This window comes from Canis aureus, chromosome 7 (assembly GCF_053574225.1).
Source record: "Canis aureus isolate CA01 chromosome 7, VMU_Caureus_v.1.0, whole genome shotgun sequence".
Lineage (NCBI taxonomy): Eukaryota > Metazoa > Chordata > Mammalia > Carnivora > Canidae > Canis > Canis aureus.
Genome location: NC_135617.1, coordinates 37,011,329 through 37,868,628, shown reverse-complemented (window position 1 = coordinate 37,868,628; position 857,300 = coordinate 37,011,329). Strand labels below are relative to the sequence as shown.

Here is an 857,300-nt window from a genome sequence, read left to right as displayed (position 1 = left end):
AGTGGCCTTTCTAGGTAGCTTGGGCTTCCCTCACAGCATGGCAGCTTGGTCGCAGGGCAAATATCTCAACATAGATGTAGAGGCTGTACTGCCCTATGTGGCCTAGCTTCTGAAGTTACATAGCATCATTTCACCAGTCACAAAGGAACACCCAGGTGTAAGTAGAGCAAGGGGTGGGGGGTAGAGGGTGAGGAGTAGATCACATGGGGAATTCAATCCACCTCTGCATGAGGAGAGTGGCAATAACAAGTGGAATGAGAAATATTGTTAACTAAAAGATACAGTCTTCCATAAATAGTTATGTAATCAAATGCTGATTCTTTACAAATGGATAGAGAATTAAAGATTTCAGTTTAGATGCCAGTTTTAGCCTCTTTACATGTCAAGCCATTCATAAGTGCCACTAATAGATCTAGAAATATGCACAGTTCTTCACTTTCTTTATTTTCTCAGTGTTTCCATATCACTCCCTTTACGTGGGATGAAATCAGTGGAAAAGAAGAAGAGAAAAAGGGCTTCGCAATTCATAGTATGCATACCCTATTTCTGAACTACTGGCTCTAATCACATCTTCATTGAGTCCAGCTATTTCTCTACTCGATGTGTAACCTTGAGTGCCAGTTGACTTCCCTGGGCTTCACTGTGGTTAAATTGTCCCAAAGTTCTCTTTTAACTCTAATGCTCTGGAATTCTCTTATATCTGCAGGTCTGAAACTATTTTCATTTGCTAAATAAACATTATTACCAGTATCCCCAGATGATTGTCCTAATGAATGTGCATATGTTTATTTTTGATCCCCATGGAAAACCATGAAATTTCTCTCACACGCTCCTTCTTCACAAATAAAAGGATTAGATTTCTACTTGCAGTACAGTTTATCTACATTACACATATTATTTTTTCCTTTCCCCTTTATCCTAGAATAGTCCATCAAAACTCAAAAACTTTCCCATGAAAACAATAATCCTCTTCAGGCAATGTGTCCGTGCTAGGCTTGTTGATAACCTCTTTCCCTATCAAACACTAATCTGGTAACATGATGAAATGAAAAATCTGGTTCTGTCAAAAGCATGAAACTCACTTATTTGTGATACTGGTTATTAGTGTGTTGGACTTTCACAACACAGCAATAACCCTTTGGATTTACAAATAAACATGAAATCTGAATCTCCAAAAGAGCCACCCACGTTGTCCAAGGTGATGTCCAACAGAGGTGGCAAAGCAATGGTTAATATTGATCCCTAATGTCACTCGTAAGTAATCTTTTATTACTTAGTAGTGTCACTCTGGATAAAACATTTGGTGAGGTATAAAGAAGATCTTCTCTTTCCCTGTGAATTACAACTTTCAGAGTTTAATTCACACTTTATTGCATCTCCTAGGAGTGTTTCTGTATCCTTCCCACCAAATACTTACCCTATCTTGTTGTTAACAAGATGATTTTTCTCCTACAATTTTCTCTCTCCCATTTTGACCTTGAAGTCCTCATGTTCTTTTTCCATCTTTTATACATAAACTGTCCCCTCTACCAACATTTTTTCTGTTTATTCTTCTGTCTAAATTCAAATTACAATCATAGATCAAATCCTCTGTGAAAGCCTCTACTTGCATGCATGGCTCTACTTAACAAGCACATGCACTGACATATAACTAGACATTGGGGAAATCTTATTTATCTTGTCTGTCTTTATTTATTGTGTTTTATTAGTTCTAACATCAATCTTGATTGTGCCTTCAAATTGATTTGTGGGAGCCAAGCTCAGAATGGTGAAAAGCTCCTCAGTCCTGGGCCTTTGGAAGCTGTTGGCCCACAGCAAGAGCACAGGAAGAGTGCAACAAGAAGACAATGAGAATACAGGCTATGAAGTCTCTCCTTTGAACCACTGTGACTCATGCTCCTGCGGGAGAAAGTCAAAGGATTTGCTGGCATTTCTCTCCATCCCTCATGTGTCAGCACTCCATGTGAGCACATTTCTAAAGTCAGCTTGAGACTTAGGGTACAAAAGTGACCCACACTGAAAATGCCACTGTGCTCATCATAGCCTGTCATCTAAATTAGCATTTGGAACGTGGTCAAACCCAACACTCAATCAGTGAATCCTGCTTACTTAATGATCTCATCCAGAAATATCTGGTGAAGGAAGCAATAAGGAAGAAGGAACATGGCTGCTCTAACACTAGCAATGTGCCACATCTTGGTAGGGAGGCAACCCCCACCCAGAGCAGCAAACGCTGCAGGGTCCTCCTAAGGAAGATAATTTAGACACCTTGATCCACCATTGCGGTTCTAAAGCCGCTTTTTCCTATGCTGGAAAGAAGTACTTATTAAGCAAGCATCCCATTAGGAAAAATACAGAGTTTCCTTTCTTCTTACTTACCCCTTAAAGCAAAAATGCTATTTGGGGCGTATAGGGAAAAAAAAAAAAACAGACTGAAAAGTCATAAAACTCAACATTGTCCATATGCTTCTTTTCTGCCTTCCCCCCAAACCAGTCTTTTTTTAATGGACAGTGAGAATACGTAAATGTAACTGGATTAAAAATGTGTTTTAATACGTGAAGAGAATACTTGTAGTTAGAGAATATTCCTGCAAAAAGAAAAGAAATTTTCCCTAAGAAGCATGATTAAAATAAAATCAAGGAAAGAAAATTAAAGGAAAGACATATAGATAGCCTATGCTGACTCTGATTAAAATTAAAATCAAAATCATATTGGAATACACTGGTATGTCTGATTGATAGATCTCTTTTTGTTTTTATTAAATGCATAGTAGCAGGGAAATGGAAGTGAAAGGCTTTGGAAGCCTTGGAAATTAGCTGTATTTCTTAAATGTCTTTTTTCATATAAGACAAAATTCTATACTGTCAACATATTTTTCTCAGAAGTGTGTTGTGTGCATCTGCATGTTTGTGTGCATGCATGTATGTGTGTATGTGTATGCCTATATATTTATATATTTATGTATGGGATATATAACTGGAATTAAAATTCTAATTTATCTAATGTGACCAAAATTTCAAAAAACAGAAACGGTGTTGAAAGTGGAAAACTAGGCTTTTGCATCCTCTCATTAGCAACTCTGGAGTATTTCTGTGGTGGAATGGTAAAGCGTATTGCCACCCAGTCTAACCTATACTATGAGCTACATGAATGCTTTATTCCTCAGAACTACAGGTCTGATTTGAGGTAGCAGATGAGAGGTAGCTGCACTCCATGCCAGGCACATTTACTCACAGATTTAAGTAGGTATACAAAACAGTTGTGCTCATGGGCAGTTATGGGGGAAGAGTATAAATTCACATACTGTGAGTAGTCATGATAGCGCTTTTCCTCTTATTTATTCCTAAGAACAGTTTGTGCAAACTTGAAGATTAAGTGATTAGGCAAATGTTTACTTTAAAATATCAAAATTATCAAAGTTCACAGACTCAACTAGGCCTGTATATATCTGTTTGGCTTAAAAATAGTGGACTATCAGGGCACCTGGGTGGTTCAGTAGTTGAGCGTCTGTGTACCACTCAGGTCATGATCCCAGGGTCCTGGGATTGAGTCCCACCTCAGGATCCCTGCAGGGAGCCTGCCTTTCCCTCTGCTTATGTCTCTGCCTCTCTTTCTGTGTCTCATGAATAAATAAATAAAATCTTAAAAAAAAGGATAGTGGACTATGGATGTCTATAGCCTGTGTTAGGAGGATGGGTGAAGAGTTTCTTAATGAGGCAATTATACTCAAATGACAATTCTGGTCATCCAGAATTCAAATCAAAATTGGCATAATTTTATTAAATAAAACTTCTTAAGTAGCAGTATATTCTGGCCTGTGTCTACAAAATGATGTCACATCAGTTTTTAAGATCCAAATGTCTCTCTCATGATGGCATACTGTCATCCTCTTCAGAGGGTTCAACAGTTAATTGTTAGAGTCTCCAAAAGGAGGCTGGACACAAAATAGCAACTGGTCTGTCAGCTGCAGCCCCTGTTCAGTGTCTTTCATCTTTTTCTTTAGCTCCAGCTCCCACTTGTCCATTATCACTGGCCATGAATCTCCACAGAGATCCACAGACGTTGTTGACTGTGCCCATTGTGAGAACACATAAACATCAAAGTCCTGTCTCTCAAAGTTTCCAAAGCTGCCAGTCTTTGGATTGTCAGAATAATCTGGATTCTGTGAGGAGAATAATGTACTCTCCTCCTGCTGTCTCTTTCCCATCAGCTCAGACTTAGCTTATATAGCTCCCTCAAAATCGGTTTCTCTCTGATGTCATTCTTTTCCCAAAGGGAAAAGAGCCACAAAGTCCCTTCAACCTCCATGTTAGCTATGGGCTTTCCTCTACTTATGCCTAAACAAAACAAACAATACAACCCCTCCCACACCAAATACATATATTTTAATTGCAATCTTTTACTTAAAATAAAGCATCTGAAACAAAAGAGATTTCCAGTCTCTAGTTCTTGTAGATATAAAATAACTGGGAGTTTTGAAATTATAAGGTTTTATTTTTGTTCTGTTTTGTATAATTTTTTTCATTTTCTACCACCCACCCTACCCCCAAGAAACTTTTTGGCTTAATTAAAGCTACTTACAAAGGCATTGTATATTTCTTGCCTCAGTAGGCTCTGCCAACACATGGTCTTAAATGAAAACATAAATGTTGTAATGATGACAATGGATTCTCAAATGAGCATCCTTGCAAAGCCCTACTCTAGAAATCATGGCCCTTTGCTCTTATCTATGTAAAGCATCATGTAACATGATGTAGCATGTAACATGTAACATGTAAAGATACCTGTTCTCCATGGCTTATAGCCTAGAAGAAAAGGAATCTATCTATGTGTAAAACTTATTTCCAGACAGTCTGTGAATAGCTATGATTATCTAAGTGAAGAAGAGTGTATCTTTGGCTTGAGTTTTTACAAATTCTTAGAAGAGTTGAGATTTGACTTAGATGTTGAAAGAGGAATGGTACGTTGACAGGCAGTTGTGAAGGAGAAGGGTGTTGCAGGCAGTTCTGAGCTAATCACCTGGACAAAGGCATGGCTGCAGTGAGTTGTGAGAGGATGGTGAGGAAGGAATATTGTGGTAATTGAAGGTGGTTAACCGAAATAATAAAATTATTGAGACACTTGGGCAGCTGGCTAAATGTTTGACCTTAATTCTCCTTTAAGTGAATAGGCATTGAATTTTTGGAGTAGAGGAAAAGTATGATCAGATTCAGGTTTTAAGGAAAATATAAAGCACGTCCGCTTAAAAAGTAATAGATAACCTTAAAGTAGAGAAAATGGGAGAGGAGAAATGTATAACAGTTTATTTCAATGTTAAAAGCAAGTGATACGTACCAAAGACACACAACTTATTAGGATTGCCAAATGACACCCAATAATAATGACACTAATAGGAAATGTGTACTTGTCCCTGCTTAGCTCAAGATCAAATATCAACTTCTTTGCTTCTTGGGAAGAAAACAAAGATGAATATTGTATTGAATTATCTAAGGTTAAATGAACCCCATCCAGAAATAAATTGCCTTGATTTAAGGAGTCTGTTTTCTCCAAATGGTCTCATTGTTTATATAATAGTAACAATCATGAATTGTGCTTGTAGGATTCAGTATGAATTTGTCTTTACATACTATTATATTGAACCATATTGCAGCAGTCTGGAAATGTTTTCAAAATTGTTGCCCCTTGGAATCCAGAAATATGCCTGTTGACCATGAACTGTGAAACTAGCTGAAAAAATTGAAAATGAAATGCACTTTATTATTCATAGGAAAAATTAGGCTAGTCATGCTATAATCAAGCTATCAATCCTACATTGAGTTGCTTGCTGTCCCTTATGGCTTCATTATATAGTTAAGTCAGAAAGAGGATACTGCCAGTAAAATGAAGAATCCCTTCCACCAAAACCAAAAGCCTGAAAGTGGGGATGCAGTAAGGTAGAAGTAACTGATTTATTCATAGGGAAAGTTTTACCTTCTTACTGAATTATTAGGGCTATGCATAACTTCAGAAAGTTTAATTACAAAATTTCTTCACCATAATAGATCTTCACTGGTTAAAATCCATAAATGTTCCATAATGATTTATCCAAGCAATGTATACTAGGCATTCATATAGTTCAAGAGGTTGAAAGAATTAAATGGTTTCTTGATATTTTGCTCTTATCTATAGGGTTTTATTGCTATTCTTATAGCTTTTTCATAGGAAATAAGTACTTTCTCCATATAGCTACGATGCTGTATTAGTGTAATGCTTGTGTGGAGTACAGGCTTTCTCTAATTAAAAAAAAAACAAAAAACAAAAAACAAATACAAAACCCCCCACATGTATAGCAGAGGTCAGTACACTACAACCCATGGACCAAATTTAGCAAGCCACCTGTTTATGAAAGGCCTATCAACTAAGAATGATTTTTCCATTTTAATTATGGCTGATTAAAATCAAAAGAAGAATAGTATTTCATGATATGTAAAAATAATATGAAATTCAAATTTCATGTCCATAAAAAAGTATTATTGGAAAATAATCTTGCCCATTCATTTATGTGGCTGCTTTTAAGCTACAATGGCAGAGTCAAGAAGTTGGAATACAGAGCCTCTGACCCACAAAGGCAAAAAAATATTTACTATCTGTCCTTTATAGAGAAAAAGTTACCCAAAATCTGGTTTACAGCATTCATGTAACAAGGAATCATATAAGAAACTAAGAGTTACTTTTTGTTTTTTAAGCCAAGGTGTTTTTAAAATATATATATATATATAGCTATCTAGTAAAAAAGGAAAAGTTTCCTTTACAAGGTTTCAGTTTGTGTGACAGTAATGCCAGAATTCTCACTCGGGTACCTAAAAGTCTATGATTTTGAACCATGTGGGAAAATATGGGTGAGCCATTAAAATAATACATGAAAAGACATACTGTAGACCTGAACTGCCTGCAAGGCCTGAGAAAATATAGTGAATTACAGAACGTGTGCCTGTTTGCATTTCTTTCTGGCAGGCATGTAAAACTGAACTATTTATAGTGAGTCAGGCAATGGCTAAATGCACTTAAGCTAAAGAACTACCTTAGAAAATAACAGGAACAGTTCTTTGGGTGAGGGGGAGAAAAAAGGCCAACTTTTCTTAAAAAAAAAAAAAAAGCCAGTGAAGAGAAAAAAAATGTGATACATGCTTGAAAACATGAGAGAGCATGGCTAGCACTTTGCCTTGAAAATTCTGCTTTTTTAACCAACTCTGAGGACTTCACTGTCCCTCTACAGTACAACTGGCACAGCCACAGAATTTGTGCAGGTTCTGTCCTCTAAGCTGTTAGCTTAAACCCATCCCAACACACATAGCTCCTGGTTTCAGGGGCCCCCATGCAAAACAGAAGAGGAGAAATAAACAATCTATTGAGGTGTCTGTATTTATTCTCTATTCCCTATAGATCAAGAAAATAGAACCAGTCTAAATGTTTCAGGCTTCTGTGACAGCCTGTGGCATTTAGTGGCATCACAGTATAAATCAAATGAACAGATCAAACTGCTGCTGCTATGAAAGAGACTCAGAGCTCAGAGGGAGCCATCTACAGCCCTCTAACATGATCCAGAGCCTTGCTTGGGCTTCTAGAATTCTGAGGATGTACCGATTTGAGCATATTTGAATATACATCACTAAGATTAATCTGTTCCTTTTAAATCAAAGGACCAGCTCTGGGCATCAGGACTCAAACCCCAGATGTCTGAACAATGCCTCCGCGGAATGCAACTGGCATTACAGAATCAGAACATGCCACTTTCAGGGACAACTGTTGCTTCAGGGCCAGCGTCATATTGCTTTATTGGCATAGCTGTTGGCTGTTTCACTACCTTAGCTTTGTGGCTTTATCTGGTTTTGATTTGATTGTCCTAATTTATTCCTCAGTTCATTGAATCTGAGCAGCTGCTCCAAGATTCACTCAACCTTTTCTTGCTCTCATCCATCCTTGCATACAGCTCCTTATTTCTAAGTATAGAAAAAAGAAGTATTTTCCTTTTGCTAAAACAAGTAAATTGTTCCTAACGGTGGGTTTAAGCTAGTAGATCTGATTCTTACATCTGCACTCTCTGGGATGATTCTACAATTACTCTAAGGTCTTTCTGTAGTTTTGCTGCAGTTTCCAGTAATTGAACAAGCAACATACTATAATTTAGCAATTTGACTTCAGCTGTTTAACTTTTCTCCAACTGTAATCCCTCAAAGTCTTCATTTTTCACTGCTATGAAAAGTGAAAATTGAAAAAGTGAAATTTTAACTATGAAGATTTAACTATGGCAAAAATAATCACTTGGAACTTTTTTTAAAAAAGAATTCTCCTGAACAGTTATGGAATGGTGAAAAAATTAAAATGACAGAGTTTTTAGTTTTTATGAAAAGTGAAGTTAAGGACTTCACTTAAAGTCAGAATTTCATTGTGTGAACCAGTAATATTTTTAACAATATTAGAAAATTGACAGCCATCACTTGAAATGTAATGAAGATGAGAAAGAAAGCATTTAATAATGGAATATGAAACAAGTGCTAGAGGTTGATAATCAATGAAAAATAATGAGAACATCAGTGATCTAACTGTATCCTGCAGTTTATATGTAACACTTGCAAAAGTAAAGTCTGAAGGCCAAAGAATAGAGAGGAAGGTTCTATTCTATTAGGAGCATTGTATGTATGGAATGTAAAAGTACAGAGTATTAGAAGATGTATCAATTTTATTTTTAGAAACATTATACAAAAAAGTAGAGATTTAAAAAAAGAGCTGCCTTTCTTATTGCATCCTAAACTCTAAAACCACACTTAATCTAGACTCCTCCATTTTAGCAAAATGTACAATACTATGTTGATGGCTAAGAATTCAATCACTTCTTTTTGGAAAGAGGAAATGCAAGATATTCAAAAAGAGTCATTACAAAATCACTTCAACTAATCATTTGAAAGTGCTAGTGGTAAATGTTCCAACAAATGTAAAAGCAATTATAATGCATGCTATGCAGGACTTTAACTTGTTATAAGCAAGGACACACAGGATTTAGAATAAAAAGTACTGCGTGATTTAGGACAAGTCACTTAAATTTCCCAAATCTTAATTTTCTTGCCTTTAAAAGGGGGATGGGGTGGGGGTGGAAATATTGGCCCCTACAGAGTTTGAAGAAATGAGATAAATATGTTCAGGGTCCTTAAAATCAATTTGTAGATTGAAAAACAACTATATGAAAGTGATTTTGATTCAACAGACTTTCTATCCAATGTCAGTACTAATGATATTGATGATAATTGTTTCTGGAGCACCTGGTATATTGTAGGTCCTTGACAAAGGTCTTGTAGCATAGTTTCTCTAACCTTTATGACAATCCTGAAAAGTTAGGTATTATTATTACAACTCTATATAATGACACACTCCTGGGAATTTAGTTCCTATTTGTTATATGTGCACAACTTCTTTACCAGCTGTTTTGTAAATAAAGACCTGCATACTGGACTATCTCTTACTTATCCTTTAGAAACTGGTTTCAGGGGATGCTTGGGGGCCTCAGCCATTGGGCGTCTGCCTTAGGCTCAGAGCATGATCCTGGGGGCCAGGATGGAATCCTGCATCAGGCTCCTTGTGGGGAGCCTGCTTCTCCCTCTGCCTGTGTCTCTGCCTCTCTCTCTCTCTTGCTCTCTCTCTCTCTCTCTCTCTCTCTCTCACACACACACACACACACACACACACACACACACATGAATAAATAAATAAAATCTTTTAAAAAAATTGGCTTCAGCTTCACCCATACCCCCCTACACTGGGCCTAGGACCCATCTTCTTTGCTTCTTTAGTGGCAGTTCTTACCTTCTGGTGAGAGTTTAGACAGTATCACAAATAAATGTTGTAAAATAAGATATGTAAGGAATTCGGGGGAAGAGGGAGAAAGGAATTCTTCTGATTTAACATATATGACCAAAAAAAGCAGTGTTTTGGGCAAAGATTTCAAAGATAAAATTAGAATTGTGGGTCATGGGCTAAAAGATGTTAATGATAGTATTTTTTATGGGGGAAAAAAGTTCCTTTAAAAATTTACTCCTTCCACTGTATTTTCTATTGTTTTTAGAGTTGTGAGAGAAACTGTTTCCTTCCATGTGTTGCAGATTTAATTCTATAATTTTCTAGGTGAAAGAGACATCTTGATGAAGGACAGTGAAGGTATTTAGTGAAAAGAACAGGAGGCAGTAAAATATCTCCTGTTGTGGTGCCCAGGTAGAGTTGAGGACACAACTTCCAGGCCTGGTTTTGGCTCACAGTCTTTGATTTGGTACTGGCTCCAGGGTGTGCTCACCTTAGTCTCCACCTCATGCAGGCTTTGTTATGGAATGATGTCAAAGCATATTGTGCTTCAGATTATAAAACCCCTGCGTCTTGTGGTATTCTTACGAAAAATAATAAATTTCAAATAATAAATGTCAGTTTTCAAAGAGACACAATGACATGTGTGGGAAAAAGTAAATTTGGGAATGAGAAAATGAATCCCAAATAGGGGCTCTTATTTCCACACTGATAAATTACAGAGAAATTTCTCTGGCACAGTTATGCTAAGCCTAAATATTTCTCTGAATGGTTGTCAAGCCATCATTAAGCAAGTGGGGCTCATTATGACATTCGTGGCTCTTATCTACTTTTGGCTTTGTGGGCCCCTTCCTCCATAAAAAAAAATAAAAATTTTAAAAATATGTATTGAAAATTATATTTTAAGTGTTCATATAAAGATGAATATATTTATATTATATATTGAAACATCTTATTTGACCTAAAAGTTAATTTTTCTTCTGATTTTAAAATAAATGAAGACTTTTTGAGAGCACTTAAATGCCTGGGTGGGCCCTAGACATTGTGCCTGCTATGCATAGTAGGTAAGCCAGCCTTTATATACTTTACTTTTTAGATGATGAGTTTCTATAACTATGTTCATAAATGAGAGAGATCTTTCTTTGTATTTTTAAAATTAAGATGTTACGGGTTTTTTTTTTTAAGATTTTATTTATTTATTCATGAAAGACATAGAGAGAGGCAGAGATGTAAGCAGAGGGAGAAGGATGTTCCCTTTGGGGAGCTGGATGTGGGACTCAATCCCAGGACCCCAGGATCATGACCTGAGCCAAAGGCAGACACTTAACCACTGAGCCACCCACGTGCCCCTGTGTTACTATGCTTTGACATTGGCATTATAATACTTTGATACAAAGAATAGGGAATTTTCCTTCTATTTCAGGTTTGGGAACTAATTAAATGTTGTGGAGTCATCTCTTCTTCCATTTAAAACCTATCTGGGATGCTTGGTGGTATAGTCTGTTAAGTGTTTGACTCCTGGTTTTGGCTCAGGTTGTGATCTCAGGGTGGTGGGACTGAGCCCCGCAGAGGGCTCCAGGCTCAACATAGAGTCTGCTTGAGGCTCTCTCCTTCTCTCTATGCCCCTCTCCCCTGCACACCTGTTTTTTCTCTCCCAAATAAATAAATCGTTTTTAAAAAACTATTTATATCATTTGAACCCAAATGTTTGAGGAAGAGAGCATTCTTGAGCAACTTTTTTTACTTCTTTCTGGTGTACTAGTCTGTCATGTTTCTTCTTTGATGTAAGCCAATTTTCCTAGAAAAGTTGTCCATTTTACCAATTTCTTTACATTTATCAGCCAAGACTTATATATCATATATTCCTAAAACTTTTATCTGCTTTAATCTGTGGTTGTTTAATACTTTTCATTCTTAATGTTCATATGGTCTTCATTCTCTTCTGGATATGCTATGCTAGAGAGTTGATTATTTTAATCATCCTTTCCAGTGAGATCTTTAGGTTTATTAATCAAATCTACCTAATTTTTAACTAATTTTTATTCCTTTTTTCTATATTATCATTTTCTCCCAGTTTCCTTTGCTTTTATAAAGACAGTTTCTTGGATTGAATATTTAGTTCGTTTATTTTTATTCTTTATACCTTAATAATGAAATAATTTAAATGATATATTTTCTTCTGATTTTTGCTTCAGCTGCATGTTTTTGTATATGGTATTTTCTTTGGTGATTTCTAAAAACTCTGTCATTTTAATTTTTTCACCATTCTATAACTGTTCAGGAGAATTCTTTTTAAAAAAAAATTCCAAGTGATTATTTTTGCCATAGTTAAATCTTTAAAAAAATTTCACTTTCATTTCATCATGCTAAAAATTTGGAATGTACATTTTCTGCTTTGGAATTTACTAAGATTTTTTCTGGACTAAGGATTTTTAAATGTTCTGAAGACACTGGAAAATAAAATGCATTCTCAATGGTAAAAGTTCAGAATAGATATCTTAAATATACTTTACTAATTGTACTATTCAGATTATATATCTCTTAAGTGCTTATTTTTTGCCATATTAGTCAAAGATTACAATAAATATGTTAAAAATCTCTCCAGTTATATATTTGTATAAATGTATCCTTTTATTGATTAGTGTTTTTTCTTCCTTTATGTATCTTAATGGGACATACTCAATTTATTAATGTTCGTTAAAATTATATCTACATAATGATTTGAACTCTGTTGAGATAATACAGTCACTTGTCCCACAGTTAACACTTTTTATCCTGAATTAGCTGTTGTTTTCTTTCTCTTCCTTTACCTACTATCCTTACATTTTATTTCTTGTTATCACTTTTTGGCATATTTCAGGCTTAGTCTACCAGTGGATGTTGTTTTTGACTCAGTATGAACAGTTTATTTTTGTTTCTTTGTGTCTTTATTAGCAATATTTAAGCTAGTTATATTTTTAAGAAACAAATATTTTAAAAAATACAAATATTAAAGCTTCTTTCTATCATTTGGTTTCTAAGCTATCTTGGTTGAGTTTTCTGTGTTTTTTTTCTTCTAGAGAGTTATTTATTTTTGCTCTTTTGATACATGGATTATTCTCTTTTGCTCCTTTGTTTCGGGCTTTCCTACAATTTTGAAAGCTATATACTTTATTTTTCATTTTGCTGATATTTAACACTGCATTTTTTAAAAGTAACTTTAACCTTTTTTCTCTGATTGCTTAAAGACAAAAATGAAATATCTTTTGAAAACTTGAAACAAATATGTTTAAAATATTTTTTATTTCTTCTCCCTATATTTTGAAATTTCAGTCTTTATTAATGCCATTATTTTGAATATAGAATATTACCATTTTTTATTACTACTATTTTACATTTATAAATTCTCTTTAACATTTACATTTACTTTTAAACAGATTTTCCATCCTTCCTTTTCTGTATTTTTACAAGTTTTGGTAGGGGAAGGGAAATGTTCTTAGCTTATTTGTATGGTCCATGAATTTCTCAATTTGAGCTTAGATGGTGTCTAGTTGATTGGAGTACATATTTAAGTTTTTTGGGGCTAAGGAGAGATCATCAGTGCTCTTTCTGGTCTGTAGTATATCTGAATATGCTCTTCAGATCCATACACATATCAGTGACAATTGACTGTATAAATTCTTGGGGCATAGTCTTTTTCAGCCTGCATTCATCATACCATTCTTCAGCCACTTACTGTGTATGACAGCAAATTCATTGGATGCCCACCTAAATTTCTTCTCATTTAATGTCATTACCCTCATACTGCTAACCATCTCTTTAGCAAACACTTGATTGTCATGTTTGGCAGGTCGTTCTTCAGAGCTCTCTTCCATAAGCATGTACACATTCTACTGGTAATCAGTTTTTAACTATTCTTTCATTCATTATTCACTTATTCAACAAATATTTATTGAATGAATACAAAATGTCCTACCATAGGACTAAGGAATATAGAGACATGGTGCCTTCTTCAAGGTGATAAAAAATACTGAAGTAAACAAACAAGCAGGCAATGACAGCAGGTCCTCAGGCAGGGCAAGAAATGGAGGACAGAGATTAGCCTCAGAGTATCTGAGCCAGGTCTGTCTACCTCTGTCTCTTAGTAGGACATTGTCATAGCCTGCTAAGGTGACTCTGCCTTAGTCTTTTCCCTCTAAATCCACTGCCTGTTATAACCAAATGTTATCTTTCCAAAGCCTTACTATGGCTAGTCGCATCTCTGCCAAAGGCTTTGATTCCTCATTGCCAATGATCCTGTCTTCATTTAAAATGCCAATTATTGTTTACCATAGATGTTTGCATTATTTTAATTTTTAAAAATGTATGAAAATGGGGGTACCTAGGTGGCTTAGTCTTTTATGAACCCAACTCTTTGTTTCGGCTCAGTTTGTGATTTCAGGGTCCTGGCGTCATGCTCTGCATCAGGCTCTGCACTCAGTGGGAAGTCTGCTCAGGATTCTCTTCCTCTCCCTCTGCCCCTGCCCCATGTGCTCTCTCCTTAAAATAAATACATAAATCTTTTTTAAAAATGTAAAAAAATTGCATGAAAATATTATTTATCTTGACTAAGGAATTTTTGGTACCCCCTAAATTTTATACCACTTTAATCCTGGCCCTAGCCAAAGGGGTAAAATCCAGACTCCCTGCCATAAGTTGCTAGGCTTTTAAAAGTTGGCTCAAATTTATCTTTTTTGTACACCCTTTCTTGACTCTTTCTTAATCTTTCAAAATCCCACTGAAACTGAACAGTTATCCTTTTTATAAATTTACTTCTACTTATAAATAATTAATATATCATAAAATTCATTCTTAAAAGTGTAAATCAGATTTTAATATATTCACAAAGTTGACCATCAGGAGCTATATAATTCCAGAATATTTTTAGCACCCCAGAAAAAAACCCTGTGCCCATTAGCAGTCACTTTTCTTAGCAATCATTAATCTTTTTTCTTTCTCTTTTGATTTTCCTATTAAGCAGCTCATTATTGATAAGTTCATCATTACTTTTTGCCTTCACCTGGAGTATTCTCCTCTTCTATCTTTTTTGAGGGGGACAAAAAGATACTCATCTCTTAAGACCAATATTAGATCTTACTAAAATTTCCTCTACTCCTGGCAAAATTAGTGGCCCTGTTTATCCTTGCAAGCATTACACATTTTATGCTAGCTACAATGACAGTTATATCATTGTATTGCCATTATCCATTTGTCCTTACTCAATACCAAAGTATTCAGTTCTTTGAATATAGACTTAAAATGTAGGGATAATTTGCTCAACTTTGTGTTTTTACATTCCCATCACCCTCTCTTACATTAAAATATATTCTTCTTTGACCCCGTTGGAAAACTACTTCTCCCTCTCAAATTATTTGCCTCTAACAGGGCTAGTCTTTTCTGTATTTTCTGCGCATTCATGTTGGGTATGCATAAATCATAATATGCTGTTCTCTTGGGCTCTCTTATTGGTTCACACTTTGGGTATATGATTGATCAGAGCCAATCAGAACATTTTGCTAGGACTTTTATATATGAATCTGATGAGAAAGAAGTGCTTTCTTTCCTCAAGTCAGATAGTATAAGAATGTGACTTGGATGGTCCCTGTGTATGGGAAAGCTTGAGATAATGAGGCAGGCTTACCAAGGAAGGCTGGGATAAGAGATGATGGGAAATAGCGAATGTCCTGAAAGTACCGTCTAAGTTTCTAGAGAAAGAGATTAATGCCTAAAGCCAGCTCCTAGTCTATCTGTGCATCACATGAGTTGTTAAATTCCTTTAGTTAAATACAACATTATGCTATGATAGGTACACTATTTTCTTATTCATCTTTCTATTATACGTACATGGTATACCACCTGGCTTGCACATAACAGATACTCAATAGGTGTTTGTTAATGTGATAGGTATTGTTCATTTTACAGTTTCCTCATAGTTACATATGTCTTTCCTATCTCAAAACTTTAGCACTCAACAATAAATCCATTTCATTCATTTTCTCCTATTTTCCCAAACCACAAATGCTTGAATCTTCATTGGAAACACGGTCCAAGATGGTAGTTCTCCCACCAAGTTCACTATGATACTAGTTTACTGAGATTAGATTAGGAAGGAAAGATTATGTATCCAGGGCCAGTTCAAGATTTGCCACTTATTTGATGTTTGTTATCTATCTTACTTTTTTTCACCCAATCCTTATTGCACTTGTACCTTAAAAAGATAGAAATGGCCTATTATTGAGAGCAACCTCTGTAAAGATCTTCCATGGCATAATCCCCTCCTTGGGCCTCAGAGGCTATTGGAAGCCACAGGAACAGAACGTCAGGTTTCAACTTATTGTGCAACTTGCATAAGTAATTTTGTTTTGGGGTTTTCAACTGCCTCACTTGAAAAATCAGAATTTTAGTCAGATATTTTCTAAGATTTCTTCCATCACTGCCATGCTATTATTTCATGTATCTTTGCAATCAAAGAAGTTTCATCAAAATGAATTTGGCTGTGTGTCAGTAATAGCACAATAGTATTTGTAGATAGGTTATGGTATTGATTTTTGATCTTAAAACATATAGTTTAAGACTATAGTCTGATAGCATGTATCTCTGATTGTAATTTGTGTATCTTAAATATTAGAACTAAGACAAGTTTCCAGATATAACGGTATAGATCTAAATGTAGGCCAAGCACTCTGTTGTGGTGTCTAACTTTCTTTCATTTTTTTGTGTGAAATCAAAAACACTGCTTGAATAGATAAACATAGTTATCATGTACATTATAGTAAAACAATTTTGACTGGAAAAGAAATCTTTTCCTATGGACTGCCATTTTAATATAAAGATTTTGACCTATGGGGCACCTGGGTGGCTCAGTTAGTTAAATGTCTGCCTTCAGCTCAGGTCATGATCCCAGGGTCCTGGGATTGAGCCCCACATCAGACTGCCCGCTCAGTGGGGAGTCTGCTTCTTCTTCTGCCCCTCACTCTGCTCATGCTCACATCAGAAATCACTGTAATGTGAATATTTCTATTGTGCTCCATAGATTTCAAGTTGTTTCTTCTATTACTAATAATACAACTGTGCCATGAAAATTTTATCTCAGGAATCAGTTTAATTTCTCTCCTTTTTTTGACTATCATTGAAGAGTGATTTATGAAGAAATATATAAAAAAATAAAATATTTATTCATGTGTAATGACCCAGGCATTCCCTTATCAATCACCTCATGTAATTTTCATATAGTCTTCCCATGTGTATTATTGTATTGTGAAAGAATCCGAAACTCAGAAAAGATTACAGGCCAATAAATGGGAGAGCAAGAATTGAACTCCAGGTGTGTCTGACTTATTGTCTACAATATGTAAGATTCTAGAAGGAAATGTTAAACAGGCCTTTCCTTATAATTGGGAAAGTATGAACAGTTTGTTATATGTTTCATTAAAACATTTAATAACTGGGGCACCTAGGTGGCTCAGTCAGTTAAGTGTCTGCCTTTGGCTCAAGTCATGATCCAGGCCCAGAGATGAAGTGCCACTTCTGGCTCCCTGCTCTGTGGGGAGCCTGCTTCTCCCTCTCCTTCTGATGCTCCTCCTGCTTGTGCTCTCTAGTTCTCTCTGTGTCAAATAAGTAAGTAAAATCTTTTGAAAAAACCATTTAAGAACTAATACCAGCTTCAACATTGATCACAAATACACTTATTTTTTTTTACCCATAGTAATAAATAGTTGCCAAGCACTCACTGAGAGCCAAAATACTATACAAAATACTATATGTGTATTACCTTATTTAATCTTTATACAAACCGTGCTTGATAAGAACTATAATTATCACTATTTCATAGATTTACATTTTACAATTCTGGTAGGTTAGGTAATTTAATTTGGCCAAATGCATGGTAAGTAAATGAAAGAAATGGAATCTGAACCCAGGTCTTCCTGATTCCAAGGCCCATGCCTAATCATTGTACCCTAATACCAGGCACTAGATTAAAATAAAATGAGAGCTGAGTTCTGTGCTGGTTTTTTGTTAGCTTTTGGAGTAACTTGTATAACTAATTTTACCTCTTTTGGTTTGGTTTTCACCTCTTTAAAATTAGGAGGTAGAATGAAAACATTGTAAGGATTTCTTTCTCTTTTTAGGATACTATGAGTTTCCATGGCCTGAGGCAATTCTTAAATCTACACAGATCAAGCTCTCCAGACTTCTTCCAACTGACTTTATTCTTACATAAAACAAAACAAAACAAAACAAAACAAAAAAACGACTTCTCCTGAAATCTCTGAACTTGAGCCCCATGTCAAGTTTTGATCTGGAAAGTGCCATTATTTTTACATTGCCTATGAAATAAATACTGGTAAAATTCCTAACTGGGCTCATTTAAATCGGTATGAGAGTGTAATGGTTTTTAGAAAAAGGATCTTTTATGGGCAGCCCAGGTGACTCAGGAGTTTAGCACTGCCTTCAGCCCAGGGCATGATCCTGGAGACCTGGGATTGAGTCCCATGTTGGGCTCCCTGCATGGAGCCTGCTTCTCCCTCTGCCTGTTTCTCTGCCTCTCTCTCTCTCTCTGTATCTCTCATTAATAAATAAATAAAGTCTTTTTTAAAAAAGAAAAAGGATCTTTTAAAATTATTACTTCTTAAAAAGCAGGGTAAAATGGAAGAATCTATATCAAACCCATAGGATTTTTTCCCCACATAAAAAAATTTGGATAGGAAGGAAAAGTCTCTATCTATTGTAATCACCAATGTTGTTGGTTGGTAGTAAAATTCACAAACTGTACTTTTGCCTGTTTTCTCTTGTGCATTCTTCTTAAAAAATGTGAAATATATACATGGGAACATTGTCCTTAATGTGCAATGTGTACATATCAGCCATCTTAAGAAATAAATTAGCACCTTAGAATTCCCGTGTGCCTCTCTCAGATTACATCCCCCAACCATCCTCCTGAGTTAACTTCTAACCTGTGTTTTGTGTTAATCATTGCTTTGCTTTTCGTTATAATTTTACCATTTGTGTGTATACCAATGATGTTATGTTTAGTTTTGCCTAGTTTTGAACTTTATATAAATGAAATAATCATACTATATGCATTCTTCTATGAATTGTTGTTTTCATTCTCTATTATTCCTTTTAGAGTCATCTATGTAAGGTGTAGCTGCTGGTTTTGTTTATTAGTGATAATAGTATTCCATGTTATTGACTATAACATAGGTCATCCATTCTATTATTAATGGATCTGTAGTCTATTTCAGTTTTTGTTTTGTTTTTGTTTTTGCTATTACAAACTATAAAGATCCATTTTTCTGTTTCCTGGTACATATATGGAAGTTCCTCTAGGATTTATACATGAGAGAAAGATTGTTGGATCTTAGGGTATGCATTTCCCAGCTCCACTAAGGCAGTTTGGTTTAACTGATAGTTTTTAGAAAATTAATTAATCTATGGGGGCGCCTGGGTGGCTCAGTGGTTGAGCGTCTGCCTTCAGCTCAGGGTGGGATCCCAGAGTTCCAGGATCGAGTCCCACGTCAGGCTCCCCTCGGGGAGCCTGCTTCTCCCTCTGCCTATGTCTCTGCCTCTCTCCCTGTGTCTCTCATGAATAAATAAATAAAATCTTAAAAAATTAATTAATGTTTTATAAACATTTAATATTCTGGACCATGAAAAAAGTCACTTGTTGAGTTGTAAAATCTGGCTAACCAAGATGTTAGAAAGGCCTAGTAGTAGAGCAGAGCATTACCCTGTGTTGGGCTACTGAAATAAGGAAATATTGTCAATTTCATAGGAAACACAAGCAAAACAACATAGGCATGTGCATTGACTTCGATGGAGCCAGAGAGTATAGTGCTAAGCATTATGTCAGAGAAAGACAAATACCGTATGATTTCACTCATACGTGGAATTTAAGAAACAAAACATGAACATAGGGAGAAAAAAAAAGAAAGAGGCAAACCATAAAACAGGCTCTTAACTACAGAGAAAAAACTGAGGGTTGCTGGAGGGAGGTGGGTGAGGAATGGGCTAGATGGGAGATGAGTGTTAAGAAGGGCACTTTGATGAGCACTAGGTATTGTATGTAAGTGATAAATTACTAAATCCTATACCTGAGACTAATATTACACTCCATTAACTAACTGGACTTCAAATAAAAACATGAACTAAATGAACAAACTAAAAATAATTTTAATTTAAAAATAAAAAACAAAATAAATAAAATGAAAATGAAAATTTGAGACAATTATAATTTCTATTCTCAAATTTTGACATAAGTAACCAAGTGATTTCCCTTTTTATAAAATAAACACCATAATTATAAATTAAAAAAAGGAAAAAGCATAAGAGCAGATAAATGAAGAATACAGGAGACCACTCCATTTCTAGAAAAATAATTTAGAAAGATAGATAAATCTTGTTTCTTTTCTCTATTAATTATTTATGTTACTTCAACCTCCTAAAGATGACCAACGTCTTGTACATTCTACAATGAATGTAAGTTTATAAATTGGGAGCCCCAAATAAAGAATCTATATTGAGTTTGCCTCACCAGTTCTCACCCACACCTCATTGTCCCTTCTACCCACTCCATCCCCACCACTTTGATCTCTTCCAGCTCAGTACTTACCAGTTCCAGGAATAACTCTGTTCATCTCTTAATGAAACTCCAAGGGAGTCACAGTGCAGAAGGGAAAATAGCTCAGAATTTTCTAGGTAAAATTTCTTGATATCCTAAGGAATATATTCTTAGAAATATAAAAGACAATACAGAGTTCATATTTGTTTTATGAGTTTATGCTTTTTTTCATTATGAAATCTCTTAGAAATCATTCCACATGGTCTTCAAAAAGAACTGCACGAATGTCCCTCTTCAGGAGTTGTTCCCAGCCTATATGTCACAGACTTCATTAAGTACTGAGAGCTATTCCAAGTAGACATTAGTTCCATGTGTGCAAATAACATTGTCAATGGGCTAAATAAATGGTACAGTGCATTTCCTGCACTAGGGAAGAGCAGCTATTCAAGTGTATGTACATAATGCTGTGATGAGTAATGAAAAAATTTATTTAACACCATAGGTTAATCCTATATAGTTTTTAAATCCTCTTACTCAATAGAGATATAGATTTCAGCTATTATCATGGAGGTGAGAAGAAATTTTTGATAGTAACTATTTCTGAGATCTAGAAGTTTGAGAATAGCTGTGTACATATCTTTACCTCTAACATTGTGTGTTATGTGTGTACATGCAAACATGCACATACATTATTTCTAGATACATTTTATGAAAATCGGTATGACCAGAAAGATAGTAAGATGTTAAGGAAAAAAAATTCTGTAGAGATATACTTTCTAATTCTCTCTGAGACAATATTTTAAATTATTAAAGAGTACTTAACATTTGTACTTGAACATCTTATTTGTAAACAGATAAATTAGAGAACACCATTATTCAACAAGATTTCTCACATTGCAGAAGGAACATAGGGTCCCTCTTAGTTGCATCTTTGTAAACATTATTTATAAACCACTGAATACTTAATAGGGAGAGGATAAAAAAACTGAATTTATTAAAGATGAATCAGAAAATATGATGAAGCAAAATTAAATTGTAGTATCTTCTCTTATTTATTGTCCAGGTTTTGAAAAATTAAGGTTCATTTTTTTCTTGCCAATTCAGTTTTCTTACCTAAAAACACACAATTTCTTCCAAACCAGAAAGTAATTTTTAGCAGCCTTGAATATACATGTGGCTGCATTTATTTTCTCTTTTGAGCAAAATTTCCTTGAGTGGAAAAGACTGATCTTTTAAAAATAGTTTAAAAATAACACCTCCTTATTATAATTCATTTTATAATTGAACTCTTCAAAGAAAATAAAAATAACAAGAATGATTCCTCATATTGCTAAGACTCAGATAAAGGTTTTTCTTGCTAACACCCCTCAGAGAACTGTTAGGGAAAAATCACTAAACTGGCTTCTGACAGTGTTTTCATATATAGAACAAAATATAAATGACAGTATTTTCATTACTGCTAATAATGAAAATATTGATGTCTAAATGTTTATACTTAGGAAAAATATGAGATGAGAGCTTAACTGAATAAAATGTGTTAATCATCGAAATAGATTTTCTTTTAAATTTATAAAACAATTGGTATCTAATGTCCCATATGGGGTTATATCTTCTCCTCTAGTGATGCTTAGGGGAGAGAGTTAAAATGAAAAACGAAGTGAAGCAAACATACCAAGAAAACAGTAAACTTAAGAAAAATTCTTAATTAGATGATCCATGAAGCCCCTACCCTTGTTTATGTTCCCCCTCCCACCCCACCCAAGGGTCATTCAATAAATAATATGCTTGAAGGAGTTTGTGTAAACAGTGTCTTGGCACCAGGATAAGGTAAGATTAGAAGTAACTCCTGGAATCAGTCCTGGTAGCCTGGCTGAAGGGTTCTGTGGTGTGAGTTGATGCACAGAGATTATGTGCAGGATAGTTTGTCCTTCGTATTTGCTATGTGCACAGATGTAAAAATACAGATACTGTAGTATTCATACAGATGAACAGCCATATAAGAACATTTAAATTTGTAACTCTTTTAACACCATTATTCCTTGCTTCTGTTCTCCAGTAGAAACTTTTCTCTTCCCATTGGAAAAGAAAATTTCCTGTGCACTTAACAAATGAGAGATAGTGTTTGCTGCTGCATTTCGAGAATGAGGGTGGCCTTTGTGGAAATGTTTGGAGTCCTTGGCAAACCCTATCTAGTAATAAGCAGGGGACATTTACAAAGTCAGACTCCTCGCAAAAGCCTGGACCTGCATCTTAAAAGTAACTACTGCAAAGTTCATTTATTTAGAAAGACACAATTTCCTTTAAAGCAGACAGTTCCAAAAGAATAATTATGTCTCATGAGAGGACAATGGAAATCTTCTTTCCCTCCCAACACTTCTACATTGATTCCACACTGCAACAAGACCCCCTCAGCTACTTGATACCTACCTAGAGTTAATTTTATGGTCTTTCATCTACTAGATTAAATTTATCTTTCCCCCAAAGGGAGAGGGTCTATCTTTTTACATATTCAAATTTTGCTTATATTTTAAGAATATATCATCAACTTGTTCATCATAGATTTGATTAAGCATCAAACATAGCAAGAATGGCAATGCTTTACTTCTGTTTTCTTTTTTTTTTTTATTTTTTTTTTATTTTTTTTTTATTTTTTTTTTTATTTTTTTTTTTTTTAGGCTTTACTTCTGTTTTCTAAAGGAACATAAGCAAGCATAGATCACTCTCAAATAAATTCAAATCCTTCTTAGCATTTGAGGAATTTAAGGCCTTTAAAACAACCATGCAGATTCATGGCATTGTAATTTAGAATTTGTCTAAACACAATATTGAACTGTGCTATTTTATTTTATTATTTTTTTAAAAGATTTTATTTATTCATGAGAGACACCGAGAGAGAGAGAGAGTGGCAGAGACACAGGCAGAGGAAGAAGCAGGCTCCATGCAGGGAGCCCAACGTAGGACTCAATCCCAGGTCTCCAGGATCAAGCCTTGGGCCAAAGGCAGGCACTCAACCGCTGAGCCACCCAGGGATCCCCGAACTGTTCCATTTTAAAGGCTAATATATAGGAACAATTCATTTGGTCAAGTTGAATGACCTGGGGTGAAGAATGCTGTAATTAAAATTGACTCATGTTATACAGTACAGTATCTCTCATGAAGTGATAAAAAAAAAAAAAAGTCACTTCTTGGAAAAATAATTTTCCAAAGAAGCTACGCCTAAAGTTACAGAGATCCTCCAAAGTGAAGATGTGAACAATTTGAGAAACACCTTACAAATCAAGGGTCTACTGAATCAGTGAATATTCCCTGTTTTCATGGCATAAATTCAGCACCTTCTAGGAACTCTTGAAGGCACCAGTATTAGCATTCTGGGTTACATACGACAAAAAAAAAAAAAAAAAAAAAAAAAAAAACTCAAAAAATATTAAAAAGATAAAAAGGGATAGTTTACATAACTGTAAAGGTCAGAGCAACAGGGATGGTTTCAGCAGTGTCATGATATAGAGTATGGTAGTCCATAAGACTCTTCCTCTGGATCTGTGCCTCATGTAGTTTCTTTCATGAAAGCAAAATGCTTGCAGCATCTGCATCCTCGCATCCTTCCAACTTCAAGTCTACTGGAGAGAGGACCTGCCTCTCAATATTCCCAATTGAAAGTGTTATTATATCTCTTTGGCTTTGATTTCATTGCCTGCCCATCCCTCAACCAATTACTGTGATCAGGAGAATGCAACAATACAATGTGTTGTTAGACTTGCATTTTAGGCACATATTCCACTCCTAGAGTTGAGGATGGAGGCTGGCATGGAAAGGAAGCCATAATGGAGAATAATGGACCTTAAACTAAAATTGCGGCCTTTTGCCCAAAGGGGATGGCTGCTGGGTTCACAAACCATGAAATTTGCTGTTTTGTCATTCTGAAACCCTTTCCTGTCAGCTCATCAGACACAGCCTCATCAGATACCTTATGTGTCAAGGATATTTAAAAATTCATAAACAGAGGTATAATTCTATAGGCTTAATAACTTATACTCTCTAATATAATATTTAAAATTTTAATACAATTATTAATTATATTCAACTCAATACTAGTAATTCCTTCATGTGTTCTTTATATTAACATCCACAAATACTTGGTATTTTAATGTAGGATGTACAATTTAAATTCTGTTTTAGTCAATTTGAGGCAAAGGTTAACATTAGGATAATTTATAATTGCACAGAGGTAAACAAAGTCATTAAACTCTTTCCTCCCTGCCAGGAAGGCATTAAATGATACTACCTCTAATTTACATTATTAAAGACCCTCAAAAATAGGAAAACCAAAGATTGGTTAAAAGTAATATGACCCACAAATAGGAAGGAATAAAGAAAAAAACATATCACTATGTACAGACACTCCAAGTAAAGTATAAAGATACTGTCATATTTAATATCATATTAAGTACTAAATTTTTATGGCTGGAAGGGACCATAGAGATAATTCAATCCTAAAACTTCATAATAAAGATATTTTCTTTGTAAGCTATTTGTCATTATTTTCTCCATAAGATAGGATGGCCAGAAAAACACATTTACATTAATATATCACTATGAAATAGATTAATTTGGGCTGATTCCATAAAGAACTTGCTGCTCTTCCAAGAGGACACAACTGCACCCCAATTCAGCTGATTCCTTTCCAGGGCTTCAATCATTCCAAGTGTCATCGAGCCTCTCTATGTTCCTGGCACTGTGCTAAGTGATGAATAAGATAAATGTGGCCCCTGATCACATGATGCTTCTAGTTCAGTGAAGGCAACAGACTTAATCATGTTACAATTGGCTCTTGAACAATGTAAGGGTTGGGAGTACCAAACTCCCCACACAGTCAAAAATCTGTGTATAACTTTTGACTCCCCCAAAACTTGACTAGTAGCCTATTGTTGACCAAAGCCTTACCTGTAATATAAAGTCTATAAACATATATATTGTATATTATATGTATTATGTACTGTGTTCTTACAGTAAAGTAAGCTAGAGAAAAGAAAATGTTAAGAAAATCACAAGGAGGGGGTGCCTAGGTGGCTCAGTTGGTTAAGTGGGAGCCTTCCCCTCAGGTCATAATCCTGGGGTCCTGAGATTGAGCCCTGCCTGGGGCTTCCTGCTCATTGGGCAGCCTTCTTCTCCCTCTCGACCACTTGTGCTCTTTCATGAGCTCTCTCACCCTCAAATAAATAAAATCTTTTTAAAAAAGAAAATCATAAGGAGAGAAAATATATTTAGCAGTATCATACTGTAAAAAAATCTGCATATATGTGGACCTGACAGTTCAAACCCATATTGTTCAAGGATCAGCTATATTTACCAAATACATTCCTCAGTGCAAGTTATAATTTGTTTTATGAAGAAAAATGTCAGTGTTCTCTTATATGGTCTCCACCCATCTGGCCCAGTCTAGAGGCTTAGGTTTGGGATCAATTCCCACGTTAGGCTCCTTGCAGGGAGCCTGCTTCTCCCTCTGCCTGTGTCTCTGCCTCTCTCTTTCTCTCTCTCTCTCATGAATAAATAAATAAAATATTTAAAATAAGAAAAAAAGAAAAATCACTGTGACTAAGCTGTAGAGAATACATGCAGAAGTTGTTATAAGTATATTAGGAAGCTAGTAGAGTAGTCCAGGTGAAAGAAGACATTATGGTGGTATGTCTTAGAGTGGCACTGTTGGAAAGATTTGAGAAATTTGAGAAAGATTTTAAATATAAAATAAAAAGACACATTGGTTCTTACAAATTTTAAGAGTAATTGAATGTCAGCAATTTTTTTTCAGTACTTTCTCAGGGTTTCAATAACCAATCTCAGTTTTCCTATCATTCTATGATAGTCATATTCCTTTAGTTTATCATGATATAGCAATACCTGTAGGAATAGTGATACCCATGTCCTATAGCTTTCCAATTAATGAAAATGCCTTTTAACCATAGTCTCCATTTCTCACCTTAAGTCTTTTTGAACTAACTCATGGACCCCTACATGAAATGAAAAAGCATACAACAATCTAAGGCATCTATATTTCTGAAAATATTTTGAGTCATATTATAGTTTATAGATATCAATTCCTTAAATCCTTACAGTAACATGATCTGGAGAACTGTACAAGTCAGTAAAGATAGCAGACCTGATATAGCGCACTATATGGATATACTTCCTTAGACAAAAGCTATATTCTGAAGTTAAAATTTCACATTCAGACCAAAATGTTTGTATGATTATATGCTCTGCAAACCTTACCTTTTGCTTCTACTTTCCCCTTTCCCTTCCTGCTTCCTAGAGTATTAGTGTTCCCCAGAATCTCATTGTAGGCCACTGGTTTTTATTCCAAATCAGATATAACCAAATCACCAATGCTGCTCCTGAGCCATCCACCTTCATGTCCAACTGCTTGTATATTCATTCATTCAGTTAACAAATATTTTTGAGAGCCTATTCTATCCCACCTCTTATTAACTGCCTTCATGAGAGAGTCCTCCAATAACTCTAATCACATACCTGAAACTAAATAAACGTCAAACCCCCCAAATCTATCCATTACTCTCGTGTTCATCATTTCAGTGAAGGTCAACATAACCCACTTGCTTTTTTACTCAACACCCGCCGCTATCTCTCCCTTCCTTCCACTCCAGTCACAAGTCCTATGGCTCTTCCTTTTAGACCTCATTCAGATTCGACTTTTTTCTCTGCCTTTTTTCAATTTTAGGGCCTTAATTTGTACCTCTTGTCACCTCCAATATTATAAGCTTACACATTGTTTCCCTTCCTCCAGTTGGGTTCCCCTTACCAATCATTCTTTCCAATCCAAGCCATCTATTATAAAAACTGATCTAATCATGTCACTTCTGTGCATGGAAAGCTCTATGGTGATATTTCCTCATCACCTTTGGGATAAAATACTAGCATCTCAGCACAGCAAATAGAACCCTTAGGAATGTGCTCTTTAACACTTTAGCTATATTTTAACACCATCATCCCACACCCGGAGACTGTAGTTGCAAATGATTTCTTGTTCTGCTGATATATACTATGCTAATGGCTATGCCTTTGCTCTTCTTTCTGTCTCCCTCTACTATTACTCTTTATCTTCAAGATTCATTTCAAATATTACTTCTCTGCACAGTATTTTCAACATCAGGCCCATATGTGCCCCTGCCGTTCTACTTTGTCCACCTATTTATTGACACTCAGATCACAGCCCACTCTAATCTTTTGCTCAAATCTCACTCAAACCAACTTTCTGGAGCGCAGATCTCTTATTCCCTAGCATCTCCCCATAGGAAATGAAATGAAATTAAGTGGCCAACAAACATTTGCTGAACTAGTACTAAAAACTATAATACTTAAAAATTATTAAATGCTTTGTATGTGCTAAATGTTTTAGCAAATCTGGGAGAAATACACACACAGACACATTATGGAAATTGGATTAAAATTTCAGTGAGTGAATAAGTAAATGTAAAAAAAAAAAAACTCAGTATGGGATTCCTGGAACAGGATGACTTCCAAGTTTTTTGTTTTTGTTTTTTGTTTGTTTTTTACAACCAACACTAAAAGTATGTCACAAATCCTCCATTTCAAAAACATATAATAATGGAAATGAAACATTTTACAAATATGATGCCCTTACTATACTATGATGCCTTTTGATATTTTTTCTGTAACCATTTTATTTTTTAATTGTTGGCTGTAAAGTACTAAATTTATGTTATGACTTGTTTTAGAAAATACTGCTTTGGTATTTTTACTATATTTGACTTATAAAGGTTTTCACTCATACAATTTCTATAGATAATTAAGGCTATATATAAAAAGTAAATAAGCAATATCTCTAATTGTTAGAGCTACTCTAAAACTCCTTGTTTTTTTTTTTAAATATGTAATCCTCACTACCCATACCACCACTACTATTTAATGACAACAAATAGCTTGTTATGAGAATTTTTTGGACCTATTTCATGCACATTTAAATCATTGGAAACAAGCTAAGTTATCTGAAGCAGGATTTGCCATCCCTGGATTGGAAGGTCCCCATTTTCAATCTTCTCTGTTGAGTCTAAACGTTGAATCCATATTTCCTATTGTGAAAGAGTTAAAGTACTCCAATGGTGCCCCATTCCTATTAGGTGTGCTTTCCTTATTTGTTTTTTTAATAAAATGCTTTAATATAAAATACAATTATGAAGTAGTTTTGTTGAAATAAAGCTAGCAATAAGGAATCAATTTGACATATATATGAAGAAATCATTTTAGAATATTCTTTTTTTCTGATTTCTAGACAATTCCATTACTGTGTATAAATCACATATAGTTCTATCACCACGGTGTCTGGCAAGGAAAATTGTTGTGTTTTTTCTTTAATCTTAAGCACATATCTGCCAACTTTTATGTTTCTCGTGAAAAGTAATAAATATTACACTTCATATGCCAGAAAACCAGTGCCTGGTAAAAGAAAGAGTGTTTATTGTTTTTCTAAATGAAAGAGTAAGAAATTAAGAAAGATAAAGAGATTTTTGCCAGTGTTTTCTGTAGAAACATTTTTCTTAAAAAAAATCTTCTATAAAAACTGTCCTAGAAATGGGGATATTTATCATGTTATATATGCTTCCATGACTAGAGTGGTGAATATTTTAAATTGAGACTTTGAAAAGCACACTTGTGTAAAAAAAGTGTTTTGTTTTAAAATAATTTATATTTCAAGACAAGATTTAAGCTGTGTTGATAAATCTGTCAAAATTACATTTCTATATCTACACTCTTGCTAAGTATAGTAGCATAGCTTCCATGAATCCTAAATATGAATACACAACTTTTATAAGTGGGATAAGATGCTATTTCTCAAATACAATATGGGGTCCTCTTGATATGTCTCAAGACTGTGAGTTTCCTTACTACATCTGGTCATGATACTGACAGAGAAGACTGGAAGGTGGTATTGTAGAGGAGGGAAGCTATGTGATATCCATATTAATTTTGGTGTTTTTCTGAATGTATTTTATGAATTGGAGAATTATTTATACCAGAAAGTGTCAAAATTTTATTGGAAATATCCCATATTGCACGGTGGACTAACATAAAACAAAAAAACCAGGTGAGGATTTTTATTTTTCTCATAAAAGGGCAACACTACACGAGTTGTGGGAGAACAAGTAGAGTGATTAGGGCATCCACATGGGGGCAGGGTGGGAAGGATCTGCAGAGGTAGCCCAGTAGAGGTGTCAGTCCTTGAGTAGAGTGTGGAGCATATCTGAAGTGAGGGTAACATGAAGTATTGCAGCTACAGGGGTAAATATAACAGACTGCTTAGGGGATAGTTGTTATAGTAGCCTAGCCAGTGGTGTCGAAACCTGAGCAGTTAAGGGAATGCCAGTGAAGTGAGACAAGGAGTAGCAACAGAGGCTGATTATTGGTTATAGATAGGAGGTCTGATCAAATATGAAAATGTATTAAGGATAATAGTAGCCAAGTTTCCTGTGGTTGAGAAGGGTGGTACAAGTATGGAAAGGTAGAAAACTAGGATATATCCTGCAGTATTGTATCAAATTGGAGATATTAGTATGAACTCATGTTTTACCACTTACTTAGACGACATAGAATAGATGCAGAATTAAATAAGTGTTCATTCTCCATAGGATTCTCCATAGAAATAGAACCAATAATATACCACTGTGTGTATGAGTGTGTATGTATATGATTTATTATAGGGATTTGGCTTGCCTGATTATGAAGGCTGAAAAATCTTAAGATCTTCAGTTAGCAAGCTAGAGATCTAGGAAAGCCAGGCCAGCAGGCTCAAGACCCAGGAAGAGCCAATGTTTACATTTGAGTCTAAAAGCAGGAAAAAAAATTGACATCCTAGTTCAAAGGCAGGCAGAAGGAGCTTTCCCTTACTTGAGGGAAGGTCAGTCTTGTTCTGTTCAGGCCTTCAGTGGGTTGGATGCAGTCCTCTACACTGAGGAAGCAATCTGCTTTACTCAGTTTATTGTTTCAAATGTTAATATTATCCCAAAACACCCAACACCCTCACAGACACACCCAGAGTAATATTTGACCAAATGTCTGATCACCCTGTGACCCAAATTTACACATAAAATTAAGCATCACAATGTGTGTGCTTATATGTCTCTGTTTCAAATAGCTAGCTTCCAGATCTTGGTTACTAAATGCTATTCTCCCTTAGTAGGATTCCTTAGAGAAATGGCTAAATCCAAGGCGTGGCAGGGAAAGTATAACATTTTCCTAGAACATCGTGTTGTACCATTAAAGAGTGCTCAAAGAATGATGATGATGTGTTAAAGGACATAAGAACCACCTTGAAAAGGCTTCTGCTGGCCAAAGTCAGGACAACTGGAGCATCAAAATAAATAATAATAACAATAGATTGTAACATCGAATAAAATAAGAACCCATGACCCCATAATATTTGATGAAACCGTCTCTCATATTTATATAATCTTGGACACACTAAATATGTATTACAAAGGAAAATAATAATAATAGTTTTTCAGTGGAGTATCCTGGTAGATGCTACTTTAAACAAATGGTCAACATTAACATAAACAGTAATAGTACATCTGTATGTCTTCTTTGGAAAAATGTCTATTCATGTTTTCTGCCCATTTCTTAACTAGATTATTCATGTTTTGGGTGTTAAGTTTTATAAGTTCTTTACATATTTTGGATACTAACCCTTTATCAGATATACCATTTGCAATTATCTTATGCCTTTTGTTTTTTGTTTCCTTTGCTGTGTAGAAGCTTTTTATTTTGACGAAGTCCTGATGGCTTATTTTTGCTTTTGTTTCTTTTGCCTCAGGAGATCTAAGAAGTAAGAAGTTGCTATGACTGATGTCAAAGAGATTAGTGGCTGTATTCTCTAGAATTTTAATGGTTTCCTGTCTCACATTTAGCTCTTTAATACATTTTGAATTTATTTTTTACGTATGGGGTATGAAAGTGGTCCAGTTTCATTTTTTTTTGCATAGTGTTGTCCACTTTTCCCAACACCATTTGTTAAAGACACTGTCTTTTTTTTCATTGCATATTCTTGCCTCTTTTGTTGAAGATTAGTTGGTCATATAATTGTGGATTTGTTTCTGGGATTTTTATTCTGTTCTATTGATCTATGTGTCTATTTTTGTGCCAATACAATACACCATACTGTTTTGATTACTATAGCTTTGTAATATAACTTAAAATACAAAACCTGTAATGCCTCTAGCTTTGATTTTTTTTTTCAAGGTTGCTTTGGCTATTCAGTGTCTTTTGTGATTCCATACAAATTTTAGAATTTTCTTCTAGCTCTGTGAAAAATGCTGTTGGTATTTTGATAGGGATTGCATTAAATATTTAGATTGCTTTGGATAATATAGACATTTTAACAATATTTGTTCTTCCAGTCCTTGAGCATGGAATGTTTTTCCACTTCTTTGTGTCCTCTTCAATTTCTTTCATCAGTGTTTTATAGTTTTCAGAGTACAAATCTTTTACCTCTTTGGTTAGGTTTATTCTTAGATATCTTATGGGTTTTGGTGCAAGTGTATATGGTATTAATTCCTTGATTTCTCTTTCTGCAGCTTCATTATTGATGTATAAAAATGCCACATATTTCTGTACATTGATTTCATATCCTGCAACTTGACTAAATTCATATGTCAATTCTAAAAATCTTTCGGTTGAGTCTTTGGGGTTTTCTATATAGAATATCATGTCGTCTGCAAATAGTTATGCAAACTGGTATAGCCACTCTGGAAATCAGTATGGATATTTCTCAAAAGTTAAAAATAGAAAAAAAGTGACACCTGGGTGGCTGAACGGTTTAGCACCTGCCTTCAGCCCAGGGCATGATTCTAGAGTCCCAGGATCGAGTCCCACATCAGGCTCTCTGCATGGAGCCTGCTTCTCCATCTGCCTATGTCTCTGCCTCTCTCTCTCTCTTTCTCTCTCTCTAATGAATAAATAAAATCTTAAAAATAAATAGAAAAAAGTTAAAAATAGAAATACCCTATTATCCAGCACTGGCACTACTAGATTTTACCCAAAAAATACAAAAATACTAATGAAAAGGAATGCATGCACCCTGATGTTTATAGCAGTGTTATCAACAATAGCCATTTATGGAAAGAGTGCAAATGTCCATCCAGTGATGTGTGGTTAAATATATGGTATATACACACAAACACAGACACACACACACACACACACACACACACACACAGAGGAATATACTCAGCCATAAAAAAGAATGAATCTTGCCATTTCCAATGATGTGGGTGCAGCAAGATAATATTATGCTAAGTGAAATAAGTCAGAGAAACAAATACTATGTGATTCACTTACATGTGAAATTTAAGAAACAAAACAAATGATCATAAAGGAAAAAAAGATAGGAAAACTAAGAAACAGACTCTTAACTAGGGAGAACAAACTGATGGGGTTACCATTAGGGAGGCAGAGAGATGGATAAAATCAGTGATGGGGATTACAGAGTACCCTTATGATGAGCACTGAGTGTTGCTGTATGTAAGTACTGAATCACTAAATTGTATACTGTAAATTAATATTATACTGTATGAAACTAGAATTTAATGAAAACTAAAAAATGAAAAAGCAAAACAACAATAACAACAAAAATAGTAATAAGACAAGTCAAATTGTGTATTGATTTATAGGATGCAGTGAGACAAATGTAATATCACTTCAGTGGTATTCCAGTAGGAAATAAACTGCATATTCTGAATCTATGAGAAAACAAAAGACAAACTCAAATTGAGGAACATTATACAATATAGCTGACCTTTATCTTCAAAAATGTTAAGTCCTAAGTCAAGGAAAGACTAAAGGTCCTTTACAAATTAGAGGGGGAAAGATATATGTGACAACTAATTGCAACATGTGATTCTGAGCTGTATCCTTCTGTTGTAACAGGCATTATTTTAATAATTCATAAATGTAAATGGATACCAGATTATATAGGAGTGATGTTAATTTCCTGATGTTGATGGCTTGTAGTAATCTAAAATAATGTCTTCATTTAGTAAGAGATAGTCACTGAAGTTTTCGAGGTGAGCAGCATCCAATTATCAATTTACTCTCAAATTCAAGGGGAGAAAAGTTCTTTGTTTTGTTCTTGCAACTTTTCTCCATGTTTGAAATTGTTTCAAAATAATAAATAAATAAATAAATAAATAAATAAATAAATAAATAAATAAATAAATATTATGGAACATTTTATTTCATTAGCAGTCTGAGATATCACTTGTTTCCTTGAGAATACAACTCTTTTGCTATATTCCCTTAACTATTATATCTGTTTACCCTGGTGTGAAAAGACAATAATTACTATACCCCTAATCTTATAAATTACTATGTAGGACTTTTTACATCTTAAAAAATTACTGACATTTGGATTTTCCTTATGCAAAAACCATGTCAAATAGTGGTAGACTATTTTTAGTCACAGGAAGACTACATTTAGTCACAGGAAGTACATTCTCACATTTCCTCCATGGATACACATCTCTCTTGCCCTCTCTCTCTCTTTTAGGAACTTTCCTAGAATGGTGATGCTCCCTGCCATTTCAATGAAATTGCTTTGGACAAATACCCACCATTTGCTTCAACGTGGATGGAACTGGAGGGTATTATGCTGAGTGAAGTAAGTCAGTCGGAGAAGGACAAACATTATATGTTCTCATTCATTTGGGGAATATAAATAATAGTGAAAGGGAATATAAGGGAAGGGAGAAGAAATGTGTGGGAAATATCAGAAAGGGAGACAGAACGTAAAGACTGCTAACTCTGGGAAACGAACTAGGGGTGGTAGAAGGGAAGAAGGGCGGGGGGTGGGAGTGAATGGGTGACGGGCACTGGGGGTTATTCTGTATGTTAGTAAATTGAACACCAATAAAAAATAAATTAAAAAAAACAATTGTTATCCCCTCTTTCTTAATTTTTAAATTCCGAGGACAGTTATCAGTCTTGATGTCTCTGAAACATTTCATATTCTTGGCCTTGAAACTCTCAAGGAGTAAGAAATTACACTCCTCTTGCTTCTCCAGGAATTCCTTCTTAGTGGCATTCGAAGATTCTTTTCCCTCTGATAGTCCCTAAGATATTGGTGCTTCTCTAAGTTCTGTTCTGTCTCATCTTGTACACTCCTCCTGAGTCATCTCTTCAAAGGCTTAATGGCCACCTATTTGCTGATGGCCTCAAATTTCTCTTGTAGCCAGACATTACTTTGAAACATGGACCTGAATAACCCACTGCCTACAAACACATCCATATTTCTATCCCTTGAGTAAGTACATAACCAAATTCATTGCTATCGCCTATTCTCCTATTCTTCCTTAAATCCACACCAGCAGGCTTGGTGCTCTTTTCTATTCCTCTTAGTGAATCACTTTGTCATCTACCTAATGGCCAACAAGGTGGTTTTAAATTTCCTCTTTATTTATCGAATCCATACATTTCTTTCTCTCCCCTCCACTGTCTTATTCAGATCCCCATTTTCTTTTCTTTGGATTACAGCCTCATAGTTGGTGTCCCAGACAGAAGCTTTGCCCATTTCCAATTTGTCTTCATGGTGATAGGGCATTCATGCCTACACATAAATCTGACTATGAAAATTCTCTGATCAAAATTTTGTGTTGTCCCCCTATTGCCTTTGGGCACAAAGCAAACTTGTTAGCAAGATGTAAATGATCTTTCCCAATTTGGTCACCACTCACCTCCTTAGTTTCATCTCTTCTCATTCTTTCTTATCAATACTGTGCTCCTTGCAGTTCTGTGACAAAGTAATATTTTATCCAGCTTCCAGACTGGAACACACTTTATGCCTCATTTCCTTTCTCTTTCTTCACCTTGTTCACTGTTGGGCATAAATAAGAGATACCATGTCTTACAGGGAGTCTTCCTTAATAGCCCCTCAGCACCGGTTGCTTCTTCAGAATCCTGTGTGGTCATTGCTGCTAGCAGCAATGGCCACTATAGCCAAACTGTGGAAGGAGCCTCGGTGTCCAACGAAAGATGAATGGATAAAGAAGATGTGGTTTATGTATACAATGGAATATTACTCAGCTATTAGAAATGACAAATACCCACCATTTGCTTCAACGTGGATGGAACTGGAGGGTATTATGCTGAGTGAAGTAAGTCAGTCGGAGAAGGACAAACATTATATGTTCTCATTCATTTGGGGAATATAAATAATAGTGAAAGGGAAAATAAGGGAAGGGAGAAGAAATGTGTGGGAAATATCAGAAAGGGAGACAGAACGTAAAGACTGCTAACTCTGGGAAACGAACTAGGGGTGGTAGAAGGGGAGGAGGGCGGGGGATGGGAGTGAATGGGTGACGGGCACTGGGTGTTATTCTGTATGTTAGTAAATTGAACACCAATAAAAAAAATAATAATAAAAAAAAAGAATCCTGTGTGGTCTTATTTGTATCAGAGCACTTATCATACTGTATTACTATTTTTTGTCTCTATCCTCATAACCATCATCAAAGCCCTTCAAAAGCTTTTCATAACTCTCAGAATAAGACCTAATTTTTCACTCTGCTTCACATAACTTTATGTTATCTGACTCCTTACTAAGTCTCCCACCTCATCTAACACTACTTTTTATCTTCCCCAGTGTTCTCCAATGTTGCTGTACTTCTGTTTGGTCATCAGACTCACCATGCTCATATGGAGGCTTGCTTGCAACTCCTGGTCTTTTCATAGCTGGCTCCTTCTTGTCATTCATACCTTACCTTAAATATCATCTCAACAGAAAGACTTCCCTGACCACTCAATCTACTGCAGCCCCTCTTTACAATCTGTCACTGTACACCATTTCAGTTCTCTGGATAATGCACATCCTGACTGAATATTTTTCTTAATTATTAATTTGTTTATTTCTCATCTATGTGTCCCCGGCCAGAAGGTAAAACTCCATGAGAACACAGACCTTGTCTACTATTTTCTTTATATATCCCAAATGCCAATAAAAATGCCTCAATAAATAATTAATTAGTTGAATGAACAACTCCCTCATAAGACTACAGGCTTCTGGAGGACAAACTGTATTTGAATAATCTCTATTTACATGGCATCATTCTTGCCATATCAAAGGCAGTAATCTCTGCCTTTTATTTTTATGTCATATCTCTGCCTAGTATTTTTATGTCATAGGCACTGTGTGGTAGATCACAATGTTATTTTCTACCACAATGTTTCTACCACAATAGAGTGGTAGAAACACAATATAGTGACAAAAACATATAGTCCACCTTATATGCAAATATAGTTCAATTTTTCCAAAGTTGGAAACTTGGAAGTTGTCCAGCCTTCCAGAATCAGCCTTTAATTTGATCACACAATATAAAAAAATTCAAAACCCCATGCCAAGTAAAATCTAGCACCCTTACTGATATTACTAAGAATTCATCAGGGGATGGGATTAATTAGTTTCAGAAGCTGTTTGTCACCTCTTGCTCCACATCCTTGCCCTAAACTTTATTCTTGATGTCTTCATCTTATTTCCTTCAGCTATTGTCCACTATCCCCCCACAAAAGAATTTCCTTCTTCTATTCCACCAAACACAAACTTGTTGTATATAATTGACATGTAATGAAAATTTGGGGACTTAGGGGTAAATTATAAATTAGAATAGAGAAGAGTCCACTATTAACAGTTCCAAAGGCTCTTTTCTCCAACAAAAAAGCCCTTACTAACAGTATTTTCCTTAGTCCTCTGCCTGCCACTATATTGCTAGATACTACCTCCACCTACAGAGATCATTCTCTCAGAAAATTCCCATTATTCTAATACCTAGAAAATTTAGCTTCCCTCATAGCCACTCTTTCTCTCCTGAATAAGTCCACATATCTCATCACAAGGAGGTCACTAATAGGTTTTCCTAAGCAAATGGTCTATCTACTTCCCTTAATGGGAGAGTCATTCTATTTGAACAGAGCAGAATTATCATCTCCCTCACATTAGATAATTGTCTAAACTTCTGTCAACAATGCCTAAAATTACATTTAGCTTTAGATTAAACATACTGCATAATTGAGTGATTGAAACTGTTTAGACTGAAATCTTTAAGTCTTTCATAAGAGTTGTCTTTCAACTGCATCTCTGTCATTTGGCACTTGTTTATTTGGAATTTTAACAAAAGTACAGACATTCATCCCTGATAAGTTTCATCTTATTATGTTTGGCCCGTCATCTCAGCATGTCAAGATCTTTCAGAATTTTGATCCTGAAGTGCAATATATACACTATCCCTGCCAACTTCATGTCAATGCACTTGCTTAAGTGTGTTCTCTATTCTCTCATAAGCCACCAAAAATGACTAATAGGCATGTGCTATTTTGTGACAGGATTCTAATAGCTGCAATAAGGTAATCAAACAAGACAGATAAAAATTTCAAGATATGAGAAAAGATAAAAATCAGATGAGAAGATTAAAGTTTGCCAAATGAGATATCCACGAACAAATAATTTTAGATTGGGAGTAAGATCTCATGTTCAGTCATGTATCTACCATTTCTCTTGATAATCTCTTCACTACTTATTTTGAGGTATAGGTTGTTCTGAAGCTGGAATGATGTATGGAATGGGTGGTTGCCATAAAACATATTTTAATGTGGCAGGGCTAAAACTAGTCTAAGGCAAATAAGTGGCCAAAGATGAAAATTTGAGGAGGCACTCAGGATCTTGTAAGGACAGCCTTGCACAAATTTGGGAGTAAGTTCCCCCTTAAATTTTGCATGCTAGCCTTCCATTTGTCATCCAATTCAGAGTCTCATAATGAGAAGCAACATTTAACTTATAGAAGGTGTCCTTGCCAAAGTTTATTCCTCCAGCCTAAGCTTGAGCTGTCCTATTTCTATCTTCCCCATTGAAACCCCACAGTTAATCCTAGGAATCTTCAAACCATTCTTGAATTTGTCCTCTGCTCATTTCTCTAGTGATCTAAAACCAAGATTACTAAGAGGGAACTCTAAGCATCAGAAATAATAAGAAATAGGCTTAACCTACCTTTTAAATTAATAACATAGACCAAAAAGGCCAGTTTTTAAATTCAATACATTCTGCAACCTTCTGTGTGAGCCATTGTATTATTTTCTTTGTTCTGCTTTCCCCATTTCTTTGCAGTTTGGTCCACCGGTACCATCACTTCCAGGAAAGGCAGGATCACAACCAATTCTGGCTTGGTCAAGTATATTGGGATCCTCTTGGCAACCCTGTATGGTGCATACAGTTAACTTGCTCTCTCCAGACCTGCTTGGCCATGTATTCTGGGGGCCTGAAGCTCCTCTGTGTCCAAATCTCTGTTCTCCAGGACTGATGCCCAAGTGATTATATAGCTGAAAACCACGTTTCTCCCTTTCCTTTTTCTTGATGGCTGTCATTATACCATAGCTGCTAAGTACCTGTAGAGGTTATATTCTCTGTTACAAAAGTGTGTATTACTTCACCTATGCTGTTTTTATATAGCTGTTTACCTGGTTAAATATACACAAATCCTAACTCTTTTGCTTTTTAAAAAGTAGATTATTTCATGAATGGACGAGTGGACTGATGAGAATGAGCAGTAGGTACTAGATTTTTCAACACTCAGAAAGTCATGATTAAATTAACTGAGCTTCTAATGTGTCTTATAGTATGTAAACACTTGGAGGCCAGGCATTTGGCTGCTATGATATCTTAACGTCTTTGATATAGTTATTTCTCAGCAATAATAAGCATTGCTTACTTAAGCACTTTAGTTGAAAAATTATAATTGACAAATTTAATGCCTAGTGAATAAAGGGACTTTATTTATATGCATCATATGTGTGCATGTGCATACACACACACATTCACGCACATGGATACATGAATAGATATAAATTATAAGTGCCAGACAGTGCCAGAAAAAGCCAAATTCTTTGTCATTCTTGCTTGCTCCAGTATCACCTTTCATTATTCAAAAGCGAGTAGTTAAGGTGAGCTCTTAGTGAATATATGATAAATTATTATGTTAGCTTTATGTAAAGCAGTTGATATTCTCCTTAATGTTTTAAAACTTGATCCAACTAGGTTAAAATTTAATGTTTTTTTATTTGCATATTCCCTCATGATATTTTCAAAAGTCCTATTTGCTCTTTCAGCAAGAATATTTTAAAACATTATTAGGCATTACAAGGGGGACTAGGAATACAGCAGTGAGAGCATCTGTAGTCTCTACCTTCACAGAGTTTATGAACTAAGAGGACAGAGAATTAAAGCTGTACTTAAGGGAACATTTGGTTAAAGATGCATTATATCTCATCTCCAACCAAACACTCCCATTAAAATTTTATGAAGCCACTATTTAGAAAAAGAAGAGGAGTTGGGTCATAAACAGATGACTGATTTTAGCAAATTTATGTAATACATAAAAGAAGTGGAGAAGTGGTAACTAGTAAATTAGATCAGAGGAAATCTCTAGCCTAGACTACACAGAGAGGTTTGTAGTCTAAACTCATCTGTAATGCAAAATCTAGGCGATACTTCGGACTAAAAAATGCTACACTCAGTTGAAGGCAAAGTTAGATATGAGGCTAAAAATGGGAGTATAAATAAAATATCTGTCTATGGAATGTTTTGCTATCCCACACACATACATCTTCCCAACCTCCAAGTGAAGTTCATTTGAAAGCAAGCTTCTATCCACCAGGCAGTAGGGTACTTCTTAAAGAAATTGAATAGTCCTGGAGAAAATAACTTAAAGCTCTCCCAGCATTAGAAATTTAAATGTAGGGTTCCTGGGCCCCTGCCCCAACCCCCACCATTATTCTAAAAAAAATGCTTGCCAGTGAATTAGCAATAGAGGTACCAATATAGTATAGGTACCAATCAGCTTTTTTGCCATCTTGTTTGTAAAAAATAAACAACTAAGATGTACTAGAAGTCTGAAGAAAGCCTTCAATATGAAAGAATGGCCAAAATAAACTAACATAAAAACCAAGTTAGAAAAAAAAAAAGGTAAACAACAAAATACTTCTAATTGTCATCATTAGAGTCTCATGGGGAACTTGCATCCACAAAACAAGAATAGGAAGCTACAAAAGTAATAACCAGAGAATTAAAATGAGCTCTTGTCTACCAAATATATTACTGCCAAAAATGTTATAGGTGAACTGAAAAATAAAGATAAAGAATTCTTCCAGAATATACAGGGAAAAAACAACAGACAACTCCCCCCAAACAAAACAACAACAACAAAAGGCTGAAGAGGCAAGAGAAAACAGAAGTATGGGAGAATCAACATATAACACTACAGCTAGGGATCCTTGGGTGGCGCAGCGGTTTGGCGCCTGCCTTTGGCCCAGGGCGCGATCCTGGAGACCCGGGATCGAATCCCACATCGGGCTCCCGGTGCATGGAGCCTGCTTCTCCCTCTGCCTGTGTCTCTGCGCCTCTCTCTCTCTCTGTGACTATCATAAATAAATAAAAATTAAAAAAAAAAAAAAACACTACAGCTAGAGTGATCTCCCTAAAATGCAAACCAACCCTTCTATTCTCCTGTTCATAATCATTAATTTTTACCAATTGCTCTAAATAAAAATCTTTTCACATAAGAGGCTTTGTGGTTTGATCCTTTCCTTCCAGTCAAGACTCATAATTTTTCCCATTGTCTCCTAGACTCTGGACTCTGAATACTTCTCTTCCAGGAAAGACCTTCTTTCCCATGTGTCTTCTTCACCTGGCATCTCTTACTTCTAGAATTAGGTTCAACAATTCCTCATGGAAGTTTTCCAGAATTCCCCAACACGTAATTTTGTTAATTCATAAGTTTCTTCTATTAAATTGTGAAGTATTAATGGTAGGAACTGCATTTTTTTCATTTCTATTAGATTAAACAGTTTAAAATTGCTGACTTTAGATCTTATATTCCCTAGGTTATTTATAAAGAATTTCATGTAGGGATCCCTGGGTGGCGCAGCGGTTTGGCGCCTGCCTTTGGCCCAGGGCGCGATTCCGGAGACCCGGGATCGAATCCCACATCGGGCTCCCGGTGCATGGAGCCTGCTTCTCCCTCTGCCTGTGTCTCTGCCTCTCTCTCTCTCTGTGACTAGCGTAAATAAATAAAAAAAAAAATAAAAAAAAAAAAGAATTTCATGTAATTTTACTTGATATACTCCAGCACTTAATGTAATACCTGAATCTTAATGAATGTTAAGCTTAATGTTTTATTGAAAGAAGAATAAAATTATTACCAATATTGGTGGAGAAGAATTACTTTTGTAATCTGGGTCCTTACAGTTTTAGAATAAAAAATAAAAGTTTCATTGTTGCAGTATAAGATCAAATATGATCAGAAAACTAAACCATCATCATTTAAATCAGCAAAGTATGTTGTTAAATTAATGATTTCAGCTATGCTACTGTTTCTGAAACTCAATCACAAAATGTCTCTAACTCAAGAAAGAAATCATCAATTGAAATATGGGACACAATGAAAATCAAACAAAAATACACATAAGCTCTCAATATATGTACTACAGAATATGGTTTGTTTTCGTTTTTACACAATCTGTATGAGCATATTTTTTCACATGGAAGAGAGAAGTAGATTTGCTGTTGAATATTCTGTGTTCTATCTCCCTATGGTTAATTTTCCGTTAATAGTATGTGGTAAAATCAAACACTTTTTCAGTCATTCTTGGCTTATGTGGATGTTTAAAAGAAGATTGGTTACCCGCTGAATTGGAAATGAAAAAAATATTGATTGAACATAGTGAAATCAATTGGACCTTTTAGTGTTTTACATATGTTTGTGTGTTTCCCACTAACTTTCAAATCAGTTGACTGATTTTGATCAAATCTGCTGCACTTGAAATTTAAGTATCAAGATCAAGGCCATTCTTAAAAGGAAGATTACATGCAAGCAATATGCAAAATTTGCTTCAGGAAATTCTTAACCTCAGATGATACTAGAATATTTCTTGAACAAAATCACAAAGTGGATACAGTATATCTCAGATACTTTGTGTCATCTCCATTTCATATGGTATCTATTTTCTTTATATTTTGAATCAGATACATTTCTAATCAGAAATTGAAAGGTCCTATGCCTGACATAGGAAGTGTAGGCTTTAATGACAAGAGCAAGAGATATTAACACACGCAGACAGGTTATCCTACTATCCTGAAGGCGTTTGAGGCTCTATCTTGCTCTGTGGAATGTGTTACTGTATTAACTGTGAAAACATGAGAAACTATACTCTGAGCTTCTATTTTGTCATCTCAAAAATGGAGTAAAATACTACCTATCTCATAAATTTAAGTATTATATAAGGAACAAATGTATAGCTAATAATGCAGTGCCTCACATGTACTGTGTGTTTGATGATTATTAGCTATGGATATTATCTATTCCTCTAAATAGATTATGTCTAGCTTCTCACTTAAGTAGAAAGTTCATATCCTAACTTTAATCTGCTCACCAATCTCTGTCTTTGGTGCACTAATGTCATTTACCTTTAATGTAACTCTTGATACTTTAGGACCTAATTCTGGCATTTTTTTCTCTCAGTTTTTAATTTCTGTGTTTTCTTTTTGCTGCCTTCCTTGAATATTATTTATTATAATATTATAATTTGAATATTTGGTTATTTTGAATATTCTTTAGAATTTCATTATGATTTATCTGTACCATATTTGAGTGTATTTATTTTATAGTATTTGTAGTGATTTCTATAAGCATTATATTATGCCTAGATGACCTACCAATTAGTGTTATGATTTTACCAGTTCTAAAAAAGTATAGAAAACTTACTTTTTATGTCTCTTTATCTTCTCTCATTTATAATATATTTGTCTTAAATATTTTCCCTACATAAACTATATGCATACAACATTAAAATTTTTGTTTCAACCATAAAATAAAATTTAGAAAACTTTGGAGAGCAAAAGAAGTCTATACTCATTCTGGATTCATACTCAGTTTTTCTTTTTTCCTTTATACAAGATTCCTTCTTTTATCATTTATTTTCTGTTTAGAAAAATTAACATTTGGGCATTCTTTTAGTTAAGGTCTGCTGGCAACAAATTCTCTTAGATTTTATTCATCTGAGAATATCTTGATTTACCTTCATTCCTGACGGTTATTTTCACTGGATATAAGATTCTCTTTTGATAGTTCTTTCTCTTTTTTAAATATTTTATTTATTTATTCATGAAAGACACAGAGAGGCAGAGACATAAGCAGAGGAAGAAGCCTCCCTGTGGGGACTCTATCCCAGAACTCCAGGATCACACCCTGAGCCCAAGGGAAAGGCTCAACCACTGAGTCACCCAGGTATCCCAACAGTTCTTTCTTTTAGCAGTTGAAAAAATTTATCTCACTTCCTTCAGGCCTCATGGTTTCTGATGAGAAATTCACTGTCCTTTGAATTGTTTTTTGCCTATAGGGAGAATAATTGTTTCTCTCTCCATGTTTTCCAGATTTTCAAAAATAATAATTCTTAAGAGCATTTTTGTGCTTGTGAATTTATGTACTACTGTATTCCAGAATCATAGTATATTTAACACATTTTTCAATGAAATATACTACACAACTTCAAATATACGACTAGCAATCTCAGAAACATCTTTTATACATGTACTTTTACTGAGTGTTTTTAATACGGCACAGTGCAGTGAGCACATAGATTCACTAAAATACACTGTATCTATTCACATATACAATGACAATTCTTAGAATTTTTTCATTGAGGTATAGTTGACATACGTTACATTAGTTTCAGGTGTACAACATAGTGATTTGACTATTCTATATGCTATGTTATGCTCACTACATGCTCACTACTTCTTTATTCATTCATCTGTCCATGGGCATCTAGGCTCTTTCCATAGTTTGGTTATTGTGGACATTTCTGCTATAAACATTGGGGTGCAGGTGCCCCTTTGGATCACTAAATTTGTAACTTTGTATCTACATTGTTGAAAATGGCAAGATTTTGTTATTTTTGATGGCTCAGTAATATTCCAATATAATAAGCATATCTTCTTTATCCATTCATCCATTGATGGACATATGGTTGGAGCCTAGGAGCTATCACCATCATTGTCTTTCTTCTTTGAGCCAATGCCACTGTGCCAGAACCAATTCAAAAAAGGAGAAATCTTTGAAGACAAAAAAAGACTGAAAGTTTAATGGCTAACTTTGTGTATCAACTTGACTTGGCCACAGGGTACCCAGATATCTGGTTAGTTATTATTTCTTTTTTTTAAAGCTCTTATTTTATTTATTCATGAGAGACACACACACACACAGAGAGAGAGAGGCAGAGACACAGGCAGAGAGAGAAGAAGCAGGCTCCATGCAGGCAGCCTGATGTGGGACTCCATCCCGGGACTCCGGGACCACACCCTGGGCCAAGGGCAGGCACTTAACCTCTGAGCCATCCAGGGATCCCCCTAGTTATTATTTCTGTGTGTGTTTATAAGGGTGTTCCCAGATAAGATTAGCATTTGAATTGATAGATTAATAAAACAGATTGCCCTCTGCAGTGAGGGTGGGCATCTTCCTCTCTGTTGAAGACCTGAATAGAACAAAAAAGTAAAAGAAGAGAGAATTCTCTCTCTGCCTAACTGCTGGAGCCAAGGCATCACTCTTCTGTCCTTGAACTGGAACTTAGACCATTGGGTCTCTCAGTAATCACACCTTCAGACTTGGACTAGAACTTATGCCATTGGTTCTCCTGGTTCTTTTAGGCCTTCAGATTCAGAATGGGACAAAGAACCAGATTTCCTGGGTCTGTAGATCGCAGACAACAGTTATGCTGTTGGGACTTCTCAGCCTCCATAAGCTATAAGCCAATTTGTTATAGTGAATCAACAAAGCTCTCTCTTTCTCAGTATAGCTCTAGATATAGATTTCTATAGATTTCTATTTCCTCTTGATTCTCTGGAAAACACTGACTAATACAAAAAATAGAGTTTACAAAGAATTAATAATGATTATTAATGATAGCTATTAATATGGAACATTTATCTTTAAGGTTATTTGATAACATCATTATACCTAAAGGATAATTTGATTCATAAAAATGTTTTGAATCTATCTTTTTTGAACATGGGACATTCAGGACAAACCAGAATGGTTGTTTATCCTAGAAGAACAAGAGAAATTCTATCTCCAATGAAAGTAAGAAACAACTCTAACCCTTACTCCCACTGTGCAACAGGAGAAAGGGAGGTAAAAATAAGAGTGGCTTAAGAGAGGCGCCTGGGTGGTTCAGTCTGTTGAGCCTCTGACTCTTGATTTTGGTTCAGTTCATGATCTTGGGGTCATGGGACCAAGCCCCATGACCCCATGTGTTGGGCTCTACACAAAGCATGGGTGGCTCGCTTCTGCAGCACATATACACTAAGCATGGAGTCTGCTTATGCCTCTCTCTCTGCCCCTCCCTTCCCCGCCCCACACATTCATTCTCTCTCTCTCTCTTTCTCTCTCAAATAAATGAATAAATAAATACGTACATACATACATACTCTTTAAAAAAAAAAAGAATGGCTTAAGAATGAGGAGTTTGGTCAAACCCAGATTGCTGTAGTGGGGGCCATGTGAGAAGCAAGCCAAGTTTCTTAGCAGAATTCTAGAAAGTGTCAGGAATCAGGAAAGCTTGTGTCTTCAGAAAGCAGGTGTGGGAAGAGGGTTGACAAGGATGAAAGTGCTAAATAACTGCCATGTGGCCCCTATTCTCTTCCACCATTATCAGATACCTTTTGCTATCTTTCATTTTCTCTGAGCTTCACTGTCTTCTTGTTCCAGCCACTGAATAATAACCAAGTCTTTGTGAGCTCTGACCAACTTCAGCTGAGTATAATCATCTTATGCCAAAGCATGTTTCTCAGATACTCCTCTAGGGCTTCTCTCTTGACACAGTGATGTATGGTGCTATGAGACATTGCTTGTTGCCCATACACACACAACCCAAACAGCAGGAATGTTAAGTTGGGGGAGCTAGGTCTGGAGAAAGCTATGTCAGGGGAGCAATTCTTTAATCAACAGGAGACAAGAAAGGGGGGATAAATTCTTCTGCCTATCTCTACCCTGCCCAGATGGATAGTGCTGAATCACTATTTATACATGCCCTAAACCAGAGGACGGTTCCAAAAGAGGGAGCAATCAATCACTTGTACCTGTGGTCAGATCAATAGTGTATTTTCATATTGGTCCTTTTTTCCTAGCTTTGTTCCTCTTGTCCCTCCCTCCAGTTCCTTAGGATTACACTCTCTAGGGCTTGAATAGTAGCCTTCAGCCCTTGCCCTGAGGCTCTGCTTTCTGAGCAACCCAAGCTTGCATGCCACCTCAGAAGGAAAGAATTCTGGAGGTGAACTGAGAGGGCTCTGGAACCTAGAGCCTTGAAGAACTGGGACAGAATCCTATCTCCAACTCATTAAATTGAATATAGATCACAAAGAATATGGAACTGGGTCTGTTTTCTCAATGGAAACATCTCTAGTCTAAATACATAAATGTTTTTAGTCAGCTGACAGAGTTGCAGGTGACAGCTACCCTGTTGCTATGGACTTCTCCCCATAGAAGATGGGGCATATTGGGGGCAATAACTTTTTCTAACCCAAACATTAAGGTTATTTTCTTCACTCTAATTTCTGGAAAAAGTTCTCTCAAAATTCTGTGAGTTGAAATCATCTCTGTAGAAATTTGGGAAGAAATTTGACAAATTTGAAGGAAGTGATTAAAGCTTTTCCATCTCACTGGTGGTCAGAGAACCTTGACCTATCTTCTTATATTGAGGGAATATCATGTATTTTTAATAAGGTGACTTTCCAGAAAGTGAAATTCGTTATGTTCTGTCTTTCAAATGGTGATGTATAAATAAATTTCAGGGATCCCTGGGTGGCGCAGCGATTTAGCGCCTGCCTTTGGCCCAGGGCGCGATCCTGGCGACCCGGGATCGAATCCCACGTCGGGCTCCCAGTGCACGGAGCCTGCTTCTCCCTCTGCCTGTGTCTCTGCCTCTCTCTCTCTCTCTCTCTCTCTCTCTCTGTGACTATCATAAATAAATGAAAATTAAAAAAATAAATAAAAATTAAAAAAAAATAAAATAAATTTCATATGCTTGAAAACAAAATAAACAGCAACAGCAAGAACAATGCCTACAAGCAGGCCCACCTGGAACAAGTGGAGAGAAAACAGGACCCTGAGGAGAGGAGAGGAGGTGTGCCCAGTCTGGGCCACCATGTCCCCTGTGGGATCAGCTGTCCCACCAAAGGCTTGACCCACCACATGAAGAACAGAATATTCATCCATTCGTTCAGCAAGAGACAGCCTGCCATCTGCACACAGCGCTATGTGGTGTAGCATGTAGCCACATCATTTCTGCACATCTTGAAGCCCATAGTTTGGGTGAGGGCCATGCTACTATGCTGCTATGGAGGGAATGGGGACTCTCCTGCTGCAAAACAGTGATCACAAGTGCATGGGCAGCCTTCTGCTTGCCTGAATGCTGCAACTCTTCCTGGGACCAGCCACGTGCCTCACTGTGCTCAGCCACTAGGGAGCCATGAGCAACTTCAGGGAGACTAGAAATCAGGAGTTTGATGTATATAAAGAGGAGTTATCCCACCTGAACACCCCAGCAAATATTTCTGTAACCTCTGAACCTAGTGTCCAGTGCTGCCAGAGAGAATGAAATCTATACTAGCCAGGACTATCTGTCTTCCAGATATATAAGAAGGCATAGAAGGACCTAGAGGACCAGGAGAAACCTTTGAGATGCTTCAACACCTATTGAACTCAGTGGGTATCCCATAAAGACATGGAGTGGGGTGGAGGGTATAGAATTAGTGAAGAATTAATAAATAAAATTAAGGCCTTTTGAAAAAAACAACAATAACCTTTTCCCTCCATATCCCATCTGGTGGAAATTAGTAAAACCATCTGTTATCATCAGTTTATATTTTTTCTTCAATTCTCCATCCTGCACAAAAAAATATATGTAGGATTTAGAAGCTACAGAGCATCTGGGGAGCCAGTACCATCACACCTTTTTGATAGCTTCCAAGTAGATGTACACCAGAACAACTGTCCCCTTCCTAAATTTGACTGTAAGTCCAATATCGGTCTAGTCTGAGCCAATGGCTCCTACTCCCTGAACTATCCCCAAATCTAAGGGCTTATGCAGATCCAGAGGGAAGTCTGTCCAATACCCTTTTCTAACTCTTACTCAAGAGGATAATTTTAAAAATAGCAAAAGGGACTAGAGGGGAAAGGAGAGAAAATGAGTGGGGAAAATTAGAGAGGGTGACAAAACATGAGAGACTCCTAACTTTGGGAAACGAACAAGGGATAGTGAAAGGGGAGGTGGGCGAGGGGGATGGAGTGACTCAGTGACAGGCACTGAGGGGGGCACTTGACAGGATGAGCACTGGGTGTTATACTACATGTTGGCAAATCGAATTATATGCCCTTTGGGCTTTAGTTGGCTACTGTTCACCTGCTCTTGCTGCCACATAAGGCATCAACTTCTTAAAACCCCAAAGATTTGGGGTTTCTCTCCCCACCTCCAGCTTTTTTGCATTTCTCTCCCCACCTCCAGCTTTTTCTAACCACTGAGCTTGACTGTCTGTGGGGAGACAGTTCTAAAGGAGTCACTAGTCCTAAGGAGCTTCTTAGCTCAATGTTGAACAGAGCTCACTCAACACAAAGTTACTTTTATTTTTGGGTGGACTGCCTGCTACACACATTCTTCCCACTGAGTTTAATCAAAGACTTTATTTTGAGGCAAAACACTAAATGTGAACCATTTGTCCCGGCAATAGGCTTTTATCTTCCTAGGAATTGGTCAACAAAAGCATTGCATAAGTGTTCATATATGCTGAGAACTGAAGAAAGTGCTAGGCAAGGAGAAGGATGTGACTATGATTAATAGCAGTTAGAAAATATTTATGAAAAAGAATCTAGAGATCCCACATACCTTTCCTTGCATTTTCTTTAGCCTCTTGAAAAAGTTATAAAGGCAATTATGAAGAGGAAGCTATGAGTAACCAGGATATTTGAGAGAAAACATTCTGAAATATTACTTCTTGGAGGAATTGGCTACTAATAGCCTTTAAGTCCAATACATTTCAGATAAGATTCCTAAAACCAAAGTTTCTCTTCCACTTTATATATATGAGATCTAATGATCACTTTGTTCACCTAAGCAGTCATACTTCTTAAGAACCAGATAAGCTTTGCCTCAAAATATATCCATCTCTTGGAAGGGAGCCTTGAAAGGCTATGCCAAGAAAGCTCTATCTCCTGGCTTAAGTGCTTTTCAGCTCCTGGAATGATTTTCTATTATTTCACTTTGCACCACTGAGTATTTCTCACTTATTCAGCTTTCTTAATTCCCTAAAAGCATTTTGTTTTTTTTCTCCCTTCTTTTTTTTTTCCCCCTGGTCAGAAAGAAATGTCACTTCCACAGTTGTTGTCTTCTTTTCTGTGAGAGTAGATTGTTCTAAAATTATTTTATTATGCCAGGTGGTGAGGTCTTTTCAACCTCTAATGAAATGCTCTTCCCTGAACTAAAGACATCTTCACAAAAGGTATTCTTTACAGACTTTCCTCATTTGTAAAGTTAACTTATTCCTATCATACCTTTTAAGACTGTTCCACGTTGAGCAGAGCTAGCAAGAGTCAAATAATATTTGGATAATGGAGAGAATCTCAGCACTCTGGCACAGAAAACTGCAGTTTTTCAAATGCTAACATATCTACATGTATTCAGAGAAATATAATTGTGCATTGCAAATGTCAAAGGCGTTCATTTACACAGAAGAATTATAATAAATAATTAGATCAAAATTAGAACAATCATGAAAAAAATATATGAAAAGGACATTTACTCTTTTTAAACAGACTTTAGCGATTACCTTTTTTCAGACTCTCCCTTTGAAAAATCTCACAGAAATTTAGGATGGGAGAGCTTAAATGGCCCCCAGAAGTAACTACATCCCTCCAAAATGATCTTTCAGCCTATTCCTAATCATCTCTAGTAATGGAAAATACCATTTCCAAAGATGTCTTTTACCCTGAATCTCTGGCTTTCCTGGAATAACATAGTGCCTTTAAGTATAAACACTTCAAGTAACCACTGCCCCCACCCGGGAAGCTGCTTCCTTGTCATCTATAATCATTCCTCATGAGCCAATATTTTTGTTTCTAAAACTTGGACCCATTGGTTCTAGCTTTGCCCTCTTATACCACACAGAAGAAATCTAATCCATCTTCTGTGTAAAAATACTGTACTCAAAGACCACCCATCATGTGCCCTCCCTCAAGTCATCATTCCCATAAATTAAACATCCCATTCTCCTACAACCATGTGATATAGTTTCTAGACCACTAGCTATTCCAAACACCTCCCTCTGGATGCCCTTCAGGAACCTCTTTAACTATCCTTGAATAGATGATTCCTAGTGAGGTCTAATCAACGTAAAACCCAGCAAGACCACTTAGACACTTTCTATAAACCTAGCCTAAACCTCAGGAGCTTTCTGAGCCACCACATCTGCTCTTTATTCATTGAACTCACAGTTAGCTAAACCCAATTATCCTCCATCCTAGAATTGTACGATTTGATTTCTGAACATATAACTTTGCTTTTAGAGATCTTACATTTCTTTATATAATATTTACTTTATGATCCTAGCTTTCAAAGTTATTTTTGATTCCTATTTCTTTATCCAACATACTAATTTTCTTTCTAAATTTTTTATCTTTGGATTTGAGTACTATATGTCAATACATTTTTCTAAGTCTCTTTGTTTACACTCTTGAATAGAACAGGATGAAATATAGAGTCTTCTTTCTTGTTCCTACAGAAATACACCTAGACTGACATCAATTCAATAACCCTTTCCATTTTCTTTTTGGCATAGCTACTGTGGCCCAACACTCTAGTCTGACCTTCAGAAATGGCCATCCCTCTCTTCTATTTCCTGTACATGTGGGAATAAATAACAAAGTCTGTCAATACTATCAAGTTTTTATAGACATTCCATCACTTTTTCCAGGGTACTCAAAGCCATGCTGACCTCTCAATTGAATGCAATTAAGATTATTATTAATCATGAGTAGTATAAGAATGCATATCGGGGATTCTTTTTTATTCCAGGGTTTGCATAGCAGATCTTGTATGTATATCATCCCAGCTACCCTATATTCTGCACAAAAATACACATGCACCACATATTTGACTCTAAGTTAAATTCTGTATGTTCACCAAATGTTGTGTGATATAAGAGTACAAAGTTAAAATCAATGAACCCAAGTTTTAGGAAGATAAATAGTGGCTATCTATGAGGAATGATTGTGGATAAAGTGGAGGCAATTTCCTGGATGGAGTGGTTATTTGATGTGTTCATATATAAAATACTTTAATTAGCCCAGGAAAAGGAGACACAATTTAGTCTCATTGCATTTCCCATCTGTATTGTATCACTCCATCTACCCCATGTCTAAGAAAATGAGCAGGTGTCTTCATCCCAACCACCATCCTTCTGCCATGGTATCCAACCTGAATCCTTCAACACTAGGAACTTCCTCATACTTCACATTTTTCTCTGTCTTATAGGCATCCAAACTGAGAGCATAGAGCCCATGTTGGATGTTTTTTTAAAAGGTGTGTATGTTCCTAAATTACCCTTTTTATGCATTTGAGTTAAGGTGTTAATGTTGACAATAATTAAATATTATTATTAATATTTGCATTATAATGAAAGCTGTCATTGTCTGGAACCAAAGTAGTATAGATTGCATATATTGTGGATTCTTGACATCTATTTCCAAAAAGCAGCTATATTCCTCCACTGACCTACAAACAAGCCCTTAAACCATTACCATCCAGGTAGGCCTGGAAAAAGCTGACCTATGTATAGATACTTTTCTGAAGTAGAATTGGTTACTATCTTTCTTTTTATTTTATGTATTAATGATCAACTCTGTTAACCTTCCCTTGTTCAGAATTAGATGATTTTATTTTACAACATGCCTTATTAATAAGGAGATTTTACTGCAAAGTTCAGTTGTTTTATATATTTAAAACATACCAATCAAGGGGGAAAAAGTTAGATTTCAAAAGCAATACCTAAAAAGCAATTATCCACAAAAGCAATAGTAATAACACCGATTATCACCAAAGCATTGTTGCAGCCAGTCTGGTATGTCAGCTTCATTATAAAAGATATTAAACACCATTGCTGAAGCTTCATCTCTCTTCACATTAAAATGTAACCAAGCTTTAAAAACTATCATAACAACATCTGTTCCCAAAAAAACAATTTACCAGATCTCCAGTATTTTATGATAAATTTTACCCAATTTAATTGAAATTAAACTACCTCATATGCATGTAAACACGAATGTATACTGTTTGAGTGCTTATAGAAATTTTAGCCAAAACTTTATTAGTCTCTAAAAATTTTATGGCAGTCCCAGCAAGCCTACCAATAAAAAGGCTTGTTTTCAAGGGTTTGCATCAATTTTGTTAGAAATTATCATGAAAAATGTATAGCGTCACAGTTTAGGATTTAGAAGGGATTTTGAAAAGTCAACTTAAACTACTAGTTCTGTAGGTTTAAGTCAAAGCTAAACTCAGAGAGATGAGTAGCAATTCTTTTTTGTGGACACTTACAGAAAAGATTTCATAACTAAGAACTTCCATAGTATGTTGCCATCCTGGTTATTTATAAAAAAAATTCCTAGTTACTGACCAAGATCATAACAACCCTTACTTTATGAAACTCCATTTTTTGGTTGTTCTGTGTTGGTGGAGTGGGAAACAACAGCCCCCTCTCTCCTAAATGCGTAATGTACTTGAATCCCTTCTCAGGTTATCATGAACTGTTTTTTTTTTTTTTTTTTCTCAAGCTCAAAATCAATGGGGATCCCAGAGAAAGATAGAGAAGAAATTTTTTATCACCCAAAAAGTTTGCTATCAAGTCTCAGATTAAGCATTGAATATACTGTATAGTAATGTGGCCAGTTTTCACTTTCACAGCCACTCCAAGTAGGTCACTATCCCCTTTGGATGGGAGGGCAGCAGAAAATAGCAAGGATTATAGAATCAGAATTTTTTCTTAAAGATTTTATTTACTTAGAGAGAGAGAGCATGAGCAGGGGGAGGAGCAGAGGGAGAAGCAGAGCAGGGACCAAGCAGGGAGCCCGGTGCAGGCTCAATCCAGGACCCTGGGATCATTACCTGAGCCCAAGGCAAGTGCTTAACTGACTAAGCCACCCAGGTGCCCCTAGAATCAGATTTCGTGGGTTCAAATTATTTTTTACAATACTGGTTAATTTGGGAAGTCATATAAACCTTTTTTTAAAGAAGTTTATAATAAACTTTTTAAGTTTGATTTCCTCATTCATAAAATAAGGATGATAATAAGGTTGATGTGAGGAATTAATAACAAGATGTTGTATGAGACTTAGTCCTGAGCAAGTGTAAGCTATCCTTCTCCTCCTCCTTTTATTCTTCCTCCTCTTCCATCACCATCATCATCATCATCATCTTTATAGTTTATTTTTTTAATTTATTTTTTATTGGTGTTCAATTTACTAACATACAGAATAACCCCCAGTGCCCGTCACCCATTCACTCCCACCCCCCGCCCTCCTCCCCTTCTACCACCCCTAGTTCGTTTCCCAGAGTTAGCAGTCTTTACGTTCTGTCTCCCTTTCTGATATTTCCCACACATTTCTTCTCCCTTCCCTTATATTCCCTTTCACTACTATTTATATTCCCCAAATGAATGAGAACATATAATGTTTGTCCTTCTCCGACTGACTTACTTCACTCAGCATAATACCCTCCAGTTCCATCCACGTTGAAGCAAATGGTGGGTATTTGTCATTTCTAATAGCTGAGTAATATTCCATTGTATACATAAACCACATCTTCTTTATCCATTCATCTTTCGTTGGACACCGAGACTCCTTCCACAGTTTGGCTATCGTGGCCATTGCTGCTATAAACATCGGGGTGCAGGTGTCCCGGCGTTTCATTGCATCTGTATCTTTGGGATAAATCCCCAACAGTGCAATTGCTGGGTCGTAGGGCAGGTCTATTTTTAACTCTTTGAGGAACCTCCACACAGTTTTCCAGAGTGGCTGCACCAGTTCACATTCCCACCAACAGTGTATGAGGGTTCCCTTTTCTCCGCAGCCTCTCCAACATTTGTTGTTTCCTGCCTTGTTAATTTTCCCCATTCTCACTGGTGTGAGGTGGTATCTCATTGTGGTTTTGATTTGTATTTCCCTGATGGCAAGTGATGCAGAGCATTTTCTCATATGCATGTTGGCCATGTCTATGTCTTCCTCTGTGAGATTTCTGTTCATGTCTTTTGCCCATTTCATGATTGGATTGTTTGTTTCTTTGGTGTTGAGTTTAATAAGTTCTTTATAGATCTTGGAAACTAGCCCTTTATCTGATACGTCATTTGTAAATATCTTCTCCCATTCTGTAGGTTGTCTTTGAGTTTTGTTGACTGTATCCTTTGCTGTGCAAAAGCTTCTTATCTTGATGAAGTCCCAATAGTTCATTTCTGCTTTTGTTTCTTTTGCCTTCGTGGATGTATCTTGCAAGAAGTTACTATGGCCGAGTTCAAAAAGGGTGTTGCCTGTGTTCTTCTCTAGGATTTTGATGGAATCTTGTCTCACATTTAGATCTTTCATCCATTTTGAGTTTATCTTTGTGCATGGTGAAAGAGAGTGGTCTAGTTTCATTCTTCTGCATGTGGATGTCCAATTTTCCCAGCACCATTTATTGAAGAGACTGTCTTTCTTCCAATGGATAGTCTTTCCTCCTTTATCGAATATTAGTTGCCCATAAAGTTCAGGGTCCACTTCTGGATTCTCTATTCTGTTCCACTGATCTATGTGTCTGTTTTTGTGCCAGTACCACACTTTCTTGATGACCACAGCTTGGTAGTACAACCTGAAATCTGGCATTGTGATGCCCCCAGCTATGGTTTTCTTTTTTAAAATTCCCCTGGCTATTCGGGGTCTTTTCTGATTCCACACAAATCTTAAAATAATTTGTTCTAACTCTCTGAAGAAAGTCCATGGTATTTTGATAGGGATTGCATTAAACGTGTATATTGCCCTGAGTAACATTGACATTTTCACAATATTAATTCTGCCAATCCATGAGCATGGAATATTTTTCCATCTCTTTGTGTCTTCCTCAATTTCTTTCAGAAGTGTTCTATAGTTTTGAGGGTATAGATCCTTTACTTCTTTGGTGAGGTTTATTCCTAGGTATCTTATGCTTTTGGGTGCAATTGTAAATGGGATTGACTCCTTAATTTCTCTTTCTTCAGTCTCATTGTTAGTGTATAGAAATGCCACTGACTTCTGGGCATTGATTTTGTATCCTGCCATGCTACCGAATTGCTGTATGAATTCTAGCAATCTTGGGGTGGAGACTTTTGGGTTTTCTATGTAGAGTATCATGTCATCGGCGAAGAGGGAGAGTTTGACTTCTTCTTTGCCAATTTGAATGCCTTTAATGTCTTTTTGTTGTCTGATTGCTGAGGCTAGGACTTCCAGTACTATGTTGAACAGCAGTGGTGAGAGTGGACATCCCTGTCTTGTTCCTGATCTTAGGGGAAAGGCTCCCAGTGCTTCCCCATTGATAATGATATTTGCTGTGGGCTTTTCATAGATGGCTTTTAAGATGTCGAGGAATGTTCCCTCTATCCCTACACTCTGAAGAGTTTTGATCAGGAATGGATGCTGTATTTTGTCAAATGCTTTCTCTGCATCCAATGAGAGGATCATATGGTTCTTGGTTTTTCTCTTGCTGATATGATGAATCACATTGATTGTTTTACGGGTGTTGAACCAGCCTTGTGTCCCAGGGATAAATCCTACTTGGTCATGGTGAATAATTTTCTTAATGTACTGTTGGATCCTATTGGCCAGTATCTTGTTGAGAATTTTTGCATCCATGTTCATCAGGGATATTGGTCTGTAATTCTCCTTTTTGGTGGGGTCTTTGTCTGGTTTTGGAATTAAGGTGATGCTGGCCTCATAGAACGAATTTGGAAGTACTCCATCTCTTTCTATCTTTCCAAACAGCTTTAGGAGAATAGGTATGGTTTCTTCTTTAAACGTTTGATAAAATTCCCCTGGGAAGCCATCTGGCCCTGGACTATTGTGTCTTGGGAGGTTTTTGATGACTGCTTCAATTTCCTCCCTGGTTATTGACCTGTTCAGGTTTTCTATTTCTTCCTGTTCCAGTTTTGGTAGTTTGTGGCTTTCCAGGAATGCGTCCATTTCTTCTAGATTGCCTAATTTATTGGCGTATAGCTGTTCATAATATGTTTTTAAAATCGTTTGTATTTCCTTGGTGTTGGTAGTGATCTCTCCTTTCTCATTCATGATTTTATTAATTTGAGTCTTCTCTCTCTTCTTTTTAATAAGGCTGGCTAATGGTTTATCTATCTTATTAATTCTTTCAAAGAACCAACTCCTGGTTCTGTTGATCTGTTCCACAGTTCTTCTGGTCTCGATTTCGTTGAGTTCTGCTCGAATCTTTATTAACTCCCTTCTTCTCTTGGGTGTAGGATCTATTTGCTGTTTTTTCTCTAGCTCCTTTATGTGTAAGGTTAGCTATTGTATTTGAGTTCTTTCCAGTTTTTGAATGGATGCTTGTATTGCGATGTATTTCCCCCTTAGGACTGCTTTTGCTGCATCCCAAAGATTTTGAACGGTTGTATCTTCATTCTGATTAGTTTCCATGAATCTTTTTAATTCTTCCTTAATTTCCTGGTTGACCCTTTTATCTTTTAGCAGGATGGTCCTTAACCTCCACGTGTTTGAGGTCCTTCCAAACTTCTTGTTGTGATTTAGTTCTAATTTCAAGGCATTATGGTCTGAGAATATGCAGGGGACAATCCCAATCTTTTGGTATCGGTTCAGACCCGATTTGTGACCCAATATGTGGTCTATTCTGGAGAAAGTTCCATGTGCGCTTGAGAAGAATGTGTATTCAGTTGAGTTTGGATGTAAAGTTCTGTAGATATCTGTGAAATCCATCTGGTCCAGTGTATCATTTAAAGCTCTTGTTTCTTTGGAGATGTTGTGCTTAGAAGACCTATTGAGTATAGAAAGAGCTAGATTGAAGTCACCAAGTGTATTATTATCTAAGTATTTCTTCACTTTGGTTAATAATTGATTTATATATTTGGCAGCTCCCACATTCGGGGCATATATATTGAGGATTGTTAAGTCCTCTTGTTGAATAGATCCTTTAAGTATGATATAGTGTCCCTCTTCATCTCTCACTACAGTCTTTGGGGTAAATTTTAGTTTACCTGATATAAGGATGGCTACCCCTGCTTTCTTTTGAGGACCATTCGAATGGTAAATGGTTCTCCAACCTTTTATTTTCAGGCTGTAGGTGTCCTTCTGTCTAAAATGAGTCTCTTGTAGACAGCAAATAGATGGGTCCTGCTTTTTTATCCAGTCTGAAACCCTGCGCCTTTTGATGGGGTCATTAAGCCCGTTCACATTCAGAGTTACTATTAAGAGATATGAGTTTAGTGTCATCATGATATCTATTCAGTCCTTGTTTTTGTGGACTGTTCCACTGAACTTCTTCTTAAAGGGGAATTTTAAGAGTCCCCCTTAAAATTTCTTGCAGAGCTGGTTTGGAGGTCACATATTCTTTTAGTTGCTGCCTGTCTTGGAAGCTCTTTATCTCTCCTTCCATTCTGAATGAGAGCCTTGCTGGATAAAGTATTCTTGGTTGCATGTTCTTCTCATTTAGGACCCTGAATATATCCTGTCAGCCCTTTCTGGCCTGCCAGGTCTCTGTGGAGAGGTCTGCTGTTACCCTAATACTCCTCCCCATAAAAGTCAGGGATTTCTTTCTCTTGCTGCTTTAAGGATCTTCTCTTTATCTTTGGAATTTGCAAGCTTCACTATTAAATGTCGAGGTTGAACGGTTTTTATTGATTTTAGGGGGGGATCTCTCTATTTCCTGGATCTGAATGCCTGTTTCCCTTCCCAGATTAGGAAAGTTTTCAGCTAGAATTTGTTCAAATACATATTCTGGCCCTCTGTCCCTTTCGGCGCCCTCGGGAACCCCAATTAAACGTAGGTTTTTCTTTCTCAGGCTGTCGTTTATTTCCCTTAATCTATCTTCGTGGTCTTTTAATTGTTTGTCTCTTTTTTCCTCAGTTTCCCTCTTTGCTATCAACTTGTCTTCTATGTCACTCACTCGTTCTTCCACCTCGTTAACCCTCGTCGTTAGGACTTCTAGTTTGGATTGCATCTCATTCAATTGATTTTTAATTTCTGCCTGATTAGCTCTAAATTCTGCAGTCATGAAGTCTCTTGAGTCCTTTATACTTTTTTCTAGAGCCACCAGTAGCTGTATAATAGTGCTTCTGAATTGGCTTTCTGACATTGAATTGTAATCCAGATTTTGTAACTCTGTGGGAGAGAGGACTGTTTCTGATTCTTTCTTTTGAGGTGAGGTTTTCCTTCTAGTCATTTTGCTCAGTGCAGAGTGGCCAAAAGCAAGTTGTATTGGGAAAAAGAGAAAAAGAGAGGAGAGAAAGAAGGAAAGAAAAGAGAAAGAGAAAAAAAAGGGAAGAAAAAAAATGAAAAAAAAAAGAAGAAAAAGAGAAAGAAAAAGAAAGGAGAAAAAAAGGGGGGTGGGGGAAGGAAACAAATCAAAAAGCAAAAAAAAAAAAAAAAAAAAGGAACCACGGGGGAGTGTCTTCTGATTCTGTGTACTTTAAGTCCCTTGGCTTCTCCTGGAAGTTGTCAGTCTAGCTGGTCTTCTGGGGGAGGAGCCTGTTGTGCTAATTTTCAGGTGTTAGCAGTTGGGGGAGCTGCTCTGCCCCTGCCTGGTGCAGGGCTCAGTGGGGGTTGTTTACCCCGTGAGGCCGCAGGAGGAACAGCCCCAGTGGCGGGGCCAGCTCTGGAAACCTGGATTCAGCTCCTGCAGGAACTCCGGAGCTCTCTGTCTGCAGGGCCTGGAGGCTCCGGGGCGGGGCCGCTGATCTGCTCAGCTGGGGCAGGAGCGTCCTTGCTGTCCTGGGCCCTCCCGGCCTCTGCCTGTCCCGGGGGAGGCCGGATCCTGGGCTGTGTCCCGGCGCCCTGTGCTCCGGAGCCTGCGCTGGTGGATTCGCGCTCCCGGTCCGCGCAACCCCCTCCGCGGAGCTGCCGCCCGATCCCCTCCGAGCTGCTCCTGGAACCGCGCAGCCCCCTCTGCACGGAGCCTCTTCCTCTGCCCGAGCCCCCCGAGCTGCTCCCGGGGCCGCGCAGCCCCCTCCGCGGAGCCGCCCCCGAGCCCCCCCGAGCTGCTCCGGGTCCCGCCGTGCGCGCTGCAGCCCTTAGGGAGCTCGGCGCACTCTCCTGGGCGCGCAGTTGCTCTGTTACTGTCTCAGGGAACCCGAAGGCATCCCCGCCCTCCTGGGTCCTGCTCCACCTCCCTGGAGCCCCTTTCCCCCGGGAAGGTCGGTGCAGCTCCTGCTCCTCCGGGACGGGGCTCTCCTGTCCTGGGGACACTCGCCCCGGCCTCAGCCCGGCTCCTCGCGGGCCCCTCCCCCTTGGAGGCCTTTGTTTATTTCTTTTTCCCCGTCTTCCTACCTTGATAGATGCGCGAACTCTTCTCACTGTTGCATTCCAGCTGGTCTCTCTTTAAATCGCAGGCCGAATTGATAGATTTTCAGGATAATTTGAAGGTTTTCTAGGTAATTTGGTGGAGACAGGTGATTTGGAGACCCTACTCTTCCGCCATCTTGCTCCTCCTCTCCATCTTTATAGTTTAATTAAGTAGCTTACCCTGTATTATAGAATAAGGATTTAAGCTAGATCCTCTGACTCTAATCTCCAGGCTTTTTTCTATATTATGGTGTCTCCATTATTATATAACCTTGCACTACATTGAGAAAGAACAGAAGATAAAATAAATCAGGTATCACTTAAGAACCCTTAAACAAGTAAGTGAGAAGAACCACTCATCAAAAACCAACATGGTCTAGTTAAGTCATTATAGTATTAAGTTGACAAGTTATCATCTCATCAGCCACATGGGAGGAAAACCTAAAATCTCCAGGAATGGGACTTCTAATCTGACCTTCACAATAACCTATACATCAGACATGGCTGGTAATACCATCTCTGAACACAAATTCTGAGAAGATAAATGTTTGCCTACGTCACTGAGCTGCTAAATATGCTCAGTAAAATGGGTTTATTATGTTTCTCAGAGAAAACCAGCATACACGTAGAACATTACTGGTCAGAAATTACTTCCCCATTCAAAATTAACAAAAGGCTTTAGATTATTACATTACCCAAGAGTTTTTTTAGCAGGTCCTAAATTAACTCTATTAACATTGGCCTTAACTGTTGATCACAATGGATTTTCACCGGATATGTAGCCCCGGCATAATTTCATCAGCACCCCATATTACTGCAGTCTTGGTCCTGATTATGAATTTTCTAAGTAGTAACTGTTTGGCTATCTGCCTTTCATTGTGGTTTGTTGAGTCTAAACCATGCTAATCAATCTTCTTGCTTCTCTGCCTTTAGCAATCTGTGTTTACAGTACTATGCCACCCTCAGAATTTTTTATTACAAAAGATTTGCCTATATAAAGATTTTATAAACCTAGTAAAGACGAATTTTCATACAAAATAAGATCATCATAGAGACATATGTAAGAATGTTCACAAGCAGATTTATTAATATTTGATGCACTTAACAAAACAGAGTGAGGGGGAAAGCATCTGTGGTGAGATGAACATATGCAGCAAGTTTTTTCATTGCTTGTTTGAGACTGTTGTTCTGTCAATATATATACTGGGTAATTACTCAACTTATAAGTGTTGCATCTGAGGGATCAGCTAAGAGAAGTCCAGTAAAACTGAATATGCTAGTATCTAATAATAGAAACTATTAAAATGTATGGAGAAAGATGTTCTTCTAACTCAGTGTTTAGTTTTCTTGTTCAGTCATGGAAAAAAAAACACGGATATAAATTGTTTTAGTCAACAAGGTATAAGGGAGAGGTGATGTTCTTATTTCTTATGAGAAATGCTTCCTGATGAATTTTGATGCTAATTTCCAAATATTCTGTGCACTGTGAACAGTTTTACAAAGAAATGGAAAAAGCAATGAGTGCATTAGAAACAATAAATAACATATAGAAGGAAATGTTAAGAGTCATTTGGAACTTTTGGGAGAGAGGAAAAGTTGACATATGTTTACTTAATATTACCTTTATTTAACAGAGAGATGGTATTGTAACTGACGTAAGGAATGTGCTTCCTTTGAAAGTCTGCATTTGGACTGTAAGCTACCCAAGAGTTTGGTTTTCAAATGCAAATATAAGCACACACTAGCAACCACCCCATCTAGTCAAAGCATTATTATATAAAGTTTCACTATATGCCTAGATACTTTTAGAAAAAGAAATCCTTTGCCAATACTTATGGAGTGATTATTTAGTTGCTTTTAAGCTCTATGTATTCACCCAAAATGTTGGTCTTGTGAAATTGTATTGTAATCATTCTAATAGAATGTGTGGCCACTTTTCAAGATGCTCTATTAAACCAATTACTCATTAAAGCCTTTATTGACTCTTTCCTCTTTACAAGTGAAGTATATCACTACCAGATGGAGTGGGAAATGCCCAGCCTGGGTAATGCTACTCTGACATCAAGGGATAGAAGAGTTTCCAGAAGACTCTCTTAAAGTAGAGAAAAATGTTTACTCTGCTTACTCTGTTTTTATAAAACACAGAACAAACCAAGCAGAGTAAAGACTGTTTTTTTGTTGTTCTATGTATGTATGTATGTATTTAACACTTATTAAGTACCTACAATGAACCAGGAATTATATTTTATTGTTTAAAAAATTCAAAGCTGTAAACTATGGCTCCAGGTGAGAGGTTACCAAAAGCAGCCAGAAAGGATCAAAATCACTCATTCCCAAAATTCTGCTTTGCAGCTTGGCTAAGGATCAAAATCCTCAGAACCAAGGGAAACCTCAACATGGAGATGCCCCTGCCAAAGACCAAGAGAAGGAGCTCGGGGGAGCCAGCCCAGGAGTGGAGCCAGATGATGGGTAGGAAGCTCTGACACCAACCTCACCTAGTGCAGGCTATATATATCTTGTAGAGGACACCATATGTAAGCCATATTTTCCAGATTACTACCCCTAAGCAAAGGGTGGCAGTCATGCCACACCAACAGCACAAATTAGTGTCATGCTATCCCTCCCTCACTTATATTATCCCATAGTAGCTCACAAGGGGTAGGCACCCTACCTTGTTGACCCTGCTAACCTCTGCTACTAAAATCAAAATCTAGGAAAGATCTCCATCTCTGCTCCTTGCCTTCTTTCAGCTCTTTTCAGTCCATTTCTGACTCACAGTGGCCAATATAAGTGGCACAGTGGAGCCATCTTATGCCCAAAGTGCAGAGCTCTGCCTCTCCCCTGTGCTTCCCTCTCTCCATGTCACACTGCTGATCCCTGGTTGCATTGGATGTCAAGCTTTTTCAGGTAACTGTCAGCTCTTCTGTGTCCCACTGTCTGATCCATTGCTCTGGGCTAGAGCGTGGGCTTTGCCCTGTAGCTGCCTCACTGAAAGACTGCTTCTCTTGCTATTGTTCTAAAGTGAATTTGTACCCTTTTAGATTCATATACTATTCCTTCCCTCACATTTTGGGAGGTATTCCTCTTCTGTTCATAGGCAGAAGTCCCTTTCACCATTACCCTCAAAATACAAAGTGGCTAGTTGTCATACTTCTACCTGGAAAATATTTTCCATTACTTATGATTTCTTCCTGCAGCTCATCAGTATCATGATCCCAATAGGTCTTTGTGTTTTTCTTACAGTTTCTTTCATTGGAAACTTAGAGACAAAGTGAAGTTGATTCAGCTCTCTAGGAATATAATATTAGCAAATAAGTGGAAAGGTGTGAGAAATAGGAAAAGAGGTGGTACAGTGATGCTTTCTTTACAGTTGACAACTAAGACTCACAGCCAGGCATAGTAGTCCTGGCTCATAATCTGTTTGGGTCCCAAAATCTATCTTTCTTCCCTCTACTCCAGTGATTTGCTGTATGACTCAGGTGTCCTCCAGAAACTGTATTACAGATTATCCCCCTTTGTTTTTTGTTTTTGTTTTTGTTTCATCTTTGTTTTTGTTTTGCCTGATGGTGCTGCCGTCACACTGGCCAGCAAATATTTATTGTATACCTTCTGCATGCCAGGCACATATACACTGCTTTTCCTTTCCTTGCCTATGAAAGAACACTCAGCGCTTCTTCCAAGTAAACTTTCTTCAGGCTCCCTCTTGACCTGGCTTCTTCCATTCTTTGATGTGTGGATCAGCAGTCAGCAGTCCAGCTACTCTCATCCACTTGACCTCTTCCTCTGTGACGAAATTGCACAAGGCTCTCACCACTGCCAAGTGTATGGCTCCAGCCTGCAATGACTGCTCGCCCCGGAGACAGTACAGGTTGTGTCATGTTTTCCAAGCCGGTCGAGGAAGTGGAAGGGGAATATCAACTGTTCTTTGTCTTGTGTCACTGGGAAGTAAAGAAAATAGTCAATTCCATTTACTTTTATTCTTCCACTTCCATGCCCATAAATGATTGCTTCTGTTTTTACACTCTTTCTTTTACCTTCGCTGGTGCTGAAGGCCATTCCTTACTCATCATATTGCACAGGTTCGATCAGTTGTTTTTTTGATTGATAGTTACACTCCTACGAAATCTCTGCACAAATTCTTCTTCGGAACCACAGTGCAGTGTCAATAACCCTTCTAGCAGCCGAATGAACTGTGCATAATCTTGATCTGACAGTTTTTCCACTAACATTTCTTCTAGCTCTTCCTAAATCAGCCATCTGCTGCCAATCAGGTCTTTGGTTTTAGTTTTTTTCTGAAAATAGACCTTTGGCTTGCAACTGATTCTGACGTTTTTCTACTTCTAGTAGCTTTCCATATGCTTCATGCATTAATAAATAATAATACGCCTGTTTGCCAGTATAAAAGAAAATGAAATGGATGGCCATCTTCTCCCCACTGGATCGCTCTTTATTTTGGATAAATCTGTTCAGGATGCTTCATTATTGGCCTGGCTTGCTTCTCAAACAAACCACTTGGAAAAAGGCAAGCAATAGCTTTGTCAATATCCTCTTGCATAAAAGTTTCTGGATCTTTTCCCATCATGTTGGCTAAATGTCTCTTTCCTATGTTGAACTCTTCCATCTGCTTTTTAATAAAATCCAGTTTCACGTCTTAAGGCTGCAACATTTTTCTTTGGTGTTACACCTGTGGAGTGCTTTAGCCTTAATATCTGGGATCCAGTACCTGTCTACAACTCAGCTGCTGCAGCTTTCCAGGCGCTTTGTGCCTTGTTTCAGGGAAAGGCTAACCCTACATTCGAGAAAGAGGTAGGAAAGTGCAGCGCGGCAGGATACATAGGGAGCCAACCTGTTGGCCACCAGAGAGTCAGGTAGGAGGGTTAGGGGGTCAGATCATTCCCCTTTGTATTTTAGTATGAAGCAACTACTTCTCTTGATCTAGCAGAAGTCTCTAATTGGCATCCTGTGAGTAACTCAGTGTTGCTTCATAATCTGAATTTTAATTCCAATAGACAGAGAAGTTTTTGTCAGGTTTAATAAGTCTTTGCCATTTTCTATTACAGTATATTTTGCTGGCTTCGCTTATTTGCATAATCTGAGTTTTGAGCCCCTATAGACTATGCCCCATGAAAATCTCAATGGTCTTTTTTACTACAGAATCACTAGAATGTTAGGATAATGCCTAGCACATAAGAAGTACTCAGTAAGTAAGGAATGATAAATGATTGAATTAAATCTTTTATATGAAAAAATGTGTGTGCAGATAAAGAAAGGGATGGAAAAATAATATAAAATATAATAAATACAAAAATATATAAAACATACTTCAATAATAAACTATGCTAAGATCCAACTATGCAGTAACAACAGATAAATTTTCATGCTTCCCCAACGCTGATACATTCCTGAGTCGTATTTTGCTCTTGAAAGTTAGTCCATCCCTGAACACCATTGTGTTCCCCTATCATGGCTCAGTTAGACACCCTTATGCTCATTCAGCCTGTTCTTAAGGCTTTTAGTAAATGGTACATATGATATTCACCTATTTGTTTACTGTGAATCCTTAACTAGTATGTATCCTATTTGAGTGCAGGATATCCTCTTGTAGCTCTATCTGTAGCACCCAACAAATGCCTAATGGCCTAACATCTAGTAGGTTCTCAATTAATACTTGTTGAATGACCAAATGAGTGCTTGATTAACTGATAGTCTTTCAGGGTTTTAGCCCCCATTTTATTTTCTTGACCTTTTTACTTTAAACTGAAAGAGATCAGCCAAAATCACATTCAGGGGATCCCTGGGTGGCTTAGCGGGGATCCCTGGGTGGCTCAGCAGTTTAGCGCCTGCCTTTGGTTCAGGGCATGATCCTGGAGTCCCAGGATTGAGTCCGGTGTCGGGCTCCAGGCATGGAGCCTGCTTCTCCCTCTGCCTGTGTCTCTGCCTCTCTTTCTCTCTCTCTCTCTCTCTCTTTATCATGAATAAATAAATAAAATCTTTAAAAAAATCACATTCAAACAAAAATATTCTAGGAAAAATATCTACTTTCTAGTAGTTTGAAATTCTTTATATCATCTCTAAAACAGTGAGAAATGAAGTTGAGCATATCTGTTTTTATGTGGCGAGAGAAGAGGGAACAGGAAAGAGAACTGCCTTGAGCAGACGAATTGAATTTGTATTTCCCAGACTATTGGGGTTGTATCTCAGGGGTAACTTCCCAGCTTCAATCTGTGAGATATAAGGTTCTGTCAAGAGAGATATAGAACAAAGAAACCTCTTCAATGACAGCCTTCACCATCCCTCAGAAAGCTTTTCTCCAGTACGAAACCTGAATAGGATGTCTCCCTTACTCTGAGTAGTCCTTCCCAATATATGTTCTGGTAGAAGCAACTTTGTATTCCTTAATGAAGTTCTCAAAGCAAAGTTTCAATAGGAATAGGTTTGTTTTGTTTGTTTGTTTGTTGTTAACTCTAACAAGTAGGTTAACTCTAACAGATTTCCTTTCTAATACGCTATCAACTTTTTATTTTGCCTATTTGGTCAGAATTCCAGATATCCCTTTGAACTTAAAGGGCATCTTTGGGAAAAGACTGGTAGTCCCATGCCTGAATGCTTACAAACCCTGCTGCCTGCTACTCAGCCAAATTATAGTCCACAGTTTCTCCCAATAGAGATATTAAGGAAGACACAAAGATAGCTCAGGAGACCTGCTGGAAAGAGTGTTGTTAGATCTTTAGGTTTGTTGAGATGCTAAGTAAATCTTTAGGTCTGTTGAGATGCTAAGTAAAAAAAAGCTGGACATTTCACTGCAGTCTCTGGTAAGATTATATTATGGAAAAAGAAAGAGGATGGATTGATAAGAATATAGAATAAAGGAGGATTTTGCCATGTTTGAAGTGAAGCAAGATGTAAATGAAGACTGAGGCTATGGAAATGGAGAGACATTGAAGAGACATCTGGATATGGGCCTAAATTGCTTTCACGATGCTAACATTCAGGTCTTTGTTATCTGTCTTCATAACCGGCTTAAGAAGCTGGAGATCCATGTGGTTAAATCTCAGAGCAATGTTTAAATCAAAGAAAGATCAAGAACAGCTAGCAAAAATTTCTTTAATTGACGTTTACTTAATCTTTACTCACCTTTTTCTAAAACATGAAGATCTAGATAGAGTCAAAGTAGCATTTTCTAAAATCCCATGTCTCCTGCCCTCTTCCCTAATACCTTGTTGCACTGCTCTAGTATTTCTTCCAATTCACCCAAATCCCTTTCCTGTACCTCTCTTTTCACAGCCCTGGTCTACTCCTTGATCTTTATAACTCTATTTCTTATTTCTCTGGTTCTGTCTTCTTCTCCTTGTTATCTTTGCTTTTTATCACATGATTTCAAAATGCTAGTTGGTCATCTTCAGATAATTTCTCAGAAATTGAACTAAATGGATGAAGCCAAACCTTCCTTTTGCAGGTAGACTGAAAAAGCAAGACTGGTTTCAGAATTTTTCTCCTAACAAGACAACCAGTTTCTTCAAAGTTAGGTAATGCAGAATGGGAAAAGATGGTGAGAGAGAGGCACAAGCAAAATTACTCAGAAGACTAGTGTAACCAAGTGGATTATGCTAATAAATGAAGTATGGCTAATAGTTCTCCATCTTACACCTGGGATTGTAAACAAGAAAGATCTTGAATTTTTTGGCTCTAGGTCCTTGAATTAAGAACTATTGGAACCCATCACAGTTCCTTTATCTTTGAAAGTATGAGTTGCATAATTTCTTTAGTAACCATTACATTTCTCTCACTGTGGCTAGATAAACTTTCTTAGCATAGTTTTCAACATGATTATGTAAGCTATTTGTGGATAATCTAAATCCAGCATTCGATTTTCACTGCCTGGATTTTTGGTAAAAGTGTAGACTAGGGCAAAATCTGATCTTTCTCCCTATCTTGCCCTAACTTGAATTTGAAAGTGGCACAATTTTCTGTACCTTTGATTGTATGCTCTGAATGTGCACGTGTACATGTGTTTCAAGAGCTTAACATAAAAGACTTGTAAATGTTTGCTTCAAGAATTTTTGATGATCACAGAACACTTTGGAGTTGAAAATCTTTCCTTTGAGACCAATACATTTGAACTTCAATAACTGTAACTAGGCTTGCTTTGCTCTTCAGTGTGGCAGATTTTAAATCCTTTGATATCTCTTTATAATTTCTAATGTCAAATAAAAGTCTATGAAGATACCTAGAAATCACATTCTCTTTACTCCTGAAAATTTTATTAAGTTTTCCAAAGGTTATGGAAAGTTTCTTCATAACCACCAGATTAGGCCTGACATGTTTGTTAACAGGACATCAATTGTTTTGCTGATTTTTATATTTTTAAAACTACCTTCTCTTATGATGAAAAAAATCTTCTTTTTTTGTGATGGTGTCTAAAATTTATGCTGTCCCCAACTTGCCAATTTCAGGCCTAGATGTCAGAGTTGGGTTTAGGATAATGATCACTTCACATTTTGCAACCTACTATTTTCATATAGGTCTCTTTTATTAATTAGTCTCTAATCTCTATCTTGGCTTATGTATAGCTTATTTGTGATTAAATTAAACTTAAAATTTTGAACACTCATCAGTTTCATGAAGGCAATTGCTTCTAAAATGGCATGTTTCTGTAATTTTGGGGAACACATACTCAATTGTGGAATGTAGGAAACTCCAAACAATCACATTAGAAATAAAGTCATCCTTAATAGCAAGTAAGTACTTAAATAAAGCTTATTATGTGCAGGGGTATTCTAGGCACTGAACATTTATCAATTTACTTAACTTTCACAAAAATACTAGGAAATAGACATAGGCATTCATATAGTCCTAGAGAAACCAACGAAACTCATACTTTCCAAAATTACATACTAAAACTCACAGAGTTTATTGGAAAAACAGAATTAGGACTGTTAAAACTTATGTATCATAGCACAATGTATCATAACCCTGAGAGAAACATTAATTGATACTTTCAGATACAACTTTGACAGCTGGAAAGGCACTTCAGAGAGGCAGAAGGCTGTGGAGTGGGGAATGCTGGCTTCCAGACACTGGCAATGCAGATGAGCATGAAGATCTGAGATAGTATGGTGGTATTTAAAGTAGGCATGGGAGGAAGTGTAATCTAACAAGAGCCAAAAATCATGCAAGACTGGAGGTCTGCTAATGCAATCAGCTGGGCTTGGAGTTTTCTTTGTGGGAAGTTTTTTGATAATTAATTCAATCTCTTTACTTTTTATAGATTTATTCAGTTTTTCTATTTTTTTTCAGTCAGTGATAGTTTGTGTCTTCCTAGGGATTTGTCCATTTCATCTAAGATATCTAATTTTCTGGCATAGGGCTTTTCATAGAAAAATATTCCCTTGTCATACTTTTATGTTTGGAAGATTGGTAGTAAAGTCCCCTATTTCTGATTTTTAGTAATTTAATTTCTATTTTTTCTTTGTTATCCTAACAAAAGGAGAGATTTTTTTCCCTATATTTTTTTTTAATTATTTATTTATTTATGATAGTCATACAGAGAGAAAGAGAGAGAGGCAGAGACACAGGCAGAGGGAGAAGCAGGCTCCATGCACTGGGAGCCTGACGTGGGATTCGATCCCGGGTCTCCAGGATCACGCCCTGGGCCAAAGGCAGGCGCCAAACCACTGCGCCACCCAGGGATCCCCTCCCTATATTTTTAAAATACCAATTTTCATAGATATATTTTATTCTCTGTCTCATTTATATCCACTTTTATCTTTATTACTTCCTTTCTTCTGTTTGCCTGGGTTTAATTTGCTCTTCTTTTTCTAGGTTCTTTGAAGACAGAGTTCTATTAATTTGAGTTTTATCTTCCTTTTAATATGGGGATTTATAGCCAAAAATTACCTCTGAACACTTTTTTTCCTGCATCTCTTAAGTTTTGATATATTGTGGTTTCATTTTCATTCATCTCAAACTATTTTATTTTATTTTTTTAATAATAAATTTATTTTTTATTGGTGTTCAACTTGCCAACATACAGAATAACACCCAGTGCTCATCCAGTCAAGTGCCCCCCTCAGTGCCCGCGACCCAGTCACCCCCACCCCCGGCCCTCCTCCCCTTCCACCACCCCTAGTTCGTTTCCCAGAGTTAGCAGTCTTTATGTTCTGTCTCCCTTACTGATATTTCCCACACATTTCTTCTCCCTTCCCTTATATTCCCTTTCACTATTATTTATATTCCCCAAATGAATGAGAACATATAATGTTTGTCCTTCTCCGATTGACTCATTTCACTCAGCATAATACCCTCCAGTTCCATCCACGTTGAAGCAAATGGTGGGTATTTGTCGTTTCTAATGGCTGAGTAATATTCCATTGTATACATAAACCACATCTTGTTTATCCATTCATCTTTCAATGAACACCGAGACTCCTTCCACAGTTTGGCTATCGTGGTCATTGCTGCTATAAACATCGGGGTGCAGGTGTCCCGGTGTTTCATTGCATCTGAATCTTTGGGGTAAATCCCCAACAGTGCAATTGCTGGGTCGTAGGGCAAGTCCATTTTTACCTCTTTGAGGAACCTCCACACAGTTTTCCAGAGTGGCTGCACCAGTTCACATTCCCACCAACAGTGTATGAGGGTTCCCTTTTCTCCGCATCCTCCCCAACATTTGTGGTTTCCTGCCTTGTTAATTTTCCCCATTCTCACTGGTGTGAGGTGGTATCTCATTGCGGTTTTGATTTGTATTTCCCTGATGGCAAGTGATGCAGAGCATTTTCTCATGTGCGTGTTGGCCATGTCTATGTCTTCCTCTGTGAGATTTCTGTTCATGTCTTTTGCCCATTTCATGATTAGATTGTTTGTTTCTTTGGTGTTGAGTTTAAGTTCTTTATAGATCTTGGAAACTAGCCCTTTATCTCATACGTCATCTCAAACTATTTTAAACTTATGTCCAACCAAAACCTGGATGCAAGTATCTATAACAGCTTTATTAATAATTACCAAAAACCTGGAAGCAACCAAGATGTCCTTCAATAGGTGAATAGATAAATAAACTGGTATATCCATAAAATGGAATACTATTCAGAGAGTTTTTTAAATTACTAAAAAGTCAAGTCACAAAAAAAGACATGGATTAATATTGAATGCATATTGCTAAAAAGAAGCCAGTCTGAAAAGGCTTTACACTATATGGTTCTAACTATATGACATTCTGAAAAAGGCAAAGTTATGAGGGCAGAAGATCAGTGGTTACCAGGAGTTCAGAGGAGGGCAGGAAGGTTAAACAGATAAAGCACAGGCAATTTTTTTAGGGAAGCAAAACTATTCTGTAGGAAACTCTAATAGCGTATATATGACACTATGCATTTGTCAAAATACAAAATTTATGCAAATTAAAAAAACATTTTTGAGTCCAGAGAACCTAAAATGGAATTCAAAAGTGACAAAACAATCTCATTGTATTACAAATATATGAAACAACTTTAAGGAAAGAGAAGGGAGGGAGAGGAAGATGTTTTACTTGAGTTGCTAAAGTTGTTTTCCTTGAGGGTATGGGTTAACAATTCTGATACTTTATAGATGTACTCTGGAATTAAATAATTAAGTAAATGAATGGTGGAAGGTTGGAGTCACTGTTAGAACGGGATGTTACATATAAACAAGAGAAGAAGACTAGAATGATCCATTTGGTAATGAATCAGAATTGGAAGCAGTATTAATTCATTTTAAGCTTAATATACTTGTAAATTGTTATGTATAGAAATATTAATAGATGTACACACACTGGTTAATATACCCACACATATTTCCTTGTCCTGCCAGCTAGAAATAACATCACCCCAGTAACAACAATGACACCTAGCATCCATATCTTGATTTCTAGTACATTCTCCAATGAAGTTTAGAAGACTCCATGGAGAAATAAATGATTCTTGGACTGGGGAATATGGAATATACAACATGATCCTGAGGTATCATGTAATATCAGAATGTTAGGAAATCCTCAAAGAAAATCTCACAATGATGATGGGGTAATGAGTGTCCTTCCAAAATTCATATTCATACAGAACCTAAGAATGTGGCCTTATTTGGAAATAGTGTTTGCAGATCTGATTCTGATTCTGAGAAACAGTCACAGTCAATAGGAGCATAAGAAGCCATAACGACTAAGTGTAATGTAATATCAAAACCTACTAATAAAAGCTCTTTTATCTGAAAAATATATTTATTTTTACTTCACTTTTAAAAGATATTTTTGCTGGATATAGAAATATATGTTGACCAGTTTTTCTTCCAGACATTAAAGAAGTCTCATTTTCTTCCAGATTGCATTATTTTTAAGAGATTAGTTGTCGGTTGAACCACTGTTTCACTGTATGTTATTATTTCTGGTCCCTTGGTTTTTTAATTGAAATATAACTAGCACAACATTGTTAGTCTCTGGTATACAATATGATTTAATGTTTGTATATTTTGCAAAATGATTGCCATATAAAACTAGTTAACATTCATTGCCATACATAGTTAATAAATTTTTTTGGTGTGAGAACTTTTAAGATCTACTCTCTTAGCAACTTTCAAATATGTAATGCAGTATTATTAACTATAGTCACCATACTGAACACTACATCCTTATGACTTCTTTTATAATCAGAAGTTTGTAACTTTTTTCTTTTTCCTTTTTTAGAAGTTTGTAACTTTGGTCCCCTCCACACATTTCATCCCTCCTCCCCACCTGGCAACCACCAATCTGGTAAGTCTGTTCTCTGTATCTAAAGCTCATTTTTGTTTGTTTTCAAATTCTGCATATAAATAAATTCATACAATATTTGGGGTTTTTTCATTTTGTCATACAATATTTGTTTGGGGTTTGGTTTTTTTTTTTTTTTTTTTACTTATTTCACTTAATATAATACCCTCAAGACTTATCCATGTTGTGGTATATGACAAAATTGCTTTTTTATGGCCAAAAAGAATTCCATTGTATATACATACCACAGCTTCTTTATCTATTCACACCCTTCAATGGGCATTTAGGTTGCTTCCATATCTTGGATATTAAAATAATGCTGCAATGAACATAAAGGTGCATACATGTTTTTGAGTCTATGTTTTTGTTTTACTTTTTATTAAGTTTTAATTTTAATTCCAGTATAGTTAACATATGGTATTATATTAGCTTTAGGTATATAATATAGTGATTAAACCATTCCATACATCACCCAGTGCTCATCACAGCAAGTGTGCTCCTTAATCCCCATCCTCTATTTCACCCATCCCCCCACCCATCTCACTTCTGGTAACCATCAGTTTCTTCTGTGTAGTTGAGTCTGTTTCTTGGTTTGTCTCTCTCTTTTATTTTTTTTTTCTTTGCTCATTTGTTTTGTTTCCTAAATTCCACACGAATGAAATTCTCTTTCTCTAGCTGACTTATTTTGCTTAGCATTATACTCCCTGGCTCTATCCATGTCATTACAAATGGTGTGATTTCATTCTCTTTAATGGCTAATATTCCATTGTGTATATATACCACATCTTCTTTATCCATTCACATAAACTTGGATACTTGGGCTGCTTCCATAATTTGACTATTATAAATAATGCTGCCAGAAACATACAGTGAGTGTATCCTTTGGAATTAGTGCTTCTGTATTTTGGGGGTAGATACCCAGTAATATGATTACTGGATTATAGGGTAGTCATATTTTTAACATTTTGAGGAGTCTCTATATTGTTTTTCCAGTGGATGTACCAGTTTGCTTTCCTACCAATAGTACAAGAGGGTTCCTTTTTTTTCCACATTCTCACCAACGCTAGTTTCATGTGTTTTTGATTTTAGCCATTCTGACTGGTGTTAGGTAATATCTCTTTATAGTTATGATGTATACTTCCTTTGATCATTAGAGATGTTGAGCATCTTTTCATGTGTCTGTTGGCCATTTGTATGTTTTCTTTGGAACAATGCCTGTTCGTGTCTTCTGCTCATTTTTAATCATATTATTTGATTTCAGGGTGTTGTATTGTATAAGCTGTTGATATATTTTGATACTAACCCTTATGATCATTTCAATAGAAATAGCACCTGATAAAGTACAGCATCGTTCATGATTGAAACTCTCAACAAAGTAGGTTTAGAGGGAACATACCTCAACATAATAAAGGTCATATATAAAAAACGCACAGCAAAAAAGACAAGGATGTCCACTCTCACCAATTTTATTCTACTTAGTACTAGAAGTCTTAGCCACAGCAATTGGACAACAAAAAGAAATAAAAGGCATCCAAATAGCGGGGAAGCAGTAAAACTTTCACTGTTTGCAGATGAAATGATACTATATATAAAGACACCTTAAAGACTCCACCAAAAAACTACTAGAACTGATAAATGAATTCACTAAAGTCACAGAATACAAAATCAATGTACAGAAATTGATTGTATTTATATATATCAATAATGAAGCAGCAAAAAGAGAAATTAAGAAAACAATTCCACTTACAATTATACTAAAAATAATAAGACATCTAGGAATAAACTTAACCAAAGAGGTGAAAGACCTATATTCTGGAAACTATAAAACATTGATGAAAGAAATTGAAGAAGACACACAGAAATGGAAAGACATTCCATGCTCATGGATTGAAAGAACAAATATTGCTAAAATGTTTATATTATCCAGAGCAATATACAGACTTAATGCAGTCCCTATCAAAATGCCAGTAGCATTTTTCACAGAACCAGAAGAAACAATCCTAAAATTTTTATGGTACCACAAAAACTCAGAATAACCAAAGAAATCTTGAAAAAGAAAAACAAAATTGGAGGGATCACAATTTCAGGCTTCAAGGTAAACTACAAAGCTATAGTAACCGAACAGTATGCTACTGGCACAAAAATAGACACATAGATCTTTAGAACAGACTAGAAAACCCAGAAGTAAACCCACAAGTATATGATCAATTAATCTTTGACAAAGAAGGCAAGAATATGCAATGGGAAGAAGGCATTCAACAAATGGAGAAAACTGGACAGCTACATGCAGAAGAATGAAATTGGACCACTTTCATGCACCATACACAAAAATATATTCAAAATGGATTAAAGATCAAAATGGATTATGAGACCTGAAACCTTAAAAATCCTAGAAGAGAGAGCACAGGTAGTAATTTCTCTGACATCAGCCATAGCAACATTTTTCTAGGTATGTCTCCTTGAGACAAAGGAAAACAAAAGCAAAAATAAACTATTGAGACTACATCAAAATGAAAAGCTTCTGCACAGCAAAGGAAACAATTAATAAGACCTAAAGACAATCTACTGAATGGGAGAAGATATTTGCAAATGACATATTTAATGAAGAGTTAGTATCTGATTGCTTTTAAGATTTTCTTTTTAATCTTTGATTTTCAGTAATGTTGCAATGATATGTGTAGGTGTCATTTTCTTTACTTAGAATTCACTGAACTTTTAAATCTAAAAATTTATATTTTTGGAAAATACAGAACATTTTACTCATTATTTTTTCAAAAAAAATTTTTCCTCTTTTATCTCCCTGTTTTTGGGGACCCCACCTACATTAAAAGACCATGATACTGTTCTACGGATCATTTTCCCCCCATAATTTTCTATTTTTAAGATTATCATTTTTATTGCTCTAACTTCAAGTTTACTCACCCTACTGCTGCCTTTTCCAGTTTGTTGTTAAGCCCATTGGTGAAATTTTTTTTTTTTCGGATATTGAACTTTTCAGTTAATGAGTTTCCGTTTGGTTGTTTCTCCTTTGTTGGTTAGTTTCCAAGTCTCTGTGGAAATTGTCTGTTCATGCATTATGACTATTTTTTTCTTTTAGTTCTTGAATGTTTATTATAACTTCATTGAAGTGCACATCTACTAATTTTCACATCTGCATCATATTAGAGTCTGTTTCTATTGACCCATCTCTCCCTTAATTATAAGCACATTTCTCTGTATGTTTACATATCTAGTAATTTTTAAATTTATACTTTGTGGACAACCCATTGTAGAGATTGAACTTAATATTGGTTCTGACTACCATTCATTTTTGTTTTAGGTGGGAGCTCATTTGGCTGGACCTAAAACTTGCACTTGGCAGCAGTTCAATTTGCAGCTCAGTTCTCTTCATCTTTTAGCTCTTGTAGCTTCTCTCACACATGCATAATTCAGGGTTCCAAGATTTGAATATGTTTTTTTATAGATTATTATTAGATACTATTATCCACTCTGTAGATCCCTCTTTTTCAACATCCCCATAAAGTTTCAGTCATAAATGCCTTTCTAAGTAGTATTTTGTACTTATAATTGTGATTTATAATAGTATTGGCCCAAATCAAGATAATCCACTATTACCAGAAGTCATTTTTGATAATATCTTTTCTCTTTCGCTTCCTTAAGCATATTAAGCTCACTTTATATTTTGCATCTGACATTCTGATTATTGAATATCTTACAGGTTCATTATTTCCTCTTTATCATGTATTGGCATTTTTTCTTTATTTATTTTTGAATTTCTTTCCTAATCATGGGTTCATATTTGTTGATACTTTTTTTTTATATACTTTTTTATACTTGGAGGTCTGCATTTAATGCTCTTTCCTGGAAAATGTCAGTTTACTTTTGCTTTTCTTTCAGTTTTTGGTCTGTTTCTTTTTGTTAGACATGGAAAAGGATCCTCCAATTCAGGATCACTTTGAACCAAATTCTTATTTTTTTGGAAGAACTATATAGTGAAAATTCTGGCTTCAAACCCACATGAGGAATTTCCCCCCTCTCTTCCTAGAGCCAGATCTGTGGGAGGCAAGTTTCTTTATGTAGTTCACCCTTTAAGCACGAGTATTGTCCTTCAGGGTATCTGGCTTTGTAATAAGATGTCTAATCCAAATTTTTTATGTATGGGAACTGAGCATTTTCTCCTGAATTCAGCTCCCTCCTACCACCAGCACCATATCTGAGGTTCATTCCTAAGTTATTGAATATTAAAAGATGCTCAGAGCAGCCACGGCTTCAGTGATTGCTTACTTCATTAGACTTCTGCTTTACCACAGTTGTTGACTTTTGACTTTTCCCTTACTTTCTTAGTAGCTCAGTTGAGCATTTAGAAAGATTTTTTTTAATCCAGCATTTTACATGTTCGGTAGCTGAAGGGTTTCTCAGAATATCTAATATATGATGTTGTCAAAAAAGAAAATTTTTATTCTAGTTTTAACTAAATGTTACTTTTGAATTTTTATTATGTTTAATTTATTTACTTTTATATTTAATCCAAGTGTTGACAATGTTATGGGAGAACAATTTATTCTGCTCAGCAGGAATGTTCTTTGGGGACTTTCTTCAGTCTAGTGTTTTATACACTGCATATAGCAGAAATTTTGCACTATTGATAATATTTCTATAGTTTCCCAGGAAGATGCTAGATTTTATGTTGCTATATGAAGTGATAAAATGTATTTGTCATCTATAATCATATACTGACATTCTTGGGAACTATTCCAGTGATACTACCTGTCTACAAAAATGGATAAAATTAAATAAGACTGTTAAGTGATTAAATTGTGTCTCAGTGAAATTGCTTTTAATAATTTATGAATTTATAGAGTTATGATCAGAAAAATATGATTCTACTTCACTTAAATGAAATTTGAGTGGTCATCTAATCATTTCATTCCTCTCAAGCAAAATGGTAATGACATAGTTTTTTATAGATTAGAGTGGAGTCTATTTAAGAATTTCCAAAGAAAACCACATTTTTAAAAATCTAGTTTTCATATTTATTATCTGACTCTAGAAGAACTTCTTTATTTATTTTTTTTTAAGATTTTATTTATTTACTCATAGAGACACAGGCAGAGACACAGGCAGAGGGAGAAGCAGGCTCCATGCTGAGAGCCCGACGTGGGACTTGATCCCGGGTGTCCAGGATCACAACCGGGGCTGCAGGCAGCGCTAGACCGCTGTGCCACCAGGGCTGCCCAAAACTTTTTTTTACAAACACGGCCTCAATCCTATCTGTCCACCCTTGGGTATTACCTCTTAGTTGTCAAAGTTTTCTGACCTATTGGAAGATAAATGCCAAAGGTATTTGTAAATATTTAGGAAAAAGAATAATTTCCTCTCTCTTTGACCATTAAACAATCAAAATCACTGTAACTTTATGAGGTAAAGATGGCACATATCTTTTGATATCTCCCATTCTTAGAGAGCTTACTATAACCACCACACCTGCCCCAACTGGCCTTCCATATTTTTGAAGTAGCTAACTAAAATATCTCTAGGAATGAAAACAAGATAATCATAACAATACATAATTTTCTCTAGCCTTTAAAAAACACAGCATTATTTTATCCCCCCAGTAGTTATGTTTAATACAGTACTTGGATCTAGCTATTCAACCAATCTTTAGTTTATTCTCCATTGTCAAGTTGATCCTTAATTCTTTTCATCTCTCCTCAAAAATTCAATTTTCTTGTCTTTTAATAATATCAGCAGTTTTCCCCTGAAATCTCTTCAAGTCTGTCTATGATCCTTGTGCTCATCAAGATCAGTCATCATCATTGTCCCTTTCCATCTCAAGAAATTACACACAGAGACATACATATATGCACACATACACACACACATACACACACACACACACACACACACACACACACATAGCCCTGCATGGAAACATTTCAGTTCATGTGGACTGGCATTGCTAGGCCTTTTAATTCTAGGTTCACTTGCATATTTATGAATGTTCCTTAGTGTTGAGCAATTAACATAGACTTTCTGACTTTTTGACACTGACATTCATGCTTAAGACAATACTAACATGTCTTTTTTCTTTTTAACTCATACTTTTGGTGGTTAATGCACACAGCATAAAATTTAGCAGTTTAACTGTTTTAAGAGTACAGATCAGTGGCATTTAGTACATTAAAAGTGTTGTTCAACCATTACCACTATATAGTTCCAGACATTTTTATCACCCCAAAAGGAAATCTGGTACACATTTATTCCCTATTTCCCTTTGTCTCAGCCCCTGGCTACTATTAATGTGCTTTCTGTCTCTATGAATTGAATTTGCCACTTCTGGATATCTGATCTAAGTGAAATCACATGTACATAATCTGAATCTATAGTCTTTTGTATCTGGTTTCTTTCACTCAGCATAATGTTTTCAAGCTTTATCTAGGTTGTAGAATGTATCAGAATTTCATTTTTCTTATGACTGAATAATATTCCACTGTATAAATATAAGATATTTTTCATCATTTCATTAGTTGATGGAGATTTGGGGTTTTTTCCCATTTTTTGGTTATTGTGAATAGTGTTACTATGAACATTGTTGTACAAGTGCTTGCTTGACCACATGTTCACAAATTATAGTTCTTTTGGGAATTGCCAGGTTATATGACAATTCTATGTTTAAGTTATTGAGGAACTGCCAAACCATTTTCCATAGCAGCTGTCCCACTTTATAGTTCCTACCAGCAATGTATTAGGGTTCCAATTTGTCCACATTTGCATCAATGCTTCTTATTTTCCATTTCTAAATTATAGCTATCTTAGTAGACATAAAATATTCTCCCATTATGGTTTGGGTTTGCATTTTCCTAATGACAAATGATGCTGATCATCTTTTCCTGTACTTATTGGCCATTTGTATATCATCTTTGGAGGAATGTCTATTTAAGTCCTTGGTCCACTTTTTAAATATTTTTAAATTTTATTTAAATTCAATTAATTAAGGTAGAGTTCAGTTATTCATCAGTTGCATATAAATTACATCACGTTCCCTCCTTAATGCCCATTACCCAGTGACTCCACCCTGCCCACCCCTTTGCCTCTTCAGCAACCCGTAGTTTGTTTCCTATAGTTGGGAGTCTCTTATGGTTTGCCTTCCTCTCTGATTTCATCTTATTTCATTTTTCCTTCTTTCCTCTATGATCCTCTATTTTGTTTCTTGATTTCTACCTATGATTGAAATCATATGATAATTATCTTTCTCTGATTGACTTACTTCACTCAGCATAATACCCTCTAGTTCCATCCACATTGTTGCAAATGGTAGGATTTCGTTTTTTGATGGCTGAGTAATACTCCATTGTGTGTGTGTGTGTGTATATAATAGCGTATATATACAAATTAACTCAAATTGTGTGTGTGTGTGTGTGTGTATATATATATATATGCAATTGTGTATATGTATATACAATACTCCATTGTATGTATATATACATATATGTACCATCTTTTTTTATCCATTCATCTGTCAATGGACATCTAGTCTCTTTCCATAAATTGGCTATTGTGGACATTGCTGCTATGAATATTGGGGTGCAGTTCCCCCTTCAGATCACTACGTTTGTATTCTTTGGGCAAATACCCAGTGGTGCAGTTGCTGGGTTATAGGGTAGCTCTATTTTTTAACTTTTTGAGGAACCTCCATACCGTTTTCCAGAGTGGCTGTACCAGCTTGCATTTCCACCAATAGTATAAGAGAGTTCCCATTTCTCTACAACTTTACCCACATTTGTTGTTTCCTGTCTTGTTAATTTTAGCCTTTCTGACTGGTGTAAGGTGGTATCGCATTGTAGTTTTTGTTTGTATTTCCCTGATGCCTTGTCCTATTTTAAAATTGTGTTGTTTTCCTTTTGTTGTTAAGTCGTAAGAGTTCTTTACACATACCAGACACTAGACCCTTATCAGATATATTATTTGCAAGTATTTTCTCCTATACTGTGAGTTGTCTTATCATTCTCTTGATAGTGTCCTTTGATGCACAAAAAATTTTAATTTTGGTGAAGTCCAATGTATCCATTTTGTTGTTATTATTACTCATGCTTTTGTTGTCATATTTCAGCATTCATTGCCAAATCCATCATCCTGATTTACTCCTATTTTTTATTCTAAGAATGTTATAGTCTTGGATCTTATATTTATATTTTTGATCCATTTTGAGTTAATTTTTATATTATGTGAGTTAGGCATTCACCTCTTTTTTTATAAGAGGGAGTGAGGGAGGGATAGAGAGAGTGCAAGAGAGAATCTTATGCAGACTCCACACTCAGTGCAGAGCCCAACCCAGGGCTTGATCTCATAACCTCGAGATCATGACCTGAGCTGAAATCAAGAGTTGGATGCTTAACAGACTGAGCCACCCTGGCACCCATGCCTTTATTCTTTTGCATGTGTATATCCAGTTTCTACAGAATAATTTGTTGAAGAACCTATTCTCCCCACCACCAAAAGATCTTGGGACTCTTGTCAAAAATCAATTGTCCAAAAATGTAAGGGCTGATTTCTGAACTCTCATTTCTATTCCATTGAGCCATATGTTTATCTTTATGCTAGCACCAAACTGTTTTGATCACTGTAGTTTGTAGTAAATTTTGACATTGGTAGGTGTGAATCTTCTACTTTCTTCTTTTTCATTTTCAAGATTGTTTTGACTACTAGGGGTAATTTGCAATTTCATATGAATTTTAGTATTTTTCCCATTTCTGCGAAAAACAAATCCATTGAGATTTTGATAGGGAATGCCTTGAATTTGTAGGTCACCTTGGAGAGTATTGCCATTTTAACAATATTACATTTTTCAATCTATGAACAAATGATGTCTCCTTTTGGCTATTTCTTTACATTTTTCAGCATTGTTTTAATAGTTTTCACTGAAAAAAAATAGTTTTCACTGTATAAACTTTGTACTTCTTTGGCTAAGTTTATTCTGATGCTTTTGTAAGAGGTATTTTTTTTCTTAATTTCCTTTTTGGGTTGTTCATTTTTAGTGTTAAAATATAACTGATTTTTGTTGGCGATACTGTATCCTGCAACTTTGGGAAATTTATAAGTCCTAATAGTGTTGTTGTTAATTCTTTAGCATCGCAAGGTCTGTGTAAGACTATGTCACCTATGAAAAGAGTTTTACTTCTATTCCAACCTGGATAACTCTTACTTCTTTTTATTGCCTAATTGTTTTGGCTAAAACTTACAGTAAAATGTTGAATAGACATTCTTGTCTTGTTCCTTATCTTATAGAAAATGTCTTTAATTTTTCATCAGTTTCTTTTTGTTCCTAGTTTGTGGAGTGTTTTACCCACGAAAGATTATTGGATTTTGTCAAGTGCTTTTCTATAATAATTGGTGTGATCATGTGGGATTTTTTTCCTTCATTCTATTTATGTGGTCTATCATATTGATTGGTGTCCATACCTTGCATTCCTGGGATAAATCTTACAAGGCCATCATGTATAATCTTTTTAGTAGGTTGCTGAATTTGGGTTACTAGAATTCAACTGAGAATTTTTGCATCTATATTTATTAGAGATACTGATCTATAGTTTCCTCTTCTTATAATGTCTTTATCTGGCTTTGACTTGTAATGCTGATCTCACAGAGTGATTTAGGAAGTTTTCCCTCTTGTATTTTTTGATGGAGTTTTCATTATTCTTTTTTCTTTCTGTTCATCAGACTGGATCATTTCAATCGTCCTATTTTCAAGTTCACTTATTCTTCTTCCTGCTCAAATATGATGTTGATATCTTTCAGTGAATTTTTCATTTTAACTATTATACTTTTCAGTGCCTAAATTTATTTTTGGTTTCTTTTTATAATTTCTCTATTGATATTCTCCATTTGATGATACATTCCTCTCCTGGTATCCTTTAGGGTTTTTTGTTGTTGTTGTTGTTGTTGTTGCTGTTCATTGTTACATTTAGATCTTTGAGCACATTTAAGAAAGTTGATTTAGGGATCCCTGGGTGGCACAGCGGTTTGGCACCTGCCTTTGGCCCAGGGTGTGATCCTGGAGACCTGGGATCGAATCCCACGTTGGGCTCCCGGTGCATTGAGCCTGCTTCTCCCTCTGCCTGTGTCTCTGCCTCTCTCTCTCTCTGTGTGTGACTATCATAAATAATAAATAAAAATTTAAAAAAAAAGAAAGTTGATTTAAAATCTTTTTCTCAGGATATCTGGGTTGCTCAGTGATTAAGCATCTGCCCTGGACTCCTGTCGTGATCCTGGAATCCTGGGATCAAGTTCCGCATTAGGCTCCCAGTGAGGAGCCTGCTTCTCCCTCTGCCTGTGTCTCTGCCTCTCTCTCTCTGTGTCTCTCATGAATAAATAAAATCTTTAAAGAATAAAATAAAATCTTTTTTTCATTAATCCAAAGGGCTTCCCTGAGGACCAGTTTCTATTCATATCTTTGTGTGTGTGTGTGTGTGTATAAAGAGATCATACACTCTTTGCATTCCTCATAATTTTTGTTGACAACTTGATATTTTAAATATCATAATAAAATAACTCTAGAATTCAAATTCTCCACCTTCCTCAAAGCTTGTTGTTGCTGCTTGTTGTGGTTTTTACTTGTTTTTTTAGTGACTTTTATAAACCACATTGGGGAGACTAAAGACTTTGTGGCCACTCTCTAGATTCTGGAACCCGGAAAAAAATCCCAAGTCTTTGTAGCAGGTCTCTGTGTGTTTGTTGGGACATGTCTTCAGTGTTCAAGTTCTCAGCAATTCTAGCTTGGCCTTATTTTTCGATTTTCATGGTCTTAAATGCCTGTGACAAATAAGAGCTTAGGATCTTCTCAAGTTTTTTTTCGGAGCATGCCTCTAACACTGGTCATGAGTATGGCCTTGTAGATTCCCTGGTATACATGAAAACTTTTCAAATCCCTTATTCCTCAAAAGCATATCCTTTCCAACCTTTCTTCTCATGTTTTTGATGTGTCTGTTGTATGTCACAACTGATATTATCTGCCTATGTGGCAGCAAGTTGTTCATTTTCCTTTGAATATTTCAACCACTGCCTTCTGCATCCATGTCATTGCTTCTCTTTTCTGAAAGAGTTCTGAGTTAGAAAAATAAAAGCAAGCTCTTTGCATTAGGCTTTAGGGAGCTCCAAGATAGGTCAAAAGAGGCAGCCACAATTCTTTGCAAACAAAGTTTGCTCTGTTCCTTCCAGCCCTACGAGCCCACACCAGGGATGTGGACTTTTATCTTCAAGACTGCTGCCAAGTTGGGGTAGTGAAATCATGGGTGATTTAAATTGCTGGAAAGTTCTTCTGCCAGTGTTCAGTTGCCTTTCTATTGATTAAAAGGTCAGTTGATTGCTGTAAACTTTTGACTATTTTCCAGAGTTCTGACAAAGTTGATTCTGACAGTTTTTGCCAAGTTTTCTATGTTTCTGTAGTGAGGCATGCTCTTTGAGTTACCTACTCCACCATTTTTGCTGATGTCACTCCTGTTATATATGTCTATTTTTATTACACATATAAAATATATTTGATTGAAAACAGAACATAAATTGTTTTTTTTAACAATTTAAAGTACAAGTTTAATCGACATGTACTGGGAGATACTATATGCTCAAACCTATCCTAAAAAGGCAGATATAACCATAAACAAGACAGCCTGGAATCTTGTCTCAGAGGTTTATATGTTTCTGAGCCCATATAAGATACCAAAACTACCAGGTCAACTACTAGGACCCATGGGCTAGCACCTACTTTTGTAAATATTTGTTGGAGTGCAACCACACCCATTCCTTTTTTTTTTTAATTTATTTATTTATGATAGTCACACACAGAGAGAGAGAGAGAGAGAGGCAGAGACACAGGCAGAGGGAGAAGCAGGCTCCATGCACCGGGAGCCTGACGTGGGATTCGATCCTGGGTCTCCAGGATCGCGCCCTGGGCCAAAGGCAGGCGCCAAACCGCTGCGCCACCCAGGGATCCCCACCCATTCCTTTATATATTGACTGTGATTGTTTTTGTGGTGTAATAGCAGACTTGACTGGTTCCAACAAAGCTGAAAATATTTACTATTTGACCTTTTACAGAAAACATCTACAGACTCCTGAACTAAGGCATTAATACTGAATACTGAGTTTTGAGAAGGAAAAAAAAGGACAGGGCCCCTATGCCATGCAAGGATGTGTACATGTAATGATTACATTATATTTCAAATATACTAGAAAAGCACAATTAATTACTAAAAGATACTTATTTGATTTCAGTGTGGCAAAGAAATGTCTTTTTTAAAAAAGATTTATTTATTTGAGAGAGAGAAAAAGCTTACCCCGAGAAGAGGCAAAGGGAGAGGGAGATTAGCAGACTCCCTGCTGAGCAGGGAGCCCAATATGGGGCTCAATCACAGAACCATGAGGTCATGACTTGAATCAGATGCTTAACTGACTGAGCCACCTAGATGCCCCAGAAATTTCTCAATATAAAAGAAGAAAAGAAAAGAAAAAAAAAAAAAAGAAATTTCTCAATATAAAAGGAAAATGCCACAAAGAAAATATTGGTAAATCTATTTTTCAGTTAGCTAATTAACTAATTCCATTTAACCAATAAACTGCAACAGTTTATTTTTTGTGCATGAGTCTAAGATTTTTATTTTAATATTTTATTTATTTATTTAGAGAAAGAGAGAGCATGTGAGTAGGGGGAGGAACAGAAGGAGAGTGGGGAGAGAGAGAATCTCAAGCAGACTCCATGCTGAGTGCAGAGCCAAATGCTGGGGCTCCATCTCTCAACCTTGAGATCATGACCTGAGCCATAATCAAGAGATGGATGCTTAACCAACTGAGCCACCTAGGCACTCCAAGTCTAAGATCTTCAATGTAATTTTTGCATCACTCTATTATTAAACTTTCTATACAAGTGAAAAATTATGGCTGCACTGAAAATTATGGCCTGATTTTAGACAGTAGCATGACTCTAAAATTATGCAGCACAAGAGAAGATTTATGGCTCCAAATTTACAGTATTAGGCTTAGCCTTAAATGAAGAGGATGTGTATGTATTAAGCCAAAGAATGATATATGCAATTTCATGATGATTATTTTAGAAGTATAGCCACTTGGCACCAGACTAGACATTGACTGATGTAGTAAATCTTTTTTTTTTTAAGATTTTATTTATTTATTCATGAGAGACACACACACACACACACAGAGGGCGGGGGGCAGAGACACAGGCAGAGGGAGAAGCAGGTTCCATGCAAGGAGCCCGACATGGGACTTGATCCCGGGACCCCAGAATCACACCCCGGGCTGAAGGTAGGCACTAAACCACTGAGCCACCTAGGGATCCCTGATGCACTAAATCTTAAAAGCAAGTAAGTTCACCCAGAGACACAAGGAAACTGATGAGAATTATCTTGCTGACCTCAAGAAAGAAAAGAATTTCAGACTTATTTTTCACTTAACACAGTGTACTAGAGGGAGGAATAGTTTTGTGTATCAGTAAGAAGATGTGGGTATTATAATAGTCCTGGTGCAAAAGTAGGACCTAAAAATCTAAGAAAATTAGTGCCATAAAAATGTCTGAATTGCAACTCTCTTTAGCATACCCCTAATCACAGGGTTTTGTTTGTTTGTTTTGCCTTTGGCACAAAGATTAAAAATAAATATCATTTCTTTGTGCCCTAGAGAACTAAGACCAGTAGTGAACAATTCTCTAGAAAATGTTTGAACTTGCTTCCTTAAAATCTGAAAGTAATTACCATAAAAATATCGGAACTATATATTATCACCAACTTCTAGGAGCATTGCTGGCTCATAAAAAGGCATAAACTCATATGCTTTTTATTGTCTTTCTTAATCTTGAATGAATTGTTGATTTAATTAAAACAAAACTTCTTTAGCACAAGACTCAAATCATCTATAAAAAGCAATGTATTTCATGACTCCTAAGAATACCACATTAACTTTGTCTTTTAACATACCATAAGAATGTCAATTATGTCAAATTAAATCCAAGATGGATACATTAAATTCCCATGGCTTGAAATATTTTATTGGATGTTTGTGAATATGTTCCCTCAGGAGATTTTTCTAGTAATTATTAAGGAATGCTCGTGTCACAGAAGTTGAATCATTTCCTCACATGTCTATACTGTTTTCCAATCATCTAAGTGTGATAAAGTTTTAACTGGAAATCACAGGTGATGAGACTGACAAAGAAGCTGACTGAAGCAAGCCAGATCTAACACCTGTAAAATTAGAAACAAGATAACTTAGCCAAGTGGCAATTTGTCAGTGGTTACATATGAATGTTATTTTTATGGTGGAATGTTATTTAGGCCTGTTTTGAAAACCTCATACTAACTGGCAATTCAACTGCTCAGGACTGTTAGTAATGAAGACACAATTGTAAATGTATATGTTTTTATGAACTTTATTGTTTGTCTTGCATTTTTCTTGCAACAAAGAACTTTTTAATGCATTGTTTGTTCCCTGTGTTCAGCTCTCTACAGCAATCTTTTGCTTCATTTGATGTGAAGAGTCGTAGCAAATCTGGCTGAGGAAGGAAACCTAAAGAATGTTAGAAAAACAGCAAAAAATTGTAATGCCATACATGCCAGGCCAGAATGCAGAGCTTATAAATGAATACCAGTATGCAGATAATATAGCCATCTATTTTATAGAGAAGGAAAATCAGCTTATTAAGATTTTTTTAAGATTCTATTTATTTATTCATGACAGAGAGAGAGAGGCAGAGACACAGGCAGAGGGAGAAGCAGGCTCCACACAGGGACCCTGACTTGGGACTCAATCTCGGGTCTCCAGGATCACACCCCATACTGAAGGCGATGCTAAACCGCTGAGCCACTGGGGCTGCCCAGCTTATTAAGATTTACTTTTACATAAGTATAGAGATAACAAACTTAAAGGAGGTTAAAAAAACACCTACCTTTTTGGTGCTTTAGTATGGGTAGCAGTGATTTGGAGAAGGAAAACATGAGACATCAGAGAAAAGGATAAAGAAGGTAAGCTTAATGTGAGGCTCTGAAGTGAGAGATTACAGAATATTATATATGAGGTATCAGCATTTCTCACCAATTTTGATGTGATTGAGGGGTCCCATGGTACCCAGAACAATTATGAGAGGGCAAATTTAGTGGGATTAACTCCAAGTAAGTTGAACAAAACTCATGAGGAATAACCATAAAATGAGATGAAAGGATAACTAACATTACTGCATCTTCCCTCCTGGTCTGTGGGAACCAGGTTTGAGTTGAATCCATTTTTAGCAAAGAAGTATACATCCAGCTTTTGCAAACAATATTAGGTTGCATAACAGAAACTAAAACTAAATATCATGGGAGAAAAGCAGAAGTCCTATCACATAGTCATTTTTTTCAGCTATATTAGCATTAGAAATAATACACCAAAAGAAAGTAAGAGTTGAACAAAACCTTTGCTTTGGATCATCTCATTATGGATTGCAGCTATGGAAACTGAGATACAGAGTACCTTGGGAACCAAATTTGTGTATGTGTGTGTATTATACACATTTGTGTGTATACACATGCACACACATACACACACACACTGCTCCTAATATGACTTACTCTCTACCAATGTAATTTTCTTCACTTTGGTAATCAAGCCCAGTTCTAAAGCTCTTTTATAAGCAGCACTATTTTCTCATTCAACATTAACAGACAGAGATATCTAGGCTTGCTGACACAAATGTAATACAGCAAAGAATCAAATATCAGTGAGAAAATGCATAGAAAAATTATCTGAAAGAGTATACACAAAACCAACAATAGCACTTACCTCCAAAAAGAGAGTACATGGGAAAAAACTAGGATGGTGATCAAAGGTAATTTTAGCCTTATCTATAATGTTCTAATTTTGGACAGAGAGAATGGCTTCATATATCCTTTGTGTAAATAAAAAATCAATTTAAAAAATAGTGTTTTAGAAGATACACAAGTTAATCTTAGCATTTTCATACATATTTACATATTTGCTTTTTCAGATTTATATTTTTAAAATTGTTTAAAACAGAAAACACATACTATCATCTTCCCAATTCTAGTTGTATTATCGCAACCATTTCTGAATAAGCATATCAAGGGTCAGTTCTTTCTTTTCCAGTTTTTACCATAACCTTGTGTATTTGTTCTAATTGATAAGTCACTCTATCACAAACTCCACAAAAGACAGATTTTCTTTCTATGGCACCTACTACCAAACCTGGTATCGTACAATAGAAGTTACTATCAATTAAAATTTTCTCTTAAAAATTTACAAGATCCCAGGAAACCAAAATATTTATAAAGACTGGAATAGAATTTCAGACATTGAAATATTTCATGAAAATATGTTAGAAATATACATACCTAAGATAGTAACCCAGAACTCCATCTATGTTTACAGGTTGGTTGTACCTTGATGGGAATCAGTCTCATTTATAGAAGCTAACTTCTGAAGCTATAATGTTTACTAAACTTGGGGCCAGTGTTCACATTTACATTTTGATAATTTTGATATTTTGGACATACTATAGATATCACATTCTAATATAATGTGCATAGGCATAAGTAGAAGTAGAGTTTTATATCTGGTAAGAACCTTCAAAATCTTCTAATTCAGTTTCTTCAAACAAGAAATTGAGAACAAAAAGGTAAAATTATTGACTTAAAATCATTCAGCAAGTTAGTAATGACTTAAATTACTAAACAGGTACTGATCAACATATATAAACGTGTTTTCTTACATGCAACCAAGTTAGAAGAGTAAAATGGGTATAAGAAAGAAAGCATCACATGAGTTCATTAAATATTGTAAGGTATACCTAAGCAAAAGCTTGCCTCTAATATGGAATTTTTTAATATACTGTTTTTCTGTTTAACAAACCATGCTTTCTCTCAGTTAATTCCTGCATTGTCCCGTACTTCCCAATTGTAATTAAATTCCTAACACTGTTCCTTTCAGATAGAGCAGTATGAGAACAAATGGAGTCTTGCCAATTTCCTAGTCACTCGTTTTGTAAACTTTCTATTTTTTGCTCTCCTCCTGGGACTAAATCAAACCTATGAAGTCCTATTGCGTAATTCCCCTTCATCTTGTATTGAAAAGTGTTCTTCCTCCTGCAATCTGATGTACAATCGAAAATTTCAAACTGCTAATAAACAGCATGGATTCCTCGGTCAGAAAGCTGACCATCTGTGTGCCAAACACCTGGGTATAAAGAATGAAGCCTCTCATTATTGATTCAGAACATGAATATAAATTGGAGAACTCTGGAACGTTACCAGACAATACATCAGAAGGTGCTAATAAACTCAACTTCACAGTGTCCTGTAGATGTCGCTTCAAATTCTTTTCAGTTTTTCTTCTTTTCATCCCTCTATATAGAGGCTTGCCAGATTGAGCAAATGAAAGCACAAGATGGCAGTTAAATTTTAAATTCAGATAAACAGCAAATAAATTTTCTGGTATAAGTATGTTCCATGCAATATTTGGAACACACTCACACCAAAAATTATTTGTAGTTCATCTGAAATTAAGATTTAACTGTGAGTCCTGTATATTTTATCAGACAGTCCTGTTTGTGTGCAAATACCTAAGCTACCTCTGAAGATAATCTGGCTTTTCCTTTGAGTTAATATGTGATATTCACAAATTTGGGAGAAAGGGATACTCAACAAGCGAATATTTTATGAACTTTGCTTCTAGACCTACCTAGAGAAATTTGGCAGACTTGGTTTACTGGGTAGCCCATAAATAGGCAGACATTTCCTTAAAGGCTCAGATAGCAAATATTTTAGGCTTTGCAGGTCACACAGTCTCTGTCATAACTCTTCTCTCATAGTACAAAAGCAGCCATAGACAATACATAAATAAATGAGTATGGCTGCACTCCAATAAAACTTTATTTAGGAAAACAGGTGTCCAGCAAGATTTGGTCTGCAGGCTGTACTTATCCAATTCATGTCATGTAGCCAGTATTCCAATATTAAATTTAACTTGTTGGAAAACCAGTCCAGTCAATTGGATAAAGCTGGACTTCTAAAAATCATAGAAAATAGCATGATCAGTAAGATGGAAATCAAGCCTTTGCACATATACTGAAATTGTACTATATCCCTCTGCTATTGAAGGGAGAAGAGAATGATCATACAATCAATTAGGTTTGCAGCACTAATTAGAATTAATGAAATTTAGCACATTACACTATTACCTAGTTCATAATTTGAAAAGACACTGTCATTTAGCCAAATTACTACTTTTAAAAAAAGAAATTAATGGATATACTTAAAATTAAAAATGAAGGTGGAGGCTAACATTTCAAAGAACATAGAAATTTTAAACAAGAGAAGTAACACTGCACAAGCAAATGAAAAAGGATCTTTATACACAAGGGCAGCTGAAAGGCAGAAAAATAACAGGATATGGCTGTGAGGATAAATTGAGAGAGACAAGTCTTGAGCAGTTTCCATGACTCATTGCTGAGCCACAGTAACCAGAGAAGTGCAGACTGATTCAAAATGGATAGGGAAAGTGAATATGGCATGCAAGAAGAGGGATGAAAAGAGTCAAGGACCAAGAAAGGATGAAATGGAGTGATATCTTAGAGATATCTTTCCTGGCGAGACATGTGGAAAATAGAGATGCAGAGATTGGTTTTGTTTATGATATCTTGCCAGCAACTACTTGTTTACACTACAAGGGTTAGGTCAAAGATGATGGGTGTACCTGATGATGACAGGAAGGCCTTTTTTTACAGTGTGTTTTTCTGTCCTAAGAGTTTAGTCTGGTAGAAAGGATTCAGGCATACTTTTAAAATCAATCATGCATGTGACAGCCAACAGTGTATTTCAGATAAATCCAATGGAACAAATGTTGCACTTGCTAAATTTGAGGCACAGATAAAGAGATGCAAAAGCAAATTGAGTGGAAAAAGAATCACTTTATTAAATGTTTCTTTTTCCTTTTTCATCAGCATCAAAGCCAGAATCAACCTGACACAACAGTAATTGTATATATGACTGAAATGAAGTAAAGAGGTTATTGTCATTGAATAGCTATCTCCATGGCAATAGGAATAGATTGTGTACAATACAGAGTGAAAAGAAATAAATGAATAAATACAATACATATTCTGAAAGAACTCAAAATCAAGCTGATGGTTGAGAGGGTGCCAGAAAAGTTACCCAGGAGTCATGATACCAGAAATGACCAATGTTCTAACTTTGCTAATTTGTGAGATAAAAGTCTCCAAATTAGAATGTGAATTTATAAGAAATGTCCCAAGATAGTTTAGCCAGGCATAGTTATTATCACAAAGGCAGTAACTGAATTAATCTTAACAGGAGATTTTTATATACTCTGATTAAATTAACTCTTAAAAAAAACTCCAACTCCTGTATATTTTCCATTTGTTACATTAAAATATATAAGGAAATTTTTGTTTCTGATGATGTCATTAGATATCATCAAAGGCAAAATTTATCTTGCTGGAAGCATAGTGTCTAATCTTTATTGAGTGCTTTTTTAAATGTCAGGCATGCTGGTAAGTGCTTTTGTATGTTCCACAACAACCCTAGAAAGGTGATATTCTTAATATTCCTATTTATATATGAAAAAATGAGGCCCAGAAAGGTTAACTAACTGTCTAAGGGACACAGCTGAGAAGTGACAGTGCAGGTCCTCTATTGCAGCTGCCCCCCCTTGAGAGCCTGGGTCTTGATCACTACTATATATTAAAGGGTTTTATGTATGCCCAGCCAGTTGGTCACTCACTATCTCAGTCAAGAGCTAATGTAGCCTTCATTAATGGATGTTGTTTGCATTTGGCTTCTGTAGACAAGCCTTCCTGTCCCGGGTCACAACAACCATGGCTCATCTCATCACTCATGATACTGGTCCCTAAGTGGGAAGGTGGTGTCATCTACTGCCACTAGTTGATTCTGTGATCTTATTGACTAGAAAGGTGTGCTCTTCCTCTCCCTTCAGTCTGTGGGCAGCCCTCCAAAGGCCCACTCTTTGGTTGTGGATATTTAAAGAAGCCATTCTCTTTTCTAATGGAATTAGTGAAGCAAATGCTGAGGGCAGCTCAATTCAGAGTATGGTCTTCAAAATAGCAGAGCAGCAACACCCGGGAGCTTGCTCAGAAGGCAGCTTCTTGGGTCCTACCACCCAGATTTACCATATCAGTACCTTTGGGATTTGTATTTTACCAAAATGTCCAGGTGATTTGCATGTACATTAAAGTTGGAGAAATATCAACTTAGGGGACTTCCTGAAGCCATCACTTTTCCTCACATTTAGAAGATCCATTATTATATATCAGGGAAGTCTTCCAGGACCCCAGGACCTAGAGCAGCCACTCTCAGTCTCAGCTGACCAGAGATTTCCCTAGCTGGAGATAGTAGGTGATAGTTGTAGCCACACTTGAAAATGGCTCTTCTTCATAGAATTATAAATTGTAAAATGTTTTCCTCGGAGCCTTAGTTCTTCTCAGATGCCCAATGAGATTAGTGACACAAAAGCTTCCCCTTTAGATCAGACCCATCATAGCTTTCCTTATCTCTGTGATGTGCTTCACTGCGTAAAAGAAATCCAAGCTGAAACTGGAAAACTACATAGAATTCAGATCAATGTAAGATGGTGGAAATAATGGCAGCTGACAGTGAAAGCTTAGTGACAGACTTGTGATACAGAAACATCACTCCTGCCTCCCATTCCTTCCCTTTATTCCTGGCTGCTCAGCAATCACCTTTCCCTAAATGTTAATTTAATATTTAAGAAATTAATTTTGATTAAGTGCCTAGTGCCAGAGTCTTATCCTGCCAAACAAAGGTATATAGTCTACTTGAAGGGATGCCATGGGTGCATAAATTTTAGAAAGATAACATAGACAAAACAAGAAGTTGAAAACAAAATCACCAATTATATTACAAGCTGGGTGGAAGCTCTGTTGAAACAGAATGTGGTCTCTCTATTTATGATCAAGCCCCAGCAAACAATCCATGATGAAATAAGAAAACTAAACTTGAGTTTCAATTGTCTTATTGAACCATGGATCTTCAGTACAGATTGCAGACAAATCAAGCAGTTAAACATCTCAGTTTTCCACAAATGGTTAATATAGATTCCCTTCAACTTTAAAATTAATTTCCTTCCTATATTTCATCTTGTACTAAAAATTTACCCCCACCTGTCTCCACATCTCACTTCCCCCTTGTCTATCTCTGTATCTGCCACCCTATCTTTGAAGTTTTTGCATCTCTCTCCTTGTGATCACACAACTTATTTTAGAACTGGCCAGGGTTTCTTTAGAAGGTTTCAATCTGGACTCCTAACAGCAGAATTTAAATTCATTCTGCATCCCGGACAAAGCAGGAATAAAAGACTTGTAGAGATAGACATAACATGAAGACAGATGCCAAACACAATAGAGGATTAAGGAAAAACAGAGGTCGGGCGGGGGGGCAAAATTCAAATAGAAGAGAAATGAGTCAATAAATGCATAAGCACCTAGATAGCCAATAAAGGAGAATAAAGACCCTTTAAAAAGGACCACAGGATTTTACAAGATCCAGACAAAAGACTCTCAACTAATCATGGTCGAGGTATGTGAAATTTAGCATGTATACTTATAGCCAACTTAACCATTTTATACATTAAATAGCAAAATTACTCTTAGTTGTGAATGTAGTTGACTATACCTGCAGGTAGAATGGCCAAAATCATTGTTATATCAAAATTTTAATTTGGTATGAGTTCATTTTCTAATCTATTAACATCAGCAAAATTAGTACTAAATTGGGAAATGAATGTTAATGTTATTATTAACCATCATGTCTTATATATTACATGTCTTTAAATCCATAAAATATTATATAATAATCATTTTTAAAAATCTTCCATTTTATTATTCTACCAATCCATAAATGCTAATTCAGAAAAAAATGGAGTTATGAAAATTCACAAGTTTGAACACCAGTTATGTGTGAGGATTAAAGAAGGTTTATGCCTTGAAATATTTTTCTCATTTGAGTTTAAAACAGAGAACACATCACCATCACTCTGCCAGAGAAGTCAAGGGAAGGACACCTGGCCCTTCTGTTTCTTGGTTGTTCTTGAATGTAAGAATGACAATTTTACTTTTTTTCCAAGAATAACTCCAACCAATTTTTCTCAGAACAACTAGCTACAAGTTTTACTGATAAGCTGTGATGATTTTTAAGATGCAATGTTTTCCTTAAATACTAGAGTACTATGTATTTTAGTTTGGATAAATGTCACAAGAGTGTTGAAGGATCTACTATACTCCTTTAAAAAAACTTTTGATTTTTAAAAGCTAGGTACATGAAAAAAAGTAGAAAATTATAAAGACTTGTTGAAGATGTGCTTTACCAACATATGTAAGTATCTGAGGATATGGAGATAAATGAGATAAATAAATGGAGATTGGGCAACAGTGAGGTAAATTTAGAACTTGTTAAATGACCATGCACTAAGAGTACTGACTCATTGGTAAGTGGTGGACAACAGGGCTTTTAACCTCAGTGATGAAGTAGAAGTAATCTTTATCAGGTGTAGCAGAATGCACAAAAGTGGGAAAATAAGCTAACAAAATGTAAGCAATAAGCAATATCCCAGTGTTTTTCACAAGCTACAATGATTAACCAAATCCAACAAAATACATTTAATCTGAGTATATGTAAAGTGCAATACTTAGTTTTAAATATATATAGTAAGACAATTTTTGTGGGAAAAAAAAAAGCTACTAAAAGTGAATTTGATTTCTGTCTGCATAAATAGAAGTAGAGTGCCCAGAAAACTGAGGCAATCATTCTCTACTCTGAACTGTTCAATCTCCACTCAGGAAAATTTCCATTCATTTTTAAGTGCTACATCTTAAAGGAGATGTTGAAGAAAACGACCATGATAATAAGCTTCCTTGAATCAACATCACATATGGAATAGTGGACATCTAAACTAAAGAAGGGAAGACATGGCTAAAGAAAGGAAAAATTATCTAAATTATCCTGGAGATAATTTTAATTATTAGAATGTCAAAAAGGAGACTCAAATATTTGACTCAGGATTATATTAGATTAATTTTAAGACTACTTCCAAATGTAAAGTGTGTGTATGTGTGTGAAATTTCAAATTTATGTACTTTTTCCCAATGAAAATTTTTTAAGATTTTATTTATTTTTTAAAGATTTTATTTATTTATTCATGAAAGAGAGAGAGAGAAAGGCAGAGACATGGGCAGAAGGAGAAGCAGGCTCCATGCAGGGAGCCCAAAATGGGACTCCATCCCGGGTCCCCAGAATCAGCCCCTGGGTTGAAGGTGGCACTAAGCCGCTGAGCCACCCGGGCTGCCCATTTTTTAAGATTTTTAAAAATGTATTAGCTCAATAAAATTTTGATTTCAACAAAAGTGTAAAGGCAGAGCAAAAACCAGAATCAATAGCATCTAGAAGTGCTAATATTAAGATTGAAACAAAGAAATTCAAATATGGTGACTAGGACAGCTTTAACTTTCCCCTCAGTTTGACTAAATTTTAGACAGTATTTCCTTTATGTCCTGAATTCCCTTTTCTTAGAGCATTTACTTTATAAAACATAATTGTTTCCTGAAATGATTTCTTTGCCCCTTTGAGATGTGAATCTTCTCCTAGCCTCTTGTGTGATCTTGCCTGAGTAAAGGATGTCTTTCTCAAGTACCTAGGAATCATTCCTTTAAAGTGAAATCATCAAAGAAGATAGCGTCCCCCATTTCTCAGTCTCCGTGGAAAGGTAGGAGCCTACCTTGATGGGCGCCAATTAGCAAACACAGATAGTCTAATACAGACAAAAACATTTGCTAACTCAAGAATAACACCATGTTACAACACACCTCACTGTTCAACCTCTCCCCTCAAGTGCTTCAGTACCTTCTACTAGCTCACCCCAGCACTTTTAAAAGCCCTCCCTCTTTTGTGTCAGGAGAATTTAGTTCAGACTGAGGTCTCTCATATTTTAATAGCCTTGAATAAAATTTGTTTATTTCCTTACTTGTTTAAATTTCCCCAGTGCAGTTTTAGTTTTGACAATGGCAGCCAAGGTAAGACCCCAGGGTAGAAAGCCATGCAAGAAACCAGAGGCTATGCAAGTGCTGCCATCCAATGAACATTTTCAAATGCCTATCAGCTCTATATAATAGCAAGAAATATAGTATTTATAGATACTGGCATAATAAGACAAGGCCACAAATGACTTTAATGCAGAATAGAAAATGATCCAAGTGACTTGAGATATCCTATAAAGTTCATTGAGAGAATCATAAATTTCTGTGGTTGTGTTAGAGATGAAAGGCACAAGATTCATGTGTAAAACTCCAGAAACAACAAAAATAAAGCAAGAAATTTTTGACACAGCTAATACTAAGGTCAGGAGCAGGTACCAGGCAAAGGTAAGAGCAGAGTTGTTGAATAGGTGATATGAAGTATAAGTTGGTGGAAAGGATAGCAGAGTCCACCTCCTCTCATCTCTTGATTAGTATATGGTCACCAAGTGAGGACTTATATTCTTTCTCTCTTTCCCTCTCACCTTCCCTCCTTCCATTTCTCTCTCTCTTTCTCTCTGTCTCTCTGTCTCTGTCTCTCTGTCTCTCTCTCTCTCTCTCTCTCTATATATATATATATATATATATATATATATACACCTCCACACACACACATACACCCACACATATGTATCACATAAGGTATGTAAAACATCGGTTGTTTTTGTTACTGTTTATATCATTAAATTTATATCGTATGTTTTAATGATATAAACAGTAATGACAGCCAATAATACATAGTACTATGCCAAGTATTTTACATACCTTATGTCATTTAATTCTTCTTCAATCCAATGAGGAAGATACTAGTATTATTCCTACATCTTTGAAAAAGAAGCTGAGAGAGAAGTCATGCAGCCAGCAAAGGATGAGGTTGACACTTAAACTAAAGCTGATTCTAGAACCCGTATTCTTAGCTCATCAACCCAGTGATCTTTAATTCCAGCCAAACATTAGAATCACCTAGAGTGCTATTTAAAAATATCTGTATCTGGGCCCCATAATCAAAGATTTAGGTTTAATTGGTTTGGGGTGAGGCCCTGACATTAATATTTTTAAAAACTAAAATTAAGTAAACCCTTCTCAAGGTGACTGTAATGTTGTGTACTATGGCACTAAGCTATTCTGTTTCTCTTCTTATCCCTTCTGTGGTAGAAATAATAGCATAAATCAATACCAGCAGAGACAAAGCTGGTTTTTCATCATGTCCTCACCTCTAATTCACCTAAGAATGTAGCAACTGGCCTCCACCTTCACCATACTCTTAGACTGCATGTGGTAAAGCTACCAACTAACTTCTATCTGACAAATCCACAGTCCTTATTATACTTGATCTTTCTGCATCATTTGACACAATGACTAAAACACCATTCTTGAAACTATACTTCTTCCCCATTTTGTAAAATATGCTATCTAACTGTCCTGCTATTCCAAACGAATTTTCTTTCATGTCTCATCTTTATAATTTTTTGGGATTCCAGCTTCACTCTCCACCTTTCTCACTCAACACATTTGCATTTCCTGCAGAGTATCTCACCAACTCCCACATTATCAAGTACCCTCTAAGAAAAACAAATTCTCCTTTACTATCTCCAACCCAGTCTCCCTCCTGGGCCTCAGTTCCACACATCTAGCTGCATATTCCAAATGTATGTACCTACTTCTTTGCAAACCAAGGGTGCTGAACCTGGGGGGAGTTACAGCCAGAGCCCAGAATCTCTCATTTTATGCAATATTTATTGTTTTATGCATTGTGTGTGGCAGGGTGGCCACTTACTCCTCTGCTTCTAAGGGAAAAGTAAACCCACCAATGCCTTCCACACCCACCTGTTTAGCCTTAGTGAACTTTTGTACTGCTGATGGCAATAAAAAGATTATCAAGGATATTGTTTTAATAGAATTTTAAGGAAACAGAAATAAGGATAAATATAGTCTGTTATGTCTTTACATATTTCCAGTTTCTATACAGATTTTCTATCAGGACACAAACCAAAGGAGAAATTAATTGCTCATTATCATGGCTGATTTGCTATTTCTCAAATTTCTTTATTCTAACTCTTTGTGCTGCTAACTAGAACTAGTTTATTTGTATTTTTATCTTTTATTTCCACTTCAAATATATATGTAAAGAAATATAATTTATTTCCCAATCACTTTTATACAGTTGATATATTTTTCTGCTTTTTTCTCATTTTTGAAATCACATTTGTTAAAACATGTTACCTTCAAAAAAGACAAATTATTATTTATATGCCTATTTTTGATAAATTAATGTTCATTAAGTTTACTCTGTAAGGTAATGAAAGAAATAACTTTATTACTGCTTTCAAATTGTATAGTATTATTCTTAATGGTCACGGTTCTGGTGACATAGTGATAATAACAAGTAAGCTGTTTTATGTGGTGAAACTTGTTTATAGTTTATAATGCCTATTACTAGAGTGTTCATCTTAAATTTTTATTTCTAATGTATCAGAAGAATATTGTAATATCCTTTTGTTTGTTTTACTAGAGTTATGAATGAGTAATAGTTTAAAGATATATAAATTAAGCACCTGGCTCAGTAATTGAAGTACAGATCCATATGAGTTATAAGCCCAGAGGTGTTTGCTCATTATCAAGTGATAATTATCTGGGTGGATGCGCCATTTCATTTATCAAAAGCACCTTTGCTTTGCAATTTATATAAAGACAAAAATCCAATTAGAAGGTTTGCAAATGTAATCATTCTATGACTGAATATATTAACTTTGTCATATTAAAATAATCTTTCCAGTGTTAAATCTTTAAAGTATCTGTCATAATTTCCTTTTGCTTATAAGTTAATATACATACAGTGCATACAGGATACAAAACCTTCAGTGGGTTCTCCTTTTAGCTTCATGAGTTATAATATAAAAATAAATCATTTTCACTGTACTCCACATAGGACTTGCTGAAACTTGCCTATGAATAGAGATTCTCCAATCTATTTTAAATTTTTATTTACTACTTCAAGCATGTTTCTAAACTGAAAAATTGAGATAAGATGGTTTATAGTCTAATTTATAATAGAAAATTTTGAATTGAGTTGGAATCTACTATGCAAAAGCAATACAGATCTTTTTATAGATAATTAATAGGGAGAAAAACTCAGTTTTCATAAATAATTCATCATTAAGAATTATGATATCTTTATGATACTCAGTTAAGTATGAAATAGGTGAATTAATGATGGATTTCACTTGTTCTTCCAACATGGAAGCACTGTCTACTCTATAAAATAAAAAGCTTCATGAGAAATGTGACTGACATGTATTTCTGAGTAATAGTTTTAGGAAGGAATAAGAATTGCCTCTTATAGACTAATTTTGGCCAGTACGAAAAAGTCAGGCATTTGGCCACTGCCCACCTGGCCCTGTATGACCCACAGACATCTGCATTGACTATCAGGGAGTCTGACAGACATCTTTTCCTGCAGCCTGTGGGCCACAGAAATGCAAATTGAGACAGAAATTCCCTTCACTGCCAGCCCAGCACAACTTCTCTTTTTGGTTATCTGACAGGAATACTTAGCCAAAATTAACAATCTCCCATCTTCAACCTCCTTCTTACATTCTCCCAACAGTGCAATCCAGAGTTATTAACAGTAGAGAATTCTTAGTTTGAAATAGAGCCCACACATTAAAAAGAGAAGAAAATAACAAATCAATGGGATCATAAAGATAGAGACAAGGAATATTGGTTTCGGTGTGTGTAGAATAGGATTTTGTAGTCATGTGCCAAGGAATTGAAATGTCAGAAGACTACCCTATAGCTCTAAGAAAAGATGTGAGGAGTAACATACTACTGCATTATGAAACCGAATACTGTGATTGCAAAAGTGGTAGTTTTCTCTGACAGAAAAGAGGTATTTGGTGGTCTCTGTGAATTTAAAAATACTGACAGAGTGAGCACTCTGAACTCAGTCACTGCAGATTCTGTCCAGGCCTTGCATCCTCTGGAAGTTAGGGATCAGGTATGTCTAGGTTTCTTGATGTTCTTTTCAGCACGTCTCTTGTACAGTGGAGATAGTGTGATGTAGTGGCTAACAGTATGAATGAACTTTGAAATCAGAAAGCATGGATTTGAATCCCTCTTATACTACTACTAGCCAAGTGACCTTAGGAAGTTTATTTAACCTTTCCTAATCTTATGGGTTTTTTTCAAGCTTGAAGATGGAAATAATAACACCTAACTGTAAGAGTTGTTGACAGAATCAACTGAAGTATCATGTACAAAGACATTAGCACTATGCCTTCCATGTAATAAATACACAGATAATACCTAGAGTCCAAGCATTTTAATACTCTTTCATGATTTTCTTACACATCAGAAAGTAATAGAGTTAGGAGAGAAGAAATGAGTGTTTCTACCTTAATGTCCTAAGTTGTAGCTTCTTTTCTTCTAGTGCTAAGCATCTTTCTTCATTTTCTGATAACTAAATATATGATCTTGTAAATTCAAAGATTTATGTGAGTTACTTCTTTAACTTCTCCCCATTTCCCTCTGATATATTTTCTGTGGAATAAATTCAACAGTCAAGGAAAAACTCTAATCTCACTTCATCTATAAAAATTTTTCATCCTTTCAGCATTACTAGCTTTCTCCCTAGTGTTCCACCAAAAAGCATAATATTTACTTGACTATCTTTGGTTAGTTGTCTGCTGATCTCTGTCGCTTGATAACATGTAAGCTCCTTGAGGGCAGAGATCATGGCTTACTTGTCTGTTTTGGACTTAATAGTGTGAAAAACCGCTTCAAAATACATGCTTTGGGAAAACAAATACTGAGAATCGTTCTGGCCAGCAATGTCATTTGGCCTTTGGAAAGCCACCAGGGATGGAAAAGTACAATCAGACATTCTGTTTGATTTTCTATGGCAAATGCCACAGTGAAAAGTAACTGAGCATTTAAGAAGCCCCCTGGAGTGTCACATTTTGAAGCAGCAGGTTTTGAATGTTGTTTTAGGACACATATCTGCCCTTGATATTTTGTTGTTTGAAGACTGAACAGCAGAATATAAAATATCAGTAAATGGTCTTTTAGTCCTTCGTATTGTCCCTTTTTTTCTCCTAAAAAATAAGAGAAAGATTGCCTTCAGTCTTTAAAGATCATTAAATATTCAAGACTTCAACAATAATGATAATGTGGTTTTGTTTCACTTTTTAAATTCTTAAGATACAGATATAAGTTAAATCAAAATTCAGCTTATATATCTAAAATGTAAGAAAGATGAAAACTGAATAATTCATGATAATTATAGTCATATGAAGTCAATGCCATTAGTGATAGTAATTTGAGTATTAATTCACACTTGCTGGGCATGAGAAATATAACAAACTTTAATTATCTTTTCTTGTTTTTTTTTAAACTGTTGGTGATCTTGCCATTTAATCTAATAAGTACTTTGTTCAAAAAAATGAGATTTTTTAGAAAAAATGTTGAGAAAATAAAACCCAATGAAGCAAATCAAATATCACAAGAAAGGCATATCTCATCTGTTCAGATTTAAAAAGAAAAGTTAACTCTATTCTAAAATTCAGATTCTTATCAATACAAAACAATACAGACTAATAAAACAAGTAAATGGTTGAAAAAATAGAAAAAGTTAGGAGAGCCACTAATTCCTCCATCTTCTCCAATTACAACCTTTATACTAAATGGACCTACAAAGCACATTCCAAATTAAAATAAAAGCTAGTTTTGAATTTTAACCAAAATATACATGACAGAGGTAGAGCAAAATGTATTATCCATCATTCTGAAGACTAATGACCTCCAAGTAGATAATGATTTTTGGTGAATTTTAGTGGAAATAAAATTTCTAAAGTTTAATTATCATGCATTTTATTGTATTTAGAAAGACCTAACCAAGCCTCATGGTAAAAAGAGATGGAGCTGCTAAAAGATGGAGCCTTTAAAAGGTAACTTCATTTTGCTGTGTAAAATATTTTATCTGTTGGAATATCTAGAGAGGAAATTGATACCCATTTCAGAGAAAATATTCTTACCTGCAATTCTTGGACCTGTGATATTTTTCAAACTTATTATGGTAAACTACATATTTATCAGTCTGCTTTTTCTTCTTTTTTTTTTTTTTTTTTTTTTTTTTTTTATTGGTGTTCAATTTACTAACATACAGAATAACACCCAGTGCCCGTCACCCATTCACTCCCACCCCCCGCCCTCCTCCCCTTCTACCACCCCTAGTTCGTTTCCCAGAGTTAGCAGTCTTTATGTTCTGTCTCCGTTTCTGATATTTCCCACACATTTCTTCTCCCTTCCCTTATTTTCCCTTTCACTATTATTTATATTCCCCAAATGAATGAGAACATATAATGTTTGTCCTTCTCCGACTGACTTACTTCACTCAGCATAATACCCTCCAGTTCCATCCACGTTGAAGCAAATGGTGGGTATTTGTCATTTCTAATAGCTGAGTAATATTCCATTGTATACATAAACCACATCTTCTTTATCCATTCATCTTTCGTTGGACACCGAGGCTCCTTCCACAGTTTGGCTATCGTGGCCATTGCTGCTAGAAACATCGGGGTGCAGGTGTCCCAGCGTTTCATTGCATTTGTATCTTTGGGGTAAATCCCCAACAGTGCAATTGCTGGGTCGTAGGGCAGGTATATTTTTAACTGTTTGAGGAACCTCCACACAGTTTTCCACAGTGGCTGCACCAGTTCACATTCCCACCAACAGTGTAAGAGGGTTCCCTTTTCTCCACATCCTCTCCAACATTTGTTGTTTCCTGCCTTGTTAATTTTTCCCATTCTCACTGGTGTGAGGTGGTATCTCATTGTGGTTTTGATTTGTATTTCCCTGATGGCAAGTGATGCAGAGCATTTTCTCATGTGCATGTTGGCCATGTCTATGTCTTCTTCTGTGAGATTTCTGTTCATGTCTTTTGCCCATTTCATGATTGGATTGTTTGTTTCTTTGGTGTTGAGTTTAATAAGTTCTTTATAGATCTTGGAAACTAGCCCTTTATCTGATATGTCATTTGCAAATATCTTCTCCCATTCTGTAGGTTGTCTTTGAGTTTTGTTGACTGTATCCTTTGCTGTGCAAAAGCTTCTTATCTTGATGAAGTCCCAATAGTTCATTTTTGCTTTTGTTTCTTTTGCCTTCGTGGATGTATCTTGCAAGAAGTTACTATGGCCGAGTTCAAAAAGGGTGTTGCCTGTGTTCTTCTCTAGGATTTTGATGGAATCTTGTCTCACATTTAGATCTTTCATCCATTTTGAGTTTATCTTTGTGTATGGTGAAAGAGAGTGGTCTAGTTTCATTCTTCTGCATGTGGATGTCCAATTTTCCCAGCACCATTTATTGAAGAGACTGTCTTTCTTCCAATGGATAGTCTTTCCTCCTTTATCGAATATTAGTTGCCCATAAAGTTCAGGGTCCACTTCTGGATTCTCTATTCTGTTCCACTGATCTATGTGTCTGTTTTTGTGCCAGTACCACACTGTCTTGATGACCACAGCTTTGTAGTACAACCTGAAATCTGGCATTGTGATGCCCCCAGATATGGTTTTCTTTTTTAAAATTCCCCTGGCTATTCGGGGTCTTTTCTGATTCCACACAAATCTTAAAATAATTTGTTCTAACTCTCTGAAGAAAGTCCATGGTATTTTGATAGGGATTGCATTAAACGTGTATATTGCCCTGGGTAACATTGACATTTTCACAATATTAATTCTGCCAATCCATGAGCATGTAATATTTTTCCATCTCTTTGTGTCTTCCTCAATTTCTTTCAGAAGTGTTCTATAGTTTTGAGGGTATAGATCCTTTACATCTTTGGTGAGGTTTATTCCTAGGTATCTTATGCTTTTGGGTGCAATTGTAAATGGGATTGACTCCTTAATTTCTCTTTCTTCAGTCTCATTGTTAGTGTATAGAAATGCCACTGACTTCTGGGCATTGATTTTGTATCCTGCCACGCTACCGAATTGCTGTATGAGTTCTAGCAATCTTGGGGTGGAGACTTTTGGGTTTTCTATGTAGAGTATCATGTCATCGGCGAAGAGGGAGAGTTTGACTTCTTCTTTGCCAATTTGAATGCCTTTAATGTCTTTTTGTTGTCTGATTGCTGAGGCTAGGACTTCCAGTACTATGTTGAATAGCAGTGGTGAGAGTGGACATCCCTGTCTTGTTCCTGATCTTAGGGGAAAGGCTCCCAGTGCTTCCCCATTGAGAATGATATTTGCTGTGGGCTTTTCATAGATGGCTTTTAAGATGTCGAGGAATGTTCCCTCTATCCCTACACTCTGAAGAGTTTTGATCAGGAATGGATGCTGTATTTTGTCAAATGCTTTCTCTGCATCCAATGAGAGGATCATATGGTTCTTGGTTTTTCTCTTGCTGATATGATGAATCACATTGATTGTTTTACGGGTGTTGAACCAGCCTTGTGTCCCAGGGATAAATCCTACTTGGTCATGGTGAATAATTTTCTTAATGTACTGTTGGATCCTATTGGCCAGTATCTTGTTGAGAATTTTTGCATCCATGTTCATCAGGGATATTGGTCTGTAATTCTCCTTTTTGGCGGGGTCTTTGTCTGGCTTTGGAATTAAGGTGATGCTGGCTTCATAGAACGAATTTGGAAGTACTCCATCTCTTTCTATCTTTCCAAACAGCTTTAGGAGAATAGGTATGATTTCTTCTTTAAACGTTTGATAAAATTCTCCTGGGAAGCCATCTGGCCCTGGACTCTTGTGTCTTGGGAGGTTTTTGATGACTGCTTCAATTTCCTCCCTGGTTATTGGCCTGTTCAGGTTTTCTATTTCTTCCTGTTCCAGTTTTGGTAGTTTGTGGCTTTCCAGGAATGCGTCCATTTCTTCTAGATTGCCTAATTTATTGGCGTATAGCTGTTCATAATATGTTTTTAAAATCGTTTGTATTTCCTTGGTGTTGGTAGTGATCTCTCCTTTCTCATTCATGATTTTATTAATTTGAGTCTTCTCTCTCTTCTTTTTAATAAGGCTGGCTAATGGTTTATCTATCTTATTAATTCTTTCAAAGAACCAACTCCTGGTTCTGTTGATCTGTTCCACAGTTCTTCTGGTCTCGATTTCGTTGAGTTCTGCTCGAATCTTTATTAGCTCCCTTCTTCTCTTGGGTGTAGGATCTATTTGCTGTTTTTTCTCTAGCTCCTTTATGTGTAAGGTTAGCTTTTGTATTTGAGTTCTTTCCAGTTTTTGAATGGATGCTTGTATTGCGATGTATTTCCCCCTTAGGACTGCTTTTGCTGCATCCCAAAGATTTTGAACGGTTGTATCTTCATTCTCATTAGTTTCCATGAATCTTTTTAATTCTTCCTTAATTTCCTGGTTGACCCTTTTATCTTTTAGCAGGATGGTCCTTAACCTCCATGTGTTTGAGGTCCTTCCAAACTTCTTGTTGTGATTTAGTTCTAATTTCAAGGCATTATGGTCCGAGAATATGCAGGGGACAATCCCAATCTTTTGGTATCGGTTCAGACCCGATTTGTGACCCAATATGTGGTCTATTCTGGAGAAAGTTCCATGTGCGCTTGAGAAGAATGTGTATTCAGTTGAGTTTGGATGTAAAGTTCTGTAGATATCTGTGAAATCCATCTGGTCCAGTGTATCATTTAAAGCTCTCGTTTCTTTGGAGATGTTTTGCTTAGAAGACCTATCGAGTATAGAAAGAGCTAGATTGAAGTCACCAAGTATAAGTGTATTATTATCTAAGTATTTCTTCACTTTGGTTAATAATTGATTTATATATTTGGCAGCTCCCACATTCGGAGCATATATATTGAGGATTGTTAAGTCCTCTTGTTGAATAGATCCTTTAAGTATGATATAGTGTCCCTCTTCATCTCTCACTACAGTCTTTGGGGTAAATTTTAGTTTATCTGATATAAGGATGGCTACCCCTGCTTTCTTTTGAGGACCATTCGAATGGTAAATGGTTCTCCAACCTTTTATTTTCAGGCTGTAGGTGTCCTTCTGTCTAAAATGAGTCTCTTGTAGACAGCAAATAGATGGGTCCTGCTTTTTTATCCAGTCTGAAACCCTGCGCCTTTTGATGGGGTCATTAAGCCCGTTCACATTCAGAGTTACTACTGAGAGATATGAGTTTAGTGTCATCATGATATCTATTCAGTCTTTGTTTTTGTGGACTGTTCCACTGAACTTCTTCTTAAAGGGGAATTTTAAGAGGCCCCCTTAAAATTTCTTGCAGAGCTGGTTTGGAGGTCACATATTCTTTTAGTTGCTGCCTGTCTTGGAAGCTCTTTATCTCTCCTTCCATTTTGAATGAGAGCCTTGCTGGATAAAGTATTCTTGGTTGCATGTTCTTTTCATTTAGGACCCTGAATATATCCTGCCAGCCCTTTCTGGCCTGCCAGGTCTCTGTGGAGAGGTCTGCTGTTACCCTAATACTCCTCCCCATAAAAGTCAGGGATTTCTTGTCTCTTGCTGCTTTAAGGATCTTCTCCTTATCTTTGGAATTTGCAAGCTTCACAATTAAATGTCGAGGTGTTGAACGGTTTTTATTGATTTTAGGGGGGGATCTCTCTATTTCCTGGATCTGAATGCCTGTTTCCCTTCCCAGATTAGGAAAGTTTTCAGCTAGAATTTGTTCAAATACATATTCTGGCCCTCTGTCCCTTTCGGCGCCCTCGGGAACCCCAATTAAACGTAGGTTTTTCTTCCTCAGGCTGTCGTTTATTTCCCTTAATCTATCTTCATGGTCTTTTAATTGTTTGTCTCTTTTTTCCTCAGTTTCCCTCTTTGCTGTCAACTTGTCTTCTAGGTCACTCACTCGTTCTTCCACCTCGTTAACCCTCGTCGTTAGGACTTCTAGTTTGGATTGCATCTCATTCAATTGGTTTTTAATTTCTGCCTGATTAGCTCTAAATTCTGCAGTCATGAAGTCTCTTGAGTCCTTTATACTTTTTTCTAGAGCCACCAGTAGCTGTATAATAGTGCTTCTGAATTGGCTTTCTGACATTGAATTGTAATCCAGATTTTGTAACTCTGTGGGAGAGAGGACTGTTTCTGATTCTTTCTTTTGAGGTGAGGTTTTCCTTCTAGTCATTTTGCTCAGTGCAGAGTGGCCAAAAGCAAGTTGTATTGGGAAAAAGAGAAAAAGAGAGGAGAGAAAGAAGGAAAGAAAAGAGAAAGAGAAAAAAAAAGGGAAGAAAAAGAAAAAAAAAACGAAAAAAAAAAAAAGAAGAAAAAGAGAAAGAAAAAGAAAGGAGAAAAAAAGGGGGTGGGGGAAGGAAACAAATCAAAAAGCAAAACAAAACAAAAACAAAAACAAAAACAAAAACAAACAAACAAAAAAAGAACCACCGGGGAGTATCTTCTGATTCTGTGTTCTTTAAGTCCCTTGGCTTCTCCTGGAAGTTGTCGGTCTAGCTGGTGTTCTGGGGGAGGGGCCTGTTGTGCTGATTTTCAGGTGTTAGCAGTTGGGGGAGCTGCTGTGCCCCTGCCTGGTGCAGGGCTCAGTGGGGGTCGTTTACCCCGTGAGGCCGCAGGAGGAACAGCCCCAGTGGCGGGGCAGCTCTGGAAACCTGGATTCAGCTCCGGCAGGAACTCCGTCTGCAGGGCCTGGAGGCTCCGGGGCGGGGCCGCTGATCTGCTCAGCTGGGGCAGGAGCGTCCTTGCTGTCCTGGGCCCTCCCGGCCTCTGCCTGTCCCGGGGGAGGCCGGATCCTGGGCTGTGTCCCGGCGCCCTGTGCTCCGGAGCCTGCGCTGGTGGATTCGCGCTCCCGGGCCGCGCAGCCCCCTCCGCGGAGCCGCCGCCCGAGCCCCTCCGAGCTGCTCCTGGAACCGCGCAGCCCCCTCCGCACGGAGCCTCTTCCTCTGCCCGAGCCCCTCCGAGGTGCTCCCGGGGCCGCGCAGCCCCCTCCGCGGAGCCGCCCCCGAGCCCCTTCAGCTGCTCCGGGTCCCGCCGGGTCCCGCCGTGCGCGCTGCAGCCCTTAGGGAGCTCGGCGCACTCTCCTGGGCGCGCAGTTGCTGTTACTGTCCCGGGGAGCCCGAGGGCATCCCCGCCCTCCTGGTCCTGCTCCACCTCCCCACGAGCCCCTTTCCGCCCGGGAAGGTCGGTGCAGCTCCTGCGTCTCCGGGACGGGGCTCTCCTGTCCTGGGGACACTCGCCCCGGCCTCAGCCCGGCTCCTCGCGGGGCCCCTCCCCCTTGGAGGCCTTTGTTCCTTTACTTCTTTTTCCCCGTCTTCCTACCTTGATAGAAGCGCGAACTCTTCTCACTGTAGCATTCCAGCTGGTCTCTCTTTGAATCTCAGGCCGAATTCATAGATTTTCAGGATAATTTGAAGGTTTTCTAGGTAGTTTGGTGGAGACAGGTGATTTGGAGACCCTACTCCTCCGCCATCTTGCTCCTCCCCCCCTGCTTTTTCTTCTTGAAAACAAAAACTGACTTTGGAAAAATAAAATAGCACAATTAAGTATTGCCATGGCATTTAAAATTTAACCATGAAGAAATATTCCAAAAAAGTTTATATTATAATGCTTTCAACAACATTTCAGAAGCATACCATTATAGAAAAAGTGCTTTGGTGGGATGCTTGGGTGGCTCAGTGGTTGAATGTCTGCCTTTGGCTCAAGGCGTGATCCCAGAGTTCCGGAATCAAGTTCCACATCGGGCTTCCTACATGGAGCCTGCTTCTCCCTCTGCCTGGGTCTCTGCCTCTCTCTCTCTCTGTGCTTTCATGAATAAACAAATAAAATCTAAAAAAAAAAAAAAAAGAAGAAGAAAGAAGAAGAAGAAGAAGATAGAAGAAAGAAGAAAGAAAGAAAAGAAAGAGAGAAAGAAAGAAAGAAAGAAAGAAAGAAAAAGAAAGAAGAAAGAAAAAAAGAAAAAGTGCCTTGGTAATTGAAAAAGTCTTTAAGAGAAGCAAAGACCAAGGGCAATGAATAGATAGTGGCAAATATGGGAGACATTAAACCAACTTTATCAATAATCACTTTAAAGTCAGTGATTTAAATATACTAATTAAAAGGCAGAAATTCTCAGAGTAAATCAAAAAGTAAGACTCAGCTAGGGACTCCTGGGTGGCTCAGTTGGTTGAGCATCTGATCTCGGTTTCAGCTCAGGTCATGATCTCATGATCATGGGATCAGGCCCTATATCAGGCTCTTTGCTTGATGCAGTCTGTTTGTCCCTCTCCCTCTGTTCCTCACCCTACTTGTGCTCTCTCTTTCTCAAAAGAAATAAATTAATAAAAAAAGACCCAATTAACAATGTCTAAAAGAAATTCACTTTAAGTACAATGATACATATAAGATTAAAAGGAAAGAGATGGAGAAAGATATACCATGCTAATATTCATCAAAAGAAAGCAAAAGTAAACTATATTAATTTCAGACAAAGCAGACTTCAGAGCAAGGAATGTTATTAGAAATAAAAAGGACATTGTATAATGATAAGTGTTATTGGTTAAAGGAAACATAATAATCCTTAATGTATATGTGCCTAACAACAAAGCATCAAAATACATAAGGCAAAAATTGATAGGAGTGCAAGGAGAAATAGATGAATCCACTATTATAGTTGGAGAATTTTACATCCCTCTCTCAGAAATCAAGAGATTGACCATGGGGCAGCCTGGGTGGCTCAGCGGTTTAGCACCATCTTCAGGTGTGATCCTAGAGACCCGGGATCGAGTTCCACATCGGGTTCCTTGCATGGAGCCTACTTCTCCCTCTGCCTGTGTCTCTGCCTCTCTCTCTCTCTCTCTCTCTCTCTCTCTCTCTTTCTCTCTCTCTCTCTCTCTGTCTCTCATGAATAATTTTTTTTTTTTAAAGAAAGAATCATGAGGGTACTCACTGGGTGTGAGAGAAGAATAGAAGACATCAGTGAGACCCTTACCACAGAGATAAAAGGTTAAAAATGAATCAATCACAGATGAGGAATGCAATAAACAAGATTAGAAACAGGCTTGATGCAATGAACAGCATGCTAGAAGAAGCAGAGGAATGAATTAGTGATCTAGAAGACAAAATAATAGAATAATTAAGCTGAACAAAAGAAAGAGAGAAGAATTTTACATCATAAGAATAGAGTTAGGGAATTCAGTGACTCCATCAAACATAATAATATTTGTATTACAGGAGTCCTAGAAGTAGAAGAGAGAAAAAAAGGGGCAGAAAATTTATTTAAAGAAATAATGATAGACTACTTCCCAAATCTGGGAAAGAAAACTAACATGCAGGTCCACAAGTCACAGAGAACTCCCATCAAAATGAACAAAAATAGGCCAACACTGAGACATATTGTAATTAAATCTGCAAAATATAGTGATAAAAAAATCTTAAAAACAGCAGGGAAAAGTAGTCTTTAACTTACAAGGGAAGACCCATAAGGCTGGCTGAAGTTTCCTCAGCAATAACTTGACAAGCAAGAAGGGAATGGCATGATGCATTCAAAATGTTGAATGGGAAAAATATGCAGCCAAGAATACTCTATCCAGCAAAACTGTCATTCAGAATAGAAAGAGAGATAAACCTTTCCCAAACAAACAAACAAACAAACAAACACTAAAGGAATTTGTGACACTAAACCAGATCTGCAAGAAATATTAAAGGGGATTCTTTGAGTGCAAAAGAGAGACCCAAAGTGACAAAGACAAGAGAGGATCAGAGAAAATCTCAAGAAACAATGAGAAAACAAATAATAAAATGACACTAAATGCATATCTATCAATAATTACTTCGGATGTAAATGGACTAAATGCCCCAATCAAAAGACATAGGATGTCAGAATGAATTAAAAAACAAGACCCAACTATATGCTGCCTATAAGAGACTCATTTTAGACTGAAGACACCTGCAGATTGAAAGTAAGGGGATGGATGGAATGCCTGAGTGGCACAGTCAATTAAGCATCTGCCTTCAGCTCAGGTCATGATCCCAGGGTCCTAAATAAGATTGAGCCCCCACTGGACTCCCTGCTCAGCAGGAAGCCTGTTTCTCCCTCGCCTGCTCCCCCTGCTTGTTCTCTCTCTCTCTCTCTCTGTCTCTCTCTATATATTAAATTAAGAAATGCAATAGTAAAGAGAAAAAAAAGAAAGTGAGGAGATGGAGACAAAATTTATTATGCAACTGGATAACAAAAGAAAGTCCAAGTAGCAATATTTATATCAGACAAACTAGACTTTAAAACAAAGACCAGGGGAGTCTGGGTTTAGCAGCAGTTTAGCACCACCTTTGGCCCAGGGCCTGATCCTGGAGACCCAGGATTGAGTCCCACGTCAGGCTCTCTGCATGGAGCCTGCTTCTCCCTCTGCCTGTATCTCTGCCTCTCTCTCTCTCATTCTCTGTCTCTCTTGAATAAATAAATAAAATCTTTTAAAAAATAAAATAAATAAAACAAAGACCATAACAAGAGACAAAGAAGTGCACTAAATCATAATAAAGAGGCAATCCAACAAGAAGTATAAAAATTGTAAATACTTATGCCCCCTAAATGGGAGCACCTAAATATATAAAACAATAACAAACATAAATGAACTAATTAATAATAATACAATAATAGTAGGGGACCCTAACACGCCACTTACATGAACAGATCATCCAAACAGAAAACAAACAAGGAAACAATGACTTTGAATGACACACTGAGCCAGATGGACTTAACATATTCAGAACATTCCATCCTAAAACAGCAGAATGCACATTCTTTTCGAGTGCCATTGGGATATTCTCTAGAATAAATCACTTATTAGGTCACAAATCAGGCCTCAATAAATACAAAAAGACTGAAATCTTACCATGCACCCTTTCTGATTTCAACATTATGAAACTAGAAGTCAACCACAAGGAAAAATTTGGAAAGACTACAGGTACATGAAGGTAAAACAACATGCTACTGGACAATAAATAGGTAAACCAGGAAGTCAAAGAAGAAATTTTAAAAATATATGGAAGCAAGTGAAAATGAAAACACAGTGGTCCAAAATCTTTGGGATGCAGCAAACTGGTGCTATGAAAGTAGTATACAGCAATACAGGCTTACATTAAGAAACAAGAAAAATCTCAAACAACCTAACCTGACACCTAAAGGAGCTAGAAAAAGAACAAATAAAGCCTAAAGCCAGAAGGAGGAAGGAAATAATAAAGATTAGAGTGGAAATAAAGGATATAGAAACTAAATAAGTAATAGAACAGATCAATAAAAACCAGGAGCTGGTACTGTGAAAAAATTTATGAAATTGAGAGACTCCTACCCAGACTTTCCAAAAAGCAAAAAGACTCAAATAAATAAAATTAAAAACAAACAAGACAAGAGAAATAACAACTAACACCACAGAATACAATTATAAGATAATATTATGAAAAACTGTATGCCAACAGATTGGACAACCTAGAAGAAATGGATGAATTCCTAGAAAAGTAAAACTGCCAATATTGAAATAGGAAGAAACAGAAGACTTGAACAGACCAATAACCAGCAAAGAAATTGAATCAGTAATCAAAAATTTCCCAAAAAGGGGATCCCTGGGTGGCTCAGCAGTTTAGCGCTTGCCTTTGGCCCAGGGCGTGATCCTGGAGTCCCGGGATCGAGTCCCGCATCGGCCTCCCAGCATGGAGCCTGCTCCTCCCTCCTCCTGTGTCTCTGCCTCTCTCTCTCTCTCTCTCTCTCTGTCTATAAATAAATAAATAAATAAATAAATAAATAAATAAATAAATCTTAAAAAAAAAATTCCCAAAAAAATGAAAGTCCAAGGCCAGATGTCTTCACAGGTGAATTCTACCAAACATTTAAAGAAGAGTTCATACCTATTCTTCTAAAACTATTCCAGAAAACAGAAAATAAAGGAAAACTTTCAAGTTCATTCTGTGAGGGCACCATTACCCTGATACAAAACCAGATAAAGACTCCCCTTAGGAACTATAGTCCAATATCCCTAATGAACAAGGATGCAAAAACTCTTAATAAAATACTAGCAAACCAAACCCAAAAATACATTAAAAGAATTATTCACCACAACCAAGTGGGATTTATTCCTGGGTTGCAAGGGTGGTTTGATATTTGCAAATCAATCAACATGATACACCTCATTAATAAGAGAAAGGATAAAAATTATATGATCATTTCAACAGATACAGAAAAAACATTTGACAAAGTATAACATCCATTCATGATAAAACCCCTCAACAAAGTAGGGTTAGAAGAAACATACCTCAACACAATAAAGGCCATCTATGAAAAACCCACAGCTAGTATTATCCTCAATGGGGGAAAACTGGGAGGTTTTCCTTTACAGTAGGAACAAGACAGGGATTTCAATTCTCACCACTATTATTTATCATATTCTGAAAGTCTTGGCCACAGCAATCAGACAGCAAAAAGAAATAAAAGGCATCTAAATCAGCAAGGAAGAAGTAAAACTCTCACTATTTGCAGATGACATAATATTTTATACAGGAAACCCTAAAGACTCCACCAAAAAAACTTCTAGAACTAATACAAAGTCATAAAATCAAAGTAAAGAAATCTGAAAAAAAAAAGAAATCTGTTGCATTCTATACACCAATAATGAAGCAGCAGAAAGAGAAATCAAGTAATTAATACCATTTATAATTGCACCAAAACCAGTAAGATACCTAGGAGTAAACTTAACCAAAGAGGTAAAAGACCTGTACTCTGAGGATCATAAAATAGTGATTAAAGAAATTGAAGATGACACAAAGAAATGGAAAGACATTCCATACTTATAGATTGGAAGAAATTGTTAAAATGTCTTTACTACCAAAGTAACCTACACATTTAATGCAATCCCTATCAAAATATCAACAGCATTTTTCAAAGACCCAGAACAAACAATCCTAAAATTTGTATGGAACCACAAAGGATCACACATAGCCCAAGTAATGTTGAAAAAGAAAAGCAAAGTTGGAGGCATCCACTTCTGGACTTCAAGTTATATTACAAAGCTGTAGTGATCAAAATAGTATGATACTGACCCAAAAATAGACACACAGATCAATGGAACAGAATAGGAAATCCAGAAAGGAACCCACAACTATGTGGTCAACTGATCTTCAACAAAGCAGAAAAGAATATCCAATGGGAAGAAGTCTCTTCAACAAATAGTATTAGGAAAACTGGACAGCAACATGCAAAAGAATGAAACTTGACCACTTTCTTACCCCATACACAAAAATATATTCAAAATGGATTAAAGACCTAAATATGAGACCTGAAACCATAAATATCCTAGAGGAGAACACAGGCAGTAACCTCTTTGACTTCAGCCATAGCAACTTCTTTCTAGATATATCTCTTGAGGCAAGGGAAACAAAAGCAAAAATAAAGTATTGGGACTTGATCAAAATAAAGGCCAAAGAAACAATCAACAGACTAAAAGGCAACCTAGTGAATGGGAGAAGATATCTGCAAATGTCATATCTTATAAAGGGTCCAAAATCTATTTAAAAAAACCTTATAAAACTTAACACCCAAAAAACAAATAATCCAATTTTTAAATGGGCAGAAGTCATGAATAGATATTTTTCCAAAGAGCACATACAGACAGCCAACAGACACATGAAAAGATACTCAACATCACTGATCATCAGGGAAATGCAAATCAAAACTATAATTAGATATTATCTCACACCAGTCAGAATGGCTAAATAAAACAAACAAACAAAAAACAAGTGTTGGTGAGGATGTGGAGGATATGCACTGTTGCTAGGAATGCAAAGTGGTGCAGCCACTCTGGAAAACAGTGTGGAAATTACTCAAAAAAGTTAAAAATAGAACTACCCTATGATCCAGTAATCGCCCTACTATTTACCCCCAAAATACAAAAGCACTAATTCAAAGAGATAAATGCACCCGTATATTTATAAAAGCATTATTTATAATAGCCAGATTATGGAAGCAGTTCAAGTGTCCATGGATAGATGAATGAATAAAGAAGATGTGGTACATACACATGATAGAATATTAGGTAGCCGTAAAAAAAATTGAAATCTTGCCATTTGTAATGTCATGGATGGAGCTAGAGAGTATAATGCTAAGCAAAATAATCCAGTCAGAGAAAGACAAATATCATATTATATCACACATATTTAGAATTTAAGAAACAAATGAACAAAGGAAAAAATAAAAAGAGAGAGAGATGAATCAAGAAGAAGACTCTTAAATATAGAGAACAAACTGATGGTTACCAGAGGATGAGGGGATGTGTAAAATAGGTGATGGGAATTAAGGAGGGCACTTGTGATGAGCACTGAGTGTTCTATGGAAGTGTTGGGTCACTATAGTGTAATGAAACTAACAATACACGTGAAACTAATAATACGCTATATGTTAACTAATTGAATTTTTTTTGTTTAAAGATTTTATTTATTTATTCATTCATGTTAAACACAGAGAGAGAGAGAGAGAGAAAGGCAGAGACACAGGCAGAGGGAGAAGCAGGCTCCATGCCGGGAGCCGGGTGCGGGACTCCAGGATCGCGCCCTGAGCCAAAGGCAGGCGCCAAACCACTGAGCCACCCAGGGACCCCCACTAATTGGAATTTAAATAAAAAGTTTAAAATTTTTAATTGAAAATAAGAAGAAGAAATGAAATAAGAGAAATTAGAGCAGAAGTCAATAAAATTAGAGCAGAAATCAATAAAATAAGAAATCAGTATTGAAAATCACCAAAACAAAAGTTAGTTCTTCAAAAAGATCAATAAAATTAATATGCCTCTAGCCACACTATCTAAGAAAAGAAGAAAAAAAGCATAAATTACTGATACCACAAGTGAAAGAGGACATCAGTACAGATCCCATGGACTTTAAAAGGATAATAAAGAAACATGTGAACAGCTCTATGCCTACAAATTTGATAGCCTAGGTGAATTGTGTCAGTTCCTTAAATGACATATTCTCTTAAAACATACAAGAAGAAATAGAAAATCTGAATATGCCTATATATATTAAAGAAATAGAATTACTAATTAATAACCTTTCAAAACAGAAAGGAGCAGTCCCAGATGAGCTCATTGGTGAATTCTACCAAACATTTCAGGAAAAAATTGTACCAGTTTTCTACAGTCTCTTCCAGAAGATGGAAACAGAAAGGATACTTCCTAATTCATTCCATAAGGCCTACATAACCCTAATACCAAGACTAAAGACTTTACAAGAAAAGGAAACTAGAGATAAATCTCTTTCATCATCATATATGTAAAAATCTTCAGCAACTATTAGAAAATCCAATTTAAGAATATTTAAAAAGGATTATGCACCATAATCAAGTGGGATTTATATCAGGTATGCAAGGTTAGTTCATTTTTTTAATTTATTTATGATAGTCACACACAGAGAGAGAGAGAGAGAGAGAGAGAGGCAGAGACATAGGCAGAGGAAGAAGCAGGCTCCATGCACCGGGAGCCCGACGTGGGATTCGATCCCGTATCTCCAGGATCGCGCCCTGGGCCAAAGGCAGGCGCTAAACCGCTGCGCCATGCAGGGATCCCTGCAAGGTTAGTTCAATCAAAAATCAGTTGATGTAATTCATTACATGAATAGGCTAAATAAGAAAAATTACATGATTATCTTAATGGATGCAGAAAAACATTTAACAAAATTCAACACTGACTCCTGAGAAAAACTCTCAGCAAATTAGGGATTAGAAAAGAACTTCTACAACTTGATAAAGCATACTACAAAAACATAAACAAAAACAAAACAAAAAAAAAAAAAACCACACAGCTAACATCATACTTTAATGGTGAGAAACTCAAAGCTTTCCCACTAAGATCAGGAATAAGGCAAGGATGTTCCCTCTTATCGTTGCTTTTCAACATTGTACTAGAAATCAAAGTAATGTAGACATACAAGAAAATGAAACAAAAGTAATATAGATAGGGAAGAAGGAAATAAAGCTATTCACAGGTGACAGGATCATCTACATAGAAAATCTGAAAGAATCAACAAGAAAAAAATCCTGGAACTAATGAAATTATGGCAAGGTTGTAGGATATGAAGTTAATATGCAAAAGTCAGTCACTTTCCTGTATACCAGCAATGAACAAGTAGATTTGAAATTAAAAATACATTACCATTTACATTAGCACTAAAAAAACCCCAAGTATATTTCTAACAAAATATATACAAAATATTTATGAGGAAAACTACAAAGCTCAGAAGAAAGCTATTAAGGAAGAACTAAATAAATGGATAAATGATGCTCTTGGAAAGAAAGATAATATTGTCAAGATGTCAAGTTCTTCTCAGCTTGATCTGTAGATTCATCATAATTCCAATCAAAATCCCAACAAGTTATTTTGTGGATATTGATAGACTGTTTCTATAGTTCACATGGAGAGAAAAAAGACACACAGTAGCCAACTCAGTATTGAAGTAGAAGAACAAAATTGAAGGGCTAACACTAATCAATTTGCAGACTTACTATAAAGCTACAATAATGAAGACAATGTGGTATTGGCAAAAGAAGAGACAAATAGATTAATGGAACAGGTTAGAGAGCCCAGAAATACATCCCCATAAATATAGCCAACTGATCCTTGACAAAGGAGCAAAGACAGTTCAATAGAGCAAAGATAGTCTTTTCCTTTTCCACAAATGGTGCTGGAACAGCTAGACATTCACATGCAAAAAAAAAAAAAAAAAAAAAGAATCTAGACAGACCTAAAACCTCTCACAAAAATAAACTCAGAATTGGGTTGTAGACTGAAATATAAATGCAAAACAATAAAAATTTCTAGAAAATAACGTAGGAGAAAATGTAGGTGATCTGAGTGTGGTTTTTAGAGCAACAGGGTAGTAATTCATGCAATAAAGAACTGATAAGTTCTACCTCATTAAAATTTAAACCAAATAAAAACCAAGACATCCTTCAATAGGTTACTAAATAAATTGTGGTATATCCAAACAATGCAATATTATTTAGCTCTAAAAAGAAATGAGTTATCAAGTCATGAAAATACACGAAGGAAACTTACTAAGTTAAAGAAGCCAGTCTGAAAAGGTTACTTATGATTCCAGCTATATGACATTCTGGAAAAGGCAAAATTATGGAGATAGCATCATTTTCAGAGGTTATGTCAGAGTAATTCTCAGGGGTTATGAGGGAGAGAGAAATGGATAGGTATAGCACAGAGGGTTTTCAGGGCAGTTAAACAACTCTGTATGATACGACAGTGTTGATACATGTCATTATACATTTGTCAAAACCCATGGAATGCACAACACCAAGAGTGAACCTAATATATACTATGGACTTTAGGTGATAATAAGGTGTCAGTGTATTCATCAGTTGTAACAAGTGTACCACTGTGGTTGAGGGTGTCAGTTGTGGAGGAGCTTCTGCATGTATGGGGGCAGAGGGCTCAAGGGAGCTCTCTGTACTTCCTCTGTATTTTTTTAGGACTCTAAAACTTATCTAAAAATAATGTCTGTTATTTAAAAAAAGGTTTAAGTAACAATGACATTTATTCTCTATAGACCAGTACTTAAGAATTGGAGATGGTATCAAATCAACTGCAGCAGAATTGAAAATAATGAATTTAGTACATGTATACACAACTACTACTTGTATAAGATGTGAAAAAAATTATTAATCTTCTTATTCTAATTAATTTAAAGACTTTGTTATTCATGGGCCATTGCCAACTTTAAAATTGCTCTCTGGAGGTGCATTGTCTTAAACTTATTTGATCCCAAAAGTTTTTAAATTATGATATTGGCAGAACTCAAACAGGAACTCATTAATCTACAAGTGTTTTTTACACCTTAAACATTGAAAATATCACTATTGTGTGCTAAAAGATGGTGCAAATGGGCAGATGGGCAACTTCAGTCTTCCAGCACCAGGTATTGGCAAATGCTGCTGCAGCTGCTTTAGCATACTGATCAAATGACATATATCATATGCTCCTTTTTTTCACTTCCTAATATTCTTGGAAATTTTTCTTAGATCCTAACATAATAATAAAAACATATGCATATCTTAAACTTTTTCTTACATTAAAAAGGTACATCTAGAAGGAAAGGAATTGTTAGTATTTTTTTAACAGAACACTTACTGACATCTTGAGAAATACATTCTGGAACAGGATTTGGAAAATTCTGCACTAGGAGATGAAATCCCTTCAGAATAAAAGAGGAATGTTCTGTTAGAGGACCCCAGGTAAACAAACAGTATTTTCTTTCATCATGTCAAACACTGACAAGAATCTTAACAGCGAATTTGCTGAGCTATAGTGTCATTTTTTTTCTCTTAAGAGACACTTTATTCCTTCAAAAGCTTGTAGTCTCTTGATATACATATGTATGCTGAGTATGTTAGGTCTGGCAGAAATGATTAAAAACCTTGAAAACCAGATAAACTCTTCAAGAAATGATAAATATGAAATTCACAAGAAGTATTCCATTTGTGGTTTAGTTTGATATATGGAGTTCTCAGGATCTCTAACGTGATCTATCAGTGATTTCCTTTCTCCCTCTATTCAACCATCCTGGAGAGAATATTTTCCACATAAAGAAATGAGATAAGACCTACTTCATACCTCTACTTTCAGCAGGTATCATATGTATTGTATGTAGGATTAATTTGATTAAAATTTTCAATTAATAACAGCAAAAAGCACAAAACATTCTTGTAATTGTAGTGTTAGATAACAGAGTCCAAGTGGAACAAAAAGAGTATTGTGACCACAGATCATTCATGGAGACAGAATGTCATTGAGTGATGCACATTCACCACAATCTAGACTTTGTATATCCATGTCTTCTAGTGCATTGATTTTCTTTTAGTGGATGTTCAGTTACTGAGAGAAGGACTAAAAAGCAGTTTTTCCATTGTGTATTTCAACGTTCATTACACCTTATGGTTTTGCTATATAAACATGGTGCTAATGATACAATAAAAAATTTGTGTAAAAATTACCTGTGTACAGGGGTGCCTGGGTAGCTCAGTTGGTTAAGCACTCTGACTTCAGCTCAGGTCATGATTTCAGGGTCCTGGTATCAAACCCCATGTCTTCCATGTCCAGCTCCGCCAGGAGCCTGCTTTTCCCTCTCCCTTGCCCCTCTCCCACTTGTGGACTCTTTCTCTCTCTCAAATGAGTAAATAAAATCTTTTTAAAAAATTACCTGTGGGGAAAAAAAAATTACCTGTGGACAAAGAAAAAAAGGTTGTAAATTTGCATACAAAAGAAAATAATCTAATAGAGGTTATTTTTTAAAGTAGAACACTAACTGAAATTTCCTTGATTTTTACTTTCCATTGCAGACATTAGTTTAGTTCAGTTTCTTCCTGTGGTTTAATCATATATTATTGGATATCTAAAAATATCATAACTTTACAATCCTGCAACAAATACCAGTGTACCAAAGAAAAGCACAAGATAGAGAATAAGAGCATAACTGTGACAAAAAAATTCTACAGCACCACAGTCAGTGGAAATATAAAGAAGTAATAAAGTGAAAGCAGAAACAACATACTGTGGAAACAGATATTTTCTGTGCTATCTATTGTATGAATCATCCTCTTTTTTTGAAATATAAAAACTACACATATTGTATTAAAAAACTACACATTTCTAAAATTAAAACAAGGGATGCCTAGGTGGCTTACAGGTTGAGTCTCTGCCCTTGGCTCAGGGCATGATCCTGGAGTTCTGGGATCGAGTCCCTCATTGGGCTCCCTACCTGGGGAGCCTGCTTCTCCCTCTGCCCATGTCTCTGTGTCTTTCATGAATAAATAAATAAAATATTAAAAAAAAAACAAAATTAAAACAAATGAATGTGTTTAATCTGAGAATGAAAAGGTAGTGGCTGTGATAGCTTACATTTCAGAAAGTATCAGATAATTCCAATTCTTGGAGAGGCTCAACATGGTATTATCTCTTTATATTTTGAATATTGTAAATTCTTCCTCTCAATGGAAAGGACAATGTATGGCAACTTGAAGTTTCTGCTGCGTAACTTATCTTGAGAAGGCTGTATCCAGTTAGTTACTACATCTCATTTTTCAAGCAATTTTCTGACCCTGAGGAGCAATTAAGAAAGACCTCTTCCTGGCTGCTTTGCTAAATGTTCTTAGTGCCATCTGCTGCATGCTTCCGGCTACTGTAAGGGAAACTACTCCAGTTAATAGGAGTTTATGAATCTTAGGATGAGCTGGCATCATATTTATCAATTTGCAATCCATGAGTGAGAAGAAAACACACTAGAGTAATATTCTTATATAGAAAACTTTTGAAACTACCTTAGAAATAGTTAACAATAATAATTTGCTTTGTGATTCTTACATTGAATATTTATTTAATGCACCCTATTTCCCCTATTTGAAAGTCTATGTGTAATAATTTCATCTGTTACCTATCAATAGCATCAAATTCAACTCTTCTAAAGTGAGGATATTAATATATTTCAGCTTGCTCCCTAGTAAAGAAATGAATCTATTATATTTGCAAGCAGCAAAAGCAATTTGCTGGCACTAATAACGTTTATTGGATATATTCTTTTTTTTATTATTAAGGGCTTATTTTCGAGCTAAAAATAGAGATATAGAAAGACATTTTAAAAAATGATCCCATTATTCTGAAGAGCACTTCAAAGATACATGTTGATAGCTATTACTATCTAAGTGTAGAGAAAAATTTGCCTGTGATTATGTTATTTTGCAGAATCGATAAATATCCAAATATGCAACTCTATGACATTTGGAAACATAGTCTGTAACTATTCTGAAGACTGGTACATATCATATAACTATATCCTGTTAATATTTTTATTTCCTGACTTACATTTTTTTCTAAAACAAAATTCATTAATATGTCAGACCTGGTGTATGTTAGAGTGGCTACCAGTGAAGACCAAGCTCTTGAGTCTATTCTGGTTCTGATTTGTCCCTTTGTCCTAATTCTGAGGGTCTTGAATGTCCTTAAGGTTCAAGGAAGTATGCTGCCTGAAGTGACTCCATTATTTATTATTATTTCACACTTGCTGTAACAACCATCCTCATCTAGCAGATAATTAATTCAAGAATCCTATCCCCTATAATGTTTTAAGATGTTAGCCTCCTAAAAAAATACACAAGCCACTTTCTCAATATTAGAAATGAAGCAGAATCTGTAGTAATGCAAGAGGTGTTTAATTACGTATAAAACAAATCACAGTTGCAAAATGATGACGAATTTAGAAGTATTAGAATGAAAGACTGCATGGACAAATATGATCAGAGGCCCTGCAAGCTAATAACAAATATATTACAAAAATACTAAGATTGTCAGGACTCTTGAAAGAAAGTGTCAGTTATTATTTCTAAAAGCCAATTAACTGGAATTGATCAAAAGCTTTCTTAATCACAATGAAAATAATTTTAGATTTTCTTCTGTAATCACTAAAATAAATGTTATTTTGTGTACAAAGAGGCAGAAGTTTATAGTGTCTAATGTAAGCTTAAATGTACTCCTTAGGAATTTTTGTCACATACGCTCTGAGGTGATTAGAAAAAGAGTACTTGTTTGCCCTGAATGCCTAGAATATCTGTTTTATTTCTAAGACACCCTATTTGGGGTTAGATAAAAACTATGAAATAACTACTGTATCTATCTGTAACTATCTGTCCTTAGTCTCCTTTTTCATGTTCTATCTAGTACCCAAGTTTTTATGCTTTCTTGATCCCCCTTCTCCTAGATTCAAGTAATCTGATAAAACCCGTTTTCTGCACACTATAATGACATGGGAGATTATACATCCATAAGAAACAACCCTGTGAGCAGAATAATGCCTTCAAAACACCCGCATGTCCGAGCAAACCTTACCATAGCTATATCATGGGCCAGTTGTGCTTACCTGTTATGGTTGGAAAGTGTGTACTGCACCCTATTTATTCAAATCTTTTCACTTGACATTCCATCATTTCTCAAGAGAAAGTAGTAGTGAAACTGGCATTTGAGCCTATGTTCATTTTTTTTTTCAGAGAACTACACCAACATATATCAAAAGGGCCATATAAAAAGCAAGATTATACACAGGACATCTCATGGATTTTTGCCAGTAATCTAGCCTATGCTGTTCAGAGACTTGGCCAAGAATGAAAATCCAACACTTAGTCTTATTTTTCCTCCTGTAGTTTGATTTAGTTCTTTAAAGATATACCTTACCTCAATCACCTGCCCCTATCCTGGCATATTTAACATTTAGTCTAACTCATAGAATCTATTATCCAAAAACATTTTTTGTCATCTCTCTCTAGGCCCAGTTCTCATACTAAGTTCAGTCTTTCTTGCCTGCTCCTTCCCCATTTGACTTCCCTTTTGCAGTGACCACATTCTCCACTACACCAACTCCTTTCTTTCCTGCCTCTTGGGAGGGGGATTTCTCAAAATATTCCAGAGAAAACGGAAAAAAATAAAAATAAAAAAATAAAAAAAAGGTCTGGAAATGAATTTAGCAAAACAAATGGGGCGAATATAAGGAAATTTGCAGGAATAGGTTGGAATAATAAAACAGAAAAAAATTGGGGATTTACTGTGATGGAAGAATGGCATAGGCCTTTTCTAGTTAATAGTGGCTCAACAAAACAAAAAGCCTCTTGAAAACCAACACTTGTGTACAGAATCAGTTTGCTTCTGAGACAGCATTTTTTAGGGTTTTATCAAGCACAAAATGTTTAATATCTTTCAGGAGAAATGTGAAAAGTCACTCCTAAGGCCCTCTCAGAGTCATGCTTTGTTTAAAGCCTAAACATTAAACTTCAGTTCTATCCCTCATCTATACACTCAGCTCTCCCCTGGGGATTTTTAGGAATGAGGCTAGCCCTCAGGAGACAAGTGGGTAATCTCAAATTTCTCTGTGAGTCTGCAGTGGGGTAAACATTCTCTGCCCACCGAAAGACGTTTAAATAGTCATGTGCCTTGGGTGAGACCGCCTGCATATTTTTAAAATCTATTTATTATAGTGAATATTAGTTTAGTATGCTATAACTGCTTTGATTTTCTTTACCATTCATTTTTCTGATTGTAATAGTCACTTTCTGTTTTACTGAATAAATTGGACCAGATTAATTTTCATGGTATAAGAAGTGGTATAGTGTAGGAAAATATTCTTTTTGATTTGTTACCTGATAACATAGTTGACCCTTCAGCAATGCTGGGATTAGGGGCAATCAAAAATCCAACTATAACATGACTGCCCCAAAACTGAACTACTAATATAGCCTGTTGTTGACCAGAAGCCTTACCAAGCTTGTATATGTAAGCAGTATATTAAAACATATATTTGTTATATGAATTACATACTGTAAGATAAAGTAAGATAAAGAAAATAAAACATTATCAAGAAAATCATAAGAGAAATGCATTTATGGTACTTCACTATAAAAAATCCACATAGAAGTGGACCTGCGCAGTTCAGACCTATATCGTTCAAGGGTCAACTATACAAAACAATATAACTATCGAAGGCTTAGTATTAAAAAGGAGCCTGTAATCAGCTTTTTAAAATTACTAATTGATAATGCCTAAAAATTATGAGGAATGCTTTCAGATGAACGTGGCTATGAAAGTCAGCATTCCGCCCCTTCTCCTATCTGGGAAACATAGAAAAGCAACAAAAACCTAAAATCTATATTTTTAGTAAAACTGGGAGACAGATATTTTCCTGACTCAAAATCCATTAAGCCTACAAAAGAAAAAATCTTTTTATTTTTTACATTATCACCAGCAGTGTATGGGAGTTCTACTTCATCCACTTTTTCACTAACACATGGTATGGTCAGTCTTTTTAATGTTAGCCATTTTGATTAGGTACATGGTTGTGTTTTGTTGTGACCTTAATTTGTATTTACCTAATGATCAGTGATCAGTAAACACCTTTGCATGCTTATTGGCTGTCAAAATATCTTTAGTGAAGTATCTGTCAAAAGATTCTACTGATATTAAAATTGAGTTGTTTCTTATTATTGTGTTTTGAGAATTCAAATGTTGCCTGTCTGGTGGTAAGCAATGGGGGTGGGGGGCGGGTAGTAATGTTATCTCATAATGATTTTAACTGGCATTTCCTTGATTATAAATGAAGTCAAGCCCTTTTACAAAGGTTTATTGGTCTTTTGGGCTCCTTTTTGGGGGAAATGCCTATTTACCTATTTTGTCTACTCTTTTCTATTGGATTTTCCTGCTTTTTATTGATTTATATGAGCTCATTGTATACTTATGGATATGAGTCCTTTATCTGTTAGCAAATATCTTCTCTCACTCTGGCTTATCTTTTAATCATTATTTATAGTACCTTTTGATGAACAAAATTTATAATTTGAATGTAGTCATATTTACTGATCTTTTCCTTTATGATTTATGCTTTTTGTGTCTTATCTGAGAAATATTTCCCTTCCCAATATTATGAATATATTATGCAAATTTATCTCCAAAAGCTTTATCATTGTGCCTATTCCATTTTGGTGCCTCATCCACATGTGAACAGTGTAAGATAGAGATCCACATTAATTTTTTTCACATATATACTTAACTATTACTGTACTGTTTAAAGGCATACTTTTCTACTGCTCTCCACTGCTTAATCCAATGTCTGTACATGTATGACTCTACTTGTAGGGTCTCTCTTCTGCCCCACTGAACTGTCTTATTTATTCCACACTGTCTTAATATTACTAGGTCTTAATATCTGGTTGAGATATCTGATAACTTGTCATATTTCACACACTAACATATTTACCACTCTGTTTGCTGTTTATTCCCTTATGCATCTTAAATCTTTTTATGCATCTTAAATCTTTCATCTGAAGTCATTTTTATTCTTATTAAACCTATCCTTTAGAATTTATTTTTAATACAGTTTTTTTAATACAGTTTTATAGATGTTGAACACTCTCATTTTTTTTCAAACTGAAGATATCTTTATTTTACCTTAATTTTAGAGGATAAATCCACTAGCTGTCTATCTTTAAACACTGATATTATTCTACTGACTCCTAGCATTTTGCTGTTATGGGGCAAGCTGTCCGGCTGCTGTACCTTTTGAGGTAATTTACCATTTCTTTCTCCTGTTGTGTTTCAAATTTTCTCTTTGCCTTAGGTATCCTACATTTTCATTATTATGTGTCAAGATCTGGGCTTTTTTAATTCAAATTTTGTTGAAATAATTGTAGATTCACGTGAAATTGTAAGAAAAAAATGCAGAAATCTCATATATACTTTTTCTAGTTCTTTTTTTTTTTTTTTTTTTTTTTTTACTTTTTCTAGTTCTGCCCGATGTTAAAATTTTGTGAAGCTGTAATATGTATCAGAACCAGGAGATTGACTCTTAGACAATTCTCAGATCTTATTCAGATCTCTCCAGTTTTACTTGTACTTATTTGTGTGTGTGTTCAGTTTTGTACGATTTTATATCATATGCTGGTTTGTGTGTCCCTTACCCCAATTGAGATAAAGTACTTCCAATACCACAAGGATCCTTCATGTTGACTTTTTATAACCACGTTCATCTTGCTCTGCAGCCCCTTGGGTCTAGATGAACAAACTCTAGCAAAATCAATTCCTACCTGTGTTATTTTAGGTCTTTTCAATCTAACCTCTGTGTCTCTTAGCACATCACTTGCATTTGCCATCTTTTTGTCTCTTCATGCTGGATTGTGGAAAATTTATTCTAACGTATTCTCTAGCTCATTAATTTTCTTTTCAGCTATTTCTAGTAAATCATTAAATCTTTCCACTGAGTTCTTAGTTTTAGTTATAGTTTTAGGATAAGAAGATTGATTTTTTTAAAATCGGTATCATTTTAAAAATAATTTTCTGTATCTTAAGCAGTTATTTTTAAATTTTTTTGGCTTTTAAATATAATTTGTCTTGTAATACATGTCTTTGAATTTAAATATTTGAATGCTTTATGATCTCTTTCTACCATCTAGTTTTTTCTGCTGGTTCTAATTTATTGTATTTTCTTTTCTGATCATTGTATTTGAAAAAATTAATTGCAAGAATAATTTGAGGCCTCAAAAGACAATTTTCATTTCTTTTGCTGGAGTTGGAGGACACTATAAAAGTATCATCAGCTGAGGCTATAGGCTTAAGAAAGGGCCTCTTTGCTTCTGGCTCACCCTTTCTCTCAGGGTATAGCGCTTTTTCAGACTCTGCAGTGGGTAGGAAATGATTTTTGAAGTCTGTCCTTTTGCCCCAGGAGGTTGCCAAAACCACAGCTCAGTTCCACAGCTATTTCTTTGAATAGACAAATACCCTCTAGGCAAAAAGAGCTTTTAGTGTTGGGCTTGGTCTGAATTTCCCATTTATCCTAGATTTTGGCCAGGTAACTCTTCACTATATTTTATTATCTCATATATGCTTTTGGAAATTTTTGAAAACTTTTTTAGTTATCAAAAAACTAAACTTTTTCTGGCTTTTTTAGTTATTTCAGGATGCTAAAGACCAACTAAATATCATTCTACACTTTTTGAAAGTTTGAATCAAATAAATTTAGTATCAATTTAAAAATTACACACACAGGGGGATCCCTGGGTGGCTCAACGGTTTAGCGCCTGCCTTCGGCCCTGGGCGTGATCCTGGAGACCAGGGATCGAGTCCCGCATCGGGCTCCTTGCAGGGAGCCTTGCAGGGAGCCTGCTTCTCCCTCTGCCTCTGTCTCTGCCTCTCTCTCCTCTTTCTCTTTCATGAATAAATAAATAAAATCTTAAAAAAAAATTACACATACACACACATCACACACTCGCACACACACACACAAAACACATGTTATGGAAGGATTCCAAAGATGCACTTGTGGGAGTAGAAAAATTTGGGAGAATTTTATCACAGCTATCCATGCCATAATACTTCGTAAAATCAACCATACAACCATGGGGTCTGTGTTTTGTTATTTACTTTTGAGGTTTTAAAAAAAAATGTACAGATTGCCAAAACTCCTTGGCACAAATACAACTAAAACACAGAATGAAGTGTGGGGGTGAAGGAAAGCAGACTTATTTTCCATATTAATCACATAAATTCGTTTACTACTGAAAATTTTTAAGGCAGCTGAATTTAAAATAATGTATCAGTTGGGATTTAGTTTGTTTTGTTTTCATCTTTTAGTTTTAAAAACTACATTAGCTAGAAAGAAAGATGATAATTGACTGTTACATTCAGTTTGTCTTCAGTAGCCGAAGAAGTTCTGGGAAAGTCACTAAACCAGTCTATGAAGATAAGAGAGTAAGAGGGGAATCCTGCACAAGAAAGTTCATGGCTCAATCTACAATTGATTGAGGGCACATCTTGTAACACAACAGCAACTACAGAAAAGGAATAACTAAGTGCTTCCACACGTGGCTTCTTGGTCAGTAATCATGCCTTAAGCAAAGAGTTACAGATTATAAACTCTTTCAAGTGGGGAACTATTCAGATAACACTAATGAGGAAAGATATAAAGACCCACATATAATTGAGGGAAAAAACTTTCAAGAGTATATACTTGGAATAGATGTTCCTATTTAAAATCCTGTAAAATAAAGCAGCAATAGTTGGTACTTCATAGTGTTGACTAAAACAGTTAAGATATTTTCACATAAAAGAACTATAATTTAAAGTAAGACAAAAGATCATGTGGAATGTCTGTAGATAAATCCTACTTAGCATTGTCTTTAAGTACACCCTACTTAACCTTAAAGTACCCTCAGACAACAAATTCACTCAAAGATCATGTTGTCCTGTATCTCAAGATATTTCATCCCTCTACCTAGAGCAATCTTAAGAAGGTCAAGAATAGTAAAGATTTGTGAGCTATCATTATCCTGCTCTTCATCTGTTTTTCCTACCAAAAGTGAACTATTAGAAGTTTCTCAGGTTGGGGCACCTGGGTGGCACCCGTTGGTTAAGCATCTGACTCTTGGTTTGGGCTCAGGTCGTGATCTCTGGGTTCTAGGAGCAGGCCCTGCAAGGGCTCCGTGGTCTAAGGCATATCTGCCTCAGATTCTCTGTCCCTCTCCCTTGCCCCTCCTGCTTGTGTTCTCTCTCTCTCTCAAATAAATAAATAATTCTCTAAAAAAAAAGTTTCTCGGGTGATCACATTATGAATATGTGTTTTCCCCACAGCACTTATTGAAAATAGGTTTTAAAGATTATATTCATTAAAAATTGTGTAGACACATAAAAAAGGCACAAATAAAATATGTATAAAATACAAAAATAGCAGTGCAACACTTCAACAAACACACACTTACCTACACCCTGGTTTCAGAAACCCATAATTACTATCATTTTATATATCTCCTAAATGTATTCCCCAATCTCCGATTTCCCAGCCTTCTCCCTCTCTATCCCCTTCTCTATCTATCTGTATCATTCCTTTGTTTTTAAAAATTGTTACCAAGTATATTTATATATGCAATCAATATATTGTTCTTTTCTGTGTAGTTTAGTACTTTATATAAATGGAATTATCAAGTGTCTCCTTGAATTTGCCTTTTTTGCTCCTGAGATCCATCCATGTTGTATGTGGTAATAATGCACTTATTTTCCAATTGTTTACTCTTCTCTTGTATGAATATTCCATGATTTATTTTCCAGCCTGCTAGTGGGTTGCTTCCAGTTTTTTGCTATTAACAAACAATGCTTCTAATAATATTCTTATACATATTTCCTGGTGTCCTTGTGCATGAGGTTTCAGGAAGGTAGACAAGGGTGGAATTTGTAGGTTGTAGGGTTGGTATATCTTCAATTCAATTGGGAAATGTCAAATATTTTTGAAAAGTACTCTAATTTGCACTTCCACCAAAAGTATATACTGGTCTGTGACTTCATACATTAGGCAAAGATACCATGTTCTCATATTTAAATTTGTTTCCCAATGTAGTCGGTATGAATTAACTTCTCATAATGGTCTTAACCATTCCTCTGATATTTAATGAGATTGAACATCCTACATATTTTCTGACTTTCTGTTTTTCTCAAGTGAAATGACTCTATGCTATTTTTTTTCCTTTTAGCCCATTTTATTGGATTGTCTTTTTCCTGTTGATTTCTGTGATTTGTTTATATATCCTAAATTCTAGTTGTTTGTTAGTGATATACATTGCAAATATCTTCCAAATTGGTTTGTCTTTTTTTTTAACTTGTGGATATTCTGAACAGAAGTTTTCTATTTCAATGCCCCATTAGTAAATTCTTTGGGTCTTATTTTAGGAAGCTATCTCTATGCTGTGGGCATAAAGACATTCTCCATCATTACATCATTTGGAAATTATTTTTATGTTTGTGTTTAGGCCCAATTTCATTTTTCCCCATAATTATCCCAATGCCTTTTATTTAGAATTCCCTTTATCACCATTAATATGAAATGCTAATTCATCATCAGTCAATGATTTATATGTTGCAATTCTGTTTCTGGGCTCTCTTCTTGAATCTCTTGATTATAGTTTTACAATTATTCTTTACAATTTATTTCAGCAAGGTAAGTTTATTCTTTTCAGAAGTGCCTTGGCTGTTTTTGGACTCTTTGCTCTTCAGTACAAATTTTAAAATAAGTTGGTTTATTAAGTTCCATAACAGAATAAAAAGCACACAAACAAAAAACAAGTTCCATCAGAATTTTTATTAGAATTGTATTGAATATAGAGATCAACTAAAGGGAAAGTTAATGCTTTTTAAATTATATTTTCCCACCCATAAGAGTGGCATTTATCTCCATTCATTTAGGTCTTATTTCCATTTGTTTAAGTTTTATAATTTTCCACATGAATGTCTTGCATACTTTTTGTTAATTTTTTTTAAGTTTTTATTTGAATTCCAGTTAACATACAGTGCACTATCCGTTTCAAGTGCACAATATAGCGATTCTACACTTCCATACAACACCCTGTCTTGCAAATTTTGATAATTTATTCTTAGGTCTTAATTTTTAAAATTTCATGTAAGGATTTCTGTTCAATTCCATTTTCTAACTCTTTTTGCTAATGTATAGAAATACGATTGAAGGTTTTCATTGATTGTGTCTAGCAGCCTTACTAAATTTTCCAAGTGATTCTTTAAAGGTTTTTTCATTTAAAAAATTGTGCCATCTGTAAAAAATAAGAAACTCATTTTTCCTTTTTAAACGTCATACCTTTCCTTCCCTTGCTGCGTAAGTAAAATGCAACTACGGTGATAGCAGGAACCCTTGTCTCTATCTTATCTTGAAAGGAATGTTTTCAAAATTTTATTATTAGGTATGCTCTCAGGCTTTTGACAATACTTTAAGAAAATGTTTTGCTTTCACTTCTTAGTTTGATAAGCACAAAGAGAAATTTAATTTTATCAAATCCTTTATCTGTATCCATTCAGATGATAGTATATTTCTCCTTAATTTTTAAATATGGTATATTATTGCAATTCATTTTCTGTTAAGTCACCTTATATTCCTGAATAAACATAAATTTGTCAGATGTTAACATTTTAACATCTTTGTTCACAAGTTAGGTTGGCCCATAATTTCCTTATACTGTCCTTTTAGATTTTGAAATCAAGGTAAAGAGAGCTGCATAAAATGAACTGGGATTATTTCCTTTATTTCTATACTTAAGAATAGTTTGTGTAGGATTGGAATTAATTAATCTATTAGATGTTTGCTGGAAAATAGGAGTAAGGTAGGGGATCCCTCGATGGCTCAGCGGATTAGCACTGCCTTCGGCCCAGGGCGTAATCTTGGAGTCCCAGGATCAACTCCTGCATCGGGCTCCTTGGATGGAGCCTGCTTGTGTCTCTGCCTCTCTCTCTTCTCTGTGTCTCTCATGAATAAATAAATAAAATATTTTTTTAAAAAGAAAATAAAAATAAATAAAGAAAAGAAAAGAAAAGAAAAAAAGAAAATAGGAATAAGGTATTGAGCCTTTCGGGGAACATAATGAGAAAGATTTTAAACTACTGGTTACATTTCTTAATAGTGAAAATTTTATTATTTTCCCCATTTCTCCTTTAGTTAGATTTGTATTTTTCTAAGAATTAGATCATTTTATCCAATATTTTTAATTTGCTGGCATAATATTTGAACATTATCTTTTTATCGTTTAAACTATACCTAATGCTGGGGCACCTGGGTGGCTCAGGCTATTAAGCATCCTACTCTTGGATTTAACTCAGGTCATAATCTCATGGGTTTTGAGATTGAACCCTGCATTGAATCACGCTCAGCACAGAATCTGCTTGAGATTCTCTACCTCTCTCTCTCATTCTTTAAAATAAATAAAGAAAATCTTTAAACAATAAACTACACATAATGTCTAGTTTTGCCCACCTTTCATTGCTCATATTATTTTTTCTTTTTTTCTTGCTTTTACCAGAATTTGTTGGGTTTGCTATTCATTTCAAATGATACATTTTTAACCTTGTTGATTATCTCTCCTGTATGTCTGCTTTCTTTCCATTGCTTCTCTATTATTTCCTGCCCTCTGCTCTGGGGGAGTGAATTTAGATTTTTGTTTGTCTAATTTCTTAAACTCATTCACTTTGAGACGTTTTATTTTCTAACATATTGACGTAAAGCTCTCTCTATTTTTTTTTTAAGAACCATATTACCTTTGTCACCTCAGTTTGATATGGAGCATTTTCATTGTCATTCAGTTCTCAGCACTTTCTAATTTTATTATGATTTCTTCTTTGACCTATGTGTCCTTTTAGCAATGTTTATTTCCAGAAGCATGAGTTTTGTCTTATCTTTGTATTAATTATTTCTAACTTAATTTCATTGTGGTCAGAACACGTTATGTGTGACACTAGTTATTCTAAGTTTGGTAAGCCTTGCTTTATGACAACAATATGTGGTTAATTTTGTAAAAGTTCTAAGTACCTTTGAACAGAATGAGCATTTTGCAACCAATCATTGAGTTAGGCTTGTTACTTGTGTTATTCAGATCTATGCTATCACAGATTTGATTCTCATGATCTCTTTGTCATGAGACAAATATGTTAAAATGTTTAAACTCTGATGTGTGTTTTCATCCATTTCATTTCATACATCTATCTACAGACTATATTATTAAATAGATGTATACAAATTAAAATTCTTAAATATGCTTGTAAATGGAAACTTTTCTCTACTTTGTAATTATCCTTTTTATCTCTCTCTCCTTTTTTTTTTTTTTTTTGTTTTGTTTTGTTTTTGTTTTTGTTTTTTGAGTAAAAGAAGAGTCTTACTTTAATCAAGTTCCAGCAAGAGGGCACACTGCTTTGGAAAGCATCTGTCTCAGCAGAAAACGCAAGGGTGTGTGTAAAAGAATGTTTCTAGAAAATACCAAAGGCACCAAACAGAACATTAACTTTGCCTTCCAATTCCCCTCGATGCCACTGCATACCCTGGGTGGGGAGGCTACTTCTCCCGCTGACTTTGGGAATGTCACAGTGCTCCGTAAGGGTGTCCAAGTGTCTGTTGAAGTCCTCCACTCTCTGCTTGTGGATGCTTTCTTTAGGATCCTTTCCATTTGCTGCTTCTCCTGCATCTTGTCGAAGGCTGCCTGGGCCGGGGTTCGCTTGTTCAGGCCGCACCGCTTCTCCTCCTCCTTCTTTTTTGCTCGTTCCCATCGCTTCCAGGAGTTTTGCCTTGTCCTTGTCCTTCTTTTTCTTCTTCCGCTTGGTCACACCGAGCTCTCCAACACCTTTTAGTTTCAGGGGCCCCTTCTGGAATCTGCTCGTAGGCCGCCATAATGCCGCTTGCTTTTTATCTCTATTATTTATCTTAATGTTGTTGTCCTGAAATATATTTTGTTTGATGTTTACATAATTATCACATTTTTCTCTTAATTGCCACTTTCCAATGTATCTTTGTTCCAAACTTCCATTTTCAAGCTGTATCCTGAGGTGTTTTTAGATGAGACTTTTATTTTTTAATAAATACTAAAAATCCTTCTTATAAATGGATCTTTCTTTGTATTTTTAATCTTTTATATCCCTGCAAATAAAATTTTGCAAACAATAATAAAAAGTTGAAATCAGTTGCCTCAGACAACACTAAAACACTAAAATTCATGTGACAAAGCACAAAGATTTCTGCATTATATAGCATATTTCAAGCCCAACTTACGAAATTATTTAGTGCTTAATGGATGTTTTTGGGTATATTGTGTGTAGTATGTATTTATTCTGTGCAGTATTGAGTGCAACTTGTCTTGTATGTTTGATATCAAATATGTACTGTTATATAACTAAAGAAATCATTTGTTAAATGGCATAGAGACTATCTAAATTGGATCTAGTTGTTAGAGCCCCTAAGTACCTGGCAGAGGCAAACATAGTAACTAAACTCTCAGAAAAATAGCATTAGCAAGAGGTAAGACATTGTCAGGGAAACAGCTGAGACACTTCTGCAAGAACTGTAAAATCTCTTTCCTGAACACGCACAGAACTTAACATTGTTGCTGGTCCATCATGTGGATATATCATAACTGATTTTCATTTCAGACAATAATTTTTTATAAAACATATGCAAGCCATTATTGCAAATATCTAAATATTGAGAGCTCAGAAGTGAAGGATATCTCTATGTGGAATAATTTCTACTATCCTGTCTCTGTGTGCTTTCTATTTGTCCCACCTTATCTGTTTCTTGTTTGTTTACCTTTTTAAAATATTGATTGGATGCTTTTTCCTCACTCATTTTCTTTATAGATTTGAAAGTTAAATATTCTATATCTTTTCTTTCACTGGTTACCTTAACGTTTCCAGATGCCTGCTTATCAAAATATTAAATTACAATTTCACTCCTTTTAAACAATGATCTTATTAAATCTTTAAATCTGATCATGAATTGCCTGACTTATATGTAATTTTTATTGGAAGTCAATGTTCTACCATGTTTTAAATCAACAAAAGAAGCATTGTTTCGTGCATTCAAAGTTGTTTTTATTTACCTACATATTTACCACTTTCTTTTTTCTTTAATCCCTTTTGCATCCTCCATGTGGAACTGGTTTCCTTTTGCCTGGAGTACATCTGATGAATGTTTTTAGAAGAGTATCTTTTGATATAAACTCTCTCACTTTTCCTCATCTGATAATATTGTTTTTATTTTTTCATTCTTCAAAGTTATTTTTGATAAGTATATAATATCTAGATTGGTAGGTATATTCTCTCACCCCACTGAAATATCCTGCTATTTTCTGGCTTCCATTGTTGTTCCTGAGAAGTCAATTGTCTGCCTTCCTTTCCTTCTGGTAGTTTTTAAGATTTTTTCTGGTAGTTTGTGGCATTCTGTACTTTAAGGGAAGTAATGTAGGGGGTAATTTATTTTATATTTATTCTACCTTGGATTCATGAATCTGTAATTGATATTTTTCATCAGATCAGAGAATTTCTCCTTCTTTTCTCTTCAAATATTGCCTCTACCTCATTTTTTCTTCTCTATCCCTAGAACTCCAATTATTTGAATTGTATTATATTTTTTTCAGTCTGTTCTTCTTGTCTCTTTTCTGTTATATTTTCTCTTCCTCTCACTGTGCTGCATTCTGGATAAATTCTTCAGATCCATCATCTAGTTCACTATCTTCTCATGAAGTATCTATCCATTAAACATAATCACTGTTTTTATTTCAATATTTTTTCATTTCTGAAAGTTCTATTTTATTTTTTAAGTCCATTTGTTTAATTTCTTTGCACTTTATATTTTAACCTTTTCTTTTTTTAAGATTTATTGATTTATTAAAGAAGAGAGAGAGAGCACTAGCAGGAGGGGCAGAGAGAAAGAGAATCTCAAACAGACTCCACTCTGAGCACAGAGCCTGACTCAGGGTTCAATCTCATGGCCCTGAGATCACAACCTGAGCTGAAACCAATAGTTGGACACTCAACAACTGCACCACCCGGGTGCCCCTTAACCTGTTCTTTTTTTAAGGTATTTTTTAAAAGCTAAATTGCCATTTATTATGTTTGATAAATCCAATATCTAAAAGTTTTGCTAGTTGTTTCACTTGTTTTTTGATTTTGGTTTTTTTTTTTTTTTTTTTACTCTATGGTGCTCATTCATATTGTACTGTTTCCTCCTGTATTTGTGATTTTGGCAGTAAGCTCCCATTCTTTGGAATGTCATCTGCAGTATTCATTGAAACCTCACTTGATAGTGGATAGCATTTTTTTAAATATTTTATTTATTTATTCATGAGAGACACACACACACACAGAGAGAGAGAGAGAAAGAGAGAGAGAGAGAGGCAGAGACACAGGCAGAGAGAGAAGCAGGCTCCCAGCAGGGAGCCTGATGTGGGACTAGATCCCGGGACTCCAGGATTACACCCCGTGCTGAAGGCAGGCGCTAAACCATTGAGCCACCCAGGGATCCCCGTGGATAGCATTTTTATATTTGTTTCTTGTAAGTTCCTGAAGAAACTAACAACCGAGGACATCTTTAAATGAAAGTAATAGCCTTTTAAAATTACCCAGATATGACTTAGTTTGCAAATGCTTCTGAACTCATTTGTCAAAATCATTGGGAAAGCTTCCTTTATAAACCCATTGCCAAGTTTTTTTTTAATAAATTTATTTTTTATTGGTGTTCAATTTACCAACATACAGAATAACACCCAGCGCTCATCCCGTCAAGTGCCCCCCTCAGTGCCCGTCACCCATTCACCCCCACCCCCCGCCCTCCTCCCCTTCCACCACCCCTAGTTTGTTTCCCAGAGTTAGGAGTCTTTATGTTCTGTTTCCCTTTCTGATATTTCCCACACATTTCTTCTCCCTTCCCTTATATTCCTTTTAAAGACAGGTAATTTTTATTTTTGTCTTCTTCCTGTTAGTCTTTTAATTGGAGATTTAGTCCATTGAGATTCTATGCTGGAAGAATCATCTATTAAATCTCCTACCTTGAGTAGTTTTGCCTCCTGCCATTGTCTATCCTCAACACCAACACTCTATGAAAATTGAATCTCAAGTTTGCTTGAATTTGGCAATTATTTTTAGGGTGATAGCTCCACTTACCTGTCAGAATTCTCATTTTCATTAGTTTTTGGCTTGTAAGGGATGCTGGACCCACAATGACAGAAACAGAATACCAATACTGTGTTCCTTTATTACTTCAGGTTGTTTGTGGTGTGTGTGTGTGTGTATGAAAAATATCTACTTTCTACTGAAATTGAAAAGTCAATTACTATCTGAATTACATATAATGCCTATGACTGAGGATAACATTAAAATTTTTGTGTTTCTTTAACTAACATTTTTGAACACCTACATTGTTGATTTGTGTTGTTTCAGTTTAACTTGCATTTGAATCCATGGGAACCCCTCGAGAATTTGTTCTACCTAGAGTCCGTGACCCCTGACAGCACCATGCAGTGAGTTTTCCTTTTCCCGAAAATGAGATGAAATAAAATTCAGTTTCTTGTAACCTCTCTCAGAAGGCAAAGAACATATGATGTTATCAAACAAACCCCCTGTTAAGTCTTTCTTTCTTTTTGTTTTTGTGTTTATTTTTGAAATTACACTTGCTTGCAGTTTATGTTTCTATGAAATAATGGATACAAGCATTTCAGTGTCCCAAATGAAGTAAGAAATTTGGAGTTCTTGTATAAACTTATTTGGAATTAGATAAAGCTTGAATGAATCTACATTGTTATTTAAAGGATCTATATTCTAATACAGTCAAGAGAAAATGTCACAAAGAGCCCTGTATCAACTGGGGATTCATTTATTCTCTCTTTTACTACCTCTTTCATGTGGGTCCTGTGGTAGAAGCAGGAAAATATGTTAATTTTTAGGTATAAATAAATTCTAATGCTGCTTTAACCTTTTAGAATATTGCTGAAATTGCCAAACTTACTTGTTGACATTCCTTGGTATTACATACATTTAAAGATTTTACTTTAAAATGGGAAAATAGGGATCCCTGGGTGGCACAAAGGTTTAGCGCCTGCCTTTGGGCTAGGGCGCGATCCTGGAGATCCGGGATCGAATCCCACGTCGGGCTCTCAGTGCATGAAGCCTGCTTCTCCCTCTGCCTGTGTCTCTGCCTCTCTCTCTCTCTCTGTGACTATCATAAATAAATAAAAATTTAAAAAAATAGATCTTTAAAAAAAAATAAAAAAAATAAAATGGGAAAATATTTTTCTTAGGAATAACTAGCATCATTTCTCCAGGCATATACAAAAACCTAAAATTCTAAATATAGAAGCAAATGGTATATATACCAGTGTATATTACCAAAAAATAGCAAAACACCCCAGCTCAATATCTTCAAAGACTGGCTTTAAAAGTATGTCAAAAGCAGGTTTTCTCAACCTTGGGATTTGGGGTAGGTTAACTCTGTTGGAACTATCTGTGCATTGTAGGATAGTTAACAGCATCTCTGGTTAGGCAGTGATCCAGAATATCAGTTTTGCCAATTCAATGGCTTTATGGTGACCATAGGTCTTCCTGTCTCGATAAATGTCATCAGGGTATTCATAACTTCAGCTTGAGAAACAGCATGGGCTATTCCAGGGAGATCAAGGAAGTTTCTGCTTCTCCAAATATTCCCATATGTCCAGTACATTCCAGAGAATCCTTGTAAAATTCATTCCTTTAAGAATACAGTCCAAGAATCCACATTCTGGGATCCATAAACTTCAGATTTTATAAATTGTTTCAGAGTTTCTATGAACCCTAGAGGTTTTATGCAAATTATAGATATGCTTTTCAGACTTATTCTAAGGCTTTAACAAATTCTGAAACTTCTGTCATCCAGACAAACTTCAGAATGATAAATTCATAGGTATTCTAGGATGATGAATTCAACACCTATCATCAAACATCTAAAATATCACATATATTTTAGAGTCAAAGAATTAAAAACCCATTAGCACTTGAATATTGCTGTTAGAAGTACAATAGTATCTAGCAATATATATGTTAAGGTTTCTTTAATTTAATTATATCTATAACCTTTAATAAAGTATTATTAAATAACAAATGAATGCATAGCCTGGTATAGTATCAGATATGGTTGCTTTCAATTGTTCCACAAATAGTTCCCCTGAAAGCTATCATCTACAAAATTTCTTGAAGTGTTATTTCTGGGTTTTCTTAAGGTCTACCTATTAAAACCATATATATTTTTTTACAAGTTCCTATTTCTTTTTAAAAATTTTTTTAAAAATTGACCTTGGATAATAGAACAAATATATGTATATATTTTTAAATCGGGAAGATGGCTTTGTTTTTTTTTCTTTTCTCTCCTTTTTTTAACCTTTTGACTCCTTTCATCCATTTCTCCTACTCCCAACCCCTGTGCTTCTGGAAGCCACCAATCTGTTCTCTGCAGCTATAAATTTGTTTTCTTCTTTTAGATTCCACATGTAAGAGCGATCATGTGGTTCTTGTCTTTCTCTAACATATTTCAATTAGCATAACGCTTATCAAGTTTATCCATGTTGTCACACGTGACAAAATTTATTTTTTATGGCTGAATCACTGACCTCTACCTCTGAAACTAATAATACATTACATGTCAATTAATCAAATTTAAATTTAAACATTTTTTTAAAAGATTGTTTTGGCTGTTCAGGATTTTCTATGGTTCCATACAAATTTTAGGATTATTTATTCTATTTCTTTGAAAAGTGGCATTGGAATTTTGATGGGGACTCCAAAGGACCTATAGATTGTTTAGGGTAGTATGGGCATTTTAATATTGATTCTTTAATCCATGAATGTAGAATATTTTTCCACTTATTTGTGTCTTCTTCAATTTCTTTCATTAATATCTGTTTTCAATATACAGGTCTTTTACCTCCTTGGTTAAATTTATTTTTAGCTATTTTATTATTTGTAATTGTAAATGGGATTGTAAATAATAATTGTTTATTATTCTTTCTTATAATTTATTGGTATATAGAAGCAACATATTTTTGTGTATTGATTCTGTATCCTGCAACTTAACTGAATTTGTTTATTGATCAGTTCTAACAGTTTTTGATGGAGTATTTAGGGTTTTCTAAGATCATGACATCTGCAAATAGCATTTTACTTATCCCCTTTTCAATTTGGATGCTTATTTGTTTTTCTTTCCAAATTAATACTATGTCGAATAAAAACGGTTAGAATAGACATCCTTGTCTTGTTCCTGATCTTATAAGAAAGGCTTTCAGCTTTTCACAATTGAGTATGATGTAAGCTGTGGGCTTGTCAGATATGGCCTTTATTATGTTGAGTAACATTTCCTCTGTACCCACTTTTTTTGAGAGTTTTTTATTTTAAATGGATATTGAATTTTGTCAAATGAGTTTTCTGCTTCTGTTTAGTCCTTTTGTCCTTCGTTTTGTTAATGTGGTTTTTCACATTGATTGATTTGCAGATGTTGAGCCATCCTTGCATCTGTGGATCAAACACCACTTGATCTTGGTATTTGATATTTTTAACGTATTGTTGAATTTGACTTGTTAATATTTTGTTGAGAATCTTTTTTTCATCTATGTTCATCAGGGATATTGGCCTGTAATTTTCTTGTGTCATCTTTGTGTAGTTTTGGTATCAGAGTAATGCTGGCCTTATAAAATGAAGAGTTCCCTTCTTTTATATTTTTTGGAAGAGTTTGAGAAGGATTGGTATTAATTCTTTGAAATTTTACTAGAATTCACCAGTGAAGAAATCCTGTCCTGGACATTTGTGTATCAGGGAAGTTTTTGATTACTGATTTATTCTCCCTTTTAGATCACTTGATCAGTCTGTTCAGATTTTCTAGTTTATCATGATTCAGGCTTAATAGATTGTATGTTTCTAGGAATTTATTCATTTTTTCTAGGTTGTTCAGTTTGTTGGCATGTAATTATTCATAGTAGTCTATTATGATCCTTTGTATTTCTGTGGTGTTCATTGTAACATCTCCTCTTTCATTTCTCATTTTATTTATTTGAGTCTTCTTTCTTTTTTTCCTGGTGAATCTAGCTTAAAAGCTTGTCAACTTTATCTTTTCAAAGAACCAGCTTTTAGTTTCACTGATCTTCTCTGTTGTCTTTTTAGTCTCTATTTCATTTATTTCTGCCTTGCTCTTTGTTATTTCCTTTCTTCTAGTAACTTGGGCTTTGTTCTTTTTTCTAGATCCTTGAGGAGTGAAGTTAGGTTGTTTATTTGAGACTTTTCTTGTTTTCGAAGTAGGTTTTTATCATTATGAACTTCCCTCTTATAACCGCTTTTGCTGCATCCCACAAATTTTGGTGTGTTATAGTTCCATTTTAATTTTTCTCAAGATATTTTTGTATTTCTTTTATTTCTTCTTTGATTGTTTATTCAGTAGCATGTTGTTTAATCTCCATATATTTGTGAATTTTCCAGTTTTCTTCACATTATTAATCTCTAGTTTGATACCATTGTGGTTGGAAAAGATGCTTGATATGATTTCAATTCTCTTAAATTTATTAAGACTTGTTTTGTGGCCTAACATATGATATATCCTAGAAAATGTTGCATGTGAACTTGAGAAGAATATTTGTTCTGTTGCTTTTTTTTTTTTTAAAGATTTTATTTATTTATTCATGAGAGACACAGAGAGAGAGAGAAGCAGAGACACAGGCAGAAGAAGCAGGCTCCATGCAGGGACCCCGATGTGGGACTCGATCCCGGGACTCCAGGAGCTCGCCCTAGGCTGAAGGCAGGAGCTAAACCACTGAGGCCCTTAGGGATCCCTATTCTGTTGCTTTTGAATGGAATGTTCTGTATATATTTTTAAGTCCATCTGCTGTTTAAGGCCAATGTTTTCTTATTGATTTTCTGCCTGGATAATCTATCCATTGATATAAATGAGGTATTATTGTATTGCTGTATATTTCTCCCTTTAGTTCTGTTAATGTTTTCTTATATATTTAAGTATTCTTATGTTGGGTGCATAAATATTTATAAAATTATGTCCTCTTGTTGGAATGACCCTTTTATCATTTTGTAATACCCATCTTTGTCCCTCTTTGCTGCTTTTGTTTTAAAGTCTATTTTGTCTGATATAATTATAGCTACTCCAACTTTCTTTGGTTTCCTTTTGCATGGAATGTCTTTTTCCATCCTTTCACTTTCAGTCTATATGTGCCCTCACATCTAAAGTAAGTCTGTTGTAGACAGCATTCAGCTATTCTGTGTCTGAATTGGAGAATTTAGTCCATTTACACTTAAATATACTTACTGCCATTTTGTTCATTGTTTACTCGCTGTTTTTGTAATTCCTCCCTATTCTTTTTTTTAAGATTTTATTTATTTGTTTATTTATTTATTTATGAGAGACACAGAGAGAGAGGCAGAGACATAGGTAGAGGGAGAAGCAGGCTCCATGCAGGGAACCCAATGTGGGATTCGATCCTGGCACTCTGGAATGATGCCCTGAGCCGAAGGCAGACGCTCAACTGCTGAGTCAACCAGGCATCCCAGTAATTCCTCTCTATTCTTTTTTTTATTATATATTATGCTCTTTCCTTCTGGTTTGATGACTTTATTTAGTGGTGTACTTATATTCTTTTCTGCTTATCTTTAGTGGTTTTACTATAAGTTTTTTCTTTGTGGTTACCATAAGGTCTACATATAAAATCTTATATTCATAATAACCTAATTTATGTTGATAACCACTTAAGTTTGATCTCATTCTAAAGCTCAACATTTTTACTTTCCACCTCTTAAATTTTACGTTTTTGATATCGTATTTTACATCTCTTTATCTTGTGGATGCCTTAACTACTTATTGTAATCATAGTTACTTCTAAGACTTTTGTCTTTTAATCTTCATAGTAGCTGTATAATTGATTAATCCAGTACCTTTACTACATATTTATCTTTCCACTGAGATTTATTATTTCATATGTTTTCTTGTTACTAATTAGCACCCTTTCTTTTCAGCTTAAAGGAGTCCCTTTAACATTTCTTGTAAGGCTGATGGTGATGAACTCTAGCTTTTGCTTGTCAGGAAAACTCTTTATCTCTTCTCCAATTCTGAATGATAATTTTCCCTGGTAGAATACTCTTGGTTGGAATTTTTTTCTTTCAGCACTTTGAATATATCATGCCACTCCCTTCTATTCTGCATAGCTTCTCCTGAAAAATCAGCTTGAAGTCTTACAGGGATTGCCTTGAACATCCCAAGTTCATATATCTAGAATTTTTAAGTGCCTGCTGAATTTCAGTTAAATGTTAAAAATTACAGAAGCTAATATTTCAGAAAATTAATCAGCTATTATTTTCAAATTGCAGTCTAAATAAAAAATCGAACCTAAAGTAAATCTTGATGTGCATGAACGTTAGTAGTAACAGTAGTTAGTATTTATTGAATACTATGCTAAGGCCTTTACGTAAACTATTCCATTACGTAAACTATTCCATTTAATCATCACCAAAGCCTTGTGAAATAGTTATTATCCCTACTTTAAAGGTGAAAGAAATGAAGACAGAGAAATTCAGGAACTCAGCCGGAGCCAGGATCCAACACCTCAGAAATTTTTCCTGGGGGTACCTGGGTGGTTCAGTTAGTTAAGCATCTGACTCTTGATTTCAGCTCAAGTCAGGGTCTCAGGGTCATGAGATGGACCGCATGTTGGGCTCTATGCTCAGCATGGAGCCTGCCTAGTATTCTCTCTTTCCATCTCCCTCTGCCTTCCTTGTGCTCTCTCACTCCCTTAAAAAAAAAAAAAAAAGAAAAGAAAAAAAAAGTTTTTTTCTGACTGTAAGCCCTGAGAAGTTTAAAAAGTAGTTTATTAGTGGGCACCTGGGTGGCTCAGATGGTTAAGCATCTGCCTTCAGCTCAGGTCATGATCCCATGTCCTGGGATCAAGTCCCACATCAGGCTCCCTGCTAAACCAAGAGTCTGCTTCTCTGTCTCTCCTTCTGCTTCTGCTCTCTCTCTCTCTCTCTCTTTCACTCTCTTTCAAATAAACAAATAAAATCTTTAAAAAATAAAAGCCGGGATGCCTGGGTGGTCTAGCAGTTGAGCGTCTGCCTTCTGCTCAGGGTCTGATCGCAGGGTTCCCCATTGGGCTCCCCACAGGGAGCCTGCTTCTCCCTCTCCCTGTGTCTCTGCCTCTCTCTGTGTGTCTCTCATAAGTAAATTTTAAAAATCTTTTTTAAAAAGCAACTTATTAGCAATTTATCAGCACACTTATTAGCAATTATTTTTCCATGTTTGATTCTCACCACCCAAAACAATATCAGGTCTTGTTGCTCCCTTTTTCTTCCTTGTTTTTAATCTTCCTATTCATATCATGAACTATCTTCTTTCTTAAAACAGTTTTCAATTCTGTTCCTCTTTTTCTCAATATGCTTCAGTCTTACATACAAAATAACACACACAAAAAAGCAAAAACTTTGAAAACAAGCAACATTCCCTCTATTGTATTGACCTTATATCATATCTCAACAAAATTTTATACCATAGCAGCAAAAAATGAAAAAAGGAAGCAATTTAGTTGCAATCCCACTTTCCCCGTTTTTCAGGACACCTATCTTTCATGAGAACTAAGACTTTACTTTCAAGATTTCTACACAAGCTCTAATTTTTTGTTGTTGTTTTTTAGGTCCAATGTTTCTTTGTACTATTTTGATCTCAACCTTCTATGATCCAGAGCATCCCAGCCACAGAGCTGGAGACCTCAGGATGACTATACCCTCAGGCCTGTGAACTCTGGCTTTCATTGGCCTCCTTTTTCTCCAAGTGAGCCACAAGTCTTATGATTTTGTAGCCATGACTCAAAAAGCATAAAGTATTGTTACTCTTAAGAGCTCAGAAAACAGGACTAATCTTCAAGTTATTAGTTTTCAAACATAATTTTAACAGCCTTTTTAATATAATTATATTCAGAAGTCTCATAATAATAGAGAGAAACAAAACCCTAGTTAAAATGCTAGGAACTTGGATGCTCCACTCCTGCCAATTCCTGACCTATCTGAAGGACTCCAGTTGTTCCCCTATAGTTCTGACTGGCACTGTTTGAAAACTGTGTTGAATATTTAAAAGATATCAGCCTTTAAACATATATAATTATGTAACTAGATGGATGGATAAAGGAATAGATAGATTTTCTTAAATGATCTGGTTAGTTCCTCAGCCTTTCCTTATAGATAAAATCAAACAAAAATATATTATTATTATTATTTTTTAAATATTTTATTTATTTATTCATAGACACTGAGAGAGAGAGGCAGAGACACAGGCAGAGGGAGAAGCAGGCTCCATGCAGGGAACCCGATGTGGGACTCGATCCCAGGTCTCCAGGATCACACCCCAGGCTGCAGGCGGCGCCAAACCGCTGCGCCACTGGGGCTGCCCCAAAAATATTTTATCCAACATGCATCTTCCTTCCAAGTAAAACTAAACATGAAAAATGCTTATTTATTAAATTGGACCTCTTTGGTAAATGTTAGAAATAAAAAATGATAGTTTTTATTTAAAATGCTATAAAAGTAGGAAGAGTCAATAGAAATTGTCCAAGTTGCCTCAGACCTCACAATTGGCAGTGAAATATTGCCAGTCAAAATTGCAGCTCAGTCATCCCATCAAAGTTCAGACTCAGCCATTTGGACCCGTGGGAGTGGCATGATGGCCATTCAAGTCTTACATGAGTTGACATTGTGTTTTGTTTAGAAGCTCCCTCAAACCCAAATCCTCTGTTTGCTGCTGCCTCTTTCTTACCCCTCAGAACCATTATCTCCACTCCCTCATCTCCGAATTCTTTCTTTGCCCACTCTGACCCAATTCCTATTTCTACAGTTCTGCAAGGAAACAAAAAACAGAAACAAGTACTTCTTCAAATGAGTTCCTTATTGCCAAATCCAAAATCCTTGTCCCATTTGATCTCTTTCCAACATTTCTCTGTTAAAGCTTCCTTTTTGGCTAAGGTGGCACGGATTATCTGCGGTCACTCTGTTTTTTTCTGTTTCTATCTTCTTCGTCTTCTTCCTTTATCCATACCCAAACTGCCCTAAATGCTCATGTTCACAGCATTGGGCCTTCAGGCCTCTTCCATTTAAGCCAATCTTTGTTTTTCCAGGTAATCGATCCCAACCTATAACTTTCAACCATTACACACACACACACACACACACACACACACACACACACATATATATGTAATGTATACATGTATGTTTATATATAGTGCCTTATTGCCTTACTTTTGTGCTTTCATGTCTCACCAAGGTGCAGGTACTCCTTAAGACTTTGATCAGCTATTGCGTTCTTCAGGAAACCTTCTGTAGTTTCACATAACATCCTTTGTAATGGATGTTCCTCTGTGAACTCATCACCACGTTATAGTTACTTGCCCATTTATCCATCTCCCTGACTAGATGATGAATGTCATAAGATTCAGGACTGTTTTTCATCTCTGTACCCACTTCAGCTAGCACAGCACCTGAAATTAATGATTGCTTGTTGAAAAAACGAGTAAGTTTTGGGAGCTTAATAAAGGTTACCTTCTTAATTTCTCTTTGAAAAAAAGTTTTGGTAAAACGTGAGTACCACTAGGGGGCACAGAATTATAACAGAATTTTCCAGTACACTAGCTCAAAGGTGTTTTCCTTCTGCATCAGTCTCTTAACAGTTTCTAAATATATATATCCATATATTTAAAAAATCAAATAGCTATATTCAATTTACTTTCAAAAAGAAGAGCCTAAGTCGGTGGCTGAAAGAAAAAGAGTATTGCTGCCATACTAATGTGTCAGAAAAAAATGAAATCAGGCACTTGTATCACTCAGACATATACAGCAGAGTTTTATGAATAAAAGTGAAAGATCACAATGTAAATACAATTTCAAGAAGCTGATACTACAAGATGTGGAACTGTTTTAAAATTTTCAGTAGAAAAAAAGTATCTATGAAAGTATTCTTCCTTCTGCAGGTATAGTAAAGAAGAATACTGAGGCTATTTGTATGTTTAGAATAAAACCCCGAATCCTGTTTCAAAATAAGTAATAGATACTTCCCAATACTTTTCTTTTGGAAAGAGAAACCATCAAAATTATCACACACATTAATAGGCTAAGCTTTGTATTAAAGCTAGCATAAGATCTAGCTTTTTGTTTTTGTTTCAGTGGGTTTTATTTTATTTTTGTATTAAATACTCATAAATTTGAGTCCTGGCTCAACTATTATTAGTTATAAAAATTATTAAGTTATCGACACCTCAGTTTCTTCCCCTATAAATTGGCGATGATTGTAGTGCCTACTTGTGAGGCTATTGTCAGAATCAAATAAAATAATTCTTACAAATCACAGTGCCCAGTAATACATGCTAAATATTATTTTCTTTGACAATGGTTTTTAGCACATTAATTTAGTAATTCCAAGGAAAATAAATTTTGATTAGTTGCTATAATGAAAACGGATGGACCTTTTGAGCCTTTCCTCTACTCTTTGTCTATTCCCCTACCAGCCTCTCTTCACACCCACATACACTCCACCTATACCCTTTCTGCATCCCTGGGGCAGAGGCTTTCTGAAAGGGCCATGTCTCCATTCATTGTGCGGGGCAGAGCTGGGATCCCTCCCTACTGTGTTAGAATCTTCATGTATTCTGGCCGGCTCCAGATGATCTCTGATTCTTTGATTAATTTCTGCTTTTTCGAGAAACGTTTTGAGAAGCTTAATGTCATACCTCTTACAGATAAGAATTCTTGATTGACTAAAAATGGTGCTGTGGTACATAATACTAATGCGTTAAAAATAATAAGAGGAGGTAACCAGTGGTTATAAGATACCTAACAAATGTAATTATAGTAGCTACGCTTATTGGTTTGGTTATGATCTGATAGAAGGGAAATAAAAGTTAAAGAAAATGTTGGTAGAGCTGAAAGGGCATTCTATTCAAGAGTTATATTTCACTTGTACCTCTAGGCCTCTAAGACAAATAGCTAAGCCTTGAGCAAGTCACTGAACAGCTGCCAAAAAAATGGATTTCCATTTCTTCATCAGTAAATTGCCTTTTGCTCTAAGGTTTGAGGATTCTTCTTATCATTACTACTCTGGTTGACCCAGGAATCTCACACTCGATCAAAGTATATCCACATCACTAAAAAGTGGCATTTGTATCACTCACTAGCTAATATGAACCATGAACATAACTTGATGGGAAGGTATGTAGAGGGGAGTAAGGCTGAAGCTAATGGGAAAATGGAAAGTCATAAAGAAAAATGAAAGGGGGAAAAGTAATGGAATCACTGATATTTTGTGAAACCAGCTCATATCTAGTTGTTCTGACTGAAAAGTCTTTCCTAGGCATCTATCTCCTAACTCTTGTATGGAATTTTCAATACTATTATTTTAGAGTACCCTTCAGAAGAAAAATATAATGGGATAGAAAACACACTGAAATAAAATATTTCTGGTAACTATTTTTAGTTGAAACAATCTCCATGTAGACTTCAGAGAACATGAGTTTCCAAGGTCACAAATTTCAGGCAGGAATCTTACAACATGTAGAGAATGAATGGTTAAAAGCAAACTCATCTACAAAGGATAGGAAAGGCTAATCAACTCACACTTTACACTAGCAATAAACATTTGCCTTAGGAAAAAGTAGTTGTCTTTTGCCTTTTATATCTCTTTATAGTGCTCTAATGTAATTCTTATACACAGAATATACCCTATATTGTTTTACTCTGCACAACATCCCATCCTCTCTTCTGATCTCTGGATTTTAATATTTCACCAAAATAAAAGGCAGTTTCCTAGCAACATCTGTATTCAAAGGTACAACAACAGAAAAAGCTTGATGACAATACTTTGTTTTCCTCACAGTTAATTCCTGCCTTCTGGAGAAGTTAGCAGGTAGTAAAGAAAGCAAGGTACATGCAGAGAGACTCTGGTAGAAGAGGCCATGCAGCCTCACTTGGCTTTTCCTTCCAGGTATGCTAAGGCAGAATGATTAGGGCTTGCACCTAAATGCCTCTTTCTGAATGGTAGTTTCAGACACATTGAAATAAAACCATGTGCTCTTATGTACAAACTCAGTTGGAGATAAAAACCGACCACTTGACTAGATACTGAACTGGGAGGTGAGATTTCTGAGTTCCCAGCAACCCTCATACTAACCTGCTATGAATCATGGGGCAGGTCTTTTTCCTGGACTAGCTCTCTAAATGGAGGTGACCCCAGAAGATCCCAAAGCTGTAAACCACTAAGACACCAGCTCTAAACAGCTATTGATCATCAGATCTGATTTTTTAAAAGATTTTATTTATTTATTTATTTATTTATTTATTTATTTATTTATTTATTATTTATTTATGAGAGACAGAGAAAGAGAGGCAGAGTCACAGGCAGAGAGAGAAGCAGTCTCCATGCAGGGAGCCGGATGTGGGATGCCATACTGAGACTCCAGGATCACGCCCTGGGCTAAGGCAGACACTTAACCACTGAGCTACCCAGGAGTCCCCAGATATGATTCTTTTTTTTTTTTTTTTTTTTTAAGTTTCATGGCATTTGCTTAATCAACATCACTGTTTCTCTGATGATATTATTGCTGTACTTCCAGGAAAATGTCACTGGGAAATTAAGTAGCAGGTTCTCTTTCGGAGAACCATGTCTGCGTTGGCCTTCCTAAAATGTCCTGCCTGCACTCTGGGACCAGCCGCACCAGTAAGATGCAAGTGACCCTGACCTACTCAGTGGTGGTGGTCAAAGTCTGCAAGAAGGAAAACCAATCGGTTAAGAGGAAATGGTTTTCATTTTGTTGCCTGCAGAACAGCCAAGATATTTAAGTTTAGAGCCTGCACACAAGTCATTTTAAGTCTCTAGATCTTTCACCCTGAAAGTCCCTGCACAGAAACTCCGCGGGGAGTCTAAATATAGCAACAGCAAACTCCCCCCCACCCCCCTACCCCCCTCACACACACACCCTCAGCTGGGGTATCGTGCTGTTCTAGGATTGGAGAGCTTGCTCCAAGGCGCTCTCTGCATCTGCCTCGAAGAGCAGGGCACGGAGCAATCTCTCGCACCTCCACAGTGCGGGGGTGTGAAGTGTATTAGGAGAAAGAGAGAGTGACTCTGGGTATTGGCGCTTGGCGCACAGTCACGTGGCCCCGCTGCCAGCTGCACCGAGGGGCTCCGAGCTAGTGCCCGAAGAGGAGAGGCTTGGGGAAAAGGAAGGGAGGGAAGCAGGGTACTACGGGTGACCCAGCGCCGAGAGAGAGGGCTTCACGCAAATGAGAGCTTAACAATACAAAGCAAAAGAAAGTAAAAGTAAAGCATTTAAGTGGAGCTACTGCCAGAGGCAGAAAGGAGCTGCCGCAGGCGTGGGTGTGTGTACTTACTGGAGGGAGTTGAAAGAGAATCTCTGAGGGGCGGAGACGGCTGAAATCAGACTTTTGCTTTAGTATTGCCTCGGTTTCAGGCTTCTAGAAGGAAAAGGCAAACGGAATCACTCACTACCTGGAGCTCATCTGCTCGGGCTCTGCGGTGGAACCTTAGTTCTTTCCTCAGTTTAATTTGGTGGTGGTTTTCTTTCGTATTTTGGTGGAGTGGGGGGAGGGGGGAATCCACTCTATTGGAAGAGGTTCCCAAGCCCGGCTTCGGTTCAGTGTCCCCACATGGGCTGTGAGGTTTAACGGCTTACGCTTCACAATGCAGTGCTGCTGAAGGCCAGAGGCCGAAGCCCGAGGCACCGTGGCCTCCGTCGTCGCCAAGGGCGCGCACGCTTTGGGTCGCCAGAGTGTCAGAGGTGGCGGGAGACTCAGCCAGTCCTAGCTCGCCACACGTCTCTCACCGCGTAAGGTACAGCCTACAGGGGTGGGGTGACGACCCTGAGAAGCTGCTGTCCCGGGCTCCCTGCCTGACGCCCGGGCTTTTTCTCTCAGACGCCGGGGCCGCCGCTGCCATTGCCGACGCTTAACAGTTTTATGACTTTTTCGGACTTAAATGGAAATTTATTGACTAAGGGAACCCAGTTCGCTCTCCCAGGCTTCGCGCCGCTGTCAGGCGGAGCCCCGAGGCAACTCGTTAACCGCCGAGGAGGCGACACTTTGTAGTTTTTATGCCCTCCCCACCCCCCACCCCCCACCCCCACCCCCACCCCTCCCCCGCCGCAGGGCTAGGAAGGATGTCAAGTTACTCCAGAGCTTGCTACCTGATGCGGGGACGGAAAGTCGCTGCCCGAACGCTGGAGTGAGCCCTGGGGACATGCCTGTCCCCCGCCTCTCCGGCCTGGGAGTCGTGTCCTGCGAGTCCGCACACTGACTAGGCAGGGATCCCGCAGCCGTGCGGGAAGCCGCCCGCCGCTGCGGGGGGGGAGGGGGGGTCGCCCCACGCGCCCGGGGGGACCAGCTGGTACCTGAGGGGCAGGTCGGGGCCGTTCCCGCTCACACTCCTCGCGCAAAGGCTGGCAGGACCCGGCGCGGCATCGTAGCGGCGGGAGAGAGCAGAGACCGGCGTCTCCAGTTTCTCCTCAGGGCACGAGGCCGACGTACCTCACGGACAGCTCCTCAGCCCCTGAGGGAACTAAACCCAAGTCGCGCCTCGGAGAGGGGCTTCCGAGCCCCGGCCCCTCCGGGGGAGGAGACGAACGCAGCCTGGGCGTGGGGAAGCGAGTGCGAGAAGAAAGGGGGGAGCCTGGGGGCTGGGTGTGCGCGCGTGGGAGCGCGCCTCGGAGCGCCCCGCACGCCGCCCGTCCAGCCCTGGGGGCATTTGCGAGGGAGGGAGGAGGGAGGGAGGGAGAGCTCCCGGAATTAGAGAGAGCCGAGGAACCCTCTCAAAGTGACGCCCCCAAACAGGTCCTGATTTCGAATTTGAAGCTAAGACTGCTAGAAATCGGGCCTCCTCCGCACACCCCTCTCCGCCCCCACCCCGAAGCCCGGGCGGTTCGCTGGCTGCTTGCTTCCCCGCCCCTGGCTCGGAGGTCGCCGGCCGGCGGGCGCTCCGTCGGCCGCGGCTTCCTCCTCGAAACCCGCCCGCGCGCATGAGGCCGCTGCCCCCGCCACAGGCGCTGGCGCCCCCCTCGCGGTGCCCGTGGTGATGCCATGCCCCGCCACCACGCGGGAGGAGAGGAGGGCGGCGCCGCCGGGCTGTGGGTGAAGAGCGGCGCGGCGGCGGCGGCGGCGGCGGCGGGCGGGGGGCGCCTGGGCAGCGGCATGAAGGATGTGGAGTCGGGCCGGGGCAGGGTGCTGCTGAACTCAGCCGCCGCCAGGGGCGACGGCCTGCTGCTGCTGGGCACCCGCGCGGCCGCGCTCGGCGGCGGCGGCGGCGGCGGCGGCGGCGGCGGCCTGAGGGAGAGCCGCCGGGGCAAGCAGGGGGCCCGGATGAGCCTACTGGGGAAGCCGCTCTCGTACACCAGTAGCCAGAGCTGCCGGCGCAACGTCAAGTACCGGCGGGTGCAGAACTATCTGTACAACGTGCTGGAGAGACCCCGCGGCTGGGCGTTCATCTACCACGCTTTCGTGTGAGTACCCGCGTCCCCCGCGCGCCCCCCGCCACGCCCGCTCTGGGGGGTCTGTATGCCTGGCCCCCTGGGACGCGCTCCGCGTCCACGCCCTGGGCCGGCGCGCGCGTGCACACACACACACACACACACTCACACACACTCGCGCGCACACGTGGTGGCTTTTATTTCTTTGCACGTGTTTATGGTCTTCCTCCTAGAGCCTTCCACCTCCCTCAGCCCCACCTCCTCCACCCCTACAGACTCCAGCGTCTCCCGGAACACACCCAATGAGCTGCCCCCGCGGTTTTAGGCACCGAAGGCGAGAGGCCGGCTGACCTGGGACTTAGGCTGCGCGGATAATTGGGAGCTATTAGGTCCCCCGACACGTCTGTTTCAACCGCGAGGGGCGCCCGGGAGCTGGGAAAGGCGTGGGGAAGACGTGCGCCGGTGTGAGGCTTGTGAGAGTGTATTGGAGAGGTTAGCAGGGGACGGCAGGGTCGGACTGGGTGGTGAGAGGAGAAACGGAGGGCTAGGTCCTCAGCCCCGGGGCGGAGCTGGGGAAGCTGTTACTTGGTGGGGAGAACAGCTAGGTTTTAAGTGCGCCCGGAAACACGCCTCGCCACCACCTCCACCACTAACGGAAAATCTGTCAGTGCGTGTAGCCCTTCCTGCCAGAGGTGGCCAGGGTCTCGAAAAGGCGAGCTGGGCGGGGCGAGGTGATGCTCCTGCGCGGGGGCAGAAGCCAGTGCTGAGCCCGGGGGGCTCAGGAACCCCGACCAGAGTGCAATAGCAAACGCGCAAACGGGCCACCTGGGACGGGGATCAGGCAGTGGGTTAAGTAGGCATTTGTGCTGCTGAGTCAAAGTGTGTGTGTGTGTGTGTGTGTGTGTGTGTAAGCCTTCACCATCTAGCAGAGAATGCTTAATGAGAAAATGATTGGAAGCAAATGTTTATTTTTCCCTTAGGCATTTAAAACCTTTCAGTGGCTTTAAAGTTTACTACTGTTTTTCCCACAAGGTCCATTCATTCAGTCTCCTGTTAGACTTAGGTTTATCTGCACGTTTTAAGGTAATTTTTATGGCATTAGACTCTTATTTTTTTTCTTATTTTTGCAAATCTTTTCTTAGTTTTCTTTTTCATGCTTCTTTATATTACAGTTCAATATAAAGACATCAGCCTGAGGGAGACCTGTAGAGAAAGTTGCAGGCACTCACTGTTCCATTTCTTGTTTCCTAGTAAATTAATAGGTTTTGAACACACGAACTGGGTTTCTTTTAGAAATGAGGCATGTCATCCAAACATAGCTCTCACCTGGGATGGAGGATTGGCGACAACACTAGAAGCAATTTTTGAAATAACATCGAAGAAGGGGCTGGTTTTGTAAATAGGTAAACCTGGAATCTGACCATGTAGGAGTCAGGAAATTGGTGGAGTCTACAATCCGTGGGCTCTGGTGTCTGGAAAATTTTACAGTCTCAGATTGATGTGAATATGTAGCATTAGGTAGAATATTCCAGCCAACTTTCCATCCTACAGTGCATATAAGGAGAACGTTGTGTAGCATCATTATTACATCAAAAGGTATAACTTAACTTTTACTATTCACTTAATGTAAGATTCACATCGATTTAGATGTGATTACTGTAATAAATGATAGACATAGAGAAATACTACAGATGCTTTTCATGTTTGTCCTTTCTGAGTTGATATGTAATTAATCCTGTTACCTATTGAGTCTGATCAATTATTTTAACTTGTCAGGATCTACTAAAACATTTAGCAATAATGATCTATGCTGAATTTGGCAGCAAAATATATACTGTAAGGAAAATGACTATTTCTTACAAGAATATGCTCAGAATATTTGTAGATTTGAATTTATAATATGATGCCATTTGTGAGTTTTAATTTTTGGTAAATTATGCACTCTATATTTAGAGAGAGAGAGAGACAACTTTGGCTAATGCTCATGCTTTGCATCTCCCAAGTTTTGCCCTTGAACATGAATGAGGACTTATTGAAATGTAATACAACATTTCTTTTCAGTATGATAGTGTTTAACAGATTTCTATGGCCTTACAGAATTTAAAATTTGTAACAAATTATTTTTCAAGGGACTCAAGTTTGGATAATTCTCTGCTCACCAGAATCTGTCAGCCTATCAATGTGATATGTACTTATCAATACCATGTGCTGATACAAAGTTTTGCTTTATACATTTCTGGAGCCTGAAATTGCAATGTTTGAGCAATTAGATAGGGGTGCTAGATCCACATTAGCAGGAAGAGGGATTGGACAGCATCATCTTTTGGGAGGATTCTGCACAACTATAGCCCACCCTGAGGGACAAGCCATCTTTGCAATTGCTGCTTATAGTTTATTTAGAAAGCTAGTCTTTACACATTAAGTCAATAAAGGAAAGTTACTTTGAGCTGTAAGTCTAACAAGACCATTGATAATAAAAGAAATTCTATGAAAACAATTTCTAAAGCAGTGTAACTAACTAATTCCCTGCCAGCCTGGGAATCCCTAAATCTTACTTTAATAACAATTTTTGTAGCACATTAGGGTTCTTGCCAAGAGCAAGTGCACTGTGATTAATGAGGTATTTCAGGGATGGATTTACATGGTTGTCCAGTGTTTCCACTGCCAAGAAGCAAGAAAAGTATGTTTAAAGTTATGTTTCAGGTAAAGAAAAGTTTCTACTAAATATGTAAAAATCATTAATATAATGGTATATTAATAGTGTAAAATGTATTTTCAAGTGTATATATTCTAATCTACTGATGAGATGTCTGTCAAGAATAACAGATGACCTACTTCAAATACTTTCTTCCAATCTTTGTAAATTAGAGGGGATTAGGAGAGTCTGTTCCCTTACTATTCCTTAGGATTTACCAGACAGCTGTGATTCCTACTTTTCTGTCTTTAGCTGTTCTTCAGTTTAATAGATGAGCTATTCAAATGTGAGGTGATATATTCCTTTGAATGTCATTCATCCCTTTTAAATTCATCTTCTTTTTAAGAAAAGTTTAGAAGAATAATGGTGGTAGTAGAACACATGATGGGGCTTCATATATAAATTTGCATTGATGTAACAAATGTGGCTCTGGCAGAGGAAACAGGGTGGCAGATATATGTAGCTCCTCACTTTGTCCAGTATATCTTTGCCTGGTGTAATGCCATGAATCATAATTTATAGATATTTTAAACTAGAAGAAATAGTCCAGTCACCCAAGCTAAGAACTTGCAAGTCATTCTCAATGCCTTTATTTTTATCATCTTGCTCCTGCTGGCTTTCCAAAGGATCATTAAATTCTGTGTATACACTTTATAAATATTTTTCATATCTATCCCTTTCTCTCCTTTGCTGTTGCTACTATCCTTCTCTGTTTCTCAGTATCGCTCCATTGGATTATTTGTAATATTCTCCTGCTTAATCACCCAGCTTCTGTTCTCAGCCTTCCAGCTTTCCACCCTGGCACCATAGTGTTTTTCCTAAAATGTAAATCTTAATGAATCATCCCCTTGCCTATAATCTTTGTGGTGAGGGTCATAAATGTGAATTAAATAGATTGAGGATAGTCAAGAGTTGGGAAAGTGGAGACAAGAGTGTAAGTTAACCAAATTTCTTGGAACAGTACACAAGACACTTTATGACATAGCTTCTGTCCATATTTCTTTCTTCACCTTTCAGGTACATGCTGAGCTCCAGTTACTCCATCCTGTGTCTCACTGCTGTGCTTTCACTCATGCCATTTCCTTTAGTTCTTGCCACTCCGTGCACTCTGGTCCATTCCCACTGTTCCTTCAAAACACAATTTAAGGATCGCTTCCTCTTAGATCACTGTCAGAATAATTTAGATGCCTCCTGTCTTAGGTTCCATGGCGTGTCAGGATGTCATTATAATGGTGCTTGCCCCACTGTTTTCACTGTGAGCTACTTGGCCTGGCTCTCCCACAGGAGGGCAAACTTCCCACACAGAAAACCTCCTACTTATCCCCGAATCCCAATCACCTAGCACGATGCCTTGTGTCTAGTAGACCCTCAATAAATGCTTGCTTAATAAGTAAATAAATTTTCTTAGAAGCCTTTCAGAGAGGAGTTTCCGAGTGAACTAAGGCTGATGGAACCACTAAATATTTTTTATTTTTTTAGAAGATACTGATGATACATTTTGAGGCAAAAGGCATGGGAGCTAGAAGTAGGAGACCATTACTTCACTTCCAGCTTTCCCACTAGTTATCTTTGGACTTGGAATAAGCCATTTCACTCTTTTGGGTCTCAAAATATTTTTTTAAGATTTTATTTATTTATTTATGAGAGAGAGAGGCAGAGACACAGGCAGAGACACAGGCAGAAGAGAAGCAGGCTCCATGAAGGGAGCCCGACGTGGGACTCGATCCCGGGACTCCACGATCATGCCCTAGGCGGAAAGCAGCGCTAAACCGCTGAGCCACCCGGGCTGCCCCGGGTCTCCAAACCTTTATCTGTGAAATGGGCACATCAGTGTCCAATGTCTGTGATCCAGCCAAGATGGTGGAGGATACTACAGATAGTCTAACATTCTACCATAAAGAGAGGGTGTATTTGTAAGGAGAATGGATCTGATCTTTTTATCATTTCCCTTCATTTTTGAGCTGAAGGATCACCTCCTAAATGGTCACTTTAACTTTACTTCTAACTCCTGGTGGGGCCTGTGTGTCATGTGGTACCCAAAGTGATCTTTCCAGAGAATTAACAGAACACATCCCTCTTAAGCTTGGAGGTGGAATAGTTTGTTGCCTGTCTACCCAATTCCTTAAATGCAGAGACTCTTTCCATCTTGTTCTCTGCCATAACACCAGTACCCGGAACAGTGTCTGCCACATTGAAGATGCTCATACATACAGATTGATTCTGTTACTGTTACCCATAATCTCCAAAATATACCACTGGTTTCCTGAGGAAAAGGAGATTTTACACTATTGGTAACTCCTTGCATCAGGACTCAATTAAACCCAATGAATGACTTTATATATATATACACATTATATATATATATATATATATATATATATATATATATATATATATATATTCTATTTGGAATTAAGGTTATGTCCATAGAAATTGATGCTATTTTTACTCCTGCATTCCTTAAAAATCACTTCCCTTAAATGTAGAGAGGTCTTATACCAGTTATACTGCGAATATGGTAATACAAAATGCTACAGATATTCCTCAAATCAGTCTGTTTTCAGAAACTTAAACAGTGCTGCAGTATTTGAGGACCATATTACAATTAGAAATGTTGAAAGTGTTAAAATATTAGTATTGGGAATATTATGGCCTAAAAGAAATAAAATCTAAGAAAAGAATATTTCAATATGGAATGAAGTCTTGATATAAGAAACACTATAAACAAGGAAGATTGCCAGCAGCCTTTTGATAATTGCTTGCAAAGAAATGGTGCCAGTTTTAATTTTTAATTGCAAATGGCTATTTTGGCAGATGAAAATGCCAGCAGAGCATGTTTTATCTTAGCCCAGTGGTGTGAAACTACTTAAAGTCCAATTGTTTGAATAGCCGCAGTTCATAGTTAAGTTTAATGATCTGTAGATGTTTCCATTTTAATTTTGTTTTCTTCAACTATATACAAGTATGCTATTTGAAGTTTTATTTTGTTGCAATCTGGGAGACAGAAATGGACACAACAACATCATTTTTTCATAATTTCTGAAATTCTTTGAGGAGTCTCAGAGTTTCACCTGATCCTTTTGATCTTTTGTTACCAGTTTGTCTAAAGAATGAATTTACTAAATGTTATTGAAGTCATATAACTCTAAATTTGAAAATAGTTTGAATGTTTATATGTGTATGTATATGCACACAAATATTCCACACATACAAATACACACACAATATATGTACACACACAAGATCATTTAGCAGAGAACTTGTTAATGCAAACATTTACATTTTTTTGCTTCTCTAAAAATAAATAATACATTTGAGTAAAATGAAGTTTAAAGATAAAAATCTTAAAGTTATTTTTGGTAATATAGAGATTGTATGATAATTTGGAATGTATTTCAATACATACAAACACTTTTTACAAACTCAGTCATAGTGTTTGTTACTTCCATTTACCAGTGAGATAATTCTAGAATATCTACTCCTTTAGTCAGTAGCAGGATGATCTTTTATAATCATGTTATTATTTCTCTTTTCTTTTTTTAATTGTCAATTTAGTATAATATTTAATTAATAGCCATTACATGAATCAGCTAATGGGCTGTGTGCTGGTGGTTCAAAAAAGGGAATGATGTGGCCCTTGACCTCAAGGAAATTCCATTAGGGAATAGGATTACATTTGGATTCAATTATCAGTAGTGTTACTGATTTGATGACTATGAACAAGTTATTTCCAACACTATCTACTAAACCTCTAAAACAGACATAATAACATTCCATCAAGGTATTACAACGTCTTATATATATGTGTGTATTATCATACTTAGTATGGTAGCTTGTTTTTGAAACTAAAGAGAAAAATAGAAATAGTGTAGTGAGGGGCTGTACTGCTATGTTAGAGGCCCAGAATTTTATCCTGTAAGTAATAGGCAGTCTTTAGAGTAGATGGGATTTGGGCAGGTAATAATATTACTGAATTTCCATTTTTAGATCCATCACTCTATGAGCTTTATTAATGCCATCTTAAAGGAAACAAATTGGAGGTAGGAGATCTTTTGAAACTGTTATTTCAACTTAGGCAAGAGATAATTTGGACTTGGATTGGGGCAATGGTAGTAAAGATGGAGAAAAAACATAATGATGGACTTGAAATATATTAATCATGTAGTGAATTATGGAAAATGAAGAAGAGAGACAGATTTATTTTTTCTGGATTCCTGGTTTGGGTGGTTGGCTAGATGGTGGGGCCATTAACTGAGATCGCAAAAACAGATGGAGCATCAGGGTGAGTGGAATGTTAGGGGGTGATAAAATGAACTTAGCTTTGGAGATGTTGAGCTTTTTGTGACTAGCGCTTCCAACTATATATTTCCAGCAGCTGTTAATAAAGATTTAAAACACATAAAATCATAGACAAGAGTTAAAAATACAAGGAATGCATGTAAAGAGAGAAGGCAGTAGCTAAAGGATGGAAACCTGAAGAATACCAATATGTAAAGGGTAAGCAGAGGAAGAAGGGAGCATTAAATGGCATAGACAGTGAGGTATAAGGAAACGCTAGACAAAAAGATGGTCAAGTGATCATGGAAACCAAGGATATATTCCAAAAAAAGAGTCAACTATGAAATGTAGACAGTGATTTAGTAAGATAAGGACCATGGAGTTACCATTAGATGTGGCCGTGTGGAAGTCCTCAGTGATTTTGTAAACTCATCAATTGTTCACTTTCAGTGAAGTGATTAGGGCAGAAGTCACAATGCTCTTAATTCAGAAATGAGTCAGAAATGAAGAGAGGAAGCAGCAAATGTAAGCCGTATATTCAGTTAGTTTAGCAATAATATAAGAAAAGAGATGGGAGCACTAGCTAGAAGAAAATATAAGACTAAGGGAGAAAGCAAGAGAGAATAAGTTAGAGGAAATATTGTTTACCACTACCAATATTCATTTTAATTATTGATTATGTGCTGGATATTGTTCTACATGCTTTATGCGCATCAACTCTTTTAATCCTCAAAACAGCCCCAAAAGTTAGTATTATCACCTTCCTCTAACAAATAAAAGTACTGGGATGCCTGGGTGGCTCAGCAGTTGAGCATCTGCCTTGACTCAGGGCATGATCCTGGATCAAGTCCCATATCAGGCTCCCTGCATGGAGCCTGCTTCTCCCTCTGCCTATGTCTCTGCCTCTCTTTCTATGTGTCTCTCATGAATAAATAAATAAAATCTTTTTAAAGAAAATCAGAATACTGAGGTAGGGAGAGGCTCAGCAATCTGAGGCCAGCCACTGAATTAGCGGCAGGATAGGGCTTTATGCCAAGGCAGATGGGCTGAGAGCCAATGTTCTTGGCCACTGTATCTTGATTGTGATTGGTACCTGTGGAACCCAGGGCTCCTCCTGTCAGATAACATAATTACAAAAACTGCTTTTGAGTCTCATATAGATCACTCCTAGTGATACAGTATATGCACAATAAATATTTTTTTGAAAAAAATGAACAAAAGTTAAAATCCCTTATGACCTAGTATCAGAGAATTACATAATTTAATAGTACTAGGAATGTTTGTTTCTCTGTCTTCAAATTCTAATCAGATCAAGTTGTAATTTTTCCATAAAGTTTTTCCTGATAGCTCTGGCTTAATTCCTTATCTTTATTAACCTCCTGTAGCTTTTATTATTTGGACCATATACTTTAAGCCCTTAATTACATTTTTGCATTGTATTCAAATTGGATCATTTATCAAATTCTTCACAAATAATTTCTGTCTAAAGAAACAAAAATACCTTCTTTTGTATCTCCCAGATTTTCATCCTTTACTTTCTTTTTAAAGATGTATTTATTTATTCATGAGAGACACAAAGAGAGAGAGAGAGGCAGAGACATAGGCTAAGGGGTGCAGGTCTCCATCCTGAATTCTGGGATTATGATCTGAGGCGAAGGCAGGAGCCCAACCGCTGAGACACCCAGGAGTCCCTCATCCTTTATTTTTAATTGAAATTCACCCTGCCCATGCTACCAATAGGACTGTTTGAATCTTATAATCTATTTTTTTCCAAACACAATTTTTTTTAGTTCTCCTAGTTTAAATTGTACAGCAACTTGTATTGAAGACCAGATTGTTGTAATAACTTCTTAATACCATTTCCTATGAATATTAAATATCTAATTTGTACCTTCACTGCAGAATACCTAAGGTTCACTTTAAAATAACAGAAATTGCTTCTTTTAAGTTTTGTAATGGCTGAACATAGAAACCATTTCCTCCAAACTGATTTTATAGAATTATCTTTCTTTAATAAATAAAATATGCTTATATTCTTCACACTGAAATAAATACATTTCATTTCTCCTCCATGCTTCCCTCTCTCTTGTTTTATATATACATTTTTTTTCTGGATATTTCTTCCCTTCTCTCTCCCATTTGTCCCATTGTTTTCCCTATTGCCCCCCTCCCCCACACCCCCAGTTAAACTACTCCTAGTATTTAGTTTGTTTTTTCCTTCCTCTCAATGGATCTATCTTTCTGGAATAGTGTTTTGCATTTCTTTTTATGCTATGTTGCAAAATTTAATTCTCTTCTTCTTAAAGCTGTGGGCTCTTAATCAGGAGATGCATTGACCCTGTAATTGCTTACAAGCTCCAAGAGTGCACTACATAAGTGGACTGGTCTACGTAATTTACACATTGTACTTTAGTAATTAACAGAGGCCTCCATAAAGATGGGAAGGTTAGAGAACTCTACTTTTCTTGGAGTTTTAGTTAAGCTCAAGTTTCTTAAAAAATAAGGGAGTGAAGTCTTAAAATTGCCCTGAGGTTTTCTAATATCTATTTATAATTTCTGAAATCTGGATATATTCAGATAGATATGCAATAAATAGTTTTTTAAAAATCATATTTTCTGGGCAGCCTGGGTGGCTCAGTGGTTTAGTGCGCCTTCAGCCCAGGGTGTGATCCTGGAGCCTCAGGATTAAGTCCCATGTCCGGCTCCTTGTGTGGAGCCTGCTTCTCCCTCTGCCTGTGTTTCTGCCCCTCTCTCTCTCTCTGTCTCTCTCTCTGTGTCTCTCATGAATAAATAAAATTTTTTAAAAATCATACTTTCCATTTTGGAAACTGACCACTGTATATAGTTGAGAAATAAATAACTTGTTAACATAAAATTATTTCATACATAGACTGTTACAGTCATTAGGGGTTTCCTTACTCATTGAGCCAAGAAATAGATTTATAATTTGGCAACAGAGAGCTATAGTTTTCCTCTTTAATTGGGAGACTAAAGCATGGACTCAAAATGCAAGTGTCATAGGAATATATATAGTGTGTACATATTTGTTTTATATATATATATAAATACAGGTGGTTTTCTATCATATATATATATGATAGAAATACATATACATATATATATATATATATATATATATATATATATATATATATATGTATATGTATGTATTTTTTCCGACTTGGAAATTTTCCTGAAGTATAGACCATGTGAAAGCTATTTCCACAACTTTTTGTAGAATGGGAACCTTTTAGGGGTCCCATTTCTCTAAACCTGTTTTTTTCTCACACCTGAATGAATCTAGGACTGGATGGAATTGAGAATTTGGATTCTTCTCCTCATGTGTTGAGTTGGTGGATATATTTGTCAGCTTTCTGGTTTGTAAAGTTAGGACATAATTCTTCAATATTTGTTCAATAACCTGACTTCATGCCATGTGTATGAGCCTGAATAAGAACTATGAGGGCTAAATGGAAATAAAACACAACCTGTTCTCTCAAGGAATTTTTGCTCCAGAAGGATATTAGTTTACTATTTACTGAGGTACAAAAACCATTTCTCTGGATTGACTTAGGATAAAAGCAAAGGTTGGCCCTTTTCCATCGGCTTTTAGCTAGCTGCTATTGAAGGGATTTACAAGGTAAACTCCAGGATCACCATATAAAGAACTGCTGATTGCCAGTTCTCTTGACCTCTTGGGAAACTTCAGAGCTGGGTGTTCAATTGCCTGTGCAGGTGGGCGTTCTGCTCAGGGCATTCCCACACAAAGACCAAACATAGGAGTTCCCACTGATCATAGTAATTTCCAAAGAGTAGTAATTAAACTAGTTAAACTGAATGTTCTAGTTAATAAAACATTCTGAGTATGTTTAATTTGCTCCAAAGTATTTTTAAAAATAGAAAAGAAATCAACGCTGCTTCATAACACTCTGTTTAGGAAAGTTATTTTTTTTCTCCCCAAAATGGCTGAAGAACAATAATGTAAATTAAAAGTTTGTTTAAAAAAAAAATGAAATGCCTATCTTCAGTGTATACTCTGAAGTTTCTAATATTGTTAACTTCTTTATCCTGGTACATGGAAGGAAAATATTATACCAGTCTTCCATGGAGCCTAGAATTCATTCATTCATTCATTCATTCTTTCATTCTTGTATTCATTCATTCAGAATTTGAGAGTTCATGGCATATCATGTCCCTGGAACACTTTGGAAATACTGCTTCCCATTTTACTGACTTTCTCCAGGCATGTGGGAAATGGCTCTTTTCTTCAACTTAGAGAGTAGCACTTCAGAGTGAAAGTAAGATCATTAAGTGGAAGAATGTGTATTCATTGTGAACTCTAAGGTAGGTACTCTTCACTCATCTCCTTAAGACCAATACTCAATCTTCAAATGTTTTCTTAATTAGATAGGCAATCAGGTTAAGGAATTACATGGCAAGAGTAAATTAGTTTTAAATTTGCCATTCCAGATGACAAAATCCTATAGTTCTGTTTTGCTTCATCAAGTGGAGAAGGCAAAGAGACTGAGTGGCAATACATAAGATTTTGAGGAAGCCCATTTATAAACTTTAAGATAAGATCTCAAATCAAGGAGCATTTACTCTTACAGAGTGTCCTTGACACGTAGAAGAAACACCTTGACAGTCACTTTGTTTAGGGCAACATTTTACCAAGCTTACTTACACAAATTGGCATCATGTTTTTGTTTTTGTTTTTTCCTTTAGAAGAAAGCCAGATAAATTCCTTTAGATCAATCAAGGGATAAACACAATGTGATGTTTCAGAATCAACCCAAAGAAATAAGCTACCCTAATTATGCTGTCTTGCTTTAATCTTAAACTGAGATGGTCCTGCAGACCTTCCAAAGGTAGGCCATGAGAGACAAATGGAAAGAAAAAAGTATCCAGTCATCATATTTGTGCCAATCATGTTGAGTTCTAGACAGTCATTCAGCCCACCAGTTTGGTTTGACTATCATGCTTCAGTGGCCCATTATTCTCTTCTCTAAGTAGAAAGAATAGTGTCATCACAGAAAGTGGAACTTCCCTTTAGCAGGAAAGATTCCCTTACATGGTTCCAGAGCTTTCGCTTCCAGTGTTGAACTAGATGAGAATTACTCTACAAATTACTGTTCCCAAACTAGTTGGATCATGCTGCCGAGAGCTAGTTTCCAGAGCTCATGGATAGGGAGTTTTTATTCCAGGCTTTGGGGCAAAAGTAGATAATAATAAGTTTATAGATGGCCCTTAGTGAGGTAGCCTAGACAACCTTAAACAAGAATAGTCAAGAAACTATCACATTGTGCTGGAGAAAACATAGTATTTCTCTCATTCAAAGGTAGGTATCATAATTCACAAGTGTTGTCAGTGAGAGATAATATGTTTTTCCTCCAAAAGAAGTTAAAGGCAATTACCTGAATTTTTTTTTTTTTTTGTTAGTTGCTGGTCCAAATTTCCTTTTCACATTGAGATCTTAATATAAATTTGCAAATCACATGATAATCCATTTAAAAGACCTATTCACAGTAAATCTGTTATGTGTTTTGTTTTTGTTTTTGTTTTTGTTTTGCCTCAAGAGCCACTTGTAAGGCCAGTGGTTACTCCAGAATAAGTGTGTGGAAGTGGTACAGCAATGTAGGTCCAGCATGACAAGGACCTGGCCTGGAGTGTTTGCTCTGAGAGTGTGAAGAAGGGGAGAATAGGATAATTCAAAAGGAGAGCTGGAGTTCTTGGTCTTTGATTAGTTTTTTTGTAGGCAAAAGAGATGAAAGAATCAAAGATTTCAAGCAACTGTGATTATGACCAAGCAGAAGTTGCTTAATTCTGTTTTAGAGACAGACAAAATGCATGAGCAGACACATAACTTGCTTGGGCTTTCAGAGAGAAAGACTGAGGATAATTAGTTACCAATGTGGAGGTGATGGATGTAGAAATAATAAAGGTGTTGGGAGAAGAATGTAGAGAGAGAGAGGAGAAAGAGGGGTTTGTGAAAGGAATAGAGAAGAAGAAGACTAGTGCAGTATACCATCCATAGGAGACCCAAGGTTCAAAGAAGGACTGTGGTGGAGTGAAAGGATTATCAAAAAGAGAAATGAAAATGTGAATATAAAAAAAGCGGTGATGTGGAAAACCAGGATAAAGGAGGAGGGGCCAGAACCTAGAAGAAAACTCAGTGATCTAGGATTGATCAGCATTTTCAGCACTATGTGCTAGGAGGACATCCAGTATCACAGGGAGGAAAAAAATCATATCCTGGAAAAAGGGCCAAAGAACCAGTTATGGTTCAGGCACAGCAATCAGCATCTCAAAAGGCATTCACAAAGTGAGGGGTGTTCTTGAAGGTATGAAATGGGGACTCCAGAAGAGAGGGTGGTACTCAGAGAGCCTCCTGTGAAAGCAGGGAAATCTGGTTTGAAAGCAATCTTGCAGTCCCTGAGAGAGATGCTGATAAGTGCAAAGCAGTTCTAAAGAGTTTGAGATAAGGCACCAAACCGTGCTTGGAAGGAAAAAGGAGGAGACAGATTAGGCTGCATAATTGACAATTAAATGAGTAAAGAGAGAGGGAGAATGGTAGATTAGGGAGCAACAGGGCAAAACTAAACCTTTTTATATTTCCCCAAGCAGTGGGAGGTCTGCACAAATATAAAAACCTAGGGAAAGTCCCCCCCCCCCCCCCCCCCCCGACCAAGAGGAAAGATTAGCATAATTAAGAAGAGTAGATCCTGGAAGAAGAAAGATACGGATTTATGGTAAGTAAAAGTTTGAGATGGCTAGTTTGGGTTGTGATAAGGCAGCAACCAGAGGTGAATAACATGATTTCTTAACAACAGCAGGGCTCTGATGGAGTTTGGCATGACCAAGTGGAAGACTCAGTGTGTATGATTCTGAGAATCTCTCTAACAGTGGTGTGCAGAGGAAATTTGAAAAGCAGATGGAGCCATAACCCAGAGCTGGCAACTGTGTTCAGGGAATGAGAAATGCTCTAGGAGTCACACACTGAATGAGTGTGACCTTGGGCCAATCACTAACCTCTCTAAGCATCAACCATCTGAAAAAAGTGGAAATGAGCAAGTTATGGAAAGTTCATTATATAATTACTGGCATGTGTACACGCAGACACACATACACTCACACACACACACACACACACACACACACAATAGTAGTTTTTATACTTCCTAACCAAAGATAGTCTTTTAGCCTCTTCAGAGGAGGAGATACTGCAATAATAAGTACATGTAAAAACATGTGTTTAATGAATAAATGAGTGAATAAATGAATTACCATAATATATTACTTATTTTACAACAGCATTGTATTTAGTGCCAAGATTAGACAGCCAGAAATTTCCCTTTGTCTGTATAAGCTCTCTTAGCTTTAACAAAAGGATTTATCTCAGAAATCAAGAAATATTTTATAATCTCTTTATTTTTGAATACATGGATAAAAGCATGTTCTTTTTGTTTTAAGATTTTATTTATTTATTTGACAGAGAGCCTACAAGAAGGCAGAGCAGCAGGCAGAGGGAGAGGGAGAAGCAGGCTCCCTGCTGAGCAGATAGTCACATACAGGGATCCATCCTAGAACTCTGGGATCATGACCTGAGCCAAATGCAGATGTTTAACTGACTGAGCCACCCAGATACCCCTAAAAGCATGTTCTTAAAATATAAATTTGAAAACACTGTCAGGAACTACTGATTTGACACATTTAAGTAATAAGAATATAGAGCTGGAGGGACTGTGGGCAGGACTACTCTAGCACTGTCCTTTTTTTTAGGATGGGAAAACTGAGACTGCAGAAATGTTAAATAACTTGCACAAGATAAAACACAGAAGCAGTACGGATGGTCAGGCCTTCCTGTTGCCTCTACAGAAATGACTTCAATTTCAGGTCTTATAATTTGCCCTAACCTTTCCACAGTGAAGAGTAGCTCTGATTTTTAAAAAATGAATGGACGTTCATTACAAATACTATTGTTTGTTCAACTATCATATGAAGAATAATCTTTTAAAAAGTTTTTTCAGGGGCTCCTGGCTGGTTCAGTCAGTGGAGTGTGCAATGCTTGATCTTGGGGTTGTGAGTTCAAGCCTCACATTGGGAATACAGATTACATTTTAAAAAAATTTTAAAGTAAAGTATTTCTTTATTTTTAAATTAATTAATTTGTTTATTTTTAGAGAAAGAACAAGCAAGCAAGAACAGAAGAATGGGGGAGGGGCAATGCAGGGGGAGGGGAGAAGCAGACACCTAGCTGAGCAGGGAGCCCAACTTGGGACTCGATCCCAGGACACAGGAATCATGACCTGAGCCAAAAGCAGATGCCTAACTGAGCCACCCAGGTTCCCCCTAAAAATAAAATCTTTAAAAAGCATTTTCACTCTTTCACTATTATTTAACAGAGAAAATATTTATCTCTTTTATACATTGCTAAATGCCGAAAAAGGTATTAATTTTTATAACCTCCTAAAGAGGTTCTCCTGAAGGAATCTCCCAGAAATAGGACTGCTGGATTATATGGTGGTTCTACTTTTAAGTGTTTTAAGGAATCTCCATACTGTTTTCCATAGCAGCTGTACCATTTTTGCATTAAACAATTCCCTTTTTATATCTGAATATTAAGTGTAGTTTTATCTTCATGACTTCAGTCTAGAAGTTTATCTGGCTCTTACTTCACTGACCCCTGTGAGGAGCCTGCTTTCCCTCTGCCTATGTCTCTGCCTCTTCTCTCTCTCTGTGTATCTCTCATGAATAAATGAAGAGGAAATGTGCATACCCAGGAAAGACACCAGGCACACACACATACCTTATATGTGTGAGACAGATCCCAAGCAACTAAGGATGGCTGGAAGCCAGGAAGTTAAATTATAAGAAGAGGTCTCTTTGGTGATTAAAACATATATTGTCTTATTCTTTAAAGGTTCTAATAAATAAATAGATCAAGTAAGACACTAATACTTAGTACTTTCAGTTGCAGCACTGTGGTTTCTTTCAGATATCAAAATTGGGGGAGAAATATCTCCAGAATTTGAGCAAGAGGGAGTGGAAAAGAGCACATACAAACATTATATGAGGATTCCAAAAGCCTCCCTCACTCTCTCTCTTGCTCTCTCTCACTCTCTCGCTCTCTCTCTCTCTCTCTCTCTCTCTCACACACACACACACACACACACACACACACAATCTCACTAGACAAATTCATTAGGGGAAAGCAAATATATTCATCCATAAATTCAAATGAGTTCAAACACCTGTATTTAAATGTGCCATGACAAACAGGCCTAGTACTCTGCTTATATACCCAAGAGAGCCTGGGCCTGACAGTCAGGCATAGATGGGAACCAGCAAGATGAGATGACCCTAACTTCTGAAAACTCCTTGCCCTACTTCATGAGAGATGAGGTACCTCTCCATCTTTGCCAGTACAATATTTTTTTTAATTTGTAGGTATTTTAATTTTATTTATTTATTTCTAAAGATTTTATTTATTTATCTGAGAGAGAGAGCACGGAGGGAGAGGGAGAAGCAGACTCCTGCAAAGCAGAGAGCCCAATGTAGGGCTTGATCCCAGGATTCTGGGTAATGACCTGAGGCCAAAGGAAGATGCTTGACCTACTGAGCCACCCAGGCGTCCCTTTTAAGTGTGAATGCCTAAAATTAACTTAAATTTAATTTCCACTCTCCTGGTATTTTTTTTTGTTTATATCTAATATACTTTTTGTGGTTAATATTATCATTAGAAAATTAATGGTTTCATTAATGAACTATGAGAACAAAGGAATTTTAGTGGTTGTTTAAAATTGTTGGTCTATAAATGGCCTTTTTTTGCATGAATCTTGTATATGTACCTTGAGAGGTTGATGTGTACCATATATGCTCTTCTTTGTAGGTAGGAAAATTTTGAGGCAGAGAAGTGACTTAGAGAAAATGAATGTCTCTGATTTATTTTTATCAACAATTCTTTGTGTTCTAAGTTATCCCCGTGGTTTTTAAGACCGAGAGTACTCTTCTCAGTCATCATAGTCCCCTCACCATGGTCCTGATTTAGAGCTACTTCATTCACTACTCAGAGCTTCGTTCATTACCCAAACACAGGGGTGAGAGTGGGGGGCAGATAAAGAAGGAGAGGCTTGATTTTCTTTTACACGTGGCTCTTGCATTTTTTCTTGAGAAGAGGATTGGTTTGGTGCCACAAGATAAAGAGCACTTTACAGAGGCCTCACGATCAGGGAGCAGATTTGTACACAAACGCAGAGCACTTAAATTGGCACTTAAATAAAGGAATCCTATAGGTATTAAACCTATAGGTATCCTCACCTATGGAAGAAGGTTTGATTATGTGACATTTGTTAAACATCATCAATGTGATAGCTGTTGCTCAGCTACATAAAACTCACAAGCCAAATCCACACTCCATGTAATAATACCAATCTATTAAAAGTTTTTGATGGCTTCTAATACAGCTGCAGCTGTTATGTATTTGTTACAGAAGCCAGAATTTTCTTTCATTCAGAGATATGTGGTTTGCAAAGATGTAAGTATACAAATGTTTCCTGAAGCATTGTTTTATCATTAAAAAAATACAGAAACAACATAAAACTCTATCATTATCAACTCGTTAAATCAACAATGGCAAAATTGTCCAAGGGAAGACTGTGCATTCTTTGAAGAGTAGGAAGTAGGGACACCTGGGTGGCTCAGTGGTTGAGCATCTGCCTTATGCTTAGGCATGACCACAGGTCCTGGGATGGAGTCCAGCATCAGGCTCCCTGCAGGGAGCCTGCTTTTCCCTCTGCCTATGTCTCTGCCTCTCTGTGTGTCTCTCATGAATAAAGAAATAAAATCTTAAAAAGTAAAAAGAAAAGTAGGAAATAAATATGTATGACATGGTATGTCACAGTTTCTAACATGAATTAGTAGTGAAAAAATCAAGGTATGATATAGTGTATATAGTGTACACAAGTATCCACTTTTGTAAATTAAAAAATGCACACACATAGTAGATTCTTATTATCCCTGGTGGTTATGGTCTATAAAGTCACCATAAACACTGAGTTAGTATACACTGAATCATTGCTCCTAGCAGAATAAAAGGTTAGGTTCCTTGAAGCCTTAGTCACATTTTCATTAACTGATCAGTACCCGACTTTATGTGTGTGTTTCTGTTTAAATAGTTTTATTTAAAAAAATAGTTTTATTTATTATTATATGTATATATTATGTAAATATTATTTAATATATAATTGATTAATTAATATTGAACTCATAGTATATCTGAATGAAGCTTATCTTACATATATTTTCTCTGGAAGGCACACCATCACTTTCTTGTACTTAAGAACACTAGAGAGTGCTTCAGCACTATAATAGGGGCCTTTTTAAACAGGAAATCAGCCCCCCCCCCAAAAAAAAAAAACACATGAAAACGTGAAAAACATGACATTAAATAGACCTTGAAAAGGACACTTGTTTACAATGAGAGATGATACAAGAAGGGAAAGAATTGCCTTCTTAAGTGTCAGTTGTGAATGCGACATCAGGAGACAGATTTGGGGCCACATTTTCATGTCCACAAATGACCGTTAGTGCCCAGGGAGTACTGATTTGGAGTTACAAATAAATTTTGGGAGTAGGAAAATTTGCAAATATGGAATCTGCAAGTAATGAGGATCACAATATATGTATGCTCACACATACACACACCTACTCATATATACAAATGGAAAGTTTCTGGAAGGACTAGAGGAAACTGCGTGATGGAAGTGATAGAGAATAGGACTGTAAGGCAGAAGTGAGACAAGGTGCATCTTTTATTGTAAGTCTCTCTGTCCTGTGTGACCTTTTTTCTTTTTCTTTTTCTTTTGTTTTACTGTGTACATAATATATACCTTCTTCTCTGTCCTCTCTCATTGTCCCCTACCATCACCACCATCTTTATTCTTCAATAAGCCATGTGCATTTTCTGAGGAGCTCTAGGGATGAGATTTTATTTGAGCTAAACTTATCAGAGTGAATATCCACTGAATCAGACTCTTGGTAAAGTTGGCCAATATAATTTTGCAAATGAAGAGTGTTTTACAGTGTGAAGTATGACACTCAGAACATGAGTTCTCGGGTAATTTGTGTTACAGAATATTACCCTATCTCCCAGCACTCTGAGAAGGCCTAGACTTCAGAGTACTTTAAGTCTGCCAAATACTCTTGCACAAAATTCTTAGCACAGTATGTCAGAATGAGGCTTAATAAGTAGAAAACTACTTAAATAATATTAATGATATAATGACAACTGTCAAGTGGGTATCTGATATATGTGTGTGTGGAAGTTTTCTTCAGATAGAATTCCAGGTTTCTGGCCTCCCTTAACTCCCTTGTGGATCAGAGGAGGTGATGAATTCCCAGGTTTGGTCCCCCTGGCTTCATGTTGGGCTCAGAGTTCCCAAGTACCCCTTTCTGTTGGACATCTAGAACTCAAGAGCATCCATTTCTGGTTTGTCCCCAGCTTGACGCTTGTTTCTTGGGTTACTTTGAAGTCTTGTCATCCATAACTTGTAACTTTAGAAAAGAGGGGAAGTTTTAATTTTGTCTGTTTCCTTACTTGCATATGTCATACTTTTGCCACCTATGAAAAGCCTAAATAAAAAGTAACCTTCCTCAAAGTCTTCCTTCTTAATTAATCTAGAGATTTCCCTTCTGACAGGCACTTCCTGTGATGTAGTATAGTCTTGGTTAAAAGCAAGCTGAAGCTAAGCTGGCAGTGGGTTAAAAAAAAAGAAAAAGGATGTATAAGGCATGCTCATATCTAATTATAGCTGGAATTCATTGGTATTAATGGCTTCCCATGGACTGTCACCCTGTGCCCATTGTTAGTTTGTAATCTAAAATAATTCAAACTTCTGTATAATTGGATTTCTGCCAGAAGTATTCCATCCATCACTGTATCTCGTCTCAAACATTGAGAATATTGTCTTTTAAATATGTTTGTATGCATATACACATATATAATCAAAATGTGTGAAAACACTTCTTCACTTGAAAAAAATAACAGGCTTGTAAAGAATAACTTTAGCAACAAATGATGAGTTTATTTTAAGAATAAACTTCATAAATGTATGGACCTCTAAAAATAAAAATAGTAAGATTTCTCAAACGTTTATTTTCCTTACCAAATATGATAGTTATCCACAGTGGAACAGATTGTAGTTATTGCCAATCCTACAAAACCACAAGGGTTTTAGGAAGAAGCATATGGATATCTATTGGTCTTCATGGTTTACAGTTGCATCTGTATACAGCAGCCTTCAGTGAAACCGAAAGGGACCTTTTTGGATCAGAAGTGGTGTATAGTGAGTTTGCTTGACTGGTCAAGGCTTTCTTGAATTATTGAGGATGACTTCTGGCTAGTAACTAGTTGGCATCAAGTTCTCTGTGATTACTTTAGTGTCATTTGTTCCATGACTACGTTGGAAAGTAGTTCTGCCACCCATGGGCAAGTGCACAATCTAAGTGCATTGTCCTAATTATAAATCACCATCCAGCCATGTCTGTGAACCCTGAGATATGAGTCACCATTACATTGTGCACAATAATCACATTTGAGGGAGTTCTTTTTGCATACTAGCCTTTGTAAAACTCTTTAATGAGTTAGAATTCCCAAATGCATGTAACTGTCCAATTATCTTCCTCTAGACAAAGCCAGATGCAAAACAAAATCATCAGAAGGTGCCTTGATAAATATAAGCACAGAAAAAATCAGATTCTGGTCAAGTATTGTAGATCGGAGTCCATTGCACATTTCCATTTTTATTCTATATAAGGAATGTCAATAGGTTGCCTCTCATTAACTCTCCTTTCTGAGGTCACCATTGTCTAGGCCAGGGGCTACCATGCTGTGGCCCAGACGCCATATTTATCCTGCTACCTGGTTTCATAAATAAAGTTTTATTGAAACACCATCATGCACATTCATTTATGTATTGTCCATCACTGGTTTCATACTACATTGTTAGATTTAATCATATGGCCCACAAAATTGGGAATGTTTACTATCTAGCATAGGCTAGAAAACACTATTTTCTGCACTGTGTCCTTGCCATACTGGCAGATGACTTAGGGAGACATGGGGTGAAAACATAAACATGGTGAGTCAATTGTCAGTAGAGTTAAAATTGAAAGGATGCAATTAGTTGGAGTTCAGGTCATGGCCAGTGAGAGAGAGTGTAAGGTGAAGTTCAGTGGGAGCAGATGCCATGTGTTAAGTGAGGAACCTAGTCAGGAGATCAGAGGGATCAGAACAGAGAGAAAAGCATAAATGCCCTAAAATGAGAGAGAGAAAAACCATATAGTCCTCAGACAGAGATTAGCTTGTTCTTCAAGCCCCCAGGGTTCCTGACAGTTGTCCAATCCACAGGTCTATGCACATAAACCTCCCATTGTTCATATAAGGCAAGGAGCTCTTCTTGCAATTAAAAGAAAGGGACTAAAAGGAACTATTATGTGTTTGGCCATGATGGGGCAAATTTAATTCTTTATGGGAATTTCTAAGTCCCTCTGGATATAATTCTCTTTTTAGATCTCAGTATTGACGATAAGCACTAATAAACTAACTTGGGTAGAAAAGTCACTTGATACAGTGGACAAGGGCCATGTTGATAGAAAACTTAAATGCAATGTCGACCTCAGTTTGAAAATATCCCTCTTTTATTTCATTTGTTCAGTCATTCAGTAAATATTGAAGACCTACTAAATACAAAGAACTTTTACAAGAGCACATGATAGGTAAGAACATGTACAAAAGCCAGACCTACTCCTGGGGAACATAAGCAATCTTGTAAAAAGTTGAGCCAAATACACCAACAATTACCAGACAAAGAAACCAGCAGTAATTAAATTTAGTAAATATTTATAACAGACTAATTGTATACTAAGCATAGTGCCAGGAACTGTGGATACCAATATGGATAAAGCTGAGACTTTGACCTTGGAACAACAGTAGTGCTATTCACAAGGAAAAAGGAGAATTGCTTCCTGCTGCAGAAACCAGGGAAGGCATCATGAGGTCTTGTGCAGTTGGGCACATGAGATATGACTAGAATTATTGGTAGTAGAAATACATATTAATATACTCATAAGGAGAATTATAGGTAAATAACTGGCAGTGTCATAATATAATAAAATACCATCCAATAGTTGAAAGAAGTGAACTGGAGCTACAATGAATCAATATTGATAAATCTGAAACCTAACACTGAGCCAAAAAGAAGGTGCAAAAACATTCTTAATTCTTACACTATGAAACCAACTATATAATATTTTAAAACATGGAAACCAATGCTTCTGTATTGCTCAGACTAGTATACATATGTGGTATAAATATTTTTTAATTGCTTAGAAAAGATAGATAAAAGGATTGCTTTTATTTATTTATTTTAAAAGATTTTATTTATTTATTTGAGAGAGAGACAAAAATAGCGACAGAGAGAGTACAAATGGAGAGGAAAGGGAGAAACGGGTTCCCTGTTGAGCAGGGAGCCCGATACAGGGCTCTCTCCTATGACCCTAAGATCATGACCTGAGCTGAAGGCAGCCGTTTAATCAACTGAGCCACCCAGGCACCTCAAAGGATTGCTTTTAAATCTAAGGAAGGAAGGAGATAACTGAGATTGAGGAGGATATGCTGGGTTTCAAATGTATCTGAATATTTTAATTCTTTTTTTTAAGGCCTACCTCTGAAAGTAATACTGAAAAATGGGTGATGGGTACATGGACATTCATTATATCATTCTCAGAGCTTTTCTGTTTGAAATAGAACAGAAAAAAAGAAAAAAGAAAAGAAAGAAAAGAAAGAAAAGAAAGAAAAGAAAAGAAAAGAAAAGAAAAGAAAAGAAAAGCCTAAGTGTGTTTATATGGAGACACATACCAAAGACTGGAAATGTGGATGGTCACACTCAATTTCCCAGGCCAGATGATATGGATTAGGGCCCAGTTTTAGCTCTCAGCTTCTCAGTTTTATTGTGTGCTTAATCCGATTAGTCAACCAAGTGAAATTCACTTTGTGGTAGAGTCAAGGCACTACTTCATGTGGTCAAACTAATAAATGGAGCCTGGAAAAGGTTGTGTTTCAGCAGAGGCTTTGTCTGGGCCACAGGTGTGCAGCTGTGCCTATGTGGATGGCAGCAGAGGGGTTCTGAAAACTGGCAAATAATGTCAGGAATTCGTGGCCGGCACTTCTGTTACAAAAGCTATGGTTCCAAACGTTTTGGGGCCACAGCTCTTTTCAGAATATGAAAAAATTATAAACCATCTCTTTAAACAAACATGCACATGTGTGTGGCCATACATGATTACATACATTTCTAGAAATTCATAGACCATGAGATCTGAAAACCTTAAGGACCTAATGTATAGACTTACCGCCTTAAATAAATATGGTCAAATCCTACAGTGAAGACAACTAATGATGCAGTTTCTCTATTTACAGGACCCTGGAGACAGAACTATAGACTCAGTAAAGAGTTTGTGCCACTCAATGAGACTTCTAGGTGCATTGACTTAGATACCCAGTTAACTGCCATCAACCTCTAGAGCACAAATGACCAAAATATATAGAATCTGCCCTTGCTTTAAATGTTTTTTAATGGTTCTTTAAAGAAGGAAGCTCCTGGACATAAAAATTCTTTAGCTAGTTCTCTCACTTCAAGTGCAATCACTAGGATGGTGTAGTCCAGTTTAAGGATTACATGTGAAAGGAAATTCAGATGACAAGCATATTCTTGGCATCAAAGTCCGACCACCAATGCAGAATATGACTAAGGAATGAAACTTTTAGTAAAAGGTCAGAGACAACATGAACTTAACACATTTTTATTCACCAGGTGGCAAATAGAAATGAAATCCCAGAAGCTTGGTTCACTGAATAAATATTGCAGTGACTGACATATCCAAATATACTTAATCAGACACTTTCTCATTGCAAGTGTTGTTTTTTTTTCTGACTGTTCTGCATTATTATTCATTATTTAAATACTTAGTGGCCGTTTTATAATATGAAACTCCATTTTCCATTCTTCTGTAATGACATTTACATCATTATTGATTTGATCAGACATTTAAAATGCTCTTATGTGAGATATAAACTGTTTCTTTTTCTTGTCTTCTTTCTTATAATTTAATCTTATTAGATCATTCATCTAGTAATTGTTAGTAATTGTTGTTCTGATAATTTATCCCAACCATTTTTTCCCTCAGAATTGGCTGACTAGCTAAAGTATATAAAAACAGTGACTCATGCACATCTATTTTGAAATAACCAATATAAATAGGTGCAGTCTGGTTATACCACATTTTAAACAACTGTCCAGCCAAATAAAATGCAAAAGGAAAAAAAAAGTACTGCAAATACCTTAAAATGTGTGTTTCAAGCTGACTTTCAGAACAGGTCTACATTTATATAGCTGTATAAAAAGCAAGGAAAAGAAACCAGAAATTCCAGAATATTTTCAAACTGGCTTAGACATTTTGACACTTTACTATTTTTCTTTGCCAGGGGAGTAAATGAATGGTTTGCCCTCTGGGAGAAAAATGCATTTAAAAGAGAAAATATTTTAAATTCTTAACCGTGATGGAAGGAAAAAAAAAAAGCTAGTAGTTTTGGGTGGGGGGATATATGTGTATGGGAGGGCACAGTAAGATGTATTTAGATAGTCTTGTAATTATTCATTTTTCATTCATCACACACTGACAAGATAAGCACTGTTGATATGAAGATGAAAGAAAAGGTCCCTGCCTTTAAGTAGTTCCGGTTTTAAGGGAGAAACCTGAAGAAACAACACAGTATGCTATGAGAATGAAATAAGCAATGACTAACCCTGTGGGGCTCAAGGGAGAGGACAGTCAGGGGAGGTGATGCTTGTTTGGTGGATGAAGGATGTGAAGGGTCAGCCTGTCTGAGGGGACACATAGAAGGAGCAGGAACAGAGGCCAAATGCAGAAGAGAATATTTTGTGAACTGCTTTTGTGAGCGGTAGATTCTACCTGTGTGGAGGTGAGCTAAGAGGTATGATTTCTGTGTTCTTATAGACTTGTTCTCCTACCATTTGTCCAGATAGTTAATGTAACTGCCCCTTCATTATATTGTAATTGCCTGATTACCCTTTAAAGATTATATTTATTTATGAGAGAGACAGAGATTGAGAGAAAGAGAGAGAGCAGGGGAGGAGCACAGGAAGGAGCAGAGGGAGAGAGGCAAGCAGACTCCATGCTGAGTGCAGAACCCACCATGGGGCTCAATCTCAAAACCCTTGAGATTACGACCTGAGCCGAAACCAAGAGTCGGACACACAATCAACTGAACCACCCAGGCACCCCACTCAATTAACCTTTAAAAACAGTACTTTATTCATTACTGTTCCCTAGTGCCTAGCATAGGGCCAGACACCTGGTAGGTGTGAAATGAATGCTCTTTTATTTGGACAGAATGAAAGAAAGGATGGATGGATAGATGGATGGATGGATGGATGCTCTGTATTTAGAAAGAAATGTACTTGGTTGGTCTATGATTGCTTCAGTGGAAAAAACAACATAGAAGAAAAAAATGCAATACATTGGGTGTGGTAGTATGTAAAAATATTTTTACTAGAAATGCCCTTGGACTTTATTACAAATTAGAAATTATTTCTTCCTATGCCTGGCTCTTCCAAAATTTCACACTCATGCATACACTAGTATACTTGTTAAATTGTTGGAATAAATTGCCCTTTGATTTAGAAGTATATTTTCTCATTGAGATGACAGTTTTTAACTTGAAGAGAAAGCCTTCCAATTAAAATACGCTAATTTTTCAGTATGTACCTGAATTATGTGAAAATAAACTTAGTATACAGGAAAAAACATTAATTCTGTTAAACTCTTTAAAATGGTATTGCATATCAAAGAGTACACCTTTAAACTACCAATGGAGGAAAAATAAAATAGCTCTGGAGACACAAGGAGAGCAAGCAGACAGCTGGAATTTTTGGGAAATGTCTGTGGTATTTGGGTTTATTTTTAAGGGAAAGAAAAATTTTCCATTAAATTTTATAACATAATAACACTTAAAAAACTTATGCTCAATAATAATCTTCATAATGCTGATATAAAACTCATATATGTTTTTCATGAATTATAGTTTTTGGGGTTTTGTTTTTGTTTTTGTTTTTGCTGTTGGAGTGGAAAGGGTAAGAAACAGGTTTTTATAAGCTTCTTCCGTCTACTTTAATTACCTCCTCCTCCTGTCTTAGTGCACACACTTACATACCTTTTTTTTTTTTCCATGGGACCTATGTGTAAACCACGGCACACCATATATAAATTAAGAAACACTCCAAATATCACTAGGACATTAAAATTCCTTTTAAAATTCCTTTTAATTCAAACATAAATATTCTGTAATGTGTAGGCAACTTTAAAAGGACTTGAGATAGGGACGCCTGGGTGGCTCAGGGATTTAGCACCTGCCTTCCACCCAATGCTTGATCCTGGGGTCCTGGGATCGAATCCCAAATCAGGCTTCCTCAATGGAGCCTGCTTCTCTGCCTGTGTCTCTGCCTCTCTCTCTGTGTTTCTCATGAATAAATAAGTAAAATCTTTGAAAAAATAAAAGTGCTTGAGACAAAAGCAAAAAAAGAGGAAAAGGCTTTACAGTCTCGTGTCTTTTTTAGTTAGATGTTTCAGAAGACGAAGAAGTTTTAATTATGTGCTTCCCTAGCAGAGTGGGATATTAACTCCTCTGAATCATTCTCTCCAACTTGGGAGTCCCACTCGCATTTTTCACTCTCTTCTTTTTTTCCCTAGCTTACGCCTTTTCCTGTCTCTCATCTCTCTCCTCCCACAAAAAACCCAAAGAGCTTGGTGGTGATTCTGTGAAATTGATCAGAATGCAATTGGGAGTAAATCTCACTTCCTCCTGTTCCCTAACTTGTCCCAAGTGCATTGAGGGAAAGGAAGACCTACATATCCTTGGATCCTTTAGGTGTTTTCTGATCACAGTCCACCTCTCCCCTCACCCCAATCACAGGAATTTCTCAGAGACCTTTGGAAAGGAGGAAGGAACATTTATTAATTTTAGAATTGCTGTATTCTGTTTTAACCCTAAAAAAGAGACTCTATACTAGCCAGAAAGAGCACTCAACTGTAGTCAGAAGACAAAATTCAGTTAGCTTCACAAATTACTCGAGTGTGATCTTAATTAAATAAAGAAACCTCCAGATTCCAGTTTCCCCCATCTCTAAAATGAGAATGGTTAGAACTACCTCACTAAGGGTGCCTGGGTGGCTCAGTGATTAAGCATCTGCCTTCAGCTCAGATCATGATCCCAGGGTCCTGGAATTGAATCCCAGTCAGGCTCTCTGCTCAGCGGGAAGTCTGTTCCTCCTCTATCCCTCCCTCCACTTATTCTCTCTCTTTTTCAAATAAATAAAATCCTTAAAAAAAAAAAAAACTACCTCACTGAAGTATCATGAAAATTATATGAAATAAGTAAAAAGCCATGCACCCAACTGGGGCTGAGCACATCTTTCCTTCCTCTGTGCTGTTGTTCACAGCATCCTGGACTTACTCCCCATTCAGTCAGCACCATTTGCTCACAGATAATTGCAGGTATTTGCAGATTATAAGAATCATAGTAACAATTACTTACTGTAGTTTATTCCACAGGAGTAGTTTTAATGTATTTTAAAGGAGAGCCATCTCCCTTGGGTTTTTATTACAACAGTTTTCAACTGCCACATTTTCTGACTTTTCCATATCTTGAAGGCTTTGTACTGATGTTTAGTAACCAGCCTGCAGGTTTTTGGAATCAACAGAGCATGCCGTTTCCTGCATATCTTAGATACACTCAATGAGTCTCCCCCTCATGCTTCAATTTTTGCTTTAAGGATCCCCTTTGGTTTGAATACATTTTTTTTATTAGTGTCTAGTAATTTTATCTCCAACTTTAATTGTGAAATTTGTTTCATGGATGTTATTTTCCTTCAATACTAGAGGAGAATATAATGGTTGGTACAAAAAAGCTAAAAACATCTTTTTTGTGTGTATTTTTACTGTACTTTGATGGTTTTTATCAGCTACATTATTTTTTAATTGTGGTCATTATACATAGTTATTGGAATTAGTGCATTAATGTCAATCTCTGAATAACATATTTGCAAATGTGGCATTTTATTTTGCCAGTGCAAATATGTACCAAATAACAATTCCCGTTGGGGTGCCTCGATGGCTCAGTTGTTTAAGCATCCTATTTTTGATTTCAGCTCAGTCATAATCTCAGGGTCATGGGATTGAGCTTGGTGTCAGGCTCCATGCTCAGTGCAAAGTAGGCTTATTCCTCTCTGTCTGCTCCTCCCCTCGCTCTCAAATAAATAAATAAATAAATAAATAAATAAATAAATAAATAAAATCTTAACACAATTCCTGTTGTTAAATGTGGATATAAAAAATTAAATCTCTTGCTAAATATAATTATTTATACAAGTAAAATGATTTTATCTTAATTTTTTTAAAGATTTTATTGTTTATTCCTGGGTGGCTCTCACAGAGACACAGAGAGAGAGGCAGAGACATAGACAGAGGGAGAAGCAGGCTCCTCGCAGGGATCCTGATGTGGGACTCGATCCCAGGACTCCAGGATCATGCCCTGAGCCAAAGGCAAATGCTCAACCGCTGAGCCACCCAGGCATCCCTATCTTAATATTTTTAAGAGAAAACTATTTCTGAATGTTTACTAGAGAAAATGTTCTAGAAAAATTTAAATTATAGATATTACATAATTGACTATGTGTTGGAAACTTATACACATCTGGATATCAGATAATTTCACATAAAATTACATACCCTGGCTCAATAAATATTTTAAAGACTCTCATCTGTAAAATAAGAATAATAGCATCTTCTCATTGAGTTACTTTGAAAATTAATAAAAATAGTACATACAGAATTGAGTGTCTAGCAAGGACTTAGTAAATGCTAGATATTATGATTAAGTTCATGCTATAAATACAGCCCAGGATAAAAGATAGGAACATAATAATAAGAATAATCAGGGACATAACAATAGGAACAATTAACCTTTAGATAGGGAAAAACAAAAAGGAAATACACAAATGACTTCCATGTAATGTAAGAATAGGAATAGAAGGAATTTGGGACTCTGAGGGAGGGAATTGGGAGTGTTTGGGGGCTGGGGAGAAGGGGAAATACTGAGTTGTTTGGGATACACTGAATTTAGAGTGATAGAAGGTCAGGTAGTGCAGATGCACTGTTGCCATCTCATGGATTGCACTAGAAATTTTAGGTTGTTGTTTACATATTTTTTTCAAGAGATATTTATTGTAGGCCAGCTGTGTACTAAATGCTGTGCTTCGTTGAAAAACCTAAAATTTCCAGAAGTATGTACATTTGAGTCTGTTTTCTGAGGGAAATATGGGAATGAATAATGATGTGATAGGCATGAAGAGTTGATCAATGATTACAAATAGGAGAGGAGAGAAAAGCAGGAAATCTCTAAGGAACCAGCACAAGAGGCTGATGGCATATCAAGAGAGTACTGAACTAGGGGAGAAGAGAGCTTCAAAAAAAATTATGGATTTTGAGAAGAATCACTTTTAAAAGCATTGAATGGGGACCCTGGGTGGCTCAGTGGTTGAGCGTCTTCCTTTCGTTCGGGGAGTGAGCCCCGAGTCCTGGGATCTGGTCCCGCCATCGGGTCCCGCGTGGGACCCCTGCATGGAGCCTACTTTCCCTCTGCCTATGTTTCTGCCTCTTTCTCTGTGTCTCTCATGAATAAATAAATAAAATCTTTTTAAACAAAAGGCATTTAATGTGTTTTTTCAAGTTTAGGATTTTATCATAAGTTACAGTGATAGAAAATGAAGATAAAGGTAGATTATTTTTGGCTTATATCTACTACATTTATATATGAAAATGATCATCTGTATCTACTTATCCTAATATGAAATCAATGTTTTCATAGAAATAAAGGTATTGGAATAGATATTCATTGAAAAATGTGCTTTTGCCTAATCCTGAATATGCATTGCTCAAATGTTTGAAAATGCTTAGTACTAAAATTTTCTGCATAATTGTAGTAAACCAGACATATTTATCATAAATAATGTTAACCTTCTTTTGTTATGTTTAGTAAGAATTTTATTTTTTAAGAAGAAAACCATGGATGTTTTATCTCAGTAGCTGTGTGCAAACAAAAGGGAAGAAATGGGGAAAAGGCCTTCAGAATCAACAGTGATGGACCTATAATGTTTATAATCCAACCCCCTGACACTAAAGGAGACATCAAAAACGGCTAGCTTCAGATCAACAAATATGTACTTATTGCCCATTTTTTAGCAATGTGTTAGGCCCTGCAAACCACAGGCTCACAATCTTCAAGTGTAAGGAGACAATTATATAAGTCTCCATGACACAAAGGAGGGTATGTTGATCACTGTGAGACATTTCTAAAGGACTCTGAAGATTCTAAGGTCAAGGAAGTCATCTGGTTGTGAGAGGTTTGTGGAAAAGGTAGAATTAGAGAGAAATGAGGAGTAGGAATAGAAAGTGATGCCATGTTCCCAACAGCAAGAACAACATGAACAGAGACATTCAGATAGGTTTGGTGCATGATGTTCCTGAGGAATGATAGTCCTGTTGACTAAGAGGAAAAGTAACATGGAAGTGGGGGAGTTATAGATTTGAGTAGAGAGGAAGTCTGAGGGCATACTGTGGGCGTTAATGTGAGGAAATGCTGAGCCATTAGTGCGTTTTGAGTTGGGGAATGATATTACTAGAGCAGCAATTTGAAACACTGGTATGACAGCAGTTCATAGTATGGTCTGCAGCGGAGACAAATGGGAGTTGGAGAAATTGGCTGGGAAGCTATTGTCATAGCCCAGCTGTTCATGAAAGTGTCAACCAGGATGAAACAAAAAGGAAAAACTCCATATGTGGGTTTTCCAAAATGCAAATATTCGGGAACATTTCATGTGGAATTCCATAGAGCACATGTCTGGATAGTTGTTTTAATTTTCCACTGTGCCCTCAGATGTTTGGCACATACTGAACTAACTGTGCTCTGATTTTATACAGGTGAATCTCAGCTATAGAGGACCACTTTTATTGTGGGATAATGGGACCTTCTCATCTTCTCAGGACCACAAAAGCAGATATATAAGTAAAGTCAGTTGCTACTTCTAGTCTGCTCATCCTAGCCAGTCACACAGGCAGATCTCACTGGGGATTCAGGACCATGTAAAACAGTATGATGTAACAAACTTTTGCCCCAGAAATTTTAGAGACACTTCTTAATTACTTTACAAAGACAGCTAACCACTCTTCTTACCCACTCTCACTTGGGCATTGCATGTTTGCCCTGTGGGTTCAGTTCTAGAATGCATCTCCCCCTCGTATTCCTTCTGAAGTAATTGGTAGATTGAAAATTTATTGCTTTATTTCTTTTTCATGAATATCCGTCAAGAGAATTATCTCAGAGCAAAGAGCATTTACGATAGTGATATCATATTATCTATTCATCTATTACATCTTTGCAATAATAAAATGCATTTAATTATAATAAAACTTCTAACACAAATAACTATAAAAGAAAAATCAAAGATCAATTAATTATTCTTGGCCTTGCATTCATCTCCCTTTCACCTAATGAAAGGTAAATTTAGTTTACTTCATTTGTGAATCAAATAAAAATTATAGACTCAAACTCCTGATATTTATGCTCCATTGCAGGTTTTTTTCACCGCATACCTGTATGTCCACTGTAAACCCCTTATCTCTGACTCTTGACACTTTTGGCCTGGACCTAATCACTTCCATTGATCATTGCATCCAGAATGCATTTGGCTCTGTCATTGGGTGCTTTAGGACATAATTACACCACACCATAAAACCAATTTATTTTTAACCAAAATAAATAAATTTATTTTGGCTAATAAAGTGATGGATTAAAAAAATACTTTGCTTTTAAAAATTCACTCACAATTTTTTTTTAGCCTCTGCTAAAGTATAGCAAGTAATCAAGTCATATTTTTGAATTGAAAGAAGTCTTAGAAGTGTGGTATGATTTTCCGTGTTTAAAAGAGTCACTTGTGATTTTTTTTTCTCATCCTCTTTCAAAATCTCTCTCTTCATTAACTCAGCCTCAGTTGATAACTGGGGCTTTTTCAATGAAATAGATTTAAGTATTATACTTTCTCAGAGCAAAAGAGATTATTTATTTTACTTTTAAGGGTTTTGGGAGTTTACCTCATGGACTGTTAGAGCCATAGGAAACAAACAAGGTCTTGTTCACCCACAGTTCCTAGGAGGTGCTTAATAAGTTTATTCAGAGTTGCAGAATATGCCAAGGCTATGAAATTCTTATTTGCAAATGATGTTGTGACATAGTCACAACTTTTGTATTTGGGAACCTTTTATAATTGTTATGATTTTATAAGAGAATTTATTTTTTTTAATTAATTAATTTATTTATTTATGATAGTCACACAGAGAGAGAGAGGCAGAGACACAGGCAGAGGGAGAAGCAGGCTCCATGCACCGGGAGCCTGACGTGGGATTCGATCCCGGGTCTCCAGGATCGCGCCCTGGGCCAAAGGCAGGCGCCAAACCGCTGCGCCCCCCAGGGATCCCTATAAGAGAATTTAATGCAGCCTATAAGCAACATTAGTTTATCTCTGATATTCTCAAATCCATCCATTCCAAGTCATTACTCTTACCTTGCAATTTTTCCAACATCACTTTTTTGGGGGAAGGTCTTCAGAATCTGATATTTGAGTGACATTAAGATGTAAATATCAAATTTGTCATAATGTTTACATTTTAATCCACGACTTAGATTTGAATGATTCATAGCCATTTATGGTAGTTAGAGCATCTATAGGCCAGGATACGATGGGCAGTCCAAGAAGTTTTCTTGGAATTTCTGAAATCCTTACCTTCTATGCATAGATCATCAATGAAAATTCAGTCTACATTCCATATGTCTATATTGAAAGAATAGATGCTCAAGTGCCCTTTGAAAATAAAGAGGATTTTGTCTGTGAATCAGTTACTTTTATTTTTGTCAACTTATAAAGTTGGTTACTTAATTTTTAGTGATGTAAATAAAGACAGTTCAATTTAAAAAATAAGAATAGAACAGCTATCCAGAGCAAAGTCAGGCCCTTGAAGAAGTGTATTTCATTTTGCACTCCTTCTAGCATGCTTCTTCCATTCCATAATCTCAGTCTCTGCAAGTTCTTAGCTTCCTCAGATCCTTTAAAAAGCCAGCTCCTCATAGAAGTCTGTCCTGAGACTCCATGGCTCCAGTGAGTGGCTCCATACCTGTGTGTTCTCAGCACCTTTAGAGCCTTTAGTAGAACATGTGGGAAGTTTTCCTCAACAATTGTGTATCCCTTACTGGGCTTCTCTAGGCTCTGGCTTTGACTTTTTATCTTCGTCCTACTGACTGGAGGAATAAATGCTAAGTTATTAGAGACTATAGCCCACTGCCAAGTTGAATTATAGACAGTTTATTGTTTGAATCTTGAAACTAAGCAATGATTAGTGTTTCTTGGATTGACAGTTGAGATCTGTTGACTAAACTTCTCTCCTTCCTGAGTATTGGCCACTTCCTGTGTTCTTACTCAGATATGCACATTTCATGATAGACATTTCTTAGAATTGTGAATTTTTTCATAGTGATCTGTGACTTTAAAGAGTGTGAGATTCCAAACATATTTAATAATATCCGGGTAATGCCAAAATGTGCTAGGCATACAGCTCAGCAATTATTCAGATATTTTAAGGGTTTTAAAATAATCCTTATTGAGAGAAAAATTAGTTTACCTGAAAGTTAACTGTCCACTTAAGATTGCCTTCTTTCGGGGATCCCTGGGTGGCGCAGCGGTTTAGCGCCTGCCTTTGGCCCAGGGCGCGATCCTGGAGACCCGGGATCGAATCCCACGTCGGGCTCCCGGTGCATGGAGCCTGCTTCTCCCTCTGCCTGTGTCTCTGCCTCTCTCTCTCTCTCTCTGTGACTATCATAAATAAATAAAAAAATTAAAAAAAAAAAGATTGCCTTCTTTCAACTTGTTATATCACATTTAAGTATCATTCCTTACAATAAAATTTAACCAATGGTGAATCCACCTTTAAATCTTCAACCCGGACCTCTCCTCTTGTTTATCTGAATGCCTTCTCGACATTTCTACATGGGTGTCTCATAGACATCTCTTTCTGAATGTACAGAACCAAATTCCTGGTTGTCCTCATCTTCTTATCCCAAACCTACACCTGTTTTATCATCCCAATCTAGGAATCTTGCCACTTCAAATTCGTCTTCTAGTAATTCAGTTACACACTACCCCCCCACACATAAACAAGCAAATAAACAGCCCCTTCCACAGACATACACAAATTAATTATCTTGACTCTTTCTCTCAAGCCCCATGTCCAGTCGATAAAGTAATAATCCTTCATGATATCCCTGTAATCTTCTCACTCTGCACTACTTTCTCCCCTCTCAAATTGGTAGCTATTGCTGTTTATGTACTTTCCCTGCTTCTGTTCTTGTCCCCTCTAGTCTGTTCTCCATACTAAAGCTTGAGCGGACCTTTGAAAGCCTAAGTTTAGGTCATATCTTTTCTCTGTTGAAAACTCTCTAGGGGGACGCCTGGGTGGCTCAGCGGTTGAGCATCTTCCTTTGCCTAAGGGCTTGATCCCAGAGTCCCGGGATCGAGTCCATGCATCAGGCTTCCTGCATGGAATCTGCTTCTCCCTCTGCATATGTCTCTGCCTCTCTGTGTCTCTCATGAATAAATAAAATCTTTTTCAAAAATAGAAAAATAAAATAAAATAAATTAATTAAATAAATTTTTTTTAAAAAAGAAAAGAAAACTCTCTAGGGATACCCCTGAAATGTTATGAACATTATGAATGATAAGCTAATTTGTGTTGATTGCTTACTATGTAGCAGAGCCTATGTTGAAAGCATACAGGAGGCCCATTCTCATTTCATCTTCACTGCATCTCTTTTTATCATTGCTATCTGGCATTTGTGAAAAATTGAGCTTAAAACAAGATTAAACAACCCTCTGAAGATCATTCAGATAGTAAGATGGTAGAACTATGCTTTGAACTTAAGCAGAGTCCAGAGCAAGGACACCAAAGAGCTATGTTCAGTTTTCTCTCCTTTCTTGGTAACTGTTTAACCTCTTCAGGTAGCATATTGTTATAAAGATCTATCTGATAAATCCATTTTTATCAATGAAAAAAGGCAGGAATAACAAGTAATACATTTTGAAAGGTAACTTTATGAAAAAGTTTATTAGCATTTTGTTTGTGTAAGAAGTAGTTAGCAGTATACTGAGTAATCACCAAATACTGGCCCCAGTAGTGTTTTTAGTCCTGCTGGAACTACCATTGCTAAGTTTTACTGCTTATCTGCATTGTAGTCCTCATTGAAATCCTGCTGTTGTGTCTTATTTTTCACCATCACTGTATTTTTAAAATCATTGTTCATTAAGGTGATAAGTGAGTATAAGTGAGAAGTGCTGTTCCCAGAAAAATGCGTTAAGTTCTATTCTTCTTTAGAATGAGTATGAATTAAAAGGAATGTAACTGTAGATAAAGAAGAATTTTAGGGCAGCCCTGGTGGCTTAGCGGTTTAGCGCCGCCTTCAGCCCAGGGTGTGATCCTGGAGACCCGGGAACGAGTCCTATGTCAGGCTCCCAGCATGGAGCCTGCTTCTCTCTCTCTCTCTCTCTCTCTCTGCATCAGAAAGAAAGAAAGAAAAGAAAGAAAGAAAAGAAAGAAAGAAAGAAAGAAAGAAAGAAAGAAAGAAAGAAAGAAAGAAAAAGAAAGAAAGAAAGAAGAAAGAAAAGAAAGAAAGAAAGAAAAAAGGAGAAAGAAAGGAGAAAGAAAGAAAGAAAGAAGAAAGAAAGAAAGAAAGAAAGAAAGAAAGAAAGAAAGAAAGAAAGAAAGAGAGAGAGAGAAAAGAATTTTAGTTCAGTTGGGAAGTATTCATGTAACTGTATTTTATCAAACCAATCATGGTGATTGGAACCAAGATCATTAGAACCTAAATATCACCATATGAGTAAAAAAAAGTGCTGAAAATGTATGGAAGACTTCTTTTTGTAAGCAGCAAAATTTTTAAAATCATGTGAATTTTTCAATGAAGTTTAAACAAGTATAAATTTACATATTTTATATAATAAAACCCAGTGCTCACATGTTTCTTCTTCCTGATGTTTAAGATACTCAAATCTAAATAACTGTCCAAAGGAAACTCAGTGTACAAAGTAAGATGTAATCCTCTTTCCAAGAATTAAATCACTAATATATTCTATGTAGTTTTTGTTGTTTTAGAAATGTAAAATTCTACATAATTGATTATTACTTCTATTTAAATTATAGTAGTCACACTATGTGAATGTACCAAATGAAGTGCAACATAAAATTGACATGATTTTCATCTTAAAGTATTTTTAAAACTTGATTAATTTCTTTTTAGTCTTACCTTGCAAGTTTATCAGCTTATTTAATGTGATCACTATTGCATAATTACATAATAAAAATAACAAAAAGTGAATGCCTGTTTCTGGGTATTTTCCTTAAATTCAGAGTTACTCTTAGGAAAATACAAGTTAACCCATCATCCATAATATTTTCAAATTACTCTAATATAGTTAAAGCACATAAGCATATAGATTATTTCTTTTCTTGCATATGTTTTCCATTTATTTAGCTTTACTTTTTTTGTATTGTTTTAGACTCAGAAATGTTTTTAATACCATCCTGTATTTCCAGTGACACATGCACCATTGTGGATCACTGGAGTGTAGTGATTAAATGTTTTAGTCACAATTGCTATTTAACATTTTTAATGATTAAAAGTACTACACATGACAAGTAGATTTCTATATTCTAGGAAAATAAATAAATAAATAAAATTTTTCCTTTTCCTGTATAGTCAAGTATCTGTAGTTTCTATTTTATTCTTTTTAATCACCCAAAAAGTGTGATGGTGATGTGGTGACATAAATAACTTTTGTCTGGAATATTTTTATTTGTTAAAAAGCAGGTGTGGAGCAGCTATAGGTAGATAACATTACACTATGCCCATGAAAGACAAAAAAGAAATTAAAAATTAAATAATGTTCACAAATAATCAAACTGAAACAAGTGATCAATAACTCCGGTTATTTCCTGGGAAAGAACATTTTTTTTTTATATACTTAAAGAGATATGTATATTTTTTACCCCTAGAAAAGGTTCATTATGTTATTTAGCAAATACAGTGTTTTGGGCAACTTAAGAATGGAGTCACTCTAGGGATGCCTGGGTGGCTCAGCAGTTGAACATCTGCCTTTGGCTCAGGGTGTGATCCTGGAGTCCTGGGGTCGAGTCCCACATTGGGCTTCCTGCATGGAGCCTGCTTCTCCCTCCGCCTATGATTCTGCCTCTCTCTGTGTCTCTTTTAAGAATAAATAAATAAAATCTTTAAAAAAATAAATAATGGAGTCACTCATCGTTCTTTTAGGAGATTGCTTTTTTGTTTTCATTGCTTTGTTTTGTTTAAACCACCGTAATTATTGATAAGAGAAAAATTAAAAAGGCTACTTTTGACAGCTAAAACCTATAAATATGATGACCTAGAATAATTGCCAAACTTTCTCTATACTTATAAAGACAGAGAGTAATAATGGTGAGATTTGTGTTGCTCTTTTAAAAACCAGCCAAGATGAAATGTTTTAAAGGTCTTCCAGAAAACTCATGCATGGTACAATAGTAGTTACCTGATCATTAAAAGAGTGATGTTTCTGAGGCCTAAAGTTTCATTTCATTAAGATTTGTTAAGGATGAGAAGCATAACATACTGCAATTATAATCTTCCTTGGTATTTAACATAATTCACTTCTTCAGGTATATCCTTTTTGGTCAGTGGTTTCAAAATATTTTATCTTCTGCATATAAATGAGGACACTGTGCTGTGCTGAGGTCTGGCTCCCTGAGGCACCTTCCCATTTCTCTATTCTTGTTCCTCATTCCATGGTTTCTGATCTACCTCCTGTGGCTGTCCCCTCATCAACAGTGGCTGCTCCAGGCATGGAGGTGACTTTGACTACCACACAGAAAGTAAAGTGTAGAGAAGTAAAGACAGTCTTAGGATAGCAAGCCCATGGCACTTTTAGGACTAGACAGCATTTCTAGCTTTAGTTCAAGCTTCACTTATCCCACCCACTTCTCTTCAGGATTGCCCTGGCTTCCTCAAGGAGTATTTACAGTCAGGTCATTGGAGGACCTCTCAACGCTGACAAAACATGGTGTAGTTTCATTAAGGAATCTCACAACAGATCTAGAATTCAGTCTTTGGATACTCCCGGTTTTGTAAAACTCAGAGCAACTTCATCAGAGGTCTGCCTTAAATTATTTCCATCACACCCCAAAACTGGAATAAGAAGAAGTCTTCAGAGTTATCAGCATCCCTAACATAGAGTAAGAATGGCAAGTAAGGGACTGATATATGGAATATATCATTGTGGTTGTAGAGGGCAGTGAGACCTGCTATTCAGGTAACACTGTTCCTTAGAGGTGTAATGTGAAATCTAGAAGAGGAAGCCTTAAGAGCACAATACAATTAATTTTAAACTTGACTTAAATTATCCCATATGTAGCTGGCATAAGAAAACCCAACATATTTTAGTCTGGTACTTGACACTCCAGGATTCATAGCAGACCATTTCTGAGGTGGGAGAAAAAAAGTGACAAAATGTCTACATTTTCCAGGGGTGTGTAGAGGCAAATTTTCCACAAAGTGAATGAACCTTAAGTTTTGTTATCCCTTCACTGGCATGGCTCCTTCCAAAGCTCTGATTTTAATTTCCCAATTTTATATTTGGAATTTTGCATTTTTTTTCTTAGAGAGATCAACCCTGTGGTTCTGTGAGAAATTTTGCCTAGCATTAATGTGACCCTAGTCTAATGTGAAGGAACTTTAAGAAATAATCCCTATGATTTGCTGAATAGTATAATTTTATCTACAACATTCATAATTATTGTACTGAAATGTGAGGAGGACTGGGGTTATCTAAATCCATGTTGCTTTGAAGATATTTCCTAGGAAATCGAACCCTCTGACCCTCTATTCCAGTATCTTTGGCCACCTACAATGTTGACTAAGACTAACTAGGGTGCCTAGGAATGAGTACTCTGAAAATACACCCCTTTTTCCTTAGATGCTGCCCAATGTTAAGTTCTTAGGATGTCACACTGCTCTAAAATTAAATGAAATTTTCTTACAGTAATGTTCCGATTTTAGTTGTGAGGATGTAAGCCAGGAATAAATCTGAAATTGGCATAGCATGTCAAAATGATAAATATAAATTCCCAAATGAAGAAATTAAGGTTTTGAGAAGTAACCTAAGTCTAGGACTTTCTCACAAAAGAGCCCTGCTTTTAAAATGCATACTTCAGTTCTAAAATAAGATTTTCTTTCAAAGGCACATCTTTTACAAATTTTGGGGGGTAAAGGACAAGATGTGTCCTATAAAAATACAATTTTAGTAAATATCTGGAAAGCTATATGAGAGGCAAGGAGATTAAACTGAACTCATGAAATGACTTATTGAGAAAATTGTCTGATCAAATGCTTGATTTAAGGCCCTGACTTAAGAACTTTATTTCAGTAATGTGAATTAAATAAATAAAAAAGAAATAAAGCTTTATTCAAAAGCTTGATTAAGACTAGTTATTGTCACTATTACTATTAAATCTGTTTGTCATTAATCTGCCCTGAATTGCTAAAAACAGGAAGTGATTAGTGACATGCATTTTAGCACATAGGTAGACAGACTGTGGCTTACTATGTGCAAACATATTTTAGAATAAAAGCATTGTTTTTGAAAGTAGAACATAGCCTTATATATATACAACTAACTCTTGCTTCTAAATAAAAATGTTCCACTTTTCACTAATATTCATAGATTACCTGTTAACATTTAAAATTTTCAATTCTTAAAAAAATTCAATTCTAAGACTATAATTTGGGGACAGAATCCACTTGTGTAGTTTAATATTTAAAATTTTCCAGAGTTCAAAGCTTATTGTCATCATTTAGATCTACCCAAGAATTGCCATGAATTTCTGGCAAAAGAATCAGCAGCATCCTTATGAAGCCCTAATTAACTCAGTGTAGATTATTCACATTGTAGATTGGCCATTACATAAGAAACCACTTTCAGAATCAAGACTTGTATGAGTCCATTAGAAACATGGTAACTCTGCCCAAAGCAATCAAGCTATTTCCTTTACATGTAACTGTATTTTTCATGGATATTCCACCTTTTCAAATTTCTACTTGTTTACACTTATTGGTATAAATCATCAAGAGCTGCCTGTGTGAAAGTGGTTACAGTGTGCCAGAGATCATGTAGCCCACACCCATTTGTCCCTGAGGTTAACATTCCCAAAAGGCCATACCACTGGTGTACATTACAGAAGGACCTATTTCTCAATCTGGTTAGAATTGTCTTCAATCACTTAATGAACCACATTAGAGTTTCAGTTATTATTTACCTTCTAGTCATGACTAAAACCCCAAAATCAAAGTAAAAGGAAATAATTCCAAACTAGTAGTTCCATAAATGGATTCAGCTATGGAGAATGACAGGAATAATTTTCCATATGATTGCACCTTATCTATAGAGTAGAAAACTTGTATATTCAAAGATTTGGTGAGGTTATTTCCACACTTTAAAAATTAAAATGAAATATTATTTATAGAGCCATGTAACATGATATTATAAAGACCTTTAATGTCATTATAAAAAACTCTAACTGTAAACTTGTATGCACTTTAGCCACCTATAAATATATAACAAATGAAATGATAAAAAATGAAATAAGTTTACATATTAATTTGTGAGGAAGCTGAGCCTTATCTCAAATTCTTGTTATTATCAAATCAGTATCAATCTCATAAAACAGAATCACTTAACACTGAAGGAAGACTGTTATTTTTTACCAAATTTAATACACAGATAAATGATTTACTCCTATTTTTATCAATTTAGATCTATAAGTTTGAATCTTAATTATACTTTTTAAAAAATTTTTTAATTTTTTAATAACTTGAAGTACTGAAATTGTACATGTGCATATGAAAAGAATATAAACACAAAATATACTAGAAGGTGGTCTGAAATATAGATTTATTAAATGTTAACAGGAAAACATGAGAAATATTTTATTTATAATAACTTTCTCATAATTATTTTTATGAACATGTATACTTAAAAACTTTTAAAGTACATTATTATATAATTACAATTAAATATAGCAGAAAGTACAATATGAAAATTGCTAAGTGTAGTTATAATGGTTAACTAACTTATGGTTCCAACTAAATGTACAATTTGTAGGTTATTGTTTTCATCTTCCACAATTATACATTCCATTGTTTATAGATATATTATAATTAACATTCTGAAAATATTGGTCAAGATCAATCACCAAATAAAAGAATTAGTAAACTTTTTAAAAGATACTTCTGTACTACTATAACATTAGCAAATATACATTACACAATTTTTTTCAAAGAAGATATGAGAAATAGCTTCTGATAGGAAGTATATCTAATGCCTATTGCTCTCCTTCCCCTCCTCCGCCCCACATGTATTTTCAGTTGTCTTTCCAACAAGCCTTAAGCTGAAAAACTGGATCCCACCATAAAAGGAAGAGAAAAGGAGTATGATGGGACATCAAATGAACAGCCATCAGAGCTACTTATGCCTGAAATGTGTCCCTGCTCTAGATATGGGTGCCTATGAGCTTTCTATCGTATTGACCCTTTGGGATCTTATTCAGAGCCCACCTTTCACCTCAATATGCAAGGAAGTCCAGAACTTTGCCTTTTATTCTTACACAGAAAACTGCAGTGGATCAGTTTGTTTTGAAAATTGGCAGTTCAAAAGAATAATTAACTTTGGAGTCACCATTAGGTAAACACCACAAAAAAATTTATTTCTAACAAGATCTACCAAGGGATGCTAGAACAAATAGATGGAAGTTGGAGGAAAAATAGGATATTTGCATAATCTCAAAATGCCCCCAACCCAAGATATTTACTAATTACAAGGAAGAAACTAGTCACTTTATAGTGGAGAAATTTGGAAGACAACACTTTAACCAAATGATCAAGGTTAACATCTCTAGTAATAAGATATAAATATATATATATATATATATATGTATGATGTACATATATATGATGTATCTCAATATGATAGACATATTAAAATACATATATCTGTATGCTGGTATTCATGTTAATAATACATAATCTCAATCTAATAATAACTACCATAATAATAATAAACTACCATAAGGGTAGTAATAATAAACTACCATAAGGACGTGTGGGTGGTTTAATCAGTTAAGCATCCAGCTCTTGATTTCATCTGGGGTTATGATCTCAGGATCATGAGATCAAGCCCCACATCAGGCTCCCTGCTCAGTGGGGAGTCTACTTGAGATTCTCATTCTCCCTCTCCCTCTGCCAATCCCCCACTGCACTCATGCAAGTACTCTCTCTCTCTTTCTCTAAAATATATAAACAAATCTTTAGAGAGAAAGAAACTATCATAAAAAACCAACTTGAGGAATATTCCACTAAATAATTGACTAGTAATCTCCAAAAGTTTCAAGGTCATGAAAGGGAAGGAAAAATTGTCACAGATTGGAGGAGATTAAGGACATATGACAAGTAAATGCAATGTGGGATCTTAGTCTGGATCCTGAAAAAAAATAAAGACATTATTGGAAAAACTGGTGAAACTAAAGAAAACCCCTACAGTTTAGTTTATAGTAATGTAATGTTAATTTCTGGGTTTTGATAGATGTGTAAGATGTTGCCACTGGGGAAACTGGTGAAGAGTAGTAGGCATTCTGTACTATTTTTTCCTCTTTTTATAAGCCTAGAATGAAATTCAAAATTTAAAAAGTTATTTTTTAAAAAGGGAACTTGACAGTTCAAATAAATATATCAATTGTATTGACTAAACATAATTATGGAGTACCCACTATGTGCTAAACACTGCATAATTATGGAGTACCCACTATGTGCTAAACACTGCAGGTACTATGATGAGCAAACACAGTTTTTTTTTCCTCAAAGAATTTGTAGTTTAGTAAGAACAATAAAATAAATTAAGTCAGTGACATGAAAGGTAACACAAATGAGGCAGTGGTGACATCCGGTTGGGGCTGTGTGTCTGTGTGTCTCTGTGTGTGTCTGTTGGGCATAGCAGGTTTAGAAAGGCTTTTTGTGAGTATGACATGATATAACTTGAAGATTGAATTTTGACAGAAGACAGAAAAGAAAGATTCCAGGCAGAGATCAGCATAAGGCAAAAAAGTTAGGATATTTGGAACTAGTAGGTGGTGTGGTTTGCCAAAGCATAGACTGTTACTTGTGTGTTACACCAGGTGATTAATGATGCCTTAACTCAGGCTTACTATAACAAAATACCATAGACTGGGCGGCCTAAACAATGGAAATGTATTTTCTTACAATTTTGGGAGCTAGAAATCCCAGAGCAAGGTGCTGGCTGATTTGATTCCTGGTGAGAGCTCTCGTCCTGGGTTAGAGATGGTGCTTCTCACTATGACCTCATATTTTCAGGGAGAAAGCAGGGGCTTTTTCAGGTCATGTCTTATCAGACATTAATCTATCAGATCATGACCCTACCCTTATGACCTCATTTAACTTTATTTCCATAAAAGCTCTATCTACAATTACAATCATATTTGGTGTTGGAATTTCAACATATGAGTTTGGAAGGGACACAGCCATTCAGTCCATAACATTCCACCCTTGGTCCCCCAAAATTCATGCCCTTCTCTTATATGAAATACATTTGTTCCATCCCACCAGCCTCAGAAGTTCTTAACTCAGTCCAATACCAATTCTAAAGAAGCCCAAAATCTCATCAATACATCATCTAAGTCACGTATAGGTAAGATTCAAAGTATGATTTATCCTGAGGCAAAATTCGTCTTCAGTCACAAATCTGTGAATCCAGACAAGTTATGTGCTTCTGAAATATGACGGTGGAATAGACATAGAATAGATATTCTTTTTCCAAAAGGAGAAATTGGAAAGAAGGAAGAGATGACAGATGCTAAGACAGTCCAAAACCTAGTAAGGCAAATTCCCTAAAATTTTAAGTCTAGAAAATAATCTTGTTTGGTTGGATGTCACACCCGCCAGGGGTCATTAGTATTAGCCTTATCACTAGGTAGAGTGGTCCCACCCCTTCAGCTGAGGATAATGACTTTTTCCCCTTGGTTCTATGCAAGTGCCCAGCCCTCTGAAACCTCTAAGGAGGTTTGCTCTAAGGAGCCTTGTTCCTGAGATTGTAGTGGTAGCCTTAATGATCTCTGAATTGCCTAAGGGATCATTCTTCCCTTTCCTTGAAGAATAGCCTATGTTCACTGCCCAGTAGCTCTTTTTCTGGTCCTGTAAAATCCATGAAGTCTGACAACCTTCATTCTGTCCTGCTTTCTCTGTCCTTTCAAGTTCAAACTGGCGTGTCTCTGCTGATATAATCCATCTCTATTCCTGTCGCCTGCTGAGATGACTGATTAAATCTGTTAGTCCAACCCATGATTTTTTATCGAATTATTGTTGTTCAGCCACACTTCTAGTGTTCTCTTCAGGGCAAGCTTTCTCATTTTATTTTATTTTTTTATATATTACCTTCCAAACATTAGCACACTATTTATTTTATTCTAATAAAACATTATCTCATACACTAACTTTTGAGATTTGAAGATTGAAATTATGCAATGAATAATAAGTGTTACTCCAAGTCTTTTTTGGAAACAGAGGGAGGAAAATATTTCTATCTCTGTCATCTCCAGTGTTTTTGTTTTGTTTTGTTTTGTTTTGTTTTGTTAGAAGAAATTATTTTTCACCTCCTAAAGCCTTGGTAATTACTAGAGTTAAATTTCTTAGCCTGATGGTTTGGAGGACAGAATCAAAAGATGATAAATTAAGATTTAAGATGGGATCCAGAAGTGGGGTGCTACTGTAACAAATACCTAAAAACTGTGGAAGTGGCTTTGGAACTGTGTAATGGGTAGAGGCTAGGAGAGTTCTGAGGTACATGTCAGAGTCAAGACTGAGTCATGTCAAGTTTACTATCAACGGACTGTTGATACAATTCTGCCTATTTAAGGCAATTCTGGTAAGATCTCAGAGAAAAAAAGAGAATACTGGAAAGAAAGCTTCCGTCATCTGAGAGAATACATAATAATCACGAACAGAATGTTGGTAGAAACATGGTGAGGTTTCGGACAAAAATGAGGAATATGTTATTGGAAACTGGAGAAAAGGCAATTTTTGTTATAAAGTGGCAAATAACATGGCTGACTTGTGGTCCAGAGTTTGTGGAAGGTAGAACTTATTATCAATGAAAGCAGATATTTAGCAGAAGAGATTTCTAAGCAAAGTGTTGAAGGTGTGACTTATTGCTTATATGAGAGGAGAGAAATGAAGAAAGAATTGTTAAGCAAAAAGGAGCTGAAAATTGGCGATTTGAAAAATTCTCAGCCTATCCCTACTGCAAAAAAAAAATAATAATAATAAAATAAAAATAAAAATAAAAAATAAATAAAAAATAAAATAAAATGAGAAAGCTTGCCCTGAAGAGAACACTAGAAGTATGGCTGAACAACAATAATTCGATAAAAAATCATGGGTTGGACTAACAGATTTAATCAGTCATCTCAGCAGGCGACAGGAATAGAGATGGATTATATCAGCAGAGACACGCCAGTTTGAACTTGAAAGGACAGAGAAAGCAGGACAGAATGAAGGTTGTCAGACTTCATGGATTTTACAGGACCAGAAAAAGAGCTACTGGGCAGTGAACATAGGCTATTCTTCAAGGAAAGGGAAGAATAATCCCTTAGGCAATTCAGAGATCATTAAGGCTACTACTACAATTGTAGATGATAAATAGAGGTCCTTAAAAAAAAGTTTGGAATAGATGTGGCAAATTGTCTTTCAATAATCTAAGGAAGGCTTTGCTATCAACTAGTTTTGATATTCTGTTTCACAGAATAACTATATTTTATTGTTTGATTAGTAAATATAGTAAATATGTGTGTGAGCATAACTGCACGGATACTACTAGATCTCTTATTTTAAGTAATATAATTATTAAACAAAGACTTTTGTAGAAAGCTTTTTGCTGAGTTGCACATAACATTTTCGTTACATAAGGCATTATAGTTCAGTCTTTTAAAAATCTAGTAGTATTTCTTTGCTTTGCTCAGGTCTTTGTGAGACAAAAACAAAAAGAAAAAACCCAAAGAAATCTTCTCTGTTTATATTTCCTTAAAGACATTATATTTTGGTATCAGGGGACCACTTGATCTTTTAAATTGAATATCCAGAACTGTTTTAAGGACATATAAGGCTTAATCATGAACTTATTTGTTAAATTATCAAGTTAATTTAACTTTCTATCCAACGGCTTTCCAAGAAATTATAAAATTGTCATCTGTTGCAAATAAAAGTTTAAAAGTTCAACTCCCAGGGAGAATTAGAGAAAGAGATCTAAAGTATATTAGTTTATCTTGGAATTGAAGTGGTATTTAAGTTACAAAATTTTTTTGTTTTAATTCTCTTGTGGAAAGCCAGTCTATCTCTGGGCTATTGATTTCAATTTTCAATGCTGGCCCTAGTGTCTGCTCCAACTTTGTCTTACAGTCTTGCTTCTTACACAAACAACAGCCATCTGAGATTAACTGTCAGTGGTTAAGATTGAATGACTGGATTATAGTGAGAACTGCCAGTGAGATAATCACTGCGAACTTTCCTGGCATGTTTCTTGAAGGTATGTGTCACAGTTTTCCAGAATAACCCCTAGTGAAATTCTGCCTTTTGGGGATTCATCTCCCTTATTTCACTATAGATTCTTTTAAACTAAACCTTAGGGTGTTACATACCTGGAGCCTTACACTATTAATTTGTAGAGTGATAGTTTATGAGACCAGAGCGATGGCTAGAAGAATCGATCCATTTTAGAATTGAGGGAATAAATTGCTGGACCTTTTAACCTAGTTTACTAGGACAATCTTTCCTTTGTTTTTAAAATATATCCAATCTGAGCCTCTTATTGATTTTAATACTGTGTATCACTCCCTATGTAACTGTTTAAATAAATTCAGAACATTGTGTCTTTGGAGCTGCTATTATAGGATCTAATTTTATTAACTCTTAGGAAGACCTTCTAACTTTTGAGATTACTAACAGGAGCTGACTAATTTGTTTTGAACTACTGTACATCCCATTTAACACTCCATGAAAAGGACTGGTTACTCTCTACTCTTCTCTTGAACACAAAGACACCTCCTAGCATGTGAGCTACAAATAGGAGGAGTATGTGAGAATGCAATACATCCAAAAGAATGGAAAATTTTCTCTTTTTTTCTTAGATTGTTTAAATATTGTTTTTCTTATGAATAGAATAAAAGTCCCATTATAAGGTATTTCACTTTATTATAAATTCAATTATACTGAGTTAGAACATACTCAGAGATGATATAGGAGGGATAGAATATTTCTGTTAAAAAGAGGCAGGTTACTTTTCATGCCCCTGGTTTTCAAAGTGAATTCTAGGAGTAAACATCTCAGACTTCCCTAGATTAAAAAAAGAACATAAAGATTTCTGTATGGAAATGACAGAAAATAAGACTTTGGTAATTTTTAAAAATTACCATTAATTTCTTTATGTTGCAGTTGTAGCATTGATTAACAAACATGCTAGCAATTTTTAAAATACTATCATTTATCTTTTTGTTAGTATCTTATTTTTGCTTCTTCCTGTAAATTTGACATTTAAAAAAAAATGGGTGAAATCTTTGTTAGAATAATTTTATCCTGGGATGCCTGGGTGGCTCAGTAGTTGAGCGTCTGCCTTCGGCTCAGGGTGTTATCCTAGGGTCCTGGGATCGAGTCCCGCATAGGGCCCCTCTTGAGGAGTCTGCCTCTCCCTCTGACTGTGTCTCTGCCTCTCTCTCTGTGTCTCTCATGAATAAATAAATAAAATCTTTTTAAAAAAAGAATCATTTTATTCTGATCCCTTATAAAATGCTAATTTTTAAAATCTCTTTCTGTGGAGATGAAATTGATGTGTCTAGATCTTTCACTTTATTTTTCTTCAAAAGCCTGATGTAGAATAATATAGAACCAAATTTTAGGAGGTATTTGCTGGCCTAAATCCAAAGCATTGTTTTTTGGATAACAGTGAGCATTTAGGTTTGGTAGTATTTGTATCTCCAGCTTCTTTTGGTTTTTGGTTTTTGGGGGTTTTTTGTTGTTGTTTTTTTTACTTGATATTTGTATGTGTATATGTGTCTGTGTTTCTTTTTTGTTTGTTTTAAATTTTATTTAAATTCTAGTGAGCTATCACATAGTACAATATTGGTTTCAATATTGTACTGATTCATCATTTCCATATAACATCCAGTGTTCTATATAACAAGCTTTGAAATGTTTAAGGCTTACCTCCTTGAGCTACCAAATCAAATTAGTTCAGTAATGTGATCTCAATTCATTTTGTATCCCCAACGACTGGTCAGCTAAAACCTGGTTAATAAGATCAAAAGCACACCATGCCACACTAGTCTCTGAAGCCCTGTTCCACTGCTGTGACAAGCCAGCTGGAGGTTAAAATCAGATCCATAATAACTGATGAGCACTCGGGCCTGTTAGGTTATGACCTCTGGAAACACCAGTACCAGACTTTATATTTAAGATCACCTGATGAGATTGTCTCCAGGAATGGAGATGCAGATGGGATAGTTCCCAGACAATTTGGGAACCTTAGGAATGGGAATGTTTATATCTGGATGACATAAAATAATTTTTTTGGAAGGAAGGAATCTTGTAAAGATTATTGCCACTGTTTACCATTCCATGAACTTTTCTAAACTACTTAAATTTATCTTGAAATGTAATCTGTGTGTAATGTCACAGAGAATAAATATATCCAGCATGGACATTTTACCAATGCTTATCTTGCCTTTAACTAAACCAGATCTTGTAATTGACAAACTTGCTTGTTTTTTGTTTCAAATACAACATGTTTCAGAATAAGGCTTTAAAGTTTAGGTAACAGTATGTTTTAGCTTTAGAGTGTGTCTGTTACACCTAGCATTATACTAGGGAGTTCAATTGAATGAGAAATTTATTCTGGGTACCGACTATGTTCAAAACATAGCTGAGGACCTAGGAATTACTTATAGACTACAGGTAATGCTACTGAACTGTAAATCAAATATCAACATACAAGGTTGAACAAGCAGCATTGTTTCCTTCTTTTCATTGTTCATTGCGTTGATGGATACCACATGTCTCTCTTAGGTAATTTTTTTTCCAGGTGGTTAGTAATTATAGCCATTATTGTCTGTGATATGGCAGTGCTCAGATAGCAGCTATTCTGCTTATAATCAGATGAACAAGATATTATGTTTGGCTTTCTTTATGGAAAAAAAGGCATTTTATGAAATTGTGGTTAGAAGCCTGTTAGCAAAAAGGATGTGTGGTTTCTTGGAATGATAATTTGAACTTTTTAGAGAAATGGGAAAGTGTCTCGCCACTGAATTGGTTTGCGTCATTGCTTCTCTAGCTGAAATCTGCGGATTCTATCAGAAGTGTCCCTGGAATAAGACATAACCCTATAAAAGGGCACTAAGCAATGCTAAAGAGATGATGATGATAGCAGTAGTATCAGCTGATCACATGCCCAGCATCATACTAAGCACTTTAAATATTTCATCATTGAATTCTCACAATGATGTTATTATCATTTCATCAGACCTAGAGAAATTGAGACCTACAGATTAAGAAACTTTCTCAAGGGCGTTAATAGGAGAATCAGGATTCATATGAATCTGACTCCCAGGTTTATGCTCCTAATGCCACATTGTTGCATATTATAAATAAAACTTTGCATTAGTGGCACTCCCAAATGCATTACATTAAAAAATATAAAGGGGCTCCTGGGTGGCTCAGTCTGTTGAGAGTCCAACTCTTGATTTCAGCTTAGGTCATGATCTCAGAATCATGGGGTTGAACCCCACTTTGAGCTCCATGCTGAGTGAGATGTACAATAGTTCAAAGAAAATTAGTCAGTTCCCATTAGTAATCTCAAAAGTCAGAAGGTCTTTCTAAGAGTTAATAAAATTGGATCCTATAATAGCAGCTCCAAAGACACAATGTCTCCCTCTCCCTCTGCCCGTCCCCTGCTTGCATGTATGGTCTCTCTCTCTCTCAAAACAAAATTAAAAATAAAAAAAGATAATAAAGAAAAAAATAACATGTTATGTGTATATTTTTAATAAAAACTACGTTAATATTTTCATTTCTCTGGAAATTTTTATTGCATTAAATTGCTAGAAAACCAAAATCTAAAGCTTGGCATTTTTTTAATAAATGTGTATGATGCTCCAGTAAACGCTTAAAATGCCTCACACATTTCATTTGTGAGATCTTTTTTATTAATGTGATCAAATAAGTAAATTATTTTTCCCACTTTGGGTATGTTCCATATTGATCTTCTGTGGCTTTCAAGAAGCCATACAATATAATTTTTACCTAAGTCCATTTTGACTCCACTTCATCCCCAAAACAAAAAGAAACAAAAAAAGAAATGTGAAACACTTATTTTATCCTATGAGAAAAGCCAATAAAAGGAAAGAATCACCCAAGGCATTTTTTTTATTATTCAAAATTGGCAGGAAATTTTGTTTATAAAACTATGGAAACCAACTTGAAATTTACATACAAGGATTTCAAAACTTGTTTTGCTAATGCAGTGTCACTCAAGAATTCACTGAACCTCACAAGGTAAGCTTGCAGTGAATGTTTGTTTTGGAATATAATGACAGGCAAGAATTTCCTACTCTGAATACTGAGATATAATTCACATACCATCCAATTCACCCTTTTAAGTATAAGATTCAGTGGTTTTTAGTGTATTCACAGAGTTGTACAACCATTATCACTATGTAATTCCAAAACATTTTTATCATTCCAAAAAGAAACTTCATCTGTATTGCAGACACTCCCCACTCCTGCTACCACCACTTCAGCTCCAGGCAGCCTCCAATCCACTCTCTGTTCCCTATGGATTTGCCTATTTTGGATATTTACATTAAGTGGAATTATACATCATGTGATCTTTGGTGCCTGGCTTATTTTACTTAACATAATGTTTTCAATCTTCCGTGGTGTAGCAAGTTTCAGTATTTCATTCCTTTATGTTGCTGAATAATATTCCACTGTGTGGATAGGCCACATTTTTATTTATTAATCAGTTGGTGGATATCTGGGTCATGTATTTCTTTTTTTTTTTTCATGTATTTCTTTTATACTAAAATCTGGAGTAGGAGCGTGAATATAGCCCCATGCTAGTTTCTATCTAGAGAACAATAAATAACACTTGCCTTTTCTCTCGTATTAACAACATCAGCTTATGAAAAGAAGATACCACTAGAAAGAAAGCCTAAACTTCCATTATTCAGATAATTAGAGAACCATGAGAATGTTTTTTCTCACTTAAATGCCTCAGCAAGTTAATTTTGTTTTTCCTTACCTTGCCTGACATTTGGCAGTATAAATTCATTGGCTGGCACCCAGAAAAAATCCACGTTAACAAAAATAGAAGAAAAAATATCTCTTTTCATGATTGTACACCAAATTAAGTATGAAAATAATCAATGTAATGTTATGAAATGAAGAGTAGAAATTAGGGTTGTGTTTTCCTCATCGTCTTTGTTATATTATTCCCAGATAATCCAAAGAGAAACATATATTTCAATTTATAGTGAATTTTGTGATCTGATACTTTATGTGGGTGTTTAGCAAGTAGCAATAGAAGAAAGAGCACTAGTCTGCAATTACTTACTGCAAATCACAAGCTGCTAGAAATACTGCTTACTAATTGTGTACCAAAGAGCGTGAGTAAAAAAGAACGGACAGGTCATGAAGTTTTTGTTTATCCTGTTACTTGCTTCTATAAACCATGATGCACGTTGCAGGACCTATGCAGTCATCAAAGGCCTCCTAGATAGCACACAGGCCCTGCATGTTTGGGAAATCCCATGAGGGGCTGAGAAACAGGTGTGCGGGCTTACTGTGTGATGCTCTTGTCTGTTCCTACTATGATGATAACAACAAAGATTACAAGAGATAATAGCTACCTGTTATTCATCAAATACTTACTAAATCTGCAGGACGCATTGCATCTATATTTTACCTTTTAACTTCATCACCTCTCAAGATCAGTTGCATCGTCACTATTTTATAGATGAGAAAGTATGGCACTGAAGAGTGAAGTGATTTTCCCTGCATTGCACAACTAAAAAGTAATGGAGCTGGAATTCAAACACAGGCTTGAATACATGTAAGAGTCCCTCTCTTTGAACTACTCGAAGATGGGCAGTTAATATTTGATATCAAAACTATATATGTCACACACCCTTAATATTGAGGATAATATGGTTTATATGGCCCAAAAGATGAGATGTGGTATGCTTGCCTCAAGTAAATCTATTTTGCCTGCTTTTATTCTGGATCTTGCAACTTCATAGTTGCCTCTTTAAGCTTATTCCTGTGGCTTCCTCTTCCCTCATGCTGTATCTTAAGTTATTCAGAAGGTATAATAGAGTTTTAATGGAATTAACGAGTGAATATCCCTTTTAATAATTTCAGTACCCAGGGATCCCTGGGTGGCGCAGCGGTTTGGCGCCTGCCTTTGGCCCAGGGCGCGATCCTGGAGACCCGGGATCGAATCCCACGTCGGGCTCCCGGTGCATGGAGCCTGCTTCTCCCTCTGCCTGTGTCTCTGCCCCTCTCTCTCTCTCTCTGTGACTATCATAAATAAATAAAAAAAATTTAAAAAAAAATAAATAAATAATTTCAGTACCCATTGCTGACTCCTGGGTTACCTTGGAGGATGAAAGGAGTCCTTCTTACCTGAGAGGGAACTGGGAATCTCCTGGAGTTCTCCAGGATTTGAGGATTTCTTGGAATGTCAGGAGCTAATCCATTTCTTGTGAGATCTTCAAATCTGACCCAACTTTCCAGTCCTTGGAGAAAAGAGCTTGCCTGAGCTATTTCTGTATAAGGTCACGTCATAAAATATTGTTAAGTATTTTAATGCTTAGGAATCCCATTTATAACATTGAAAAGACCGAACAAATTCCTCCCACAGTCAAGTTCTTTTGGCCAGCACAGCACAGACAATTACATTGTCTTTGGGAAAGACCTACTTGCTTAAGTTCTCCACAGCCCCTTTCTGCTTATCTGTTATATCACATCTATCCTGCTTCCCTAATGAATATTCTCTGCCTGACCATGGAGCCTTTTGTTTCTGAAGCCTCCAAAAGGGATGGTCTTCTAAACTTCCAGCTCTACTCTTCTCCAATTCTCTGATTATTTCCAGTTTTTAAGAAAATAGGACTTGGGTTCTTTTCTTTGTCCTGCACTCGGATCTTCCTTGCTTTCCTTCCCCCTACTTCCCTTCCCCTCAGTGCCCAGACATCCAGTTCTTCCTCCCACTCTTGGCTGCACCATTCTTGCTGCAAGTGCCTCACTTGTACCTTGCCCCCCTCAATGCCCCAATGCCCAAAACACTGCTTATATACTCCTGCTTTATTCTTTTGATTGAATTCTCTATTACCATAGGGACCATGAGAATAAGCTGTTGAAACTGATTCACACTAAGAATGAATAATGCCCACTATTTCTTACTTTACTGTTAGGAAGGGGGTGGGGTGGAATGAGGAAGTACTTATGAACTTCAGTGATTCTTTAGTTGGTGGATTGCCAGGGTGGTGAGGGTGAAGGGATTGTGGAAGAATTCCCCTTATTTTTAACACTTCCCAAGGAATGCAGGGGAAGGGAGAGGCTATGGCCCCCAGCTTCCAGGACACTCTTCTTTCAGTGTTATAAAAAGGACTAGTTGCTACCCCACATATAGATATCCCACTTCCTTCTTCCCTGCATATGCACCCCCTCTAAGGACTGCTCTGGTCTTTTTTTTTTTTTTTTTTTTTTGGACTGCTCTGGTTTTAACCAGATCTGACTTGGGACCTCAGTGTCTGTCTTAGCCTCCATGCAGTGGATAGAAAAATGCCATGCTTGATTCTTCACATGCTTGATTTGATTTGCTTTTAATTCTACAGCCAGTTCTGCAGGGTGTCTTTATCACAGCTTTGTAAGTGGAGAAATTAAGGATAATTAATTCAAGGACACACAGATAGTAAGTGCTGAAACTGGTCCTGGAACTAAAGTGTACCTGAACCCCAAAGCCATGGCTTTGCCTCTAGACTTTCTTAAGTTCTTGGGATCCCCCATCTCCAGGTACTTGTGGTCAGAGGAGGAAGAAATCCACACAACATTCTCACCCACTGCTGGACTCTGGTCTTCAGAGGGATATCAAAGCAAGTTCTTGTGAGGCACACATACCTTTTCTCTTGCACAGATAATCTTAGCCATACTTCGTGTAACTGTCACTTAACTGTCTCCAACTCAGCTGTTTGTGTAACTCCTTACCAGTTAACTTACCTAATTATGATGAGCAGAGTGATTATGTCAAAACATTCAGATTTACATTGCCTGGAGCTTAGTTTTATAATTGTCAACAACTAGTTTTCCTTTTGCACATCCACATGAATCATCGTTGCCTATCCTCACAGAAAAATCTTACCTGTGAGATAGCTTTTAGTGCCTTCATTTTACCAGTAATGAAACTAAGACTGGGAGTTTATACTGAGCTGCACAGTCAGTGTCAACACACAAGTCTTCTGATTTCAACTCCTTTAAGTAAACCCTTCTTACATATGTATGGCACCATCACCTGTTATGTACATGGTATGATTACCTGGTTTCTAAAGCAAAAACTAAATAAATACATTGAATAGGCCCACGGTGGTTCTCCCAGCCTCCCCTTCCCCCTCATTCTGGACGAGAGTAATCCCACTCCTGTCATTCAAGGTCATTCCTCAGTCAGATCCAGATGCTCTTGTTTTGCACTAGTGAAGACCACATCCCACACTCCCCTGACCACCTGAGGTCACTGACAGACAAGACCCTACCCACTTGCCCATTTTAGAGCACATCCACATAGTAGGTGAGAGCTATATGGACAAACTATTTGAATTTCTTCCCAAGGTGTTACTTAATTATTTTGTCTGTCTACTCTGACAGGCAGTAAAAGCTTTAAAAAGATTTGTATCACTGCCTCTTTGGGCAGACCTGCCCCTGCCACCAGGCATTACTGTCAGGACCCAGGCATTGCTCTGTTTTCCTCCTCTACATAATGCTTTAAAAACATTTCTTTATGGGCTGTATTCTTGGCATAAAACATTGTCCCTCTTTTGTTCTGTTTGTTTATACATCAAATCAAAAACAAATAAGCACAAATAAAGCCATAGAATGAAAAAGGGGGACAAGGGGGCAATAAAAAAGGGTTTCAGAAATACTATCAAGTATAGCTTTTGTACAGCACACACCTTTCAAGGGCTATTCAGGACCTCCTAGGTGACAAGGTTCTTAAAGTTCACTCCTTTAAGAATTTTTCTCTCTCCTTCTTTGTCTAAATCTAGACTGGGATCCAAGTGTTCACTCTGAGAATTTCTTTATCTCTACCTCTTTTCATTTGCCACATCTTATGTCTGGTTTGAGAAGCAAATGAAGAGACTAGTCAGAATTATACCTAAAAAAATTTCCAGGATCCCTGTGATAGTTTGAGGCTCCTACTAATAAATAAACATATGCACTGTATAGTACTAGAAGTTGTGCAATCTCTCTGACTGCCATCACATCTTTTAAAATTATTGTTAATTTTTTTCAACAATATTCAATACAGTTGAGGGGTTATCTGGGGATAGGTGAGATTTGGTCATACATAAAAAATAAAATATAAAAATTTTCCAGAAAATATTTAATGTCATTCTTGATACCCTTTATTAAAATCATGCCCTGTTTATCTGTAGAATATATTGACCTTTTATTATATTTTTCCATTTAACTTGTTTTAATGGAAATAAATTTAATAATGTAAAATATCTGCATTGTAAAGATTTAATAATTTTACATTTAATAATTTACAAAAATTTAATAATTTTACATTTTATAATGTAAACCCTCTACAATGGCTAAAAGGATTTTTGAAAATTTTAGTCTTAGTGTGTTCTTTTCTCACTGTACCAAGTTACCAAAAACTCAAATCTCAGTAAATAGCTATCACCTTCAGAAATATTTCATGTCAAACTAAAGCACATGCAAAGTAAAAACAATTCTTTAGAGTGAGAAAAATATTATAGCCATAAAAATAATTAGAGTTTTTCTTATGTTGTTAATTTTAGCCATTCTGACAGGTATGAAGTGGTATCTCATCATGGTTTTTAATTGTATTTCTCTGATGATGAGTGATGTTGAGCATCTTTACATGTGTCTGTTAGCCATCTAGATGTTTTCTTTGGAAAAGTGCCTATTCATGTCTTCTGCCTATTTCTTAACTGGGTTGTTTGTTTTTTGGGTGTTGAGTTTAGTAAGTTCTTTGTAGATTTGGATACTAACCCTTTATCAGGTCCGTCTTTTGCAAATATCTTCTCCCATTTCCATGCCTTTTAGTTTTGTTGTTTCCTTCACTGTGCAGAAGCTTTTTAGCTTGATGAAGTCCCAATAGTTCATGTCTGCTTTTGTTTTCCCGTGCCTGCAGTGACATGTCTAGTAAGAAGTTGCTGTAGCCAAGGTCAAAGAGACTTCTGCCTGTGTTCTCCTCTAGGATTTTGATAGTTTTTGTCTCACATTAAGGTCTTTGATCCATTTTGAATTATTTTTGTGTATGGTGTAAGAAAATGATCAAGTTTTCCCAATACCATTTGTTGAAAAAACTGTCTTTTCTCCATTGGATATTCTTTCCTGCTTTGTCAAACATTGACCATATAGTTGTGGGTCCATTTCTGAGTTCTCTATTGTGTTCCAATGATCTGTGTGTCTGTTTTTGTGCCAGTGCCATACTGTCTTGATGATCACAGCTTTGTAATACAGCATGAAATATGTAATCATGATGCCTCCAGTTTTGTTTTTCTTTTTCAGGATCACTTTCGCTGTTTGAGGTCTTTTGTGGTTCCATGCAAATTTTAGGATTGTTTGTTCCAGCTCTGTGAAAAATGCTGGTAGTATTTTAATAGGGATTGCATTATATGTGTAGATTGCTTTGGGTAGTATAGACATTTTAACAATGTTCTTCCAATCCATGAGCATGGAATGCTTTTCCATTTCTTCGTGTCCACTTCAGTTTCTCTCATTAGTGTTCTATAGTTTTCAAAGTACAGATCTTTTACTTCTTTAGTTAGATTTATTCCATGGTATCATATTGTCTTTGGTGCAATTGCAAATGGAATCAATTCCTTGATGTCTTTTACTGCTGCTTCATTATTAGTGTACAGAAATGCAACAGATTTCTGTGCATTGATTTGATATCCTGCGATTTTGCTGAATTCATATATGAGTTCTAGCAATGTTTTGGTAGAGTCTTTTGGATTTTCTACATAGACTATCATGTTGTCTGCAAATAGTAGAAGTTTGACTTCCTCCTTGCCAATTTGGATGCCTAGTATTTCTTTTTGTTCTCTGATTGCTAAGGCTAAAACTTCTAGTACTGTGTTAAATAGTAACGTTCAAAGTGGGCATCCTTGTCTTGTTCCTGACTGTAGGGGAAAGGCTCTCAGTTTTTCCCCATTGAGGATGATATTAGCTGTGGGTCTTTCATATATGGCTATTATGATGTTGAGATATGTTCCCTCTATTCCTACATTGTTGAGGGTTTTTATCAGGAAAGGATGCTGTAATATTTTGTCAAGTGCTTTTTTCTGCATCTATTGATAGAATAATATGGTTCCTGTCCTTTCTTTTATTAATCTCATATGTCATGTTGATTGATTTGTGAATATTGAACCACCCCTGCAGAATTTTGACTATTAAAAATGTCACATGAAGCCATTAAACACTTTTGTTCATTCAAAGTTCTCGCATTTTGGAACTTAATTTACTGATGGTCCACCTACAGTTAATTTTAAAGTTTAAAATAAACTTCACAGAGACAACCCTCCGGAGTCCTCTAGTTAGAATACAAATAGAGTGCAGCTGTTCTTCAATGTGTGGAGATCTCTCCCATCACAAGTCAGAAAAGCATGAGTGAGAGCTGTGACAGAGACACAGTACTAATGGCCAGAAAGTCAGGAGTCTAATTCCTCTGTGAATGGAGTTAGCCTCCACACAGGAAAAGCAAAACAAAATCTCCAGCAAAAAGATATTCTGCAGTCTCAGGTAGCATCCTCAAGCTCATCCAGACCCCGTCCCAAACATAATCATTTGTTACAAGGACACTAGAGAAGAGAGCCCTGAGCCTTGCCTCCAAAAACTAGGTGCATCTGGGGTAGGAAGTGTCTGGAGCAGCATCTTTATGCACAGAGTAAAACACAGTTGTGATTGATAGACACCAGATTTTGGTCCCTTTGGAAAGATAAATTTCAGAGGTGGCAGATTTTGTAGTACCTGAAAAGTTCAAATAAAAATTCAAAGACCATATATACTCATGCTTACAAAGTATTAAGCAAACTATAGTTTATCTGTGCTCATTAGAGTAAATTTTTTGTTACTGTTATTGTTGCAGTAAAATTTACATATATAAAATGAAGTGCAATTTGATAACATTACATGAAGTTTTAAAGTAGCATAATTATAGTTTTTTTAGTTGAAAACAACAATTTTTGATACAACCCCAGTGCTGAAGGAAAAATGAAAAATAAAGCAAAATCCCATAGGAAGCTGACAGTGTCTGATTCAGTAACTGACTTATCTTCTATGCGGTATCAAACACTGCTGCTGCCAGTGCTGTTGTCAACATATCTGTCCTCCCAGACATGCTTAGAAGGCTAATATAGGGTAACACCTCCTTGACTTCTACAATCTGAGTCCAGAAAAGCCTAAGGGCCAAATAGTTTAGATTTCTTAAGCCACAATAGTGGAAATGTTTTTTCCAGTTTTTTCCCATTCTTTGACTCATAAGAAGGATGCTAATGTATTGTATATACTAAATATCATGTAGAGTACTATGCATGAGTTATATATAAGCAGGCTTCAGAGAGCATAAAAAAGAATAAAAACTACATGCATCCCTTATTTTTTATTTAATAATAGATTAGCAATTATTATGTATCAGATAATGATTCAGAAACATCCAGAATCATTAACTGTTTAATCATTGAATTTATTAGTTTAAATTGGCTTTTCTTCTTTGTATAGGTTCTTGAAAGCTTGAACTGCAGTGGAGGGTATTATGCTGAGTGAAGTAAGTCAATCGGAGAAGGACAAACATTATATGTTCTCATTCATTTGGGGAATATAAATAATAGTGAAAGGGAATATAAGGGAAGGGAGAAGAAATGTGTGGGAAATATCAGAAAGGGAGACAGAACATAAAGACTCCTAACTCTGGGAAACAAACTAGGGGTGGTGGAAGGGGAGGAGGGCGGGGGGTAGGGGTGAATGGGTGACGGGCACTGAGGAGGGCACTTGACAGGATGAGCACTAGGTGTTGTTCTGTATGTTGGCAAATTGAACACCAATAAAAAATAAATTTATTATTAAAAAAATAAAGAAGAAAGAAAGAAAGAAAGAAAGAAAGAAGAAAGAAAAAGAAAGAAAGAAAGAAAGAAAGAAAGAAGAAAGAAAGAAAGAAAGAAAGAAAGAGAGAAAATCAGTAAATTCAACAGGTTTCAGAGTACTTGACCTAATATGTTTGAAATGAATATTTATTCCTTTTATCTCTGTGTTTGCATTAGACTTGTGTCAATTATATGGTTCCTCTCTACAGCCTCGATAATATAGACATTTCAAGTTGGAATGTATAGTTCTATTTTTACAAATATTGTTTAGAAACTAACTTATAAACTCTGTGATTTATGAAATATTTGTGAACAAAACTCCCAATGTCTTTGGAAGGCCGTAGATGAAAGAGGGTCTTGTATTGAGCAATTTGCCAGTTTGAGACCTGCCTTTTACAATTGCTCTGCGTTTGACCCCTTAGTCCTATTTTGAGTTACCAGATGAAAATAAGGTTTCCCTTCAAGTGGTGGTTGCTAAGGGTAACTACTACTGACGCCAAGAGATGAATACTCTACCTCCTTAGTATAATGCCTACTTTGTGAGCTAAATAAAGAGCCAAATTGCAGAGAAAGAAGTAGTATAAATGTGAAATATCAGGAAAGGAATAGAAACAGAAATATTAGAGATGTGAAAATCAAAAAGAGAATTGCTACCAGCAGTTTTTGGTAATGCCTGATATTTTGGATAGCTATCCTAATCTGGAGATTCTGCATTTCCACCCATCATAGCAAGAAAATTAGCAATATTTGCTGGCTCAAGACTTTCTTTTGTAGCACAAATATTTCATTAGTTCTTAGTGGGTTTTTAAAAAATGCAAGTGAGATTCTGATGGAATTGCATAGGAAAGGTTTTTGTCAACTTTTTGTCTTGAATCTTCAAAGTACAGATAGCTTTTGCCATGACAATTACTTAATGCTGTTCGGAAAATTTGTAGCAGATAGGGTCAGTTATCTCTAACTGCAGTTGAGATAATAGATTGTTTTTTGAACATGCTGGTTTTCCTAGTCAACAGAAAGTGTTTATAGCAGCATTCATAATTGCTTTGACCAAATTATGCTATTTTTTTTTTTTTTATAAAGACACTCCCATTTTTTTTTTTTTTAAGATTTTATTTATTCATGAGAGGCAGAGAGAGAGAGAGAGGCAGAGACACAGGCAGAGGGAGAAGCAGGCTCCATGCAGGGAGCCCGACATGGGATTCGATCCCGGGTCTCCAGGATCACGCCCTGGGCCAAAGGCAGGCGCCAAACCACTGCGCCACCCAGGGATCCCCAAATTATGCTATTTTAATATAGCCTTTGCTATGATTGCAAAAATCTTAAATTGTATCCTAGGCATTGCTGTTCTTGAATGGTGAATTCATTACTCTTTTATTGGCATCTGCTCTGTGCCAGGAATTGCACACTGATTGGGAAAATGGACATAAAATTAAGTAATTCAGATTAATATACTGTGCGCTACAGTCAAGGCATCAACTAGATGTTATAGGAGCATAGAGGAAGAACTATGTTCACTGGCTGTCAGATTTAGCTGTGGATGGATGTGTATGAGAAACATCTGCCTGCAGCAAGGTCACTTCCTTGATTATCAAGGTTCATCCAACTAGTCTCTTAGTTTCTTTGCATGTCTCTTTCCTTCCCCCCAACTTCTGAAATTAACTTGTTGATTAAAGAAGATAACTCAGCTAAGGAAGATTCTTCTTCCCAGAGTAGAGAGGGTGGAATATGGGTTCCTCTACCCAAGATTCTGCAAATATATCCTATATGAGAATGAATGTTTTTGATATTTTCTTTCTTTCTAATTTATTTTTAATTTTTAATTTAAGTTCAATGTACTTAAGATTTAGTGTATTATTAGTTCCAGAGGTGGAATTTAGTGATTCATCAGTTGCAGATAACACCCAATGCTCATTACTTCAAGTGTCCTCCTTGATGCCCATTACCCAGTCACCCTATCCCCCCCACCAGCACCCCTCAGTTTGTTTCCTAGAGTTAAGAGTGTCTTATGATTTGCCTCCCTCTCTGTTTTCATTTTTATTTTTCCTTGATATTTTCTAAGATGAGAAGGAGGAAAAAGAACTCTAGATGCACAGCTTGGAACAGCTTCTGTTTCTTCTTGTTTCCCAAGACAGTCCTAACTTCAAATGAGTCCTCCTGCCCTGGTAAGATCCTGTTTATCAGATTTTATGTCCTGATGCACTTGATTTGGGAAATATGGTAAATGTAGCAAAAATGCACAAAATGAAGAGGACCTATGATGCACTGCTGCGCTGTGGTGCAAGGTTTATGATAAGGAGCAATAAGAAATAACATTATAAGCTAGGCCTGTAAGGACTTACTATAGAAGGTTTTATATGCAATAGTAAGAAGTTTGGACTTTGTGCTCCAGGCAGAGAAGACATCAAATTTTTCAAAAAAAAGATTTATGATCATTTTTTATAATAAATTTATTTTTTATTGGTGTTCAATTTACCAACATACAGAATAACACCCAGTGCTCATCCCGTCAAGTGCCCCCCTCAGTGCCCGTCACTCATTCACCCCCACCCCCCCACCCTCCTCCCCTTCCACCACCCCTAGTTTGTTTCCCAGAGTTAGGAGTCTTTATGTTCTGTCTCCCTTTCTGATATTTCCCACACATTTCTTCTCCCTTCCTTTATATTCCCTTTCACTATCATTTATATTCCCCAAATGAATGAGAACATATAATGTTTGTCCTTCTCCGATTGACTTATTTCACTCAGCATAATACCCTCCAGTTCCATCCACGTTGAAGCAAATGGTGGGTATTTGTCATTTCTAATGGCTGAGTAATATTCCATTGTATACATAAACCACATCTTCTTTATCCATTCATCTTTCGATGGACACCGAGGCTCCTTCCACAGTTTGGCTATTGTGGACATTGCTGCTAGAAACATCGGGGTGCAGGTGTCTCAGCGTTTCATTGCATCTGAATCTTTGGAGTAAATCCCCAACAGTGCAATTGCTGGGTCATAGGGCAGGTCTATTTTTAACTCTTTGAGGAACCTCCACACAGTTTTCCAGAGTGGCTGCACCAGTTCACATTCCCACCAACAGTGTAAGAGGGTTCCCTTTTCTCCGCATCCTCTCCAACATTTGTGGCTTCCTGCCTTGTTAATTTTCCCCATTCTCACTGGTGTGAAGTAGTATCTCATTGTGGTTTTGATTTGTATTTCCCTGATGGCAAGTGATGCAGAGCATTTTCTCATGTGCATGTTGGCCATGTCTATGTCTTCGTCTGTGAGATTTCTGTTCATGTCTATTGCCCATTTCATGATTGGATTGTTTGTTTCTTTGGTGTTGAGTTTAATAAGTTCTTTATAGATCTTGGAAACTAGTCCTTTATCTGATACATCATTTGCATATATCTTCTCCCATTCTGTAGGTTGTCTTTTAGTATTGTTGACTGTATCCTTTGCTGTGCAAAAGCTTCTTATCTTGATGAAGTCCCAATAGTGATCATTTTTTAAAAAATAATAATTCTAGTGCCAAGATGGAAAATATAGTATAAATTTATGAGTTATTAACTTATACATAATAATTAAAGCCATGGATGGAAGGAACCAAGGAAAGAAGGAAGGAGTCTTTAGCAGTGTATGTGATTGGAGATAAATGAAGGTAGAACAAGTAAATAGGATTGCAAAGGAGTGGTTAGAAAGAAGAGAACCAAGAAAGTGTGTTTAGGAGCCAATTAAGGAGCACATTTTAAGACAGAGGAGTTGGGAGGGGTGCCAGGGGTCCCAGGAGTCAAGTAGGAAGAAAACTTAAAAAGTACTAGTGGATTTGGTGATCAGAAGGTCATTTGAACTTTAGTGCTATTTGGGTTTACTTCATAAGGTCTTGTTTGTTAAGGGAAAAGTCTGTTCGTATTGGGGTAAGAAACTTTTCGGGAGGCAAAAGAGGAAATCTAATGGAGTAAACATTTTTCTTTGGAGGGAAAAAGGATCACAGGAAAATTAAACTATTCTTAAGATACTAAAGGAAACCCTAATCATAGAATTACAAGACTATTACTGGTCATTTAAATTGTGCCATCATAGACCAAGACTCCACCTAAAGTGTTTCAGAGAGGTGAATATTTTAATTGCTTATATTGAATCCAAATTTTGAGCTAATAAGCAGACATATTAAAACTAGCACCCCACTGATTTAATTTGGAGAGAGACATTTATATTAGCTGTTTCTAAGACTATTCTTTCAACCTTTCTCAAAACCATGGTTATTTCACAATTGGTTCTCAATTTTGAGAGTAGAACTGCTATAATAATTATATATATAAATATATTATATATATATAATATATTTATATATATATATATAGCTTCAGATGTTTTAATTCCTGAAAGTGTCAGAACTCCATGAATAGCCTACCTTTTCAGATTTAATTTCTTCCTTTGGGCCCTTATATGTGAATGCCAGCTGCCTTCTGCCCATTAAATTCTAGGGCAGTCTCATTCTAGCCCACCCTGTTGTAAGCAACAAACTCACGGAGGGTAGGGGGAAATTGTACATTTTTGACTGTGTAAACATGAACCATTTTTTCAGTAATTACCCTCTTTGATATTTCACAAGATATCATTTTCATGAGAAATAGTACACAGGAAATATGCGACGTCTCTGGCCCTCTGAGAGGCCTTGCATGGGGTGTTCCCCTGTGGCTGGGAGGAGGACTTGGTTTGCAGATAAACTAGCTGCATGACTGAGGGTTTCTGCCGTTTTGGTCTGAATGCTTGGCATGGTAGCAGACACATCCTTTCTTTGTGTCTGTCCTTTATTCTTAAGGATTGAGAGATGCAGAAGTGTCATGTGGCACAGTTAGGAGAATAGGCACTGGCCCAGAAAGATGGAGTACTGGGGTTTAGTTCTGACTTGGGCCCATATTAGCTCTGTAACTCTCTATGGACAAGTCACTGAAGCTCGCTGAATTTCCTCGTCTCTGAAATAAAAGAAATAATGTACCCTGATCACCTCACAGAATGGTGATAAGGATCCAGGGAGAGAATACCTGGAGAAATGACCTGAAGATGTGGGCTGTTGTCAATACATTGGAAGTACACCATTCTCTATTAGAGGACAAGTATCATCTAGGTATTTGTAAAAATCAATGATCATTGTTATAAAACAAAGCACCTTGTCTCTGTATTTCATGACTGAGATCCATTTCAAAAGGACAGTAATTTCAACCTGAGCTAAATAATGTTTTCATTTCTCATTTTTAATTATGAACTTTTAAGCTTACAGTAATGTACAGAAAATCATAGCTATTTTTGTACCTTCCTCATAGCTAAAATGGTCATGCCATTTTGCATCATTTCCTTCAGATTTTCTTGCAAACAAATGAAGTTTACAGATATTGCTGAAGCCCCCATCTTCCCATCCCAGTTTCTTCCCTTCTTTGAATGTTGCTACTATCTTTAAGTTGACATCTATCAACCCCATACATGCATGTCTTTGTCCTTTTACTATACTTCAATTTTTCCAAAATATATATTATAATGTATATTCTATATAGATGTATATATATGATATATACACACATATATATATACTATTGTTTTGGAGGATTTAAACTTGTACATAAATTCATTCAAAAATGATATTTTAGGAGATTCATCCATATTACACATGTAGTTCTATTTCATTTTAGCTTGAAAAGAGAATGTAGATTATTACAGGTAAGAGGGTAAATCTGGACAATATTTAGTAGATAGAGCAATTTGGAAATACTGAGTAAATTTCAGAAAATGTATATTCTATGACCCAGAAATTCACTTTCATACAAAATCTTTAGAAACTGTCACACGTGTGCAAAGAATGTGAATAACTTTTCAATAGCAGTAATAATGAAAACGTGGGAGTAATCTAGCTAGTGAAATGGACAAATAGTAGAATACTATATAACAGCTAAAATAGCATTTTAATAAAGCAGTTTATGATAATCTTAGAAAAATGATCAAACTATTAAAATGTATAACTATACAAATAATACTTGAGAAAAATCTATCTGTGAAAAATTATTTAATTTGAAACCTTATAAAGCAAAATATATTCTCTTGTACCTCACTCATTATAATTTTTATATAATCTATTTTTGTTCCAAACCAATGTATTGGGATTGAATGAGCTAACTACAGGAAAAAAATAAGACACCTCCAAAAGAGATTCAGGTTAGGAAATAGTCATGATCTACTTTGCAATTTTATTTCAAAGTTGTTATGCAATGCTTCATAGCAACTCCTTATACTATCTCAGTAAATCACAATCAAAGAAATCCTTGAAATTAGTGGTTTTTAGGGTTTCTCCACTTTAAGAAAATCTGGCATATTAAAACATGGGCTTAAACATAAACAGTAAATTGAGCATTTCCTAAAAGGGAAGGTTACACTTTTGGATAAGGACATCCAAAATATCTTAAATATGACTCAATATACCAAATTTATTTTTTCAATGCTTTAGGAATGTATCTATTGCATAGGGAGAAAAAGTACATCCATGATTTGAAAGGTAGTAATTTTAGCACTAAACAATTATTGACACTTAAGTATCATATATTAATAACTGTAGTGATAAACCCTATTAAGGTCATCATTGAGGATAACCAGATTATTACTATTCACCCTTCCAAAGTCTCATAGTTGCAGTCAATCACAGTATCATTCTTTATTTGCATATATTGCCATGTTCATCACTGTGAAGTTGACATGATATTCTTATTACTCATTCTGTAAAATTAATGTTATAAATCAGGTGATCATTAAAATTAAGCAGGGTTTAGTTTTGTGACCTCATTCTACTCAAGAATCATTGAGTGACCTTCTCACTGTGAAACAATTTTTCAAAGAATATTGATTCTGTTAGGATGGTTTTCACCAGTCATTCAGACTATTCATGTATATCCTAGATCCTGCCAATTATGCATTTCTGGGCACCATCTGAAATGAGGAGGGAGCAAGTGGGATGCAGGAGGAGGAAGGAAGGACCATGTAGAATAGTTATAGAATCAAGTAACTCATGATGGGTCACAGCTGTGTTTATTTCAGCGGCTTCTTCTGCTAAAATTTGGAATACCAGTTCTAGGTTTATTCCTGGAAGAACATTTCTCTCTCAACTATATGCAAAGAAACAGGTGAGGGCAGCAAAACAAACTATAATCCAAGATTAATTTCAGAATTGGAAAATTTAGAAGATATGAGGAACTGAGAAAGTTTTGCTGTAGTCTTTCTGGTATGAAATAGTATTTATCAGATGACAGGGTCAGTTAGTTCAAACTAACAGTGACTGAAGATGAGATCAATGGCTAAAAGCTGACAAACTGCCACTTAGAGATTTGCAAATTATTCCACCGGCTAAAAAAGGATTTAAATAATTTTTTTATTCATGCCAGCTAAGACCTTGCTTAGCTCCTCTCTTGACCTCTAAAATTAATGATTTAGATCTATTCTTTTCTTTACTATAAGAGTTAAATTATATCACTTGACTGATTATATCATCAAGTTCATTAGAAGAATGCCAAACCCCCAACTTCACTGTGAGCTACATAAATATTATGTTTGAAGAACAATGTCTCTTACTCTCAAGAATTTATATTTTGAGGATATGAAGTTTTATTTAATATAAGAATCCTTTAACCACATAATTTTCATTCTTAGTCACTTAGTTTAGTTTATGTTGTGATGAAATGACTAATTTGAACTTTGCTTAATTTGAAAGTTTAATGTAATATAGATTAGGTTTAAATACTATCCTATTGAAAGTGCCTCTTATTACTTATACGGTTTAATTAAGCTTCTCTGGGAGTGCCTGGCCTGGGTGGCTCAGTCAGTTAAGGGTCTTGATTTGATTTCAGCTGAAGTCATGATCTTGGGGTCTTGAGATCAAGCCCCACATCAGGCTCTGTGCTCAATGGAGAATCTGATCTAGTTCTCTTTCCCTCTGCCCCATCCCTCCCATTCACTCTTGCTCTCTCTCTCTCTAAAATAAATACATCTTTAAAAATTTAATTGAACTTCTGTAAGCAAAATAGTTAACTTTTTTTGAATGTCAAGTGTTTAAGACATCATCCTTTCCATGCATCACACCTCACTTTTCGTACATACTTATTCCTTATTTCTACTTCTTCATCTGTAAAATTAAGATAATTAGACCCATCTCAAAGCCTTGCTTGAGAATTAAATGAGATCATTTGTAAAGCATTTTGAACAGTATAAACACTCAATAAATACAAGATATTAAAATCAGCTATTTTGATAATCAAAAGAGTCATATGAGGTAGACATTATTATTATTCCCATTTTTAATGTACAGGTAGCTCACACAGCTGGGAACTGGCAACACTGAGATGCAAAAAATCCCAGTTATGTTTGGTTTTAGAGTTCAGTCCACTACCTCATTCAAAAAGCTAAATAGCAATTAATTTTTTTCTTTTACTTTAACGTATTACAAATTCCTCAAACAAACCCTGACATAAACAACCCCATCTCTATCATGACTATCCTAGCTCTATCCAAGCCCATTAATTCTCTCTTATTCAGGTTGGGTTTTTTTGTTTTGGGGGGTTTGTTGCTTTAAAAATTTATTAGGGTTAGTGTGAGTTTCTCTTTAGAATACAATATCTAATTCTGAGCTTCTCAACCACAGTGCCAGTTGGTAGGTGTGTCACAGGTAATTTAATTCAAAACAGTACAATAAAGAATTAATGTTGACAAAGGACTCTTTAAACATAAATTGGGCCGCCCGGGTGTCTCAGCGGTTTAGTGCCGCCTTCAGCCTAGGGCCTGATCCTGGAGACCCGGGATCAAGTCCCACATCGAGCTCCCTGCATGGAGCCTGCTTCTCCCTCTGCCTATGTCTCTACCTCTGTGTGTGTGTCTTTCATGAATAAATAAATAAATCTTTAAAAAAAACACATAAATTATAGCAGATACAAGATTATCCCTAGAACAACATCCTGTTCACTCCATTAGAAACTTCCGTGCTTTCTTGAGAAGGAAAATAGCCTCCCAGGAATCTTATACAAACTGCAGACCTATAATCAGCACACATCTGGGGAAGGTCTTCCTTGCCATCCAACATGATTGCTGGGTTAAAAGATGGAGAATGGCTGAGAAGACCACCCTTCTAAACTTCCATAGAGGTTCTCTTCTTAACTGACCAGTTGAGGAAAAAGTATGACTATACCGAGAATCATCAGATCCTGTATGTTTGGGATCAAATGACATTTTAACTCTTCTATCATCTGACTGCATTGCTATTTACCAGGCTCATTCATGGTGTCAGCTCATTTTAGAAGTACAACATCAACAGAAAATTTCAGGTGGGATTTTAATACCAAGACCTTTATAGGGGAAAATTTCAGTAGCTGAGTTAACTAAAATGACTGTCTGAGAAGATTGATAAATTGTATTTTAGTGCGCTTTGTAGAAGGCTCAAGGTAAGAAGATGTTTAGTGAAAGCTTTAAATTCATGAAAAGTTAACAACAATCCAAAAAATCAGCCCAATTTTTTACATTCTTATACAAAACTCACATAATATTTGAGGTTTTTTTATCCCAACTTCAGTCCCTCTGAAAAAAATTTCACTTGGTTTAACCTAAAAAGAAAAAAAATGCTATTTTAGGTCTTTTTTAAAAAAAAACTTCTAAAAAGCAAGTACCAAATATTGTGATACCAGTTTTTCAAATAAAATACTCTCCAAGAATTAATAACAAATTTCAAAGTTTTACCAGTAGGCAGTATTATAAATTCTATAGCTAAGAATTATTTTGTGTTTCATGCATATGGAGGGAAAGTATTGTGGACTGTTTTCTGATGTAGTCAATAAGCTCTGTATTACATCATAGTACATCACTATTAGGGGAATGTTCAACTAAGTTGTTAAATTCTTTCCATATTAGAAATTATAGAATAATTTAAAACATTAAAATTATAGAATAATTCATAATAAATGTGATATTATTTTCTTGGGTGCTCTTCTTAATTTGTATGCATTGTCCTAGATTGTTCTTTCAGAGGAAAGCCAGTATTCACAAACTAATGCCTTTTTGATGACATGCATTATGAAGGTGAGAGTGAGGCAGATCAAGGAGAAAATACTAAAATCTGTGTAGCAATGCGACATGTTTCTCAGATAAAATGTAGGAGCCAACTGCAGTCACCAGTTTCATGCAGCTCAAGGGAAATAGGGGTGGGCATTCCTGAATTATTGGTCAAGCTCAAGGAAATATGGATTTCTTTTTTTAATGAGTATATAAAAAGGTTTAAGAAACAATTTTTTGCAAGTGATAAAAAAATATTAAGTTCTTGGAATGTTGCAATAAATAGCTAAGGTTCACGTAGAGAAAGATGTGTTTTTGAATTTCAAGGAACAAAAACTCTTTGTTTTATTTCACTCTCTGTGGAAATACTTTAAGACTCAGCCCCAGGTCTGTGTGTAGCAATCAGATAAGTTTGGCTGTTGTTCTTCCATGTCCTCAGCACGTGACTGTAAAACATTGTAAAATGTAGAACATTGACAAACAGATTCTCATTGTCAAGAAGTATACATTATCCTAGACTTTGTTGCAATTAAAAAAAATGATGACTTTACAATGAGTCTCCATTTCATAAAGCTATACTTTTGTCAGATCCAAGTGAAAAATATTATTTATATTTATTATTATTAATAAATAATAATAATAGCCTTATTATCTCTTTAGAATCAGTCTTGATTATTTTAAAAAATATTTTACTAATCTTTCTCCTCCTCTCCATTCCTGTCATTCCTGAACTGTCCCAAGCCTGTTAACTCTCCTATTTAAACAGTCTCCTAACTGGAGTATTCTCCTCCACACCATTGTCTGCACAGTCACAAGAGTAGTCTGTTAGAGTGCAGATCTGTTTCTGTCACCCCTTTGGTAGAGCACCGCAATGGCTCCGCAGCCCAGTGGTCAGAGAACAAGCTCCAATCAGGGCAGATCACACTCCCTCTGCACAGAAGCAGCCATTTCTCCATTTACTCTCCCCTAAAACTTTGGACTCTACTCCAGCAAACCTGAACTACTTCCAGTGTCTTGCCCTTTGCATCCTCTGCCTTTGCCCACTCTGCCCCTTAAAGCCCGTCCTCTTACCTTTACTCTGATTTCTCCTTTAGACTCCACTGCTAAGTCACTTCCTCTAGATGTGGGTTGGGTGGCCTTTGTAAGCCCATGGCCTGGGCCTGTCCCCTTTACTTCACTTCCATGTTGCTTTGTAATTATTTGTTAAGTGTCTGCCTTCCCCAGTAAATTAACTTGTTGGGGGTAAGAACAATGTCATAACAATCCAACAAAACCAAAGGGCTGAAAATGTCTAGTTAAACTATTTCTTAAAAAATATTTTATTTGGCGAGAACCAAGGTACACAGACTTAGATTCTTGCAAAGAAGCATTTGCAAAGAAGCCAGTTCAGTCTATAAACTAGCAAGTTCAGGCAGTTTAGATATATGTCAGCATTTTTAAATATTCTTTCATTTGGTCTGATTTTTTAAAGCATTTCTGTATTTATCCATTTCTGCTTGTAATATGTGTTTTTTCAGCTAAATTGCAAGAATGTACATGGCCTTGCAAAGGAAGTAATTACCCAGGATGAGGACATTTGATATATTTGCTGTTCTTGTGAAACTTATAAAACTACTCATTCAAAGAGATTTTCTCTTAAAATAAAGTTTTACAATAGGGCAAATTCAATAAATAGTTTACTTGTGGCTGCTTTTAAATACCAATATTTTGTACTTCATTTTTGTGTGCCTTAGAAAATATGGTTAAGCCATACTTTTCTATAAAAATAAAGCTAAATCTTACCTTACTTCTCTCTGAATGTTGATAGCTGCACATAAGGTGTTGTGTTTTTAAATTTTATTAATAGCTTCTATTCTAGCCTTGAGCTTCACATTTTTAGATATGTCTTCATTATCATAATTAGGTTTGGGGGAAGATCATTTCCTATTTTCTTCCTTTTTTTAAATGTATGCAACACAAATCTAGAAAAAATATTTCTCTTTATATTTAGGAATGATAGTGAAATCCTGTTAAATTTATCAAAAAGACTGTTTTTTAATATCCATAAAGACCAAACTGAAATATTTGCAAGTCCTATTTAAGCCTTTAAATGCATTAACAACATGCATGTTCTTTTTATGTCTTTGTAAATTGCCCTGTTTCTCATTTGTCAGAGATTATCCAGTGAGAACCCTGTAGGGATGTCTGCAAGAGGTGCTTAATAAATTCCTTTAGGCAACTACAATAACGACTTTCTTTGCTTCATATGATATATTAGTATTTTTCCAAAACATAAAAATCACATATAGAATGATATATGCCAATATCAACTTTATGATATAAGGGACTCTTTCCTAGTAAGATGGGTGCATAAATATGTGTTTAAGTTTTCCATGCATTTTATGCTTGCTTTTTTAAAAGGTCGTCTTGGTTTTTCTGGAAAATAATTGTTGCATGTGGTGGAAAATTTATTTCCATTCATTTAAAACAAATTATTTGCTTAGGATTACAATTTCTGTAATTAGGAGTTTTTTCAAACATGGAATGCTCTTATTTGATCTTTTTCTATCTCTAACTTCTGGCTCTATTCCGTTACGTATCTCTTGATTTGTGAAATGTGCTATTTACTTCTCTTTTTTTCCCCTCTACCCCATTAGGTTCATTAAATATAAACATTACTTACAGGGAAGGTATTACAGTTTAAGATTTTATTATGTCTCCTCAGTTCAGAAACAGAGAGACCAGTGCCTACATAGTAGCCTAGCCCAGCCTTGAAGTTATTTCTGACTTAAGTCTTTCTTGATGTGTTTGCTTCAAATAAACAGAATTAGTCAGCATTTATCCAGTAACTTCTGTTGTTTTCTGCCTCTCTGCCTTTGCTCAATCTATTTCTCCCACCTGATACGATTTCCTGTTTTTGAGCCCAAATCCCATTCACACCAGTTCCCTTCACCACATACATGGTGACTTTCTTAATACTTGCATCCTGCGTGTGTCCTAAATAAACTACTTACTACCTTTAATTTAGATGACTAAGTTGTGAAGACAGATGTCCTGGATCAGTAGAATTCACTGCATGCCTATCATCAGTAAGGTTAAACAGCAGAAGCTAAAGCTAGAGTATGTCTTCATATTGAATCCATTTACTACTTTTGTCAGTGTTTAGTAAGTATGAAAAGACATCCTTTGCCAAGATATAGATGGTAGAATAGCCTCCATAGATTAAAGGAAATACTAGCTGCTTCTCTGTAGAGACTTTGTATTTTATGAGTTAAGAAAATTTAAGTAGAAATAGGTTGAAATGTTGAAGTGCCTTTAATTGTGCAACTATTCTTAAAAATATGCCTAATTTTTTTTTACTGTCAAAGTATTTTAAAAATAAAGCATAGCCAATAAGATAAATGAAAATTTGTAAAGCTTAATATCTCCTCCTGTAGAAGTTTGTGTCCCTTTAAAAAATTAAGTGGAGGGAGGGGGAGATTTTCAAAGCAATTCTCAGTCCTAATTATTGGCACAAAAAGAGCTGTCAGATTTTTTACTTTAGTTACTTCCCTTTGAGAGCTCATTTGTTACATTGTTACAATGGTTTTTTTGTATTTTTTTTGTTGGAGTTCAGTTTGCCAACATATAGTATAATGCCCAGTGCTCATCCCATCAAGTGCCCCTCTCAATGCCCATCACCCAGTTACCCCATCCCCAGCCCACCTCCCCTTCCACTACCCCTTGTTCATTTCCCAGAGTTAGGAGTCTCTCATGTTTTGTCACCCTCTCTGATTTTTTCCAATCATTTTCTCTCCTTTCCCCTATGATCCCTTTCACTATTTTTTATATACCCCGTATTTATGAAACCATATGATGATTGTCCTTTTCCGATTGACTTACTTCACTCAGCATAATACCCTCCAGTTCCATCAATGTCAAAGCAGATGGTGGGTATTCGTCATTTCTAATGTATTGTTATAGCGTTGACAGCCTCAAATTCCCTGAAATAAATGATCAGAGGAAGAAGCTTAGTATAAGATAAAAAATGTTGTTCTTCTTGATACTGTTGTCTTAAAAAAGAGGATTTTTGTGTGTGAAAAGTTAAAGAAAAAATAACAAACTATTAAAATGAGGTATTACATTAGCATATATTCTTTTGAAAAGGTATTTGATAAGTACTGTTTAAAGAGCTTGGTTAATTTACTTTGAAACTTTCATTTACTGAGGCAGCAGAAATCAGAAATTAAACATTATAAAATTAAACTTGGTTAAAGTGCCACTGATAGTATAGTTGTATTTTCTCTTTTTAGAATGAATTACTGAGCGGTTCAGAAAAGAAGCACCTTATTGGCCACTGTAAATCTGCCTATTATTATCTTTCCTTTTATTAAAGCAGGAGCATTAAGATATTCTGAGTATAAAATATGAAATGGAAAAGGTGTTTTCCATTTAAGTTTGAGAGATTCTGATAAAGTTAATATTCTATAAAATATCTTGTTTATGACTCAAATTTAAAAGATGTCTGTTCAAAGAATCAAAAAAAAGATTTATTTACTCATCCATTAGACATGTACTGGTTCTTCTCTTTGCCAGACTCTGTAATAGACACTCAGGATGGAGACATGAATTATAACTATCATTCCTTAGAGATTTGCAATACAAGGAGTATAAATAAATCTGTAACCAAATAAATATAGCAGAAATAATATGATGTAGATATGTGTATGGGGTATAGTGAAAGCACGAAGATAGTGATTGTACTTGCCCATGGCCTTGTGATGGGTTCTAAAGTATACATTATATATGCTATAATATAGTCATATACTTGCATGTCTTTATAATTGCAAAAACTTGAGAACAAGTGTTAATGTGTATATATGTACATATTCATATTTTCAATTATGAATATCAGACTAAAATGGTTTCTTTCATATTTTTCCCATGCCCAAATCACTTCTAGATGTTATACTAAGCAAATAATAAAGCACATCAACTCCCATTAAGCAGTAAATTCTTTATTCTAGCAAATTCCTACTGTGACACACTAAATTGGTTCATGATGGCCTTGAAAGTATCATAGTACTTTCCAAAAATATCTAAATTAAAACTAAGGCATAATTTAATCAAAAAGGTGAATGTAACTATTGCAAATGTTCATAAAAAGTACAGAATAGTTATTCTATAGTAACCCACACTATTAGTGATGATAAAGTATCATCTTTATCTGTTCCTTTCTTGTCAAAAGAACCACATGTATTAATTTTCTATGTACATTCATATTCATAAACACGAAGACACTCACACCAACATAATCATTCTGCCTGTATAATACTTAAAATATTTTAGGAGAAATATATTAATTGTTTCTTGGCGTCCATATCAGGGACAGAGATGTCTATGTAATGGTCATGTAAACTATGAGTGTGTGTGCATATGTGTATACCCACTTAGACATGTATACCACCTAGGGAATGGCAATTCAATTTCATAAGTGGTTTTTAAATTTTTGTGTATATTCACAAAGCCTTATCTTCAATTATGGTCACATTGGGGGTTAAGGCTTCAACATATGAATTTGGGGGATGCAGTTCAGTCCCCAACAGAAGCCTCCTCTAATTCCCCATGTTAGGTTAGGCTCTCAGATATCTGTTCTTTTAATACGTGTATTTGTTACAAAGCACTTTGCATAGTTTGTAATAACCAAAGCTGTTTGCCATGTAAAAGATCTGGCCCCTTCCTATTTCTCTGATCTCATCTTCTACCACTCTTTCTCATACTGTATTTCCCTTGCTGATTCTCTAATATGTCAGACAATTCCTGACTGGAATTCTCTTCTCATGACTCATTCCCTCTCTTCATTCAGGTTTCTGTTAAAATATTTTCTGACCACTATGCCTATAAATTTATTACCCTAGCCTCAAAATCTTCTATGCCCTTATAGAACTTAAAACTTAATTTTTCTCCTAGTGCCACCTGCCATGATATCTACTGTCATCTATCTATCTATCTATCTATCTATCTATCTATCTATCATCTACTTTTATTTGCTTGTTGTCTTTTTGCCTCCCAGAATGTGAGCTTCCTAGGGTTTGGCACTGTTATCTTCCAAGTCTAGAATAGGTTCAGAACGCAGAAGCACTCAATACATGTTTTTTGAATGAATGAAAAAAAGTTTATTTGTATGATTATTTGATTTTAGTCTACTTGCCCTATGAGACTGTAATCCCCACCAAACAGGAAGAATGTGTGCTATGCTTACCAGTGATTGGTCACATAAGACTAGTGACTGGTACATGGTATGTTCTTAGTAAATATTTGCTGAATGAACGGGTAAAAAAATAAAAGCAAAAGTGTGCAAGTTTATAAAAAACATCTTGAAACAATTTGCGGAATATGAAGAGAAGCTGTGGCATTTCTAGCTATTTCACAATTCATTTTGATTTAGCAGGGGTGCACCCTCAGTTTAAACATGCTTTTCTGGGCCAAATCTCTGTTAGTGGCCATAAAACTGCCATCAGAGTACTATGAAAATTACGGGAAAAAGAGAAGAACAGTATTTTTATTTCTAGAAATATTTCCTTTCCAAGGACCAAGAGTAATCCCAGATTATTATTTATTTGGATGGTCTTTTAGTTTGCCAATGAATGGAATTCCAGGACTAAATTATTTGAACGTTTTGTATGGTTTGAAATAAAGGTCCTAAAAACAAGGCAGTAAAAGCATACATTTAGAATGACTCCTACTCTAAACCAAGTAATTTTCTCTATGCTTGTTTTATTTTTAGAGAATTTTAAAAGGCAGGAAAACTGATCAATACTATATTTAGATAATGTATTATTTTGGAATGTGCCAAAAATAGATGCAATAATAAAAACTATATATGCAGTATTTTCAATACCTTAGAGAATTGCATCCTTTCTCTTCCAAAATATCCTGGTAGGAACTCGATTACTTATGGGAAAGTACATGAGCCAAAAGAGAAACTATACTTTTGCTATTTTGATTTGTCCCTCCATCTAACAGAAAGTTTGAAAAAAGGGTATTTGTTTAATAAAAATTCAAATCTAATTTTTTTCTGCCTTTGCAATAGGGTAAAATTCCAAATAATTTCATGTATTTTAAGAAGTAATTAGGTGGTAAATGAAGTGGAGGAGTGAGAACCTAATCCAGTAGGAATAGGAAGACGTATGAAAATAGAAAGAGATACCAGGGTTCCATGCACACAGACAAAAGGCCATGTTAGGATTTAGTGAGAAGGTGACTGGCCATTTTCAGGCCACAGAGACATGCTTCAGGAAAAACAAAACCTGCCAACACCTTGATTTGGACATCCAGCCTCCAGAACTGTGAGAAAATAAATTTATATTATTTAAAGCACTCAGTTTGTATTGTTTTGTTATGGAAGCAATAGCAGACTGATAGAACTTCCCCAAGTAGGTGACTTTTGGGCTGAAAACTGAAGGATGTGTAGGAGTTAACTACTTGAAGCAGCATAAGGCAGCAGTATGTGCAAGGGCCCTACATTTGAAAAGTATATAGTGTGTTCGAGATTCTGAAAGCCTGTTGGCCAAAGCTCTGAGAGCAAAGAAGAATCGTACACAGAGAGATGAGAGAGGTTGAGAGAAGACAAATCACACAAAGTCTGATAGGCTCTGTGAAGGATTTTGGCCTTTATCATAAAGGGACTGATATGATCAAAAAACATTTGGCATTTTAAACATCATCTGGCTATGAAAAATTGATTGGAGTAGGGAAAGAGTGAGTGTGGAGAGAAGCACTCTAAAGGTCTCAGAGATGAAGTAGACTGGACTCGAAAGTAGGCAAAAAAGATGGAGAAAAGTGAATTGATACTTGTGGGTAAAGTTGACAGGACAAGGATTACTCCCACATCTCTGGGTCTTGCAGATAGAAGGAAGATGATGCCACTCTTGAGATGGGGAACACTGAATTCATAATTTTATTTCCAAACCTAATCAGTTCCATTTTGAACATGTTGAATTTGAGATGCTTCTAAAATATCTAAGTGGAGAATGAGTAAGTGGATAAATCTGGAGCTCAGAGAACAGATGGAAGCTGGAGATATAAGCTTGGGGTTCACCAGCATATATATAGTAATTGAAACCTGCTATAGTTTTAATTCTCTAGAGACAGAGATTTTATTTGTTTCGTTCACTGATGTATCTCAGGTGCATGAAAAAATGCTGACGGATAATGGAGGCATTCAGTACATATTTTTTGAATGAATGAATGAATGAATGAATGGTCTAAGGAGAACATTTCAGGAAAAGAGAAATGGGTCTAGAAGGAAACCTTGAAGAATGGCAACATTCATAGGTTGAGTAGAACATACAGAGAAACAGCAAAGGAACACTCAGAGACAGGAAGAAAATCAGTCAAGTCTGAGGTACATGATGCCAGGGGGAAATAGTGTTTCAAGAAGAAAGGTGAGTTTATCCTCCGGAGTGAGGTGGCATGCAGCAGCAAGTCTACCTATAAAATAAACACTTCTGAATACTAGCAGCTAAAAAGGCTTTAAAATACTTGAATTTATTTATCACTGTTGTCAATCTTTGAATCAAAAATTTGATTGCTTATGTGCAAGATTTACCGCAGATAATAACAGTCTCTTAGAACCACATCTCTGACACATTCTCAGCATGGGCGTGTATATAATTACATCACCATTCTTTGCATTAAATTATGATCTTAACGACAGTTGCACATAATATATTCAAGTAATAGAATACCAATAGCTTTTCTTGACAAGTTCACTTGAAGTCTTCTCTCTGGATGAAAGCTCAACCACTTATTGCCTTATTGTCTCCTTCCCTCTCTCTTTTTATTTCACTCTGTGCTTCCCTATACTGCATAACAAAGACTTTACCAGCTTCATGCATAACTACATGATGAATCATAATTAAGATTTGAATAAATGATAAAAATAATTTTATTTCGCCACCTATGTACTATCCACAAAAAGATAGACTAATTAATTAAATTTTGTATAATTTGTCTAATCCTAATTATTCTCATATAGATTCTCTGCCTTGCAGAAGAGCTATATGGAACTCTCTGGGGACATTTCTCATCTCATGAACATAGTTTTCTTATAGCTAAATTGGAGTCACAGACCTCAATTTAGAGATCAAGAATATTCAGCAGAAAATCCTACCTCTCCATTTCATCTGCATGGCATCTTCCTTGAGGTAGATAACCCACTTGACTATTAGATGTTATTATCTGTAACAGAATATATAATAAGGAGAAAAGTCATTAATTAGTCCTTGGTTTAGATCTCAACTGTAGATTGTAAATATTTAGTAAAGAATATTTCTTTCTCCCTGCTTTATTTTTCTTCAGTACACTTAACCTACTTGAAATTTTATTATATGTATATTACTTTATTTGGCTTCCAAAGGAAGATAATCCACACGAGAACAAAAACATTGTCTCTCTCGTGTTTGTTGCATCCTCACACTCAAAACTATGCCTAACATATTGTAGGAGCTCGGTAGTATTTACAGAATGAATAAATAAGTAGATGCCTAAAGCCTGTTGGTGGGAGATAGATCTAAAATGCTGATTGAGTTTGCAATTTAGTATGAAATGCAATTCCTGATATCAAGTCACCCTTTTGAAATCCAGGCAACATTTTGGCTTGTTAACATCTTTAACTGACTTCTCCTGTCAGCCCTGCATCTGATGGTTCCACATGAAGATCCAAAAGGTGCTTTGAACTCAAGGTATCCAAAACACCCTTCTTTTTTGTTTTCTACTCCCACTACAACTCCTTTTTTGTTTTCTACAACCCTCTTTTTTGTTTTCTACTCCTACTACTCACACCTACTTCTCCTCAAGGCCTTTCTTATCACCTTTTACATGTTCCTTTGAGTCAAAAACACCTCTCTCTCCTTCAGATATCCAACCAATCACCAAATTCTATGAATTCTGCCTTTACAATGTTTTTTATATCCACCTCCCAAACCATTTGGCCCTGTCCTGGTTCATCGGATAACTAACTCCTGTTTCCTGACAATTGCAATGCCTTCTAAGGACTTCTGGTGCCTCTAGTCTCTTTTTTGTCCAGACAATATTCCATATTCCATACAATCCACACCTAAGTCATGTGAACATTAATTAATCAATAAACAAAATTAATTAAGTTTTTTTTTTAGTGTTCTTTCTAGGCTCAAGAAATAGTCTAAGGCCAAATGGGGCTCTTTATCTCATAGAAAGTCGTAAAGACTAGATATACTCATGTCACTGTCCTTCTCAAAAATGTTCAAAGACTTACCATTTATAGTGTGTAAAACTTAATCCCTTAAGATGATATTCCCAAACCCTCTTCTTGCCTTTCTAGTTTTATCTCACATCCTTCCAAAACACAAACACTTCATCTACTTCCTCTGTTGTTTCCAGAAGAGGTATGCACTTCCATCCTGAGTTGTCTTTCATCATCTCATCCCTCTAACTGGAATGATTTCCTCTTTCCCCTTACACATGTGATAAAATCCCATTCATTCTTAGATGCCTAACTCAAATGTCTGTTCACCTGTGAACCATTGTCCACTACCACAGGAAGAATTAAGTCTTTTTGATCAGAGACTTCATTTATTCCTCTGTAAGTGCACTTACTTCTGCTGTGGAGTAGGTTCTGAGCACCTTAAAGACACATGCTCTTGGTGAGTCCATCTTTTTACTTAAAGCTTCTTATTACTAAGCCTTAATTTCTCTACTTATTTGATATTTCAAGTTTATATGAAATTATATTCCTAAGGAGTTCCTAGGTTCCCTCCAATATGTTCTATAAAATGCGAGCCACAATTGTACAGTGCTAGAGTAAGTGCTGTGCTCTGTTTCTCTAAAGTTCTCAGTCTTTGAGCTGTAGCACAAGGAGCTTTGTACAGCCCATTTGGTAGGAAGGCTTACACCAACTTCAAAGTTCAAAATGGAAATGGATCCTCTACTAAACTGAACAGGACCCTCATATAACGTCCTATGCAATATAGTTGAATACTTTCCTTTTTTTCTCTGACATAGCTCAGAAGCAGTTGCCTTTGTACTTTATGCCTGATATTGTGTGATTACATAAAAATCATTTTTTTCATAAATATGAGTAGTGTTAACCTTGGGTATTATTTGGTAGCTACTGTGATTTCACTAATGACCATCAATTCAGAGCTTAATTGTCAATTAATATATGCCAGAGTGCCATATACTGGCTAATTTCCGTCAGTTTCTACATGATAACTGCTAATGTCAAGGCAGTTCAAAAATAGCAAAAACTTGATTTCCCCTTAATATCCTGAGAATCATATTCATGGGCACCAGGGAGTCTGGACAATAAATCTGATGGATTCTTGCCATAATATTTAGAATAAACAAATTAATGCTACAAACAGTTTTCTTACAGAAGATAATAAAGGAAATGGGCAAACAAAAAGAAATGTTTTTGAGGAAAAATAGAGCTTCTGTGAGCAGATGAATTGCTTTTGTAAATTAGATGGAACTTTTTAAATGTAGGCAAGATTTTTTTTAATTATACAGTTTAGCTAAATAATGTAGTATCTGTTCCTATCATTAAATAGTTGTCTTTCTATTGGGGCCAAAATTGATGTTTAAGTATATTTTATGACAGAGAAGTGTTTGCCAAATTATTTACTAGTAAATATTTCTTTAATTGGACTGAAGTGAGTGAGAGTGCGATTCATCCCTAAAGTGGCCAATTTCAAGCAGGTCATTGCAGGGTGAGTGTGAAGATTAACTCCCATCTCTGTACCTACCAGTGAGATCATTAAAGAACACGTGTGATGCTTGTAGCACACAAACTAGCCAGTATAAGAGTATATTCACAGTACAATAAGGTTCTCCCAACCTGTCTCCACATTAGATTCCTTGAGGCTCTGGCTTTCTTTCACCTTTCAGATTTCAGGTGTTGATCACAGTTCTGGTCTTATACACTGCAGGCTTTCAATGAATGTTTGCCTTTTGATTATTACAAAGGCTTTCTTGATACAGAGGTTCAGATAATAACCTGAAGCATGGGATGAAATGGGTGATGAGTGGAAGAAGCCAATTCTAAATTTTGCTGAGATCAACTCCTGCCCTCACATAGTAGTGAGCCTCTTTGGTACCTCACTAAAATGTAAAGAGGTACCTCACTAAAATGTAAAGAGGATAGAGCCTCCTCCTGACTGAAGCCATGTACTGGCTTAATAGACTATGTAATTTATTTTTTGTGTTTTTGGTTTTTTTTAATAAAAATCGTATGTTTTTGTGCTCATTTCAGCAGCATACATACTAAAATTAGAATGATACAGAAAAGTTAGCATGCACAAGGTTGACATGCAAATTTGTGAAGCAATCTTTAGTTTTATAAGAAATATCGTTGATATGTAACAACTTTGTATGATGACAGAAGGTAACTAGATTTATCTTGGTGATCATTTTGTAATGTATACAAATTTGAATCACTATGCTGTACACCTGAAACTAGTATTATATATCATGTCAACTACACTTCAGTTTAAAAAAGAGATCTCATGAACAACAGGTGTTCAAGAGTTCCTTTCCTTAAGATATTGTGAATCAGATTTTGTGAAGTTGAGCCAAATAATTTCAGAGTACAGTACCTAACTTACTCCTCTCAGATAATCTACATAAAATACAATATTGCTAAACAAATTCTGGTTTTAGACTAAAAAGTGTATATTTAAGATGTATAATATGATGTTTTGATATACATATATCATAGTGAAATGAATACTATAATCAAGATAATTAATATATCCATCTCCTCACATAGTTACCTTTTCTTTTTTTTTTTTTTCATAGTTACCTTTTCTGTGTGTGTAGTGAGAACACCTACAAATTTCCAGTATACAATGCTGTGTTGTTAATTTTAGGCACCATACTGTACATTAGATCTCTAGTACTTATTCATCCTGTGGAACTGCTTACTTTGAAATATAGACACACCCAAATTAAAAAAAAGGGAAATCAATTATAAGATGACATTTATGAAATATTTTTAAAATAATATTTGGTTTTATGCAATCATATTTTAATGACAATTAGATAATCCAATAGTATGAAATTCTAGTGATATCTCATACTGAGTTCTTAAAAAGAATAATTCTTTCACAGTATCTGAATACCCTCATAGAATGGAAATTTTTCAAGTCTTGAGAAATCTTGTATCTAAAAATAATTTTCCTCTGTAGCATATATTGATTGTAGCCAATCAATTGATTAGCTATATAAGATATGGTATGTGTGTGCAGTCATATGTTTTTATTCATTTATTACTTATGAATGAACTATCATAACTGTAGCATATATCAAATTCAGAAGTTCACAATTGGTATTTGTGGTATAATTACTTTTATATTGTTACATGTAAAATCATGAAAACATATTTGAGATTGTAATTGAGCACCTATTTTAAGTTAATAAGAACTCTTGTATAAAAAAAAAAAGAACTCTTGTACAGTTTAAGGATGAAATACAGTGAGAACATTTGTCTTGTAACATTAGAGTCCGCATCCAGAAACATTATGTGTATCATAGTGTTGCTATCTTAAACTTTACATATCTTTCCTGTTCTTTTACTTAATGCAGACATTTTTATAACATAATACACATATTTAAAGAAAGTACATTAGCATATTTTAATAACTTAAAACAATAATTTTATGAATGTCACCTAATAAATGAAACCTCTATTCTAAAAAATTCTTAAATTATATTTAAATATCAAGAAGTCTTATTATCAGGGGTTTGACATAAACAAACAAATAGCAAACTACATATGTCTATTTGTAAGAAAGACCTAAAAATTAAAGGAAGTGATGTAAAGAATTGGTTGTGAGGGAGGCAGAATTCCAAGTTGAATTTAAAGAACTAGATCAGATCGAACACGGGTCAATTCTGTTTTCTATAGACCCTCTAGGGGACATAGTTCCTAAATATTTTAAATTTTAATACATTTACTACAGGGGATCCCTGGGTGGCTCAGCGGTTTAGCACCTGCCTTCAGCCCAGGGTCTGATCCTGGAGACCTGGGATCGAGTCCCATGTCGGGCTCCCTGCATGGAGCCTGCTTCTCCCTCTGCCTATGTCTCTGCCTCTCTCTCTCTCTGTGTGTTTTTCATGAATAAATAAATAAAATCTAAAAAAATAATACATTTAATACATTGTATTAGTTTATAGATTATTTTATCTCTATTATTAAAATTATGTTTCACTTCTAAATATGTAATTTTGAAAGGTTTGCAGCCATGCCTTATGTCTGATTTCTTTAGTGCAAAAAAGAATATAATATTCTTTTAAGAATGCATCTTTAAACGATAAGATATTGAGATTTAAAAATACATACATTTCAATATCATAATAGAGTTGATCTTAACAATAGTTACCATAATAAATTTTCTAATTACTCAAATGATATTACTATTATTCAGAATTATTTCAGAGCTTTTCTTTGGATTTGCCTTTATAACCAAGTTATGAAACACATAAAAAAATTTCTAATATGTTACAGTTGTATCTTGTTCTTAACCCAAATGTCATTGCCCACCTTGATTATTTGTATTGTTATCATAAGGGACTCCAAATGTCCTTTTACAGTCTCCTAAAATAAAATTCATTCTTTGAGTATATTTAAAAGAATGGGACACAGTTCCAAAGGAAATTAAAAAGTACTTTTGAAATATTTAAAAGACTGCTCATGAAAATAATTGTGTAATCTCACAAAGTAACTGTTTTATAAAGGAAATTGATTGGCTGTATAAGATATGGTATGTGTGTGCAGTCCTATGTTTTTATTCATTTATTACTTATGAATGAACTATCATAATAGCATAAAAACTATTCTTAGCATCAAAAAGACATTTAAAATGTTTCTCTTTTTGTTACAAAGTTTGTTTTTTTTTCTTAATTGAATATTCATTTGGCTTTTTTGCAATAGCAAAAGCAGCAGGTGAAACCCTGCTTTAGAGGCTTCTCCATGGTCTTTAGTTAATTAATTAATATTAATTAATTGTTAATCTCATTAGAAGCTTTAATTGTTAATTAACATTAATTTAATTGTTAATTTCATTAGAAGCTTTACTTTTTGCAAATCAATTCTGGGCACCACATTTGGTAAAGGCTGGGTCTATAGCCACAAGATTAAATTTATTTTCACATTTTTATGACATAAATACGACCACATCTGTTTGATTTGCTGATATATTGCTGTCATAAATATCCATTATATAGAAGGTGTTCAATTACTGTCTGCTGAGTGGATGTCAGACACACACCTTGTCATTTTTAAGTCTCCTAAAAATGTTATTTTAGAGACATGTTCAACTTTGGTGAGGTGAGAGAAAACTGTATCTTAATCAAAGCAACCTTTAGAGAAGAGTTTGCAGGGATGCTTATATATAAAACATAAACCTCTTATTCTACTTTAGCCACTGTTCCCCAGTGCCATCTCAAAGCAGCAATTTAAATTCATTTATGCATTTCATCAACACAGTGTTTATTAAACAGCTACTATAAGCCTAAGAGTATTCTAGGGACTGGGAAAATAGCTATAAACAAAATAGACCTCCCATGGAGTTTGCATTTTAATGGGGGCAAATGATGATTCTTGAAGATATTGTATTTGTGAGCATTTTTCTGATTATTGACAAAACATGAATAATGATCCCAATGTTGTGGGGTCTCACTGGCATAACTTGGTGAGCTTCATAAACTGTATCACAAAAAAGAGTGCTGCTTACCCAGTTTAAGCAATCTAGACAATTTGGATGCCTAACACCTAGTGTTCTTTCACCAGTGCTGTAATGATTTGCTTAAGAGGAATGGTTGACCACTTTGAACTCACCAGGAGTTACCAAATAATGTCTTCACTGGGATATCATTCTTGGATGACATATACTTTTAGAAAACAGCACATGTGAAATGTTAGTATAGGAACAGTTATTTTTGGCACAATCTTTAAGGCTTTGGGCTTTTTCTTAGCGTTGGCCACATACTTAAAGAGTGATGACAGCATCACCTGAGTCCTTAACTTAGAATCCATCTCCATGAGGCTGCCGCTAGATATTTTAATGTGCATTTAAACCACAGAAATAAAAACTGAGTGAATACTTTTGTTTATGCATTTACAAATGAGTTTCTCTAAAAACATGAAAAAATCCTCCTAGCACTAAGGAGGTGTTTGAGAAATTGTTTTTTGAAGACCATTTGTTTAGTAGATATTCACTTAGCTTTTATAGTTCAGTATTAAAAACAGTAGCTAGAGTCCTGCCTTGGAATGTTCCCTAGCATAACCTCTCGTGACTCTCTTTCTTGCAAATATCACACTACCAATCACTTCCCATAAATCTCTATGTTCCACATGTGCACCCCTTCCAAACCTTACAGCCACCCCCAAGCACACAAAATGTATAAAGTACCTGTATGTTCTTACTGATTTGCTTTGGCTAACAGCAATGAAGAGCCCTCTCTTCCTTGCTTTACAATGCTAAAAATTTCCCTTGAGTAGCTTTCCTGAGAAACTGAGGTTGCCCTGGCAGCCAGCATTTTTTTTTTCTAGATTCCTTTTGATAACCATGATCTTATAAAAGAGCTCCTCTGAACTGATCTCTAAGAGAGCTTGAATAGTTATGTTGTGAACGTGGGCCTCATCCTTTGCTGGTCTGCCTACTCTGCTTGCCACTTTTCCATCAGCAGTTGGTGGCATTCAGCAGCAGCTGCCTTATCTTTATCTTGCTTTTCACTTGAAGATTTGGGAGCTAAGCCAGGTCTTGAGATTGTTCCCTTCTGCTTCTTCTTACGGTCTTATTTGAAATCCTTTCATATATTTGTGGGGGCACCCAGACAAGAAAGGACAAAAACATGACAGTTTTTCCCACTCCCCAATATAAGTCCCATTTTTAGGCCTGCTTTTATAATTGGTAGTGTTTCTCATCAGTTGCTCTTTTTGTATTGAGATGTAAAAATATTCTAGTTTTGTTTTCTAAAAATAGCTTCTAAGAAATAATTCAAACATGGATGTAAAATGCAGTTAGTTGAAAAAAAAAGAGATACTACTGGAATCAGGGGAAAATGTATTCATTCATTTATTCATTCATTCATTCAAAAACTATTGAGCATCTACTATTTGGTTGGGTCTGTGGGGCATGCAAAGATGAACAAGACATAATTGTACTCCCTTAAAACATGCAATCTACGTGGAAAAATTGCAATCTTGCCCTGTACCAGCAGGTATCTGAATTCCACGCAGATTTTTAGACCCCTACTATGCTAGGTTTTCTAATGGAAAGTGTTATTCTTTCTTCCCTTGGAGAAGGCTAATACTCTCTTCTCTCCCCAAAGATGAAGGACATTGAGGTAGAAGACAGAGGTAGAGACCTCTCTAGACATTAGGCATCCCTTGCTGTTCTAGTCCACCTTATTTTGCTTCCAAAAATAACCCTGCTCCAAAGCCCCTCCTCTTGTAGGTTCTTCTGTGTACATACTAAAACTTAAGTAAGAAAAAAAAAAAGAATGAAAAATTTTAAGTAACTGAATTCCAGCTATATACCAGCAATATTTCATTCAATTCTCACACCAGTGAGATGAGGCAGATATTTTCCTGATAAAAAATCTGGGTACTGAATGCCCAAACCAAGTCAGGATTCAAAGCCAGGTCTATGTGACTCCAAACCCATACTCACTTTTTTTAGTGTTATAACTTTGTGGCATCCTGCTTAGAGGTCCTTCTCTGAAGGTGGCATTTTTTCTTGGCAGTGGTGTCCCCGTGGGCCCTTTAAGGGTAGTTCTCATAGGTTCCTCTCTAGTGTCGCTGATGACTTCTTTGCTTCCTTGAGCAATTCCTCAGAGATTGGACAGCACAGTGTTACTCTGCCATTATCATGTCCGGAATCCTCTAGTGCTGGCAGCAGTTCCCTAGGCCTCTCCCAAGGTACTTCCTCAAGGATAGACACCCTTGACTTAGGCCTTCCTGGCTTTATGGCATACAGCCAGGATCTATCATTCATTGTCTCAGACCACTGAAGGATGTGGCAAGAATCTCAAAGTCCTCTTAATTCCCATCCTTCCTATGCCTGATACATAACTAAAATCTGGTGGTGACTCAGTAAATGTTGAGTCAATGTTAGAGACATGATCCAAAGCCATCTATTTGTCTGGTACCCGAGGCAGTGCTCACTATCATTCCTCCATTTGGCCTCTAAAGTGTCCTTTGTCCCATACTAAGAAGCTTCAGAACCTGTACATTTTAGTCACTGTATCAGCTTTTTATAGTTTCAGTATCCTATCAATTGCTTTTTACTGCTATAAAAGTGAGTGCACAGCTCACTTAACCTTCTGGTAGGTTTGCTGCTTTTAATCTGCCGTGGAATGGATGCTTTTTCACATTTTATCTAAAATGAGAGATGACAAAGGCTCCTAAGGAAGGACTTCTGTGCATTCACCTAAGTTTCTGAATCTATCAAATTCTTGCCTGTTCTGAGAAATTTTTTTTGCTTCCTCCTTGACTCAGTTACATCATGTTAGTTGTGTTGCTGTACCCTTGGAATAAGTGGTAAAGGATTTTTTTCTTTTCCCTTTATTCCCACAGATTCTAGGTAAGGTATAAGCATGTAATTTCCTTCCATTTCTTTCTTATTTAGCCATTTTTAAGCCAAAGAACTTTCTGATGATATAAAGAAGTCCTTTTTCAGGAAAGCATGATCAAATCAATGTGGAGTGATTTGTGATGTTTGATGTGCTTCATTAATTGCTATAACATAAAACTCCTGGAAGTATAAAACAATGAGGATCTTAGAGATTATTTTGTCTGGCCCTTTTATTTTCCAATCAGAAAAATGTAGTAGACCATGAAGATGAAGGGCTGTGTTCAAGGTTCCAGAGATAGTGGGCCTAGAGCCAGGATAAAATCCCAACCACCGATTCTTAGTTCATTGTTCTCCCTCTCTCCATTCTTATTTCTTCTTCTTAGAATCAGGTATATCTATTAAATGATTATAGATTTTTTAAAAGATTTTATTTATTCATCACACACACACACACACAGAGAGAGAGAGGTAGAGACACAGGCAGAGGGAGAAGCAGGCTCCATGCAGGGACCCTGATGTGGGACTCGATCCCGGGACTCCAGGATCACGCCCTGGGCCGAAGGCAGGCACTAAACCGCTGAGCCACCCAGAGATCCCCCGATTATAGACTTTATATTTAAATTTATGAGTATAGTGGTTTCTATCCTGTTGGTTAGTGTCCTGCAGAGGATAAAGCAGCGAAGTAGGAAGTGTATAAATTTAGAACCCAGATATACAGGGACCAAATATCAGTTCAGTCATTTTCTGCTGTGAATTTGGACAAGCTGTTTAATCCTCTAAACTTTAGTTTTCTCATCTGCAAAACAGAGCTTATAATAATAACAACCATGGAGTGAGAGTTAAATGAATTGATTACTATATAGTGCTGAGAACTGTGCCTGGCCCATAGTAGATATTCAATAAGAGAGATGCACAAGAATTATCAGGTGTCAAAAAAAAAAAAAAAGAATTATCAGGTGTCTTCTCTTTTATCTAAAACAGCTACCTGTTTTCCCTATAAACTTAAAATAATGACTTTTTGTTATATGGCTATTACTTTAGGTTTTTGATAAGTCCCACAAACAAGTTTATAAATAGGTTTAAAGTGTGCATTTGATTTTCATAGTCTTTTTGTTTTTTAATCTGGATCTGATTCTCTGAATGAAGCTTCAGAGAAGTGAGTGTGTGTTTACAAAGGCATTTAAGTGTCATAGACTAGCATTTCTTAAAGCATGGTCTTAGATCACTCGCATAAGAATCATTTGGGAGAGAAAAAAAAAAAGAATCATTTGGGAGGCTGGGTTTCAAAAAAAGGAAGATTTCTGGACTTCACTATAGACCTGATGAATGAGAACTCTAATTATGAAAGGGCCCAGGAATCTCTATTTTATGACAAACTCAAAATTTGATTTTCATACACTCTAATTACTGAGAACCACCACTATGGATGAATCGGGTTTTGTTTTTTTTTTTTTTAGATTTATTTTTTGAGAGAGAAAGAGAGAGTGCACGAGCAGGAAGAATGGCAGAGAGAAAGGGAGATATTCCCAAGCAGATTCCATGCTGGCACAGAACCCAACTTGGGGCTCGATCCCACTACCCTGAGATCATTACCTGAGCTGAAACCAAGAGTCAGATGTCCAACCAACTAAACCACCCAGGCACCCCCATATGAATCATCTTAAATGTCAGATTACTTAACCTAAAATATTACTTCATTATGCTATTTCCTTGTTTTTGCTAATCTCCAGTTTGGCAAGGAGGGATGTCCACTATCAGGTTGTGTGTACTTGTCTATGTTGTCTTGTGATGAGGTGAAAATGTCTGCCAAAAGATGTCCATGTCCTAATAGCCAGAATTTGGAAATAAGGTACCTTAGAATATGGCAAAAGAACTTTGCAGAAGTACTTAAATTAAGGATCATGTGATGGACATTATCCTGGCTATCAAGGTGAGTCCATGTAATCAGAATGGTATTCGTAAGAGAGACAAGATGATCAGATAGAATGTGAAGATAGAAGCAAGAGATTGGAATGATGACAGGAAGGAGTCCTGAGCCAATGCATGCAACATCTAGTAGCTGAGAAAGGAAAGGAAACAAATTCTCCCCTCACGGCCTCCAGAAGGAACCAACCCTGCTGACACCTTGACTTTAGCCCAGCAAGAGTAATTTTGGACTTCCAATTTCTAGAACCATGAATTACTAGATCTGTGCTCCTTTAATGTAACATATTTTGTTGCAGCAGCAATAGAAAACTAATACCTTGGTTTTCTACAACTGCTCATCTTTTCTGATCCTTGGCTCCTCTTTCACTGGTTCTTGCACTCTCCCTCAACCTGGTCTTGTGCTATCTCATCTCTGAACTGTGCTCACTTTTCACCCACCAAGGATACACTTTTTGTTGTTGTTCTCCTTCTGTCAGTTCAACTACTTTTTCAAAGATCCTTTCTCCTATTTGCATAAGAACCTTCCTTGACACTCCCAGGCAGGAGTTATTTTCCCTTTTCTGAAGTTGAGAGGCAATCAAGACCTGCAATTTATTGTGCATCCAGTTATGAAAATCCCCATCTGGGAATGGGTAAGCACAAAATCTTTCAAATCAGAATTCCTAGGTTTGGATCCTGATTCTACCACAACTACCTCAGAAAAGTTCCTTAAGCCCTCAAAGTCTCTGTCTTCATTTCTGCCAACCTCAGAAGATTGTGAAGTCTAGAGATGCTTCACATAAAAATGAGTTGGCATGATGACTAAATCAGAGTAAGGACTCTATATGTGTCGGTGATTATATGAATTGTTGTTCAGCATATCTCGGATTATTATCTTGAAGAGCTATTATTCAACCATATTGTTTACATTTTAATGTGTTTGTATTTTTGTTCCCCTATCGGATAACTCCATGAAAGTGAGCATGATAATAATTTTAACAACAAATAACAATAATAATAGCAAAGTGATATAATGAAAGGAGCACTTTTTATGATTTTTTAATTGAAGTTCGATTTGCCAACATATAGTTTAACACCCAGTGCTCATCCCATTGAGTGCGCTCCTTAGTGCCCATCACCCAGTTACCCCATCCCCCTGCCCGCCTCCCTTTTCACTACCCTTTGTTCATTTTCCAGGGTTAGGTCATGTTTTGTCACCCTCTCTAATTATTCCCACTCATTTTCCCTCCTTTCCCTTATAATCCCTTTCACTATTTCTTATACTCTGTATATATCTTATATTCCCCATATGAGTGAATCCATATGATGATTGTCCTACTCTGATTGACTTACTTCACTCAGCATAATACTCTCCAGTTGGTTTTAGAAGACATTGTTTCAGTTTTACTAGCTCTGCAGTTTACTGGCTGGCTGTCTTACAAGGAAAGAAACTGAATTTCTTCATCTGTAGAATGGGAATAATAATGGTATTTAACTCTTAAAATTGATTTCAGGTTTAGGTAAAATGATCAGTTTAAATCTTAGCACCTAGAATATAGTGAGAGTTGAGTACCTGTTAACCATTACTAATGGTAATCAGTATTTAATTTTCTTGTTAATTGTCTTTACTCTGTAATTAATCTTGATAGTCCTGTTACTTTATATATAGCAATAATATGAGAATGACGGGAAGAAAATTGGCATATGTCTAATATATTGTGCTTTGCCCTCAGATGTGTTGTAGACCATGAGTCCCACAGGCTTTTAGGGCTTGCTGTTGAAGCAGTGCTCAAACTGCAAAAGTGTGTAGGAAACATGTAAAACTTGGCTGCTTTCCTCCCTCCCTCCCTCCTTTCCTCTCTCCCTTTCCTCCTTCCTTCCTCTCCTTCATCTCAGGTGATTGTATGAATAGTTTGGTATTTTAAGTACTTGAATACATTAGATTTTGGAACCACGTTTGCAAAAAAAAAATCTGTGATTCAATACATTGCCATTCATCATTACCTTCCCTTTACAACCCTTCATGCTATTTTAGTGCAGATGAGAGCTCTCCTATCCCAGCTAATTTGAATTCATTTTTCAAAGGAGAGTTCATAAGTGACTATGCTAAAATTAAGGTCTATTACATCTTCTGCACTTCCTTTGTCTGCTAATGTTATAATATGATTTTTAAGTAATTGGGTTTCTTTTGACATGATTTCTTATTTAGAAACTCTGGCTTATTTGCAAGCCTTTTTATCTATACATGTTTATATATTTTATATAGATATTTTCTCCCTGGTTGCCATTTAATTATTTTAGAGAGACTTGGAATTACTGATTTTTATTTAAGCATATAAAATAGCTGCATATCACTAAGCAAATATGATACAAGAAAGCTAGGAAAATTTGTTAGTAAATGTTTTTGTCATTAAAAGCAAGAAGGGAAAATGAAACTAATTCCTATAAAGAAAATATAAGTATATTTACACGTGCTAAATAGATGCCTCAGAACTCATGCTTTGTCACTTATTATTTTTAAAGTGAGGAAAGATTACCTCTTCTTCTTAATCCTTTGGCCACTTTTATTCAAAGATTTACTTTTGTAATTTAGGGGATCAAATTGAAAGGTAACTGGGAATTTCCCCCATGACCTGTGGGATAGTCTATTCTTTGTATAGTCTTCCTAGAATACAAAATGGCATCACAGTGTTTACAGGCCTTCCCTGGCAACCCTTTTTTAATTATCCAGTGCCTTGGAAAATTGTTCATTTTGCCTTAAGGAGATATTCTGACTCTAGAATTACACAAACACACACACACACACACGCACACACACGCACATGGGTGCACCAAGTGAATTTAAAGTGAGAAATGGAGACTTCATCTGACAAAATAGAAAATGTTTGCCCTGTTGAGAGATTTATGGCCCCATTTTCTCCCTGGCCACAATGCATGAGCGCCATGACTAAGAAATGAGAGGCAGTGCTGAACGAAAACCACACTACTTACAGACTTGGTGAGAGTAATTTTACTCATGAATAAGCAACAGCTCGTGCTTGTGCAAAATGTCCATCTGTGTCCTCTCATTGTGGCTCTCTCTCTCATTAAAAAGAAGCATCTGAAGCCAAATAGAAAATATTTTGTTTAATTTACCATTGATTTCAGAGCAGAAATACTAGTTTTGTTTTACCTTATAACATGGTTATATTTAACAAATTTAAACAACTCAATATAATCCTAATGTATCAGTTCATCCATTATGAAATTAACAATTAACTTTAAAAAATATGTTAAATTTGATTTCTTAAATACTAAAATAAGGATGAATTTTTACTTAAAAATTTATCTGGTTTTCCCCTAAGCATAATTTGTTTTAAAAAAATCATCTAACAGAGGATCACCTGATGGGCACAGACTATTAAGTGTCAGACTCTTGGTTTCAGCTCAGGCTGATATCTCAGGGTTGGGGATTAAGCCCTGCCTCTGGCTCTGTGCTCAGTGCACAGTTTGCTTGGGATTCTCTCTCTCCTCCTCTGCTCCTCTGCCCTCCACCCCCCACATGCATGTGCTCTCTCTCACTCTCTCTCTTTCTCATAAATAAATAAATAAATAAATAAATAAATAAATAAATAAATAAATCTTTGAAAAATCATCCAGTATGGCAAATTGAACACCAATAAAAAATAAATTTATAAAAAAAAAAATCATTCAGTAGAGGAACAACAGTGTCTTCTCAAATAGTCTTTTTGATGTAATATCAAATTATATTGTAATCTAGTTGGTGACAACACAACACTGAATTATAATCAACTCTTTATATATAAATATATATTCCAAAAGGTAAAACTTTTAATATATTTAATGAAGTTGAAGTAGCAATCATTTTTCCTATATTTCCTAGAAATGAATTGATCATATTGATTGCTGGTGTGGGGGGATTTCACTGATTAATTTAAAAGTAGTATATATGGTGGGCTTGACTTTTCTTTAATAAGTATAGTAAGAAAAAATAATCTCTGTAAGAATTATTTTTAATTACCAAAGAAGATAGAATAACGTAGTTATTTTTATTCTTAGCAAGAATCCCATTTTAGATTAGAATATTTGAATTTTACAATAAAATAATTTATAAAATCCAATTTAATTTATTAGACAGTTTACTATATAATAAAAGTGAATATGTCACTGTCATCACTTAGTAGTTTCCAAAAATGCCCTATTTCCAAAGTAATTTGTATGCAGAATGCATGGATCTATTGTATATAAAAGTTTTCATGTCACATAATCTAAAAAAATATGAAATTTGGTAAAAAACTTTTTACTTAATAACATGATCCCTTAAATTTATCAGAGGAAAGGTATTTACAAACTATGGATGAAAATCTGTTTTTTAATATTGTCATCTTGTCACAAAGATGACTTCTTTTCATAAATTTCATTGTTAAAAATAAACAGCACCTTTTAAAGTTCTTTTTTTTTTTTTAAAGATTTTATTCATTCAAGAGAGACACAGACAGAGAGACAGAGAGAGAGAGGCAGAGACACAGGCAGAGGGAGAAGCAGGCTCCCTGCAGGGAGCCTGATGTGGGACTCAATCCTGGGATTCCAGGATCACACCCCGGGCTGAAGGCAGGTGCTAAACTGCTGAGCCACCCAGGGATCCCTACCTTTTAAAATTCTTGTCAAAGGTGACTGGCCAATGCAGGGGCTGCAAATAAGGGGAGATAAAAGGGTGATTAAAAAGTAATGGAGAAATATTATGAAATGTTATTAAATATATACGTATATACATATATAAGATACTCTCTTTAATTCTATTTTGTGATTAAAGGAAAGACAAACTAAGGAGGAATAGAATTAAGAGAATGTTATAGACTGACTGTGTTCTCCCAAAATATGTATGGGAGATATTAGAAGGTGGTGATATTAGAAGGTGGGGCCTTTGGGAGGTAATCAGCTATCCAGATGGAACACTCTTGAATGGAATCAGTGTACTTAAGATAAAAACAATGAGAGTTCACTCTGGCTCTCTGCTCTCCACCGTATGAGGATACAATGAGAAGATGGCCATCTATGAACAGGCCCTCCAGATGTGCCAGGAGCTTGATCTTGGACTTCTTAGCCTCCGAAACTGTGAAAAATAAATGTCTGTTATGTAAACTACTGACACTATGATAATTTGTCAGGATGCTATAGCAGCCCTGGCTAAGATAGAGATAGGACATGAAAAGAGAGGTCATAATCTCATGGTCCTAGGACCAAGTCCTGCATCCAGCTCCCTGCTCAGTGGGAAGTCTGCTTCTCCCTCTCCCTCTGCTCCTCCTCTTCTGCTCATGCTCTCTCTCTCTTTCTCCCTCAAATAAATAAATAATTTTTTTTTCAAAGAGTAAAGACAGAATAAAAGCCTTAAGTTCTGTGGCATGTTGATTAAAGGTAAGCTATTCAGATCATACTAACTCATGGCATGCAGGAAAAGTAGTTTCTTTTTAAAATATTAACCAGCAGGTTAGCTACTACAACAATTCAGTCCTTATACAGGGAAAAGCTTTCTTGAAATGGGACTGATTTAACCATCAGTATTTAACTGTGACGGATCACGTTCTGTATGTTGCGCAGCAGGGTCTCAGTATGACCTGCCATGGGGGCAGGAGGGATGAGCCATGAGCTGTTCTGAGCAGTAACATGTCACATAGAGTCACTTTTAGCTCATGGGTTGGAGATTTCTACTTTTTCTCTTGATCAAGATTTATGGGGAAATAATAAGTGCAGGAAATGTCAAGCCTATTTCTGAAGTAGTCATTTCCAATTTTTGTTTAAGATTTTCATTTCATTGTATCCAAACTTTGTTCTTAATATTAAATGAAAATATTTTTACATGTAAAGTTAATGATAGCATTTATGTACTCAGTGCCCCCTCCCTCTCAGAGAATATCCCTATCACTTTCTGTGAAGCAGTCAGCTGGTTTCACAATTTTTCTGGATCTTTTTGGACATTTGTAGACATGTACTGAATAGCAATGACTTCCCAACAATTGCCCCTGAAATAAGTTGGAATCAATATCTAGCAACTATTATCCCCTCAATAACTCTTCAGATTCCTGGATTGATATTGATTAGCTGTTAGCTGTTACCACAGTAATACTGGATAATAGATTACCTGATGTGCAGGAGCATTCAGGAAGCATTTATTTCTTCTTCATATATCATTTGGAGCCACTTGAAATTTTGATTATCTAGACTGCCCTCAGCTAAGTTGTGTGTTTTATCTAAGTCAGCTGTACCTTTCTTTCATCTTCCTTGGACCAGAAGCTATGTCTTCTCATGGTAAAAGGCAGAGTAAATGTGCCAAAACCTAACCAGGCAAGAGCCTTTTAACTCTCTGCTTATGTACTTCTGCTGTCATTCTACTGGCCAAAGCAAATCACTTGGCCAAGCCTGACATCAATGAAGAAAAAAAAATATGCCTTTGATTCTAGTGGTGGGTTCTGCAGTCACTTGGCATATGGCATAGCTATGGGAAAAGGTGGGGAATTGGGAACAATAATGCAATCTGCCATGCTTCACTTTCTAGATAACAATTAATGCCTTCCACACAAAAAATACTTTAATTCTAATAATCTCCTTTCCCCCAGACATCCCAGAATTATCATTAATTTATGGAATCAGTTTCAAAGTTCAGGATTTTTTTTATGTCAGTTCTAGATGCAGCCTCTCCTATCTGAAGACTTGTGAATTTAAGAGACAAGTTGTCTCATCTTTTCCCATTACAAACAATCTCTCAATACATAATTATGAAATAGGGACAGAGTAGCCACAGTGAACACTCCATTAAAAAAAGAAAAGGTGACAATGAGAGGCACATCACAGTCACTGGTCCATAATAATTCTGAAATCCCACTGGATAAATATTGCCAGGTCTCTCTACCCTGGAGGAAGGGGATATCCTTTGATTAGGTACTGATTCTGCTCCCTGGGAATTAGCTAAATAGGGAATGAGGCTGTATCAACTCTTGCCTTGGCAAATATATTCGGAAGCATCAAGATTTTTAAGACAAGGAAATAAACTTTCCTTTTTAATTTATTTTTGAGATTTTTTATACTTCTTTAATATGATATATTATTATATTAATAATAATAATATTAATAATATTAATAATAATATTAATATATTATTATATTATATGATGATATATTCTAAGACATAATTACACAGGTGTCTAGATTTGTAAAGGTCCCAGTGATATGTATACATATTCTTTCCTTTACTTTATGAAAAAAATTATTTAATTTTTTGACTAGATAATATATTTTAATGACTCAAACATCAAAAAATATGTAAGGTATAAAGTAAACCATATACCTCCCAGTATATTCCCATTTTTCCTCTTTTTTTCACACAAAATTGTAATATACTATAAGTATTGTACAATGTTCTTTTTTTCACTTAACATACCTTACAGATTTTTCCATGTCAGTACACTAAGAACTCCCTCATGATTTTTTAGAGATGTATATTATTTAATTTAATGGATATACCGGTTTTTAATAAGTTTTCCATCAAAGTACAGTTACAGCATGTCAAATGTTTTCCTATTGCAGATAACGTTGCAGTAAATAATCTTGTATGCCTGTCTTTATGCACATCGGTTAGTATATTTGTAGGAAAAAAAACCCAAAAGTGGAAATGTAGAGTCCAAGCGTTCATGAGTATTTAAATTTGAAAGAAACTACCAAATTGTCTTTGATGAAATTTCTAACATTATTACTCCCAGTAACAATATGGAGAGGATCTCTTTCTCTATAGCTCTGTCAATAGTGTGTTAGCACACTCTTGGAGTTTGGTCAATTTCCTAAGTGAAAAATGAAGTTGCGTTTCTTTTATTATGAATCAGGAAGAACCTATTTAATGTATTTTGGAGCTATTTATATATTTTTTAAATTTATATTAACTGTTCTTAGACTGTGACCAAGTTTCACTGGGTTGCTGGATTTTTGCTTTATTGCCTTAAGTAGATACTGGATAAATGAGTATTTTGTAGGAGCTGCATGCATACCAAGAAGATTAGTCCTTTTGGGGTTACTTGAATTGTAAATATTTTTCATATTTATTGACTTTATAGTTTTTAAAAATTATTTAGGATTTTATTTGTTTTTCTTTAACAAATGTCCTAATTTATCTATTTTTCTTTTGTGGCTTCTAGATTTTATATAACAGAAAAGCCTTTCTCTACTTTAAGGTTATAAAAAAGAATTCTCATACACTTTTTTTCTAGTACTTTTACTATTTTGTTTCATTACATTTAGTCTGATCTTTAAAAAAATTTTTTGGTGTATAGGTGAGATAGAGATCCAACTTTTTATCTTTATGGCCATCCAGTTTTCTCATTACCAATTACAGTATAGTCCATCTTTTCTCCATCTTTTCTCCATGAATATGAAATGCCACTTTTATCATATACCACAATTCTGGTAAAGAGTCTATTACTGAAGCTTATTTTTTCCTTAAGCTCACATCTCTGTTCATGTAGTTCCATATTGGTTTCATTACTGAGGCCTATGGTATTTTATATTCATCATTCTTTTTTCCAGAATTTTCCTGGATGTTTTTGTTTATTTTTCTATATAAACCTTATAAGAATTGTATTTCATTCTGGAAAATAAATATTGATTTCTTTTGGAGTACCACTACATTTACAAATTAGCTTTGAGAAGATGAATTTCTTTATGGTAAGGTTCCTATCCAAGAATATGGTATGTGTTTCTATTTGTTCAGGTTGCCTTTTATGTCCTTTAGAAACATTTTTAAAACCTCCCTGTGGAAAAAACAAAAAACAAAAAACGTCCCTGTGGTCCCAGTATATTTCTGATTAAGTACTTTTCTTTCTCATCCTATGTATGGCTTAGCATATGTGATGCTGAGAAGGAAGGACTTGCTGGCTGTTTTAATCCTATTTCTATATTCATATTCCTACAGGACTACAAGAAACAGATAATGAAGTAAAAAGGCATATGAAAATTTCAAGTCCAAATGAGGGGACAGGTGGGAAAATGTAGCCTACCTGGTGCTAACTAGCTCTGTCATCCTATTCTATGAAAGCCACCAGATTTGTCTGGCACACAAAGCATGAGAAAATCACAATGTACCTCGAAGGGCCACAGAAGGTAGAACAGTTGTCATTTAGAAGTGGATCTAAGAATTTTTATTAAATAGACTTGGCTGCATATAATAGCTATTCCAAATAACAGTGACTTTAAACTTAAATAGAGATTTATTTTTCTCTCTTATACATGAGTTTTGAGTGTTGGCGCTCAAACTTCAGTGTGGTAATTTCATAAACATCAGTGATACAAACTGTTTATTTTTTTTGTTCTGCTACTATCTTTAGTGTGTGGTTTCTATCTTCCACATTTGCCTCACAGTTCAAGATGGCTGAAGAAGCTCTCACCAAAATGCACATTTCAGGCATGAGGACAAAGAAGGAGGAACAGGACAAATAGTGCCCCACCAAGCTAAGCCAGCCCTCTTTTAAAGCTTTACTCTGTTTACTTCCCTCTCCTTATCTGTACAAGGGGCTACTCCCAAGAATATAGAGACTCTACCGCTAAGGAAGAGGAGGTAATGGATTTCAGGAAAGCAGCTTCCAGTCCCTGCCACAATGAGAGCATTTTTTCATTTTCTCCTCAAAGTGCAGTGAGAAAGGAGAAGGAAAATCCCAGGAGGAAAATAGTGGGGAGGAAAATGAAAAAAAGTGAGCATAGTTTGATTATTTTTTATATTTTAAGATCATTTAAAAACAACCTAGTGTTCAGCAAAGTCTGAACTGGAAATCACTGTTTTGGTCTTTTAGTTTTTCACCTCTAAAATGTTTTCAAGAGAATTGGATCACATGTTGTCTTTTTCTTTTTTAGACTTGAGGAACCTTAGTAAGGAGTTAAAATATAATCCCCAAAGGGCACAGTTTGTACAGGGCTCACAAAGATGATTAAGACATAGTCTCTCCCTTTGGATTCAGAGGGCTTCCAGAAAATAATAGATGACATTTTTTTTTCTTTTTGGAAGCTACTAGACTGATCAAAGTTAGAAGCAGCTTTCTGAGGGGGCCTGAGAGAAAGTGTAGGTAGGCTTTGGAGGGTATTTTTTTATTCCATGGGTCTTGTAGTAGGGCTATAAGAGAGATGAGATGCAAGAAAGGAAGGAGGTAGATGGAGAACATAAAATGTATTATTTACAATCTGGGGGGAAAAGTTTGAAATATTACCTTAGAGGGAAAATATAATCCATCAATGCAAGAGGACTGAGGACACTGACCCTCCAAGCCCTTCAAATTCAAACCAGCCTCTGGCACCTGAAGCCTCACTCACCTGGAGGAGGAATTCTGGGGCTGCTTTCAATTCTCGGAAGCTTTTCTATTATAGAATTCAGAAATTCTTGCGTGTAATATAATTTTATTCTTTAATTGACTATAAATATACCAAAATGTTACATTAAATGTTAGGTTCTCAACTGTAGCCATTTAAGATTTTTCAATATATCCCAAACAGTATGCAAACAAAGTGGTAAGACTTTCGATTCACATATTTCGTAGACTATCTTATTTTCCTTCACTTTTTTTCTTCTTGCCCTTTTATTAGATTTATTATGTTACTTTCCATGGTAAACTTTAAGAACTTGCATGGTAGGGTGGAAGAAATATATTTTTTAAAGATTTTATTTATTTATTCATGAGAGGCACACAGAGAGAGAGGCAGAGACACAGGCAGTGAGAGAAGCAGGTTCCATGCAGGGAGCCCGATGTGGGACTCGATCCTGGGTCTCCAGGATCATGCCCTGGGCCGAAGGCAGGCACTAAACCACTGAGCCACCCAGGGATCCCAGGGAAAAAAAGTCTTTAAAGGAATTAAGGCAACCAAGATGTCGAGTAGGTAGCCAAAATATCCCTCAGATAAATGTAGTGTACATTGCAGACACCAGAATATTATTCACTATTAAAAAGAAATGAGCTATTGAGCCATAAAAAGGCATGGAGGAAAGTTAAGTGCATATTACTAGGTGAAAGAAGCCAATCTGAAAAGGCTACATACTGTATGATTCAAATCATATGACATTTTGGAAAAGGGAAAGCAAAAAGAGACACTAAAGAAATCAGTGGTTACTAGGGGTTGCAGGCAGGGAAGGACAAATAGGTAGAGCAGAAATTTTTAGGACAGTGAAACTTCTATATGTTATTGTAAGAGTGGATACATGGCATTATACATTTATCAAAACCTATTGAATGTACAACACCAAGAGTGAACTTTAATGTAAACTATGGACTTCTGGTGATAATGATTTGTCAGTATAGCTTCATCGATTGCAACCAATGTACCACTGTGGTGGGTGATGTTAATAGTGGGGAGGTTGTACATATGTGGAACAAAGCCTATATAGGAAATCTCTACTTTCTGCTCAGTATTGCTGTAGACCTACAAGTGTTCTAAAAAAATAATAAAGTCTATTTAAACATTTTAAAGAGAAATTAGAGATTAATACAAGAACTGCAAAAGTGTATAATTGCCGAGAATTATAGAAAGCAGTTCTCCATTAGATAATTCCATGGAGTAACTGTTAAAAAAGCCTGACACTAGTTACTCCATCTGAAGGACTGAAGCCACCATTTGTGAGGTGTTATATGGGACTAATAAATAAGACACAAGAGAAAAAAATGTCAACTTTACCACATCCTGTTCTATGAGTGGCCTTGCCACTGCTCATTTTGGTTGGTTTTACTCTGCTTAGTCTGTGCTGCTTCAGAACTTCTTTGATTTCATAACGGAAACTCTGAGTCTTTGCTGCTTTACTAAATTTCATTTTTAAACTTATTCATTCTTAGGAATAATAATATAGACACCAGTCTTACAAACACAACATTTAAAGAAAATCATAGTCCCCTAAATAATTTGTTTCTCTCTCAGAGAAAGCAACAGAGCTACAGATGGTATGTTCAGTGAGCCGAGAACTTAAGGCTGAGAAGCCATTAATTCTCACAGCAGCTCTTCTACTAACGATTTTATGATCCCCGGAATAGATGTCATTCAGAGTCTGCTTCATACACAATAAATCTTTAAAATGAGAAAAATAAAATTAACTCTTGTATTTTAAGAATATTTACAGCACTATAAACCTAAACGATTGTGTTAGTAATCTATTGTATTAGTAATCTATTACAGTGTAACAAATTACCACAAATGTAGTGGCTCAAAACCACCTAAATATATTATCTCATAGTTTGTGTAGGTCAGGTGGTAAGCACAGCTTATCTGGTTGAAATCAAGGTGTGGGCCACCGAAATACTGCAGTACTTACCAGAGAAATAGTCTTTCTAAAGTTTTATTACATATATCCCATAGCCTTCCCATAGCCATCTCAGTAAGTTTCAATGTCTTCCCTGGATAGAGTAGCATCTATAGAGAGCCAACCTAGTTTTTTTATTCCAGTTATCTTCAGTTAAGAAGTATTTTTTGAGTACATTTTATTTGCCAGTTCAAGGCACTAGAAATACTAGATAAAGAAAAGGACCTTATCTTAGGAAATGAATGATCTAGTAGATGGGAGTAGGATGTTAAGGGAGACCCAGCCTGAATCATTTTGAGAAGAGCAAAGAAATTCAGAGTAACTGCCAAGATCAATTGTTTTGATCCTACAACTAGTGAGTAACTGGAAATTCTCTGCAAATGATAGATTTGTCATGGGCAGCTGTTGTCGTCTAAGAAGTAGAATCTATGAATCAGTCTGCAGAGGTCATCTGAGTTGATGAAGACTATTACAGACATAAAGGCTAAAATGAGATTCTGAGTGAAAGACCAAGTATAAGCAGCAGTTTTATGGCAGTGTTTGTAGTTGGGAGATACAGCCATGTTCACCCAGCCCATAAGGGAGATGAAATTCTAAGAGAGGATCAAAGGGCAGATGAAGACTTTCCCAAACACAATTATCCAAATGGAAAGAGTCTAGGAGGTAGAAAAGTATGCTGAAACCTTCAACAAGCTCCTGGTGCCATCTTATACTTTGAACTGTAGGTAGAACCCCAGAGATTTTAGCTGCTAACTCCTGTCAGTTCTTGTGTCCTTGTCTAATCCTTTCTCCTTTCTTCTAATTGTGACTTGATTGATGCTGGAACTGAGCATCTTCAGAAGGGAAACCTAGGAATAGTTTCAGGATTTTTGGTGACGATGGAGGTCATGTTTCAGGGCTTGCGATATAATGAAACTTGTAGCTGAAGTTACACAAAGGGCTTTCTCTTTGGAAGGACTTAAAAATGTGAGGGTAACATTGGTCACCTGTAAGTTTGGGAAGAGAATCTGATGGGAGTTTGAGTGAAGTCATTGATGTACTTGTCTTCTCCCTGAGGGTGGGAGATGGGAGTCTGGATGTACAGGCAAGTTGAGTTGGCAATGAGTTGAACCTTGCCTGGCTTGAACTTGGATGTAAGATTGTCCAGTAAATGGGTTCTCAAAGGGAGCTCGTGGTTAAAGTCTCAAAAATTACATGAGAGCACACAATAATTCCTTTACTGTGGCCTTTCTAATAATAACAGATAACCAAGAATACTGATTTAATTGAAAGGATGGTGCTTCTTGACCTTTTTACCTCCCTCAGGAGGCAGCTTGCTAGAAAGAGAGTCCCAAGGGTACATGACACTAAGTCTCTCAGCTGCAGAAGCAAGAGTCCAAGTGTCTCTTAGGGTATTGTTTCCCATACATATGTGATCATATGAATCACCTGGGAATCTTAAAATGTAGGTCTCTTATAGTAGGTTAAAGGATGAGTTGGTGAGAATTTGGATTTCTAACAAGTTCCCAAGTGATACTAATGCTTCTGACCCACAAACCTCACATTAAGTAGCAAAACTTTGGAACATTAGAATAAGGAAGACATACCTTTGAAGATGTCATTATGTTCTTCATACATTATAAAGCCACAAAATTAAAGTAAACTTTGTTTATCCCATGCAGCTGAAGTAGGAATTAAAGAACTCTTCAGGAAGACTTACAGATGCAAGGAGAAAGAAAAACAAAACAAAACCCAAACAGATATGTTTGCTGAAGCAAATCTTTAAAGAGTGTACCAGAAAAGAATGGGAAAAATGGCAGTTGCTAGAGAAGCAGACAAACCCCTTTATTCTCTAACTCTGAAGGATATGATCTTCTGTTTTAGTTTTAAGGTCAACTTAATACCATCTGATTAAAGAGCTGTGCCATGCCCTCACACCCCATCCTTCTCCCACCCCACCTGCTAATGCACTGCCATTTAGCCCATAGCAGCCACTGACTCTCAGCTACTTTTATTTATTTATTTTTGATTTTTTAAATTTATTTATTCATGACAGACACACATACAGAGAGAGAGGCAGAGACACAGGCAAAGGGAGAAGCAGGCTCCATGCAGGGAGCCTGATGTGGGACTCAATCCCGGGTCTCCAGGATCACACCCTGGGCTGAAGGCAGTGCTAAACCGCTGGGCCACCCAGGCTGCCCCTCAGCTACTTTTATACAGTAGGGAAGAACTAGAGGTTCCTGGCCTGTGAGTGAATTTTAGACTTGGTTGTCAAATAATCCAGAGTGATCTGGTTGGGGGTGGGAGGTGAGTAATGAAATCTCCCCAGGCGTGGAGTAATGGTGCAAGGCTGATTAGCAGACAGCTTCAGTGTCCTTCATTGTAATGGGTTATTTGAATATTTAATGCAACACAATTCAAGGATCACCAGAGAATTTGTATTTCTCTTAAAACTCACTGCAGTAAAACTTCCCTGGTAAAATAGATGCTGTTGTAATGCAATCTTGGAAGTAGTTTTCAAGTTCGTAAGGGTTGCAAAAGTTCTACTTGATCTGTTCACATATACAAATGTGACTTTCCCTGCTCCTCTTTCTACTGCTATTTATATCAGCTGTCCTACAGATCAGCTTTCTTTGCAGTATCTGATATAAATAACCACAGTTCTCTGAGTATGATCTGCTCAAGATTTCCAGGTAGTTCAGGGACTGATATCTGGTTATTTGTATTTATGATTTAGTGGTGATATGCTTTTGTTACTAATATAAATTAAAACTTTTCCTTTAAATTCAGTAGCTTTTATACCTAAATTCAATGATTTTATTTAAAAACTACTCTTCCTAATGAGCAGGTAAGCTGAGTTTGGACACTTCAGGGACATTTAGAAACAAGTAGCAGTGGTGGTCTTTTGAGGCCATGGCCTTGAGATGGAATTTTCATGAGAGACTTCAAGTGAAATCCAAATGCAGAAATGAACATATCGAACTCAGTGAATTGCAGCTGTCCAATTTGCCCCAAGTCTGCAGATATCTTTCAGACCTAAGGAGTGTGGGCATCTGCTTATTTCCATGCCCCTTAAACTGTAACTAAAAGAAACCTGAAATATTCCTGCTTCTTGAGAAAAATACCAGTCAACAAAAGCTGGAATATAAAACTCTTTTTAGGGTGAAACCAACCAATGATATTTTTATCTTGAAATTGTTCATGTTAAAGGCTGGCTTCTGCACAGAATTCTTCAAAAAATTTGTTCATTATAACAATTTTAGTTATATTTTGATCTGAAATGCGTTCTTGACTTTTAGGTAATGTTGCAGCAGTCATTAGAAGATTTAAAGACCAGGGGCGCCTGGGTTGCTTAGTCAGTTAAGCGTCTGCCTTTGGTTCAGGTTATGATCCTAGGGTCAAGAGATTGAGCCCTGAGTGTGGTTCCCTGCTCAGCTTCTCCCTTTCCCTCTGCGCATCCCCCCACCCCCACTTGTGTGCGCGTTCTCTCTCTCTGTTAAGTAAATAAATAAAATCTTAAAAAAAAAAAAGATTTAAAGACCAAAGTATGGAAAGAAGTGTAACTGTATACATAAAAACATTAATAAGTAAGCTATAGTTTTCCCCTACTGGTAATAAGTCCAAATATTATTAAATCCAATTATGAAATCTTTAATAATATAAATAATGCATTTTATTAAACATTTTTCATGATTTTAGCTGTTCGAATGTAATTTAATCATGTTGATAGAATTTTAATGGAATTTAATCTAACACTACCATGCAGATTCATAATTTGAATTTTTAAAAAATGTGTAGTAAATACAAACCCATTTATTTTTAATTTTTCATTATACAATGTAATGGATAAAAACAGAACATAATGGCAGTTTCATAAATTCAGTATTTGTGACCATATCAATATTATGCTGCAATAAACATATGCCCTTTTAAAATCTAGATCCTGTCTTGCTATTAGGACCACACACAACTTATAAAGGGAAGAATGCTGGACTGGATTCAACTCTCTAGTTTGTATTCCTACCCAGATCTCTATAACACTAAGCCTTAGCTTTCTATTTGGTGAGCTGGTAATTCTAATTTAAACCTTGCCTATTTTATGGGAAAGTATTAGCTGAGATGGAAATACAGTTATCAGATACAGTGTGAATTTTTATTATTGTATCTCTCATGATACAATAGGTTTTGCTGCAATAACAAAAGAAAAACAAAGCTCCAAATCTCAGTGGCTTGAAACATGGAAGCTTATTTTCCTCTCATGCTTCACATCTACAGGGATTGGGCTCATTGTAATCCCTGTGAGATCAGGCTAAGGCATGCTCTATGCTAATACGTGCTTCCACTATCACTAGGTGAGGAGAAAGATGCAGGCAGATTATGCACTGGCGCTTAAAACTTTCTCCCAGAAATGACATGCCAATTCTACTCACATTTCATTGGCCAGAGCAAATCATATGTCCACATCAAACTTCAGAGTCAGGCGAGAGAGGAAACGCAAATATATCTACATCTATATCTATATCTGTATCTATATCTATATCTGTATAATACGAAGTAAGAAGAAAGACAGAGAGACACCACCCCTGCTGAGGAATCCTACAGCTACACTGGTGAAGATTTTTTGGGAAACATGAGTTAAAAACACGATATTGAAAAATGGGAAGGACGTGGATTTATGGAGAGAAAGTGATGAATTATAAAAAACAGAGAAGACAATTTCATCACAGAAATTCTGATTTGGGGGCTGTTCTTATTGAGTACATTTATATTGCTTTTGTGAAAATATCAGGACCTTTTAATCTAATGACTCAGCTTTTCTCTGTTTCTCTTGCACTTTGTCTTATTGCTTTGCCATTTTAAAGTCCAACAATGAGAGAAATTTTGAAAACTATGTGCATTTCCATGCGCTCAATCACTCCTTAAAACTGAAAAAATCAGTTAGGAAATCATTGGATACTCCATATTTCTTTTGTTACCTCTAATCACTTAATTACTTGAATTGTGCTCTCTAGACTTAGCAATTCATTGTAGTATCAGATCAATAAAAGGTTACATGCTTAAATCAAGTAAAAGTATGCAACTTTCAAATTCCTTGCAATTTGTAGGAGCCACCACCAAGGTTCAGTATTGTCATTCAATCATGGCACAACCACGGCTAGGGTACTTGTAACTTTTCATTTTCCTAAATTTTAGCCATATATTAATGAGAATATTGCAAGCCAAGCTTTACTTTGGAATTAAAGCAACTTTTTTGAGACAGAAATTAGGTGTCATCCTGATGCCAATCATAGTGAATTTCCAACTCTTTTTTAAGATTTTATTTATTTATTCATGAGAGACACAGAGAGAGGCAGAGATAGGCGAACCAGGCTTCCATGCAGGAGCCGGATGAGGAGCTTGATCCTGGAATTCCAGAGGCAAAGGCAGACACTCAACTGCTGAGCCACCCAGGTGTCCCAAATTTCCAACTCTTTTTAAAGAAAGTGATTATGTTCATTTCCTAGGGCTGCCATAACTACCACAAACTGGGTGGTTTAAAACAACAGAAGTTTATTCTTTCATAGTTCTGGAGGCCAGAAGTCTGAACTCAAAATGTCAGAAGGTCACATTTCCCCTGATGACTACAAGGAAGAATCCTTTCTTGCCTCTACCTAGCTTCCTGTGATTCCCAGCAACCTTTGGCATTCCTTGGTTTACAGGTGCACCACTACCATCTGCCTCTCATCACATGGCTGTTTCCCCTATGTCTCCCCTGTGTAACTCTGTGTTCCTGTCTCCAGTTTTTCTCTCCTTATAAGGACACCAGTCATTGGATTCAGAGCCCAACTGTAATCCATTGTGATCTCATCTTAACTATATTACATCTCCAAATAATATTTCTAAATAAAGCCACACTCACAGGTACAGTAGGTTAGGATTTCAATATATCTTTGGGAGTGGGGGGATATAATTCAACCTACAACAATGGCATTAATAAGCTTTTCTGTAAATCTGTGGCAAAATTCTGTGGCATACTTCCCCTCCCCACCCCAAAATACGTGACATATACTAATTTCACCAAGATCATTCCCTTTGCTTCTGATTGCCACTTTATTTAAAATTCTGCATTATTGTTTACTTGCCCTAAGTCCTGGTTCCTTGATATCAGCTCTTCTCTTCCTCTTGATTTTCTCAGTGGGACTTGTCAAACATCTACCTTGTTTCTAAAAGCATTGAGAGGCAGTTCAGATGAACCAGAGTAGACATGCCAGTGATCAAGGGTGAGTCACTGTTTCCCCCCTCTGTCAGGGATCTGCTGACAGATACTAATGGTAGCTGTCATTGAACTAAATATGAAGCAATGGTAAAAGAAAACAAAGGTTTTTTTTTTTTTTAAGATTTTATTTATTCATGAGAGACACACAGAGAGAAAGGCAGAGACATAGGCAGAGGGAAAAGCAGGCTGCATGTGGGGAGCCCGATGTAGGATTTGATACCGGGACTTCAGGACCATGCCCTGGGCTGAAGGCAGGTGCTCAACCCCTGAGCTACCCAGGCGTCCCTGCACTGCTTTTAATAGAGACACTTAGAATTGTTTCTCCTTGATCTTCAGCAACTACATTGGACACATTTAGCTAAAGGCTTTTTGAAAATCTTAACAGAATCTTAGAGCACCATCTTTTCTTTCAAAGTAATATTAATATAATTTTGAATGTAAGAATAAGGAAAAAGTTAGAAATTTCCATTTAGAATAATAAATTGAGATCCAATGCATCATCCTTTATTTTACATTTTATCAAACTAGTAGATACCATATGTTACATATACTTGTAGTAGTAGTCCAAAGTAATAAAACGGATTGATTCTACCTGACAGAAATACTAATCTTCTTAGTTATAGTAACAAAAGATGATATGCTGTATTGTAAACCTTGCCTAGAAGACAAGGATATGGATTTTGAGGTCTCTTAAGGATATGACTTTGTAATTCTAATATTTACCTATCCCTAGTTCAAGAGTTTATAAGCTAAGGTCCAGAATTTGGATAGAAAAAGACACATCTTTATTTTCGCCAACTCTGATGTTTAATACCTTCTTGATTGTGAATATAAGCAATAAACCATTGTATTATTGACTACAAATAAAAATCATAGATTTTTTTATTTCATTTTATTTATTTTTTAAAATGGTCTGTACACCTACCAGGGCTTGAACTCATGACCTTGAGATCAAGACCTGAGCTGAGATCAAGAATCAGATGCTTAACCAACTGAGACATCCAGGCACTCCCATAGAATATTTTTAAATCATATCACAGTTATTTAAAATATCTCATATAATTTGTACTCATTGCTACTTCAAAATTATGTTAGCTACTAGACATAATGCTAGACCTTGTTATTTACGCATTAATAATTATTTTAATATCTTGTTAACTATTTTTATAATATTTTTATTATTATGGCTTTATTTTATGCATTTTTAAAAATGGCTTTTAAGGCTTCATGGACTGCCAAAATGGCCCATGACACAAAAACAGAACCTCTATGCTGGTTTTAGTACCTTCTATTTCACAAGGGCTGTTAAACAGGAGGCTCAAATGTGAACATTAAATACTACAACTTCATTTCTTTTTTAGTCAACCAATTTATTCATCATCTGAATTTTTTTTAGAATATCATGATACCTAACACTGGACTACATGACTTAAGATACAAAGTTATAAAAATGGAAGTATAACGTAAATCCTATTCTCAGTGACATTATAAATCCAGTTAGCTACATAGCACATGAACTGCCATTTTTGTATATCTTAAAATAATAACATATAAAGCTTTTAAAAATATTTTCCAAATGCTGCCTTACATAATAAGAACTCATTGGACACCATCAATGAGGGTTATTAAATTGGTGGAGTAAGATCATACCAGTTTATAAGGAAAGAAGTGACATTCCCTTAAGCAGAGAGAGATGGAATAAGAAAAGGGTCAGCTCTTCCAATTCAGTGGGACTACCATTTCATGTTTCCTTGGAAAAATCCTACATTAGAAAATCCTCAGTCTTTTCCAGTGTCTAGTCTACACATTTCTTTAAAGTATAAAATAGCTTATTAGGAATAAAATGGGCTTGAGGACCTCAGAAAAAGCAAAGAGGAAGAAGGGGAATGATGTTGGACTTAGGAAAGTAGTTGCCTCTATGAACTTTGATATGGTTGATGTGGAGTTGTTTTCATTTCAACATTTTTCTAAGTGCAAATTCTCACAAAAACCAGGAAAAAAGATAGAGGTGAGCTGAGATAAACCCAGCCTGGCTTCCACATCATCCCATTGATTAAAACCTTCCTGTATAGAAACTGTCCTAGAATTCTCTTTACTCAAGAGTTGTTTTATAGACTAACAGCTTGTTAGAGCATTACTTGGCAACCTGTTATAAATGAGAATCTTGAGCCCTCACCCCAGACCTATTGAATCAGAATCTTCATTTTAATGAGATCCTTGAGTGGTTTGAATGTACATTAAATTTTGAGAAGCACTGATGACTTTAACTTCAACTATAACAGAGAGTATTAAATTCCTACACTTTACTCTTTCATGGTTTGAGTTTTTAGCTGTTGTTTGTGTCTTCTTCAAGAGATACGAGACCCGGGATCCCTGGGTGGCGCAGCGGTTTAGCGCCTGCCTTTGGCCCAGGGCGCGATCCTGGAGACCCGGGATCGAATCCCACGTCAGGCTCCCGGTGCATGGAGCCTGCTTCTCCCTCTGCCTATGTCTCTGCCTCTCTCTCTCTCTCTCTGTGTGACTATCATAAATAAATGAAAAAAAATTAAAAAAAAAAAGAGATACGAGACCCATATTAATAAAGAATGCATTTAATAATTACTTTGGGTGAAAATCTCATTAAATCAGGCAAATGTTCCTGAAGAGCTTGTAAACAGATTTTCATAATGGAGAGTACAGTGTATTAGAAAGACCAGCACTGCTGAGACCACAAACTTGCCAGGAAAGCTCAGTGAATGTAAGTGGTAAATGTTTAGAGGGAGCAAGAAGGCCCAAGTATTTATTGCATTTAGGCAAGTCATAAGTGCATGGTGTGCCAGGGAAAATTAATGTTTTTCCCGCACCAGGTCTGACATGTTCACACATGAATGTATTTCATTCAGAAAAAGTAAAGTCTCTAGAATGGCACAGTCTAGTTTTATGAGAAACAGATGTGTCATGGTTCACCCACTCCCTGACCACCTGTGGTTTCCCCATGACTCAACTTTCTTGAATAAAGGGAGTTAACTCTTGGATCTTGAACAAATTCTAAATTACATATTTATTTTCGTTCTCCTCATATTTCTCCTCACTGCTCATTGCCATGACAGAACCTTACAATTCAGAGAAGTTTGAATAAACTACTAAAAGAATTCTCAACACTCTAAAGCATGCTCATTTAAAGGCAAGTTCTTGTTTCTGATATTTAGATTGAGGTTCTGTCAAAAGCTCAAACAGAATACTGAGTTATTCAGCCAATTAGAAAGAGTGATTTTTGTTTATAATTTAAAACCACCTGGTTTTGAGTTGTTTTTACTACTAGTTTTTTAGTTGAGGGTAGGAATTATTCTCATTCAGAAATACACTTTACATTGGTCAGTCACTTAATCCTCAGCTACCCTTATTCATGGAATAACGTGGTCAAATTAAAATCATCAATATTCTGTAAACTTTAATACCTGCTATTAATACTTATTCTAAATCACTCTCTCCAATTGCTCACAAGTAGCCAGAAGGAAGGATTTGAACTTCGTTACATTTTATTTCTCCTGCCATGCTCTGCTTTCCATGGAAAATGGGCAGGGAAATGGTCCAAACATAGGTAGGTGAATGGAAAAATACAAAATGCAAAAAAACCCACATAGGGAATGGTCACTGACAATATTTTTTTAATATTTTTATTTCCATTTCCATAATCAATTTAGGATTGTTTTTGACACACTATCGAGGCATTTGGTTTTCCTTTTCACAGAATATTTTTTATTTATTTCAGAAAGGGTTATCTAATTAAAAGCATACATGTAAATTAATGTAGCCTATCAAGGAAGTACTCACCATTCAAGGTCAATTATAATTACAATTGACAACACTTCCAAAAAAAGCAAAACTTTTTTTGAAACCTCTAAGTACCTCATTGTTTATCACTTCAAAACTGAAATGCAAAGAACATGGATTTAAATACTGTAAAATTTTGGTCTGTATATCTTTGCTACCCAAAATAGTAAATGGCAAATTTTATGTACTTTTTATAAATGGAGAAACATAAGTGACAAAAAAGCAAATAACCTGAATACAGTGTGAGTCATTCACAAACTTTGAAAAAGACTTTCAAATGCATTTCATTACAGAGTTTTTGGAGTTCAAACGCACAAAACCTCTATATATGTAGAGTGAAAGAATGCCCTGGAAATAAATAATCTATGAAGTCTGGTATGATTAAATATTAATTAGTTAGTAATAAAGATTTACTGGAAATCAAGTTCAGTGCTATTTTGTATTTTCAGAAAATAACCTATTTAAATACAGTAGATCTGGAAACACAGCACTACTTAGAGTTTACTCAGGTCTGATAACCCTCAATGAATTATCAATGTATTTTGTGATTTATTAATTTTATAAGAAATAAAATCAGATGATGGTAGATTTTGGTCATAGACTGAGCTGTAGAAAAGGGATAACATGACCTTTTTTTGAAGTTGAAGTGATTTTTCATGTTGCCATAGTATGATGCATTTTAAGTCCATTTGATTAAAATAAAACACATTTCAGAATGCAAAGTTGTGCTATATGATCAAATATCCTTCAATCTAATACATTAAAATCACTGAATTTGAGGTTAAAATGCTTTGAATTAAATAGATATATAATAAAAATACCTGATCCAAAGGTCACACTTATACTGGTTTTGTATTTTTTACTTATTTAAGTGAGAAAGAGAGCATGTGTGGGGAAGAGGGGCAAAGGGAGAGGGGCTGAGGGAGAGTACCAAGCAGTTCCCTGCACAGGGAGCCAGACATGGGACATGGGGCTCCATCCCAGAACCCTGGGATCATGACCTGAGCCAAAGTCAGATGCTTAACTGAATGAGCCACCCAGGTGCCCCTGATTTTGTATCTTAAAGCAAGACTACAATGATGCCAAAAGGTTGTATCTTGCCCAGGACAAATCCTTTTACCTGATTATAACATCCTAAAAAATAACTTTTTACTGTTCAGTTCTTCCACTTCTAACCTTTCAACATATAATTAGTGGGTTTCATCAGCTTGTGTTACAAAAAAGTATATATCTTCACAGTATTCCATTTGACCAAGATATTATTTTAGATGTTTGCTTGGATACAGCTTAGTAGTGAGATAAAAAAAAGAAAGAAAAAAAAAGAAAAGAAAAGAAAAGAAAAAAGAAAGAAAAGAAAAGCTAACATATGGTTTTTAACATTAAGAAGCATACAACTAGCTCAATAGAAAAGCCTGTCTAAAATTAGCTTTAATACAAGAAGGGTTATCCAAAGTCCTGGGCAGGGGGAGGCATAGAGGCAGAGTAAGAAAAAAATATTTGAACTAGGTCTTAAGAGAAAGACAATGCTTTTAATAGAAATGTTGGAAGGTAGTTCCAAAGGGCAGGGTACAGTGTGAGCCAAGGCATGGCCTCATGAAAGAACAGGGTGCATTTAGGTAATGAATCATCTGATATGACTTGGGCTCAGAGTGGAAAAAGAGATTAGGATATATAAATGAAAATACTGGTTGAAGCTAGATGTGAAGGTTTAAATGACATGCTATATAGAATTAAGACTATTCTTACAAGTCATAAAGGACCAAGAAAGAATGTTCGCTGAGTTTGGTGAGTTTTTCTGTCATCCAGTCACATTCACATTGATTATTAAAAAGAGAAATGTAAAGATAATATACATATTTAGGATACAAAATCATCAAAGAGTTTGAATCACTAAAAATTGCCATTTTTGAAGGCCAGTAACTGTCAAAGGTCACCAGTGTCATATAGTTCACCTTGGTAAATTCATCCTTGACTTGTTTTATGAAAAAAGATTATTAACATGTAACATAATTAAGATTGAGAGAAGCATCACTATGATTTAGTGCCAAAAACAATGGATTGATTCTACAATTTTTCTGACCACCTAAGTACATTGTGAGGCACATTGTATATCTCTAGTCATTAATTGTTACTAGACTCATTTTGAGGATAAATTATGGCCAGAACATTTATATAAATTTCCCCCAAATCATTAACAAGTAAAGAATTCTGTAATTCAAAGGTACATCTTTTTTGCTTTTAGTTTGTTTGGATTTTGATTTGAACTTATATTTGAGTTGGGAGATAGTTTTTAAAAACAAAACAAAATACTAATTACAAACTAATTGCTTCTCTAAAATCAAGCTTTGTGCTACAAGACAGTTCTGCGTAAGTAGGAAGTACATAAGAGGAAGAATCTGATCCCAGGGCAGGATTAATGGCCTCAGGCATTTAAGCTAAAACATAAAGATGAAAAGGAGCTAACAGGTAAAAGAGCTAAGAGGATTTTGGGCAAAAAAAAGCAGCTTTCTTTATTTTTTCCCCTTTTTTATTAGCTATATCTCAAGGCAAATTAGCTTGGAAGTAAAAACCAAGGTGTTAAAAAAACATACTAGTTTCTCTGTGGCTCTGCCCCACCCATTGGTATGGGCACTCATCTTCAAAATCAACCCCACTTTATTTCTGAATCTCCAGATTGTATCTTGCACATTCACAACCACAGTCCATTACAGGTAAAGGATGTCCACACCTTCCTGAATTGATACATCCTAAGGTGCACTGGTTTAAACTGACAAACAGGGACAGCCAGTACATGTAAAATAGAAAGTTAACCTAGGCTATTTCAAAGCTATTTCTGACTCAATAATCTCTAATATTATGTTTCTAGTTTTTATACTGCTCTTATTTGAAAATGTGGTTTTATTAGAAACATGATATAGCAAACACATGCAGTGGCAAAGGGCAAGAACAAAGAATCAACTGATCTAGATTCTTCTAGATTCTAGAATACTTTCTGAAAAGACAGAAAAACTGTATACCTATTGTGAATGCTTGAATGTTATTTATAAATTAATAATTAGAATTTAGTTCAATTTCTTACTTTCTAAGAAGACAGAAAAATTGCTTTCATTTAAGAAAGATTCTATTTTTTTGTTATTATAACAAACAATGTCAAACATTAATTTAAAATATGTAGGATAATAGGAGAAAACGTTGAGATTTGGAGGAAGAAATAGTGATAGAAACCTAATTTTGGGTTGCTTTTTGATCTTTCTTTTTTCTGGGATGGAATTCATGAATAGAGCAGAGCTTATATTTTACCATCTCTATATGCAGTTAGCTTCATTTAGGGGTCTTTTCCCTCTTAATGTCCTACAAAACACTGTGTCAGGTACTAATGTACTTCAAGGTTTTGGTGATATAAATAAAACTGTATCAAGCATTCTCATATAGGTCTTTGTGGGGTATTTTACTTAGATAAAAGAGGTAAGAGAGGAACTCTGGGTTCTATGGTAAGTATGTTTAACTTTATAAGAAAATGCCAACTACTTTTCTAAAATGACTATATCATTTTGTATTCTAATTAGCAATGTATGAGAGTTATAGTTGCTCAAAATCTAAACCAGCACCTGATAGCAAAGGTTAAAGTTTTTTAGCCTTTCTAACTGTTATATAATGGTATCTTATTGTAGTTTTAATTTGCATTTACCTAATGATGCATTAACCTAATGATGGTAAACATTTTTGCATGTTATCACCTATTTTAAAAAGTTAGTTCTTTGTTTTCACTACTGAATGTAATAGTTCTTATAAATTTAGAATGAAAGACTTTTTTATTAGGTGTGTGTTTTGCAAATATTTTCTCCAAATCTGTCTTTTCATTTTCTTAGCAAAGTATTTTATAATTGTGTTGATTCTTTGAGCTTTCCTACATAGGCAATCATATCTGAAGATAAAAAAATTGTTTTATTTATTCCTTTCTAATCTGTATACCTTTTATTTTCTTTTTATACTTTATTGCACTGGCTAGGACAACTACCACAATGTTCCCACTACTCCTATTGGCATCGTAATAGTGAGAGCCAACAATCTTGCTGAGATTCTTGACTTTAAGTGAAAACATTTATTCTTTCACCATAAAGTGAAGTGTGTTAATTGTAGGCTTGCTGTTGAGTGTCCTTTACCAAGTTGAAGAAGTTTCTTTCTATTCTTGGTTCACTGAGGATTTTTATTATGAATGGATCCTGAATTTTGTCAAATGTTTCCATATCTATTGAGATGATTATATTTTTATTAGTATTATTGTTAGCTTGCTGAATCAGTTTTACATTTCTTCAAGACTCACTTTGACCTAAGGTATTATATTTTTTCTATACTACTGAACTTGATTTGCTAAAATTTTGTGTAATGTGAGAACATATTTTATACCAGTGATTCTTAGCTGGGGATAGTTTTGTTACCCAGGAGAGATTTGGCAATGTCTAAAGACGTGTTGTTAGAGCTAGGAGGGCAGGGAGGATTTGCTACTGGCATCTACTTGGTAGAGACTAACAAGGCTGCTAAATTGCATAGGAAATATTCCCCACAACAAAAGAAATTATTTGGCTCCAAATGTCAATAGTGGCAAGATTAAGAAATTCTGCTTTATAGGAATTCAGATCTTTTAAATTTGCTCACATTTGTTTTATGGCCTAGAATATGATTATCTTGGTAATGTTCAATGTACAAATAAAAAAAGTACATTCTCTTGATTAAGGAGGACTGTTGTATACATGTCAGTAAAGTAACTTTGGTGTTGTTCCATCTTATATATCCCTATTGAATTTTTATCTACTTTTTCTATAGATTGCTGAGAGAAGAGTGTAGCCATCAGTTAACTGTGAAGTTTTTGCTTCTCCTTTCAGTTCTATCAGTTTTTACTTCATGTATTATGAAACTATATAGTTACGTACATTCAGGTTTTTATAAATTCTTAAACAATGGACCTCTTTATCATACTAATGTTGCTCTTATTCCTTGCAATATTTCTTGTTCTAAAGTTTATTCTTTTTTATATTAATATAGTTATTACAGCTTTCTGTCGATTGATGTTTGTGTGGTGTATTTTTTCATCCTTGAATTTTTAACCTATCTGTGTTTCTGCATTTAAAGTGTACATATTATATAGCTGGAACTTTATTTTTTTAATCCTATTTAAATTCAATTAATTAACATATACTGTATTATTGGTTTCAGAGGTAGAGTTCAGGTGATTCATCAGTCTTATATAATATTGGTAGCTTATTACATCACATGCCCTCCTTAATGTCTGTCACCCAATTACCCCATTCCCCCACTCTCCTCCCCTCCAGCAACCCTTAGTTTGTTTCCTATGATTAAGAGTCTCTTATGGTTTGTCTTTCTCTATGATTTTATCTTGTTTTATTATTTCCTCTCTTCCTCTATGATCCTGTTTTGTTTCTTAAATTCCACATATGAATGAGATCATATGATAATTGTCATTCTCTTATTGACTTATTTCACTTAGCATACTATCCTCTAGTTCCATCCACATTGTTGCAAATGGCAAGATTTCATTTTTTGATGGTTGAGTAGAATTCCATTGTGTACATATATATACCACATCTTCTTTATCCATTCATCTGTTGATGGACATCGGGGCACTTTACATAGCTTTGCTATTGTAGACATTGCTGCTATAAACATTGGGGTGCAGGTGCTGCTTTGGATCACAACATTTGTATCTTTGTAGTAAATACCCAGTAGTGCAATTGCTGAGTCATAGGGTAGCTCTATTTTCAACTTTTTGGGGAACCTCCATACTGTTTTCAGAGTGGCTGCACCAGCTTTCATTCCCACCAACAGTGTGTGAAGCTTAGTTGGGACTTTCTTTAATTCACGTTGACAATTTCTGTTTCTTAATCAATATGTTTAGGGCATTTAATATATTGTTATGATAGATTTAAGCCTACTGTATTAATAATTGTTTTCTGCTGATTGCATGTGTTCTTCATTTCTTTTTCTTCTTTTCCTATCTTTGGATTAATTTTTAAAAATTATGATTCTATTTTATCTCTATTATTGGTCTGTTATTATTGTTCTTTTAAATTGTTTTTAGTAGTTGTTCTGGGATTTGAAGTTTAGATCTTTAACTTAACATTATATACCTTCAGGTGTTTTTATACCATTTCTCCTATAGTGTAAGAACCTTACACACATATTGTATTTACTCCTTCCCATTTATTATGATATTGTTATCATCCATTTTACTTCTATAGATAGCCTCACAATACATTATTTCTATTTTTGCTTTAGGAAGCTATATAATATATATAAATAATTAAAAGTAAGGAAAAAATATTTTATATTTACCTTTTTTTTCCATTTCCAGTGCTGTTTATTTATTTGTATAACTCGAAACTCTATTTCATATCTTAAGCATTCCGTCTAAAGAACTTCCTTTCACTTTTCTTCTGCAACAAGTTTGTTGGCTTCCTGGCTGTCCCCCAGAACCTGGTCACCTCCTGCATGCTCCTGCCACAGCAGAGACCTTTCTCCAGTTTCTACTCCCAGTCTTTCTCATGAGCACCTGATGGAGGCCCATGGACAAAAGTTTATGAGCAAATGTGGACTCCTCTGTGTCTGCAGTTCTATTAGTCCATGCTTGTCTTCTAAAAATTCATTAGAACTTTAGCTAATTTCTTCTTACTTTGTACCAGGACCCCTTCTTTCTGCCATGCTTTGCCCAAGATAAAACACTTGTATGTCCCTCTTAGAAGAACCTGTTACTCTTTGGAATTCAGTTTACTTTGCTCCCTTGCATCAAGGAAAGTTGCAATTTTGTACATCATCTGGCATTTATTTCTTAATAGAGGAGAGCAACACTCTTGAGGTTTTCTACATCCACTACTTCCTCTGTTGACGTGGACCTCCTCTTTTCACCTCTTAAATAAAGGTGGTAACTAGTTTTGGATTTGAAATGGCTCAAAGCATTTTGGAACTCCACTTTATGTATGTTTTAGGACAGATCCAATATTGCTCTTTAGTGTCTTATATTATCTTAGTTGCTTATTATTCAGAAAGAAATGTGTCACTGTCAGTACCTTGGAGTTTTTTATTTTAGAGATTATTTAGTATGACTTCAAAGGGTCTATTTCTACATAAGATTTTATTTCTAGAATCATTTCCCAAAAGCAGTGATTGTGAAAGTGCTATAAATTCCATGGCTAGAGATTAGGAGATGTTTGGAGGTGATAGCATGGGATGAGATTAACCTTGTGATTTGCCTAAATTCCTATCTATTACATTGTACTTTAATACAGAACTAAGTACTAAAATGTAGCATATTTTAATTTGTATAAATTTTATACATCTTATTAATAGCCAAATGATCTGTAGAACAAATTTATCATTCCCTGTCATATGTACTCAAATAATTTAAATACACATGCTTGATGGAAGTAATTTAAATTCATTAAGAAAAAGCAATAATTATTTTTAATTCCTTCAAACCCAGACTATAAACACAAACCAAAATTTCAAGATTCTTTTAAAATATGTATATGTTATTTATCAGAATTAAAGTCAGCTTCTGTATAATGAAAGCTGCCTTCCAGATATATGGAATGTAATATAGCAATTCAAATACAAAGAATGTTAATGCTGACAAAATAATGTCATCTTCATTTGTGCTAGGATGAAGGTTTTAAAGAAATTCAATACTGTATATGGATTAATACAAAAAGAAACTGGGACATGATAGAGCATTCAAACTGAGTTTTTCATGTAGTGTGCTCATATGCTAGCCCTTAAAAAAATGTGAATCATATTGAATCCTATCAACTGTGAGTGATGAAGTGTGGTTTACCAAGTAATCCACTCCATGGAAATGCTATTCACATAACACTACCTAATCAGTATGCATTCAAGCAACTTTTAAGGAAAATATATGCTTTCTTTATGGACAGATCTTTATTATTTTACTTTTTAAATTTTTCCACCATTAGTTACATTAGTGTCAGGTATATTACCTTTCTATTTTGTTGCTCATATAAATAAGCTTTTAAATTATGGCATTAGAACTATTATTATTTTATTTTGCTGTGTATTTGTTTTATATTATTTTTAAGACATTTTTCCTAGAAGATTTTAGTAATTTTGTGAAAAAAGCATAACTTTATCAAATCTGTAGCCACAGATAACCAAGGGGAGGGTTCAAGGCAACAAGTGTAAACTTTCTCTTTGTGTCCTCAACAGTTAACCTAACTATAAACAGCGTGGGTCACAACAGAATTCAAGCCACAGTAAAAAGCTGAAGCCTGAGCTGAGAGCCAGGATATAGCAGGAAACCTTTGACATTATCAGCTGCCAGTTAGGAAGAGTATAAGAAGTACAAAAACAATAAAGGAATAAAAATATGATTCAAGGCAATTGCAACATATTGATTTAATGCCTGTAGTCATTTTTTAATGTACTCACTTAATTAGATTGTGCACTTTATTTATATTTTATTACTCCATTGGTTTACCATTATAAAAAAATTAGTAAATTATGCATCTATAAGGAGGCATGTCAGAGCTAGGCCCTGTCCAGTGTTCTTACTAATAGGTTGACTAAAGATATAACCAAAGGAATGAAAGTATGTTGGGAAGAAGAGTTTACTAAAGTATGTCACCCAATTATAATAGCATTGTATGGTGACACATGGTAGTTATACTTATGGTGAACAGAGCATAATGTAGAGAAGTTGAATCACTACATTGTATACCTGACACTAATGTAACATTGCATGTCAACTAAACTCAAATAAAAATTTTTAAAAATAATACCTCATCCAGAATGTCCAGAAATTTCAACATTAATAATTAGAAGAGAGAATCCATTGAAACTAGAGGTTTAATAAATGAGGAAGGGGTATCTTTGGCTTTCAAGAACTTTCTAAGAAGTCAAGGGCTCTACATGATGCTTCTCATCTCAAATAAGCCTGGCTGTCCAGCACACAATCACTACCAACAACAATCAGAACTGCATAAAATCCTTTGGAGATAAATGATCTCTTCATTGAGATTCCTCTCTAGGAATGTGAAAAGATGGGGTCTAAACCCAAAACCAATCCATAAATTTTGGACCTGTAAGTCTGAAGTCAAAAGACATAAATCTTAGCAAACAAATTTCCTTTACTCCAATACTATCTGTGTCTCTCATCCCAGTTATAAGCAAAACATAATTATAGAAGAAGACAGAATCATCAGTTCAAGCTGACTATGGCTGAGGTTAAAGGAGGAGCATATCTAAGTTCAGCTTTATATAATAATAGTTGGCCTTTTTACATTTTTATTTAGTTCCTCAATAGAATGATGATTATGCAGGTGAATATTTTGAAATAATTATTTCTAGTAGAAGCATTGTCCAAGTTTTACCTACACATAAGTGGAAGACTGCTTCCTTATGCCTTCCCAGTTTACCTGGTACAGTGCCAATTTATAGCTCTTCCATTCTCAAAATATAGTGTGGATGAAAATATAAAGCCACAGTCACCCTGCTAATGAGCCACTCCTCAAGAGATAGGGGAAACTACTAGCTAAATATACCACAGATAGTATTAAATACTGCTGAAAATTAAGCTTCATACGTTTTTAAATCACATTAAAAAAAACTAATGCAAAAGAAGCGTGATATAAGTAAAGAGATAAAGCTTCACATGTATATACTCCAATCTAATTTCAAATCGAAGTGCCTATAGGACTTAAAAATACAGTGAGATGAAAAGGGAAGGAAGTAGATAAGATGTGCAAATAAGACAACCATTACAAAAAGAGTGAAAGAGCAAGGAGAAGCCTAACGGTTACTGAACAGAGCCGACTGGAATACTCAGCATTCCTGTCCCAGAATGACACAGAACTCTCAGCAAATAATTTCATGAGAAAGGCAAAGGAGTCTTTTTCCAGATGACAGACTCTCTTCACAATGAGGGTATGCTCCTGTTGGACTTTGTCTATACTTGGCAATTTTTATTGATAAACCATGTCCAGTAATTTACGCTGTACCAAGAAAGCTCTTGTTAGAAGAGCATTAGCCTCCAGATTTGGGTCTAATACACAATGTAGCAAGGTCTCTTGGGTAAAGTTTTAAGAGCAATTAGAGCTAATTAAAAAGACAGGCTTGTTACCACCTGAACAATGGTGAAAAAAGAGCCAGTGACTTGGCTTTTGATTTTGAGCTTCACCCAAGTTAAAGCTGAATACAATTGTTTTTTTAGGAGTGGGGGGGTGGGCGGGGGAGGTGGTTATGTGAATGGGGTGAGAGGGTTCATAATCATAGACACCAGATCAACTTTGGAATAAAAGTGAAAGGCATTCTTAGTTGCTTTCAAAACCTCTAAAAATAGCCTGATGTCTCCGCCAAAGCTAATATAGACAGGATTCCCATGGAAACCCTCTGGGCTAGAAGGGGAGGAGTATTATTTTTTCACCAGTTATTGGTTGAATACATCTGTCCATTAATGCATCACTCTTCCTCATAATGTAGGACTGTATCTGTTGTCCAAACTGATTGACCAAATCCTAAAGGTACCTACTTTTTCTGATCTTCTTAACTAATGAAGAAAAAAAGTACAGCAGTGACTATGCTTGATAGAAAATTTTCACAAGGAAAGCTAAACAGAAAAAAAAAACAAAAACCACGTGCTACCTTGTTCACATTCTCTTTATGCTCTAGTTTTAACAACTAGCTTCTAATTCCTAGTTTGAGTCCATGGTCATGGCTGGATTTTTTTATATTACTCACCCCTCCTTTACATTTTCTCATTTTGGGGGGGAAGGGTCTCATTTCTGGATGTATTTGTCAATTCTGAGAAACTAAGAAGAAGAAAAGGATATAAAATAAGCCTGAATTTGATTGTGAAGTTTGTCCTTGGGCAGACTTATTTTCTTCACTTGCAGATAGAAGGTAAAAATTTAAGAAATTAAGCCAGGAATGATCAATTTATCTGTTTCTTTTCTCTTAGAATTATATAGCACCTTTGGGAAAAGAAATTTAACAAAATAACCAGCTATAATCACTATCATTTATAGATACTAAGATCAAAAGAACTTAAATATTTTTAAAGGTTACAAAAAACAAGAGTATAGTAAAATTATAAAGGTATTTTCCACATAGGTTTAATAAATAAAAATTATGACGAATTTAATGACTAATTGACAGTCATTTAAAAAATTCTACAACTTCATACTTTCATCTTTTCCTCTTTAGCCTACTAGGATATATTTTCTAAGCCACATTACAAAAAATAATTAATGTAGGTACATAGTTCTTACTATCCAAAATATATCCATATAAATCAGATTTAATCATCACAAATATAAACATAAAAGGTTATAAAGTCATAATTTTTCGTACTTCTTCCAGAATTATTAAATAATATACATATTCATCATATGTCATTTCATTTCTTTATGTGGTTAATTTGACCTGTAGTTCTAAAAGACATCTTTTCAGTAAGCAATACACATATTTTTTTGCTTAGTATTTATATCTTTAAATAAGGGTGGGGAAAAGGATGTAATAATCTAAAGTATTACAGTTCATTATCCCTAAATATTCAGTAAAGTTTCATTTTAGAATATTAGCTCCAATAATAGTAGTGGCAGTTGGAAGCAAACCTTTAATAAGCAGAAGTCACTGAGATTTCTAGATAGTATCTGGAAGTGACTAAGGCCAGGTGCTAAAAAGGCCTGGTTTTTCCTCCCCTTATCACAGTGGTCCAGATGCTGGTGCAGAGGAATCTGTGGGTTCTACACATACCCTTTTTCATCACTAGAGTGGGTGTGGGGCAGAAAATATTTTCATTATTCCCAGCCCCACCTCCCAGAGATATTCACTATTAGCCAGAGAGAACCCCATTAGAGGGGCCTAATCAATTAAAAATATCTGCTGGCTTTCTATTTAGAGAGAATTCATAAAATCACATTAAATGTTTGGGGGGGGAATATAGAATAGGATATCACAGTCAGGAAAGAATGCTGGTGTGTGTGTGTGTGTGTGTGTGTGTGTGTGTGTGTGTGTGTGTATAACTTTACAGATTTAAATTTTTTAGTGCATGGTTTGTATTTTATGAGAACACATTAGGAGGTGAGGAGAGCACAGTGTAAAAACCATAAGCCCACATCTTTACCATTAAATTGCTGGGTGATCTTAGAATGTTATTTTTTAAAATATGTTTTTGATTTGGACCTTCCACATCTGAAAAGATGACACATTTAATGATGTGATATCAAATCATTTATCATTTTAATCAGACATTAGCTTTCACTGTGGCCAAATAGCCCTTGACACTGAAGGATTTTGAAAATATCAAGAAGAAAAGGCAGTGTAGTTTGGCCAAAAATGTGATACTATTGGAATCTATAAGAAAGTTTATTTAGATTAATATCCACAGTTGTACAGCTTTTCCTAGGCACTAGAATAGACACAAAGTATTGTCTAAATAATAAAAAGCTGGCTTATGATTAAATGAGTAAGTAATACTACACATTATTTGCCACTGTTTGAACAAGTTACATTTACTGCTGTGTCTCAAGAATTAAGTAAATACTACATTCATCCATTTCAGTTAGATTTTCTTTTTTAAGCTTTCTGCTAAATTGGCCTATCATTGTCATTTGAATCTGATTTAAACATTTAATCTTATCTTCCCAAGATATAAACCATTTTAGTAGTGCTTGTAGTAAACACACACACAAAAAAAACCCTACACAATTATATTAAGCTAATATCTAGAATCAGATTCATTTTTATATAACAATAATAAATGGTAGGTTTTAGTTATCTGTGAACTATAAATAACATAATGCATACACCACTTATTTATTACAAACATAGATATCTTTCATATAAAGATATATCTTATTTATTTTTCTGAAAAAGTGCTAGTGCCCAGGGCCCTAGGTATGTCACTTCACAGCACATTGAACTATATTAACAAACATTACATTTATTATTTTTTAAACAGACGTAATAGCCCCAGAGGCAGGATGTATTGGTCTTAAAGGGATGAGTTATCATAAACACTATCTGTGTAGACATTTGAAAGAAACAGCGTGGGAGTTAAAATTACAGGTTCAAGAACCTATTTTTCATATTTCTCCCACACATATACTCATCTTCTGTCATATTCTTTCCTAAAAGTTTGCAAATTTCCAGTGTTTCTTAGTAAACCTTTCCTTCAAATAAGTGCATAAAATGTCAACTATAAGTCATGTTTGGTGCCCTTTATTGTCTTACGTAAGAATTCTTTATATCTGTATGCTTATCTTATAAATTCTTACAGTTCTAATGGTTTAGTAAAGAACAAATTATGTTATCAGAGGAAAGGTGTTCATTTCAGGTCTGAGACCTCTGTTGTAATTTCTGTCACAAAAAGAATGCTCTCGCTAGTGTTTTCTCTGAATTCCATGATATTCCACTTAAGGTTTGGGAAGTAAAGAGAGAGAAAGCCTAAAGAGGAGGGAGATGCATGGGGGAACATTTTTAGTGATCCATGTTTCTAAGTAGTCCCTTAAGGGGTAATCATGTGCTATTGTGGCAAGAACAGGACATTTGGAGAAGAAAAAAGAAACCTGACCTGAGTTCTGGCTCCAGCATTTTCTTGTCCTGTGTCTTTGGGAAAATCATGTCTCTTTACACTTTAATCTCCATCTCAATATACAACACTAATGAATATAGGATCTGGGGGCAGATCAAAATTTTTTTGTTTTTGTAAAATGACTGTGTAAACTCTAAGTTACTATAGAAATATAAGGTCTAATGGTCATTATTTTGATGATAGCTAACTAGAAGAACGAAAGAAAATCTAAGTAAGCCAAGTCACTAGAAAGGCTGTGTTTGCCAAGGTCATACTCAGAGCACTAAGCAAATGTTGTAAATATGTGACATCTAATCATGAGGAAACACATTGCTAGTTTAGTTGGAAATTTTCTATGAATTAAAAATTGCACTCATTTGGAATGGCAAAACAAAAATAAAAATGAACAAAAAATGTATGACACTTTATTAAGATATATTCTTCTAGCTAGAAATCAGTGTTTGGTATCAGGTGAGATGAAAAAAATATAAACCACTTGATGTGATAAATACATATGAAGCATCTAGCATATGCCAACTATTCTAGTTGTTAAAGATACTATGGTAAGCAAGACAAACACAATTTCTCATTTCTTCGAGTTCATATTCTAGTTGGAGGGGTGGAGAGGAACACAATCATCAGAATATCAAGTCAAGATAAGGACTATGGAGAGAACTAAAAACAGAGCAATAAGTGAGAATGACTGGTGTCTGCTTTCCACTAGGTGGTCAAGAAAGTCCCTTCTTGATGAGTGATATTTAAGCTGAAATCTCAATGACCAAAAATAAGCCAGTCCTATGAAGACTTCAGAATGAGTGTTCCATGAAGAAGGACCAGTTAGTATAAAAAAAGGTCTTAAAATTGGAGTAAGATAGTTGTGCTTCAGGGTCAGTGTAGCTGGAATGTACTGGTCAAGGTGGAAGTGTGGACTAAGATACTGATAAGTAGGAGATAGCTCATATCTACCTTCCCATACCACTTGTAAGGAGTTTAGGTTGTATTATATGATTTTATTGTATGCATTGTGTTGTACTTGGATTCTATTATATGACTTACCCTGGAAAGTTTCAAGCAGGATAATGGCTTGATATGATTAGTATATAAAAAACATATACTTTACAGATAGTAGACTATAAGAGGAAAAAAATAGAAGCCTGAAAACCCATTAGGAGATTACTGAATTGTCAGTAAGAAATCAGAGTGGCTTGGGGTGCCTGGGAGGCTTAGTTGGCTGAGCGTCCAACTCTTGATTTCAGCTCAGGTCATAATCTTGGCATCGTGAGATGAAGCCTCACAGCAGGCTCCATTCTCAGCATGGAGTCTTCTTGAGATTCTCTCTCTCTCTCTCTCTCTCTCTCCCCCTTCTTGTGCTTACTATAAATAAATAAATAAATAAATAAATAAATAAATAAATAAATAATTTTAAAATGATTGATCATAATGACTTAAACTAGTATATTAACTAGTAATAAAATCATTTTTTATTCATTTGTTCATTCAACAATATTTATTGATGGTCTATATGTGCCCAATCCTGTTCTAGACATTGGGCTTGCAGCAAAGGCAAAGAATCTGCCCTCCCTTATGTAGTTTATATTCAATGATGAATATAGACAGTCAAGGGGAATGATGGGTAGTGAGACTATTTTAGACAGGTCAGTCAATGAAGACTTCTGATCAGACATAAATGAAGAGAGGGAGCGAGCATTGCAATTGTCTGGAGAAAGGAGGACTCAGGCAAAGCAGAAGGTAGGCCCTAGAATGGGAATGTGCTTGGAGACTTGGCACAATTGGGTAGGAGGCACGTGGCAACAGTTTTGGTCTGGAGGCTACCTAGGGCAAGATCATGCAGCATTAGCTAGACACGGTAAGGACTTTGGATTTTGTTCTAAATTTTATGAAAATTCAATTGTACTACTAAGTATTTACCCAAAGGATACAAAAATACTGATTTGAGGAGGCACATGTACCCTCATGTTTATAGCAGCATTATCAACAATAGCCAAATTATGGAAGGAGCCCAAATGTCCATTGACTGATGAATGGATAAAGATGCAATGTGTATGTACAATGGGATATTATTCAGCCATCAAAAAGAATGAAATCTTGACATTTGCAATGTCATGGATGGAGCATAATGTATTATGCTAAGCAAAATAAGTCAGTCAGAGAAAGACATCTGAGTTGAATGCTGCAAAGAAATTGAATACAAAGAGACCAGGGAATTGACTGTTGAATTTGCCACACAGCAGCAGTTGGGGAAGAGCCTTCTTGAAGGAATTTAGTAGGGAAGGCCAACTGGAACGGATAGAAAAGGGAAGATAACCACTGATAGCTCCTTTGAGAAATTTTGCTTTGGAGGTGAGATGGGACAAGAGCTGGGTTCAAGTAGTGTGATTTTTGTTGTTCTTTATTTGTTGTTTAGTTTTGTTTGGTTGTAGAGCAACTTTGTTTTCTGATGTGATGGTTTTGGTACAGAGGGAAAAATTGATGTACAAAAGAGAGAGGATAATTACTAGAGAAAAGTCTCTTAGAGAAGATGAGATATGTGGCCCATGTGGAAAAGGAGTGAACGTTGAAAAGGAGCTGGAACTCTTCATCTAAAATAATTAGAAGACAAGATAAAGTGGGTACAAATGAGTGGCCCCAGTCATCATATCACAATCTAGTTCATGAAATTTGTGGGCTTCTTTGTAGCTGCCTTATTTTTTAAAAAAAGCTGTGTGTGTATGTGTGTGTGCATGTGCGTGTAATTTCTTTCAGTTGTAAAAGCCAACTTTTGGTTTCTTTTCATCATGTCCCAATATGGGACCATCCTGTATGATTTACACTTACAAATATTTCACTGTCTGCTTCACTGCTGGAGCAATGTGTTGGGCTTCAGCCAAAAATCCTTGCAGTGGAGGAGAGGAAAGCATTTCATCATGGAAGGGATGATGAAAAGAGTCACTCCCCAAATAGCCCACCTCCCTATCTTTGGCCCCAGTCAGGAACTCCCAAGATACTCCTTTTTGCCCAAATGCTTTTATCTTCCTATTTCTACTTATGCAGTGACCAGAAAAGAATAAGCTACCAGTAGAAGAGCAGAAGAGAATAAAATAATTTTAAAGTAGGACAGAGATACTATGGCATGCCAACTTATGGATAGAGATCAAAGGCACGTATTGTCAATTTTGTTCATCTTTTCAAAAGTGATTTTGAAGTTTTGAAAATAAGATGGGAAAATACGTATCAATGACATAATGTTTAATACTATGTACATAATAAAAACACAGCCTTAGGGTAACAGTGTGGTTTGTTTGATAGAATTATAAAGTATCAAAATAAATCTAACCATGATCAAATGCAAAATCATACATGCAATCACAAAATATACAAACTTCTCTGTATTTTTCAGTTCTTGGAATCATGTGGGGAGCTTTTAAATAAAGTGTGTAAGCTTCACTTCAGATCATTAAATAAGAATCTCTGGAAAGATATCTAGGCACTAATTTTTAAAACTTTCTAGATGATTCCATGTGCAATCAAGTTTAGAACCATTAGGCTGATCATTGGGAATGTCTTGTAAAAATGCACTGAACTGTATCATAAACTCCTGTTCTGGTCATTGTGAACTGCCTGATACTGTCATGTAGAAAGAAAAAATTCCACTAAAATGCAATGCTACACCTTTAGAAAATTTTTAGTTCATAACATGGACTGAAAATAGTTTATATAAAGGACCAGAAGTGAAAATGATGACTTTTTCTTGATTTGTCTCAAGATGGTGATATAGAATAAAAAGTTCAACAGACTAGAAGATGCAAAGGACTCAACAGCTGTTAATTCAATTGAAGTGGGAATTCAGCAGGACTATTGAAAAACTATTTTTAGGCACTATGCTGATAGGTGATACCTTCTATCACACCCCCCTGTAGAGAGCTTGCCTAGAGTAGACACAAGTTTTAAAAACCATGTTCAATAAAAGAAACTGAATCCTGTAATTCTATAAACAGAGCCAATAGCATGGAAATCCTTTCAATACCATCTCAAAGAAGAGCTTGAGAAAGATTAAACGGGAGGTATGGTTTAAAAATGGATTGTAATGGCCCATTTGACTTAAATTTCTTTTCAAGAGAAACAAATTCTAGGAAACACTGGTAGCTATATTGGGTGAAATCATTCTATTATCAATAGTCCAAAAATAGAAGCAATGGGAACAGAGAAAGAGGCAGAAGGATGAGTAGTTCTATTCTCCAGATGCCTGAAAGGTATTACCACAGAAGACACCCAGAGACTTCTCACCTACTCTTCTGCTTTTGTATTAAGCATTAAAACATCAGTAGATGATTGTGAGAAGTTTCTATGATGCCTGAGGAAGAAAAATGACAAATAGATTTACTTCAGGGATTTGAAAGGAATGAAATATGAGACTAAGTATTATACTCTGTGAAAGGAATAAAATATAACACTCCATATAATCTGCAGAACGGTTGGTTTTGTTTTTAAAAACCAAGATGACCTGAATTATTTTTAAATCAAGAAGTTTTAGTACGAGGTCAATAATTATTTCAAGTAGAGAGGAACCATTATTCATATGTGTGGATCAGTTCTCTTGTCTTATACTTCTAGGGCACTCTTATTGCATATGAACTTAGATATTACAACTCCTTGTCCATTATTGAGATTCATTTAGTACTTCCATGTGAATATCATAGAATAGACTTTGAAAAACTAAAAATAGATACCTTAGAAGTACCTTGTACATGCAATCATAAATAAGTATTATTAGCCCCTAAAGGATCTTTGCACTTATAGTTAACAATACTGTATTGTGGTGGAAGAATTTATTGAGAGAGTAGATGTCATGTTAAATGTTCTTACCACACTACAAATCTTTTTAGGTAAATGTGGAACTACAGAAAATATTCCTTTACTCATTTATTCATCCACAAACTTTTATTGCTTACTAATGTGCCAAATATTGTATTGGACATTCAGACATATAAATAAATATGAAATCCTCATAGCTTTCAAAGGATCCTAAGTGTAGATGTAGGATATGGGAGGGAGATGATATCAAATCAGATGCACTGAAAGAGGTTCTCGCACTTCTAGAATAGAAGCAGATAAAGGAGTGGGCAACCTTTCTGTAATGGTGAGTGGGGATTGAAAGAGTACAAAAAAAAGTGGAAGAAAGCTTTCCTGAGTGAATGCAGGTTTATGTGTAGCCACGACGGAGGGATTATTGGGGGGACCATGACAGGAGCAGATCTCAAAAGGTGAGTAGGATTCAAGACTCAGGCAAGATGGACATGTATTCATTTATTCTAACTCAAAAAATAATAATAATTAATATACTTTCACTTGAATTAAACTTACTTTTTTACATAAAGGCCTTGAAAAATGGAATATCTAACCCATTAGGAAACCTAAGTAATATTTAGTTTCAATAATGACTGCTTATGGCAATACAATTTATACATAAGGATTTTTTTGTCAGACTTCATTAAAACTGGGTTCTATGACTTTGATAACAGATTTATTTAATAGTTCCTGTGATCTGAGAAGCTGGGGAGGCAGGTATAAGGGAGCAGAGGATAAGATCTATGGAAGGGAATTTATGGATATGGAACAAAGACTTTGAGAATTCCTGAATTATTTGTATGTAAAACCTGTGTGTGTGTGTGTGTGTGTGTGTGTGTGTTTCCTGAATAACCTGTAGTTTTCAACAAATTCTAAAATGATTCATAAAAAATAAAAATAAATAAATAAAGATAAATAAATAAATAAAATGATTCATAGCTCTAAAAAATTTAAGATCTTTTGTTTTAACATAAGAAAATTTTTATATATCTGCTGATACAGACTTTTTGTCAATTCAGTATTCTTATTCTGAGTTTATGAAAAATTGCTCTATGAAATTTGGCCCTAAATTAATGAATTGTATATCTTGAGATAGTTTATCTTTGATAAACACATTTCTTTCAAAATGGTGTATATATTTTAGAATACTTACTGCAAAAAATACATTGATGTAAAGATTATACACAAAATTACAATGTAGACCTTAATTTATGGTTGGCCATTGCAGTGGCCTACTGTATTACAGAGTGCAATGAGGAAAGTCTTAAGGCTAATTGTTGAAAAAGATAATAATTTACAAATTTTGGAAAGTAGACACCGGTCTGTAACATTTGTGCATTGTTCATTGTAAATTGTTAAGTGATTCTACATACTAAGTAGTGAAATTCCTTGTTCATCTTAGTAAAATAAATGGGCTTTGTAGAAGTGAAAACTCCTAACATATTAATTGTTGTTTATGGGGTGAGAAGATAGTATTACTATTTTTTTCTTTTTTTTAGAGAGAGAGAGAGGGCGAGCATGAGCAAGGTGAGGGGCAAAGGGAAGGGGAGAGAGAAAATCCCAAGCAGACTCCCCACTGAGCAAGAAACTTACCCCAAGACTCCATCTCATGACCCTGAGATCGCAACCTGAGCTGAAATCAAGAGTTGGACACTTAACTGACTAAGCCACCCAGGCACCCTAAAGACAGTAGTACTTTTAAAACATACTTTACTGAGCTACAGAATTCGGAAAAAACAACAACGATGTGCTCTCTGCCCCACCCCTGGAGAAACACCACTGAGAAATGTTCAGATTGAGCTATCCTAGGAACTCTGAAGCTATATTTACTGAAAATATAACATCTGTACACACCTGAATTGTGGTGGGTTACTTTACAGATATCAAACAAAATTTTAAAATAGAACTGTAATTGTCAAGGGTATCTTTTATTTAGTGTCACAGATAATTTAATTTAGTAAATCAGTGTTGTACTTTATAAAACACAGTATTGAATATATCAATAAACAAAAGTAGCAATGTATAAAAGCCATTAGCAAATCTCAGTACTTTGAAATTTCAAATTAAGATTCTGTTTGAAGCTTTCTTTTAGAGGTGAGAGTTATATATATTTTAAAGGGAAAACAATCAAAATATTTGGCAAAATCAACATCAAACTTTCTACAAGAAGCATATGGAAATGCAAAGGACCAAGAATAGCTAACATCATCTGGTAGGTTTGCATTACAAAAACATAAGACCTATTATAAAATCATAACATTTAAGATAGTACAGTATTGATTGTGAAGACGACCAGCAATAAATCAATGGAATAGAGTAGTGTCCAGAAACAGACCCACACATACAGGTGCCCTAATTTATGACAAAGATAACACTGTGGTGCACAGAAAAAGGATTTTTTTTCCAATGACATCTGCAAGGTCAATTGGATAATCTTATGGTAAAAACAAATCTTGACCTTCCCTTATCAAAACATACACAAAAATCAATTCTAGATGAATTGCAATTCTAAGAGTAAAGGTTTAAAAAAAAAAAAAACCTTCTAGAATAAGGTTTGGCAAACTTTTCTTAAAGAGCCAGATAGTAAATATTTTAGGCCTTGCAGATCAAATAGTCTTTTTTTGCAACTACTCAATTCTGCCTTTGTCATATGAAAGCAGTCATAGACAACAAGTAAGTGAATAAGCTTCTATTTGTTCCAATAAATGTTTATTTGCAAAAACAGATAGCAGTCTGGATTTAGCTTGCAGGATATATAGTTTTCCAACCCCTATTCTAGAATCTCTCTGACCTTGCAGTAAGCAAGGATTTCTTAAACTGAACACAAAAAAAAAATATATATATATATAGAAAGAAAGAAAGAAAGAAAGAAAGAAAGAAAGAAAGAAAGAAAGAAAGAAAAAGAAAGAAAGAAAGAAAGAAAGAAAGAACACAAAAAGTGGTATCAAAAAATAAAAATTTGATAAATTAGACTACATTAAAATTTTTTAATTTGTTCAACAGATGACAGATGATTTTGAAAATAATAACACAGAGTAGTAGAAAATATTCAAAATACATATATTCAACAAAGGATTTATATCCAAAACATATAAAAACACACATACACACACACACCCTAGAAATAGATCTTTTTAAAAACAGTCAAGCCAATAGAACAAAGGGTAAGAAATTCTTGAATGAAAATTTTACAAAAGAAACTCCACAAGAGATAAAATCTAAATGGCCAATAAACATATGAACAGTTCTCAGGCACATTAGTTATCAGGGAAGTTTTTAAAATAAGGTTTTAATGACTTCCTAATATGTAAACACAAATGAAAAAGATGGGCAATTCTACGTACTGTCAAGGATGTAGAACAAATGGAATTTTCATATGCTGGTAGCAAGAGTATATATAAATGGGTATAACACCTTTGGAAAACTGAATTGTCTACTTGAGGTAATCATAAGTATATCCTATGATCCAACAATAATATTTTTTGTTATAAAGTCAACATGAATGTGTCCATATGTTCACTAAAAGACCTGAATGTCCCTAGTGGCACTATCCATAATTATCACAAACTAGAAACGACCCAGTCCACCTCAACAGAAAAACAAATACAGGTGATATAGTCAGACCGTGAATAGCATTAAGAAAGATTAACAATTACACATGAGGAAGTACATTGTATATTCACACAATATATTTTCACATTATATAACAATAAGAATAATCTACAGCTACATGCAATAACATGGATGAATCTCTCCCCAATTCCACCCTCCAAAAAATATTAAGTGAAAGAAGCCAGACACAAATAGAATACAGATATGATTCCATTTGTATGAAGTTCAAAAACAGGCAAAACTTATCTGTTAGAATTAAAGATCATGGTTACCAGAATTGAGAGGGAAGGTTCCTGGAGGGCCAGTATTGATTCTTGAACTAGTTACAGGTTTTATAGGTTCATTCAGTTTGTGAAAATAAAAACCTTACATTTAAGTACACTGTTCTATATACATTTTATACCACTGTTGTTTACAGTACAGGGGCTGAAATCATTTGAAGCAAATTAGATTAGCATCAGGATAAACATAATGCTATTTGGTTCCCTGTTCCCTTCTCTGTTTCATGTTTATTTTGTTCTCCTTTAACTTCTACTTAATAATTGATGTTGCAAAAATAAGTCATATTCCATAGGTCCATACTGGTAAAAATAAGTGATTGAATAAATTAATAAATGGGAGAAAGAAGGCAAATCTCCCATGCAGAAGAATTCAAATAATTTATGTAAATACTTGACCCTTAAGGAAGTGGACTATGCCCCCTGCCCCTTAAGGGTAAGGCTAAGCACGGTGGCTTCCTTCCAAAGAGTACAGTATGGAAAGGAAAGAAAAGAGTAACTTTACAGTATAGAAATATGACAAACAATACCTTAGCCAAGTGTTCAAAGTCAACATCATCACTGATAGGTTATACTGATAGTATGTACCATCAATATGATATGCAAAGAATGATACTTTACCTCTATGGTTTTCCTCCAAAAACCTAGAACCTTACTTTAATCATAAAAAAAAAAAAAAAAAATCAGACAAGCTCAAATTGAGGGACATTCCACAGAATACCTGACAGTACTCCTTAAACCTATCAAGGCCATCAAAAACCAGGCAAGTCAGAATAGTCAGAGCCAGGAAGAGCTTAAAGAGATACAGCATCTAAATGTAATGTTGTGTCCTGAGTGGGATAATGGAAAAGAAAAAATGATATTAAGTAAAAATTAAAGAATTTTGCATGTAATATGGACTTTAATAATAATATGTCCATATTAGTTCATTAATTACGACAAATTTCCTCTAGTAATGTAAGTTGTTAACAGCAGGAGAAACAGTCCAGATTTACTGGAACTCTGTGTATTACCTATGCAACTTTTCTTTAAATCTAAAATTATTTCAAGGTAAACATTTCATTTTAAAAAATAACCCACATAATAAACACTAGGTTAAACTTAAACTGCAGAATCAAGTTATTAACAGTAAGAAAATACAAGAGTAGGAAACGATGACTGGTTTCATAATTTCACTATAGCTAATTTCAACAGCCAGTTATAATGCAGTAATTATTCTATGCCTTCTCTACACATTTGAATGTATATCTAGTGATTAAACTATAGGAATGTGAATTACTTTTGTTTACTTCAATTCATTAAGGTGGGAGCTTTATGCACTATAACTTGGATATTTTAAGTTAAACTCTTTATATTAAATTTCAAGCAGAGTAGCCGAGTGATGAAATAGAGAATGTTTTTGTTAGTAATTATAGACTATTAAAAATAAATTTTCACTCCATTACACTCTTTCAACAAACATAATAGAAGCATCATAGAATGTTGGAACTGAAAGGGACATTTAAGAGATTAGTTCAGCTCCTTAACTTTATATGAAATAACTGAGTGCTAGAGAGTCTGGGACTTTCCCAAGGTCAATAATAAATTAGTGGAAGAGTTAGAATTTACTTATTCAGTTGAACAAGCACTTACTGATTATTTATTATGTTTCAAACACTGTAATAGGTGCTAGAAATATAAAAATGAATAATACTTTATCTTTCTGGAGGAGGAGGTAAGGGTGAGGAAAGGCAAGGAAATGAATGGATGAAAACAGTACAATGTGGAAGCGAGCCACTAGACATAGGATAGGGTGCCATGAAAATGAAGGAGCAGGGGTGCCTGGGTGGGTTCAGTTGGTTAAACATCTGCCCTCGGCTAAAGTCATGAATGATCCCAGGGTCCTCGGATTGAGCTCCATGTCAGGCTCCCTGCTCAGCAGAGACCCTGCTTCTCCTTCTCTTCCCTCCTTCTGCTCTCTCTGGCTATCTCTGTTGCTATCTCTGTCTCTCTCTCACTTTCAAATAAATAAATAAAATCTTTTTTTAATTAAAAAATAAAAACTAAAAAAAAAAAAAAAGAACATGAAGGAGCAGATCACCTGACACAGCTAGGAATAACTTGGGCCTTTCAGAGATAGGCCAAGTTTATACAGATGAGGAGGCTGAGAACAGATATTCCAAGCAAAGCTGATCTCCTAAGCCAAAGGCAGAAAAGGTAAAATAATGTGTTGTGTAGGAAATTATGCTGTCTGCTGTTACAGAATAGTGCAAGCAAGGAGCAGCAATAGTTAAACTGAAAATACTGGATCATAGAGAAGGTTTTGTGCCATTTAATGAACTAAGTCTTGATCTTGTAAGAAAGAAAAAGTTACTGAAAGACTCTAAATATTAGTTAGGTAACTCAGATGGTTTTGTGAAAGACAGATCTGAAGACAAGACTAATTACTGGGAACTCTGCCAGAGAGGTTACTGCACTACTTGAAAGATGACAGAGGGTAAAGGTCTGGTTTAGGAAGGTGGTGGCTAATATGAAAAGGAGGTGTATTTAAGAAATACTTTAAAAATGTTGGATGATTAATTGGATGGGTTGAGGTGAGGGGAGTGGGTGGATGAAGGTGCTGACCGACCCTAGTCTACAGCACAGGTTTTGGGGATTTCAGATCTCATGGAGTACACATAAGCCCTGGGCTGCATTTATCCATTTTTCCTCCACTCTAGGAAATAGCTCTGAATACCCAAAGTGAAGCAGTTTTTGATAAACATTCAAAAGAAAGTAAATAACAATAAAAATCATCTAGGACAAAAGGTACCTTCTTGCCTTTTATCCACATAATCAAGAGAGACTACTGAGGTGATTCTTTGCAGAGCAAAGAGGATTTGCTTCCAGGGTTTTTGTCTTCCCTCCTAGGCCACAGAGAGCTCACCCTAAAGTTTAAGTGTATCCCCAAAAGGGCACGCCTTGAATTCCTGTCCTCATACATCCCATATTAGGCTTGGTGACTTTGGATAATTGAGCTGCCTATAAAGAGAGAGATTATGGGAAGAGAATCAGGACAAAAAAGAACAAGTTCAGCTTTAAACAAGCTAAATTTAAAAATGCCTGTGGAATATTCAGTTAGAAAAATTTAAAAGGCAGTAGGATAATCTATTCTGAAATCTGGGGAAGACATAACAATTTGAGAGTCAAAGGTTATAATACAAAAAAAATCCTGAAAGTTGATGCCATTTCTCAAGGGTAAGAACAGTGTAAAGGATAGCAGACCAAAGATATAAGGTCACCATTTGGAATAGAAGTGAAGTCTTCAATAAAAGGTTCAACAAAATAGTCAAAACCTACCAGGAAAACTAGAGTGTTGTATCATGAAATTTGGCGATGCAAAGATGCCTGGGTGATTGAGCAGTTGAGCATCTGCCTTCGGGTCAGGGCAAGATCCCAGGGTTCTAGGGATCGAGTCCCACATCGGATTCCCCTTGGGGAGCCTGCTTCTCCCTCTGCCTCTTTCTCTCTGTCTCTTTATAAATAAATTAAATAAATAAATAAATAAATAAATAAATAAATAAATAAATAAATATTTTTTTAAAAATTGGCAATTCAGAGGACATAGGTGACTTCAGTGAGAGTTCTTTCAGTTGAGTAGTTATTAATTGCGGTTAGGTGGGTTAATGAGTACGTGGGTGATGAAAGTGTGGAGATTGCTTTTCTAGACTATTCTTTGGAGGTTTGGATGAAAGTGGAAGAAGAAAGGCAAGAAAACATCTAAAGGCAGAGCCAGTGGAGACTCTTTTGTTGTTTTATTTGGGATGAGATGTGTGGCATATTTGTAAACTGCAAGGAAGATGTGCACTAGCAAGGCAGGTGTTACTGAGGGAGGGTGTAGTGAGGCAGGGTCCTGGAGAAGGCAGAGGAGACTAAGATAAATGACATACAGTGAGAAGAACTGCCATCCAACAGTTGAAGGAGTATTCTCTTCTCTGGAAGGAAGGAAGCCAGCATAAATTAACATATAGTTACATTTGTAGGAGTGTGTGTGTGTGTGTGTGTCCCAGAAGGGATAGTGGGGCAGAAGGGAGATGAAGAGAACGCTTGAAAACTTTGACTATTATTTACTTATTTATTCATATTTATTTTTTGCTAGTAGGAGGTAGAGTCATCTGCTGAGAATGAAGAAGTTTGGTCCTATGAGAACAGTGAGGGTTTGGATGAATTTTAAGGAGTGTAGGCAAGGGAATTACTAAGGATAAAAATAAAAAGATTAAACTGAGCCTAAGAGTGGGAGACTTAATATTTGACAGCAACAAGCTGCAAGCTTGTGTGATTTTTTTCAGTTATGTTCAACTAACAATTTTTAAAGGCATTTATTAAATATCCCTTAATATATTCTTAGCATTGTGCATTGCTAGCATTACCTCAACCCCAGTAGGTGAGTATGTTTATTACCCCAATTTACAAGTTAAATAACATCCCCAAGGTTGCACAGCTAGTAAAAAGGCAGAACGCAAGTGTGTCCAACTCCAAACCACGTGTTATTGGCTAATATGCTGTATTTTCTCCCAAGGAGTTAGCTCTTTAATAATTGATAGAACATTTTGCTTACCTTCAGGGAACTCCTAATCCACAAAAGAAGATATGACAATAAATAATCACAAGCAAATATGAAGGTTCAATATGCTTAGACAGCAAATAAGAGGAGCCCATTGCCCTGAGCTTTTAAGAAGCCTTCTCAGGGAGCTGACACTTGAGCACTGAGCAGATTTGGGTCAGTATTCACCAGGTGAACAAGGAGTCAGGGGTATTCAAGATACAGAGATTATGTGTGCAAAAGCAAGGAGGCATGAGAAGCCATCACATTTTTGCTCAGTGCACCTATTGGTTGAGAGGTGGGGGAAATGGACAAGATAATGAGCAAATATTAAGGGCATCGTAACTACTGAGAGTTCACTGGGTCCGATAATCAGCTCGCTGACATGGAACATGTTTAAAAAAAAAGAATGACATCAGATTTTTTTTATTATTGAAATATAATTGACACACAATGTTATATTGGTTTTGGGTTATATTGGTTAGATAATTCTATGTGTTACCCAGTGTTCATACAGTAAGTGTAGTCATCATCTGTCATCATACGATGTTTTACATGAATATTGACTGTATTACCTATGCTGTAGTTATCTCTGTGACTTATATATTTTATAACTGGGATTTTGTACCTCTGAATCCCCTTCATCTATTTCACTCATATTACCACGTACCTCCTCTCTGGCAACCACCAACTTGATCTCTGTATTGTTTTTTGTTTGTTTTGTCTTGTTTTTTATATTCCACATGTATATGAGTGAAATCATATGGTATTTATCTTTCTCTGTCTGACTTACTTCACTTAGCAGCATACCCTGTAGGTTCATCCATGTTGTTGCCAATGGCAAGATTTCATTCTTTTTTATGACTCAGTAATATTCCAATATATATACATCACACCTTCTTTACCCATTCATCTCTCAGTGGTTATTTGTGTTGCTTCCATATCTTGGTGATTGTAAATAATGCAACGATAAACACAGGGACACATATGTCTTTTTAAGTTAATGTTTTCATTTTGGTGGATAAATACCCAGTAGCGGAATTACTGGATCATGTGGTATTTCTATTCTTAAATTTTTTAGGAACTTCAACACAATTTTCTACAGTGGCTGCACCACTTTACATTTCTTGTTCCTTTTTCTCTACATTCTCTTCAGCATTTATTATTTGTCTTTTTGATATATGATGTGGTATCTCATTGTGGTCTTGATTTGATGAGTGATGTTGAACATCTTTTTCATGTGTCTATTAGCCGTCTTTATGTCTTCTTTGGAAAAAATGTCTATTTATGTCCTCTGCTGATTTTTCAGTGGGATTTTTTGCTTTTTGGTATTAAGTCATATAAGTTCTTTATATATTTTGAGTATTAACTCCTTGTAGGGTAAATCATTTGCAAATATCTAGAAGAGAATGACATCAGATTTTAGGTTTACAAACATAACCCTGCCTATGACAGGCAGAATGGATTATACTAAAGGGATACTAATAATTATGAAAACTATACACTATTATGTACTCTGGATTACAGACTATATAAGTTATTCACACAGATTCAGTGATTTAATCATCATAGAAACCCCATGAAGAAAGTGTAGTTATTCCCATTTCACAGGTGAAGAAACCAAGAACTGATGGGCTAAATTACTTGTCCAAGATCTCAAAGCTAAAAAGTGGCAAAGGCAGAATCTGAACAGAGGCAGACTGGCTAAGGCAAGGATCTTGGTTGGCAGCCTATTGCAATGACTATGGATAAAAGATGCTGAGGATCAGGCCTAAGGCAATAGCAGTGGAAAGAAAGAACCAACCACAGATTCCTAGGTCTGAGATCAGTGTTCTTGCCATTGTTTTCTTATCTTTTCCTTTCTTTCTTTTTTTTTTTTTTGGTAGTTTTTCTGTTTATATCTAAACATAAATCAGATGACACCTGTAGTGGGTTTGGTGTGTCCTCCCCACCCCCCTGCCCCAAATTCACATCTGTCCGGAACCTTAGAATGTGATCTTATTTGGAAATAGGCCTTTGTAGACATAACTAGTTACTAAGTTGAGATCATACTAGATTAGATAGGGCCTTAAATCCAATGACTGGTGTCCTTGTGAGAAAAGGAAAGACACATAGTAAAGACAAAGACAAATTGAAATGATGCAGCAATAAACCAGAGAAAGCCATGGATTGCCAGGACCTGCCAGAAGCTAGGAAGAATACATTCTTATAACCTTCAGTGTAAGCATAGTCCTGCTGACACATTGATTTCAGACTTCTGACCTCCAGACTGTGGGACACTACACTGCTATTGTTTTAAGCCCAAAAGTTAATGCTAACTTACTACAGAAGCCCTAGGAAACTAATACAACACCATTCTTTACTCAAGTTAAATCTCCACGTAAAGTTATATTCTCATACATTTATAATTGCTTATGAATAAGTATAGTTTTTGAAGGAAATATCATTCACAGTTGATGAGCTCATGAGCCTACCATTTTTATTGCGTTTCGCTGCTATTTGCCCAATAGACTAACCTTATTTGGATTCCCTGAGGTTATTAGTCTTGCTTTCACCTTCATATTATTATCCATACTTTAAATATATTGAGTTGCAAAATAAGAATTCTCTTTGTACCCTAGTCTGGAAGTACCATGAAGGTAAGACTTATTTTACAATCAAAGCACCAACCTCTATGTTTGAAAAAAGATTATAAAAGTGCACAAACCTGCTTTAGGGTTGGCTTTGCACTGACCCAGGAGTTGAAAGCCCCTCATTTAAGACGGGAAATATCAGGAACTGTTTGCAAAGTGTATGATAAGCAACAAAAGCAATCCAACACAAAGGGAGTCTTTTCACATTTTATTGGAAACTCAGAGTTGCCACAAGATATAATTGTAGAATTTTAGAGCTATTCAGATAAAATAGACATGTAACTCCTTTGTACCAAAAAGGAATTAAAAACATTTTAATTTCTACCGACATAGTGGCATTGACTTAACTTTAACCCTACATCATTCATTCTTTTCTCTGCAAACCATTTTCTTATTGACATACCACTTATATTTGTTACCCATTTTACAAATGCTCCATTTACCATTTATTTTTCAGAGAAAAACTGGACACAAATATAATTGAGGTTTTCTGGGGTTGCTTGCTCAGTCTCATCAGTCACAGAGACACCTACACACACACACCTACACACACACTCCCCCAAGAGCTCGAAGTGCAACCTGATGGAAAGAGGGAGCCTTGGCGACTAGAGCAGTTCTGCTCAGAGCATTTTCTCCATACCTGCTACCCTTATCCTAGGTAATGCAAATCATTTCATACTTTCCAACGAGCAAGAGTATTTTAGTGGTAAGTGCACAAGTAAATGACTACTTTACTCCCCAGAAACACAAACACACCATAACAAAGCAGCTGCCACTTTATTTTTAAAATTCACTCCTGCAAGATTTTTTGGTGGTTGTTTTGATGAATTAATAATGTTAGGAGGCAGGATGCAGGCTTTAGGGTCAGTGATGAGATTCTTGGCATTTATTTCCTATTCAGAGATCTCCCGTTTCTTTAATCATAACACTTACCTGAGTTTTCTTGTTTATTAGTTTGGTGGTTGACCTATTATCTGTCCCTCCAGACTAGCAGACACTTGTCTTCTTTACTCATTCCCTACAGAGCCTAGAACTGCACCAGTTGCTAATCAAATGTGTATTCAATGAATTAAGCAATACATGCAGAGTAAATATCCCAGGAATCATAAGGAGTGAGGATTGAGAGAAAAAAGCCATCACAGAAGTGATAGGTCACTGAAGACACAGGTTCTTTAGCAGAATAGAAGCAGAATAGTTTCTAGTGGAAACCTGAGGCAAAATCTTGGGTAATGTTAGAAAAAGGTTGATGTCACAATCTGCAGAGATAAAGGAGGGAAGCATCCCAAGGATGAGCGCAAAGCAGCTATAGTGCAGAGACAAAAGTGCAATTAATTCCTAAAGTTATGTCCTTTGGACAGGTGTAGAGAGAGGTTATATGGTATATGAAGCTGAATATTTTTGAAGCTTGCCTATAAAATGTGACAGGTAAACCAGACTCTCTGAAAAGAAAATTGATTAATTCCCAAGTGTCATTTCCAGGGCTTTACAACAAAAATATGCATTGTGAAATCCTGTGTTTATGTGTATACTCCATAGTAATGGCATTCTAACATAGCAGTAGTGTGCTGTGAAATAATATGCTGGAAAAACAGTTTAGACTTTGAAATGAAATAATAAATTAAAGTATGCAAAATAGACTCAAGCAAATATTGAAGTAACGTTACCTAGCTCTAGGATGTGCCTTTGCCTGCTTTTTCTATATCTGATCTCACATGGCTTTATATAGGAAACAAGAGAAGCGAATGTCACCCAAAATATCGTAGGTATGTATTGCCAAATGAAGAAAATACAGAAAGCAAGCAGGAGATATCCCTGTGTTGAAAGAAAAGAGAAAACTGTAGGTATATCCACATTACCCCCTTGTCACCTAGTTACATTAAAAAGTTCTGAATAAACAGCTCAAGGGGAAAAAGACATTTTCCTTTTCTGAGTTAATATGTCTCTGTGCTGTTGTCTGGGCATCTTTTCAATTTTCCTTTGTTGACTTGGCTGTTTTTGGACTGGAGGCTTCTTTTTCTTATCTGTGGGGAAGAATGCTTTTCTAACTAGAGCCTGGTGACTTCGCTGGGATGGCTTGTGTGGGTTTACCACAGAACACTAAAGAGACTGTAACCTGTAAGGGACTGAAATATGCCCTTTAGTGCCTGAGAGTTCATCAAATGGGAAGTAAGATGAACACACCAACATGAGGAGTTGCCACCACCACTCTCCTGCCTCTGTACCTCTGGTGGCAATTTCCCACTCCCTCGAATGCCAAGTCTCTGTGGCCAAGGTTCTGGGTACACATTTGGCAATGTGCTCTGATGGATAACTCTTTGCTTGGGAAGAACAAGACCAAGATGTCAGGGAGGGCTGAGGTCAAGGGCACTGGGGCTGTATTTATTCCTGACCGTAGTTCTAAACCACCATTGCTGTTCAGGCGCTGTGCTTCTCCTTTATGTAACCTTCTTGGGAATTCTAAATCTGATGAGGCAAGCCCTGATAGGGAGGAAAGAAAGGAGGAAGCAGGGGGTGAGACAACTAGAAGGAAAGTGTAGGAGAGGCACAGTCATTGAGAGATTTCCAGGAAGAGGGAAAAGACTTTCATTATGATATTGTTATATATAATAGTTAGTTACCTTATTAATTAAGATTATATTCACTACAGGTAATAGAAAACAGACTAACAGTAGCTTAACAGATTCAGGATTTATTTTTCTCACACAACAAGAAATCTGAAGGGAGTCAAGCCTCCGCAATGTCAGTATGAACTGGGGCTCTCTCTGCCTGCTCTTCTCAGTTTGTCATTGCTGTGTTTGTCCTGTTATGGTCTCAAGGTGGCTTCTCTGCCTCCACCTCACAATTGCATTCCAGTCAAGAGGCAAAGAGACCAGCCCCTGGCAAGGTTTTGCCTTTTCATGACAAAAGATCCTTTTCCAGAGATTTCTGCCCATGTCCCTTTGGCCAGAAATGAGTCTCCTGGCAACCCTTGCCTGTAAGAGAGACTGAGAGTTTAGAGATTTACTTTTCCAGCCTCTGTGGGGGAAGACAGCACCAAGAGAGAAAGTGGTGGCTGTAAGGATTTTGAGTGAACCACAAGAGATCAAGGCCAAATTATCAAATAATAAAGGTGCCAAAATATGCAAAGCTGAGCAAGAGTTACCATGACCAAAGATCACGCAGGTAGGAGCCACGCAACAGCCCATAAAGATGACAATCAAAGGTCATTGACCAATACTACAATGTTTTCGACTTTCTTTGCTTTACTCTTCTATCTCACAAAATGTTTCTCTTCTCCTATTTGTTCTCTATTGAAGAAAAAGCAGGACAACAATGTGTTATAATGTATGTAGGCAGTTTTCTCTGCTAGGAATGTGGAGGGGCACAAGACCGCTTGGAGTTTCCCTGCACCCAGTGCTCCTTTGCTCTGGGTCAAAGATCACAGCAGCAAAGGTTAAAGATGCCAGGGAGCTGAGATAGTGACTAGAAAACATGACAGGCTAGGGAGTTAGTAAAGAAACAGGAGCAGGGCAGAATGTTTGTATTTTTCTTATCCCTCTTCCTCTTTGACTCCTGATTAATTTAACCTTCCAAGCTTAACCAACCTCTTCCTTGGAGTCCACTTGCATCTCATACCTCTCCAGTGGTCTAACAGAATTTCTCCTCTTGTGTGCACACACCACAGCTGGTGTAGGCCTTTATCAGAGTAACATTATTCCCTTCAGCAAAAAATTACTTAGAGCCCACCGTGTTCCGCACTCTACCCAGAACTCTGAGTTTAGAGAGCAGTTCAGCCCCTACCGTATAGAGCAGCACTGCCCAATAGAAATATAATGCAAACAGCATAGGTAATTTAAAGCTTTCTGTTATCCACATTAAAAAGGATAAAAAGAAACAAGTGACATTAATTTTAATAATACATTTTATTTATTTAAACTAATATACCCAAAATATGGTTTAAATAAATTTTATTATTATAGTATCAATATTATATCAAAATAATACCACAATAACATTATCTGGTATGATTGTTATTATTACATATAAAAATTAATAGTAAGATATTTTACTTTTTTCTATGAAATCCTCAAAATCCAGTGTGTACTTGATATTTATAGTACATCTTAATTTATAGTACTAGCCACATTTCGGGTGATCAGTAGCCAGACATGGCAAGTGGTTACCACATTAGACTGCACTATTCTAGAGCTTACAGACCTTAAATAATGATATACTACAAAACTTGTTAATTATGCCTAATAAATATCTAATATACGCAGAGTTCATGGCATGTGGCAAGTAAGGGAAGCAGTTTCATGTGAAGAAAGCCAACTGCCCTTTTTGTCAGCTCCCCAAAAGTGGGCATTTATCCTAGCGACTTTAGTATGGCCCAGAATCTAGATCTCAACCTCATAGATTTAGAAAGATTTGATTTATTTGAAGTCCTAAAGTTGATTTACTTCAGAATCCTGGCTCCTAAGTGACAAGATTGTGAGACTACTGTATAAAAATGAGAATCCAAGTCCATTTGTAATGAAATGTGTCAGGAGATGCGTACATTTGTGTCATGTCCATACATCAGGATTTGGCAATCCTGGCAGGTGCCCAATCTAGCCCCCTACCTGTTTTTGTATAGTCATTAGCTAAGAATTGTTTTTATCCTTTAAAGTTCATAGGAAATCAAAAGAATAAAATTTACTGATACATGAAAACTGCATGAAATTCAACTATCAGTGTCTCTACATGTTTTATTGGAACACAACCACACATTCATTTATTATCTATGACTGCTTTCATGCTACAATAGCAGAGTTTGTAGTTGCAACAGAGACCATATGGCCCAAAAAGCCTAAAATATTTACTATCTGGATTATTACAGAAAATGTTGACCAACTTCTGCCATAGATCAGTGGCTCTCACCCTGTGTTGTGTATGTGAACTACTTGAGGAGCTTTTAACAAAGTATAAATATCTTGCACCCTGCCCCAAGTAATTCTGATTTAATTAACCTCTGATGAGGACTAAGCATTGGCATTAAAAAAAGTTATCCTAATACTATAGCCAATCTATATAGGAAGCCAAATAACCAGGAAGTTTTGTGTGAAGAACATAGACTCAAGTCAGGAAAGCAACGTGAGTATCCATCTCCAGTCAATCTAGACCTGTCAGCATACAGATCACTTGAGTCAGCGTGCCGAGGCACATTCTTCCAAATCACTGCTCATCCAGCCCCGCCAGTATTCACTTCTGGTGACTATGATGTTCCTCCACTTCCAAACTTAACCAGCCCCTGCTGATTGACACATTCTTCCTGTGCATTCACCAGTTAATCCAGCCTTATCAGCCTGGGGCCATTCTGTCTCTCCAACATGATTTTGTTTGTTCTGATTCGCTATGCATACGCTGCTTTACTAGTTTTCTGAGGACCGATCTTATTTTCCTTCTTTTCTCCCCCCAGGTTATTTCTTGGTTGCCTCAACGCCAATGCCTTTGGCAATGTACATTCCAGTTGTTGCTTTTCTTGGGTATCTTTGCATTTCTAGCCTGATACGTCATTTAAGTGTTTAGTGGATAGGTTCATTGGTAGTCGAATGAATGAATGAAAAGTTAGAATGAAAGAAAGGTTAGGAAAAATACACAGGAATTTTGCAAGCTATGTGTTGTAGTATAAATGTGAGTTTAAAATCAAAGTGTCCACATTCGAATCCTGGTTCTGCTACTTTCCCTGGAGAGCCCCATGGGAGGATCACTTCAAATGTCTAAGAATAAGTCTGTGGATACTGTAAGAAGGGAAGATAATACCTACTTCACAGTGTTGTGTGAGGATGACTTACCAAATATGGTAGCTCTTAGTATAATCCCTGATGCATAATAGCTTCTTAATAGAAAGCTCCCTCATCCTTCCTCTGTATGGCTAATGCATCCTCTTGCATGAAAAGGTCCTGAGGGGTTTGCAGTCTTATTTATTAAATTATGCAACTGATAACACTTATTAAAGGCAACTTGGTAACAGTTCTTTTATTACTTGAATAAATATTTTATAATACAATTTTCCAAATAATTCTAGATAACAAAATTCTATGATTGACCTTATAGTTAGTTCCATACCATGGATCTAATGTTAGATTTTTTTCCATGATATAAGCATCACATAGCATCACATAAACCACTTGTAGGACCTGTTCGTTTTTATATAACAATTTTTTCTTCTTAAGCTTTGTGATGGAAAATTACCTCATAGTTTATATACTTCGGGAAAACATGACTGTCCTTTAAATATAGTCCTTTTCTATTTATTAGTTCCAAAATAGTCATAAGATAATGAAGAATCAAAAGTTCATGACCCCTGGCTTCATGCAATAATCACCTGAGGAGATACTTTTAAAATTCCAATGCTCAGCTCCACTCTAGACCAGAGTTTCTAAGGGTGGAACAAGGACATCATCCGTTTTCAGTCTTAAAGATTGGAATCCACTAATCTCTCCCACCCTCTCTTTAATGTATGAGGGGAAATGAAACCCAGAGATTAAATGACTGACCCCTCCACTTTCAGCTGAGCTGGAATTAAAACCCAGTTTTTCTACCTCCAGACCAATGTTTCAAGCTAACCTTATACCTAGAATTTTAGAATGCACAATTTTCTTGATGCATACAAAAGCCTCACTGTAGAGACTATTGCTTAATTTAAATGTATGGATATAAAGGGAGTATCAGTGGTAGAAGAATTAAAGTGTGTATGTTTAATTCATTCTTTAAAATTCAATTAAGCACATCTTATATATTAGGTATGGTGACTTTCATCATTAAGTTTGTTTTATGGGGTAAATATTACAGTTCTCATTTTTACAAAGGGGAAATTGAGGGGTGCCTGAGTGGCTCAATTGGTTAAGTGTCTGATTTTTGTTTTCCACTCAAGTTGTGATCTCAGGGTCATAAGATCAAGCCCCATGTCAGGCTCTGCACTCAGTGGGGAATCTGCTTGGGATTCTCTCTCTCTTCCTCTGCCACTTTCTCTCTCTCTGTCTCTCTCTTTCTAAAAATAAATAAATACTTAAAATAAAATAAAATGAGGAACTTGATACACAAAGAGATCAATAGATTTGCATTTGGTCACATGGCTAGTGAGTGGCAAAGTCATGAAATGAACCCAAATCATAAGACACAATCCTGACTTTCTTTTCTCTCTCTAAAAACAAAATCTTACATTTGTACAATTCTTAATCTTTTGTGATTTTTTTTCCTGTAGACGTTATCTCAATTGATTTGGCCAATAATTTAATTAACTCTGGCAAAATTCTCTTTAGTTAGAAAACCAGAGAAAGATACATGAAAGGGTGAACTTGTAAGTTTTACAGGTTATACCCAATAATTAAAAATCATCTAAGACATCTCAGTAAGATTTTACATGGCTATTTCTCATAAATTTAGTATGGGGGATATCATTTTGTTTGGTTTTGTTTTTTGGGCGAGGTGGAAAAGACCTATCGGGAGTGGTGAGCAGAATGTACTTATGTTTCACAAAGGGCCATTTTATAATGAACTTGGATGGGTCCCAGTTCAAAAGAATAGAAGAACAGTATTGAGATGAGGGGATCCTGCAGTGGCCAAATAGACTCAAAACTAGACTCAGCTTGTCAAGATAAATGGCTGACATAACTTGTCTCTACAGAATTCACTAAAATGTTGATTTAAATATTAACAATTTCTTAAAGCAGTACCTTTAGTAACTAAAAATGTATATACTACCAAGTTTTTTTTTTAATTTTTCCTTAAAGTCTAGATTCTTTTAATCACAAGAGAGGTTCCAAAAATAGTGAGAGTTCCTCTGTGTAAATGAAAGGGTTAGTGAAGATGAGGGAAGCCACAGCCAGTATCTCATAAACTGGAAAGCAGTAAAGGTAGATTTAGTAGCTAATGCAATTTAACATCAATTTGAAGTACAAGAAAAGAACTTGTATACTTGTTTCTTTCTGTGGGAGTTAAAAGCTATTTGGGAATACCAAAGAAGTTTTGAAAGGAAATTAAGAGAATAAAGCACAAAATATTAAATATGTAGATAAAGAACAGAATTTTTAGGTCCTAAGAATTATATATTCTTTGCTTATTCAACAAAGATTGCTTTTTCTATGTGTTTATCTTCTATGTGCCAGAAATTGTTCTGGGTCTGGAAGTAAGAATGATAAGCAAGACAGAAAAGGACCTTGCCCTCCAACAACTTGCATTTTATTTTTTTTTAATTTTTTTATTTATTTATGATAGTCACACAGAGAGAGAGAGAGGCAGAGACATAGGCAGAGGGAGAAGCAGGCTCCATGCACCGGGAGCCCGACGTGGGACTCGATCCCGGGTCTCCAGGATCGCGCCCTGAGCCAAAGGCAGGCGCCAAACCGCTGCGCCACCCAGGGATCCCCCCAGCTTGCATTTTAGTGGAGGGAAGTCATCAGTAAACATTAAGTAAACAAACAAGATCATTTAAGCTTATTAAATGCTCTAAAGGAAAATGAATAGAGCATGGTCTTGGAAACTGACTGGGAGTGAGAACAGTACCTTCCATAGAGACTCAGAAAGGGCTTGTATGAAGAGATAACTTTTGAGATGAGATCTGAAAACTGAGAAAGAGCCACCCACAGGACAAGTTAGGGGCAGGGCTTGTTAGGCAAAGAGAGTGGTTTATGTAAATGTTCATGATAGCTGTTTTGCATATGACAGATAAAAAGGAGGCCACACACACTATGTCTGTGCACTTATGCACAAACACATGCACACACAGACACACACACAGAGAATGATAACAAAGCTCAACATCAGCTAAGAAATCATCATCCAGATATCAGAATGGAAAAATTCCCTTGATTCATATTTTAAAATGTTCAACTCCCTTCTATCCTCCCCCATGTTTTTCCCCCATCTCAAACACACACATATATAGGAAAAGATTTAAAATACTGACTTCCAGAAATGTGCATCTAATCTCTAGTTCAGAGTGCCATAGCCAATGACTCCTGCTTATGCTTGATTGTTGGGTGGTTTTTGAAAATTCAACTATTAGGAAACTGTTAGTTTCCAAATACTAGTGTGCAGAAAAAGAAGGCTCCTATGTTTTCATGGAAAGAAAACTGTTACAATACTGTCTAAATTGAGACTCCCAGAGAATAAACTTCTTTGGATACCATGAGTATAAAACTTTGTTTTGACCTTCATTTCCTATTCATGGTGGAAGTCAAGTTGTTGAACACATTGGTGACTCTGGATAAAGCTAGTATATTATAATTCTAAAAATCTTAAAATATTTCTTTCGTTCTTTTTTTAATGTCTCATTTTGTAGTTTTTTTCATTTACTGCATCCATTTATTTCTCAAAATTACTGTCCACACAACTTTTGCAAAACCTCATTTTAAACTCAAGCTTCCTTTTGCTGTTGTCTCTGCTTCGGTTGGTGTAAGGGAAGATCTTGCCATGTTGTTCTTTTGAAGCACTATGAAACAGACATTAGAGATATCCTCTCGTACCCATATTTTGGAATCAATGTTTTTCTAGGTGTTTTACAAGTACATCAGGTCTTGGATGAAATCGATTTTTTTTTATAAATTTATTTTTTATTGGTGTTCAATTTGCCAACATATAGAATAACACCCAGTGCTCATCCCATCAAGTGCCCCCCTCAGTGCCCATCACCCAGTCACCCCCACCCCCCGCCCACCTCCCTTTCTACCCCTAGTTTCCCAGAGTTAGGAGTCTTTCATGTTCTGTCTCCCTTTTTTATATTTCCCACTCATTTTTTCTCCTTTCCCCTTTATTCCCTTTCACTATTTTTTATATTCCCCAAATGAATGAGACAATATAATGTTTGTCCTTCTCCGATTGACTTAATGAAATCGATTTTTAAGTAAAAATGGCTCTTAAGATGGTTATATTCTGGTAAGCACAAACTCATAAATCAGATCATTTCAATGACAGATCATGGCTTTTTTTCCCCCCTAATTTAGAATTTTCTCAATTGACTCTGAGATGCTATTACAATTCAACCTGCTTTTACTGTTTTATGTGCCTTAAAACATGTTGCTACTGTATAATAACTGGGGAAGCATAACTGCAGGGTTCCAATTACTCTGGCAAAAGAACCTTATTACATTGTCTCCAACTAAGCATGTAATTAATGTCTCTATTTCAAGGCCATTTCAGCAAATTCAAAATCCAGAGACTATCCATACATATTTAGAGATGCATAGAAACACTGGTGATGTCTTCATTGCAGAGGACATCAATGCCAGAAGAATTTGGGAAAGAATTTGAAATACTTTACCATATATTGCAAATATTTTATTGTAACGAATGATGCAGTTTGAAATAAAATGTATCACTCTAAAAAGTCTCTTTTGAGATAGAATCACCTCCTTCAGAGAGAGTTTTTTTAAATGAGGGAGATGTTTTCAGGTTGTCACAATATCTGTGTGGAGGTCAGAAATGCTAAACATCTTGCATTTTGAAATCTTGCTGGACATTTATGTTCATAAAAAGCTTATTTATAGTCATTGAACTTAAACCTACCTCCAATTTGCAAATAAACATAAAGTAACTTTGCACAATTTTAATATTCACTGAATTTTGCAGGAATGCAACTACTACGTAAATCAATAGATGACTGTAGTTAGTTTCATTTGGAACTTTACAAAGATTTGGTTATCGTTTCAAAAAAAATTATGCCATTGGTGGCAGCACAGCTTGTGGTATTCTAGTTGCCAATAAACTGTGCCTGTATTATACATTGGCAGCAGTTACCATCATGGGGATTCTGTGTTTAGATGACACCCTCCAACAAATTAATTACATCTTCTCATCAAGTGTATCATGCCCAAACATTTACCTATTAAAATATATTTTTATTATGTATTACTTTTTGTATGTGTTTCCTTTATATTACAGATTTTTGGGGAATTATGTGTTTAGACAATTATTTTATTTAAAAATTTCATTTCAAGGTATTAGAGGGCCATTATAAAATAATTATGTTTTTAAAGGAGAGCTAGGTGAGATAAGTTTAAGAATGATTCTTCTAAAATGTATCTTTCCTCCAAGGAGAAAGGGGGATACTGCACAGGTGCATACATGTGCACTTTAGTAAAAAGAAAGGAAAGACAGGAAAAGGGGGATGAGAGAATTGGCCTTGATTTCAGCTCCTACTGTGTCAGGCCCTGTGCCCAGCCCTTCAAATGCATGATCTCATTTTTTGTGCATGGTACTGAGAAATGCCATGTGTGCTTTGGATCTCCTGGCCCCAGAGTGCCACATTCGGAGCTGTCTGCTTGACATTTGGAAAGCAAAGGGTGAGAGGAAATGAGTAGATGAATATTCTTGACATTGCTGGAATGTTAAAATTATTTAAAAGTTGTATTAAATAAGTGACAGTCTCAGAGCCTGATTTATGGTAGCTAATGAAATTTTCACAAAGAAGTATTATAATGAAGTTTGAAAAAAATCATAATAGATACACACACGAATTCATATGCATATGAATGTCACTGCACGTTGCTGCGCTCGTGCTTCCTATTTATAGCTTTCGGGACACATCCGCAAGTGATAAATGAACATTGAAATGCTACACATATGTTTATATCCACTTTTAGCTATGGAAGAGTTTCAAAAGTGTATCTCCACTGAGCCAAATCTCAGGCATTTAAAAAGTACAAAAAATTATAAATTTCTAAAATGAACTAAAAAGTAAAATTAAGGAAAAACAGACTGAGAGAAATGGCCATCATAAATCTGACACAAAATTATTTTTTAAAAGTACTGTATGAAAATTAAATCTTATCAGAATTCAGTATTAATCCTTTTTTGGTTGATATTGGTTTTTAAAGAGTGACAAAAGAAGAACTTTCTGATACATAGATACTGTCTACACATTTCAAAGCATGGAAGATAATTTCTACATATGTGTAACATTGTAGAGTTGTTAATTTACACATGTTATAATTTTGAGTGAGGGACAAATTTCTTTCCCTTTAAAGTGCTCAGGTGAGGGGGATCCCTGGGTGGCTCAGCGGTTTAACACCTGCCTTCGGCTCTGGGCGTAATTCTGGAGTCCCCGGATCGAGTCCCCATCGGGCTCCCTGCATGGAGCCTGATCTCCCTCTGCCTGTGTCTCTGCTTCTCTCTCCCTCTCTCTGTGTATGTCATGAGTAAATAAATAAAAATCTTTTAAAAGAATAAATAAATAATAAAATGCCCAGTTAAGGCAAAGGTTAGTGTTTAACAAGAGTATTTGTATATCTCGTTTTTTTTTATTGACCTGAGTATTGCCTTAAGAAGGAATAAAATAATGTTGGAGGAGCCAGTTTGGGAGAAAGGGTACCTATCCTGAAAAGGTGACATATTCCAACCACTGCAATAAAATTGAGGATGACTAGAATCAACCTTTATAAACTTCTTTTCTTAAGTTTCCTTTGGTTGCAAGTTGTAGATAAATAAAATTGATAATAAAATTGGTTTAAATAAAAAGAGAGAATGTACTAGCTCACTTAACTGGAAAGTCCAAAAGATACTTGCTTCAGGCATGGGTAGAGACAAGGATCCAAATGATGTTATTAGATTAGTGTCTGCCTTGCTTTTTTCCCATTTCTTATATTTCACATATGAATGTGAATTAGACTCTCTAGTTTCATTCATATTGTTTCAAATGGCAAGATTGCATCCTTTCTTAGGCCTGAGTAATATTCGTGTGTGTTTGTGTGTGTGTGTGTACATTTTCTTTTCTATTTATCTGTCAATAGACACTTGGGTTCCTTCCATAACTTGGCTGCTGTAAATAATGTTGCAATAAATATAGGGGTACATTTATCTTTTTGAATTAGTATTTTCATTTTTTTAAGATTTTATTTTATTTACTCATGAGAGATACAGAGCGAGAGCGAGAGCGAGAGCGAGAGAGAGAGAGAGAGGCGGAGACAGGGAGCCCAACGTGGGACGTGGGACTAGATCCCGGATCTCAGGATCACGCCCTGGGCTGCAGGCGGCGCTAAACCGCTGCGCCCCCGGGGCTGCCCAGTATTTTCATTTTCTTTAGATAAATACCAAGTAGTGGAATTACTGGTTCATATGCTATTTCTCTTTTTAAGTTTTTGGGGAACCTCCATACGGTTTTCCACAGTGGCTGCACCAGTTTGCATCCCCACCAACAGTGTATAAGGTTCCTTTTTCTCCACATCCTCACCAACACTTGTTATTTCTCGCATTTTTTATTTTAGCCATTCTGACAGGTGTGAGGTGAAATTTCATTGCGATTCTGATTTGCATTTCCCTGATGATCAGTGATGTTGAGCATCTTTTCATGTATCTGTTGCCCATTTATATTTCTTCTTTTGGGAAATGTTTTATTAAACCAACTTGGGTCACATGCCCCTGAAACGAATAATGTGGGCTAGGGAACAGTTAGAAGATGCCGATTGGTCAGGCCAAGATCATGTGCCTTACAGGGGGAGGCATGTCTGTTCCACCAGAACCTGAGCCAAGTGCACTAAAATTGTAGGAAATGAGATTGTATATCCTCCAACTGCTTGTGGCCCAACCCAGAGGGAATAGCCAGGTATTGACAAAATCTACTTATATTATAGTTACATAAATCCTAATTTTGTTCATCTTCCTCTTGAGATGTAAGAAAGCATAGTTAGGGAATGACAGAATTTTAGAACTGGAAGAGATTTTGTAAATTATGTCATTGAAAGCCACCAATTTAAGTAACTTTCAAGAATTCACTAATCTTTAAATTGAGTCTCACTAATTGCAGGAGCTGGTTATCTTACAGCGGTACAAAATACTTAAGAAGAGTATTATAAAACATGAATTAGAATTTTATTAAAGACATTCATTGTATATCCCAAAGATATTTTAGAAATGACTCTTAAAGTGGACTTAACAGAGGTTATTACCAAAAGTTTACATAAAAGATTTCCAAATCCCATCTTTTTTTCCCTTTCCAGCTATGCTGTCATTTTAAAGTTTTTATTATTAGAGTAACTTGTTACTCAGTCTAAGATGTTTATTGAAAAGAAATTCTGATTCCTAATTATGGTAGGTAAGCACAATTGATACACTGTCATTTGCTAGCAGAATATAATCCTTCCATAAATGTATATGTATTCATTTCAGAAAACATACACTTGTAAAAGGAATGCAAAATGAACCCCAAATGGACAAATTCTGAAGCCCTGACAGTGACGTGAAGGAGGTGTCATATTTCAAAGCAAGTCAAGACCACAAGGAGCCAAAGAAACTCATTTATGTCTGCATCTGGCTACCTCAGTTCATTAGAGCTGGTGATAAGTAGGCCAGGGTCAGGGATCCGATATCTGGGAGTGCCTCAAGTGCCCGGATATGAGGCTTCAGACCATAGCACTGCTATTGTCATTTGAGGGAATAAGACCTGAAAGATATGGATAGAGTAATGCGGAACATTCCCCTACCCTATAAGCACATCTGCGTAGCATGTTGTCCTGCACTAGTAGCCAGATTCTTCGGAGGCATTTACGTCATAAATGGGAATTATAAGATGATAAAGAAGGTATTAAACTGATTTTTTGTTGACCCTTGAAAGTTTAAAGTTTCAGTATAATTAGATGTCTTTGTCATATTAAAGATAGTGATATTAAATTTTGTAGGAAATACTGATTTTAAAATTTCCAAAGGTCAAAATTGAAATACAAATAGATACTATAATAGGATTAAAAGACAAGAAGAGCTATTGGTGATTCTGTTCATTGACTGTAATGAGATTATTCTGAAGCAGATGACTCCTTAGCTTAAAGAAGAAAATGAGCTGTACAGAGCAGACATGTAATATTGCAACTTCTATAAACTCACTACATTTTTGTGCTTTGTTAATATACCCTAGTCCTGATTTCTTTTTGGAAAACAGAAACATTTATTTTAGTATCTCAGCAAGGCTTCATGGAAGTAACTAAGTTTGTATTTAATCTTAAATTTACCTATATTAACTATGTATTAACTATTCATGTCAGAACAGCATATAACATAAAAACTCATAATGACTCAAACTATGTCAGTTTCTTTCTCTATTAAAATTTTAAGCATAAGTCCTGTTTGTCATAGTTACATTGGCAATTACATTCCCAATAAGCTACAAGAGCTCAGCCAAGTAAGTTAATGATATATTTAATAGGTTATTGTAGTGATATTACTTAGTTTAATTGACATTTTAATTGTGTGAATATGATACATTACATATTAAGAAATAGTATTAGGCTTTTATAGTATAGTGACTTATTAGCTACAACATAGATTATGGTGTGAATAAATAATAAAGTAGAAATCAAATTTTGGCTAGTATTTTTGGCAGGAAAAGATCAATATCAAGTTATAAGGATTCTATTTACAATTTTGAAACTCTCATTAATTCTTTATTGGAATGATACCTTCTTTCCTCATTATTAGTTACTGTTAATCAATTATTGAGTGCTTAAAATAAGAATGTCACCATAGGTAAAACATTAAGCCAGCCCCTGTGGGGAAATAAATAAATACAAATTTTTTTTATCTTCTCTAGGAGTTTATAGCATACATGGGATGCAAAACATAAAATACTAAAATAACAGTTAACAATATATAAGGCATTTTGTGATACCCAGTGAGTGATTTGGAGAGTGAATGCTCTAATAATTCAAAAACAGAGCAAAACTATTATGGGAATTGAGCCAGGTCTTGAGAGATGACTGTGGTTCATATTAATGTAATGTGATTGAAAGTTCACAAGTATGTCCAGATACCTTCTTTATCCCAATATTTCTTTAGATGTGTCAGTCTACATTTTTTAAAATATCTTTTAAGCTGATATTTTTGTTTCAAGCATGAGGTTTCATAAGACAAATTATAATACTTAATATAATTTATAACTATGAATATTCTCAGGTAGGGGCACAGGATGGAATTGAGCAAGCCCACAGATTGAGGCACACAGACATTATTAATCCAAAGATTGCCTTTCTTTTTATATAATATTTAATGTTTAAAATTGTCATCCACTTCATTTCCTATTTTCAGTCCCATTTTCCCACTTAGGTACCTATTCATGTATATTTAATATAAGACCCTCCTCTCTCTCCTATATATATATATATATGTATATGTATATATATATATATAATACACATATCTATGTTTGTATATATAATATGTACACACACATCCACACAGCATGTAATAGTGTGTGAGATATGTTTTTAAATTTGCAGACAATTATTTACATAAATGGAAAAGCATGATGTATTAGTCAGGAATCTCCAAAAAAACAGAACCAAGAGGATATCAAGAGAGAAACTAGTTTCAATGAATTGACTTATGCAATTGTGGGGACTGGCAAATCTAAAATCTGAAGGGCAGGCTGGTAGCCTGGAGATTATTGTGCAAGAGCTGGTACTGTAGTCTTGAGTTGAGGCAGAATTTCTTTTCTCTCTGGGAAACCTGTTTTTCTTTTGAGGCCTTCAACTGATTGAATGAGGCCCACCCACATTTTATCAAGGTAATTTGTGTCACTTAACTGATTGTAGATGTTACACATCAACAGAATACCCTCATGGCAGCATCTGTTTTGTGTTTGATAACTGATTACTATTGCTTAACCAAGTTGACACATAAAGGTAGCCATCATGCATGGGTTCTGGTGTCCTGCTGAAGAACATCTCCCTCACTCCCATCAAGTAACTTTATTAGCCTAAAATTATACGCATAGCTTCAACAAAGGGAACATACTTGTAAATTTAACTGAGCTACGCACCTCATTTCAACTCATGACGAAAACAATCTGTATTCTCCACAGCCCAGTCTAGTAACATATTCCTTGAGATCAAACATGCAGAATCCAGAACCAGAATGTGAAATGGATATGAGGAAGACATGGAAACTAGCTATTGGCATAATAGCTCTTAACTTTGGGAGTGGCCCAGTGTCTTGTTCTTGAATGAGAATGATAACTAGGCTAGCCTTCATTGAGCACATTCCAGGTGCCAGACCCTGAGCCCAGAACTTTTCATGGCCTTAATACGCTCCTCCCAACAACTTCTAGAACTCTTCCAAACAGCGTAACACGTGTTTCTCTAGGCGAGGCTGAATAATATCAATTCTACTTTGAAAAAAAAATACATTTCTAATTTTATTTAATTATCGTATCAAAATTTCCTAATTACCACATTTTAGGGCTATTCAGAATAATTCAGATTAAAGCAGTGAGGGGAAAAACAGTTTACTTTGATTATTAGCCATTAAAATTCAGTGCTTTAGATCACATAATCTTAATAACCAGACTAATAAATAATTACAGGTTTCCCCTGTTATCTGAAAGTAGAGTGTTCCTGTGAAACCTTTTATAAGCCTGAGTGGCATAAAGTGAAGAAACAATCACCGTTAATTTATATGGAAATTTTTTGAGTGTTCCCAGATCCAAAAAGTAAAATCTCTTAGGCTTTTCTGATACCTTAGGACACATCTTGCTAATGGATGCACAAAATAAATCAAGATAAAACACAGATGTTCACAGACACTGTTCAAAGCTGTGGCAGGGTTGAGGCTGAACTGCTGAGTGTAGTTCCCCGGGAAGGAGCTTGGGAGGGCGGCCATGCTCACTGCTGAGGGTTCACACTGCCTCTATAAAGGCTCTCCGCAAAACAAAAGCTGAACGCTATTTTCACTTTTCACCTTTTTCTTTATAAAAATGAAAATTCTCTTCATATTTCCTTTGGTTAGTAAAAGCAGGTACTAATATAGGTCTTTCACAAAAGCAAAGTGATGTAACATGAACTTTCTGATACATGTATGAAAGCTAGCTGACCTTCATTCCCACCACCATGCCACACTCCCCAAGTTACAGTTTGGGTCACAAGGAGTAAAGCCACACACTTTTTAAGTCTTATTTAACTTATAAGACCTTATGCACCAAAACAGTGATAGAAACTTTACCCAAACATTTTCTCCCCAACAAAATCTTCTTTTTCATATCCTGCTAATAAAATTAACCACTGACTCAGTTCTATTCCTTCATGTAGAAAAGCAAAACTCAACTCCATATCATTGTTTTAACTTACAAAAAATCCCATTTCTGTTAGTTTATAGTCTCATTTCAGGAACAAAGATCAAGATATTTTTTAAATGGGCTTTTTGTGCATTTCTGAATCAAAGCATTTGGTTTCAAAAGAGCCTCAGAGTCCGTATATAAAGTAATCATCTTAAGGTCCAATAGCTCATGTCTATAGCTAGTTAAAAATAAAGCAGAGGCCAGACCCTTCACCACTATCCCAAATGCAACCCAGTCAATTACACTACATTCTGGTCTTATTAGAGCTCACTCTCATCTAACTGCTTTCTCCTTATAAATTACTTCCTCATATAAACCTTCATCTCTGTGTTGAACTTAAGGAATTATAACATGATCATTATATTATAGTGAATGATCCCATTTTCTTGTGATTCTTCCACAGCTCTATCCATCCCTACCTAGGCTGCACCAGTGTTGTTTCCAGAGATAATTAGGGAACTGTTTTAAGAAACTGCAACAGGACAATTGTTCTGGTCTCTAAGAGCAGTACCTGACCTTATTCTCAAGGCAACTGCAGGTCACATCTCAGGCCAACCACACTCAATATTTGTCTTGGACATAATCTTTATTCCTATCATTATACTCCCATTGATCTTCCCTTTTCTTTTTATGTTTTAAGATAGTGGTTTTAAATATGTTTATTTACTTATTTATTTATTTATTTATTTATTTATTTATTTAGGAGAATGAGAGAGAGAGAGCATGAGCCAGGGAAGGGGCAGAGGGAGAGGGAGAAACAGACTCTTCACTGAGCAGGGAGCCTGATGTGGGGCTCGAGCCCAGGACCCCCGGACCATGACCTGAGTTGAAGGCAGACTCTTAACCGACTGAGCCACCCAGGTGCTCCGATCTCACCTCTTTCAAAGAAATTTAATTTTAGGAGCGGAGGGGGTGTGGAATATCATCATGTATAGGTTCATTCTCAACATTTTAGTTTTTGCACATACAAATCTGTGTAATGACTCAATATAAACTCTGGGCCAGGAACAGACACTTGCTGGAGAAAAAGTTACCACACTGTCTCCTTGCTTAGTCTTAAAAGCCATGCCCCTCTATGTCTCGTATGGAACCTGTCAAGCGTATACATTTCTCCACGGATCTTAATTCTCATAGGCTTTTCCAAGAGTTTATGCTTAATGGTTTCAGTTTCCAAAAGTAGAGTTTGCTATCTGTACCAGCTAGGTCTGCCCAATGTGTCCACAACAGAATATCCCTATAAACGTTAGATCTTTCCTATATATTAATCACGTATTATATTTCCCCCCCAGAATTCTGGAGCTTTGACTGCATTGTGCTAATGCTTTAAATGTTTTATATTCTTGCTAAAAAGAGAAAATATATTCCTAGTATGTTCACACACAGTAGTCACTGGGAAGTATGGGTCCTACTTGTCATCAGATACTTTCTACTTGATTCTTTGACTAAATGCTTAATTCTAGAGTCTTTCTCATCCCTTTTATTTTCCTGAAGTCTTTTTTCAAAGAACCCTCATGAAAGAATCTTCTTTATTCTTAGAAATAATAGTTTTGTTTGTGAGAAATATAAGCCCACTAATCTTCCCTTTCGTATCTACAAATAGATGCATTTTAGGGGAGGAGTAAAGCATAACATAGTATAAAACTTAGAGTCTTAAATACAAGCAAAAGCATTTGTAACCCACATTTATACGACCTTACATTTTACTGTTCTGGATTTGTGAGAGGTGTTTCATAGTCTATGTTATTTCATCCTCATGGCTAACCTGTACTGAAAGGCAGGTGGTGATAGAGACCTTAAGAAAGAGGCAAGGTAGAAGTGGAGCCCAAAAATATCTTAATATCTTGTACTTGGACATATCTTTTTTTTTTTTTTTGATGATCTACCACAGTTGTCTTTTATTTATTTTTTTAAAAGATTTTATTTATTCATGAGAGACACAGAGAGAGAGAGGCAGAGACAGAGGCAGAGGGAGAAGCAGGCTCCATGCAGGGAGCCTGACATGGGACTCGATCCTGGGTCTCCAGGATCATGCCCTGGGCTGAAGGCGGCACTAAACCACTGAGCCACCAGGGCTGCCCCCATGGTCGTCTTTTATTGACTCCCATGATGCTAAACTAGTTTCATGTACCTAGACAGAAACTATAGCTTCCAAGAGTGTTTTCTCTCTTACTTAACACAGATTGAGATCCTTGCCAAGTAGTGCTAATTTCCTAAGTATGTTTAGAACCACAAGAGGGGATGGAGGCATCATTCCATTCCCAACAACATTGGTAGAGTCCATTGGTACAAGAAATAAGACAGGCAAAAATGCAAAAGATGACAAAACTTGCACACCGTAAGAAAAGGGTTAGTCACCATCTAGAAATGCTCTTAAAAATGTTTGCCGCTTTATTTTATCTTACCAGTTGAAGTAATATACATTTACTAAAATTAGAAAACTAAGAAAAATGAAAAGAACAAACTCTACAAATAATCCCACTACTTAAGCACCAGTACTTTTAATATGTTGCTGTTTTTCCTTCTGATCCTTTTAGAATATATGTGTTTTGACCATTTTTATCATAATATATATTCCATTTATGTTCACTGACCTTTGCAACATCATTTAATCTGTGCTCTTGGGAATTCTTTACGAAACTTACTGTAATGACTTAGTAATAATCCATCATGTGGAATTTCCCAATTGATTAACATCTTGTTTATTTCCAATTTTTCACTATTACAAATAGGGAACACCTTTGTACTAAAACTGTGTGTGTGTGTGTGTGTGTGTGTGTGTGTGTGTCTCAGATTATTTCTGTGGGAAAGATTTTGAGAGTTGGAATTACTGGTTGAGAAGTCTATCTATATACATATAAAATTGATTTGTCAAAGTGTTGTAGCAACTTATAGTTTACACTTTCACTACCCCTTTTATGGAAGTCTTTATTATAAAACCTATCTATGCAGCAAGGTAGGGGTAGATTTTGAAGTAACATAAATATGAATTTTGAAAACGAGACAGTTTTATATAAGAGCTCTTTGGTGATGTGAAACTTACCTGGCATGCCATTTCAGAGTGACATAACATTAAATATGGAAATGTTAATATTAAAAGAAGCACTTAATTGCCAAGTACCACTGATTATCATTAATGAATTACATCATTATATTCATGGATATAAGCACTCAGAATCTAAAGGAATTTAGTACAGGCTACTGAAAAACAATCCTCTTTTATCCTGTTGGTTGCTTTATGGTTATATGGCTTTTTCTAACGGTCTTAAAGAAAAGAACCAGAGTATGTGTCTTTTTTCTCTTTTTATGTTCATCCATGCTTTTAATTGTTTTTCACATGCTGCTTTTGCCTCTTAAAAGCTTCAAATGGACCAGGTGAAAGATTGTGAACTCCGGTGCAGTGGTTTATAATGCAAGAGCGGAAGTGGGACTGGCTTGAGGAAGTAGGAGTGGGAGCCCATTAATAAACTTATAGGCCAAATAGAATGGGGAATATAGAATGGACATTTAATTCCCTAGTTATAGCTACACTGGCCAAACAACTTGGAGTCTTAAATTTTTCAAAGTTCTATTCCTCATACAAGCCATTCTAAAATGACCTCTTGCGGTTGTCTGAGTATTTTTAGTTTCTTCTTTCCGCCTTACTTTATCTGCTGCTATTTTTTTTTTTCTTTCCAGTTTTGGTCCTTAGGGCTTTTGCTGAGTATTCTAATGCCTTACCTTATCTTTTTAAGGATTAATCATTTTTTTCCTTTTTTTTTTCTGTATGGGAATAAGATATATAGGTGGCTTTACAATTTGAAAATCTCTTTTTTTAAAAGATTGATTTATTTGGGGCATCTGAGTGGCTCAGTGGTTGAGCATCTGACTTTGGCTCTGGTCATGATCCCGGGGTCCTGGGATCCCACGGGGGGCCTGCTTCTTCTCTCCTATGTCTATGTCTCTGACTCTCTCATGAATAACCCTTTTCTTAAAAGATTTTATTTATTATTACAGAGAGAAAGAGAGGGAGAGGGAGAGCATGAGCAAGCATGAGTCGGGGGAGGGGCAAAGGGAGAGGGAGAAGCAGACTTCCCGCTGAGCAGGAAGCCAGAGCAAGGCTTGATCCCAGGAGCCTGGGATCATGACCTGAACAGAAGACAGATGCTTAACCAACTGAGACATCTAGGCATCCCAAAAATCTCTTTTCTATACATAACAAACATCCAGTAGTATAAGCAGACTTTGTCTCTCATTTATTATATGTATCATTTCTCTTGGAGATTTATCAATGAGAATTCCTTCAATCTGTGTAGTTAAGTGCTTTATTCCAATTATTTATTTATTTTTGTATTTGTTCATTTTTGATGTCCGAAAATCCTATAGTTGGATTATTTAAATCTAACAACAGAGCAGCACTGAAACAGTGCAGGTTTCGATATCAGAATATCTGGGTTCAAGTACCAGCCACCTCTTGTTAATACATACAATATTCATACCATAGGAGGCTTATAGTAAGTACTCAATAAATTTTTATTTTTAACTCAGCATGTTTATTTAGTATTTATTATGTGTATAGCAAGGCATAGATGTTTCAAAGGTATAACTGATTTATACAATAGTCATCTTTTCTCTCAGTAGGAGATTGAATCTATTAAATTATAAATTATCATTGAAGATCAATATCTTTTGTACTTGGAAATTATTTCTCTACTGATCTTCTATCCTGATTAATTTTGAACTGAATCACTGGTTCTCAAAATTTTGGGGGAGCTTGACAAATAAATAGATGTCCAGGATGCACCCAAATCTATTGAAATGCCTGGGGCTCAGACAATTGTGAGGCTCACTGGAGCTTACAAACCATGGAGGTAAATCATTATTGTTTAACACTCCTACAAGGGTTAGTGAGAGATGTGTCCAATATACCTCTTCTTTGGCCCCCACCAAAACCAGCCTCCTAGAAGAAGTGACATCTGAGGTAGAATTTGAATAGGAAGGATTTGTTCTATGAAAGAAGAAGCTGGGACAGAATGCAGGCAGAGAGAGCTGAAAGTTGAAAGGCCTGCAGAATAAGAGAACACATTTTTTTTTTTTTAGAGTAACTAGCAGAAGTTTGTTAAGGCTGTTGTGTAGAAGGGGAAGTAGAAAGGAAATAGTGGGGCAGCCCCAGTGGCGCAGTGGTTTAGCACCGCCTTCAGCCCAGGGCCTGATCCTGGAGACCTGGGATCAAGTCCCACGTTGGGGTCCCTGCATGGAACCTGCTTCTCCCTCTGCCTGTGTCTCTGCCCCTCTGTGTGTGTGTGTGTCTCTCATGAATAAATAAATAAAATATTTTTTTTAAAAAAGGAAGTAGTGTTAATAATTTGGACTTTATCCTAAAGGCAGTAAGTACCACAGAAGAATTAGCAGGAGACAGGTTTGATCAAATGGTCGTTTTACAAACAAAATCTTCTGGCAGCAGTGTGGAGAGTTGATTGGGAACAGAAATCGAAAGAGTCAGTGGTGACTTATCCAGGGTAATGGCAAAGAAAATAGAGAGAAATGGGCTGATTTGAACGATGATTAGGAATTTTTATGGAAGAAGCTATAGAATTTGAGTTCTCAACTTCAAATGACCAAATGCCCAGTTTAGACAGGAAACTGAAAGAGCATCCACCATGGAGTTGGAAAAGCAATGGGATGCAGTATAAAGAAACATCAACTGAGTTATTTCTTTTTGTTTGTTCTGGAATATTTAGTTAAGTCTCCATTTCTCTGGGTGAGGTGTAACCTTAGCAAAGTTGTGTTACCTTTAGATCAACCATAACTTCACTTCTACTCCTTGTTTAACCATCCTAATGATCCACTGTATCTTTTTAAAACAAATTGATTTATAGCTTTAAAAAAATGAAAGGCTCATTTTATTTGTTATTTTTATGTCTTGTGTCTTGGAACTGACAAAGGAGCCTTTCCCAAGCCAGGTGGTGAATGAAAATGACTGAGAAAGTGACACCACAATTTTGAGTCATATCCATGTTGACAAGGCAAAACCTTGCACACAGAAGAACACATGTAAAAGTAATAATCCATGTGGGCTAGATGCTGACCACATGCAGTAGAAATTTGGACATAGAGCACTTCCCTACAATTTGATTCTCATAATGTCAAGACAAAGGAGTGCTTAGTGACAGCCAATCTGCTCTGATAACAGATATATGCTGCTCTCTACTTTCACTTTTTTTCTAAAGTTCACAGATGTGCTCTTGATGTGGTCTGAGTATTTTTGTGAACTGCTGGAAAATTTCACTCACACACTAATGGTTCCAATGAACACAAAATACCTCTTCCAGAGAGCAGTTGCCAATAAGCAGTATTTTTAGAGACACATGTCACAGTTTCTGTTTGCCTCTGTTGTGACTGTTAATGGGCCCTGAATGATTAAGAAACAGCCTCTGATAAAAGGCATTACCCCACCACTTCATTATATACTATGGGCAGTAAATGTTTACTACACTTGGAGCTCAAACTAACATGTCATTAAACCGTGTTCCTATTAAATAAGCTCCCAGTACATAGCTGCTACTCCCTTGAACATGTTTGTCATTTCCCTGTGTCTGAAATAGCAAATAATTCCTTTTGGGTTCTTACAGCTAAATGCTTCTTAACGATGATGTCATATCATTTATGCATGCTTCCTCGGGGAAATATTTTAGCTTTCTGAATTCTTTGGCTGACTTTGCCACTCACTATCCCTGTTTCCAATAATATTCTCTGACCTGTTGAGTAAAGGAATCCTTTTCAAAGAACTGGGAGTGAAAAGTGCAGCCCAAAGATATAAATACTAGAGTTGGCATGACATTTACAGCATAAAATGCATATCCTATGATATTCTCATATGCTGGGGGTAGCTTCCCTTTGGGAATTGGAAAACCAGGATTTCTGGTCTGACCAGAGTAGAAATCTATTTTCCTTTCCCATCATAGAAGTAGTGAGAGTATCTAACTTTCTCGCCTTCCAGCTCTGCAGGAAACCTATTTCTTTTGCTGTGTGTGAAAATGAAAAAGGAACTGCTTGCTATTGAAAACAGTCCCAGATACTATAATGTGAGTGTTAGAAATTATGACTGTAAGCAATTAAAGGGGAAAAGTCATTCAGGTGCCATTTTGGCTTTCTGTAAGTATGGCTATAAAAATAAAGTGCCTCTTTGGGCATGCTTAGTCATTACTTTGGGGTTAAGATTGAAGACAGAGAAAAAAGTCTGAAACAAACATGTGTTTTTCATTCTGACATATAGAGTTAACATTATTTTCCACAGCAACAACTATGAAGGGTAAGTATCTTTTCGTCTATTTTCTAAAACAACATGGTAATATTTTTATGCTGGCTAACCTGGAGGTGCTAAGAATATCGTGTGTCTGGATATCCTTGGTACAGAGTATTTATTCACTTCTTTAAAATGGTGAAGTTCATTTCCATGTGTTTACACAAGGGCAAGAAAATGTCTTCTTGCCTAAAGCGTAGGCATGGCATCACTGCACGAGGCATTGCTCAAGCACAGACCTTGCCAGGTGGCTTCAAAATCCAGGAGGAGCAGGGAGTTGCCAGGGTCAAAGCCTCTGTGCAAAATAGGCTGCCACGGTTGGCATCGAACTGCCACAATGATTCCCTGTGCTAAGTTTGAAGCAGAGGAAAATTCTGTTGACGGTCAGTTCTGAAAAGTATACTTTTGGTAGAAAGGAAGAAAGGTGGGAGGAGATTTTTTTTTCTTTACTCCTCTTCCCAGAAGAATCCTTTACTTATGCTTCCTGAATCCAAAGAAGTCTAATAAACTCTGAATTCTAGAGAAGATCATGAAGGCACATTTGAATATCATCAGTTAGTCGAGTTCTATGCAACTTCTCTTCGTAAAAGATCAGAATTTATTATTCTTATATTTGTGGATAGAGGATAAATGATACAAGTAAGCATCTCTTTCTTACTAAAAAAGAACACTCTATTCCACCAGCACTTTTCTTAAGACAGGTTCCTCTCAGAATTAATCTTCTGTACTCCCACAGCTCTGCAGCAGTAACAGCACATCTCATGGTCGGCATGTATTACAGTTATTTCTGCCTCACTGGATTGTGAGCCTGTGGGTGTGAAGTTCCAAGGCCCACTCTTCATACAATGCAGAGGCAATACTTTGTCCAAAGTGGGTGCTAAAATTTTGTTTACTGAGTGAAATCATATAGAAAAGGAGCCCACAGGGAATGCCATTGTTTATACAATGCTGAAAAGCATTTGGTGTCAGAATTCATTTAATGGCAAAACCTCTATGTACTTCTTCATGGACTTAGTGCTAAAATTGTGTACACAGAGCCACTTGGAACTGATAAAAATCAAGAAGAAAGAGCCAAAGAGCCGCTTTGTATGAGGAATATTACTGGACAGAATGGAGGCAGGGCGACTTATTAACTCTTCCTAGGATGGAGCTAAGATGATTAGACTGACCTCAAAGGTGAGATCTGATGAGAAGCCAGTCAGTGAGTAGCACATTATATGCACCCAAGCTACCTTATTCTTGATTATGACCTGAGCTGAAATCAAGAGTCAGATACTTAACTGACTGAGCCACTCAAGCACCCTCTGAAAAATGTAATTCTATGTCATTAGGGGATGGGATTGTTCCTGGTGTGTGCATGGAGGGAGAACGAGTAGCACAGTGTTTAGAAAATAAAAATATTATCATGGACCCATAATTTATACCACAGAAGATCCGAAATCTTTTTCCTCTACTCTTCATTTCCAGAACTAACAAATACTGAAGGCTGATGCTATGCAGTAACCATTAGTATTGTTCACCGCAAATTTCTGATTCTCTTCTCAAGCCCATAGTAAAGCAATAGTTCTCAGTCTCCTTAAAGTTAAAAGCACCTATGTGACTCACTTTGTTCAATAAACTGTAAAAAAAAAAAAAAAAACAGAACATGTCATATATGAGAAGAGGTTTTATGAACCAATGGCTTAACCAACTGAGCCACCCAGGCGCACCCCCCCACCTCCACCAAGTTTCATCTCTATCTATAAAGAAACATTGCAAAGTTTTAGGAACAACTGAGAACAAATTTAAAAATAAACAGCAAGCTGGGGTTTACCTCAGTACCTACGGTCATGAGAATTACTGAATTAAAGGAGGGGCATTTTTAATTAGAAACTTTTTTTTAATGGACTGAAATACAAATTTCCCTGGATGATTTATAATCTATTGAGAATTTATTTATAAGATAGTATGGATATCTTACTTATGGATAATGTTCACTATTTGGGAAATATAAATGTTATTGCTTTCCTGGTGAAATCAAGCATTCTTTTTCTTTTTTATCCCTTATCTAGAGATGCTATTTATTCATTGTAAGGAGCTATGGTGTTTCATCTGCTTGATATTTGCAATTCACTGCATTTGTTTTTATCAGCTACCTATTAACATGAACAGTCTGAGAAATATATATTTAAGCCTAACAAAACTTTTAAAATACCCTTCTCTTCAAAAGCTTGTTTCTAGGATTCTCCCAGCATGAAGGTCTCACCCTGAGAATATGTTAGGCCAGCTGGGGAAACAGTTAATTTTTAAGCCTACTTAGGTATAGCCTATTGCTGGGTAACAGTAATAGGAATTTACCAGGTTTTTTGGTGGTTTATTAGCATGTGACACATACTTACGAATAAAGGAATACCTTTTTATCCAAATGAGCCTCTTCCTCTACTTCCCATAATTAATATTACTTTAACTCACACCCACTTCATTGTACCACCTTTTCAAGTGAAAGTTTTCATTTAAATCCCCGTATTGTATTCCTTACACCAGATAATCAGTAGCAGTTGCTGGGTTATCCATGGGTAATCCTGGGCTTAGTAACTGTATTGAGTCCTGCTTCATTCCATGTCACCCCATGCTTTTGGGCCAGGCTGGATAAGAGCAAGAAAGAGAACAGGCAGGGTTGCTACCAGAACAAGAACATGGCCCAGGGATCCCTGGGTGGCGCAGCGGTTTGGCGCCTGCCTTTGGCCCAGGGCGCGATCCTGGAGACCCAGGATCAAATCCCACGTCGGGCTCCCGGTGCGTGGAGCCTGCTTCTCCCTCTGCCTATGTCTCTGCCTCTCTCTCTCTCTCTGTGACTATCATAAAAAAAAAATTAATTAATTAAAATAAATAAATAAATAAAAAAGAACATGGCCCAGCACAATGCCAGCCCCAAGGTCATTAATGCACAGCACTTAGCGGTGAGGAACAGAGTGGAAGGAAATTTCAGGGAACAGAGTCCAAGAATGGTACAGCAAAATGAACAGAGACAGGTTGAATTAATGGAGAGTGGCAGAGCCAGCATGTCCCCTAGAAAGAATGTACCTGTGGGGAACGTGAACCCTCTGAGTCTAGGATGAATTATCTACCTTCCATTGTACTCCTTCGCTGCAGTGTGACATAGCAGTTCACTCCTCAGACTGCATTCAGGCTGCCTGGCTTCAAATCCTTCCTCTGCTACTTACTAATTGTGCCACCTTAGGGAGATGACTCAAGCTCTCCTTGCCCCTGTTTCTTCATCTGTAAAATAGTCTATAAAACCATTACCAACCTTATAGATTCCTGGGATGATTACTTAGATAATATAAAATACTCCGACTCATTTCTATAAAGAGCAACATGAGGAATTAAGTATTTTTGCATTTTATAGTGGGTCACAACTCCAAAGGCATACTTTTGAACTCTTTAATTTCTGGATGGCTTTCTTTCACCAGTAGTACTTGCAAGAGTATTTGTTTCCTTATCAAATCCTTTGCAATACATTGAGTTTCACATTAAATCCACATTGAGGTTTATTCATGTGAAACACCTACATGTGGAAGCATAGTTCCAGTTTCTCCTTTTTCATCTTGTTAATTGACAAAGATACTAGGGATGCTATTGATCCAGATCACAGTGACAGTAAGAAGAGTAACTTTTCCTTGGCTGCTTTTGTACACATTTCTTTTTCAGCAGAATAGAGCCCTTGTTTAGCATTTTAAGTAGGAAACAATTTAACAGAAAAGAACCCTTGTTTAGAGAGTTAAGTAGGAAACAATTTGGTATAATATTCATAATTTCCATGAATTTTCACATGGAATCTTGTCAACTGAATTCAAAAACAGAGGTAAATATCAAGCAGAGGAGAGCATGAGAAGGAAGTGGACTTCATGTGGAGGAATGGACCACAGTCTGGAAGTGTGGGATGCAGATCTTCCATTTTAAATTATGTATGTATGGGTGGAGTTCCCGTGCTTGCTGTTTTAGAAGATGTAACGGAGCCAGACATGTCTTTTTATTCTCAAGGAGCTTATAAAGTCAGGTAAATGACATACAGCATGTACACAGGAACTTTACATTCCCCATGACCTAACACATACCTGATACATAGGAACTATGAATTGCTCACTCTTTGTCCTCAGAAAACAGCAAAATGAGAAAATACAGTAAAAGGTTAAAAGCAGGTTTTTATAAATGCACTGTGAGGAATATAAAATTCCATGAAGAGACAGGGAAAGATGTAAATTTGTAGGCACTTGAGCCGGGTCTATTGATATGCAAGATATGTGGCTTTGTGGGTAGAGAGGACAAAAGCAAAGGTAGTGAAGTTAGAAAATTCGGGAGATGTGGGAGTGATTGTGAGTAGTTTAGTTCAACTAAAGGAAGTAGTGAGAAGTGAGCTTGAAAAGTTGATTGGATCCAGACCAATTCCAATAGGCTTGGTATTTGAACTTGATTCCATAGGCAGTGAGGACCCATGGAAGACTTTAGAGCAAGATAGTAGCATGATCAGAGTTGAGCTTAGGAGGACGAATCATTTCAATGGATCAGTAAATTTCCAATGATGAATACAATGGGAATGAGTACTGAACCATCTGACAAGTATAGAAAGTGTGAGACCAGTGCAAGAGGCACTTAGACGTTGAAATTGATTTAAAAAAAAAAAAGTTGAAATTGATATGACTCATTTTGAGCCTCCTAGTGACAGATGATGGTGTCATTAGCAGAGCTAGGCAGCCCAAAAGGAAGAGCTAGCTTGACAGGGAGATGATGAGTTTAACTAGGGACGCATTAAGTTGAAGCTGCTGGCAGGACATTCAACACCGGAACTCATGAGAGAGATTTTCAGTGGAAAGATCATTCACATACAGAAGATAATTGAAGTCTTCGAATTAATTACAAAGTGAGAAAGCCCTGAGGACAGAAGACTAAGGACAGATCCTTAAGGAATACTCCCATTTACAGAGTAGTAACACACCCAAGAGGGAATGGCAAAAAAATGAAGTGAACACCTTGGACTGTCCAGGAAGTCACAGAGGGAGAAAGTTTCAGAAAGGAAAGGACAAACAAGAATTTTAGTGTTGCGAATAAATATGGAACCTGAGAAGAGATGCTGAATTTGGTGACTAAGAGGAATCTCGTGACCTTTCATGAGAGCAAAAGAGTAGTTGAAGGCCATGGTGTCAAAGATTAAGGAAAGAATGTGTGGTGAAAAAGTGGAAGCAATAGGTAGAGATGATTTTTTTCAAGATGTTTGGTAGTAAAAGGAAAGAGATCTTGTAATTATCTTAATTCTAGAACTCTCTTAAAAGTCACCAACTTCACTTGGCAATTTGAGGTAACCAGTTATAAACTGAGAGGAAGCCCGCCCTCACCCTACATACACCGTAAGGGAAACTTATGGTGAAAACTAATAGTAGATGTGAAAGATCTCAAAGAAAGTGGTAACATATGGGACCAAGAACATAGTTAATATGTTCCAATTTTGTGAAACCCATTATGCATGTGAGTTACCATAACATTAAGAATATAGGTTATTGTAAAAACTAATGTGGTATCTCAGATAGCTCAGAACTGGCCATGAGGAGAATCCCAGTGATAGATGAGCCATTTCATGATCCAGCTATGTAGTTGCCTATAGATGTAGCCTGTCTTCCCATAGGAGAGAAACAAACCATTACCACTGTCATATCCCATAGTAATATCTGTGAAATAGATTGAGTAAACTCTTCACAAAAGAGTTCCTCAAGATGGAAAAGGAAACCAAACTCTCAATAATGCATTCAGGAGGAGTAGAGAGAAATAATCCTCCTAAAACCTGCCTTGGATATGAAAGACAGGATCAGGACAAGTATTTTACGGCCTAAAATATGGAAAGATATTTGGGGTATTGTCTAGGAACTACTGAGATGCACTTACTGTCAATGCTGAGTAGAAATTGCTTCAGATTAAATTAAGTTTAAATACTAAAATGTGATTACTATTATTAATATTATTATCAGCACTAATAGAAATGGTGAAAATATATCTCCCCACTTACTACTATATATCTAGTTGAGAAATGGCAAGAATAAGGTGCAATTTATCCTGTTCAACAATGATTCTGTTTATATGAGAAAAATGATTATAGCAAGTTCATTGTAAATACCCAAAACCCCCAAATTCAAATACTGATTTCAGATACATTACTCAAAATTAGATTCAAAATTAGATTCAAAATATGAAACAAATATGTTACTACAGCACAAGTGCAAAGGCCACTAATAATACAGCATAGAAATAGGGATTATATTCTAGGGAAAATAGCATTAAGATTGAGCACAAAGTTAAGGAAGTATGACTCAGCACAGTGGTAAAACCAGAATTAAAGCTGGGCAGGACCTGAGAGGTTCCTCTGGAAGCCTCCTGGTTTTAGAACTGAGGAAATTGAGGCCTTTGGTATCCAAGAGATTCATTAAATGAATACTAAGATAAATCAAACAAAACCCCTTCAATAAATCAGTAGGGCACATTAAACTATGACAGATTTTTTATTTGTATATTCATCAGTTGGTTTTTAAAAATATCTAGGCTCAGTTTGGAGTTTTTGTTTCTTTTAGTATTTTTTTTTAAAGATTTTATTTATATGAGAGAGATCACTAGCAGAAGGGAGGGGGGAGAGGGAGAGAAGGAGGGGGAAGGAAGAAGCAGACTCCCCGCTGAGCAAGGAGCCCAACATGGAGTTTGATCCCAGGACTTGAGCAGAAGGCAGATGCTTAACCTACTTAGCCACCCAGGCACCCCTTGAAGCTCAGTTTGAATGAAGCTAAACCTACAAGAATTAGCCCTTTTATATCAGGAGTTAGAAAAATTTGTAAATAAGCATTCACACACATACTTATTTAAACTATTATTGAGTGCAAAAAAATGATGATTAGTAAAAAAGTTCCATCGAGAATTCATGTTACTTTCAGCATAGTTTTAAAAAATTAACCTGTTTTCTCTTTATTAAAACCACAGATCTCCAAATTTAATAATTTTATGGACACTAATTAATACAGACTGCATTGTTGTGAATACCATTAAGAGATTTTTATAATTTTAAGAATCGGCATTTGTGTATTACACGAAGCATATTGCAGGAGAAAACAGCTAGGAAGGATATTTTTCTGAGTACTGTACGTTTTAGTTATATTCATAGTGCCTATGTGACTATTTTAATTACTGGTTTAATGAAAGCTAAGTTCAGCTAATTTGAAATTCACATAAACATTGCCATTAATATTTAACTAAAATCTATACTTACTTAAAATGAATGTGTTGTATTTGACTTATACTTTAAAAAAGTATAATTACATCATATGTGTGATTCTCTTGACCCCTATGTGTTAAGAAGTATTTTAGAGAGGGGGACCTGGGTGGCTTAGGGATAGAGTGTCTGCCTTCAGCTCAGGGCATGATCCCAAGGTCCTGGGATCAGGTTCCCCATCGGGCTCCTTACGGGGAGCCTGTTTCTCCCTCTGCCTGTGTCTCTGCCTCTCTCTCTGTGTCTCTCATGAATAAATAAATAAAATATTAAAAAATAATTTTAGAAATATTTTAGAATTTTTAATAACAGATTTAGTTGACTTACATAGTTTCCAGTTTCACAGTACCATTTCAGATACATGTATATGGTTTGTTAGACATGATACACACTCTGAAGGAGGTGTTAATGTCTGTTCATTAATTCATTATGGAATAGAAAGCTCTTACTGCTATTATTGTCCTTTATTTCATGATTTGAAAACTTGAGAAGTTAGTAACATGTATAATAGATACAGGGAATCAATATTTACCCAGGAATAAAGCTATGAAATAAAAAGTAAATCTGTGAATAAGAATACCAAGAATTTTAAAAAATGATATCACATAACTTGATTCACATTTCTTCATAATTTGAAGTTCTTTTTTACAAAATCACCACTAAAATCAAAGCTGTTTGGGGTTTCTTCCCAAAGTATTCTAAAATAAGAATTACCTAATATTCCAAAAGCAACCTAAGTTGAATACTCAGGATTAATACTCAGTAAAACTTCTAAGGCCTTGTAGGTGGGTAGTTTTGTTCCAGGAAAGACACCTCTCTTCATTGCCCACCTTCTAGTCCGGTGCCTGGGGGATTCTGTGGTTACTCAGCTGAGATGAGCCATCATGCAGGTTGGCATGGCTCACTCAGTGGAGTAAATTCTCACCTATCATGTTTTGCCAGCTCAGCTTTGGCCTAGTCCTCTTGAGCTTCTCTGAAGGTGCTCTAAGCCTCCTGTTTGTCTGCTTGTTGGAATAGCACCTGATTGCCACTTCCTGGGCAGCTTGACTTGAGAAGATAGCCTCACACTTGGTTTCTGTCTTGGATCCTTTCTGTATTTCCTTTCTGATCTTTGCTCCCTTCCTTCCTCTGCCTGGTGCTTTACAGATCCCTTTAACAGATTCTCCTCCAGCCAGGCATTGTACTACCTATCCACCTTCCTTACTCTCCCTGTCTAGGGTATCAGAGCCCATCTTCCTTCTACCAATATGAGCCCATTAGGCTCAGGTACTTCCACTCTCTGCCGAAATAGTTGTGCTTTGGTCTGTATTTTTCTTAAAGGACGCCTATCAGCTCCTCTTATCATAGTGTGTGGAAGTTCAGGTCGACCAAATAGAGGACCTTGTGGTTCTCATTTGACGGCTAAAATACTATTATTGCAAACTGTGTAGATGGGAGAACCAACACACAGAGAGGTTAAGTCACTTGGACAGACCACCCAGGTGGTGAGAATTATAGCTGGGATGCCCACCCAGAGACTTGGAGTGCCTGAGTTTGTGTTCTTAAACACTTACCTAGGAAATATGAGGGTCAGCGGGAGGGGTCAAATAGAGTAGAGGAGACTACTCTACTAACAAGTCTGCTAACCCATTACAAGTCACCAGCAAGCCCTTAATCTTCCTTTTTTTTTGTAAGTAGGTTTAAAAGGTTGTGAATTTATGTATAAGTTCCAAAAAGTAGGTGTGTTCTTTAATAAGGAATATATATAAATATCTCACTTTCCTGTAGTAGGGAGAATAAAATGCATTAAAAACAGAACAATGGAGTAGGCCTGGGGAGAAACTTCAGAAAAATGGCAGTTTTTTGCTCTCCCTGGCGTCAAGTCAAAGACAGACTTAGAAAAAACACATAGGCAACCCTAGATGTATCAATGAAATGTGTCATTGCCTTCCGCTATGACGATCTGCCTCTGAGCACTAGAGGAGCCTTGGAGCTATGCACATATGAATGTAGATTTGCACGCATTCATCTTGTGATTGCTGGGCTATTTTATTACTACATTTATAATAAATGTGGAGAAGCTTCATTAAATGATCCCACTGGACTTTTAGCTGCACTTCTAGGATAGAGAAGCTGCTCTATTGACAATAAATATGCATGCTGTGACAGCAATGGAAAGAGAAAGAAAAGTGACAGGTATCACAGTGTGAAGACTGATGGAACAGTGAAGATAATAATGTGGGGATGTTGAAATAAAAAGACTGATAAGGCCTCTAATAACTGTGTGGGACCGATGTTACAGATGTGACAAGAGTTGTAACTGTATTCTGTAAAAAGTGGTGGAATATTCCACACTGTTACCTAATAACATCAGTGTTCTAAGTAATTCAAATCTGTTCAGGAAAAGTGCACTCTACTAAAATTCTTGTTCCACACACCCTCCCAGCCACCCCACCCCCAGTAAAGAGTCACTCAAAAAAAAAAAAAAAGAAAAAAAGAAAGAAAGAAAGAAAGAAAGAAAGAAAGAAAGAAAGAAAGAAAGAAAGAAAAGAAAGAAAAGAAAGAGCCACTCCAAGGAAGGAATACCAAAGATTAGTTCTGGATTCTAATTCTCTTCTCTCTAACATTTGGACATGTATAGACATATCCTTTTCCTTGAACTCAACTGTAACATGTATATAAATGAGAGACAAATTTACTGGTCTTCCTCCCAAATTGCCTTTCATTGAGTTTCATATATTATGTCCTGTCAATGTAGAAGACATTTGGAACTAAATATTCCATCACAACTGAAATGCCACAGCCATTTATCTCTCCTTCCAAATAATGTTTGTTATACAGAGTGGCCACTCGTGAAGTTTCAAGGGATTTTTTAAAAAATATATTACAATTTTCTCCACATCTCTAGTCAGTTTGTAATTTCTGACATTTCTCTTAAATCACCTCCCCATCTCCTTTTCTTCCACTTTTATTAAAAATCAGTTATTTCCTATCTAGACTATTATGCTTCTCTTTTATTCTGTTTTTTGGGGGTCCAGGAACCTAGTGCCCTCTCACCAAAGCGCCTTAGAGTTGCTGCCAAAACTGCTCTCACAGAACAATCAGTCTTATCCCCAAGAACCTAGGCTCATAGCATGCTTCACGCCACCCTCCTTTTTCCTTCAGGGAATCTTGGAAAATCTATCCTTTGTATGTACCCTTTCCTGACCAACTTCAAGAGACTATCACATTCCTGAACTGAGTAAAGGTGAAGTCTGCTCTACAAGGTCAATTTGAACTGTCCTCTTAGGAAACATTGTCATTGCCTAGTATCTTAGTCAGCTCAGGCTGCTGTAACAAAATGCCATAGACTGAGGGACTTAAGCAACAGCTATTTATTTTTCACAGTTCTGCAAGCTGGGAAGTCCAAGATCAAGGTGCCAGCAGGCTCAGTTCCTGATGAGAGCTCTCTTCCTGGCTTGCAGACTGCTGCATTTTCATTGTATCTTCTGTTGGCAGAGAGAGAGCTCTGGTTTCTTCTTCTTATAAGGACACTAATCCCATCATGGGGGTCTCATTCTCATCATCTCATCTAAACCCACTTACCATCCACAGACTCCATCTCCAAATAACATACCATTTGAAGTCAGAGCTTCAACATATGAATTTGAGGGAACACAAACATTCAGTCCATAATACCCATCAGCTTCTGCTTGTATGCAGGGTGATTTGGGTGATGACATTTTCACAAACTCTCCACTAGCCACATAGGATATTTGTAAGAACCACTTAGGGATTTACTGCTTGATAGAGTCATAGAATTACATACCATGTTTTCCTCAGAACTTTCTCCATTCACCTTTCCCTGTGTATGTGCTGAGCTTTGTTCATAACAATAGTCTGCACCATGATGACCAGGAGTTAAATTGCAAAGTGTGACAATTGGAGAGAGTGCACAGATGCTCCTCCATAAAGTGTGCTTCTTAAACTACACATTTTGGTAATTACTTCTATTTCTTTGGGGTTTTTTTTCTTAAATAAGTTTTATTTTCTGTTTTTACTGAGCTTCTAGCATCTATTGGAGAATGGGAGGACAAATCAATTTATAAACCCTATGCATTAATTTCCTAATGCTGCTGCAATAAATTCCCACAAATTTAGTGGCTTGAAACACCACAAATGTATTACTTGACAATTCTGAAGGTCAGAAGTCCAAAATGGATTAGGACTAAAATCAAGATACAGGCAGAACAGCATTCCTTCAGGGGCTCCAGGAAAGAATCCATTTCCTTCCCTTTTCCAAATTCCAGGGCCACTTGCATTCCTTGGCTCATGACACCAAATCACTCAGATCTCTACTTCCATTGCCACTTCTCTGACTCTGACCCACCTGCCTCCCTTCTATAAGGAACTTCATGATCACATTGGGTGTACTCTGATAATTCAGGATAATCTACCCATCTCTAGGTCCTTAACTTAATCGTATCTCCAAAGTCCTTTTGCCATGAAAGGTAACATATCCATAAGTTCTAGAGATTAACATATGAACATCTTTAAGAGGGCATTATTCTGCCTCCCCCACTCTATTTAGTTATCAGTTTGAACTTGTATATAATTCTTTTCACATACTAAACTGAAAATAAACATATTAATATTCAAATGAAGACAGCAAAGTTGTTTTTAAGATTATAGTGAGCACATGCATTATATTGTGCTTTTTTAATGGAAGAATATTTGTCACATATTCTTGGTATACCATTGGTGGTTATATATCAAAGTATCATTATATATTTATGCAGCATACACATATTCATAGTATGTAGCATTGAAAATGAACAGAACCATGGGGCGCCTGGATGGCACAGTAGGTTAGGTGTCCAACTCTTGATTTCAGTTCAGGTTGTGATCTCAAGGTTGTGAGATCAAGCACAGCATCAGGCTCTGTGCTGGGCCTGGAACCAGCTTAAGATTCTCTCTCCCTCTCCGTCGGCCCCTCTCCATGTTTGCATTCTCTCTAGCTCTCTCTCTCTCTCTCTCAAAAAACAAACAAGAAAAAAGGAAGGAAGGAAGGAAGGAAGGAAGGAAGGAAGGAAGGAAGGAAGGAAGGAAGGAAGGAAGGAAGGGAGGGAGGGAGGGAGGGAGGGAGGGAGGGAGGGAGGAAGGAAGGAAGGAAGGAAGGGAAAAGAAAGTGAATAAGGCCTAAAAAAATTCCAGACTTCCATTCAATACAAGTACATGTATTATAGGAATCTTCTAGAATTCTCAAATGTAAGAACATGTCACATTTCTGAAAAATTCTCCCACTGACACTTTTTCTTACCCTGACTGAGGTTTTTTTCCAGCATTTGTTTTGGACACAAACACTTTCCCCTGTAACAACCTTTGAGCCAATGACAGCTGCAGAAGGAAACCCTGCATGTTGTTGGCAGGCACTAGGGCTCACTTCGGTCCCTGACCCCAGTCTGTTCCGAGCTTGCCAGATGCTTCACAGTTTCCTCACGTCCTCTTCTGCCACACCACTAAGGTTGCTCTTTGTGGGCCAAACCATATGCTAGCTCAAGGATTCAAAAATGAACATTGAAGTGAAAAAAAAAAAAAAAAACATCTAATTAACTTTGTAAAACATACATGGGTAGATTGTGGATTGTGAAGACAACACTTATTCAAATATATTTCATATAGTGAAGTCTGGCCAACTTCAATCATTATTTTGATCTATTTCATCCACTATATTTGTCTTTGATTACTTCTCATAGTACACAGTATATAGAATAGTTTCATGTGTTTTTGTTAGATTCATTTTAATTTTTCCCAATCATTTCTATCAATAAGTACCATTTTGAATGTTCTTCCCTCTAATTTTTGTTTAAAACAGGATCACTGTATTCCAGTGAGACAAAAATTAAACACGAGAGATTAGGCTCCTATGTTTCAGAAAATTAGTTTCCTTTTTTAAATAATTACTAATATTTGAAAATTATAAATCATAAACTATAAGTAAGCTCCCTACCTACTATTTTAGAAGTAATTAAGCCATAGAAATGGTCTTCAAATAGTCTTCATTTCTTGATCGCCAGTAAATTTAGGAGTGAGGGTAGGTTCTGTGATATAATGAAGAAAAAAAATAAATTTTTTAAAACAGAACAAATGTGATAACTAAATTAGGAAATTGTTCATTTTCTTTCCTGTATCAAGATATTCATTAATTTTGACATTTCTTGTGTGTTCTTAAAGGATTTATTTCTCTCATCTTTGTTCCTCCTTTTCTACTTGGCAACTATTGTTATTTGCTATTACCAGAGTAATTTAAGACACTGCAAAATTAGCCTGCCTTTTAATTTACCCATTTACTTATTAGGGTAAAGCCAATATTTTTTTACCCCAGAATTGAGCTTGTGCTTTTTTTGTGAGTCTAATGGTAAGGAGAACAATCTCAGTGGTGTGGCAGAATCAGGCATAAAGCTGTGCCAGCCAACAGCAGTGACTTGTAGGTGAGGAAAGAAAGATGTCACCTCACCTGGATTAAACAGTCAGCTAATAGCTTGATGTATATGTTTACAAACTAAGCCCATATTAAATCTTTTCTTCTTTCTCCCTCTCTCTCAGTATCTCCCCTCATTCTCTCTCTCATCTTTATGTTACAATTAATAATATTTAGATACAAGAACAGTTGCCCCACTATTTCTAACACAATTTCACAATAATAATGTCTTGCCAGTGTGGGGAGCTTTCACTGTTTTCAAAGCACTTTTATAGCCATTCTCTCCTTTGATCCTCACAACTCTGAGATGTGGGCAAGAGAGATAGTAATATTCCCATTTTGACACACGAAGAGACGTCTTCAAACCTCAGCATGTTTGAGGACCCCTGGGCAATGTTGTCATCTATAACTCCCAGGTGAACTTGGCTGTAAGAGCAGCCTGGGGAGAAACAAAAAGCAAAACAACAACAACAACAAACCCATCGGCCTGGTGTGCCTCCCGTGTTCCCTGACACTTTTTGTCCCTATTTCCCCTAGTATAAAGTTCACCTCCACCTTGAAGTGTTCCATGCTGTTACACAGTCTTTTTCCTTATCATCCCTCCAAATGTACTCTGCAAACAGAATATGACATCTGCCACAGTCCCACTTCTGTTTTTCCTACTTCCTGTTTTTCCCATCACACTTACTACTTTTGGACTTACTATATATTTAACTTGTTTACCTAATGTATTTGTTGTCTGGCTCCCCACTGGAATGTAAGATTCTTGAGGGTAAGGACTTTTGTCTATTTTGCACATATCTCCCCAGCACCTGAAATAATGCTGGCAAAGGCCATGACCAGATGGCAACATGAGGCACTGGGTGCAGACTGGAACTGAGGGCCAGAATGTTCAGCTGTTGCTCCACTGGGGGAGTTCTCTCTTTTCAGAGACAAAGATGAGAACAGTCCTATAAGCAAGACAAATACAGCTTTACATTAGAGTAACAAACAATCTGGCCTTAGGGATTAGCCCTTTATGGAAGCTTATGGGGCCTCCAGTTTCTAACATGTGGAACCTTGAGTGCCCATGATAAGCTCCCCTCTCTTGCTTAGAGGAGATGAATCCCTCAGTCCAGGTACCTCAATTCCTAGGACACCTGGAAGTAGTTGTTAGGGTCATTCCTGTTTATCTACCCACACTGGCACATAGTAAGCACTGCATTTATTGAATGAATTAATGAATGAATGATAAATGAAACCCATCATTTTATATTAAAGTAAATTAATGTTATGGAATGCTTTATTCTTGGTTGTATAGAGAAAGCCTCAATTGGACAAAGGTCAAAAAATAAAGGAGGAATATTTGGGGTCTGAGGCCAACTCAGTTGTCCATTTACATCTGCCTTTATGGGGTCAAACTTAGATACTTCAGTCAACTAGTCATTCTTCCTCTGAGATTAGTCATTAAACCCTCTGATTAGCCTCATTAATGCCTTGGGAAAAACAAGATAATTATAATGAGCTAAATTTAGAAACAACAGTCATTTTTTTTGTGGATTAGAAATAGTGAAAGTCAGTTTCTCTCTATCAATCCTTTCACTTCCCAAACTATAAGAACATTGTAGGAAATAGTGAATTAAAAGAGGTATGTTGTGCTTCTAATTGAAAAAAAAGGCTATTATTTCATCAATCTTGCATATCTGTCCACTTAAATATAAGCATATTTGTATATACTATCATATACACTATCTCCTAAGTGTATCTCCTATGTGTTCCTACTATGATCCTAAATTTTTTAAAAAGTATTTCTGTTTTTAATACAACCCACAAAATAAACTTACATATGTGTATACACACATATCACCCTACTTAATGCCAATTTAGCTGATGAAAATTTTCATTAGGAAAACTCTGCTTTTGAATAGCTAGGGAAACCTGTAAATGAATTATGGATTATTGGATATAGTAAAGGTATAAAAATATAGATGGAAAGATACATACCTAATTGCTATAGCAATTGTATCTGGTGAGGGAAAAATGAAGAATAGGCTAAGAAGAAAAGAGAAACTGAACGAAAAGTTTTACAGTTCTTATATAAAACCTCCTAACTTTGGGAAACAAACAAGGGGTAGTGGTAGGGGAGGCGGATGGGGTGATTGGGTGACAGGCACTGAGAGGGGCACTTGACAGGATGAGCACTGGGTGTTATACTATATGTTGGCAACTCGAACTCCAATAAAAAAATATACAAAAAAAAAAATAGAAAAAGAAGGAAATCCCTCCATGTCTCAGCAACAGCTCACTAAGCACTGCTTGTGGCCAATGAGAAACCACCGCAATCTGAAACACTTGTCTTGTTCTGGTGAACTTTTGTTCAAAATAACCCTTCCTTATTTCCCCCTAAAACCTAATGAAAGCTGACCTTCTTTTTGTCTTTTCGGACTTTCCTATGGTTCACCATATTGTGCATGTCCCGAGTTGTGATTCCTCTGCTATCCCAAATAAACTTACTTTGCTAGGAAAAAAAAAAAAAAAAAAAAAACAAGTGAATATATAAGAAGCAAAATGACAAAATATGAACATTTGTAAATTTGGGGGTTAGATACATGGATGTTTGTTGCATTATTCTCTATACTTTCCTGCATTTTTTAAGCTTTAAAAAAAGAAAGAAAAAATATTTCATTAAATGGAGATTAAGCATAGAAAAAATTATTAAACTGACTGCAAAGTAACTACCCCTAAATTAGGACAATTTACAAAGGACCATACTGTTCAAAAGAAGTAATACCTATTTCCATTCTTGTAAGAGGTTCAGTATTGAATATTATGGGTATTCATCTGACCTGAAGTATGAAGCTAAGTAGAATAAATATTTTGTTCTTTGAGTAAAGACTCTGAGGATAATACCCTAGAAGAGGCTTGAAAAATATAGAAATTGATTTTTATAATTTAAGAAACCTGATTCTAGATAGTATAATACATTTCAAGGATTTTACACAAAATCATCCCACAGAACATAAGCTCCTCTTGATAAAAAGGCCAAGATAATTAAATCGAATGCTGTTCACTTAAGGAAACTTTAGAACTGGCCTTTTCCTGCAGGGCCTGTAATCTTTTCTTAAAATGCACGTGTAACTTCCATTAGCACATATCCTAAATAATATTCTAACCTCGCTATTTTTGTTGTATGGCTCTCAAATGGACTATGGAAGAATAGCCAGGAATGTTGATTGGTCTTTTGATTCCAAGTCCCATTTACTTTACATCATTTTCCAACTATCCTTCCCCCCCAAAAAAGTACTGAACTGAACCACTTTTATTTTCTTGCTCTAACTCTGACCATAAATTATGTAAAATTTTTATAGGGTCATCGCAATATTTTAGTCCACCTCCATTTCAAATGTGCAGTACTCTCCAAACTCAGGAACATGTTGAGTAGTATTTCTTTTTCTTTTCAGGCAAGCTACAACATAAATTATCTACAAACATTGTAGGCATAGACCTAGATCAAGGATGTTAGACGCATATCATGGTTTCTTTCCTCCTCATTATTAACCATAATGACTATTGCTTACATATTAAAGTGCTTTTTACCACCAAGCCTAGAAGCAGCTTCAGAATCCTTTTTAGCATTCAACTTCTGTCTGATGCTCAATCACAATTAATATCTAAGGTGAAAACTCTTACTGCAGATATAATCCAGAATGTATAGAATCATTTTCTGCTACAATCCAGCTAATAAAAAACATTGCTTCAAGTCATATTGCTTAAGACTCTTTTTCCCCTTTGAGTTCCTGGTAGTAGATTACTATTTGTTGTGTAGGTAGCAAGATTGAATTCCTCTTGGTAGATCACAAAACATGTATTTTTCATCAATAAAATTTCACTCATTTTTTTTCAGCAGAGAGTAATTTTATCAACAATATATTATGGTGGTAACAATTTATAATAATACATTGAGTAAATTATTGTTTCAGACACTGTGCTGAGTATCATACAAATATTTCTTCATTTTGTTTTTGCCACAACTCTATTAGGTAGGTACTGTAATTTTATAGATGAGAACACTGAGGTATAGGGAAAGTAGATTATTTGACAAGTAATAGCTAAAAGTGGCTACAATCAGTTTTGAATCCATGTGCCATGCCCTTTAACCATTATACTACACTTTGTGTGCTGGAGCCTGCTTGTGCTGGCTCCCAACAGCCAACCAAAAAACAAAGGTTAAAAAAAGGTAGTAAATAATATTCAGTCCATCACTTCCTAATTATTTACTACACTTTACTATTTTAACTCTTGAGGCTATTGGCATCCATTGTGTCTTTAGGGTGGGAGGACTATTAACTAGGATATGACTGCACTTGTCTTCCCACCTCTACATTTAGTGGCCTCACACTGGTAGCTTGAAATCAGCCATGAATGGAGAATGTATGCCACAGTAATTGGCAAATGCTACACATCGGGGTTTTGTTTTGTTTGAGAGACAGTTATTAAATACGTATCAGCACAGCACTGACTGTATTGGTGGTGGCGTTCTTGTTTTTGTTTATTGTTATTTTCATAGTTGTTTTGGCCTTCATTGGATTCTTCACTACTAACATGATTTGGGGTGAGTTGAGATTTTGGTGAATGTGTCTAATCAAAGAGTGAAAAGAATGATGAGCCTCATTAGATTGTCTAGCCAAGCTCTAGGTTACTAACAACACAGGCCTGAATTTTAAGAACAGGAATATTTATTAGATGATAAATAAGAAAGTAAAAAATTGTGCTTCTAGGCATAAACTAATGACTATGTGACCTCAGTTAAGTATCTGAAATTTAGATTGTACTTGTTAGAGGAAAACTAAAAATTTTCAAATTTGTAATTTATACTTACCCATTTCTATATAAGCAAGATGATTGATTTTATAATCTCCAGTTACCTGCACTGTCTATAACCACTGTCCATACTAGGTAATCTATTGTTTCAATTTCTAAACAAAAGTTATGAGTTTTTGAAAACGGTGTTATGTCTTTTTATCTTTGTATTTCCATTCTTCATTCTACCCTTTGTCTTTGGATAATATGTTATACGGTTTGTAGGTACTGATAAATAATTGTAGAATTCATCTGGTCATAAGATTCATAGCCAGTATTCTTTTTACAAGTGTTATTATATATTGTATTCCCTGGAAGCCTGTTAGAATTTGGAACTGAGTGGAAAATTTGCATATTTCTGTTCTCACCTAGGATTGCCAAATAGTGTTTTAGTTAACTTTTATATGAACCTTCAATGAGCATTTAGCACCTCTTTGGAGAACAGCAGTATGAGGTAAAAATTTCATTACTCACTCATTTGTTCATTCAATGAATTTTTTTTACCGAGTGCAATAATAATATAAGCACAATATGCACTTTTTTAGTACATTATGTGTTCAAGGTTCTAATATATGCACTTTATGCTCTAACTTACACAAAACATGCAATAACTCATTGAGGTAGCTGTTATTATTATTACCATTTAAAAGGTGAGGAAATTATTGTTTGGAGAGTTCAAGTTACTTGTCCCAATGTAATCCTAGATAAGTGTCTCCTACTTCTGAGTTTCTAAATTTAACACCTGTGCTAACGCTATGCAAAATGTCAGGGAATGTAACATATTTATGAATATTGAAGAACTCTAAACCTCATTGGAGAAAAGATACATGGGAATAGTTGCATAAAAAGGATCAGTGTATTTCCATTGAGCCACATACACACACATGCAAAATACCAAATATAAAAGGCAGAAATAAACAGCTTGCCTCTCAGTTTGTAATACTGTATTTCCGCACTCTGCAGTCTCTTTTTGCCAGTCTAAAACCTTCATATCATCAATCCTGATAAAGTTAATTTGAGAAATCATTATAAATGTGTGTTGCTACCCATAATATTTGGAGAATACACTACAGGTTGAATTAATGGGCTGAAGAGAAACTTGGTAATATATCTCATGGACACCAACTTTTTTGATAGCTCTTGCAGTTTCTTCAAACAACTCTCCAAATAAGGTATCACTATCCAATACCTCAGTAACTCTCCTCTGCAAACACTAATCGATTAATTCCTTTGCTTTTTATGCTTCTTATGTGGTATCCTAGAAAATTCTAATCAAAGTAGTTTACAAAATAGACCTCTATATTCCTTGAAGAAATAAACAAAATATTACTTTGTAAAAGGAAATCAGTAAATGAAATTCAGTGATCATTCACACATATTCTCTGTCATCTTTGCTGTGATTAATATATGCACGCCATTATTTACTTATAACATTGTTCAAAAATATCACTTTCATTTTTCATGAATTATGTTTTTTATATATTTTGTATCATACCTGAAAGAAACACCAGCATTTTAAAAGTAATTCCAAAAAAAAGACAAGAAAGAAAAATTTACAGACCAAATATTTGTGAGGACTTAACTTTGTATTGTGATTCATATATAATATATATGAATCATATGCATATATGTATATATGTGTGTGTATGTATATATATATATATATATGAATGGTATTCTCTTTGTAAATATTCTTATATATTATATTTCCTGGAAGCCTGTTAACATATAGAATTTAAGGGAAATTTGCATATTTTACTTCTCACATAGCATTGCTAAATTTGTTTTAGCTCACTTTTTATATAGGCTTGATTCCAAGTATTTAAAAGTAATTTTTCCTGGGTTAATTTTAATTATTTTCTAGCCTTCCAAATGCAGTAGGATTTAGGTATTTTCCAGGATAGCGTATTTGACTGATAGTCCATACAGTGCCTTTGTGCAAATCAGAAAATGACACTCTTTTCTCCAGATACTTTTTTCCCATTTCTTTAGAAATTGTTGTAATATATTAGTTTATTTTTAAATTTTCTTTACTGAGATTCTATATAATTTTCTTCTCTACATGTACATTTTGTTTTGTCAATTTAAGCTTATTATATAATAGCCTCTTTAAAATCATTGTCTTATAATTCCAACATTTAAGGGTCATCTTGGGGTTGCCATCTGTTGGTTGTTTTTCCCTTGAAAATGGGCCATGGTTTCCTTACTTTCTGTCAAATAATTTGGAATTATATCCTGAACATTGTGAATGTTATGTTGTAGAGACTCTAGATTCTATTATATTACTCAAAAAGGCACTGATGTGTTTGTTTTAACAGGCAGTTGTCTTAGACTCAAACTGTCAACCATCTCACCTGCAGTAGTTGGCAGCTTAGATCACCATTCAGATTGCTTTGAAGGTGTCCTGCACAGGAGTGTGCTTCAGGGACTTGGGTAGAATTTTCAGGGACTTTGGATCTCCGCTTCCTAGACCCTCTCCTTTCTGAAATTTACCCCTCACCTCCTTGTGGCTCCTTTCTTTGGTAGCCCCAGCTAAAGTCAGGGAAAACTGGAAAAATCTGAAACTCAACTTCTGTTAGTTGATTCCTGCAAATGTTTACTCCCCTTCCGAGTTTTCCTACTTTTGTTCACTCTCCAGAGTCTTCTTGTATTTTGACTGAAATTTGTAGTACTTTGCAAGAGGTTTGGTTAGGAGCTTGTTTTCCACACCAGAAATGGAAACTCCTGTATTGATTTTATAGAACAAAACATTTTACTATCATTTGCCAAAACCACACTGTAATACATATAAATTTATGAAGCCTGTGATTTTAATGGCTCCCTTGAGGGTTAGGCAATTTACAATTCTCTGTGTGTATGCAGCAGCCCTGGTAGTGTATACATATTATGCAGATTTTGTTGCAAACACACAGTTACTTTGATACAGTCATCATTAAACCTGTAGGTGATAATTTTTCTTAAAATGTAAAGCCATGTTTTACTTTTGCCCCTTGTCCTCACCTTCACTGAAACAGTCACCTAAAACATCCAGATTGTTGAGATTTAATCCTCTCAAGTATCTAGAGAGAATTTTTCCATTACTTTTTGGGTAATCTATTGTTAATACAGGATTGCCAAGAAAAATCTTACTAAAATCTAGCCAACCACCTGTCACTGCCATAACTTGCAAGTTAGATTCCATACCTCTTCGTGTTCCCTCTTTCCAGTCATACTGGATATTGTTCACTGGTTGCTTTTTATAAAACTATCATAATTCAGGATCCCTGGGTGGCGCAGCGGTTTGGCGCCTGCCTTTGGCCCAGGGCGCAATCCTGGAGACCCGGGATCGAATCCCACGTCGGGCTCCCGGTGCATGGAGCCTGCTTCTCCCTCTATGTCTCTGCCTCTCTCTCTCTCTCTGTGACTATCATAAATAAATAAAATTTTTTTAAAAAAGCCTGTTTAAAAATAAACTATCATAATTCTCTCTAGTTTTGTAAAAATGCTGTTTTTTATTGTAAACCAGGCCAGTATTTATTACTTAAATTGAGTAAGAACTTCTTTCTACCTTGAAAAGAAGTTCTTAAACTGAAGTTATATATTATTTTTTTAAAAGATTTTATTTATTTATTCATGAAAGAGAGAGAGAGAGAGAGGCAGAGACATAGAGGGAGAAGCAAGCTCCATACAGGGAGCCTGATGTGGAACTCGATCCCAGGTCTCCAGGATCACACCCTGAGCTGAAGGCAGTCACTAAACTGCTGAGCATCCCTGAACTCATCTATTCTTTCAACTTTCTCTTCTACTAGGTTATGAATATATACCGCCATCCATATTCTGTCATGGATAGGCTAAGTCAGGCACTCCTTATCCAGACCTTTGTTACAAAATGTTTAGGATATTGGAAGAAATACTTCTAGACTTCTACGTTCTTTCTTCTTTTTATTCCTCCCAGAACTGTAATTGTTAGAGACTGTAGTCCCATATTTCTTACATGCTGTGTTTATTCACCATAAACCCTTAGCTCTTTCCCTGCCAATATTACACCTGATTATTCCTTAGGAACCATATGCTGCTTCTTTCATTTAAAAACATAATGGCTATTAAACATTGAATCCCAGTACTTATTTCTTAAAAGATGTAGAACTCATATGTCTACTGGTATCAATAACAGATTCACTCTATAAATTACCGCAATTATTTTGAAACCTTTAAGGAATATTGAATTCAAGTTAAATATAGTATCAAACAACTGTAGAAAAAAATGATGAAGTGAAATAACTTTTAGAAAGTTGGTTTGGGACCTCAAGGGGTCTCTAATTGCTATATTCATATTGGCTTTTGAATAATGTACATAAAATACAAAAATAATTTCAATCAAAACTACCTAAAGAACAGAATAAGTAAGAACTTATAAGATCCCATTAAGTAGAGATTCCCACAAATCATAAAACATTAGAGATCAGACCAAAAAATCTCCTTGTGAGAGAGGGTCAACTCCAAGAAATAACTTTTGGAAAATAACAGGATAAGGAAATAAGCATACCAATACATTGACATCATTTGTTAAAATGATTTCTGGAAAGAATGAAACACCTTTCTCTCTCATTAAGTCCAGTGTCAAGCCTCCAATGTCTGTTCCACTTTGGCTCTGTCTTTAAGGAATAACTGGAAAGTATTTACCTGTATGGCTAGATAGCAGTAGCAATGATAACAAGAAGAATTGATGACTGTGATTCATTGAGTGAGTACCATGTGCATACAACCAATTATGTAGACAATCTGTAAAGCAGTGACCATAATCCCCATTTTTCGAGGAGGAACCTGACAGTCAAAGACATTATGTAGTTTATTCAGGTCACACTGAGGGAAACGGCAAAAAGGGGACTATAACCTACATCTATCTAACTCTGAAGCCTGAACTTGTGACCACTACATGACACGGGGAAAGAGCTAATAAGAACACACCTTGTAAGCTCTCTCTGGAAAGGTTGCAATCATAGATGTGAAAATGCTTTGAAAGCCAAAGAGTGCTATAGAGATGCAAGGCATTGTTCCTTCTTGTTTGCTCATTTTTCTTTGTTTTTACCCTTTTCTCTCATCACTTTTGGTAAATAGATGAGTCATCTTGAAAATGTGTGCTTCTCTTCAGTTTATTCATCTCTAAATCTATTCCATAATAAAACATACTCTTCAAAAACTGAAGACAGTGTAAAAATAATGGAATTCAGATAGAATAAACTGCCATAACTCAAACTATACATTACTGTATATTTTCTATTAATCTAATTTTTGTAACAACTAGCTATAATACAAGAAATACAGGAATCAAACAAATAAACTTTACTCAAACCTTCCCTTTAAAGTATTGTATAAAAGCAAAATTATAATGGCATAACTGAAAGTCCTACATCAAAATCCTGCAAAGTACACAACTTAAAAAGAAAATAAAACACATTGTAAAGCAATCGGTTCTATAGCAATAACATCCCTAACCTTTCCCTAAATTACATGAAGGTTGTGACATTTCATGGCCACTGGCACAGCTAAATATAAACAGATTATTCTGTGCCTGCTCCCTGTGCTTTTGCTGACTGACACAACAATTAAGGAAACAAGTTTCCTTTGTAAATTACAGCTCCTTGCAGCTTTGAGTAAGCAGAGTGTACATTAGAAATATTTTTAGCTTGACATGAAACTTTTCAAAGGATCCTAATTAAGCATTTAAGCCCAAGAAACTATAATTGCAACTGCCAAAATAACTGGGAAATCATACCTTTGGTGGGATCAATCTTAAACTAAAACTATTGTTTGGAAAACCTCATGAAAAGGCTTTATTATTCCTCAACATTGTCTACTTCTAATACTGCCCACTTTATGAGACATTCAGGTGCATTTTTTATATGCAGAGGATACATACAGTAAATGTGTAAGCATGTACAAGTGAAAAAAATACTATAAAAATCAGCCTTTTGTGACTAAAATAGAAGGTTCCCAAGTCTTGTCCTACTGAACTCTAAAGCAGAGTATCACATGCCCATGGGTCAACTGTGGATTCTGGCTATTGAAGTTCACCCATCAGAATCACCAGAAGAAGTCTTATTAGAACATCATCTCACTTATAATTTGATCCAAAAGTGATTTAATCTTTGTAAATGTGCAGCATTTACCAAAGAATAGGTGTGGAGTTTTATGAGAAGTATTTCTATACAGCTCATATTTCAACTATTGTTATATGAAGGTAATATGCTTTTTTTATTGTTTAAATGCTAAGAACTTTCAGATTAAAATATCAGTTGCTTTTAATGAGGATTTTTCAGGGATATTAGCATATATATGAATTTAAAATAATTTCATCTATCTCCTATTGTCATAATAGGCCATGTTTTGGTCACATGCATTTACCTAGATAAATCTTCTGTGGATATTTTTAGAAGATTTTAATCCTTGCAATTTGAAATAAATAATCTATGAAAATGATGTTATTTATTTAATTATTGCCTTTATATGCATCTATTTAAATTATTAATTATTATGATGATTCATTTTAGTCCCAAACCAAGAATTTTGGCAGCACAGTGAGTGGCACAAAATGGGCTGTCAGTAAAACTTTAGTAACAGCTGACATTTGTGAAAAACTTACTGTGAGCATCAAACAATTCATGCATTTACTCACTGAATCTCCCAACAACACTAATGTGATACCCATTTACTCAGATGTGGAGACTAAGAAAGAAGTTAGGTAACCACATTCAAGGTGATGCAATACAAAGCATCATAGCTGGATTTGAACACAGCAGTATGACTCAGAGTCCTTCTCTTAATATGAATATTATGTTGATAGGCAAATCCTTATTAAATTGACCATATGAATAAATGAATGATACTCCAACTTAGAGGAAGACATCAAGCTATAATAGAATATGATAGTAAAGTAATGAAGATTGTTTTCAAACAAATACATCACATTGGTTTCATGTGTAGATAGTTTCAGAGTATGCCTCTTGAGACATTCTCACATTATTATACTAATGGTACCACCATTTCTCAAAACACTTCTGGAGCTATCCTTCAGAATTGACTTTAAAGCCAATTTATAATAAGCAAATGTACACAACTTAACCTAATGGCTTTGTAGTCACCCCATTTTTTTAACCAAAGAGGATTATCCTGCATGATTATGCACATTCCTCTCTAGAGTTGGCTCTGAATGACACTTGGCTGTTAAAAGACTCAAATCCACCGTCAGAGGGTGAAAATGTGCCAAGTGTTAAAGTGTTCAAAGAGATCTGTCACAGTTTTTTTAATCAGTTCCAAAATTGTTTTGAGTTATAAAGCCATTGCTATAAAGTCTACTAAGTTGGAAGCTCAGGTGGGGATCCTATTCGTTTAGATTAAATGAATTATTCAAAAGACCCAAAACTAGCTCAGTTCCTTTAAAATCCAAGTGTGAAAACCTCAGCCTTGCTCTCTGTTCCATTCTAGAAAATAAGGGATGGAGTAGAGAATAGAGAGGATTATCTACTGATAAGGTAGTAAGATTGAGGTCCCTGGGAAAAATTCCTTGCCATCCACCTGAGTCTTTTAATTATGATGGTGATAATAGATGGTGATGGTAGTCAACAATGACTTACTAACAGTAGAAGAGGAAAGGATTTTTAGTAACAGTTTTAGAGACTCTGTTTTTTGAACCCCTATTCATGTCCTTCCCCTAGCCTCTATTTCCTCTCCTAATGCGATTTCACTCTCTAATCTTTTCTTCCTCCTCCTCCCCCCCGGCTTTTCAATTCCTGTCTTATGCTGGATGTCAGGAAAGCACTAGCTAGTGGTAGTTTGCTCTGTGACCAGTAGCTAATAATTGCATTATGCAAAGAAACTTTTAAAGAAAGAAAAAGCAGTCTAACTCTACCACAAAAGAGTGCCTCTATTCTCTGCACCCATTTCTCCTCACTAGAGGGTGAGGAGACATGCAAACCATCTCAACCTCAAAAAGAATGTCAGCCCCTTCTGTAAAGAGAAAAAGCCAAATAGCTTAGAAATTTGAATTAACTTGTTTGTATAACCAGAATAAAATAACACAAGCGGTAAATCCCTAAAGAGAAACTTGAGTTTCTGGTGGTGTATTTCTATCTCATAAAGCTAGGACTGACAACCCCCAATGAAAACCATCTAGTTTCAGAGGAAATATCTGAAACTAGTCTAGCCCATGTCCCAGAAGAGGCAAGGATAACTAGAGCTGTGATATTTGCTGGGCAGTTGAAGGGCCAGTAGTGGCCTCCTCGTGTGATATCTTTATGAAAACTTTACAGATAGCCTTTAGTATTGCTAAGGCTTACTGTTCACAAGAGTATAATATTAATATCACAAGATATTAATAGTGGTCAAGGCTGATTCACTAATAACAACTGTACTCAGCAAAATTAAAATTAAAGTTTTCTTGTTGGATTTGGAATGAAGATAGGGGTATTCTGACCTGGTTTTATAACTCAATAACTCTTTACTCATCCCCAAAATTCTGTCTAACACAAAAGGAAAGTGGCTAGGAAGCAACTTTTGAAAACATCATTCCAGCCTTCTGATAGCTGATAGATGAGGTTAAACATATTTATCTAAATATGCTTCACTGTAAGACAGTCAACTCTGTATTGGTTGAAAGAAAAAAGAAGCATAAGGCAATTTAACTAGTCAGATCCAACAGAATTTGACATTTGAATTATTAAATCTAAGTGTTCCCAAGCAATCATTAAATATTCAAGTAAATGGAGGAGAACCAAAGCAATGTACCAGTATCAGTGCTGTTAAAATACATAAGAAGATGAAGCAGATACTTCTGAATTCTCCAGAGGCACTGGTTTTAAGCAGGTCTATGAGAATTATAGGTAAGTCATGAGCTGCTACTATAAGGCTCCATATTGGCATGTGAAAAATCAATAGTGTGGCAGGGACTATCCCTAAATGCCCAACCAAACATATTCTGAGGGAAGGGGATAAGAGAGGACTGAAAGATTCCAACAATTTAAAACAAAAATAGTGTGGTCATGTTTCTTTTTACTTGACCCTTCATGATTATAGAGAGAGGAGTCTTCTTCAAGAGTGTTGCATCAAGAGTGGGAGAGTCCATGAACCATTGACCCTATCCTTTCTTCACGCCCTAGTCCTGAATGCTCTCCATCCCCACTCCATGGTAGAATAATTTCCAGTAATCCACAAATAGCCTTAGAATTTAGAATAAGCACTCAGAAGTAAATCTTAAATACTTGAATGTTTAAAAACATTTTTCTGCAAACATATTCCTTACCTAATATATGGGTCTACTGAGTATGTATCTTGAAGATACACATTTTTGCTGGTTTTCCTTGTAAACATAATCAATCTATGATATTTTTAAAGGCAAGAGATTTTGTGACATCAGGTTTTTGTTTTTTCAAGGAAGAAAGTACTTATTAAGAACAGTTCTGATTTCTAGTGAGGTTTATTATCATGTAAGAGATATAAAGCTCATTCAGTCTTGTTTCAACCATTCATAGAACAGAATTACTGTCCAGTCCAATGGAAGATTATTCAGTGTTGGCCTTTACTTTGGATCTAAAAGTTAACTTATTTGAGTTGATCAGCACAGCTGGCATGATCCACAATGATATTTATTTCAGAAGTGCTCCATATCTGCTTTCCATTGCAAAGAAGTTATCAATGAGAAAGCTGAAGGATGATAAGGTTGTTTAACTCAAGAAAAGTGCAGTTGCACTATGGGACATCCAGAAGGACCTAAAAAATCTGTGACTTCTGAGTTCTAGGCTGTGGACATTTAAAAACTACAATGTGATTAACCATGAGCCTTTAGTTTTCATCCATGTACACATATCACAGTACTTTTATCTTTCTCAATATGTGAATCTGGAATCAGAATCAAAGCCCAGTTTTGGTTTAATTCTTTCAATATGAGCCATTGAACAAATAAAATTAGGCTCTGGTGGTATGAAATAAGAAGGAAAGAACAGAGAGGGAGGAAGGGATAGAGAAAGGAAGGACAAAGAAGCAGAGCTGTGGCAACTTAACTCAGGCTGATGCAGCTCCATTCGATAGTATTTTTTGAGAGCCTACTATACACACAGCAGAAGCACTCTATCAATTTCATTATGACTCCTGGAAAACACGCCTCCTGTATGACTCTTACCCAACTCCCCTGTGAGAATAATAATCTTTCACACTATCTGGTTCCTGGAGATGCTGTGAAAATTGACAAGTGAATGTTTGTGAAGTACATGAAATCCTCAGATGGACGTGTTATATAAACATGGAAGAATGCTGTCTTTCCAGGCCACAGCCTGTGTCTAGAGCTTCTTTAACAAACTAGCTTTTCCTGATTGGATGCTATTTGCTTGGGGCTATGGTATTCTGAAATAACTGATGTACCTTATATTAATGTGTGGCCATGATTCATGGCACAGTTGAGGATAAGGTTATAAAGATCAAATTCTATTTTACATGGACTGAATGTCACCTAATCTCTCATTTCTTTTGAGTAGATTGCTTCAAGTCTTCCTGGTTCATTATACATACAAAGGAGAAAAAGAGAGGGAAAAAAAGAAAGGCAAAAAAAATCTTGCTTCTTAACTAACAAATATTCCTTGTGTTCAGGAAGATTCTTCAAAGATGTTTAAAATCCAGAACTAAGAAGTCAGTTCATATATAATCAAAACTAATTTCTTGTTGTTGTTCTTTAAGATAGTAGTTGGATTCTCTTTTTTTGAGGTATAATTATCATTTAATGTAATATTAGGTTCAGGTGTACAATGATTCAATAATCTATTACAATACTCAGTACTCACCACAATAAATGATCACCAACTGTCACCGAATGTTATTACCATCTTATTGACTGTATTCTTGATATGTGCTTTTTATCACTGTGGCTTACTTACTTTGTAACTGGAAGTATGTACCTCTTAGTCCGTTTATCTCTTTCATCCATCTCCCCATCCACCTCCCCTCTGATAACCACCAGTTTCTTCTCTGTATTTAAGAGTCCAATTTTTTGTTTTTCTCTTTTCTTTGTTCATTTGTTTCTTAAATTCCACAGATGAGTGAAATCACATGGTATTTGTCTTTCTCAGACTGATTTATTTCACTTAGCACCAATATCCTCTAGGCTCATCCATATTGTGGCAAATGGCAAGATTTCATTCTTTTTTACGTGTGACTAAGTAATATTCATATATATGTATATATATATAATTTGTGTGTTTATGTACACAAATCTTTATCCATTCATTTATTGGTGGATCCTTGAGTTACTTCCGTAATATTGTAAACAATGCTGCAATAAACTTAGAGGCACATGTGTCTTTTTGAATTGGTGCTTTTTTTCCTTTGGATAAATACCCAGTAGTAGAATAACTGGATCATATTTCCATTCTTAATGTTTTTGAGGACCTCCATATGGTTTTCCACCACGGCTGCACAAGTTTGCATTCTCATCAAACAGTGCACAAGGCTTCCCTTTCTGCCACATCCTTATGAACACGTGTTATTTGTCTTTTTTATTTTAGCCATTCTCACTTGTGTAAGGTGATATCTCATTATGTTTTAATTTACATTTCCTGATGATGAGTGATGTTGAGTAGATTTTCATGTGTCTGTTGGCCTTCTGTATGTCTTCTTTGGAAAAATATCTATTCAGGTCTTCTGACCATTTTTAATTGGATTATTGAGAGTTATTTGGTGTTAAGTTGTATGAAGTCTTTGTGTATTTTGGATACTAACCCTTTATTGGGTACATCATTTGCAAATATTTTCTCCCATTCAGTGGGTTGCCTTTGCTGATTTGTTGATGGGTTCCTTTGCCATGCAAAAACTTTTTATTTTAGTGTGGCTCCAATAGTTTAATTTTGCTTTCATTGTGCTTGCCTGAGGAGACATATCTAGGAAAGTGTTTCTACAGCAATGTCGAAGAAATTACTACCTATATTTCTTTCTAGGACTTCTATGATTTCAGGTATCATATTTAGGTCTTTAATCCATTTTGAGTTTATTTTCACATATGGTGTAAGAAAGTGGTCCAGTTTCATTCTTTTGCATGTAATAGTCCAGTTTTCCCAGCCATTTGTTGAAGAGACTGTCTTTTCCTCATTGGATATTCTCGTCTTCTCAAAGTGAATATTTTTAAAGTCCTATTGAATTCCAAAACAATTTAAATTATCGCATTAAAATGATGTATTATCACACTAAGGATCATATTGCTACCACCTTTTCAAGTAGTTCAAACATTAGAAAGCAATTCATATGCAAGGTTTTTTTGTAGACTTGCTGAACATTTTGCAATTTATTTTCTAAGTTGCCGAAAATCTCTACTACATAAAGTTGTCAACATACATCTGAAATTATTAGTTCAATGACACTTTTTGAAAAATACAATTTTGTGCCTCTTGTAATGTGTGTCGACAGTTAGCAGCATTAATTAGCACTCAGCAGTCAGGAACTGAGCTCATTTCCAGCTGTTAATCTGGGACCAACTCAACAAAGACTCCTGTGATCTAAACAAGTCTGGCTACTGGTCCTTCAGTTCATAATATGTCATGCTTTGGGGGAAAGCTTTATTCCCATTTAGTTTTTTATTACCTATACCTTTATTGTCACTGCTTGCAATTTATTGAAAAAGTTATTTTTTGAAGAAATTAACACATATATGGCAAAATACAAAATCAGGTTGTTTAGATTTTTGTTAAATATTCAATCAAATTGAAGCTAACTTTTCTCTACCCACTACAGTTGTTTGCATAAAATCTAAATTATTCTGGGGAATCCCTGGGTGGCTCAGCTGTTTAGTGCCTGCCTTTGGCCCAGGGTGTAATCCTGGAGTCCTGGGATCAAGTCCCACATCAGGCTCCCTGCATAGAGCCTGCTTCTCCCTCTGCCTGTGTCTTTGCCTCTCTCTCTCTCTGTGTGTGTGTGTGTGTGTGTGTGTGTGTGTCTCATGAATAAATAAATAAAATCTTTTTAAAAATCTAAATTATTCTGAAAACACTGTAAGGGAAAATTAATACTTTAAAAAATGATCTATATACAAGTTGATAAAGTTAAGAATAGTTATGATTAGATTTGTGAGATTATATTTTGAAGAGCTAATTTTCCTGGAAATAATTGAGATGCCTTTTCCAAAATATGGTTTATATCACATGTAGATCAATATAGATAGATTTTACCATATTAATCTAGATAGATAGATAGATAGATAGATAGATAGATAGATAGATAGATGACCAACTATAAATATAGATAGAGATGGGGATATTTCACTATCTATATAAATACGCATGTACATAGCCTTAGTGTATAATAAACTATCTTTTTCATTTCTCATTTTTCTTCCAGAAAAAAATAATTATTAAACAAGTTCCTCTATGGCATATCTAATAATATATAGAATGAACTCTGTAACAATATTAAAGAAAACACAAACAGTAATTTAAGCTTAGGTAGAACATATTCTTGTATTTATAGGAACATTAATCTACCTAGCTCAGCAGTGTGTTGGAAGTGGTTTACACCAGCTTATGAAGGCTGAATTTTACATTTTCAGGAATTTTGTGAGCCAGTTGCTAAATATACATTATTAGAATTTTTTAAAGATTCATTTGAGAGAGACAGTGTACGTGTGAGCGAGCAGGGGGAAGGACAGAGGGAAAGAATCTCAAGCAGACTCCCCACTGAGTGTAGAGCCCACTGAGGGGCTCAGTCTCAAGACCCTGTGATCATGACCTGAGCTGAAATCAAGAGCTAGTTACTTAACTGAGTGAGCCACCCAGGCACCCCACCTCATTAAATTTTTGATTATATAAATTTATAAATAATAAAAGTACACTTAAAGCAAAATAAACACTCAAAACTCATCAATCCCTCATTTTTTAATCTATGCTTTTGAAGTCATTTACTGTATCTGAATGAAGAAATATTGTATAATAATGAGCTACTGGACATCTCTTCCCAACTTCACATTCAGTGTTATCACATCGGTAGCTTGATATTGGCCATGTTGGGAGAATTTACACCTCAGGAATCAGCAAATCCTATAGATGAGAGGGGTTTTTTCACTATAGAGTTGGCTGTTAAAACATTTATTGACATACTACTGACCTATCCTAATTAAATTATTGCATCTAAATATCTAAATCTACTGATTCTTTATGCCAATGTATCCTTCTTCACATGGGCTTTTATGAAAATGAGGAAAGGATAATATTATATATTACAGTCTGTAAAAAGTGCTTTGATATTTTATGATTCTAAGCCCTTTTTCTAAATTTGAAAATTATGGGTGATCTTAGACAACGTTGAAAAATTTACTTCAAGTGTAGATTGGCAAATGATCTTTGCACATGTCTGTAGCACAGCCCTGGCTTAACGCGCAGCCAAGTTTTACAGCTTGACCTTGCATCCAGTAGCAGGAATGAAGTTCAGTTAACATTCTCTGAAAAGAGCAACGTTAGGCAAAGGTAAGGGTTCTCAGTCTAAATGTGGCTTATGAAAATAATTCATAGTAGTACCCTTCCCAACAATGGCCCAAGAGCTGACAATTCAGCTTCCATTCATTTTTATTTTATAGTATATTATCATTATCATATTTCTTATAAATGTTTATAGGAATGGGTAATTGCAATATTAATATATATATTGAAACCTTAAAGTGAAATTTTATTACTTACTGTACAGTTTCTGGATGGAGTCGATTTGTCTGTTTGTGTAAACCATTTCTAAGAGGAATTGTAGCAGATAAGATCATTCCAGTGCCCACTTTGTAGTGAAGTGTCTGTGCAGCGAGGTTACAATGACCTAATAAATGCAAATACAATGAAAATACTTTTAAAAAATCTGCATGCAGCATTACATTCAGAGTTGAAATTTGATTCTTAAGTGAGTCCTCCTCCTAAAATATAATATAGATCTTTACAACTTGTTGGGAAAACATGCTTGTCCCAATTAGTAAAGTTAGAAGAAGTAGGGGCAAAAGGTATATGAATGTCAATAAGTCATCTCTATACAATCTGTCTGCATTTAAATTTCAAATTAACTAATGTTACATACACAACACTTATAATCACACTTTACTGAGACAATACTAAATATGGGAGGATCAGAGTGTTATCCATGGTGGCAAAATTGTTAGGAGATTATATAGCTTTAATTGATGAAAATTCTTTTTCACTTTATTTATTTATCTTAAAAAATCCAATATTATTCTAAAACTTTGTCATAGTTTTTTAAGAAATCCCCCCCCCCCAAAAAAAAAGGGATACCTGGGTGGCTCAGTGGTTGAGTGTCTGCCTTTGGCTCAGGTCATGATCCCGGGGTCCTGGGATCGAGTACAGCAGCAGGCTTACTGTGCGGAGCTGCCTATATCTCTGCCTCTCTCTGTGTCTTTCATGAATAAATAAATAAAATAAAACAAAAAAGAAATCCAAAAAAAGTTTATCAATCCAAACAGATATCAAGATCTATAGATACACACACACTTGCATACACATACAATACCATGTTACATGGGTGATCAGGGAAAGTATATTAATTTTATCATGCCAGATGAGAAGTGTCATTTATGGATTCACAATTTCCCTATTGTAATTACATGGCCTTGTCGAAGAAAAGACATAATTATCATTTTCAGTGTCCCTGGCCTCTCTGAGCAAATGGCTCTTGATATTGACATTTTGTACCATGGATAATGATACTCTTCCTTCATTCAGAGGAACAAGAAGTGCTATATAAGCACTCACTCATCAATGGCCATTGTTTTATCATCAATTATCACACATTAGAAATGAAACAGCACCAAGCCTCACCCAGTGCAAATTATTATGTTCTCACTAAGCTTCACCAATGTTAAACATTCAAATTAAGTGCGTGCTTTCGATAGGAAGATAAGAAACTATACTGTGATAGACCAAAATATTTTTTATCAGGTCTAGCATTTTAAATAAGATAAATTAAAACTATTTGAAATTTAAAAGTTTATCCTTAAGTAACATGAACATGCTGATAAAAATTAACTAGAAACTAGAAAAATGCTCATCAAATCTTAAAGTAAATTCATTTTTTTTTTTTTTTTACTTAAATGGAGAGTTTGGGGGGGGTTAGAGCAAAACGATTTAATTATTATTTTTTTTAATTGAAGTTCAATTTGCCAACATATAGTATAACACCCAGTGCTCATCCCATCAAGTGCCCTCCTCAGTGCCTGTCACCCAGTTACCCCATCCCTCCGCCCATCTTTTTAAAAAGCAATTATTAGGGATGCCTGGGTGGCTCAGCAGTTTTGCATCTGCCTTTTGGCTCAGGGCATGATCCCAGAGTCCTGGAGTCCCAGGGATTGAGTCTCACATAGGGCTTCCTGCAGGGAGCCTGCTTCTCCCTCTGCCTGTATCTCTGCCTCTTTCTCTCTCTGTTTCTCATGAATAAATAAATAATTTTTTTAAAAAAAGCAATTGTTAAAACAACTAGCCATTCAAATGAAGAAAGGCAAACTTTATTTCTGATTATGTGAGTATGCACACATATACATACAAAACAATAATTTCAGCAAAAGGTCTTAATTTTGTATACCACTGCCCATTATATTGGTAGACAGGCTAGAATACAAATATTTCATTCAGTTTGGTTAAGTATTTTCAGTTATTCTGACAAGACACCAAGGAATGATACTCATATGACTTAATGCAGTTTGGAAGACACTCTGGTAAAATTTTAGCTGTTACACTGGGGGAAAAAAGTACTGTTACGGAAACCAAAGTCTTGGAAGTAAGTGGTTTATGAGTCAGGAATATATTAGGCCATAGAATTAATGAGTGCTGTCAACTGAGATATAAAATTCACCAGGAAAATTTCACCCTCTGCTATGGGTGAGATTTTATTTTTTTTTTGGGGGGGGTGAGATTTTAAATTAAATATAGCTAAAGGTCTGTCTCCTGATAATCTTAAACTAAAACTGTTGGTTTGAATTTGTCAGTATATCTGAGTTTATCTGGAGATTTAATTAACCAAGAAGTTGAATATGGGATCCTGTATAAAATCATTGTAAATCATATTCATATCTCTCTTAAAAATACATTAAATGAGAGGTTTTATTCCATTTGAATTGAGGAAAGCATACACTCTTACTATTTAAATTTTGAATGAACATTTATAAATATGTTTATTAGACACAGCTACATACAAATAGTGTTTCTATTTTGGCTACGTTCTGTTAGAAATTAAATCATTTCTGTCATTGACCGTTTTCCTCAACTTCTTCAAGCATTCTAAAAAGAAGTCTTCTGAGATGTCAATACACATGAAACTGGTTTAAATCAGCCTGACTGACATGTATTTACTTGCTGAATATTTTTATTACAATAATACTTGTAGTTGATAGTGACATCATTTGGAGCAAGTTTCTTCTCTTAAAAGGTTCAAAGATTCCCTATGTGAATTTTAATCTCTTAGATAACAGTTTTTACATAGTTGGAAAATGTATGATTTAATAAGAATTTGATAATAGAAGTAGGCCAATTGTAATCTTACCAAATCCTAGATAACAATATATATAATGTATATGTTTGTATGTATAATATATACACACACAAAAGTGAACAATGAGGGATACCTGGGTGGCTCAGTGGTTGGGCGCCTGCCTTTGGCCCAGGGCGTGATCCTGGAGACCCGGATTGAGTCCGACGTCAGGCTCTCTGCATGGAGCCTGCTTCTCCTTCTGCCTGTGTCTCTGCCCCTCTCTCTCTGTGACTCTCATGAATAAATAAATAAAATCTTTTTTTAAAAAAAAGTGAACAATGAAAATAAAATGCCAACAAAAGTGAAACTGCAACAAAGAAAAAGTAATAATGTTGGAAGTGAAATTCAAATCAAATGTAAATAGAGTTATGGAAATAATAGCTGACTAAGAATGCTGGCACTGCCCCTATTCAACAGACAGTAGATAATCTGCCAAAGGAATTTCGTGAAGGCAAACCTATTGGTATACCTGAGGAACGTGGTGACAATAACAAGGTTGAAGATGTCCCAGATAAGGTGACGCCAGGAAAAAAAAAATCACATTAAGGAAATTCTCAGATATATAAAAGTGCAAAGGACAAAATATTGGAAGCTAATCCAAACCTAGAAAGGAGTATGACAATTTTCCAAGCCATAGAAAAGATGTTTTCCTATATCGTAAGTGTTGCACTCTTCACTGGGTAGCCAGGCTGTGCGGCTACAGTTAAAAGGCAGGTAAGTGCCACCCAGCAGAAAGACCAGTGCATGATTCAAGGTCGCTGAGAACAAACAACAGACACACAGGCGAAAGTGATGTGACATTTCTTGCAGCAACAGAAGAGAGAAAGTGCCCAAGATCCAGCCCCTTCCAACACAGCAGTCCTCCGTAGACAGCAGAACCACTCCACAGCCAACTGGGGCAATGTAGCTGCACACTTCGTGCTGGAGTAGAAGGACCATGACCCCTCCCCGTGGGTCTGAAATACAGAAAGCTGGGTGTGTGCTTGAGGGTCATTGATACACATGCTTAGAAAAGAACTAAAGAGTCTACATCGAGCCCAGAACAAAGATACTCCCTCTAAAGATGAGCCAGTACAAACTTATCTCCGCATAAAAAAAATGTTTAGGGCCCAAAGCCACCCTTTTTTAAAATGACTTTTTTAGCTTTGTTGAGTAGATCTTAAGCATTCTCACCACATACATGCATAAAAAGCTACCCATGTTAACTATATGAGGTGAAAGGTCACTCCTGAGACCATGCGTGGGGGAAGAAGCTATACATGGCTGCCTTACCCAATGGTAAATTGCGTGACAAGAAGAAAGAAAATGCTATTCGAACTATAAATGTTTTTTTTTTTTTTAACAAAGAAGTAAAGCACTTTAATCCACAGCGTTTCTAAGGTTTCAGTTACAGTATAGTAACAAAAAAAGTATTTGACCCTCTTCATTTTCCTATAACTTTATAACTGACAGGAGACTTTAATATTTTGACAAAGAATTTTAAAGTAAATTTTAAGTTTTGCATTGATTATTAAGATCACTTTACATGGTTTCTGTTTGCAGTCATTTTCATAGTCCCACACTACTATGAAAAGCAAAGACTGCCTGTATACTTCTAATGTTGACACATTCCACAGGAAAAACAGATTTAAGTACCAAGCAGATTTGCTAGATGAACCCTTTGCAGTTGTCTCCATATTGACCTTCATATTCTGCCTTTTGGATAAGCATAAAACTAAATGACTTGATGGGGCCTAGCACACTCACACTGTGTGACTCTGCTCTAAATGACTTAGAGTATAAATGAGCATTTGCCCAGTGAAATAATTTTGGTTATTGAATATTTACAAGTCAAAGGAGAAACAACTAGTGAACTTATTGACTCAAGACACTTGTGACCTGAAATAATGGAATTCTCTCAGTATGCATTATATTCTCCAATCTGTTTAATTATTTACTAGTAGCCCACTATGTATATAGGAGAGGATACAGAATTACATGGCATAGATCCCACTCTCAAAGAGTTCATAATTTAATTAGAGAATAAAAATATATTTATTAATTTTTCAATAAACATTTTAATGGCTACCACATGCCAGGCATCAGGCAGTCTCTTGGAATTAAATAAGAGCACAAAATGCACAAAGAACTCTGCCTCAGAGAACTTGCATTCTTATTCCACAGCAGTAAATAAGGAAAGTATAATTTAGTGAAAAATTATTTGGATCAAAAAGGAGAACAAATAGTAAGGGGTGGGAACATTGGAATAGTAGAATTTTAGCTGTATCACAACCACTAGAATTGTATATGGATTATACATCAGAATAAAATTTTTCAAAAACTTTCTCATGGCATTTAGCTTTAAAATCTTTTTTTTTTTTTTTGCTCTGAAAAATTTGTAAATATAGAGAAAAAGTTTTCAGATACTGATCTATGCTTTAAAATTGTTTCTGGGTTTCTACTAAAATATGCACATGGCAGCATTGCAAGGGAAACAGCCATCATGAAGTTCTTTGTGCTTATTAAATGCATGAAAGCCATTGAACAAAGTAATTTCTATTCATTAAGTTCTTTCCCTTCATATTATGCTGAGTGAAATAAGTCAATCGGAGAAAGACAATCATCACATGGTTTCACTAGTATGTGGAATATAAGAAATAGTGAAAGGGACTGTAAGAGAAAGGAAGGAAACTGATTGGGGGAAAAAATAAAGAGGAAGACAAACCACAAGAGACTCCTAACTCTGGGAAACAAATAAAGGGTTCCAGAAGGGGAGGAGGATGGGGAGATGGGGTGACTAGGTGACAGGCACTAGGTAGAGCACTTCATGGGATGAACACTGGATGTTATACTATATGTTGGCAAATTGAATTTAATTTTTTTTAAAAAGTTCTTCCCCTTCAAAGGCCATAATCTAAACTTAATGGCCTTAAGCCACCCTTTCTCAATTTGAACACTCAACTTCTTTCTCCAGATAAGTCCAAACTTTTGGTAAAACTAAGGGAATAGTATTCCTAGAGAGAACAAACATCGTTCATCCAAACTTAGTTATTTTCTTGTATTTACAGAATTTCTTGTCCTCTTTTTCTCCTTTCAGGGGAGGGAAAACATTGCAGACCCACATAATATGTATGTATGTGTATAGATATATATGCGGCATGCAGACTGAATCATTCATAATCATAAAGCCAAAAAATAGTCTTTTTTTGCCAAAAAAGAGCTAATCTCTAAGATTTCCCAGGTTCTAGAGATACAAAATATATTTAGTTATTGAATATACTTACAAAGGAGTAGTCCTAAAATGCACATTTACATTTTTCTTCTTTATTACTTTATTTTTTTTCTTCTTTATTACTTTAGTTCTCTTTTTATATCTGCCTTCAACAAAAACACCCCCCAAAATCCTAAATTCCTTGATGTGAAAGAAAAAAATGCTTATGGATTCTTTTCCATCTGCAAAATAAAACTCATTCTTTGGCTTATTCTTGGCTTGTTGGTCATTTCTATTATATATATCATAGATAATTCATTGGAAGAGATAGGTAAAGGGCCTAGTGTCATGCCTGGCACCTGGTAGGTACTTAGTAAGTGACTACTTCAGTAGCACATGATTTTTATTTGAATCAATCACTTGTTTTGGCCTCAAGTAACAGAGTCTGGACATACTTGACTGAATAATAGGATCTTATTTGATCACATAACAAGAAGTCTAGGGCACAAGATATATCCAAAATTAGTTCAATGGATGGAACTATGGTTCAGCTTCTTTGTGACTCTTGTCTTCACCTCCCGGTTACAAGATGGCTCTGCAAATCCAAGCAGCTTGTCCTCACAGAGCATCAATAGCAGGAAAGGAGACAAGGAATATGTCTCTTTTTTCCCTTTCTTAATCTCTTTCTCACTTTCTTCCTTTAATCCATGAAGAAAATTCTTTCCTGGAATGGTTTCTAGCATGCTTTCCTCCAACTTCTATCAGCCAGAGTTGGATAGTATATCCATGTCCCTATTGCAAAGGAGGTTAAGAAATCAAGTTCAACCTCTGTGGCAGGAGGTAGGTAGGTAGTTGAAAAGAAAGAAATGTGGGAAAATGGATATTGTTTGCAGCATTGGCATAAGCATTTTCCTCAACTATGAAAATGTATAATTCCATAAGGTTTTTGTATCACCCATTTGTTTTGATTTGAGTAATGCCCTTATTTATAACATTTTTCTTAATATCTATAGCTCTATGTCCATAGAAATTTATTTCAAAAATTCTTTTACATTTTTACAGTGAGACCAGATATTTCTGTTTCTATCACTTCATACCCATTTTTTTAGGAAAAAAGGGCTGTTTTGCTGACACATGTAAATTTTTACTGGGTTTGGACATTCTCTCATTGTACAACATGTCACATATAAATTTATATTTCTCAAGTCTTCTTAAGGTTGTAACCTTCAAAATGTGCTTTTTACATCATTGCTCTTCAACCTTCGTGTAAATATTTTCAGTTTATTACATTTCTTTCCTTTATATTTAATTTTTTTAAGATTTTATTTATTTATTCATGAAAGACCCAGAGAGAGAAAGAGAGAGAGAGAGAGAGAGAGAGGAAGAGACACAGGAAGAGGGAGAAGCAGGCTCCATGCAGGGAGCCCGACATGGGACTCGATCCCAGATCTCCAGGATCATGCCCTGGGCCAAAGGCAACGCTAAACCGCTGAGCCACCCAGGCTGCCCTATATTTAATTTTTCTAAATTTTTCTTTTAAACCTTCTGGCCTTGTGCCACATTTACTTGTCTTTCTTAAAATAGCTTTCTTATATATGACATCTCTCTATTATTGGGATCCCTCATTTAAAAAATATTTTTTAAGATTTTATTTATTTATTTGAGAGAGAAAGTGAGAGAGAGCACACACAAGCAGGGGCAGGGGGAGAGGGAGAAGCAGACTCCCCTGCTAAGCTGGGAGACTATGCAGAGCTGGATCCCAGGGCCCTGGGGATCATGACTTGAGCCAAAGGCAGAGACTCAACCAACTGAGCCACCCAGGCACCCCTAGTATCCCTCATTTTAAAGGGTACCGTATCTTGATTGTGTTGGTGGTAGCACAAATCTCTAAATGCAGTAAAATATCATAAAATTGTACATACACATTCAAACAAGCATAAAAACATGAGTAACGTCTGTAGTTTAATTGTATTGTACCAACTTCAGTTTCTTGACTTTGATAAAGTATTACAGTTATTTAAGATGATACCATTGGGAGAAGCTTGGTAAAGTGTATATAGGACCTCTCAATACTGTTTTTGCAATTTCTGTCAGTCTATACTTATTTCAAAAAAAACCTTCTAAGGTGTTCTCTAATTCCCATCTTTCTTTAAATTGTGCATGTTTATGCCACACAAACTTAATAGGTTTATATACTAAAAGAGTGTATAAACTCTCTCATTAAAAAATTCCAAGGCTCTTTCCTATGATAATAAAGTTTTATTATAATAGAGTCTATAATAATAATAAAGTTTTCCTTTTAACTGCATATGCCCTCCTATTACATAGTGCTGTAAGAAAAAATTCTCATCAATGGCATTTTAAAAATCTACGGATAGTGGGGGAGGAGCAAGATGGCGGAGGAGTAGGGTCTCCAAATCACCTGTCTCCACCAAACTACCTAGAAAACCTTCAAATTATCCTGAAAATCTATGAATTCGGCCTGAGATTCAAAGAGAGACCAGCTGGAATGCTACAGTGAGAAGAGTTCGCGCATCTATCAAGGTAGGAAGACGGGGAAAAAGAAATAAAGGAACAAAGGCCTCCAAGGGGGAGGGGCCCCGCGAGGAGCCGGGCTGAGGCCGGGGCGAGTGTCCCCAGGACAGGAGAGCCCCGTCCCGGAGACGCAGGAGCTGCACCGACCTTCCCGGGGGAAAGGGGCTCGCGGGGAGGTGGAGCAGGACCAGGAGGGCGAGGAGGCCCTCCGGCTCCCGGGGACAGTAACAGCAACTGCGCGCCCAGGAGAGTGCGCCGAGCTCCCTAAGGGCTGCAGCGCGCACGGCGGGACCCGGCGGGACCCGGAGCAGCTGAAGGGGCTCGGGCGGCGGCTCCGCGGAGGGGGCTGCGCGGCCCCAGGAGCAGCTCGGAGGGGCTCGGGCAGAGGAAGAGGCTCCGTGCGGAGGGGGCTGCGCGGTTCCAGGAGCAGCTCGGAGGGGCTCGGGCGGCAGCTCCGCGGAGGGGGTTGCGCGGCCTGGGAGCGCGAATCCACCAGCGCAGGCTCCGGAGCACAGGGCGCCGGGACACAGCCCAGGATCCCCCCTCCCCCCGGGACAGGCAGAGGCCGGGAGGGCCCAGGACAGCGAGGACGCTCCTGCCCCAGCTGAGCAGATCAGCGGCCCCGCCCCGGAGACTCCAGGCCCTGCAGACGGAGAGCTCTGGAGTTCCTGCCGGAGCTGAATCCAGGTTTCCAGAGCTGCCCCGCCACTGGGGCTGTTCCTCCTGCGGCCTCACGGGGTAAACAACCCCCACCGAGCCCTGCACCAGGCAGGGACACAGCAGCTCCAACTGCTAACACCTGAAAATCAGCACAACAGGCCCCTCCCCCAGAACACCAGCTAGACGGACAACTTCCAGGAGAAGCCAAGGGACTTAAAGAACACAGAATCAGAAGATACTCCCCGGTGGTTCTTTTTTTGTTTGTTTGTTTTTGTTTTTGTTTTTGTTTTGTTTTGCTTTTTGATTTGTTTCCTTCCCCCACCCCCTTTTTTTCTCCTTTCTTTTTCTTTCTCTTTTTCTTCCCTTTTTTCTTTTTTTTTTCTTTTTCTTCCCTTTTTTTTTTTTTCTCTTTCTCTTTTCTTTCCTTCTTTCTCTCCTCTCTTTTTCTCTTTCTCCCAATACAACTTGCTTTTGGCCACTCTGCACTGAGCAAAATGACTAGAAGGAAAACCTCACCTCAAAAGAAAGAATCAGAAACAGTCCTCTCTCCCACAGAGTTACAAAATCTGGATTACAATTCAATGTCAGAAAGCCAATTCAGAAGCACTATTATACAGCTACTGGTGGCTCTAGAAAAAAGTATAAAGGACTCAAGGGACTTCATGACTGCAGAATTTAGAGCTAATCAGGCAGAAATTAAAAACCAATTGAATGAGATGCAATCCAAACTAGAAGTCCTAACGACGAGGGTTAACGAGGTGGAAGAACGAGTGAGTGACCTAGAAGACAAGTTGACAGCAAAGAGGGAAACTGAGGAAAAAAGAGACAAACAATTAAAAGATCATGAAGATAGATTAAGGGAAATAAACGACAGCCTGAGGAAGAAAAACCTACGTTTAATTGGGGTTCCTGAGGGCGCCGAAAGGGACAGAGGGCCAGAATATGTATTTGAACAAATTCTAGCTGAAAACTTTCCTAATCTGGGAAGGGAAACAGGCATTCAGATCCAGGAAATAGAGAGATCCCCCCCTAAAATCAATAAAAACCGTTCAACACCTCGACATTTAATTGTGAAGCTTGCAAATTCCAAAGATAAGGAGAAGATCCTTAAAGCAGCAAGAGACAAGAAATCCCTGACTTTTATGGGGAGGAGTATTAGGGTAACAGCAGACCTCTCCACAGAGACCTGGCAGGCCAGAAAGGGCTGGCAGGATATATTCAAGGTCCTAAATGAAAAGAACATGCAACCAAGAATACTTTATCCAGCAAGGCTCTCATTCAAAATGGAAGGAGAGATAAAGAGCTTCCAAGACAGGCAGCAACTAAAAGAATATGTGACCTCCAAACCAGCTCTGCAAGAAATTTTAAGGGGGCCTCTTAAAATTCCCCTTTAAGAAGAAGTTCAGTGGAACAGTCCACAAAAACAAAGACTGAATAGATATCATGATGACACTAAACTCATATCTCTCAATAGTAACTCTGAATGTGAACGGGCTTAATGACCCCATCAAAAGGCGCAGGGTTTCAGACTGGATAAAAAAGCAGGACCCATCTATTTGCTGTCTACAAGAGACTCATTTTAGACAGAAGGACACCTACAGCCTGAAAATAAAAGGTTGGAGAACCATTTACCATTCGAATGGTCCTCAAAAGAAAGCAGGGGTAGCCATCCTTATATCAGATAAACTAAAATTTACCCCAAAGACTGTAGTGAGAGATGAAGAGGGACACTATATCATACTTAAAGGATCTATTCAACAAGAGGACTTAACAATCCTCAATATATATGCTCCAAATGTGGGAGCTGCCAAATATATAAATCAATTATTAACCAAAGTGAAGAAATACTTAGATAATAATACACTTATACTTGGTGACTTCAATCTAGCTCTTTCTATACTCGATAGGTCTTCTAAGCACAACATCTCCAAAGAAACGAGAGCTTTAAATGATACACTGGACCAGATGGATTTCACAGATATCTACAGAACTTTACGTCCAAACTCAACTGAATACACATTCTTCTCAAGCGCACATGGAACTTTCTCCAGAATAGACCACATATTGGGTCACAAATCGGGTCTGAACCGATACCAAAAGATTGGGATTGTCCCCTGCATATTCTCGGACCATAATGCCTTGAAATTAGAACTAAATCACAACAAGAAGTTTGGAAGGACCTCAAACACATGGAGGTTAAGGACCATCCTGCTAAAAGATAAAAGGGTCAACCAGGAAATTAAGGAAGAATTAAAAAGATTCATGGAAACTAATGAGAATGAAGATACAACCGTTCAAAATCTTTGGGATGCAGCAAAAGCAGTCCTAAGGGGGAAATACATCGCAATACAAGCATCCGTTCAAAAACTGGAAAGAACTCAAATACAAAAGCTAACCTTACACATAAAGGAGCTAGAGAAAAAACAGCAAATAGATCCTACACCCAAGAGAAGAAGGGAGCTAATAAAGATTCGAGCAGAACTCAACGAAATCGAGACCAGAAGAACTGTGGAACAGATCAACAGAACCAGGAGTTGGTTCTTTGAAAGAATTAATAAGATAGATAAACCATTAGCCAGCCTTATTAAAAAGAAGAGAGAGAAGACTCAAATTAATAAAATCATGAATGAGAAAGGAGAGATCACTACCAACACCAAGGAAATACAAACGATTTTAAAAACATATTATGAACAGCTATACGCCAATAAATTAGGCAATCTAGAAGAAATGGACGCATTCCTGGAAAGCCACAAACTACCAAAACTGGAACAGGAAGAAATAGAAAACCTGAACAGGCCAATAACCAGGGAGGAAATTGAAGCAGTCATCAAAAACCTCCCAAAACACAAGAGTCCAGGGCCAGATGGCTTCCCAGGAGAATTTTATCAAACGTTTAAAGAAGAAATCATACCTATTCTCCTAAAGCTGTTTGGAAAGATAGAAAGAGATGGAGTACTTCCAAATTCGTTCTATGAGGCCAGCATCACCTTAATTCCAAAGCCAGACAAAGACCCCGCCAAAAAGGAGAATTACAGACCAATATCCCTGATGAACATGGATGCAAAAATTCTCAACAAGATACTGGCCAATAGGATCCAACAATACATTAAGAAAATTATTCACCATGACCAAGTAGGATTTATCCCTGGGACACAAGGCTGGTTCAACACCCGTAAAACAATCAATGTGATTCATCATATCAGCAAGAGAAAAACCAAGAACCATATGATCCTCTCATTGGATGCAGAGAAAGCATTTGACAAAATACAGCATCCATTCCTGATCAAAACTCTTCAGAGTGTAGGGATAGAGGGAACATTCCTCGACATCTTAAAAGCCATCTATGAAAAGCCCACAGCAAATATCATTCTCAATGGGGAAGCACTGGGAGCCTTTCCCCTAAGATCAGGAACAAGACAGGGATGTCCACTCTCACCACTGCTGTTCAACATAGTACTGGAAGTCCTAGCCTCAGCAATCAGACAACAAAAAGACATTAAAGGCATTCAAATTGGCAAAGAAGAAGTCAAACTCTCCCTCTTCGCCGATGACATGATACTCTACATAGAAAACCCAAAAGTCTCCACCCCAAGATTGCTAGAACTCATACAGCAATTCGGTAGCGTGGCAGGATACAAAATCAATGCCCAGAAGTCAGTGGCATTTCTATACACTAACAATGAGACTGAAGAAAGAGAAATTAAGGAGTCGATCCCATTTACAATTGCACCCAAAAGCATAAGATACCTAGGAATAAACCTCACCAAAGATGTAAAGGATCTATACCCTCAAAACTATAGAACACTTCTGAAAGAAATTGAGGAAGACACAAAGAGATGGAAAAATATTCCATGCTCATGGATTGGCAGAATTAATATTGTGAAAATGTCAATGTTACCCAGGGCAATATACACGTTTAATGCAATCCCTATCAAAATACCATGGACTTTCTTCAGAGAGTTAGAACAAATTATTTTAAGATTTGTGTGGAATCAGAAAAGACCCCGAATAGCCAGGGGAATTTTAAAAAAGAAAACCATATCTGGGGGCATCACAATGCCAGATTTCAGGTTGTACTACAAAGCTGTGGTCATCAAGACAGTGTGGTACTGGCACAAAAACAGACACATAGATCAGTGGAACAGAATAGAGAATCCAGAAGTGGACCCTGAACTTTATGGGCAACTAATATTCGATAAAGGAGGAAAGACTATCCATTGGAAGAAAGACAGTCTCTTCAATAAATGGTGCTGGGAAAATTGGACATCCACATGCAGAAGAATGAAACTAGACCACTCTCTTTCACCATACACAAAGATAAACTCAAAATGGATGAAAGATCTAAATGTGAGACAAGATTCCATCAAAATCCTAGAGAAGAACACAGGCAACACCCTTTTTGAACTCGGCCATAGTAACTTCTTGCAAGATACATCCACGAAGGCAAAAGAAACAAAAGCAAAAATGAACTATTGGGACTTCATCAAGATAAGAAGCTTTTGCACAGCAAAGGATACAGTCAACAAAACTCAAAGACAACCTACAGAATGGGAGAAGATATTTGCAAATGACATATCAGATAAAGGGCTAGTTTCCAAGATCTATAAAGAACTTATTAAACTCAACACCAAAGAAACAAACAATCCAATCATGAAATGGGCAAAAGACATGAACAGAAACCTCACAGAGGAAGACATAGACATGGCCAACATGCACATGAGAAAATGCTCTGCATCACTTGCCATCAGGGAAATACAAATCAAAACTACAATGAGATACCACCTCACACCAGTGAGAATGGGGAAAATTAACAAGGCAGGAAACAACAAATGTTGGAGAGGATGCGGAGAAAAGGGAACCCTCTTACACTGTTGGTGGGAATGTGAACTGGTGCAGCCACTCTGGAAAACTGTGTGGAGGTTCCTCAAACAGTTAAAAATATACCTGCCCTACGACCCAGCAATTGCACTGTTGGGGATTTTCCCCAAAGAGACAAATGCAATGAAACGCCGGGACACCTGCACCCCGATGTTTCTAGCAGCAATGGCCACGATAGCCAAACTGTGGAAGGAGCCTCGGTGTCCAACGAAAGATGAATGGATAAAGAAGATGTGGTTTATGTATACAATGGAATATTACTCAGCTATTAGAAATGACAAATACCCACCATTTGCTTCAACGTGGATGGAACTGGAGGGTATTATGCTGAGTGAAGTAAGTCAGTCGGAGAAGGACAAACATTATATGTTCTCATTCATTTGGGGAATATAAATAATAGTGAAAGGGAAAATAAGGGAAGGGAGAAGAAATGTGTGGGAAATATCAGAAAGGGAGACAGAACGTAAAGACTGCTAACTCTGGGAAACGAACTAGGGGTGGTAGAAGGGGAGGAGGGCGGGGGGTGGGAGTGAATGGGTGACGGGCACTGGGTGTTATTCTGTATGTTAGTAAATTGAACACCAATAAAAAAAAAAAAAAAAGTAAAAAAAATAAAAAAATAAAAAAATAAATAAAATAAAAATTTATTAGTCCAAAAAAAAAAAAAAAAAAAAAAAAAAAAAAAAAAAAAAATCTACGGATAGTAATAATACATTTTTTAAAAACATGGTAACATTTGTTTGATTAACTCTACAGCAGTGTATAGAAATGGCTGACAAATAATTTGTAATTGTTCCCCCCACATTTTTTCAGTTTTTCTTTCAGATTGACCACATTGTATATCACGTCTTCCAATAATATTTTATCTTTGTTTCTCCAAAAATATTTAAGCTCTGTACTAGTTTGGTTTTTATTTTTTCTTTTGTTTTTTTGTTTTGTTTTGTTTTGTTCTGTATCTTTCGGCCTGCCTCCCTCACTTACTCATGATTTTTAAATGCTTATTTGTCCTACTCTTCTGTTATTTCTTTGTAATTTTGTAGTCTTATTGATCAGAAAATCTCATTTTCCTTTTGCTGTCTCTGCACTCAACTGTTAATCTTTTCTGTGTAAGATACTGGACAAGACCCCAAAGGGAAGACAGTGCCCTTTTCTGAAAGTTGAGGCCCAGTGGAGAGATAAGAAAGACAAGTACTCAAATATAAATGAAATGAGGTTCATAATGGTAAGTGTCACATGTGTGGTGACACTTCCCCAGCTCTACCACATGTTTACTCTAACAGATATGGTCTTCCTCTGGAATTTCACCTGCAAGGTAGCAGAACATAACAAACACCTGCACCCTAATCCTGTTTAAACTATAGTCTAATCTGATCATCTCAGCAGGAACTTTACAAAGTACTCAGTCTTCATTGGGGGGAAATGTTTTTTAAAAGCCCTGACATGAGCCCTGGCTTTACCTTTATGAAGAGTGTGAGTTTGGCTTACTCACTTAACCTTCTTTAAGCTTCAATTTCCTCATCTGTCAAATAATGGAGACAATAATACAGAGCTGTTCTGAGGATTATGTGGAACAATTCATGGAAAGCACTTAATACCAAAAAGTTAACACATCCCTGTGTGTATTACTTTTTGTTTTTATTTTTAATTTTCAGGATCAATGGAATTTAGAGAATCAGTTTATTCATTTTCTACTGTCACAATGTTAATGAAGCAATACCCACTTTCCCTGGAAAAAATCCATTCATTTCAAGTATAATTTTTCCTTCAAAAAGGAAGAATTTGTGCTCGCTTCGGCAGCACATATACAAAAAGGAAGAATTGTATTTCATACATTGGGATATGAATGTAATTCCTGTGATCTTTTTGGAGGGGCCTTAGTGTTTTGTTCTGTTTTTTTTTAAGATTTTATTTATTTATTCATGAGAGACACACAGAGAGAGGCAGAGACATAGGCAGAAGGATCAGCAGACTCCCTGCAGGAAACCCGATGCTGGGGTCTTAGTGTTAATGTATTTCTGGTTCACTGTACTTTATGGCTCTCCAATCTCTGTGTGTGTCTGTGTCTGTGTGCGTTTCGGGGAATAGAGTAGGGGAAAAGAGGTTACCCTCCACTCTAAGTATTTCCCTTTGGTTGTATTTTTTGCCCATTTCATGGATGTTAGTACTGACATAGGCAGGAAAAGAAGTTTAGCAGAAATGTCCTATGTAGATTGAGGTTAATAGCTCACATTTTTAGATAGCAACATGAGTATTGTTACTCAGTCTCCCAAAGTATTCTCAGGCTTGTAGAATTACAAGAGTGGCCATGAATCCATTTGAAATCCTTCTAGGATGTGACTAGAATGAAGTCCAGCCAAACAGGGAAACAGCATGTGCCTCATGAATTTTCTTTTTATTAATAATGACTCAAGAAGAAAGCAGATGGTTTTAACTATGCAGACCAACCAGCAAAATTCCAAATACAGAAAATAAGCATCACAGATCCCTTTAAAGGATAATTTAAAACACAAGTAAATTCCCAGAGGGTCAACGGCAAAACTGAAATAGTAGAAGGACCAGTGAGATGTGTGGGGAGTTAGAGGATGAATTAGTGGTTGTTGCCCTCAGAATCCCAGGAGCATATATGCTTTCTAAGATGGAATGGCCAGAAGAAAGGATTCACAGAATTAGGGGTTCCTAATTAGGGACCTCTAGAAAGATTCCCTTAAAAATCAGTCCTGATTACTTCTGACCTTCTGCAGAAAATCCCCCTTAATGTGATTTTGGATATCTTCCTTAGAAATCACCTGATTGTGAGCAGAGATGAAGGTAAAGTAATTGAGCTTAAGTTTCAGCGCCTCTCACTTAAGCTTCCTGGGCCTCTATACTAAATTCTCACCTGTAATTGTGACATCTTCTGAAAGAAGACTCCCCAAAATGGCATATGTTTCAGGCCCCATAAAATGTGGCTTCACCCCCGGCTGTCAGGTATAAAACTCATATAAACTAACAACTCCAGGAATTCCTCTTTCATGGAGACTTTATATCTTGTTTCTGCTCCTCTCGTTCTGTCTACTGCACACTCCTCCCCTCTGCAAAACAGTTTTGCTGCCCTGCTGGTGACTTCCCAGCCCTATGAGGTCTCTGGATTGGGTGGAGTTTTGGCTTGCAGTGGTGCTAAGTTTGGCTCCGACCCTACATGAACTTCAAAACCAAACCCCTGCAAGCAAGGAACTGACTCTTGACCTTATGCTCCAATTCTAAATTTCTCAGAGAGTGTCCCCACTTCCTCAGCTCAGGTCAACTATCTCCTCCATCCAATCAGCTATTACTAGGCTAGTTGGAGAAAGTCCTGTCCTGAGCTAGAACTGTTTTGAGGGGAGTAGGAAGTCAAATTCTCTAAGGAGGAGCGAGGGGGTTAGCATGAATGTCATGTCTACTGTATTTAAAAAGGAAGTTGACTCAGTGTTTTTAATCTGCTTAAGATATACTAATAACTGAACAAGGAAGGGCGATAGCAAATGGCTTGCTTTCTCACTGTGATTCACATAGTACTTGGAAACTCTCTTTTCCTGCAGTCTTTCTTATATTTTTTTATGATTTTCAAATCTCTAAGCAAATAGCTTTCAGAAAAGATTTTTACTAATTTCCAGAATACCTTATAAGTTCAGTCTAGTGTTCTTCCTTAGAAGAACCCATCCAGTGACTCTGTTAGGCTAGGGAGAAAACCTAACCAGTATCTTTTTTATATCTAAAGATAGTAATACTTATTTTTTTTCTCCAAGCTAAATACTTTTGCATTGGTATTCATAGGAACAGAGCCAAAGAAGAGAAATGGTGTTATCTTCTGGCCAACACAGGCTAAAAACCTGGAAGTGGCTTATGGCAGACTAATTTGACTCCATTGATTTTGTGTGTGTAAACATACTCTGTGATGTGTAGAGGATATATTTCTTAGCAAGCAAATATTTCTTAAATGGGTTAGATGGGAATCCAGGAAGGCCTGATCCTAGACTCCTAGGAAAATCAGCCTTTTTCTGATCTTGTTTGTATGCCCATACTGTATGGCCACAAAAAGACTACCATTTTTTCCAGCCCCTCCCTTACATGTTAATTCTTATGAGCAAGTACCATTTACCTCAACACAAACAAGGCCAAACAAGTCTGTTTTCAGAGGCAAGATATATCATTCTAACAGATAGATCAATTGTACCCACTGTAGAAATAAATATTGTTTTGATCCAACTGTCTTTTCTCTTAATGCATTCCTAAAATTTACATTTTTAGATTCCTGTTTTGCATATGATTGCACAAAATTTTTCTCATTTAAACCCAATGTATTTTATTGAAGAGTCTAGAGGGCTTAAGGAAAGGCAAATTTAGCTGCTAATAAGCTGCTAAACTATTTTTTAAATAACTCAATGGAATAGGTGGACCCAAAGAAGACTGGCCAATTTCTACCTGGACAACAAAGTAGGTCATTAGTTCCCTCCAGATATAGGTATTTTTGCAACAAATACTTCTTTAGAATATCGTTTTAAAAAAATTTAGGGTGTTTTGCTTATTCAAAAAAATAAATTTCTATAAAACTACAGTTGGATATGGGTAACAAGAAAACTTAGCTGAAAATACAAAATATTTCACTTTATATTGCACAAATGACTGTAAGTGTTGTGTGTTATAAGTAAACAATAGAAGCAAGAACTTTCTTTTGACCTCCACTGTCTCTTCCCAGGGAGTTTCAGGCCTCTTCATGCCCTTCTGATAGCCTTGCAGGGGCCCAGTGTTTTTACTGTAAGTATCTTTGCCTTAGGCATCTTTGCCACAAGCATTTTCACCATATAACTATTTTGCTGTAAGGCAACTTTGCTGTAAAAGATTAAAAAACAAATAGTTGACAGTTTGGTTTGGAAGTTTGTTGGTTTCATCAGCTGGTTGACAGTGTGGTGTCATTTCTCCACTGATGAGATACTCCCATTTTTAATGTTATATAAATCTTAGCTCTCATTATGGTCTATTCAGTGGCTTGGAGTTTGGAACCCATATTTCCCAGAGAACTTTGGAATGTCTGTCACCATTCCAATGTGACAATATGCCAAGAACAAACAACAGTAGAAGGCTTTCACAACACAATACAAAGCTTAATTACAAATATACATCCTAGAATATGAAAAACTAATAACTTTCTTAATAAGGAAAAAATGTTAGTGAAAAAAGAACAAGTGTGATGCCAAACAACTTGATGAATTAACAAACAAAAAAAATGTTTAAAAATGTGCAATATGAGAACAAAAGACTTTGAAGACAAGCGCTTAGTAGGTACAATTCACAAAATAGAATCAGATATTTATGAAGTACTACCATGAATCCACACACATTTATAAGGTATTCAAATATTTTGTGTTTTGCAATAAGCCTTTTTAATTTTATTATTCATTTTTCATGTTTCATTATGTCTTTCTAAATGCATGTCCCTCTTTTTTTGTGATTTTATCTTTTACGGCAAAATTGCCTTGCCCCCAATTAGTTATGAGGCAAAAATTTTGGCGACAAAAGTACTGGCAGCAAAGATGCTTATGGCCAAACTACCTAGAATCAGCATTGCAGAGGGATTGCAGTCCCCCATAAGCTCAGTACCCCAAAATTGTGTCTACACCTTACTGTCCATGTCATAAATTTTTGTATCTCAATGTATCATTCTCCTATATGCTTTTCTTTTACTTACACTTTCCTTATTCCTATTTCCTTTCCCTGAACTCTAGTCATGTCTCAGAAATGCAACATACGTGCTGACCTTGTCTATGTCCCATGAATGCTACTTTCAATGCTACCTGACTCTCTGCTGCTGCTTTTCTTTTTATAATCAATAAAGTATTAATGGATGATCAGTACTATTCAGAACACAAAGCTACTTAGTATGCATATGTTATATATTACTAAATACTATCTTAGTAGACTTAATAACTTAATGCCAATCCTAGGATACCAAACTCTTTCCTTAAAAGCAATTATTTGCTTACTGAAAAAATCTGGGTCAGTACCTGACCTTAGTTAAGCTGCTTGTCTCTTTATATCAAGTTTTTTTCCTGCAATACTAGCTTGGTTTAATTTGCAAAATAACCTGATATTCTCATAAGGTAATATTTATTAAGCATTATAATGTTAACAGTAGCCAAAGCCTGAATGAATTTGACATATGGGCCATGTGGAATTATTTGAAAATGCTAGTTTCTATCATTACTACCATGAATATATAACATAATTTCCCCCTCCCTCTCTCTCTCTCTTTGTAACACACACACACACACACACACACACACACACACACACCAAGTTCCAAAAGTCTTAGCGAGGTTTTAGGCTTAAATAACTTAGAAATATAAATGCTACAATCCAACGAACTTATAGAAAACATCTTTTGAAAGTTTAGATTTCTTTTTTATTTACCTATTTTTGTAATTTTTTAATAATAAAGGTTTAGTTTTGATTTTTTTTTTTTAGATATTTGATACCTTCATTCAGAGGGACTAATATGTACTTCATGGAAATGGAAAAGCTAGAGTCCTAAGAATTACACAGAGCTTTTCACATCTGAGTCGACATTTTAACATGGTTTTAATTAGCAGCTGATAAAGTTTCTGCTATTTGGAGAACCACTCCACAAGCAATATTTCATGTCTTTGATTCAGGAAACACTTGTTGAGAACCTTCTACCTTTAGAGTCTATATTATATTACTTATATACTTATATTCTTTCACTTAATCATAGAGTATCTTTGGAGGTAGACATCTTCATCCTTATCTTGTTGATGAGGACCTGAAGTCTGAGATAGTGACTTTACCGTGATACTTAAATGTTGTAATGTGAAAATTGAGACCTGAATCCCAAATCTTCTAGAACTGAATCTCAACTTCTCTTCATGACATAGTGTTGCCATTCTTCTTTTGATGTTATTCATACAGACTGTTGTCATTCAAGTGTGGATGTGTCTAAAAGTTATTATGAAAATGTATGCTCAAAGACAGTCTTGGTCAAAATACAAAAATTAATAAACTATCTGATAGATATAATCTCCTTCATCCACCATAATTAGAGGAACTGAGTGGAATTAGTGAATTTACTACATAGTACTCTGACTCAGGGTCATGTCACAGTCCTATTCTCTGTAAGATTCCGTGCATTATTTCTTTGACAGGATAATCTCATGCTGAGTTCTTTTGATCATAAGAGATCCTGAACAGGATGTTTTGCCATCCAGAAAACCAGCACTACTGGGATGCCAGCTGGAGAAATGTCAGGAAAATTTGGCCTCAATTCCAAAGCCAATAGTGTGTTGAAATTGGGATATATCATTTACTTAGTTCCTGGCTACATACTTAACAACTGACGACTGGAGATTATTAATAATGTCTTCTATGCATATGTGCCCTCATCCAGAAGGTCTCTAAGTTATCATATCAATGTGTTGCAGTCCTTTAACTTTCTGACTATGGGGAGCTTTTAAGTCCCCAGACTCCTTAATATGGGACAATGAGAAGAGAAATATTGTTTTTCTGCTGATGAGGGCTGGTGTACACAGCTACTCTGTGTCAATGGAGACTGCAAAGAACACCCATTTAAAATGAAAGAATGCAGGTTGATGTTTCTAACCAGCATTGGAATCAAATAAAATTACAAATTAAAGATCTAAACCCAGCTATCCACTCCTTTAATCACTCTTAGTACCATATTGCCCTTACTGATAAACAGATAATAACAAATATTTTATTGAACACATACTATATCTACCCAGAGAGCTTTACATAATATAATCTTAATTCTTCCAAAAATACTTCAAAATAGCTATCATTAACCCCATTTCACATGTAGGAATACTGAGACTCAGATAAATTGGATAATTTGACCAGATGTCACATAGCATAAAATGACAGAGTCAAGACTGAAACCATGTCTGTCTAGAGTCTCTGTGCTTATCATTTTATTATGCTACTTCAATCATCGTGCTGATTCTTATTCCCTCCCTTTTAATTTCAGCCATCTCCCTCTTTGTTCTCCTTTATGAGGATCTTAGTCTGATCTACCAAAAAACAAAAACAAAAACAAAAAAGGTGATACTGATATATTAGTTCTGCCTCCAAACCACATTTTAGTCAGGCCCTTTAGTTCAATTCAGTACTTGCCATGCATCTAAATCATCAAACAATTGATTAATTTAAAAGCACAGAAACAGTTTTCGGAATTCAGTCTGGCCATAATTTAACCATCTCGCCTAAGGACCTTGAAGTTCATGACCTCTATCATCAATATTTTCAATACCACTCAAAGCATAATTAGAAGATTCTTCCTTGATATGGAAAACTGTATAAACTTCTTCATTTTTACCATCCCCCCTTGTCTGCCTGAGCTCAAATTATCTGTGCCCAAAATATATATGAATGTTTTTCTGTCTAGCCTTTATGAGATTATTCTAACCCATTAAGCTCTGACACTGCTACAACTGATACAAGGCACAGATTGCATATTATCTTAATAATTTAATGATAAATATATGTGAGTACGTAGACTTGAAGGAAGATATTTTGAAAATATGCATGTAAATCATCATCTGCTTTATGGAAGCAAATAAGTTACTGAACCTTAATCTAATTAGATATATTACACAAAATCCGCTCAGCTTTTGCCTCCTCAGAGTAACTCACAACTTTCTCTATAGTCCTTTTTAAAAAATGATCTTAAGAAAATAAAGCTTTGGTTTTGTTCTGATAGTTATTTAATTTAGAATACTTGCTATTTAAAGCTCAGAGTCTCTCCTAACAGCCTGTTCCAACTCTCTGCAGTCTTAGATTAACTTAAAAGAAGAACAGAATGTTGTAGAACAAGAGGAATTAGAACCCTACTCCACCTTGGTAAAACCAACCTGGAGTTTTGCTGGGTTTGGTTTAGAGTGTGCTGAAAGAAAAACATATAAATGGGAGCATGTTCCAGAAAGCCACCAAAGAGATGAAGGGATTTGAAAACATTTGTGATGAGGAATAATAGAAGGAAACTGGATGTTTAACCCAAAGAAAAGAAACTACAGAGGGAATACTGTAGCTGTTACCAAATAATTGGAGAAATCTTTTGTGAAAGAGCCATTTTGACCTATTTTTGAGACTCAGTAGAGCAGAACCAGGCTCAAAAGCACTGTGTGTTATGTAGGCACCGATGTCAAATTCACATAATAAAGATATTTCTATTAGCTATTAGTTTTCATTGATAAAATAGACTTCCTCAAAAACTAGTGGGTCCTTGGACTTCTACATCTCAAGCAATGAAGTGGATGACCACTTAATAGAAATTACATCCTAATCATGACAGAGAGGCAAATTAATCAGAGATAGTCTGGGAAGGACAGGACTTGAGCCTCTATTCGAACACTGGCAGAGGCTTTTGGAGAGAGTGGGCCTAACTGGAATGAAAGAAAACAGACTCAGGCAGGTGCCACATTCAGTGAGTATTGAAAGAAGCAGCAGTTGCAGCTAGTATTAAGAAGGATCAGCAAAAAGTAACAAGACAGTTGGAGTATGGTCATGAGGAAGACTGGAACAAGGAAAGCCTAGAGATAAAGCCAAATGGATGGTAGTCTACATCAGAAAGATAACATCTGGAGGTAACAGGGTTCCCATTAAAAGGGGATATTCTCATGCTGGCAAAGATGTGGAGAAAAGGGAACCCTTATGTACTGTTGGCAGTAATGCAATAGAGTTTCCTCAAGAAATTAAAAATAGAACTACCATATGATCCAGGAATCTCACTTCTGGGCATATATCCAAAGGAAATGAAATCAAGATCTTGAAGCAACATCTACATTCCCATGTTCATTGCAGCATTATTTGCAATCATCAAGATATGGAAACAAGCTAAGTGTCCATCTATAGATGAATGTATAAAGAAAGTATGATATATATGATATATCACAGTCCTATGATATATATATCATATATATGTGATAAAAAGGAAATCCATAAAAAAGTAAATCCTGCCATTTGCAACGTGGATAAAACTTGAGGACATTATACTATGTGAAATAAGTCAGAAAGAGAAAGACAAATATTGTATAATATCACTTACACATGCATCTGAAAAAAGCTGGAAGCAGAGTAGAACAGTGGTTGCCAGGGGCTAGGGTTTGAGGGAATTGGGACAATATTGGTCAAATGGTACAAACTTCCAGTTATGAGAAGAATAAGTTGGGATGTACAGCACTGTGACTATAGTTAATGATACCATATTGTATACTTGGAAGTTGTAAGAGAGTAAATCACTATAACAACAACGAAATGGTAATTATGTTAGGCAAAGAATGTGCTAACTAAATAAATAAAATATAAAAATTAATGTAAAATAAAAATGTTTTGGGACACCTGGGTGGGTCAGCAGTTGAGCATCTGCCTTCAGCTCAGGGTGTGATCCCAGGGTCATGGGTTGAAGTCCCGCATAGGGCTTCCTGCAGGGAGCCTGCTTTTCCCTCTGCCTATGTCTCTGCCTCTTTCTGTGTGTCTTTCATGAATAAATAAATAAAATCTTTAAAAATAATAAATTTTTTTTTGAAAAAGGTGGTGTTCTGAGGGAACTGAGGAGAGTGAGGTAGCCCCCATTCCTAAGAAAGATGTTAAAAATAGAGATGCATCCTCAAGAAGCAGTTTTAAGAACTAAGATCAGGTCAAGACTAGTCTCAGATAAAAGAAAAATACCCAGTTCAAAGTAGTGCCCACCTATAGAGCAGGATTGGTGATGAGGCCAAGTCTTCTTGAGTGTTGAACCAGTGTTGAAGCCTTTATCCTCACCATCTGGGAAGCTCAGCTCAGGGCAGGCTGACATCACAGGGGAAGGTCAAGTATCTTGCCTAGAGAGTGGCCTAGTGAGAGCAGGGAGAGGAATGTCTGGGAGAGGAAACGTGCAGATAATTCAAGTATCTGCTCAGTGTTTAGACTACACGCTCTTTTAGGTATTCTCCAGTCCTTAAAATCTCTGGTACTATAATAAAATATGGACTTTTTTGCAGTTAGTTTTTCCATTTTTACATGTACTTGAGGTAAATGCCTTTTCTTCTGTAGGTTTCCTTACTCATCTTTTACAAGCATAATACTTGTAAAGAGCAGAACATTTTGACACAGCCTTGTTGAAATTCAGTCACTTCAAGATGTAAAATGTTTTTTAAGTATATTGATGGAGATAGTGTTTTCAAGTAATGAGCTTAAGAGTTGTTCCCCATTCTGTGCCATCCTTCATGATATCCTCCACAAAGTGAGACCCAGCATCAGGTCAAGGCCAGGCATGTGTTCCAGTGCCACTTCAGGACCATTGCACACACAGGGTGTGATGAATGTCTGGGAGAGGATGTGGATGGCTTTGTGCAAAGAACTTGACATTTTTTAAGAAGTTAACAATGTAATGGTTTGTTTGCTCTTTAGATCATATCAAAATGTTCCTTTGCCAAAATTTCTGCATTGAAAAGTCCACAGCATCAAAATGGCCATATCAAAATTTCACCTGCTTGTGCTCATACTTTAAGGTACAACTATTGCTGAGTTACTGGCATTCTGGTTATAATATTATTTGATTACTTTTTAAATATTAAAGAGTGGAATCATGGTATAATTATTACATTATGTAATCAGATAACTGGATTTTTTTTTTTGCTGTGATTACAGTGACATCAGGATACCCATGCTACTCCAGTAACATATTTTATGACTCTTAATATTCCATGCTGATACACCCTATAAACTTGGCAAAAAATACAATAAATTCCTCATCTTTATTATAATGCATCCAAATACTTAAAGACATCACTCATTTAACTCATGTTAAAGTTATCCAACATGTAACCAGATAGAAATTTTACATCCAAAGAAAAAAAAGTAACAATGTACAAATAAGCCAGTAATGCAGGGGCGCCTGGGTGGCTCAGCCAGTTGAGCATTGGACTCTTGATTTTGGCTGGGGTCATAATCTCGTGAGGTCATGGAATTGAGCCCCACATCAGGCTCCACACTCAGAGGGGAGTCTGCCAGGGATTCTTTCCCTTTCCCTCTCTCTCTCTCTGCCTCTCCTCCTGCTGGTTCCCTCTCTCTTTCTCTCTCTCAAATAAATCTTTAAAAAAATAATACAGTGATGTAGATTTCATATGTATAGCATCACAATGACTATAATTTATTCTATGTATAATATGTAGATTTTTAAGTCAAATACTCAAAAGCTGGTTGCTATTTCTCTGCTGCAGTTTTCTCTTGTTAATTTTTCCTTCAATGTTTTAACTATTTGAGAGCAATACTTTTGAAAAGAACAGGTTTTGCAGCTTCCAGTAAATGCCCGAAGGCTTCATATACAATGGCCCAAGTTTGGTCTGACTAATGCTTTACATACAATAGTAAGCACTGTTGGTGAGTGTCCCCTGGACTAATTAGGACTAAGTGCAGAGACCTAATTAGTCTACTAACTATATCCTTAATTATCACCATACATTTTTGAGAAAAGAACTAGCATCCTCATTTAGAAGAAAACTGCAACACCAAGAAGAGGATTTCTTAATTATTATTTTTTTAATTTGGAACAAGAAGTAATTAAATATACATTCTATAATTTGGCTTCTAATTTTTTATTTGAGCATGTAACATACTGTTACTGATTATATAAAACCTAGTAGGAAATTCTGGGAAACAAATAGAAGTATGCTGCTAGCATTTCCATTTTCTGTTATATCTCATTCTATGTAATGGTACATATTTATATTATTAAATACTGTGATAAATCATCATTTAATCAACTAAATAAACAAATCTGTGCTAGAATCATTAAAGAAGTAGCTATCCACTAAATTTATAGGTTTGTTTTACTTTGAGTATAATGACTCCCCTGTAGCAGGAATAAGCAAAATTAAACAAAAATATTCTAAATTATACTTACCATATTAACCCCAAAAGAACAATATTTAACCAAAATTTAATCTAAAAGCCACCTTGCTGGTTCACTAAATACACAATAATAAAAGCCAGAGAAAAATCAGAGAAACTGCCATGAAACATACTCTGATTCTGTACTTAAAGATATGTCTCCCTCTTTGGATAATGGTCCAAGGATACCATCATCTAGAAGAATCTGGGATTGGACAGGTATTCATCTGCAACCTCAGATTTTTCTCAAACAGAGCATTGAAGAGATGAATGCTCATTCTGAGAGTAGTAAGAGAAATTTTACTTCCTCCTCTCTTCTGCTAGGATGAGAAGTTTCCCTAAAGAGCAAAAACCAAAGCCAAAGAATAGATAAAGAACAACGCCAAAACAAACAAACTTGGGGTGCCAGGGAAGTATTTCAGTATTATACCAACCATAAATAGACTTTCTATAAATATTTGATGAATAGAAGGATGGTTGGATAGATAGGTGAATGAGCTGTTGAACAGATGGATGGATGATGAATGGAAAAGGAACTGATTTTATTTTAATTTAATAACCTTATCCAAAACTCTCACCTCTGTTTTACCATGTATCTCTCTCCCTTCCCTTTACTTTCTAAAAGAACTCTTCTCAGCTCGACTGTGTCATAATAAACTGTGACATGTGTTGTTATTAACCTGCTACTAAAATTAAGTACTGAGGCTTTTAATTATTTCTTATTTTAAGTTAGAACAGATTCAGAGTTATCTTTATAATAATGTCACTGTTGCTAATTTGCATTCCAGTATCTTTTTCATGAAAGATTATGGAAGGCTGTTCTGTAGGAACTGGACCAACAGGATATTGCATCTGTGTACATCTGTCTTGTGAGTCTTGAGTCTTAGCAAAAACAAAATGTTGGGGATTATTGCTCTGAAATCGCAATAATCGCTAATATTTATTGAATAATTTCTATTTGCCAGCCATTTTTCCAAGAGCTTCACATATATTCTTTCACTTAATACTCTCAAGAATGCTTTTAGGCAGTTATCGTTATCCCTATTTTACAGCCTAGTGTGGTTACATTACTAAACCAAGGGCACACAATTAGTAAATGATAGGCTCAGGATTTGAACCCAGGATGTCTATCACCAAAGCCTTTGCTTTGCTACTCTACAGAGGAACACTTATTCTTATTCCAATTTGTAGAAACATGGAGGGGGGTGTCTATATTCAAAACTGCCCTTATGAAATATTCTTCATTACTGCCATCGGTGGACAGTATTCAACATGTTTATCTTATGACGAAGCTTAGAAAAAAAAATCTTGAGAGAATTTAAATAGTGCTGAAGCCTTCAGAGGTGTTATGTGTGAAAAAATATAATAGCCATAGCTTACAAGATAGTTCTTTGGATCAAATTTATTGGAAATTTGACTACTTAATCTGTTATAGTATTTTTAAAGATTTATTTATTTATTCATGAGACACAGAGAGAGAGAGACAGAGACACAGGCACAGGGAGAAGCAGGCCCCTGCAGGGAGCCCAATGCAGAACTCGATCCTAGAACCGGGGATCACGCCCTGAGCTGAAGGCAGATGTTCAACTGCTGAGCCACCCAGGCATCCCTGTTATAGTATTTTTTAAAGCAATTGTATGGCTGGAGGATAAAAATTTATGTGAATTTTCACTCTATTTTATTGTTTTCTCCCCCCAAAATCTTGAAATTGGTGTTTATATTTTACAATTATTTGTATATAGAATCATTCGTTTATACAGGTATTCAAAAACCTGTATAATCCTTGTAGACTTAACAAATAGCTTTTCTGCTAGAACCATTCTGAAAGATATGCATAATTTTTCTGCTCTAAAATTCTCCGGAAATGAGAGTACTCCCATTTTTCTTAGAGATCCTTATATGCTTCCAGAAAGAATCTCCTTTCCTTTTAACCTAAACTCTTCTAGAATTAATATAGCTTTCAATTTATTTTCAATGAGACCAGATTTTCATTCTCTGTAGATTGTTCATATTTAGATTTTCCTATGCATCTTTTCATCTTTTCTCTCTGGCATTAATATTACTAAAGCTAAAATAAAATGTACCAATTGAAGGTAACATGCATATTTATGGGGGGGTGGTTTGTAAAGAATGGAATTTGTAATATATGCTCAGTTTGAGTAATTTAAAAACAATCATTGAAGTTTACAGTTCTGTATTATATCCACTGCAAACATGATAATGCTCTTCTTGAAGTACACCATTGATTTGGCAAAACAACCTCAAACCCCACTAAAAAAAGCAGTTCAGCAGGTACTTAGAGCCTGAGAGAGACTTCATTTGACCCTATCAGAAATCCTATTCTAATCCAATCTTCCAAACTTTTATGGACGGGAAAAGAAAAAAAAAAATATGCTTACATGGTATTTCTGCTTCCAGATATCAGATGTGATTTATTACTGAGTGAGGCAGCTGGCACAATAGCTTCAACTGGCTTAGAAAAGCCTAGCTGTACTTTCTCCCTAATGGTATTAGTAGCCATCTCAGTATTTAATTATATTTCCAAGGCATCTCAATAGAAGTAGTGAGTACTACGTTAAAAATTATTCAGGAAAAACTCCAGTTTTACTTCGAAGCTTGAGATGAGCTAAGGTTCATCAACCAGAAACATTCTAAGGTAGTTGTTTTATTAAGTACACATGTATATTTTGAAGTGCTTTCCCAGTGTATCTATGTATATACCCTTTACAAAACTTTAATGGCAGTCAGCAAGTATATTGATAGCATGAGTTGAGAAAGGACTGTATAAACCATGACACTCCATAATATATAGACTGAAAATGTATCTTTGGATTAATGCTTCTCATTTTACATGTGAGTAAACCTAAATCTAGCTGGTATTCTATTTAATGTCTTCATTATGATAATCATTTAAGCATTAAAAATCAGTTATTTAACCCACATGAGAAAACTTGTCTCAACCTAAAAGGACAAATATTTTAATAATATAAAACATAATTCATCCTTGGCTATATTCAAAGTGGAAAAATAAGCAAATATCATAGTTTTAGTTTTCTGGAAAACACTCTATCAATAATTTTATCAAATTTGTCAGATAAGTACAGGCTTGGTGGTGGTTATTTTTAGGAAAAATGTTGTGAAGTGGACACATTCATTCACCTGCAAGAAATAAATATAATCATCACACTGAACATCTTAGAACAAGTAAGGCAGAAAAGTTGTAGAAGTGGTGGGAAATACAGCTCTGAGACTTAACTGGTCTGTCAGCATAATCATTTATTGCAAATAGCTCAACAGCTGTACAATGAGATTTTTCGTGGAAATTTATTTTCACTTTAATCACTGAAATAACTAAAACAAAAACACTTATTATTTCTCAAGTCCAATGGGAGTAATTTAATGAGAAGAAAAAAGTTCACATGCCTTTTGTCAAATGCATAATATATCATAAAATATAACAATCATAATCACAGTAGCTACGTATTATTGAGTATCTGCCATGAACACTATGACAGGTACTTCACATCATGTTATGCCTCAGCCCACTGAAGCCCTCTCAGCCCCATTTTACAGATAAAGAAATTCGAGTCTAATGTACTACTTATAGGAAAGACATGAATTCAAGCCCTGGCTGAATTCATAATTCATGTATTTCATTAAGTTATATACCCCCCTGAAATACTTGTTTTTGAAAGTAACGAAAGAAACATAAAATCAATTTATACAAAATAAACTCCTGCAAATTTGGAATTGCCTGCAAATCCCATAGCACATTCCCTTTAACTGTCTTTGCCGATGAAAATTTTTGCCCATTAGAGATGATCTTGTTTTTAGAAGTAGCCTGAAAATATTTAGAACCTTGTTTTATGCATTAAATGGGTGATTAAGGCAATTAATATGATACCTGCTCAAAAACTCTTTTATGAATTCACTGACATCATCATCCTAATGAAGTCCAGCCATGGCTCCTCAATCCCTTGGCTCTGTTTATGTGGAATCTCTCAAATGCATCATGACTTCTTCACGATAAATTTGAGTATTTCACCCAATAATATGAATTTTCTGTGAATAGTGTCATTGTAATATCACAGAACTAAATCATCTTTTATTTCACTTAGATTTTAGCAAATAAATTTTCTCCATTTTGGAGTTTCCACTGCAGACTTTTACTTCCATGTTTCTTTTTTTTTTTTTTTTTTTAATTTATTTATTCAGAGAGAGAGACTGAGAAGCAGAGACACAGGCAGAGGGAGAAGCGGGCTCCATGCAGGGAGCCTGACGCAGGACTCGATCCTGGCAGGATCAGACCCTGGGCTGCAGGCAGCGCTAAACCGCTGCGCCACCGGGGGTGCCCTACTTCCATGTTTCATTGGAAAAGAACATATTTCATCACCAGTTACTATTTTTCCTCAAATACACATCATTTTGTCCACTTGAGAGAACACAGCAAATCTCAGATTGTCACTGTGTTGGTTCATCAGTCATAATGTGTTACATCTTGACATTTCTTTCATTCTTTTTTCTTCCAGTTTTACTTCTTTCATTCTTAAGTTACTTTGTTTTAAATGAAAATGTTTTGTTATTTAATTTTAATTACTTAGTCATTATCCTCACAATTTATTCATTTAAATAGCCCAAGTTTATGTCCAGTTCACCATTTTTACTGGTCCCTTGGGTTCTTCCTGTATTATTATTTGAGTCTTCACAATACAGATATGTTAATTGAGAAAAATTGAAAACACAATGGATAATATAATAATCGACAATGTACCTGCCATCAATAAACAAATATTTTGTTGTGATTATTTCACATTTATTGATGAATTAAATATTTCATACAAAATTTGATATCTGCTATATTGCCCTCCTCAGTTCACATTTTTATATTATTATTGCTATCTTTATGATACTCCATCTACAATATATGGAGTTGTGTTGTTTTTGAAAGAGATTTAATTTTAAACCTCAGCTTTCATAAAATTTCAAAGTAAATTTATTAATCTTATTTTTTTAAGAGAGAGTGTGAGCCTGAGAGAGAGGGTGGGGGAGGGGCAGAGGGAGAGAGAGAAGCTTAAGCAGGGCCCCATGCAGGTCTCAATCTCAGGACCCTGAGATCATGACCTGAGCCAAAATCAAGAGCCAGACACTTAACCAACTGAGCCACCCAGCCACCCCAAATCTTATTTTTTAAAACAACAATTTTGTGAATACATTAAAATACTAATTTTTATTTGTCCTTGAATTAATATTCATTTATTTGTGCATTTAGTAGATGAAAGTCCTCCAAATGCTTAAAAAGATTTAAAGAAAAGTTAAGCAGACTGTCCTAAGCATTTTTAAATAAAACAAATTTGATAGATCTGATTCTTTCAAGCACTTCAAACAGCCAGAAGGCAGACTTTCAAATACAAGGAAAACAAAAAAAAATCTTACTAAGCACTCAAACATTGCTTATACATTTGATAAATCTAAATGTATGGTTCTAAGAAATTAGATTGCCTTGAGCATCTAAACATTGACCACAAAGTTAAGTTAAATCTTTCTAAGTATTTCAATTAGAATCTCAAATCCTTTATGTCAGATTTCTTTAAACACTTTGTAAAAAGCAGATAGCACAAATACAGATTAGCAAAGTTATTACAAATCATTACTATACTTGCTCTTAACACAAAAATATTAATACTAAGAATGTGGTATCAGTTCCATCATTTGTCAGACCATCTCATGTCAAAATTATTTGTCATGGAAATAAAATAACCATCTCAAGATGGCTGTTTTTAATTAGAGATCAAGTTTACATATGTTAGCATTAGGACTTTGATATGTTTATAGATTTAGATTATTAGCCAGAGTTTTGAGACCAAAACATAGGACCTGAGTGTGCTTTCCTAAGTGATACCACAGAGCCAGTGATTATTGGGATCAGGTTCTTGTAATACACCTGCAACTAGATGTCAATTGGTCTATTGCTAAGAAATGGTTTCCCATTTTCCTTTTAGCATCTCATACATAACTTTTTAGCATAGCTTCCTCCTTAAATTTTTGCCTTCTGAATTTTTCCTAATAGAACTGATGAAAATAAAATACAACATACTTACATAGTTCCATTGATATATGTATTTTCTATAGACTGTACTGGAAATGGGTAGATGCTATTGTTTTTTTATAATCATATGATTTACCTGTTTTAAGTAATATTATAAACTCATGGCCTTTGACAGGATTGTTATTTTCTCTTATGGTGCTCTGATTGTCACAACCCCTGGAGACATATTTTTTCCAAATAGAAATTGTCTTCAGACATCTTTAAAAGCATTCTCACTTTCAATGCTTTGAAAGCATTTCTCACTACACGTTTCAAGTACAACTTTATTTTCTCTACTTTGTAAGAGGGAATCAACTACTTTTTAGGGAGTCTTGTCTCCTTTTATGGAACAAAGAGACCAAAATCTAGGTACCATGGGTGCATGTCCCATTATGGTTCTTGAAAATTGAAGATAGACATGGTGGCATTTTTTGAGACTACTTCATAACAGAGCAAGGAGAGATATATTTTGAAATTTATGTGAACTTCATGAAGTTTATTACATCTTTAAATTCAATTTTATCAAGTTCTGATTTTAAAATCTTGATCTGATAAAAATGTTTTTATGTCACTTTTTTCTTTCAGATGGTCATCTTTTCACCAGTCTAACTGTGTCATGGAATAAGATATATCAAATTATGTGTTAAATTATGAAAATGTCTAACCTTTATGTAATTAGATGTGATTCACTTAGACCCTGTATTCACTTCAGATACAACTGAGTATTCACCTCATATAAATCACCATTTTGCATTTATTTTTTAGATATATATTATGTTTTCAAGATCTTTCCATGTTTATGTGTATACAGTAGTCCTTCATATAACTATATCATTATTGATCCATGAGATTTAGAGTATAACTTCTTGACTATTAAAAATGTGCTATAAGCAAATATCCTTAAATATATCTCTGTCACCAAGTATGGGAGTATCTTTAGGATATATATCTAGAAGTATAATTATTAGGATATAGGTTTTGCTCATTTTTAACTTTACTAAATATTGATAAATTGTACTTCAGACTGGGTTGACAATTTTCACTCAAGAGCATATAAGACTTCCAATTTGTCCTAATCTTACCGATACTTGACGTTGTCAGATATGTACTTAATTTTAAAATTAAAATTAAGATTAATTTTTGCTACTTCTAATAACATGGTATGACATCTCTTCATTGTTTTACTTTTCACTGCTTATTACAAATGAGATTTGAGGATCTTTTCATACATTTATCTGCCATTTGGGATTCCTATTTAGTAAATTTCATAGCCTCTTCCTTGCCCATTTCTTTTTCATGTCTTTTTCTAAATGATATTATATATTCTAAATACCAGTTGTTTTATATGTTAGCATATATATCTTTCAAGCACTTTACTTCTAAGCATTATGTCTTTCACTGTAGAGAAGTTTTGTATTTTGATATATTGAATTAATCCATTTTTTAATCATCTTGTGTGTTATATAATAATTTTTTTTGCTCTGTTGTAATAAGGGCATTCTACAGTGTCAAGATTTTTTTAGGTTCTTTTTTCAAAAAGAAAAGTTCTTCACTTTTAGGTCTTTAAACCATTTGGAGTTTATTTTTAAGTATGCTATAAAAAAGCAAATCTAAGATTTTTATTTTCATTTCCAAAGGCAATTGTTCCAATATTACCATTAGTCCATTTTCCTGTTTTCTCTGATTTGTAATGTCTCCTCATGACATACCAAAATCTATGTATACTGGGCAGCCCGGGTGGCTCAGTTGTTTAGCGCCATCTTTAGCCCAGGGTATGATCCTGGAGACCTGGGATCAAGTCCCATGTCGGGCTCCCTGCATGGAGCTTGCTTCTCCCTCTGCCTATGTCTGCCTCTCTGTGTTTGTGTGTGTGTGTGTGTGTCTCGTGGATAAATAAATAAAATCTTAAAAAAAAAAAAATCCATGTATACTTAAATAGGCTATGGGCTCTCAAGTTTTTTGCACAGATCTACTTTTTGTCTGTACCTGTGCCCATTAATATTCTTAATTATGATATATTTAAAACATTTTGTAGAGTGTCTTTTCCTCCTTATTTTCTTTTTTCTAGTTGTTCTGTCCAATGTTGGACCTTTACTCTTACATATGGTAATAAAATTACTGCTAGTTTGTCCTCTCCCAAAAACATCCTAGTTTGCTTGATAGAATTTACCAAAAAAATTTGAAAGAAGTGATACCTGAATAATATAATATCTTTCTATGTATTCATTCATCCTAGCTTGCAGTTCATTCTGGTCTTCTGTAAATAACGATAAATATCACAGAAACATGTACATCTTTGTTATTTTTATGCCAAGGAACCTTAAAGATGTTGTCATCATTATGAATAATATCTTTTTTTCTATTTCATTTTCTGTTTTGCTCTTGCTGTTGTATAGAGATACTACTGGTATTTCTATGTTTCTACCTTGCTGAATTGCCTAACTAGTTTTAATAGATAGTTTTTTATTATCTCAGATTTTGTTATGTGGATTATCCAGTCCATCAATTATGCCAGCTATTCTTTCTACCTTCCAAACTCAGTTTTTGTCTTATTGCTTTGGCTACGATCTCTAGTGTAATATTAGAGAGTAGTACTGAGAGGATCTGGGTGGTTCAGTTGACTAAGCGTCTGACTTTTGGTTTAGGATCAGGTCATGATCTTGCAGTTGTGAGATCAAGCCCCACATTGGATTCTGCACTCAGCATGGAGTCTGCATTAGATTCTCTCTCCTTCTTCTTCCCATTTATTCTCTCTCATTAAATAAATATTGAAATCTTTTTAAAAATCAAATAACCAATAACATTCAAAAAGTAAATGGAAAAAGCAAAAAAAAATGGACAGTTGGATTTTTTCAAAGTTTATGGAATAGATAGCAATGAAGGAATTAAAGATTACATTTTAAACTATTAACTATGGTAATCCAGCAGGATGATGGTGATAATGATAATGATGATAGCTAACATTTAATGAATTAGTGTCACTACATCTCAGAAATTATACTAAATATTTTATGTTTGTATTATATTTAATCCTTAGGAAAACCATCTGAGGAAGGTAACTGTTATAACTATCTTAGGAATGAGAAAATGAGTTCTAGAGAAGTTTAGTGACTTGCTCATGGTCATACAACTAAGGATTTATGAATCCTTAGTTCATACAGGACACAAATCCAGTCTATCTCCCTTAAAAGCCTCAACATTAGACCATTAGCTAATTTCTTTAGTTCTGTGAAGGACAGAAATAGAAGTAATGACCTTAACTCCAGCTTAAATCATTTTAAGCTCATGTTAACTTTTTTCTGAAATATATCTCTGATTATTTTCTCTGAAGGTTTAAAAAAAAAAAGAATAAAAATTCATGTTTCTTAGGTTCCACTTAAATAATTATTGAACACTTATTATGTGATAAGCATGATGATGCATTGAAAGGTAGCTAAGATGTCTTTAAAGAGATTTCAGTGTACTAAATCAAACAAATGGGGATATGATCAACCATAATTTCAGACAGAATAAAAGAAATGTTATAAGTAAAAGTATAAACAAAATGCTACTTGGGATAAAAGCCAAAGAATAGATTAAATTACCTTTTGAGACTCTTCCCAACTGGTAATCCTGCAATTCAGTCTTTATTTTTCAACTTTTTGAAAGTTTACTCACCAATAAAAGAAATAAAAGGATAAGAGATAGATGGACTTCTGTGGAGCCTTGCTCATGCATATGAGTATTTTAATGAATAGAAGAGGAGGTAAAAAGCAATATACCATTCCAGTAGGTAATAATTTTGTAAAATATATGATTGCCACTCCAAAAGCCAAAATATCCCAATTTAAATTTTTAAAGTTCAGCACAATTATGGATATATTTAATCTCTGAATTTTAGTCCTACTGTACAGAGGGAGCTTCATGTTACAAGTGGACGTGGGTGGTTCTAAGATTCATTTGCATAATTGTTAGTAATGCAGAACAGGGTACAGGCATCAACTGGGAAATACTCTTTTTTAAAAAGCCTGAATTTGCACAAGCAAATCTTGGTAAACTTCTTCAAAATACATAATATGTCATAAAAATAAAGAAAAATGCCACCAAATGTGTGGAATAAAATGAGAGAATCCATCAATAATGTCTTTAAGGAAAGCAAAGGCATTGACATTGCATAAAGTTGTTATGAGAACCAGAGAACATCAAAAATGTTAATACTTTTAGTTGGCTTGTCTTTAACTTTCAGAAACGTATTTTTCTAAATATTACTTTTTAAATTTACTATTGAGAATTTTTTGTTATGAATATCAGATATATTACTATTATTCTTCACTCCTTATTAGTACACTTCACAAACATTCAAGGGATAGTCTAACTAATTTATCTGCATTCTGTTGGGTTTGTGTTGATTGTGAGATGTTTCCCTGAAGAACTGAGGGAAGTTTGACAACAGTGTATGCATAATTGTAAGGGCGTTATGGTCTTTAAGGTTGGGAGCCACTTTTCTTTTTTTATGTAGGAAAAAATAGATCTATATTTTATTTTCAACTTGTTTTAGGTAGAGAGTTTTAATGTGACTAACAAGTTATGACTCAAGCAGTTGTTGGTCTGTAATTAATTACAGGCCTAAGATCCATTAAAAACCCACTCTTCTGTGAGATTTCTAGCACTTGAGTCTTAGACTCACCAATCTTCTTTCTCTACCCTTAAGGTGTACCAAGTATAATCATTGTCTAATTAGAGCTGGTGAAAATGAGAATAGCATCTATACTGTCTGCACTTTTTGAAATGTTAAACAGTTGATTTTTCCTCTGACAATATTTTCATCGATTACTTATACCACCGTTACTTCTAAAACAGTTGATGCTTCCCATACTCAAATGAACAATGTGATTTTTTTCTGGATGTACCGCATTCATAAAACAAAGTTGAAACTATAATGTGAAAAATTCTGATAAGATTTTTTTTTTCTGCTGAGCTCATGCTCTATTAAAAATCCCTGAAGCACCCACTGTTGAATTTTATAGACTCCTTTTGAAGATTCAGAGCCAAAACCTTTTAAATGATTTAGAAAAAGAAAAAAGAAGGAGGAATCCAATATGAAACAAACACACTTTGAATGGAGCTGACTCAGAAGAAAAAAGAAGCCATCAGAATAGAGTATTTGCAAACAAGGGGGAGAGATAACATCAAAAAGAGAGCATTGTATTTGCCTGGAGGCCAGGGGTACAGGAAAACTGACAGGAAAAGTTCCCATTGCTACCTGCAGGAAAATCTCATGCTACAACTAATCACACAGCAGGCGATGAGTGAGAATAAGAGATCAGGCAGCTGCCTGGGCTGCCACAGAAGATAGGGAAGTGGAGAGAACAAAGAATGCCGGAGACTAGAACCTACAATAAGGCAGATTAAAATGACCAGGGGCTGGGGCGGGGGCGGCTTCCAATGTCAAGTACAAGTGAGGCTGAATACAGTACAAGTTTCCACAGAAAGGATGTCATTAATAAAACAATATTCAACTATATATTACATAGCAGATGACTATTGTCATTGCTTGATATATTTTAGGAATCAGTAACTTTAAGGGCATATACAATATGTCTTCTTCATTTTCTTAGAACCTAAATGATAAATTAAATCTCTGCCACATCAAGTAGGTGTTCAAAGATATGACTTAGTTAAAAATTCTGATACATGTAAAATAACCAAGGTTTGAATTCCTTTAGCAAAAGGTTCCATGCTATGATTACAATGGTGTTCTTGCCTGAAGATACTCTTGATGCTGGATGTAACCTAGAGTTTATGACTGGGTCCATTCTTAGGGATATTTTCCTACATTCGTTTACGTATGTTCAAGTGAATCTTTGAAACTGTGTGTAATGTTGAGTCTATAGCAATAGGCAACATTAGGAGAATTCAATAGGAAGAGATTATTTACATGTTTTAAAACTAAGCCATGGCTAGCTTACAATAATTATCACACTCTTCTCTTGCCACATATAAGTCACCTCTCTCAGCTTCAATCTCATCATCTTTAAGTGAAATAATAACAATGGCAAACTCATAGGGTAATTGTGAAAATTTATATAAGACAAAAAATATAAAGCATTTATCGGAATAGCTGACCACTTAATAACTAGAAATGAATCAACAAATGTAAGTTTTTATTATTTTTAATTGTCAGTATGTTAAGTATAGAGGCCATTTCAATTTAGACCACCTCTGTATAAACAGCTAACTCAGCATATTGGTGCATAGCAAGTAACAGAAACTGAATATTAACTGAATAAATATTTTTAATATTTCTTAAATTAATACATATTAAGAAATAGTTCCTGCCCCCAGAATGAACACAATCAACTGGAACAAATAGAAAACTTAACTGACAATTATAAAAGAATATATTAAATGCTATCAAATGGTTAACTGAGAATACTGAAAGAAGGACTTACCTTTCTAACTGTATGATAGGGCAGACATCCTGAAAATTCCTTTTAAAACATCACCTAAAAAATGCATAGCTGAATTGGCAGGAAAGTAAGAAAGGTCCTCAAAGGCCAAAATTAAGAAGAAATCATGAATCCAAATAGAAGGCAGTTGGCATCTACCATGTGCTTCTCCCAGTGTCTAGTGGCCTCATGCTTGATCACACATAAACAGGGGAAAGGAGAAAAAGCCTAGGAGGGCTGCAGAAGTGTCTCAAGGAAAGCAAAATCTGTTTAAGGGTAACTATCACAGAGAAATAGTAAAAAAGGGTAGGAAAACTACTTTGCAAAGCAAGAGACTAATGAAATTAATTTGTCTCAACAGTAGCTCTTGCTAGAGGGAGGAAAAAAGTTTCCACTGAGAACTACAAACCAACTCTTACATGAAGTCTGTACTTTAGTTTATACAACTTGTGTGTTCTCCCAAAATCTAAGTTTACACCAGACACAAATAAAAGAAAATATTCTCTGGAGGAATACACTTTAACTCAGGACTTCAAGAATTCTCACTTTATATACCCATGAGCTAATATGAGTGAAGGTCAGCAAAAGAAACAAATGCCAGGATCAGACCCTCAAAGATTGAACATGCTGTATTTTTGCCACTTCAGAATATAAAATAGACATGTTAAAATTGTGTAAGGAAATAAAAAGGATTCCACAAGTGTGACTAAGGAACAAAGGAACATTAGAAATAACTAGGCACCATAGTTGAAAAAAGGAATGAGCAAAACTTCTAGATATATATATAGGATGTATGTGTATGTGTGTAATAAATGTTAGCTAGCATTGTAGATACAGCTGAAAAGAGAATTAGTGAAGTAGAAATTAAATGTGAAGAAATTACCTAGAATGCAATATAAAGAAGAAAAATATAAAAATTTTTGAAAGAGGAACATTTAATTAGAATTCAGAGAGAATAAAGAATATGGGGAAGAGAAACATTCCAGAACATGATTGTAAGAAATTTCTAGAATTGAAGAAAGATGCCAACTATCAGTCAAGCAACCAAATTTATCTTAAGTGGATTAATGCAAAGAAATCCATACACATCATATACAAACCATAGAACACAGAAGATTCTTACAAAAAGCCAGAGGGAAAAGCAAATAACCTAAGAAAGAGTGACAATTAGACTACCACTGATTTCTCAGCAGCAACAATGTAATAAAGAAGATAGTAGGATAATTTTAAAGTTCCAAAAGATAAATAAATTACTGGCAAGTAAAATTGTATGTCTTTCAAGAACAAAGACAAAATTATTTTTAGTTATTTAAAAAATAAATATAAAAACCTAAACTAAAGAATTTATTATGAAGAAACTCTCACATTTTTTTTTTGAAAGATTTATTTTTTTTAAGATATTTATGATAGAGAGAGAGAAGCAGAGACACAGACAGAGGGAGAAGCAGGCTCCATGCAGGGAGCCTGATATGGGACTCGATCCTGGAACTCCATCACACCCCAGGCCAAAGGCAGGCGCTGAACCGCTGAGCCACTCGGATCCCTGAAAGATTTATTTAAATTTAAAAAATCAAATTATCCCAGAAAGGATATCTCTTCTGAAAGATAATAAATAATGGTGAGCAAAATTATATAAATATAAACAAATGAATCTTAAAAACTAATTGTCATCGTGTTTAAAAAAAAAAAAAAAACACTGAAAAACAATAGCAAATAGATTTGGAAGAGATTATCAGAATGGAAGTATTCCAAGAAAGGAAAATTTTCCTCAAAGGAAGATCTGAGATGCAAGAAAGAATGGTGGGGGGGGGGGGAAGAATGGTGGGCAAATAAAAAAAGTAAACACATAGATAAATCTAAGTAAACACTGACAATAAGTAATTAAAAAATAGTATTTCATTTTCACAATAAACAAAACAACTAAAACCTAGGCAACAGCATGTAGTTGGTGGGGTAGTAATCAGGGTTAAAATGTTCAAAGGCTCTTGTATTATTCCAGTAAAGGGTAAATATATTGATTAAATATAAACTTTAAGCTAAATATGCATATTAGAAATTAGAGTGAGCACTAAATTAATAGAATTCAAGAGTATAATTCCAAAACTAGTAAACAGGAAAACTTATAAAAATAAGCCAATTAATCCAAAAAGGCTAAAAGGAAAAAAATTAGAAAAAGCTTAAATATACTGCTAACCTAATAAGTAAAAATAAACTAAATGCTTGAATTAAAGGACAAAGATTGACAGATTTTTTTTTTAAAAACTAACTATATTGTGATTATTAGAAGCACACTTAAAAATACAACACAAAAATATTAAAAATAAAATCATGAGAAAATATGTACCAAGAAAAGTAACCAAAAAGAAGTTGGCATTGCTATATTAAAAGCAGAAAAATAGGGGTGCCTGGGTGGCTCAGTTAAGTGTCTGCCTTCAGCTCAGGTCATGATCTCAGGGTCCTGGGATCAGCCTTGCATCAGACTCCTTGTTCAATGGGGAGTCTACTTCTCCCTCTCCCGCTGCCCCTCCCCCTGCTTGTGCTCTTCTCTCTCTCTCAAATAAATAAATAAAATCTTTTTAAAAATAAGCATAAAAGCAGAAAAATAAAACTTTAAAACAAAAAAATTATGAGAGATAAGGAGGGCTAATACATAAAATAAAACATTAAAAATTGGCAGAGCTTTAAGAAGAAACAGACAGACCCAGTATGCTAAGTATAGGGCAACAATGCATTCTCAGCAATCCAGGGTAGGCGCTGGGGAAGGAAGATGATACTAGGGCTAAGATTCAAAAGATCCCAGGTGTCAGCCAGATAAACAGGATAGAACTGCTAAAGGAAAACAAGTGCACAGACCCAGAGAACATAGCACTTCTGGAAAACTGAAAGTACTTTGATATGACTCTGTACATAGAGGGCAGGCAATGAAGAGGAAAAAATGAACTACAAGTAGGAGTTTTATACATTTTGTTAGACTTCATCTTGAAGACGTGGAGAGTCAGTGAAGACTGTTAAGCAGATGAACGTCATGATCAAATTTTGACTTGAGACCAATAATTCTGGTGGTGTTGGGCTTAGTGACTTAGATGGAGTCCAGACTGGGTCTGTGAGGAACCTTCTGGTCTCAGAATGAGGGGATGATGCAGTAGTGACAGCAACTCCAAACCAACTATGTCAATCCACATTTTGCGAGTCTTAACTTCTCTCTAGAGTGCCAAGATAATGAGTTTCCTGCTTCATCTAGCCTTGGTGAATATCCATCCTTTGGTCATATGTAGGGATATCCTATTTTCCCACCACATTGCATTACAGGATAGTTCTTCATTCACCCATCAATTTATTCATTTATTCATTCAATATTTTTTGAGCAAATTACTATTACAAAGTACCCTTTCATAGGATTAAGGGTACAGCAGCAAGCAAAAGGGGAAAAATATCCCCTGCCTTCCTTGAGTCCACATTCTGAGTATCTGTATGTATGTGTAGAAAGATAGAGACAATAAACATAATATATAAGTAAATTATAAGTGGTTAAGGAGTGTTAGAAAGTGACAAGTATTACAGAAAAATAAAAGAGGGTAGAGAGATAGTGCTTGAGCAAACAAGGAATTAAATTTTAAGTAAGTGCTCACAGGGAGAACTTGCTAGAAGGAAATATCTGAACTAAGACTTGAAGGTGGTGAGGAAGTAAGCTGTGGAAACATCTGAAGGAAGTGTTCCAGGCAGAAGCAGGGTCCCTTTAACATTTATCACATCTATTGACTCAAATTACTTAAAGCAATTATTCTGACAATTGAAATTTTACTTTTGATGCTTCCTAGGAAACATATCTTATATACAGCCCTACTTCTCCCATGGGATTGGAATATTACATTTAAAGAGGAAGTGATTTAGAAAACAGCCATGAATACACAGAATTACCCAGTGCCTTGAAGTTTTTCTTTTTCTTTTCTGGTATTCAACCCAGCAGCTCTCACTGTTACCTCTGCAGAGATTTGGCTTTTGTATAGCAATTTGAGTGGCATTGAGCTTTGATAGATGGTCATAACATCTTTGTTAGACATGATATACAAATTGTTCCAGAAGATTATGCTGCAAATTTTTATTCTGAAAGCAAGAAAGGCTAAAAAAAAACCCCACAAATTTCTTTGTAAATCAAATATTAAGAGATGGTGAAAATGAATTTCCCTCCAGCTTTGTCTCAGTTGACAATTCTTTGGGATAAGGTTGATTATTTTCGTGATTCCTCATGGAACTGTCAGAGCTGCGTGATTAAGTGAAAACTAGCAGAAGGAGATTGTATAAAGAATATTATTCACACAAAACTGTTTCTTTTGGAGGCTAAAGAAGAACATTTGTCTTACATAGAGGGAAATTTAGGCACTTTACTTTGGTTGTCTTATTTTAATGATCAAAAATAGCGTTTTTAATTTGGTATGATAAGAGGAGAAATTAATCTCAGAGAGAGTAAATAATATGGTCACACAAGTATCATGTAGTGAGACAAGGATTTTAATTAGATCCTTCCCTGGAAACTAAAGTCCTGGACGTAGACTCTTAGCCATCAGTGGTTTCCTTCTTAATGAAAAAGATTCTCACTTGAAGATGCTCATGAGAACACATACATAGGCCTCAGGTCCATACACTCTTATACAGGTTCAATGTGGGGTCTGGGAGTTTGTAATTTTTAAAAAGCTCTACAAGGATATAGATGCTCATCCCCAGTTGAAAACCACCACACCATGCTACTTTAATTTCAGCTGAGGTGCAAAATGACAAAATTGCTGGCCATAGATATGAAGAACAATTCAGAAGCATACCATTAAGAGTGCGATTATTTTTTTAATAAGATCTTTGAAGAGAAAAAAAAAAGCATGCAGTTTTAAAGGATTATTTAAGAGATATAGCACCAAAGAAAATTAGGGTTAAGAAGAACATTAACTAAAGAAAAGAAAAAAAAAGAACACTAACTGATACTTTAAATTATTCATTACCATTTACAATATAATATAGTCAGTTTACATGTTATTCAACCACTGGTGATATATTCATAACTTACCTGTAATAGTTCTAAACATTTACTTAATATTTACCTAGATATATATTGAAACTTTTTAAAAAATGGAAAAATGACCTTTTCCCAAGACGTATTTTTCTTTCATTGATAATATCTGATATTAATTATCAAAGATTTATAAAGAAGTACAGCTCAGAAGATTTTTATATCCATTCCAGAGAATAAATCTACTAGAAAATCAAGTGAGATCCTTACTAGGTGAACTAGGCATATTCTAAACTCCAGAAGTTGGACATTACAGAAAATTTTCTTTCATTTTAAAACAGTATGCTTGAGTCACAAAACTTAATACTATCAATATAAACATGACTTGAGTTCCAAAAGTTTCTTAGGAAGTCTATTAAATTATAATGAGATTATTTGTAAATTACAATAAAATGCCCAATAAGAGTTTGCACCATTGTAATTGAAATGTTATATAATTGCCCTGAAAAATAGTAGAAAACAATGCATCTACAATTATAGTATTTTAATCAAGTCTTTAAGTTGATTTCTATAGTGAATATAAATGCATCATTGGAAATGTCATACAGAAAGCAAATTTTAACTTTGTATGTGTACTGTGCCCTAAAGGCACCCTCTGTAATTGTTTACTCAGTAAAATGTATTGATGATGATCTCCATTATATGTTAGAGGAAGATTATGGAGGAAAATCACATATACCTGGATGTTTAAAAGATATTTTAGAGTAGTAGTTCTCAAACTTCAATTACTAAGCAACCAAGGAGCCTATTTAAAGTGCAGATTTAGGCTTGAATTACAGAAATTCATATTCAGAAGATCAGAAATCTAGGAGTCTATATTTTTAACAAATACAAAGTAAGAGGCTGTAAAAGTTTGTCCATAAAAGTTTTGCTTTTCACTCTTTGTCCTGGTATAATTCTTAATAACAACTTCTATTCTCAGTGTACTCATTTGAATGATAAATTATGGTCAGCTGAAGTTTCGAGTCCCTGGTACTTCCCAAAGTCTCTGAAGTGGTAGAAAGTAATGCTCCTAGAATTCCTAGACACCCACACATACAAACACCATAGTCACTGATGCCTTCAGCTGTGTGATGGTCACTGAGCTATCTCTCAAAAATTCACAGAAAACTCTAGTACTATAGAAACTACTCCAAAGGAAGTCTCCTTTGTTATTCTCTTCCTGGGGAATCCTCAGAAATCTTTCTTTTTCTAGTAAGTTCTTAACTTCCACATGCTAGTATTATAGTCATTCTGAGGAAAATGAATAACAAGAATTAAAAAATAAACACAAATATGTAGAAAGCAAAGCATATTTTGGTAATGGTGAGAACAGAATACTCCAGGAACAGAAGAGGATGAAACTGTAGATTGGCCCACTTGGGGCTCAAAATAATGGAGAGTTTTACTGTCTCTGATGACAATTATTGAAGATTTTTTTATAAGAAAATGAGGGCCAAGGGACACCTGTGTGGCACAAGTGGTTAAATGACCAACTCTTGGTTTCAGCTCAGGTCATGGTCTCAGAGTCATGAGATCCAGCCCTCTATGGGCTCCATGCTCAGCATCAAGTCTACTTAGGATTCTCTCTCCCTCTCTCTGCCCCTCCTGCTTCTGCATTCATCATTCATTCTCTCTCTCTCTCTCTCTCTAATAAATAAATCTTTAAAAAAAAACAAAAAACAAAAAGAAAAAGATAACGAGGGCCAGTCAGCTGAAATTGTTTCTTTTTTTTCTTTTTTTTTTTTTTTTTTTTTTTTTTGGTATATATGAAAATACCTGGTAAACAATAAAGGCTACGAACCATTATCAGGGTCATTGGGGGTTCAAAAATATAGAACCAAGAGAATAGACAGAGAAAGAAAAGTGGGAAAAAAAGAAAGAAAGTACCAAATGGTTGAGAGCAAGCCATGGCTACATCAGGACATCCTGGAAGTGTGAGGAGGTTAAGGACCACAGACTAAAATTCATGGCTCTGTTGGTGTAGTGGAGGGGAATGGAGTAGAAACTTTTCTAAGACTAATTTCAAGATTAAAGAACTTTCAAAAAATATTTTTACCTGACAATTCCCAATGCCTTTATAAAAAACAAAGCTGTGTCTTTCCTGTCTACCAAAAACCTGTCTCTCCTGTTCATACTACCAATATAGACCAAGGAATTTTTTCCTTGAATATTTTGTTTATCTTCAGCAATAAATTTAAAAGTACTAACAATCTGCTATTTAGCATCATATGTGTGCAAAGTATTTTTTATTAATGAGTAATGAATGACACATGAGGGAAAATGTCTGTCTACTTATGTATATATTATCAAGAAAATAATTTCATGTTCTAATTTTTCAGTTAAACATTTTAACAAAAACATTTTTCCTGATATTACATATTCTTCTCAAAAGTCATTTTTAATAACCATATGCTATTCCAACTTGCCCAAGTACCAAAATTTCTCAGCAAACATCATTCTTCTTTGATACACTTAAGATTCTTTTTCTTAGGGCACCTGGGTGGTTCAATTCGTTAAACGTCTACCCTCAGCTTGGGTCATGATCTCAGAGTCCTGGGATTGAGCCCCATATCAGCCCCCTGCTCAGCTGAGAGTCTCCTTTCCTCATCCCTGCTTGTGCTCTTTCTCAAATAAATAAATAAAATCTTTTTTAAAAGAAGATTCATTTCTTGTACATATATTATTGAAATGAATCTCTCTATACATAATGTTTTTCCTTATCTCCTATTGTTTTCTGGGGATTCATTCATAATAGTAAAATTATTGGGTCAAGCAGTATGAGTATTTTTGAGATAAATGATACATATTTCCAAATTACTTTGAAAATAGAGTTGTACTCTGCAGTATGTTAAATTTATCATTTTATTATTTTGATAATAAATTATGTTTATTTTTCTTAATTTGAATCACTTTGATTACTGGTTGAGTCTATCTATTTACTCATAAATTTTACTTTGTTGTAAGTTTTCTATTTGTATTACTTATTATTTGTGGTCATAATGTTCTTCTTAAAGATTTCGAAGAATTTTATAGCCCATGGTTATCATCATATTATTGACAATACTATATTTTTTCCAACAAGATTGTTATCTACCTGTTGAAGATTTCTGTATATTCTTTTTGATCACATAGACATTTAAATTTTTATTACTTTTACTCTGTTATTTTGTACATTCTTTTAAAAGTATACCCTTATATTGATTTTTTAATTAAGCATTTATATTTAAATAAGTTTAAGAATAAGTTTATTTGGGATTTTATTATTTACAGCTATCCCCAGTATATATCACCTTTCTTCTTGTTGGTAAATGGTATAAAAGAAAGACTCCAGATCTTTTCTTATCAATAGCCAGATACTTGTCTTACAACAATTTATTAGTCCTTTCCTTCTCCACTAACTGTGGCATTTCTTTCAGTATAAGTAGAATGAACTTTGTGTATACTTCATTCTAGGCTCTTTTACTTCTTTGATATATCTATTCTTATGAAATTGCATACCATTTTAACTATTATACTTTATATTTTGATTAAAAAGAAACTATCAAAACAGTTTATAGCAAGTCAGGATAATTTTACTTCATCTGGACTAGAAATTCTGAGTTCCAACCATCATGTGTAAGATAGATTAGTTCAGAATGCTAAGTAATCGAGTAAAAACTTTTCATAAAAATTGAGTTTTAGGTACTTTTCTTTCTTTCAAGAGCAGGAGGTCACTTAAGAGATGGAAAGTTCCAAACCCACATCATTAAGAGAATAAAGGATTAGTAGTGTCTTTTTCTGTTAATTATTTCCAACCACCTTTCAAGCTGTGACACCAAAGGAGATGTAAGCTTTTTCTTTTCCTAAATGATTAGTACACATAATGAACCATGACAAGTAATTATCATGACCCTTGAAATTCTAATATGTAGGAACATTGCCACAGTGTTATTTTTAAACAGATCCCCTAAATTGTTTTCTGCTTAATCTTTTAAATAACATAGCCTGAAAATGCTTAGCTTTCAAATTAGTTCTAAACCTGCCCAAATGCCAGCTTTTTATCTTACCACTGTAGGATGAAGTCCTCTGCTGCACCATTTCCATCTTCACTGAGAAGAATCCCAATGAGAAATGGTGTCAAATGTACAAAGCCAATACTGACTAAGCTAGAGTTTGAGTCCACACCCTCCTGAACACCATTTTATTACTCTTTCAACCTTGCCCTCACAACTTCCGTATCTTTCCATGCCATTGTTTCATTGCCTCATTGAGACATAGTAGATCATTCCCATCCAGGAGAGGTATGCATATTTTCTTGCATTATAAAACAATGTACAATATAGCTGAGTCTGAACCAGTAATATTAATAGAAAAGTGTTGACAGGAAAAGGCATTTTCTTCCTCAAGTGCCTTTACCTACTTATATACATTTGTTCAACATTTCTATCATCAAGAATTCAGATGTCTTATCTTTATTTTCCTCTAGACATTTAAAAATATGTGAAAGAATATACTTTACCCACAAGCAGATTTTCTATATCCATTTAATTATGGCTCCAGAGAGCATTTATCAACAGAAGCTAAACATATGGACTTTCTAAAATTAAGAAAACCTTTTTGGAACTTTAAGAGACTTTTGAATAGTGTTGGATGCAACAAGCTGTAGTGAATTATTCAGAAACAGGAGATCAAACGAATAGAGAAAACTATTTTGTGCTATAGAACCAAAACTCTGTAAACTAATATGTAATGATATTCAGGATTGTTTAATTTGGTGGCATGGAAGAAAATCAAATGAATTGAAGGAATTTTTATAAATCTTTCTTTTTTTAATTAAAGATATCTGCTAAATTGAATATGCCATCTCTGCTTTACTCCATGTTCAACAGTTTCTTCATATAAATTGAGAAAATGCATTTCATTTCATAAATGTTCCTCATTCTCTGCAATGAAAAAATAACACATAGTTTAATATTCTTATGAAATTAAACAATAAGAAAGAAAAATCCTCAACAGACCTTTCTATTTTAGCATCCTGGTGATATTTTAAATCTTCAAATATTTCAAAAATGGAATAATAACATTTCAATGGGAAAGCTTTCAAACAAAAGGTAAAGCTATAGAGGCATAGTTAGATCTTAAATCACTTGAAAGAAAAGTGTAAGTGTAAGGGAAAAAGTTACAGGTAATAAGATTTAATAGTTGTGAGAAATATCAGACAAAAACAGATAGTGTTCTCTAGAGAAAATAGCTTTGGGGCGTGATACAGAGTGAGGTTTTAGAAATAAAACAGAAACAGTAATAGCAGAAAAAGAACAAGAATTAGAAGATTAAATCAGAAGATAGTACATAAGAAATCCCAGCACTTACTCCTTGGTCAATCTGATAGAACTTTAAAGCACTAAGAATAAATTTTCCCAAAGTAAGAATGATAACCTTTGTCAACATCAGACTGTTTCTATGAATGGGAGCTAAGGAAAGGTGATGATTGTGGCCCCTTAACTGGGAAAACAATCAATGTACACCATGGCTTGAGTCCAGAACTCATGCCATAGCAATGAAAATAGGGCCATGATGAGGGCCAGTGCTCCTATTTGGAGATCACCATTTTTCTTTTTGCAGTTTACTTAGCTTCCTTAATATAAAATATAGGCAATTTCAAGCAAAGATACCTAAAAAAAAAAAAAAAAACCTAGAAATTTCTAAATAGACTGCGACTAATACAGAAAAGAAAAAGTTCCAAACGGATAATCAGTCATGGACAATTTTACATGAAGTAAAATCAAAGATTTAGGACATCCCATCAGGACTTCAGACATCAAACTCGTGTTCAGTGGATAAAGTAAAAGTTGATTATCAGTGAAAACAATTGCAGAATTTTCCTTACTGTTAAATGTTCCTCAATGTCTTTAATGCAGTTATATCTTCCATAATAAAATGTAAGAAGATAGATGTAATCCTTTATCAAATACAACTCAGTTTTTTACTGGAATCACATGATACACGCACATTACTACCACCTAATGGTGATACATTCAAATTGCAGAAATAGTATTTTACTATACTGCTAATCTGATCATTATTTCTTACATTAAGCTGTGGGATTCATTATGTTTTTATTGATAACACGTTTCTTTCCTTTTTAAAATATTTTATTTATTTATTCATGAGAGACACAGAGAGAGAGGCAGAGACATGGGCAGAGGGAGCCTGATACAGAACTTGATCCCAGGACCCTGGGATCATGACCTGAGCCAAAGGCAGATGCTCAACCACTGAGCCACCCAGGCATCCCTGATAACACGTTTCTAATAAAATGCCAATAAAGCTATTGAATCTAGAGCTAGATATGAACTTAAAGTCCATTTCTTTTAAAACTATAAAGGTTAAGTCTGTTGTTACACACATTTAGTGATAGAAATAAGTCATCTACCAGTCTATATAAATGCTTATATTGAATAATATGAGAATTACATTTTTATTACTATCACCTGTGAAGCATTCTCTTCGCTATCATTCTTCACCTGATTAGTTGACTACCATGTAGACACCGATAAATTTTAAACCTTTTCATTTATAATCATTCTTAGAGAATGGCAAGGACTTTTTGTGTGTTGAGGCCACTAAATTATTGCCCTCTGTGTACCATTCTCCTGCACATACTTCTTTAACCCATGCCAGAATCTCCTACTCTTCTTACTCAAATACCCTTGGACTCTAAATTTGGTTGATTGGAGTCTCTGAACTACTTTGTAAATGAGAAGCTGAACGGGAATAAAAATGAACATGAATTCATTGTAACAGTGTTGTATAGTGACAGAAGGCAGCTATACTTGTGGTGAGCACAGCATAATGTAATCAGTTGTCAAATCACTATGTTCTACACCTGAAACTAATACAATATTGTGTGCCAACTACAATTTTAAAAATGTAAAAGTTTAAAAGGACATGAGGTGGCTGGGTGGCTCAGTTGGTTAAGCATCTGACTCTTAATTTTGGCTCAGGTCATGACCCCAGGTTTATGAGATCAAGCCCCAAGTGGAGAGAAAGATTCTTTACCTCTACTTCTCTCTCTCTCTCTCTCTCTCTCTCCCCCTCCCTCCCTCCCTCTCTAAAAAAAGAAAATAGGACAGTTCAGCCCCAATTTATGTCTTCCTGGATTATTTATTTTTTTAAAAATTAACTTATTCGAGAGAGAGAGAGCATGCATATAAGTGGGGGGTGGGGAGGGCAGAGGGAGAGAATCTTCAAGTGGACTCCTTAATGAGCATAGAACCCGACAGGGGCTCAGTCACAGGACCCATGAGATCACAACCAGAGCGGAAACCAAGAGTTGGATGCTTAACCATCTGAGCCACCCGGCAGCCCCAGGATTATTTAAATAAATTACAATTTCTTATTTAAAATAATGAACATGAATAAGAATATATAAAAAGTGGCAAACACAAATGTGACTTAGTACTCTGTTATGAATTGCACTGAGCAAGTATAGAGATTCATCAACTTTACATCAGCTGATCACCTCAGGCAGCAAATTGGAAATGTGTGATGGAAAACACAGATTTCCTTAGATATCTGCAAGGGAGGATGGGTGAGAAGGACCTAGAAAGCTCACACACAAAGGCTCCATGACTCCAGCTGGGGCCAATATTGGATTGTGAACAGCTTTGTTAACTGCACTAAAAAGCTTCAGACTTTATCCCAAGAGCAATGGGAAGTCCATAAGGAGCTTATACCAGGAAGATAACATAATGAGATTTGTTTTAGAAATCTCCTGTGGTTTTAATGTGAAGAATGGAGAAAGAGCACTCAGAGGGGTGAATGCCGAGACACGTAGATCCCTAGAATGGTGCCTGGCAAATAAGAGGGACTGATAAACAATAGGTGAGTGTGTGTGATAGCAGAGAGACCAATTGTGATGCTGTTGCAGAAATCCAGGCAGGAGAGAGGTTTACTGGGCCAGCATGGTAGCTTGTCATCAAATGTGCATTAGGATTAAGTGTTCAATACAAGTCTGCAAAGCTAAGGACATCTTATGTATTTATATTGTGTGCCTTGATCCAAAGAAAAAGTTCTCAATTTTGTTAGACGAGATAGTATTTGCTTTTTAGCAGTTTCCTTTCTTTAAAGATGTTGTCTTTTACCACTAAGTTGCAGTTCTTCTGAGCTGGCAGTTTTGCTGATGACCTCCATGCTTTGGAAGGCTTGCCCATACATTTTTTTCTTTCTCGTTTGGCCGTGTACATAATTCTCTCTTCTTCACAGCAAAGTTCAAACACATACGCTTTCTAATCATTAACATAGAGGGTAGGAAGAGATTGAAGAACATTCGGGAGTAAGCAGATGCACATCTGGTGCGTTATTGTAGAGAATCTCTATCAATTGATGGCATTATCATTCTGAATGTTGACAGATCAATCTTAGGTAGAATTCAGAATACTCACCAAAAATAGTTCATTACTCATGGAGGATCATCATATGTTGCTGGCAACACAGGGATGTGCACATAGAAGGGAAATGGAAGAGATTTGCTGGGTTTATTAATCTGTAAGTTTTCCATAATGAACATTAATGGATTAATTAGATATGTTTCTTAAACTTATGGGTGCTTTCCCTAGACAATAAAGCTTCCCACCTCCTTTTAATCTAGGATCCTTGCTTAGTTTCAGACCTGTTTGTGATTTCTCAGGACTGGCAACAACCGTTTTCCTTTTTGCTGAAGTAATCAAAGTTTGTAGCCTTATATAATGCAAAATGCTCAGTCTTCGTCATCAGATTGATTTAGGTCTTGGGACACTTCACTTGGCAACCATGTGGGAATTGTCAAACTTTTCTGAGCCTTTTCTCTGTCTTATAAGCAATAATAATCACAGTCTCAGATACTCAAATAAGTGCTTGAGGAGTTTAGATTATGTTAAAAAGTCTACCACGCTGCCAGGCACATAAAAGGAGGTTAATAAAAGTTATATAATATATGCCTTTATGACCATTCTACCTATAAAAAAGTTCTGCAAAGATATCTTTGTCATATTTAAAACACTAGATGGGCTAAAAATATTTTTAAATAGAAGAAGAAATATTTTTAATAAATTTATTTATTTTAAATAAATGGTGTTATTTGAATTATATATTTCTATTCAGAAGATTTCATTAAATTCTTTAAAAATGGCATGCACTCTGCATTCTTCTTTCATTATATAAGCATTAATCTTAATTTAATTTAGATAAAAATACTAACTTGAAGTGTTTGGAGTGTTAACTGCAATCAGATGTGTTTTCCACTATCTCTTTTCTTAGCACCAGTAGATGTCAGTCAGATTTTAACCAGTGGTATTGGTGATACTAAACAAGCTTGGGAAACTCTCAAGTTAGCCTTTACAGTAAGATTATACAAATTTGAATAAATTTGATCATCAAGGCTACCAGATAATCATGAGAGTTTAGAATAATAAGTGGGACTGTGTCACCCTATATCCTCTTGAACAGTGATTCCCATTTTGTATCCTGAGGACCACTGAGAGAGTTGTGGCTAGAGGTGTGCGAGTCCATGGGTTCTGTTAAGCATTGTCTGCAGAAAATCAGCATTACATATCCCATGTATGTGCACAGCTGTTTTACAAAGGTATACAGATTCTAATTGGATTAGAAAAATTCATTCGAAGGCTTCACTGAGTTTGAGTAGTGTTTCATTATGTGCTTTCTCAACTAATAGTTGCATAAAGTACAACTGCTCTCATGCGGAACCTTTGAACATTTTAAACAGAGTCCTTGTGCTTGAATTGAAGGTCAAGGACTTGGAGTATAGCAACTTGGGAACAGAAAAATTATGGCATGTCCAGATGGCATTTGGAGAGGTTACTAACAGTCCAAGCTGAGGAATAATGTCATGGGGAACTTCATAAAATAGAATACTAAAGATACCACAGAAAAGCTAGGAAGGATGCCATGGGCTTGTTTATTGATGAGGGAAAGGGAAGCAAGATAATTTTTAGTCTGCAAATTTATAAATTTGTTTTAATACCAGATGTAGGTCCCTCAAGGGTGGGATTATCAAGTCAGCAGAGAGGCTGTCTTTCAGGAACAGGCTGCCCTGTGAGTTCAACCTTCTTCAGCGCTGATTAGAGGGGGAATGTGAGAGCTGGTCACACATTTTGAGACCCAGCTTCCCACTGACACATCTGCCATTCCACAGGGCTCTCTCTTCCCCCATTTTAAGTGTGAAAACATGAATATAAAGCCCAGTAAAAGCAGGTTTTAAAAAAGTAAAATAAAACAGGAAAACTTATGTTGCTATGATAAAAGAACCACCGAGATCCTAAAGAGCTGAGGGAGTGAATCTCGGTTTCTTTACCATAAAGGGCATTCTATGAAAATAAGAAGTTGTGGGGAGTGGGGGGGGCAAGGAGGATGAGGTAGCTTTGCAGCCAGTGGTGGCCATAGGAGAGTCATTGGTTGAATCCCTACACTCAAGCCTCAAGCCAGGGACTTAGGCAGTTGTGTATTTATATACCTGGGTTGGAGGTGGTAGCAGAGAGCCTTTGGAAGAATGCAAGCTCAGCATGTCTCCTGGTCAAAGGAAACATGCAAAACGTAAACCAACTAAACACTCAGCTGTCTCTGGCTTGTTCTCCCCACTCAGTAGAGAAACGTTGCTTTTTCTATGGCTCTGCATTTTCAAAAAAGATGTGGAGAGAAAAGTTAGATCAGTGGTATTTTGATACTAAACAAGCATGAGAAACTCTCAAGCTAGACCCTGTGGTAAGATTATAGAAATTAGAAAGAATAATACAAGCACCAGAAAATAGAAACCATTAATTTAAAAAAAGGTCAAGGAGTTGGGGCTATTTAGTTAAACATAAGAAATGCCAGAGGAAAGACTTAATAATGGCTTTTAGCAAAAACAAATATGTTGCAGTGAAAATGTAAATTATTTTTTTTAACCACTGAGGTAAAAAAAGAAGTAGCCAGAGATGGCAACAAGGTATATTTAGGCTAGCCATGTTGAAGACTTCTAGGTTATAAGGGATGTCTATTATAAATAAGGAGAGTATGGTTTTGCTGCTTATGATGTAGTTTGGCTTCAAAGATATTTTGCATTTTCTTTCTAAAAGATTAAATAGGGATGCCTGGGTGGCTCAGCGGTTGAGAGTCTGCCTTTGGCTCAGGGTGTGATCCTGGGATCTGGAATCGAGTCCCACATCAGACTCCTTGCAGGGAGCCTGCTTCTCCCTCTGCCTATGTCTCTGCCTCTCTCTGTGTCTCTCATGAATAAATAAAATAAAATCTTTAAAATTAAATAACTATGGGTTCTTTGCTTCCAAATAAAAAGTTCACATTTTTTGCTTTTGCTTGTCTGAAAAAATGACCCCAAAGAATGAGAAAAAAATTAATCAAATGGCTTCCATATTAAGTAATTTGTTTTAATTCATCCCAAATATTCATTCCTTAAATCGCCCTGAAAATAGAAAATTCTATCTTAAGTATTTAAAGTTTTGGAAAACATTATCTCTTTAAAATAAGACATGTATGTGTCTATACTAAGAACTTGAAAATTTTGTAGGACAACAGACTTTTTCCTGTGTAATGAGATTCACTTGTGTATACACACACACACACACACACACACACACAGGCACAGTGACTAAATTTTAAGTGATGTCAAAAATTTTCAACCATTAGAAAAATGACAAATTTATTCACTGTACTTCTGTTTACACATCTAACTTTGTGTAATTATTTACATAAGATCCTGCTTGAATATTAACACACAAAAACAAATCAGGCTGGAAACAGAATATTTGAAATTCATAGACACTACTAAAAATCATGATTAATACCAAGATGATCACCTAAACCAGAATTTGCACAGAAATTCAAGTGCAAACAGAGCCTCACACATTGAATTTGCTTGTTGAATTCTTCCCTAGACTATGGATATTAAGTGGCTTTGGCTTTATCCCTGGTAGATAATCTTGGAGAATTGAGACATACCTCTAGAATCAATCTTTTGAAAAAAATATTAAATTATTAAAATTGAGCTCTTTTACATAACCCCAAAAACTACAGTGGCAGAGCAAAATCATCAGCAGTTTCTATGGCAGCAATTTCTCATTTTATGTCTTCTTCCCAGTCACTTTATTCTACAGGATTAGTAGTGGGTATTAATTCCTAAACAAAATAAAAACATCATGTTTAACCTCGGCATTACATGGCCATAACCCAATAATTTCCAGATATTGTGCTTGTCTGGAAATATTTAATATGAAACTGATATTAGCATGCTCTCTTAGATCTTTCAAGGGAAATAGGTAGGGGAGAAAATCTAAGTGAGCCAAAGGGGAATAAAATATAGGAATTGTACTGATAACAAGGAGGAAGAAGATTACTATAACAAGAGCCAGTGCACACAGTCAAGGTACTCCTCCTTAGGAATAGTTGTGCAGAGACCACTGCTTCCTGAGCAATGGAGGACAGGAGACTGCTTTGTTTAGCTTGATTTTTCCAGCTATAGTTCTTAATAGTAAACTTTCTCAGATCTGAAAGGGAAAACATTTTCCCCGTTGTCAATTCCTTTGAGGTGGAAGTGAATTCTTCCCTTCTGTACCTAACTCTTAAGTAAATCTGTGATTTTCTGACACAACTGCAGTCTTCTGCAATGTTTGATTTAGTGATTTTGCCTTTATTTATAAACAAAAAAGTGATTAATCTTGATTTATCAACAGTGACATATTAAGGAGCAGACTGAAAGAATATTCTAGCTTTATTTCATTTAAGCTTGAAAAAAATGGGAGGAAAAAAGTCTAACCTTTCAATACTTAATATATCTAACTTCTCAGTACCTCTCGATAGTTGTCTGGTCTGTGGGGACACAGTTTTTCTATAGACAATTGGCCCGTTCTAGTGACCAATCAGTGGCTCTCAGAGGCTGGGAGAGACAGGCAGCAGTGTTACATTGGGCAGGGGCCTGCTGCACCCCGGTAAGGGTTCCTTTCCCAAGAGTGTTACCATTCCATGACAAACCAGGGAACCTCCCTGGAGGTTGAGAGGACTGGTGATCTAGAGGAGGGGGCAATAAGGAGTGTCTGAATATGCCTCCCTGGGAACAAGGAGAAAATCCACATCCCTGTGCTTTCTGGGCCATTTCTACCTTTGGCAGTGATGTTTCCTATGAGATGGATAATGCCTCTGAGGTGTACCCTCAGTCAGAAGTTGCAACTTACACAGTCACCTGCAGGCTGTCCTTTAAGAGGTGCTAGGCAGACCCTGCATTGAAATACACATATGCCTAATACTTTTTTGAGAATTTTCACTTCCTTGTTCTCTTCTCACACCATGAACTTATACTCTGGCCCTGAAGGAGTGAGGCATTAATGTTCTTGTACACTCACAGGAGTGAGTTGTCTGTCCAAGAAGAGGGTCAGGGCAACTCCAGAGGAGTTGCTCAGGGCACTGAAGGAAGAGCTGATGCAGAAAGAAGGTAGAGAAGCAACAGTCTTCAAAATTGCCTTGCTGTCATAACCACGGACACCTCTGCTGCTGCTTATCTCCCACGGCATGTGGTAGAAATAAATTAGCCTGAGTAAATCTTGAGAAAGCAGGAGGCTAGAAAAAAAAATACCAATACTTATTTCACCCTTACTTTCCCTTTTATGTTGTAAATTTGAAATATTCTTAAAAGAATGAATATAATAGGGCTGAGAAATGTGAAAAAGCTTTTGTTGAACTAGGAACATCAGGGACCTGCAGAGAACTTACTCTGGGACAGATTCTAGATTTCAGAGATTTTCACAAGGTGTTTTTGCCCTGAAAAGTAAGGCTGAGCTCAGGAAGACTGCCGCCCACCCCTTCTCACCCTATATCTCAAGTTTCTGTTAATATTACTGAATCAAGCTGCTACGATCTACATCAGGATTTCTCAATCTCAGAACTGAGGATATTTGGGGCCAGATAATGGTCTGTGTAGGCAGCTATCCCATGTATTATAGGATGTTGGCCTCTGCCCACTAGATCCAGTAGCAGCTCCCCACTCCCTCAAGTTGTGACAACCAAAAATGTCTCCCAGCATTGCCAGGCATTCCCATGGAAGGTTGGGGAAGGAGAATAGACAAAACCATCTCTGATTGAGAACCATCCATCTAGAGTAAATATACCAAACTGGGTTCTCTATTTCACTATGTTCCGTAACAAAGTGGTGTCTCCAGGACTGGTATGTGCTGTCTCTTCTTAATGTCCTCCTGCACATTAGCATTTTAAAATCTCTCAGAAGTCTGGACTAATTTCGTTTAAACCAAGACCAAATATATGTAAGTACAATATCCCTGTTTTCCACTAGCATCCATCAGTATTTTGCAACTCTTTGTCCTTGAAATACACTTTGGTTGGGTTTTGGCTGATAGAGCCTCATGTAGTGAATAATTTATCTTATTATTTTAATACTTCATGTGATCAAACATCTCTGAACATAGACATAACCATTTTTGTGAACATGCTTCAAGGTTATGAAAGAGGGGTCTTTTTATAAGGAGAGACACATTTTGTTTTTTCCTTGAACATTTGTGGAAAAGTCAGAGCAACAGAGGAGACACAAGGATGGAACTGAGAGCAAAGGTCCTAATCAGAACTTCAAAGAAAATTGCATGCCTCCTTTCCCCTCTAGAATATCAGACAAAACCAAACCGAATAACACAATGAGAGAAAGATTAACAACAGTAGCTGGTCTAAATAGCTACCCAGGGAAAGTTACATACATCTATGATATTGTAATATATTATAATGAAAGAACAAAAATTCATGTAAGTAAGCTCAAGTGAACAAATGACAAGTTGAAAAGCTGCATGAAGTCCAGAAAGGATTCATAGAAACCACAGCTAGAAACTGGAAACATTTGAGGGGCCAAATAGCTCTCTCTCATCCTGTTCTACTTGCTTTGCCTTGCCTTCCTTTCTCTTTCTTATTTTGTTCTCTTCATAGCTTTTCTTCTCTCCCAATCCAGCCTCCCTTTCTCGGTCAGGCTTCTGCTTTCCCAATGTCCCAGCCTTTGCAACCTCACTTGGCACATGACTTTATACTGTCCTGGGACTGACTTTGGCTCTGGTTCTATATGACCTTTTCAAAAATGACTTGAGAGTCCATGGCCATCCAATGGGCTGGTTAGTTCTTAATCAGCTAGCTGTTTGCCTCTGGTCTGGTAATCTGCAGCCAAAGAAAGAGGGTTCAGGCACAAATTATTTATAGGGTCGTCCTGACCTGCCCATTCAGCAGACCATAAGGGCCAAGGCAGTTCTTAAATAGGTTACAAATGACACAAAAACCCCTACCTAACACAGCTGTTATGATACACTATTCTGTTTAGTTTACAACAATGTACTTACAGAAACCATAATAATAATAATACAACTAGCATTTGTCGTGCAGTTAAGTGCTAACTGTATGTATGGCAGGTGCTTTTCTAAATGTTTTTTGGTAGTTCACTCGTGTTTTCTCATAACAAACCTATAAGATAGAAACAATTATTTTTCCTATTTTATAGATGAGGAAACACAGAACCAGAGAAGTTAAGTTCCCTAAATCAGGCAGCTGATAAATAATGGAACCAAGATTGAAACCTAGGCATCTGGTTCAGTCTATGCTTTGTTACCCTGGTGAACTCCTTCTCTCAGAAAAAAAACAATACAAAATGGAAAGAGGGGCTCCTTGGTAGTTAAGCATCTGACTCTTGGGTTCGGCTCAGGTCCTGATCTCAGAGTCATGAGATCAAGCCTTGGATCTGGCTCCCCACTCAGCATAGAGTCTGCTTGAGATTCTCTCTCTCACTGCCGCTCTCCTGCTCTCTCTCTAATAAATAACTAATTTTTTAAAAATCAGAAAGAAAAATTATAACTTTAGGCTATTGGATGCCTGGATTTCAGCAAACTGTCTGGGGTGGACAGGTATTTCAGAAAAAGCATCAGCCGATATTAAAGGAAACCTGCCTGTGTTATAGATCAGTCATGTAGTTTGTGTCAGAATTTCCATGCCCAAATAGATGTGTTCTATGTGAGCTCGCTAGTAATTTCCAGCGTTAGAGTGTGCCTACTGCTTGGAGCCCAAAAGCCTCCAGCCCAGGGACTGTTCGCCACAATCCCGGCTGAGTCCCAGCTGCTCACTGAAGCTGTCTTGCAGCAGCATTACCTCCACCTCCACCTCCACCTCCACCTCACTGAGAGAGGGAATCCTGGCTCTCCCCTCTCCTTCCAGCCTGCCTGTCTGCCTGTATCATGATCTGTGTCTTTCTTCTTCCTTGGTTAACCAGAATAATAATGTGATCCCTTTAAATATAATGAAGCATTCTGAACCCGGGTGTGGGAACCCACACCTAAGAAAATCTGTGACCTTATGCAGATCATTTATACTCCCCCTAACTTCTATTATTAATAGGGTAGCCATTAGAGTTACTTCCTGAAGACTTCTGCCACTCAGATGTTATTTCAGAATCAGGAAACTCTAACCTTTAACATTTTCCTGACATTAATTTCAGTGAAGAAAAAGCTCATTGCCCTTTTCTTTTTCAATGTTCTACATTTTCTAGCAGAATAATGTTAATAGTTCCGGTCCTTTGCCCAATTCCAGTCTGTGTTTCAGAAATACTTGCCTAACTAAATCTTAGCCAGTCCTTTTTATGTTTATATTTAGTCTGATTTTTTACAAATATAGTAGTTTTGCTACACACTAGGATTTGGATCAATTAGCCATCTTCCTTAGCCAGTGGTCAAATATATGAACAAAGACATGGGAATAAGAATGCACATGGCAAGGTCAGAGAATGGTGTGCAGGTGCATTGGGCTCAATAGAACATTAAGTGTGGGAGAAGAGTAGGAAATGAGCCAAAAATAATTGACCAAGGGTACTTTTGGAAAACCTGGATATGTCATGAGTGGCAAAGAGCAAGATAGTGGAGCCAGGAATATTGGAGTTTGTGTCCTGGCTCTGCTATTTACTGATTATTGTACGACCTCACTTGCACATAAGAAACTCTCTGAGCTTCAATTTCTTCCTCTGTAAAACGGGGAAAATAAAATGATCCATTTCAGTAGGTTATAGTAATAATTACAAGATCTAAATCTTATGTTAAGATGTTAAATTCTTAATAAGTATTCAGTAAATACTTATTAGTAAGAACTCTAAGACTTGAAATTTGTTAGCTAATCTTTTATCCTAGAGAGACTTGAACATTTTGACAGTAAATTTTCCAATGGACCAAATCAAAACTGAGTATCAATAATTCATTATTGATTGAATCACTGAACCCAAATCTAAGTTGGCTTTGTGACCCTAACATAGTAACTTTGTCGGTTAAGGACGTAAAGAAAAATTTAGGACATGGCTCCCTCAGCTTGAAAATCTTGATATTGTCAAAGGCTGTCACTCCAAAAGTGGGGGAAGAGAGATTTGCCAGGAAACAATACAGAAAAATCCATCTACTTATAGCCTACTGAACAATGACAATAGTGCATAACTAGCAGCTCACTCAAAAGATATCAGAGGTACCAGCCCCAGATCTGTATTAAGACTGACTTCATACATAAAAAAAAAAAAAAGACTGACTTCATGTTTGTGGTTGTGTTTTATGTATAAGCTTCCTAACAACTCTAAGCATATAGCAAATGTTCAGTCAATACTAGTGGATTATTTAATAGAAGAACATACAAAAATTCTTCTACCTGTGCTTTGGTTACTCTACTTCTTTCTATGATCTTTAAATTAAAAAAAAAAAAACTATAAACACAGCTTTTGTCTTCAGGGACGATTTTAAACATAGTGGTTTCCTTTGACAGTCAAGATGAGTTTGGAAAAAGGTATTAAAATAATTCAGTCATGCTTTACTAAATGAGAACATTCCTTGATATTTCATGGATAACATCAATAACATTCAACTTGGGAGATATTTATACTATTTTCCATTTTAATTCCTTTTTCCAAAGAACCTTTAATGTGAAAAGAAGTTTTCTTGCTGTTCATCTTCTAATGATTACATGCCATAACATGCTCATCTGCAATTTGCCATTTTCAAAATAACTTCCAGTGTAGCTGAAAGGTGAACTCATGACATTTTCCTGAAACTATACAGCAGAAATAGCAATTCTTTTCTGAACATAAATTAATTAATTAATTAATTAATATCAGAACTACCAAGTTATAGAATTACTGTTCTATAAAAAGTTAAGGAATGCCTAGGTGGCTCAGTCAGTTAAGCATCTGACTTTTGGTTTCAGCTCAGGTCATGATCTCAGGGTTGTGAAATGGAGCCCCATGTTGGGGCTAAACAAAACAAAAACATAATAATTTATTTTTTTAGAGTTTTATTTATGTTTTTATTTGAGAGAGAGAGTGCACGGGCTGAGGCAAAAGGTGGGATAAGTAGGCTCCCCTGCTGAGTGAGAAGCCCAATGCAGGACTTGACCCCAGGACCCCGGGATCATGACCTGAGCCAAAGGCAGATGCTCAATCATCTAAACCACCCAGGTGCCCACTAATTTATTTAATGTAAGTTTTATGTGACATGAGATCCTTCATTAGGAATGAATTCTCAAAGAAACAGTTCAACCTGTATATTTTTATGGGTAATTGTAGTAAGCTGAAAGAAACTTAGCAAGTCCTGTTAGGATTCAGAAGAATCCTAGGTCCCTTTGTCTTTGAACATAAAGATACTCCTTTCTTCCAGGTATAAGGAGGGCACCTCTTACATGAGGGTTTTATGACGAAGGGGTAGGATGAGCAGAGTGACCTTCCTGCTTCTGTCTTCTTCTTAGACTCTTTCAGCTTAAAATATTCAATATGCCACAGTGCCATATTTGCATTTTTGTGTCTATACCCCCGTTAATCCCATTCCCATTTTGGCTATGGATACCATCCTGTCCTTCCAGACCCCCTAGTCTGATTAACATCCACAGCACATTTCCCATTTTGGCTATGGATACCATCTTGTCCTTCCAGACCCCCTAGTCTGATTATCATCCACAGCACATTTACCAGCTCTGTGTTGAGCTCACTGTGTTATTTTGAAATCAAGCTCAAAGCTTTCCCTCAAGTAGCAAATCCCTCCCTTCCCATCCCAGAGCTGTGAAGAATTCTTCTCTCATTCTCCCTTCTCCCTTCAGGACAGCTGGTACCATAGGTGAAGAATGATAAAAAAAATAAAAAAAAAAAAAAAGTAGTAAAAGGTCTCTGGAAGTCCCTCATCTTTCTTCTTCTTCCAAATCTCACACACCTGTGCTCATGATCAGAGCCAAGTTTTAATTATTTTTGTTCCTCAGAGTATTTGAAAAAGAAAGGGTACTTTCATTCAATTATTTCTTCTCATAATTTATCATTTTAGAGCATAATCCTCTTGATCCATTTTATAAACATGAATGAATGAAATGAAAATGTTTGCTTTTATTTGATAATATGTGACAGAACCTGCCATTGAAAATTGTTTTTCAGTAAAATGTTAACAACCCTTAATAAAGAGAAGAATACTTTTAATGATTTTCTTTCAGAAAGGTTTATAAATAAGTATGTCCAACATTCTGGATAAGGATGTTCTCATGCAGCTTCCTATGGATAAGGGATAATGGGAAAGTGGCAAAATATCAGTGTACATAAAGCTTTGGAAATCTAGATGAGTTCCCAAGTAGAGATCTTAAATCCAAAATCTGTCAACTCAGTAAAGATATTTATAAAAATCAGTCAAAACAACTATCTAGCATCTAAATCAATCAATTAAATGCTTTATTAACACAGCTAGTTCTTTTGTATCTTATAATTATATCCCTAAGAGACCCACATCATCAGAATAGATCTGCAAATAATCATTCATTTATGCATCTAGACATTTTCAAATTGAGCATCTACTATGTGCCAGGTGCTCTTCTAGGCATGGTCCAGGCAAATCTCAGTACTTGGCCTCATGGAGCTTATATAATACATGGAGAGTATAGAACCAAAAAAAAAAAAAAAAAGATTCCAACAGGTATATAATTAAAACTCATGATATGGGCTTTGGAAGAAAAATAAATGGTTACAACAGAAGGAAGAAAAAACAAGGTGACCTTTTTGAAATCTGAAGGTTGCCATCATCCAGCAGGGGTAAAAGAGAATTCTGGGGAGCAGAACAGTTTGTGTGAGAGAGGAGCTCACTTAGTAGTTCAAGGAACCTGAGGGAGACACCCCAACTGCAGCCTTGCAGGCAAAGGAGAGATACTGCCAAAGGATAATCACTGATTGCCTGATAACCTTGTCAGCTAAGGCAAAGGATTTGCATTTTATATGATATGTAATGAGATGCCATCTAAGGGTTTTACACTTAGATGCGTGGTCCAGTTAATGTTGTAACAAGATTACTCTATTACCCCTGGTGAAAACAGATATGGAAAGGCAAGAGAAATAGCAGAGAGCCCAAAAAGGCTGCTTCTTGGCAACATGATGGACCTGGGAACGGTCCTTTGCAGGCAGGAGATGAAGATTGAAAGCAGAGATTGAGTGTTTGCTTGCTTGCTCTTTTGCCTTCAGGGATCCACCTTCATTCATTCCATTCACTGCCAGGGAAGATGATAAACAGCTCTGCCTCACGGAATTTTATTGGTTTGGGACACAAAACTGGGTAGAGAAAGATTAATTAATATTACTGCTGCAAGAAATTATCAGCTCATGAAAAGCTGCACTGTGTTAAAAACTAACATGCTTACTTTGTTTATGGGAAACATCTGGTCCTAGTGTCTGCTGAGGCATCATTTCTTTCCACTTTGCTCTATTTTCTCTGGCATTATATTCTGGTTTCTAAAAGTCCGTATATTTTTAACTATAATTATTACTACTGATCACATAGTCAGTTAGTTATGTAAGCAATGGTACCTAATGACTCTCTAAGCCTCAAATTATATTAAAAGATAATAAGCAATATCTAAGAGGTGCCAACAACCCTAACGTTCCTTAGAATTTTCAATTTAATTATTTGGGAAGAGGGGAGGAATGCCTCTAATTGTAAAAATTCAAAATCCTCTTCATATTACATTTTTAAGGGAAATATAAGCCTTGTGTTTTTATTAAAAACACGTAGGGACAAATGATATGCTCCAACAAGTTTCTCATTATCATAACAACTTCTTATCTTTTAAGTTCAACAAATCATTTTTACTACTTGGTAAATGTTTAGATAGAGTCGAGACTCAGAGGCTTCATTTAAAAAATAAAAATCGAAGCCTCACAAAACATTGACACAAGGAATTAAATTTGACAAAACTGGCTAACTTTGGTCTCACAGCAGGAAATTTTATAGTAGTTTCAGTAGTACTTAGTGGTTCTTTATTAGCCATGTGGAAATGCTAAAACTTTTACAACCTAGAATTCTGTAGTTTTAATATGTGGCAAATGTCCCTGGCCTAAGTCCTACCAAGCTTCTCAAATATTTCAGCTATGACAAGCTTAATTTTTTTTCAGAAAATATGACTTGTTCAAATCTCATTTTGGAAAATTGTTTGTTTATAGTACAAGTCAGAAGCAAGTCATCTCATATTTTATAACTTATGTTTTCATGTGTCTCCTATGACTCAAACTCCTAGAGATTTCTACGATGGTTTTAAGCCCAATGTAGGTGACAATGAAACTAACACAGTAAGAATTTCAAATAAATTCAGTGTCATTTCAATATTCAGAAGTGAGAAAATAGGAAGAGAGGGAGGATAATCTGGGTAATTTCTATCAGGAAAGAAAATATTTAAAGATCATGTGTTAAAAGAAAGAATGCCAACTCAGTCATATTCTGTACTTTTCTTTAACATTGCATATTTTATTGCTACCATTAACTGAATTTTCTATGTAGGATTGCATTGCATTTATCAATTTGTATTGTTATAATTAAGTATATCAACATTTATTTATAGGTGATCAATGCAAGTGAGGTTTTTTTTTCTATTTATTTTTGCAAATGGTAGTTCTGGGTTTACAACTCTCTAGAGACTGTTCCTGGCCCCAACAGGTATTCAACAAACATTTGTTCCCATTCCTGTATCTGAGAACTTCAAGGTTGGAAGAAGAAAAAATACGACCTTTGAAAAATATAGTCCAGAGAATAAATATATGAATAGAAGGAAGGATAGAAAAATTACATGTTAAAAAAATGTATATCATTTAGAACTCTTTAAAAAACAAATTTTTTGTTTCTATTAAATACAAACAGGTAAGGTTACCTGAGAAGAAAACAAATCCTTAGGAAATATCAGAAAGGGAGACAGAACATGAGGACTCCTAACTCTGGGAAACGAACTAGGGGTGGTGGAAAGGGAGGAGGGCAGGGGGTGGGGGTGAATGGGTGACGGGCACTGAGGGGGACACTTGACAGGATGAGCACTGGGTGTTATTCTGTATGTTGGCAAATTGAACACCAATTAAAAAATAAATTTATTATTAAAAAAAAACAAATCCTTCATGTTAATCTCTTAAACGTGTCAAATCCTTAGGTATACAACAGATTGCAAAGTTCTTAGTTTGTGATTTTTTTTTTATTTTATTATTTATTCATGAGAGACAGAGAGAAAGAGAGAGGGGCCGAGACACAGGCAGAGGGAGAAGCAGGCTCCATGCAGGGAGCCAGATGTTGGACTCAATCCCGGGACTCCAGGATCATGCCCTGGGCCATGGCAGGCGCTAAACCGCTGAGCCACCTAGGGTCCCCCAGTTTGTGATATTTTAATTTAACTGGATAAATAAGAAATATAACTGCCCTTTTAGAATGTTATATAGGCAAATATTTTATTGGATGCTTCCTAGAATTTAGGAAAGAGGATGTTCCAAAATAGGCCTGAACACCTATTGGTGTGAGAACTATATGCAACTGAAAGAACCTATTCCAAAAAACTGTGAGAAATCTTGGAGATTTCACATAGTGTGCTTCATAATTGTTCTGTGGGCTATATTTATATCAATATCCTTTCTACAAAAGAAGAATCTTAGTATTAATTTTCTATTAGCTTTTAACTATTTCATTCCATAAATTTAGGAAAAAACTTCCCTTAATTTTATAAGAGAAAGTAAACTAAAGGCCCCATATATTTCAGATCTGTGGTAGCATAAAAAATTTTCATTTTATTTTCAAATAAGCCTTAATTTAGAAAAAAGAAATTCATAGATAGATAATACAGATATAGATAGAGATATAGAATATTCTCCAGTATATGTCTACATATGTGTCTATGAAGAAAAATAATTCTAACTGTATGGAAATTAGACATTAAAATAAACTGCTAATTCCCCCAACACAGTTCTCTACTCTTCAAATGTTAATATTTAATATGCTTTTGATTTCTCATCCATTAATTTCTTCATTCTATCAACCAATGCTTTGTATGTGTTGGAAACATAAACATAAATGAGACTTGGTCATTGTATTCTAAGACTCACAAAACATCCTAAGGCTACCTCCCAATCCTGAATCATGTTTATGTGAGTGTAGGAAGATCATGTGTATGAGTTTAGGAGGATCATTATGATTATATAATTAATCAGTTATGCAAGTGATATTTTAAAACTCTCACCTCATAAGTGCTGACTCATAACTGAGGCTAATTAACTAGTTGTAAAGCCACAAACAAGTTCTTTAACCTCCCAATGAATTGATGTATTTGAATTGTAAAACACTGTGCTGAACCTAAGATTTCTTCTGTATTTATAAAATTGAGATGAGAGTGATCATTAATCAAATGCCTCATTGATGCGGATGAGGTGCAGAGGGCTGAAAGTTGTGTCAGTTGACTAAAGGAAAGAGAAAATAAAGTGGAGTAAAACCAAATGGGCAGTGTGAACTACCCACTTCTCCTAAGCAGGTAAATAAAGGGACTGCCAGAAAATGCACTTTCACTTATCTGGTACAAGGAAATATGTGGCATAGTCTCTTATTTATTGTTTTCTGAAACCTATTAATTAAGAATCTTATCTTTTGGAATTACAAAATCAACTCCATATGTTTTACAAGATTTTAAACTGCAAAGTTGCCCATTTACAAACCTTTGTTTGTACTGAATGGAATGTATAGAATACAGTAGATTGAAAAAAATACAATATATTGTAACAGATATTTAATAGAGTAGAAGAAAATGGCCCAAGACCAGAATATGCACCACCCAGAACATTAAAAACATTCATTTATCCAGGATAATTTGAAATCTGTGCAATTTGTCAAATATAAATGTTAATAAAATTAAAATAGAACATCAAGAAAATCATTTGGTAGATGTTAATATTAGACACAGCCCTGTGAGAGGAAATACCAAGAGCAGGGACTACATTTTACTTATTTTTATTTAGATGAAGTCTGTATAATTTAACTTGTTTTGGGGGTTTTTTCCCCCACAAATGTTAGAAAATTTGGTATAGATTTGATGCACATTTATAGTAATCTGTAACTACTTGGGCTTTCCTCCGGGTCTTACATTTGATTTTGTTATTCTATGCTAACCTCCTTAGATGAACATTCTTATAAGCAAGCTATCTTAAGTTATCTTTGCAAAGAGGTGATATGTAATAAGAAAAAAAATTTCCTTGTTATCATAGAGTTGAATAGAAGTAGCAGCTAAACACACATTTGCTACATTGAGCATAAATTTATTGAGTCTTTCATAAACAAAGTAAATAAAGAGAAAAAGACATCAGTTTGCTCAAGGCAACTCAAGTTCCGAGAGGAGTAGCTATGGTATGTTTTATAACCTTAAAATTTTCAAAGGGAAGGTTTTTTTTAAAATATAGAATATGTAAGTTATTTACAGAAAAACTGATATTTGATTTGACTTTAGTGTATCTTAGCCTGTCTTGACTTTCTACATCATTTTGAAAACAAACAGGGCATTTAAGCCATGTTTACTATTAACTAAGTAATAAATCACAAGGCTTCCACTAATTTTTTTAGGTCATTAATATAATGCTGTTAATCACCTTAGTTAAGGCATATGGACATTTTGCAAAAAAAAACCTTTGTCAATGATCCTTGAAATAAGGTTAAATAGATCTAATTTACGTTAAACTTTAATTAACCATATGCACTACTACGTAATAGTAGTGTTCATACATATGTTGCTTACATTAATTGCTTTTATAAGTTAATTATTGCAACACACTTTGGCTTCTGTTCATTGGAAACTTAACAAATGTTCACACCAGCTGTGGAAGTGATTGAAGGCAATAAATGAATAGACCATTGGTTTACTTGTTTAAATCAAATTTGCTATCTCAAGCTGTCCTGTGTCTTAATACATTAGAAAAGGAACTTGAGAAGTGATGCTCGTGTAATTCCATTTTAATCACTCTTGAGTCATCCTCATTTAAGTAATAGAGTCGTGAACCTTTATGTTTGTTTCCATCTTCTACCGTGTGTAGTTAATTGAGTCATCATTGACTGTGCTTTATTTTTACTGTGACAGAATCTATACTTTCATATGATCAGACATGTACCTGGTCCTTATACAGAAACATACAGACTGTGTCATGCTTGATGTCCTTTATGACCACTTTTAATTGAATACTTATGTTTGTGCTTAGAGAGATGAATCTTATTGATAAATAACACTTTTTAAATAATTTAACTCAAAATAACTTTTTTTAAGACAGAAGTTTACTTTTTGAATTTTAGCACGTTTCCCAAATCTATACCATGTTGGCGAATATAATGTGAGAATGAGCTACTACTACACTATCTCCCTTTAAAAAACACTATTTTTCTTAAATGCCATTTAAATCACTTTTGTTAAGAGTCAAATTTCAGAATCTCTGAATAAAGATGGTGAATTGTAGCACAGATTAGCAACAGATTCCTTTCTGAAATCCCAATAAAATGACTTTAAAGAGTTTTGTGGGGTTTTTTGGGTTTTTTGTTTGTTTGTTTGTTTTTTGTTTTTTGGATCCTACCTCACTAGGACACAGGAAATAAAATCAAGAACACAAACAGTAACCCTGGACAGCATATGGACAAGTGGTAATTGATTTAGCAGAACCTAGAAAGTTAAATTCTAAGTTAGCAGCTAGGAAAGCCAAGAAGGCACCTGATTTATACTACAATAGGCTCAGGACTCTCAGCACTAGGTACATCTGGAAGTAGAAGTGAAATCAGGACTAAAACAAGGCTTCTTTTTCTTGTAAGTTTGTCAAAGAGGCAGTTAGAACCCAGAACTCCTCCCCAATTCCTCACAACCAGGGAATTAACCCTCCCAAACCCGGGTAAAAACAGGAGGTGTATTCTTTAGAGACACTGCAACAGAGAGCCTCAAGACTGTTGTCCCCAGGCACAGTTGAGGGTGGAATACTGTACTGAGAACAGGCAGGTAAAATGAAAATTAACATATTATGAGTAGCTGTCTCCCACCTGACATGTAAAACATTGACAAAAGGATTACACTCCTCAGGCACTGGAAGAGCTATTCTCTGAGGAATTTCTATAGCCAAGAACAAAGGAATTTCTATATCCAAGAACCCCTTAGAAATGAGGGGGACAAAGATGGGGGCAGTTCCTCCTGAAAAGCCTCAGCTGGATCACCAGCTAAAACCTACCCAGCTCAACAGAACTCCATCAGTTTTTACTTTCCTCACTGAGATCAGCTGAGGATAGGGATTATATGGTCTTAATAATAGAAACACTGAACATGGATCCTACCAAAAATATATACCAACTCACTTGGGAGAGTGAAAACTTGGGCACAGAAAAAAGTGTGTGTGTGTGTGTGTGTGTGTGTGTGTGTGTGTGTGTGTGTGGCGAGGATGGCAGAGAGATGAAGAGAAAGAAAGCCATGTCTTTATCTTCCTAAGTGGAAGTCAATAGATAATGCCTAAATGACCAAGAAGCGGCAAATAGACATCTTATTTAGATATTTTTTTAAATCAGTTAAATTTGAAAGCAGTTGGCTTGGGAGGAAGAAACTGACTCAATTATATGCACATATCACTTTGATAAAAATAAAAACTACATTTAAAACTATAATAGATGCTTACATAGTTCTCATTTAAAGACAAATTTTAAAGAGAGTAAGAGAAAGCTGGTATTCTTTCTTTACCAATTTCCCAGTTTGACTTTTATAACTTATTTTCATGTATGCCTCATGATTGTCATCTTAAGACCTATATAGACATAGGAATTATACCCTGTTTGGATGCCCCCATCCTACATCATATCAAATAGCTTAGAACACATCTGTCTATATCCTGCATAAAATATAAATTACAGGTGGTAAAAAATTTAATAGGATTTTTTGTTTTTTATATTATTATTGCTTTAAGGAATCCATTTCCTTTGTGATTTATTTGTTAGCAATACCAGCCTTTCTGTACTTTATTTTACACTACAACTGTTCTTAAAATGTCTGGAAGACGTTTCTTGAAAATTCTCAAGAACTAATGTATAAGGTTTTTTGTAACGAAGAATATATGTCTGTCAATTCACTAAGCTGTATATGAAACACAAATTAATTATATTGCTCTAAAACAGGTTTAAGCATGAAAAAACAAAAGCAGTCCTCACTCCTGAGTGTCATTAATTCTCAATAAAGCAGCAGGAAGGGGAAAAAAAAATCTAAATTTTTAAAGGCCAATATATTTTGGAGCATGTTAAATGAAAATCACCTTTAGACACTCAGATTGGAGAGAATTCTGAACAAAAGGTATTATGTTAAAATTTTTTTAATTTTAAATTAAGAGTCTTCATTAAATTAAGATTTACCTTAAAGGTATTATGAAAGCAGTAAATGAGAGGCAGATTAAGCTATTAAATTATTCTTTCCTGGACAGATGTTTCACCTTTCCATATCAGGCTAGTTTCTGTCACTTGCGGAAGGATGATGGCTTTGCTTCTAGTCAGATCCCATCCATAATTCTTACAGGATGAGCATCCCACCCGGTCTCTGTGTGTTGAGAATATGGGTGTGGGCGTGGCAGGTAGCATACTTATTTATCCCCATGTCTTTCTGGAATTTGCACCTTGCCTCTGACCACATCATATTAGCTCAGTCTCTGCCATGAGTACCAACTCATGATCTTCTGTCATCTGTCACAAGTAATTAATTCTACCTAATTATTTCAAATCAGCTTTAGTGAACTGACCAGTGCTTGTCTTCCATTCCAATAAGGCTGTCTAGAGAGTTTTTAAAAATAAATAACAATCATGCTTGAAAAATACAACATACAAATTAAGTATATTCTCTTCAAATTACAAACTGCTGCATTCTCTATTTAGAATGATTGTAATCTCCTAATAACAACAGTAACCATAAAGGATTTTACAGTTTACCTTTTCATGCATCATTACTATGAGCTAGTCCTTGTCCTAATCTTTAGACAAGGTCCCTGATCTCATAGAATTCTTTCTTGAAAGAGGCAATACAAACAATAAAGTATGCAAATAAGTATAAGTAAGCATGTAAATAAATGTATAACATTTCCCATTAAAAAGATAATTCCAGGGCAGCCCAGGTGGCTCAGTGGTTTAGCGCTGCCTTGGGCTAAGGGCGTGATCCCAGAGTTCCAGGATCAAGTTCCACGTCGGGCTCCCTGCATGGAGCCTGCTTCTCCCTCTGCCTGTGTCTCTGTCTCTCTCTCTCCCTCTCTCTCTCTCTCTCTCTCTCTCTGTCTCTAATAAATAAATAAAATCTTTAAAAAAAAAAAAAAAAAGATAATTCCAGATAGTCATACGTGCAATAAGGAATAAAACAGGGTGTTTTAGGAATAGAGACTGTCAGAAGCAGGGGAGGGCCTTCCTTTAGTTTGAGTGATTGGGCTTCCCGGAGGAGGTGATGTTTGTTTGTTTGTTTGTTTGTTTTTTATCAAGGTAAATTTGACATCTCATATATTATTCATATATTATATTGTATTATATATTATAATATACCTCATAATTATATTACTAGTTATCATCTGTCACCAGTCACCATACAATGTTATTTCTATATTATTGACTATATTCCCCATATGGTATTTTTCATCCTGTGACTTTTTTATTTTATTTTTTTTTTTTTTTTTTTTTTTTTTTTCTGAAAGAGAGAGTGCACACAAGCAGGAAAGGGGCAGAGAGAGAGAATCCTAAGCAGACTTCACAACCAGCACAGAGCCTGATTCAGGGCTCAATCTCACAACTCTGAGATCATGACCTGAGCTGAAATCAAGAGTCAGCCCCTTAACTGACTGAGCCACACAAGCACCCTATGACTTAATTATTTTATAATTGGAAATTTATATCTCTTAATCCCTTTCACCTATTTTGTGCATCCCCTCAATTCTCTCCCCCTCTGGCAACCACCAGTTTGCTTTCCATATTTATGATTCTGTTTCTTTGCTTCTTTGCTTATTTGTTCACTTATTCTTTTTTCTTTCTTTTTTTTTTTTTTTTAGATTCCACATATAAATGAAAGCATGTGGTATTTGTCTTTCTCTGTTTGACTTACTTCACTTAGCATAATACCCTATAGTCTATCCATGTTACTGCAAATGGCAAGATTGCATTTTTGTGACTAATCAATCCATTGTGTATATATGCCATATCTTCTTTATTCATTCATCTGTCATTGCACACTTGGGTTGCTTCCATATCTTAGCTATTGTAAATAATGCTGCAATAAGTATAGGGGTGCATATATCTTTTTAAAGTAGTATTTTCATTTTCTTTGGGTGACCTGAACTTTGGCCTTTTAGCTGTTATATCAGAGGTGATCTTAGAGAACTGGCTTATCCAATCCAGTGATCCTAACACTTTGCACTACCCATCACCACCCTTATGTGCCTGCTTCCTGCTTTTCCCTAGTATAGATCTCCTATATCTTCACTATGATTCTCCCTTGCAATCCCCTCTCTCAATAAAACTCCAACCTTGACTAAACTCAAGTTTCAGTCTCTTTCTCTCCTTATCTGAGAAAATTACACACCATACTCACAGATCTCCCTCAAATTCTTGACCATTTATCTTAAATGAGTCCTCACACCACTGCTAAGTATACATCTCAACATTCAGGGATAGCTGCATCAAACCTTCTCTCCTTTGCATTAGTTTTTTCCTTTCAATTCCATCATTTTTAGCAGCTGTTAAACATGATTTAGTATCTCTCATTTAAAACCAGAAAAAGTAGAACAAAGCAAACATCTCAGATCTCAGATTCCCATCCAGTTTTTGCCTGTACTGTTCCTCTTCACGGCCATTTCCTTAACTTCCTGGTCACTCTAATTCATTCCCATTGAGCTTCCATCTTTGCTTTTGCCAAATTCAAAATCATCACGATGCCAAATTCAGTGGCATCACCTTTGTCCTCTCACTCTACCTCCTAGCAGCATTCCTGCAGATGATCAGCTTCCTTCTAGAGACTTCTCTCTTTTGCATTCTGTGACTCTATGCTCTTCTGGTTTTCTCCTCTCTCCCGGAAGAACCCGTTTCTACCTCTTTAATGGCTTCTCTTCTCTAACCTACCTCTATACTTGGGATTGTCCCAGGACTCAGCACTGAGCCTCCTTTATTTTGAATTTTTTCTTTGATGTTGTGTCTTCAAATCTCATCTCTAGGTTGATAATGCCCTTCTTTTCTTTGCTGTCTTAATCTCTCTTCTGAACTCCAGGCTCACACAACTAGCAGTCTCCTTGACATTTCCACTTATTTGTCTGAGAGTCATCTTAAACTTAGCACAGCCAAAAAAAGAACTCTTAATGTCACATACACACAAAATATTATTCCTTTTCTAATGATGCACATCTCAGTAACTGGCACCTTCCACTTGGTTGTTTATACTGACTACAAATATTCTTGATTCTTTCCTTCTCCTTGCTGTACAGCCAGTCCATCAACAAATCCTATCAATTCTGTGTCTAAAATATTTTGAAACTGTCCATATCTCTCTCTTTGCCTGGGTTATCGTAATAGCATACTAACTATCCCCTTGCTTCTACATTGCCCCCGTATCCAAACAGCGCCAAGATAACCTGTAAAAGTGTAAATCAGATTATGACTCTGTTTTACTTGAAATCCTCTTGACTTTCTTTTACTCTTAAAATAAAACACCAACTCCTTATCATGGATTGCAAAAAAATGTATGATCTGGTCCCTATTTCTTCATGTGCTTCTACACTTTCCCCCTCCTTCACTCATTTCCAGACCCTTTCATTCCTCAAACTCATTAAGCTTGTTTCTGCTTCAAGGTCTTTGTACTTGAAGATAATTCCACATAGAAGGCCTTTCACACCTTGCACTTTTTTTCTCACTTCTATAATATTCTTTTTTTACTATTAAGATATAATTGACCTATAACATTATATTAATTTCAGGTATACAATATAATGATTTGATATGCTGCAAGATGATCACCACAATAAGTCTAGTTAACATCATTACTATACATCATTACAATTTTTTCTTGCCATGAGTACTTTTAAGATCTACTCTCTTTGCAACTTTCAAATGTACAGTATTATATTACTAACAATAACAACCATACTGACATTAAATCTCTCAGATTTATTTATTTTAAGCTGGAAATTTGTACCTTTTGACCCCTTCACCCAGTTTACCCACCTCCCATGCCTTGCTTTTCTTAGAACAGTCTTCTACATTCAGTTCTCAACTCAGATGTACCCTCCACACAAAAGACTTCCCTGGCCACCTTTATCTAAAATAGCTTCTCCAGTCACTCACTATCCCACTGCCCTTTTTTTTTTCTTTTCATTGTACATGTCACTCTCAGAAATTCTTACTCATAGTTATAAGATGAATAAGATCAGGAGAGGTAATGTATAACATGTTGACTGTAGTTGATAACGCTGTAATGTATAATTGAAAATTACTAAAAGAATAGAACTGAAATGTCTTCACAAAAAAAAAAAGTAGATACATGAGGTGATGGATGTGTTAATAACTTGATGGGGGAAATTTTTTCACAGTGTTTACAATCATCATGTTGTACTTAAATATCTACAACCTTATTTGTCAATTACAGTTCAAAAAAGCAAATAAATAAATAAATAAATAAATAAATAAATAAATAAATAAATGCTCTACCGAAAGAAAGAGATAGAGAAAGAGAGGAAGGGAGGGAGAGAAAGGAAGGAAAGAAGGAATGAAGGAAGGAAGGAAAGAAATTGTTACTCATTTATTGATTTTCTTGTGTATGATACGCCTGCCTACTAGAATATGAACTCCATGAGGGCAGGGAGGTCATCTGACTTACTCTGGCTTTAGTCCAGAAGCACAGAACAATATTTGGTTCATAGCAGACATTCAGTAGATATTTAGGGTAGAATGAATGAATGAATGAATGAATGAATGAAAACTTAAACACTTCAACTTTAATCTTAAATTTAACTCAATCTACATGAAGGGTTTTCCTACAATGAGGGAAAGTAGCATAGAATTAGATGTTGTCTTAAAAGGAGTAACATCCAAAGCTCTGAACTAATAAATTTATCATTTTTTCAACCTCCTACAACTGAAATTTCAACCATAGCAAATATTTTCATAAAATATAAAATATATTTTTATACTTCAGTCCAAATTTTACATGTAAATTAAAATTAATCTATTTTTATAAATTAATGCATTTACTTATTAAAATCTGAATTCTACAGTAAATTCTTGGCATTTGCCAAAACCTTCTTCTTGCCTCTCTCTTCCTCAGCTTAAATTCCTAGACATTGTTTAATCTCTCTAGACCTTAGTTTTCTCATCCTTGGACTTGGTGACTTCCAGTTTTCAAATTCCCTGACCCCACCTTAACATTACATCTTACAAATGTGTTCATGTGTTTTTATGTCTCTGTAATTACCCCACAATTTTGATTGTGCATTTTGCATAATTAGGACAGAACCATAGCTGTAACAGTAAGTGGAGCTATAAGAGTCCCCAGGGAGTTGAGAGCATAAACAAAACAAACTACTCATAAAAACTATTCATGCTGATAAACTATACATGTAAGTTGGAATTGTAAAGAAGTAAAGGAAAATTTTATTGTAGTAATTTATAATAATGCTCTATAAAAAGGAATTACAGCATTAGTTGCCCAGAGAAGCTTATATCCCTCACTCTTTGGATACTCAAGGGCAACAGAACCTGAAGGTTCTTTGTGATATTCTGTAAGCCAAGGACTAATTCAGCTGCAGACTGAAGCCCAAGTCACTTCAGGCAAGGACCTGTGTCATCTTTTGCTTGAACCATCAAGAATCTGCACAAAGGAATGGGATAACAAATTTCCTAGGGCATGTACCAGTCACTACCACTTTTAAAGGAAATTTATTCTTCTACCACAGAATCATATATCTGTAAAATATAGCACAAGGAAAATTAAGATAATTGTGATCAAAAAAGGATCACTGTGATCAAGTTGAAATATATTTAAGTTTAAAAAGTAGTTTCTTTTTCTTTTGTACACCTTTTAATAATTCTTTCCCTTACCACTTTGGTTATATTAAAGTAGGTAAATCATACTTCCTTACCCAAAACCAAGGGCAAGATTGAGGAACCAGCCACACAAAGGGGTTCTCAGAGGTTTGCATGCTCTTGAATTAGCCAAATAACAGGATTAATGTGTGTTTTTAGAAATAGTATAATTTATTCAGTTCTCATTTATTTTGCATTTGTAAAATATTTGTAACACTGTGGTTTTTGTCATACTCAAATGAATTCAGGATTAAATATAGTGGGAGATATTAGGTTATATGTAAAGTTCCAGATATATTTATGTAGACCACAAGTTTTCTCAATTTTCTGTCATCTCTATTTAACCACAATGAAGGGAATTCTGGCTATGTAGTCAAAAAGCATAGCTCTGCCACTGGCTGTTGGGTGACTTGAGCATATCATTTGTCTTCTCTAGAACTATTTTATCATTTTCAAAAAGCATCATCTTGCCCTGACTACCTCACAATTTGCTCTGATGAACAGAGATTTCACATTAAAGTATGTGCTATACAAACGAAAGGTTAGATTTTGTTAGCAGAAAATGTTGTGTCTCTAGTACTCAATTAATTAATTAATTAAGACATTAAGAACAAATTTTTTTGGGCTACTAGGTGCCCAGCATGTCCTGAGGGAATAAGGCTTCATAAATGAATAGAGCAGAAAGAACTAGTAGTTGCCCAGAACAGTGGTGGAGGAGGGATGAAGGTAAATGAGTATGAGATTTCTATTTGGAGTAATAAAGATGATCTAAAATAAGATGTGATAATGGTTGTACAATTCTATAAATTTGGATATCAAGGGCAATAGGACTTGAAGGTCCTGTGTGATATTCTGTAAGCCCAGGACAAATTCAACTGCCAGCTGAAGCCCAAGTCACTTCAGGAAAGGACCTGTGTCATCCTTTGCTTGAACCAGCAAGAATCTGCCCAAAGGGATGGGATAGCAAATCATCATAGAATGATACAGTTTAAAAGGGTCAGTTTTATGGTATGTGTATTATACCTCAGGAAAGCTTTTAAAAAATAAATAAGACATAGTCTCTACCCTCAAGAAGCTTATAGTCTAATGAGAAAACCTTACATATAAACAAAAAAGTACTGTAATATGCTGAAGAATCATGGATGCTGTTGGCCTACAGTTGTATAGAATTGAAACTTTAAATGATTTAGTATTTAAAAATAAGTTTTATCATAATCCTAGGATTAGAAATGCCAGTTCAAACCCAGAACAGATTTTATGCTTTATTGAGAGACATACAATATCTAAAATTTGGAAAAACTCATTAACCCTTGTACTGAACTTGGTATGTATGAGATTTTAGTTTAAGAAACAAGGCCTTGACATGTCTGGAACTGTTGCCAATGTTGTCAATTTGACGTTCATTGAGCATAACAGAACCCTTAGTGTGGTTTGGAGAGCTGGTGGAAGCCAGGCTGAGGAGAAACAGCCGAGCCCTGACCCACCGTTTGCTTGAACCCAGCCCCTCAGGGATGCTGCCTGGCAAGGCTCCCAGATCATCACTGAACTAGCAGAATGGAAGGGGGTGGGTAGAGTGGTGACCTTAGACCCTCCACAGCTGGGAGCTCTGTTTCCATTTGGAAGGAATGAGTCTGTGATTCCAGTCCATGCTTTCTATTTCCAGAGACACTTTTCTGGTTTAGGAAAGTATAAAGGACTCCCTTTCTCTGGGTTTGAAATTGGATCTCAACTCTTCTAAGTTTTCTTGTATTTCCAGCAACTGTCCTAGTTTAAATCCTACACCCCAAACCACTTTTTAACTTACAGACAAGTCCTCCTTAGAGAGATGTCTCTCCACAAAGTGTCTGCCTCCCTGAATGGGTTCTGAATATTATTTTATTCCAGCTTTATCTGTACACCTCAAATAAGAGGAGACCCACATAAGCTTACTGATTAATTCATATATTCTTTCATTCACTTGACTTATTATCTATTTAAAAGTTATCCAAGCCTATAAAATCAGGTAATGTCTCTGGTACCAAACCCTATAACTGACGTGGACATTTCCTAACTGAGACCCGTATCTGGCCCCTGACAACCTCATAGGCCTTATTCTCTTAGCAGAGAGAGGTCAGCCTTGCTTATATTCTCTTCTGTGAAAGATGAATAAATTATGAAAATGAGTAAAAAGGTCACTAGCAACAATGATAATTTACTGGTTTTCTCAGTTTTGTAACTAAATGTAAGGGCAGCATATGAAAAATGTTTATTCTCTATGGTGTCTTTCTCTCTAAGCCATTTTAAAGTTTGAAAGAAATATTCATTCTTCTTAAATTGTCTCTCTGAATCTTAATTTTTTCTATTATAAAATATGGGGGTTGGATTCCTGACCCCCACAGACTCTTTAAGCTTAAACATTCTTCAATACCCAAATCCAGCCCATAGCTTCAGAGCAAGTGAAGGTTTACAAAGAACCAAATGGGACTGACTATTCCCCAAAACAAGACTTAATAACTTGAGCATGTCTACCAGGGGAAACATAATATATTGTTATAATTTATCAAGCTGAATTATTTATACATTATTAATGAAATGGCTATCATTTCAGTCAAGTTATTAAAGTTTCAGCAGGAAAAACCTTTTTGCTCTGGTCTGTTTCTTCACATGCATACAATGGCTATCACCTAATCTGGTCTGAGTCTTGTCTGATTAGAGTGTGTCTTCATACCTCTTCACACTGCTAGAACTGCAGTATTCATGTCTAATGACTGGTAGCTTCCTTAGGCCAGTGAGAAGACAAGCCACGTGTGACCAGACTCTGTGCTGCTTCCTGTTGTTAGTCAACACTGCTGGATAGGGGCACAGATGGCATTAGTGTGTATGTCTGGTAAACCATTCTGGCCAGAAAAATCTCTTATGTATTCCACAATCTGTTCATTCTACACAAAGAGACAGTACAAAATAGTGATCAAACACATGGGCTCTGAATCTGGAATACCTGGGTTCTGATCATGACTTTGGCACATGTCTACTCTGTGACTTGTAGCTTTGGTGTTCCCTATTGGTAAAATGGGAATAATGATAGGGCTATTTTATGGATTATATGATAGTATATGTAAGGTATTTAGAAAAGTACTTGGCACATAATAAACACTCTGTATTAGTTTTTGGTATGTTATACCTCCAGGTGGAAAAAAAATAAAATTCAGCCACAAGGAAAGAAAACATTTAGATGGGCAAGGTAAATGTGGTATAACATGAAGGGCATTGTTGTTGGGTAGGGTCTTCTGGAATATGGATTCACAAATTTCTGTTCTATGGGGATCCCTGGGTGGCTCAGTGGTTTAGCGCCTGCCTTCGTCCCAGGGTGTGATCCTGGAAACCCAGGATCAAGTCCCACATCAGGTTCCCTGCATGGACCCTGCTTCTCCCTCTGTCTGTGTCTCTGCTTTTGTATGTGTGTGTGTGTCTCATGAATAAATAAATAAAATCTTTTTAAAAAAAACTATTCTATAAGATTGTCATGAGGCCAAAATGAGAGGATTATAAAGTACCTAGAGTAAGATGTAAGTCTCAATAGCTACTCCCTTCCCCTTCCCAGTGTTCTTTTACTTTCCTTTTACTTTCCTTTCTGTATTTATTTTCCTTTTTTTATGTCTCCTCTTCTATCTCTTCCTTCTTTCCTTCTTTCTCCTCCCCTTTCCTCCTTCTTCTCTCCTCCTCCTCCTCTTTCTCCTCCTCCTTCTCCTCCTACTCCTTCCTCTTCCTCCTTCTATTTCGTCCTTTCTCTTTCAACTAATGATCACTGGTTTTCTCCTCCATGCCAGGCAGTCTGGGGACTCTGGGGATGAAATTGGGGAATGAATCAACATGGTTCTGGTTCTCTTATAGTCTCTTATAGTCTGGTTCTCTAAGAGACTCTTATAGTCTCTTAGAGTCTCTTATAGTCTCTTAGAGTCTGGTTCTCTTATAGGAGAAAGGTTTTCATCAGATTACCTCACTAATGAAGGCCTAATTTCAAACTTCAGCTAAGTGTCCTGAGCAACAGAACATTGTTTTGTAAGAGCATATGTCAGAAGCACTTGACCTGTAAGAGAATGATGGGAGTATTACCTAGATCTGAAGGCTGTGAAGGACTTCACCAGACCCACAGGAAAGGATAGCATTCTCTGTGGAAGCAGTAGCTCACACAGAGACCAGGTGGCCATTTTTAGAACAAGACCGGGGCTCCAGGAGAGAGGCAACTGTGGTAACAAGGCAGAAGAGAGATGCACTGGAGAGATTGGGGGTAGTATGGCATTATCTAACAAAAAGTTGCTCTGCCCTACAGATAACCAAACAGTAGCTTGTGATTTATTCCTAAAAAAGAGTTTCTTTTTCATTTACACTATCATGCATTTTTAAAATATATAATTATTCATTGACCTGGAGTATTAAAATTAAACCTATTTCTCTTGTTCTACATAAATTTGTGTTAACATAATTATCAATAATTGCCCCACATGTAACCAAATATTCATCAAAGATTTTATGATTACTCCATACAAATCAAGAAGTAGAATCATTCTTGACACCTCAACTGTGTAACTCTCAGGTAGGCATCCAGAATAGGCTCGAAAATATATTTTACAGATAAAAAATTAAAGAGATTGACAGATAAAAGAATTAAATCATAATTTCAGTTGCAGAAAAGTTCTGCTTTCAATACATTATTTGCCCTGTAACTTTTCAGATTATTTGGGGAAATTTTTAATATTATTGGGGGAAGTTTGAAGCTTTAAAAGTGTAACTGAATTTTCCAAAATAGCAATATAGGTTTCTTTGAATTACTCTTTTTCAAATGTTCACTGTGGTGCTATAGTGATTCTAAGGTGACATGGAATTGCTACAGTAGAGACCGTGTCTAGTGCTAAAATGACAAATTAAATTAGTCGAGAAGTCAATAACTTCAGCCTTGGCCAGGATCTATGTGTATAAACCTATTTGACTGATTTCAGGAAAGAAAATGGTTGTAATTTTTAATGGAAAATAACCTTTCTGAAGTTTCAGTCTTTTACTTTATAAATAGTGTATTTGACACACTTGGCCAAGTTTCATAGGCTATTTAAATTTTTTAAGTTAAAATAATTTGAGGGGATATTTGGAAGTTAGGTTTCTTTTTTATCCTCCATGATCCTACCATTGAAGCCCCTAAAGAGTCTATTTGACATTTAAACCAACATAATTTCTTCTCATTTACTATTTAAATATAGTCTGCACTGTTGGTAATACGTGTCATTGTACCACATTATTTTTTTTAATTAAATATATGGTTCAACTGCTCTTCAAATGCACCAGCCTCTTAGACAGTCACTGAAAAATAATCTTGCCCTTCCTTACATGGCACAGAATCTGCATGGAGGGATCCTAGGGGGCAGCTATCACTGAGGATCCGTTCCCTCCAATGGGAATTGAACAGTAGGAATTTGTTAGTGTCAAATGAATGCAAAGCTGGTTTCTCTGCGATTAGGTTTATTTTTAGTTACTAACAGTTTTTGAAGACTAAATTACAGAAAATAGCAATCATTTTCTAGTGTGTTGATTCTTAAAATTAATCAGGCAACTTGGTTAATAATAGCATATTTTTATTAATAACAGAAGTACAGAAACACCTGGACTTATTCATCCAATGTCTTCAAAATGATATGCTAGTCAAAGAATGTCAAATTATCATTTGAAAAATATTTAATAAATTCTGGGAGTAGTTTATTACTGAGTGAATTAACTACATTTTCAGTACATTCATTTGGGGAGAGAGGGTGGCACGGAGGTTAAGAGCACAAGCTCTAGAGTTAAACTACCTGGATTCCAACTTTTGTTTCAATACCTACTGGTTGTATGATCCTAAGCAAATTACTTCGGTGTGCCTCAGTTTCCTGATCTGGGGATGATAATAATAATACACAATGGTTACTAACATTTACTCCTGCTTTTCTTCCAGTGCTGGTTTAAGCAGGTGAGAGACAGACAGACAGAGACAGAGATATAGAGACATAATAGATATTGTATGCCTGAATCAATTATATCTTTAATCTTCACAACAACCATATGGGGTAGGCACTGTTATTTTCTCTTCTCACAGGTAAGGACACCAAAAAAACAAAACAATTTTCCCAGAGGCAGCTAAGTATGAGAGTCTGAATTGAAAACCAGGCTGTCTGGCCCCAAAGTCTATCCTCAACCTACCCTACAATGCCTGATGCACCCATTAATGAGATTATATACATAAACCACTTAGGCCATTGCAAGTTTCTAGTAAATATTCAACGAGCATTAATTACTATTACTGGTTTATAAAAGTTATAAATCATATTTTATTATATGTTATCTCTTTATTTGCATTAAATATTTAACATTCCACTAAAATTTTCTCTTTTTATACCATCTTTAGCTGTTTTGCAGGATTTGGCAAGGATATTTTGGGGTCGACATATACTAAAAGACATCACACATTTTATTTCTATTACTTCATACAGCAGAGTATAGAAACAATCAAGGTCAATTTTTTTTAAATCGTTCATTCATTTTTTTTCTACAAATACTTATTTGCAGAGTAAAGTACCTACTACATGCCTGGCATTATTCCAGAACATATTCTAGGGCATTCACCAAAGAACAAGACAGACAAAGTCCTGGCTGTCACAGAGCTTACCTCCTAGTAAATCATTTTTCATTGACTCAATTCCAACTTGAGCCTTTAATCCTGGGAAACAGTGCCACAACTAAAATTGAAATCTTCCATCATTAAACACTTGGGACATTAGGAGGGTGATGCATTGCACAGGCCACAGTACTCTATGTCACTGGCTTTTCACCCATGCACTTAAGAGAAAGCATTCCAGGATCTCTGAGAACTGCAATCATAAACGAAGCCCATTGGGAAAGAATGCACTGGCCATGTTTTTCTCTACTGGCACATGACTGGATGTCTCAAAAGTTAACCCACTCCCTCATAACAGCATGGAGAAAAACCATCAGAGTTCCAAAATAGAAGCTGAGGATTTCAGACTCCTGAATACAGAATCTGACGGTTTATCTTATTTTCTTATTCTGTTGTCTCTTGCACTTACTCCTTTTTAAAAATTTTTTCCCATACCCTGCCACTATCAATATCGTCTGAAATAATTAATTATATTAGTGAAGGCTTTTTGTACCAGATTATGTCCTTTGACTACACAAAGAAAAACAACTCATTATTATAACACTATTTATTCAAGATACTTTTTTCAGTCATTTTATTATTTGAAAGGAAATTATTGAGTTTCTAGAAAAGTTAATCTCTTAGAAATTTAAGGGGAGAGAACATTTATTTCTTTTTTCTGCAATTCTGGCGATCTATTCTTAAGATATGAAGGAGAAAGGAAACTTACATATTTGGGCCACTCATAAATTTAATATACACTATCTCATTTAATTCTCACACTCTCAAAACAAGTACATTTAACTCTCATTTAACCACATGAAAATAGAGATTCTGAAAAGCCCAAGTTCCTGAAGGCAGAGTCCAGGCAGAGCCAGGACTAGACCAGTTGTGTCCATAGTTCATGGACATGTCTTTGTTTTCTTTGAAAACATAGCATTTGACTTGAACAGAGATCATGCAGGTGATTATAAGATCACTGCTGTTTAAAAAAGAAAAAGTCTTTTATGGACTCTGTTGCTACATATATCACATTAACATAAGCATGAAGAACCCTCTCAAAATGCTTTTATGTAATTTATCCCAAAACCATTGAATTAATAGCCATCTGCAATAAGTGTAAATCAATTATACTTCACAGATGAAGTGCTACATTTTTAACAAATTACTTGATCCATTGAAAGGAATAAAAATAAGGTAATTGGAGTAGATGAGATTAGCACCTTTTCCATTTATTTTATGATATACCTTTTAAACTCATCATTATCATCAAATAATACTACACACTATAATACCTAGAAGACCAGGGTTTGGACTGTATAACTAAGATACAGGCAAAGCAAGATTTATTTAACAGTTCATGAGACATTTTAACTACAATAGAAATGTATATACTAATTTGAAGTATTTTTTTATCCATTTGTATAAAGAGTGGAAACAAATCAAAACCCACCTATATTTTGTATGCCTTTCAATTACACTATTCCTTCCAGGAAACCAAACACATTTATTTCTTCCTTATCTAAGTATCTATTAAATCTAATTGGGAAAGCAAAGAAAAAAAGAAATAAATATGGACTTTGATTGGTAAAGTGATTGATCTTGCTGCTAGTTATATTTTGACTAGAGAAAAACTTGGATACAGAAATTTTAAAGTATTTAAAATATTTATCTCACATGCAACATATGAGGAAGAAAATTCTCTTATTTTCTCCATGTGAAAATGAACAGGACATGGTGATGTGCAGTGTTGCCGTGCCCAGTCCCTAGACTTTGAGTCTGATGGCCTTCCAGTCAGGCAGAGTTTCACAATTCTTCCTATTCCTAGGTTATGCAGCCAGTCTTCCACCAGTGATTATTTTACCCACATCCCTCGATGACTAACACCCACAAGGCCTTTAAATCTCGATACTAACTTTCAACTGTATTAGTGAGCTATCAGGGCCTTGTACGTAGGTTGTCATGGATCATAATTAATAAAAGCAAGGTTCAAAGAAAAAGGGTAAAATTTTGTTCTAACATTGAAATTAATGAATACACTCCTTGACCTGTTATTTCTCCTGAGTTCTGAACATGAAATAAGCATTGTTTTGTACTGCAAATCTGCCAGGCAGTTTTTATTTACTCTTTGACTCTAAGTCAGGAAGGAAAGTTTAGAGCATCTAAATCATCATCATCATCATCATCAAATAATATTTATTACGCTGAAGAAGGGCAAGGTTTGGACCATTAAATGTAGCTGAGATATAAGACTTTCTGTGTACTTAATAGGTCATGAGCCACTTGTGTACTGACTTGGGATATCTCAAGGCCAGTGGAGTATCTCTAACAAAACACCACTAGAAGTGTTAAAGGTGTCTCACTTTAGTATAAAATCCTAATAGGTATAATTGTGCCACTTCCAGAAACATGGTCTGTTTACCCTTCTGTACTTCAAAAAGCAAAAAATGTGATTTATCTTATCTTATAAAGGGGCCCCATGACATATGTCACCTAAGTCTATCTTTAATGACCACATGTATTCTGCCAAATATTAAATAATGAAACATTAGTACAGCCACAGAGGACAGATCTACTTGGAAAGTTATACAGATAAGTTATATATGAAGATTCTTTTAGTTAATTTTGTTTTATAAGATAATACTTTAACTAGGACTTTGGCTCCTGTACAACTTAGATACAGTAAAACTATAAACAACCACTTAACAAAGAGCTTCATATAAGACCTAGGGGTCCAATTATATAATGTTATGAAGAGATACCAAATGCTGGGGTTTTCCCAGAACACAGGGGGAAAAAAATCAATTGATGTAGCACCACATCAGTTTAAAAGAAATCAGCTTTTGCCATTATCTCAGGGTCAAAATTTTTAGTGGTCAGATTATTAATTTAAAATAATTGCTGGACTGAACTTTGATTTACAATACCACAAACTTGAAGGAAACATGTAAGAGGTTCCTTGAGGTCATTCTTATGAAATTAAAAAAAAAAAAATGGTTGGACTTCACAAACAGCCGAGACCTTTCTAAAACCAGCTGGCTTACAAATTCAACTGACCTGTTGTTACCATACTATAGTTAAGAATCATGAGAACAACTTGTTCTGAATCTTCTGGCCAAGTCCCCATGCACAGTGAGCGTCGAGCATCTTCTATGATTAACATATAAACAGTGTTTTATTAGGTTTGGCTTCCTTTCTCACACGGAATGAATAATTCTTTTTCATAGATTTATAGTCAGTACCAATTTTTCCCCTCAAAGTATGTATCAGGAGAAAAAAAAAAGTGGGTATTGATTCTATGCTATCTTTACCCTTGCCAGTTACTAAAGTTGCCATTTATCTTGAGGTTGAACCTACCCTAAGTAATGTATGTTTCTATGTTTAGGAAAAATATTCCCTTAAGTTATTGTCTGTATTTCAGTTTTTAGGTTACTTGTCATATTAATAGATTAACACAGACCAACAGTTCATTTTAGTTTTCCTTAAATAGATTCAGAAAGGAAGTCCTGAACAGCTTGACTTTTATAAAGAGAAGATGAAGATTCTGTATATGATTACTCTAATAATCAATGTTAACATTATCTTTTTGAAATTCCATAGGAGAGGGTGATAGCAAATATGTGGACCAATGGAAGTTTTACAAGTGCAAGTATATAATCTTGCTACCTCCCCTCAATACTTTTTTTTTTACAATTTTTTTCACTCTCTTCTGCCTAGTGTTGTTATTAGATCAAAATTGCCTTTTAATTGGTGGTGTTCATATTTACTTATGTTGACTCAGGAAAAAGCATTTCAATTCATTAAAATTAAAACAGTGACACAAAATCTTGGCCCTCTCAAATGGACACTCCAGGTTGGAAAGTTAAGCCCTGGCTTGCATTGAATATTTATTCTCTACTACATTATACAAATCATCTGCCTGTGCTGTCCCATAGGAAATAGGAATAGTAGAAGTATTGTTTCCTCTCTTGGAGATATTGTGGCACTTGTTTTTCATGGACTGGAGTCCAAGGGCACAGAATAGAATTACATGTGGCAAATAGCATTTCCAACCATGTAAAGTGGAGCAGGACACTTGGATCCTCTGTTCACTGTTGGAACAGAGCCTCCTGGTATAGTGATGGGCAAAGACAGCTGTGAATACCCTTGTACTTTTATGTCTCACCCATTGCTTTAAAATTGATTATGAAACATCAACATTAGTCAGTGTGAGACTTTTCTGAGTTTATATGCTACATGCTTATTATAATATCAACTTTACAAACTGTACTGAAATTTTTTAACTACATTGGTATAGCTTTAAAAGTGTTTTTTTTTAAGATTTTATTTATTTATTATTTATTTATTCATGAGAGACACAGAGAGAAAGAGAGAGGCGGAGACATAGGCAGAGGGAGAAGCAGGCTCCATGCAGGGAGCCTGATGTGGGACTCCAACCCCAGACTCAAGGATCACGCCTGGGCCGAAGGCAGACGCTAAACCACTGAGCCACCCAGGGATCCCCCAAAAGTGTTCTTATTGCACTAATTTTCACATGTACTTCAGTAAATATTTTATCACATTTAATTTCATCAGTTTTGCTCGATAGACTATGACCAGTCTTTTCTGCAATGCTTAATAAACCATTCTTACTATTGTATTTCATAAATCATAATAGGAATAAGTCTAGCTGCCAGTCTCACCAAAGTTAAATTGGGAAGCAAAAATAATGTTTGCCTTTCCCTTTCCCCTCCCCTAGTAAACTAAATTTATTTAGAAAAATGGTTATCAACTTAATGCTATATTTAATCATGAAGAAAAAAACAAGACTTTTTTTTCAAAATGCTCTACTTTTTCAAATTAATTTTTACTCAAAATTGTCTTGCATTTTTACAAAACTGTCTTGCATAATCTTTTTATTCAAAACTTTCTATCTTTTTAATATTCCCAAAGGAGATGCAAGAAATTTGCTTTTGTTCTTTCAGGAACAGAAGTAGTATAAGAATATCACAGAAAGAAAAAAAAAGAATATCACAGAAATGTCTCATGAATATTTTTTTCAGCAACTCTCCTGTTAAGACAGATCACTAAAACTCAAATAGCTAAGAAAACAAAATTGTGCTCTCAAGGACCAATAAAAATTTGGTCCTTTATTACTTTTTTTTTTTTTTTAAAGATCTTGATAGTCATTTGTATTTTAAAAAAACTAGTAGGGTATCCAATGTCACTTTTGTCTGTCTGATAGTCATTTGTATTTTAAAAAAAGTAGTAGGGTATCCAATGTCACTTTTTCACAACAGCCCCTACCAGCCAGTTTTGGTAAACAAACTGATTAGAAGATTATCTGTCACCCAGAATTTCCTCTTCCTCTACACTAATTCATGTGTTCAGGGTCAAGGTACAGTCTAGTGTCACTGAAGGGAGGCGATGAGGCTATTGCTTCACAAAAAGGAAAACTAAAATTGTCCAAAAATCAGGCAGAAAATCCTCACTGATTATTCCCAATTTGTATGATGCAGGGAAGAAAAGCTCACCTGCTTAGTAAGACTAACTATATGCATGGTCTGCATTCATGGTCACAGAAACCACAGACTGCTCACTCTCAGCTGTCTTGCTGCCTCGTGCCCTGTATTCATCTAGTGGCAATGATTATTAAGATGCTCATGGCTGCTGCAGCAGTGGCCACACCAGTGAGGGCAGTTGGTTCACAGCTGTGTATGTGTTAGGAGGAGGGGTAAATTCCAAGGGCTGGGGCAATAGAACAATCTTGTCTGCATGGCCAATCTTGAATTCTAAGGATATGTTTTCATAACTTGGAAGAAGGCCATATCATGAAAGGGGGAAACCCAAATATTGACTCTTTGCGTATGATGATATCACAAGGATTAATCAGCTAAGTTTAAGTTTCTGTGCCTCTACAAAAGATCATGTGAAATCAGGTTTCTACTAATGATTAGATTAAATGTCCGATCTGAACACATTAAAATAATCTTCAACCTTTTCTGCTGCAGCTTTTTAAATCTGAGAATGTAAACTGTTCTCTGAAAACTATGAGCCTGATTTCTGGTTCCCTCTGCTGCTCCCCAAATCCTGAAAAACCAATGTTGAGAATTTGAATATTTTCATATGCAGAAGAAGCATTTGAACATGGAGCAAGAGTGGAGATACTCTCCCCATGATCAGAATTTTCTTGGGTTGTGTGTGTGTGTGTGTGTGTGTGTGTGTGTGTGTGTGTGTGTTTTGTTTGTTTGTTTAGAATTTTCAACCATCTTCTTCCCAGATTCTGTTTTCCCAAAATTATTCTTCCTTAATTTTCTCCTTAGTTGTACTTCTAGCATAGAAACCTATATCCTTCTCTAAGATATGTAACTTGTCAGTAATCATGAAAATATATATATCTGTGTTCACTGTTTATTTGATGATGGTGTTTTTATTTTATCCTAATTCACAGCCATTTCCCATAGAACATCCTAGAGAACAAATACATTTTAGGGATGAGAATAATGTACCTAGAACAAAGGATAAAGTTTAGTTCTTAATACATGACAAAGCTGATCTTATTTCTGAAGAGTGTAGAGAAATATACTTTTAGAACTTCATATTCTATCCAAATACATTAAATTAAAAGAGAGATTGAAGGAACTGGGTATAAAAGTAGTTAACATTTCACCAAATAAAATGGGGGTGGTGTCTCTGAAATTAAATAGTTTGGCTTATAACTGTGGTTAGATATGAAAAGATAATGTTTGTGCCTGACAACTTAAGTCATTACTTAAGAACGATTTGTCCATGTGGGGGGAAAAATGGCCATTGTAAGTTTGCCAAGTTGAAATAAGTTAGAAGGATGAAATGGAAGCAAAAGGAAAAGGTTCAGTGACATTATTAAGGCATTTTTGAATGAGAACACTGTTGTATCACATAAATTAACTTCAAATTGCAACTTCAAAGAAAACTTTGCAGGAAAAAAACACAGATGTACACATGCATATACACACAAAGCAAACACAAAGTCCAGTACTCTCTTCCACTTATGCCAACAACTTTACTCTTCATTTGGCCTAGGACTTTCTTTTTTAATTGAGCTGCCTCATCATTTGCACCATTGAAAAGAAATTTTATTGATGTCAGTTTCAGTTTAGGACCTTGTATTGAACATTTCTTAACATACATAGCTCAGAACTTCTCCTTGTAGACCACAGTACTCTAAAATCTGTGTCTTGAAACTGTTTCAAAAAGCACTACAAAATGTTAGAGAGAAAATAGTCTTATAGTAGTGTGAAAAAACTTTAGTGAAATTGGAAACTTGACAAAAATATTTTTGCCTTGTAAGGGAGGAAAATAATTTTCCCTCTACCCATCTTAGTTCTTGGCTAAGATACTCCCTGTAATAAAAGACAGATTAAGAAGAGAAAAATAAATGGAAGTTTAATAGCATGTATACCTCCCATATACATAACAGATACCCAGGAAAACTAACTCCTTGAAATGCTCAAGCCACCACTCTAAATACCATTTCCAGCTAAAGACAAAAGAAATGTTCTAGAAGAGGAGGAGGCCAGTTAAAGAAGGTCACCAGGAAAATAGTTTCTAGAGATTTAGAGGCATCCTTTTCTTCCTGATACAGAGAGGGAGACACCCTTACAAATAGAGAGTTCCTTTATAAATGTACATTTCCTTTACAAAAGGTAACTTCCACTTGGTTTTGGAACTTTTCCTGTGTCTGCTGTTTCTTAAAAATAATCAGCCGAGAATAATTCTTATGCCAAAGAGGCATATTTTGGGGGTGACAATTCTGCTCCTTGAAGCCTCCTACACCTATGCTGAATTCTAAACCTATTTTATAAATTATTTTCCAGCTTGAACTGAGTTTAGACATTGTGAAACTCAAAGTCAAAATATCAGATTCTACTGCCTTTGAAATTACTTTTTCTACTTTGATAATACCTCCTTCCTTCCTTAGTAATTTTCTGATTAGTAAAGCTCTTGAAGACCTTCATCAGGAATCTTCTCTGCCATTCATTCCCTCTTTTATCATCTTGCCAAAATCATTCCTTAGCTGAAGCTTTGTTTTTCTTTAAATAGCCCAATTTTATTTGTTTAAGTCAAAGGTCATGAATTTGTATGCTACAGCTAGATTGTAAAGTCCAGAAACAGTCATCTGTTCTATTTCTTGCTTTTTCTTTTTCTTCTGAGGACTCAGTAATGTGCTCCTGAATGTTAAATACTTGCTAACAACTTTCCAATAGGCTGGTTCCATACAATTCTATGATTCATTCATTCATTGATTTTTTTTTTTTTTTGAGTACCTAGTGTGCTCCAGGCATAGTATTAGGATCTAGATATACTAGATAAGTGAAACAGACTTGGTCCCCAGTTCACAGATCTTACAGTCTGGTGATGAAGCATATAAAATAAAAACTTCTCCTGACACGCATCTTATTCAAACACATTTATTTATATAAAAAGTTTGATTAATTAACATTTTCCCAAGTGGACTTCAGCCTAAGTTGCAGTCAGCTAGTTTTAAACCAAGATTTCTTCTATAACAATTCCCATTGGCAAATTGTGAATCACAAGACTCTGCCAGCCCTCAAAATAAGAGCTGGTAATTTATTCTTTGGTTCTAATAGGGGGGATTATTAACTCAATGTTACCAAGACATTTGGTATTGGACTCATGTGTTTTGGTTGCAGAATATCTTTCTCATACTGTAGGAAATGACATCAACAAATTGTAAAATATCTAATAACACTGAAACAACCATTACACTTAAATCCACATTCAAATCCAGTAAATCATACTAACCTGTCGTCTGTCTCCTCTTCCTCCCCACCAAGCAAGAGTCCTCTTAAGACAGCTCTATCCCTGCTGCCCCTGATAAGGAAGGAGAAAATCCTTTTCCTTGTGCCCTTCTATTTCTTTTTAAGATTTTATTTATTTATTAGAGACAGAGAGAGAGAGAGAGGCAGAGACACAGGCAGAGGGAGAAGCAGGCTCCACACAGGGAGCCTGATGTGGGACTCAATCCTGGGTCTCCAGAATCACGCCCTGGGCTGATGGCGGCGCTAAACCGCTAAGCTACCGGAGCTGCCCTCCATGTGCCCTTCTAAATTCTCATCTGGGGCCCCTATATGGGGACAGATTAACAAGAAAAACGGTTTGTTTGGGTTTTTTTAAGATTTTATTTATTTACCCATGAAAGACACAGAGAGAGAGGCAGAGACATAGGCAGAGGGAGAAGCAGGCTCCCTGCAGGAAGCTTAATGCGGGACTCAATCCCAGAACCAACCCCCCCTCACACCAAGTCGAAGGCAGACGCTCAAACACTGGGCCACCCAGGTGCCGCCAGTTTATTAATATGTATATTCATATATGGGAGAAATTCAAAAATGAATAAACTCAAATATGTGGCTTAGATTTGGGGTTTAAATATCTTCTTTAGCTAAAACAAAGAAAGAAGGATGTGGAGAAGACAAGTTACAGGAAGGTAACCAGGAAAAAGACTTAACAAGAGTAATGTTTATCTTACGGATTTAAGTGGATGCCTTCTCCATTGATGAGTCTCTTGTGATTTAGAGTCATCTTTCTTTCCTGGTATAGAGAAGGAGACACCCTCGCAAATGGAGATTCCTTACCAAAAAAACAATTTCTACTCTGTTTTCCAAGCTTCTCCCGTGTCTGCTGCTTTTCAAAATAATCAGCTCAAAATAGTCCTTATGCCAAAGTGCATATTTTGAGGTAACATATTTTGTCTCCTCTACCTTCTTAAAATCTTTCTGTGTCTATCCCTTCTTTGTCACTAAGACATCTTGGTCTGTTTTGTACCTGCTTCAAGAAAGAACTGTCATTTTTGTAGTTATCTGTGGAGGTGGGAGCAGGGTAGACAAAGTCATGAGTGGCATGAGACTTCCTCAATTTACAAGAGTAACAGAGTTTTGATTTTTAAGACATGAGATAATAGAATATTATCTATTCAAAACAAAAGCAAACAAAAATTTAAAACAACAAAATATTAGGAAAATAGAGGCAGCATGGTGAGAAAAAGCAAATGGCTGGAGGACGCAACACAGCCAATATTTTGTCCATAATCATTATTCTTTATATCATCTTTCTAACCTTACATGTTTCCCTGGGGTGATTTATGAGACTCCCATCATAATGACCATCTACCAACAAAGAACAGTAGCAAAACTGAATCGAAAAAAGGCCTTAGCCACTGAAGTTCAAATTCCTTGGCAATCTTTCAAAGTTCTTCTTTGGCAGACCTCAGCACAACTAAGTAAGAATGTCTCTGGGTTCATCTCCAGGTACTTTATTCAGCTTTCTTATCTGTGGCACAGAACAAGATTCACAAAGAGCATGCCAAGCTTCTGGTTCCAACTATGAGGCTTACCTGAAAAATCAAGTGTGTAATGTTCAGATCTGCCTGACTTCCCTGCTGTGTTAAAGCAGAAAGTGGAAGGAGGGGAGGGGGAATGGGGGGTAAATAGGATGCCTGGTAGGGATGGAGACAATAAAGAATGAGTAAAAAATAAGTACAAAATAATGCTGCAGTAAAACAAATTGAGGTAACTAAGATAGCATTTTAGTGTATCTATTCAAGAAAGGGCTATTAATGCAATTATACTTCCATGGAGAAGGAATTAACTTAGGGTATAATTGTGTTTCCAAAAGATGAACTTTTAAGATGAATTCTTCTGGGGAGGGTGCTACTAATAAAACTTTCACGTCTAGTAAACTTAGAATAAGCTATTTCTTGTTAATCTATCTCATAGGTTATAGAAAATGTCACTGTATATAGTAAAGGGTAACAGAAATTTAAGTTGAAAGGGTGATATGGTGACAAAACACGCTTTTCTAGATAGGTGCGCTTTCCCCAAATAGACCTAGAACAGTAAGTTGGTTTAAATGGTTGGTTTCATATGTGTGGCAAAGTTGTTTTTGACATCTGTTTAATGAGCACGTGATGCTTGAAAAGAAGGGCAGACCTTGGTATTGAATGTGAAGGAGTCTGGGAGCCATAGCACTGCGTGTGTGTGTATGTGTGTGTGTGTGTGTGAGAGAGAGAGAGAGAGAGAGAGAGCACTAGCTCCTAAGCTCACACACTCTCCCAGTCTTGTCAGCTGTTACTACCTTTTTATCTGGATTCTGTTAACTTGAGATTTGTTCTTAACTCATGGAAAAGGTCTCCTTTGTTTTCTTCCTACAGATAGGAGAAGTCTCTTGGCAGAGTTCTTCAAAGGCAGTTAAGTCAGTAGCATCATGGAAATTTGGCATTGAGTTTAGGACTAGGACAGATCTAAACATTAGTTTAGCGTATATTCACAGACAATTGTTCCATGATTTTTCATCTCTTTATTGTAGCAGTTAGCATAATCACTCACAACCATCACTCCCAAAGTGAACCCACTTGTCCATTCCTATCACTATGTAGTCTGAGTGATAGTAAAATTTAAATTTAAATTGGACACATAAATACTATGGCAGAACATGAATAAATCATCCATAGGCCATCTTTAATTGTTCGGTTTACACTTCTTTATAGTTAATGCAGAAAGTCAAATTGAGGCCTTTAATTAAATAAGAAATTGAACTACACTACTTTAATGTATTTCATCTCTGGTAATTTTGTCCTTTTGCCTTTTAAATCATTTTTAATCGCTTTGAGTTTTGCCAAAATGCATGCTAAGTCCAATCTATTATAACTACCAGTAGGAATTTTGTGCCTCTAATAAAAGAAGATGTATATTGTAGGTGATTTAATCCACCATATATCAGTTGGATTACTTGGGGAATGGTGCAGGTTGATATAGAAGGAATTAAGATCTGGTTCTTGAACTGTGTTTTAGATATTAACATTCTTAAAACTGAATTATTTTGCATTTTGTACTTTGGAAGCACTGTGATTCACCAGAGTACCATTAAAATGGGTCTTCCAAAGTTATATTTCCTAAGGGTACTATGCAAAAACAATAATTCCCAAAATAAGGCCAACTGTGAAATATTTTAAGTGCTAAATTGTTTAACCTATAATACTGTCATCATTTAATAGAAATTTTTCCATTTCTGTCAACTAAAGGAAAAGAGGGAATGAAACTAATAAACTTAGAACACATGCTTTCTTGTTGGATGCTATACTCCAGTGCTTTACATTTTCTTTTTTTGTGTGCTAAATCCTTTACTGCATTAATCATTTCGTGTAATACTTGGCAATCACACAGTGATGATATCTTTATTTTACATATGAAAAAAACTGAAACTCAGGTTGTTCAAAGTCAGTTATCAGGGAAAAGATCCAAACCAGGACCAAATCGTGTGGCAGTCTCATAATTACCTTGCCTTTGGTGTCTAAACTTCCTTCATGCTTGTATGCTCTTTTAAGGATAGGAGATATAAAGTAAACAGTACCTAAATAAGAACTCAAGTCATTTTCCTTGAGGGTGAGGAGAAGACTTTAACTAGTATATTTTAAAGCTTCTTTTTAGCTTTTTTCTTGACTTGAAATCTTAAGGAAAAACCTGCATACTAAACAGATAAAAACTGAGATACTCTGTGTATCTGAGGAGGGGAGGAGCCAAGCAGGCTAAACTCCTAAAATTCTATCTTTCCCCCTCTCTCTTTCCCCCTCTCTCACCAAAATGAGCTTTCGACATCTCAAAGCTTTAGTGATGTCAGACATTCTGAATGTTTAATAGAGTTACTGTTGGTAGATGATCAAAAGATTCCTCAAAAGTCGACACAGATAATAGCTGATATTTGGAACAGTTGCTGTTCAGACCCATTTCATTACAAGGTCAGAAACTAGCGAGCAGACTCAGTTCTGCTCCTGCTTTACAGTATGATCTTGAGTGCATAACTTAGCCTTGTAGGTCTGGGTTTTTTAAGCTTTGAAATAAATGAGGGTTGACCTAGAACAGTAGAGCTCAACCGTGGCTCTACATATGTAGGAAGCTTTTTTAAATTTCCAATACCTGGGTGCCACCACCCAAGGAATCTAATTTACGTACATCTTTGGATGAAGCCCGAACAGAAATACTTCTCAAGTGCTGCTCAGATGATTCTAATGTGCAGCCAGAATGCAGAACCACTGGTCTAGATGATCTCCTTGTGTCCTTCCATTTCTAAACTGATTGCTATCATTGAAATGCTAATAAGGACATTCTTAAATATCTCAGCTATTCTGCTGCATAACATCAGAAGTTTTAGGTTCATTTTTATACATTTCTCTCTCCGAGTGTCCATATTACTCATGGGCTAGAGTAAATCACATGATTGGCATTTCCCCAGAAAACCTGAGAAAAAGGCTGGTAGCTTAAAGGGTTCCCCAGGAAGAGATTTGATTCATGTTCTCATCTTCCTTTTCCAAGTCACTTCCATGTTTTCATGGATCAAACATTCATGAATTCTCAGTCTCAAAAATTGTGAAAAAGAAAAATTCCGAAACTTCTTCAAGAATGGCTACAATATTTTACAAGATTCCTTAGAGCTTTATGTGCCTTATGAAGAGATGTGTACCCAATGCCTAATACAGTAAGTACCTAGTACATAATAGGTGCTCCATTTTTTTATCCTAACAAATGAAGGGCATCCAGCTTAGTGAATAGAATCACAAAAGCTGAATAATGTCCTGTGGATACGGTTCCCTTGTGAAGCTTGTAACTACTTACTGGAAGAAAACAATTTGATAATACTATGAAAGAGGCAGTTGAGATACTCAATGTTATAGCCTCCTCACTCATATCCCAAGTTTACCAGTTGTTGATTTGTTGGAATCATAGTATTGCTGGTAGAGATTGTCTCAAATAACCTATTCATAACAAAGTCAGTAGGAGCACAAAATTGTCGTTATGTTCAGTTTATGAACACTGTTTCAGTTATAAGTTGCTGGAATCCAGGTATAATATTCTACCCATCTGCCCCCAGAAATTGTTCTCCGCTCCCTCCCAACATATCCATAGGCACAAACAAAGCATTCTCCTCTATCAAAAACATGCTCTCCTCTATCAAAAACATGCTCACTTTCTAGATTCTCACTTTAAATTAACTGTCTGTAGGCTATTAAAGTCAGACATTGCCTCTGTATTGAATAGTGTGGTAGAGGAATTTAGATATTTTATGTTGATATAGTAAGGTATACCAAAATATGAAAACCATGTGAGTCCTCACACATGAGATACATAATAAATATATGTCCAATTGACATTGAACAGACCTTACACTAAGGTCAAGAATCAGGTAACAATTCTACTGACATTAATGGAAGAATTGTTCTAACTGGCACTATAGGAACATGGTTTCTTATATTTTCCAAGTACAATACATTATCTGAGAACAGGAAAACATGTGGTGGCCATCTATTAGTACACAGTAGGTAGCTAGTAATGCTCCTATATCACAGCTAGAATCCATATTTACAGCAACAAATACAAAATTCCAAGGAAGCCTGTTTTATGTGCTCCCTGTTTACTGCAGTAAAAGTGAACAGGAGAGTTTGAAAAGTATTTATCCTTTTCTTTTCTCCTATACTTCTGAGTTATATTTTAATACCTATGATGGTACCAGCCAGCCAGTACTCTTTGCTTTCCCTTTTGAAAATGTTAACTGTAAATCAGATTTTTTTGCAGGAGAAAATGAGTTTAGTAATCTGTGGTCTTGTTATGAGGCAGAGCCTGCATCGATAAGCACAATAAAACACATTTAGCTTTCAGAGTAGGTCTGGCCAGTAATGATCCTGCAAATCAGAGCTAGGATGCTAGATGCTCTCTGCCTGGGAATCTTGCCCAGAGCCTTCTGGGCTGTCATTTTTGCTGTTTCATATTTGCTACTTCATTTATATGCATCAAATTAACACTAACTCATATTTGGGCAAGAAAAGAAAGATGCTTACAAGTTGCTGGAGTTCAGGAACTCCAAGAAACTCTCCAAGGAACATAGCTTCTAAACAAGGTTCAAGTTTTTATATTTTTAGAATACATGCATATATATGGATTATCTATAAAGATATTCAACACACATCCTTAATTCTAGAATTATGCTATCATTTAAGGATGCCATGAAAATTTTAGGAGACATTTAGTACAATTTGTACAGTATGTCCAAATCTAAAAAGCAGCAACCAATATTATTTTGGATATATAATGTATTGAGTATCCCTGAGATTCAACAATGTTAAGGAAAACAGGAACTTCCCTCCAAAAATGGGGGGAATAAATAAATCATGTTTTCTCATTTCTTATTTGAATTTATAATTCAAAATGATAGTTTCATCTTTTTATTTATTTTTTTTTTGAAAATCCAAAGAGTCTTTATTTTTTTATTTATTTATTTTTTATTGGTGTTCAATTTACTAACATACAGAATAACACCCAGTGCCCGTCACCCATTCACTCCCACCCCCCGCCCTCCTCCCCTTCTACCACCCCTAGTTCGTTTCCCAGAGTTAGCAGTCTTTACGTTCTGTCTCCCTTTCTGATATTTCCCACACATTTCTTCTCCCTTCCCTTATTTTCCCTTTCACTATTATTTATATTCCCCAAATGAATGAGAACATATACCCACCATTTGCTTCAACGTGGATGGAACTGGAGGGTATTATGCTGAGTTTCATCTTTTTAAAAAAGATTTGCTTCGGGGAAAACTCAGACTGAAATTGCTGGTGAATAAAAGTTTATTTATAAACTTGAGGATCTAGGAGAATCACAATACAATTCAAATCTAATTACAGAAATGACATCCCAGAACACAAAAGTATGGGAAGTGTCTTGAGTGTGTTTAATTTTTAACTAAACTTTCAGCACTAGCTCTTTTCATCTAACACTCTAAAACAAACAAACATAATATAGAGTGATTTTGCACTGCTAAGAATTTTTGAAAACCTGCCAGCCATGGACCAGAGTGAAAAGGAATGCTTTGATGCATGTTATTTTGTGTGTGCTGAGTTTCATCTGCAGTAGACTGGGATCACAATGAAGGATGCTTGACAACACAATGTTTCCACAGACATTGTGACATCTGAGCTGTCACATAATTCGAATTACCAACATAGGACTCAGAACTAGGAGAGATGTGGATGGAGTACCCAAATGAACCTACAGGCGTTCAGCTGAAGTATCACTGGCAAAAATGACCAAGATTGAATAGTAGCCCATTAAGAAAACATTTAAACTACCCAATGTCATTTGATTAAAATATTTATTTAAAAGATTTCTAAAAAAAATAAAAAGATTTCTCTATTCTTTTATTTTCATACTTTTTAATGAATATTTAAATGTTTCCCTCAGTACCCAGTTTCAGTGCCCCCAGATGTGTTATTTTGACACAGAAATATTATCATTGAACATAAAAATGATTGTCTTCATTAATTAAATTAATGGTTTCATCCACCCACTCACTTCTAAAGCTGATACAATTCTGTAAAGTGAAAAAGGGTAAAATATGATGCTGATCTTCATCATCTACTGTGGATAAGAATAATACAAATGAGTTAGATAACAACACACGATTGCATATAATCATATGTCAAACTGTGCAAGACAATAGGCATTATATAAGAGATGGTATCAGGAGAAAGTGGAGGGCAGAACACCAGACAAGGTGGGGTTGGTGGAATTTTGGATGGGTTGAGATGATGAGATAAAGTAATTCTGGTATGAACTGGAGGCAAGATGCCAAATGAGCATGAAAATGAAGAGACCCACCCAGAGATTTGTGCATATGCAGGACAGCAGTTGACAGAAAACAGAAAGACCAGGTCTGGTCATGATGTTCTTGGAAGGCAGGCAGAGCCTTGCTCAGGTCAAGAGATGGTAGCAAACCACTGAAGGTTGTTGGAAGGGGAAAGCAAACTGATAAAAGGAGAATTAAGAGCAGTTTGTAGACTATATGGCAGCAGAGAAAAAGCAAAGCCAGAGAGACTAATAAGAAGCTAATGGCATAAGTAAATAAATAAATACATATTAAAAAGTGCAGAAGAAGAGGAGAAGGAGGAGCAAGTAGAAGCTAATGGCAGCATCTAGTTGTGAGGCTTTCACAGCCTGGACTAGGCCAATGTTATTTCTTCTTGGGGCCACACAAATCCCTCTGCAAAGGCCTTTAAGCTTGTAATTTTGATATGCCAAACTGCAATCAACAACTATCTTGCATTTACAAATGTTTTTACCTGAGGATTTAGATTCATTTTACATATCATTCTTTTTTTCCTCTAATTGGTGATAAGATTTATATCTTAACATTTTTCTGAGAAAAACACAGAATCCCACCCAAATTTTAATATTTACAAGCTATAACATTATACCTGTTATTCAAAACAAACAAACAAACAAACAAAATGGTTTGACTTACTTAGAACAGGAAAAACATTCTGTAGCTGGTTGAGTTTAAGTGACTGGGTTGTTTTCAGACATTTTGGAGTCAATTTCTTTTGGAAACAGTGATATTGGTTTAAACTGCAGATCTAATCCTTATATTTGTTTATGACAAAGCAGAAAGTTATCCGGTGAAGATGGGGGAGAAAAAAACCCTCTTCACTATGAGGCAAAATGTAGAATGCATATGTGGAATTCATATTTGTGAATAGTCTCCTTAAAGCTTGCATGAAAATATGATTTAACTTATGTATTTTAACTTCTGTTTTTCATGGAACAAACCTTAGTCTTACTCTAATTTAATCTGTTATTTAGTTTAATATATGACCCTTCCTACTAAATACCATAAAAAAGAGCTGACATCTGCATTTTAACAGCATAAAATGCCTAAAATCTAAAAGTATTGTTTAGCAGATATGCATTACTAAAATGAGAGTAGAAAACACTGATGTTAAAGACTGAGTTTGAAACCTTCAATTAGATTGCTAAGGCTTTTAATCACAGCTCTTAATTGTTAAAGATGGCAAGCTTATATTTCTTGTCAAGTTGATCATAAAGAGTCTCAATGCCTTGTTTGAGTTCCCACAATTATCCATTGTTGGAGAAAATGAAAAAGAATGGATATCTACTTAAACAGATTACAATGATGCTGTCTTGGCCACTTATACATCAGTTCTCAAGTCACAGAGTGAACGGCTTGGCAGCTTTGTACTCAGTCAATGGACTCCGTAATTGTAATTGTGCCCTGATAGACTTTTAAGTGTAAGCTGTGAAACATTAAGAAGGATAGCATTGTCTAGGTTGCTCACTTTACTTTTCTCTATGGCCCTTACAATTATATGTGGATTATTATAAAGACATGGCAAAATGATTCATATTAATCAATAGAAGAAGTAACCTTAGTTACCCTCCAGTTCCTGAAAGGTTTACAGCCGCCATGGTTTTTTCTGTTGTAACTCCTGTTTATTTGTTGCTTCTAAAACCACAGTGAAAATATGCATTACAGTACAGAACTATCTTATTTTTATGTGAACTATAAATATTTTATTGATTTCATATACTCTATATTTATAAGAAAGTATTCTTTTAAACCCATATTTTATATGAATCGGTATTAGTAATAGCACTCTTATTAAATAAAGTTAAAGGTAGGTGTTTGCATAGTTTGAATTTCTTTTTTTTTTTAAGATTTTATTTATTTATTCATGAGAGACATACAGAGAGAGAGACAGAGAGGCAGAGATACAGGCAGAGGGAGAAGTAGGCTCCATGCAGGGAGCCTGATGTGGGACTCGATCCCGGGTCTCCAGGATCACACCCTGGGCGGAAGGTAGGCACCGAACCACTGAGCCATCCAGGGATCCCCATAGTTTAAATTTCTATGCAATTTATACATATAGCCAATCCTCATTATTTATGGATTCCATATTTCCAAATTTGCTAATTCACTAAAACTTTTTTGTGACATGAAAACCAATACTCAGGCCACTTTTCTGGCCATTGGTAGAGCAGTGAAAAATTTCAGTCTCCTGACATGCATGTTTCCAACTGGGGTGGGACAAGGTCATCCCTGCCTTCTTGTTTTAGCTCCCATACTGTGAACAAGTGTCCTTTTCACTGTCTACTTAATACCACATTTTTTTAAGTTTTGTGCTTTCTGTTGATTATTTGTTCCTTTAAGAAAACAAACAGGGATCCCTGGGTGGCGCAGCGGTTTGGCGCCTGCCTTTGGCCCAGGGCGCGATCCTGGGGACCCGGGATCGAATCCCACATCGGGCTCCCGGTGCATGGAGCCTGCTTCTCCCTCGGCCTGTTCTCTGCCTCTCTCTCTCTCTCTCTCTCTCTGTGACTATCATAAATAAATAAAAATTGAAAAAAAAATATTTAGAAAACAAACAAACTGTGACATGCCTTACAGAGAAAATATATGTGTTAGATAAGCTTCTTTCAGGCTACTGGCCAGGATTTCACTGCTAATGAATCAACAATATATATTAAATGGGATGCCTTTAAACAGAAATACATGTAAAACAATGACGCTATGTATTGAACAATTGAAAAAACTGTTGTGACCAGATGCTCACAGGAACCTACTTCTGTATTTTCCCTAGGAGCAGTGTTTCAGTAGTGGATAATTCATTGTTCAAGCAACTTTACAGAACATGTAACTACCACAAATAACGAGAATCAACTATGTCATCTATTTTTTTTCTTTCCTAGAAGCCATTTTCCCAGTATTTCATCATGAGCCTTTATGGCCTCATTATGAATGTGAAATGTGTCATCTGAGCAGTCGATTTTATGACCACTTTCATTGCACTATCCATTGACCCACAGCATCAAACAATTTGCAGGAGAAAAGTGGCTCAGTAGTCTTCAGAATTGTTAACCATTGGATGCTCAAATGTTTTTAAATCCAAACTTCTACAATCAGGCTGCCATTAAAGTTTTACTTATTAGGTTTAGGCATTATCATTTAAATCTTTAGGAAAGTCTCATAACTGGGATAAGAACAATAGAACCATGTTGCTTTAAAGCTAGCAACACCTAACAAAGTGTCTTGTATAAATAGTAACTTACTTTGTGTCTAAGAGAGAATCTAGATCATGCTTTTACATGAAATAATAGTGTCATCGATTTGGGTTTAGCTGGAAATGATGTTTGAGTTTATGCAGATCAACCTCTCAGTTTTGCAGAAGGGAAATGCCAGGCCCAGAGAGGTTAAGGTGCCTGCCAAGGCCACTTGCTAGGACATCACTGGAGAGGTGCTGCCTTCCAGTCCTAGGAGTGCATCCTTCCATCACATTATCCTGAGAAGTCCTAATGCCAACTCCAGAGGACAGAATAGTTTTTGCTACTTTGAGATGTCATCCCAAGCCCAACAGGAATTTCTTGTTGCTACCTCGTAAAGATAAAACTTTTCTTCCTTGTTAGTAAGCATATTTATAAATAGAAGACAAATATTCCCAATTAACTTAAAATCTGAATTTTTATCTTTTCATTTTAAAAAGGAAAGCAGTATTTTGGAAGGTATCCTTCTATTAATTTGTGATGACACTCAAATATTTTATTAAAGCTCAACTTCTATTAGGAAAAGAGAAACTTGATTGTGTTCAGTTTGAAACTCACAACTGGATCTTGAACAGGTCAAGGTGGGAGGCACTGTGAACAGGGGAACATTGCAAAGGAGATGCTTTGAGAAGAATTTACTCCATACAGACTATTTTGGGGAGCCCAGCACTTCCCCTATGACTCAATAATTGGCACAGGTGATTGGCAGATTCTACCAATAGCTGAGTTCAATAAAACTCTTTCAATTATGCCTTGAAGACTTGTTTTTGGAAGGAGTTGGAGAAATTAAGGAATGAGAAATTATTTGTCTTATATCTTGTAATGGTTAGAGAATGACATACAAGGACAGAGATACATTTAAGATACTATATTTGTCTTCTCCTGTACATTTTATTGTATGGAGCAAAATTTCAACACTGGTTCCTTTGGCAGTGACAAAGGAGAAGATTGAGTTAGGAAGTTTTCCATTAGACTCTATTCACACATAAGAAATGAAATGCCATAAACCTAATGGTATTAATTTCAGGGTTTTATATCCTCCTTTTTATAACCCTCTTTAGGATAGAAACACATTTCTTGCCCTGTGAAAATTTTAGTCAATACATTTTTCAAGTTCTCTCAGTGATTTAATAATCAGTGCCTGCAGCCTTCCTCTGTGATTACTTTTCGTCAGCATAGTGAAAGATAAGGACATGATATCATTTTAACATACATCTAAAACAAAAGGCATCCCTTTTATTTATTTATTTAGTGTAATAATTATTTTATCATTTTTATTAGTTTTTACTGAAATAAAGTTAATATACAGTGCTATATTAGTTTCAAGCATACAATATAATGATCCAACAATTCTATACATTACTCAGTGCTCATTACTATAAGTATACTCTTAAACTCCTGTATGGATTTCAACCATCCTCCCACCCACCTCCCTTCTGGCAACCACCAGTTTGTTCTCTGTACTTAAGTGTCTGGTTTTTTGTTTGTCTCTTTTTTTCTGTTTGTTCATTTGTTTTGTTTCTTAAATTCCACATATGAATGAAATTATATGGCATTTGTCTTTGCCAATTTCAATTAGCATTATACCTTCTAGGTCCATCCATGTCATCGCAAATGGCAAATCTCTCTTTTTTTTTTTTTTTTTTTTGTGGCTGGGTAATATTCCATTATATTTTTATTTACACATGTGCTTTATCTATCTATGGATAGATACTTGGGTTGCTTCCATATTTTGGCCACTGTAAATAATGCTGCAGTAATCATAAAGATGCATATATCTTTTCAAATTAAGTGTTTTTATTTAATTTGGACAAATATCCAGTAGTGGAATTACTGGGTCATATGGTAGTTCTATTTTTAATTTTTTAAAAACCTCTATACTGTTTTTCACAGTGGCTGCACCAGTTTGCATTCCCACCAACAAATAGTATATGAGGGTTCCTTTTCTTTGGCATCATCACCAACACTTGTTATTTCTTATGTTTTTGATTATAGCCTTTCTGACAAATGTAAGGTACTATATCTCATTGTGGTTTTGATTTACATCTTACTGTTGATTAGTGATGTGGAGAAGCTTCTCATGTGTCTGAGTTTATCTAGTTAAAGATAATGAACAAACGTATGGTAAAAGCCTTTGGCATATCTTCCAGTATATTTTCCATTCCTTTCTTCTTATTTTCTTCAACCATATGAAGCAATCAACAAATAATTATTGAATACTTTGATGTTTTCAGAATGATGCTATGCACTGAAAGGGTCTCAAAAGAATTAAGAACATATTCCCTGCTTTCAACAATGTAATATTTACCACACGAGGTTCTAAGAAATACAAGTGCAACTTAAGATTCCATAAGAGATTTCTGGAATAAAAAAAAATAAAAAAATAAAAGATTCCATAAGAGAATGATTAAGAATGGTGTTCCTTGATCCAAGTTTCAGAAACATCATATACTACAAACTTCCCCTACAACTTCACATTCACATTAGATGTTAAAAAGTGTCTCAGAAGTCTTGTGATAAGGAAACCTGATTACTGCCATTGAACTCAGCATTCCCTAGGATGTATTTGACAGAGAAACGTTTTTTTAATCAGAACTATCAAAATCCCTTGGGATACTGGTGTTCTATGGAAAAAGTTTAACTAATGGATTGAAGAGCCTCGCAGGACATTTTATTATCAATGTTTGAGTGTAGACATAAAGCCCTGAAAATATTGAGAAGAGATAGATCATTATGATACAGTTTGGTGAAGAAAAGAGTCTCAGAGGACATTGGACTTTAAAAGAAATAAAAGTGTGATTGAATAAAAAAGCAGAACACTGAAGTGAGGAAAGGGAAACTCACGTTGTAATTCCCAAAATGGTGAGGTTGAGGGGGTGGGCAAAGTTACAGGCAATGAACACTAGGAACTTTGGTTTTCTAATTTATATATTTCTGTATTATTTATGTGCTTTTTTTACAATGCTTATTCTTTTTTTAATATTGTATTTTCTTTTTTTAAGATTTTATTTATCTATTTGACAGAGAGAAAGCACATGCACAAACGGGGAGCAGAGGCAGGCAGGCAAAGGGAGAGGGAAAAGCAGGCTCCCTGCTGAGCAGGGAACCTGATGCCTGGGTTGACCCTAGGACTCTGGGATCATGACCTGAGCCAAAGGCAGACACTTAACCAACTGAACCACCCAGGCTCCCCAACAATACTTATTCTATGACATGTTGGCTTGTTCATATAATCAGATGATATTTCCCTAAAACTCACTAAGGTTTACCTATCAGATTAACAAAGAATATGTATAGATCTTTTCTCATACTTTGTGTGCATATGTGTGTTTTATATGTGCATGCATGCATGCAATATAATATTTACAAACAGGTGGGCAAATATAATATCTTGGTCAAAAACAAGTTGAGACACCAAGGTCAACCTGTGTTGCAAATGTGGGCAGCACCTGTTGTTTATTTATTTCCCAAGTGGGGCTGACTTCAGGGATAAGAATGAACAATGTGGTCTCTTACTAAATTTCCCTTTTGCTTAGTCATCCAACCACTATGTGATGAATTTATACCCGAAACTAATGAGCTGGGGGCTAACCTGAAAATAGTCAACTTGTGTTTCCTAACTATAGTTTAGCTTCTGTAGAAACTTCTTGATAGTGTTCAATTTCACTGTATTCATTTTTTAAGTATATTTTACTTTTAAAATGGCAATTTCAGTTATTACTTAATATTTAATAAGCCCCTTATGCCTAAGGCACAGGATATGTTTTTGATTTGGAGGTATAACCAAGTTTGAAGGTAACTAAACTCAAAACCCTCTAGACAGAGGAAATATTTTATAAATATTGTCGTCAGCTTGAAAAGCCATTTTTCCCTCCTCTCCCTAACAAAATTGCTAAGGGAATTTTCTGAATCTAGGAAAAAATACATATGAACTTTCATGTTGAGTGTATAAATATATGAATATACATATATGTGCAGCAAAGTATAAGCATAATACAGGGATAACATGTAAGGCTGGACCATGTAAAATTGCTGAAATTTGACTGTTCCTGACATCTAATAATGGTAGTAGCTCTCTCATTAGTGGTCTCTCCTCACTTGTATAGACAGTTTGCCAATTGTGTGGGAAGATATTTTGGTTCCAGTCACCTTCCCAATTTGGGTTAGAATTCTTCTCTTCTGGCCTCCTCTAGTTGTGTCATTTTATTCTGTCTCTTGTTGTCTCCTAAACATTATCAGACAGGGCAATTACTTATAGCAATCCTGATATGCTAATCCATTTCTTGGTTGGCAAATTCTCAGACCTCAGACCTCAAAGGTCAAAAGAAGTCTGTATGTGGAGATCAGTACATAGATACAGAATCTGTCAACTACTAATTGCTCTTTCTCTGTAGCTAATCCTATTTCTATTATTCTTAATGTTGTCTAAGGGCATCCAGAAGGTCCCCAGAAACTCGGGTGCCTGAGAGGACTCTATCCAAATGTCAACCTCTGATTGTTGGATGTCACTTCTGAATTGGTTGGCAAAGTTCTAAAGGCCTGTATTGAAGACTGCCTCTGGGACCAACACTGTTGAGAAAATATTCCCCCCAAATTCAAGCATGCTTATTTATTAGCCCTATATTTCATTCTCCTTTGCCCCCACCCCCATGATTACAGATCAAAATAACTATCAGCTTCTGTGGATTAAGTATTTAAATTTTGATGTGACTGTTCAATAGTTTGATTATCTCCATGCATGTATTAGGTATGCACATGTATACAAGATCAAAACAATGATCTGAAAATAGAAAATTGTAGTGGTTTTTCTCTGCATGCCATTTCAGTAATGCTGAATCAAATTACCCAGTTGAGAATTAGACTTTATAGAAGGTATTAAAAATGATCTAATGGGTTTTGTAACAGACTTTTTTAGTAGAAACAAATACAGTTGTTCATTATGGCTTTTGCGTAGTATCAAAGGCTGCACTGCCTTCTTAGCTATTGGTAAAGAAATTCTGTAACCGTAACAGCATTTGTCACAGCCTCTACCTCCAAAAGCTACTATGAATCTGAATGCAAGCTACCATGTCAAAAAGCTAGTTTTCAGATTCTTCCTTTCTGAAATCTGATGGAGAAGCAGACAGATTTTAAAGGACCTGTATTTTCTATTTACTAGTGAATAAATGAATATCTATTTGCTATTAAACATAGCATTTCACTAGTACAAATCAATGAGTAATTTTTAAGCTGCTTCTTTGTGTAAGGCCCTGATGGGTAATATTGGGGCCTACTAAGTGTTCAATGAATTTTTCTTAAATTGTAGTCAAAAAAGTAAGACAAAGGCCTGCTCTCAAGGACTTTATAATCTTCTCACAGGGGTACCATGTGTCTGTAAAATGTTTTCATTTCATCACATACGTAATCAAATCCTCCCTACACAGGTATTAGACTTCTCATTTTACAAAAGTAGAAACCAAAACTCAGAAGAGATAAGAGATTTAGCCAAGAGTTCTGTTATTAGTCAGGTCCTCCAGAGAACCAGAGTCAACAGGAAGAGAAATACAAAGGATATTTATTGTGAGGAATCAACTCATGCAATTATGGAGGATGAAAAGTCCCATGATCTGCCATCTGCAAGTGGAGGCCGGTAGTGTCATTCAGTCCCAAGGCCTGAGAACCAGGGGTGCTGATGGTGTAAAACTCAGTCCAGGGGCAGGAGAAGATGAGATGAGATGTCCCAGCTCAAGCAGAGAGGTAGGAAGAAAGGGATGAATTCATCCTTCCTCTGTTTTTTAATCTATTCAGGCCCTCAATAGATTGGATAGAGTCCCCTCCCCCTGCATTGGGAGGGCAATCTACTTTAGAGTCCACCAGCACAAATACTAATCTCATCTGGAGATAACTTCACAGACACACTCAGATATAATAATGTTTAATCTAGGCACATCATGGCCAGGCAAGTTGACACAAAATTAACCATCACAGGTGCCAAGTTAGTGTAATGAAGCGAAACTAAAATCAAGGCCTTCTAATGCCTGATCTAACACTAGTTCAACCAAACTACCCTGTCTCTCTAAATCAAACTGAAAAAGAAGCATATTGGCAAACAGAAGAAAACAATATCCTTTCATTCATTCACTGATTCCCTAAATGAGTCAAACAGTGTAACACTTTCAATAACACATGGCCCTCAGTTAATAGTTTATTGTGATAGATTATTGGTTATCATAGTCATATAATATTGGTAGGATTATGAATTTTTTAGTGAGTAAAAAGAAAATCCATTTCTAAAAAAAAATTTATTTTACTCAGTGGAAAGAAAATGTTAAAACCTTGGGGTCCGCTGTAATTTTGAGATGCCATAGATGTTTTTTCAAACATTTAATGTAGGGAAGTTTTTCTCAGATCCATTATGTATGTATGTGTGTATGTATGTGTGTATGTATGCACATTACGGCACTTGCTTTTTTTTTACTGAGGTAAAGGTTTTGTAGAAATCCTTGGAAAGACGATTATTACGGAAAACCATTCTGAAATTTGAGAACATTGAAGTCTTTCTGTTTCCCAAAGCTTCATGGCAAAGAGAGATGCTCTAGAAACTTTTCAGGCTCTTAAAATTTTACAGTGATGGAGAAGTTGCCTGACATCCATTACAGATAATAGTACCTGGTTACTCTCCTATTGCTTTTCTTTCAGTTATGATTTTCCACCAAGCAATATTAAACACAGAAGAGAAAGACCAAATACTCTTCTGATAAGCTGATACCCATTTTATCTAATACAAATGAAAAAACAGGAATAATGAAGAAAGGAAACTCCTTTTCTCCTGGTTCTGTCAATTGCAAAATAGTATTGAATTTAATTCTACCCCCTAGAATTTCAAAGTATGTGGCATTGCTTTGTCTGCATCTATTTGTCCTCCGGCTATCTCTGTACTTAGAGATACAAAAGACATTCAGTATACCATACATAAAATTTTTCCTATGTTTTAAATTTATTTTGAATGATAACCTTTAAATCTGAAACAAATTCTGAAGTAAAAGTACACTTGTGATGGGCCGTTTATCATAGGGAGTTGAGTAGGAAAAGACACACAGAAAACCTTTCGGAGGATTAACTATAAAGCAGGAGGATTACAATTGTCTTGCCAGCTGAGAGTGGAAGTCATATTATTGCCCCTCAACTCTAAATCAAGGGCAAATCTGGCCCGCTGTCTGTTTTTCTAAATAAAGTTTTATTTGAACACAGCCACATTCATTTCTTTATGTAATGTCCGTTGTTAACTTTTGTGCTGCAACTACAGAGCTGAGTACCTGCAAGAGAGACCATCTGGCTCCCAGAGTCTAAAATATTTACTCTCAGGTCCTTTACAGAAAAAGTTTGCCAACCCCTGCTGTAAATCTTTCTCCTTTCCTCTCCTGCAGATGGTAATAACTAGTGGGAAAAGATATAGCCTAAAATCTCTTATGGCATGAAGCAGAACATAATACGTTTTTTTCCTGAACTATGCAAGTGATATTACTGGGTCCCTACCAGCCTCATGTATTTTGAAGGGCCCAGGAATCAGAAGTCATTTCTGGCTCTTAAGTAGTATGGCCTTCCTGCCACTGTCCTCTGAACAGAAGTAGAATATTGGACTATCCAAAACTACAATTTGAGCTGATGGGAATGTGAGGGTTCGTTTAGTGCATTCCTGTCACCTTACTGATGAGAAAGCTAAGGTATGTTTCTGTTTTAAGACAGAGGATGGGTGCCTGTGAAAACTGAGGATTCAGGACAAAGCATCCATACTTCTAACCACTTTTGACTTCTACATCCTTCATCACCACTTACTTTGTTTTAGTTTCAACTATGCACCTAAAACAATAACAACACAATTTAAGTTAACATCTCTAGAATTTTCAGCGAAGGGTATTATATTACATTAGAGACAGCCACATTTTGTCTCCCTTTTTTTTCCACATTGTGTTTATATCCACATGGAATCATCAACTTCAATGTTTTGGTCACAAAACAAGCAAACAAACAAAAAATTTTGATGGCTATCTATACAGCAGTGGTGACAGAATGCAGACCTTTTACTTACTTAGCAGGCCCCAGAGGAGTGTCTACAGCCTCTAAAGCTGACTGCAAATATATTTTTGGAGGCAGGAAGTACGTGCTGTCTAGGGTCTATTCGCCACTTGCCAACTTTACTAGTCCATAAAATACTTCAGTGACTCCACATAGTGTGGTGCTGGCTTCAGCTTCCTTTCAAATCAGGAACAAAAGTGCCATGGTAGGCCCATCCCAAGGGAAACGTGTATCTTCCATATCCCTTGGGCAGGTACTTACATGTAGTTTTGGAGTTTATGGTTATTACTCTCTGGAGACATCTGTCTGCTGGGTTTATTTTTTCCTGATGTTATACCACATCATAAAGTCTACTGCCAAGAGTCCTTTAACTACTCAGGAAGATTTTGTTTTCTGTTGTTTTAGGCACTTTACTACTTTATTTCTGTAGGCCAAATGGAGTAGAGAAAATCGGTAGCAATTCCCCACCCCATAGCCCCATAGCTTAATCTGGCTCCATTTGGTTGCAAGCTTTTATTTTGTCAGAGCTTTAAAACTCACTGCATAAGAGGTGATGGGTCCCTTTGTGCGTATATATAACAAAGAGTTACACTGAGATGTCCCATGAAATGTGAATGCTTATAGAAAACCTTTCAAGGAAATTTGCTTTTAAAGCAAGTGAATCACATGGGTCTAATCAGTTGAAAGGAACTAAATTCATAATTGATTTTTTTTATTATCAAATACAGTACTGTAAAATAGCTTTTGTTTGCAGGGAAAATAACCTTAAGCCAATTTTTATCCCCTCTTTTGTTCTCAATAATAATATTTAAATAAATGTACTTCAGAATTTCTACTTCTCATTTTCAATAATTTAATGGTTTTTGTCATATATTCATACAAAATTACAGTGATTAAGTCATTATTTGCCTGATAAATTTATAATCTTTTTTTGTGGAAAAAAATGATTCAGGTCAGACAACTATTGTCAAACATCTTTTAACATATGTTTTCAACCTTTGCCATAGCTTCTTGCATAAACAGACTTTTTGAAACAAAGCATGGAAAATTTAATCCACATGGGCTCATATTATCAAAACTATTAGACTGAATTATTTTCCGTGGTGTCAGCACCAAAATTATCTCTTGAAAATACGACTTTAAAAGGAACATTCACATAGATTTTACAAATGTTTTCTCTCTCTCACCCTTTATGGGTAACTTTTATTTCATTCATGACTATCAGCACATTCTGACGCAGCCCCTTTCCCAGTGGGCACACACAGATTGCCTGTTCTTTAGCACAGTGGCCTTGGTCAGCAGTAATTAGTGACCTTTTTTTTAATTTTTTTTCTTTTAGAGATTTTACTTATCTGAGAGAGAGAGAGAGAGAGAGAGAGTGCACACACAAGTGGGGGGTTAGGAACAGAGAGAAAGGGAGAAGCAGACTCCCCACTGAACAAGGAGCCTGAAGTGTGGCTCCATCCCAGGACCCTGGGATCATGACCTGAGCTGAATACAGACACTTAACCGACTGAACCTCCCAGGTGCCCCATTAGTGATCATTTTTATGATTAATCTCTGGTCAATTCAGCCAAGGCTCATTTCATGTACAACTGCAGCCCAGCAGCTTCACAATGCTATTACCCATTTATTTAGGGCAGGCTCATGTGCTTTCCCAGAAACTAAAGTAATGAGGAGCAAGACACAGAGGTTCAACTCACCCAAGCTGCTGTATGTCAAGAAAATACCATGACTAGTCAGCTTGAGAATATCATCACAAGGGGTCAGATCCAACTATTACATCACCGTTCACGTGGGTGTTCCCAGACACACACATTTGAGCACCTCGACCTTCTTGTGCAGTGTTATATTTTCCATTTTCAAATATCTCGCTTTTTAAGCAGAGATTTTAAATATGCCCCTCTAATTATTTGAAATAGTTGCTATTGTGTTTAATAAAAACTTGTACAAATTACACAGCAGTTACATGTCAATGAGATGCTAAATTGACATTTTTAACTCGATTTGGCATTTATAGACATATTTTTTTCTGTTAGAACACAAATTCTGAGTTCAACACTATCTCATGTAATCTCTAAAACAGCCCAAGGGGAAAGGCAATGAAGTATCTGGAAAGCAGGCTGAACAGGACAGAAGCTCGAGCTCGGGGCCCAGTTGACATGTGGCTGAAGGCAAGTGAAGCTGCACACAGAGGCTGAAGTTCCCTATCCCATCACAGTATTATATTACTGCATGATATTGTGCAGAAAATAAGAAGGAGGCAGGTGGGCCTGCTCACAGGGTCTCTCTGGAAGAATGGGGGAATTCATGTTCTGGTGGGGATTTTAAAATCCAGATAAATGAGTTTGGGTATGACAGCAAGAGAACAGAACCATAAGTTTTAAAACAAAGAATTGGCAATGATAAAAGCAGTCTTTTAGGGAACAGGGACGGAATGCCTAGGCAATCTGAATTCCAAATGCACTATTGCTGTGGCTTTGTGGGTCATGGGATTTACTGTTGAAATTCAATAAATGTCACCTTTTTAGCAAGACCTGCCCTGGCACTCTATTCAAACTTTCAAATCCCACACGTGTGCTGTGTGTGAAGTTTTTTCCTCTTTAGCAGTTATCACTCTCTGGCACCGTGTTTTATTTATTTGCATTGTTCATGACCCAGCTCTCCAACTCAAATGTAAGTTCTGTAAGAGCAAGGAATTTTGTCTGTTTTCACTGACTATACCTTCACCACCTAGAACACTGCCTGATGCATGGACAGGCCCTGAGGAATACATGCCGCATGAATAAATGAATTAATTAGTACAAGTATCCCCACTTTCTGAAAGGTGGCATTTACACTACTTTGCTTTTACAAAAGCCCTCTATTAGTGCCTATGTCTGCTAACTAAAAGAAATCTGAAGAAGACTATCACTTTTACAAAAAATGCCATTACCATACTAATGTTGGTCTTTCCTAAAAACAAAGTGATGCAATGCGCCCTTTCAGAAAGCAGGGAACACTCCGCTTTATGCCATTTTGGCTTATGAAAGGTATCATAGTAACACTGGACTTTCATATAGCAGGAAACCTGTACCTGTACCAGGCCTGATTCCTGGTTACTGGTCATTAAGTGGCAAATAAGAGAGAGAGGTTCTTGCTCTCGTGGAGCTTATATTGTAGGAGAGAAGACAAAATAAATAAGAATTCCAGATGGTACTCTGCTCATAGGAAAATATCACAGCATAACAAGAATACAAAATGTTAAGGGGCACCTGGATGGCTCAGTCCGCTGAGCTTAAGCATCAGATTCTTGCTTTCAGCTCAAGTCATGAGCTCAGGGTCATGGGATCAAGCCCCAGGTCTGTTCCATGCTTAACACAGTTCACTTGAGATTCTATCTCCCCCTCCTGTGACCCCTCCCCTCACTTATGTGCTCATGCACTCTCTCTAGATAAATAAAAATTTTTTAAAAGAATACAAATTGTTAAATAGAATTCTCCTTATTGTATGCAGTGACTATGTGACAGTAGGAAAGATTGCTTTTGGTTTTTATTTTTTACTTTAAATTGTTTCTGAACAATATCCGGTGGTTTCTAGTCTCAGCTATGTTTCCTGGAGCAGACAAAGAAACAGAGCTTGCAGTGACAAGAACCAGACTAATGGGTTTCTGAATTGCAAACCTCAAGCCCTTTAAGAAATAGTGTTCTATTGCCTTGTTCTTTCTATTCAACACTACCATTCCCAGTCATTCCATTCATCCATCAGCTGCCTACATGGTCTGTTAGAATGAAAAATGTGCTTTTTTTACTGCTATCGAAAATAGAGATTTTTGATTTAATTTTGATAGGCCACGATCCATTCATTTCATTCCAGATCGAGTAAGTGTCTACACAGAACGCAAACTTGTGATGGGTACCCAAAGATGAGGCACCAATTGAGAAGACTCTCAACTTGCCCATCTCAAGGCCACTTCTTAAGAAACAGACTACAGCAGACAGAATATAGATAAGGATACATGGTTAGAAGTTAGGAAACCACTACTTACTAACAGTAAAAACAAGAAATTTTTAAAACCCTGGACACAGACCAATGAGGAGCTAAAAGAAGGAGCATCTAAAGCAACCAATCTTGTCTGCCCAGAAAGTCTTCAAAGAACTCAGGTACTTAGTCTGTTTTTTTAAAGATAAAGAAAATGGAAGGCATGTAACTAAGAACACATTTTTTTTTTTAATAATCACAGTCTTTAAGAATAATTTCAGATGGGCTGAAAGACAGATAAACAAGAACATGCCAGAAAATAAATAAATAAAAAGTCTTTTTCTTAAAAACAAAACAAAACAAAAAAACAGGAATAGAAGATATATTCCTGCTGTTGAGGACCAATAGTGTTATAACACAGAAAAAGCAGAGCTATTTGAATCCTAACTTATTCCTTCTTTGCCATAAAAAAATTATTTTTAAACTAAAAAGAATTTTGTAAACATTATTCAGAGACAATGAAAATATGTAATGAGCAAATTATTGGCCACTTTTAATGAGTTTCTGGTGCTGGGTCTCGATTTATTATGTTAGAAGCCATCAAAAGATTTGTAGATGAAATTGAAGAATTTTTACTAATAAACTTGAATAAATCTTGAAAAATGCTATAGTAACCAAATTACCAGACAGGACATCACATTCCAAGGGTCAAAAAAAAAAAAAAAAAAAAAAAAAGAGTAAAGTAGGGACTTTGGATTTTGTATATTAATAAGCTCAATTATAATTCCTAGAAATACTCCAGGTAGAATATTAAGCAAATGATTTCTAATAAAGCCAAATGAATTACTATGATAACTGAAAAGAAACATCAGTTCACCAAGAGCAAGAAATTCTAAACTATGCTTATTTCCTATTTTGATAGGTTTGCCAGCTTGCTCTATCAGGGGAATAGAGTAGAGGAACTGTCTCGATTTCAGCAAAGCACTGGGAAGTGTTTTATAAAAGCCTTAAGGAAAAGAAAAAGAAATTCAGGCAGGATAATCCACAGTTTTTTTTGTAAGAAAACTCTGAAATCCCATAATCCATCGAGTCAATGCATCATCTGTTGCTTCTGGAAAAAAATGATGGGATTTTACCCTATGGAGACAGTGATCTTTGAACATATTTGTCTCCTTGTATTGGCTTCTAGGAAGCTCAGAGATAAATTTGTGACCCATGGTAAAAATGACACAGATCTTTCTGGTATACCTATCTATGGATTAGCTTCATTTCTGATCTCTTTGTATTACCTTCACTGTATTATTTCAATCACAAATATTTATAGGCACTAGGAACTCAGGAATGGTCTGTGCTTAACAATGGTCTGTGTCCAGGCTTTCAGTTTAGTGGGAAGACAGTACATTACTTTTGTTTATCCATTTATACTGTATATATTTTCGTTAGCAGTCTCAAGTTTTTTCTAAATGATACAGGATATTTGAGACATACTTGGCTAACTACAAAAATAATAAAGATGTGGTTTTTGTCTATCACTACTTTTTCCTTGAAATGGGAGCATTATTAATGCAACCTAAAGTTACAGTATTTTTAATGAAGCAAATGACAACATTGGCTCAAATTTAACTGAATGTAAACAAAGATTTTTCTCACTTAATTCATACTGAAAAGTTTTTTACATTTGTCATTTTTACATTTTATTATGTTAATCTTGATTGATTTATTCCTAACATGAACTACCAACTCCCTACTCCAAGAAATCTCCAAGTGTCCTACACTTGTCTTCAGGGTTTTCTTACAAAAAAACTGTGGCTCATCTCTGGAGACTTCTTACACCAGGTACAAATCCTCCCAAGAGTCATATCAACCCTCTTGAATTTCTCCTTTTTCTTAAGATTTTATAAAACACTTCCCAGTGCTTTGCTGAAATCGAGACAATTCCTCTACTCTATTCCCCTGATAGAGCAAGCTGGCAAACCTATCAAAATAGGAAATAAGCATAGTTTAGAATTTCTTGCTCTTGGTGAACTGGTGTTTCTTTTCAGTTATCATAGTAATTCATTTGGCTTTATTAGAAATCATTTGCTTAATATTCTACCTGGAGTATTTCTAGGAATTATAATTGAGCTTATCAATATACAAAATCCAAAGTCCCTACTTTACTCTTTTTTTTTTTTTTTTTTTTTTTGACCCTTGGAATATGATGTCCTGTCTGGTAATTTGGTTACTATAGCATTTTTCAAGATTTATTCAAGTTTATTAGTAATAGTTCTTCAATTTCATCCACAAATCTTTTGATGGCTTCTAACAATAAATCGAGGCCCAGCAACAGAGACTCATTAAAAGTAGCCAAGTTTACTCACCACATTGCAAGAAAAATCTCCTGAAGAAAAATTTTCACATGATACCCAATTGAGGAAATACAATGTAAACCAAAAAGAAACTAGTACAATATAGTAAATTGTTTGAGTGCCTTTTGCTCTTCAAGAAAATAGAAAAAAAAATCAAACACAGTTTAGTGAAAGTAGTTCCATGACTATTGAAGGTATATTAGGTCCAAATATACAGGTTGACAATGGTCACATTTACTCCAGCCCCTATGTTGCAGTAGGAAAGAAACAGGAAAATAAGTGCGTATCTTCAGAACAGTCCTTTTAGAAACCAAACTTTCGCTAATGAATGGGCATGAAAAGTTTTAATTTAGATACCCTGGAAAGAAGCAATAGTGCAGATACTTGATGTTGACAACTAAATGTTAAATCTTTTGCTTAGATTTGGGGGATAACCTGCATTGAACTTGAGGGAAGATAGGATGAAACTGGGTGTGTTTAAAGAACAGTGACAGGGAGAGTGACCGATGTGGATGTTGTTTCATATACTAAGTAGACAAAGAATGGGGCTGAGTATAATTTGAAGACTGACAGGAGAGTCATGATGATAAAACCGACCTCAAATATCTGAAAACCCAACACATTGGGGAGGGAGCACAGGGCCTTGTGGTCAGAGCCTGAACGAGAACTCGTAAGGAAAGGGTGTGAAAATAAAAACACTTGACCAGAAGGGAAAGTAGTCTTCCCACAGGACAGTGGTCTATAACAGGAACTGTGCTTAGGACTGGGAGAGTTCTGGATGCAGGAGAGGTTCAGAGAGGTGCACGATCATCTAGCAGTGATATAAAAATAATCCCTGTCATGAGAGGGTGCTCAGTCAGAAATCCTTGGATTCCTGTTCCTGTGGTGAGAATCAGGCTGAGCAGGCCCTCTGTCTGTGTTAATTCCAGGGGCTGCTTTGAGGGCTGCTGATGGGTTATCTTGCCTTGTTTTAGTTCATTTTCATTAGCCATATTCCTCTACAGAAACACACTATGCCAGTAGAAACAGCTATTTCCCATACCAGCTGGTTTCTTCTTAACAACACGTGTAAAATGCAACAATTCGTTTTTAGAACTGTTAGCCGATGACCCTATTTTTGCAACTTCACAGAGATTACAGTGATAGTATTAATTAATTAGGGTCTTTATTAATATTTAGGCTTCATTGCACTTGAAAAGCAGAATCATGCAGTGTTGAGTTTTTTTTCCAGTTTCAAGTTTTTACATGCAGTGTTTTTAATCAAATATTCCAAATCACCTTTAAAGACACCAAAAATGTTGTATTTAGTTTTTATTGCTTTGCAATGGACGCTGGGTGTGCAAAATGCCCTTCTTTTATAGAAAAATTATGCAGAAAGGACATTTTGCAAAATGCCAAGTTTAGAAAAGAAGGGGTAAATTTAGGAAGCTGGAAGAGAAAAGTGAGCTCCAGTCATTCCTCTGATAACGAGACTTTGATTTCATCAGACAGCATGTCCTCCAGGCAAGTGCCATGTCAGCCAGTGGGTCATCTTTGGTCACTAATATCATCATGTATACTCCAGTCATCCTAATTCATGATGCACTCATAAAGCCTTCCATCAAATGTACTGAAATATATTGGTAAGCAATACTTTTTTTTTAAGATTTTAATTATTCATGAGAGACACACACAGAGAGAGAGAGAGAGGGAGGCAGAGACACAGAGGGAGAAGCAGGCTCCATACAGGGAATCCGAAGTGGGACTCCATCCCTGGTCCCCAGGATCAGGCCCTGGGCTGAAGGTGGCACTAAACCACTGAGCCACCCGGGCTGCCCAATCGCTGGGCCACCAGGGCTGCCCTGGTAAGCAATACTTAAAAATTTATGAAAAGTCAGAGGCAGGGCTGAATTTCCTTCAGAAGATATTTCCAAAGAGTTGTTTCCTTAAAAATCTCTATGTCTACTTCCTGTTAGCATTCTTTACTTTCATTCCATGATTCCATTCCATTTCAAATATTTAAGATCTACCTCCCCCAATGTCTTCTTTGTAGTTGACTTGCATGGAAGTTATACTATGGAAAGCTTATAGTCCACCAAAATACTTGCAGACAGCACTTTCTAGGTAGAAATGTGGTTGTTTCAATCTGTTAATTTGCATCCTCAATGAACTAAGTTCATTGAGATGTCTACTTTAAACATCAGTTCTGTTTCTCCTGTCTTCGTTGCATTATTCATAATTGCTTGTGAGTGACTGGGGGTTCTGTGTTTGTGTGAATGACATGGTGTAACTTGCCATGGTTCATTTGGCAAAGCATCAGCAGAGCTCTTCTGAATGCTTTATTTTCACATCACTTTAATTCTTGCTAAACAAACCCATGCTTGAAGCACAAGCTTTGAAAGCTGGACATCATCTGTTCCACAAGCACCCGTGATATTTCCAAGTAAGACTTCCTTTTTTTTTTTACCAAATTAATTCTGACAAATTGATTCTTAATTAACCCATAAGAAAAGCTGATGGTAATTTCCTTGAATAAACATAGAGGCCTTTGAACCGGTAATTTTTTTGTATTATAAGTGTTCTTCTCCTCATACAATAATTTTTGCCTTCTAGAGGAGTTTTAGACAAAGGTCTGAATTGAAGATAATTGCCTTAGAAACAAGATATAAGTGACTTCTTTAGGCAAAATAAAGGCCAATGACTCTTGCAGAATAATTTTAAAGAATATGGATATTTGGGGATTAATATATAAAAGAAAAAATGGCCATATTTTTTCAAACTGATCTTAAAACTTACTTAAGTAAGGTGGTGACTCATGCCAAAACAGGCCATTTCCAGGTCCCCACCCCTGCCTTCCTAATCTACCATCCTCACCCCTGCACAGGAACCTAATTTTTCATGTGTGCCTTAGACTCTGCAGCAGTCTGGTGAACCATCCCTCAGAATAACATTTTTAAATGTATAAAATACATGTGATTACAAAAGAAAAAAGTTATATTGAAATGCTGTCGTTACAATTTTGAACAAGTTTCTGATATAGTAATACCTGTGCTTCTTGATTAATACATTTTTTTAAAAACCCAGAAGCGGGTCTAATAACTACCATAAATAATCTTGAAATGATGAGCAAAATAAGTATGCAAGATGAAACAATTACGGTTTTATCTACTACTATAAAATGGCATATGACAATATCTGTGATTTCTATAAGTAACAAAGTCACAAATACTGTTAATGTCATCATGGTTTGTTGCCATGATTAGTGACAAAGCAGTAATTTTTTTTTTCCCATCCATGCTCACTACCCCCCTAAATTCTATGCACAGACCCCTTGGAAGTCTGTGGACCCTAGATTAAGACACTCTGCATCCAATGACTCTTGCCACTGCTCCCACTTTTATTCGATCAATAGAGAGGTGGAGTGGGGTAGTGGTCAGTTGCCAGCATACATCTGTGTGGGACCCTCAAAAGCAATGATGTCAGCAGAACCACATTCAAAGCCCAGTGGTGTACCATGTCACTGCCAATGAGCCCAAGGCCTAAACACTGTCACCTCAAAGGGATCATTCTGTCAGTTCAGTGCTTTCTCAAGCCAGTGAGCCTTTCTCTGGCAATGATACTAAAAGCCAATTCATAGCAGAATGTATTCATTGTTCCCCATGATGTCATTCTACAAGATCAGGAAATGTTCCTCAAATAGCTTTTATGCTTATTTACCTAAACGTTATATGCTTGGTCGGCACTTTCTTAAGGATAACATGTTCTGTATATTCACTCTCTCTAGGGAAAAAGCACTTCCATCACTTTAAACAGATTTTGTGCCCAAGATTTAGACCCACAATTCCATGTAGATGTCTAAAACTGGATTTATCCTCTTCTCAAAATCAATTTTTTCTCCTGATTTTCCTGACTTTTCTCCTCCTGACTTCTTAGGGGTGTTGTAGTAACTATGAATGGAAACCTCAGACCTTCAGTCACTACACCCCTTCCTAATGTCCACTGCCCAATTTAATAACTATCCAAGTCAGGGAGCTCCTGTGTTTACAAGTTTCCCTGTGGTCTTCCTCTCTATTTCACTCTAATTTCTACCACTTAGTTTACAACCTAACCTAGATCACCATTACTCTTGCCCCTACTTCTTAACTACTCAGGTAAGTCCTAACACACATTGCTGACAATTCAATTTTCCCAGAGTGCAATTCTGATGATAGTTCCCTGTTCAAAAATCATCAATGGCTCCCCATTATCTACTGAACTAAAGATAGACCCTGCCATACCAGCCTCTCCACATCATGACCCAGACTCCCAATTCAACAACTGTCTTACCCTGTGCTGCAAACTTAATTACTTTTTGTTCATGAAACAGGGAACAGATATTTTACCTCATTTATTTTCTACCTTATCACCATTCTCACATTGGACTCTCCTTCTGGGATGTGTCTCTCCAGAAAGTTCTCTTGTTGAAACTCTACTCTTCCTTCAAAGACAATCTCAAGCATCACCCATAAGACTTTCTTGATGTGCTTCCAGCATTCCCAACTGAATAGGAGAACCCCTCCCTGCTTTCAACCTCTAACGTATTTTTCTTAGCATTTGTCAGCCTCTGCCCTTCGTTATGATCCAGTACAGTAATCTTCCTTTAACTGCAGGAGACACACTCCAAGAAACCGTGGATAATATCAAGCCTATATACACTGTTTGTTCCTGTATATGCCCATGATAAAGTTTAAGGTATAAATTAGGCACAGTAGGAGATTAACAACAATAAATAATAATAAAATAGAACAATCATAACAATATTCTGTAATAAAAGTTATGTGAATGTGGTCTCTCCCTCTCAAAACACCTCATTGTACTATATTCACCCTTATCCTTCTTGTGATGATGTAAGATGATAAAATGCCTACATGATGAAGTAAAGTGAGATGAATGACATAAGCATTGTGATGTAACCCTAGGAAACTACTGACCTATCAGAAGTAGGATCATCTGCTTCTGTACTATAGTTGACCACTGGTAACTGAAACCACAAAAGTAAAACCATGGATAAGGGCAGACTACTATATGATCATATAGTCAACCGCATTAGATTTTTTTAAAGTTTTTTTTTTTATTTAAACTCCAGCCGCATTATATTTTTAATTCTTTAAAAAAAAGACTGCTTTAATTTATCCCTTGTACCTCAGTAGAGTTTGGTATACTGTTTTTTACAATGGGTTCTCAGTACATGTTTTCTATTGAACTGAAACAATTCCTATGCAAAAAATGAATTTGTAGGGATGAACTGCCTTACACTTTTCATGTACCACTGAAGGATAAGCAGGTGTTCACTAACTCTAATTTATTGATTAATTGGTAAATTTTAGTGATACTGTTCTTTTACCTGGCCTTCACCCACATGCCCTCATGGACTAGAATGCTCCTTCTCCCCAGCCATTCCAACCATTGTGCTTACTCCTGCTGGGCTTTCAGGGCTCAGTCTGACCATCACTTTCTCCAGGAAGTCTTCCTAACCCCAAGTCTGGCTTCATGGGCATGCAATCTGTGCTTTGCACAGAGCCCAGTGCTTACAAGGGTGCAAAAATTGGTGCCATACTTAGCTATCACCATCTTGAAATTCGTAAGAGTTTTTTTTAGGTTGTTTTTGTTTTTGTTTTTGTTTTTGTTTTTGAGAGAGAGATAGAGGGCATGTATGACTGAGGGGAGGGGCAGAGAGATAAGCAGAGGGAGATAATCCCAAGCAGAGCCCAATGCAGGGCTTGACCGCACAATCCTGAGATCATGACCTGAGCCAAAACCAGTGTCAGCTGCTTGACCAACTGAGCCACCAAGGTACTCCTTCAGTTTTTTAACAAAGGGACAACATTTTTTACTTTGCACTCAACTCCTCAAATGGAGTAAACAATCCTGCCTAACCCCTTCTCTACTATATACTCTTTCATCCCCTGTGTTTTCCCAATCATCACTCAGAATCTTAATTCTGTTTACATCTGTTAAATGTTTACTTATTTAATTTAAATTAAATTGATTTAATAATTTCATATTTATTTAATTTTCTGTTTACTGTTCTGTAATGCCTCAACAGACCCTAAACTCTGTCAAGGCAAAGAATGACTCAGGCTAGTATTACATACTTAATCTATATTTGCTGATTGGCTAAATGGATAAATGGTTGGGAGACAAAGGAATTAATGAATTAATGAATGTATTTTCTCTCTATAGCCCTTTGTGCAGTCTGAGCAGTGAAGGTCTTTGGCTTGCTGTCTTCAGATGGCCCCCTATAGACATAACAGAATTCTAGTACAGAAACTACTCTTAGAAAACAGTGTACTACAATTGGCTCAAGAAAGAAAGGGGCAAAGCAGTGACATGAAGGAAAAGGTTTAAGCAACACCCAAATATTAATGAAGAAGGAATTAGCCAAGGACTCATGATATAGATCTGTTTTGAACACAGAGACCATGAAGATACCACTGGGATGCTCTTGGGGGAAGAAGATGTCTTAGAGATTAAATAATGCCCTGCTTCCTTTTTCTAATGATTTCTGTTAAGCCTGGACAAGGAAAGCATACAGCTGCTCTCAAGAGGGGAAATATCTGTCATCATCTTTACTTGTTGCCGCATCACATCCTCCCAACTGTCTTTGTGATCCCTGAATTTCATTTTCTCATTAGTAGCTTGGGAGTTTGCAAGTGCACTGAATTCCACTTCTGGCTTACAATTTCCATTCCACTAAAGCCAATTTAAAGTATAATCCAAAGTATCCTGAACTCTTAGATACATGAGTCAAAAGTATAGTGAGTAGTTATTAACGACATATACTAGGTTTTTTTCACTAGTGGAAAAACCTTCACTCCTTTTCCTTGGAGACTTCTTTATTTGAAATGATAAGTACTGGGACGCACCTGGGTGACTTAGCAGTTGAGTGTCTGCCTTTGGCTCAGGACGTGATCCTGGTCCGGGGATCCAGTCCCGTATCAGTCCCCTCTATCTCTCTGCCTCAATCTCTCTCTGTATCTCATGAATAAATAAATAAAATCTTTTTAGAAAATGAAATGATAAGACTTCCCTCTCAGTTTGAAGAAGTAGAGAAGTATCCCCAAAAGTCTTGCAGAACCAAGAATGGTACCGCCATTCTCATCTAGCCATGCTCATTCAGCAACACTATACAGCAGCTCAACGACAGACAGTCCTGAATCCTCTTTCTGCTACACAGCCTTGGATGAGTTATAAATGTTCTTCATTCTCAATGTTCATATCTGTAAAATGGGAATAGTGATATTTCTACTGCATAAATTTGTGAGAATGACTTGGATAATGCATGTGGAAGTGCTTAGCACTATGTCTGGCTTACAGAAAACCCTCTATGAATGTCAGTAATAATCATCAACAGCAGAACATAAGCAATTATGAACTTTGACTTTGTTCTGTATTGTCAGCAATTTAAAGAAACAAGGAATACATGGTATTGGTTATGGGTCCAAACTTCTCCTCTAAAAGGGTCAGTGAGTACATATTTTAGTCTTGTGTGCCAAGTTGTCTTTGCCATGACTACTTAGTTCTGCATTTGTGGCAGGAAAGCAGCCATAGACAATACATAAACAAATGAGTGTAGCTAAGTGATAATAAAACTTTATTAACAAAAACAGGCTTTAGGGGCCATATATGTTCCCTAGGCCATAATTTACCAATCCGTGGTTATAGTAGGTCCTTCAGAGCTCCCAGTCAAGTGCGATACAAAGGCTTGGACAGCATGTCAGGGTAAACCAAAAGGAGGCAGAAACTAACTCCAGTGCCATATATAAGAATGTGGAAACTAGTATTTTAGGGGAGATTACTGTATGAGCTTCCCAGAGATACACAAAAGTAAAAGGTATGTCCTAGAGCAAGTAGTTCAAGTATTTTTTTTCTTTTTTGTTTTTTTTTTTTTAAGATTTTATTTCTTTATTTGAAAGAGAGAGAGGCAGCAGGGGAGCAGAGGGAAAGGGATAAGCAGACTCTGTGCTGAGCATGGAGCCTGATGCAGGGCTGAGGCTGAGATCAGCCTGAGATCCTGAGACCACAACCCAAGCAAATACCAACTGTCATTTAACTGACTGAGTCACTCAGGTGCCCCTATTTATTTGTTTGTTTGTTTTTTAATCTTCCATTTCAGGATAAGTAATTTCAACTTAAAACATAGCCTTCTCAGGGATCCCTGGATGACCCAGCAGTTAAGCATCTGCCTTTGGCCCAGGGCATAGTCCTGGAGTCCCAGGATCGAGTCCCACATCAGGCTCCCTGCATGGAGCCTGCTTCTCTCTCTGCCTATGTCTCTGCCTCTCTCTCTATCTGTGTCTCTCATGAATAAATAAATGAAATATTTTTTAAAAATAGCCTTCTCTTTTTATTAGACATTTTCCTTGGGAACTTAGCTCCATCCCTGGATCCTGAAAGTACCATAATTTGAGGACTAAAAATGTCTGTAGATTGATTGGTAGAAAAAGCTGCTCCTCACTTCTGCTCCCTAGTGCTGTATTATGAATAGACAGAGCTGAGGGGGTCATCTCTTTAGCAGTTTGCAGGGAAATAGAAAAGTACATGGGTAGCAGAAGAAATCATTCCCTTCATTTTATGTTCTCATTAATATTATAAAGGAATGACAAACAAGTATCCAAGAGCAAAATTAGACTGTGAAAATGAGCCAGTGACTTAGTAACAGCCACTTAGAACATTTGATGGGTCACCAGAACTGCCAAATGTGAGGTGGATTCTGCTTCTTTGAAAGGAGAATAGCTATGGTATGTGCTCCTGGGGTAGGAAAGAAAAAACATACTTTCAGGACCTTTCTCAGGATCCCCACTTGTAAGAGGATTAATGAGAAGTTCACACATTTTCAGATGCAGTCATTTAAATATAGCATGCAACACACACCATGTAACACTGTCTTCATCAATGATGTTGTAAAGGAACTCCATGCTCACCATACATTATACTTTATATGGAGGTAGGGAGAGGGGGAGAGAGAGGGAGGTAAAGGGAGCAGGAGTTGGGGGGAAGAGGGAGAGGGAGAGAATCTTAAGCAGGGTCATGCCCAGCGTGGAGCCCAACTCAGGGCTTGATCTCATGACCTTGACATCATGACCTGAGCTGAAATAAAGAGTCAGATGATTAATTAACTGAGCCACCCATGCACCCCCATATTATATTTTGATATTCAAAATAGCTAGTCCCTTCCAAGGCTCTTATGATTTAATCAATACCAATTCAAGTGGGTCTGGTGCTTTAAACTATAAAAACAAGAAATGAAATCTGTCATGATAAGGCAAGGTTCTTATCATATTTCTCTTTTTTGTTGTTGTTTTACAGTTTTCTCCTTGTCTTTGGTTGCTTGATTTTGTCAGTGTTTTCCACCATCCCTGAACACACAAAACTGGCCTCAAGTTGTCTCTTGATTCTGGTAAGTGATACACATGAGCAATAATATACATAAAGTTTGTATAAAAGCTGCCTATAATATATATGTTATGCATTTTATCCCACAAAAAGGTCTGTCTAGAAAAGAAGAGAGTTACTGTGAAATATAAAACTTTCAAAGATCACTGATATACTGGCCCACCATTTTAACCTTTACTCAATCCTCAGGAATATATACAGATATATTGTGTTACTATTACATAGCAATATCTTGTGTTATAGTTACATCAAAAATAGAAGATGAGACTTGGAAGCAGTTTTACTCATGTTTTTCTATGGTTGTAAACAAATTATAAGAAGAATCAATATCCATGAGGTCTCTCATAATATTGCTAAAAGTTATAGGATAGAGAACATTTTCCAATAACTGCAATTTGGCAGTAAGTAAGTGAAATTAGTCAAGAACTATGAGAATATAGCACCTCATAAGAAAACAGAAGGCTCCTTCATACTTTTTTCAACCAACAGACTACATTATGAGTTTTGCTGCTAATGCAGTTACCTACCTGGTAAGAAATTCTGCAGTTAGCTCTGTTTCCATTATGCTGTCAATCCTCAACCACACAGAATTGCTCAATTCATTTTAAAATGGAAAAAGACCCCAAGATATTTTAATCTGAATTATTCTGGGCCTTTTAAGCTCTTTTACTTTCTATTACAACTAAACTATATCACTGTATACTCAAATCACATCTGATTGAAAGTTTAGTTCATTTACATCCATTTTGATCCACTCAGTGCAAAAATATCAGATTTGACAGTCTCAGAACTTTCTGAATGTACTATAAATTGGAACAACTCACTTTTGTAAAACCTGGTGGACTACAGAGGAGGAGAGAGAAAGGGTATGTGGTAAGCTGGCTTATGGGCCCTAATAAAGAGATATTGGTCATGTGCAGCAATATGCATTTAATATAAGAAAATTATTCTTACCTTGAAGGTGAAACTGAAAGATTTCAACTCACATAACCTGAGTGGAGGACAGCTATTCTTCCTACCTATGCTTTCAGATGGCTAGTTAGTGCTTGAAGTTACCAAGATTTCATCAAGTTTCTGTCCTACATCAGGGAGAAATCACTTCTGAGCCTGGAACAAATCTATCCCAATTTGTTTCCATACAAATTGTGCTTAGCAGTATATTGTTAATGTTAAGGTTACTATTTTGAAACCCAACATAGAAAACAGACCAAAAAGCACACTGGGGATTTGTTCCATTTATAAGGTTTCCATTTGTGTAGCAAGTGAGCTTTTAGCCTCATGTACCCCTTTGATAACAACAAATGATCTGAGCCCAAGGTCTAAGGCACAGCTGGCTTTTAGGTTCATATACAGAATTACAACTAGGAATTTTAGATTAAAAAAGTAAACCTGATTTTTGGACTCAGAAACATGAAAAGCTGGATCTATTGCATGACCAATGGTATATATTATGAATTAAGTTAGCATTAAGAATCCCATAAAAAGGAATTTTTCATAACAGGTCAAGAATTCAAAATGGTAGGTTTACATCCTTCAAATTTCTGAAATATAAATTCCTCCATTGCTAGTGAGTTTCTGAATGGTCTAAATAGACATTACTAATGAGTTTCTAAATATGTTATTAAGAAACCCAAAGCTGATTCATATCCTGGTTTTTAAAACTTTCTGAGCAGTGAACAATTCATTACAGTTTAGTAACTAGGGTGCATTTGAGTAGATAATGTAGATGTGGTCATATATTACTCAGTTGGGGTTTTTTGCCAACTTTATTGAGATATAATTGTCATATAATACTGTGTAAGTTTAAGGTGCATCATTAGATAACTTTATATACATATGTATGCAAAGTGATTGCCATAATAAAGTTAGTTAACACTTCATTGTCTCACATAGTTACCATTTTGTGTGTATGCGGTGAGAACTTCTAAGATCTACTCTTGTAGCAATTTTCAAGTGTATGCTACCGTATTGCTAACTATAGTCACCATGTTGTACATTAGACCCTCAGAACTTGTCTTATAACAGTGAGTGTGTACCCTTTGATCCCCCTTCACCCACCTCCGTGCCCCCTCCCTGCAACCATCAGTCTACTCCATTTCTAGGAGTTCAGGGTTTTTGTTTTTTAGATTTTACGTATAAATGAGACCATGCAGTATTGTCTTTCTATGTCAGATTTATTTCACTTAGCCTAAGGCCCTCAGGGTCAATCTATGTTGTCACAAATGGCAATATTTCATTCTTTTTATGGCTGAATAATATTCCATTGTGTGTATTTATAAATACAATGATTCCATTTCCTTCAGGTATTTACCCAGAAATGAGGTTGCTGGACCCTAAGGGAAGTTCTATTTTTTATTTTTTGAGAAACTTCCGTACTCTTTTTCCAGAGTAGCTGCATCAGTTTGCTTTCCCACCAGCAGTGCACAAGGGTTCCCTTTTCTCCACATTCTCCTCAGCATTTGTTACTTCTCATCTTTTTATAATAGCCATTCTAACAGGTGCAAGGTGATATCTCATTGTGGGTTTGATTTACATTTCACTGATGATTAGTGACCACTAATCATGTTTTCATGTACCTGTAGGCCATATTTGTGTGTCTTCTTTCCTCCCTTAGTCTTGAATGATTTTGGATTTAACAAACTAGAAATCAGACCTTTATTATGCAAATAGGGCCTTTGTTTTGAGCAATACAGTGATTACTGCTTTCCTCCTTCTCAAAAAAGTTGCTATGCTTCCACAGGAAGACTGCTTGCTTATCCTCCTGTTGTGCTATGGGGATAAATTGTCAAGGTGTATGTTTTAAACCAAAATATATCCTTAAAACCTACCTAGAAATATGCAGGCTCTGTTGCAAGTCAAAGATTTCCCTGATGTTATTTTTCTTCAATTGTTTCTCCAAAAAGTATGTTTTATTTAAAAGTCTCATCCTCTCCTGACTGAGCCAGCCAGGAGAATGCTGAAAAAAAAAAAAAAAAAAAAAAAATTATGCTTTATATAGACAAAAAAAAAAAAATTCAAGTCTAGGCTTTGTTTTTATTTTCTTATTCAGTAATTAAAAATTGGAAAAGCATGCATATTTTAATTCTTTTTCACAATTAGTTAAATGTTTAGTCAGTTATAGAATATTGGAAAAAACTAAGACATATCTTAATAGCTTAGGGAATCTTATTTTTAATGAGAATTTTTAATCTTATTTTTAATGAATCTTATTTTAGTTTTTAGGGAATCTTTTTAATGTGTATGTTTGAGACAGTTAATCTAATTTCAAAGTCTGTCTTCTAAACATCTAATCAAACAGAATTCATAGAACACAATTCTGAGTAGCAGTGTTTTTAGCTCTCAGGATGAAGCATATCTAAAGAATTGCCATCCAAATAGGAATATGAATGACTTTTAAAATATCTGCAAACATTTATAATAAAGTCACTTTTGTACACTTCAGGCCACAAATAAAACACCAGAGAAATAAATTTAGAAGAACTGTATATGAATCATATATCACAATTGTATATTTTTCCATAGTGCTGTCCCATGTGGGTTTTTTTTTTTAACGTTTTAAAAGATGTCCCTAAATTCTAACTGTAATTCCAGTTCTGTGCAAGGAACAGGCACCCACACTTCTGATAGGGAGCACACAACAGGCAAAATGGCTCCTGGACAAACTTTCCAGGCTCCTCTGTGATATTCATACTTTCCACCTGTTTTCTTGAGGAAGCCAGCATACCAAGGGCAGGCCTTTGCTTGGACTTGATCTTGCTCACCTCCTGGGGTTCCCATGAAGTCTTCAGCTCTCCTTCTTCACCCCTAGGGAAGAGGCCTTGTCATTCTCATCAAGAATCACACTCCCAATGCTACTTACATATTTGTAACTTACTGGCCTTGGTTATAAGGCAAATGGATACATACAAATTCTGTAGAAATTTGCTCTTTTATTCTTCTCAGTTGCGTGGACTGGAGCTTCATGATTATACCAGGTGCCCTTATTTATTTTCACAGAAACAATGGTGTACAGACTTAAGAAGGCAATGTAGACTCTAGAGCTGGGTACACTGAGTTCAGATTCTGCTTCTATCACTGTTTATGTGTTTGCCTTTGGGAAATCACTTCTCTATGTCTTAGTTTTCTCATCTGTTAAAAAGTGGACAATAATACAGCCTACTTCATAAAGTGGTTGTGAGGATTCACTGAGTTCAAGTGCTTAGAAGAGGGCTCAGCACAGAGAAAGTTGGCAAATATTATAATCACTGGTTATTCCATATATAATGAAGCCTAATAAGGACAGAGAACAGTGGAATACTTGGAAAATGCTGCATTTGAGAAAATATCACACTTTTATAATAGAAAACAAGTATCTTTGCTAGGATTTTCTCATCACAAACACTGCTAATTATGGCAGCTTTTTTTTTTTTTAATGGCAGCTCTCTATAGAAACATGTTCATCTAACTAAAAGTGACTCTATGGCATACATTCAGCAAGAGGCATGTGTTCATAATAACCACTTATTTTTGGTGCCTAATGAACAGATTCTTATTGTTGTAGTTCTTTGGTAAATGCATCTGATGAAAATGCCCATGGCTTTCTACATTCTTCTCCCAATGTCTGCATCTGCTGGGTGGAATGCTGGGCAGAGATAACAGAACTGCCTGCTCTGCCCTCACTCTGAGGATAAAATTTATGAATTCAGGAATATAATACGAAGCTGTGTACCCAAATACTGAGGACAGTTAAAAGCTGGTGTTAATTTCCTATGTATTGCATATTCTTCAGAACTGAAAGAGAGCTAGTATTATTTAAGTACCTTTCATTTATCAGGTTCATTGATTTCTTATTAAGAGAAAAACAAACCATAAAAAAATGTTCATTTTAAGTCTTAATTCTCTTATTTACCAAATGGCTAATTAAGTTGTGCAAGATGGTGCACAGGGTATAAGACAGAGCTAAGATGCCATCCTAAGCCTGGCTGACAAAAAGCCTGGGCTGTCTTCACAGCATCGAGCAACCCCATATTTCCCTGCCTGTTAGTCAAGGACTAACAAGTCCTACCAAAGTGCATTCGCCACTGCTCAACAACGCAGTCATAAAGGTCTAAGGCTTCTTTTGGGCTCCATCTATGCCAGGTGATACCTACAATCCTTTTACTTAGAATACATTTCTTTCTTTCATAGAAAATGTACTTACTAAGTTATCACAAATGGGTATGTCAATTTGAACCACTATAGTTCTTTGTATCAAGAATTCTAAATACTATTTTATAAACAACCAGAACCCTGATCTTTGGGGTAGTCAAGCTTCAAGTTGTGTCTTCTGGTCTCAGCTTGGATTGCTCAGCTGAGCAACGTTAAAGGAAACTCGGTTTCCAGGTGAAATTATCGTGGAAAGTTTTGTTTTGTTTTGTTTTGATTTGATTTGATTTCATTAGCCTCAGGTTGTATGTTTTAGCATTTCTTATCCCACTTTCTAAGAACAATGCTGTTTAGAGTGCATTTCATCTCCACTGAATAATCTGGCCTTCCACATTCCTCTTAAAGTATTCATTTTAGGGCTTTAAATGTAGATTGTTAACCCATTGACAAAGATGACCTCTCCACTTAATGAAAGTGGCATATGTTATATGCCACATTTTCATCAATTCATAAAATTGCCCACCCACAAGCAATAAAAGGAATGCCATTATCATTTTAGCAAGATAGAGAATGTCTCAGTATATTTGCCTCTCTACCTGCCTGCTGTGTTAGAAATACTCCAAACCACAAATGGATTGTGCTAAGCATCTGGTTGAATACTCAAACACATGGTCAAATATTCAGGTTTTCCCAAACATCTGGATGTTTGGCACCTTCTAAACAGAGCATATGCATATTTGCTAGTTTTGCTTCATGTAGCAAAGCAAACATGGATTTGCTGTTTCTTTGCACAATGAATCAGTTCCTGAAATGTCTATGAATCCAATTTAGACGGATCTAATTATATCTTAAGTGCACTAGTGGCGCTTACTATTTAAAGAAAATCTGTAGTGAATCCTTTTGTAAAGTGAACAGTCCCCTTGAAAAGCGAATAACTGCAAAATTAATCCGTGTTGCATGTTTGTTTTCTTTTTCTAATATGAGTGGATGTGGGTTTTTTTTATTGCTGTAAGAGCATCCATTATCTCACATGGCATTGAAGAATTAGAGATGTGGCCATTTCCCACCTATCAGTATTAGTGGGGGAGTGATGGGGGGAAATCAGCCACAAACACATCTGCCAGTCCTTGAAAATAGAAAGGTTTGTGCATAAAATTATATGGGTTTGATGGGGAAGATTACATGAAGTCTTTACATTTAACATTCTGGCATTCAGCATTGCAAGAGAGGATAACAGAGTATAAGGATAAGAATCTATTTGAGGATATTAAATCTTATGTTTGTAATGGAAGTGACAGAGTATGAGATATTAAGCAATCAGAAATGAGAAATGAGCGATGCTTCTTTATGTTTATCACATCCCTGTAATTTACTGCAGAAAGCTCTCAGAATACCCCAATGAACATTGAAAACTGCAATTATTTTCCTCTGCTTGTCTTTCATCAAGGAAAATGCAAATAAACTTTAAAATGATTCATGGAGACCAACAATCCTCATCAATCTGCTGATGACTGAAAAGAAAAAGAAGGAGTAGTTTAACACCTACGCTGAATCTTAACTGAGGAATAATAATATAGTAAAATATCCTGTGAAAAGTGTTTCGCATATGAGAGGAAAGACTTGTTTGAGTTTAAGATAATAAAATTGTGCCTGAAAAAAAGACCATGTCTCTATCTATAATCAAGAAGGAAAGAACTTGACGGGTTTCTGTGGTGAGCACTGGTGTCTGACCATGTGGCCAGTCTATCAGAGAACCACTCTGCAATTTTGTTTCCAAACCACAGGAGCAGCGCAGCAGACATCCTTAGCATTGTGAATGAACCACACTCCACCAGGTTCACGCTGATGCTAATCGACTGTGTCCTTCTGAGCTCCACAAAAATGTATTCAACTGAGAGAAAGAGAGAAACAAGGCGATATAATAAACATCAGAGGGTTGCTAAAAAAAATAACAGAGTCCCAGATGGTTGAAAATAGAAAGAACACTCTTCCCTTACTGCTTTTCCAGGTTTAAGTGATGTCCCCCATTTGAAACCTGGGTCAGGGATCCCTGGGTGGCGCAGCGGTTTGGCGCCTGCCTTTGGCCCAGGGCGCGATCCTGGAGGCCCGGGATCGAATCCCACGTCGGGCTCCCGGTGCATGGAGCCTGCTTCTCCCTCTGCCTGTGTCTCTGCCTCTCTCTCTCTCTCTCTCTGTGACTATCATGAATAAATAAATAAAATCTTAAAAAAAAAAAAAAAAAAGAAAGAAAGAAACCTGGGTCAAAGCTGGGTGGAAACTGTTTCTTCCCTCTAATTTCCCTTGGTATAGGCTACTTGACATTGTATGTCTTCCCTCATCATTTACTTAGCAATAATTATGCAGCACCCAAACGAGCAAGGCATTCTGTTGGGCACTGAGGAGATAACAATGAACAAAACAGGCAAAATTTCTGTCCTTGTGGAACTCACATTTTTATGGGGAAGATACACAGTAAACAATTTGGCAAATCAATATATTAAGTGTTACAAATACAGGTAAAACAGAAAAGAGGAATAGACAGTATATTTAGAGAAGTCCACTGGAAAGAGACTTATACAATGTAGTGAAGCAGCAAGCCATGCAGAGATTAGAGGAAAGAACATTTCAGGCAGATGGAGCTTCAAGGGTAAGAGCCCTGGGCAGGAGTGTACCTACTGAGCCAAGGAAGGGCAAGAAGACCAGTGACAGCTAAAGGAGACTAAACAGGGGATGAGTACGGGGTGAAATCAGGCACCAGTGGGGCTCTAGATTTCTTAGAAAGAGGATCCAGAGGTGCCGGTATGGCATCTGCCTTCAGCTCAGGTCATGATCTCAGGGTCCTAGGATGGAGTCCCCCACCCAGCTCCCTGCTCAGTGGGAAGACTGCTCCTCCCTCCCCCTTTACCCCTCCCCATGAATGTGCTCTCTTGCCCTCTCATTCAAATAAACATATAAAATGTTGAAGAAGAAGAAAAAAAAGAAAAAGAAAAAGAAAGAAGAAAGAAAGGAAAGAAAAAAAGAAAGAAAGAAAGAAGAAAGAAAGAAAGAAGAAAGAAAGAAGAAAGAAAGAAAGAAAGAAAGAAAGAAAGAAAGAAAGAAAGAAAGAAAGAAAGAATCCAAAGCCAATTTAGCATCATTTAATATAATGGTACCTGTTACAAATTATCAATAAGTGTTTTATGAAAGAAGAGGGTAAATTGTTTAACTGCACATTATTGTTGAAATTTCACAGTATCACAGATATGGCACCAATATTAAAACAAGAGGCAATACCTGGCCTTAAAAAGCCCTGGAGTAGGAGAGTCATGGGACTGGAGCCATTTAGAAAGCAACTGAGGTCATTCATATGAAACATGATGGAGCCCTAAAGAAAACAGAGGCAGTGTGAGCCAAGGAGAGGAGATGAGCAAGAGCAATATAGATAGTTTAAAGGTTCAATCAAAAATGTAAATCCTGAATAATTGGTCAGTGCCTCACAGAAAGTCTGGGGAGGGCTCTTTTCAGACATGTGATACTCTGCCCCTTATATGCTACATAGCTCCAATTTGTTTGCCTCCTGCCTCATTTCAGATGTTGTCTGCTCTCCATAGACTTCCAAATATTTCCCTGGATCCTGACTACTCCCTCTCCTAATTTCTCCAGGACCAGTCCCTTAATTCACTGCAGTTTTAACTCAAATATATATTAAATGTTTCTTCCATTCCAGCTTCTGTGCCAGGGACCGGAGTCTCAAATATGAGTAAGATGTTGTCCTGCCCTAGAAGGCATATCTTAAAGAATATCCTTGTCTATAACCTCTGACTGAGTCTAGAAAAAAAACTAAAAGCCTTGAAACCATGGGTTTAAAGAGAATAAATGGTGAAATTAGGAGATGAAATAAAAATGGGTTGATATGTCACTTCTTTAATTCCCACTTTAAGATATGCGCATGAGAGAATAGACCTCATCTATTTCTCATGAAAGTCACAAATAAGATTACCAGAAACTATTTCCAGTATAGGTTACTACAAATCACTCTCCTATATTCAACATTGGGTTGGTGCTGTACAAAGGCAAAAGCTGGAAGCTGGGTCCCTTCTCCCACACAGGCAAACATCAAGGACCACAATTAAGGTGAGAAACAATCATGTTTCTGCAAAGTGGATTAGAGAAAAATTTTCCAAGCTGTAAATGGCAGCCTGACAAACACCATTACAGGCCGGATTCAGTGAAAATGCTGCAGATGTGGCTTCTTCCCGGGCTATAAATCACAATGAATCCACAGGACACTACTGGAAGATGGAGAACAGGAAAGAGGCTGTGAGTGTGACAGGCCCACCAGCCTCAGCTGGCTGCACACTAACGGAGGGAGATTCAGTGTGCCAGTGAGGACTCCCTCTCTCTCTCACTCCCCGCCACTGACTCTCCTGAACAGTATTTTTTAAATCAGGTAAAATCAAAGACAACTCAACATCAAATGCAACCTTACAACAAAGAGAAATCCCAACATAATTTGAAGATATTATGCAGAGGATCCCTGGGTGGTTCAGCGGTTTAGCGCCTGCCTTTGGCCCAGGGCGCGATCCTGGAGTCCTGGGATCGAGTACCACATCGGGCTCCCGACATGGAGCCTGCTTCTCCCTCCTCCTGTGTCTCTGCCTCTCTCTCTCTCTCTCTATGTCTAAAATAAATAAATAAATAAATAAATAAATAAATAAATAAATAAATAAATAAGTCAGAAGAAGAAGAAGAAGAAAGAAGAAGATAATATTATGCAGAAGTGAAGGGATGGCGAGCATCCCTGCCTCTAAATTCCTGTTAATAATGACTAAAGAACTTGCGAGTTGTTTACACATCCATGAATTTAGATGGTTTTCTGTCCCAGTTGGCTGACCCATCTTCTTCTCTCCAACAAGCTCCTTTCTGAGTCACTTTCTGGTTCTGTCCTGCAATCCACAGTACTAGAGAATTGCATGCTCAGGGTCACTGTAGCCAGGCAGGGACTGATTGAGGCAAGTGGACTGTGTGAAGCTTGTCTGCTGGTAGGTTTGGAGAGTTCTGGGCTGGGGGTCAGAAATGAGAAACATCTAGCTAGGTCAGAGGCCAGAGGCTATGAGGACAAATGTTTCCTTGAGTCACCTCTGCGGACTGAAGGATACGTTTTTGTTTTTGTTTTTTTTGTTTTTTGTTTTTTTTATCTTGAGCTGCTTGTTGATTCATTCATTCATTTATTCACTCATCAAATATTCACTAAGCACCTACCAGGTAGGCTGTGAGCCAGAGGCACTGCATACATCACACACCAACTGTACACCGAGATACTCATACAGTCCCAGTCCCCATCCTTGTCTGTGATGCATCTTTAAGATTATTTTTCTAGTTAAATCAGATGGAGAATTTTGAGTATTATGCATATGCAGTCTATTCTCTTTCCTCACGTTTCCATAATGCAAATCACCTCATATGCAATTGTAAATAGGGTAACGATGTCAATGTAACGTGGAAGTTAAAGATGATATTCCCAAATAACAGCAGCTGAGCATAAAGCATACCAGCCTAGCTAAAAATAGCAATGCTGAAGAGGTACAACAAAGTCCATATCCTCCTTCTTATTGTGGACACTTATTTGGACACTTGCTCTCCCTTGGAAGCACTTATAAGTCAATTTTCCCTAATCTAAACAAAAGACACAAATGTAAGGTGATAAAGGAAATGACATCTTTAGCATCCCCACATTCTGTGCAAAGCCTATGCCTCTCTCTCTACCTATATCATATGACATGAGGCCTTTGTCTGCATAACCTGGCACAGCCTGTGTCCTTCCAGACATCCCTTTCCATCAAGCTATCTTCACATTGGTGTGGGTGAAGACGAGGATTACTGCAGCATTTCCTTGTTCCACTGTGACAAATCTTTTTAAGTACACTAATGTCTTATTAAAATTTTGTTTTTGCTAGATCTCTTTTTTAAAGTTACATCGGTTGAAACTGGTTTGCCCTTACTCTTTATCATAAGGCCTGTTCTTTTTAGTGAGCAATCTTACCTACAACCTGGCTCTTCAGCAATGCATTTATTGCACTGTGACAGGAAAGTGGGTATAGGATTTTCCACGCTGCCTGTTCAAGAACACGTGTCACATTCTACATGCTAATATGGGCTTTTCAAGTGAAAGTCACCAGTGGCACAAAGTTGGGAAGTGTCATCCTTAGGTCAAATAAATCAAAGGGATAGAAATCTGTATCAGATCATGGCTTGTTCTACTTTCCCCTTTCTCAAGCTATGTTAAAGAAATCTTTAAGCTTTACAAACTTATTTATCAAAAGCTCAAATTTTTTAAATTAGCCTAAATTTTAATAAAAGAAGCATTTATGGAGTTTAGATAGAGAAATAATAGCACTGTAGACAGAAACAAATTTTGACACTCTTAGAATAGAGCAAATTGAGAATATTTTATTTACAATTGTAAGTTAATTTAATAATTTGAAATTTTATTTTTTGCTTTATTTAACTCTAAGTATTTTAATGCCTTCTCAGTATGTAAAACCTGTTAATATTTGGATTATTCTATCTTTTCCTATTTTAAAACTTAAGTAAAAGTGTACCTGGCCGGAGCACTCCACCCTTGGTTTAGGGGTTGTGAGTTCAAGCTTCATGTTGGGTGTAGAGCCTACTTTAAAAAATTAAAAACTGAATAAATAAATTTTTTTTAAAAATAATAAAACTAAAGTTCCAAATTTTCAGAATTAAAAGACTAAAAAAAAAAAAAAAGAATTAAAAGACTCACTTCTTTACCTTGCCACACATAAGTTTCTCAATATCTCTGATCTTTCCTATATCTCTGGGCTTATTCCTACACCAATTTCCCTTGACAGGGCCCACTGGGCAGCAGTGCATGTATGCATACCTGTCCACATACTATACTCCAGCAGTACTCAACCATTCATATTGCTGACGCATACTGCCTCTGCACCTTTATAAATGTTATTTCTTCCATTTGAAAAGCCCAATTCTCCCATTTCTTTTTACCACCTTGGTAATCCTATTTATTTTCAAGTCTCCACTCACATCCCCTCTTTCTGGAAGCTTTCTCTGACTCTCTGAGAGTTGTTTTGTTCCCCTCCTCTGTGTTTTGGGGTCCAGCACAACTCAGAGAAAATGGTCTAGAGCAGCCGACAGTCTTTAACAGCGTTCATCATGCTCTGCTATGATTGTTGATTTACAAAAAGATATTTTATTTCTGAGAGACTGAAAACTACATTAAAATAGGGGCTGTATGTTACCGATCTTTGTATTTCCTAGTATATGCCACAGTGCCTAGCATGTAGGAGATATTCAATGAATGTGTGAAAACTAAATATCCTGGCCATCCAATCTAAAGAAGGCACCAGTAATTCTCCACATGTATCGCCGTTCTGTTGTCTTTATAGCATCTACCATTATCTGATATTTTCTTTTTTTTTAAGATTTTATTTATTTACTTTAGAGAGAGAGAGAGAGCATGAGCTGGGGGAGGAAAAGAGGGGAGAGGGTAAAAGAGTGGGAGAGGATCTCAAGCAGACTCTGCACTGAGCGGACAGCCTGATAATGGGGCTTGATCTCACCACCCTGATATCGAGACCTGAGTTGAAACCCAAGAGTAAAATGCTCAACCCTCTGAGCCACCCAGACACTCCATTATTTGATATTTTCTTACTTATTTGTCACTCATTCATTATTGGTTTTTGTCATCAGAATACAAGCTCCATTAAGAGTGGGTCTTGTCATTTTGTTCATCATTTTCCCCCAATGTCTGGGACAAAAGAGGTACTCAATATCTAGAAGAAAAGAGATGCAAAGTAAAACTATTAACTGTGCAAAATAAATTACTAGATCCAGATTTTACTCTCTTCTACTAGTACCAAGCTTTTCAATAATTAGTAAATCAGTTCAGTGTCTCCATGGAGACATTAAAATACTGTGATTTCAATTAATCTTTTAGTTTTAGCAGTATGAAATTCCAAAAACAATTTTTCACTCCTTTGGAAGATCTATAAAGGCCAGTATAATTAAGTACTATAGAACACAAGTTTCAAAATCTAAAATACAATGATTATTTGCTAACTTTTGCCTTTTTTTCTTCACTCATTCTCATTTCCTGCTGAGTTTCAGTTACTCTTTTGAATCTAGAATAATCAAGTATTTGTGTTATCAAAGCAAGTACTCTTACCTAATATCAAAGCAGGCTGATCATTTAACATTAAAGAATAATAGTATAAAATGAGTCTGTAGCCAACATTAAAAATGAATAGGAAAAAAAATGAATAGGATCATATAACAAGAGAGAGTTACTGCAATGACCTAGTCAGTTATTCAACAGTAACATATTTTAATTAAAAAGTCATTTAGTAATGACTAAGTCATTCACTAATGATGTCTAGAGGCAAAAGGAATAGAGACTGATGTCCCCAAACATCTTCCTGTGATGGCATTTTAGATCAGCTGGGCCTAATCAGACTAAGAGGTAGTTATCACTCCTTCCTCAGACATCACATAATAACATTACTCATATTTCACTTTTGACATGTTTTGCTTTAAACCATGCATTAAACAAGCATTTCTTTAGTACCTATTATGTTCTAGGCTTTATGCTCTAGCTTCTTCCCCAGCCTCATTTAGATCATCCTATTTTCTCCTGTTTTTTCTTTTTTTAGACTTTTTTTTTTTTTTATGATAGTCACAGAGAGAGAGAGAGAGAGAGGCAGAGACACAGGCAGAGGGAGAAGCAGGCTCCATGCACCGGGAGCCCGATGTAGGATTCGATCCCGAGTCTCCAGGATCGCGCCCTGGGCCAAAGGCAGGCGCCAAACCGCTGCGCCACCCAGGGATCCCCTTTTCTCCTGTTTTTAATCGAAAGTGAAATTCCCCAGCACTGGGTGGCTCAGTGGTTGAGTGTCTGCTTTTGGCTCAGGTCATGATCCCAGTGTCCTGGGATTGAGTCCCACATCAGGCTCCCCACAGAGAGCCTGCGTCTCCCTCTGCCTATGTCTCTTCCTCTCTCTGTGTATCTCATAAATTAAAAAAAAAATAATTTGAAAGTGAAATTCCAAGCCATTGCCTGAATTAAAAGATCCAATTGCTTACCTTGAGAGAGAAGCAAAAGTGAGTCAGAGAACCAAAGGTATGTAGAATTTGAGATTAGGTGATCCATAAATATGATGGCATAATAGAAATGTGTAAAAAGGGCACCCCCGGTGGTGCAGCGGTTTAGCGCTGCCTGCAGCCCGGGGTCTGATCCTGGAGACCCAGGATCGAGTCCCACGGCAGGCTCCCTGCATGGAGCCCGCTTCTCCCTCTGCCTGTGTCTCTGCCTCTCAGTCTCTCTCTCTGAATAAATAAATTAAAAAAAAAAAAGAGGAAAGAAATGTGTAAAAAGAACAATTGGTGACAGCAGAGGAAGTAACTGACTCTCTACGGCCAGTTGGAAAAGGCTTCCAGAGGTGGGGGACATTTAAGTTGGGTCTGGAATCACAAGTTCTGGGTCAGTCTGGTTAGATTTCAGGGTTCAGATGCATGAGGAGACTCAGAGGAAGGTTTGGATTTTACTCTGTAAGTGATGGAATCAAGAGAAAATCTTCTTTTGATAAGCAACACAATGACCTGATCAAATTGGGTTTGAGAAAGATAATTCTGACTATACCTTGGAAGGTGACTGAAACAGAGAAGGAGCAGCAGGGGACAAGAATAAATGGACATTGCCGTACTGCCCTGAGCCATACAATGAATATCTGGACTAAAACAGAAACGAAGGAATAGAAAGGAAAAGCTAAATTCAGGGGACATTTCTGAAGCTATACCAATAAACGGTGGTATTTGATGTGAGAGACTGAAAGTAAGGATGCCCGTGCTTTCTGACTTTGGGCTGTGGTTAGATAATGATGCTATTACCCAAGACTGAGAACATAGAGCATTTGTCAGTTTCAGAAGAAAGATAGGCTGGTTTTAAATATATTACATTTCATTCATTTGGGGACCATTGGGAAGTATTAGAAATACTTGTTTATAGTCCAGGAGATATAGCAGTCTAGATTTGAAGATCATGGGGAAATGAAGGAAACCCAAGAGGTGGAAAGAGAAAATTATACAAGGAAATAGTAGCCACCATTATAATGAAGAAACCACTCTGAGATCAGATTCAATATTACCACTCTTCTTTGTGTCATGCCTCTAGAAATCTTTTTTTAAAGAATTTTATTTATTTATTTCTGACAGAGAGAGTGCGCACACACATGCACAAGCGGTGGGGGTGGGGCATAGGCAGTGGGGAGGGGGCAGAAGGAGAAGCAGACTCCCCACTGAGCAGGGAGCCTGAGGCAGGACTCAATCCCACAACCCTGGGATCATGACCTGAGCGGAAGACAGATACTTAACTGACTGAGGTGTCCATACCCCTAGAAATCTTAATGCCAAGCACTCCTCCCATTAAAAAAAAAAAAATAGGCTCGAGGCTATTTATTTATTTATTTATTTGAGAGAGAGAGCACAAGAGAGAACATGAGCAGGGGAAGGGGCAGGGGGAGAGGGAGAAGCAAACTCCCACTGAGCAAGGAAGGCTTGAGGCATTTTATTAGCCATGTCCTTATTCCCAGGACATGGCTTACCCCCTTCATCATCCTCAATGCTAACATTTAACCAGTTAGAGTGTTAGTTTATAGCAATCTTCATCCAAAGTCTTGGTGGTCCTGAGTGATGGTAGCAAAATTATGGACAGAGCCTTCTTCCTTTGAAAGACATGCAGATCAATATTGCACTGAAGACCTAGGGGAATTAATTATTTTTTAAAAAACAAAAAGTTTTAAAAGGGCTCACTAAGAAGCATTCTTAAACCTTAACATAAGCTAAAAATCCATGGAGCTTTAGGGAGACTGCAGTCACCTGATGCTGTTCATTTTCCAAGGGGACAGAGGGATGGAGTTTTCCAAGCCATGAAGCACCTTAGAAAGCCTAATTCCTTTCCTCTACATAAATGTCCAAGGTTGTGGGGAATCAGTACTTTGTAGGAATCTAGCATCTTTCCCAAAATCAGTTCTCTTTCCAACAATCATTGGGTGAATCAAAATTGCCTCCTAACACATCATAGGTAATATCCCTGAGAACCATTCAGCTAAACTGTCATGAATAGTAAAAAGTTAGTCCTTAGCCTTAAGCCTCTGACTTAAATAATCCTGGTCAAATGACCTGAGCAACAAATTATCAGTAGAAAAATTCAATCACTGTCACAAGCATCAGCATCATTAGGGCAGAACTATTGCAAAGGAAATCTAAAAAAGCTTTAGATTACCTACATATGTATGCTTCCCTTGATGTGTCACCAAATGATAGCTGGAGATTAAAAAAATAAAAGTTTGATATTTTTAGGAGATGAAAGCAGGAAAGCCAAAGAGGAGGGGAATTAATTGCTTGGGAAAATCTCCAAGAAAAACCCATCTGAAATGAGAGATTCCTCTTTCTCTTGACTCAGTAACATTCGGAAATATAGAAGGATGGAATAAAGTCTCAACATAATTTGACCCTAGCCAGAGCCAGAATTCATTTTTATGTTTCTGTTGACAGCCAACAACTTTTTATTTTTAATTATAAAATGGAAATTTCTAACCACTGTGGTGACTAGTCTCTTTTTATAAGACTCACATTTCGGATGAACAAAAACATTATTCAAGAAGGTTCTCCTTCCGATACACAAACAAAAAAATCACCAAAGCAAATAACCACTCTCAACTTCTGTGAATCATGTCCCAGCCTTAGGATACTGAGATGCTAAGAATACTCTGCATGCCCAGTAGGTACCCACAGCTCAGCACCACTGAAAACAGTCCCCTCAATGCTCAAAGATTTCAATATTTATGTAATAGTATCAGTTGCAAGTCCCATGTTTTCCCTAACATCTTAAGAACCCTGAGCATTTGGTTGAGAGATGGAGGAAGACAATACTTTTGTCCCGAGCCTCTTTAATAATATTTTCACTTTATGGTCACTCCTTTACATGTAACCCTAAAGTCAAAAATAAGGAAAATTTGAAGTATCTTCTCCCCAACTTTGGCTTAGTTGTCAGAAATGTAAAGAATGATCCTATCCTCACTATCTTCATCTTATCTTGAGTCTTCTGAGCCAGGTATTTATCAAATTTGAAGGAAAGAATGGCAATTTTACCAAAACTGTTACAACATTATTGATGCTCTAGATTCCCAGGGAGAAGATTTTTTTTTAAGATTTATTTATTTTATTTATTTATGATAGACATAGAGAGAGAGAGAGAGAGGCAGAGACACAGGAGGAGGGAGAAGCAGGCTCCATGCCGGGAGCCCGATGCGGAACTCGATCCCGGGACTCGATCCTGGGACTCGATCCTGGGACTCGATCCTGGGACTCCAAGATTGCGCCCTGGGCCAAAGACAGGAGCTAAACCCCTGAGCCACCCAGGGATCCCCCCAGGGAGAAGAATTTAAGCAGAAGAACAGGATAAGCAAGCATTGTAAGGTCTTATGTCCTATAAACTTATAAATAAAAACATTTTAAGTGTCCTAAATTTCCATTTAATTTTATCTTGGAAAATACATAAAAATTGGGCGCTGGGGGGCTCAGTGTTGAGCATCTGCCTTTGGCTCAGGTTGTGATCCCAGGGTCCTAGGAACAAGTCCCACATCAGACTCTCCAAGGGGAGCCTGCTTCTCCATCTGCCTATGTCTCTGCTTCTCTCTGTATCTATCATTAATAAATAAATAAAATCTTTTAAAAAAAAGAAAATATATAAAAATTAAATATAAAATTATTCCTTCTGTATCTGCTGTTCTTCTTTCCTTTACTGCCAGTAAATCATATCAAATCTAACATTGTTTTCCATGTCCTCAGAGTGGAAGCTCTTGGAAGCTTGTCAGTTCAGGGCCACATTGAAGACTAGGAATGAAGAACTGTGGGTTGGCACTTGGTACTGAGCAGAAAAGCATCTACTTGAAGGTTCTGATAATTATGGAAATCATCTAATGAGGATATGATATCATATATTTACAGCCTCAAGTTTCTACTTTAGCACATCAGGGAAAACCTTGTTCTCAACTTACAGCCTCATTCCCGTCCTCTTGCCTAGAAAAGACAGACATATAGGTCCTGTCCCAGTTTCCGTGCCCTGCTTCTTGCATTGTCAGTGGGCACCCAGCTCCTCTCAGAAAGACTTCCCATCTTTAACCAAAACCTGGTGAGTGACCAGAACAGCTATAGTGAGGAGACAGAAAGCGAGCTGGTTCTTCCTGAGGCATTTGTCCTGGAGAACACTCCCATTTCTCTCAGAAGAAAAGCCAGAGTTCTTACAATGACCCTTAAATACAATCTGGCCCTCCATTCCCCTCCATTCTCACCTCCTACTCTTCTCTACTTACTCCATCTATTTCAGCCACCTTATCTCCTTATTCCTCATGCACATTTGGGGGTTTTTGTACCAGGCTTGTTACTCTTTTAACAACCTGCTGCTCAGAAAGGCCTACCCCAATTCTCTTGTTTAAGGCTGGACATCCACTGGCCCTCCTCAGCACCTCTACCCTCCTTTATCACTCCTAATAGCACTTATCTTCTAATGTCTACAAGATGTACTTATTTATTGGGCAGCCTGGGTGGCTCACGCAGTTAAGTATCCAGCTCTTGGTTTTGGCTCAGATCACGATTGCAGGATCCTGGGATCGAGCCCCAGGTTGGGCTCCCCACTCCCTCTGTTCCTCCTCCCTCTCTCACTCTTGCTGTCACTCCTCCAAATAAATAAATAGTAATCTTTAAAAAAAATATGTTGATTATGTTACCATCTACCTCCCTTACTAGAAGCATCCAGAGTATAGGAATTTTTTACTCTTTGCTCACTTCTGTGTCTTCAGCATCTAGAAATGGACCTAACATGCAGTAAGCACTTAATAAATTTCGGATGAATGACTTCATGTTAGCACTTATAAAGTGATTTCTGCGTGTCAGATGCTGTTGTAAGCACTATACAAATATTAGGTCATTTAAACCTTGATAACAACCTTATAAAGAAGGAATTTTTATTCCCATTTTATAGAAAAGAACACTGAGGCCCAGTGAGGTTAAGTTACATTGCCCAAAGTCACAGAACTCGCAAGTGCCAGAGCCCCTCTGCTCCAAACCTCTGCTCTCTGCTAAGTGAATTAATGAAACATGGTGGAATCTGCACTTCCTGCACTTTGTCCTAAGCATCCTACTATGACTAAATTAATGATCCCAGTGTTTGAGAATGACCAAATCAAGTCATTGTGCTGGCCCTCTGCTTCCTAGGAAGGAGCACCTGCAATTTATTAGGTATCTAGGGGCTCATTTCAGATAGGGAGAGGCAAGTAGGCTTCTCTACCAGATCAGGTCACAAGAAAGATAGAAAAAAGATCAGAACAGAACACACAAACCCATGGGATGAGCTATATACCCTTCCTTCGGATCCAGCATTCCATGCTTCTACTAGGCTGGAGGCTGCTGTCAGTGATCACAGGATCCTGGATATACCAATAGCACAGACTGACATGTATCTGTACACTAATTTATGCAGCTAGCTATAGCTTATTGTAATGTTTACCTCAATGTTTGGGAAACATTTAAGATGATTGAAAGGGGGTAATTAGAATTTGGGAGGAGGCATATTTCTTACCAGTTTTCCATTGAGTCAATACTTAGGGAATCTCTGCTAACAAAGTGTTGCCAAGTAAGGATCCTGCTGAGTTTTCTTTAATTAATGAGATGGCTTAGTTGTAATTATTCCATTAATTGTTTCAATGCAAATAAGTACTATTAAGGATCTTGAAAACTGTTTCCTTTTCAATATGTTAAACCTTTTCCCTTGTCCTCTCATTTCTATTCTTAATTTGCCTGGTAAATCCTCTTTTAATAAATGGCACAAAATAAGTGTTGCCCAAACTTCAGTGGAATTATCACAAATTCTAAATTAGGGATATCTAAATGGAAGTAATGAATTGTATTTGTGCTCTTTAAAAAGATAAGATTGTGCTGAGCCAGCATTTACTATGCAGACGTGCAGAGTAAAATAATGGAAGAAGTTATAAAAATGGTTTTGGCCAAGACAAGAGGCTATGATGTGCACACCTTGATGTGCACGCCTCCATAGTCAGGCTGCCTTGAGGTGAGCCTGACAGCGTTTCCTCCAAGGAGGCTTCATGGACTAGTCTGGAAGTCAAGCAAGGGTGATAAGAGGGAACACAGACGAGGAGAGCCATTTTCCTTTCAACTGAGAAAATTTCCCAGAGCCCTCATTGCTTCAACAGGAGAATCCACCTCTGTGGTTCCTTGTTCCCTTTCCATTCAGCCCAACACCTCCCCAGCCCCCTCTGAGTAAATTTACTTTCAGCACACCTTGCTCCGAGACTTCTTTTGTCTAGATTCTACAAAAGGTCAACTTGACACTGCTATATCACTTTACATCTATTCAGACATCCCATGCTGCTTTAGAAATGGTAAGGAGTGCACTTTCTCCAATGCATTCTTTTCTAAGGCAGAACCTTACTTCTTAATATACACTTATTTTTGCTCAGAGCCCACTTTTTGTTAATGTCCTGTAAAGTCAATGCATAAGTCTGTATTTCCACCACTTTGGTCACAAATTGTGTATGGAATACTTTATTAGTTAAAATTGTGAATCAATCCTCTCATATATCATTATACTACTACCATGGTCTCCAAATCAAGTGTCGTGTTGCCAGGTAGGAATAAGTCTACAACCAAATAAAAGAGCAGGAGAGCAAAACAGGGTTTCAAATGACTGTGACAGATCAGTTCCCTCCTACACTAAGTAATTTTCCAAATCAGTCCAAGTGATGGCAATTCATCTTGCAGAAGGAGGCCATCACTGATGAGAGGTTGTTTGGCAGGTGTGCGTAATGGGTGACAAGAAGTCAGTGATGTATTAATTAACATATGTTGATGATGTGAGCAGAGACATTTCGCAGAAATTGCATTCCAAATACTATTATGGGCAGAAAAGAGTAATGGTTTATGTGCAATAGAAACCATCTCTGAGATAACGGCTAGAGGTAGCAAGAGAAGTCATTTTCTCTCCAGCAGAGAAACTTGAGAAAAACAAATTAAGATCAGAACATGACTTGGTGAATAACATAACACAAAAATAGGTTACAATAGAAACAAGGGATACCTCCAATATTTCTTGGATTTAGCAGTCAGGATAACTCACCATCAAAGCAAATTGATAAGTATTTGCCATGTGCTATGTCTTATGCTTAGGGATCATAAAAATTGTGTTCTAAAATACTTGGAAATTTCCCAAATAGCTTTCTCATTTTATCTTCATCTAAGTTTTTTTTAAACCAGTAGGTGTAGAAGACATACTCATTCCTAATCTATTATTTAATGGTTCAAATGAACAACTGGCAGCAGAGCTCACTGGCAGCAGAGCTCATTAAATTTGTTTAAATTTATCAATGAGTAAGCCCTTGATATTACTCAATTTAAGAGTACACTTGATTTATAGCATGACTAGTCTTGAATGATATTGATGGATAACTAGAAACAATTAGGAACATAAATAAATATCCCAGAATCATGACAGATTTCATAAAGGATGAAAGATTCCCATGAAGATTCCCATGGTTAATAAAACTGAAGCTATCAAAATAAGTGATCTTGTATAGATTTTATTTTTCTTTATGATCTGAATGTTAGAAAGGTCAGATAACTTCAAACTTTCCTCCAATTTAGAAAGTTTCATTAATGGAATATTATTACAGTGCCATCGATTTACATACTTTGGGGATAGTTAACAATTTATATTTATCAGGGATTGTACTGGACTGATACACATTTTCAATTTGTGGTAGTAGATCTTGTTAATAGTTTTTTGTAGATTTTCACACTTAGAATTTTGTCTCTCCTTTTCTTGTACACGAGCCTTGTTGACTGAATCCCAATGTCAATTCTGAAAGCTTCTGTGCAAGTGCACATACAAGTCTGTGTGTTAGCGGGTATACAATATACACAGAGTGAGGTGTGTTTTCTTACCTCTCAACACTCACCAAAGGATATTGTTCTTGTTACCACAGAGTACACTAATACCAATAACACACACTGTGGTAATGCGGAAAATGTACACATTAGGTAACAAAATGCATTTTGATGCTTATAAAAGAAAACAATTATGGGTAAGGGGTAAGAGAGGAGGAAACCAAGACCATTTCAAATCAAAATATCTCCTGTTCAGGCGCATCTGGGCAACTCAGTTGGTTAAGAGTCCGACTCTTGATTTCAGCTCAGGTCATGATCTCAGGGTCCTAAGATTGAGCCCTGTGTTGAGCTCTGTGCTGGGTGTGGGGCCTGCTTAAGAGTCTCTCTCTCCTTATCTCTCTGTCCCTCACCACCACTGCTCACATTCTCTCTCTCTCTCTAAAAAATTTAAAAATAAAAATAACACCTGTCCTATCAGGAAGCCTAGAAGAAACATGGGTTAGATGACCCAAGAAAGTGTGGTGATTTTTCCCAGTAGCATATAGAGGTCTGCAGTGCAATCTATAGATTGTGGACATGGAAAGAAAACAAGGTAGTAACTGATTTGTGCTGGACTCTGAAATCCCCCTGCCCATCACTTTTCCTCCTCTGAAAGCTGTGGTCCCAAAGTTTTCTATTTCTTCCAGATTATGCCTCCTGCTTTCACAGTCTCCCAACAAGCAATATTTTCCCCCCTGGACACCTCAACAGTTGAGGTGTTCAGAGTTCCATCTGTCCATCACCACAGCCTCTGCCATCCTCACTACTGAGTTAATAAAACACTGGCTGCAGCAGTAGCCACTCTGGCTCCTCCCTGAAGTTATGCTTCCTCCAAAAACTAAAACATTTGAGGATTCCACCAGAAGCATACTCAGATAAAGGAACAAACTGTTCCTCAGTTTCTTTGTCTTTTCCCAGCCTGTCTTAAGAACCTTTCTTGTCCATATTGACCAGAAACAGTGTGGTCAACTTCAACTTACCAGGCATAGAGTAGTTAAAATTGGTTTCAAAAAACAATGGAAAGGGATACCTGGTTGTCTCAGTGGTTTAGTGTCTGCCTTCGACCCAGGGCGTGATCCTGGAGGCCCAGGATCGAGTCCCACATCAGGCTCCCTACATGGAGCCTGCTTCTCCCTCTGTCTAAGTCTCTGACTCTCTCTCTGTCTCTCATGAATAAATAAAAAATAAAATCTTTAAAAATAAACAATCGAAGGAGTTTGAGGAAGTTTGAGTACAAATGCCTTACTTAAAGTCATTGTAACAGAGATGCATTGTTCTGTCCCTCCTAATGTATTTGTTAGTGTTCCTACCAGGAATCTGACTTACAATGGCAGTTATTTTCTTATGTATGATTAAGTTTTAGGTCATTGCAAATTCATGATATAATCCTACCTTAATAAGATCAATGATACTCTTTGTCAGGAATTTAATAAAATCCTATACTGCTTGTCTGGACCAGGTGGCTGGAGATGGTACTTGAGTTCATAATGGCCCTAGTAGTCCTTTCTTTAGTCAGAATATTTGCTATGTCGAGTGATATTGATATTTTATAAGCAAAACCCATTTAAAAACATTGGAGTACACATGGTTACTTCTGGTCTATTTTGTTTCTGATGATAATAAAAATATTTTTAAAAGAACCTTTTGTAACCAATGGCAGGCAAAAAGTCCTATCATTCTAGTAAGATAGTAAAAAGAAATGAGGTATCATCAGGTGACCCCAAATTAAAACAAAATGGTGCAGTGCTATAAATCATAGGAGTTAAAATAGGTAATTACTGTTACTCTTCTGTAGCTTCAATTAATCAACGTAAGCACACACTGACACTAAGACGTCTTGCAGTGAGAAACCATTCACTCTCCAATTACAATTAGTGCAATAGTGCTGAATAGGCAGATTAGAAAAAAATCATAGGCTAATTAACTTTTTCTAATTTTTCTACTTCTAGCTAGCCCTTTTTCAGAATTTTGATCTTAATGAATTGATAAAGCAGCATGCTAATTAGTTTTTGCTGAACCTGAAGTTTTGAACTGAAGGAAATTTCAACAAACATTTAGTGAGGGACTGCCTACGTAGAAGACTTGCCACGAGTGAGGACTTTCTCAAGGGACCACCTTGCACAGCACTAACTGCACATCATTTTGTGAGTTTTCTAGTGTGCGTGTCTCATCATCCCAAACAGATTATAAACTCAAGGGTGACAGACTTATTGCCCATCTCTATATCCTGCATGGTTATGGTATTCAGTATACATTTGGGTTTTTTTATTTGTTTGTTTTGTTTTGTTTTTAAAGTTATGGATTTTTTTAAGATTTTATTTATTTATTCATGAGAGATAGAGAGAGGGAAACAGAGACAGAGAGAAGCAAGCTCCCTGCAGAGCAGGGAGGCTGATGCAGGGCTGAATCCCAGGACACTGGGATCACGATCTGACCCAAAGGCAGTTGCTCAACAGACTGAACCACTGAGGTGCCCCTCAGTATGCATTTGTAAAGGGAATTCATAAAAGGCAGAAAAGCTATAAATGAAAGAAATGTTGCAGAATAGTTATACTAAACTATGCAAATATCCTAAAAGAAGAGGGAAGGTGCAGATTTTCTGAAAATCAGAAGACCTCTCAGTATTATAGCACTTTCTTTGGTCCAAGCAAGGGTGGCTGTCAGGGCAGAAATGTAACTCCCAAGTAAGAAAAATAATAAGTTCTGAAAGTTCTCCAAAAACACGCCCAGTCCTGACGTGACTCTCAGTCTCTTGGTAGCACCAAAGCCATTTGTCTTAGTCTGCTTGGGCTGTTACAACGAAATACATAGACTGGGTGGCTTAAGCAACAGATGTTTATATCTCACAGTTCTGGATGCTAGAAGTTCAAGATCAAGGTAATGATTGGTTTTATTCTCCAATGAGGGCCCTCTTCCTGGCTTGCAGACAACTGCCTTCTTTGGTAATAAGTGTAAATCAGCCATTTGGGATGACACATTTTCAAACTACTCCCTTCCCTAAGCCCCAGTGAAAATCTCCTGGGATAAATGAACATTGCAGGAGTGCCTGGCTGGCTCAGTTGGTGGTGACTCTTGATCTCAGAGTCGTGAGTTTGAGCCCCATGTTGGGTCCAGAGATTACTTTAAAAAACAATAAAATCTTTTTTTTTAAATGAACATTGCATATAAATATGGTTAATGAATTACTTTTCAGAGGGAGATTTGCACTTTAATAGGAGTGAAAAACTTGAAAGGATAAATGATTTCTAGACAAGTTTCAGGAATCATCCATCAGGAAAAGGAAAGACCTTAGGGGGCACTGGGCTTCCCTCATGCTCCTGAAATGGACTCATCTATCGGTATCTTCCTAAGCCTCACAGGAAAAAAGGCCAGCCCCAGATACTGGTTTTCAAAACCATCTCAATCACTGTTTCCAAAAGCAGGAAGCATCCATGCCCTTTCACACCTTGTTCTGATCTCCCCATCCCTACCCTATTCCTAGTTCCATATCCCTTTCTCTGCACAAGCCCACTCAGTGTCTACTAAGCAACTTAGTAAAGCTCTGTCATATTCTCATCACTCCCCTCCCTAGATGCAAGTGTAATCCTGAAGATATTGACATATCTTCAACCCCAAGTCAAATCAGTCCCTTTGGAAGACATTCATTCTCTCAGATTCTCTTCTAGGATATTAATAGTTAATATGCCACCCTGAAAAGAAAGGAGAAATGTGAAAGGAAGTTAAATTGACAATGGATGCACATAATGGCCTCTAAGAGATGGTCAGTAAACATGTGTTTAGGGTCTTTTTCTGTTCTTGGAGGAGACAAATATCCAAAAGATGACCTGCTTTTGTGTATTTATTTCCATATTCTGATTTAAATGTGGAGCAATCTCTAGATCTTAATTTCACTTCCTTAGTGTGTATTATACTCATAGAATTTTCCAAATTACAAAGAATTATAAGTGCAACCCTTCTGACTGTTGCCTTTCTTTAAAATTTATGACTCAGTTTACGTCACAGATCTTTCCCTCCAAGGATTCTGTGAAGAGGCATGCTGGCCTGCTAGCCCTATGTTACTTTGACACACACACACACACACACACACACACACACATACACACAAAGGAGCAAAATTAGCAAGAAATTGATTATGTTGATATTCTGAATAAAGTAAGTACTTCCAATTTTTTATGTCTAATTAGCCACAGCTCTTCAAGAATTGATGCAAATGTCATGGGGTTTATAATGTTGGCATTTCATCTTCACAAAAATGCCATTTGATGACATAAAACCAGAAAAAACTAATGGTCACAGCAGACAGCTTGTAGATTAGACAAAGGTCACTGTGTTTTAATGAACAGGGCTATTAATTAATTAATGAGAAAACAATTAGAACATGAGCTGTTAGGCGTTGTGAATTTGTATCAAAAATCAATCAGTCTATACCTAAAACCACTTTGAGTAACTCAAAAATAAATTAGCTGCAAGAACAAAATTTAAATCTTGAATTGTACAGCAAAGTCACCTATATTAATGAAATAGCATCACAGTTCTCTCGTGAGTTACATAAAGATTATTCCTTAATATCTAGAAAAGAGAGTTAGTGCTAGGTTAGTGTTCTTAATAAGTATTCTAGATAGAGCCTAGGACTAGCTCTACCACTGCCTGTTGGGTTTCTTAATTTCTATATGCAATTTCTTAGTCTTTAAGAATAGGAAAGGTATTCTGTGTTTTACCAAAATTCTGTGAGTACAAATGAGGAAACACTATAACTCCTTCAAGACAGGTGATAAAAATAATAAACATTGCCTTTTGTTCTATAGAGAGCTGTCAAAGCCAAGCTTTTAGAAGCTTCAATAAAGGACAGAACCTTTGTTAATAACACCAGCTTACATTGCAGCTTTCCTCCAAGTAGGTCAAGTACTCCAATAATTATTCATTAATCTCTTTAGCAACCACTTGAGTAAATAATGAACATTTTATTTCAATTAAAAACAACTGAGAGAAAATGAACTGATTTATCCTGAAGTACAGCAGCAAAGGCACCAGAACCTGTCACATGACTGGTCCAACAAAGATCAGAACCATCCCTAATCTAAATCATTTCAACTGAGCATAGCAGATGTTTGTATTTTTAAGTCATTTGAAAATAAAATAAGGAGACTCCATCCAAAGGGTCATTTAAAGAGTACCATTAAACCAAAACACAGTGAGAGCATGTCTAGTATCTCAATTTGAAGAGCAACACATTTCTGAGTCTACCTATTGGCTAGATGATGGGCGATGGCTTTTTTTTTCACTGAAATTTTTTTGAAATAATTCTTGATTCACATTCAGTTGTAAGAAATAATACAATAATAATATCCTATATACATTTTACCCAGTTTCCCCAAAAGATAAAATTTTGGAAAACTTTATCACAAGCAAAAGAATAGTATTGATACAATCCACAGATCTTACTGAGATTTTCCCAGTTTTTCTTAGAGTATTTTTATGTGGGCATGTATGTATTTGTATGTGGGTATTCAGTTCTATAATTTTTGCACATGTAGAGAGTCATGTCAAGACAACAGTCAAGACATCAAACAGCTCCATCACCACAAGGACCTGTCAAGTTGCCCTTTAATAACTATAGTCACATCCTCCTTTCCACCACTCCCCCATCCCTGACTTCTTGCAGCCACTCATCTGGTCTGCATTTCTAAAACTTTTTCATTTCAAAAATGTTATGTATTCAACATAATTCCCTAGAGATTCACCCAAGTTGCTGTGTGTATCAATATTTCGTTTATCTTTACTGTTGATTTGTACGTAGTCCATTGTGTAGATGTACCACAGCTTGTTTAACCATTTACATGGTGAGGACATCTGGACTGTTTTCAGGTTTTGGTCACTATGAATAAATCCACTGTGAACATTTATATACTGAGTTTTGTATAAATATAAGTTTTTATTTCACTGGCATGAATGCCCAAGAGTACAATGGCTGAATCTTATAGTAACTACATGTTTAGTTTTATAAGAAACTATCAAATTGTTTTCTTCTAGAAACCAGCAATGCATAAGTGATCTAGTTTCTCTGCATTCTTCTCAGCATTTTGTGTGGGCACAGTTTTTTACTTTTGCCATTTTGATAGGTGTGTAGTGTTATTTCATGTGGTTTTAATTTGTATTTCCTATGTGGTAATGATGTTGAATTTCTTTTCATATGCTTATTTGCCATTCCTATATCCTCTTTAGTGAAATGTGTATTCATTTCTTTTGCCCATTTTCCAATTGGATTTTATTACTATTAAGGTTTGAGAGTTTTTATATGTGGTTTGCAAATATTTTCTCCCAGTCTATAGTGTGTCTTTTCATCCTCTTCTTTTGATGAAGTCCAATTTATCAATTTTTTCCTTTTATTTTTTGTGCTTTGGTGTCAGGTCTAAAAACTCTTTGCTTCACACAAATTCCAAAAATTTTTTCCTGTGCTTTTTACTAAAAGTTTCGTAGCTTTAACATTTAAGCCTACAGCCTATTTTGAATAGATCTCAGTATAAGGTATGAGCTATAGATTGAGGTTCATTTTTTTTTGCATATGGATATCCAATTGTCCTAGAATGATTTTTTAAAGAAGCTATTTCTTCCTCCATTGAATTGCTTTTGTACCTTTATCAAGAAAATCCATATTTTTGTACCTTTATCCAAATCTATATTTGTCTGGTATATTTCTAAGTTCTCTGTACTGTTCCATTTTTCTATATGTGTCTGACTCTCCACCAATACCACACAGTTTTGATTACTAAAAGTATATAGTAGGCCTTAATATCAGATAAATTAACTCTCCCCAGTTTTTTTCTCCTTTTTCAGGATATTTTTAAGCTCTTCTAGGGCCTGTGACTTTCCATATAAATTTTAGAATAAGTTTGTTTGTGTCTACAAAATAAGCTTCCTGAGGGGCACCTGGATGGTTCAGTCAATGAAGAGTCCAACTCTTGTTTCAGCTCAGGTCATGATCTCTGGATAGTGAGATCAAGCCCTGCATAAGGCTCTGCACTCAGTGGGGTCTGCTTCAGATTCTCTCTCCTTCTCCCTCCCCGTCTGTATGTCACTCCACTCACATATATGCATGCTCTCTCTCTCAAATCAATCAATCAATCAATTTTGCTGAGATTTTGATAGAAATTTCATTAACCTATATGTCAACTTATGAAAAGTTGACATCTTTATTGTGTTGAGTTTTTCAATTCATGAACATATTTCCCTTTATTTAGGTCTTTTCTGATTTCTCTTATGAAAATTTTGTAATTTTCAGCATGCATATCCTTTACATGTTTTGTTAAGTGCATAGCTAAACATTTTATTTTCTTTGGAATGGTTATAAATAATATTGTGCTTTTAATTTTGGTTTCCGCATACTCATTGTTAATATACAGAAATGTGATGATTTTTATATGTTGATCTTAAATCTTGAAACCTTACTGAACTCACTTATTAGTTCTAAGCATTTTTTTTAAAGATTCCTTGCAATTTTCTCTGGAAACAATCATGTCATCTGCAAATAGAGGCTGTCTTATGTCTACCTTTGAATGCCTTTTATTTCTTTTACTTACCTTACTGCAGTGATTGTATTATTTAACTATGTTGAATAAGAGTGATGAAACTAACATCTTACCTTGTTCTTAATTTTAGGGGAAAGTATTCAATCTTTCACCATTAATTATGACATTAGCTATAGTTTTTTTTGTAGATGCTATTTATCAAATTGAAACAATAAACCTCTGATCCTAACTCGCTGAGAGTTTTTACCATGAATGGGAAACTGTATATTCACATGCAGCGAATGAAACTGGACCCTTTTCTCACACCATATATAAAAATCAACTCAAAAATGAATGAAATATTTAAATACAAGGCCTGAAACTATAAAACTGCTAGAAGCAAACATAGAAAAAAGAGCTGGGGTAGGTTCCTTGTTCAGCAAGGATATTCTCTCCTGCCCCCTCTGCCCCTCCCCCCAATTTGTGTGTGCACACTTTCTATTTCTCTCTCACACAAATAAATAAATAAATCTTTTTTAAAAAATTTAGCCCTTATAGAGAACACCAAGTAATGGTCTAGTAAGGAGAGAACTCTGACCCTCATATACTTCCCCCATGGCAGAAATTGTGACCCTGTGGCAAAATCCAATTGCAACTTCCTCTTGTTTTATTAGGAAATGAAGGGTGTTTCCCCCAACTCTTTTTTTAATATTTTATTTAAATTCAATTTTCCAACATATAGTATAATACCCAGTGCTCATCTCATCATGTGCCCTCCTTAGTGCCTGTCACCTAGTTACCCCATCCTCCACCCACCTCCCCTTCTGCAACCTTTTGTTTGTTTCCCAGAGTTAGGATTTTCTCATGGTTTGTCTTTCTCTCTAATTTTTCCCCACTCCATTTCACTCCTTTCCTTCTAGTCCCTTTCACTATTTCTTATATTCCACATATGAGTGAAACCATATGATAATTTTCTTTCTCCAATTGACTTATTTCACTCATTCCCCCAACTCTTAAAAAAAAAAAAAAAAGCAGCAAGCAATATTCCTGAATAAGGGACCCTGAGTACAGAATTTGTAGGTTGAATCTACCCTGCCTGCCTCAGTGCAACAAAGAAATGGTACAGTGGTGACCTACCTTGCTTCAGAATAATGACTGTGCATCTGTTGGTGTCATCTGTTTCTATGAAAAAAAATCACTGTGTGATGTGCCTAGTTGCTCAAGCTTTGGGGCATACATTATAACAGGGCCTCTCACCAGTGGCATGCTGAACTTCTTGGCACAAGTAGGAGGTAGAGGGAGAGATAAAAAAGTGGACCTGCCAGAAAGCTAGATTGAACATAGACACAACTACCTGGGCATCTCAGACCTCTCAGCATGTTTTTTCTATGTGGAAAGATGTACTGGATTGACTATAGGTGCTCTGGCACTTTAGCCACCTTAATGAATGAATAGACTCAACTACCTAGATATAGACTCAAAAGCAAAGCCAAGCCAAAATAAAACAAAACCCTCATATCATCAATGAGTGTATGTTGACCATAGTTTTGGTTATCTGTGCATAAAGTCATTTTTGGAGATTTATTCCATAGGTAGTTTTAAATCACTGTTAAGTAAGCAGCAGTGATATTGGAGATTAATTTTTCATCATGAAAAATATTTGTCTTACTTCATGCAAAATAACAGGATAGAATGATCTGTCTCTACTAGGCTCTTCAAAAGTGCAAAATATTATCATATGTGCTGACTGAAAAGAGAAACATTTGCCTGAAACTTGCAATAAAAATGCCATTTTTCTAAATTTGATAACAGTTTTTATCTTGGTATGTGGGGTGGGAGATTAGGTCCTTTACTTTCTGTGCTCTAGGTTTCTGTGATGTTTTAAGGTTTTAGTAAGACCATGTATCACTTTTATAATTAATTAATTAATTATAATAATATCATTTAATAAACATTGTTCTGCATTATAAATGCTAGTCGACCCTTATTTAAAAACAAGAAAGGAAATTATTTTTTAAAGGAAAATAAATTTTGGTAATAAACTCAGTTGCCTGTCCCTATAAAGGGACAACAAGGGGACTATGACAAGCTTGCTCCAGAGCTGCTTTATTCTTACAAATTTCATTTGGTTTCTCATTTTATGACCCGGTACTTAATGAGCCACATTAGTTGACCTTTCCCCAGGGTTCACTCAAGCTATTCCTAAACAATCTCAGTCATTTTGCTGAAGTAGATATTATTTTCTGGGTATCTCTTACCAAAAGACAACATAAGAATTAATAAACTTAAGATTTTGAGGATTCAGTGTCGTACTTCAGACAAAGAATATATGTGTCACACACACAATAATGCCTTTGAAACTTTCTGACTCATAAGAAGGTTTTGACACCATTAACAAAAGAACTCAGTATACTTCAATATGTTTACTTCTTTTTCTCTAAGAATGACTCTTAAGTGTTTAGGGATTATATCACTTCTTGCAACAGAATGAAGGTCTGTTTTTTGTAAAAGTATAAAGCTATGTTTTCAGGGTCCCCTCTTTCATCTCAGATATTTCACATGTTACCGGGTAGCTAAAGTCAGTTACTCTGTATATTCTACACAAGGCAGATCTGTAATTCAACCAGCATGTTTAGTATTAAAAACAACTCCTAAATTACAAAGTGTGAGGGACTTTGAAAAGGAATAGCATTCCATGATGGAAAATGCAGACAATGTGAGGTTCACATGTGCTCCATGTTTAGTTTGCTTTAAAGAAGAGGGGATGCTAACTCTAGGCATTAATGACTATAGGTTTTAGATGAAGTGCCTAAATGTCCAAAAATGCCCATGGAGCCTCTCCCTCTGGTTTGCTCCGTAAAGCCTCTCTTTAACATGTCTTATTTCATATTTTAGGAGTTCGTGATGATTGTCGTCTTTGGCTTGGAGTTCATCATTCGGATCTGGTCTGCAGGTTGCTGTTGTCGATATAGAGGATGGCAAGGAAGACTGAGATTTGCCCGAAAGCCCTTCTGTGTTATAGGTGAATATCACAGTCCGAGATATGGATTTATGACACTGCATATTTTCTTCTTCTGTCTCCTCTATTGCAATATTTAATCAACATTAAAAAATAACATTCCTGGAGTATTTATCATGGGCCAGGCACTCTTGTGTTTTCAAAGTGTCAACTCATTTAATCCTTACATAATACTAGGACTTAAGTATTTTTTTAATCCTTATTTTTATGAATAAGGAAACTGAGGCAAAGAGAGGTGAAGTAAGTTTCTAAAAGACATACATGTAGTCAATAGTGGAGCAGGAGTTTGGGCCAGATGGTCTGGCTTCAGAATATCCACTTGTATCAAATTAAGTTATACTGAAATGTATGGTTCTCCAGTATCCTGAATTAGGGAAGCATTGATTTCAATAAGTATAAAAGCCCCTTTTGGCTCTACAATATAAGCAATACTCCTTTTATGCTCTAGATCAACTGGAGTGTATAGCGATGTATTAGCCCTGATAAAGTATATCAGCTAGCATGCCTCAAGAATGATTACAAGTATGGCTTACTTTATGCAGAGGTCACTGTTGGCAGTCCTCAAATGAATACCACTTCTCTGAGGCTCTCTAGATGTTGTGGTTTCAGAGGGATTCCATCACCTGGGGACCAGCCTGAAATTATACTTTTTAATGACAGTGCCATACAGCATCTTAAGATCTGGCATCTGCCAGTAATATATTTAAAAGTCTACCATAAAATTGAAAACCTACTCAACTATATCTCAATTTTGAAATTAAACAATTATTTTTGTAAGTAAATTGCCTACCTCATAGTCTTTTATCCCTAAATATCTCAACGTAGACTTCCTAAGAGTAAGGATATTCTTTCACATAGGATATCCTAAGAATAAGGATATTCCTTCCAGAAGTTGAACATTAATACAATACATAATCTGCTGATTGTATTCTAGTTTTATCAATTGACCTAATAATGTCCTTTATAGCATGCTTTCCTCTCCAGTATCAGATCCAATCTAGTATGACATATTGCACTTAGCTGCCCTGTCCCTCTAGTGTGTTTTCATCTAGAGCAGCTCCTAAGCCTTTCCTTGTCTGTAGGACATTCATTTTTGAAGAATATAGCTCTATTTTTTAAAAAATAGAATGTTCTTCCTTTAGGGGGGGAAAAAAAACCTTGATATAAAAGCTGTTGTTGTTGTTGTATAAAAGTTACATTTGGTTTTCTTGCTCTTTTTTTCTTCGCATTTCTTTGGCAGCCATTGAAATCCAAATACTTAAAGTTCTTGGTGAGGCTTACTTATTTCAGCTACTTCCCATTTACAGAAGTATGTTTTTATTCATGATCTTATTTAGATTTTCTTCATCAACAACCGGCTTTCCATTTCATTTGAGGTGTCAGGTATTGCTGATTAATCTTCTCAGTTTCCTCCTTCACCCCGCTGTTCCTTGCAATAACCTCAGGGTGGACTTAAGAAGGACTTGAAGAGGGCTCCCTGGGTGGCGCAGCGGTTTGGCGCCTGCCTTTGGCCCAGGGCGCGATCCTGGAGACCTGAGATCGAATCCCACATCGGGCTCCCGGTGCATGGAGCCTGCTTCTCCCTCTGCCTATGTCTCTGCCTCTCTCTCTCTCTGTGTGACTATCATAAAAAAAAAAAAAAAAAAAAAAAAAAAAAAAGAAGGACTTGAAGAAACTGTCTCATCATCCCTGGCCACTGCTGAGAAGACTCCTTTATTCCATCCTTGTTGCATAGGTGGATAGGTGGAGCACCATCCTGGGGATGGGAGAAGAGATGGACTCCCCACACACTGTCCTACTGAGTTAATTTCAGAGTATGCACATTTCGAAAGGGTCACTGTTCATTCAACCAAACCCTTTGGAAGTGTGGCTGTGCATGAAGCACTGAATTTACATTGGTGAATCTAGTAAAATTCTAAGTTAAACCTATCTTAAAATACTTCATGTGGCTTTCACTAATGTAATCTACCTGTCCAGCTGTCTGTCTTCTGTAAGAATAGGCTTTACTCCTTTTCAGAAGCCATCATGCTAGGAGGAGAGAAGGTAGTAACTCCCAGCCCAGCGGGTCTAGCCAGCCCCAAGGCATATCAGTGAAGGCATTTGATTTTTCTCTCTAGAGACCAGTTTCTCTTTTGAATTCTCAGCTCAGGAGACATCCTGAAGGACTTTAACTTCATGTGAAACTATTGCACAAGTACTTTCTGTCCTATGAGGGACCCAAACAAAACAATTCACAAGGCAGATGGTTGGCCAAGATTCACTCAGCTTCTACAGGATGAGGTCGGTTCATGGATGACTACAGGAATGTTCCATTCCAGATTTTAAAAGCCAATTAAAAATTGGCTTTGTTTCAATTCCAGTGGCAATGCCAATGTATTTTTGGCCTCCAAGCTAAAAAGAAAGTTCTTTCCCAGATGCCTGCTGCCTTTTGACCGATGTTTTCAGCTATAGATACCTCAGCACATCTTTTCTTTAATTGTTCTCTTCCTGTCTCAGATCCTTGTGGCCTTGGTAGAATATGTGATTCTAAAAATGATGTTAGGATATCTGTAATCTTAGTCACCTTTGGACCTATCATGGTGAACTGATATTATAGTGGAGCATGTTCAAATGTGGCACTTCAGTGTGATGTCAGTAAAATTTAAGCTACATAGAGGAACCAAATGTTACCTGCCTGAAGGCAGCAGGCTGTAGCAGGTGACTGTGGAAACCCATTCTAGGCCTGTTTAATAGGTCTATAAAAATGATTGATACTAGTGGTAAAATGATGAAGTACAATGTGAAGTGAACCCTGTGATTCCTTTGTTCAACCGAATTTATTGTGGCAAAATGAAAAAAAAAAAGGAAAGAAAGAACGTGTCTCTTATCTATCTCTGAAAACTGTTCTGTTTTGCAAATGTAGCTAATCTCTCAAGCTTTATGTATTTGTAAGATTTGATTACTCTGAACATGCCAAATACACACCCAAATATTTTCAGCAATCTTGAGTGTTTAAGAAAAGAATATAGAAAAGATGGTGGTAGCCTAGTTGTTCTTCAACTTGGGAAATGCTTTCTGTGGGCACATCAGTGTTCTTTCCAGCTAGAAACACACTAACACTACTGCAATGGTCAGCTAGTGAGCCTCATATATTATTGGGCCCAACAGACCAGCTGATAGTATTTGGAAACAAGCTGCTAGAGACCCATGGGCTAATTCCCAAAGACTAGAACTGCTCCCTCCTGAACCCTCTCTAGCCTTGCATTCTATCCAGAATGAGGAACATTTTAAATTAAAATATCACCATATACTTGTGTTTGGAGAGTATATTTTAAACAACTTTACCCTAGGGGGGAAAATATTTTCTCAGGTTTGTTTTTTTTTAATTGGGCGCTTTCTTTCATTACCATATTGATTTATCTCTGCTTGGTTTTGGAAATTCGCTTTGCAAACTGGTAAAATCTTATCTTTAATTACAGAATTCTTCCTTTTGTGTGTTCAATTTACATCTCTCCTCAAAGGCTCTTTTGAAGTAACATGTCTATAGCCATGGGCAATAATCACTGCATTAGCAATTTGGAGAGTCAAGTACATTTTGGGGTGACTCCCCAGTCTGCCCTTCACTTATCTGGGCTGGCTGCTTGTTTATTGCTCTACATTCAAACACCAAACACTCACTCAAAGACCTCAGTATCAAGAATGTGTGAAATAACCTCCAAGACTGATTTTGTAGTCATTCTTTTTCTTAGCTTTCGTTAATGACCTCCCTGAAAATTGCAAATAGTACCAAAGGCTGGTACTTAGATCACAATAATGAGCCTGAGGTGTCAGGAAGCCAACAAATTACTTCTAACAGGGCTTTTTTGGATTCCCTGGTGACTCTTTCTAAAGACAGATATAACAGAGCCATATTTCTCGGTCTTGCAGTGTGTCTCAGGGAAGCAGAAAAAAACAGTCTGTTATTAATCTTGTATCTGTATTTGAAGATAAATATAAGTTGATTTCTTCTTGTTATTTTAACAGTTTTCCTTCAGTGTAATATATCCACAAGAGGACAAAAGTGGCAAAACACAGCACAGATGTTTCCCCTATGAGTTGAGCATATATGCTTTTGACATGAGATAGTCACTCAGGAAAATGACAATGAGTGTATTTTTTTAATGAGAGAAAAATAACCAACTTCTGCTTTGGCTAAAACCAAATCAAAGCCCTTATTAAGATCAACCATACAGCCAAGGCCACATCTGTGAGTTTATATTATTAAAAGGCCACTAAGGGATCCCTGGGTGGCGCAGCGGTTTGGCGCCTGCCTTTGGCCCAGGGCGCGATCCTGGAGACCCGGGATCGAATCCCACATCGGGCTCCCGGTGCATGGAGCCTGCTTCTCCCTCTGCCTATGTCTCTGCCTCTCTCTCTCTCTCTCTCTCTCTCTGTGACTATCATAAATTAAAAATAAAAATAAGAGGCCACTAATATGCTCAGAAATTATATCAAAGACTCCCCAAACTGCCCCTGGCTCCTAGATTTGAAACATCATGTTTCCAGTTCTCTGCCTTCCCCATATTTTGCTCTTGAATCATATCATTTTCCTTATCTTCCAATCTCTACTCCCTTTAGTAGAAATTCTATCCCCTCAGATGATTTTCAGAGGGTCATTTACTCTTCTGCTACTACTCTTCTAAGCATTCAAATTCCCACAGTACATATAGATTCCTTCCATATGATTGGTTGGACCATCTGAGAATGATTAAACCCTGTTGCACTAATGGATCACAGAACACTAAGGTTATTTCAATCCTTCTAGTTGAGAGCTGATATATATTGAGATTTGGCTATATGCTAGGTGCTTCTCTAAGCACTCTATAAATATTGTCTTATTTAATCCTACATAGATATAATAATATCATATTTCATAAACAATGAGGTAAAATTGGGCTTAAGAAACTTGTTCAATGTTAGAAACATAGAGGGGCATCTGGGTGGCTCTGTCTGGTAAGCGTCTGCCTTCTGCTCAGGTCATGATCCCAGGGTCCTGGGATGAAGCTTCCTGGGATTGAACCCCACAACAGGCTCCCTGGTCAATGAGGAATTTGCTTCTCCCTCTCCCTCTGCTGCTCCCCCTGCTTGTGCTCTCTCACTCTCTCAAATAAATAAATAAAATCTTAAAAAAAAAGAAATATAGTAGGTAAAAGAACCAAAATTCACCCAAGTTTGTGTTCAGCCATTCAATAGAATTCTGATGCTAACTACCTGGAGTTAGCACACAACCCACAGGTAAAGGACTAGTCCCACAAGACACTCTCTAACCCCCTACTTTAAATGCCAGGCTATACACACTTCTGCCAGGCTGACTACACATTTGGAAGTTCCCATAACCCTCCCACACCTCAGGTTCAGTAATTCACTAGAATGACTACCAGAATTCAGGAAAGAGCTTTAGTTACTATTATCAGTTTATTATAAATGATACAATTCAAGAACAGTCAAGTGGAAGAGATGCATAAGGTAAGGTACTTGAGGCAAAGGAATGGCTAACATAGAGTTTTCACAATTTCTCCAGGCATGCCATCCTCCCAGTACCTTGGCATATTCACCAGTCTGGAAGATGTCTGAAGCTTATGGTTTAGAGATTTTCACAGAGATTCCATTACATAAACATCATTAACCAAATCATTGGCAAATTGGTTACTGAATTCAGTCTCTAGGCCCTGTTCCCTTGCCAGATGTCTGGGGATAGGGCTGAAAGTTCCAACTTTCTAATCATGCCTTGGTCCTTCTAGTAACCAACACTCATCCTGAAATTGTCTAGGGACCTCCAGCTACCAGTCATCTCATTAGCATAAAAAGATAATTACCACTCTAGAGATTTCAAAGGTTTTAGGAGCTGTAGGCTGGAAACCCAGGACAATGACCAGGTATCTGTTTCTTACTGTAGCTTACTACTCAACTGTAATATGATTGCCCTTATTGTTTATTAGTATTTTAAAATTAAATTTAATTAAAACTTGCCCACTGTCATCAGCTTACAAAGAATCTGATACTTTCACATTCATCATTAGTAATCCAAGATCTTTGAATGAGAAGCCAGACTTTACAAAATATTTTTTTAAAAGATTTATTTATTTATTCATTCAGAGAGAGTGAAGAGAGAGGCAGAGACACAGGCAGAGGGAGAAGCAGGCTCCCTGCAGGAAGCCCAATGTGGGACTCGAGCCTGAGTCTCCAGGATCACACCCCAGGCTGCAGGCGGCACTAAACCGCTGCGCCACAAAGGCTGCCCAGACTTTACAAAATATTAATTGTAGTATTAGTCCTATGTATCAGCCTTATTATATCAACTAAATCAGGTTATCTATTTCAACTTTCTAATGTAAAAGGGAAATGGGGTTCTAAAACAGACTTACTTGCCTACTTGCCTTGTATAAGATTGCTTACTTTCTTTACTTTCTTTTTTTTTTTTTTTTTTTTTTTTTTTTGATTGCTTACTTTCTTGAACAATGTTGTCATAAAGTTCTCTGGGTATTTCCTAATTGGGGATATCTCCAGAGAAGAGATATTACTTCCAGAAATGCTTTCTATTGTTTGTTAATGTTAGTAGACTATGGAGAAATTTGTCTAAACAAATAATTGTTGAGTTAGTACAAAATTTGAACTTATAAACTAGCTTGATTAGCTGATATGACTTGACCATATACATAATGCCCTTAGATGGAAATGAATAACTAAAGATTATTCCCCATGCCTTCTATAAATTTCACTAGAGCACTGTGATATATTCTACTAGTATTATGTAAGAAAATTCATTCACAGAACACTTATTATGTGCCAAACATGATCTTTGGTGCAGAGGACACAAAGATGAATAAAACATAGTACCTACTTAGAGAAAGGCAAAACTGGTAGGAGGGAGACTAATTATGCCGATATAGAACAAAGGTGATGGAGATAGCAGTCTTAGTAAGAAGGACATAGAATATCATGACTGAGTATATAAGACAGAGAAGCAAAAGACACCCAAGGTTTTGAGCTTAATTATTCAGCAAACATTTATATAACATCCCCCATGACCAAGCATGATTCTATATGCTAGGGAGACTGTGTTGTGCCATATGGGCAAGGGCCTCCTTGTAGAGCATTATTCCAGTGGATGGAGAAAAATAATATGCAATTTTTTTTTTTAAACAAGGTAGTGTCAACTAGAGATAATTGCAATGAAAAAAATAAAACAAAGAGATTAGGGGCTTCTTTTCTTTAACATGCAAGATTTTATCTTTTTTAAAGATTTTATTTATTCATGAGAGACACAGAGAGAGAGAGAGAGAAAGAGAGAGAGAGAGACATAGGCAAAAGGGAGAAACAGGATCCACGCAGGGAGCCTGATATGGGACTTGATCCAGGGACCCTGGGATCACACCCTGAGCCAAAGGCAGATGCTCAACCACTGAGCCACCCAGGCATCGCAGGGGCTTCTTTATACTAGGTGGCCCAAGAGAATTTTTTTAAGGAGTGGACACTCAAGTTGACCTGAATATCAAAAAGGAGCCTTTCATGGGATTTAAGCACAGATTTTTCCAGGCCAGGGTATAGTAACTGGAAATATTCTTATGACCCAACAGCATATATATGGAAGAGACATAAGGTTATTGTGACTGGAGTCCTGTGAGCAGTGGTAAAGTAGTAGGAAATGCTGGAGGAACCAGCACACCCTGAGACCATATAGGCCATTTGAGGACATAAAATAGTTGCCTGATACAGGCAGTTGTCCTGATACAGGACAGCTTCTTGAGATGGGCCACTAGCAAGCATCTAATAGCTTGCTAAATGGTGAATACCTGCGTTTTAAAAACAAGAAAAAATTTTGGGTCAGGCAATGAAAAGTATGGCTATATAAGGCTCGGGGTTTTTTAGTTATCTGTACCTGTTTGAACTTCCTATCATTCCTTTATAAATTATTACTTATTCAGAAGGATAGAAATCTATTCCTTCTGACTTTTACATATACCTATACATATCTACCCTTAGAAACATGAAATTTCAAAATTAAAAGAAAATGTATTATCTTCAATAAGAAACTGGAATTAGGAGAATGTCATGGAAAGTCTGTTCCAGCCCCACTGGTAACTATCACCAATGAGCAGTTCCCAGGGGCCTGCTTACTAAAGGACTTTGCTGCATACTCTTAGTTATGATTGTTGAAATGCAGATTTGTTTCATTAAAGATTATTTATTTCCTTTGAGACATTGTCCCTTTTTGCCTTGAGATGTTATCTGAAGACTTATGATCAATAAGAAGCATTAAACTATCACTATGGGGTAAATTTTCAAAGTGGTGCTTGGAATTTGCCAGTATGAGTCCCATTAACTTCAGAGGAAGTCCTGCAGTTAAAACCACTGCACATGGCTTTGAAAATGTTCTACAGTATGTATTCATGGTGCTGTTTTTTTTTTTTTAATAAATACCACAGAGAAGCTCAGTGCACAGCTGATTGCAGTATTTAAGAACATGGATAATGTACTGTGCAGTGGGAGGCATTTAAAATTAGATTTTAAAGCTTTATTCCTATTAAGAGTCACAACAACAATATAAATTCACCTTTAATTCTTCAAAGAGTACCTTTCTATAAAGGAATTTGGAGCTCAATTAGAATATAGAACTCATAAAGCAGCACCATGTTCCTCTGAGACATTGTTTATCTCCCTTCATAGACAGAAAGAACCGAGGCTCCAGGAAGTGGGGGTGCTTTGTTCTCAGCCCTTAAGTTAGCAGTGAAGCTTGGAATAGAATGCCAGCCTCCCCATAGCTCATTGCTCCAAAGCACCGCCTCTTGCAAGAGTCAAATTTAATTACAGTATAATCCATTTAATCTACACATGGAAAAATAATGAAGGAACAGGAAAAGTGAATTCATCAGCAGGTTGGTAAGAGACCATGTTATACAGATTAGCAACTTTCTTTTGAGGATCCAAATTTCAGCATGTTCTAGTTGGTGTCTGATGCCAGGAAAGATGATCCTAATTCTACTGGCCACAATTAACAAAGGACTTCTTGATTTTCTTACTCTGAAACATAGGTAAGGATTCCACTTGAAAATGCTGCAGAACCATCTTCTTTTGTCAGAAATAAAACAGAAGGATTTTTTTAATAATAAGAGAGAAAATCATGCATAATTCCCCTCTGTGCTCCTTCTGGGTTAAAAGCAAGAACCACATTGAGTTAAATGCACAATTTACAGCCTTCCTTGAAACAAAAGGAAATGATGAATGAGACTTTGCTTCATTTTTTGCTTTTGATTATTTTTCCACTAATTCACTGTGACTGTATCCATCTAGTCCACCCATTGTCTATTTCCTGCATGTACATTAGAAAAGAGACAATAGTTTAAGAGCTGTATTTACATAAGAAATCTTTCTTTGAAGCTAAAAATGACAGGAAATTAGGAGTTGAGGTACCTGGTGTTAAATGAGTAGGAATAAAATTTCTTTTTTTTTTTTTATTTCATGGTTTAGGTTGTAAATCATGCTTATGAACTATCTTACATAACTCATAATAATCTTACTGAAGTTGGAAGAGATTATGATCCCTATTTTATATATCAAAAAACTGAAACTTAGGATAGGGGCTTTATCAAGGGTCACAGAGCATATAAGCAAGAGGATCAAAAAAGAAAACGAGAAAAGAAGGATTATCTCCCTACATAGCCCCCATGTGGCATAGGAACAAATAAACCATATGGTGAGGTCTGATTCCTACCTCCAAATCTCCCCGCACCCTACAGGAGACATTAACTAATATAAAGTCTAAGAGAAAAGAGATGCTAGTATCATAAAAGGTGCAGTTCCTTCCCTCAATGGTCATCTCCCCAAGATCTGGCCTTTTTTTCAACTCTATTTTGAAATAACTTTAGACTTACTTAGAAATTACAAAAATAATCCAGAGTTTCCATGTACCCATGTACCTTTCACCCAGCCTCCCCCAATGATAACATCTTACATAAGTATAGGGCAATTATCAAAACCAGGAAGCTGATATTGATGTATATTATTAATTAGACTGCAGGCCTTATTCTTATTTACCAATTTTTGCATTCACTCAATTTTTTATATATACTGAAATGAAATTTTATCACATGTATAAATTAATTTCACCACCTCTACAATCAAGATACAGATTTTCCCATCCTCCTACAGAAATTTGGGGTGTTATCCTTTGAAAGTCACTCTTTCCCCGCAATCCTAAACTCTGGGAACCACTAATCTGTTCCCCATCACTATAACTTTGTCATTTTTAGAATGTTATGTAAGTGGAATCATACAATCATATATTTGATCTTTTGAAATTGACTCATTTTTTTCACTCAGCATAATGTTCTTGAGATCAAGCCAAATTATTGTGTGTATCAATAGTTCATTTCTTTTTCTTGTTGAATAATATTCCATGATATGGACATACTAGTTTGTCCATTTACCGGTTAAAGGTGAAAATTGTTTTAATAAGCAGAAGTTTCTGAAATTTATATTTAACCATTTGGGTCAAAAAACAAATGATGAAAATATAGCCCATTAAGGAGGAGTCCTTTATGCTCTGGCAAACGAATGTAAATTTGGTGTTTACACAGATGAAGTGTTGAGAGAGCAATTAATGTATAAAGTCAATACTGTACAAATTCCTGAAGCCCCATTATTTAAATATAACTTTACTTTGTAGAAAGTTGTTACTCAAGTAAACTTCACTGAGACCAATACTAGTTATGCTTGCCTGCTAAAGGATGCATATAATTACACTGCAGCCTCGTAGAATGATTCTCAAGAATAAAATGTTTAAAATTGCCACCAATGTCCAGTGATGCCTTATAGCAAGTTGGACCCTATAGTCATGGTCCTGATGTGATCTAAAAGAGAGGTCATTCTCCCTCCTTCATCCCAAACCTTCCAAAAATCCCTCATCCTTAAGATTATTCTCTAAGACCCTACTTTTTCTCCAAAACTCTGCTTAATGTCTCCCAGTGGATCTTCCATCATAACCTAACAGAAAAGTCAAAAGCTAGTAACAACTCCATGTAGCCAAATTCATGAATTTCAACTTCATCCTAGCTCTGGTCATAAGCAATGTTGAAACAACTAATTACTCATTGGGAAGAAGATCAGGTTGGATCTATATTTATCTCATAATATCCCAAGATAAACTACATATAACTCAATGATTTAAACTAAATACAAAATACTGGATGCAGAAATGGGTAAATTCTCTTCTCTCTTTTATCATTGCAAAAAAAGACAATGCCAAATATAACTTACCATAGGATTTTCACATGAATGTCCACACAAGTCTAGGCTGATATAACACAAAATAGCATTTCTAACTCTCTTAACAAAGCCCTATTCTAGGGGCACCTGGGTGGCTCAGTCAGTTAATAAGTTAATAAGCAGTTAATAAGTTAGTTAATAAGTCAGTTAAGTATCTGCCTTCAGCTCAGGTCATGTTCCCTGTTCAGTGAGGAGCCTACTTCTGCCACTCTATCTCTGTCAAATAAATAAATAAAATATTTTTTTAAATCCCGACTCTAAAAGATGATCTACAATTTGCCTTAATTTGCTCTCCATATATTTCTTTAATTTTAAACTTGGAATTTTAGTTGTATCTTCTCAAAGATTTCCCAAGAAGATTAAATGAAGTAATACATGCAGAGTGCTTAGCTTAGTGCCTGACATGTAATGCATACTCAACTGAATTATATTAGTAATGGATTTAGTATATTTTCATCAATCCTAGTATTGATAAATATAATCAGAAATAAAATATCAATTCAAAGACTTCTTTCTATGTTTTTATTGAATATTTTTCTCCAATTATCTTCCTTAATACTAAATTTTTAAAATTTGAGAGTCTACATATCTTGAATAAGTTTCATTTTGAAAGAGGAAGGGAAGGAACCACACCAGGAACTTTTTGACTCTAGAGCTCTTTAGGTGTGTCACCTGCAAAGATGGTTGTGTATGGTACGTAAGGATGTTGGGTTAACAAGAGGAGGTTTTGTAGCTGTGTTTCTGACAGGTTCTTAATTATGGCTTAACCTATGTTTCCTCAAAAGGGCTATCCTGTCCCCTAAACTAGGTTAACTAACTGCACTATGCTCCTTATTCTTCTTCTTTCATAACATCCATCACCAACAATTATGGTCGCTCCATTCAGTGTCTTCTATGTCAAATGTCTTTTCACCCCTGTGTGTCTTGACACCTCCATCCATGCCCCATCCATTGCTTTTACTATTACCCAGGTCCCAGCAGTTTCTGGCCACAATAAATGTGCATTAAGTGAGTAAAAAATTTTTTAAATTTCCAGCTAGTAGACATTCATATGCAGAACCTCAAACCTTATTGTACCTTACACACACACAATGTAAAAACAGTATGAAGAAATAAAGAAAAAATGAGTGGCAAATATCTAAGCAATGAAAGATAGAAAATAGCACCTTTGCCTCAGTTATCTGTAGTTTTCAGAAAAATAACTTTTGCCTACTTTTTTTTTTTTTTTTTTTTTTTGGTCTAATTGCTTCAGTGCCCTACTTTAATTTGGTCATGTGAATGTGATGACATTTTTTAATAAGGTGCTTATTTCGCCTGCTTGTAATTGTAGGCTCCTTTACAGATGCCTCTTCTATTCCTTTTTTTTTTTTTTAATTTATTCAGAGAGAGAGGCAGAGACACAGGCAGAGGGAGAAGCAGGCTTCATGCGGAAGCCTGACGTGGGACTCGATCCCCGGTCTCCAGGATCACACCCCGGGCTGCAGGCAGCGCTAAACCACTGCACCACCAGGACTGCCCCTCTTCTATTCCTATTCTGCCTTTTTCTCAATATTTTTGCTCCTGCCTTTTGCGAAATGTTTTAAAATATTTGATTTTAGCCCCTACCAGAGACTCCAGATCTGTGTTTGGAATTTGGATATCAAAGTACTATAGCTAATCCTCAGGACATTTGCCATCATATGACTTAAGAATCCATCTCTTATCAAGTTTCTGTGGTTTTCTGGAGTACTTACCAGTTATAATTTTTAAATGTGCACATCTGAAACTATTTTTGACTTACATTTTCTTGATACTTCTCCATAGTTAGTTTTAGGAAAATATCCTGCTCCTGAATGGTATCGAACTCTATTAGGTGCTCTCTGGACTCTTTATAAAGGATTCCTAGGTTATATCATTGCATGTTTTCAATAAACCTTGTTTTTGTTCTCCTTTAAACAGAGCATGTCTTATTCAAAAAGTTCATGATGGTAGGAAAGAAATTGATAATGAAAAGAGAGTCCAAAGTAGGATATTTCCTGTCAGAATTTGTTAGGAGACAATATATTTTGCAGTCTTAGTGACAGCTTCCAGAGGTGGTCACCACAAATTCTATCCTGTCTCTGGAAGTAACATTGTATTATCTTCTATGAGCCTCTCTGGAACACTATTTCTTTCCTTTTAAGCACAGATAAGAACTGCAATATACTTTGTAAGGTGTAAGCAGTAACACATAAAAGCAAACGAGGAATTTTGAAGTTCTTAAAACTGCTCCTTATCTGGTGCCAATGAGGGCAAATTTGGCAAGGATTTTGTAATTAAAGATGGAACTTAGATATGCAATGAAACAAGATCTATTTGGTTAATAATCCCCCTAAAAGTATAGATACATGGATATAATGGATCTGCACATGGCGCCAAGTAGGATTTTCAAAATTATAATGAGTATCAGGAGTTTATTTGTAGCATGTAGCTACTCAAATTCACTCCTTTTAAGCACTATCTTTTCATTCTTCACAGAAGGAAAAGTTCATTTTCACACCCCAGTGTTTATCCCTAAGGATTATCCAGAAGCCCAAACTTTATCCATTTCTTATTTCTAAAAATAAGAGATTGTGCATTGAAAAAGATTAAGGGAGCCAGGTGTGCCAGGTAATTCTCAATTTCCCCAGATAATACTTAGAATGAGTTGCCATCCATAGGTGTCCTTTGCTTAGTGACATTTTAGCTGAAATGGCAGCTCCATCTGCAAAATCCAAATAGCACACACAGTCTATTCAAAGAACTTCCTGAAGATATCCTTTCAAAAACTTTTAGTAGTAGGTGATGATTAATCATAACCTGCATGTCATCTGGAAATAGGTATCAAGTTTCTCAAGAAAAGATTACACATCCCAATACTAACCAGAACTGGCTGCCAAGGTTCAGAGAGTCCATATCATTCAACTGCTTAGAGTAAGTGCAAAAAGGGAGTATCTTTCAACTTTCATTAGAAATTTTGTTTTTACCCTGTAAATTTAAACCTGCAGTGGTGTTGTTTGACTGATGTATAAACATTCAGGTTATGACACTGAATGAGATACCTAAGCATTGAATTTCATCATAGGATGTTAGGGGGTTTCCAGTAGCAGTTTCAACTTTGATCATTCACTAGTGGGAATCCAAATCTTTTTTTAGATATGTAGTCAAATACTGGTATGGGGTTCTGTTGAATTGAAACTGACTGAAGGTCTGCCATTTGGTATGTATGAAAATAGGTTCTAGGAGAATGTTTTAAACATCTGAGGATATCAGTGTAGGAAACTGCTGCTTCTAAAAGCTATTCGTGTACTTTCTGTATCAAGGAACATATTATAAAGCCATCATGTCATTGCCCTGAAACATGTTCTGAATATCCAGAGATACACATGACTTTCAATCTCTTGATTTATCGAGGACTGATAGGATTACACCTAGATAATTTACTCAACATACTAGTGTGCCTTAAGTAGTATATGTTTAAAATAAATAAATAAATAAATAAATAAATAAATAAATAAATAAATAGTATATGTTTGCCTCCTACTCATTATAATGATTCTCAGAGGACAAATGCTTCTTTTCTCTTTTATAAATACAGAAACACAGCTTTGTTACATGCTCCAATCTATGCCCCATATCTGAAATTAAATATTTGCAATCATACTCTGAAGCAGTAGTTTCAGTAAATTACTAATATTGGAGATTAGTCCTATAGCATTAAACATATGTGCATGTGTGCATGTGTGCATGTGCACACACACACACACACATCTACTGCCTGACCCAGCAGCCCTGACCTCTCTCTGAACTGTAGCCTCACCCACTATCTTCCAGATGTCTAGAGGGTGTCTCAAAATTAACAAGGCCAAAACTGAGCTGTCCATTTTACAACTCAAATGGCCCTTCTTTCTGCTTTCCTACCCAACTGCATTATTTCCCCATCTCAGTAAATAGCACTTCATGGGCAGCCCCGGTGGCTCAGTGGTTCAGCGCTGCCTTCGGCCTGGGGTGTGATCCTGGAGAGCCAGGATCGAGTCTTATGTCAGGCTCCCTGCATGGAGCCTGCTTCTCCCTCTGCCTGTGTCTCAGCCTCTCTCTCTCTGTGTCTGTCATGATTAAATAAATAATTTTTTAAAAAATAACACTTCTTTCACCCAGTTTTACTCAGGCCAAAAACCCAAACATCCCCCTCTAATATCACACCCCACCATCAATCCTTCAGCAAGTCTTGACATCCTTGCCTCCACAGCATGTCCCAAATCCAACTCCTTCTCAGCAACTCCTCACTTAACCTTGCTTTTCTAAAGCTGCCTTCTTCCCCTTTGTCTAGACCATAAAATGGCTTGTTTACTGGCCTTTCACTCTTGCCATCAAATCTGTTTCCCAGAGGCAACCAAAACAATCTTTTAAAATACAAATGTGATCTTGCACTCTTCTGCTCCAAACCCCTCACAACTCTAAGGATGTCTAAAGCTCTTACCAAAGCTACCATGATCTAGCCGGGACCCACTCCCTTCCTCACTCCACTCTAAATTGACCTTTTTACGTCCCCTTTAATACACAGACCATGCTTCTGCCTCAAGGTGTTTATATTTTCTGTCTGGAATACTTCTTCCTAGAAATGGTCATGATCAGCCCTTCACTTTTTTTAGATCAGTGATCAAATGTCATCCCCTCAGAGAAGTCTTCCCTAGCCATTCCATCTGAGATAGTACTCCCTGCTCCTCTGTGACTCCATGACCTGCCCTGCTTTTTTTTTAATTTCTCAAGAGACTTTGTTACTACCTAGCTTTGTAATCTGTACTTACTTACTTGTTTAGTATCAGTCTACCCTAATAGAACATAAGCTCCTTGAGGGCAGAAAAGTTTTCTGTTTTATTCATTGCTCTATCCCCAGAGCATGGTTCATAGCAGTCATGCAATAAAAATTATTTGTTGAATAAACTAGTGTGTGGATGAATGAATTGTGTTAACACTTAATATGGAAAAACCATTTCCAAAACAGTCCTACAGATATATCATCATCCAACCATTTAATGTCCCAACAAAGAATGTACCACTTAGAATTATAGGAACTTGGAATTAGAAAGTTTCCTTGCAACTTTCCACTTCTCTTGTTGAAGATGTGGAAACCAGCCCCAAGAGATAAGGGGTGACAAAACTAGTTCATGGCAGAACTGAATAGTTAAACCAGTTATAGTTCAATGTCCTTATGCTTTCACACTCTGTTCCACACATCTCTGTTCCTTTTGAGAAGTTAAAATGTTGAATGCATAGGCAAATGTAATGGAACCACAAAATTTCAATCCCTCTTCATCTTGCTGCTTTATTGACAATAAAACATCTGGTACATGATATACATAGGGCACTAAAAAATTACAAATTCATACAGAAGTGGTCCCACATAGACAGAACAGGCTGACCATTCTGTTATAATCTACTGTCTGGTTGGAACAAGCTAAAACATACAAAGTTGTTCATTATAAGATTTGTGCTAACTTTATCTGAATGCCAACTGTTTGCAAGTCATTCTATTCCCTATTCTTAATAATATTCTTGAAGTTGCACATGTAAGCCTGGATTGACTGCCTACATCTCTGTTTACTGGTTTTTACTAGGCAAAAGTTATCAAAAGAGAAGCATAGAATAAAATGTAAGCAGCTTATAATAAGACACATATGAATTTGATTCTTGGTTCCATTTACTAGCTAAATGATCTTGGATAAGATTCTTGAACTTTCTTAGTAACAATTTATGACCTATAAAAGTGTGTATAACATTCCTCTTTAGAATAAAGAGCTAACATGATTCCAGGCACATGAAGGCAGACTGAGTTTTATGTATATTATTTCATTTAATCCTCATAACATCCATGTGAGGAAAATGGTTCTCGTCCTTGTTTATAAGTGAAGACTCCAAGATGCAGCAAGATTAATAGGCTAGAGGTTACACAGCCAGGAAAGGACAGAAGTAGGAATACCTGAGCTCTCTCATACAAGGTTCACACTTACAACCTCTGTGCCTCCCTGGTGGGACATTCTGGAGATGGATTGAAATAGAATCTGTGTACTACGCACTGCACACAGCCCCATATATTAGGGATAGTCTATAAATGTTGCCCTTTACCCTTCTCTTTCCCCGCACTGGTAAGTACTTGACCGTTGTGCTAACTTTCCTGAGCCATAGCTTCTTTTTGTAAATAATTATCCTTTTTCTCATTACAAAAATAATGCATGCTTATTGTAGATTATTTGGGTGGAAAAAAAGAGAGATGTGTAAAGAAATTTGATACATAATCCTACCGCCCCAAGATAATCCCTGTTGGCATGCAGGTATAGGTACTTACAGTATTTATTTTTATATGTACTGTAAGAGCACAAGATCCTTTGAAGGCAAAATTGGCATCCTCTAAGTATCCTGCTATGTAATCAATTCTTTACATAAGGATATATTGGAGGAGACATTTTTTAATCTAATAAATATTCTTCTAAAAAATGGTGTTTTGTGGTTACATAGTTATCCATGGTAATACTACTAATAATAATAAAATTTATTATGCATTAGCACTGTACTAAGATCTTTAAAATGCATTGACTTATTTAGTTCTCACAATTCTGTGACATAGGTAATTTTATGATTCTCATTTTGCAGATAAAGAAATGGAGGCAGAGAGTTCAGTAACTTCACCTGTGTAACCCAGCTGATAGGAGGCAGAGCCAGGATTGGAACTCAGGCAGATAAGCTCCATAGAGCTTGCTTTGGAATAGATAGACCGCATCATTTTTCATAAGTCTGTTTTTATTAGAAATTTGGATTATATCTAATTTTTACATTGTTAATAATAGCATTATAAGCATTCTTGTGTAAACCTGTGTTGACAACCACAATTTTTTCATTAGATTACATTCCTAGAAATAAAATTACTGAAATAATAACAGATTTTGGGCAAATAATGCCAAAATTTTCCCCCAAAAGTTATACCATTTTATTCTTACACAAAATGTCTATGAAAATGCTTTTTCTCTTTCTCCTTGCCAGTATTGACTATTCCTCTTATAAACTTTGTCAGTTTAATAAACTGGTACCTGCTACCATTTTAAATTTCAAAGCTAGAAATTACAAAAAAAAACTTCTTTCCATATATGTATTGTCCATTTTTACTTCTTCCTAAGGTAAATTTGCATATGTGCCCTCTGTCCGATTTTCTACCAGGATGTTTTTTTATTCATTTATTTTTATATTTTAAGGAATACTTTTTTCCAGGTTTGTTTTTGCAGTTAAGTCTATGTGGGGCTTTTTTTAACATATGGAATTTTTAACTTTCATATATTTGTACCTCAGATTCTCAAATGCAAAATATGGGCTATTTAACTGTATTATTTCTAAGAGTCTTGAATAATAAAATGTCATTCTATTTCTTCTATAAACAAATAGCTGATCAAATAATCATCCATCAATTAAGTATTGAACACCTACACTATGGTAGGTACCAAGCTAGGTGCTGAGGTTACAAAGACAAATAAGTGCTTCTGCATGGTTTCAGTTTCTTAAAGTTACTGGGAAAAGACCAGCATGTAAGCAGATCGCTACTATGATAGTGCTAGTAAGCATTTTGATAGGAGTACACATCAGAGCTCTGGGCACTAGTAGTGTGAAAGCAGGCTTCAGGGAGGGGCTTTCCAGTAAGAACAGGAGCATTTTCTGAAGCACCATGAATGCCAGGCATCAGAAATTGATCTTTGTTCTGGATATTGAAAAAAAAATTATTTTGATCAGAGAAGTAATATAATCACTTTAACATTTTAATCTTTTTTTTTAATATTTTATTTACTTATTTAACAGAGAGAGAGAGAGAGAGAACAAGCAGGGGGAGCATCAGGGAGAGGGAGAAGCAGACTCCCTGATGAACAGGGAGCCCAACATGGAGCACCATCCCAGGACCCTGGGATCATGACCTGAGCCAAAGGCAGACACTTAACTGACTGAGCCACCCAAGTGCCCGAACACTTTAAACTTGCATTAGAATACAAAATAGTTTGGGGGCACCTGGGTGGAAAAGTCAGTAGGGTCTCTTACTCTTGGTTTTGGCTTGGGTTATGATCTTAGGGTCATAGGATTGAGCCCCACCTGAGCTCCACACTTAGCAGGGAGTCTGCTTGGGATTATCTCTCTCCCTTTCCCTCTGCGCCTTCTGCTTGTGCTCTCTTTCCCTCTCTCTCTCTAAAATAAATAAATAAATATTAAACAAAAAAAAAAAAAAGAATGCAAAATGGTTTAGAGAAAGGAAAAAACAGAGTAAAGACCAGGTCAGAGATGGCAGGTCAGGAGAGAGGTAGGCCTGAACAAGGGAGGAGACAGGATAAATGGAAAGAGGAAGATAGAGATGAGACATATTCTGGAGGTAGAATCAACAGAGCTAAGCCATTCAGTGGGTATAAGATGAGGGAAGAAATAAAGAAGAAGATGTGAATCTATAAACTTAATATGCAATCTGTATCAAATTGCAAAAGAACTCTGAGTTCTTTTTAACTGAAATTTATCCTGAAACTTACCTGGGAAAATAGCTAGGTTTAGAATAATTGATAATTTTTTTTATAAAAAGGAATAACAGTGGAGAGATCTCACACTAATGTCTAGTGTCACACTGATTTAGGAATAGGCCATAAAGGAAGGTAGAATCCAGAAATAGACCTCTCAATAAGTATATGGAAACATTTGGAAAAGGAGAGATTTTTATTTAGGTAATATTGGAAAAACTGACTATAGTATATGATAATAAGTAAGATTAGTTCTTTATTTCACCACAGAGACAAATTCCATAGAAGTTAAAGATCATATAAGTTAGAGTGATGCTGGTTGTTCTACAAATCCTCAAATTTCAGTTACTTCTCAAAATAAAAAGTATGCTTCTTACTTGTGTAATAGTCAATGAAGATATTCTTTGTTGGGTGTGGGGTGTGCAGTAAAGGCTCTGCTCCATGCAGTTATTCGGGAACCGAGGCTGACAAAGGCCCTGCCATTTTTAGCATGTGGCTCCTAAGAACATGCTTAGTACCAACACACAGCTGGCAAAAAAGGAAAAGAGAGAGGGCATAAGGTTCTGTGCTTCCCCCCTCAGATTAGACGTGGCACACATCATTTCTACGCACCTTCCATTAGCTAGACCTAGTCATATAATCCCACCCAGAGGCAAGCAGACCTGGTAAATGGTGTCCCTGGATGGGCTGCCTCTTCCCAGGGATAGTTCTACACCACAGAAGAGAAGCATGCATTTGTGGCAGACAGCTAGGTAACTTTGCCACATCGTTAGTAGTCCCGAATAGTAAAAGTAAACATGTTAACTAAATGAGCATCTAAATACACCAAAAAAAAAATCTAGGAAAATATTTTATAATCTTGGGCAAAGTCCTTCTAGATGACTTGACTTCTTTGACTTCTAAATAACATGAGTTACAGAATGAGCAAAGAAAAATACGTGATGTTTTTGCCTATCATGTTGGCAAAGATTACAATTATAATAATCCATGTAATACTTGAAAATGTTTGGAACAATATCTATCACATAGTAAACTGTTACTGTGTTAGCTGTTATTATTACTATTGTTATTTTTATTAGCATTACTTTGTATTAGCAAGGAGACAGAAAAATAATTACTTACATGCATTGTTAGTAATAATTGGTATTATCTTTTTGGAGGGTTTTTGAATATCAAAATATTTTATGTGCTAACATTCAACCCAGCAATCTAATCTCTAGGAATTTATCCTTAACCTACAAAAATGTGTGTACTAAACTGTTCATTTCAGCATCATTTTAATAACAAAAATTAAAGTAACCTGAAATTCATTAATGATAATTGGCTAACTAAATAAATTTCCTTCCTACCTTATACTACTTATATCTGGTGTTCTGATATTTTATGGCAGCTACTATTTTTATTATTTTAAAATATATATTTCATTTAAATCATCCAAAGTTTAGCTTATAGTGAGGCCACTAACAAAAGCTCAAAGATTTAGAATTTTAAAAAGTGGTAGAAGAATATTTTATTTGTTGCACTTCTATTTTTCCCAGAGATAACAAGATGAAATGAGTTTAAAGTCCAAGACAGAAATTTGTGTTAGCTATCAGGGAAAATTTTCTGAGACCAACATTATTTACAAAAATTTTAAAAAGCCTAAAGTCTCCACACAGTTTCTAGGATTCAAGATGTAACCCCTTTGTGGTTAGAATCGATCTAACCTGAAAATTCCTAGTTTAAAAGTGTTCAACCATGATCTGTTTAATCCAAATGATTTAGTTCTTCCCATTATGATTTTAATTAAGCCAGGTATGGTAAAAATATACTTTCTGATAGATATATTATGTCATATAATTGTAGCAGCAAAATACATCCCATCAAGTTCAGGTGTATAGTTCATCTTGCCTTTTTTTAAAGTTTTTCTTTTAATTCCAATTAATTAGTACAGCATTATATTAGTTTCAAGTTTACAATATAGTGATTCAACACTTCCATACATCACCCAGTGCTCCTCACACAAGTGCCCTCTTTAATCCCCATCCTCTATTTCACCCATCCCCCCCCCCACCTTCTCTCTGGTAACCATCAGTGTGTTCTCTATAATTAAGAGTCTGTTTCTTGATTTCTCTCTCTCTCTCTCTCTCTTCCCCTTCACTCATTTGTTTCATTTCTTAAATTCCACATATAAGTGAAATCATGGTATTTGTCTTTCTCTGACTGACTTATTTCGCTTAGCATTATACTCTTTAGCTCCATCCATGCATTTAATCTTGCTTTAACCCAATCTTTGGGTGCATGTTAGGGTGGCCTTAGATATGAATCCATCTTATAAATGAGGGACCTTAAGTATTTCAGTAACTAATCCCTTTTCCACAAAGTCCAAGGTGATCAATTTATATTGATTTTGCTGACTAAATAATACTGGAGCAAAGTTCCAGTAGAGTCTAATAATATGCTCTTATATAGTCCCTATGTGTCTTAAATATCATTACAGTATTTACTCCACTCAAATCTTTGCAGTCTCCTCAAATCTCAAGAACTCATCCGTAAATCATTCTAAGTGATTCAGTAAGTATGTGAACCTACTTCCTACTACCTTATAAGCCTATATTTCACATTTCTAATGGGCTGCTTGTAATTAATAACTATCTTCACTAGTTCCCATCTTGTTCACAGCTGTTTCCTTTGGGAGAAGTAGATTTTAAGAGCTCCGGATTACATGCTTTTTTTTTCTTTTCATGCAATTTGGAGTTCCTCCTTGTTTATTAACAGTTCATTTCTTCCTCTAGCCCCATTTTCTCTTGATGTATCCATAAAAGTCATCAGCTTTTAGTATTATTTTTCTCTCTGCATTCTGCTCTCCCCTGAATGTGTTATGTGATAACAATTTCTTCCTGCTTTATTATCCACTTGCTTTCCCAGCCCATCCTCTATTCCCCATCCCACCCCACCCATGTGACATTGGATTTTGTTTATCCAAGGAATGGTATTCCATAACTTTTAAGGACACAACTTTGATGTCAAGGAATGGTCAGCTCAGCCACTTAGGATATTGGGACTTGGCTAGTTGACCACTGCAAGTCTTAGTTTAGTTCTTCACTTGCAAGAAGGAGATGGTCACTGGAGGTCTAGCTTATAGGAGGATTAAATGAAGTCATGTACATCAGGGTTTCCTGATGTTGGCACCATTAACATTTGGCACTAGGTAATTGTTTATCCTAGGGACTAGTCTGAGCATTGTAGATTGTTTTACCGCAACCTTGGCCTTTACCACTAGATACCAGGAGTAATCCCCTTCCCAATTAAGACAACCAAATATGTCTGCATGTCCCCTGGGATGCAAAATCATCCCCATTGACAACATTGGTGTACAAAAAGTATTTAGCACCATGCATGGTACATGGTAGGGATTTAATTTATATTTGTGATAGATTGATGATCTAATGGATTAATGAATATTCATTTCTAATGCAAACATCTAATATAATATTTGACATTCAATTAACTGCTTAATGCATGAATGAATAAACAAATGAATATGGAGCCAATGACCTTTGAGGGCTGTCTATAGTCTCTACCTTATACTAAAATGTGGTATATTCACTTAAGACAAGGCTCCTCTCTTTCAAAAAACATTTTAAATGATTAATTGCACAGCTTAAGCTACTCGCCTGATTTTTCTCCATCCTTATTGAGATACAGTTGATACAAAACAATGTGTAAGTTTAAGGTGTGCAACCTGTTCATTTGATATACTTATATATTGCAAACTGATTGTTAGCTAACACTTCCATCATATCTAATTACCATTTATGTTTAGTGATGAAAACATTTAACATTTACTCTCTTGGCAACTTTCAAATATATAATACAGCGTCATTAATTATAATCACCATGCTATGCATAAATTCCCCAAAATTTATTTATCTTATAGCTGGAAGTTTTAGTCTTTGACCAGCATCTCCCCATTTCTCCAATCCCAGCTCCTGGTAATCATAATTTTAGTCTCTGTTTCTACAAGTTCAACTTTTTTACATCCCTCACATAAGTGATATACAGCATTTGTCTTTCTCTGTCTGACTCATTTCAGTTAACATAATGCCCTCAAGGTCTATCCGTGTTGTTGTAAACATTACAATTCTCTTCTTTCTCATGGCTGAAAAATATTCTATCATCTATTCCACTATTTGTAATTTTTGGAACAACCTCCATAGTGTTTTCTATAATGAACATACCAATTTACATTCCCACCAACAGTGCCCAAGGGTTCTCTTTCCTTTACATCCTCACAAGCATTTTTTATGCCTTGTCTTTTTTATAATAGTCATTTTAATAGGGGTAAAGTAATATCTCACTATGGTTTCGATTTGCATTATCTCATGATTAGTGATGTTGAGCACCTTTTCATTATATCTGTTAGCCATTTGTGTATCTTATTTGGAATAACATCTATTCATTTCCTCTGCCCATTTTTAATTATATTATTTTACTATTAAGTTATATGAGTTATTTATATATTTTGAATATTAAATCCTTATCGGATAAGTGATTTGCAAATATTTTCTCCTATTGTACATTGCCTTTTCATTTTGTTGCTTTCCTTTTATGTACAAAAGGTTTTTGGTTTGATGTGATCCCACCTGTTTATTTTTGCTTTTGTTGCCTTTGTTTTTGGTGCCAAATCCAAAAACTCATTGTCAAGATCAATGCAAGAAGCTTACTCTCTATGTTTCCTTCTAGAACTTTTAGGGAGTCAGGTGTTACACTGAAGTCTTTAATATATCTTTAGTTGATTTTTGTGTATGGTATGAGATAGTGGCCCAGTTTTATTCTTTTGTATATGGCTATTAAGTTTTCCCAACACCATTTATTGACAAGATTATCCTTTCCCCATTGTATATTTCTGGCTCCTTTGTCTTTAATTAATTGATCATGTATCCATGGTTTGTTTCTGGGCTCTCTATTCTGTTCCATTGATCTGTGTGTCTATTTTTATGCTGATACTCTGTGATTTTGATTATTACAGCTTTGTAATATAGTTTGAAATCAGGGAGCATGATGCTTCCAGCTTGTTCTTTTTTTCCTCAAGATTGCTTTGACTATTCCATGTCTTTTGTGGTTCTATACAAATTTTAGCATTGTTTGTTCTATTTCTGTGGAAAATGCCATTGGAATTTATTTTTTTATAATAAATTTATTTTTTATTGGTGTTCAATTTACCAACATACAGAATAACACCCAGTGCTCATCCCATCAAGTGCCCCCCTCAGTGCCCATCACCCATTCACCCCCACCCCCCGCCCTCCTCCCCTTCCACCACCCCTAGTTCGTTTCCCAGAGTTAGGAGTCTTTATGTTCTGTCTCCCTTTCTGATATTTCCCACACATTTCTTCTCCCTTCCCTTATATTCCCTTTCACTATTATTTATATTCCCCAAATGAATGAGAACATATAATGCCATTGGAATTTAGAGAAAGATTGCATTGAATCTATAGATTGCTTTGAGTAGTGTAGGCATTTTAAAATATTCTTCCAGTCCATGAGCATGGAATATCTTTATTTATTTTTGTCTATTTTAGTTTCTTTCATCAGTGTCTTATAGTTGTCATCAAACAGATCTTTCACCTCCTTTTTTTTTTTTTTTTTTTTTTTTGATCTTTCACCTCCTTGGTTAAATTTATTCCTATGTATTTTATTCTTTTTGAAGCTATAGTAAGGAGGATTTATTTTTCTTTTTCAGAGATCATTGTTAGTGTATAGAAACACAGCTTATTTTTGTATATTGATTTTGTAATGCCGCAACTTTACTTGATTCATTTGTTAGTTCCAATAATGTTTTGGTGGAATCTTTAGTGCTTTCTATATATAATATCATATCATCTCCAAATAATAACAGTTTTATTTCTTCCTTTCCAATTTGGGTATCTTTAATTTCTTTTTCTTGCCTGAGTGCTCTGGCTGAGACTTTAGATACAATGCTGAATAAAAGTGGCAAGATTGGGCATCCTTATTTTATTCCTTATTTTAGAGAGATAGCTCTTATTTTTTTACCATTGACTATGATGCTAGCTATGGGGTTGTCGTATATGGTAAAATAGGTAATGGGGATTATAAGGAGAGCGCTTGTGATCATCACCAGGTGATATATGGAAGTGTTGAATTACTATATTGTACACCTGAAATTAATATTACACTGTATGTTAACTAACTGGAATTTAAATTAAAACTTTTTAAAAATATGCAAATAGAATCCTTTGAGAGAAAGACTGAAATGGGCCTTTCTGCCTATTCCTTCTTTGCTGAGCCCTGGGGTGGTAGCCGCAATGATGCTCACCCCCATTAATAGCTGCTTCTTTGTTTGCTCTAGTCTTGTAGACTAGACTACAAGTCTAGTCTTGTAGTTCAAGACTATTGGCTTTCAGAGCAAGGCGTTTGGAAGTCCTGTCCCTCAAGTAGGAGTTTTAAAATTAGGAAGCTAAATGTGGGTTCAAACCCTAAGCCTCTCAGGGAGAAGCTGGAATTTGGGAGTGACCTCCCATTTGTATGATACTGGACTAGGAGTGAAGTTTAAGGCAAGATTATGTCTTAGCCTTTCCTACTCATTCCAGTATGGGTATTTTCTTATTTACCAAATGTGTAGGAGTCCCTTGGCTAATTTCTGGATTTCCTTCACAGGGAATTAGTCCATGTGCAATGGTTTGTTTGATGACTCTGTGGGAGGAAGGGAGTTCAGTAGCTTCCTATGTCACTATCTTTAAAGACTGCCCCTACCTAATTTTATAAAATGGAAATCTTAGTGATATTTATCACTTTAAAGAATGATAGCTATAATTTATTATGTTGTAATAGAATTCAAGATGGAATTTTGAAGTGATCCCTTGATTAATTTAAGAGTATTTCAGATTCTTATTCTAGTTATTAAAACACTGATATGGTAACAGAACAAAGCTCAAGCTAATCTAACTTGAGTGTTTAATCTCACTTCATTCTATAAATATTTATCAAGTGATTACCATGTTTCAGGCACTGTTGTAAGTACTTAGGCTACAAGTATCCAACCTTGTGGAGCCTCCATTCTATAGCAGACTGCAAAAAAGAGTAAATACACACATAAAAATAAAGAGTAGTCATAACTTCTAAAATATTGGCCTTGGAAATATTCTAGGTGGTACTGACAGCAAAATTCAGTAGAGGACTGTAATCCAACCAGAAACATTTTTGTGACTGTGTTCATTGTTTGCCATTTGGTCGCTCATCTGTGATTTCATTTTACTGAACTCCAACTTTCTCATCTGATCTGAATTACAATGAGGGTGTTAAATCACATCTGTAGTTACTTTTGCATATTTTGTGACTTCAAACACTTAGATTATGATTCACTGTGTGCATAATTTTTTTAATAGTCTCAAACTGGCGGTGTTGCTTTTACTTTGTCTAGGTTTTCTCTAATGAATTAACTTCATAGCTTCATTCTAACTTCATAGTTTGTTTTTTTTTTAACTTCATAGTTTTGTGCTGTAATTTAACAGCTCAGTAGCTGATTCTTCTAAACTAATACAATATGTGCTTTTTGTGCCTCACTTTTCTCATCTGTAAAATGGGATCTGTAGAAGACCTAACCAAAACAGTTGTTATAAGGATGAAATAATTAACATTTGTAAAAAACACAGAACTAAAGAAAGTGCCAGGCATGCAGTAAGTTTTAAGTGCTGTATTTTCTGCATCCCTGCAAGTCATTTACTTATTTCTACTATCTCAAATATTTTAACACAGTAAATCGGATATTGTTCCTTTTTCTTTCCTTTGCACACTTGGAAGGAAGCAGGATTACAATGAGAAATAAAAGCAAATACATATCTAGCAGGGCCATATAAGAAATGTCTTTTTGTCTATAAACCACTTGTCTCAGGAGTAAATCTCTCCAAATGATGCAAATCAAGAGATGTTTTTACACTTAACTCTTTCCTAAAGATTTTCTCTGATTTCAAAAGACATTTTCATTATTATAAAATTAAGTATTACAGAAATTAATAACTTAGAAAGTAAAAAGTCCCTTTACCCACATACTCACCCCACTCTCTACCTCTGGAGAGAATTAATGGTAAGAATCTGTGTATATATACATACAGATATACAGATTATTGTATACATATATACATATTATTGTATATATCTGTATATATTGTGTATATTTGCATGTGTTTACATACATATATTGTATATATTTGCATGCATATATATGTATGATTTTCCTAGTCATTTATTTTTTATTAAAATAAGATCACATTGTACATACAGCTTTGCAAGTGCCTTCTTATTCACTTAAAATATGTCTTTGGTGTCTGTGTCAACACATTTAATTCCTTCCCATTTCTAATAGCTGCATAGAGCTATAACTCAAGGATTTGCTTGTGGCTCTCTGTGCCCCTACCCACAAAGTCATATAGTGGTTAGATCTGATTGGAAAAAGCCCTTCAGCTGACCCTTGTACTGACAGCCACTCCAAATCCTGACCAAAAGGGGCACCAGGAGAGTCATTCAAAAGACCTACTCAGTCCACATCCAGAGATGAGACTTCTCTCAGTACAGGAAAAAGAATTGAGCTGGATGATGAATACACATTCATACAGCAGTTAATCCTGAGGATCACAGAAACATTATAAATCCAATGCCCTTGAAGTGGAACTCCTCTCTGGAGTGTGGATGCCCAGTCATGCACAGCCCACTTGGAGCAGGAAAGAAATTTTATTTGAGGATGTTAAGGTCAAGCTAACTTATTTTAAAATTGCCATAGGAGGCCATTCATTCCCACTTTACTTCTCCCACTTCAAAGCCTACTTCCCATCACTCAGATATTTGCCCTTGGAGCAATTAAGTCCCCTTTTATCTTTTCTATGCCTTCATTAGCTGCCCTGTTTCTCTTTCTTAGCTTGCAAAAGGGTAGATATTTTTTACGTCAAATGCCAATACGCCAAACATCAAATATCCATTCCCATGCAATGCACAGTGAAGATAATTAATACTCTGTTGTAATAAATGTACAATTATTTAATTTGTATACCTAACTTACACATAATTGACTGACCAGGTATAAAGAGTACTCTATCCAGAGAGCTTAGAGTGCCCAACTTAGCTGAGGCCTTTGTTAGTATATGAAGTTGCAGACTCCACAACACAAGGGAATTTTTTGCAGAAAGAAGCCACGAGCTTCTTTGGAAAGAAAACAAGAGACATGGTTATACCAAGAAGAACTTTCATAGCCATGCAGGGTAGGATCTCTCTATGGCATTAAGAAGGAAGCCTCCAGGGTAGGGCTGAGGCAGAAGTTCCTTTCTGCCAGACAGGAATGCAAATGAAACCAAGCCTTAGTACTCCCTGGAACTAAGAATACAGCCTTAGTACTCCCTGGAACACTCAACTTTCCAAAGCCCATTGTCCATCCAATTTGTCCAAGGTTACGTAGCAAATGATACAGAATTGCATAGGTAAAGCATACAGTGGCCAAAGAGTCAGAACCAAGGTAATAAGTAGATCCTGTTCTCCGTTCTTTCATTTTTCAATTGTCACAGAGCCCAGGTAGCCACTACTCCAGGCTAGGGTTCAGGATCTGTTTATCTGTGCCTCAGATAGGTCAAAGCGAACCTTTCTGAAACACTATTTTGAGCAACAAAACGTCCAAGTCCTGCTACTTACGGTTATTTCAACCTGTTTCTTTCAGATACCATTGTCCTTATCGCTTCAATAGCAGTTGTTTCTGCAAAAACTCAGGGTAATATTTTTGCAACGTCCGCACTCAGAAGTCTCCGTTTCCTACAGATCCTCCGCATGGTGCGCATGGACCGAAGGGGAGGCACTTGGAAATTACTAGGTTCAGTGGTCTATGCTCACAGCAAAGTAAGGCTTGCTTTCTGAATTATAGAATAAGACTTTAGAAACCTTTTCGTTGATTGCCATGGAATATTTAATGAACCCATCAAGCATACTTAGTCATTTCAGAAATTAGTTAAAGCACAATGTATAATGGATTACTTAAAAGTCACCATATGGTTGCCAGAGGGAAGGAGATTGGGAGAAGAGGCAAAATCAGTGAAGGGGAGAGAAAGAGACAGCGTTACAGTTATGGAATGACTAAGTCACAGGAATGAAAGGCACAGCACAGGGCATCTAGTCAGTGATACTGTAATAGTGATGTGTGGTGACAGATGGCAGTAACACTTGTGGTGAGCACAGCATAACATACAGAGAAATGGAATCAGGATGCTGTATACCTGAAACTAATGTAACTGTGTGTCAACTCTACTCAAATAAAAAAATACTGCTTTCCAAGTCCTCATGCTTCAAATAAATTATAGTAAACCCATGTATTTAGAATACTGTGCAACCATAAAAATAAAAGACTGAGGAAGTGGTTCTGTTCACTGGGACATTCTCTGAATAAAAAAGTAAATTCCATAAATATATATGTATGTATATTTATACATTGTCATAAATATCCGAAAAGTAGAAAAATGAATACATAGATTTTTTTTCCTTTTTCACAGATTTTTTTACCTCTAACAGCTTTTTATTCTTTTTATATCTAGGAATTAATCACAGCTTGGTACATAGGATTTTTGGTTCTTATATTTTCATCTTTCCTTGTCTATCTTGTGGAAAAGGATGCCAATAAAGAGTTTTCTACATATGCAGATGCTCTCTGGTGGGGCACAGTAAGTATAAAAATCTGTTTTTGTTTTTTGGATATTGTGAAATGTTTCCTTTGAATACAGTGTAATGATTTCTATGAATCATTTATGAAAGGTCTCAATAAAAACATTAACTTCCAAAAGGGAGTTATGTGACAATATACAGCTCTAAAATTGTCTAAAGAGTTTTGTCATCTCTATGGCTCAACAAAATTAAGTTCTCTTATAAATCATCAGAAGCACTTCTTGAGTGCTAGATTGTTTCCAAAATAAGGATACATTATTTTTTTAAACTGTGATTAAAATCTTGATAAGTTGTTTGTTTGTTTTAACTTTGTGGAGCACAGATTTAAATTACCAATTTTGCACTGGCTTACCATTCATCAAGAAGTTTATCTGAGGTTAAAAGAAGGAATAGTAACTGAATGAAAGCTAAAGTAAAATTATGGCACAAAAAGTGAAAAAGAGAAAACTGGTAACCATCTGTGAGATCAGAGATTATAGACACCTAATTTCAAAATTTTCCACTCAAAAACTTACTTTTCATTTAAGTTGTTATTTTTTTTTTTTTAAAGATTTTATTCATTCATTAGAGACAGAGAGAGAGAGAGGCAGAAACACAGGCAGAGGGAGAAGCAGGCTCCATGCAGGGAGCCTGACGTGGGACTCGATCCCGGGTCTCCAGGATCACACCCTGGGCTGAAGGCGGCACTAAACCGCTAAGCCACCGGGGCTGCCCCATTTAAGTTGTTATTAAAGGATAGTTCACCAAGCAAATAAAAAGGTCATGACCTCATACAGACACGTGCTAAAGAATTTAACTCTTTTTCTAAAATCTTTCATTCTTTTTTTTTAATAAATTTATTTTTTATTGGTGTTCAATTTACCAACATACAGAATAACACCCAGTGCTCATCCCATCAAGTGCCACCCTCAGTGCCCATCACCCATTCACCCCCACCCCCCGCCGTCCTCCCCTTCCACCACCCCTAGTTCGTTTCCCAGAGTTAGGAGTCTTTATGTTCTGTCTCCCTTTCTGATATTTCCCACACATTTCTTCTCCCTTCCCTTATATTCCCTTTCACTATTATTTATATTCCCCAAATGAATGAGAACATATAATGTTTGTCCTTCTCCGATTGACTTACTTCACTCAGCATAATACCCTCCAGTTCCATCCACGTTGAAGCAAATGGTGGGTATTTGTCATTTCTAATAGCTGAGTAATATTCCATTGTATACATAAACCACATCTTCTTTATCCATTCATCTTTCGATGGACACCGAGGCTCCTTCCACAGTTTGGCTATTGTGGACATTGCTGCTAGAAACATCCGGGTGCAGGTGTCCCGGCGTTTCATTGCATCTGTATCTTTGGGGTAAATCCCCAGCAGTGCAATTGCTGGGTCGTAGGGCAGGTCTATTTTTAACTCTTTGAGGAACCTCCACACAGTTTTCCAGAGTGGCTGCACCAGTTCATATTCCCACCAACAGTGTAAGAGGGTTCCCTTTTCTCCGCATACTCTCCAACATTTGTGGTTTCCTGCCTTGTTAATTTTCCCCATTCTCACTGGTGTGAGGTGGTATCTCATTGTGGTTTTGATTTGTATTTCCCTGATGGCAAGTGATGCAGAGCATTTTCTCATGTGCATGTTGGCCATGTCTATGTCTTCCTCTGTGAGATTTCTCTTCATGTCTTTTGCCCATTTCATGATTGGATTGTTTGTTTCTTTGGTGTTGAGTTTAATAAGTTCTTTATAGATCTTGGAAACAAGCCCTTTATCTGATACGTCATTTGCAAATATCTTCTCCCATTCTGTAGGTTTTCTTTTAGTTTTGTTGACTGTATCCTTTGCTGTGCAAAAGCTTCTTATCTTGATGAAGTCCCAATAGTTCATTTTTGCTTTTGTTTATTTTGCCTTCATGGATGTATCTTGCAAGAAGTTACTGGGGCCGAGTTCAAAAAGGGTGTTGCCTGTGTTCTCCTCTAGGATTTTGATGGAATCTTGTCTCACATTTAGATCTTTCATCCATTTTGAGTTTATCTTTGTGTATGGTGAAAGAGAGTGGTCTAGTTTCATTCTTCTGCATGTGGATGTCCAATTTTCCCAGCACCATTTATTGAGCAGTCATCAAAAACCTCCCAAGACACAAAAGTCCAGGGCCAGATGGCTTCCCAGGGGAATTCTATCAAACGTGTAAAGAAGAAACCATACCTACCCTACTAAAGCTGTTTGAAAAGATAGAAAGAGATGGAGTACTTCCAAATTTGTTCTATGAGGCCAGCATCACCTTAATTCCAAAACCAGACAAAGACCCCACCAAAAAGGAGAATTACAGACCAATATCCCTGATGAACATGGATGCAAAAATTCTCAACAAGATACTAGCCAATAGGATCCAACAGTACATTAAGAAAATTATTCACCATGACCAAGTAGGATTTATCCCTGGGACCCAAGGCTGGTTCAACACTCGTAAAACAATCAATGTGATTCATCATATCAGCAAGAGAAAAACCAAGAACCATATGATCCTCTCATTAGATGCAGAGAAAGCATTTGACAAAATACAGCATCCATTCCTGATCAAAACTCTTCAGAGTGTAGGGATAGAGGGAACATTCCTCGACATCTTAAAAGCCATCTATGAAAAGCCCACAGCAAATATCATTCTCAATGGGGAAGCACTGGGAGCCTTTACCCTAAGATCAGGAACAAGACAGGGATGTCCACTCTCACCACTCTCACCACTGCTATTCAACATAGTACTGGAAGTCCTAGCCTCAGCAATCAGACAACAAAAAGACATTAAAGCCATTCAAATTGGCAAAGAAGAAGTCAAACTCTCCCTCTTCACCGATGACATGATACTCTACATAGAAAACCCAAAAGCCTCCACCCCAAGATTGCTAGAACTCATACAGCAATTCGGTAGCGTGGCAGGATACAAAATCAATGCCCAGAAATCAGTGGCATTTCTATACACTAACAATGAGACTGAAGAAAGAGAAATTAAGGAGTCAATCCCATTTACAATTGCACCCAAAAGCATAAGATACCTAGGAATAAACCTAACCAAAGAGGTAAAGGATCTATACCCTAAAAACTATAGAACACTTCTGAAAGAAATTGAGGAAGACACAAAGAGATGGAAAAATATTCCATGCTCATGGATTGGAAGAATTAATATTGTGAAAATGTCAATGTTACCCAGGGCAATTTACACGTTTAATGCAATCCCTATCAAAATACCATGGACTTTCTTCAGAGAGTTAGAACAAATTATTTTAAGATTTGGGTGGAATCAGAAAAGACCTCGAATAGCCAGGAGAATTTTAAAAAAGAAAACCATATCTGGGGGCATCACAATGCCAGATTTCAGGTTGTACTACAAAGCTGTGGTCATCAAGACAGTGTGGTACTGGCACAAAAACAGACACATAGATCAATGGAACAGAATAGAGAACCCAGAAGTGGACCCTGAACTTTATGGTCAACTAATATTCGATAAAGGAGGAAAGACTATCCATTGGAAAATCTGTCATTCTTAACAAGGGAACCAGTACAATGTTACATCCAGTTCAAAGGACTATCCAAAAAACAGAAATGTATAAAAATCAGGAATATTGAAATGAATTCCAGTAGAGGTAAAGCTGGCTTCTTCCACAGTGTGAGAGCAAAGTCAATTAAACCTCTGCTAGACAGAATTTATTTACATGTCTATAGAAAAGAATTATTTTGCAATGCTACCAGTTATCTACAACTTACAGAGTTGCAAAATAGCTCAAAAGCCATGAAAAATGCAGAGGCCATAAAATCAGAAGTCAATAACCTCGAAGGGTGTGCTTTAAGCAAGGCATAGTTTTCCATTAAAGCAAAAATCTTGTTTGCATTGTAAAAAATTTATAAAACAGTCATTGAAACATGTGCCTTAATAAGAATGTCACAGGATAGGGTAATGCTTTCTGCAATACATAAACTGTATTTCTTTTTATTTTATTCCTTAAGACAATCCAAAAGAGTGTTTTGTGAAAATATACAGCTTTTATAATTGTCTAAAAAACTTCCCATCTCTTTGGGCCAACAAAGTTAAGTTCTCTAATAAATCATCAGTAATATTTCTTGAGTGCTAGATTGTCGCCAAAATTAAAATATATCATTTTCTTAAACTGTGGTCAAAATATTTATAAGTTGGGAGGGGCACCTGAGTGGCTTAGTAGGTTAAGAGTCCAACTCTTGATTTCAGCTCAGATCTGATTTCAAGGTTATGAGTTCAAATCCCACAATGGGCTACTAGAAAATAAATATATACATTTATAGGTTGGTTGTTTGTTTTGTGGAATATAGATTTAGGTTACCAATTGTTGCATTGTTCTGCTACTCATCAAAAGTGCATCAGTGAGAGCTAAAACTCTGGTCAAGGACAAAGAAAATTTGCCCCGGCTTGTATTAAGCAGAACTCAGTATGTTTGCTGGCCACACAGCAGCAATAAAATGAATAAGAATCAGATATATATTGACCTGAAGGTTAAGATTTTTTTCTGAAATTATCAGTCAGTGTCTGCAAGATTGTGCCATTGATAACAAGGCAATCTGGCAATTTAACAATTTGGTTCCCAGATCCTCCCTCCTACCCCACAAGCAATAATGGACATTTTAAAAGGACGAAAGTAGAAAACCTGAAAGAGAGCAGTCATGTGACATTCATAAAATACCTTTTACATATAGAATGCAAATGAAAATCTATGACTCGTTGTGTGATAAACTGTGTAAATTGAGAAAACAGGAGCCTCTTCTAGCCAACAAGGGGAAGATAATTTATTATTCCAGGCTTCAAAGCAACAATTGGAGTTTAAGTTTAGTATTTGTTTCTCTTTGATAATTCTAACATACTTAAATTCTTGAGACATTCATGTGCACCTGTCCCATTGAGATGCAGTCGTTGATGAGTTTTGCCTGGCAGCTCTTTATCCTTCTTTCCAATAGTCTTCCTTTTCTCCTTATTACTAATCAGAATTGCTGTATTGTGTGTTAAATAGTGTGTGGGAAAGTTCTTAATATACTTCTCACTTAGTCACCAGCTTATTTCTTTTGCCAGAATAACCCACGTAACAGGTTTTCAAAGGTCATATCTGTGACTTTCAGAGGGGAAGCAACATATTTTCATTGATTCCCATTTCAGTAGTGCTATTTTGACTGAAGCTTAACCTGTACTTAACAGGTTCCTTCAAAGGCCTAATTATGTCTCCATTAAAAAAAACCTGGTCTTGAATACAAAAGTAAAAGTCTTCTAACATGTCAGGCTTCTAGGAAAAGGCTTTGTTGGTCCACAGTGGGTTTGTTGATATTAACTGAGTCATTAATGAAATTGTCTGAAGCCTAAAAATATACTAAAAAGCAAACAAGAGTGCTTATTATTTCTATTCTTTATAAGAAGAACATATAGTGGGTCTCCAATGTGAAATAAAATAAATTTAGAACACTGTACCTTTTATTATATATTGATCAAGACCTTAATAAAAAAAAAGACCTTAATAAAATATATGGCTGGATACTTTCTGGTTAAAATTGTCTATGTCGCACATAATAGACACCTTGCTAATTATGAAAGTATCCAGAATAAAGAGAGAAATGAAAACATCCTGAATTAGAGTGTTTCTAAATATTAGAATTCAGTTAAAAAATAGGAAATTCTCTTCATTAAGAAAGCCTAAATTATTTGACATTAAGTATCAAAAGGCAACTTGTGGTTTATGGATACAATATTTCAGTGAATTCTGAATACTGAATACTAAGTACTAACCTCTTTTCATTAAGAATATAGCGAGGGCTATCCCCAAAACCAACTTTTGGAGGGATTCATGATGTGATCAGCACTACTCAAAACTAGTAACAATTCAAAGAACTCTGATCCCTGGAAACAATTCCATACTAATGAATAACAACACTTAACTCATTAAGTAAGTGAAATCATCAATATAAAGGACCTGGGACTAAGGCCACAGCCAGTGCCCAATCAAAGATGGTGGCTGCCATTGGTATAAATATCTCATTATGGATGTTAGATGAAAGCACCATTTTTTTTTTTTTTTGGAAGCACCATTATAACAAAAGGAACAAAGAGTTGTATACTTCATGGCAGACTCACAGCTTAAGCACAGAAGGGCCTTGGGAATTGGGGGTTACAATGAAAAGATGTTCTAGGTTCTGAAGTAGCAGCTAAAGGCACGTTCGTGACAAAGGAAGTAGACACGGGTCAAGGGGAAGTAACTCTAGAGGGTTAGGCAGTGACAGCTCAGGAAAAGAGGATCTTCTGATTGTTAGGCAGAGCTCCATTTGATGTTATTTCCTATTATTATTTTCCTCCTTTTTGGTTGCTTTAGGTTTATTCTGAAATAACTTAGGAACAAGTCTTCCTGGAGCTATTTCCTATTATTATCTCCTTCTTTCCTGTTAATATTTTTCTCCTTTTGATTTGCTTTAGATTTATTCTGAAATAACTTAAGATCAGGTCTTCCTGAAGTCATATTGCCTGATAATGACCTGTTCTTGAAGGCCAGCTTGTTCTCTATTTACTACTATTTCTGTGATAAAGACAGTGTTATGGGTGGCTTTTTTTTTTTTTTAAGAAGCATACAGCAGCAAATAGTATAAATCTATTCTTGAGTAAGTGTCTGCATACAGCCCCCATGTGGGACCATGTGCTTGATGTGATTACATAAGGCATGTAGGAGAATTTGATATTAGCCAATTAGTCCTAGAATTCATGCTGAAAACCTTACAGCCTCTCTCAAAGCAAATAATATGGAAGTATCTATGGATAGTGTTGTGTACGGTGCATTCAGCAGGTTGTACAGCCCAAATATATGTCATGAGTTTCATCCCCCTGCCAAATCTAAGAATAAGAAATGGCGTAAATTTATGGAATAACTAAAAATACCCTTGTGTCTGATGATACTGAGAATCAACCCTCCTTATATTAGGTTCACCAGCACAAAATGTTTTCTGCAACTTTTATAAGTTGTTGTTTCCTGACTCAGTGTTGGTAACATTAAATAAAAGTTAACAGTTATTTCTCACTACCAGCGCATTACCTGATGGTATCAAAGCTTTACTTGGCCATGAGATTATCACCATACCAACCCCTAACTATCCAAGAACATTATCAAGTACCAAGCAAGAACTGAGACACACTTACCCAAGCTGCTACCCACCAAAACATCTTAGCTTCTATGAGCCTCTATAAGTCCTCTGCCTACCTGGATGGCATAAATGTATGAAATATATTGGTCATAAGCCTTTTAACAGAAGCGTTTCCTAAGAAGTCTGTTCCTACTAAAAGAATGTCAAATCACACATGGCTCTGGATACTTTTGCTCAGTTTTATTCCATAAACATTGAGCACATACTGTATGGAAAAGAACAGAAGAATTAAAGTCAGGAATCTTGGCTTCCAGCCCCATCGTTAAGATTTAGCAGAGGTGTGATATTCAGCAATCATTTACTATCTATAAAATTAAGAAAATAGTATGACCCAAACACAAAGTTGCTATGTGTATTAAAGAAGATAAGGATATGTAGTGCCTTTATCAGGCATTGGACAAATGTTAGCCACTACTATTATTACATATTTGACAATGAACCTGCAAGAACAACATAGGATGCTATTGCCCTGAGCTGCCTGCCACTGCAGAACCCAAATTATATGATGCCACCACCATGAGAGAGTCTGGTGTTTGCAGACTGAAAACCTTTCACGTCTACTAGTTTACAATGAACAAATTTCTTGCGCAGGTTCTAGACTACCCACTCCCTGAACATAGGTGTTCAGGAAGTAGCTAGGGAGAAGAGAAAAGGAGGGAAGAAAAGAGAAGAGAAGAGAAGCAAGGCAAGGGGAGGAGAGGAGAGGAGTGGGTAAGGGAAGAGATTATTGACAAACTGTTCCTGTGAATCATCCTCCTTTAAAGGACCGCCTTATGGCGAAATTATACTGTGCTTTGGGAATCTACAAATAGTATGTTCTAAGCTTGTTCACATGAATGAATTAGCTATAAACTGGTATTCATAACTGTATTCTCAAAATTAGGCCAATAAATGTTTCTTAATTTGCTACCTGAAGGGAAGGGTGGGTTTATGTCTACTGGTCTGGAATTAATTCTGTTATTGAAGGGAGGGGGAAAAAAAAGCTACAGCCTAATCAGCATCCAAATTATAATCTGACTATAGCAACTGTCATCCCACAAAAAAAGAAGAGAAAAGAAAAGAAAAAAAAATCAAGAGAGCTTGGGCCAGAATTTGCATTTGTTTTACAGTATTATTCCTGAAGAAAATGTCTCGGTTACTAAACACACCAAGGGCCCCCAGTCCACCTTTGCTACCACATTACACATTTATACCAACATTTGCAACCCACAGATTTTTCAGAAGATATCTTTTCTCGCCTGCATGCCTGCAACCAAGGACATGAAATACAAGGGCAAAAAAAAATTTTTAAGATTTATTTATTTATTCATGAGAGACACAGATTGAGAGGAGAGGCAGAGACATAGGCAGAGGGAGAAGCAGGCTCTTCGCAGGGAGCCTGATGCGGGATCACAACCTGAGCCAAAGGCAGGTGCCCAGCCACTGAGCCACCCAGGCGTCCCCCAAGGGCAAAAACTTACCTGAACTGTTCCCATCTGCCAAATCACCTTCAAGTAAATTGCCTAAGTGGAGAGACAACACTAACCACCAGCACTCCTGAGATCAACTAAGGTGGAGCAACAGGCTGCAGTGGGCCATTCTCCCTCAGATCCTGATCCGTCTTGTCAGGCTACAACCTGAGAACGCATCTGCCACTTTCTACCTCTGGTCACAAAGTATAATGATAAATGGCATCCTCTCACTTAATGAAAGTAGTCATCTCCCTAAAACTGCACTGGAAGAGATATTTTAAATCTTTTTAGTCTATCTTTTACTTTTTATAAGCAAATTCAAAACTTCACAGACTTTCAAATGATTTTGTAAACACCATAGTCAAAAGTCACTATGTAGGAATCAATAAGCAATATGTAAGGACACAAATACAGAAATAAATTTTTAAGAATTTCATCTATTCAGCACATGTTAATCAGCATATCTCTTTTAAGCTCTAGAAGTAGGTCAAAAATGGAATTATTTCCAATATGGTGGATTTCCTCCATCCCCCGAAGATCACATATACAGCCTCTCAAGTTCTCTGAAACAAGCTTCTATTCCAGGAGCTCTCCTGAAGAGCTGATGTCTTTGGGCTTCCATGTGAACCTACCTTTCTCTAACTTTGGATCCAAATGAAAATCATGACTAGGTTCAGCCACTCAAAGATTCACAAGATTTCTAGAATATAGAAATGGGTTTATTGTTTGGCACAAGTGTGGGAGAATAAGCACCAAGAGGGCTTCTGCTACTCAGTTCATGTACAAAGGACCAGCTGATAATCATTAGCAGGGCGTTCCAGATGCTAGGAAAAGAAACATAATGTAATTGTGCTGTTCCAGGAGACACACCGGTATTTCAAGGACAACTTGACCTAAAAGTCCAGAAAATCAATGAACATCCATGCAGGCCTCATCTGAGGATGGTTTTGTCACATGTACCCAGTCATTGCTCAGAAAGTCAGCAGCCGGATCAAGCTGATGGGTCAGTGTGAATTCGTAAAGAAGGCTCACATCATTTTATTGTAGGTGCATCTTAGAAATGTCACTTTCATCCCTGATCGTACCTGTATGTTCACATCAGGGAGTCCAGTTGCCCCCTTCGCAGCCACAAAAAGTGACATGCTCCCAGCAGGTATGAAACAAAGAAAGCCCAGCCAGCCTACTCCCCAGCATGGACAGACAAAACTGCTACCGTGTTGCCAGATCCTTCTCAAGCCCAGCCTGGCTTAACAAAAGGCCTCTATGCTTTCAACCAAGTAACATCCTGAGAGACTTTGAAATTGGAGTAGAGGAAGTTGTTGCACCTGAGCATGGCTGCCAGCCATTCCAGGCCTCGGCAGGCAGTGAAACATGGTCAGCTGGAAGCCTGGACCCAGTGCAGAGAGAAAGTGGGCAGAGTCTTTGCCATCCTCCAGGGGATTCCAGGGGGCCGCTCTCAGAGTTCATGGGGTTCTTTTCTCCCTGACAAAGCACACCTGTAAGAGAGCAGGCAATTCTAAATTCAAAATGAGAAAGAACAGGCTTTCTTCTCTACTCAGAAAGAAACACTGGGCACAGTCACTTTGCTGTGTCTCATTCTTCAGAGTTAGAGGCAACGGTTTAAAAAAAAAAAAAAAAAAAAAAAAAAAAAAACTTCTCTGAGCAATGAGCCAAGGAGAATAACTCAAATGCACTGTAGTTCCCCTTTATCCGTGGTTTCTCTTTCTGCTGCTTCGGTGACCTGCAGTCAATCTGGTAAGTAGATGGTCCTCCTTCTGATGTTTAGTCAGAAGATCAGTAGTAGCCTAACGCTACATCACCATACTATGTCATTTATCTCACTCCATCTCATCACACAGGCATCTTACTATCTCTGCTCATCTCATCACAAGAAGGGTGAGTACAGTATAATACAAGAGACCACATTCACATAACTTTTGTTACAGCATATTGTTATGATTGTTCTTATTATTAGTTATTGTTGATTTCTTCCTGTATCTAATTTACGTATTAAAGTTTATCATAGGTATGAGTGTATAGGAAGAAACATAGTATATATAGGGTTCAGTACTATCTGTAGCTTCAACCACCCATTAGCATTTTAGAATGCATCCCTCATAGATAAAGGGGGACTACTGTATTATTAGAATGTAAAGTTAACCATGAAATGTACCATTTTTGCTGTTACCAAACCATGAAATATCTCCTTCAGTTTCTTATTAAACTGCTGTAAAAAGAGTAAGCTATTTTGCAGAAATATTATAGATTAAAATCTTCCCCACATATGTAGGATTAGGAACCTATAACAAAATTGAACCAGGGGCATTTTTTTCTGCAATCTCAAGGAATTCCTTACAGAGCCCCACCTTTGATACTGTTAGTGATGTGTGATTAACTTGGCTACTAGGTTCTTCTACAGATTCACTTTCTCCAACCTTGGATGACCCTCCCCTGTTCTGTAGACCTCTTGTTAATTTGTCCTTGACACCCTCTCACACTGTCACCACCCCAAGCTTTAAGCCATTCACTCCCCATGCTGATCCCACCATCTCCTTTACTGGAATTGAAGAGAACCAAGTCCAGCATTCCCAGTGCTGCCCTTTATTCACATTATGTTCACATGTCTCTGCCTAGTAAAAGACATGTCCTTCCACACTGCCAAGGCTAGCCCTTCCAACTATACCTTGATCCTATTTCCCTTCCTCCGTGGTTGCCTTACCTGTAATAAAGCTACCACTCTTCCTCCCCACCTCAGGCTCATTCTCTCTGCAGACATGCACAAACACATCTAAAAAGCTCACCTTCAAGTTAGACTTCTGGGAGTTCATGCCCCATTTTTCTCACTCCATTTGTTGCCAGTGTTCTTGGAAGGATTCTTCATTTATCCTCTAAATATTTACTGAATTCCTCCTACTTTGTGGCAAACATTATGCTAGATGTTAGAAAGATCATAAAGACATGGTTTTCCTTCTCACAAAGGAAATAGAGACCAAAGAAACATACAGAAATCTACCACTTATGGTAAGTGCTATTAAGAAACAAGGGGCTGAAACAGAAAGTAACTGGAGGCCCTATTGTAGACAGAGTGAGTAGGGAAGACCTCTCCAATGATGGAGTATTTTGGATAGACTTGAAGAATGAGAAGGAGCCCTGGGAAGGGTGGGGAGAGGAACAGTTCTGGCTGAAGAAACAGGATATGCAAAGGCCCTATGGCAGAAATAGCCTGGCCTGTTTGAGGAGCTAAAAGGACATTGTGGTCAAAGTACAGTGAGCAAGGGTGAAATCAGGTCGATCTTGGAGAGGTAGGTGGAGACCAGGTCAGATAGGCCACTGTTAGGAGCCTAGAGTTTATTCTGAAATCAGTGAGTAGCTGTTGAAGGATTTTTAAAAGGGAATAACAAATCAGTTTCCCTCACAGATGTAGAGAAAACGAACTGAGGGTATCAAGAGCAAAGCAGAGAAACCAATTAAGAAATTGCTGCCACAGCCTGGCCTGCCACCATGGCAGGGAAGACAGTGAGCAGGGAATGAATTTGCAGTATCTTTGGGAATTAGAACCCATGGTACTTGATAGATTCAGGGAGGGAGGCAGGAAAACAAGAAATGAGGACAACTGAGGCTTCTGACATGAGCAACTGGGTGGATGGCGGTGCCCTTGTTAGGATGACAGGATACATTTGGGGAACATGCTTTGGGGGGAATAAGTTTTCTGTCTTAAACATGTTAAGTTTAAATGACTGTGTGCCATCCAAATAGAAATATCAGCTACACATATGTGAATCTGGAGCCCAGAAGAATCTGGAGCTTGACGGTATAAATTTGGTGTGTTCACCATTAAAATGGTGTTTAAATCCCTTAAGATCACCTGGGAAAAGAGAAAAAAAAAAGAGGGATAGAAGAGGAAAGAAAGTGAGAGAAGAGTAGAATTTTTTAAAAATGAGAGCCTAGAACCAAACCTTAAGAATCCAATAGTCAAAGGTTGACTAGAGTAGGAGGCACCACATAAGAGGAGCCACCAAAAATATGAAGAGAAAAATCATGGAAGTAAGGAGAAAAGAAAGCTAGCAAGGACTTATCGGCTAACTTGAAAGTTTCTGAAAGGTCTGGCATCATGAAGCATCATCTCCTTCTATCATTTCTGCCTCTCAAATGTAACCCCTCCTTCAAACCCAGGTAGGATGATAAGACCAAAACAACCTCTTTCGTGGAAACCAGAGACCATCTATCTCCATATCCAGGATCTTTTCTCAGTCCTCATTGTCCTTGTTTTCTATGAGACTGTGATACCAATGATTACCTAGTCCTTTTTGAAACTCTCTCTTCTCCATTGAGGTTCCATTTATATGACTCACTTCTAGTTCCCTTACGTTTTAAAATATTTATTCTTCTCTGACTTCCCTTTCCCTTCCATCTCTTTAATGTCTGTTTCTTGAGAAACCCTTATTTACAAAGCTTCAACAATCATCCTGTGCCTGATTCTAAAGCCCAAATCTCATGCCAAACCCAACCTCTTTCTTTCAAGCCTCAAGCTCTCTATCTCAATTCCCTGCTCGACATTTCTAGATCAGAGCCATACTAACATTTAAAAAGCACTTATTTGCAAAACCAAACTCTTTGTCTTTGCTCCAAAATTTTCTACTTCTCATTATCATATTTCTATTTATGGTACAACCATCTTCCCCTTGAAATTTTTAAATCCTTGTTGACTTAGTCTTCCTTTTCATCCCAGACAATTAACAAATGCATTTCTATTGAACTTCATAACACACCTCTTCACTCTGCACTCCCATGCAGTCCCATTGCCACTGTTCCAATTCACTTGCCCCATCATTCTGCCGGGTCATGCAGAACCTTGTGGGCCCTGGAGAGGAGCTGTGACTTTGTTCTAAGATGCATGGGAAAATCCTGGAGCAGTCTGATCATGGCAGAAACATGATGCAAATTTCATTTTTCAAAGACATTCCCTGAGGATCCCTGGGAGGCTCAGCAGTTTAGCACCGCCTTCAGCCCAGGGCGTGATCCTGGAGACCTGGGATTGAGTCCCACATCGGGCTCCCTGCAAGGAGCCTGCTTCTCCCTCTGCCCATGTCTCTGCCTCTGTGTGTGTGTGTGTGTGTGTGTGTGTGTGTGTGTGTGTGTGATGAATGAATAAATAAAATCTTAAAAAAAAAGACACTCCCTGATCTAGCTGTAGTATATCTAGTTAATCTCCTTTTCCACTAATCCTCTTCAGACCCCCCCATGCTCCAACCCAACTGAACAACTTATACTTTTTAGAACCTACCCCATTTGTCCTCACAACTGTGCAGCTAATCACCTATTTTACCCCCCTAGATCACCCTCTTCATTATTTCTGCCTCTCAAAATATTGCTTCTCCTTCAAAGACCAGGGATGTTGACATCTCCAAGTAAAGCCTCCTTGACCCCGTAAGCTGGTGATAATCAATCCGCTCCTTGAATCCCCAGAGTAGATTATATGTACATCCATCATAATACCTGTCTTGCCCTATTTTGTGTTTTAATGATTAGTGTGTGACGTGTCTCCCCTCTTACACCATAAATATCTTAGGACAAGAACTATGTACCTCTCATTTTTGTTCCACTACAAATCATAACACGTACCTTGCACACACCAGACCTCCAGGAAATGCCTGCCAAGGTAATAAATAGACAGCCTTAATTAACATAAATTATTGTTTTGTGTACTGATTCAGTCCTAAATCCATGGTGCTATCATTTCTGTATCACTGATGGTTATCCACTTATTTAAATAACCTTTCTTTGAATACACATAGAAAAGATGGAAAATTGTGTTATAAGGGAGGAACAAGTATGTAGGTTATTCCCTTCCTTAAACAAAGAGAAGCTCTGTTATGCGTCACGGAAAATTAAAGCAGGGTAATAAAATTTGCCAACAAGGCTTGTTGAATAATGATTTAGTGGAAACGTTGCTTTGCCTCCTGTTCATAGGTCCTAACTTTCCTCTCAAGTACTTAAGCTGCACGTTCTATTTATTTTGTTTTTAGATTACATTGACAACAATTGGCTATGGAGACAAAACTCCCCTAACTTGGCTGGGAAGATTGCTTTCTGCAGGCTTTGCGCTCCTTGGCATTTCTTTCTTTGCACTTCCTGCTGTAAGTATCTTTGCAAAAATAAAGCGGTTTAAATTAGATTTTAGCGGTTTATTAGCATGAGCTTTCACACATTGGAATTCCCAAGAACATATCTATATCACTTACAAATATAATTTTATTGATATAATGTTGACTTCTCTACATACATCCAGTGAAAAAAATTATGAAAAATGGTCTTTCCTTGGAGATGCTTAACCTGGGAGTTTTATGCCTGCTAGGATTTCATGATCAAATAATCATTCAGACGGCTCACCTCTCAATCAACATGCTACTAGTACATTTAAAATATGTGTAATGATTTAAAGGTATCTTCTTTTTTAAACTGATCTCTCCAGTTTGGCTTAGAACATGTGCTGCTGAAGAGATGAATGTGTCAAATGGAATATTTACCTCTTCAGATGCATTTGAGTGAAAAGCCTATGACTTTAAAGGGATTCAGTATGTCAGATGATTTATTCTTTCTGTCATCGTCATTGATTTTTCCTAACGAACAGCTTCTGCATCTTTTCAGAATGAAGAGCACATTTATTTTCCCCCAAGCTTCTGATTATTTTCTCCTTAATAGATGAAGTTTTCTTTCTGATCACTTTATCCTCTTGTTTCATTAAAGGCAGTTGATCAAAATATTACAATTTGCCTCCATCCCTAAACTCTCACTTTTGTTCATTCCACCTCTTACAGGGGAAGAAAGCCAACAAAAAGGAGTGTGACAGTAGTGGCAGGAGTCATAATCAAGGAACAATAGCCTCACTCTTGCTCCAGACAGAAGCTGAGTTGCCTCACAGCGTCTGCTGAGTAGGGACCCCAGAGTACTCCCAGCTTTCAGCTCACAGGGCTCCTCCTCTGCTGTGAATGAGTGCAGAGGCTCATTTTGTTCCCATGGCCAGAGTTCAACTCTGGATTGACCAGTTGGTTCTGCCCCAGACTATATAAGACCACAGAGAAGACACTGGAAAGACTATGCATCCTCTTGAGCATTAGATTTAAGCTCGAATGTAAAGCCACATACTACAAGGCTTTGTCACATACTACCAATGTGACTGTATTAGTTTTCTAGGGCTACTGTAAAGGTATCACAGACTGGGTGGCTTAAACGACAGAAATCAATTGTCTCACAGTTCTGGGGTCTAGAAGTCCAAAATTGAGGAGGTGGCAGGATTGGTTCTTTCTGAGGGCCATGAGACAAGGAACTGCACCAGACTTCTTTCCTTGGCTCTTGGATGGCAGTCTTCTCCCTATATCTTCACATTGTCTTCCCTCTGTATATGTCTATGTCCAAATTTTCTCCCCTAAGGACACCAGGCATATTTATAGGGCATATCCTAATGACCTTGTTGTAATTTGGTTACTTCTGTAAAAACCTTATCTCCAAGGTCATATTCTAAGGTACACATTCTAAGGACCTGGGAATTAGGACTCCAGTATATGAATTTCAGAGGGGTATAGTTCAGCCAATAAGAATAACCCTGGGTATGTTTCCTCATCTATATAATAGAGAAAGAATTATTGTGCCCAGAGAAATTTTATGAAGACCAATGTGGTAATTAATAAGTCAAATGTTTGTAATGAAGAAAACTTTCCTGAAGTGTTTCTTCCATTTTCTGTATGAATCTAGATATATTATTTCTTGTCATGAAGTGACAAAATCAAGGAGAGTCAAAAAAATCTCACTTATCCAGAATTGACTTACCTGGCAAGCCTAACAATCCAGAACAGAGCAGAGAGTCATTCAATAATCAAATTCCCTACATGAAAATACTTTTAGAAACAATAAAATACATTGTTGGGCTTTTTATTTAACCAAAATAATTGCTGCTTTTGTGTTTATGCTTATCCTGAGACCACATATAAAACAACTTCAGTGATCCAGTGAAAAGCTGCAAACAGGGACATAGGCAACCTCTGAGCTATTAAAATCAACAATAGTGTATGTGCTGTCCTCATAGGAGAGTCTCTTGAGAACTAATTCATAACCTATTCTTAATTTAGAGAAAATTCTGATAAGCTGAGCTACATAGCTTCATAATTCTCTGAAGATTATCAACAGCAAAGGCAGAGGGTGATTGAACAAACATTGTAACAAGAAGAGACTATAGAAGACTAACAACAAAGAGGGGGGGACATCTGTAAGGGGCAAACAGATACAAGTGTTCAAAATGTAAGAACCTGGGGCCAATTAGTGTTAGTGTCAACCCACCTTCGGAAGCTGGCTGCATCCAGCACAGCAAAATACCAGTCCCTGTAATGAAACTCTGGACTATCACAGGAAAGTTAAATTGTGTCATTCTGTTAGGTTAAAGGTCAGAGACTAAGTAGTCATGCTTGAATATGTTTCCCAATAAAGTGATTACAATTCTCATATATCCAAATTAATATGTGTTGGAAATGTGAAAAACTTGCTTGTGCAAAACTGAACATCCCCTAACAATGCCAAGAAAAGTGGACTTTATCATGGATATTTTATTGCTACCTCACATTAGATGCTGAGCTCTTACTTATTAAATGAAAGACTAAATTAAATGGTCCATATATACCCTTAAAAAAGAAAACACAGGGCGGCTGGAAATGCCATTATGTCTGTGTATCTGTCCGCAACAGTGCTGTAAGAGTAAGACTTGGGAGAGTGCATTTTGCTAGGAAAGTTAGAGATGAGTCATGAGCCATCCTTGCTTGGGGTTCCTCCCACCCAGGAAACCCAAGGACCAAGAAAGAGAAGAGCCTTTCCCCATCTTTCTTCAAAACAGAAGGACTTTCTTGAACATCACCGAGTCACACGGCCACCGTTCCCAAGCTCCATGGGGAGGTCACTTTCCTTGAGGCCCACAGCATCCCAGAGCTAACCCGCAGGAAGAAGCTCCCTGCTTCCCAGCGCTGCCCCTAGCACAGGCCTCTCTCCTCTTCAGGATGCCCCCTTCCTTCCTGCTCAGAGCATCATTTAGTTGAGCCTGTCTGCCAGTGTGAGATGCACAATAGGCTTCTTTAATCTCGGAGGGGGAAAGGGATAAGTATTTAAAACATTTACCAGAATGTACTTTCTCTGTACTTAATGTTTATGTAGCTCTTCTCAACATAGCACTAAAACATAAAACCTAAAAACTCAAGTCATGTGACCTTAGGAAATGAATTAAAAGAAAATTTGATTTCTATATCTTGGTTAATTGATTTTAAATTTTTTTAATTTAATTTCTAAGAATTTTCATCTTATTAATGTTGATATTTGAAGGGATGGCAAATGGATTATATGCATATCATATATATCATAAGTTAGATATATTTTTAATATATGTAAATATATATAAAACATAATGGATTTTATTTTAACACACTTCTAGTTAGGTTCACTGAGCTGTGTACTTAAAAATGTGGAAGAAAATTGGAACAGAGCCATAATGAGACAATGAGCAGACCTGGTTTAATAACTGTTATAATGTACAGTCTGGCGCAAAAGATATGTAGTAAACATTTGCCAACTACTAATATATGTTTCTAGGCAATGCCAGTGTGATTTTTAGCACATTTTAGTTTGTTTGGCAAATGCTGAGTTTGTGTTATGTAGAGCCTGTCTTTATTTTCCAAAAGGGATTTAACTCTAAACCTCATTTTCACATAACGTGCCCAAAAATGGTAGTTATTGCTATTAATTTAATGTCTACAAAATCTGAATTATGCTCCATGAGTGAATTATATGCACTATGCATATAAGGTACATACACACATACATACAACAAATATGTAATATAAACTCTCATGTTTTATATTCTCTTACATGTCTATGCTTCATGAAAAATAATGTTAAAAGGAAAATAAATAAATCTTTCCTAAATGATTTCAAATAGCTGGAAAAACTTTAGGAGTTATGAATGACTAGAGTTGGAAGGCCATTTTTATAATCTCCAGATGAAGGAAAATGTTTAAGTCGACAAACGAGATCATACAGACCAGATTTTTATGTTTGCACAAAGTTTGGTTGGTGCAACCTCAACCTAGTGAAGATCTTAGACAGCATGAGACAATCATGGAAAAAGACAGATGGAAAACAGAACCTATGACATAATTTCTAACTTCATGGTACAGTCATTCATCCTAATTAATAACGGAGTAGCTTATTGCTCATTAATAGCAAACAGTATTACCGTATAACTGTATTTTAAACAAAATTGCATTACTGATTATCTGGTTATTGTCACGGATATGCTCTGAATTGTGACATCTAAGATAAGAAGGAAGGTTAAAGGTGACTTAGAACCCAAAAATATCTTCCCCAAGTTGTCATCTAGCCAAGACTTAACACCTCCTAATGATGAGAACCCCAACACCCGCCCCCGTAGCCTATGCCATCTTTGAGCTACTTTAATTTAAAGGAGGAAAGAAAAACAACCATTCCCTATCTATAGCAAATACTGACTCAGTGCTTATAAGAAATCCATCTCTAGCCTAAGGGTCAGACTCCTTGAAGTTTAATAAAAAGGTAATAATTTATAGCTCGCAAGTAAAATCCACAGACCTGAAAGCAGTGGAGCTCTGTGTGCCATGCTAATAAAGTGGAGACTTACGGGAAAGCCCAGAGACTAAATTTAGCTAGCTCCAAAAGCCCACCCAAGGCTGAAACAAAGTATCTTGATTCCATGGATGTTAGACCAAAGCAAACTGAAAAGAGGGAGGCATTTCAGAGAGCCAGGATTTTGGCAGATCAAAATGACAAGCAGAAGGAAGCAAACCAGCCAAAAGTACTAATACAAACACAGAGAGACAACTCGTCTTCCTAACCCCAAAATCTCAATAGGTGAACTAAAACCAAAAAGGCAAGGGATGCTTAAAGTGTGAGATTAAAACTCAGAGAAGCAAGACTGTGCTTTGCAATAACCCATGCTCTTGTCTTTATTATATAAGCAGGCAAATGGGAAACTTTCTGTCTTCAAAATTGAGTGTGTGGATAGCTGTCTCCCCCCACCCCTTTCACTTTACTTGAGTAGGTGGAGAACTGTAGCATCGAGGAGAATTGAGTTGGGATGGACTTTAAATATACACCACCATTTCAAGAATGGAAAATATAAAATTTCATCGTATCATCAGAGGGCTAGAAAAACTGCCATGTACTCAGTAGTGAGACATTAACTGCCCCAAATTCTAAGCCCACCTCTTTCCAAAACCAGAATTCCTATCCTCTAAATTTCATCATGTCCCCTAATTCCAAATAGATACAACCATTCACTTTAACTAAAGCTTTAAGAAGTATCATAGGGAAGGCCACACACACACACACACACACACACACAAAACACTTTTCAAGAATTGTGGTTTTTAATTAGAATTGTGGTGCCTCTTACCATAGTATAAGAAATCATAAATGGGGAGGATCCCTGGGTGGCTCAGTGGTTTAGCACCTGCCTTCAGCCCAGGGTGTGATCCTGGGGTCCCAGGATCAATTCCCGCATTGGGCTCCCTGCATGGAGCCTGCTTCTCCCTCTGCCTGTGTCTCTGCCTCTCTCTCTCTCTCTCTTTGTGTCTCTCATGAATAAATAGATAAAATTTTTTAAAGAAATCACAAATGGCATTGCCTGGTTGATTTGCTAATGAACAAAAGCTGTTACATTTTTTGACAGTCTTGTCTCAGAACTTGCCATTGCCAGTGGTGTTATAACAGAGGTAAATAGTGTTTGTTTTAATAAGTAATATGTTTACAAACGGATTGCACAGTGTTTGTCTTTTCTGAGACTCATTTTAGAAGGTTTTTCAGAATATTTGAATTACCTTGATAGTCCTTTTGAAAAAAAAAGTTTAAGTACTATTTTTGTATTTTGTTCCAGGGCATTCTAGGCTCAGGTTTTGCATTAAAAGTACAAGAACAGCACCGCCAGAAACACTTTGAGAAAAGAAGGAACCCAGCTGCCAACCTCATTCAGGTAAATGTCAATGTAATAGGCTGATGGCAACATCAGTCTCTGAGTGCTTGCCGGGTCATTTTCCAGTCTGTGTGCTTCATTGCTTAGTAGAGCTACTGATTTGTTTTGTTTGTAAAAATGAAATTGGAACTTAATGTACAGTCTTGGATTTGGGTAAACATTCCCCACTCCCAAACAGAAAAGATATATGTTTTCAGCAAATGGCCCATATGTTGCTCAGGTTTATTAACCATGACAGCGAGGACACACAGAGGTTAGCAGGTGTGTTGGCCCTGGAATGACCTAACGTGTCTTACGGATGACTTGATGAAACATAATTGATCATTAAGTGATGGAGCAGAGCATGGCATTGTTCCCTGCATTGCAATTACTTTCTCCAGGCAGGCGTATGCCACTGTTCTGAAGAACAGCATATTTGTTTAGGATGTCAAGGTTTACTGCTCATAGGATTGCTTGAAGTGCCATCTAGAGCAATAACTTGAAATAGTTAATCCTATTTTAAGAGCTGGTAGGATTATGGAATATGTCAGTGTTTGAGAATATAAAATAATAAGGATATTATCTGAAACTACTTCATGACATATGGCTGTTTAATGTTTCATTTTCTTTCCAATAACTCAAGGTTTGCTTCAGCATTAAAAAAGAATGCTCTACTATTGTCATTCATATCTTTTGAGAATAGAACCATCCTAAAACCAGGTTCCTTAAGAATCACAAAATACATTCTTTTCTAAATCCATGCTGTAAAACTGGTATTTAATTATGGAGACAATGATTGTGCAATCTGAAATTTCCTCCCTTCCTGCCAAGCAGTGGGAGACACAGAACTTCTAAACTGTAGGGGTTTGGAGTAGCAATCTGAGATGTTAGGATATTTGTCCTCATGTTGTAGTAACAAGCACATTGTTTTAATTTAGATTGTAGGTTTAAGTGGGTGCGTTGATAAGGGATAACTGCTGCACAACCCTATCTTTAGCCTTTGTCTATGTCTGTAATATGCAGGACCTCCAACAGACATGGAGCAGGGGAAACAAGCAGGGGAGGGTGGTTCAATTATATCATGAAGGCTGTCTTCTTGTATCTAATGACTAAATAAGTACTAATTTTCAAATCAAACTACTCTGCAACTATTGACAGACCATTGGGCATGGCTTCTAGTGCAAACCACTGAGGGTCTTTATTTTTTTAATTTTTAGGTTTCATAGAACATTAAAGATAAGTATTGTTGTCTTAAAGAAAAAGATTCCTAAGTAGTAGAAGTTTAGGATCTGAAACATATCACTATGGCCCAGTGATAATCACCATAATGAAAAGAGATGCCACACACTTTAGGGTGCACACAAAACACCTGAGGCCTGAAACTGTTAGCCTTTCATCCTTTGGTGCTTCTTAACTGTTTATAAGGTGCTTCCACACTTTCAATGAATTTTTCTTCTCACTATTTTTATCTTTTAATTATTTTTACTTCTCATCTTTTAATTCTAGAGCAGTGTTTTTCAACTTGTGAATGCCAAAGTTATTCTATGGGTTCCTTACATCTGTCTAGCCACCAAGCCCTGTCTATATATCTTACCCATATCAGGACTCCTTGCTCTCAAGAGAATGGAGATACTGTTATCGCAAATAAAGTTCAAATTTATTTAAAATTATTCCTAAATTATTTATTCGTTTTAGCTTTTTTTTAATATTTTATTTATTCATGAGAGACACAGAGAGAAAGAGGCAGAGACACAGGCAGAGGGAGAAGCAGGCTCCAGGCAGGGAGCCCAACGTGGGACTCGATCCCCGTTTCCAGGATCACACCCCGGGCTGAAGGCCCAGCTAAACCGCTGAGCCACCTGCGCTGCCCAGCTTTAGCTTTTCTATTGTATATTTTCCCAATCAACACATACTCAAAATGTGATCACCCCTCTCTCTCAAATAAATAAATAAAATCTTAAAAGGGGAGGGCTCTGTATCAAAAAACATTTTATTTTTTTTTAATTTATTTTTTATTGGTGTTCAATTTACTAACATACAGAATAACCCCTAGTGCCCGTCACCCATTCACTCCCACCCCCCGCCCTCCTCCCCTTCTACCACCCCTAGTTCGTTTCCCAGAGTTAGCAGTCTTTACGTTCTGTCTCCCTTTCTGATATTTCCCACACATTTCTTCCCCCTTCCCTTATATTCCCTTTCACTATTATTTATATTCCCCAAATGAATGAGAACATATAATGTTTGTCCTTCTCCGACTGGCTTACTTCACTCAGCATAATACCCTCCAGTTCCATCCACGTTGAAGCAAATGGTGGGTATTTGTCATTTCTAATAGCTGAGTAATATTCCATTGTATACATAAACCACATCTTCTTTATCCATTCATCTTTCGTTGGACACCGAGGCTCCTTCCACAGTTTGGCTATCGTGGCCATTGCTGCTATAAACATCGGGGTGCAGGTGTCCCGGCGTTTCATTGCATCTGTATCTTTGGGGTAAATCCCCAACAGTGCAATTGCTGGGTCGTAGGGCAGGTATATTTTTAACTGTTTGAGGAACCTCCACACAGTTTTCCAGAGTGGTTGTACCAGTTCATATTCCCACCAACAGTGTATGAGGGTTCCCTTTTCTCCGCATCCTCTCCAACATTTGTTGTTTCCTGCCTTGTTAATTTTCCCCATTCTCACTGGTGTGAGGTTCAAAAAACATTTTAAAGTATCAACTGTTTTATTAGAAAATGAGCCCTTTGAGGCATTTCTCATGCATGTATCCCTTGTGATGATATGGAGCTCTGCTGTCCAGTACAGTTGCCAATAGCTATATGTGGCTATTTAAATTTATAAATTCAAGTCCTCGATGGCACTAGCCATATATCAAAATATGAGTAGCAATATGATGGATACTGGCTACCATATTGTACAAGATAGATCTAGAGAATATTGGAGGAACTTCCTTGATCTAACATATCAACTACTAAATTGTGCAAAAACAATTTCCAGTTGAACTTGAAAACAGATTGCTATTCTTGCAGTAAACCATTGGACCAGAGGTACTAATATGTACACAACTAAAGCTAGACAAGGCTTTCCTCTCAGATAATCCATAAAAGGTGAGAGGCTGACTGAACTGTTTTGCTTAGAGATCTAGAATTTCATTTTATGGAACTGAGTTATGTAATATATTTTGTGATCAATAATTAAATTTGCACAAATAAGAAGCTCTTTCACAGTAAGAGAAACCATCAACAAAATGAAAAAGCAGCCTATTTAGAATGGAAGAAGGTATTTACAAATGGTATATCCATTAAGGAGGTAATATCCAAAATATATAAAGAACTTATACAACTCAACACCAAAACAAACAATCCTATTTAAATATCAGCAGAAGAAATAAGATAAAATAAAATAAAAATCAGCAGAAGACTTGAATAGACAATTTTCCAAAGAGGACAAAGAGACGGCCAACAGACACATGAAAATATGCTCAACATCACTCATCATCATGGGAATACAAATCAAAATCACAATGAGAAATTCCCTCACACCTGTCAGAATGGCTAAAATAAAAAAGACAAGAAATAACAAATGGGAAGAATGTGGAGAAAAAGGAATCCTTGTGTACTTTTTGTAGGGATGTAAATTGGTACAGCCATTGTGAAGACAGTATAGAGGTTCCTCAAAAAATAAAACATAGAAATAGCATATGATCCAATAATTCCACTTCTGGGTATTTACCCAAAGAAAACAAAAACACTAATTTGAAAAAATATATGCACCCCTATGCTTATTGCAGCACTATTTACAATAGCCAAGATATGGAAGCAGCCCAAGTGCCCATCAATAGATTAATTGATAAAGAAGATGTGAAGATATATTTATACAATAGAATATTACCCATAAAAAAGAGTGAGATCTTGCCATTTGTGACAACAAGGTTGGACCTAGAAGACATTATGCTAAGTGAAATAAGTCAGACAAAGGCAATACCATATGATTTCACTTGTATGTAGACTCTAAAAAATAAAACAAATGAAAAACAAGCAAAAAACTGAAACGGACCTGTAAATACAGAGAACAAACTGATGATTAAGGGGAGAGGGATAATATGTTGGGCAAAATGGGTGAAGAGGAATGGGAGGTACATGCTTCCGGTTACAGAATGAATAAGTCATGGGGATGAAACATACAGCATGGGGAACATAATCAGTGGTTTTGTAATAGCATTGTATGGTGACAGATGGTAGCTAGACTTGTGGTGAGCACAACATAATGTATAAAGTTGTCAAATCACTATATTGTACACCTGAAACTAATGTAACAGTGTGTGTCAACCAAGCTTCAATAAAAAATAACTAAATTTATGCAAATGTAGATAATACTTGTGAAATTATTAATTTTTCTTTTACTTAAAATCCCAGATTATGTGTTATGCTAAATAAAAAAATATATAAAATTAAAGGCTTAAAATTTTCAAGAGTACCTTTAAAATCTAATCATAATTACATTAGTCAAAGTAGAATCTACAAACCCATAAGGCAATTATTACCCCTCCCCAAATGCAATTGATTTTTTATTAGACATAGGAATAATAATATATAATTATTAAATGTTTTCATTGTTCTTCCTTGCTGTAATCCTTAGCCAGAATTCAGAGCTTTAAGCTTTGATAATATATATTGCAGAAATTTATTTTTAAGGATGCAGTAGATTGAAAAGCAATCCTCACTTACTAATCCATTTATTTTCTCAACCAATAAACCTGCCTTGATTTGCTCAACACACAAAGCATCAAGACCAAGAGTAATGTCATTTGTTTTAAGCCAGAGCCACTATCTTTCTCAAAGAGCACTGAAGATTAGACTTACTGTGGTGATCATTTACATGCAAATATCAAATCATTATGCTGTACACCTGAAACTAATGTTATATGTCAATTATACTTCAATTAAAAATTAACATAGATAAAAAAATTAAAAGGCACTGAGATGCCCAAATTGCTTTGTCATTTGGTTGGTGAGACAATTAAATTAACCAGCCTTTCTGGGTCTTAGAGAAGAATTTAAAACCCCAGCAGCTTTCAGCAAATTTAGCTGTGTCAATATCTTTGCATGATTCATTTAAATTAACTTTTCTTTTCAAGTGGAGTGGTCTGGGAAAAGAAAGCAGCTTGAATACCTGCCCAAATGTCACAACTTTCATTAAGAATGCCCAAGAATGGCAAAGTATTTTTCAGTTTGCAGGGTGTTTCTAATACATGATGTCACTTGATCTCCAGGCCAAGCCTAGGAAGAGCTAGGACTCAGTCCCTAGCTTCTGAATCATAATCCATTACTCCTTTCAAATAGTAGCGGTTGCATCCTTATTTATGTATCACTGAAGGCTTGAGGCTAGAGTTTAAAATACTTCAAAAAATGGCATGTTATAGGGGTTTACTTTGAGAAAGATTGGACCAGCTCAGGGTGTAGCCAAGATGTTTGCTGGAAATAGAAACAAGATTAAGTGAAAGTTTGTAAAGTGGAATGCTGACAGTCTTATTCTCCTGAAGGGAAGAGATTAGAAGACACCACCATGGGGAAGCTAGGTGGCCCAAAAGAAATATATATATATTATATATTGAGACTTTGGCTTCCACCAGTGAAATATCTGAGTCTTCACCCAGTTACCCTGAAGGTCACCAGTCAATAGTTCAAGCCTTATACAGAGCGTATATAATCTTTTTTAGCACTTTACTCATAAATAATAACAGCCTGAGAAAAAGTTTCCTAGATGTGCAAAACGATGGCAGGAAGAAAGAAAGAAAAGAAAGAAGGAAAGAAAAAGAAAGAAAGAAAGAAGAAAAGAAAGAAAGAAAGAGAGAGAGGGAGGGAGGGAGGGAGGGAGGGAGGGAGGGAGGGAGGAAAGAAAGAAGAAAAGAAAGAAAGAAAGAAAGAAAGAAAGAAAGAAAGAAAGAAAAGAAAGAAAGATGAAAGAAAGAAAGAAAGAAAAAGAAAGAAAGAAAAAGAAAGACATGAATTGAACACTTAGAAAGAAAGAAAGAAAGAAAGAAAGAAAGAAAGAAAGAAAAGAAAAGAAAGAGGAACAGAGCTAAAGTAGTGAAAACCTCCTAGAAATTAGAAGGAAAAGAACAGAGATAGAAAATAAGACCAGGGATCCCTGGGTGGCGCAGCGGTTTGGCGCCTGCCTTTGGCCCGGGGCACGATCCTGGAGACCCGGGATCGAGTCCCACATCGGGCTCCCGGTGCATGGAGCCTGCTTCTCCCTCTGCCTGTGTCTCTGCCTCTCTCTCTCTCTGTGACTATCATAAATAAATAAATAAATAAAATTAAAAAAAAAAAGAAAAGAAAATAAGACCAAAAAAATAGGAAAGTTGGATGACCCTACCAGGAGATCAAATATCCAACTAATAGGAGTACCTTATAAAAAGTACAGAGAAATTAAGGGAGGATTTTAGCAAAGAAATTTTGCATTATGATTCTCCAGAACTGGCTGACCACAGTACTAGGGCCCCCCAAGTGCCCAGCACTACAAACAAAAGAACCCTTGCAAAAAAAGGAACCCTTACATGACTTCTGGGTAGTATGTATCTAAAAGGTCAAGAATTAAGATGCCATTAGGTTTCTCATTAGTAACCCTAAAATTAAAAGACAATGTAACAACACTTTCAAAATTTGGGGAGGAAAAATTTCCAACTTAAAATTCTATACTCAGCCAAACTATTCACTGTGCGTAGCATAAAGACATTTTTAGACAGGCAAGATCTCAAAATTTTACCTACCATTTACCTTTATTCAAGAAGTTATTTGTCATATACATGTATTGCATCCTCTTTGTCCATTCATCCATTAATAGGACACTATTAATAGGATTGTTTCCACATTTTGGGTGTTGTGAACAGTACTGCAATGAACATAGGAGTGCAGATCTCTTTGATATCCTGCTTTCATTTCCTTTGGATATAAACCCAGAAGTGAAGTTGCTGAATCACAACGGTATTTCTACTTCTTATTTTTTCGAAGAACCACCATTCTGTTTTCCATATTGGTATATGTATACAATGGAATATTATTTCAACCATGAGAAGCATGGAAATCCTTCAGTTGGACGATAAAAATAGACTTTGAAGGCATTATGCTAAGTGAAGTAGCCAGACAGAAAAAGACAAATACTGTGTGGTATCATTTATATATGGAATCCAAATTTTTTAAAAGTCAAACTCCTAGAAACAGAGTAAAAAGTGGTTGCCAGGGACTGGAGGGTTGGGGAAATAGAATAAAAGGGTAAAAACTTTCAGCTCTAAGATGAATAAGGTCTGAGGATCTAATATACAACATAAGGACTATAGTTGATAACACTGTATTATATAATTGAAATTTGCTAATAGAACTTAAACATTTTCACAAAAAAAAAAGATGAAGGCAATGGGGTAATATATACATTTATCAAATCACCATGATGTATACTTCACTTGTCTTACAATTTTATGTTTATACCTAAATAAAGCTGAATTTAGGGGGGGAAAAAAAGCTGCTTGGATATAATTATTCTTTTAAGAGAAGAAGATAAACCAAGAAAGAGAAATGGGATCCAGGAAAGAAGAGATCTCACCCAAGAAAGAGTCAAGGGAATCTCCAGTATGATCTGAAGGGAAGTCCCAGAACAAAAGCTGTAGTCAGCCTAAAGAGCGGAGTTAAGCAGGAGGCTGGAGAGCTCCAGAAAAAAGATCTTCAAGGAAATAAAAAATGAAATTGATAGATTTCATGATGTATTTGACTAGTGGAATTTTAGAGTTCTGCTATTTCAGAAATGTATTCACAATAGATACATAAGAGCAAATCAGAAAATTAAAATAGGGCAATAATTACTCTAAGACAAAACAAATATATTTTTTTCACCACATTGCTGAACTAGGAACAACAGTTACATAGTCATAATAATGCAAATGATAAATAGCAACTTAACTAAAAATTGTTTGGGTAAGAGAAAAAGAATGTGTGAGTGAGCTGCCATTATTTTTCATGATAGGAAGCTAATTGATAATGCCTAAAATTAAAATATCAAGAAATATAAGTGTGAGAACAATCCTTAAAAATAAGAATTCTTGGGTGGCTCAGCAGTTTAGCGCAGCCTTTGGCCCAGGGCCTGATCCTGGAGACCAGAAGCGAGTCCCACATCAGGCTCCCTGCACGGAGCCGGCTTCTCCCTCTGCCTGTGTCTCTGCTTCTCTCTCTCTCTCTCTCTCATGAATAAATAAATAAAGTCTTTAAAAAATAATAAGAATTCTTAAAAATAGAAGCAACCGCTATAAGAGCTGAAGGGGGTTTACCTCTAAGGAACAAAAATTAATGAGAACCAAGGTAGGGAAGGGATTGTTGGTTTTCACCCTAAATCTTTTTTAGTTCTCTAACTTCTTAAAACCCGTACCTTGAAAATAATCAGTTCCCTGTTAATTATACCTTTGGAAGGTGACCTGAAACTAAAATTTCCAGAAAGGGTCAATGTGCCATAGCTATAATGCTCCATAAAATACAAGCTAAATACTCCTTTAAGAACTTAATTAAAAAAAAAAAAAAACTTAATTATACTGATATTGTACTTATAATCATAGACCAAAGTTTGAATTTGTTTGGCTGCCTAAAACACCAGGGTCACCTGATAAATGGTAAATTTGGCTTTCATTTTGTTTCTTGTTGGCCTATCCTTTGGAATATATATGCCATGTCAATTAAATCCCTCTGGGGCATTATTTTTCTCTTGCCAACCACCATGTGATTTTGGCTTTAAATATAGGAATATCAGCTATTCATTATATAATTGTGGCCTTGAGTTTCAGGTACTTGAAGCAATTAGTTAAGAAAATGAGCCAAGGACAGGACAAAGTTATGAAGATTGTAAAACAAATGAAGTTATAGTCTTTACTTCCATCTTTACTGTTAACTAATATCAGCTTCAATACAAACGCCACTTGCTCCTTCTGTACCTCCCATTTACAAGACATTTTTAGAAGAGTAATGAAGGGGAAAAGAGCTTAGCTATTAAGATCGATTTGATAGAAAAAAGAGCAAGAAATCAGGTCTTATTTTTAAGAAAATCTTCAATTTTCTAAAAGAGATCCCTTTCATCCCTAGTTTTTGTCACATTGGCAGATAATGTCTTGGTCCCATTTTTTGTTGTATTGTTTGGCTTTTTTTTTTTCCACTGGTATCTAATAATGCACCGACTTGTTGGGTGCTTCTAGTTCTACATAGGTCTTCCTTTCAAAGTTTCTGAGTTCACATATTTGATGCCTTCTATGAAAATTGTTTAATTAAAGCAGCCATCAATGCCATCAGAGCATTGGAGGTTCTCTGGACCTCACTATGTAAGAAACTGCAATAATAAACCCATATGTCACCCTACGTCACTCTGTAAATTGTGTTTAAACATTATTTGTGGAGCACCCGGGTGGCTCAGTGGTTGAGCATCTACCTTTGGCACAGGCTTCTTGTGGGGAGCCTGCTTCTCCCTCTGCCTATGTCTCTGCCTCTCTGTGTGTCTCTCATTAATAAATAAATAAAACCTTTTTAAAAATAAAATAAACATTATTTGCAAAGACTAACATTTCAAAATAATTTGATAATTGTTTTACTCTCTTTAAGATGCTAAGATGCTTAGCATAAATTTTCCCAGATTTTAGGTTAAATCAATTAGAGCCATGTAAGCAAGGCTCCAGGCAATGAACCCTGCTTCAATTATTTAAACCTCCCTTAATAATATTTTTAAAAATACCCTCAGGTCTTACTACATATTTTTCTAGCTTTTTATATCACTTCTTGAACATTTTACTGAAGTAAAACGTGCATACAGAATAGAGCACATATCTAAAGAGAACTGAGCACTCTTACATAACCAGCACCCAGATAAAGAATAAGAACATGACCAGTACCTCCTGTTGTCCTTTCTCAATCACTGTCCCCCAAGGGTAACCACTATGCTGCCTTCTAATAGCATAGATTAAATAGAATCATGCAGCATTTACTCTTTTGTGTCGTTTCTTTCACTCAACATTATTCATATAAAGTTCATCCATCATTGAGCATCATTCTAGTATGCTATTACTCTGTACTGTTCCACTATGTTAATGTACCACAACTTACCTATTTATTCTACTATTGGTAGATGTTTCAGCATTTCTTGCTCTAGCTCATTAAGAGCAGTGCAATTTTCGGCTTTATAGTACATATCTTTTGATGAACATATATAAACACATCTACTGAGTATGTATGTAAGAATGTGTAGCTGTGTCATAGGGTATGTATACATTCAGCTTTAATAGATACTGCCAGTTTCCCAAAGTTGTTGGGTCAACTTGTAACTCTTTTTGTTCAGTGCACATTTATTTAATGATATTCTCAAGAAAAGGCATATTATTAGATCACTGTTTTTTCATTATAAGTTTCAAAATCACAAATGATTTTGTTATTTAGTAGGGATATGACCCATTTAAATTAATCTGCCACATAAAGTAGAATGCTTTAATTTATGAATTATAATTTTAAAATTTCCTTTGGGATATTGGAGTAAACATTTGGTCATTAGAAATGTTTGTAGGGAAAAAATTCACTAAAATCTAGAGAGTAATTTTGGGCAATCTCTTTTTTTTTAAGATTTTATTTATTTATTCATGAGATACACAGAGAGAGAGAGGGAGGCAGAGACAGGCAGAGGCAGAAGCAGGCTCCATGCAGGGAGCCCGATATGGGACTCAATCCCAGGACTCCAGGATCATGCCCTGGGCCGAAGGCAGGTGCTAAACTGCTGAGCCACCCAGGGATTCCCAATCTCTTAAATGGACAGTTTGAAGGGAAACTTTTCTAGCAATCATCATCAAATAGTAAACAAAAGACAATAGAGTCATTCTAAGACCACAAACCAGACAATCTGAGATAATGTCTCAACTCTACCAACCTTGGGTAAACTCTTAATTTATCTGAGCCTTTATTTTCTCTTTTACAAAATAAGAGTCTTAATCCACACTCTGAGTGTGAGGACTACATGAAAATACATTGTATTATTTATGTCAGGTATAATTATATAGAGATAGCTTATGTTTTACATCAAAAAGCTATAACAGGGATCCCTGGGTGGCGCAGCGGTTTGGCGCCTGCCTTTGGCCCAGGGCGTGATCCTGGAGACCCGGGATCGAATCCCACGTCGGGCTCCCGGTGCATGGAGCCTGCTTCTCCCTCTGCCTGTGTCTCTGCCTCTCTCTCTCTCTCTCTCTCTGTGACTATCATAAATAAAATAAATAAATAAATAAATAAAAGTTCTAAAAAAATAAAAATAAAAAAAAGCTATAACAAAAAAAAGCCATAACATATTCTTATACCATGATGTTAACTTTTTAACTTTCCAATTATATCCCTAGAGAGTACATTTTCCCTGTCTTATTTTAGCCCTGCTTTTTGTTATAACTGTCTCCATTTTTAGCATTAGAAATACTATACAGTTCAATGTCAGGGAATTACACTAATTCACGTACATTAATGACCCTGTGGTCATTATTTTACTAGCTAGTTTACTATTAATTTGCTAGTTGCATTTGGGTTATCAGTAGTCCTTTGCCATCTTAATAAATAGTGATTAAAGATGTGCAGTTGATTCCCAGAATGCATGTTCTTGCTCAAGATAGTTTACCTTCAATAATGTCATCTCTTTTCCTAACCAATTTGGAAATTGCTTTGTGTTATACTTTTTGGTACTTTTACTCTCTGGTGTGAGTTGTTTTGAAAACCAATTCCACTAATGTGGAATATGTGCAGAATATGTCTAATAGCTGGCTAAAAATGCCAAAATAGTCTTCTTCACTCTTTGGGCATTTGTCGGGACCAGGTATGACAAGGAAAAGATTCTTAATATATATTAAGTTAATAATCTCCCTTTTCATTTTATTCTCTTTTCTCCTCTCTTTTGTTTTTATTTTTTATGTCCCCATGTATGCCACATGCAGTGTGTTTGGCGTAGTTATGCAGCTGATGAGAAGTCTGTTTCCATTGCAACCTGGAAGCCACACTTGAAGGCCTTGCACACCTGCAGCCCTACCAAGTAGGTATCAATGTGACAGCTGGTGCTGTCACCAAGCCTCTTCACATTCGTGAAACAAACTGCACACACACACACACACATGTTGATTTTTGGCTTGTCTTATTCTCTGTTGCTCTTTGAGATATTTAGACCTGTTCAGTAGCAACTCAGGCACAAAACTAAATGGAATCAGTATTGTCCCTCACCATTCACAGACAGAGTTTAAAGATTCAAGGAATATAAACTTGTACGGACATTTATTTCTACTATTTCATGCTTAGTTTCTAATAAATCATTTCATAAAGTCCACGGAAATTCTAAAAGTAACCACCATGATTCTTGAAAAACGATTCCATCACCTGACCCCAAGCAGGGAGCACTTTTTGAAAGCGGTGTACCTTTGCACAAAGTCCCTCAAAGTTATGTCTCATCTGGGTCCTCTTATAGGGTGATCGTTGAGTTTTCACTTGCTGATCAAGCTAGTAACCGTAGCAAAAGAAGAGCTGAAGTCCTAATAGGATTACAGTGTACAGTGAAGCAATGGGACCAATCAGATTAAAATTTGAAATTAGCATTCAAAATTTAGAAGTAATGTAGCTTCTGTTCACATTTGATTGGCCAAAACAAACCACCTGGCCGTGCCTCAACTCAAAGGGGATAGGAAAGTGCAGTCCTACCAAGTGCCTGGAAAGAGAAGCGAACCAGAAAAATTATGAACAGCACTGATAGTTACCACAATCACCTTTAATTTTAAAAAAAAAAAATTCTTAGTCCTGGAATCCTGGACTCCAGTTCAACTAGCAGGACATGCTAAATCAAAATTACCACCTAATTAAAGAAATCTTCATTCATTGAAACAACCAAAGCAAGTAAGCCAAGGGAAAGGGTCACTCAGCTTGATTACAACAGTCAGTTCCTCAGGTTGTTCTGACGTTATCAAAGTGCTTATTTACTTCGTAGCTTAGAGCACCTGCTGTTTCCCTTCTTAGTCCGACAAAACCTTAATCCTAGCGACTTCGTGGGCTTCAAGGTATCTTACTACTTTGATTCAATCAGAGAAACCTCTTTCTTACTGATGTGGAAGAGAAATCACCTGGGGAAACCTTCATGACTTATTGCCTGAATTTTCAGTCTCAAAGGAGGTTTGTGATGCTTCAGAGTGCACACTGTTGGGAGGCCGTAGATCTGTCACTGTCAGGATCTGTTACGTTGCTTCTCTGATCTTCCTTGGGCCCCATCCACAAAATGAAGGACAAGAGGTGAGCAAGATAACTTCTAAGCTCTGATAGGACACATCTCCTAAAAGTTGGAGTCAAAACTTTGTCAGCACCTGTGACAGAGATATTCACAGAACCCCAGGTCTTTAGAAGGGATGGAAACTTAGCAAGGAGAGAAGCATGGGTGCTGTTGAATGAATGCATGGATGAGAATTCTCTTTTCATGTAGCTCTTAAAATTTAGTTGACTTTCCTTTATTGAGTATGAGACTCTTTCAAAGTTGCAGTAATAAGAACAAAACATCTCTTCCTTGAGGGTATGAATCAGAAATGGGAATTATATAGAAATTGCATTTCTTGTACTCATGAAGGCTTCTAGGTATATATGTAAGAGGTATACAGAAGAAACAAAAGAGGGGATCCCTGGGTGGTGCAGCGGTTTGGCGCCTGCCTTTGGCCCAGGGCGTGATCCTGGAGACCCGGGATCGAATCCCACGTCGGGATCCTGGTGCATGGAGCCTGCTGCTCTCCCTGCCTCTCTCTCTCTCTCTCTCTCTCTCTCTGACTATCATAAATAAGTAAAAATTTAAAAAAAAGAAACAAAAGAAGACTCTCAAGTGACAAAAGAGAGTGGTCTATTATCATGTGATAATTTTGCTTTCCACTTCCCAAAGTTTTTGGATTAAAGTCATTCTGAAGCCTAGGAAAAAATATTTAAGAATTAAGTCAAATTCTCCTGGTGCATAAACTATGATTTTACTCACATAATTTCTCTTTTGCCCTCTGATATTTTCCATTTTAAATGGGAGGAGGAGAGAGAAGAGGAGAATTTATGCAAACACCTATATTCATCCTGTTCCACTCTGGCTGTCAGCCATCGCCTCATTGTCCTTTCCCTGCACCCCCCATTAACTCTGAGTCTCAGGCCCATTTACTGAATAACACATACTTATTCTGAATGACATAGCCATCACTGCAATGGTCATGGGAACCTGAATATCCTAACATCTCTCCCTCCAGTGACATGTTATTGTTCCAAATTGTGTGGTTCTTTATTATTGTTGTGGCTTTTGTTAAACTATTGAGAACATGATAATAATTATGGACTCTGTGATATTATGGGATTCTAGAAATTGTGAGGTACTTTCCCACAAAAAAAAAATTCAATGCACAAAAAAAAATCAAAATTTTGCCTACAGTTTTAATGTATTTACAGACTCCCTGAAGCCAAGTTCAGAACCTTTGCTTTAGAAAACAAACCTGATAGGGCAGCCCTGGTGGCTCAGCGGTTTGGCGCCACCTGCAGCCCAGGGCCTGATCCTGGAGACCCGGAATCGAGTCCCACGTTGGGCTCCCTGCATGGAACCTGCTTCTCCCTCTGCCTATGTCTCTGCCTCTCTCTCTCGTTCTCTCTCTGTGTGTTGCTCATGAATAAATAAATAAAATCTTTAAAAAATATATCTTAAAAGAAAACAAACCTGCTTTAATCAAGTTTGTAGATCTGTGAAGAGAATAATTTGCAATGACTTAGAGAGATATTTTTATACTTATAATTAACTGGCTTACTGAGTGTAGAGTGATGTAATAAGAAACAGACTGAAACTTCTTTTTATTTCCATGATGTATTTCCTATAACATTTAGAATTTAAGTACTTCTGAAGAGATGATTCATTCATTCATTTGTGCATTCATTAAATAACTATTCATTGAGCACCTATTGTTTTGCAAGGCACTCTTCCAGGCACTAGAAGTATAGCAGTGAAAGAAAAAAAAACAAATAGATTAGAATCTCAGGCTTTAGGGATATATATTTAAGGGACATTGGGAAGAGAAAATTAATTAATTAGTTAATAAATTTTAAAATATGTAATAGATTAGATGGCAGTTGTGCCAAGGAGAACAGCAAAGTAGGGAAGGAATTTGGGAGACATTAAGGACTACAATTTTAAATAGATCGTCAGGGAAGAGATCATATTAATAGCAGCAGCAGCATCAATAATATCACTATCATTAAAAAAAACCATGAACTCATGCTCTTGTTCTCAGCAATTTTAGAGATAAAATGAGATACTTTGACTCCTCAACCTCATTCCAGGGAGTAGGATGGAAGAGAGGTGTGACAAGTGTACAGGGGAGGGGAGACAGGGGCAGAGTGAGGGGGCATGCAATACCTGCTCAGACCTGCCAGGGCTATACGGAGCAGTTTCTGTCTCTCTCCTTTCTGATCTGGCTGGTCTCACATACACTTTCAAAGTCTTAGCAGTTGCTGTTTCACAGTTTTGTTTTTTAGTAACAGAGGGATTTACAGAGAGAACGTATTTTTCTTGATGTTTTTCTCAGGGAAAATGAAGGCTATGCAAAGCGTATAACATAAGTAAATGTGCTCTTTTAGGGAGTGAGTCGGTATTTTATGAAGCTGTGGGAAATTATCAAGCTCCAAGGAGGCCGTGTGATAGTGCAATAAGTCAGAATGTAAACATTATCTAATCCAAGGTCTTCAACTTATTCGTAAGAAAATCAAGACCTACAAGAATGTTAGGTGCTTGCCCAAGGACACACACAGCTCATTTGTAGAGACACTACACTGTGTTGCACAGACCTGGATTTGCTAAACTGAGTTATTAAAAATACCATCTAACACTAGTCCAGGAGAGTTGTGATCAATTTTCTATATGCCTAGATGAGTACTAGGTGTTACCACTGTATGTTGGCAAATTGAACTCAAATAAAATCTTTTAAAAAATTTTCCTATATGCCTAATTTACTCCAAGAGCATTCATACTGTATAGAATATGAAAACAAAATCTTCCTCAACAAGTGATTGAAGCACAAGGCCACAGTAACATTAATAAATCCAGATTTAGGAACCCAAAAGTCTGTCTAAAGCACAGAGATTACAGCTACAGTGTAACCAGCACCATTCTAAGAGTCCTTGCTCATGTCAGTAAGATCAGAACCACTTTCTTAACCATGGATAACTTCAGCTAATGTAGAGTCTACGGTTTTGGGTCACATGTGGGTACCATTAGTCGTGCTAAATATATGTGCCAACTCAGGTCTATGCCACAAAGAATATACATTTTAAAAGTTGGGTGCATTTATTATAAGGAATACTGCTTCTATGGATCTTACTTGAAGAGAATTACCTAAGGTGCTTTATTCCCCGACCTCCATTTTGGCCATTATCAAGTGCTATAAATGTATTCACCAGTTTATCATCATTTCTTTTCTGCCTGCACGCACCTGAAGGAAAGAACAAGGGGAAACATCAAGCAGGTTTGTGATTTCTCTTCTGCTACATGTTTGTTTATAAACCTGATGCCTAACCGATGTTTTAAATGTGTCTCATGTGAGTAAAATTGATCAACAAATACAAGATGATTAAAAGTTACCTTTCACAAGATTGCCTGCAAAGATTGCTGTTTCATTGATTTCCACCACTCCCTCCACCACCCCCACCACCCCCGCCTTGGAAGCATCAGTGTTTCCCTAACTCACTGCTTTTTATGATCGGGAGGGCATGGAACATTCTTAAGGAAAAATAATTATTATGGCCTTTGGTTATTCCTTGCTACCATTTTCTCAGACAGAAGTCCTACCTGAGTATTTAAATTCCAGGAAGCAGTCTAAGATATATTCCCCTTCATCAGGGTCCTTTTAGAGTAAGAAAATGGGTTTTTTGGGCAAAAGGAACAGTGTGTACAGAAGGTAAGAAGAGTCTCTCTGTGACATCTCCAGCTCGTTAAACACTGGTGTACTTGGGTAACATGATTCAGAAGAAGAGCCTCCCCTCCACCACCACCCCATCCTTTAGGAAGAATATAATCCTCCCAGAAACTTCACCAAATAATTTATGACCATTCTTTCATGCCTTTCAAGGAAATGCTTTATCAGATAAAAGAGCAGAGAGTTAGACCTAGGAGGAATGGGAGGTGAAAGAGAACATTTTATTCTGTGTGAGTGAGTGCCAGAAAGAGTGGATTTGGGAGCAAAGCCCCGAAGGACAGAGCCAGGTGGATCTCAGCACTGATGGTGTGAGGAGTAGCAAAGGCAGAACCACCATTCCAGGTGCCAGGAAGAGAAGAAAAAAAAAATTTTCCCTATCATTGCTACTTGTTTCAGTAATGAGGAGACACAGGCATTCCATCTGCACAGAGTTGGCCCCTGTGGAAGATCCAAAGGGAGTCCAGGGATTGTTCCTTTAGTTTTGTATTGCCGTGTTAATGACATTAATTTATAATTTACAGTACTGAAACTATTTTAGAGAAAGTTCACTTGGGATAATGAGGTTCTGGGTCATCCTTTTCTACATTATATTAACGCTTAAAAAGATTCACAAGTCAGAACATAAATGCATCCGTGATGAGAGATAGATGTAGTAGAATGCTCAACACTCCTTCAAGGTAGGTCAGCCTACACAGGGATGCCATTAAAGACCCTTCTCTTACCTGGTAGACAAAGAGCTAGAGCAAAAGTCACTAGATATTACTGGGTGACATTTCCAAAAAGTTTTAGTAGCCTGAAGATTTGGTCTTATTTACTTTAGAGATTTTTCTGCCCAAAGAGAAGTTCTGGTCATTGGACTCAGAACATTCTTTGCATAGACTCTAGAAGAGGCAGTCTCCCCAGTTCTCACCATTTAGTCCTCTTTTGTCTATATTTCATGCAAACAAACCCTGCCGTCCTTCTGATGTGGCAATTTTATTTGCAAAGAGTTACAGAAAATAAATTGTAGCCATTATAAACCATTTAGTCTATTTAGTGTTATATGAAGAGCTATCCTTGCTTCAGGAGCTATCCATATACAAATTATGTCAAAGGGTAATTTGTCTCCAAATCTTAAAGGCAGAGACTATCTTTGGTACAAACTCCATAACTACCTGAGAGCAAGGTCACCTGTCTTGGTTCCATCCTCCAAAACAGAACTATTGACACCTAAAGGGGAAGTTTGTGAATCAGGTGAAGGTGTCTGCAAAAATGCGACCCTGTACAGCAGTCCTGAGTGAGGGGTCACCTTGGGCTAACACGATATTGTACTTTTTCCAAATATTACCAAGGCAGAAAGCAAAGACAAAATTAGAGTGTAACTATTAAGCTTCTGTTCCTCACTCCAGAAATGAACCTTCTAATCAGCTCTTACGACTCAAAAGGACTGCCAACCAAATTTTTTAAATTTCATGATGCTCACATATATGTAAAACTTCAAATTTTATTCTACATGCTTGTGACTAAGGGTGTCAAAAATAACTCACCTGTAGTCTTGAACATATATAGAAACACTGTGTTACACAGAGATTTCTTGCTTCTCTATGGTCATTGAACATTTGGCAAAACCACCTTAAAATATGTCCTGTATTACCATTTACCATGCCTGCCTACTTGATGTTTCATACCTGATACACTTAGGTCTTCTATCCTCCAGTTATCATATAACCCTGTGCAAAGCAATGACATAAGATGTGCTCAATAAATAATTCTTGGATAGAGTAATAAGATGTCCCTGACCTCAAATAGTTCATGTATAAAGAGAAAACACCAACAAGAATGGAAAGAAGAAATACATAGAAAGAAAGAAAATGAAAAAGTAAAAACATTTCAATAATCTGAAGGAAACAAGCTGAAGCTCCCATTTTAACACGACTTCAGTTTTCACCTTGTGTTCCATAGGCAATGGAATTTATAAACTGCATAATGAATGCAAAAGACTATTCTATTAACAATAGCAACAGTACCATCTTAAGAAAAACAAATTTGCCCTCACTCAAGCAAAATATGCACAAAGGAAAATGCATTTGTAATGCAGACCGTCTCTTGGAAGAGAGGAAATTTAGGTCTAGACTATTGTTGATTAATCCTGGACCCAATTTTAAATGGACTGATTAACACCGCCCAAGTGCAAAGTGCTTTACTGTGTTTGGGGCATTGTATTATTGATGGTGATTCAGATAAGCAGAAGAGATAAGCCTCAGCCAACCCTGTTATCTTCCAGATATCTCAGAGCCGGGAGTCTCCTAAATCTTTCTTCATGGCTTTTCATTGTGTTAAGAATTGGGAGAAATTCAAGCATAGACAGGTTTAGTACAGTAGCCAATAACCCTCTCCTGGTGCCAGGCATTTGTTTCCTCTGAATGACCAGGCCATATACAGAGAGGCTTTTCTCTCTGCAGAATGTAGTGACGCATCACACATATTCATATACTCCTGTAGCTAGCTAGGTTCCCTGCTTTGGAATGTTCCTGTTAGAGACATTTTTTACTTTTCTACACTGAGGTTAGGGTATGTTGAAACAAATTTGGACTAGGGAAAGTCATCCAGTACTGTGATGCTTTTGCATTGTTTGCAACAGGTCCAAAATTTTTCTTTAAAAATACAAACCATCAGTCCCAAGAAGACCTCAACCAAACAACAGTTAAACTAATGTCTCTTTGAGAGATTAAAATAATGTCTTTGGTACAGGATCAGGTACAAATTACTATTCATCTCAATTGAGCCTGCTCTATTCTTCCCCTTCTTAGACCATAAATGCAACTTCTTTAGCATCATTTAATGATTCGTTTGTTTTCCTCTGTCTTCCCATTAAAAGTTCTAATCTCATATGTAGTGAATATTTTTTGTTGCTTTTATTGTCGTTAATCATCCCATTAAGTCATTTTTCCAACTCATTTTTTAAACTGGTTAGTTTTTCTCTGTTTGGGTACAAATTGTCACTTTCAGAAGACAGAATTTACCTACAAACCCATCTAACCAAATTAAGGCAGTATTCTCACCTTGAGATTTTATGTCCTCCTTCCTTCTTCCTTGACAAGGAGGTCAGTTAGCCATCTTGAACACACTGCCACAAAAAGACTTTTACTTCTTCCTACCTATTAAGTTTTGATTGCTACAAGAATAGGTCATGCTAATGGAAGTTGAGGGATTATCTGTAAATCTCGCTACCTCTGCTTATCCTGTCTCCATAATCAGTTGTTGGCTGTGTTTGTGTTTCATAGTTAAGCTGATCAGTCTATAGGCTTTAAATAGAACCCTGTCAAACTTCTTATTAGACTGTCTATAGTTGCTCTAACAGGTTCTTGTGAGACTGTTACAAAGATGCATGTCTTAAAAGTTAAAGCATAAATGATACTTTTATTATGTTATCATCTTGTGCTGTGATCCACTGAGTGCTTCATTCAAACTGCTCCTACGTTTATTAGGTTCTGAGATGTGTGGTTCTTAGGAAAGAACTCTAGAATGCTGACAGAAAAGACTGTGTGTTCTTGTATTTCTTAGGCGTTTATTTTCCATTATTTACATTTTATTTCTTCTGTGTGCAATGAATGATCTGCATGTGTTGTTAAACTGAGTAAGACTAGACTTTTTTTTTTTTCAGCATAATCAACTTGTGTCCTTATGGGCAAAATGTTAGATTGTTTCAAAAACAATCTTTTGAAAATGGTCTCTCCTTCTGTTCACACTTATTGCTAGAGGGAAAGGATTTAGTCTTTTAAAACACATCAAAAGATTTTCAATAAGAAATTCTTTCTTTAACAAGCTAGTAACCTAAAATCTTTTCTTCTGACCTTTCTGAGCATGTATTCTGACAATTACTGATATTAACTATAACTGCAGGTATTTTATACAAATCAAGAACGTTTTTAATATTTAAAAGCAATTACTGTTACCAACTTCATTGATTCCTATAAATATTTATTCTTAAAGTTCTGAAATATTTTGTTCCTCACTTATACTGTATTGCATTGCTATTTATTACAAGGGTTGCTATATTTTAAAATATTTATGCTCTTTCATATGAATCACATGCTAACACACAGACTACTATCATTTGTAATGCCTATTTCACATTCCGTTACTTCAACCTCACCATTAAGAGCACTGATTATATTCCAAGCAGCACAATTAAACAACATAGTACTTACTGCTTAAGTAATCTGTATACTTATATCTGAAAAACATTAAGGCCAAATGACTTCGTTGTTCTAAAAAGAAAAAGAAATCCCAAAGCACTTTCGTGGTGGTGAAATGCTTAGTAATGTGCTGCTCTATTTCCCTCACTCCTAGTAAGTTCTGTAGTAATAAGCAGAAGCTCTTCAGAATGTACACTTCACGGAAGCAGAGGTACCCAGCATCCTGGCTATTGACATGAAATTTGAGAATGCCAACTAACCTCAGGTGCATGACCAGGTTACACTGCCATCCTACCTGAGCCCTGCTCAGAGACTCACTCTTCCTAAGGACTTCTTGAATGAGGTTTTCAACCCGCTTGTAATTTTCCCCCGTGCCTGTTGCCTGCTTTGATACTCCACCCCAGGGATAACTAGGCAGGGTCCCACACAGCACTGGCAGTCAGCCCCTTGGCGCCTCCTTGTGGTGGGACAACTGCTAAGCTGCTGCACGCACTGGATTGTTATGGCTCGGTCCCCATATTGTGCCTGAGGCGAGAATTTGTAGAATGCTTATCCTATGAAGGACTAAAACCCTAATTAAGTATAACAAGAACCACAGCATTCCAAGTCCAAGAGGATTACTGTGGGGTTACGGTAATGCCACACAGTTCCCTGGCAGGGAACATTTAGCAGTAGCCTGCATGCTGAGCCATTTGAGTAACCTGTCTGGCTCCTAGAGAGGGAAGGATTCCCTTGCACAATCCCCCATAGTTGTGCAAATGCCCTCTAGTAGAGTCCTCAGCTGGGGAGGTGGGACTGCATACTCAAAGATGCCACAGTCAATGAACACAGTGCCCTGTTGATTACTTTTTTCCAGAGAGAGATCTTCTTGTTGGCCTCCTGGGAATAATCTTTGACAATCTTCCTAAAAACATTGTTACAAAATCTTCCTCAAAATTCATGTTTATAGGGGCATCTGGCTGGCAGAGCATGTGACCTCTCTATCTCAGGGTCATGAGTTCAAGCCCCACGTTGGGCATGGAGCATATTATTTTTTAAAATCATGTTTATAGATGTGATTTTTTAAAAGTAGGAAAATAATGAAAACTTGAATGGACCAGAAAAGAGTCTCTATTTTTAATCAACGTGCATTTTCAATAACAGCCATCTAGTCAGTTTAATAGTTGTCTAACCAAGATGCTCTGTTGATTTCCAAAGTGGAAAAGAAGTAGAAAAACTAATAAAAGTGAATTTTTGTAAGAACAGGTCTTTGCTTTGGAGAACAAAATTTTGCCTGGTTAAAAAGTTCTGGGTTAAGATCTTATTCTTAACTTTCATACAATTCTGTCAAAAGAGAAAGTGAAAGTATTACGCCTTTTTCCCCCCAATTTCATATGTAATATGTTGGATTCACTTTAAAATGATTTTGGTAATTCTTTTAATATTAGACATTGGCAAATATTTACGCAGTTAAGAAGGACCAAAAGGGAAATGGTAACTAGAACTCATTTGTATCAATTTTAAATGCTTTAAATAGTACTAAGATTCAGAGAATAATATTATTTCCACTTCCATTAATTATTAAAGATAATATCAAAATGTTTCATAGAGGCAACTTTTTGAAATATTTTCATAGGAGTAATTGTTTTTAAATATTTTGTTATTGTAAATAAGCCATGAAGGTTTTAACACTGATACTTATTTCAGATTTTTTTACTTTTTCGGTTATTGAAATTTTTAAAAGGGAAAACAATTTAAATTTAAATTTCATATTAAATGGTTTTATGATGATGTTTCATCAGTTTTCTCTTCATTTAGTTGGTATAAGAAAGAGATATATCTTTAAAGTTTGAGAAAATAATTTGATATGAACTAAACTCAATCCTCTGTAGTAATTAACATCAATGAGTTCCAGAAAAGGTAATCAATGAGATCAAGTATAGTGAGAACACTTGTAGTGCTAGCTATGTAAACTTAAGCCATTAATCTAAATGAAGGTGCAGAGTTGAGCATATGTTCCTGAACCCGATCATCATAAATTTAAATGATGGAACCGATGTGCTGAAATTGAAGGGAGGTGTGAAATTTTTACTATTTAAATAAAACAAAGCTTGAGAAGAGTAGACAATTTGGGCCCTATCCCTTTGAGGATTTGTTTAAATAATTTGAAGGTTTGGAATGACATGAAGAACCTAGCTTCAGCATAAAAAGATACAGTTTTCTATGTTATCGTTGCTGTTGTTTGATGTGATCTACCATTTAATCATGCATTTGTCAAGTATGGAGAAAACCTTTGACTGACGGGATTGTTTTAAAGAACTCTTGAACCCACCTGACCCCATTACAAAACTGCCCAGCCTGTTCTTTGCATGTGCCTTCAGCTAGTCATGCTGGACTTAGCTATGTCTGCATTTCAGAGGAGAGCTGTCAGTTGCATGGTCAACTTGTTTATTGTTACCAGGACTTTTTGATCACCATAGCTCATTATTTGATTTGTTTTCATGTAAACACATAAAATGTGGTGTCTTTTTAGAATATCTTTTGTTAAGTAACTAGGCATGGAAAAATAAATGTTACTGTTTCTTGTTAGCTACAAAACACATAACCACTAAACACATTTGCTGTTGGCATGCTGCAGCTGGGGACAGTGGACATTGCGGTAAGTGGAAAGAACAGGGGCTCCACTTGGTCTCAGATAATCCGTGTCCATGAGAACACTGCTTCCATCAAGCCCCACACAGGCTACAGCATGACTGCAGGTCTCAGTATCTCAGAGGAGCTGCTCCAAGTTACTGCCCTCAGACCCTTCACCCTTTATTTCTTCAGACCTTGACCTTGAAGAGTCCTGGGCCTCTCATTAGCTACCAGTGTCATTTTCTGATGAAACAAGAACACAAACAAAATGAAGACACAACAGTTCTTGCAGTTCACTTGATTCCCACAAAAATCCCTTAGTGATGTTGCTATTTTCATCTGTGTATTAGAGATGAGGACTCCAAACCCCAACTTTCTTTGATTCCAACCTGCCCTTCCCACCACATCACACCACATCTTTTGATTAGGAAAGCATGGAGATGCACTTTGGGTTTTGTTGTTGTTGTTAATGTTTCCTTTATCAACCCACAGCATTTCAGTCCTCACTGGCATCTGAGAACTGAATGTCTGAACAAATATAATTTACCAGTAGCTGCCACAGCAAATCAATAACCTGTTTAATAGCAGGAAATTGTGTTAGTGAACATAACATCTCATTCCGTTAATCAGTCATCACATTCATTATATGTTGGAGCTGTTCTACATTGTGTGGTTTTTGTCTCACAAGAATGAATGCAAGCATAAAAGAAATGGGTGTTAAATGTTGTATGTTTAATATTATGTATGCACTACTACCAACTGCTATGAGATTGCATGAATTTATGGATATCATAATCTTGCCTGGAATATGAAATGCATGCAGAATGGAGATATATGTGTATATGTAACTGTCATTCCTGTAGAAATGCTTAGAAAAGTACAAAGAGATATGCTCCCAAAGAAAAAATTACTTTTTTTAAGTCTCAAAAGTTTTAAATTGAGGTTAAAACTAAATTCTATTTATAAAGTAAACACTGAACCAGTTCTTGCTTATTTGCAGTGTAATTGTGTACAAACTACCATACCTGTTGTCGATCCTTTCTGTGCTGAATCCAGGGAGGGTGTGCCTACCTGTACAGTGAGACTGAGTTCAAATGAATGCAAACAGAGAGATTAAATAAAGCTCATATTTTCAATAAGTGAAGAATATATTGCTATGCTCCTACTCGCTGAAAACATTTTGTCTATTGAAATATAATAAACAGTTTCATCAAAGTATTTGCCCAAGTGGAGTGGAAGAAAGTGCTTGAAATGGAATAATCATGCCTCTGTTGTCCACAGTCAGAAGCTAAGTTTTAAGGAACGGGTACGCATGGCTAGCCCGAGGGGCCAGAGTATTAAGAGCAGACAAGCTTCAGTAGGTGACAGGAGGTCCCCAAGCACCGACATCACAGCCGAGGGCAGCCCCACCAAAGTGCAGAAGAGCTGGAGCTTCAATGACCGAACCCGCTTCCGGCCCTCGCTGCGCCTCAAAAGTTCTCAACCCAAACCAGTGATAGACGGTAAGCCCTGTTTTTCCATAACTATGTTTAATTGGATAGGCTATCGTGAACAAGATTATGAAGTAATTAATTCTCCATGGTACCACTTGAAGATAGAAGAAAACAACCCCAAGGAAAGAATTGTTTGTTTGTTTTATTGAAAATTTATTCATTGCCTTGGGCAAATGTACAGAACATAAGTTTGCTTTTGGGAGCAACTTTGGCAGCTAAATCTACATTTCAAAAAAATCAAACAAAATGTTGTTGCTTCTTCAGTCTTATCTACAACACAGTATTATTTCTCAGATAAAGTCCGTATCAAGATCAACGTGACTGTCCTTCTTATGTGTAGGTTATGTCTGACCAGCAAAGGTCCATGGCCCAAAGATGACCAGGTGCTCTGTGAATGTCTTGAGACACACTAAGAAGGGTAACAATACCTTTCTGGACAACAATGAAGGTGCTATTCCCTTTTCTACTTTGCTCTATTCACCAGTAAATCTGAGACCACTACTTATCTTCCTTAGAGGGCTTCCTGTTGAAAGTTCTTATCTAATGATAAGTAGAATTCAAGTTATTCTCCCAAGAGAAGCTAACCTATTTATCATACAATGTGTCGGAAGTTTACTTGCCAACACATTTTATTGAGTGCCATGTAATTTTCATGTTTATAAAACAGTTCTTTTTCATTTAAGATTAGCTTGGTTTTCCTTTTAAGTATGCCCCCCTGGGATCTTTTATACTGGGCAAAGAACCAAAGTCAAATAGCATCTTCCATTAATGCATAAAAACTGCAAAGGGGATCAGTCCTTCTGTTCTCATTCCCTAGTATAACCTGTATTTTCCCAGGCTCTGAAAGCCTGAGGGATAAAATTAACAACCAGGGGTCATAATCTCAGTGATCTCAGGCTCCCTGCAGTGAAATCCCTGGAACCTCAGCCCACGGGTTCCTTCCAGCTCATTCAGAGATCCCCAGGGATATTACTCCCACTCTCGAGCTACATGAGCCCCCTCTTTACACCTCTTCATTCTCCACAACTTCATGGGTGCCTTGCTCTCCAAGTAGATGCCTAGCTGCTGACCCAATGCAGCCCCTCCTGGTGGAGCTTGCAGCTCCAATCTTGGCTGCAGGACATGCTGATCCTGCCAGGCTTCCCTCCACCTGTCACTCTGCTAAGGTAGGAAATGCCCTCTCCACCAGCACTGGACACTCCCCCATCAAGCCTCTTAGTGTCCTGAGTCACTGGAGGCACAGATTTCCAGTGTCCTTTGGTTTCCACACTCTCCTCCCTAGGAATTTGGCTGAAAGCCCATGAACAGCTGAGTCAAGAGTTACCCGTTACAGGGCTTTATGTTGCACTCAAAATAGACTTTCTGAATATAAATGGATGCATCATTTCTGGAAGGCAATTTGGCAACATATATCAAAAGCCTGTTCATATGTCTAAGCTTGGATACATCCTACCCACCAAATTCCATTTCTAGGATATAATCGGTATAATGAAATAATATCAAACATTAGAAATGATGCTATAAATCAAAAGTTATTGACATGGAAAGATGATCATAAAAAAAAGATTATTCCCTTTTGCTCTGTGTGTGTGTGTGTGTAAATTCATGTACTTACAGGAAAAAGTCTGGAAAGATTTACAATAATGTATGAACAATTACCTCAAGTAATAAGATCATAGTTATATTTTCTTTCTTCATCTTGTTCACTGTATTTCCTACTATTTCTAGAATGAACATGTAAAGCTTTTGCAAAAGAAAACAAATGATGATTTTCTATTAAAAAATTGGGCTGCCTTTTCACAATATCCTCTCTCCTTTCCTGACTCTAGGGGCCTTGGTCTAACACCTCTCCTTAGGCTGATTCCCACCCTTCTGCCAAGAGGTGGAAGGAGCACCTTGTCTTAGTTCCGGGGATCAGTTCTTGTTGAGTGTAGATGTGGATTGTCTGACAAAGTTTAACATACTGCAAATAGAGCTGTATTCGGCTCTAGGGTTGCCATAACAAAGTAGCACAACTGGGGTAGCTTAAACAACAGAAATCTATTTTCTCATGGTTCTGGAGGCTGGAAGTCCGAGAATCTCCTTGGCTTCTAGATGGCCACCTTCTCCCTGTGGCTTCACTTCATCTTCCCTCAATTCACATTTGTGCCCAGCTTTCTTCTTCTTATAAAGACACCAGTGATACTGCATGACAGCATACCCTAATGAGCTCATTTTAACTCAATTTTATCTTTAAAGACCCTATCTCCAAATAGAGTCACATTCTGAGGTACTAGGAGTGAGGGCTTCAACATCTGAATTTTGGAGGGACACAATTCAGCCCATAGCAGAACTCCTGCTCACCCGAATCATAGCATCCCTGGACAAGCCGGGGTGAGCCCATATCTCCAAACCCAACCTTGGATTCATACTGTGCTAGAAATGCATACATGACCCACAGTGGGTCCATACTCTTCCAAATGGGGGCTTCAAAAAATATTTGACTTTGTGCTATGAGGTCCTTATGGTTGGCTGAGCACATCTAAGTAAAAAAAGGATCTGGATTCTGAATATGGAAAATGAATTCTACTTGTATGTTTGGCCAGAGGGAAAGCATTTTTCAAAGACTCCTAGCGTCAGCACTATCCATCACAGTATTTCAGTTACTGCAAAGATGTCTCAGAGCTCAGACAGATACAAACAGAAGTCCTATTCTTTAACAAATAACAAATTGGAAAGGTCTCCTGCCATCCATTCTCTACATCATTTCATATAGGTATAGTTCTTTTTGGTTAAAAAGGAATTGCTTTTCCCAGTTGATGCCCATCTCAATTGGTTCTGAGTTCCCCAGATGACAGAGGGCCTGATTGCTGTTCTGTGGAAGTAGCTTTGTTGGCTGCCCACCTGCAGAAGATCATAACTCCTAACTCCTCATTTTATCCAATAGTTCAGAATCTTTCCCTCTGATTTAACTCAACCTTGGGACTTGGGGATATGGAAGATTCTTTTTATAGAAAAAAAACTAAAGTAGCTATCAAATAAATGTAGACTTCAATTATACATTTTTATTTATACTGCCTCTTTGATTTTAAGTATATCTAAAAACCACTTGCTACCCATAGAAAATAATATATAATACCACAGCCAACTCCCAATTATTCCAGATCTATTTCCTCATTCACTTCTGGGGCTCTTTTCTTCTACTTCTCTCTTTCCTATACATATTTTAGGCATTTCGTTGTTCATAAACAGCTCAGGAAGAGTGGATGAATAATAGAAAGAATAATGAGAAGTCCAATTGGCCTTTAAGTTAATAACTAAATTACATTTGAAATGGACTTGTAACTAAATGATACTATCATAAAAAAAAACAAAGGAAGTTTAGGGTTAATTCATAAGTTTTAATAATTCCTGCCAAATGTGATGCCCTTTACTACATATGGTATTGTTTTTATAATTTAATGACTCTTATAAAAGTTATTAAATATTGCATGTTGGGCTTTTTTGCTTTAGTTTTTTATGAAATTTACATAATTACACTTAAGAAGGGTATAATTGTCTTCCAATATTGCACACTCATGTATACCAGAGAAGTGGAAAGTAATAGGCAGATGATGAAGCCAGAAATTAACAAATGGCAAAAGGAAGAAAGTAAACTATAATGGACTGGTGTGGTATAGCCATAGCAAATTTCTTTTTTTTTCAAGATTTTATTTATTTATTCATGAGAGACAGAGGCAGAGACATAGACAGAGGGCGAAGCAGGATCCCACAAGAAGCCTGATGCAGAATTCAATCCCAGGACCCTGGGATCATGTCCTGAACCAAAGGCAGACGCTCAACCGCTGAGCCACCCAGGCGTCCCCATAGCAAATTTGTTTTGACCAATATGATATTTATAGTATTTATAGTTTATAAATCCAATAATAAGAAATAGAAATTTTCCATTGGCCAACCAATAGTATTTGAGCCTCTTTGTATAATTTTTAAAAGTAAGTAGGATATGACATTTTTAGATTCCACATATAACTGCAATCATGCAGTTTTTTCTTTCTGTGTCTGGCTTATTTCACTTAGCGTAATGTCCTCCAGGTTTATTCATTTTGTTGCAAATGGCAGGATGTCGTTCTTTTTTAAGGATGAATAATATTCCATTATATAATTATACCACAATTTCATTTCACTCCGTATATATATGTCAAGTCATCGTACTGTACACTTTAAATATATGCAATTTTTATTTATTTTATTATTTCTTTTAGATTTTATTTATTTATTTGGGAGAGAGAGCATGAACACAAGCAGGAGGAGGGGCAGAGGGAATAGGGAGAAGCAGGCTCCCTGCTTAGCAGGGAGCCTGATGCAGGGCCCAATTCCAAGACCTGGAATCCCAGGATCTTGGGATCATGACTGAGCCAAAGGAAGATGCCTGACTAACTGAGCCACCCTGCAATTTTTATTTTTAAAGTAAAATTTTTTAAAATTAGGTAAGTTAGAAATAATATTTTTATCTCAACATATAAGATAACACTAAAAGTAACATTTATTGGATCTTCTCTGTGGCAGACAATGTTCTCAATGCTTTAGTTCTCTTATTTCATTACATTTTTCCAGTACCCCTATGAAGTAAGTTCATTATTATCCCCATTTTATGGATGAGGAAACTGAGACTTAATGCTGAATAACTTGCCCAGAACTAACAGATATAAGTCAGGGCACCACAGTACACACCCAGGCAGCCTAATTTCACAGCCTTCTCTTTAGACGCACTCACAGAGGTGCCCCCAAATATCATATCAATCCCCCTTTAGGCCTCTTTCATTTCTTCATTTCTTCTTTTTCCCTGCCCCCCTGCCCCCCACGCACTTTCACCCTTCCATCTTCAGTTGGTTAGATCCCATTCTTGTAGAAAACATTTGCCTTTGTCACTGTCCCATCCTGACTCTCTCCTAATCCCCACTGCCAAACCTCTGAACTATAACATCTTCAAAGACTGCCAGAGGTGGAAGATTAGGCAAATTGAGGAAATGGCCTTTAGATGACCCTCTCTGTTTTGATCACGTATCTGGGAAGAGCCTCAGGATAATAACCATGCTGATGTGTGTCTGTTTACCCAGGGAGGGAGGCAAATGGTGAGGTCATCTGAGGCCAGTTTCAAGATGCAAAATTGAATGTCAGGAGATGGACAGCTATCAACAACAGAAAAGCAAATAGAGAGAATAGAAAGTGGCCGACTGCAAGGAATACCAAGCAGCCAACATCCACAAGAATGAAACTAATGTAGAGACAGGAGAAAGTCCAGATTTCTGGTGACAAGTCTGCAGTCAAGGAGAGCTATACTTGCTAGGACCTGCTGTACTTGGGAATGCCTTTCAGAATGGGACTGGGAGAATACAATAATCTTGCCAGAGAGGTGCCCCCACGTGCTTTGTATAAGCTGCATGTTTTAACATGTTTGACATTGCTTCTGCTTCAGGGGGACATATTGATTCTGCTGGACAATCCTCAGGGCTCATGCTAGCTGCTATGGGAGGCACATTCTCACCAGATGTTTTTGAGAAAGACTGGTACGACCCTGGGTACAGGAGATATATGGAGTTCATCTGAGCAGAGGCTGGATGGGCTGAAGATGTAGAATAATTTGCAATGGTGGCACGGGGGTGGAGGTGGGTGTGCCTTGTGGCCAATTCTTTGTTCCAGGCACTGCTGGTATCTCTTCTTTCCACTTCTCTTACACATTCCTGTTTTCCTCCAGCCAGTATACCAGTTAGGATGCATTTGGCTGCAGGACACAAAAGAAACAGATTCAGATACCTTCAACAGTAAGTTTATCTTACCGTCTAAAAAGAAATTCAGAGGTAGGACAACTCCTGGCAACAAACATCGGGATCCTGACTTGACTTCTCTATGCTTCTCTTGGATCTTCTTTTGACTCTGCCTATCTCTGTGCCTACCTCCTCCTCAATGGCAGCAGCTCCAGGCATCTTATGTAGACACAACACTTTGAGAGGCAGAGAAGGGACCATCTTATGTTGGTATCTCTTGTTACAGTGAGGAAAACTATCCATTCAAATCTTAGTTAGTGGAAGTAGGTCTTATGCCTGAAATGAACCTTGGTAAGGAGAATGAGCATTGGCAGTCAGTAGTCAGGATCCAGCACCTGGATCTGGGGCCAGACTCCTCTGAAGCCCTTGGACCAAGCAGGAGAAAGGGAGATTGTAACTGGATAGATTTGAGGATTTATGTTGGGAAACTGGCTATTGGGAAAGCAACCTCTAGCAGTAACTGACACAGCCAAGAAATCATCTCTACTTTGTAAGGGTGAAAAGGAACAATGCCCTTAAGATGTTTTCTCTCAAACATTCTGTCTACATGTCATTTCTGTTCTCACAAGTATCTATGCTTTTTAAACATACAAGCCAGATTTAGAAATCTTTTTTTTTTCTCCTTTATCACATAATTTCCATGAGGCTGTGAGCACAAACTGGCCTAACTCCTTAAATTTCAAAAGAAGCACAAAATGGGTAAAGGAAAATCTAGGGGAAAAATAAATGAATTCCCATTTAGATCACTTAAAGCCTCCCCACACACAATCAACCAGTACATTTCCTTCCTGTGGTTTTGACAGTATACTGAAGCAGTTGCCTTCCTCACCACCTCCTCAAGTGGCTTCCTTGGAGACTCCTCTTCCCTTTCAGGCTCATAATAACCAATGGGGTCTCACTTAAAGATAGCAAAAGAGTAGAAATGCAAAGCATGAGGTGATAGAAGCCTCAACTCCTCTTAAAGTGAGTAAGCCCATCGATCCCCTTCCTCTCTTCTTTAACTCCTATTTTCCAGGTCCCAGGCCCACAGTGTCCTAAAACCTGCTGGAGATTATCAGTATAAGATCAACAAGAGGGGTGCCTGAGTGGCTCAGGGTTCAGTGACTGCCTTTGGCTCAGGTTGTGAACCCAGGGTCTTGGGATGGAGACCTGCCTCAGGCTCTCTGCAGGGAACCTGCTTCTCCTTCTGCCTATGTCTCTGCCTTTCTCTGTGTGTCCCTCATGAATAAATAAATAAAATATTTTTAAAAATTGACAAAAATACTGGCAAAAAAGAAGCATTTTAGTACAGTGGTTTTGACAGTATACTGAGCTAACATAACAGACTTCTGCAACAATGGGATTTTTTTTTTCCAAGCAGTAGAAATCACAGGCTATCAAGCTTTTATATTTGACTAATTCATGCATATGAACCTTTCATCTTCTCCATATCCTCTTTTACACTTATTTTCCAATGGCATCTTCTTCCCTCATATTTTTCTCAGTCTCCCTAGTTGACATTTTCAGTATTTCCACAAAATGCCAACCATTGCACTGCACTTAACATTTTTCCTGATTTTCCATATTGATGGCCTAGCTTCAGCCAGACTTTGATTATAATTTTTCACAAAATATGATGTTTCCTGGCACTTTCTGAAATTACCTGATAATGACTTGCCTTGTGTTGACAGAAACAATTATTGTCAAAAGGGGATTCTATTAGGGCTTCCACTTAACCGGTTTGTTCACATCCCTGACATGGTATCCCTGACTGAGAAGCGTGCCCACTTCTGCAAGCTCTGTCTGTAACAAAACCTGAGGGGTTTCTTTCACAGTAGAACATAGTTCACTGTATACCCAACTTAATCGTTAGCATCCTTCTATGTAGAAGCCTACCGAGGGTATTCGGTAGGATTCTGAAACACACTTTCAGTCCTTCTTCACTAAGGAGTTGGTGAAGGGGTGCCTGGATGGCTTGGTGGTTGAGTATCTGACTTTGGCTCAGGTCATGATCCGGGGATCCTGGGATCGAGTCCCACATCAGAGTCCTGGCAGGGAGCCTGCTTCTCCCTCTGCCTATGTCTCTGCCTCTGTGTGTGTGTGTGTGTGTGTGTGTGTGTGTGTCTCGTGAATAAGTAAATAAAATCTTTTTAAAATTTTTAAAAAGAAGTTGGTGAAAACCGGTACCTGGAGAAATTTTCTCAATTCTGGCCCATAGGTTTTCTTTTTCCTTTAGTTGTCCTAGTTCGTTATCCATTCAGTCCATTATTCTTCATTCAAAGACACATCCTAGTCTTTTCTTGTGTGTCCTATATTGTTCCTGTTCCCCTAAGATCTGCTTATTTATTCCAATGCTTCTATTACTATGAGGGAGAGCAGTGGAGAGCGAGGGAGACTTCTCAATCTCTGGTTATAGACTCTCAGTGACTAAATCCAGGCATATCAGGATCCCTGGGTGGTGCAGCGGTTTAGCGCCTGCCTTTGGCCCAGGGCGCGATCCTGGAGACCCGGGATCGAATCCCACGTCGGGCTCCCGGTGCATGGAGCCTGCTTCTCCCTCTGCCTGTGTCTCTGCCTCTCTCTCTCTCTCTCTCTCTCTCTCTGTGACTATCATAAATAAATAATTTAAAAAATTTAAAAAATAAAAAATAATAATAAATCCAGGCATATCTCAGAGACATTACAGATTAGGTTCTAGACCACCCAACAAAGCAAATATCACAATAAAGAGAGTCAAAGGAAATTTTTCGTTTTCCAGTGCATATAAAAGTTACATTTACACTATACTGCAATCTATTAAGTGTTCAAAAGTATTATGTCTTTAAAAAACAGTATACATATCTCAATTAAAAATACTTTATTGCTAAAAAATGTGAACCATCATCTTATCTTTCAGTGAATTATAATCATTCTGGCAGAGGATCTTGCTCGATGTTGATGGCTGCTGACTGTTCAGGGTGATGGTTACTGACAGTGAAGGAGGGGGCTCTGGCAAATACTTAAATAAGACAGCAATGAAGTTTACTGCATCAATTGACTCTTCCTTTCACAAATTATTTTTCTGTAGCGTGAGATACTGTTTGATAGCATTTTACCCACAGCAAAACTTTTTTCAAAATTTCAGTCAAAAAAAATTTTCAGTCAATCCTCTCAAACTCTGCTGCTAGTTTTATTAACTATGTTTGTTTGTGCCATGTTCTAAATCCTTTGTTGTCATTTCCACAATCTTCACGGCATCTCCACCGTGAAGCATTTTAGTACATGTCAATCCTCTCAAACTCTGCTGCTAGTTTTATTCACTATGTTTGTTTGTGCCATGTTCTAAATCCTTTGTTGTCATTTCCACAATCTTCACGGCATCTCCACCAGGAGTAGATTCCTTCTCAAGAAACCACTCTCTTTGTTCATCCATAAGAAGCAGTTCCTCTTCTGTTCAAGTTTGAATAGCAATTGGATCACATCTTTAGGCTCCACTTCGAATTCTAGTTGTCTTGTTATTTCCACCACTCTTCCACTACTTCCTCCATGGAAGTCTTGAACCTTCAACTAGTAAAAAAAAAAAAAAATTCTGCAAAGGACAATAAAGCAAGTGTTCCTATATTTATCATATTTCTGGTAAGAGTTGCTTTTTCCAATACTTTTTGTGAGATGCCTGTTCCTAGTTTTTAATTACTGAAGAAATGGAACTGGAGTTCCCCCTGGCTTTCTGTTCTAATCCAAGTACTCTTTGTATTATAGAACAGAATTTCCATCCAGATTTCTCTAGGTTCTGCCCCAATGTTTGTTGTCACCCTCCCTATAATGGTTGGAAAATCATATTTAGTTCCTATTGGTGAGGAAAATATCTTCCTGCTTAAGTTATAAGCTATGAATGAATCCCAACTCCTTCCTTCCAGCAGATACTAAGCTGCCAAATGACCTATGAGTAAAACCTTAAATCATTTTTTTTTACTTCCACAGATCCAGGTCTTACAGAGAAACCCAGGGTTGTATACCAGAGCTCTGAATTTTGTTTCACCAACACATCAAAGTGCGCACATGTGTACATTGGTGCTTTAAAGTGAATTGGAATGCTGTATTAGTTATCTATTAATACATAACAATTTGCCCCCATACATGGCAGTTAAAAACAAGAGACACATAATCTCACAGTTTCCATGGTCAAGAATCCAGCAGCTTGGATGGATCATTCTGGCTCAGTCTCTCGTAGGGTTGCAGTCAAGCTTTTGCTGGCCACAAAAGTCATCTTAAAGCTCAACTGGGAAAGAATCTGTTTCCAGGCTCAGTTGAGCATTTGCTGGTAGACCTCCTTTCCTTGCCATATCAGCCATTATGTAGGCTGTCTAAATGTCCTTGTGACATGCATCTGGCTTTTCCCAAAGCTAGTAGTAATTCAACAGAGTCCATGCTCAAGAGAGGGAGAGAAAAAAATAAAATAAATAAATAAATGAATAAATAAATAAATAAATAAATAAATAAATAAATAAATAAAATTAAAATTAAAAAAAGAGGGAGAGAGTATCCAAGACAGAAGCTGCAATCTTTTATAACCTAACCTCAGAAGTGACATACCGTCACTTCTTCCATATACTAATGGTCATACAGACTAACCCTGGTACAGTGTGGAAGGGGACTACACCAGGGGAGGGAGAAGTCATTGGCAACTCTATTAGAGGTCAGCTCCCATAAATGTCTTTAAATTGGATATATCTTTCAAGTCGCAGAACCCACCACTCCCTCTTGTCTTTCTAGGAATTCCAACCACCAGCTCCCCATCTCTTTCAAATGTTTCCATTACCTTCCTGACTCCAAAGGTATTTGGGTTTGTGACCTCTAGACTAAACATTTCATGTCCAGTATCCTATGCATTATATTTCAAACACACACACACATACGCACAACCAATCACATCCTGATCCTCAACTTTGGTCACATTATAACTAGACTATTATATTCCATTCTTAGTGCAACCCTTCAAAAAGTAATATTAACAAAATATTGAGCATTCAATTAGTGGGACAAAAAAAAAAAAGAAAATGAGGGAGGAGGAAACCAGCTAGTCAGTAGCAAAACCACAGTGTTCTAATGTCTATTCCAGCACATTTTCTTTTAGAATGTTCAGTGCATCATCAGCTGCTTCAAGAGGCTAAAGAGATGTTCTTGGTCACTTCAAAGGGCAGAACCAGAACTAAGTGTGCAATACCAATTTTTACTTCAGTATCATGACAGGCTAGCAATTAGAGACTTCACACCAAAAGAAGGGGGTCCATCACTAAAAACCTTCAAAGCAAACTTGGATGATCAAAATTCAGGGATTTCTAGGCTCTTCAGGAGATGGAGCCAGACAACCACAAAGAAACATTCTTCCAAATCTAGGTTTCTATAGCCCTTCCTTATCCATTACCTTCTATCCTCCCGGGCAATTCCAAACTGAAAAGTGGAAGACAGGGGTGGGGAGAGTGGAGTAGATTGGTTGAGGCACACCAGGGACTCATTTTCTGCCCTTACCCTGGTCTCATCTTTCAGTGATTCGAAGCTCTTCCCACTGTTTCTTCCCTCTCACCAGTCCCACTCCCTAACTTCCCTTCTCACTGTCAGCTGCAAACTCTTAATATCCTGAAAAATGTGTCAAGAGTGCCCCACCTATCCTATGAGATGTCTGTGTGTGCTCCATAGTGGAGCATTCACAGAATTTGGATATGCTTCAACTGGCAGATTTCAACTCAAGTCAAGAGGTATTTGGGGGTCATTGCTCAGGGCTAGCATTTTCCTGGGCACCAAAATGGCAACATGAGTACACATGATGAGTGCTACCTCAAAGAACTTGCCATTTGCCTATAAATTTTACTGCCCAGCCCCCACCATTTACAATATTGATTGGCACCTGGAGGGCACAAAAGGCATCCTCCTCACTTTTCAGACTTCATGCCTTTCAGAAATAACCTGTGGATGACCTCTGAAATTCTCACAGAATAACCACAAAGTTGACCATTACACAAATCACAGGATTTAGCCCATTTTTAAGAGAAGCACTTTTCAGTTGCATGGTGATTTTTCATTCGTATATCTCAAATTATTTCCTTCAAAGGCACACTTAGTTGTCTGCTTCACAAAGAGAAACCAATATGACACAATTTTAAAATTATATTTAATCGCTTTCATGGGGTGCTCCAGTAGGTAAAGAAGAAAATAAAAGGTTAGAGGAAGGCCAGGTTTCTTTCTTTGCAATGGACAGCCAACACAGGAAAGAGACAAGCCAGTCAGGCTTCTTTTCTGCTGTCTGCAGTATGAAACACACTACATTGTTCCAAATTCCTTTTATTTTATTTTCAATGTCTAATTTTCCCCAGCTTTTCTTCTCTTGCCATCTTTTTCAACTGTTGCCATGTACAATGCGTAACAACAGTTCCTGGACTCCGAAAATAGAGAAACTTCACAAGAATATTGCCTGGGGAAAATTAACCTCTGTATCTCCAGTTACAAAGATTCATTTGCACATGAAACCCTTAATTCCCGCTGGTGAGAAATTTGCATTTTTCATTAATCTAATGCAGTAGCAACTAGTGTACCACATCATTCTGTTGGAGTCAGTGACTAATCTTTCCCAAATTGTTTTGAACCTGTGTTCCCATGATTTTGTGTTGTGGTTGAAAAATGTCATGACCTCATGTCTTTTTACATTTGTATCAGTTATCTGTTACAGCAAAACTTTTCCTTCCCCCCAGATTTAGTGTCTCAAAACAGCAACCATGTATTTAGCCTGCAGTGCTGTCGGGCAGTTCTTCTGTTCTTGGCTGGATTCACTGGTACATCTGTGATCAGCTATTGGGTTGCCTGGGGGGGTTGACTGTCCCAAGGAGGCCTCAGCTGGCCTGACTTATCTCTGCTCCATGTGGTCTCTCAGCCTCCAGCCGGTTGGTCTGGTTCACAACAATGTGGTGAGCTTCTAAGAGCAGTACAAGACCAACCTGCAAAGCCTATTGAGGCTCAGGCTAAACTCTGACAGATTAATGTCCACTGCATCCTGGCCAAAGCAAATCACAAGGACAGCCCAAATGCAAGGGGTAGAGATAGAGGCTCCACCTCTTAAGGTGAGGAACTATAAGTGTTGTGAGCAGTATGGCAATCTAATGCCCTAGTCATTGGTAGCTTATTCAGTTTCATTCTTTGAAATATGCTATTGGTTCTATGAACCAATGTGTTAGTGTATGATTCATTCTGTATTCCTCCCTGTAGTTTCCCTCATGTCTAGAGCCTAAGAAGGAAAGGGAAGGAAGACAGCATTGTTAGCACCTAAGATATGCCAGGCATTGACTAGGCATTTTCTGTTGGTTCATTCAATACTCACATAGCCATTTTGCAGATAAGGAAATCAAGATCTAGAAATTGCAATTAACTTGCCTGTGTAGTTCAGTGTAAATGCTGAAGCTAGGATTTGAAATTGCATTTAGATATAATTCCAAAGCTCTTCATATGTTCTACCTTACTGCTTAGCATGTTGTCTTTCACATAGGTCACATCACTGATAAATGAAGGAATCAAATATGATATAAATCAGTTATAAGTTTAGTGGTAGTCATATAATGTATTATCCTCTATTTCAATTAACATGGAAAACCTTCTCAAGCTATGCCCCTTTGGCACTGTATATACAACATATACTCTCCCCCATCCCTTCAAGTGTCAGTTAAGATAATGCACCAGTAATTACTTTTTTTATTTTTTTATTTTTTTTTTTTTTTTGTCAAAGCAACACTTAAACATTGCTATTTCTGGCCAACCTAGTCCAAGTGGTATCCAAAAGGTTTGCATATTGGCATTTCATGACAGCGTTACTGATAGCCTAATAAGAATTGAAAGTTGAGGGAAAAAATTACAGGATTTTGAATTCCCCAAAAGATTTGATTAAGGAATAATGCAAACTTGTAGTTCTGCAGTTTGTCAAGCCATTGTAAACCATGACTACCTTGACTGAGGTCAAGTGTCTTTGAATATGATTCAAAATAGACAGATCTCATCCATTTGGAGATAGGATTAAATACATTAAGTCACTTTGTCTTTGATTCAGACTTGTTTCTCCCTATGGTAAAGTACCTGCTCTCTTAGTCTCAATCTCTTGTGATTTGACCTAGTTCAGTTATTTTCCTGAATGAGGAGACTGTCTGAGATGATGCTGTCTGGTGCATACCATTCACTATCCTAGTTATCTGTATGTAGTTGACCTTTGCTTTGCTATAATCACTTGCCTTTGCTAGGATTTTCCAAACATTTGTTCTAATGAAGGCAGTCCTGCTAGACTATGATTTACATTGCTTTGATTACAAACACTTTGATGATTTACTAGTAAAACTACAAAAGTCTACAGAAGTAGATTTCTGTGTGTATGAATTAAAAAAAAAAAATGTTCTCACAAAACCAGGAGTTTTATGTCCTTGTTTTCAATTGGAAAAACTCATGGTGCCTTGAGTATGGTGAGTTCTCGAGGAAATTTTTTATGAAAATTGAATTAATCCAACAGTGGTTAGAAAAACCACTTTTGGAATAAAAACAAGTTTTGGACTAAAACAGAACTTGTTTCAAATCCTAGTTTCCACACGAGGTTGGATAAGATGAGGCAAGTGACTTAACCTCACCACACTTTATTGTCTCCTCCCTCCCCTCCCCCACCTCTCTCTGTAGCAGAAATAGTACCTCCGTAGTAGAGTGAGATATAATGTGTCTAAAATCCTTGTACAATGTCCACCACAGAGTAGGCACTCATTAAATTTAATGGAATATTATTATTTATTATTTCATTAATACCAATTTCTGCATTAATTTTAATCAGTTGAAGTCCTAGGCTTGAGTAATTTGCATGTTTTCATCTTCCTTTCTTCCAGTACTTGATGGCAATTCTTATTGATGGTAAATGGAAGTTTTAAAATTATATGTTCATATGAACTTTATTTCTTTCTACCTCAGACTGAATTTTAGGAGTCCTCTTCCTGAATAATTTATATAATCACAGAAAGATGAAGTTATCTTTATTATACCTCATACTATTACTATTCATCCAGGGGTCATTGCGTTTATTAAAGATGACAGAAATAGTTCATTTGTTCAGGAAGAGAGGCACTGATTTACTATATGACAATACAGTGTAATAGTTGCTTAGAAAACATTTATTAGTGAGTGAATGATAGTGATCAGATAATGAACAAATAAATAATTTCATATTAGTTATTCAGGAGTCAACTCATTAAACCTCATTGATAAAAATTGCTTTAGGATTGTAAAAAGCCACCATACAAATGAGATGCATTACTGAAGCCTAGAGTGTGATATTATTAAAAGTGTTTATTGCTGAATCACTAAATACTGAGGTATTCAATAAAGTGGGTATTGAGTGATTTTTAAGAAGATAATGAAATTCCTGGGTTGCTTTATAGTTGCAATAATTTTAAAAGAACATATACTCCAGTGTTTCCATTTTGAATAAGGACAGTCAATATAGCAACATATGCAATTAAAAGGAAGAAAAGTATTTTTATATTTTTCCTTTTTAACTTATGGGCAGTTACTAAACCACTATTATGGTGTGATCAGCAATTTTAGCCAAAGAGACCATATTACTTGTTTTTGAAAACTCTCTGGTGCTTCTTATCATTACTCAAAACAGAAAGATTCCTTTTAATTAAGTGTCAGGAACTACTCCATGAGATTTTGCCAGCATTTCTGTTAGCCAGTAAGTAAGATTAATTGACAATCCTTAATAGAGAACCTTAGAGAAACTCATATCATAATTAACATAATTTAAGATGCTGATAATGCATGAATTATCTACTCAATCAGTGTAAGTGGAATCTTCGATCTTAAAGAGAAAATGCTCAAGTGCAGTAGTATCTTACATAATAGATCCCTCATTAGTGTGAATTAGTATTTCTGGATGTTACTAATTAACAAGCCTCAAAACAAACACAATACAAACCAAATTCACCAAAGCACAAGAGTGCTGGTTACTGTAGTTGGTAAGCATGGTTACATAAATATATTGATTAAATCTCCCAGCAATGAAGTTTCCTATATTTGACAGGCACTGAGTGTAGTGTGTTTTACCTACCTTGGAACAATCAACTATGTACTGAAAGTTGAGGAAGCTACCGAGAATGTAGTTTGGGAAAGAGTAAGGAGATGGTGTTCTATTTCTGAGATGACTATAAGAAGGTACAGAACTTTAAAGAGAAATAAATAAGAGCACCTCTCATTTTCCCAGCCTTTAGGTATTTGAGCCGGCGCTGAACCTGCCAGTGCCCTCCCTTATACTCAGGGACTCACAGGAAGTAGGTCGTGGACCGTGTGCATTACCGTGTGCCACTTCATAAGAAAGCACATAAAAAGGAGGCAGGGGAAAGACCTCAGGACAAAAAAAAAAGAGTTTTTTATCTTCATGCTAAAGAGTAGTGGGTGATTTTTTTAAACATCTGAAATAGAATTGATGGAGAAGTTAAAAAAATAAATATTGAACAAGAGTGAAAAATGAGGATGTGCCCCAGGCAGGAAAGACTGTGCTTTTCAATCTATGGCAGAGTGCCATGAAATCAAATTAATGGGTTATGATTAGCATTTTTCTAATGAAATGAAACAAGGTAAGATGGGAAGGTAGAGGGTTAGATAGGCTGGAGAGGGTAGGACAGAATAGGAATTAGAACGTGTCACAAGGAGTAAGGGTCAGTGTTGTGTCGTGTCTTTTCAGGTTTTTTTCAAAGAAATTCTGTGTTGCCATAGTAATGCATATGCCTACTTTTAACAGTGAAATAATAAAGATTAACACAAAAGGAATCATGGACTTAATGTAAAGCATGAAACTAAACAACTTTTTTTAAAAAACATAAGAGAAGATCTTTAGGATTTGGAACCAAGCAAAAAGTTCTTAGATTTGACACCAAAAGCACTATTCATGACAGGAAAATTGATCTAGTGCACTTTGTCAAAACTGAAAACTTTTGCTCTGAGAACTCTCTTAAGAGGATGAAAGACAAGATGCAGAATGAGAGGAAATATTTGCAAACCACATGTCTACAAGACTAGTGTCTAGAATATATAAAGAACTCTTAAAACCCAATAGTTAGGGACGTCTGGGTGGCTCAGCAGTTGAGCATCTGCCTTTGGCTCAGGGCATGACCCTGGGTCCATAGATCGAGGCCCACATCAGGCTTTCTGCATAAAGCCTGCTTCTCCTTCTGCCTGTCTCTGTCTCTCTCTCTCTGTGTCTCTCATGAATAAATAAATAAAATCTTTAAAAAAAAAACAATAGTTAAAGAAAATAATTGAATTAGAAAATGAATTAGAAAGTTGGTAAAGGACATGAACAGACATTTCACCAAAGAGGATATACAATTAGCAAATAAGGTCATGAGAAGATATTTAATATCATTAGCCATTAGGGAAACACTCACTAAAATTTTAGGAAATATCAAAAAAATTTTTTAAATAAAAAAAATTTTTAGGAAATATCACCACACACCTATCAGAATGGCTAAAATAAAAAACCAGTCACAGCACAAACTGCTGGGAGGATTGACCAAGCAACTGTACTTCTGGGCATTTTTCCCAAAAAATGAAAACGTATATTCATATAAAACCTCCAATGAATGTTCATTACAACTTTATTCACAATAACCAAAAAATGAAAACAACCTAGATATCCTTCAACAAGCTGTAGAATACTCTTCAGAAATGAAGGTGAACAAACTATTGGTATGCACAACCACTTGGATAAATCTTGAAGAAATTATACTGAGTAAAACAAAACAAACAAAAAAAAAACCCCAAAAGATCCCACACTATATGATTTTTATAACATTCTTGAAATGATAAAATTAATGGAGATCAGATTAGTGGTTGCCAGCGCTAATAGCTCTGGAATAGGTGGGAGAGGGTGTGGTGTAAAAGGACAATGTGAGGATTCTTTGTGGTGATGAAAATGTTCCCTATCTTCATTATATCAATGTTAATATCACCGTTGCAATATGGTACTATAGCTTTGCAAAATATTACCCTTGGGGGAATCTGAACAAAGGTACACAGGATCTCTGTATTATTTCCTACAACTACATGTGAATCTACAATTACAAATTTAAAGTTATGATTACAACTTATAAAATTGGAAAATTAAAATAAACTACTGTCAAATAATCTCAACCATTTATGAAAGACTGTGATGGCTCCCTGCTCAGAGCTTCCTCTCTACCCCCGGGGCCTCCATTCCAGAATCAATTCTTTCTATTTTCTGGCTGTTTCTTCTGAGATTTATAAATTGCCATAGGTTTGATCGTGGGTGTGTAACTAACTTCTGGTTAATCAGTTAACTTCTGGTTAATCAGTTTTGAACATTATCTGTTTACTTCCAATTCTAGTAAATGAAGATTTAGCTCATATATATATATATATGAGCTAATATATATTTAATAAATAAATATATTATATATATATACACATATATATTTCTCTTCTGCAGATCCTCCCATCCTTCTAATCGAGGTTTTGTAATTTTTTTTTTTTTTGGTTTTGCAGTTTTTTGATAAGTCAAACAAAATTCAGTGTCTACATGAGGTGTATACATTACATTGTACTACAGTTGTTTCTCACTTTTTACTTTCCCTGTAGTAAATAAATGCCCTTTTATAATTCTTCCACATCTTCCAGTAATCTATCAATAAAATTTCCCACAGGATCAATCTCATCAGGTAACTGATGGATTCCATTGTGACTTGGAGAATTCATCCTGGAATCCTCCAAGCCTCCATCCTCCTTTTAGCTATGCTCACTGTTCTCTAAGCCTCCTGCTGTGCAGCCATTATCTTTTGAATTTCTTTTGATCTTTTTCTAAATTGAATTCCTGGTTTATGCAGTCTCATGTTCGTGTCTTTCTTGATTCACTGTCATTTCAGATAGTAGAACTCTAATACTTTTTCAGGTAAAAAGATGGTATGATGACAGAAGGCATGATGCTGACAGCTGTCAGGATGCCTGTCCCTTGTCCTACCTGGACAGATGACTGTCTTAACCTGGTGTACTGTGATCACACAGGAGTTCTCCTTCACCATCATCTTGTGACGACTCTTGTGTTTTCTGTGCCTGGGTCTTCCTCTTTCTTGGTTTACTTTCCTGTTTTGATGAGATACATCCAACACTACATTCTTGAGAAAATGGAAGGAAAGCAAAAAAATATTTTGACTTTGCATGTCTGAAAATGGATTTTTTTCCATCCCCCATCCTATTTGATAGCTTGCTTGGTATAGAATTTTAGGCTGGAAATAATGCCCCTTTAGAATTTTAAAAACTTTGCACCCTTCTGTGATTCTTTTCAGTATTGTTAAGTCCAAACCACTCTGATTTTTGTATGTGACCAGTTGTGTGTTGTTCTTTATCTTCAGTATAGCTTGTAGAATCCACTTTTTGTCCTTACTGTTCTGAATTTGATAATAATATATTTGGTATGGGTATATAGCCACTATAGTAGATTCTCAGGAGGCCATTCTAAACTGATGATTCATGATCTTCTATTCTAGAATATTTTATTGTTTGTTTTTAATAATCTTCTCCCTTCACTTTCTGTTTTCTCTTATGGAAATGCATAAGCTGTGCCTGTGGATTGGCCTTCTGTTTTTGTTCTTTCCTCTCTCATTTTCCACCTCTTTATCTTTTAGCTCTACTTTCTAGGGGTTCTGGGCAACTGTAGGAGTTTATGGCCCAACCTCTTACTGAGATTTTTATTTCGGCTGTCACCACTAGGGTTCTTTATGGCTGTTGTTGTTTACTGTGTCCCTTTGTTCTAGTTTCCTACTTTTGTTTCATAGATAGTCTCTTACCTTATGTCTGTAAAGATATTAATGACATGATATTAATGTTATTGAAATTATTGATGATATTAATATTATTGACATTTTCTTCTTTGTTTCCTTCTAGTTGTTTTTTTGGCAAGGGTGACTGGAATTTCTAAACATATGGTTGGAGCTGATCACCTTTGATCTTCATCATGGGTTGGCCTGGGTTTGCCATTTCTTGGGGCATTTCTAGTGTCAATACCTTTAGCTCTTTTCTTGGGCTGATTACATTCTGCAGAGAACACCTATCCAAACTGCCCTCTGGAGGATAAAGGTCCTGCTGCCATTGTTATGATGGTGACGGGGCGCCAGTGGGCTTTCAAAGTTCAGGCTGTATGTGGTCACTGGACAGCCTGGTTTGGGGGTAATACTCCTTCAGCTGTGCTTGATGACCCCTTGTCCAAAGTCAGTCTCCTGCTGGAAAAGGAGAAGAGCATATGCCTGAGGATATGGGGTAGATTACACACACAACCTTCCTTATCTTAGTTATTCCCAGAGATACCTAGCACTGCCAATTCCTGAGCCTTTTGAGTTTTCTGAAGTGTAAATTTTGTTATTTCTCAGCTTTTCCCAGTGTTGGCATAGGGTTTTCTCTCTGGTATCAGCTAGTCAGTTACCTAACTTGTCCATCTGCTTTCCCACTTCCAAAATTATGTTGTTGCTGCCTCCTCTTCTGTTCCTTTTATGGGCTTATGTCTTTTTAAAAATAAGCTCATCACTATAGCTTTAGTGAGTTTTTGAGGGATCAAAATTAGACTTGTATGTTCAATCTACCATCTTAACCCTGAGGGGAATTTCTGTCTTAATTGTGTGTGTGTATGAATGTGTGTGTGCGTGTGTGTGTGCATGCATGTGCTGGGTCATGTTAAATGTATTTCTTATTGTGGTTAGAAATAAAAAAAAAAATTGGAAGCTGCTAGGCAATGCCAACAACACAGTAGTTAAGTCCAGTTAAAGATTAGCTATAATTTCTCTTTATTATGAAAGTCTTCCATGGAGCTAAAGGAGTTTTAAAGGCAGGTAGGGCCATGTTTTCAGAATGTGCTATTCACAGGATACTCTAGATATAACTCTGTTTAGGAGTGGGGGAAAAAAGTAAGCTGCACTTCCTCTGGTAATGTATTTGAATGTACCTCTTCATTTCTGATGTGGGTACTAGGACTATTCTGGGTCCCAAATTTTCTGTTCCATGTCAAGAATGTCATAACACCAAAAAATAAAATACACAGCAAGCACAGCTAAATTATGTAATCTTCAATTGTGCTAGCAAGATTTGCTATATAAATTACATCTCCAGTTAAAAAAATACACAGAAAAATGCAATTACTTGTTCAAAATATTAAAGTTAGGGGCGCCTGGGTGGCTCAGTTAGTTAAGCATCTGCCTTTGGCTCAAGTCATGATCCCAAGGTCTGAGTCATTGGGCTCCCTGCTCAGCAGAAAGCCTGCTTCTGCCTCTCCCTGTGCTTGCCACTCCCCCTGCTTGTGCTCTCTCTGTCAAATAAATAAATAAAATCTTTAAAAATATATTAAAATTAGATTTTTTTTTAGATTTTGTTTATATATTCATGAGAGACACAGAGAGAGAGAGGCAGAGACATAGGCAGAGGCAGAAGCAGGCCCCATGCAGCGAGGCCAACATGGGACTTGATCCCGGGTCTCCAGGATCATACCCCGGGCTGAAGGCAGTGCCAAACTGCTGGGCCATTGGGGCTGCCCTAAAGTTAGATCTTTAACTAGAACATTGCCTTAAAAATTCAAGAGGAGGGATCCCTGGGTGGCGCAGCGGTTTGGCGCCTGCCTTTGGCCCAGGGCGCGATCCTGGAGACCCGGGATCGAATCCCACGTCGGGCTCCCGGTGCATGGAGTCTGCTTCTCCCTCTGCCTGTGTCTCTGCCTCTCTCTTTCTCTCTCTCTATCATAAATATTTAAAAAAATAAAGTTGGAAAAAAAAATTCAAGAGGATATTTTATTTTGAAATCAATGTATGCTGTAGATATGTATACTTGGACTTTTTTCAATAAAAATAAATTTTTGGTTTTTCAGAATTTTTTTCAAATACTATATCATTTTAATTCTACAACTTAGGAAAAAAATTAGTGGGAATATATTCACAGATACATGAAAAATGTCCTTGTAACATTATTTTTTTATTTCTATGGGAATTCAGTGAGACAGTTTCTGAATCCTTAATAAAAACTCATTTTTAAGTTATTTACTCCAAATCTCCTAAAATTCAGAATTTAGTAAAAATGACCACATGACTGAAATTTCAAAATGTGTCCCTACAATATAAGCAAAATAAGATACCGGGATAAAGGCCACATTTGGAGAAGCACAAAAGAGTAAATATCCAAAAGTGACATATGAAGTTACACTATGTCTCACTGTAATATAATTACATTTCCATTAATGTTACATTGTTCCTGAAGAGAAAAATAAGTCTGGATTGCCTTCTTTATTATATTAGTATGGATGATTTAGATAGCTAGAGAGAGATCCCTCTTGCTTATTGTACTGATGTTAAAATTTTTTCTACTATTGACTAATTATTAATTTTTAGACCCAAGAATTTAAAGTGAACCTACAAGCAGGCAGCATTCCACCTAAAAAAAAAAAGTGCAATGGGTGATGTTCACTCAACAAATATTACCTGAGTTTTACTATAGAACTTATTTCTTCTTTTACTTGAAACTTATTTTGCCTCTTAAATATTTTCATGGACCACTGGGAGAAAATCCTATTTTATTTTGTTTTTTAAATTAAAGTATAGCTGGGGGATCTGGGTGGCACAGTCAGTTAAGCATCTGACTCAGTTTTGGCTCAGGTCAAAGCCCCTGAGGTGGAGCCCCACAGCGTGGAGACTGCTTGAGATTCTCTCTCCCTCTCTCCTCCTCCTGCTCATGTGCATGCACTCTCTCTCCTGTTCTCTCTCTCTCTCTCCCCCACCCTTCAAATAAACAAATCTTTAAAAGATAAAAATTATAGTTGACACAGAGTGTTACATTAGTTTCAGATGTACAACATGGTGATTCCTATTGGTGTTTTGATAGGAACTACATTATATCTGTACATTGCTTTGGGTAGTATAGACATTTTCACAATATTTGTTCTTCCAATCCATGAGCATCTTTCCATTTGTTTGTGTCATCTTCAATGTCTTTCATCAATTTTATAGTCTTCAGAGTACAGATCTTTCATCTCTTTGGTTAAGTTTATTCCTAAGTATTTTATTATTTTTGGTGCAACTTTTTTTTTTGTCTGAATGCTGTGCCTAAGGACTTCCAGTACTATGTTGAATAAAAGTGGTTAAGAGTGGATACCCTTGTCTTGTTCCTGATATTTAAAAAAGCTCTCAATTTTTCATCTTCAAGTATGATGTTAGCTGTGCGTTTTTTCATATATGGCCTAAAAAAAATCTTATTTTAAAATCCTGTAAAAATTACGGGGTTGCCCCGGGTGGCACAGTGGTTTAGCACCTGCCTCCAGCCCAGGGCCTGATCCTGGAGACCCAAGATCGAGTCCTGCATTGGGCTCCCTGCATGGAACCTGCTTCTCCCTCTGCCTGTGTCTCTACCTCTCTCTGTGTGTCTCTCATGAATAAATAAATAAATATTTTTAAAAATAAATAAATAAAAAAATAAAATAAATAAAAAAAACAAAAAAAATAAAAATAAAAATAAATAAATAAAATAAAATAAAATCCTGTAAAAATTAAATATTATGAGAATGGATTTTTTTTTTTATGGTAGGATCTCAAAGTATACCTAGTCATGAAAAATCACACACACACAAAAAAAAAAAAAAAATCACACACACAAAAAAAGAAAAGAACAGTACAGTACAAGAGGAAACAAGGAGGCCAAAATCCAGAGGTTAGTTATTAAGTTATACTTTGTAATCAGTAATATAGATGGCCAGAGACAGGGAACCTCTCTTACCCTGTTGGTTCTCTTATTAAATATTAGCACCCTCCTCCTCTAGATGTTAGAGATACATCAGAGAACAAGATCCTGGTCTTTGTAGATTTTACATCCTAGTAGGGAAAACAAATAATAAACACCAACAAATAAATTGTTTGTTTATAAGAGGATGAGTGTTGTGAAAAAAGGAAAAAGGAGGGAAAGGTAAGGGACACAGATTGGTGGAATAGAGAGGTAAGTAACCTTACATAGGGTGGTCCAGGTAGTTCTAAAGAACTGACACTGAGCAGAGACCCAAAGCAGCCAAAGAGCCTCCAGGCTTTCTGGAGAGGATTCCTCAAACTTAGCCCTAAGGAGAGGTGCCTGGCTCCTTTAAGGAGCAATTAGGAGGGCTGGGACAGAGAAGGCAAGCCTGGAGGGAAAAGAGCCAAGGGAAAAATGGAGGGGAAATGGGTCAGACCAGAAGGGGTGGTCGGAGGAGGAATGGGGGACAGACATTCAGGGCCTTGCAACCCTAGTAAAGACTTAGGCTTTTATCCTGGAAAAATTAGGGAGCCATTGGAGACTTGCACACAGAAAGACATGATCTCAATTTTTAAATGATTGCTCTGCACTTAATAATCCTATCTCTTAAAAAAAAAAAATCTTACCTCTTAGGCAGGTGATTTAACAGTTTCCTCATATGTCAAATGAGCCTAACATTTCCAAACTGGCAGTATTCTATTTTAAATTACAATTTGTATTCTATTTTAAATTTCGATTTGTATCAACCACCTCACATCCAAGGACTGAGTGAATTACAGCTATGGTTAATAAAATAAAGAGCCCATGCCTCCGGGCCACAAAGGCCCCAAGGCAAAGGCCCTGAACTCATCCATCTCTGAACACAAAGTTGAGAGACTGGAGCCATCATGACCTCTCAGCTGACAACTTCTTTGGTGACAACACTTGTCTCTCAATTTAGGGAGATGATTCACCAAGTAAACAAGAACACAGTGAAGAGCCATCTACCCAACCACCAAGTTTTAAAATCCTAAATCCAGATATTATTCAACAGGGACTACTGTCATGGAGCCGGGGGAAATATTTTGTGAAGCAAACATTCATTAAGTGTCTTCTCTGCACCACGGAGTATTTTAGCAGACATACATGGATGAGAAGATACATCATGGTAGCCAGATACATAAATGAAATACATGGTCCCTGCCCTCACAGAGTTTACTATCTAGCAAAAAAAAGGGGCTTGTAAACAACTGAGTATAATCCTATGTAGTAACAGTCTTGGAGATATGTGTTCACAGTAAAGAAAGACACGGCTGAGTCAGTGCCGGGGATCAGGCTGCATTTCATGGAGGTGGTAAACTCTTGAAGGGCTTGTAATTGCAGAGCTGGATCTGAGACTCTCAGCTTTGTCATGCTTCCCTCTATAGCTCATCCTCTTTGCTTTAGATAACTCAAAATATGAGTAATTGCTAAACTTCAAAATAAAATTCTAGTTTTCAAAATGGCACAAAACTTAACATGCGTGCTGAAATGTAAATGGTTTGTCCTAAATATTCTGATGTTCTCCCTGCGGGAAGAAGGCCACCTTGCTTTTGTGGTGTCCTACACGTAATATAATCTATCAACTGCAAAACTCAACAGAGGTTGAGTTGCTAATCACCCTCCCCCAACCCAAGAAAAGGAGAGGAGAGTGGATGGGGGTTGTAGACAGTACCTCGAGAAACTTTTAGGAGCTGGAGCATGGAATGGAAAGACTATTATGAGGTGAGGTTGAACAAGGACCTCTGAGCTGTGCAAATAAAGTTCCCCTGGCATTGCAACCAGAGATGTCCAACTTGCAATCTGGGTTGACAAATTGACTTTGACATTAAACATCAGATAATGCAGAGGAAAAGAGAGTGGAAGGGAATAGGCCAAAATTTAATAGCATTTCCCTTAGTGTTAAAACTCTAAACATACTCTTCTCCTTCTTTATGATGTAATTGAAAAGTCAAAGTTTCTATAGTGAGGATATACTACTATTATAATGCGAGAAAAACAAACTTAAAAAAGTATTTGAAAAGAAAAAAAAACTAAAAAAAAATGTATATTATCAGTAGTATTTTTCTAGGTTCCTTATTAGTACCTTGAGAACCCAGTACATCTTGTTGATGACTTAGCAGCATCTGACAGAGAACAGTAAAGAAGGCCCTAGCCAAGGACATAGCGAAATGAAATCACACTCTACAGCAGGGCCCAAGCAGTTATTCTAAACTCTAGCTGGATTAAAGGAATTGCCTTTGGACTAGCACATGGCTAAAATGGAATCTCTAATTTTAGGATGATATTTAAGGTGTTGGGAAATGTTCATGGGGAAAGGTAATTGAAATACAACCAGCCACAGAAGGAAGGAACCCTTGGAAAATAAATTATAATTCATAACATAAAGTAATAAATTAGCTATCATCACCATGAATAGTGACCATTTTAAGTGTGTGCCCTATAGCATAATGGAAATAGAATCATAATATGCTTCATTTAAATTCCCAAAATAAAAATATATTGTGAACTTCTAGCCCTCACACTTTTACTGTAAGAATTACATTGTAATAGTGGTTTCCTTTAAGTTCGGGAACTTGGGAAGATTTTTTTCCTTCACTCTCGTTGTTTTTATATTTTCTAAATACTCTATTTCAAAAAGCATATAATTTTTTTGTGATAGAAAAACATCTTTAGGGATCCTGGGTGGCTCAGTGGTTCAGTATGTGCCTTCAGCCCAGGGTGTGATCCCAGGGTCCTTGGATTGAGTCCCGCGTAGGGTTTCCCGCATTCTCCCTCTGCCTTTGTCTCTGCCTCTCTCTCTCTGTGTCCCTCATGAATAAATAAATAAAATCTTAAAAAAATAGAAAGAAAGAAATACATCTTTAAATTTCTTATGAAATTTCAAAAGTAATACAAATCATTTATAATTTCAAACCCAGTACAGCTAATTTTATTTTTATATATTCTGTTCTAGCTGGTTTTCTTTTTTATATATTATCATACATAGTTATAATCAACATGAATATTTATTTCACATTTTAATCTTACTGAACATTTAAAAATAAATACTTTCTTATTATTATATACTACTCATAATTATCTTTTTTATAGATGTGTAGTACACCATTATGGTCAAATACTGTAATTTACCATAATTTATAGTTTCCTACTTTGAGACATTGAAATTTCTACAACTATTTCTCTACAATGGGCAATAATGCAGTTAACATTATTGCATTAAGCTGCCTTTATTTCCTTTTTTAAATTATTTTCCCAAGAAAATTTCTCTGATATAAAGTTATAAGATTGCTGATTATAAAATTTTGTCCAATTTACATTGTCACTAGCAATGTCAGAGTATACCAGATTTATCTCAATTTTGTTAATATTAACTATTATTATTTTGCTAATTAAATTGATTTAAGTCCATACTTTCACATAACTTTATATTTTTTTATTCTAGTTAAATTAAATAGTTTTTTGTCATTTTTGATACCAGTGGTCTCTTCCGATTTATAGTTTGGATTGTGATCAATTCAAATAAGCTCCTTATGTATTATAAATATTAAGCCTTTGTTATATCCTTCCATTTTCTTCCCAATCAAGCATTTTATTTTGCATTGTAATTTAGTTATTTCAGGTACTAACGTTCTCTGTATTCATGATCAAACTGTCAGCTGTCCCCTTTATAATTTTTTCTACTGACCCAAACATCAGGGCATTATCATTCCTCTGCAGATAGAACAAATGTTTTCTGCTATGTTTTGACAATTTGATTTTATTTTAATCTATGAACATGTAAGCTTCTTATGCATAAAAACAGTAGTGACTCCTTTCAAAAAAAAGGTGCCAAGGTTTATAAAGAGTGAAGTTTTGAGGGCACCTGGGTGGCTCTGTTCAGCAACTGGTTCTTGAATTCGGCTCAGGTCATGATCTCAGGGTCATGAGATTGAGCCCCAAGTGGGGCTTGATGCTCAGCAGGGAGTCTGCTTGAGTTCTCTGACTCCCCTTCTCCCTCTGCCCCTTCCTCAGCACATGCATTCTCTCTCTCAAATAAATAAATAAAATATATTTTTTCAAAGAGTGGGCTTTCAGATGACTGAGAATCAAAGCAAGAAGTGGGATTCTGAAAGCTCAGTAAAATGAACTCTTGCTCCCAGGGCAGCCCAGGTGCCTCAGCGATTTAGCACCGCCATTAGCCTAGGGCATGATCCTGGAGACCCAGGATTGAGTCCCACATTGGGGTTCCCTGCACGGAGCCTGCTTCTCCCTCTGCCTGGGTCTCTGTGCCTCTGTGTGTGTGTGTGTCTCTCATGAATAAATAAATAAAATCTTTTAAAAAAAAAAAGAATTATTGCTCCCATATTACCAATTTGTCAAGGGCTATTTTTAATTTAATTTTTTTGTTTTTCTATGATGCAATCATTTCCTCTTAATCTTGTGGAGAACCTGTATTGTCTCAAATTGTTCCCATGCAAAATATACTAGTGGTGTCAGGGGAAACATGGAGAATTAGTCCAAAACCAATGGAAGATTAGTCAAACACACTCTTCAGCTCTGGCTGAGAGAAATAATGGAATATCATTTTTCGGCCAAGGTCCAGCCCTCAGTTTCCTCATGTTATTGGTCCTGAAGGCTTTCTTTGTATTGAGGGCTTTTTTTTTTTTTTAACACTCCTAAGCTGATTCTAACATGCAGGCAAAGTAGAAAACCACTGTAATCATTTCGTCAAAAAATAGAAAAAGAAATTTAATCTATAAGAGGAGATAATCAAGAGAAAGAACTAGAAACCACTTTTTTTCTCATAACTACCTGAATCTTAATGGCAGAATTTCATAGTGGGAACAGAAAAACGGTCTTTGGATATAGCAGAAGATTCCAGAATGTTCTTTACTTCTTTTCTCTTCATCATCTAAGGCTCATATAGTCTTTTCCAAACTCTGTGAAATATATTTTCCAAAACGTAGGAGAACAAAATATTTGAAAGCAAATTTTGAACACTGCTAATTAAAAGAAAACAGGAGAGGGTTGAGAGTGATAAAGGGTTGTATTTTAAACTTCTTTTTTCTCCAGGCACAGATCTTGCACTGGGGCAGGCTCACCACCTGGGAGGATTGTTTACAGAGAGCAGAACTTTGGGGAGCATCTCACTCTATTGGCATCTTGCTTTTCATTATTAGGTTTTGTGCAGACCAATGCTCACATGACCTTAGACACCCATAACCTACATCTCCCAAAATGCAAGGGCAGAGGGGTAGATGTGTGGTTGGAGAGCAGAGAGCCAATGTTGGCTGAAAATGTAGCCCCACCCAGGTGCCTTAAAATTCATTAAGGGTTTTAAGCCTCTAGGAATCATGTGGAAGACATGTAACGTGCTATTAACTTCCCGGGAAAGAAAATAGACATCTCAAGATAGTTATGAAGGAGAAAGATTGCATTTTCCCCATTTTTGTGCCTTTGAAATAAGGAGAAAAAATTCCTAACTAAGCCCTTGCATTAATATATGCTAGCAAAGATATAGTTCCTATTCATTTGTTCTGACCAAACCTACAAAAAGTATTTTTTAAGACTAAGAATTTATGTCTTGAACAATCAAGTTATTGATGGTATAATAGTATTCCACAATAAGGTACATTTGGATATGATGCAGTTGGTGACTGACTCCTATCTTCTTCCAGCCTGTTCCTAAACAGAATGGCTAGGCTGGGGCTCTTATTGGGGTACAGAACAGGAGCGAGGTAGAGCAGCATCAGGCTGGAAGGAGATAATTTTGGAAGTTCCCAGTTTCATTTACAGTCAGAGTGAACATTATGGTTCTATTATCTTTACATCTGTGCTTAATGTGATAGCACACACTTGCTGATAAAGTTTTCCATTAACCTCATAATGAAAGGACCCTATATTTTTTGTTGTTTACTTATTTTGGACACACATAATTGTGTTATGGTTGATTGTATGGTATTTTCAAGTAGATAAGTCTTAGGTACAGGCATTGCAGGATCCACCTTCCTGGTAGCCTCTCCAGTGTTCCCCAGTTTTCTGAAATAAAAAATGGGACTATATTAGAAGTGCCTCTCACTAGAGTTCAGATGAGGGAAAGCAGTCACATGCCTCTTTTTTGAAAGGCAGCATAAAATACTTTTGCAAAGGGGGTACCTGGATGACATAGTCAAGTGTCTGACTTTTGATTTAGGTTCAGGTCATGATCTCAAGGTCATAGGATCGAGCCCCATGTCAGGCATGTGCTCAGTGTGGAATCTGCTTCAGATTCTCTCTCCTTCTCCCTCTGCCCCTCCCCCATGCTCTCACTCTCTTTCTCTCTCTCTCTCTAAAATAAACAAATCTTTAAAACAATGCTTCTGTAAATCCTGTACCAGGAATTCAGGTAAGTGTGTTACCTGATATTTCCTTTAAGGAGCTAACATTTGGGTATCGCAGAGGGTTCCATAATGGCACCTGGTGACCATCCAACCTATATGTGAGCCCTCTACATCTCTCACCCCACACACACCCTTCCTGCAACCCCAGGGTAGGTGTATTCCTAAGTCTCCTTTAGCGTATGCACTGGCTTAGCACATGGCCATGGTAAGCACGCTCCCCTGAATACAATTCTCACTCAGTGTTTGGGGTCACTTCACCTGAGACCATGAGAGCCAGTTACACACAGCCACATGGATGCAAATGTAATGCAAGAGAAGGGAATCCAAATGGCAATAAGAGAGAAGAAAGACAAATCTGGAAGGAGACAGAAGGGAGACTCAAAGTCAGGCAGCGTTGAACAGTGTAGCTCCAAAACCCAACTGCCTAGATTTAAATTCTGGTTCTATCACTTATTCTTCATTTGTACTTGAGCAAGTTTCTTAACTTTCTGTGCCTTACTTTCATAATCTGTAAAATAGGGGATAATCATGCATACCTCTTGTGGGGGCTTGAAGCAATTAACATTCTTGGCACATAATTATATTTCCCTCAAAGCACTTACTACTATTATTATCATCATCATTACTGTCCTTGAGTGAAGGTTTGGAAACAATGAAGAAAAAATTTCCCCATTGTGTTAGTTTCCTAGGGATGCCATAACAAATGACCACACACTGGGTATCTTGAAACAACAGAAATTTATTCTCTCACAGTTCAAGAAATCAGGGTGACTGAAATCAGGGTTGGTTCCTTCAGGAGTCTTGGAGGAAGAAACCATGCTATGTCTCTCTTAGCTTCTGGTGGTTGCACAAAATTCTTGGTGTTCTTGACCTATAGATGCATCAGTCCAGCCTCTGCTTCCATCTTCGCTTTGTTCCTGTACCTTCTCCTTTTCTTATAAGGACACTTCCATTGGATTTAGGGCCCACCCTAATCCAGTGTGATCTCATCTTGAATCTTACCTTCATTATATCTGTAAAGACCCTTATTCCAAATAAAGTATATTCTAATATTCCAAGTGGACGTGAATTTGAGGGCCATACTATGCAGCCTACTATACCAACTGAGAGCAGGTTAGAATTGAATCAGAGGAAGAAATTGCAAACAGTCCCTAGAAGAATGTCATCTAACTTTGAGCCTGTTATGCACTCAAAGGGCCGGGTTGTGTAGGTGGTCAATCGAATGAAATGGGCCAGCTACCCTCAAGCTCATCCCTGAGTCAAACCAAGTGTCAGATAGAGTTAATATGTGTACTCTCATTTAAACTTTGGCAAGCTTCTCTGGAAAGAAGTTAGAAGCTGGGATAGGCTGCACTGACAAGGCAGCACACGCAGGGAGCTCTTTCCCCTGCTCTTCCCTGACACATTGCATGCCAGTGCTGAGCCCACGCTGGAACCTTGAATGCATCCTAACACTGGGGGATGCAATGTAAAGAGCCTCGGGGAACTGGATTTTAGTAACATGCTCTGCAACTCACTCGCTCCACTGACCACTTTGTGGCCTAAGGTAAGATACTAACCTTCTCTGAGCCTCCATCTTGGCTTCAAAAAAAACCAGGTATAATATCACCACTAACTTGTAGAGTGGCTCTAAGTAAGAAGACTAACATTTGCAGAAGCTTCCCTTCAGTGCCTGGCATGAATTTCAAAGAGTAGTTGCTGTTATCTTCATTATTGTGAGGTGGTAGCTCTGTCTCTTCCTCTTACTAGGTTGAGGATAAGAAGGACCAAAAGGACCATAAAGCAGGGCTGTGAGGACCCATCTACATCTCTCCTCATGCCAATCCTTCCAGTCTGGCCGCTCAGTAAACTGAGCAATGACACAGTAAATAGCTTCACTCAATGATACACCAGCTGCAGTCCAAATATAAGCACTGCTTCAGTGAATGGGCTTCTAATAGCCTTTCAGGATTTTGAACCCAACCCAGACAACTCATGGCAAATTCTCTTCTTTTCATGACTTAGGAAATGAACACTGCACAGACCAAAGGCAGCAGAAAGCAGTATTAGTGCTTTAGTGTATCTCAACTTTAAAGAGGCTTAAATAGGATTTGGAAGCTATGTAACTTGTCTCTCATGAGTGTGTTTTTATTACTTTATTTACTTGATTACCAAGGTAATACATGTTCATTGTAGTAATTTTAGAAAATATAGCCAAGGAAAAAGAATAAAATCATTATTAATCCCAGATAGATATATAGATTGTTAAAAAATAATAATTTGTGACATTTCTCAGTCATTGGCCTTCAACGTCATTTTTAACAGCTTCCTAATATTCCGTTATATAAACATACCAATATTTATTTAACCCACTCACCCATTCCAGAATTTTTTACTTGTTTTCAATATCCTATTTCCAAAAACAAAGCTGCAATGACATGAGTTTATTCTTTATGAATTTTATAAATCTTTATTAATTTGGTATTTATTATAACCCTTCCCCCCTTTTCTAAACTTTGCAATCAACCCGAAAATTAATTTGCTCCATTTATTAGAAACTGATTTTATTTTCCAGTCTGAAAATCTCCTCAGCTTTGGCTGTATTATCTTAAGCAATCTCTCTTCTGAGCTGCCTGTGCCCAGTAACTGATAAGTAGTCAGTGTTCTTGGACATGGCTGCTTACACACTTGTTTGGGGCATGGGGCTAATGGGGTCAATGTCATGGGCTTCAAGCTCTATATTTACAGGCCAGTTAGTTAAGTATCCAAAGACTGTTTGCCTAACTCAAAACAGCTGTTATTTAAATGCTGGCAGTTAGTTTCAAAAGAACTGGGCAAAAGAGCATGGGTGGATCAACACAAATCCATCACCACTACTGGAAAGACAGTGTGTCAACAGCTCCATCTTCCCCATGGAAAACAGCTCAGAAAGGTATTTGTGTCAAATCACATAAAATTAATAAGGTTGTAGAAAACAGGAGAAGGAACAATATTGAGAAAAACAACTGGCTGACCTTATACATCTCTTGATTTATAAGCTTAGTCTCTGAGATCCCCCCTATTCCAATGTGAGACTGATTCAGCAAACATGTGTTAAGTTGCTGGTAGTGGTATTATATAACTGGCAATTTTCTCTTGCAGCTGACACAGCGCTTGGCACTGATGATGTATATGATGAGAAGGGATGCCAGTGTGATGTATCAGTAGAAGACCTCACCCCACCACTTAAAACTGTCATTCGGGCTATCAGGTTAGTGGAAAACCTTTGACAAAATGAGTCAGAGACCTACCTCTGATTATTTGAATTACTATATTGCTAAGTTATTTTTCTTACAGGTAAACTTCCTGAAATAATTAGTTTCTCTGCTTCTATTCATTCACATGCCTATTAAATTCTGAAATAGGGAACCCTTGGTGGCGCAGCGGTTTAGCGCCTGCCTTTTGCCCGGGGCACGATCCTGGAGACCCGGAATCGAGTCCTACATCGGGCTCCCGGTGCATGGAGCCTGCTTCTCCCTCTGCCTGTGTCTCTGCCTCTCTCTTTCTTTCTCTCTCTCTCTCTCTCTCTCTCTGTGTGACTATAATAAATAAATAAATAATAAATTCTGAAATATATTTTCTTAATACAAAACTCTACTGTGTTTGGCCCAAAGTGTGTTATAAAAGGAGGCAGGATTTGAAATGGCAGGCCATGCCAGCGAGATTCCATGAGAATTGGCTTGTCCTGAGAATTTGTGGCTTTCAAGACATTTCATGTATAGATGCAATTGGATTTTTTAAATTATTTTTATGATTTGATGCTCTGCTCCATGTTCTGTTTCTTTTATCAAAGAAAAATTCCACTGGGTTATTTCAAAACAGGTTCAGTTCTAAAAAGGGGAAACCTAAAGTCCTCTGCAGTGACTTGTTCCTTTCTGGCTGAAATGTAATGTTAAATGGTGATCCTTTGTTTTATTTAAATCCCAGTTAGTTATCATACAGGGTAATATTAGTTTCAGGTGTACAATATAGTGATTCAGCATGTCCATACAACACCTGGTGCTCATCACAAGTGCCCACCTTAATCCCCATCACCTATTCCACCCATCCCCTTACCCACCTCTCCTCTAGTAACCATCATTGTGTTCTCTCTCTATAGTTAAGAGTCTGTTTCTTGGTTTGCCTCTATTTTTCCTACGATCATTTGTTTTGTTTCTTAAGTTCCATTTATGAGTGAAATCATTTGGTATTTGTCTTCCCCTGACTGACTTATTTCACTTAGCATAATACTCTCTAGCTCCATCCACGTCGTTGCAAATGGCCAAGATTTCATTCTTTTTATGCTGAGTAACATTCCACTGTAGGTAGATAGATAGATAGATAGATAGATAGATAGATAGATAGATACCACCTCTTATTTTTTTTCTCAGATTTCGAGTTAGGGTTAGGATTAGGCTTAGGGTGTATGTCTGGTATCCTGCATTTCAGAGATCTCTCCAGAGGGTTATTTATAGTTAAGGGTTAGGGGTTAGAGTTTGGGAGTAGGGTTAGGATTCGGGTTGGGGTTAGGGTTAGGTCATGCGCCCAGCCTTCTGCAGTTTAGAGATCTCTCCAGAGAATAAAACCCCAGACTTCTGCTGGAATGAGAATACAATTGGCAGCCATCCACCGAGATGAGGCAAGGAGGGCATTTGGGGCTCTAAATACTCTTTAAATAGATATTCAATTTAAAAGCTGATGTTAATATGTTTCCTCTTCCAATGGCAAAATCTAAAAGAGTACCCAAAGCAACTTACATTTGCATCTCCATGATCCACTCCCTCCAAAATTTAGGATCTGGACTAAATAAACTGCTGCAAGCTCAGCCTGCCTAGTTTAATCCCTTTGGGAGAATTTTAATCTGTCAGTGAACTCCAAGTGACTTTATTTGCAAAGAAATACCTCTGATCTTTTTGGCTGTCTCTACTCTTACCAAAAAGCTGGAAGAAAACTTAAAATATCCAACCCAACTTAGCTATCCAGATACTTAGTCTAATTTCTGAGATCAGCATGACTGATTATTTACTTCTATTTTTAGTTGGTCATTTTGTATCATTAGACATTGCTTTACTTGATGTTTGGGAATCACCAGGAAAGCAGGAATTAATTATAAAGATTTTGATAAATGTTTGTTAAGGCAAAGAAAATCATGGTTAGTAAAAATGCGTACCCAAGAAGATACTTAAACCTTATCTGTAATGACAACCAAAAAAGAAGTGAAGTGGAACCCAGTTACTTCCCAATAGAACCCTTGAGCAACAAACCCTATGAGTGAAGGACCATACTTTCTTATGTGTCCTGGACCATCCCAGATTATGCCTCTTGTCTCATCATAATTGTTCATTGTTGATACTACCTGTTTTTCTCAAAGTATCCCAGTTTAGACAGTTGGCTTGATCAACCAAGCCCTGGGGAGCCTAGAAGCCTTAGGTAATATTTAAGCCCAGAAAACCCAAGGATTTGTAGTAAAATGATGTTTGAAGCCTTCAGTTACAGAAAGGATCTAGAACTGCATTATATTATGGCCAGCAGCCACATGAGGCTAGTTAAATTTGAATTAGTTTAAATTAAACTTAACTTAAAATCCAGTTCATCAAAGGCACTACCCACATTTAACATGCTCAATAGCCACTAGTGTCAACTGTACTGGGCACAGAAGATATAGTGCATTTGCATCATTGCAGAAAGTTCTATTGGACATTGCTGGTCAAGAAGTCACCTTGAAATTCTTTATATTCATTCATTATATCCCACAAAGACCCTAAAGCAAAGTTGGGGCAATTCATCCACAGATTGGTCCGACTTGCAACAAGTACCATAAAGTCTTATCTAATGGGAACAGATTAGGTTTCCTAAAAGTCATACTTAACCCAATTTGTTCATTTCCCAAGACTTTCTGAAGCTTTCTGCTTTTGCCTCGCAACCTATAAAAAGAATTGTGAGCCGCAAGAAAGAAAATGAAATAGGTTTATGCTGCTAGCTAAGCACTTTAGCGGAAGCTTAAGATTTACTTTTATACCATCCTCTTGAAACTTGCCTGACTTTTGTAGAGTCCTTTGCAGAATTCCCTTGCTTTTCAGAATTATTTCACAGTTCTTACTTTTAAAGGGCTTTATTATTTACATGTATGTTCTTTTTGTGAATCTCTGAAGCTTTTTGCTTGCTCCTTTGTGACACTGGAGGGGGATGTTTTCCTCCCCCATATCTTTATTCTACTTAGTGGGTTTTTTAAACATCACTTCTAAGTTCCCCTTAAATTTGTGAATTCTCTAAAAACACAAGAGCTACACTCAATAGTTAATAACTTAATTGGAAATCTTTGACTCTTGATACTACTTAATTTCTAAAAATACATGATTAGAAGACCAACCAATACAATTGGCAGTTCTGAAAAGGAGTTTGCTTGTATAAATCCCTAAATCTTATGCAAAAGTGTCCTTTTCTTGAGTTCAGTTAAATAAATAAGCTGTATAGCAGGTGGCAAGAATGTCCCTTGCCAGACATACCCATTTCTAACAGCTCACCAAAAGTGGTATTTTATATATATGTGTGTGTATATATATATAACATATATATATATGTTACCGACTGCAAGCGTGAACCATCTATTATTCATCTCTAAAACAGCAACTTGGTTTTGGCATTTTCCTTGTTATTTTTTGGTCGTTTGCTCACTTAATATGAATAGTTGACTATGCCTTTTGTCCTCCAGTAGTTCTTACAGTAATAATAATAGTCTCCTAAAAGCCAAATTAAAAATTAAGATGTCTAACAGAAAATAATCATTCCACTGCAAAGATGACAGCATGGAAAACAAAACCACTGCATCCTCAGAGAGCAAAATTGATGTTCTTATTTGGGTTATTAATATTTATTAAGCATCTACCATTTTCTAATTTCTAGTTGTTTTTGAGAGTAAAAATTATCTGAGATGACTAAGGCCACTGTCTGAACTTGCCTGGATTATGTTACCCAAAAGCACTTTGAGACCTTTTTTTCTTTTTAATAACTGACATCACTTTTTATAGTAATGAACAACAGCTATTCTTAGACATTTCCAAAATATGTCTTAAAAGTCAGAGGAATACTTAGTTTTGTATAATTTCTCCAGGATTATCACAGATCATTCTCAAAATATTATTTAGTGGGAGTACACAAAGTTGCTGGAAATGTGTTTTAAACTCATTTCTGGGAGTGAAGATGGTACTTATTTTTAACAAAAGTTTTGTATCTTGTTAATTATTTAATACAAACAACGTTAAATTTCTTTTCATTCACTCATAGAAATTAGTTTCTAAATAGAAAGATGAGGAGGTCCACGGTGGCTCCATCGGTTAAGCATCTGCCTTCTGCTCAGGCCATGATCCTAGGGTCTTGGGAAGGAGCCTTCTGACTCCCTGCTGAGCAGGGAGTCTTCTTCTACCCAACCATGAGGCAATGTCCCAGGTAGACTTCTCCCCCTCCACTTCCTTGTGCTGCTGTGCACGTGCTCTCTCTCACTCTCTCTCCCCCAAATAAATAAATAAAATCTTTTAAAAATAAATAAATAGAAGCATGATATTAGCAGGGAAGCAAACAGATTGACAAGCAAATTGATAAACTCTTGAACATTCTACACACTCACATTTCATCGTATCATGATGTATTCATTTGCTAGGGCCACCACAACAAAATACCACAGACGATATGGTTTAAACAATAGAAATTTACTTTCTCACAGTTCTGGAGCCTGGAAGTCCAAGATCAAGGTGTCAATTGGGTTATTTCTTCTCAGGCTTCTCTCTTTGGCTTGCAGATAGCCACTTTCTCACTGTGTCCTCACACAGTCTTTCCTTTATGCTCTCACATATCTGTGTCCAAATCTCCTCTTCTTATATTGACACCATTATAAGAATGGCATCTTCTAATAGCCCTACCCTAATGGTCTTATTTCAACTTAATCACTTCTTTTAAACCCTTGCCTCCAAATACAGTTACAATCTGAGGTGCTGGGGCTAGGGCTTATATGAACTTTGAGGGTACACAAATCAAATAACACATGGCAAGATACTAGTTTTCCTGTCACTGTTTAAAAATATTTTCTCAGGCACAGTATCAAAATTTTCAAATTAAAAATAAACCCATCAATTACTTCAGATATGTTCCCTCAGAATAACAAACATCTGGATATTTGGGAATATCTAAAGAGGTTGGCTGTTACCTTTCAAACTTGTACTTGGCACTGTGTAAATACTACATAAGTGAGAATCTTGCACAGTATTTCTCACAAAAATTAACATAAAATTATTAATTCAAAATAATAAGTAATATAAATAATACATAAATTTTAAAAGTTATATCCAAGTCTATATTTATAAGAGTTTCAACATAATAATTTTTATAATAATTTTTTATTTGAGTATAGTTGACACACAATGCTACATTATTTTTAGGTGCATGATATAGTGATTCAACTCCTCTGAACATTATGCTGTGCTCACCCCAACTGTTGCTACCATCTGACACCATATAACACTATTACAGTATATTGACTATATTCTCCATACTTTGTATTTATTCACATGACTTACTCATTCCATAACTGGAAGCCATACTCCCATTCCTCTTCACTCTTTTAGCCCAGCCTCTCACTCCACTTAACTCTAGCAACCATCAATTTTGCTCTGTATTTATAGAGGTGACTCTGCTTTTTGTTTGTTTATTCATTTGTTCCATTTTTTAGATTCCATATATGAGTGAAATCATATCGTATTTGCCTTTCTCAGTCTGACTTATTTCACTTAACACTGTACCTTCTAAGTTCATTTATGTGTCACAAATAGCAAGATATTATCCCTTTCATGGCTGCATAATATTCCATTGTGTATTGGAACATATATACCACATCTTCTTTATCTATTTGTCTATGGATGGACACATGGTTTACTTCCATATTTTGGCTATTATGAATAACGCTGCAATAAACATAGAGGTTCATATAGCTCTTCAAATTACTCTTTTATTTTCTTTGGATAAATAACCAGTAGTAAAGTTGCTAGATCGTATGGTATTTCAAACTTTTTGAGAAACATCCATACTATCTTTCTCAGTGGCTGCACCAATTTACATTTCCACCAAGAGTGCACAAGTGTTCCTTTTTGTTCACATCCTCATCAACACTTATTATTTCTTGTCTTTGTTATTTTAGCTCTCAGAATAATCATCTTTAAAAATAAAAAGAAATGTTTGTATTTGTTTTCCTATACTGAACTAACTAGATAAATTCTTAGATATGCATATCAAGGCATCATAGAAGTACTATGTGAAGAATTTATTAGGCAATTGAAGAATGAGCTCTGTCTTAAAATGATGCAATGCAAACCTTACCTGCCTCTTAGTCACATTTTTTTATAGAATTACTCTATCTAAGATCAAGGCCATTCTTAATGAGATCCTCAACAACTGTTCTCTTGTGAGCTTGTTTTATACAGCTATTTTTGTCAGTTGTCAAGAAATGAATCAGAATATCATACAACCTGTTGTTCTTGTAAAGATAACCAAACAACCCAATGGAGATTACTCATTATTCTGAACAGAAATGACCAAGAAACTGTTGACTGTATCACATACTTAATTTATCTTAATATATCTATGCAGTAATCACATGTATGCTGTGTTTCACATGTTCACAACCTTTTATTTCCCACACCAAACCAGCCTTCTAGTAAATAAAATTAATAAATAAAGTCTGGGATGAAAACTCAAAGAAATCTTCAGTTGAAACTGCAGCCAGGGGTGCCTGGATGGCTCAGTCAGTTAAGCAGTTGCCTTTGGCTCTGGTCATGGTCTTGGGGCCCTGGGATTGAGCCCTGTGTCAGCAATCCCTGCTCGGTAGGGAGCCTGCTTCTCTCTCTGCCCCTCCAGCTTGTACGCTTTCGCTCTCTCTCACTCTCTCTCTCTCTCTCAAAAAAAATAATAAATAAATAAAATCTTTATAAAAAAATAATAATAATAAACTGCAGCCAACCATTAGCTAATTCTACTCCCAGCCCCCCACCCTCCTGGGAGCTGCTCAGAGAAGTTATCCAAGAAATGATAGCCTCTGTGCAACCTTGGGCAACCCATGTCACTTCTCTGTGCCTTGTTTCCTTATTAGTGGAATGAGGAGGGCAGTAGTATTGACCTTGTAGGGTGGTGAGGATTAATTGAATTAACATCTGCAGAGCACGTAGAACAGTGCTGGGCACATGATGGGCACTGTATAAATGCTCGTATAGCCTGCAGGTGTCTGGGCTCCTTCCTGCCTTCCCAGCATGCAGCCTGCTCAGGCCAGACCCTCTCCTTTCTGAGCTCCACTGCCTCCCATGGTATGTCATGGAAGAAGAGCGCTTCTTGCTCTCCTCTGAAGGGGGCTCCCAACTTACAAACGTCTGTGGTCTTGCCTGCCTGCACCCCCTTCCCCAGGAAGCACTTCCTATTACCGCCTGAAGCTATGTCCTCACCACCTGTGCTGGGGAATCACTCAGAGTAACGCCACTCAGGGCTGGAAGAGCAATTTTTCTACCCAACCATGAGGCAATGTCCCAGGTAGACTTCTCCCCTCTTCTTCCTCCAGGTGAGCTTGCTGCCTTCCCAGGCACCATCCCAAGAAAAGGACTGTGAAAGGGAGAAGTTACCTCTCCTCTTCCTCCACACCACCACCCCCCCCCCACCTACACAGAGGCCTGACTATAAACTCTTTAGCTCCTCCCAAAGGATCAATTCATTCACTCTAAAACAAACAAACAAATGTGGAGCTTCTACTCTGCATTAGACACTAGGATGGACATTAATAAGAAAGATGGATCCCTGCTAAGAGTCTGGAAAGGCTACCAGCAAAGTACAGAGTCAGTTATGATGCAGAGCAACAGATCACTAAAATAGTAGAAGTCCAAGATATTTGGACAGACAGAATGTTGTCACTTATGGGGAGGCTGGCATCCAGGAAGGCTTTCTGGAAGAAGGGGATCTGAGGCAGAGATCTGGTGGCTTTGTAAGTACTAGCTAGGTTATTATAAGGGGTGTGAGTTTAGACTGAGGGAACTGCGGTTGCTGAGAACCAGATCTGAAGATGGCATTATAAAGTATATGTGCTGGTACGGGGTGGAGAACATAGGGAGGAGCAGGAGCCATTATAACAAGCAGGAAGGCGCATGGAGGCTAAGTACAGAAATAAATCTGTCAAGACAGTACTTTATTCTAATACTTAGAACAAAGACCAACTGCAAGGAACGAATTGAAAGAGGGACCACTGTTGTTACAATACCTGGATCTGCTGGTGACCAGCCATTCGTGATAAAGAATCGCGAAGAACAGACTTCAGAGCTCTTCAGACATGAGAAAATTATAGGATTTGGATATTTACTGGTTGGAGAAGACAGAGTAAGAGAACAGAAGGAATCAGGATGGTACATCCGGAGGGATGGGAAGGGGGTTGGTCACACGGAGTCTGGCTTGTGGGAAGAGTGTGCATTGTTGCAACTGTTGATTCGCAGGATCACAGCAGGGGCCCAGCAGGCAGGTGGGGCCCTGCACCAGAAGCGCAGGAGAAAAATCTGGAATGGAGACTAACTTGGTAGTCATTGGCACAGACATAGATGCTTTGGGGAAGTGTCACTCCAAGGAAAATGTGGGAGTGAAGACGGTCACCACAGAATTTAAGGCTCATAAAGCTTTAGGGAGCTGCAGACGGAAGAAGGCTCTGGTGAAGACTAACACAGCAGCCAGACTGCCCGGCAACAGGGCAGTGTGTCAGAGGAGGGGCCAGCAGACAGTGCTTCAAGCCCCAGAGCTCTACTGTGTTCAGTGCTGCTAAGAAGTCAAGAAAATAAAGTGTGGGAAGGTCCTTTGGAATTGGCAAAGAGAAGGTCATCAGTGACTTTGGAGAAAAATTCAATAGAGGCAAAAGGATTCGAAGCCAGATGGTAAACAGAACATTTTTCTAAATTATCTACCAGCATCTTTCACTCTAATAAGAACATAGATAAAATGTCAAAAATTTCTTTGCAACTAGCAAAGACTCATCAACTCTTCTCAAATTGTTCCCATCTGATCAGCAAAGAGAAGAACAGTGATGACTTGTCAGAGTTTCTCAGGCAGGTATGCAAATCAGGCCTTGCTATAACCCTGGGTGGGGTGACAAGATTTTCCAGTTTTCTTACTCTTGTTTTCTGCCTATTCTGAAGGGCATATGCGGGACCATTCCCTGAACTGTCCCCTACAATGCATTTTCAACGCTGAATCCTTCCTAAATCTCGCTCTATAACTCAGACAAGAATACTCCACAAATAGAGAAGCAGAGGCACATGTTTGCCGTTGTGGGTTTTTGTTAAATCTACAAGCTGTTTAATCATCACCCGTTCTTAATTTTGCTGATAGCATCTCTGCTATTTTAGCAGAGGTGATGAGTCTTTGTTTGCAAGTCACCGTTAAGACATTCTTGACAGCCAAGTCTATGGCATGTTACAGAGTAAAGGATGCTGCTAAGAAGAACATTTTATGGATCACTTAGCACATATTTTTAAAAACAGCTAATATATTCCCTGGAATATTCTTTTTGTTTATTCCTGTTTTGAAGATAATTGCTTGTGGCCACATTTTGCTCTAAGGCTGCATTAAACTAGTGTTTTCACTGAAGACACACTTTGCAGCATCTAATTTCTAACCTTTTATTTGGTTATAATTTAAACTGAAACTCCTATTCATTGCTATGACTAAAAATATTCAAGAGCAATCAATGTGTATGGGCACTTTATTTATTTACTTCTTCATTTCATACTTTAAAGTTTATGCAGAATTTTAATACTCCTAGAAAAGCAAAATTCCCAAATTTAGTTATCAGATCAGTGCTCACAAAAGCCTAAGAGGAGAGTTAACCATTTGCAGACTGCCTGAACCCAGAAGTTCTTGCTTGCATTCTACTCTTCTTATGCCCTTAAAAAAAAAAAAAAATGTATAGGAGAGCCTACCAAATCTTGAATATAAAGCACAATAATAGCAAGCATTATTACACCCAGTGTGCCAACAGTGTGGCCACAAAACTGGTCCTGATCCATAAGTCAGCCAATTGGGACCCTTCTGGGGTAAGGACATCAGATAGACTGTGTACAAGTGGTGCTAATTTACATGTCTCCATCAAGAACTGAAAGCCAGAAGGTTGGTAAGTGCATCCAGAAACTCCTGGGGCTCCTTTGTCACTGGCTAGTAGCCCAATCTAAGATGAAAGAAAGGTAAACAAGTCTTGGATATATAATTCTATAATTAGTTTTGAAGGGTTTTCAGAGTCTAAATACTGTATACACAAATGTAAATGTGAATTATTGAATCATATTTATGTATTAACAGAGAAGTAACATTAACAAATTATCCAAATAAAGAACACATATGCCTTTAATAGTGACCCAAAAATATCAAGTTCCACAGTCCTAGCTATCTGACAAGTTTGCTCTGTGATCATTATCGTTCCCTGACTAATCTCTGAAAGGCAAAAGAGGGCTACCTTGGGGAAGTTTTGGTAACCTGAAGGCCCTGGATCCCCTTCCAGAATGAGCCCTAGGACCCTTGCTTTTAAGGCAGATAGATGCTCTGTTTCTTGGAGAGAGAAAGAAGTCAGGGGTAGAATTATCCATCCTGGGAAAGGGGGTGGGTGGTTATGGAACGCATGTCAGTAGAGTAAATCAACCCAAGTAGCCAAAGAAGAGGGGTCAGAGGGAGAATACACATTACACCAAAACAGGATCTGGGAGCATAAGGGACCATTTGTGCAGCCTGGACAAATTTGGTAATATAATCCCCAGAGGTGGGGGCACAGAGGGTAAAAGACTGTCCTCTCCAGAAATTGTTTCCTGTGCTCGCTTCGGCAGCACATATACTAAAAAAAAAAAAAAAAAAGAAAGAGAGAAAGAAATTGTTTCCTATCACTTACACCAGTCTGGGTTAAACCCTTCTCTTCTGCACTCCCACGAGCCTGAGCTTCCTACCCCTTCCACTCACACACAGTCTGCCCTACCAGACAGCAAGTGCTCAAGCAACAGGGTTAATTCTTCATCGATGTATCGCCGCATCCCGCACAGAGTCCGGCATGTGGTGGGCAGTCAATAAATGCCTGATAGGTGAATGAAAAAATCCACCAGTGAACTCCTGAGTCCCACGTGGCAGACACGCTGTGGCATTGCTTAGGGAAGCAGCCACACTGAGCTCATCTAAAGGGCTCCTGGCTCCGGACAAATGACGCTCTTGGATCCTGTCAGAGCTCCTGGCCCCGGTGAGTGCTGCCTTCCACAAGGACTGGAGAGAAGAAGAAACTGGAGACAAATAATCACTAGAGGCTCCTTCAACTCTGCCAGCTTCTTTTCAGCGGAGTCAGTGCTCCTCAGCGCCTAGCACAGAACCCAGCACAGCATGGCAGGCACTCAAGAATATTTACTGAAAGAATGAATCACCCTGCACCCTGCACCCTGCACTCCCTTTTCCCTTCCAAGGGGGTCCTTTAAAAAAGCAAATGGAACTTCTTAACTACTTCTTGCATGAAACCTCACCCCTTGCTCAGGGAAGGAGGTCAGGACACATTCAGGTTCTCATTGGAGGCCTGCCACCTAAGCGCACTGACACTCTGCCTTATGGGTATGACAGGTGTGACAAGAGAAGACTTAGCAAAACGCACCCCATCACTTCTTTGCCTGGCGGCAGGGAGCACGGAGATCATTCTGCTCCTCCCCTTCCCACCTCCATTTCAGAAGCTCTCAACCCGGACTGTACGTTAGAACGACCAGAGGAGTTTCAAAAAATCTCGGGGGCCGCACCCCCGGGTCAGTGAACACGAGGTGGGCCCCGGGCATCCTGGGCGATTAGCGCAGCTCCCGGGAGCGGCGGGGCTTGGGAAGCCCCGGTGTCCCGCAGTCAGTCACGCTGCCGCCTCGGGTCGCGGTGGGCTGAGCCTGGCCGCCCTGCCCGCGCTCTGGCTGCCGGCCGCGCTCCACCATCTGTTCGGTGGCGGCCGCAGTCACCGCCGTGGTCTCCTAATCGCTCTTATCTCTGCATATTCATATGTCATGCCGTTACCCTGATTTAGAGGGCTGGAACAAGACTCTTGCAAGATTTTATAACTCATGGCAGCACAACAAATGCACCTACATTTCCTTATAAGTGCACATGTGTTTGTGTGTATATATAGACATAGTCTACCCAGAGTTTAACTTCGCTTTAGTTATTTCTCCGAGCTCAGAAAATTCTATGAGCAGACTTCTTTCAGTTTCAACAGGAGGTGCCAGCTTATTAGGTTTGTCATGAATCTTTTCCCCCCTCTAGTGGCACTGCGCGGCATGTCAGCGTTGTGTAGGATGTCTCCCACTCCTAGCTAGCCTCTGGGTTCCCTGCAGCATCAGAAGACATGAACTTTAAGAGATTTTCCTCTTCGTTGCTGCATTAATCCCAGTGGTGCAGTTTAAGCTCTTGAAAAAAAAGAAGCCAGTGAGAACCTGACTCCTCGGCCTTTCTTTGGTCTTCCAAAGGACCCTCCAACATATACCAGTAAGAACAGGCCATTCACTTGGCAGCTTTATTGAGAACCTATGTGCCAGGCATGTGTAAGTGAAAAGAGCTTGTATTATATCAAAGTATCTTTTTTGTTGTTGTTATTTTGTGTTAAAATATAAGATCCGGGGCACCTGGGTGGTGCCCAGTCGGTTAAGCATCTGCCTTCCTGCTCAGGTCATGATCCCAGAGTCCTGGGATGGAGCCTCCATGTCAGGTTCCCTGCTCAGCGGGGGAGTCTATGTTGCCCTCTCCCTCTGCTCTTCCACCCCCTTGCTCCTGCTCTCTCTTTTTCAAATAAATATAGTTGTAAATAAATAAATAATAATAAATAAATAACATAAATATGATTTTAATATTAAGACAATTTATTAAGACAACATTGTGATTAAAAGCTCAGCACTGGGGGCAACACGGTTGATGCAGAGGTTTAGCACTGACTTCGGCCCAGGACCTGATCCTGGAGACCTGGGATCGTGTCCCATGTCAGGCTACCTGCATGGAGCCTGCTTCTCCCTCTGCCTGTGTCTCTGCCTCTCTCTCTCTCTCTCTCTGTGTCTCTCATGAATAAATAAATAAAATCTTAAAAAAAAAAAAAAAGCAGCTCAGCACTGGAGCCAAACTGGTTAAAATCCCAATTCCACATTTACTAGCTATCTAACCTCAGGCAAGTTATTTAACCTCTCTATGCCTCAGTTTCCTTATCTACAACACAGATGACAATGATACCCATTTCATAAGATATTTCTATAAAGTATTACTTGGCATTATTATCACCTTAATTGTTATTTTTTTTTGCTATTAAGTCTTCTTTTTAAAATTTATTTATTTATTTTACAAAGAGAGAGAGAGTAGGGGAAGAGCAGAGGAAGAGAATCTCAAGCAGACAAAGGCAAAGGCAAAATGACTGTCATCATCCTTTATATAAATTACTGGTTTCAGAAATACATATGTTGTTAAAAATTCCCTCCATATTTATAAAACGTATTGCCTGATTTAGAATTTTCATATCTCACCTCAGACCTTTTCAATGTTTTCATTTTCAACCAACAACAAAGACAGTTAAGAAAATCTGTTGTCCAGGGACACCTGGCTGGCTCAGTCAGTAGAGCACATGACTCTTGATCTCAGGGTTGTGGGGTTGGAGCCCCATGTTAAGGGTAGAGATTACTTTAAAAAATAAAATAGGGATCCCTGGGTGGCGCAGCGGTTTGGTGCCTGCCTTTGGCCCAGGGCGCGATCCTGGAGACCCGGGATCGATTCCCACGTCGGGCTCCCGGTGCATGGAGCCTGCTTCTCCCTCTGCCTGTGTCTCTGCCTCTCTCTCTCTCTCTCTCTCTCTCTCTCTCTCACTGTGTGCCTATCATAAATAAATAAAAATTTTAAAAAAATAAAATAAAATATTTTTTAAAAAGAAAATCTATTTGTCGTTCATCTTAGAAAACTTAATAATCCTTAATAGGCAGAATTTTTTTTACTCTCAGTAATGTCCTGGTAAATGCTTAGCAACCAGCAGTCCTAGACAGGAAACTGATTATCTTCTATGGTGTTTCTGTATGGCCATGATGATAGGTATGCAAAGCTGAGTCAATACTAAAGTTCTTTTTTTTAATATTTTATTAATTTATTCATGAGACACAGAGAGACAAAGACATAGGCAGAGGGAGAAGCAGACTCCCAGGAGGATCCTGATGCAGGACTTGATCCCAGGACCCCAGGGATCATGACCTGAGCCAAAGGCAGATGCTCAACCACTAAGCCACCCAGATGTCCCTATTAAAGTTCTTAATCGGCTTACCATTGATTCCTAAACATCATATCATTCTTTGGGGGTCATTGATTCTTACACATTGTATCACTACTTGTGAGTATTGCTTTCTTTCTAGTGCTTTACTTACAGATTTTCTTACTTTCATGTGTAGAAATTAAAAATTGAAATAATAATACCATTTCAATTATTTGAAAAGGAGGAGTATAAGCTGGGATGGGCTGGAGATAGTTTATACTGACTCTCAGGAGCTGAATGTTACAGTTTTGGGAATTTTGCTGCTTGTTAAATACATCCATTATTAAAAGTTAAATTGTATAAACTCATAATAAAATAAGTTACATTAAAAACAAAGGCAATACATATTCAACATTCACTATTTCCTAATAATTTTACTACATATTACTCTATATTCTTGAGTTATACACATCTATTCTAAATGTATCGTATAAACACTATCTATGGGATCCCTAGGTGGCTCAGCAGTTTAGCGCCTGCCTTCAGCCCAGGGCATGATCCTGTAGTCCCAAGATCGAATCCCACGTCGGGCTCCCTACATGGAGCCCACTTCTCCCTCTGCCTGTGTCTCTGCCTCTCTCTCTCTCTCTGTCTCTCATGAATAAATAAAATCTTTTTAAAAAATAAAATAAATAAACACTATCTAATGATATAATTTTGCACATCTCTTCCCAACTTCTTGCCCAGTGATGCCACACTGATAGCTCAAAATGAAGTATGGTAGGAGTATTTGTATCATGGAAATTGGCAAACAGGGCAGCCTGGGTGACTCGGAAGTTTGGTGTCACCTTCAGCCTAGGGCCTGATCTTGAAGACCTGGAATCGAGTCTCACATTGGGCTCCCTGCATGGAGCCTGCTTCTCCCTCTGCCTGTGTCTCGGCCTCTCTCTCGCTCTCTCTCTCTCTCTCTCTCTCTCTGTGTGTCTCTCATGAATAAATAAATAAAATCTTTTTTAAAAATCTTAAAAGAAATTGGCAAACAGTACAAATCAAAATTATAAATATTGAGCAAAATCATTAAAAAATGGATTTTCCTTTAATTTGGCTAGCTCGTAATGGGAAATTATGTAAATAAAATGAAACTATCTATGGTCTGCTTAAAATATGACTAAGTACTAGAGTATAATACTATCTACTGAATGCTTTCAAATTGTTCTTCTGTTAAAGTATTTGTGAAAGGAAAAGAGAAAAGCAACATGCAACTTTGAGACAAATTACCATAGAGAATTCACACAACTCCCTACAAGAAACAAGGACAGGCTCCTATTAGGACAAAACAGGTCATTCAGTTTGGAGGTATGTGGGTCCACCCCTGGGCAACCTTGCCACAGACCACAAATGCCTGAGCTCCAGCCAATGGGAACACACTAACTCATGCCAAAGCTTGTCCCTTTGCATGTAGGGTGTTTTCTATCACTGTAGCCAAGAAAAAAATTGCCAAAGATCTCAGCCAATCTTTTCAACATATGCAGAATTGATGCCATGGGAAATCAGAAGGTGATATAAGGGGGAGAACAGACAGATCTGGGTGAGATACTGACTTTGCTTCATACTTGTTGCTTGTGTGGGGGCAAGTCACATAGGTTCTTTGAATCTTGGTTTCCCTAAATATAAAAGGAAAATAAGAATATCTCAAGTGCTGTTGAAGATAAGACATCTAATGTACTTCACATAACAAATGGTAATATTTGGACACCTGAGTGGCTCAGCGGTTGAGCGTCTGCCTTTGGCTCAGGGCATGATCCCGATATCTGGAATCGAGTCCTGCATCGGGCTCCTTGCACGGAGCCTGCTTCTCCCTCTGCCTGTGTCTGTCTGTCTCTGTCTCTGTCTCTCTCTCTCTCTCTCTCTCTCTCTGTGTCTCTCATGAATAAGTAAATAAAATATTTAAAAAAACAAATGATAATATTAATGAAAACACAAACAACAATTAAAAACCACCCAGGGATAAATAAAGATGATTTTTTCCCTTTTCCCTTCACCCACCCAGGCACCATTAGCTACTCTTAAGTAAAGAAGGGTCTGGACTGTTAGATTAGCTTTTCTTCTGGTTTTCTGGTTTTATTCTTAATATTACACAGATGAGTGGATCTTTTCTTTTTCTCTTTCTTTCCTTCCCTCTCTTATTCAACAAATGTTTCTTTCCACTGTGTATAAGGAACTGTGCTAAGCCCTGAGTACACAGTGTTGAAGAATGGTAGTAGTAACAGTCATGGTAGAGGTAGTGGTAGTAACAATAGCTAAAACTTAGGAAGCCTTTGCCTGTTGAGTAAAGAGGTCCAGCCCTGCTTTCATGTAACTGACATTTTACTGTGGGGAAACAGATATTTAAAAAATAATGACTGGGGCAGCCCCTGTGGCGCAGCGGTTTAGCGCCGCCTGAAGCCTGGGGTGTGATCCTAGAGACCCGGGATCGAGTCCCACGTGGGGCTCCCTGCATGGAGCCTGCTTCTCCCTCTGCCTGTGTCTCTGCCTCTCTCTCTGTCTCTATGAATAAATAAAATCTTTAAAAAATAATAATGACTGGGACGCCTGCGTGGCTCAGTGGTTGAACATCTGCCTTCGGCTCAGGTGGTGATCCTGGGGTCCTGGGACCAACTCTTGCATCAGGCTCCTGGCAGGGAGCCTGCTTCTCCCTCTGCCTATGTCTCTGCTTCTCTGTGTCTTTCATGAATTAATACATAAAATCTTTTTAAAATAATAATAATAATAATTACTCAGGGCCAAAAATTTCACAGGATACATATTTCACTAGTTTTCTCAATTTTTTAATATAGGAGACTTGAGCTCCAAACAAACTTGATAAACAAATTTGAAGCTAAAGCAAAGTACTAAGAGGTTAAATTAAAACAGATTTCCTTTGTTTTCCTCTGAATAATTCTTAAATGTTTTTGCAAACAAAAAACAGACCAAAAAAAGTTTTATCCTGAACAAAGAAGAGATTGGTGGTGAAAATATGGTAGAAAGAGGGAGTAAGACTGTTATGGATAAATGATTCCAGAAAAATAGGATACAATTAATTTGAAGTTAATAATACAATTACAAGGTAGAGTTTGGGGCTTTTTAACCAATAAAACAATTCCTTGCAATCAGCCCTCAAGATAGGTAATGAGTATTTTCTGTTTAAATCCTCTATTTATTCTTAATCTTCCCACTTTCCACCAAAGGACAACAAAGTGTGGTTTGCAGAGCCCGATGGACTGATTCTCAGCCTGGGATCCATGAGTGTGATAACGGGAGACTATGAGCCATTTCATAGTTGAAAAAACACTGGCAGGCTTAACATTTACCTGCAGTAAGGCTGCACAGGCTCATTAAAATGTTATGCTTCTTTGCTTTCTTTGGGAATAATATCAAGTTATTGCAGTAACTGTTTATTGTAGGCAACTTAGCCATTTATGGCACCATGGGATTTATTGATGAACTATTGTTTTAAAACATGAGGTCGATGTCAGGAGAAGCACTGTAACAAAAAAGATCTCTGGTTCTGAAGTCTTAAATACCCAACCTTAGTGGATGAGTGTTATTTTTGAAATAGAAGAAACCTGGCTACCTAATCACACAGTATTCGGCAGAAGTAATTTATGAAACAGTATTTTCATAAATTCCTACAGAAATACACGTTTCTCTGGAGAGAATAAGAGAGTTTTACAGACACACCTGCATCTGCATAAATTGCATAGTTACATAAAAGACCATTTTAACAATGGGGTTTTTTGGGGTTTTTGTTTTTTTTACGATTTTATTCATTTATTCATGAGAGACACACAGAGAGGCAGAGACACAGGCAGAGGGAGAAGCAGGCTCCCTGCAGGAACCCCGATGTGGGACTCGGTCCCCAACCCCAGAATCATGCCCTGGGCCAAAGGCAGATGCTCAACCGCTGAGCCACCTGGGTGTCCCCAGAATTGCATTTGACTTTGATTTTGATTCAGGGTTTCAGTGAACGCTGGAAAGGTATAACACTTAATATTAAGTCTCTTTTTGTGTGTTTTTCTACTCTCAATGTGTGCCTCCCATGAGATAGTCTTAAATTGCCCAATATAATCTTGGGCTTTTATGTCGCATTTCTAGAGGAGCCTAAAATAATTTGATGCATGACTTTTTTTCCTCCCAGAGTTTCTCATATTTACTAGCAAGCTATTTGGGTAACTTCTTTTAGCAAAGTTATGGAGATTAATATGGAATATGTTGCTCTTACAGGATTATGAAATTTCATGTTGCAAAACGGAAGTTTAAGGAAACATTACGCCCATATGATGTAAAAGATGTCATTGAACAATATTCTGCTGGTCATCTAGACATGTTGTGTAGAATTAAAAGTCTCCAAACACGGTAAGCAATAGAAATGTGATTTATTGTGAAGGAATAGGCATAAAAACTATCTGAGAGTAACTTTTCTGTTGTACAGAAAACTCTTGAATCTCATATTTCTAATTCATTTTTCATGGGTAACTTTTGCTTTTAATATAGATTTTCTTCCCCCTTAAAGACTTTATTTACTTATTTGAGATAGACCAGGAGCGAGAGAGATCACAGAGAGACGGAAAGGGAGAGGGAGACTCACTGCTGAGCAGGGGTCCCTACAAGGGAGTTAATCTCAGACTCAAGGATCATGACCTGAGCCAAAGGCAGATGCTTAACCGACTGAGCCACCCAAGTGCTCCTTATAGATTTTTTCTTAAGGATATAAATCAGTCATTAAAATCCTCCAACTACAGTATGCAGTATCTCAATTTCCTCATCTGTAAAAATGAGGATAATGTTAGTGCTTGCTTCGTAGGGTTCACATGAGGACTGAATGAGTTACAACATGTTAACTGGGTGCTTAGTAACTGTTAAGGGTTGTCGCTGATGTCATTCGAGTGATTAGTGCTATTGCTGTTTTTTTATTCTCTAAAGCCCAACTGTCCTTCAAGGAGCCATCTTTGTCCTTCCTGAAACTTTACCCAACTGTCTAGCCCACAAAAACAGACCTTTTCCTTCTCTGACCTCCTACAGCATCTAGAGCTACTACAGAGCACTGAGACACTCATAATCTTGGTATTACTGTGCCAGAGAATTGGACTCAAAAATGAATGGTTGGCTCTTGTATTGTTTCCCTGGGTGCAAGTTTATTCCCTTACTCGTGACTAAAACTGGGGCCTTTCACTTCCTTAGTGTCGTGTACAGTGCCAGATACACACTGTCTCTCCGGTGAGCATCTTACTGAGTCATTAAAAGAAATGAGTTCAATACATTACTCCAACCACATTTCATTGTGTTATCTTGAAGCCAGAATGTTCAGTCATCTCAATTTTTTAAGAGTCTTGCTTCACTCTCAGACACAAATTACTGCTGTTTGTGTTTGAAGAGTTCTTAAAACACAAGGAGAGAGTCTTAAACATTTGTTTATATGCCCACAGCACACTCAGCCCAGAGGGAAGCATATACTGGGCCCTTAGTGAACCACTTGTCGATCAATTATAGAAATTACAATTCGTTCCTTCCTTCCTGCATTTGTTCATTCATCCAACAGATAATTATTGAGCCCTTAATGTGTGCCAGGCACTATGGACATTCAGAGATTAATAAAATAATGACTTAGTCCTTGTGGAGCTTGTTAAAACAGATTAGATGTCATGACGAAAGGTAGGCACTGCCTTATTTCTGTGCAGACTAAGTAAACCAGAACGTTGAGTCAGTACTCCCAATAATTCAGTACCAACACACACACACACAAAGGAAAGTAATTCCCATTTCAGTTGATCAAGTCTCCTTGGAAATTGTTTTAACTCATCCTGAGTTATGTTACAATCTCTGCCTATGTGGCCATGGTCTTCCAAGTCCTTTAATAGAACTATTACAAAGTATGGATTTTTATAAAGTTGAACTGCTACAGAAGTTGTAGAACTAATCTTTTTTTTTTAAGATTTTATTTATTCATGAGAGACACAGAGAGAGGCAGAGACAGGCAGAGGAAGAAACGGGCTCCCTGTGGGGTGCCTGATGCGTAGTCAATCCAAGGACCCTGGGATCAGGACCTGAGCCGAAGGCAGACAACCACTGAGCCACCCAAGTTTCCCTATAGAACTAATCCAAGTTTCTAGCTCATACAGTGTATATTTTCCACCTGAAATTCCAGAAGACAGAGGCAATCACTTTCTCCCACCTATCAGATGTACAATAAATGTTCACTGAATAATCTGTTCTATTAACATGAAATAATCATAATTATGATTTTATCATATTTTCAGCAGTTAAATTCAGAAAATGCCTGGTCAAAGATGGAAACAGATAAATTACTTTGTAGTTTAGGACAATTTTGCCTGCAGAAGATTGCCCATGAGCGACTTCATCACAGACCGGAATAATGAGAAAATTAATCTCATGTGTAATTCTCATGTTAAGAAAATAAGCACATCAACTGGAATAAGTTCATTTTTATCTCATCTTACATAAATTAAAGATAATTGTCTTTAATTTTTCTTTTCAAAACACTTTATTCTGGCCTGGGGCAATCTCCATCTTCAGCATTTATAATCCTATCTCCTCTTTCTCTGATAGTGTTGACCAAATTCTTGGAAAAGGGCAAATCACATCAGATAAGAAGAGCCGAGAAAAAATAACAGCAGAACATGAGACCCCCGATGACCTCAGTATGCTTGGCCGGGTGGTCAAAGTGGAAAAGCAGGTATGATTCAACTGTAGTGGCTAACTTTTCCAACAGAATTTTTTAAATAAAAAGTGTGGCCCCTTGGATGTAGTTTAGTGATTAATATGTTTTAAAGGAGTAAAATCAAGAAAGAATGAATGAAATTACATTTTTTGTGCAGAGACAGTGTTCTCTAAAACACTTGGATTTCCATACAAGGAATAAACAATTTCATCTCATCAATCAATGCAAGAACTAGAAGCAACTATAGATTTTCCACAGTAAAATAACAAAAATCTATTTTTCATTTGTGTTTTGGTGATTGTCACTGTCTCTTTTTTTCACTCTTTTTTTAAAAACTAAAACCTCATTATAACTGTCATGGTACATTGAAAGTTGTTAACTCTAAAGCTGTAGCTTCTCATACAAAAATAATTATCCAAACGAAGAGACAGAGTTTTTTTTGAACTATAGAGAACACACTGATGGTTACCAGAGAAGAGGTGGGGGGATGGGTGAAATAAGTGATGGGGATTAAACAGCACACTTGTATGAGCACTGAGTACCATATGGAATTGCAGAATCACTATATTGTACACCTGAAACTAATATAACTCTGTATGTTAACTACACTGGAATTAAAATTAAAAACTTAATAAAAAAAGACAATTATCTGGAAATCAAATTGTTCCCCCAACCTAATCAAACTATCTTGAGTATTAATTTTGAAGCATTTCATACTTTTCATAAAGATTTTATTTATTTATTTATTTATTTACTTACTTACTTACTTACTTACTTGACACAGAGAGAGTGTTTGTGCTTGTGTAAGCACAAGCAGGGGGAGCAGCAGAGCAAGAGGGAGAAGACTCCCCACTGAGCAGGGAGCCCAGGGACACAGGGCTTGATCCCAGGACCCTGAGATCATGACCCGAGCCAAAGGCAGACATTTAACCAACTGAGCCACCCAGGCACTCCCATACCTTTATTATTTTTTTTTTTTTAGATTTTATTTATTTATTCATGAGAGACACAGAGAGGCAGAGACATAAACAGAAGGAGAAGCAGGCTCCCTGCAAGGAGTCCGATGTGGGACTCAATCCTGGACCCCAGGATTATGACCTGAGCCAAAGGCAGATGCTCAACGCCTGGCCCACCCAGATGCCTCCATACCTTTATTTTTAAATTCAGAACCACCTACATTGATATTTAAGGTCTTGATTTCATTAGAGAAGGAGTTCTTGACTAGACTGCAGTAAAGCCCCAGAATGATTTCTTGGAGGAGGCTTAGTAAAGGCAACTTGATTGGGCTGGGAGTCTTAGAAGTTGCTTTCTTACAGTGCTCCTTTGTTTTCTGAGACCATCAACTGTTTATTTTAAAGACTTAAGGGGGAGGGGTATTGGTGGAGATTATGTAGAGGCCAAAGCATACCTCTCCTCCTAAATCATCCCTTGGCCCCACCACAGCTAGAGGTACATTCTGAGGTGGTACGAAAGGTCACGACTATATTATGCTTTATACTGAATATTTAGCTGTATGGGCACACCAAGACTGCGTTTTATTAATTCTAGAAATGAAGTCCATTCTTAGGTTATACTCACATGTGACCCTTTTCCTCACTTTCAGGTACAGTCCATTGAGTCCAAGCTGGACTGCCTACTAGATATCTATCAACAGGTCCTCCGGAAAGGCTCTGCCTCAGCCCTCACCTTGGCCTCATTCCAGATCCCACCCTTTGAATGTGAACAGACATCTGACTATCAAAGCCCTGTGGATAGCAAAGACCTGTCCAGTTCCGCACAAAACAGTGGCTGCTTATCCAGATCAGCTAGTGCCAACATCTCTCGAGGCCTGCAGTTCATTCTGACGCCAAATGAGTTCAGCGCTCAGACTTTCTATGCGCTTAGCCCTACTATGCACAGTCAAGCAACACAGGTGCCAATGAGTCAAAGTGATGGCTCCGCAGTGGCAGCCACCAGCAACATTGCAAACCAAATAAATGTGGCACCTAAGCCAGCAGCCCCAACAACTTTACAGATCCCACCTCCTCTCCCAGCCATCAAGCATCTGCCCAGGCCAGAGACCCTGCACCCAAACCCCGCAGGCTTACAGGAAAGCATTTCTGATGTCACCACCTGCCTTGTTGCCTCCAAGGAAAATGTTCAGGTTGCACAGTCCAACCTGACCAAGGACCGTTCTCTAAGGAAAAGCTTTGACATGGGAGGAGAAACTCTCTTATCTGTCCGCCCCGTGGCACCCAAGGACTTGGGCAAATCTCTGTCGGTACAAAACCTGATCAGGTCGACGGAGGAACTGAATATACAGCTTTCTGGGAGTGAGTCAAGTGGCTCCAGAGGCAGCCAAGATTTTTACCCCAAATGGAGGGAATCCAAATTGTTTATAACTGATGAAGAGGTGGGTCCTGAAGAGACTGAGACAGACACATTTGATGCCGTGCCACAGCCTCCCAGGGAAACTGCTTTTGCATCAGACTCTCTAAGGACTGGAAGATCACGATCATCTCAGAGCATTTGTAAGGCAGGAGAAAGTACAGAAGCCCTCAGCTTGCCTCATGTCAAACTGAAATAAGTTCTTCATTCTCCTTCTAGCATAGCAGTTCCTTTAGCCATACATATCATTGCATGAACTATTTTGAAAGCCCTTCTAAAAAAGATGAAATCACGAGAATCAGGAAGAACATGAAAGGCAGTTTATAAGCCCGTTATCTTTTAATTGCATGAAAATGCATGTTTAGGGATGGCAGAAATTCCAAGGTACATCAACATTAACCCACTCACTTAGTAAAGTACCTTGAGTTAAAAATCCTGAGAAACCAAATATTGCTAATGCTACGGGGTATGTGAAAATGTCAAGATTAGGTCATTTAGAAGATTTGACTCTGTGTTTTGAAATTACGGGAGTAAACAACTTCAAATTTCAGGCATTTCTGCTTGTGATTAAACACAAAATACGTTTTCAAAATTAGGCCATAATGTATATGTAAACACGATGGCTACCATCAACCGCTGCTAACAAGGTTTCAAGTAAAGCAGAACTTGGGAATAATAGAAATGGCTGCTTATATCAAGATCTATTTGCCAACCCATTCCTATTCAGTCATTTTATTATTAATGTGATTTGAATGTCAATCTGTGTGCTTTTGGTGATCCAGCGCTGTGGCAAGCAACTTTGCACATCATTTTCATGTTGTTCTTTATGACGAGAATGTTCTTCAATTAGAAAGCGTGCAAATCATGAAATTCAGGGCCAGTGGGGCAAATAGACCATTTGACACATGTGAGTTCCCGGGAACATAGTCCCTGAAGGCTGAATCAACTTCATACGTGCTCTACTTCTACACAAGCAGATACGATACTGAAGAGTAGAAGGGCCAGCGCTGTGGTGCTGATCCCTCTGCAGTGCCACCCCCGGCCAGGCAAGGAAGGGGCCAGCGAGAGAAACCATTCCCACTAAACCGGTAACACAGGCAGGATCCCTGGGGAATTAGACATTTGCGTGAGAGTGAGATGAGAAAGGCTTGAGAATAATCCAGACACAACACCAGGATGTAGGTGAAGTTAGTGAAAAGAGCTTCGCCCTCAGAGGGCAATGAGAGTGAGAAATAACAAACCGAAAGAGAAGAACTCTGTCTTTTTAGAAAATGAATACTGCTAGGGAATTCAACTACCTAAACAGCCCTTCTTATATAGAAACAGAGAATTTTGCAAGTTATTTATTTTTTACTATGCCCTGAATGTGTTTTGCTATTACGTCGTACATTTTGCATATGGAAGGCTGTAACTAAACTTCCTTGACTTTTTTATATTGTAGCGGATGTTTTCTATTCTCCAACCCCCACCTCCACCCCCGCAGAATGTTGCCCCAAACCTATAATTATTGGTCCCATTTCCCAGTATACACATTTACAGTTAGAAGCCAGGTACCCCGGCAGGGTCTGCAAATCAAAACGCTTCATCATGTAACACAAAAGCAAGGACCCAAGGGAAGCAAAATGAAAGATGGGTTTACCAGAAAGCCCGCCCTGCTGACTGCTTGTTGGCACCCTTGCTTGCTGTCTCAGAACTTCAGCCATGGTGATAGCATTCAAGAGGCAAGGGGAAGCCAGAGAGCACTTCGGTTCAATTAAACTCCAGCCGCAGATGGACTTACAAAAGGAAGAGTTTTCTCCTTGGCAGGGAAGAATTAAAAAAAAAAAAAAAAAAAAAAAAAAACCACCTCAGCAGCCAGGAAGACAAAGCAAGGATAGCAACTGGTTGGTTGTCCCAAGCCAGGAGGAGGCCCTGAAATCCACCCACCCTTCCCAACTGTCTCCCCCAGCCGGCTTGCTCCATCTCTGACTCCCCTCCTACCTTTCTTCTCCAATGACTTCTCAATTCCCTGCCACTATTTCGTTCCTGATCTCCGCCAGACTTTTCCCAGTATCCATCCCCAAGTCAACCACTTCTCCATCCTTCCTCAGATAGGCTTCTCTGCCTTTTAAAACCCTTGTCCCTTTTGATAAACACTGAAGTTTTAAAAGCCTCCTCTTCTCAACCCACCTGGATTCCAGGCCACTCCCCTGGGTTGTACCATTCAGCATCTTCTTGGCTGCTGGAGACACACGGATGTTAGGGTCTAAATTTTACACTCTAGCTAAAAATGATTTTATCAAGCTTTTGAAGCAAATCTTTTCATTTTTGAAGCACAGAATTTTAGTAAATTATGAAATGCAATTTTTCACCTACTAGGTCTCCACTCAACCTGAACTTGTGATATACCCTCCCAAGGAGGTTGTACAAACACACACACACAGATGCGCACGCGCAAAGTATCATTCCACTGACCTAAAGCCAGACACCTGCCATGCACTTGGCAGGCTCTCTCCAATTATCAGTTGAGGAAGAGGAGGGAGGCAGCAACTTTCAGGTAGCACTGATTCCTGGACATACCCTGTCCTGGGTCGACCCCACTGGCAGCAGGAATTCTGAATGTATTGGGGACCCCTTCTTAGGCCTCAGACATAGTACCGTTCATCCAGCATCGCTGAAGACTGAAGACTCAGAAACAAACCCTAAATGCATCACTGAGGTCTTAATCAGAGCAAAATGTGATAAACTATGATGTGAAAACCTTTTATATATTGAAGCCATGACCATTTTTGTGTCTATCTCACTCTAGCACAAAAACTCTTGGATGTTAAAAGATAGTTGTATTGTATGAAAGCTGTAGGGTTTTGTCTATTGTGTGACTCTCTACGGAGTTGAGAGGGGTCTCCCATTAACACTTAGCAAAGTCCCATTGGTCAATGCCAAATGGTGTCTTGAAGCACAATTTAGCTGAGCACTGAGCAGCCACATGCTTTCTCGGTTCAAAGTTTGTCTGCCTTCTTCAATATGTAGGGTTGATCGAGCTAACACTTACTAGCAAACATCCCTTATATGAGGTTGACTAAAAATATTGCTGTGTCTGGTCTAAATGTTCGCATTTTGTTCAATTAAATTAATATCTGTAGGTTGCAAGTTGTTTTAAGTGAGAGACACTTTATTGAGTTTTTAAGTCTTTATCTCCTGTTCAAAGGTGCCTTTCTCACCTCCCATTGACTCAGTGACTCTGAAAGTTCCTAATTTGCAGGTGAAACCAGTCTAACAGAGAGGAGGAAACCAGGCACAGTGACTAATTCTCATGCCCATTAGCAAAGCAAAACTACAAGAAAAGATGAAAACCTGAGCAACTAAATTAATGGATCACTTCATTCAACCAGCCTGAGAATATGTCAGAAACATTAACTTATCTCCCCAGAAGCTGATATTTTTTGCCTTAAATGACATGGTTGTGTTTTTGTAAGAGAAACTTAATATAACTATGTGCATTTTAAGTGAGCAGTTCTAAAAGTCAAGTATGACAATACAGTTGTCTGTTCCTGAAAACAAATAAATCAGGAATATCATTACCCATCTCAAGCTATCATTGAAATGTAATTTCCTTTGCTCTCTTTTACTGGGCTCATTTGTTTTAAAGTAAAACATTAAAAAGATGTCTATAAACAGTGTGACTGCTTTTATCTGGAACTAACTGGTTGGTTCTGAACTGACTGGTCCCAGTCAACCAAACTGGCTGTGTACAGATTTGGGGCTGAATTATAAAAGTGATCGTCCTGCAGTGTTAGTGAAGAAATCATTGTAATTTGGGTAGGGGGAAATTTGCAAATGTTTTTGAGTGTGTATCATAAAAATTCAATATAGATCAAAATTCAGAGAGCAGCACATGTGAGCTTTGTATTAACTATAATAAAAGGGGGTGCTAAACAAGTAATTGGAAATCACTGGGGGACAGGCAGGTGCCCAAACCTGCAACCCCTGGCTACTCAGAATTGCCATGTTTAGCACCTCACCAGCTCTGTCTTACCAGGGGAGGACTTCTCCAAAAGGGATCTTTCCCTTCTTCCCTAGGATAGCCCATTCCTTCTGTTTTCATAGTAATTTTGTGCTGAAGTATCCATGATTAATTCCAGTGGAATTATTTTAAAGGAGACTGGATGTCAGGACTCTGGAATACAAAGTAACAAAACCATAGGAGAGGCACCTGAGACAGGAGGAAGTAGTGAGGGAGGGTTATCCTGGGCAGGATACGGTGCAAGGACTTCCCACCATAGCTCTTCTGAGACCAAACAGGTATGTGCCTAGAGATGATGAAAATAAAATTGTGTATGGAACATGCCTTCTTGACCAACTTAGAAGTGTAAATCACTTCCAAACACTTTTGAACCAGTTTATGGCCCAACCTCTCACCCCTACTATTTAAACACAGAATATACTTAGGACAACAATTCTACCTTAAGCATTGATAAAAATAGGTTCCCATACCCTGAAGTGGCAACTTTTATTAGCCTGGATTTAACTGCTTCAAAAATGTGGTGGAAGGGCAAATTGGGTTTAATTAAATTTTAATTATGGCAAGACTTCACCTGAGTCTATGTAATTGCAAACTATTGAAGATTTTACTACATACATTTCAGAGCAGAAATTTATCAGACATATTGTGTATAAACTATAGATTTAGGCACCACCCTGGAAATTAGAGCACAACAAAACTGGTAAATGGCAAAATGTTTTTGTTCAAATAAATATAGAAAATCCAAAGGTACATTGGTATGACTTCTCTTTGCCCATTCACATGATTCACTATATGTCTATCATAATTTTGGTGACTATTTTAAGTCCAATGTGCTCTAGTGGCATTCTCGACACACTGCCACAATACCTACACCTACTTTTCCAATTATATGGCTTTTTTCTCATGTTTAGTGATGCTCATCCCTCCTATTACTTGCTTTTTTTTTCTTTTCCTTTGCCTACATTAGCATGACTCCCTTTCTGGAGTGCCAATCCCTGCCTGTCACCATGATCCCAAGTAACAGGGTACTCATTCATCCCCATGCTACAGCTCAGGGTGCTCCACAGTTGGGTGGGGTAATCCCCATCCCCTATTTTCCCCCATATCTGCCACATCTGACTCTCACTCTTTCTCCTCATAAACATGAGTAGGCTTCCCCGTTACCAGCAATCATTGAGAACTTTATTTTTCCCAACATCTCACCTTCCCTTTAGAACTGAAATACTTAGAAAAGAAATAAGGGATTTCCATGCCCACAGCATCCATCCACCAGCCAGTATGACAATCACACCCACGAGCATTCAATACCACAGAAAAACCCCTCTGTGAGTGAAATTAATGAAATCTATGAAATTACAAATCTTGCTGGGTTTTGACAGACACTGAGGGGGGCACTTGATGGGATGAGCACTGGGTGTTATACTATATGTTGGCAAATCGAACTCCGATAAAAAATACATAGATAAAATAAACTATATTCCAAATTCAACCACTTCCTAGCACTTCCACCACTTCTCCGTAGTCCAGGGTACCGGCTTCTCTCACCTGCAATCCCTCACGGTTGAGATACAGGCTGCTAGAGGAGAAGCTTAAACAGGAAGAGTTCAAGTGAGGACATGTTTAGCTTGCCAAACTCTTGGCTAGAGAGATTCAAATGTGGATTTGGCATTGAGTAAGGTTCTGGAAAGGGGATTTAGAAAGCCTTCCTCTCAATTTATTCATAGTTCACAGGACTTCAGGATCTTTTGCTCCCAGAACACCCTGTTACCACCCCCAAACTTCTAGCAATCAGGAACAATGCCCGAAGACCTAAGGTTTACTGGGCTGCCTGGATGCCCATCTCATCAGGCAGTTGGAGTAGATCCAGTTTCTGTCCCCATCTAGACCCTCCACCTCCCCCCAACACACACACACACACATTTCTCCTCTCATTTATCTACCTTTTAGGTCTAGGGAGATGCCAGAGAGGGTCCCTTCTTTCTAGAAGCCCCTGTCTTCATTCAACCCAGAGCAGCCTGAACAGGCTCCAGGTGTGAGAGAAGCAGCTTGTGCAAGAGCTGTTTTGTTTCATCCTCCAGTGCTGGGCTGCAGCAGAGCTAGCTCATCCTGGCTCCACAGATCTCAGTGCTGGGCCCGCTGGAGGCCCTTCTGGGGCCCGGTAAGCCTATCCAAAAGAAAGAGGACTAAAAAAAATAAAAATAAAAATAAAATAAATAAAATAAAAAAAAAACAAAAGAAAGAGGACTGCACGTCAGAGGCTTTACACGCTGGGTCCCTTATTTTGTGGGATATCTTCACCTATTGAACACTTTCTTACATTTAAAAGACATGTCTCAGGGATCCCTGGGTGGCGCAGTGGTTTGGCGCCTGCCTTTGGCCCAGGGCGCGATCCTGGAGACCCGGGATCGAATCCCACATCGGGCTCCCGGTGCATGGAGCCTGCTTCTCCCTCTGCCTGTGTCTCTGCGCCTCTCTCTCTCTCTCTCTCTGTGACTATCATAAATAAATAAAAATTTTAAAAAAAATAGAAGACATGTCTCAGACATACGCCTAGAAGGTCCAAGAGGAACATGACTAGGTCACAAATTCAAATTTCTATTAATGCCATTTCTCACCAAAGCCAGAACTTTCCCTCCCCTCCTACCTGCCCAGGAGAGATCAGTCCTTTATTACTAATAGAGTGAAATCTAAGGGAATCCAGGACAACCTACCATTTAGTATAGGAAGCCTGGGAAAACCTCACAGAGACAGTCCCGCCCACCCTGGCAGGCAGACAGCCCTGGCGAACAGCTGCATGCTGGGGGTGGTGGCCAGGTCCTCCTTGGTCAGGGGCTGGCTCCAGACTAGCTGCAGCATCTCAAGGCCTGTGAAGACAATGCCCTGGTGAGGGAGGGTTCGCAACTGGGATCCCAGGGCAGGCCAGAACCCCCAAGGAGACATTAAGAGGGGTTATCCAACCCAGGCCTTCCCAGTTGCCCCATCCGCACACCTCCCGGCTACCTTCCTGTAATTACGGTGGACCAAAAGCATGGCTGTAGCTCAAGGGCACTCTCTGTGGGACTCACAGAAGCACCTGGATTTCCAGCCATCCCACAATCCCAGAAGAAACCAAGATGCCACGCAGCTCCACAGTTTAGCCAGGGACACCTACCTTGGGCCTGCTGGTCAGAGTTCCAGCTCCCCAAGCTCCAGATCGTATCAAACAGCTACCACCTTGCCTCTGGCAGTCCAACTACAATGACTCGGGTCTGGCCTGTGGCTGTGAACCATCTCTGCAGCTGAATAAAGGTATGACTGTGCACCTCTATGCATCAAGGTGGCCTGCAACTGGAGGAGGGATTCATGAACCTCTACCTCTTGGGCAGGCCAGGGAGGGCTGCTCCAGGACAAGATGGGGATGGAAAAGTAGGGGAAGGCTGGAAACTGGGGAGGAGATGTGGGCAAGGGCCACCTACCAAAGATGCACTCCTCCTGGTCTTCTTCCATGTAAAATACTAATGGAAGGTAAAAGTTCTCAGATACAATCCACCATGGCCTCTTGCTGCAAGCCCTCCTTTCCATGTCCTAAATTGCTCCTACTTGATTCAGAATAGAAGCAAGCTCAAACACCCTGTCAAAGAAGAAATTGGAAGAACTCAGGGTAGACCCAGGGATCTGTGTTAAATATTGGCATCTGAACAATTCCACATCTTGGACCGCCTTAAGGAGGGGTGGCTTTTGCTTACAGATCCTTTCAATAAAATCCATTCCAAAATTATCTTCATTCTAATTTCAAAAGATTTTGGAGCTGATCAACTGGGTATGAGCCAGGGCAGGGATTGAGGGATGGAAAATACTAGAACAGGTAGGTTCCAAAATGGCTCCCTAGATTTGGACAGGCAGTTTTAGTCTGTTCACACTACAAAACATTATAGACTGGGGTGGTTTAAAATAACAAGTACTAAAAAAAAAAAAAATAAATAAAATAAAATAACAAGTACTTATTCCTCACAGTTCTAGAGGCTGGGAAGTCCAAGATCATGACACTGGCAGATTTGGTATCTAGAGAGGTCCTCCTGGTTCATAGACAGCCTTCTTTTCACGGTCCTTACATGGCTGCATGTCTGAAGGGGTGCTTAAGCTTTCTGGGCCTCTTTTACAAGGACACAAATCATATTAATGAGGAGGAACCCTCCCAAAGGACTCACCTTGGGGGTTAGGAATTCAATATGTGAATTTGAGGGGCATGCAAACATTCAGACCATAGCAATTACTATCAGCCAACCAATGATTACACATGTGTAGTTAGACAAAGTTGAGTTTATTTGATGTACTGGTTCAGGAGAGAAGCAACAATCCAGGAACATAAAGCCTCTTTATAGGGAAGAGTTGTGGGGAGCCTATTATAGGATTTGGCTGGGTGATTCTAAGGACTGTTTAGAGAAGCAGAGGCCAGTTTTGTAAAAATGAGGCAATTTGGGGATTATGTAGGAGGCAGGGAGATTAATGTGGTCTTGATTGAAGAATGTCATTGTCTCCGTCTGATTTTAAATGTACAGAGTAAATGTCCTTGCTACATCTTGCATCACGATCGCTGAGTGGTCTTCACTGGTTAAAGAATTCTGAAAGAGTTATTTATGTGTAGTAGGGAACATTAGAGTTTACCTGTCAACTTCCAGCTGCAAGTTCCTAGGTCTGTTTTTTTTTTTGTTTTGTTTTTTTTTTTACTTGTCAATCTTTCCTTTTGGCCAAAGAACATTGGCCAGCCCTTAGGACATTCATATGCATGATTCAGATCCATACCATCATCAGAATCCATTGTTCACAGGCTATTTGGAGAACACTGTCTGCATTTGCACTGCAGTTAGTCTCACATGAGCCTTTTGTTGCAAGATGAGATGTTGAACCATTTAAAAACATAATGACTGCACAGTCTCATTTAAGACTGGACAGGATACATGGGTCAACCAGAATACAGGAAATTACCAGAAACAAAGTGATCATTAGTCCTATTAATAGGTTGCCAAGGAAAGAGCCAAAACCAGGCCATGAAATCAGGTCCCCAAACCCATCTGAATCTGTTCTAGAGAGCCAGATAGTCCTTCTTTTAATTTAACTACAAACTGTTCTATCTAACCCATAGTGTTTTAGGTAGATGCTGCAAGCAGTGTTTGCTATAAAACAAAGTTCTTACCCAGCCAAGAAGAAAACAAAGTCTATTTAATCATGCATAAGCACCATTAAACTTTAATTTAAACTAGTTCATTGGGCCTCCAGAGCAGAGGTAGTGTCATTTACAACTTCTGTTAGGGTCAAAGACAAATTTTGCACCAGCTTTTCTTGTTGTATTATTCCTACTACTGGAACTGGAGCACCCAGAGTATAGATGAAGAGGGAGTCAGTTATCTCTCCTGGGAGCTCTCCCAAATCGTCCATGCTTTCTTCATTTTAGGTCTCTGAATATCTTTTTCAGAAAAACAGTTTCCTGTAGAAGTAGATGTTATAAGTTTTGCAAATTCTCTAAAAGTTACTCCATATACACAAGATAGGCTTGTGTAAAATAATGTCCACATAAAAAGTAGTACCTTACTGTTACACAAATTGAATGGAGAGTACAAGTATCATTGATCACAATGAAATCAGGACAATAATTAATCCTCTAACATGTAAAGATTCCTTGAGTGGAGGCTGGGGAATCCCTGAAGATAAGAGACTAATAAACCAAGGACAGCCTCAATATTTGTGTCTACTTCTTGAGTCAGCATAAATATTTTGTAATAAGCATAAGTATTTTGGGTTCAGTGTCCAATTTTGATAGAACCAAAGGTCAGAATTAATACTGTGAGGAAGAGAATGCCTGGGTGGCTCAGCAGTTGAGCATCTGACTCCGGCTCAGAACCTGATCTTGGAGTCCCGGGATCAAGTCCCACATCGGCCTCCCTGCACGGCGCCTGCTTCTCCCTCTGCCTATGCCTCTGCCTCTCTCTCTCTCTCTCTCTATCTCTATCTCTATCTCTCATGAAGAAATAAAATAAAATCTTTAAAAAAAAATACTGTGAGGAAGATTCAAATTCCAGAAGAGACCAGCAGAAGAAAATCTATCTTTTGAAGTGTGAAGGGAACAACTATTAAATTTTTGTTAGTCAAATCAGGTAGAGAATGACAAATCCGTTAATCAAATTTATAACAATAGCTATAGTCTGGAAACCCACACATATATACACAAGAGTTTTGCCTTTCCTCGAGTGGCAAAGAAATATTACAGAGGATTGAGATTAAAAATGTAGATATGGGGATCCCTGGGTGGCGCAGCGGTTTGGCGCCTGCCTTTGGCCCGGGGCGTGATCCTGGAGACCCGGGATCGAATCCCACATCGGGCTCCCGGTGCATGGAGCCTGCTTCTCCCTCTGCCTGTGTCTCTGCCTCTCTGTCTCTCTCTGTGTGACTATCATGAATAAATAAATAAAATCTTTAAAAAAAAATGTAGATATGTGAGGATGCCTGGTGGCTCAGTCAGTTATGCATCCAACTCTTGGTCTCAGCTCAGGTCTTGATATCAGGGTGGTAACTTCAAGCACTGTGTTGGGCTCCATGCTGGGTGTGGTTTCTGCCTTAAAAGAAAAAAATATAGCTCCTTGAAAGAATTATGAAATTTTTTGGTCTCCCTCTAGGGGGCACCAAAGTACAAAGAGAAGTAGAGCAAAATTGAAAAAGGAGGGCAGAGATATCAAAAATGAATCTTGTTTTATTGCCTTCAGTTGAAGCTCTCCACCTCCTCATTGGCTTGATCTGAAGTTCTTGGTTTGGTAGTCTTCTTCCAAAGATCAGTTATTCCTGGAGGACACAGAAGAATCCTTTATGGTTTCCCAATGAAATCTTTCAACTAAAGCCACAAGTAATTTTCCCTTGATTTTTGCAAGTTTAGTTTCTCTCAAAAAACTAAATCTCCAAGTTTCCCATCATGCAAAGGCTGCTGGGGTGGATATTTGGGGAAAGATGCTTATACTTACTGGGCACATCAAATGAATCCTTTGTAATACTTAACAATTGCAAGCTTGCAGTTATAAAGTATTAGATTATTACTTTTCTGGGGTTCCTGGTATGGCCTTTTCATAAAGCACATGTTGGAGCTGCTCTTTAGTAACAATCGCAGTGAAATGTGTACTCCACATCACCAAAGAAATCAGTTAATTTCCTTAGATCCAAAATAACAATCAAGCTACTTACCATCAGAACTTGGGCTATGCATCAGGAATATCCTCAATCCAACCTGAAAAAACACAACAGCCAGCATATACACCACCACTGGGGCAACTGCTTTGGTCAAAGCTTGTTTAGCATAGTGGTAAGCTAAGGTATTACCTTGGAATTCTGGGTCATCACACTCCGAAGTAGCCTTCTTCAGATGACCAAATATGTATTTTCCAGATATATTTTATCTTCATCCACAGTTCCTGAAAACACTTCAGAACTATAAAAGAGAAATGGGTGTCTTGTTATTAATGAAGGTGACTTTTGGACTCCATTCAAGAGCAGATACTGCTTGCCAGGAAGACCAAGCAGGAGACTGAAGGATTGGAATGTTCAGCCCCACCCCCTCCATCGACAACCTCTGAAGAAGGAAGAAGGGCTAGGGGTTGAATCAGCCAATGTCAGTGACTTAGCCAATAATGACTGTGTGATGAAGCCTCCATAAAAACCCAAGTGGACAGCTATTTTGGTCCTTTTTGTTTCCCTGACAGCTTCCACACTTGGGGAACCAGAAAGTTCCCACATGCTAGTGAGCCAGGCCTCAAGTTCCATGAGAACAGAATCTCCTTGGCTAAAGATCTCGCCCTATGTATCTCTTCAGCTGGTTGTTGATTTGTATTCTTTATCATATCCTTTAATAAACTGCTAAGAGTAAATGCTTCCCTGAGTTCTGTGAGCCACTCTAGCAAATTAATCAAACCTAAAGAAGAGGTGGTTGAAACCTTCAACCTGCAGAAGGCTTGTCAGAAGCACAGGTAACAGCCTGGGGTTTACTACTGGCATCTGAAGGGGGTAGTCCTGTGGGACTGAATCCCTAACTTGGCAGATCTGAAGTTATCTCCTGGTATATATGTCAGAATTGGGTTGATTAGACACCCTGTTGGTGTCCAAGAATTGTGTTGTATGTGAGGGAACCCACCCCCCACACAAAGATTGGAATTGGCTCCAGGAACTCTAAAAGAGCCCCCAATCTACAAGAATTTTCTTTTTTAAAATCAATGTGTTGGGATCCCTGGGTGGCGCAGCGGTTTGGCGCCTGCCTTTGGCCCAGGGCGTGATCCTGGGGACCCGGGATCAAATCCCACATCGGGCTCCTGGTGCATGGAGCCTGCTTCTCCCTCTGCCTGTGTCTCTGCCTCTCTCTCGCTCTGTAACTATCATAAATAAATAAAAATTAAAAAAAAATATTATTAAAATCAATGTGTTGACAGTTACTGTGTCAATCTATATAATGAACAACGGTTCTTCTTTCTTCTCACTTTAGAAGTACACATTTTATGATAATTAACCTAGAAAAACTCAAGTTTTATTTTGATTTGTCAGTTTAAAAAAAAAAAGATTTTATTTATTTATTCATGAGAGACACACAGAGAGAGGCAGAGACACAGGCAGAGGGAGAAGCAGGCTCCATGCAGGGAGCCCGATGCGGGACTCGATCCTCAGACCCCAGGATCACGCCCCGGGCCCAAGTCAGACGCCCAACCGCTGAGCCACCCAGGCGTCCCTGTCAGTTTTTTATATCCCAATTTGGTAACCAAAAAAATTTCATGTTTGAGTTACTCAAAATTTAATAATGTCAAGCAAACCTGAGTATTTCTGTTCTTTCCTTTATAAACCAAAAGAGCAAAAAGAAAAGAAAAGGTATTTTAGAAGTTTGATTATTTCAGATTTGTGGCCAGCATGTTAGGGGAAAAAAGGTACTTAAACAAGAGTGCTAGTCATTGAAATAGCAGAAATGTATGGATTTGAGGTGTATTTTGAAGATAGATTTTCTAACTTTATGATTTTAGGCAAGTGGGTCAAAGAAATACTTTTTAAAAATTCTTTGAGACAGAGCCTCTACACACACACCCCGTTTTTCCACTCCAGCAGCCGAGGCAACTTGAGTCTGCCCCCGGCCCGCACCCCACACCCCTCCAGGGTGGGGCTCGGCTAAGGGGCGGGGGCTCAGCACCCTGAAGGGCTGTGTGTAGGGTGCAGATAGCCAGCTGGCAGCAGCTGGGGACCCTGGAAACCTTCCCATACCGCCCCCCCTTTTGGCGTCGCAGCCTCCAGTCCTAGAGCGCAGGCGGGCGGCCGCGGGGCAGCGGAGACGACTCGCACCACCTCCCGGGACAGCCTGCGCCCCGAGTCCGCCCCCGCCCCCGCCCCCGCCCCCGTCCCCGGGGGTTGCTTCTTGCCGCACTTGGGGTGCACTGTGCCAACCTGGAAAAGAGCCACTCTCTTCCTACTCGCTGCCGTTTCCGTGGGCTGCAAGGTGCTTCCAGGGTGTGAGCTCCTGCTTAGTCACCCCCACTCCGCTAGAAATGAGGTTTCCTGTGTTTATTTCCTTAGCTGGAGGAAACCTGGGCGGGGGGGGGTGGGCAGCGGCCTGTTGCGAATCCCCCGCACAAGGCTGCGCAGCGCCGCAGACGCAAACGTCCGGGAGTCCCGCGTCTTCTGGCTCCTTCCTTCCTCTTCGCCTCTGTCTGGGTGCCCGAGCCCGAGCTCCCCTCCCCCGCCTCCACCTCTTGCACCCTTCTCCCGTATTTTTTTTTTTTTAAGATTTTATTTATTTATTCATGAGACACACACACACAGAGGCAGAGACACAGGCAGAGGGAGAAGCAGGCTCTGTGCAGGGAGCCCGACGTGGGACTCGATCCCGGGTCTCCAGGATCACGCCCCGGGCTGAAGGCCGCGCTGCACCGCTAAGCCCCCCCTCCCCGGCCCCCCGGGCTGCACCCCTTCTCCCGTCTTAAGCGCGCACAGGGGTTCCTGCTCCTCCTGGAGGGGTAGCCTCTTCTCAGAGCAAAGGCGTGGGGGAGAGAAAGAAGCTAGAACACAACCTCTGAGGAAAGTCGGGTCGTTACGGGAACCACGGCTCGCCACCGCCTTCGGAGGGGAAGCCTCAAGTTTGACGTGATCTCCTTGCAAGAGACTTAACTCTCACTTGATTCCCTCAAATGGAACAAAAATCCAACAATCGTGCAGCCCGGGAGGCCCAGCGGTTTAGCGCGGGGGGATCCTGGAGACCTGGGATCGAGTCCTACGTCGGGCTCCCTGCATGGAGCCTGCTTCTCCCTCTGCCTGTGTCTCTGCCTCTCTTTGTGTGCGTGTGTGCGCGTGTGTGTGTGTGTGTGTGTCTCATGAATAAATAAAGTCTTAAAAAAAAAAATCCAACAATCCAAACCAATTTCAAGTGTTTGCTGTTGCTTTTAAGTCCCAAACCTCTGACTTCTCCTGTTTGCTTCTGTCCTGTGAGCCTACTTGGTGTTGCACCAGTGTTAATGATGTGTTCCTGCCTGAGCTTTGAGGGGTTTCTTTAAAAATAGATTATTGCTTTCCTGAGGTTCCCTGGTATGGCCTTTATTGGGGAAGGAAGGGCAAAAGATTTTACAAAACACTGATGCCAGTGTTATCAGGAGGCTTCAGTTTCTACTTCGAGAAAATTAACCTTCTAGTTAACTTGGTACACATGTTGATACTCACTTTCCCAAATATCACCCTTTGGTGAAATAAAACAACTGCTTCACTGTCGTGGTGAGGATTAAAAAAGATCAGACTCAATGTAGAAATATCATTTTGAAAAAAAAAAACTTTAATATGTTCATGCAATATTACACAAATATTATCCAAGTTACCAGGATACAACCAGAAACAGGAGTCAGACACTGTGCAGTTGATTATCCAATGCCAATAATGCTCAATCTTTATGCAGTAAAAAAAAGTCGCAAGTATAACAAGAAGTGGTCACTTTTATTTAATATGAGTATGCCTAACAAGGACACGATCCCTAATGCTCCTGGGTTTGCCTGTCTCCTGATAGATGTGGACTCACAGCAAGATAGCCATATCTGAAGCCAGAAGTGTCAATGTTCTGATTGCAGAGTTTTTTTTTTTTTTAAGATTTGATTTATTTATTCATGAGAGACACAGAGAGAGAGAGAGAGAGTGAGGCAGAGACACAGGCAGAGGGAGAAGCAGGCTCCATGCAGGGAGCTGGATGTGGAACTCGATCCCAGGACCCAGGATCACGCCCTGGGCTGAAAGCAGAAGCTAAACCGCTGAGCCACCCAGGGATCCCCATGAAGAGTTTTTTAAAAATAAGAAAATATGTTAACAAACATGCGTTCAAAAGAAATATTTTTTCTACCACATTGCGTTCTGGAGGTTCCTCATACTTGGGCAAATAGAAAATCTATAAGAAACAGCTTCCAATTTATAGGTTTCATTTAACATGACTTCTCAGGTTCCCAAATCATTCAGGGAAGTCCATTCCTTTCTTTCTTTCTTTCTTTCTTTTTTTTTTGTATATTTTTTTATTGGAGTTCGATTTACCAACATATAGCATAACACCCAGTGTTCATCCCGTCAAGTGCTCCCTCAGTGCCTGTCACCCAGTCACCCCATCCCCCCGCCCCCCTCCCCTTCCACCACCCCGTTTGTTTCCCAGAGTTAGAGGTCTCTCATGTTCTGTCACCCTCACTGATATTTCCCACTCATTTTCTCTCCTTTCCCCCTTATTCCCTTTCACTATTTTTTATATTCCCCAAATGAATGAGACCATATATTTGTCCTTCTCCGATTGACTTACAGGTAAGTTCATTTCTTATTCAGTATCTCTATCGCTCTGCCAATCAATGGAGGACAATAGAAACATTTTCGACTCCCAGATGACTTCAAAATATAGAAAAAGAATCTCATAGTGATGCTGCAAGCAGCTCCTAATATCAGTTGAACTCCGTATGTTCAGACTAAGCATGATAATCTCATTTCCCTTACCAGTGACCCACTTAGAATATGGCACGTGACCTAATTTTGAAATGAGGCAAAGCCTAAGGAGGCTTCCAGGATAGGTTTTCTCACTTCTGAGAAGGGTCACAAAAAAGATTTTGCCCCTCCTCTTCTCCTGGTGGTTGGGACTGTATACGATTTGGAAAAGTGCTATGAGCATCTTGCCACCAGCCTGAAGATAAAGCCAACATGATATGAAGTGGGAGGAGAGGAATACACAGAAACTGAATCTGAGCCCTGATCTGATATCCTTGGACTTACTGTTATTGGCAATATTTTCTTTCCCATTTAAATTTACATATCATGGGGTTTCCGCTGCAGCTTTATTGAAGCATAGTTGACAAAAGTTGCATGTATTTCACTGTACATTTTGATTTTGTTGGTTATTCAATAGATATTTATTGATTCTGTCCTGTAAGGGCACTTTGCAGAACCTTGGAACCCACAGATGTTTCCTGCAATTGAAGGACCTCACACTCTAGCATATAACCTTGAAAGGCATCTGGAGACATCATTTTTTGAAAAAGTTTTATTTATTTATTTGAGAGAGAGCATGAGTGAGGAGGGGCAGAGGGAGAAGCAGGCTCCCGGCTGAGAGCAGAGCCAGATGCAGGCACCGTGCTCCTGATCCCAGGACTACGGGATCATGTCCTGAGCCAAAGGCAGACACTTAACCTACCTACGAGCCACCCAGTCGCCTCTGGGACTGTTATTTTATATTGAGATGTAATTGATGTTCAACATATTAGTTTCAGGCGTATGACGTAATAATTCGATATCTGTATTGTTAGAAATGAAATCCAACCAAATAAATAACTTCTGAATAAAACAGAATTCTCTTCAAAGTACCTGGGAGGGAGATGGGCCCTGTTCAGTCAGAACCACGGTTTTTAAGTTGTCCTTTCCTCAAGGATTAGCAACCTGATGAAGGATAAAGGAGTCTAAATTCTGTTTGGAATCTACGGTCACTATATAATGTATGCATTTTTGTCCCAGTCCCATCACTTACACTTCCTATGTAAAAAATGGAAGAAAAAAACAACTGTATCTTCCTCACAGGGATGTTATAAGGTACTGAGGCCACAATTTCAGTCACACGAGCGGGTTGGCACTACAGAAGCGATCCTCACACAGGTACGTCCAGTGCTGGGGAACATGAATCTCTCTGAACTCCACCTAATGTTGGTGAGCAACGTGCCTTCTACCATCCCACTGTTTTGTAGCACTTATTACCAGGGAAACGAGGGAACTCTTCGAGGGCCCGCGCTCAATCCGGGCTCCTCCCTCCTAGACCGCGCCAACAGCAAGCCGCCCGCCCGCCCGAGGTTGGCGCTAGGCGCTGCTGGGACCCCGCCGGCCTGCCCGGATTTGAGGGAGCCAATGAGCAAGGGCTCCTGGAGGGGGCGGGGCCTGCGAAGGGACCAATCAGGCCGGTGGGCTGACGGCGAGCAGTTTCGTCCCGCCTCCCGGCCACGTGGGGTGTCTCTTCCTGCGGATTCCGTCCAGGGTACGGCAATGGCGCCCTTCGTGATGAAGACCCTGCACCGATCGCACGGCTCAGGAGCCAGCAAGAAGTATTCTCACTCCAAGAACTGGCTCCTTGTCCACACTCAACGGTACTGGTGTAGGTTTAAGCACTTTCTCAAGCCATCCGTGCTTCATGTGGATGCCCGTCTGCTGGAGAAGATTTTCGGTGAGTTCGCTCGAATATTTACCACTCGGCCCCACGTTGGTCTCCGGTGACCACCCCGAGCGTCCCAGCGCAGGCCCAAGGCAGTGGCTGGTGTCCTGCCAGTGTCCCAGGACCTCCTGCGCCTGTCCCCCAGAACGCCACAAGTCTTGTCCCATCCCCCCCTCGCCCCGCCCCCACGCTAATCTCTCGGGAACCTTCCATTCACCACAGGACCAAGCAGAGCCCTCGTCCCGGGGTTCGAACGGGAGTTCAAGGTCCTGCTCCAGATGAGAGAGCCCAACTCCGAGGGCAAGGTTGAGATCCTCATCATGGGGAGGCGCCGGTACCGGAAGCGTGCCAAAAGGCTGATTCGCATCTTGGCGGCGAAGCCCCGAGGGAAACGCTATGGAGGTGAGGAGCGCCAAGTGCCTGGGCTCCGAGTGCCGCCGCCCTGCGCGGTGCTGAGGGAGCTTTCACTTCCGCCACTCCCCTCCCGCAACCTGGGGCTCCTTCGTGTCCTGGGATGCTGGGATTCCGGGGTTTCCGGGAGAATCCCAGAAACTCGGGAATAGAGCACTGTGGGAGACAGCTGGCAAACCCAAGGAAGGAAGAGCCAGAGCCATAAGGAACCTCTCACCCCAGGCCCTTCCCGCCTGTCTGGTCTCCCCTTTCAGAAGCTGGGAAGGAACCGCCTGGATCCCACTTCCTGAGATAAAACCGAGTCTAGGACGTCCTGTACTCAGTGATTCTCAGACTTAGAATGAATCCAAGAGCACGGTAAAAATGCAGATTGCTCACGATGACTTCCCTCTAACTCCAGCCAGGAGTTAGGCATATTGGCAAACTAAAACCTTTCTGTTTCTTACCTATAAAATGGGTCTAGTCATAGTAGCCTCCGTATAAATTTTTTTCCAAGGAAAAAAAAAAATAAATAAAAATAAAAAATAAAAAAAAAAAAAAATTTTTTTCCAAGGATTAAATGAATGAAGACAATAATGCACTTAGAATACATAGAAAATACTAGATAAATGAGCTATCATTTTATTGGTTGTTCAGCTGATTCTGATGCAGGCGGTCTGCTCTAAGGTGACCAGTAAGGTAAACTCAGCAGTATTTTCTGTGGAGTCACTTTCCCTGTGTATCCTGTATGTTCGCCTGGGCACTAAACTTGCTCAATTTCATGCTTTACTTCCAGGCACAATGATGTTCAGCCTAGAAACCATGAAGTCTTTTGAAAGAGAAAATGTTCATTCTGATGATTTCCTCTCCACCGCTATGATGAGTAGCCTGGATGAAGCCATGCAGTCCCTGGAAATAGGTCAGGAGACTGTCCAGGAACCTGTTACCAAAACAGTGTAATTTTTGTGATTAGGAACCCAGTGCAGGGGGGACGGTTTGGGTCAGGAGCCTTACCCTCAGAGGCCGGGTCTGAACTCTGCCTTTGTTCCTGTGGCTAAGGAGAAACAAGTATTGTCAGTGGTCTATCCACCTTCCTCCTTCATAGATAGTTGTTTAAAGATTCAAATGTGAGTTACAATAAAAAATAAACTTTAAAAAACATAGATATATACATAGATATAGATTAGTAGTGTCAAGAAAGGCAATCTTGCTTTTGCATGCTCCAAGATGGGAAAATGCTAAGAATTAGCAAATGGTTGGTTCTGCTTTTTCATAGTGTTTTGTGTGAGGTGGGTATGGCTGGGATCTTTAATGTTCCAGGGACCTTTTGTTCATAAGGAAGAACTTTACTACTGTTTATTCTTTCACTAATACTAATTTTGAAAAAGAAAATGTTTGATATTAAACAAGCTTTAAAAAAAATAAAAAATAAACAAGCTTTATAAACCCAATCAGTAAGTATTGAAACATTGATGACAAGCTGATTCCATTCTCTTTGGCTTTTAGTTAAAAAGAAGTCGGTTAATGTTTCTTTGTTGCATCTTTTTTAATAGCTTAAATGTCAAAACACATTAGCGAGTACAAAATTTATTATGACTGGAACAAAAGCATCTATGTTTCTTCATTATTCCTGTAATTCCAAATAGAATAGATTTCCTTATTTAAATAATTTTGTTATTTCGCTTTCTCAGAGTATTACCATACATAAAAGAAAACGGATTCTATCACAGCCCAACTGAGTTTGCATTTCCTGGGTTCACTAACCAATTACTTCTGGGTTAGATCCTAAGAATCCATTTATTGAACATTTGGTGTAGGACCAGGTTTTGTTAAGCATTTACATACATTATTTGACTTGATCTTCATAATAATTCTATGAAATCAGTCTCTGAAAATAGATGTGATTATGCCCATTTTATGGATGAGGAAGGGGCAGGGTGGAGACATCAATAATGGGTATCCTGCTTTTTTGTCACTTTTCATGTTGATAACATTTTCACACTACACTATAACCTCCTTGTGGCATTAGGCATGATGTTTCAATTTTCTTTTACCCCAAGACCCTAGGCACATAGTTAAACACTGGGTTATTGACTGTTAACAGTGATTGTCTTGTTTACCAACCACTGGGCCCTGGTTAATGCAAATAATGGTGTTAACGAGTAAAAACCAGGTCTACCACGTGGCCATTTGACCATATATGAATCCCTGTACGTTCTGTACAATGTCAAGAAAAGTCCTTGCTTAAGTTTCATAATAATATAGTCAGGAAAATTTATTGAACCATTTTTTCCCCTTTCCCTTAACAATAACATGGTACTCCAGATTCAGCCTAAAATCTGAGGAAGCAACTGGCTGCGTTTTTAAATGCCTCTGGCAATAGCTGCTTAGGGCCCACCCATGCAGCCCTGTCAGGAGTGGCCAGGATTAGTCACTAGCCTATCAGCATAGTAAGTGAGGCTCTAGGGAAGCTCCTCTGGCTCTGGTTCATGCCACATGACCTAGGGGAGAAAGGCCAGGCTTCACGTTGGGCCTCAGCAATGGGCTACCACTTGAACCCGGTAAGGCCTTAAAGACCTACCCAGGCTTGAATGTGGAAAGTTAATGATCCTCCGTATTATTCAGCTTGGCCAGCATCAGACAGACTCTTAGGAAATCAGATTTAAGGTAGTCTCAGTCTAGGGCAGCATTCAGGTTCCTTGAGACCTTGTCATCTAGAGCCTGGGGTCTGAAACTGGCCCCTTGCCACAGAGAATGTTCTGTGGAGGGAGAAGCAGGCTCCATGCAGGGAGCCCGACGTGGGACTCAATCCCTGGTCTTCAGAATCACGCCCTGGGCTGAAGGCGGCACTAAACCACTGAGCCACCCGGGCTGTCCAAGGGGTCTCAGGCTTTAAAGGATTGGAAGACAATTCATAGGAAAATAACTAGAGGAGCAAATGTTTGGTAAACAAATGTTTGCCGTGCGTTATAGATAAGTCTTTCTGGCATAAAAAGTTCTCTCTGGTAATAAGCTCTCTTCTGTATGGGCACCTTACTGAAATTCTTTTAGACAGTTAAGGGGAGGTGAAAAGTCTGCGGGGTCTGTTACCTCCAACCTAAAGCACTCTATGTCAAAGTGGTATGTTCTGGGGTAGCATATTCTGCTCCCCCTCAAGATTAAAAGCCTTTAGCCCATGGGTACAACTTGACAACTTTGAGCTCCACTGTAAAATGTTCCCTTGGCTGAGGAACAACCCTCATGTCAGTATCGTGAGCTCATCAGATTCCCTGGAGGGGAATCCTGAAGTATCCTACCTAGATAGTAAAAGCTCAGCTCCAAAGTTCTGGGAGCCAGTTAAGGGAAGAAAGCTAAGTATCTCAGCTTTGAGTAATCAGTAGCAGTTGCCCACGTAATCCTTTTGTTTAAGGTATGGTGTCTGCACCCTAATTCTCCCTTTGTTTTACCTTCCCCAGAGAATAAAGGTAGTTCCCTCCCAGAGTGGAAGATGGACAGCTGCCTGGTGTAACAGCAGGGATCAGAGAGGTGAACTCTCAAAAACCTTTCACTTAATTCTAAATGCTGCTATCTCCAACCCCCAGCAACCTCCAGGTCCTGGACATTTTAAAACTCCAACACAAGTTGGATTGGCTTAGCTATTTGAGAAAGCTAATCCTAAATCAATTAGTCCATCCATCTTCACCTTTCAAGATATCATTTTCTTCTATCATGTGCTCCCTAGTTCTTAGGTTTCATGTCTTTTTTTATTTTAATCTCTTTACTACTGGAATCTAATGGGGTTTTAAATGTAAAATTAGATAATCTGCTCCATCTGCCGCTTTGCTTGGAACCTCCAGCTTGGGAACATTTTTCTTTGTCCTAAAGTATATCCTTTTAAAAGTTCCATTCATGAGGGCTTATTAGATGACAAACTCTTTATTTTTCCCCTGGAAAATACCTTCATTCCACCTGTGTTCTTTTTTTTTTTTTAATTTTTTTATTTATTTATGATAGTCACACAGAGAGAGAGGGAGAGGCAGAGACACAGGCAGAAGGAGAAGCAGGCTCTATGCACCGGGAGCCCAACATGGGATTCGATCCCGGGTCTCCAGGATCGTGCCCTGGCCAAAGGCAGGTGCTAAACCGCTGCGCCACCCAGGGATCCCTCACCTGTGTTCTTAAAAGGAGAGTTTTCCTATATAAACAGTCTTCTACTGACTTATTCTCTCTTAGCCCTTTAAAGATTTTAGAGGGTCTGGTTGCCACTGCTAATTATGAATTTTGCTTGGCCTTATTGTTTTTCTCCTGAAAAGGTTTTATTATGCACAGAGGTGGGAGAGGGCTTAGTCCTTGGCAGCTGCTTTCCTCACATAGCCAGGACAGTGCTCTGCTCCACTCTCTTCCTGCAGTTGTGTGTTTACTGTTTTCTAGATGAATCCCCAGGCCGGCTTGTCCTTAGTTCCAGTGGCATAGCAAAGCTACACACCTCCCAGATCTTGTCTCAGGAACTTGATATGCTTGGTGAGGCCCCCATGGTAGTAGCAGCTGTGCCTCGCCTAGCTCACGTTCTCAGTCACCTTGTATCCTTTCCTGAGGCCCATGGCAGCCATGGGGTAGCACAGAGTCCCATGCTTCCTGGAAAGGTAGTCTAATTTTTTTTAAGTCCTGTGGTGTTTGTCAATATTTACCCCTCTTCATACTAGGTCTTACCTGTATCTTTGCTCTTTTTTGGTAAGGCTTGCCAGAATTTTTCCTTTTTTTTAATTTTTTTAAAGATTTATTTATTTATTCATGAGAGACACAGAGAGAAAGAGAGAGAGAGAGGCAAAGGGAGAAGCAGGCTCCATGAAGGGAGCCCAATACAGAACTCGATCCCAGGCCTCCAGGATCATGCCCTGGGTGGAAGGCAGGCGCTAAACCACTGAGCCACCTGGGCTGCCCTACTTTTTTTTTTTTTTTTTTTTAATAATTTTTAGACTAATTTTGGACATACAGAAAAATCAAAGATGATTTATCCTAGTTTCCCCTATTAACATCTATTAGTATGATATATGTATTGTAGTTGTTAAAAACAAGACAGCAGGTCCAAAATGAAGTTGTTTATGCTAAGTTCCATGTCACCAAACTGAAACTTTATTTATTTGAGAGAGAGCGCAAGCATGCAAAGGGGCGGAGGGGTGGGTGGAAGGCAGAGGGAGAAACAGACTCCTTGATGAACCCGGAGCACTACACAAGACTGGATCCCAGAACCATGGGATCATGACTTGAGCTGAAGACAGACACTTAACCAACTGTGCCACCCAGGCACCCCATAAAAGTCTTTGATTTTGTTTTTTTTTTAAAGATTTTATTTATTCATGAGAGACACAGATAGGCAGAGAGAGAAGCAGGCTCCATGCAGGGTGTCCGATGTGGGACTCGATCCTGGGATCACATCCTGGGTGGAAGGCAGGCGCTAAACCGCTGAACCACCCAGGCATCCCAGAGTCTTTGATTTTGTAGAGCTCCATAGAGCTCCTTTCTATCTGCTAGATTAGATGCTGCCTGATTCGAATTTTTACTCAAACTATTATTAAAATTTTAATATGCTTCAGTTTATTTTTTAACACAATTGATGAGTCAATATTGATGCATTATTATTAACTGAAGTCCATACTTCATTTGGATGTTCTTATTTTTTACCAGATGTCCTTTTTATGTTCCAGAATTCCACATTACATTTAGTTATCATTTCACTTTAGGCTCCTCATGACTGTTGCAGTTTCTCAGACTTTCCTTGCTTTTGATTACATTGACAATTTTAGGGAGTACTGGCCGGGTATATTATTAGATGCCCCTTTATTGTAATTTGTCTGATTTTCTTTTTTCTCAAGATTAGACTGGAGTTACAGGTTTGGGGAAAGACTACAGAGGTAACCTGCCACTTTGTCACATCGTCTCAAATGTACATGCTATCAAATGACTTCACTTTCGATGTTGGCCTTGATCACCTAGCTGAGGTTGTCTTTGACAGGCTTCTCCACTGCTCACACATCCCCCTTCCCATACTGTACGCTTGGAAGGAAGTCACTGTGTGCAGTCCACACTTACAGAGCAAGGAGTTATGTTCACCTTCCCACAGGCACAGTATCTGGATAAACTACTTGGAGTTCTACATAGATTTGTCTCTTCTAAAAAAAAAAAAAAAAAAAAGATTTGTCTCTTCTCCCTCATTTACTTATTCAGTCATTTATTTGCATCAATATAGATTCTCTTATCAGTCTTTTTAAAAACCAGCTTTTGGTTTCATATTCCATTAGTTTCTGCTTTAACCATTTTATTTGCTTTGTTTCAAGATTATCCATTCTGTTTTCTCTGATTTTTTTTTTATTTTTTATTTTTTTTTTTTTGTTTTCTCTGATTTTTAGAGTTGAATGTTGATCTCCTTTGTTTTCATTCTTTCTGATAACTGCAGAACAGAAGGGATCTACAACTTCCCCCAAACACACACACATGCACGCACACCCCTCGTTCACCCACTCAAGGATCTCTGGAGCTCTAGAACCACTGCTGGGTGGCAGTGGCTTCCTCCACAGGGCATAAATGTCAGACTTCAGATCTGCTCTTGGCTGCCCTTTCTCTTGAGATATTAGGCTCCACCACCACTGGAAACCTTCCTCTTTTCAAAGACTGCTTATGAAAGATGAGGATCAGCATTTTAAGTATCCCTCTATAAATTTCCACAGGGCTCATTTTGCCATAGAAAGACAACTATGTTGTACCTATGTTACTGATCTCCTTTGAAAGTCTTGGCAGGAACCGCACAAGCCCTGGCAAAGACTGTACACAGATTCTCATGGTTTGGCGCCTCTGCCCTTTTGTGTGCTTATTACAATTTTTTCCTGTCATTATTTGATTATTTTTTAAATTATTTTAAAAATAATTATGACATTTCCAAACTTGGTCAATTCTTAGTTCCTGGACCTGATCCCAAAGTTAGCCACCAGGTGGAATGAAGTCTCCACCCCTCTCTCCAAGATATTTATTTATTCATTCATTCATTTGTGAGAGACACAGAAAGAGAGGCAGAGACATGGGCAGAGGGAGAAGCAGGCTCCATCCGAGGAGCCTGATGGAGGAGTTGATCCCAGGACTCTGGGATCATGACCTGAGCCAAAGGCAGGTGCTCAACCATTGAGCCTCCTGTGCCCAGAATGAAGTCTTATCTTAATCACATTCCTGGCTAGTTCTTTAAAGGTAAATGAAAGGCCTTTTGGCTCAGTGAGTTTAGGCTGTTTCCAAAGCTGTCCAATTTTTTTAAATTTACTGTGGATAACCATACTTAAAAAGAGAAAGGGAAAAACTATTAAGGTTATGTATCTACACAATTTGGCAAAACCTCCTACCCAAAAAAGGCCAGACTTACAACCCATTTGAGTAGCCAGTGAGAATTCTGTACCTACTCCCAGACACCCTGCAGCCAGATGATACCAGAACATCACAGGGAGTAAGAGACCCTGTTTCTTGCTTAGTTTAGTTTACTTATTGCTGTTGTTTGTTCATTTGTTTCTTTGAGCAGTAAAGGAAAAATTTAGAGCTCTGACAAATATATCAAAGGGGATATCTAAAATAGTCCCTTACATAGTTTAGATAGTGGTAATAATTAGATATTACCCACACCGACTTCTCACTCTCTGCTCTTAAGGATTTCTTATCTTGAACTATATAAACATTCAGAACTGTGAAGAACTATGAACTTCTCCCCTCATTTATACCTGAAATGACAGTCATTCACAAGATCAACTTTTTATTTATCAGTTAAGGTACCTAGAGTCCTGTCTCTTCTATTCCCTAAAGAAATCTTAAAGACAAGCATGCAGAACTTTTCATGACAAAAAGCAGTACATAAGTATTTTGAAGAACCATATGTTGCTTTCACCTTCCCACATTCCTCCTCCTGTGTATTAAACTTGTCTAATCTTTCATGAAGTGCCCAGCATAAATCTTGCTTTTCTAGGCTCAGTTAGTGGCATTAGACAAAGTCTGTGTTTATTCATAATGAAGGAAGAAACTTCAATGTGATGAGCTCTGGATGATGTCAATCCAATCATCCTTCAAGAATGAACCCAGGCTGAAGAGCTTGAGGCAGAAAGCCCTCAGCTGTCAACAATATGGGTCCAGCCTCCAGTGAAGAGAGCTGCCTCACAGAGGAATGCTTTCCCAAGGCATCCCACATCCACTGCCTGATGCAGGGGGGAGTACCATCTGCCCCATCTGGCCTCCTTTTCCTCCCCTCCCCAAATGTTGATCCCTGATGAGCACCTGCACATGGATAGGCATCACAGAGTCTGCTTCCCAGGAACCCAAACTGTAATTCTTGGTGAGGCAAGACAGCCCAGGGTTCTCAGCACTCTCATTAACAGCCACTCAGCCTCAGATCTTTCAGAGATCACTAGTTACCAAGTTGGTGTTGCACACTTCCAGTCAGAAATAGAGGGTAAAAAAATCAAACCTGGACATTGTCTGCTAGGCACTTCCACTCCTTATTTCATGCAGGATGTAACAGAGTCAAAGGCCACTCTCCTTGTGTCCTTGTGTCCTGGCCCCTTCCAGAAGAGTAATAGAGACCCAAACCTGAGGTAGGTGTTCATAGGAATACCGATAGGGACCAAACTGCAGGTGCTGCTTTTTGTGATAGAGCTAGAAAAAATAATTTCAGTGTGAATTCACTATATTTCTTATAGAATGAGGTATCATAAATCTTAAGAGTTGGTGGAAGGAGGGTAAGAGAAATGCAGATTGGTGACTTCTGAGGAGGATGAGGCAAGGACATTGGCCAAGCATTAAAAGTAAAAGAGGTGAAAATTAGTTTTTGAGAGAATAGAGAGTACCAGAAAAATTCAGACTAGGAGTGCCATTTGAGAGAGCCGATCATGCAACATTATTCAAAAACACAGTAGGTCCTTTTGTAGAAAATGGCAAGCTGATTCTACAAGTATTTAGAAATAAAAGGGAGCTAAGAATAGCAAGACACTCCTGTAGAAGAAAAATAAGAATGTAGAGCTTTTCTACTATATATCTAGACCCTTGTAGACATTTCAAAAACTGCAATAATTTGGACAGTGGGTTCTGGTGTAAGAATATACACCAATGGGATGCCTGCATGGCTCAGCAGTTGAGTGTCTGCCTTCGGTTCAGGGTGTGATCCCAGAATTCCAGGATCAAGTCCCACATCGGGCTTTCTGCAGGGACCCTGCTTCTCCCTCTGCCTACATCTCTGCCTTCTCTCTGTGTCTCTCATGAAGAAATAAATAAAATCTTAAATATATACACACACGCGCGCCCGCGCACCAATAAAACAAAGAACCCTAAAAAAAAAAAAAACAGCACATTTGGAGACTTGATTTACAACAGAAAAGGCACTTCAAAGAAGTGGGGAAAGGATAGTCTTACATAAATGGTGCTAGGGCAGTTGAACATATCATTTATAAGGGAAATGAAAAGGTTCACCAGGCTGGCTCCATTGGAAGAGCATTGATCTCGGGGTTGTGAGTTTGAGCCCCATGTGGAGTGTAGAGAGTACTTAAAACAACTTTAAAAAAAAAAAAAAGATCTTATTTATTAGCACAAGCAGGGGAAGCAGAGGGAGAGGGAAAAGCAGACTCCCTACTGTGTAGGGAGCCCCAATGCAGGGCTTGATCCCAGGACCCTGGGATCATGTTCTGAGGTGAAGACAGATGCTTAACAGACTGAGCCACCCAGGTGCCCCAATAAATGTAACTTTTAAATAACTGAATAAAAAAGGAAATAAGAAATGTGATCCTACTTCAAACTGTACAAAGAACGATTTGGAGAAGGGGAAAGGGAGGTGAGTGTGGTTATAAAAAGGGCAACACAAGGGAATTCCTGGGGCTCCTGGGTGGCTCAGTTGGTTAAGCGTCCAGTTCCTGGTTTTGATTCAGATCATAAGATGAAGCTCCACCTCAAGCTGGTGCTCAGCACAGTCTGCTTGGGATTCTCTCCCTTTCCCTCTCCCCAGTTCCCCCCCCCCCCCACATTTCTGAATGTTTTCTCTCCCTCTGAAATAAAATAATTTAAAAACAATTAAATATATAGATCAATATATAAAATGTGTTGCCACATATTGATATATGTGCATATATAAAATATGCATATGCAAAAATATACTCATTTGAATATTTTAACATTTGTGGTGCCAAAAAAGTAAGGAAGTGTGAAAAAAAAAGGAAATATATTGAAATGTATATATATTGAAACACGGCCAACCTGAAATAAATGGCCAAAGTTGGGATAACTAAAGCAACAAAAATAAGATAGTATTGAGTTAATTGAGTTATACCCCCCAAAACTTTTTTTTTTAATATTTTATTTATTTATTCATGAGAGAGGCAGAGACACAAGCAGGGGAAGAAGCAGGCTCCATGCAGGAAGCCCGATGTGGGACTCGATCCCGGGTCTCCAGGATCACGCCCTGGGCTGAAGGTGGCACTAAACCGCTGAGCCATTCGGGCTGCCCCCCACCCAAAAAAAAAAACTTTTTAATCCACAGTCTATACAAATATAAATTGCAAACAACTCCTCAGAAAGATTCCAATTAATAAATGTAGATAAAATGAGAGAAATAAGAAATCACTAAAACACCACAGTAATCATTGCCTCAGACAAGATTTACCAACAGATGCTAAACTTAGAAAGTGAAGGTTTAATCAGAAACAAGGTATTTATATAGTCTGTGTTATCTCCCCTCAAATATTTAGCAATCACTATTTTTCCATTTGCAAGCTCTTTATAGTAGAGAAGCTAGGCAAGTGATTGGTTAGCCAAATGATAGGTTTACCTTACCAGTAGCACATCCTGACATCATATATTCCCTGATAGGATGTAATATGACAGAAATACAGTCACATTGTCTCTGTGGTATCATTCCCAATAATGTCCAACTATCTAATCATGAAAAAACATTCAAATCCAAACCGAGGGAGACTTTACAAAATGACTGCAATTCTTCCTAAGTGTCAAGGTCATGAAAGGGGAAGCCTGGGGAACTCTCAAAGATGGGAAAAAACTAAGGAGACTTGATAACTAAATATGATGTGGGATCCTAAATTGGATCTTCAGACAGAAAAACTACATTAGCAGAGAGGTGTCTGGCTGGCTCAGTCGGTAGAGCATGTGACTCTTGATCTCAGGGTTATAAATTCAAACCCCCGCATTGGGTGTAGAGATTACGTCAAAATTAAAAATCTTTAAGGGAGACATCTGGGTGGCTCAACAGTTGGATGTCTGTCTTTGGCTCAGGAGGGGGGCAGGGGCAGAGACCTAGGCAGAGGGAGAAGCAGGCTCCCTGGGGGGAACCTGATGCGGGAATCAATCCCAGGACCCTGCGATCATGACCTGAGCCAAAGGCAGATGCTCAGCCACTGAGCCCACCCAGGTGTCCCTTGAGACTAATTTTTAAGTAAACTCTACAACGAACATGGGACTCAAACTTACACCCCAAGATCAAGAATCCCATGCTCTAAAATAAATAAACAAACAAACAAACCCATGCTCTACCAACTGAGCCAGCCAGGCACTCCTCGAAACTAAAATTTTAAGTAAAATCTTTGTGAGGTCAAAGACATAATGAGTGGTTGCTAGATTTGACTGTAGAAAGACAGTGAGCCTAATGATGGGTTCAGATTTCACAGAACTACCCTATGAAACAAGGTCCAGTTTTCTGCCAGAATCCATCAGTTACCAGTATGTCTGATCTCAGATGATTTTATTTTCTTTTTGGGATCTTAAAAATTTACTGAAACCCAAAGAGAGCATTAACATATTTCCTGGTAATTATTATGGCAACTCTGAGAATATATATAATATTATATATAAAACAATTGTCCCCCATTCAGGTATTAAAGTAAGTATAGGGCAGCCCCGGTGGCTCAGCAGTTTAGCGCCGCCTTCCGCCTAGGGCGTGATCCTGGAGACCCGAGGTTGAGTCCCACGTCGGGCTCCCTGCATGGAGCCTGCTTCTCCCTCTGCCTGTGTCTCTGCCTCACTCTCTCTGTATCTCTCATGAATGAATAAATAAATAAAATCTTTTTAAAAGTAAATAAATAAATAAGTATGTAAGGGTACCTGGGTGGCTCAGCGGTTAGGCCGCTGCCTTCGATTCAGGTCGTGATCCCAGGATCTGGGATCCAGTCCTGCATCGGCTCCCTGCAAAGAGCCTGCTTCTCCCTCTGCCTATGTCTCTGCCTCTCTCTGTGTGTCATTCATGAATAAATAAATCTTTAAAAATAAAATAAGTATAGAGATAATCAAAAAACTAAAGTCCTGATACTAGCACTTCTCTTTTTTTTTTTTTTTTTTTTTATTTATGATAGTCATACAGAGAGAGAGAGAGATAGAGGGAGGCAGAGACATAGGCAGAGGGAGAAGCAGGCTCCATGCACCGGGAGCCCGACGTGGGATTCGATCCCGAGTCTCCAGGATCGCGCCCTGGGCCAAAGGCAGGCGCCAAACCGCTGCGCCACCCAGGGATCCCTCTTTTTTTTTTTTTTTTTTTATTTACGATTGTCACACACAGAGAGAGAGAGAGAGAGAGAGAGGCAGAGACACAAGCAGGCTCCATGTACCGGGAGCCCGACATGGGATTCGATCCTGGGTCTCCAAGATCGCGCCCTGAGCCAAAGGCAGGCGCTAAACCGCTGCGCCACCCAGGGATCCCTCTAACTGGTTTTAATGAAACAAGTATAAGCTATTTTGCATTTACTGTAATTAGAAGGCAAGACAATATACGAGCCTAGATCCAATTCCAGCTCTGCCACTCACTGGCTGTGTGACCATGGGCAAGTTGCTTAGTTTCTTTGAGAGTTTCTCTGTTGCTAAGTTTCAAGAGATTGATCAGAGGACCCATCTTATGAGATGGTTTTAAATATTGAATAAGATCACACATCTAAAACAACATACCTAGCACTTAAACTTTCAAATGCTAGCCAATGTATTTTGAAAACCTTTTGGCTCCTTTTTAAAGTTTTTAGCATGTAAGAGAATCTAAAATATTAGATCTGTAACTTAATAAAATTTTAGAAGTTTCATTCAAAATATCTAATATAAAATTTGAGATTACATTTGTAAATACATTTGGCTTATTAGTTATGAAGTAGTATATAAGTATTTAGTTTTCTTAGAGAAATGTTAGAATAAGTAATCAGATATCAAACAGGTATATATGAGTATTTTCTCTTCAGGGAGAATGAATCTCCACAAAGCCCCCTGAATCCTCACCCTTCCGGCCTCCTGTTACATATGCTCCTATATCTGCCAGAGCTAGTCCCTCCATCAGGGCTCTGGGCTACATCCTTCTTGCTTTCACAGAGGCTTGAAGGCCTCAATTATCTCCATCTGCCTCTAGATTATCATCCCTGCCCCCACCTAACATTCTACCCTTTTCCACAGCAAATGACAAGCTCACTCTGCATTGCCAACTATTTCTTTGTTCCCTAACAACACAAAGTATCCAAGTTTTGGTGCACCTGGATGGCGTCTGCCTTTTGCTCAGGTCATCATCCTGGGGTCCTGGGATTAAGCCCCAAGCCTGAGTGGGGCTCCCTGCTCAGTAGGGAGTCTGTTTGTCCCTCCCTCCCCTCCCGTCCTCCCCCCATGCTCTTTCTCTCAAATAAATAAAGATCTTAAAAAAAAAAAAAAGAACGAAAAGAAAGAAAAGAAAAAAGAAGAAAAGAGAAGAGAAGAGCAGAGCAGCCTGGGTGGCTCCTTCCACCCAGGGCGTGATCCTGGAGTTCCAGGATCTAGTCCCACGTCAGACTCCCTGCATGGGGCCTGCTCCTCCCTCTGCCTGTGTCTCTGGCTCTCTCTCTCTCTCTGTGTCTAGAATGAATGAATTAATGAATGAATAAATCTATTTATTTATTTTATTTACAAAGAAAAAAAATCAGTTCTGCTTACCAAAAAAGTCCACTATACATACTTCATGTGCATCTCTAAATTCTTCAACCCATTCCAATCTAGTTTCTAAGAAAGAACCTCACAGCAGTAACTGAACTGTTCTACAAAAGCTATCAGAAAGCTCTGTGTACATTTATCAAGGAGCAATTCTTTGCCCTCATCTGACTAGACTCCTGGGCAGTATTCCCAACAGACAAGTCCCTCTTTTTAAACTCTCCAGTCTTACTGGTAGGGACCCAGCCATGAAAGATTGATTCTAGAGCAGGAGGGATTGGGGAACTACTCCAAAAAAATTTTCACACAGGCCCCTCAAACTATGAGAAGCTGAAACCACTTTTTGAAAACATCTTTGTCTTTCTTCCCATCACAATCTGGAAGGAGCACAGATCAACACTAAGCCAATGAAAATAATTTATTATAAAACCATTGAAATGTCTCTTTAAAAATTCCAGTTTGCAAAAACTTGAACGTGACACAATTAAAAACAGTTGCCCCCACACCCATCTTCATTTGTCTTTTGTACAAAAAAGTGGATGGAGCCTTGGCCTCCTATCTCCAGGCCACACTTCTCCCAGCAATGCCATTCCTGTCTGAGGTCAGCCACAAGCATGTCTTATGGATAAGGAATTCTGGATAGGCCCCAGCTTTAAACTGAGTGTCCCCGAGGTCTGCACAGAAATTAGCAGCACACAAAAAATAGCAGCCGACTGGTCCGAGCTCGTGCTAAAAAAATAAAAAATAAATAAATAATACCACCTGGTTGTGTTGTTTTGTGGAAATAACCCTAGAGCAGTGGTTTTCAAACATTGGCATGCATCGGAATCACCTGAAGGGCTTGTTAAAACAAATTACAGAGCCCCACCTCTAGAGTTCCTGATTCTGTGGGTATGTGTTGGGCGCCAGAGTTTGCATTTTTATTTTTTTTTATTTTTTTTTTAAAGATTTTATTTATTTATTCATGATAGTCACAGAGGGAGAGAGAGAGAGAGGCAGAGACACAGGCAGAGGGAGAAGCAGGCTCCATGCACCGGGAGCCCGACGTGGGATTCGATCCCGGGTCTCCAGGATCGCGCCCTGGGCCAAAGGCAGGCGCCAAACCGCTGCGCCACCCAGGGATCCCCAGAGTTTGCATTTTTAACGAGTTCCAGGTGACCCTGACTGTGTGGGTCCCGTGGACTACGTTTTAAAATCCGCTGCCCTAGTATATCTTTTGGGGACGGGACCACAACAGAGATTTGGTAAAAGATGGCCCCCTAAAGGAGCTGCCCAGAGAACTCACTGGGGACTTCTAACGCCCAAATGCACAGATATCCTAGATTTTCCTCATTTGGGTCCAGCTACAGACTCCTTCCCAGCTGCATCTCCTGCTTCCTGCTCAGGCGCCAGGACCCACACCCAGGGATTTTTAGGTTTAGCGATTGCTTTCAGAACTGTACCAGACTCTCACACTAAAGAGCTAAGTGAGCCAGAAAGATGCGGGAAGCGAAATCCCTGGACAAGTGGGGCGCCCTGCCAGGGCCCCTGAAGCTGCTTACCTCGGTTTTGGCGGATCCGAAGCTGACAAGCCATTGTCGCAGTCAGGAGCGTCGCAAGGTACTGGTAAAAGGGCCACCCAATGATGAAGCCCGGCGCTCCGCATCCCGGGATGACGTGTACCACGATTAAGACCCCGAACCACCTCTGGGCCGCCGTCAGCATTTCGCCCTCCAGGCCTGTGAAGGGAAGGGGACGCCAAGCCCCGGCACCCACGGCTCCGGGTGCACAGCCCGCGGCGGGAAAGGACCAGCTCTGGGCTTTAGGTGACGAAGGAAAGGAGCACTCGGGGTCGGAATCCATCCAGGCTGCATCACGGTATAGCTTAGAGCTCCAGGAAATTTCGAGAGCCCCTGGATTAAGGCCCCCAGCCCGTGAGGGCGGTAACGAGGGCAGGCACCCCGAAAAGATGCATTGGCAGGACTCGGAAGGGCAGGAGCTCCGCGCGCCCCCGCCGAGCAACGTGGGAAGCATCCCGGACTCGACGGACATCCCGTCCGCGTTCTGAGCGTCGCCCAGCAACGGGCTCGGAACCCGGGCGCGCGGCGGGGAGCGGGGTGCGGGGAGCGGGGAGCCTCAGGCCGCCGCCGGGGAGCAGGAGCCGCGCGGCGGGTCACCGCGCCCCGGGCCCGCCCCCCGCCCTTCGGCCGCCGCGCCTCCGACCCGCACCTGCTCGCGCGAGCCCGGCGGCGGGCTCGGCGGGCCCGGCCGCCCCGCGGGGTTCCTTCGGCCCCGCGCCCGAGCGCTCCCCGCCGGCCCCGCCGGGACTCCGCCCCCTCGGCCGTCTGGGGGTCCCGAACGGCCCCCGGGCCCGCCTGGCCGCGCGCCTGCGAGGGTCTCTGGCCTGCTGTGCAGCCGCGCGAGGCCGACACGGCTGCGACTGGAGAACCGAGGGCGAAAGCGCCGCGCGCACCGAGGGGCCAGCTGGTTGGGGTGTCCGGCGGGGAATCCGGAGTCCGGAATCGGGGACAGGGGGAGAAGGGAGGCGGCTTAAGAATGATTCGGCATCCACGCCGCCTCTTAGAACTCGGCCGTCTTCAAAGCGTCCTCCCCGGTCCCCGTTCTCCCGCAGCCACAGGAACACCTGCCTCGGGGGGGGGGGCAGATCCTGGCGGCAGGACTTGAGCAGCGTCGACTTGACTGAGCGACAGTTTGACAGAGGCCAGTCGGCTGAAATCGTGACCAGCTAGGAGTGAACTGAAGCTCAAAGAGGGGAATTTGCACTTGGGCCCAAGGCCCTGTGGCTGGAAGGTCTGGGCTGTCCACAGGACCCCACATTCCCCACCTGGGCATTCTCTACTACAGACTCAGACTTCCACCAGAGGGAGGTGAACAGAAGGCTGATGATGCCAGGACAAGGCAGGTCCGCTGGAACCTCAGAGGCCGATGAGCTCCGCCCTGAGCCCACTTAACCCGTCCAACCCCCAACCCCCAGGCGCCCTCCTGTGCTCTGCGCCTGGGCAGCTCCCAACATTGAGGGTACCCAGCAGGTTTAGCCTCCTTCGCTTCTCTCACCCAGGCGCCAGGTAATCCCTGGCGATCATCGGTACCTCCAGACTCAGAGCAGGATGGGGACTGAGCCCAGCTGTGAGTGAAACCCATTCCTGGCTCTTTGGAACCACCTCAGCGTTAGGTTGTGCCAGGTTCACCAGCCTGGTGGATTTGGGTAAAATTTGTCATCTGCCTTTAAACCGCGGATGGGGCGCCTGGGTGGCTCAGTTGGTTAAGCCACCAACTCTTGGTTTGGGTTCAGGTCATGATCTCATGGAGCATGGAATAGAGCCCCTCGTGGGGATCTGCCCCTCACCCTTCAATAAATAATCTTTTTAAAAAATAAACCTCTAATCAACTTTGTGAAACACACATATGCGGTGTTTGTGTTGTGGTTGTGTAACTGCTGTAATTCACACATAAGTGACACTATTTTGATGGGCAGGGTTAAGTGTTGAAGTTTTTTGCAGAGTCTGTATTTAATTTCCTGGACCTTGTCTTTATCAAATACCTGGTCTACTCTCCTTAGCACTGATTATGTTTCCTATTACATTCAAACAAAACTAAATATTTCTGAGTTTCCTCCTCTGCCTTGCAAGGCAAGAGGCCTCCTCACCTTAGACAAAATACTTCTTCAATCACCAGCACACTTTTTCACTCCTTTCTTTGGGCCTTCACCTTACCTTTTCTCTTTCCTTGCAACCATGTTGTAATTTTCAGGTCTAGGTATGACCATTTATATTGTGGCCCAAGAGCCTGAGCTACAGCTATTGATAAACACTGCAGCCCCTGATTTGCAGGTCTGGGTTTGGATGGCTCCTGGCACACCTGCAGGACTACTAGAAGGGCCCAAACAGCCTTCACAGTCCATCACAGAACTATTAAAGAGCAGGGAAGTAAGAACTAATTGGGAAAGTGGTATATGGGATAGGACTAGGCTGATCTTAAAGTCCTAATTGGTCAACTTGGTTGATCTTGGGCAACTTACTTATATGAGATTGAGTTTTCCATCCTAAAAAGGAAAATAATCATCTTTTCCTTGCAAGAATTAGAAAAAAAAAAAGAGTTCAAGTATTTGAGGACTACTAGGCCTAAACTATTGCTGGAATTATCTTTATATGTCAATGTTTCATGGAAAAATGCCTCCCCCTACCTTCCTACCCACCCACCCCCATACATATCCATTGGTGAATAAGAAAAGAGAGAGGCAGCTTCTTCTTTAATGTACTTGCCTTCATGCATTTACAATAGCTACTTTTAAGATATAGCATTTCGGAGCCAAAGGCACTAAAATATATTTTTAAAAATTATCTTCTCTCCTGGCATTGCTGCTTGACATTGCATAGGTTAATGGGTCTAGGACCCAAGGTCAAAGTTAATTAAGGCAATCACATAATTTTGTAGGCTTATAATTTTTCAGTTATTTCAAGGTCAGACACTTACCCCAAAATAAAATACATCATACTAACTACAGCAAGGGATTTACTTGAGAGCCATACTAAAGACATGGAATCTGTGCAGGTCTCAAATTTGCATATATTAACTCAAACAAACTCACTAAAGCAGCACTGTCCAAGAGAACTTTCTCTTTTTGCAACGATGGAATTATATATTTGTGTTATCCAATATGGTAGCCAGTAGTCACATATGGCTATTGAGCACCTGAAATATGGCTATTGCTATAAGGAATTGAGTTTCTTCTTTTTTTTTTAAGATTTATTTATTTGAAAGAGAGAGAGAAAGAGAGCGCAGGGGAGGGACAGAGGCAGAAGAAGAGATATTCCCAAGCAGACTCTCCACTGAGTGCAGAGCCAAACGCCAGACTTAATCCCATGACCCTGAGATCATGACTTGAGCCAAAATCAAGAGTCAGATGCTAACCAACTAAGCCACTCAACCACCCCAGGAATTAAGTTTTTAATTTAATCTAAATAGTCACATGTGACTAGTAGCTACTATATTAGTGCAACTCTAAGCAATTCATTACCCACCCCTTCCCAAAAAATTAAAAAGCATAGATTTATACTTTAGAAAAATTTTTATAAACATGTAATAATCCAAAATTAAATAACAAGATATCAAATAGAAATCCTGGGCTGCCCCAGCGGCTCAGTGGTTTAGCACCGCCTTCAGCCCAGAGCGTGGTCCTGGAGACCTGGAATCAAGTCCCACATTGGACTTCCTGTTATGGAGCCTACTTCTCCCTCTGCCTGTGTCTCTGCCTCTCTCTGTGTGTCTCTCGTGAACAAATAAAATCTTAAATAAATAAATAAATAAATAAATAAATATCCTTTCAATGTCTCCTCTACTGAATGAATTACAGACACAGCTTTCCAAAAGAATAATAAAATCTAAGATGAGGGGAGGGGACACTAGAATAGAAAAGCAAAGTTGGAGATATGTTTGTCAGCTTCCTTTTGCTATATGTGTAGCAAAGAACCACAAAATCTCAGTGACTTACAACCACAAAGTTTTCTTTTTCATATTTATCTGTAAGTTGTCTTCACTCTTGGATCTACCAAAAGGGACAGCCTCCATATAAGACATGCCGGTCATATGGCAGATGAGAAGACAGATACATGTAATAGCTCTGGAAACATCTTCATATTTTGTTGGCCAAAAGACGTTAGGCTTTGACATGTGACATGAATAGAGTAGGAAGTATATATACTCCTTCAGGAAGGAGAACCAAGGAAGAAACAAAGAAAGCAGCCTACATGTCCATCATAGAAAATGAGTGAATAGAGCTATACAATGTATTAGAAAGCAACAAAATCTGTGGTCCCTCCATACAATGGACTGTTATTCGGCAATGAAAAGAAATGTGCTATCAAGCCACAGAAAGCTACAGAGGAACCTTAAATGCATTTTGCTAAGTGAAAGAAACGAGTCTGAAAATGTGACACACTGTATGATTTTAACTATATAACATTCTGGAAAAGGCAAATCTATGAGACAGTGATTGCAAGGGGTTTGGGGAAGAGATGAATAGATTAAGTACAGGGTATTATTAGGGTAGTGAAACTATTCTGTATGATATGATAAAGCTAGATGTATGACAGTATTCATTTGTCAAGCCACAGAACTTGATAGCACAAAGAATGGACCTTTATACAAATTAAAAAGAAATCACTGGGGCTCCTGGGTTGCTCAGTTGCTTAAGCAACTGACTCTTGGAAGAGTCAGTTCAGGTCATGATCTCAGGGGCTGTGAGATTGGAGCCTTGCATGGGCCTCAGAGCTGGGTATGGAGCCTGCTTAAGATTCTCTTGATTCTCTCTCTCTGTCTCTCTGCCCGCCCTCCACCCCTGCTTGCATGAAAAAAAAAAAAAAAAAAAGAAGAAGAAGAAGAAGAGGGGAGGGGAAGAAGGGGAGGAAGAGGGAGAGGAGGAAGTAGGAGAAGGAAATAATTTAGGAGGTTGGGGAAATCTCAGAAAATAAATCAGACTGTGACATGAGAATCTACCTGTATTGCAAATGTATGAAATAAGTCATTGAAAAGGGAAGGGAAGGAAAGGTGCTGACCTAAGTAACTTTGAAAATGAATGAAATCTATAAACCTAAAAGCAAAAGAAACTGCACACAAGCAGTGTACTCTAGTTGATAAAGTTGTTTCCCATGAAGGTACAGATTAACAGTTCTGATACTGCTATACATACTGGACAGGAACAATGAAGTAAATGGATAGTGGATGGTGAGAACCTGGCTTCTCATTGTTGGAGTAAGAATTTATAAATAAGTAATGATCTATACCACACAGAATGATCTATATAGTAATGGATTAGAGTCAAAGACATCAGTGAGAATTCAAGTTTAATTTAATAGATACAGATGGTTAATATAGAAATATTTATATATACATAAGGATTAGTAAACTCTTAAACATTTATTTGCTCTGTCAACTGAGACCGCCTAAAAGAAACAACATTCCAGTAGCAACAAGCACATCTAGCACCCATGTGCTAATGGAGTGCACATTAGAATAGAATGGTATTCTATTAGCACCCATGTGCTAATAGAATACCATTCTCCATTAAAAGGGCTCACTGGAAAATTGGCTGATTCTAGGGGTGGGCAGGAAATATACAAAATAAGCCTGGAATACCTTGAAGTGCCAGAAAATAAAGAAGTTTTAGATAAATAGATAGACAGACATTGAAGGAACACAAAAGCCAACTGAAAGAGTTCTCAATGGCCAAAGCTAGAATAATTTGAACAAAATAAAAAAAATATTGGATGATAACCCAAAGTATAAAATAAATACCCATGAGTCTATACAGATATACAGAAATTATTGCATAAAATAATAAACGCAGGGCAGCCCGGGTGGCTCAGTGGTCTAGCGCCGCCTTCAGTCCAGGGTGTGATCCTGGAGACCTGGGATCAAGTCCCACGTAGGGCTCCCTGCGTGGAGCCTGCTTCTCCCTCTGCCTGTGCCTCTGCCTCTGTGTGTGTGTGTGTGTGTGTGTGTGTGTATGAATAAATAAATAAAATCTTTAAAAAAAATAAATAACAGAACAGACAAGTCTATAAGTCTATGCAGAATTTCAAAACAATTATGTGGATATTTCACTCTAAACATAACTCCTCACTCCTTAAGTTTGGGCTATGCTTGCTTACTCCCTTCCTAAGAGTTTAGCATGAAGGGGGTTGGGGGGAAGCACAGCAGGGAAGATACCTCTATAGAAGAGAATCCTGACAAACACTGCTTAAGCCAGGTGACCAAGGTCAACATCAACAGTCATAAATCATATTAATAGTATATACCTTGGGATGTCTGGGTGGCTCAGTGGTTGAGCATCTGCCTTCAGCTCAGGGCCTGATCCCAGGATCCGGGATTGAGTCCCGCACCGGGCTCCTGCGAAGAGCCTGCTTCTCCCTCTGCCTATGTCTCTGCCTCTCTCTCTCTCTCTCTGTTTCTCATGAATAAATAACAAATAAATCTTTTTTAAAAAATAGTATATACCTTTGACGTGATGTGATGAAAGGGCACTTGACCTCTGTGATCTTCCTCCAAAAACCTACAACTCCAGTCTAATTGTGAAAAAAAAAAATCACACAAATTCCAGTAGAGGGGCAGCCTACAATATACCTGACTAGTAGTCCTCAAAAGTGTCAAGGTCATCTAAACCAATAAAAATCTGCAAAAATGTCACAGTCAAGAGGAGCCTAAGGACTGATCATTAAATATAAACTACCCTGGATGGGATCCTGGAACAGAAAAGGCATAATAGGTAAAAAATAGTAATAATAACTAAATATAATAAAGTATGTACTTTATCTAATAATAACATGTCACTCTTGGTTAACTGCAACAAATATATTTGTTTAAAATTTTCATAATAAAAAGTTTAAGAAAAAGAATGACTTAAATCTATATGCCTAGTTATAGGAAAGAAAAAAAAGTCTGAGAGTAGGTTATGAAGAAGAGTGGGCTAGAAAAATAAAATAAAATAAATAAATAAAAATTTTAAAAAATAAAAGAAGAGTGGGTTAGGAAAAGGAATTTACTTGTCATCTTATATTCTTCTGTACTGTTTATGTTTGTATGTGTGTGTTAAAAAAAATACAACATTAATTGGATAATTTGGCACACTTCCTACAGAAGAAAAAAAGCCCATTTAAAAATGACAATAATTACATTTTAGTCGATTCTCTAATCTCAAGATGTCTTTTTAAATCTTTTACCCAGAATAACAGTCTTCCTTGTAATGAGCAGACTATAAATCCCATGAGTTTCCTGCCTTATGGTTTACTAGTACATGCCTGGAACAGTGTGTAATACAGACTTGCTGAATGAAAAAACAAACAAAAACCCAATCACATCTTGTTTTAGAAAAAGTTTTGTTTTAAATAAAATACATCATTTATTTTTATTTATTTATGATAGTCACACAGAGAGAGAGAGAGAGAGAGAGAGAGAGAGAGAGAGAGGCAGAGACATAGGCAGAGGGAGAAGCAGGCTCCATGCACCGGGAGCCCGAGGTGGGACTCGATCCCGGTCTCCAGGATCGCGCTCTGGGCCAAAGGCAGGCGCCAAACCGCTGTGCCACCCAGGGATCCCTATACATCATTTTTTGATGCAGAGGGAAAATTAATCTATCTGCCAGTCTAGCATACTGCTTCATAAATTAGGATCCATAAAGGTGGTAATGAGGGATCCCTGGGTGGCACAGCGGTTTAGCGCCTGCCTTTGGCCCAGGGCGCGATCCTGGAGACCCGGAATCGAATCCCACATCGGGCTCCCGGTGCATGGAGCCTGCTTCTCTCTCTGCCTGTGTCTCTGCCTCTCTCTCTCTCTCTCTGTGTGTGTGTGTGACTATCATAAATAAATAAAAATTTTAAAAAATATATTAAAAAAAAATAAAGGTGGTAATGAAATCTTGGAAGACATTCTAATAGCTGAAAAAGCCCAACAAAAGTACATTTACAGAGAAGAAAGCTGTCCAAGATAATCAAAATGCCAGAGTTTGGGATGTTTTTTGTCACTAGTAGTTGATGTTGCTCTTGATTTGTTTTTGTTTTGGAATTAAAACAGACACTGTGGTAACTGCTTCCCTACTGCAGAGCCACAGTTCTCAGCAGCTATTGTACCTAAACTAGCTAGACTTAGCAGGTTGAGATATCTAATTATTACTAAATAATACCCCTGAGGGATGCCTGGGTGGCTCAGCCAGTGAAGCATCTGCCTTCAGCTCAGGTCATGGTCCCAGGGTCCTGGGATGGAGCCCCACATCAGGCTCCCTGGTCGTCGGAGAGCCTACTTCTCCCTCTCCCTCTGCTGCTCCCCCTGCTTGTGCTCTCTCTCTGTCAAATAAACAAAATATTTAAATAATAATAATAATAATAATATCCTGAGTAGCAAATAAAAGGATCTTCACAAAAAAAAAAAACTTTTTAAATAATATCAGTCTAGGGATCCCTGGGTGGCGCAGCGGTTTGGCGCCTGCCTTTGGCCCAGGGCGCGATCCTGGAGATCCGGGATCGAATCCCACATCAGGCTCCCGGTGCATGGAGCCTGCTTCTCCCTCTGCCTGTGTCTCTGCCTCTCTCTCTCTCACTGTGTGCCTATCATGAATAAAAAAAAAAAAAAAATAAATAAATAAATAAATAAATAAATAAATAATATCAGTCTATAAAGTTCTCAATCTTATACTCACTCACTGCTATTTTAAAAGAAACAATCAGGAGGGTGGCTTAGTCAGTTGAACGTCCAACTCTTGGTTTTGGCTCAGGTCATGACCAGAGTCCTGGGACTGAATCCCAGGTGGGGCTCTGCACTCAACAGGAAGTCTGCTTGGGGAGTCTGTCCTCTGCCTCTCCCCCTGCCTCCACTCACAGGGGTGTGCACTCTCTCTTAAATAAATAAATCTTTAAAAGGAACAATCAGTTTCTTCCTGGTAAAGAAAAGGAACTGTTCTTGATCTTTGGCTAAAGCCACCTAAACCATCTTAGACCGATTGCAAAGGAAGGCTGACTGAACACAGAACTCCCCCAAATGCTGAGCACAGTTGTGAGACTTACCCACAAGAAGTGATACTTAAAAAAAAAAAAAGAAGTGATACTTATTATACTGAAACATGATTGGTAGATGAACTTGAAAGCTCCTCTCTTTCCTCTTTATCTTTTATGTACTTGATGATTTGTTGGGAATTTTAAGAAGACACCTACCTGGAAAAAGTGTCTTAAAAATTGTAAGACAGGGAGGCTGTCAGTAGAGCGTAAGACTCTTGATCTCAGGGTTGTTTGAGCCCCAATTTGAGAGGGTAGAGTTTACTTAAAAAATAATAATTTAATAAAAGTTTAAAAATAAATCAAAATAAAAACATTGTAAGGCAAAGGCCATTTACCTCTTAAACGGGTCATCTAGAAATAGGGTACGTAAGAATCAGCATAAATAATATTTTAGCTCTACCTAGTGGCCAAAAATGGGATTAACTCCTGAAACTAGAAATTTCCCAAATTCACAAAGATGTGACCGTTCTTAACAGAAAGGGGGGAATGTCCCTATGTTAGGTTAAAAGGGCAGTAGGTAAAACAAGAGTGTCAAATGTTTAATATGGCAGGGCCTGTGCTTTTTAGCTATGCTCTTAAAAGATGCCCAAGGAGAATTGACTGATTATCCATGTACTGTAGAATTGGTTCCCAGCTAAATATAAAGAGAGAATTGTCTATTTACAATATAGAAGCATATTGACAGAAATGGTCCTTCACAGGAAACCCTTGCAAAGAAGAGGGTCTGGAATAACAGAAAATCCTCATAGTCAGGATTGCCAGGTAAAATACAAGATGCCCAGTTTTATTTTAATTTTAGATAAACAAATAATTTTTTATATATGTCTCAAATACCTAAAACTTAAGGAGTTCTTTTAACAAATGAGAGGTTGCTAGAGGGGGCATGGATAGGAGATGGGAGAAATGGGTGAGGGTGTCAAAAGGTAAAAACCTCTAATTACAAATAAGGGCGGTGCCTGGGTGGCTCAGTTGGTTGAGCATCTGACTGTTGATTTCCCCTCAGGTCACAATCTCAGGGTCATGGGATCAAGCCCATACTCACCAGGGAGTCTGCTTGAGATTCTTTCCCTCTCGCCTACTCTCTCTCTCACAAGTGTACTCTCTCTGTCTTTCAAATAAATAAACCTTACAGAAATAAATAAATACTGGGGATCTAATATACAGTATGGTGACTATAGCTAAAAATACTGTATAGTATATTTGAAAGTTGCTGAGAGTAGATCCTAAAAGTTCTCATTACAAAGAAAAATATTGTAACTATGTGTGGTGATGGATGTTAACTAGACTTATTATGGTGACCATTTTGCAATACATACATACAAATACTAAATCATGTTGTACACCTGAAGCTATTATGTTATACATCAATTATGTTATATGTCAATATAAAAATGATATTGTTATATCTCAATTTTTTAAAAAATAAAAAGTAACAACACAGTGTTATCAAATTGATAACAGATTTGAAGAAAATACTTGAAAACTATATATATATATATATATATATATATATATATATATATATATATTCCAAATAAACAAAAACAGGATAGGGATCTCTCAATAGAAAAATGGACATAGAACACATTTAGGCTATTCACAGAAAAGGAAAATAAATGACTTACAAGTATATGAGATGGTCTACCTAACTTGAGAAGTGCATATTAAAATAAGATGGAAAAAAAGTCAGAGGACTAATACTACTTGACTTCAAGACTTACTATAAAGCTATAGTAATCAAGAGAATGTGGCATTGGCAAAAAAAAAAAAAAATGGACAAAGAGATCAACAAAACAGAATAGAGAGTTCAGAAATAGACCCACATAAAGTAGTGTCAACTTATTTTTGACAGGGATCCCTGGGTGGCACAGCGGTTTGGCGCCTGCCTTTGGCCCAGGGCGCGATCCTGGAGACCGGGGATCGAGTCCCATATCGGGCTCCTGGTGCATGGAGCCTGCTTCTCCCTCTGCCTGTGTCTCTGCCCCTCTCTCTCTCTCTGTGTGACTATCATAAATAAATGAAAATTAAAAAAAAAAAAATACCTCAGGAAAAAAAAAAAAAAAAAAAACTTATTTTTGACAAAGAAGTAAAAGGAACACAATGAAGAAAAGATAGATTTTTCAACAAATAGTTATGGAAAAACTGGATAACTACATACAAAAAAAAACATCATACAGCTAAATAAAATGTAAAACTATAAAACTCCTAGTAGATAACATAGGAGAAAATTTAGATGACATTGGGTCCATGATAACTTTTTATTTACTATTTTTATTCAGGTATAATTGACATATAACATTATATTCATTTCAGGTATATAACATGATTCAACATTCATATTTATTTATTGCAAAATGATCACCGCAGTAAGTCTAGTTAACATCTGTTACCACACGTAGCACAACAAATTTTTTTTCCTTTTTTTGTAATGAGAACCTTTAAGATCTACTTTCTTAGCTTTCTTAACTTTCAAAAATATAGTACTATTAATTATAATCACCATACAATATATTAGACCCCCAAAGCTTATTTATAACTAGAAATTTGTACCTTTTGATACCTTCACCCATTTTGCTCACCCCCACAGTTCACCTTTGTTGACCACCAATTTGTTCTCTGTATCTATGAGTTTGGTTTCTGTTTTGTTTTGTTTTTTAGATTCCACATACAAGTGAAATCATACAGTATTTGTCTTTCTCTGAGTTATTCCACTTGGCATAATACCAAGGTCCATCCATGTTGTCACAAATGGCAAGATTTCATTCTTATTGCTGAGTAGTATTCCACTGTGTATATCGGTGGTGACTTTTTAAATGCAACATCAATGATAAAATCCATTAAAGAAATAATTGATAAGCTGGATTTCATTAAAATTTAAAACCTCTGCTCTGGTGCTCGCTTCGGCAGCACATATACTAAAACCTCTGCTCTGCAAAAGATGCTAGAAGAAAATATTTGCAGAAGACATATCTGATAAAGAGCTGTATCCAAAATATATAAAAACTCTTAGAACTCAACAAGAAAATTACCCTGCTTTAAAAATGGGCAAAACAGAGGTGCCTGGGTGGCTCAGTGGTTGAGTGCCTGCCTTTGGCTCAGGTCATGATCCCAGGGCCCTGGGACTGAGCCCCACATCAGGCTCCCCATGGGGATCCTGCTTCACCCTCTGCCTATGTCTCTGCCTCTCTCATGAATAAATAAATAAAATCTTTTTTTAAAAAGGGGGGGTGCAAAACATCGGAACAGACACCTCACCAAAAAAGATATACAGATGGCAAATAAACATGTGAAAAGATGGTTCAGATCATTGTCATTAAAGGAGTTGAAAATTAAAATTAGACACCACTACACACCTATTAAGGCCAAAATCAAAAACACTAAAATCAAACATTAGCAAAAATGTAGAGCAACAGGAACTTTCATTCACTGCTGATGGGAACAAAAAGTGATACAGCCACTTTGAAAGACAACTTGACAGTTTCTTTGAAAAGTGAACATACTCTTACCATATGACCCAAGAATCATGCTTCTTTTTATCTATCCAAGGAAGCTGAAAACTTATGTCCACATAAAAGCCTACACACAGATATTTACAGCAGCTTTATTCATAATTGCCAAAACTTGAAAGCAACCAAGATGTCCTTCAGTAGGTGAATGGATAATCTGTGGTATATCCAGATAATGGAATATTACTCGGTGCTAAAAAGAAATGAGCTATCAAACCCAAGTTTATGGAAGAAACTTAAAAGCATATTACTGTGTGAAAAAAAGACAATCTGAAAAGGCTACATAGTGGATGATTCCTATTACATGACATTCAGGAAAACGCAAAACTATGAGGCAGTAGAAAGATAAGTGGTTGCCAAGAGTTAAGGGGAGGGAAGGGATGAATTTGCAGAACATAGAGATTTTTAGGGAAGTAAAACTATTCTATGTGATACATTAATGGCGGATACATGTCATTATATTTATGTCAAAACAAATGGAGTTTCTCAGTGATAAAAATGTGTCAGTGTAGGTTCATCAGTTGTAACAAATGTACCTCTCGGGCAAGGGATGTTAATAGTTAGGGAGACTGTGTGTGTGTGTGTGTGTGTGTGTGTGTACACACGCACAGGTTTATGGAAATTCTCTGTACTTTCTGCTCAATTTCACAATGGACCTAAAACTGCTCTAAAAATTAAAGACTACTTTTTAAAGAATAGTAGGTGTGGCAACCCTCAGCCCATTGCCTATCTTAAAGTTATAAAAGGAAGCTTGATCACTGGCAGAGATTTGATACAGATAAATGAGAGAACCTCAAAAGTGCAACGCAGAGAGCTTGACCTGTAGTTGCCAGAATTCAGTGATGGAGTGGCACCTGGCTTGTGCCTAAGTAGTCTTGAGGCAAGAAGCTTGCTGGTTACTTGAGCTCCTCTGGGCAAGAAACTATCTTCAGGAAAAAAAAAGGGCTACACTTTCATAGAAAGAGAAGCAAAGGGACTTGTTTCCTGTGGGTTCCTTGAAGCAGAACCATCCTTAGTTGTCTTGAAGACATGAGCAAAATGCCTCAAACTAGCACAGTGAATGTGCTGGAAGCAAGATAGGCAAGAACAAAAGAAAAAGTTCAGTTCAAGAGGTAAATTAAGTGCTTTTGAGAGAAACTGTATTATGTATCAACCCAAAAATGATTAGACAGGGTTTCTGTCTGTGCTTTTGAGCCAAGAGAAGATAAATAAGTATTCAAATAATTTCTATATAATGCTGAGAAGGTTAGGTTTTATAACGTGGAACTGGATGCCACTGATCCTGAAAGGTTTAAGATGTTGGAAGTGGGTCAGATTTGGTGGCAATGTGGATGGATCAAATGGAGTCAAGTGTGGAGGCCACAGAAGAGGTAGATCACAATAGCGATTGCAAGCTCAAAGTGAGTACTAAGGGCCTGACCTTGGAAAGTAAAAGGAGTATGAAAAAAGAAGCAATTCAGGCAAAATCTGAGGAAGAGGCAAAACCTGACTAAACTTTAAGACTGACTAGATTCAGGAGATAAGGACAAGAGAAAAAGAAAACAAAACAATGATAAGAATGTTTTTTCTAGTGGTGAAAGAAAAAAGGAATTTATTTCAGAAAACAGTAACATTCTATTTTATTCATGTCAGATTAGCAAAAAACTGAGTATATAAAATTTTTGTGACACTGTGAAGAAAGTGGAACGTATATGCACTTTTGGTGGAAATGAAGACCAGTGCAACCACTCTGGTGTACACCCTACCAGCTTTTAGTGAAGTTAAGCATGAGAAGTATGAACACAACCTACAGCACAGAAAGCACACCACCAGTTAATTGCCTGAGAGGTTTCCCCACATATTCACAAGGGGGCATGTACAAAGATGTTTGTAATAGCATTGTTTGTGGAAGTAGGAATTAGGAGTAATTTAAATGTCTATCATTAGGGTAAAAGATGAGAAAATGTGGTAAATGCACACAAAGTAGAAGTCAAAAAGAACTAACTAAAGATATGCCCAGATGATCTTAGGACATGGTATTGGATTCTAAAAGTAAGCAAGAATTAAAAAGACAGCATCGTAACAAGATCAAGTCCCACATCAGGCTCCTGGCATGGAGCCTGCTTCTCCCTCTGCCTGTGTCTCTGCCTCTCTCTCTGTGTCTCTGGGTCTCTTGTAAATAAATAAATAAAATCCTAAAAAGGAAAGAAAGAAAGAAAGAAAGAAAGAAAGAAAGAAAGAAAGAAAGAAAGAAAGAAAGAAAGAAAGAAAGAAAGAAAGAAAGAAAGAAGAAAGAAAGAAAGAAAGAAAGAAAGAAAGAAAGAAAGAAAGAACGAACTAAGGTCTGATTAAACAGCTTCTGCACAATAGACAGACCCACAATAGACCCATAGAGAACGGCAAGAGATGGTAACAAATGGAACACACACACACACACACACACACACACACACACCCCTCCCCTCCAGTGCTGAGAACTACACCAGAGAGGGAGCCAGAGAGGCATAGAACTGAGGGACTGTGAGCATATTTCTCTGCCCTGGGGCACAGAGAAAAAAAAAGAAAAAAAAAGGCTGCAGTTTAAAAAGGGCAACTATAACATAAAGAAACTAGCCCTAGAACCTTGCCAAATGTCCGGGGAGCTGCTGGTACTGTCTCCAGGTAGAGGGGCTGGTGATCTCAACAGTTTACGTTCCCCCCTCACCTTAATAGCACAGACAAAATCAGGGTACTGGCACCATAGCCGGCCTGCCACCTCAGCAAGCCCCAGGCTCTTAACCCACACCAGTCCCAGCCATCCCACCAAGGCAGCTGGAGCATGGAGCATGCCAGAACACACCTAGTTAGTGCTCACCGCAGCTCCAGCCATTCTGACTAGATGACACAGGTGCAAAGCACCCTGGAACACTGAGGGCCCATACTACTTTGGCTCCGGATAACTTGCCAGGGCACCCCAGGAGCAAAATCCCCAGGGCACCCCAACCCACACCTGCCTCAGCTCCAGCTCCCCTACCAGGGTGCCCCCAGGTGGAGCACCCTAAGACACCCCAGCTTGCACCCACTTCAGCTTCAGCTGTCCTACTAGGGTACACTGTGTGCAGAGAGCCAAGGGACACCTCAGCCTGCACTCATCAGCTCCACTCATCCCACCAGGGCAGCCTCAGAATAGAGTGCCCCAGGACTCCTAGCCCATGCTGGCCAGCCAAAGTCACCACACATGCACAGTCTACACAGGGGATGACTATGCACAAGATCATTCCTTTAAGTTTAGGAGAAGTAGCTGTTCTGCCTAATGCATAGAAACAAACACAAAAGTCAAACAAAATGAGACAGAGGAATATGGTCCAAACAAAAGCAAGACAAAACCTCAGAAAAGAAAGAAAGAAAGAAAGAAAGAAAGAAAGAAAGAAAGAAAGAAAATCTACCTGATAAAGAGTTAAAAGTAATGGAGAGAGGAGTGAATGAACTCAATAAGAAGTTCAACAAAGAGGTTGAAAATATAAAAAAGGACCAATCAGCATTGAATACATTTACTAAAATAAAAAATACACAAGAGGGAATCAATAGTAAATTAGAGGTTTAGTAATCTAGAAGATAGAGTAATGGAAAGTACCCAAGCTAAACAGCAAAATGAAAGAATTTTTTTTTAATGAGGAGGGGCACCTGGGCAGCTCAGTTGGATAAACCTCCAATGACTCTTGATCTCAGGGTCCTGAGTTCAAGCCTGGTGTTGGGCTCCATGCTGGGCATGGAGCTTAATTTTAAAAAAAAAAAAAAAATTAAAATAAAGATAGGTTAAGGGAGGACTTGGACAACATCAAGTGAACAGTCATTTGCATTTTAGGAGTCCCAGAAGAAAAGGGAGAGAAAGGGGATCCCTGGGTGGCGCAGCGGTTTGGCGCCTGCCTTTGGCCCAGGGCGCGATCCTGGAGGCCCGGGATCGAATCCCACATCGGGCTCCCGGTGCATGGAGCCTGCTTCTCCCTCTGCCTGTGTCTCTGACTTCTCTCTCTCTCTGTGACTGTCATAAAAAAAAAAAAAAAAAAAAAAACATTGTAAGAAAAGGGAGAGAAAGGAGCAGAAAACTTATTTAAAGAAATAACTTTGGCCCAGGGCACGATCCTGGAGACCCGGGATCGAATCCCACATCGGGCTCCCGGTGCATGGAGCCTGCTTCTCCCTCTGCCTATGTCTCTGCCTCTCTCTCTCTCTCTCTCTCTCTGTGACTATCATAAATAAATAAAAATTTAAAAAAAAATTAAAAAAAAAAAAGAACAGTCAAAAACTTCCATAACCTGGGGAAGGAAACAGACATGCAGGTTCAGGAAACATAGAGAGCTTCAAACAAGATGAACCCAAAGAAGTCCACACCACAATACTTAATAACTGAAATGTCAAAGAGGAAATATAAAAATTCTTCACCTAGAACTATGAAATTAAAAGCTCTGAGAGTAAGTATGAAAATCTGCATTAAATAAGTATTCCATTTGACTTTATGATTACTTAAGTTTTTATAGAGGTAGTTGATATTAGAATGGCAGGGTTTTTTTTTTCAAAGATTTTATTTATTTATTCATGAGAGACACAGAGAGAGAGGCAGAGACACAGGCAGAGGGAGAAGCAGGTTCCATGCAGGGAGCCTGACGTGGGACTCGATCCCCGGTCTCCAGAATCACACCCCAGGCAGAAGGCGGTGCTAAACCGCTAAGCCACCAGGGCTGCCCAGAATGGCAGTTTTTAAATTCCTTAAGGTTGCTTAATACAGGTACCAATTGCACAATGACATGTGTAAAAATCTTTAAAAGGGGGGGAGGGGAATCCCTGGGTGGTTCGGTGGTTTAGTGTCTTCCTTGGCCCAGGGCATGATCCTTGAGACCCTGGATGGAGTCCCGCATCCAGCTCCCTGCGTGGTGCCTGCTTCTCCCTCTGCCTGTGTCTCTGCCTCTCTGTGTGTGTCTCTCATGAATAAATAAAATCTTAAAAAAAAAAAAAAAAAAGAATGACGTGTAGGGATATCTGGGTGGCTCAGGGGTGGAGCATCTGCCTTTGGCTCAGGGCTGATTCTGAGATCCCATATCGAGTTCCACATCGGGCTCCTGCAGGGAACTGCTTCTCCCTCGGCCAATGTCTCTGTGTATATCATGAATGAATGAATGAATAAATAAATAAATAAATCTTTTTAAAAAAGGCATGTGTATGTGGTGGGGGAGGGAACAATGAATGGAGTAAGAAGAGTACTGAACGCTGAAAGACAGAAGTCTGGAAATTGGTGTCCTGAGAATTGCTTGGAAGGTTGGGGGAACCCCTCCCCCACAAAACACACACATAAACCTGTTGCAATTGGGTCCAGGAACCTAACATAAATAAGAATTGAGAACACTCATTCCCTCTCAACTGATTTAGAAATGGTGGAAGAGTCAGATTAACCAAATTAATTTCTTTTAACCCAATGGCTCTCAAGCTTCGCGGCTTGTTAAACCACAGGTTGCTAGTCCCCCAGACCAGAATTTTAAATTGAGTAGGCCTGAGGTGGATCTGAAAATGTGTAGCTTTAACAAGTTCTCAGGTGATGCTGCTACTGCTGACCAGTGGACCTCCTTCAACCTGAATTTTCTCATTGGTAAAGTAAGCAATAGTGATGTTCTATATTCATGTAAATAAAGATATGAAAGTGCTTTTTCATTACATAATCATTACATAATAATTATATTGTACTATAATCCAGTTGAATGGAGTAAGATGATGTATTAAATCAATCTAGACAAGTTTTCTACAGAGTTACAAAACACATCACCCGGTGTGAAAAAGCCAAAAAGTTAATCCAAAGTAATCATTTTGAAAAGTCAGTTTACATGAGTGAGAAGGAGCCATCCTGGGCAATTCTTATCCTCTCACCACCCACATGTACTCCATGGGCACATCTCCTGCTCCAATGGGCACATCCCACCCATAAAGCCACCATCCTCTACACAGTGGGTGGCTCTGGGCACACGCACTTGATTATCCTCTATCCTTCACCACAGATGACCCTGGGCCCCTTTCCCTCAAACTTTCCTAAAGCCTCAAAAAGAGAGGAATCATCCATCTGTTTTCCCTTTTAGCTCCTTTCTTCAGACTCAAGCCCTGATTCACTCGTTTGTCATACTTGTCCCTCATTTAAGTCCCATGGCTGTGGTAGTTCCGACTAGAAGTCCTCTGAAACTTAGATATTCTTATTTCTCTTTTTCAGCAATACAACTAAACACTATTCAGTCTGCCAGTTTAATAAAGCTAAATCCTAGATATCCACCATGCAAGACAACAACCGTGCTTTCTGTCAAAGTTAGGAAGACAATCCCATGAAATGAGGTCCAGCTTCTGATGGCTGGAGTCAAGTTGGGATAACCTGGTGCTTCCAAAACTGCTGTAGAGATTACAACATGGCTATGGACCTGGTAGGGCCGCTTCTCCCTGGACAAACTCTAATTTCCAAATTCTCTGTGCCAAACAGACAAAACCTCTTATTCCTGATTAGTTAACTATGACAATTTAATGTTTCAGAGTCTGTGTTCATGTAAAAAACATACCAGACATTTGTTTTCTGGAAAGATTCCCTGAAATCCTGAAAATGCTCCCTGGCCATATCTTCATTTTTTTCCTCTCTAGAGCAAGGTTCTTGGGAGGGGGCAAAGCAGACCCTCAATAAAGTTTCAGTTTTTAACAAACTGATGGGAGCAGTGGGGAGGCAAGGCAGAGGGGTTAGAGAGAAATCACGATGTAAACAGATTCTAGCTGGAGGGGAGACAGGAACTAAATTTCTCAGGGGTTCTGAGGGACTAGAGAGCATCGTAGACAACTCACCACCAGCTTAAAACCCCTGGGTGACTCTCCTGCTCTTAGCTTGGTGTCTGAGGCCCAGGGGAACCTGTCTTCCTTCTTTCCCGGCCCTGACCACATCTGTTCAGCTACCCTCCCGGCCACAGCCGGCCCTAGAGCCGCTTCCCCGGGTCTCTCTACCAGGCTGTGCGTGCATCTCTTCCAGCCTCTTCCACCCGGCCAGACTCTGCTCACAGATAACCTGGCTTTCACCCAGAATTGACTTCCTCAGGGAGACTTTGCCTCAGTCCAGTCTCAAGCACCGTCAAGCTCCTCCAAACAACTCGGTGGCCCAGGAATCTCACTCCCCACAACGCCCTCCCTCCGTGGTGGGAGTCCTGGCCACCCCCCACCCACCCCCGGGGGGAGCCCAAGGTGGGAGCTCCAGAGATCTGCGTGCGCACTCCAAGCTGGGCCCAGCCAGGAGCATCTACCCCACTCAGAATCTCCCCCTTCCCCACTCCACGCAGTTTCTTGTGACCCTCAAAGTTTGGGTAACATTCAAATGTAAATATATGGATCATGAGGAGGCGGTGTGATGGATGAGCCTTGATTTTCCTAACCCGTAAAATGTTAATATTGAAAGAATTGAGTCACTAAATGCCAAGAGCCCGGTGAAGTTCCCGGCAGGCCTGAGGTTCTCCATCAGCGTTGGCTATTGTTAACTACGTTTGGGCCAAAGGATTTAACTAGATTGGATTTGCTCGTTTATCAGTTGTTTTGTAAGCAAGCAATCCATGCTTTCCTGGACAACGCCCTAGACTGACTCTCCTCTAAATCTCCTCAGAGCTAATGAAGCCTTTCCGTAGGGCAGAACCCTCATCTCCATTACAATGAAAGCTGTTTGGCTTCTCTTAATCCTCTACCCTGGGTGGAAAACTAGCCAAAAGCTTAAAACAAAGAGGAAAAAGGGCAGCCACCCCAAGACCTTTTTTTTTTAATCTACAGTTTATTCCAAAACTTTCCCTATGAATTCGCAGTTTTGTGTGGTCTTGAAGGGCTGAAAAATCTTCAGTGCAGAGCATGCATGGGATTTATGGCATATGCTTAAATTTCCAAATTTTGCTACTTTTACACAGATTAATTTTTCTACACTGGCAAGTACTGCCCCTTAAAACAGAACTTCTAGACCGTTGTTTTTTTAAGATTTTATTTATTTATTCATGAGAGACACAGAGAGAGAGGCAAAGACACACGCTGAGGGAGAAGCAGGCTCCGTGCAGGAAGCCCGATGTGGAACTCGATTCCAGGACTCCAGGATCACGCCCTGGGCTGATGTCGGCGCCAAACCGTTGAGCCACCCAGGCTGCCCATCTAGACTGTTCTAAGGACAAGGACAGTTCTGTGTTTCATCAGCACTGCAGAGTTTCAAGTCCCAGATCTGCAGTTTACGTTTTCACACACATTCATTGCCAACTGACCGAAGGGGGCACTAGCTGAGGGTAATTTGAGGGAGTCACAACTCCTGGCCCAAGCGAGAAGTACTAATCTCAGGAAGACTGCACCTAATAGGTCAGAAAGAAAAAGGATTGCCAATCACCTGTGACTAAGCTTGTGGAGAAGCAGGCAATCTCATTTATTGCTGCTGGGTGTAAAATTATTTCAACTCCCATGGAAGGCAATTTGGTACTATCTAGCAAAATCATATATACAATTTCCTCTCTGGACCAGCAATTTACCCTCTAACTTAGCCTATAGAATACGTGCACACTTGCAAAACAATGACCTTCAAGGTATTCATCACAGCTATGTAAAAACCAAAGATTGGGAACAACCTAAAAATCCTTTGGTAGGGAACCAATTAAATGGAATCATGCCCAACTATATAATCTACATTATGATTGTGATTGTATTAAAAAAAATAACACTCTTCCAGAGCACACAAGAAAATAAAGCTTTTTATTTTTGGAGTAGAAATGAGTGCATAAATGGATAATTATACAGACTACTTTTATAATCTTATAAATGGATGGATAGGAGACTTTTCTATCATTTTTTGGATTCTGATCCATTTGAATGTAGTATCCAAAATTTATATGTAAATATTACTGTTACTTAGGAAAATACTGTTTATTCCAATATAGCAACAACCAGTATTCTCCACTTAGTCCATAGTTCCGTCTCATTATATTGCATATCAGCTAGTGGTCTTGTATTAGGATTACAAGTATATAAAACTACTCCACTGAGAAAATACTAACATTTCTATCTTTGTTTTGGAGAATATTTGCTTTTCATTTTGCACATTACCTTATAATTATCTTTAAAAAGAACCCAGGTCAGCTCAGACATTATTACATTTCCCCTAAAATTGACTGGGTTTTGATCAAAGCTGCCATCTCAGAACCCAACTCCTATACCTTTTAACCCTAACCATGGGTGCTCTTGGACTTTTTTTCTAGCTTTGAAGGTTTTAATTAAGGGTGAAGCTCAAGGGCCAACTTGACTGTGATGTTATCTCCAATACTTCAACAACATCAAGGCACTATTTATTTAAAATGTTATCCTTTAATTAGCAAATTTGGGGGGTAGGGGAGAAGCCACATTAGGACTCAGACAAAGGCAGAGACCCAAAATCAGCTGGTTTTTCCCTGTCAGGCTGGAGCAGAATTTCAACCAGACCATATACATCCCAGCTCTGGAGACAACAATCTACTCTTCCAATCCTGATTCCAGGTACGTTGGTGGCAAACTGGCTTCACTTCATCCAAGGACCTAGCTGTAGGGCTTTCATGGCATCCTCAAGTTTGAGCATCCCTGCACCAGAAAGCAACAAAGTGTGCATAAGGGGAGAAGATAAGAGCCTGGACAGTTCTCAGCCTCTTTCAAGGTCGGTTTCTGGGACTTCTCAGCTTGGCATTCTGCACCTGGAATTCTTGGGAACATCAGAAGGTGGGGCCAGTGAGCTCATTCCAACCTACCCTAAGAAGCTAGAGGGGAGTGTTGGGAGGGAGGGGGAGAACTGGGAACAGGTCTCAGATAACCTTTCCTTAGGAGGCCAGGCCACCTCTCATCCTAGTCTTACCCCACGGTCTCTAGGAACAACAGACCGCATTAAAGTCGTCTCAGCAGCAGCCCAGCTATAAAGAGCCTGGGGTGATGCCTGGGGTGGGGGTTTTTGTGGGGAGAAGAGCAGGGGTGAGAAGGACTGCAGGAGAAGAAATAAAACGACCCCCACGAGTCCCCATGCCAAAAGCACGTCGCCAGGCCTTTTACCTCGTTCCCGTCGCTGGCGGTGCCACTCGGCCATGGACTGGAGCATCCACTTGGCCCTGAGCTTGTACAAGTAAGAGCCATAAACCAAGACCTCGGTGAGGCCCGAGGATTCCAGAACCTTTAGCTCGAGCATGACTTTGCTCACTTGCTCGATGTACGGGATTCGAGATCCAGCTGGGCCTGTTTGGGATAGAGAACATGGGCGCTCAGGCCCGCGGAGACCCAGACGCCCGCGTCAGGGCACCCAGGTCAGGATTGGGCTCACTCACCAAACATAGCTTCCAAGAGCTGCGTCTGGACCTGCAACACCTCGGGGTCTTTCAAGTCTGCCGGAACTTTCACCCATGGTGGAATATCTTTCCGTCCTGGCAGCGTCCCCATCCGGCGTGCCTCAAAACCAGTCACGCTGCCAACGAGGCTAGGCCCGACCGAGTCGCCCGGCCACGGCGCTGGGAGTCGGGCGCTGGGCGGGGCCGCCCACGGCAAGCCCCGCCCCCGCGCCGAGTCGCTCGCTGAACGCCCGCCTGGCCCGCCTGCGCGGCCCTCGCACGTGACCTCCCGCCGGTGCCGGCCGCGCTCTCCCACCTCACAAAGGTTTCTCCACACCGGAAGCTCTTGGCCTTGGGAGTGCTTGGGACGAGGGCAGCGTCAGCTCTAGCCCTGGGAACGAGTGACTGGGCCAGAACCCCGGGAAGGCGAAAGTGCAAGGCCGCAGGGTGAGACATCTCCAGGGAGCTGCCAAATCGAGGGCCTGCCTCCACGTTCCAGAGGAGGGTTCCACTTCCCGGGGGCCTGAGGGGGGCCAAACCCCGAGGCTTCGCTTCGCCCAGCGCCTACAACCCCCGAGGACGCAGGAGTAATAACTGCCATTTAACAAAGGTGAAAAGGAAATTTGGAAATTCCTTATCTGCAAGGAACGTGATAGGGTCGCTAAACTGCCCTTCCTTTGAAGCCGCTAAGTCTGGAATCTTTAAATCTATCCTGATTTTAAAACTCATGTGTGCCCCACCTGGCCACTTGGGTCCAAACTGTAGATGGTAGATTTTTTTTTCTTTTTTTTTTTTTAATTTTTTTTTATTTGAGAGAATGCCAGGGAGCATGGGTAAGGGCAGAGGGAGAAGGAGAATCCTCAAGCAGACTTCCTGTGGAGCATGGGGCCTAAAGTGGGTCTCAGTTCCAAGACTCTGAGACATGACCTACGCCAGAAAAAGAGTCACCCCGGCACTCCTGTATAGACCAGACTTCAGCCTCCAAATAATTTATTCATTTAAAAAACATACTGCTTGAAGTGATGCACTAGATTCATACAATGAGAGTGTGATTTCAATGTTTTATGGCTTCATAGATGTGGAAATGAAGCTGACTTTTCCCAAGACCATGTTGTGGTAATATACAATCCCATCAGCTATTATGACTATCTCTTGAGGCAAACTTCTTCACATTCAGGCAAAAAACTGGGTTCTTGGGGCGCCGAGGTGGTTCAGTCAGTTGAGCATCCAGTTCTTGGTTTCAGCTCAGGTCATAATCTCAGGGTCCTGAGTTGAAGTCCCAAGTGGAGCCTGAACTCATGGCTGTGAGATGGAGAGTCCTGTGCTGTACCAACTGAGCCAGCCAGCACTCCCCCCACCCCCACTCCCACCCCGGTGGTTTTGAATTTTAGAGGAAGGGAGAAGAAGTAATTGTGTGTCAGATAGCTAATAAAAAGTAACTTTACTGGAGGGAAAAAAAGTATAACCTATCTCCTCAGTGAGAATTTCCTTATGCTTTTTAAATCACTCTCCCCCCTCCTCCTACACACCATTTCTTTGAATGGAAATTCAATATAGTACGTATATATTTTAAATATTCTATTTTTAAGCAGTCTCCACCCCCAACATGGGACTTGAACTCACGGCCCCAAGTCAAGAGTTGCATGCTACACCCACTAAACCAGCCAGGCACCCCATCAATATAGTTTTTTTTTTTAATATAGTATTTAAAGCAGAGGGGCACAGGAATTATATCCAACTTGGGGGGTATTAAAAACAAGCCTTCATAACTATACAAACTTATTTCAAACTTGTAAAACTTTACAGACTTAGAAGATAAATAACCACGATTTAAATTTTTGGTTCAGAAAGTATGACCATCAAAAAATATTAAATGGTAATGACTAATGTCCCTTCTAAAAAAAAAAAAAAAAACTCATGCATAATTAAATCAGCACAGGTGTCACAACATCAGCTTATAAGAACTGGTTTCCCCACTCCTGTCAATGAGTCCCCAGTAATCCCAGGCCTGGCCCCTGGGATAAGTGACTATGGAGGCCTCACTGCTTTTTCATTTACACATTTTGATTGTAGATTCACAAACTGCTGGTTTGGGGGTCTGATTGGCTAGTAGTAGTGTGATTTACTAAGGGGAGTTAGATCCCTCTCCTTAGCCCCTCCTCAAAATTGTGCCACTACCAACTCCTTCTTGCTTGAGGGATATCTACTGTAATTTTGTTATCTCCCAGGATGCAATTGTTTACATGTCTCCCTTTAGCGTTCCAGCCTGGCCCAGATAACTTTTCTGAGTATGCATGAAATGAAGACACAGAAAATTCACTCAATTCCAAATATTACCTCTTTGCAGCTTTTCCTTTTAATCAGGTGGGAACCCCATCCAGAGGCTCTGAGGCCATCACCACAATCACACCCGCCATCACCTCTCTCTCTCCCACTTTTGAGTATTTAGACTGTTGGATGGCATACTGAAAAGAGATTTGCAGAGGGCTCATGAATGTCCTGTATCATACCATGGACCTCAGAGGCAAAGCTGGTAAGTGCCAAGTGCCAAAATTCAGATGTGTCAGAGGTACCCAGGGCTTGTTCTCTGAGCTTTCTGGAAACTGGCAGCACATTCTAGTCAGCTACACCTGGACCTGGATCCAAAGGCTTCTCGCCACCCACTGCTAGGCATGCCACTATGGGCTGGAGGAGACACCAGAGTAGATGTTGGCAACCAGTCCTCACAGGGTCACCCTTCCAACCTAAAAACACACAGTGGCCTTTATGTGGTCACCATCCAGGAACTGTTGGGAAGCCCCTCCACTTTGTCCAAGATGACCCTCATCTTGGCTTAAGAATCCTAGGGTTGCTGCAGCAGAAAATGTAGTCCCATTAACACTCATTCCACCCCTGCCTTTCTCAGGAAAAGGCTGTTGAAGGCCAGCATCTCTGTGGGATCCTCAGCATGGGATTTTACACAAGTTTGGAGGAAATGGTTTCCCAAGCCCAGAGTTGTCACCGCAGCCCAGATAAGCTTGACCAGTCCATCCTCTCCTCCCTCTCTCTGCCCCCTTGGCTAAGATTTTTGCCCATCTCCTGGAGCCTTTCCAAGGGTTGCACAGGGGAAGCATGGCCCAACCTCAGGAACTTTGGCTTGGGGGCTATAAACACATCCACAGAAGAACTCAGCCTCCAGGCAATTCTCCCTGGCTTCTTGGCTTCAGTCAAGAAGTCCTGGCTTGTCTCTGGGTGTACACCCACGTCACTCCTGGCTGGCTCCAGGCCCAGGCCGGCATTTTTTTTGTCGCTATAAGGACAGCTTCCCTCACCCCAGCTGGGGCCCAACGACCCCTTTCAGGCAGCTGCCTTTGGATTTGCTTCCTGTCTCCAGCTCCTCAGCTTCTGAAGACAATGTCCGGCCAGACCTAGTGCCAACACAGGGCAGCAGGGTTGGGGAGCAGAGAGAAGCTTCACATTGCAAGCCCTTACATGGGAAGTGGCTGTGGAGATGCCTGCCGGCCACAATCTGCAGCAGCCCCTTGACTAGCTTGTTGTGCCACAGGCAGCGTTGTCTCTGTCCCCAGCGTGTCTGCCACTTTCAAGTACAAAAGAGCCCAAGGAGAGCATGCTGAGGGAGAGGGCAGAGGTTCTCAGCCCCGCATGCATCCCCCACAGGGCGGCTGACAAGAGGAGGGTTGCTGGTCAGGGTCCCAAAGGGCGGCAGAATGGAGCCCACAGAGCCTGGCCCTAAGCTCAGTTTGATACTTCAGGAAGGACTGCAATGAGAGGCACAGATGTAAGGTTCACCCCCAGGGAAAGGTCCTGGACCACTTCTTACATGGAAGATGAGTACCAGCAGCAACCCCTGGAGGTGTGTCACCTGTAGACCCACGGGTGTGCGGGCTGCAGATGCAACTGGCATTTGCAGAGTATTTTCAGCAAGGGGACCCTGGGAGGAGGATCCACCTCCATTTCCCCATCCACTTTCATTTCAACTTTTGCCCCGGCCTCAGCTTTACCCAGGCAGTGGTCCGAGGAAAGATAAGCTCTTTTCGGGATCCCTGGGTGGCGCAGCGGTTTAGCGCCTGCCTTTGGCCCAGGGCGCAATCCTGGAGACCCGGGATCGAGTCCCACGTCGGGCTCCCAGTGCATGGAGCCTGCTTCTCCCTCTGCCTGTGTCTCCGCCTCTCTCTCTCTCTCTCACTGTGTGCCTATCATAAATAAAATAAAATAAAAATTAAAAAAAAAAAAAGATAAGCTCTTTTCGTGGGGCTCTGGGGAAACCTGGGATTGGTGACCCACCAAGACTCAGGGTGCCTGGGTAGCTCAGTGTTAAGCATTTGCCTTGAGCTCAGGTCATGATCTCAGGGTCCTGGAATGGAGTCGTTCATCTGGCTCCCTGCTCAGTGGAGAGTCTACTTCTCTCTCTACCCCTCTCCCTGCTCATGATCTCTCTCCCTCTCTCTCTCTGCCCCTCTCCCTCTCAAATAAATAAATAAAATCTTTAAAAAAAAAAAAAAGACTCTATATCTCAGAGCAAATGCTGCCCTTTCCTGGAGGGCTAGATTATTCTTTTTTTTTAATTTTTTTTTAATTTTTATTTATTTATGATAGTCACAGAGAGAGAGAGAGGCGCAGAGACACAGGCAGAGGGAGAAGCAGGCTCCATGCACCGGGAGCCCGACGTGGGATTCGATCTCGGGTCTCCAGGATCGCGCCCTGGGCCAAAGGCAGGCGCCAAACCGCTGCGCCACCCAGGGATCCCTGGAGGCCTAGATTATTCAGACAGCCTAACCTCAAGTCTTCTTTCGGATCCCAGAGCAATGACAATCACTGACTGACACTTTGCTGAAGGAGGACTTCTGCTTTTAGTATCCTTCCTTGACTTTTGCAGATACTCTATATCTGACTTCTCACTTTAACCCATGGGGGAGGGGACTCCAAGCATCCACACCTTCAAATTTGGGGGGAAGGACAACCAAGCTAGGACACAGAGTAAGTATACTGAGAACTCTTCAATAGACTAGATGATACTCTGCCTATTTACATTTTATTTACAAAAGATTTTAAGTTGCTTCTATTATGATATTGAATTGATATACAATATTCAATCCAAATTTACTATTAGATTTTGTTGGCTTCCATTTATATACTGCCTTGAATAAACCAGAAGACCATTTGGCTCATTAACCATATTTAAGAGATCTCATTTATATAAAATGGAGACCCACAGAAATAATTATCGGTGAAAGGACAGGAGAATTCTTAATACTCTGGCTATTTATTGATCTATTGCTTTTCAAAAATGTCCTTTGAACATCTGAAAAGCAAAACCACACTCTTTTCATGCCTAGCACAACCATGGCTTATGGTCCTAAGAAGCTTCTGAAGCATGTAGCAGCTCCAAACCACTGGATGCTGGATAAATTGACCAGTGTGTTTGCTCCTCATTCATCTACCAGTCCCCATAATCTGAGAAAATGTCTTCCTCTCATCATTTTCCTAAGGAACAAACTTAAGTATGCCCTAGCAGAAGATGTACTAAAGGAGATCTGTATACAACATTTTATTAAGAATGATGGCAAGGTCCAAACTGATAGTAACCTATCCTGCTGGTTTTATGGATGTCATCAGCATTGATAAGATTGGGGAGAACTTCCAGCAAGGGTTGCTTTTCTGTTCATTGGATTACACCTAAGGAGACCAAGTATAAATTGTGTAAAGTGAGAAAGATCTTTGTAAGAACAAAAGGAATCCCTCATCTGATGAGCCATGATGCTCACAGTATCAGCTATCCTGATCCCATTATCAAGGTGAATGACACCATTTAGATTGACTTATAGACTGGGAAGATTACTGATTTCATCAAGTTTAATACTGGTAATCTTTATATGGTGACCAGAGGTGCTAACCTGGGAAGAATTGGTGTGATCAACAATAGAGACATCCTTTTTTGTTTTGTTTTGTTTTTTCATGTAGTTCATGTGAAAGATGCCAGTGGCAATATCTTTGCTACCTAGCTCCCCAACACTTTTGTTATTGGCAAAGGCAATAAACCATGAATTTCTCTTCCCTTTAGAAAGTGTATCTACCTCACCACTGCTGAAGAGAGAGACAAGAGACTGGCAGCCAAACAGTGCAGTGGGTAAAATGGTCTCCAAGTAATGTGAAGCTCTTTATACTTAATTGAAGATAATAAAAAAAAAAAAGAAAAGAAAAAAGAAAGAAAGAAAAAAAATCACTTGATTGGGTGCTGGAATTGGGAAGAATTTTTGTGCTGGACTTCAGTAGTTATTTTATTGTAAAATAGTATATTTAAAAATAAAATGCCTCAATACAATCCCTATCAAAATACCAATAGCGTTATTCACAGAACTAAAACAAAAAAATATTAACATTTGTATAAAACTACACAAAAGGCCTCGAACAGCCAGAGCAATCTTGAAAAAGAAAAAACAGGAGGTATCACAATTCCAGATTTCAAGTTATATTACAAAGCAGTAGTAATCAAAATGGTATGATATTGGCATAAAAATAGAAACATAGATCAATGGAATAGAATAGAAAACTCAAAAATAAACCCACAACTGTATGGTCAGTTAATCTTCAACAAAGCAGGGGATCCCTGGGTGGCTCACCAGTTTAGCGCCTGCCTTTGGCCCAGGGCGCGATCCTGGAGTCCCGGGATCGAGTCCCACATCGGGCTCCTGGCATGGAGCCTGCTTCTCCCTCCTCCTGTGTCTCTGCCTCTCTCTCTCTCTCTCTATGTCTATCATAAATAAATAAATACATCTTTAAAAAAAATCTTCAACAAAGCAGGAACAATATCCAATGGGAAAAATATGGTCTCTTCAACAAAGTGTTGGGAAAACTGGACAGTAATATGCAAAAGAATGAAACGACCACCTTCTTACCCTATACACAAAAATAAACTCAAAATGTATTCATGACCTAAATGTGAAACCTGAAACCATAAAAATCCTTGAGATGAGCACAGGCAAAAATCTCTCTGACATCAGCGATAGCAAGTTTTCTTTCTTTTTTTTTTTTTTTTAAAGATTTTATTTATTCATGAGAGACACAAAGAGAGAGAGAGGCAGAGACACAGTTAGAGGGAGAAGCAGGCTCCATGCAGGAAGCCCAATGTGGGACTCGATCCTGGTACTCTGGGATCACGCCTTGAGCAGAAGGCAGACGCTCAACCCAGGTGTCCCTATAGCAACGTTTTTCTAGTATGTCTCCTGAGGCAAGGGAAATAAAGGCAAAAATAAACTATTAGAACTCCATCAAAATAAAAATTTCTGCAAAGGAAACCATCGATAAAACTGAAAGGCATCCTTCCTGATGGGAGAAGATACTTGCAAATGACATATTCAAGAAAATTTTAGTATCCAAGATATATGAAGAACTGATACAACTCACCACCCAAAAAAATAAATAATCCAATTTGGAATGGGCAGAAGACATGAACAGACATTTCTCCCAGAAGACATACAGGTGGCCAACAGACACATGAATAGAAGCTCAACATCACTCATCAGGGAAATGCAAATCAAAACTACAATGAGATATTACTTCCCACTTGTCAGAATGGTTAAAATCAAAAACATAAGAAACAACAAGTGTTGGCAAGGATTTGGAGAAAAAGAAACCCTCTTGCTCTGCTGGCAGGAATCCAAATTGGTGCAGCCATTGTGGCAAACAGTATGGAGGTTCCTCAAAAAGTAAAAAAATAAAACAAACAAACAAACAAAAAACAGAACTACCCTATGATCTAGTAATTGCACTACAGGGTGTTTACCCAAAGAATACAAAAACACTAATTTAAAGAGATATATGTACACCTATGTTTATTGAAGCATTATTTGCAACAGCAAAACTATGGAAGCAGCCCAAATAACCACCAATAAATGAATGGATAAAGATGTGATATATATACACACACACAAAATGGAATGTTATTCAGCCATAAGAAAGAATGAAATGTTGCCACTTGCAACAACATGGATATAGCTGGAGAGTATAATGCTGACCAAAGTAAGTCAGTCAGAGAAAGACAAATACCATAGGATCTCATATGTGAAATTTAAGAAACGAAACAAGCAAGCAAAAGGGAAAAAAAAAAGAGACTTTTTTTTTTTTTTTTTTAAGAGAGAGACTATTAACTGTAGAGAACAAACTGATGGTTACCAGAGGGGAGTTGGGGTGCAGTGAGAGAAGTAGGGGATGGGGGTTAAAGAGTACACTTATCATGATGAAAAAAATAAAATGATAAAAAAAATTATAAAATAAATTTAAAAAAATGTATACTCCAGCCAACTAGAATCTGTTGTTTCCTGGATTTTTAGGTAATACACCCTGAAATATTAGAGAGGAGAGCATCTCAAGCTTAAATGTATAAAACAGTTACCTGGGAATCTTGTTAAAATGCAGATTCACTAAGTCTGAGGCAGGCCTAAGAGTCCTCATTTAAACAGTTTCCCAAGAAATGCTGATACTGCTAGTTAACAGATCAATTCTGGGTAGCAAGGTTGTGGATACCTCAACTATATTTATTTTTTTATTTTTTTTTTAATTTATTTATTTATGATAGTCACAGAGAGAGAGAGAGGCAGAGGCACAGGCAGAGGGAGAAGCAGGCTCCATGCACCAGGAGCCCGATGTGGGATTCGATCCCGAGTCTCCAGGATCGCGCCCTGGGCCAAAGGCAGGCGCCAAACCGCTGCGCCACCCAGGGATCCCTCAACTATCTATTTAAAATCACATCCACGTCGGGCTCCTGGTGCATGGAGCCTGCTTCTCCCTCTGCCTATGTCTCTGCCTCTCTCTCTCTCTCTCTCTCTCTGTGTGACTATCATAAATAAAAATAATAATAATAATAATAATAAATAAAAATAAAATCACATCCAGAAGATAAAAACCAGTAAATAGAAAAGTGAAATGTAATTAGCAAGTTTTCTAATGAGTGCTTTCAAGCTCTGTATAACAATACATGCCATTTTAACATCTTGGAATCAATACCTTTTCAATATAAGAGAATCCTTTAAACAGCCTGCCTTATCCCTGACTCCCCCAGATCCCTTCTCCCAGTCCCCAAATAAAAAAGAGACTATTAATTACAATTGGTCAATTGCCATACAGGGTTCTGAGCCCCAGATCTGCCCAATTCTGATTTTTATGTGAAATCTCCCATTTCTATAATGTAGCCTGACTTAAAAGTTAGAAGAAGAAATGGTATGAGTAAACAATACACACCTGTGGGGTATCACTAGGCCTGTGGAAGTCAATTAGCAACTTCCAAAGAGTGTTGTGCCTTCTGGATCCACCTACGTTCTCAGCCTCCAGGAAGTAGTGTGTTTCCAAAGGGGTTGTGAAGCCTCAAGTCTAACCTCCAACCACTTTCTCTCCATCTCAGATGCTTCCATACCTCCCCAGATGAGTAAGCCCCTTTGCTTCCATCCTGATCTCTATCAGTTCTCTCCAAATTGATATACAGGCTTAATGCAATCCCTATCAAAATGCCAGCAAGATTTTTTTGTAGATACTGGACTATTTTTAAATTTATATAAATTATTATATTTATATAAATTTATATAAAAAGGCAAAGAAACCACAATAGCTAAAACAATTTTAGGGGGGAAAATGATCAGTCTGCCTAAGTTTAACCATTATTATATAACTATAGTAATCAAGGACTATGTAGTATTGGCAGATTAAATATAAAATTTACAGGCAGAAAGCCTTTAGGGAAAAATACAGGAGTAAATCTTTTGGAACTAGGGCTAACCTAAGAGTCTTTACATTTATCACCAAGAGTTTGTTCCATAAAAGAAAATATTGATCAGGGCAGCCCTGGTGGCACAGCGGTTTAGCGCCGCCTGCAGCCTGGGGTGTGATCCTGGAGACTCAGGATCGAGTCCCACATCAGGCTCCTTGCATGGAGCCTGTTTCCTCCCTCTGCCTGTGTCTCTGCCTCTCTCTCTCTCTCTCTCTCTCTCTCTCTCTCTCTGTGTGTGTGTATGTGTGTCTCATGAATAAATAAATGAAATCTTAAAAAAAAAAAAAAAAACTTTAAAAAAAGTTGGATTTAAAAAAAAAAAGAAAAAGGGATCCCTGGGTGGCACAGCGGTTTAGCGCCTGCCTTTGGCCCAGGGTGTGATCCTGGAGACCCGGGATCGAATCCCGCGTCGGGCTCCCTGCATGGAGCCTGCTTCTCCCTCCTCCCGTGTCTCTGCCTCTCTCTCTCTCTCTCTTCTCTCTCTGTGTCTGTCATAAATAAATAAATTAATTAAAAAAAATATTGATCAATTGGATCTCATCTAAAATAAAAACGTTTGTTTAGAATCTGTTGAGAAGACGAAAAGGCAAACTATGATTGGGAGAAAATATTTGCAAACCACATATATAACAAAGAACTAATACCAAGAATACATAAAGAACTCTCAAACTCAATAGTAAAAAATAATACAATTTAAAAAAATAATAATACAATTAGACAATAAATAAAAGACAAAGATATTTCACTAAATGGGATATACAGATGCCTAATAATGAAAAGATGCTCATCATCATTTGCTGTTAGGGAAGTGTAAATTAAAACCTAAATGCGATATCACTACACAACTATCAGAATAACTAAAATTAAAAATAGGGACAACCCTAAAGTGAGGTTTCAGAGAAACCAAATCACTCATACATTGCTGATGGGAAGGTAAAATGGTACAGCAACTCTAGAGACAGTCTCACAGTTCCTCAAACAACTAAACATAGAGTTACACATGACCTAGCAATTACTCTCCTACATATTTGCCCAAGAGAAATGAAACCATATGTCTACACAAAAACTTGCACAAGAGGGTTCAGAGCAACTTTACCTGTAATAGCAAAAAGCTGGAAACAACACACATGTCCTTTAACAAGTGAATCAAACGGTGATATAGCTTACCATGGAATATTACTCAACAATAAAAGAAAACAGTTAATAGAAACAACCTGGATGAATCTCCACAGAATAATAGTAAGTGGGAGAAAAATGCCAATCTTAAAAGTTTATATATTATATAATTCCATTTATATAACATTCTTGAAATGACATAATTATTAAACAGAAGAACAGAGAAGTGGTTGCTAGAATCAAAGAGGGGATGGGGACTGAAAGGAAGTGGGTATGGCTAGCAAAGGGCAAGATGGGGGATTCTCATGATAGAAACATTCTGTGTCTTGACTGCATCAATGTTGATATCCTGGTTGCGATATTGTACTATAGGTTTGCAAGATGTTACCATAGGAGGAAACCGAGTAAGAGTACATGGGAGCTCTCTGTATTTTTTTATTACAACTGCATGTGGGAGCACCTGGGTGGCTCAGTCCATTGAGGGACCTACTCTTGATCTCCGCTCAGGTCTTGATTTCAGGGTTGTCAGTTCAAGCCCCATGTTGGATTCCATGAGTGTGGCACCTACTTAAAAAAAAAAAAAAAAAAATTCTACAACTATATGTGAATTTACAATTATCCAAAAATAAAAAGGTTTAATTTAAAAAATGAAATCAGTAGGGGATGCCTGGTTCATTCGGTCGGTTAAGTATCTTTTTAGCTCAGGTCATGATCCCAGTGTCCTGGGATCAAGCCCTGCGTTGTTTGGGTCCCCTGCTCATGGGGGGGGTTAGCTTCTCCCTCTCCCTGCTCATATTCTCCCCTCCTCTCTGCTTGTATTCTCTCTCCCAAATAAATAAATACATCTTTAAATAAACAATGAAATCAGAATTTAAAAATTTCAAAATCTATCTGAATTTCAGTTGCCATCTTGGGACCCCTTTCTAGCAGCCATACACCATTGCATTCTATTGGTAATGAAAGCTGGATAGCTAAGACACTTAAAGAGAACACTATGGTACAACATGATTAACATGTTCTCACATAAAGATCTTTTCCTGCTTAATGCCATTCACATTAAAGTCTACTAGATATGACTTAAACATTGTCACTCCAGCTTTATTTCCTTATTGTTTAATTCATTTGCTTTTCTTTTTTAGAGAATGTTTATGTCCTATTAAGTAGGGAAATAATTGGATATTTTAATCTCTCAGGGTTAATTTTGGCTGACAACTTTATTTTTTTAAGATTTTATTTATTTGGGCAGCCTGGGTGGTTCATCGGTTTAGCGCCGCCTTCAGCCCAGGGTGTGGTCCTGGACACCCAAGATGGAGTCCCACGTCAGGCTCCCTGCATGGAGCCTGCTTCTCCCTCTGCCTGTGTCTCTGCCTGTGTCTCTGCCTCTCTCTCTCTCTCTCTCTCTCTCTCATAAATAAATAAAATCTTATAAAAAAAAGATTTTATTTAGTTGACAGAGAGAGAACAAGCAAGCAGGAGCAGCAGGAGAGGAAGAAGCAGGCTCCTCACTAAGAAGGGAGCCCAAAAAAAAAACAAAAAAAAAAACAAAAAAAACAAAAAAAAAAAAGAAGGGAGCCCAACATGGGGCTCAATCCCAGGACTTCGATATCATGACCTGAGCCAAAGGTAGATGCTTAATTGACTGAACCACCCAGGTGCCCCAAAGCATGAAGTTTTGAGGGAAAAATTATTTCAATCAAGAATTCTAAGGCCAAAAGTCCAATTTACTGTGTGGATAGAATAAAAATATTTTTCAACATGCAAGGCCTCAAAATATTCATTCTTCCTCAGAAAACAATAGGTTTGGCAGAAAAAGACAATTATTATATGATCTCATTTATATGTGGAATTTAAGAAACAAAACAGAGGATCATAAGGGAAGAGAGGGAAAAATAAAACAAGACAAAATCAGAGGAGACAAACCATAAGAGACTCTTTTTTTTTTTTTTTTTTTAACTTTTATTTATTTATGATAGGCACACAGTGAGAGAGAGAGAGAGGCAGAGGCACAGGCAGAGGGAGAAGCAGGCTCCATGCACCGGGAGCCTGACGTGGGATTCGATCCTGGATATCCAGGACCGCGCCCTGGGCCAAAGGCAGGCGCCAAACCGCTGCGCCACCCAGGGATCCCCATAAGAGACTCTTAATCATAGGAAACAAACTGAGGGTCACTGGAAGGGAGGGTGGGGGGGGATGGGGTAACTGGGTGATGGGCATTAAGGAAGGCATGTGATTTAACAAGCACTGGGTGTAATATAAAACTGATGAATCGCTGACCTCTACTTCTGAAACCAATAATACACATATGTGTAATATGTTAATTAATTAAATTTAAATAAAATTTAAGGGACGCCTGGGTGGCTCAGTGGTTGAGCATCTGTCAAGGGCGTGATCCTGGGGTCTGGGATAGAGGCCTGCATTGATTGGACTCCTTGCCGAGAGAGCCTCCTTCTCCCTCTGTGTCTCTCCCTCCCTCTGTGTCTCTCATGAATAAATAAATAAAATCTTTTAAAAATATAAATAACATTTTAAAAAAATAAAATAGATTGGCTCCATTGGAATGAAAGGAAGTCTCTTTCTGAAGAGAAGCAAAATAATGAAACTATTGCCTCAAATACCACGAACTTGGTGAGACAACCTCTGGATTCTCAGGCTGAATGAAGCCCAGGGTAAGTAAGGCCAGTGTAAACTATCACTGAGAGTCCAAATTCCTTACCCCTTATCTGAAGTCTCCTACTACCTTCCCCAACCCATACACTCCCCAGACACAGACAAAAAAATGGCTAAGGCAGGTAGTAAAGAGCAATGAAAAGGGTTAACCTTTTTAGTACTGAAGATTCCTTTTTAAAGCTAATTTTTTTATCTAAATGAGACTCCAAAACTGAAGAGGCAATAAACAATAATGAAATAACTGTATATGTCATAAACATAATTTTAAAGTCCTGTAGAATGAGACTATCTGTCAAAACAATTAGACAGCCTTTGAAAATTATAGGAACATCATAGCTAGTAAACAGATAGCTATGAAGTTTCTAAGTGAACTTCAAAACTCTAAACCACCTTTCCCCTTGGTTCCAGGAAAGAAAACATGTTATTTCAAAAATTCACTTGAAGCTTATTTTTGTTGTTGTTGTTGTTGCCTACAGCTCTTAAGTTCCAGCGAAAAAAAAAAATATTTCTCATTTTAATAAACCTGGCACACGGGATCCCTGGGTGGCGCAGCGGTTTAGCGCCTGCCTTTGGCCCAGGGCGGGATCCTGGAGGCCCGGGATCAAATCCCAGGTCGGGCTCCTGGTGCATGGAGCCTGCTTCTCCCTCTGCCTCTGTCTCTGCCTCTCTCTCTCTCTGTGTGCCTATCATAAATAAATAAAAATTAAAAAAAAAAAAAACCCTCTTGAATCTATGATTTGAAAAAAAAAGAATAATAATAATAAACCTGGCACATTAGACATTAGCATCTACTGCCACAATTGCCTTAAATTCTTCTAGTTCATGTGTCATCAGTCTTGTTATCAACTTGCAATCTCTATTTCTTTGTTTAGCCCGAACTAATTGTGCCCACAACTCCCGCCTCTGATTTTCTTCTTCCTTCCTGCAATTCACCTATCTCATCCTCAGATTCCTGGAAGCTAACCAGAAACAAAGTTGGAAAGATCAGTATGGTAAAAACCATGAGGATCCTCTTGGAGATGATTATATATCAACTTAATAATTTCTGCCTAAATGCTCTTGCTACTACTGTAAAATCTATTGAACAAATAAAATAAACAAGGACAAAACCAAACATGCACACATACAAAAGAAAGGAAGTCATGGGATCCAAAGAGCCCAGGATCCAACACCAGGAAGGGCTTTAGTAATACACAGCAGGGTGGGCCTGAAAGTAACTAGCTTGGATTTGAGCAGTTAAGACTGAAGGGGCGATACTGTCAAGATGAAATGATACAGTCCCTGCAGTGCTTGAAAGTACAGAGAAGAAATTTACACAGTTGGTGAGTGTGGAGATAAAGGAATACATAGAAAAATAAGCACTTTAAAAAGAAAAGCGCCTGAACAACAAAGTGATTAATGACATCAAGAAAAAGAAAACTTTTTTAAAAATATTTTTTATTTATTTATTTATTAGAGACAGAGAGAGAGAAAGAGAGAGAGAGAGAGAGAATGGGAGGGAGGCAGAGACACAGGTAGAGGGAGAAGCGGGCTCCACGCAGGAAGCCCAACGTGGGACTTGATCCCGGGTCTCCAGGGTCACGCCGTGGGCCGAAGGCTGTGCTAAACTGCTGAGCTGTCCGGGCCGCCCTAGAGAAATAAAACTTTATGCAAGAAATTGTAGTAAACTAAAAAAGAAAAGAAAAGAGAAAAAAAAGGAAATTGTAGTAAACTACTGCAGCTACAGGTATTACTTACAAGATCATAATAGCATAAATGTGAACACTGATCTAACAAAATCATATTACTGAACTAGGAGGCTACCAAATCTGTTATACATATATAGGTAAGCGAGAAGAGGGTGAAAGCTGTTGGTATTATTATTATTATTTTATTTTATTTTATTTTATTTTATTTTATTTTATTTTATTTTGGAACCCTGGAGGTGATTTCTATGCACACAAAAGAGTGCTTATAGAGATTTCTTTGCAATTTAATATTTTATTTCCTAAAATCATAAAAACCAAACCTTCAGTCCTTCCTTAAGCTTTCAAGTTTTACTTTCAAAACTTACTATCTTATTAATAAGCCTAGATTCTTTTTTAAGACTTAAAAATTTATTTGAGAGAGAGAGAGAGAGAGAACAAAGGGGGAGGAGGTCCAGAGGGAGAAAGAAGCAGGCTCCCCACTGAGCAGGACCCCCACACAGGCTCTGCAGGTTCCATCCTAGGACCCTGAGATCATGACCTGAGCCAAAACCAAGAGTTAGGGGATTAATTGATAGCACCACCCAGGCACCCCTCCTTTCTTTTTTAACCACTTTGAAGAATGAAGCACAACAAACTATATTAAAATTCATACAATTGACCAGTTTTGACATATAAACCACATCTAGTGAAACCATCACTGTAATCAAGATAATTCACATTTCCATTATCCCCAAGTTTCCAAATGCCTCTTTCCCATCTCTTCCTCCCTCCATTACCATCCCCAGGCAATTTCCCTGCTTTCTGGCATAATAGATTAGTCTGCATATTCTAGGATTTTATATAAATGATAGATCCCTTTTAAACAAAATTATTAATACTATGGTTTTGATTCTCTTAAATATCTCTATACCCAATTCTAAAGCTTCGACGAAGTAAAAGATCTCTACACATGCACACCACACACATATGCAAAAATGACAACATGCATAGAACTGTGAGTATCCCCTTACACCAACTAAGAAACAATGTATTATCCCATATCATTTGGTGTAAGAGAGAGATTTCAGACTAGAGATTTTCATGCAAATACTTCCTGGATTGGATTCTTCTTGGCAACACTGACGGGACCTTAAAATTCAATTTCTAGTTGCTAGGTTAGTGAGTCTATAACCTCCAGATGGGATAGTTTTGAAGCCCAGATCCTTGAGTGTCAGTTACATACACAATCATTCCGCCTACCCACAGGAATTTATAACCATCTTGTGATCCTTTGAATGAATTTTGCCCTTCTTTTGCTCTCAATTCATATTCTGCTTAGGTCTCAAGACTTTTTTTTTTTTTTTTAGATTTTATTTATTTATTCATGAGAGACACACACACACAGAGGCAGAGATACAGGGAGAGGGAAAAGCAGGCTCCACGCAGGGAGCCCAATACGGGACTGATCCCGGGACACCAGGATCAGGCCCCGGGCCAAAGGCAGGAGCCAAACCGTTGAGCCATCCAGGGATCCCCGGTCTCAAGACTTTTGGCTTAACAGACACCTATAAATTTTTCACGTACTTCTTTGACCTACAGAACTCCTATGGAGAAAGAAAAAAAAAAAAAAAAAGAACTCCTATGGAGGATACAAGGATGAGCCTGAGTTCTGGGGATCTCTCACTGCTGGGTCTGGGCCTAACACCTCAACTACTGATTCAAGAGCAATATAGCTTTACCTTCTTGAGTAGCAGTTAATGGATAATGCATTAAGGTAGACCATAAAAAACAAGACACAGAAATTGTGTTAGAGAATTTTTAAAAGTTTCAGTGGATCCAAAAAAGTTTCCAAAAAGTTTCAATGGATTCCCCTCTGGTGTCCAAGCCACATAGACCATTTGGTGCTGGGTGGTGTGCTCAGCTGTCTGGGACAGGTTATAGAAGATTCGGAAATGTGATGGCCTCTGGGGAAGGAACTCAGTGGTCAGGGTTCAGGAGGAAGTGGGACTTAGTTTAGCCCTTGAAGACCTTTTTAACTCCTTGAGCTTTTACTTTTTCGATGTATTTCATTAGGTTTCCCATGAAAAAGTCATTCCAACGCCTCAGGAATGCTGGTCGCATTAAAACCTTTGGAAAGCACTTGTGCCTTCCAGCATATCATTTCGCTTCTCTAAAAGGTGTGGTCTCCACGTCGAATCTTCCCTACCTTTCTGGGGCCGTCCTCCCCTCCCTGAGGCCAGCTCTCCAAACAGAGCTTCCAATCGGGCGCTCCCAGCGCCTGGGGAAATGGGAGGGTCCAGAGCAATGGTCCCACGTTGAGCGACCAGGTGCTCGACCAGGTGCTCTCGGTCATCTCCGGAAGAAGCCCCAGCCTCCGGGTTTGGGAGGCAAGGGCTGGAATCTAATGAAAAGGGCGCGGATGGGGGAGGGGCCTGCCAAAAGCCCTTGAAATAAGGCCCTGGCCAGGCCGCAACTTGCTGCAGCTGGTCCCAACCGTGGCCTTCGGGTTGGCAGCCGCACAGCTAGGCGTGCAGCAGCATGGCCACTCCCAGGCGGTTTCCGACGCTCGTGCATTTGGAGCAGAGAGAGGGGACGCTATTCACGGTGCTCGGTAACCTCACCAAGCGGCCCTACTGGTTCCACATTGAGTACCTAAAGAGTCCGAAGACAGTTCATCTCGAGGCATGGCTAGTTGAAGCGATCTTCGGTAAGTGGGTCTGAGAGGGGTGGCCAGAGAGGTCCCCACTCCCCCCAGGGACGCCTCTCCGGTGGCCCTCGCTGCAATCCAGCACGGCCACCTCCCGCCGCCTTCCCCTCCCAACTCCCACCCCTCACAGCCTCTTTGCTTCCTTCCCAGGCCGAGGAGCAGAGTACATTCCGCACGTGGAGTGTGTGTCCCAGACCCTACTCCACGTTAATCAGTGGGACCCCGAGGGCGAGGCCGAGATCTTTATATTTGGTCGGCCTGATTACCAGAAAGATGTATCCAAGATGATCATGAATTTGGCTGACTATCATCGCCAACTCCGGGCACAAAGAACGGAACTGGGTAAGTTAGGGGCACCTTGGGCTTGCCGTGGGGTTCCTTGGGAGGGATCTTGATGCTTCCTGGATGTCACTGGGTAGCAGTCTCATCATCCTCTTGGTCCGTCCAGGAGAAAGATTCCTTCTTGCAAAGGGATCTACAAGGCCACGTTGATCCGTACTCTCACGTTCCGGACCCCAACCCCCAGCCCATACCGATGAATCCTTTTGTGGGAAGAGTATGGGGACATAGGTAGTCTCCACACTGTTCTTGCAGGCTCAGAGAAGGCCCCTGCCCAGGATGCAGTGACCCAGCGGACCCTCGACGCTCCCCGCGAGGCGGCGACCCAGGGGTCCCCGAAGGCTGCCCGCGAGGCATCGACCCAGGGGTCCCCGAGAGCTGCCCGCGAGGCGGCGACCCAGGGGTCCCCGAGGGCTGCCCGGGAGGCGGCGACCCAGGGGTCCCCGAAGGCTGCCCGCGAGGCGGCGACCCAGGGGTCCCCGAGGGCGACCCGCGAGGCGGCGACCCAGGGGTCCCCGAGGGCGACCCGCGAGGCGGCGACCCAGGGGTCCCCGAGGGAGACCCGGGAGGCGGCGACCCAGGGGTCCCCGAAGGCTGCCCGCGAGGCGGCGACCCAGGGGTCCCCGAGGGCGACCCGCGAGGCGGCGACCCAGGGGTCCCCGAAAGCTGCCCGGGAGGCGGCGACCCAGCGGTCCCCGAGGGCGACCCGCGAGGCGGCGACCCAGCGGTCCCCCGGCGCGGTGGCCCGGGAGGCGGCGACCCAGCGGTCCCCCGGCGCGGTGGCCCGGGAGGCGGCGACCCAGCGGTCCCCCGGCGCGGTGGCCCGGGAGGCGGCGACCCAGCGGTCCCCCGGCGCGGTGGCCCGGGAGGCGGCGACCCAGGCGTCCCCCGGCGCGGTGGCCCGGGAGGCGGCGACCCAGGCGTCCCCCGGCGCGGTGGCCCGGGAAGCGGCGACCCAACGATCTCCGGACGCTACCCAGGGTGTGGTTACCGGGTTATGAAAGTACTTCGGACCCGGGAGCAGGAGCCAGGCAAGGATAAAGTGGAAGACCTTACTAGTGCTCTATTCATCTAAGTCTTGCTGCTTCTGGCAGAAGCTGGGGAAGGAATGGTTGTTAGTGATTTTGGTCCCTGCCCCCATGTTAAATGTTTGCAAACACTGATCTAAAGAGTTCTAATAAAGAATTGAATTTCTCTAGCGTCTGTTAATTGGCAGGTAAAAGGAGAGGGAGAGGCCTTACCTCCAGCAACCAATATCTGCCCTCCTCTCCACCCAGAGGCAGGTGAAACCTCTCGGATTTCTGGCTGCCTTAGGCAGCACTCTTCCCCTCCACTAGCTAGTGCTTCCCCTGTGCTCTTTAACCACAAGAATCTGGTTTTGCTGGTTAAGAGGGTTCTCCAGCCCCTCGAGTCCATCCCACTGGAAAACTACTTTTTTTGTTGTTTTGTTTTTGAAAACTTCTTAAAGCCTGTGGTGTTTCTACTCTAGGTGATACAGGGTGAGAAAACTTGGTTCCAATTCAATCCAATCCACACGGCTGACTAGATCGTAGTACTGGAAGCAGTGAGCGACTTCCCAGCTGGTACACCTGACCCAGGAAGGGAAAAATTGGAGGAAAGAGCCAGGACTGCCCTCCTATTGTCCTCAAGTCTTGCAGAGGTCATCCGACCTTCAGTGAGGTTTGCCACAAGTGAGACACTAGCAGTGCTGGTGATTCTTCCCTTAGTAACTGCAGCAGCAGCAGGCAATCCTGGCGCAGGATGATGGCCAGCCCTCTTTCGCCACTTTTTTTCAACTGAAAGTATTTGACAGATAACACTGTAAAGTTAATCACATGTTAATATATTTATATATTATGATTGCCTTTGTAGTGATAATTAGCACTTTATCCTGTTTGGCTTCCTGCTCTATTGGCAGGTGGGACGCCAGTGCCCAGCTAGCAGAAGGAAGCAAACTGTTAACAGCTGGGTGCTAGGACAGAAAAACAACATGCAGTAATCTTTGTGTAACGAGAATTTTCATTTACAAAATTCAAGGAAACCGGGGCACCTGGGTGGCTCGGTTACGCGTCTGCCTTCCACTGAGGACAGCATCTCCAGGTCCTTGGATCCAGCTCCACATATGGCTCACTGCTCAGCAAAGAAGCAGAATGATCGGTTTCTCCCTCTCCCTCTGCGCCTCTCTGTCCCACCCTTGCTCTTTCTCTTTCTCAAAAATCTATTAATTTTTTTCAAGGAAATCTAACTTTAAAGACCAAGGGAGTGGTATATCTATCATATACCCTTTGGTCACCACTAATAGATGATCATGCCAATTTTTTTATTTTAAAGGTTTTTTTAAAGATTTTATTTACTCATGAGAGACTGAGAGAAGCAGAGGGAGAAGCAGGCTCCACGCAGGGAGCCAGACGTAGGACTGCATCCCGGGTCCAGGACCACGCCCTAAGCCAAAGGTGGTGCTAAACCATTGAGCCACCTGGGCTATCCAATCACTCCAATTTTAAATAAGCACTTACAAGGGAAATAAAATGTCAAGTTGAGTTTACAACTGCCCTCATTGTAGTTCTAATTTTCATTTCCCTGATGATGAGTGATGTTGAGCATCTTTTCATGTCTGTTAGCCATCTGGATGTTTTCTGTGGAAAAATGTCTATTCATGTCTTCTGCCCATTTCTTAACTTGATTTTTTTGTTTTTGGTTGTTTTGGTTTTGTTTTTGAGTGTTTTGATAAGTTCTTTATAGATTTTGGATACTAACCCTTTATTACAAATGTCATTTGCAAATATCTCCCATTCCATAGTCAGCCTTTAAGTTTTGTTGATTATTTCCTTCTCTGGAAAGAAACGGGTTTTCTGTGAAGCTTTTTATCTTGAAGTCCCAACAGTTCATTTTTGCTTTTATCCTCGTCTCTGGTGATAAATCCAAAAAGTTGCCATGGCCAAGTTCAAAGAGGTTACTGCCTGTATTCTCCTCTGGGATTTTGATGGTTTCTTGTCTCACATTTAGGTCTTTCATGTATTTTGAATTTTTTGTGTGGTGTAAGAAAATGGTCCAGTTTCATTCTTCTGTATGTTGCTGTCCAGTTTTCCCGACACCATTTTTTGAAGAGACTGTCTTTTTTCCATTGGATATTCTTTCCTGCAGATAAAGCACCTTACTCAAAAACATAGAAAATTAGTTAAGGGAAAAGGAGTATACTTCCAAAATACTGAGTTTGTTCTATTAAGGTACACTGGAGTGCTTATTTCATTCTTTAAATTACATGTACATTATATCTGCATGAAAGTATAATTTAGGTAGTGAATTAGGTGGGAAAACTGTTTGGAAACTGAGACCCGAGGCACTCAATGAAAGGTTGTCAAGAAACAAAGGTTGGGATGCCTGGGTGGCTCAGCAGTTAAGCATCTGCCTTTGGTTGGGGCGTGATTCTGGGGTTCTGGGGTCCTGGGATCGAGTCCCACATCTGGCTTCCTGCATGAAGCCTGCTTCTCCCTCTGCCTATGTCTCTGCGTCTCTCTCTCTCTCTCTGTCTCTCATGAATAAATATTTTTTTTAAAAAAAGGTGAAACTGCAGAAATTTGGAAACAATGACATTTGTTTGGATATTTTTGCATGTAAACCTATTGAGAGTAAAGAGATCATTCTGTACAATTTTTTTTTAAATTTTTATTTATTTATGATAGTCACAGAGAGAGAGAGAGAGAGGTGCAGAGACACTGGCAGAGGGAGAAGCAGGCTCCATGCACCGGGAGCCCGACGTGGGATTCGATCCCGGGTCTCCAGGATTGCGCCCTGGGCCAAAGGCAGGCGCCAAACCGCTGCGCCACCCAGGGATCCCCATTCTGTACAATTTTTTAATAGGCTAGCTAGAGGCATCAAAGAAAGAAGTTCGGGCAGCCCCGGTGGCTCAGCGGTTTAGCGCCTCCTTCAGCCCAGGGCCTGATCCTGGAGACCAGGGATTGAGTCCCACATGGGGCTCCCTGCATGGAGCCTGCTTCTCCCTCTGCCTGTGTCTCTGCCTCTCTCTGTGTGTCTCTCATGAATAAATAAAATCTTTATTTATTTATTTTTTTTAATAAATTTTTATTTATTTATGATAGTCACACAGAGAGAGAGAGGCAGAGACACAGGCAGAGGGAGAAGCAGGCTCCATGCACCGGGAGCCCGACATGGGATTCGATCCTGGGTCTCCAGGATCGTGCCCTGGGCCAAAGGCAGGCGCCAAACCGCTGCGCCACCCAGGGATCCCTAAAATCTTTAAAAAAAAAAAAAAAAAAAAAAGGAAAAAGTTAATTGTTGATAGGATCTTCCTGCAGCTCCATGTTAGTTAAGCCAGGTTGGCACTACTTAGCAGAATCTCTCAAATTCACAAACTTGATCAAAACAAGGCCTTTTTAAACATCACTAAGAGTGGGACAAACAAAACAGGTGCCTCCTGATTTATCTAGCATTTTTGCTAAAAATACATAATCCAGAGCTCACATGAGCAAACATCAAAAACAAAAGAAGGATTTAAAAGCAAGGGAATTAGAAAACTGCAGAGACAGTCTGAGAACAGTGAATCCTGCTCACACATTTTGGGGGCAGGATAAACTTGTTGACAACAAATAGTTTGTTTTTGTTTTGTTTTTTATTCATGAGAGACACAGAGTCACAAGCAGAGGGAGAAGCAGGCTCCCTGTGTGGGCCCAATGTGGGACTCCTGAGACCCCACGATCACACCCTGAAGCAAAGGCAGATGCTCAATCACTAAGCCACCCAGGTGCCCCAACAACAAGTAGTTTAGCATGGATAGCATCTTTGAGTGAACTCACTAAAGGTATAAAAGAATACAACTTCAGTTCTTCGTGGATTCTCTGGAAAATCTTGAGAACTTAGCTGTGGAGCATATGTAACAGGCTATCTCTATGTCTGCCTGTATACTTATGCTAGTACCTTAAACTTAGTTAATACATATCTGCACTATTTACCTCATCAGAATTTTTCACCAGACAGCCAGGAAAAACCTTATTTACAGCCTTCCCAGGTCCTTCTGGAGCACCTGTATAATCAGACTTTAAGAACTCAAAAAAAAAAAAAAAAAAAGAACTCTTACCTTACAGTTATCACCCCCTAAAAAAGTGGTTGTGACTATAATTGGAACTGCATTAGGTTTTAATTTTATTTTTTAAAAGATCTATATTTGAGAGCATGAGAGAGCCTGATGCAGGACTTAATCCCAGACCAGAGCCCGAGAGAGAGAGAGAGAGAGAGAGAGAGAGAGAGAGAGAGAGAGAGAGAGAATAAGCAGGGGAGAGAGGCTAAAGGAGGGGGGGAGAAGCAAACTCCCCACTGAGCAGGAAGTGCTATGCAGGGCTCGATCCCAGGACTCTGGGATCATGACCTGAGCTAAAAGCAGACGCTTAACCAACTGAGTCAACCAGGTGCCTCTGCATTAGGTTTTTAGATTAATCTGAGAAGTGACCACATCAATCAACACTTGGACTTTGCTATATGAGAAGGTAGCATCTCTATGTATTGAGTTGTTTATTCCTTGCTCCTTCCTTCCCTCTCCTCCTTCAAGTATTGTCACTGATTTTAGGCTTTGTCCTTTTTATGTTTAGCTATAGATATGTCAGTTAAAGGAATAAAGCTAATTTTCTCAAATTTTCAGGGACACCTGGGTGGCTCAGCCGTTGAGCGTCTGCCTTTGGCTCAGGGCGTGATCCTGCGGTCCTGGGATCTAGTCCCACAACAGGTTCCCTGCATGGAACTTGCTCCTCCCTCTACCTGCATCTCTGCCCCTCTCTTTCTGTCTCTCATGAATAAATACATTTAAAAAAAATTTTTAAAGAAATTTTCATTAGCCTGAAGTAGAGTAAATTAGGATTTTTAAAAAAGATTTTATTTATTCATGAGAGACTCAGAGAGGCAGAGACAAAGGAAGAGGGAGAAGTCGGCTCCCTGCAGGGAGCCTGATGCAGGACTTAATCCTGGACCAGAGCCAAAGGCAGATGCTTAGGATTTATAACCTAAGGATTTTTATAACCCCTGCGGCAACACTAAAAAAAATTTTTTTTAAGTTATTTAGGGCAGCCCGGCTGTCTCACAGGTTTAGCGCCACCTTCGGCCCAGGGTGTGATCCTGGAGACCGGAATGGAGTCCCTAGCCTCTCTTTCTCTCATGAATAAATAAAATCTTTTTTAAAAATGGCAGACATATATCCAATCATTGATATTTACATTAAAGTGGACTAAATCCTCCAATCAAAATTCAGACATTCCAACTAGAGAAGCCAGACTCAAAAGGTGACATTTCATATTATTCTATTTATGCCAAATGTTCAGAGATGGCAACTCTGTGGAGACAGAAAGCAGATTGGCTGTCTGAGGTTAGAGACAGGTAACTGACTACAAATGAGCACAAGGTAAGTTTTGGAGTGAAAGAAAAGTCCAAAGGGATCCCTGGGTGGCTCAGCGGTTTAGCGCCTGCCTTTGGTCAGGGTGTGATCCTGGAGTCCTGGGGTCAAGTCCCACGTCGGGCTCCCTGCACGGAGCCTGCTTCTCCCTCTGCCTGTGTCTCTGCCTCTCTCTCTCTCTCATGAATAAGTAAAATCTTTAAAAAAATTTAAAAAGAAAAGAAAAAGAAAGAAATGTCCAAAATCTGCTTTGTGGTGATAGTGGAACAACTCCTAAATTTACTAAAGAAAATGGAATTGTTCATTCATGATTTTGTAGTTATGTAAATTGTAACCAATTAACCAACTACATTTTTTTTAATTGAGGACAAATGCACTAATACACAAGTTCTCCAAAATGAAAATTCTGACAGTTGACAAAGATGTAGAGCAATCAGAAGTCTGGCATATATTGCTAGAAGGAATGTATATTGTTGATTCAATCACCTTGGCAATTTGAACTTACATCCTATAATCCAGCAACTCCAATCCTAGAAATATACTCAATAGAAATGCATAGATGCATGCACCAAGTCATGTATAAAAATTTTCAGAGTAGGGATCCCTGGGTGGCGCAGCGGTTTGGCGCCTGCCTTTGGCCCAGGGCACGATCCTGGAGACCCGGGATCGAATCCCACATCAGGCTCCCGGTGCATGGAGGCTGCTTCTCCCTCTGCCTATGTCTCTGCCTCCCTCTATCTCTCTCTCTCTCTCTCTGTGACTATAATAAATAAAAATTTAAAAAAAATTTTTTTCAGAGTAGCACTACTCATTATAAGGCCAAATAGCAAACAACCAAAATGTACATCAACAGAATAGAAAACTAAATCATGGTTAGTTGAGACCCATGGGATCCCTGGGTGGCTCAGAGGTTTAGCGTCTGCCTTCAGCCCAGGACATGATCCTGGAGTCCCGGAATCGAGTCCCACATCGGGCTCCCTGCATGGAGCCTGCTTCTCCCTCTGCCTGTGTCTTTGCCTCTCTCTCTCTGTCTCTATCATGAATAAATAAATAAAATCTTTAAAAAAAAATCATGGTTTACTCATACAATACTTGCAATATAAATTTTTTTTCAACATAAATCTTACAATAATTCCATTTATATTTAAGTCAAAATAGTAGTTATCTTTGGGGAGGGTGCAAAAGGAGGCTTCTGGAGTACTGGTAGTTTCTTCTCTGAGTGCTGGTTAAATTGATGTGTTCCCTTTATATTGTTTGATGAATCTTTTCACATTTTGAATGTATGTGTTTTTGTATGAATGCTGTGCATCAATAAAATGATTACCAAAATAATAGAAAATTAATTAGAGTAATGGAAAGCTACTTTAAGGTAACATATGGGCAGTGGGATTTTTGAGTAATTATTTTAATACTTCATATATTGGGGATCCCTGGGTGGCGCAGCGGTTTGGCGCCTGCCTTTGGCCCAGGGTGCGATCCTGGAGACCCGGGATCGAATCCCATGTTGGGCTCCCGGTGCATGGAGCCTGCTTCTCCCTCTGCCTGTGTCTCTGCCTCTCTCTCTTTCTCTCTCTCTGTGGCTATCATAAATAAATAAAAATAAAAATAAATACTTCATATATTGCCTTATTTTTTAAAATATTGAGCATGTCAGTACATTTATCATCAGAAAAGTCAATAATGCTGCGATGGTGTTCTGAACAAAAAATTCATAACAGCCATGTTTCAGTTTTGAAAAGGAAAGAAAATTTTTTTATAGAAACCTAATAGAGGGATGCCTGGGTGGCTCAGTGGTTGAGCCTTTGGCTCAAGGTGTGATCCTGGACCTGGGATTGAGTCCCACATCAGGCTCCCTGCATGGAACATGCCTCTCTCTGTGTCTTTCATGAATAAATATTTAAAAAAAAAAGAAACAGGAGAGAAAAATCAACACAAGATGATGGCAATAGTAGGTACAATAAATGAGAATAAGGCAAAGTTGTATCAAATCAGGTTCTTATAACATCCAACCTCATCAGCTGGGGAAGCCCCATGAAAACATCCAGCTGGAGTCTGGACTGAGAGACCTGGGTAGAGCATCCTTCACTCAGGTAAGACATGACAACAGACCATCCCCATAAGGGCCATAGAAATTTATAGGGTAAATAACGGGGTTTGAAATTAAACATTTGTTCACCTATGTGCAGTTTGGAGAGAGTTGCATTTCCATGTTATCATGTTTCTAGATTTCCAGGGAACCTAGGCTATGTGTGTCTGCCTCCCTTCCCAGGATTCCATTCTGGGGGGCCAGTCCAGCCTGGAGCGAAGGGATGTGAGACAAGATTGTAGCTCTTCGCATCCAGAACAGAAGGGCCAGTTCTGACCTGGAGGCAGATAATATACATATATTAAACAATTAGGTTCCCGAAGTTATTCACACAGCACGAGTATCACAAACAACATTATCTAGCCTGTGTATATGCAGGTCCAGGTGGTCAGTTATATGGGACAAATCATAAAAACATTTATCCTTACAGAACTGACTGGCATCATGGAGGCACAGAACAGGTCCAAAGGGCCCCTGAGACTGAAAAGTGTAGTGGAGCTTGGCATGACCAAGCAGAAAAAAAAGATGGACAGAAGTAATATTCCTAGAAGCAATGGGAATAAGCTAAAGGAACAAGCACAAAGGAGGAGCATGGCCTGGACAAGTGGACTCCAGCCTGGGGAGCCTTCAAGAAGATGCAGAAGTGGCAAATGGAAAGGATCCTGAAAAAAAGCATCCAAAACCCACAAGCTGAGAGAGTGAAGGACTTCAACTAACCCCTGGACACTCACAGAACACTATGACATTCCTAAAATCAGCTGGAAGAAGTGGTCTCTCCACCCAACGTATGGAGCAGCATCAAAGGGAAGTGGAAGGCAAAATTGGGGTTATGTTTGGGCCTTTGGTATTTTCTGCTGAGACAGTGCTTTCCAAAGCAGTATGCCCTCTCTCTGTAACTTGATTAAAGATGGTCCTTTTACTCTATTTTGGTTTCTGGGTAGCATATAGAAGACAAACTTTTTTAGTTTGGACTAGAAATTTTTGAAAGTTTATCCAAAGGTCAAGTTTATTTCTGTGGGTCACAGAAACTGTTTTTATCACAAGTTGCACCTAACTCTGACAGCCAGTCAGCTATCTTTCCCTGGGTAAAAAAGACTCCAGAGAATCAGGAGCTAATGCCAGCATGACCTGCAACTTGCAGATCCCCATGGAGCCCCAAGTGAGTTATCCTTCCAAGCTTCCTCTTGCTTAGGGCTTATGCTGTTGTTCCTTCCAGGACCTAGGGAAGCCACTTGTACCTTCATGGACTTCAGAATGCCTTCTCAGCCACCGGGCCTGTGAGCTACTGCACCCTGGGATGCTGAACAACTGCCTACGGCCAGGTTAGAATGTATGCCTTGTCCCTGTCTGCACCTGTGGCCAGCATGCAGCCTTTCCCCCCTAGTGTCCTCTGTTCCAGACATGTGTAGAGGGTGTTGCTATGGCAGACACCACTGATCAAGCACAGCAGTCTTTGTAATGGAACCCAGACACATCCTGCCTCACTTCCCTTAACGCTAAGGTTGGAGTAGCACTTGTATTTATTCAGTCATACAACATGTAGGCATTCCTGGCCTAAGGCACCTCAGAGGTGACAGGACCAGGGCAGAGCCCCAGCACAGGCAGACATGGGTATGGTCAAAGGGGAGGACCCAGGTGCTGGTGAGCCATGATCTTCGAGCACTTACACGTACCTACCAGATGAGGATCAAATTGCATATACTACTGGGAGAAAGTTTCTGTTGACAGAGCCTGGATGGTTCAGCGGTTGAGCTCTGCTTTCAGCTCAGGGCGTGATCCTGGAGTTTGGGGATCGAGTCCTACATTGGGGAAGACTGCCTCTCTATGTGTCTCTCATGAATAAATAAAATCTTTTAAAAATAATAAATAGCTCTGTTCTATCAACTTGTTAGAAAAAACATTGTCTTGTCCCTCAACAGCAGAACAAATACGGTTGATTCTTTACAATTAAGAGGTTTATTCTAATTCCTCTTAAAAATAAATAAAAACTATGAGAAATGAATCTAAATTCAGATGTGGAGAAAAATAAAAGCACGTGGGAACATATAAAGGGTTTGAATCCTGGAACCAATGTTTTGGTTCAAATCTCACCCATCCATCCCCATGTCCTAGCTCTGTAACCTTAGCAAATTAATCATGTCCTATTTACATGCTTGGCACAGGGCGTGGTATATGGTACACACTCTAATAACTAGATAATATTTCCTCCAAATTCTGAAAAGCAGAATGACAGAACTACCCTTTTATTTAAAAGTTATGAAAATAGTAAAAATACTGTATCAGCACACAGTGAAAAGGAACACAGAGAAAAACCATATCAAATGTTTTAATCTGCAGGGCTACCACAACAAAATAGCAGACAGGGAAGTTAAATGACAGGTATTTATTTCCTCTAAGATCTGGAGTGTCAAAGGTCAAAATCGAGGTGTCAGCGGGCGTTAGTTTCTTCTGAGGCCTCTCTCCTTAGCCGGCAGAAGGCTACCATCTTGCTGTCTCCTCACATGGTCTTTTTCTCCATGCACCCACCTATCCATGTGCATAATCTCCTCTTCCCATAAAATCCTAGTCATATTAGATAAAGACCTACCCACAGGACCGCATTTCACTTTCATTACCTCTTTAAAGGCCTCTCCAAATACAGTCACATTCCAAGGTACTAGGGGTTAGGGCTTCAACATGGTAATGTATATAAAGGATGAAAAATGTGCAAGATCATTAGGTAATTTAATTCTGGATTATTTTTAGAAAATTAAAAAAAAATTTTTTTTTAGAAAATTAAAATGTTTTAAGCATAACCGTCTTCCTCCAAATAATAGTAAAAAAAAAAAAAAAGTGTTCAATGATTTTGCAGATTTCCCACTAGAAACAACCTGTAGGAATATTTTTATCAAATTTCTGCAGAAGGAGAAAAAGCAGGAGTACCTAAACTTAAAAGTAAGGGGATAGGGGACACCTGAGCAGCTTAGTCAGCTGGGCATCTGCCTTTGGCTCATGATCCCAGAATCCTGTGATGGAGCCCTATATCAGGCTCCCTGCTCAGTGGGATGCCTGCTTCTCCCTCTCCCTGCTTGTGCTCTCTGGCTCTTTATCTATCAAATAAATAAAATTTAGGGGGAAAAAAGGGAGGTTAGAATGAGGGGGGTTGGGATGAGAGGGAAATCACACAGAAAACAGTAATTAGTTTATATACAATGAAAACTTTCCATATACAAAAAATTTGAGAAGGGGTAGAAAATTATGGTTATAATGGACTACTATTTGTTACAAAAGCTTGTACAGATAATTAAAATCCATATCTTCAGAGTTTAAAGAATATAGGAATAAAGAAAAAATGTAAAAGCATTTTATAAAAATGTGAAGCAAAGTAGGAAAATGTTCACTATCACTTGTAATCAAAGCAGAACATTTTAAAAGACTTGTGCAGGGAATCTGGGTGGCTCAGTTGGTTAAGCCTCCGACTCCTGATTTGATTTTGAGTCATGATCTCATGGTTGTAGGATCCAGTCCCACGTCTGTTTCTGCACTCAGCTTGGGATCCTCTCCTTCCCTTAGATTCCCCCCCACCCCACCCCACCCACACACACTCTAAATAAATAAATGACATCTTTAAAAATAAAAGAGATATGTATGTGTGTGTTTACAACCCTTGCAAACAGCCAGAATCCACTACTGCTTAGGGGTGAAGAAACTTCATGAGTTAAATCAATTCCAACTCTGTGCTGAAGCCATAGAGCTCTTGACAACTTCTCCCCTAAGAATTCTGCTTCCTGAAATTGGAGGTGGCAAGAGATTGGGGCTGTTTTGCACAAACTGGTCATAGCATGGTAATGGGTAATGGAAAAACAACCCAGCTCATGCAGGGCACCTGTGCTGGCCTCAGAGGAAAATGAGATAGTTGGTTTAGTGGCAGGATACCTTCCAACAGATCCTGGCTGTTCTTTGGTGAATCACAATGTAAACAGAATAATCATTTGCCTCAGTTTTTGTGTTGAAACACCCACCCCTCTGCAGGGAGGAAGGCTCGATTCTAAGAAGAAAATGAGCACTAGGTGCTATCCAGGGGCTAAACCACCAACTTCAAAGTGAGAGCCTCAGAGGAGAAGCACTGGCACTACCGTAAGCTTATTACAAATGCAAATTCAGGGGGATCCCTGGGTGGCCTAGTGGTTTGGCGCCTGCCTTCCACCCGGGGCATGATCCTGGAGTTCCCAGGATCGAGTCCCACGTCCGTCCGGCTCCCTGCATGGAGCCTTCCTCTGCGTCTCTGCCTTTCTCTCTCTCTGTATCTCAAATAAATAAAATCTTCAAAGAAAGAAAGAAAAGAAGTGCAATTCAGGGATGCCTGGGTGGCTCAGCGGTTAAGCATCTGTGTTCAGCTCAGGTCATTATCCCAGAGTTCTAGGATCGAGTCCTGCATGGGGCTCCCTCTGTGGAGCCTGCTTCTCCCTCCGCCTATGTCTCTGCCTCTGTGTGTCTCCAATCGATAAATAAAATCTTAAAAAAAAGAAAGAAGGAAATGCAAGTTCAGGGGCCTGTGCTTGAGGGCCTGACTCTGGCCATAAAATCATATATGGGTTACCAGATTCAAAATGGTAGAAGCACGGATGCCTGGGTGGCTCAGTGGTTGAGCGTCTGCCTTTGGCTCAGGCAGTGAGCCCGGGGTCCTGGGATCCAGTCCCACACTGGGCTCTGTGCAGGGGGCCTGCTTCTCCCTCTGCCTATATGTATCTCTGTGTGTCTCTCATGAATAAATAAATAAAATCTTTTTTATAAAAATGGTAGAAGAGAAGACAAAAATAAAACCAGTACCTATCAGCCTTTTACCCACCCCTCACATCAAGACATGAAGGAACAGAATCAATCTTTTGCTTAATTTTAAGTGAGTAAAGATCTTTATGCCCTTGGACAAAAAGGAAATTCACTTCTTTACTAGAATGACACTACAAACAGGCTTTTGCACCAAAATAATCAAAGCATTACCCATCAAGACACAGGAAAAAAAAAAAAGAATGCAGAGACTTATGGATACTTGCTTCTCTTGAACTTTAGTAGAAGCAGGGCTGCTTCTCACAATGCTCCTGAAAATACTTATGCAACAGGATGCTCAGGAGTTTGGGGACCTGTCCCACCAGTCTTCAAGAACTCCTCAAGTTGTTTCATCTTCTCAGCTGGATAAGGAAAAATGCTTTCTGTTCCAAACTACTCCATCACTGAGGGGAGTAGGGGAGGAGGGAAGGTGCTAGCAACATCACTTCTCAGGTGGGGGCTCTGAACAATCTGGAAATAGTGGTGAAACCAAGCTGAGGGGGCATGGGCAGTGACGACAGGCCTGAATGTATTCAATTTCCGTTTACTTTCCCAAGGTCCTACTTGGACTCCTCTCTACAAAGGGATGCCCAGGGGTTGCATATAGAACACTGCAGTTAGGAAACTGCAAAAAGTTTTGTTAAGTAATAAAGGTTGGAAGAAAGCCTGGTACCGCCAGGTGGTTCACCGGGGGCTCCCTCCACATGCAGGCTTTTAGAGACCCTCACCTCTGGCACGATGTTTCCGGTGCCAAGATGCCAGGCTCAGGAGCACGCTCTTCACCCGATTTTGTACACGGGGCCATCCGAAGATACTGATTTCAACTAAGTCTCCAGAGTTAACTACGTCCACCGTCAGCAGGACTTGGCTCATCCACTCTATTTCTGGAATTATGGCTCGGTCTGGGCCTAAACAGGAAAAGAGAGACTCTGAAGGGAAACATGGTCGGGGGGCAGCCCGGGTGGCTCAGCGGTTTGGCGCCTGCCTTTGGCCCAGGGCGTGATCCTCGATCCGGGGATCGAGTCCCACGTCGGGCTCCCTGCATGGAGCCTGCTTCTCCCTCTGCCTCTGTGTGTGTGTGTGTGTGTGTGTGTCTCATGAATAAATAAATAAAATCTTAAAAAAAAGAAACATGGTCGAAGGTGAGTAGGAGCTAGGTTTGAAGGGAATGTTGGCCGGGGAAGGAAGGTCGGCATCGTGGAGTCTAACGTGGCCTGCAAATCCGGCAGAGACCGTAGAGTTGCTCCGCGGGGTCTCTCACCGAAGATGGCGTCAGCCAGCCACGCCTCCAGGTAAAACACCAGTGGGTCTCTCAGCTCCTGCACTGGAAACCACCAAGGCCGGGTGCGAATCCGCGGTGGTGGAAGTGGTGCCCGGAGCAGCCTGTCCAGGGACCAGGCGGGCCTCCATTCGTCCCCCAAAACTTCAGCAGCACCCGCGTCGTCGACCATGCTAGGTCCGGCAGCCCGGGAAGAGAAGGGTCCAGACAGCGCCGCCGGAACACCAGGGAGGCACGAAAGCTGTGCCCCCTTTTACGGTTTCCGGCCAGCCCCGCCTCTTCCTGTGGCCCCGCGGGCGGTTCCGGGTGAACGGAACCCCGTTCGCTTCCGCGGCAGTGGCGGGCGGGGCGCCGGGGAGCCAGCCCCCACCCCCGCCCCGGGGCTTCCTCCTGGTTCTGGAACCTGCGTGCGTGTGAGCTTGAGCCGTCCCTCAGAGGCTACCTGGGGTCGTCTCCAGGTAGGTGAGTGAGACATCACCTGGCCTCAAAGAGCCCTGCCCAGCGCAGAGCTGATTGACAGCGCGGCTTGACTCGGAGGCCTCGTGACCCGGAATCACTTTTCGTGCCTACCTTACGGCTTCTGCTTCACCTTCCAGAGGTGGGTGGGCAGGTGGATCAGGCGGAGGGCAGGCTCGTCGGGTCTACATTTTCTCCCTTCTCCTCCCTGTTGTCTCCCAACAATGTGTTTGGTTACTACTTCAAAATCATTCAAGCAAACGTGTCGTGTTTTGAAATAGAAATGTCAGAGGTGGAACATGTAGGAACTATAGACCGATTCCGTTGTCTTCAACATCCTAAATCAGCTAGTGTTGATGTACATTTCTGCCCAGTATTTTTAATTTTATTTATTTTTTAAAAATATTTTATTTGGGATCCCTGGGTGGCGCAGCGGTTTGGCGCCTGCCTTTGGCCCAGGGCGCGATCCTGGAGACCCGGGATCGAATCCCACATCGGGCTCCCGGTGCATGGAGCCTGCTTCTCCCTCTGCCTATGTCTCTGCCTCTCTCTCTCTCTCTCTCTCCGTGACTATCATAAATAAATAAAATAAAAAAAAATTAAAAAAAATATTTTATTTATTTGAGATAGAGAGCAAGTGAGAGAGAGAGAGACCATGAGCAGGGGGGAGGAGAAGAGAAAGGGAGAAGCTGACTCCCCACTGAGCAGGGAGCCTGCTGGGGGCTCCATCCCACGACCCTGGAATCGTGACCTGAGCTGAAGACAGACGCTTAACCAACTGAGCCACCCAGGGGCCCCTCAGTGTTCTTAATTTTAGTCAAAAATTTAAATTATGACAGATTTCACACATTCAAAAAGTTATATAACAAATACGTATGTAACAATCCCCACCACCATCCCCATTTGACAAGAAGCTAACATTTTCCCACCTTTGCCTCACCTCTCTCTTCTTTAAAATATACACCACATAAAGCATTTTTCCTTTCCCTCCCGACAAGAAAACATTGTCCAGAAGCTGTTGTGCATAATCCCATGCATGTTCTTAGACTTTTTATAGTGCATATCTAGAAATCTTTTTATGTTAAGATTTTATTTATTTATTTGAGAGAGAATGAGCTGGGTGGGAGGCAGAGGAAAAAGCAGACTCCCTGATGAGCAGGGAGCCTTGATCCTGGGCCTACCAGATCATGAGCTGAGCCACCCAGGCACCTGCTTGAAATCTTGTTTAGTACTTGTTCTAGAATAGATAGCATATGCTGTACAAACTATTTTGTTCTTACAATTAGCCACAATGTGTTTGTTTAAAAAATCTTTTTGGGGAAGCCTGGGTGGCTCAGTGGTTGAGCATCTGCCTTTGGCTCACATCCTAATCCTGAGGTCCTGGGATCTAGTCCCACATTAGGCTCCCTGCAGGGAGCCTGCTTCTCCCTCTGCCTATGTCTCTGCCTCTTCTGCTGTGTCTCTCATGAATAATAAATAAATTTTTTAAAAATAATAAAATAAAAATCTTTGTAATGGAAAAATTTTCATTATTTACAAAAGGGTATACTACACTACCAAATAATATTCAAATAAAGTAAGAGATGAAAATCATCTTACATTCTTATATTTAAAAATAAGAATATTTTAACAAACTACATTTTTATTTTTATTTTATTTTAAAGATTTTTATATATTTATTCAGGAGAGACACAGAGAGAGAAGCAGAGGCATAGACAGAAGGAGAAGTAGGCTCCTCTCAGGGAGCCCAGTGTGGGACTGGATCCCGGGACTGTGGTCACACCCTGAGCCAAAGGCAGACGCTCAACCACTGAGCCACCAGGCATCCCAACAAACTACATTTTAAAAACATTATGGAAAATGTACATTCAGAAAAATCTAGTTTTCTTTTATTTTTTAAGATTTATTTATTTGAGAGAAAGCAGAAGCAGGAAGAGTGGCAGAGGGAGAAGGAGAAGCAGACTCCTTGCTGAGCAAGGAGCCTGATGTGGTATGGGGCTCCATCCCAGGACCCTGGGATCCCAACCTGAGCTGAGGGCAGTCGCCCAACTGACTGAGCCACCCAGCACCCCAGAAAAATCTAGTTTTCAATCCCTTCTTGTTTCTCCTGTCTTCTCCTCCCCAATATAGTTAACTATTATTCATTTCTGTATTATCTTTCCATTGCAATAAATGTATATACAAGTATCTGGGAATTTTTGCTTTTATTATTTTTTTTGTAATATTACATATATTGTATTATACTCTTTTCCCATCAACTTTTTATTTTGAAAAAACATAAACCTATGGGGAAATTTTAAGAACATTAAATTTATATTCTATACTTTTCAGTTTCACTAATTAAATTTTCTTTCATTTATTTTATTTTTCCCTACATACAGTCTTTAATGAACTATTTGTAAGTGGCAAACATCATGACACTCTACCCCAAGTATTTTAACATTATCTCCTAAGAACAAGGAAATTCTCCTAAATAACCATATAAAATTATTCATCCAAGGCCATAAGTGTACTTTTTTATCCTGTGTAATGTTAAATTTTTGCAACTGAATCAAAACAGTGTTAAATTATGGCAATATTTGCACTTTGGGAATGAGTACATAACTGTATGATCACACTCTGCAAATGCCACTTTTAAAGCTGTTAATAGACTTTGCACCTTTTCTTTGACAAGGATGTGTCATATTTAAATTTTTACATTCATCATGGCAACAGGTAGAACTGGGGAGGGGGAATGTAATTTTTATGGGAATTTTGATATGAAAAGAAACTAGTCGGGATCCCTGGGTGGCGCAGCGGTTTGGCGCCTGCCTTTGACCCAGGGCGCGATCCTGGAGATCCGGGATCGAATCCCACGTCAGGCTCCCGGTGCATGGAGCCTGCTTCTCCCTCTGCCTGTGTCTCTGCCTCTCTCTCTCTCACTGTGTGCCTATCATGAATAAAAAAAAAAAAAAAGAAAGAAAAGAAAAGAAACTAGTCATTTATTTATACAATAGGCTTGGCTCAAAAAGTGTTTTTCAGACTTGATATTCCTAATGTGGGATGTGACTTTATTTTATTTTTAGTAGCAAATTTGGATGTAGACTGACAGACATAGCTGAATATCTTAATAAATTTAAATTTGAAGATAAAAAAATTATTCATCCAAAAAATATAACATTGATTCAATACTGTTGTCTAATATACAGTCCAATTTCAATTTTACCAATTTTTCCAATAATGTACTTTATAACTATTTTTTTTAATCTACAGTCCAGTCAAGGAGCTCACACTGCGTTTACTAGAGACTTATCATGTCTCTAGTCTCTTCTTTTTTTTTTTTTTTTTAAATTTATTTATGATAGTCACACAGAGAGAGAGAGGCAGAGACACAGGCAGAGGGAGAAGCAGGCTCCATGCACCGGAAGCCCGACATGGGATTCAATCCCGGGTCTCCAGGATCGCGCCCTGGGCCAAAGGCAGGCGCCAAACCGCTGCGCCACCCAGGGATCCCTCTCTAGTCTCTTCTAATCTAGAATCATTCCTCTTGTTGTTGAATTAATCTTTAATGATACTGACATTTAAAAAAATTTTTTTAAATTTTGTATTGTGGAAAATTCTAAACATATACAAAAGTATATCTGGCTTTTATCTATTTATATACTCAGTCTCTCATTTCCCACTTTTGGCCATTCTCTCATTTTGAGATGTTGACCAATTCAGAGAAAACTAGAAATCCACATTCTCACTGTTTGGAGAGCATTCCATTGTCTTCATGGTCAACTGCATTGCGAGATCTTGTTGCTTTTTTTGTTCATAGATCATCTTAGAGATCATCTGGTGAGAGAATGACTATGTAGAAGCACAGGACCCTGGATAGAATGTGTCAAAAAAAATTCAGAGAACTTTATGTGAAACGAACCACCCATTTCCCACTCCCATTCTGAGTGGGAAACAAACTTGGACAATAGGGAAACTTCCAAACCAAAATCAGCCTGAAGCTCAGGTTATAAAGCATGAATGAAGTACCTTGTTTTGTGTTGTGATTGACTGCTAGAAACAGACATTCTTTTTTAGAATACTACATAAGCTTACCTGTTTGTACCTGAATGGCTAGGAAGCTACAAGGTTATGCTGACATGAGAAAAGCTTAGGTTTTGTTTAAGCCAGAGTAAGAATTTCAGGGAAATCAGGATAGTTTTATAGTTTTGGTTATGTGATGACGAGTGTTTGATCCAGAGGTATATTTAAAACTGTGGCCTCCTTTAATAAAATGCAGTAGATCTGCATCAGGACCATATGATAAAAACAAGAACAATTAATCCCTATAAAATGTGTTGGAATCAGGAATCCTAATTGTCCCACCCAGGCCAAGAGAATGAATCCTGTAAACTATGAACTTGTCTGGATCGCTCATGCAAAATTACATGAAATGATTTTTTGCAGTTAGTGATGCCTAGGGAAGGAGGCTGTCAGGAGCTCTGATTAGCAGGGAGCCAGAACTGAGCTGCCAGGTGTCAGAGTAGCCAATTAAAGCTACAAGCCAAAAAAGAAAGTTAAACCTTTAATCGCCTACAGTAATTTTATAAGCAAGAGGCTAAAAGCAGAGGAAGTGCTGCCTCCCTCTGTTCCATTTTCCCACACGGAATGTGGTCAGGTAATAAGCACGGACATAGGAGTTGTCTCACAGTTGAGGGAAAACAAAAACTCTGGTAGTTTTATGGATCCCGAGGTAGGTGGGGGCAGAGGAGGAGGGAAAGGAGGAAGGGCTCCGAGTAGGAAAGTACTAGCTACAGAGTAACAGTGAGTAAAACTTTCCTCAAGGTTTCCTCCTGCCTCTTATTCCCCTTCAACTCCATGAGGATGCCTCAGCAGAGGCTGCAGAAAAAGACCTCTGACAAAGGCCTCGAATAGAGACCTAGGAATGTAAATATTCAAAAGGGCCTAATGGTTCTGGAAGGGCCTGAGTCCTTGACTGCAATTCCCTGCAGAGACTGCAATGCGCAGGCTGCACATTCTCTAAAAGGAATCCTTTATCAGTTGACTTTTTTTGGTGGAATATATTCTCTTCTCGGGAGATAAATATCTTAACACTTTGGATGCCCAAAAATGTTTTAAAATTTTCCACCTGTCCATAATTTGGGCTATATTCTTAGTTTTAAATACTTTTCCTCTACAATTTTTAAGGCAATTCTGTTGTCTTCTGGCCTCTAACATTGCTAGATAACTGAGATGGCATTCTGATTTCCCTTCCTTTTTTTAAGACTGTCTTTTAGAGCAGGCTTAGGTCCACAGCAAAATTGAGCTGTGAATTCCACTTTCACACAACACAGCCTCCCCACTAGCAATGTCTCATACCAGAGTGGTACATTTGTTGACAATCAGTAAGCTTACAAGGACACATCAGTATCACCCAAAGTCCATAGTTTATATTAATGTTCACTCTTGTATATCCTATGGGTTTTAACAAATGTATGATATTCACCATTATGATATTACACAGAATAGGTTCCCATTCTTTTTGCCTGTCATTTTCTTGTTCTGTCTCTGTCTGTACATGTTTGGGACCTTTAATGTCCTTGTCCTTTAATGTCCTGATAAAGTGCCTGTGTAATTTTCTTTTATCTGTTGTGTTGATCAGTTGTTGTGCCTTCAGTATGCCTTCTCTTTCAGTCCTAGGAAATTTTTTGAGCTATTTTTTAAATTAATTAATTTATTTATTTATTTGGAGAGAGAGAATGAACAGGAGGACAGGCAGAGGGAGAAGGAAAAGCAGACTCCCCAGGGAGCATGGAACCCTACTTGGGATCCATCTCACCACTCTGAGAAGATGATCTAAGCTGAAGTCAGATGCTTAACTTAGCCATTCAGGTGTCCCTTTTTGAACTATTTCTTTGACAATATCTTCCTCAACATTTTCTCTATTTTCTGAAATCTCTGTTAGGTGACTGCTACATTTTTTAGTGGATCTTCTAGACTTTTCACATATTTTTCATAAAGTTTCTTTCCTATTGATAAAGCTCTTCTAGTCTTTGAATATTTTTATGTGTTTATGGATTTAATGTCTTCTCTTATCCTTCAGAATATATGAATGCCTTTTCAAGTTTTCTTCTATTTGCTACATTGCTTCTGTTTTCAGATTTCTCTTTTATGCTAGAGATTTTCTTGGAATATTGCTCATTATATATGGCTGTTCCTGTTTAAGAGTCATCTCTTAAGAAAGCTTGATTGACAGCTTTGGGAACAGGAGTTTACTCAAGGGCTTCATTGTAAGATAAGCTATCTCAATAGTTTGTAAACTTTAGCTACAACAAAATCACCTGGAGGACAAGTTAAAACACACATTACTGCCCCATCACCACTGCCTATCTCCAGAGTGGGGAATTGTTTCTAAGTATTTCTCACACAGAGGAAACTCAGTAGGCAAGCCCTTCCTCCTTATTATCAGGGTTTTGTGTTTTCTTGAACTAATCAGTTTCACCTGAGAGGAATTATCCACCTTTCTGCCTGGAAGGTGTAAATCTGTGTCCGAGGGTTATGTGAGCCAAACAGGGACAGAGGAGTTGTATTAACTTCCTTATTTGCTCTTGCACCGTTTTATTCTTGTAGCATCTGTTGGCCCAGAGTCCAAAACCTTTCTGAATCTATACCAATTTCAAATAGGCCTTCAATCAATGACAGGAACAGAATGGTAGAAGGGGGGCAATCCTTCTGCCTCTTATATGTACTTTCAACTAATTTTTCAATTTAATTTTCATCCTCACTTTGAGAGGTACTTTGTGCCTCTCATCTGAGGCAGACTGAGATTCTACAGAAGAAGCCAGCCTTTTTCAAGGCTTAGTTTATGGCTTTCTTTGGTCTTAATCAAATACCACACTTTCATCTGCTTTCTAGCTTCCAGTATATATATATATATTTAGCCATCCTTCATCCTGACCATTCTTTATTTTTATGTATTTATGTCTTTTAATAATCTATTTACTGTCATTTTAAAGGGATTTTTTGGCAGGGTGCATAATGAATGATGTGTGTTTCAATCTATCATTTTTTAGGTCTTTCATAATTAGTATTTTTAATCTTCCCTCATAGGGGAAGATTAAATACTTTTTTATTAGAGAGAGAAGGAGGACGAGAGGGAGGAGGAGAGAATCTTTTTTTTTTTATTTTTATTCATTTATGATAGAGAGAGAGAGAGAGGCAGAGACACAGGCAGAGGGAGAAGCAGGCTCCACGCACCAGGAGCCCGACGTGGGATTCAATCCTGGGTCTCCAGGATTGCTCCCTGGGCCAAAGGCAGGCACCAAACCGCTGCGCCACCCAGGGATCCCCGAGAGAGAGAATCTTTTTTTTTTTTTTTTTTTTTGAGAGAGAGAATCTTAAGCAGGATCCACACCCAGCACAAAGCCTGACTCAGGGCTCAATCTCACTCACAACCATGAGATCATGACCTGGCCAAATCAAATCAGACACTTAACTCATGGAGCCACCCAGGGGCCCCATAATCTTCCCTCATACTTGATGAATAGTTTGGTATAGAATTTAAATTTAAATTTAAATGATAGCTAAATTTTATTTTCTATATGAAGGTAATGACACATGTCCAGGTTTGCACTCTAGAGTCCTATATTAAATGCTTTCAGTCTTCCACAACAAGAGGAAATAAATGAACCTTGAAGTGAACACACACCTTTAGAAAAAAAGCAAACCCCCAACTTCAGGACAAAGTAAAATAGGGCATAGATAACTTAAGTAAATGAAATGTTAAATGGATGAAATTTTGTATTACACCAAGAGGAAAAATAATATAAAATGAATACTGGGCATGAGAATTAAACAAGAGATAGAGAAAAAGCCCAAATAGTGATAGGCATGTCACAAAATTCTTAAGAGTCCCCTAGCGCTGGGCTTACAGAGATGCTCTGTCAATTCTCTGCCTCCAGCCCACTCCCTCTTAGTGCCCCCCTCAAAAAAAAAAAAAAAAAAAAAAAAAAAAAAAAAGCTGCTTTTGAGAAAACTTGAACATCAGCTGTGTAGAACATACCTTCAGGAAAGTAAGATTTAACCACATCTCTGAAGCAATAAACATTTAACACTTTAACCCAATCAAGACATTTTTATCACACTGCTGTAGGCAAGACAAGGGAGTATTTTTACCCAGCATTTATATACTTCTAATGTATTCTTCACGTAGGTTGTGAACCACAAATAAGTTCGATAACTTCTCCCAGTTACCTGGCCTAGATAAGATGGCACACTGTTACCTTACAGAGATTCTCAGCGATAGAGCTCCGCATACATCTCGGGCTTGTTGAAAACCACAGCAGATAGTCTCCCTCACAAATAATCTGAAAGGGCCTCATTCAGTCACTTCTTCCCTAAGCAATTTTTCTCCAGAGTGGATCCCTGTTCTCCTGAGGGGATCTTTCCTCTGGGCTGTGGGAGACTGGAATCACATCCAGAAAGACTGGGCTTGTCTCCAGGCTGCGGGGAGATCGTCTGTGTCCTCGCTTCCCTGCCCCTCTCCCCAAACCCTGGCAGCCAGTGCTTAGGGAAAACCTGGGAGTGACATGCAGACACCCTTGAGTTAAGGGCTGGGAGGAGGATGGGGAGTTCTCCCTGGAGCTCAGAAGCAAACTCCAGAGGTGGAGATGGATAGACACACAGAGCAGGTGCAGGCAGATGCCCACCCCATCACCCCAGCCTGGGAGGGGGTAGCAGAACCCCCGTCTTACTCTCTAGGTTGTATCTCTAAATCGCAGGGTTCAAGTGCGATCTTAATTCCTGCAGGAGATTCAAATGGGAAAGCCGGAAGATTCTAAGAACGTGATACTGGTCCAGGTCATGGCTGCCTGGTGGATGCAGCATTTGGTGGGTGAACCTGGTGCCCCAGGGCGAGCCCACCCCAGAGGGGCAATTGCGCCTTCCAGAGCGCAGTCCCTGACTGCTGCTGGGACCTCCTGTGAACACTAGTTCCTTCTTCCTGGCCTCACAGGGACTGGGACCCAGATCTCTGGATCTGAACATCCCCTCACCCCATGCAGGCCTCCCAAAAATAGAGCTTTGGTTCAATACTCTAATCCGTGTGGACCTGTGCTTTGAGGATACCAGGAAGATCACAATCTACGGCCAATGCTACTCAGTGAACGGACACAATGGATTATCCAGCCATTGGTGTAGTAACACCTACACCACTAAGCCCAAAGTGAGAGACCTGGGCAGGGTGGGGGTGGGGGAGACAAGGGGGTACCTGGTGCTGCTATGAGGTATGTGTGAAAAGGGAGGTTTGTTTGTCTATCCCCTTCCCATCTGACAATCATGACTCCTGAGCCTCTAAATTTTCAGGTGAATCATTTAGCCTCATCACATCCTGAGCATTGACTGAGACCGAGTTTTGCAAGTGGGAAGAGCCTGGAGGCTTGAGTTGAATGGAAATGGCCGACAAGTGCCTATTTTAAATTTCATGCTACATGCTTCTGATTCTAATGTGGCTGCTCTTCTCTCTCATGCAGGGCAACTCAGATCTGAGGAGGCCAAGAAAACCCTCGGAGAATGGCTCTGGGACAGTCATGTTGCTGGCCCACAGTGAAGGCATCTGGCTCTACTTCCTGAGGGAGTCAGGCCCTGGAAGTTCAAAAAAACACAAATATACTCAGAGCTCCACCTTGCTTTTAGCTATCTTGTTTTTCTTTTCTTTTTTTTTCTTAAAGATTTTATTTATCCATTCATGAGAGACATAGAGAGAGAGAGGCAGAGAGAGAAGCAGGCTCTATGCAGGGAGTCTGAGGTGAAATCCAGGACTCTGGGATCGTGCCCTGGGTGGAAGGCAGACTCAACCACTGAGCCACCCAGGTGTCCTGGCTGTCTTGTTTTTCCATGCAAATAGATTTATTTCATGGCTCACCACAAGAGTTAAAGATATGCAGTTCTGTGCTAATGGCCTGGTAGGAGAGCCTTTGGTTTCCCTAAGAGGTTGAGAGTGAGAGTGGGAGAGATGGTGGAAGTGGCCTGCAGTCACCAGGACTCTGGTATGTGTGGCTTCCTCATTTTAAACACTGGCTTCATGCAGCTGGGGGTGGAGGTGTCACACCTGGCCCTGGATTGAGTCTATGTTCACCTTCCCCGGCAACATCCCACAGCAGCTGGTGGGTGCCTGAGAGACTCTAAGGTGTGTCTGGGGTATAGGACACTAGGGTGTGGAACCTTCATGCTGAGACCTCTTGGTGACTCTAGACTAACCTGGCTGAGCAGTGCCAAACTTCAGCTGGGAATTTCTTCAGATACCCTGTATTTGGAGCTGCAACTTGTAACCTTGGCTCTGTGGGCACTGCTGCATGTTTAACTCCATGAAGAATAGCACCAGTTTCTCCTACAGGGCACCTCCATCACCAATGCTGAAAGACTGACATGGGCTCTAGTCTACATCCTTGTGGGTTCCACTTCATGCTTGTTGGTCCTACTTTGTCCCTGCTTTCCCTACATTATATCATCTTCCCTTTCCTTTTTGTCTGCCCTGAGGTCTTCAAGTTCCAGCATCCACTCCAAAGATAACTGCCTTACAAAGACTATTTAATCAGCTTCCACAATGATGTCAGGTCAAATCCTGACAATAAAGGGAAAAATCTGTCATTACTACCAGATGATATGATTGTTGAGATAAATTAATTAATTTAAAAAACTGTTGGAATTAATGAAAGAATTTATCAAGTTTCAGATACAAGATCAACATAACAAAATCAATAGCATACTATACCAGTGGACAATAATAAACAGAAAATATACAATTTAAAGAAAATCTCAAATAATAATTTTTTATTTATTTATGATAGTCACACAGAGAGAGAGTGAGAGAGGCAGAGACACAGGCAGAGGGAGAAGCAGGCTCCATGCACCGGGAGCCCAACATGGGATTCGATCCCGGGTCTCCAGGATCATGCCCTGGGCCAAAGGTAGGCTCCAAACCGCTGCGCCACCCAGGGATCCCAAGAAAATCTCAAATAATAAAAAACACAAAGTACCTCATAATAAATCTAGACCTATACAAAGAACTATACCATTCATGAACATGATGCCTGTACAAAAACAATCAAATTCTCCCAAACTCCAACAGATTTAGTCACTTTGGAAGCTGACAGGGCATTAACTCATTACACTGAAAACTGGCATGTAAAGGGAAAGAACCAACTATGTATACCACCCTTCTTGTAGAAACTCTATTTCAGGATAATCAAGACAAGGAAAGTACTTTTTTTTTTTAAATTTTTATTTTTATTTATGATAGAGAGAGAGAGAGAGGCAGAGACATAGGCAGAAGGAGAAGCAGGCCCCATGCACCGGGAGCCGGACGTGGGATTCGATCCCGGGCCTCCAGGATCGCACCCTGGGCCAAAGGCGGGCACCAAACCGCTGCGCCACCCAGGGATCCCTTTTTTTTTTTTTTTTTTAAGATATTATCTTGGGCAGCCCAGGTGGCTCAGCGGTTTAGCACCACCTTCAGCCCATGGCGTGATCCTGAAGACTCAGGATTGAATCCCACGTCGGTCTCCCTGTGTGGAGCCTGCTTCTCGCTCTGCCTGTGTCTCTGCCTCTCTGTGTCTCTCATGAATAAATAAATAAAATCTTAAAAAAAAAGATATTATCTTTATTTATTCATGAGAGACACAGAGACAAAGAGGCAGAGACATATGCAGAGGGAGAAGCAGGCTCCTATGGGGAGCCCAATGCAGGACTCCAACCCAGGATCCCAGTATCATGACTTGCGCCAAAGGCAGTCAGTCAATCACTGTGCCACCCAGACATCCCAGAAAGTACTACCTTTAGAACTCAAGCCAATAATAAGGAGTAAAAAGATAAAAGATGGAATTAAAGTATTACCATTCTGCAATCGCCGATGAGATAACCGACCTAAGCAGTGATCATCAATGAATACAAAAACCATTAGATGAAAGACCGATGGAAAAATTCATAATAGGTGAATCGGGATAACACTTGAACTCACTAATTAATTCTAATATTATAAGTGCACAGCCAAGACATCACATGCCTCCTATGTGCAAGAGGAAGTAAAGAGCTCACATAGAAAGTCTTGCTTTCAAAAGTAAACTTGAAACTGAAACTATGAATTTTTTGCTCTATCAGTTTTTAGGAATCCTGGAGATAGGCGAAATGATACAATCAGCACAAGAAGCATGGAAGAATAATTTGGTTTTCTTTTTTTTAAGATTTTATTTTTATTTATTCATGAGACACAGAGAGAGAGAGGCAGAGAAACAGGCAGAGGGAGAAGCAGGCTCCATGCAGGGGGCCCTACGTGGGACTCTACCCCGGGGCCTCCAGGATCAGGCCCTGGGCTGAAGGCGGGGCTAAACCGCTGAGCCACCAGGGCTGCCCATGGTTTTCTAGGTCATACACACGTTCTAAATTTTGAAAAGACTGAAAGAATCAAGCAAATGTGACAGGTGGATCTTTAACATCTGGATTCAAATAAATTAATTAAAATTTGAACAGGGTCTGGGTATGATATATGAATGAACTGCTATTAATTTTATTAAACATGATAATGGCATTAAAGTCATGGATTCTCCTCTATCCTCTGTCACCAGTCCTGACTTCTCTAAAACATTCCCTTTAAAGCCTAGTGTCCTGAAGATCCCATTCTCTGGTTCTCTTCTTTCTCTTCACACTTGCTTCCTAAGAATTCTTATTTATTCTCAAATTTGACCAGGTTTCTAAACCCTGATCTCCATCCAGTAGCTCTTTCCCGATGCTACCAAATCCACCGACTATTAAGTCCTCAGGATATCAGAAATTCTACAGGTCCTGGTGTCAACTCTGTGTCTCATTCTGTTTAAACTGCTTTCCAGAATAGATGACCAAAATAATAACACTGAAGCATCTTCATCAACTCCCTTTTACCAATCTCACATACCTAGTTAAACCTTGAGGCACCTGGAAGACTTCTTAAAAAAAAAAAAAAAAGATTTTATTTATTCTTGAGAGACACAGAGAGAGAGGCAGAGGGAAAAGCAGGCTCCTCGCAGGGAGCCCTATCTGGGGCGGGGATCACTCTGAGCCAAAGACAGATGCTCAACTGCTGAGCCATCCAGGCAAATTTCTGTAGGAGGTTGCTCTTCACCAACTTCAAATAAAAAGGATATGTCATCTTAAAAGGATAATTTGAGGGGCACCTGGGTGGCTTAGTTGGTTAAGCACCTGCCTTCTGCTCCGGTGGTGATCCTGGTCAGCCTGCTGAGCAGGGAGCCTGCTCCTCCCTTTCCCTCTGCCCTTCTCCCAGCTCATGCTCCCTCTCTCAAATAAAATATTTTTTAAAAAAATTTTAAAGGATAATTTGACAATCACCTACCAAAAATTTAGTTTGTAGCCTTTATGATTTAGTAGTTCAATGTCTAGGACTCCCTCCTACAGAAACTCACAAATAAAGCAACATGAACAAAGTTTTTCATTTCAGCGTTGTTTGCTATAGTGCCAAAGTTTCAAACAAACGTCCAAAACGAAAATGATTAAAATCTGGGAACCAATTATCTTAAACCACATAGACAAAATACAGCGCATTGCAAACGTTAAGAATAACGTAACGGATCGAATGAACAGAATATCTTTGATGTACTGTTCAGTAAAAAGCGCAAGTTACAGACCGAAAGGCGGGACCTCAGTTTTGTATCAAGCGCTCAAGAGCTGTGACCAGTGCCTCTGGCCCCGGACAGCGAGAGCGGCGGAGACTGGAGACGCCCGAGGGCCGGGGACGATGAGGCCAAAGCCCACGGTGCGAGCGCCGGAGGGGCTGATCCAGCGAGAATCACGGTTCCGCGAGCCGCAGGACGGGCGCTGCGGGGGCGGAGAAGCCCAGGGCCACGCCGCCCGCCGCCCGCCGCCCGCCGCCCCGGGTCCCGCGGGCAGTGGCACCTGCGCCCGGGACGGAGGCCCAATCGCGGCGGTTCGTGCGCCTCCAGAGACCCACCCACCGGGTCTACTTAGGACTGAAGGCAAGGACAAAACCAGAACAGAAAGGAGAGAAAATCCCTCCGGGCTGCGCGGCCGGCCTCTCCGATACCCCCGGGCTGCGAAGAAAGCTCGCAGGGAGCCGCGCGGTCCGCCCCGCGGCCTCCCGCTGCCCCCACCCCCGCCCCCGCCGCGCGGCCTCCCGCTGCCCCCGCCCCCGCCGCGCCCAAGAAGGAGGGCGTCAGGGTCCAGCCCGCGCCCCGGCCCCGCCTGCGGGCTAAGGAGCCACCCAAGACCCGGCTCGTGGAGACCTCGGAAGTCGGGCCGCCGGCTACTTTCTGGTGGTGCCTGTGCTCATCCTAGGGGAGCTGGGCTTTGGCTCTTCCTTGCGGCCTGATTGTGTCTGACTTTAATCCAGGCCTGCCCTGGACCAGGAAACCTTGGGGAACACGCTGCTGTTCCCTTCCCCTGGAAGCAGGCCTGGCTAAAACGGTTTATGGTCATTGATTACAGAGGTGATGCCCACGGGAGGCCCTATCCCTCCTCCCCAGGCCAGGCAGCTGGGGGGGGGGCGGGGGGCGGCAGGATGAGATGCGTCCCTCCCCGGATCTACCCCAATTACCCCGCAGGTTGCCCGAAGTTCCCCTTTGGACCTGGGTTCTTCCCTCACACAGGTTTCAACCTTGAGCAAATTCTAACAATCGAAAAGGTGACCGGATTCAATTCGGCTCAGGCTCTAAACGCCAGGACCTGGAAGAGGTTGCGGTGCGAGGTGCGCTGCGCTGGGCCGGGCCGGGTTGGTGACCCGGTCCCGCTGGGGTGGAGCGGTTTCCTTCGGAAAGACGTCAGGCTGAAGGTGCCTGACAGGGAGGGGACAATGATTAGGCGTGGGCCCACTTTTCCAATAGGGCTCAAGTAGGCACAGTGCCTGCGACCCATGAAAAAATATATGTATATTTATGTGCATATAAATATACGTATCTTTTAAATCAGCAATAATAGCGTCTCGGATAAACCTCATTGGCTACGATACTACCTCTGCGCAAAGCTGTACATACAAATCTTTTTAGTTAGAGAGAAGCAAGCTCCGGGCTGAGCAGAGCGCCTGGTGGAGGGCTTCATCCCAGGACCCTGGGATCACGCCCTGATCTGATGGCAACACTTAACCCACTGAGCCACCCAGGCGCCTCCCATGAAAATATTTTAATTAAAAAACATTTTAGGGATCCCTGGGTGGCGCAGCGGTTTAGCGCCTGCCTTTGGCCCAGGGCGCGATCCTGGAGACCCGGGATCGAATCCCACGTCGGGCTCCCGGTGCATGGAGCCCGTTTCTCCCTCTGCCTATGTCTCTGCCTCTCTCTCTCTCTGTGTGACTATCATAAATAAATAAAAATTAAAAAAAAAAAAAACCATTTTAATCATGGGACAATATTTATTTACTTAGTTTTTTTAATGGAATAAAGTACAATATCTATTTACTTAGTTTTTTTTTTTTTTTTTTTTTTTTTTTTTAATGGGGTCAAGGCCCAAGAAGGCATGTGTCCAGGGTCCAGCCCATAAAAACAATTGCCTTCCTCTGGTGATGTGGAACTCCAGAAGCCAAAGGACAGGGACTAGGGCCCTTTTGGGAACCCAACTCAGGTGTGTGTCTAGAACTCTACTTCATGTGGCACAAAGATGGTCAGATCTACAGAAGCAAAACCCAAAGCCAGCTAGAATCCTTCCAGCTACATACAAAAGTTAATGGTTGTGGAGGTGTCAAAGGAAGCTCAAATTCCAGGCCTGGTCCTGGTCTTGAAATTGTAGACAAACACACTCCCATTTTTCCATCTTACTTTATCCCCTATATTTGCCTATGTGACTATAGTCTGGAGTTTTTATTGGTACCGTCAAAAAAACGTATTTCTTAAACTCTGGATTGACTGATGGGGAAGGAGAAACTTATCTTGTGCTTCATTCTTTTTAAAATAGGTTTTCCTTGTTGGCATACTGACTTGAAGTGGCTCTGGCATGTTAAAGCTCAGCTCTCTCAGCATTTCTAAAGTCCCCTTTCAAGCCATCTCTTTGCTGACAGAATTAACCTCTTTTTAGGTAACAGAGGAGAGAAAGTAAAAAAAAAATTTTTGTAGTGTGAGAAAGAAAAGTCAAGTCTGCCCTGCCAATTAGTGAGCCAAGAGGACAGGCACTGATAAAGCTAGCAGCAAAGTTAATAAGAAACAGGGTTTCTCCCCAAAGGCATGCTACACACATAAATTCATAAATTGTCATTAACGATCTCCCCTCTCTCCTTTGAAATACTAGTCTTACTAAATGAGAAACTTTGCCATTTTAAATTCTATCAATAATAATGAAATATCCCACTCTTGCCTGGAGAACCTACAGTCACTTTGACAGAGAAGTGGCTTTGATTTACAACTTAGTTGGAGAGTTTCAATTAAGGAGTTACTGGATACAACGTTACTGGATTCAACTTTCTAGGTGTATCTCAATTTTGTAGTTTCCAAGGAAATAAGGACTCCACAGTTAAGATCTGATGCTGATCTTACACCCACAATCCAAAGCAAGTTTTATTTCTATTTATTTTTTTAAAGATATTATTTATTTATTCATGAGAGACAGAGAGAGAGAGAGAGAGAGACAGAGACAGAGACAGAAAGAGAGAGAGAGGCAGATACACAGGCAGAGGGAGAAGCAGGCTCCTTGCAGGGAGCCTGACGTGGGACTCGTCCCGGGACTCCAGGATCACGCCCTGGGCCGAAGGCTGCGTTAAACTGCTGAGCCACCCCAGCTGCCCAGTTCATAATATATTGACTAAAATCTCAAATGATTGTGTTACCATTACAATTCCATTTCTTCCATTCTGCTATTGCTGATTAACATAATGCACTTTTTAAGACGTATTTTAGCCTTATTCTTATAGCAGAGCCAAATCGACTACAGGCTTTTTTTTAAAAAAAACTTTATTTTCCATAAATCTTATTTCCATTTTGTGTGCCTTTGTGGAAGAGCTGTGTAAGACCACTCAGTGGTTGTTCCTACCCATTGAGAGGCCTGGGCAGTGGGAGCTGCAGACCAGTCTTTAGTAGCCAGCCAAGTACTTGGGTCGTCAGTGGGGAACTGCTGAGTAGGTACAGAGGGTGCCTGCATGCCTTCAGACCAGTCTGTGACTTCAGGTGGAAGAGCAAATGAACTCAGAGCTGGAGCTGTCCATTCACCTTGAAACTCCTTGGTCACAGCCTTGTCTACAGCTATACCACCCTGAATGTGTCCAATCTCGTCTGGTCACAGCCTTTGCAGCAGCAGCCTGCTCTTCCTTTGCAATCTCTTCAGGAGCTCTGTAGAAGTAGAGATCAGGCATGACCTCCTTAGTCACCGGAACCTTCCTGTTCACGGGAAATGGTGCCATGCGTGCTCAGAACATCTGGGGCCAGCATCCACATCAGACCTATTGAGTGAGCTCCCTTGTTGTTGCAAGGGATGGCAATGTCCACATAGCTCAGAGGATGGTCTGTGTTAACACAGAACAATGATGGCAGGTTAACATAAAATGCTCTAGAAGATGCTGGCAGGCAGCCCCGGGAGCAGTAATCGCTGAAAGTCTCGACTCTCCGAAGGCTGTCTGGGGATCCCTGGGTGGCTTAGCTGTTTAGCGCCTGCCTTCAGCCCAGGGTGTGATCCTGGAATCCTGGGATCAAGTCCCACATCGGACTCCCTGCATGGAGCCTGCTTCTCCCTCTGCCCATGTCTCTGCCTTTCTCACTCTCTCTCATGAATAAATAAAATCTTTAAAAATAAATTTTAAAAAAGAAGGCTGCCTGGCTCTGGTTACTGAAGGTTTCAGGAGTGAAGCAACCAGCAATAGGAGTGGCTCTAGTAGCAGCAACAAATATCAGCACACCTTTCTGGATTCCTAGATGATATGACACTGCTACCAGTTAGGTTTTCAACAGCAACAATGGCACAAGCTGCCAGCAGAAGCTTCCCAGGTTCTCTTCAGATGTATGATGCAGATACCATCAACTTTCCTTTTGCAGATGTACTGTTCCACTTGGAAGTCAAGGTTAGTGCCATCTAAGTGGATTCCTGCTGCAAGGAGGAACTCCTCCTCTAAGTAGAGGAGATTCTCCTTCATTTGCAGGACTTCAAGGGCTCCAGACACTGTGAAAGTTTCCCTTTAAGTTATGACAGGAACACAGAACAACACTGTATGGACCCTCTCTTAGGTAGGGCAGAAAGGATCAACTATGGTATTAAACCAGCCTTAGTGGGAAGTTTTAAAGACACATCCAAAGAAGTTTCTAGTGATGTCATCCTTGCTGACAATATAATCCAGTAAAAACTGTAAAAATGAAACAGAACCTAGAGCCCAAATCTCAAGACCCCTTTAAGTAACTCCAAATGGTTTTTATTGTGCTTCCCCCAGCAATAGGATTTTTTTTTGATATTTTTATTTATTCATGAGAGACACACACAGAGAGAGGCAGAGACACAGGCAGAGGGAGAAGCAGGCTCCACACGGGGAGCCCAATGCGGGACTCGATCCCGGGGCACCAGGATCATGCCCTGGGCTGAAGGCAGGCGCCAAATCGCTGAGCCACCCGGACTGCCTCTAGGATTTATTTTTTTAAGATTTTATTTATTCATTCATGAGAGACACAGAGAAAGAGAGGCAGAGACAGGCAGAGAAAGAAAAGCAGACTCCATGCAGGGAGCCCAATGTGGGACTCGATCCTGGGACTCCAGGATCACACCCTGGGCTGAAGGCAGACACTACTGCTGAGCCATCCAGACATCCCCCCAGCACTAGGATTTAATGTTTAGTCATTACATGTCTATTTTTAGGACATACTAGAGCTTTTCCCAAAAACAGTAGGGATGTGTGTGAAGATGCTGGACTTCGTTTCCTGCTTGAGAAATCCTGAGTTCTATCTCCAGTAACAGAGACACTAGAACCTTTATGAAGGGGCTTTATAAGCTAATACATCTTACTCATTATCTCCCTGTCCATCCCACCTTTATTCTTCAGGTATGATAGAAAGGATAAAGAGAACCTTCGAACCTAAAGTAGCCAAACTTGCAGAAAATTCTAAATTTCTTTGGTATAAATTAATGATAAGGACAACTCCCAACAGAGCTCAATGATTTTCTCCCTAGGAACTGATAACCAGGCCTTCCTATATGTCTGGAAAGACTGCCCTTAATTTCAGTGTCTACCACATATAGCCTAACAGCTAAATATTACAAGTATACATTGTTACACTCAATAGGTACCAGAAGCATTTCTACAGCATCCTCTAAAACAGCGACTTCACAGTTTAAAACCTCTTCTAAAAGAGACACCAGGGATCTAAAGACCTTACCACATATCATTAACACCTACCATAATAGTGAAACTCCAGACTTGATCCTTGAATGTACATCTCTCAATTTAAATATATTTACAACCCTCAAATCACTGGAAGATTGGATCAGCTGGAGACCTCAAACTGGGAATTCTAAGCAATCTTTTTTTTTAAGATTTTATTTATTTATTCATGATAGAGAGAGAGAGAGATGCAGAGACACAAGCAGAGGAAGAAGCAGGCTCCATGCAGGGAGCCCGATGTGGGACTCAATCCCGGGTCTCCAGGATCATGCCCTGGGCTGAAGGTGGCGCTAAACCGCTGGGCCACTAGGGCTGCCCCTTAGCAATCTTTCAAAAGCAGATGATGGCTTGTAAGGGAACCCTTTCATCTAAAAAGGCTAGATGTGGGTGGGATGCCTGAGTGTCTCAGGAGTTGAGCATCTGCCTTTGGCCCAGGGCATGACCCTGGATGGAGCCTGTTTCTCCCTCTGCCTATATCTCTGCCTGTGTGTGACTCTCATGAATAAATATAATATTTTTAAAAATAAAATAAAAAGGCTAGATGCAGTTTGATTGCAGTTCGACTCACTAAGCAGTTTCTTCATGCAACCCACGTGCCTGCTCATTTTATTAATTATTAATTAAGAACAACATTAGTAAGTTAAAGAATATTGCATGATTCCATTTATATAAGGTTCAGAAACATGTAATAAGGAAAGGTCCAAAGGACTCTGGTAATAGTCTTTAATTTGATCTAGATAGTGTTTTCAGCAGTGCTACTTCAGCCTCATGATTTATATGTATAAGTAGGTAAATTAAACGTAATTTCTAAAAAGTTTAGAGATCTGGGATGCCTGGGTGGTTCAGGAGTTAAGCGTCTACCTTAGGCTCGGGTCATGATCCTGGAGTCCTGGGATTGAGTCCCACATTGGGCTCTCCTCATGGAGCCTACTCTGCCTGTGTCTCAGATGAATAAAAAAATAAAATCTTTAAAAAAAAAGGGGGGGGGGAATCCCTGGGTGGCGCAGCGGTTTAGTGCCTACCTTTGGCCCAGGGCGCGATCCTGGAGACCCGGAATCGAATCCCACATCGGGCTCCCGGTGCATGGAGCCTGCTTCTCCCTCTGCCTATGTCTCTGCCTCTCTCTCTCTCTCTGTGACTATCATAAATAAATAAACAGACAAATAATAAATAAATAAATAAAAGCTAGCCTGTGGGAAGAGCCAAAGGTCAAAACCATACGTTAGCCACTGAAAATCATTGAAGAAAATGGGCCTTAGGGGAGGAAGGCAAGGTCGAGAAAGGAAACTTATTTTGTCAAAGGCTAAAGTGATCTAATAAAACAGGAGCAAAATTTACTTTGGAGATGGCTAATGGTGAGCCTGGGCTGCGGAATTTGGGGTTACCACTGCAGACTTCTTGGCAGCCTGAATGTTCAAGGAAAGATAGGCCAGGGATCCCTGGGTGGCTCAGTGGTTTGGTGCCTGCCTTTGGCCCAGGGCGTGATCCTGGAGTCCTGGGATCGATTCTCACATTGGGCTCCCTGCCTTGCGCCTGCTTCTCCTCCCTCTGCCTGTGCCTCTGCCTCTCTATTTCTCTCATGAGTGAATAAATAAAATCTTAAAAAAAAAAAAAAAAAGAGGCCAAATAGCACCTAAGACCAGGGAAGGTTTTTACATTTTTAGGGAAAAGATTTTCTTTGGCCTACCACTCAAGAGGTAACAGAAGGACTTTGGTCAAGTTGATCAGAAATAGGTGGCTCAATTAGTGCTAAAGAAAACCTGGAAGGACACTTGCAATTGTGAAGTAAATAAACCCATCTATACAAAACGATAGGCCAATAGATTTCTTAAGGGTGGGAATGTTAAGGGAATTGCATTAACTGCCTCTTTTCCTGATCAGTACTTTGTAAAATCACCTAGAGCCAGGGAGGACATGATCTTATCAGTGAGGAGTGGAAGGCCTGACAACAGAGAAAATGAATAAATGCAACACAAGCAGGAGTACTTAAGATTAGAGTGAAAAATTTATGAAACAGATAACAGAAAAAGTCAATAAAATAAAAAGTGGGTCCTTCGAAAAGACAAACAAGACAAAACCTTTTGCTAGACTGACAAGGAATAAAATTTAAATTACTAAAATCAGGTGGGGGATGGAATAAGATCAATGATGGGTACTAAGGAGGGTACTTGTTTTGATGAGCACTGGATGAATCACTGAATTCTTCCCCTGAAACCAATATTACACTGTATATTAACTAGAAATTAAATAATATTTTGAAAAGAAAAAACATCAACAAGTATATACCGACAAATTAAGTTGAAGAGGGATGCCTGGGTGGCTCAGCAGTTGAGTGTCTGCCTTCGGCTCAGAGTGTGATCCCTGGATCCAGGATTGAGTCCTGTGTCGGGATCCATGCGGGAAGCTTGCTTCTCCCTCTGCCTATGTCTCTGCCTCTCTCTCTGTATCTCTCATGAATAAATAAATATTAAACAACAAAACAAATTAAGTTGAAGAAAAGACCAAATTCAGATGATTTTATTTTTATTTTTATTTTTTCAGATGATTTTACTAGTGAATTCTACCAAATGTTTAAAAGAGAATCCACCCAATATTTAACAAACTTAAAAAAAAAAAAGATGGAGTACTTCCCAACTCACTCCATGAGGCCAGCATTACCCTGATACCATAATCAAAGACCTCACAAGAAAATTACAGACCAAAATACTTTGAATATAGACGCAAATATCTTCAACTAGCAAATCAAATAAATCCAGCAACACTAAAAAAGTATATACCATGAGCAAGTGAAATTTATCCCACAAATGCAAGGGTAGTCAATTAATGTAGGGGCAATTGGCTGACTCAGAGGAGTGTGAAGCTCCTGATCTCAGGATCTTGAGTCCAAGCCCCATATTGGAAGTATATTACTTAAATAAAAACTTTTTTCAAAAGTCAATTAATGTGATATACAATGTTAATAGAATAAAGAACGCATGATCATCTCAACAGATGCAGAAATGTATTTGACAAAATACAACATTCATTCATGTTAAGAACACTACTCACTAGTTATATAAAGGAACTTCCTCAACCTAATAAAAACCATTATCACAAAGCCCACAGCTAGCACCATACATTGTATGGAATGGTGAAAGACTGAATTCCACCACTTCTCCAGCCCCCCAGAGATCAGGAACAAGGTAACGATGGCTGCTCTTTTACTTAACATTGTACTGGAGGTTCTAGCCAGTGCAATCAGGCAACAAAAACAACAAAATAAAAGGCATGCATACTGGAAAAGATAGTAAGACTGTCTTTACACACCAATACAAAGATTTTGTAAGTAGGCAATCAATCCTAAGAAGTACACACACTACCATAAAAAATGAGTTCAGTAAGGTTACAGGATGAGATGATAGATCAATATACACAAAAATCCATTGTGTTTCTATATACCAGCAACAAACAACCTAAAAATGAAATTAAGAGAATTCTAGTCGTAAGATCTTTAAAAAATACTTAGGAATAAATTTAGCAAGTGCAAGACTTGTATACTGAAAGTTAAAAAACACTGCTTAAAGAAATTAAATATCTAAATAAATGAAAGTATTTTGTGCATGGTTTAAAAAACTCAAAATATGAACTTAGACCCTTACCTTAATACTCAAAATTAATTTGGAGAAAGACTGCAGATTTGAATGTAACAGCTAAAACTACAAAAACTCTTAAAGAACATAAAAGTAAACTTTCATGACATTGGTTTAGGCAAAGGTTTTTTTTTTGTTGTTGTTGTTGTTGTTTTTAAATTTATTTATTTATGATATTCACAGAGAGAGAGAGAGAGGCAGAGACATAGGCAGAGGGAGAAGCAGGCTCCATGCACCGGGAGCCCGACGTGGGATTCGATCCCGGGTCTCCAGAATCGCGCCCTGGGCCAAAGGCAGGCGCCAAACCGCTGCGCCACCCAGGGATCCCCTGTTGTTGTTTTTTTTTTAATTTTTATTTATTTATTTATGATAGTCACACAGAGAGAGAGAGAGAAAGGCAGAGACGCAATATTGATGACAATACTATATTACATTTTAAAAAGGCCATTTTGAGGCAGAGACACAGGCAGAGGGAGAAGCAGTCTCCATGCACCGGGATCCCCTTTTTGTTGTTTTTTAAGTAAGCTCTATGCCCAACATGGGGCTTGAACTCACAACTCTGAGATCAAGAGCCGCATGCTCCACTGAGCCAGCCAGGCACTCCTAGGCAAAGATTTTTTTAGATTTACTACCAAAAGCAAAAGTGATAAAGTTGGTAAGTCGCAGTTCATCAACATAAAACTTTGTGCCTTAAAAGACACCATCAACAAAGTGAAGAGATAGGCCACACACTGGAAGAAATCACTTGCAAATCATGTAGTCTACAAACGATCTATCTTATAACATTAAGACAACCAATTAAAAATGGATAAAAGATATTAATAGTTCATCTTATTAATGGTCAATAAGCACATAAAAGGATCCTCTAAATCATTGGTTATTAAGAAAAGGAAAGTAAAAGCACAAAATAGCACTACAGCACCAAATCAAAGACAATTACAAGGATTGAGGATGTGGAGAAATTAGAACCCTCATACACTTCTGGTAGAAATGTCAAAAGCCACTTTGGGAAAGGTTGCCTGTTTCTTCATGATCATTCCTGGATATCTACTCAAGAGAAATGAAATAAAATCTTATAAGCAAACGTTTGTAGCATTTTTTCATGACTCCTAAAGGATAACAACCCAAATGACCAATAATTGGTCAATATATAAACAAAATGTACGGGATCCCTGGGTGGCGCAGCGGTTTGGCGCCTGCCTTTGGCCCAGGGCCCGATCCTGGAGATCCGGGATCGAATCCCCCGCCGGGCTCCCAGTGCATGGAGCCTGCTTCTCCCTCTGCCTCTCTCTCTCTCTGTGTGACTATCATAAATAAATAAAAATTAAAAAAAAAAACTTAAACAAAATGTACTATATCCATACAATGAAGCACTAGTTGGCAATTAACAGGAAGGAAATACTGTTGGGTGTCATAGCAGGATGAACCCTGAAAACATGATACTAAACGAAAGAAGCCAGATACAGAAAGATAAATATTTCATGATTCTGTTTATATAAAATCTTTATAGAGATGGAAAGAAGATTGCTTGTGGATAGAGCCCGGTGACTGTAAAAGGGCACAAAGTTTCTTTGGGGGGGTAATGGAAATGTTCTCAAATTATACTGCAGTGGTGATTTAATTTTTTTTTTTAAGATTTTATTTATTTGTTCATAGAGACATAGAGAGAGAGAGAGAGAGGCAGAGACACAGGCAGAGGGAGAAGCAGGCTCCATGCAGGGAACCCGATGCGGGACTCGATCCCAGGTCTCCAGGATCACACCCCTGGCTGCAGGCGGCGCTAAACCGCTGCACCACCAGGGCTGCCCTGCAGTGGTGATTTCTAAAGTCACTACATTATATATCTTTCATAAGAACTGCAGTCCAAGATGTCCGTGCTAAGTATGTTGGCAAAGTAAGAGTCATCTTCTCACTCATTATTAAGTGAAATTTTATTTTTCTTAACAGAGCCATCTGTGATCTTTAAAATAAGTTTCTATTAATAACAAATGAAAGGTAACAGAATGACACCCCAAAATGGCTGTAGAAGCTCAGGATATGCCATCCCCAAATAAGCTGCTTTGATACACCCTTTTGAGCTGTAGGTGCTTGAAAAACAGCTAATGCAGGGAATTCACCTTTCCTGCCTAAAGGTAGATCTGAAAGTAATTCAATTGGCATAAATCCCCTCCTTGCTCGGTTCCTCAATCAGGTAATACTGAGAAAAATGGACATGACGTGTAGATAAACTGTCACAAACTACCATACCTCCCATCTATTCTTTAAAGTGCCCATTCATCTTTCCTAAAAATAACTTACTCTCCCTTAAGGGGCTTATATTCCTCCTGTTTCTCAAAAACACAGAAGAGTATAGGGCAAATTACCCCCTCTCCCCAAAGCAGGACAAGCACATTCTATGACAAAACTCCAAATATAGTCTAGGCTTCTGGGTGCCTACACCTGCGCATCCACACAGCCCACCCACGTTCCACGTTTGCTTTGTGTTGAGGTGAGCATTCAAATTAAGGGATTAAGGAAAAGCCCTGGCATCCTAGAGTTTTCTCACCAGCTGCTAATATAGACAATCCTCGTGGTTTCCACCAGCTTCTCCTTCTCTGCCTCTGAAAGGAAACACACACACACACACACACACACACACACACACTTGACAGGGCCCCCCACAATGCTGGCTTGTCGCAAAACCCTCACCCATTATAAATTGAACCAGAGGGAGCCTGCTCTGCTTTTTTTTTGGGGGGGGGGGTGCTAAGTTGGGCATGTGACGGAAACCCTTTGAGGTTAGGCAGGTAGAGGGGGTACAGAGGGTGACACCGATTTCTCCCTTCCGTCTAATCTCGCTAATTCTTCAGGACCCAGAGGATTGTGCTTTCTCCAGCGTGGGCTCTAGGAAGCTCCCCAGGCCTTGCGGAAAGGTTAACCGCACTCCTCACCCAGGCGGGTGCCTAGGTTTATCCCCACCCTCCCCCGAGCCTGGGCTCACCCAGCCACCTGGGGCCCACAGCCGTCCTTCCTATCCTCAGGTGACTCACGCATGAGGAGTTGCCTTCTTTTGCAGAGGAAAACAGAGTAAACGTTTTCCTTCTAGCGATCGGTGGGAAGATGGGAGATCCTAGACGTGTCCTTGGGGTCCAGAATTGGCGCTTGCAGCAGCCCGGTCCACCGCTAGAAGTGTAGAACTCGGTGCGTGGGCTGTGCGCGCGAGGCGGGGGCGCCGAGGGACAGGCCCGAGCTGGCCCAGCCACTGTGCCGGGGGTGGCAGGAGGGAGCGCGCCTGCGGAGGCCTGGCGGGGGCGACCCCACCCAAGCACTCCTCAAAGACCTCTGCCGCCTGCTCTGGGGTGAGGTCAAACACCGCCCGCGGCGGGCGTGCCCCTCTAGAAGCCGGTCGGGGAAAGTGGCGCAGATCGAGGCGTCCAGGGCCTTCCAGGTCAATCCTCTCCTCCCGCGCGCAGCCGCCGCCGGGTCTCGGTGGAAGCTGTAAGCCGCCTTCCGCGGGACGCCGGGGAGCCCAGCGTGCGGCCCCCGGCGTTTGGGCGCGGCAGGCCGGGGCGGGGCTCGGGAGCCGCCCACCCCCGCGGCCCGGGGCTGTCCCGGGCGCGCCGCGACCTTGGGTCGCGCGGTGCCGGGAGGCCCCCCGGAGGGCAGCTCAGCGCGCGGGCGCGCCGGGGGCGGCGGCGAGGACCCGCCCAAGCGGCCGGGGGTCGGGGCTCGGAGGGGCGGGGCGGGCTGCTTCCCGCGGGCGGTTCCCCTCCGCCCGCCCCCGCGCGCCCGAGCAGCGCCGCCGGGTCCACCGCAGGCAGCCGGCCCAGGCAAGGCGCACAGGCCGGCGTTTGAGACCTAGACGGCGAAGCGGGCGAGAACGGTCCCGCCTGCCTCTGCTTGCTCGGATGGGCTGGAATCCATGGAGGCGCGAACCAAGGCTTTCTCTCGCCGTTCCGAGCTCGCGGGCCTGCGCCTGGCACAAAATGTTCATGGAAGGAGCACAGAACCCCGGATTTCGGCTCCCGCTTTGCCACCTCCTGGCTTTGTGATTCGGAGCAGTTTATCGAACTTCTTTGTTCCCCGATTTCCTCATCCGTAAAATGTGAACCAATAAAAATAGTAGTACTCCTAGGATCGCTCAAGAGATTATATTGAATGCACGCGGGACCCCTGGGTGGCTCAGCGGTTGAGCGCCTGCCTTCGGCCCAGGGCGTGATCCCGCAGTCCCCGGATCGAGTCCCGCATTCGGGCTCCCTGCAGGGAACCTGCTTCTCCCTTCGCCTATGTCTCTGCCTCTGTGTGTGTGTGTGTCTCTCGTGAATAAATAAATAAATAAAATCTTTAAAAAAATACATTGAAGGCATGCAAGGAACTCAAGACAATTTCTGGCTCATAGGATTTTCCATATACTTTCAATAAGTATAATTGGCATTATACACCACGCTGCAACTGGCACGTTTAGACTGCGGCATTCTGCCGCCAACAACTAGTTGCTCTGAATTCGGGATCCTGCCTCACTTTCCTTTTTTCTCTTTCTACACTTCCTCCTCACCAGTACTAAGTAGCTGAATGTGACCTTGGGCAAGACGTCTAACCTCTCAGTCCCTCACTTTTCATCTGTATAACATATGATAATAATAGAACTGGGACGTTTAAATGAATTATTAATTTTTTAAAGATTTTAATTATTTATTCATAGAGACAGAGACACAGGCAGAGGGAGAAGCAGGCATCATACAGAGAGCCTCACGTGGGACTTGATCCAGGGTTTCCAAGATCATGCCCTGGGCTGCAGGCGGCGCTAAACCGCTGTGCCACTGGGGCTGCCTCGTTTAGATGAATTAATACATGTAAAGTCCTTAAGTTGTGCCAAGCAAGTGGAAAACAGTATCAGCTGTTACTATCTGCATGCATAAATTTTTCATGCTATAAATATTTCCATTCAAAAAGAACCTCAGAAATTTTTCATGCTATAAATATTTCCATTAAAAAAGAACCTCAGGGGCATTCTGGTGGCGCGGCGGTTTAGCGCCGCCTGCAGCCCAGGGCGTAATCCTGGAGACCCGGAATCGAGTCCCACGTCAGGCTTCCTGCATGGAGCTTGCTTCTCCCTCTGCCTGTGTCTTTGCCTCTCTCTCTCTCTGTGTCTCTAAGAATAAATAAATAAATAAATCTTAAAAAAAAAAAAAAAAAAGAACCTCAGAAGATCCCTGGGTGGCTCAGCCGTTTGGCGCCTGCCTTTGGCCCAGGGCCTGATCCTGGAGACCCGGGATTGAGTCCCGCTTCTCTGCCTGTGTGTCTCTGCCTCTGCCTGTCTCTCTCTCTCTCTCTCTCTCTATCATGAATAAATAAAATAAGTAAATCTTTAAAAAATAAAAAATAAAAAAGAACCTCAGATGTAGAATTACTATTTCAAAGATCACAAACTTTTATTTTCCTTAGAGATTGTTTTTTTTTCTCTTGCAGCCCTATTTGTATCAAACTACAACGAATCATAGCAAAGAAAGATATTTAATATATCCAACTCCCTACCTGACACCTGCACTATAATAGGTATCTCTCATTTAACCTGCTCCCCACATCTCCCCCTTCCTTAGTATTCTTCCTTTCCACCACCATTCACCTGCTTGACTCCTCTCTTTGTGTCACATTTGATACCTGTAAACAAATCCTGTGAGCTCTACTTTCAAAATGTATCTGAAATAAGACTACTTATGGCTTCCACTGCTGAGAAACTAGTCCAATCTTTTTTTTTTTTTTAGATTTTATTTATTTATTCATGAGAGATACACAGGGGGTGGAGAGGCAGAAGAAGAAGCAGGATCCATGCAGGGAGCTTGACATGGGACTCAATCCTGGGTCTCCAGGATCATGCCCTGGGCTGAAGGCAGCACTAAACTACTGAGCCACCCCGCCTACCAGAAACTAGTCCAATCTAAGCCATCACCATCCTTTGCCTCTGTAATATCTTCTTTTTTTTTTTTTAAGAGACTCTTTTTATTTATTTATTTATTTATTTATTTATTTATTTATTTATTTATGATAGTCACAGAGAGAGAGAGGCAGAGACACAGGCAGAGGGAGAAGCAGTCTCCATGCACCGGGAGCCCGACGTGGGATTCGATCCCGGGTCTCCAGGATCGCGCCCTGGGCCAAAGGCAGGCGCCAAACTGCTATGCCACCCAGGGATCCCTGTAATATCTTCTACATGGTCTTATAGCTGCTTAAGTTACAACTTCTCCATGAAATCAAAATATTTCCCCCTTAAAATCTATTTACTGGCTGGAGTGACCTTTTGAAAATTTGAGTTCATGTCAGTCTCCTTGTCCGTGGAACAGAAGTGGAAGTCCAGGAATAAGCAAATATATATATATACCTATATATATATATATATATATATATATATATATATACACACACACACACAAAATAGTGTGGTATATAATAAAATCATTTCAAAAGTGATGGGGCACTGGGTATTTTGAAAATAAATTTGGATGGCTAACTGACAAGCACATAAAATTTTTCCAGAAAGAATAAAAATTTTGCTTTTTTAAAAAAGATTTACTTATTTGAGAGAGAGGGTATGCATATGAGGGTGCAAGTGTAGGAAGGGGCAGAGGGAGAGAATCTTCAAGCAGACTCCCTTCTGAGTGCTGAGCCCACCTCATACCCATGAGATCATGACATGAGCGGAAACCAAGAGTCAGATGCCTAACCAACTGAGCCACCCAGGTGTCCCCCAAATTTTGCATCTTTTAAAAGGCAGTGCTGGAGGCAGTTGGGTTGCTCAGTCAGTTAAGCGTCTGCCTTCCGCTGGTGTCAGGATCCCAGGGTCTTGGGACAGAGTCCAACCTCAGACTCCCTGCTTGATGGGGAGCCTGCTTCTCCTTCACCCTCTGTGGCTCCCCCTGCTTGTGCTTACTCTGTATCAAATAAGTAAATAAAATCTTCCTAAAAAATAAACAAAAGGCAGTGCTGTTAGAATATATAGATAGATGTTTATATAATTTTAGGATAAAGAGAACCAGATCAAGGGACCAAATGCTATCACCTAAAAGAACAATGAATAGTTTTTTTTTTTTTTTTTAAGATTTTATTTATTTATTCATGAGAGACACACACAGAGAGAAGCACAGACAGAAGCAAACGGAGAAGCAGGCTCCCTCCGGGGAGCCTGATGCAGGACTGGATCCCAGGACCCAGGGATCATGATCTGAGGCGAAGGCAGATGCTCAATCACTGAGCCACCCAGGCGTCACCAATGATAGCTTTTTGCTGAATTAGCATTAAAGCTGCTTTTGATGGAAAAAAATTCCTTCCCAATGTGAAGTAAAAAGACAAATTATAAAGAGAAGAACATACAGTATCTAATAAATACATATCTAACGACATGGAGAAATGCCTATTTTATAAAGTTTGAGGGTAGAACTCAGATTACAAAACAATACATGGCAGATCTCAGAATTTTGCCTGGAAAAAAAATTGGAACAAATTTATATCTAGGTTGTATTTTAATTTTTTTAAATAGTGTGAACACATATTAGTTGTATAATCATCTTGAAGCTGAAGTTAACTTAGCCTCATTGATGGGGAAACTTGCTGGGGTGGGGGGACCAGGATTCGTTCCTCAGAGGGCTGAGGGGACCCCTAATCTCCCCGAGTGAGGACCCGGCCGGCAGCCTCCAGAGCCTCGCCCTGTCCGGGCAGGGGCGCCGCGGGACTGGGGCGGCCACACGGAGCGCCTTCCCGGCTTCAGACCCGGGAGCTTCGAGGACCATCCGCAACCGCTGGCCCCGGAGAAAGGCCCGCGCGCGCTTTCCGAGGTTAAGGGAGCGAGAGGAAATAGAGCGGCGGCCTGGGGCCCATTCCGTTGCGGTCTGCAGGGCGGGAGCAGGCGCCCTCCCCTCCGCAGCCCTGGTCAGACCTCTCCTGGAGCTGAAGGTGGGAGCGAGGGGAAACCTCCCAAAAAGGGCGGGCAAGGTCGAGGGGCCCTCCGGTCAAAATCGCACTGGAATTCTGCCTTTTTATCTTTATCCGTGCCTGGAGGGGAAAAGTAGATGGTAGACAGGACTGAAAGTCCCGCAATCATACTGATTTTCTACTTTTTTAGAGAAAATTCTAAGTTCTAGTTGGGGTCTAGAGTAAAAGGTATCACTTTTTTTTTTTTAATTGCAAAAGTCTTAATGTCATAGATCTTCGAGATGTATTTTGCTCTATCTTATGAGTAATTTAAAATACAGAAAAGTACCTGTAAATTCCATTTTAAATATGCTTTTCCTCAGCACCTCTCACCAAGAATGTTAAATTATTTGCTGGCCAACTGCCCAAGGGGCAAAAATTAGCTGATCAAATTAAAACCAAAACTAAAATGAAAAGTTGACACAAAATTCCTCTTTTCAAAAATAGGTGTTATTTCCAAAAAGCAGTTTTAGGTCCATAGCACAGTTGATCTATGAGTCCACAGATTTTCTATAAACTTCTACTACCTCCTCTCTCCCAACCCCTATTACACAGCCTTTCTCACCATCAACATCCATCACCACACTGGTACATTTGTTACTATAATGAACCCACATAGACACATAACTATCACTCAAAGTCCATAGTTTACCTTAGGGTTTATTTGGCCTCATACAATGAGTTAGGAGGTATTTCCTCTGCTTCTATCTTCTGGAAGAGATTGTAGATAATTGGTATAATTTCTTCCTTATATTTGGTAGAATTCCTTATGTGGCAGGATGAAGTGAAATATTCAGAAAGTAGAACAATACTGGGGACACCTGGCTGGCTGTCCATAGAGCTTGCAACTCTTGATCTGAGGGTTATGAGTTCAAGTCCCACAACGCATGTAGAAATTACTCAAAAATAAAAAACAAAACAAAAAAGAATTAAAACAAAAAACCCCCCAACAAACAAAGAAAATAGAACTACACTTAAAATTTTAAACTTCTGCTCTATGAAAGACACTGTTATGAGAATGAAAAGACAAGCCACAGGTTCAGAGAGCTTAGAGGGAAATTTATAGCCTTGAATGCATATATTAGAAAAGAAGAAAAATCTAAAATCAAACATCTAAGTTTACATCTTAGGAAACTAAAAAAATAAGAGCAAATTACAAAGTAAGCAGAAGAAAAGAAATAATAAAAATTAGAGTAAATATCAATGAAAATGAAAGCAGGAAATCAATAGAGAAAATGGATCAACCTAAAAGCTGGTTCTTTGAAAAGAGTAATCAAATCAGAAACTTCTAGCCAGGCCAACATAGAAAAAAAGAAACAAGACACAAATTACTAATATCAAAAACGAAAAAGGGGACATCACTACATATCCCATGGACTTTATTTATTTATTTTTTCCCATGGACTTTAAAGAGATAATGAAAGCATACTATGAACAACTCTATGTCCATAAATTTGATAGATGAAATGAATCAATTCCTTGAAAGACACAATCTGCCAAAACTCACAAGAAATAAACTGAATAGGAAAAAAAATTAAGAAATTAAATCACTTAATTTTACAAAACAGAAAGGACCAGGCCCAGATTTATTCACTAGTGATTTGCACAAAACATTTTTTTTTTATTTAAGATTTTATTATTTATTTATTTATTCATGAGAGACACAGAGAGCGAGAGAGAGGCAGAGACACAGGCAGAGGGAGAAGCAGGCTCCATGCAGGGAGCCTGATGTGGGACTCGATCCCGGGTCTCCAGGATCACACCTTGGGCTGAAGGCAGTGCTAAACCGCTGAGCCACCCGGGCTGCCCTGCACAAAACATTTTAAGAAGAAATCATACCAGTTTTCTATACTCTCTTCCAGAAAATAGAAGATAAACAAAATTTCCTCATTAACCCAATACCAAAACCAAAGACATTGCAAGAAAACTAGATCTCTTTCTCATGAGAAAAAAATCCTCAAACAGAATATTAGCATTAGATTAGACTAGTCTAGCCTAGATTGGATTGAAAATCTAGCTCCTGACTGCTGTAATAGCACTGTAATCCTATTTCTCCAGAGAAGATTACATTAAAGAGTTACAATTAATCCTATATGAGTTGATCCCATTCAACTTGTATGGACCAGGTTTAGTCACAGTTTCTTTTCTTTGTTTCTTTTCTTTCTTTTCTTTCTTTCCTCAGCAGGGACAACAGATCCTAATGTAATAAATAACTACCTTGTTTGATGGTGAATGAACTGGGTTTGTTTAGGCAATTCAGAGATCTTAATCAAATCAGGGGCACTCCTAGCTGGCTTGCATCCCTGAAATATGTCCAGCCACAGCCACTGTGCAACAATGGGAGTGCTTCAAACATTTATTATATTTATTTCGTTATCTCTAACACCACAGCAAGTATTCAGGTCAAGTGTTGTGTGAAGCGTTGAAGTAGCATTTTTCAGCCCAGGGGTTTTAAAACTGTGGGTCATTATATTTTGTGGATCAAAACCAATATTTAAAAAATGAATATAGGTTTAAATATATCATAGTGCTGCTCTTATAACAATAATAGATGCTGTTTTGTCAACGTTTTGTTTCATATTTTTTTAATGTAGTACTGGATCAGGTAGTGAAAGGGACTGACGTTTCCGAGTCCCTGAGATGGTGGGTGTTTGGGGTGGGATTTCAGTAGGGCAAGACATGAAAACAGCCCGAGGGTGTCCCACGCCTGAAAAGGAACTTAAAGCCGGCGCCTTGACTAGTTCAAGGAGCGCTCACACGATTAAGAAAGTGGATTGGCCCAGCCGTAAAGGTCCCGCCCAGAACATCTTGTCGACCAATGGATGTGCGGCCAGGGCGGGGAGGGGCGGGGCGAGCCTCGAGCGGGCTCCTTAAGTAGCGGCTGCGTGGATGCCCTCGTAGAAAGGCACGACGGCACGGTGGAGAGGTGCGGGCCCGGAGCGGAGCGACGTCGGACACGCCGGATCTTCCTTCGGAACCATGTCGAGACAAGAAGCAGGCGCCAACGCCTCCTCATGGGTCGTTGCTTCTCGGCGAAGCTCGGCAGTGTCCCGGGCTCCAGAGAGGAGGCCGGCGGAGGACCCGAATCGAAGAAGTAGGGAGGCCAGTAGGGGCGGCAGGGGCGGCGTCTGGAAGAACTCCGGCCTCCAGCAGCCTGTGGCCGCCGGTCCCCGGGAACCGCCGCTCTGCTTTGGGTTGAAGAACGTGTGGGTCGGCGCTGTGATCGGTGAGCGCAGGGAGGACCAGTGTGCCGGCGGGGGCGGGGGCGGGGGCGGGGGCGGGGGCGGGGGCGGGGGCGGGGGTGGGTGCGGCCGGGGGGCACCCGGGGAGGGCATTCCCCGCCCCGCTGCCCTCGCCTCCAATCAGCTGCCACCTAGGGGATTCAGCTGGTTCCCTGCGGCATTTATGATCGCTCGTGATGCTACAACTATGTCGTTCAATGAATCTTTTGATATTTCGTGGGGACGATGTTTTTGGTAGAGCAAAGTCATACATTTATGAAATCTTTGGGACGAAAGGTCAGCCCTTTCCTTGGCTTACCCCAAAATGAGCAACAAAGCAATGCTGAGTACAATCTTTGAGCTCCGTTTTAGAGCCATTGAAGGTGTAGGATATTATAGGGTTATTCAGAGCATTGGCTCTATCTTGCAGGTAGTTTCTCTTGAATATGCTTTATCTGTTGAAAAAACGGGATCTTGGGGATCCCTGGGTGGCTCAGCGGCTTGGCGCCTGCCTTTGGCCCAGGATGCGATTCTGGAGTCCCGGGATCGAGTACCACGTCGGACTCCCGGCATGGAGCCTGCTTCTCCCTCCTCCTGTGTCTCTGCCTCACTCTCTATCATGAATAAATAAATAAATCTTTAAAAAAAACGGGATCTTAGTACGTCTTGAGTCTTACAATTCATTTTTTTTTTAAATTTTTTATGACACAGTGAGAGAGAGAGAGAGGCAGAGACACAGGCAGAGGGAGAAGCAGGCTCCATGCACCGGGAGCCCGACCTGGGATTCGATCCCGGGTCTCCAGGATCGCTCCCCGGGCCAAAGGCAGGCGCTAAACCGCTGCACCACCCAGGGATCCCATTACAATTCATTTTTGAAAAACACTTAGAAACGATAGGACGATTACCCCATTTGTGGACATTAAGACTGAGGGTAAATTCCAATATTTTGCTTGTTAGGTATGGGAACTAATATTTTTGTTTTACCCTTTTTATACCTGTTTTTGAAGAACAATGACCACATTTTTTAGGCTGCTACTCAATAGAACATTAGACTGGTTTGCTCAACCAGGTAGTTATTGTTCCCTCAAGGAGGCTCAGGCTCAAAGATCTGAAGAGTGTTGCTCTATAAATGAAAGCCCCTAGGCTTGCACTAAAACACCCTCTCAACACTCATTGAACACCTGTGACTGTAGGCACTGTGCTAGAGAACACCCACTTAATGTTGGTTCTGGAACCATGATTTTTCTTACTGTATTAAAAATGTAAGTTTATAAGCGCAGTGTGCTATATAGTACTGTTAACTATAAGAACAATGTTGTATGAGATCTCTAAAATGTCTTCGATTTGGTTGACAAATATCCATTGAACAACGAATTCCCCGTTTCCTCATCTCTGGCAAATGCCATTCTACTTTGTTTCTATGATTATGTGGTCATGCACTTTGTCTTTTGTGATTGGTATTTCATTTAGCATAACATCAAGGTTCATGTTGCAAATGATAGGATTTCCTTTTTTTTTTTTTTAATAAGATTTCCTTTTTTAAGGCTGAGATTTCTAGCATGTTGAGCATGTTTCTTCATCCAGTGATCTGATAGGCAAATTGTTCCCACTTTATGACTTGTGAAAAATGATGTAATGAACACAGGAGTATAGATATCTCTGCGATATTGATTTTCCTTTAGGTATATATCCATAAGCAGAGTTGCTGGGCAGATATGGTAGATATATTTTTAGTTTTTTGGGGGAAACTCCATACCTGTACCAATATACATTCCCACCAACAGTGCACAAGGCTTCCCTTTTCACATTCTCAACACTTGTATTTTTTTAAATATTTGTGAGCAGAGCGAGAGCATGAGTAGGGGGCAGGCAGAGGGAGAAGCAGACTCCCTTCAGAATAGGGGGCTATGTGCTCGCTTTGGCAGCACATATACAGAATAGGGGGCCAGTTGCTGGGCTTCATCCCAGCTCCCTGGGATCATGATCTGAGGCACTCCTGTCTTTGTATTTTTGATGGCCATTCTAAGATGTATGAAGTGATACCCAGTTGTGGTTTTTATTACAACTTAATTTTTTTTTTAAAAAACAGGTCGTGGGGGGTCCAAAATAAAAGACCTCCAAACTACAACAAACACGAAAATACAGGTAAGTGGTCTGGGTTCTTAATTCCCCAATGCATTATTCATTTATAACTCTAATTCTGTTATTAACACACTGTGGTAATCTAGATAAGTTGCCAAAGCTCTTTAGACTGCTATATTCCAGGAATGGTCATACTATGGTCCATTCTAGGTCTAGGTTTTGTGACTCTTGGAGGTAAAAATCTTTAGAGATAATCTCCCTGACAAATGAGATCTTTGGGGAATACTCATTATGTGCTTCCTGGCTCCCAACCCTCAAACCTTGCCCTGCTGTGTTCCATAGCAACATCATTCACCTAGTTCCCAAGCTGGAAGTCTCATTCTCCTTATCCTGCAACCAGTGCATCACTGAGTTCTTCCTACTTCTGTATTTCTCAAGGGGAATCACATCACTTGCCAGATTTTCTCTAACTGTTCCTCCTGCTTATGGTCTCCCCCGCCCCTGCCCCCCACCTCTAACCATTCTCTACTACGACCAGGGCAATCTTCTAAAACACAAATTGTTTTTCCTGTATAAAAACTATTCATATCTCAGACTCTTAAGAAGTCTAGACTTAGCATGATTCACTTGATCTGACTCTTGACTTCCAGCCTCCTTTCTCTTCACTCCCTCCCTGAAATCCCTCTTCACATCTCCAGCTGGCCTCCAGTCACATTCTCCTAGCTTAGCTTAGAACTCCTGCTCACTGGGAAGATCTAAGACCTCCTGCATTCCCATTCTATGTAGGTCTCTTTTCCAGTTTCCCAGCATCTGTTTCAGCCTCATTTAAGAATTTCTAGAGTTGTGTCTATAAACAGTGCAAATGGCAAGCTTTGTTTGAATCACCAGCCTAAGATAGCATTTGGTTCAGCAGTGTGTATTTTTTTTGAATCAGTGAGGGCATCTGAGATTATGTACATTTAAAGATGTGATTTGTATGTCCTATGCTTCAAATGTCATGTTAGCCTTGTAGTATGATGGCTTCCACTACCATAGATGTGGTATAAGTATAGCATTCCCTCAAGTTAAGTTTACATAGGCAGCCTGACAGTTCAATCAGCTATTTATAAAGCACATAGATTAATGCCTACAGTTATGTAATATTTGCCAAATTACCGTTTAATAGTTAAGATGTCAGGTGAATGCCTTAATTTTGTAATAAGTAGATGCTGAATTTATTCCCTAGTGGTCACAGTACTTTTTAAATTTAGATTGTCCAGCTCCTTTTCATCCAACCAGGAGGTAAATCTCAGGATAAATTTGTTAAATGTAGGGATCCCTGGGTGGCGCAGCGGTTTAGCGCCTGCCTTTGGCCCAGGGCGTGATCCTGGAGACCCGGGATCGAATCCCACATCGGGCTCCTGGTGTATGGAGCCTGCTTCTCCCTCTGCCTATGTCTCTGCCTCTCTCTCTGTGTGACTATCATAAATAAATTAAAAATTAAAAAAAATTGTTAAATGTAGAATGCCTTCAAAAATTAGAACATGATACTGATTGGAAGCAATACTATACTTTAAATTTTAATACTGTTTGTAGTTGAGTGGTGGTTTTTTTGAGTAGGGCATGGTAAGAGGACTTCAGTCTCATTTTTTCTCCTGCATCTAGATAATAAAAGCTTATCCAGAAGCAGAGGTCAGAATTTTTGGGAACAAGGTGATGCAAGCAAAGGCCAAAACAGCGATAGATAATCTTGTTAAAAAACAAGAAAATTACAATTCGAAATCCAGAATTGGTAAGTAATTTCTGCCTACTAGAGCTTTGTAAAATTTTTACAATTGCATTCAGCGTGGTAAGGCATTATAATTACTTTTCCTGACAAGATTTCTTGTCTGTTACTGTCTTTGAAATTTCAGAATATTGTTTCCCTGAAATTAAAATACTTTATTTCTGTGGTTAAGCCTAGCAGTTTCACTTTCAGACACAGATAAGTGAAAAAAAATTATAATAATACACTATTACTGGTAGAAGGGTTAGTCCTGCCCTTTTGATTCTATTATCTCTCCCCTAGAATGTGACTGATTTTGAAAACTGCACAATAATTTGATATTTAAAAATCTTCAGGGCATCTCGTTTCCTCAGTGTGATTCTTGATTTTTGGGGTCATGAGTCCAAGCCTCATATTGGGCAGAGTTCACTTAAAAATCACAGATTTAATTTTAAACAAATCTCGGATCTGCTTAGACTAGAGAACCATTATTGAGCCATTTCCAGAAACAATGTGGAAGAACAACATCTTTGGTTCAGATGGCAGCCTCTTGGTATTTCTTGGCACAGGAACTCTAGGAAGCCTTTAAAACTCTTCATCTGGGGAAGCCTGGGGTAGCTAGGTGGTTTAGTGGCTGCCTTTGGTTCAGGTCCTGATCCCAGGGTAGGATGAATCCTGCATCTGGCTCCCCAAAGGGATACTGCTTCTTCTGCCGATGTCATGAATCAGTAAAAATAAAGTAAAATAAAATAAAACATCTGTTAACCTGGGGTGACATCTGCATCATAGGATTATTCTGAAGATTGGTATGTGATTTGTTAGCAAACCTAGGCTCTCATACTATTTTCCTTCAATAAATTTGTTTTCCATTTCATGAATCTGCCAGACCATGACTAGTATTATAGCACTGTAGTACTAAAACCCACATTTTATGTTTTAAGCTTACTCTGTTTTTTTTTAATTTATTTTTAATTTTTAATTTTTTTTACTCTGGTTTTTAAACACAATAGTAAAGTGGTTTGGGGGAATTTGTACAATTAGTATATTCAAACTAATTTGGTAAAAATATTTTAACAGATATTGTTGAATTCCAACCTTCTGTTGGAAGAGATGTAAGGACAGATAGTAATGTTACAGAGAATCAGCCAGTGATTGATTGGGATCAAATTCGAGAAGATGCTTTGAAATGGGGGAGAAAAAAGTGGGAAGGTTAGTGCTATATCCTACTGTTTACTTAGTGTTGATGTACCTCTTGAGGTGTTTTGTGTCTTTTTTTTTTTTTTTACCTCTTGAGGTTTCTTTATTCTAAAGTGTCTTATTTTAGTAATAAAAATGATAGTAAAATATTAAGAGCCACAGTTAGTCTCTAGGGCAAGATTTGTTTCTACGTTGTCTGCTGTAATCTATGCTATAAGTGGGGAATAAGATTTAACATTTTCTTATTTGAGGTAACTCACAGCAAAAAGTTAATAAAATAGAAAATTGGGCCCAAGGGGAAAATGAAGGCAATGAACATGCTAACCATAAGTAGTTTAAAATGGACTGGTTGAGCAAAAATTGAACCTGGAGTGACCTGGCTGACAGACCATATAAAAGGAAAACCATTTAACAGGAAACATAGTTGGAGAGATTGGGGTTTTTCAGTTGCTTTAATTTTAAATGAGTCTTACTTGGAAATATATGGAGTGTAATGTTTCATGTCATTCACTAAATTTCGGGGTAAATTCAGGAACTGATATTGGCTATCAAGTGAGGCAGCAATACAGCAAATTTAAGTTTAAAGTTTAAAATTAATGCACCAACAGTGACAAGTATTAACATTGATAAATTCAGTGGTAGGTCTATATACATGTTACCAGTACCACCTTGGCAGTATTTGTGGCGGAAAGGTTCGGGATAGGGGGACCAGAAAAGGTATTAAATTTTGGAGGAAGTATATTGGGTATATAAGAATAGTCTCAAGAAAGGGGAATAAGAAATAGTCTATTCCTAAACAGAAATGGGTTGGATAGAAGACCCATCAATTGGGATGATTGCCTTATAAAGCATACTTTTATATTAAAATTAAGGATCTCTTTCTTGGGTAAAAAGGCAAAGCAAAATAGATCTTAGAGCATAGCATAAGCCTGACTGGCAAAAAACTAATACTAAGATGAGTTTAATATTTTAGTTTGATTTACTTTACTTAGAATAAGTTTCAGTGAACTGTAAATTCTAATTTATCAATTTTAATTTTCATCTTTGTCTCAGACTTACCTCCAATTAAGAAAAACTTTTATAGGCAATCAGAAACAACAAGTTCAATGTCACAAGAGCAAGTAGACTCATGGAGGTAGGTAGTTTTATTTATTTATATAGTTACTCAGGCAAACATTCTAAGTGATTGCATTTGAAGACTACCTCTGGTATTCACGTAAACTTGGGTTGCATCATGTGTATTTTAGGGCATCAGTATCAATGAAACCTTCTGCAAAGATGAAAAAGGGCTACATTTGTGTATAGTTACTAGCTATTGAATGCTTAATATATGGCTAGTTATGATTAAGGAACTGAGTTTTCAATTTAAAGTTTAAGAGACTTGTGGTTAGTGCCCGTATTGGACAGCAGTTTTAGAGAATTTCTACAACTGTTGAAAATCATTAAGTTGGTTTGATGCATTTCTTATTCTTTAATGCTTAATTTCTTGAATTAAAGGTCCTAGGAGCAATATTTCTATCAAAGTATTATAAAACTAAATATAGCAGAAAGAACAGTTATTCTAGAGTTGGGGTAGTACTCAGACTTGGACAAGTAACTAATGATCAACTGTCATGAGAATTAATCCTATTTGACAGAATCTTTGAGGATAAATTAAGAAAATGTGTGGAACATTGTAGTTTTGTGTAGGCCAAGTCTGAGTTGAATCACAAAGTGTGTGATTTCAGGCTCTATTCACCTTTCCATGAAATTTCAGTGGCCCATTCATACAATGTAATTTTTTTCCTTTCTATTAACTGATCTGATAAGAAAAAGATGGGCTCACTTCTATTTAGCTACATTTTACTGTAGCTTTACAGTTCCAGTTGCAGTTGAATTTCTAGATATGATGAAATAATGCTGGCAAAAATTTTGTCTTGGCGCCTCGGTCAGTTAAGTGTATGCCCCTTCAGCTCAAGTAATGATACCAGGGTCTTGGAATTGAGCCACAAGGTGGTCTTACTTCTCAGTGGGAAGCCTGCTTCTCTCACCTACCCACTCAAGCTCTTGCTATCTCTCTTAACTCAAATAAAAACTCTTTAGTAAAATTTCTTGCGTGGAGAATAAAGGTGACCAAAGATGCTAATATTTGTATTTTTCCTTAAAGGAAAGAAAATAATAATATAATGTGCGATGACTTAAAAGAAGGCGAAAAGCGCCGTATACCCAATCCTACTTGTAAATTTGAGGATGCTTTTCAATATTATCCAGAAGTTATGGAAAACTTTAAAAGGGCAGGGTTTCAAAAACCAACGCCAATCCAGGTATGCTTTAATTCCAGTATTTTACTGATGCCCTCCCACAAACAATATCTGATTATTAGAAGTTAAATCACCAGAGTAAATATCCCTTATGAACAGTCTCCTGGTACCCTCTTGTACCACCAGTGCCTAGAAAGGTCTTAAAAGAAGTTTGGGGTTAGGGGGCCCTGGGTCCTCAGAGCAAACTCTGAGGTGGGCTCCCTGCTCAGCAGGGACTCTGCTTCTCCCTCTCCTGCTGCACCCCCTGCTTGTGCTTGCTTTCTGTCATAAAATCTTAAAGGTTGGGCTTGGAAGAGGAGGGGCACTTGACTAAAATGCACTTTTTTAAAATGCACTTTTAATTTAACATGAATCTTTTTAGTCACAGGCATGGCCAATAGTTCTACAAGGAATAGATCTCATTGGAGTAGCTCAAACCGGAACGGGGAAGACGTTGTCTTATTTAATGCCAGGATTCATCCATCTTGACTCACAGCCTGTGTAAGAATTTCTACAGCTGGGTTTTTTATAGGGGGTTCATAGATATAGATACTAAAAATGCAAGTTTCTTTGTGTTGCATTAGTCAAAGAGTAATGCCTAGCTTCTGGGAATTGCACCTGCAGCATGCTGGTGAGAGTAGAAATTGTCAATTTTTAGGAAGTAATGGGTAGTCTTAATAGTGAAAGTCATAAGAGTGAAATACTGGAAACTTTTCAATTATGTCCATTACAGTTGTATGAGAATCTTGACACAGGAAAGCACTAGTGATGTTAAATGAAAAGGCTGGTATTTGGGCCCTTGGGTGTGCCGTTCAGTATTTTTCCACCTTTGGTACATGTGACTTAACATCTGTTCTTACAAATTCTGAAACCACTGAACGTACTATGTGTCTAAGACAAGTACTTTAATAATTATTTTCTCTCCAAAGAATTAGAGAAAAAAGGAACGGCCCCGGCATGTTAGTCCTCACACCCACGAGGGAATTAGCGCTTCAGGTAGAAGCTGAATGTTCTAAGTATTCGTATAAAGGCCTTAAAAGGTAAAGTCATCTTTTCGTTCTTGTGTCAGCACTTTAATAATTCGTAGTTTAAAAAAATAAAAAAAAAAAATAATTCATAGTTTTATACATCCCCATTATTTTTCACACATTGAGATAATCTGAATGGCTTAGCATGGGTCAAGCATTACCCCAGTTCAAATCAATGGTAGCCAGGGTTGTGAAGTCAAGTAACAGCGATGCAAACATTGCTCTTTAGGACACATCACCATGGGGTAGTGAGAGTTATGGGTGTGGCTTGGTATCAGAATGGGGCAAACACTACCCAGAGGGTATTTGATACTCTTTCTGACTTACATACCTTTTATACCCCAAATGTTTCCGTTGGTTGGGATTTTACATTGTGATGGAACATTCCTTACCTGAACCTCATTTTTTTTTAAGTGTGTGTATATATGGTGGTGGAGATAGAAATGGACAAATACAAGACCTGAAAAAAGGAGTAGATATTATTATTGCAACTCCTGGGAGGCTGAATGATCTACAAATGAATAACTTCGTCAACCTCAGAAGTATAACCTACTTGGTAAGGGTTTGGAGAACTAAGAGGAAGAACTGAACTCTTACTGAATTATGATTTTATTAAGTAATCTCTGTACCCAATGTGGTGTTAAAACTTACAATCCTAAAATCAAGTCATATGCTCTACCGACTGAGCCAGCAGTGCACCTCAGAACTGAACTATTAAAATACGTATTTTAGAATGATTGGCCATTTTATAATGGTTTCAAATCCTAGGAATTTCCATTCCCTCTAGTGTGTTAAAATAAGGGTTTTAAGAATTCTATTTTAATGTTTGAAAGTTGGAAAATGTAGACAAGTAGAAAAGACAATCTATGGATTTTATTTAAACATTTTAGAGAGCCCATATAAGCAGGGTGGGGGCAGAGGGAGAAGAACAAGCAGACTCTGGCACTGAGCACAGAACCCCTCATGGGGCTTGATTCCATGACCCCAAGATCATGACCTGAGCCAAGAGTAAAACGTAACCAAATGAGCCACCCAGGCACTCCTCCATGTGGATAGTTCAGACATTTATATTTTTTTTCATTAGATCTAGAAATTAGCCAACTTAAAAAATCAAACCAATCTGTTAAAACTCTGGATCTACTTATTTAGTATTGAAGAAAACAAAATTGTGGCTTAAGTAATAGGGGAAATGAGAGAATTACTGTATCATAGTATCATGTTCAGCCAGAACATCCTTATCTAATGTGGCCACTATCATTTTTAATGCAGGTATTAGATGAAGCTGACAAGATGCTAGATATGGGATTTGAACCCCAGATAATGAAGATTTTGTTAGATGTGCGCCCAGATAGGCAAACCATTATGACAAGGTAGGTATATGCCTAATTGCACTGCAAATTAGAAATCAGTGGACTGGACTCAATTTTTGCTGATTTCCCCAGAGGATTTGAGCCTTGAAAGTATTTGAGATCTTTAGGTGAAAGGCATGTTATCACTTAGTATAGTAGCTCAGTGTAACGGTGTAACAATAACTATTAGATTTCTTTAAGTTACAGACATTGTTATAAAAGTTTGCCAGGACCTCTCCCTGGAGGGAGATTTGTTTCATAGTGGAGGGCCTCACGTTTGATCACCTGTGCTTAGCCAAACCTTTGATTACTGAGTACATTTTTTGCCCAAGATAAAACTGAGAAACGATTTTAAAATCTTACTTGAAAGAGCATGAGTGAGTATAAGTGAGAGGGATAAGCAGAGAGTATAAGCAGAGGGAGAAGCGGACTCTCAACTGAGCAGGGAGCCTGAGGCAGGGCTCAGTCCTAGGACCCCAAAATCATGACGAGTGGAAGGCACCCACCAGACTGTGCCACCCAGGTGCCCCAACAATACTTAAAATGCAGTGTAATCTATACTCCTGGGCTTATAACCTTTGTGCCATTAATATAAAAAGTAGCATATAATTGGGGAAATTGTTTCCTCATTCTTTAATACACTCGTTTGTTTCCTTATCTTTCCACTGTTATTACTGTAAAAGTATAAAAGGTGATTTCATAATATGTAGATGAAGAAACATTTGAATTTATGTCCTTCCATGCCTTTATTTTACCTAAGCACTTTGTTCTTTGCCTGACAATGGTGACAAAACTACTAGGCTTTTTGTTTTTTTTTTTTTTACAACGCCAATGATTCATTTTAGATTAGAATTCAGATTAGAATTTAAGGTATAGATCTCCTTAACCTTTGGCTTATAAACCTATTTGTTAAACTTAAAGGTTTCATCTAGTATCTTCACTATACTTGAGCAATTCTCTGAAGTATTTTCTGTGAAATCTCCCTTATTCAAAAATAACTTTGTCTTTCATGGGTAATCTGATTTATAGTATTTGAGAAACTTAATGGATTTATAATAACCTTGACATGTTTTATTTCCAGTGCAACCTGGCCATATGCTGTCCGTCGACTTGCACAGTCATATTTGAAAGCACCAATGATTGTATATGTTGGCACTTTGGATTTAGTTGTAAGCTTGTTTTTTTTAATTATGAAAATTTACCTTGTGTTTTGGCATGTCTACTCACTCCCTAATTAGAGAAGACCCTAGATACATCATTTTACTCATAAGTACTTCAATATACATCTGAGGGTAATCTTAACATTCCTGTACTGTTATGTGACATCTAAAATTTTAATGATCCCTTAATACTATAAGTATCTATTCCTTGTTCTTATTTTCTTAATCAGGTTATAAACTAGGTCAACATCGGTGCATGTAAGTCTGTTCTCTTGGTGAGGTTATGATGATTGGGTTCAGATGTTGGTAATTATAAAGGTCTCTATGTATCCCCTCCATTATAAAGCTATCTGGCTTTTCACTTAAATCGAGATTGGCCTTTCAATTCATTAGTGAAATGACATTTTACTTACCAGTAGCAGTGATAGGTCATTGCCTAGGTTGATTTCATTAGATTTCATGGAAAGTGAGGCTAGATAGGTCCTTTACATTCACTAAATGCTATTAAAAACCTATATTATCTGGGTTAAATTATATCAATGATAATTTGTCCAAATTAAATAAGAACTTTTGTCCTAAGCTAATCATCTTCCTTTGTAAGGACTGTACCCAAAGTCATGACAATTCGGCTTTACTCCATGGTTCTTTTACAACAATAGTAACCAATTGCTTTCAACACTGCCAAGCATTCTTTTCCAACTCAACTTGGGTTAATAAGAAGCAAAAGCCTTAGGTGTACAAATCCTTGAGTAGATATAGATCATTTTGACAGGACCTTTCTCTTTCCTGTTAGCAATTTATTAAAACTTGACCAGTGATAGAAATACATGTGTTCTGAACCAATGTAGAAGGCTCGCGTGGCAGTTTTGATATACTGTGATCTTTACTCTTCAGGCTGTAAGTACTGTAAAACAGAATATAATTGTCACCACGGAAGAGGAGAAACGCTCTCATATCCAACGTTTTCTGGAAAGCATATCTTCTCAGGACAAAGTCATAGTGTTTGTCAGCCGAAAAGCCATGTAGGTATTTTTTTTACATCCTTAAATCAAATTTGCTTAGCATTAGCTCTGTTTCCATGCTAATCTCAAATGGGATATGCATGTCTTACATAATGTTATTTCAGTCTTTTGCTAATGGAAGTAAAACTAGTGAATTGATAGTGGTATTTGAAGTAGAGATCACTGACTTGATCTTTTGCTTCAGTGCTGACCATTTATCAAGTGACCTGATTCTGCAACATGTATCAGTAGAATCTCTTCATGGCAATCGAGAGCAGTGTGACCGAGAGAGAGCATTAGAAAACTTTAAAACAGGTACATTTATACAATTAGTTTTTGCAGCTTAAGGGTACAATGCCTGGGTTTGGCTGAGTGGTAGCACCTTTTCATGCTTGAAAGATCTATCCTCAGCTTGCAGATCCCAAAACTACTTGCTAGAGCTCTATTCATCAGATCTTTAGAACTATCGAAACTCAAAGACCAAATATTAATGTTTGCTGCTGAAGTGAGCACTCAAAGATCAAATATTTAGAATTGGATATGAAGTTTGTAGTGGGGTTATTTACACTAATTTACCTGAAAGGCATATATCTTTGTGGTTCAGATGATTCAGGGATTGTTTATTTATGGTTTTTAAATGGATTTTATTAATGAGACACAGGCAGAGGGAGAAGCAGGCTCCTCGCGGGGAGCCCCATGTGGGAACAAGATCATGCCATGAGCCAAAGGCGGAAGCTTAACTGCTGAGCCACTCAGCCGTCCCTCGCCAGTTAAGAGACTATAAATACCTCTTTGTCATTCTTATGCTTAAGTGTTTTAATCTATTAAATTTGGGGAGAAAAGTATACATTTCTGCTATATCTTGGGTTGGTTTGTTAGAATGTATATTCTTTTTGGTTTTGTTCTTTAGGTAAAGTAAGAATATTGATTGCCACCGATTTGGCATCAAGAGGTCTCGACGTCAACGATATCACACATGTCTATAATTACGATTTCCCCCGGAACATCGAAGAATATGTACACAGAGTGGGGCGTACTGGAAGAGCAGGGTCAGTAGTCTACCTATGAAAGAAGCCAACTATCAGGGCTCCCTTCAGAGTATTCTTAGCTAGAAAATACTTTTATCTTGCCTGTAAATCGTCTGACACCCGCTTTGCTACTTTACCCCTGTCTAGTTGGCCTGGATTCAACCAGACCCCTCTGATTAGCTGCAGCTTTCTTACTGTTTTGCTTTCTAGTGTCACATTGAACTCTCCCCCAGTGGTTACTCTATTGTCCTTGAGTAAGAGGCTCTTCCCCACGAAAAGCACAACTGTCAAATCCTCCACAAACATGCTGTTTAAATAGCTTCAGGTTGAGATTCCAAGTTGCTGTTTGAGTGATGCTAACTTAATGCATAATGCACATTTGGGCTTGTGAAAGTTGAGGTTTTGATATTACTTTTAGTGTTTTGCTAACTGAATCATGAGTATAAATTAAAATCAAGTAACATGAGTCACCCCCCCACCTCTTTTATAGGAGGACAGGGATATCTATTACGCTCATCACCAGAAATGACTGGAGAGTTGCTGGCGAGTTAATCAATATTCTGGAAAGAGCACATCAGGTGAGATTATACAACTAAGAACTCTTTTAAAACCCTATCTTATATGACTTCTAAATTTCATTTCAGTCACAGAATCCTTCCAGTCATGACATGACATTTTTCCAACAATGGAAAATGTCTCCTTGCATGTTAAACTCAACCTATCTTCAAGCTAGAAAACCAGATTGACCCTAAGCTTCCCTGATGCTACACCACTCCCTGCTCATGTAAACCTTCAGTTGCTTCCCAGTACACTTATCATGCATTAACTGGTGCATGAAAGTTGTTACTCTGAAACCTCATTCCCAGTAACACGTTTTATTTCAGAGCGTCCCAGAGGAACTTGTGGCAATGGCCGAGAGGTATGAGGCACATAGACTAAGAAAAGAAACGGAAAGAAAGTTGGGGAAACCCCAAGGAAAACCCAAGAAGTTTTATTAGTCTCCTTGAAAAGTGGTGCCAGCCTATTCAAAGGTAAGATTTAAATAATGCTTTCAAATGACTGCTTTCCTTACTAACTACACTGTTAGAGATAATTGCAATAGATACACTAAGAGTTAGTAACATAATAAATTAGGGGTAATTCTCTATCTGTTACCTACATTCCAGTTAATCTTAGATTAAGTATTGCCAGAGTTGACAATTTAAGTTGTACAGAAAACTGGGACACCTGGGCGGCTCAGTGGTTGAGCCCCTGCTTTCGTCCCAGGACATGGTCCTGGAGACCTGGGATCAAGTCCCACGTCGGGCTCCCTGCATGGAGCCAGCTTCTCCCTCTGTCTCTGCCTCTGTCTCATAAATAAAATCATTAAAAAAAATCTTAGAGTATAATGGAGTTGATGGAGATAGAAATTACACATACTAAGATTTATAGCAACATTTGTGCTAGGAAAAGACTAGAGGATTTAAAATACATCACTCTGGGCTCATCACAAGTGTCCTCCTTAATCCCTGTCACTTACCCATGCCCCCACCCACCTCCCCTTGGGTAACTCAGTTCTCTATAGAGTCTTTTTTTTAAAGATTTAATTCACTTATTCATGAGAGACACAGAGGGGCAGAGACACAGGCCGAGGGAGAAGCAGGCTCCATGCAGGGAGCCTGATGTGGGACTCCATCCTAGGACCAAGGATCACTCCCTGGGCTGAAGGTGGCGCTAAACTGCAGAGCCACCCAGGCTGCCCTGGAGTTTTTTTCCCTTTGCTTGTTGAAACTCCACATGAGCAAAATCATGGTATTTGTCTTTTTCTGACTTTGCTTAGCATAATTCCTCTAGCTTTGAGGATAGATTTATGCAAATCATATCTGATGAAGGATTAGTACCTATAATAGAGCTGAAACCGAATAAGAGCAACCTGATTAAAAATTGAACAAAGGACTTGAATAATACATTTCTACAAAATACGATATACAAATGGCCAACAAACATGAGAAGATGTTCAACCTCACTAATCATTGTGCTAAGGATCACCTCACAACTTAGAATAGCTACTATTGAATAGCTGCCATCACAGTTTTGGCAAGGATGTGGAGAAATTGGAACTGTTCTGCCTTTATCGATGGGAATGTAAGGTGTATCCACTGTGCAGAATATGTGGCTCTGGCTTTTAAGCATCTGCCTTCCTCTTGGGTCATGACCCTAGGGTCCTGGCATCAGGCTCCCTGCCCGGTGGGGAGTCTTTTATTCTGCCTGCCACTCTCTGCATGTGCTCTATGTGAGGGCAATCCAGGCATGAATGAATGGATGAACAAGTTGGCCTGTCAAGCGGAATTCTGACCTTTGGCACAATGAGTAAACCTTAATGACACTATACCATGTGAAATAACTTTGTCAAGGACAAATATTGTATAGTTTCACTTTAAGGTGCCTAGAGTAGTCTGTCCACAGAAAGTACAATGGTGGTTTTCAGGAGCCAACAGGGGAAATGGGGAGATGTTAAATGGGTATAGGTTTTTAGTTTTACAAGAAATTCTGGAGGTTGGTTATATTTAGAATGAGTATACTGAACATTAAACTGAATTTAAGTGATTAGAATATTTTTGTGATGTGAATTTTATCGGTTGAAAATTTAAAGGCTTGGGAACAGTAATTTACATTTTTCTGTTTCAGATATCAAGATTTTTTTAGAGCTACACTATTTAGAATATCCAGAAATACTGGAAAAATGCTGGCTGGCACTATGAAGAGACAATGGATTCGTAAAAGAATAAGTGTTTAAAAATAGAATTTGACATTTTATACTTTTCTTTAATAAAATCAAAAGCGTTTAAACACGAGTTAAATTTTTTTTCATGGATATTAAGGAAAGTAGCATTATATTTCACTTATCCTTATTTAAAAAGTAAATCTTCCGTAATGTTGTATTAAGGTCAGTCTTTAAAGAGTTTAGCCTGTTCTGATGTCAATGCAGTGGAAAAGATACTGGTAACGAATTTTTTTATATGATAAAAAGATAAGCTGATCTGTCTTATGAAAATGAATCCTTTCATTTTGTTTACAGTATTTTTTGGGGTGTACTTTTCTTAAGGGATTACATTTCACCTCCTAAATGAAACAATAAAAGGATTTCATGAGAAAATACGCAACAGCTCTTTTTTTAAGTTTCAGCCTATTGGCTAAAATCCTAAAAGTAATTTTATTTCTATTTTATATAAATTTATTGGAGTTCGATTTGCCAACATACAGTATAACACCCAGTGCTCATCCCGTCAAGTGCCCCCTCAGTGCCCGTCACCCAGTCACCTCAATCCCCCGCCCACCTCCCTTTCTACTACCCCATGTTTGTTTTCCAGAGTTAGGAGTCTCTCATGTTCTGTCACCCTCACTGATATTTCCCACTTATTTTCTCTCATTTCCCCTTTATTCCCTTTCGCTATTTTTTATATTCCCCACATGAATGAGACCATATACTGTTTGTCCTTCTCCGATTGACTTATTTCACTTAGCATAATACCCTCCAGTTCCATCCACGTCAAAGCAAATGGTGGGTATTTGTCGTTTCTAATGGCTGAGGAATATTCCATTGTATACATAAACCACATCTTTCGATGGACACCGAGGCTCCTTCCACAGTTTGGGTATTGTGGACATTGCTGCTAGAAACATCGGGGTGCAGGTGTCCCGGCGTTTCACTGCATCTGTATCTTTGGGGTAAATCCCCAACAGTGCAATTGCTGGGTCGTAGGGAGTAATTTTATTTCAACAAATCACATTTTCCTACTTTAGTTTTGTAGTTTTCTGTACGTTATAGTTGCTTTTATTAACACTTAGTGTTTATACAGGTAATTTATATTTGTGTGATAGTTTCTTGGCATAGGCACCTTGATCAGAGTATGCCCTGGATCATAATAAGAAAGGGTGATGCCCAAGTGATGTGCTGTTACCAAGCCTAAGAGTGGGGAAGCTGGCTTAAAGCAGTGAATCTAGGTTCTGGCTTTCTGTTCTGTGTTGCAATGGACTGGGAACCAATGTGTGGTTGTGCTACCACTTTCCTGGGACAGGTTCAGCAGAAGGCAGAAACGTGGTGAGCCACCCCCCACCCCCCCAGGAGAATGTCAAGGTCTGCACTGGGAGTCCCTAAAATTTGGAGTTTTGAAACTCAGTCCTATGCCTATGCCTAAGAAAAAAAAGCTCAGATGCAGGCAGGGTGAACAGAGTTCTAAGAGAAACCAGGGAGACATGAGTGATTGCTCTTCTGTGAGGGCTCACTGAAGTTGGGGCTAGAGGGGATACTGCCGAGTTTACCCTCATGAGTACTGAAAGCCTTCAGGGAGCAAAACAGCACCACCTAGTGAAATCTGGAGCCGCTTGCACTAAGCCCTGCCTCCCTGTGCACTGGAGGCATATTTCTACCAGGCCAGGGCAAGTCCACCTAGAAGAACCAGTGCAACAGACCCTCCAGAAGACTGGCACAAACAACTCACTTGCACCAAGTTTACTGATCATAGAGGACTGCACAGCTTCAGCTCTAGAGGAAAATAGTATCTAGCATCTTTGTACTTTTATTCTTCAGGGTTTTTTCAATTTTTTCAATTCTTTTGCTCTTAACAATTCTTATATACTTTATACTTTTCTTTCTTTTCATTGTATTTCCATAAGATTCGTTATATATAATATAAATACTAGCTGGGCTTGGAATAAGCATAAAAGACACTAAAGAATACCTTATCAAGATAAGAACTAAAATCTAGGGCCAAAATTAAAACTGCTATAACTGAGATGCAGTGCCAAGTGAAGCCTATAAAGATGAGGGCGAATGAAGTGGCAGAGTGAAGCAGTGATAGAGAAGGAAAAGTTATGGGAAATATTGAGCCAGAAAAGAAAACTATCATCACAAAGGTAGACTTAGGGAACTCAGTGGTTCAATAAAGCAAAATAATATCCTGATTACAGAAGTCTCAGAAGAGCAGGAGACAGGGACAGAAGGTTTATTTGAACAAATTATAGCTGAGAACTTCCCTAATCTAGGGAAGGAAACAAGCCTTCAAGTCCAGAGGGGAGAGAATTCCTCTCAATGAACAAAAATGGGTCAACACCATGACATATTAGAGCCAAACTTGCAAATTACAAAGATAAAGAGAAAATTCTGAAAGCAGCTCAGGACAAATGGTCTTTAAAAGAGTAGATGCATTAGGCTGGCAGCAGACTTGTCCACAGAGACCTGGCAGGCCAAAAGGTCTGGCATAATATATTCAATGTGTTAAATAGGGAAAATATACAGCCAAAAATACTTTATCTACCAAGGCTGTCATTCAGAATAGGGGTGATAGTTTTTGAGAAAAAAAAAAAAAAAAACTAGAGGAATTTGTGGACACTAAACCAGCCTTGCAAGAAATATTAGAGACCCTTTGAATGGAAAGATGGATCAAAAGTAAAAAAGACTAGAACAGGGAGAATATACAGGAACAGCAAATTTATAGGTGATACAATGGCAATAACTTCATATCTTTTAAGTTACTCAGAATGTAAATGCACTAAATGCTCCAATCAGGATATCAGAATGGATTTAAAAATAAGACCCATTAATAGGCTGCTTACAAGAGACTCATTTTAGCCCCAAAGACACCTCCAGATTGAAAGTGATAGAGTGGATATCCATTTATCATTCCAATGGAGATCAAAAGAAAGCTGGAATAGCCATCCTTATATCAGACAAATTAGATTTTAAACATAAGAGAGAAAGGTCACTATCATAATAAAGGGTCTATCCAACAAGAAGATATAACAATTGTAAATATTTATGCCCCTAACTTGGGAGCAACCAAACATATAAATCAATTAATAACAAACTTAAAGAAAGTTAATTGGTAATACAATAATAGTGCAGGATTTTAACACTCTACTCACAGCAATGGACAGATTATCCAGGCCCAATATCAACAAGGAAATAAGGGCTTTGAACAACACACTGGACTAGATAGACTTAACTTACATAATCAGAACATTTTATTTTAAAGTAGCAGAATACACAATCTTTTTGAGTGCACATGGAACATTCTCCAGAATGGATCACACAGTGGGTCCTAAATCAGGCTTCAACCAGTACAAAAAGATTGAGATGCCATGCATATTTTCAAACCACAATTGTATGAAACTAGAAGCCAACCTTAAGAGAAAATTTGGAAGGACCAAAAATAGAGGTTAAAGAGCATCCTACTAAAACATCAGTGGGGGGAATCCCTGGGTGGCGCAGCGGTTTAGCGCCTGCCTTTGGCCCAGGGCGTGATCCTGGAGACCCGGGATCGAATCCCACGTCGGGCTCCCGGTGCATGGAGCCTGCTTCTCCCTCTGCCTGTGTCTCTGCCTCTCTCTCTCTCTGTGTGACTATCATAAATAAATAAAAGTAAAAAAAAAAAATCTCAAAACCTTTGGGATGCAGCAAAGGTGGTCCTAAGTTGGAATTATATAGCAATATAAGCATTCTTCAAGAAGCAAGAAAAGTCTCAATTATACAGCCTAACCTTAAACCTAAAGGAGCTGGAAAAATAATAGCAAATAAAGCCTAAATCCAGCAGGAGAAGAGAAATAATAAAGAAGAGAGCAGAAATCAATGATATAGAAATCAAAACAGACAACACAGTGGAGCAGATAAACAAAACTAGGAGCCGGAGCTTTGAAATAATTAACAAAATTGATAAAACCCTAGCCAGATATACTAAAAAGAAAATAGAAAGGACCCAAATAAACAAAATCATGAATGAAAGAGGAGAGACCACAACCAACCCTGAAGAAATACAATTATAAGAGAATATTATGAGAAATCATATGCCAACAAATGAGGCAATGTGGAAGAAATGGATAAATTTCTAGAAACATAAAATACCAAAACTGAAATAGGAAGAAACAGAAAATCTAAATAGACCCATAACCAGTAAAGAAATTGAATTAGTAAAAGTCTCCCAACAAACAAGAGTCCAGGGCTGGGTGGCTTACCAGGGAATTCTACTAAACATTTAAAGATGAATTAATTTCTATTTTTTTAATAATTTTTTAAAGATTTATTTATTTATTCAGAGAGAGAGAGAAAGGCAGAGACACAGGCAGAGGGAGAAGCAGGCTCCATGCAGGGAGCCCGATATGGGACTCGATCCCGGGTCTCCAGGATCACACCCCAGGCTGCAGGAGGCGCCAAACCGCTGCGCCACAGGGGCTGCCCTAATTTCTATTATTCTGTAACTATTCCAAAAAATAGAAATAGAAGGAAAACTTCTAAACTCATTGTGTTATTAACTCATTCAAACATTACCTTGATCCCAAAACCAAAGACCACATTAAAAAAAGAATTATATATATTCCTGATGAACATGGCTGCAAAAACTCTCAATAAGATACTAGCTATTTGGATCCAACAGTATATTAAAAGGATTATTCACCATTACCAAATGGGATTTATTCCTGGGCTACAAGGGTAGTTAGACATCTGCAAATCAATCAACATGATACCCCACATTAATAAAAGAAAGGAAAAGAACCAAATGATCCTCAATAGATGCAGAAAAGGCATTTGACAAACTAGCATCCTTTCTTGATAAAAACCCTCAAGAAAGTAGGAATGGAGGGAAGATACCTTAAGATCATAAAGGCGATATACGAAAGACTGACAGATAATATCATCCTTAACAGGAAAAAACAGCTTTCCCTCTAAGGTCAGGAACATGACAGGGATTTCCACTCTCACCACTGTTGAATATAGTACTGGAAGTCTTAGCTTCAGCAATCAGACAACAAAAAGAAAAGAAATAAAAGGCATCCAAATAAGAAAAAAAGAAGTCAAACTTTCATTCTTCACAGGTGACATGATATTCTACGTAGAAAACCTAAAAAACTCCATCAAAAAATTACTAGAACTGATACAGGAATTCGGCAAAGTCACAGGATTTAAAGTCAATGCACAGAAGTCTGTTGTATTTCTATACAGTAACCATGAAGCAGCAGAAAGAGAAATCAAAGCAACAATTCCATTTACAATTGCACCAAAAACCATAAGATACCTAGGAATGAACCTAACCAAAGAGGCAAAAGATCTGTACTCTGAAAACTATAGAACACTTATGAAAGAAATTGAGGAAGACACAAAGATATGGAAAAACATTCCATGCTCATGGATTGGAAGAACAAACAATGCTAAAATGTCTATACTACCCAAAGAAATCTACACATTCAATGCAATCCCTATCAAAATACCACCAGCATTTTTTAGAGCTGGGACAAACAAGTCTAAAATTTGTAGGGAATGAGAAAAAACCTGAATAGCCAAAGGAATGTTGAAAAAGAAAATCAAAGCTGAAGGTATCACAATTCCAGACTTCAAGCTATATTACAAGGCTGTAGTCATCAAGACAAAATGATACTGGCACAAAAACAGACACATAGATCAATGGAACAGAATAGAGAACCCAGAAATGGACCCTCAACTCTAGGGTCAACTAATCTTCAACAAAGCAGGAAAGAATATCCAATGGAAAAAAGACAATCTCAAACAAATGGTGTTGGGAAAACTGGACAGCTACATGCAGAAGAATGAAACTGGACCACTTTTTTATACTACATACATAAATAAATTCAAAATGGATGAAAGACCTAAATGTAAGACAGAGATCCATCAAAATCCTAAAGGAGAACACAGGTAGCAACCTCTTTGACCTCAGGTGCAGTAACTACTTGCTAGACAGGTCTTCAGAGGCAAGAGAAACAAAAGCAAAAAAGGACCATTGGGACTTCATCAGGATAAAAAGCTTTTGCAAAGCAAATGAAATAATTAACAAAACTAAAATGCAAACCTTCAGAATGGGAGAGGATATTCACAAATGATATATCAGATAAAGGGCTAGTATACAAAATCTTTTTTTTTTTTTTTTAATTTTTATTTGTTTATGATAGTCACACAGAGACAGAGAGAGAGGCAGAGACACAGGCAGAGGGAGAAGCAGGCTCCATGTACCGGGAGCCCGACGTGGGATTCGATCCCGGGTCTCCAGGATTGCTCCCTGGGCCAAAGTCAGGCGCTAAACCGCTGCGCCACCCAGGGATCCCTAGTATACAAAATCTATAAAGAACTTATCAAACTCAATACCCAAAAAGCAGATAATCCGGTCAAGAAATGGACAGAAGACATGAACAGATATTTCTCCAAAGAAGACATACAAATGGCTAATAGATACATGAAAAGATGCTCAACGTCCCTCATCATCAGAGAAATACAAATCAAAACCACAATGAGATAGCATCTCACACCAGTCAGAATGGCTAAAATTAACAACTAAGGAAACAACAGATGTTGGTGAGGACGTGGAGAAAGGGGAAGCCTCTTACACTGTTGGTGGGAATGCAAACTGGTGCAGCCACTCTGGAGAACAGTATGGAGTTCCTAAAAAAGTTAAAAATAGAACTACCTTATGACCCAGCAACTGCACTATTGGGTATTTGTCCAAGGACACAAGTATAGTGATTTGAAGGGGCACATACACCCAATGTTTATAGCAGCGATGTCCACAGTAGCCAAACTATGGAAAGAGCCCAAATGTCCACTGACAGATGAATGGATAAAGAAGATGTGGTATATATTTATATTCCATTATATATATAATATATATTTATATTCCATTATATGTACATATATAATGGACTATTACTCCGCCATCAAAAAGAATGGAATCCTGCCATTTGCAATGATATGGATAGAACTAGAGGGTATTGGGTCACCTGGATGGCTCAGTGTTTGAGCATCTGCCTTTGGCTCAGGTTATGATCCCGGGGTCCTGGGATTGAGTCCCACAACAGGTTCCCCACAGGGAGCTTGCTTCTCCCTCTGCCTATGTCTCTGCCTTTCTCTGTGTCTCTCATGAATAAATAAATAAAATCTTTTAAAAAAATAAAAAGAACTAGAGGGTATTATGCCAAGAGGGTATTATGCTAATTATGAAATAAGTCAGTCAGAGAAAGACAAATACCATATGATTTCATTCACATGTGGAATTTAAAAAACAAAACAGATGAACATAGAGGAAGGGAAGGAAAAATAAGATAATGAGAGGGAGGCAAATAATAAGAGACTCTTAACTATGGGAAACAAACTGAGGGCTGCTGGAGGAGAGGGAGGTGAGGGCATGGGGTAATTGGGTGATGGGCATTAAGGAGGGTGTTATATGCAACTGATGAGTCACTAAATTCTACCCCTGAAACTATTAGAACACTATATATTAACTAAATTGAATATAAACTTAAAAAGGGGGTAGGGTAGCAGGGTTCCCCAGAGACAATGAAACGACACTCCCGGCCCGCCCAAGTCTGCTCCTCCCATCTCCTCAGGCAGCGTTCTGCTGTGAGGGGACCCTAAGGAAGCTGCAAGTTAAAACTGCTACCGACCCTTGCTCCCTGTAGCTGCAGAACACTTGCGGGACTAGGACTATGCAACCTTCTTTTCCCTCTAGAGCGGAGTAGACTCTGTGCACTTTACTTTGAAAGAAATAGAAGCGAGTGACAAGCAGGGCCCCTCCCGCCACAGCCTCCTTCCCTGCCCTGGGCAGGGGTCCGTCCAGGGCCGAGCCTGGGTCGGAAGCCCCTGGCGGCCACACCCTGAGACGCACTCTCCCGGCCCCGGGCGGCCAGGGCTCCGCAGCCGGGCATTCAGCGGGCATCTCAACAGCACAACAGAGCTCCAAGATACAGCTTCTCCTTAACAACAAACAAAAAGTACACACACACACACACACACACACGCACAGCTTCGCCTAGTGAACACTTATGGTCTGAGACCCAACCAAGCCTTCCCTCTCTCCTTCAAAATGTAAGACTGAGAGTGTCTGGCTTCTTCCTCACAGATCGAACTCTTCCCAGTCCATGAATTCTCTCATGGACCATCTAGAGAATCTAAGAGGGAGCCCAAGTCTCTTAACATACAGGTGGGCTCATCATGACTGGGACCAACAGAAGACAATGCAGGGGGGACTGCGTGAGACCAGCTGTGGCACCTGCAGAGCAGCTGCGTTAAGTCCTGTCTCACCTGCAATCCCAGCGCTTTCACCTCCCCTGCCTGTGCCAGTAACTGCTACTCCCTAGGCCCAACTGGAAAGCGGCGAGGCTCCTCTGGGAGAGGCTGTGGGGGCAGACTAGCCGCTGGAGGGCGGTGTGTGGCCAAGCCCAGCGAGCCGCATTTCCTGAGATCGCTCTTACCGCTACACAAGCCCTCAGAGGAGGACAGGCCTGTAGCAACGGCACTTGTACAGGTAACAAGGCCAGGGGAGGGGATGCCGAGTGTCTTCTCCACAGGGAGGAGGGGCTATGTACAGGGTAGGGGAGAGTAGAGCCAGGTACACCCCATGCCATCTCATTTAACCACAACATCAGGCTGCTCAGCAGCTTCAAATTCAGCATTCATGGCCACAGTCCATTCATCCAGCTCTGATTTCAGGATCTCCAGCACCTTCTTTGGTTTCTCTGTCACAGCTAGTGGGGGGATTCTTGGGATTTGTACCTGGGGCCAGGGCTTCAAAGGGACCTGAGGACTTCAGTTAACTTTGAACATACCACAGGTGAGAGTCTGGCCAAGTCTTCTGACCTCAGCAGCCCCTCAAAACCAAAGCAAGACAGACTGGGGTGAAGGTGGAGGCAGAGCCAAGGGTCTCCAGCTGGGCTGGAGCATCACCTGACTTTTTCAGACATTTCTAAGTTTCTGGTGTCCAGGTCTTCTTCCCTAGAGTTGGACTCAACACTTAGTGGGTACAGCACAAGAGTGGTGGTGGGGGTGACATGGATGCTACTACATATCTTGAAGAGGTTCTCCCCAGCAGGCTCCTTGCTAAGTCAGTTGTTTTCTTTCTCCAAGAGAAAAACAATCCTTATGCTTCTTTGATGTGTGTGGACAGACAGGATCTCTACAGTACAGGGCACAATCTTCAAAACGGTGGGCTTTTTTTTAAGTCTCTTTTATTCAAGTAATTTTTACACCCAACATGGGATTCGAACTCATGACCATAAGACCAAGAGTCACATGCTCTTCTGACTGAGCCAGCCAGACACATCTTAAAATGATGGGCTTTGGCTTTGGAGCCACATGGGGTGCCTTGGCAAGATTTCAGAGAGGGGGCTTGATCAGAGCCTGATTTCTGCTGAGATCTCCACAGAGACTGAGTAGGAATGGGGCCCTGGGCCTGGAGCACTGGGCAGCCACTCTGGCCCACATTCAAGGATTAGCCTTGGTCTCTATCTCTGCCACTACTGGGGCTCACACCAACCCAGAAGGCCAATGTAAACCTTACATGGCTTATTTTTGAAAAATAGTCCTCAGTCCTTCTCCCCTTTATTTTTCATCACCAAGACTTTTTCTTTTAGCCATTTCCTTTTTAAAAGATTGATTTTTAAAGATTTTATTTGTTCATTCATGAGAGACACAGAAAGAGAGGCAGAGACATAGGCAGAGAGAGAAGCAGGCTCCCCATAGGGAGCCAGATGCAGGACTTGATCCCAAGACCCCCAGATCAGGACCTGAATCAAAGGCAGATGCCCAACCACTGAGCAACCTAGGTGTCCCTGAAGATTTATTTATTTGAGAGAAAGAGAGAGAGAGAGCGAGAGCGCGAGTGAGCACACACACATGAGCAGGGAGAGGGGGAAAGAGAAGTCTTGCCTTTGCCATTGGTTTCTGGCAGGTAATCTACTACGCCCTTGGAACATGCCAGAAAGTCTAACAAAGTGATTTATGGTGGAGCTTTGGATCATGACGCCAGAGTTATTAGACTCTGAGGTTAGACATGGAGGAGTCAACCACTGAGCTCCAATAAAAATTCTGGACACTGAGGCTCAGATGAACTTCCCGGGTTGGCAGTATTCCAGGTGTGTTGTTAAACACTGATGCCAAGAGAATAATGCACCCATGACTCCACAGGGAAGGGAGAACAGAAGCTCTGTTTGGTATCCTCCTGGACTCTGCTCTGTGTGCTTTTCCCTTGGCTAATTTTAACCTGTAACAGTGTAACTGTTTCAGTGAGTTCTGAGTCTTTCCAGTGAATTATCAAACCTAAGAGTGCTTTTGGGAATCTCCTGAAGCTACAAGTGGTGTCAGAAGTGAGGCTGGTCTTATGAGAACCATTTTTCCTTTAACTGTATAGTTGGCTAAACTGGCATAACACTCCTGAGTGATTCCCCTCCCCTGGAATGTGCATGGGACCTCTGACTCGCTTCCAACCAATTAAATATGGTAAAGGAGATGCAATACACATGATTATGTGTATGCAATTATGTTAAATAAGACTGTGGCACAGCCTCTTGCTAGTCTCTCCCTCCCTTGAGCTCTAAGGTAACCTGTCATGTTGGGTGGGCTTCCAGGGCAAGGAACCCAAGGCAGTTCCTAGCAGCTAAGGACAACCTCTGGCTGACAGAAAGAAATTGAAGTCCTCAGCCTTACAAATATATGGAGCTAAATACTGCCAACAAAGATGGGGATCCTTCTCGGTCAAGCCTCAGATGAGACTGCAGCACCAGCTGCCACCTTGATGGTAGCCTTGTGAGACCCTGGGCAGAGCCATGCCCAGGACCTTGACCCATACACACTAAGAAAATAAATGTGTGTTGTTTTAAGCCACTAAGTTTGTGGTAACTTGTTATGCAGCAATAGGAAACCGTAGAAAATCCAATCCCTCTACCCAACTGTCACCATATAAGCACCTAGCCTGTTTCCTTACCCTCCCCAAAATACTTAATCATAATTTTTTAGAGATTTTATTAACTTATTCATGAGAGACACAGAGAGAGGCAGAGACATAGGCAGAGGGAGAAGCAGGCTCTCTGCAGGAAACCCAATGCGGGACTCCATCCAGGACCCCAGGATCACAACCTGAGCCAAAGGCAGACACTCAACCATTGAGCCACCCAGGAACCCCAATTTATTTTTTTTATTTTATTTTATTTTTTTTAATTTTATTTATTTATGGTAGTCACAGAGAGAGAGAGAGAGGCAGAGACACAGGCAGAGGGAGAAGCAGGCTCCATGCACCAGGAGCCCGACGTGGGATTCGATCCCGGGTCTCCAGGATCGCGCCCTGGGCCAAAGGCAGGCGCTAAACCGCTGCGCCACCCAGGGATCCCAGGCACCCCAATTTAATAATAACTCTTAGTCAATGGTTATATTACTTTGACTTCATATATAAATGCAGCTAAGCAATATTCTTAAATCAGACTTTTCTTGCACACATTTGTTTTCCTCCTGGAATTAAAAGAAGTTTGGAGTTGTTTGGTTTTTGTCTAGTTTTCTATTATTTAGCATTCACGGCCCCCAAAACTCTTCTCCAAATGTCTAACTTTTCTCTTAGTATGTTTAAGTTGTTAAACAAGATATATAAAATGCAAAAACCACAAAGGAGAAGACTGATAAATTTAACCACGCTAAAATTTTTTTAAAGATTTTATTTTTTTAAGATTTTATTTATTCATTCATGAGAATACACAGAGAGGAGAGAGAGAGAGAGAGAGAGAGAGAGAGAGAGAGAGAGGCAGAGACACAGGCAGAGGGAGAAGCAGGCTCCATGCAGGGAGCCCGACGTGGGACTCGGTCCGGGGTCTCCACAATCACACCCTGAGCTGTAGGTGGCGCTGAACCGCTGAGCCACGGGGGCTGCCCTTATTTATTTATTTTAAAGATTTTATTTACTTATTCATGCGAGACACAGAGAGAAAGGGGCAGAGACCCAAGCAGAGGGAGAAGCAGGCTCCATGCAGGGAGCCCGATGCGGAACTCAATCCCGGGGTCTCCAGGATCAGGCCCCAGGCCGAAGGCGGTGCCAAACCGCTGAGCCATCCGGGCTGCCCAGATTTTATTTATATATTCATGAGAGACACAGAGAGAGAGAGCAGAGAGAGAAGCAGCCCCCCTGTGGTGAGCTGGATGAAGGACTGGATCCCAGAACCCCCGATCACGACCTGAGCCAAAGGCAGACGCTCAACCACTGAGCCACCCAGGGGCCCAACCACATTAAAATTTAAAACCTTGTTTACTAAAAGACACCAAAAATGGTAAAGATACTCCACAAAACAGAATTTATTCATTATGCAGACAAGGCATAAATATCCAAAATATATGAAGAATTTCTAAAGACGAGAAAACAATAAAATAGCCAGTAAGAAATTGTACAAAATATGAATAGGAAAAAGTTAACGAACAGCAGCTGCCCCTAAGCTGAATGCTGGGTGAGCGCAGAGGAGACAGGGTGATGCCATCCCTGTTTCTTTAAGTGTTGTACCATATGCATGTATTGTCTTTTCAGGAATACATATGAAAGTGTTACTAAAAATAGAAATAATAAAAGAAAATAAGTTATATGTTCATATTTGGCCACATGCATTATTCCATATTTTACTATGACATTATAGATTTCCTGAGATATGTGGAGATGATGTAGAATTTATCATTTCCTTCTTGCCTATTCTAACATATAGGACAGGATATTAGTTCCAAATATATTTGAACATTGAACAAAGCCTACCAGTTTCTTGGAGGCAAAGATCATTTCTAAAATTGCCTCTTGTAACCTTCCACACTTTGTGCTAGGTGAGAAATGGTGTTCAATAAGTGCTTGATGAATTTAATTCAGGTGATATGTATTTTGTCTTTTTCTTTAATCTTATTTGTAAGTAATCTCTCTACCCAACATGGGGCTCAAACTTACAACCCTGAGATCAAGAGTCACATACTCTACCAACTGAGCCAGCCAGGCACCCCTTGTCCTTCTTTTCATTCCAAACTGGTAAAGCTTTTAGATTTTAAATACTCCTTCTTCCTTGACTAATCTCTTTCCTAAGGTGATCAATCCTTTTATACTGATTAGAGTTTATTAAGACAACTGAGAGCTAAATCATTATTTACATTCATTGTAATTGATCACTATGTGACAAATTTCAAACATTCCAATTATAATAAAGTTACTCTAATTCTTGATTCTTTTTAAAATATAACTTCAAAATTCATGAAAAACTGGAAATCCATTGTTTCTTTCATATTCAATTTGCTGTAATAGAAATTCTTTACTTATTTTGTCAATTTGGTCCCGAGAAAATAGATTGAATTCGGGAATAAAATAATGATTGAGTTGTTCTTTCTTGAGGCAGTGAAGAAAGTATGTCACGCAGTTATCAAAGCAGAGCTCTAGGTCTTTGGCTTGCCATTGACTATCTTGTGGGTCCTGGGTACAGACATGAAAGAAAGCAGTTTTTACATGGTAAGAGCAGAATTTATCCAGTTCCTTTCGGTTTCCAAACTTTGTTTTCAATTGTTCTAAAAGATACTTCATTAGTTTTAAGCAATCTTTCCTGTTGAATAAAAAAGAAAACCACTTATTTTTATTTATTTAATACCTGCTTCATTCCACAAAAAGCTTTAGGCATCTTTACAGGAAAAACATATAAAGGTACAATTAACAATACAGATATTATATATAAAAATATAAAACACAATAAAGACACACAAATATAATTAGAGGGTCATCCTAACACTTGATTATGTTTTCAAATATATGCCTTTAAGTTTCAGGAACATTTTATTCTTCCCTCTTCCCTATTTGTAGCTTAAATATTTTATTCTATCAGGATGAATTCAACTATTTGAAACTGGCAGGTATCCATATTATTCATTCAGTCATTTAGCACCTAAGGAAATCTCATTTTACTTTTTACAAAATGGTTTTGCAAATATTTAATTATTCACCCAGTTATTTCATAGTTGACAAAATGTAACGTTTATAAAACTACTTAGCCTTATCAGAAATATATTTTTCTTTTTTATTTATTTATTTGTTTATTTATGATAGTCACAGAGAGAGAGAGAGAGGCAGAGACACAGGCAGAGGGAGAAGCAGGCCCCATGCACCGGGAGCCCGACGTGGGATTCGATCCCGGGTCTCCAGGATCGCGCCCTGGGCCAAAGGCAGGCGCCAAACCGCTGCGCCACCCAGGAATCCCAGAAATACATTTTTCTTAATGCTTGTTTCAAAGCCTACATATGTAGCCTTGAAGAACCTCCATGCCTACATATTGGGAATTATTGTTTTGAACTTTTAATTTCTGTGAACATCTTACTGGACAACTTTTAGAAATTCAAATGAATGATTTCTTTTTAATCTCCATTCTTTATGGTGTGTATGCTAACAAGGAAAATAATTACCCATCTCTTAGTGTTGTTTCAAGTTTAGCTAGTCAGTCCCTGGCCTTCAACACAAACAAACCACCTAGAAGGCACCAGTATCCAATAAGAGTGATCTTTTGGACTCCTCCCACTCTGTGACATTAGTAGTCATTACCTTGAAGCAACCAGAATACCAAGACACATCCAATTGTTGTGGCTAGCCACGGTGAGTGTTCCTATTCTCTTGCTTTGTCATACATTTTACAACTATCTGATCTAGGTTCAGGGATATGCTCTCTGGCCTTGCCTTCTAACAACACTACTTCCTTGGGCCCTCGGATCTGGTTTCCCTGATTTCATGCTCACCCTCTAGATAATACTCCAGGGTCAGTCCAGCCACACACTGCCCCCAGGACTCAACTCAGCAATGATCATCTTCAGGTAAGAGCTATGAAGTCAATAAAGAACATTCCAGGGGCACCTGGGTGGCTCGTCAATTAAGCATCTGCCTCAGGTCATGATCCAGGGTCCTGGGATGGAACCCAGTATCCAGTGCCCTGCTCAGTGGGGAGTCTGCCTCTACCTCTCCCTGTACTTCCTCTCACTTGTGTGTGCATGCTCTTTCTCTAATAAATAAAATCTTAAAAAAATAATTAAATGTTCCATAGATAATCCACCATTTAACAAAGAAAGGAGAAAAGAATAACAAAGTAAGGAAGTTACCTGCAACATTTTACTCCATCACTTTCACAGCATGTTTTAGACTGCCCATGACTTTTTAAAAGGTCCTTTTCAATGTGAGAAAAGGACAACCGCCATGTTTCTTCTTAATTTCCAAAAGAAAAATAGAAAAGCACTTTACCAAAAATATTCAGATAAAACAACACAATAAATACTGAAGTTGATTCCCTTTATTTAAATATGACTCTGGAAGATTTCTAGAGAGAGACAGACCAAAAGAAATAAATAGATAAATAATGTAATTACATATTAAAACAAGTGATTTGGGGGCACCTGAGGGGCTCAGTTGTAGAGCACCTGCCTTTGGCTCAGGTAGTGATCCTGGGGTCCTGGGATCAAATCCCACATCAGTCTCTCCACAGGGAGTTTCTCCCTCTGTCTATGTCTCTGCCTCTCTGTGTGTGTCTCTCATGAATAAATAAAAAGATTTATACAAGTAAATAAAAAGATTTTAGTTATAAAAATAAAAAGACTTATTTATTCATGAGAGACACACACAGAGAGGCAGAGACATAGGCAGAGGGAGAAGCAGGCTCCTCACAGGGAGTCTGATGTGGGACTCGATCCTGGGACTCCAGGATCACACTCTGAGCTGAAGGCAGACACTCAACCACTGAGCCACCCAGGCATCCCTATAGCAATTCTTAAAAGCAGTTCTTCAACTGACTGAGTCACCCAGGTGCCTCCAAAATATATACAAAACTTCTATGGAAAACTCTAAAGCTTCACTGAGAAGTTTTAGAGGAAATCTAAATGAGATATGCACCTCTACATGGATTGGAAGACTCATTATTGTAAATATATCAAGTCTCCCCAAATTTATCTATAGATGCAATATACTCTCAATCAAAATTCAAAAAAAATGTTTTTGTGGGACTTGACAAGAGATGCCAAACTTTTTATAATACAAAGACTCAAGAATATTTTAAACACTCTTGAATTGCCCTATTAGGTATCAATACTTATAAAGCTACATTATGTATGACAATATGATAAAGCACAAGGATAGACAAAGGTTTTAATGTGACAGAATAAAGAATTTAGTAATAGCTACACAATATATAGACAATGAATATATGGAAATGATGGCACTGAGCTAGGTGTGCTCATGGCTACTGTATAAACTCATTTATGAAATCCATTTATGTCATTCTAGAAAAGGACAAGTAGAGATATGGTAAAAAGATTAGTGATTGCCAGAGGTTTGGGATGGGGAGGGTTGGAAAAATGAAGTACAAGGGTTTTTTTTTAAAGCAGTGTAGATATTGGGGAAGGGTAGATACATGATATAATGCATCTATCAAAACCAGAAGAACTCTATAGCACCATGAACCTTAAGGGGTGAAAACTTTAAATAGTCATTTGAGAGGTCAAGTAAGCCCAGGAAATAATGCAGACTGGTAAAAGGGACTCTAACGTATTACAAATGTACGAAACAACCTTCCTGAAGAGGGAAGCAAAAGGTGTTAAGTTACTTTGGAAATGTGGCCTCTAAGTCTGAAAACAAAAGAAACTGTACATAAACACTGTACTCCAGTTGATTTTGCTTCCCATGGGACAATGGGTTTACAGTTCTGAAACAACTACACACGTATACTGGAACCGATGTAAATAGGTGTCAAATGCTGGGAGCCAGATTTTCCACTGTTGGAATGAGAGGTGAATGATAGCAAAGAGAAGTTTAGAATGATCCATATGGTAATGGGTCATAATTAAAGACATCAGTATGTACTCATGTATAACTTAATATAAATACACGTGATTACACATAGAAATATTTATAGATATGTGTACCCTGGGATTACTATATGTATGCATATTTCCTTGCTCTATTAGCTGAGAGTGATGACACCCCAGTACCAAGCACACATAGTACCCAGATCTTGGTTTCTAGTACATTTCCCAATCAAAGGATCCAGGGCTTCTTGGAGAAATGGCTGATTCTAAGACTGTAGCTGGAAATATACAAGATGAGTCTGGAGCATCTTGTAGTGCCAGAAAATAAGATAGTGCTGAAAACAAAAAACACCCCCCACCCCCAACTATGGGGGGCGGGGTATGTCAAGGGATACAGGAGCCAACTGAAAGAGCTCCCAAAAGCAAAAGCTGGAACAATTTAGGAGCATCTGTGTGGCTCAGTCAATTAACCATCTGTCTTCAGCTCAGGTCATGATCCCGAGTCCTGGGATCTAGCACCATGTCAGGCTCCCTGGTCAGCAGGGAGTCTGCTTTTCCCTCTCCCTCTTTTTTTTCTCTCTCTCAAGTAAATAAATAAAATCTTTTTTTTTTTTTAAAGGCTGGAACAATTTAAGCAGGAAAATAAAGTGGTACTGGATTGCAGCTCATTGTAAAAAATATCCACAAGTCCTTACTGATATGACTGATTAAGTAAATAAACAAAGGAGAAAGAAGAGACAAATCTTCCAGGCAGAAGAATTCCAAATAACTTATGTAGATGTTCTGCTCTAAAAAGGTGGAGCAAAACTCTCCAATCCTTAAGTGTGAACTGTCACAGTGACTTCCTTCCAAATAGAACAGTATGAAAAAGGGGAGAAAAACTACAAGTGGAGAGACCTGACAAATGTTACCTCAGTCAGGTGATCAACGTCAATGATACCAGTGCTAAGTCATTCTCATAGCAGGTACCCTTGATAGGATATGATGAGAATGGCATTAAATCTCATATAGAATATAGAGCTATATATACCTGTACAGAAACCTCCAAACTCAGCACTCCAATTTAATTACAAGAAGGACATCAGGTACATATCACATGACAGACATTCTATACAAAAGACCTGATTGGTACTACTCAAAACTATTAAGGACATCAAAAATAAGGAAACACTGAGAAACTGTTACAGTAAAGAAGACCCTAAGGAGATATGATGACTAAATGCAATGTAGCATCCTGGATGGGATCCTGGATTGGGAAAAGGGACATTCAGTAAAAACTAAGGAAATCTGAATCAAGTATGGACTTTAGGGGATCCCTGGGTGGCTCAGCGGTTTGGCGCTTGCCTTCGGCCCAGGGTGTGATCCTGAAGACCTGGGATCGAGTCCCGCATCAGGCTCTCTGCCTGGAGCCTGCTTCTCCCTCTGCCTATGTCTCTGCCTCTCTCTCTCTCTCTCACTCTGTCTCTCATGAATAAATAAAATTTTTAAAAAATATGGACTTTAGTTAACAATACTATTATCGATATTAATTGTGACAATGTAGCATATTAATGTAAGATGTTAATAACAAGGAAAGAGGGAACATCTGGGTGGCTTAGTTGGTTAAGCATCTGCCTTTGACTCAGGTTATGATTCCAGGGTCCTGGAATTGAGCCCCACATTGCGTCCCTGCTGGGAGAGCCTTCTTCTCAGTCTCCTTCTGCCCCTCCTCCCTGCTCCTGTGCTCCCTGTCTCTCAAATAAATAAAATCTTTACCAAAAAAAAAAGGAAATAGGTATGAAGTATATGGGAACTCTGTAGTATCTTTTCAATTTTTCTGCAAATCTAAAACTATTTCAAAGTTAAAAGTTTATTTTAAAAAAACTACATGATCATTTCTCACTCTTTGGATTATTGGCAAAAATTCCAAAGTTTAACAAGTACTGTTGATGAGGCTGAGGGTGAAATAAGTACTCTTATATATTGCTCTGGGATTGAAAATTGTGTGATCCTTATGGAGGCAATTTGGGTAATTTCTAGCAAAATTACACATGGGTTTACTCCTTGACTGGCTGTAAAGACAGACTGAAAAAAGGAATGGATGCTACCTCTATATAGAATCATAGTTCCTTATTCAAGATATCTTACTAAGCTCAAAAAAGGAAGGTGTACTTTTTATATTAAAAGGAGATAGCGGGATCCCTGGGTGGCGCAGCGGTTTGGTGCCTGCCTTTGGCCGGGGCGAGATCCTGGAGACCCAGGATCGAGTCCCACGTCGGGCTCCCTGCATGGAGCCTGCTTCTCCCTCTGCCTGTGTCTCTGCCTCTCTGTCTCACTCTGTGTGACTATCATGAATAAATAAATAAATAAATAAATAAATAAATAAATAAATAAATAAATAAAATCTTAAAAAAAAAAGGAGATAGCATATGAATATATGCATATATGCATTTACTGATAAGAAAGGTAAACCAAAAACATTTAGGAGAGTTTCTGATCAGGGAAGGAGAGAAGAATGAAGAGTGAACGTGATTGGAAGCTGTGCTTCTCTAAGAATTCCTTTTTCTGTAGCTTTGACGTTGGAACCATGTGAATGCCTTATAGATGTACAAGACAGAATTAAATCAAAATTTAAAATGCAAGATCTGGGGCATCTGGGTGGCTCAGTTGGTTAAGTGTCTGCCTTTAGCTCAGGTCATGATCCTGGGTTCTGGGATCAAGTGCAGGGTTCTGCTTCCTGCTCAGTGGGGACCTGCTTCTCCCTCTCCCTCTGCAGCTCCCTCTGCTTGTGCTCTTTCCTCACTCTCTCTCAAATAAATAAAACATTAACAACAAAAAAAGAAAATCCAACATCTAAAATTTAAAACCATAATGAAACAAATCTAACTATTTTGAGTTGGGTAGCTTAACCACCTGTAGAAATGTGGATTTAAGCTTGATACTTTGATTTTTAAAAAATTTTTTTTACATATATTTTTTTTAATTTTTATTTATGATAGTCACACACACACACACAGAGAGAGAGAGAGAGAGAGAGAGAGAGGCAGAGACACAGGCAGAGGGAGAAGCAGGCTCCATGCACCGGGAGCCTGACGTGGGATTCGATCCTGGGTCTCCAGGATCACGCCCCGGGCCAAAGACAGGCGCTAAACCGCTGCGCCACCCAGGGATCCCTTTTTTAAATTTTTAATTAAAGATCAAATGAGGGCAGTCCTGGTGGCTCAGTGGTTTAGCCCTGCCGTTGGCCCAGAGCATGATCCTGGAGACCCTGTCCCACGTCGGGCTCACTGCATGGAGCCTGCTTCTCCCTCTGCCTGTGTCTCTCTGCCTCTCTCTCTCTCTCTCTCCTCTCTCTCTCGTCTCTTATGAATAAACCTTAGCCTTTAACAAAAAAAATCAAATGAATTCTATTTTTAAAAATATAGCTTGTGAGACCAGAAAATTCATAGTAAAATGTTTGGAAATAGACTAAAATAGGTGTTATACATGCCCACAATCCAGTGCAGGTGTTTTTATTGCTGATATGCCCCTCTCTTCAGTCATTTGGATACAGAGATTCAGGGCGGGGGTTCCCTTGCCTGAATACAGATATAACCTGGAATGATAGGAGAACAGCCAAGGGTAACAGAGGAGAAAGGTCAGCTGAGCACCCATCAGCAGCCTTCACTTTCATCTTAATTCAAGACCCAATCACACTGGCCTTTGTATAGCCACAGGGCCTCTGAAGGACTCCTGCATCTCTAATCTGACGTGCCTCCCAGTCTTGTGCAAGGTAGTCAGTACTAGACCAGCCAGAGGGTGGTATAGGTCCTGTTAAGATTTCTGCATCACAAACAGAGAGAGTTTCTTTGGGGCAGCCATTCCAGAAATTATTCAGGGGTGGCAACCCCTCTTTGCAGAAAGCTATGCTCCTTTTCTAAAATTATGAATAATGATACATGTAATTCCCTCTTACAAACTGCTTTTCTTGCAGAAAAGAACTCCGCTATATGTGCAATATAAAAGTTATGATGTGGGGATCCCTGGGTGGCGCAGCGGGTTAGCACCTGCCTTTGGCCCAGGGCGCGATCCTGGAGACCCGGGATCAAATCCCACATTGGGCTCTCGGTGCATGGAGCCTGCTTCTCCCTCTGCCTGTGTCTCTGCCTCTCTCTCTCTCTGTGACTATCATAAATAAATAAAAATTTAAAAAAATGTTTTAAAAGTTATGATGTGTCTACAAAACACAAGCCATCAAACTAAGCATGATTGACTAATTCCAGGATTTGCTCAGCAATACTAATTTGTAACTCGGTTCATACATTTCGTGGTCTCTTCCAATATCTCTGGAATCCAACTGTCTAAGTACCAAAAGTCCTTAACTTATAAGAGAAAAAAAAAATCAGCTAAGCTGATTTTAACTGTTTTATCTGTAGATTAACTCAGAACTTGAATGCTATCCAAGAGCACCATCTGAAAACCTGTCCTTACCATCAGGCCGAAGTACACAACTAAGAAGACCAACTGCAGCTGAGGCTGCAAAGGTCTGTTAGCTGTGTGGGGAGCAGTGGAAGGGGAAGAAGAAGGAAAGAAAAAGAGTATGGGGATCCCTGGGTGGCGCAGCGGTTTAGCGCCTGCCTTTGGCCCAGGGCGCGATCCTGGAGACCCAGGATGGAATCCCATGTCGGGCTCCCGGTGCATGGAGCCTGCTTCTCCCTCTGCCTATGTCTCTGCCTCTCTCTCTCTCTCTGTGACTACCATAAATAAATAAAAAAATTAAAAAAAAAAGAGTATGGCTAGGAATGAGACTCTAGGCTCTAATGATAACATTAATAGTAACTGCCTTGTATCGAACTAGGGATTTTACATACACTGTCTCATTTTTATTTTCCCGGAAACCTTTTTTTCTATTTTCTTTTTAAAATTTATTCATTTGAGAGAGGGATGGAGGGAGAGACCGCATGTGCATGTGGCAAGTGCAGGGGAGAGGGACAAAGGGAGGAAAGAGAGAGAGAGAGAATCCTCAAGAAGACTCCCCACTGAGCGCAGAGTCCAATCCTAGGACCCGAGATCATGTCCTGAGCCCTGAGGCAAACCAAGTCAGCCACTCAACTGACTGAGCCATTGAGGTGCCTCCTTCTCCCCTGCAACCTCCCTGCCCCAGAAACTTTCATTAAAACAGTAGAGAGGTGAGCAAACAGGTTTAGAGAGGCTTGGTTAACTAGCCTAAAATCGCACATCTCTTAAAAGAAGAATCTTCAGGATTCAGATCCCAGGCAGTCTGACTCCAAGGCCAGTACTGCTTTGCTCTCTTGAAAACAACCAAAAAATAACATTTAAAAAATGTGGGTTAGAAGACATTCTAAAGCTGAGTATTTGATACTACTACTACAACTTTTTAATTCCATTCCTCACCAAATTCCCATCTTATAGTCTATTCTGCCTGATAGCTCTTCAAGTGCCAATAGCACTTATTATTGCCCTAGTACATAACACCCTTGGGGTGCCTGGCTGGCTCAGTGGTTAGAGCATGTGACTCTTGATGTTGGGGTAGTGAGTTCAAGCCTCATATGGGCATAGAGCATACCTAAAAAAAAAAAAAGACAACTCTTATGTAAGTTAACCTTCACATTCAAAATACCTTGAAAAAAAAAATACCTTGAAAATAATTTCCTTCCTTTGCATGCTTGGGTACCAGGTAAAATGGCTGTCGTCTTAGATTGGTTTTAACTTTTGTTCCAAGCCAATGACTGATGGGCAATCCTTCCTGGGTGCTAGCAGGCCAGCTGCTTTTTGACTCCAAAGCCAGGATTATATCCACCGATATTTCTTTAGGTTTTCTAATAAGAAGTGTTATAGCAGGGCTCCCCCTCTTCTTCTTCTCCATAATGATGTCTGTAGCTGTTTAAACATATAAAAGAGAATACAGCATTTATCAATCCAATTTTCTTTGAAAATATAGCAAAAATAATGTCTGTAATTGGAGATCTATAAAGTCCTAAGTGTAAGGTGAAAATGAGTTCTAATGTAGAAAGTGTTTTTCTATTTCTATTTAACCAGTATTTATCAATACCTACCATGGGGAAGCATTGTCAAAATTCTGTCTGGCATAAATGATGAGGAGCCCCTGAAGACTCTGGGCTTCAGGAGTATTGTGATTAAATTTTCACTTAAATTTATGGATGGCAGTATGGAGGGAAGCCTGTAGGAAAGACCAGATGAGTGGCAGGGAGGAGACAGGCAATTGAGAAGCCCACAGCAATAGTCCAACACAGGGCGTGTGCCTATGCCACCACAGAGGCAGTAGGCAGGAAAACAGGGAGCAATCCACGTTCACTATTTCACTATAGCATTCACAACAGCCAAAGTATCAATGGATAGATGAATGGTTACAGAAATTGTGGTACATACACACAATGGTGTGTCATTCACTCTTAACAAAAAAGAAAATCCTGTCATTTGTGACAACATGGACATTATACTAAGTGAAACAAGCTAGACATAGGCAAATACTGCATGACATCACTTTTATGTGGAATCTAAAAAAGCAGACTACAAAGAAGCAGAGGGTAGGATGGTGGGTTCTCAGGGGATGGGGAGGTAAGGGAAATGGGGAGAGAGTCAAAGGGTACAGAGTTACAGTTCTGTAGAATGAGTAAGTATAGAGATCCAATGTATGGTATGATGACTGTCATTAACATTACTACACTAAATACTGGAAATGAGCTAAGAGAGTAGATTTTAGGTACTCTCACCACACACACAAAAAAGGCAACTACGTAAGAAGGTATGTTAATTTGCTTGACTGTGGTGATCACTTCACTATGTATATCAAAACAGCATGTTGTACACTTTAAATACAGGTGACCCTTGAACAACATGAGTTTGAAATGCTCCACTACAAACCATAAGAGGAGTGTACATTAGCAATTAATAGGTATGATTAAAACTTTAAGAATCAAAAGTCAAAAATCTTACCTTGAATGTTTTTAATTTCTTCCTTAATGATCTTCCTAAACTTGGACAGCATCTTAGAAGCTGATAATTTTTCATCTTCTAAAAACTGACTCAGAGGATTTCCTTTAGGATTTCTTTTGAACTTCACAAAGTAATAAGCCCCAGTCTTGCAATATTCTTCTAGCTGAATTCTGGGGACCTCCAGTTTGAACATAATATCAAATTCATTAGGAGCAGAAATCTAAGAAATAGTAAAAATAGGATGAATGTTTGCTTGTGAATATTTTCCAAGCAAGTGCATTTTTTTCTTAAAATTTCCACTTAAGGGCAGCCCTGGTGGCGCAGCGGTTTAGTGCCGCCTGCAACCTGGGGTGTGATCCTGGAGACCTGGGATGGAAACCCACGTCGGGCTTCCTGCATGGAGCCTGCTTCTTCCTCTGCCTGTGTCTCTGCCTCTCTCTCTCTCTGAATAAATAAATAAATAAATCTTTAAAAAAAATTTCCACTTAAAATCCTACTTTGGTTTTTTTTTTTTTAATTTTTTATTTATTTATGATAGTCACACAGAGAGAGAGAGAGAGAGAGAGAGAGAGAAGCAGGCTCCATGCACCGGGAGCCTGACGTGGGATTCGATCCTGGATCTCCAGGATCGCGCCCTGGGCCAAAGGCAGGCGCTAAACTGCTGCGCCACCCAGGGATCCCCAAAATCCTACTTTGAAAAGCAAGATTCCTAATATTTATAGCCTCTGGGAGTGGGATGAATGGAACTAGGAGAGTATTCTTGTTTGTTTTGGTTTATAGGTTCCACACTCTTTTTTTTTTAACCAAAAGTAAGCATTATTTTTATAATTTAGAACAATTTAAAATGGTATCATGCAAGCTTTTAAAACCTGTATCAGTTTTTTTTCTTAATTTAAAATTAAAGCTTAATAAAATTAAAAATCTTTAAGGTGCTATATTTTATGTCACAAGATACACACTGAAGCCACCCTCCTGCCACAGCAGTCTAAAAAAATGTGTGTAGTCACATGCTGGCTAGTTGAGCAAAGGCTATCTTGTTATAGTTGCTGGTCACCCAAGTAAGTACGAGTCCCAAGTCATGCACTACATTAGTGTCTTTGAGCCACAGCATTTTAGGAGCTCCGAAGAATCATTTTCATCCTTACAAATGAATCAGCAATTATAATAAAAGATTACTTTTCCTATATTAAAAATACCAAAAATCTTTCATTAGTCAGGAGCATGCTTCAAGTACAGCTACTGAACTGTACTGTTCAACAGGGTATGTAGTAGCCATATATGTCTACCAACGGTAGAAAATGTAGCTAGTCCAAATTGAGATGTACTGTGCTGTATATTGAATTGTGTCCTCCTAAAATCCGTATATGGAAGTCCTAACCTCAAAATTTGTTCCTTGTTCCTGTGCTTTCTATGTCTAAAAAAAAAAAAAAGCCCTGTACTTGGAGACAGGGCTTTTAAAAAGTTAAATGAGATCTGAGGGTAGGGTGCTAATCTGATAGGATTGGTGGGATGGAAGATTGAGGGAGAGGAAGAGAATGAGAAGGGAGATCCCTTTCTCTTCGCCCACACACTGAGGAATAAAGTGAGGATACAGGGAGAAGATAGCTGTCTACAAGCCAGGAAGAGTCCTCACCCACACCTAACCATGCTGGCACTCTGATCTTGGACTTCCAGCCTCCAGAACTCAGAAAATAGATTTGTATTGTTTATGCCACCCAGTTATAGTGTTTTTGTTATGGCAGCCTGAGCTGACTATGGCATACTATGAGAGTCAAACACTTGGGAGTGACATCAGCGGGAATGAAGTAAGAACCTCTGAAAATCCACTCTCCCATAAAACCAACAAGCACATGGGCAGGAATAGTCAATCCAACTTTTTCAGATCTGTATATTAACCAAAGGCTGCAACAATCCAAGGAGGATTTATTCCAGAAAAATGGCTCAATCCCCATAGGAACTGTGAGCTTAGTGGGTACTGCCCTATTCTCATCCCTAGGACACAGAAGGTTCTCTCATTCCCACTCCCTCCCACTTTTCACCAAGAGTTGCTCCTATTCTGACTTCTAACATCATAGATTAGGCTCACCTGTTTGGAAACACCATACGAACTAAATCATATAAAATATACTCTATTACATCTGACTTTAATATAATGTTTGTGAGACTCATCCACATTGTTACGCATATTGGTTTTTTTTTCATCTAATGCAGTATTCTACTGGATTAATAGAATAGATCAGAATACATTTACTTACTCTGTTGTTGAGTATTTGGGTCACTTCCAGTTTTTAACTATTATAAAGCTGTACTGAGTACTCCTCTTTTTTTTTTTTTTTTTTGAGTACTCTTCTATATGCCTTTTGGTGGACATGAGCATTTGAGTAGAAATGAGTAGAACTGCTGGACCACCGGATAAGCATATCTTTAACTTTAGAAGAAAGTGTCAATTTGCTAAAGAGGTTATACCAACCTATCCTCTCTTCATCAAGTTTCAGTTGATTCACATCTTCTCCAAGATGGAATTTTAAAATTTTAGCCATTCGACTGGACAGATGTGTGGCAGAATCTGATCATGATTTTAATTTACATTTTCCTGGTGATGAATGATGTTGAACACATGTTTGTTATTTGGATTATATACTAAAGCATCTATTCAAGTCTTTTGCCCAGTTTCAAATTGGTTTGTCTTTTTCTTATTGATTTGTACTAGTCCTCTGTCAAATATACTTATGGAGATTAACTTCTCCCAGTTTGTGGCCTTTCTTTCTTCCTTTCCTCTTTCTTTTCTTTTTTTTATTTTCTTTTCTGTTTCTTTCTTTTCTGTTCTATTCTTTTCTTTTCTTTCTTCATGAGAGACAAAGAGAGAGAGAGAGAGAGAGAGAGAGAGGCAAAGACACAGAGGGAGAAGCAGGCTCCATGCAGGGAGCTGATGCGGAACTCGATCCCAGGACTCCAGGATCACGTCCAGGGCCTGAAGGCAGGCACTCAACCGCTGAGCCACCCAGGGATCCCAAAGTACTCTGATTTTTGTTTACTGACTTTGTATCCAGCAATCCTCCTAAATTCACTGATAACAGTTGAACACAGATTTGAATTGGGCGGGTCCACTTATCTATGGTTGTTTTTTTTTAAACAGTAAAGTATTATAAATGTATCTTCCTTATAATTTCTTAATAATATTTTCTTTTCTCTTCTTACTTTATTGTAAAATGCAGTATATAATACATATAAGAGACAAAGTATGTGCTACTTACTGTTCATCAAAAAGCCAGTCAACAGTAGGCTCTTAGTAGTTAAGGTTTTGCGGAGTCAAAAGTTATATGCAGATTTTCTACTGTATGGGTGGGGAAGGGCTGGTGCCCCAGTCTTTGTGTTGTTCAAAGGTCAACCATATTTCCAATAGTTTATACAAAAATCAAGTCAATTGCATAAGTAAGTTTTATTAATCCCTTTCTGATCTTAAGCATTTTGTTTCTTTTTCCTGCCTTGTTACATTGGCTCTATGTATTCCTTTATTTCCTTTGTTTTTGTTTAACATTACATTTGTAAGATTCATTCAAGTTGTTGCCTGTGGCTGTAGTTTATTTTTCTTTATTGGTTAATGTACTACTGGCTAAAACCACTACAATTACTTGATGTCTATATAACCTTTTTTTTAAATTTTTTATTTATTTATGATAGTCACACAGAGAGAGAGAGAGAGAGGCAGAGACACAGGCAGAGGGAGAAGCAGGCTCCAAGCACCGGGAACCCGACGTGGGATTTGATCCCGGGTCTCCAGGATCCCGCCCTGGGCCAAAGGCAGGCGCTAAACCGCTGCGTCACCCAGGGTTCCCTATATAACCTTTCAATCAGCCCAAGCTATATAATTGGTGAATTGCAAAGAGACAAAGAGAACATTATGGAATGGCAATTATACAGAGATTTTCTATAAGAAAGCTTCCAAATTTTCACCTAGAGCCTGACAATAGGTGAAGGTAAAAAATATATGAATAAAAAATGTGTCAATACGGAACCAAGTAAATAAATTAACTGAGAGGTGTATTTTGTGTCTATCCTTTTTATCATTTACAAAGACTTTGGAATCTAATTTTGAAGTCCATGTGTATGCATAATAGAAGAAAATATACCAAAATGACAACAGTGAATAAAATAAACAGGAATAATATTGCTCATCTATATGCTTTCCCTAATTTTCCAGGGCTATCAAACATGGAAGAGGGGTGAATATGGGAAAGGCTGAGAAAAGGGTGGGGGGAGCTGTGGGAGCTTTCTAGAGGATTAACTGCTGGAACTAGACAGTGAATCAACTCTACAATGAACATGTATCAGTTTTAAAAATCAATACCTGTTTTAGATAAAACAAATTTCATTCAATTTCATCCATCAGCGTATGATTTTTAAAAAGAGGGCACCTGACCGTCTCAGTCAAAAGAGCACACAACTCTTGATCTCAGGGTTGTAAATCAAACCCCACTTTGGGTATATAGATTACTTATATAAGTAAAACCTTTTTAAAAATAAAAAATAAGGGCAGCCCCAGTAGCTCAGCGGTTTAGCGCCGCCTTCAGTCCAGGGCCTGATCCTGGAGAACCAGGATCGAGTCCCACATCAGGCTTCCTGCATGGAGCCTGCTTCTCCCTCCGCCTGTCTGTCTCTCTCACGAACAAATAAATAAAATCTTCAAAAAATAAATAAAATTGAAAAGGAGACGGTTTCCAGGGCACCTGGCCTGGATCAGTTGGTAGAGCATGTCACTCTTGATCTCAGGGTCCTGAGTTCAAGCCCCACATTGGATGTAGAGCGAACTTAAAAAAAGGAGACTGGTTCTAATTGGAAACTTCTTTAAACATCTTATTGTTTCTTCCATATAATTGAACTGATTGGTATTTATGTAATAAGAATCATACTTAAGACAGATGATCTAGGGACACCTGGGTGGCTTAGTGGTTAAGCATCTGCCTTTAGCTCAGGTTGTGATCTGGGGGTCCTGGGATCAAGTCCCACATCGGGCTACCTGTGTCTCTGCCTCTCTCATGAATAATAAAAAAAATAAAATCCTTTAAAAAAAGACAATTTAATGAAAGTTTTGCTCATTTGGCTTTTTAAAAACTTCAGGTGGAACTGTATAGTCAGTTTTCAGTGCTAAAGGAGTTTAAGATTCAAACACTGATACACGGTCTCTTTGGCAATAAACAAAAATTACTGAGTTTATACCAATGAAATGGGCTGCTGTTGAGGCTACTATTTATGTAAAACATTCTGCTGACAATGGAGTTTACAATCTAGGCAGTGAGCCAAGACAAAAAAATATATGAAAGGTTTAAAGGTTTAATTTGCACTGAAAGCTACCAGTTAAATGCTTATCATGGGAATGAAATCTGAATCTACTACCCTAAAAAGGCAGAGGGCTTGAGAGAAGTCACTCTTCCTTTCTTCTTGAATTCATTCATTCATTCAAAGGCTTGCTATGTGTTAAGGCTTAGAGATACAAAGATGCATAATATTTGGCCTGCTATCTTTAGAGTTTATAATCCTAAAACCCTAAATCTAGAGTTTAACAGTCATTTATTTCTGAAGGAGAGCAGTTAATTCAATAAAGCCAATATGTAACTCTAAAGTAAATTACGATTACCTAAATGCTATCAGCCTCTGTTTCTGTTCATGCTACACCCAAGATTTTACACAGATCTACTGGAGGTGCACAGCCCAGCACAGAAAAACTGACAGACTAGGTGAAAACACAACTAACGAAATCTGCCACTGGTGGGGGGGTGGGGGGAGTGGATGGCTCAGATGGTCAAGCCCCTCCCCTCATCTCAGGTAGTAATCTCAGGGCCCTAGCCTGGAGACCTGCTCGCAGGTTGTCCGCTTCTCCTTCTCCCCGCTACCCCTGATTGTGTGCTTGCTTTCCCTCTCTCTGAAAGGAATAAATAAAATCTTAAAAAAACAAACACAAGAAACTGCCACTGGTCAGGAAAGAAACTCTAGTCAGGAAGTTGCTCCTAAATCTTCAATTCACACTGGAATAAAGACTTCTTTTTTTTTTTTTAGATTTTATTTATTCATGAGAGACACACACACAAAGAGGCAGAGGGCGACGCAGGCTCCATGCGGGGAGCCCGATGTGGGACTCGATCCCAGGACTCCAGGATCAGGCCCCGGGCTGAAAGCAGGCGCCACACCACTGAGCCACCCAGGGATCCCTAGAATAAAGACTTTACTAACTCAGCCGCACCCAAACAAACGGAGCTGTGGAAGACATACCCTAAAACAATCACTTTGTGTGCGTATTTAGGAAGTACGCTTTTTAGGATCTGTAGATTTTTTTCTTAATTTTTTTTTTTTTTAAATCACTCACTGTGAGATTCTCATGACATTTGTCTAAGAAACTGGGGAGAGAGGAAGCCTGCAGGGGCTGGGGGGAGCGATTGAAGATGTTCTCCCTCTAGAGTTTTTCCCATAGGAAAAATGTTTCTGGGACGACTGGGTGGCTCAGCGGTTGGGCACCTACCCTGGCTCAAGGCGTGATCCGCAGTCTCAGTTTCGAGTCCCACGTCAGGCTTCCTGTCTGGAGCCTACTTCTCCTTCTGCCTGTCTCTGCCTTTCTCTCTGTGTGTCTTTCATAAAAAAATAAATAAGTAAATAAAATCTTTTTTTAAAAATGTTTCTGGATAAAGTAATTTTGTCGAATCTTTTCGCACTAATTATCCAAGTCAGAATTTGACTAGGGAACACCAAGTATAGCACCGTTAACAGAAACTCAGTACAAATCGGCTTGCACGAATGAATCCACACATTTGAATTCCCCCAATAGTAGGGTCTCGATATTCGTTGGCAACCGCTACTGGTTAGCTGTGTGTTCTTTGGATGCACAAATGGAGAAAACGAACGACTGTTTCTCTTTTCAGGGGGTACTACGTCACAGGCCACGAAAGAACAGGAGTCCGAGTTCCTCGGCGAGGGAAGCGAGGGGCCGACGGCGCGAGCCGCGGGGAGAGGGCCCTGGGCGGCTCACCTTCACGTGCTCGTAGTAGCTCCCGGTGCGCAGCAGCGAGACGCCTCTGAATTCCGACTCGTAGCTCTGCAGCCTCCGCGACAGGTAGTCCACGACCCTGTTCACAACCTCCGCCGCCTCTGAGATTTCCTGGCGCCTCAGCCTCAACTTTTCCAGCACCGCTCGGGGCTTCCAGGCGCCGGGCGCCGGCCTCTCCTGCCTGAAGCTCGAGGCTGGAAGCAGCGGGCCGAGGCCGAGGCCCCCCGCGAGCTCCGACACCGCTCTCGGCTCCCGAGAGCTGCGCTCGCCCCCCTCGCGGCGAGATCTAGTCCTGGCAAGGGGCGGCCGCGGGGCCGCGGGGGGCTCCTGCTTCGCCGCCGAAACCCGCTGCCCCTCCACCTCGTCAGCGGCCGGGGGCGCGCGCACCTGCCGTCCCTCCGGGGAACCGAGGGCGCTCTTCTTCCGCCGGGATCCGGCTGCCCCCGCGGGGCCGCACTTCTGTGTTGGGGGCCGGGCGGCCCGAGGGGCGGCGGAAGGTTCGCTGAGCTCCGCCCGGGGCCCCTTCACTGCGTGCGCCAAAACCTCGGGGGCGGCGGCGGCACCCACCGTCGAGGCGCTCCGCGTGGCCTTTCTGCGCCGGGGGTCCATGGCCGGCGCGCTCTGCTCGTGGTACAGAAAGGAAACTCGTTTTGGGAAAAGGCTACGGGAGGAGGAGTCCGCAGTCGCCGCGGAAAATGAAACTTAAGTAAGTGGCGGGAACGCAGGGACGGCGGCGTGGGAGCCGACTCGCAAGCCGGCAGGTCACGAGCGGCCACGCCCCCGGCCGCAGCGGGGCGGGCCCTCGGCGGGGCCTTGGGATCCGCTAACTTTCTCACCCTGCAGTGCGCGCGACGTCGCCGGCGGGCGCGCGCTAGGCGCAACCCGGGGGCCGCGGAAAACCCTCTCCGGAGCTTGCAAGCGTGACGGATGCGCCGGGACACCACCTGAAAGGATTTTGAGAGAAACCGCGGCCTTTCTCGCACAAGGAAGTCGACTGAGAAACTTTTTATTTTATTTTTAGTTTTTAAAAATATTTTATTTTAAAAAAATATGTATTTATTCGTGAGAGACACACACAGAGAGAGAGGCAGAGACACAGGCAGAGGGAGATGCAGCCTCCATGCAAGGAGCCCGATGTGGGACTTGATCCCCAGACTCCAGGATCACACCCCGGCGGAAGGCAGGCGCTCAACCGCTGAGCCACCCAGGCGTCCCGACAGAGAAACTTTTTAAGTGTAAGTTTACGTAAGGATATTTTTAAAAAATATTATTTATTTATTCATGAGAGACACAGAGAGAGAGAGAGAGGCAGAGACACAGGCAGAGGGAGAAGCAGGCTCCCTGCGAAGAGCGGATGTGGGACTTGATCTCCGGTCTCCAGGATCACGCCCTGGCCTGGCCCCAAGGTGGCGCTAAACCGCTGAGCTACCCGGGGCTGCCCGGGATACTTTTTAAATTAATGAAATTGAAAATGTTCAGTTCCTACAAGGTGGGAATGAAATGAGGGCTGAGTGCAATTGAAATAAATATTTCGTTTTACTTGACCTTGTTAAAGCACATTCAGTTTTAAATTGTGTAGAAATTCGGGGATCCCTGGGTGGCTCAGCGGTTGAACGCCTGCCTTCGGCCCAGGGCGTGATCCTGGAGACCTGGGATCGAATCCCATGTCAGGCTTCCGGCATGGAGCCTGCTTCTCCCTCTGCCTGTGTCTGCCTCTCTCTGTGTGTCTCTCATGAATAAATAAATAAAATCTTAAAAAAAATGTGTAGAAATTCTTATCCGTTGAGTTGTATCCATTGGTTCTCCAAAGCCCATCGAAAAATGGCACTTACATTTTATTTTATTTTTTTATCTATTTTTTAAAAATTTTTATTTACTTATGAGAGTCACAGAGAGAGAGAGAGAGAGGCAGAGACATAGGCAGAGGGAGAAGCAGAGGGAGAAGCAGGCTCCATGCACCAGGAGCCGGACGTGGGACTCGATCCCGGGTGTCCAGGATCGCGCCCTGGGCCAAAGGCAGGCGCTAAACCGCTGCGCCACCCAGGGATCCCGGCACTTAACATTTTATTTATTTTTATTTTTTAAATTTTATTTATCTATTCATGAGAGACACATAGAGGGAGGCAGACATAGGCAGAGGGAGAAGCAGGCTCCCTACGGGGAGCCGGATGCACGACTGGACCCCAGGACACTGGAATCACCCCCTGAGCAGAAGGCAGACCCCCAAACACTGAGCCACCCAGTCTCCCTCTGTCTATGTGAATTTGACTACTCCCGGTACCTCATGTAAGTGGAATGATGTAATATTTGTCCTTTTGTGACTGGCTTATTTCACTTAAGATACTATCCTCAAGGTTTATCTATATTGTAGCATATGTCAGCCTTTTCTTTCTTTCTTTCTTTCTTTCTTTCTTTCTTTCTTTCTTTCTTTCTTTCTTTCTTCTTTCTTCCTTCCTTCCTTCCTTCCTTCCTTCCTTCCTTCCTTCCTTCCTTCCTTTCTTTCTCTCTCTTTCTTTCGGATTCATTTATTTGAGAGAGAGCAGGGGCTTGGGGGGCAGAAGGACAGGGAGAGGGACAGAGAGAATCCTCAAGCGAACTCCCTGCCAAGTGCCCAGCCAATCTTGGGGCTGGATCCCAGGAGTCTGGGATCATGACCTGAGACATAATCAAGAGTCAGACGCTCAACGGACTGAGCTACCCAGGCCCCTGTCTGCCTTCCTTTTTAAGACTGGCTATCTCTACTATTAGTATATACCACATTTTGATATCCAGTCATCTGTCAATGGACAAAAATACCTTGATTACTCTTTCAAAAGGTCTTCCTAAAACCAATATTTTGATACATCCTCTTTGCTACAAAGGTTTTGTGTGTGTGTGTGTGTGTGTGTGTGTGTGTGATCATTCCAGGGCAATGATCCATAGTTTGAAATGTGATGTGAGAAATCTGCATTTTTCTTTTGTAAAATGGAAGGACTATTGTGTAGTCAGGCTTGTTCTCAAGCAAACGAATTTCCGGGATAAGTAAATTCAAAGGAAAAGTTAATACAAAGGACTTAAGGGGAGACTATGCATAGTTGTTCAAACAACAGCAAGTGGAGCTGGAGCTTGTGAAGTTTGAGATGTTGTGTCAGTTATCAGCTTAATGCTTCTCAGACAGGACTTAATTCACCCTTCAACATATGCTGTCTGAAACAACAGAATTCCTTTAAACAGTTCTCTTTTAAATTGCTCACTATGTTAACCTTTCTCAGTAGAGGTTGCAGGAGAACATTGCAGGAGGGAGAGGTTTCCGGCAATTTCCTACATAGAGGAGGGAGTAGAAGGGGGTTGCAGGCAAAATGTCAGGCTTGTAGGTATGAGAACATCTGGTAGAGCCTACCCCAGCCATAAGCCTGGAAAGTGATCCCTCTGGGACCTTGCAACCTTGGCTCAGCCATAACCCACCTACAGCTTACTAGACAGGGAAACCAAGATTCCTGCCTGGCCTCTGGGCCAGAAGGTCTGCACACCAAGAAGTTGATCCTTCTATAAGTCTTGTGTGCAGCCTGCCTGTGGCCCAGGAGGTCCACATAGAGCTGCTGTTCTCTCTGCAAGCCCCCTATGTTATGTAGCCCATATTCTCTGAAAGCCTTCTGCATTTGAGATCTGAACCCCTTTTGAATTTATTCTTACTTAGGTACTCTCCCTCAGCCATAAGTTACCATATATAGTTTCTTTATATGTTACTCTTTTATTTTATTACACTTGTTCTTTTTCTTAGAGTGAAATATTTGTTTATTTTTAAGTAACCTCTGCCCCTAATATGGGGCATGAACTCACAACCCCAAGATCAAGAATTGCATACTATACCAACTCAGACAGCCAGGTACTCCAATATAGTTATTCTATCTCCTGATTGGACCCAGACTGCTACAGAGTTAATATTTGGAGTGGTCCCAGGAGATAGAGGCCTAAAGATGGGATTTGGGAATTGTTTGTGTGTGTGTGTGTGTGTGTGTGTGTGTGTGTGTAGTTGGGCTTGAGCACAGTGCTCAAGGAGGAGGAACCACAAAAATGACTGAAAAGGAGTAGCCAGGAAAATAGGATGAAAACCAGAATAGCTTGATGTCTTGGAAGACAGGTAAAGAAAGTATATCAAGAAATAGCTATGAAGAGGGGGGAAATTCACATGCAAATTGTACATCTTGGGATCCCTGGTGGCTCAGCAGTTTAATGCCTGCCTTCGGCCCAGGGCGTGATCCTGGAGTCTCGGGATCGAGTCCCACATCAGACTTGGAGCCTGCTTCTCCCTCTGCCTATGTCTCTGCCTCTGTGTGTGTGTCTCATGAGTAAATAATAAAATAAAATCTAAAAAAATAAATAAAATCTTAAAACAAATTGTACATCTTCTTGACTTTTATACTTTAAACTTAATTTAAAACCCAGTCCTGATTACAGTATAATGAAATAGTCTTACACTGTTGATGCAACCTGACACAAAGCTTTCAGAAGGCTAAGTTAGCCATTAGCAAAAATTTAAGCATTGAAGAATCCTTTTACCCAGTATTTCCAAGAATCCCATAAATTTTAAAAAGATGTATGTACAAGAGCGATGATAATATCAAAAAATGAGAAATAATCCAAATGCTGTTGGATTTTTTGGGAGTTGATTAAATAAACTATGGTTAAAATGTGATAGATTCGTATATACATGGCATGGAGTGAAAAATACATTGTTAAAAAAAAGAAGCAACCTGGGGTGGCTTGGGTGGCTCAGGCCCTTGAGCATGGGGCTCTCGGTTTGGTTCAGATCATACATAATTCAGAGTTGTGAGATCCAGCTCCCAGGTGCAGCTCCACACTCAGCAGGGAGTCTGCTTGAGGATTTTCACCTTCTCCCTCTTTCCCTTCCCCCAATGCATGCACATTCTCTCTCTCTCAAATAAGTAAATCTTAAAAAAATAAAAGCAGACTGAACAAGGAGGCATTAGCAACAAAATGATGACAATGATTACAGAGGTGGGGATTAGGAGAGCTGAAGAAGATATGACTTCTTTAAGCCTCAAAGTTTTCTATTTCTATTTAATAGATTTTAATAAGCAGAAGAATAAAACTGTACATGCGTTGTTTCACTAACCAGTTAAAGGTTTCCTCTCTATGGAAGGCTTTAAAAACGTCAATTTCCAAAGGCTGGACATTTAACCTCCAACCATTTGATTCCCCTAATTAGCCATCATGAATCTTTCTTTTTTTTTTTTTTTTTTTCATCATGAATCTTTCATCCACAAACATATTCTAACTGCTTTCCAATCTCCTCTTTTTCAGAGGCTAGTCTTCATAAACAAAAATCCAGGTGATAGTTTACCAGAAAATTCAAAGAATCTATTAAGGCAAAGTGATCAAAATCGTTGCTTGTAGATGACCACCTGGCTATTAGGGCTGCCACTTGCCGAAAAGGACAGAAAATCACCAAGTAGAAAAAACACCAATCCACAGCCATAAGAAATCAAAAGCCTCCACCGAGACCTTGAAACAGGGTTCACACCAGCTTGGCCACAAGCAAAGTTGGGAGTCCCGCTTCTCCAGTAAATTCCCGGCAAAGCCCCAATCAGCGCTGACGCTGGACGTAGACCGCTACGCTGTGGCGTCAGAGCAAAGATGGCTGTGCCCTGGAGCCTTTCCCTCGTTCCCTAAGTTTTTGCGCCCATCTCGTGTCAGATGCAGAGTCAGACTCTGCTTTTCTCCAGCCATGTTTTCCGTCCGAGGTTGTGGTCTCTGGGTCGTGGCTTCCCTCACCAAAAAACACCTTCCGTTGGCCCGGTTCATCGGTGACGGCGCGGCGCCCTCGGCTCCGAACTTTGACGTGGTAGTCATTGGCGGAGGCCATGCCGGGACCGAGGCAGCCGCCGCTGCTGCTCGGTGCGGCTCCCGGACCCTGCTACTCACCCACCGCGTGGACACGATCGGTGAGGAGTGTGGGCAGCTTGGGGCTTGGCGTAGGACGCAAGCTGCCAATATGCCCCTTCACCGCTTCCCAGTACCTGGTGCGGGCAGCCTTTCCCCTCCCCCGAGGCTAGTGAGAATCTTAGTGCCTGTGGTTTTATCCTTATTTGAGTTTCACAGATCATGTGGGCCTGCCTGGTTTAGGCAATTCGGTGGACCGTGGGTTGTGCTGCTGCTGACAGAAGTAATTAGTTGGGGAAGTTAGGGGCCGTGCCTTGGGAAAGGAAGAAGCTAAGAATACATGCTGATAGCTTCTTATTCGTTGTCATTTATGCTTTACTAGTTGGTTGCTTTGGGGAAAAAGTGAATTAACAACTGTTACGAATTATTTGTTAAAAGAGTGCTGTGTTCTCTCGAGATTTTGTGAAGCTCTTTTGAAGAACAGTGCTACTTTTTATTGCATTCTATATCTCTACAGGTGTTTATTTCCTGATTTTTATGCTCAGGAACCGACAGTGCTTTGTTCCGCACTTAATAGGCAATGAGTGGACGGCTATAATTTAAAGCAAGATCTCTCTCTGGCACCATAATAGATGCTAGCTAAAACATCATCTTTGTAAATCATGCACGCCTGTTTATTTCCTCCTGCATCTCGCTTAACCATCGACAGTAGAAATAGTAACTGTTTTGCAAAAATTGTGACTAAATCACATATTTGATACTCAAGTACTTTTTAAAAATTACCATTCAAATCATAACTGTAGAGAGATATATATTGTTAACCATGATTCTTTTAGAGGGGAGTGATGTGATTACCCAAAAGATTACAGTTTGTTTATTTTACATTTCAGCGTTATTTACACTTAAAAAAAATAGAGAGTGGATACTACCTTTCAATAATAATTTAAAAACCTAATGAAAAAAATACTGAACTAAGACGATATAAGTAATGTAGGTCTGTAAGGGATAAAGAGATTCTTATCAAAACCCATATTCATATTATTCTACCAACACAATACAACCTGTTTTCTTTTTAAATAAATGCATTTCAGAGACAGTAACTCTTATAGATGAACTTAGTGGATGACAATTTTTTTAAAAGATTTTATTTATTCATGAGAGACACAGAGAGAAGGCAGAGACAAGAGAGGGAGAAGCAGGCTCCTCACAGGGAGCCCTAGGGCTCTAGGATGACGCCCTAGGCGGAAGGCAGACGCTCAACTGCTGAGCCACCCAGGCAACCGGACAATTTTGTTTTTAAATCAAAATCTCATTTGGAAGGTAATTTAATATAGTGAAGTATCTTAAAATATTTCTTCTTGGCCTAAGAAAGATAGCTTTGACCGAGAAAGTTCAACTGACCTAAGAATGCAAAAGGCAAGAATTGTCTTGTGATTTAGTCATTATCATCTGCCAATAATAAAGTTAGAGGCAGAAAGTCTTTTCTCCTTTTTTTAAGATTTCATTTATCTATTTGAGAGAGAGAGAGAGATCACAAGCAGAGAGAAGGAGGAAGAGAGAAGCAGACTCCCCTCTAAGCCAGGAGCCTGATGTGGGGCTTGATCCCAGGACCCTGGAATCATGACCTGAGCCAAAAGCAGATGCTTAACAGACTGAGCCACCTAGGTGCCCCAGCCTTTTTTTCTACTAACCTGGAAAATAATATTTTTTGGCCAACTACTTTTGCATTTCACAATGAAAGAGAAAAGCCCTGTGTGCCTGTTTATTCTGTGTCACATTACCTATGCACTTTATGAAGAATGCTCATCATTGAAGAGATTGTTAGACATTCTGAATTTTAATCCAGGTTTCACTGAGTTCTAGCTGTGTGACTTTGGACAAGGGACAATTTCTTTAACCCCTAGTTTCTTTCTCTATAAAATAGAAGTAACAGTACTAACTTCAGTTTGCTGTAAAGTTTAAGCCGGAAAATATGCAAATCATCTTAAACAGTGCCTGATCTGTTAAGTGGTCAGCTGTTAAACTGTTGTTTTACCATAAGCTTTTCTATGGTACATAGGCAACCTAAATTCTTCAGTAGAAGGAAAAATGGACGGATTTATACATTTTTATTACCATTACCAGCCCCGAGTACTGGTACCACACTTGGGACGTTAGTAGTCTACCTAAGAATACAGATGACTTTCTTATTCCAACTCCAAATGATTGGAAATGAATGCTAGTTTCCTGGAATTCTATGTAGAGAACGATCTTGAGGGCTAAGCAAAAGAAAAGTGGCATGTTCAACTTTTATGTCCATAAGGAGAAGGGCTCAACATTGATAAATATATCTCCTTGAGAAAAGGTTTTCAGCAATTTAAAAAAACAAGGATTTCTTTGCATGTGACTTTCACAAATATAAGTTTTAAGATATGTATATAATATACAGTAATTCAATAAAGGGCCTAAAAATTGTTTAGAGATATAAGGAAGTGGTAGAATTGCAGTATTTGTTTTTTTCCCCTCACCAATGTATAAAGAGACTCATCTCTGGGAATGAAAGTTTGAGAAAAATGTCAGGAATTAGTGGGATTAGAGATTTTTGAAACATTAACTGATTTATAATGGGAGTTAAAAACTAAGTCATTTTGGGGCACCTGGGTGGCTTGGTTGGCATCTAACTTGTGGTGGTTTTGGCTCACATCACAGTCTCCTGGTGGTGAGGTTGAGCCCATACCCCCGCCTTGGCCTCCAGGATCAGTGCATTGTCCCTGTCCCTGCCCCTCTGCCGCCTCCTCTCTCTCTCTTTCAAATAAATAAATCTTTTTAAAAACTCAGTCATTTTTATGAGTATCAATATTTTAAGACAGGGATTGAAACTTTAGATACTCTAGAAGTTAGACACAATTTAAACGTGTAAAGCTAGGTGGATGTAAAACAACATGGAATAATGGGAACAGTGGTGAGCTTCATTGTTTTGTTTGTTTTTAACAAAAGCTTCATGTATACCAAGCAAAATATGACCAGCAAATCACTGAGTTATGAGCTCTAAACTAAAAGTATCTGAGGGGCACTTGGGTGGCTCAGCGGTTGAGTATCTGTGTTTGGCTCAGGTCGTGATCCTGGGGTCCTGGGATTGAGTCCTGCATCAGGTCCCTGCAAGGAGCCTGCTTCTGCCTCTGCCTGTGGCTCTACCTCTATCTCTGTGTCTCTCATGAATAAAGACCTTTTTTTTTTTTTTTTTTTTTTTTTTTTTTTAAGTATCTGAAATCTATCTTCTCTAAAGGCTGGAAAAGGATTACTTAAGAGTGATACAGAATAATAGAAAAAATTATACTTGGTGATGTCATTTCACATTTCTAGTTTTTCCATTTTGATTGCTAAGTAACAATTCAGGTATTTCAAGTGTGTTTAAGTTATTGTGGTGGGGTTTTTTTTTTTTCCCCTAAACAAAAAAGGCCTGGTTGATACAATGTCTGAAAGAGAGGGAAGCATGTAGAGCTATAAAATATGTAAGATTGGACCCGAGTCTATAACTGGGAATTCATTATACTATTCTCTTTTATTCTTTAATAAAATAGCTTAAAATTAGGCCCCTGAATGTCTCAGTCAGTTAAGTGTCTGACTCTTGGTTTCAGCTCAGGTCATGATATATTGGGTCATGGGATCAAGCCCCACGTGGGGTTCCATGCTCAATGAGGAATCTGCTTGAAGATTCTCTTCCTCTGGCCTTCCCCCTGCTCACATGTCCTCTCTATCTCTCAAATCATTAAAGAAGAAATAGCTTAACATTTGTATGTGAAATAATATGTTGAATTAGAAACTAGGAATGCAAATTGGACTTCTTAAAAGTATCTTGATTTGGGAAGGTTTCATAAAGTAAGAATTTCAAAATCACATATTAAAGGAAAAGACAACCTAATGAACCAGTAAAAATATGCGTCAAGGAAAAGATTCAAAAGAAACTACAGTCAGTGGTTTGTTATCCAGGATGCCCTGAGTGACTCCTGTATCTCGTTGAGATTTTCTAATTTTCTCTCTAGCATTTGTTTCAAGTTTTCTTATTGTATGAGATGATTCTAGTCCGTTGTACAGACATTTCCCTATTAAACACTCACTATGTGCAGGGTGCTCATCTATTCATTTGATGTCTGTTCTGTTTAGGTCAGATGTCCTGTAATCCTTCCTTTGGTGGCATTGGCAAGGGGCATTTAATGAGGGAAGTTGATGCCTTGGATGGCCTGTGTTCTCGAATCTGTGACCAGTCTGGTGTACATTACAAAGTATTAAACCGGCGTAAGGGACCAGCTGTTTGGGGTCTGAGAGCTCAAATTGATAGGAAACTCTATAAGCGGAACATGCAGGTAAGGATGGGACATGAAAACAGGAGGGACTGTAGTGATTATTTTAATTTTATGTTTCAACTTGTGTTCTCTTTTGACAGAAAGAAATTCTAAATACACCGCTGCTTACTGTTCAGGAGGGAGCTGTAGAAGATCTTATTCTTACAGAACCAGAGCCTGAGCATACTGGGAAATGTCGTGTCAGTGGTGTGGTTTTAGGTGTGTACTTATTATGTACTTATTATAGATATAATAACAGTGTCAGACTCTGTGAAAAATTAATTTTAGACAGAACGTGAAGATGTTTTGCTTATTTTAGGAAATTGTTGTGCTGTCTCTTCATAGAAGAGGAAGACTACATTAAAAAATCATGTTCTTCCTTTCATCTTGAGTGTCATGAAGTTCAGTCAAGGGGACCCCTGGGTGACTTGGCAGTTTAGCGCCTGCCTTCGCCCCAGGGCATGATCTTGGAGTCCCAGGATCAAGTCGCACATCAGGCTCCCTGCATGGAGCCTGCTTCTCTCTCTGCCTGTGTCTCTGCCTCTCTCTCTCTGTGTGTCTCTCATGAATAAATAAATAAAATCTTTAAAAAAAAAAACAACAGTCAAATTCTAGGCTCATTTATACTATCTTAGTGTAATACTTTATAGCCTACATAAATGTGTTTTTCTCCTGGTCCTTCTGTTGTAATTTTTATTTTTCCTTCTCCTGACTTTTAAGTTTTTTAATTTGTATTTTACAATGTTTTATTTTTATTTTTTTTTTTATTTTTTATTTTTTTATTTTTTATTCATGATAGTCACAGAGAGAGAGAGAGAGAGAGAGAGGCAGAGACACAGGCGGAGGGAGAATCAGACTCCATGCACTGGGAGCCCGATGTGGGATTCGATCCCGAGTCTCCAGGATCGTGCCCTGGGCCAAAGGCAGGCGCCAAACCGCTGCGCCACCCAGGGATCCCTACAATGTTTTATATAAATATATATATATATATTTTTTTTTAAGAGTTACAAATTAATTTTTTTAGAGCAGGAAGAAGGGCAGAGGGAGAGGAAGAAAGAGAATCTTAAGCAGGTTCTACACCCAGTACAGAGCCCAGTCTTACAACTCTGAGATCATGACCTGAGCTGGAATCAAGAGTCAGATGCTTAACCAGCTGAGCCACCAGGTGCCCCATGAATTAATTTTTGAATCAAAATAATACCTGCAGGGGCACCTGGGTGGCTCATTCGGTTAAGCGGCTGCCTTTGACTGAGTTCATGATCCCAGGGTTCTGGAATCCTGCTCAGTGGGAGTTTTCTCTCTCTACTGCTTGTGCTCTCTCATGCTCTCTCTCTCTCAAATAAATAAATAAAATCTAAAAAAAAAAAAAATGCACATAATATTTACAAAAATCAAATAGAATTGAAAAGTTCATATGAGGGATGCCTGGGTGGCTCAGTGGTTGGGCGTCTGCCTTTGGCTAAGGGCATGATCCTGGAGTTCCAGGATCGAGTCCCACGTTGGGCTCCTACAAAGAGCCTGTTTCTCTTCCTTCTGCCTGTGTCTCTGCTTCTTCCTGTGTCTCTTATGAATAAAATAACTAAAATCTTTTAAGAATAAATAAATAAATAAAGTCATATGAAAAAACAATTATCTGTCTTTACGGACCTAACCACTTCAGTTTCACTTCTGATATGTACTTACATATTTCTGACTTTCGGTTTAGGATGATAAAAGTAGTTCTAGAAATGGGTTGTGGTAACAGCTGCACAATATTGTGAATGTACGTAATGATACTGAATTGTACACCTAAAAATGGCAAAAAAAAAAAAGTTAATTTTATGTTATGTATATTTTACATAACAATAAAACATTGTATTCTTGTACCTATAAAATATAGAAAAGGTCTAAAATAGCATTTAAAGTTACCAAATTAAAAAAATAAATAAATAAAAATAAAGTTACCAAATTAACAGAAGCAAGCTAAACGTATAAAGGTCTGCACTAATAAATTTCTAAATAATATGCTTTTTTTTGTACTCCCTAAATTATCAGTATTAGATGTTATCTATTAACTTATAGTAGCTCTCTTTAATCCACTACTTTCTTCCCCTTATCCTTCTAATGTAATTATATTATAAATTTTGGTGATAGTATTTATATTATTATGTTTGAATATTGTTCACTACTTGGATCTGTAGTAATGAACAGATCCGAGTAGTGTGTTATGTTTGTTTGCTTTCATATACCTCTTTGCTTGGGTTAATGTTTGCCTCTCTCTCTCTCTCTCTCTCTCTCTTTCTGTGAGAGGGCACTTGTAATGAGCACTGTGGGGTGTGTATGCAAGTGATATATTAGTGAATTGTACTTCTGAAACCAATATTGCACTGTATGTTAACTAAAATTTAAATAAAAATTTTTTAAAATCAGTATGGACTAGAAGAAAAAATAATGAAAATCTAAAAAAAAAACTTGGGGTGCCTGGGTGGCTCTCAGGTAAGTGTCTGACTCTTGATCTTAGCTTAGATCTTGATTTCAGTGTTGTGAGTTCAAGCCCCACATTGGACTCTTTGCTGGGTGTGGAGCCTACTAAAAAACAAGGGCAGCCCGGGTGGCTCAGCAGTTTAGCTGCCTTCAGCCCAGGGTGTGATCCTGGAGACCCGGGATCAAGTCCCATGTCCGGCTCCCTGCATGGAACCTGCTTCTCCCTCTGCCTGTGTCTCTCATGAATAAATAAATAAAATCCTTAAAAATAAATAAAAATAAACAAAAACAATAATAATAAAAAAGCATAATACATATTTATATTTTTTTGTATGTGGAAGGTTTTTTTCCTTTCTAAAAGTTTCTGGGATTTGTTTGGTTTTTTTTTTTTTAAAGATTTTATTTATTTATTCATGAGAGACACAGAGAGAGAGAGAGAGAGAGAGAGAGAGAGAGGCAGAAACACAGGCAGAGGGAGAACCAGGCTCCCTGTGGGGAGCCCAACATGGGACTCCATCCCAGGATTCCAGGATCATGCCCCAGGCCAAAGGCAGGCACTAAACTGCTGAGCCACTCAGGGATCCCCAAGTTTCTGGGATCTTGTATTTGTCTTTGGTGTTCTGAAATTTTAAAGTAGTGTCCCTTAGTCTGCTCTTTGTTCATTCATTATGGTGAGATACTAAGTGTTCCCTTTTAATCTGGAAATCTGTCCTTGATCTGTATGTTTTCTTCTATTATTTTTCCATGCTTGTTTCTTGTAACTCCTATCCCTTTCTGAATTGGTCTTCTGGGATGCTTCTAGTTTTATTTTTTTGTCATTTTGACATACTTTCTTTGAAAACTTCCTTAAATTTATTGTCTAAATCCTTGTAATGAATTTTAAAATTTTATCATATTTTCATTTATAAATGGTGTCCTTTTTTCTGATTTTTTTTTTAGCATCTTGTTTTGGTTTCTGAATTTAATATCTTGTTTAATCCATATAAGGATTATATTGGTTTTTGAAGTTTCCTTTGATCTGTGTTGTTTTCTTCAGATTCTTTATTCTGTTTCTTTGGCTGCTTGCTTTCATGTACATGGCCTTCCTCAAGTGTCTAGAGAATGTCATCACTTAAAGTACAGATCTTGACCTAATTCCCTTGTTTTAAGAGTAATTTTTATTATAGATTTATTAATTTTTTTAAGTGGGGAATATATATACATAGTAAACAGTTCCTAAAGGGGACAAAAGAATGTAGAGTGAAAAGATGGACTCTTTCTCATCTTGTTCCCCAGCCAACCAGTTTTTCCCCTCAGGAGCACTTCTAGTTTCTTGTGTAGTCTCCATCTGTGTGTGTGTGTGTGTGTGTGTGTGTATCTCAGTGCGTATGGATATAAATATATATATATTTATAGAGAGAGAGTGGGGGCGGGAGGGGGACGCGGAGAGATGCAGAAACATAGGCAGAGGGAGAAGCAGGCTCCATGTAGGGAGCCTGATGCAGGCCTGGATCCCCGGACTCTGGGATCACGCCCTGAGCCGAAGGTAGACGCTCAACCACTGAGCCACCCAGGCATCCCAAAATGTATATATTTTATCAGATAGCAATAGTATCTTATCCACACTGTTCTGTACTTTGTTTTTTTTAACCACTTTATCTGTGTCTTTGCTTTTGGGAGCTATTTCTTTTTTAAAAAGGATTGTGTTTTTGTTCTAATGATTATTTTAGTAACTATGATTTCATATAATATGCTTAAGCTTCTCTTCTGTCAGTGCTTACTGACTTTCCTCTCGGAATAGTTATTAGTTTTATTTTCATTTCCTTTTCTCTCCCCTTCTTCCTTTCTTCTCCAGATTTAATGATTATTGTTTTTATTAGTGCAGACCTTTATATGTTTAGCTTGTTTATACTTGTTACTTAATTTGGTAACTTTATTTTTTTTCTAATTTGGTAACTCTAAATACTATTTTAGACCTTTTCTATATTTTACAGGCACAAGAATACAATTTTTTATTATGGTAAAATGTACATAACATAAAATTAACTTTTTTTGCTATTTTTAAGTGTACAATTCAGTATTAGTAAGTACACACAATATTGTGCAGCTGTTATCACAACCCATTTCTAGAACTACTTCATCATCCTAAACTGAAACTCTGTCTGACTAACTGGTAACTCCCTCTCTTATCCAAAGAATAAATCTAACATTTTCCTATAAAGGGCTGTCTACACACAAAACCTTTTATTTTTTTTTTTAATTTTTTGTATTTCTTTTTTTCTTTTTTTTTTTTTTAATTAGAATTTTTTTTAAAGACTTTTATTCACCTATTCATGAGAGACAGAGAGAGAGAGAGAGAGAGAGAGAGAGAGAGAGAAGCAGAGACACAGGCAGAGGGAGAAGCAGGCTCCATGCAGAAAGCCCGATGCGGGACTCGATCCCAGGTCTCCAGGATCATGCCCTGGGCCGAACGCAGGTGCTAAACTGTTGAGCCACCCAGGGATCCCTATTTATTTTTTTCTTGAATTCGATTTGCCAACATCCTGTCAAGTGCCCCCTCAGTGCCCGTCACCCAGTCACCTCAATCCCCCGCCCACCTCCCTTTCTACTACCCCATGTTTGTTTTCCAGAGTTAGGAGTCTCTCATGTTCTGTCACCCTCACTGATATTTCCCACTTATTTTCTCTCATTTCCCCTTTATTCCCTTTCGCTATTTTTTATATTCCCCTAATAAATGAGACCATATAATGTTTGTCCTTCTCCGATTGACTTACTTCACTCAGCATAATACCCTCCAGTTCCATCCACATCAAAGCAAATGGTGGGTATTTGTCGTTTCTAATGGCTGAGGAATATTCCATTGTATACATAGACCACAGCTTCTTTATCCATTCATCTTTGTTTTTTTTTTTTTTTTTAAAGATTTTATTTATTTATTCATAGAGACAGAGAGAGGCAGAGACACAGGCAGAGGGAGAAGCAGGCATCATACAGAGAGCCCGACGTGGGACTCGATCCAGGGTCTCCAGGATCACGCCCTGGGCCGCAGGCGGCGCTAAACCACTGCGCCACCGGGGCTGCCCGCCATTCATCTTTGGATGGATACCGAGGCTCCTTCCACAGTTTGGATATTGTGGACATTGCTGCTATAAACATTGGGGTGCAGGTGTCCTGCCATTTCACTACATCTGTATCTTTGGGGTAAATCCCCAGCAGTGCAATTGCTGGGTCGTAGGGCAGGTCTATTTTTAACTCTTTGAGGAACCTCCACACAGTTTTCCAGAGTGGCTGCAACAGTTCACATTCCCACCAACAGTGCAAGAGGGTTCCCCTTTCTCCACATCCTCTCCAACATTTGTTGTTTCCTGTCTTGTTAATTTTCCCCATTCTCACTGGTGTGAGGTGGTATCTCATTGTGGTTTTGATTTATATTTCCCTGATGGCAAGTCATGTGAAGCATTTTCTCATGCACTTGTTGGCCATGTCTGTGTCTTTCTCCACACAAAACCTTTATATATAGATTTAACCATTTCTCTCATTTCAGTTCCAGCCTTCATTATTACATCCCTCAGTTCTCATTCTTGGTTCTCCAGTTTGTGAGCTGTGCAGGGCAAATTATTTCATTCTTTTTTTTTTTTTTTTAAGATTTTATTTATTAATGACAGAGAGGGAGACAGGCAGAGGGAGAAGCAGGCTCCGTGCAGGGACCCTGACGTGGGACTCCAGCCCAGGTCTCCAGGATCACACCCTGGGCTGAGGCAGCGCCAAACCTCTGGGCCACCGAGGCTGGCCACCCCCCTTTGTTTTTAAGATTTTATTAATTTATTCATGACAGAGAGAGAGATTTCATTCTTATTAGTATGTTTTCCTCAGATTCTTGAGTTATATCCTTTTCCCATCTGTGAAATCAGTTATTGTTCTTCCATCTGCTTTCTGTCTGAAAATATTTTGAAAGTTCTCATCTTTTGGCAAGTTCTTTCCCATTACTTGTCCTTTTGGGTTTATACCTTTTTTGCGCCTTTATTTCAGGAGGGAGAAGAAATCATGTGAGGTAGTCTCTCATATTTAACCAGGAGTCTAAAATTAATTTTAAAAATTAACTGAGACTAACTTTTCAGTACTGACATGGCTTTAGGAACATGTGAATTAGTTCTTAGATGTTACTATGTTCTCACAGCTGTCTTGGATTCTTGGTATTAATAACATATAGCTTTCTTACTCATTTAAAATTATTTTTCTCAAGCTTCTAAAGACAGTTTCTCTATAGTTCTAATGTAAAATAGTAACATTTCAATTTGATCCATGTTAACAGGACACATTTTTTGCTCTTTCTTATCCTTTAGCGGATGGAAGCACAGTACATGCAGAGAGTGTGGTTCTGACTACCGGGACGTTCCTGAGAGGTGTGATTGTAATTGGATTAGAGATGCATCCAGCAGGACGTTTAGGGGATCAGCCTTCTGTAGGGTTGGCTCAGACTCTGGAGAAGTTGGGGTTTGTGGTGGGAAGATTGAAGACTGGGACTCCACCCCGAATTGCCAAAGAGTCAGTTAATTTTAGCATTCTAAACAAACAGACACCAGATAATCCATCCATACCATTCAGTTTTGTCAGTGAGACAGTGTGGATTAAGGTAAGATAATTTACAAAAACCTAACCTTACAGCTGACAGTGGTTATTCACAGCAGGATATAGCCCCTCTGTCCTTCTTTTTTTCCCTTCTTTCTCTTTTCTTCCCTTCCTTCCTTCCTTCACAATTCACCTTACATCACTATTACTTAGGGTGCAAAAAAGTGATTTTTAAAAGGATTAGCTAATTTAGATAATTGGGTGTTTCCCCATAAGTTCTTAAGTTTCATTACTTCAATAATTTTGCCCTTTTAAACTTTTTTGAAACAATTTGCGACTTACATAAACATTGCAAGACCATAAAACAAACTTCTATAAACCATTGAAATTTACCCATTGTTAATATTTTACTGTATTATCTATGTAGAAATATATAGCTATATGATATTTAATCTATAAAACAGTAGTATAGACATTCTTACTGTTTTCTTTTTTCAGAATATTTGAGAGTAAGTTGCAGAGATCATGACCCTTTATTTCTAAATATTTGAACATGGATTTCAGCTAAGCACAAAGACATGCTCTTATATAACCTCATTGCAATAATGAAATTTGGGGAATTTAACATTGATACAGTGCTATTATCTAGTATAAATATAGTTCATAGTCAGATATGGATATCTTTCGTGATACTGGTATTTTTGAAAAATACAGGATACTTTTGCCTACCTTTGGAATTATAAGAAATTATATAAAAATTATAAAATTATTTTTAAAAGGTATATTGTATGTTTAGAATTGAGGATTGATAACCAATGGTCCTAGTTTCTGATGAGTGTTATCCTGATAAGTGGCCCCAAATATTCTGCTGTCTTGAACAGGTTATATGTTTGCATTGGTAAAATGTAAATTGTGATGCTACTTTCTTAATGTGTTTATTTGTAAACTGCCTATTATAAAATTTCAAGTTTATGGACAGTAGAAAAAAATAGCAAAATGAATCTGTCTCACCCAGCTTCAATAAGTAATATTTTTTGCCATTCTTGTTTCATTTTTCTTTAACACTTTCTTTTTGGGAAGTTTTAAGCTACAGTCCCAAATATCACATCATTTCACTTACAAATACTTTGATATATGTCCTTAACAGATAAGAACTTTGTAAAAACCAACCACAATAGCATGATCATGCCCAGAAAATGAGGACCAAATAAGGACTACACATTGAGTTGGATGACTTGCCTCATAATAACAGTTCCTCTCCTTTTTTTTTTTTTTTTTTGACATTTATATGTGGAAGAAACTGAGTAATCTGTTCTCTAGAATTTCCCACAGTCTAAATTTCTCTGATTTTATCCTTCTGGAGCCTTAAATATGTTCTTCCATTTTCCATATTTTCTGCAAACTGGTAGGCTTGTTTGAATTTAGGTTCATCTTTTGGGTTGCTTTTGGCAAGAATATTTCATTAGTACTCAGCATTATGCATGGGTTTAATGTTTATAAAGTACGTGTATGTCATGTGTGTAATTTATATGAGTAAAAGATAAACTAGTAAAGAAGCAAACATTGTTATAAATAATCCTATATTTTAGCCAGAAGATCAGCTGCCGTGTTACTTGACTCACACGAACCCTAGAGTGGATGAGATTGTCCTTGAGAACCTTCACCTTAATAGTCATATTAAGGAAACTACAAGAGGACCCCGGTAAGGACAAAACATCACATTAAAGAATGATGTCAACCCTCTTTTGTTTGCTTCATTAAATTTTAAAATTTCATTGTCCTATTCTAGGTACTGTCCATCCATTGAATCAAAGGTTTTGCGTTTTCCAAACCGTCTACATCAGGTTTGGTTGGAACCTGAAGGAATGGATTCTGAGCTCATCTACCCTCAAGGGTTATCTGTGACACTGCCAGCTGAATTACAAGAGAAAATGATTACATGCATCAAAGGCTTGGAGAAAGCTAAAATGATTCAACCAGGTAAAGAGAATCATAGCTGCCCCTCCATTTGGCTCAGCATTGCTTTAGCAGGTAGTGAGGAGGTCTTAGCTACAGTCATAGTTGCCTTAGAGCCTCAGAAGACAAAGCCCAACATCCATGTATTTAGATATATTCTTTGTCAAGAGCATTTTTTAAAAGATTTTATTTACTTATTTGACAGAGTGAGAGTACGTACAAGCGGGGGAGCAGCAGGCAGAGGGAGAGCAAGCAACAGGCTCCCCGCTGAGCAGGGTACCCAATGATGTGGGGCTCTATCCCAGGACTCTGGGATCATTGACCTGAGCTGAAGGCAGACACTTAACCGAATGAGCCATTCAGGTGGCCCTGTTTTTCAAGAGCATTTAATGATAATGTTTGCATCTCTACTTTGAGACAAATCCAGCTCTGTTTTTACTTAGTTTGTATTTTTTCTTCTTTGGTCAGGATATGGTGTTCAGTATGATTACTTAGACCCCCGTCAGATCACTCCTTCTCTTGAGACTCATTTGGTGCAACGGCTCTTCTTTGCTGGCCAGATAAATGGCACTACTGGTTATGAGGAAGCTGCAGCTCAAGTAAGAGGTTGTTCAAATGTTACTATAAACAAAAAAAGACTGTTTCACTGGTGTTCCTTCTCTTAATTTCTGTTGTGATAACTATATAGATCTTAGATATACAACTCATAAATTGTAATAGAAGACTTATTTCTGTTTCATGGGTGGCTACTATATACAATAGAATTTTTAAAAACTTGTGGGTTTTGTTGTGGTTATATTTTGTTTTATTTGTGTTCAGTTGACACACAATGTTATAATAGTTTCAGGTATACAACCGAGTGATTTGACAAGTTTATACATTATGCTGTGTTCACTACAAGTGTAGCTACCATCTGTCCTGTCATATCCCTATTACAGTATCATTGACTGTATACCTTATGCTGTGCCAAACACTTGTGGTTTTAATTCTCTCTTCTGAGCTCCTAGGTCTGATACCATATTTGATTAGATTTATTGCATTTGAAATTTTAAAAAAGATTTTATTTTTAGGGACACCTGGGTGGCTCAGCGGTTGAGCATCTGCCTTCGGCTCAGGGCATGATCCTGGGATCTGGGATCAAGGCCTGCATCGGGCTCCCTATGGGGATCCTGCATCTCCCCCTGCCTATATGTCTGTCTCTCTCTCTTTCTCTCTGTCTCTCATGCATAAATAAATAAATCTTTAAAAATAAATAAATAGGGCAGCCTGGATGGCCCAGCGGTTTAGTGCCACCTTCAGCCCAGGGTGTGATCCTGGAGACCTGGGATCGAGTCCTATATCAGGCTCCCTGCATGGAGCCTGCTTCTCCCTTTGCCTGTGTCTCTGCCTCTCTCCCTCTCTCTGTGTCTCCTGAATAAATAAAATCTTTAAGAAGATAAAAATAAATAAATACATACTTTCATAAAGATTTTATTTTCAAATATCTCTATACCCAACCTGGAGCTCAAACTTAACAACCCCGAGATCAAAAGTCACATGCTTTACTGGCTGAACCAGCCAGACATCCCTGAGAGTTTTTGAAAAAGAAAATTAAGTTCTTTCAACATTACTTTGTTGCAAGTTATCATATTCCTCTTAAGTGAGAAGTTATGTTATTTTTACTTAAAAGTGGCAAAAGGCTAGAAGGGTTTTATGAGTGGATTTTTACAAATATATTAGCCCACCTAAGGCTTATCAGGAACGTTAAATACTTTTGAAAACAATGAAACATAACCTTCTAAAGTGGTACATTACCTGTATTCTGTTTTTGAAGAAGTACCACATTTTCTGTCTATTCTCACTCTTCTGGGCAGTGTGTGCTTTCTTACTACCTGATGCTGTTTCTTCCAGGTAGTGTTCTAACTAGAGTAGCTCTTTGTTCTGTTCATAATGGCCTTTTAAACATTTCAGTCCTCTTGTAGGGTGTGATAGCTGGAATCAATGCAAGTCTTCGGGTCAAACACAAGCCTCCTTTTGTTGTCAGCCGAACAGAAGGCTACATAGGAGTCTTGATTGATGACCTCACCACACTGGGTACCAACGAACCATACCGCATGTTTACAAGCCGAGCAGAGTTCCGTTTGTCACTGCGCCCTGATAATGCCGACAGCAGGCTCACATTCCGAGGTAACTCTTCACTGAGTCTTGCAACCAGGTTTTCTCTTTAAAACCTCTCTCATTATATTCTTTTTCCTCCCCTCTTCTAGGGTATAAGGAAGTTGGATGTGTATCCCAACAACGATATGAAAGAGCTTCTTGGATGAAGTCTTCTTTGGAAGAAGGCATTTCTGTGCTAAAATCCATTGAGTTTTCAAGTTCTAAATGGAAAAAGTTAATTCCAGAGGCTTCTATAAGTATTGTTAAAAGTCTGCCACTCAGGTATGCACTTTTAATATAGACTTTTCTCACTTTTTACAAAAAGTGAGATTGTTTCAGAGAGACATTACCTGTGGATTCCTTTTTTAATTTATTTTTTGGATTCCGTATTTTAAATGAATTTAGCTTACTTTTGGCTTCTTTTCAAAATCCTTTAGATACAACCCATTTCCTTATTCAGTATTAAATATACATATGATTCTAAATTATCTTTATCTTTTATATAATATTTCTGTGGCTCCCATTGAGTTCTTCTAGCTTTCTTAAGATTTAGAGGGTCAAACCAAGAAATACTGTTAATCTGCCTTCTGTTATAAGTATGGAGTAGTTGGAAACCTCTTTTTTAAAATTAATTATTTTAGAAAGAGAGAATGTGCCCACATATGAGGGGCAGAGGGAGAGAATCTCAAGCAGACTCTGCTGAGCATGAAGCCAATGCAGGGCTCAGTGTAACAACCCTGAGATCATGACCTGAGCTGAAACAAAGAGTGGGACACCCAACCAACTGAGCCACCTAAGTGCCCCAAAAACCTCTTTGGTTAAGCAGACTATGTTAAATTTTATGGACTTCCATGAAGAGTTCCTTGCTATATGTTAGATTTTTTGTCCTTGTTTTTATTATTCTGGTTATATGGACTCTGAACCTAAAGGACATTAATATAGAGCTTTTGCTTCATAGATGTATTCTTAAGGACTTTGCATGGCTCAAAATCTGCATATTTCAGCACTCATTTTTCCGCATTTAAAAAATGTAAACTAATTTGGGTCGGGATGTGCCCAGAAGGCATAAATCTAAAATCATTGTAACTTAGGGGCACCCTGGTAGCTCTGTGTTTGAGCATCTGCCTTTGGTTCAGGTCATGATCCTGAGGTCCTAGGACTGAGTCCCCCAGCAGACTCCCCAAGAGGAGCCTGCCTCTGCCTATGTCTCTGCCTCTGTGTAAATAAATAAAATCTTTAAAAACATTTTTTTAAATTTAAAAAATTATTGTAACTTAGAAGCAAATATGGTGGTGTTGATCTTGCAATTATGTCTCCAATATATTTTTCTGTTTTATTTTTCCTTTTTTTTAACCCTGTTTTTCTTGTGAGGGATTTTGTAGACTTAAAGGCATACCTATTTTAATGCTGCTTTTTATTATCTCTAATCTTTTCCTTTTTTTTTATTTTTATTTTTTTTATTTTTATTTATTTATGATAGTCACACAGAGAGAGAGGGAGAGAGAGAGGCAGAGACACAGGCAGAGGGAGAAGCAGGCTCCATGCACTGGGAGCCCGACATGGGATTCGATCCCGGGTCTCCAGGATCGCGCCCTGGGCCAAAAGCAGGCGCTAAACCACTGCGCCACCCAGGGATCCCTTTATCTCTAATCTTTTCTTATTTTATTTATTCATGAGAGACACAGAGAGAGAGAGGCAGAGATATAGGGAGAGGGAGAAGCAGGCTCCATGCAGGGAGCCCAATGTGGGACTCGATCCTGGGACTCCAGGATCACGCCCTGAGCCAAAGGCATAGATGCTCAACTGCTGAGCGACCCCGGCAACCCCCCAAGTTTTCATTTTCACAGGAATTTCCCAAAACACTGACTCTACTGTTAGAAGACATTAAGCAGATTTTTAATTATAGTAAAAGTAAGTGTTAAAGAACCTGCATTGTAGTCACCCAAACCAGGGAATCTTATTCACGAGATTGACAGCCCGATTGATAAATGAGGACACTGGATATGTTTACCAGCTAAGTGGCACTGGGAGATGACAGTAGTATAAACATCGTTTATAATCCACTCAGTATTCCAGTATTTGCTTAAATTTAGGAAGGTTCAGATTATTTCAGACTTTGTGCAAAGAATTTATAATGTCATCCTTTGTTTTGACAGATATTGTACTATTTCAAATTTTTTTTTTTACTATTTCAAATTCTTATAACTAAAATTTGTATTGTATTAAATGTGACTAATATATAGTGAGGTAACATTGCTAGTAGGGTAAGTTTTTAACACAGTCTAAAATGTTAATTGATGAATAAAAATATAAATGAAAGGCTATCAGGTTTTTTACCAAATCACAAGAGTAGCCATTTTATTAAGGTGACTAAAAAAATAACAATTTAGCCAAATGCTTTTTTTAATAATTCAAATATCTTTCTCTTCAGGAGAAACCATATTTGATTTCAGCAGAATATTTACAGTCTAGCATTTAGTCTCCCTAAATAAACTCACGTTATCAATGCCTAGATATATAAAGCTAGAAAGGTAGAAGATTGGTCAAAATACATTTATTGCACTTATAGTGTACATGCCAAGCTCTGTGCTAAGCACTCACAAGTTGAACCAGACTTTGAACAGGCATTTTAACAGAAGAGATATACAAGTAACTGCACACACATTTCCTGTCCAGATTAGAGGGAAATACACTGATGTGTTAGATTGTCTCTTATGTTCTGTTGAGGTATACTAACTTGTCCTCTCTGTGCCTGAGCTCTGAACTCTGAGGCTTAAGCTCAATTCAAAGCAAGTTTTGAAGTTTGGATCTAAGAACAGTTCCAAGGCTTATAAATAAAGTATTATTTTTTTAATTTTAAGTTGGATGGTCAAGCACTTTTCTTTGAAGTCATAGATTCCAAGATAATGCTTTTTTTGGTTAATCATTAGATGGTTCCAGTAAGTTCTGTAGTTTAAAAGACAACCCAGCCATTTCCCTTTTGGAGCTTAGGGTTATATGGTTTCACTGTAGCTTATGAGATGAGGCCTCTGTAATTAATTGACCTAATTTGTCTCTTGGAGCACAGCAGAACTGCCCAGAATTTCTGTACATTCTCAGAGCAGTGGTCTGAGGAAAAAATAAGCCAATCATCTGCAAAGGGTGATAATGCATGACTATGGTAATAAACAGTAAAGAAGGTGGTTGGGAGACCTGGGAAGACCTGGCACTCCTGGATGGACAGATCTGACTTTCTGTTGACTTGATAATTAATTTTATTTGGGATGGACAGAATTTATCAGAAACGTTAACCTATTAGAGAAAATATAAAAAAAAAAAAAAACAAAAAAAAAAAGAAAGAAAGAAAATATCAAATTTAGTAAACTAAGGCAGTAAATGTGAGGAAATTGTACAGATCGGTGAGTCTCGTGAGAACCAAACAAAATGAGAAGGAAACTGCAGAATATTTCATAGTTGGGACCACAAGAATGAGGTGAGCCAAGGGCAGTACCATAGTTCAACTAAGTTGTACAAAGGTCTTGGCAACAATGGAACTCCTTATGTACCACTTTTCGTTAGCCTGCCAATAACTTTTTAAATGAATTATAACCAAAAAAGCCAAATGTAAATGAAGTCAGTTATAATTAACAGAGCAACAACTGGTCAAGTTCACTTCACCTTTGGGAAGGGCTAGAAGGTGGGGGTGTCAGATATCAAGAAGGAATCTGAGATCAGTATGAAAGGATTAAACTGGCCAAAGGAGCACTAGAACTTCTGGAGATGAAACATACCGGAAGTTTCTCTCTCTTGTTGGATCTTTCTTAACAAATGTCAATGAATCAAGTTATTACAAATCTTATCTGATCTGTCAGCATTTACTGAGGCATGTTCTCTTGGTGAGCCATGTAAGTTGCCTGAGAATTTCAGCAATTGTCTTTATTAGCTGCATATATTGATTGTTCTCCTCTCTCTTTGCTTTGGCCCAGGAAGCCTTAGTCTAACCAGAGTAGTAGAAGTAGAACTGAGAATTAGCTGCCTAAAGTTTCCAATCAGTAAAAATTGAAATGGAGATAATACTAAGTTAGAAAATATCCAACTAGAAGAATACTTAGGATCCCTTACTTTTTAGAAAAGCGTTTGACCATCATTTTCATCAGTTTGTTTTGAAGAGACTTTAAAACATACTTACAGGGGCCCCTTGTTCTTACTTGGGAAGTTCTGCAAAAGAAAGAAAGAGATCTTTAGCTGGTTTTGAGCAAGCAAGAGGATGACTCCTTCACAGGACATAGGGCTTACCATGACTTAGAAGTAAATTCTCAGGGAATTCAATCAGACCCTTGTTATCAGAGGATATTTTATCCTTACAAGAAAGGGAAGAAAAAAGGATTATAGTAATGCAACCTTTACCAAAACCTATTTCTCATGATAAAGGAAAGGAGTTGGGGAGAGCTACATACTAGTCTTATTGAGGTTCTATTGTGTTGTATATCTACTGCTTTGCTGACTGTGCTTGGAAAGAATTAGGAGTATCTTTTGATATTAGTATTCTGAGATTTGGCGGGGATCCCTGGGTGGCTCAGCGGTTTGGTGCCTGCCTTTGGCCCAGGGCGCAATCCTGGAGTCCTGGAATCGAGTCCCATGTCAGGCTCCCGGCATGGAGCCTGCTTCTCCCTCCTTCTGAATCTCTGCCTCTCTTTCTCTCTATGCCTATCATAAATAAATAAATAAATCTTTAAAAAAAAATTCTGAGATTTGGCATTATTTCCAAGGAATCAAGTTCTTTTTTTTTTTTTTTTAAGATTTTATGTATTTATTCATGAGAGACACACACACACAGAGGCAGAGACATAGGAAGAGGGAGAGGCAGGCTCCCCAGAGGGAGCCCGATATGGGACTTGATCCCAGTACCCCAGGATCACGACCTGAGCCAAAGGCAGACAACCACTAAGCCACCCAGGTGCCCCAGGAATGTTATTTTTGATTGGGCTTATATCATATGGACCCCTATCTTTCGTTTTGTTTTTTGGACCTCTGTGCTAATGAAACTTTTGTGTATTTGCAGAGCTCTAGATGTTCTGAAGTATGAGGAAGTAGACATGAAGTTGTTAGCCAAGGCTGTTCCAGAGCCCTTGAAGAAGTATGTTGAAAGTAGAGAGCTAGCTGAAAGACTGAAAATAGAAGGTAGAAGATAATTTTTTACTTAACATGCCTATATGTTCGCTTTTCCATTTGTGCAAATTATGAATGGACAGCAGATTCATTAAGAAAGAGTGCTATGGGGATCCCTGGGTGGCGCAGCGGTTTGGCGCCTGCCTTTGGCCCAGGGCGCGATCCTGGAGACCCAGGATCGAATCCCACATCAGGCTCCCGGTGCATGGAGCCTGCTTCTCCCTCTGCCTGTGTCTCTGCCTCTCTCTCTCTCTCTCTCTGACTATCATAAATAAATAAAAATTAAAAAAAAAAAAAAAAAAAAAAAAGAAAGAGTGCTATGAAAAAAAAAAAAAAAGAAAGAGTGCTATGTTAAGAGGAGCCATCATTACCATGGAACCAGCATAGTCTTAGGCTCTATGCTACTTACAGTAGAGTTCCCAGGCAAGCAGCATTGCAACACACAGAACTTGTTAGAAATATGGAATCTCACAGTCTACCTCAGACTGAGTAAGCATCTGCATTTTATTTTATTTTTATTTTTATTTTTTTTAGCATCTGCATTTTAACAAGATCCCTGGGTAGTTTGTGAGCACATCTCAAGTTTGGGAAATGCTATAAGGTTTACCAAAAATAACCCAAAAAAGCCAAAAACAAAACTTTTTTTTTCCTTAAACTTCCTTTTACATCTTCCCCATCTGGTGTTCTAACAATGAGAAAAATAATACTGTCTTTGGCTTTGATAATATACTGGAGTACTCTACTAACAAATACTTACTTTGAATCAGGCAAAGAAATCAGAGCCTGCCCCTATACATTATAACATATATCATGCTCTCATACTTTCCAACAGTGAACTGACCATTAAAGCTATAGATGACTTTGTAGTTGTACTATATTTTTTCAAGTTTTTCATTATGAAAAATTTCAGACATAAAAATACTGAGAATAATATCACCTTCTGCATCTTGATAGCTGTTTTTTCCTGAGGTGGCAGATTATTTGGAGAAAAAGGGAATAGAAAGAGCTGGAAAGAAGGGTAGGAGAAGTTGGATAATGATGTACTGTTCAAATATGAAATAACTTTAAATTCCTTGGAGATCAGCCAAAGTGGTAAGAATGCTACATTTCCTCTAGCAATGGCAGTTTCTTTTAGCTCCATAGAGATCTACCGCTTTGCTATGCTTTGGCTGTACATACAGATGACCCAAGTGCTACCTATCATCCCACCATGCAAGTTACCAAAAGTCCAGCAACAAAGGGAAACTCACCAAAACTCTAGAATCATTATTCTGAATGACCAGACACTACACTTACACTAATGTCTAAGAAATAATGTTGACCTTTTATTTCAACATCATGATTTCTCTATTGAGTAAAAATTACTTTATTGAACATTCAGGCTGTTATCACCTGAGAACAGGTGATTAAATTCTATATTTTATATATATATATAAAGTTTATTTAAGTCATCTCTACACCCCACTGTGGGTCTTGAGCTCATAACCCTGAGATCAAGAGTCACATGTTCTTCCAACTGAACCAGCCAGGTGCCCCTAAATTCTATATTTTAAACTTGGTTTGCAATTTACTTTGATCCATAAATCACCAGATTTGTGTTAGAATAATCCAGAATAATTTAACTTGTTCATAGAAAACCCTAACTTCAGCCACAGAGTAGCTACTATTTTGCCTTGTTTTTTTAAAGACTCTGGCATAAAAAAAAAAAAAAAAAAAGACTCTGGCATATATAGACTCTAATTTATATCCATGGCTTAAAAGAAACATTAGGTTAAAATATATCATTGACTGTCAAACCACTATATGCCTCCCACCCCCACCAGGGAGGAAGTTTCTTGATGGCAGAAATCAACTTCGGATTCTTCTTTGTATTATCTCTGTTTTGATATATATGTATATGTGTGTATATATATATATTTGAAAGTTTAAATACATATACCTTTAACATATATATTATCTCTCATTTGTATCCCATGAACTTCTATAGGGTCTATTTATGAGTCATACAATTATATTACAGTTTTTTGTGCTAATTTGTCATATTACAATTTGTATTAAGCCCTTTACATGCAGTATTTTGTTTGACATTTAGAACTGTCCTGTGAAGAATGGGTCTTAGCCTTATTGTCTTAATTTTACATTAAGTGGTAACTTGCCTAAGATCACAAAATTGGTGGGCGGCAGAGCTGGGATTTGAACTTAGCTTGTCTGACAGCAAGGCCTGTGTACTTAACAACTATCTTTTGTTGCCATGAAGACCATCATAAGTCATCTGGGTTAGCCCTTACAATTTCTAGATATGGGGCACCCGGGTGGCTCAGTCAGTTAAGTGTCTGACTCTTGATTTCAGTTCAGATCTTGATCTCAGGGTTGTGAGTTCAAGCCCCACATTGGGCTGCATGCTGGCATGAAACCTACTTTAAAAAAGAAAGAGAAAAGAAGGAACGAAGGAATGAAGGAAAGAAAGAAAAAGGTAAGAAGCTAAGGCCCAGAAGGATAATGATGGGCCCATACTCAGAGGGTAGAGCCAGGCCCAGAGCTGAGATTTTCTAACTGCTAGTCAAGTAACTGAAGCAGATATTACCAAAACCTTTAGGGAAGACTGGCTTTCTTGAACAGGACAGATTGACTACCTCAATTTAGACTTGATCTGATTTGATTTTTTAAATATTTTATTTATTTATTTGACACAGAGAGATATAGAGCAAAAGCACATGGAGCGCCAGGCAGCAAGAGAAGCAGACTCCCGGCTGAGCAGGTAGCCCGATGTGGGGCTCCATCCCAGGACTCTGGGATCATAACGTGAGCTGAAGGCAGATGCTTAACCAATTAAGCCACTCAGGCACCCCTCAATTTAGATTTTAAAACAGGTTTTGAGTTTATTTTTCTAAGAAGAGAATGCTATACAAAATAATTGCTAAATTATCCTTCTAACTTCACTTGAATAAAGCCTTAAAATATTTAAATTGTTACATCTAAAAAACTCCATTTTTAATTAAAAATTATAGCTTTATAATGGACATGATTCTGAAAACCATTTTCTTAAAGAAACAGCTTATCTTTAGGACCTAAAATTCAAACTCACAGCCTATTGAGGGTTAGCACTGAGAGGGAAAAATTTGTACTGAGAGGAAAAGCAGTATCTTCTAATTTTCCAGATTTTTAAAATTTCTAAGTAATCTCTACAATGAGCATGGGGCTTGAACTTACAACCCTAAGATCAAGAGCCCCATGCTTTACTGCCTGAGCCAGCAAGGAGCCTTTTAATTTTCCAGGTTTTATTTTTTTTAAGATTTTATTTATTTACTTGACAGAGAGGGAGAGTGAGAGAACACAAGCAGGGAGAATGGCAGGGGGAGAGAGAGAGAACAGACTTCCCACCAAGCAGGGAGTCTGATTTGGGGCTTCATCCCAGAACCTGAGACACTTAACCTGCTGAGCCACCCAGGCACCCCAATTTTCCAGATTTTTGAAATGAAAGGACATGCAGTAAACTATCAGATGGAATGCTGCAGTTGGTGTGCAAGATATGCCCTCATTTAGCTTCAATTTTCTCATCTACAAAAGGGAACACTTACGCCACTTATTTCATGGTGCTGGGAAAAGTGTTGAAAGTGATAACGTATACAGAAGTTTTTGTAAGTAAAAACTATAAAACACAAGTTGTTAATATCATCTGAGTATCATAATTAATTAATAATTAATTAATTCTGTTCACCAGCCACTTATGAATCAGTGTTGTTCCATCAGCAACAACAAATAAAGGAAGTTCAGCAGGATGAAGCTCTCCAACTGCCAAAAGACCTAGATTATTTAACCCTCAGAGATGTGTCTTTGTCTTATGAAGTTCGAGAGAAGCTACATTTCATTCGCCCAGAAACGGTAAGAAACCAGGCAGTGGAAAGGAGAGGGTTATAAATAAAGAGCCAGTGCTTTAATTTTTTAAACTTTGATTTATAGTGATCACATAATTAATGTTTTGTTTCATCATAAAAAATCTAACCTTGTATTTTCTTATATCTCTTTGTATGACAGATGGTTTGTTTTTGAGAGACCAAAAAACTTAGTCTAAATAAATAACTAGAAGAATTGAGTTGATTAAAATTATTCTCTAGTTCCTACTATATGCTAAACCATCAGTGCAAACAAACCAGTATAATACATGATAAAAAAGAAAACACATTAGGTTAATACATGTGAGTAGTTTTCAAATCACCACTTGGATCCCTCCCTAGGAGTTCCATAGTGTTGGCTTAGAAGCTGTTAGGAGGAAGAAGGGAACCAAAAAAAGGTCCTGAACCCCATGCTTCAGTCTAAGTGTGTGTGTGTGTGTGTGTCTCTGTAAGTATCTGTAAACAAATTAAAATTTTTATTTTATAATATATAGTATTGGACTTTTAATAACAAATATTTAAAGACAGGCTATATTTATTGATTCTGAGATGCACATTTAATATTTATGCAACTGAGTTGTATCTTAAAAATGGATGGTGTATCGTAGTTTAATGAGCAGTGGCTTTTTTTTAGTGGTGATTCATACGGTAAAAGGCACTTAACAAAAAAATAACCTGTAAAAAAAACTGAAAAAAAAGAGTGTTTTTTTTTTAAGATTTTATTTATTTATTTATTCATGAGAGACACAGAGAGAGAGAGAGAGAGAGAGAGAGAGGCAGAGACACAGGCAGAGGGAGAAACAGGCTCCATGCAGGGAACCCAATGTGGGACTCGAACCTGGGACTCCAGATCACACCCTGGGCCGAAGGCAGGCTCTAAACCGCTGAGCCACCCAGGGATCCCCAAAAAAATTATTTTTAAAGGGAGAAGTGATTCCATCAATATAAACATGATGCTCTTAGTGATAATCATCATGGAAACTAAGCTTATAGGACTTATATTTTATAACTCTGTATATGCTGTTCATTTATGTTTTTATGGATAGTCATAGGCTGCACTGCACAATATGATAGCTAAATGTGACCATTTATATTAATTAAAATCAAACAAAACTCCGAATTCAACTCTTCAGTCATACTAGCTGTTTCAGGTACTCAATAGCTACAATTCTAGAATACAAAAAGCTCTGACAAGTGTTTGTTATAGACTCCTTTGGTAGCAAACCTGACCTGACCTAAGATTATTTAGTCTTGAGATGCCTGGGTAGCTCAGTGGTTGAGCATCTGCTTTCAGCTCAGGGCATGATCCTGGGGTCCAGGATTGAGTCCCACATTGGGCTCCTTGTGGGGAGCCTGCATCTCCCTCTGCCTATGTCTCTGCCTCTCTGTGTGTGTGTCTCATGAATAAATAAAAAATAAAATATTTAAAAAAAGATTATTTAGTCTTCATACCACTTAAAGTGAATATTCATACATTTCACTGTATAAATACACCACACACACACACACACAAAATACACCACAGAAGTATTCATGAGATTATAGAGCACTGCCCAAGACATTGCTGAGCAGGTTACATTAGTTTGATGAAAAGAAAAATAGGTAGTCTATCATCTGTTAGTTATGTGATCTTTAACAAGTTGCTTTAACCTCTCTGAGCCTTATTTATAAATAAGGTATTAATTATTACATTCTCTTTATCTTTTTTTACATTCTCTTTATCTACTTTATAATTATTTTGAAGATACATTAAGATAACATTTTGAGAATATTTTATAAACTATTATATACAGATTGTTATAAAGAGCAAAATAGATTTGATTTGACATAGCTCACTTATGTTCCTCTTACGGTTTTAATTCTTAGATTGGGGCTGCTAGTCGTATACCTGGAGTGACACCTGCTGCCATCATCAATCTGCTCCGATTTGTGAAGACCACTCAGCAAAAACAGATGGCTATAAATTAATTGCCCAAAACTGATCAATGCTTATGTGATACACATAAACTTGAAGAGAGACAGTTATAGCTTTTATTCATAGAAGACTTCTAAGTAGTACAAGAGTATAGATAGGATATAGAAAGTATTTATATTTAGCATCTGTTAAAATAATAAATTTATTAGGTTATTATGGGTTTGTCACTAATTTATAAAGAGGGCAGAGATTATAACTGTGCTTTTTTATGTATCTGAAAAAAGTTATAAAGTCTACATTTATACTCTTTCTCTTAGGTGCTCTGACACAGAGAACCTATTAATATAACTGCAGTATTCATCAGAGAAATAATGGTGGACTTAAAACTAAACCTGAAAAAACATCTCAGTTTATAGATTTGCCTACTTATAAAGACCTTGTCCATTAAATGTTATCAAAGTGAAAGTCTGGGATCCCTGGGTGGCGCAGCGGTTTAGCGCCTGCCTTTGGCCCAGGGCGCGATCCTGGAGACCCGGGATCGAATTCCACATCGGGCTCCCGGTGCATGGAGCCTGCTTCTCTCTCTGCCTGTGTCTCTGCCTCTCTCTCTCTCAATGTGTGACTATCATAAATTAAAAAAAAAAAAAAAAAAAAGGTGAAAGTCTTATGTTCCAACCTGTTTTGAAAGTTTATAGTCTTTTGCTTGGTTAATGAGGCAAATTCAAAGCTCTCAAATCCTTGGGGTTACAAATTTTAAACTATACTAAATCACCTGGAATCATTCAGCTGATTTCCAGCATTAGAATGTAGTATGTAGGGGATCCCTGGGTGGCTCAGCCGTTTGGCGCCTGCCTTTGGCCCAGGGCGCAATCCTGGAGTCCCGGGATCAAGTCCCATGTCGGGCTCCCGGCATGGAGCCTGCTTCTCCCTCCTCCTGTGTCTCTGCCTCTCTCTCTCTCTCTATGTCTATCATAAATAAATAAATCTTTAAAAAAAAAATGTAGTATGTAGGGTGAAAGTTGACTTCTAAGATTCCTGTACTCTTGCAGGAAATCCTCACCAGTAATTATCTTTTTTTCCCCTCACCAGTAATCATCTTTGAACATTAATGAAAATCTGTAAAATAGATTGGAAATTATCATACCTTTCTTTGGTCCACAATATGGAAAATGTTTGGGCAACCTGGTTAAGGGAGAATAAAGGTAGTTATTTTATATCATACAGTAATTTCTTATGAAACTGTTAAGTCCATGATTTCTTAACACTAAAGACAAATCCATAGTAACTGGTGACTAGTATTTCCCTGTTTTTAAGTCAGAAGTAACAGAAAAACTGAAAAAGGTGCTGGCACTCCTCTTCTTCTTCAGTACTTTGATTCTCTCTTGTCACCACCTGGACAACTCTGGCTGGCTGCCTCAAATACCTCAGCCTTTCTGTATAGACTAGAGGATGAATACAGGCAAGTGAGCCAGAGAGCCTTGCTTGTCCCTGGAAATGCCAGCTCAGATCTCTGGTATCAGAGGAGAAGCTCCGACGTCAGCTTCAGGCCAATGCAGATATTTAAGACAGTACCAAGGGCCCTGAAGTCACTCAGGCTACAGATCTATGTGGTAAGGCTGATTATGGGTGTGAGGCAGCCAAGTATCTTGTTGCTATAATCAGTTGTGGCTACTTGGATGTAGCTCAGTTTTCATGGATTTGTTTCATATAATACTAGTCTTTCCATTAAAGCAGTCAATACCAGTAACAAGGAAAAAGTATTTGTAGGGGTCTCTGGGTGGCTCAGCGGTTTAGTGCCTGCCTTCCACCCAGGGTGTGATCCTGGAGTCCTGGGATTGAGTTCCACATCGGCCTCCCTGCATGGAGCCTGCTTCTCGCTCTGCCTGTGTCTCTGCCTCTCTCTCTCTCTCTGTGACTATCATGAATAAATAAATAAAATCTTTAAAAAAAAAAAAAGTATTTGTAATGCTGGATCATTTAACAATGATGAATTCTTTTTATGATTTAGTAATTTCAAGAAAGTGGTAACTTTTACTTTAGTTAAGGCTATTCCTGGACAGAATTCTTACTACAGATGCAATATTGATGACAATACTATATTACATTTTAAAAAGGCCATTTTGCACCACCTGTTTAGCACCAGAAGGGAAATCACTGTTCTAAAACTCTGGTTAAATACAGAAGTAAAAGCAGTCGTGCTTTTGGGGTGCTTAGTAAATGGAATATAACAAAAACTTATTTTGAGGAAATAGCTCTTAAATGCTTTGAAAGGTTTTTGTTATTGTTGTTGTTTTAGATTTTATTTATTTGACAGAGAGAGTACAAGCAGGGGGAGCAGCAAGCAGAGGGAGAAGCAGACTTCCCAAGGAGCAAGGAGCCCAATGTGGGGCTCTATCCCAGGACCCTGGGATCATGACCCGAGCCCAAGGCAGACACTTAACTGAGCCACCCAGGTGACCCTAGAAGGTTCTTGATAGCTGTAATTTGGACCTAATGACACTATACATAGTAAATATAAATTTTACAGTGTGATTCCATAATAATAGTAACTGTCTCACTGAAAAATGTTTGATGGGAAGCATTTGTTTTAGGTTCTACCATTTGGTTTAGGATCTTTATAATTTAAAATGTGTTAACTTAAAAATAAATAAATAAAATGTGTTGACTTTTATAAAATTACCTTAAAAGAGTGTTCCAAAACCGCTTACTCATCTACTGGTGCTGTTGGCCAGAAATGCTATAGACCACAATGATCTAGGGAAAAATCAGCTAAAAATGTACTTGCTAGAAATCTCACCAACAATGACAATAGTCAGCCTCCAAGAGAAGTTGGCCACACTTGTGATTTCCTCTACCCATCACAGACCACACTGCGTGATAGAAAAGCTAGGAACTAAAATTCATTTCAACAGGAAAACCAAAATAAAAAAGAGGAAACTCTAAGTAACAGGAAGCATTTGTAAAATCATTGGTTCAAGGGAGAGAAGGAGGGAGAATGAAGATAGGAATCTATGCTAAATTAAGCCATTATGACCCTGAATTGTGAAGTTACCTCCTATAGCCAGAGTTTGAATTTTATTGTTTTTAAAAATATTTGGTCATCTTTCAATTTTAACCTAGATCGGAATAGCCATGGCTTTTTCACTCAGAAATTTGAACTCCTAGAAGAATGCCCTGTCCAGAAGTGGTGTGCAATACTAGGAAGTCACCAGTAGAGACTAGATCATTCTGATCTGGCAATGCTGCTGATACTGGAGGGCGCACAATAAAAATAACCTGTTCCTCTTAGGCTCCCTCTTTACAATACTTCTATTATTGCACTTTATTCCACCTTTTTTTTTTCACCTTAGTTTTTAATATTTGTCTTACCATAACCTCTTAAAAAAATATAAACCTCTTGAATGCTTGCAGTGCCATAGTTGTAGACACTCGGGACATGCTTTTTGAATGAATTAATATTACTAAAGGCAACAAATGACAAAACTAGAACTTAAGTGAATAATTAAATGTGATAAAAGTATGACAAATATTAAGAACTATATACTTTTGTGCTTGCCATTGTCTCCATAACTCTTCTGTCTTCATATTCTCTTCAGCCTCACTTCCTATCTTCCTGTACTATCTGTTTTTCCTGATCCTAATATGAAATTGAGGTTTATTTTTATGATATTCACTTTATTTTTTTTTAAAGATTTTATTTACTTATTCACAAGAGACACACAGAGAGAGGCAGAAACACAGGCAGCGGGAGAAGCAGGCTCCATGCAGGGAGCCTGACGTGGGACTCGATCCCAAGTCTCCAGGGTCACACCCTGGGCTGAAGGTGGCTGGCGCTAAACCACTGAGCCACCTGGGGCTTTATTTATGAAACAGATTTTTAGTATTTCCTAATGTAAGAGCTAGGTGAAGGACACAACAGAGTGAAAAGGCAACCCACAGGAAGGAAGAAAAAAATCATGTATCTAATAACAGGTTAATATCTAGAATAGATAAAAGACTCCTACAACTCAACAACAGCATCAACAAAAAACCCCAAACAACCCAATTAAAAATGTCAAAGGGCTTGAATAGATATTTCTCTCATAAGATATATAACTGGCCAATACCTACATGAAAAGATGCTTAGCATTACTAGTCCTTCAAAAAAATGCCAATCAAAACCACAATGAGATGCCATCTCACACCTATCAGGATGGATATTATCAGATAAACAAAACTAGTGTTGGCAAACCTGTGGAGAAACTGGGACAGTATGACAACTACCTCCACCAAAATTAAAAGAATTACTGTATGATCCAGCAATTCCACTCCTAGGTATATACCCAGAAGAACTGAAAGCAGAGCCTTAAAGACCCTATTCAAGGGTCATGTTCATAGTAGCATTATTCACAGTAGCTAAAAGGTGGAAGCAACCTAAGTGTCCATCAACAGATGCATGGGATAGATAAAATGAATATGTAAATACAGTATAGGGATCCCTGGGTGGCGCAGCGGTTTGGCGCCTGCCTTTGGCCTAGGGCGCGATCCTGGAGACCCGGGATCGAGCCCCACATCGGGCTCCTGGTGCATGGAGCCTGCTTCTCCCTCTGCCTGTGTCTCTGCCTCTCTCTCTCTCTCTCTCTCTCTCTCTCTGTGACTATCATAAATAAATAAAAAATTAAAAAAAATAAATACAGTATAATACTTTTCAGCCTTAAAAAGAAATTCTGACACAGATGAACTTAGAGGACATTCAAAAAGGCACAGTATTCTAGGATTCCATTTTTTTGTGGTGCCTAGGGTGGTCACATTATCCTAGAGACAAAGGATAATGGTGGTTGGGGGGAGGGAGGAATGTGGAGTTATTCTTCAATGAGTACAAAGCTTGTTTTTTCAAGATGGAGTTCTGGAGGAGGATGGTAATGGTTGCACAACAATGTGAATGTACTTAATGCCACTGTATACTTAATGGTTAAGATCATGAATTTTTGTGGTGTATATTTTACAATGTTTGTAAAAAGCTAAATGAATTTGTGTATGTATATCAGCTCTAAAACTTACTGATAATTTATCTTCTTATTTCTAAAAATATACTTGAGACATTTCAAAGAGAAGAAAATTAATGATCAGCTGAGGAAAAAGCAGATCACACTTAAATGCTAAATTCCAACTCTGAGCTACCTGTTAGTGGCATAGTTCTGTCTCATCAAAGGGACCAAGAGAAAACGTTTTCCTATTACTAAGATCTAAAAGTAGGGGCAGCCCAGGTGGCTCAGCGGTTTAGTGCCACCTTCAGCCTAGGGCATGATCCTGGAGAGCCAGCAGGATCAAGTCCCACGTCAGGCTCCCTACATGGAAGCTGCTTCTCTCTCTGCCTGTGTCTCTGCCTCTCAATCTCTCTCTCTCTCTCTCTCTCTCTAAGGAATAAAAAAAAAAAAAAAAAATCTAAAAGTGTCGCATGATCCCTTAGAGAAAGAATGCTTTTGCTAGTGATTTTATAAAAAAATAAAAGGAGCTAGTACCTAATAATGTTTACTATGTGTCAGATAGGGAGTGCTTTGTTGCCCTTAACCCGTGATAAAGTTGTCCCTGTTCTGGACACAAAGGACACAAGACTTGGAGATATTAACTGATTTGCCTTGATAAACACTGCCGGACCGTCTTCCTAAAACCCTGTCTTGTCCATTGCCCTTGCCAAAAGAACCATGATTTTGTTCACTCTTTCCTTCACAATCCCAGGAGCTAAATTTTCATTAATTTAAGCCGGTCTTGGTCATTGCAGTTCCCCCAGTGCTTGGTGTAGGCCTGAGACTTGTGTGCACATTGACTCAACAAATTGTAAAAGGAATCTCCTGGGGTGATTTCTTTGCCCTTAAAAAGGGTACCTCTTTTATAAGGTGATGTAAATGTTCTGAAATTAGACTGTGATGATGGTTGCACAATTCTATGAAGATACTAAAGACCACTGAACCACTGAGTTGTATACTTTAAAAGGATGAATTTTATAATATATGACTTGTATCGTAAAGCTGTTACTAAAAAATAAAAACCTCTAAAGGAGTACATGATTGGCAAACCTTTGAGCAAGGATTCTTAAACCTGGTTGATAATCAGAATTTGCAACAGAGGGCACCTGGGTGACTCAGTCAATTAAGTGCCGTCAGCTCAGGTCATGATCCTAGGGTCCTGGAATGGAGCCCCAAGTTGGGGTCCTTTACTCAGGAAGGAGTCTGCTTCCCCTCTTCCTCTGCCCCTCCCCCCACTTGGGCACACTCTCTCGCTAATAAGTAAAACCTTAAAAATAAAAATTCACAACAGAGCTTGTAAAAGTAGGAGGCCAAGCCATAACATAAGCAATTCTGATTCAATTGGTCTTGATATCTATGTTTAACAAGCTTTATAGGTTATTCCAATGCCCAGCCAACTATGGGAACCACTGGGTTGCCTCCATAAATATCATCTTAGCCACTTTTGGCAGAAACTAGATTGCAATTAGTTTTACAGTGTGTGCCAGCTCAAGGATGTAGAATATAAATAATATGTACTGTTGATTTATTTTTTTAAACTTGTTTTTTAAAGATTTTATTTATTCATTCATGAGAGACACAGAGAGAGAGAGAGAGAAAGAGAGAGGCAGAGACACAGGCAGAGGGAGAAGCAGGATCCATGCAGGGAGCCCAAGGTGGGACTCGATCCTGGGTCTCCAGGATCACGCCCTGAGCTGAAGGCAGGGGCTAAACCACTGAGCCACCCAGGGATCCCCCTGTACTGTTGATTTAAATACTAGAGTGGTTCAGTTGTGCCGAAAACTGAACTTGTGCTCTATTTAAAAATTCAAGTCTAAAGGAAAGCCATTCCACCTTCTAATGGATGGTGGGTTATATTTGTGGTCAAGACCACATTTTTTTCAAATGTAAACTTTGAGGGGCACCTGGGTGGCTCAGTCAGTTAAGTGTCTGCCTTTGGCTCAGGTCATGATGCAGGGTCCTGCCTGCATGATTGAGGCTTCCTGCTCAATGGGGAGCCTGCTGTTCTGCCTGCCTGTGCTGGCTCTTTCTCAAAAAAAGTAAATAAATAAGTAAAATAAAATCTTTTTTTAAAAAAAAGCAAAAGCTTTGGG

The 857,300-nt window shown here is 37.8% G+C and overlaps 10 protein-coding genes, 4 long non-coding RNA genes and 6 pseudogenes across 28 annotated transcripts; 10 read left to right on the top strand and 10 right to left on the bottom strand.

Annotated features, from left to right (window-relative positions):
- Positions 1 to 63,758: 63,758 nt before the first annotated feature.
- On the bottom strand, positions 63,759 to 72,256 carry LOC144316704 (small ribosomal subunit protein uS9m pseudogene; annotated as a pseudogene).
- A 15,007-nt stretch (positions 72,257 to 87,263) lies between these two features.
- On the bottom strand, positions 87,264 to 152,719 carry LOC144317272 (uncharacterized). Of its 2 annotated transcripts, XR_013383221.1 has the most exons (6): positions 152,203 to 152,719; positions 151,187 to 151,270; positions 120,907 to 121,133; positions 120,044 to 120,107; positions 118,961 to 119,015; positions 87,264 to 87,416 (listed from the first exon to the last, which is right to left on the bottom strand). It is a non-coding gene; the product is annotated as an uncharacterized LOC144317272 (long non-coding RNA). The 2 variants fall into 2 exon arrangements; XR_013383222.1 differs by lacking the exon at positions 118,961 to 119,015 and having other exon boundaries at positions 152,203 to 152,716.
- On the bottom strand, positions 134,035 to 134,645 carry LOC144316824 (protein FAM32A pseudogene; annotated as a pseudogene).
- KCNQ5 (potassium voltage-gated channel subfamily Q member 5) lies at positions 151,959 to 651,417 on the top strand. 3 transcript variants are annotated; one of them, XM_077903397.1, is made up of 14 exons: positions 151,959 to 153,306; positions 482,238 to 482,328; positions 514,862 to 514,988; positions 544,506 to 544,681; positions 545,371 to 545,496; positions 560,155 to 560,265; positions 566,073 to 566,168; positions 578,133 to 578,227; positions 587,481 to 587,537; positions 591,221 to 591,441; positions 624,527 to 624,635; positions 642,942 to 643,073; positions 645,285 to 645,411; positions 647,000 to 651,417. In XM_077903397.1, exons 1-14 carry the CDS (start codon positions 152,888 to 152,890, stop codon positions 647,960 to 647,962), a joined length of 2,850 nt encoding a protein of 949 aa, XP_077759523.1. In that variant the 5' UTR covers positions 151,959 to 152,887; the 3' UTR covers positions 647,963 to 651,417. The 3 variants fall into 3 exon arrangements, with proteins under 3 accessions (XP_077759523.1, XP_077759526.1, XP_077759525.1); XM_077903399.1 differs by lacking the exon at positions 587,481 to 587,537 and adding an exon at positions 582,672 to 582,698 and having other exon boundaries at positions 151,961 to 153,306; XM_077903400.1 differs by lacking the exon at positions 587,481 to 587,537 and having other exon boundaries at positions 151,960 to 153,306.
- Positions 235,318 to 235,416, top strand: LOC144317920 (U6 spliceosomal RNA; annotated as a pseudogene).
- Positions 275,736 to 286,960, top strand: LOC144316823 (uncharacterized). Its single transcript, XR_013382665.1, has 2 exons — positions 275,736 to 275,875; positions 285,869 to 286,960. It is a non-coding gene; the product is annotated as an uncharacterized LOC144316823 (long non-coding RNA).
- Positions 651,418 to 653,251: 1,834 nt separating the features above from the next.
- On the bottom strand, positions 653,252 to 655,371 carry KHDC1L (KH domain containing 1 like). Its single transcript, XM_077902605.1, is given in 4 exon segments — positions 653,252 to 653,354; positions 654,528 to 654,646; positions 654,985 to 655,087; positions 655,218 to 655,371. Coding segments are annotated over 4 exon segments (435 nt in total). The 5' UTR covers positions 655,328 to 655,371.
- Positions 655,372 to 658,472: 3,101 nt separating this feature from the next.
- Positions 658,473 to 704,411, bottom strand: LOC144317270 (developmental pluripotency-associated 5 protein-like). 4 transcript variants are annotated; one of them, XR_013383220.1, is made up of 5 exons: positions 704,139 to 704,410; positions 703,870 to 704,049; positions 659,108 to 659,216; positions 658,973 to 659,015; positions 658,473 to 658,579 (listed from the first exon to the last, which is right to left on the bottom strand). XR_013383220.1 is itself a non-coding variant. In XM_077903394.1 (3 exons), exons 1-3 carry the CDS (start codon positions 704,248 to 704,250, stop codon positions 702,022 to 702,024), a joined length of 429 nt encoding a protein of 142 aa, XP_077759520.1. In that variant the 5' UTR covers positions 704,251 to 704,411; the 3' UTR covers positions 701,835 to 702,021. The 4 variants fall into 4 exon arrangements, 3 of the variants coding, with proteins under 3 accessions (XP_077759520.1, XP_077759521.1, XP_077759522.1); XM_077903394.1 differs by lacking the exons at positions 658,473 to 658,579; positions 658,973 to 659,015; positions 659,108 to 659,216 and adding an exon at positions 701,835 to 702,158 and having other exon boundaries at positions 704,139 to 704,411; XM_077903395.1 differs by lacking the exons at positions 658,473 to 658,579; positions 658,973 to 659,015; positions 659,108 to 659,216 and adding an exon at positions 703,142 to 703,410 and having other exon boundaries at positions 704,139 to 704,399.
- Positions 664,913 to 667,006, top strand: LOC144317268 (uncharacterized). The gene is made up of 3 exons (XM_077903392.1): positions 664,913 to 665,465; positions 665,676 to 665,855; positions 666,640 to 667,006. The coding sequence occupies exons 1-3, from the start codon at positions 664,928 to 664,930 to the stop codon at positions 666,801 to 666,803; spliced, it is 882 nt and encodes a 293-aa protein (XP_077759518.1). The 5' UTR covers positions 664,913 to 664,927; the 3' UTR covers positions 666,804 to 667,006.
- LOC144317267 (uncharacterized) lies at positions 680,168 to 681,819 on the bottom strand. Its single transcript, XM_077903391.1, has 2 exons — positions 681,311 to 681,819; positions 680,168 to 680,498 (listed from the first exon to the last, which is right to left on the bottom strand). The coding sequence occupies exons 1-2, from the start codon at positions 681,798 to 681,800 to the stop codon at positions 680,455 to 680,457; spliced, it is 534 nt and encodes a 177-aa protein (XP_077759517.1). The 5' UTR covers positions 681,801 to 681,819; the 3' UTR covers positions 680,168 to 680,454.
- Positions 704,405 to 711,206, top strand: LOC144317269 (small ribosomal subunit protein eS4-like; annotated as a pseudogene). The gene is made up of 3 exons (XR_013383219.1): positions 704,405 to 704,748; positions 706,588 to 706,671; positions 709,015 to 711,206. The product of XR_013383219.1 is annotated as a small ribosomal subunit protein eS4-like (transcript).
- Positions 711,207 to 719,145: 7,939 nt separating this feature from the next.
- Positions 719,146 to 737,252, bottom strand: OOEP (oocyte expressed protein). 2 transcript variants are annotated; one of them, XR_013383217.1, is made up of 4 exons: positions 736,945 to 737,252; positions 736,412 to 736,591; positions 735,911 to 736,045; positions 719,146 to 719,348 (listed from the first exon to the last, which is right to left on the bottom strand). XR_013383217.1 is itself a non-coding variant. In XM_077903389.1 (3 exons), exons 1-3 carry the CDS (start codon positions 737,132 to 737,134, stop codon positions 735,966 to 735,968), a joined length of 450 nt encoding a protein of 149 aa, XP_077759515.1. In that variant the 5' UTR covers positions 737,135 to 737,251; the 3' UTR covers positions 735,904 to 735,965. The 2 variants fall into 2 exon arrangements, 1 of the variants encoding a protein (XP_077759515.1); XM_077903389.1 differs by lacking the exon at positions 719,146 to 719,348 and having other exon boundaries at positions 735,904 to 736,045; positions 736,945 to 737,251.
- On the top strand, positions 721,776 to 722,855 carry KHDC3L (KH domain containing 3 like, subcortical maternal complex member). The gene is made up of 2 exons (XM_077903390.1): positions 721,776 to 722,055; positions 722,206 to 722,855. Exons 1-2 carry the CDS (start codon positions 721,887 to 721,889, stop codon positions 722,448 to 722,450), a joined length of 414 nt encoding a protein of 137 aa, XP_077759516.1. The 5' UTR covers positions 721,776 to 721,886; the 3' UTR covers positions 722,451 to 722,855.
- On the top strand, positions 737,247 to 747,068 carry LOC144317266 (uncharacterized). Its single transcript, XR_013383218.1, has 2 exons — positions 737,247 to 737,560; positions 746,907 to 747,068. It is a non-coding gene; the product is annotated as an uncharacterized LOC144317266 (long non-coding RNA).
- A 3,960-nt stretch (positions 747,069 to 751,028) lies between these two features.
- Positions 751,029 to 752,340, top strand: LOC144317263 (uncharacterized). Its single transcript, XR_013383216.1, has 3 exons — positions 751,029 to 751,397; positions 751,772 to 751,868; positions 752,028 to 752,340. It is a non-coding gene; the product is annotated as an uncharacterized LOC144317263 (long non-coding RNA).
- Positions 752,279 to 752,403, bottom strand: LOC144317952 (U4 spliceosomal RNA; annotated as a pseudogene).
- An 18,754-nt stretch (positions 752,404 to 771,157) lies between these two features.
- DDX43 (DEAD-box helicase 43) lies at positions 771,158 to 787,214 on the top strand. Of its 2 annotated transcripts, XM_077903386.1 has the most exons (17): positions 771,159 to 771,517; positions 773,602 to 773,657; positions 775,239 to 775,365; positions 776,416 to 776,547; positions 777,589 to 777,670; positions 778,682 to 778,838; positions 779,197 to 779,315; positions 779,744 to 779,854; positions 780,257 to 780,398; positions 781,112 to 781,212; positions 782,273 to 782,360; positions 783,246 to 783,373; positions 783,558 to 783,667; positions 784,263 to 784,401; positions 784,871 to 784,958; positions 785,265 to 785,411; positions 787,048 to 787,214. In XM_077903386.1, the coding sequence occupies exons 1-16, from the start codon at positions 771,271 to 771,273 to the stop codon at positions 785,376 to 785,378; spliced, it is 1,941 nt and encodes a 646-aa protein (XP_077759512.1). In that variant the 5' UTR covers positions 771,159 to 771,270; the 3' UTR covers positions 785,379 to 785,411; positions 787,048 to 787,214. The 2 variants fall into 2 exon arrangements, with proteins under 2 accessions (XP_077759513.1, XP_077759512.1); XM_077903387.1 differs by lacking the exon at positions 776,416 to 776,547 and having other exon boundaries at positions 771,158 to 771,517.
- Positions 787,215 to 795,763: 8,549 nt separating this feature from the next.
- Positions 795,764 to 797,743, bottom strand: LOC144316702 (sororin-like; annotated as a pseudogene).
- Positions 797,744 to 799,444: 1,701 nt separating this feature from the next.
- Positions 799,445 to 818,697, bottom strand: CGAS (cyclic GMP-AMP synthase). Of its 6 annotated transcripts, XM_077903380.1 has the most exons (6): positions 817,920 to 818,696; positions 810,902 to 811,121; positions 809,582 to 809,824; positions 802,271 to 802,373; positions 800,643 to 800,736; positions 799,445 to 799,714 (listed from the first exon to the last, which is right to left on the bottom strand). In XM_077903380.1, the coding sequence occupies exons 1-6, from the start codon at positions 818,544 to 818,546 to the stop codon at positions 799,712 to 799,714; spliced, it is 1,290 nt and encodes a 429-aa protein (XP_077759506.1). In that variant the 5' UTR covers positions 818,547 to 818,696; the 3' UTR covers positions 799,445 to 799,711. The 6 variants fall into 6 exon arrangements, 5 of the variants coding, with proteins under 5 accessions (XP_077759506.1, XP_077759505.1, XP_077759507.1 ...); XR_013383208.1 differs by lacking the exon at positions 802,271 to 802,373 and having other exon boundaries at positions 817,920 to 818,697; XM_077903379.1 differs by having other exon boundaries at positions 799,445 to 800,736; positions 817,920 to 818,692.
- Positions 818,698 to 823,544: 4,847 nt separating this feature from the next.
- On the top strand, positions 823,545 to 856,240 carry MTO1 (mitochondrial tRNA translation optimization 1). The gene is made up of 12 exons (XM_077903378.1): positions 823,545 to 823,882; positions 827,964 to 828,163; positions 828,244 to 828,361; positions 834,928 to 835,217; positions 836,743 to 836,855; positions 836,943 to 837,133; positions 837,578 to 837,708; positions 839,071 to 839,275; positions 839,356 to 839,527; positions 844,287 to 844,405; positions 848,115 to 848,275; positions 850,153 to 856,240. The coding sequence occupies exons 1-12, from the start codon at positions 823,666 to 823,668 to the stop codon at positions 850,252 to 850,254; spliced, it is 2,019 nt and encodes a 672-aa protein (XP_077759504.1). The 5' UTR covers positions 823,545 to 823,665; the 3' UTR covers positions 850,255 to 856,240.
- Positions 856,241 to 857,300: the final 1,060 nt, after the last annotated feature.

Bases quoted from the DNA above. Each gene is read 5' to 3' on its own strand.
- KCNQ5 (XM_077903397.1), top strand. From the start codon at position 152,888: ATGCCCCGCCACCACGCGGGAGGAGAGGAGGGCGGCGCCGCCGGGCTG. The intron at 566,169-578,132 runs GTAAATGTCAAT...TGCCACATGCAG, and splicing joins CAGCTGCCAACCTCATTCAG to TGTGTTTGGCGTAGTTATGC. The intron at 578,228-587,480 runs GTAGGTATCAAT...CCTCACTCCTAG, and splicing joins CACACCTGCAGCCCTACCAA to TAAGTTCTGTAGTAATAAGC.
- LOC144317268 (XM_077903392.1), top strand. From the start codon at position 664,928: ATGAATCTCTCTGAACTCCACCTAATGTTGGTGAGCAACGTGCCTTCT. The intron at 665,466-665,675 runs GTGAGTTCGCTC...CATTCACCACAG, and splicing joins TCTGCTGGAGAAGATTTTCG to GACCAAGCAGAGCCCTCGTC. The intron at 665,856-666,639 runs GTGAGGAGCGCC...CTTTACTTCCAG, and splicing joins CCGAGGGAAACGCTATGGAG to GCACAATGATGTTCAGCCTA.
- LOC144317267 (XM_077903391.1), bottom strand. From the start codon at position 681,800: ATGTCCGTCGAGTCCGGGATGCTTCCCACGTTGCTCGGCGGGGGCGCG. The intron at 680,499-681,310 runs GTAAGCAGCTTC...TTATTTTTTTAG, and splicing joins TCGGATCCGCCAAAACCGAG to CACGAGCTCGGACCAGTCGG.
- LOC144317270 (XM_077903394.1), bottom strand. From the start codon at position 704,250: ATGGGGACGCTGCCAGGACGGAAAGATATTCCACCATGGGTGAAAGTT. The intron at 704,050-704,138 runs GTGAGTGAGCCC...TATCCCAAACAG, and splicing joins GCTCTTGGAAGCTATGTTTG to GCCCAGCTGGATCTCGAATC. The intron at 702,159-703,869 runs GTAAAAGGCCTG...CTGACCTATTAG, and splicing joins CCGCCAGCGACGGGAACGAG to GTGCAGTCTTCCTGAGATTA.
- KHDC3L (XM_077903390.1), top strand. From the start codon at position 721,887: ATGGCCACTCCCAGGCGGTTTCCGACGCTCGTGCATTTGGAGCAGAGA. The intron at 722,056-722,205 runs GTAAGTGGGTCT...CTTCCTTCCCAG, and splicing joins GCTAGTTGAAGCGATCTTCG to GCCGAGGAGCAGAGTACATT.
- OOEP (XM_077903389.1), bottom strand. From the start codon at position 737,134: ATGGTCGACGACGCGGGTGCTGCTGAAGTTTTGGGGGACGAATGGAGG. The intron at 736,592-736,944 runs GTGAGAGACCCC...TTTCCTGTTTAG, and splicing joins GCTGGCTGACGCCATCTTCG to GCCCAGACCGAGCCATAATT. The intron at 736,046-736,411 runs GTGAGGGTCTCT...TTCCTTATCCAG, and splicing joins CCGGAAACATCGTGCCAGAG to CTGAGAAGATGAAACAACTT.
- DDX43 (XM_077903386.1), top strand. From the start codon at position 771,271: ATGTCGAGACAAGAAGCAGGCGCCAACGCCTCCTCATGGGTCGTTGCT. The intron at 783,374-783,557 runs GTAGGTATTTTT...CTTTTGCTTCAG, and splicing joins TTTGTCAGCCGAAAAGCCAT to TGCTGACCATTTATCAAGTG. The intron at 784,959-785,264 runs GTGAGATTATAC...GTTTTATTTCAG, and splicing joins TTCTGGAAAGAGCACATCAG to AGCGTCCCAGAGGAACTTGT.
- CGAS (XM_077903379.1), bottom strand. From the start codon at position 818,546: ATGGACCCCCGGCGCAGAAAGGCCACGCGGAGCGCCTCGACGGTGGGT. The intron at 811,122-817,919 runs GTGAGCCGCCCA...ACTATTTCTTAG, and splicing joins GCTACTACGAGCACGTGAAG to ATTTCTGCTCCTAATGAATT. The intron at 802,374-809,581 runs GTATTTTTTTTT...TTGGAAATTAAG, and splicing joins GGAAGGAAATTATTTTCAAG to AAGAAACATGGCGGTTGTCC.
- MTO1 (XM_077903378.1), top strand. From the start codon at position 823,666: ATGTTTTCCGTCCGAGGTTGTGGTCTCTGGGTCGTGGCTTCCCTCACC. The intron at 828,164-828,243 runs GTAAGGATGGGA...CTCTTTTGACAG, and splicing joins TCTATAAGCGGAACATGCAG to AAAGAAATTCTAAATACACC. The intron at 835,218-836,742 runs GTAAGATAATTT...CCTATATTTTAG, and splicing joins GTGAGACAGTGTGGATTAAG to CCAGAAGATCAGCTGCCGTG.